Source organism: Triturus cristatus, chromosome 3_2, assembly GCF_964204655.1.
Source record: "Triturus cristatus chromosome 3_2, aTriCri1.1, whole genome shotgun sequence".
Taxonomy (NCBI): Eukaryota; Metazoa; Chordata; class Amphibia; order Caudata; family Salamandridae; genus Triturus; species Triturus cristatus.
In genome coordinates, this window is record NC_140584.1 from 791,334,053 (window position 1) to 792,487,485 (window position 1,153,433).

General features: G+C 44.2%; 1 protein-coding gene across 2 annotated transcripts; it reads left to right on the forward strand.

Annotated features, from left to right (window-relative positions):
- The first annotated feature begins 114,445 nt into the window (after positions 1-114,445).
- ADAM23 (ADAM metallopeptidase domain 23) lies at positions 114,446-846,339 on the forward strand. 2 transcript variants are annotated; one of them, XM_085648912.1, is made up of 26 exons: positions 114,446-114,966; positions 162,923-163,149; positions 238,329-238,405; positions 366,790-366,853; positions 421,789-421,871; positions 430,827-430,890; positions 448,846-448,924; positions 475,609-475,691; positions 486,857-486,922; positions 544,852-544,923; positions 611,804-611,970; positions 642,112-642,196; positions 650,545-650,635; positions 651,042-651,090; positions 673,224-673,323; positions 677,223-677,294; positions 699,666-699,752; positions 700,821-700,901; positions 721,690-721,740; positions 724,758-724,821; positions 753,119-753,224; positions 760,096-760,215; positions 768,852-769,020; positions 782,764-782,875; positions 813,879-813,969; positions 837,051-846,339. In XM_085648912.1, exons 1-26 carry the CDS (start codon positions 114,834-114,836, stop codon positions 837,094-837,096), a joined length of 2,439 nt encoding a protein of 812 aa, XP_085505038.1. In that variant the 5' UTR covers positions 114,446-114,833; the 3' UTR covers positions 837,097-846,339. The 2 variants fall into 2 exon arrangements, with proteins under 2 accessions (XP_085505038.1, XP_085505039.1); XM_085648913.1 differs by lacking the exon at positions 837,051-846,339 and having other exon boundaries at positions 813,879-813,973.
- The last annotated feature ends 307,094 nt before the right edge of the window (positions 846,340-1,153,433 follow it).

Below are 1,153,433 nucleotides of genomic sequence, written 5' to 3' on the forward strand. Positions count from 1 at the left end.
CGTCACATAGATGATGCAAACTTGGTGCACAGTTGTGTTTTGGGATTTACTTTCCAGTGTAAATCCTGAATTGCATTGGGAAGTACCCCTAAAGTAATGAGAACTATCACTATGTGCTTCTTTGCATCAAACAGGCGGACCATGAGTTGTACATAGATGTTCCTATGCCTCCACCCATGGATTTTGATGCTGATCTCTGTCTGCTAACTTTGGTAGAAAGGGATTTGCATAACAATCAAATTACTACTCCTCAAGGCAGACGTAACCTTGGAGATTTATTTTCACTAAACCTTTTCTATTTGCATGTATACTGCACCATACAACACACATGCAAAGTGGTAAAGGGTTTATCTTTGTCAAAGCATACAATTTTGTGCTGGAAGGGTCCTCTTCAAGAATAAGGTGCAGATGGACGACCGTTTTTTGCGGTCGCAAACGTGAATTTAGCCTGTATAGGACGGCATAATTGGTCTGCCCCATTCACAAACCATATTTTGCGAGTCGGTAACCTATTACCGAGTCGCAAAATATGGTTTGAGACTCGCTATTAGGACGGGGCATGCCAAGGGCGTCCCTTCCTGATAGAGAACCCAACAGCAATGTATGATTATTTTGTGACCGCATTTGTGGTCGCAAAACACTCGCAGTTTATCACTTACTTCAAAAGTAGGTGGTAAGCCACTCGCAAATGGGAAGGGGTCCCCAGGTGACCCCTTCCCCTCTGTGAATGGGTGCGAAAATATTTTTTAAGAGCAGGCAGTGGTCCCAGGGACCATTGCCTGCCTTAAAAAATGAAACTGAAATGTTTCATTTTTCTTTTTAAAATGCATCCTGTTGGACTTGACCCTTCTGGCAGGTTCACCCCTGAACTTTTTTGCTTTTTACTGGTGACTTGGTGTGGTGATTTTTTGGCTTCTGCGCACTTTCCCTGTGTCCCAGGGTAAAGTGCGTGCGTGCTCTGAGTGCATGTGGTGAGATAGGCCTGCCCTCCCATAGGAATGCATGGGGAATGTATGTGTCCCTAGTAGTTCCTGATGCGTGGGGTGTGCAGGCCCGAGTTTGGTATGTGCGGACTCATGGGAGTGAATGCTGCGCGATGATGTGTGCGGCGTGCATGTACCTAGTGTGGAAGTGCCACTTCTAGAAGTGGGCACTTCTGTGTGCAGTGTGTCTGTCGCGTGATTGGCTGGTCATGTCATGTGATGGGCTAGGGATTCCCCAGAGTCAGGATGAGTCACCCAGTGGTGAATGGGGAGATCAGCAGCTAGATGGGTGGGAGGAGTACACCTGGGTCCTGAATAGGACAGGTTTTCCACACACAATGCTGGCTCCGCCCCCTGTGGTGCGACTGACGACCCTAGCCCTGCCAGTGAATAGAGTGAGGGGCTGAGCACATCAAGGGTGCTCCCCAACCAGCTGCGACTGGTTTTCCCCCTCACCCTGAACCCAGAACAAAGGGTTTTGCTGTATAAAAATGGGGCTGTGTCCCCACAAAAACTGTTCTCTGCCAGGATCTTACCTGAGGGGGGCTGCTGCTGCTGCTGCTGGACCAGAGGACCGCCACTTGGATTACCTCCCTGCCTGGAGGCCCAGTGAGCTGGCTCTGGGTCCAGCCTTGCCCCCCTGCCTTTTGAAGAACTTTGCTGGACTTTTGTGTTTACTGGCACCCCTAAGCACCTGGAAGCGCTTTTCTTAGCCCCTAAGCGCCTGGAAGCGCTCTTATTTTACTTAGAGCGCTTGGAACGCTTTATTTGGTGCCCCAGCACTCCTAGAGCACGCCTGTGTCGCCCCTGCAGCACCGCTTCTCCTACACGAGGGAATCCCCGGCGTAGGGATTCCCCCTCTGGTGGCCGAGAGTTGAAGCGGGTGCCCACCCCGCATTGCCGTGGTCATTGGCGGGTGCCCACCCCGCTTATTTTATTATTTCGATAGCGGGAGCCCACTCCGCATACCGGTGCTGTCGCGGGTGCCCACCCCGCTTATTTGCGTGGTATCGAAATCACCGCCGCGGCCCGGGCTGGGACAGGAAGTCAGGCTGTCCTGGTTGGGACGTGGGCGGGGCCTCGTTCAAAACAGGAAGCGGGCGGGAGCCTACCCCGCGCTCCTGTGCCAGGAAATAGAGCCGGAAGGCGTCGGGAGGCCACCCCGCGCTCCGGTGCAGCCCGAAGAAGTAGCCAGAGGAAGCGGAACCCGTCCGGGGCAGGGCGATCACGGCGCGACCAAGGAGAGAGAGAGGAAGCGCCGTGACTGCCCTCAGCCTCACCGAGAGAGAAGTAACTCCGACGAGAGGAGGACCGGGAGCCCACCCCGCCTCCGTGTGTTGCCTGCCCGCAAGCCGGTAAGTGCGGCTCAGCTGCTGGGTGGCTGGGGGATGTGGTGAGGCGCGTTGTCCGGTGCCGCCCCTGTGATGAAGACGAGCACTGCGGGCGCAGTGCTCATCCCTCCCTCCCGCTGCCCCGTCTGACAGTGGGCAGCGGCAGCGCTTCGGGGACAGAGTTGGTGAAAGCACCTCCTTGGCTCCAGTGGGGGCCTGAGTCGACTCGAGTCCAGAGGGACTCCACTGTTGGGGGGCCTTTCTGTCCTTGCCTAGGGCCCCGTGAAGGCTCCAACCCCGGGGCCATTGGTGGATTCCGAGCGCTAGTGCGCTCCAACGAGGCCATTGTTTAAAGAGCCTGAGAGGGCTCCAACGACGGGGGCATTTCTTGTTTTAGAGCCTGCGAGGCTCAGGGGCATTCCTTGTTTTAGAGCCTGCCTGCGAGGCTCAGGGGGCAATAACTGTCTAAGGGCCCAGAGGTGCCCAGGCCTCAGTCCCTACAGCTGCCCAGCACTTAGTGGGCAGCTGCCACGTTTAGGTTGGGCATTGTGCGCCTGGCTTGCGCAGCCTGCGCAGTCGCGCCCTGACATTCTTGGATATTGGTCATTTCTGCCCCCCCCCCTGAGAGGCCAGTTGGCCTGGGGACAGTTATTTTGTGTTGTGCCCTCGCCCAGGGTACCTGGTGATCTGCATATATGTACTTTTGCGCCTGCGCAATGTCCTCATGATATTTTCCTTCCCTACACCTCTGAATGTTATGCATCATGTGTTTATGTGCTTAGACCCCTACAGGTATTGTGATACTTAGGTGGTTGTTTTCTCCCTAGTACAGGTGGTAATAGTGAGGTCCTAGTTCCCTGCGTGATATATTCCTAAAGGTGGTTAGGGTTGCGTAGGTGGTACTTCCTGTTACCAGTAGTTACTGGGTATGTGCTATGTTCTAAAGTTTTATTCCTATGTTCTAAGTGCTATTTCTAAAAAGTGCTAATTCCTGACAGTGGTCCATGTGGCCCTGTCCCCTGTATATATAATCCCTTGTAAATTCTGCCCGTGCCTGTTGGCACATTGTAAAGTGTGTGTTTTTATCTAATGTGTTGTGTATAATACAAAGGTTATTTTTATATGATACCTTGTGTGGAGTTTCCTTTGTGGTGGGCCTTGGGTGTTGTTGCTGGGTGCGCGCGCAAACGCTTTACACATCGCCTCAGGGATAAGCCTGTCTGCTCGTGCCAAGCTACCAAGGGGGTGAGCAGGGGTTATCTTTGGCGTGTAACTTCCTTGCCCTGACTAGAGTGGTGGTTTCTGCCTGACTTTGGCGCAAGCCTTAGCCAACCAGAAATCCCATTTCTAACACATCCCGTTTTGCTTTAAATCGGCTGCATTAAAAAAAACTGCTTTATTTAAAAAGCAGTCACAGACATGGGACCTCAGCAGGCTACCATCCTTGGGAGTGCTAGCCATTCCCAATGGGGTCGCAAATTGCGCTTGCCTCATGAATATTAATGATGCATGCAATTTGCGACCCCATTGGGAATTGCAAACAGTGTCTGAGACACTGTTGCACATTCCCTTTGGTGAGTCGCAAATTGTAAGTCGCAATTCGACGGAATTTGCGACCCGCAATAGCGAATGGTAGTACATCTGGCCCCAAAACTTGACATCACACACGCACCCTTACACTAAGGTGCAAGGGTGTATGCATTGGCGCAAGGCAGACTAACATGCGCCAGCACTAGTGGAGAGAGCAACCGCTCCAAACTTAGTACATATGATGCTGTTGTTCTCTTTGCTTTTCATGCAATGTAGCACAGTAACATTTTTACTGCGCTGCAGAAATCTTTGTAAATCTGCTGCCTTATTTTTCCAGATGATGCACTCTTAACATATAATACCTACTAGTATGGACGGCATGTGACTCTATCACCTTGTAGCCCCCAATGTCTTAAGCAACATTTCCTATACATGGATTTACACACTAGTATGAATAATTGTCTATGTATGATATGTTTGTGATGTAAAGCGCTCTGACACACTACATTGGAACGATCTGTGCTATACAATAAAAGGGAAAGAGGGGGTTGTGAGGTGTGGGGCAGTTTAAAGAGTGATACTGAGGGTATCAGTTAAGAAGGAGGTTATGGGGCACCAACAAAGATTGTCATACCGGGCACCACCAATGTGAAAGCCGGTCCTGTATGCGTTATTTATTGTACTGACCATATGTGTTATGTGATATGATTGAATGCTGGAACAAAATATAAAATACACACAGGTAATACCTAAATAAGCAATAGTTATTTTATGAACAAGAACTCAAAATCTGATCTTTCACTGGGATTGAGAAACGCGATCTTATCTTGTAATTCCGTTAGCCCTGCCTGGAGATCAATCTTGGGTGCACCTACGATTACTGTAGTAGCACCGGGGGCAGGAGCCTTAGTCTACAGCTGCATCCCAGATTCTGCTGTCTATTAATGTTAGGTTATGTTATTTACACTTATACTGCGCACAGATACTTCGAGGCGTAACAAGCTTGAGGCTGCAGGGTAATTTCTCTGCTTGCAGAAGAGCCCATGACACCCTTGCTATTCCACTGACAGCAATCTAAGCATTACTTCATGTGAAGTAACTGCTGCAACTGGCAGCCAAGATATTTGCAACCGTAGTGCTTCCACTGTTTGTGGACTTTAGTGACATAAACAAGTGCTCGCTATTATACTATGAGTGAACAATACTTAACAATTTTTTCAGTTTAATGAATTGTCTTTAGAGCAACAGTGATTCTGTCTGCTATTAAAAGGAACATTGATCCAAGTCGATTAGGTTTATTGAGGAGAGAAGTACAGGGGAGAGGAGTACAGAATGTAGGAGTATGACACTAAGGGCCTGATTACGAGTTTGGTGGTGCAGTGCTGGGTCCGCCCCGCTGCCGCATCACAAAACCTGTGTGTGAACCGCCCACCATATTATGACTTTTAAAGTCACTGGTGGGCGTTCCCACAGCAGTGCCTAAGAAATAGCCACCACAAAGGGAACTTCAGAGACAGTACCTGCGTGGCATGGACTGGTGCAGGTACTGGGATGCAGGCACACAGGCAGGCACATGTTGTGTCCCCCTGCATGCACCCCATGGCCCTGAGGCCCAAGGGGGCATTTCTCTCCGTCGTGGTTTTCATGGCAGAGGAACCGCCATGAAAACCATGGCGGAGAAGAAATTTGTATTATGCTTACCGCATATTGCGGCCTCATTACCCCCACACCACCGCCAGGGAAGGGTAGTTCCTTGGCGGCTGCACGGGGCAATGGTGGTCCAACTGCCTTAATTAAAATAGGGCAGTCGGAAGACCATCAGCACCACCCCCCCACGACTCTGGTGGTTCGTGGACCACCAGACTCGTAATCCAGTCCTAAGTAGGAGTAGAGGTAAGAGCAGACATACTAGTAGTTCAGTAGGCAAAACCAGTAAATAGGAAAACTAGATGGAAGTAGGTGCAAAGGAAAATTTATTTGGCAGAAGACAATATAGAAAGAGTTGGATTATGAGAGCAAAAATAAGTAGAAGTAAAAGTAGGAGTAAGAGTAGAAGTATGTAGCAGAAAGCAACAGAGATATGACTAGAAGTGAGAAGAGGAGGGGTAGAGAAGTAAGAGCAGGTGCAGGTGAAGGTTGGGAGTGCCATAGGCAATAAAGAGTCAGAGCTAACCTGTTAGGGTGTGCAATTCCATGGGGGTGAAACCAATCCACAGACGCTGGCTCCCTATGCAACCACCGGACTGGCTCAGCCCTAAAGCTGGATCGGCATTTGTAACTGAGCTACTTTCAGTGGGAAAAGGCAAAAATGGACATGAGATGAGATGTCGTGTTCAGTGTGCATTCATCCACCACTGCTAGTCTTGACCCTAATGTAATACAGACATCTTCTAGTGAAGGTGAGAACTATGTGTTACTAAAGGCAAGCAAACTAATAGGTGAAATGTGAGTACAACTCAACACTGTACTATACTCTGAATAGGATTCTAAACTACCTTAACATTAATTTTTTCCTACTTACATGAAATTGCAATGCTGAACTCGGGTCGTGTGGTCTCCTTTTTTCCTGAAACAAGTAAGCCATATAAGCAATTACAAAAAAATTAAACAAAATACCCACATAATAATTTCTGGTTATTTCCTGCAAATTTATTTTCTAATACCTGTATTTCTAATCACTTGATTATGAGTTTACTAACACTATTCATTGAACTCCTGGAATCTTTAAATCTTTATTAAATTAACTTATGCAGATCAAGGTCCTAATTCACAAAGGGTCTCCGCACAGTTATGGTGGAAACCCCTCACTCTGGGTGCAATCTCTGTAATGAGAATTCTGACTGTGGAGTTTCTGTCCTGAGTGCAGAGACCCCCACGACTGTAGGGCCTCTGCAACCAATGAGAATCAGGCCTTTAGTGTTTCTGCTGAATGCTAGTCTTGGAATGAGTAAACAGTAACAGGCATGAAACCCTGGATGTCCGAAGATTACATAGCCTGCTGTACCCAACATGGCTGCTGTTCTTTGAGCAAGTGAAATTCACGTGACCCCTTGAATTTGCATAAAAGAATCAAATGCAGACCAAGTTCTAGTTCTACGTTCGGTTAATCAATCAAAGTGGATGAATAGAGCACTGCATAACACCCACAAGGTTATCCAGGAGTCATGCTGCTCAGGTGGACTCAGTCGAACAACCAGGTCTTGAGTATCCTTCTGAATTCCCGAAGAAAAGGAGAGGTCCGGAGGTCGAGGGGGAGACCGTTCCATGACTTTGCGATGCGGTGGGAGCACAGATGTCTGGAGGGTCAATGGAAGCACAGGCAGTGGTTTATGTAGGCCGATCTCTGGTTGTGCAGGGCTTTGTAGGCAAGGGTCAGCATCTTGAATTGGCATCTCTTATAGACAGGGAGCCAGTGGAGTTTTTTAAAGTGTGTGGTGATGTAGGTCTGTTTGTGGAGGTTGAGAATGATTCTGGCCACTGAATTCTGTATGGTCTGCAGTCTCTTTAACAGGTGTGTTATAATTCCGGTGTACAGTGCGTTGCCATAGTCTAAGTGGCTAGTGATGAGGGCTTGAGTTACAGTGCTTCTGGTGGTGGTGACTGTGAGCCATTTGAAGATCTTTTGGAGAATGCAACGAGTGAGGAAGAGGGTGGAGGAGACTGCGTTGATCTGGTTTTTCATGGTGAAATTGCTGTCCAGGATGATGCAGAGGTTCTGGGCGTAGCCTGTTGAAATGGGTGAGGGTTTAAGTTGACCAGGCCACTAGGAGTTGTTCCACAGGTAGGTGGCATCCCCGAAGATCAGTACTTCTGCTTTGTCTGTGTTGAGTTTGAGGCAGTTGTTTTGTATCCATTCGGCAACGCTGGTCATGCACAGGCTGAAGTTGGCCCTTGTGATGGATGGGTCTTCAGATAGAAAGAGGATGAGCCAGGTGTCTTGTCTGTGTAGGAGATGATGTTCAGTCCATGGGTTCTGATGATGTTTGCCATGGGGGTCATGTAGGCGTCGAACTGGGTAGGGCTGAGGGGTTGAACCTTGAGGGATACAGCAGATGGTGTTCTTAGGTTCTGGGGTGAAGGCAGATTTTCGATGTTCTTCCCATGAGGAAGGATGCGATCCATTTGAGGGCTTCCTTTTGGATTCCAACCTGATAAAGCCTCTTGATCAGGGTGCGGTAGGACATGATGTTGAAGGCAGCTGGAAGGTCAAGGGAGGATCAGGGTGGCTGCTTTTCCCCAGTCTAGGAGGGTTTTGATGTCGTCATTGGCTGTGATTAGGATGGTTCTGCACTGTAGCTAAAGTGGAATGCAGATTGGGATGGGTCCAGAAGATCGTTCTCCAGGTATTCTACAAGTTGGTGGTTGATGGCCTCTCAGAGGACTTTGACTGGAAAGGGGAGCAGGGATATGGGCTGGTAGTTCTTGAGTTCATTGGGGCTGCTGAAATTTCTTGAGGGTGATTGCATTATTCTTCTTGGGCTCAATAGTATGACTGATAATATAGCCAAACCAACTGTCACTACCTGGAGCACCAAACCCAAATCACCTGGAGCATCAAATCTGAGCCTTCTGAAGGGAAAAAGAATTAATCAAAACAGGTTAATGGAAAAGCCACATAGGCTTTTCTAAAGATAGAGTCTAGGTGTAGCAGCAAAAATCAAGAACAGTATTTGAGAATCATCAGAAGAGAACATTGGAGAAGGATCAGGGAAGGAGAAAGGAATGCAACGAAAACAGGGATTTACCTACCTCTGACAGCTCAGCTCCTGTACCCTTGATCTTGTGATAATAGTCACCTCCCTCCTCGACATCAGGGCCAATAAATGAGCAGAGTAATAAATATAGTGACTGGGCCCACTTAATATTCGAGTTCTAGATCATAGGAAAAGTTAAGAGTTTTATTGTAAAATCTCAAAATAGACATTACAGAGAAATGCTAAATATATGCTATGAAAAAGAATACATAGTCACAAAAACGTAATTATTAAAAGTTCCCAAAAGCAGCAAATTCATAAGCAGAACAGACAGCCTTCCTGGAGGAAGAAGGAAAGGCTCTGGCTCACTTCCAAACCAAGGGGTTTTTATACACATTTTATGAAGAGGTAATAAGCAAAAACTGCTAATTTAACATAGCTTATCTAATGATAACACATATTTAGCACATCAGTGTGAAATTTGACATAAGTAAAAATGTAACATTAACCCATTTCTAAGAAAAAGGAAAACTCTATTAGCTTTCTTCAGAAACAGGGCAGTCTGTAGATGTATTATGCAATATGAAAAATATGAAACATTTTTCAAATGGAAACTCTTAAAATGTGTGTTTGTACTTATATAGCGCACAGCTACCCCATTTCGGGTTTTCCCGGCTCTGTACTCATACCGCTAGGGAACCCTTCCTGGTTTTTCCCTGTGAAATGTCCACTCCTGGGCATCCCCAGGGTGAAGCCAGGCATCCCAGTGCTGTTGGGGCCATTGTGGAGATTAAGCAAGCTATTGCCCAGAGTTACAGCGTGGGACCCATGATTAGAATAGGCACCAAGGCAAGAAATCAGGTCCGAGGAATTATGAGCCCAAGACCCGCCGAGGCAGGAATTGAACCCTGGTTCCGGACCAGACCTCTGCATCAGGGTTTGCCGCTCTAACCATTGAGCCACACTTCTCCACAAGTGTATTCTAACATCCTATGTAAGAACTTCCAGTGGAAGTTCCCTTCAGAATGATACATTCGGTAAACGAATACAGGCTCTGTAAGGAAAATAACCAATGGTGTCACGGTGACCTGTGCGCTGGGAAGACTATGGTGAGAGAAGGCAGGCAGGGGGACAATGATTGGGAGGGGAAAAGAGTGGGAGCAAGATGAACAGAACATCAAAACAGCATCTATATTATTAAAATGGTGTCTCTGCAAAAATGTGGCACAACTAAGCTATACTAATAAACACTCTTCCAAACATCTAATGAAAATCATTTCAAGTGTGACATTCATTAGTTATAACTAATTTCATCAGAAAAGTCAATAGTATTCAAATATAATTTCACACCCAAAATTGCACATATAGAAAAAGGGAAACAGCCTTTACCACAAAGCGGCAACCCTGAATGCCTTTCCCACGCAGGCTTTACCACACATCAACACGACCACACGATATTACCACGCATGTCTTTACAACCAATATGCCTTTACCACACATTCCATTACAATGAATTTCATTGTAAAGGCAATAATGGTAAAGGCACACTCGTTGTAAAAGTTTTAGAGGTAAGTAGAGGTACGTATTCAGTGTTTTATATATATAATATATATATTTCAACAAACATTCACCCGGGACATGGGAGCACTCTGCAGGTTCCAAATTTCTATATTATAACCAAGTGGACGTGTTTCTGCGGCATTGTCTTTCTCAATACTGGTTAATAAGATTGGTATCAGTTGCAAGCCTTTTTAATTGAATCTGTAAAGATTTAAAGCTATATGACTCTTGTTTTCCTGATATATATTTATTGAATTTACTGTGCAATATTAGTGAAATGTTTCTTTTATTTGTGCTTTTATCATTTTTATTGTACAAAAAATCGAATAAAGCTGAATTTGAATTAGAATTTGATTTGAATCTGTTCTCATTTCCATAGGTTGATGTCTCCTAGCAAGAGAAAGTGGACTGATGTTATTCAAGTTGGTAACATTAACATCCACCATCACAGTGTGTTGAATTTTATATTTGTTCATTTTATTGATGGCATAATGCGTGCCCCTTTGCAATATTTAGTGATGTTTAAACAATAATGGATCTCATATATGGCACCACTCTTTGACACACTGTCATATTCTGCGATTACAGTTCTACTTTAGCCACTTCAACATTTGCAGGCTCAAGCAATATCGATTTTCATCCCTCATGTGTCAAAAAGTTGTATCATACATGAGATCCATTATGGTTTAAACATCACTAAATATTGCAAAGGGGCATGCGTCAGGGGCAAGGGGAAACCACCGGAACAAAGGTCCACAGTAAAACAAGGCGATGGGGCTGGGGGTGCAACAGGTCGCCACCTGTGACAAGGAGCAAGAAGTTCACCAACAGGAGAAAATAGGGAAAGAAGATTCGATTATTGTGAACGTGACCCCTAAAATTCTATCCAAAACCGAGGAGTCAGTACTAAAACTTGGCCTGTTTAAATTTACACGCAAGCTTTAATTACATAAGTACTTTAAGTTGAAACCTTTGACCACCAAACCCAAAAAATCTGAATGCACTCAGAAGGTCACTGACATCTTGACAGGAAAGGACTTAGAGACCATGGAAACCTTGGAGAACCTACACTCTGAAAAAGAACCTGGAAGAGAAACATCAAGGAGTTTGACTCAACAATTCACCTTAGTTGGGGTGGAACAGAGCGGCCGGTTAAAACCTTTTAAACCTGCATTACAATTTTTACCACAAATGCCGGTGGATGCCATAGGCGGGTTCGCAGACTCGGTGAATAGGGATCTACCGCGCCTGAGACAAAGCAAACATAGAAAGGATCCAGTCAGGAGATATTTCTTAAAGGATGAACCGCTGGCATTGGACAATCTATGCCTCGATAAATCAATAGTCTGTAAACCGTCAGATAAAGGCAGAAACATTGTTCTACAGACACGAGAACAGTACAACCGGGAAGCCAAATGACAACTGCCAGATGAAAGCTGCTATATAAAAAGTGATGAAAAATTCTACAATCAAAGCATTACAGGTTACCACCAGATGACCCGCAAATGGTTTGAGAGAAACATGTTAGAAATTGAGGAGTATCTATATCTCATGTGCTTGCATCCAGTAACACCTAATTTCTATCATCTCCTGAAGATCCACAAGGACAATTTAAACCCCCCAGGCAGACCAATCGTCTCCTCACAAGGGAGCTTAACTGAACACTTATCTAATTATATAGACTATTTTCTTTCACAACTGGTGGTGAAATTAACATCTTACATCAGAGACACCAAAGACTGTTTAAGACACATCAATTAAGTAAAGTGGGAAGAAGGTTTCCAAATTATGGTGCTGGATATATCTAGTCTGTACACCTGCACAGCCCACAAAGATGGGTTAAGGGCAACACAGTTCTTCCTGGGAAATCGCCCTTTGAAATTCTTAGAACATAATGCCATGCTGATTGATTTCATTGAATTCTGTCTAAACAACAACGTTTTCTTTTTCAAGAACAGTACTTTAGACAAATATAGTAACTTGGCATCAGTACACCGATTATCTTTTCATAATTTGGATGGGGTCATCTGAATCAGCGAGGGCATATATAGATGTTTTGAACTCTAATACAGTTAATTTGAGGTTCAAGGGGAAAGTCAGTTCCCAGGCAGTGAACCTTTTAGACCTAAAAGTTTACATCTCTGAAGGAAGACTATATAACGTGCTACACAGAAAGCCGACAGCGGGCAACACTACGCTATATGCCATCAGTAGCCTTCCCCACAAGCTTGTCAGTAGTATTCCCTATGGTGAGCTATTGAGACTTAAAAGGAATAGTATGAAAGATCAGGATTTCCAACTAGCCGCCAAGGAAAGTATGGCGCGGTTCAGCTCCAGAGGGTACAGCATTCAGATTCTGACACATGCCCTCAAAAGGGCCAATTCCCTTTCAACGGCAGAGTTATCAAAAGATACACCAAAAGACACTAAGGATGGTAACAAGTTTAGAATGATCACCACCTATTCAGAAGATGTGAGCAAGTTAAGGAGAATCCTACGTAAGAACTGGCACACAATGCAAACTGATTCTGTTATAGGCCAGGATATACCATCAAGCCCTTTGGTTACTTTTAGAAAAGCTAGATCCCTGAAAAACAACTTGGTTCGTAGCCATCAGGTAAAAGAAGTTGCTGGGCTGCTGTTGACACCACTTAATGTTTTTTTTCCCTTGCGGCAAATACAATGCCTGCTGCAAGAGTAAAAAAGTCCTTTCCTTTAGTATTCCGGAATTAAACAAACCGAGAGGCATCAATACGTTTTTGACCTGTACAACACCCCTTACGGTCTACTGCCTAAACTGTCAGTGCAGACTAAAATATATTGGTAGCACGATACACCCCACAAAAGTCTGCATATTCGAACATATGAGGGCCATAACGAATGGGGATGCAACATACCCAGTGGCTAGGCACTTCAATAAAGAACACCATCAGAATAGAGGCCTCTAAACTTTTTTCTCTATTGATCATGTTCCCATTAACCAGAGTGGGGGAGACCGAATTTTGAGGTTGACACGTTTCGAATCTCACAATATAATCAATTTACAGACTAAGGCCCCCGAAGGTATGAACAGCAGTGAAAAACTAGCGGTCCATTTAGGAGAATAGGTTTAGAGTCAATATGAACAAAATAGGGAGCAAATAGGGATACGCGGAGTGTCGCAATCCTGCATTCATCTCAATGGACTCTGATCCCTTTCCTACTTTCCTCTTTTGCTCGTCTTTTCTTTTCCTTTCTCTTCTATTCCCTCATTTCCTAATTGTAGATATGGAGGAATCATTATCGTTATTCCCCTGTATCCACCCCAAGTTCCACATTTTGATTGCAACTATTGAATTGTGCTCTAGTATTGCCGCCTTGTACATAGCCAAATACATGGACACACAGGACACTAAGGCTGTATATGCATTAAAGTTGGGAATTTTGATTTATCAGGTAAAAGGCCAGAAGAGTTAGCCCATTCAGGGCATGACTGATTAACCATGTACTGCATTTCAAAAGTACATCTAGAGTAATGCAAAGCAGCGCAAGTTGCTGCCTTGTATTACTCTGCATGTGAAAGTCATTCCATGAGTGCAGTGTTGGTGTGACCACACATCTACCCATGGTTTTTGCCACATTCCTAGATTTAGTAAGACTAGTAAACCTAGGAATGCATCAAAATGCTACACCTTCCCAGGTGAGGTGTAAGGAGGAGAAATATCTGTATTTCTCCTTGCTATATCTTCATTCTACGTGTGTTGCATTCTACAGTACATATAGAAAAAGAAAAAGGCCTCTGGGGATTGTTTTTGCACAGGAAGCTGTCCCTTTCTCTACAAAAACAATCCTGGCTGTAATGCCGGCCCCCTAGCACCATGCTGCAAGGGTACCTGCATTTGTACTTGGGAGCTGCAAGTGTGTCAGTGCAGAGAGAAAGAGAGTGTCTCTCCATTTGACACAGCGCAGCAAGTTGTCTTGCTGCATTGCGCTAGGTCGAATTTGAGTAAATGTGGGCCTCCCAGAGAGCGAGCAGTTATTGGCTACTGCCGTTCATGTCCTGTAGCATTTATTGCTATTTTTCTTTGTTCGAAATGTGCGATTTCACCCATTATGAAAGTGAGGGTGCATTTTACACTAAGAAAATTGTGGTAAATGCTGGATTATGCTTCGCACACAATTACGCTCAATTCGAAGTACTTGTGAGGTAACTATAAGCAATTAGGCTACAGAGGATTACTCCATCCCTACTAATCATACACTCTGAAAAGGCTTGAAAAAGAAAAAGACTAATTGCACGGACCATTATGATTACTATATGGGTTAGTATATCCCGAAAAGCATTTCCACCTAAATTATCTAGCTAGTCATCAACCTTACCAAATCTCTTCTCTAACTCACTAAACCATGACCCTACAGTTTTCTATAAGCCAGGTTTCTCAAAAGACTTTATCTCATGTGCAATATTAGTTATATAAGGAACAAAAGGATTAATAATTCCACTCTTTTGCAAGAATAAACTAACAGGACCTCTTTGCTTTAATCTCCTTACAGACTATGGACCCGATTCCGATTTCCTTCGGAAAGCAAACCCAATGACTCCTGTCCGCAATGCTTTCAATATGACTTGTGTAGGGAAGTCCGACCGAACTGGTACGATGCATTTGAATGCATCTAGATACGATTCGGTCGGACTCCCATTGACTTCAATTGGAGCCTGTGTACTGAACGCATACACAGGCTCCCATTGACAAAAGGGGTGGTTGGGGATAATCGTGCACCCTGTTGTGGCCACCCATTGGTGCCTGCCACACTGTGCATGGTGTGACGGGGAGACCCATGGGCACGTTTCGGAGGGCCCAGGGTGAAAGGGGCCCTTCTATGGGCTCCCAAACAACAATTCCGGCAGCCTTTTCGATCCAGGTAAAATGAATCGTAAAGGTTGTCCGAATCGTTCATCGTACTTGCTTGCTTAGAAAACCTACTCCATAGAGGTGTACAATTCGGCTCTTGAGGGCTCTATCTACTCCGGAAGGCATCTCTCCGTAAGCCTTTCAGGACCGATTCGGTCAGCGCTAAGGGTTTCCAGGCATCGTACTTGGTCGTTTGTAATTGTGAACAAGTCGGTCGGAAACAAGGGCTCCAGATTGGTTTAGGTAAAACTAAATCCAATGAGGAGCCCTTCCAACCGAGATCGGAATCAGGCCCTATGTTTTTTTCACGAACCAAATCTCTAATGCAAGATTATGTTGCATCACCACAGCCCTAATAGCTACCATTTCTACATTGACTTGCTTAAATGACCCTGGTTTATCTACTGTAAGCCTATCAACAACTGTAAACAAATGACTAATTTTCACATCATTGATTGTCATAATTACAAAAGGAACTACAACACTTAATATATCTAAAATTACTTGTGCAAAACTATGTTGCACCCTTCTCAAACTATGTTCACTGCCTCATCTATTCATATGTTAAACTCTCCGAAACACTAAAGCTAAATACCATGTACCAACCCAATTTCTCTGCAAATTGAAATAAGCAGTTTTCCTCAAAACATAAAAAATTTACCTTAAAAGGGGTCTTCACCTAAAAAATAGCCTCCACTAACTTCATAGATTCTATTAAACACACTTTCTTCTATAAATTCTATCTAACCTCTATTTGAAGAACTATGCCTTACCATACATACTCACTGCTTCTCTTATGTTGCATTCTCAGTCTAAGATGTAAACCTGACAATTTAACTTGCTCTGTCTTTTTAATTTGTTTAAATGCACCCTTTCCAGTGTCTCACAATCCTTGCTCCTCTTTCATTATATCCTCAAATACAATTATGCTCCTTGAGGCTCAAAAGTCATAAATAAACTCAAATAGCGATACTATCAGTTTTGTGCAATCACTCTAAAAAATGTATTATATTTACTTGTCTATTATCTTCTCTAATAGGAAAATCCTCCAAAGACAAATTAAATTCAGTCAAATAAGGAGAAAGAAACTCATCATGTTTGAAAATCACAATATTACACAAGAGTGATTAAGAAATAGGAAGCAGTAAGTAAGTTGAACCCTCTCCAGCTGCCTTAGGTAGGTAGGGTCAGACATGGCACCCACTAATCTTCATTATATCTAAATATTCTCTAATCAGTTAAGTATACAGATTATCCTTAAATCCAATGTTAGAAATGGGGGTCTTTAGTTGGCAGAGGTAGGTACCTTGGACAAGTAGAGACCCTTGCTTCTAGTCAGGGTAAGGGGGATACACACTCTAGATAACCCCTGCTCACCCTATGGGTAGCTTAGCATGAGCCGACAGGCTTATCCTAAAGGCAATGTGTAAAGTATTTGTACTCAAAACACACAGTAATGCAGTGATAAAACCACAAATGGACACCACGCCAGTTTAGAAAAATAAAGTATCTTTACCTAAACTCAACAAGACCAAAACGACAAAAATCCAACATACAGGTAATAAAAATATGACTTTAGAACAGTTATTGCAAAAATAAAGTTTGTAGAAAACAAGTAGCTCCACCTGGGGCTATTGCAACATCGTGACAGCAATAAATCTAAAGTATGGTGCCAACTGCGAGGAGCGCGGTGTGGGGCACGGAGTCACACAGACACCAAAAGAAGAAGTACCTTGGAAAAGAGGAATGTGATGATGCACGGCATCGTAGAGGTGAGGCATCGGTGCTGAGGTCGAGGTCGGCTCCCTGGCTGCCACGGGGGAGGCGAGGCATTGTGTCCGCGAAGAGGTGATGTGTCGAGTCTAGACAAAGGCGGTTGCATCAGCAGTGTGGCGTCAGTTCTGGTGACGGAGCAAAGTCGGCGAGTTTGTGGAGTCACCCTCTGCGGTTATTGGCGCAGCAATAACAGCATGCAGGCGCTGGTGATAACAGAGTCGGTGTGAGCGATGGTGTCGGGAAATCCCGATAGCTGCAGGCATTGTTGGGCGTTAGAGCTGCGGTGCAGTCCGGGCGGTGCGTCGTTCACTTTACAAGCAGTGACCTGGGCCTTGGTGCAGGTTGCGGCATCACTTCAGCGTTGCTGACAGTGTCAGACACAGGTTTTCTTACTTTTCTTTGGTTTCTTTTACCTCGAAACAGCAGGAACAAACTCCAGAGGCCCAAAACTGGAATAGGCACCCCCTGGCAGGTCAGAACTCTCAGCAATAAAGTTCAGGGGAGCTGACGGTGAAGTCTTTTTGTCCCTGAGACTTCAAAACTGGAGGCCAGCACACTTAGGCCTTTGGAGATTCTTCTTCAAGCAGGTTCACAGAAAAGTTTCAGTCTTTGTCATTTCCTTAGCAGAAACAGCAAATGCAGGACAACCCTACACAGCACACAGCAAAGGGGCAGTACTCCTCCTCACAGCTCTTCAGCTCTCCTCCTTGACAAAGGTTTCTCTTGAGTCCAGAAATGAATTAAAGTTCAGGGGTTTAAGGTCTACTGCTTATACCCCATTTTGTCTTTGTTCTCTTTGTGTAAGGGTCTCTGAGCCCAGTCCAAACCAGTTCTGTCCTCACTGGTGCAGTATGACCACAGGGGGTGGAGACAGCATTGTGCAAGGGAGACAGGCCCTATTCAGGTGCAATGAAAACTCCTCCACTACTCCAAATGCAGCAAAGGTCTATTCAGCTCAGCTCTGAGTCATCCAGGAAGGGCTAGGAACACCTCAACACCCCTTAGTGGTTGTCTACAGTGAATGCACATCCCCAGCTCCTGTCACTCCTAAACCAGATAGTCAACCCACAAACAGGCAGAGGCACACGGAATGGTTAAATAAGAAAATGCATACTTTCTCAAAATTGCATTTTCAAACACATAATATAAAAAAAAACATCATTATTAAAACATGCATTATTAAATTCTGATTTCAGAGAGCCTAAAACGTATATCTATATCTTGTCCCACTGGGAAGTTATACTAGAAGTAGGAAAGCTAAATCTGGGTATTAACTCAATCAACAGCAATCTGGCAAATTTATCTGCTGTCCTTGTCGGAGATGCTTCCACCCATTTAGAAAACAAACAGATAACTACTAAGACATACTTCAAAGCAATATATTTTGATTCACCAATATGATACATAACAGTAACTGTTCTCCTGACTTGATTATTCAAAGGACACAACAGACATCAACTGCAAATATCTTCAGCAACATTTCAAACTCCTGTATTTTCCAAGTACTTCTTGAATATTCTAACTAGATTATCTCTACCTGCATGTGTCCTGTTGGGCAAATACTTTCACATGAAGTGTGAGCTTGTTTCCCGAGCGTGTTGCTTTTTATCTGTGCCCTTTCCGTTTACTCTTAGGTCTTCCTCTTAGTTGCCTCCTCATTGTGTTTCTTGTTTTTTTCCAGCCGCTTTCACCCCGCTTCCCGCCCCGCTCCCGCCTCCCAGCTGCTCATTCCTCCCCCCTCCCCTGCATATGCCGACCGCTGCGGGGGAGCGCGAGTGAGTCCTCAGACCTTGGTCCCAGGACGTCACTCTCCCCGGCAGCTTGGCGGCGATCAGCGCTGCCTTGCAGCCAGCCAGCCCTCCGTGGTAGGGTTCGAGCACACCCTCAGGCTGTTTCTTTTTTGCCTGTGTAAGCTTTGTGCATTTTGTGTAAGCTATGTGTATTTTGTGCCTTTGTTTCCTGAGCGTGTAGCTTTTTATCTGTGCCCTTTCTGTTTACTCTTAGGTCTTCCTCTTAGTTGCCTCCTCGTTGTGTTTCTTGGTTTTTTCCAGCCGCTTTCACCCCGCTTCCCATCCCGCTCCCGGCCTCCCAGCTGCTCGTCCCTCCCCCTCGCCTACATATGCCGACCGCTGCGCGGTCGTGCCGCTGGCACGCCGAAAGTGCGCCTAAGGCAAGCCCGTCTGTGCCCGTCTGCGCCTGGACTGTGCCCAGCGCCAGACCCCCTGGCCCCCGCGAGCCCCACAGAACCCAACGCCGCTACGACGCTAACACCCTCCACGCACTCAACGACGACCGAAACACCACCTGCTTCCAGGTCTCCCTAAAGATCACCCACGGACCCTTCACCTGCCATAGCTGCAACTTCTCCAGCCAGCGCACTCCAGCTCCCCTTGCCCATCCCAACACTGCAGGCCACAACCATCTCAGCTGCATACTGCTCAACACCTGCTCAATCAACAAGCACGCCGTCGAACTTTGGGACCTGCTAGACTCCTCCGCCCCGGATGTCGCCTTCCTGACGGAGACCTGGATGAACACCTCCTCGGCACCGGATATAGCCATAGCCATCCCCGACGGCTACAAGATCACACACAGAGACCGGAACAACGACAAACCTGGAGGAGGAATCGCCATCATCCACAGGGACACCATCAGAGTCTCAACCAGCACCGAAGACGCCCTCAACATGGCCGAACACCTACACTTCCAGATCCACGTCAACAACAACACCCCCCTCAGAGGAACCCTCGTCTACAGACACCCAGGCCCCCGACCACAGTTCAGTGAATCCATCGCCGACCTCATCAGCATGCACGCCATCGCCTCCACAGTCTACATACTCCTCGGAGACCTGAACTTCCACCTAGAGAATGATAACAACTCCATAACACTGATCGACAACATCGCCAACCTCGGACTCAAACAACTCGTCACGACACCCACCCACACCGCTGGACACACGCTCGGCCCCATCTTCTCCGCCAGCGACCACATCACCTTCAGCCACACCACCGAACTCCACTGGACCGACCACCACTGCATCCACTTCTCCTTCGAGAAACACACCACACACAACAAACCGCAATGCATCCTGCACCGCAGCTGGAAAAAAGTCAGCTCATCACCGCACTCGCCCGAGACCCTCCTCCCGAGCCATCCGAGACCGACGCAGCAGCCCACAACTTCAGACTATGGACTGCGCCAACACCTTCCCCCCAATCAGGAAACCCTCCAACAGACACACCGACACTAGAGCCATCTGGTTCAATGACGAACTCTAGAACTCCAAGCACACCTTCAGAAAACTCGAGAAGCAATGGCGCAAAGACTAGACACCAGACAACAATGCAGCCCTCATGAACGCCAGATGCAGACACCACCAGCTCATCAGACCTGCCAAAAGAACCTCCTTCAAGGATCGCATAGACAACAACGCACACAACAGCAAAGAGCTCTTTAACATCGTGAAAGAACTCGCCACCCCCAGCTCCAACGACATCCCACCATCACAAGAACTCTGCGACTCCCTGGCTACCTTCTTCCACCGCCAGATCGCAGACATCTATAACAGCTTCAATACCCAGACGCAAACGACAGACACTAACACCCCAGCATCAACACCCACCGAACGCACCAACCTCCTGCTCTCCTGGAACAATGTCAACGAGGAAGAAACCGCCAGAATCATGAACACCATCTACTCCGGCTCACCTTCCGATCCCTGCCCCTACCACATCTTCAACAAGGCGAGCACCATCATTGCACCCCGACTTCGAAAGATCATCAACAGCTACTTCGAGACCTCCACCTTCCCAGAGAGCTGGAAACACACCAAAATCAACGCCCTCCTCAAGAAACCCACAGCGGACCCAAAGGACCTCAAGAAATTCCGACCCATCTCCCTGCTCCCGTTCCCGGCAAAAGTCATCGAGAAGACTGCCAACAGACAGCTGACCCTCATCCTGGAGGAGAACAACGTCCTGGATTCCTCCCAATCCGGCTTCCGCAGCAACCACAGCACCGAGACCGCCCTCATCATTACCACTGACGACATCAGGACTATACTAGACAAGAGCGAGACCGCGGCCCTCATCCTCCTGGACCTCTCGGCCGCTTTCGACACCGTCTGCCACCACCCCCTTTGCACACGCCTCCACGATGCAGGGATCCGAGGCAAAACCCTGGACTGGATCACCTCCTTCCTCACCGGCAGAACCCAGAGAGTCCGCCTCCCCTGTACCAATCCAAAGCCACCACAATCACCTGCGGCGTACCCCAAGGATCATCCCTCAGCCCAACCCTCTTTAACATCTACATGGCACGGCTCGACAACATCGTCCGACAACACCACCTCAACATCGTCTCATACGCCCACGATACGCAGCTGATCCTCTCCCTCACCAAAGACCCGGCCATCGCCAAATCCAACCTCCACATGGGAATGAAGACCGTCACAGAATGGATGAAGACCAGCCGCCTGAAACTGAACTCGGACAAGACGGAGGTCCTCATTCTCGGCTCCACCCCCTCCGCATAGGACGACTCCTGGTGGCTGACCGCGCTGGGAGCTGTCCTGACACCCACTAACCACGCATGCAATCTGGGGTTCATCCTGGACTCAACGCTCGCCATGACCCAGAAAGTCAACGCCGTCTCCTCCTCCTGCTTCAACACCCTCTGAATGCTCCGAAAAATCTACGGATGGATCCCCACCGAAACCAGGAGAACGGTCACCCAGGTGCTCGTCAGCAGCAGGCTGGACTACGGCAACGCACTCTACGCAGGAACCTCGGCTACACTCCAGAAAAGACTCCAGCGCATACCGAACGCCTCCGTACACCTCATCCTCGGACTCCCCCGCCACAGCCAAATCACCACCCACCTACGAGACCTGCATTGGCTCCCAGTCAACAAGAGGATCACTTTCAAACTCCTAACCCAAGCACACAAAGCACTCAACAACGTCGGACCAGCATACCTCAACAAATGACTGTCCTTCTACACCCTGAACCGCCAACTGCGCTCCACCGACCTCGCCCTCGCTACCGTCCCACACATCCGCCGAACGACCACCGGGGCAGATCCTTCTCCCACCTCGCCGCAAAGACATGGAACACCCTCCCCGCCCATCTACGTAAGACCCAGGACCTGCTGACCTTCAGGAGATGTCTCATGACATGGCTGTTCGACCAGTAGCTGCCTAACCCCCCTTAGCGCCTTGAGACCCTCACGGGTGAGTAGCACGCTCTACAAATGTTTTGATTGATTGATTTATTGAAGTGTTGTGTAGTTCCTACAAATATATATATTACCTGCACGTTTAGACAACATAAACCAAGGGATTGGTGTTCAGACTGATTCCAGACACCCCCAAAGGATATGTTAGCCTGTAGACCAGCTAGTTCACAGTGCTATATGAGCCCGCCAACCTTACCAAGGAGTGAATAGTTTCTGGCAACTATCGAACATGACAACCCTGATCCCTCAGGGATCATGGAAACAGTATAGTACTTTTCGCTCAGTCCCTCATGCTCACTTTGTCTCAGAGAGATACCAAGAATAAAGGGTAGGGACATTTTCAATAAGTATTTATTGTGCCAATATCATTCTAGTATAAAATATGTGTGCTGCAACAACCATGAGACAGAAACAGATATATACGATTACAAGCACCAATAGAGTAAATAAAAGGTAGAATTCCACCATAGTGCTAAAACAGTTAATATAGGTGGGCATATAAACACATGACAATAATAATGCGTGCTCCTATGATGCAACCCCTAACTAAATGTACCTAAGTGTGCCAAGCATGTATGTAGGTGTATAGCCAAGAATCTCTTTGGAAAGAGCTAACCCCATTACCTGATGTGAGAGAGCGAAGGACCCCATCTTGGTCTTGAGTTGGACATCCAGCGAGGGATGTCAGACCACTGCTGCTGGAGTGTCTGCATGTAGGGACTTCAGCGTTTTGGTCAGCATGGAAGTTTCTTTTCCTCTGGTTTGCCAAGTGAAGATGTGGTGCTTATATACCCAAAAAGAAAGGTACTCTCAGGGTTTCTACCTAAATATGTCATGGTACTGTGGGCATGTCAGCCAAGGATGACGATGTTGGTGACCCTTGTACAGAGTTCGTGTGTGGAAGATGGTAATCCTGCTGTGATACTGAGCATCCTCATGCATAATAAATTAGGCTACTTTTTAGAGAAAACCACACGACTTTTGTTCAGCACCCAACTAGGTAAAAGGTCAGCCGTAGAACCGTTATGTAGAACAATGGTAGGACAAATGTAGGTAAAAGGTCATGCAACTACCTAGGCCTATATTGGGATACATTGGGGTTCATAAAAGAAGTCTAACAATAACTCATGTAAGAGATATTTATTCTCACATTCACATACAAATCCTGATCATTTTTCTTGTAGCCTAGTCTCTCCCATTTTATTTTCTCTTTTTCTGGGGCATCCTCCTGAAAATCTCTCAATTTGTTCAAAGAAGACTGCACTGAATCCATAAAGAAACAATTTACATTATCTGCAATTGGTAATGAATGTGTTCTTAATTCTAAGCCTGGGCAAAGCACTACGCTACGCTCACGTAGTTTGCGAAGTTTGCGCTACTTAGCACTACACGAATTGCACGTAGCACTGTGCAAACACGCGTAGCGTAGTGTTGCGTAGTGCAGTGGTCATTTTTTGCTTGCTCGCGGTCCTCAACGTCAAGGCGACCGCGAGCAAGCAAAATGACATCCCGGTGAGACTTTTTCCTCTTTCGTGATCAGCAACATCAAGTTGGCGATCGCGAGCGTGGAAAATAAACCTCCCGGCGAGATTCTCAACACGAGGAGGTCATGTTTCTCATTGCGAGTGGTCGCGTATGCTCGCGACCGCTCGCAATGAGAAACTACCAGTCCGCGTTGAGAAAGCTGCTGCTCGAGTAAAAATCTACTCGAGCAGCAGAAAACTACAGCTCGCACTGTGCAAGATGCCATTTTCAATGATTGCACAGTGCCGGTTGCTTGTCCGCACTGTGCAATCATTGAAAACGACATCTTGCACAGTGCGAACATGTTACTACGCAGTTCACGAAGTGCTACGCGTAGCTCGCGTAGTGCGAAGTGCACTTTGCGTAACTTCGCGTAGTGCTACTTCGAGAACTACCCAGGGTTACTTAATTCTAAGGGGCAGATTTATGAGGTTTTGCCGTAGGGAAGCGCAGCAGGCCTTCCTGCTGCGCTTCCCTATGGCAATAGAAAAGGGCAGGGATGCGCCGTATCTATAAAATGCGGCGCATTCCTGTCTTTTTCCCCTGCGCCGGCGCACAATGGGCTGCCTGCGCCAACGCAGGCACCTCTGCACCATGGTGCAAGGGTGCCTGCGTTGCGGAGATGAATATTTTTGTACAGGAAGGGAAACCTTTCTGTACAAAAATAATCACAAGAGGTTTTTCCTCTTTGTATGGGTGCTGCAGAATGCAGCACACATAGAAAAAGGAAAAACGAGGAGAAATAAAGATATTTCTCCCCGTTGCGCCTCCCTTACGCCTCCCCTGGGGAGGCGGAAGCTTTTGGCGCTGCCTCAGATTTACGATTTCTCGTAAATCTGGGGCAGTGTCAAAAGGCCATGGGTGTTGCTGGGAACGCCCCCAGCAACACCCATTGCACGCCCCTTTAACGCAGAACACTGCGTTAAAGGGACTGATATTTATGAGGCAGCATTAAGCCAAAAAAAGTGGCTCAGTGCTGCCTGATAAATATCACGCAGGCTTCTGCGCCTCGGAACGTCACAAAAAGTGACGTTCTGATGGCGCAACGGGCCTCATAAATCTGCCCCTCAATTTTTATCGTTTTGTCCAAATATCTCATCTTGTAAAGCATAATATTTTGCCACTTGGCCTTCATACATGTTTCCAAGCAGGGCATGTCTTTTCTACTTTTATGAGCAAATATTTGACAGCAGCAATTTCCTTTGGCTTTTGTTTGGCTTTCAACAAATCCAGTATGTAGACACCATTATTTAGGGGTTCCTGAGGATGTCTTAGAAACCAATTGGTGGACCTAATCGACCATTATCATGGACAACTCCAAAACCATATTGACTGTTTATATAAATCGTCACATGCAAATTTTCCAATAAGTTTCAAGCTTTCGTTAATGCAACTAATTCTGCTGCTGGTGCTGAAGTGATGTTTGAAAGAGAAGATGGCAGTAAAGTTTCAGAAATTGAACTTACTGCATATACAGCTCTTAGTGCTCCATAGTGGTCTCTCTAACAATAACCATCATCAAACAATGTCACATCAGCCATTTTCAAAGGTGTCTCTTTAATATCTGGTCTTGGTTTTTGTACAAAACTTGGTCACTTCTATGCAGTTATGAACTGGTTTATCAACAATCTCATCAATTCGTCCGTCTTCACAGCTCTCATTTAAATAGGAAGCAGTGTTGCTGAGTTTCAAACATTAAATCTCCTAGCGGAGATGTTCTCTGCTGCAAGTATGATCTGCTCATAATGAGCCAGTATGCTATTGGTTATATGTTGTTTTCTGATCCTGTTAAAAAAGAAATTCAGCAAATGCGGGAAATATACTAATAATTAAACTAGGACCAATAACAATCCCTTCACTTGGTTCAATGACAATGCAAACAGCTGCAACCCATTTCAGACAACCTGAAGACTTACGGTTACTTGACCTATTCCAACAGAAAGATAGGTCACTGGTTACATTACACCTCCATGTTTCTGCGTAAGAATTGAAAGAGCACATCCATTTCTCTCGTAATAGAACAGAAAAAACATCAAATTGTAATCAGTGTGGGCACATGACACAAACTCTCTTTTTATTTCTTAAATAAATCAAGGCATTCCTCATCAAATGGTACTGGATCTTGAACATCACTTTGACATAATGTTCTGCAGTCAAGAAAAAGTTTGGAATCCACTGACATTACCTAACAATGCCAAGAAACATTTGAACCTCCCTCTGAGTGGTCAGCTGGCTTATTTCCAGAAATGCAGAAACACATTCTCTTGAAACTTTCGTCACACGTTTTTCAATATGGTGTCCAAGATAGATGACTTCTTTCTTACAATGTTGCATTTTAGTCAGGGAAACCTGATGTCTGTTTTAAGCTAGATGATTTAACACAGCAATTGCATCAAGTTTACAGTCTTCATTCTTACATGTACAGTATGGCATCAATATACTGCACTAAGACTGAATTGCATGGCAACTTCACAATCTCCAGATCTTACTTTAGGATCTGGCTAAAAATCAAATGACTTTCTATATACCCTTGAGGGGTTCTACACCACAAAAGAACTTTATTCAAAAATTATAACACAAAAAGGAGTTTGTGATTCCTCATGTAAAGAAATTGAGAAGAACGTTTGGCATAAGTCAATGACTGTATGCTATGTTGCTTCTGATGGAATCTGAAACAAAATCAGTGCTGGATTTGGAACCACTAGACAACATGGAACGACAACCTAGTTAATCTTGCAGAGATCTTGTACGATGCCCTATTTGCCATTTGGCTTTTTAATTGCCATCACAAAAGAGTTCCAAAGACTACCAACTACCTTCAGGAGGATTCTCCGCTGAATCATCTTTTAAATCACTGGTTTCATTCCCTCTTCTACTTCTTTTGTAAGTCTGTATTGTTTAATTCTAGGATATACTGCACCAGGCTTAACTACTATTTTAATTGACTTTGTTCTTTTATCCTACAAAAAAGATCATCCTGAGACCAAGGCTTAATTAATTTGTAACAGCTCAGAAGAAAGAACCCTGGGGCATATGTACAAGCCCCTATCGCCACCACAACATCACCTACATTGAGTTTGTGGTGGCGATAGGGGCTGAGCCTTATGGACAAGGCAGTGTTAATCCACTTAACGTCACTTAACGCTGCCTTGTGCATAAGGCCCCCTTTCACGCTAGTGAAAGGGGTGGGCAGTAGATGTTGCTGTGGGTGTTCCACCGCAACACCCATTCATTTTGACGTTGCCCCCTATGTACAAGGGCTGCCTACATAGGAGGCAGTGCCAAAATTAAGACCAGGGAGAAACTGGTCTTCAGTTGTCAAAACGAGGAGAAATGTATTATTTCTCCTCGTTTTTGCTTTTTCCATGTGTACTGCCTTGTGCAGCACACATGGAAAAAGCAAAATGCCATGGGTTGTTTATGTACAGGAAGGTGTCACTTCCTGTACATAAACAAACTTTAAAACAAAAATGCCATATTGTCACATTCATGAAGCAGCACACCTGAAACTAACAGAATGGCAATTCTAGGATTGTTTATGTGCAGGAAGGGACACTTTCCTACACATAAACAATCTTCCCCTGCACGCAGACACCCTTGCACTCTGGTGCAAGTGTGCCTGCGTTGGCACTACATTGCTAAACTTAGTGCCATTGCAGGGGAAACACAAGGCTACACCATATTCTTGTAAATATGGTGCATCCTAGCGTTTGAGAAGTGGAGGAGAGAGGCGTTAAGTCAGGAAGGCTAACGCCTTTCTCCTCCACATACTTGTACATATCCCCCCTGTTTGTTAACAGTCAGCTAACAAGAGAATCAGAATTTTACTTAGACAATAAATAGGTATGGAGGTCATCCACCAAGCATTGCTTTCAATCTTGAGCCAACAGAATGCGTCTCTTGACTCTGTGAGTTGACTTCGATGAATTTGTCCCAAGCATGGCAGTAGTCGTCCATTGCAATAAAAACTGCAATTTGTGAGGGATTGTCCATTCAAAGTTTTGACCCTTGGGCAAGTCAGCAGGAAAAGTATTCTGTGAAGTGTATTAGACTCTTGCATGGGTGTTGGCTCTGGTTCATTTCTGAATACTTGTATGGTGAAGATAATTAATACTCAGAAACAACCACTCGATTGTTAATGAGAGATGGACTAATAAAGGCATCGGCAAGGAGCCTACAACACTTCGTATATAGAGTCAAGTATGCTCTAGGGTCCAAAATTTAGTTGTGGATTTCCTTATTAGATTAGTGATGTTGATGAGTGGAATGAGTACAGTGTAGCTAGAGTGATGGAAGTAGAACATGATGGTACAATGCGGTGTAAGGAAGAGTAACTAGATGCACATAGAAAATGCTGCTTTCACTAGGATCAAGTCATATGTGATGGTCAGCTGGCCAAAAAGAGAAGTGATTGAGATGAGTGTTAATACCATTGCGGGGAGCCAAAATGAATTATGAGGAAGAACATTTCTTGTTTTGGGAAGGGGAGGTTGCTACCCCGTCAAATTCGAGGAAAATATATTCCAAAGTCTCATGACTCATGAGAACAAAGAAAAAAACCTATGATGTACATTGCAGGACAAGTTCAGACAAGGAAGTGAAATGAGCTGTAAGGCAGCATACAGAATATGAAAAGGCAGTAAGTTATAAACAAAATTACAATCTACCTTTTTTCCCTACAGATTGTTCCAACATACCTTGGGAATTCATGGCATTGGGTATTAAGCGTGTGTTGGAGTGATAGAATTCCCAAGTATGTTGTAGTGCTGCTGAATTTGTTGTCCAATGGCCAGAATTGGAGACAGTAGGGAAAATTGATGATGATACAGCTCCATGACAAAGTTCTAATGCAGGGCAGATTCTCATCAAGTTTGATGCATGAGAATGTGACACCACTCAAGCCATAATATGTGTAGACAATTTTGAGGCACATTGGAATTCAATAGAATGAGATCACTGTAGATCCTTGGGGGAATGCTGCCATTGAAAGGTTCAATAGGGAATAAAAGAACATCATCTAGTTAACTGTCAAGAATGGTAAGAAAGTAGAATCTAATCTAGAAAAGCTGTAGGTATATCGTACAACTCCTTATGGAGCAACAGGAAAAACACAATTTTGCCATATGAGTGGTTGTGTTTCAAGCACCAGAGTATATCCAAGTTGAATGGTAAAGTTGAAAAAAACAGGTAGAATGCAGTGAAAGAGAAAAATAACACCCATAAATATCAGGATCATTAACACGATGTTATGATTTTGGACTGTGTTAGACAGGTTGATCTACATGTAGATCAGTGGGCATGCTTAAAACAGGGTAGAAAGTTTGTCTAAGGAGCTGAACTATTTTTGAACTAGAAAGAAGTGGTTCAGGTATAAAGTATGCAGTGAGGTTGAGTGACAGGAAAGTATGGCATATGAGTCGGGGTATGAATAGTAGTTTAACATGTTTCCAATATAATGGTACACAATTTTATTGTCTAAAGGAGATGAAGCTAGAATCTGAGTAGTGTAGGAATTAAATATTATCTGGTGGGCAAAAAAGAGGTATTTCTGAAGAGGGCAAAAGGTACTAAGTGTCACTGAGTTCTAAGGAAAGGATGATGAAAGTGGCGGTGATGAGGATGAAATGAACTGACAACTACTTTTGAGAGTGGATCCAATGTCAACGCCGTCGAGAAGCGATGTCAGGCCACCTCTGACATTGCATGGTTATATGTCAATGTATCTTTAGGTGTTGTTGTGTTTTATGCCCTTGCAAATAGTTTTTTATTTTCTTTATCGTAAGAGAGAGGATGTGTAGTTCAGTGTACCAACTTACATTCTAGTCTGCTTTACGGCCAGCCACATTACTGTAAAATCATGTCACTAGGTTCTTTGGAGGAATGTTGTTTTCGAAAGTGCAGCAGTTGGCTATATATGAGTGGTAAAAAGCTCTTTCTGTGCCAGCGTTGATTGACTAAACCTTCAGAAAACCAATATATTATACCCCCATAAACACTGTAGGCATGATTTCCAAAGCTATAAATATACACATGTATTTACTCATGTCTATATGTCCTACTACACCTAGAGGTAACCCTCCACTTTTTGCTATTCAGCATGTTGAGTGAAACTTTACACATAGGTGTAAACTCCCATGTCTTCAACCCTTCCGATGAGTAGGTGGAGCCTCTTACAATGGAATTTACAATCGTAAAATTATTGCAATTAACTGTACCAATTTATTTTATGTTCCACCTAGTTGGCAGATATTTCCACCACTGGAGCAGAACCCTCCCTTACAATGATTAAGCTCTCGATATGGAAAGTATTGGGAAATGTAATCAACTTTATTTTTATTTGTTTAAATAAATGCAAATATAAGATATACATGTTTATTCATTTACATTTTTGACAGCACAGTAACTTTTAAAATAAATGTGCATTAAATAATAAAATAAATATATTAATTAAACATATCCATCTGTCTTAATCTCTGTTGGTAAAAGCTATATAATTATATGAAGCATATTTCATGTTTTTATTTGATGTTTAAAGCATTTTTTAGTTATGTTATTATACTAAAATACTTGTAATAATTAAATATTTTTTAATCACTTAACTATACATATGTATACATTTGTATGTTGATTTGGTTGTTTATTTATTTATTATTAGGTCCTGTGGACTGTTATTTTAATATCCTACCTCTACTTCTTTCAATTATAAAGTAATGTAGTACCAGTTGTTGGCTCTGTGTCATGTTTGACTAACTCCAGGGCTAGGCTGGAGTACAGTTGCACCTGTTTTGACACCTTTAAGACTTTAGTAACTTTAGAGGTGTATTTTTTTAATTGTAATTTTATTACTCATTGGGTGTATGTTTTGTATTACCATGTTCCTCGTAAACACCTCATTATATTTCCCCGAACCCCTCCCATTTAGTAGTAAGTATTCCCCATTTTTCAGCCACTCACTTTTCTTCTTCCCATGTTTCCCACCAAAACATATACCTAGGTGTGCTTAGATCCCCCCTGGTGAACTGTATTTTGTAGCACGTGCAGTTTGTGAATCTCCTTCTTTGTATCCCAATACCTTCAAAAAAACAAAAGAAGCACCAATACATTATATTTTATTATTCTCATAATTCAAAGAGCAATGAGTGTATTAAAGGCTGTTTCAAAGCCAGATTCATATCCAGTGGGAGCTTTGGATTCAACATAAGAAAGCAACAAATACTTACTGTGGTATTTATACGATTATGTACTTAATGCGAGCTTGTGACATAACAGAATTAAGTCCCTGTGAGGTAATAGAACTGAGAACGGTAAAATTACACGTACTCTCCTCCTCAATGGATGTTAGTGTAATATTTATTAATGTATCCACCACTGATTTTGACAATATTAAATGATTTGACTTTGTAACTTTTCTAATCTGCTAATAAACGTTCATTGTTTGCAAATCTACTGCGCTCTGTCATCATTTCAGGGCCTAATGTGCATCACTGCATGGTATGAATTGTTAATTTGTTGAGTCACACTATAGTCCTGGACAAAAGGTCCATCTGTGCAAGTGCAACCTGTACTTCAGTTTGCATCAAAAAGCAAATCCCATAGCACTGTAACACTAGCAAGCTGGCTGTTCTGATAGCTACAGCGTGGAACCAGAACTCCTGGTCACCGTGCATTTCTGCAAGTGCATTGACTTCTAGACGTCTCTTGAAGTTGTGCTTGGGCTGACTTCTAGTCTTCACCTCAAGCACTGAATCCACTGAAGATTGTTGGCCTGGGCATTCCGAGTGACCCGTGGGCCGCCATTTTGTGTTTTGTTTCGAGGTTCCTTCGCGATCCCTGGTACGTTGACTGGTGGGTACCTGAGGAGGTAACTTTGCATTTCTTTGGGCTTTCCTGGTTGCTACAGACGTGTCCTGACTCCCAACCAAGTGGTGAGTCCCACAGGCCTTGCTGGTCTGCACCGAAGCATCTTTCTTGTTTCTGCGTGGGTTGCTGTTGCCAAGGCTTGTTGTGTCCAATCCGGGCACGGACACTGCAGCACTCGACATCCTTTGTGGGACAGCTCGAATCCAGCTCCTGGCCATCCTCGATGCCTCCTGGTCCTCGTGACTGAAGAGTCAAGCTTCACCTCCTTCACCTGAAATCACCTGACATCGGTGGGCATATGCTCATCGCCTTCCTGGTCACTGACAAGTGACCCAGACTCTGTCCCCTCTGCTTTCAGGTTCTTCTCATCTTCGATCCAGGCTTGGATCTCTTCGGACACTTCGCATCTTCACGGCAGCAGCACTTCTTCGCCAGCTCCCACTAATATCGACGACGCGACCCAACACCAAAAGACACCTATGCACTAGACTTCCCTGGGTGAGGTAACATGAGTACTCCGGTGCTCCCGTAGGTGCAAGTCCTAGAACTTCCTAAGTCCAAAAGGGTTTGGTCCTGACTCATTTCTAAGTGTACCTAATCTTTTTAAATCTAACCGCGACTTTCCCCATAGAACCTAACAGGAGCTCGCGGCTGTGTCACTACCTTGGGTGGTTCCTTGGGGTCCCAGCGATTCTACAGGCTCTAGGCCTTATGTCTAGTTAAGTCGTGGTTCTTATACCACTATTTTAGTATATGGATTGGCTAGCCCCTCAGGCCTGACGTGTATTTGTGCTATTTTACTGTGATTATTGAGGTGTAACTTATGTGTTTTGACCTCTAGTCTCATAAAGAGACTAGGAGGGTGTGTTTAGTAATAAATACATATATTTTATATATATATCTGGTGTGGATGTCTTTCATTTAGTGACTCAAGAGATTATAGACTGGTAAAACAAGCTGCTTTACATTCCTTCAAGACTTAGCCTGAAGGCTGCTTTCCATAGCTACCACTAGGATAGCTTTAAATAACGGTTGTTTTTAACCTATAACCAATAAGGGGTTGTTTGGACTGATACAAGGTTCCCACTATAACTAGTGGACAGCATATAGCAGGCCAACTTCTCACATTGGTGTGCAGCATGTGGGATTCCAGCTTGCTATTGTTTTACCAGATAATCTCAATTGAGAAACTAACTGAAAACCACTAAAGGTACCATAGGTACATATAATACAAGCTTTAGAATACAGTAAGTTCTACTGAACTTAGCGTTGTGTGTTTAGTGATAGCACACCCTTTCTTCAACTCAAGTGAGTTTAGAAGGCCACACTAGAGTAGGTAGTGCAATACACCACACCACACCACACTAGTAATGTCTTCAAGGCCAGGAACCAGTAGGTCCTTGCCATCAGCCAATGGGTTTCAAGATTCCCAGTATGATGACTCCCATTCATGGAACTGAGAGCATTATGTATAACTAGGAAACTGAAGACAGGCAAGAGTCCAACCACCCCGCATCTCATAGAGGTACTCAGGCTGGATGACCTTAGCAGATCTTTAGGATCTGAAGGACTAGGCAGAGTGGGTGGAAAAGCACCTGAGGAAAGGCCTAGGAGTGAAATTCCCCATGACCTGACCTCTGAGGCTGGCCAGGCAGATGACAATGATCTGGACCTGGAAAATCCAGCTCTCCTAGACAGTGATGAAGAGGACCATAATGGACCCCTCTTTGTCCCTCCTGGGAGAGTTGGTGGTGGGCCAAGAAGGTCAAGATCTCCCACAGTGGAGTTTAACCATTCTAACTCATCTATAGGGACCTCAATCTCCTCTCATAGGAGGGAAACCTCTCGGGAGAGAAGGGAGAGACTGTTAAAGTATGAGGAAGCTCAGCTTGAAATCAGAAGAAAGCAAGTAGGCCTAGATAAGGAGGCTCTAGAGCTCTGCAGAGCTAGAAAAAAGTTGGGACTAGAATCCCATGGTGGCAGCAACATCCCTAGAGATAGCGAAAGGTCTCATGGCCATAGAAACCTGAATAAGGTTATCCCTCCCTACCAGAGTGGGGATGACATCCACAAATGGATAACTGCACTGGAAAGGGCCTGTAAAGTACAAAGGGTCCCCCAGGAGCAGTGGGCAGCAATCTTATGGCTCTCCTTTGCAGACAAAGGTAGAGATAAGATCCTCACTGTTAGAGATAAGGAGGCAGATGATTATAACAGTCTGAAGAGTGCCTTAATTGATGGGTTTGGCCTAACCACTGAGCAATACAGGTTAAAGTTCAGGGATACCCAAAAGGCACAGACTCAGGACTGGGTAGACTTTGTAGATTGTGCTACTAAGGCTCTGGAAGGTTGGTTACTTGGCAGTAAAGTGCATGACTGTCAAGGATTGTACAATTTGATTATGAGGGAGCAGATCCTTAATAATTGTCAGAATCAGTTGTTGCACCAGTACCTGGTAGACTCAGATCAGACCTCTCCCCAAGAATTGGGAAAGAAGGCAGACAAGTGGGTCAGAACCAGGGTGAGGCAGAAGGCACAGAACCAAGGTGGTGAACCCAGGAAGCAAGATCCTAAAAACTCTGATAAGGGTGGGGAGAAGGGTAAAGACAAGAAGTCTTCACAAGGCCCCCAAAAATCCTCTTCAGGTGGGGATTAGCAGTCTAACAAGGGAAAAGGCCAAAAGAAACCATGGTGCAAAATTTGTAAACAGAAAACTCACTGGACCAGTGATTGCACCAAGTCTAAAGAATCTACTCCAGCCACCATTGCCCCTAAGGCAATGTTCCCCCTAGTACAGCTACAATTGGCGGTGGTAATGTTCAGAATAAGGGTGTTGTAGGGTTGACCCTAGGTTCTGAGATTGACTCTGGCCTAGTCAGAGTTCCAACTCAGGCTGTGTTAGTCTGTGATGGGGGCATGGATATGTCTCCCTTTGTGAGCCCCAGTAATCTGGACAAATACAGACAACAGCCTTTAATAAATGGAATAGAGGCTTTGGCATTCAGGGACACAGGAGCAAGTGTCACAATGGTGACAAAAGATCTTGTGGATCCTGGGCAGATTATACTTGGTGAAATGTACCAAGTGACCAATGCTAGCAATGTCAGAACAGACCATTCTCTGGCAGTTGTTAACTTCTCCTGGGGAGGAGTAACTGGCCTTAAGAAGGTTGTGGTAAGTGCAGACCTACCAGTCCAGTGCTTGCTTGGCAATGATCTAGACACTTCAGCTTGGGCTGAAGTGGAGCTCAGGACACATGCAGAAATGTTAGGGATCCCTTCTCATGTCTTTGCTGTGACTAGGTCACAGGCCAAAATGTCTAAAACTGGACAGGCCCTGGATTCTGGAATAATGGACCAGGTACCTCCCAAGAGGAGGAGCAGTAGGGTTAAGGCAGTGCCTTCCCATCTGACTCAGAATGCTGATCAGTCTCCTCATGGAGATGATCTTGAGCCTGAAGAAGGAACTGTCCCCGAGGAACTTGAACCTGACCAGGTTGAGTTCTTGAGGACACGGGGCCCTTCTAGGTCTGATCTGAGCCAGGAACAGAAAACCTGCCCCTCTCTTGCACCCCTCAGAAAGCAAGCTGCTGATGAGGCTGCTGGGAATGCTAGTGGCACCCATAAAGTTTATTGGGATGATGGACTCCTTTATTCAGAGTGTAGAGACCCCAAGCCTGGTGCATCCAGGAGGTTGGTTATACCTCTCAAGATTAGGGGCTTCCTATTGACACTAGCCCGTGATATTCCCCTAGCAGGACACCTGGGCCAGAACAAGACTTGGGACAGAATTATCCCTCACTTTCACTGACCCCACATGTCTGGAGACACTAAGGAGTTTTGTCGCTCCTGTGTGACCTGCCAAGCCAGTGGCAAGGCAGGCAGACCCACAAAGGCCCCCCTAATAACACTACCTGTGGTGGGGGTTCCCTTTGAGAGGGTTGGAATTGACATTGTTGGTCCCATGGATCCTCAAACAGCATCTGGGCACAGGTTTATACTGGTGGTGGTGGACCATGCCACCTGGTACCCAGAAGCAGTTCCCCTAAGGACCACTACAGCACCTGTGGTGTCAAGAGCTCTCTTGGGTGTATTCTCTAGGGTAGGCTTTCCTAAGGAGGTAGTATCTGACGGGGATGCAAACTTCATGTCTAGTTACTTGACTGCTATGTGGAAGGAGTGTGGAGTGAACTACAAGTTCACCACACCCTATCACCCACAATGTAATGGTTTAGTTGAAAGGTTCAGCAAAACCTTAAAGGGCATGATTAAAGGACTCCCAGAAAAGCAAGGCGAAGATGGGACATACTCTTGCCCTGCCTTTTATATTTGCATACAGGGAGGTACAGCCCTTTTGAACTTTTGTTTGGTCACCCTGTCAGGGTCCATTGTGTCTGGTTAAGGAAGGATGGAGTTACCTCTTGTTAGAATCCGGGTTCTCTGGTTGACACAGGTAGGTACTTGTGACAAGCAGGGAACCTTTCCTCTAGTCAAGGTAAGGGGTTACACTACTAAAACAACCCCTGCTCACCCACTAGGTAGGTTGGCGCGAGCAGACAAGGCTTATCTCAGAGCGTTATAGGTTAAGCATTTGTGAACACATACAGTAACCAAGTGAGAACACTACAAATGGACACCACACAGGTTTTTATATTAAATATAAGGATTCTTTATATAGAGTTACCACAAGACCATTAAATGACAAAAATACACAATACGGTTACTTTAGTTGGTAGAAGTTTGCTTAGTTCTCTTAAGTTCTTAAATGCGACACTTTAAGTCAATGTACCTTAGATGCGACACGCAGGGCAACGAAAGTGTTGCAACAATGCTGATGCCATGAAGTCTTTGGTGCAAAGAAATAAAGACGGGATCTTCCAGATGCGTTACGCTTCTTCGATGTTGCGAGAAGACTCGACTCGATGCGTCAGCTACAGCGGCGTCACCCTTGACGAGATGCGACGACAGTGGCCTTGGCAGCGGCACTCTTCTCCGACCTTTGCGAGACGCATTAGCTCGATGCGATGCTGCAGCGGCGACACCCTTTTGCGTGATGCGATGACAGCAGCTCCGACGGCGGCACGCTTCTCCGTGGATGCGAGGCGCTTTTCTTGATGCGGTGCAATGCGACAACTACGATGGCTGCGATGGCGACACTCTTCTTCCTCGATGCGAGTCTCTTCTCTTGATGCGGTGCAATGCATCAGCTACGATGGCTGCGATGGTGACACGCTTCTTCGGCGTTGCGGGACACTTCCGGATCGATGCGAGACGCTTCCGCTCGATGCGATGCTGCAGCGGCGACACTCTCTGCGAGATGCGACGGCAACAGCTCCGACGGCGACACGCTTCTCCTCCTTGCGTCGCGCTCCCAGCTCCTTGCGACACGCAGTCCCTCAAAAGGCCCAACAGCAGCAGCAGGCACTTCCAAAAGACTCTGGGGAGCTGGGGGTGAAGTCCACTGGTCCTGGGACTTCGTTCAGGGGGCAAGCTCAGCATAAGCCCTTGGAGATCTTTTAAGCACATGTTGAAATAAAGTCTTAGTAGTCTTTATCCTCTCCTTCCAGCAGCAAGGCAACCACTGCAGGCCAATCCCTCAGGTCAGGGACAGTACTCCTCCTTACAGCTTTCCCAGTTCCTTCTCCTCAGGCAGAGGTTCTTCTTGTCAAGCAGGATCTAATTTTTTGGGAGCAGGGTCTCAATACTTATACCCCTAATTCCTTTGTTCCTCTGGGGTAGGGGGGCCTTTGCCCAGTCCAAACCAGTTCTTGAGCACTCTGTTGACATGACTCTGCCTTTCTATTCAGGGTGCAGGGCAGAGACATCAGCCGCTCCACAGGAGGTGGAGCCAGCATTGTGGTGGCAGAGCACAGCCCTATTCAGAGTCCAGGTGTACTCCTCCCACCCATCTGGCTGTCAATCTCCCTATTCACCACCAGGCTACCTAGCCCTGCCCCTCTGGGTTTCCCCAGCCCTGTCACTCACACAAACCAGACAGGCAGATACACATCATAGAAGAGGCGGGCTGAAATGGTCAGGAAAGCAAATACCAACTTTCTAAAAGTGGTATTTGCAAACACAGAATTTTAAAATAAACTTCACTAAAAGATGTATTTTATTATTCTGAGTTCAGGCATACTAAACTCGAATTTCTACCATGTTCCCTGGGCCTGTTAGGATCACAGGATGTAACAATTCTAACAGGCCATTCTGGCCTATGGAGAACAGGTAGCCTTACAAAAGTGAAAAACGAAAATGGCTGTAATTCACTATTAGGACATGCCACACACATCAGGGCTTGTCCTACCTTATGCTTACAATGCACCCTGCCCTTGGGCCTACCATAGGGGTGACTAATATGAAGTTAAGGGAAGGTTTAGGGACTGGGAAGTGGGTGCACTTGCCCAGTCAGCATGACAGTACCAGACTGCACGCTGGTTCTGCAATGGCAGACCTTAGACACATTTTACTAGGCCGCTTCTGTGGGTGGCACAACCAGTGCTGCTAGCCCACCAGCAGCATTTGTATTTACAAGCCCTGGGCACTCCTGGTGCACTTTACTGGGGTCTGACAGTAAACCAAATAAGCCAATCATGGGATCCAACCAACATATACATTTTAAATAGGGAGCACTTACACTGTGGCACTGGTTGGCAGTGGCACAGTGCTCTGAGCACAGCGACAAAAAGTGGAAGGGAGACTCACGCCAAGGTGCCAGGTCTAACACGTGTCCCCTCCAGCTGATAAGTGGGGAGAACTACCCTACCCCAGGGAGTTCCTCATCACTAAGGCGGAAAAATCTGGACAGACCGTCAGCATTGGCGTGATCTGTACCAGGGCGATGTTCCACCGTGAAATCCATACCCTGTAGGGAAATGGACCACCTCAGCAGCTTTGGATTCTCACCCCTCATATGCATCAACCATCTGAGGGGCCTGTGGTCTGTCTGAACCCGGAAGTGAGACCCAAACAGGTAGGGTCTTAGCTTCTTCAGCGCCCAGACCACAGCAAATGCCTCACGCTCAATAGCACTCCATCTCTGTTTCCATGGTAGTAACCTCCTTCTAATAAAGGCTACAGGTTGATCTAGGCCCTCTTCATTAATCTGTGAAAAGAACAGCCCCCACACCACGCTCTAAAGCGTCTGTCTGAACGATAAACTCTTTGGAGAAGTTGTGAGCCAAGAGCACGGGTGCCGTGCACATAGCAGCTTTCAGGCCTCAAAAGATTTCTGACAGGTGTCAGTCCAAATCACCTTCCTGGGCTGCTTCCTTGAAGTCAGCGCTGTCAAGGGGGAAACAATGTTGCCATACCCCTTGACAAACCTCCTGTAGTACCCGGTGAGACCTAGGAAGGCTCTCACCTCTGTCTGGGTTTTGGGCAACTCCCAATTCAGGATGGTTTCTATCTTGGGTTGAAGGGGTACCACCTGGCCACTCCCAACTTGGTGCCCCAAGTACACCACTGAACCCTGCCCAATCTAGCACTTACTCGCCTTGATCGTGAGGCCTGCCCTCCGCAGCGCCATCAACACTTCCCAGAGGTGGCGCAGGTGTTCCTCCCACGTGGAGCTGAACACTGCGATGTCATCCAGGTAGGCTGCACTGAACGAATCCAGCCCAACCAACACCTGGTTGACCAACCTCTGGAAGGGGGCAGGGGCATTTTTCATCCCAAAGGGCATAACCCGGAACTGGTAATGCCCATCAGGGGTGGAAAATGCTGACCTCTCTTTGGCCCCATCGGTCAAGGCGATCTGCCAGTACCCAGACGTTAAATCAAACGTGCTGAGGTAGTTGGTAGCCCCTAGCCGATCTATGAGCTCATCAGCTATGGGGATGGGGTGTGCGTCAGTCCTGGTGACCGAATTGAGTCCTCTGTAGTCCACACAGAACCGGAGTTCTGGTGTGGCTCCCGGCGCTGCAGCCTTTGGGACCAAGACCACTGGGCTGGCCCAAGGACTGCTGGAAGACTCAATTACCCCGAGTGCAAACATCTTGGAGACCTCCTCCTTGATGCAGGCCCTCACCCTGTCAGTCACCCTGTAGGCCTTGTGCCTCACAGGTGTACTATCCCCAGTGTCCACATCATGGACGCATCAATCAGTGACACCGGGAACCAGGGAAAACAGATCAGAAAATTGTCCCAGCAGCTGGCGACAATCATTCTATTGCTCAGGGGTCAGGGCGGAAGAGAGGATGACACCATCCACTGACCCATCTTGCTCCTTGGCTGACAGGAGGTCAGGAAGAGCCTCGGTCTCCTCCTCCATCCCAGCATCTGTCGCTAAGAGCATGCCCACTTGGGACCTCTCCAAGTGGGGCTTGAGGCAGTTGACATGTAGGACCCTTAAGGGGTTCCTAGGAGACTTCAGGTCCACCATGTAGGTAACAGGACTCTTGCGCTCCACCGTTCAAAGGGACCGGTCCACTTATCCTGGAGCGCACACAGCTCCACGGGGGCAAAGACCCACACCTTCTGTCCAGGCTGAAGCTCTACCAGAGTGGCATTCTGGTCGTACCACCGCTTCATCTCCTCCTGGCTGGCTTCCAGATTTGCCTCAGCAAGTTGCCTGAATCGCCTAGTCTGATTCCTGAAGGCCAGCATGTAACTATATACATTCTGGGGAGGTTTCCTTGGAGATTGCTCCCAGCCTTCCTTGACCAGACTTAGAAGCCCTCTCACTGGGTGGCCGTACAGGAGCTCAAAGGGGCTGAACCCTAGAGACTTCTGTGGCACCTCACAGTAAGCAAAGAGAAGGCATGGTAAGAGGACGTCCCACTTACGCCTCATGGGTCCTTCTAGGCCCATTATCATGCCTTTGAGGGTTCGGTTGAATCTCTCAACCAACCCGTTTCCTTGGGGGTGGTAAGGTTTGGTAAACTTGTAGGTTACACCACACTCTTGCCAAAGGGATTTCATGTATTTGGACATGAAATTGGTACCCCGGTCAGACACCACCTCTAGAGGGAATCCCACTCTGGAGAAAATTCCCATCAGTGCACGTCCCACCACGGGGGCCGTCACTGTCCTCAGAGGGATTGCTTCCGGGTACCGAGTGGCATGGTCCACCAGGACCAGGATGAACCTATTGCCCATCGCTGTCCGGGGGTCCAGTGGCCCTACAATGTCAATCCCCACTCGCTGGAATGGGGTACCGACCACAGGGAATGGCTGGAGTGGAGCCTTCTGCTTCCTTCGACTCTTTCCACTTGCCTGGCAAGTCTGGCAGGTCCTGCAGTGAGTGTCTGAACTCCTGCGCATTTGAGGCCAATAAAAGTGGGTGACAAGCCTTTCAAAGGTCTTGTCCTGCCCCAAATGCCCTGCCAATGGCACATCGTGAGCCAGCCCCAGTAGGAAGGCTCTGAAGTCCTGGGGTACCACCAGCGCATGGGCTGACCCAGGCTCAGCAACTTTAGGCTCTGTATACAGGAGGTCGTTCTCCCAGTAAATGAAATGTGACCCAAACTGATCACCTGCGGCCTGGTCTGCAGCCTGCTGCTGCATACCCACGAGAGAAGGGCATTCTTTTTGCGCCTTACAAAAGTCCTCCCTGGTGGGACCCCCTTCCTGCTGCCAATGGGTCAGCTCAGGCAGGTCTCCCAGTTCAGCTATCTGCTCCCCTGTAGGCTCCAGGGCATCCCCCTCAAGGTCTGCTCCCTCCTGGACCGTGGGAACTTCAGGGGCCAGTTTCCCGCACCCCCTGCTCCTTCTCTCTAAGGCCGGTCCCTGGGCCTCCCTCTCAGGCTCCAGGACCTCTTGAGCATCTCTACTCGCTGCCATGGACCGTGTGGTGACACACGCCCAATCCGGCATACCCAACATCTCCAGGTGAGCACTCCACTCCACCTTAGCCCAAGGTGAGCTCTCCAAGTCGTTCCCTAACAGACAGTCTACAGGCATGGCGGGCCTCACAGCTACCTGAAGAGTACCAGAGACCCCCCCCCACTCAAGGGGAACCTGAGCCACCTTGCAGTGACTCTCCGTGTTGTGAGCGGCAACAACGGGATAGAATGCTCCTGGGACAACCTGCCCTTGAGACACCAGGTGACACTTGACAGCTGTCACACTGGCTCCTGTATCTCTCAGAGCTTCCACTCTATGGCCATTTAAGGTCACCCACTGCCTGTACTTCTTAGTGTTCTCAGGCAGTTGGGTTTGGAGGACCACTTCATAGTCTCCTAATGAGACAAGGGACATCTCTGTGGGACCCCACCCACCTTGGACACCCATCTCCTCCCCCAGGGCTACACTAGTCACCTGCAGGGATGGAGCACCAGTGGGTGCTGGTTAACCAAACAATGGACACTTCACATCAGAGGCAAAATGCCCCATGTTACCACACTTGTAACATTTGATGGGCCCCTTCTGAACAGGTGTACCTGTCGGGGCCCCGATCGGTTTCTATGGTGGGGGAGGCTGAGAACCCTTTCCTTGGTTCCCTTGGGGATTACTTTGGGGCCTTCTTGGGAACTCCCTCTGTTTACCCTTGTCCCCCCCCCACTCTTCTGCTGGGGACCCTGCCCACCTTTGGCGGAATCTCCTACGTGACCCTTGTGGACCCTGGTACTGACTCAGCGGTCTGCCTCTTCAGCAAGCTTCCTAGGGTTAGTCAGCCTACTATCAATCAGGTGCTGGCATAACTCAGGAAAACAATTACTGGACAAGTGCTCCCATGCCATTAAATCAAGAAGCCCTTGAAAATCATTAACCTTGCTACCCTTCACCCAACCATCCAGTGCTCTGCAAAAAAAAGTCACATACTCCACATATGTACTGTGTGGAATCTTGGTGCAACCCCTGAACCTTTGCCTATACAACTCAGGGGTCGACCCATATCTGGTCATCAAAGCTGCCTTCATATGGGGATAGGAATTATAATAATCTGAAGGCAAATCTAGCAGTGTGTCCCGCCCCTCACTAAGGAACCGTCCCCACAACCCCCGCTCCCCAATCCTTCTCAGGGATCCGGTGGGAAGACATGGCTACTTCATAGGCTTTAAACCACTGCCCTATGTCATCATTTAAAAAAAGTCCTTTACTACATCTTTGGGTATGTACACCCTTGACTCCACCTGCACTGACGTTGTGCTGCCACCAGAGGGAGCCTTTTCTAGACTCTGGGCTTTCAGTTCCATCACCCTCAAAACCTTTTCATGTTCATATTGTAGTTTCTTTTCTTCTAGGGCTAACTTCCTACTTTGCATTTCAAATTCTAACTGCCCACTTAACTTGAGCTTGGCCAGCTCCAATTCATGCATCCTACACTCTTTTCTATCTGCCAGCTCCTCTGGAGATAGACTTTTGTTAGAAACACTGCTACCGGCAGGGGAAGGGGTTCTCCTTCCTCCTGGACCCACTGGCCCATCCAGCTGCTCCTCTGCATTATCATCATCAGTGGCATTCCTTGCTTCTACCCAGGCCCTCAGCGCCTTGTAGAACTCTGCCTTGTTTTTACATCCAGTTGTGCAGACTTTAAATTTCCTGCAGAAGAACTTTAGCTGTTTCAACGGGTAGCTGTCCAGTTTCTCTTCTTCCCATTCCCATTCAGTATTAACAGAGACTATGGATGCTGCTTTCTCCACCATGGTTAAGCTTGGCAGTACTCAAAAAATAGAAAGTCCCAAAAAGAAATCTACCAACAAGCATTGGCTGCGTTAAGGTCTGCACTCACTAAGTAGTGTTCACCAATCACTGTACATGAGTCACAAATGCAAGTCCTGAATCCTCACCGCTGACCACCAATGTTAGAATCCGGGTTCTCTGGTTGGCACAGGTAGGTACTTGTGACAAGCAGGGAACCTTTCCTCTAGTCAGGGTAAGGGGTTTGTGGAAATATGGATTTTTCTGGTCAGTTATGTCCCCTATCTTGGACCCCAACGATTCTATGTGCATGTCACAAGTACATGTATGTTCCCTCCAGTTCCAGTTATGAAGACGCAAACACATGTGCGTCCACCGTCAACATGTCCTCTGTCAGATCCGCCATGAATAGGCCGGATATCCCATTCCTAAGTACAAAAGGCCACCGGCTTTATATGGCTCACTTATGCCATTTTACAGTCCAGGCAAGTAGGCCCTGATTCTGTCATCAAAACTCTTCTTGCCTTCTGCCTCTGAAAGCTCCAGTCTGAGCCTGCATCTGTGACCATGAACTCTGTCTCATTCTCTGCGCGGCTCACAGCCTGACATCAGCCTATTCTCTGCCAAGAACTGTATTTCACCTTCGAGTTATCTGCTTCCCCCTCAGCCGATGCATTCCTGCCTAGTAGTTTAAGTAAACATTCTTCCAGTTACCAAGCAAAGGGCCCGGCTTCTCTGTCTTAATACAAGTAATTCATAGTCCTGTTACTATGGAAGATTCCTGCCCTCGAATTTAGTGTAGACACCTAGACGCTTGTACACGCACGCACAGTCAGTATAGAATAGATTCTGTCCGAGAGTCCTTCTTTATGGATAACATAGTTCTTTAAACATAGGATGTTAGATATGATTTGGGATTAGGTTGACTTGACCCCTCAGACTTCTTGTCTCCACATGTAGAGCTAAATGTCAAGTCCCCTTCACCCCCTAGTTACACGTCATGCTGCTGCGCGCGCATCTATGCCAAGTATTATCTTATAGATCCACCTATAGGTGACATCACAACCAATTATGTTCCTTTTTACTCCTTGTTCCACCCATTTTCAGTTACGCAGACAACTCGTCATTTTCCTTATCAATTATTACGCCTATTGCATTCGCTTCATTGTAATGTATGTATTATAAAAGTCATTTCATATCAATAATGTGTGTACTTCACTTCCTGAACCTCCGGGGTGATGGAACTTGAAGCATCCGATTATAATCGATTATTGGAATAAAGCCCATTCCGAACCTCTAATACCACGGATTCTGCCTCTCATTTTATTGAGCTATTTTATTATGTTTCTGTATCAAATTCAGTCCCGGTAAAGGAAAACTATTTACCACATGAATGGCACCCGAACAGGGACACTTTCTCATCTCACGCGCCGGCGGTGCGTTGCAGGCCCGGTCTCCTGCCACAGCTGGACGGACAATAACGCGTACCAGCAGGATTTCCTGTATCTCCCTCCGGTCAAGCGGGGGCGACTGAGACTGCGATCAACACCCAGACGAGGCGGTGAGAAGTGCGAAGTATCCCGACCAGAGCCTAGCTGAGAGAGCAAGATCCGAGGTACACAGAGACCCACCAGTCCGAAGTCAAGTCCAGTGTCCGACGAGTCGAGTCGAGTCCAGTCCGGTTCAAGTTCAAGTTACTGAGGCCTTCCGTTTCCGAAGCTACCCGGTGAGTACCATTGCTGGGGAGGCATTTCTGACGTGCACATAGGTTGTGCCGGTCAAGACGGGTTTGGGTACACAAATCCGGTCTGCACTGTTTTAGCAGTGTATCTGTACTGTTTAGCAGTATATCAAGTATTCCGAAGTATTCCGAAGTGTCTAGTTATTGTCTAGTTATTGTCGAGAATCAAGCTTGGTGATTAGTTATGCAGACGATCATCATTGTTGTTTCAGTTAAAGTTTAATGTTTAATGTTTAATATGTTTAAATACGTTCTGTATATTGTGGTATGAATGACTGTTCATTATCGTGTTTATTGTATTAAGTCTGTTCAAAATCAAGTATCGGGTCAGTTGGTCAAAATCAAGTATAAGGTCAGTTCTCAATATGCCGCTCTTTTCGAAATTAAGACAGATCACTACTAGAAAAGGGGTTCTCGAAGAAGCCGTTCCTATTCCTCCTAGGGACACTCCAGGGCACTTTATGTATCATAAACATGGCCTAGATGCTATATTATTTCTTGATTTATGGGTAGACTACACCAAGGGATTACCAGAAAGTCAGAGGTGGCCCACAGCGGGAACCTGGGATGCAGAGTGCATCATGAAAGTAGAAGAAGAGTTATGGAAAAGGAAAGTCAGACAGTCACAGAAAGATGCCATTGAATTATGGCGTAAAGAATCGCATAGACGAACAGAAAAAGCACGTAGACAGGAAGAGAAGAGTAAAGAGAATTCCAATAAAGTTCGAGAAAATCTATTAATTGAGGAAGGTATCCGAGTGAAATCAGAGCAAGTAGACAGACAAAGAAATGCCCTTATGAATGGTATGTATCCCCTTCTGGCCGAAGGATTACCTAAGGCTACCCCAGAAATACCGAAAGACTTGCCACCCCCATTGTTCCCAATAAAGGTACATCCTAAGGGGCATCCTAGAACAGCAGAAGACGTTTTTCTTTCCTCATATTTAGATGACGCAGCTCCCGAATATGCTAATTCCGCCCCGCATAGACCGCATACCAGGGAGGTCCAACGCCCAGATCCAGCACCCGTATCCCTACAGCAACAAATCGAGTCACAAGTTCTGGCAAGCACATCTGTTTCTGCATCCGCTCCTACAGCTACTTCTATAGCTGTGTCCACACCTGTAGTTGCTGTGTCACGTTCAACGAATCCTTTCACACCTGACACCCCAGATGGGGCCACGGGAGGTGCTACCAATATCTTTTCTACGCCACCCAGAATAAATAAACTTACTTTTCAAGAGTCAGCACATTCGCGTACACCCAAACTCATAAGTGCCCGTGCGCTTAAGGAACTTCTTATAGATTGTAGATATGACCCTGTGCCTGGAAAAGAGGACGAAATGACCCTAGCATCATTACGTATCAGACGAGCCGCAGTGTATTTAGGGAAGTTACCAGGAATGACTGCGCATCTAGATAATATATACCATTTTGTCCAAACAGGGCGAGATCCAGAATGTATTAACAGAGCTATGGAATACCAGAAAGTAGAGATACAGGGGGAACTGTTACGTTTCCTCATAAACTGCGTGATCAGAAATCAAGACCGACCGGGGGTAGACCCGGAAGCAATGAAAATTCTTACAAGATGGAGCCAGAATATATCAGAAGGGAGACATGATAAACAAAATTGTATAATAGCCATGTGCCGAAAGATCCGTAAAGAAATAGAACGCCTACACGAAGAGAGATTAGAGGTAGACGAGTTCGAACAAAGCGAGGAAGAAGGGTCAGGACCGCCCACAGGACAGTCAGAAACTATAGCCTATGTAGGTAAAAGAAGATCTTATACTAGTACGAGATGTCTTATTGACCCGATACGCCCGATATGTCCAGACAATAACAGGGGTTTCCCAACACCCATAGTCCATATAAGGTCTAACGAGCATTCGTTCCGAACAGCCGACAAACTACTCCGAGAGCGAAGGGGTTATCATTTCCTCGATTCCATGGAGGAACAAGATTTAGCCAGGGCAGCTGTCCATTGGGTGGACAGTCCCGGAAAATATAGTGATGATACAGTAGTACGCACATTTTTGAATCTTACCCCAGATGAACAGAGGTTAGCTGGGATTTATATGATTCAACAACTCATTATACTATATCGGAGTCAGCATTCGGACCCTGGTCCCTTACCTGACATACTGACTGAATTACTTATGAATAAATGGAGAGGTTCAGGTACTAAATTAATTAAAGAAATTCTAGAATCAAGAAAGCAGTATATTCTTTTTGTATGTTCAGACCGTGTCTCATTGCCCGTCAAGGAAAGAACTACGTATCACATGGATAGACAGAATCCCTTACGAGAAGTGCACCCAATAAAAGGCGAGGACAACGAGTTCAAACGTGTATTTGTATATACGCCCATATCGAAAATAGAATTGTTACAAATGAAGAAAGTGGTACCCAGTCATGACAAAGACCCAGCGGGTTTTCACCGAGAAATTAAAGACATGTTACTCATGGGAGAGTACACCTATCCCGACATTATGACAATATTAAAGGTATTGATGCCTGCTGGCATTTATGAGAAACTCAAGGAAAAAGAGTGGGAGGTAGGAGACCAAAAGATAGAATGGACAGTATTAGAAGCAGAAGAAAAGGCCCGAACTGCAGGAGCAGGACTTGGGGATAAAACTAAAGCACTACCAGGATTACTAGTACAGGTACTGCCGCGTTTATTAACTACGAAAAAGGAAGATTGGGGTACAATTTCAGCCTGTAAACAGAAGCAAGATGAAGACACTAGTGATTACTATGCCCGATTTGAAAAATGTTTTGGTATAAATAGTGGCATAAAAGCAAGTAGCGAATCATACCCACATCTGTTTGTAACAAAATTAGTAGAAAATGCCCTGCCCCCAGTAAAGAATAGAGTATTAAAATTCGAGAGTACCTGGCAAGGTAACACTCCATCACAAATGTTACAAATGTTACAGTACCATCACAATAGAATTAGAGAAGAACAAGAACATGAACACAGACGCATGAAAGACACGAAAATGAAAATGTTAGTTTCCCAGACAGTTCCAGCTGAAGGGCATAAAAAGGGTATGACACATTCCGATTCAGCAGGACCTGTAAAAGGGACATGTAATTATTGTAAAAAGCCAGGTCATTACGTACACGATTGTCCAGTTTTAAAACATAATATCAGCATAGGTAAAACACAAGAAAGATCACGGCCATTTAGACAAGATCAGAATGAACAAGGAGCTCCGCAGCATGCCCAAGCCATGCCAGCCGCACAACAGCCAATACAGTTTGTGCCAGCTGCACCACCATTGCCTGTTGCTGCCACACAGACAACAACACGACAAATGTATCAGACCGCACAGTATGAATACCCTGAGTATCAGCGTTACGCATGAACTAGCCTAGAGAGGGAAGTTGACTTACCCCTTATCGAGATACCTGTAGATCAAGAAGGACCTTATGTACACAGTGAATTATTAGGTCAAGATAGAAAATTTTTACTCGATACAGGGGCAAGTCGAACAACTATAAAACGTAGTGAAGTTCCAGGGGCACCCCTCTCAGGCTCACAAAATATTTCCCTTGGTTTTTCAGGAAAACCTATTGTTAATGAAGTGTCACAACCTCTGCCACTTACGATAGGACCTCTGACCCGAACTACAGATTTATTGCTTACTAAATCATGTCCAGAAAACCTGTTAGGAATAAAAACATTAAAAGCTCTAGGAGCCATAATATGTTGTTCTCCGGAAGGAGTACGATTGTTTTTACGTGATTTTAAAGGTCATTATGTGTCTAGAGACATGGATCCCCGACTACAGACATTACCTACACATCTATGGGCACAAGGCCCTACTGATGTTGGACGCATGAATATCACACCATATCGAGTCACATTAAAGGCAGGAGTGGTACTACCACGAATGCGACAATACAAGTTACCACCAGATGCTGTAGTGGCTCTACTGCAAATCATTGACGAGCTCATTGCCCAAGGAGTGGTTGTAGAAACAGACTCCAATGTATGTAATTCACCAATAATACCGATTCTTAAACGAACAGATCCAAAGGCCCCGCCAGTCTATCGATTGGTTATTGATCTGCGCGAGTTAAACAAATGCATTGTGCCACAATTCCCTGTGGTCCCAGATATCTCGTCATTACTGACAGCTATTGATTCCGAAGCGACATTCTTTACTGTAATCGATCTCAAGAATGCCTTTTTCAGCGTCCCAATAGATCCGGAAAGCCAATATTTATTCGGATTTAGTTTAAATGGACGTAGCTTTAAATTCTCACGCGCACCTCAAAGATTTACAGAAAGCCCCAGCATCTATAGCCAAGCACTGAAACGAGAACTAGATAGTATCCACATGCCAGTTAACACTGCTCTGCTCCAATACGTCGATGATTTGCTGATCACCGCAAGAAGCGAACCAGAATGTGAAAAAGCATCACTGACAGTTTTAAAATTTCTAGCCGAAAAGGGACACAAGGTGTCCCCTTCTAAGCTGCAATTCTGTGTCCAGCGAGTTGTTTATCTTGGACACTCGCTGTCCAAGGAGGGAAGGCAGCTTACACCAGACCGCATTCAGTTAATAGCTAACATGCCAATACCCAAGACACAAAAGGAGGTGCGGGCTTTCATAGGCCTCACTTCATACTGTAGACAGTGGATCCCGCAATATGCATTTCTAGCAAAACCACTCATTCAGTTGACAACCCAGGAGGCAGCCACATCGACTGTTCTCCCTTGGACTCAGGAACATACACAAGCTTTTGAAAGCCTAAAGAAAGCTTTATGTCAAGCACCTGTTTTAGCAACGCCATGTTACAGAAAACAGTTTACACTCTTTGTTACAGAACGCGGAGGTACTGCTTTGTCAGTACTCACACAGGAACAGGCAGGAGCACACAAACCATGTGCTTATTTTTCTAGTACATTAGATCCCGTAGCTCAGGCTTTGCCTGCATGCCTGAAATCAGTAGCAGCGACAGCTTTAGCAATCAGACAGAGCGATGCCATAGTGTTAGGACATCCATTGACAGTTCAAGTACCACACACAGTAGAAGTCCTTGTGAATAGAACGCAAACACAACACTTGACTATAGCACGACTTACAGGGTATGAACTTACATTGTTTCAGCCACATATAGAAATCAGACGCTGTAACACATTGAATCCTGCCACACTTTTGCCAGTAACCGGAACAGACCCACTAGCTCATGACTGTATTGAAGTTATTACTATAACGACAAAACCCAGACAAGACTTGACAGATGTCCCATTGTCAGATCCAGACCTGACGTTGTATGTAGATGGTTCATGTATGAGAACAAATATAGGAGAGTTAGTGGCTGCTTATGCAGTCACAACAGATACAGAAGTCATTGAAACTAATCGTATTAATACTTTGTCAGCTCAAGCCGCAGAGCTCATCGCTCTGACACAAGCCTGTATTCAAGCCACAAGTAAAAAAGTCAACATATACACTGATTCACGTTATGCATTCGGAGTTGTACATGACTTCGGCGTGCTGTGGCGAGAGAGAGGTTATTTAACTTCCCACGGTGCCCACATTCAGCACGGACCCCTCATTCATGCCTTATTAGATGCAATACATCTACCTACTGCAATATCAATTATGAAATGTAAAGCTCATACGAAAGTTACTGATATCATTTCTCAAGGCAATGATTTAGCCGACAGAACAGCTAAACAGACTGCTCAAACTCAAACATCCGACATGACAAAGACAATAGTCCCGATGCCGACACATTGTATGACAGTTAAAGATCCTACTCTTGACGTAATTGACATACAGACACATGCTACACCAGACGAAATAAAGAAATGGACTGAATTAGGAGGGATCCAAACGGACCAAGGATGGATGATGAAAGAAAAGTCTGTATGGTTCCTTCCTGATTCAATGGTCCAAGTTATAGTTAACACTATACATAGTCCAGCACATCTAGGAGAAAAAGCTATGCTAGACAGCATTCAACACATTTGGTTCAATAAACATTTACGAGCAGCAGCCAAACAAAAAGTCCGTACCTGTATGATCTGTTGCCAGTTCAACCCAGGAAAAAGTGTTCCCGTAGAACAGGGTGGATTTCATCCTCCTGATCACCCTTTTGAAGTCCTCCAGATGGATTATATCCAGATGGAACGATGTCGAGGATTCAAATATGTTCTTGTAGTTGTCTGCGCTCTGTCCCGTTGGACGGAGGCATACCCGGTTTCAGATTACACTGCCCCGACTACTGCCAAACAGTTAGTTCGAGAATTCTTCCCACGATACGGTTTACCACGTGTTGTCTACTCAGATAACGGCCAGCCGTTCTCATCCGAATTAATGAAACATGTTTCACTTCTGCTAGGATATCAGTGGAAATTCCACTGTGTTCGACACCCCGAGGCAGCAGGTCTCGTAGAAAGACATAATCAGATACTGAAAATCAGACTGTCCAAAATATGCAGAGAGAAAGGGGTCGACTGGATAGTAGCATTACCAGTTGCACTTTTTTACATGAGAATGGTAGCACACTGTAGAACAGGGCTATCCCCGTATGAGGTGATCTTCGGCAGACCACCAAATATGTGGGGGACGCCTATACCACGCAAAATAACTGATATTGACTGTAATATGCTGACAGATTACTTGGCTTCCTTGATGTCTGCACTACAATCTTGTCGTTCACAGGTAGCTGCAGCATTTCCCGACAACACTGAGGTGAAACCCCATGACGTAGTTCCGGGTGATATTGTATTTGTGAAAAATTTCGACCGAAAGACTCAGCTGGAGCCCAGGTGGAAGACACCCAAGTTGGTTCTGCTGACCACAAGAACAGCCGTGAAGATCGAGGGCCGCAAGGGTTGGATTCATTCAAGTCATATCAAGAAATTTCATGGACAATCCTCGGATATAGACATTGTGCCCTGCACTCCCTCACAGACTGATTCAAAACTTCCTTTGGTTGAAAAGACTGAAACAGAACTTTACAAAGTTAAGTTGAGGCCTAGAACGTCAGACGGTTTGATTGTTTAAGTCCTCTCCTAGGTGAAGCGGTTGAACCTATCTCTGACATGTATCCTCTAGACCTGAATCATGGACAGTCGCGAAAAATGATGAAACGACAGGCGTATTGTAAATCATTGCGTAGCCACTGTATAGTGACATTATTAATATTGTTTTCCTTAAGTCTTTTAATAATTACTACCAGTATGTTGTTGCACATATATTACCCTATTGCCAGAAATGTTCACCATGTTATTGCAGAACATTCTTTTAGTGACTTACCCCCGCATGAATTGTCCTATAGACTTGCGCTGCGCAATAACACTTTCATTAGTATGTTACATCATTCCCATCAGACTAGTAATGCAACTAATTGTTGGGTGTGTGGCCGACTCCCTCCCTATCAGAATTATGAAGGAGTCTTGCCTTTCTTTCCACATCCATTTACACATAATGGCTCCTGTGGAGCATGGTTTAGTTTAATCAATTCCATAGACTCAGACATAGCAGTTTACCAAGATCAGTGGGTATGGGGAAACCTGAACCTAGTTTTACTCAAGGTCTGCTATCCTGACAAGGAGGGTCGCCCCAAAAGAACAGGAACTGATCTAGAAAATGAAGTATATGGATTAGGTAATTTTACACCTAATCTCATGATTCTAAATGTCGTATCCGAAGTTGAACTAGTCTTACCCACCATGTCAGTATTCCCAGCGAAGGGTGAATTGTGTGTAAGAAAGGTTGGTTCCATACATATGGGCCATAGTAAGTGTACTACTACAGTAGAATTCAGTGATCAAGGCAAATCCTCATTCAGAGCTTATCGCCACTCCTACTTTATATGTGGTCAGACTGCATATATGCGTCTACCTCTAGATTGGGATGGTACCTGCTACATTGCATTCCTTTTGCCACCTGTTTTCCTAGCTCCTCCTGATTATTATAGAAATATTCATTTAGTACACAATAGAGAGCGGAGAGATCTCCCAATTGTCGATTATACTGAGACGGCATGGGACAAGTATGTAGATTTCAATAAAGGCATCTTTCCCTATATAGGTACAGTTACCAATAGTAAGCTGATACGTAGATTAACTAGAACCCTTGAAGCAGTAGTGAATGAAACTATTTCCGCCTTAGGCAATTTAACAGAAGAGCAGTCTGCTATGCGGATTGTTGTGCTTCAAAATCGTCTTGTCCTTGACGTCATCTTGGCTGATAGAGACGGAGCTTGTAGGGTCATCGGATCCAGCTGCTGCGTATTCATACCAGAGAATTCGCCATCTGTATATAAAGCTATAACTCGCCTTCACAAGATTGTAAGCCAGATACACCAGAACCCAGGCACTTGGACTTGGTCCAGTTGGTTTTGGAGTGTGATATCAGCCTGGGGATGGAGAGTTCTATCCTTCCTAGGTATTGGCCTTCTCATACTATTCAGTTGCTGTCTATGTCTACAATGTGGACCAGCGATTTGTGGTCTGTGTGCCACATCGTGTATTCCACCACCAAGATTTCATTCAAGATCCCGGAAGAAGAAAGAAGAACAAATGATGCTATATGAACAGATCAATGGATTAATGAAGATTGATATCTCTTAACGGGCAAGTAGGGGACAAGGAGGGAATGTGGAAATATGGATTTTTCTGGTCAGTTATGTCCCCTATCTTGGACCCCAACGATTCTATGTGCATGTCACAAGTACATGTATGTTCCCTCCAGTTCCAGTTATGAAGACGCAAACACATGTGCGTCCACCGTCAACATGTCCTCTGTCAGATCCGCCATGAATAGGCCGGATATCCCATTCCTAAGTACAAAAGGCCACCGGCTTTATATGGCTCACTTATGCCATTTTACAGTCCAGGCAAGTAGGCCCTGATTCTGTCATCAAAACTCTTCTTGCCTTCTGCCTCTGAAAGCTCCAGTCTGAGCCTGCATCTGTGACCATGAACTCTGTCTCATTCTCTGCGCGGCTCACAGCCTGACATCAGCCTATTCTCTGCCAAGAACTGTATTTCACCTTCGAGTTATCTGCTTCCCCCTCAGCCGATGCATTCCTGCCTAGTAGTTTAAGTAAACATTCTTCCAGTTACCAAGCAAAGGGCCCGGCTTCTCTGTCTTAATACAAGTAATTCATAGTCCTGTTACTATGGAAGATTCCTGCCCTCGCATTTAGTGTAGACACCTAGACGCTTGTACACGCACGCACAGTCAGTATAGAATAGATTCTGTCCGAGAGTCCTTCTTTATGGATAACATAGTTCTTTAAACATAGGATGTTAGATATGATTTGGGATTAGGTTGACTTGACCCCTCAGACTTCTTGTCTCCACATGTAGAGCTAAATGTCAAGTCCCCTTCACCCCCTAGTTACACGTCATGCTGCTGCGCGCGCATCTATGCCAAGTATTATCTTATAGATCCACCTATAGGTGACATCACAACCAATTATGTTCCTTTTTACTCCTTGTTCCACCCATTTTCGGTTACGCAGACAACTCGTCATTTTCCTTATCAATTATTACGCCTATTGCATTCGCTTCATTGTAATGTATGTATTATAAAAGTCATTTCATATCAATAATGTGTGTACTTCACTTCCTGAACCTCCGGGGTGATGGAACTTGAAGCATCCGATTATAATCGATTATTGGAATAAAGCCCATTCCGAACCTCTAATACCACGGATTCTGCCTCTCATTTTATTGAGCTATTTTATTATGTTTCTGTATCAAATTCAGTACCGGTAAAGGAAAACTATTTACCACAGGTTACACTACTAAAACAACCCCTGCTCACCCTCTAGGTAGCTTGGCGCGAGCAGACAAGGCTTATCTCAGAGCGTTATGGGTTAAGCATTTGTGAACACATACAGTAACCAAGTGACAACACTACAAATGGACACCACACAGGTTTTTATATTAAAAATAAGGATTCTTTATATAGAGTTACCACAAGACCATTAAACGACAAAAATACATAATACGGTTACTTTAGTTGGTAGAAGTTTTCTTAGTTCTCTTAAGTTCTTAAATGCGCCACTTTAAGTCAATGTACCTTAGATGCGACACGCAGGGCAACGAAAGTGTTGCAACGATGCTGATGCGATGAAGTCTTGCCTAGGTCCTGCTCTGTCTCAAGTACTCTTCGATCCTTACACTGGCTACCGATTAAGTCAAGAATTCATTTTAAAGTCTTATGTCTGGCTTTTAAGATCATGAAAGGAGTAGCTCCCCAGATCCTTTTGAATCTCTTGTCTAGCTATGTTCCGACTCGCTCTTTAAGATCAATGGGCCAAGCACTCGCTGTGGTTCCGAGGTTTAAGCTCAGCCGAGTTGGTGGTCGGTCTTTTCGGGTAAAAGCAGCAGCACTTTGGAACTCGCTTCCATTTGAGATTCGCGCGATGGAAGATCTTCTCCTTTTTCGTAAAGCCATAAAAACGATTCTGTTTTAATTTTCCCTCCTAACTAGATGTCCCCCTCCTGTGTCTTCAATTTCAGTGTTAGTTGTGTTTTTACCGGTCATGCGCCAGGACGCCCCTTAGCTGGGGCAGCTGTGCGCAATATAAATGCTCCTAACATAACATAACAAAGAAATAAAGACGGGATCTTCCAGATGCGTTACGCTTCTCTGATGTTGCGAGAAGACTCGACTCGATGCGTCAGCTACTGCGGCGTCACCCTTGACGAGATGCGACGACATTGGCCTTGGCAGCGGTACTTTTCTCCGATGTTTGCGAGACGCTTCCGCTCGATGCGCTGCTGCAGCGGCGACACCCTTTAGCGTGATGCGACGACAGCAGCTCCGACGGCGGCACGCTTCTCTGTGGATGCGAGGCGCTTTTCTTGATGCGGTGCAATGCGACAACTACGATGGCTGCGATGGCGACACGCTTCTTCCTCGATGCGAGACTCTTCTCTTGATGCGGTGCAATGCGTCAGCTACGATGGCTGCGATGGTGACACACTTCTTCGGCGTTGCGGGACACTTCCGGATCGATGCGAGACGCTTACGCTCGATGCGATGCTGCAGCGGCGGCACTCTCTGCGAAATGCGACGGCAACAGCTCCGACGGCGGCACGCTTCTCCTCCTTGCGTCGCGCTCCCAGCTCCTTGCGACAAGCAGTCCCTCAGAAGGCCCAACAACAGCAGCAGGCACTTCCAAAAGACTCTGGGGAGCTGGGGAGCTGGGGGGGAAGTCCACTGATCCTGGGACTTCGTTTAGGGGGCAAGCTCAGCACAAGCCCTTGGAGATCTTTTAAGCACAAGTTGAAATAAAGTCTTAGTAGTCTTTCTCCTCTCCTTCCAGCAGCAAGGCAACCACTGCAGGCCAATCCCCCAGGTCAGGGACAGTACTCCTCCTTACAGCTTTCCCATTTCCTTCTCCTCAGGCAGAGGTTCTTCTTGTCAAGCAGGATCTGATTTCTTGGGAGCAATACTTATACCCCTAATTCCTTTGTTCCTCTGGGGTAGAGGGGCCTTTGCCCAGTCCAAACCAGTTCTTGAGCACTCTGTTGACATGACTCTGCCTTTCTATTCAGGGTGCAGGGCAGAGACATCAGCCGCTCCACAGGAGGTGGAGCCAGCATTGTGGTGGCAGAGCACAGCCCTATTCAGAGTCCAGGTGTACTCCTCCCACCCATCTGGCTGTCAATCTCCCTATTCACCACCAGGCTACCTAACCCTGCCCCTCTGGGTTTCCCCAGCCCTGTCACTCACACAAACCAGACAGGCAGATACACATCATAGAAGAGGTGGGCTGAAATGGTCAGGCAAGCAAATACCAACTTTCTAAAAGTGGTATTTGCAAACACAGAATATTAAAATAAACTTTACTAAAAGATGTATTTTATTATTCTGAGTTCAAGCATACTTAACTCGAATTTCTACCATGTTCCCTGGGCCTGTTAGGATCACAGGATGTAACAATTCTAACAGCCCATTCTGGCCTATGGAGAACAGGTAGCCTTACAATAGTGAAAAACGAAAATGGCTGTAATTCACTATTAGGACATGCCACACACATCAGGGCTTGTCCTACCTTATGCTTACAATGCACCCTGCCCTTGGGCCTACCATAGGGGTGTCTAATATGAAGTTAAGGGAAGGTTTAGGGACTGGGAAGTGGGTGCACTTGCCCAGTCAGCATGACAGTACCAGACTGCACGCAGGTTCTGCAATGGCAGATCTTAGACACATTTTACTAGGCCGCTTCTGTGGGTGGCACAACCAGTGCTGCTAGCCCACCAGCAACATTTGTATTTACAAGCCCTGGGCACTCCTGGTGCACTTTACTGGGGTCTGACAGTAAACCAAATAAGCCAATCATGGGATCCAACCTACATATACATTTTAAATAGGGAGCACTTGCACTGTGGCACTGGTTGGCAGTGGCACAGTGCTCTGAGCAGCTAACACCAGCAAAACACATGAGGCACAGCGACAAAAAGTGGAAGGGAGACTCACGCCAAGGTGCCAGGTCTAACACCTCTCAAGCCCCCCAAACAGGACATAGTGGACTATGTACTTGGTCTCCGCTCCAGGATGGCTGAGTAGATGAAAAAGGCAATCAAAAACCTTGAGGCTAGCCAGGAATTACAAAAAGCCTGGCATGACCAAAAGGCTGTACTGACTGTCTACCAGCAAGGACAGAAAGTGTGGGTGTTGGAGCCTGTGGCCCCAGCAGCCCTCCAGGACAAATGGAGTGGCCCCCATACAATTGTTGAGCAGAAAGGGGAGGTCACCTACTTGGTAGACCTTGGAACCCCTAGGAGTCCCCACAGGGTAGTTCACGTCAACAGACTAAATCCATATGTTGACAGGGCAGACATGGGCTTGCTCATGGCTACTGATGAAGGCCAGGAGGAAGAGAGTGACCCACTCCCTGACCTGCTTTCTCAGACCCTGATGATGGGTCAGTTGATGGTGTAGCCTTGGCAGGCAGCCTCACTGCCCAGCAGCAAATTGACTGCAGAAACCTTCTCAGCCAGTTCAGACATATGTTTTCTCTGACTCCAAGTCAGACTACCTGGTGCACTCATGAAGTGGACACTGGGGAGAGTCTGCCTGTGAAGAATAAGATCTACAGGCAACTTGACCATGTCAGGGACTGCATAAGGACAGAAGTCCAAAAGATGTTGGATTTGGGAGTTATTGAACCCTCAGTTAGCCTTTGGGCTAGTCCAGTAGTCCTGGTACCTAAACCTCACACCACAGATGGCAAGAGAGAAATGAGGTTTTGTGTAGACTACAGGGGTCTCAATGCAGTCACTAGGAATGATGCCCATCCCATCCCCGGGGCAGATGAGCTAATAGATACTTTGGCCTCAGCCAAGTTTCTAAGCACATTTTACCTGACAGGTGGCTACTGGCAGATCAGACTAGCTGATGATGCAAAGCCAAAGACAGCATATTCTATCCCTAGTGGGCACTATCAATTTGTGGTAATGGCCTTTGGTTTGAAGAATGCACATGCCACTTTCCAAAGGCTGGTGAATCAAGTCCTTACAGGCCTGGAAGACTATAGTGCAGCATATCTAGATGATATTGCTGTCATTAGCTCCACCTGGGAGGATCACCTGGTCCACCTGAGGAATGTTTTGGAGGCCCTGAAAAAAGCAGGCCTAACTATCAAGGCTACTAAGTGCCAGATAGGGCAGAGTCAGGTTGTGTACCTAGGCCACCTTGTAGGTGGAGGGCAGGTTCAACCATTGCAGAGCAAAATCCAGACCATAATGGACTGGATTGCTCCAACTACCCAGACTCAGGTGAGAGCCTTCTTAGGCCTGACTGGGTACTATAAAAGATTTGTCAAGGGGTATGGATCAATAGTGACACCGCTGAATGACTTAACCTCTAAGAAAATGCCCAACAAGGTTTAGTGGACAGCTAGCTGTCAAAAGGCATTTGATGACCTGAAGCAGGGCATGTGCACTGCTCCCATTCTGCAAAGTCCTGACTGCTCCAAAAAGTTAATTGTCCAAGCAGATGTATCTGAGTTGGGGGTAGGGGCTGTACTGTCACAGTTGAATTGTGAAGGTCAGGATCAACCAGTAGCTTTCATAAGCAGAAGGTTGACCCCCAGAGAGAAACGTTGGTCAGCCATTGAGAGGGCGGCCTTTGCTGTGGTTTGGGCTCTCAAGAAGTTGAGGCCATACTTATTTGGTACTCACGTCATTGTTCAGACAGACCATAAGGCCCCGTATGGCTAAAACAGATGAAGGGTGAAAATCCCAAATTGCTCAGGTGGTCCATTTCCCTACAGGGGATGGACTATACAGTGGAACATACACCTGGGATTAACCATGACAATGCAGATATTTCCATTTAGAACATGAGGACTCAACTGGTCAAGGTTAGTTTAATGTCCCTGCGTTTGGGGGGTGGGGGGGGTTGTGTAGTAGAGTAGGATCTGCTTCACATGTTTACCCCCACTTTTTGCTGGTGTTTCACTGTTTTTCAACTTTAGTCTGGCTGGGACCCTGCTAATCAGGGCCCCAGCCTAGCTGCTTCCTCTCTAAAATGATTCCATGTACTTTAGGTACATTACAGATTGGATCTGAGGTGCCCTTGTAAGCCCCTAGTAAATGGTATACTATGTACCCAGGGCATAGGTACCCCAGAGGCCTACCAGGGGCTGAAGCATGTATTATGCCACCCCTGGAAAGCCCCCCAAAATGACACCACAGGACTGCTACTGCAGCCTGGGTAAGGTGGTGCATGCACCCCTTACTGAGATATAGGTTCACTATATCTCACCATATATACACACATATAAACCTATAAGTCTCTCCAATGGCAGGCCTTATCAATCCTGAAGGCAGAGTGCTTGGTTCTTATGTGAGAGGGTGCCCCTGCATGAGCAGAGACCCTCTGCAGCATTCAGAGACCCTTTTCTGATGCTGTTTGTAGTGCAGCCTGACCATATACTCTTAAGTGCATTAAAACCAAACGGTAAATGCTAACTTTGGACTGGCTGCACGGAAACATGTCGTGTTTGGTGTCAAACACCTTGGAATCATACCCTGTGGGAGTAGGAACCCACCCTTCTAGAGGGAGAGACATGACAGCACTGGAATACCCGGTAGAAACTTAACACAGCCCTGGCATCACCAAATGGATGCTGCAGCCACAGACACAGGTCTGGCCTCCTGCTGCTGACCGAAACTCCGGCGGGGGAGGCCTGTAAAATAGGTTTCCTGTCACAGGGAGGTGTATCCACCTCCCAGACAGGCTTATGTATTTTGGGGCTGGGTGGGAGCACTCTCTGAGTGCTTTGAAGTCCTGCACTGGGGGCACATTTGGTGTCCCTGTGCATAATCCAGCTCAAACAGGTTCAGGGGGTTACAGCCCCTGCTCTGGCACGAAACTGGACAAAGGAAATGGGTGTAGCCACCCCTCTTTCCAAACCCTCCCATAGGTGGGTCTCCAGAGTATATCCAACTCACTACCTTAGTATAAGTATGGGACCCCTGTCCTTAGGACTTTAGATTACCCTGGACAAAACTCTGAAGCTGAATCCTGGACCTTCGACGCTCTGCTCAAGACCAGTGGACTGAAGAAATCTCCCTTGGGGTCAAGGAGTGACTCCCCTGCTTGGCAGGCACCAACGAAGCAATTTGCCGGTCTGCATCATCGAAGCTCCCGCTGGACTCCGAAGTATTTGCAGCCCAGGAAGAGGATTTCCAGACATCTCAGAGGCCAACCCGAGTCCCCAGGAAAGCTGAGACCCGCAGCCCTCGTGAGTAGCATGGAACCGGAACTCCTGGTCACCGTGCATTTCTGCAAGTGCATTGTCTTCTCGACATCTCTTCAAGTCATACTTGGGCTGACTTGTAGCCCCTACCTCAAGCACTGAATCCACTGAAGATTGTCACCCTGGTCATTCCGAGTGATCCGTGGGCCGCCATTTTGTGTTTCATCTTGAGGTCCCTTCACGATCCCTGGTCTGTTGACTGGTGGGTCCCTGAGGGGGTAACTTTGCATTTCCTTGGGCTTTCCAGGTTGCTTTAAACGTGCCCTGACTCCCAACCAAGTGGTGAGTCCCACAGACCTTGCTGGTTTGCACCAATGCATCTTTCTTGTTTCTGCGTGGGTTGCTGTTGCCAAGGCTTGTTGTGTCCGATCCGGGCACTGATGCTGCAGCACTCGACATCCTTTGTGGGACAGCTTGAATCCTGCTCCTGGTTGTCCTTGACACCTCCTGGTCCTCGTGGCTGAAGAGTCAAGCTTCACCTCCTTCACCTGAAATCACCCGACATCGGCATCTGCTCATCGCCTTCCTGGTCACTGGCAAGTGACCCAGACTCTGTCCCCTCTGCTTTCAGGTTCTTCTCATCTTTGATCAAGGTTTGGATTTCTTCGTACACTTCGCATCTTCATGGCAGCAGCACTTCTTCGCCAGCTCCCACTGAAATCGACGACGCGACCCGACACCAAAAGACACCTGTGCCCCCGGCTTCCCTGGGTGAGGTAACACGAGTACTCCAGTGCTCCCGTGGGTGCTAGCCATAGAACTTCCTAAGACCAAAAGGGTTTGGTCCTGACTCATTTCTAAGTGTTCCTAATCTTTAAAAATCTAACCGCGACTTTCCTCATAGAAGGTAACGGGAGCTTGCGGCTGTGTTCACACACTGCACACGGCCCCCATGGGTCCCCTGTGTCACTACCTTGGGTGGTTCCTTGGGGTCCCAGTGATTCTACAGGCTCTAGGCCTTGCGTCTAGCTAGTTAAGTCGTGGTTCTTATACCACTATTTTAGTATATGGTTTGGCTCGCCCCTAGGGCCTGACGTGTATTTGTGCTATTTTACTGTGATTTTTTAGGTGTAACTTATGTGTTTTGGCCTCTAGTCTCATAAAGAGACTAGTAGGGTCTGTTTAGTAATAAATACACATATTTTATATATATACCTGGTGTGGATATCTTTCATTTAGTGGCTCAAGAGATTTTAGACTGGTAAAACAAGCTGCTTTACATTTCTTCAAGACTTAGCCTGAAGGCTGCTCTCCATAGCTACCACTAGGATAGCTTTCAATAAAGGTTGTCTTTAACCTATAACCAATAAGGGGTTGTTTGGACTGATACAAGGTGCCCACTATAACTAGTGGACAGCATATATCAGGGCAACTTCTCACACTTGGGGGCAGTAACTGGGGGAACATAACCTCTTCTCTACTTCCTTCCAACAGGAGGGACCATCTGTTCACCTGATGGTGTGATATTGGAGATCGGTGACCAAGGATATCTAATGAGGCTGCCCACTGACTCAAAGAGGAAGTCAAACAGCTCTCTACTTTCTCTCTATTCATAACTTGCTTTCCCTTGGGGGCTGCCTCCTGTATACAGTGTATCGTGTGGTATGCATGGAGCCAGTCCTCAGGGAGATATGTAGTTACAGCTTCACTCCTGCAGACTTCTGACATAATCCAGGTTAGTGTATTCTTGGTTCTGGCACAAGGTTGGCTTAAAAAGGCATGCTTGAATGGAAGTGCTGATAGCCTGACTGAATTGTTGTTGCGTGTTCATAGCAGGCAGTACTTCTTTTACAATCTTTGTGCTGCTAAAGGCTTAATTAGGGCAACATCCCTTGAAGTCTCACCATTGTCCACCGTATTCACTGTGAGGAAGACAAACAGACACCAAGGAAGGCACCAAGAAAGCTATGCAAGATGGCAGTGGCAATGTAGAGGTACCTATGAAGGTAAGAAGCAAACAAGTTGGAGAAGGAACCCCTTAAAAAATAAAATGGCAAAAAGAGAAAAAATATCAAACAAATCTTAACACAATAATTTCAAAAATGTTAACCAGAACATGGATAGCAGAAACAAGGGCATGAGGTGCAGCAGATTAAGAAAGTGATGAAGATGGATCCTTGAATGTCGAGCCGCATGGAGGATCAGATGTCTAGCCCTTAAACAGGACCCAGTGTTGACACCGCTTCCAATGACCCACGAAACAGAAGACCACCCTCTTGTGTTTGAAAGACACATAGAGTAACATTATACTTCCTTTTAATGAGAACTGTGTTGTTTTGTCCTCCAGCCAGTAGATGTCTCAGACCTTACAAATACTTCGATTGAAAATCTCTTTCCCTTTTTCAATTGTTCAATGAAGCCTTACCTAAAGAAAAAGAGTGTCTCCCCCAGGTAAGTGTAATTTGTTTTCCCCAAAGAGAAGGGTGGACCTTGAGTGTATAGACAGAGGAGACTACTGCATCTCAGCTGCCTGTACACACCTCTGACAGCCTGATGGAATAAGGGCCATTGAAGGTTTGGCCATGTGTCCGCCCGCAGTATTTAGATTGGGCAGATACATGGACAGTTTTCACTGCCCGTCACCGCCATGAAAAACATGGCAGTAAGGGGCAGTGAAAACTTTTAAATGTCTCCCACACCAATAAAGAATACTCCCATGGCGAGTAGTCATTGTCATTTATATTTCCAAAAAGAAAATCCCGCTTTAGGATTTCATTTTTGGATAAACATACAAAGTTGAAAGTCTGATGTATGGCTCCGTCATGTTGACTGTCTGTCAAACTTACACAAACATAAGGAAGGTGCACTCAATACAAGAGTCATTCAGATTCACAAATATTATCCGTTGATATTTTCAAATTTATTCCAAATTTAATCGGCAAACAGCCAACGCGTTTCGTCCCTTTTGCCAGGGGACTTCTTCAGGGCTGCAGAAGTAACATAAAAACATATAAACACATAGAAAAGCACAAATATAATCCGACAACCAACAAAAATACATAACAAAGTACAAATATATAAATACAATTTGATCAGTAACAATTATACACATATATACAACATTATATGTATAAAAACGACACAAAACACACACATTACATGTAACGTGTTTTGCTGGGTATATAGTACAGATATAAAAATAAACCGTACTGTATCTGAATCTAAAACTAAATACATCTTTTAATTAATTAAAGGAGAGAACTAATTTGATAGGACATGCAAGAAAGGAAGAAGGAGAAAAAAGGAAAAAAAGTAATTGTAAAAGTAAAAGTAGAAATTGGAAATATATAAAACCAACATAGCCAAACGAAAGAGAATAAATAAACTCTAAAGCAGGACATATTACATGGCATTAAAAAGATATATGTATATCATCTCACCTAAAGATCAGATGAGAAACGGCTAATTTTGCCACATCAACTCAATAATAGCCAAAACGTCCGTAAACCGCGCAAAGTTCATCACATGTGTATCCCAATCTGAAAATCAGAGTAACAAGGGGCGAGTAGATACATAATCTGTCTAATCTAAGGCACATTGATAAAGTATTATTTACACAATCATAATGTCAAACTAGGTATGTTCCTAAGGGTGACTTACGTATTCATCAAAGGTATATAGCAGCAAGGTAAATATCGTCATAGGTAAATTCTAGATTGAAAGAGGCTTCATAATAATAGCACTCTCAATCTAAAAGCAAAAGATAAATAAAACGAAATGAGAACGGCGATTTGGAAGAAGACCGTCAACTCTCACAATTGTACAGACAGACAGGTACATAATCATCAAGACATGAGGAACACCAACATCAATCCCTAGTATATATAGCAGTGATGTGCAATATTCGTAGTTGAACATATCACTAATATCCATTGTACTAAGGTAAAAATAGCACCGTTTTGATAAAAGGCAACACCAAATGTGTGTGTAATGCTCAAATATCATGTAGCGTATCCCGGCAAGAAAGTAATCATCGTTAATAACCTAATTTAAAGTACACAGTATGAAGCGCATAACGTCAAATGTCAAAACAGGAACCCTAGCGCTACAATTAAATCGCACCTGGGTAATGTAATCACTTTCTCAATGTCGCAGTGAATACAGTCATACAATGTAATTAAAATAATCACCAGATACACACGTGCCTCACCACATAGAAAAGACAAACTGTTGTATACTACCTCCAAAAGCGCTTGCTATTAATCGCATGAAAGGCAAAATAATACCTGACATACAGCTCTGTTGCCCATAAGAAATGCATCACATTGCGCCACAACTTTAGAAAAAAAGAGACCAGGGCGCTGTGTATCAAGCGCGGTTATGAATGGACGACAGCTTAAAAACAAAACAACTGTGTGTACTCACTTGTGGTTAAATGAGAAGCAGCAGCGTGATAACTGGCCATCAAACCTATCCCGCAGGACGCGGCAGGTTTTAAAACCAAAATGGGTGTAACGTAAATGACGTAGCTTACGTGGTGACGCGTCATCTCGCAAAACCAACATAGGAACTAAAAACTAAAAAGGGCCTCCGTTCAAAGGTGTATAGGAGAGCGGTTGCCATCTTTGAATGGGCAACAAAGTATAGCCGATCTATGGGCAATAATACGAACTAAGCAAAAAATTAACTTATTAATCTGAATATCGATCATCTAAATGCATAGCTTATCCTGTAAGATGAGTTATAGTAACATGCGTGTTGGTATAATAGCTGGAGGCGATATTGAGTAAAGGGCCAAAATTAGATCTGTAAATCCATCAACATGGCAATCAAAACAGTATCCTGCGTAACATCACGGGAGCCACAGAGGCATAAGAGAAGAGAAAAAAGAAAGAAAAAAAGAGAAAAGAAAAGAAAAAGAGAAAGAGGGAGTCTATTTACAACATGGAAAAAGAAATAGAATAAATATTAATAAAAACATTCTTCAAAAAAGGGGCGTAAAGGATACTAACGCCCAAAAACGATTATAATATACATCTTTGCTATAATATCATACACATATTGGACAACTTTCTGGTAGATATCACTGGGGGAAACTTGTGAACAGGACTCTGAGAAATATAATTTAAAACAGAGCATGTTTTAAAAGGATACAGCTATTTGATTTGAAAGGAAACAATTCTCGGGTTTTATACAAATCCCAGAGCTTATCCCAGGAAGTAATGAAGCTCTTTATCTGTATTGTGGCCCATCTCTGTGGCCCTCAGACGGCATATCCATTTAGCCTCCTTGCGTCTAACCAGGAGCTCCCTATTGCCACCTCTGTGGCCGATTGGAACATGGTCAATACCATGAAACCAAAAGGTACTGTCATTAGGATGTATTTCCTTGTAATGCGCACTCAAAGGGTATCTATTATCGCCATTTAGTATCGCCCTGCGATGTTCTTGTATCCTAACTTTTAATTGGCGAATCGTGCTCCCCACATAGATAGTACCACAGGGACATCCTATTACATAAATAACATGTGTTGTATTGCAATTTATGAAATGTAGTACGTCAAATGTTCTCGAGGTATTGTAAATGAAATTACTAGTTTTATTTTTGCCATTGGGACAAACATTGCACATCCCACATGTAAAGAAACCACTAGGTTTCTGCGGTAACCATGTTGCATTGTTACCAGTCACATAACTAGGGCATAAGGAATTGCGCAATGACTTGCCTCTTCTATAAGCCACAGAGGGTGCATTATTGATATAATTCTTTAGTCCCGGGATCTCCTCTAAGATGCTCCAGTTTTTCTTAAGGATATTGTAAATTTTTCCACTATTGGTGTTATATTGTGTAATAAATCTTACAGCATTGTTACGCTCCAATTCAACAGATTTCTTTTGTTTCTCTCGCAGTGTATCCTCCCTCTTAAGACGTTTATTCTTCTCAATTGCTTTGTCAAGAAGTTCACTTTTGTAGCCTCTTTGTAAGAATCTTTTTTTGGACTCTGTGATGTTTTGAAGGTAGGTAGTTTCCTCGCTACAGTTTCTTCTTATCCTAGTTAATTCCCCGAAGGGAATATTATGAACAACAGATCTTGCATGAGCACTTTCTGCGTGCAAGACACTGTTGCAAGCTGTATCTTTCCTATACAGAGTGCTCTGTATGAAACCATCCTTGACATAAAAACTTATATCCAGAAAGTTGATTTTTTCTCTGTCATGATCCATGGTAAACTTTACATTGTAATCATTAGTGTTCAAATACGCAAAGTATTCCATAAGTGAGTCCAAGGATCCTGACCATAGACAGATGATATCGTCTATGTACCTCCCCCAAAAAACGATATTATTCGTCCAGGGGGAGGCACATCTGCCCCAGGCATGCTCCCTCTCAAACCACCCCATACAAAGGCAGGCGTAAGAGGGAGCAAACCTGGAGCCCATGGCAGTCCCAAGAATTTGTTGAAACCAACATTTGTCAAAGAGAAAAAAGTTATTGTCAAGAATGATATCAATCATTTCCATGATCATCTCATTGAACATGTACCGATCCGCACTGTCCTTATCCAGAAAAGACTGTATCGCTAATAGCCCTAGATCCCTACGTATACACGTATATAGGCTTACTACGTCAAAAGTGACAAACTTACAATGCATTTCCAGAAACCGACATTGAGGCGGTTCCCAGAGATGCTAGAGATGTCTGTAGGGGCAGCAGACATCTCTAAATACCCTTGCCGTGGCAGGAGTAAAGCACTCCGCCATGGCAACAGTAATTACTCTGTCCGCCATTAATTAAATCAACCTTAAGACACCTTTTAGCCCCTATTTGTAGGATTAAGGTTTTCACGCAATGGCATCCTAGAAGTGTCACACTGAAATCTTATAGATTTAAATGTGCACTTCTACGAGGCTTTGATGCGGGAGAATGCCCGCCCTGCATACATTTTACCTGGTGCAGGTATAATGTAGTGCAGGGATTTACAAAGTGACACATCTGCCTAGATGCGTCACTCTGTAAATAGGGCACAACGTAGTGCATTTTTTACGCCACCGGTGCGTCACAAAAAGTGACACACCAGCAGTGAAAAAGTGTTGCAAGGGCTTATAAATAAGCCCCTTAGCTCCACAGGTTATGGTCTAGAATGGAGTATGCCTCATAGTGATAAAGTACCCAGTCATCCTCTAGCAATAGCAACACTACAGTCTGCATCTACCAAACATCCTGTAATATTTTCAGGTTCGAAGTAAGACATGCTGTTGGGATGTCAAGCTATGCTCTTAATGTGTTTTTAAGCACCACCAAATTTGGGGTGTTGATAATCCAGGCAAAATTCATAAAATCTGAGGCACTTGGAGGGGTTTCTATTGTATTTATGAATTTGCACATTCTTTAAGTCTACAGATATTCTCATGTTTTTGAAAATGTGTTCGAGGCATTGTAAACTGGGTCTTATAGATGTAAAATGCATTTGTAGTGTACCAGTACACTACATCGTAGCCTCATCTGTTCAACTGTACACTTGTATTTGCCTCTGATTGCTGGCATACAATAGAGTATTATACATTACATTGAGAACTCCTGGAGACAGACCACCGACATTGATGGCACAATGCAAGAAGTCTACAGCTGATGTTACCCTTGAAACTCAGGGGCCTATTTATGAGACCCTTGCGCCGCTGGTGTATGTCTTTTTGTGATGCACCGGCAGAGTAAAATATGCACCACACTGCAACATATTTACAAAGTGACGCATCTAAGCAGATGCGTCACTTTGTAAACCCCTGCACTACATTATACCTGTGTGAGGTATAATGTAGTGCAGGGTGGGCATTCCCCATAAAAAAGGCTTGTAGCAGTGTCATAGTGAAATCTATGAGATTTCACTGCGACATTTCTAGGATGCCACAGCGTCATATCCTTACGCCTGCCTCACAGCAGGCGTAAGACTGATGCAGGCCTTTTTACATGGGGCTTCCACATATGAAATGGCACATTGCTGGAGTTGCGTCCGTTTCAGACACACCCCAGCAATGCACCACTTTTGCGCCTACAGATATGTTATGAATACTGACGTATCTGTAAATCCTTGCGACATGGAGCACTGTACAGTAAATACGGAGCATCGGGTGTCACAAGGAGGGCGAATTGAAAAGTGTTGCATCGCTGCTTTCACGCAGCAATGCAACACTTATCATAAATGAGGCTCATTGTGCTTTGGATACTGGTGCATATCCATGCCCTTGGCCAAGTGGGCTTTTCGGCCACTCTCAATGAGGACAGCGCTAGTCATTCATATGTCCTAGAGATTTTATTGCCCTCTCGGCACTTGAAAGAATATGCAGAGCAGCCATATGGCTCTTTGGCAGCTGCTTCTGGTGGACTAGCTCTTGATGTTATTTCCAAACCCTTTCATGTTGCCCCTTTCTATGGGCAAACTGTTATGATCCATACAGGTGCAAATTTGTGAAGATTTTTTCTCAGTAACGTAATTTTTTTACTTTGCAGAGTTCATACATTTTATACAGTTTGCAAATTAATAAAAACAAATAGGTGCAACTTCTACTAAACGTTGGCTTGTGTGGGAAAAAGTGATAAAAAAATATGAACCTTTAGAAGAATTCTCTTGTAAAAATCTTTTTTGTAAAAATCATCTCATGAACACTTTTTTATGATGCAGAAACGTTCTCTTGCTAACAAACTTGGGTAACGTTTGCACACTCAGCAAACAGATAGTACAAAGTTTGACAACTTCACCGAACATGTTGTCCACTATAAGGCACTTTCATGCTGTACATCTGAGAAGTCCACAATGAACTCCATATGTGCAGAGAGGTTTCATTGAATGCAGAAGGGAAGGGTGTTTAAACCAAAGGTTGGTTATAGATATGGTCATGGATATAGAGTTATCATTGTGTATGCAAGCAGTACCTGGTAGGCATCTTTGATACTCACACAGATTCAAAGATGCCATAAAAGTCAACAATTATGTTCTAAAAATGTGTAAAGCGAGTGGCTACCCCAGCACCAGCGCTTCCCAGCGCTAGCCCAGATGAGAAATAGACTGCAGCATGTGGCTTTAAATCAGCAAAAAGAAAAGGGACCCTAAATAGAAAAAAGCCAGGTCTGCAGAGTTTTCCTGAAGTGAATGTGATTCTGCATGTTCTTAATAGAAAGGGGGAGCGTATTCCAGAGAACTGTATTTAGACACTTATTTACCCATGTCTTCTTCCATTAATCTTTAGCTATACATATATTACAAATATTTATTTTTCATAAAGACACATATGTCATCAGTGATGTAATATCTGACGTCATGAGCAGAGGATTGCGGTCGCGTGAGTTATAGTTGCCTGCAGTAACTATAACGGGGGAATTTCATTGGTTTTTTACGAGTGAAATGTCCAGCTAACTATAACATGTGTGAAACCTATGGTTTTTAAGTGAATTTGCAAGGTTTTTTAAATGCTAATTCGTAACTATAACGTGTGTGAAACCTATGGTTTTTTCAGTGAATTTGTACGGTTTTTTAAATGCTAAGTTATTTATTTATTTATTTATTTTTCAGATTTTTCACCGTGCGCGCACCGTGATTTTTTTATTTTTATTTTTAAATCGCTCGGTGCGCTTCGCGCACTGTGCGCGCTCTGTGGGCGCTCGGTGCGCTTCGCGCACCGAGCACCCACCGGTCGTAGTCAGCGCCGTGCGAGCTCAGTGCGTACACCTCGCGATTTAAAAAAAAATAAAAAATTGTTTTTTTCTTCCTTGGGGGTCCATCTGTGACCCCCTGACCAAGGAAGGCTAGGGGGTCAGGAACAGTCCACTCTGCCCCCTTTTCAAGTTCTCCACCTTTTTTTTCCACCCCCTCAGACTGCGAGAGACAAAATGGCAGCCGACACTTCCTGGTTTCGACCGATTCGAATGTTTACCGACATCTAACAACCAATCAGAATTGCGCGCGTATAGATATTGATATGCTTTTAAATGCTATTTTCTCAGGAAATACTGAACAGATTTACACCAGACCTGCAAAAGGCACTTCCTTGACCTTATGGCTACCTCTCTGCCAAATTTCAAGTAACTCTGTTCAGCTGTTCGGGCTGTAGCTGTGTCTAAAGTTCCTATGGAAAAATGCATGGGGAAAACGCGTTTTGGGACCCCCCTTTTTCTCGGCCCCCACTTGACGAATCACCCCGAGACTTTCAGGGTAGGAGCTGAGCGGAGCGCCCCATTAGTTTTGAAAATTTCGCGAGAATTCGTCAACCGGCGCCAAAGTTATTCAAAATAGAATTTTGAGATTTCCTATGGAAACACGGTTGTAACTGTAACTATCTACTGGCGACCGCCAGTAGATAATATATACATATATATATATATATACATATATATATATATATATATATATATATACATATATACATATATATATATATTCACTGAAAAAACCATAGGTTTCACACATGTTATAGTTAGCGGAAATTTTACTGATAAAAAACCAGTGAAATTGCCCCGTTATAGTTAGTGCTGGCAACTATAACTCACGCGACCGCAATCCTCTGCTGATGCTAATACTGTATTTAGACACTTATTTGCCCATGTCTTCTTCCATACATTTTTAGCTATACATATATTACAAATATTTTTTTTTCATAAAGACACATATGTCATCAGCAGAAGATTGCGGTCGCGTGAGTTATAGTTGCCAGCACTAACTATAACGGGGCAATTTCACTGGTTTTTTATCAGTAAAATTTCCGCTAACTATAACATGTGTGAAACCTATGGTTTTTTCAGTGAATTTGCAAGGTTTTTTAAATGCTAATTCCTAACTATAACGTGTGTGAAACCTATGGTTTTTTCAGTGAATTTGTACGGTTTTTTAAATGCTAAGTTACTTTACGCCATTCGAGGCGTGCGCGCCCACTTAACGCAGTTCGTTCCGTGCACGGTTTTTATCAACTTTAATAAGCCCTGTACATTTGGTGGCCTTCGGCCACCAAAAGCACAGGGGGTGGGGTCAATGTGGATAGTGTTTTTTTTATTTCGATTTTATAATTTCATGTTGCCAAAATTTAGTTTTTTTTACCTATTAATAAGCCCTGTACATTTGGTGGCCTACGGCCACCAAAAGCACAGGGGGTGGGGTAAGTGTGGATAGTGTTTTTTTTTTTTTTTTTTTTTTACCGTACGCTTACGGTAAGCGTACGGTAAGCGTACTCGGCGAAATTGCCGAAAAAAAAATAAAACCGTTTTTGCTCTTGTGGGATGTTTGGGGACTCCCTCAACATGACTATGTGGGAGGGAGTTGTCAAAACAGCCCCGTAACATGTTTTTGGCCATCTTGTTTGATAAACAACACTCAGTGCGAGAGACAAAATGGCGGCCGCCGCTTCCTGGTTTCGGCCGATTCGAATGTTTACTAAGATCTAAGAGCCAATCAGAATCGCGCTCGCGCACGCCACCGTACGCTTACGGTAAGCGTACGGTAAGCGTACCGTAAGCGGGCTCAGATATATATATTGATTTAAAGGCTATTTTCTCAGAATCTACTGAACAGATTTACACCAAACCTACAAAAGGCACTTCCTTGACCTAGGGACTACCTCTCTGCCAAATTTCTAGTAATTCTGTTCAGCCGTTCGGGCTGTAGCTCGTTCTAAAGGTCCTATGGAAAAATGCATGGGAAAAACGCGTTTTGGGACCCCCCTTTTATCTCAGCCCCCGCTTGACGAATCCCCCCGAGACTTTCAGGGTAGGAGCGGAGCGTAGCGCCCCACCTATTTTGAGAAATTCGCGAGGATTCATCGACCGGCGCCAAAGTTATTCAAAATAGAATGTTGAGGTTTTCCTATGGAAAAGGGGTCCTAACTATAACTACCTACTGGCGACCGCCAGTAGGTAATATATATATATATATATATATATATATATATATATATATATATATGTATGTATATATGTATATTATCTACTGGCGGTCGCCAGTAGATAGTTATAGTTAGGACCGAGTTTCCATAGGAAATCTCAAAATTCTATTTTGAGGAGCCTAGCGCTTGACCAAGATGGCCTCGTGAGCTTAGAGCTCCCGAGACCCTCGCGCCCTCCGTCGACTATCCTGTCTCTAATCCTGATGGTATGCATGGCACCGTGTTGCTGAGTTGTCAGGGAGGCGATTGATGCTACCCACGGTCGGATCGCCCATCGGGAACCGGACTTACGACTGGCGGAAGATTGTGGCCTAACTCCCGGGGATGCCAGGGGCTCGAGTTGGCAGGATGCCCGACTCCTAGTTGATCAACAACGGCCTGGCGAGGTGTGAACTGTCGGACGGAGGTCCTCGCTCTTTCACTTTCGGTTTCGTTCCCTTTGTCTGCCCGGACACTGCAGAGCTCTGGGTGGCTTTATTACCCCAGGGCCGCTCGGCGGGCTACTCTGGCGTCACGAGGCGGACCTGCTCACTCCTTATTCCTCTCTCTGAGAGGGAACAGTCTTAACTGCCTGGAGTCCATTATGTCGGGCAAAGCAGAAGGGGATCGGCTGAAGACTAAGTCCACCAGGCGGGGAACGTATTCCCAAGTCAACAGTATGGACCGCTACGCCCTCCTGAAAGCATCGCCGAGTGGATCGAGCCAGGCGCCGGATGCCCAGAAGGAGGACTCGCCTGGGACACCGGAGCTCTCCCTCCAGGATGTCATGGGCGCGCTCGACGGGATGCAGTCCTCGATGGGGAGACAGTTCGAGGCCCTGGCGCATAAGGTGGATGCCATCCTGGTAGATGTCAATCTGATCCGCTCGGACCTAGGCAAGACGAACGAACGCGTTAAGAACCTGGACCACAAGACCACGGGCCTCACTGATGATGTAGCGGATCTGCAGACCGAGGTTCGGAAGTTGAGGGCCGAGAGTGACCTCGCCGCCCGCCGGTTGGAGGACTTCGAGAGCCGGGCCAGGCGCAACAACGTGCGCGTCATCGGGGTCCCGGAGTCCTCGGATGAGGCCTCGGCGGACCTGCTGGTGGAGGATTTGGTCCTCAATCATCTGAAGCCTAAGGGCCTTGGAAAGTTTTTTGCGGTGGAAAGGGCCCATAGGGTGCCGGGCGGGCGGCCCAAGACGGGTGCCCCGCCGTGGCCGATTGTCGCCCGGCTCTTTCATTTTCGCGATCGGGACGCTATCCTGCAAGCTTCGAGGGTGACGGGCCCAGTCCCCTTCCAGAATGCGTCGGTGAATTTTTATCCGGACTTCACCCAGCAGGTGCAGAGACAGAGACAGAGCTTCCTGGGGGTGAAGCGGAGACTTCGGGAACTGGATCTGAAGTATGCCATGCTTTTCCCTGCCAGACTACGGGTAGTGCATGAAGATCGGACATTCTTTTTTGACTCTCCTGTTATGGCCGACGAATGGCTGGACGCTTTGCCCCGGCGACGGACGGGGAACGACACAGCCGAGCATGGAGACAGTGGCCGGGATGGACAGGGCTGATATCTCAGAGCCGGCCTGACTTGATTTGACCATACTTGAAGATTTGAACGGAGTGCAGTAACTGTGGAGGGTTGCGGGAGGACGAGGGGTGCTCTTTTCCTCCCTTTGGGTACTTTTTGTAGATTTTTTTGTTTTTTGTAGGGCGACAGGCACACTGCAAGTTGGGGGGGCTTTGTAAGCTGCAGCAGGGGTGCAGGGTGGGGGGAGTTTTGGGGATTTTGAGTTTGTTGTTGGGGGGTTTATTTCTGCAAGGCATGATGATTATCCTCAGGGCTGTTCCATGGTGGCTCCTCGGGTGTGGGGTGGGCCTCTTTCCGTTTGAGGATGGGGGGTAGGGGCTTAAGTGTTATAAGCTGGAATGTTAATGGTTTGGGGGATCGCATCAAGAGGGGGATTGTTTTGCAATTTTTGAAACGCTCAATGCCAGATGTTGTCCTGCTGCAGGAGACGCATCTCATAGGTAATACGTGCTATGCCCTGAATAGGAAGGGGTATAAATTCATTGCACACTCGGGATTCTCTTCTGGGTCTAGGGGTGTGGGCATCCTCGTAAGAGCATCCTTGCCTTTTGAGGTGGACTCCACCATTGTTGATGATAGGGGGAGGTTTGTGGCGGTGGCGGGGCGGTGGGAAGGAAGGACTTTGGTTTTGGTTTCGGTTTATGTCCCGCCGGCCCTGCAGGCCTCCACATTTGCTGAACTGGGCAGGGCTTTGCTGACTCTCCCGGGGGGAATGTTGGTGGTGGGAGGGGATTTCAACGCTGTGGGCTCCGGACTGTTGGATAGATACCCGCCCAGGGACACAGGGGGGGCTCAGAAATGGCTTCCAGACTTCCTGGATACGTTTGGTCTGGTAGACTGCTGGAGGCTCCGGCACCCCACACAGAGTCAATACACGTTTCACTCCGGGGCGCATGGTAGCCTTTCCAGGATTGATTACCTGCTCACTCTGGCCGCACATGCCTCGTTGATATCCGAGGCGAGGCACATGGCACGCGGTATCTCTGACCATTCGCCAGTGTGGATCCGGCTGGATCTAGGTCGGGAGGGAGGAGGGAGGGTGGCCCCCATCAACCCATGGTATTTCCGAGACCCCAAGATGCGCAGCGCCCTGGTAAAGAAGGTAGATAATTACTTTAAGGACAATCTGGGAACCGTGGACTCGGCGGTGTCGCTGTGGGAAGCTTTTAAGACCGTCCTTCGGGGGGAAGCCCTCTCCCTGGTGGTGGCTGCCAAGAATCGGAGGGATGGCGAGGTGCGGCAAGTGGAGGAGGAGATCGCGGCCCTTGAGGGGGCTATGGAGGAGGAGGTTACAGAGTCCTCACTGCATGAGCTTTGCTTGAAGCAGGCGGAGTATAGGGACCTGGTGACGAACGCCGCTAAGACCCTCAGTAGGGAACAACAGGGCCGCCTGTATGATGTTGGTGATAAGGCAGGGAAACTCCTGGCGTGGTTGGACAGGAAAGAACGGGTCAATAGAGTGGTGCCAGAGTTGAAGGGGGAGCGGGGAGAGGCGATTGTGGAACCTGAGGGGATTGTGAAGTGTTTCGCGGAGTATTTTCGTAGGGTTTATTCCTCGGTGTCGGACAGGCCGCCCGAGGACTCGTCTGATCTCCTCCGTGATATCGAGTTGCCCTGCCTCTCTGACATAGATAGGGACGATTTGGATGGTGACATAACGGTTGACGAGGTGGCGGGGGCGATTCGCGCTTTAAACTCGGGTAAGGCCTCTGGACCGAATGGACTGCCGATCGACCTGTACAAACTGTTCCCGGATAGGGTCGCCCCTCACCTGCGCGCCATGTTTTTGGAGGCGCGGGGGGATGGGATCCTTCCGTTGGATCAGCGGCTGGCGTCGATCGTGGTCATACATAAAGAGGGTAAATCCCGAGATAGGTGCGCTTCCTATCGGCCCATTTCACTCCTCAACGCTGAGCCGAAAATTCTGGCCAAACTCCTGGCTACCCGTTTGATTAGGGTACTTGGCGATTTGGTACACCCGGATCAATCTGGCTTCATCCCGCACCGAAACACAGCATTAAACCTTAGGCGTCTTCATGGCGTCATCGCCAGGGCGGGCACGCTGCGTGAACCGGCTATTGTGGCATCTCTTGATGCCACGATGGCCTTTGACACGGTGGAGTGGGCATACTTATGGGCCGTGCTGGCCAAGTTTGGTTTCGGTATGGTTTTGTGAGTTGGGTTCGGTTGCTGTACGAGGGGCCACTAGCGAATGTTGTGGTGAATGGTCGGGCATCTACCCCGTTTCAGCTTGGTAGGGGTACTCGGCAGGGTTGTCCCCTGTCGCCTGTTGTTCGCCCTCGCCCTTGAACCGTTGGCTGCGTGGATACGTTGGCACCCCGATATACGGGGCCTTCGGTGGTCGCCTGATCACGAGGACCGTATTTCGCTGTATGCCGATGATATCCTGTTGTATCTTGCCTCACCTAAGAAGTCACTTATAGTGGTCTGTGACGTACTCGCATCGTTCGGTGGGAACTCGGGGCTTGTGATTAATTGGGGCAAATCGTACTTGTACGTTCTTAGTGGCGAGGTCCCACCGATCCCTAGAACATGTTCGATACAGGTTGCCCAGCAGGGTTTTGTGTATTTGGGGATTTTTATATCCATGGATCCTGCTGTGCGCTATGAGAGGAATCTGCTCCCCCCCCTGGCGCGTTTGAGGCGAGATGTTGAAGGTTGGCGGAGGCTACCGCTCTCCCTTGTTGGGCGTGCGGCCCTGTTCAAAATGATGTCTCTTCCCCGCTTCCTTTATGCCCTCCAGAACACCTTGGACTGGGTACCGGCCAAATACTTTCGGGAGGTCGAAGGCCTCCAACGGACGTTGCTGTGGGATGGGCGGCCGCGAATAGCTATTTCAAAGTTGACGCTCCCATGGTATGATGGGGGCATCGCGCTCCCAGACATCCGACGGTACTACTGGGCCACGCAGCTGAGCGCGATCAACCATGGGTTTTATGGCCCTGCCCTCAACCCTGGGTATGCCATGGATAGGTGGCTGCTGCGTGGCGGCAACTACTACAGGGCGTTGTATTCGCGGTCCTTAGACTCGTCCCTTACGGGGCCCACAGGTGTGGCGGTGCGTGTATGGAAGATGGCGACTGATTCGTTGGGCTGGAAGGATAGGCTCACCCTCGCTACCCCATTGTTTGAATCGGACAGATTGGGAAGACTCTGGCATACGAAGGGCTTTGATAAGTGGGACTTGATAGGTATATCCAAGGTGGGAGATGTGCTGCATAAGGGGAGGGTGAAGTCCTTCGAGGAGTTGCAGACTGAGTATGAGCTAGGGCCCTCAGAGTATTTCAGGTATATCCAGCTGCGTCACGCCCTCCGATCAGTCCTCGTGGAGGGTGAGAAGGTGCCGGAGTCCTCTCCCCTTGAGGACCGAGTCCTTGATGGTCATATGCCCGAGAGCACGATCTCGCTTATATATAAGAAGTTGATTAACGTACGGGCAGACATGCTTTTGGGGCTGAGAGAACAGTGGACTAGGGATGGCCTTGAGTTGGATAATGAGGACTGGCAGTCAGCGGTTTCTTCTCCTAAGGAGGTTGCGATCCCGTCGCGTCTGAGGCTGGTGCAGCTTAAAATACTGCACCGGGTGTATGTGACGGGGCCAAGGCTGGTCCACATGGGATTCTCGGAGGACGGCCTGTGCAGAAGGGGATGTGGTATGGTGGGTACTTTCCTGCACATCATTTGGGAATGTAGTGCCATTGTGGAGTTCTGGAGGAGAGTCCATGCAGTCATGGGGGAGGTGACGGGCACTGCGGTACAGCCGGAGGCGCGGTGTTGCCTCCTGAACGTCTGGGGGCCCACTGATCTCGATGAGGCGCAGACCCAATGGGTGACTCTGGGTAACATGGTAGCTAAAAGGGATATCGCGCGATTGTGGGGCTCCTCGGGATCCCCTACACTGACCGCGTGGAAGGAGAACATGGACTGGAGCATGTTTAGGGAGAAGACGGTCTACTGCTCTAGAGGTCGCCCCCGGAAGTGGCATGCCATCTGGGGGCGGTGGAACCAATACAGGGGGGGAATATGTCTTGCCCCGGATCTGGAACCTCCCGAGGAACAGCTTTCCCCCTGACCTACTTTCCAGCACAGTTGGGTTCTAGGAACCGTTTTGGACCTCTGCTGTCCCCCTTCTTCCTCCGTACACAGTTTTGTAACTAGTAGACGAGTGGGGTCCTGCCTCCCCTGGGGGCTTTCGCCATGGGCTTTCAATGTCCTTGCCTTGCTGGGGTGTGTTGTGAGTTTTTATGTATTTACTTAAAATTGGACCTTTACATTACTCTTTGAACTGTATTGGGGACACATCACTGTATCCAACTCTCAATGCTGCCGAACCTCCGGGCTGTCGGCTGAATAGCTGTGTCCTGAAATTTGAAATAAAGGTTTTCAAAAAAAAAAAAAAAAAAACAATTCTATTTTGAATAACTTTGGCGCCGATTGACGAATCTTCGCGAAATTTTCAAAACTAATGGGGCGCTCCGCTCCGCTCCTACCCTGAAAGTCTCGGGGTGATTCGTCAAGCGGGGGCCGAGAAAAAGGGGGGGTCCCAAAACACGTTTTCCCCATGGATTTTAAGCGTAACGTGGGCGTGCGGTGCGCGTAGCGCACTGCGTGCCCACCGTGCGTGCACGGTGCGCAAAGTGCACCATGTGTGCACGGCACTAACTGCGTAAAGTGAGCGTGAGGTGCGCAAAGCGCACCGCGTGCTCACCGTGCGCGCACGGAACGAACTGCGTGAAGTGGGCGCGCGGTGCGCAAAGCGCACCGCGTGCCCACCATGCGCGCACGGTGCGCGAAGCGCACCGTGCGCACACGGCACGAACGGCGTAAAGTAACTTAGCATTTAAAAAAACTTACACATTCACTGAAAAAACCATAGGTTTCACACACGTTATAGTTAGGAATTAGCATTTGAAAAACCTTGCATATTCACTTAAAAAACCATAGGTTTCACACATGTTATAGTTAGCTGGGCATTTTCCTCATGAAAAACCAATGAAATTCCCCCGTTATAGTTAGTGCAGGCAACTATAACTCACGCGACCGTAATCCGCTGCTGATGACGTCAGATATTACATCACTGATGACATATGTGTCTTTCTGAAAAAAAAATATATATATATGTATAGCTAAAAAAAAAAGGAAGAAGACATGGGTATATAAATGTGTAAATACAGTGATGTAATATCTGACGTCATCAGCAGCGGATTACGGTCGCGTGAGTTATAGTTGCCTGCACTAACTATAACGGGGGAATTTCATTGGTTTTTCATGAGGAAAATGCCCAGCTAACTATAACATGTGTGAAACCTATGGATTTTTAAGTGAATATATATATATATACATATATAGTTAGGACCTATTTTCCATAGGAAATCCGCAACATTCTATTGGGGATATCTTTGGCGCCGATTGACGAATTGTTGCGAAATTCTCCAAACTTTTGGCCAGCTCCGCTCCTACCCTGAAAGTTTCGTGGTGATTCGTCAAGCGGGGGCCGAGAAAAAAGGGGGGTCCCAAAACACATTTTCCCCATGCAATTTCCCATAGGATCTGTTGTCGCAGCTACAGCCCGAACCGCTGAATGGAATGACACCAAATTTGGCAAAGAGGTAGTCCTCAGTTCGGACTCGTGCCTTTTGCATATTTGGTGTGAATCTGTTCAGTAGTTCCTGAGAAAATTAGGGTAAAAAAGTTAGTGATATCTATGGCCGCGGAGGATCCGCGGACCGTACCCGCACCGTAGGCGAACCCTCCCCGAAAGGAGCGTGCACCCTCCCGATCGCGCGCTGAATGCTAATTGGCTGTCGAGCGTCTCTCTACATTCGAAACCAGGAACTGTTGGCGGCCATTTTCTGCCTCGGTAGAAGCGAGGCTGAAGAAGCAAGGGGAATAAGTGCGTAAAACATATAAAGGGGGCAGAGTGGAAATACTCTGACCCTCTAGAGGTGCTTAGGGGGTCCCAGAAGGACCCCCTTGGGCCCCCCTTTTTTTGGATGCGTTGGATGCAGAGATTCTCTCGCGGTGGGTGCACGGATCCAAGGAAAAAAAAAATGAAATTTTTGGGAGATAAAGATTAAGCTTAAGTGTTTTGTTCTTGAGTGGCTCTAAAAATAGCTGTTGTGTTCATAGAGAGTTTTTGGTACTTATAAGTAAGTACCTATACAGAGTCTAAAGTTGTTGAGGAAGACTCTGTTTCCTTCACCAGTAAAGTGTACTCCATCTCTCCTATACATCTCTTGCATATGAAAGCGCAGATTGTTATTTTGTTATTGTTGTTTTCAAACAACGTTTGCCTAGGGAATTACAAAATTCCTACCTAATATTTTTGAAGCCAAAATTTTAGGAAGCTAATTCACTCTCTGAGGAATTTATTATTATAATTGATTAGAACTACCATTGGACAGTTTACATAAAGAAGAAGTGCAAAAATACCATTTGGCCTCAAGGAAAGGTATATTTTTGAATTATGGACTTTTTGGTGGTCATTTATTCGCTGATTATTTTAATGTGGCAACATTTACAGTTTTTATAAGTTAAAGTTATAAAAATGTTTAATCTGTAAGCATTACATATATGTATGATTTGTATTTTCTGGTATTTTACTGAGAATAGTATGTTGTTTTTTTTTTAACAATCTTTTTGATTGTTTGTTTTTGCCCGCTGGTAAGTGATGAGTACAATTGAAATCACTATTTCTAGTGAAATTCAATATATTCTGAGAACAGCAAAAAAGGCAAACAATTTACTTTGTGGAAATTATGTTGTGTTGTAAAAAATGTATTATTATATGTTATAATTTTTATTTTAATTTCTTTCACAGATCCAAATTTTAAAATGAACAATTTTTAAGAATTTATATTTGAAAGAAAAATAGACAAAAATGAATAACATTTTTTATTCCTATTACTGTGAAGGTAAGTTTAACTAAGTGTCAATATGGAGAATGAAGAGGCGTGCAAGAATCTACAAAGTTGAAACACGTTTCTTAAAACACTTTGTTTATGTAGTTTTGAAATTTGACCATAATCAGATATCAAGTCACCTGCAAAAAAAGAGATTTGAGGGGTTCATAATATTTCATCTTTTTAGCTGTTGAAGGACCGCAATTATTTCAATCATTCTTCTTTGAACATCTTTGCAGTCAAAATTCTGTGCTTACCTTCTATCATTCGCAAGGAAATTTAAAAACGGAAATATGTCACTTTTTGTAACATAGTTATTGTGTAAGATATTCTTTCATATTTTCAAAGAGAGGAAAATGCACTCTGTGCACTTTTTATACTCCATGAAAATAAAACTTCATCATGCAGACCACTTTCGGATGAAAGGGTGTTCTATAAGTGTTGTTGTGCATGATTGCACTTAATACTCATAGAACAAGACACATGTCTAGATTTATTAGAAATCGTAAATCTCGATATGTGTGTGAATGGTGCACCATTCTACAATTGGTGTAGGAAAGCACAACAAAGAGAATTGTTTTAATTTCTCCACATTTTGATTGTTTGGATGAAGGCTCCTCATGTGCTTCATCATACTTGCCGTGCCGCAAGAGTATTTCTTGGTGGGATCCCCTCTCGATAAGACACTTTTGCAAATCTTACATGTGACCAAGGTGGCATTGGTCTTATTCTGTCCTTCGGAAAAAGTAAAAAATGTCCACACCACTGAAGCAAAACGTTTTTTCTGTGGTTCCTCCGGCAAAAAATCATCCTCAGAGGTTTGAGGTGATGCAGGTGATGCCTGCTGCCCTGAAGCCATTTTTGGTTGCAAAAAGTTAGAACTAAGTGTATACTTAGTCTAAAAAAATCTTCTTCTGTCCAAAGAGATGGTTCTCCAAAGAAGCTCAAAGAAGAATGATTGAAATGGGTGGGGTCTTTCAGTAGTTAGAACAGGAAGTGTAATGAACCAATCAAATCTCTTTTTTTTTGCAGGTCACATGGGATCCGCGCACCGTGCGCTTACGCAACACGCACCCAGCGCGCATCCGCAAAATTGAATTAAAAACAATTATAGCATTAGATGTCAAAATATATTAGTTTTAAGACTAGTTTAGAGTTTGTCTTCAATTAATATTCACATGCAATACATAAATATGTGTTTTTAAATGATAAATACTTTGCGGGATCCGCGCACCCATTGCGTCACGGACGTATTTGACGCATCGCAGAAGCGCGTAAACATCGCGTTACGTACATCGAACGTGTCGCGTATAGGCTGGGAGTCGCGTACCGGTTGCATAGCGATCGCGCACTAAACACGTACCCAATGCATACCATGCACGGATGCTATCGCGTACGGATCGTGAACGGTGCGCATAGGGTGCGCGGATCCAAAAACATTTGAAAAAATATATATCTAAAATAAAGTTTTGCACTTATAGTTGAAAAAATATTTTGAAAAATATATGTTTGAAATACACATTAAGTTCAAATAATATTTTTTAATTTTTAAAAGAATTAATTGAAGAAATATGTTTAAAAAGTGATGATAAAAAAGTATTTAAAAAAAAAAATAAAGAAAGAAAATGACACACTGAATTTGAAAAATATAGAAATGCAATCAAATTCATTAAACATGATATCTTTAGAGATAAGTTATAGATAGGAATTAGCATTTAAAAAAACTTTGAAATTCACTGAAAAAACCGTAGGTTTCATGCATGTTATAGTTAGGAATTGGCATTTAAAAAACCTTTGAAATTCACTGAAAAAACCAAAGGTTTCAGGGGCGTTATAGTTAGGAATTGGCATTTAAAAAACCTTTGAAATTCACTGAAAAAACCATAGGTTTCAAGGCGTTATAGTTAGGAATTAGCATTTAAAAAACCTTAGAAATTCACTGAAAAAACCTTAGGTTTCAGGGGCGTTATAGTTAGCTGCACATTTCTCTCGTACAAAACCCTAGAAATTCCCCTGTTATAGTTAGTTCAGCTAACTATAACTCGCGCCCCCGCAATGCACTGCTGATGACGTCACATATTACATCACTCATGACATGGTCAGTGACATCACTGATGACATCACTGATGACATCTCAAATTACATCACTGATGACATCACTGATGACATCATCCATGTGATAAATTAGTGCATCTTCTCACACCCTAATATGACTTTTGATACACAGACTCAAAATTTCAGACGGCCATTTTGACAACCATAGATACTCCAATACCAATAACTACTCACCCACTCATTGACTTTTAGGTCTACATACATCTCCACTCCACTCCACTCCACTCACTCACCTGTACAGTGACTCATACTCTGTGCATTTATACACCTATATAGACACTCACACACCGCCAATCATCCGTTGAGGTACTGATACATCTAGTCAGTCATGCAAATAATTAATCACAGTAAAATTTACTCATTTATACAGTTAAAAACACTCAAGTTCACTTACTCATAAAAATACTAACAAATTCTGTGTCTTCCTGCAGAAAAACAAACAGCACATGACACAGATATCCTTGCACTATGGCGCATACAGCCACTCCAAAAATCACACACTCTCATATATAGATAGTTATATACTCTTACACACATATACACTGCGTTTCACATATGTAGTTACTGACACATGTACAACTGAGATATACATTCAATCACTAACACACCTATACATACACTCACCCAACCATAAAGTCCATCACAGATGCACTCTTAAAAACATGCACCCACTAAATCACCCACTCACGCATCTAGTCACAGAGTCACACACACCCTACCCATACAAATACTCAGGCACCCATACAGATACTCAGACAACCAATCAATAACCCATATAGACACTCATATAGCTATTCACAAAACCATGCAGCCACTTATACACCAACACACAGACACATACAGACATTCACACAGTTTAGTCACTAGTCTGCAGTAAGATACATTTAATAACTCACTTATGGAATCAGTTACGCACCCAGAAAATCACCCATTCACACACTAATACACCCACTCATTCTTCCATAGGCCTTTCACTATAAATATATAAAACATATTTAAACTTTTAAGAAAAACACACATTCACTGGATGATGTCATCAGTGTTGTCATTTGAGATGTCATCAGTGATGTCATCAGTGATGTCACTGACCATGTCATGCATGACGTAATATGTGATGTCATCAGCAGTGCATTGCGGGGGCGCGAGTTATAGTTAGCTGAACTAACTATAACAGGGGAATTTCTAGGGTTTTATACGAGAGAAATGTGCAGCTAACTATAACGCCCCTGAAACCTATGGATTTTTCATTGAATATATATATATATATATATATACACACACACATATATAAGTCCTCTTCATCCTTTAGTCTGTTGTGTCATTCACATTTCTCATCTGCCTTCTACAGCCTACAGCATGGGGTAATGGGCCAACCCACTTGAGTCCTTTGTTAACTTGACAAGAATGTGACAAGAATCCGCTCCTGAACACCGAGCTCATCAGCACAGGAATTAGTTCACTTCAGTGCCAGGGACTACTGTGCCACTGTGTTCTTTTGAGATCAAAAATATAATGTTACCTTTAGGGAATGTTTTTGTTTTTTTTAATAGAAAATAGGCAGGGCCTAGCAGCTTTAAAAACCAACCCAAAAGAAAACAGTCATTCACAAACCAGACGTATTGGCTTTACCAATGCTTATTTTCTTCATTTGAGACTTGGAACTGCACGTTTCAGCGCTTCAGCTTTCCACGCGTGCAATGAAGGAGGATCGCTGGCCACACTCTGGTCATAGAGTTATTTTATTCAGAATTGTTTGTATCAGCGATATTGGATTTCTGTAGCTACAAAAAGGCCCTCGTTAATGCTTTCTCTCTGCTTTCTATCTGCGGTGGCGTTCTTGTAATTCGTGCTCCCTCTTTGCCGTGCTTTCCCTCGGTGTATTCTTATTAACCGGCTTTTCGACTGCAATGCGACTTATGCGAAGCCATTCCTTTCCCAGCTAGCTTACAGAGCTATTACCCACGAAGGAGCAGGGGATGGAGAAACAGCTCTATGAGAAACTCCTCATTTATCATGTGAATCACATCTCGGAAACCCAATGCCTTGCGACCCCTCAATGGGGGCGGGCATACGTTTGATTGATTGAGACAAAGTACTCATATTTGTGGTACATATATTTTATTTGATGAAAAAAGCAAGATTCGGCAGAGAGAATGCCAGAGCCAGAGCGCTCATATGGTAAGAGGTCCCTCTTTTGAGGGGTGGCGGGAGTGAGGGTTTAAACTATACACATTTTAAATGATTACACACAAAACGTGCAATTCGGTAATTTATTTTAATTTTGTTTCTCGAAATCACTGGGTAACACATCATTCTATAACGTGTAAAATAGTCAGGGTGCATGTCCTAGGGCCATATTACAAGCCAGGCGATAAAATTATCGCCGCTTTAGCGGCAGAAAACTGCAGCTAAAACGGCGATAATAGGCTTGATAATATGCTCTATGGAATTCCAATTGAAGCCCATGTTAGATGTGAAGGACGTCTAACATGGGCTTCTATTGGAATTCCATAGAGCATGTTATCAAGCCCATTATCGCCGTTTTAGCGGCAGTGTTGTGCCGCTAAAGCAGCGATAATTTTATCGCCTGGCTTGATAATATGCCCCCTAGTAAGACTGCTCTGGGAGGCAACCATTGTGGTTTGCAAAAAATAGGCAAGCATTGGCAGAACAAGTAGAACTGGCTTATGAATGAAAGTGCCTGGATGCTTCCATCCATGCAGGCAGGGCCGGACTGGGAGCAGAAACCAGCCCTGGCAAACTGCTCAGGCGCCTCCCTGGGGTGAGGGGGGTGCAGCCGAGCAGTTTGCAACGGCCGGTTTCGGACGATTTTGTTACAGGGGGCCGATATTGCTGTCCCCGGTAACAAAAACAGCCCCCCAGGGGCCCAAAACCGGCACCCACCATAGCAGCCCACCGTGGAAACGCCCGGTGCCTGCTATAGCCAGTCCGGCCCTGCATGCAGGCACCTGTTTGTCCTTCCACACACTTAGTCACTCTAAATTCAGACACTGAATGCCAGTTTTACCAATTTCTCACGCAGCGCAGTGCAGCAGCCGCAAATGCCGCGCTGCATGAGAAGGAGAGAGCAGAAGAGAACCACATTTACTGAAATATGGCACTCTCCTCCCCTCTTCCTACAGCAGGCGCGAAAATTAGCTGCTGTGCACCACAGAGACATCTTTGCGCCATAGTGCAAGGGTGTTCTCCGTTATTCGAACATAGGTTTTGTACTGGTAGGATACCCTTCCAGTACAAATTACTATGCTTAGACTAATTTTAAACATGTTTCTACTTTGTATGTGTTCTGTACAGTGCAGCATACATGCAAAGTCTGAAAATAAAGGAGAAAAAAAGCATTTCTCCTTCATAGCGCATGGTTGAAGGGTGCACTATTTTCTGACGCTAAACCCTGTCTACACTATTTATTAAATTGGGTTTAGTGTCAGAAACCTAGAATGGTTGCATGGGAAAACCCATATACCACCCATGGTATGCCTCCTTGTCGCTAATTAATGCAAAGCAGCGCATTGGTTCATGTTAATTTCACAATTATTTCCAGCATGTTAGGCCTGTAAAGAAAATCAGACAAAAAGATTTTGTGCTGACCTACGCCACTTTTGTGAAACAAACATGGCGTAAAATCTTAGTAAATCGCCCCCTTAGTCACTCATCCTTGCACTCATTCTTGTAGTTATCTAGTCATTGACTCCACAGTGTCACACACAAACAACTCACCAATCAATGAAAAACAGTTCCAGTTATCAACAATACCCATTCAATTTGTTGCTAATTTGAGTGGGTTATGAGAGCGCTTCCAACGACGGGTGACTACTAGTTGGTGAGTGCTATGATAGGGCAGTGACTACTAGTCTTTGAGGGGTATGACAGCAGTGTTGGTTGTGTAAAGCTCCTAGACTCTGAGGCCTGTGTGAGCACTGACATTAGTATGTGACTGCTACTCTATGAGGGGTGTGGGCGCTAAGTGTAGCTTGTGACTGCTGGTCTGTGAGGCATTTGAGTGCTGTCAGTAGTGTAAAGATGCAAGAGTATGAGGGGTGCAAATCCAATTGGTTTTGCAAGGCTGTTACTCAGTGAGGTATGTAAGAATGTTCTTGGTAGTATGTGACTGGCACTTTGTCTGGGGTGTGAGACTGCTAGTCTGTGATGGAAGTAAGAGTGCTGTTGTGAGTGAAGGTGTTTTCTACCATAACAGCTGTATTAGCTCTTTTTGTGTTTTGATTGAGTTCATGTCTAAAGACTCACTATGAACTTATCTAAAGATAGACGCATTTACTCTTGAAACAGCGGTGCAGTAGTTGTTCTTAGGAGCAGCCCTCTTTCTCCACTTGTCAGTCTTTAAGGTGTTATTTCCCTAATAAGGCTGGCCAAAGATTGGGGAGGATGAATTGCCCAGGCAGGCCATGTATTTACTTTTGAGAACCTTTGCCCAGTGGCTGTTGACAGGCTGGCCCCACCAAGCAAATCACTAACTCCCCACTCCCTGTGCATAACAGGTACGATTTACTGACATCCTCAACTACCAGTTAGTTGCAGAAACCTTTCCCTGGAACCGCTAGTCCATGCAGACACTCACACGCTGCTCAAAGACTCAACCTACGACCTTTCATGGACAATGTTGCAGCTATTTCTAGCAATTGTTCTCCCCGACTGATGGTGGTCCCAGTTCACAAATCCTGAAATGCTACTATGCTACCATGTGTACACACACATATAGTTCTGTTGAGCAGCAAAGTGCCCTTTACACGCAGAGTGCATACGTGTTTTAACCTGCTCAACAGGTGCAGCTGGTTCACACACAAGCATGTTCACATGATTAACCAACATGTAGCGGCATAGACCCAACCATTGCTGTCATCACCCACTGGGATGGAGAGCTGGTGGTTCTCTAAGGAAGCACAATGGTCAAACAATAGATGACATGACCACCACTGAGGAAGATGCTGGGGCAGCCGCCAAGGCACTTTGTTTGTTTACTGCAACATGCACAGACCACCAGACCACTCCATACCTTGCTGTGTCATTATGATTTAAAGCAAAGGCTATCTTAGGAGTACGGAATACATAGCGCATCATGGCATGTTGTACTAGCCCTGCTGCTGGCATACATGGTACAATGGTATACTGGGTTTTTCCTGCAGCAACCGGCCCTGCAGTGATTGCAGCTTGCGATGCCACAGAAGCAGGGGGGGAGGGGGAGCAGAGATGGACAATAATTGGGTTGGTTTCTTCTGGGGCTGTGGGCAATAGTAATTGATTTCCATTGTATTTCAAATGGAACTGGTTACCCAGATCTTGAAAGACCTATGCTTCTGCTCAAATCTCCTGATTCGGGCAACCAAATCTAGTTCACAATTCAGAATACAGTCATGGGGGAAGCAATCACTATCATCAATACATCATTATAGGTAAACAAATGTTAATAGCAAAAACTATTTTATTTCTAATCCAATATTAAAAACAGCTTAAAACATAAACTATTGTCATATCTTTCACAACAATTTTATTTTTACTCATTTAATTTCTACCACTGGTAGTAGTAACATTTGAATTGCTCCTCAATCGTTTTTCCTGTTATCACAATTCATCCCTTCCATTGTGTAGTTTTATATAGATCAGAAAGGATCAAAAGGTCCAATGTCTTTATTCCAAATTTTAGATCAAATAACATTTCCAACCTAAATTATGAATTTGTTATATGAACTTGAAAGATCCCAAAAGAATGATCATATGTAGATTTCAGAGATCCCACAGCAAATCCAATGAAAAGAACAATCCAGAGAAGGAAGAGCCACAAGAAAGCCACAAGAAACATGTGTTTCACAACGTTCTGCTACTTCCCGAGGGCTCTTTCAATTATCTAATTATTGAGAAAACATTTCCTATTAGATTATATTCCAGAAATATTAATGAATTCATTTATTCATCAAAACGAAATAATGCAATCAAATGTATTTCATGGTTTTCACTATGACATATTGAAAGTCGCACAGTATCAACAGACAGTCTACAAAGTAATCATTAAGTATCAATTTTAATTCTCACAATACCTCAATCATTACTGTATTCCAACAGTTCCTAAACCTATCAACCAACAATTAGTCTGGAGGATTAAGATCAATCTCAAATATTAAAAACAATTTATTTTTTGTACCTGCGTTTTTGACCTAATTAAAACTGTTTGAAAAAATATATACGCAATAATCTCCAAATATTGACCATTTGATTCCCAGAACTACACTCAAATATTGATTAACTCATCTGTCTGAGGCAATTCTTACTCTGTTCCTCCTATATGTTACATGTGTTATTAATACAAGGACAACCTTAACTATCCACGAGGACCAGGGTAATTGTATTAAAATACAATTGCCCAGTGGGCTCATTCATTAGCAAGTCTGACTAGTCATACAATCGTTCATATCTTTTTTAATAATATCAAATGAGTACATGGCGCTTTTCTCTTCGCAGATCCTCTAGGATCTTAGTGCAACATATGCAATGTGTGGATAGTGCAGACGACACTGTGCTCTAGAGACAGACATAGAACTCCCTGGTTGTTAAGTCAGTCTCAATACTTTGTATGAAGGTTTGTATCACTTGGATTGGAACTATCATTTGATCAGAAATTTGGATTAAGGCCTTTGGATATTTTGGTCCCTTTTGATCTGGATAAAACAACGCACTGGATCGGATGACCTTTGAGAGCCCTTTTAGCAGCTCCTGGAGGGAGTGCTGCGGGGCAGTGGGGTGGGGTGGGGGAGGGTAAGGGTGGGGGGTAGTAAACTCCATCTCACGGCCGACCGGAGTAATGTAAATAAATAAATAAATAAAACAAATTTCATTGAGCGCGCTGAAACGCCAAATGGCGATGCAGCGCGCGCAATGAAATTTGTTTTAGTTATTTATTTATTTACATTACTCCAGTCGGCCGTGAGCCGGAGTTTAATACCCCCCACCCTGCCACTCCCACGCCCCGCCCCACCACCCCGCAGCACTCCTTCCAGGAGCCGCTTCTGCTTTTTAGCCTTTTTTTACAAGCTTAACACTGCCTTTGACATTCACCAAAGGTGGTTTTACCCTTTATAGAAAAAACACTCACACAAATACTTTCATGCAAGTTAATCTGCTCCCAAGGGGGAGAGTGCTTGTTCCATGGTGTCAGTGCTTTCAAGCTCCATGCAAAGCTGGCTTAGAGCCAGCAAATGAAAAATAAAATGATGCTAAAGCATAGTTTTTTTTTGTTGGCTGGCTTTGCGCGAGGCAGTGGGGTGACGCTCCTCCACCACTGCTACGCTGATAGAATATAGCCTTATAGCCTGCTGTAGTGGGCTATACGGGCCATTATAGGCCCGTTCCAGTGTCAAATGCCCGAGCCAAGGGAGCCGGACTTTAATGCAGGTATAGCCCATCTATGGAGGGCTATAATGATATTTGAACATTCTGACGCTAGAGGGCAGAATGTTCTTACAAATAAAACAAAGGCCTCACAGAGTCCACTGGGATTGAAAATCTCTCGGACTCCGTGAGGCCTTTGTTCACAGCAACCGCATTGAACGAAACATTGGAATGTTGGAGCACCGGGTTTCTACTGGCCATTAGAAGCCTGGATGATGATGATGATGATGGTTATGTTAGAAGGGAGACAAGTTCTTCCAGGTGCGCTCCAATTGCATCTTGATCTTCTATAACAGCTCCAGGCTGAGATAAAGGTCTCTTGAATATGGGAAGACTTTACTCAGAAAGTCTTCCTGGACAGTCTCCTTCTGTGAGAGTGTGTCAGGAGAGCCAGTGAGGGATTCCTGGTGCTCCCTTTGGGTGTTCTAATACTTTCCAACCTCAGTTGTCTATTCTCACCAGAAGAGTCTTTGTTTGGACTGCACCCACAAAATTGTGTAGTTCCGTCCAAGTGTCTTTCAGCTCTCTCCAAATGGAAGATATTTAGAGCCTCTTGGGCATACCAACGACCCTAAGCTGATGATGAACTCAGAGTAGCACCCCAACCCCATACACTGGCATCTGTCACCAGCAGAAGCTGGAGTTCAACACCCACACAAGAAGTAGTATTCACCCGGACCACAGAGAAAATGCCAATAAAGGAATCACAGAAATAAGATGGCTGTAGCTATGAGATTCCAGGTCAGAATTACTTAAAATGTGTTGGGCTAGAGGTTGAGATGAGATGTGGCACATGGTACAAATATGAAAGCAATAATGGTCCCTGTAATCTTAAACACTGTCCGAAAGTGGCCCTCATCAGCCTCAAAAAAGCTCCTTGGCCAGCCTCTGGGCTTTGCTACCTTTATGGGGTGGTCAAAATACACTCTCTACAGAGGTATCATTGAGGGCACTGATGAGCTCTCTCTAATGGTAATGACTTCTTTTGTTTATTATCCAACCACAAGAGTGAAGCACTCTGCAAACCAACTCCATAGGTTCTAGAGACAGGAGAAGAGAGCTCACCTTGCTCAACCAGCTGTTCTGATAAGGGCACACTGTACTCCTATGAGGTGTACAGGGCCCTTCAGTGGAGTCAGGACTTTTGTATACACTTCAGGCTGATTTCAGACCAAACAGAGGGGCCTGGGACTCAAAATACCCCAAGAGGACGGCAAGCCTCAGGAACCTCTGATACTCAGCATGTATCAGTATATGAAAGTAACCGTCCTTCAAACCTCTTGACATGCATAAACTCAAGGTGTAACAATTGGTTTGATCTCCTCCATGGACAGCAACTGGAGCAATGCATGACAAATAATGAGATTCACACCCTTAAATAAGGACCTGAATTCCCCTCACCGTGGTTTGGCAGCCAGGACTTGATAAGTGTAAAGACCTTGACTCCATTTCTGCCATGGGACAGGAGTCACAACTTTCTTGCTAAGCAGGTCCAAACCTCCCTTTTCAGTGAATCTTTCCTCAAAGGATATTTTGGTCAGGGTTTTACTTTGCTCCCTGACTTTGGTGGAACTGAAAAGTCCATTATACAGTCTTCCTGAACCATATCAAACACCCAGATGTTAGATAAAAAATAATTCTAGACTGCTTTGAACTTCAAGAAGCAATTTCCCCAGAGGCAGGCAGACTTGTAAGGGACTCAGTTGAGGAGGAAGTTTTATGTTGTTACCAGCTTTGTTTTGAGGTGCCTGCAAAGAGTCTCTTGTTTTTGTGGTAAGATCAGGGGCGGCTCCTCCACTATGGCGGAGGAGTGTCAGCCCCCTGACAGCAGTGCAAAAAAACCCCATTAATAACCCTGCGTTTATTAACGTTTTATTTTGTTTATAGAAGTCTTGGGTCCAAACAGTCATGCACATTGATGCTCTCTCCAACCCAGCTGCATTGTTGTGTTGGGTCAGCAAAGTACAGGCTCCCAGCCTCCCTGGGAGCACAAATCATCGGTGCTCAGACCAATCCTGAAGCTGCTCTCATGCGGGAGAGCAGCTTCAGGATTTGCTGCAGGGGAGGCTGTGAGTCTCTGCCTGCAGTGGAGTCATGAGAGGAGCAGAAGATGGTGATGCAGCGGGCTGCAGGCAGCAGGTAAGTTCTTTTTTTTATATCCTTTTTTTCATTGTTCATTGTCTTCCCCTACCCCATCCCCCCCCCCCCCCTCTCCTCTGACACCGACCACTAATGGATAAGATCCATTGCCATGTCTTGTAATAGCCAAGGAGGGAGACATTCCTTTGAAGACAAAACCATGACTGGACTAGATCTTGGGAAGAAACACCTATAGAAAAAAGATGGAGATGGAGAGTTAAAGATGGAGGCTTTGGTCGAAATGGCATTGTCAACCTGGCATCTTCTGCTGTCCTTTTTCTAACCTAGAAAGGGCAGTTTGAGTAGCAAACCTATTTTTGGAGCCCCAGTACTGCTTCCGGCCTTCCACAGTTAACATAACCAGGGGAGGTGCTGCTTTTAAGGAGTTTTATGGTATGTCGGAAGAAAATTGAAGCTGTTTCTGCAAAAGTGGACGGTGGCGCTCATTCTTCTCAATAGCTGAAGCCAGAGCTTCGAAATCATAAAGGAAAGAGTGACCTGTTTAGGCAGCATACGTGCCACTCTTAACTTAACCATTACATGAGTGTGTATGTTACAAAGATGGATACACATAAGTTATAAAAGAAGTAGGTTTATTAGCTTAGTTGTAGGTTACAGATAAAGCCTCACCAGGAGCACCATCCTCCTGCTCAGCCCCTCTCACTACAACTGTCCACTCATCCAATCACAAACACTCTCAACATTCCAACCACACAATGAGCTCACTCACTGGCTGAGCAGCAGGGAACAATAAGACTGTGGAGAGAATGCAGAAGATAGCAAGAGGCCACAAAACATCTCCCCCGTACACTATTGTGGCCCCTCTTGCTGATAGCATCTGAAGGAGCTGCATCCTCTGTGGCTAAGTCCATACGTCCAGCCATACTAGTTAAGGTAAAATCAACCATCAAAGTTTCAAAAAATTATCCTACAAAACCTTGGAGATGATACAACGTTTGTCATAGTCAAGGCATCACAAACATGCCCAGTCCTTGAAAAATCATAGAAAGAAATGCTGAATTATAGAGGGACACCAGGGGCAGGAGCAGATTGGTACCTACTGCAAGCAATTACAACAAAAAAATCTGCTTCCTACACCCCTGTTATTCAACAATATTATGTACCCTCCAAAAATAAATCTTACATGAAAGAAAAAGCCATTTCATAGGCCGGTGCATAATGGGTGTATAAACTTGTTAAAAAACAATGTCTACTTGGTGCGATGCCATTGCAGGATACAAAACAGGAAACGCCTCATGTGAGCTGCCACCCTGATTCTATAGGAACTCCATTCCAAAAGACTACTGCTTCTATCATAGGCAAATCTCCTTTTTGCAGGGAACAGCACACCACAAAGACATTTTTCCAACCACAGAGGGAGGGCAGCGAACATGCATACACCCCTCAAGTATCACCCTACCAGCTATGGTGCCAGGCCCACACAAAAGGAGGGTTGAAACACACTCAAATGGTCATTTCTCCATCCAACTAAAAATGTGTCCATGGAGCTGTTGAAAAGATCCTGCAGCTACTGTTCGGAGCCTCTGCAGCAAACACTATTGATAATTCATCAAGCCACAGGTTGTTTTGAAAGTGCTTCATTAACTCAGCAAACATCTCTCCCCTCACGTATTTGCCAAAAAAGCCTAACTCCTCTTCCTCTCCACTGGTACGGCGAGCCTTTTTCTTCTCTCAGGGCCGAAGAAATGCCCCGCTTACTTACCGGTAATCTTCATTACTCCGAGTTAGTCTTCCTCGCCACATGACTAACGAAGTGAGCTTCAGCTCCACCACAGAACCCTCCAAAGCAAAAGTTAGCCTCCCATGCCTCCCATCCCTTCCCAATATGGCCGACCCCTACCCCCATGGACACTACAAGAGGCGGGCCGGCCCACCCCCAAAGCCTGAAACTACCAAGCCAAACATGAAGCCGATAGCCAGACAGGGAGGGAGGGACGGGAACTCATGTGGCGAGGAAGACTAACTCGGAGTAATGAAGATTACCGGTAAGTAATCGGGGCATTACCTCCTCGTTAGTCATCCTCGCCACATGACTAACAAAGTGAGCACATACCCAAGCCAAACGGCTTCATGGTATACAACAAAACACCACCAAGGCGAGAAAAGGTTAACAAAACAACTTCATTCCAACGTGTAATGAAAACCACAGAAGAAACACAGCCCAAGAAGGACATTCAAGGGGCGGCAGAACCAGCACTCAGGACAGCCCCCGCAAAATCCCCAGGAAGAGAGCCCCCCAGGACCACCCGGTAGTGTTCCATGAACATGTGGGGAGAGGACCACGTAGCCGCCCGGCAAATATCCTCAGTGGACACACCCTTAAACGAGGCCCAAGACACCGAGACACCCCGGCTGGAACGCCCCTGGACAGACCCCGGGAGGTCAGACCCCTGGGCGCTGTAAGCCAGCAGGATAGCCTGCTTCAGCCAGCGAGTGAGAGTGGAAACGGAAGGCTTGTGCCCCGACCGCACAGATCCAAAGGTCACAAACAAGCTATCACACTGACAAAAGGAGGCGGTGCGATCCAAGTAGATCTCCACCGCCCGACGGACTTCCAACAAGGACAGGGGAACACCCACCGAGGGGGAAAAGGAAGGCAAGGAAACCTCACAAGAGCGGTTAGCCAAGGAGGGAATCTTAGGCAGAAACCGGGGATCATGGCGCAGTACCAGCCGGTCCGGCAGGACCCTCAAGAAGGGGGGAGACCGAAGAAAAGACTCCAGTTCGCCCATGCGGCCGGCCGAGACAATGGCGACCAAGAAAACCACCTTGAAGGTGAGGAACTTCGGATCCACCGACCGAAGCGGCTCAAAGGGGGGACCCTGCAGAGCCCGCAGGACCAAGGGAAGGTCCCAAGGAGGAGAGAGGCAAACAGCCCTAGGCCGCCTCAGAGAAAAGCTGCGCAGCAAGCGGGCCACCAAGGAATCCAGGAGGTCCAGGTCCGGACTGCGGAAGACCCGCAGGGCAGCCCACTGAGCCCTAAGAGTGGAGGTAGCCAACCCCAGGGAAAAACCCTCCGCCAAGAAATCCAGAACCCTCATGGGATCCACCGATACCAGGTCAGAACCCAGCAGGCCGCACCAAAGGGAAAAAGAGGACCAGTGCCGAGAATAGGACAACAAGGTCGAAGACCGCCGGGACCCCTGCTATAAAGCAACCACCCCCGGGGAACACCCCTGGGCCAACAAGGTCACCCTCTCAACAGCCAAGCCTGCAGATGGAGCTGGCGCAACACCGCCCCGGGCAGAGGCGGGCCCCGCAAGGGGAACGGGTGATCCAGAATCGGCCAGCAAGACCGAATCGCCAGCTCGCCCAGGAGAGGATACCAGGAGCGGCGCACCCAACCGGGAACCACCAAGAGCACCAAACGAATCTTGCAAAGGACCCGAGGAATCAAGGGAAATGGAGGGAAGGCATAAAGGAGACCCCGAGGCCACGGAAAGGACAGAGCATCCTCCCTCCGGACCCCTGGACACGGATGGAGAGCGCAGAAGCAGGGCAGAAGGGCATTGTCCAACTCCGTGAACAAGTCCACCAGGGGAGGCCAAACAGGCCCACCAGAAGCCGAAAAACCGCAGGCGACAGGGAGAGGGAACTCGATGGAGTGAACACCCGACTGAGACGGTCCGCCACCACATTCTCCAACCCCGGAAGATAGACAGCTCTGAGAGACAAGACTGCACCCTCCGCCCAGAACAACAGCTCCTGGGACAGCAACCACAGGGAGCGCACCCGACAACCCCCCTGGTGGTTGATGTAACACCTCACCACCTGGTTGTCTGTCCGAACCAGAACATGATGACCCTGGAGAGAGGGAGCAAATTCCTGGCAAGCCAGCAGGACCGCCATCAATTCGCGGTAGTTGGAGGAGCAGCGGGACAGAAGAGGACCCCATTGACCCTGAACCGACCAGGACCCCAAGGTCGCCCCCAGCCCAAGCGACTGGCATCGGTCGTGACCACCCGCGAAGGGGAGACCAGAAAGGGAAGACCCTCCGAGAGATGGGATGCCACAAGCCACCAGCCCAGGTCGGACCTGATCTGGGGGGAAACCGGAACCGGGACCTCGTAGTCCTCCGAGCGGGGGTCCCAGAGAGACAGTAGATGATTGACCAAGGGGTACAGATGAAGGCGAGCCCAGGGGAGAACATTGATGGTGGCAGACATTAACCCCTGAACCCTCAACCACAGACTCACAGGAGCAGACTCCCGCCCCAGAAGAGCCCCCAGATCCCGCCACAAGACATTGCGGCGATCGAGGGGCAAGAACACCTTCCCCTGAATCATGTCCAAACGGCCCCCAATGAAGAGCAAGTCCTGGGAGGGAACGAGGTGGGACTTCCGCAGGTTGATCAGGAATCCGTGGGCAGAAAGGACCTCGCAGACCCTCCGAACGTGAAGCCTCCCCTTCGAAAAAGAAGAAGCAGAGATTAACCAGTCATCCAGGTAGGGAAAGACCCTGACACCCTCCCGGTGAAGAACGCCCACCAATGGCGCCAGGACCTTGGTGAATACCCTCGGGCAGAAGACAAACCAAAAGGGAGTACCTGGAATTGGAAGTGGCAGGAACCCACGCAGAACCGGAGGAAGGGCTGAGAAGACAGGTGAACCGGCACATGGAGGTAGGCATCCAACAGATCCAGGGAAGCCATCACCTCCCCCTGGACCAGCAGCGGCAGAATTTCCTGCAGAGAAAGCATTTTGAATTTAGCGCGAGGAATGAACGAATTCACCCGTTTCAAGCCCAAAACAGGCCGAATATCCCCAGACACCTTCCTTACCAGGAACAGAATGGAGTACATGCCGAGGCCCCGCTGAGATGGGGGAACAGGCTGGATGGCCCCCTTCACAAGCAGGTCCTGGATGCCAGCGAGCAAGGCCGCCCGTTTGTCCGGAGAGGAAGGCAGCGGGGTAGCGCGGAAGGCGCCCGGAGGAGGAGAACTGAAGGAGATGGTGAGACCCTCCCTCACGATCCGAAGAACCCAAAGGTCCGTGACAGAGGACTCCCAAGCCGGAAGGAAGTGGCGGAGATGGCCGCCCACCAGAAGCCCACCCGGCGGGGCCAGAAGATAGTCAGGACTTGGGGGCGGGGGTGGAAGCAGCAGGCTGAGACCGGGATTTTGAGAAGAAGGGAGCGTCCCGGCCACGACTCCTACCTCGAAAGGGTGCACTCCCCCTGGGTGCAGAAGAGGTGGAATACGCCCTCTTGGGACCCGGAAAGCGGGCCCTGGACGAACAAAGGGGGGCCAGCAGTTTCCGGTCCTCAGCCGACTTTTTGATCATGTCCTCCAGGGAAGACCCGAAAAGCTTCGGTCCGGAAAAGGGAATCCTCATCAGCAAGGCTTTCTGGGCAGCCTCAGCCTTCCAGTTGCGCAACCAAATCTGGCACCTGGCCTGAATAGCAGCGCCCCCAGCAGCAGCAGAAGCCCCCAAGGTGTCGAAAGAAATGTCAGACAGGAGACGAGTCTGCTGTTCCATAAGCACCAGGGTAGGCACCACATCCGCCCCCTGGTCCATCAGTACCGCCAAGGACTGGAAATCCTTCAACAAGGACTGCACCGTGTAAGACAGGTAGGCAAAGGCACGAATGGAAAAATTGGTGGCCGAATAAGCCCGCTTGGCCGCGTCCTCCACCCGCCTGTCAACAGGGTCCGAGGGCGAGGCATCCTCGGAAATGATGGAACCCTGCGAGGAAAGCCCCGCCATCAGAGAGTCCACCTTGACAGAGGAAGGGTACTCCTTGGCAAAGTCCTGGATGGCATAGCGCTTCGCCAGGTACCTCGGGAAGGCCTGCTTGTCAACCTCCAACCATTCCCCCTCCAACACCTTTCTCACGTAGGAATGAAGAGGCAGAGACTCCGACTCCTTACGCTGATACTGTAAGAAAAAATCCTCCGAAAGGTCCGAAGCCGCCGGAGCCGGTAAGGCCAAGTTCTGCTTAATGTGAAGAAGAACATCACAGAACTCCTGACCCTGCACATAGCGCCCCCAGAGATCCTCCTCCTCCCCCTCAGCGTCTGAAACAGAAGAGGGATCCAAGCGAGGACGTATTGGAGAGGAGGGACCATGCCCCGAGCGCTGCGCAAAAGCAGCTGCCACCGCAGCCTGAATCATCCCCTGAATAGATTGCAGGGTGATCGCCTCAGGAGGAACCTGGGGGGGAGGGTCCTCCCCAACCGGGACATCACCATGTTCCATGACAAAACACAAGCAAGGACGCCAGTACAGCCAGGACACCAGAACAGTGAAACGAAACTGAAAAACCCCCGCTCCTAAATAGCAGAGAAGAAGGCGGGAGAAAACACCTGAGAGAACCAGCGCGGGACCAGCCAAACCCTGCCCCCGGGACAGCGAGCCGGGCCCCGGGCAGGAAATTGACGATCGGAAGCCACGCCTAACAGACACGGCACGGGAAGACCCAAGCAGGAGATACCAGGGCAGAGACTTCGCCGAGACCAACTCCATCGTGCCCCTGAAACCGGAGAAAAAACACCCGGAAGGCAGGTAAGCCAGGCCCCCCAGCCGCCACCCGCCACGGCCCCCGGACGGGAAGGTGGGCGGCGGCAGCACATAGACCCGGGCCGCGTTCACGGGTCGAAACCCCGCAGACTCACCACCCGCCCCCGCGCTGAAGCGGGAGGCGCAATGTCCGAAATCAGTATGCAAAGCCCCCGCCCGAGTCAGAGTCCGGCGGGAGGAGAAAAAACATACGGACATCGCCGCACAGCCGCCGCCTGCACCGGCAAGGAAAGGCGGCGGCGGAGACAACGGGAACGGAACCCGCATGCAAGTCCGTGAAAACGCCTCCAGAAGGGGGGAGCACCCAGCGAGCCCCCACACTCGAGAAGAGACATATAAAAAGTCCGCCCCCCCCCTGACAAACCCACGGCCCGCTAAAGCAGAGCCTAACCGGCTCGAAGGCGAAATAAACAAAAACGCCCCAAACATACCGGGGGCCAAAAGCAGGGGGAACAAACAGAGTCCAAGCCCTAGGGTCCGCTAGAGCAGGACCTCCAACCCGAGACCCACGTACCTGCTACAGCAGGCACCACTTACCTGACGCGCTCTGGAGAGATGTGTGCAGAACAAAAAAAACAGGCTTTGGGGGTGGGCCGGCCCGCCTCTTGTAGTGTCCATGGGGGTAGGAGTCGGCCATATTGGGAAGGGATGGGAGGCATGGGAGGCTAACTTTTGCTTTGGGGGGTTCTGTGGTGGAGCTGAAGCTCACTTCGTTAGTCATGTGGCGAGGATGACTAACGAGGAGGTAATAGGTGTTTCAAGAGGAGGCGCGAACAGAGTGGGTAAACATTTATCTGGGATTGCCTGGCTGGTAGACTCAATCAAATCGTTAAGTTGTAGTATAAACATCTGAGGAATGGGCTTATCGAAGCGAGCAGCAGGAACCGCTGGTCTGAGGTCTTCCACTGAGAGAGCATAACAGGCCCTCCTTACAAGCCTGCATTGGAGACTGTGATGGGGAGCTGTGGACTCCATGCCTATTCCTGGAATGCTTCTGCCTAGACCCAGGTCTCTCAGACTTCTCAGGAGAAACTGAGTCATGTCTGTACCTAGAAAGCCTTCTAGCACCCTCAATGACAGATTGGGAGCAATCTGTCATTATGCAACCCAGGTACACTTAGTGAGTGTCTCCGTTAAAAGCAACAGACCTACAAATGGCCACGCCCACCTCCAAAAAGCAGTTACTTAGAACACCCAACAGCAGAAATGAAAGGCAAAAAGCATCCTATAATCAGGTCCCTCCAATCATATAACCTGCCCGACTAACGTTGCCCACAGCTGTCACAGAATCACCTTCATAGCTTCAAACCACGGACATGCCCTGCTCCTCCAAATTGCCTCTCATGTGATGCAGGTGGAGCTCTCTGTAATTGCAGCACTTCTTAAAGTGTCTTTTATTCCCTCATAGACAGCAATGTTGCCTAGTGGGTGAAGGTGGAGAGGAGCACTGTCTGTATCAGAAATGACAGCCCAAAGAGTACATCATTCACCTCAGCTCCATGGAGTGCCCCAAATCCCAGGCCTGCCACCGTGATCCAAAGTGAAAACAGTGCAGTGGCTTCCCAAACTTCTACCCGCTTGTATATGCCCCAAAGGCTGAACAATAAAGCAAGAAGTGGTGATGGGCATGTTGTCTCTTATAGACAGGCTCTGTCTAGGGAGACATTATATTTAATTTCCATTCTATATGCTCGGTAATAAATCTGTGCGCTTGATCAGGCAGTCTCTCATTTTATTAAGAATGGGACAAGGCAGAGTGGAGGAGGGATGGGGGTTATGTTTTTTAATCATGTTTATGGTGCTAAGGAAATAAAAGAAGAGCTATAATCTACAGTGCATAGGAAGCTCTTCTCTTATGCCCTAAGCAGCATACCCATAATGGAATGCCTATCTTCTCAAAACACAATTCGTTCAATGTATTATGCGGTTCACCTGTCTTTTCACAACTCCCAGTTGCAGAGCTAAGTGACTCCTCTCTATTCTTGCCTCTGGGGTTTGGGCCATATTCAATTTTCATTTTATTAGCATTTTACACAACAATCATTACAAATTTCTTCACTTTAAAGACTTTCGCACCCATTCACAAACTGCGTTTTGCAGTACATATAATAGTACTACAAAGTACTACTTGAGCTTTATAAAATACCATTCACTAACCTTCCTGTTGAGTTTCAGCCTCTGCTACTCCTATCTTTTCTATGTGGGGATCTCTGAAGAAGTACGCCTATGCTTTAGTAGTAAATGTGGGAGGGATGAGAGAATGGCAGGAAAATGGGAAATACAACTAAATTAGAGGGGCTGAGAGAGGGATAAGGACGGGTTTGTGGGGAGTTAGAGATTGGTTTAGGGAGGGACATGACCCCACCCACAGATAGAGTAGGCCGTTCCTATTCACAAACTGCAATTCTAAAGTTACCACAGCCAAAAGGTTCCCAAAACAGTTTTAAATGCATTCCAGCTCAGATCTGGACTAAGTCCAGCACATGGCCAATCACTGGTGCTGCAGCACCCTCCCACAGAATATAATGGAGGCAGAGAGTTAAAATAGAAATCCTTGAGAAATAATGTTAAAATAAATGTATTTATTTTGACTTTTCAAAAGTATGCATAATTGTTATGTTTAAAAAGTATATGTAAATTTAAAAATATGTAATAATGTTTTTAATTTAAAAGTAAATGTAACTTTAAAAAAGTAATTTAATTATTGTTCATGAATTCTATCTGTATACTTTTTAATATTTTATTGCATAGAGAATTCATTTTTTTGGTAAATTGTTTAGTAAATCTTTTTCAAATAATTTTAATTTAATGTAATATATTTACATAAATTAAATGTACAATTCAAAATGGATAGTGATGTATTTTGTTATTTTTCTCCAACTTTGAAATAAATAGATAAAATTGATTTACATTAATTTTCTTACTATTTCTGTAAGTTTAGTACGTGTTTTTTGCAATTTCCCTATACTTTACCATCTGGAGATCTTCGCACCGTACAGAAACCTCTGCCTACCTGTGAAAACTTAGTAGTAGTAAATATGTTCACTTACATATTAGGCTCAACCCCCTGATTTCAGGGGGTTGAGAGTGAGACCTGGAAGTTTACACTTTTTGTAGTAATATACACTCGAAAATGGTGAATAGCCAAAACAAGTACATTTATTCTAAAGAGTAAGAGTAAATTTACACGTGCATATTTACTCACGTGTAAAATTACCTTTGTGAATAGGTCCATTATTTTCAGGTCTTGATTGCTTGTGTACTCTTCCATCTCTGTCGTTCACTGCCCTGCTCAGTGGAGAACTCTTCATAGTAGGAACAGCTGCATCAACCCTAGCCTATTCATGAGAGTTCAAAGTTTCTCTCATCTCTGGAGTCAAAGTTTGTTTTTTCTCTTGGAAAAAGGAGCAGCTCTCATATATTAATTCAATGGAAAATATAGTTTACCTTTCTATTAACATACACAATTTTGCTGGGAAAGGAATTCTCCATAGATACTCTTAGATTACTTCCTCCTTGGGGAATCTCAGTACCTAATGTTACTGGCCTTTGAGAGGTTTTCATTTGTTCCATTCTCAGATTAGCTTGTCACAGTAGTTTTTATGCTGCTACAACAATCTCAACCAGACTTGTAACTTTCACTCGTAGTGGCTTAGGTCTTTGAGAGCACAGAGGCCTTTGGTCTCCAGTTGTTTCATTCTTTTCATTATAACCCTCACAGATTCCTGCGATGTGTCAAATGTTGTATTTTGCATAGTACTGTAGTCTATTCTCTGCTGGATCTGCATTATATCTGCTCTTGATGAAGAGTAGTACTAAAAAGGCACAGGAGATGGCTACTCCTAAGCCATACTCTCTTAATTTTATCTGGCATGAGATTTGTTTGAAACATGGAAATCATTTTTATATTTTTCTTTTTGGTTCCTCTTGTTAGGGCTGGGTATTGCCTTTGATGCTTCAGTAATATTTATCTCAGGGAGCAGAACTTCTTTGATTATATCATGCACCATCGCAAGATGGTCTTCATATTTGTTTCTCAAAGTCTTTCTTGGCAGTGACAGTGCGAGAATAGGTCCCTTCTTCTGGTCCTCAGTAGCGAGTGACCTCTTTAGTTGGCTTTGCTCAGGCTCTTTTCACCCACAATAACAGAATGTTACTCTTCTCTGCGTGAAGGCAGTCTATGTCTCAGAAATCACTCCGACTTTAAATCCATTATCTCCCTCCTTCAGGGCATCTCCTTGAACACAGCCATATCACTTAAAGCAGACCCCACTGTGCATTTAAAAACTACTTCACTTAGCACGTTTTTGAATTCTGCAGCCTTTGAAGATAAAGACTATTCATTTTGTCTTTGTAATTTTATGTTATATAAATGTTTTATACAGATTTGTCGAGCACAATATCATCCTGAAGGATATCCTGGTGATGAGCAGATGTGAGTCTAGCCAAACGTAGGCCCTAGGGGGACTACTCTTCTTAGCTTCTTGCAAACTTCAAGGAGTAAGGAGGAGGCTCTTATGTGTAGCTGCAAGTCAATCATTCTTTAAGGTACTGTAAGAGAAGGTTAAAATGCCGGATATGATTTACTGTATGTGTGGGATGTGTGCAAGTAGAAGTTCAAACGAGTGGAAGTATCTGGAAAGTTTGTGAAAGCAGATGCGATTGTTGAGGTATGCTGGACCAGTGTTATGAAGTGCCTTGAGGGTGTGTTAAGAGTTTGAATTGTGTTAATTTGTGTATGGGGAGCCAGTGTAGCTCCTTCAGGTGTGGTGTGAGTTCAGCTTAGGTGTGTGGGAGTAATTCTGCCCACTGAGTTCTGAAAGGTCTGCAGCCTTCTGGTGAGTTTTTATTTATGCTGGCATAGAAGGTGTTCCCGTAGTCCAGTTTGCTTGTGACAATAGCATGCATGATGATTTTCCAGGCGCTGATTCAGAACCATTTAAAAAATGTCCTCAGCATTAGGCAGTAGGACAGGACATTGATGTAATGAGAGTGGATGATTCTGGCTAGAGGGATCATCTATGTATTGAAGAGGGCTGGGTTCAGGGAGGATCCTTGTGGAACTCCCCAGATGACATTGGGGGCTTCTGAGGTATATGGTGCCAGGCTGACTGACTGGGTCCCTTCAGTCAGGAAGGAGTAAATCCATTGGAAAGCATGGCTTTCTATTCAAATGTTGTGTGGGCATGGATGAGGCTGAGGTGAGAGAACATGTCAAATACTGCAGATAGATCCAGGAGGATAAGGGCCACCATGCCTCCTCTGTGCAGAGTCATGCAAATGTCATAAGTGGCAGAGATGATGCCAGTTTCCATGCTGTGGTCTGAGAACAGACTGAGTGATGTAGAGGAGTTGGTGGCTGTTGGGGTATTCAGTCAGGTGTGTTTGATGATTTTCTATAAGAACCTGGCCGGAAATGGTAGCATGGAGATCAAGTTGTAGTTGGTGAGCATTGAAGGGTTAGTGGAGTGTTTTTAAAGCAATGGGAGGACAGTTGTGTTCTTTCAAGCATCTGGAATGGTCGTGTAAGAGAGATGGAGTTGCTCAAAATTGGTGTGAGCATGGCAATGATGTGTTGCAGTCCACTGAAGTAGTCATGGTGGGGGCAGGAGTTCAATGGGGCTCCTTAGTGGATGGACTTCATTGTGACGATGGTTTCTTCTGGGGTGATGATCGGCCATGTGGTCAGTATTGGATCTTACGATAAAATCAAGAGGCATTTGGTGAGGTCTGTCAGGTACAATTGTAGGTTAAAGTTGCCGTAAATTGCAGTGATTTTGTTGCTAAAGAATTAATAGAGAATGTTGTAGAGGTCCTGCAAAGGGGGAGGGATCGAGTTGGAGGCGGCTTCTGGTCAGTTGACATCCTTCACAATGGCCAAGATTTCTCTGCTTCGGGTGGTGCTGGCATTGATGCAGTCCACCAGAGCAGCGCATTTGGTGGCCTGGGTCATTTGGTGTTAGTGTCTCAGGACATATTTGAGCAGATTTGTACATGCTTATGTTTGTATTGTCATGGTTCATTCTACATTTGTGCTACAGTTGTTTGCAGTGGCATTTCGGCAGTCTGAGTTAATCTGTGTACCAACTGACCTGGGGTCTAGATCTTTTTGTATTGCTATGTTTGAGGGGGGCCGGGAAGTCAGCGCATGAGGTGGTCCAATTGTTTAAATTCTTGATGGCTTTGGGGAGGTTGTTGTTGTGTTTGGGTTGGTCGATTCTGAGAGAGGTGTTCCAGTACTTGTCAGTGATACTCTTCCATTTTCGACAGGCTTGCCGGTCGGGGGTGTGTGCATTAGACCAGAAAGGAGTTGCTGAACTTGATGAGGGCCTAGACTGTCCAGGTGAATAATATGATTTTGTCAACTAGGATGTTGTTGAAGGCTGTGAAAATAGAGTTCAGGCAGGTCCGGCTTTCAGGTGATGTAACTGGTGCTGCCGCACCTGGAGCTAACCTTGGGGGTGCTGTGTTTGAAAATAATTTTTAAAGCACCTGCTTCAGAGTTCCTTGGGTGTTCACTGGTTTTTAGACAACATTAAAAATATAATGATGATTCTCATGATTAATGTTCCTGTTGAAGAGAGATTGTTTTGTCTAGTGCCATTTTCGACTCATTGTAAGGTAGCGCTGAAGGCTAATATGCATGCTGAAAAGAACATATGCCATGCAGATCACAGAACTATATTTTGTGTGGATACCCCAGTGTGTTACTATTTTTATCACAGAGATCCTTTAGTTACTTGCAGTTCATAAGTTAACATCTTAATATAGCACATCGACCAATGAAATGTCATCAATGATCTGCATACAAACTGGATGTTATAAGTTGGAATGTTGTTTTTTTCCCGTCTTTCATTATCCTAAAATTGTTGACAAGGGTTTGTTTGGGTAGAAATACATTATCATTTGTAAAGCCAACCCCAAACACTGTGGTATATTTTAAATCCTGTGCTTGTGCTTGTCAGACCAAACACTCTGAAAATATACTGCCTGTTAGTATGGATGACATGTGTTTGCTACACCTAGTAATCCTCATTCTATTGTATAATAATTCCTATAGACTGATGTACACGTGTATGATTCATTGTCTGTGTATAATGTGTGTGATAAAAAGTGCTCTGACACCCTACACTGGCATGTGTAGCATTAAAAAACAAATAAAATGCATGTGAGATAGGGGCTGTGAGGAGATGAGGGACACTGTTGCAGGATGGTAGTGAGTGAATCCATCAAGGAGGAGGTAATCGAAGGGGCAGCAAAAAAGATTATTGCTACATGAGCCACCAGCGCTAAAGCATTGCCTAGGTCCACGAGGTGTCCGGTAAAGGGAGTAGGTCCCTCTACTCATTGGGTGGGGCCCAGGCTTCCAAGGTCTTCGATGAGTGCTTTTGAGCTGGGATTGGTGTGGCATTCCAGGTAGAGGTTCAGGTCACAGAGTAGGATATAATTGCTAGCATTGTGTGACCAAGTCCATGATGGCGTTGGTGAAGTTAATGCTGTAGTTAATGCTCAGTCCTAGAAGACTGTCGATGAGAGTGCCACTTAAGGTGAAGTTGGCTATGATGAAGAGCATGAACAACAGGTGTTCCATGTTAGAGGATGGCATGTCCACAGAAGTGGTGCAACTGATGCTGTTCTCGTGGATGATGGCTTTTCTACCTTTGGTACTGTGAAGTCTGCATTGCCTTACAATCTTGTAGCCAGAGGGAATGGCTGTGGTGATGTCAGGAGCTAAAGCGGGGTTCAGCTAGGTTGTTCTTGTGTGTCCTGTGGAAATGCTATTGATCTCCACAATGCTGAATTACCTCCCTAACTATATTCTATCAGCCTTTCAGTGGTCTCTATGTTTTACCACAGCTGACACCCATGATTAATTCAACTTTCAATCTTTTGGCTTCAAATAGCCCCTGCGCACATTGTGCACTAACGAAGGCATTCGTAATGTCAGCTGAATATCTTCAAGGAAGTTGGTGTTTAATATTTTTATATATTGGTATTTAATTTGTCTACATTTCTTCTCACCATCATGCTCTTCAGGCTATCAAGACACGGTGCCCTTCTTCAAGGTCATCTATGGGTCATGAACTTCAACATTTCTTACCTGCTGTTTTACCGTAAGCTTGAGTTAATTAGGGTGTTGGTCAGCAAGAAATATGTAAAAAGAACTGTTGATGGACATAATGCAGGACAATGTCAGACATTCACCCCAGTACATAGATCTGGGCCTAAATCCATCGTTTTTTGCTCACCATGCCATTCCAGTTTGGACCCAGCCATATGAAAATCAGTCTTTACCCTGTGCCCTATGGGAACAGTCCAGCCCGAACTGCCAGACCAGGTCCTCCCTGGACTGGAAACAAGCATCCTAGGACCGGTTTCGGGGTTTCACCCCTCTTCAGCCAGGATAGCTTGATTCCAGTGGCATGGAGAGCACGGGACTCACGTCTGAGCATACCCGTCCCACTCGGGGTGACAAATGCAAAAAGAACTGTTGATTTACAGAATGCAGAACAATGTCATACATTCACCCCAGTACAGAGACCTGGGCCTAAATCCATAGTTTTTTTACTCACCCTGCCATTCCAGTTTGGACCCAGCCATTTGCAAATCAGTCTTTACCCTGTGCCCTATGGGAACAGTCCAGCCCGAACTGCCAGGCTAGGTCCTCCCTGGACTGGAAACAAGCATCCTAGGACCGGTTTGGAGGTTTCAACCCTCTTCAGAACAGGATAGCTTGATTCCAGTGGCATGGAGAGCACGGGACTCACGTCTGAGCAAACCCATCCTACTCGGGGGGACAAACGCAAAAAGAACTGTTGATGGACAGAATGCAGAACAATGTCATACATTCACCCCAGTACAGAGATCTGGGCCTAAATCCATCGTTTTTTTGCTCAACATGCCAATCCAGTTTGGACCCAGCCATATGCAAATCAGTCTTGACCCTGTGCCCTATTGGACAGTCCAGCCCGAACTGCCAAGCCAGGTCCTCCCTGGACTGTAAACAAGCACCCTAGGACCGGTTTCGGGGTTTCACACCTCTTCAGAACAGGATAGCTTGATTCCAGTGGCATGGAGAGCACGGGACTCACGTCTGAGCATACCCATCCTACTCGGGTGACAAATGCAAAAAGAACTGTTGATGGACAGAATGCAGAACAATGTCATACATTCACCCCAATACAGAGATCTGGGCCTAAATCCATAGTTGTTTTGCTCACCATGCCATTCCAGTTTGGACCCAGCCATATGCAAATCAGTCTTGACCCTGTGTCCTATGGGAACAGTCCAGCCCGAACCGCCAGGCCAGGTTCTCCCTGGATTGGAAACAAGCATCCTAGGACCGGTTTCGGGGTATCACCCCTCTTCAGCCAGGATAGCTTGATTCCAGTGGCATGGAGAGCACGGGACTCATGTCCGAGTATATCCATCCCACTCGGGGTGACAAATGCAAAAAGAACTGTTGATGGACAGAATGCAGAACAATGTCATACATTCACCCCAGTACAGAGATCTGGGCCAAAATCCATCTTTCTTTTGCTCACCATGCCATTCCAGTTTGGACCCAGCCATATGCAAATCAGTCTTGACCCTGTGCCCCATGGGAACAGTCCAGCCCGAACTGCCAGGCCAGGTCCTACCTGGATTGGAAACAAGCATCCTAGGACCGGTTTCGGAATATCACCCCTTTTCAGCCAGGATAGCTTGATTCCAGTGGCATGGAGAGCACGGGACTCATGTCTGAGTATATCCGTCCCACTCGGGGTGAAAAATGCAAAAAGAACTGTAGATGGACAGAATGCAGAACAATGTCATACACTCACCCCAGTACAGAGATCTGGGCCAAAATCCATCGTTCTTTTGCTCACCATGCCCTTCCAGTTTGGACCCAGCCATATGCAAATCAGTCTTGACCCTGTGCCCTATGGGAACATTCCAGCCCGAACTGCCAGGCCAGGTCCTCCATGGACTGGAAACAAGCATCCTAGGACCGGTTTCGAGTTTCGGTTTCGGGTCAGCAAGGAATAGCCACACTTTTATTCTCACCACTCTCAGAAACAAACAAGATAATCTGTGTCAATTGATGACAGTCTTTTGTTATCCCGGCCCATTGCTACTTCAACGTCAAAACAGAAGGAAGAATTTTTGCTAGTGTCTATACAGGCCAGAATGCTCATCTTCATCCAAAGTCCGTTATTAACCAAGCCTTCGTCAACTAGTCTCTAGACTTTTAGAACTTTGAACATGAGATTCTGATGGAAACAGATAAGGGCTTCCTTGACATGATTTGGTGCCAATAAATAGAGTAAATGGTGATTTTTATTGAATCCACTGCAGAGTTTGCTTCTGAATCAGTGCAGCATAAGGGGCTTGAAGGTGCCTTTTGAATTGGTCCCTCTAAAATTATTGGTCCAATGCTGAATCATCTGAGTTCTCCAACTATACAGAACTGGCAGTAATTTCCATCACACCAAGGGGCTTCTATTTAACCCTGGTGATTCCGGTTAATATGGATAAACTAGTAGTAAAGAGCTAAATGAAATACCTGAAGAATTTCAAATGTTTTGTTGGATGCTGGTGAATATGGCTCATTCTCTGAGACACAAGGTGGAGCACCCATCCTTTCCAGGGCTTTCTATAAATGGAGAACTGTTACATCAGTTTTCTGAGTTTGAGTTGGAAACAATAGAAAGAGAATCCCACTGCTTGTATTTTTGCTGTTATGAAGTTCTATAGTTTTTAAAAGTACATTCTAATTCCTAGTTCCTTTTTTAAATTGATTCATAACTCTTTATTTTTGTAGTACTTGATACACTTTGAAGTAAATTGCCTCCATGGTGATCCTAATGGCCTGGCAGGCATTTTGAGTTGAACCTGTTTCTATCAATCCTTTCTTCCCTCTCCTCAGCTTTCTCCATGCACAATCAGCATTTCACCTATCTCAGTTCTAACACTCTGTCCTCTGATTGTGAGTTTGGGTCCCTGAGTTTGAATCCTTTTCCTTTTCTCATGGATGCTGTTCTCCTGGTTTGCTGCTTAGGATGTGTGGGCCCTTTTGCACGTGATTGATGTATTCTTGGTGAACAGGAATTTCACAAGATGAGGAAGTGAGAGTGGCTCTTGTGGTTCTGTATTAGAACAGGATGCTTTGGCTGACCCTCCACTATCAGATGGAAGAATAACATTAGTTCTTTCTTCCTCTGTCTCATTTCAGTGTGTATGGTTTCTAGTCCCACTCCATGCATTTATGTGTTTACATATGTAGGGACAGAGAATGAATAGCTTGATTTTCTGAAAGTGACCTATGATATACAGTCTGGCTCTTCATCACTGCTGCCCCTTTCTGCTTTGTGGTCTTCTAACAGGTATTACATATCTGTTGGATCCTCATTGTGTTATTCTGATCACAATCTAATGTTATGTGACAACTTTAATATTTTTGATTCATTAAAGCATCAGTTTCTCCTGGCTGCAACTATTTACTCTTTAAGAGCTTTGTTAATAGCCTTCGCTGTTTTTCTCTACGATGGTCCAGCAATACGGTAATTTAGACAAATACTTCTTTGCTTCTGCAAAAGTTCTTATCATTGTAACCTGTGGTCATTCCTTCCATGATGGTACTGGTTTGTGTGTTCATTCTGTGAGCTCTTCATAGTCATACATATGAGCCTTTTGATACCGACCCCACCCCTAAATATTTGACTTTGGGAGTCATGCCTTTGGTGTTGTTGATTCTGCTCTTTGGATGGGCAAACCTGGGGTGCTACTGTACTCACAACCATATCTGTGTTAGCTCCCTGAAGGATCAGTTCTGAGACTGTCTCCTAGTTTGGTGCTAAAGGTCTTGGTGGAATTCCATCTACATTCGGGAAAGGTGGTTTCATTCTCTTTTGACGTGAATGCCTCTTTTTATCTTTCCAGCTCTCTTTCCTACGTGGAAGAAACCTTCCTATGCGGCTTTGAGCAACTGAATATGATGGTCAATCCTCCTGGCTCAAGAGTCGCAGCGTGTTTCAGCTACAGTCATGATCCAGGTGCAGCCCAGCAGCTTTGTGGTAGCTTCCTTGGTTGAGTGCAAAGATGTTTCTATGGCTCGATTCTCCTACAACAATGTTGCTCATTGGCAGGTCCAGGTTGGAAGTCCTCTTCGTCCAGTTTTAGTGTTGCGACCTCAGTTCTGCATCTGGTTAGATTGTTCATTAAACATCTAGTATTAATCTTATGTATCGTCAAAGAATTTATAAAAAGTGACAGCTACTCCAAAGAGTGTCTCGGCACTAGTAGTGAAGTCTAGACCTATAGAAGAAGCAATTAGAAAGCAACCCCTAAGATCCAAGTCTTGGTGAGATTTTTGAAAAGCAAGATGTTCTCAATGACCTGTACATGATGGAGAAGAGTGTTTCACTCCTTGGCGGCCAAATAGGAAGAAGAGCTACCACCCCATTTTTTCCTTTTGAATCGAGGAGTGAGCACCAGCAAAGAATTGGAGGACAAATGAGATCTCGTTGTTGGATACAGAAACAATCTGTTCGACAGATACTGAGGGCCCGTACGATGGAAAGCTCTATGAGTGAGGACTAAGCCTTTAACTCTGACATGCTCTTTCACAGGTGGCCAATGTAGATGTTTTAAATCTGGCTGAATATGACCTCTCCTGGTGAAAGACAGCTAAAGTCGGAACTCAGCATTCTGCACTAGTTGCAATTTCCTAAGGAGATAGGCAGGCATCCCCCAGAAGAGTGAGTTGGGGTCGTCCAACCTAGAAGTGATCAGAGCCTGTACCACAATTTTTTGCTGCTTAAGAGGGAGCAAATGCAAGAATGTTATTTAAATTTTTAACAGGCCAAAACTAGTACCCACAACCCGAGCCACCTCAGGCGCAAAAGACACAGAGTTATTTAACTTCACCCCTAAATTGCGCACCACCACTGTCTGATTGGGCCGGGGAGGGACATCCCTTGGCCACATATTATTGTCACAACTGGTCTGAGCATCTTCTTAATATCAGGAACAAGAGCGCGGAAGAGCTGCAAAGTAGTAATGCTTATAGGATCCTCTCCCTATCTTTGTGAGTTGCAAGTGCTTTGCATTATCTTTGGGAATTCTGGCAGAGGGAAGCTCCTAAAGTGCTCCCTCATCAAGGCTGAAGTTTAGAAAAATGCTTTAAGATAATATATCTGAAAAGGATCAGCAATATACAGTGCTGCAATAAAACCAGCCTCGGTGGTGTCTGAGGCTAGCAGGACAACGATTGAACAGGGACCAAGCATCTGCACGTGCATGCCTTAAATCAGGCCCAAGTCCTAAAAAAAGAAAAGGGGTACTAACCAAATTTGGCAGTGTACAAGTGACATCATGGCGCTTGACATCACAATGCATGACATAACGGTGTGTGACATCGCACGTGACATCACGGGAAGTGGCATCACAACCCACTAATTCAAAAAAAGTGACATCAGATCTTAGGAACTCCTACATGTTTAGCTGCTCTATCATGAGTATATTCGAGTGCATTATGAATTTTAACAATTGAGATTTTGCTTCATGGTTGTGCCAAAAGGTAAGGCAAGCCGTCATGAAATTTGGGCCTCGACTGATACATTTGTTTTTCAAAACCCTGGCAAAAAAAAGTAGCAAACAAGGAGAAACATGGCAGCAAATCGGTTCTGCTTAATTGGGTATAAAGTCTGCATTTTAAAGTATCTTCTCCGGTTAAGGCACCTGCAGCAGAGACCATTGTGTGCCCAATAAATCTCAAGAAATAATAATGGTAAGATAACTCTGGAGGTTACTGTATTTGCTGGAGGAGTCTGTGTATTGTCTAGTCTCCGTTTTGAATCAAAGTAGCAAAGAGGATTAATATGTCTCCTGCAAAGCACATTGTGTAACACGAAGAGGGCAGATTATTATTTTATGTAAATGGGTGAGTGGTTTCTGTTTTTAACACACAGATCACTTTATTACTTTCAGTTCATAAATTGCAATCCTTCTAATATAGCCCACACACACCTTGCTGCTTGGAACAAAAGCAGACAACATTTCTGTGGGCCCAACTGCTTGGCATGTGGACGGCGTCCATACTATGAAAAGAGTGGGGAGACTTCGTCTACCCACGTGCACCATCGACATGTGCCCTGCCTTGAATTAGTGGGGAAGTCCACCATGAGGGTAACTGTACCTTTCATCGATAGGAAGTTCCCGCCCTCTGACTCCATATCGGGGATGCGCTGACAGTACGAAGCACGCATGCGCACGCTCTCCTACACGGCAACAGTAGCATCAGCACCGAAGCGCGTGCTGAATGAGCCGGGTGTGCAGCCTCAGCAGCAAGACACCGGTGCTGACAGCCGTGGTATAAATGTGTACAGTGTCAGAGAGGTGGACTATTAAAGAACAAGACCAGAGACAGCATCACGGAAGTGAGATGACTAGAGTTGTTGTTTGTAATTGTAATGCCAAATACTGCATGGGTGCTGAAAAGCAGCACTGGTGCAGCTGTACACAGCAGTGCTGCATTGACGCTGTTAGAATCGTGAGTTACATAACAGATAGTGCTGGTAGTGCAACACCAGAGACAGCAGGCAGAACAGTGGGGGAGGCCACTGTTAGTGCAGCATTACAGGCAGCAGCCCCTGAAAGGGCGGTGTTCATAAGAGCGTGCAGACATTACTCGAGTTAGGCGCAGCATATCACGGTTGGTGTAGAGGAGGGATTGACCAGCAACAGCAGCACTTTGGGGAGAAGAGGGGCTCCAAGGGATGTTTGCAGCACTAAATAGTATTACTTGGGGCCAATTCTATTGTAGTGTATTGTAACTGCATTTGAACAGCGCGTAATGCCCTAACGAGGCATTTAAGCGCTTTAGGCCAGGCTGCACGATGACCAGGATCCCAAGATTACTTATGTGGCTGTAGGGCTGGGTGTTAAATGTGGGGTGTGACAGTAGCAACAGCATGCGTGGGGGCAGCTGTTATCAGTGGGATTGCATTATTAGGCAGTCACCGGGTGGTATTTACCGGTGATAGGTGAGTAGCGGTTGGCAGACCGCAGCACTGGTAATGCAGAAGCCAGGAACGCAACATGAGCGCTTGAGACAGCCGCAGTGGGAAGAGGCTTGAGAGAGGCTGCATCGGAGACAGCGGTACTACTGGTAGGGCGGCACTAGACCTGCCTCGGCTGCTAGACTAAGAGAAAGCTGCACTAGGGAGGAGACTGCTCGAGCGTGTGGAACGGCATCAGCACCAGAGACAGCAGCAGTGGGAGGGGCCGCGAGAGCGGCACCAGTCAGTATTGGAGACAGCCAGAAGGGAGGGATTGCAGGTGATGGGATAGCAGCACCATAGACAGCGGCAGCGGGAGGGATGCCCAACGCCGGGTGCGCGGAGATAGGAGGGTTTCCCAGCACCAGGAGGGCAGTCTCGGCAACATAGACAGCAGCAGTGGGAGGGATACCTAAAGCTGGGAGGGCAGACTCAGCACCAGCAGAGGGCGAGGGACGGGCCAGATCCCACCAATTAGAGCCAGTGTAGCAGGAGCAGCATACCAGCATCACCTCCTGAGAAGGCGGAGGATGCAGCAGGCGGTGGCGGGACTGCAGAAGGCGGTGCGGTTTGCGAACGGGCCCCGGTGATGGCACCTAGATAGCCCCTGCGGCAGGCGGGCAGAGGAGCACCATGCCGCGGACGGCTCGAGAACTGTGACTACAGCAGCAGCCGCACCCACACCGGCCCACCTACCCCGCACCCTGCCGCATAGACAGCGCCCCCCGCCCGGGAGCGATGAGCCATGAGGCCGGCAGCCAGCAACCCCCGGCGGCCGCCTAGCCCACCTCCGGGCCCCCTTCCGTATCCTCTCTTGCTTTGCAGCCTGCTCCTGTCCTTCGTACCCCGGGCCTGGGGGGCCTCTGCAGCAAACACCGGTGGGTACCAATTTCTGTCCGCTGCGTCTATCAAGCATCGCGTGCATGGTGTGTATAGCGTGTGCATGCAGAATCATAGCATGAGCGTATGGGAGTTGCAGTGCCAACATCTAGGGGCCGAGGAAAGACCATGCAGCTAGTGCAGTAGGTGCATATAAAACAGACGACCATATGGAATCTGCAACTATCTGTCTGTCTGTCTGTCTAGCTAGCTATCTCAGAGAGATGTATATAAAATCGTATGATGTTTACACATGGAAGCTAATATTAGCATATATAAGGCGTAGCATGTGTAAATTGAATCACAGTATGAACATTACATGATGAGTTACATTTTTTATAGCGTACACTCTAAAGTATGGCATTGGTATATGATGTGCAAATATGATCTATATCATGACATAAGAGAGCTTCAGCACAATCACACGAAAGCCATATTGACCCTAAATAGAATCTTATCACACAAACGTAGCATACAAATATAGGTTCTTGGCAAGCTCACGCACAATGACATCAGTATCATATGGGGGATGTAACATGAACATCCAGGACATATACCATGTGTACATAGGAGCAATAGTTTGGCATTCTAGGACCTAAGGAATAACAACCTCAACAAATAACTGAGTAGCTGGGCAGACATCATTAGAAAATAAAATCTGTGGTGGAGTCTTATGGAAGCTACAGAATGCTGCTATAGGAGTATGTGGTCTTTGGAGATCTAATATGAGTATATGTGAGTTACATGCATAGATACAATACAAGAAATGACTATATATGAGATAACGTGTGATCACATCGTGGCCTTAAACAGGTACATGTATACTTTACATTAGGAATATGTTTGAAAAAACATGGCCACGAAGAATCCACAACATGTACGTTGAAGAGCCTCTGCTGGATCAAACAGTACCCACAGAAAGTGTATGTGGGAACTTCAACATGACCATATAGGGTTCACAGAATGTCAACATAACAGATATGGCTAAGCAATCACGTCTATAACAAACACATCATACTGCAACGATAGAATATTCAAATAGAAATAGGCCATGTGCGCATAGGTGATGCAGCATATGTATACATGAACGGAATGCTATTTATATGCAGAATGTCAAATATGGGAGCTGTGTATGTTGTATTATGTGGTCATGATATAGCGTACAGTCACCTGTTACTTGACCTCGAAGGGCTCTTCAATGCAGCACCTGTCTGGGATTGCAGGTTTTCTTTCAAGGGTCTTCCAAGGTTGGTTTCCTTAGACACAGCCTTGGCCCAGGTGAGAGTGGGTAGTGTGCAGTAGATGTGGGTGTTGAGTTTCGTAAGCAGGTGGGTCCTACGGCCTGCCCTCCAAGCCCGTGCAGAGTTGTCTTTGTGGATGAGTAGGTCAACTGTGTCAGCTGCGAGGAGCAGTCCATCGCTTGGGGTCTCAGACTCGTGAAGTCCGTCGCTTGGGGTCTCAGACTCGTGGAGAAGTCCATCGCTTGGGGTCTCAGACTCGTGGAGAAGTCCATCGCTTGGGGTCTCAGACTCGTGGAGAAGTCCATAGCTTGGGGTCTCAGACTCGTAGAGCAGTCCATCGCTTGGGGTCTCAGACTCGTGGAGTGGTCTCTCGATTGGCGCCTCAGCTACAAGGAGCAGTCTCTCGCTTGGGGGTCTCAGCTACAAGGAGAAGTCTCTCGTTTGGGGGTCTCAGCTACAAGGAGCAGTCTCTCGCTTGGGGCCTCAGCTACAAGGAGCAGTCTCTCTCTTGGGGCCTCAGCTACAAGGAGCAGTCTCTCACTTGGGGCCTCAGCTACAATGAACAGTCTCTCTTTTGGAGGTCTCAGCTACAAGGAGCAGTCTCTCACTTGGGGCCTTGTTGGGAGATGTAGCATGACCATGTAGGGGCCCTAGCCTAGGTATATAGTGGCTATAGTTTGAGCTTATTACATATAGAATATGAACTTGTAGACGATTTAGCATTAATGCACAGGCGATTCATGCAATATACCTGGAACATATAGAAGTCATGCACTGTTCAGGTAGGAGGTGTGTGTAGTACTTCGCTTACCTACATAAAGTCTTGTTTTACTCACCTAGCTTGTCTACCACTCATACCTATGTGTTTCCTGTTCCGCTTAGCGCGCAGGCATTGGCCCCAAAGTTCATGTTAGTCGGAGTGGGACTTCCTGGCAGAGAAGCACAATTGTAGGATTATTCTTGAATACATCTCTCACGTCTTCTGGTCTCCTGAGTCATTCACTATATTTTGGTGGTAAGAATACAGATACAGGAACTATAGCATATTTGGACCCTAGCATGTGCAAGTAGGATAGGTAGTAGCACAATATGGGCACAATGACATTAGCATATAGGAGTAATATCATGCGTATATGGGGGATATAGCTTGAACATACATGACCGCTGGTTTTTGGCTAAAGGAAGTGATATAGCAAGAGCATATAGAAAATATGACATTGACAAGTCTGACCTCTAGCACTAAAGCATAGGAGACATTGTATAGGCATGAAGAGGTATGGAATGTGCAATGCGAGGAACAGCATGAACGTGCATAGGATATAGCCTGTGTCTCCAACATGTACATTGTGCACATATATAACATACAGCATACAAGGTCAGTCAATGTTTCATGTGCATAATGGAGTACAATATATAGGAGGCAGTAATCACTGTAAAAAAGGTCCCTAATTGCAATATGACAGTTGAGATGTGACATCTCTAAGCACCTGTAACAACGGAATTACGTAGCTGCCCACCTGTAATAACTTATTACAGCTGAGTTGTGATGAGAGCTGGTTTTTCGCTGTCCTGCTTTTTTTTTTTTAAAAAGGGTAGTCATCATCAGAAAGGTTTTGCATGCTATGAGAAATTATAGGGAAAAGAGACTCTAGCTGCATGTTTCTACACTTTTTATAATACATAATTTTCTATAATTGACTTACATTAAGCTTATTGTAATATATTTTTGCAACAAATTATTAACTGTGGTTTTTTTCTGTTAGGTTTGCACAACAGATTTCACTTTTATTTTTCATGTCTGTAACCATACTATCCCTTTTATAAAAAAGTGCAAGACACCAATAATTTCAACATTTTGTGGGAAGGGTGAATGTATGACCGTGTATTATAACAGTTAAAATACCATGTACTGTACTTTAAAATGATATTACAATTCACCTACACATTAACTCTATATGGTCTCACAACTGCTCGGTGGCTTCCAATAGCCTCATAATGTACGGCGGGGTACTAAATTCCGTATATCATGTCTATATATAAATTGAAAGATGGACAAATACGGACTTTTGCCTATAAATCTGCATACATAAGTAAGGGGTTTCAGTGCATCCACATTTTAACAAGCATTGGCAAAGCCACTAGGTCTGGCGTTGGTCGCTAGCCTTCTGGCAATTAATGATATGTTTTGTCATGGTTTTTGAAAAACGTTATTGTTTGGGAATATGCCGAGCCATTACAATTTATTTTTTGCTACAGGCAAAAAAAATGTACTTTGGACTTAAAAAACACACATTAGCATCGTACTCCCTGGCAATGAAGGGAACTGGTTGGTTTATTTGTCAAAGAAAGATGTGTTTCGACCCTTCACAGGGTCTTGGTCACACACACACACACACACACACATATATACATTTACTAAATTCAAGTGTGAGGTTTTCAGTGAAGGTAACCACATAGAAACAATAAGAGTACATTATAACACATGTCCGCTTTATAAGGGAAAAGTAAAAATCAGATGATCACAACTGTCTAACAATACATAATATATTACCTACTGGCGGTCGCCAGTAGGTAGTTATAGTTAGAACCTAGTTTCCTTAGGAAAAGCATTTTTTGTTTTGCTGATAACTTTGGCGTCGTTTGACGAATCTTTGCGAAATTCTCCCCAAAAAAGGTCTATCCAGGTCAGCTCCTATCCCGAAAGTTTGGGAGTGATTCGTCAAGCGGGGGCTGAGAAAAAAGGGGGGTCCCAAAACGCATTTTCCCCATGTTAATTTCCATAGTTAATTTTGAGACAGGGTACAGCCCGAACTGCTGAACAGAATTACCCCAAATTTGGCAAAAAGGTAGAGATTGGTTCAGAAAGCGACCTTTTTTTAAATGGTGTAAATCTGTTCAGTAGTTGCTGAGAAATAAATAAAAAAAATATTGAAATCTAGAGGCGCAGTGGATCCACGCACCTTCCTTACCACAAGCTTTATTCTAATTGGCTGTCAACACTCCAAACCAGGAAGTATTGGCAGCCATCTTTTGACTCGGTAGAACTGTCACAAGAAAAGAGAAAAACAAACGTGAAAAACAAGAAAAGGGGGCAGGGTAGAAACATCCTGGCCACCTAGGCCTGCTCAGGGGGTCCCACAAGGACCCCCAGGGCACAAAAAGCATTTAAAAAAAGGAAGCGTGGGCACGCTGTATTAAAGCCCCCGGGTGGGCTAGGTCCTGGGGGCACTGAAAAAATGTGTGGGGGCACCAATCCCCCCCACACTGCCCGGGGACCGCCACCTCCCCGGGGTTTGATTTAAGTGTTGCGGGGGGCACGCAGTGCCCCCCGCAGCCCCAGGGACCACCACCCCGGGGCTTTTTAAATAAATAATTAAACCTGTGTGGGGGGCTCAAGCCCCCCCACATGCCCCGGGGACTGCCATCTCCCCATGGCACTATGATGCAAATGTGGGGGTCCGTTACAGACCCCCGAGCATCGGGGACCACCATTCCCTGGGACTTTGCAAACGTTGGGAGGGGGACCATGCGTCCCTCTACCTGGAGCCCTCCATGGCCCTGGGGACCGCCACTGTCCAGGGTCGGCTCCTGCAGTGTCCCGGGGTGTCCACCCCGGGACACTGCTGTTTGCTATGGCATGGCAGGAGCTGTGCGGCTCCCGCCCTGTCATAGCAAACTGTGGTTTGGATTTCATAAGCGTGAGCAGATTTCCTGCTCTTGCTTACAAAATTCAAACCACATTGCTTTTCCACAAGGGGAGTTGAATGTCAGCTGCTCCCCGTGTGGAAAAGCAATGCCGGCTCCCGCAGGAGGCGGGGAGCTGGCGGGACTGTGGGGGAATTGGGGCTACCCCCATGGTCCCCAACGAAGAGGCCAGGTCCCAGGGGATGAGGTCCCCGGGGCCAGAAGTGGCCCAGGAGGAGGGCCACACAGCCCCCCTCCCTGTGTATAATAATTTAAAAAAAACAGAGGCCATGCCCCGGGGGATGGGGTCCCCGGCACCTTATTTGGCCTGAGGAGGGGGCCACATGGCCCCCCTCCCCCCAAAAAATGGATGGCTAGGCCCCAGAGGATGGTGTCCCCAGGGTCCAAAAAAAGGCAAGAGAAGGGGGGCCACACAGCCCCCCCTTCTTAATTTTTATTTTTAAAAGCTGGCATCGCGGCTAGGCCCCGTCCCCTCCTTGCAGCACTCAGCAAACGCGCCCTCTGGTGCGTTGTAACTTGGGGAACTAATTTCGCTTGAATACTAAGGGTCCCTGGGGGCCAACTAGACCACCAGGAACCTCCAGTATGCGCCAGGGAGCTGAGTTGCAGAGAGATGTTCAGAGTCCATGCCCCTTTTTACACCTCTCTGCAATGCAGCTCTGTGGCGCTTACTGGAGGTACCTGGTGGGCTAGTTGGCCCTCAGGGACCCTCAGGGTTCAAGGGGAATTAATCCCACAATTTACAACTCACCAGGGGGCGCGTTTGCACAGTGGTGCAGGGAGGGGGCATGGCCAGACATAGCAAGTGTGCAAACGCACCCCCTGGCACATTGTAAATTTGGGGATTCCCCTTCAATCCTGATGGTCCCTGGGGGCAAACTAGCCCACCAGGCACCTATAGCATGCGCCAGGGAGCTGCGTTGCAGAGAGGTGTTCAGAGACCACGCCCCTTTTTACACCTCTCTTCAATGCAGCTCTGTGGCGCTTACTGGAGGTACCTAGTGGGTTAGTTTGACCCTAGGGACCCTTAGGATTCAAGGGGACTTAATCTCTCAACTTAGAACGGCCATAGGGCACGTTTACACAGTGGTGAAGGGAGGGGACGGGGCCTGAGGTGACGTGTGCAAACACGCCCTGTGGTGCCTTTTAAGTTGTGGAAATAATTCCCTTTCAATCCTGAGGGACCCTGGGGGCCAACTAGCCCACCAGGTGCTTCCAGTAAGCGCCACTGCTCTGCGTTGCAGAGAGGTGGTGCAGGCCGTGCCCCTTTTACACCTCTCTGCAATGGCGCTTACTGGATGTACCTAGTGGGCTATTTTGCCCCTAGGGACCCTCAGGATTCAAGGGGACTTAATCTCCCAACTGAAAAAACGGCCACAGGGCGTGTTTACACAGTGGGGAAGGGAGGGGACGGGGCCTGAGGTGACGTGTGCAAACACACTCTATGGCGCGTTTTAAGTTGGGGAAATAATTCCCCTTCAATCCTGAGGGCCCCTGGGGACCAACTAGCCCACCAGGTACGTCCAGTAAGCGCCACAGAGTTGCGTTGCAGAAAGGTGTAAAAAGGGGCGTGGCCTCTGACCACCTCTCTGCAACGCAGCTCTGTGGTGCTTACTGGAGGTACCTGGTGGGCTAGTTGGCCCCCAGGGACCCTCAGGATTCAATGGGAATTAATCCCCTAACTTAAAACCCGCCAAGGGGCGCATTTGCACAGTGGTGATGGGAGGGGGCGGGTGACATGTGTGTACTTATGCAATCTCTCCGCTAAAAACCCAAGCACTTATAAATTCACCATGCACTCTCCTTGCAGCACTCTAATCATCCAGTCACTACCCATGCACTCATGCAATGACCCATGCACTAGCTCATGCACTGCTACAATACCCTGAGCAGTACCCATACAGTCCAGCCATCGCTCTGTCACTACCCATGCACTCCTCCAATCACCCAGCGTGCACCATGTACTTATCCAATCACTCCGCCAAAACCCAGGCACTTCTAAATTCACCATGCACTGTCCTTGCAGTACTCTAATCATCCAGTCACTACTCATGTACTCATGCAATGACCCAGGCACTAACTCATGGCAAATATAGAGGAGGTCATGCTAATTACAGGGGTACCCCAACGCATATTGTTCCCTTAGTGTAGGTGTTTTCACTGTATTCTAAGAGTCTTTTAGCATAGCACTGGCTCCGGTCCTGGTTATTCAGAGTCAATTACCACCAGTACCCGTCAGTAAAAAGTTGGGGGCAAAGGAGGACTTTCTGCTCCTCTGTTGGTTCTTTCTGCACATCTCTTACTTCTTCCTGCACTTTTCTTCGTCTTTCAGGACTTCTGTTGCCTCTTTCTGCATTTGTCTTGCTTATTTCTGCGCTTTTCTTCCTCTTTCTTCACATGTCCTAACTTTGTAGGCATAGTTAGAAATTAGCATTTAAAAAAACTTTGAAATTCACTGAGAAAACCATAGGTTTCAGGCACGTTATAGTTAGAAATTCGCATTTAAAAAACATTGAAATTCACTGAAAAAACCATAGGTTTCAGGCACGTTAAAGTTAGAAATTAGCATTTAAAAAAACCTTAGAAATTCACGGAAAAAACCATAGGTTTCAGGGACGTTATAATTAGTTGGACATTTCACTCGTACAAAACCATAGAAATTCCCCTATTATAGGTAGTTCAGCTAACTATAACTCGCGCCCCCGCAATGCACTGCTGATGGCGTCACATATTACATCATTCATGACATGGTCAGTGACATCACTGATGACATCATCCATGTCAAAATCTGATGCACTTCCTCACACTCTAATATAACCTTTGATAAACCCACTGTAAAATACAGACTACCATTCTCGAAACCATCGACACACAAATACCAGTTACAACATACACACTCACTGATTCCTAGGTCTACACACACATCCACTCATTCACCCATACAATCACTCATACATACAGTCACCCATCAATACAACACTATCATATGCACTCAAACACCTATACAGACACTCACACACCGCCACTTATCCATGGAGTTACTCACACACCTAGTCAGTCATGCAAAGAATCAATCACACTCCCATTTCCTCACCTATACTGTTATATACACACACCACCTCACTTATTCAAACATATACTAACACATACTTACTCTCTTATACAATCACTGATACAAGTACACACTCATCCATACAGCCACTCTCACAATCATTGACTCTCATGTATAGTCATTTATATACTCCAACTCTGACATACATTACCTTTTACATATGTAGTTACTTGGACATGTACACTGAGACATCCAATCTCTCACCAGCACACCCATACACACACTCACCTGCCCATACAGAAGTTTACACATGCACTCGTGAACCCATACACCCAGTGAATCAACCACTCACATATCTATGCACAGAGTCACACACCTCCCACCCACCCACACACACACTCAGTCTCCCATACAAATACTCAGGCAACCAATCAATAACCCATATAGACACTCATGTAGCTACTGACCAACACATGCAGCAGCGTACACAACAGACATACTGATGCACACATTCAGACAGTTTAGTCACTAACCCATGCATTCAGTAAGACACATTTAATCACTCACTTATACAGTCAGTCACGCACCTACTAAATCCTTCATCCAGACACTTATACACCCACTCATTCTTCAATACACCATGGCATATATATAAAACATATTTAAACTTTACAGAAACACACAGTCACTGGATGATGTTATCAGTGATGTCATCAGTGATGTCATTTGAGATGTCATCAGTTGATTTCATCAGTGATGTCACTGACCATGTCATGAATGATGTAATATGTGACATCATCAGCAGTGCATTGCGGGGGCGCGAGTTATAGTAAGCTGAACTAACTATAACAGTGGAATTTCTGTGGTTTTGTTTGAGTGAAATGTCCAACTAACTATAACGTTCCTGAAACCTATGGTTTTTTCAGTGAATACACAATATAGATGTAACTATGGGATACTTAAGTTCAGACATAGAAGGTAAAATTCACCTAACAGACAAATGCACAAGTTGCATATTTTATTCTTCATCATCTACAGACTAATGCATTAAGTCTGGTGGAAACCCCTATATTATACATATAATTTTACTGAAACCAAAATGCCTTGGCTAATACAGACCTCAAAATCCTATCAGTCTGGTATTGGCTGCAAGCCCCTTGTCTTTGAGAAAGAAAGAAATGAATAAAGAAGGAAAGGGGGAAGGAAAGAAGTAAGGATGTAAAGAGAAAAAGAAAGAGAAAAGGAAATAAAAGAAAAGAAAAAGACAAAGAAGAGAAGAAAAGAAAAAAGGAAGCAAAGAAGAAAGAAAGCGAAGGAAAGAAAAAGAAAGAAGAAGGAGAGTAAGTGAGAAAAAAGATAGAGAGGCGAAAAGACAAGGAAAAAAGAGAAGGAAAGAAAAAAGAAGGCGAGAAGGTAATAAAGATAAGAGAAGACAGAAAGAAAAAAGAAAGAAAGTCAAAAGAAAGAAGGATGGAAAGAAAGAAAAGGAGAAAGAAAAAGAAAAAAGAAAGACAGAAAGAAAAAAGGAATGAAAAAAGTAATAATGAAAGAAGGCAAAAAATGAAAGTAGGTAAGAAAAATAAAGAAAGAAAAAGCAAGAGAGAAAGAAGGAAATATAAAGAATTAGAAAGACAAAAGAGAAGAAAAGAGAAATAGAAAAAGAATGAAGCAAGGCAAAATTGAAAGAAGGCAAGAAAGAGGAAAAGAGAAAAAGGAAAGAACTAAATAAAGAAGGAAAGAGAACAGAAACACCCAAAAAAGAATATAACTTAATACAGAACAGTTTCAAATGGACCAAATCAGCTATGTTCAGTAATAGCAGCAGCAAGAAAAGCACAAAAATTCAAAAGAAATTTCCAACAGCATTGGCAGGAGATGTGATCTGATAAAGTCGAAAAGTGCATCAGAAACGTCCTGCTATCACATCAGGCTCTAAACACAAACATCACACTAAAGTAATTATGAAGCAAAAAAAATGACTGGCCATGCAGGGGGCTAGCGTGTGTGCGGATGTGCTCCGTATGAGAGAGTAAAATGCAGTCACTCAAAGTGAAATTAACCAGTGGATTAAGTAGGCTGTTTCACTTCCCAATGCTGCATGCTGTAGTGAGTAGAAGCAAAATATGAATGACACAACAACAGTCCAATGGATGAAGAGAGGTGGGTGAAAGCCCCTATATGTAAGTTTGTTATACTAATTTTAGTAGATTCAAAAGGCCTTGGCGAATGCCAGACCTCAAATCAGCATGTGTTTTTATTATGTGGATGTAGACAGTATAGAAATAGCAAACCCATTTAGAAGGTATAGCGATTTACATATTGAAAATTTAACAGGCCCTTATAGGATACTATATAAAACTTTATAAAACCATGCATGTTTTTTATTTATTTTATGTATTGCTATTTAACACTGGCCACACTCTAACCACAGGGTGACAGCATGGCTTATACATACCATCTATAGTTGCCTATACGTTTATGATATCGATATGAGCTCTCTCGCCATTTACCATAAATGCTTTTGGGAGGCTGAAATGAGGGATCAGGCTTTTAACTAGGTTTATTCTTGGCCAAGCCCTTTCAAGTTGTTTCTTTTCCCCTTTTCAAGTCAGAGTGTAAAGCACTGACCGTGCAGTGTCACAGGGCTCAGCACTTAGATCCACATTGTTTAATGTACAGGTGACCCTTTTGGCTTAGCCTCTACATTCTTTTGGAGCCACATTTGCTGATGGCATCCAGGTTATAAGTCAGTTGAATGGTGACACTTCTATCAGACGGCCATCTTCTAAGGCCTCCCTTCTCCTGTGGCCAACTGGACAGATTCCCATGCTCTCACAATGAACTGTGGCAAGATGGAGATGAATGTTCTTGGACAATCTCTCCTGCCTGGATCGATTCTGGAGGATGCTACGTCTACTAGATTATTCGCTCATTGTTTTGGAGCAACCCATATATATCCAACATCCATTGCATGATCAGATACAAGTAAATCCACCCCATGCAGATAAACATCTATATTGCCCCTAGTATAGGTAACAGCTGTATCATATTAAACATATACATCACCTAGATCCTGCTATATGATAAGACATATTATATTTGAACTTGTGCAGAAAATATGAATGCTACACCATGCATAGATTACAGTTACACTAAACCATATATATGTGTAGCACTATAGGCGCTGCATAGGTGTCAGACATATAGGACATGGTAAATAAGACAGATTATCGCACTCCTAGGTGAGAGAGGATCCCACTGGTGAATAGGTCAGTGGTGCAATTGGGTGAATCCTCCTGTGCGTGAGGATGTAATGAAGTATTGACTGCAATCCTTACAAGTGAGGAGTGTCTCCCTTTTGCACTCATAGGAGGTGTAATAATGATTCGACAGGCTTTCTTGTTGGCTATTCCTTTTTTTCTTTAAATACACGTGTGTTGGGACACAACCTAGATTAGTTTTCACAGTTTCCTCAATTCCTTGGGTGTACGCTTTTACACGTTTTCCACCCGGTGGTTTCTTTTAGGCGTTATCTCATCCCACACCTATCCACCTCTACATACTAGCATGCCTTTTACCACGGAGATTACCCACCTTCATTCACCCTTAAAAACAATCGATAACTCTGTGATCATGAACATAACACAGACTTCCTGATTTCCTGTTTCCTCATTTTCAGCTTGAACAGCCCCTGATGAAGGGCTCATAAGCCCGAAAGGCATTGGGCAGTACAAAAATGCATCAAGTTATACGTTTTTTGGAAAATAATGAAAGTTTTCTTCAACGATTTAACCATGAATAATTAATGGATTGAAACGTACAATTAAACAAAGGATTAACCCAACAAGAAAGCCTGTCAAATCATGATTACACCTCTTATGAGTGCAAAAGGGAGACATATAGGACGGCCATATCTCCACCCAACTCCATAGAGTTCAGGTTTTTCAACCTGAACTGTCGGTCTCTGACGAAACATCATGCCGAGATTTTTGATCTATTAACCAAAGAGTCTCCGGACGTATTATTCCTAACAGAAACCTGACACAGGATTCTGTTACAGAATCTTGGCTAGCACTCCTCCAAGGCTATATTATGAAACAACTTAACAGAACCGGAAATAGAGGTGGAGGAATTGCATTAATCTACAAGGAGCTGTATTCTTGCAGCTTCATGAAGGAGAACATCCCGGACTGCGAAAGCGCACTCTTTAAAATCACCCTTAACTATAACCTTACAGTTTCGGGACTGCTTATTTACCAACCACCAGGACCATCTAAAGTCTTTAGGGAAGAATTAGTGAATAAAGTTATTCTGCTCGCTAGTAAGGCAGCAAATGTTACCATCTTAGGAGACCTTAACTTACATCTAGAAGATAGCGGCAAGACGGGCATTGACAATCTTTTAGCAGATCTAGAGGCATGTCAGTTAACACAATGGGTTTCTAATACTACACATACAGCTGGTCACTTGCTGGACCCCATATTCTCCAACCTAGGCTTTTTAAAAACGGAGCCTCCGATCCCTATGGCCTGGATGGACCACTTTCTTGTCCCTTTATCTCTTTACTGGCAAGGCAAGCCAGCGCCAAACCGTCCGCTATCGGTGTCTAAACGGCCTTGGCACAAATTAGAGGTTAATAAATTCTCTGATTTACTGTCAAACCATACTCCACAGCTGCCATTAAATATAGAGTTAGCTAATACACGCTTTCAGGATTGGCTGACTCAAGCTTTGGACAGCTATATTCCTGCCAAACTTAGCGTTAAACAAAAAACAGGCCAGTCGAACCCTTGGTTCAACGAATCCCTGATTAAAGCAAAGAAAAATGTAAACAACTTGAGCGGGCCTGGAGGCGTGCGTTTGGTACAGAAGCAAAAAATAAATACCGTAAATCTATTAAAGCATACCATAAGCTGGTCCAGAGAGCCAGAGCGGAGTATATCGCTGGTAAAATGTCGGAGAGTGACAACCCCCCCCAAAACGATTTTCTCCCTTCTTAAAGTTATGAAAGGTGTAAACTTGAAAGTTGACTCACCTGTCACTTCTAACAATCAGTGCCACGAATTGGCTGGATACTTTGTACACAAGGTGGATAAAATGTATAAAAGCTTTCCCCCGGTCACTACCAATATTGACCAAAGGGAAGGGCATAAGGACAGGGGACCCATCACGGATAAAACACTGTGTTCCTTCCCCCAACTATCCCTTATTGAGACTGAGTCTCTCTGTTCGAAAATCAAATCGGACTCTCCAGCTGATTCTTTGAGACCAGCTCAATTCTGTCAATTTCGCAACCCCATTTTACTAGTGGCCAGGGAACTGATTAATCTATCTCTGACCTCAGCGCTTTTACCATCAGCCTGAAAGCACGCTAAAGTGATACCTCTTTTGAAGAAAGTATTGTTAGATCCATCCGAACCGGGTAATTATCGCCCCATTTCTCATCTCCCTTTTCTAGCCAAGGCTACTGAATCCCATGTCAATACTATCCTGACAGAGTTTATAGAGAAAAATGCAACCCTGGACACTTCGCAAAATGGCTTCAGAGCCCGTCACAGTACCTAGTTGGCTCTGTTAGCAGTGATTGAGGAAATTCGTAGTAGCTTAGATGATGGAAATTCCGCGGCCTTAATTCTTTTGGATTTAAGTGCCGCTTTTGACACTGTCTCTCATGAAATATTACTGTGCAGGTTACAGGCAATAGGGATTGGGGGTTTGGCCTTGGCCTTGTTTTGCTTTTTCCTGGAGGGTAGAATTTTCTAGGTCACAGTGCCACCTTCCCACTCCCAGGAGTGGGCGATCAGACATGGGGTTGCGCAAGGATCAATACTGAGCCCTGTGCTCTTTAACATCTATGTACAACCCTTGGCAGTGGTGGCAAAAAGTAGAGGGCTCTCTTTGGTGTCCTACGCTGGCGACACCCAATTAGTCATCACCTTTTCCAAGAATTGTAAAAATAATCTTATCAAATTTAAGGAGGATATGTTGGCAATCGCTAATTGGATGACAACAAACTGCCTACAGCTAAATGCCAGTAAGTCGGAAATTCTGCTGTTCGGGAGAGACAGCAATATGTGGTCAGAGCAATGGTGGCCAGACCAATTAAAACCAGCACCCCTGCCCAAGGAGGCAGTCAAGAACCTGGGCTTTTGGATCGATAGAGATCTTTCTTTTGACGCTCAATCTAAATTAGTCGCAGGGACCTGCTTTGGGCTCCTGAGAGGGCTAAAACCTCTGCTTGGCTTCTTTGAGCCCAAAATCCTGCAGACTATTCTACAGGCTACGATTTTATCCAGAGTGGATTATGGCAACTCCCTATATCTGGGTGCTAACATATCCTGTCTTCAGCGCCGTCAGAGAATACAAAACGCAGCAGCCCGTACTCTGCTGGCGCTTCCAAAATCATGTTCAGTGTCTAAGTTTTTACCTAAGCTACACTGGCTACCAGTAGAAAAAAGAATCCAGTTCAAGACACTATGTGTTGCTCACAAAATCTTGACTCAACAAGCTACTCCGGTCCTAGCAGACTTGCTAACACCGTATGTTCCTAGCCGTCTCTTGCGGTCAGCTGACCAAGGGTTGGCATGTAACCCCAGAGTCCTAATAGCCAGAGCTGGTGGCCGTTCTTTTAAAGTTTTAGCGGAAAGCCATAAAGACCTGGCTCTTCCCGGCGCAACTTTCTCTCCTTGTCCTGTGTTGCCACTAATTACTGGTGTTTTGTGTAGCGCTGGGACGCCCCGTCGCTGTGGCAGCTATGCGCTGTACAAATCCGCTAATAATAATAATAATAATAATATCATAAGAAGTATTCATGCCTTGAATATACAGCAGCTGTCCCATTTGACTCAGAAATAATACTCCCTAATGTGTGTATGTCACAGGATACCACACGCAAAGCACAGATTAAATGTATGGTAGACAGTGCATAGACAACAGCTTTGCCATACCACATATAGATATACTCTGTACTTTAAAACTACATACAATATGTTTCTTGATGCGTGGGTGGCTCATCCAAAGCACATGATATTTTCAGTTTTGCACCTCAATTTATATATAGTTTAATTATCTTCATGTAATTGATCTTTTTGTATGAAGTCTAACAATACACAATTCAAATAGAAAACATAAACATACTGTTATTCTGAAGTTATGAAAAGTCAGTGCACGTGTCCTATTGCAAGTGCTCCCATCTTTCCAGCATTTCTTTGATTTATTATTTGGAACTTATTCTTTCTGCCACTAGACACTTCGCTTTCCTCTTTTCTTCATTGTACACCTTCTCCTGCACTTCATAACATCTGTACATATTTTTCGCTCTCCCTCCCTTCTCCTTTTGTTCAGTGCCTTCACATTGCCTCCAGCAGTTGTATTCTAAATTGCATCCGTACATTTTCGGCAGAACTTTTCAAGTTCACTTGAACAGCCCGATTTTTGTATATAGTATATATCAAATTATGTACCTAAGTCCATCCACCCTCAATCAAGTTGCCTTGGTTTGAGAATTCTCATGTCGCCCTTTTGTTTCTTCATTGATTGTCATTATTTCATTTACACAGCGCTTTGTACCCTTGACAAAACACGAGTGCACTTTGCAGAAGGGTAGCTCGCTACTCCGAGCGTAGTGCATGTTAGGCATAGTGCGAGTCTGACGTCTGGCCTCTGTGAGAAGGGTGTCAATGTAGTTCATAGTGAGCACAGTTGTGCTCTTACTGTGTTATATGTCGCGGCACCTGCCTGTGCAGTGGAGTGAAGAGGAGCAAGATACATAACGCCTAGGTTTAAGGGGTTTACTTGTGATTGGTTGGATGGTGTGGTGACTGCAAGTGGGAGAAGTGTTTTGGCGATGTGTGTGATACTCCTCGTAACTTGCTGGCGTCAATTTGTAGCTGTAATTATGCATGGAGTTGGACTAAGGAAGATGAGAGATAGCTCACTTGTCATCATGGCTGTCACCCTTGAGGGAGATTTGATACCTGGCCTAGGGTAGACATGGCCGTGAGCCCTGAGCCTCCCAGATTCTCCTTGTGATGTTGAATGGACAAGTCTTTTCAAATCATTTTCATTCATCTTGTTTTATCACTAATTGCTTTATTGCATTGTTTGAACTTCGTCACTGTGTATTAGATTTCTGACTTTATGAGAATTGCATGGATTCCAGGAGTAATCAAAATAATGTCACTTATTTGTTGCTTTCCTTGAGTCGCACAATGAATACAAGATCTCACTCAGATATGCAGTTGCATATTTAACTGCTATGTAGGTATTTTCATTAATATATTTCTCATCGGTGCAACACCCCTTACCCTGCACCCACTACAAATCTGAGGTTTTCACTCCCCATTGTCACCTTGAAATCACACTTCTGCCTACCTTAGACCGAATTACACGTTTGTCTTCCCAGGGTGTGAAACTAACTGCAGGAGGTAAGTGTGTAACTCTTTCTCAGACTTCTTTGAAGATAAGATTGCGGCCACCTATGCTAACTTCCCTGTTGCTCATAGCCAACTAGATATGGCTATAGACTTCAATGTGGCTTCTCTCAGCAGCACCGCCATGTTAGAAAATGTTGCGCCGTGCTCATTGGAGCAGGTTCAATCGATGCTTGCTGGTGTCAAATCTGGCTTCCCAGTGACGTTTATTCTCCTAAAGTAACCTCCTCTTTAGGCCTCTGTCTTGCGCCCGCAGTCACTGATCTTTTCAATCTCTCTGTAGATCCGGCCTCTCTTCCTGATGAGGGAAGTCAGTGCAAATAACTCTCATTTTACAAAAATCTAATGCCAACCCTGACATTCTTTCCAATTTTTGTCCCATCTCTCTACTTCCTCTGCTAGGTAAGGGTATTGAGTCCCACATAAACAAACAACTAGCTGCATATCTGGAGTTGCATAACATCTTAGACTCCTCACAATCAGGCTTTAGAGTAATGCACAGAATGGAAACCACACTAGTGGCAGTCACAGACACCATTAGACTCTCATTGGATGCAAGTATTCCGGCAATGTTGGTTCTGCTAGATCTGCTGGCAGCGTTCAACACAGTCTCGCTTTCTATTCTAATCTGGAGGCTGCATGATGCGGGTACAAGTGGCAGAGCACTACATTGGCTCAGGGACTTCCTTAGCAATCGTACCCAAACCATTGTTAGACTCAGCGGCGTCACTATGGGGGTGCGGTGGGTGCGGTCCGCACTGGGTGACACCCTCACATGGGGTGACACCCAGCAGGGCGCAGGGGGAGGGCGAAGGCAGTGCGGAGCGAGGTTGCCTGCCTCTGATCACCGAGTTGTGGGCCCATCTTTTGAGCTGTCGGGACGCCTGCGAAGACGACTTTCAGGCACATCAGCTCTGTGTACAAGCTGAGGCCTCTCGCCTGCTAGCCCGGCAGTTCTTCTCTTACTGAAAACAGTGGCTGCAAGACGGGGTTCTCACTCTCTTTCCTCTCCTTTCTTTTATTTGCTCCCCTGTGAAATGGATCCAAAAAAGAAAATCCCTTTTGCTGGAAAATCAATGTCGTATTTTTCTGACATTTAATTCCAAAGTGCAGCATCGGGAATAAAAGTTTAAAAATATGCAAAATAAATAACTAAATAAAGTAAGACAGAGCGGTAGCAAACTGGCCAGATTGATTTTATTCACACCCAAACACATTAGCGCCACTTTTACAGAGTTTGCCAGTGAAGCGCTATTTTTGTTTTCTTGTGTTTTTTTTACCAGGGCTTGGAACTAGTGCACCATGCCTGGAGGTACTGCAATGTGAGGATTGAAAAACAAAATTTGTACTGCTGCTCTGCATCTAGGGATGTTGTCTTTTTTTACCATACTGCTTAAGTTTTGTAAGGATATAAGCAATGGTCATTGAAATGGGTCCATTCAGGGCCCTGTTGTCATGTCCTTAACTTTTCAGGCAAAAGCACTCACTGATTTCTGAACAGTGAGTGTAAAAGCGTTAAGTTAAGCATGTTGTTCCTGCTTACATTTCACATGGTTTGCAAAATTTTGCATTCCCTATGATTGTTTTCTTTTTCCAGGATGCTGTCACTTTTTACTTGTAGGCCACATATTGCTCTTGCCCAGTGCGTAATTTAAATTGAGCCTTATCCAGGTGTTTATAGCTGGCAACAATTGGGTTGTAGTTGAAGGCAGTCTGTGTTTTTGTCAGTGGGGCAGTATGGTGTTCAGTGGGGGAGAGGATGTGGCACTATGGCCAGAGCTGCTGAATTTGGAACAGGGGAACCAGGTTCAGCCTTAATAACCAGTCCACCAGACCACTCTCCTGAGAGAGCACAATCCCATGCTAGACCTAAGAAGGCTTCGCAAGACCTTAGAAGCCCTGGTGTCTTAGCACCAGCAGGTGGACCCTAGCAAGACAAGTGTAGGTTAACCTTCAAGGCTTGTCCACCACAGTCCATACTGAAGTTCACCTCCAGTCTTGCGGGCAGGCCTATGAAGCAGCACACCCTGAAACAACAGTGATCCTGTCACTGAGGTCACAGGACCCTTGAGAAGGGCCAGCTCTAGGGCGGTGCAACCGGTGTGACCACACCAGGTGCTGACTTTAGGTGGAGGCATCATTTTTGCAAGTCTATTATGGTTTTAAAAGCGCTTGCTGCCTCTTTCCTGCCTCCAGCAATTTTCGGTAACAATAAAAATGTCATGATGACTCTGGTGATTAATGTTCTTCCTAGAGACAGATCAGAATTTTGTCTAATGGAAGATTTGACTCATGGAAAGGTAGCTCAGAGGGTTAATGTACCTGCTGCAAAGAAAATGTACCATGCAGATCACAAAGTGCACATAATGTAAATAGGCCAGTGGGCTGCTGCTTTTGTCAGAGAGATCCTTTGTTACTTGCAGTTTATAAGTTAAAATCCTAACATAGAACAGTGAGCTATTAACTGCCATCTACTCCGCAGCAACACAAGTCACATTTTTTATTAACTTTTGATACGTTTGAGCTACAAACAATTTATTAGTTTAAATGGTCAGATCATGCTGCAGATCTTGCATTATGAGGCAAATATGGCAGAGCCATTATTATTTAGAAAACATTTGCAAACTAAGATTTTTAGCCATTCATGTTTGAACTGCTGTTGTGGAAAAGGGAGAAGTGCTGATGACAGAAACTCCATGGCTCGGAGACAAATGGCTTGTGCTTTTTATCGTATTTGGGGACATTCTGTGATTAGAAGTATATCCCACTTTGTGAATACATTTTACTGTCAATAACTCATTATAACCTTAAATAATCATGTGTATCCATTGGTTGATAAAACTGGGCAGTGAAACCAAACAAATACAAAAAATGTTGCGCATTCTGGCCACACCTCTGGCTCCGCCCACTGATCCAATCCTTGGGTTATTCCCGCCCTCTGATTCTCCGCCCACAGTTCCCCTACTTTTTTCCCCCCACTTCGACCACTGATATATCATGTTGCTGGATAGTGGGAACACCACACCAGTACAAAGTACCATACCTACGATATTATAAATTCCAATAAACTGTTGACTAGCAGGTAGCCCACTGTACAACCTGATTAATGAGTCGTTATCACACTGTTGTTAACAGGCACATTTTGTAAATATACGACCTACATTTACAAACGTTACTAAGGATTCTGTATGGTCCCGTTATTTGCCAACTGTGTCCACTGGCGGACTCAGAGCGGAGGAGGTCCATGCGGTAAGTCGTGAGGGGGTGATGCCATGAGTTACCCGCACCGGGTGACACCAACCCTAGTGACGCCACTGGTTAGACTCCTTATGTTCTTGCTCTTTACAGGTTAACAAAGGAGTTGCATTGGGTTCTTTCCTGAGCCCAACATTATTTAATGTCTACATGGCCCCGCTTGCTCATGCAGTCAGGCCCTGTTGCTTTGACATCATGCCTTATGTAGATGATGCCCAACTAATCATCTCTCTTGGGTATGCACGTTTGCAGACTGCATGAGGAAAAATACCGATAGAATGACTAACAACTGTCTCCAACTAAATGGCAAAAAAACAGCTATAATGCTTTTTGGCAAGGCTCAGGAGTATTGGTCAGCAGATTGGTGGCCTGGCAAATTAGGCAATGCCAGTTACCCCAAAGTGGTAGGACAAAATCTTAGTGTCTAGCTAGGCCAGGCAGTTTCTATGAAGAACCAAATCAGCACCATATGTGGCACCTGCTTTTCCACTCTGCGACTGCTCAATAAAACCTTCCCATGTCTCCCTGTGTCATAAAAAAACCCGAGTCTAGGCACTGATCACCACTTGCCTTGACTATAGGAATGCTCTGCTAGTAGCAGCAAACGAGTCACTGCTGATCAAACTCCAGGTGGTGCAAAATACTGCAGCTCGATAAATCTGCAGCCCACCCTGTCCCACTTCCCATTTTGAGGACAAATGGTTGGCTCCCCATTAGAAAAGAGGCTATTTTCAAACTGTGCTATCTAACACACAAAACATTAACTACCCGGCTTCCCTCATACCTGTATATCAAACTCAGCTTATACCAGCCAATGGGTTTGCTCAGATCAGCGAACCAAGTTCTTTTAAAAACTCATCGCATTCACTCTGCTAAATTTGGTGGCAGATCTTTCTCTCACCTTGCCCCGTTCCACTGGAACTAGCTTTGTTTGCAAATTTGTATGATTCAAGATCATTCTACCTTCAATAAACTTCTGAAAACATGGTTATTTTAATGGGCATTATGCATTTGTCGCCTATGGTTGCTAGGGCCGAGATACACCTTATGGTGTGATTCGTTCAGCGCCATATCAGATGCCTTTAACATAACATAACATAATAGACACAAACGTACACGTTTGTCAGTATGTACCTACGTTTGCGCTTGGGCCCACACAAAAACGTTCACACACCCCTCCCTAACACTCTATGGGCCTTATGTAGGTGGGCTGGCATTTACCACTTCATAAATACCGAATCATACCGATTCGGTATTTATGAAGTGGTAAATGCTATGTAGGTAATTGGTCGGTAAATATTACCGAATCGGAAACATTCGGTAATTACCGAATCGGTATTTACCGATTCGGTAATGAGGCATACCTTCCCATTGATGGGAAGGTATGCCTCATTACCGAATTGGTAAATACCGATTCGGTAATGGGGGAGCACATGCAAGGGTGGCAGGGTGTCACATTGACACCCTGTTGCACCCCTGATTCGGCCATGTGTGCACATGTGGCACACATACATGCCCTGAGGGCATGTGTGTCTGCCACATTGCACACATCTACGGGCAAAATATTGCATTTACACACATATTCGTCATTTACCACCAACTATTAGTTGGTGGTAAATAACGAATCCCCACACACACCACACAGTCCCCCTACATCTCATTTCTGTATTCGGAATTTACCGAATCGGTAAAATTACCGATTCGGTAATTTTACCGAATCGGTAATTTTACCGATTCGGTAAATTCCGAATACAGAAATTCTCCCCCTACATCTCAAAAGCCAAAATACCGGTCGGTAACGGTATAATTACCGAAAATCGGCCGTTACCGACCGGTATTTGGCTACCTACATGAGGCCCTAAATGTCAATGCAGAAGTCCGCTGTACTGTTGGAATTCTAAGATTTTCAAATGCACTTTGCATATCTATTTGTGCCAGTCCCGATTCCTTGCATAAGGATTGGAAAGGTATGTTTACAAAGGGTCATTTTGTACACCTAAGTTTATTTTGGGTGCCCAAAATGGTTTGAGAATCGGGGCCGGGTGGGCCTGGGGGGTGGAGAATGTTTTAGATTCCATCTTCTGCCGCAGGGTGTAAACATCCAGGGAGGGCTGATCTGGGTCGTTCTTTAGTATCTCAGCTTCCGAATTCCCCCAGTTTGACAAGCTTCTACACTAATTCAAAGGGGCGCCCATGTGCACTCTTTTTTTCCACCCTACTGTACCTGTCACTTGATGACCATCAGGCAGGCTTTGAAGCTCACCGTGGAACAGATGTAGCTCTTCCAGCTGTGATGAATGAGCTTTGGATGCTCCAGGATAAATGGGGAATTGCAGAATGAATCCCACTAGATCTCCCCTCATCTTTTGACACTGTGTGCCATTCCACTGTCATCACAGGATTACATAAATGTGGCATAAAAGGCCAATCATTAAAATGGCTGAAGTATTTTCTATCTAACCATAGTCAGGCAGTCTCTTTACCTCCTTGTATGTTAAACGAGGTTGAACTAGAGTGTGGGGTTCCACATGGATCTTCCCTGAGCCTCGATTTATTTAACGTATACATTGCTCCCTTGGTCCATCTTGTCAGATTTTATAATCTATATATAATGAAGTATTTACATGATACCCCGATGATTATCAGATTTGAGGGTGATGCACAGCTATTATAATCCGAGTTTATCTCAGTTGCCGCTTAGATGAATGAGGACTGTTTAAAGCTAAATTCTGAGAGGATGATGGTCTTGATTGTAGGAGACTGTACCTCAGTCAGGGCTACCCAGTGGTGGCCAGTATCTTTAGGGAAGGGCCCACCACCTGTAAATTCTATCCATAACCACTGATTTATATTTGATAACAAACAGAATTCTTTAGAAGATGATAAAACTGACAACCTCTTGTTCTCTTCCTTTGAGCCAAATTAGAAAAGTCACTGCCTTACTACTGCCTGAGCATAGATTTTCAGTCATACAGGCCTCCATGTCATCGCAAGCGTACTAATACAGCTCTTTGTAGCTAGCTCTTGCAAAGTATGCAATATGTAAACTGCCCAGTGTGCAACAAATGACTGCAAGAGTTGTGCTGAACCTTCGCACGAGGACATCAAGGGTCATCTTAACCGATTACACTGGCTCCCAATTGAAAGGACAGAATTAAGTTGGAAGTTCCAACAATCTGCCACAAAGCCATTTGTGGTCTTTGTTCTAAATTTGTTAAAGACATGGTGCACATTCATACCCCACTTCAGAATGGGCACTCCCCTTGATTAAAAGGGTACGACAAGGAAGATGCCCTTTCTCTTATCCGCCGTCTTTGATATGGCATGATCTCTCTCAGCAATAATCATCTGGCTTTTGGGAATTTACTAAAAACACATCTGTATAAATAAGAACCCATATGAAGCAGGTAATAGCGCCAGGACACTTAGTTGGTGTTCACATTCTCATTAATCTTTTAAAATAACATAGCTAGCCTTCGGATCTTGACCACTCTTGCTGTCACTTACAGCAGGTGGTTTGCTGCCATTTATTACATGTTTATTCCCTGCTAAGTGCAGGTCTATATTTGCTAGGTCACGGGCTGCAGTGTGGAGCCCTGTAACACCATGACCTTAATATCAACATATCTGTTTACCACTTGGCTTTAGGAATGCTTCTAGTTTGTAGGTGGACATCCCAGGCCGTAGATATCATGTGTAAGGGTGTGCAATGAACTCTGCTCCACCGGCGGAGTTTTGTAACTCTGTGCTCAGCTTGGAGTGCGAAGTTTGGTAAAAAAAACTCACCCCACTGATATGGCTGCAGTGATCAGGATAACCCATTTTAAACAACTGAGAAACCCAAGCCCCAGCTGAAAAATGAAACTTACTACCCTTTAAAACATATGGGGCAATGAATTAAACTGCATATCCCAGGAAGCAGAGTGGGTAAAACCAAAACTTGGCGGCCGCAAAAGCCGTTATGCTACACCCTCTCCCCACACTGCTTCCCACCCCGTCCTCTTCAGGTGTTGTTCGGACTACGGCTGCAGGTTCAGCTCGGGCATATGCTGTGAACTTGGATGGCAAAGTGAGTGCTTTTAATTAAATTGACTGCAGTATGTAGAGGTTAATTATTTCGGTGTTCTTAAATCTTTAGAATGCAATAGAATGCACTGTGTTGTTGCTTGTAAGAGGCACTTTATATGCCACGCCAGATCTCTTAGCACTGCTGTTACAATATGTAAATAATGTCTGTCATTTGAGGGGGCAAGCGAAGGGGCTGCACAAGCCGCTGACTGCTGCCCAAAGCTAACCAGCAGGGGTAGAGCTGGGGATGCGGATTTCAGCGTGACAGTCACTGGAGAGTGCAGAGGGCTGTAGGGATGCAGGCACTCTGCCATCTCCCTTCCAATGTCACAATTCACTATCCCTTTCCTCTCTTCCTCTGACGGTGTCACTTGGGGGTAAATGCAGCAGCCTGTGCCTGTTGATGGTATGGATGCAGGTCTCAACTGACTGGAATAAACATTGCACTTGGACCTGAGTGGAAAGTTGCTGTCATGCCTTTCAGTGTCCTGAGTGCTGCATTCATTGTCGCTGTCCCTGCTTGCTCGTGCTAGGCAGGCTGGGTCTTGGTCCAGTATCATCCCCTTCCGTTCTGTTCTCACAGGAGTCTGGGCCCGGGTACTGAGGCAGGTTGCTGGCAAGGGATGAACAGGGGAGGTATTCTCTCCTCTCGCCCCTCCTGCTCGCACGCTTGCACACTCCGCCCTTCCATATTCTGCCACATGGTGTCTCCTGGGACCTAGGCATTTTTTTGTTCGTACTGAGAACTGGTGCTGGAGCCTTTTCAGTACGTGGGCTACTCCCCTTGCAGTCCCAAACTTTTCCCAACCCCTTACACCCCTCTAGGTTTCTCGCACCTTTCCCGCTGCTGCTCATCGTTCCTCACATATTCTATCTTTCTCCTTCCCTTCACTCCTGGACCGTCTCAATTCTTTCCCTTCACCTCCAGTCACACAAGTACCTCCCCTGCCACCGAAGAGCTCTCATCTCTCTTGCAACCGATGCTCACATACATCCCCAGCGCGCTACTGTGATTGAAAAGTGGATTTGTAAGGAACGCTTTATCGTAACCAGTACGGGTGAGTGGAGCAGAACTCCACAGAATTTCACAGAGTTTTTTACCTACTATGCGGTATTCCATGGAGCACAACTCTGTGTACACTGCCCACCCCTAATTATGTGCACTGATGGATAGTCAGTGAAGGGATCAACCTTCCTTTATTGGGTTGTAAGGTGGGATCCTGCAGGGGCAGTGAGATCCTTCTCGAACATTCAGGTGCATTCATTTGCATGAAAGGAACCATGCTTCGCTCCTATTGGACATGGCCCTTTCTGCAGGGTCATCCCCAGACCTTTTGCCTCCATTCCTCCTATTTCTGCTGAATTGGTTTTTGTTGGCCTTAGGACACTGTGCACTTTACCACTGCTGACCAGTGCTAAAGTGCTTGTGCTCTCTCTTCTGAACATGGTAACATTGGCTTATACCCAATTGGCACATTTAGTTTATTTGTAAGTCCCTAGAAAAGAGGCACTACATGTGCCCAGGGCCTGTAAATGAAATGCTACTAGTGGGCCTGCAGCACGGATTGTGTCACTCACTTAAGTGGCTCTTTAAATCTGTCTCAGGCCTGCCATTGAAGGGTCTTTGTGTACAGTTTTAAACTGCCATTTTGCAAAATAAACCATTTGCCAGGTCCAAACCATCCTTTTTATTACTCATAAGTCACCCCTAGGGGAGGCCCTAGATAGTCTAGAGGTCAGGATACAATATATTTAAAAATGAGGACATACATTTTTAAGTTTTACATGTTCTGGTAGTAAAAAAAACCTTACACTTGACTTTTTGCTACTGCAATGCCTACCTTTCCTTTAGGATAACATTGGAGTTACCTTTTTACAATTTATAATTGCAATTTCCAAATGGGACCAGGTAACCATTTCATGTTTAGAGTCTCTGGAATCATAATTTAAAATTCTAACTTATTGTGAGGTCGGATTTAAAATTGCAATTCTAAAATGCCACTTTTAGAAAGTTGGCATATTCTTGCTTTAGCCATTTGGTTCCTGCAGCCTGTCACTAGTCACATGACTGGGTGCAGTTGGCAGTTGGGCTTTGTGTATTCCACCTAGACAGCCACACATGATGGGAGCTTAGGTGTGACTAGATGGGCCAACACTGAAAGGATAGGAGGGAGGAGCTGGGCCCAGCCTCACTTACACCTTGTTAGACCTGGTACCATTGGCGTGAGTCTCCCTTCCATTTTTTGCTGTTGTCTCCTCTGTTTTTTATATGTTTTTGCTGGTTAGACACTTTGGGCACTGTGCCACTGCTATTCAGTGCCACAGTGCAAGTGCTCCCTATGTTAAATTGATGTAATGGATTAGTGACTCCATGATTGGCTTATTTGATTTACCTGTCAGACCCTAGTACAGTGCACCATGTGTGCCCAGGGCCTGTATATCAAATGCTGTTAGGGGGCTTGCAGCACTGATTGTGCCACCCACAGAAGCAGCTTGCAAAATGTGTCTCAGGCCTGCCATTGCAGAACCTGTGTGCAGTCTAGTACTGACATGTCAACTTGGTAAGTGCACCCACTTACCTGTCCCTAAACCTTCCCTTTTCTACATGTTAGCCACCCCTAAGGTAGGCCCTAGGGCAGGGTGCATTGTATGTGAAAGGTAGGGCATGCCCTGATGTGTGTGGCATGACCTGATAGTGAATTACAGCCTATTTCCTTTTTCACTATTGCAAGGCTACCTGTCCCTATTGGCCAGAATGGGCGGTTTGATTATAACATCTTATAATCCTAACTGACCCAGGGAGCATGGTAGAAATTTGAGTTTAGTATGCTTGAACTCAGAATGATAAAATACATATTTTAGTGAAGTTGGTTTTAACATTCTGTGTTTGAAAATACCACTTTTAGAAAGTAGGTATTTTCTTACCTAACCATCCAGCCTGCCTCTGCTAGGTTGTGTATTGCGTGTCTGGTTTGTGAGTGACAGGGGCTGGGGTGGCTCCAGGAGACAGGGTGAGTCAGCACAAGGCTGAATAGACCTATCTGCATGTAGAGTGGTGGGAAGAATAGCAACTGGGCCTGAATAAGGCTGTGCCAGCATTCCACAATGCTGGCTCCACCTCCTGTGGTGCGTCTGAGGACCCTGCCCCATGCTGACAAAGGAAGAAGGTGTACACTGGCAGAATGCACCCAGAACTGGTTTGGACTAGGTACAGGACCCTCTGCCTTCAGAGGACAAAGGATTTACTGGTATACATATTGGGGCCAAGACCCCAGCACTTTAGATCACTTGTGGGAAAACAAGACACACCTTTGCCAAAGAGAAGAAACAAGGAAGCTGCAGGAGTTTTGATTGCCCCTCTGCCAGTGTGCTGTTTTACAAGGAAATTAACGCATTGCTCTTCTGGCGACAGTGTTTCCGACGTCACACCGTGGTGCGAGAAGAATCTCCCTGCCGCGCCGCTGCTGAAACCGATGCAGCGCCAGTCGCCCCTTCAAGAATCAGCACATCGAGGGATCGTGGCTGAAACGGTCGGGACACAGCACCACTCGCCGCCTCTGCATCGTTCGCTGACACATCCCGGATTTCCACGCATCGTTCCTGTGTGGCAAGTTTTCCCCGACGCATCACCCGCAGATCGGAGTTGTCTCAGAATCGACGCATCGCTTCCCCCTACAGACTGGACCAGACACATCGCTCCCCTGTGTAAAGCAGAACTGTCGGATCGCATCCACGAAGGTCTCAGGAACTATGCATCTCTTTGTTTTTGACACTTCTTATCGCTGCGGCTGTTTGGCTTGGTGAATTTTGTCGCAACAACAGGTACTTTGTAAGAAATCACGCATCCATAGTTTTCAATGGACTCACTATCTAAAACCTTCTGAAAGTCATTTTTCTTAATACTTGTATGTTGGATTTTTGTTGTTTTGGTCTTGTTCAGTTTAGATAAAGATACTTTATTTTCTTAAACCACTTTTGGCTGACAGTTACAATAAAGGTGACACAGCATTTATGTAATATCCATCAGAGCTTTTCCTTGCATTCACTGAAAATTAAGTGTGGCTATACCTCCGAGAAAAGAACTTGGTTGTACATGCTTAGTGATGAATGTGTGTATTTATAATGGGGAATGTTTTTTTTCTAAGACACTGCAAAACAAAGACAAGCATCTATAGAGGTGCTGAATTCACAACACAAACTTAAGCAGAGCACTGCCAAAGTCAAAAGTGACTTAAGTTATGAGGGTGTAGGAAACTGGGTTTTTGGTTGAGGGGGTGGTATCACTCCTCAAGCAGCCACCAAGTTCCCTGTCAGGGTGAGCCCCAAAACATCACAAAATGAACCTGTTCTTAACCCTCTGGGAGCTTGGCACACAAGCTGTCAGGTTTAACTTAAAGGCACTGTGTAAAGTATATCTGCACCACACAAACAGCAATAATGTGAAAACACACCACAAGAAAAATCCCACACTAATTTAGAAATAATTTAGTAAAATTTATTGAGTTATTAGATATCAAAACAACAAAAATCCAATCAGTAGAACCAGAGATATGCAATTTCAAAGCGTCTCTCACAGTTATCTGGTCCTGCAAGACCGAGTAAAAGTTGAGGCTGATATAGTTGAAAGTGTGCCTTAACATACATCGATAACAATGGTACCATACCATGCATAGACATCATCTGCACCTTAAAATTATACATAGGAGCTGTATCATGCAGTGAGTCAAAACGATCCACAAGTAATCTGTAATGCCACGCATGCACTGATAACACCAGCACCATAAAACATACAAACATGAGCTACAGTAAACCGGATATAAATAGGAAAAATATAATATGCTGAAAACAGAAAATAGGTGTGCAATAACAGACCTAGGTAAGAGGAATAAAAAAAAACATGTTCAAATGTGAGCTAGGACCATACCATGATTTATATGTAGATTACCAATACTGTTTATATAGGTGAACTATTTAATGAATGCTTATAATTTCTACTATACCATAAGCACTATCGCATTCCACACATGTATAAGAATTATGCTGCATAATTCCTGGAGGATAGCTATTTTATACGATTAAAAATAAAGGTGGCCCAAAGAAACATGTTAATTGGGACATGTATAAATATAAATGCAGATTCACTGATTTTTTACCACTGTGTAAATCTCACATTGGATGTTATTAGTAGAGTACATGATAGATTGTTCAATTTCTACTGCATCTTGTGGTCTGGTTCTAAAAACAAATACTTTTGTTTAGACCTCTGACCTGAGCACCCTGACCAAACTCAAAAATTGTAATAATTAGCACACAACCTGATCTATCTATCTATCTGTCTGTCTACCTACCTAGCTATCTATCGACATATATATCCCTCTTCCCCATCTTTATGTGTGCCTGTCTCTAGCATCCTCCCTATGCATTGCCCTGTGCTTTTATCTCCTGTACACTACCCACAGAGTGCATTTAACCTCTAGTGCAGCGCCCACAGTTCCATTAAATGACATTGATGCATTTAAATGCCTTAATGCTCCCACCGCATGTGCATAATTGCCTGCATCAAAACCTCTGCTGCCAAGATGGAAAATAATGTTCTCTGTGGCAGGGTTGGAGTGGGGAATGTGTGTGTGGGAGGACGGGGGCACAGGGGGGAGGGGCGTGGGAAGGAGAGTAAGGGATTGGAGGTTCTTCCATGTGAATCTTGTGTATTTGGTGCTATCAATAAAAATACCCGTATAGGGGCGGTGAGGTAAGGGATTTTTCTGATGCATGATTTTTGTGGATGGGGGTTTGTGGTCCAGTATTAATGGGCTTTCAGAAATTGATAGAGACTTGCATCATGGTTGTGGATTGTCTGGAGACACTACTCTCGCCGTGGATTTTCACAAATCGACATTACTCATCGATAGGAAGGGAAAGAAACCGGATACAGAAGAAAACCTCCGCAAGGCTCCAGAGTGAGGGCCTGTCTAGGAGAGAAACTGCGCCACGGAGATACGTGTCCGAGATTCTCAAAGTGAAAGGCCTATAAAATGTGCCCATTATGCAGAGAAGCCCAATTAACATGCATGGCACACATGCAGACTCTTAAACTGTCCTAGTAGTACAAGGAAGGTCTCAGATTGTATGCATTGCATGTGGCTGTCCTGGGAAACAAAACTAGGTGGGTAATGGACCCTGAGCACGGTAGGGGTACATCACACAAACTATTTTACCGTGGATTGTAGCATTTATTTTACTATAGAGCCTCCACTACCACATAAAAATTCTATTTAAAAAACAAGCACTGGCAAAGTAATAGGCCTTACCCGTGAAACCCATTGACTTTCCCACAGCTTGCTATTTATTCTTAGATGCCCACTGAGGATGTGTACACTTCCATGGCAGCCATCTTTGAATACATTTTCTTATGCTTTAAGAAATTTCAATACAGCCACAGGTGGCACAAATGGGATGTGGGGCAAATGAATGCTGGGGAGAGGAGTGATTGTTTTGTTTTTTTAAACTCTTTTTATTAACTTTGCTCATAAGACCATACAATTAAAAAATCACATATGCATGTTCATCATTAGGTTGTTTCATCACATTAATCAGACACTCCAGGATATCGTGATTTACAAAACAATCGCGAAATTGGCAGTTTTGTAAAAATGCTGCGATTTTTACAAAACTGCCCGCAAATTCCGACCCCTTCTATTGGCCCCGTGGCTCTCGCCATGGAGCCAATAGAAAGAGGGTCCTCAGGGTCCTCACAGCAGGCAGGCGAGGTGGAGTGTTTATTTACACCCCTCACCTGCCTTGCATTCTGGATTTCCTGCGCTGAGGGGACTGGTCTCTTCTGCTTCTGAGCATCGTTGGGCTCTACCCTGGTAGGTCTCCTGTGCTGCTGCCTTGTTGTTGCTGTGGGCCCGCCGCACACAGGGCACGCGGCGGGCCTTGGGGGGCGTACTTTTTTAAAAAAAAGCAAATGTTGGGCCTGCTGCGTGCCCAGTGTGCGGCGGGCCCAGGGGCTGCATGATTTCTGGGCCCGCCGCAAAAGGGGCACGCGGCGGGCCCTGGGGGGCATAATTTTTTTTACATTTTTTAATTTAATGTCTCTTAGGAGGGGTTTGAATTGTACCACCTCCCGGGATCCAAAGGGAACAGAATCAACACAGGACAGCTCATCCGGAGCCACATTGAAAAATATATTAGCGACCCAACTTACTTTCCCTATTGAGTCAAGCTAATGCATAGGTCCGGCACCCCCCACAGTCATTCTGTATTTGCGCCATGGTGCCTATATCTTCTCCCGAAGTGCTGGTTGTGCCCTACCCTATTTGTGTAGGAGTGTGCGGGGATAGTAGGAGCAATTGAGTATCTTGAGCTGATCCAGCCTGAATCTTGTTCGGATTGCGATTTTTCTAGGGCTCTGTATTGCCTCCAGCCACTCCTCATCTCTGATATTCCCAAGGTCATCGACCCATGCAGCTCGTAGGGCCGTCAGGGGGTCTGGTATATTATTTATTAATGTGCTGAATATCATGGAGGTCGCCTTTTCAGGGATGGGATCAATTAACAGTCTATCTTCCAAAGGGGAGTGGTCGGGGATGGGTGTTCCCTGATGGATGTGTCCCTGTCCCTGTAAGGCATGCGTCAGCCTCAGATAATGATATCTTTGCTTCGAGATCAAGCTATATTCCTGTTGTAAGTCTTCAAAGTGGGGGGGCGCTTCTCCGCACATCTCCCAGGTTTTCAATGCCTATCGTCTGCAAAACCTCTGAAGCCTTTTAATGAGGCTACCTCTCTCAGTGGGTCCCCAACCCACAGAGGTGTCTGACTGGTTAGTTTCCACTGCCATCCCAGAAATCTATTTGCCTCACACCAGCACGCCACCACCGCCGCAATATGCGTAGGACACTCTGGGAATGCCTTTCTGGAGTACAGGAGCGGCTAATAGTCGCCTCTCGGCATGGAGGCTCTGTCCACCCTATTGGCTGGCTCATTGCTGCCCGCATAGACCCAATCATTTATGACTAGAAGCTGTGAGGCCCAATAATATAGTTTAATATCGGGAACCGCCAGGCCGCCATCGTACACTCCTTTTTGTAGTTTGTGGAGTGCTATTCTGGGGGAACCTCCCTGCCACAACAGCGTCGGGACATCTTGTGCCACGCGCTTAAAGACTGTTGGGGGGACTGGACATGGGGTATTCTGCAGGATGTACGATAGATGCTGCAAGGCTATCATTTTAAACAGGGTGGCCCTGCCCATGAGGGACAGTGGCAGGGTGCACCAATGGAGTGCATCCGCGCTGAGTCGGTCCAAGTGGGGTGTGAGATTTCCCTTCAGGAACATCTGGTGGTCATGGGTGACATTAATGCCTAAATACTTAAACCCCTCCATCGCAACTAGAGCTACACACCTCGCCGGCAGTCTCGGTGAGGGGCCAGATAGCCGGAAGATTACCGACTTAGACCAATTAATGGTATATCCAGAGCAGCTCCCAAACAGTTCCCTTGCCTTAGAGTAGTACGGTCTCGCAAGATATAAAAGTATGTCGTCCATGAGAAGCGAAATTGGCTCCTCCCATCACCCTGGTGCCTCTATGCCCCAGATCATCAGGTCTATCCTAATCCAGTGTGCCAATGGCTCCAGTGCCATGGCAAACAACAGTGGCGACAGGGGGCAGCCCTGTCTGGTGTCACTTCGCAGCTGGAAGGGCCTCAACAGCGCCCCATTGACTCTTACTCCGACCTGTGGGTCCTGGTAGAACAGTCTCACCCAGCTACAAAGGTTAGGGCTGAAGCCTAGCCGGTTGACTATCACAAACAAATAAGGCCACTCTATACTGTCAAAGGCCATCGATGCGTCCAGAGCCGTCAATGCCGTATGCTGGGTTGAGGGATCACTCGTCAGGTGAAGCATCCCATATAATCTCCTCAAGTTGTGGCGAGTGCTCGGGTTAGGCATAAAGCAAGACTAGTCCACGTGGACCACAGCAGTGATGACAGATGTCAATCTATTGTCTAAGGCCTTTGCCAACACATTTGCCTCCACATTGAGCAAGGAGATTGGCCGATATGAGCCATACTGGTCTGGAGGCCTACCCGCCTGTGTATAACCACGTTGGTGGCCGCCTGCTGATCATCCGGCAGTTGTCCCTTCTCTCGAGCCTTGTTTGACTTGACCCTTTTTGCAGGATCATCCCTGAACTTTTTGCCTTTCTCCTAGTCCTTTTTCTGACCTGGTGTTGGTGGTATTAAGACTCTAGACACTTTAGCACCGCTGTCCTATGTTTAAGTGTGTGTGCTCTCTGTGGTAAACATGGTAAGATTGGTCTACACATGTTTGGCGTATTTAATTTACCTGTCAGTCCCTTGTAAAGTGGTATCTCAGATACCCAGGGCAAGTAAATTAAATGCTGCTTGCAGCGCTGATTGCGCCACCCACCAAAGTAGCCTTTCAAACCTGTCTCAGGCCTCTGCCATTGCAGGGCCTGCGCGCACATTTTACTGCCACCGTGACTTGGCACATAAAGTGGGTGCCACGTCTGTGACCCGTCTTTTGCTACATGTCAGTCACCTCTAAGGTAGGCCCTAGCTAGCCCTATAGGCAGGGTGCATTGTAGGTAAAAGGTAGGGCATGTACCTTAATTGCATGACATGTCCTGGAAGTGACAAACAGCTATTTTGGTTTCTCACTGCTGTGAGGCTGCCCTCTCATAGAAATGCATTGGGGATTCCCTGATAAGTGGTTCAGTGGTAATTTCTAATATGTGAGGAGCAGCGTGGTCAAGTTTGGTATGTTTGGAATAGTAATAATAAATGTTGCGTAATGTCGCTTAGATTTATTTATCACTATTTCAGAAATGCCACTTTTAGAAGTTGGCATTTCTGTGTGCTATGTGTCTTTGTGCCTGTCTGATGTGTAAAGCAGAAACCAAAGGAAATGATGGACGGAGTGTTGAACATTGCAAGCACTCACCCCCAGTCAACTGATCTGGGTTTAATCCATCACCGTTCTTTAGCCCACTCTGCCACCCCAGTTTAGACATGGCCATATGCAAATCAGTCTGACCCTGTGCCTCATGGGAACAGTCCAGCCCGAACCGCCAAGCCATGTCTTCCCTGGACTGGAAACAAGCTTCCTAGGACCGGTTTCTGGCATTTCAGCCGTCTTCAGACAGGCTTGCTCGAATACAGTGGCAAAGTGAGCAAGGGACTCACGTCTGAGCATACCCTGCCAACTTATGGCGAACAAAGCAGAAACCAAAGGAAATGATGGACGGAGTGTTGAACATTGCAGGCACTCACCCCCAGTCAACTGATCTGGGTTTAATCCATCACCGTTCTTTAGCTCACTCTGCCACCCCAGTTCAGACATGGCCATATGCAAATCAGTCTGACCCTGTGCCTCATGGGAACAGTCTAGCCCGAACTGCCAAGCCATGTCTTCCCTGGACCCAAAACAAGCTTCCTAGGACCGGTTTCTGGCATTTCAGCCGTCTTCAGCCAGGCTTGCTTGAATCCAGTGGCAAAGTGAGCAAGGGACTCACGTCTGAGCATACCCTGCCAACTTATGGCGAAAAAAGCAGAAACCAAAGGAAATGTTGGACGGAGTGTTGAACATTGCAAGCACTCACCCCCAGTCAACTGATCTGGGTTTAATCCATCACCGTTCTTTAGCCCACTCTGCCACCCCAGTTCAGACATGGCCATATGCAAATCAGTCTGACCCTGTGCCTCATGGGAACAGTCCAGCCCAAACTGCCAAGCCATGTCTTCCCTGGACCGGAAACAAGCTTCCTAGGACCGGTTTCTGGCATTTCAGCCGTCTTTAGCCAGGCTTGCTTGAATCCAGTGGCAAAGTGAGCAAGGGACTCACGTCTGAGCATACCCTGCCAACTTATGGCGAACAAAGCAGAAACCAAAGGAAATGATGGACGGAGTGTTGAACATTGCAAGCACTCACCCCCAGTCAACTGATCTGATCTTATGCCTGTCTGATGTGTATGGCATGTCTGGCTCTGGAGTGACAGAGACTGCGGAGGGGCCATGGTTCCAGAGGGGCTGGGTGAGTCAGCGCTTGGCTGAATGGACCTGATATGCACTCAGAGTAGTGGGAGGAGTAGCCCCTTACCCTGAATAGGTCTGTGCCTGGCTGGTACAATGCTAGCTCCGCTCCCCCATTGGTGTGTCTGGGGCCATAGCCTAACCTGACAACGGAGGGTGTGTGCACTGTATAGAAAATGCTTCAGTACCCCCCTGAACCAGTCGGGACTGGATTTAAAAGCCTTGTGCCAGGGCAAAACAAAGATCACAAGGAATATAATTATTGGAGCTGTGACCCCATGTCTGTGTGCTTACTTGTACCTGTTTTGGAGCCGAAGGACTGCTGGGCGTGAGGAGGAACCGCCGTGGGACCCAGCTGCTTTCCCCTGGGGATCCCTACGTGCTGGCCTGCCTGTGCCTAGCTTTGCCCTAGGAAACTTGGGACTTAGCGCCTCATGAGCGCTACATCTTTATTACCTGAGCCCAAAGAGTGGGGCTCCAACTCTGCCTAGTGCCAAGGACGGTAGGAGCGCTTGTGCTGTGTGGGCCGCCCTTACCTCCCTAAAGTGACTGGAGCCCCAGAGGGGGGCCCACACTGCCCCTGGGCATGAGGAGTGCCCCAGGGGTCTAGGTGCGCGACAGCGCTGTGCCGCAAAGTGATCCGATGAATCCCAGAGTGGGGATTCCCTGGTGCTGCCTGGAGGTGGAGCGGGAGCCCACCCCGCATTTTTGTTGCACAGAGAGCTGCCGCACCACGAATGGCATCCAGGAAGCCAGGCTAGCTGCCTGGTTGTGGGTGGGGCTGCACCACGTACGGCTGACCAATCAGGGTGCACGTACCTGCCGGAAGCCAGGCACGATTAAGCCTGGAGGTGGGAGGGGCCCCGTGTGCTTGTGGGAGCCCCGCATGCCACCTGGAAAGAAGAAGGGGATCGACGGAGACTCCGCTCCATGCTGAGGGACCCCCATGTGCCTGCATTTAGAGGCGGAGCCCTGTGGGCTCACCGAACCCTGGGAAATGAGTACCGGAGTCTCGCGGGCTCCCAGCTGAAGTCCTGCGCATTGTCAGAGGAGAAGAAAGGCCCGGTGAGCGGGGCCTGTCCTAAGCACTGTGGGTGCAGGCCCACACTTACAGCTATGCCGCCAGACCACGGGTAGCTGCAACGAAAGGGACCTTCATTTTTGGCCCACAATAGAAGTCCCGGTGAGGGGGGCTTGAGAAGCACTGTTGGTGCCGAGTCATCCTTAAAGAGGAGCCCAGGGAAGGAGGTGCTCCCAAGGCACTGTTGGTGCCTAGAGTTTTGCACACAGCTGCACCGCCAGGTCCCGGTCAGATGCAACATTGGGGGTATTTTTGGTCACAAGAGAGACCAGGGTGAGTTACACCCTCGCACCCTTATTTTTGGTACCGGCCTGTTGGGCCGTGGCAGCTTAGAGCCCTGACTATTTGGACATATTTGGACACAGGGTATGGCGGGGAAGTCCCAGACAGGCCCCAGAGGAAGGCCAGTTGGCCTGTGATCACCTGATGTGCTGGTAGGGCACAAGGCCCTAATGTGATCGTGCATTATGTGTTTAGGCCTAATGCTTATGCCTAATGTGATTTAAGCAAAGTGTCTGTACCAGTAGTTACTGGTGGTTTTATTACTTACCTGTTCTAATGGTGATGACCGTGGCCCGATTAGTCCTGTCCTGTATATAATCCCCTGTAAAGTGTAACCCAGTGCCAGGTGGCACAGTGTACATTTGTGTTTTTGTTCTAATGTGTTTATGAGGAATACAAAGGCTATTTTATTTATATAATGTTGTGTGGAGTTTCTTTTGTGGTGTGCCTAGCGTGTTGCTGCTGTGAGTGAGTGTTGCGCAAACGCTTTACACATTGCCTCTGGGATAAGCCTGACTGCTCGAGCCAAGCTACCAAGGGAGTGAGCAGGGTTTATCTTCAGCGTGTAACTCCTTTGCTCTGACTAGAGTGGCGGTTTCTGCCTGACTTAGGCCTGACTTAGGGGCAAGCCCTAGCCAACCAGAAATCCCATTTATAACATTGGTTGGCAGTGGTAAGGATAGGACTTGCGTTTGCGCAGTACCACAGATTGAATTACATACTCTACAAACTCTACAATTTTAGACTAATCACATGTTTGGGGAATTGTTCTCCTGATTCTTTTTTCTCCTGAAAGTGTCATTTTTGAATTGTGTTTTTCTGCTCTTCTAAAAATGTTAGTGACCCCCCTAAAAGTGTTAGTCATGTCTCACCTATGTGATCCAGCAGTTATTGTGACAGAAAGTGCATCTAATGTAAGGATGTTGCGTAAATATACTGAGAAGGATTTAAAGAGGTTCTGTCAGGATCTTGGGTGTCAAATGCATAGGTCCACCAGAAAGAAGGAACTGCCGGAGGCCGTGTTGGCCTGTTTGAAATCCCAAAACTGGGTGAGGGAGGAGTCTGGGGGGAGGACCCCGAGATCAGTGAGGTCTCTGAGAGACAGGGTCCCCGACCAGCACCCCTAGAGGGCAGTGGCCCTGGAGAGTTTGAGCAGGAGGGAGAAAATGACGCCAGTAGGTAGTGAGGACCCCATAGATAGGGAGTCCCTTGCTGGGTCCAGTGCCGGGGGCAGTGCCCCATCCCTTTCCCTGTCCCCAGAGGAGTGGGTGGATAGGAGGGAAGAAAGGGAGCATCAGCTGGTAATGGAAAGGCCCAGGTTGGAGCTAGCGCAGCTGGGTGTGAAGGAGAAAAAGCTAGTGACTGAGAGGGTCTTAGTGCAGGAGAGGATGGCAGAGGCAGAGAGGGCCTTCGCGAGGGGGAAACTAGCTCTTGAGGAAAGGTTGTCCCCTGAGTGTAGTTTCAGTGGTCTAGATTCACCAGTGAGGGTGGGGTTCAGTGGCGGCAGCAATATGGAGTCCAGTGTGGGAGCGTCCACTCTCAGAGCCCAGAGAATGGTACCTAGTTTCCAGGAAGAGGGTGTCACACCTGAGGGGTACAGATTGAGGTAGGAAACTGTCTTACCAGTCTAGGGGGGAGTTTGTGGATATGTGTTGTGATGCACTAGAAGGATGGGTGATGGGTAGCACAGCAAACAATTTTGAAGGGCTGTTCAATCTGATTGTCTGAGAGCAAATGTTCAGTTATTGTTTTCTGGGGTTACGCCAACACCTGTTGGAGTGTGAGTTCTCTGATCTCAGGGAGCTTGCACGGGAGGCAGACCTCTGAGTGAGTGCCAGAGGGTCTGAGGAGGCACTGGGTAGTGACCCTAAGAGGAGTGGCTCAGGTATTTCCCAGCCCAGAGTGGTGAGAAAGGTTTGCAGTAGCCCAAATAGGTCCCGGTGTAGTAAGAGGGGTGTAGGGACTCACGTTCTGTCTCTGCAGAGACTGAGTGAGAATGGGATGCAAACCAAGGTGCCCAAAACTCAGTCTCAGGGCCTGGAGGGTTCCTTAAGGGAACACCAGGTGGGGAGCCTACACTGTACTTGTAGGACATCCGTTGAGGGGGATCTCTTAGTGTCAGGAGAACTTGGAGTGTCTGTAAGCAGACCTCCATCAGTTCTGGTGTCTGCTGTTGCCACACCTAAGTGGAGGGTGCAGAAGTCCAGATGGGGTGAGAGAAGGAGAGAGTCCCCTGTGAAGAACCAGTGGGTCAGGGGCAAGCCATAAGGGTTGAGCCTCCTAGGAGTGACCATGGTGACACCACTTCTGTTTTGGGGGGTCTTCGCACACTGTCGGATGGACAGGGGTCGGGGGATCACCTCCAGGCAGACTGTCATGCAACACATGAGGTATGTGTTATCCTTGGTGGGGCATGCGTGTTCCCCGGGAAGTCCTGGTGTGCCAGGCGGGTGCTCAGCCGCAGGGTTTAGTCCCTGGGTTGGGAGGCCAGGTTCACGTTCTGCCTGACCTGGAGGGAAGGACATCTGTAAGCAGTGTCCTGACCGGTTTGTCTTCTGGGGGTACCACTCCAGGTGGGAGGGTGCAGAACTCTGGAAGGGGGTACAGAAGGAGGGAATCCTCGCCTCTGACCGCGGTTCAACCGCAGGGTTTAGTCCCTGGGTTGGGAGGCCAGGTTCAGGTTCTGCCTGACCTTGAGGGAAGGACATCTATAACAAGTGTCCCTACCGTTTTGTCTTCTGGGGGTACCACTCCAGGTGGGAGGGTGTAGAACTCTGGAAGGGGGTGCAGAGGGAGGGAGTCATCGCCTCTGACCCTGGTAAACCTGAGGGGTTTACACCCTAGGTTGGGAGACCAGTTGCAGGGTCAAGGTCCTGAACTGCTGGGAGAATTGTTTGGGAGGCCTGATTCCAGTGTCCTGACAGTTTTTGGTTCTGAGGGTGCCTCTCCCAGGAGGAAAGTACAGGACCCCGGAAGGAAAGGTAGGGGAAGGAGAGCCTCGCCAGTGAGCTCTGGTCAGCCTGAGGGTGCGGACCCTAGTTTGGAGGATCAATGGCAGTTTGGAACTACACTGATGAGAGGAAGAGTGGAGAATGGTTACTATGTGCCAGGGGTTACTGCCCCCCACTCTGGGAGATGGCAAGGACCAGAGACATCTGGATGGCCTCGGTCCTGGTCCTGGCCACCAACAGCTAGGGAGTACCAGTGTGGTAGTGTAGTTGGTCCTGGGAGCTTAGACAGAGGGAACCACATGGGTTCAGATTGGCGTAGAACTGGAGTGTGCCCCTGCAGTTGCGGGCCTGCATCTGTGTTCTATCGCCCCAAGCAGGGAAGCCCATCAAGGTTATGATTGGTCTACCCTGGCTTTTGGCTAGAATGTGGTTGTGTTGGACTTGGCCCTTTTTGTAGGGTCATCCTTGAACTTTTTGCCTTCCTCCTAGTCTTTTTTCTGACCTGGAGTTGGTGGTTTTAGGACTCTGGGCACTTTAACACTGCTGTCCAGTGTAAAGTGCGTGTGTTCTCTGAGGTAAACATGATAAGAATGGTCTACACCTGTTTGGCGTATTTTAATTTACCTGTCAGTCCCTTGTAAAGTGGTTTCTCAGATACCCGAGGCCAGTAAATTAAATGCTACTGGTGGGCTTGCAGTGCTGATTGCGCAACCCACCAAAGTAGCCTTTCAAACCTGTCTCAGGCCTCTGCCATTGCAGTGCCCGCGCGCGCACTTTACTGCCGCTGTGCCGTGGCACATAAAGTGGGTGCCACGTCTGTGACCCCCCTTTTGCTACATGTCAATCACCCCTAAGGTAGGCCTTAGCTAGCCCTATGGACAGGGTGCATTGTAGGTAAAAGGTAGGGCATGTACCTTAATTGTGTGACATGTCCTGGTAGTGACAAACAGCCATTTTGGTTTCTCACTGCTGTGAGGCTGCCCTCTCATAGGTGCATTGGGGATTCCCTGATAAGTGTTTCAGTGGTAATTTCTAATATGAGAGGAGCAGCGTGGTCAAGTTTGGTATGTTTGGAATAGTATTAGTAATAATAAATGCTGCATAATGGTGTGCGCAGATTTTTTTTCCTATTTTAGAAATGCCACTTTTAGAAGTTAGTATTTCTGTGTGCTATTCGTCTTTGTTAGGCCTGGGCGGTAAATTCCGCTCCGCTCACGGAATTTGCAGAATTTGGGTAATTTCGCGTTCCGCGGAGAATGCGAAATTGCCCATAATTCTGCAATCCACGACTTTGTGTAATTTTTTGCTTGTTCGCGTTCTCAAAATGCGTGTTCGCAAGATATTTTTCCCCGAGCACGCAAACAGCATTCGCGAACAGGAAAAAAGCATCGCGAACAAGCATGGGCGTCCGCAGGGGGGGGCAAGGAGGGGCGCTTGCCCCCCCCTGGACTGCTCCTCCTTGCCCCCCCTGTGGCCACTTATGCTTTTACGGATGCCTTTTGTCCGGGATTACGGGCCCTGCAGGGAGCAGAGCTGTTCCCTGCCAGAGGCCTCAAGTCCCTGACGGGGCTCCTCGCACTCCTCCTCGCTGCCCCTCCCGCCCATTGTCATTCTGTCTGCGGCTGATTGCCACAAACAGAATGACAATGGCCGGTTTGAGCTGCGCGCCACAAGCACGAGTGGTTAGGTCTGGACACAAAGACCTCCTTTTAACACTCTCAGGGCCGGCTTTAGGGCGGTGCAACCAGTGCCACCGCACTGGGTGCTGACTCTTCGAGGGGGCGCCTATTTGGAAGTATTTTATGGTTTTAAAAGCACCTGCTGCATTGCCGGCCTCCGAAATTGTCATACAAAAATAAAAATGTCAAGATAACTTGGTGATTAATGTTCTTCCTGGAGAGAAAAGGAGTTTTGTCAAGCGGAAGTTTTAACTCATTTTATGTATCACAGAGGGTTGATGTGTGTGCTGCAAAGAATGTGTACCATGCAGATCACAAAATGCATATAGTTTAAATAGGTCAGTGCTTTTGTCAGAGAGATCCTTTCGGTAAAAAAAAAATCATCATTATGAAATGTAACCTCCAACCATCGGGTTCTGATTTACTTTCTGAGTCTGTGCTTCTCCAGACCAAGCACTCTTAAACTAAACTGCCTACCAGTATGGATGACATGCAACTCCTACACCTTGTAGTCCTCTGTATTATGTAACATTTCCTATACACTGATTTACACACCTATGATTGATTGCATCTGAGTAGTGTTTGCGATGTAAAGTGCTCTGACACCCTAAACTGGTACAGGTGGCACTATTAAATACATCTGAGAGAGAGTGGTTATGGAGACTTGAGGGGGTACTGTACTGTTAAAGGGTAGTAGTGTGGGAGTCTGTGGGGAGCGCCCGTGGGGGGCGCCAACAAACTTTGTCGCACTGGGCGCCACCAGCGCTAAAGCCAGCCCTGAACACTCTGTAGCCTGAGAGCAAGGGGTCTTCTGAATGAAGTTCAGGGTGGGGGGGGGTGGGGGGGGGGGGGTGTCGATGCATTATTCTCCCAAGTCAAAAACTGAGGTTGCAGCATAGCCCGGATTTCAGATCCCACTAAAACGTACACAGACTTGTGTCAATAACATATCCATCTGCCAGTATGCACCCTATCATGTCTGGCAGGACGTCCCGACCCTATGTTTCACTACCTCATATCCCCCTGCACCCCACTCCCCACGCTCACTGCCTCATATCCCCCTGTATCCCACTCCCCGTGCTCAGGGCCGGCTCTAGGGCGGTGCGACCGGTGCCACCGCACCGGCTGCTGACTTCGTGTAGGGGGCCCTAATATGATGATTTTAAAAGCACCTGCTTCTTTCCTGGACTCCTAGAAACTTTCAGCCACCTATAAAAATGTCTAAATGACTGCAGTGATTAATGCACTTCCTTAGAGAGAGGGAGAGATCAAAGTTTTGTGTAGTGGAAGTTTCTACTCATCCTAAGGGAGCGCAGAGGGTTACTATGCTTGCTGCAAAGAACGTGCAGCTCACAAAGTGCGTATAATGTAATGTAAATAGGTCAGTGGGTCACACTTTTGTCAGAGAGACCATATTGTTGATAACTCTTTATGAGTTAAAATCCTAATGTGGAACAGTGAGCAAGTAACTGTTAGCAAAGATGCATGCAAACTGGGCTAGAGCGTTATGATTTCCCCCCAGTTTTTCATTATCCTAATGTGGCAAAATGGGTTAATTTGGGTAGAAATCAATTCTTATTAATAAAGAGAACCCCCCCATCCATGGTGCTAGGTTTTAAATTCTAGGTTTCTGATTCTCCTGACCAAGCACTCTTAAACTATCCTGCCTACCTGTATGGATGACATGTGACTCCTACACCTTCTTGTCCTCTCTCTTATGTAACATTTCCTATGCACTGATTTACACACCTATGATTGATTGTCTCTATGTAATCTGTGTGATGTAAAGTGTTGTGACACCTTACACTGATAGGAGCGGCGCTATAAAATGAATTAAATGCACCTGAGACTGAATGGTTACGGAGGCTTGAGGGGCGCTGTTAAAGGATGGTTATGAAGAACCTGAAGTGGAGGTGGTCATTGGGGGTGCCAAAAAGCATTATCGCACTGGGCCCCACGAGCGCTAAAGTCGGCCCTGCCCACGCTCACTGCCTTATATCCCTCTGTACCCCACACCTCGCGCTAACTGCCACGACATATCCCTCTGTACCCCACACCTTGCGCTAACTGCCACAACATATCCCTCTGTACCCCGCACTTCGCGCTCACTGCCACATATGCCTCTGTATCCCACTCCTCACACTCACTGCCTGATCGCTCATTTTACCCTGCCATTCATCTGCTACGTGTTCTCTCCCCTTCCACTCGTTCTACCTCTGTTCACCCCTTACTTATTTTTGTGCCTTACTTCTTTCTCAATATCTCTACTTCTTTTCCTCTTCAGTAACATCTGTGACACATCTCTGCACTTCCTTTATATCAACGCACCCCTCTACCTCGCCTGTCTACCTCAGTCGTTATTATTCCCTGTTCCTCAGCTGTCTCTACCTGTCTCTGACACACCTCTCCCTCTCTCTACCTGGCCCTCTCTGGTTCTACGACTGCGTTATTCTTCCCTCTACAGCTTTGATTTACCTGTCTCTGCTCCTGAATCTTTTACTTCTACACCTCACTTCTTTGTCTACCCTTCACCCCTCGCTACCCTTCTGTTTGCCTCACTACGGTCTTTACCCGACCCACCTTCAGTGCCTCTTCCCATTTCGCCTCACTCCCTCACAGCGCTCTCCTAGCATGCATCTGTTTTTCCCCTCACCACCATGCCTGCCTCTACCCCTCCTTACCTTTCTAACCAGCCTAACTTTCTACTTTCCTGTTATTCCTGGTAGTGAACCTTTCATTTCACCCCTCCGGTTGTATTATCTACGCATTCAAATTGAGCAGGTCATTGCTGTGCTCCCAACCTGACATCGAGACCCAGTCCCCTAGCCTCTCAACATGCCCAGATATAACAACAAGCATTGGCATAGCCAATTGGTCTCGCGTTTGGGACCTGCTGCAGAACTAAATACTTATACTGCCGGCATCATACTTACCCAGCGCCAAGACGCCTTGGCAGAAGTGCGCTATATAAGTTCTTCAGTCTGTGAGTCAGTCATAAGGTCCCAAAGGCGAGACCTATTGGCTATGCCAATGCTTGTTTTTCTCAGGTTGGCCTGAACATTACCCGATCCGGATTGTCTGCCATTTTAGCCCCGCCCCCATTAACATTAGCCACGCCCCTTCATTTGCCAGGTTCGCCCCCCCCTGGAAAAATTTCTGCGGACGCCCATGCGAACAAGCAATTCCGCGTGTTCGCGGAATTTCTGCATGCTCGTGGAGATTTGTTACCGTTTCGCGGAGGTTTGCGTAGGGCGGCTATGCAAATTCCGCTAGTCTTTGTGCCTGCCTGATGTGTATTGCATGTCTGGCTCTGGAGTGACAGGGACTGGGGATGTGCCGTGGCTCCAGAGGGGCTGGGTGAGTCAGCGCTAGGCTGAATGGACCTGATCTGCATTCAGAGTAGTGGGATGAGTAAGCCCTGACCCTGAATAGGTCTGTGCCTGGCTGGTACAATGCTGGATCCGGCCCCCATTAGTGTGTCTGGGGCCAGAGCTAACCTGACAAAGGAGGGTGTGAGCACTGTATAGAGAATGCTTCAGTGCCCCCCTGAACCAGTCGGGACTGGATTCCCAAGCCCTGTGCCAGGGCAGAACAAAGGACACAGGGAATATAAATATTGGAGCTGTGACCCCATGTCTGTGTGCTTACTTGTACCTGTTTTTGGAGCCGAAGGACTGCTGGACGTAAGGAGGAACCGCTGTGGGACCCAGCTGCTATCCCCTGTGGGTCCCTATGTGCTGGTCTGCCTGTCCCTAGCTTTGCCCTAGGGACCTTGGGACTTAGCGCCTCGTGAGCGCTACATCTTTATTGCCTGAGCCCAAAGCGTGGGCCGCGCTTACCTCCCTAAAGTGACCGGAGCCCCAGAAAGGGGCACACACCACCCCGGGGCGAGAGGAGTGCCCCAGGGGTCTGGGTGCTTGACAGCGCTGTGCCGCAAAGTGTTCCAAGGAATCCTTGCATGGGGATTCCCCCGTGCTGCCAGGAAGTGGAGCAGGAGCCCACCCCGCATTTTTGTTGCACCGAGAGCCGCCGCACCACGAACGGCGTCCAGGAAGACAGGCAAGCTGCCTGGTTGTGGGCGGGGCCGAGCCATGTATGGCGGACCAAGCAGGGTGGACGTAGCCGCTGGAAGTCAGGCATGGTTAACCCTGGAGGTGGGAGGGGCCCCATGTGCTGGTGAGAGCCCCGAATGCCGCCCGGAAAGAAGAAGGAACCCCCGTGTGCCTGCATTTAGAGGCGGAGCCCCGCGGGCTCACCGGACCCCAGGAAAAGAGTACCATAGCATCGCGGGCTCCCGGCTGAAGTCCTGCGCCTTGCCGGAGGAGAAGAAAGACCCCAGTGAGTGGGGCCTGTCAGGAGCACTGTGGGTGCAGAGCCTTACTTACAGCTACACCGCCAGACCGTGGGTAGCTGTAACGAAAGGGGCTTTCCTTTTTGGCCCACAAAAGAAGTCCAGGTGAGGGGGGCTAGAGAGGAACTGTTGGTGCCGAGTCATCCTGGGAGAGGAGCCCCGGGAAGGAGGGGCTCCCAAGGCACTGTTGGTGCCTAGAGTTTTTCACAAAGCTGCACCGCCAGGTTGTGGGCAGCTGTAACGTTGGGGGCATTTTGGGTTTCAAGAGAGACCAGGGTGAGTTACCGACATGCACACATTTTGTGTGAGTTACTGCCTGGTTGATGTACAGCAGATAACCCCATTTTTGATATCACTAGTTGTCAATATAAGTGAGCCCATAATACAGTGCTCACACCCTCCTTTGTCAGGTTAGGCTCTGGCCCCAGACACACCAATGGGGGCCGGATCCAGCATTGTACCAGCCTATTTTTGGTACCGGCCTGTTGGGCCTGTATCCTGCTGCCATGGGAGCTTAGAGCCCTGACTATTTGGACATAAAGCATGGTGGGGAAGTCCCAGACAGGCCCCTGAGGAAGGCCAGTTTGCCTGTGAGCACCTGATGTTCTGGTAGGGCGCAAGGCCCTAATGTGATTGCGCATAATGTTTTTATGCCCAGTGCTCATGCCTAATGCTTATGCCTAATGTGATTTATGCAAAGTGTCTGTACCAGTAGATACTGGTGGTTTTATTACTTACCTGTTCTAATGGTGATGACAGTGGCCCGATTGGCCCTGTCCTGTATATAATCCCCTGTAAAGTATAACCCAGTGCCAGGTGTCACAGTGTACATTTGTAATTATGTTCTAATGTGTTTATGAGGAATACAAAGGCTATTTCATTTATATAACCTTATGTGGAGTTTCTTTTGTGGTGTGCCTAGCGTGTCGCTGCTGTGTGTGTGTGTTGCGCAAACGCTTTACACATTGCCTCTGGGGTAAGCCTGACTGCTCGTGCCAAGCTACCAAGGGGGTGAGCAGGGGTTATTTTCAGCATGTAACCCCCTTGACCTGACTAGAGTGGTGGTTTCTGCCTGACTTAGGCGCAAGCCCTAGCCAACCAGAAATCCCATTTCTAACAAGCCTCCATTAGCATATTAAGTAAATGGTGCTATTATTATGGATAAAGTGGTTGTTTTTTTAATAAACACAGCGAGTGAGAAGGAGGAGTTAGGGTCACGAAGAGAGAAAATATTTCCTCATATGTAATGCCATTCAACGCCTAACATCAGCAGTGGAAGGATATATGCCATGATCAAATCAAAACACGGAGAGACCAAAATGCTCCTCTGGAGGGACAGATACAAGAACTGGGAGGAAAGCCATCGAACCAGGAGCAGGGCAGTCAGATAGACAAGAATGCGATCATATAATGAGCAAAAGGCTGACATAAAACCCACATTATATACAATATACTTCACAATAGATCTTCGACAACAGACAGCTACACTTGTCTGTAGATGAGGCCTAAAAAGTAACTCCTAATTTCTTGAGTGTTTCCTCGCCGACATGCACACATTCTGTGTGAGTTACTGCCTGGTTGATGTACAATAGATAACCTCATTTTTGATATCACTAGTTGCCAATATAAGTAAGCCCATAATACAGTAACGAGAAAACACATGATAATAACCATGCCCAGTTATTTTCAAATATATTATGGAAACGTTCAATGGTAAGGAATCAGAGTTTATTAAATTAAAATTCTGCTGGCAAAGTTAAAATAATCACATCTTTGTAAAATTGAAAATCCTGACAGCTTCACATACCTTGAACTACAAGTGAAATTTCACATTTAAAAATCGTATTGCTGCAGATCTTTCTTTCACAAAAAGTTTGTTTTGAATCTGAGACATTTCACATGAAAATAATTTTGCCTGCCCTGAGTTTTTCTCGGCAAAAAATAAATGTTGCCAGATTTTCCACTAGCATTTAATTTAGCTTTAATTTTTTTTAAACTTCATGGCTGCCAAGAAGCTGGCAAAAGTTAAAACAAAACCTAGGGTAGGTGAAATCCATCAATGCAACTTCATACCTATCCAAAAGGACCCAGACTATGCCGTTTGCCCTGCGTGGCTTCTAGTCACTCTTGCAGCTTTCTGTTCAGGTTCTAGAGAAGCAAGAGGAGAGTGGAGTGAGACTGAGCTTGAATTACATAGGTGAAACACACCGTCAATCATGCTGTTCCTTGCCCTTCACTTTAACAGATGGAACCATAAGCCCCGCCCCACCAAGGTGTGTATAACATGGATCCTGATTGAAACGCATTACTAATACCACACCATAATTACCGATGCTACAGACTATGGTAATTACCGGATGTGGCATTTTATCAAAACGAGGCCCTTCCTGTGATTCTCTAACAAATATTCTCATGTCATTAAACTAAATTCTACACACATGGGTAAAGCACTCCCCCCCTGGAAGCCTTGTTCATATGTTGGTAATTTGTTCTTACTTTTACTCTGCACACAGGAAGGGAGCAGGCTGCCTTCTGCTCTTGCTAGAACTTCTACAGATGTGTGACACTATTTGCTGCTGCCTTGGAATCGTGAAACTGTTGTTTACCCTCCAGAATGTGACAGGCTTCAGGGCCGACCTATATTTCATGTAGACACTGTTCTAACGGGCCCTTAAATGTCTAAGACTTATGTGAAGGTTGCACGTTAGCAAATGTTTAAAGAGACCGAGAGTTTGGCCCAGGGTGGCATCAGAGGAGTTACAGACTTAGGTTTAATGCTGCGGCTCTGTTTTCCCTCTCTACAGCTCTTCCGTGGAATGACTCTGCCGAGGGAGTGCCCAGCGCGCCGACGGAAGAAGGACACACGTTACACTACAACAGCAGCACACGCAGCACAGACGGCGGCCCTCAGGATGCCGTACAAAAGGAGACCACTCTGCCGTCACGACTCGTCTACTTCATCAACATGGACGGCGAGAGCCCCTACCATGACTTGGACACGCGGGCGCGTGACCAGCAGAAGCATAACAAGGTAAGTGGCTCGTGACTGACAGAAATTACCGCGCCGCTTCCATGTAGCCCAAGCCCGCCTCTCTCTCTTCATTGGCAGAGCATTGCATAGAGATTCTGACTGCGCATTCTTGCATGGAGCAGCCTGCCCCGTCGCAGCCAGGTGAACATTCACGACTTTGAAATGGTATGCGCTTGATAATACAACAAAACACGGTTCAATGTAGCTGCCATTGTCACAGCCAATCGTATGTCTTTGTTAATTACTCCCTCGAAATACCACCCAGAGAGCACAGTCATGAATGCTTCTCAAACTAGTATGCGTTTCAGAGCGTGGACACACAAGTCAGGGATGCTTCTAAAACCAGTGTGTAGTGTGCTCTAAGGTAGGGCTTGTGTGCCCGACCTTAGAGCACCCTACATACTAGGTGTTAATTACTCCCTCGAAATTCCACCCAGAGAGCACAGTCATGTGTTTCAGAGGGTGGACACACGAGTCAGGGATGCTCCTAAAACCAGTGCACCGTGTGTTCCATGGCAGAGCACACAAGTCAAGGGTGCTTCTCAGACCAGTGCACCGTGTGTTCCATGGCAGAGCACACAAGTCAAGGGTGCTTCTCAGACCAGTGCACCGTGTGTTCCATGGCAGAGCAAACAAGTCAAGGGTGCTGCTCAGACCAGTGTGTAGTGTACTCCATTGTAAGGAACACAAGTCCAGGGTGCTTCTCACCCCAATGTTTAGTGTGTTCCTGACTAGGGCACTTACTAGACCCAAGGACTCTAGGAGGAAATAGAATGAGGTGCAAGTACAACTTCAAAATGCTGTACTAGTGGACCACGCCCTAATGGTAATGCGAGAAAAGACCTCTCTTCTAACCTGGGGCGTGGAGGGGTGGGTGGGGGGCAGAATTGGGATCTCTAAGAGTGCAGATGGATCAGGGACAGTTCTCGCTCACTGAAGCAGGAAAGTATCCCTGCAAGAAGACTGGTGAACCTAAAGACTCTTGATTTATCCACTTCCCTCTACATAAGTCAGGTGATTGGTAGCCTGGCATAAAGACATACTGCAGCCATTAGGTCTCCTGCCTGTGGTACCACTTCAAAAGATCACACTCTGGCCATTTTATATGTTCAAGAACTGCACTGCCCTCGTGCAGCCTTTTTAATCCCAGCAAGAGCAGATGGACCGTCACACTGCGCGCATTGCTCCCATCAATATATGTAGGGTGCAGGATAGGGTTGTTGCACACAGAAGTGGATGCTGAGGCTTGCCAACAAGGCGCACATCTTACGGGGTGCCAGGCCTTGCTGACACTCCTATAAGGCAATTAGGACCTCTGCCCTACATTGTCAGACTCAGAGCTCTGGGGCGCTGCCAGTTTCTATGTAAAGAATTGGGCGTGATACGGGGTCTACTGCTTAGTGTACAAGCTAGAAAACATCATCTACAATTGAGGGGATGACACATTTCATACTTGCAAGAGGCTTGGCAGTCACGAAGATTGCTTGTTTTAATTTAGGGATTATTTCTGAATAAATTGATCTGTCATGCCTGCAACGACCTTGGAAGTCCTTGGGAAGCTGTACTTTCAGAGACAACTGGTGAAGAATATGTTATGCCTTTCATGGAATTTAGTAGCTCAAAACTCTCTTAGCTTGATCAATGTTGCTATTCTAATTCCTTTTAGTAACTTTATAAAAATGACTAGAATCATTTTTCTAAGAGATTTTTGACATTGGCGCTCTGGGTAAGAATTTTGTTGTGCAACGAAGTGGTGGCTTCACCGGACTGAACAACCTGGAAGTGTCTAAACCGGTTTTAAGAGAGCGCTCTGAGCACATTAGCATTGTACAGATTTGCTTATGGACAGAAAATATTTGCTTGATGGCCATGAAAGTAAACGTTTCCTAGGGGGATCAGTTTATGTCAGGGATGTTCAAAGGAGGCCCTCGTGCACCTGTCTCATGTCACAATATCAGTATAAACTAAAGAGATAAATGAACATGCGATGCATGTACACGTGAATCATTTACTTTGCGATTATCACGACCATCTAGCGTGACTCCGGACCTCAGGGACCAATGGCAGATACCCCTGGTATAGAAAGGAGAATTCACAACTGGGGCCTCCCTTTTGGACCAGGTCTAGCCAATGAAGGGGCGGACAGTAGAGGATAGGAGGGCAGGTCAGGCACTGACTGTAATTCGCACACTTTCCTACAGGGAGCGCCCTATCAGGGTTTGGCGACCCCAGGATCCTGCTCTGATTAACTGCAGTGCTGCAGGTTCCTTTGAGCTCATCGAAGGAGTTTGGGAGTGATGGAGTCAGATGGTTTTGAGGGTGTGGGAAGGGGGATCAGATTTCTGCACTGCGGGTTATGTGGGAGAATTGATGTGTAGTGATTGTAACACTGGATTGCAGATGACAGCAAGTCCACTGGTTTCTGTGTGTACCTGATGTAGATGCCTTGCAAAACCATGTGAAAGAACAGAGAGAGAGAGAGAAAGAGAGAGAGAGACGGACAGAGACAGAGAGAGACAGAGAGACAGAGAGAGGGAGAGAACGAGAGAGTGCACATTCAGAGGTTCTCTAGAGAAGGAAGCAGTTGAGTTTTTGTTCTTATACATTTTTTATTGCACACACAACTAACTATACAATGGAGACGTTCGCATTCCTTTTGATGCATTGATTTTGGCCTTCATGAATCTTTCAATCAATTCAATGAATAAAGAATAAGCCGAGAGAGCCTGAGTGGCATGATTAATGCTCATATTCCTAAAACAGTTGGGTCATTGCTTCCCTCTGTCTACATACTAGTGTGGACCCTTGTCTACTCCCTAGTTCCGGTAGCATCACGTGACACCCTCCGCCCTGGGAGTGCTGTTCCTTCCGTTCCACACAATATACACATGCCCCATCACTCATACTGACACGGAAGCTACGTCCTGCCTCCCTTCTCTTAATGTGCTGCTTCCAGTTTCACTTCCGGCTGTTCGGCTGCTCTTCCCTTCTGGTACCGGCCGAGCTCCATCCTGCAGTCTAGTGCCATAAGTTCTCCCTCTCATTCACCATTTTTTTTTGTTGGTTTGTTTATTTATTTTTGCTTTTTTTTAAGTGTGCTAGACCTGTGTGGACTGCAGAGGTGAGTACAAAAGATTATAAAACACTTGTTTTCAATGCAAAGGATGAGGCAGCTTTCAGCGTTGTCATAAAGGGATACCAGTGGGATGTCTTTGATGAAGGACATGAGAAATCAGACCCACCGCACATTACCATAACATAACAATAGCACACTCTGATTGGCACCCTCACAAGAGAGGGAACATGAGTTAGAGGAATACAGCTCCATATGGAGAGGCATGGACATGTCAGTGCTTAGTATATCAAGGTTTCAACTTTTCAGCATAGAGGCAGGGGTCTACATATGGGTCCCTGTGGCCAATGAAAACAGATACGATTGTTCTGAAAAACAACAGGAATGCACATATGGTGCCGAGTGATGCAGACTGCTACTCCTGAGCGCCCGGGACATTCCAGAGATCTTGAATTGTTGCGCAAGCTATTTAGTGACGTTGCTGGTTAGCGCGGCAAGCTGTTTTGGAACGAGCAGCACGTTTCGATGGGAAGCCACCTAAGAGCAAAGCAATGGCGGAGTAGGGTCACCACGAGCCCGGTGCAAGCAAGGAACATGCGACCCCCGCCTATTGGAGGGATTGTAAAATGAAGTTACCACTGTGGGCGGCGTCGGTGTTCATAAACGGCCGCAGAAACCCCTCTGTGTCTTGCTCGTCATAAAACTAACTCCGGGGAGAGAAATCACAGCTCAAGACCCTAGACAGGTATTAGTAAAAAACATAAAGATGGAGGTGTTAGGTAAATAAAATGAAGCTGGAGCAGAGCACGCAGGCCCCCCTCCCACCTCTTGGCCCCAATTCCACTGCACCAGCGGGACCCTGGTTGCTATGCCCCTTGGCACACACGCGATTTTATTTTCTTCGCTCACCTTCAATGTTTCAGTAGCTGTGCATTCCTCTTTTACTTTTCTATAGAATACTGGTTGCAATTGCCACATACAGGTCCGTCACTTTGCGCACTCTGCAGAGAGGCCAAAGATAGGATGAGCTTGTTCTGAACACCTTACGACCGTCACTGTGATAAACTCTCACTGCTCTCAGGCTCAACGCCAGAGCTCCTAATTGTGCCCCATCATGGACACCCATTCACCAACTGAATCCACCCAGACTCTTAAGGGCACCTGGCTATCAGTGGGCACTCTACAAGGGCGAGTGATGGATGGAAAATGAAACAGCCGAAACCAACAACGGGAAATAATACCAAATCTTAAGGAATGTAAATTGAGTTTATGATACACGTGACATTAAACAGGGATTGTATCACGGGCACAGATTACCTCCTTCGTTGTTTTTACAGTCCTTTTCGGGAAAATCATTCGCCTGCGGAGGTAGGGACATGAAACTAGGGCCCGTTGAGGACCCAGATCAAAGTCCGGTTTTAATTTCTGCTTGTCGGTGCTGAACACTGGTAGGGCTACTTCCATTTAAAGTTCTGTTCATGCCACTCACTTGTGCCCCGAGGTGCCCACACTGACCGGCCACAAGCAATCTCTGTAGTCCAGCCTGCCAGCAGTCAATGCTCTACCTCACCCTCTTTGCACTGAGCTTTCACTCTTGCTAGAGATGCACTTCCTTTAAATGGACATCTGACGATGCAATCATCCTATTATAAAGCCGCTTAGCCCATGATAATCAGGAGGCCAACCATGTGTGGAGGACAGAGGGGAAATTTACTAAAATATGACGCAAAAAACACAGTAAGCAAAGTTGCTGCACTGCATTTCTCCAAAGGAAGAGTGAAAAACCGCAGCATCTATATTTAGATATGCTGCTGTTTTTCTCTTCCCCAGCGTTAGAGCCCTTTAGGCTGCTAAGTGACAAACTCACCACAGTGCAAGGGTGTGTGCATCTGTGAAACATATGTTTTGTACTGGAAAGGGGGCCTTCCGGTAATAACACTATGCTTTAATACTTTTCCCACATTGCAGCACACTTGCAAAGTTTGAAAAGTATGGAGAAATTGGGAAATGTCTCCTCCATTACGCCTGCCTCGAGGAGGTGTAAGGTTTTGTTGCAAATCCCTGTCTACAATTGCTAGTAGATGGGAATTTGTGTCAAAACCCCCTAGCTGATTCCATGGGCGCACCCATCTACTACACTTAGAACGCCATGTGATACAAAATAGTTCAAAGCACGCAGCACTACTATCCTTTACTTTGGCCAACTTTGTAACAGAAGCCCTGATCTGTCTTTGAAAGAAAACGCCACCGCAACATTTTGCACACAGTAACGCAAATCTGGTGCAAAATTTTAGCAAATCTAAGACAGAGTCTCTATGTCCAGTCTGCTGTCTGTCTGGGGCATGGCTCACTACTTTTCTTTCCTTACCTCCTCACCCCTCCCAAAAGTAAACAGAGCTGGGCCACAGTCAGGCATTGGCACATACAAAGAAAGTAGGAACATGCCCACTTTAAAAAAAAAAACGTCTGCAGCTGGTGTTGGGCATAGGATTGCCACCTTGTCTGTGTCTTACTGAAGTGTGATGAAACAACAAGGGTTCTGCTGCTTCTGCTAGTGACACCATCCCTCGACCAGCATTGGACTCTACTTTATTGAACACGCCCGTACTAAAATTAGCTTTTTTCTTAGCTATTTCCCACTTTTCCTTACTCAGAACTCACATGATTCCATATGTCTGAAAGTTTAAGTACTTGTAATAAAATATGCATATTTTTTTTATGTGGCCGCAAACCTCCCCTGTGACTCAGCGGTGCATACCTACTGATTCATTCGTCTTATAATAGTGGGAGCAGCTTGGTAGAGTCAGTTTTTAGAAATGTAAAGTGCTTCTGACATGCCAACAACGGAGCAGGAAAAGAGAATCAAGGGGCCTCATTTATGAAAAGTGACGCATCGTTGCGCGAAAACAGCGATGCGTCACTTTTCACTGAGCCCCCTTGCGACACAAATGATGGTTCATATTTACAGTATGACGCATCATGTCGCAAGGAGTTAAAGATACGTCAGTATTTCTGACTTATCTGTAGGTGCAAAAATGGTGCATTGCTGGAGTGTGTCACAAAAGTGACACAACTCCAGCAATGGATCATTACACATGGGCAAGTCCCATGTGAAATGTATCTGCGTCAGTCTTATGCCTGCCATGATGCAGGCGTAAGATATTGACGCATTTGCGTCCTAGAAGTGGCGCAGTGAAATCTTATAGATTTCACTGCGTCACTTCTACGACCCTTTCTTGCATCAGAACGCCCCCCCCCCTGCATACATTATACCTGGCGCAGGTATAATGTGGCACAGGGGTTTACAAAGTGACGCATCTATCTAGATGCGTCACTTTGTAAATATGGTGCAAGCCAAATTTTTTTACGCTGCTGGTGCATCACAAAAAGTGACGCACAGGCGGCTCAGAAGTGACGCAAGGGCTCATAAATAAGCCCCAACACATTTCTGCGGTCTCTCCCCATCGATGACAAGGACGTATTTCCCGGGAGTGCTTCTGCTTTAGGAAAAGTCGGCTCTTGGATAAGGCCAGTGATTCATATCACGTTTCCTTTAGAAGTGTATTAAAAGGTGTTCGGCTGCTAGTATTACAGGCTTATGTTGTAATAGTGGCTCCTCTCTCTGGTGGTAAAACGTGAAAAATAAACAACACCATAAATGCTTATAATAGTCGGTGCTTAATTTGGATTATACTACTGAATATCGACCCCCGGAATGTTGAGGACACAATATTGAAAGGTAAGTGCACATAGAGAAGTATAGATTTTATATTCCTAACTTCAGATGTTCATACCTTGAAGGTATCTGTAGGTACTTATGTCTGGAGTTGGATATAGAAAATCAAGAGCTAATTACCGGTGAATATTCGCACTGGTAAATAGCTCCTCAAACCAACAACAGCAGGTCAGGAAAAAATAGGAGGAAGAAGCAAAAGGTTTGGGGATAACCCTGCAAAAAGGAGCAAGTCCAAAAGGGAGGTAGTGAGTATGGCGATAATGAAAAAGGGGGCAGTTGCTGAGGGGGTGCAGCAAAGCAGAGGAAAGAGGGGCTATGGAAGGGAGCCAGTTCAGGGCAGTGATTTCGGCAAAAGGAGTAGCCCAGGTTCGAAATGAGAGAGGAGTACCACCTGAGAAAAGGGGCTGGTCGGAGGGATAAGGCTGAAGATCGAAGGGCAGAGAGAGAGGCAGCAAAGGAGAACAGAGAGTCAGGATGCTGCAGGGTCATGTTTTGGCGTCAATAGGTGTGAGGGCTGGGCAAATTCATGGGGAAATGGAGAGGAGGGGTAGCTAAAAAGGACTGTATAGGGAAGTGCCAAGAGTATGTGGTATGCAGAGGGGAGAGAGAATTTGAAAATATGCGGAAATTGTGGATTGAATCATAGGCTGGGTTCCTAGTACAAGGATGTAATGCCTAATTACCTAATTTTGATAGCACAGAAACAGAAAGCTTGAGGGCTGGTACCGGGGGGGACAGGGTCACGGAGGCTGAGATATTGATAGGAGACATGGAAGGGCGTGGTGGACTTCACAGGAACAAAAGCGGAAGGACTAGAACAGCCAGCAAAGCTACCAACCAGGGGGGTGGCAGACACGCTCGGCAGGCACCTGTTGAGAGCATTAAGAAAAGAATATTGGTAAATGAATATGTTGACATCCTCAAAGTATTACAACGTGGTGTAAGGGGGTGTTAGACCTCACATGCTTAGTGTGGTGCTCCCCAAACATTTTGCCTTCAACCCTCCTGTGTTACTGACTTCGGTTTTGCTGGCTTTAGGACTGTGCACTTTACAGCTGCCAATCAATCTTGTAAGTCCCAAGTGTAGTGGTACTACATGTACACAGGGCCTTTCACTTTAATGCTACTATTGGGCCCGCAGCATTGATTGTGCAATCCACTTGAGTAGCCCTTCAAATATGTCTCAGGCCTTCCATTTCAGTCTGTATGTGCAGTTTTAACACTGCCATTTTGACCTAGCAAAATAAACCTTTTGCCAGGTGTGGACCTTCCTTTGTAACACATATTAATCGCCCTTAAGGTAGTGTCTGAACAGCCAGAGGGCAGGGTGCAGTGTATTTTAAAAGTAGGACATGTAATTTTAGGAAGTTTTACATGTCCCAGTAGTGAAAATTTCTACATTTATTTTCACTACCACAAAGCCTTACCTCTTCTGTAGGAGAATATGAGATTTCTCTTTTTACATTTAATAAGCTCTAACTTCCAATTGGGAGCAGGTAGACAGGTTCCCGTTAATGGTAAAGTCGCATTTTTAATAACAACTTCAAAAATGACACTTTTAGAAAGTTGTCATTTTCTTGTCCTAACCATTTGATGCATGCAGTCTGGGTCACATGACAAGGTGAATCTGGCAGTAGGTCTTTGTATATTGCTCCTAGCCAATGAGACAAAGTGAAGATAAGTGTTGGCAGGACGGTCCTCTCTGATTTGTTGAGGGGAGGAGCTGTCATCTACCACGCTTGCACATCACAAGGCTCTGCCTGATCACTCTCACATAGGGTTTGTTACTAGTCTATTGCGACCCTAGACCGGAAGGAAGGGGAGGCCTGAAACCTCAGGGGGGACAGAATCCTCAAGCCTACTATGGGGGGAACAATTCAGCAGCATGTGCCATATTTGAGAAGTTCAGTACATTTGTAGAGTGGGTGGTGTTGCAGGTGGGGAGATTGTAGATGGTCTAGCACTACTTCTATGATTTTTCTGTTGGTTAGCATGGTGGGGTAACAAGCGAATGTCACAGACTGATGCTAGAAAGCTTTGCTGAGTTATTTCCCACTGTCTAGGGCACTTAAACTTTGCTTGTAACGTGGTGGCCCCGGACAGGGCATCTAGTAGGCAATTGGCATTTTCCATTATAGGGGCAAGAACACCACACCACAGAATATGGATGACAGAGAGAGCTAAACAGGACCTAAGGATGTAGATTAAGTTTCTGGAACATTATAATGGTGAGACCATTTACTGTGGCTCCAAGACGACCCTTTGATGTTGAGATCTTTTCTGATGCATCAGGCATTGGTGTATTGCTTTCTACGTGAATCTTCTTTGAGGTTGTAACCATTGTTGGGGCTAATTAGTAAGGAGGATTTTGGCAGGAAGGGCTAGATAAAAAAGTGAGACACTGTAGTTGATGAACCCAGTGTGGATAAAGGTGTTGAGTAGTCTGACTTGGTGAGATTCACACACACACACACCTGGGAAAGTGTGTTATTTGGGGCATTATTCACGATATTATTTTTTGGGCTATTTCAAGTATTGGAACTGCCAGGGACAAGAAGTGACTGGAACTGCTTAGAGATGGGAGAAATAACTTGGTTACGCACAGGGGTTGTGTCTCAATTTAAGGAAGAGTAAGATGTGTCAGAAAAGCAAAGGGAGTGTAATGTGGGAAAGGAGTTCAGGCAACATGTTGTTTGCCTGTTTTACTGACTTTGTTGGGTTTTGTGCATGCACAGCTAGGGGGATGGTCCAGTAGTCAGACATGAGAGTGGGGAAATAGTTTTGGGAGGATAAGTGTGGAAGGTGATGAGATGATACATTAAAAAAATATATAGTCTTTGTTGATTTTCCTAAACATACATTTCAAATGCTGCGTTGTACTTGCAACATATAAAAGTTCTTGACAACCAACAAACATTGACCTATGAAGGTTGAAACATCTACCCCCACTTCTTTTCCTTCCTCACTCTATCCTTTCAACAAGTTCAAATTCGCTGCTATCCTCTAGTTACCCTCGACCGTGTCCAGGTGCTCCGGCTGTCTTCCCATCTACAGGTCCCCTGCCAGCTATGTCAAGGATGGGCAACCAATCTCACATTTTTACAGCTATACTTTGCAACCGCCCCCCCCTCCACAGTCAAACCAGAGTCAAACCAAGTACCTCCCTTGTCAGTACACTCAAGGCGACCTAGCATCCGGTGGATCTGCCAATGCTATCAACATGGCTGCCCATGCACGCAGATCATCTGCGTCTAGTCAGTCTCATGTGGACCTCCTCAGCTATTGCCCACTCTGAGATGTCTCGTAATCACTCCTTATTTCCCAGAGGCTCTGGAGCCATCCATCGTATTGCAATGCAGTGTTTAGTCAGCACCAACTCTAGGGACATACATTTTCAACTAAGTTTCTTTACCTTTGGCATTGGCAGAAGCCCAAACTTCACTTTGCCAATATCTAGTTGTATTGCCCACCTGATGGCCTTGTTGAGCCCCTCCACTATCTCCTGCCAGAATGATTTTTTGACCCAACCATCCCATGCAACGTTTGCAATGTCAGCCTCAACTTACCTGCAATGCGAACACTGTGCCACTCTTGCAGGACAGAAAATGGTAAAGAGATGATACTTGAGGCAGACATGGTGTAAAGAGCTGGATTTTGGCATTCTTTCCGTATAGATGCGTCAACAAAAGGTTGCCTGCTGAGGACGAGTGTTAACAGGCTGAAAGGCCTGGGTAGATAGAAGAGCGACTGTAAGTGGAGATAAGTGAGGCAGGGATACATCAGGTTTTAAGGTTGGCCTAACGGTTTGTTTTTTTATTCCATAGGTGAGGAGGTGGAGAAAGGTAGAAAGGAGGAAGTATGTATATTTGAGCATTTGGCTGGGGGATAAGCCAGAAAATAATTCTTTGCTCCCCAGCTGAGTTTGGACAATGATGAAAGGAAGCTGCAGTGGTATGGCTTCGGTGGGATGATATGAGGGCAGCTGATGCCCTCACTATGGGAATTCAGAGGGAAATGGATGGGACCTGATGCAGTGGTGTTACACTGTGAAGAAAATTACCTGGATCAGTCTGCGGGGCTGGGATTGACTAAGATTAAGAAGAAACATATGCAAAACCTTAGGAAAAGGATATCTAGGACACATTTGTGTTATTCACATTACTGCCCATGAGGGTGTGGAGAGGAGCCCAGAAGCTGGCAGGAATTAACATGGTGTTGAAGGAGGTCAACTTGGAAATTTCATGATTTTGCAAGGTCAAGGGGACCGAGCTTAGAGCAAAGGCTGAGGAGTAGATTCATTGGATTGGATATATTTATGGGGGGAGCAGAAATAACACCTCACAGAAGGGTTTTTGTTGTGGCTAGATCAGGGGACAGGACAGAAAGATGGTTAAATGGGTGAAGGGGGAACAAAGGATCAGGGAAGGGTGGAAAGTGGAATCAATAAGGTAGACCTAGTCCCTAGACGAGTAGGCAACACAAACACAAACAAAAAAATGTATAGACAGAAAGGAGAATGCATGAATATCTTAAGACATAACTTTGGGGTTGTCATCATTGGAAAATATATAAATATATTAAGACATATCTTTGGCGTTCTCTTCATTGTTTAGGGGAATTGGAGGGGAAAACGTTAGCGAGGGTTTTGTTTAGGGGTAGGGAGATAGGTTCCTAACAAATTGTTAAAAAGTCTATTAGGTCATATCAGTATGTGTAGCTCAGCTGAAGGAAGTAGTTTTGCTCCACTTGCTTTCCAATAAAAGCAGCCTTTTGCACTGTGATAAACCCCGCTGCTTCCTAGAGAGATGGTTAGCTAATAGTCAAGTTAGTGCCTTTATTGCAGTTGTTACTGATGATGCCAGGCTAGTATACACATCAAGTGTCTAATAACCTATTTTAGGCTTCAAAACTTTTAACCTCGTTTGTTTGTGATGTAAGGCTGATGTTGCTAAATTCCATCATTTAATCTAGTCCTGCCTGGTATTAGAACATTTTTAGGTAAAGTAATTCAAAAGCTGACTTTCATAATTGGTATTGCTAATTATATGGTTGAATGTTGCTTACTGGTCTTCAAGCGGAGACCTAAGAAAGAACAAGTGGAATGTCAATTTGTTGATTTGGCATTTGTTCTTGCCACAAATTGAGGGGTGAAGACCTACAATTGTATGACTGCACCACGTTTTGGGAGCAGGACAAGTGATGTGACTTTGTGAGGCGAGGCTTAAAGCAGTGCACTTAAAATGCACCTCTCGACAACAGGCAGACCCCAAGTGTTGGACTTGGCCCTTTTTGCAGGGTCATCCCTAAACTTTTTGCCTTCCTCCTGTATTTTTTCTGACCTGTTGTTGGCTTTTTTATGACTCTGGGCACCTTACCACTGCTGACCAGTGCTAAGGTGCATATGCTCTCCCTATGGTAAAATGTTGACATTGATTGGTTTCCATGTTTGGCTTATTTGGTTTACTATCAGCCCCTAGTAAAGTGCACCAGGAGTGCCAGGGCTTGTAAATACAAATGCTGCTGGTGGGCTTGCAGCACTGGTTGTGCCACCCACAGAAGCGGCCTAGCAAAATGTGTCTAAGGTCTGCCACTGCAGAACCTGCGTGCAGTCTGGTACTGTCGCGCTGACTGCGCAAGTGCACCTACTTGCCAGTCCCCAAACCTTCCCTTAACTACATATTAGTCACACCTCTGGTAGGCCCAAGGGCAGGGTGCATTGTAGGTATAAGGTAGGACATGCCCTGATGTGTGTGGCATGTCCTAATAGTGAATTACAGCCATTTTCGTTTTTCACTATTGAAGGCTACCTGCTCTCCATAGGCCAGAATGGGCTGCTGGAATTACTACACGCTGTAATCCCAGTGGACTCAGAGAACATGGTAGAAAGTCAAGTTTAGTATGCCTGAACTCAGAATAATAAAATACTTCTTTTAGTAAAGTTTATTTTAATATCCTGTGTTTGTAAATACTACTTTTAGAAAGTTAGTATTTACTGACCTGGCCATTTCAGTCCGCCTCCGCTGTGTGTGTGTTCTGCCTAGTAACAGTAAAGGAGCAGGGCTGGGAAATTCCAGGAGACAGGCTGGCTGCCAGGTGGTGGATAGAGAGATTACACCAGGATGGGTGGGAGGAGTAAACCTTTGACTCTGAATAGACCTGTGCTCTGCCGCCACAATGCCGGCTCCGCCCCCTGTGAAGCGGCTGATGTCTCTGCCCTGCTGCTGAAAGGAAAGAGCAGAGTCACCAAAACAAAGTGCTCCAAAACTGGACTGAGCCAGGCCCAGGCCCCCTGGCGACAAAGAACAAAAGAATTGTGCTATAAAAGAAGGAGCCCTGCTCCTAAGAAATCAGATCCTGTTTGCGCCAAGAAGAAACTCTGCCTGAAGAGAAGGACCTGGGAAAGCTGCATGGAGGACTACTGTCTCTGACCTGTGAGACTGGCCTGTGGTGGGTGCCTTGCTGCAAGAAGGAGAGGAGGAAAAGACTTGAGAAGAAAAGACTTTTTAATCAACATGTGCTTTGAACAATCTCCAAGGGCTTGCTGGTGAACTTGCCCCCTGATTTGCGCCCCAGGAACAGTGGGCGCTACCTTCCCCCAAGAAGAGGAGAAGCTGCTGGAGGCGATCCTGTGACGCTGACCCCTGAGGACCTGTGTGCCCCTCATCTGAGCACCGCGACATCTGCCACCGGGGCTACTGCTCGCACCGCAAAGACCTGTCTACTTGGTCCAAGCACCGCAAGCATCTGCCCCCGAGCCGTAGCTCGCACCGCAAAGAAGAGACTGGTTAGGCTCTGAGCGCCGAGCCTCTGCGACCCCCCTGGCCGTGGAAGCCCCTGCAAGGACCTACAACGCACTGTGTGTCCTCCCCATGAAGCAGCCAGCGCGACACGCTGAAGAAATTGCCCCCGAGCTGCCCCTACTGCTTCTGACCTCTGGTGCGTGTCCGGAAGCCTAGACATGCCCCACGAAGCCCCGCCATCCTCTGATCTCCAGGGCCAGCAACGCGACGTGGGACACCCCTCACCGACTTCTGGAGCCGCCAGGACCTTTGCCCTTCAAGGAATTTCAGGTACTGTTTGCAGCGCGCTTCTGTACGACCCGTCTGTGGCTTTGTTCGGACTGTACTGGCGCTTTAGACCCGCTACGCTGTTCACACGTGAAGCGTGAGCTTCGGCAACCCCCGTAGCGGCCGTACGAAGCGATCCGGAAGAGTACGAGCCGTACCCCATTGAAAGTATAGTACGTTGCTCACGCGAGAAGCGTGAGGTTTGGGAAGAGGCGTACCGAACGTGTACGACACGTACCTACGAGGGTACGGTCCGTACGGTTCACGTCCCGAGTACGCGTGCTCACGCGAGAAGCGTGAGAAATGGCAAGAGACGTCCAAAACCTAGTACGAAGCGTACCGAAGACTGCCTAAAAGCATTTAAAGTAACTGGAACCTTATTTAAGTGAAAGAACTGTATTTTGACATCCTGCTTGAAGACATCTTTTATATAAAGAACAGCCTTGTGTCTTTGTGTGGTGGGGTGGTGATTATTGTGTGAGATATCTTGAACGCTTAACCTAATGCCCTCTGGAAATCTAGCCTGACTGCTCGCGCCACGTTACCTAGAGGGTGAGCAGGGGTTATTTTTAAAGAGGTAATCCTACGCCCTGACTTAGAGGAAAGGGTCCCTGCTTGTCGCAAGTGCATACCTGCGCCAACCAGAGACCCCGGATTCTAACACCAAGTAATCCTAGCTTAGAATGTCTATATACTGTATCTATCTCATAACAACAATAGGCTCAAGTGGGCTGCCACACCAGGTTTTATAATATTCAATACCTATGAAATCCTTGACAAAGTATATGGTGGCCCTCCTTACTTTTGAATGATATTGACGATATATGGACCACCACCTGGGTAAATATATTGAGGATTTATTTTCTGAAAGTCTTGAAACCAAAGGTCCTAATGATACAGCTGTTTGTAGAATTTTACAGGATGATTGGCACTACTACATGTTTGTTCCTCTAATTGATCCCGAACCAAAGTATGCTACAATACTTTGTTTTCATTTTATTGAAATGTGCTCTTCTAACACAAGTGCCTCCAATACAAAGATTGCTGTGTATTAGAGCTATGATTCAAATGTTCAAAATGTACTTTAACAATATTTTTTTAAAGTATTTTGGGGCAAACCGAGTGTTTTTAAGGGGAAGGGCTACCGGTCAAATGAGAGTAAGTAGTGATATATATTGATTAGAGGAAGGGTGGTGAGGTGTTGGGAAAGGGTGATTGTACGCTGATCAACCAGAGTCACACAGATTTGGGGAAGGATTAAGGGCGAAAGAATTGGGTGACTCCCTGACAACAAATGCGGTTTGCCTGAGGTGGGGGATGAATAAGGTCTCGATTACGAATTTTTCACTCTGTATTTTTTTAATTACATCTGATAAATAACAATAGCCTGGAATTCGATATTTATTGTTGCGATACATAACAGTAAATATGAGTCTTGCCCTCAGAATTAAGCACACTATGGAGGATGGTGCTTATTTCATCAAGATTGACAAATCGTGCTATCTAACAGGTCTTTTGCACACATTAAATTCTGGAAAATTTGACCCACCACAACTTTTTTTTCCAACATTCTCATAATTCCGACATTTGTGCAAACAGTGCTTTGTATGGGTGTGAACATTTTACAAACAAACCCCATAATAGAGTTGTAATTTTGCATGATGTATGTAGTGGGAATTAAAAACTGATAAATGGTAGGGTGAGCGAGGAAGTAGAAAGGCACGCCAGTCACATGATTAACAGGGAGGAGTCAGGGATCTGTGAGGTCTATAGGCAGATTGGGAAAATGACAGTGGACTGTTATGATGAGAACTCTACTCATGTGAGCAGGTAGTGTGGTGGGAAGAGTTTTAGTAAATGATGAGAATAGAAGAGAAAAGTTAAACCAATGAATTAGTAGAGAATGGCACACCTACCAGTCATAATACAGGTACGTTTGGCATGAAAGTTTCTGGAGTGTTTGTGTGGAAGCTGCAAAGCATTGGCTTCTGGGGATGGCCAAGAAAACATGGGCTTGCACTAAGGGTGGGCAGAATTTGCGAAATTGACTTTCGCAAATTATCGCGAAATTGCACAAAATCTCCGTGAGCATGCGAAACTTTCGCAAAGATGCAGAGATTGCTTTTCCCACCCGTTCGCGATGTGTTTTTGCGTGCTCGTGGGGAAATATATCTCCAACTTGCCCATGCGGTCGCTAATGGGCACGGCCATCTTGCTCGACGATGCTTAGTTCCTGTTCGCGATCGCAATGACGTGTTCGCGATCGCAAACTCTCGCGGGATAGCGCGACCGGCTACCAACAATCCAACATCTTGTGGCGCGCGCCAACGGATAGGAAAACTCGTTGGCGAACGCAGGGACCCGGTAAGTCGCGACCGGGCGCGCGAGAATGCATTTCTAAAGCGCGAGCAACAAAAATACTTCAGTTTCGTGGCAGGTTGTGAAAGTTTTGACATTTTCGTGCACTCCGCGGAATGCGAAAATGTCAAAATATCGCACTTTCCGCGAACGGAATGAAATTTACCGCCCAGACCTAGCTTGCACGTGACCAGAAGATTTCCAGCTCACTAAATTACTTCTTAAGTTTACAAGGTAGTATATGGGTCTTGTTAGAAATTGGCTCTCTAGTTGGCAGCGGATTAAACCCTGTCCAAGTAAAGACACACCCTTATTCAGGGTAAGTCAGATACACAACCTAAATTAACCTGTGCTCACCCTCTGATAGCTTGACATGGAGCAGTCAAGCTTAACTTAAGAGGCAATGTGTAGAGTATTTGTGCAACACTTAAATTCCAACATAGTGAAAACACCACAAAGAAACTCCACACCAGTATAGAAAATTAGAGAATATTGATCTGAATAGAACAAGAACAAAACAACAACAATCCAAAAAGTAGAACTCAAGATATGTTTTTCAAAAGATGAATCCCGAAGCACTGCTTAGAAGTCAGAAGAGCTAGACTGGGGTAAATCCAAACTTCAGCCTGACCGCGAGGGAGGGCAGGCCGCTACCGGACCCAAGCAGGGCCCACCGAACAAGTACCTAGGATGGAGCAAGCCTTGGCATCGAAGACTCAATGCATTGGTTCCAATTCATGCAGTTGGGTCGATGTGTTGAAGTCAAGTCTTGCAGTCATGACCCGCATTGTCATTGAACCCCTAACAATGCAGGCGTTGCGTCATCTAGCCTCATAGAGATGTCTTTGGATCGGTGCTGCGTCATTGTCGAGCCTCACTGTCGGGAACTCAGATAGGCACAGCATTGTTGTTGAAGCTCGCAGTCAGGCCCTGTGTCATCATCGAGCCACACAATGATGTCTTTGCATCAGTTGTGTGTCAGTGTTGAAGGACACTGCATCAGTTACGATTGGCTCAGAGATTACAATGAGTCGATTTTGGAGCACGACAGCTGCAGAACCCACTTCTGAGTCCTAGGACTGGAGGGGCACCTCAAGCAAGGGAGGACTCATAGACGGCATAGTCATGCAACTGAAGCAGAGTTGAAGGAAGTATGTTATGGCCCTGAGACTTTAAAAACAGGGGACAAACCAGCAAGCCCTTGGAGAAACCTGGGTTGAAGGATGTAGAGAACAGGTTCAGTCCTTCTCACTCCCAGACAAGAAGCAGCAGGCAGCAGGCCAAACGCAGCAAATCATGTAGCAAAGTGACAGTCCCTCCTACAGCATGTTAAATGGTAGCGGCAGTTTCAGTCGATAATCTTTCAAGTATTTGCCCGGCGGTAATCGCCTCTCATACCACTCGATAATTTACCAATAAAAGAGGCAGGCGCCGGAGACTGGAAGGCAGGAAACAAAGTTTTATTCCGTCGGAGCAGAACACATCAGATCAGACAGCAAGGTATCGTCACGAGGTGCTCTAACTGCATCTCTGAGACCTGGTCTCTTATACACTGGTTTATTGCTTTATTACACATAGTATATTCTTGAGATTCCCTTGATGCCTGAAAGAACATCCCCTGAAGCCCCGGCTCAGATCCGATCCCACACATAGATACAGTAGAAGTTCCCACCCTACCCGCAGTGGGAGATGGCTATCGCGCAGCAGGGAATTCCGCTAATTCCCGGGGGTGTGTGCAGCCGGCCGGGTCTCAGAGGGTAGGGGCTTTGATCTACTGTAATCCCTTTGATGTGGGGTGTTTCCCTTACAGTAGGGGCAATAAACTGCATCCGCAGGGCTAGGTGATGGCCTGGGACTAGTTCAGACAATGGGGCGCAGAGGAAGGGGGTTATCAAAGGAGAGGCATGACCATGTATGGGTTGTCGGTCGGAAGTGGTTCCGTAGCAGGGTCGCGCAGAAGGAGAGGGTTTATGGCCTGTATGAGAGAGCGGGGGTGGCCAGCGCGCGGGGGATGCTTTGCAGCGCCAGGGGAAAGCGCTGGCGGTCGAGAGTGAGCGGGGAGAGAGTGGGGTGCCTAAAATGGCGGCCGTGCATTCGCTGTGCGTGGCGCTGGGGAGAGGCAAGATGGCGCAGATAATGTTCAGTTTGCACGCTAAATTTCCACAAGCACAGCAATCAGAAAGCTGCAGGCCAACACAGCAAATCAGGTAGCAAAGTGGCAGTTCCTCCTGCAGCCCAGCAGCTCTTCTTCCAGGCAAAACTTTCTTAGTTCTATCAAAGTTCTGATTTGGTGTCAGGGGTTCCGTTCTTATACCCACTTATGCTTTTGAACTAGAGGAGACTTCAAAAAGGCCTTTGAAGATCACAAGGTCCCTGCCTTACTATGGAGTGGTATGCAGCTCTTTGTGTGGGACAGGCACAGCCCTATTCAAAGGTGTCAGCTCCTCCCTCCCAATCTACCTCAGGAAGGCCCATCAACCTGGTGATGGACCATCAGAATGCAAATGTCACACACCAGCTCTCTTTGTATGTGACTGTCTAGAGGGAATGCTCAAAGCCCACCTGTCACCCAACTCAGATATGTATACAGAGACAGACCAAGGCACAGAATGGGGAAACTAAGAAAATGGCAACTTTCTAAAAGGTATTAAAGAAAGAGCACTCCTCTTGTGCTCCCACTGCCGCACTGCAAAGAGCGGGAATTGATCCCACCTATGTGTTCCATTCATCCCAGTACTCCAATGTGAACTCATTATAAGCATAATTATTGTGTTGACCAATATTGAATCCATATTCTCTTATCCGTTTCATCAGTACGGAGACAGTGTGATCATATCTGTGGTCTTTATTAACATTTTCAAATACCAGTAGTACGCCAATCCAAGCTTTATACTAATGTACGTCCACATTAATCACATTTTGAACTATGTGATGAACGGATAAGAGAATATGGATTCAATATTGGTCAACAAAATAATTATGCTTATGAGTTCACATTGGAGTACCGGTGCGGCAGTGGGAGTGCAAGAGGAGTGCTCTTTCTTTAATACATCTGTATTGACTGTGGTTGGGCGACCCACGGACACTGGGCACACGCATTTACAAATAAGTTTTGAAGATTGGAGTAACTCAAAGGGAAGGAGTGCAAGCTCTCATATATACGTTTTAACTTTCTAAAAGGGGCATTTTCAGACTTGCAATTTAAAATTTGACTTCACCATTAGTTGTGATTTTATATTGTGAGCCCAAAAACACCAAACTCCACTTTTTTATCTTTTCCCAATTGAAAATTACACTTAAAAGATGTTTTAAGGCAAACACAATCTTAACCTATGGGAGAGATAGGCCTAGCATTAGTGAAAAACGAATATAGCAGTTTATTTCACTACAAGGACATGTAAAACTCAAAAGTACATGTCCTACCTTTTACATACACTGTGCCCTGCACATAGGGGGCCCAAAGTTCTGCTTAGAAGCCTGTGGCTTGTGCAATTAAATGTCAGAGCACCGAATACCAAGAGTGGGCAGCCTTACCGTCACCTGATACCTCTTTAACCCACTACCACTCCTTGACCCTTTATCTCACTCTTGGAGGATCTTGCTTTCTCCCTTTGTGACGTTTTTTCTGTGTTTCTCCTCATCCATGTTTTTCCTTTTTTGGATGCGGGATGGAGAAATATAAGTATGGGTCACCAAAAATGAGTGCTTGTGGCCCCTAGTGGCAGACATTGGCTCAAATTTAACACTGGTGCCAACGTATTTCCTTTACTGTGTATATTTGAATTGCATGAAAATGAAAATAAGTTTTTTTGACATGATCGAATTTCAGAACCAAGCTTCACTTGCACATGTTCAATGAGTTGTAGCCAGGAATCAGGGTAAGAGGGCAGAGGATCAAAAATACCACCAACTGGGCAGTGTGTTGGTTGGTCATTAGCGGCACACAATAATCACTTCTTTAGGAGCCACTAAGACCAATTCACATATAGCAGGTCGTTCACAACCAGCTAGATAGACTACCGGTAAAAACTGGAAGGTGGGAAATATAACCTGTGTGTGGGTAAAGTACACTACCATGTCCGATGCCACCCACTGCCCCATTTGGTGCCCTCGCTAAAACAATTTTTGGGCCTTGTACTTCTTTCAGTTTGTCTCATTCTTTGGCCACTTCCCTCTTTTTTTGGTAATCATAATACCGTCAATATTGATATCTGTGCAGTCATAACATTGCCATAAATGGATATTTTCATTAAGGGGTTGCCACCTAGTGAATTCAATATCTGAGTTTTCTTTATTCTGGTTTGTTGTACACATGGTTTCTGGTCTTTCAATGAGGCTCAGTTTACCTCAAGTTGATCTGTCTCTTCAGAGAGCACCTGCTCCTGAACTGCATGCAGCTGGGTGTGTTGTGTGTCTATTGGGGCACTGCCAAATGTAGACGCCCAACTCCATCAGTACTTAATTTGTAAAAGAATAGGTGCCAGGAATCTTGTCAGGAGACCACTGCAGCTTGCACCACACATTGCCAATGGTAGTAACCACCCAACTACTAGCCATCACAATCCTATGAGTGTAACAATTCAGACGATTTCAGACCCCCAAAGCTATAAGAATGGCGTGGGCGGCAAGTAATAGTCATTTCTAATGTATATTGAATTAGTAATTACCTGTTGTTGTCATCATCTCTAAAGATGCCAGGCAGCGCCACCATGTGACAGACCTGTGTTGACAATTATGTGTCGGTTCCGAGCACTGGAAACCATTGGCTCAAATTAAGCACTGATCTGCACCCTTCTCAAGCGAAAAGGGATTATCCTTAAAGGGAGCTTCTCACGCACTCCTGCATTGCACATCTGGTACTTCTTGTTCATCTTCCCCAAAATGAAAGGAGCAACTCTAATCGTGAGTTTTCTATTTTAAGCGTTGGTTGGGGAGAAAAAAACAGGCTTCTGAAAGCCGGACATGGAACTAACATTTAATGCTGATATGATGTTAACTGAACTGACATAAAGCTCATCTCAGTGAACTTTTATTACTTTTATCTGCTTTTCCTTTTTTTCCATCCTGTGAATATGGCAAAAGCTTTTTGAAAAAGCATAAATAAATGATGTCTTGCTCTCTTGTTAAGCTATTGTAGATGTAAATTATTTATGGTTGAGTCTGTGGCGAAAACTGGAGCAGAGCTGCAGTGCTGAAAATATAACATCACCATGAGCCCAGAGAAGTACAGCCTATCTGTCCTACTAACAGTGTGAGACAATGAGGGTACATCTAAATCAGAGTGTTAGTGAGCGGATGACGCTATATTTTCTGTGTTTCAGCTATGTTCAATGGTTCACAATCTATTTTTGGGTGTGGCTTGACAACAGACCCTGTATTGTTATAAACGCTTCAAATATACATAAATAGGGCTTTGGCTCCACCCAAAGCAGCATCACTCTGTCACCTCATGCTATTGGCTATTTGGTACACAATTCCACATTCCAGCAAATGCTACCCTTAAAATGCACGCTGGAATATTTTAATTATCAAAAGTACACTCAATCATAATGCTCTTTGTCATTTATTTTTTGGGCACTTATATGCATTCTATACAAAAAGCTATATAGTTTTGATACTTTTTCCTAGCATTAGTAAAGCCAATAGGACAGGCTTTAAAGTGGTATACATCATTTATAGATTCCGTACATGCATATAACATTTGTAAATGCTGGTGTTTGCATAGTTTGGCAGTTTACAGGCAGACTTAATGGTTCTGTCGATGCTTTTTTCCATAGCCATACAGAAACTACTTCTTAAATAATGTGATTTTTTGTTGTTGTTAATTTTCTATGACAGGCCCATTTTCCCCGGACAAGATTTTGTCTGCTAGAAAAGGAGAAAAATAATATGCCTTTTTTGTAAGGTCTTCTTGGGGTAAGGAACAAAAAGTAAAAATGCCAAAGGTTATTCTTGGGGATGAGGAGGGGATGGGGGAGAGAGGTCGAATGAAGGCTCGAGCCAGGGCCCTGGCTGTGGCTAAACTTCGAGGTTCTCTTGGACCCTCAAACCCAAAGTAAACTGAGCTTTCATGTGAGTCCTGCCTACCACCCACACTGTAAGCTAATGGTCATTAAAGACAAATATTAACCTTTGATGTAAAACAGGAGATAGAAAGAGGTACCCACCTAGTGTCTGAATTGCCCAACTTAAAACCATCAAAGTTTCGAAGTTCATGATGTTCATGTTCAAGCTTTAAATATAAATTTCTCTCAATGAAGTTGTCTATTTATATGCACTTAGGTGAAACACTTCTGCTTGTTAAAGAAATACACTTTTTTGGAATGTTATCATATTTTTACGTTATATTTGTTGCACGACTTACATACCAAACATTTTCATAGCTCGACTGGTGTACAGGCTCCCAGAGCCAATACTGAGCCCTGCCTAGCAGAGCTCTCCTTGGATAGTTGTTGGATAGCCCATCTCTAGCTTCAGTTCACTTTTTGTGCCTGAGCAATGTGGCTGAAGGTTCGGGGACTGGGAAGTGTGTGCACTTGCCAAGTCGACATGGCAGTCCCAGACTGCACACAGGCTCTGCAATGGTAGGCCTGAGTCACATTTTACAAGCTGCTTCTGTGGGTGGCACAATCAGTGCTGCAAGCCCACCAGCAGCATTTGATTTACAGGCCCTGGGCACACATGGTGCACTGTGCTAGGGTCTGACAAGTAAATCAAATCAGCCAATCATGGAATCACTAATCCATTACAACAATTTACAAAAGAGAGCATGTGCACATTAGCACTGATCAGCAGTGGTAAAGTGCCCAGACTCAGAAAACCAACAACAACAGGTCAGAAAAAATACAGGAGGAAAGCAAAATGTTCAGGGATGACCCTGTGAAAAGGGCCAAGTCCAACAGAGTCTTTATTTTTATATTTTATATTTTTGAAGTTTATATTTGAAGGCATCAGTACAAGCAAAAAAATGCCCTGTCTGTAGATAATATTGTTTTGTCTTGTAGCAGTTGTACAGTGCTCAATACGCCTATGTGGGGTGCAGAAGTCTTTACTCACATGAATAGCAAGCTACATATGTAGGGCGTTTGGTTTGGAGTGTGTTCTTTTTTTCCCGAACCTATATGAGAAGGGGTGTCATGTTGTATATGATGGCCACCAAGGTGCCATTAGAGTGTTATAGGATGCAGCTCCTGATGAGATAATGGGTGAGGGAATGTAACAGACAGATGCACAAATTACAAATATAAAAAGGACTAACCAGCCCAACCACACAAAGTAGTCTGATGCTCTGTGCCTCTACACCAAATAAGGGGGTTAGCAGAGGAGACCCAATAATCTAGGCCGTGACATACGCTAGGCAGGAATGCTGTGGCACGAGTAAAAGGATGCCAAAAGGACAATAAAGGAAATTAGTGACATAAGCAGTAGATAGGCACAATTATATTTTCTTGTATTTATTTAGTTATTTAATTAGTTATTTATTTATTTAGTTATTAAAGGCAGGGACATTGTCTATTGCTGAGCAAATACATCCCGTAAAGGAGATAGGATGTGCAATCAAGGCAGGCACCCTGACAAGAAACTACACAAACTTTAAAAAGGCCCAGATTCCACATACCATTTATAGGCCGAAGGAAGGCAAATGTTTGAGCAGGAGATGAGCAGGGGTTTATGCAGGGTTTCATTCCCCAATCTCCTCTCAGGCTCTTAAAGGCGGAGGAGCAATAGTAAGGCAAGCCCTATTCAGGGCGTAGCTCACATCACAGCTATACGAGCACCCTGCACAATTAAGGTGAGAGACGAAGCAATTGGTAGTTTGCTGCCCTGCTGTCCTCACCCCTCCATGCGCACCCATTTCTTTTCTTGGATTACAGAGACCCTTGTTCTTTCTAGTTTATATAGTGAGGCATCCTACTGGCCTTCTAGAATTTCCTCCCAGAGCTACTTCCACTTTCATTATTAGTAGTGAATGACATTTCAGGGTAAAAAAGGAGACAATGTGGTGAAAGTAGACTAGCTTTGCTTCCATTATTTTGGCTAGGACAGCAGCATTGCACCACTTTGTAATCCTCGAGTTTTTCAATCCTAGATGAGCTCTTCTTCAACTTCCATTTGTACCGACCATATTATGTCACCTCTCAAGTTTTTATAGGTTGTAGAATTTGTCTTTGGAGTTTAAAAATCAGAATATTGTAATTCAAACATTGACCAATGTCATAGATCACGCCACAAAATCAGAAGCATCGTGTCCACCAACAGTAGGCTGGATACTACTTGTTTTTCTTCGCTAATTTATTTTGGTACCATACTTCTTATTTAAAAGTGTCATTTAGCAACAGGGAGGTAAACACTCAGGTAGGTATTATTGCAAATTACTGCAACTGCATGTTTTTCGAAGTCTTGAAATATATGAAGGAAAAATGGTAAACCATTGTTAGGTGGACACAAGGAGCATGTGGATGCCAGGGATGCTAGCTAGACAATGGATAAAACGTCCTGATGGTAGAAGAAGGTAGTGAGGGGCAAGAAAATGAAATTCCAGCCAGGGACATCCTAGGGAAAACATGGATGGAGATTTCTTCCCCAGCTGTAGAGCAAATGTAGTAGAGAGGGCACATGTAATTAATGAGTGCATGGTCTTTGCATGTCTGATAACTTCCTAGTGAATCCTGCTAACATGACATCCATGTATGACACAATGATGTTTCAGGATTGGATTTATTGCTGCTTTTAAGTTTCTCAGGTCTAGCAAGTATCCAATGTGTAAAGATGAAAGAGCACGAATGAGCAGTAATTTTAGAGTGAACTTAAGGGAAGCAGCTACTATTGAAATGTAGCTGTTAGCAGTCTCTCTAACTGTGATTTAGACAGTTTCTCTGTAGTAAATCCAGAAAAAATGTGTGTTTAGCTTTTGTCAGTAGATGGTTGTCTGTGTCTGTCTTTGTTCCTTCAAAGCTGTAAATCCAACCTTCTTTGAAGTTTTTCAGCAGGAATCAAAAACACTCAGCAGATTTCTAAAAACGTAACACTATCCCCTAAGTTTCAAATGTTACATTATTTTTCACTTCTTTTATTGATTTCATATCTCCCGGTCCTACAATTCCTTCTTTCACCCTCTTTCTGTCTCCTCTGCTTGTCGCTCTGCCTATCCCTCTCAATCTTCCTCTTCCTCTCACTCCCCTGCCCTCTTTCAATCTGCCTTTACTCTCCTCTCATATCAGGTGTGTTCATAGGATTAGGTCAGTCCAATATACCAAGACTACAATAACCACAGTGTATTAGAATGTCACACAATAGCCCAGCAAATGGAATTCCAGCTCTTCCATGCTGCTGGAGTTATGCAAAATTGGGATTTTACTTCAGAAATTAAAATAAAAATAATTTTTTGAATTTCACCTATGGTGTATGCATGGAAAATTTCAGTCCATCCCTGTCACTTAATCAGTGCTTAATTTGGAAGGGAATAATTGCAGTTCCCAAAGTTTAGCTCAGGAGCACGCGGCCATCACTATTGATTGCTAGAGGCGCTGAATGCCAAGGCAGCTGTAGTCTTAATTCCAACTCATTTCTCTGTCATCCACAGCCAGATACTCCCTGTCCCTTTATGTCTCGCCTTCAGATTCTTTTTCAGTGTTACTCTCATTCGTATAACCGTTTTCCGTCGTTCTCTTCCTTTTTGTGTTTTTCTCTCTGTTGGTCTGGGTCAAAGCCTCATGAGAAAAATAAGTGCCGGTCCCAAATATAGTGCTGGTCGGCCCCGCCCGCAACCACCGGTACAAATTAAGCACTGCACTTAATAAGAAGCTTCATGTTAAAACCACATTTTTTGTTTGTTCCAGAATGACGAGTGAGTAACCATTTTGATTTGGCTCGAAACAGCGACTAAAGTTTTAATTAATCTTTTACTGTTTGAGTGTAGAACTCTCAACTTAATAAATAGGTCATCATTGCATCAATTAATGAAGCGTTGTATAAAGCCGATTGTGGTCATATTTTAAGTCATTACTGTTAACGAAAAGCTTTTTTTGTTCATTAAAAATTTAAACCGTAGGTTTCTTATTCTCCTCGGTTAGACGGAAAAAAGTTGACATTTTTTCAGTGGCAACTAAAGACATCAACTAATGGGATATGAGATCAGCTTCCGCAAGACACGCAAATGTAACACTTTTCTTTGAAACTGTGTTTTTGAGCACATCACGCCAATTTTGAAGCAATGGTGAACTTGGCATTTTTACTCGGCTGCTTGGCAACATTTGCTTTTCATATTATTATTATTTAATTGTGGGGTTTTATTGGATTTTATAAGCAACTAAGACGTCTTATTGGTTGCCATGCCTAGGTAATGTATGCTGGACTGACCCCACATGAATGGTATGTGGTGGAAGATATACTCAGCACATTCAAGAAACCTTATGTTAGTACCCAAGTTCCTGTAGTCCCAGAAGCATTGGCGTGGGTCTATGTCATGCAACTTTCTGACTATTTTACCTCTGCGTCAACAACCAGTCCTCTGGTCCCGCGTAAAGAATTTACTGTAGAACACTGAAAATAATCCTGGTTGGTTTCTCCTGATTGCATCAGCTGCTCTTACCCTAAGGCGAAGCGAGCGAGCGAGCAGTTTAAAAAGGAAAACTGAAATGATAACTAATGTTATTATCATTTTAGTTTTCTGCTCCTGCTTAGGTGCGGGGTGGGACTGGGTTGGGCAGAGCAGGGGGAGGAGTGGGGAGCACACTCTGAGTGCACATGACGGTTTGGCTGACCATCTTCAGCTGGCCAAACCGTCATGCACGCTTTGCACATTCTCCACCGGCTGTATTGCACAGCCTGGGTGGAGAATAACCCTGGGCGTAGTTCGCGAAGTAGCGCTATACGAAGCTACGCATAGTGCACTTCGCACTATGCGAGCTACGCGTAGCACTTCACGAACTGCGTAGTACCCTGTTCGCACTGTGCAAGATGCTGTTTTCAATGATTGCACAGTGCGGACAAGCATCCAGCACTGTGCAATCATAGAAAACGGCATCTTGCACAGTGTGAGCGGTAGTTTTCTGCCGCTTGAGTAGATTATTACTCGAGCGGTAGCTTTCTCAACGCGGACTGGTAGTTTCTCATCGCGAGCGGTCGCGAGCATACGCGACCACTCGCAATTTGAAACCTGACCTCCCCGCGTTGAGAATCTCACCGGGAGGTTTATTTTCCACGATCGCGATCAGCAACTTGATGTTGCTGATCGCGAACGAGGAAAAAGTCTCGCTGGGATGTCATTTTGCTTGCTCGCAGTCGCCAACTTCCACTTGAGGACCGTGAGCAAGCAAAAAATTACCGCTGCACTACGCTACGCGTGTTTGCACTGTGCTACGTGCAATTCGCGTAGTGCTAAGTAGCGCAAACTTTGCAAACTACGCGAGCGTAGCGTAGTGCTTTGCCCAGGCTTAGTGGAGAACATGCACAGCGTACCAGTCCCTCACTGAGCACCGAACCATGGTGCTCAGACCAATCACAATGCTGTTGTCATGAATGGCTAGGGGAGCCTGGGCGCCTGTGTGGTTCCTGATTCCTGCTGTCAACAGAGGAGCTGTAGAGGACAAAGAGGTGGCAACCGGCCTGCAGATTATTGCATTTTGATTGTTTTTTTATTCATTTACCCCACCACTCTCCTTCCCCCGTCCCGCCCCACCACCCCCGTTAAGTAGCAGCAGCCACTGCCTGATTGCTGTCATTCGAGATCTAGCATAACCGTTTTTACAAGCTAGAACTGGCGTTCTGACCCTTTCCAAAAATATTCAAGGCCATGATCAATAACGTTTTTGAGCATGGACATGAATAAATTAATGTTTTTAGACTATCACGCCAGCTAAAGAGGAATCTTGGTCATTCCCTCACTGATACTTGTGGTGACACTGATGGAATCCTGTTTTTTCCCTTTTGCTGGGCAACAGCAGGTAAAGAATAATTCGTTCTGACCGGAGGAGCAGGTTACGGAGCATACATAAGACACTTTGAGGGGTGGGATAGTGGGGTTAAGGCTTTATAGAAGTAGACAGTAAGCTTAGTACGAACCTAGGGGAACAAGGGGCCAACGATTAAAAGTGGGCAGCGGGTTTCCCCACAGGGAGTTCGTCCTTATCAGTGCTACCTCCATGTACCTTACGAATGAGTGTTGCCGCCCGGCCTCCGGGATGTGGGCAGTACGGTTGTGTACGAGGCACAAATAATGCTTATGGGGGGGACGGAGAACCCGCGCTGCTGATATGCGCCCTGGTTGCTGTACTTTATACTTGGTCCTGCAATAAAAACGGTTTGACAAAAAAAAAATAAGACACTTTGAGGGTCTTATCACAGCGCCCTTGTCATCTGGACCCTGTCTGACCACGTCACAAGGGATCAGTGAAGTTACTAATCCTTATCTTGGAGGACGAATTCCTTGACTGAAAATGGAATAGGAAAGGAAGGAATGAACGATTATGTTTTAAGTACACAAGTCTTTAGAACCCGTCCGGCAACAAAACATTTTTTTCATCTTTGGATTGAATAGGAAGGAAGAAACGAAATTTCGTCTTTTAAATATTGAATGCCTCTCCAAGAAGATTCCTGTTTGTGACTACCGAGCCACTGACATTTCCAGCATCTATCTGACTAACCAAGAAGCCTTGAGAAAGTCACGGTGGTGACAAAACGCGCGTTGGCTGTGATCAGTTTTCTACACTACAAGGACTGAACTGTTATGCATTTTACGCAAAAAAATGTTTTGTATGAATGTATTGTGCAATATAAATACGTCAGTTCCTTGTTTGTTGTTTGTTTTTTGCCTCTATGTTATCACAAATAAATTTATACATGAATGACATTAAATATCGTCCATGGTTTCCAGAATTAGGAAGAATCTCTCGTCATCCTACTGTTTGGTGGTAATGTACCATATTGGAGTTTATGTGAAACTTTAGGAGTGCCGGGGTTTTTCTTTTGTTATTTACGCTATACAAGTCACTCTTGTTTCTTGTATTTCTGATACCTTGGGTAGTGGGGTATTTGACCCTAAGGGGCACCAAATGTACACTGTGCTATAAAGATAAATGTGTACATACCAGCCCATTTTTCTGTGAGGCTTTGAGGTGCGACTGTGTATCCACCACTATCTTGCTCTCTCTTTTCAAAGAATAATTATTGCCCAAGACCCATGGGAATCCCCAGAATTCTCTGTGATGGGTATTCAGGTGACCCTAATGTTGTAACAGCCAGCAACAGATTCATTCAGGTAGCGTTGCAGTTGCCAGGTAGAGCAGGGACATGAGCAGGGGGATCTCTACAGCCTCTGCTGATTTCTGTCACCATCACTCCATTCTCCAATATGGCCTGATTGCCCTTATGAATGAGAAGAAAGCCACCAGTGGATGTCGTGGGATAGTGGCACTGTGCAGGCAGGGTTCAGAAATTGGTGAAGGAGTTGTCTTTGCTCAGCTCTGAATCTGGGCCCATAGGTATTATATGCTATGAATGCTATTCAGTTGATTGTGAAGACGGAAATTCAAATGTAATCATATAAATCCAGGAATACGTATCAGTTGTATTTCAATTCTTCATTACAGTTTATTTTCAGATGGGACTCGTTTAAATAGGCAACATGTTATAGGATTGTTGTCCACCCCTCTATTCTTAAAGCATGCTGAGTTTTCCACATGTTGAGTCTGACCACAACATCACTCCCATAATAGCTTTAATATTGCATTTCTTAAATTGTGTCTTGTTAATTATATATAAAGGCCATGTATAGCTTGTCTAACTTTCCTATAATTTGAGATTTCAGAATTTAATATACTACATCACTCTTTAGTAGGGGATACTTTTGTGATTTTTCAATCCGTGTGAGGTTCCTCAATTGAATCATAGTCAACCAGTGGTTTGAATACATAGGCTTGCAACCTAAATCGACCAATAAGCAATCCCATATGAATAATTGAGGTTTCAATAAATTGGTATCATCTGTCAACTCATTATCTGTCTGAAAGTATGCCTTGTATTTATAATACTTGCCTATGTAACCTTTTTATGCTTAGTTTTGTGGGTTGCTGGGTTACAGAGGCATTCCGCATATTAATAGAATACTGTTCTATATTTACCCGTCATGCTTGATGAAAGATTATAGCTTCGTGGAATCTTGATTAGCCAGAATTTCCATGCTCCACTTCACCAGTTTCAGATCTTGATCAATATACGGATACAATCAGGTATTTGATTCACAACCAAAATAAGGTTTTACAAGCGTTTCCATTTTGGGGGAACTTGATCTTTGCTGTATTTTCTAGCAAACAGAGTTCTACTTGGTTTATTGTGTCTCTTTATAGGTTTTTCCAGTGAACCCAACGATCCCAAAATATGCCTATTATGTCATTTTATTTTGTTGTTTAAGATGTCATTCGGGGGCCAAATTCCTGTCCCACAAAATGGATTGGGATGTGGATAAAAAGACCCCCATGAGACCATGTGCCCAGCTGATCTCCCCTACGCAGAGGCCATAAATACGATTTACTTCTTTTCATATAAAGGCCAGAGGTCTCCTCGAATATCTGCATGACCCGAGAAGGCGCAGGCTGGTCACATCTGGTCGGGTAAGAAAGAGCAAGACATCATTCACGTATAGCGCAATGCAGTTGGAAATTTTTTGCGACCACTCATCTGGGCATCGATCCTCACCCACGCCACCAATGGCTCCATGGCCAAGGTGAACAAGTAGGGAGAGAGGGGGCAGTCTTGGCAAGTGCCCCGCACGATAACAAAAAGCAGCCCCATGTGAAATCCGTGATCTTAACATACGCCGATATGTCTGTGTATAAAAGCCGTATGAGTGTCGGCAGGCGGGGGCCAATGTTTAGGCGACTGAGCAAGGCGAAGAGATAAACCCAACTTAGCGAGTCGAAGGCTTAGTCCATATCGGCAAGAAGTAGTGCTGCAGGCTCCCCCAATAGTCCACCGCCGCAATGGCATTATGTGCTCTACGAATATTATGGCGTGCAGCCTGGCCGGGCATAAATCCCGCTTGATCAGGATGTAAAAGATCTGAGATGTACGGGACAAGGCGTTTCATGATTACCTTAGCCAAGAGCTTAGCCTCCACGTTGAGGAGTGATATCAGATGATAGGAGGAATGGAGTTCCGGTGGGCGACCTGTTTGAGGAAGACTACTATTTCACTGTGTCTCCAGTCCTGCAGGAGGCAACCGTCTTCAGCTGCTGCATTAAGGGCCGCAAGGTACGATGTCATTAGTTGGGATTGGTTATATTTGAGAAATTCGCAGCGGAAGCCATTGGGACCGAGCGCCTTACCCGAGTTCATGCCAATTAAGGTTGTTTGTATCTCATTTATCGACGGTGGGGCATCTAAGATGTTCCACGCCGTGTCGGAAAGAGACCGTGGGGGAAGATCATCAATGAATTTATATATAATGTCAGCAGACAACGTCTCCCAGGAAGCATATTGGGTGGCGGAATAAGAGGCAAAGGTAGTTGCTATCTGCTGTGGATCTGTAAGAGTCACTCCCTCAGGGTCCTGTATTGTTGGTATGACCTGGGGCCACATCGACTGCTGACACAGGCGATGTAACATGGCACTTGACTAGTCACCCCGCTGGTAGATCCGGCTGCGCGTCGTGTACCAGTAAAGCCGAGCCTTGTCCAGGAGCTCACTAGCATATGTTTGTTGAGCACTAAGCAGCTGGCTACCCGCAGCGCTCCCCCAACTGCTACCTTCCAGATCCATCAGTCTGGCCTCGCCTGTATTAGTGTCTCCTGACATTGTCTATATCTCGTTGCACAGGAGGGGATATCCTATCCCTCTATGCGTAGGCTTCATAGCTTCCCATAGTGTCATAGGTGATTAAACTGTCCCGGCGTTAAATGAAAGGTAGTCGGTAAAAGATGTGTGGATTTGCAACCGGTTCTGCTTCTCTTGGAGGAGCCCAGGGGAGAGCCGCCAACAGAACAAAGAATGCCTCGGGCTCAAGGTCAGCTGTACAGACAGCGGTGAGTGATATGAGAGACCCCACAGCAATATCTCGGCGGATTTTAATCTATGGGCATGAGTTTCTGATTTGAATAGATAGCCAATGCGAGAGAATGAATCGTGTATGCCAGAGAAATATGTGTATTCATGTGCAGTTGGGTGTAGAGCCCGCCAGGAGTCCAGCCCATACCCTGAACAATGGGCAGCAATTTAGATTCCCGAACCGACGGTGGCCTCCCTCCACTACGCCATCTGTCTCATGCTGGACACAACACATCATTCCAATCACCTCCCACTACCGTGAATCATGACGAGATCTCGGTCCATGGTGCTGTCAATCTCTCTATCAAGTTCCATGCCAATGGGTGGGGGCATACACGCTACCAAGGACAAAAGGTCCCCCATACAGCGTTACGGAGGCCACTATGTATTGCCCCTGGGGATCAGACCATGACTTACTGTAAACAAAGGGAATGCTGTGATGAACAAGGATCGCTACAAATCGGGAGTCCCTGGTAAACCCAGAATGAAATGTCTGTACAAATCCAAAGCGCTCCAAGCACGGTGTCTTAGTGCCCAATAGGGGGGTCTCCTGCAGGAGCAGGACATCCGCTCTGTAATGTTTTGCTTGTCGCAGCACCGCCCCAATTAATTTTGTATAAGAGACCTGGAATATTCCAACGAATGATTCTGAGTTCCCGGCCCTCGGGCATCCCCTGAGTACGTGACGTACCTGGCATGGGAGTCCCATAGGGAGGTGTGGGCCATAAATGTGATTGACCTGTCTAAGACCGTGTACATGTGGATTAAAAAGGCACTAACCCAAAATGATCGCAACATAAACTCCCAAATAAACCACCCACCCCTCCTCCCGAACTCCATTATCTCATAAACATAGAAGTATCTATCAAGGAATGCAGTACTGCCGACCCCAAACGGGGGGTGGTAGCAACATGCAGCCAATGGATCCCCTAAAACAATCCCCTGCACATATTAGTGTCTTAGAGCAGAGTTGAACATGTACATAGTAGCCCCATTGGTAGTTTCATCGCAAGATGAGTTCAGTTCGTGAACATAGCAGACTAAGACAGCAGTCAGGATGCAGCTGATTTCGATTGGTCCTCTGCCAGGCGTCGGTGAGACTGGCTACGGGTCATGGAGCTCTTCTTGGAGTGTGAGCGGCGACGCTGCTTTTCATTTGCCCCCAAGGAATCTCGCCCACAACCCCTGGAGGAAGAGTCAGAATCAAGTCTAGGGGGCGTATGCGACCTCTTCAGGTTTTTCAAAAAAGTGTTTTCTTTACTGGTAGATCACTCTAAGGCAGGCAGGAAAGAGCAGTGAGTACTGGATCTTAAGGCCTCTGAGACGTGCCTTGGCCTCAGTGAACGACCGCCTGCGCTACTGTACCAGTCTGGTCTAATCCGGAAAGATCATGATGTGCTGAGAGGTGAATACTAGAGTCTCTTTTTAGGTGAGCCTGACGCAGTATGGTGTCTCGGTCTTTATAGTTCAGAATTCGTATGATTATCAGCTAGGGACATGCCCAAGGTGGTAGCTTCTGTATTAGCACCCGATGTGCATGCTCGATTATAAAGCAGGGAGAGGCCGTGTCTGGGGGAGCCAGTCAAGCAGCCATTTGGTCAGAAAGGCTTCAACACTGCTGCCCTCGCAGCCCTTGGGGAACCCAACAAAACGGAGATTATTGCGGCGAGCACGCCCCTCCGAGTCCTCCACTCTTGTCACCAGGCCTTTCGTTAGTGACTCGAGGGTGTGAACTTTCTTTTGAAGGCTGGTCACTTCTACGGTGGAGATTCGGGACTCCCTCTCTGTAATTCGTTGTACGGCGTTCCTAAGATCCTGTCGAAGGAGCATGACATCGGAGCTAATGGCCTCGATCTTGGCCTTGAGAGTCTCCCAGGACTGTGTAATTGCCGCTAGTTGTGCAGCATTATTGGGCATAGCTGTGTCATTGTCCCCTTGGCCTGGCCCCTGTGATACCGCCCCGGTGAACTTGTCTATTGTACTCTGTTTGGACACCATTCCAGTTGGTTTGTGCTTGGTCATGCTGTGGGGATATGTGGGTCATGGTACACCTGCGCCCAAGTCCGGTGAATTTCTCCAAGGTATAGTCCAGCGCGGGCCACAGGCACTTCGCTACTCCTCAACTTGAGGGAAGCAGCCAGGGGGGGCTACCACGTCCACAAGCCGCACTGAAACTAATCCAGCCGCTTCAGTGAGCCGGATGCCCCCCCCTTCCCTAGCGGGTGCCACCCCGCTCCCCCAGGCTCACCTTCATCCACCAGATAGTTGCCCAAGAGCTCGGGGGGACGGCTGAGTGTGACCAGTTCTCATGTGGCGCCCCTCCTGGGGCAGCAGTGGCCCAACAACCGTCCCCAAACAGCACCCCGACTCACGAGCACAAAAGAACAGCAGGTCTAATCCTCCAGTCTATGGCCTGCCCCTGCAAGAGTTATGATATGGCTTGCTGTCTCACCCCCACCAAGATCTCCTGCAGGAGGGGGGTTCAGCATTATGTCCAGGTGATCCAGAGAGGTATCCCCCCGTTTTATTGTCTCCCCAGCAGGCCACTGCGCAGGGTTGAGCTCAACGCCCTGTCTACAGCCTCCAAGAACATGGGTTGGGCCGCCTGCAGCCCACAGCGGCAGTGTCCTCTGCACAGTGCGGCTCAGGTCCAAATGCTTAATTAGCATCCGAGGGCTGCCCCAGTGTCGCACGTCGTCCTGCGAATCTTGGCCGGCAACACAGCAAGCAAGGCCACCAGGCTGTCCACTGTGGCCCGACCAGGTCGCAGAAACACAGAGTCAGCCGACGCGTGGCCGAGGCAGAACGTCGCATCCTGCCCAGAACTCCGCTACGGGTCTACCGTGTAGGTTAGTCCTGGGGGAGAAGGTGAGGGGGCCAGGACGGCGTAATCAGGTGCAAAGTCAAGGACCCAGGGGGCGCCTGGGGTCCGCGGTCTCAGGTCCGCCGCGGCCCGAACTAGCTGCCGAGGCTTTCAGAGTAGCGGAAATCAGGGTCACCAATCCCAGGGCTCACAGTTGCTGCCTCCCGCTGTCCTACCTTTTGGATTGCTGTTCCGGTCTCAGCACTGGCCATCTCATGTGGATATCGCTTGAACCACTGCTCACCAGCCATCTGACTCGGGGAGCCGCCAACCCCGCTCATGTAGGCCGCACGTCTCTTGCACGGCCCGCCACGGACCTCGATCGCCACGCTGGAGCCAGCGACGAGTGTCGATCATGCTCTGCAGAGTCTCATCTAGCACGGGGCTTGGTCAATGGGTAGGGATTTGTCAGGATAAATGCAGGCACGTCCTCCATGTTAAACCGCCAAGCCACACCCCAGCACCTTGTTCTTTTGATGCATTTGCTGATTAGCACTCCAAGTGTTGCCGCTGATGTTAGTCATTTAAATAGCACTACGATGACGCCTCGTAGTGTCATGTGAGTCTGACAAAAGCTGTTAAAGTGAGGGCACTCTCCACAGGCGGTATCAGTGACATGCCAAGTTTCAACAGACCAGGGAACATCATAAGCTCACTTCTAAATGGCAGCAGAATATTGTCCCAAGCTACAGACATGATAAATGGAGGAACTAATATTGGAAAGAATTATTAAGAGATCATCAACAGAGACTATTGGTTCATAATCTATATAGAACATTGTAATTGCTAATTTGTTCTTGCTATTACTCATTGGACAGATTCATCGTTTCAGGGCTAGATTTAAGATCAAGGGAGAGCACAGACAATCACATTAAGAGCTTTGCAAAATATCTACATGATTGAACAATAAACCTATCTAGCAAGTTTGGGACTTTACCTTTCCATCTAATTATTATGACTTTAATGATTCCAGAAAATTAATCTACAGTTTCAATTCTTTCAGAGACTGGCTCGTCAGCCCAAAAACATTAAACACTGACAGCAAACCCCTCCAAATCTGAGTCAAATATTGCCACAAGAGCTCTGATAAGTGTGCTCTCTACTACAATAAGAACATTACGCTGTGGGAAGTCATCAGTGGTGCTGGAACAGTGGGGGTGCTAGCCATCAATGTTACATCACTGAAGTCATAGGGATTGTGAAAATTTCAAGCGTCACACCCAAAGAACTAGTGTAGAAAGAATGTTTAACAGGACAGTCATAAGGGTGTAGTATGCATGTGGTGGTGCTTTTTGGAGAACACTTTCGCTAATATATTACTAAAGCATGGTCTGGTAGCGCACTGTCATTTACAGACAGCATATTTTCAAATGAAATGGCCAGTAAGTTTGCTCACACATAGCGTTTTACTGAAAAAAAGCACACAAGCAAAAGTTGGCTCAGGAGGGTCAGTCTAGATGAGAATGCAGAAAGGGAGCTAGAGATCTGGAGTGGACTGATAGACATGCTGGGACAGAACAATAAGGCAATGGAGGGTGCTTCTGCCTGCTCCTTAGTCCGTGGATACCGCGGCAAATAATTGATAAGTCGTTCGAACAAGGCTGCAGTCAGTTCCCCGCTCTGTAAGTGTGGGTGGAAGGTTTTGCGATAACTCGGTGAGTGCAGTGTGTGCTTGGGGGAAAAAGCAGGAATATTTTGGTCAAACAGTGAATGTAGGGTACAACCATCCAGCATTACTGGGTGCCCCTCCCCATCTCTTCCACCAACAATTCTTCATCAATGCTCCGCTGACTGATCAGACATGGACTAGCTAAGAGTTCGCAAAGTATGCCTGGATGTCTCTTCCCTATTCCTCCACACCCCCCACTACCCCACTCTCCTCCGCCCCACCCATTCTCCTCCTATACCTCCTCTCCTTTTCCGTAGGAACTTGTGCACCCCTGCTAGACAACTATCTGCCTCCTAAGGAGGCGGGATATCACTATTGTGCTGCAAACATTACTTGGTTTGTTAATGTTCTGACCCAGGATTCACCCTAAATTTTCCAATTTGCATAGATGTATATTTTATCTTATTGCAAAAAAGGGGAATACATTTTTTTTTAAAGTGCACCATTTGTAAAAATCTGATCGATTTATTTTGATCCTATTAAAATCTTTGTTTCCATCACACTTTAGAATTACAAATAAAATGTGCTTCATTTGTGCTTACCGAACTGCTGATACATTAATACATTTAAATCACATGTATTTAAATTTTATTATGTTAGAAAAATACCTTCAAATGTACACCTGTGAGATTGCCACATAGCTCACTTTACAAAACCATCTCGCTTTGGGGTTAGACAAAGACAACGCTAATTTCCAAGTTTAAAGAGTAAGAGCCATTTGCCAGAAGTGATTGTCTGACATTCGACCTCTGTATTAGAGGCACAGCAAATGTTACCAGATAGAAACAACATTTAAATTCATCTTTATTGCTCATACACCTGCTGAATTCCAGCATAGTTATTTTGGGGGAGCTGCAGTCCCTTGGCTTGACAAGTTCCAAAAAGTCTAGCTCTTTTCTGCTTCCTGATAAAATTACATTTAAAACTACCTTTCGAGTGTGAAAAATACTGCCAACTGCACAGTCTTTGAATAATGCTATTTATTTGAAAAGTTATATAGAGCGTGAACAATACCCAAAAGGGCCTCAGAGTGCTATATAAAGTGACGTAGGTATGAGTACAACAACAAAATGGATTAAAAGAGATAACTTAACAAGCAAAAGGTCATGGGGGGCAAACAAGTTCAAAGAGGGCCAGGGGGAGTCAGCCAATCCAGTGGGACCTGTAAGGTTTCAGTGGAGAAGAAACAAAACAAAAACATGTTAAAAAAAAAGTATCCAGAATGGAGACAGAAGTAGATAGTAATAATATCTGGGTTAATTATGTTGAAGGTAATTCAGGAGTAGCCATTTGTGTTTTTTTAAAGAGGCAGTAGATGGGTGGGTTCTGATATCAGGGGAAAGAGCGTTCCATATTCTTGGAGCAATACCAGAGAAAGCATGATTGTAAGTTCTTTTCTTATTGAATTTGGAAGGTTTCAATAATATGGAGTTAGAGCTTTTTAAGTTTCACTTGAGCCCAATACCTCATATAGTGCATAAGTGTGCCTTATTGTCAGTAAATCCCTCCCCTCTAGCTGGAATCTTCTGCTCTGACAGTGAGATCCCACATTATCACCTCTATCCTCTATCCACTGACCACCAGAGTGGAGACAAAAAAATAGAAAAGTAAGGGCTCCTGTAGTTTGTGTTGTACTTCAGAAGGAGAAGTAATATGTGTTGTAAGAAATAAATTGAGTAGGCTGCTCGGTTTTTCCTTACTTACATCTGGCACTGAATCATCTGGGTCTTTGGAACATGGTAAGGACAGTAAGACTGCGCCAACACAGACTTTTAGAAATAGTTCATAAGGCAAGGAGAATGAAGAAAGAAAATGGGTAATAAAAAGTGAGTGAGGAGTAGCATAAATTATGTTTTTCATGATGTTGCATTTCTTTGCATTTCACCCCCTATATGTGTCTTCAAACTTGCAAATAAAGAGCATTACCAATTTGTTGCAATAATTGTAATGTAGAGTCATATGACCAATTGACTGCAATTTTTCAAAAATGCAATCAACAGTATTCTTTAATGCACTTAATTTTCTGAGTCCACAATGAGGGTGTCAGTATCAGTTATAAACATGTTTATAGCATGGACGTCATTTGGTGGTTGTCAGGGGTCGCAGCTGTGACCTTTAGCCTGTTCCCTGCTACTCGTGACACTTCCTTTGCAGTTCCTGGCCTCAAAGGAGGCACATGTTTTGCTCCTTCCGAGGTCAGGGGTCGCAAAGGAAGTGCCCAGAGTAGGTCGAATCAAGCTGGAGGTCAGAGCTGCGACCCCTGATTACCTCCAAATAACATCCATGGTTTATAGCTATCTCCTTGATATTACTGGTCAGCTGTGACATGTCAGGTCACACAGTGTGCCGAGTAAGTGAGGTCTTGCAACTCTGTGTTATTTATAAAGTTAGAGTTGAAATGGTGTTTTATCAAAAGTTGGGTAAATTTGAGCTTTCGGGTAATTGTGGTCTTCACCCATGGTGTTCCGCTTGGTGTTATACTTGGTAAATATGGACACAAGTACAATGAGTATGAGTCTTTAAAGGGTTGAGTGGATGAGAGCAGTTTCCAAGGGCCTGTATCATGAGCATGTTCTAAGTATGTGCTTAATCAAGCATCGGCTAACTATGAGAATATGGAGCTCTTCAGCTTTCTCCCTGCGCTGACACACTTGAGGCTGTCTAGTGCCAACATTGTGCAAGGGTGACTGCATTACAGGCAGGATACCTTCCTGCAGAAAAAGAATTCCAAGAGGCGTATTCCTCTTTCTATGTGGTGGTTCAGAATGCCTTACTTGGGCAGGTATAGCATTTTGATGTATCCCCAGGTTTGCTAGCTTTAGTAAAACCTGTGTTCCAAAATTTGTGTGGATGTGTGCATGCGTGGGAACGCCCATGCTTCACCCCTGGAACTATTTCCCAGCATCAAAATAAAGCAAGTGACTTTGCATGGCTTAGTAAATCCCCAAAATTATTTTAGTTGGGGCTGCTCCACAAAACTGACATAACCCAGACTCAAAATCATACTAAATCTGCTCTTGCATTTGGTGTAGCTCAATCATTTATTTAAGGTGAGGTCTAAATTTCCATTAATTTTTAGTCTTTCTGTCTGTCATGTCCATTTGAAGTAAGCGTCCATATTATTAAACACTCTCCAATCAGTTAGCCTTGCACCTCAAATCATGATTTTGCAATTTATGTGCAAAAGTATTTTGCTGAATGTGTTGTTGCATACTTCCTTGCTGCTGTCTGTATGTCTACGGCCACTGACAGCCTAGTGTGTGAAAAATAAATAAAATGCAAACGAGAAGAAAGATGTGCTTTGGTGAAAAATCTTAATCATTTCAGATTGTACATCTAGTACTGTACACTAGCTACATCCATGAAGGACTGTGTTCAATCAGAGTTCATCAAATATTCAAAGCTCCACTCATAGATGTGGTTCATCTCTAGCCATCGTTGTGGTTCATCTCTAGCCGTCCCATGCCATCAAAAACAGTAAGTCAAATATTTAAACAAGTCTCAGTGGCATCAAATGGCCTAAGCTTTCCTCACGTTATACACAGCGACGGCCGTCACAGGTAAGCGTGGTGAGGCGGGACGTGGCGCAGCAGGGTGTAAGCTGACAGACGACGGAATAGGTATTATTGAAATATTTAATTATAAATTATTATATTTAATTCAGTCGTCTGTCGACTTCCTCACCGCTTTTACGTGTGCTGGCCGCCCCTGGTTACACATGCGAGATTTCATGCAAAAGCCCCTTTCGATCTGAAACAATATGCTAGGGTGAAAATAGGGACTATTGATTAGGAGCGGGTCCTCCATTAGAGCAGAGGAGCATCGCCCCCCTCACAAAAATGCCTCACAGAAAATCCTCAGAGATTAAAAATAAAATGGTAATAAAGTTTATTTATTACCATTACATTTTTCATCATCTTGTCCTGAACTGAGTGTGAGGACGGGGCAGGAACATTGCTGCACCAGAGAGAAACTGGTAGGCTGGCTGTGAACTTAGGGTTAAAGTGCGCATGTCTCTTTGGCTGGTTGTCTTATGATGGCCAGCCAGACATGCACATTTTAAACCTCTCAAACCTAGCTGTCTGAGACAGCTGGGTTAGGAAAAGTGCAGTCCTCCAGTGCTTTTGAGAGCGCTGAGAGGCCGCTCCCTCCAATCCTGCGCTACTAGCACGAGAGCAGCAACAGGATTGGTTGGGGGAATTGGCTGGAGGCCTCGAAGCCTGAAAAAGACAGAAGCAGAGGACGGACCGGAATGAGGAGGACATAGGACGTTGTGCAGCAAACAAGGTAAGTGGCTATTTCTTTTTATTTATAGACACCCCTCGCCTTGCATGCATGCCCCCACCCATGACCCATTTGCCAGCCTCTCCACCCTACCAAGTTCCCAGCCGCCACTGCTATTGGTCTAATCTCATTGAAAAGTATTTTCAAAACAGACCGTTTGAAATAAGTATTGACTTCATGTTTTCAGACAGATAATCCCAAAATTGCAGTGTTTCACACGTGACACCTCTATAAAAAGGAATTTTTTAATTCTTCTGAAGATATTTGCTTAAAAAAGCAATCATTTATTTTTCCTATCCACCCTCTTCACCGGGGCATTGTTCTACAGGTGACAGCTGTTATAATTAAATATTGGGTACTCTAAATGGATCCTTAACTTGTCATAATTATGTGACTGAGCCTCTAGCACCTGATTTGAAATCACTTTTCTGAGAGATCTGCACATATTTTCTAAACAACCAGGGGACTGAAAGGAGAAGTAGAAAATACCACGTTTTAGAGGGCTATGCTTTAAGATTTCCTGCTTTGAAGTACTCCCATTCAATGGTACGTGCCCTGCTTACTAGTGGGCCTGTGAAATCCTTCCTCCAGCCACTGTTTTTCAATGAATTAAAATTATGAGATGTGTGGTAATCACCCCATCCTCCGCAATTTTCTCCTGATAAATTATGGCAAGTCAAACCTGTCAAAAAGTACTGGGGAAAAATGCCTAGCAAATATTAAAACATCTGGAATTCAATGTAAAAGCACTAATTCTATATGTAATACCGCATGGTCCTTAGGAAAATTCTAAATCAGCGGTATTTACTGCACCAGTAAATACCATGACCAGGTGTATTGGTATTTTGTATTTGTATTTATATTTATTAAGCGCGACATTCACCCTGAGGGACATCACGGCTCTAGGAATGAGAAAACCTGAAACGGCAATTGCAAACAGTGTGAAAAAAAGTGGCTTAAGACAGCTAGTAATAAACCGTTGCAATTCTAGGGAGCACCAATGTTTTTAGTTTCTTTCTAAATGGCAGATATTCGTCCATTTGAGGAAGATCCAGGGGGAGTTCATTCCAGTGAACGGCCACCAGTTTGGAAAAAGAAGTCTCCTGCCCTGGCCCTCTTGGGGGCATATTATCAAGCCAGGTGATAAAATTATTGCTGCTTTAGCGGCAGAAAACTGCCGCTAAAACGGCGATAATGGGCTTGATAATATGCTCTATGGAATTCCAATTGAAGCTCGTGTTAAATGTGAAGGGCGTCTAACATGGGCTTCAATTGGAATTCCATAGAGCATATTATCAAGCCCATTATCGCCGTTTTAGCGGAAGTTTTCTGCCGCTAAAGCGGCGATAATTTTATCGCCTGGTCCGTTTAATTTTCGCCAAGGCCTGATGACATGATCTCAGGTTACGCCGCGGAGTATAGAATTCTACTTTATTTTGCAAGATGCGAGGACCACTTTCATGTAGTGCTCTGTGTGCGTGGCATAGAAGCTTAAACTTAGCTCTTTGGCGTACGGGCAACCGATGCAATTCCCTCAGACTTTCAGATGCCGAGCTGTTTTTTTTTTTTTTTTGCGAACAGCCCCCTGGAAAATGCTTCACCCCATTCTGATCCACGTGTAATCAGGGCCATACTGTTTTCTAAAAGCTCTACTTGGTATACTAGTTGGTAATGAGAGCTAAGTATAAATGATTAGAGCCATAGAAACTACCAATACATCCATATTAATTGTATTTAAATATAAAATGCTCTTCCTACCATGTGAGACATCTAGCAAAAACCCCTAAATTCACTGATTTTATTTCCCAAATAGGACGCACCTTGATTCATGAAGAGACTCCTTGGCAGGGTCTAAACATAGCATCCATTTGCTGCAGACTGAGTCTGTCTCCATGTTGCAAAGCATGCGGTATGGAGTAAGTGGCCACGCAAGCAGACAGGCACGAGGCAGTTCAACAATGGCCAGCCTTGCTTGCTGCTGCCATTGATAAATGACTGCTCGCCTGCTGACTGCTGATGCAGCATTTTTATCACAAAAGATAATTATTAGGACATGCTACACTGTAGAGAATAATCACATTTGCAGCAGTCTGGAGCACTCGGCGTGAAATGGCTTGGGGCATTACAAGTGAGATTTGAGGAACAATGCATGTGTGCAATGCACCAAGCTCGGACTGACTGTACTTATTCGGACTGATCATTGCCCTTCATGTCCATCGCCAACTGATTAGTCACTGCTGGGAAAATACGAGACATTGACGCTGCTGTATGGACCAGTAGCTGGGCTGGAGCCTGGATCCAACAAGATAAAGGAACACACAAGGTATTAGCTAAAATACTTTCTGGAACATGCATCAACAAAGACTTTTGCGATTCCTTAATTACGATTTTTAAGGAATTGCAATTAAGGAATTGCAAAAGCCTATGCATGTAGGAATCACTATAAAAATAGCGATTCCTACAAATTCCTTAATTGCGACTCGCAAATTGCGAGTCGCAATTAAGGAATGCCGTCCCATTCATTCCTATGGGCCTCCAGGCCCATAAGAATGAATTGGAGATTGCATGAGCAAATTGCGAGTACCAGTATGTAATCGCAAATTGCTCATGCAATTTCAAGGGTGCAAGGGTGTCAAAATGACACCCTATTGCACCCCTGAAATTGATCTGTGCACATATGTGTGTGCGCAACATGAAACTTTGAAAAATGCACAAAAGTGCATTTTTCAAAGTTTTTGCAAATTACCATTAAGTTCAACTTCATGGTAATTTGCTCCCCCTATTAGCGAAATCGCTAATTTTTTAACTTTAATGCATTGCATTTAAGGAATCTCAATTTGGGATTCCTTAAATGCAATCACAATTTAAGGAATCGCAATTTAGAGATTCCTTAAATTGCGATTTTTGCATTTGGGATGATGCATCCCAAATGCAAAAATACCGGTCGCAAAGGGGCAGATTCTGCTAATCTGCCCGTTTGCGACCAGTTTTCTCGTTGATGCATGTGGCCCTTTGTTGTTTATGGGCTGTTGAGTCTGTCCTTATGTAGGACAAGTCCTAATAAACTCTTTTTTCATTTCACTGGTCTCAGTAGAACAGTGGCTCAGGACTTACACAGATTGGCAGTTGAGGCTAGTGGGAAGAGAAAAGGGCATAACAACGGAATCTAGGGCCACATTTACTAAGAAATGATTTATTTGCAAAACATGGTTGCAAATTGCACAGCAACTTTCTGTGAATTGATTCAGATTTTCGGAATGGTCCTGTGGCTTTTAGGTTCTCAAAATCACCATTTGGAGTGGGATGCAATTCAACCTACATCATCAGTGTTCATGAGGTAGGGCACCAATTGCAACTCCCTCCGATTGGATGCCATCAAATGGATGGTGACATACTGGAGTTAGCAGATCACCATGCCTGTGATTGCATTTAAATAAAGTAATTTTTTAAAATGTTGGCCATTTTCCTTAATGGAAACGGGTCTGCATTTAAGAAAAAACTGTTTAAATTTTTTATGTTTGTTTGAGCGCTTATCTCTGGCCATTGTGATAATGACTGTGGTCTCTAATGCCATCTTTGCCATCATGTCCATTATTAATAAGTTACTAAATGAAGGGGTCATACCTACCTCATTTAAAAGTGATTTTTTTACTCTTGCTTAAAGTCGATCACTTCCCTAAAGGAATGTGCAAAATACTTTTTCTCCAATATCTCTAAAGTAGAAAACATTTCAAAAAATGACATACAGGAGTAGATCAACTTAGGGCACATATGCTACAAGACATGGTGTGAATGTTGATCCAGGTACAAAATAACGCAATCTTTAATGTACCACAGTACTGAAGTTTTTAAAATCGACCTACACTTCTATCAACTCTACAATATTGACAGACATTATTGTCACACCTGCTTGCATATCCAGTTAGAGACCAATGTGTCTGACACCTACCAAGACCATGCTGACCAACCTTTTAGCAGGGATATTTGCCTAGTCTCATGAATCTTACCTGCCTGGGTTAGCCAAAGGCTGTTTTCAGTTTGTTTTTATCAACTGCTTGGGCCTGGTAGTGTTTTCTTGCTCCATCATCACAGTCTGTTATTTTATGTGTTTCACAGTCCTCGGCCAAGGAGGAGCGGCATAGGAATGCGCCTCTGTATTTGTAGAGATATGGGGATAACCAGCAGATCAAATTATGAGTGTGAGAAGGTGGCCTGGTATGTGCTGTCCACTAATTAAAGTGGGCACCTTGTACCCGTCCACACGACCCTTATGATCTATAAGGTCAAAGATAACCTTTACAAAGCCATCCTAGTGTTAGCTGTGTAGGGCAGTCTTCAGGCTTAAACTTGAAGTAATGTAAAGCAACTTGTTATGCCAGAATATCACCTCCTGAATGACTAAATGAAGGAGAACCACACAGTAGTTATATAAAAATATGTATTTATTAATATAACACTCTCTACTACCCTCTATGCGAGGTTAGACACAAAGCACACATTATGTAATCAATAGAACAGTTGTATGTAGCACAATACACAGTGGGCTCCAGGGGGGAGACCAAACCATATACTAAAGTAGTGGTATAACAATCACGACTTGGATCAAGACACAGTCTAGAACACGTAGAATCGCTGGGACTCCAAGAAACCATCCAAGGTGAGTAAATAGGGACCCCACGGAGGACGGGTGCAGTGTGGGAACAAGAACACGGGCTCTGTACAATTCTATGGGAAAGTCGGGGTTGCAGTTATAAAGTTTAAGGACCCTTCTAGGAGGACTTTGAGCAAACCCTTTAGAATTTAAGAGTTTGAAGGGCCACCTCACCCGTGGATGCCGTAGTACCAGAGTTACCTATCCCAGGGAAGACGGGTACATAGGTCTGAAGAGACGTCGGAAACTCTCATCGTTCTCAATTGAAGGCTGTGAAGAAGTATTGCTACCGAGAAGGTGAAAAGGGTCCGATGAAATCCAAGCCTGGATTCTGGAAGGAAGGAGCCTGAAAGCAGAGGGGACAGAGTCTGGGTCACTTCAGAGTGACCAGGAGCTCGGGAGATGAATGTCCACCGATGTCGGGTGCTTCAGGTGTGAAGCAGGGATGCTTGATTCAGCAGCCACAAGCACCATGAGATGTCGAGGATGACCAGAATCTGGAGTTGAGCTGTTCCACAAAGGATGTCGAGGGCTGAGGGGTTGGTGTCCGGCGGGAGTACCAACAAGCCTTGGCAAAAGCAACCCACACACGAAAGTCAAGCGGGTTACGGAGTCGACCAGCAAGGTCCAGGAGACTCACCAAGCAGTGGGGAGTCAGGGCACATCTGGAGCAACCAGGGAAGCCCAAAGAAATCAAGATGACCCTCAGGGGGACCCACAGGCCAAAGGACTGGGAGTCGCGAAGGGACCTCAAGCAAGATTGCAAAGTACCAGCCAACGGAGCACGCGGTGCGAGGAGGCCAGAGTTCTTTGGTGCAAATACTGCTCAGAGTCAGGACTACACAAAGTCCAATGCACAAGCTCAGGAATTGCCAACAAACATATGCACTTGCAAATGAATGTGGTGCACAGGGGTTCGGGTTATGTAGTCCCCACAAGGGATACTGGCCTCAAACTCAGTGAGAGGGCAGATCAACCTCAGGGATCATCAGAAACCCAACTCCTCTGTTGCTGAAATCTTCAGAGTCCGCAGGAGCTCAGGAGCAGCAGACCGGTCAGTTGCGCTACGGTGCCTGCAGTTGCAAGGGAATGACTCCTTCACTCCAAGGGAGATTCTTCAGTTGTCTTAGGTGCACCGCAGGTCCTGCACGGAGCCTGTATGGAGCAAAGGCACAAACTAAGCTTCGGAAGGAAAGGGGGAAGAAGTCAAGCCCAGTCGAGGTCCAGCAAAGTCCAGAGTGGCCAGACGGTCGAAGGTCAGTGGTTTCTTCTTGTAGAATCTTGTCCACGTAACATCTAAAGTCTTACAGCCAGGTAAGTCCTTTTGTACCCACGGGTGAGGGTTGGACAGATTCAGAGGACCCTCTTAGGGGAGGGGCAGGACAGAGGGGTGGCTACACCCATGTCCTTTGTCCAGTTTCGTGCCAGAGCAGGAGCCAATGGCTCCCAGAACTGGTTTGAGCTGGCTATGCACAGGGACACCAAATGTGGCCCAAGTGCAGAATTTCAGGCACTCTCAGAGTGCACCCACCCAGCCCCAATACACTAAATCCTGTCTGGTATATGGTCACACCTTTTTGTGACAGGATGCCTATTGTGCTGTATTCCTCTGCTTGAGCTTGGCTCAGCAGCAAGGGGGCAGAAATGTGTCTCTGGTCGGCAACATCCATTTTGTGCTGTCCGGGTTGAGAAGGCTGGCATCAGTTAGACCAGTAAGTGACCCCAGGAAGCTCGCTTCAGAAGGATGGAATCATACCTCCCACACTAGTTACTGGTGTGGGAAGTATCCTCCCACACCAGTGACTGGTGTGGGAGGTATGATTCCAAGGTGTTTGATACCAAACACAATATGTTTCTATGCAGCCGTTTCCGAGATAGCATTTACCGCGAGGTTATAATGCACCTCTACCTATATGTCCGGCAGAGTCACAGACAACCCGGGCGAAAGGTCTCCAAAGGCTGCAGAGGGGATCTGCTCATGAAGGGGCACCCTCTCACATAAAACCCAGCACCCTGCCTTCAGGATTGTTAAGGCCTGCTATAGGGGTGACTTATAAGTTGTGAGTGTAGTGACTAATAGATATAGTGAATCTATATCTAAAGTAAGTGGTGCAAGCACCATCTTACACAGGCAGCAGTAGCAGACCTAGAGTTCCATTTTGCATGGCCTCTCATGTGGGTGGCATAATACATGCTTCATCCCAGGTGAGGCCTCTGGGGTACCTATGCCCTGGAGACATGTGTACCATAAACTAGGGACTTATAAAGGTACCCCAGTATCAAATCTGGAGTGTACAAAGGTACATGCATGACAATTTAAAGGAGAAAGCAGATAGACGGGGTCCAGAATAGCAGGATCCCAGTCAGACTAGTTAAAAACAGTGAGACATCAAGCAAAACGTGGGGGTAATTATAAGAAGCAGATCCTACGTTCCTACTATGAGGTTGTGTAGGATCTTGTTAGAGGCAATAAAAAAATCTATGATCCATGCCTCATTATTTTTACAGACTACCAGGTTCTGTGCCAGAACTTCCGCTTTACAATTGATCTAAACCCTAAATGGCCACCAATACATAATTACAAAGGATAAAATCTGTATTCAAAATGACTTCTGTAATCATGTGAAATGCTGATACTTCCTGTTTCTTCATAAAAAAACAGACTCTGTCCATCTATTACTGCATCATAATGCATCTGCAGAATTTACACTGTCCATCTATTGCTGTATCATAATGCATCTGCAGTTTTTCATCAGTTCACTGCCCATCACGTCTAAATGTTTGTCCTTATTTAGCATTCATTCGTTCTATGGTTATCATGTAGCGCTGTTATGCATTTAGTGTACTTATTTTGTCTTGAGCTCTTACTTCAGCCTTGGAAATTGCTCCATCTCCTGCCCAGAGGATATTCTTCTAAGCTAATGTAGGTGTTTTATGCCTGTGGCTTTTTCTTCCAGTACTGTGTTCCTTCTTTGCAGTCATTTGCGCTATATAACATATTTGTTTAGCAGCAACATGGCCTCAGGAAGGGTTTGCCCTGATCTTAGGTAACCCAAATACAGTATCAACAAAGTACCATTCTGTACAGCTATTAACAGGTTGATAACTCGGGATACCGTGGTTGAAAGTAAAGATAGTAATTCTTCTGATATTTATACTGAGGAGTTTGTGAAAGAATTGAAATTAACTTTCATTAAAGTGTTTAGTAATAAGCTTGGTGAGTATAAGGGATTTAAACATTGGATAATCTTGAAAGAAAATGCTGTCCCAGTTAAGCATCATGTGAGGAATGTTCCACTCACATATAGAAACAAACTTAAAGAACTGTTGAGTGATTTGTGCAAGGAGAAGATAATAGAACCAGTGGAATCTTCTTCTTGAGTATTACCTATAGTTATATCCATTAAACCTTCAGGTGAATTCAGACTATGTACTGATCTGCTAAGTGTGAATGAGGAGATTTGGGTTGGATTGCCAACCATTACCCAGTCTTCATGAGATGATATCAACGTTGGTGGGTGCAATGGCCTTCTCCACTTTAGACTTAACAAATACATATCATCAGGTTGTGTTAGATGATTTACAAACCTGGCATCATTATTATTATTAAGGGAGAGGAGCTGGCCTAATGGCTAGGGCGGTCGACCTCGAATCTGGGGAACTGGGTTCGAGTCTCGGCAATGACGCGAACATCCTGTGTTTCTGGGCAAATCACTTAATCTCCCCGTGCCTAACAAAAATTAATGTGTCCTCATGTAATGCAACTGGTGCTATGTAAAGTGCTCTGATACCCGATTCGGGTCAAGTTTGCACTATATAAAACTCTGTAAAATAAAAATTTGTATTATTATCATATCATTCCTGTTAGGCTTTGGGGTTTCTAGTTGGCACCGGTATGCACTTGTGACAAATAGGGACCCTCGCCTCTAATCAAGGTAAGGAGCGTACACTCCTAAAATAAGCCCTGCTCACCCTCTTGGTAGCTTGGCACGAGCAGTCAGTCTTATCTCAAAGGCAGTGTGTAAAACATTTGTGAACACATACAGTAACCAAGTGACAACACTACAGATGGACACCACACAGGCTTTATATAAAAAATAAGTATTCTTTATATAGATTTACCACAAGACCATTAAACGACAAAAATACACAATACTGTTACTTTAGATGGTAGAATTTGGCTAAGTTATCTTTAGTTCTTAAATGCAACACTTTAAGTCAATGTACCTTTTAGATGCGACACGCAGGGCAACGAAAGTGTTGCAACGATGTTGATGCGTTGAAGATTTTGGTGCAAAGAAATAAAGACATGAAGATCTTCCAGATGCGGTACGCTTCTCCGATGTTGCGAGAAGACTCGAGTCGATGCTTCAGCTGCAGCGGCTACACGCTTTACACGATGCAACGACAGCGGCCTTGGCAGCGGCACTCTTCTCCGACGTTGCGAGACGCTTCCGCTCGATGCGATGCTGCAGCGGCGACACCCCTTTACGCGATGCATTGACCACAGCTCCGACGGTGGCACGCTTCTCCGTGGATGCGAGGCGCTTTTCTTGATGCGGTGCAATGCGACAACTACGATGGCGACACGCTTCCTCCTCGATGCAAGACTCTTCTCTTGATGCGGTGCAATGCGTCAGCTACGATGGCTGCAATGGCGACACGCTTCTTCGGCGTTGTAAGACACTTCCTGGATGATCCGAGACACTTCCGCTTGATGCGACAGCTGCAGCGGCGACACCCTTAACGCGATGCGACAACAGCTCCGACGGCGGCACGCTTCTCCTTCTTCAGTCGCGCTTCCAGCTCCTTGCGACACACAGTCGCTCAGAAGGCCCAACACAGCAGCAGGTACTTCCAAAGAACTCTGGGGAGCTGGGGGGTGAAGTCTGTTGTTCCTGAGACTTCCAGGCCCTTGGAGATCCTTCACAAGTTGATCAAAAGTACACACAAAGTTCCTTTCTCCTCTCTTTGGCACTAGGCAACCCCTGCAGGCCAATCCCCCAGTTTCAGGGATAGTCTCTCCTCAGTTTCTTCTTGGTTCCTCTCCTCAGCAGAGTTTCTTCTTGTTTCCCAAAGTGATTTAAATTCTTGGGATCAGGGTCCCAATACTTATACCCCAAAATCCTTTGTCCTCTGAGGGCATAGGGCCATTTGCCTTGTTCAAACCAGTTCTGGTCAATTCTGGAGCACTTTGTTTACCTGACTCCTTCTTTCCTTTCAGAGTGCAGGGCAGAGACATCAGACGCACCACAAGAGGTGGAGCCAGCATTGTGGAGGGAAGGCACAGCCCAATTCAGGTTCCAGGTGCATCTCCTCCCACCCATCTAGATGCAGATCTCTCTATTCACCACTGGGCCACCTAGCCCTGTCTCCTGGAATTCCCCAGCCCTGTCACTCAAAACTCCAGACAGGGAATACACAGCCTAGCAGAGGCAGGTTTGAATGGTCAGACAAGAAACTGCCTACTTTCTAAAAGTGGCATTTTCAAACACAGAATGTTAAAACCAACTTCACTAAAAGATGTATTTTATCATTCTGAGTTCAGGCATACTAAATTCGAATTTCTACCATGTTCCCTGAGTCAGTTAGGATTATAAAATGTAATAACCAAACTGCCCATTCTGGCCTATGGAGAACAGGTAGCCTTTCAATAGTGAAAAACGAAAATGGCTGTAATTCACTATTAGAACATGCCACACACACCAGGGTATGTCCTACCTTAACCTTACAATGCACCCTGCCCTTAGGCCTACCATAGGGGTGTCGGATATGAAGAAAAGGGAAGGTTTAGGGACTGGCAAGTGGGTGCACTTGCCCAGTCAGCATGACAGTACCAGACTGCCTGCAGGCTCTACAATGGCAGACCTTAGGCACATTTTTACAGGCTGCTTCTGTGGGTGGCACAACCAGTGCTGCAAGCCCACCAGCAGCATTTGGACAAGCCCTGGGCACTCCTGGCACACTGTACCAGTGTCTGACAAGTAAACTAAACCAACCAATCATGGAATCACAAATCATACAGTAATTTACAATAGGGAGCACTTGCACTGTGGCACTGGACAGCAGTGGCACAGTGCCCTGAGCAACTAACGCCAGCAAAATGTGCCAGGTCTAACAATTCCAAATACCTGACAACTTTCTTTATGCTAGAGGGAACGTTTTGCTACTGCAAAATGCCTTTTAGTTTGGCCAGTGCGGCTTCAGTATTTCAAAGACTAATGAGAGATATGTTGGAAGGCATTCTGGGAGCTGTTGCAGTTCAAGACAACATATTAGTCTTTGGGAAAAATGTGGTAGAACATGATAATAATTTGAGGAATGTGTTACAAGCTCTTTAAGAGAAAGGTTTGACTCTGAAGCTGTCAAAATGTAAGATTCGGAAGCAAGAAGTTGAATACCCAGGTCATACTATCGCAGATTGTGGAATATAACCAAAAAAGTGTCAGCCATTATGAATGCTCTGAAACCTCTTTCTAAATAACAGTTGTTGGCTTTCCTAGGACCGACTAAATTCTATGCTAAATTCATACAGAATTATACAATTATGGTGGAATCCCTGAGAGTAGTACTAAAGAAAACCCCGCACAATTCTTTGGGGGAAATTTACAGGATGAAGCATTTGAATCATTGACAAAAGAAATTGTGCTTCATGTTTGCAACCTTTTGAAGTTGGAAAACAATGCATAGGAGTATGTATATGTATAGGAGTACATGCCAGCAATTGTGGATTAGGAGTGGTGTTGATGCGATGTGATGGAAAAAGAGAATGGATTGTGTCATATGGTTCAGGAACATTGAGGGAGTCAGAGAGGCATTATTCTGTTATCGCAAAAGAGCTATTGGCTTGTGTGTGGGAAGCTGAACATTAGGGAATGTTGTTTCTGTGAGGAACCAAGTTTGTTATAAGGGTGGATCATAAGTCATCATTAATATGTTTTTACCAGGTGAGGGCAAATCGATGACAGCGACTGCAATCTTTTCAATATAAGATGGAGTATGTTCCAGGATGTAACAATGTACATGCTGATTGCATGTCTAGATTATGCGTAGTAGAGAAGTTTGCGGATTTTGAGAAAGAAACTGAGTGTGAAGTGGCATATACTTTTGCTAATGTTAGGGATTTGTGCAAAAATTATGTTGGTCTGTGTGTTATATCAGAGGAGGAATGGACTAATGAAACCAAAAATTATGAAGTAATATTGAAAGTTCGATAATATATACTTGATGGGTAGCCAGGAGAGAAAGATGTTAAAGGAGAAATCAAAGGTTTTCATAAAGTACACAAAGAAGTAGGTGAACAGGATGGCCTAATTTTGAGAGGGGATAAAATTATAAATCCTTCTAGCATAAGAGCGAAATTGAAACGATTTGCTCCTTGAAGGACATTGTGGAATATCCAATACCAGACAGAGATTGTGAGAACACTATTGGTGCCCAAGAATTGATCTAATGGTAGACAAATGGAAAAGATCTTGTGTTCCCTGTACCAATTGTGATGTCAGCCAAAGCTATGGTGACAGATTCAATACCTGTGGAATTGCCAGAAGGGCCATGGCAGAAATTGGGTGTGGATATTTTTGGTCCTATTTCTACTATTTCTAAACAAGAGTGCCTGATAATAAGGGGCATGTGGATGGTTTGGGTATTTACAATAAGGAAGGAAGTAGAACCATTTGAGGCATGTCCCTGGATGCCTACTACATGAAGTTTTCAGATTAGACTGGGATGAGAGATGGTGTTGAAGGCTGCTGATAGGTCTATGACGATGAGGGTTGTGGTTTCCACGCCTGTCAAGGGTTATTCATATGCCATCCATTGCAGCTATGTGGGAGGTTTCCATATTGTGGTTAGGGTTAAATTCTAATTGTGTGGAGTCCACATGCTTGTGATTAGGCTCTTGATGGCTTTTTCCAATACCTTGTCTGGGTAGGGAAGGAGGGATATCAGTCGGTAATTAGTGAGTATAGTGGGGTTGTTTTAAGGGTTTTTTTAGGCCGGCATTGATGACTGTGTATTTCTATGGTTTCGGAAAGTGGCTGTACACAGATGAAGGTGTTGAGGCTGGGGGTAAGGGACTCACTGATAGGGATTGCTCTTGTGTCCTTTCACAGGGCAGGGATCCGCCAGGACCCTGAAGTGTGTAGTCTTCATGATTGCTGTTGTTTCCTCGGTGCTGCTGGTGTCCCATGTGGTGATTGTGTTGTCTTTGTTCGCCACTGGGAAAATTCTGGAGAGAATAAAGGGGTATTTTTGCTGTATATGATTGTGATCTTGCTGCAAAAGATGTTTGAGAGGGTGAGCTAGAATTTTGAGGTAATGGTGACTAGCCCTCTGCAGAAACTCGTGCGGAAAGCAGAACAGTCTTTGAAGTATTTGGGCAGTTTTAATATTGTTTCTTTTACACAGAGCCCTTCTGTGCACTGATGTGATGCTAGAGGCAGGGCAGCACATTTTCGGTCGCTCTCCAACTATGATTACGAAAGAGTATCCAGCAAAATGTAGAAACATAACAATTGTATTTTTATGCAGAGCATACACTCACCAGGTTATGCAAAGACTGAAAATATAGGCTTTGTTTCCTGAAGAAAAATGTATTTTCTTGCATTTTCAAGATGACAGGCTATGTGTCCATGCCAGAGGTCAAACCTGAGACTTTGACTAACAATCATAACTGTATGCTATTTAGGGAGAAGTGCACCCCGACAAGGATTAAATGGAAGAAGAGCATCCAATGATGTTATCCTCTTTTGGGGCGCTTCGGCACTCTTAGGCGTTTATACATTTATTTTGTGCAGCACCACAAATGTGTAAGTACTGAGGATCTGCAACACGTTTGCGTTTGGTATGTTGGAAACTGATTTGTTAAGCTATGAGAGATAGAGGTTGCAGCCTGGATGTGAGCTTTAACTGGATTCCCACAAAACCAATATAATTTGATGCCTGGAGGATGGACTAGTCACTGTGAAGAATACCTGGCTCATCCTTGGCAGCTTGGCTCACTGTTAGTAGAAGCAAGGCTTTCCACAGAGATGTGAATGTTGGACATGTACAATTACACCCAAAAATACACAGAAGAAATAACTTACAGTTTCCAAACCAAGGCACAAGTTATGCTTTAGAAAACATTGGGATGTCAAAACTCATTATTAGTCTATGAAGTGTAGAAGCCCAAAATCGAGGCACCCTCTGTTGCTAACAGGGGCTGGCGTAGTGTATGACAACAAGGGTGGCTTGCCCCTATCAACAACATTACTTTCAGACCTAGAAGTATTTTTGAGTTGGAATTACTGTTTTCCAGTGGGCAAGGCTGGTATTCAGCTAAGAAGGCATCCACTAGGCTGATTACATTGTTTCTGTGTTACTTTAATAGCACAAACCTCACCATCACAAGCTCAAAGTGAAACAAATGCCGTAGACTGTACTTCATTTAGTGATGTTTGGCACCTTGACCCTAAGCGACTCAGTGTAAAATGACTATAACTGCAGTTTTTGCTTTTTGGTCCCATAGACGCTCAGATGGACTGGTAAAGCACATCATCCGTATTTCCTACTCTTCAGTGCATCAGTGAAACAATTTTCCACTTATCTGGGAGATACTTGTGACTACTTGCAGAAATTAAACCGGGTTTCACCTAAGAGAGAAGCAGTAATCATTTTGGCAGTGGATGTGGTAAAACGATATATTCCACTTTAAAAAGAGGAATTGAGAAGTTGAATGGTAACTTCTGCAACAGGAAGAGGTACGAGCTAAGAAATTATCCCTATCACAATTCTCCTTTTAGTGCTCTATTACATCAGAGTTGATGCATATTTTATCTACTAGTGACTCTAAGAACTGTGGGTTGGAAGCAACCCCTACCTTCATGAACACCATTTGCACTAGCTTGAAAAAGTCACTCTTAAGAATTGATGCTGACAAGGAAAGATCAGCTACTGATGTCGACGCTACATCAATGGTATGGTCAGAACCTGGAAAGGGACTGAAGAAGGATTAAAACAGTTTCAATAAGATATTAAATGAGAAATCCATCCATAAAATTGACATTTAATAGTCGCGCACCAGAGGCTACATTCTGGGACGTAGAGATGAAAATAATAAGGAGACAACAATGGAAATAATGTATTTTGAAGGCCATCAAATGTCGACTCACCTAGCCTAATGCATGGAGTAGAGAATAATGAAATACCCCCAGGTACTTGCACCAGAGGACGAACAACTTCTAGGGACATTCAAAACAAGAGGTTGTTGCGAGACAATCCTCAGCGAAGCACAAAATTAAAGCCAAACAAGTTACTAGAAAAATATGTTTGAAGAAGAAAAAGCTAAACCTAATGAGAAAGGAGTAGCTGTGTTCTTGACACATTTGGCAGAAACTATAGAGATTACATTAAATCATTGGGAATTAATAAATTTTCATAGGACACCCATCATCATGTTTCTTGCAAAACCCATATTGTTATATACTCCGTAAAAGTGGGGAGATACATTAATTAAGACTGATAAAATAAAATAAAAGTTAAATGCAGCACTCAATTGGTAAGAAACAGACAGTCACCTACCCCGGTCTACCATGATTGTAACAATTTAATAAAAGGAGGCATCATAAACCATTCTCATACTGATGAGGCAATTAATATAAAAGGATTTTACACATGCAATAGCACGAGCGGAATCTACATCATGACGTTCCTATGTGGTTTTCTTTATGATGGACACCCTTGATCATAAATCAAATATATAACTCAAACATATAAAAATCCCTTTTGGAAAGACATTTTGACGACAAGTAAGAAATTGTATCCAAATCATGTTTCAAATAATATACCAAGTTGCATTGTTACCTTACCACGAGGAGGCGACATAAAACAAACATTGAACCAGCATAAGAAATGCAAGATAAGTCAACAGGAAAGCCTATCACCAAGGGGTATAAATTAAACCGAGTATTTGATTTGAATCAAAGAAATAACTCTGGGGAATCAGAAAACACAATAACGCATAGCACGAATAAAGTTCATTTCGAGTTGCTACAGAACTGAATCTGAGTTTAAATGGTGGCTAAAGTATGACATCCTTTCGAGACAGGTTAACACTCTAGTCATGAAGTGGATTAAGGGCAGTCGACAAGAAAGGAGTGACAAATCGGACAGGTATCCTCTTTCGTAGCAGCCAGACTGACCAGGGGGCCAGATGGTCTTTGAAAGGAAAAAAACAATATGGAGGTTGGTAATGGCAGTGCAAATAGGCCTGTATGTTTTCAGACAGGATATTGACAGGCGGTAAGAGGGTCTGAATGCATGCACCGGATGCGTGATTTGCAGACATTGATTGCACAATGGAAAGGTAGAAATGGATGCTGTATTGTGTAACAAATCACGAACAGTGATATTAGAGTTTGTATGAATCCATGTCCTCTGGCTGAAGAGCCCATACGTTATCAACTGCATAATAGTTGTATGCTCAATAAATACCGCTGACTAAATGTGTGTTTGCCTTGTAGGCAAATATTAGAGGTTGATAAATGAGTATGGAATAGTCCTTGTGCTGGAGGGTACGTTAGGCTCGAAATGCACTGTTTGACAATCGGAAACTGTCTGATGTAAACACGAAAACAGAGACCAAGGGCGCCATTGGTGAGCATTTCTTTGTCTACTGTGTAGTGTGTATTGTAATCCCAAACTGGCCTTCGAAGGGAACTGCTCGGTCAAGATTACACAAATCATGCAAGTATAAAAAAAAGGATATGGGTAAAGATAATGAGTATAGGACATTATTATGGTTCAAGCAAGAACCTTTAAACAGAGTTTTTCAAACTGTGGGGGTGTGCCGCCCGGGAGGCCCATGGCTGCATTCCCAAAGGGGGGCACAAATGCCTCAACAAGTACTTGTAAATAAAGATGGCCTGGAAGCACGCCTTTGTTTATTTGTCCCTTTTCAAGGCTCTCTCCATTTGCATACAATGGATGAAGTGCTTGTTTCTGAGTGTTGTGGTGGCAGGGGCAAATACATGGCTAAATAAAGAACTAAGGGGCATATTATCAAGAACGGCGTTAAAATTATCGCTGCTTTAGCGGTTGGAAACTGCCGCTAAAGTGCTGATAATGGGCTTGATAATATGCCTTTGAGAATTCCAATTGAAGCCCAGGTTCACACCAAAACCTGGGCTTCTATTGGAATTCTCAAAGGCATATTATCAAGCCCATTATCGCCGCTTTAGCGGCTGTTTCCAGCTGCTAAAGCGGCGATAATTTTAACGCCGTTCTTGATAATATGCCCCAAAATACCTTGTTTTTTCACCTTCAGGTAACTGAATAAAAAAAACGTCCAAATCTTAAATGAAAATAAGTGCAAATGAATCTAATCAGTGGCAAATGCACTCTTTTACGTTTTGAAACCTCAAATGGTTAATGCAATCTCGTCAGATGTCTGTATGTGTGTGATCATTGAGTCAGAGTATGGAATTTTGATGGGTGCAGTCGGGAATCAAACTGTACCTGTTGAAAACATTTGTATAAGTGCCCATTGAAAGTATGTTTTCAAGAAACCCCTACTTAACCTCACAAAAATAATAAATATTGTCACCATAAAGCTTAAGTGACTCCATCCATTAACACCTTCAGGGACTCCCAAGCAGTCTTTGCATTTCATGATTAACCAACTGGACACATTTACATTTATTTCAGAAAGTAGGCAAACGGGTGAGAAGGCATGTTTCATCTTTTGCTCTCTGTCCATCAATCAATCAATGATTTGTAGAGCAGTATTTATCACACGTTAGGGTATCTAGGTGCTGGGGGTGGGCTTCTGCTGGGAGTTGCCAGTTGAACATCCAGGTTTGTAGGCCATCTTTGAACTTCTGTAGGGTAGGTGTAGTCTGTAGTTGGAGTGAGAGGCCATTCCAGTTCTTGGTGGCCAGGAAGGAGAAGGTGCGGCCTCCTCTTCTGCTTTTGTGGAAGTGGGTGTGTGTGGGCGAGGGAGAGGGAGGTGGAACTTAGTTGTCTGCCAGGTTGGTGGAAGTTCAGTCTGTGGTTGCGATAGGTTGGTCCTATGTTGTGCAGGGCCTTTTAGGCGTGTTTCATTAGTTTGAACTGGCACCTTTTTTTGGACAGGGAGCCAAAATGCTCTGAGGTGGGGAAGATGTGGCTCTTCTCTGGAGGTCGATGATGAGCCTGGCTGTAGTATTTTGAATGGTTTGCAGTCTGCTCAGTAGTTGTGAGGTGATGCCCAGGTAGAGGGAGATTCCCTAGTCAAGGTGATTGGTGATGAGGGCTTTGGTGACTGCATCTGATGTGGATGGGAAGCCATTTGAATATGTTCCGGAGCATGTGGAGTGTGAGGAAGCAGGCTGAGAAAACAGCATTTATCTGCTTCTTCATGTTGAGCTTGTTGTCAAGTATGATGCTGAGGTTTCTGGCGTGGTCTGTGGGAGTGGGAGAGTGGCCCAGTTCTGCTGGCCACCAGAAATCGTCCCATGTGGAGGTGTTGCTCCCGAAGAGGTGTACCTCTGTTTTGTCGGTGTTGAGTTTGAGGCATTTGTTTTGTATCCAGCTGGCTATGCTGGTCAGTCATGCACCGCTGAAAATTGGTTTTGGTGTTAGTGGGATTTGAGGATATGGAGAGGATGAGCTGAGTGTCATCTGCGAATTATATGATGTTAATACCATAGGATTTGACCAGCTTGACCAGTAGGGGCAAGTACGTGTTGAACAGGGTTGGACTCAGAGAGGACTCTTAGGGAATGCGGCAGATGATGTTCTTTGGGCCTGAGGTGTAAGGCAGGAAGCAGACGCTCTAGGTTCTTGCAGTTAGGAAGGAAGCAATCCATTTATGGGCATTTCCTTGGATCCACATTGATGGAGTCTGTAAAGGAGGGTGTAGTGTGACATGGTGTCGAAGGCTGCGGAGAGGTCAAGGAGGATAAGGGCTGCAGTCTCTCCCTGGTCTTGGAGAGATCGGATGTCATATGTGGCTGTGATTAGGGTAGTTTCTGTGCTGTGAATTGCGTGGAATCCCAATTGGGATGGATCCAGGAGGTTGTTGATCTCTAGGTGGCTGAAGAATTGGCTGTTTATTGCTTGCTCCAGGACTTCAGCTGGAAACAGGAGCAGAGAGATGCACCGGTAGTTCTTGAGTTCTTCCGGGTCAGCAGTAAGTTCTTTTTAGCAGAGGTTTTACTTCTGCGTGTTTCCATCCTTCTCGGAAGGAGTAAGAGGTGATGGATAAGTTGAGGATGGTGGTCAGTTCCTTACTGATGGTGATGCTCCCTAGGTTGAACATGTGGTGGGGGCAGGGTTCTCTGTGTACTCCTGAGTTGATGGTGCTTATGATGGTAGTGGTAGTTTGCGTGCTTAGTTGATCCCACATAGTGATCATGGTGTTTGAGGTGGAGTTGCTGCTGTTCATCGAAGTTGTTGCTGGTTGGTTGTGGGTTGAAGTTTTCATAGATGGTGCTGATTTTGTTGTAGAAGAAGTCTGCGGGGGTGTAGCAGTGCTCCTGCGAGGGGGTTACAGTGTTAGCTGTTGCTGAGGGGTTGTTGAACTCTTTGATGATGCTGAAGAGTTCCTTGCTATGGTTGGAGCTGGCTTCAAGGCAGGTGGCTAGGGATCCCTTTTTGTCATTTTTCAGGCTTATGTTATATTTATTGAGAGCCACTTTGAAGTTGGCTCAGTTGCTAGGTGTTTTGTTGGTGCGTCAGATTATTTCTAGTTGTTTGCAATTGCGTTTGGAAGCTTTTAGTTCGGGAGTAAACCAGCTGGATTGTTTGGAGGGTATGCCTTGTTTTGAGGGGTGTGAATATGTCTGCGCATTTGGTGAGCCAGGTGTTGACATTTTGGACGGCCACCTTGAGGTCAGCAGTGTTGTGCGGGGATAGGTGTTGGTCAATAGATTATCTGTTACCTTGCTCCAGCTCCTATGGGCGGTGTGGGATTGGTCGAAGGCGGTGTTCGGAGTGGTGGAGATGGAGAAGTAGACAATGGAGTGGCTGGACCAGGTGATCTCCGAGGTGTGGCTGTATGTTATTACGTTTTTGGCTGTGAAGATCGGGTCCAGAGTGTGTCCAACTATGTGCGTGGGGTCAGTGATAATTTGGGTGAGGCCTAGGTTGCCATGTCACAATACATTGTTCCTCTTTTTACACCAGTATCTTACTTATCACTGATGTTGTAACTTAACCACTTGCCTAACCCTTTTTGTCCTTGATCATCTGTAAAGCACTTTGATACCCACCTGGGTCATGTCTCTGCTATATAATACTATATATAAATAAATAAGTAAACACCCATATGGTTTGGATGAGAATGTCATGTGTTAAATGGGCTCAGCTGTTGCCGATGGTTTGCATAGCCCTACAGGTGTGAGGCATGCCGGATGCAGTGCTGACACACTTGGGAAGGAATGACCTAGCAGGGCTAGGACATCTGAGCTTGTTGGAGGCCATGAAGACAAAATCTATTGCAGTTGCCAGGATGGTACGCCCCACCGATGTAGTCATAGCTCGCTTCAAATGGAGGGGGCTTGTGACCATGCAGTAGTAGGGAGCTCTTGGCGAAAACTAAACATCAATGAGCAATATCTGCAATGGCATGGGCTGGGAATATGTAAAGCACATCCTTGTTAACCATAAGCTACCTGGCAGCGACACAGAGGATAGGGCCCATTTATCTGGAGTAGGGATGGATATGTTCCTGTTGAATATAGTTGCTGCTCTGGAGAGGTGAGGGTTTTCCTAGGGCAAAGGTAGACAGAAGATAAGAGGGGCACTCCCTGCGGACGTGAAACCACCGCCAGCATAGCAGAAACATTATCAGTGAATGCCAATAATACCATAGCAGCCCAGAAAGAAAAGCTGCTCAAACAGGATCCTTGGAATGCCTAATGGCAGGGACTCTCAGCAGCAGGAGCTAAGGGCCAGTCAAAGGTCAGCACTAGGTGGACACATCACTTTCAGAACAGGCACGGCCAAAGGGCCGAGAATGCCTGACATAGGTAGAAAGAGGAGTCTAGAAGCCGAAGCACTTGACAGTAATGGCCCCTCAAATAAAATGCTGTCAGCTGGAGGATGGCTAACTTGTTGATGATAAAGCAAGGAGCGAATCATAAACAAAAGACTTATGACCATAATGATTTAATGATGAGATGTGTATGCGATGTATAATACATGGTTCATACCAATGGCAATATAAAATGATAATGTATGACCCAGCATGTTTTAAGATGTAATAAACTGTGACCATTTACATGCCAAAAGGTCTGTGAGCATCTTTGCAGAAAGAGGAAGACTAGAATAAACAGTTGGGGTACTGGAAGAGAACCACACCCGGCTGGGGTGGGTTATGAAAACATTCAGATGCAGACAAAGAAGTCTTGCAACAGAATGCAGCAAGCAAAGTTACTTCGCTGTGTTGCATCACCTGAAAAAAGGAAATGGTGCAATTCTGCTCGCTCTCTTTGAGCTGCTAGGCATCAACACAGGTACCCTTGCACCATGGTGTAAGCATGTCTGCGTTTTGGTCAGGATAGTGTTTGTGCAGGAAGGTGTTCCGTCTTGCACAAAGACTTTACTTTAGGGATATTTCTTTTTGTATGTGTGCTGCACAATGCTGCACACTTGCAAAGCGGAAAAAGTAAGCAGAAATCAAAACATTTCTTCTCTTTATGCCAACCTCGGGCAGGTGCACCCTTTTGGTGCAAGCCCATGTCTACATCTTCTTGTAAGCATGTCACAATCCATGGGTGGATGCACAGGAACACTCATGAGCCACTTATGGAATTCCTAGTATTGCAAGGTATCACAATGCACTTTCTTGCATTAGTTTTTCTTACAAAGCCAGGCAAACCAACATGTGCATGGTTTATAAATACCAAAGACATTTTTGCTGGGGGCTGTGTCAAAAAAGCGACACAGACCAGATGCAAAAACTTTGTAAATATGAGTTTCAATTCACTGGCTTGATGAACAAAGGAAAAGTAGTGAAGTGTACAACATACACCACTAAGGTTAAAATGCAGGTACAAGGGCAAGCCGTTATCTGTTGATTAAGTGTCTGTCCAGTAGCAACCTAAGAAGATATGTGTCTCAAGTTCCTATTGGAATGCCAGATCTTTGCATCCTATAGAAGTCTATTTGGGTTTGTAAGAAAAATCTAGGATTTTTGCTAGATTTAATAAAAAAATGGTTGACACTCAAGAGTGGATGGTTTTCCCTGAAATCAGAGGCTTTAAATGGACATCAGATCATGAAGACCGTATCTCCTTATATGCGGACGATATTTTGTTATATCTAGCTTCCCCGGCGCGCTCGGTCCGTCGTGTACTTCATGTTTTTCATATCTTTGGGGCCCATTCCGGTTACCAGATTAACTGGTCCAAATCCCAGATGTACCCACTCTGGGGTGACCCACCACATAGTCCCAAAGGCTACACCATACCGGTGGCGCCACAGGGTTTCCAATACCTCGGTATCTTTGTAACATTAGATTCCACCCTATTTTATGATCGAAATCTATTGGGCCCATTGCAGAGGTTCAAAGCAGACGTGGTTCATTGGAAGACATTGCCCCTCACACTATTGGGTCGTGCATCCCTATTTAAGATGCTTGCCCTCCCAGGCTTTCTCTATGCTCTGCAAAATACGCCCTATCCGATTCCCGAATCTTACTTTTTGCAGATCGAGGCTGCAATTAGAGACTTGTTATGGGATAACGGACCGCCCCGAATCGCTATGCAGAAACTTACCATGGGGTGGAATGATGGTGGAATTGGATTGCCGGATTTACGCCTTTACTACCAGGCATCGCAATTGATAGCAATTAACCGATGGGTGTTCAGGTCCCATGATGATCCCAATTTCCCTACTGATCGCTGGCTCCTGGGAAGGGGAGGTTATAATAGAGCACTATACTCAAACTATAAAAACCTCAGTCTCACTGGCCCGACTGCCCGGACGGTGGAGATCTAGCACAGGCTCCAGCGGTGCATGGGTTGATATGGGCGGCTGACTAAGGCCACCCCACTCTGGGAGCCTGCTTGCCTGGGGAGGCTGAGTACCTGTGCAGGGTTCGACAAATGGGACCTGATCGGTATCTCTACGGTGGGGGATATATGGATCAAAGGTAAAAAGGCGACATTCATGGAGCTCCAGCTTAAATACCAGCTCGCACCGTCAGAGTATTTTCGATATCTTCAAATTAGTCATGCTATTGATGGCGCCCTTCCTGCTGGTGCCCCCCTCCCAGACTACTCTCCTTTGGAGGATAGGCTGCTGCTGGACCCAATGGACCGCAAGGCTATTTCCTTGACGTATAAGAAGCTAATTAACAACCGAACCGACCCAATGCGGAAAATAAGGGCTCGCTGGGAGACGGACTTGGGGGAAATGGCTGACGAGGACTGGACGGAAGCGTTAGCTTCCCCTCAAGAGGTAGCAATGCCGATGCGACTTCGCCTTGTTCAGCTCAAAATTCTGCATCCTGTATATTTTGATGCGAAACTGTTGTATAAATTGGGAAGGCGACTGGATACGCTCTGCCTGCGACACTGTCACCAGATAGGTACATTTCTACATATTCTATGGGCATGCCCCCACATTCAGCAGTACTGGATAGACGTCACCCTACAGATGGCGAGGTCCATAGATAAGCCCTTATCCCCCTCTCCCCAGCTCTGCCTCCTTAACATTTGGGAAGCTACAGACCTTACCCAGGCGGAGCAGGCATGGTCAGCCATGGGGTGGGCCATTGCAAAGAGGAATATTGCCCAGAAGTGGGGGGTAGATGCCATACCACAGCTGCGTGTTTGGGCCACTGATATGGATCAGGCCATGGTGGCGGAGAAAACTGTATACAAAAGTCGAGGATGCCCGGGGAAATGGGATCACAAGTGGGGACGTTGGAACAAGTATCGGGGGGACCTCTGTATTTCTCCTACTGTGGGACTAAGGAGGGAGAGACTGGCTGCACTGGATAAGGCTGGGGCAAGCGCAGTGACCTGAAACCTTCGGGCCACCGGACATACGCTGTGGGTGGGGGGTTCCCCGACCCTTGTGTGAGCATGGAACCACCTTTATGCTGCTTCACTAATTGGTTTGATTTACTGCCTACTGCCCTGAATATATTGTCTGTAGTCTCCAATGCCAGAAGGTATACTCCGCCAGTGGTGGGGCTAATTAAGTGTCATAATTGCTGAACTGTTGTGATTTTTGTTTTCAATAAAAATTGTTATAAAAAAAAAAGAGTGGATGGTTTATATATTTTTTAAAGTTATTATCAGGTAATGCATTGCCATGTAGTGGAGGATTGGAGACCCATGTGGAGCATTGGCATAGATAAAAAGCTATATTTTAATTGTATGTAGAAGAGGGACCACTGTTCAAGATAATGATTGCATAAAAGCAATAAAGAAATCAGAATTCGGTATGTAATGCACTTTCTTCATCATTGGCTCGAAGGTCAGAAGAGTAGACAATGGAGAAGAGAAAAATTGTATCTGATTCAGAAGTGGGCCAGTCACTCCATATTCTTAAAGAAGTGGAATGTGATGCAATAGTTGGTGCTGTCAGTTGCAGCTGATGAGCTTGTACCTCCTGAGTAAAAGTATGTCTAGCAAGAATAGAACATTACTGTAGACTCATCAAAAGCCTGACGTGTTTCCTCCAGCTAAGTGCCTGGAAATGGTAGAGGAGAAATTAGCCTGTAATTGGCAGAATCAGTAGGTTTACTAGTGTTTTAAAGAGCAATGCAGTGCGACAACCGCAAATCTGTAGGAACTGTGCCAGTTGCCAGAGAATCATATCAGTTTGTAGAGGTCAGATCATGCTGCTGTAGAAAATAGAATGGGATCCTTTAAGTGCTTGGGTTAAAAGGGGTCTTTTGGAGTACCGAATCAATGCCTCTTTACAAGCTTTTCACTGAGGTCGTAATCACAGGAAGCTGGAACTCTTATTTAATCGGCTCAGTAAAAGCAGATGTCAGTGTAATACATGGCATGGAAGAAGAAAGAATCATATTTGCTGTGATGAGATTCTCCTTATGTTACTGCAGAGGAACTTGGCTATTTTTTCTAAAAGCATTTTGCAGGCTTAATGAGGGATGTATAGGGCATTTCTCAAATTATATTCAACGATGACCTTAACCAGTCAAAGGTTTATTGTATAATTGGCCATGCAGGCACAACTTATTGTGAAGGTGATTGGGAGGTGGTCAGTTGAAGGTAGTGGTATAGGCATCAAGTGAGCAAAATGGATTGAAAAAACTGTTCCAATAACTTCCCTGCAGAGTTGGTGGGTAATAAGAATGATTTAGCAAGATCAGTGGCCACCATGTTTCCCAGGAGATTCTGAATTGTATCATATGTTTATTCAATCAATCAATCAGGATTTGTAGAGTGCGGCTAATCACCCTTGAGGGTTTCCAGGTGCTAGAATCCTGCTGAGCTAAGTCGAAGAGCCAGGTCTTGTGCCCTTTTCTGAATTCCAGGAGAGAGGATGCTGTTCGGAGGTGGAGGGGAAGATCGTTCTAGGATTTTGCAACAAGGTAGTAGAAGGAACATCCTCCGCTGTGACTTCAATAGATGCGGGGAGTGTGAGCGAGTATGAGGAAGGGGAGCACAGGTGTCTGGAGGGTTGGTGGTAATTCAGGCAGTGTTTGATGCATGCTGGTCCTTGGTCTTCGAGGGCCTTGTAGGCATGTGCCAGTATCTTGAATTGGCATATTTTCTGGACAGGGAGCCAGTGGAGATTCCTGAGGTGGGTGAGGTGGGTCAATTTGTGGAGGTTGAGAATGAGTCTGGCAGCCGAGTTCTGCATCGTCTGGTGTCTCTTCAGTAGTTGGGTGGCGATTCCTGCATTGAGGGCGCTGCCTTAGTGAGTCAGCTAGTCACTTGGGCTTGGGTGACAGTTTTCCTGGTGTCACGGGGAGCCATCTGCAGATCTTTCGGAGAAAGTGAAGGATTTGGAAGCAAGCAGAGCTAACTATGTTGATCTGGTGTTTCATGTTGAGTTTGCTGTCCAGGATGATGGCAAGATTGTGGATGTCTGTCAGTGTGGGTGTGGGCCTGAGCTCGGAGGGCCACCAGGTGTCGTTCCACAGAGAGTTGTTGTTTCCAAAGATCAGCACTTCCGTCTTGTCCATGTTGAGTTTCAGGCTGCAGGAAGTTTTTACCTTCTGACTTACAAACTTTCCTAGAGCTTTTTCTGCTGGAGTCCCTCAATGCTCTCCACCAGTGCGAGTTAGATGGAAGCTTTTCAGGAGGACGAACCAGAGACCCAGGCCGGCTCATGGTTGAAAGTGGGCGGCTTAACTCTTGTGGGAAACTTTTCTCTAGCTTTTTCCACCGGGGTCCCTAAATGGTCTTCACCAGGCTGGGTTTGTTGAGGGTTTGCTGGCTTGCTTTCCACGGAACTCCCAGTCAAACTCTGGATGTTTGACCTCTGGAGCTTTTCAGCAGGACAAACCAGCAGGGCAGGAGGGCTCACGGTTGAGGTTCGCCGGCTTGGCTTGCCAGGTTGAGTCGGTCCACTAATGGAGATTTTTTTCAAAGTTGCTCCAAAGTTCTCCAAACTTCTGGAACTTCCTTCAGAAGTTCCTCTGGGGGTCCCAAAGTGTCCAAAATACAACCCAAGAGTCTGGAATCTCCAAGATGGTCCTTGAAAGTTTGGTACTTCAGTTCCCACAATCTACTTGGACAAAACTCCTACAAATCTTCTGGACGCACTCCAGGCTGGGTATTCTTGATGGTGATGATCCAGGTGAGCTCTGTTAACCTGTAGCTTGCAGGGAGTCCACTCTTTAGTCTTCTTGAAACAAGTTAGGTCCACGGGCTGTAGTTCCAGATTGTGCAGCAGGCGCAGTCAGTCAGAGTGCAGGGCCTGGTTGGTGCAAATCAAACTTCCAGCATGGACCCCTCTTCTTTTCTTAGTTTCAAGCAGCAAATCTGAGAGGCTCTGCCCCTCTCAGATACGTATTCGATGTTCTCTGTGGTCAAGCTGGAGGGTCAATGAGGTTCAGGGCAACACCCCAGAGCATGATCAATTCCTCCAAAGTGTGGCATAATGGTCTCCTAGAAAGCACTGTTTCCCCAAAGTTCACTATGCCTGAAGTCTCAACAGAGGAGCAAGAGCTAGATAAACCAACTGACATCTGAAAAATTCCTTCCTTAAGTCTGCCATCTGGCTGGGTCAAAGAAGGTGGGGTTAGATGGGCCTGGCTATTCCTGCTTGTCCTTTCTTTTCTTTGAAGCCCTATAGTTTCATACCCCTCCCCCCTGCTCTGGTATTCTTCTTCAGCAGGGGTCTTTTCATTAGATTCCCCTCTCTGGGGTGAGCCACTTATCATTTTATCAAAGCAGCCTGGCTAATCCTGTTAACTCTGCCCAATCACGGCATACCACTGAAAAGCTGCATTTTGGCTTACAGACAAGAAAGTCTTACAACTTCTTTTCTATATTCTTTATGATGAATTCAGCAATAGCATATTATTTTTTTTGTGTTTTTTTTTTGTCTTCATTCGCTTCAAACCCCATTGAACAAACAGTCTTTCTCTACTATTACTTGGTGGCCTAAGGAGGATAGGCAATAAATTGGAATCTCACGGAGCCTTCATCCTATGGGTACATTGTCAGACAAGAATGTTACTACTCCCAAAAACTGGGGGAGAGGGTTACTCTTCAACTAGGCCCACAAGAGCCTGATGGACACCTTCGTTGGCAGACGAGCGGGGGTGCCCAACGTGGTGCGAAGAGTACCAAGGAGGCATAATCATAGGACCAGATGTTAAATACTCAGTTAGTACAAAAATATACCTCCCTGTCTTTCATATCCTGACCCACTTTAGCAACAAGTCCCAAAATGCTTTCTTTTTAGAACTGCAGGCTCTGGACAGGACCATCTTAGATGTCTCATACATCGACGCCAGCCAGTCAAATTGCATAGGAGGGGAGGGTTTGTTCCATTGCTTGCATATTTGCATCCTAGCTAGCAAAATGGCATAAAATAATAAAGATTTAGTTTTTCCAGTGACTTCATTTGTGATGCCAAAAATTATCAGGACCAAGTCTATTTGAATTGGGGATCCCAAAATACCCTCAAGAGATTTCTGAACTTCGTCCCAAAAAAGTGCAATGGCAGGACAGACTTTCAACATATGTATGTCTGAGGCTTCAACCAGACCGCACTTCCTTCAGCTAACTTGGGTCCCATTTGAACATTTAGACAGCTTTAGAGAGGAAAGATAGGCCCTATGTACTGTGCATAGGTGGTTTCTCTTCAGCCAAGCTGGTTTTACTATGCTGAAGAGAGTCTTAAATGAATTCTGCCACAGTTACTCGCAGTGTTCATTTGGAAGATGTTCGCTCCATACTTCATCTGCGAGTTTAAATTCACCATCCATGGCCTCCTCCATGAAGTATGGAGTGAACATCTTCCAAATGAACACTGCGATTTTTTCTGGCTTTGCTGTGATTGGACCCAGCTGGATGTACTTGAACTGTGAAAGGCCCACTCCCACTTTTTCTCTTAATTGTTCCCATGGAATGAGAGTACCCTCATAGACCAGATCTCCCCATACGTTCATACCTGCTTCTCTAAGTGGTAAAGTAAGCCTATCCTGAAGACATTCCGGCACGCCAGGTGAATCCCAGAGTGGCGCTAGGCTATAAAAATAATTAAGGCCAACAAGACGCTTTAGTCTAGCCCATGCTCTAACCATTGCCAGGAGAACTTTAAGTTTAACCTTTTTAAAGAACTTTGGTACCCCAAATTTAAACAAAAAGGCCTCATCAGGTAGATTGGGCCCTCTTAACATAGTCAAGAACATGCCTCCTGCCCCGGTGTTTACAGGCATTTTTAACAGCATCCGAGAGTGTGAAAACTGAAAGGCCCAGGCATAATATTGTAGGTCAGGTAGCAAAAGACCACCGTTCTCTCTCCTACGCCTGAGCTTCTTCCAGGCTATTCTAGTGGTTCTGTATGCCCAAATAAAGGAATTTACAGCCTGCTGGAGCTTGTCAATTGTTGGTTTATCAAAATGTAGGGGAATTGAATTAAATAGAAGGGTTATCTTGGGTAGCACCACCATCTTGACTAGGTTCACCCTCCCAAGAATGGTTAAAGGGAGATGGGCCCAAGATCTCATCTGTTTTTGACACTCCTTTGACACCTGGGCTAGATTGTCACCTGCAATGTTGTCTATGTCCTGGAAAATTCTAACCCCCAGGTATCTCATTCTGGGGCTAGCCTGATGCTGACTACTCTCAAGGTTCCACGTCATGATCTCAGTCTTCCCGGCATTCACCTAATACCCTGAGACCTGACTGAATTCCTGTGCCAGTCTGATCACTGCCGGTAAGGTTGTTTCCAAGTCTGCCGAAAGGACCAAGATGTCATCTGCATACAGGGCCACCTTCCTCTCCCACTCTCCATATCTAAAAGGCACAATGCTAAGATCTTCTCTGAGCCTCTGCGCGAAAGGCTCGATATACATATCGAACAGGAGAGGGGAAAGGGGGCAGCCCTGCCTGGTACCCCTGGTGATCCAAAATGGTTGCGTCAGGTTACCGTTGACGAGCATCCTAGCTGACGGGGCTTGATATATCATCTGGATAGTGTGGCAGAATGTTTTACCCAAGTTGAATTTCCCCATGACTTCTGACAGGTAGATCCAAATGACCCTGTCGAAAGCCTTGCTGACATCGAGAGTCAAGGCTGCAAGAGGGAGAGAGTAGGTAGAGGCAATATCTATTGCTCCAATGAGGTCATATGTGAGATCTGCTAGATGTCTACCTTTTACAAACCCCTTCTGTTCCGAGTGAAGGATATCTCCGGCAATAGACCCCAACCTGGCTGCCAAGATCAAAGCAAAGATTTTATAATCCGCATTTAAGAGCAAAATGGGCCTATATGACACACAGCTCGCTGGATTTTTGCCAGGTTTCAAGATCAAGATGATTGTAGCGTCATTCCACGACCAGGGGGGCTTAAGACCCTCTGCTAGTATCTTTTAAAAAAGTTGTGTCAGAGTCAGGATTATCACCTCACCCAAAGACCTGTATAACTCTGCTGGCAGCCCATCAGGCCCCGCAGCTTTACCTCTCTTACAGGCAGCTATAGCCTTCCTCACTTTCTCTTGGGAGATGTCCTGTTCTAAATCTTCCTGTTGTTTAGGACTCATCTGTGTCAATGTGGTCCTATCCAGCCAATCTTTGACTTTAGGCCTATCCTCTTCCAATTCTTCTTGATATACGTCTTGGAAGTACTTAAAAAAGGCCTCACCAATTTCATCATCTGAAGATAAAGCAGCTGCCCCGTCACCGGCAGTGATCTCCTTAATCTGGTTGCGTAGCCTATTTGCTTTTGCTTTCCACGTCAGGAGTTTTCTTGCCCCTTCCCCATACTCAAAATGGGTGATCTTACTTGCCTACCATCTGCGCATAAGTCTTATTTGAAGGATACTCTCCAACTGCTCCCTTAATTTACTACGTTTGCTCAGATCTTCTTGCTGCCTACCCAAGACATCCTGACTGTTCAATTTTGCCTCCACACCCTTCATTTCTGCCTCTAATGATGCGATCTCCCTTCTATACTTGTAGTTCCTAAAGCTCAACCTGCTGGTAATGATGCCCCTTAAAAAAGCTTTCAGGGAGTCCCAGACCATGGTGATAGTTGTGTGTCCATGTTAGTCTTCAAAAAGAATTCAGTTTCCCGAGATAGGAAGGACATCTCTTCCTCTTCCAGGAATAATGTTCGATCAAAAGACCAAACTCTGAACTGCTGGTCTTGTAGCCCCTCAAGATTTAATAAAATTCTCGAATGACCTAACAGATGGGGCGGCAGGTAGGTTATATCTTTCACCTTGCCCCTTAAGCTGTAACTGACAAGGATGTATTCTATTCTAGATTTGTGTCTGTACTTAGAATTTTGATATGAGACTCCCAGCTGCTGTCCCGCTCTTTCTCTCTATACGTCACATAAGCCAGTTTGCACCATCATGGTCTGAAGATACACTCTAGATCTTGAGGGGGCAGCCGCTCTACTTCCAGCCGATTAATCAAGCCTATGGTTGAGAACAATATTGTAATCTCCAGCCATAATAACCGGTTCTGGGAAATCTAGGAGGTGCAAAAAAATTGTTTTAAGAAATGAAGGGTCGTCTTGATTTGGACCGTCATAGCTAATCAGGGTAAGGAGGATGCCCTTTAAGGTCACCTTCAGTATCACTCATCTGCCACATGGGTCTACCATATGCTGTAAAATCTGAACATTGGCTTGTTTTTTAAAAAGAATCAGAACCCCACTCATATTAGCCGTCTGGTTAGTACATATGACGAAATCTACCCATTTTTGGTTTTCAAAGATTTCCTTGGTCTCCTCCTCAAGAAGATGTGTCTCCTGGATGACAATGACCTGCGCTGGAGACTCTCCAGAGCAATAGCATATTGTTGGATTTATCCATATCATTCTCCTAAACCCTTAAATTGTATTTGTCATGAAATCCTAGCGATAGTTATGAGTTCATAAACTATTGCTATGTTAACCTATGTGGCTGGGAATCTACAATGGGAAAATGAAATGTCCAATTTCACCAATACCAGGGCCTATAAAACATCTTTTATGAGGACACTGGTTATAGCTACATGACCTGCCACCCCTGGGACACCTAGGGGAGACTTTAGGAGTCCTTAATATACAAAGAAATGTAGATACTCCCTCCACAGTGGTCCGAGCACAAAAGCGGATTTTGAGAAGCACTTTACTACAATGGAGGGCATATAAAACCTCCTTTATTAGTACCTGGCTCTTCACCCCTTAGGCACCTGGGGAGAACTTGGGGGTACATAATATGTCAAAATATTGTAGTTTATCAATTTGTAAGTGCCCCTCAAACCCAAGTCGAGTTTGGGATCAATTTACATTTAAAAGCAGTCTTGCAACACAGGGCTGCTTTTAAAATGACCTCAGGCTCTCAGCATTGCACACATGCAAGTTCAGAAAGGGCTGCTGGTCTCTAAACAGCCATGCCCTATTATATACTAGGGACTAAAAGGTAGTTTTAATCCCCCTGCCTTATTATGTACTAGGGACTTATAGGGTAGGTCATGCCAATCATAGGGGTACCCTAACCCGTAGTGAACCCTAATGTAAGTGTTTTTACTGTGTTTTTATTCAGTGTTTTCACCATAGCACTGGCCCTGGGCCTGGTTAGGCAGAGCTCAGGGTCAGTCAGAGTCAGTTACCACAGGTACCAGTCAGAAGAAAATGGGAGTGCTCCAGGGCACAGGACGACTTTGCAACATCTTGCAAGAACAAGGGGGACCCTTAATCCTTGGCAAATAGGGCATATCATATTCTTAAAAATCAGTGGTTCTCATTGGCATCATAATATCTTGGAATTAAATTAATACAATATCAAAAGGAGCAATAGCTGCATGTTCACTGAATTAATCCAAGGAACAACAATAGCTCTAAAAAATTTCAGAACAAGTAGTGGTAATAATACGGCCATCACTCAAAGTCATTAGTTTTGCAGAGGGATGAAACTCAACACAGGTCCTCACCGCAATCTCTCTAGAAGTACCACTTTGACAAGCAGCTGCAGTCATGGAAATCCTACAAACGCTGTTCCTGCGATAGTTCTCAGAACATGCCTTCTGACCCCCTGTTTTCCTTGCTGCTTTAAAAGTGCTTTCTACATTACATTCTAGAGCATCAATTGAACCCGCTTCCCGTTGATCTCAAAGTAACTGATGCTGAGTCCTAAAAGACAGGTAATTTTATATATCTTGGAAATTGTTCAAGAAATATCCCTAGACTTTCACAAAAAGTAGAAGAAAGACAACTTCTGTCTATTTCTCATAAGCCACCCTCTCTTGTTGCAGGCAGAGCTAAATACCTTCTTCTCTTGGGAGACAGGAAAAGATCAGCTTGTGAGAAGGTATCCTTAAAATTATATTTAGATAGCTTAGACTGTGCATAGAGTGTTGTAGAGGAAAGTGTTTGCTTTCAGGCTGTCTTTTCAAATTTTAAGAGGGCAACAAGACTAATAATCACCAGCGGTGATTACATTTTGGGTCATTGTACTACACAATAACATCCCTAATGTTCACGCCTCAGGAGACAACTTAATAAAGGGTTATCACTGTCCTAAAATGATCTCTTCCAGGTTGAAGTTTCAACAAGCTTTGCCATGTCTATCATACCATTCACTGTTAACCTTGACTCCCATACCTATGTTGCTCTTCACTATGAGATTGGTTTGTGCATGCAGGACCGATCATAAGACTAGACTCAGTGCCATCAGAAACACGGTCTAGTATCAGACGTTTTGTAGCTGCAGCGGTTAGAATGAATTCAAGCTAGGTTGGAGTAGGGTTGCTGGGTCAAGGAAAGATTTTGTGAAAGTGGACACATTTCTTCGGCCAGTACTTGAAACTAAACAACCTAATTTCAACTTTAGAAAAGAGAAACCCACAGGTCTTCGCCCATCCTGGAGCAATAGCAAGAAAGTCCAACAAGTTTGCCATTTGGTTTTCTGCAGAAAAGTTGTCTGTGAGAGAGCACATCACCACTTTTACTGATGAATGCCTGTCATTATTCTAAAATAAATAGATTAAAACAATAGTCTTCGCCCTGCAGGGCCGATAGTGCACATCATGCAAGAGGTCAATGACGTAAGATTGTAGTTTGTCTGTGCTTTACGCGCGCACTTCAGGTTTGGGATGTCCTCATCTGAGCACATCAATATCAAAGCGAAATCTTGATCCAAATGGGCAAATGCTGTGTTTAAGTCTGAAGTCATCTTTGTTCTGGTCAAAGGGCTGGCAACTGGAAATAATCTATTAATGCACACACCTACTTACCTTCTCTTTGCATGGTTAATCAAGTCATTTAAACATTTAATGTGAACTTACATGCACAAATACCCTTGTGACTTTGGTCTTGAGACAATGAACTGGCCCAGTTTGTTTGGGAAATAACACATTGGAATCGGTGTTTCCACATCGATTCCTGTATTTTTGATCTTTATTTCATCTAGTGCTTAAACAGCTGAAGTGTCCGAGTAAAAAACACCAGACCACGATGCTCCCACAGAACTTGTAATTCAGATAGGGACAGTAACTTGAGTCCTATATCTTGTTTCCTGTTAATATTCTGTGGACACCCAAGGGCAAAAGCAGACTTATCTGCAGGCAAGCTGGAAGACTAGCTGGCATACCAGCACCTCTCAAAGACCAGAACAGAGGCACAGCCAATGAGATGCCAGAGGAGCCATGACGTGTCCCTTCCTCTGCGTCTGCCCAAATTACCTTTTCAGTCTAGGCAGGGAATCATCTGATGTTCTCGTAGCAATGTCCAGCAACAAAGGATGGGTAGGATCCGTGTGCTATACGTGTTTCTGCTTCTCACTGCAGGCGCTCACTCACTTACCTTTTCTCATTGACAGGCGGTGCATCTTGCCCAGGCAAGTTTCCAGGTTGAAGCATTCGGCTCCAGATTCGTCCTTGATCTCACGTTAAATAAGTAAGTACGTGGCATTGGGTTTTGTTTTTTAATCCACACAGTTTTATCCCCGCATTGCTAATGCTATGTTATAAATATGAAGGGTAGACCAGATGAACAGAGGAAGGTAAGTGCGGGTCATCCGTGCAAAAAAAGGAGCCAGGGCATTTGTCCTTGAGCAACTTTTTACTTAATTTAGTTTTCCTGATTTCTGTGTTTATGGTCATTTTCCAGTATTTTGCCTAAATTCTGAAAATCCGTATTTTACACCCTGTATATACAATTTGGTGCAGCAAAAATATGACAGAGGCTCGGTTTTCACAGTGTCTGGAAAATACATTTTCCAGACACATCATTCCAGACACAACATTTTTATTGTAGCGGGGCCATCGCTGATGTGAGGTGATGTGTATAGTCGCGTCTTTCATTATGCCACAGGAGTTAAACTTATGCAGTTTGTCCTTCACTGGTTCATGATTGTCAGAATCCCCCAATACCCCCTTGATGCAGCAAGGAAGAGCCAAAGCAGCTGTGGAAATATTTGCATTGATCTCGCAATGAGCGGCTGGTGTTAAACTCGTTAATATATATATAGATGATCGTGAACTCTTTGCAGCCACACACGTTGAATGAATGAAATTCTATTCTGATCAATCACAAAACACTTTTGAATAACCCGTAACAGAATGGAAAAGCGTGAGGTTTGCTGTTTGCCCTTCACCTACTTTAAATGTTGGTTTTTCACCTTTAGTGAAGGTATTAAGGAAGAATGGTTAGACTTGCCCCAAGGCAGTCATAAACCAGTGGCTGTGGGGATGACGAGTTGTTTTTCCAAAGGTCTAGATGCAGACAATGACCCCAACCCTCATGGCCCTGTGTGGCATCTGAGTGGCCCTTGCTCAATCAGGTTAAGTATGTCATAAAAAGGGATGCAAACCCAGGCAAAAGACAGCAGAGTGTTGTGCAGTGTCAAGGGTAAAGACACTGTACAGCGCTAAAAGAGCGACTAGAGAGGTTCTTTGGCTGTAGGGACAGAAGTGGACTGTTTCTGCATCATGCTGTGGTGTTCTTTAAAGAGGTGCGTGTTCAACACTTTCCCAAATTGGAACTAGGGCAGTCCTGGTGGATACAGGTGTGTTGCTCCAGATCATGAGTGCACAGAGAAGGTCTGTTTCCTTGCTCTTTCTTTTTGCAGTTCTTTACCTCCAGTCTGATGGTGTCCTGGCTGTGGTTGCGCTCAGAGCCACTGGGGAGGATGAGCTTCTCAGCCTGGTAGGCAGGATGACTTTGTAGATGATGCAGCTGGTTTTGAAGAAGGTGCGGGCCCATAGGAGGAGCCAGTTTAGTTGCAATAGGTTATGGGGAGAGTAATATTTTAAACACATATCTGTACATGGGAATGTTGTATCTTTGCATTCAAACTTCATATATGCCTTCCTACCCTGTGTCAGTGCATTCTCAGTGTGTATCTGTCACATAGCTTATATACAGACGCCAAGACTGGGAAAGTCAATATGCTCTCAGCCTTCAGTTCATCTTTTCTCATGTTTTTCAGTGACATGTTGAATGCATCTTAGTTTATCCTGATCCGGTACTGCGGTATAGGGGTACATCATTGTGGCCCAACTACCCTCTGAGAGACAAAACCAAACAAGAGTTTCACTTATTGTCCATGAGGTGAGTTGAATGCTTTTACCAGAGACTGCCTGAAGCACCACTGAGGTCAACAGCTGACCTCTGCCCCCCAAAGATGTCTAACAGCGAGAATCTGCCTACACCATCCACACATGTCGATCTACATCTCCCGATTCTAGGATTCTTTAAAGAAATGGGAGCACTGTGCCAGGTGTTTGCAAAAAGAATAGCTGAAATAGACCACAAAGTACAGGCAATTGAAACCAGGGTGGACCAACTGGAGACAATGACGGCGAAAGAGACCGATGAGAGAAAATGGAAATCAGAGTAGAAGAATTCAAAAAGAGGCACACATATCTTTCAAATAAGTTGTGGGATGAGGTAAACAGATCGAATAGTAACAACCTACTCGTTAGTGACATAACCACTGATGTTCAAACTTCAGAATTGAAGAGTTATATCCTGGGCCTCTTCCTCACTCTGCTACAGTGCTCAAATGATTCAACCACAGAAGTGTAATGTACTCATAGGGCTTTCACATCCTATCAAATATTGAACAATCCGACCTCGAATGTACTGATGTGTCCACCTTTTTAAGGTCCAAGAGGAGATTCTGAAGAAGGCACAGAGAGTTCAACGCATTATGTACAGAGAGGCTCCAATGCTACTGCTTCTATTTGTCTCAGCTGCAACTCTCATCAAATGTCATTCCTTCAAAATTGCTATGGACTACCATAAGTCTTAATAAAAGCAGCGTAGGCGGGAACACCTATTCTGCATTCTCTTCTCCCTGAATGGCAAACAACAATCAGTGTCCTCCTGAGAAGAATCAGTCAACCTGCTGGATCTAGAGTCAGATCAGCGGGGAGAAAACAAATCAGCTGAGGAGTCGTGGCCGCAGTGGCAGTCGCAATGCTCAAAAAAGAGAAAAGAGGAGGAAAGGTAAACTACAGCAACATTTTAGATATTGAACCCAGTCCAGATAATAGCTGAAAGCCACATAAGAAGGATACACTAATCAGCACCCACATGTGTATGTTTTTCTGCAAAATGTGGAGCGATTGATCCCAGAGCAAGATCTGGCGAGTTTGCGTCGGAATGAGCTGTCAAATGTGGGTCCTGCGTAGCATCAGACTTTGGGAGCCCCCTGTGTGCCCCTCTACTATCTTACTGTTTCCTGAAGCCTCCAACATGGATCTCCCCCGTGTCTTCCATGGCAGCAATGTTCACAGCTCATATGATTGTCCTGTCTGCACTTGTAACAAACGTTTAATCAGAGCGTGCAACTAAGGTGACCCTCCGTTCAGGGGGACCCTAGATGGATATAATCTTCCTTATTCGCTTCTTTCCTAAAGATATACAAAATAATTTCACTGATTGTCCATGAGGTGAGTTGGATTTTTTGGGTGGTAGACCAGCGAAGAAAACAAGCCGCCCTTAGCTGTAAAATTTTCATTTTTATACATTTGCTCCCTCATATGTGCTTTTGATTTAACTTCCTCCTCTAAAAGTCAAGTAATAATATCTGAGACTCTCATAAGGCTAAATCATTTAAAACATAGGAAGTCTCCTTGTGTTCCTGCACTCAAAGACCCTACTCATGATGTTCCAGTAATTATTTGCAGTTTGCTTAGTTTTAGCATGCTCATCAAGTTCAGATATCAAACTCTAAAGGTCAGTTGGATAAGCTAACAAAAGAGCATGTTGTTAGCACAAAAAAGATATGCCAGGAAAAGCAGACCCATATCCCAGAGGTCAGCAAGATATAATCTGAAACTAAAGCAATGGCCATGTAACCTCAGAGTAGATTATTGCCAGGCGCAAAACGCCCATTGGGCTAAAAGGGCTTCACTCCACTCCCCCGCCTTGATCACGGTCTGCTGCAGCATGGAATGACCAGGGGAGGCTCCTCCGGTAGACCAGAGGAGCACCACCCCACTTAAATTACCCTCAAAGCCCCAGAGATGAAAAATACAATTGTAACTCATTCCCATTTTATTTTTCCTCCTCCATCCTGAACAGAGCATCAGAGCAGGATGGGGCCTGCTGAGTGACAGCAGCAGGGAGGAGGGGGTCTATCAATGCAATGTTTAAAGTACGTGTGTCTTTTTGGGCAACCATTCTGCGACCGCCAGCCACACATGAGAACTTTAAACATCTCTAACTGAGCTGTCCTAAGACAGTTGGGTTAGAGCAAGTGCAAGCATACAGAGAGCCGTGGAGTGTTGAGTGAGGACGCTCCCTCAATCAGGGCGGTGCTCTCATGATGCATGAGAGCAGCGCCAAGATTGGTCAAGGGAGTTTCCTGGTGGCTGGGTTGCAGTGGAAGAAAGAATACATCCGGTGCCGAGGACGTCGTGTTCGTCTTCAGGTAAGTGTTTTTCTTTAAATATTATTTGTGCGTGCTACCGCCCCCTCTCCCTGTAGATGCCAGCCGCCACTGGGAATAGCACCGTATTCTCCTGCTGCCGTGGGCTGCTCCAGGTCAACCTCATTCAAAGTGCTTTGCCAGACATTTACTGGCCTATGCTGCTTTGTCTTGTTTTTCTTTTGCCGAACGGGCTCCCTGCAGTCTCTTTTCTCAGTGCCTATTCAGTTTCCTTGCAGGGTAAGTATCACGGCTACTTGAAGTGTCTGGGGAAAGAACAGCAGGGGTTATAGCCCCTGTTAGCTCTTCCCACTCAATCCACAGATACCTACTAGGGGTCCCATGCCACATTCTACAGTAAGAGGCAGACAATGCAAAATATCAGAATGTAATCACAATAGGGACAAAATAAACATGAGAAAGATGTGCCTTCAAATGTGTGTATGAATTTAGAACCTAATAGTGATTAAAAGTGGTTTTACATTGAGTGGTTTGAAGCCTATCGCGATGAGAGGCACTATTTAAACAAAACTTGTAGTCTTACAATAGGGGCCAGATTTATCAATACCTTGCGCCAGACGCGAAGTGTTAATAAATGAAATTCTTTCCGGTCCAAACTATTTTTGCGCTGGAAAGCTATTTAAAAAGTACCACAAATAGAGCTATGCACTAATTTGCATCAAGGAAGTGTTCCATCAGTGGTCTGCAGGCATTTCTCATGCTACCACAAATGACTTTTACAAAAAGCCCTATGCAGCAGGCAGCCTGAATGAGTGCCAGCGCTTTGGAAGAGAACAGCAGGGCCATAGCCTAATTTGATTGCCTCGCTGAAAGATTCCTAAAGGTAGAGCAAAGTAGTGCTTTGTGCTGCTGTGCATCAATTTACATCAAGCGGTCATCTCCCACTCTAACCAATGCTTGTTGATCCAAAGCCCTCTCTACTACCAACACTAGATAGGGCCTTGCTCCAAAAATAATTACAGCTCCTCAAGGCTAGCACAAAGTAGGAGAATTGTTTTTATTTCTTCAAACTTTGCATTTGTTCTGCACTGTACAGCACACACAGAAAGTGATAAAAGTTTTAAAGTTAGTGTAAACCTAGGCCCAGATTTACTAACATTTTGTATCGTGGTGCACCACTTTTTTGTCCCAAAGCCCAAACTGTGTGGCTGTGTGAAAAAAATATAAAATACAAGGCAGGGCATATATTTTGTGTTGGAAAGATGTTACATGAGTGGAGCATGGGTTTTCCAGTTTGACACAATTGCTGATTTTCTAAAGTCTGTAAGCCTATGTTTGCACGAAAATGGTATGCCTAGATTAGGCTTTGAAACGAGGTAAAATATCTGTATTGCTCCTTGTTAGTTTCTCTTTGCATGTGTGGTGCATTCTGCTGCAAACATACAAAAGAATTAAGCACCTAAGAATAGATTTTGTGCAATAGGGTATCTCTTCCTGCACAAACAGCATTTTGACCAAAACGCTCGCACCCTTGCATCGTAGAGCAAAGGTGCCTGCATTGGCACTAGGCTGCCAAAAGTGCACCAGCGCAAGGACAGAGCAGAAGTGCACCATATGTTGGTAACTTCGGTGCATTTCTGCTCTCTCTCTTTCACACAACATAGCACAAAATGTTTCCTTGCTGCATTGCGTGAACGTTTAGTAAATCTGGGCTGTAGTGTTTTGCACCAGAAGGGTATCCTTTCAGTGCAAAACCTATGCTGGACTTACACATACACATTTGCACTATGGTGCAAAGGTGCAAAGGTGTATATGTGCACAAACATCCTGATTGTGCACCAACGCTTGAAAAGAGAGCAGCAGCACCATCTCTTTGTAGCTGTCACAACCCAGCATAGCATTTTTGATAGTAAATGTGCCCTTAGGTTCCATTGATGATTCCAATAAATGCAGCTGTCTCCTCTACCTGATTGCTCCCTTCATCCTATGTAATTGCTGGCTTAAGGAATATGTATTTTGGATGATGTTGTTCCTGTTGCACTCTGCCATACATACTGTTTTTACTTTTACAGAACCTGGGTTCTGTAACCCAGATTGGGTGAACTCTCTGGCCTAGTAGCTGTATTGCTAGGTTTTAATGCATCTGCCCACCCCATCTTTTCTGTACCACATCGTCTCTTCCTGTGGTGTGCCATCTATAGATCAGCCTCACAAGGATACACAGCTTGTTACGTGCGCAGAACTTGCACTACCATCTCGACTTCTCCATTGAACCCCAGTAAATGGACCTGCCCATGTAGTATGTATTATGTGACCTGTAGGCCTGTCTACAGCACATGTTTTTTTCCGCACACTAGTCCTTTAATGAATTTCAGCACACTGGCCATTCCTAACCTGCCCTCTCACCTATAACTTATCTGATGAACAGCAAAGGAAGGATTTTAGTGAGCAAGGTAAGGTGGATATAGTTCAGGGCCATTAAACAGAGGTCAGCAGGAGAAAACCAGTGGTCGTATTCAGAATCCGACATTTTGCAGTGAGGAATTCCCAAACTTCTATGTACACACACATCAGATTTTGAAAGCACTATGAGACCATACAAATGGTGCAACTATACTATTCAAATGCTGGGAACAGACATGTACATCTCGCAGTGATAAGAAGTTGCCACCCATTACACTATGGCAGCCAAATAATTATGCACATCTCTGACTTGAAGACGATTTAACATTGATAAGAAATAGGAAGACCACAGAATGACAGGCTGCATAACATCCCAATCTCCAGAACTCTAACAGAAATGTTGAATCTGACTGATCTGAGCTGCACTGGTATGACAGAATCACTGATGATCTGATTACCTCCCAGTATTCTTCATTCCTCCTAATCTTACTAGTCCTCGTCAAAGTCATCAATTGAGAAATAAACCTTTCTCCAGACAGGAAGAACTTAGGAGCACGTTGAAAAGACACCAGCTCAACTGGGTGCTAGAAAGGGGATGGCTTTCCACCATGCGCCCTGGCTTATCCTAACCAACTCGAAAGAAGAAGTCAAGGAATGATGGCCTTTTTGTAATGTCTGTAATAAGGATGATGTAGGATTAGGATTAGTAGTAATGAAGAGTACTGGTAAGTAATCAAAACATTAACTCTACTTTCCCTCATACTCGTCATTACAGAAGGTTAACCAGTGCTAAAAACCACCAGAAAATATGCACACAATATGTCACTTACTAATGCAACACCCAGTGAATAATTTATTGGTGACACAAAAAATGTAATTCATGATAGAACTAAGTACACCCAGTCCGAAACAGCAACCCTCAGATAATAGATTTTGTAGTCTGTACTACTGTACAAAAGTGTGGGAAGGGACCAAAGTAGCAGCCCTTCAAATCTCAAATTAAGGAAACCCCTGGAGTTCCACCCAGGAGTTAGCCACATGCCTTGTGTATCTATCCTGGAGATGCTCATGGAAAGGGAGTAAAAGCCTAGGAGGAAGCGAAAGCTATTGTGGAAAATGCTATTGTGGAAAAAATCCAAGGACTAATGGCTAATAAATAATCCTATTATCCTTTTCAAGTTTCTATAAAAGTTACAAAAAGATGATCAGACAAACACTTTTGGAACATTCCAAATACATCAAAAATGCTCTTTTTACATCCATTGAATATAGTGGGTACCCATTCACAGAAGATGGGGAAGGGAAAATGATGGACATTGCTAAATGCCGAAAGAACTTCAAGATCTGGACAAAATAAAAACCATCCTCAAGGATTTTCAGGAAGGGAGGTCTGCACAATAGAAACAAATCAGTTCACCAACTGACGAGCTGAAGAGAGTGAAATTCATTAAAAACAAACTACATTGTTAGAAACTGAAGATCAAAATAGGATAAAGGTTCGAAAGGGGAGACCCAAAGTGATTCGAAGACCAGAGGCAGGACTGAAGGAGGAGAGAATGTATAAAAATAGAAGGAGACAAGAAAGAAACTTTCAGGAAGTGGGAAACCAAAATCTCCTCTTCACCCAAGCTGAACCCAGAATATCAAATACTCTAATTGCTGCCCAGTGTGTTCTTAAGGTGAGGATAGCAAGATTCTCTAGAAAACCTTCCAAGTGAAACAGTGATATAAAAAGCATTTTAAAGGAGACAGAGAGTGTGAGTAGTACACCATATTGGAAAGGTTTCCAGTGCCTACAATAGGATTTTAAGGTGAAGGGGCATTCAGATTTCTGATTGCAATGGGACTGTCATGATGTTTTGTGAGTCTGTTGTTCTGCAAACCAACCCTTTCAACCTCTGAGAGAGCGAAAGACAAACACCCTACTGGAAAACACACCTGAGAGCAGACAAAAAAGGGAAACAGAGATGTCCAAATTGAAATAAATGGACATGGACAAAAAAGGCAACTGGCACCCGTGTAACCAGAATTGAACTAATAGGCAACATCTGCCGTTTTATCTCGATTCCAAAGAAATATCTGAGGGAACAGCAGTAAAGGAGTGAATGCATACAGTAGATGATGAGGCCAAGGGAAAACTAAAAGCATCCACCTACCAAGCCACTGGAGTGGGATAGTGGGAGCAGATCCTGAATAGTTTGGCATTTTCTGGGGAGGCAAGCAGGTCTACAAAATGCCCCCTGAACTTTTGGCATAAACTCCTGATGATGAATGGACATATGAATAGGTCTTGGGAAGATGTAAAGCTTCTGCTCAATCTGTTCATCTGTCTGACCCCCGATGTGCGAAGCCCCTAAGGAGAGAAGATGTGATTCTGCCCAAGCCTCTAACTGTAGGGCTACTAGATGGAGAGAACTTGTTTAAAGTTCTCCTTATCAGTTATGTTATGTTATGTTATACTCAATTTATAGAGCGCACGTACACCAGGTTGGTTTCTTGGCACTACTCTGACGGTGTTGGACTGAGATGTTACTCGTATGCCTGTCTAAATAACCATGTTTTTAGGTGTTTATGAAAAGTCATGAGGTCTGTGCAGGATCTGATCTCCAGAGGTAGGGAGTTCCAATATCTGGGACCTAGTGTGGAGAACCTTGTTCCACAGAAGCGTTTCAGTTTAAAGGGAGGTAGTCAGGAGGTGCATATGGGCAGATCGCAGGTTGTGGGTCGGAGTGTACCTGTCGATCAAGCCGTTGATGAATTTAGGGTTTCTGTCATTCAGAGATTTAAAGATAATGCATCCTACCTTGAAGGCGCATCTCTGGGTTATAGGGAGCCAGTGTAGTTTCTTTAGAAGAGGAAAGACATGTTGGCGCCTGTTATCCTGAAGAATCAATCTGGCCGCCTGGTTTTGTACCAGTTGGAGACGATGGATGAGATAAGCCGGCATGCCGAAGTATAGTGAGTTGGCTTAATCGATGTGGGATATCACCATAGCAAGTACTGCCTGTATTTTTGCTTCCTGTGTAAGGAACCTGCTGATTTTTTTGAATTTTTCTTAGTTGAAAAAAGCATGTTGAAATTACGGATCCTATGTGAGTTTTCATGGTAAGATCATTATTAATTATGACTCCCAGGGTTTTGGCAGATGTGGAAGAAGTGGGAGGCTGTCCCAGCTCTTTAGGCCAGAAACGGGAGCTCCAGGGGTTCCGTGAGCCTCCCGTAAGAATCACTTCAGTTTTGTCTGGGTTTAACTTCAGATGGTTGCTGTTCATCCAGTCACGGATGAACAGCATCGTCATATGGAATTGGTGGATGGTGGTAGGGAAGTTATTGATAGGGAACACTAGTTGGAAATCGTCTGCGTAGTTGAAAGTTTGAACTTTCATTTCTTTCAGGGCGTGGATCAGAGGGAGAAGCTATAGATTGAATAGATCAGGGGAAAGTGAGGATCCCTGGGAGACACGACATGTAGCTTTAATCTTGGGGGTCGTGAAATGGCCAAGACGGACCACCTGAGATCGGTTTGTTAAGAAGTAGCTGATCCATTCGAGGACTGTTCCTTGGATTCCCGCATCCTTGGCACGGTCGACCAGGATGTTATGGTTGACCGTGTCAAATGCAGCGGAGAGATCCAGCAGCACCAGGGCTTGCGGGAGCCTCTATCTGCCTTCTCTTGCAGTGTATCTAATACTGAGAGTATCACTGACTCTGTAGAGTGAGCTGGGCGGAAACCTGCTTGCTCAGATAATCGGACTGCTCCAGAAAGGCAAATAGGCTATTGGTTACATGGGCTTCGAGTAGTTTGGCCAAGTAAGGAAGCAATGAGATCAGTAGGTAGTTGCTTAGTTTTTTCGGGTCTGCTCCTGGCTTCTTTAGGAGGGGGATAACAGAAGCCTCCTTAAAGGTATCAGGTACATAACCCTGGGACAATGACTCATTTAAAAGGGTCATGGCTGGGCTCAGGCAGGCGGTAAAGGCTTCCCTTTGGATCCAAGGTGGACAGCAATCCCTAGGAGAGACAGATTTTACTTTTGTCAGTAGGTCTGTAAATATTTATTGGTTTATCACTGGAATCTGTTCTAACCTGTATGAGTTCTTGGGTATTGTTGGACATGCAGAACTCGAGCATATGGGGATACTTGCTTTAATGGTTTTGATTTTGTCAATGAAGAAGTTGTTTAAGGAGTCGCATAGGGATTGTGAAGGTGTGGATTTTAATATCACTAAGGGTTGGATAGTCTGTTAATTATTGAGAAGATGTCTTTTGATCGATTTGTGGAAGTGATGATTTTAGATGAAAAATATTCGGCCTTTGTAGCCAGTATAGTTTTTTTGTAAGTTCTAAGTGCTGCTAGATAGGTGCTTTTGTCATCAAGCAAGTATTTACTTCTCCACTTCCTTTCAGCTTGACGCAGAGCAAGTTTTAATTTCTTTAAGTCAGAGGAAAACCATCTCTGGGCTTCATGGCGACGTGCTCGATGTACTTTCTAAATGGGGCATGTTTATTGCTGGCTATCAGAAGCCAGTCCAATAGGTTTTTCTCACACTGAAGACTATTTAGAAAAGCGGTAGGAGTTTGTTGGGCATGTGCATCAGTTTAAATTACCGCAGTGCCTTGTTAGCATTTCACTTACTGTTTGCTAGCCACAGTCGCACCTGCAGAACAAGCTGCAATCTATCTGTGGGCACCTGCGCAACATATCGGAGAATTATTAATAGCCTGCGGGTATTAACAAGCAATGCAATCTGCAGGGATACAGTTTATGCCCTCGCATGCGCAGGTACCGCGCTGTGCCTTCAGATGAGAACGCAAATTCTCGGAGATTGAGATGTATTTTACTGAGATTATAAGCGCTCTGATTAATGGCGTCCGATATCTATCTGCAGTACAGGTCGAGACCACCCTCCTCCCCCCCTCCCTATCAGAGCGCTTGACTAATGTGGCAACAGAAGGCTCAGTGAAAGCCCACCCAGTGTTACATGGGTGGGTATAAATATTGTTAAACGAGGCCCGTTATGTTACAGGCTGTCGGAGCTTAATGCTGATACCATCAGAAGTGCCCCTGAGAAGCACGACCAAACAACAGGTCTATAATACACAAAAGCCAAAAAAGTACTTCTGCATTTAATGCGGAGAAGGTAGTGCAATGTTTCACAGGTGGGTACGCGTGCGAATGTCGCACGGCCACACAGGAAAGGCAAGCCCTCATTCCAAGGTTTAGTGCTGCTTTCCTGCATAGCATCTGGCAAGTAACCTGTAGCTGATTGGTTGATCTAGTAGGGTTTCAGTGTAACGCTTTTTGGGTTCGTTTCAGCATTCGGTTCACATTGCTGGTGAAGTCGGTTCAGTAAGTACGCTAAGCTGTGCTCACCTCGGAGTCACGCATTTCTAATATTAGCAATAAGGCGTGAATGGGGGAATTATTTGCATGTCACTTCACTTGGGTATCATTGTCATGTCATCTGGGTTAGCATTTTTTCTTTAATTTTTTGTCATTGTGTTGAACGAGTTCCCACCGAGCTGGTTTGAATGGTCACCCATCAGTACTGGTATGATGTGTTATGGCGCTATAAGTGGCAATGGTTTCAGCACGTTTCTGGGGATTTTGGGGGGGCTCAGTACATGCCTTAGCACAACACTTTTCGCCTCACCACTTTCAAAATCCACCAGCTGCCCCTGGAATCAACGGGTCAAAGTCCTGAGGCTTCAAATTCTAATGATGTAGAATATTAAGCAGAGGAGAGTGAAAATGCAGATGTACCCATGGTACTGTAAATATGCATGAGGCTATATGTCCATGAACTTTCAAGAACAGTCTGGCAGGAGCTTGACTGGGAGATTTTAGTGTAGTCTCCAGGCTTTCTCATCTGACAGAAGGCAGATAAATCATATCTGGGCAGAAATGGGGTCCAATGAAAGCTCTGTTTCAAAATGGCTCTGGCTGACATTTTGGTAGATTCAAGAGCAAATACCTTCTATTCCTTTCAGAGTCTCTTCTGGTGAAGGAGCATTTAGAAGCCAGTCACCCAGATAAAAGAACACATTCCAACTCTGATTATGCACGAACAACAGTGCGTAACATCTTCTTGGTAAAGACTCTTAAAACAGAGCAAAGCCCAAATGGCAAGACCCAGTACTTTTGGTGAAATACAGCTGTGGAATATAAAGATAAGCAGCCAATAGATTGATCATTAACATAATTACTCCCTTCAGAACTAGTCGAATTGTTCTCTGCATGGTCTTCACTTTGAAACAGATCTTCTGTACCCATAGATTGACTCTCTTGAACCCATGATCATCTGGAATCCCTCTGTTGACTATGGAGCCAGAAAGATTATACAGTATACTGTGGTCCCTGGTTCTTTTCTGGGTACATGAACTATTGGATGCTTTAGTAAAATGAAAAGTACAGCTTGAAGTGTGGCAAGTATCTTAGAATGAGAACATGGTCATAGAGCACATAAGGGCCATAAATCACTAGGAATACAGGAGAACTTGATTTGATATATGTTGCACATTACCTTTCGAACTTAAGCATCTGAAGTAAAGCTGATGATGAAATGCTGTAGTTGAACTGCAATTGGCCTGGGGGAGCCATTTCTAGCTTAGTCAGGAAAGTCATTATTTTTCCAGAGAGGGAGGTTTTTCTTCCAGTTCGGAACAACTAGGAAAACCTTGATGTTGCTTATTTAAAGGTGGAGACAGATGTTTTTAGAATCAGTATCTCAGGTATGTGAGATTTGCTTATCGTGAAGCGCTAAATGACAACTATTATGTTTTTATTTAGTATAGCACAGATCTGTGACAGAGTAATTAACAAGCAGTAATATAGACAACTAATTGACACTCACTCAAGCTCAGGGGGAAGGAAAGGAAAGGCGTGTTAAAAATCAAATAGGTGATTTGCTAGACACACGCCCCTCCCCTACATCAGGTGTGGTAACTCAGTAGGATCGCTATTTGGAGACATGCACCAATGTGTGCAGTGCCAAACATAAGAATGCTGAAAGTCCTTAAGGATAGACTGAAAGCATGCCTTCAACAATCAGACAGGAGTGCTTCCTGGACCAGCAATGACAAATATTTCACAAGAACTTTGTCCTGCCCCAGAAGGAATTGTGGGAGAATTGTCAAAAAGTGTTATTTTGAAATATCTTTGCAAAACACGTTTTAATATGCTTCATATTGAAATTAGTGAAAGGTGCGTTTTAGTCTTCAATGCACTCTGTCCCATTTAAGCGATCACTAGCAGTACCCTGTGAAGTGTCGGTTCCACTGTTGTAATCTTATCTGGTTTGTCCACTATGTTTACTCTGTCTTGACACATTGTGTCAGAGGTGGCTCTGCCCCATTGCTTGAAGCTTTAGCTGTACCCTTTGCTAGAAGTTTAGGCCCTCCCACATGCTTGAAGTGTCAGCCCTTCTTCAGGTTCAGGTCTAATTGTGCCCCAGGTTATTGCCAATACACATTTTTCCCAATAGAGTGCCATCCCTGTTATTTTTTATTGGCACAATAGTCAAAGTGTAATTACATGGTTATTCCTAATAGTATGACGACCACAACTTTAGGGCTTGTGCCACAATCATCTATCATCCTTGACAAGGACAGCCTTGAAGGCCATGAAGCAGCAATGCAGACAGCTTCGTGGCCTAAAAGGCTAATTGCACCAGTGCAACGCACTACAAAAAGCCACATGTTCAATATCTGGCACGAACGCCTGCCTGCTCTCCTAGAAGCAGTTTACTGTGCCAGAACAGAGAGCAATATTGTGGCAAATATTTCAGGTGACTGTTGGGTAAAGAGGTTTCCATACAAGGACAGGCCATTATGAACCAATTCCTGCAATTAAGCTACACTATCCTGCCAAAATTGTGGAATAAGGCCCTGTGTTAAGGCTGCCATGGTCATAAAGCAGATTAAGGAAACCCACCTATCAGGCAACAACAGTTATCAACATCCAATTCAGGTGTTCTGGATGTTTTTAATGAGCACCAATATTCACATAATGTGCCACATGACAAAAGTATGCAATTAAACCATATTTACTTAATCAACTGAAAGGACTACTATTCCTGCAGTCAAAGTGCCATCCAAGACCGCTACTTCAAATTTCATCTACTATTATTTCATTCATCCTTTAGGATTTTTCATTCCAGGACCCCCGAGTATCACGGTGGTATGCTGTGGCTTACGAGCCACCATCCCTATGTCTGTAACCAATCACAACCGTTCAGTAGCAACCTACCTAATTAATATTCATTAGTCAGGTCTTTCTGTGTCCGCCTGCCACTGGAAATGATGTGATGTGACCTATTAGTAGATGGGTTGCACACAAAATGAAAGATTGGTCACAAAACGTCTGTGTTCAATTTGTGGCCACTTTTCGCCCCCAGCCTTTTATTGCTTCTTTTCCTAATATTCGCATCCGTGCCGGATTGTAACCCATATTTGGGCCGTTATGAAGAGCTCTTATGACATGCCTAAACCATAGCTTTGAGGTATCGCAATCGGAGAGTGACCCAGGCTTCATTCCATAGTCATGATTTTAGTTTAAATATGGCGCTTTACTCTTCTAAAGTTAGTTTATTTAATAACTCAGGCACAACAGCAGACTATGAGCCACCGACCCTTCTTACTGAACTAGAACTCCCGATCCATCCAGACAATATTCAGAAGAAGAACTTCTTCTTCCGCTGGTATTGCTATCAAGTCACTCGGACACTAAACCCAGCAATGTCCTTAACGAATACGTCCATTTGATTTATTTTTTACCTGCTTTAATTTTGCAGGACACTGGAATGTCCCTTTTCCCTGCACTCTCCATGAAAGTGCAAGACAAGGTCAAAATTGTCACTTTGAAATCGAATCCATGTATAGAAGTAGTGCACAAATACACTGTGTCTGAGCTCAAAGCCAAATAGCCAGCAATTGATAAAAATAACATTCTGTTGCAATGCAGGCTTTCTAAGATATTTTATAGTCGATCCTTAGAACGTCGTATAAATCGTGCTAATTTTTAATATGGTCAGGACAGATTTGGAATAAAGTATAAATATTACTAAAAGGTTACATTATACTTCATTGACAGACTCCAGTCCCCTTTCAGATTTGATAGATAAGGCACGTATATAAAAAAAACCTCTGTATTATTTTGTAGCTAATTCAAATCAATAATATTTTGAAGTTAAACAATTTCGGATTATGAAAACATGATCAACTATTTGGAGAGGACGTTTTAGATACATTCGAGGAAATGTGGTTGCCCCTTAGAATGTTTTGCGCCGGTGTGGCTAAGGTAATGCACTAACAGGCATTCTTGGCAAGCCTCATGAGTAGGGTGGGTTACCCTGGATAAATGAACATTGGTGGAAGGCAGTGGTAATGCCATAAAGGAAACATGAGGACCGTCTGAAGATAGACTCCGATTGACTTTAGCAACACTGATAGACTAAAGAACTTTAGTGACACTGATCAACCTTGTTTTCAGCTAAAGGCAAAGGTCTCAATATCAAGGACATACTTTTTGCTTTCAAATTCTACCTGAAACGGACTAAAGCATTATTGACATCAACAGCCGTAATCCCCCTAGAGGTGTCTAGTAGCGAGAATCTGCACACACCATCAGTACATGCAGATATCCAGCTCCTAGAGTTCTGGAAAGAAATGGAAGCACTACATCAGAGCAGGGCCGACTTTCGCACTAGTGGCGCCCAGTGTGACAATGTTTGTTGGCACCCCCATAACCACTTCCGCCACGGATTCCCTCACTACCACCCTTTAACAGTGCCGCTCAAGTCTTCGTAACCACTCTCATTCAGAGGTGTTTAATTTGTTTTATGGTGCCACTCATACCAGTGTAGGGTGTCAGAGCACTTTACATCACACACACATTACACAGAGACAACCAATCATACATGTGTAAATCACCGTAAAGGAAATGTTATATAAGACAGAGGACTACAAGGTCACATGTCTTCCATACTGGTAGGCAGTACAGTTTAGGAGTGCCTGGTCTGGAGAAGCACAAACTCAGACTTTAAAACATGACACAGTTGTTGGAGGTTCTCTTCAATAATAATTGATTTCTACCCAAATAAACCCTTTTTGCAAAATTAGGATAATGAAAGACGATGAAAAAATCATAACGCTCTTAATCTATACCTGGCAGTTTGCATGCAGCTCTTTGTTGTCAATTAATATTTCACTGCTCTATGTTGGGATTTGAATGTATAAACTGCAAGTAACAAAATGATCTCTCAGACAGACAAAAGCAGTAACTGACTGACCTATTTATATTGCATGCTCTTTGTTATTTGAATGGTACGTGTTCTTTGCAGGAGGCATTTTAGCCCACTGTGCTTCCTTAAGATGAGTCAAAACGTCCACTAGACAAAAGTCTGATCTCTCTCTAGGAAGAACATTTATCTCCAGAGTTATCTTGCCATTTTTATTGTTGCCTGTAAATTGCTGGAGGCAAGGAACTTGGGAGCAGGTGCTTTTAGAACCATAATATATTTGTGCACAGGGCGTCCCCACCCGAAGTCAGCACCCTGTGCGGTGGCACTGGTCGCACCGGGTCCTGCGTCAGGGATTTACAGAAACCACCCCTGAGCTAGACCACAAAATAAAGGTAACTGAAGCCAGGGTGGATCAATTGAAGACTTTGACAGAGGGTAAAAGGGATGAATAATTGACCATGGAAATCAGAATAGAAGAAATCAAAAAGAGGCATCAATATCGTCTAAATGAATTGGCCAATGTGGGAATTGGATCGAGCAGTAACAATCTATTCAGTATTGGCATACATGCTGATGTCCAAACTTCTGAATTGAAGAGCTATATCTTTGATGAAGCTACAGTGCCTCGATGATTCAACTATAGAAGTGTACTGTACTCATAGGCCTTTCACACCCTATCAAGTAAAGAACAATTTGACCTTGAACATACTCACGTGCCCACCTGTTTAAGGTCAAAGCAGAGATTCTGAAGGAGCCACAGAAAGTTGAACGCATTATATATAGAGAGGCTCCAATTCTACTGTTTCAAAATGTTTCAGCTGCAACTCTCATCATATTCAATTCCTTCAAAATTGCTATGGACTCCCATATATCGTAATAAAACCAGTGAAAGTGGGAACACCTATTCTGCCTTCTCTTCTCCCTCAGTGGTAAACAACAATCAGTGTCCTCCAGAGAAGAATCAGTCAACCTGCTGGATCTAGAACCATATCAGTACAGAGAAAGCAATTCAGTTGAGGAGACGTGGCAGTAGCAATGCTCAAAAAGGCCCAAGAAGACGGCGAGCAATAAGGGATGATACAGCAAAGTTTTAGATATTGAACCCAATAAAGAGAATAACTGAAACCACATGAGCAGGGGACAATTGGCATCATAAGTATGTGTATGTTTCCTTACAAGATGTGGAGAGATGGGTCAAAGAGCAAGAACTGATGAGTTAGCATCAGAAGGAACTATTCCAATGTGGGTCCTGGGTCGCATCAGACTTTGAGAGCCCATGGTGTGCCCCTGTATTCTCTGATTGTCTCCTGAAGCCTCCAACATGGGGTCTCCATCGTGTCCTCCATGGCAGACATATTCGCTGCAGATATGATGGTCCTTACTTCATTTGTAACAAACGTTTCACCATAGCGTACAACTATGGCGAACTACCATTCGGGGGATCCTAGATGAATATTTGTCTCCTTTATTCGCTTCATTCCTAATAGAATAATGTTTAGCCATGCTTGGAAAAATATATCTTTTTATTTTACTTAATTTTTTGGTGAAGTAGATCATTGATTTTCTATGGGTGTTTTTCACTGATATTTTATCCAAACCAGGAGAATCAGAGATGGAATGCCATACGGTCATGGGTGCAGGGTGATAGTAAGGTTACTGAGTCTGAATAGGATAAAGCATAAGCAAGGGGAAGGGTTTCCACATTTATGATGGGTATGGTGTATAAGGTCAGGAAGGAGAATATATGACATGGTAACTTCATCAAAGCCCAGACCAATGATTATGTTGCCAAGGCTAACATCTTGACACTAAACGTTCCTGGTTTACATTCTGCCATCAAGAGGGAAGGCTTCTTGAAATGGTTGTACCTCAATAGGGATGAAGTAGGGCTATTTCAAGCGATACATTGGCTACCTCCTGATGCCCTGTGGCTGACAGCTTATCTGTATTGTCTATAATGCCATTCCATATGACCATACAAAATGAAAGAGTTCCAATATTGATCAGAGCTGGCAGTAGTTTCATACAGTGTTCAACATTCAATGACATGAAAGGGAGAATAGTAGAGGTTATATTTCTCCAGTGCAAAGAGTCATTTTATTTTTCATATGGTTGTGAGATTCGAAGAAGATGATGTAACAAGAATGGGAAAGTCAATGCTGTGTTGTACCTATTCTTGGGTAGATCCTCCTCTAATGTTTATGCCAAAAGACCCTGCTGTCACCTGATTAGCTGGCCTGCAGATTTCAGAAATATAGTGCTTAAGCCATTCTGAGCGAACAAGGATTAGACTTCCTTTTCTAATGTTCACAGAGCCCACTCATGCATTGACTAGATTCTGATTTCAGTGTCCATGATGGAGTCGATTGTAATAGTGGCTCAAGTGACACAAATTCTTTCTGATCACGTCCTAGTAATGATGATACTGACATAGAACAGACCAAACCTGACACCCCATGTTTTTGAAAACTGAACTAAATAGGTTTATCTTAACCTGCTACTGTGAGGAAGGATACACATTTGTTATGTTATGGTGTGTTTTGTTATCTATACTTGTAGAGCACACTTATCACTCCCAGAGGAGTATCCCGGTGCTGATACAGCAGACTCAGAGAAAGACAGCAGATGTTACTTAAAGTAGGCAGGTTCTCAGTAGTTTTTTAAACCTTTCAAAATTCAGGCAGCTGCAAATTTGAAGAGGTAGCCTGTACCAATGAAAGGGGACTAAATATGAAAATGAACATCCACTATTTTGGGTTGTACCTATGCTTCCTTACGAGTAGCCAATGTTGAGCTCTTAAAATTGGTTCAAAACAAGAGCCAGGATGGAGTTTACAGGTCAAGTGGGCTACTGTATTTTGTACCACCTGTAGTTTGGACAGGAGGGTCATGTTTGCCGCTACAAGAAGTGAATTGTCGTAGTCCATGCACCTTTCTATGAGTGCCTGGACCACAATTTTCATGAAACTAATTGAGAGTCAGGGGAAAGCTCGCCTGAGGAGTCATAAGATGCTAAGGCAGGTATTGCAGGTGGAAGTTACCTATTCTGTCATCATGAGCTTATTTTCAACCAAAAAACCCAATTTATTTACCACTCTCTTTGGACAAGGGACAGTACCAAGATCTTTTGGCCACCAGTCCTCTGCACACAATTTCTGCACCTTACCAAACAGGAGGATTTCAGTCTTCCCTCCATTAAGTTGTAAGCAGCTGAAATTCATCCAATCAGCCACCTTCCTGATACAGTCAATACATCTGGCTTTGGAGGTTCCTGGGTATTAAAATCCCCAGTTGGGTGTCATCCACGTAAGATATTATTTCAAATATGAAGGATTTCACAATCTTCGGAAGTAGGCCACATACATATTGAAAAGGGTGGGGCTAAGGGAAGACCCTTGATGTGCCCCCCAGCTATTTGTGACTGTCCGATATTTAAAAAGATGAATCACAACCACATAGGTTATCTCTTCCAGGAAATCCCTGTACAGCACTAGGGCTTCTGCATGCACACCTATATCATACAGTTTCTGAATGAGGGTGGGATAGGAGACTGTTTTCAAAGGCAGCCAACAGATCTGATAATACCAGAATCATCAGGCAGCTTTGGTCCAATATGATCCCAACAGAGTCAGTTACTGCCGTAAGTGCCATCTCTGAGCTGTGTGCCTGTTCCAAAGCCTCACTGCTACATGTCCAATATTTGTTTGTTTCCAAATATTTAGAGATCTATAAGGCTTACCAAAGCCATGCATAGTGGCTTTGTGTGGCCTCATAGATATGATTTTATAATCTGTGCCACCAGAGCATCACAAAAAGTGATGCACCGGAGGAGCAGAGGCCTTGTAAATAATCCCCTTAGTGTTTTTTCAGGTTGGATTCGGGCTCGACAGCAGCAGCTTGGCTCAGCATGATGCTTCGGTCAACTCTTAAAAGTCTCGTCAATGACAAAAAGCTCCGGAGCTTCAGCGGGGCAAACCTGAAACTCACGCCGAGTCGTGGTTCGATGGTTTCTCTCGTTTATGGCTCAGTCACCTTACAACCTTTTTAATGCAAATTCTCCAAACTTCTGTATCTTTGTCCAGAAGATCCTTTTGGGGATCCAAATTGTCCACAACACCAATCCAAGGTTCCAGAACCTCAGATTTGCTCATTGGGATGTTGGGACTACAGTTTCCGCAATGCACCTAGCCAAATCTTTAAAAGCCCAGTTGTAGGTGGTAAACTGGGTTCTTCGTGGTGGAGAGGATGTAGGTGGAGCTCTTTTAGCCTGTTGCTTTCAGGGAGTCAACTCCTTCAACTTTCAGAGCACGGCAACGTTCTTTTTGAGCTGAGGACTAAAGTGGGCTGTGACAGCAGTCCTTATGAGTGCAGTCCTCTCCTGTGCAGTCAAAGGGTCCAGCATTGCAGTCCTTCTCCTTCTTGTAGTTTCAAGGAGGCAATCTGAGTTGCTGGACAGATCTCCCATAATCCAGTGTTCTCGGGTGAGAAGAAGCGCAATGTGCCACCCTCAGGAATGACAGCGTCCTCCAAAGTATGCCTAGTCTTGTCCCAGGATGCACTATTCCTTTAAAATCCAAAATGGAGAAAATCTCTCCTAGAGGTCAAAATCTGGCTAAGCCAACGCACTGGTGTGGCTAAGTTTCCCTAACATTCCTCTTCCAGTCCCTCAGCTAATTCAATTACTAGGACTCCTTTCTGGCTGAGGATGCAGTATATGAGGGTGAGCTTGTGTCCTGTACTAACTATCAGTCCCTCTTTGAAGGCTAGTTTGGCTACTCCATCCCCATCCTGCCTTTTTCTCTGTAGCTGCAGATCTCCCACCACCAGATATCCTTTGTTTCAATGCAGGCCACTTCACACCTCATCAGAGTAGTTTGGCTCAACCTGTCAAAGGTTGGCCAATCAGGAGAGGCTGCTGGACGGCTGGATTTTGGTTCCTCAGAAATGCAGCTTTTATAACTTATTTTCTGTAATAGTTACAATAAATCTAACAATGGCAAGTTGTTAATAGTTATACTTATTTAAAGTATTCCCATGTTAACCTAAGGAACCAATGTGCTACAATGGAGAAAACTGTAATTGGCAGTTTTACCCTCACCAGGGCATATAAAACATCTTTTTAAATGATCCTGCTTATAGTTACAAGGCACCCTACCCCCTGTAGCACTTAGGGGAGACCATATGGGTGACGTATATGTAAAAATAAGGTAGTTTAAGACTTGAGAAGTAGCTCTAATTCCAAAGTTGAATTTGCATATAATTTAATTTTAAAAGCAGAGTGCAAAGCAGGGATGCCTTTAAAAGGACAGCAGACAACACAGCAGTGAAGGCTTAAGTGCATTAAATTTACTGGGCCTCTAAACCTACATGTCTACTAAATACTAGGGACTTACAGGTAGATTATATATACCAATTGTAATACACCTAATTACCATGTATTTTTAATCATAGCACAGGCCTTGGGTCTGGTGGGCAGAGCTCAGTGCACAGGCAGAATCAGAAAACCAGCATCTATTAGTAAAAATGGGACAAAAAGTGGGGGGACATCGCAAAAAGCCCTGGTTTCTCACATCTCAGACGACTCGAGTGTTCAAATCTTTCTATGACACATGAATGGTTACACTCAGCATGCTGCTGAAGGTGAAGCAAGTCCAAAAATGTGCAGTTCCTTTTGACCAACAGCATTGCTAAATTGTGATTTCAAAACTGTTTTATGTAGCTATGACTTCACCTGGACCTGTTCAGACATAGAATATGATGGAGTGGTTTTCCACTGTCACATCCCAGACATTTGATAGCAATATCCCCCCTATGCTTGAAGTTTTTTTGAGGAATAGTACATGTGGGGTAGATCAGAGATCTTTTGGATAGAAAGAGTTAATCGTGTAAATATGAATGCCATGCCTTGTGTGCACTGCACAGTAAGGCTCCTACCACTCATGTTCCCGACAAAAACAGTAAAAACCATACAAAAAATTCTAGGGAGATTCATGTGTAATACTAAATCTCCAAGGGTGGCCAAATCAATACTTTGTAACACACCTGTGAAGGAAGATTGGGAGTCCCTGAAATTGATAGGTACATCTCCACTGCCCAGCTTGCACATGCTCTGTCCTGGTCATGCCCTGCCTATGATAGACCTGGTATAAACTAGAGCAGAAAGTGCACAAAGTGGTGCTAAAACATGTCTTATTAACACCCCAAAAACTAACAATCTCCAAGGACTCCTTCTATTGTCTCCTAAATTCACCCTAAAATGTTGGAATAGAGTCATGGCAGTCCACCTGATAACTCCCCTCAAACACTGATTGTGACTGATGCAGTTTTTATATCAGCCATGATTAACCCATCTAAGGATATGAAAGGTTCTCTTGCCTTTGTGCACATCTCAACCTGCTTAGGTTACAATGCGATGAGTTTGAGGCATATCATGCCATATCTGTTCATTTCCTGGGTATTTTTAGAAATGTTCTTGAACCTACATATGGATGGCAGAAGTGGAATCTGAGTATGCAGGAAGTATTGCACATAGCTGTCATAACTCATGGGCTATCCTTAAAAATGTGTGGGCACAGCAGTACAGAGACCTATAGCCACAATTGGTCTTCCTTTCAGAAGTGGTGTAGAGAAGATTGTAGTTCCTTGGGCTTGTGATCCTGTTTTGATTCTTCAACTTTTATGGGATGATTTTGCTTTATGGTTGTTCTCAGCCACTCTGAAAGTTCAGTGGATGGCCACTGGGGCATTCTGGGAACATTGGGGAGGGTTACAGTCTAGTATAGCTTTTGTTTATCAGCTTTGCAAGGGGTTTACATTTGCCAGTCCAGTAGTTAGAAGTGTTGCTCCTCCTTGGGATTTATCTTTGATGTTTTCTTTTCTTCTGGCTTTTATCTATAAAGATCTTTGTTTTGGAGTCTATTTCTCTGCTAAGAGTCCGGGTCTCTGGAAATTAAATCCACTTATTTCAATCTGTTTCCAGACAGGATGGTTCTGAAATTAGATGCAGGTTTTGTACTTAAGGTGGAGTCAAAATTTCATTTTGAGGGTGAAATAGTTTTTCGTATTTTGCACCATATTTCTTCCTTTGAGGAAGACTGTGCATTATATTCCTTGGATGGATGTAAAGCAGGTTTTAGTTGCCTTTGGATCATCTCATCTAGGTTTTCAGGTGCCTTTGGGAGTTTGACAAAGTCCACAGTTTTCTTTGTATATGAGGTGGCTGGTGGGTCAGGGTCAATCTACAAGGTGCATGGCTACTTCCTGGGTGGTGGCTCAGGTATTCCCTTTGTAATATATTTGTCATGTAACTACATGGTCTGCTCCTTCAACATTTGCGCTTCACTACCGATTGGATGCAGGTGGTCTGGACTACTTGTCTTTTAGATTTGATGGATTGTTGTCTATATCGAACTCTGCGACAATCTGATTAACTTGATTAAAAATGTGCATCCCTCATTAATTGTTGCTGCCTTATTTGTGAGGCCAAGTTCCTAAGTTGCCTGTGCCTGCTGGGATGTGGGGATGAGGAATGAAACTGAGAAGTTAATGCCTAGACTACTTACCTATAAAAACCTCTCACACTGATTTGCTTTTCCTTGTCCCAGGCCTCACAGGTTAAGACATCTTCAAAATTAATCTCAAATGTGTTTACCTGGAAGGTGATAGGGTGGGGATCCCATTTATGGTGCCTCCAGGTTGGAGATTTATTTGTATAAAAATGTTTGTTGAAGCGCTGCCGAATGTCTGTCCAGGAGGCAGGTACTCCTCATAATTAAGGACAATAACGAAGAAGGAAAGATCAGATTGAACGGATTTCTGATAAGTAATCTACTCATTGTTTTACAATGCACGGTACTCTATTATTGAAGGCAGTTTAGTTAGGAAGTTTAGCACGTACAGAGACTGATATCCCATCCCCAGAACTTTCATCAGAAATCTGTTCCTCCAATTAATAATGGTCACCATTATTAAAAAGGCAAACATTTCATATTTTCTTTATTTCATTGCAAGAATCAAGATTGCTCGAATTCTATTGAAAGGGATAATAAGAATGCTTTAACTCCTGATGCTGATGACGGCAAAGGCAACGCTTATGCAAATGGTGCTAATAATGATAATTTTAATAATACAGAAGAGGGTCTACTAAAGGAACAATATGATTGTTCAGCAATGAAATCTCCAACAGAACCGTAAAACGATGCTTGCACGTATGTGAATACAGCCGTTTGAATAACATACTTCGCTGACTCTTTTTAAGTAAGTCACATTTTTCACATTTCCATTTTTTCCATCTCTGTTGTGTAATGCCCTATTGAATGGCACTGTTTTATTTTAGGATGAAGCATGTGGATCGGTTTTTATTGGCTTGCCTTAACCCGAGGCAGGGAATTAAAGAAAATAGAATCTTGTAGCTCCACTTATAAAACTGCAACTGATTGCTTTGGGCATGGTTTTCTGCGTTTATCATTGGATTGTACCTGCACTTCTGAAAATTCCTCCTACAGTAAACTGCCTTGACAATTGTTAGGCTGCAGTCATGCAAGGTGTAATCAATACAAGTGCCTGTGGCTTTGTGTTTTCATTCAAGATGCTTTAACCACTTAATCTAAAACAGGACCCACTGTATGTGTGTATGTAAAATACACACACACACACACAAACTGCAGTAAATGCAGTGGCATAATAACCCATATTTCAGAAGGAATAGATATATATGGACATTTGAAACAATTTTCACCGTGCCCTGTGAAATATTGATTTCATCATCATGACAGCACTCAAACCACTCTGCAGAGCTTTTGATTTGTCAGATCTACTAGGATTAACAAGCATTGGCATAGCCAATAGGTCTCGCCTTTGGGACCTTATAAGTATTTCGTTATGCAGCAGAATATCCTTGGTGCAACAACATTAACTGTTGCATGGCTAAATACTTACAAGGTCCCAAAGGCGAGACCTATTGGCTATGCCAATGCTTGTTTTTTATGTTGCCGTAAAAATCAAAAGCATGTGAGAAGAAAAATATGAGTTGGATGAGCCTTCTGCAGTTTTCTCCCAGCTTCACTGCGTGCTGTATAATTTTGTAGGCAGTCCCCATACTCTCGTTTCTCTGCCGAGGCCCTTCAGCTCGGCTGGTTTGCAGGGGTGATGAGAGCCTCAGTACTATGCGGTGTTTGTCAGCATGTGGAGAGAATAGTAAAACAGATGAAGAGCAGAGTTTTTCTGAAGGCCTGCTTTGGCAGCAATGCTAAAATCTCAACTCGTATTCTATATGAGGGTGCAATTACACGATCTACATCATGAAAAACGCACTAAAGTTTTTTTGTTTTTTTTAAATGGAGAGTGAGTGATCTAATTTATCTCACCGACAATGGACCAATACCTCTTTATGTGCTGTTTTCTAACCCTTACTATGGCATATTTTGATGTCTAGGGCTCTGTAAACATCATGCTTTGTTATTGCTTAACACAGTTCACTATGGAAAGCCCAGAAGGATGAAGGGCTGGATTTATCACGTTGAGATTATAACTGTGAGTGCAGGATGCACCCAGACCGGCGCGCAATGCCCACTGCGCTGAAAGCGCATAAGCTGTGTGATGCCTGACCTATGCGTAGACTGAGAAATAGCAGGGCTGAATGTATAATTTATGTCTACCCAGAGGCTTACCTCTGTGAACAGTAACTAACAGTGCATTGTAAGAAATGTAGAATCGAATGAAAGCTTTGTGTGCTTTTTCTTCTGGATGGTATCTATGAAAAGGCAATAAATACACCAGCACTCCCTTGTGTAGCTATTGCATTGCCGTCTCCTGACTCTTCCAACTACTGTAGTTTGGTAACAAAATGCTTTTGAAATCTTATTCCACAGTCCAACTAAGCCTGTGTCCATCAAAAGCAGTATAACTTTTGATATTGGTAGAACAGGTTTCCAATGGAAAAGCAGTGCGCTATGAAAACACTTCTGTATGTGATACTTGTACCAATGTTACAGGGACAAACAGGAAACCTGACAAACTGGAAACTAAGGGGCAGATCTATGTTGCAGTTGCGCCACTTTTACGCCGCCGTTGCGTCACTTTTGTGACGCAGCGGCGGCGTAAACCCTGCGCCATGTTGCGCCCTATTTACATCATGACGCATCTATGGAGATGCGTCACGGTGTAAAGCCCTGCGCCACATGAAACCTGCGTCAGGTTTCATGTGGGCGTTTCGACACAGGGGGGGGCGTTCCGTCGCAGGAACGCCCCTGAAAAGTGACTATAAATCTATAAGATTTCACTGAGTCACTTTCCCAACGCTGATGCGTCAAAACCCTGCGCCTGCTTGAAGCAGGCGTAAGGCTTGACGCACCATGTTAGGGATAGGGTAGGTTGGAACAGTGCTGGAGTTGCGTCGCGCTTGCGACACAACTTCAGCACTGCGCCAACGTTACGCCGGCAGATACGTCACGCCTCTGCTTGTCCTTGTGCCACGATGCACCGCATCGTAAATGCGGCGCATCTGCGGTGGCGCAAGGGCAAACTTGCGTGACGCATCTTCCCTGGCGCATCCATGCTGATTTGCAGGGATGCGCCAGGGAACATAAATCTGCCCCTATGTTCTTCGCCTGTCTCTTGTGCCCCATTCAACATTGTCCTTTCGCTACCTAAGGCGGTCTAATTACTTTTATTAGCATTGACACTTATAAACAACCTTTATAGAGAATAAGGTCATTCTTAAAGGAATTTTGGATAAATTTGTAACATATGTCCTATTTTATAAACGGCGATACATTGGCACGTTTTAGAAAACAACATTGATATTTTAGTGGATCTGATTCTTAGTGTGCAGGGGGCTTCAGAACAGAATTGAAAGCATGGTTGTTGTTCTGATAGAATATGCTATTAAGAGGCACTGTTTATGTCAGAGTGACCATTTGTACTGCAGTAGTACATATCAGCAATTTATTGTAGTGCCGCTGTAGCTCACACAGAATAGACTGCTTCCACTCACTCATACCATAGGGGAGCATATTGCTCAGAATTACGGCACCAAGGAAGTGGAGGCGCAAGTGTGGGTAAAATGGGAGCCCGTATTCGAGCAACATTTTTCAATGCGTAAAAATGGAGCAGATAGATTCCTACAAGAAAGCACTGCAGCGTGCAGAAGTTTCAGATGCTTCGAAATACCCACCCCCCTCCGTTTGTGTCTGGAGAAGAAAATGGTTAAACAGTATTGAATCTTACCCTGGTCAATAGGGAATTGGATACCACAGATCACCGGAAGATGGTTCAGTGGTTAATACTCATTGTGGCCTGAGGCACACACATGCGTTGTCCCTGCCAGGGACTCGTGAGAATGCATAAAACATGAATCCATCCCTGTGCCAGAGGTGCACAGACGTTTCTCTGTAGACAGTGGTACGAGTCTTTTAGGAGCCTCAGCCACGTTGCTGTGGATGGCAGTATGTTACACTGGAACTCTGTGAGCTGTAGAAGAGTGTGTTTATATTTGTAGGTATCTTGCATTTGACTGCTGCTTGGGAAGCAAAATGGAAACCCTTACCAGAACACAAATGCAAATGATACAAAAAAGCAGGTGGTTTCAAGCCGAGTCAGATACCTGGAACGCTTGATGAAGGCTTGATTGGGGAGAGAATGTGGTCAATCGGTTTAGACTGCCGACTTTGGTGCAGGAAACCAGGGTTCGAGCCTCGAGGTCGCGTCCACATCCTATGATTCTGTGCAAATCACTTAATCTCCCCGTGCCTGAATGTGTAATGTAAACACGGTGGTATATAAAGCGCTCCAATACCTTCGGGCCGAGTTCGCGATATATAGAAGATGCAAAAATAAAAGGCGTCCTTGCTCCGCTTCCAGAATTCAAATGGTTGGCCTCGATCACGTCTTTTTAAAGTGACGAGGTAACAACAGGAAAGACAGCATGCAGCGCAGGAAGGCGGGTGGACTGCGTGCGAAACCCGGATTCCAAAGCTGGACCTGCGCTGCTCCCTGCGGCCGTGTCTGAGCCTGTCTTTGTAAATAAGCAGGTCCCCGGTGGCGCGGCCCCATAATGAGGAATAGGAAAAATAACAACTAAACATGTGTACAACAAGGAAGTTAACCGGGGAAAAATGGTACCGCCGGCCACAGCTTGCAATGCATGTGCGCGAGTGGTGCGCGCGGAGCAGTAATCACGCCATATGGCGCCTCTGCTCAAGCGCGCGCCCGCGCACATGCACTGTAGCTCTAGGCCGGGGGTAGCATTTTTTGAAGCCCTCACATAAAGTCTTGGCAGACCCACAAGGAAGTTAACCGGGGAAAAATGGTACCGCCGGCCACAGCTTGCAATGCATGTGCGCGAGTGGTGCGCGCGGAGCAGTAATCACGCCATATGGCGCCTCTGCTCAAGCGCGCGCCCGCGCACATGCACTGTAGCTCTAGGCCGGGGGTAGCATTTTTTGAAGCCCTCACATAAAGTCTTGGCAGACCAGCGCAAGCGCTGGGTCAGCCGAGACCTAAAAAGGGTGATGGGGCATTTTGCACCTTGCAAATTTTGGAACATATTCAGGTTCAGACTGTGCTCTCTCTGATGGATCTTTAGTTCTGATTGAGACTGATCTCACAATAAGTACAGTTCAATAACTTGAATCACATTAGGTTTCACAAGGAAGACATCCAGTATTAGATTTTTAAACCATGAAGGTTTATTTATGAGATCAGCTAGGTTACATATTGTGTTGTGTGTATGTGTGTGTATATATATACACACACACACACACACACGCATGCACACACACACACATTTATATTTATTTATATTCAAAGTGATTCAAAGTCCTAAATGCAAAGACAAACTGTTATAAAGTCTTCCCAAATGTAATCAAAGCAGACTCAATTTCCCATTAAGGGAGCACCCTACTCAACTTAACTAGGAAAGGTTGGGGAGAAGTCAGTAAGAAGGTGTCAGCATAGAAAGCCTCTGAAAGGTAATAGCTATAAATCAAGTAAAGCTTCTTCTAGCAAATGAGGAAGGCATCTGAATCTACGTCTACATTGCACAAGATTAAAACACACATTTTTTCGCTTTGCTACACCTACATATGGCTCACATGAAGGGGACCAATCAGGTCAAAGCCCATGCTGATAAGGCAGATTTATTATTTTCACAAACTAAACCCCAATAGAACCTCTCTCAGCCTCCTTCAAACTTCAGTTATCTCCAAATACATTCATACCAAGATGTTCTTTCGCAGGTGCTCATTGCTGCATGCTTCGAGGATTGCATGAAGTTTAACATTCGTTCAAGTTGCTGATATAGCTTTTCTCCTAGAATGGAAAAACTGAAAATACACGACAAGAAGGAAGCATACCAGACTAACATTTTACTATTCAATATATGGCCTATCTTTACTAAAGTCAATAAAATGTGAAAAATGCACAGTAGATACATGTGCGTGTTGCATGTTAATATCATTATGCAGGCAAAACATTTAATAATGAAAATTTTCTTTCAAGGGGATGGAGGACCAATCTCTGCATGCTGGTTCCAGGCTGCAGAAATTGGTCCTCCATCCCCTCATGAGTTATACGCCAAAAATGCAAACTGTACCACACTTTCTCTAGCAGTATTATTTTCATCCATTTGAGCTAGATAACGTTTTTGTCACATATGAAAATTGTGTGTCAAATGCATCAAATCCATAACTTTGTGGTAAAAACATCAGTCATGGAATCGCATAATATGGTCCTGTGCTACCATCTCTAGGTTGTGGTGACACTTACAAACCACTCGCCCTTTTGCCTACTGTTTTATGATGTCACAAAAACCCCCTCAGTGTTAATATTAGACCATATCACACAATTACTCGTTACATATTCTCTGTATATATGTGTGTGTTCATGTTTCAGTGCATGTGTGTATTTGTGTATGTATGTATACATTTACTGGAGAGAAAAACATTTCTTAATGGATGTTTAAAACCTAATGTAGCCAAATATAAGTGTCTTTTCATTCAATGTTTCTGCGTACATAGCTGCCTACATGTGCTTTATGATTCTGGTGGTGCTGATCAGATCAGCAGTTTTCTGTAATTTAAGTTTATAAACATATTGCTACCTCTGTGAAAAAAGCCCCAAAATCGCAGATAGACAAATGCTCTTACAGTTACAAATTGTGATCTAATTGGCTGATATTTTTTGTCTGTCTGCTATTTTGTCCAGACCTTCCTGTCACCCAGGTAATCCTACTAATGAAAGATTTTTCTGAAAACTAGACACCCTAAGACGTCCTGAGAAGTGTGTCGTACTTAGAACACACCATCCTTTCTTTATCCAAAATGCCATGCAAAAGCCAAGCTTTTGATAAAAATGGTAGATCCCTCATACGAGCAAACCACAGTTGCTTTCATGGTGAGTGTTCAAACATACCCCATTCCTACACATCTCCCATTTGAAATGGTACTTAACATTTGCCAATATGCATATCATACTGGAGAGGAGTGAACTACAACTGCATCCGTTACACAAATATTTTGGAAGGACCTTTATTGCAGAAATATTCATATAGGATACCTGCTTTTTTGTGGAATGATTGTACGCATTAGGTATTAATAGGCCAAAGGCAGGTGGTAAGAGCTTAACTCTTTTAGTGTACCCAGTGGAGGTATTAATCCATACCCAATTTAGTTACACATATTGATTTTATATCTTTCATGTGAGTCTTTTGGATTAGTTCCATCAGAGTTTCTCTCTGTCTACAGAGGGTATTTTTAGTAGTCATGCAAGCTCTCTTGTTGAAAAGCATCCTGGAAAGTACAGAAGAACTTCATCAATGAAGGACATCTAGAGGAAACAGCATTACCCATTCTGATTAGTCCTAGGAATGGCATTACGTATCCCTCACATCCCATTTGCATATCACTAGCACTTGCCTGACTGGTAGACAAGGTAGCCACCAATATAGGATCATCTTTGGGGGCCAAAACAGTGCAAGGACTTCCGTCTCTTTCCCCCCTTTATTATTCTTTAGTGTACTATGCCATCTCCCAGGGTTTTGCCTCTGTGGTGGTAGGTTGTTTTCTTGTAATTCCAAACCTTACTACATTTCTGATTGGATGGTCATAGGTCTAGTTGTGTCCAAACTCCTACTCCTTTAAATTCAGGCTATCTTCCCAAGGAGAAGATCATCACAGAAACAGGCCAAACACCTGAGAAGACATTTATCTCCTGCGCCTTCTTGCTATAAGGTCAGCCTAATTTTGCAACCACATCTGCCTTAGGACCCTCAGAGGAAAAAAGAGTCCTTCTGAGATTCCATTACAGGTGCAGTACTGGTCCCAAAAGCTTTGTGCGAGCTGGAGTATTTCGCTCCAATAAAGCCATACAGGGTAAGTGTTATCCAACGGATGAAAAAGGGGTGGTAAACCTAGTGTTTATGTTGTTATCTATGTATTCATTGAAGGCTTGTGACATTGATCTTTCTCCTTAAATATAGTCAGGTTACAAGTTGAATAGTTGTCTGTTACCTTAACAGCAATCATATGCATCTAGTGAAAGCTGCCATCCCCACAATGTTTTGGAAATTAGAAGAACACGGCAATTCAGGGAAGTGTGACTTTAATGAGTCTAACTACATTTTCTCATCCATAATATCGACCATTACCTAAAAACTAATTTCCCTTACAATTACATGACATAAAACATCAACATTTGCTACTAAAATAAAGTGTTCTTATACTGTGCATTAGAACACTCCCAATTAAAAAACTATCCCTGGTGCGTGACTCGGATATCATATGAGAGAGAAACAGGCCAAAAAAACACAACCACATGCCACTTGGCAAATTCTTTTAAAGAGGTTCACTCCAATGCATTTGACATGACCAAGTTTTGGTCCATCAAAATTATTTTCAAATGATGCTTCGTGTGAGAAATTGGGTTAGTGGTTGAGGGGGTGAACCCCTACTCAAGCAGCAGCCAGAATCTGTGTCAGGGTGAGGCACAAGCAAACCTCAAATTAACCTGTGCCCAACCTTCTGGTATTATTAATCCACATTTGTAATATTATTATTAATCCACATTTGTAAAGCGCAAACAATCACCCGTAAGGGTCTCTAGGCGCTGGGGGCCCTTCGGGAAGCTTAAGCAAGCTATTGCCCAGAGTCACATGGTGCTGGGCTAATCTGCCACTGGCGCCGGGAATCGAACCGTGATCCTCAGATTCCGGAGTCAGTTTCCCTGGCCACGGCGCCACACCTCTTCCCGCTTGGTGCAAAGCTGTAAGGCTTAACTTAGAGGCACTTCAAACAGTAATATAGTTAAAACCCAATACAAGAAAAACCCACACCAATTTAGAAGAATAAAGCAAAATGTAATAATTATATCAAAACCATAAAAACAAAATTCCAATCAGTAACCAGAGAAAATACATTTTAAAGATTTAGGTGACATTAGCACCAAAATACCCAAAGCGTCACTCCTAGCTATCTGGTTGTGCAAGCCCGGGAGACAGTCACAAGCTCGATGAAGCACTGTTGAATACAGGGACCAGTTCAGTCCTCCTGAAAAGTTATCTTCTTAGTCCAGCACAAAGAGTTCTGTTTGTGGTGGAGGTGGCCGCGAGGAGCAGGAAAGTGTCGATGTAACAAGAAGAGCAGGCCTGGTATCGCGGAGACGGTCATCACTGTAGCGTGAAGACCCTGTTGTTGTTGCGAATGATCAGCTGGAGTGGAGGCTGTAGCGCGAAGGGACAGGTTGACGGAACTTCACATTGACGGGCAGTGCGAGCAAAAAGGTTTTGCCACCAATGGGCCTGTTTGCGGTCGTGACATGCCCAAAAAACTTACCTTCAGCTCCACTGAGACCACAACAAGAGTCCAGGATCGGAAGGGCACCACTTGGGCATCAGAGGTTTACTCCAGCTGGGTCTGGGTACGTCTTCAGGTGTTTAGGAGCCTGTTATGTCCCTTTGGCTCCAAACAAGAGGTCTGTAGATTAACCTTTGGAATCGCTCTAGGAGTCCTGGGTTCAGGTACAGGTACCGGTCCAATGCCTCTGACTCAGGTAAAAGGGCTGCAGGGCAGCAGTGCAGCAATCAAGCAAGGCAGCAGTCCCACAGCAAAGTGGCAGTCCTTTCAGCAGCACAGCAGTCCTTCTTCCTGGAAGAGTCTCCACAGGTCCAGAAGTGTACTGTAGAGTTGGGGTCTGAGTTTCAATATTTATACCAGGTGCCTCTCCTGCTTTTAGTGGGAGAAGCGTCTAGATGTTTTTCTCTGAAGTACAAAGGTTTCCTGCCTCTCTGGCCATAGCTCCAGACTAACTACAGGAGGTACTCAGCCCTTTGTGTAGAGGAAGGACCCAGCCTATTCAAGTATACGTAGGGCTGAACCCAGCTCTGCCTTCCCATCCTGCCAGTGATGGCCCATCCAGGCACACCTAAGCTCTATATTGTGTGTGGCTGTTTACAAGGAATACACAAAGCACAACTGTCAGTTCAACTCAGTGATGTGACCCAGAGATAGGCAGAAGACCCTAAATGGCTAAGGCAGATAAATGGCAACTTTCTAAAAGTAACTTTTTGAAAATTGTAATTTAAAATCTGACTTTAACATAAGAGAGGATTTTGCATTACAGTTCCAAAGACACCAAACATGTACTGGTTTCCAGTTGCCATTTGGAAGGTACAGCTTACTAAAGGTAATAAGGTAACTCCAATGTTATCCTCTGGGAAAGGTAGGCCTTGCAGTAGTGAAAAACAAATGTAAGAGTTTTTTCACTACCAAGACATGTGAAACTTGAAAGATCATGTCCAACTTTTTGAAATCACAGCCCTCTGTCCTCTGGGCTGTCCAGGGCCTAATCAATGGGGGTGACTTATATGTATAAAAAAGGAAGGGTTGGGCCTGGCAAAAGGTTTATTTTGCCATGTCAAAATGGCAGTTTAAAACTGCACACACAGACTGCAATGGCAGTCCTGAAACCACTTAAGTAGGTGGCACAATCAGTGCTGCAGGCCACTAGTAGAATTTAATTTATAGGCCTTGGGCACAGATAGTGCCACTCAACTAGGGACTTACAAATAAATTAAATATGCCAATTGGGTATAATCCACATTACCCCAGGTTAGCAGTGGTAAAGTGTGCAGAGTCCTAATTCCATTTAGGTGAAGAGGATCAAAAAGCATTTCTTACAGAAAACAGTGATTCAAAGTGCATATGAGAGTGGGCTGTAATAGGTTAGACCAAGTGGGGATTGGATAGGAACCCCAAAACAAGATGAACTGAAAACACACAGACATCAACGTAGAGAAAACACAGCAGACACGTATATACCATACTGCTACCATTGGCACAAGTGTTCACAGAATGATCTTAGAAGATTCTGTGGTCTGCTAGGAAACTATTACCACAACCATGTATAGAAGTAGCAAGAAGGTCATTGATTCTTGAAAGAGGAATTGGTAAAATATTAATCAGCAGAGAACATGAGACCAACTAAAGGGGTTGCAATAAATGATGCCTACCAGGAAAACAATAGCTAAACTCACAATAAAAGGACTTAGATACATCACAAGTGATACTGCAATATAATAAAATCCCAAGACTAGACCAGAAAAAATTACAGTGACTGCAAGTTAAAGATATACCAAAGCACAAAAGAAAAAGAACAGCAAGAAAAGAAAGGACAAAAAATAAAACACAAGTCTCCTTTTGTCTCAAAGCTTTTTGGAAAACACTTGTAAACTGTGATGCTAGATCATTTTATAGACGTATAATGCTCTTGAAATCAAATATCCATAAGGACCAATATATCTAAATGTCAGTCACAAATTAAGAACAGGAAGGAGATGCTTTATGTTTCTGGGAGACCAAACCTGGAACCATCTTCCAGATGCTCTCAGAGCCACGACTGATCTGGCTGCTTTCAGGAAACAACAAAAAAACTGTAAAGTGGAGAGCTGCCTATTAGCGCCAGGATACTCTGCTGAGTAGCCATGTACTTTATAAATGCCTGTTCATTCATTCCATTTCAGATTTATGTGCTCCTGAATACCTATGGCCTGTTTCAAAAAGGTAGTTTACACTTTGGAGTAATTTACATTTTTGAACTTGTTTACATTTTTTGTTTATTCATAAACTTTGAGTGCAAATTGCTGCAAATAAAGAGAAATAGAAGAGTAGTATATCCAGCACTACATATGGGCAACCATATGGTATCATATGGTCAAGTATAGTGATCATTTAAAAAAATCATCACCTCAATATTAAATAATCATTTGTTATATTAAATATTATTGTAAAGTAATTGGATATATCAATTTTAAGTGCAGAACAAAATTACAAATGTAACAGCACTATTAATATATTTTCCAAATAAATCTTTATTTAATATAAATATATAAATATATTAAACTGGATTAAAAATATTTTTCAAAAGTTTAAATTAGAATAAATCCAACTTAAACAATTATTATTTTAACATGCATTGATAATTAATGAAAATGATGTATAGAATACATATTCAAATTATTTTAGTTATGTTTTAATAAAACATATTGCTACTTTTTTAATAGTCAAAATAGGGTGTTGTATTTTTATAATAAATATGTAATGTAGATATATATATGTATTTTACATTTAACATTAAGGTATATTTATTTATATGTTTAACTATTTTACATAATTTAATTTATTCCAACATTATTACTTACATTTTTATTCTCTACTGCCAATATTTTCTATTGGAGTGTGTTGCAGTACCTGTCATTGACCATGTGTTGTGCTGGGCTTAGTATGTTTGTTTTGGTATTAACAAGCACTCAGACTTTGTGAATAAGCAAACAATAGTAAACTTACTCAAAAGTGTAAAATATTCAAATGTGTACGTCATCTTTATGAGTCAGGTCTTTTGTCACTAGCCAAAAGTAGTAAAGTTACTCAAAAGTGTAGGGTACCTTTGTGTATCAAGCCCCTAGTATTCAGTAGCCAGCTGCAGAGTGAACCCTTAGCATGAAATGTGAATTTAAACAAGATGGAGTCACAAACAGAGTAACAGAGACACCTGATTGCCGGTAGCTATTCTTTCTTTCTTCCTTTAAGCTTTATTTCGGCTTATATAGCCATAAAAGCAAGAATACATAAAACATTTCCAACATGCAGATACAGATACACAGATCAAATCTTCAAGATAATACATACGGAGGACAAACCACAATTAATCACATCTCGGTTATGCTATTTACAGCTTTAAAAACAAAGACATACATTATAATTTAATTTAAAAAGCCAGATTTTGTTTTAAAACTTTTTCTAGAACATGTTAAAAAGGAGGAATCAGTGCAATTCATAGTAACTAACCAGGCCGGGGAAGGGTACAACCCGCATCTGTGCATTACAACTTGCAACCTGTCTGTTTCCTTATAAGGTACACATTAAATAGGAACCTACTTATACAAAACACTACTAGCTGCGAGGTATTTGACTTGAGTATACGTTCCGCCTCTTTATAGGACCTAATCCCCATGTTTTTGCATAAGGGTTTGATCCAACGGTCCCTTGGTTTTTTATAGGCTGGGCAGAAAAGCAATAAATGGGCATCATCTTCTTTTGCTTTTTGAGAACAAAGGGTACACAGCCCACTAGCATCCTTACCCCCCCACCTGCACGTATTTGCAGAAGTCTGTAAGACCCCATACCTAAATTGCAAATATAATGTTTTTGCTAAAGGTGGTCTTATCTCGTCCATGAATTGTTCAAATTCAGGAATATCCTTTATGGTCAAAAATTTCTGGGTCAATGTGCCTAATGTTGAACTAGAAAGTGGTTCGCCATTGATATATGTCCAGAAAGTAGACTTCACAAGTTTTTTAAAGGGCGGTGTCATGTTCTGAGGTTCTTCCCAAAAGTGGGAGAACCCTAGCCTGGTAAACCACTGGGAAATGTGCTTCAACCACGCAATCTTCTTAAACCCATCAATCCGGATTATTTCTATCAGTCCACTCTTATAGTCACTCAACTCCGGAGTTGTCCATAACCTAACCCAGTACAGTAATGGCCCTAGTATGGCTTGGTAGTCTGTCCTTTTGAGATTAATATCCATAAACACTGGAACTATGGAGGTTCTAATTGGTATTTTAAGCAACCTACGTATAAAATAATTTTCTTCCTTCTCGAAGTTGCTTTTACAAGAATGCCCCCATACTTCAGCGCCATAAAGTGCCGCTGATTGAGCCTTCGCTTTAAATAATTTGAGTGCCGGCGTAATAGCTTTAGAGAGACTACTGCCGTGCACCTTTAGAATAGGCATTGAATTTTGTTTTAGAATTGGTTTACTTTTTTCCAACTGCCCCTTTCAAGAAGGCGTACTATCCAGCGTGATTCCTAGATAATTAAAACTCTCCACATACTCCAATTTTTGGTTGTTTAAGGCCAGGGTCTTCCTGAAGGACTTCTGGGGATTCATGGACATATATTTTGTTTTAGATAAATTTATTTCTAACCCCTTCCCCACACAGTAATTATTAAAGGAATTCACTAGGTTTGGCAGACCCTTTGGAGTCTGTGAGATGAGAATTGTATCATCAGCAAAAAGTAATGCCGTGATCGCCTCATCTCCTAATTTCGGGGAGTCATGTTTACAGTCTCTTAGGTGAGTAGGTATATCATTAACGTATAATGAAAAGAGTGTAGGCGCCAGCACACAGCCTTGGCGTACACCCCGTCCTACTGGAATAGCTTTTGAGGTTTCTCCTCCCTTCCCCCATCTAACTTTAGCATAATTCCCTATGTGTAGTCTAATGAGTTCTTTAAGTAACTCACTAGGGACCGCCATATTCTCAAGGGTAGACCATAACAATTTGCGTGGTACGAGGTCAAAGGCGGCCCTCAAGTCAATAAATGCCACGTACAAATACTGTTAATGTATTTCCAGCAGATGCACGTGAACCTGAATACCGTGCTGGTTTTTACCCTAAACCCTGCCTGGTATTTAGTTAATATCTGAGTCCCCTCTATCCATATTTAAAGTCTATTTAAATTATGTCTGGCAAAAACCTTGTGTAAAAGATCTATTAAACTTATAGGACGGTAGTTGGCCGGATCATAACGATCGCCTTTCTTAAAAATCGTTACAATTTCAGCCCCTTTCCTGGTTTCGGGAATTGGCGTTCCGGCCACTGTAGACTTACATAGGAAATTAATATAGGGCCCCCAAACTTCCACATCATGCTTTAGTAGATCACCAGGGATTTTGTCAGGACCAGGGGCTTTACCCATTTTAACGGCATGTAATGCCTCAATGGTCTCTTCTAGACCAAAACACAGGGGAGAATTATCCGATGTTAGATTAGTCACATGGTCCCCCTCATTAACATTAAAATATAATTTAGAAAAATGGTCACACCATGTTTTTTCGTCTAGATAGATATCCCTAGGTGATCTACCCTTTTTATTTCCTTTTGAGATTAAGTTCCAAAATGCGCCCTGATCTCTCAGTTTAGCCGCATTTAGAAGGTCATCCCATAGGGCATCATCCCACGCTTTTTTTGCTTGGGTCAGTGTTTTATTATATACCAATCTGCTATCTTTTATACCCTGAGGGTTCTTTAATCTAACAGCCTGGATCAGATTGGACTTGGCTACACGACAATCCTTATTATACCATTGATTAACTACCTCTGAATGATTGTCTTTCTGATTCTTATCCTTTTTATAAATTTTACTTAAATGAGGAGTTAGCGCATCTACTAATTTATAATGCAGGTCTAAAACACCCTGAGTGCCCAATAAGGGCATCTGGCATGCTTTAATGGTATCAGCAAAGGTATTGTAAATATTTAGCATTGTCTCTTCCTTAGCCAGGATGTAGGGCCATTTTATAGCACGTCTATTGTTTGTTACCTGGAGTTCCCCAATGGGGCTGCTTAACATAACTTCTACAGCTATGTTAGATATAAAAGGCTCTGAGTGTAACCATAATTAAAGAGGAAAATGATCACTCTCTATCCTATGATCTATTTTAAAATCAATGATTAAATACCATAGGCTCATGGAAACTAATATAAAATCTATATGTGACCTACAGTTGCCTTTGCAAAATGTTGGAGCCGATGGTCTATCGGACTGAAAACGGCCATTACATGCCCTTAATTCGTGGGTCACTGACATTTGTAAAATCTGCATAGCAGCTATGGAGTTTTTAACTGAACCAGTGGAATCCAAAGGCAGGACATTGTTTGCAATATCCTGTTCGTCAAATAGAATGTCCAAGCCCAACACTGGTTCATATTTACAATGAAAATCTCCTCCAACAATTACCTGTTCATTTGGTCTTAGTGTATCTAAAAAAGAATCCAAGAGTTCTACCACCTTCGATTCCTTATTAAGAGGGTGTGGTCTATCATAAATATTTACCAAATATATAGTTTCTTTTCCCCGGGTCACCATTTTTAATCCCATTAGATCGGGGGAAGAAATCATCAATTGGGTGATATCTAATTCCAGAGTAACCCTTACCCAAATCACCAGACCCCCAGACGCTCTTCCTCTTAATGACGGAATTGCCCCACAACAGAATGTTTTATACCCTAGTCTATGCGGCATTTCTATAGCCCAAGTCTCCTGAAGGAGAATGATATCATACTCCTCAATATAGGAACACCAGGCTGCATCCCGTAGGTTCCTGGCTAACCCTGCTATATTCCATGATGTTAATCTAACAGGTGAGTGTCTTGGTACACCATCCACAGGGCTGCTTGAGGTGTTAGTTCCATCATCTGGGAGTTTTGCAGTATTAATCCCCTCTATCTCAATACTCCTAATGCAACACTGTCCAGCCTCACCCAAACTAGCATCAATAGCTCCTATATTGTTTGGAAGCTCATCAATTACCACAGCTTTAAGAGTCGAGGCATCATAAGACAATATGGGAGCCTCCATCTTTATTTGTTGAGGCTCTACAGTAGGCTCTACAATACTCAAATTCATGTCTCTAGCCTGAGGGACTACAGCAGCCTCTACATCAAAATCACCGACCGGCAAAAGTCAATCATTCTGATCCAGGGTACTTAATGCCAGGTATCTGTTATTTGTAGTGATCTGGAGGGTTGGACATTTATTGGAATTTTGAGACCTACTTAGAGTGTTATCCTGGGGAGCCCTGGCTAGATGACTATAGAAGTATCCCAAGGGATGCACACCCACACTATTCTCTCCCAGTACCAACGATGCTGCTCTGAGTAACACAGTCGCAACATGTTGGGGATATTTAAAATTTTTAATTATACAATCGCCTCTGCAGGTTTTCTTGGCATTACCAATCCAGGAAACCCGTCTAGTCGATAGTATCTGGTCCGAATAGTTTACGGGGAACCCACAGTTTTTGTTCAACCAGGACACTGTTTTCCGTTTAAGAGAGTCATGTGATTCATTTCGTGCACTAGGCTGTGAGGAGTCTAGGGGTGGAACGTTTGAAAGAACAACAACATATGGCTCACACTCTGGAGGTAGATTAATGGAGCGTATTCTTCTTACTGGGGCTGAAGTCCATGCTGGGCTAGTTGAAGCCTTTTTAGACGGAGTGGTTTTATTGGCCATTCGGCTTCTTTGCCCTGGGGTTAGGTGAGGAAGCGCTCTCAGTCAACGGTAGCTGTACAGTTATTCCATGTTGTTCCACTATCCCACTCTGTAAATTACTCTGGACATCAATTATTTTAGGTAGAAGACCACCCAATCTAGTCACTTCTGCTGATAGTAAATCTATTTTTTCAACAAGTGGTTTAACAACAGCTTCCAATTTGTCTTCTAATACCTTATCTATATGGGCCAAAATTTCTGAGCTCATATCTATATTAATGCCACAATTGTTGGTCATGGTTTCCTTATGGCCAATAGAACTTCTCTGAGCTTGATCGGGTAGTAACTTGTGCTGTGCACCCCCCCCGCTTGAATTGTGTTTTCCTAAACTTCCTTACCGCTCTCTTTACAGGAGAGCGAACTATTGGAGTGACCCTGGGCTCATCCACTAGATTCGGGTCTAATACATCCTGGTCCACAACCATTAGTGCAGGAGACTCCACTATTAAGCAGTCAATAACAATAGGTGCAATAACATTTGGGGTGGTGCTAGCATCAATGGTCGGAGATGTTAACTCCGTACTACTATCACGGCCCAATGATTTTCTTCTGTCATTATTAATTTTACTCACTACCTTTACTAGGTAGTTATCCATAGTTGATTTGTTTTTAGCCATTGGTGTACTTATATTACACGTTTTAACTCTAGGCTAAAACACTTCTAATAAATACAACCAGCAGAAATCAAGCTTTGCAAATAATCACCCAAACGTTATACTCAAAACACAAAGAAATCTTATTGCTGCGACCAAGCGCAATTAAGAGACGCAACAGTTCGGGCGTAGCCGTATCAAAAAAACAGGCGACAAACAGCCCCGCCCCTGTCCTTTTACCTGGCATGGAATAATCAGCTCGACTCAACCCACAAGGTACCACCTAAAGCTTTCAAAACAAAAAGAGGAAAAAGTAAGCAAGCCCACAATATTTTAGGGCGGCTAATCACTCTATGGCACGATAGTGAATAGGAGCCACAAATAAATAAACCGTCATCAATACCCCTCAGGAGCTGGCCACCTAAGCGACACAAGTCGCAGCACAAACAAGGGGTCTCAGTCAATAGTAATTGGTTTGGTCCTTGCAACGAATGTTCAACACGGACAGTGGGCAGCAAGGGTGCTATTGATACTCAAGGAGAATCCCCCACCTTACCTAGCGGAAAGGGGGGTGGCTCAGCCCTGCCTCTCCCTGCCCCGGACGGCCACAGACGGCCCGCCCTCTGCCCGGGCTCAGCCCGGCGCTGCCCGCGCGCGTCCCGCGACGCGGAGGGAGACGTTCGAATTTAGCGCCTCCAGGCGCGGAAGTCGTCGTGGGTGGGGGCGGTGACGCTGCCGGGAATGCTGGGAGTGGTAGTTCTGTCCCCCGCTGCACCGAGCAGCAAGCGCGACCAGCAACAGCAACGCAAGAAGGAGCGTCAACCTTCCACGAGCGTGCAGCAGCCCCTGTTCAGCTCACACCGGTCCCCAGGTAAGAGGCGTAGAAGGGCTCTCCTTTAATCTCAGCCTGCAGCAATGACACCCGCTCCACCGAGGGAGCCGTTCGAAATTAGCGCCTCCAGGCGCGGAAGTCGTCGTGGGTGGGGGCGGTGACGCTGCCGTGAATGCTGGGAGTGGTAGTTCTGTCCCCCGCTGCACCGAGCAGCAAGCGCGACCAGCAACAGCAACGCAAGAAGGAGCATCCACCTTCCGCGAGCGTGCAGCAGCCCCTGTTCAGCTCACACCGGTCCCCAGGTAAGAGGCGTAGAAGGGCTCTCCTTTAATCTCAGCCTGCAGCAATGACACCCGCTCCACCGAGGGAGCCGTTCGAATTTAGCGCCTCCAGGCGTGGAAGTCGTCGTGGGTGGGGGCGGTGATGCTGCCGGGAATGCTGGGAGTGGTAGTTCCGTCCCCCGCTGCACCGAGCAGCAAGCGCGACCAGCAACAGCAACGCAAGAAGGTGCGTCCACCTTCCGCGAGCGTGCTGCAGCCCCTGTTCAGCTCACACCATTCCCCAGGTAAGAGGCGTATAAGGGCTCTCCTTTAATCTCAGCCAGCAGCAATGACACCCGCTCCACCGAGGGAGCCGTTCGAATTTAGCGCCTCCAGGCGCGGAAGTCGTCGTGGGTGGGGGCGGTGACGCTGCTGGGAATGCTGGGAGTGGTAGTTCTGTCCCCCGCTGCACCGAGCAGCAAGCGCGACCAACAACAGCAACGCAAGAAGGAGCGTCCACTTTCCGCGAGCGTGCAGCAGCCCCTGTTCAGCTCACACCGGTCCCCAGGTAAGAGGCGTAGAAGGGCTCTCCTTTAATCTCAGCCTGCAGCAATGACACCCCAGCTATTCAATACTTAAGATGTGTTGCAGGTTGAGTAGCGCTCACATTGTTGTTCAGTGTTACTCAAGGGTTCTGCTGTTTCTAGGAGTAGTTCCTGAGTAGGACACCTGGCTAATCAAATTGCCAGAGAGTCAAACCATTGTTCCTTTTCTGACCCACACATTTTCAGACGGTTTTACCTATGTTTTGCCCTTGATTTGCACACTATGCATGACTGGTGACGTAATGGCGTGTTTGCCTTTTGGGCAATCATGTGACCATGTGAATCTATTCAAAACAAGCTGGGAGGAAGATGGATGGGTTTGTCAGATGGACTTCTTTTAATCATTTCTCAGACACAGACACTGTAGTAAATATACAATATTTGTATTCAAATGAAGGAGGCTGGCTATTCTATACCCCATGAAAAGATCCATATCACTCTAATAGGTCACTAGTAATGATGGAGTAAATAAAGGATGCATCCTAGAAATTGCAATGTAAAATAAACATGTTCGTAAGAAAATTAGGTAAAATAAAGCAGAAAGTCAACAACCACAAAAAAAGCAGCATCGTCTGTCTGGAACGTTTAATGCATATGTGAGCCAGGAGAAAACAGGAAATAATTCTGGTTAAAAAAGTCACATTTTGGCAAAATGTAAGGAAATTGAACTTATGATGAAAATATCTTTGAGATGGCATACTGGAGTCTACAATCACCCGCTGAATGATTAGGACACAAACAATGGTGTATATTGATCGAATGCAGTCGAACTATGAAAAAAGCTTCTTCGTGTGTTGCAAAGGGAAACAAGTGGGTTGGCAGAGGCATGGAATAGATGGGCACACTCTGCACACTGCATAGTCATAAAAACTCTAGTGCTTCTTTATTTGAAGAAGACTCATTATCTTCTGTCTGGCAGCCCATTCTTGGCTGTTGCAGCAGCACAGTCAGGAAAGCGATGATCGTTCACACTTTCTAGGTCCTCCACCCCAGTGAGGGTTGATGTTTCCCATAGTTGTTTGGTGATAGACATCATATACACTGTGTGCCATATGTATCATTATTTTACGCAACGCAGCAAGACACCTTGCTGCGCAAAGCTGAGTGAAAGAGAGAGGGCAAAAATGCTCCATATCTATCAAGCTTTGGTGCATACCTACTCTCTGCCTGTGCTGGCACGCAAACTGCTGCCCAGCAGCAACGCAGGCACCCTTGCCCTCTGGTGCAAGGGTGTCTGCATTACAGGCAGGATTGTTTCTGTGCAGGAAGGGACACTATCCTTCACACAAGCAATCCTCTGAGGCGTTTTCCTCTTTCTACACGTGATGCAAAATGCAACACACGTAGAAAGAGGTAAAAAAAAAAAAAAAAGAGAAATAAAGATATTTCTCCCCGTTTTGCCTCCCCTGGGAGGGTGTAGCATTTTGTCACATTCCCACGTCTACCAGTACCGGTAAATCTGGGAATGCTTCAGAATATATGGGTGTATGCATGGGAACACTCATGCTTCACCCATGGAGCGCCTCCCTTGGGCAGAGTAACGCAAGATAGCAACTCGTGCTGTCTTGCATTGCTCCAGATTTACCAAGCCACGCAGGGCCAAGCCAAGGTGGCCTTGCGTGGCTTGGAAACTCACCTTCTAGGTTTTGCCTCTCACCTTGCACCCCTTGCACGGCGCAAGGGTGTCGCAAAACCCCTCATAAATAAGCCCCTCAATGTTTCCAAACACGCGAGAATAGTCTGCTTACCAATAGTGAGTTTGGTGTACATCTCTGTGCAGGTCAACTGTCTAGTCGGTTTTGTCAATTCATCCCACGTTTCTGTTATAATGTAAATGTTTATCAAACTGTAACTGTGAAAATATTCTCACCATGGCTTGTAGCACGAACATGTCTGCCACAGAATTTAATAGTGAGTAGTTCTCTAGGGCTTGGATGTATTACTAAAGAGGACTATAATTGAGCTGCCACATATCAATATACTATGGTACTAGAAAATAAAAAATAAGTTGAACTCTAAAATATTGTTTCCACCCACTCATATTTTTAATTTACCTCAGTGCCGAGGAGGGGAATTTCAACTCTGCGGTGTGATGAAACGTGATCTGAGATGCATGGATAAAAGCTAATCACTATTGGAAACAAAAGTAAGCATTGCCAGTCAATAGTATGCATCTCTTACACGCAATACGAAACACAAGAACGAAGCAAAGGTCTGTCTGTGCAAGCTCTAGACTGGAATTGCATGAATGTGATTACAAAGATTGCTGGTTCATAATAGCAAGCTAGCAGGAAAATGACTCATGCAAAATCTACATTCCTCACACCACTGGTAAAGGCTCTGTTTACATCCCTCAATTATATGTATAATATTAAAATGATGTAATAACACTTATTGGTAAAATATTTCTAAACATCCAACCGACAAGGGTCCTCACCCATCAATCTTGAAATTAGTAAAATATTCTAGGCAAGCTAATATCTCAGGGGAACAAGCTCTTCAGGAAATGTCCATGACAGTTATAAACAAAACACAACAAGCAGTTCCTCCTAAAACTACACCTTTGTAATTATTATAGGAAAAAATCATGGATTCACTTGTTACCACACATTCAGGAATTTAGAGTTTTGCGGCAAACACAGTAGTCCAATATTTACCAGGAGAAAATGTCTGGTAAATACTGGATTTTGGATATCCAGAAAGTACCAAAATCTGCATATTATGTCCTTTTTTTAGGTCAAAAGTCATGATGGGTGATAATTATCATACTTGAAATTCCAAACACCAGATTGTCGGATTTAAACTGGTTGATATTTGTTGCAAGTGAAATTGGAAAAACAATGACATGCAATTTTTATATCTTTGTATTGATCAATACACAGTAATGGAAGGGGAGTCTATTACTGCCAGTCTTTAAAAGGGATACAATAAAAACAAGCATTTGCAATGCAATCGGTCTCGCCTTTGGGACCTTGTAAGTATTTAGCGATGCAGAACATTATTGCATATTATTGCAATATAGGGTGAGTTTTTTGATTTTGTACTAAGTAAACATAAACACAGGTTATCAATTTCAGCAGAGTGACCAAAGATCGGAAGCGCATAAGTTCTCGTCTCATCTATAAGTGGTGTTACGGGCACAATCGCTTTCAGACTAAGAAGCTGGCACGTATGTGGAGGAACTTTAGGGTGCAGAATACTTGTAGCTCCAGAGGCCTCCTGGGAGGAGCATACACTCCCCGTGCAGACAAAACTACCCACTCAAGGTACCCTGCCCAGCAGTGCGCAAGCCCAGAGCTCTGCTGCCTGGATGCGAGGCTGGTCCTTGGTACTCTCTACCCTGCCCGCCCTGCCACCATAAATACACAACACCCACATGTGTATTCCTGCAAACTGAGGTTCTCTCAGTTCTATTTCCTTCTGCAATGAAGTGAGAATACCTGCCAAATATTTGCAAAAGGACATTTGCCAGCACCTCTGACCGGGGATTGCAAGAGCCTGAAAACATCCTACCCCCTCCATGCTTACAACACGCTGCGCTCGAGACCAGCCTCCACGCGCCCCCAAACTAGTCCGCAGCAACAGTCGCCTTGCGAACACATACTTGTTATGCTTCTTCAGAGCCGTGTTGACATTTTATTGATGACTCTGAGGGAATATCTAGTGAATGTATTTGTTTTTTCAAGCACGAATCACATTTACTTTAACAACAGCGCAAATTAAGCGTGGAGGTGTTGTTGCACCCCTTACATTCCACCCAGGGACTATGTTCAAGATTTATGTTTCGATTGATAGTGATTTATAATTAGAGGGAGAAGCTGAGGTTAAATAAGTACTCTGTGAGGTCTGAAGCTTGAGCGGTAGCTCTGCTGTCCATTTCTGCTCATACCTCTGTTTGGGACTAATTATTCCCACTGCAGAGGCTGTGGCGTACCTTTTATGTCTCTCGAGTGTTTATTTTTAATGTGCCAGTTCAGCGTGTAAGGCTGGAGGCAGCCGGATCAATTTAGGATGTATACGGCTTGAGAGCCCGAACACTACGCTACACAAAACAAGATGTCCCCAGGCCAGAGCCTCCCCTAAATTCCCAAGCTTTAATTCGGATAATCCTCTATTCATGGAGGGCATTGATATGAGCCAGGGAGATGGACTAGGTGCATGATGGGAAGCCATGTGGCTGTCAGACTCGGAAACGGAGCGCCTGCTAGGGTGTGTGCGAAGAGGGATGTGTTGGGGATCAACATGATATCTTTGACCTCCATCTCCGAGGGGGATGGAGCACAGATCCCATGGGGCAGCCTTCATCAAAGATGAGGTCAACATACCACCAGAGGCCATGGGGGGGGGTCTGCTCCGCTACATGGAGTGGTGTCATATACCTGCTCACACCCTATAATTCTAAGGTACATGCGGGGACCCTGAAAGAGCACCCTGTATTAGCCTAGCCAGCAAGTTAGACTTCTGAACACCACAGCCGGCTGAACGGGTGTGTATGAACAGGCATCCGATCTGTTGAGAGGGGCTGCCCAAAGAACCCCAGAAGCATCCTCGGGGCACCATGTGCCAGGTGCACCCCAGCCCCCGGGGCTGGAAGGAAGCCCACTCCTTGGAAGCGCTAGGAGCCCTCTGACATATACCACCCCTCTAATCGGAACTTCTACCCATACCCCCCTGTACTACCCCACCTGCCGCTGCGATTCTCATTGTGGCAAACACTACCCCAAGAAGCAGAACACGTTGGGGGCCAGAGGCACAACTAGAGCCAAATTTAGGGAGGTGGGGGTGCTACTAAATATTTTCGGGGCGGGCTGATTCTTCTAACAATATGCAGAGTGGAGATGCAGGGGCTCTAAGAAGGGGTGAAAACACAACTGAGCCTCGTTAGCAAGTAAATGGTCTTTTAAAGACCTGTGAAGTACTCGGGTGCGGCTGTGTGTGTGCCCGGGAAGCTGTCTCAGCTGACACACGACGGGGGGGGCTGAAGCCCTTTGAGCCCAATGGGCGTTGGGCACCTGGTGGGGGCATGATTAGAAGTTCAGATTAGGGGCAGTATTTCAGAGATTACTTTAGGGGATATTATTCCAATTAAGTTATGAAAACACAGAAGATGTGGAGGAAAACTCCATGGGTGTATGTGTGGGGAAAGCTGAGGGCTGCTCCCGCCACAGACATCCGAACACGGGCTGCACAAGCCCGGAAGAAGGACTTCGCCAAATAAGAAATGCTAATTCAATATTAGAGTCTGACACGCTGCGTTGCCCTGGTTACGGTTCCTCGCGGAATGCATTGGCTGGCAAGGAAAAGGCAGGCACAGACTCACGAGATACAATCATACGAGAGTGAGTGAGTGTGAGAGCGTCGCGAGTTATGAATCACGCACTGGTGATGAAAATTAAAGATCTCAGACTCGAAAAGAACCAGGGCACATGGGGAGGTCGAAGGGGGAGGGCGAGAGCAAACAAATACAGGGGGGAGGGCGGGCAAGCTGTGTTCCATGGCCCCCTGCGCCACGGCTGGCTCTGCCAGCGATTCCTCCTGCTCTCCGGCTTAGCGCACAAGACAAACAAAGTGAGCGGTGCATGCGCTGCAACGCTAGGCGAGACGTAAAAAGGAGTGCGAATCCAGCCAGCAAATCACAGGACAAACAATCATTTAAAATGCAATCGGACTCGTATGTACGCGAGACCTATTGCATTCGAAACGGAAGTGCGGGCGTCCAAAAAAGTACAAATGGAAGTGGAGGGGAGAGGGTGGTGGTGCGCCGAAAAGTCACGGACTGCGGGAAGCAAAAGGGGGAGGCAGGGGAACAAAATGCTTTTTGAAGTAAAGAGGCCAATAGCATGGAAGGACACAAATGACGACATGGCCATCAGGAGGAGGGACTAACAAGCCAAAAACCAATCAGAATGCAGCATTTAGGATGTAAGCCAATCAAAAAGATGGGCGGAGAGTGGGCGGATCTTAAACAAAGCTTCCCCACTATAGTGTATACTGCAAGCCTCGCAAAGCGCGCACTGCATGCGCGCTGCAACGCTAGGAGAGACCTAAAATCAGGCATTTATGGAATGATTGGTCTGTCGGATATGTCAGGTAAACTATACGCCAACCATCTTTTGAAGCAGAGAACGAAATGGGCTTAGACAGATAAATTAATATGAGTAGAACATTCTCGCTTTAGACCTACTTGTTCTATGAAAAACCCTACATGATCACACAGTTGCAGACAGAGAGGTATGGCAGTTTGTTGGCTCGGAATTAGCACTTGGTAATTTTCAAAGGAAGTTAGTGAAGGTAGAACACAATCCGTCATCCGGCATCTAATAAATTGTTGATTAACACTGCTAAATGGAACAGAATTGTGTTTTCTAAAACCACTGGATTAAAAATAGAAAAGTTTGTATGAATAGTCACATACTTGAGTCAATGGAAGAATGTTGTTATTAAGCCTGTTGAATAAGCATTTGTTAAGCTGGAGGGAGCATGGCCTAAACAAACTGTTAGTCAAATATCCATTGGAAAAGAACTGCATAGTCTTTTTTACCCTAAGTAAAAAATAATTGCTCTTCTTTGACAAGTATATGAATCCAAACATCCATGTAGTGCTTTGTGGACTAGAATGTCTCCAATTTATGAAGTTTAAATAGTTCACTCAAACCGAGCCAAGGACTTAGAAACTGATTTTGACCATGCCACAAAGCTTTTTCGATTCTAAATAATTTGCTTAGTGCTTGACATGACCAGTGTTCTTGTTAAGGGCTATGTAGATATACTAATAAAGCAAAAAACTCCCACGCAACCTATAGTAATTTCATTGTGGCTCTACAAGCTCTCAAAGGGCTTCCTGTATTATACAAATCAAAACCTGCTACATAATTTCTTGTTATTGATTTTATTCAAAACATGTTCTTTTTTCATTTAAGTATTTAGTTCAAACCATATAATTCTTTTTTTTAAATCACATTGATATTGTTGTTATTGTTGTGCATTTTTTAAATGTAAAACATGATACTACATCATTTTATATATAAAGTGAAACAACAGTGTTTTTACATATATACAATTAAAACATAACAGACATGTAAACAGCGCTTCGGATGGTGTACTTTCAATATTATGATAATTTTATCTTTTCCCCATCATAAGACAAAGACATTATGAAAAAAAACAAGTCATAACGCACCTCTCACTCCATTCTACCATCACTCAAACCCATCAAGTATACACACTATCAACCTGTCTTTCGACACCCTGCTTGGAAAAGCGTGCTACTACACTGCATGGTAGAGGTATTATTTATCCATCCATGGTGTGGCCGTCAGCCAGGCGTGCTTATAGTCAACGTACGTTTCGTGGATTCTGTTTAATTAATGTCCAACTTCCTCAGGGCCATCCACTTTGTGTTCGTAATCTCACTAGTAGAGGTGCGATGAGAAAAAAATCTGCAAGTCAAAGGGGTGTCAAGACAACTTTTGTTTAGTATTGGGAAGCCCAGATCAAAAAATTCTGATTTGTAAATCTTAGTTTTATAACCTACGGAAAAAATCTCGTGTGTTGCCATTTCTCTATTTATACTGTGTTAGTCATACTTAGATGAAGACAAACAGAAATTGTGTGAGTTATTACTCAGTAAGAAGAAGAGTAAGCGTTGTTATTTATTCAATAGTTTGGTATTGTGACGGTGAGTATGAATAACCTTCACCACTCCAGAAATGTGCAATGAACAAGTGAAGGGAAAAAACAATAAATAAAATTAAAATGATTGATATGTGTGTTATGCAGGCTAGAGTCGCTGTCTGAGACCAATAGTAGTCTAAATTATTTTGTTAGTCATTATTACTTGTTAGCATGGAATCATAAACTGACCCTGATTAAGTGATCAGGAAATTATCCTTTGCTGTAATTCGCTGTTTTCTTGACAATTATAAATTGTGTCCTAGTTTAGGAGCTTCTTACTGCATAAGCGATTACATCTTGAGGATGGCATAGTTGTTCCTTGTGTCTCCTCACTGCAATACAGGAGAATAATTCTTGTTATTTATTATCATGCTTTTTTTCCTTTTTTTAGGACCATTATTTAAAAAAATGGCGAAATAAGAGATATGTGTTAAAAATAATTCTAATGTGATAGATTAGAGCCCCCTATGGTGGTGTACCTGTGTCTTTCGAAATTCCAGATCTTTATTTAGAAAGTGAAATCTTTAAGGAGGGTGTTTTCCAGTACGTTGTAAGTTGAATCTTTGACGCTAGCTCTTGATTCAATCATTCAGGCTGCATTCATCTGAAATACCATAAGATGTGTTTTACTGATACAGAGAGCCTCTAAAAATTGCAGTTCTTTGTATGTTTCTGAGCTTTGCATCACTAACATGGATTAAGGTTATCAGGCCCGATTGCTTAGTTGGTAGATTCTACATAGTTGTCTGGTAGAACAGCATCCTATCATGGTCAGTATTACTCTACTGTCTTCCCCTTTTATAGCTTACATTTGCTGTGAGAGATATACATTATTCCTACATGGAAACAAACAAACGAAGTTTGTTGATCGCTATTGCTGTAATACTAATTTAAGCCTTTGCCAACCTCTTGATATTGTATTTTGGGTTTGACCCCTCATAGTTTTTCCTATATTACTATATGCTGATATATTCCACTATTGTATGTGCTTCAGTACCACCCCAACGGTGCATAATCTAGTTACTAAATCACACCCCATCTGCTGATATAGGCACCATAGAATTTCCTACTTCTATCGTGCGGGTATCTATGGGTTTGTTCTATGAGTTTACACACAGGAGATTTTCAAGCGGTAAAACGTATCCCGTATTCACGAATCTAATGCCGTCATATTGTGATTTATTTACAGTATTACGTTAAATGTGGAGCCAGGCTTATTCTTATATATTTATAAATAGAAGCCGGGAGGAGCTACAACAGTGCAAACTAATTCAGTCCGGTGAAAAGAAAGTTAACATAATCTGGACTAATCTACCTAGTCTGAACCTACTAACAGACCACGTCTTGCTATGTGTGAATGTTTTGTGACCGCAATTGCGGTAGCAAAACACTCGCAAATTACCACCCTCTCCATGAGGGTGGTAATGCAGTCGCAATTGGGAAGGAGTCCCAAGAGGACCCCGTCCACTTTGTGACTGCATCTAAAAATATTTTTTAAGGGCAGGCAGTGGTCCCAGGGACCACTATCTACCCTTTGAAAATGAAACGAAAACGTTTCATTTTTTTTTTAAGTATATCCCGTTTTCCTTTAAGGAAAACTGGAAGAATTTTTTTTTTTTAAAAGCTGCTTTATTAAAAAGCAGTCCCAGACATGGTGGTCTGCTGAGCTCAGCAGACTACCATTCCTGGGAGTGCTGGCATTCCCAATGGGCGCACAAATTGCGAGGCTCATTAATCTTAATGAGCCTCGCAATTTACGACAACATTGGGAATCGCAAAACAGTGTAATAACACTGTTGTACATTTCATTTAGCGCCTCGCAAATTGAGACTCGCAATGAGTCGCAAATTGCGTGGCACTAAATGGAAGGGTGGTACATCTGGCCCTAAGTACTGTAAAATTCATAGCTTTCCTTAGAAAGAAAGAGATACTACATCAAAGAGCCCCTTACCAATAGAGCCTCCCACACCCTTCTCCACGCTAGGGGTGCCTAAGATCCAGTCCCTTATCTGAAGTGCCATAAGGGAGTAAAATAATCCATGGTGCCCAGTGGGGTTTTCTCTCCCCTGAGGGGAGATCAGGGGTGGGGGGGAGAAAGTCATTGGTTGCTGAGAGGTCGGAGGTCGTTAGGCACTGACCAGAAGATCTTCTTTATTGCAATTACTGATAGTCAACAGGGAAAAATCCTCATGGGATCCCAGACTTTGCAATGAAAATTAAAAACCCATAAAACAACTGAAATTCTCCGTTTGTGGGTAGCTATGAACATCCCATATTTCACAGACGCTGATCTCAGAGATGGCGTTACAGAAGACATCCCAAATTACATCATGTACTCGCATATACAGTTTTATATTGTCGTACAAGAAGGCCACTTGCATGTTTTCTTGTGCAATATTAAATTTCAGATATTTCTGAACTTTTTTTGTTAAAGCAATTTTCCTGAATTGTCTATTTACTTGATTTGAAGAGATAATGCCCTTGTTTGTCTCTCCGACGATGAATGAAATGACACATTTACATTTTTATTTTTTGTGCTTGATCTAAAATTAAAACTTCTCTTTGTGCATATCCAAAAAGGAATATAGCTAATCTGAGCTTTGCGATGAAAGCATCTCTAACAAAGATGCTATTGGACATGCGTCATTGATTGTTGCCTTGAACGTTAGAAATGTACGTATTGGACACCCACAAATGGTCCCTTTTCAGACACATTTACCCTTCATGGCAATGGAAATGTGTACTTAAAGCCCTATCCAGCACAGTACAGCTCCCAGTCTGCCTGTCAGGAAAATACGAATCCCCACTGAGTCCAATGACATTCTAGGTGTAAGGCAACTGCTTTCCGTATTTATTCTACTCAGATCGCTTTAGGATCATTTGTGGAGGGCAGTAGGATTGTAACAAGAAGCTAGTTTTAGAATTCAGCAGTGCTATTATTGGGAGCATGTAACAGAACACTGGCGTTACAAGATAATAACAGGATTGAGAATGGTAAATTTCACTATCCTATTATTGCTAAGCAAAAGCAAGATAATCTATTATTATTCCTTTAATCAGCAGTGGCAAACAATGTCTGCATAATGTGCAGCTTCTAATTCTTTCAATTTCAAGAGCGTGCCTTCATTACTGTATTATGTTGTCCACATAATTAATGTCACTGCTCTCAGATGTTCAAAGGGAACTCTGTACCGAGTGAATAATGTTTTCAGAGAGTTGCTTTGCAGATCTGGCCTCGGACTACTGCATCCCTCTTTCATATGAGATCTACATTGCTGGCACACGCAATCCCTCCCAAACTGGTGAATGCTTCTGTTTCATTCTGTGATAAGTGGGCGATTGCCAGTCATAGACTCAACATGTAACAGCGGTGGCTGGTAAAATATGAAAGTGGTGTGCAATAAGCCTACACAATTAACATACTTTTCCTGCCGCTTGACAATTGTAATTCGAGGGGGAGTTTGAAAACGCCGATCTCCCTTTCCTCTGCGTACTCGAGTACAGTTTGTGCCTCCTGTAGTATCCGGCTGGATACATTCTAGCGTTCCACTCACACTGAACACCCACCCATCACAGGCGTCACCAGTCAGGTGACCCTGTCAATAAAAGGGACCGGAGTACACGTGCTTCACGCCAGTTCCACCCTCTTACCACTGTGTGCATGTGGTCATTTCCATCAGGATGTGGGCATAGGGCCCGAGATACCACAATGGCGACGAGCGGGTCCACTCCCGCGCGTGCACTGTCCGCCTTTGGTGCTTTCTCGCGGGGGAGGGACACTCCCAGAACATAAGGCTACCCACACCTGCTGTGCGCATGTTGGCTCGTCAGAAATAGGGGGCACCATTTCCTTGCCGTGTTGGAGAGGGGGAAGAGCATGTTCATCGTTCATACCCCGATGCCCCTGCTGCCGTCCGCCTGCTGAGGGATCGAGAGGCACGGAGGAAAAGAAGACGCCGGTTCCGCACAAAGGGAAGCGTCCCACAACCCTCTTAAGGTCAGGCACAGTTCAGCATCCAGCCGGCACAAAGCTGCCCTGCCACCCCTCAGCGAGGCGTGGGACCAACTAGAGTGGACTGCCCCCGCCAGTTAGTGGAGCACAGCGAGAAATAGGTGTCACCCAAACGCTACATTGCATGACACAGATGGGCCTACTCGCCACCCACTACCAGCCATGAGCCGCTCTTACCTGCCTGCGGCGAACCACGACCGCCAGAGTCAGTGACTCGCGTCCCCATGCCCCACGCGACCTGTACGGAGTAAGAGATTGCCGCCGGGGGAAGAGGAGACCGCCTTCAGCAGCCCAGCATGCGGTAAGCTCGGGATCTGGATGTAAGATTAGGAGAGGCCACCCCAACCATGAATGCATGCCTCGGCTGCCATCCTTGTAAACAATGACACTTACCCTGTAGCGGGCAGTGAGCGGAAAGCCCCGTCTGCCGAGCCTTCTTTTTCCCCCTGCATCTGTTCCCGTGAGGCCGATGGGGGCGGGACAACCCACGGCGTCTGGGCAGCCGCCGGAACTTATAAGGAGAGGGTCCAGCAAATTCAGTGCCCACAGCACGAGGCCCGGGGCATCAGGAATGCTGCTGTGACCTGAGTGTAACGCGACAGTGCCACCTAGTGGTTAACGGATGGCAACACGTCCCCACAAGCAAACGGCAAGGCAGCCCCGACAGGCCCCACTGTAGCATCAAAGCCAAGCAGCTCCCGACTGATGGTGCGCACTTCCTGGTCAGAGAAGCACCGGCAGCCCATTGAACTGCACCAGTTAAATGTATAACATTAAGCAGCCCCTGCACGCGAAAGTTTCAAAGAGACATGCAGACTGACATATCTACATAGCCCGCAGTCCCACCACTTACCCCGGGACACCAGCAGCAGTGAATCCAGCCCCCCTCTCTGAGAGAGTGCTGCATGGCCCACAGTCTCAGGAAAGACTGCCTGGTGACCGGTGAACAGAAGTCTGGCAGCTCTACCTAGTGGTCAATGAGAGGCACGATGCTTAGGAAAGCAGACAGACACAAAATGAACATGGGTGACAGGGACCATCAAGCAGAATGCCAAGGCTGCAGTGGCCTAAAGTGAACGCAAGGACAGCACCATGTACTGACAGCGCCACACCGAATGGAACACACAGTTTGAAATTACACAGCCCTGATATAGCAGGGCACCAGTTGTCCTGGAAGAGAGAGAGGCGAGTCCTGGCCCAACAAAGTAGGATGCCACCAGGCCGAGACGGACATCAACAGACTTTCTTGCAACTGTCTTCCAGGGTGTAGCATTACAAGCCAGGCATGCCAGCGTGCACCAAGGCATTGTCAGCCAACCACGGTGCTGAGAGTGCGGTGTGCCCCGAAGAGAGAAAATCCGGAGAGAACACCCTCCCAGGGACAATGTTACAAAGCAAGCCTGATTGCCTGCCAGGTGTCCGGAAAAAAAACGACACGGCGAAATGCCAAGCGCCTCCAGCGCACCCTGGTTGTCGAGCAACCACCACCGCAAGCCACAGAATGGACACACCGGCTGCTTGGTATCGATAACATCACACCTCGCAGTGCACCTGCTTTCAGACAACGGAGCAGCGCCACGAAGTCCCTCAAGTCCTTCTCACTCCCTCAGGTCACCCCAGCAGAAGATCGCCGCCTGCCTGCCCACTGAAGAAAACTACCATCTTGTTACCACCGTCCAGGTGCATCACCACTAAGGAGCATCACACCACCCGGGTGAATCCACACGCCCAGAACAATCGGAGCTCAAAGAGGCGAACCACCCAGGAACAGTCTGTACACTCCAGTCCACCTACAGCCTGCCGAAATCGAGTACACCCGGCCATTGGAAGATCCACCCTTGGGGACTACACAAGACTTGGCCGTGGCCCTGTTGGGAGTTCCGCAGTGACCCCAAGCGTGGCCTACGCAACGTCCCACACAGCCCACGCAGTCACGTGGCAGTCCAGGGGACAAGGGCCTCAACGGAGTCCCGTGCATATGGGGTCCGAGTAGGAGAGATGCGTCGGCTGCCGCTCCACGTCAGGCGCAGGAAGCACGAAGGTGAAGGCTGAAGACAGGTCACCCACAAGATCGGCAGAGGAAGACGCAACACCCAAGTCCATACGGTGAGGACGCCCAGACTATGACACCACCCTCGGAGGCTACATGAGTGACTTGGCTGTGAGTTCGTTGGCAGTTCCCCAGTGGAGCCCCGCTCGGTCCACACGGTCCCATGGCAGCCAACAGAAAAGCCCTCCAAGAGACTCCTGTGGCAGAGGAGTCCAGGCGAGAGATGCAGTCGAACGTCGCTCAGCCGTCAGGGACAGGAGAGTCACCAAGCACGACACCCCGCAGGAAGGCCTCCCTCACAGAGACCGTCTCCGACACCAAAGTGGATTTTCACAACAGCTCCAGATGCATCGACACATAATTTGTACATATGAACTTCACCACTGCGAGACCAGGCCGGTCTACCGAACGTCGCCTAGGCGAAGAAGGCATCCTGACCATGCGGTCCCGAACTCGAACACTGCCCAGCAGACCGCCTGAAGAGACTCATTTGGTGGTGATTTTTGCTTAGTTGTTTTCTTGCAAGTTCGGCTTTTGTTTGTTTTGTTTCATTAAAAAGTGGGAGGGATGTAGTATCCGGCTGGATACATTCTAGTGTTCCACTCACACTGAACACCCACCCATTACAGGTGTCACCAGTCAGGTGACCCTGTCAATAAAAGGGGCCAGAGTGCGCGTGCTCCACGCCAGTTCCACCCTCTTACTACTGTGTGCATGTGGTTTTTTCCATCAGGATGTGGGCCTAGGGCCCGAGATACCACACTTCCTTCTGTGTGTTGCCAACTAATGACAAAGAGCTGCATGGCAAAACATAGTCAATCACAACGCTGCTTTCATGCTCTGTATTTTAACACAAAGCTTGACAGCAGTATTGGGATTGGCTGGGCGGGTCAACCTAGCTCTCTCTAGAGGTGAACTGGGTCTGTGTTCCCATAGCGCTCTCATACAGCGTAGATTCAGAGTGCAAACATGCAGACTGGCCACAATGAAGCTAACATCCAATCGGAAATTCACACTTCACGGCAACCATCAGGAGGATGGATGATGTCATATGGTGCACTGTGACACGGCACGCCTCCTCACCTGACAATACTGCGCGTACAGTACTGCTGCCTGTCCTGAAAGTACAGATCATTGAAACTAATGCTGCAGTGTGAGACAGCTCACATTGTGGGAGGGTCAATGCTCCTTAAAGGGAACCGCCCCTGAGCATGTACCAACAGCGGATAACAATGCAATATTTTAATGGTGAGTTCTTGCTTTGGTCCATCTCACAAACACAACGCGGAAATGGCAGTCTGGCCCCAACACATAAATTCAAAGCAAATAGTATGATGAAATTAATGCTAATATTCCAAGCCCCTGCAGGACGTACAGCTCCTAGGATTATTTAATGTACAGAGACCAATGAAAGGACACAATCCTTACTAATAGATGTTACAGAAACATGGGCTACAACCTGCTCCGCCACGTCACGGAAATCACAAACACTGCTTGTGTGTGGTGATGTGGTACTGGGATAGGTTTCACAGAGAAGCTCTGGGCCAGGCTTAACGTGGTGCGATCTAGTGATTAATTTGTTAAAATGTAAGTGCCAAAGCCCTCATCAGAAGGCAACTGCAGCTTGCACCACCCATTGCCTGTGCCAGCACTGCCATTGACAGTACCAGCACTGCCATTGACAGTACCAGCATAACTACTAACCATCACACTCTTACAAGTGCGACAATCTGAATTCCATGCTCCAAAAGCTATAAGAATAGCTTTGGGGGCACATATTAGTCATTTTTAACATATATTGAAATAATAACCAAGTTAAAAATGCTGGTGCGGACAATTAAGTGCCAGTGCCGAGCAGCGGAAACCACCGGCTCAAATTAAGCACTGGTGTGACCATTGCAGCTGCACTTGGAGCTACCTCGGGGGAGGCCGGAGGGGAGGTGCTGTGTGTGGGAATAATGTATGCATTTAAAAACATTTTCTCCAAAGTTTCTTGTGAGTCCAGCGGTTTTCAGGCAAAAAGTTCAAGATAACGCTGGTGATTATTGTTTCTGCTAGAGATTGGAGAATTGTGTGGTGGCAGTTTTGAATCATCATAAGGTAGCACAGTCGGTTATTAAGGCTGCTGCACAGAGCGTGTATCATGCAGATCACAGAACTGTATTTTATGTGCATAGCAAGGCAGGTTACTGCTTTTGTTACAGCCATTCTATTATTACTTGCAGTTCATAAATTGCAATCCCAATATAGCACAGTGACCTATGAAATTATATGAAAGAGCTGCATGCAAACTGCATGGTGTAGGTTAGAATGTTATGTTTTTCCCACAATCTTTCATTATCTTAAAGTTGCTAAAAAGGGTTAGTTGGGGTAAAAATAATGTTGTATTTGTAAAGCCAACCACAACCTCTGTGGCACATTATTATTCATGAGTTTATGCTCTTCCAGACCAAACACTCTTAAAGTATACTGCATATTAGTATGAATGATGTGATTCCTACGCCTTGCAACCCTCATTGTCTTCTGAAACATTTTCTATAGACTGATTTATACTTGTATAATTCTTTGTCTCCATATTGTGTGTGTGTGATGTAAGGTGGTTCGGCATCCTACACTGGTATTATTAGCATTATAAAAACAAATGAAATGCATGTGAAAGCTAGGGAGAGATAAGGGGCACTATTGGAGGAAGAAGGAGGTTATTCGGGTATGCCAAGGACGATTCTCTTAAGCTGACCCTGGCTACGGTGCACCCACGTGTCGGTCTTCTGGCCCTTCTGGTCCTCATGTGCGCCACTTGGAAAGCATCACCTTTCCATCAGTCTGCAAAGATTTGCTTGAGTTAGGCAGATTCTTCCTATCCTAGGCATCTTCTTGGTGGCTTTACCCTTCGATACCCACTGACTGAACCTCTGTTACTCACTCCATTTAGAATATGTTGCAGTGTTCTAATCCATACAGGTTCCTAATGCATTCATCAAAACTTATATTTTATTAAATGCAACATCATCTGTTGATCTGTGTTACTTTTCCAAGATTTCACATTAAGCACAATATAACACAGTCAGGCATATCCCAGAATCCCCAAAGCTCTTGGTCAAGCGTGGAATCAACACCCTAATGCCGCTTCTGAAAACAATCCTACGCTACTATGTACTGGCAGACTTCTAAAGTTCTATCTCTAACCTACAATGAATTACAAAATGTACACATCTTTTCTCACACACTCAAGGGTTCGATCTCAGTTCCCCTTACTATTTCAAATATAATTGACAAACCTTCTCGAATACACCACCCACTTGCATACAACCCAGACACTGTATTGTATTGATATAGAGCATGCTGCGCTAACTTTATACTAATGATGTCAGTAGAAGTCTCTTTTAGCTTATGATATCACAAGTGCAAACATCTGGCCATGTCTCTCCTTTTCTTGCCATCACTGTGAGATTGACTTTATGGGGTGCTTGCTGACATCACCAAGCCCATTGCTAGCATTGTCCCCATACAATTGGAGCCAGCATTGCCTGGGAGTGATGATAAGGGTGATGTACAATGACTCTTCTTGAAAGGCTGTGGTGTAAATATATGTTTTGACCCCTGGTTGAATGTTGATGATTATTATACATTGACATGTCCAGATGGTAATGTGGCCTCAGTGATCCCTATGGGTGGATCCCTAGCTTGCGTGGACCACTTGGCCCAATGGCATTGCCCCTACCAGGAGGTGGGCTGATGTGTCCTCATGACAGCCTGCCAAATGGAGTCTACAGTGTATGCTGGTCTGTGTGGGTGGTATGTGTATGGGCTGCAGTCCAACTACATTTCTAATTCATATTCACACATTGACTAAGTCTTGGCGCCAGAAGAGTAGAACTCTGACCCCTGTGTCCCTTTGAGGACAGGGGGAAGTTCCCCTAGAGAACCGATGTAAATGTATGTGTCTTGTAAAGCGCACTGCTGCCCTGAGGCGTCATGGCGCTGTAGACCGCTGGGGAACCCGTCCTGGCTATCCCTGTGAGATGGTCCCTCCAGGGTATCTCCAAGGTGAAACCAGGCATCCCCAGCAAATGTGGGGGGCCGTTGTGGAGATGAGGCAAGCTAATGCCCAGAGTTGCCGAGTGTGATCCCTGGTTAGAGTAGGCACCGAAGCGAGAATTATCGAGTCCGCTGGCCCTGGTCCACGACCCTGCCGCGTCGGGAATTGAACCCTGGCCCCGGGCCGTCCTCTGCTTCCGGGTCTGCTGCCTCTAACCAGTGAGCCACACCACTCCGATAAAGTGTAAGGACTGGTGCCTTGGGGGGTCGAGGTGGGTTCTTTGACATAAGTACTGTATTTTCTTGAAAGATAATGGTGCTGATGGAACCTACTGCACTAAGCCACTGGCGATAAGTCAATCACAAAGAGAGACCGTAGGTGCTGTTTACAACTTTTTGTGTGAATAAAATAAATCATACGATGTAAGTAAGCACATGTTACTAACTGGCTAAGATTTATAAGTAGAGCTCGAGGTGACTGGAATAGATTGATTTTAACAATTCACAATCGGACTATCCTTTGCTTTTAATTTGCATCCCTTGTGTGAGTTCAAAGGGCAGTTATTTGAAGAGCAATAACTCAAGTGAATGAGGGGATAAGCATGCATCATTGTATTTATATTCTAGACGACACCTTTGCTCTGAGATTATTCTCTCTTTTTTGGAAGTGTGTATGAAAGCTTATTTCCGTAACTAAGTCTGCAAACATAGATGTACATTTCTGTACACTGAGTATATCTGGAGTCAAACTGATGACCAGCTTGCTTCGCAAAAATAAGCCCTAACGTATGTGAGAAGAAAGGTAGGGGCATCAAACCACAGAATTATGTCCCGTTCAACACGCAGCGTATGCAAAATTCTGCAGCTAAAAAGTGCCCGCTCGGCGTTTCCTCTCTCGACATGGCGTTTCAGCACATTTGAAACACAGTGAATCAGCCAAAATGAATTTTCTTGTGGAATTGTTGAAGTTCTGATAGCTCATTTGCACTCTCAGGTGTTTTAGTTTGTAAATATTTCATTGTTTTTTCTGCATATTAATACATATAGCTAAGGGGATTTAAATATCTTGCTTAATTATTACAGCAAATAAAGCCGTTCAGTTGCTATGTCAGAACAGGAAATAAAACAGCCGGTACCTTATTTCTGATTACATTTATTACAATTCCCCTTTCGATAAGGTGTGGGCGATGCTTAGATTGGTGAGTGGAGCAGGAGTAGTAAAAAGCCTGACGCATCTGTGGTGGTTGAGGATGAGATACAGCAGCAGAGAGTCCCAATTAAGTGTTCCTGTCTCTTCACCTTTCTTGTGTCTGAGATATTGCCATGCTCACACTTCCCATGTCCTTTCGTATAGTACTATTTTCCATACTGCAATATATAAAACTTTTAGGGACCTGTACCTAAGCACTATTGATTGCACTTTTGACCAAGAGCATGACTAGATCTATACATTTGCAAATCGATTTATCTGCCTTATATCTAGACTTGCCGCAACAGGCGCGTTTAGGGATTGCCAACATTCCATTTCTTCGTCCTATTAGTTATCATGTCAGAGATTTTTATGCAGTATCTTTGTATTACTGGGCACTTCCATATCAGGAAGGTCTCATCTCCCTTACATCCATGACATGTGCTTCTGGTGTGATTGAACCATGCCACAGCCTAATGAAACTGCGCTGCCAAATAATAGGTCTCAAGATCAGCCACCCCTACGCTCCCATCCTCGATAGGTTTGTAAAGCTTCCCCAGTGCCACCCTACATCTGCCAGGGATCTGTAGCAGTTCTGTTACTATGATCTTTAAGTTGCAAAAGAAGGGTATAGGGAGTAGAATTGGTATACTTGAAATCAAGAATAGCATGTCCTGTAACATGATAATTTTTTAGAGCCCCACACTGACAAGCGCTGATCGGCTAATCGGCTACTTTAACACTTAAATTAGTGATGATCTAGTGTAGGCCATATCCCCATTTAGGTTGGCAGTCAGCACATCACATCTGTTTGCTGTTGGATATTCTAATGCCCAGGGAGGTGAATGCGAGAAGTTGGAGGGTGAGATCTTGTCTATCCATCTGGCTTTTGGTCTGTAAACCTTAATCCGTTAGCGGATATAAGCATTATTAGGTTCTATTAACGGTCACGCCAGACACATTTTAAATTTCGTCTAGTTTTCCCAGTGTGTGAGGAAGCCTCATTCTTGTATCGTGTGGGGATATCAGAATATCATTCATATATAGTGATATGAGATTTGTCTGTTCTGCGATGTCCAGTCCCTGTCTGTCTCCTTCCTTTCTTATGTGGTTAGCCAGTGACCTCAAATAACAGCCGGTAGAAAGGGCAGTCCTGACGCGTACCGCTCTGTACTTGCCAAGGCTCAAACACCACACTGCTGGTCTTCATCTAAGCCATGGGATTAGTGTATAATAGCTTAATCCAGGCTCTAATGTCTGCTCCAAAACAAATGACTTCAAGCAGCTTCGAAAGGTACCCCCAGTTTACTCTGAATGCTTTCCTATGGCTATGGGGCCACAACAGCATTTCTGTTCTCTTCTGTCCTGATGTCTATTATTTGAAACCTTGAGGATGTAGGGCGAGGTGTTCCTTTCTCAGCTAAATTTACTCTGATCATGGTAAAGTAGCTGTAGACCTTTTGTATCCAATTTGCTATCACCTTGCATAAACATTGCAATCTAAATTGTGCATTGACAATGGTTGAAATGACGACTAACTCATAGGGTCTTGGTCGTGCTTATATGTGTAATAAGCATCCCTTTGCATGTCGCATGTTCATTATGGAGTTAAATGGCTTTTTTTTTGTTTCAGTTTTATATAGCGTGAACTTGACCCGAAGGTATTTGAGTGCTTTGCATGACCATCAATTAAGTTACACAAGGGCACATTTATTTTTTGGTAGGCACGGGGAGATTAAGTGATTTGCCCAGAATTACAGGATGTTGAGCCGACGCCAAGACTCAAACTTGGTTCCCCAGTTCCAAAGTCGGCAGCTCTGTCCATTAACCCACGTCCATTTGGGTTAGTCTTGTCAGAAAATGTCATTCTTTAATGCCCTTTGAGTGTCTCAAAGCTAAGTATTTCATGTAATCACACATTTCTAATTTTTAGCACAGTTCGGCATGCAGTCGCCTTTGGTGCGTTAATTCCGGCCTCTTATTTGTGGAGCACATTGACTTCCTGTCTAGCACATGTAGCGTTTCTTCATTCTCTACAGTTGATCTTGTATTATAGACCACTCTCCTGTGGTGTTTTTGATGCAAATCTCTGATATACACTTTAAAGGCTTCCCACTCCAATAAAGTGTCCCCGGTGGAGACCTCATTATTCTATAGCACTGAGGTATCTCCTCAGCTATCATGTTCTGTATATCATTTCCTCTAAGGAGGATGGTTTCAGTGGCTAGCCAGGGATTCTGTTATAGGAAGCACCCCTTTGCAAAGTCATCAGTAGGGGATTACGGTGGGGTAATGCAAGATATTGCACTCTGTAGGCAATGCCGGCATGTATGCGTTAATAACGAATATATCTGTCTGGGTGTGCAGAGCATGTATTGTGGAGTAATAGGAGCATTTTTGGTGCATGGTTTATGCAATTCTCCACACCTCCATTAGATTGCAGCTGTTCCTTAGTTTTGTAACTTCTCAGTAAGTTCGGGATTGAGTGAGCATTTTGGAGGAGTGATTGTGACCTGTTCACATTTATGCCCATGACCCGTTAATATCGCTGCTTTTTTAAAGCGCCTGTGCTAAAGTAATCAGTAGCATGATTACTTGTAGTATACCTATCTGGCCTGTTTTGAGATGTGTATCTCCATGCCATCCAAGCGTCTGGTTACTTGTACCAATGCCCCTCTGTTGTTCCTCTTCAAAGGGGATGCAGGGTGTACCCATATGAGGTGGCCCCTGGTGGATACAGACCATGAGGTGTGGATTAATTGGACTTACCACCTAAGTCTTTTTTGCCCACTGGCTTGATTAACTTAGTTTGTTTGGGGAACTTTAAAGCGAACCCTTTGCGTTTCCAGATAAGTAGGTATGTGATACTGTTTAGTGGTGTTTCTTAGTAATCTGACATTCCATGTTGGAAAGTTTTATGTCTCAGGTTTGGCCATCTATAAGTGTTGACGCTCTTGAGCCTAATACTGACTCTGTCTATTGTGGCCTGCCTATAAATGTTCAGTGCTAAATTGGTTTGTTGCCCCGCTTCAGGTGTATCATGTTTGTGTCTTGTCTCCTGTGTAGGAACCCTTGATGCTCCTACTACTTGGTCAATAAATGAACTGAAACGCTCCCTCCTGCGTTAAGCTTTGACCAGCCTCCTGCCCATTTTGAAAGAAAAGTTCATAACAAAGTAAAAGGGGTGTCATGCATCTTGTGTCCTCCACCCAGCTACCCCCAGGTGTTGTCTGCAATGGGGCAAACGACCTGTGTGTTCACTGCTGCCTGGCCTGGCCCCGGCATGCGAGTGAAGTCTATGATTTGAAGTATATTTTTTGCATATCTCATCTTTTTGCACCCCTTAGGGAACGTGATTTGTGCTTCCGTTTGTTTGGAATGGGTTGTGGTTTGTGTGTGTAGTATTGGCTGGTACTCACTGGAAGAGAGGTGAGGCTGGGGCATTCAGGGATGGCTGAGTGGGGCCACTGGGTGCAGAGACACCTGAATGAAGCAGGGTCAGGTCCTGGGCTGCAGGGATGACTTAGAGACCGCTCAATATGGGAATAATTTAAAAACATTTTAGAACTCTCTCTCTCTACTAAGCGCACTGGAGGCAGATGTTCAATGTGTGCCCATGCGATCAGAGCCTCTGCTTCTGTTGCTACGACAAAAGGACATGCAGTGAATGCATATCACGCAGAATTTCAACATTTATGATGGACTTGGCTTGCATGCAGCAGCTCATTGTGTTAACACTTAGGGGTCGATTCCGATCTCGCTCGGAAGGGCTCCGAACGTGATACGGCGGGAAAAAGGTATGAGTCGGACACGTGTTTCATGACCAACTCGGACACCTGTACAAGCGAGCAAGAACGATGCAAGTGTATGCGTGTGTTCCGACCGAACCGTTTCCGGATCCGAGCCGCTCCAACTGACTCGTACGGAAACGATTCGCACCGCGAAATGGAGAGGTTTCACGACCGAGCGAGTACGATGAAGGCGTCGGACAGCTGGATCAAGCCAAAGTTTCCGGCTTGCAAAACATCCGGGAAGCTGCCTTTCGGGGTCCGCGTCGGACCCCCATCACACGCAGCCTTACGACTCGGACACAGGGGGAGACCCAAGGGTCTCCCCAGCACAGGCATGTACGGTGTGGATGGCACCGACGCATACCCACTGTAGGGGGGGCCCTTGTGCGAGACGTACCCATTCAGTCAATGGGAGCCCATGTACGTGTCGTACGACCGGCTCCCATTGACTTCTATGGGAACCCGACCGAACCGAGTTGGCAACATGCGGCTGCATCGTACTCGCTCGGTCGGACTGCAGGGGTCTGGCTCGGTCGGAAACCACTCCAGATCCGGCTCAGTTGGAGAGCTTTCCGACCCAGATCAGAATCGACCCCTTAATGCAGCTCTTGTCCCATGGGTGGGAATATAATATTTCAACACTGCTGAGGTATGGGGCCTCAGCATTTAAACACTAATGCAGAATACCTGCACGCGTATACCCTACTCATATAAATATTGGTGCAGTCCCCTGACAGTATTTTCGTTTTGCTTCTTGAATGATGTTCAATGACCTTGCCATGGCCCTACCTGTAATCTGTTAACTCAGCTCCAGAACCTACCTGCAGTGCACCAAGTAAGAGATGTAATGAGGGCTGGGTGCAAACACTGCAGAAAGGACAAACGTCACCTCATTGTCGTCACCTCACAGGCTGGCACTGGCAGTGCTTAATTTGCAAAATATTAACTGCCAGGGCTCTGACCAGGAGGCCACTGAAGCTTGCACCACCCATCGCCGCTGTCATTGCTGCCAAAACAACTACTAACCATCTCTCTCGCATGTAAATGCGACAGTTCAGATTATTCCAGGTCCCAAAAGTATAGGAATGGCTGGGGAGGTAGGTATTAGCAATTTTTTAATGTATATATTTTTCCTAAACAACTGCTATACTGCTCATCTCTAAATTACATGAGCAGCGCCACCTTGTGACAGACTGCCCTAAGTTTGGTGTTGACAATTAGGGGCCGGTGCCGAGCACTGGAAACCGATTAAGTGCCGGTGCTCAGCACCGGAAAGCACCGGTTCAAATTAAGCACTGGGCACTGGTAGTGTCTTCTATTATTTCTGCTTGAGGGTTAGCCCAGGAGGATGAGGTCCGTCTCTGGCAGCCAACACATGAGTGTGCACTGGCCAGAGCTTCCTATTAAGCCTGGCGTGTCCCGCCCAGTACTCCACCCCCATGCTTACCGTACATGAGGCTCCTGCTAGAACACATGTACTGCATAGTGTAGCCCTCCCAGAGGCAAGCACAATGTTGTTTTGAGGTGAAATACATTAGTTTTTTTATTTAGCCTGCATCTGCTGTGTTGTGTCCTCTCAAATGGGGCTGGGACCCACAAGCCAGGCCAAAAGAGTTTCTTTCTTCTCACTGTGTTTATGTGTCCAGGAAACTGCTCTTTGATGACATGGATTTCAAATACTTTGCAAGTCTCCTCCTGCAAGTCCTAACAGCATGGGCAAAACAGTGCTTAATTTGTAAAAAACATAAGTGCCAGGGCCCTCGTCAGGAGTCCACTGCAGCTTGCTCCACCCATTGTCACTTCCAACGCTGTCAGTGACAATTCAGACTATTCAAGGCCCCCAAAGCTATAAGAATGGCTTTGGAGGCAGCTGTCCTTTCTAGTAAATATTATATTAAACTGTTGTTCTGCTCATCTCTAAATTAGACAGACAGAGCCCTCACGTGGCAACTGTCATAGTCCCTGTGTTGACAATTAAGTGCCAGTGCCGAGCACCAGAAACCACTGGCTCAAATTAAGCACTGGGCAAAATTGTTTGGATCTCATCACATGGACTCAATCAGGCTTCCGTCCAGGGAAGGGCACGTTATCAAACCTAGCTGCCTTCTCTGCAAGGGAAACGCCTTTGTTTCTAAATCAGGCTTTATGCCTGTTTTGTTGACTTCAAGGCGGCATTTGACAGGGTCCCGCAAGACCTACTTTGGCATAAACTAATAAATGCCAGGATACCAAGTACTATACTGAGAGCAATTGAACACCTGTATGCCGATACATGGCTCCGTGTAAAGTTAGGAGATGGTTCAAAGCTCTCCCACAAGATACACACGTCAAGGGGACTGAAGCAGGGATGTGTCCTCGCTCTGCTGATGTTTCACATCTATATTACAGGCCTATCAAGTGATTTAAATTCTTTAAATACACACCCTCCAAAGCTCATGGTGTCCAGCTGATCCCCATCCCCTATGCTAACAACCTGCTCTTACTGAGTTAGACTCCCGTAGGGATACAGAGCCTTATAAATGGACTATTTACTTACACACAGCAGAAAACATTTGAAATTACCCTCACCAAAACCAAAGCGACAAATTCAGTAAGAGATTAAGAACACCTGGTGCTTGGACCAGTGATAGTCTTCAGCTTGCAGGTGATTCACAGTGTAAAATCCCCTGGAGTGGGTTTTGACCCTAGAGGCTCCTTTATTCCTCATATGGAGGTCCTGAAATCGAAAGCTGCCACCCTAACATCAGGGGCCCCTACAAACATTCATGGAGGCAAAAGTGTTACCAACAGTTGCATATGGCTGCGAATTATAGCAGGCAAGTGGCCAGACTTCTAGATCTATTGTCAGCCAAGACCTACTGGACTGGATTCGGGCTGCCCAATTACTCTTCACTGGCCCAGATGCGCCTAGAGTTAGGCCTTGGAAAACTCGCCTGGGCCATATAAAAGGCCTTCCTTAAGATACGCCACGGTTTCTGACCAGCTGGAAAAAATGCCGTATCAGCACAGGTCTTGCAGGAAATAAGTAATCAGAATTCGAAGGCCACACTGAGTTATTTATTTAAAGATGCAATACCATCTCTTCATGCCACAAACCTATGGAATATACAGGTCTCATCCAAAGAATTAGAAAAACATGTTTACTGGATGACTAAATCGTCTCTCCACGAGATGATAAAGCATCCATGCTGAAGAGAGCTTATGGCAGGCAAGGTTTTAACTCTCATAAGTTTGTAAAACCCAAGCCCTACTTTGATCATGGATACACACTCAACATAAAACCATCATTCATGTGACTGCGCCTTGGGGTTCAACCAAGTTTGGACCAGGGCCCCCTAGTCCCAGACAGCAGAAACAGATGGGTGCAGGCTCTGTGGCATGACATAGGTGACGATGGTGCCTGCTCTCTGTGCTTCTCTGGCACTACTCCCTGAAAGAAAAAAACTAACGAGGAGGCCTTTTTATCAAAACCAGGATAGGAACTTGCAAACAAGCCCTTGTCCAAGGCCTCAACCCAGTTCACACCAGACTGAACATATGGGTAGTTAAATTTACAATTGTTTGAGGCAAAAATAGAGGTTTTTAAGGTCGAAAGTAAGCTTAAAAACAATGCATACAGCGGTACCCTCTCTAACACCCACACAGGGATCACCATATTACTCGTGACAAACGCCCACCAGGGTACACTCTCTTAGACTTTGGTAGAGAGCAATGGGGGACATTGATTCGGTAGCAACACTGCTTGTACCGTCTTTGCACCTTTAAGCCTGATTGAACTTTCTCATGTAGGTCCACCGGCAGGTCAATGTCCAAAGAAGCATCTCATGACTTCTATCTGCATATAACTTGTGTACTGCAGACTTGATTTACCAGAAGGTCAAGTAAAGCAAGTGAGGGCGAAGAATCAAAGTTTTTAATTCACTGATTTAGTTTCTTTAATGCAATTGATCATTTTCTTCAGGCATTTGCTAACTGCAGCATTTAATACTTTTAATCACATCTTCTATCGCGCGGACCTGTGGTACTAGAATACGTTATTGATTTAACAATGTAAACCTTTTAACTCAACTGTTTCTTTAATGTGTTTCTTTTATGTGCAATGGATTGAATTAACTATGCACTTTATTAATAAACTTGAAACTTGAACAGTGGTGTAACTTTACCAGAATGATAGGGCATGTGGATGTGAAATTGCATATCCCCCTGTATCTCCCCACTTTAGGCTATCTTCATAGATTTTCAGATTGCTTTCCATAGTATCAACAAAAATCTTCTATGGAGCAAGCTGCATAGATGGGGCATCTCCAATGCTTTTACTTAGGGCCATGAAGTGATTGTGTCATGACACCTGGGTTTGTGTCAAACTGGTAAAGGGTGATTACATAACTGATCCAATAAAAACAAACGGGGGCCTTAAGCAATGTTATATATTAACAACAATACTCTTTAATTTGTATGTTCCAGACCTCGGCTCAACTGTTAGCAATGACAGATCCTGTCTTCCAAAGCGGTGAAGGATGCGCGTCAGTCGTACAGTGTGCTGATGATACTGTCTTCCTAGGCAAGACAGGTCTTGGTCGCCAATGCCAGATGACTGGCCTCGAGATATATTGTGATAATAACACTTTCTCAGTAAACATTTAAAAAAATAAACACTGTTAAATCTGGTAAAAGACTCAAAAAGCTTGGCACTTGACATTTACGGCATCGCCAATTTTTAGGGCCACAGAATATAAATATCTTAAAATATGGTTGCCTGAGAGAAGTGGCCATCACTCACTCTTAACCACTTTAAAACCAAAATCAGTGTTACGCTCATCCTCACTGTCCTGTTTATTTAGTAAGATGTCTTGTCCCTTCCTCTCTCCAGTTCAGGAAATTGTGAAACCTAAATTCTTACTAGCTCTGCGCAATGCCAATGAGGCTTTCCAAGGCAACTTATCATCTAACCAAATGTAATTTATTTAGGTGCCCATTTTTCTTGCATCTTCAAGCAAAGATTAGATTAGAATTCTGCCTGCTAAACGTCCACTAGGTCAGTGAAGCAGCTATGTTTCGGTGTTGGTAAGGTATAGTAATAAATTTGCCCTGCAAGGCTCTTTCAGATCATTTCTATGGGAAGATCTGAAGGGACCAAACGTGATTCAATCTAGTTGGTGCTGATCATTGAAGAATGCCCAAGTTAATTTAGGCATGGGGCCCAATTGAAGTCAGTGTCTGTCATATAGCCATTTTAAGATAATTTGTAAAAGGGAAGTAAAGCTCCAATCCTTCAATCATGATCTATTAATATTTAATGGTTCCAAGCTGTTCTGCTCGGATGGAAGTTCATATGCGAAACCAGGGCTCCATCCAAATCTATCTTTTATGTCAAGAAAGACTATACAAACGGATTACCGAGACTGAGGTTCGATCTATTCTAGTGAGGCTGGTCATGACTGGAAAAATGCGACAGCTAATAATGTATGTATTTTGTGTAACACCAAATCAGACAGTAAGGTCACTGAAAACTGCATCACAGAGAGTAATAGGTTATCATTATTATTTTCCAAAATGTGTATTTGAAATACCACCAATCAAACTATTTTTGTGAAAATGTGATAAGTCTTACAAACGGTCTAGTGTTCATGCACAGACAATACTGGCACCTTCCCTGCCCTACAATCGCACCCTATCACTGACAGGCTTACTGAACTGAGCAGTTGTACAGGGCCATATTCATGCACCGAATGATAGAAGTTGTGCATACATATTAGTGGTCGATATGTCTTTATGAGCGTGCATTTAACCTGTAGGACTGTTGAACATTAGATAGGATTTAAGGGCCATGTTATAAAGAAATTTGGGTTATCCCTTCAGGACCATTTTAGAAAACTGGGAACGGAATAGTTTATTGTCTTTCACATAGGGACATGAACATTTGTTTACAACTGTTATGATATAAAGATCAACTTGTTGGGAGATTCCTGGGTCTTCTCAAAGGAATGTATAGGAAGATTAGTGCCAGTGGTACATTTTAAGTGTTACAGAAAACAAATGATGAACGGAATGTTGACAATGCAAACATTCTCCCCCAGTCAAAAGATCTGGGTTAAATCAATCGTTCTTTTGCCCACTATGCCACCCCAGTTTGGACCCAGCCAAATGCAAATCAGTCTTGACCCTGTGCCCCATGGGAAAAGTCCAGACCGAACTGCCAGGCCAGGTCCTCCCTGGACCGGAAACAAGCATTTCAAATTGGAATGGCATGGTGAGCATAAAAACAATGGATTTAGGCCCAGATCTCTGTACTGGGGTGAATGTATGACATTGTTCTGCATTTTGTCCATCAACTGTTGTTTTTGCATTTGTCACCCTGAGTGGGACGGGTATGCCCAGACGTGGGTCCCGTGCTCTCCATGCCTCTGGAATCATGCTATCCTGGCTGAAGAGGGGTGAAACCCCGATACTGGAGCTAGGATGCTTGTTTCCTGTCCAGGGAGGACCTGGCTTGGCAGTTCAGGCTGGACTGTTCCAATGAGGCGCAGGGTCAAGACTGATTTGCATATGGCTGGGTTCAAATTCGAATGGCATGGTAAGCAAAAAAACGATGGATTTAGGACCAGATCTCTGTACTTGGGTGAATGTATGACATTGTTCTGCATTCTGTCCATCAACTGTTGTTGGTACATTTTAAAGCATATTTTATTAGTAACATTTCTCAAAACATGACAGTAAGTAGCAACCACTCTCAGAAAGGGTTGTATCACAACTAAAGGAAATTGGAGACGATTTGTAGAAAACGTGCCTTTTCAAGTATATTGCACCAGTAAAATTGGCCAAATCATGAAGGTATGTAAAGATCACTTTTTTGAGTGGGGTAGGATCTCTTGCATGAATTTCTTTTGGACAAATAAGGCTAAATAGAATATTTTAAAATATTAAACGGCAGATGGTCAGAAACTGACTATTCACTGTCGTGGAGATAGATGCCGGTTGCACGCGTTTCCTCGAAGGGGAGGACTTTCCCTGCTGTTCAAACGGTGAATGACGCATTCGAGGGCGGGGCTTGTCACTGAAGAGTCACATGTGAGGTGTTCAGCCAATCCGGTGGCCGGTGAAGCATGTAGCCATATCAGCAGAGGGTGAGGAGGCACAGAAGACTGGAGGACGAGGCACAGGGTGGTTGGAGACCTAGTCAGTCGTGGCACAGGATAAGACGAAAAGAGGCTAGCACAGGGCTGGATCCTAATCACCTCAGGGGCTGTTGCTGCGAGCCAGAGGGTGCCTCGGTGTGCTCTTACCTGCGGTGCCTTTGATTTTTGGAGCTGCCTTTTGTGGATTGCGAGTCTCCCTCCCGCCGTCGCCGGACAAACGCGACCGCCGTGTGGGGGGAGAGTAGTGGAACTACATTTCCCGAGATCCTTGCCACCCCGGAAGTGCCGCTTTTTCGCGCCAGAAGGCGCTACAAAACTGACTCTGCCCTCGGCTGAGCGGGGGCTGTTGCTGCGAGCCAGAGGGTGCCTCGGTGTGCTCTTACCTGCGGTGCCTTTGATTTTTGGAGCTGCCTTTTGTGGATTGCGAGTCTCCCTCCCGCCGTCGCCGGACAAACGCGACCGCCGTGTGGGGGGAGAGTAGTGGAACTACATTTCCCGAGATCCTTGCCACCCCGGAAGTGCCGCTTTTTCGCGCCAGAAGGCGCTACAAAACTGACTCTGCCCTCGGCTGAGCGGGGGCTGTTGCTGCGAGCCAGAGGGTGCCTCGGTGTGCTCTTACCTGCGGTGCCTTTGATTTTTGGAGCTGCCTTTTGTGGATTGCGAGTCTCCCTCCCGCCGTCGCCGGACAAACGCGACCGCCGTGTGGGGGGAGAGTAGTGGAACTACATTTCCCGAGATCCTTGCCACCCCGGAAGTGCCGCTTTTTCGCGCCAGAAGGCGCTACAAAACTGACTCTGCCCTCGGCTGAGCGGGGGCTGTTGCTGCGAGCCAGAGGGTGCCTCGGTGTGCTCTTACCTGCGGTGCCTTTGATTTTTGGAGCTGCCTTTTGTGGATTGCGAGTCTCCCTCCCGCCGTCGCCGGACAAACGCGACCGCCGTGTGGGGGGAGAGTAGTGGAACTACATTTCCCGAGATTCTTGCCACCCCGGAAGTGCCGCTTTTTCGCGCCAGAAGGCGCTACAAAACTGACTCTGCCCTCCGCATCGCGGGACGCACGCGGGCGGCGCCGGGCTAAGCCCGGGCAAAGGGCGGGCCCTCTGAGGCCCTCAGAGGACAGAAGAGACAGGACTGGGCCACAGACTTTGTACGTATGTAATGCAGAACTCGTGCAGTTATTATACGGTGTTGTGTAACGTGGTTATCTGTAGGTGCTACTTGAAGTTAGCTGTTTAGGTATAGCCCCCGGTAAACGTGCCCGGACCTAAGGCTCACTGTTAGGGCTGTTAATATGTCTAAGGTTAAGAAGAACAAACCCACAATGGGGGTAGGTTCTATGGATAACTATCTTGTGCAAAAGGTGACCCAAATTAATAATACCCGTAGAGCTTCCCTAGGGCGAGGCAATGATCCTGACATATGTGCAGAACTATCGTCTCCTTTGGTATTCACAGTTCCTACAGATGGAGAGGATGGGGGAAGTGGGGCTGCTGTAACTACTGCAGCACTAATACACGCTGATCAGATTGTAGATGACCTAGAATTAGCATCTGAACTAACAGAGGAAGAGCCATCACTCTTATCGCCCCAGCACAGACCAGTGAGACTGTGCAGGAAGGTACAAGCTAAGCGCGGGGGCAAGCATTGCAAGAGTAAAACAGGGAGGGGTAATAGAGTCTCTAATAGTGGGGCATTGCAAAAGAATCTAGAAGAGGGTAGTGGTACGGGCGGAACCAGTTCTAACATCGCCCCAGAACCATTAACACTTCTATTTCACTCATTGGAGGGAAAAATAGAGGCAAAGATTGCTGAGTTGATGCAACCTTTGCTAGCCAAACTAGATACTATGGCCTTAGAAGTAGAAAGATTAGGTGGCCTGATAAAATCGCACCTGGCTGGAGCATCAGGTAAATCAGATGCAGCAAATAATAAATTAACTGTGGATGATCCGGGAACATATAAAGGAAATGTACCTAATATTCTATCAAACAGGCAGATTATTAGGCAGAATACAGTGGTTGTTGCTGACCCTGTCCTATCGGACCCCACGACATTAACAATGCAGAATACCACTGATACTGGAACTTTTGAGGGAAATTTGCCCTATAGCCATGTAAAGAAAAGTCGTCATGTAAATCTTCCTCCTGAATGTGCACCTTATGTGGCTGTACTTACAAATGTCCCACCTATTCAGCCTCAAGCATATCAGGTGTCTGAAGAAAATCATGATTCTTTAAAGAATAGGACGGTCTTTTGGCTTAATAAGAATTGTGGGTTTCCTGTTAAATTTGCTGATCAAATATTAACAACAAGAAGGGTGAGCTGGATCGGATCATCTAGTAAGGCTACAAATGGTGACTGCATTATCATCAATTTTAGGCATCCTCAACATGCTGCCACAATTTTACTTAGAGCTGCTGCATTGGCCAATATACCTAATAGTATTTGCATACGTCCACTGGGGTTTTTTTACTCCCATTTGATTAGAAATCCACCAACCCCTGGCCCCTTTAGATCACATATTCTCTCACAGTCACTGCCTCCCAATGGGGAATATGTACACAATGTGGGAGTACAGAGAGGTAATGGTTTTAACATTGTAACTCACAACAGATTTGATGCCCTCTCGGGATTAGAGTTTTGTGACTGACATGAGGTATCCGTTGGGCAGGCAATTCGGGGCTCAGTGGATCTGGAATGCACGGAATGTATCTCGGCTGTCAAAAACTCTAATAATATAATTTCTTGGAATATTGCGGGTCTAGGTACCAAAATGGAGGATTGCAACTGGATTGAGTACATTAAAAAGTACCAAGTCATCTGTCTACAGGAAACTTGGTCAATCGATTGTAATTACTTCCTGGAAGGGTATAAGGCCTATTATGTCCCGGCAGTAGCAACTACTAGGGGCAGACCTAAAGGGGGCTTGGTTGTGTTTATCTCTATAGTATTATGTTGTAAGGTACGGAGAATTATAACAAACCACACTGGCATTATTGGGTTAGTTTTAATTGGAGATAACTGTATGGCCGGTCTGGTAAATTTTTACAATGCCACTAATTGTAGTACTAACTCTAGTCAGATAGTTACACTGAATTCTTTTATTAGTAACTCCATGAAGGATTGTATTCATAACCTCATGGTGGTCGGGGATTTTAATGTTCATCTCCGTGGAGACCCTCTTTTTAAAATGATTACGGAACTTAATTGCCCGTACTGTGAGAATTTCCATTTTGAGCACTCAACTGAGGGGGAACACCTCAATGATATGCTTAATGAGTTAGAATTAACTCCTATGATGGCATTAATGGCCCCGAATAAGTGCTTTGATACCCCAACATTTAAGGGGAACGGTAGGGCAACTTTCATAGATTTTATTTTGTTAACTCCCGTAATGCAGTCCTTTGTGGGATCCTTCTCTATTGAAGTCAGTGAATTTAGTGACCACAATCCCCTCACTGCTCTTATGAGGGGTCCACTGATAGCTAAAGAAAGAGTGGAACCCCTTATTGGTAGGGTGAATACCACAGATGGCAGACGTCGACTGAGATGGTCCATGGTAACCCCTGATCACCTGTACAACGAAATTAAAACCACTTGTGCTGACGAAATTACGTTATGCACACAAGAGGGTGCACTCCCAAACACTGTCCTAAATGCCTTCAACTGCTTAGCGGTGAAGGTATCTCAGTTACTATCAGTACCTATAAAAAAATCGGATTCCATAAAAGGTCCTAGGTGGTTTAATCAGGATTGTTCAAAAGCAGCCAGAAATTTAAGAGTAGCATTGACATCTAAGCCTAGGATAAAAGCTGATGTTCAGCAGTGTAGAAAGATCTACAAAAAAACTATTACAAGACATAAGGAATCTCTCAGGGAAGAGGCGTGGTTAGAGATCTTAGATCCTGCCACCCTTGGAAGTAGCACAGCTTTCTGGGCCTTGATGAGGAAACCATTTCTGACTCAGGACCCGGGAAATGGTACTGAAAGCTATATATCTAAGGAGGAGTGGGAAGTGCACTTTAAGAAGTTGTACTGCTGCACAGGGGACATGGATACAATTTCTGTCTGTAGCAATACTGGTGTACAGATTGTTTTTAATAGAGGTGAAGTTTTGGAGGGCATACAGGGTATCACAGGCGGAAAAGCTCCCGGCCCGGATGGGATTCCCCCTGATTTATTTAAATCTGATCCTAGTTTTTGGGCACCCATTCTAGAGTCTGTTTTTAATGCAGCTGCAAAAGAAGGATGCCCACGATCATGGGGTGTTTCTACAATTGTCCCGGTTTTTAAAAAGGGTGACAAGGGTAGCCCACACTGCTATCGACCGATTTCTTTAATAGATTCTATGGTTAAGATTGTAGGAAGAATTGTACTGCAAAGATTGTTAGAATGGGTGGAGGAAAAGAATATTATGTCTCCCTCGCAGTACGGATTTTGTAAAGGCCGATCGACAATTACTCAATGCCTTAACCTCTTCCTGATCTTAAGCAAATATACTATAATACAGAAAGGTACCATTCATCTTGCCTTTATGGACTTGTCTTCCGCGTTTGACTGCGTCAACCGGGGTAAGCTGTGGCAGTCCATGAGGTTGAAAGGGGTTGATAGCGGTTTGGTTGATTTTTTGGTTGCCCTACACTGTTATACCAGTGCCAATGTGAGATATTCCCTGGATTTGAGTGTATCAAATAATTTTAGTATTGGAAAGGGTGTCCGGCAGGGTTGTATCCTGGCCCCCTTTCTTTTTAACTTTTATATTAATGACCTAGATGGGGTGTTACAGGATGTTCGTGCTGACTGCCCAAGAGTTGGCAGGCGTGGAATTCCAATACTTCTTTATGCAGATGATGCAGTACTTATATCTAGAACAGAGAGGGGACTTCAATCATTGTTAACAGCGTTTAATACATTTATGAGAGATAGAGACCTCTTGGTAAATAACACTAAATCTTTTGTATTACAAATTGGTCAGCAACCAAAAAAACCCTTCCCTTTTAGGATTGGTGAAGAAATAATCCCTCTAACTAAAACATTTTCTTACTTAGGAGTCCTTTTCGATACAAAATTAAATTGGGAACCTCATCTGGCAAAGAAAAAAGGTGAAATGGTGAGGGTTAACGCATCAATATTTAATTTTGCCACTAAACTGGGGAAAAAGCCAATTTGTGCTATGTTGAAATTGTACAATGCTAAGTCCGTGGCTACTGTATCCTATGGCAGTGAAATTTGGGGGTATGTCAATGGAGAGCAATTACAGATTGCTGAAAATCGATTTATGAAGCGTCTTTTGTGTGTCCCTCCTGGTACGGCTAACCTCGCTGTACACGAGGAGTTGGGGTCTCAATATTTATGTGATCTGCTTTCCTTACGCCCTTTGATGCTTTGGCTTAAAATTTGGCTAAATGAGAACATACCCCTAACACATTTAATCATAAAGGATTTCTTGTCGCTGGACAAAGCACTGAGCTCTCCTTGGCTAAGCTACCTAAAATCAAATTCCGATAATCTTGGTCGCCCTGAACTCTTTGCCAACCCACAATTAATTACAAGGGGAGATCTGGAGCTCATCAAACAAAAATTTCTGATGGACAAGAGGATTATGAGAGAAGAAGTGGAGCTTCAGAAACCAAGTGTGAGAAAGTTTGTTATGCTTAAGACTACTGCGGCCATCGAACCATATTTTGAAGGGTCTTTGTCCTCACATGAGAAATTTTTACTGACCAGATTTAGGTTCAACCAGTTCCATCACCTGCTTATTCGACCTAAGTGTGATATTTTTAATAAATTGGCAGCGCCCTGCGGCTGCGACGGAAAGTCTCCGCAGGATATGCTGCATTTTATCTTTTTATGTAAATTTTATGAATTTCCACGCAAACTATATTTAGTGACTCTTTTAAAAAAACTTGGTTTTAAACAAATCAGACCGGCACTTTTGTACTTGCAGCTTTTGCACAGTGACAGTATTCTCCAAATTAAGGAGTTTTTAAAATTATGTATTAGACTGAGAAACTGCCTGGACCAGTGAAACCATGTCCCACGTTTGTGTCCATACTTTCTAAGCACTCTCTTCATGCACTTTCTTATGATGAAATGGTTGGTGTTTTTGTGATAATGTATTGTATATTTTATGTGTGTCTTTTATGGTTAGCAAATAACCGAAATAAAGCTTTTTGATGATGATGATGATGACTGTATCCTGTATTACCCCAGTAAACATACATTGTTATCTTTACACAGATTCTCAATCATATATTCTCTTCCTCCTTAACATCTCCCTTTCTCAACTGCTAACTGTCCTCTTTCCTTCTTCCAATTTTGCCTTCCCTTGTTTAGCTTCTTCTGCTCCACTTTCTTCTTGCCATCTCATTAATTATTCCCAGTTCCCTTCTTCTAATTCCCTTTTTTTCCAGAATCTCCCTTGCCCCTTCCTCTAAATCTTTCTTCTTTAATCTTAGTTGTTAGAAATTGGGGCAGTCAGACTTCACATTAGAGGCAATGTGTAAAGTATTTGTGCACACTTTGAAAGTACAGTAATACAGTGAAAAACCCCCAAAAGACTCCACACTGAATTAGAAAAAATAGAATACATTTTACTGTTCAAAACAAGACCAAAACAACAAACATCCAATATGTATTTCTCAATTTACGAGTATTTAAAGTAGGAAGGTAAATACAGTGCTAAAAGAACACTTGCTTCTGGTAGGCTAGCTGCGGTCAAACTAGACCAGGGTAAACTGACAAATATCCCAGCATGGGATCTGTAGATTTGTGTTCTCAAAGTTTCCAACTAAAACAGTGTTCACCTGTCAAAAAAACAAAAGATTTCAACATGTGCCTCGAGACCATCAAATGTATGTAGTTTCCGCTGCTTGCAAGTGCACGCAGGTTTGCTACAGAGACCTCACAGGTTTCATTACTCACAGCACCTTTTTCGAGGAATACGGTGTGAAGATGACGGCCTCACAGCCGGGGCTCACGATGCTGCGGTTTCCTCCCTTGGTCAGAGCCCCGCATTGGTGTGGTTTCCCCTTGGGGTTGAAGCAGTGAAGGGTGTTGGTCAGGCAACTCTGAGGACAAGGAATGCGGTGATTGTGTGCGTTGTGCTACTCCTGATCAGAGCTGAGCTCCAGCTCAGAAATGCAGAAACGGTGATTCTTGGTCGGCGCACCGCACTGACATGGGCGTATGTGGGAAAACAGCTGTAAACAGGGCAAGCTCCATCGGCACCCAGCACAGACTTGTGCGTATGTAGAAGAGCAGCTGCCGACATGGCAAGCTCAGTCGGCACCCTGCACAGACGTGCCTTTGTAGAAAGACAGCTGCAGACACGGCGACCTCAATTAGCCCACAGCCACAAAGCACTGATCAGTGTAGGCTTTAACTGCATGGCCCTGTTTAGAGTTTCAAGACTGGATATGGCACCTCAGACAAGAGGAGAACTCCCGGGTTGCAGAGTCCAACAGTTGTTGTAGAAACAAAGTCTTTGATGGTCCTGAGACATCCTGACCAGGAGGCAATTCAGCAAGCCCTTGGAGTTACTTAAGAGTTATTTAGAGGTTGAAAAGAGCAGGTCCAGTCCTTTTCACTTTCAGGCAGGCAGCAGGCCAACACAACAGAGCAAGTAGAAAAGTGGCAGTTCCTCCTACAGCACAGCAATCAGCAGGCCAACACAGCAGAGCATCTAGCAAAGTAGTAGACCCTCCTGCAATGCAGCTCCTCTTCCTGACAGAGTCTCCTCAGGTCCCAAAACATGATCTCAGACGCCCAGTACTTTTATCCATTTTAGTCTTCAAAGTATGTGTTAGACTTGACATATTTAGCGTGGTTTCCCCTGACTTTTTGCCTCTACCACCTGTGCTTTTGATGCTGTGCTGGATTTCTTTTTTGCTGGTTAGATGATTTGGGCACTTTGCCACTCCTGATCAGTGTCAAAGTGCAATTGCTCCCTGTGTAAATTGTTAGAATGATTGGTTCTCCCTGATTGGCCTATTTTGATTTACTGGTCAGTCCCTAGTGAAGTGCACTCTGTTTTTTGGAGTGACAGGGGCTGGGGAGGTGTATTCTCTCAGACAGCCACCGGGGGGTTGATGTGTGTCCTGCCTTTCCTGAATGAGTCAGGACTGGGCTGCATAGACCTAGGCTGCATTCAGAGTAGGGGGAGGCGGTCTCACTAGCACCTGAATAGGTCCGGTCTGCATTTACGGTGGTGGGAGGAGATTTCCCTTGCACCTGAATAGGGCCTGTCTGCCTTGACCCTGTGCCTCATGGAAACAGTCCAGCCCGAACTGCCAAGCCAGGTCCTCCCTGGACCAGAAACAAGCATCCTAAGACCAGTTTCGGGGTTTCACCCCTCATCAGCCAGGAGAGCTGAATCCAGTGGCACAGTGACTCTGGGACACACGTCTTGGCAGACCCGCAGCAGTTAGGGCTAGAGACCCAAAGACACACAGTCGATGGACGGAATGCAGAACAAATCAAAACATTCACCCCCAATCAAGAGTTCTGGGTTAAATCTATCATTCTTTTGCTCACTATGCCACCACAGTTTAGACCCGCCCATATGCAATTCAGCCCTGATCCTGTGCCTCATGGAAACAGTCCAGCCCGAACTGCCAAGCCAGGTCCTCCCAGAAGTGCTTGAATCCAGTGGCACAGTGAGCCTAGAACCTATGTCTGTGCATAACCAGCATACTTAGGGCGAGAGAGCAAAAGAGACACAGTTGATGACAGAATTCAAAACTGGAGTCAAGCTATCCTGGCTGATGAGGGGTGAAACCCCGAAACTGGTCCTAGGATGCTTGTTTCCAGGCCAGGGAGAATGGAAGAACCTGACCTGGCAGTTCGGGCTGGACTGTTCCCATTGGGCACAGAGTCAAGACTGATTTGAAAATGGCTGGGTTCAAACTGGACTGGCATGGGGAGCAAAAAAACGATGGGTCTAGGCCCAGATCTCTGTACTGGGGTGAATGTAAGACATTGTTCTTCATTCTGTCTATCAATTGTTCTTTTTTGCGTTTGTCACCCCGATTGGGACGGGTATGCCCAGATGTGGGTCCCGTGCTCTCCATATGACTGGAGTCAAGCTATCCTGGCTGATGTGGGGTGGAACCCCGGAACTGGTCCTAGGATACTTGTTTCCAGTCCAGGGAGGACCTGGCCTGGCAGTTCGGGCTGGACTGTTGCCATTGGGCGCATGGTCAAGCCTGATTTGCAAATGGCTGGGTTCAAACTGGAATGGCACAGGGAGCACAACAACTATGGATTTAGGCCCAGATCTCTGTACTGTGGTGAATGTATGACATTGTTCTTCATTTTGTCTATCAATTGTTCTTTTTGCATGTGTCACCCTGAGTCGGACGGGTATGCCCAAACGTGGGTCCTGTGCTCTCCATGCCACTGGAGTCTGGCTATCCTGGCTGATGAGGGAAAAACCCTAAAACTAGTCCTAGGATGCTTGTTTCCAGTTCAGGGAGGACCTGGCCTGGCAGTTCGGGCTGGACTGTTCCCATTGGGCGCAGGCTCAAGACTGATTTGCAAATGGCTGGATTCAAACTGGAATGGAATGGGGAGCAAAAATAGGCCCAGATCTCTGCACTGCGGTGAATGTATGACATTGTTCAGCATTCTTGTTATCAATTGTTCTTTTTGCAACTTTCTAAAAGTGGCATTTTAAGACTTACAATTTAAAATGCAACTTGACCATAAATTGGGATTATAAATTGTGAGTGCAGAGACACCGAACTCCAAATTTCTATCTGTTCCCAATAGTAAATTACACTTTAAGCTGTTTAAGGTAGTCCCAATGTTAACCTATAGGAGTGATAGACCTTGAAGTAGTGAAAAACAAATGTAGGAGTATTTCACTACCAGGACATGTAAAACGTAAAAGTACATATCTCATATTTTAAATCGACCGCACCCTGCCTATTGGGCTGCCTACGGCCTGTGGCTTACATGCAATAAAAAGGAAGGTTTAGGCCTGGCAAGTAGGTTACTTTGCCAGGCTGAAATGGCAGTTTAAAAATGCACACTCAGGCTCTGCAATGGCAGGCCTGAGCCATGTTTAAAGGGCTACTGAGTGGGTGGCACAATCAGTACTGCAGGCTCAATAGTAGTGTTTAATTTAGACCCTGGTCATGTAGCATGCTTTACTAGGGACTTATATGTAAGTTAAGTATGCCAATTGAGGATAAGTCAATGTTGCCATGTTTATAATACAGAGTATATGCACTTTAGTACTGGTTAGCAGTGGTAAAATGGCCAGAGTCCTAAAGCCAATAAAAATGAAGTCAGAAAAAAGGGCGGGGGAAGGCAAAAAGGTTGGGGGTGAACCTGCAGAAAGGGAAAGGTCCAATGCTAGTCTTTTTCTTACTCTTTCCCACTCCCCAGCAGATCTTCTGTCTACTATGTATTGCTCTCACTTCTTGCTTTGGGAGACACAGACTCTGAAAGATACACACTTGGAGGCAAGGGCACGGTGACACTGCAACAGGGTGGCATCATACTTCTGAATAGATTTATCTGGTCTCCCGGCAACAAACAACTACCCACAAATGTGTTATCCGGAAAGCCCATGGCTCTTCGGGACATACCAATTTCAAAGGTGCATTTTAACAATCTGAAGTACTTCGATGTATATCATCCCTCAGCTGTTTCTGTTTCGTCACTCACTCACGTCCATCGTTTCCAACTCTCTCCATTTCATTCATGGTAGTACCGTTCAGGCTGGGCAGAGTGACCACAGCAGTCTATGCCGTATGAGCGTGAATGAGAAGGGCCATCCTTTGTGGTGGAAGAAGAGACAAAGCCATTGGGGGCACTCAGTAGGAAACTGGGCCGAGTAACATAGAGGGTCGTGCTCGGGAGGAGGCAGGGACCAGGGCGTCATACAGAGGAGATAGACACAGGTTGACATCCAAGAGCATTTATTCACATTTCTGTGCGAAAGGACAGACATTCACACTCTAAAACTGAATTACCAAGCACAATGGGATCGCCACATGCAGTCTGGACCCGGGAAAATAGTGAATCGCTTGCAGCCCTCTGTTCACGCTGTGCGCAGCCTATCTGGGCACAAGAAGCAGCCTATTTTTGAAACAGGACACAGAGTACTGTTTGTTAATATTTTTTATTGGCTTAAACCTGAGATAAAGCAAGTAGAATAGCGACAAAAGATGAACAGAGAGACAGGGTGAAGTCACCCACTGACTTTTCCAAACAGGGTGGGAGTTTGTCACGGATTCCAGAAGTTGGCTCCCTTAATAGCTATATCAGTGCAAATAATATTGTGGAAAAGAGCTAGGAAGATTTGGCTTTGAACCCAGGGGTCAGTATGGTGAGTAGAGCCGGGAAAGGCATCTTATTGCCTGATTCTGGACGCTATAGGGCCCATTCACTAAGGTAAAGTTTGACCCCTTCGCCACGGGGGTAATTCCCCCGCAGCGTGGGGGGAAAGGGGGCGGCGGCGCTGTGCTCGTGACGAGCCCAGCTCGTCATGAGGCACAGTGGAGCTGTGCTCATGACGAGCTGAGCTCATCACGACTCCGCCCACTAATTGATTCTCCCACACAGGCGGGGAATCAATCACGCATGGGCGGTGCGTGACCGTTATGACGAGCCTAGCTCGTCATGAGCACAGCTCCACTGTGCCTCATGAAGAGCTGAGCTCGTCATAAGCACACAAGGGGTTAAACCAAAAGTATAACTTAGACCAAAATTCTAACTTTATTACTTTTCGGTATTCACTAAGGTAAGTTACTACTAGTAACTTTACTACTAGTAATTTTTCTTGTAGTAGCTTTACTACTGATAACTTTACTACTAATATTTTTACTAGTAATTAAGTTACTAGTAGTAACTGACCTTTGTGACTACCGAAAACGAGTCAATTTAGACTTCTGGTCTAAGTCAGACTTTTGGTCTAACTTAACCTTTGTGAATCGGGCCCTTAGTTTGTTTGAGTGTGAGCGTGTTTGCAGCCCTAGTCCTAATAAAACAAGTGTATGGCAAGCAGAAATTTTCGACTAAGGAAAAAGGAAGCTTCTTTTAATGTATTTTTAATGTATTTATATATTTTTATCGGCAGTGACATCTACCGTACTTCCCTACGCGCCCATTGCTCGTAGCCGTTTCCAACCTATTTAATTCTCGTGATATGGCATTGGCCTTCAATTGTTTACCATCAGGAAGTACAGCCCGATACAGAGCAACTGTACACAAGCAGTATATTGATTTTACAAGGGTTATTTGCGCCTCTGATTTTTGTAACTTTTTTTAACTTTTTTATTTCTAACCATTATATTATCAGTAGCAGCTGTTGTTACAGCTTTTCTGAGCATATACTCGTAAGTTTGTTCCACAACAAAAGCACTTTCTGCTGAATATGTGCCTGGCCTAGCCTGCAGGTTGCAGTTTCAAATCCTTACATGGCCACACCAGGTTTCAATTTTCAGTACCCTGCGGCGGTCCCTGGCAGAGGAGCACTGCCCCACTGCTCTTTGAGCAGTGCAAAAGGAAAAATAAAATGATAATAACACAATGTAATTTTCATTTTATTGTTCCATACTGAGGTATTTTTATGGGGCAGGGTGGGCTGGGCTGTCATCACAGCCAGGAAGGGGAGGAGTGGTTGGTGCACTTAAGTGTGCATGACGGGTCAGCTGTCCTGGGCCACCCAAACAGTCATGCGCACTTAGCATGTTCGCCACCTGGCTGTATTGCACAGCCTTGGTGGAAAACATGCACAGGCTCCCACTCCTGTCTGAGCACTGAACAAGCCTCTGTGACCAATCACAACGCAGCTGGCATCCTGGTGACAGCAGCATTGTGATTGGCTATGGAACTCTAGGAGCCTGTGTGCCGCAGGTAGCCAGGAACCGATGGAGGACAGAGGAGAGGCTTCGGCCGGAGATCGGCAGGAAGTCATCTTTTCTTTATTTTCTAACATCCCTACCACCGTTCTCTAGCAGCCACCACTGCCTAGCAGAATGAAAATCATTACACTATGTAATTTAGTGTTTGTAATTTATGCAACTTATCCGCAAACTCTGTCTACTAGGAATCAGCAAATGAAATCAATTCTTTTTATTGCTGTGCTAATTGTTACGTTGTGTTACTTACATTTGTTTGGTTTATTTAATTTATTTATGTGCCTTTGAAATGCTTTTGGAATCTAGACCCTTTTCCTACAAAGTTCATTGTGTTGAGGTGTAATTGACTTTTACCAGTGAAGTATAGCTGAGACTGCTCGATGTATTTTTATTTATTGTGTACAAGGTGCATGAGGAAGTGTGCCTTAAGACTTTATTTTTTAATTCATTCAAAAAGACTAAACAGTTGCCTGCTGCCCCTGTAGAAGTATGAGTCTTATAGGCATACCAGTAAAGTTACCAGATCATTCCTTGTTCCTAGCGACAACATGTTCTAGGCCTTGGCGTTTCTTTTAGAAATCCTTGTTTTCATCTCTGTTAGTCCAATTGTGAAATATTAAATGAACCAAGACTACAACTCCTAGAATGTGCTAAGGTTGTTGACAAAAAGCCTGGCACTAGCATATGGTGTCCCTGGTAACATGCATACATCTGTAACCTTACATATCAGTAAGCTTCAATTCATCAACCCTGCAATAGAATTAAGGTATTTAAAAAAGAGAAATCTTGATTGTCAGTGGAAATGGAAAAACAGAAAATGCCTATAAAAAAGGCCCTTCCAGGTAGCTGTTGCCTGCTAAGCCTGTGTGAAATCTGAATAATTTTCTTTGTGGAAATTAATCAAAAATTCCTGCAAATTATGCGAAATTATGCAAAACATCAAACCAGCATTTTTTGTTTTTTTATGCAAAATGCATCCTCATGTTAATTTTTGGATGCAAGGATACATTCTACATTAAATATTAACCTACAAGCGCACATGTCACAAGCAACAGTCGCTTGTGTTAAGTATATTTGTGTTGTTCCTGTGCTGCTGCAATAAAAATGTTACCCAAACGAAAGTTAAATTACACGACGTTGTGTAATGGTGGAATTTCAGCATTACACATAACAAGCCTAATGCACTTCTCCACTGCCTAAGTTAACCATGACCAGATTAAGCATAAGAGCAACAGAGCAAAACATCTAAGACAACGGGTGATAGTGTGCTCTACAAATCTGCATACATAACATAACAAATGGCTCAAAATTTGACAATATTTCACTTCAAATGTAGTCCATATACGCCAAAACATAAGCAGAAAGCACCTTTGCTTGCATGTTATATGAAAGTCCAAAGTATGCTTCAATGGGGTAAGCACTAACACGCACGGTTCCCAGGTTCCTCTGAATATTATGGCAACAATCTTGGCATATATCTCACTTTCTAATGAATTTCCTTTGCAGGGGTGGACAGAGATACTACAGAAATCAGCACAACTATGTTCAACAATGCTTTGATTTCCTGTATAACTAATTTTTATGAAGACATTAACAAGAGTCAACTGGGCGTCCAGATAGTTACTCACTTATGAAAGTGCAAGAAAACCTAATAGGGTGGTGTTAGAAATGGGGTTTCTGATTGGCTAGGGTATGCAGCTAAGCCAGACAGAACCCGCCACTCTAGTCAGGGTAAGGGAGTTACACAATCAAGATAATCCCTGCTCACCCCCTTGGTTGCTTGGCAGAGCAGTCAGGCTTATCCCAGAGGCAAGGTGTAAAGCTTTTGCGCAACACACACACACCAGTGACACACTAGGTACACCACAAAAAGAGACTCCACACAAGGTTATATAAAATATATCCTTTGTATTGCACACCAAACACATTACACCGTCATCACATAAATCACTTCACCAACCAGGCGATCGTCATGACATGATATAGATCATAAAATCATTTGCCACTAGGCAATGGTCATAACAGCATAGGCAGTGCAAATAAGGTAAATATCTATATGTTGCGCAAGTCATAGGAATATCATTACTGTGCATTTTATACAATCCCCTGAAATTGATACATTATCTTGTCCTTGTCGAGCAAAACAACATAAATTAATAATTCAGCACATATCCTGTGACAGGTAATTGATCAAAAAACATGAATCACCACATATTAGATTTAAAGCATAGGGCACAGCACCCCTGTGCTCCTATTATGCTTTATACAGTAATTTAGGCACCACAGAGTGCAATAACACCTGCCTTCTTTTCAGGGACAATATGGTAATGTCTGGGAGGTTTCCCTTTAATGCAGCCCTGTTCCGTTTTGGGCCCGCTCTGGGCTCTCCTCCGTTAAAAAAAAATGCCCTTCAAGGTAAGCAACCACCAGGTGTGAGGGCGCTCACACCTGCACTGCCCAAGGCCCTTACCTGATTCACAAACAAATGGGAGGGCGTTCGGGCTTTCCACGCAGTAGACTCGACTGGCCTCCATCATCAACTAAGCCCCTTGAAGCTGACCGCCGGCCTGCGGCGCAGCTGGCAACAATCTTGGGCCACCCAGGGTGCAGGGGGGGCATTCTTTTGCCCTGAGTCCTTCTAGGACTCCCCATCTCACAGACCTGCCAGTGGACCTCCAGCCCAACCCACAGCGAGACGTGGAGCTCCTCTGCCTCCTCCTTGGCGCATTAACGTTTCGCTTTGCAGGTATGCCCCCACTTCTTGCTGACATGGGCAGAGGTCCCTCGGTCGTTCTCATGTGGTTGTATAGCCCAGCATGGCCTCACGAGTTCCCTCTACTTCGCTGAGGATGACAGAGGTATGGCGGGCTGGTGCGGCGGGAGCTGCGGGTTCTCTGCGGCTTCTGTGAGTGTTGCCAGGCACTGCTGGACAGTGGACACCTCCCACCAGGGCGGGTTGCTAGGCGATGCTCAGCATTCTCTCAGCTGGCAAGTGGTCATACTCCCTTCTCTGAGGTCTTCCTTCCTTCAGGGACCTCACAATATGGCATGGCTGGTGGTACCAGCAGTGCAAAAAGGGTAAAACAAGGACATTCCTGGCAGAGTCCAGCAATACGTGAATTTACAGCTAAGTGAAACACCAGGAAATTCCGGCAACGTACCAGGGATTCCCAATAAATTGAAAAGCCCAGGAAAGTTCCATTAATCACCAGGAACTTCCAGTAATTTGATAGCACAAGGGAAGAAAACGTTGATATCCCTGAGTCTTCCCAAAACAGGAGGCCAGCACACACAAGCCCTAGGAGGTTCTCCACAAGTAGGATACCACAGTAGGGCAAAAAGAGTTAGTCTTTTTCCTCCACCACAGACATAAGCAGCAACTGCAGGCCAACCCACCCCCCACTCAGAAAAGGCAGCACTCCTCACACAGTCCTTACGCTATTCTTCTTAGCAGGGTACTCTTATTCCTTGAAGTAATCTAAAGTCCTGGGGTTTTAGGTCCAATACTTATACCCCATGTTCTCATTGTTCTCTTTGTGCAATGTCTCTGGACCCAGTCCAAATCAGTCCTGTCCACCAGGGGCGAAGACAGTATTGTGAAAAAGGAGGCACGCCTATACAAGGGCAAGCAAAACTCCTACCACCACTCTAAATGCAGACCAGGTCTATTCAGCCTAGCGGGGAGTCACCCAGACAAGGGAGGGCACACCTCAACCCCCCTAGTGACTGTCTAGGGTGAATGCACAACCCAGCTGCTGTCACGCAAACACCAGACACAAAATACACAAACAGCCAGAGGCACACAGAATGGTAAAGTAAGAAAATTCCCACTTAGAAAATTCTAAAAGTGCCATTTTCAATTACAGAATGTAAAAACCACCTTCACCAAAAGGTGCATTAACACATTCTGACTTCAGAGAGCTTAAACTCCAATTTTCTTTAGTGTCCCTATGGAAAGTTATATTTTTAAAATGTTACAAAGCAACTCCAATGTTAGCCTATGGGACAAATAGCCTTTCAATAGTGAAAAACTAAATACACACTATTTTCCTATCAGGACATGTCTCACACACCAGAACATGTCCTACCTTTCACATTCACTGCACCTGCCAATGGGGGTACATTGAGCCTACCTTAGTGGTGCCTCACATGTAAGGAAAGGGAAGGTTTGGGCTGGCAAGTGAGTTCACTTGCCAGGGCAATAAGGCAGCTTACAACTGTGTGTGCGGACACTACAGTGGTAAGTCTGAGTCACATTTACAGGGCTACACATGTGGGTGGCACAACCAGTGCTGCAAGCCCACTAGTATAATTTGATTTACTGGCACTGGTACACACCGTACTCTTTACTAGAGACTTTCCAGTAAATCACATATGCCAATCATGGATAACCATTAATATTACAATTTATAGAGAGAGCATATGCACTTTAGCACTGATCAGCGGTGGTAAAGTGCCCAGAATCCTATAGCCAACAAAAACAGGGTCAGAAAAATGGGAAGCAAAAGGCAAAACGTTTTGGGTAGATATGTCAAAAGGCCAGGTCTAACAGGTGGCATCTTGCAAATGAGTTCGTACATGTGTAAATACAAGTGCAGAAAAAAAGGCTTAAACTCAATTGAAAGTGGATCTGTCCCTGGTGCTGTGATAAGACATTCATCCCACGAGGTCAGACTTTTGTATTTGAATCAAGGCGCTGGGTATCTATGTCCCCAAGTATTTTATATTTTAGATGTGGTATTTAACAGTAGATACGCCTGATTTCCGGTGGGCCCATATTGACATTAGTGACACAATCTCTGTTTTATTATGCACATCAACCCTGTTGCACGTGTTTGCTGTGTTCGGAACCCTGCATGTCTGTATCTTTTCCTGATCTAATGACGTTGGTGTTGGAAAGTGGTTTATTAGTAGTGAAATGTAGGGACCAGCCACTAATAATAAAGCTTCAAACACAATAAAAGGTTCAGTCAAGGTCTCAATAAATTATTCCCTTGCTCAACCCTTGGTAGCTGGCAATGAGCAGGCAGGCATAACTTAGGAGACAGGTGCGTAAAGCATTTAAAAACAACAATACCTTAAATAAGTAAGACGCAATTCATAATCAAAATCCAATACCAATTTATAAAAATGGCTCATATTTTTATGAACAGATAGACACCAAAACAACAAAAATCCAATGTAGGAAGCCGGAGCTATGAAATTTTAAAAATAAACACTTTTTTTTGCGGATTTATATAGCATGAACTCGACCCGAAGGTATTGGAGCGCTTTACATGAGCACCAGTTACCTTACACAAGTACACATTAATTTTTTTGGTAGGCACGGGGAGATTAAGTGATTTACCCAGGATCACAGGATGTGGAGTCAACCCCAAGGCTCGAACCTAAGTTTCCCAGCTCCAAGGTCGGCAGTCTAGCCATGAGATCACATCCTCTTTCTAGTGCTTAAAAGCCCAAAGCTCCTCTTTGGGACATCTGGTCATGCTTGGTCGGGACAAAGTCAAGGTTTGGATGGAGCTCTGGTCTGATACACTAAGTGGGAGACCTCTGTGAAAATGTTACCTTCGCAATTAGTCGGTTTTCTGGAGGTTTTACTCTCGACGTCGATCGGCGTCGGATTCGCGTCGATGGCGGCATGGCAGTTTGGTTCAGCATGAGCCCTTGGTGAAATTCTGGAAGTTTTGAGCTCCGGAGCTTTTAGCAGAACAAACCTGATATTCCGGCTGAATCGCGGTTCAACAGCAGCTGCTTGACTCTCGTCGACAGGTCGGTTCCCTTCTGGAGATTTTTTACAAAAATTCTCCAACCTTCATTGGGAGTGAGCCTGTGCTGCCCTATACTGTCATTCCCTCTTTGAAGATTAGTTCGGCCACGCCACCCCCATCCGGCCTTTTGCTCTGCAGCGTGCAGTTCTTCTTTGTTTCTAGCCCTGTTTACAGTTGGCATATAACACTTGCAGAAGGCTTGATTACCAGTGCTTGCAGGAGTGGAGGCAATGGTCAGCTCTGACTGTTGCCTGAGAACAAACAAAAATGAATAGTAATAAACCCATTCATCACTCACCCATTAGGGGTTGGAGAATGTCTTGATGTTTATTTTATATTTCATATGGGTCGTCGCTTTACAGCTGGATACTAGTGTGACGGGTCTGGGATACACCTTGACTTGCACACTGTATGAGTAAGTACCATTGATAGTTGTGTGTTTGTCTTGCGAATAGTTAGTCAAGATAATTGCTTCATTTCCAAGAAGGATAAAATCTTGGTGCACCGAGGGGGCCACCGAATAATTCTGAATGTATTTATTGAATAAATACAGGTGCAGGCAGCACAGACATGTTCATAAATTTTGTATGCTGCATCGAGTGTCCAGCTGAGCAAGGAAAATCAATACCTGTGTTTCTGATATTGCTTCATCCAATGGATTTTCTCCCTCTGTGCAAGCCTTGGTTTTAAGTTTCCCAGAGATCGTTCCTGTGCAACTGCTCTGGGTCTGCAAGAGCCAATGCGAGCTCTGCGTTTGGAATCAATGCTGAGCCGTCCCATAATGCACAGGGAGAACTTCCCACTACTGCTGAAGAGCAAAGTGGGGAATACATTTTATCGCCTCCATCTGTGTGCACTTTCTATTGATTTTACAGCCCACCTCTCCACCCCTCCTCCTTCATGAGTTTGACATTAGCTGCCTCATCATTAGCTTGTAAAAAAGCAGTGTGCTTGTCAATCAATCAATCAATCAATCAAAGACCTTTATTCGAATTGCTTAAATTCATAAAAGTACAGACATAAAAACAATTCATTGATACAATATACAAGATACAATAATTTTTAAAAATTTTAAAAGGGAACTAAGACAGCAATCTTTCAAGGGTTTTCCATCATATTGCGTACACGGATTATTAGTCTTAAAAAGGTACTAGCAGTGTGCTTGTCCAATATCAACTCCTTGGAGATTCCTGTTTTGATGCATTTACTTCCTTTGCTGCATTGCTTTCCAGTATTTCTGCTCACGCCTTTTGTTCCACAGATTTCTACTCTATGTGGGCTACTGATCCTTTACTTTCTAAAAAATCCCAAGAGAATAAATGTGACAAATCAACTAAAATTGATCTTGAAAGCTCAGTCGCGTGAATACATTCGTGACATTTGTGTTTCCATTAAACATAATCAACGTTAAAGGTTGGTTTATCACCATAGGCAGCCTTAGAAGAAAGAATGCAAGCTACAGAAGTAGGGCCTGGGTCACAATGCAATTTGATGGAGTAAATTGAACTCACATGTGTAAATGGCTTGCCTTGTGATTTCAAATTCACATTTTGTGTTCACAAAATGTGATTTCCCCTCTTCAGTCGACTTACACCCATGTTATATTACACCACTATGATGTAAAATTAAGTGGGACTCATTCTCACCCAATGAGCGTGTAAAACGTGTGCACACCCATAATCTTTGGAGGCTACGGATAATCGCAAACATTTTCACGTCTCACTCCCACTCTGAAACCAGTTGGAGGTTTACTTCCGTCAATGAAAGGATTACATGCTTTTTTAGGGACACCAAAATTCACTGTCCCTCCAAAATTGGTTTCAGTTTGCAATTGCATGCACACACAGACAAAATTGATAAAATGTCAGGTTTCAACAATTTTGAATAGCTCCTGAAATGCGCATCCGTCAGAATCGGAGAAGAGTCGTCTATACGTGAATTCAAACCAGTGATCTTCGGGTTATACGTGCAGATCCCTGCTGTACGCCTTTTACCTTTTATTGAATCTTTCGCTCTGTGCATTGTTTCCGTGTGGCATGTTGCCGGCTTTAATCAATTAACAGGAAATACACGCTCCATGACAGAAAATCACAACAGCAGGCCACGGAGCTCCGAGCTGCAGCACTGCCCTCATTTCAAATGATGGACTACACAGTAGCCGGTGAACATACTGTCCTGCCCTTGAGGGCGGGAACATATTTTTTTTGAGGCAGCTGGTGCTAATTTATGACAATTTCTGGCGTCTATTTGCAAAGGAGGAGGCCTTCTGGGCGCCTTCGTCTTCTGAACTGCCTCGTGGAGGAGTCTGGTGTTAACATTTTTAATGACGCATCCGTCACGTTACCCTTCACGTCCAGTGTTCAGAGCATATGACGCGCTTTAAAATAATAGTGAATGGCTCTCTGGAGAAATCCAATTCCTACAACATGTCGTCGCTCTGAAGACGGCGCGCTTGCTTATTTTCAGATGCGGCGAAGCGGAGGCCGGAAAATTAGCTGTCCGTGTCATGGCTGTGCGGTGAAATATGTTGTTATATGGCTTAGCTGGTTGTGTTGTGTAGCCCTTTTTCACACTCAAAGCAAGATTTCACAAGCCCAGGGGTAGCAGAGCGAGCAGGAATGTGAGTTTCGTGCTCAAATAACCGGCAGGGGCGTCTAAAGTAAAATTACTACTTCTTTCAAGATTTAGTAACGGTTCTGTGAGAATAGAACTTGTGACCCAACAAAGCTCAGAGGGTAAAATAATTAAGCCATTCAGTGCTCAGGCATTTGTTCGGTATGTTAACAGAATATCCTAGACTAGATATTGTCTGACATAAATATTGTGTTTTAGTTAGCAATGGGATTTCTGGTTGGCTAAGGCTTGCGCCAAAGCCAGGCAGAAACCACCACTCTAGTCAGGGCAAGGGGGTTACACGCTGAAGATAACCTCTGCTCACCCCCTTGGTAGCTTGGCACAAGCAGACAGGCTTATCCCAGAGGCAATGTGTAAAGCGTTTGCGCAACACACTCACACAGCAGGAACACACTGGGCACACCACAAAAAGGAACTCCACACAAGGTTATATAAAAAAATAGCCTTTGTATTATCATAAACACATTAGAAATGTAATCACACAATTTACACTGTGCCAACTGGCCCTAGGCAATAGTCACAGGGGATTATATACAGGACAGGGCCAATCGTGCCACCGTCAGAACCATTACATCAGGTAAGTAAATCTAAAACAAAACCAGTAACTACTGGTACCATAATGACATAAGCATTATCACATTAGCAGGAGACACCATCCTAACATACCATAGCATGACATTAGGCATAAAACATATTATACATCACATTAGGGTTTTGCGCCCCCAGGCCAACTGGCCTTCTCTAGGGCTCAAATGCCCTATGTCCAAACTGTCAGGGCTTGGGCTGCGAATGCAGCAATATCCAAAGTGCGCACTTGCGCTGGGGCAGGGCATGAGTGTACCTTACTCCGTCATCTCAAAAATGCCCCCAAAGGAAAAGAATGGTGCTGGCACTACTGTGCCTCCTGGGTCCCCCACTCGGACTCTTCACTACAAATGCACCCAACGTGGCAGCTGCCCACGCTGGTGCGGTGCAGCTGTAATTATGATGCCTGGCACCAACTCGGCCTGTGAGCTCCCACTCTGGGACTCCTGCAACAAAAACTGCCCCCACGTTGCAGCTGCCCGCAACGGCGACGCAGCTGTGACGCCAAACAAGACAGGCCAAACGAGCACTGGCACTCTTTGTGCCTGGGGAGCCCCGTTTCACGGGGCTCCTCCTTGTGCTTCCTTAGCAAATGAGGATACCGGCACCCACCGTGCCCGAGGGGCACCAACAAGGCTCCATACTTCGGCCCCAACGTTGCGCAAGTAAAGCCCCACTCACCGGGCTCCTTCACTGCCTGCTGCGGTTTCCTTGAGGCAGGGAGAAAGGCACCGATACTGCGCCTCGAGCGGCTGCGCTCCCCAGGACTCTCCCGAATTCACCCGGGCCCTCTCCTGGGACCCAGGGCTTGGATGTGGAGCCCGCGAGGCTCCGGACTTCCCGCTTCCTCTGGACGGCTCCTTCCTGCTTCCGGCCACCACAAGACCCCGCCCACAATCAGGCAAGGCTGCCTGGCTTCCGGGTCGGGCCGCGGTGGGGATCTTTGGGCAGATCTTGGCAGCTCCTCTCTCGGCACCCGCAACAGACCTCAAACACGGGGTGGGCACCAGCTCATCAAGATAACTCAGCAGTGCGGGGTGGGCACCCACGAAAGGCACCACGATGCGGGGTGGGCAACCGCCTGAAATAAAAGGCATAAAGCGGCTTGGGCTCGCGCTCACCTAAAACAGCGCAAATGCGGGGTGGGCAACCGCTCCTCGTGGCAAACTGTGGGGTAGACTCCCGCCATTCCGATGCACAAAATGCGGGGTGGGAACCCGCTCCTTCCCACAGCAATGCAGAGGAATCCCTATGTCAGGATTCCCTCACCAGACGTTGCAGCCCAGCGCTGCAGGGCCCCAGCACTCCCCCCGTCCTGGAAGAGAAAATAAAGTGCTCACGATGTGCTAAAGTCCTGTAAAAGTCCATGGGGCATAGCTGGGCCCAGGGAGGCCAGCACACAGGGCCCTCCAGCAGGGAGGCAAGCACTCGTGGTGGTTCGTCCTGGACCCCAGCAGCAGCAAGCCCACAGCAAGTCAAGAAACAGCACAACATCATGGGGTCACAGCCCCTATATTTATATTAGACATTCCTTTGTCTGCAGTGGCACAGGGCTTGGGGGAACCAGCAAAAACTGGTTCAGGGGGGAATTGGAGCACTCTGTTTACCAGACTCCTCTTCCCCTTTGTCAGGTGGGGGCTCGGTGATCAGACACACCACAGGGGGCGGAGCCAGCATTGTACAGGGCAGGCACAATCCTATTCAGGGTCAGGTGACTACTCCTCCCCCTACTCCAAATGTAGATGTCCCATTCAGCCTAGCGCTGACTCACCCTGCCCCTCCTGGATCCACACACACCTCACTAGCCCCTGTCACTCAACAGCCAGACATGCAATTCACATCAGGCAGGCAGACACATAGCACACAGAAATGCCAACTTCTAAAAGTGGCATTTCTAAAATAGTTATAATAAATCTGCGTACACCATTGAGCAGCATTTATTATCAATATTCCAAATATACCAAACTTGACCACACTGCACCTCTCATATCAGGAATTACCACTGAAACACTTATCAGGGAATCCCTAATGCATTCCTATGGGAGGGCAGCCCCACAGTAGTGAGAAGCCAAAATAGCTGTTTGTCACTACCAGGACATGTCACACACTTAAGATACATGTCCTATCTTTTACCTACAATGCACCCTGCCCATAGGGCTAGCTAGGGCCTACCTTAGAGGTGACTGACATGTAGTAAAAGGGGGGTCACAGACATGGCACCCACTTTAGGTGCCACGTCACAGCAGCAGTAACACTGCATGTACAGGCCCTGCAATGACAGAGGCCTGAGATAGGTTTGCAGGGCTACTTTGGTGGGTGTCTCAATCAGCGCTGCAAGCCCACCAGTAGCATTTCATTTACCAGCCCTGGGTATATGAGATACCTCTTTACAATGGACTGACAGGTAAATTAAATTGGCCAAACAGGTGTAGACCAATCTTGCCATATGTAACACAGAGAGCACACACACTTTACACTGGACAGCAGTGCTAAAGTGCCCAGAGTCCTAAAACCACCAACAACAGGTTGGAAAAAATACAGAAGAAAGGCAAAAATTTCTGGGATGACCCTGCAAAAAGTGCAAAGTCCAACAGGCTAACATAGGAGTTTGAGCCCCAAGGGTACTGTATGTATGTATGCATGTGTGTATATGTATGCATGTATGTATATGTTATGTATATAGTGCGAACCTAGCGGAAAGGCAGCGGACCTCTGTAGAGTGTCAAAGGCAAAGATAGTCAATGAATGATAGAAGAAGTAGCTGGTTATTGGGATAATAATGCACTGTGAAGTAGTATGCTTTAAAGAAAAAAGGCAAATCTTCAACTCTTTCCTAAATTAGAGCAGCATCGGGGTGGTCATGATGGATACTGAGGTGCTGCTACAGATCCTTGGTGCATGAATGAGTGCACAAATTGCCTTATTTGGTGCTTGGAAAAACACTGGGACTGTAAGAAGCAAAATATTGCAACCATACATTACACATTATGTGTACTTTGAGGTGAGTTGCTGGCAGATCCCTGTACTCCAGCTTAACTGACAGTGAGGCCCAACTGAAAGTAGATCTGTGATTTGTTATATTTTGTTTAAGCATTGCAGATTCTATTCTGCCTCCCTCAGACATCAATCAGGATTTATAAAGCACGGCTAATCACCCGATAGGGTATCCAGGCGCTTGCAGGCCCCGGAAGCTTATTTGAATGGCCAGGTCTTGAGGGCCATTCAGAATTCCAGATGTGAGGTGATGGTCTGGAGGGGTGTGGGAAGGCTGTTCAGGTCTTTGCTGCAAAGTGGTAAAAGAAGCGTCCTCCACTTCTGCTTGGGTAAATGTAGGGAGTATGGGCAAGTGAAAGGAAGGTGGCGCGTAGTCTTCTCGATGGTTGGTGGCAGTTCAGGTGGTGGTTAATGTAGGCAGATCCTTGGCTGTGTGGATCCTTGTGTGTTTGGGTCAGCAGCTTGAATTGGCATCTCTTCTGTATGAGGAGCCAGTGGAGTTTCCTTTTTGTGGTGTGATGTGGGTTCGTCAGGGAAGGCCGAGGATGAGTCTGGCTGTGGCGTTCTGTATGGTCTGAAGTCTCCTTAGAAGGTGTGCGGTGATTCCTATGTAGACGGCATTGACATAGTCCAGTCGACTGGTGATGAGGGCTTGTGTCACAGTGCGTCTCGTGTACAGGGGTAGCTACTTCAGATCTTTCGTAGGATGTGAAGAGTGAGGAAACTAGCAGAGGAGCTGGTGTTGATCTGTGATTTCATGATGAGCTTGTTGTCAATGATGATTCCGAGGTTTCTGGCATGGTTGAAGGGAGTGGGTGTGGCTCCTAGGTCTGATGGCCACCAGGAGTCATTCCATGTGTTGCTGCTGTTGCCAAAGATCCGTACTTTCATCTTGTCTGTCTTCAGCTGCAGGCAGTTGTTCTTCAGCCAGTCGGCGAAGTTTGTCATGCATCTGTGGAAGTTGGTTCTGTTGGTGGGGGGGATCTTCGGAGAGGATGATTTGGGTGCCATCTGCATAGGAAATTATGTTGAGACAGTGGGATCTGACGATGTCAGCCAGCGAGGTCCTATAAGCATTGAGGAGTGTGGGGCTGAGGGATGAGCCCTGGGGGACACCACAAGTAACCTCCTTGGGTTCAGAGGTGAAAGGTAGGAGGTGGTTCCTATCCTCTGGATTCTTCTAGTGAGAAAGTAGGTGATCAATCTGGGCATGTTCCCTTGGGTGCTGATGTGGTGGAGTCTTTTGATCATTGTGTGGTAGGATATAGTGTCGAAGTCTGCAGAGAAGTCAACGAGGATCAAAGCTCCTATTCCTTCTTGGTGGAGGAGGGTTCGGATGTCATCGGTAGTTGAAAGTTGTCAGGTGGATCCATGGCCTTACTTCATTGTGTGTATATATATGTGTGTGTGTGTGTAAGCGTATGCATGTATATGATACTTCAGCAGCTCAAACCTAGCCAAGAGGCAGAAAAACATTATATATGGTTAAAGACAAGCATAGAGTCAATAAGTAAGAGGAGAGTAAGCTGGATTGTGCACGGATAATGCATTGTGATGTAGGTTCTTCAAAGAGGTGAGTCTTCAACTTTTTCCTAAATTGGTGCAGTGCTGGGGTAGTCCTGATGGATATGGGGATGCTGTTCCAGATCCTGGGTGCATGCTGTTTTGTTTTTTCTATATTGCACTTCTCAGTCTTCAGACAGATGATGTCCTGGGTACAGATATGTTGCGATCCACCAGAAATGGTGAGCTTGACCGCAAGGTAACTGGGGTAACTCGTTGTGATAGCTTTGCAGCTGGTTTGAAGATGATGTGGGCTCGGCAAAGGGAGCCAACAAAGTTCCATCAGGATGGGGATTGTTAGAAATGGGATTTATGGTTGGCTAGGGCTTGCGCCTAAGTCAGGCAGAAACCACCACTCTAGTCAGGGCAAGGGAGTTACACGCTGAAGATAACCCCAGCTCACTCCGTTAGTAGCTTGGCACGAGCCGGCAGGCTTATCCCAGAGGCAATGTGTAAAGTGTTTTCTCAACACACACACACAGCAGCGACTCACTTGGCACACCAGAAAAAACTCCACACAAGATTTTATAAAAATAGCTTTTGTATTTTCCATAAAACACATCAGAGCATAATCACATATATACACTTTGCCACATGGCACTGGGTATGATTTTATATGGGGATTATATGCATTGCAATGCCAATCAGGCCTCTGTCTTTACCATTAGAACGCACAAGTAGTAAAAATCACATCCAGTAACTACTGGTAATATTGCATGTAGCATAAACACATTATGCATACCATTTTAGGCATACATCCTAAATTTATACGCAACAGGGCCTAAAACAAGGATGCGTCCTCGCCCCAAGTTTATTCAATCTTTATATGGCGGACATTTCACAGCATATGAAGATAGCAGAAGGCCACCCGCCGAAGTTGGCAAACATCCCAATCCCCCTTCTGCAATACGCGGACGACATTGTTGTTCTGAGCCAAACCCCAATAGGACTCCAAAGACTGATTAATGACTTGGTAATCTATCTGGAGCACGAAAGTCTGGAATTAAATAAAGAAAAGACTAAAGTGGTCCGTTTAGTTGATACAAAAAAACAGATATTTAAATGGTTCGCAAACAAAATACAAATAAAGGAAGAACCATCATATAAATATCTAGGTCTAAAAATAGAAAGAGGTTCATCGAACAAAGAACTCAAAATTGACCTAAAGGCAAAAACACACTCTTTGATTTATGCACACCGGATACTACAAAAAAAGTTGAGTTGCCCAAATTATACCCACCAGTTAAACGTGATGAAATCACAGATTTTGCCAACCTTGTCATATGCTTTGGTAACCTGGTGCGGTAAAGAGGCGGGGCTGTTAAATAACCTTCAAATGAGGGCATATAAAGCAGTTTTAAATCTCCCAAAATCAGCCTCACCGGCCCAGGTTCGTTTAGAATTTGGTCTTCTGAACCAGAAGTTCTGTAGCAGGGGCACTTTTGTAAAATTTTGTCACAAAATACGCCTATCCGAAGAAGGAACATTGGATAGTCTATGCTGGAAGGAAATAAGAAACCAGCTGAGTAAAGATACGCAAGGCAGTTGGGGAAATTATTTGGCTCAATCTTTGAAGGTCCTTGAAATTCAACCATTATGGGACTCTAATCCAGATAGACCGACTTTTAATAAAATAATAAACAATGCTGTCAAACGGATGTCGTTTTTGGAAGATCAATCATTAATCGCGAAGCGACGACATGGGTGGACAGTAATAAACTCATATTCTGGGATAAAGCCTCAGTCTTATCTAAGAAGTCATTTTAATGTGACATTAAAACAGAGATACATTGAATATCGGTTGGGCTTACATTTTTCAAAAGATTTGTTATTAACTTATAAAGGCAGCTATATGGATTCCTGTTGTCGCTTATGCGGCTATAAAAATGAAACACTACCCCACTTGCTATGCGCTTGCCCAGCATTATTGGACATAAGGAGACAATTTTTAAAAAACCTCTTTAACAAACTGAATATTCGCACATGCAGGCAAGCTGTTATTCAATGGTTAGATGGAACATCTCCCATGTTGGCCTGTAGGGGGGTTAAATATATGAGACATGTACAATCCCTCCTACAACAAGTGGAACAGAGGGGGATAAAAGAGCCCGAAAAATTCAAAACTAACATTATATAGATAAATGTTCAAATAACTTATGGACAAGTTGATTTTAAACCAACACTACATAGATAAATGTATAAATACATTTATGGACAATTTGATTTTATAGCGGTATAAATAAGAGTATTTTAATGAATGTATCTTATTGTATTTTGTAATAGTTTTTAATAACTGGAAACAATAAAATTGACTATGACTATGACATCCTAAATTACCATGGCACCACAATAACACCACAATAACACTGAGGTGCACACATCACCTTAGGGCCTTACGCCCCACCAGAACACAAGGTGATGTCCAAGCCAACTGGCCTTCCTCAGGGGCCCGTCTTGGGCTTTCGAGTAATGCCCTCTGTCCTAAAGTCAGGGCTCTATCAGCACGTGGCCTTGTATTAGCAACCAGGCTGCCGATGCAGCAGAGTAATGGCCCCAATGGGCTGGTACGCAAATGGGGGGAAGGGTGCAACTCACCCGTGTCTCGTTGTGGACATCAAAATGCCTCCCCATGTTGCAGGTGTCCGCAATCTGGCCGTGCAGTTGGGAACAAGCAGGCACCAACAGTGTGTCTTGGGAACCCAACTCACCGGGGCTCCTCCTCATAGGACGCTCAGATCAAGCGGGCACCAACAGTGTGTCTTGTTAGCCCCCTTCACAGGGCTCCTCTTCGCTGAACAATCGGCAAATGGACACACGGGTAGTCGGGCATGGAGCGGGCGTCTGTCGCCTGGCTTCCTCTTCTCCTCTCCCGGCGGCTCCAGGCAACACGTGGGGCTCTCCCTTTCCTCCTGGGAGCCCCGCCCACAGACAGGCGCCAACTTGCCTGACTCTGGCCACAGGAATGGGGAGGTCCCCTTTGGTCCCGCCTTCCTCCTCAGATCACCACGGGACACAGCATTGTGGGTAGAGCTCCCACCTGAAGGTTTGTGCGACGGCGTCCCTTCTCCTCGGTTTCCACCAGGCTCAATCCTCACCTTGATTCCGCTCTCCACCCACAATCAGGCTCAGCCTGACTGCTGGTTTTGCAGGCCGAGTACCGCAGGGCACAGCGCTTGTGAGTGCAAAATGAAAATGATCGAAGGGCTCCACATGCCCCCTCACATGCTCACAGTAGTAATAGATCTGGCCACAGCGCTCCTCACACCACCGGTCACCCCAGCAGCATCCAGCCGGTCTCACCTCTGCAGACACCAGTAGGGAGCACACAGCACTTCTCTCCCAGAAGTGCACAGGCAGGCCAGCACACCAGGTTTCCCTGGACAGAATAGCAGATCCTTCGGCTGCCAGGGCAGGGCAGCAGGTCAGTCCCCCGGTGGCGGTTCCTCCTGACAGTCCGTCAGCCTGCGGGCCTCAAGTAAGCACCAAGCAGTACACTTTACATGGGGTCACAGCTCCAATGCTTATACCTCTTGTTTTCTTTGTTCTTCCCTGGTGCTGACTCACCCAGCCCCTCTGTAGCCACTGCACCTCCCCAGTCTCTGTCACTCCAGAGCCAGACATGCAATACACAACAGGCAGGTACAAAGGCACATAGCACACATATATGCCCACTTCTAAAAGTGGCATTTCTAAAATAGTGATAATAATTCTGCAAACACCATTACGCAGCATTTATTACCACTATTCCAAACATACCAAACTTGACCACTCTACTCCTCTCATGTCAGGAGTTACCACTGAAAAACATATCAGGAATCCCCAATGCATTCTTATGAAAGGGCAGCCTCACAGTAGTGAGAAACTAAAATGGCTGTTTGTCACTACTAGGACATGTCACACAGTTAAGGCACATGTCCTACCTTTTACCTACAGTGCACCCTGCCCATAGGTCTAGGTATGGCCTACCTTAGAGGTGACTGATATGTAGTAAAAGGGGAGTCACAGACGTGGCAACCACTTTATGTGCCACGTCACAGAGGCAGTGAACTGCGCACGCAGGCCGTGCAATGGAAGAGGCCTGAGACAGGTTTGAAAGGCTACTTTGGTGGGTGGCGCAAGCAGCGCTGCATGCCCACCAGTAGCATTTAATTTACTGGCCCTGGGTATATCAAATACCACTATACTAGAGACTGACAGGTAAATTAAATACGCCAAACATATGTAGACCAATCTTACCATGTTTACCATAGAGCACATGCACTTTACACAGGACAGCAGTGATAAAGTGCCCAGAGTCCTAAAACCACCCACACCATGTCAGATACAAATACCAGGAGAAAGGCAAAAAGTTCAGGGACGAGATCCTGCAAAAAGGGCCAAGTCTAACAGGGATGTAATGATCATATTTCTTCAGATCCTCAGTGAGATGTACTAGGGCTGCCAGTGTGGAGTGTATGGGGCCATAGAGTAGAACATTACCACCAAGCTCAAATCTATCAAAACTGTGCATCCATTCTGACAGTTTTAAGAAGCAGTCCACTGTACCATTGTCTTAAATTTAGTTCTAAGTGCCTTTGATGTCTTAGAAGATAGTAAAACCGAACCCTTTTAACCATTCTGGTTCATCTAATTGGTAAGTGCTGAAGCTGGCAGATAACAGCATTGAACCATTCTGAACTCTGCAGGACGGTGGGTTGAGGTCAGATACAGTAGCTTCCAATCTGATTTTTTACCAGTGGCTGGTGAGAAGGATATTCAGAGAGATACCACAGACCTCTAATATTCGATCCAGTGGGGTGTGGTACAAACACATCACATATACCCAGGAGGATAAGCAAATATTGGGGTATGTTCACAGTGTTACATATATCATCCCAGAAGGATTGTTCATAAGTGTATGTGCATGTGTATGTGTGTATGAGTTTCCAAACTAGCCTGCATAGCACATCTTTCTTTTAGGATACAATATCACTTCATTGTTGTAGGCAAACATAGCAACAATTATATGGTTTGGAATTCTGGATATCATAAAGAATATATGGTTGAGTCACCCCCTCCTCGTTTGATAGTAGGAAGACTTGTTTATGCTTAATATGTAATCAGTAGCGGGAGCGCCCGTGCAGGTAAGAGCGATGGGACGGTAGGGCCGAGTGGGGTATTCGACAGACGACGCAGAGGGAAAATTAAATAAATAATTAATTTTCCCTTGCCGTTGTCTATCGAATCCCCTCCCACCTCACCCCACCGCTCTGGACCTGCACGGGCCACACCTGAATAGTACAGATGTCAAACAATAAAGGTGTGTAGAATTTTGGTGTTAATTGGTAGTGAAACAGTATCAGTCCCTAGATCCTTTATATGGTCGAAAGATGATTAGAGAACCCTTTTTTATCTAAGGGAAACATTATCAAAATTATATGTAATGCGCAAAAATAAATATATTACGTTTTGGCCAGCACTTGTCACATATATATGCAGTTGGGTGTTTGGGAAATATAATCTAGATATTTGTGCTTACATTTTAGAATGTGTGGTTGGATGGCATGCACCACTCATGAAAACTGTTTTTAGACGAGGATCCTTATAACAACCATGCATCACTGGTCTTGTGCGATAATGGCAACACACAAATGTCTAATCAAAGACATTCAAATGCAATTTACTTAGGTGATCGTTCACAATCTGTGATGCTGTGTGGCAGTGCAGGATATATGTTTTCTCTGTTTCTAACGCTGCAAGTCTATGTCGTGGTCTCTATTGAGTCTTACTTGGAGGAGGTGGGGTAACTTACTCTCTGTTGTAAGAGACTGCACCTACACCTGACTGAAAAATCTCTTCAAGGTAGTGTCCAAGAATGTTGTATCCCATGGGCTGGGTTTGTGGGGCTTAGCAGTTGGGGTGGATCAGTGGTTAGATTGGAACGCTAAACATGCTCAGTCTGGGTTTGCGGAGACAAGCACCCACAGCAGACTTTGAGAAAAAGTTGTAAGAGTACCAAAATAATTTACTTGAAATAAAGTCTCCTAAAGGTCATGGTAGACACAGGTAAAATACCTTCCTGCAGTATTCAGTATGATACATTAGCTAATTAAATTAGTTAACCATCTGGCACATGCATCAAGCCAGGATTTTGCAAATCCTTAATTGCGAATCTTAAGGATTCGTAATTAAGGACTCACAAAATCCTATGCATGTAGGAATCGCTATAATAATAGCGATTCCTACACATTCCTTATTTGCGACTCGCAAATTGCGAGTCGCAAATAAGGACTAGCTTCCCATTCATTCTCATGGGCCTACAGGCCCATAGGAATAAATGGGAAATTGCAAGCACAATTTGCGAGTACCAATAGGTACTCGCAAAGTGCGCATGCAATTTCAGGGTGCAAGGGTGTCAATAGGACACCCTGTTGCACCCTTGAAATTGACCTGTGAACATATGTTGCGCACACACATGCCCTAAGGGCATGTGTGTGTGCAACATGAAACTTTGAAAAATGCACAAAAGTGCATTTTTCAAAGGTTTTACAAATTACAATGAAGTTCAACTTCATGGTAATTTGCGTCCCCTATTAGCGAAATCGCTAATTTTATTACTTTAATGCATTGCATTTAAGGAGTCTCAATTTGCAATTCCTTGAATGCAATCGCAATTTAAGTAATCGCAAGTTAGAGATTACTAAAATTGCGATTTTTGCATTTGGGATGATGCATCCCAAATGCAAAAATACCGGTCGCAAAGGGGCAGATTCTGAGAATCTGCCCGTTTGCGACCGTTTTTTCTTTTGATGCATGTGCCTGCATATGTATAGGACAAGCCATGTAAGTGTATGTTTTGTGGAAATAATCCTCCCTTCCCCTCCAGTGAATTTGCTGGTGAAAGCTTCTTCTCATTTAAAGCAGTACCTGTGATGTTGAGAATTCATATGCAGCTGGCCTAGAAGGTTTTGCCTGTTAGTGCCAAGACTAAATTATTGTTGATATGAACTGGTTTGGTTGCTCATTGAGAACATTTCAGGACCATGCATATCCCCTTTTCATACAAATGTGTATCTTTCTGCCCGTCTTCAACAAGGTGAAAGGCCGACTCGTTACTATTGTCACATATTTACACTTTTAATCTTAAGTGGGCCACTTTTATTAAATGTTTCTTATGTAGAGTTGGAGGTCTGATTAGCAGCCAGCAAGTTGGTTCCAAGGGGTATCAAGTACTCTTAATTCCATGCCTTGTCTCAGCTACTGCATATGTATACAGTGGGAACTTATCTGCATTGTTGTTAAACAGACTATAGTTCAGTTTCATCAATCCATTTTGTTCGTCGATCTAAGACAAGTATTGTAGCTATTTGTTATGATTAGTTGTGGCTTCAAAAATTACTTAAGTGCAACCCTATTTGATTATGGATCTGGCCAAGCTCAAGCGACTGTCAGTACTTTTTCTCCATCTACTAGAATGCACGGTGCTGCATCATCGCTTCCCATAATTCGGACATATATCAGGGAAGAGGTGTGGTGCTGCGGCCAGGGCGACTGACTCTGGAATCTGGCCATCACGGTTCGATCCCCGGCGCTGGAGGCAGATTAGCCCAGCATCCTGTGACTCTGGGCAATAGCTTGCTTAATCTTCCCGACGGCCCCCAGCGCCTAGAGACCTTTACGGGTGATTGTTCGCGCTTTACAAATGTGGATTATTATTACATACATATTAAATGATTATGTAACAAGTTTCTGAACTAACTCCTTACGGGAACAAACTGCTGAATGAGGTAGGAAGTTGTTAGTGAGACACGTGGGTCTGGGCCCAGCTATGCCATCCATAGTGCATCTTTTGAATCGAACTAGCCATTGGTCATTGAAGGTAAAGTTATGGTGGCATCGCAAAAGCCGTCCTACATATTGTGCAGGCCCCTGGTGACTCCCTTCGGGTTTAGATTTGAATGATTTGTCAACCATGTCAGAGTGGCACTGAATAGTTCTTTATAGGTGCCTTAAGCATGTACTAGAGATAGGTGTTTGTGTAGAAATATGTGGAATCCTGTTAAAGAAAAAGAATGAGGCATGTGAAATTGAGGGGGCCTTGCCCATGTTTCCGGCTGTAATATCTGATGATATTGGTTAAAGGCCCCAGAATTCAAAACTACTCTAGAATTCCAGCCTATCCTTATGTTAGTCCTAATTTCATGCTATTCAGGTTCAGCTGAACTCATATTTTTGTGCATAATATTGTTTTTATTAAAATTGTGGTAAAGGGCACTAACTGGTAATTGTTAAAATACATTTTGTCACTTAGAATACCAATCTAGAAGTAATTATTGTATATTATGTCCTTATATGGTTGAATGTCCAAGTGTACTCTCGGATTTTCGAACAATATGTTGTATCGCATTATGTTGTGTTTCAACCTGCCTTATCAATACCTCATGTTATGAACGTAAAAAAGGAAATATGTCCCCATGGTTGTCAATCCTTCCTCCGTCGGAGGTGCAGACAAGTTGCTTTCACGGTATTGCTTCCATAAAGCATAATCTGTAAATAGTGCACAAAATCGAGCAATGAAAATGTCAATAAAGAAGAAGAAATCAAAAGCATAAATCAAGTCAGAGAATTGAATGAGCGCCCTGTGAGGGAGTCAGATTATCACTGCTCACAAACCCTACTGTATATGAGGCTGGAGTAAGATCAGACAATCATTTTTCAAAATCCTGTTATGCAGTTTGTCTGCCTCCCCAGAGTCCTCGCAGTGATAACAGAAAGGTAAATGATGCTTGTGTAATTTGTGTAATTTATGCCATTTTGTTTTTTGCTTTTCACTCATAATTTCTCAAAATTAAACCATTATACAGCTTGGCTTACTTGAGGGTCACTCGGAAATAAATCTTATTGTGGGAACATTGGAACCATGAGACAGAATTGAGTGGCTCTTTTTATCAGCACTTGTTTCTTTTTTTTGTGTGCGCTATTTGTCTGGTGTGGAGTGCGTCCTCGTGTCCAGAATGGATGCGAGGACTAAAATATAGTATAAAGCGCTAGCTTTCACATAATTTTGCATAATGTTTTGAAATATTGCATAATTACGGCAAAGGAAACTGCACACATTTTGCACACACATATAGAGCACCATTGTGTTGCAAATTCCAAAGTAAAGTAAGCCGAACGTACCCTTTCATCCTTTGTACATCCTGGAATACTTCCAGAACATCATGTATTGGCACTGCCCTTGGTGGCCTTGTCTTGGATTGAGCACTATGTGAGAACTTGCTACTAAAGGGTGTGCTTATGAAGGAATCTTGATCCCTTAATATTTATGTGGGTTTGTGTACAACGGTTGCACTCTCTTGCACACTTTTGGGTAACTGGGATTTTGCTAAGGAGTTACAAACTGTTGTATTGATTTGGGCTGGTTACAATCTAATTTCGTCATCTAGTTGGTTCATATTTGGTAAAATGGATGATTGTGGGCTCCTGCTAGGTCTATGCATAATTCATATCACACGAGTGCATTTTGCATATATCCTAATTTTTGTAGTACCCGCAGCTTGCTTACTTAGCCTGTTTTCCTTACGCTGAAAATAACTGTTTACCTTTCTCATACGAGAGGACTATATGGTCTGGTACTTACCCATGTCCCCTACTCTAACTACCAACCCTGTGGTTATGGATGACATTTCCCTCCCCTTCAGTATAACACTTGTGAGACCACACAGATAGTTTTACTTTTTTGGATTAGTGGGGAGTAATCCCCCCCCGGCCGTATTTATTAACATTTAACAAAACAAATTAAAACATTATATACAGAAACTTTACGCAGAAAGTACAGATACATTTTGATAGTCAGATATTCCACGGCTAACCTTAACACAGTCTAATACACAAGACACTCCTAACGTATATCTACCAATGCATGTATTTACTTTCTGCGTGTCCCATCTAGAGCCTACGGCAAAGTCAATGACTGGCAGCTCCCCCGGTCCCCGTGTCCTGATAAGGTTGCGCAGGGGGTTACAGCTTATCGGATGGATACTTTCCCCCGGGCCCCCCCTACGCCCTGTGCCTTACACTCCATTACGTGGGGGCTGCAGACTTCTGCATAGTGGCGCCTTAATGCACATGCGTGTGCGGGGGTGGCCCCAGGCCCACTGGGAAGGATGACTCCCCCGGCCCCCACACCCCGACAACCTACCTACCAGCTGTCACTACCCCCTGGAGTTATATGGTGCTGACCGTTGAGGACCGAAGACTATGCTTACCAATCATGACCTTACCGCCTGACCAGAGACACTCTAAATACGACAATATCTAGTTGAAAGAGAAATTCGAAGTTGTGCTTTTATTTATTACCACAGAATCGCTGTGCATACCATTGCTTTGTTCCCTGCCAATACTTTGGAAAAAAGGGGACAAAATAATCAGTCACAATACACAAACCGGAAAACAAAACCTTCAAACAATACCTGCCTTAGGGGATGGTGGGTGGGCAAAAGAAAGAAACGTTACGGGACCGCAGCCGGCCCGGTGACCCTATCTGTGGGGAGCAAGAACAAGAGACTGTTCTGCTCCACACCACCTCGTTTTAAAAGAAGGCACCCAGGCCGACCGGCTGAAACCGGTCAGCCTGGACGCAAGCTGGGCGTTTCTGCGCCGGAAGCACTGGAGTGCTTCCGGCGCACAAACATCCACTTTACATATTGGTTGTTGCGGGGGTGGGGGGGAGTGCCACGTCACTCGCTGACGCGGTCTCCCTCCCCCTTCTGGGTGGCCGGTGACTGGTGCGACCGCCATAATGGCGGCGCGTCCTAGTCAGCCCGCGCCTTTTCCAGACAGAGGAGAAATGTCCCTCTCTTGAACTGTGAAACCGGATGTGTGCGATGACCGCATGCACTGTTCAAGCAGTATTGACCTCTGAACTTACAGAAACATCATGGACAGCATCCCTTCGAGCTGGTATCTCCTGAGATTTTTTCTGCGTGTGGGGGTTTACCTCACATATGATTTTCACACAGAAACCCGTCTATGTGTAGCACACATGAAACCCATAGTACTTGCAAAGAATACACGAGCTATGTGTGGTGGAAACATTTATGCAACTGGCCCAACCCTTATTTCCTGCATTCAGCTGCATGGTGGTCGGGAGAAGGGGTCCAATCTGGGACCTAATAAAGTCATAGTACAACTTCTCCCTGATAGCTAGTTGCATCTGTCCTGTGTACCTCAACGGCCCCTTTATTTTCAGCACATAATAAAGAGGTGCTGTGTTTGTTAAAGAGAAAAACAAGCACCGCGCTGTTGTGCTGCGGTGTACCTCCGTGATGTCTGAGGCGCAGGTGACACCTTATTTCCTCTGAGGCTTCATTAGGTTGTGTAAACATCCCTGCGAGAAGTCCAATTCGTAGACCAGTTGTCTATGTTTTGCAATCGATTATGAGAAGCAAAAAAAATACTTCTAGTCATTATGTGTGAAACCCACAGTGATCAACACTTGCGTTGTTATGTATTAGTAATGCTAAGGCGTCTTTGGAACTGGGTAACATGCCTACGGTTGTATTAAGCAGAGCAATGGAAAGTCATCAGCCTGGATCACTTGGTAGCAGATAAAGCGTTTGAAACAAACACTGGAGTAAATACAGGGGCATATTATCAAGGACGGCGTTAAAAATTATCGCCGGTCGACAGAAAACTGCTGCTAAAGCGGCGATAATGGGCTTGATAATATGCCCTGGAGAATTCCAATAGAGTCCATGTTCTCCATGGCATATTATCAAGCCCATTATCGCTGATTTAGCGGCAGTTTTCTGCTGCTAAACCGGCAATAATTTTAACGCCGTCCTTGATAATATGCCCCACAATAACTAAACCCACCAACTCCTAGTTCTGCCTCTTTCTTTTCTGTGTTGTGCTGCAGCCAAGGGATCAATTGCATTTTAGGTAGCTTAAAGGACACACAGTTGTAGTAGGTATAGTCATTTCCGAGCCAACACTAGGGCAAGGTAGCTCAGTGGGTGAGACTCTGCTGAAGATTTCTGTTTGTGTAACTGAGTCCCTTGATTTTAGTGAGGTCATGTCGAACCCAGCCTTTCATGCTTGTGATGTCGATAACCTTACAGTTGAGGTGGGATACCATAATACACGTTAAAGAGCTGTCAGATTAGTTTATATTGTGATCTACTTAAATTGTCATTACCTTCATCACTGATTATCACTGCAGATGTGATAACAAATTAAGCAATGAAATACTTTAATCTGAACAATCAATTAGGTCACGTAATAAAAAAACATAAATTCACGGCGTCATGAGGCCTAAAACAAGGCTAAAAAAATTTACCGAATCATTGGACTTGTCACATGACAGAAGGTGCAATGAAATTATATCACCCTTAGTCCTCAACTTTTTATCAACTACAGGTTTTATTTTGACAGTAAAATAATTGCTGTAAGTAAGGAAACAGTAAATCGCAGAGATTAATACTACCTGCATATAATCTTTGCTTATACAACTTGATGTTAAATATGAAGCCCTCACAAAAGGCATTTAAAGCTTCCCAGCCCATCACCTACTGGCAAGGAAAGATAGTCCTCACAATAAGTAACTCGAGCTTCTCTAGGGTATTTAATTTGAGGGCATTGATGGATATCCTACAGAAACATCCCAAATACTGTGTGACCAAATACTGTGGAAAACTAACCACACAGTATGTAGAGAATATCTCAACAAGTGCAAATAATTAGCTAGATGCCATTTTTACACATTTTAATAAACCGACATTTTCAAGACTATTTTTTTAATAAACCTGGGTTTCAAGACCCATGATCCCAAAACAATATTGAATAATAGGTGAAAAGCTGAGATGGAGAAATAGATAGATAGGTGATGACGAGAAAGCTCACTTTCCCAGGGGCTTCTAGGAAGGTGGGGTCACTGGGCAATTGCCCCCTTTTCCCATGCCTTAAAATGTCTCTGCTCAAAAACCTTGAGTGTGCCAGGTGTGTTTTATATATATATTGGCATATTTGGCAGGAAGGTAGCTGTTGGTCCAGAAAGCGCCTTTTTTGTTAAATGGTGTAAATCTGTTCAGTAGTCTTGGAGATATTTAAAGAAACTTCCAGTTGTATATCTGGGGATGTGGAGGATCCGCAATCCCTCCCGATCTCGTGGTGAGATCTGATTAGCTGCGAACACTTCAAACCTAGAAGTGTTGGCAGACATCTTGTGACGCAGTAAAACAGAGTCACATGAAAAAAAACATTAAAAAAAGAAAAGGGGGCAGGGTAGAAACACCCTGACCACTTAGGCCTCTTTGGTGGAAGGGGTCCCACAGGGACCCTTAGGAAGCCCCAGGGCCCCAAAATCCTTTTTTTTGTATTTTCAGCGGGAGTCGCCCTGGAGTCGCATGGTCAGTGAGGTCATAAGCAGTACATTGCGGACATGTAAGTTATAGTTAGCTGAGGTCACTATAACTGCCGAATTTCACTGTCACTGGTTTTGTACGAGTGAAATCTGAGCCTAACTATAATGTCCTTGTAACCATAGTTTCTTTCAGTGAATTATATATATATATAAATGTATATACATATATATATATATATATATATATATATATATATATATATATATATATATATATATATATATATATATATATAATTCACTGAAAAAACCATAGGTTTCACACATGTTATAGTTAGCGGAAATTTTACTGATAAAAAACCAATGAAATTGCCCCGTTATAGTTAGTGCTGGCAACTATAACTCACGCGACCGCAATCCTCTGCTGATGCTAATACTGTATTTAGACACTTATTTGCCCATGTCTTCTTCCATACATTTTTAGCTATACATATATTACAAATATTTTTTTTTATAAAGACACATATGTCATCAGCAGAAGATTGCGGTCGCGTGAGTTATAGTTGCCAGCACTAACTATAACGGGGCAATTTCATTGGTTTTTTATCAGTAAAATTTCCGCTAACTATAACATGTGTGAAACCTATGGTTTTTTCAGTGAATTTGCAAGGTTTTTTAAATGCTAATTCCTAACTATAACGTGTGTGAAACCTATGGTTTTTTCAGTGAATTTGTACGGTTTTTTAAATGCTAAGTTACTTTACGCCATTCGAGGCGTGCGCGCCCACTTAACGCAGTGCGTTCCGTGCACGGTTTTTATCAACTTTAATAAGCCCTGTACATTTGGTGGCCTTCGGCCACCAAAAGCACAGGGGGTGGGGTCAATGTGGATAGTGTTTTTTTTATTTCGATTTTATAATTTCATGTTGCCAAAATATAGTTTTTTTACTGATGTACTAAGCCCTGTACATTTGGTGGCGTACGGCCACCAAAAGCACAGGGGGTGGGGTAAGTGTGGATAGTGTTTTTTTTATTTCTATTTTTTACCGTACGCTTACGGTAAGCGTACGGTAAGCGTACTCGGCGAAATTGCCGAAAAAAAAATAAAACCGTTTTTGCTCTTGGGGGATGTTTGGGGACTCCCTCAACATGACTATGTGGGAGGGAGTTGTCAAAACAGCCCCGTAACATGTTTTTGGGCATCATGTTTGATAAATAACACTCAGTGCGAGAGACAAAATGGCGGACGCCGCTTCCTGGTTTCGGCCGATTCGAATGTTTACTAAGATCTAAGAGCCAATCAGAATCGCGCTCGCGCACGCCACCGTACGCGTACGGTAAGCGTACGGTAAGCGTACCGTAAGCGGGCTCAGATATATATATTGATTTAAAGGCTATTTTCTCAGAATCTACTGAACAGATTTACACCAAACCTACAAAAGGCACTTCCTTGACATAGGGACTACCTCTCTGCCAAATTTCTAGTAATTCTGTTCAGCCGTTCGGGCTGTAGCTCTGTCTAAAGGTCCTATGGAAAAATGCATGGGAAAACGCGTTTTGGGACCCCCCTTTTATCTCAGCCCCCGCTTGACGAATCCCCCCGAGACTTTCAGGGTAGGAGCGGAGCGTAGCGCCCCACCTATTTTGAGAAATTCGCGAGGATTCATCGACCGGTGCCAAAGTTATTCAAAATAGAATGTTGCGGATTTCCTATGGAAAAGGGGTCCTAACTATAACTACCTACTGGCGACCGCCAGTAGGTAATATATATATATATATATATTCACAACGAAATCCAAGAGCTTAAACTATCCACAGGAACGGCGCAACACTGGATACAGACTCCATAGGCAATGTTCAATAGAGAGTGTTGTTTAATCACACATCAGAGGTCCAAATGATGCATTTCGGCCGCCAGACATGCAACCTTGCTCACATATATATATATATATATATATATCCTACTGGCGATAGCCAGTAGGTAGTTATAGTTAAGACCAACTTTTCCCACAGATGAAGCATTGTTTTGTTTGCCAATAACTTTTAATGCCATTTGACGAATCTTCATGAAATTTTCAAAAGTAGTCCACTAGTTACTTTAGCTGCTGTCTGGAAAGTTGCGGGGTGATTCGTTAAGTGGGGGCCGAGAAAAACGAGGAGTCCAAAGGTGATTTTTCACCATGCAATGTTTATGGGGATTTTGCCATTTTTAGACACGGCTACAGTGCGTACCACTCAACGGAATTACACCAAATTTGGTAGGAAGTTTGATGTTGGTCTAGAAAAAGCCCTTTTTGTAATTTGCTGTAAATCTGTTCAATATTTTTGGAGATATGACAGGAAAAAATATAGATATCTACGGGACACGGATGCTTCTTGAATCTACCCACGAGGGATCAGCGGATCCGGGGGAAAAGCAAGGCTCTGATTTGCTGGCCACAACCTGAAAGAAAAGTTGCAGCCACCATTTTCTTTCTAGGTCCGACTGGTTGGGGGGGGAAGAAAAGTAAAAACTAACATAAGATGTCAGGATATAGGTATCCTGATCCCATAGGAGACATGAAGGGGTCTAGGACAAAAACAGTGCCCAATTTTTATTTTTGGGCCCAAACATGGATCCATAGATCTGCCTCCGGGCTCAGTGCCACCACCCAATGTCAATCCGCGAGGTATCAGTGGATCCAAAATACTAAGAAAAAAACAAATTCCAGTCACACATCAAACCCCTGCTGTGCACGGCTGAATGCCGTTTGCGGCTTGGGGCGGAATGCATGTGAGGGAGGGAAGTTGGCTGCATCATTGGTTGTACTAACTTACGGTAATTATATATTACTTTATAAAAAAAGCACATATAAATTCACTGAAAAAACACGTTACAGGGCCGTTATAGTTAGGTTGATTTTTTATCTACACAAAGCTATAGAAATTCAGCGTTATAGTTATACTTATCTCAAGAAACTATAACTCATACCGTTAAGCAACATTATGCCACAAGTTTTAGATCCTTAACATCTTAACATAAGTATAACTAGTATTATAACTGCTGAATTTCTATAGTTTTGTGTGGGTAAAACGGCAACTTAACTATAACGACCCTGTAAACTTTGTTTTTTTAGTGGATACATATATATATACACATATATATGTGTGTGTGTATATATATGTATATATGTTTTTTTTTTAAAAAGACAGCTCACACACAATGGCGCACAATGGCTTTGAAAAAGACCGAGCAGGTTGAAAAACGTTAGCCAATAAAATATAATTGGTTTACCTATCTGGAGTGCGGGCTTCTACTTGCGCTGCCAGGAGGTGGGTGCTCTCTTTCATATATACGGGGGTCCTGTGCCCCCTTGCCTCACACTAGGCTCGTATGGTGGGTGGATGATTGACAGGAGACAAGGTATGCAGATATATATATATATATATATATATATATATATATATATATATATATATATATATATATATATATATATATATATATATATATATATATTTGCTTAAGAAGTCCTTGCTAATGCAGCCGCGCGCCGCATCAGAAGAACACAGCCTGCACTCCAGGTAGGTCCAAAATAATTTATTTGAACAGCTGACGCGTTTCGACCGAGAGGTCTTTTTCAAAGCTGGGAACTACACATTGTGGCACAGTATTTAACGCATACAGTAAGTCACAGTGGAGGGAAAAGAAAAAACAACATAGGAGAAAGAAAGGGCACAAAAGATATTTCTGTCAACTCATCAGTCATAGTGAAAAAAGATTATGTTAGTCAAGACATTTTTAAAACAAACAGAATTAAAAAGAATGTCATTTTTGTCATGAAATAGAATAGCAGCTGCATCACCCTGCAAACCAAAAAAAAAGAAAAAACTGTATGTAATTATACATACACAAATGTTAGGTGAAGCAGGTAAAAAACGTCACAGGTGAGAAATTGCTAGTGCAGGTGAATTCCAACCAGGCATGATCCCTGAATGCGCTTGAAAGGGGAGAACTTCCCCACCATATTCCTGACATACAATATTGTCAAAAATGAGTTCACAGGTCAAGTGACCATTGTAAAATTAGATGGCATTGGGCAAGAAAGAAAAAAGGGACCCACCATATTTGTAACAAAAAAATATTGCAAAAAGTGGGTAGGTTCACAGGTCAAGTGACCATTGTGAAAACAAGCATTGGCAATGCCAATCGGTCTCGCCATTAGGATCTTATATGTATTTAACTATGCAGCATAGTGACAGGGCTGGGTTTTAATACTCACTCACTAATTTGATCCAATTTTTGTGCTCGAAATGTCTGGCTTAGCTTCCCTTCCACCATTCTTACCTTGATTGAGCTAAGAATCTGGGGTGCATCTATGAACAGTGCAGCAGGTGCAGTGACACCGGAGACCAGGAATGTTGGCTATCAACCCCAACTAGGGCTGTGTTACTACAATCTGTGCAGAGCGGTTGGTTGGAGGGAGTATTTTCACTGTTTGCAGGAGGGCCCATTGACCCCTTGCTATGCCACTGCTGAAAATTCAACATTAGGTTATTACACTGACGTCCACAGTGCTGACATAACCTCACACGTAGCTATGTGCTTAAGACCATTGAAAGCCTTAAACAAACAAAATGGTGCTATGAAAGAACACAGTCCGTCATCAGTCACGTTAGAAGACTAAAGCTGTGATGTCTTACTACCATATAGCAAACGGGTTTGCATTCCTAATTGCAAAGCTGTCCGTTCACAGGTGAGTAGGTGCAGTGTAATCACCTGTCTCTCCCATGCCTTTCTTGTTCTGCTCGGTCAAGCTTCTTAGGTCATGCGCCTAGATTTACTAGGATTGCGCAAGCACTTGTGCGCTGATACACACCGAACGCTGCATTTTTAGGCCTTTTTAATGGTCAGTAAATCGACTAAATGCTTTTTGTCGCTTTGCGCCATGAGAACACCCATGCAAAGCCACTGTAAATAACTCAGTTGGGATGTTGGTGTGCCACTGTGTAGCTGGGTTGGCATGTAGTGTTAATGAGCTGCATAGGGCGAATGCTGCTCCAGGCGGGACATCCTACTTTTGCCTTCATTAGGAGCAACAAAGCATGCATCAGGGTTGACTAAATTATGCGGCAAGAAAAGCCAAAAACAAGTAGGTTACAACCAGCGCCACTGGAATTATGTAATTTTGTAAATGCAGCATTTTCCGCATAATTAGGGATAATGGATTTACCACATTGACACATAACCCTCCATTTACTAACTTGAAAATGTCAACAAAAACTAATTTTAGTTCGCACAGATAAAAAGTTTCCAAATAAACGAGAACACTTAGACCCAGAGAGACTCGTTACAGTTCTTTCACAGTCTCACCATTTCAAAACTGAAGCGTTTTTAATATGCTATACAATGAAGCCATAGTTGTTGCTTATTTATCTTACGCAACTAACAACCATTGGCAAAGCCAAAGCCCTGGCTTGTTGGAGGTGTAATGTCACTTGTTGTATCATATATCTGGATAGAATGACAGAAGCAGAAAAATACCAGTCAGGCGCCACACTAAGCTAAATATTGATTTTCAGCATACCGGTTTTTAAGCCACGTCCTTAATTACATCGACCACGCCCCTTTGAGAGACCCCCCCCCCCCAGTTTTTTTTATCCTACTTAAAGCCCTGCATAACACCCTACCTCGGCCCCGACAGGTGGGCAAAGTATCCAACCCAGGTTTCTCTTTTACGTGTTTCTATGGTCTGTGCAAATCAACTCTCTACAAACCTGTAACTAGGTGCAACCATAAAACCTGCAGTTGCTACGGCACACCACGATATGAATGCCCCCCTAAACATTTAATTACAGAGCAACAAACTGAGTGGAACACTTTCCATCTGCCACAAAGGGGTGAGAGGTTGAGATGGCTCAGTGGATTTAAACCAACGGCTTCCAACCTCTCTCTCGCTCTCACTGGAAATTATTTTTTAAAACAGAGCTATGGTCTGGCTCAAACCACTGAAATTTGCCAGAAAAACACTTTACTGCCTCAGAAACTGCATGTAACAATTGCTTTATATAAGGAAACTACTGAGTTCTCTTCGCTATGATTGTACCAAGCTGCACATGTAAGGGCTTGCATCCTGGTTTTAGTTAATTATTAGCATATTACACTGTGCGAACCTAAGTGTATTTAAAATACATGCACTTTTAACTGGAACTCCCAAAAGGGTACCAGGGAAATTCTCAGGAGTGCAGAATCTCACGCAGGCCCTTTTGAGACGCTATCGAGTAATTTTCGGATTCTTCCTTCAGAGGTTTTTACAATGGGTTCAGAATTTCGCCAATCTGGTCTCACACCGGCGTCATGTTTAAGTGTATAGCAAGACATAATAAAACCACAAACAGCAATGACACCGGTGTCAGAGGGCTGCAGCAAATGACACACACCAGCCCAAGTGTGTATTCCTCTGGGAAAGTGTCTGCCTTTTTCCCCTACGTGACGCATTCTTTGCATACATATAACATGTGATAACAACCGAACAGGAGCCCCTGTGAAGTTTTAACTCGGTTTAATCCCCTTCCTTTTCGTAGGTGCCTCATACCACTGCCATGCAGCACCACCCACCCCGGTAAGCCCACGCTCCCAAAAATAGCCCCTAGCTGTCCAGCTCAGTATCCCAGCATGGCCATTTGTAGCAATGCCATCTCTGAAGTACTTAGGTCCGTTCGACTCCTTGGCACCGGCCCCATGAGTGCGAATCTTCTCAAACGCCAGAAAAAGGCACACCTTGTTGTCGCACAAAAAGACAGAAAATGGAAATGATAAAAGCCACACTGCGACATCAGACGCAGGCATGGATTGGCAGAGCAAATTACGAGCAATATAACTTTTAAAGTGTAGATCTGGGGAGTGCCTGACCTGCTCTGTTTCTAAACAACAGTCCCATATTTTTTAATGAATACATTAAAACGTGACTGAAAAATAACACCGTTAGGCACACTGAATCCACATCTGTTGTAGCCTACAGAAGCTGTGGGAAAAAAACATTACTTACAGTCTCCGGGTTTGCAATAAGCTGCTTGCATTATGTTCGGACAGTCTGTTCAAAGTACACCAGCGGCACTTTCTTGTTTTGAAGATAATGTTAGATGTTGTCCAATAGTAACGCTCCAAATGGCCCTACAATTGCGCATAACCGAAAAGACCCGCAGTGCATGCTCTTGTAGCTAGCTGGCAGACACGTTACAAGGGAGGAGAAGTGCGTTCCAAGCCTCGTTCTGGGAAAAGAAATTTAATTGGTAAAAAATAAAGGAAGGGCTAGGCTATGTAGCGCAAACTCGACCTGGAGGTTTGGAAATTTATATGAGCACTACTTGCTTGCATCACACAAGAACAAATTCATTTGTGTGTATTTTTAGGCATCGTGATATTAAATAAATGGCCCAGGATTTCAAGATGCTGAGCCGATGCGAGACTCGAACTGGGTTCCCTACTTAATGCCCCCTCCCTGCCTATCTCCCTCATTCCTGGCTGACTTCAGGGCTCCCCGCACTGGTGTCTGACCCCCGGACAGCAGAAAAGTAAAACATCCTGGGTTGCCTTGCGAGGATGTATGATAGTACATCGCAAACCATTACAACGCGTGCTTTTAGCACGCAGTTTCCACATCGCAAAGACTTTTACTTCGCACGATTTTCCACCGCATGGCGTTTCAACGCTAATGTTGTTTAACCTATAGCACAATCCATTAGGACGTATACAGAAATATCGCACGCCATTACAACGCGTAATGTTTTATCTTTTTGGCTCGTAAACTATGCTGTCTCGCCTTTGGGGCCTTATAAGTATTTAGCCTCCAGCATATTTTCTACAGCTGAGGGCCAGTAGTGCTTCCACCAGCAAGCACTAACAAGTATCAAGCACTGTGGCTAGTTGTTGGCTAGGAGCAGACAGTGGTGCTTTGAGCTTTGACTTTACCTATATTTGTGGACTGGTTCACCATTCTAGCTTAATGGGTTACTGGGGGTCATCCGGAGTGAATTGTTTTTAATGATCCCCTGATTCATGTAACTAGATACCACGTAGCCCCACCTTATGCCCATTCAGTCTGCCATGCTCCTGGGCCACAGTCTTTATCTAGGTGAGTCAGCAGCACCGCTGAGTTAATGGGTTGGTGCTCCCCTTAGCATGACTGGTGGGTCCTGATTGGCATTATGGTATCATGACTGGTTCCTGGCTGGGGTGAGATATGCCTGCACTAGATTTAGTGCTCGCCCTCTCAGTCTGGATCCCACAGGCCATACAAGCATCTGCAAGGAGCGCTGCTGTTTAGAGTTCTTTGGGCGTATCTGATTTCTGTGCCAGTGTAATGTGGAGCCTCACCAGCAGCTCCTTGTCCCAACCCATACCTGAGGCCACAGCTCATACCTCAGCCAGTATGAGTCTCTTGTGGCGCAGCCCGTTCTGGCAGCACTTGTCTGCTATGTCATCAAAGTCCTGTGTCACCACCCACCAGGAGCTGTGGTCTGTAAAGTGAGAGCCCTGGTGTATTGGGTCCGGCTCCTCCATTCTTGAGCTGTTTCCGTTTGGTTACTGTATGCCTCAGCTCACTGTCAGATGCCCTTGGAGGAAAAGACAGCCTTCAACACATGGGTCCTAGACTGACTTTCCCATTGCTTGGGACGCTGCCTCAAGCCGCCATTTTGGGTTGATCGCCTTGCACTGGGCAGGTTCTCCTCCAATTTGTGCCAGAATGCAGCATTGCAGCACCCACTATTTGTCGCCGGATGTGGGTTGCTCCAGTGGGACCTTGTTGATGTTGTTTGGATCCTTGGGCAGCAGCATGATCGTAAATTGCTAAATCAGCCTGACAGAGATTGGAAATGTGTGTCGTATTGCCCCACCATCTTGGCCACGCCCCCAGGAGGTACTTCCTCTCATATATAATATTCTTGCATTTATTTTAATTGAAATATATGTGAATACATATGAATTGTAATAAGTCATCTTCATTCTAGGTCAGATTGTCAATACAAAATGAGATGATCTTACTTAGATCACTGATTTAGTTCTGTTACTGTCAGTGGTATTACTATAAATGTATTCACCTGCTGCTGTTAGAAATGAAGATTCCCGGGAAGCGATCAGGGTATTGTTTGTTGTGGTCAAACAGGCACATGCTTAATACAACTTCTCCCCTTTCTAATGGCACTAATAACCCCTGCCTCCCACAATCTCAGCCAGTTACACAGGTACTCCACTCAATGAGTAAACTGGTAGCATCATTCCTAGAAGGACTGGCATTATTTCTATGAATAAATGACCAGGGCTACAGCTCTAGTTTGGATTTGATTTTGAATGCGTCATAAATTAGTGAACAACTGCTAAGAAAATGTTATTAACAGCCAAGAAAGGAAAACATAACGTGACATCTGTTTGTCTCTAAAGTAGTACAAACGTTAATTGTAATATTACACCCCTCCAGTACATTTCTGTAAACATCCTAGGCAACTTTCACTGCCCGAGGAATTTTGTGTTAATAACTCATGGAAACAAATTTGATGCCAGTAATTTAAAAAAAAACGCTGACAAGTTCTATATATTGTGCACATTTCTGAGGGCGATATTTGATTTGTACCAATACCAAGACCCTTCTGCAACATTTACGAGACAAGTTAAAACCAAACCGTCGCATGGATCACATTCATCCAACAACACAAAGGGTTAATCTTTACGTTTGTCTTTAAAAAGCACATTCCTCCTTCTTCTTCTGCGCAAATCGCTGCCTATCAAGAGCTTTATTTTCTTGTCATGTTTTAGCAGCTGAAGGCTGAATTAGAACTATGACCTTCTGCTAATCTATAAAAACACAGGCGCCTACTAATAGTTTCTCAACATTAGGTTCACAGAGAGGGCAGGCCAGTATAATGTAAAAGATTAAGGGAAGTATGAATAAATGCCAAATTACATATATGTTAACGCATACTTAACACTCCATGTTTCCTCACATCCGAAAATGCTTTCTGGGCAAAATCTCTGTGCAAATCTGCAGCCTGCCCCGCAGAGACGATACCAGTTAACTATTTCCCGGAGTGAAAACACACCGATTTGCATACTTGACACTCCGTGTCTCCTCACTTCCGAAAATGCTTTCTGGGCAAAATATCTGTGAAAATGTACAGCCTGCCCCGCAGAGACGATACCAGTTAACTGTTTCCAGGAGTGAAAACACGCCAATTTGCATACCTGACAATCCGTGTCTCCTCACGTCTGAAAATGCTTTCCGGGCGAAATCTCAGTGAAAATGTGAAGCCTGCTCCGCAGAGACGAATACAAGTCAACTGTTTTCTTGGAGTGAAAACACGCCGATTTGCATACCTGACAATCCGTGTCTCCTCACGTCTGAAAATGCTTTCCGGGCGAAATCTCTGTGAAAATGTGAAGCCTGCTCCACAGAGACGAATACAAGTCAACTGTTTCCCAGAGTGAAAACACGCCAGTTTATAATGTTAATCGGTAAACAGAATGTTTAATCCGAGCCAATTGACACAGTATTGTAGAGAAAGTGCAGAATGCTGTTTGATGGGCATGCGCACGCGTGAAAACACGCCGATTTATAATGTTCATCGGTGAGCAAAATGTTTAATCCGACACAATTGCTTGCGTTGTAAATGTTACCGAAGTAAATGTTCACGCGATCTAAAAACCTGCGGTGTTAAGCCTCCCGCGATGTAAAAGCCGAGTTGCAAAGGCAGCGCGTGAATACAGTCGTTGTAATGAGTGTTTCCCCCTTGCGATCGTGAAATTCGACATCCGTCTACTCCTGCAGCCTCGCGTGCGCACTCACACACACACACACGCTTCCACTCATCACACGCTTGCTTAGACCTGAAGTGGATGCCTGCTTGTGCCCGGGGGGGGACCGCGCAAAGTGCATTCTGATAGAGAAGCACTGTAGTAGGTCCGTGCTTGTGCCCCAGGGGCACTGTAAAGTGCACGCAATGGAAACATAGATAAACCCCTTTAAGGGGCTTGTCTTGAAGCCAGGGAGGTGGCGTATCACATAAGGCTGCCGACGTTGGAGCTGAAGAGCAGAGTTCGATCCTCGGCTTGGGCTGTATTAATTATAAATAAAAAGGTCCCGTGGAGTGGGCTGTATTAATCAAAAATAATTAAACAAATCTCAGATGAGAGTTGCGAGAGACAAATAAAACGAGCATGAGCATTGTGGGGAGAAACAAATAAAACAAGAATTGGCATTGGCAAATCAGATGAGAGTGGGGACGGGAGAAAAAAATAAAACAAGCATTGGCAATGCAATACAAGCATTGGCAAAGCAGATGAGAGTGGGGACGGGAGAAACAAATAAAACAAGCATTGGCAATGTAATCGTAGAGGGGGAGAAGGCATTGAAGTAGTCTGTGCAGTAAAGGGGCCAATAGCCGTGGAAGGACACAAAGGAGGGACTAACAAGCCTACAGCCAATTGGAAGTCACCATTTAAGACACCAACCAATGAAAATGATTGGTGGAGAGTGGGTGGAGCTTGTATACACTATATACCTTATAAGTGTTTAGCCATGCAACACTTAATGTTGTTGCACCAAGGATATTGTGCTGGATAACTAAACACTTATAAGGTCCCAAAGGTGAGACCTATTGGCTATGTCAATTCTTGTTAGTCTTCTTATGGCCATAGCCCATTTAGAGACTCCCGCTTTGCTTTTTGGAGCCCTTAAATTAATGCTTAACCTGCCCGGCTATCTTAAAATGTAGACTGTTTGTGATCAATGAAGTAAACCAGAACAGCTTTACTGTCACATTTTTCCTCGTTGCTAATGTTTATGGGACTTTAGTAAGTGTTCATTTTTGATGGCAGAGAGGATAGAACTGTCTATACAGAACATTAGTCAGCATTAGTCATCCATAGGTTTTCATTAGCTACACCCTCCTGACTCTGTCCCATTTCTGATGTACCCAATTTACAGAATCCCAGAAGAAACCTTTTCTTTTTTCCGTACTGATCACACAGTTCAGAAAATCATTCACTATACCCATGAAATTGAGTATCTTATAATCCTTTCATACATGGAAATCAAATTATTTTAATACAGTGCAATGGAAGATAGATTGTTCTAATCATTATGGCAGAACACAGAACAATTCCATCTCTATCAGTAAATTAAATTGTTGCTGCTGACACTGTGTCTTGTAATAAGCCGTAAATTTGAATCTTGTTGAAGCCAAGTTATCACTTCCTCTTTCCAAGTTTGATTAATTCAGTATCATTACAGGGGATAACAGTAACATCTGGATTTACAGTTCTACTAAACTAAAGTTGGTGGCAAGTGTTACCCAGCAGCTCCTCTCCCTAACTACCTATTAGCAGCAGCACCAACGAGTCATGGGCCTTCTGCTATGTTAGGACTTAATTATACCTTTGGCAATACTGCATAGTTTCAGAATGAATACACCATCATTAAGACACTCTGTCACCATCTTAAAATGGTCTCTGTTGCATTTGTAAGAGCGTCAGTGTCATTATTCCCAAAGAAGGCTTGTCATTCTTTTGCTCCTAGTGAGATTTGGTACACAGAGACTCGTATACATCTTTTGATTAGAATTCCAATCATTCCACATCAAATGTCTCGAATTCCATAATATGAGAAAATCAAATTGAGAGAAAATGGATTTGGTCCAAGAAAAAAGTGAGACGACTGAAAGAAAAAGAAAAGACTCCCAGGTCCCACTGGGCGGGTTGTCAGGACGGGGAGGGGGAGGGGTGAGGTGAGGGGTAGAGTGGAACTGTTGGCACTGTTCTATCTGTGTGTCCCATGGAACCTGACGCTACAGTAGGTGAAGGTCAGACTACGTAGGATACGGCTAGCAATTGCATAGCAGCAGGGAAGGAAGGAAGGTGTACCTGTCTATGCACCAGACGGGTACAAGTTATGGCAGACAGAGGCAACAGGAGCATATAAAAGTGGAGTAGCAGTAAAATGGAAAACACTAGGAGCCTTTGAATCGAAGAGTTTTCTTGACAAGAAACCACTGAGGTATAAATTAGGCTGCAAAGCACTATACTCTGGGTGGATATAAATATATTGATTGAGAAAAGAATAGGATAGCACTATAAAAGTGATAAACATCATTGACATGACATAAAATATTGTAAAAACACAGAAGAGAGCAGCAAGCCCTTCAGAAATAGCGCACCTCCTCCTTGTCACAATTATTAGCTTTCCACAATTGTGATCGTTGGTGCATGCACCCCCCTCGGCACCTGTTGCTAAAGGTGCAGCCCTTTGGTCAAATTATATATAAATGGTGGTGCGCCGATAAACCAAAGTTCATTTAAAGAAATCCTATTCCAAATTGTATGTGTTCTACACCTTCCTTATGTTTGTTCGTGGATACAAAAAACAAGACTCCAAATGTTACAGCAAACAGCCAAAACATCTTGTTCGCCGCGTGTGAACTTCGTCAGGGCAAAAAGGGTTCAATATCCATAACTCATTCGCATCATTCCTTGATTTCACCCAAAGCCGTGTAAGAGCGGGTCCTTCATGCACACAAAGGTTTTTTATTGACAATTGAACGCTCCCCTTTGCCGATGTGATTGGCACCTTGACAAGTGCCCAAAACCTCACAACCGCGAGCCCTGGAAAAGGCGAGAGTAACCAAGAGACATAAAATATTGTGACCCTATTTAATGAAAAACTGAACTATCGTAGATTGAAGTCTTTGAATTTATGAACATAACAAACATACTCCACATGCGCCCTATTGAGAAAAAGGCTGTAAATTTTGAGCACCCCCAAAATTAATATGTGCTGAGGAAGGCTTCAGTTTTGATGTGGAATAGCTGAAATTCATATCTGAATTGAGATTTATATGTAGATAATATGGGAATATACTTTGAGATACAATGGAGGGGTGTTGATTAAAACTTACTATTGTGCATGCGAGGTACAGCGAACATTGCCACATGTAACACAACTGGTGCTATGTAAAGCGCTCTGATACCCGATTCGGGTCAAGTTCGCACTATATAAAACTCTGTAAAAAACAAGCATTGGCCGTGCCAGTGACACGGCTGCGCGGCCGCGAAAGTGATCGCGATCAAGCGCGGCGAGCGATGCAAGCATTGGCCGTGCGCTCGAGCGGCCGCGAGAAGCGATCTGTGGTGGGGGAGGGGGAGAAGCGGGAGTTGTGTGACAGAGGAAAGACAGATGTCAGCTGCGCGTGTGCACGCTCGTGTGCACGCAAGCTTGAGGCCACCAAAAGCCTGTGGTGGCACCTTCAAAAGCCGCATACTAAATGTCTCGCAGAGCAGCGCATGCGCTGGCTCAGGCAAGACCTTAAAGGCAAGAGCTTCAGAATGACTGAATCCCTCCCGTTCTCTTCACGCCACTCTCTACTGGAGTCTCTTTGTTAGATGTTCACACTATTTTTCTCTTCATAGCTTTCTGAAAGACTCAATCTCCACATCTCACAACTCATCTCTTTCATCTACAGCACCCTATGTTCAATCTTTCCTGAAAGTATTTCCTTCCATGTCCTCCACTTCACCAGTTCACCCATGTGCAATGCACTCACTCACCTATATGCATTGCATTTTATTTAACTTTCGCCCTGTAAGTTTTTTAAAAGCTGTGCACCTCCTTCACACAGATTCACATTTAATTACAATTACAATCAGCACACCTGACAGATGCTTTGTGAGGTCTGCAGAGAGGCCAAGGATTGGATGAGCATGCATTGCGAAACCCTTTATGACCCACTGAAGCTGCACAGCTCTGAATCATTGCCCACCCACAACCTGAACTCACACAGCTGCATAGGAGTCACTCTTTTAACACTGCACACTACTCATGAGTAATATGTTGGACTGAAAAAACACAACATTCAGGAAAGTGCAAATACTCGTAGGGAATGCAAAAGTAAGTAAAACCTATTCCTAGGCTGAGACAACAGGGTCTGGTTTTGCTGGATGCAGCTGTTGCCATTGGTGGGTTACGCATTGGTGGTGTTGGGCGCGAACAGGGCATTTATGGACACTCCAAATGTGTCCTTGAACAAATTCATATAAATACAAAATAAATATATGTAAATGTGCCAGGAGTGAATGCTTGTCGCTGAACTAACTTTGGTAGGAATTGCCCTTTGTGAGAAGACATTGTACCAGGCTGTGCCATAGAAATGACAGAGACCGCTTAAAACTTGTAATAATGTTACAAACATTTGATGGTCTATCCCTGTCTTCTCTCTCTTTCCGACAGTGACCTGCTGGCCTCGGATTACGTTGAGATTCATTATGAAGATGGGAAACAGCACCTAATCAAGGTACGTGCACACTCAAGGCATGCGGCCATGCATGAGATGATCCATCAGCAAGCCAACAGTGGGCTCATTGGAATCCTCATATATTTTACAATAAGCAAAATATGTCTCTGTGCTTGTGGTGTTAATGTGCAGTGGAAGCTGGTAGGGGAAGTTGGCGGGGAGTAGAAAAAGAAAGACTTACCTGTGAACAACTCCGCTGCTGCCACTCCTCCGTCCTCCTCTCTCAGAACGGAAGCACCCAGGCTCCCAATTACAGCAGCCTTGTGATTAGTCTGAGCGCCATGGTTCGGCACTCAGAGAGAAACTGGGAGTCTATGCATGTTCGTCACCCAGGCTGTACAATACAGCTGGTGGAGAACATACGTAGTGCGCATGACGGTTTGGCCAGCTCAAGACAGCCGGCCAAACCGTCATGTGCACTTATGGTGCAGCCACCACTTCTCCCTCTGCTGGCATGACGCAAGCCCATTCCTGCCCTGACATGGAGCTTGCAGGCAGACTCAAAATAAAATGATAATAACAATCTGTTATTATTTTATTTTTACTTTGCTCTGCTCTTAGAGCAGTGGGGCAACGCTCCTCCATCTTAGCGGTGGAGCCGCCCCTATGGAGTATCTGTGTGTGTGACACGCCCTATGTATGTATATGGGAGGGTGTTTGTCATTTGGTCTTTGTTTCTGAGCCAGTTGTTGAGAATATTTCAGCTTGACTCTTAAAAACATACACTAGCGGAAACTTATCATTCAAATCAAATAAATAGCAATTCTACCCATTAACGTTGTGGTTTCAGTGGCCAAAAATCTATTACCTCGAGTTTGCACCCATAGCACTCATGTCAGACTCCTCTGACCTCAGAAATCCACAGGGGTAACTCCCGGGGTTCGCAGAGACTCAGGTAAAAGCAGTAGGGAGGCTTATGCTACCTCTGAGCTGGTGGGTCAACAACCAGTCCTCAGCCTCACTCCCTCCATGTCTACTTTGTACTACATACTGATGCACTAAATTGCTAGTGCCTGCATGACCTCAGTCATCAGCTGACTCAGGCGAAAGGGGAAATTCTTCCATCAGGTTGGTGCGATCCGTGCCTGCTTCTGTCTCTGGCTCACTGTGACATAGATTACAGCTGCATTACACTGATGAGGCCCAAGAAGACTGAAGCTGCTGTGGAGTTACTTCTGTTCCTGTATAGAGGTGACCTTCCCTGGCAGGGTGGGCCTGAGGGCTGCTATAGGAGGAGGGCCAACACCGCTGTGCATATTGGGTTCTCTCTGTCTAGAGTGGCACAGTAGGTCTAAAATGATGAACAGGAATGAGGCTGAAGCGATCGCCAGTGACTGGGATCAATTAAAAAAATATTTCCATCTCTTTGTTCTTGGTGGTTTCTACCTCCTTGTGAGGTGGCTCATGAACAGGGGAACCTAGAGTTCGGAACCTTGGAGAAAGTCAAGGCTGCTGCCTCTATCTATCTATCTATCTATCTATCTATCTATCTATCTATCTATCTATCTATCTATCTATCTATCTATCTATCTATCTATCTATCTATCTATCTATCTATCTATCTATCTATCTATCTATCTATCTATCTATCTATCTATCTATCTATCTATCTATCTATCTATCTATCTACCCATCTATCTATCTATCTATCTATCTATCTATCTATCTATCTATCTATCTATCTATCTATCTATCTATCTATCTATCTATCTATCTATCTATCTATCTATCTATCTATCTATCTATCTATCTATCTATCTATCTATCTATCTATCTATCTATCTATCTATCTACCCATCTACCCATCTATCTATCTATCTATCTATCTATCTATCTATCTATCTATCTATCTATCTATCTATCTATCTATCTATCTATCTATCTATCTATCTATCTATCTATCTATCTATCTATCTATCTATCTATCTATCTATCTATCTATCTATCTATCTATCTATCTATCTATCTATCTATCTATCTATCTATCTATCTGTCTATCTATCTATCTATCCAAAGAACTAAGTGTTAGGAAGATGCTTGAAAGCCTGGATATTCTCTGTGGCACAGAGCTGCTGCGGGAGAGCGTTCCAATCCCTAGCAGTCAGGTAAGATTAGGAACTGTTACCCCAATTTTTCCTTCTAAATTGTAGAATCACCACCAACAAAGAAATTGAGGAACGGAGTGATCTGGTAGGTTGGTAAGGAGGGGTTCTATTAGACAGATACTGAGGGCCCAAGTGATCCAAAGCTCCAAATGTCAGGACTAATCCTTTAAACCTCACACGTTCCTTGATAGGACTCCAGTGTAGTTCTTTCAGGTATGGTTGGATGGGGACTTTCCTAGAGAGTTTCAACATAAGCCATGCTGCAGCATTCTGAACAAGCTTTAGTCTCTTCTGGAGATAAGCCAGTAAACCCCAATATAGCGAACTGGCGTAGTCTAGCCATGAGGTGATCAGGGTCTGAAACACTGTTTTCTGCTGCGGTAGAGGGAGAAGGTAAAGCAGCTTAGTTAGAAGCTTTGGGAGTCCAAAACAGGATCTCACTACACTGGCCATCTGGGGAGCGAAGGTGGCAAAGTTATCAAATTTCACCCCTAAATTGCGATCCACAGTGCCAGGGGCTGGTGGAGGAGGGACACCATTTAGCCAGATGTCATTTTCCCAGCTGGGAGGTGGTATCCCGAAGAGCAACATTTCAGTTTTGGTGGCATTGCATTGTAGGTTGCTGATGCGCATCTATTGAAATACTGTTTAAATGCATTTCTTAAAAGTGCTCAGCGCATTGGGGCCATTTTTATCTAGAGTGAGGAGCAATTGTGTGTCATCAGTCTATGAAACTATTTGTACACCGCAAGATTTTACCCCAAAGTCCAGAGGTTTAGGTTTCGAGGTAAATGGAGCCATACATACTGATTGATATCTACCTATCAAGATGGAGCGGAACCAGGCCAACGTAGGGCCACAGATGCCTATGTCAGCGAGGCGCTGTAGAAGTATAGGGTGCGAAACAGTTTCAAAAGCTGCAAATAGATTGAGGAGAATCAGGGCCACCTGCTTCCCCTGATCCACCGCTAGCTTAATGGTGTGTGCAACCTCCAGCAGAGTAATTTTGGTCCTGAAGCCAGGTCGAAAGGCCGACTGCGAAAAGAGTAACAGTTTGTTCTGCTTTAAAAAATCAGAAAGTTGCCTGTAAATGAACTTCTCTAATATCTTGGCAAAGGATGGCAGCAAAGAGATTGGCCTGAAATGAGAAAGATTGGATTTGTCAGCTGATGGCATTTTAGGAGAGGAAGTAATTTAGCCTGTTTCCAACTGTTGGGGGCTGTGGCCATCTCAATGGACAGGTTTAAAAGCCAATTTATGGAGGGGTTGATTGCAGCGCTGTTGGAGACAAGAATGTGAGGGGGTGCTGGTCATCAGGTGACCCAGATTTACATGCTCTAAGGGTGTGAGCGACTCCTCCAAAGGAATAGGAGCGAACTCTTGCAGGGAGTGACAGCGGGGATAAGCAGAACCTCCTGAAGGGCCATGGTCCAGTTAGCATTTGTACTAAAAAATGAGCAATATTTTGAAGCGTAACATAAGCGATCTACCACATGATTATTTCTGCTTACCACATACTTTACTCCTACAGTTGGGAAGTCCTTTCATAGAATGCTAACAAAGCAGATGGCTCAGCATTTAAGACATTTACCAGAGACCTCATTACTCTAATTATTCTATCTTGTCCCAGTCTTTACATGATGAGTTGTATTCACATGAGGGAGACAGACTCTCCCATACCTCCAAATAAGAAACATGTTTAAAGTCCTCGCAATTTACACCTGTCTGTAAAGTATCACTTTCACCAAGAATCCTCCTGAGGCAACTACAAAAAAACAACCCAGGAGACCGCGACCAAAGAAAGGTTCTCAGTAGGGAGGGTGCGGGAGTCATAAGGAAAGGACCGAAAAAGAGCATCACAGCAATATGACTATGAGTGAATGCTCGAGGCATTACTTACTCATCTCTTCCTTGTCCCAGTCCTTACATCATGAAGATCTACCTAACAAATGTAACCAGCATCAATCACCCAGTAGGGCACCCATCCAGAAAAGGGAAAGTCCTGGCTCAAAAGTGGTGGACTAAACCCAGAAGTTGAATATCACCCCATGTTCCAGTGCCAAAAAAGCCAATAAGCACTGGAATCGTAAAGGCACAACCAGATCACCAGCTGGCTACCCAACTCAAAATAACATATTTTTGCTTTTATAGTGATCTTTCGTATTCATTTTTTGGATGATAATGGGGTTCAGAGCGTAGTATTATTCTGTATTGTATTGTATTGCAACCCTGAGACAGGTCTTGCTACCCCTATGTTGGGCTCGTGAAGCACAGGATTTGAAGAACACAAATCTTATTGTTGGTGTTATTACTCAAGCAGTCCTACTTTGTTTTCATTACTGTCATTCTATAGAAGTTCTAATCAAATCCCACGTATGTTATGTTATGTTATGTTAATTAATTTATAAAGCGCAACGGTTACCCTGAGGTGTCCTGGCGCTGTTACCAATTCCTACTAGCTAATTACCAAGGAGTCAGACTATAGGTTGAGCAGTTTTAATGAATAAACAACCAGGTGTTTAATGCCCTTCTAAAGGACAGCAGATCTGGCAGATTTCTGAGCTGAGCAGGGAGATCGTTCCACACCTTAGCTGCCCCAAATACAAATCTTCGGCCTCCCCAGGAGACCTTTTTTATCTTGGGGACAATTACCATTTTAGCACCTAATGAACGCAGATTTCTAGTACGTGTATACCACTTTAAGTGCTTCTGCAGATAGTCAGGCCCGGTCCCATGAAGAACTTTAAAAACAGTACTCAATGTTTTAAAAAGTATCCTCTTCCTGACTGGAAGCCAGTGTAGCTTCTGAATTTCCTTGGAAATTGTTGCAAATTTCGGGGTCCCGGTCAACAATCTGGCTGCTGCGTTTTGTAGCCTTTGAAGTTTGTTCAGTAAACGTTCCTGAATGTTTAAATAAAGGCTGTTGCAGTAGTCGAGCCTAGACATCACCAAGGCAGAGACCACTGTTTTCTGACTTCGTGCCGGCAGGAAAGGCAGAATTTTTTTCACAGTCCGCAAAACAAACGTCGTAGAGGAAGAAACTGAGTTTAATTTGGGCCCCCAAAATCAGCTTGTCATCCACAATTACTCCCAAATTTTTTACTTTTTGAACCGGGACTGGGAGGTTCCCCATAGTAACCGGCCACCAATTTGCATTCCAAAAATTTGGAGCATTTCCAAAAATTATGACCTCTGTTTTATCAGAGTTCAGCTTCAGGCAGTTTTCCGCCATCCAGTGACTCACTGCCATCATGCAATCGTGAAAGCCGTTTTCCACGCCGCCCTCCTGTCCTGGCTGCAAGGATACCACAATTTGGGTATCATCTGCATAGGATGTTAGATCGAAGCCCAAGGTCTTAACCCCTTCGGTGCTCATGACGGAACGGTTCCGTCATGAGCGTCGGTTGAGCTGTGCTCATGACGGAACCGTTCCGTCATGACCACGCCCGCGCAAGCAGCGCTCAGCACAGCGGGGGAATCCGCCCCGCATGGAAGGGGTTAATAATGGGGGCCAGTGAGGACACATAAACATTAAACAGGGTCGGGCTCAAGGAAGAACCCTGAGGGACCCCGCAAGGCAAGATGAACGGCCTTGAACAGAAATCACCCATGGAGACCACCTGGGATCTATCAGCAAGGAAGGATTTTATGAGATTCCAGGCCTTGCCCTGAAGTCCGCATGCCTTTAGCCGATCCATCAAACGCTGATGGTGGACCGTGTCAAAAGCAGCGGATAGATCTAATAATATCAAGGCGGCCCTTCCTCCCGCATCCACAGCCCTTCTGATCTCATCCGTGGTTTTCAGAAGTGCCGTATTGATCATATATTTGGAATGGGGATTAACCAATTCAGTTTAAACTATTAAACCAAATAGAGATGCTTTCTCTTACAGTGCCCTGTACATAAAATGTTCTAGGAGGATAATAAATATATTTTGAAGAGGGGGCATGAGGTAAACTGAACACACACTTGGCTAGTCTTTATGTGAGTGGCAGAAGAGAAAAATAGTATGTCCAATAGGGATCCAAATAGGGTCTACATGTCTCTGTGGTTTGCTATAGAGACAGTAAATATAGCATGATAGTAATATTTTAGCACTGCAATCAGAGTATGCATGCCTAGGCCACTTTATATGCCATACCGGGAGCTGAGACAACAGAACTCCAGCGACATCAATAGAGGACCTCAAGCAGCGCATGCCATTGAACATGACTGATCCTCAAGGGAAGCCACCTACCTCTTTTAAACCAAGCAGTGACTTCAGACTGGGAAAGAACATTACAAAAGACACCGGGAGCCTAACTCCTTCTACACTGCAAAAGCAGTGAAGGGTAGCTCATAGGACACAATGACAATTCGTTTTTCTACTACAACTATGTGAAAGTCTCCTTCTGCTGACACTTTCTCAAAAACTTGTCTTTGCTCTTGTGGTTGTCTCCTTGTGTTTGAATTATTGCAACACCATCTACAATAGACAACCAAAAAGGGACATTACAAAAATTCAAAGGTTCATTGTAAGAAACTGAACTATCAGTTGAGGTGGTGAGAAGTACAACCGGCCTCAAATAATAATCACAATCCTTGTCAGGGTGAAACACTAGTGTCACCAAATAAACCTGTGCTTCAGGGGTGGTTCTTTCGTAATGGCGGAGGAGCGTAGCCCCACTTCACAGAGTGAGTCACAGAAAAATAAATTGATAATGAAACAATATAAAAAAATGATTTTGTGACTGGTTGTGGCATGCATGTAGGGTGGGGCGGGGCCGGTCAATGACAGGTAGGTGGTGGGTACTTAGAAGTGAGCATGCAAGTTTGGCTGGCCGTCCTAGCAGACATACACACTTTTATTTCTCCAACCCAGCTGTGTTTCCAGCCAGGTTGGAGAAAAGCCGCAGGCTACAAGGCAGTGTCTGAGCGGCAGAGCAGGCTGCTCAGACCAATCCTGGTGCTGCTCTCATGGAAAGCAGCCTCTGGATTGGCTGGGCATCCTCTGCCTTCCCAAAGACTGCTGGGAGAGCACCAAGGTGGTCGTCGGTGTCGAGGCAGCAGCGAAAGGTACATTTTATTAAAATTATTACTTTCCTGTCTCTCCCTCTACACTTGCCCATCCGTCCATCCCCGGCCTTCCCCCACATTCATGTTGTGGTGGCCGCCACTTCTGGGCTTAATCCTCACGTAGCTTAGCCCAAAGCAGTCAGCCTTAAGTTAGAGGCAATGTGTAAAGCATGTATGCAGCATTGAAGTAGTAATAAAGTGAAAACACAACACAAGACAAATCTCAAACCAATTTAAAAAAAAAGTGTAAAATATAATGATAACCGAATGAGAAAAATTCAATAAGCAGATCCGGAGATATGAATTTTTTTAAAGTTTGAATTAAAAATAGTGCTGGTTGCACTTGACCGGTTCAAAGTCAAAAGTTAAGGATGACCGTGAAGAAGCGTGGGTTAGATATAGGGACCAGGTCTGTTGTATTGAAAAGTCTACCTCCGACTAAAAAAGTTTTGTGGAGAAACAGTGGTAGTCAACGAGTTGTCAGCGAGGCAAGCTGCATTTTACGTGGGGCTCCGCAACAGGGGGCTGCTGAAGAGTAGATTCCCGGTGAGGTTGTCGATAAAGGTGGGAAAGCTCTGAGCAGGCAGAGTTGATGGGATGCTGCTCATAGTTAGTCCAGATGAAGCCCTAGGCGTTCAAACTTAATAATTTTTCTAAAAGTAAGGCAGACCTTTAGTGGGGAAACCCAGGAAACTGAAGCTGATTGGTGATTCAATGTCAATGGCTGCGGATTCGATAGCGATCCTAATTTCTGTCTTTTCTCGAGGCAGAAAGTTGGCAAAACGTTTCTAAGTCCTATTACTTTCAGTTTGGGGGCAGGAGAAGTGCGCTCTAATACCAGCCACGGGGCTGGGACCTGGGAGCACCACTCGTGGGTTAGGATTCACTTCAACAGAGGCCAGCAGCAGGGTTGAGGGCAGGTCCAGTTGGTACTGGCCAGTTGGGAAATTGCAGGGAAAGACTTCTAGATGCTTGTTGTGTTCCTGTAGGTCAAACTTGAACGCCAGCCAACTGACAATTGGAGTCACTTCTGGGGTCCTGGGTTCAAGGCAAGTAGGTCCAGGCTTGCTTCAGGTTTCAACCAACAGGGCAGTCCTTCTGGTCTTCACAGGTCCAGGAGTGTTCTGATGAGAGGTCTTTGGGGTTCACTTTGATGCTCAGTGCTAGCCTGTGGATGGAGGTCAAGGTTTTGTCCACCCCAATAAACCAGTTATGCTCAGTATTTCACTACAGGGGAGCCACCAGGAGTCGAGTGGCAGCTGGACATTGGCAGAACGCCTTTTGGTTTTAGGTGGGAAAAAGACAACTTTCTAAAAGTGTATTTTTGCTAAAAAGTAGTATTACCATTAAGTTAGAGTTTAAATTACTATTAAAATGAATCATTGAACCATTTTCTAGCTATTCCCAAAGTGAATTTAGCAAATGAGCAGTGCAAACCAGTGTTTGATTATGGGAGAGCCAGCCTTGCCACAGTGAAAAACGGCTTTGGAGGGTTTTCACTGCCAGGACATGTAGAACATTAGACCCATGTGTCCAACATTTCAAATACCAGGGACCTTGCCCTATGGGTATTTGGGGCCCACCTTAGGGGTAGCTTACAAGCATTAAAAAGTAAGTGTATGCCTTGCAAAATGTGGGGCCAGCCAGGCCAGTTGAAGTCTCAAACTGCAAACCCAGGCTGCAAAGGCAGGCCTGGACACGTGGTTTACAGTGCTACTTTAGAGGATGTCAGTGAGTGCAGCAGTCCACTAGCAGCATATAATGTACATGCCCTGGATACAGGTGGTCACATATAGTAGGGACACTCCAGCCTCAAGAAGAGCAGGGAGTATGTGATGAAGTTCAGCAGACCACCCCGGGAAGCAAAATATAATGGGTAGAGACATACATTTCACATCCATTGATGGTTACAACATGCGCTGCACACTAGAAGAACCTCAGCACAAGCCGAATGTTCAGCAGGAAGACAGGGTATACCTGGCAAGCCCAAATTACGGTTGTGGCTGGGGAACACTCACCTGACATCTAGTGGCGGGGGCTCCACTGCTGAACAAATACATGGCATCCAAGCTCAGCAGAGCGCAGACAGAGGAACGTTGACACCCAAGTCTTACAGCCTTGTAGTGGTTGTCAACATTAATTGGAAGCCAAAAGGGCTGCCAAAAGCAGGAATTAGCATGCAGCGGAAACAAACAAAGCAACTGCAGAAAGAACAAAGGAGAAAAGGACAAACAAGCCCCAAAAAGGTAAGCAGGAGATCCATGACCTGAGACAGGAAGCACAGGGGCATTGTGTCTCAGAGACAGTGACCTCAATGCTGAAAGCTGAAGGATTCTCAGTAATCCATTATCAGCAGTCAGAGAGTTTCAGCTTTTTTTCCTTTTAGGAAGACACTAGATTATCTGCCTCCACAGTATGGACCTACCTCATGGTGTAAGATCAGTGACAAGAAACAGATGAGTTAACTAAGCTGCAAGAATCATGGCATAAGGTTGCACTGCCCCTTTCCAAGCTCCTCTCTTTCCTGTTGTAGCTAGTTCTTGTCACTTCAAATCACATTTCTCGGCCATAGCCACCCTTCTTTCTCTGGCGATTTTTAAATGGCTATATCTAACACAGAGTCCTTTTTAGACAATCCTTATATTTCTCAATCTATCCCTAGATACATCTATTTTCTCATTAGCTGTGTGTGTGTTTTACAACATTGTTTATCCTGTGCAACTTTAAAGAAAGCTTTTTGTGTTCCATACCCACCCTCTCTTTGTTTGATTGGTTTAGAGGATTCCAATAAAACAGATCATTGCTTCTAATTGTACTTTATTAGACAAAGAACATTCCAGTTGTTTCTTAAGATGGACAAAAGAGAAGTTTCTGATTTAGAGATTAGTGAACATGTGCTCCATAACAAGTGTGGAAGATTTCCCATCCACCTTATTATAGGTGCCAAAGCATATAATGCAATTGTAAAAAGGTGGAAGGGATACAGTTCATTTTTGTGTCAAGTATCTGCCTGTCAAATTATAAATCAGGCCCTTTGTGAGAGCCCTTTAAAATTTCCCAGTTTCTGTGATAACACAATCTTGGACATTCTCTGAGATGTGTTGTCAGATTTTCAGAGGCATTAGTCTCATAATTTTCCTAGTTCCAATGTATCTAACAAAAACATCTCACATGTCATCACTTTTAGTTTACTTCACATTAAACCACAGAAACTGCAGTCCCCCCTCCCACCCCAACCATCTACTAAACAGCAGTGCTCAGAAAGCATTCATTTTCTTAAAAAAGGTAATGGAATTGCTAAAGTACCCCTACATCTTCCTCACTTCATTGTTTGGGTCTCCATCCTGCAGACACTGGAATGCAGGCACTTCCACTGTCTGGGAAGTTTTCCTCACCTCCACTTTCTGCCATGCCACAACCAGGGGTATCCAAAATGAATCCCAATTCACTTTTGTAATTAATTCTCTGAGCCAAATTTTAAGGGTGACCGTCAGAAGGTATTCATGAACTTAAAACAAAATATTTTTGAATGGTCAACCAAGGTTAGGAAATTGGGTTATTGGTTCAGGATGGAGAAACCCTACTTAAGCAACAACCACAATTCTTGTCAGGGTGAAACACAAGCATTCCCCAAATGAACCTGTGCTCAACCCTTCATAGCTTGGCACAAAAGCAGTCCGGCTTAATTAGAGGCAATGTGTAAAGTATTTATGCAGCACTTCAAACAGTAATAAAGTAAAAACACAACACATGAAAAATCCCACACCAATTAAACAAATAGAGTAAAATGTAATAAATTATTTGAGACCAAAAGAACAAAAATTCAACCAGTAGAACTGGAGATATGCAGTTCCAAAGATTTAAGGTAAATATAGTTCCTAAAAGCACAAAGCGCCACTCACGGTTATCTGATCATGTGAGACCAGTTGAAAGTCACAGGTTTAGGCTGACAGTGATGGTTAGTCTGGCTGAAAGAGTTACCTTCTAAAGTCCTGGGTAAAGAGTTCCGTTAGTGATGGAGACGGCCATGGGGAGCAAGGACAGCGTCGCAGATGGTCGTCACTGTGCCATGGAGATTCTGTCAGGCATCGCAGTTGGAGATTCACTTTGGCAATCACTGTGGGCTGTCAATGCTGTAGTGCAAAGTACAGATCTCACTTTGCCAGCTGTCTCTGGTGGTCTCCATAGCGCAAAGTCGGGTTTACCAGAGCTTCAAATTGGCAGTTGGCATCCGAAGCAAGATCTTGGTGCCAATGGGCCCGTACCCAGTCGCAAAGAGCCTAAACCTTAAGGAGTTCTTATTTTCTTGAAGGCCAAGCTCTCCTGATGCTACAGCAAGGGTCCAGGACCTGAGGCTCACCTCTTGTGGATCAGGAACACCGTCCAACAGGGGCTAGCATGGCTCAGGCAGGTGCAGTTACAGGTCTAGGTAGCAGGTCCAGGTGGCAGGTCAGCTGGGCAGACGCAGGAAGGTCTTTGGAGTTCGTTATGTCCCCATAGCTCAGAACAGGAAGTCAGTCAGCTGAACCTTAGAGTCACTTCAACTTGGTATGAAGGGCGCAGGTCCAGTATTCCTTCTCAGAAAGCAGGGAAGGCCTCAAGCAGCAGTGATGCAGGGTGTCCTTCTTCTGTAGTATCCACAGGTTGAGGAGTGTACTGAAGAATTGAGCTTGAGGGTTCAATATTTATACCTGGTGCCAGCTTTGAAGTAAGAGAAGAGATGGCTAAGCCTGCCAACACCTATTCCCCCTTTTTCTCACTATCTGGAAGTAATACACAACAACCAACTGCCAGCTACACCTAGTCATGTGACCCAGGATACAGGCTTCAGACATCAAATGGTTGGAACAAAAAAATGCCAACTTTCTAAAAGTTGCATTTTCAGAATTGTGGCTTAATAGCGGGTTTTAAGTTACAATTATTTAGACACCAAACTCAATATTCCTAGCTGGTCCCAATTAAAAGTCATCACTTATTAAATGTAATAAGGTAACCCAATGTTATCCTATGGGAGAGGTTGGCCTTGCAGTAGTGAAAAAAGAATTTAAGAGTTGTCCACTACCAGGACATGTGAAACATTTTAAACACTTCCAGTCAAAAAGGTGTAACGTTCTGTAACGTAAACAGGATTGGTGCCTCACACAATGGATTTGGACCCCGCTGGGGCTACAATGCCCAATGCCCACCTCAAGGGTGCACTTTGCCGGAGGTCTTTTTATATCGTTTCTAGGCCAGAAATACTAGGCTTGGTAAAAAGAGAATTTATAGAAAATTCATTCTACATGTAGAGGTTCACAGAACTGTTAAAATTAACTAAAAATCCCTTCTGTATGCATTTTATTCTCGGGGTCTCTGTTAAAGACTAAAAACAATGAACAGATCTCAGGAACAACTAAGATTCCTAGATCACTTCGCCCTTGTGGGGCCCATTGGGCATTGCAGCACCAGCCCAATGATGAAGCTTGACACCATTGGTGGGTGAGGGCTTATGCTCCTAACTGGTGGTGCCCCTGATGACCAGACAGGTCCATATCATTGGTATAGGGCTGGAAACCCATTTTTGTTACGGAACAGCACACCTGTATGCCTTGAAATAGTTTACTAAGAAAGGATGTGCTGGACTAGAATTTCTCTCTGCCCCTCTTAGGTTCATAGACAAATTTCTAAATACACTGCACCCTGCCCTCTAGGTGCTTTAGGGACTATCATAGGGATGATGTATATGTATTAAAAAAACAAAGGTTTCGTACTGGCGAAAGGTTTATTTTGTCAGGTCAAAATGGCAGTTTAGAACTGCATACACAGACTGCAGAGGCAGACCTGAGACATGTTTAAAAGGGATACGTAATTGGGTGGCACAATCGGTGCTGCGGGCCCACTAGTAATATTTAATTAACATGCCCTGGGTACTTGTAGTACCACTTTACTGGAAACTTACAAGCAAAATAATGGTGCCAGTTTTGTGAAAGCCAATTTTACCATGTTTAAAGGAGAGAGCACATGCACTTTAACACTGATTAGAGGTGGTGAAGTGTAGAGAGTCCCAAAAGCCAATATAAACAATATCATCAAAAATGGAGGAGTAAGGCACCCTAAGGCTGACAGGTCTAACACTAGTGAAGTAACCTAATATGATCATAGAAAATATCATAAAGGGACCTGCAGAGCTGCTCAAAGCTGCCACCTTACTAAAAAACATAAACTGGACACCTCCGTCTCACACTTCTTCATCCTTCACACTGCTAAGCATTGCTTCCTATAACACAATTACAACATCTTGGTGGTCAAAGCATGCAACACGGAAACACTTCCAACGTAGGCTCAAAACAAAGACAAAAAACTTCCAACTACACACCCTATATGGTGTTGGGGCACAAACCAACACAAAATTATTTTTACCTCGGGCACGCTGATCTTCCAGAACTGGGTGCGGTGTATTCCCTATACAGACTTTAGTGCTCCCACTGGACTTGTCTCTCTTGCAGTGGAAATTCAGTAGTGCCTTGCCAGGAAGTGTTAAGTTTAAAGTTTAACTTTGAAAATATTCAAAGAACAAAGGCACAAATTGCAATTAGTAATTCAGTCAATGTGCTAAGCCCAAAATGCGGAGAATCATGAAATCAGGAAAGTTCAGAGATAAAACTGACAGAGATTCACACTTTTATAAGATTGTATACAAAAGGTTCATACATTCATGTCATTAGTACATTTTTCTAGGCTTATAACCAATAGAAATCAAGCAAGGAGAAACATTTGCAACAGAATACATTAGAGTATTTCCTCACTATTAGACTACATGAGATTATGTGCTCACAACTTCAGGTACATGGGGACACATTTGTTACAAAGTATGTTATTCGACCTTAGGCAGCTAAACTCAGCCTTGAGAAAAATACACTTTGTTTGGACCATTCAGTAAAGTTTACATCTCACTGCGTGGAGCGTAGAATTATTTTATACTGAGAGAGAATGAAACAGCAAAGTTAATCATGTGATGCAGTACAACATCATTTTAAAGATGGACAATAGGGGCTATGTTATCCTGGTTCACATAAGGCATGAATTCTGAGGTTATCTGCAGTAGGTTTCTACAAATAGCATTCTCAGGCCTCTCATGATGATTCCCACATTCATTCATCATACTTCTCGTCTAGGTTATTACCGTACAGTCAACATTAGCTTCGGACTCTTTTGCTAGGATCTTTCCAATTCCTCCATTTGGTCATAAAAGTCACTCTGCATCTCCTCTAGTTTAATATCTGCTCTCTCTCTCTTCCATCTGCTTATTGCTGACATCTTCTTTATCCCAAAATTCAACTTTCTAGTTAATTAAATGTGTCTGTGACATTTTAGGAAAAGAAGCACGCATGCAGCACCAATTAATATGACCAACAGAGAGGTCAAAAGCAATTTTAATGTTCCTTCACCTACACTTCCTAACAATTTACCTATCTTGGCAACTCCCCTCTCTATTGAACTAAATACAGACTTCATTCCTTCCCAGGAGCCTGTTTCTTCTAATTCAGTATGTTCTGGCATGAAATTACTGATGTTGGCAATATGGCTGCTAATCTCGGTATCTAGTTTGGGGATGTAAGCACAGCATTCTCTAGCAAGTATTACCGTGCAAACTCTGCCTTCCTTTGTGAGGACCATATCTAAAGCAAGCCTGTTTTGGATTATCATGGAACTCACTGAAAGCAGATCCTTGTTAATAAATGTTAGTACACCTATAGAATGTGTTCCTAATCTATCTACCAAAGTTGATAACTTTCTAATTTTAACATCATTTAGTGCCGCTCCCGCTGAAGAAATGATTTCACTGAAAATATCACTTAGTATCTGTCCAAAGCTCTGCTTGCTCCTTTTCAAGTGCAGGTCAATCTTCCCGTGTACATCATTGGTGTGGTATACTTTCATAAAAACTAAAGCTGCGTAGCAAGTTCCTGCCCAATTGTGCAGCAACTGAAATTAAGCTGATTTGTCACATACATAGTATATGCCTTTAATATTAACCTCAAGTTCAACAATTACTCTTGCTAAATAACTATGATCACATTCACTCCAACCTACATTTTCAATAGCCTCATTCTCTTTTTGCCTTTGCACTATGCATACAATTCACTTCTTGGCCTGGTCTAAACTCAACTTCAGATGTAGATTCTTTCCTTGACTGTCCACCTTTTCTTCCCTTATTTCGGGTTGAACTTTCTTACTCACTTCTTCTTTCTCCCTAATCATCTTGGTTAGCTCATCTACAAAGACGCTCTCATTTTGACTAAGCCCATAGGTTAATTCATGCTGATCAACTTTAGTGAGAGTTGTATTAGTAAGCGTGGTGGAAAAAGTCCATCATATACTCACATCTGGCTATTCGCTTATAAGGTTTTGAAAATTGATAAGCATGTTTAGTTGCCCATAAATACAGGTTCGAATTAGTTGACACATGTACTTGCTCTAGGGGACATACATATTCTGAGTAAAAAAGCTTAATTGTGCATTGATGATGAAATAGATTCAGAAACACACTGCAGGAAAAGGCATATAAAAAGGGGAAGACAAAACTAAGAAGAACTTCTGCGGCTGAGGTTGGAAGATATGAACAGATAAAAGAGTTCTCAACCTTCATTAACTTTACAAATTCAGCAAGCATTTGGAAATAGATAATATAATCATAAACACTCCCAGACTGAGAAACCTGAGAAATTGTACCTACATAGGTTTCTTTGTTAACAATTATTATTCTGTTTGCATTATTCAGGGTTAGTGAGGCACTTCCCACCAGGAGATAGAAATCTAACATCCACTATACAAACTGCTATGGCAAACACCAAATCTACTAGGACAAATTTGCATCTTTTAAGCTCCATAATAATCTTGCGTTAGGTAGAAGGAACCTATTTTCTTCTAGGCAATCAGCTACGTTAGCTGGATGCTTAAGGGCTCTAAGGTCCTCTGATAACTGGTCTAAACCTGCTAATTCGCTCTTTAACTTTTGTCAGAATGTCTAATGAGTTTGGAATACCTCCTTTACCCTTTTACTCAATGGATGGTGGTTCATCGTTGTCTGTCAAGCAGTTAGCAGACTTGTTATTGTTTTTCACAGAATAAGTCCAATCAGGACCTTTGTATTTCTGGTTTAGCAAACTCTTCCTCTTTGGTCTTTTGTTCCCTGTCTGATCTAAGTTGTTGTCACTGATTTCGCTTTAGTCTCTGGTCCCATTGTTTTCAGGCTATTTATTTATGGTCCCTGGTCTAGCTGATTTGGACAGTACCGTTTTTCTTTTGCTTTCAGTTTTTGACCATTTTTTTCTGTTATTCACCCTTCCTTCGGTGGTACTGGTTATCCCTGGCTCATGAGACACTAGTTCATCATCAAATGATGGGGCTTCTCTTGAGGTCTCTCCTTTTGCATTCTCCACTTCCGAAGAGCTCTCTTTAGCTTGTTCTGGTTCAACTCTCCAGATGTTTCTGGACTCTTGACTTATCTGGAGTCTCAACCTGTGGACTTGGTTGTCATACGCTGCTTGATCTAACAGTGACTCTGATGTATGAGCTGTGGATTCTCAAGTTGGACCTCTTCTTCTTGTTCTTACGCTTCAGAGATTTTAAATGGAGGTGGACTTGAGGAATCAGTGGATGTTGGCTCACATTCTTCCTTTTTCACCTCCAGAGTTCAGGTTGTGGCAGGGAGCAGTCCTCACAGCTGGTGTTGCAATGTCAACCTGGTGAGAGATAGAACGCACCACATCAGCCAAACCATTACAATACTCAAGAGCTAGGTAATCTAGTATATTCACAAGCGTAGATGCCGGACCAGAGGGAATTCTCATTGCTCTTCCCATCAATACTTTGTGTGGGTAGAGTCCTGTTCTCCGGCATGTAGTGCTTTAAATGCTTATGAGTACCAATGGGAGGGCATCTGACCATTTGACAGATGTAGAAGCATATGCCTTGGCAAGGATCAGCGTGATCATCCTATTAATCTTTAATATAATGCCAAAGGCTTATGGCCTGTAACTGCAATAGAGATTCTGGTCAATCCCTAAGGTGGGACACGTTAGCTGTATCACCTCATTTTTTAAGTGAGTCCCTTAATCTGACTCAAGATGAACTGGCATCACAAAATGTGAAATCAATTCCCACTAGAGTTGTTTGGAAACAGTCAGACTATCACATCTGCTTGTGAGATAGGCCTCAACCCAGTGGGAAAACAAGCACACGATAACTAATGTAAACCTCAGTTGATTACATAGGGGCATTTCCAGAAAATCAATTTGGAAGTAGTTAAAAGTTCCATCGCACTTTCCTATGTGACTCATTGTTACAACAACTCTTTTATTGACATATTGCCTTCGGCAAATCATGCACCGTTGTCACAGATTTTCCGCCAAGACTTGAAAATGAGGATTGTACCAATACCACTTAAAAGTCTTGCTTATCCCTTCTTGACGAACATGGGTCGGGCCATGCATATGTATCACCCAAGCAGGCAATATGAAATCAGCCAGAACCAGTTTTTCTTCCCTTGATACCAAAATGTCGCTGGCATCCTTCCCACAACCCGCCATTTCCCATTATGCTTTTTCAATTTCAGGGGCTTTATGTTGCAGTTCTCTCAGCTCATTAAAGGTCTGCACGGTGGTCAATAGCATATTTGAGACTGTTTCTCCCTCCACACTACATTGTTCATTCAAGTGAAATCTGCTGGACTGAAGGGCACAATATTGAGCGTCTTCATCCGCATATCGGTTGCCTCTTGTGACAAAGTCATTGGCACTCTTGTGTGCAGCACACTTAACCATGGCTATCTCCCTTGGCAATTGGGTGCATTTAACAAGTTTGAGATTTACAACCTGTTACAGATAGGGGATCCAGAGAAAGTCAGAAACCCTCTCTATCACAGTTGTCCCAAATAGTGCACCTTGCCTAACCCTTACTGGCTGCCAGTGTAAATGGTGACTCTCAATCCACCAGAGGTGCAACAGGCTATGGTAATGACGATCAACTCAGCTACATGGCACAGGTGTGAAGCTTCCATAACTCCACTCAGAGTTCCGACGGCATAAGCTGCTCTTAAAATGCCATGTCTGTCTCTCAAACAAGAGCCATCAAAAAAACCTGTGGCTGCCCGTTACGGAGGAGAGATTGGTGCAGCGGACTCTTGGGGCCTTCAGAGAAGTTTGGGGACCTTTTCGCTGGGAGTCACGTGTTTCAGACCATGGAAGATGTGCGCTTCTACAGTGCCACTTTTATGGAGAAATGTGTCATGTGTAGGGGGCATAGAACGCTTAGAGAGAGAGTTGCTAGCTTTCAGCTGGAACCGGAGTCCTTCACTCTGTTAACGTTGGTGATCTCCACCAAAGATGGGGACCACTTGATTTCTAAACTATACAGAGCATCACTGGCTCTGGTTCCTGCTAGAGATACCAGAGTTTGAGAGGCTTGGGAGAGAGATCTGGGGCACCCCTATACAAGACTCAAAGTGGAATATTGCTGTTCTCAGACAAAAGAGATTTCCCTCAACAGTAGACACAAGTTGATACATTTCAAATACCTGTGGAGAACTTACATGTCACTGGCAAAAATTACCTCCATTGATTTGGATAGGCCTCACAACTACCCGAAATGTGGGGGCCCACATGCTGATTTCGCGCACATGACATGGAACTGTGTAAAAAGAGGAGAGTACTAGAGGGCCATATATACAATTTTGTCACAAATGATCTGACAGGTCATTGTGCCCCTTCCTGAGGTTGCTCTGTTGGGCTATGTGCAAGGGTTCCCCAAGAAATTGAGGAGGTTTGCAGCACTGGCTCTGCTCCTTGCAAAGAGGGAAATTGCTATTCATTGGGGCAGTAGGTTTACCCCCACGACTGCTGCCTGGTTGTCGAGTCTCACGTATTGTAACACCAATAGTGAATTGTATGCGTCCCTGCAGCCCCCTACATCTAGGCCAAAAGACATTTGGCAACCTCTGAAGGACTACCTGCTGCAAACTAACTCACTCCCTATGACTACGCAACCTGATGGTATTGTCCCCACTGGCATAGCCTAAATGTTCTACAGTTGCTGCTCCTCCATGTTCCCCTGCACTGTACTATGTCTGAAATGTGTTTGCCGGGCCACCCTGTTAGAATTTTGACCAAAATGTAACTGATGTTTGAAGGCCTCAGAAGGCGGATGAATACATGTAAGTTGAAGTACTGTTTTTTATGTACTCCTATGTGTGGACTTTGTATGGACTCCCTCGTTGCAAACAAATGTTGTAATCATTGTGATGGTGTATGAAAATGCAAATTTCCTTTATTGTGCGCACCTAATAAAAAAGATAAATAACGTTTCTTTTAAAAAAGAACCATCAACAATGTATGGTCAGATTCAACAAGAGGCACATCCAATATGTCTAGTCATGGTTTTGTACACAATTCAGTTGCTTCAATGCAATTATGAAATTCATTTTCACTATCTTCATTCGGTGTGGGTAAAAGGGTCATCCGGCGTGAAAAAATGGTAGCAGGATTGAGGGCATTGCATATCCTCCAGGACATATTTTCTGCAACCAAAATGCAAAAGGCAACTATTGGTCAGGTGCTGTGTACATGCATGAGCCATCAGGTATGGATTAGATCACAAACTTGAGTTTGTAAAGCAAGTCTTTCCCAACAGATTTACGGGACTCGAATCGCAAATCACAAGCTGGTGATGGTCTTGAAAGATGCCTATCTTCAATGGACCTGGGGCTGAAACATGGTTGGTGTGCTGCTGATATGTGATGCCTACCACCTGAAATTATTTCCCAAGAAGGGCTAGTCAGGATGTCACTTGTCCTGATGGGTGAATGCCCGCTGACAATCAGAAGTGACAAAGGATGTCCATTGACTTCACCTTTCACATACGGACCACTCTGATTAACTTTCAGAACTGTGCGAAGCATGCAATCCTCCTCTCACCTCAGTCACCATCATTGGTTCTGGTTGAATCCAACGGGACTCTCAAACATGATGGGAACTTGAAGAACATGCATCACAAATGAGCTCTGGTGAGCCTTTACACTGGGCTGGAAAAATATTTTTCACTCTGAAGCTGGGTAGGTACCGTTAGGGCTTGCGTTTAACCTGTCCTTGGACCCTTTGGATTCATCCCAGAAGGCTTCGGCATCTGAGGGATCCCTTTCTGATGCCTGTCGCTTGGTACATGAGCCTCAAACTGCATTCTATCAGGATTTAAACGCCATTCCCTCTTTCAGTGGTTGACCTTGTGGCAAATGTGACTTTTTCAAAGCATTATTGCTTCTGACATTCACATTTCACTTTCCTCTACCTTGCATTGGTGCACTTGCGCCGTGGAGCATGGCAATTCCAAGCATTTCCGCTCCTACACTAACAGGGTCTAACCCTGGATTCATGATACCCAAGTATCTTGCACCACCACTCTGTGTTAACTTTGTTTGTACAATCATTAACATTTCCTTCAGTCCCTTTCAATTTGCTTCCAGCATGTCACTACAATATTTTACATACTGCAAAATCTCATCAAAGGGCTTTGTTTTCCAACAGATTTCTCCCTGTTGTATCTGGGAGCTAATCTCAGGTTGCAGTCCATACACAAAGGATGTGAGGAAACCTCCCATGTTTTCACCAAGTGGGTCATTCATACATCTATGTTCCCTGTACACTTGCATTAGTCTCTCAAAGTATCCATGCACCGATTCTTTTGGTTCTTGTGCAGTTCCACAAATCTTGGACCAATTTATCTTTCTCAGTGGAACCTATGTTTTTAGATGGGCAATGACTACACCATACTTGGCTTTCACTATTGGTGATGGGGTTGCTCCTATTTGTGATGCACTCAATCCGCTCCTTCACATGGGTTTTAACCCTTTCAATGATAGTGAGTTCAAGTCCTTATCACCAAGGGCCATATGTATCAAAATCCGATTTTGCAATTCTCAAATTGCGATTATTTGTGAATCGCAATTTGAGAATCGCAAAACCCGATGTAAATAAAACTTCGCTAATATTTAGCGATTCTAAAAAATTCTAAAAAATTAAATGCGAATACCTAAATAGAGATTCCTTAATTGCAAAATCACAAATAAGGAATCGCAAATCTGCTAATTGGCAATTCAGGTGCAGCTTGATGACATCACAACCAGGAAGTGTGACTGCCCATGCTGCACCTAATGAGTGAGAGGCTGGGAGGAGAGCTGAGCCACTTGTGCACTGCTTCTGAGTGAAGGAGACATGGACTCACAGGAGAAGCAGCAGCAGGAGGAGAATGCCAGAAAAAGAAAACAACAATTTAGTGAAAGGAAGCAGGAGGTGCAGGAGGAGCCAGGAACTGCTGTTTGGAAAACAATCACTGCGTGTGCCTGAGGCACGCAAAAGGAAAATCTGGGCAGACATCCAGGAGAAGGCAAATTCTATTGGCGTGACCCACCGCACCGTTGAAGACCTCAGGAAGCGGTGGTATGACATGCGCAAGAGATCTAAAGAAAAGGTGGCTACCAGGCTGGCTGAGGCAAGGAAGACCGGTGATGGGACGTCCACTGCTACAGATTACACACCTTTGGAGGAGTTGGTTGAGGGCACCCTGCTGCCGGAGAGTGTGAGTGGCGTGGCTGACCTGGACAGCTCCGACCCCAAGACACCAGACAAGGTAAGAAGCATGCTAACACTCACCTGATACTTCACCACACCACCCACACACCCAGGAAAGACAGAGGCACCAAACATGAATGCAACTCCAATGCATGCATTCTAGCACACCCAGCAATGGATTATGGGAGATGGAGTCACATGCACCAAGCAATGGAGCAGTGACACCCAGCAAGGTACAATCAGAATGTGTGTATCAAGAAAAGCAAACAACAGACAGATAGGACCCATGTAACTCCAAACTGAAATATTTATTGCAAAACAAATGCGAGGCAGGACAGCAAATTAATGTATGCATTTGCATCCACAGCACCACCAGAAACACAGGAACCCATGGCAGGTGGGAAGGAGGCATGTCAGGGCAGGAGGGAGGCTCACCAGTAATCCCGGTGACACGCAGTCGGTCCCTCATTGTACCACCACTGCCACCACTGGAAGTAGATACACTGGACACAACTGGTGAGGATCAGCAAGTCCATGGCCAGCATGCCTCAACTCACACAGCACAGTCCCCTGCTCATCCTACCACAGGAATGTCGTACAGGCGCAGGGCACAGCCATCCACCAGCACTGCTGACGCAGGCGAAGGCACAGTATTTTCAGGGCTCGAGGGAAACATGCTCAAGGTACAGTGCCTGCAAGCCAAGGCAATAAAATCAATATAGCGCCAATTGTCAGCGCACAATAACAACATGACCCAAATGAGGGAGGGTGTCATGGCCATGACTGGTGCTATGGAAGCAATGTGCGCAGAGATGCGGCGAGACCGTGCAGCCAGGCACAAAGAGAGACAGCGCTACCACAGACACCAGGACATGTACACAAAGGCTGTTAACCGGATGTCCACTGCCACATCAGTGCTGGCACGTCGCTGTGTCAGCATGCAGCATGAAATGGCACACTGCTGCCAGGATGTAGCTAGGAGCCTTGTGCAAGTCACGCATGCTGTGGACCAGCTGCGGGCAGCAGCCATAGGCGGGACAGGACCCCTCAGCTCACTGGAGGAAGATGGGCAATCCAGCAGGAGCAGCATCACTCTCCCATCTCACAGGACAGACATCGTAGTGCGCGTCAGGGGAGATCATACGATGCCTCAGGGGAGGGTGGTGGGAACCCTGAGAGAAGAGCAACAAGCCGTGCACGCCGACGGTGAAGAGCCATGCGTGGCACATGACACTGGGTGAGGCAACCCATTGCATGTTTACTCATCTTTGTTATTAAGACTTGAAATGTGTTGTGAAAATGTGCAATCTATTTGGACTAACATAGTGTGCACGTCAGGCTGTGTGAAGGTAACTTTCCTGCTCTGAAGGAAATAAAACACAGTTTTGCACCAATACTGGGGTGTAACACTGGCCCCCGCAGCCCCCGCGGTGCGGGGTCCCCCAGTGCTCCAGAGGCTCCCTCCGCGGCCGCGCAGCCAGCAACCACTCAGCACTCCGAACATCCAATCCTTCTCGGATGCTGGGAGTTATGTAACTTACGTTACGTTCGCTGTAGTGCAAGCTCGCCGCCTCATCATAAATTACATGGTGTGCGTCCGCGTCTGCGCAGTCTTCACCCTTGGGGGGAGCATACTATGGACAAAATAAACTTAACATGCAAAGAGCATCGTTTCTCGGTGTGTAGATGACATCTGTATCCGCTTCGCGTAGAGGACACATTGAAGAATTTAAAAAAACCATATTGACTCTTGGACCCCGTCAGAGCCCCAAAACGCATGACCCTGAAAAAAGGTAGGAAAATATGAACGTTTGGACCTTTCTAAAAGGCAGGCTGAGCGGCACCCTTTAACTAAAGCTGTTCTGTGCTGTGTTTGCGATCCCTTAAGGGGGACGCGGTCACGCCACCCCTTTCAGCTCGTGAACAATAAACTCTTTCAAGTGCAGTACTGGAGTAAAGGCCGTCTTACCTGCTGGCACCTGCGCCCCCTTCTCTGGGCCCAGAGAGGCCCCGGGCGGGACCTGTACATGGGCCCGCTCCTCGGCCCAGTTGTTCGGCCCTGGGAAGGCCGTGCAGTGCAGGCACGCGGGCATCGTGAGGGAGGGGGTGTGCCAAGGAGAGGTCAATACAGGGGAGCCTGGGGGCTGGAGGCTGCAGACCATGATATAAATGTTCTCAGCTGGGACCACCCTTATAGCGTCAATCCAGGTGTGGGGGTGGGCCCTCCCTTCTAGAAGCTTTGTATGACAAAGATGGGTTCACTCTTGGGGGTCGTGGGGGTGGGGGGAGGGGGCGTGTGGTAGGTCAGGTGACAAAAATTGTTTTAGAGCCGATGGGGCTGCATATTATTGTAACTGCCCTCAGCAACAACTTAATAGATTATTTTCAGGCAACACCTTGTCCTTTCTTGTTTCTCTTATTTCTACTGAGATCTGAAAGTGCAGAAACATTAACTTTTAACTTGGAGTTAAACAATTCGTTCACGAGGATGTTAAATGCACAGACTTCACGGATGGATCTTACTGACTCTAACACCTTTCCACAGCTGCCGCATTTCTCCACTGTCCTATGTTTCCACGGTCTCTGCTCCATCCTTCTTTCCACAGCCTTTGCTTTTGTTTATAGTCCTGTCTAATCCCTGCCGCCCAGGCAGCTCTTCACAGCCTTACAGCTCTTCATCGCCTACTTATGTGTATTTGCCTATACAGTAGCAGCATCTCTCCACAGCGGAAGGACCACTCCCTACCTCCTCTCCACGGATCTCTTCCAAACCCTACCTTCTCTCCACAGCCCCAGCATCACCCCAAAACCACATGACCCCTGCCTAGCCTCACCTTCTCCCACAGCTGTGGTACCACACCACACCACAGCCACAGGACCTCTTCCTCGATACTCCACATCCCAAGCATCTCCTTCTGACCTTACTATCACTACACCTCCACAACATCTCTTCCTGGCCCTACCTCCTCTCCACAGCCCCACCATCACTCCACAACTTCAGCATCACTCCACATCCAAGGTATTGCTTCATACCCTGACCTTCTTTCTAGGGCCAAATCATCTCTTCTTAACGATCCCATCTCTTCGCATCCCCAGCATCTCTTCCTGATCCTACATTTTCTCCACAGCCCAGCATCTCTCCACAGCCTCCCCATCCCCCTACATCCCCAGCATATCTTCATGATTCTAACTTCTCTCCACAACCTGGAATCTCTCCACAGTTCCATCATCCACCCACATCGCCAGCATCTCTTCCTGGTCCTACAGTCTCTGCACAGCAAGCGGTGTAACCATAACCCCTGCCCCAGCACTGTTCACGGGTGCCGGGCCACTGGCCTTAGAGCTCCTGACTGAGTCTGGGGCATGGGGACCATGTACTTTGCAGCCCCCACCCACAAGTCTTATTAAGCCACTGCCCCATAATCACTGGACATCCCAAGCATCTCTTCATGGCCCTACCTTCTCTCCACAGTCGAGCAACTCTCCACAGCCCCAACATCTCTCCACAGCCCCATCATCACCCCACATCCCCAGCATGTCTTTTTGACCCTACATTCTCTCCACAGTCCAGCATCTCCCCACAGTCCAGCATCTCCCCACTCCCAAGCATCACCTCCTGGCCCTCCCTTCTCTCCACAGCCCTATCATCTCTCCACAGCCCCATCATCACCCCACATCCCCAGCATGTCTTCTTGACCCTACATTCTCTCAACAGTCCAGCATCTCTCCACAGCCCCAGCATGTCTTCTTGGCCCTACATTCTCTCCTCAGCCCCACATCTGTCCACCGCCCCACCGTCACTCCACATCCAAGCATTTCCTCCTGGCCCTCCCTTCTCTCCATAGCCCTGCATCTCACCACAACCCCATAATCACTGGACAGCCCCAGCATCTCTTCCTGACCCTACCTTTTCTCCACAGCCCAGAATTTCTACACAGCCCATAATCTCTCCACAGCAGAGTCATCACCCCATATCCCCAGCATTTCTTCTTGGTGCTACATCTCTGCCGAGCTGGTCCATGCACCTACACACATTGCCATCTCAGCTGTGACTGCAATAGCGGTAACATTCTTGGAGAAAGTCCACAAGGATGCAAACGCAAAGGCAAGCAATGTAGCACGTGGACAAGGACAATAAGGAGGGTTGTAAATCTCGATGGGGAGGGGGGTCGGCGGGATGGCTAGGGTATGAGGAAGGAGAAATAATTGGTGAGAAAAGAAGAAACCGTCACTTGAGGCGAAGGTAAAAGGAGAGAGTGAAATGTAAAGGTGGTCGCCATTGGGACTGAAGGTGGGAAGAGATACGGAAAGAAGGGGGGATGGATGAGAAGGGTGGAGGGGAGGAGAGCTGGGGTAAAGTGACGATTAGGAAGGGGGAACCCGGTCGTGAAGGAAGCGACGGCGAAAGATGGGCCCCAAATAGTAAGACAGGCAAGGGTGGAGAAGCACGGATGTGATAGAAAGGACAGTAGAGGGAGGGTAGTAATGAGGGAAGGAAGGAAGGCGGAAGAATTGAAAGGAGGGACGAGGGGAGGTAAAGATGAGGAAATAGATGGTATAGAGGGTAAATGTTTGAGAAGAAAGAAGGCAGCAAGTTGCAGAAGGAGCGGTTATAGGCAGGGAGGGATGGAAGGGAGAGAGAAAGATTGAAAGAGTGTGACAGGGAGAAAAGGAAGTGTTAATGTCGTGAGAGGGAAGTGAAGGAGCGTTCGTTGCAGGGCGCCTCTTTTGTGCTGTGAGCTAAGTGATTTACGGCGTGCATGCCCAGCACATTTCATCTCCTTTGTGCTCCTTCTCCCCTCCACCCACTGAACTCTGCATAGCTCTCGACATGTCAGACATGTAACGCGGTTCCTCTGCTCCTCCGCCGGCCAGGTGCCATTGCAATACATTAAGATGGATGAATGACGCCGAGTGATGGACTCTCTGCGCGTTCCACTTGTCTCAGGATCTGGGGATGGACCTGTGTTAATTAAGTGTGGGAAGGGATCCAATCAAATCATTCATGGCGAGTGAGGGCGTTGCCTTGTATACTCTTTGCATCCCACAGCACCCCAGGGCACTCCATAAAAATCCACTGCCCTCACAGAGAGCATCATTCACTCCAAGGCCCCCACCCCCATAGATTCTCAGACTCCATGCGTCCCACACTGACCTGCTCTTCTGTCATCCCACCCGTGGCATCCCACACTCTCCACCCGCACTCTCTACCCACCCATGGAAATCATTTCCATCCCCCCTGGATCCGCCCTGCGGAGATCATACATTCACTTTGTAATCTACTCACCAGTTGCTCCCCCCGACTCCAGTGGCCTCCACTCCACTGACCGCTCCTCTACCCCAGGGATCCCAAATGCCACTGCTCATCCTCCAGGTTCTGTTATGTGACCCAATGTCACGAGAATACCTCTTTTCCAGTGTGAGCTTTCCCTTAAAAACTCACTGTCTTCATGACTGCAATTCCCAGAAACCACTAATGTAGTCAATAAATGCTTAGGACTGTAGACAAGTTATCGCGTCCTATTGAATCCTATATGCTTCGCAGCCCTATGCATGGAGATTTAGCATTCTATGCACCACTGGCCGCAAGGATTTCGCCCCAACCGCACCCAGTGCTCAACTGTACAATCTATCCCACCAGGCTCTTTAAATGTACTGCCCCCTTCACTGAGACCAGACTCCACAGCACCCCCATGCTTCTATGATTTTACACTATTCTGCCCCATCATGCAGCTATCGCAACATTCATGGTCTCCCTCCCCACTGGGACCCCACACTTCCATATTCTTGAGGGCCACGCATTTCACTGCCCCATTATGCCCCAGGTCCTGCATTTTTGCAGGGCCACACTCTCCTGATTCTAAATCGATTTATAGATTTATAAAGCAAGCCTGACATTTCTTTTAATATTAATGATGAGGCAGCTTACATCGAATTGGCAATAGATGGCATCAGATCATGTATAATAACCAGCAATACCTGTTCTATTTCCGTCAACCACCTTTTTTTCAATACTTTGAATCTGATTCCTGTGCCAATTGGCATGAATGAAGGAAAGAGGGCCCTATATTTTGCTTTTTTTAACCCGGGTCCCACAATATCTTTTGACAAGCCTGGGATCCCACGGCTTTACAGCATCCAAGTGATTCCACACTTCACTCCCTCTGCACCCAGGGGTTCCCTTCACCACTCTCGGTTCCTTTGCCTCTAACTCCTCTCTTTCATGCTATGGCTTCTATCAATTGTGTATTTTCTGTTCCAGACTGCTAGTCCACTTGGGAAGTCTCGAATGTCATACATAGGACCAAAGTGAATATTTGTGGACTAAAACATTTGTGGAAAAAAAACAACACTAAAACCAGTTTTTTACTGGTATGAGGACCTGTCCTTGAAGCCCACTGATATATTGTCAACTCACACACACAATCCAGCACTGTGAGGGTCAAAGTCAAAACGTTGTGCATGTGCCTGGGCCGTGACACTTGCACTCTGGGGATGACCCCTGTGCTCAGTGTCTAGTTGGCCACTCTCCCGGCATGTTTCTGGCCTGTAGGACAGCCCCCTTCTGCAATGCCAGTACAGAGATCCACTCAGAGTTGCATATGTGCCCAATCATTTCTGATCTGCAGCTGACACTTCTAGCCCAGTACTGGGGCACATCACTCACTAATGCACCTCTACCCGAAAGAGCAGTGGCATAGAGTAGAGTGGCGTAGAGTTCGGGCCATCAGCACAGTAGTTGTAGCGTGTAGCTGCAGCATGGGTGCACCAGTTGCCTCATTTCAGTACTGTGGCCAGGCGGCCTGCCTCATAAATTAAATGATGCCCTTCTGAGCCTCTCAGTAGCGAAGATGGGTTGGCCCTTTCTCCGGTTTACCAGCCCAGCATCATCGTATTTGTTGTAGCACATTCTAATGACCAAGTTATAGATAGAGCTACACAACTATAGGGGCAGCAATTACATGTTATGGTGCATTATTTATGTTTATATAATGCATTCTATGGAAAATATGGCCCATGGCCAAAATGCCATGTCTGTGCTTAGTTGGATGTAAGGAAAATGTTCTATTTAATGTGTTGTGTTGGAAGTTTGTCTGTGTTCCATGGTATTGAAAAGTGCTCTTCGGGGCCACATTGCAGCCAGCTGTGTAGTATATCTGCGTTGTGTGGGGTGTATGCAAGGTCTGTCCAGAGCGTTTTGTTTGATGCTTGCGTGTGTTTTAAACTACTTACAATGCTCTTGGGAGCTGCGTGCCATTCATCTATATTGTATTTCTGAGCTATGTGCTATATAAGCTCTATCCAGTGAGCGCTATTACATGTCGGCGTGTGATGTACATTATTGAAAAATGTTGTTGGGTGCTACAGTGCACCACAACAGTCAGCTGTATGCTCTACCTGAGGTGCACAGTCAACGTACCTTTGTAAACTGGTTACCGAGGCTTCGTTTTTTTTGGTTCCAGTACCCCCTGGACCCCCACGCTATCTATTCCTTGCAATTGAAATTTACATTTACTGCTGTAGTGTGAGAATGCATTTCATGAAAAAGAATATAAAGTAGGATTGTCAAAAGAAAAATGCCAGCCATGTGTTTAAAGAGCCTGGAAAGAACTTGTCTTGGCACTAAATAGGGTTATAAATAAAAAAGTATGTATTCATTTGTAATTTGACTTTTCTGTCTTTGCTCCCTTTAATTATCAGTCATGGATCTCATCATTCAGGCAGCCCTAGTGCGCAATTAAAGTGTATTCTATTTATATTTGCTGGTCGAAGTATGCACAGATAAGTGCTAAAAATACAGCTTTAGGTGACTGCTTATATTTGTCGGTGGGGCAAAGTGGTAGGTGGTGGGCCGGGCCGCTGGGGGGGCCCTCCTCAGTGTGCTTTGCAGGGGGGCCCCCTCAAGTTTTGTTACGCCACTGCACCAATCTGTAGCATTGTGTCATCATTACTCACCTAGAAATAGTTCTGTATGATCTCATCTCGCCTCTGGCGGCCGGCAGCCACACCAACTCCACCGGCTGGCCTGTATCATGGAGCTGGCTCCTCCTCATCTGATGAGTCTGTATCTGTAACCTCCACTGAGGTGCCTTTCCTGGTGGCGATGTTGTGTAGCATGGCACACGCAACCACGATTTTGCAACATGTCTCGAGCTGTACTGTAGTGCTCCTCCACTCTTATGTAGGCAGTGGAAACGGCTCTTAAGAATTCCAAATGTCCTCTCAATGGAACAGCGGGTGGCTCTGTGGGCACTGTTGTACCTCTGCTCCCCAGCGGTGGCTGGATTCAGGTACGGAGTCAGGATGAAGTCACAGACAGCATACGCACTGTCACCTGCAGGGTGAGAAGAATCAGATTAGACACAGTCCTGCTACTGCTGTGCTTTACTGGTGTGTCCTTGTGACCAATGCAAATAGGTACTAGGTAAATGAGTGGGTAGCCCTCACCAAACTCCCCATTTGTGAGTCGTCGGTGAATACCACTGTGGCAAAAGATGAATGAGTTGTGGGGGCTGCCTGGGTATTTCGCAACTATGTCAGTAAAGATATGTTTGGCATTGCACACTACCTGTATGTTCAGGGAATGGTAGGACTTGTGATTCCTGAACACATACTCATTCTGTGAGGGGGAAATAGCGACATGGGTCCCATCTATGCAGCCAATTACGTGGGGGAAATGTGCTATCTGGTAGAACTCCTGCTTGGTCTGGTCTAGTGCCTGTTGTGTGCTGGGGAATTGGATGTGGTGATACAGCCTCTGTACCATTGCATCAAGGAAAGCGTGGAAGAAGCACGACAGTGCACTCTGAGAGACCCCTCCTGCTGTGGTTATCACCCCCTGGAAACTCCCTGATGCCAGTAAGTGCTGTGAGCACAAGACCTGTACATGGGTGGGGATGGTGTGTGTCCTGTGTGTGGGGTGCACTAGTATAGGTTTGAGCTCCTCTATTAAGTCCAGGATCCTGTCCTCGTCCAGCCTGTAGTTCACATGGATCTCCTCCACAGTCCGCTGCAACAAAGTAATGCGCGGTCTGAAGATCCTTTCCTGGTGCCTCCTTCTCTGTGCAGCAGCTCTGATTCACAGCCTCCTGGCTATCACATACTGCCCAGCCATTGTGGAAAACCCCAGTGGCAATGTGGGCCTCTTTAAATAGATTGCACCTGGTTACCACCTGCTCATACTTGGTGGTATTTGCGATTAGCAAAATTGCAAATTTCGTATAATCGCTAATTGCGATTTTTCATGCATCTCACTTGGCGAGTTCGCAATTTGAGATCTCCTTAATTGCAATTTTTGCAATTGGCGTACCGCAGGTTGCGATTTTGCATTATATTCGCAGAATCTATGCCTCGCAAGATTGCTAATCGCTAAATTTGCGATTAGAACTTTTGTGCTCAGGATGCCTCTTATACATCGGGATTCTCTGTTTTGCGATTGCAAACACCATTTTGTTGCGATTTGCAGTGTTTGAGATCGCAAAACAGCTTCATACATATGGCCCCTATAGTCTTCCTGAAATTCTTTTGCAGCTTCTTTCTCTGAGTCAAATCAAAGCCACATTCATCCACCAGTCTCTCCATACACTTCACACGCCACTCTTGCAGCTTCCTTGCTTATTTAGGCTAATTCATGCCCACTGTAATAACATAAAAAGTCTATGCCTACATTGCCCTTCACAATCTCTTTTTAATTGTGCAATGTTTATCCTTTGTGAGGGTGCACCATTGCACTGCAGGGTTGTTCCGGGTGCTATGGATGAAGCAGATCCTCCTGCAACAGGGATGTCTGTGAGTCCCCTTTCATGACTTCTAGGGGCCCCAATACCTTGTGATTTTACAGCCATTTGGGGAATGCTTAGGGAAGGTTGGATTTCAGGCATGTTCATGACTTTAGGGGCAGACAGAGCAAAGACTCATGCTAGTTAGGGTCTGAGACGTGGTCTGGGCACTTGGAGCCATTGTGGTCTGTGTAATTCCAGTTTCACTGTAATTCGGGGGCAAACTGGCATCAGTAGAGGTCAGTGCTGTGATTTCGTCCTCAGTGGAGTTCTGAGGTGTTGTTACTATTGCCGAGGTTATGGGCGCTTGGTGTGGGACCCTTTTTGTGTGGTGTTTTCACTTTATTACTGTTTGAAGGGTTGCAAAAATACTTTACACATTGCCTCCAAGTAAAGCCTGACGGCTCTGTGCCAAGCTACCAAAGGGTTGAGTACAGGTTAATTTGAGTTAGCTTGTGCCTCACCCTGACAAGAATTGTGGGTACTGCTTAACCAGGGCTCGCAACTCATTCAACCAACACCCCAATTTCTCACAGTATTAATCCCATTTTAAGAGTCAGTAAGATTGTATTGACTCCTAAAATGGGATTGTGACTGGATATCAATTTGGTGTTTTGAAGGGTTGTATTGTGGCCATGCCTTTCAAATACTGAAGTGGTTTCCAATGTATAATAATAATAATAATCCACATTTGTAAAGCTCGAACAATCACCCGTAAGGGTCTCTAGGCGCTGGAGGCCGTCGGGAAGATTAAGCAAGCTATTGCCCAGAATCACATGGTGTTGGGCTAATCTGCCGCTGGCACCGGGGATCGAATCATGATCCCCAGATACCGGAGTCAGTCGCCCTGGCTGTGGCGCCACACCTCTTCCACCAATGTATGAATGGTTTTCAACCATAATTCCAATTGCAAACCGCTGAACAGTCACAGACTTTCAATTGGGGTGGCAACTGATTTAGAAAGGAGTCCTTTGACCACACACCACTAGCTTTGTACTGTCCCCAGTATAGAGACAAGCAGTGGTCTGGCTGTTCCAGGGTCCTCTCTGTCTTCTGGGCAGAGTCCTCTCTAGAAATGAGCTCAATGGACAACACCTGTGAAATGAATAAGAGGCCAGGACTCTACCTCTAGCACAACCTATTCTATTCAACCAATAGGCACTGAGATGCAGGCACATAAATAGTGTTATAAATAGCAAGAAAGACGTTTTCCTGCTTTTTCGTTAAGTGTGTGTATAAATATTGTGTAGCACAACCATTGCTGGAGAGCAATGGAGCGCTGAACATGGAGACACATCCATGAACGTTTTACAAGGAGAGAGGATCACTGAGGGGACCCAGTGCTCTTCGCAAAGATGGGATTTCTCTTCCTTTGCTAATTGTAGGACAAAGAATGCATTGGATCAGCAAGTGACAACTTGACAAACACTTTTTGTTGAAACCTGATTTGTTGGAAGTGTTATTTACTCGCTGTCCCATGTCAGCTTCTGCAAAAACCATTACATGATAATATCAGTGAGTGTGGAGTCGCAATACTGCGGACTCAAGGGGTAAGCTGGAATGCTAAATTCAGCCAGAAATTGAATACAATTCCTTCTAGCACACGTCCTATATTCAGCTGCCGTCAGCTGCAGCACAGCGGACAATGCAGCTGCTGAATCATGAATCTCATTTGGAGGTTACATTGAAACCTTTGCACTCAGCAAAATATGTGCGTTTTGCGGACTGTTGCAATGTGAGCCCATTTGCCCAGCTTTGTGTCACAGGAGTCAAAGAGCGCTCATGGCCGACCAGAGTGACATGTCCCAAGCCACCAATATGAATCTGCAATGTGTGCGTCGCTTTACACTTGACCATACTTGTGCACTAACCACATGGAACGCTGTCAGAGGAAAATATGGAGGAGTTTGACACGGAAGCACTTAGACCCACATTATAATGAGGCAACTAATCCCATTTCGGGCGCTAATGATAGTACATATGGGATTGCAAACAAGGCACAATTTTAAACTCACACAGATTTTCGTGATGTAATCACACACAACACTCCAGTAAAGTGCGGAAGGCGATTTATTAGGACAGGATTGCAAATTCTACTTACTTTGAAACATCTTAAATATAGTCCCATTATATCCTCATCCACATTCTCTCTTTGCCCCAAACTTTCTGCCCAGCCCATCTTCCTTCTCTCTTCTTTTCACCTTTTACTCCATGCGCTCATTGCATACCGAGCCTCAGGCTCACTTCTTTTATCCAAGCATCCTTCAATGAAGCCTCTTCACCCTGTCCCGGGCATCCCGCACACCGCCATCCTTCGTATACCCTTACTTCCCTCAGGGGTGATACACCCGCATATGACTCACCCCTGCCAACTAGTGCCTCTGTCCTTGCAACCTGTCCTATTCTGCCAACACATTCACACTCACTCACACTCACCAGCGCCTCAATCCAGTCTTTTAACTCTTGCAAGGTGGGTGGGTGACCAAATCTTTCTAACCCCGGTAGCACGAGGTGTGAGCCAGAGAGAGGACGACCCCCCTCTCTTGGCTCCTACTAATACCCTTCCCTAAACCCCACCCTGCCCACCTCCCACCTATCCTATCCTGCCTCATCATCCCCCTTACGAAGAATCCTGTGGGAAGGCTAGGCTGCACCTCGCCTTCCCAAGGGAGTCTCCATTGTGAGGTAATCACACACTAAACTCCAGTAAAGTACAAAAGGCCATTTATTAGGACCTTGAAATATCTTCACCCACATTTTCTCTTTACCCAACCATTTTCCACATGGCACAAACTCTGTCCATATCTAGCAGGTGTCTTCCAACTTTTGCTGAATTAGTACTAAGACCCGTTGCATGTTTTGCAGTAGGATGAGTCCCGAGAACCAAAACAAATAATTTGTCCCCAGGTGAAGAACAAGCATATCCATACAAGCCCATTTCGGGACCATGATTGCAAACATTTGCCCCAAGTTCCCCCATCTCATCTAACTCTTTCCCCACCGGAGCACCTGATGCCGACTGCTGGGCAATCCTAGGTTGCTTCCAAAATCTGGCATACTGCGTATTTTGCTGCACAGTGGATAAATGCATGTCCAATCATCCATTTTGCCATTCATGACTCTCGGGCTGCTCAAGCACCCTGCGTGAAAACAAAACAAAGTTAGCATGCAGCCTACATCTCCCAACACTTCCCCAACCCGGCTTCCCCCTGTCATTTGTGGCCATAGTTCTCACAATACCTGAACCGTCAGCTGCCAATTTTCGTATCTGAGACCAATTCCACTCCACCTATGCAGCCACAGTTGTGGTCCTATTCCAAAAAGAATGAGACTCAACTAGCAGGGTTTCAACCCAACTCCTGCAAGGGCATGTTTTGCACAGACAACCTCTGAAAAGCTGTTACTTTGGCCCCCCTCTCGTGACAAAAGAGCACCCCCTATCAATGCTTAGGCCAGTATGAAAGCTGTGCCATTTAGTCATGAGGTGTGCCCCGACACTTCCTCCCTAATGCAACCATAACCATTTTCCTATCCCCAACTGATCCGTCTTGGATTTCCACAATCAAATTACCAGACTATCCCTGTTCAAACGTACCTCCCCAATGCAACATCCCTGCTTCCCACCCGGACCCCAAAAGCTCAGACACCCAAAAGGCTCCAATAAACATCCATATCATGCATAACCGAAAAGGAGCAACCTCTAACGTATCATCAGAACACTCAGGCAAAAACTCTCAGAACGGCTAACAGTCAGTCCAAAAAGATAGCTTCCCTCAACTTCCCCCCCCCGCCCCATTTTGTCTCTACCCCACCCTGTCAAATGTGCTATAATATATCACCCTGAGGCAGGGTCAGCCGCCAATGTAATTTTTTATAATGGATAAACCTTCCAGCTCACCAACTATTGTTGCAGGCAACTACCTCTATCAAGTAGACACATAACAAAACATATGACCATTCCCTCCTGCTCAGCTTAACCCTCATGAAAATCATCCCTGTGTGCCCTCAAAAGTCTCAAAGTCACCCTATGCCTGCCAATAGCTCCTTTTTGTGTACACTGATAAAGCCTATCAACCAGCCTAAATACTTTCTGGTTCCCCCCCGCCCCAAATCTCTACAGGAACAGGTGTCTGCTTCCCTCGGCTCCTGGCTCCAATCTGCTAAATCAGTGCTACTGTGAACGAGACAATGGATCAGCTATAGAAATGGTGATACCCGGCAATTATTAAGCCAAGGCTATCTGCACCTGCCCTCCGTGCGTTCGTCCTGAAAGTTAACTGAACACGCCAATAAAAGCCCTTTAGAAAGAATTACCAAACTGGGTGGTCCGCACTCACATCCACTGCATCCTTTAGTGTGGCAACACCACCTTGGACATAGCCCAGTCTACTAGACAAAGTCTGATTACCCCTGACAACTCTACATGCAAAATCAGGAAACCCAAAAATGGCTGCACAACCCTGAGCTCCAATCTCCTTGCCCCCAACTACATCCCAGAGAAAAATGTGAATCTCCTTTACCTTACTCAGGGTACTCACACTATTATATGTGCTCTGTCCAATTCGATGTCCAAAATACTAAAAAAAACTGAGCTGGTACCTTCCATTTATCCCGGGTCCTACTAAAAACCCAAATCCGCCACCAGGTCCTCAAATGCCTCAGAGCTCTATGGCCTTCCCCTGAACCAGCCTTCCCAACAAAGAGAAAGCATCCAACTAGTGCAACCACTCACAGTGCCCATTTATCCTCGCACAAAAAACACCGCAAAAGGGTACTACATTTCTCAAACAGGGCACAGAAAATGGCGCAACACATAGGTAGTGCCCTAACAACTTAACTCTCTCCCATCAAGTTGCATCCCCAATAAAGGAAATTCATCAGGGTGTATAGTTAATAGCTGAAATACCAACTGTTGTTTGTAGATTTAGATTCCGTATATAGGTTTCCTGATTTATGCCCTTATATAGGTACAATTCATATTGAGCTTATTTAGGCATAGAAAATCCAGCCCTTATTTAGGCATTGTCCATGCTAACCAAATACAGGCATGGTCTCCTACATCCGTCCATCCACGTCACAACGAGTTCTTGGCTCTTAAGCTTTTAGGAAGTTCCCTTGCTTGGATATTGATTTCTCCAGGAACTCATTTAGTATGCATGAACATCTATTCCTTAGGGTTTCATTCATGACGTTTCGATGCTCAATACAGGCATTCCTAAACACCTTCAAGATATAAATATACCTGCACTTGCCCTGGCAAACCACGGTTCAAGTACGATCCAGCTCGACTGCCTACTTGCGGTTCTCTACGGCAAGTTCGGAAGGAAATCGAGTTCCAGCCTGACGCACTGACCAGACGCTGTCATCCTCCTCGCAGAGAATCCAACTCCAGTGTTTCTGACTCCCCTTGCGGGGTGTTAGATATCGAGTCCCGGAAAGAGATTCCAACCTCGCACTTTCTAAGGTATGGAGCAGACTAGAACTTAGAGAAACTTTTGACAACTCTTGGCAAAACTAAAACTAGAGCTAGCTATACTTTAGAAAACAGCACCTATTTCTTACCTCATACTACACTTAGGTTAGGTACACTGGGGTAGAACTATTTAGAAGCATCAGATGAGTATTGACATTTTAGCCTGTTTTATTTATGTATGTATTTTAATTAATATATGTCATAGCTACAAACCATGCTATTGCAGTATTATTTTATCTTACTGCTAACTCTGTACATATTGTACTTCGCAGCCTGTCTTATGATTGTAGCAGTTCAAATCTCTTGCATGAGAAATAAGACTGTTCAATAAACCCTTTTTATTGAAACGTCCGTCTCTCTATTTCTGTGCAACTCTGTAGAAACGAAGCATGCACGATTGACTGAGTGAAACTGTTATCTATTGCTTCCACGGTTCTGAGATTGTTCTGACTCTAAGGGAAACAAAGATGTCACGTTTATGCGGTTTTCAGAAACGAATCCTTTCTTGTATATTCGAGAAGTTTCTATTGACCTCTGAATTAGCTGGCACAATCAAGTAATTAAGTTTAATGTACTCGATACAGACATACTGACCTCAGTCCTATGTCAAATCTATAGTATATATTATTCCAATGCACAGAGCTTATCAGGGATATAGGAACTACACTACACAACTGTAAATCACACTTTACCAGTTCTCACCCCTCTCCACACAATCCAACCACAGGATAACCTTGTCCACAAAATCATACATAACTCTCGTATCTGTCGTGTCCCCACGATCCCACAAAGACGCAGGACACAGATAGGGGTTATCTCTTTCCTTTATTGTACTTCTGCTCAGAGCTGCTTGTTATCACCTCTGTCCACGCTCCCTCATCCTCTCTAGTGTCCCCTCCCCACACCATTGACCGGATGTGGTGTCCAGTTACCCTGGGGTCCCCATGGTCCACTGCAGGGTCATAGTGCCCTGCCCCAGGTCACTACATCTCCCCCTTGTGTCACAAAGAATGACGAGAAAAGTGACAATACACAGATGTGTGAGTAGGTGATAGATGCAGGTCTATCATGGCATAGTTCAGTATGCTCCCCATCACTACATTTCTTCTATTAGTCTCTTTGGGCGTCTGCATGGTCTTCACGGGCCGGCCTCCGTCTGTTGCTCTTCCTCTAGTCCCTCTCTCTTTCTTGTTTCTTCCTTGTTGTGCTCCTGCTTTTCTTGTTCTGATGTTTCCGTGTCATCTTCTCCTTTCCCTTCTCCTGTAATCCTTTGAAGTGTGAGCTGTTTCTTGTTATCCTCTGATGCTCTGACTCTGCCGTGATCATTGGGCCCTTCACTCTTGTTAGTGTTAGCGGGTCTTTGGAGAACATGCTGTCAGATTTTCTTTTTTGTCGTTGATGCACAACTACCGTGTCTCCTTCCTTTATGTTTGACGGGATGGCGTGTCGCTTGCCGTCTGCATATCTTTTCATTTTTTCTTTCGCCTCCCTGTCCCTATCTGCAATGCTGCTGTGGTCTATTTGCGGTAGCCTCGTCCGACTCGTTCTTCCCAGTACTAGCTCTGCTGGGCACCTTCCTGTGGAGTTGTGGGGTGTGTTTCTGTAATCACGTAGTACTTGGCAGAAGCGCTTGACTAAGTGATATCTGTGCTATCTTTACCCTTTGAACTGCCTTTTTGATGTTCCCCATGAACCTCTCCACCATTCCATTCGCTTGAAGCCATAGCGGTGTTATCTTCCTGTGGTTTATCCCTAGATAGACCATGAATCTGCGGAACTCTTCTCCTGAGAATGGAGGGCCATTGTCTATTTTTAGTGTTTCTTGTGAGCCCCATGCTGCAAAGATGTCATCCAATATCGGTAGTGTTGCTGTGGCTGATGTTGATGAGACCTGTCATACTATCGGGAACCGTGAGTATTCGCCGATGACAACAAGCAGGTAGTTGCCTGTGTCTAGGGGCACAAAGAAATCAGCTGCTAATGTTGTCCATACCTCTCTTGGAAGATCCGACATTTGTAGTGGCTCATGCTTAGCCAGTGGTCCTATCACTTGACAGAGGTGGCATGTCGCTATAGTTTCTTCTACCATGCAATCCAGGCCAGGGAACCATACTTTCTCTCTTAGTAGTTTCTTGGTGGCTACCATGCCTCGTGTGACTCATGAGCCATATTGACCAGTTGCCTCCGAAGTGAGCTTGGTATCACGATTCTCGTCCCTCTCATCATTATCCCTGTGTCTGTTTCGGACAGGTCCTCATGGATCTTCTTGAGAGCTAGCACTTCTTCTTTGCATACTCCTGTTCCCCAGATGCAATTGTTGTTGACGTGCTTCCATCTCTGCTTTCTCGTTATGTCCACTGCTGTTTGCAGCGTGGTATCACCCTTGCTCTCCTTTGCTAGCTCTAGTAGTGTTATTGGCGCTGGGGTGTTTTGTTTCAGTATGAAGTTGAGGTATTCTTCTGCCACTGATGTCGTCTCATGGACCTGCGGTAATGGGTGTCTCGACATGTAGTCTGCCGCATTGTGTTCTTTCCCTGGCTTGTGCACAATCGTGAAATCATAGTCCATCAGTCTTATGCCCCAGCGTTCAATCCGGGGTGGCATTTTAGCTGATGAGTTGCCGTAGATCGTCACTAGCGCCTGATGATCAGTTATTATTGTGAATGATTTTCCGTAAATAAACATGTGGTAGTGTTCACATGCGAATACCACTGCTAAGCTCTCCTTCTCTGGTTGCGAGTATGCTTTTTCAATGTCTGTTAAGCTTTTGCTTGCATACGCAACAATTTTCCTCTGTGAGTCTCTCCCTGGCAAATGCTGCGCTAGAATTGCTCCTAGTCCTAATGGGCTGGCATCGACAGTCAGTTCAGTGCATAGTAGCGGGTTGAAGTAGGCCAGATGTTCCACCTTCATCACTGCTTGTCTTATTTCTTCGAATGCCTTGTGACATTCCTGTGACCAGACGAACTTCTGCCCTTGTTTAGTCAGTTCTCTTAGTGGTGTGCTCACTGTGGCGAAGTCCTGTATGTACCGCGCACAGTAGCTAGCGAGGCCCAGGAATTATCTTACTTCCGCAACGTCCGTCGGAGGATTTGCGTTCTTCAGTGTTTCAACCTTGCTGGGATCTGGCCTCATCCCTTGTTTGGAGAAAATGTGCCCGAAGAACACTAGTTCCCCTCTCCCCAGCTCACATTTCTCTCCATTTAATGTTAGGCCTGCTTGCTCCAGTTGTGTGCACACTTGACGCAACGCTGCGTCATGCTCTTTGTCTGTTTTTCCAAATACCAAAATGTCATCACTGTAATTGAAGCTGTTCTGCACTGGCCTTATCACTTGCCGTATTGTTTCCTGGAATATCTCTGCTGCCAACGAGATTCCGAAGCTTAGTCGCTTATATCTGAACAGGCCCAGATGTGTGGAGAATGTTTTGATGTACCTGGACTGGTGATCTAGTTCTAGCTGATGGTATCCTTTGCACAAATCCCGCTTCGAGAACCGGCATGCTCCAGTGAGGCAAAGACGCAGGACACAGGTAGGGGTTATCTCTTTCCTTTTTTGTACTTCTGCTCAGAGCTGCTTGTGATCACCCCTGCCCACGCTCCCTCGTCCCGTCTAGTGTCCCCTCCCCACACCCTTGACCGGATGTGAGGTCCAGTTACCCTGGGGTCCCCATGGTCCACTGCAGGGTCCTAGTGCCCTGCCCCAGGTCACTACAGGATCCTCTGACACAATGAAGTCATTCACTGAACTCCCTTCCAACCAGGATAAATGGTGGGTCAAATGCAATTCCCCTAATTACTTCTTGGGAACCACACCGAAAGGCGATATGATGACGTCAGTCAACAGCTAGTCATGGGAAGGACCCACACTCCCCACCATCTGCAATCTCTTCACGCAGTTTGGCAGACACTACCCCAGGTGCTACTAAGGCTGACCACAAATTGTCAGCCCACCTCTTATACTTGGTCCCTTGATAACCAACTTGGATGCCTTCCTGCAATTCCCACTTCAGTCACAAAGCCGTCTCACCTGTCAGGCTAATAGCACTTGCCATGACAATTGGTTTTCCAGCCTACTTGACATAGGAGCCATTGTGTCCAGTATGACCTGGGGGTCCTTACCCCAGGCCACACTCAATCTCGCAGAGGGGCTTGCCAGCGTGAAACACTGTAACGTGTATCTACCTCCGCATTTAGAACCCTCATGTGTGAAGCTGCATGGGTGTCATGAACAAACTGTGTTGTAGTCCCAGCTTGCGCACTCATTAGTGTTCGGGACCTTTTCTGTACCACTCATCCCGTGTGAGGCAGGGCGGGCTGAAAGGTCAAATAAGTAATAGGAAGGCCACTCCCGTGAGAGCCGAGACGGTAGACTGTGTCACAGACATCCATTGGCTCCATAATTCATAAAACCTATACCTCTAAGAGTTACACTGGCCCTACATTCCTTATCGGAACCAAGACAGGCATAGCACCCACAGTACATCTGCGCGTCCTGTATTATATCCATGTATTTACATAAGGCAATTGCCCTATCACCTACTGCTGACAGTAAATGCCACCGTTATTACGAAAGCTGACTTCCAGTGCTCCATAATAATGAGCACCCAGGGCTGTTGCGCTAATCCCCATTCTTCCTCCTTAGACCCTAATTGGGCCTTAATGCCCCGATGCAAAAAGTTGTACCTTAACATCCTCCTGCATTCAGTTCTAGTTATCTGAAAACATGCTACCCCAGAGGCATCGCCAGGCCCATATTGGTAGTTGGTGCCTATGGCCTCCCCTGTCTTCGTCACCAGAGCTCCCTCTTTTGCCACATTCATGGTATCCTGGTAGGCCCCTCATTCCCTTGTGATCTTTGACAATCCAGCATCCGTCCATCCATTGTGTCTGTTGCCTTCTTTTGTACCCCTGCACCCTCACTTACCCCATCGCCCACCCCGACTGACTTACACCATGGTGCTCTCCCACTAGCCAGCTTATTATTATTTCATGCTGACTACCAATCCCTCTTACCTGAGGGCAACCGTCCTGGTTTCCCAGCTCACCTTGCAACTTCCATTGCATGCCTCCTGCTGCCACCCAGCATTGTCACCAGAGTCCGCCCTTGATGTCTTTAAAACACCAACAAAAAGGCCATTGCTTCACCTCACTTCACACCATGCACCACCATAGACCTCACCTCCATGTCATCACGCAATGCACCTTTCTCACTACGGTTCTCATAATCCCATTCCCATGCATCCCCTCTGCACATAAACCTCATTCATCCTGCGCCTTGATGCAGTTGCACACATCATGCCGGGCAGCGGCTCGTCTGTCCGATCCTGCGATGTAGCGAAGGCTGCAGCAGACCCCTGTAGTACTTCAGACTAACGTTTAGAGACCGTTGTGTGCCCCGTTGGTGTCTCCAACTGGCTGCCAGCCTCACCCACTTGCATTGTCGCTCCACATCCCACCCTTGCTGCTCCAGCGCTGCAGGTCCCTCAAGTACCAGGTCCACAAGCCGCACTGACCCCTGAAAACCTTGCTCCCCCTTGACCTTCTCCTGGCACCCATACCCATCACCCACCCTACTGGTATGTATCATGACTGCACTGCCTTTCTGTGTGCCAAACTATCCCATCGCCCTCGTAACCTACCCTACTAGTTCAGCGCCCCCATCTCTCCCCTTACAGAGCCTCTCACTTTGATCCTCTGCGTCCTCAACCATTCAGCGCTGCTCATGTGGCCGTGCTGCAAGGTTCCATCCCTGCCAATTGCCGCCTGACCTCTCCCCATCCCAGCTTGCCCATCTGTGGCCCCCAAAACATAACATAACGTGTATTTATAAAGTGCACATTCACCCATAGGCCTCTCGCGCTAAATAACATTTTATTTACATCATTCTTTAGGATGGAAGGCTGAGTGGACCCGCTGGGATTTGAACCTGTGGCCATGAGGTAAAACACAGGCCCCTATAGTGGACACATTAGTACACCACTCCACCAGACCTGGCTTTTTCAAAACAATAAGCCCTGCCCCTGCGCTGCCTCTCCCGAAGTTGCTGCTACACTTGCCTTAATGGTTCCCGAACTGTACCCCCTCCACCTACACCCCACCTCAAACCAACTGTGCTTCATCTGCTTTGGGTTTTCGGTCAATGACAGGTTTTCACTAGCCCTTGTCCCCAGCCACCAGCAGTGGCCTTCGTGTAGACCTGCCCCAGTCATCTCTGGTGCGCTTCTGCACTCTGATATAGGCCCTGTCCCCCCAACCACGCGTTAAAAACCAGCGAGCCGCTTCTCAGCGCGGCCCGCAAAGCAGAAGCAGCACAGCACTGCTGCCTTCCAGCAGGCTTCCTCCTGTATGGTGCTGCGGGCAACGTGCTGCATCCCCGCTCTGACATTGGCCTTACCTTGCGGGAAAGCAACGTGCAACTCCACCCAGCATGCCCCCCCCCCCGTTCACCCGGCCCGGTCCAACACCAGGCATGAGGAGTTCGGCTCCCCCGGCCATCCCGTGGGTACGCAACGCAGGCCTATAGTAAACCCTTGCCTGATAAAGTGAAATAACTAATCCCCCAAATCTTCCCAATCCTGGTGGCACGAGGTGTGAGCCAGGTAAAGGATGACCTCTTCCTTTCCCCAAACCCCACCCCTGTCAACCTCCCACCCATCCCACCTATCCTGTCCTACCTCGCCATCCCCCTCTCGAAGAATCTTGCGGGACCGCACATTTTCACTGATTAATTTGCCAGGTTGAGCATGGCACCAATCGATGGGCCATTTGCACAAAATATTTTCGGAGCAGGTACTGACTGCTCTTATGTTACTCGGTTAATATGTCCCTTTCAATACATTTCCACCTATGAAACAAATTAGGGGGAGCAGGTATTTCAAACAATTTACCAAAACAAATGTTTTACTTATACAATTTCAAATGTCATTCATAAATCATTGTACAACATTCTACCAACAGGTGCTACATAATTATCTGCAGAAATTCGGGACAAGGAAATGAAGATTTACAAATCATTAAAAAAAAATGGTCCTGCTTCGTCTACAGGGGCATTTAAACTATCAGAGGTGCTGCCCGACCTGGAGGAGCTGTGGGGAGTGAATTGGTGCTGCTGCTGGTGGGGAAAGGCCGGTGCACGGGACTCCAGAGACCAGGAGTCCGTGCGTGGCATCAGCTGCGCTGTGGCCCGCCCACCCGCCCACTAATAAGCGTGCGGAACCCGCTGGCGCGGGTCCCGCTTCGTCTACAGGGGCATTTGAACTATCAGGGGTGCTGCCCGACCTGGAGGAGCTGTGGGGAGTGAATTGGTGCTGCTGCTGGTGGGGAAAGGCCGGTGCACGGGACTCCAGAGACCAGGAGTCCGTGCGTGGCATCAGCTGCGCTGCGGCCCGCCCAGCCGCCCACTACCTCGTTAAATAAGCTCGCGGAACCCGCTGGCGCGGGTCCCACTTCGTTTACAGGGGCATTTGAACTATCAGAGATGCTGCCCGATCTGGAGGAGCTGTGGGGAGTGAATTGGTGCTGCTGCTGGTGGGGAAAGGCCGGTGCACGGGACTCCAGAGACCAGGAGTCCGTGCGTGGCATCAGCTGCGCTGTGGCCCGGCCACCCGCCCACTACCTCGTTAAATAAGCTCGCGGAACCGGCTGGCGCGGGTCCCGCTTCGTCTACAGGGGCATTTGAACTATCAGAGGTGCTGCCCGACCTGGAGGAGCTGTGGGGAGTGAATTGGTGCTGCTGCGGGTGGGGAAAGGCCGGTGCACGGGACTCCAGAGACCAGGAGTCCGTGCGTGGCATCAGCTGCGCTGCAGCCCGCCCACCCGCCCACTACCTCGTTAAATAAGCTCGCGGAACCCGCTGGCACAGGTCCCGCTTCGTCTACAGGGGCCTTTGAACTATCAGAGGTGCTGCCCGACCTGGAGGAGCTGTGGGGAGTGAATTGGTGCTGCTGCTGGTGGGGAAAGGCCGGTGCACGGGACTCCAGAGACCAGGAGTCCGTGCGTGGCATCAGCTGCGCTGCGGCCCGCCTACCCGCCTATTGTTTCACACCCCTATATTACCCTTTGTCTGCCGCTGCACGGGACGCGAGCGGGACGCCCGGACGAAGCCCGGACAAAGGGCGGACAGTCTGTGACAGTCCGGGACAGGAGGGGGCTGGAGGGGGCTGTGGACAATACGTGTCGCTTCAAGGTGCTCTCATACTTAGGTTGTCATATTAGGTGTTATTCACTGTTCCCTCCCAGCGTGTTGTTTATGTAGCGATATCCAGTGGGAATTCAATTGCAAAGGAGGGTAGTGGGTCCGTGTTGTACGTCAGGGGCTACCTATTGCCTTTGTGTTGATAAACCTGACCAAGAGCCATTAAGGTTATTACACCATGTCCAAAGCCAAAACCACCCCTGTGATAGCGACCATGGACAATTACCTAGTTAAGATGGTAGATAAGATTAACCAAGAACGAAGAAAGTCCTTGGGGCGGCCGGGGCCCATTGATCTGATCTCCTTAACACCAAATTCTTCTACCCCCTTGCCCATTCCCTATCAGGACGTTAGTAATCAGTCTAACAACATGGACAGTTCTATCTTGGTGGTACCTTTAGACCAAGCTAGTTCCGTTAATTTAACATCTGGGGCCCCCACTGATGTAGTATCTAGCCAGGCTGACTCCCCAGATCCACTGATTCCATGCCCGACGGCCCCGAGATCACAGAGACTACTTTGTTCCTGCCGGAATAATAGTAAGAATGTTCAACTAAAGCGGGGGGGGAGTCGACCTAACAAGAGAGCAGACCCCTTATTAACTAGCATTGTTCGTGACCCCAATGTTGTATCGGTCAGTACCCCGGTCACTCTAGACAGTAAGCAACTCGACCTTTTAATCAGCACTATAAATGCTAAGTTTGATCTGCGTGTTAAACCTTTACTGATCAAACTTGATATGATTACTGATGAAGTGGCTAGACTGGCAGGTCTGTTGGAATCACATATTAATGCTAGTATAAGACCCCAAGAAAAGGATAAGGATTTAGGAAGTAGCAAAGTCCCCCCGCAGACTTCCAATGAGGTTATACCAACGTCCACGACTAATCTATCTAAGTCATCCTCCGGGGGACCTTGCGAGGAGATAACTATTGCACCAATACCCCGCTGATCTTGGGGCAAAACAAGTCCTCTTGTAACCCAGCCCCAGGAACTCAGGCAGGACATAGTGCCAAAAGCCACATTATCCCTCGGCTCGATTTACCTCCAGCCTGTGCTCCTTTCGTGGCAGTCCTAACCAACGTCCCCCCTGTAAGTGAGACAGGACGTAATAATAGCCATAGAGAATCTCATGCCTCATTGAAGAATAAGACTGTGGATTGGTTGCACTGGGAGTGCGGTTTCCCAGTAGCTTTAGCAGATGATATATTAAGCACTAGAAGGACCAATTGGATAGGTAGCTCGCGTAAGAACTGTGGTGGCGATTGCATAGTTGTCAATTTCAGAAATCCACATCTCGCCTCCACCGTTCTGATAAGAGCATCTTCACTCTCTTCCCGGGTCCCGGGACCAAGGGATATCTCTTCGTGCCCTAGGGTACTTTTATAGGCATTTAAACAACCGGCCTAATGCTGAACTTGTTGGGATAAGGGATAGAGATATGAACCTGTACCCTGGCTTTAACGTCACCACGTCTAATCGATTCCAGTCTTTGAGTGGGCTTGATTGCAATGATTGACTGCAATCAGCTCTGACAAAACCAGTGGATGCAGTTGTTTCCATGGGAGGAGGGGGGGGGGGGGTGATGCAATTTCGAGGGTACCAGACATTGTAGACCCTAGAGGTAACGGCAGCCCCTTAGCTAACCCCAACGATGTGTCCAGATGCCGCAACAATGTAAGGCAGGTCTATGTTGATGGCCAGGGTGGGGAATCGTCCTCTAATTATGTATCTCACGGCCATATTAGTCCAATACCTTTATCCAATACTCCCAGCAAAAGTACCTGTTCGATTGCCAGCTGGAATGTCGCGGGACTCTTATCAAAGGATGCCTGTTTGGGATGGCTAGAGTTCATCAATGCTTTTAACATAATTTGTTTTCAGGAAACATGGTGTACGGACCCAATTAATTACAACGGTTTTGTTTCTTATCATCTACCAGCTGTGGCCTCACCATCGGGCAGGGAAAAAGGGTGGGCTCCTGGTTTTCATTTCAGTGGAAGTACCTATCACTGTCAAGAAACATGTATTGGTTGGGGCCCATTCCCAGATTTTATGGCTTTATCAGGAGCAGGGTAGAAATATCCTTTTAATTAACTTTTATAATAATATTTTTGATAGTTCTAGACATCAGGTAGCGTTCGCTTTGGAGACCGCTTTGGATGACATTATAACAAAGTTTGATATCAACTTTGATCTCATTTGGGTGGGGAATGTTAACACAGCTGCGTGTCCCCTTGCAGCTCAAAGGGTCTGTGGCTTTACTAATTGTTTTGGGGATGGCGTCCCTCACTTCCCCCACAATTCCTATGGCGATTCATTGAACAAAATTTTGACAACTTACGATATGGAAATATTGGTTAATTTGGAAAATACCTCTGGAGTAATTATCCCCACTTTCACAGGAAGGAATGCTAATACAGTGATCGATTTTATTTGCATGTCTTCTAGCATCAGTCCATTGTTTATGGCCCCTGTGGTTGTGGATAATTTACTCAGTGATCACAACTGTATTACTATCGAGGCTATACTCTGGAAGGAGCAACAGGGTTCCAAAATTTGTACCATTGCCAATATTGAGCCACATCGACCGAATGGAATCAGAATTAGATGGAAAGGGGATAAAGCGGATATTATGTCAAACTCCATCGTTAAAAATTGTCTAACTGAAATCACTACTATTTTAGAGAGTGAGGAAGTAACGGATGAAATCGTGTGTAATTTTATCAATATTAATCTTATTATAGACAGCAATTTCACCAAATTTTCAAAGGGTAGGAAACTCCAACTAAGGGGGTGGTTTGACCATGCATGCACCACTGCGCTCAAGGGGCTTAAAGCAGCATTAGCAGCCAAGAATAGGGATAAAATTGTGATCAGGGAACTTAGAGCAACCTACCAGGCAGCAGTTAAATGTAGGAAAACAGAATTAAGGCAAGAGGCTTGGGATAAATTAGATCAGGCAGCCTTAACTTCGGATTCCTCTTTATTTTGGGCGACAGTTAATTGTCCGTTTTTAAAGGATGATAAAATGCCTGAACTGACGGCCAACGTTAGTGTGGAGAACTGTGTTACCCATTTCTCTTTGATCTTTGATTCGGGTAGATCTAGGGGAGTACACGAAGATGGTTGGCCTGTCGTCCCTCTGGACATCTCCATCGCCGAAGTGCAGGGTAGTATCTCCTCTAGTAGGGGTGGGAAGGCCCAGGGGCCCGAAGGGGTGCCCATCGATGTGTATAAAGCTGAACCAGAGATATGGGGCCCGTTGTTAACTAACGTTTTTAATGCTGCTGTATGTAATGGTGTTCCACCCACCTGGGAGGAATCCATTATTATCCCCATTTACAAGAAGGGAGACAGGGGGGATGTGAAGAACTATCGCCCAATTTCCCTCCTGGACTCCTCAGTGAAAATTATGAGCAGGGTGCTTTTGGTTAGGCTGGAAGAATGGGCTGAATCTAACAACATTTTGGCTAATTGCCAATATGGCTTTAGGAAGGGTAGAGGGACAATCGAACAATGTCTCAATCTCGAATTATTAATTGGGAAATATACGAAGGCCAAGAAAGGATCCCTCTATCTCTGCTTTGCAGATTTGAGTAGCGCCTTCGATATGGTGGACCACAATATTTTATGGGCTAAACTATTAGAAATGGGGGCACCCGAGGGCATTGTCTATTTCTTGGCACGACTTTATGCCAGTTTAAGCACTAGTGTCCGCTATTGTCCGGGTGGGGAGCGCACTCCAAAGTTTAAGATCAGGCGTGGTATTAGACAAGGGTGTGTGCTTGCCCCCCTACTTTTTACTCTTTTTATCAACGATGTTGATTTAGCTTTAAAGACGGTTGCGGCAGAAATTCGGGACAAGGAAATGAAGATTTACAAATCATTAAAAAAAATGGTGTATGTAACCTTCAATGTGTCTAATGTCATATTAGAACATTTAACTTTGATTTTTCACATGAATGTGCTGTTCCCAGGGCTGCGCAAGTTCGCGGATGCCCTGGGGCCACCTCATTCATCCTAATACAGCACATTGTCTTTGTTTGTGCCAGGTGCACCTTTGAAAAGGTATATAGGGCGCAAACAAGGAAAATGCGTTGTGTCTGTGATACAGCCCAGATTGTTTCCATTTGAAACTGCTTGGTATAAAGATATACACAAGCAAGTGCTTTTACAACCACTATCTTTTATGTTATGCTGGTACCTATTTTAATTGGGAACTTCAGTTATACTTTTAAACCAGTTCAGTCTGCATGTACTGCTCAAATGGCTTTCTAGTTTGCTTTCAGTGCTCTTGTATGCTGTGCTTAGTTAGTCATTTACCTACTACATTACTAATTGAAGCTTTGCCATTTATTCCAGTTTTATAATCTATCTATCTTTCTATCTATCTATCTATCTATCTATCTATCTATCTATCTATCTATCTATCTATCTATCTATCTATCTATCTATCTATCTATCTATCTATCTATCTATCTATCTATCTATCTTACATCTAGTTATGCAGCACTGTCTATCTATACAAGTCTTTGTATCTGTCTTTGCAAGTCTCTATATTTATGTCTTTTCACTCACTTTATTTGTAATAAAGATTTACAAAAACATCTAAAAAAGAATTAGCAAAGGCAAGCGACTGGCAGCCAACGCCAGATCAATTTGCTTTTTTATGTCTGGTTTTAGCTAACACCTTTGATTTTATGAAAAATTGTATGTATAAAATAGTAGCTATTGAGGTTTTCAGACAAACTTCATCCCGTAGTTTGTTGTTGTATCATTTACATTTTTCTTCCACTAGCTCCAGAATGCATCATGGGACAATGGGTCATCCCACTGCATCCATTGGCTTACATAACATGTATTTGTAAGGCACACGTTCACCCTAGGGTATCTTGGAGCTGAATAACAGATCTTTTATTGTTACCCAACTCAATTTATCAACATCAGAAAGATGAAAGGCAGAGTGGACCCGCCAGGATTGAAACTGTGACCATGAGGTAAAACACAGGCCCTTACAGTGGCCACGTTAGTCCACTACGGAATCCAGACCCGGCTACCAAACCACCGTCAGTTGCTGCATGCTGTGCAGTTCCCCTCAATGCCACTATGGTAATTTGTGCTTTTTTGAGAACCAAAAATATTTTTGGCTTTAGGCAAATGTTTGTTTTTTGTTTGGTGAGACCTAGACAGCTTCACCAGCAATATTGTTTTGCAAAAACTATGACAGAACAAAACAAGAATTGCCAAAGTCAAAAGGTTAGTGGCCGAGGCCAGACAAATTGACTTAGCCATTGCTTGTTTTTAGGTTTGCCTTTAGTCAAGGATTTTTCGATTTTACTCAAATTATATTTATAATATATTTACTAAAGGGCTTTTCAGCCCGCCCTCTCCGTTCATTGGTTTGTTATTATATCATTCACATTTTTCTTCTGCTAATTACTGAATACAGCTTTGGGCAGTGGGTGAGCCCACTTCAGCCATTGGCTAACTTCAGTTTGAGTGAAGGCATTTGTTCTTTAAGTGGTCCCCTAAGTGCCAGTGACTACTAGGGCCCAAAAATATTTTTTGTTTGTAGCCAATTATTTTTCAGATTGATCAGGGCCCAGAAGCCTCTCTAATGATAAAGTATTGCAAAAACCATAACATAACAAAATAAACTCTGACAAAGCTAAAAGGCTAGTGGCCAATGGCAGAATGATTGGCTTTGCCAGTACGTGTTGTTTTGTGCAGCCCCTAGTAGCTGGCAACGAGCATGAACAAATTGTTGAACCCCTCATAGGTACTTACCTGGTTACCATTAATGAAGGCGTGAACCCCAATATTTACAGGGGACCCTTCTCATGTCAAGGCCCTTTCAAATGAAGGCAGCCACTTATCACTGTTGTCCCCCTCAACATATATGGGAACTATTCCCTTGGGAAGCCTGGGAGCCAACCCACCATCCCCGCACATCTCATTATCTTCCTCTTCATTGCTGCCACCATTTCTTCTCTCTTCCTTCGATGCCCATCTCTCCATAGCTAGGTCTAATGTCTTCCCCACTATTGCCAAGAAAGTGAGTTAAACCTCGAGCTCTCTTTCTCCAAGGGACACCCTTGCGGAGGAGTCTACCCTTCTCCCATTAGCTGAGTGCCTGTACCCACTGCTAGAAGCAAAAGACAAGTTGTCATCATCCTCCTCCTGGAGTTTGTTGGAGGGGCCATTTTCCCCCTCCCCTTCATTTCCCAGATCTATCTCTGCCCAGGCCTTAAGTGACATAACCATCTCTGCCTTTCTAATCCTATTAGCAGCAGGTAGCCCCCTAGACCTACACTGAACCCTAAGCTCAGCCACTGTGATTTTGTTCAGACTAGCGAGATCTAGCTCCATGTATCCCTAGTTTTGGGTCACAAAAACTTTACAAACAGAAATAGAACAAATTTAGTAAAATCAAAAAGATGGATTAAAAATCAGTTCAGTCCAAATTAAAAAAATTAAAAAATCAAAAGTTTTGTTCTAAGCCACTTTAGAGGATTTTTAAAGATCTTAAATTAATTTACTCTATGGAGTAAATTAAACACAAGTACGTATCCTCACCACTGAATACCAAATGTTGGAAACTGGTTTATTGGTAGTGAGAAGTAGGGAATTACCACTAGTAATAGGCTACAAACACAATAAAAGGTTCAGTCAAGGTCGCAATGAATTATTCTTTTGCTCAACCTTTGGTAGCTGGCAACGGGCAGGCAGGCGTAACTTAGGAGACAGGTGTGTAAAGAATTTAAAAACAATAATACATTCATTAAGTTAGACACAACACATAATATAAATCCAACACCAATCTATAAAAATAGGTCATATTCGACAAACGACAAAAATCCATGTAGGGACCCAAATATATGAATTTTTAAAGGACAAACACTTTCTAGTGTTTTAAAACCTGTAGCGCCAACTTGGGACATGTGGTCATGCTTGACGGGGACAAAGTCAAAGTTTGAGGCCAGCCACGATGGAGCCCTGGACCGATTCACTAAGCAGGAGGCCTAGGTCAACATTTTACCTTTGCATTTAGTCATTTTGCTGGAGCTTTTTGTCTGAACGTTGAGCGAGGCTCCTCTTCAGGCCGGATTTGCGCCAACATTGTCAGCTTGGTTTCTGTGTGGCCTCAGTGAAATTCTAGAAGTCTGGAGCTCCAGAGCTTTCAGCGGGATGAACCTGAAATCCAGGCTGGGTCACGGTACGAGGTCGATGGATTAACTCACAACGTCGAGCATGTCACCTATGGAGCTTTTTGCTACAAAGTTCCCAAAATTCACCAAACTTCTGGATTATCTTCCAGAAGGTCTCCTTGAGGTTTCAAAGTGTCCAAACCACAAATACAGGGGTCTAGAATCTCTGAGATGGTCCTTAGGATGTTGGGTCTACAATTCATACAATGCACCTGGCCAAATCCTTCAAAGTCCACTGGACGCAATCCAGGATGGGGACTTCTTGGGGGAGATGATGGAGGTGTGCTCTGTTAACCTACAGCTTGCTGGGAGTCCACTCCTTAATCCTCTTTAAGCAAGGCAAAGTCCTTAGGGCTGTAGTCCTAGAATGTGCAGCAGGCACAGTTCTTCAGAGTGCAGGTCAGGTTTCCAACAGGGCAGTCCTCTTTCTCCTTGTAGTTTCAGGCAGCAGATCTGAGTTGCTTGGCAACTCTGCCATATTTATTCAGTCATCCTGGGCATCAAGCAAAGGGGAACCTGTGACCAATTGCTCCTAAGGGCGACATAGTCTTGCCCCAGAAAGCACTATTCTTCCAAAGTCCAAGATAGAGAAAATGTACCTTGAAGGGTTAGATCAAGTTAAACCATCCCACTGGTGTGGCTAAATTTCCCTAACACTCCCCTCCCAGCCCTTCCCCTAATCTAATTACAAGGGCTCCTCTGTGGCTCAGGGTATAGCCTGTGCTGTTCCAAAGTGGCATTCTCCCTTTGAAAACCAGATTGGCCACCCTACCCTCATCCTGCCTACTGCTTCTACAGTTTCAGTTCTCCTCCCATTGAAAATCCTTTTTCTCTCTAGCAGGCTAAGACAGCTTGACTCAGCCTGGCAGAGGCTAGGAAATCAGGAGAGGGCAGATGGAAGGCTTGATTTTGGCGTACAGAAAATAAAGTTCTATAACTTATTTTCTGTAATAGATATTATAAATCCAACAGTGGAAAGTTGTTGGATATATCATAATTATCAATTTGAGTCACTGAATTATATTTTTAGGTCCTTTCTATCAATAGTTATTCTTAAATAAAATATTCCTATGTTAGCGTATGGAGCCAATGCATTACAATGGGGAATAACAAAATTGACAGTTTTTCCCTCTCACCAGGGCATATAAAACATCTTTTATAATGTTCCTGCTTATAATTACAAGGCACCCTACCCCTGGGGCAGTTAGGGGAGACCTTAGGATTGGCGCATATGTAAAAATAAGGTTGTTTGAGTCTTTGGACGTAACTTTAAATCCAAAGTCGAATTGCATATAATTTGACTTTAAAAGAAGCCTGCAAGGCAGGGCTGGCTTTTAAAATGACAGCAGGCACCACAGTAGGGCACACTTAAGTACAATAAGTCTACTGGGCCTCTAAACATACATGCCTCTAGAGACTAACAGGTACGTTGTCAGTACGACGTGTAATTATTATACCTAATTAACATGTACTGTTAATCAGAGCACAGGCCCTAGGTCAGGTTAGCAGAGCCCATGACACCATCAGAGTCAGAAAACCAGCATCTAGAGTTCAAAATGAGGGAAGCACAAAATAGGAGGGCACTGCAAACAGGTCCTGGTTTCTCACATCATATGGATATGATCAGCTGCTAGCTCTTGACATCATGGACAACTAGTTTGTATTCTAGATTGCCTTTTGTAAATTATGGCAGGGGTAATGTAGGAATCAAACACATTATGGCTGTGTTGTAAAATTTGATTAACAATAGATGTGACTGCTTGCCCTGTCTACAGTGATTTATTAAAGTTGGCACGTGTGATATTTGTGCATGACCATTTGAGCTACTTTCTTCCCATTGCTCTATTCAATCTTCTTGTTGTGTCATAAATTCTTGATAGCACATTGTGAGAGGAGCAGTAATGGGTTGCATTAACATTAGGGGTGGGCGGAATTGGCCGAATCTATAATAAACTTATCTGACTAGTAAGTCCCATGTGACAGAAATGAGATGCCCTGGGATACTAATGAAGTTTAGAATTAGTATTCTTATGTCTGCTGTTTATGTTTTCATGTGCATGAACTGTCGGTCCGTTCTGGTGCTAACTTATGTCTCCTGCAGTATTGAAAGAGAAGCAACATGGAGAATGTTCTCAACCCAGCTTTTCAGCTGCTTTTCAAAGCATTTGAATTTTCAAAATGACTGGATCCTGCTTCATGCTGAGATTTTGTGATATGTAGCCCTACACAAAGCCTTTCTATTTATATCAATAGGTATGCTCTCTCCAAACCACTGTGCGATGAGGGGAAAAAATTGTTGTTTTATGTGATGGGTACATGCTAAAGGAAATGACTGGCAGCACAAATCACATTGCTATGAAATGTTAGCAGAGCACTTTTGGTACATTCTGAAAAAATATCTAACTTAATGGCCACAGCCAGAACATCCACAATATGATGCCTTACTGGTCCATCACCAGAATGGAAGGACAATCTTGAATTAACCACATGCCTTCTTTGCTTACTGTTTTAGGGTGGTGAGCACTGTTACTATCACGGGACAGTAAGGGGAATGAAACGCTCAAAAGTGGCCCTGTCAACTTGCAATGGACTCCAGTAAGTATTCAAATAAATGTCAAGCATACACTTGGTTGCTACTCATAAATTGTGAATATGTGAGGTTCACACAGTGCTGGATAAAGGTGGCTATCAATCCATTGGTGAATGTGTACGGCCTGATCTCTTTTGTGAGAGCTTGTAATCCCTTAAAGATGAGTATTACTTGTCCCGCAGTCAGAAATATTCCATTTATTCTAAAACATCGGGACTCATACACTCTTTGCTCTTACAATGATTTTATTTTCCAGAGAAAACTACTTACGGCCAACATTTCTTACCCATTGTCCTTCCAGCCTACTCCCTAAATTCTGCCCCTTTACTCCGACTTTGACCCTGTTTGTCTGACGCTTCGACTCTTAGCTGTCTTTATCAACACCATCCTTTCCCCATTGCTGCACTTTGACTCCCAGCCAGCTAACCCCCTATTTAGGTCTGACCTAAAGACAACTTGATCTGTCTTGCCAGCCTCATGTTTTCCACAAAATATACAACAATGCATACACATATAGGAGCACCCCATCAACATTCTTTCGCCATTGGTTCGTTGACAATTCACTCAAATTACACTCCCTCCCACCCCAGCAGAAGGTGCAGATCAACTGGTCAGGCCACATAGAATTTTTTAGCTACTTGCATTTCCAATGACTAATAGTCCCTATGTATAGTAGAGTAACATTGATTATTTTCACAACTCTCAAGACATTTATTGTAAATTGTCAATTACAATGTTCATACCTCACTATAGCCAGCTTTAGTACATTTATTTATCCTGAAAATGAGCATTAGTCATTAGAATATCTAGAGTGTATATGCAGATTTTTAGATTGAAGCTACCCCCCCAACAAGTTTGTGATTGACATTCCAACCTCTGAAGAGAGCCCTCCAGTTAAGACATCACCCCTTTTGAAGTGTTATACCAGGACTATCAGTATGCAGAAAACACTCCTCAGTCAAAGCCTACACCCACCAAAACAAAAGCAGCAGAAAATAGGCTATCTAAATGTACTTGTACTTATCAGTGAATAAAGGTTTCTATAACTAATAAAGTGTGATGACAAACTTAAAAAAAATAATCAAGAAATGTTTTGAAATTTGTAATTTTGACTCATTAATATGAACCAGCTTTGGAAAATAATGAATCCTATGTAAAAAAAAAGCACCAATGATTAAAATAGCAAATCTGTGTATGCAAAGTTATATACTAAAGCCTTGCCCATCAGCTTGGTGCAGCTTGGTAATTCAAAGCAGTTGCTTCTGACTTGAGCTGGACCTCTACCAACAAGTAGAACTGCAGCTTCCTGAAAATATTTAAATGTTTTTGCAGTTGAATTGTGATTGACACCTAGTAACAACTAGTGGATCTGCCGCATCATGTCAGAATTTCAAAGCTCTTTCACTTGACTAGAATGTGACACCTACTAACCACTTGTGGAACTGCAGCTTCATTAAAGAATTTCAATGCTTTTGCATTTGACATGTGAGGGACACCTAGCAACGACTTGTGGAACTGCAACTACACACAAATAATCAATGCATTTGCATTTGGTTTGAAGAACACCTAGCAATGACTATTGGAACTGCAGCTTCATGTAAGAATTTCAATGTATTTGCATCTTACTCAAAAGGGACATCTAGTAACGACTTGCGGAACTGCAGCTTCATGAAGGAATTTCAAATATTTTGTATTAGACTTTTGAGGAACACTTAGTGACATCTAGCAAGCTCAATGTAAAAACTTCAGTGCTTTGCATTTGACTTGAGAGGGACACGTAGTAACGACTTGTGGAACTACACCTTGATGAGAGAACTTCAATGAATTTGCATTTGACTTGACGGACACATAGTAACCAACAGTAGAATGGCAGCTTCAAGTAGCAATTTTAATGCTTTTGCATTTGGTTTGTGAGGTACACCTAGTAGCAACTAGTGGAACTGCAGTCTGTGTAAGAATTTCACTGCTTTTGCATTCAACTTGTGAGGGACACCTAGTAACAACTAGTGGAACTGCAGATTTGTTCAAGAAATTCAATGTTTTGCATTTGATTTATGAGGGACACTTAGTAACCACTAGTGGACTGCAGCTTCATGTAAGAATTGCAATGATTTTGTATCTGAATCAATAAGGACAGCTAGTAAAACTAGTGGAACTGCAGCTTCATGTAAGGGTTTCAATACTTTTGCATGTGACTTAGTAGCGATTTGTGGAACTGCAAGTTCATTACAGAATATAAATGCTTTTGCATTTCACTCAATAGGGCCTTTAGGAACTGCAGCACTGCTCAGGAATTTTGAAGATTTAGCATTTGACTCCAGAGGGACAGGTGCAACCTGTGCAGGTAGGAGCGGTAGGGCGGGTTGAGAGGGAGTCGACAGACAACGTGGGAACCTTACATTTAAAAAAATGAAAATCACTTACCTTGCACTTACCACACCTCCAAGTCAGTGATGCAGTTAGCGCAAGGTAAGTGTTTTTTTTTAATTTAAGCTTTCCTTGTCGTCATATGTCGACCCCTCCACCACTCTTACCTGCATGGGCCATGCCTGAAAAGGCATCTCTAGTACCGATTTAAGGACCTATACATTTATACATGTATCAGGCTCAATCCAGCTATTAAGCCTTGACACTTGGATTCATGAATGTTTTGAGCTCACTCCCTCAGCAGTAGTTGATGTAACAAAATGTCTTTCAGAGATCCTCGTTACTTTTTTAAGCTCAATCCGGGCTCTGAGTCCTAGGCCATAGATTATAAGACAGACCACTACCATGTATTTGTAGAAAAGATGCTAGAGAAGTATTGAATACTGTATGCATCATGACACAATACAGACTCCAAATAGAGAACAAATGTCCTCTTCCTGGAGTGTGAGGGCCCCATCAGACCTTCAGCCGGATACTTACGTTCTAATGATTTATATATTACTTGATGAATGAGAAACAATAGGGAATTAGTCTCCTTATGTTGCAAATGTAGGAGTAGTTTGTCATCAGGATCAGCTCTTTTTCCATTTGTTAGACCTGTCCCCATTGGCCTGGGTTTGCCCTGCATTTTTTGCCTTAGCCTCCTGTGTTTTTGCTGTGTGTTGGACTCCGTTTTGCTGGTCTAGATGCTTAGGGCACTTTGCCACTGCTGTTCAGTGCCAAAGTGCAAGTGCTCTCTTTGTAAATATTGTTATAGATTGGTGTTTACATGATTGGCTGATTTGATTTACTAGTCAGTCCCTAGTACAGTGCCCTGTGTCCAGGGCCTGTAAATCAAATGCTGCTGGTGGGCTGCATCACTGATATATGCCACCAACACAAGCAACCTGTAAATGGAACTCTGGCCTGCAATTGCAGAGCCTGTGTGCAGTCCTGTACTGCCATGTCGACCTGGCATGTGCACCCACTTGCCAGGCCCTAACCTTCCGTTTTCTTACATGTTAATCACCCTTAAGGTAGGCTCAAGGTACCCCTCTGGGCAGGGTGTAGTATATGGGAAAGTTAGGACATGCCTTGGTGTGTGTGGCATGTCCTGATAGTGAATTACTGCCAATTTTGTTTTTCACTATTGCAAGACTACCTGTTTCCACAGGATAGAATGGGGAGTTTGCTTATAACAGCTTATAAACATAACTACCCCTGGGAACAAGTTAGGAAAATAAAGGTTAGTATGCCTGAACTCAGAATGTTAAATTGCATCTTTTAGTGAGGGTGATTTTTACATTCTGTGTTTGAAAATACCACTTTTATAAAGTAGGTATTTTCTTGCTTAGCCATCCAGTGTGCCTCTGCTAGGTTTGTGTATTGCATGTCTGGCTTTTCAATGACAGGGGCTGGGGAGGAGCAGGGGCTCCAGAGAGCCTGATGAGTCAGGGCTGGGCTGAATAGACCTGGATTGCATTTAGAGTAGGGGAATGAGGTTTCCTTTCATTTGAATAGGCCTGGTCTGCAAGGACAATGTTGTTTCCACCTCCTGCCAGGAAGCTGCACCAGAGAGGACAGAACCGGTTTGGACTGAGCACTGGTCTTCACTGCCACCAGAGAACAAACAAAGGATTTTGTGATATAAATTTCGAGGCCCAGACCCCAGAACTTTAGATCATTTTTGGGAATCAAGAGGAACCTTTGCCAAGGAGAAGCTGAGGAGAAATACTGCCCTTGTGCTGTTTGCTGTCTGGGGTTGGCCTGCAGTGGTTACTTGCTGCCAAGAAAAGGAGAAAAGGACTTAGCTGCTTGCTGTGTCCTCTGATTGAAATAAGATCTCCAAGGGCTTGAAACTGAGCTTGCCTCCTGTTCTGAAGTCTCAGGCACACAAAGACTTCACCACCAGCTCCCCTGAACTGCCTTGCTGGGAGTTCTGACCTGCAAAGAGGTGCCTGCTGTTGTTTTGGACCTCTAGAGACTGTTTTCCGCTGGGAGCCGGGAAAGCAATACAGCTTTGAAGAATCGAGACGCATCTGCACCTGTTTCCAACGCATCGCCAAAGGAATCATCGCAGCGCTTGCCGCGGCTCGAGAAATCGCTGCACACCGCATCGAGTGTACCGATCTCTGAAGTCCGAGATCAGCTCACCGATTTCGATGCAAGGCCTGCTGTGCAGCTGCAAGAGTTCATGCATCATCCCTGATCGTCGCATTGCATCGAGGCGCCAAGTTTGTCGCATCATTGGGGAACACAGTAAAAAAACGACGCATCACCTCCATACGTAGTAAGAAACCGACGTAGCACCTCCTCTTCGGTAAGGAACCGATGCATCACCTCGCCTGCGCTGCACCTCATTTATAGCAGTATTTTAATACCGTCTGGGGCGGGGCATACTTTCCTTGCTTCCACTAGGGCTCCCCAACCCCAGGCTACGCCTCTGGTGTAGTGACTGCCCCTGATGTTCCCTGGCCGAGTCTGCCATGCAGACTGTGTGGAAAAACCACAGGAGTTTTACCCATAAACCAAACTGAGATCTGGGTGAGTACAGTATAAATGCAACAATATCTCAGCAGGATATAATGTAATTACTTAAATCTGTATGTACACGACATTACAGTTTAGCGAACAAAAGAGAGGAGACTTCAAATAGTTCAATCCATGCGCCCGTAGGCGTCATATATTATACGAAGATCAGTAAATATACAGAACAGTTGTAACAGCACTGTAGGGTATAAATAGCCAGGCAACCCTAGTGATATGTGTACAAAGTGCTCGTGACAGTGATGTAACGGCGCAAGTGACAACGTGAAAGGTACCACAGCAGAAGGCGCAAAAGAATATACAATATGTACAGATTAAAAGGTTCAAACATCAACTTATTCAATGGTACAGTTCGTGATTTCCGTTATGTTAATGAACCAGGGGTCAGAGTACGCCTAAGGAGTTCGAGCTGGTGGGCAGTGGTCGACGGCATTTCGATCCTCTCAGATTAGGATCATCTTCAGGACCTGGGTTGCCTATTTATGGAGTGCTCTGAAGCGCATTGAATAAAGCGCTGGCGTAGGAGATGAAGCAACGCCGATGAAGAGGCAGGCGGTGGAATGGAGAGCAATTATTGGAAGGAATCCATCGCGCAGTCGCTGTTGAAAGGAATTCGGGGAGAAAACGAGGTCGTGCGGTTTGTTCGTCACTCGAGGTTTGCTGTGAATTCGGGGAGAAAACGAGGACGTGCGGTTTGTTCGTCACTCGAGGTTTGCTGGAACCGGCCCAGTAGATGAGCCAAGGGCATCAAGTAAATTCAGGAGTCAGGAATAAATCCAAAGTATCGGACAAGCCACAGTCGTGTACTAGTCGCAGTCAGTGCCGGACACTGACCGCGACTAGTACACGACTGTACTAGTCACGGTCAGTGTCCGGCTCATCTACTGGGCCGGTTCCAGCAAACCTCGAGTGATGAACAAACCGCACGTCCTCGTTTTCTCCTAATCTGAGAGGATCGAAACGCCGTCGACCACTGCCCACCAGCTCGAACTCCTTAGGCGTACTCTGACCCCTGGTTCATTAACATAACGGAAATCACGAACTGTACCATTGAATAAGTTGATGTTTGAACCTTTTAATCTGTACATATTGTATATTCTTTTGCGCCTTCTGCTGTGGTACCTTTCACGTTGTCACTTGCGCCGTTACTTCACTGTCACGAGCACTTTGTACACATATCACTAGGGTTGCCTGGCTATTTATACCCTACAGTGCTGTTACAACTGTTCTGTATATTTACTGATCTTCGTATAATATATGACGCCTACGGGCGCATGGATTGAACTATTTGAAGTCTCCTCTCTTTTGTTCGCTAAACTGTAATGTCGTGTACATACAGATTTAAGTAATTACATTATATCCTGCTGAGATATTGTTGCATTTATAATGCAGACCGTGTGGACACGAGCAAAGTAAACAAAGAAAGGCCATGACCGAGTGGGTTAAAGCTACCTGTCAGTCAGGGATATTGTTCGTTTTTTATTAAACACACTCCGACTTTAGGATTGCTGAACAGGCCAAACTAACATGGCACCGTCCTGCCTTTATCTGTGTCTTCTTTGCATCTGTTGCTCTGGCGGATGCGCTGATGACACAAATGTCCCTGGCTTCTAAGGTTTCTAAATATGCTGGGGTTTGGAGCTCAGAGCCTTCACCATCATTTATGTTCCCTCACTGATTCCTTAAAAAGTTTTGGTTTTTAAAATCCTTTTTAATGCTGGATTGATAAACTGCGTTGTCTACTTTTTAATCTCAAAGAATGTTTACTATATATTTTTCAGATTTGAGTAACTGGTTCATCTGAATTATGTTGAAATTTTGTTAGTGGCATGTTTTTGTAATATGGTTTTAAAGTTATTTTACATTTGAGTGGATTAGGAGTGAATGAATGAATGACAGAATCAAAGAAGGGCGCCATCTATAGGGAACTCACCACCTCAGGGCAGGTGGTTTACAGTCACTCCTTCCAGAGTATTGCTCACTTGCACCAAGATGTGCAAAGCTTCTGATAGGTACAGTACGTAGTGACAAAAATGTTTATTTGTACAGAGCAACACAAACTATGGTGCTCTGTTCAGCCTGTGGCTCCCTACACAGCAGTAGCTTTTTTTGCTAGCAGCAACTACTATTACAATTCCTTAGAGAAAGTTTGCACTGCTTTACAGATCACAGAGCGCACTTGCCCAGTGAACCTTCGCGTGTATCATGTCAGTAAAAGACAAAGATCTCAGCCCCAACTCTTCGTCTGATTTTTTGCACGGACCTCCTTCTTCCGTCTTGTATACCTTCCTTCTTCCGTCTTGTATACCTTCCTTCTTCCGTCCTGTAGACCTTCCTTCTTCCGTCCTGAAGACCTTCATTTTTCCGTCCTGTAGAATTTCCTTCTTCCGTCCTGCAGACCTTCTTTCTTCCGTCCTGCAGACCTTCCTTTTTCCGTCCTGCAGACCTTCCTTTTTCCGTCCTGCAGACCTTCCTTCTTACGTCCTGCAGACCTTCTTTCTTCCGTCGTGCAGACCTTCCTTCTTCCGACCTGTAGACCTTCCTTCTTCCGTCCTGCAGACCTTCCTTCTTCCGTCCTTTAGACTTTCCTTCTTCCGTCCTGTAGACTTTCCTTCTTCCGTCCTGCAGACCTTCCTTTTTCCATCCTGAAGACCTTCCTTCTTTCGTCCTGAAGACCTTCCTTCTTCCGTCCTGTAGACCTTTCTTCTTCCGTCCTGCAGACCTTCCTTTTTCCCTCCTGCAGACCTTCCTTCCTCCGTCCTATAGACCTTCCTTCCTCCGTCCTGCAGACCTTCCTTCTTCTGTACTGCAGACCTTCCTTCTTCCGTCCTGCAGACCTTCCTTCCTCCGTCCTATAGACCTTCCTTCCTCCGTCCTGCAGACCTTCCTTCTTCTGTCCTGTAGACCTTCCTTCTTCCGTCCTGCAGACGTTCCTTCTTCCGTCCTGCAGACCTTCCTTGCTCCGTCCTATAGACCTTCCTTCCTCCGTCCTGAAGACCTTCCTTCTTCCGTCCTGCAGACCTTCCTTCTTCCGTCCTGAAGACCTTCCTTATTCCGTCCTGAAGACCCTCCTTCCTTCGTCCTGCAGACCTTCCTTCTTCCGTCCTGTAGACCTTCCTTCTTCCGTCCTGCCGACTTTCCTTCTTCCGTCCTGCAGACCTTCCTTATTCCGTCCTATAGACCTTCCTTCCTCCGTCCTATAGACCTTCCTTCCTCCGTCCTGCAGACCTTCCTTCTTCTGTCCTGCAGACCTTCCTTCCTCCGTCCTATAGACCTTCCTTCCTCCGTCCTGCAGACCTTCCTTCTTCTGTCCTGTAGACCTTCCTTCTTCCGTCCTGCAGACGTTCCTTCTTCCGTCCTGCAGACCCTCCTTCTTCTTCTGTACTGCAGACCTTCCTTCTTCCGTCCTGCAGACCTTCCTTCTTCCGTCCAGCAGACCTTCCTTCTTCCGGCCTGAAGACCTTCCGTCCTGAAGACCTTCCTTCTTCCGTCCTGCAGACCTTCCTTCCTGTAGCTCTGCTGAGTTCTTGGAAGGTCCCACTTCCTACTCTACCAAAGCCTTTTCTGTAGCCTCACAAGAAGACAACCAGTAGGACAATAAAACTTCAAACAATAGTGGGAAATACATTTTATTATTGAACCCTGAAATTGTCTTACCTAGGAAAAACACAATAAGGCAAATATTTTGAAGTATTCAGTTCACTGCATAGTTTCTTTCAGATCCTCCTATTTCACAAGCCAGACACCTACCACGACGCTCGCCACGTGCTCCTGTAGGAGGGCTCTGTGTAAACGCAGCTGCACGAAGTTGGTAGCACTGACTACAGACTGGGGATGAAAAATGGAAACATCACATGATCCAGGGCAGACAGATGTTTTTCTGCGAGTGATATTGTTTTGTAAATAGTTGATTGTTTTTCTGTATGTGACCTAAAAATGTGAAATGAAATTCTTTGGTGAAATCTAGAACCGCTTTTAACTCGCATTTACTTTTCTTCTCTGATCAGTGGCATGTTTGACGACAACACTTACACCTACTTCATTGAGCCGCAGGAGATGACTCACAGTCAGGTAAGATTAGCAGCTGCTCTTTGTCATATGTGAGCAATCGCTTGTCATTTTCTCCATTTACAAATAAAACAGATACAACCAAACAGCTTAAGCCAAGGCATATATTAACCTCGTTTTCAGTGATCTCATATTTTCCCTCTGTATAGTGTCGGTCCAGAAGAGGAAGAAAGGGAGCCACTTAGACTTGGAATCTTGACCCGGAGAGGCCCCAAGATGGCCGCCAATCCCAAGAGTTGTATCTGCAATACCCATGCCAAGCAACACAGATAGATTTCTCCCAGTGCTTGAAGTGGGACAGGGCACATTGAAAACTGGGGTGAATCACCTCGGGTCAGATGTTGAGTAGCATCATTTATTTGCAGTGGACCTTCTTATCAATAAGACAAAAGTAACTTGGAGGTCCAAAGAATACAAGTGGAGGTCGTGGTTTGAGATGTGGGTCTTAGGGTTACATCTCATTCTCCGGAGCAGCACACAAAGAAGCTGCATTTTCACTGAGATGCAGATTTGGACTCTTTGCCTCTACTGATTGATTTCCTGGCTGTTATCATCAGGCCCATAAGCCTGGAGAAGCTCCGCGACACGCCTAGCACTGTTTGCTTTTATCCTGTGTGCCATATTATAATACAACAAATTCTTGAATATTCATCCTCTTTTTCATTTTATCTGTATTAATGAGATGCATTTTCCACTAATTAAAAAAAGCAATATAAAAAGACATGCAGGTCAAGGCTCACTTGCCTTGCACTCATCTGCATGTCCATTCATCATATAACATAACAAAGACATAAGATGGGGGATTTCAAATGGGGTTTGCTGATGGACTACATTTCTACCCAACATTTCTGTGTTGGTGCATTGTCTATGAAATACAACGCCCACTATGCAGCAAATGTTATGCACACAGCAGACAGCATTTTAGGAGGAGTGAGCGAGAAAAATGGCAATAATACTTTGAATATCAGTTTACCAGTTCAAATACTTTATTGCGGTCTATAGACCATAAAAGTGCAAATGCATAAAACAGTTAAAAATAATACAGACAAGCATCCACCAGGGCCCAGGCTCAAGCCCCAGAAACCTGGATTCCTAATGCAGACTGACAACCCAAGCCCCACTAAATACACAAAGTGCAACCATGTACATGGGGTCACAGTAGGAAAATATACAATTGGGACAATACGTTTGAGGCTGGAACATCTCGGAATAATAGAATAGCAATAAAACTCTTTAAAATCACATTTGAAATTTCATTAAAAAAGATAGATGGTAGGGGCCTCATTAAAAAAGTAAATAAAGGATCTTAGCAGCTTAATCCTGTACACTGGCTTTCAATAGCGTCTTGCGCACACACCACATAGAGAATAGAAACCGTGACACCGCAAATATAATTGGAGGGAGAGTATTACATTTCAACAGCCTGAAGGCCACTGCACAGAGTTTGGTCCCCAGATTTCTGCATATCTGTATTAACCAGCGCCGTCTGGGATGACTATAGCCAGGACAAAGAAAAAAAACATGCAGCTCTGACTCCTCTACATTATTACAGGCTGGACAGCCTTGAGCAAGTGCACTTGCCCATTTGTTGGAAAAAGCACGCAGCGGCAAGACCCCATGTCTGAACTGAATATACAATTTCCTCGCTAACGCAGGTTGTATTTCTTCCAGGGCAGGTTCTAGGATGTACTCATATTTTATGTTCAGAAACGCAACTGTCAGTGAACCTGTTGCTGGGTTCCCCTGTAAACGGGCAAGGTTACCTTCCCTAAAGCCCCAAATCAGTTCTTTTCTAGAAGTAGAAGTACAAGCTACCTCGGGGTTATGCTATAGACTAGCTCAGCCCATCTCCACAAATCAGTTCCTGACATACGCCAGAAATGGTCATTTCCCCTCTCCCAATCCTTTTTTTCCGTTAAGATGACCCCAAGTACTCAAATACAGAGACCCTCTCCAATGGGATGCCTTGTAAACTTGGGCTGGGGCGGGTTGAACTTTTTGGATTAAAGACCATATACTTGGCCTTTTGGCAGTTAATCTTTAGACCCCTGCTATCACAGAAGGTCTTGAAATTATCAAGGACTCTCTGTATACCCATTGGTGACTTTGAAAGCAGGAGAGTGTCATCGGCAAACATCATGGCAGGTACTTTGTGGTTTGCTATCTTGGGTGCATCGATATCCTTCCCCGCATTCAAAGTAATGTAATGTAAATAAGATTTATAAAGCTCAACTATTGCCCGAGGGCGTCTTGGTGCTGCAGACCTCTGGACAGGTGTAGCAGAAGAAGCTGCTGGGGTAGACGGAGAGCTAAGAAGATTTATCCATCTTGTGTAAAAAGCCAGGTTTTTAAGCCTTTTCTGAAACTAAGTAATGAAGGAGCTGTTTTTAGAGTATATGGCAATTTATTCAAGAGCGTTGCCGTTGTCCGGTAAAAACTCCTACCTCCCCATGTTGCCTTTTTAAATGGGGAAACCATCATGTTCTTGGCAGAACCCTAACGTAGTGCTCTTGCTGGCATGTAGCATTTGAGTTTGCTCTTAAACTGGTCAGGCCCCAGTCCGTGCAAAGATTTAAAAGCCAGGAAGATGGCTTTGAACTTACATCATTGTCTGACTGGCAACCAATGTAGTTTTCTGATGGCTTCTCTTGCTGATTCATTTTTTGGAATTTAAAAAATTAGATGAGCTGCCGCATGTTGCAAGATCTGAAGCCTGTTCAGAAGACCTCATGCAAGAGTGAGATAGAGACTGTTGCAGTAGTCAATCCGTGTTAGCACCATTGCCAAGGTCACTGTTTTTAGAAGTTCAGGAGGCAGTTATTTTTTATTTATCATCCTTATGAAACAGAAGGATGCAGATGTAATTTTATTGACTTGCTCTTTGAATTTCAGTTCACTGTCTATCATGATCCCCAGGCTCTTTACCTTGGTTGAAGGTGTGGGCAGTGCGTCCAGTTCTGGCGGCCACCAGTCCGGCGTCCAGAGGGAGGGTTTGTTGCCAAATGAATCTACCAATGCATTTACAAATAGACAAAAAAGGGTGGGTGCTAGCACAGATCCCTGCCTTACCCCTCTATCTATAGCTATGGGAGTGGTCAGTTCATCATGTTTGCCGAACCTGATTTGGGTATAATTGCCTCCATGCAAGCACCTAAGCATATCACAAAGATAGGACGGCACCCCCAGGTCACTTAAAACAGCCTACAGTTTGCCTTTGGGAACCAGATCAAATGCAGATTTTAAATCCACGAAGATCAGATAGAGGCTGCCACCCTCTATGAGCACCGTTTTCCAGTACAGGAGTTGAAGCCTGAATATTTGGTCTATGGGGGACGTATGTTTCCTAAAATCAGCTTGGAATGGGCTCAATAATTTATGTTCAACCATCCAGGTCTGGAGATGATCCAACAGTACCCGGGCAAAGATTTTCTGGCTGACATCTATTAAACTTATGGGCCTAAAGTTGGAGGGGTGGAGTGGTGAACCCTTCTTGTCAACCCGCAGGAAGTTTGCGCCAGCCCACATATTGCTAGGATTGCCATTCCCTGCAATAAAGCATTAAACAAAGTCCACAGATATGGGCCCCAAATAACAGGCTCTGTACGAAAGCGATTGCCTGGGATCTTATTGAGTCCTGGGGCTTTAGAGGGGGCAATTTTGCTAATAGCATTGGTTACCTCTACGAGGGTAAACTGAGGGGCTTCAGAGCAGATAACCTGTGGTACAGATAGGTCTTAGGCTTTGCTAATGCCCTCATCCTCCGACATGTAATACATGGCCTTGAAATGCTGCTTCCAAACATCAGCTGTGATGTTTGGTTCTATGGCCGGCGTCCCTTCACTACTACCTGTGTTGACTATAGATCTGAAAGCCTTCGTATCAAGAGTGGATAGTGCCTGTTTCAAGGTATCCCACTTGTCCAGCTCTCATAGCTTTTTTGATTCAATGGTTTTAGCTTTGTATATCGCTCTCTTTTCCCTAATCAGGAGTCTGTCTTTGGTTTTAATTGCCTCAAGCAGTGCCAGCTTGGCCATTCGACAGCTGTGCTCAAACCAGGGATGCTTGGGCTTTTTACATCCTCTTGGACTTGTTACTGGTGAAAAAATATCAGCCAGGGTGGAGAACTAGCATCTCATGGTTCTCAGCAACTCGTGTAAGTGAAGTGAACAAACCATTGCTAGAAATTGAATCTTCCGCTGCTACTAGGCACGGGATCACTGCGTTATATAGAGAAGCCATCTTATCACGGGTTTGCTGTATAGTTGTCCACCGGACTCTTCGTCTATTATTTGTTAGGATTATTCTATCTTCTGAATGAATATTTAAACCAGAGGCTTCCTCATCAGATGGTAGTTCCAACTCCAAAACTAGAGCATTGTGATCGCTATTGTGTCAAAACCTCGAAATCCACCACCCGGTGCCATATCCTGACATCTATCAGGATATAATCTATAATAGAAGAGTGCCCCATTCTGTTAAAGGTGTATTTCCCCGGAGTATCTGATTTATTTCGACCATTACAGTCCCTCAGCAAATGATTTAAGGTGAGGGATTTGATCTGGAGCACCAACAGTGTCCAAGCCCTAGTTGGTGCAATGTTGGCCTCTGGGATTGACCAATATAGGTCTTCTTCACTAGGGGTTCCTCCAATGTGACCGTTCAGGGGCTCAAACTGGCAGCTAAAGTTGCCTCCAATAATTAGCCAATAACCATTAGGGATATTGGAAATGGAAGCAGCCAGTTGATCATTGGTTGGTGATTCACGGCTATTGCTTGTAGGCCTAGAGTAAACATTGACCAGAGCAATTCTGACCACAGAACTAAATGTCAGCAGAATACACTGGACATCAATTGTAAAGAGCTCCAGTGGTTTAGCTGAACAGCCCAGATGGGACCCAACCCATATACAGAGACCACCCGGTGGCCTGTCCTTATCCCTGGTGGTAGCGGCTATCCTAAAAGCCACAAATCCCAACTGAAATGGATGCTCCCTATCCCAGGTTTCCTGGAACATGCAGATATCATGTTGGTCCACAAAGGTCCCCCAGTCAGGATTTTCTAGTTTCTTCCTGAGGCCCGCAACATTCCAAGATAAAACCTTCAGCTTTTTAAGATCAGTACAGCTACCTGACGTGTGTGGCTGAATAATTGTGTTAAATAACATAGGTTCTCCCTGTGGTCCTCTTGGCCTAGCCACCAGGGAGTAATTAGTTACCTTGCTGCTTGCAACTACAGGCATATGTAGCCTAAGAGTAGCGTTAGTTGGCCAAAACTCGCTCTGTAGCTCCCTTGGCTCAATTGTTGTGGTATTGTTGGGTGCCTTACTGCTGTCAGCTACGACCACTAAAGGGTTGGGGTCTAATGAAGATACTAGGACGTTAGCCTGGACCTTATGAAGTGACAAGTCACTAGGGCGCTATCCGTGATGCCCATGCAAGGGGTAGGTTCATCCAAAAGCTCTCCATTGTCAGACGTCCCATCATGAAGCTTCTTTCTCTTCGCCCCTGGTCTATGCACTTGTCTGGATTTCCCAATTTTAGCAGGACCAATGTCAGTGAGCTCTTTGTGCACGTTGGCTTTTGGCACCACTCTCGCCTTGGCATTGTCAATGGGCTGTGGTGTATGAGAATTGGATCCTAGGGCAAGGGTTGATTGAGGGGAGATCATACTTGACATAGAAAGGCAGAGGTGAGGGGTTAAAGACAGCTGCATTTCTGTGAGTTCAGTTTTAGTTGACACCACATCAATAGCCCTCTGGAGCATCCTATCGATTGAGGTCGGGGGCACTGAGGAGGCTAGTTGCTGTGGCACGGATACTTGCTTGGAATAGCAGGCCTGTTTACCCATTGTGTCCGGGTACTGGTTTAAGGAATAATCACTTTATTAATTAGGGCAGAGCAGTGGTAAAACCATACAGTCCTCAGTATCACTAACCCCAGTACTGAGGCCAAAATCAGAACTCGTTGACTAGGTGACCCCTATGCTTATCAGAACAGATAGAAGCACAGAATATGCACAGTACCTTGTAAGGCCTGTTCCAATCCAAAGTCTCTTGAAAGTAGAATCTTGTGGGGCAAATGTCAGAGGGGTGGCCCAGTCCAGCCTCTTCCGGGCAATGACGGCCAAGGATGGGTCCGCCCTTGGCCTGAGCTTTGCCCGAGCGCAAGACCCGCACGTCCTGTGCAGCGGGGGCCCGCAGCCAGTTAAGTATGCACCTCCTGGCGCTGGTGGGTGATGCGGTACAGCGCTGCCGCTAATGGCCCTGGCCCGTGTATACACACAGACCCTTTTCCCACTATCAAGGTATTTCACCCCAAAATCGAAGCATAAGCAGAAACTTTATCGTAATATGTTTTTTTTCTTCAGAGGCTGCAGATGAGATTTCATCATATGCGGATTGAATATTTTATACTTTGCTGTTTATGTTTTATTTTATTTTTTAAACTTTTTGTGAGGAAAAAATTGCCTATTAAAAGTGATGAGTATATGCACAAATACTCCAAGTTCTCCTAGGAGAAACATCAATACCTATGAATGTGCCATCTTCACCTAAGAACGCCATACTCACCTAAGAGAACACCAACCTCACCTAAGAGGACGCCAAACTCACCTAAGAATGCCAACCTCACCTGAGAAAACACCAGCCTCCCCTAAGAGTGAGCAAAACTCCCCAAAGAGAACGCCATACTCACCTAAGAGAATGCCAACCTCACCTAAGAGAATGCCAACCTCACCTAAGAGAACACCAACCTCACCTAAGAGGACGCCAAACTCACCTAAGAATGCCAACCTCACCTGAGAAAACACCAGCCTCCCCTAAGAGTGCGCCAAACTCCCCAAAGAGAATGCCAACTTCACTTACGAGGTAACTAAGAGAACTCCAATTATAAGAGCGCAGTTGCCCTTTTTTGCTGACAAAAGTGTGTGTCTTGCTTGGAGGCAAACATGCCAATAAGCTCCAAAATAAGCAGAATGTTTCTTTCTCGTAACAAAACTGTCCACAGTGACTTGAGGTTTGGGCTCCTGGGGGTGTGGCGTTCAGGCAGTGGTGATTAATCACGCTGACAGACTCCCTGCTCAGTGCTGCGCGTCGAGAAACATGTAGCGCCACCCCCCACAGATCCGTAAATGCTGTGTCATGAGTTTCACAACGGCCTGCAGGATCAGCAGGTCGAGTAAGAGAACTCCTGAAGGCGGGAAGGAGAGCGATCAAAATCTTGTTCAATACTTTTTAAAGGATAATGTTCAATGAGTACTGAAATCGACACCCATTCGACTCCAAACATTCAATGTACAAACTGTTCCCTGTAACACATGCATTTCCGTGTGGTTTTCTTTTATATGAGGCAACAACAACCTCTTGCAATGGTGCCGTCGGGGTTGCAGTGCTTTTAGCCTGACAAAAAGAGATTCACAAGCATTCCTGACTTGTTGGCACTCTCTTTGGTTCATCTGAAAATTAATCAAAATCGGCCATTTGGCCTACTTTGATATATATTTCTTAGTTGAAATTTCGAAATATGGGACTGTGTCTTGTACAATTATAATTTTCGGTGGTTGATTTTTGTTTTGGCAGGTGCTGGAAAATGAGAACAAACACTAACGACAGGTTTAGATGTCATATTTTATTTTTTGTAATTAATGTTGTCATGCTTTGTGTATCTTCGGACGCTATGTATTTAGAACATCTGTTTTGCTTTTCAGATAGTAGCAGTGCTTAATGTGAGACCGTGGTTTCCGGTGCTCTGTACAGCACTTAATTGTCAACACCAGCTCTTGTGTTAGTCTGCCACAAGGTGGCGGTGACCGGGTCATTTAGAGATGACCACAACAAAAGTTAATTATTAATTCAATATACATTTAAAAGGACTATTACCTGCCGCCCAAGCCATTCTTACATCTTTGGAGGCCTGAAATAGTCCGAATTGGCACACTTCTAGGAGTGTGATGGTTAATAGTTGTGTTGTTACTATAATTGGCAGCATAGCAGGGACAATTTGTGGTGCAGGCTGCATTGGCCTCCTGATGAGAGACCTGGCACTTATTTTTTTAAATTTATTTGCAAATTAAGTACTGGATAGGAGAAACCCCTCCCTTGCTGTAAGCTAGTAATGCCTTTAAACTTCTATGCCCAGACAATGACTCTCCCAGCTTGACACATTTGTTAAACTTTCTGGGCAGCCGTAGTCCGTGCAGGTAACAGCGGTGGGGCCGTGGGGCCGGTTAAGGGGGGATTTTGAGTGATGATGCAGAGGGAAAATTAATTATTTATTACATTTTCCCTCTACATCGTCCCTCGAAATCCCCCTTACCCGGCTCCACCGCTCCACCGCTGTAACCTGCACGGACTGCGGCAGTCTCTGGGCCTCATTTATGTGTTTTTGCCGTAGGGCAGCGCAGCAGAACTAACTGCTGCGCTGCCCTACGGCAAAAGAAAAGAGCAGGAATGCACCGTATCTATGAGATACAGCGCATTCCTGTCCTTTTCCCACGCGCCGACACATATTAGGCTGCCGTGTGCCAATGCAGGCACCTTTTCACCATGGTGCAAAGGTGCCTGCATTGAGGGAATGATTGTTTTTGTGCAGTAAGGGAAATCTTCCTGCACAAAAAACAATCACAAGAGGATTTTTTCCTTTTTAGGTCTCGCCTGACCAGCGCTTTAGCGCTGGCTCTGGCGAGACTTATAGTAAGCGCGTTTTGGAAGTGCAAACAGTGGCTTTGCAGGCCTCCAACTACAGTGCATGTGACCCGTCCGGGCGCGCGCACCATTTGGAGTCCTGCAACCACTTGTTTGCTTTCACTTTAGCCGTGATTCATCGCACCATTTGGCAGCCTGCGTGCCCGCCCCCACTCCCCCTCCCACTCCGTCAGCTTCAGTGCGCGCTTGTTAGACCACACAAGTGCGGAGTTGTCACTTTGGTCACAGCTTGTCAACCTCGTATTGTGAATTACATTTCCGTGTGTTTTGAAAATAACAATAGCTTTTACTTCGCAGGGTTAATCGGCGAACGTATCACCCATGGGAATGTCTGTATTTTTCTTAAATTGCTGCCTTTTCTCTGACTATTTGTTTTAATTACTTTGTTTAAAAGCCAGCTTTAAGGCAATTGACTCCCCAGAGTGCAAGGGGACTAGACCGAAGCCGTCATCTGCATTTAAAAACACGGACAGGGGAGGCTTGGCTCGCACGTGATTAGGATGGATGGCACGGGATGTTTTGGTACTTCAGTATTCTGCATACCCAGCAGGCAGGCGGGGGCTGAAAAGTCAGTTCAAGACAGTACCACACGTTTCTCCTAGCAGTGCCACCAGTCCTCTCCTCTGCCACCCACGGACATGCTGGGGAACTCTTATAATAAGGGTATAAACTCAACAATCTTCAACATAAATGGAATAAACGGCCAAACATCTCGGACAACAAAGCAAGCGACAAAGAGATGCTACAGAACCGTCCTCAACAGTGAAACCGCATATATGGATGTTTTAAAACAGAAGCGACACAGGAGGTAGTCTTGAAACAATACCGACTGATGTAAGGCATGAAAAAGTAGAAAAGCTTCACACACTTCAGCTTTATTTCACCGCCATGAAAGAAAATAAACAAACACGCGTGAGGGCAAATACATCATGTTAAATTTATGTTAACATAGTTTCATTGTTGTATTTTTCAACGTGTGCCACCGGTACAAATAAAACAAACACGCGCGCAAAGAAGTGAAAAAGCTTAAGGCACTTTGGCTTTATTTCACCGCCATGAAAGAAAAGAAAACACGCGTACGCGGGCAAAAACATTTATTAAAGCTATTCATGTAAAAATTGCGTACTGGTAGTCTTCATTATGGTCAGTTTAAACAAATGGACAGAACGAAAAACTGCAATAGTTGGAAAAGGAAACCCTAGTAAAAAAAAAAAAAACACTTCAAACATGCATGCTGCGCGCGATTCGCGCTAAAGAAGGAGGCAGCAGGGGGAGGGGAGACAGGAGGGGGCCTGCGCATGTTTCCCTTGTGGGAACGAGCAGGGGCACCATATGTTTGCAAGTTAATTACAAACATATGGTGTCCTTGCTCGCTCCTGCCAGGGGATAGCCACACGTGCACAGATTTCGCGAATCCTATGATGAAAAAGCTTTTTTTTTAATTATCCATTTTAATGCAGGGAGGTCCTTTTGAAATCTCCCTCACACAGGCCTGGGGATTAGGATAGGCATATCCTACCCACTTATGCTCTTTTTGTTTTAACTGCTCCCAACACGGTGTTCAGTGGGTAATGCATGTGCAGCAGAAATATTTCTGTGCTGGACAGCCAATCAGAGTGTAGCAACTCACAAATCGGCACCTGGATTTGAAAATTTCCAATGGAAGGACAGGAGAAAAAGCTACCTTGTTCATTGCTGTGCTTTTATTTAATGAACTAGATTTGCACACATCCGTGGATTCGCAAATCTGCAGAGGATCCGTGGATTAAAGGTCCAGATAACCCTAAATTTGAACCTCTTCATGCCCTGAATGAAACACTTTCTAAACAATCATTCTCAAAAGCTCTGAATGGATTTATACCAGAATCATGTAAAGGCACTTCCAGTGAGGTTTTTATCCCCCTTCCCCTGCCAAAAATTCAAAGAATATCTAACAAAACAAGCGCGCACTGAAGTTGACGAGGAGGGAGTGGGAGGGGGAAGTGGGGGCGGGCACAGTGCAAATGGTGTGGTTGAAAGCCCACAGCATGTGTTGTGCACATGAAAGTGACAATCCGGAAACAAAGCAGGCTGGCCGGCTCTGTGGTCTGCAGAGATCTTATCGGCGCTATAATGTCTCCACCATCAATGGGCCCTAAACACCGTCGATCACCCAAAGTGGCCATATGTTAAAGTGATGCTTCACTTTAATGGGTATTTTCCAGTTTGAATTCTCCCAGCTCTGCCCGGAAGAGAAACATTTTCGTTTCAAACTGCTGTGCCCAGGGCTGTTCTATTCACTTTATTTCTGAATGTGAAATCGTGCTTGCATTCAATTTGTGCACACAGACGAAATGGATGTGTTCCTAAAAGTAGGGCATAAATAAATTGAATAAATGCAACTTTGAGTCTTTCATTAAGGATGAAAGGTTGTAAGAGCGCCTGTGTCAACCAGGGAGGCCTTGATATGAATGTATTATTTTTTATGAGTGACTAAGTTTATATTTTGTGACTTGGAAATAGCACACACACACATCTAGTCAGGCGCAAAGGCAGCTTCCAAGAGTTAGCACATGAAAGTCCGATGGTTTGCCCTCAGCGATGCACGTTATGAGAGTCACTGGCCACGGGACAGTTTGTGGTTCATGAATGCAGCAAACAGCTGTGGTAAGAGATATAGTATTTGCATTAAGAGATATATTATGTGCAACGACTGATTACAGAATATGGGCCCTCCATATGTGCGGTCTGTGCGGAGACACAAATGTATAGCATATCTAGCTTTAAAAGCCACCTTATTTTTCGTATTTTACAGTGGCAGTGAGCTGCACTTTAAGCAGGACTTTGCGTGCCACTGACACGACCCCAGCCCTTCCAGTGTATCCAACGTGGTAACATGGATTTTTTTACTTTAACTAACAGGCGCCATTGTTTTCACCTTTTACAGTGGCAGTGAGTTGCACGTGAAAGCAGAGTTTGCCATTTCACTAATACTGCCCCAGCCCTTCCAGTCTTTCCAATGCACAATCCCACTACAAATAATTCCAGTACACTCAAAACCACATAATTACTATCCACATAATTCCACTGCACACAATGGCACGTAATTCCAGTACACACATCTGCGCTACACCACACATTTACGCATCACACAATTCCACAATTAGCAATTTCAATCTAACGCACATAATTCCACTCCACATTCATGCACTCCGCTCCATAACACATGGGTAAAGCACATTGTCATTTACAGCGCCAATAGCTCTAACTCTCGCAAAAGTGAGACCTATGGCCATTGCACACAATAAATTCAACTTTGTAGCATGCCACATAATTCCAGACAATATAATGCTACTCCACACCATGCCACATAATCCCACACAACACCACACTATTTAATGCCACACAATTCTACATCACACAACATAATTACACTCCACACAATGCCACTCAGCGCTGCATAATTACACTCCACATAATAACACTCTACTCAATACAACACACCCCACATAAATGTACTTTATCCCACATACCAGCAATCCACATAAATGCTCTCCACACCATGACACATAATTCCAATAAGCATAATTTCACTCAACGCCACACAGTTCCAAGCCACACAATTCAACTCCACACATTTCCAATACATACCGCACAATTCCATACGAAACAACATATATCGAATACACAACACAATTCCACAACAAACTACATATCCCCAATCCACACCGCATATTTCCACATCGTGCCACAAAATTTAACAGCTCACCACTCATGTGTGCCAGGCGCGCGCACCATTTGGCAGCCTGAAAGCACTCGTTGTCTTTCACTTTCGCCTGTCACACAGCCGCGCTTTGAAGTGTGATCGCGATTGCGATCACTTACATTTCGCGGGCGCTTTGATGTTTTCAGTGAGCCGCGCGGCCACTGAGGACATCAAAGCGCCCGTGAACACCATTTGCCACCCCCACCTCTTCAGCCAACTTACTCGCCATGTCTGCTCTGGATTCTTGTGCCTCTTTTTGAAACTCAGGAGCAGTAACATTGTCGTGGTGTCACTAGTTTTTGTTTGTAAAACATAAATAAAACGCATTGTCAATTACAATGCCAATAGCTCAAACTCCCGTAAATGCGAGACCTATTGCATTGCAAATGCTTGTTCTATGTGTGCTCCAGACTGCAGTGAAAAACGAGGAGAAATAAAGATATTTCTCCTCGTTGTGCCTCCCTTACGCCTTTCCCGGAGAGGCAAAGGTTTTTGGTGCTGCCTCAGATTTATGATTTCTCGTAAATCTGGGGCAGTGTTAAAATACCATGGGGCAGATTTACAAGGAACTGACGCATCTGCATAAATGCATCAGTTTCCTTGCGTCAGCGCTGAATGTCCTTGTGCCACTATGGATGTGCTGTATTTACAATACAGTGCTCCATAACGCAAGGATTAACAGATGCATCAGAAATTCTGACGCATCTGTTGGCGCAAAAGTAACGCATTGCTGGAGTTGCACATGAAAGTGATGCAACTCCAGCAATGTGCCACAATGGATCGGTGAATCCCATTAAAAAAGCCTTGCACTATTCCTTACACCTGGTCTGAGCAGGCGTAGGGATTTTGACGCAGTGAAGGCGTAGAGTGATGCAGTGAAATCTTGTAGATTTCACTGCGTCAGTTCTACATGGCTTTTTGCATGGGTACGCCCACCCTGCATACATTATACCTGACGCAGGTATAATGTGACGCAGGGCTTTACAACGTGACGCATCTCCCTAGATGTGTCACGTTGTAAATGGGCCACAACATTTACGCCGCAGCTGCGTAACAAAAGTGATGCAACGACGGCGCAAAAGTCACGCAAGGGGCTTGTAAATCTGCCCCCATGGATGTTGCTGAGAACACCTCCAGCAACACCCATTGCATGCCCCTTTAACACAGAAAACTGCGTTAAAGGGGGCAATATTTACGAGGCAGCATTAAGCCAGATAAAGTGGCTTAATTCTGCCTTATAAATATGTAGCAGGCTACTGTGCTACGGAACGTCACAAAAAGTGACGTTCTGACGGCGCGAGGCCCCCTCTTTTTCAAAAACATATTGCTGTGTTACTTCTACTCATGGCCCAAAGTCTTTCATCCTCTGAATGTGAATGCAACGTTTGATCATCATATCAAGCCCAGAGTCCTATCTATGTGGGTGAATTGTTTTATGATATCACTTCGCTAATGCATTTGATTATGGTGCGCTCTAGGCTTGAAAGATGCACAGGACTCAGAGTACACGTACTTTTTCCATTAACCAGTGCTTGAAATGAAAAAATAGAAATGCAGGTACCCTGTATCAGAGTACCTGCTTGTTTCTTAGAAGTGCTGGTCCTCGCCAATGAAAAACATTAGGTCGCTCTTGAGAAGTGCAGGTACTCTCTCTCTCAAAATAAACAAGCATTGGCATAGCCAATAGGTCTCGCTTTTGGGACCTTCTAAGTATTTAGTTATGCAGCACAATATCTTTGGTGCAACCACATCAACTGTTGCATGGCAAAACACTTATAAGGTCCCAAAGGCGAGACCCATTTGCTATGCCAATGCTTGGTGTGGTTGTGTGTGGTTGTGTGTGTGTATGGTTTTGTGTGTGTGGTTGTGTGTGTGTATGTGGTTGTGTGTGTGTGGTTGTGTGTGTGTGTGGTTGTGTATGTGTGTGGTTGTGTATGTGTGTTGTTGTGTGTGTGTGTGTGGTTGTGTGTGTGTGGTTGTGTGTGTGGTTGTGTGTGTGGGTGTGGTTGTGGGTGTGGGTGCAGTTGTGGGTGCGGGTGCAGTTGTGGGTGTGTGTGGCTGGGTGTGGTTGTGTGTGTGGTTGTGTGTGTGTGTGGTTGTGGTTGTGTGTGTGTGTGTGGTTGTGGGTGTGTGTGTCTGTGTGTGGTTGTGTGTGTGTGGTTGTGTGTGTGGTTGTGTGTGTGTGTGGTTGTGTGTGTGTGGTGTGTGTGGTGTGTGTGGTTGTGTGGTTGTGTGTGTGGTTTTGTGGTTGTGTGGGTGGTTGTGTGTGTGTGTGGTTGTGTGTGTGGTTGTCTGTGTGTGTGTGGTTGTGTGTGTGGTTGTGTGTGTGGTTGTATGTGTGGTTGTGTGTGGTTGTGGTTGTGTGTGTGGTTGTGTGTATGGTTGTGTGTGGTTGTGTGTGTGTGGTTGTGTGTGGTTATGTGTGTGTGGTTGTGTGTGTGTGTGTGGTGTGTGTGGTTGTATGTGTGGTTGTGTGTGTGGTTTTGTGGTTGTGTGGGTGGTTGTGTGTGTGGTTGTGTGTGTGTGTGGTTGTCTGTGTGTGTGTGGTTGTGTGTGTGGTTGTGTGTGGTTTGTGTGTGGTTGTGTGTGGTTGTATGTATGGTTGTATGTGTGGTTGTGTGTGTGGTTGTGTGTGTGGTTGTGTGTGTGGTTGTGGTTGTGTGTGTGGTTGTGGTTGTGTGTGTGGTTGTGTGTGTGGTTGTGTGTGTGGTTGTGTGTGGCTGTGTGTGGCTGTGTGTGGTTGTGTGTGTGTGGTTGTGTGCGTGGTTGTGTGTGTGTGTGTGGTTGTGTGTGTGGTTGTGGTTGTGTGTGTGTGGTTGTGTGTGTGTGGTTGTGGTTGTGTGGGTGTGTGGTTGTGGGTGTGGTTGTGTGTGGTTGTGGTTGTGTGTGTGTGGTTGTGTGTGTGTGGTTGTGGTTGTGTGTGTGTGTGGTTGTGGGTGTGTGTGTGTGTGTGTGGTTGTGTGTGTGTGTGGTTGTGTGTGTGGTTGTGTGTGTGTGTGGTTGTGTGTGGTGTGTGTGGTTGTGTGTGGTGTGTGTGGTTGTGTGTGTGGTTGTGTGGTTGTGTGTGTGGTTTTGTGGTTGTGTGGGTGGTTGTGTGGGTGGTTGTGTGTGGTTGTGTGTGTGTGGTTGTCTGTGTGTGTGTGGTTGTGTGTGTGGTTGTTGTTGTATGTGTGGTTGTGTGTGTGGTTGTGTGTATGGTTGTGTGTGGTTGTGTGTGTGTGGTTGTGTGTGGTTATGTGTGTGTGGTTGTGTGTGTGGTGTGTGTGGTTGTATGTGTGGTTGTGTGTGTGGTTTTGTGGTTGTGTGGGCGGTTGTGTGTGTGGTTGTGTGTGTGTGGTTGTCTGTGTGTGTGTGGTTGTGTGTGTGGTTGTGTGTGGTTTGTGTGTGGTTGTGTGTGGTTGTATGTATGGTTGTATGTGTGGTTGTGTGTGTGGTTGTGTGTGTGGTTGTGTTTGTGTGTGTGGTTGTGGTTGTGTGTGTGGTTGTGTGTGTGGTTGTGTGTGTGGTTGTGTGTGTGGTTGTGTGTGGCTGTGTGTGGCTGTGTGTGGTTGTGTGTGTGTGGTTGTGTGTGTGTGGTTGTGTGTGTCATTGTGGTTGTGTGTGTGTGGTTGTGTGTGTGTGGTTGTGGTTGTGTGGTTGTGTGGTTGTGGGTGTGGTTGTGTGTGGTTGTGGTTGTGTGTGTGTGGTTGTGTGTGTGTGGTTGTGTGTGTGGTTGTGTGTGTGGCTGTGTATGTGTGTGGTTGTGTGCATGTGTGTGTGGTTGTGTGTGGTTGTGTGTGGCTGTGTGTGTGGTTGTGTGTGTGGTTGTGTGTGGTTGTGGTTGTGTGTGTGGTTGTGTGGTTGGGTGTGGTTGTGTGTGTGCAGTTGTGTGTGTGTGGTTGTGTGTGTGGTTGTGTGGCTGTGTGTGTGGTTGTGATTGTGTGTGTGGTTGTGTGTATGGTTGTGGTTGTGTGTGTGTTTGTGTGTGTGGTTGTGTGTGGGGTTGTGTGTGGTTGTGTGTGTGTGGTTGTGTGTATGGTTTTGTGGTTGTTGTGTGTGTGTGGTTGTGGGTGTGGTTGTGTGTGTGTGTGTGTGGTTGTGTGTATGTGTGTGGTTGTGTGTGTGTGTGGTTGTATCTGTGGTTGTGTGTGTGGTTGTGGTTGTGTGTGTGTGGTTGTGTGCCTGTGTGTGTGTGTGGTTGTGTGGTTGTGTGTGTGGTTGTGCGTGTGGTTGTGGTTGTGTGTGTGGTTGTGGTTGTGTGTGTGTGGTTGTGTGTGTGGTTATGGTTGTGTGTGTGACAGTAATACTAAAAGCATCTCAAAATAAAGGAACACAAACATCGAGTTTGTGGAAAGAGAGAGCAAGTTGTAAGTCAAACCGGCGCAGCAAAGCATTAACACAACAACAAAACAAACAAGATCACTTAGCGAAGAGTGAGTGCTGATAATGGGTACACACAACCCATCATCTTAAGAGTTTGTTTGCAGCCAATGTGCACTCAAACCTGCCCCCTCCTTGTGAGTTGCACCCCATATTTCATGAGTTGTAACTGCTGCACCCACCATAGCGCTTTGAGATCTAAAGCGCTACATAGGTCTAATCGATTAACCAGTCGCCAACATGCTGTGCTTTTAAAGAGAATGTGCCAAAAGTTTCCAGCTTCCTCATCATGTCCTCATGAAAGCGCCAACGAAAGGACTCCCTGAATGGTGCAATGGACATGAAGCAGCCGCTGCGATCAGAAATAAACACTGTGAACGTTGTCCAGTTTCCCAGTAGCATTTCCTTAATGTTCTTTAAGTCACAAAACAGTAATACTAAAAGCATCTCAAAATAAAGGAACACAAACATAGAGTTTGTGGAAAGAGAAAGCACATTGTAAGTCAAACGGGCACAGCAAAGCATTAACATAACATGTTCTTTGATGTTTGATGTTCTTTGAACGAGAACATCAAAGGGGCACCGCGAAAGTGATCACCGGCGAAAGTGAAAGTGATCGCTTAATGAGCCTGACGAGGTTTGCCAGCCTCTGCTCCTAAGCGCGCGCCTGCGCACATGCACATGCACTGTAGCTCTAGGCTGGCCAGGTTAGCATTTTTTGAGCCCTCACAAAAAGTCTTGCATGACCAGCGCATGCGCTGGGTCAGGCGAGACCTAAAAAGTGCCGGTACTCTGTACCGGACAGTACCAACCTATTTAAAGCACTGCCATTAACCCTTCCCTGCGTGTTTGCCAACTTCGCAGTTACCCTCATGCATGTCAGAATACTTAAAATGGTGGTCGATGCTGGATTCACTGATATCACAATTCATCATCCTTGCAGGGAACAGTGTCCTCAAACCGTTGTGTAGAGAAACCTTCTCCTAAGTGATGCTTTGTTCGGCCAGTTCCTCTTATATTGCGCCCTCTAGTGGATATGAAACCATATCAATGCCATAAAATTCTATCTGAATACAATAACCATAGACACCTCGCGGTATCTTAGCTTGCTGATGAGTAATTTGTTTTTTGTGTTTGTTGTTTTTTTTCGCAGAAAAGCACAAGTCGACCACATATCATACAAAGAACAACAGGAACACAATCCTCCGGCTCCAATCAGCTCACTGATCTCGGTAAGTCAAGGAGTGACCAGGAGCTACATTGGACTTCATGTATTCTATTTATCATAGCTTCGTTTGAATCTCTACTTCCATGAACAAATCAAGTGTTTCAGCTTCAGTTGTTAGATGAAAGGGGACAGTCCCGCCCACATTTAGTTAGCTACCAAAATAAGATATTCATTAGGTGTGGTCTAAAAACAGATTTGTCTCGCTAGGCTCATGTAGTAACTCATAAATAAAAATGTTTCTCACTTTCTCTATATGCAAATATATATATAGAGACAATTGTATTTATTTATGGTATTTATTTACATTTATATAAATATATACGCATAGACATATATATTGCACAGTGGTGCATTATAGTTAGGTCAGATTTTCCATAGGAAGAGTGTAGTTTGTTTTACTAGTAACTTAGTTGCCGTTTGACAAATCTCCATAAAATGTTTCCAATAAATATGTCATCCACTTCAGTTCCGTACTGGGAAGTTTTTGGGTGATTCATCAAGCAGAGGCAATGAAAAAGAGGGGAAACCGTAAACTCAATTTCCACATGCTATTTACATAGAGAAGTTTAGACAGCACCACAGCTAAACCGATTGAACGTAATTACACTAGATTTGGCAGAAAGCAAGATCTTTACCCAGAAACTAAACTTTTTTTGTGTGATTAGGTCTAAATATGTTCAGTAGTTTTTGAGACATAAAGATTCAAAATGTATGAGTATATTAAATACTGGGCTTAAATTAAGAGTCCTGATTGGCTGAGGGGGCTTTTTGCAGTGAGTGCTCTGGTTGACTGGCTTCAACGTGAACAGAAATGTTGTAGCTGCTATTACAGGACTCAGGGACTTGGTCCCTGTATTCTGTATACTGAAAGTGTTTTAAAAAACTTGGCATACAGGGGCAGGCTAACGGGGGGCATGGCATGGAGCTGATGTGAGTGGACGTGGACTGCGGAGCTCCGTCAGCTGTATCCCCAAATACAAATATCCGGAGCCCCGGACGCAGATAATTGTGCAAGCCTGCCAACTGCAGAGTCCCAGAACCATGGTGAGCTGAGCGGCGAGCTCCTGCCGCCCGTGCAAAGGGATTTAAGCCCAAAAGTGACTGCTGCGCGGCAAAGTTGCAGCGAAGCCAAGATGGCGCCCATGGAGTAATGGGGTGTGCGATGCCACAACAAGACGCCAAAGGCTGCAAGAAAGCTACTTCCGGGACATACCTGAGGCATTGGGTGAGTCTGGAATAGCCCCGCTGTGAAAATCTCTGGAGGCAAACCCCTTGTGAGGAACAGGGTGCAGCTGCGTGCTGGAGGGCGGCCGGGGGGCGGCTGAAAAGGAGTCGGTGAGACGAGCGTGCCCCTGGAAAGAGCCGACAGTCTCGATCAGCAGGGGACGTCTCTTCTGAACAGACGACGGGGCACAGGTGATCAAGGCCTGAATCCTGGCAATTGCTGACGTGCCTGGCGGTCACCCAGCAGCTCCGTGACACAGAGACAAGCCAGGAAAGGGGAGGAAGCTGGGTGCTCTCCTTGCTGCGGGCTCTGAACGGCGGTCATGGAGGAAGGAGCCTGCTGAGTTCTGACCAGGAAGATAACGGCTTCTCAACAAACTTTTGGTGCTTGATGAGTCATCCTTACCCTAGGGTGGTGGTGGTGAATAGGATACAAGGGGCAGAGTACTGAGGAGTATCCTGTCACAGGAAGAGAGGAGGACATAAGTAGTGCTGCGCTGACAAAGAACCCTGGGATCAATGACTAGGACCACCCCCAGAACCAAAGCACAACGGGGGAGACCTGCACAGGAATAGTAATAAATACCGGATAACCAGTAGAGCACGTCCCACAAACTCTATGTGAACGGAGGCGACGAGCTAGACTTTCTAAGTAGCCAGAGGAGAAGCACTGCTGCTAGCTGAGCTGGGATTGCCGATACATTACTGCAGTGAGCAGTGATACCCCACACAGTTATTACTGCAGGCAAAGCACAGAAAGCACACACAACACCGCAGAACTGCCCCCGTCCGAAGTGGGCTGCCTGGGCTCCGGTGAGTGAGGAAACGGACAAGAAGATGGAGAAAGTCCCGAGGAAAAAGGTATATGCTGTCCTCAAGGTAGGGGGTGCTGGAAAGCAGACTGATGAAGATGAAGAGCTGACGGAGAAGGGAAAGGACTCAGCACCCTTGAAGCCTACGGTGGTAGATATTATGCAGGCTATCACAGCCTCCAGAGAAGTGCTAGAAGGGAAAATTGATGCCATAGGCACAGACCTAGGGCTGTTGAAAGTCGACCATCAAAAGCTTAAGGAGCGGGTCGTAGCCACTGAGAAAGTGCTGTATGACCTTCCAAACACAGTGACCACTCTACAGAAATCACTCACGGAGTTGGAGGCTAAGGTCAAGATACTGGAAGTCTGGGCCGAAGATAGTGAGAGGGGATCCCGCAGAAGTAATATACGAGTCATTGGAGTACCAGAAAGGACGGAGGAAGTGAATATGGTGAGCTTTATGGAGGATTGTCACCCTTCTATGCACTGGAAAGAACCCATAGAGTGCCGGCTCGTCCACCCAGACCTGGAGCGCCTCCTCGGCCGATAGTGACATGCCTATCGCACTTTAAAGACAGAGACCACATCCTACAACAAGCCTGCAAAAAACAAACTCCACAGATTGACAATAGTAAATTAATGATTTTTTGGACTTAACTAGGGAAATTCAACGTAATAGAGCATTGTTTCTGGTTGTTAAAAAGAAACTTCGACAAATGTAACCTCCATACGCAATGCTGTTCCCAGCGCGGTTGCTAGTGGCCGATCCGGCGGGGGCAAGATTTTTTACCACACCGCAAGAGGACTGGGAATTGTTGGACATTAGATGATCCCGGGAACGTCGTAACTCCTCGCTGGAGTTATGCCAGCAGAGTACCAGCAACAACAAGACTGTGTCCAGGGCCCATCCCCCAGGGAGCTCAGTTTGGAACGACACACAGAGTACTACAAGCTGTTGCAGAACATTAGCAAAATGTACCCAGTCCCTTTCGAGTAAAAGTGGAATTGAAGTGGAATGATCTGAAGGTTCATTCGTGCTCAGTGAAAATGATTGCTCGGAAACGGAACTACTGGTAATCACGCCTCAGACGGCAGACGACATTGTCAGACGAGTGCACTTTTGAGCATTCTCCTGAAGGTTGACGTGACAAAATGAGGCCTCATTCTGAAATAGGGAACTCTGGGAACTGTTGATTGCACCGTTGTGTATGTCTGTAGGAGATTGCTTCGGGCTGGTTATCTAACTCAGCTATCTAGGGTGCGGATAGATGGGGCTTAAGGTCCTGAAGGGCAAGCTACTTACCCCGCAACTGCTAGAAGACTCTGAGAGTTCAGATTAAGTTTGGATGGGAACTAGTTTTAGAGTGCCTGTCCTGGGGAGGGGGAGTTGGGGGATTATCTTGGTTAAAGGGCTGTTATTTGGGGTCAGGGGTTCCACAATAGGGGGCATCCGAGGAAGCAAAAATCAATCAATTCAATGGCTCCCCCCTAGATTTAAAATGCATATCTTGGAATATACGAGGGATGCATTCATTGTTGCGGCACCATAAAATTAATGCACCTGAGAGAGCAGAGAAACAGGGGGAACTGTTGGAGGCCAGTGAGGCAGTGTCAGAGCACGTAGAGCACCTTTGTTGTTTTGATTACAAAAAGTATAAAACTCGAGCTCACTCTGAAAGAGACAAGTCTGGAGCCCTATTGGCTTGGCTGGCTAATCCGGCCAGGAGAGGGACAGTGATTCTGGAGCTCAGAGCACAGCATGGAGAAGTTTGCTATGATCAGCAGGATATTGATAAAGCTGGGTTCCCCTACAGAAAATTCAACAAGGAACCCCATGCCGATGTCTCTTTTTTACCTGCTGAGAAGTGTAAAGGGGAGAAACAATTCATTCTAAACTGTCGGAATTTCTAGAAATAACCAGGGTTCAAAGATGACAGACTCCGACTTCAGTTTAGGGGATTTATTACAAAGCCAAAAATAGCTGTATATACAAGCACCTCAAGACGAGGTTGTAGAAATACATAGGAACTAATACAAAGCCAAACCTATCGACTCCGTGGATCATGAAAAGAATAAACAACTCCAAGAAAAAGACATAAGCAAGAACTGCTCCAACGTTTAAGTCAGACTTCATTTGCTACCAGAAAGTAAAAAGCATTAAACTATCCCTACACTATCTCTAAAGTGACATCCCTATTTAGCATTTTCCAGGCAAAATCAATCAAAAGGTGTCAGCTTGTGAAGACTTCCTAAGAAGTACATTCGCAATGTAAATCAGATGACCAAAGCTACAGAGTTCATTCTAAGATACTCTTCCCAGATCAATCCTCTAATCCCTTCTCCTCACTCATCCTGTTACCTTCTGCCTCTCTAACACTCCTTCTGTTTCTCCTCCCTCAGGGCACTTTCCCTAATACAAAACACAGGAATGCAAAACACGCCCACAGATCCCCTCATGCTAACGGGCACCTCTCCTAGGTAGTTATCCACCATCTTTTCCATGTGCATTCCGTTGACCTTGGTTCCCAGACCTCCTCAGTGAGAAAGAACACTGACTCCCAATTATCGATTGCATGTTTACATTGTTTCACTTCTCCTCCACGCCTAACTCCTAAAACAAAATGCATTAGTTCTAACTAACAAAGGCAGCTTCTTACACCTGCAACTAAAACGTGAGAATCAAACGTTTCTGCATGCACATGAAATTAGCTGACTACTTCTAAAATGAGATCTTACCAGGGAAATTGCATTTCCCGGCCTACACAATTCAGCTAACATAGGAACAAACAAATAGGCCTTTCATAGCAGAACTTAAACATTTTAATTTAGGCCTTTACACATTAAATTACGCACGTTAATACTTCTTGGCTTGCAAACATCTAACATCATTACATGTTAAACATATCTCGTTATTGCGTCGTGCAATCTTCATCATGCTGCACATTTAAATCAAAATGCATTTCACTACACACAAGCTTTTTCGTTAAGCAATTGCGTTATACTAAAGGTTAAAATTTCAACATAAACGCCATGTCGTTTCTCTTGGCATAACACGAAATACATCTCTATCCTTTCACCTGTACAGTTGTAATTACGTCACAATCCTAATAACCGAAGTTAATACAACGCAAGAATATATGCGGGTGTGTGCTAACTGTGATTATGACGCACCCCTAAAATTTTAGAGCACCATCACGCTCTATCAGTATCAATGATTTGTTTTTTGATTATTACACAGTCCTGTATAGGAGTAGATTAGACCCAGAAGAAGCAGCTCTAGATATGTCTCTAAGAGGTGTGGAATTGCCAGATTTGCATGAGGAGATAGCGGACATCCTAGGCCGGGAAGTAGCAATAGGCGAGGTGAGAGGGGCTATTAAAAGCATGGCCAGAAACAAAACACTGGGAACGGATGGGTTACCATCAGAATTTTATTTAACATATATTGAACTGTTAGCACATAGGCTCATGAAGCTATATAATGAAGCGAAGCAAGTGAGGTACCTGCTTGAGTTGACACGGGAAGCGGTTATCATCCCACTGCTTAAAGCAGGGAAACCGGCCTTACTGGCTGCTTTCCATGCTTAATTTAGACTTCAAGATTCTGAGCTGTATTCTAGCCACCCGTCTCCTCCCCTATTTGACAACATTAATACACAAAGACCAGGCTGGGTTTATTCCCACCAGAAACATGGCTCTAAATGTTCAGCAACTTCTGCAGGTCCCGGAGGCAGATTCCTACCAGAAAGAAGAGGCGTCTGTCTTTACAGTGGACATTGAAAAGGCATTCGACAGCCTTGAATGCCCCTTACTTGTTCCGTATGATGCGCAAATGTGGGCTAGGGTTTAAGTTCATGAAATGGACAGCTCTTCAATACACAGATTCCACTGCCAGGGTTAAAACAGGGGGGTTTATTTCTGATGCCTGCAAGGTCGGCTGAGGGATGAGACATGGGTGCCCTCTCTCCCACCTCTTGTTCGCCTTGGCCATGGAGCCACACTCCGAGGCTTCTATATTATTTCGGGACGTTACCGGTCTGGATTCCAGTGAAATTCTTTTGCCCAGCTGAAATGAATGATTTCGGGCTTTCTGTGGGGAACTGGTAGACGGAGAGTAGCTCTTGGAGTCCTCATGAGGCCAATATCGGAAGGAGGGCTGGCTGTGCCTGATTTTGAGACCTACTACTTGGCGGTACAATTGTAATGACTTACGAGGTGGGTGGCGGGCCGGCTTAGGGTGACAGAGGAGTTGCGAGACGATTCCCCAACCCTGAGACTGCTATTCCAAATTGTACTGAGGCTCCCCATGCAAACCCATACTATCCCTTTGGAACTAAGAATGGCATGTACGTGCTGGAATAGGAGCCTGAAAAGAGCACAGATTAAACGCCCTTACGCCCCTGAAATCCCATTACTTATCTGTGAGGCCTTACTTCATGGTGGAAACAGGCGGGGGCTGGAGGCCTGGGGAAAGCGAGGGTTAACTACAATGGGAGACCTATATGAGGAAAGTGCCATGATCTCATACAATGATCTTCAGTAGAGATACAACTTGCCCGGAGGAGATTTCTTATTGCACTTTGCACTCACTGCAGCCATATGAAAGCACTGGGGAAAGGCGCTTACTGAGCCACAGACGTCAATGCGATGCCAATATGTGGTGACAGCAGTGGGCACCTTTAAAGCAGTCACATACCTGTATAGGCGAATGACACAGGAAATAATGGTACCTTTGACTGAGCTACGGCAAAAATGGGAGACGGACCTTGAAGCGGTCCTTCCTGACAAAATTTGGGGGGAGTTAGTGGAAATGGCATCGCAGAGCACCAGTAACGCTAGATTTCAACTCGTACATTATTATGTCCTGCACAGAGCATATCTCACCCCGGCTAAGATCAACAAATATTTTGAGATCCAAACAGCAGTCTGCCAGCGCTGCAATGGGGAGAGTGTAGACTTTCGCCAAATGTTCTGGGAATGCCCACAGCTGGGGAAGTTTGAGGGAGAGGTAGCTGCATTATTGGCCGATGTAACTGATAGGGAAGTAGAGGCAGCCCTGCGATCCTGTCTTTTGCATTGGTCCCCCCACACAGCCAAGAACAAAGTAACAAGCACATTTTTAGATCTGGGTTTACTATTGGCTCGTCGACCCCACATCAGCCCGTCTACACGCATCGGCACCGACCCGTTGGGCGTTTGTAATGTCGGTGGCCCCTCCAATCAGGTACTGTTGCCAGCGGGAGCTGTGGGGTGCCTGTACCCGGCCTGCGCTCCCTCACGGGCAGCTGGAACTATGTGACTATACTAGTCTAAGCGACCTGTCATAACATTTGAGTTGATAGTGACTTTTGGAGGCATTTTCTTATCAATATAATGTGAGAAAGCCTCTTTGGAGATCCCCTAAGGGATTTTGTAATTTTACTCCGGTCTAGCGTGACCGCCAATAACCTTTAAATCACTAGTGACATTTAAGAGCTGTTTTACCCATGTACTTTAAAAAGGCATATCTTGAGATCCACTGATTAGATTTCTATCATTTTAGTCTCATTTTGTTAAGTAAAATATACTCTATGGGGCAGATGTACAAGAAACTGACGCATCTGTACAAATGCGTCAGTTTCCCTGTGCCTCCATTCGAAACCCTTGTGCCACCATGGTTGCCCTGTATTTATGGCATGGTGCAAGAATTGACAGATGCGTCAGAAATTCTGAAGCATCTGTTGACCCAAAAGTGATGCATTGCTGGAGTTGTTCATGAAAGTGACGCAACTCCAGCAATGCGCCACAACAGATAGGTGAGTCCCATTTAAAAAGCCTTGCATCATTCCTTACGCCTGGTTGGAGAAGGCAGAGGGATTTTGACGCAGTGATGGTGTAGATTGACACAGTGAAATGTTGTAAATGTACATGTTACATGAACACCTACCCTGCATACATTATACCTGACGCAGATATACTTTGACACAGAGCTTTACGTGACGCATCTCCCTAGTTGTGTCACGTTGTAAATTGTCCGCATTGTTTGCGCCTTCGGTGCATCCAAAAAAGTGACACAATGGAGGCGCAAGAAGGCTCAAGGGGCATGTAAATCTGCCCCGATTTGCCTAACTTAGTATTGAGTTTTTTGGTGTTTTTTTCACTGTGTTACTGTAATTAAAGTGTGTACAAACACTTTACACATTTGCTCTTAAGTTAAGCCTGACTGCTATGTGCCAATCTACCAGAGGGAGAGCCCAGGTTAATTTAGGTTTTGTACCTGGCTTACTCTGACTAGGATTGTGGCTCCTGCTTGGACAAGGTGTATACTCTGCTAACCAGAAACCTCAATTTCTAACAATATATAACTTGTCTTTTCAAATGCCGTTCACATATTCCTTCTGGCCCTTTTAGCATGCAGCATGAAGCAATGTGGCAGCCCTCTTCAGCCATTTCCTCTCCTGCACTATGAGTGACTGCATATTTTCCGATCACATGTACACATCCGTCTTGAAAGCAGTGCACCTCAGTGCCATAGCTGGTGGCCCAATCTCTTCTTTCCTTTTTTTAGGTTACTGTTTTGTTGCTTCATTGTTTACATTTCTTCCAAATGCATGCCCACAACCTCTAGGAATGTTAATTTTTTAACTTTTACATTTTTAATTTTGATTTCATTTGCGTGCAAACAAAACACACAAAAAAACATTATGTGCAGAGCTATGGGCTTTGCCAGTGCTTGTTAAACTAATGTATTTAGGTTTAAATGGGTTCTCAGTATCCATGAATTTATTATCATTATTGCTACCATATTGAATTTTGCAAGCTGTACACAGCAAATCAAGCTATATACCTTCAAGTTTACATCAAAAAAGGCATGCACCCAGGTACATAGTCCTTTTAAAGGAAAATAAATCCTCTAGATGGGAATCAGTGGACTTGCCTTCCACTGCATAAAATAATTTACTTTAAAGCAAGTAATGCTTTGAAATTCTGCTTAAAAATAAAAACTGCTAACTGATGTATATAAGTGCTAATTAACAACAGTGGCAGAATTCTTTTGGGAAATCAAACTCAGATAAGCATCTGGTCTGATCATGGCTCCGCCAGTGGAAATATCCTGAGCACAAATGGTATTCAGGCATCAGCAAAATGGACAGAGATTATTCACTCCTGAATTACATCTGGCCAGACAGCAATTGCGGACAAATACTCCTACTCACCTGTTTTGCCATTTGCCCACCTAGTATAAATATGAACATTTCTGTAGATCGGAATTTTTTAATTCAGGAAAATGAATATGTTCTGTTATGTTGCTCCCAAAATGAATTTTTGGGGAATTCACAAAACCTGTACGGCAAACCCTAGGGTATCTAAGCGCTTCGCCAGAGAACAGAGCTCATTAAGCACCGAAAGTCGGAGAGCCCAAGATTACAAATGCCAGGTTTGAAAGATTTCTTAAAGGCAAAGGAGTCACGTCTAGCAATGGGCAGGCAGAGAATTCCATAATTTAGCAGAAGCCCCAGAAATAGACCGCTCGCCTCATCTAACATTCCAAAATCTGGGAATGGTGACTTTCCTAGTTGAGGAGGAACTGAGTGACCTGGCTGGAATGTACTATTTGAAGAGAGTGGAGAGATGTTTAGACCCTTTGTGATGGAGTGCCAGGAAGAGGAAGTAAATAGCCTTAAAGACGAAGCGCTTCTTAACAGGTAGCTAATGCAGCACTCCAATACCATCTCTAACAGACACTCGTTTGGGGGTGTTAAGAATAAGGTTCTTTTGGGGGTGTTAAGAATAAGTCGGGCAGCCACATTTTTCACCACTTGCAACTTATTCAATGAATAGGCATTTAATAGTCAAATAAATCGCATTGCAATAATTGAGTCTGGAGGAGACTAAAGCAATGACCACCGAATGATACCGGTAAATAGGTATAAATGGAAAGATTTTCTTGAGTGTCTTAATTATGTAGAAGCATGTATCCGTGGAATGAATGACCTGTAACTCAAAATTCAAGGAGGTATCAAAGATCACCTCAAGATTTTTAGCCACTTCAACAGAAATGTGTAGAGAGAGCCAAATTCTTACAGCCACCAACTGCAATACCAAATGGATTCTTGTGCACCAAACACAAACACCTGGCTTTTTTCCATATGTGGTTTAAGAAAAACCTAAATCATCCAGATGATCATAATCTTGGTCATGCAAGAATTAAGCTTGTTAGCTACTGATGGCAAGTTGTCAGTGATGGATATGATAATCTGAGCATCGTCAGCATATGAAAGTGCTTGAAAGCCACAGGAGTGTATCAGTGCTGCAAGATGGGCGACACAGAGATTAAAAAGAGTGGGACTCAATGAGGACACCTGAGGGACCCTGCAGGGAAGACTATAAGCCTTATCTTTAAAGCCACCACAGTTGAAAACCTGCAGTCTGTTGGTGATGAAGAAATGGCAGAGATTAAAGACTTTCCCACTAACACCTGCCTGATGAAGATGTTGCACCAGGCACACGGGTAAGAGAGTGTCAAATGCTGCAGAAAGATTCAGCAGCACCAGGACAGCCAGTGACCCTCTTCCACCTGTGCCTGATACTATCCATGGAAGCCACAAGTGCTGTTTCCGTAATATTGCCACTTCTGAAGCCGCTCTGTAAGGGGTCAAGAATGTCACATGTATCGATTAGCTCCACTAATTCCTGATGGTTTGAAATGGGGGCCTCTAGTTGGCAATGATTTGCACCTTTGTTCAAGTAAGGACACTTCTTCCTAGTCAGGGTAAGAGGGGATACACTTCCAAAATAACCCCTACTCACTCCCTTGGTAGCTTGGCACGAGCAGACAGACTTATCTCAGAGGCAGTGTGTAACTCATTTGGGCATGCATGCAGTAACACAGTTGAAACACTAAAAATGGACACCACTCCAGTTTAAAAAAATAGCAAATCTTTATCTACACCAACAAGACCAAATACAAAAAGAAATCCAACATACAATACTGTATAAAATAGGTACTTTGTAAGATAACGTTTAAATTGCAGAAATATCTCAAAAACACAGTTCTTCCTCCGTCTGGGGCTACCAGGATGCTGAAAACGACAGTCTTACAGTTCCAGCTGACCGCGTCGGTACAGGCCAACTAAAGCGTCAACAGACTCATATACAGTACCTTTCGCGTTGCGGCCGATCCCGTTGATACGAATCAGTTGGGGCAACCGTTGCAGTTGTGTTGTGAAGTGAAGGGTGTAGCGTGCAGTGCCCTCATGGCACGGTGCAGGCAGCTGCTCGGTGACAGTCGTCCAACTACGTTGGTGAGACCAAGGGTACGATGCGGAGTGAGGCGGTGCTCGATGCAGTGCTGGAAGGTCACGGTGCAGGCGACAGAGCCGGTTGATGTTTGGGTCGGGCAGCAACGGAGTCAGTGACCTCCTGGCAGAGTGAAGCTAAGTGGTGGGGAGTGCGGTGACGGTCACCCAGCAACGTCAGAGAGGCCAAAGGTACGGTGCGAAGTGCGGCGGTGCCTTGTGCGGTGCCTTCAGGACACGGAACCAGGGACAGACTCGGTGTCAGAGTCAGCTTTTCTTTTCTTCTGCGGTGACTGAAACCAGCAGTTTCAGAGACGTTGCCCAGAAGGATGGTGAAGTCTTTGCTGTTCCTGGGACTTCTTGAACAGGGGCAAGCTCTACCTCAAGCCCTTGGAGATACTTTGTCAAGCAGGATACAAACACAGTTCCTCTCTTTGGCAGAAAAAGCTACTGGAAGCCAACCCCAGACAGCACACAGCAAAGGGGCAGTACTCCTCCTCCAGCTTCTTCCAGCTCTTCTCCTTGTCAGAGGTTCCTCTTGAAGTTCAAAAGTGATCTAAAGTTCAGGGATCTGGGCCCCACTTTTTATAGTACATTATCCTTTGTTCTCTGCTAGCAGGAAGCTCTTTGCCCAACCAAGAACAGTTCTGTCCTCTTTTGTGCAGCAGCCCTGCAGGAGGCGGAGACAGTATTGTCCAAGGCAGACCAGGCCCATTCAGGTGTGAAAGAAATCCCCCCTACTCTGAATGCAGCCCGGTCTATTCAGTCCAGCCCTGATACACCCTGGAAAGGCAGGACACACCTCACTCCTCCCAAGTGCCTGTCTGAACAGAATGCACATCCCCTCCCCTGTCACTCCAAAGCCAGACAGTCAATACACAAACCTAGCAGAGGCACATTGGATAGCTAAACAAGAAAATACCTACTTTCTAAAAGTGTTATTTTCAAACCCAGAATGTAAAAATCATGCTTACGAAAAGATGCATCTTTAGATTCTGAGTTCAGGCACACTAAACTCCATTTTCCTATCTTGTCCCCATGGGCAGTTATACTTTTATAAGATGTTAAAAACTCCCTATTCTCCCCTCTGGCTCAGATAGCCTTTCGATAGTGAAAAACCAAATTGGCAGTATTTCATCATCAGGACATGCCACACACATCAGGGCATGTCCTACCTTTCACATACACTGCACCCTGCCCACAGGGGTGCATTGGCCTACCTTAGGGACGACTCACATGTAAGAAAAGGGAAGTTAGGGCCTAACAAGTAGGTGCACTTGCCAGGTCAACATGGCAGCATCAAACTGCGCACAGACACTGCAGGGGCATGTCTGAGTTTCATTTACAGGCTTACCGTGTGAGTGGCACAATTAGTGCTGCAGGCCTACTAGAAGCATTTGATTTACAGGCCCTGGGCACACACAGTTTACTGTACTAGGGACTTACCAGTAAATCAAATATGCCAATCATGGAATCACCAATCCATAAACACAATTTACAGGGAGAGCATATGCACTTTAGCACTGATCCGCAGTGGTAAAGTGCCCAGAGTCATAAAGCCAACAAAAACAGAGTCCAAAACAGGAGGCAAAAAAGCAAAATGTCTGGGGATAAACCCGCTGGAAAAGCTAGGTCTAACACAACCCCCTTCCAGCCTAATGCCAGGGTAGGCTAATAAATCTCTTGATGGATAGAACCTAGACCTAGTCCACAACAGTGGGGGCACGTTCAAGTTCTGGGCTGTACTGAACCCGGTGGATCCCTCTGTCCTTATTCTCAGGGCCCACTAAGCTAACCCATGGGGAGCCCTCCTTCTCACCTGTGGACCCCATCTGAGCAGCACCTAACCTTAGTTTGCTCACAGGTGTGTCCCAGCAGGTAGACAGTAGCCATATGGCCAACACAGTGGTGTGGCCCAGTCCACCCCCAGGGTGTGACTCCTGTCCCCCACCCAGGGGCCACTTTGTCCCCTAGGACAGCAAGCCACAGTGGCCACTGACAGTTGTCAGTGATGAGACCCAGGCCTTATGCCACTTAGGGTTCTCGAACCTCTGTGGCATCAGAGAGTGGGCGGCAGTAGCCCCAGGTGCCTGGCACCCTTTGTCCACTCTCCCTCCTGTCAGGTCAGGGATGACATCCTGACACTGACCCACCAGCTCAGGGTCTGAACCCTGAGACTGGACAGGGGACAGGGGTGAGCACTCCCACACCCAGTCTTCCTCCTTGGGACTCTGCACATTCCCACCTAGAGCCGTATCCCCTTCCAGAAACGTCAAGGCACCTGTGGCAGGTGTCCCACACAATTCGCCTAACAGTTCACGGGTTCTATCCTGCAATTATGATCCCAGCCTAGGGTCTGTACCCTTAGACCGGGCAGGGGTCAAGGGCTGCCCTCTCCCCCCTCTACTGGGGCCCTGCCCCCTCCCGCCTGGAGTGGTGCCCTCAGAAGACAAACTGGTAGGGGTACTGTTAGCTGTTTCCCCTTCTTCCGGGTCAGAGGGGACACCCTGAACCTGGCCCTCCAACCCATGGTCTGCACATTTAGGCTGGACCTGTGCCTGGCACCCCAGGACTTCTGGGGGAGCACACCAACCCCCCACCACCCAAGGGAAACACAATCATCTGGAGTTGTGCAAGAGTCTGCCTGGTGCAGTTCTCCACACTCCTGACCACCTCACAGTACATGAGGACCTACTAGGCCAGAAGTGGCTTCACCAGGATCAGGCCTGGGGTGCTCTTTTCTCAGAGCTGGCAACCCCTGACCCACTGGTCCTTCCACTGGGAACTCTGTCCCCCCCCTCATCCATCTCTCTGGACTCATGCCCTCTCCCAACTGAGGGGTGCTGCCTGACACCAGAGCTGGTGGAATGTTGATTTCAGCAGTCTTCCCTAGCTCAACTGACACCTTGGGATCCCCCTCAGTGGATGGCCTCCCGATACGGACCATGCCCCCTTCCTGGTGTTCCTTCATCGAACCAATCAGGCCTTGAGATCGGGTTTCGGGTACCTCGGGACATAGCCCACTCCCACTCCTTCTCCTCTTAGACAAGATGTGGGATCCTACCCCCTCCCACTACTCTGAGACCTGTCTGGGCCACCACAACCTTCCCCTACCTCACTTGGTTGGGGACAACCTGAGCCACATCCTTCAGGACCCCTCCAGATGCCGTTCAGACCCTCTGGAACCCTCCAAAAGGTTAGCCTCCGGTGCAAGCTCCTTGGGTGTCATTGAACTCACACTCCACCAGGTGTTGACATAGCTCTGGAAATCAGGGACTTCAAAAATGCTCTTCAACAATTGAATCACACAGCCCCACACAGGTGTTAACCAAGCCACCCTTTGCCTCACCATCCAGTGCCTCGCACAAGTACCCCACGTCACTCTCCTGAGATTGCCAAGACAGTGTCTGACTGTCTCTGTCACTCAACCCACACGCTACTGGGTGGTCTCCACACTCACCTCTTAGGACCTTTACCATGGGGGAACCCCTCTCCTTGCACCTCTCATCTAGAGTCAGTTGAGTGTCCCTCCCACCACTAGGAGCATGATCCCCTGTGCCAGTTCCCAAATCCACTTCAGGGACACTGTGCACCACTTGAGCTACCACTTAAACCTTAACCCCCGGTGTGTGTCAACCCCTTCCATCAAATCAGGTGCCACATCTATGGGTGTGTGTACTGTTCCCTCAGCACTAGATAACACATTTTTGCTGCCACCATCGGAGCTGGACTCCACCTCCAGCTCAGCCAAGCTCAGTTCTTGAGCAACACACATTTACTTTTCTTGGGCTAAGGCCCTCTTGATCTCCTCATCGAGCTCTCTCAGCCTTTACTCACAAGCCAGAAGCAATTCATCTTTCTCTGTTTCTCCCTCACTTTCAGAGAAGTCCTCCTCCTCAGGTAGTGTTAGCTTCCAGCGGGGTAGCTCATAACAAAATAGGGCTGTCTCTGGATCCTCCTTGGACCTTCTCTTCACAGGCAGTCCCCTTTCCTTTCAGAACACACGTAGGTCCCTCATTGTATAGATAAACATGTGCCAGAAGTCAAGTTCCATTTTGTCAAGACTTCACAGGTGCAACAACTAACCAGAGTCTCAGTATCAAAAATACTTCCAGGAGGACACCAGGAAACAGAAAAAGACAGTATGTGGTTGCGTAATGGTGTGCATTATACTAGTAGTGTACACCAATTACTATATGTAAGGCACAAATGCAAGCCCGAATCTCCATCACTGACCAACAATGTTCGAAATGGGGGTCTCTAGTTGGCAATGGTTTGCACCTTTGTCCAAGTAGGGACCCTTCTTCCTAGTCAGGGTAAGGGGGATACACTTCCAAAATCACCCCTGCTCACCCCCTTGGTAACTTGGCAAGAGCAGATAACCTTATCTCAGAGGCAGTGTGTAAAGCATTTCGGCATACATACAGTAACACAGTGAAAACACCATGAATGAACACCATACCAGTTTAGAAAAATAGCAAATCTTTATCTAAACCAACAAGACCAAATACGACTCAAATCCAACATACAATACTGTAAATAATAGGTACTTTGCAAAAATAGCTCAAAAACACAGTTCTTCAGAGTCTTTAACTCCATCCGAGGCTACCGTGATGCTAAAAATGACAGGGTCTAACAGTTCCAGCTGACCGCGTCAGTATGGGCCAGCTAAAGCACCGACAGACTCGTAGACAGTAACTTTCTCGTTGCGGCCGATCCTGTTGGTACGAGTCGGTCGGGGCAATCTTTGTGGTTGCATTGTGAAGTGAAGCGGTGCAGCGTGCGGTGCCCTCAAGGTGCGGTGCAGGAAGTGGCTCGGTGACGGTTGTTCATAGGCATCGGTGACTATGATGGGGAGTGAGGCAGTGCTCGATGCAGTGATGTCAAGTCACAGTGAATGCGAAGGAGGCTGTCGATGCTCGGGTCAAGCAGTGACGGATTCAGTGACGTCTGGAAATAGTGAAGCGAGGCAGTGTGGAGTACGGTGCCCACAGGATGCGGTGCAAGCAATGACTCGGTGACGGTGGCCCAGCGGTGTCGATGAGACCAAAGATGCGGTGCAAAGTGTGGCAGTGCCTTCTGCGGTGCCTTCAGAACACAGATTGAGCAACTGACTCTTTGACAGAGTCGACTGCTCTTGTCTTCTGCAGCGACTGAAACCAGCGGTTCAAGAGATGGTGCCCAGAAGGATTTTGAAGTCTTTGCTGTTCCTGAGACTTCTTGAACAGGGGGCAAGCTCTACCTCAAGCCTTTGGAGATACTTTGTCAAGCAGGATATAGACAGAATTCCTCTCCTTGGCAGGAACAGCTACTGCAGCCAAGCCCAGACAGCATAGAGCAAAGGGGAAGTACTCTTCCTCCAGCTTCTTCCAGTTCTTTGCCTTGGCAGAGGTTCCTCTTGAAGTCCAAGAGTGATCTGAAGTTCAGGGCTCTGGGCCCACTTTTTATTGTACAAAACCCTTCGTTCTCGGGTGGCAGTGAAGCTCTTTGCCCGGCCAAGACCAGTTCTGTCCTCTTTGGTGCAGCTGCCCAGTAGGAGGTGGAGACAGCATTGTCCAAGTCAAACCAGGCCCATTCAGGTGTGAAAGAAATCTCCCTCTACTCTGAATGCAGCCCAGGTCTATTCAGCCCAGCCATGACTCACCCTGGAAAGGCAGGACACACCTCACCCTCCCAAGTGGCTGTCTGAACAGAATGCACATCCCCATCCCCTGTCACTCCAAAGCCAGACAGTCAATACACAAACCTAGCAGAGGCACACTGGATGGCTAAGCAAGAAAATACCTACTTTCTAAAAGTGTTATTTTCAAACCCAGAATGTAATAATCATCCTTACGAAAAGATGCATCTTTAGATTCTGAGTTCAGGCATTCTAATCTCCATTTTTCTATCTTGTTCCCATGGGCAGTTATGCTTATAGGATGTTATAAGTAAACTCCCCATTCTACCCTTTGGGACAGATAGCCTTTCAATAGTGAAAAACGAAATTGGCAGTATTTCACTATCAGGACATGCCACACACATTAGGGCGTGTCCTACCTTTCCCATACAAAGCACCCTGCCCACAGGGATAACTTGGGCCTACCTTAGGGATGACTCACATGTAAGAATAGAGATGGTTAGGGCCTAGCAAGTGAGTGCACTTGCCAGATCGACATGGCAGCATCAAACTGCGCACAGACACTGCAGTGGCAGGTTTGAGTTACATTTACAGACTGCCGGACGTGTGAGTGGCACAATCAGTGCTGTAGGCCCACTAGAAGCATTGATTTACAGGCCCTGGGCACACACTGTACACTGTACCAAGGACTTACCAGTAAATCAAATATGCCAATCATGGATTCACCAATCCATAAACAAAATTTACAGGGAGAGCATATGCACTTTAGCACTGATCTGCAGTGGTAAAGGGCCTAGAGTCCTAAAACCAACAAAAACGTGTCCAAAATAGGAGGCCAAAAAGCTAAATGTCTGAGGATAAACCCGCTGGAAAAGCCAGGTCTAACACTGATTAAAGTATTTCTCCAAGATTTTGGCAGATTTTGGCAGGAGTGCACAGAAGTGAGATAGGATGAAAGTTTGTTCATATCATAATGGTCAATCTTGGTCTTTTTTTTTAAAGAGGAAGTACAGTAGCTTCATTCCAAGGTTGAGGTAAAATCCCTGAAACAATAGCATGATTTAGTACATCCTATAGAGCTTTAGCAATGCAATCAGGTCTCAGCTGCAAAGATTTAGTTGAAAAAGGGTCCACAGGGGATGCAGCTTTGAAGCAGCCACACCGTATTTAAGTTAATTTGCTGCCCCAAGAAAAGCAGAAGTTTGCTGCTGCCTTGAGGAAAGCACATTCATCATAATAGCATGCACATTCCTTGTTTGCGCCCAGCTCACCTGTTTAAAGGTGCACCGTGAGCAAACTGTGAAAGGGCACCCTATTGATAATACAGGCCCTGGTGTGCATTCCTGACAACTGGACCTAAGTGGATTATTACTTCTTAGGTCACCAACATGGTAGTTCATTTTTTAAATCATAGGTTAGGAATGGTAAATCTCTTTCCATAATTCAATAGTTTTACGTATTGTTTCCCTTTTATTCCCTCTGCTATAAAGGCAAATATCTAGTTCCCCCCTCTACATTATACACATTTACTTTAGTTAACAACTGCTTTAAGGCAGAGCTTCGAGACCTAAAATCTTTCCTTTCACATCTTAATCGTGTTCGTGGGGTTTCATTAAATAGTTTACCACTACAAGGCATAGAGGAAAGCTGTCTGAAAATCTTGTCTGTTATTGTTCTTTTTCTGAGCACATAATTTCAGTATTTACATCATTGTTTATTTCTTTCCCTATATCTCTTGCGCAGTGTAGCTATGTGAATGAATAACCAAATATATAATCTCTTATTTTAATTCACACCTACAAAAAAATAACTCCAGCTTTTTGTATAGCTATTTTAAAATGTAAATATTATATGTAAGAGTTATGAAATTACAAAATATTAATCTTCTTTTCAGCACACATTTATAGAGTTTTATTTACAATATTATTTTCAGATAAATCCAAACTATTGCCCATTACCTATAGCAGACAATGCTATATTTGATACATTTAGTAGGTCCTTTAAGTTGACATTGTCAACTAATAAAATGATATTGAGAAACAACCATGATCTTCAAAAACACTTATATGCTTCTTAACACATGTGAGAAAAAGCTGGTCCTGGTGAATGTACGTCAGTGACAGCCTGTCATTAAGGACAGAGAGGTCCCACCCCAGTGCCTTTTTCAAAGCATAATAAGTGTCTGTCAGGATGAGCAAAGATCAGCCTGACAGACAATCACCATAGCAGGGTCAGGTAGCTAGCTGCCTTACATGCGCAAAATATGCAGGCACCTGGCAGCTTGAGCCAAGTTTTGCTTGGCTGAAGATTTTGCAGCCCTGAGGAAGTCACCTCATCAGTCTGGCAAAGTCTTTTGAGAGCCTCCCTCTCATCACAAGCGTAAGCATCACTGATCGATTTAGACCTGGCTGTTTCAGGTTTAAGCTCTGCAGTGTCCAGGACTGACTCTCTATCATGATGCTTTATCACAGAGTGGGGAAGGGCCAGCCTTCTCACTGACCCCATCCCACTCTACCAGGAGGTTGGGTAGATCCTCCCCTCTCTATCTGACCTTTGACAAGGTGAGCCAATGAGAGGAGGTGACAGGATCTTTTGGTAGTCCCTTCCTTTCTCGGAGCCTCCATAAACCACAGAGTCCATTCTGTTTCTTCCTCCTGCCACCCGATGTTGCCATGGTGGCCGGTAAGTCCTTGTTGAATGTTGGATGCATGTGTGTATATATAAATGCATGCATATGTGTGTGTTCCTGCTATTTGTGAATGAATGTGTGGATGTGTAAACTATGTATGTGCTTTTGAATGATGGGTGTATGTGTGCGTGCTTGTGAATGGATGGGTGCGAAGTTGCATGTGGATAAGTGTGAGTATGTGTGTTAATTTTTATTTTGGAAGAGTATGTACATGTTTGCACCTGCCTCAGCACTAATGCGCCTTATGGGCTGCCACTGATGTATGTATGCATGTATATATTATTTCTATAGTGCGAACCTAGCCAAAAGGCAGGAGAGTGTCTTACATGGTGAAAGTCAAAGTTAAAGTCAGTGAGTAGTTGGAGAGGAAGCTGACTTGTGCATGGTTAATGTATTGTTCCTTAAAGAGGTGAGCCGTCAACTGTTTTCTGAATTGGAGCTGTGTTGGGTCTGTCTTCGTGGACATGGGGATGCTGTCCCAGATCCTGAGTACATAAATGAAAAAGTCTGCTGTCTTGTTTTATCTGTTTTACACTTCTTAGTCTGTAGTCTGATGGTGTCCCGGCTGCAGGTGTTCTGTTAACCACCAGCAATGGTGTGCTTGTCCGCAAGATAAGCAGGGGTGTTGTTTGTGATTGCTTTGTAAATGATGCAGAGGGTTTTGAAGATGGTGCTGGAAAGTGAAACCAATGGAGTTCTATCAAGGTGTGGGGGATGTTTTCAGATTTTGTCAGGCCCTGGATGAGATGTGCTGCAGTGTCTAGGGTGCCTGCTAGGGGTCCCAGTGTGGAGTCTGGGAGCCAATGGATTAGGCCATTACCATCATCCAGATTCAAGAGTACACAGGCTTGAACAGCAATTCTGAATTTGCTTTGTGGAAGAAACGGTTTAATTTTCTTTAGAAAGAGAGAGCTGCTACCAGGACGGCTTTATTTTTGGCAATGTGTTCTTTGAGGAAGAGGTTGGGTTCCAGGCTGAATCCAAGACATTTTGCATTTAGTGAGAGTTGGAATTCGAAGCATTCAAGGTTCATGTCATTGAGCCAGGTTTGTACTGTATCTTTGTTGTTCTTGGCAAATAGTTGGAATTCTGTCTTGATTGGGTTGAGCTTTAGGTAGGCACTAGACATCCAGGTCTAAATAAAGCGTTTAAGGCATTGAATGATTGTGTATCATCAGTTTATTGGTGAATCATGATGCTGTTACCTGTGAGAAGAGCACCAAGTGGCTCCATGTAAAAGTTGAAGATGACAGGAGACAGTATGGAACTCTGGTGTCTCTCCGTGTGATAGGGATCTTTTATGAAATGAAGGTGCCTTGGTTTTATATTATACATCAGTGGAAAGAGTAGACACTGTATATCAGAAAGGTTGTTTTAAAGAGAGAAAGGTGGAAATTAAAGATGTGATATCTAAATGGAGAAAATACTTCTTTTCTTTTCGGACGAAGCTGATGTCTCTTCCCTTCACCTGCACTGTTCTATGTCAACATTTTCCATGTGTAGAGTTCCTTAGTGGTCAACTCTGCCCCTTGTCATTTTTCAGTATCTGTCTCTTCCAATTTTGGTGTTCTATTATAGCCATACAGAATAAACACACCTTTATTTAATGAACATCTTTGAAATAAAGCCTCTGGTCACAGTTGAATCCAGCATAATTTTTAACACTGATTATTGGCCATAAACAGTGAAATACAAAAACACTCTTAAAGTAGACCCTTCCAAAAATCAGAAAGGTATTGTACGTTCTCCTCTGGCCAACAAAGAGTCCACATTCTATGGGCCTGCTTAGTCCTAGTCCCAGTGGTTATAAACCTGCAAGTACTATTTATTGTATCATTGTCTTTAGCACCACAGATGGCCAGGTACTGAAGGCTGTTGTTCTTAATTCCTGCAACTTCCTTCGAACACCCACTTCACACCAGCATACATTGATCAAATTGTGTGTCGTTAAGCCAGGATGTGAACAGTCTCAGAAATTGTGTTCCATGGTTTGAGAACTGAACTCTTGAAGAAAGGCCAATCTCTGTAACATCTGTGCATTCCAGTTTCCAAATGGTGATATCTAATGAACATTGAGATTATGCTTTTGAAATATTTACCATCCTTGCCTACCAGTCTCTTAGCCTTATAGCTACATTCTGCTTTCAATGTGAGCAAAGAGGTGAAACGATGCTGACTGTGGCTCTCTAAGAATGAATATCAATAAAGACTACAATCCCATGCCAACTGCCGGTCTGCATGGAACATTGACTCAATGGAGCAGAGGTTGGTGGCAGGAGATGCCATTTGCTTTCCGCTACCTCGCTCAGGTCTGTGGAGACCTGAGAGAGGTGGGAGAAAATGGGCAACTTAACAAATTGACAACCACTATTCCACCACCCCCATAAGGTCTTAAATATTAGGAATGTTTTTCACTGAGGGGTTCTATGTGACGTAAAGTAGGCAGGGAGAGTGAAGATCGATTTGTTTTTGTTGCCAATCAGAACCGTCTTTATTATTATGTTATGTATGGCACCCAGATCCTCTTCTCTGATTTCAACATCTATGCCTCCCCTTCCAAAAATAAATCAAAAGTACCTGGCCTCCTGCCACCCACCACCCTCAAAATATAAATAATTAAATTGAACAACTTGGGGTCCTACCACTTACCCACATCACCATCTCTTTAGCCCTCCACCTGACCCTCTCACTCACCCAAATATATTAAAAACACACCTCACCCACTACCACTCACCACTTTTTCATAGACATTGATCTCTCCCCTGTACAAACTGAAAACATACCTGGCCCCCTGCCTTCCACCCACCCACCTACCATCATCATACACCATCCCTGCCCAACAATGAAAAAAAGGATCAGGCCCTCTGACACACTCTCCTACCACCCCTTGTGCTCTCACACCAACTCCTTTCCCTACCCAAAGCCTTGCTTTCTCCTCACACATTGAGAACAGAGAACTGATGTTACACACACAGGAGCTCCGTGAGAGCTTCTGGTAAACTCTCCTTTTTGTCTCATGTCAATGAGGATCTATAGACAAACATACTGGCAGGGATTGTGGTGGTTGGCTAAGGCTCTGTGCTTTTGGGTTCTCCCACCTCTCTCAGGTCTATGGAGTCCAGAGGGAAGTGGAGAAAGGTAGCCGAGAATGCCAAAAGCCATTCCATCACCTTGCTTTGGTTTCCACAGACGTGGGTGAGGTGGGGAAAACACAGAGGAAGCAATCAATTTCCCTGGTGACTTCATAGCAGGTGGAAAGTACATTTATGTACCACTGTTGCTACATCAGAGCAATGGCTATCCAGAGTTTGATTAGTCATTCATCCTGATGGTTTCCAATAGACACCATACATGACTCGTTCTTTCTTTCTCTCTATCTTTCTTTCATTCTCACATTCCTTCTTTCTTTCCTAACCTCTTTCAATTATTTCCTCATTCCTTCCTTCCTTCCTTCCTTCCTTCCTTCCTTCCTTCCTTCCTTCCTTCCTTCCTTCCTTCCTTCCTTCCTTCCTTCCTTCCTTCCTTTCTTTCTTTCTTTCTTCCTTTCTTTCTTTCTTTCTTTCTTTCTTTCTTTCTTTCTTTCTTTCTTTCTTTCTTTCTTTCTCTTTGTGAAACACTGTCTGGTGACATGTTGCCACTTTATAGTGCTAGAACTGACTTTGGGGCACATGCATCAAGCATTCTATCAGTCGCAAATAGGCCTATTTGCAGAATCGGCCCGTTTGCGACTGGAAAAATGCTTTTTCCGATGCATGTACCTTTTTGCATTCGCAATATAGGTAATCGCAAATTTTTGCAATTACCTAAATTGCGAATACGTTCCCTACTTGAGATGCATGTAGCATTTACTAAATGCGACTGTGATTTTAGGAAAGGCTAATTAACATCAACTTCGAGTTAATGGTAATTTGTGCTTGCATTGAAAAATGCACCAAAAATGCATTTTTCAATGCGCTATGTAGCGCACACATACTCTTAGGCCATGTGTGTGCTACACATGTGCATACTTACCTTTTTTTGGGGGGGGGGCTTAGGCCCCCAGGCACCCTTGGATTTGCACTCGCAAATTGTGATTACCAATTTGGTAATCGTAAATTGCTAATGTATTCCCACTCATTCCTATGGGCCATGGCAATAAATACATTCCCTAATAGCGATTCGCAATTTGCCCTGCCAGAAACAAAGGATGGGGCAACCTGCTTGGTATACTGTCTCATTTATAAGATTAAGTTCCAAGTTGATTTTGGCTTGGTACGAGGATACGGTTAAAGTAAAATGTGCCTGAATACAATGCAGTGCGATGCCGCTAATAGCCTATTCAATAAAGCTGAAAAGTCTTCGCACCAATAGCTTAACAATGGCATGAATTTGGTGTTGATCACACCCAATAATGGCTTTAATGGGTGCCCTGTTAAGTTGTTTGCTAGTTTCAGGTGCTGGCAAATGACAGATTGAATCCTTTTGTTTCAATTTCCTCATTTTGCTTGGCAAAGGATCCATTGTTCTGGACCCAGAAGACCCAGGTGTTGTAGGAGTTGGCCTGCTTGATTATTTTGTTATTTATATACGATCTGCTCTTTTGATTCTCTAGTTTGCGAAGTTCAGGATGGAAGTTTTCTCACAGATTACCTTTAGCTGGCTTTTAGTGCTATATGATGCAAAGCGTGTTGAAGACCAGTGGCCGATTGATAAAAAAATCTAGCTATCACCAGTACACATAAGCAACTGGGTGGCCCTCCTTCAAATATTTGGGGGGCAGGGTCTGCTGTTCTGTCGATCATTTTGCTGTGTAGATATAAAGATTAATGGGGCTAATTCATAGCCCTGTTTGAGGCCTCTGGTTGTAGAGATCGTTTTTGGTCAATAATTTACCATTACCCATGTGTCCGTGTAAGGGCCTGAATAGCTCTTACCAACGTTCTATTCATTCCCAAGCCTTTTAATTTGAGCCAAAGTACCGTATCAAATGCAGTCCGGAGGTTAATAATGCCGAGTAGAGATCCGCAGTGGATGATGCTAAATGCTTTCAGGTTAATATAGAAAGAATTATATAATATTGTCTACTGTTCTTTAGGTGTCTCTGAAATGGGTTTGAGTCCATGGGATACATTCTGTTAACTCCACCCTGGTTATAAGATCATTTATAAGTAGGCTAGTATACTGTTTTGCCTTCACATGCATTAGGGTGACCGTTCTGGCATTGGCTGGATTTGTACAAGCGTCATTTTAGTATCGGGGAAATAAAAGTGAACACTGCCAGTCCTACCAAAATGATGGAATGAATCCTGTGGAGTAGCAGGCATTAAATAGTGTACTGAGGCAATGTGTCCAATAGTCATTATCCCATTTAACCAATTTGGCTGGTAAATTTGGATCGAGAGCCATAGTTTCTCATGTGCTCTTTTCAGATTTTTCCGGCTGCAGGCTGTCTCGTTTTCCTTCATGTCATGTACAGCTTGTGACTTTCACTTATTAGGCTAGACAGATTAGTTTTAAACCACTTTTTAGAGGATTTGTTGGCCTGTTTGGGTTTTTTGAGTTGAAGAGGGGTCGCGATGTTAAAAGTCTTTGTGACCCTCCTATGGAGGGACACATTGAATGCCTCTAGGAATTTGGATGGTTGTGCCTTTATCTGGAATGTACAGGGGGCAGATTGTGTATCCTTTGATTGTTGGGTTTTGGTGTGTGCAACCCATTTCTAATGTGAACCTAACCAAGGAATGGTCTAACCACGACACTTGTGCTACTACTGGCTCATGGAGTCACTCTGTGTGAAAGGTCAAGAGTGTGGACCGCTCTATGAGTGGAACCCGTGACCATGTGTAGATGTAAAGGAATGGGTTGTTTCCCTCTGACAGGTTCCAAGTAGCATGAAATACACAGTGAGAGTAAAGCTTGACTTGTATCCCACTTGAACTTCCAGGTGTAAATCTCTCCATGATTGACAGCTGCTCAACTATTATTGTAGGCTGTGCTTAAAATTACGAATCGTTTTCCTCTGCTCAGCTCATCCTGAGGATAAGCAGCGGAGAGGCTGATTAGTCTTGAGGATCCATGCACAAAATGGAGTCCCACCCCTTCACCCCCACCACTAACTGTGCCTTAATACTAATGTATATCTGGTGCCCTGCCCCTGACTCCAACCACCCACTGCCCATAATCCTTCCAATCAAATGTTTGAAAAAAGATATATGTTATCCTACCACACCTCCCCCACCACACTCAACAGTAGCCTCACCTCCTCCAAATACACAAAGAAATACCTTGCCTCCTACTACCCTCCTTAGACGCCCTTTGTAACTCCCTCCCTACGGCATTTCAATATTTAAAAACAATATCTGGCATCTTCCTCTAACACCATTGGTAACTCCCACCTACAACGCTTTGCAATAGTTAGAAAATTGAATACGTGACACCCTACCACCTTTCCCCACCACTATCTTAGCTTTTTCTCCTTCCAAAGTCATGTAGATAATCACAAGGTGAGAGCTGTTAGCAGCATGGAACAACCACAATTCGCTGAATTTGTGGTGACCTGAGACAGAACTGCCATTCCACCACTTCCTTCGGGTCTCTAGAGATGTAGGGGGGCAACGGATTGTCTTCTGACAGAGCACCGACCTCAGAGCTTGATCTTTTACTGATCTGACATCAGACCAATTAATAAAAGGGTTTTCAATCCTGTGTTACCTATACTGGGTTCCACTGCAAGACATATGCAGCCATGTTTTGCCGTCATTGAAGGTCTTCATTAACTTTTTCCAACAAACCCTCTCCACTCATGGTTTTTTAGTGGGTTTAATTGGACATTTTGTCTAGAACCAATACAGCCGCTAGTCTTTGGATGTGACCCTATAGCTTGTTACGGAGGGTGAGAGTTGAATAAAATATCTGATGGTGATAGATGAGCGGGGAATGGGAAAGCTATTGCAGGTGTAGTAAAGATGAATTGTGTAGGAAGTGCATCCATTTCTAGGATACATCTCATCATCATCGCTTATGCACTGTAAGATTCTTAAGCAAATATTAACTGGGCGGTTGTGTTCTTTGCATTTTCTTAAACAGAGGAAGAAGCAAACCTCAGTGGTGCATGGCCTTTTCGCTCCGAGGAACAGTGGTTGAGAAAGAGAAGGAGGAGAGCTGTGAAAGTAAGTATGACCATAACAATGTAGCGTATGTTTTGCTTTGTGTGATGTGGGCAAACATTCTTCCAATGATTACATAAGTAGTGATGGTCTTTAACATTCCCACTGCTAGGCGGGAAGTTTTCTTTTGTTTGGTTTTTAGACAATATTGTCCCCTTTGAGATTCTAGAATTGTGTTCAATATTATTCTGAATAGGTACCTTTCTCATTAAGTTACCCATTGATGGTTACCCATAATGTCCAATAAACTAGATACAGACATTGGCTTCTACTGATGGGATAAACATATGAAAACTGGAAGACTAACTTCCTGAAAAACGAAATTAATGGACACAAACTGCATAACTATTCGTTCAGCTAGTCCCTGTGAATTTGGGCAGGTACAAGGACTCCACCCTATAGGTGCCCAACTAGGCAAACCAACCAATATAAAGTATGTAACTGTGAAGCATCCATCACAGACTATGAAAGTGTTGTGGTATAACTCCAAGATGAATTATTCTAGTGACTGGAATCGAACAACTTCTATGTGCCACCATTTTAGAATGATGTTGATTAAATACCCTTGTCAAGACCATCCTTCAAGACATAGTGTGCAGACAATGAATGGGAAAACTATGTTATCTCGTAAATGTGACCAAAGGCCCACACATGCTCTAAAGGTTTTCTCGGTATTAGCCAAAATAGATGCCACTTTCATCATTGTCTCTTTGCCAGGTGCCATCAGGTTCTGCCTGTGAGCTTTAGTCATCATGGTGTATATATCTCCTGACTGCACTGTTCTACAATTTGTTCAACTTTGATTTGACTTTGTATGTTAATTATGTGGGATATGTAGCCTAAAAGCCTTGGATCCATGACACCGGAGTTGCATTCCAGCACCCACACTTGGATACATCATGTGATCGCAAGCCAATCCACCCCTTTTTATTCTTGTGTGTCCTTATCTGTCTAAATTGGGACAACTCAAAAACAGGTGAAATCCAGCTATTAAAATCTGCATTAAAAATATGTCACTATATATCACCTAAACAAAGGTTTCTGAGATGTCCCATGAATGCCCTGCCGCATCAATGGTCAGCCAACCTAATTTAAAGGTGGGGGACCTGCTTGATTGCGATGGTGCCGCCTCAGCTGGTTCTGGTGTTGGAAACATGTTGGCCACATAGCTGCAGTGTGAGAAGTTGGCCTGGTATATCCTGTTCACTAGTTAAAGTGGACACCTTGCACCAGTACAATTCGACTCTTATGGTAGATAGGTTTCAAACAACCTTTCAAGAAAGCTATCCTAGTGGTAGCTGTGGAGAGCAGCCTTCAGGCTAAGTCTTTAGAGGAATGTAAAGCAGCTTGTTTTACCTTATAATCTCTTTAATAACTAAATGAAAGGACACCACACCGGTATATATATCAAATATATATGTATTTATTACTAACAACTCTCTGCTAATCTCTTTATGAGATTAGAAGTCAGGAACATATACATAAATCAACATTTCACAATAAGTTAAGCACAAATATGGCTGGGGCCCTAGGGCCGTACCAGACCATATACTAAAAAAGAGACTTAAGAATAACGACTTGCAAGGGGACAAGGCCTAGGGCCTTCAGAAGCGCTGGGGCCTCACGAAACCACCCAAGGCAGGTAAGTAAAGGACCCATGGGAGACGCATGCAGTGTGAGAACACAGCCGCGAATCCCTTTTGACTTCAATGGAGCAAGTCGTGATTGAAAATTAAGAGTTTTAGGATACCTCGGGAGAGTCTACAAGCAAGTTACTTACAGGATAAGTAGTTCTAGAGCCACCACCCACAGGAGGACCATAGTGCTGGAGTTACCTCACCCAGGGAAGCCGGGTGCATAGGTGTCTTTTGGTGTCGGGTCGCGGCGTCGTTTTCAATGGGAGCCAAAGAAGACTTGCTGCTTGTGAAGACAGGAGAAGTGTCCGGTGGGATTCAAGCCTGGATTCAGAAGAAGGAAGACCTGAAAGCAGAGGGGACAGTGTTCAAAGTCACTTGGCAGTGACCTGGGGCAAGGATGATGGATGCCCACAGTCGTCTGGTGACTTCAGGTGATCCACGGGTGTCTTGACTCTTCAGGCACGTGGTCCAGGTGGCGTCAACGTCCACGACGACCAGGAGCTGGATTCAGCGTGTCCCATGAAGTCTGCAGCTTACTGTGGTGTCGGTGACCAGATTGGAGCCAACAAGCCTTGGTAACAGCAAGTCTTGTGGAAAGGATAAAAAGCCAGCGGTGCAGACCATCAAGGACTCACCCAGCAAGGGTAAGTCAGGGCAGGCCTGGAGCAACCAGGCTGCAGGGACTTCAGACTCTGGCGGGAGCGGGAAAGTTGGCTACCGTTGATTGCAAGATTTGGCGCCTGCCAAGCAGGGGAGTCACTCCTTGACTCCAAGGGAGATTCTTCCGTCTTCCAGAGGTAATGGAACGTCGAAGGTCCAGGATTCTTCTTCAGTGCGTCGTCCAGGGATATCTAGTTTGCAATGGCAAGGGTTCCCTAACTTATACTGGAAGGAAGGGAGGGACTAGCTCTATGAACCCACGTATGGGAGGGTCAGGGGAGTGGGTGGCTACACCCATTTCCCTTTGTCCAGTTTTTCCCCAGAGCAGAGGCAGGTAGCCCCTGAGACGGTTTGAACTGGTGTATGCACAGAGGAGGCTACTGCTCCCCCAGTGCAGGACTTCAAAGCACTCTAGGAGTGCACCCACCCAGCCCCAATACACTAAACCCTGTCTGGTAGGTGGTCACCTCCCTGTGATAGGATACCTATTGTTCGGCCTCCTCCACTGCGAGTTTCGGTCATCAGCAGGAGGGCAGCCCAGTGTCTGTGACTGGTGGCATCCATTTTGTGATGCCAGGGCTCTCCAGGATTCTACCGTGTTTCCACAGTAGGTGCATGTCTATCCCTCTAGAAGGGTGGGATCATAATCCCACACCGGTTACTGGTGTGGGGGTATGATTCCAAAGCGTTTGACACCAAACACAACATGTTTTGATGCAGCCATCCCAAAGTTAGCATTTACTGCGAGGTTATAATGCACTTAATAGTATATGGTTTGACCGCATTCACAAACAGCCCCAGAGAATGGACTCTGAGAGCTGCAGAGGGGCCCTGCTCAGGCAGAGGCACCCCCTCACATGGAAACCAAGCACCCTGCTCTCAGGATTGATTGGCCTGCCTTAGGGGTGACTGATAGGTTTAAATGTGTGTAAGTGAGATATAGTGAACCTATATCTCTGTGAGGAGTGCTAGCACCACCTCACCCAGGCTGCAGTAGCAGGCCTGTGGTGTCAGATTTAGTCTGCTTCCCAGGGGTGGCATAATACATGCTTCAGCCCCTGGTAGGCCTGTGAAGTACCTATGCCCTTGGTACCTAAGGTAGCATATACTAGGGACTCATAAGGCCACAGTATCCAATCACTAGTGCACCTAATATGCACTCCATGTCGTTTAAGGGAGTAAGCAGACAGGCTGGGGTCCTGAATAGCAGGATCCAGCCAGACTAGTTAAAAACCATCAAAACACCAGGAAAAAAGTGGGGGAAACCATGTAGCCAGATTCCACCTTCCTACATAACTCCCCCCTCCCCCCCCAAAAGAAAGGAGATAAGGCTAACCTTGTGCAGATAAGCCTTTATTTCCTGAGTGGCCATATAAGTAAGAACCTGCACTAGCATGGTTGCTCCCTGTCTCATGGTCCACTTGGGAAATCCTACCCCAAGGGGTTCTGGAGTTTCTCCAAAGTCTTGGGGAATTACCTTTATTGTGGTTTTGTACAGAAGCAGGCTGGTGGGGTGTTTGAGTCTGGAAGTGAGGCCCTATTTGGGGTGGTCTCAACTTCCTCAGGACACTGGTCACCATGGAAGCCTTTCTGTCCATGACTGTGTCATATCTGACCCTAAGGGTCAACCACTGGCTGCCTACAGCTGGGGTTGGGTCCCTCTGGTTGGAATAGTGGAGGGCATTGGAATATTTGGGGCAACTATGTCCCAGGTCTCCCTGTGCCCAACAGAGTCCATCTGTGGGATACCTGTACCTAGGGGTAAGGGGGATCCCCCAGTATGTAGAGGAATGTTCACCTGGCTAGAACTACTCTGCTGGGTGTCCCTAATCTGTTGATAGGGGGTCCCTCTGGACAGGGGCCCACTAAGGGTCCACTGATCTCCCTGACCTCTGCAGCCCTGGGCTGACTGAGGCAGGGTAGAGAGGGGCAGGATACCTGCTCCAGACTGGGTACCACCTTGGAATAATCCTCTGCCATCAGAGATGTGGCCAGGGCAGACCTGACCACCTCTGGGACAGTTACTTCACAAGGGGCAGGATCAGTTCCCTTAGAAAGCTGACCCTTACCTTCGTCTGGTAGGGGGAGGACTGTTCCTCACCCCCAATGCTCTCTGTTTGCGTGGAGTGATCCATTGTTTCAGGCTTCACTCCCCTTAATTTCTCCTGGGGTGGAGGGGAGGCCCTCAGGGTCTCATCCACTCTCTCAGGGATACCTAACATTCTTAAATGGGCATTGTGATTCACCTCAGCCCAGGCTGAGATTTCCAGATCATTCCCCAGTAGACAATCTACAGGTAAGGTTGGTGACACTGCCACTCACTTTGGGCCAGTGACCCCTCCCCAGCTGAGATTTACCACTGCCATGGGATGATCTGTCCTAATTCCATCAATATTGGTCACCTGGTATCTAAACTCAGGTAAAAGCTGTTCTAGGGGCACTAGTCTCTTTGTCACCATGGTGACACTAGCCCCTGTGTCCCTGTAGGCCACAGCCTTCTGACCATTGATCATGGGCTCTTGCCTGTACCTGCCCTAAGTATTGGGACTCATGGCAAAGTTGACAAACCCCATGCAACAATCACAGACTAGAGTTGCTTGTATAGGGGACCTGGTTAGGCCAGAGTCCAACTGAGTTCCCCAAGAAAACCCCCAAAAAGGTTTTGGGTGCACTCCCACCACCTGGGGGATTACTACTGGTAGTAACAGGAGGCGTTGAAGCTGCAGTGGGAGGAACATTTTCTTTATTGCCATTCTTTGGACAGCTGGAGTCAGTTTTCCAGTGGCCAGGTTGTTTGCACACATGGCAATATGGTTTCTTATTGGAAGAGGAAGGAGTTTGGGACCCACCCCAGAACTGGACTTTTGGGGCCCTTCAGAGGACTTTTCTGTATTTTTATTATCCCCACCTTTCTCTTTGGGCTTAGTCTAATCTTTCTTTTGGTCACCACCTTGGTTCTTGGGCCTCACCCTGGTTCTGACCCTTGTGTCTACCTTCTTTCCCAATTCTTGGGGAGAGGTCAGATCAGAGTCCACCAGGTACTGGTGTAAGAGTTGGTTTTGACAATTGTTAAGTATCTGCTCACGCATAATCAAATTAAACAATCCTTTAAAGTCAGTTGCTCTACTGCCAATTATCCAACCCTCCAGAGCCTCGATAGCGCAATCTACAAAGTCCACCCAGTCCTGTGTCTGTGCCTTCTGGGTATCTCTGAACTTCAAACTGTACTGCTCAGTGGTTAAGCCAAACCCATCTATCAGTGCACTCTTCAGGACTTCATAGTCATTAGCATCCTTTTCTCTAACAGTGAGGAGCTTGTCTCTACCTTTATCTGAAAAGGAGAGCCACAAGATTGCTGCCCACTGCTTTTGGGTGACCTGTTGTACTCTACAGGTCCTTTCCATAGCAGTTATCCACTTGTGGATATCATCCCCACTCTGGTAGGGAGGAACAACCTTGCTCAGGTTCCTGTGGTCTGGAATATATTCTCTGCCTCTAGGGACACTGTTGCTGCCACCAGAGGGTTCTAACCCCTCTCTTCTATAAGCTCTCTGGAGCTCAAAGACTTCCCTATCTAATGCCAACTGCTTGGTTTTGAGGGCAAATCTTGCTTCCTCATACTGCTGCACTTTGTACATTCTTTCAGAGGAGGTCTCCCTTCTAGGAAAGTAGGAGCTCCTCTGGTGCACAGATTCTCTGCCAGAGTGATAGGAGTGGTCAGACTCCCTAGAAAGGGACCTAGGCCTTTCCTCCACTCTGTCAGTTCTCTTAGGGAAAATTCCTCTGTCCTTTTCAGACCCTTGTGGATCTGGCCCTTCAACCACAGAGTCCTGGTCATCCTGATTTTCATCATTTGACCCAGACACTGTAATTGACCCACCCCCTGATTCAGACCCATTAGCTCCTAGAGCTAATCTAAGATCATCTGCTGTCAGCAGATCTATCAGGTGTAGTGTGGAGGGACTCTTTCCTAGCTTCAGGTGCCTTGCAGCACACATGGCTTTCAAGTCAAAGAAAGTCATGTCCTTATACTGAGGCTGGGTGGACCCACTGGTTCCAACCCTTAAGGACATTCTAGTGTTGTGCAGTGTTGTACTACCTACACTAGTTTGTGGCCTACTGATTCTAGCTTGAGCTGTAGAAAGGGTGTGCTATCCCTTTGCACACAGCTCTAAGTTAAGTAGAACTTATTGATACTAAGCTTGACTTTATATGTACCTTGAGTACCTATAGTGGTTTTCAGTTTGTAATTCAAATAGGGATTTTCTGGTAAAACAATGGCAAGCTGGACTTCCACATGCTGCCCACCAATGTGAGAAGTTGGCCTGGTATATGCTGTTCACTAGTTAAAGTCGACACCTTGCACCAGTACAATTCGACTCTTATGGTAGATAGGTTTCAGGCAACCTTTCAAGAAAGCTATCCTAGTGGTAGCTGTGGAGAGCAGCCTTCAGGCTAAGTCTTTAGAGGAATGTAAAGCAGCTTGTTTTACCTTATAATCTCTTGAATCACTAAATGAAAGGACACCACACAGGTATATATATCAAATATATATGTATTTATTACTAACAACTCTCTGCTAATCTCTTTATGAGATTAGAAGTCAGGAACATATGCATAAATCAACATTTCACAATAAGTTAAGCACAAATATGGCTGGGGCCCTAGGGGCGTACCAGACCATATACTAAAAAAGAGACTTAAGAATAACGACTTGCAAGGGGACAAGGCCTAGTGCCTTCAGAAGCGTGGGGGCCTCACGAAACCACCCAAGGCAGGTAAGTAAAAGACCCACGGGAGACGCATGCAGTGTGAGAACACAGCCGCGAATCCCTATTGACTTCAATGGAGCAAGTCGCGATTGGAAATTAAGAGTTTTAGGATACTTTGGGAGGGTCTACAAGCGAGTCACTTACAGGGTAAGTAGTTCTAGAGCCAACACCCACAGGAGCACTGTAGTGCTGGAGTTACCTCACCCAGGGAAGCCGGGTGCATAGGTGTCTTTTGGTGTCGGGTCGCGGCGTCGTTTTCAATGGGAGCCAAAGAAGACTTGCTGCTTGTGAAGACAGGAGAAGTGTCCGGTGGAATCCAAGCCTGGATTCAGAAGAAGGAAGACCTGAAAGCAGAGGGGACAGTGTTCAAAGTCACTTGGCAGTGACCCGGGGCAAGGAAGATGGATGCCCACAGTCGTCTGGTGACTTCAGGTGATCCATGGGTGTCTTGACTCTTCAGCCACGAGATCCAGGAGGCATCGATGACAACCAGGAGCTGGATTCAGTGTGTCCCACAAAGTCTGCAGCTTACTGCGGTGTCGGTGACCAGATTGAAGCCAACAAGCCGTGGTAACAGCAAGTCTCATGGAAAGGATAAAAAGTCAGCGGTGCTGACCAGCAAGGTCTGAGGGACTCAGCCAGCAAGGGTAAGTCAGGGCAGGCCTGGAGCAACCAGAGGAGCCCTTTGGAACTGTAGAAAAGTCTTCTGGGGACCCACAAGCCAACTGGACAGGGATCATGAAGACGCCTCGGGAGGATTCACTCAACAGGGGCCCATGGTCACTCGGGATGGGATAGGCCTCTGATCTTCAAAGGGATTCCTGCTGGAGGCTTGGACCGCACGTTGTCCAATGCACAAGTTCGTAGATGGTCGTGAATGGGTTGCACTCGAAAATAGGGCCCGGTACCCAGGGATTGCGGTTCCTCATCACTCGTGGGGTCCTCTTGCCTCAGCGTCGCTGGGGACTCACGATGGCCTTGGAGGAGTCCAAAAATCTTTTTCCTGGGCTGCAGGGACTTCGGACTCCGGCGGGAACGGGAAAGTTTGCGACCGTTGATTGCAAGATTTGGTGCCTGCCAAGCAGGGGAGTCACTCCTTGACTCCAAGGGAGATTCTTCCATCTTCCATAGGTAATGGAACCTCGAAGGTCCAGGATTCTTCTTCAGAACGTCGTCCAGGGATATCTAGTTTGCAATGGCAAGGGTGCCCTATCTTATACTGGAAGGGAGGGACTAGCTCTATGACCCCACCTATGGGAGGGTCAGGGGAGTGGGTGGCTACACCCACTTCCCTTTGTCCATTTTCACGCCAGAGCAGGGGCAGGTAGCCCCTGAGCCGGTTGAAATTGGTATATGCACAGAGGAGCCTACTGCTCCCCCAGTGCAGGACTTCAAACTCTCTAGGAGCGCACCCACCTAGCCCCAATACACTAAACCCTGTCTGGGAGGTGGTCACACTTCCTGTTACAGGATACCTACTGTTGGGCCTCCTCCACTGCGAGTTTCGGTCATCAGCAGGAGGGCAGCCCAGTGTCTGTGACTGGTGGCATCCATTTTGTGATGTCAGGGCTCTTCAGGATTCTACCATGTTTTCACAGTAGGTACATGTCTATTTCTCTAGAAGGGTGGGATCATACTCCCACACCAGTTACTGGTGTGGGGGTATGATTCCAAAGCGTTTGACACCAAACACGACATGTTTTGATGCAGCCATCCCAAAGTTAGCATTTACTGCAAGGTTATAATGCACTTAAGAGTATATGGTTTGACCGCATTCACAAACAGCCCCAGAGAATGGACTCTGAGAGCTGCAGAGGGGACCTGCTCAGGCAGAGGCACCCCCTCACATGGAAACCAAGCACCCTGCCCTCAGGATTGATAGGGCTTGCCTTAGGGGTGACTGATAGGTCTGAATGTGTGTGTAGGTGAGATATAGTGAACCTTTATCTCTGTGGGGAGTGCTAGCACCACCTCACCCAGGCTGCAGTAGCAGGCCTGTGGTGTCAGATTTAGTCTGCTTCCCAGGGGTGGCATAATACATGCTTCAGCCCCTGGTAGGCCTGTGAAGTACCTATGCCCTTGGTACCTAAGGTACCATATACTAGGGACTCATAAGGCACCACAGTATCCATTCACTAGTGCACCTAATATGCACTCCATGTCGTTTAAGGGAGTAAGCAGATAGGCTGGGGTCCTGAATAGCAGGATCCCAGCCAGACTAGTCAAACACCATCAAAACACCAGGAAAAAAGTGGGGGCAACCATGTAGTCAGATTCCACCTTCCTACATGCAAGATGTATTGTCATGATACGGGCCCCGTTTAGTGTGTGCCTCCCTACCTATGTTTGTCCTGTTCAAGACTGATGTGAAACATTTGTCAGTCTTATGTCTGAAAACACGCAGGGAGAAGAGTTCCCTATGCATAAGAAACACAGTTGTTTGTTTTTCCATAAAAAAGAAAAGAATGCCAATCAGCCCGTCATGTTCTGATTTACTATTCTCTCTGAAACAGCTTCTGCTGTAGCACAGGGAACCGTTTCAGTAAAAACTCCCCACCACAAAGGTATCTCTAGAGATCACAAGCCGAGTGCCACAGGATTGGCATCGAGCTGGGGACTAACAACCATCTTAACCATTTCTATATGTCACTGGCTGCAGGTACAGAGAGTGAAATGTAGACTTGCACACTGCCATATGCCCGGTGCAGCTATCCAGCGGCAGGTCTGCCCTGTTCAGGTATCTGTGGGGAGCAGGCTGGCCCACAGAGAAATGTAGGATGGAGAGTAGGCGGCAGGTATATCCACTGGGATGTGTATGGACAGTTCCAGATTACCAAATAGGCAAAGCAGGCACCAGCCTATGGGCTATACTCCTTTTAGGGACCCTGTTACAACAGATCAAAATACAACTTAATGTACATAATCCAGAGACATCAGTTTCACATCCAAAACCACAAAAGAGAGACTAGGGAATGAGCCTTCTCTAACTCCCCTTCAAATATCTCAACTAACAAAAAAAGAGAACGACCAGAAAAAGAACTAAGGTAAAACAAGATAACAAAAAAAATCAAAAGATCTTTTAATACTGCCCTCACCCACTATGCTGTGGCATGATTCTTCATAAAGCCACTGCAGACGCCCAGGGCAGACCAACACACTAGACAGAGCGCTATTTAAAAAAAAGCTTTTTTTAGGGTGAAGTAAGAAAGGAAAAAAGGATTGTGAGAGGGAAGAGTGTTCCCCAGAGAAGGGATCATCAGTTTCACATAACAGTTTGTCTCTGAAAAGCTCATCTTCTGGCATCTGTCTGTTTGTAAATAAATCTGGGGTATTGGGTAATACGAGATAATTTGCGAGGGGGGCTCCATAAATTTTGACTGCCCAGGGGCCTCCACAGGGCTTAATCCAGCGCTGTGTGCAGGGCTGGGAGGTCCAGTGGTGTATCTATGATTAAGGGCCAGATAGATCCAGTGGGTTCTCTGGGAGAGGCTGAAACATTTATGTTGGAAGGTAAGGAAGGTGGGAGGTTAAGGAGAGTGGATCTAGTTTGCCAACAAAAAGTGCACAGTATCTCCAACTAGGAATGAGTGCACATCGAAAATTGAGTAGATGCTTTAAACTTAGAATTTTAAATCAACGAGCAGGTCATTGAAAATTCAATTGCTATAGGTCACTTTGCACTTCTGTGATTTGCACTGAATCTGGTGATTGATTATTTAAATTCATTGGGTCTTCCTAGAGGCCTCCATGGGGTTGTGGCGTAAAAGAACAGCTCGCTCTTCTGCAGGGGAAAGTTGGAAAGGGAATAATCTCTTGAGGCCTGTGATTGTAATGCACTGCTCCCAAACATTAAACACAGGTTGGGAATCTGATGCCGCAAGCTAAATGCATTTGCTAGATCAGGGACAGGATAATCGGGCCTCCTGCTTAAATTCTAAACGGTTCCAAGACGTTTCTTGTGTTGCAGAGATGAAAGGGTTTCCGAATATTTTTGCTAAGAAGCAGTGCAGGGTGCAAATATTCTCCTAGCCCGGAGAGCACAGAATCTGAACCGGTGCTTTCTCTATAGTAATGTTATATTTTGTTTTGAATTAAACAGGCTAACAAAAGTGTTTTTGAAGAGATGAAATATTTGGAGCTCATGATTGTCAACGACCATAAAATGGTGAGTATGGATGCTACATGAAAGTAATTCCTCATTTGTTCATTTTAAAACCAAATCATTGATTATAATGTCAAGCAATACATAGATTATAGAAAAATGAACTTTCTGAATCGAACCTCATTATGCTTTTTTCAACCTGGGCTGTTTAGAATCATAGGGCCTGATTTAGAGAAGGTGATAATGATGGTAATTCCTCTAGTGCGACTCTTGAGGAAAAATCATGCTCGTGGTGGAAATCACGTTATCATTGCTTTAGTCAGATAGTATCCATTATAGATTTTTTTTACCAAACTTCTTCAGAAGTAACCTGTCTCCCTTGTAAGGTTGCTTCCTCATTAGACATGCAGATTGCAATAATGTTCATAGTTCAGCAGGCCATGCCTCATGGAAGCACATTACACTTTCAATAAGGATTTGAAAAAGCCAACACATGACCATGTGCATGAAAATTGGCAGCCAGCACTGTCTCAATATTGGCTGCCTACATGGGTCATTACTAGAGGTCCCGCCAGTCAGACACCAGAATCTTTGCTGTAGCAAACTGCAGTACCATAAACTGCTACTAGAGGGCCCTTGTAGCTTGCTGCAGTATTCCTTGGGCTGGTATTAGAGTTCTGAGTCAAACACAAATGCCTGCTATAGCACCATGCAGTACTTTAAGTTATTACTCCAAACTTCCAAAACCGTCCCCCCACAATCGCAGGATACCAGCGAATTATTATGAACAGATCAGAAGCCCTTACATATTTGTTTTATTTTGAAAGTTGAATGGAACAATGGCAACAAATCTTAACAGTATTTTTATTTCCAGCCTAGCATATCATATAAAGGGTGTGGCTTCAAAATATTTGCATATTCAATTTTGCAACTCTAATGATTATTTTATTATGGCCTAAGTAACTCTCCCATGCTCGTGCTCGTGTTCCTCGTGGTGTTAGAAGTCACCCTAATACGTCATTGGTGTTGCTGCACACTTGTATGTAGAAATTTACAACCTACAGCTGAAATCCTGTGTTTGCTGTTTTTACAGTGGTTGTACCTGCTAGTTTTAGGAGAATTCAAATGGGGGATTGGCCATGATAATGATGGTGGAAATGAACAGGAAAGGTAGCATCATAATATGGGGATGATGAGAGGAGAGAGGGTGGCGAGGAGGCAGAGCAAGGTGATGTTGCTGAATATAAACAGGGAAAGTCACATCAATTGTGCTTTTATTTTCACAACAGCAAATCATGTCCAGGGTTTTGCTTTAATATATAAGTTAATTGTTTGTACAAATTTTCCAGCGGAACGGGTTTTGCATTGAGCAGTTCGTTGGTCAAATTCAAGTTCAAGCTGCACTCGAGTGGATGGACCTTTAGTCATGGACCGAGGTGTAAGATGTACTAATCACCAATACATCAATGTCCAGACCCCCTGGGATATTGCAGCAAAGATTTGCAAATTTTGCGGAATAAAAATGGAAATTATGTGGCACAAAAATTGTAACGTTGCACACTTTATTTTACTCGTAATCATTCCCTTTAAGCCTTAAATGGATAGAAACTGTTTTAGAAGAGTATTCCACTTTGAAATAAGCATGTTTAAAGTGTCTGAGAGTGTTTGTTTGCTATATTCTCCTTCGTGGTAACATTTTGGAGCATAGGTTGAGCCAAGCATAATGGCACAAGGTGGCCAGTCATCCTGTTTTTTGTGTGCATCGTGCTGATGTGGTGCTAGCGGTTCAGAGTCCCAGGGCCAGCTGCTGTAAGACACCATGCCTCTTCCTCAGGCTCACTAGGGCGCAGGGTCGTAGTGGGTGGAGGTGCATTGCCACAGCTCATGTTAGCATGCTAAATATTGCTCTAGGCAGATCAGTGACATGGGAGTGAATGTAAGCCCTTTCACAATGCAGCCCCCACCACCATGTGACTAACAGGAGGTGTGTGCAGTCATCCGATTGGAGTTAATAATAGAGAATGTATGCTCATTGGAATAATATTTTTGTAAACAATATGTAGGACACTGTATTCTAACACAACCATCCTTAGCATGTTGGTTGCATACCTTATGTTATCAGTGGAAATTCGTTGTATACAATTGGCATTCCTTCATGCATCCATCCCTCATTCCCTGCCTTCCCTTATTCCCTAACCTTTCACCCCACATCTGGTTCCTTCATGCTCACTTTTCCCTGCTGCATCTCCGTTTACCCATTCTGCTTCTATATTCCCTTTTCTTTTTTCCACTCGTTCCTCTCTTTCTTTCCTGTCTCTGTTCCTCTCTAACCTTTCTTTTCTTTTCACTAATCCCCCTCACAACTACCTCCTCCCTCACTCTTTTCCCTCTTTTCCGTCTGACTCCTAAGTCCTCCCCAACTTCCATTCCGTAGCTCCTTCCCGTTCCTTTGTTTACTTCTGTGCCTTTCCTCATTCCTATGACTTCCTGTTAGAAATGGGGGTCTCAAGTTGGCAGAGGCAGGTACCTTAGTCCAATTGGGGACACTTGCTTCTAGTCAGGGTGAGGTGGATACACACTTTGGATAACCTCTGCTCACCCCCTGGGTAGCTTGGCACGAGCAGACAGAGTTATCCCAAAGGCAATGTGTAATGTGTATGCACTCAAAACACTCAGTAATACAGTGATAACACCACAAATGGACACCACATCAGTTTAGAAAAATAAAATATCTTTATCTAAACTCAACAAGACCAAAACGACAAAAATCCAACGTACATGTAATAGGAATATGATTTTAAAAAGGTTTCAACAACTTGGGCCATAAAAAACAATGGATGTGTGATTTCTCTCAAAGTACCTGTAGCTGCGACAAAATCAAGAAGGCCAAACTGCCGCAGAGATGGGAAGGGTCGGAAAACAAAGAGATGCATCCGATCCTGAGACCATGGGGAGGCGACAGTTCTGCTGTACGCAGGAGAAGTAATGCGTAAATCCTGTCTTTAGGGGGAAGTGATTGCGTCAATTCCTAGATGGTTCTGGTCTGCGGGTGATGCGACAGGAAAACTTGCCGCACAGGTATGTTGCGTGGAAATCCGGGATGCGCCGGTTCTTACAGCGGCGACAGGCACTGCTTTGCTTTCGGCAGCGGTTAGGCGATATGTGGAGATTCTTTTCGCACAGTGGTGCTTCCTCGGAAAAACAGCCGCAAGAAGAGCGATGCGTCGATTTTGTTGTAGCTGCGGTGCTTTTCCAGCTCTCAACAGCAGGAACAACCTCCAGAGGCCCAATACAGTAACAGGCACCTCTTGGGAGGTCAGAACTCCCAGCAAGGAAGTTCAGGGGAGCTGGGGGTGAAGTATTTGTGTTCCGAGACTTCAGAACAGGAGGCAAGTTCTACTCAAGCCCTTGGCAATCTTCCTCAAGGAGGGGACCCAGCACACAGCAAAGTCCTTTCCTTGGCAAAAGCAGCTACTACAGGCCAACCCCAGACAGCACACAGCAAAGTGGCAGTAATCCTCCTCCAGTTTCTCCAGCTCTTCTCCTTGGCAAAGGTTCCTCTTAATTCCAGAAGTAGTCTAAAGTTCAGAGGTTTTAGGTCTAATACTTATACCCCATAATGTCTATGTTCTCTTTGTGCAAGGGTCTCTGAGCCCAGTCGAAACCAGTTTTGTCCTCACTGGTGCAGTATTACCACAGAGGTGGAGACTGCATTGTGCAAGGGAGACAGGCCCTATTCAGTTGAAAGGAAAATCTCTTCCCACCACTCTAAATGCAGACCAGCCTATTCAGGTGCTAGTGAAAACTCCTCCTTCTACTCTGAATGCAGCCCCGGTCTATTCAGCCCAGCCCTGACTCATTCAGGAAAGGCAGGACACACATTAAACTCCCTCCCCGGAGGCTGTCTGAGAGAATGCACATACCAGCCCCTGTCAATCCAAAACCAGACAGTCAATACACAAACAGGCAGATGCACACTGAATGGTTAAACAAGAAAGCGCCTACTTTCTGTAAGTGTCATTTTCAAACACATAATTTAAAAACCATCTTTACTAAAAGATGTGTTACTAAATTCTGAGTTCAGAGAGCCTAAACTTTATTTCTCTATCTTGTCCGAATGGGAAGTTATATTTCTAAGATATTGTAAATAAACTCCAGTTCTATCCAATGGGGCAAGATAGCCTTTCAAAAGTGAAAAACGAAATTGGCTGTACTTCACTATCATAACATGTCACACACACCAGTACATGTCCTACCTTTCACATACACAGCACCCTGCCCAAGGGGGTACCATGGGCCTACCATAGGGGTGCCTTACATGTAAGAAAAGGGAAGGTTAGGGCCTGACAAGTAGGTGCACTTGCCAAGTCGACATGGCAGTTAACAACTGCACACAGACACGCAAGTGGCAGGTCTGAGCTACATTTTCAGAGCTTATCATGTGGGTGGCACAATCGGTGCTGCAGGCCCACTGGTTGCATTTGATTTACAGGCCCTGGCACACTTCAGTGCACTTTACCTAGTACCAGTAAATCAAATATGCCAATCAGGGAGAACCAATTGTAACAACAATGTACACAGAGAGCATATGCACTTTACCACTGTTTAGAAGTGGTAAAGTGCCCAGAGTCCTATAGCCAATAACAACAGGTCAAGAAAAAATAGGAGGAAGAATCAAAAAGTTTGGGGATAACCCTGCAAAAAGGGCCAAGTCCAATACTTCCCTCCAACATTATTTCATCCTTCGATCCCACCACCATCTCCTCACTGTCCTCCACCCTAACAACGGCTCCCCTGCTTTTCTTGGCTCTGTATAAACATATATTTTTTTTAAAAAGCTGGACATGTGTCTGTAATTCAGGACCAATATATAAAATGGAAAGACATATAGAACAACACAGACAGCTTAGAGCATCCTTGCACAACAGAGACTCCAAGCAAGCCGTGCTCTTTTCTTATACTATGAAGTGTCATAAAGTGTTCTTTCTATGAACATGAAAAACGACATAAATTGGAAGATAGCAATCTTACCAACAACTGTTTCTTAGTTGCTGAACGTTTGTGCAAATAATCACACTACCATAAAGGTGCTGATATGTGTCCTACTTTTCTGCATGTTTTATTTTTGGGAGCAGCACCGTGTCCATTTTGCGGAGGAATGGGACTTTTAAAGACAACCTTAAAATTGTTTCTTGTAAAACAAATGGTGCTGTCTGTCCTCACTGACTCGATTTTCAAATAAGACAAATAACATGACTCAAGATGTTCACAGGCAAAACTTGCTATTGAATCAATTGGGAAGGGTAGAAACCCGGAGGAGTAAAAGCATCAGTTGGAACCCCAGGATCTTATTACTCTGCCTTCATCTCCGCATAGCGAATGCACGAGCAGGTCAACCCTAGCATCATTTTCCAACGCATTGAAGGCAAGCTACAGGCACACACCTTGTGAGAAAAAACATGCCTGAGGTGTTTTTTTTTTTTTTTTTTTTTGCGATTTATAAAGCGCCTGGTGACCCGTAGGCATCCCCGCGCTGTAACTTTGTGAGAACCAAGAGAGGAAGACAGAGGGACCTATTTGGGAAAGAGGAAGGTTTTTAATTTTTTTCGGAAAAGGACGTGACAGGGTTCCAGACGCAAGTTGCGAGGAAGAGAGTTCCATCCTATAGAGGCTTTGACAGAGAAACGTCGGCCACCGGTGCGTGCCTTCTTAAACCTAGGGACTGTGGCCAGATGTTCGCAGTCAGAGCGAAGGAGTCTGGGAGCCTTGTAGGGGGTGACCATGTCTTTCAGGACTGCTGGACCGACACCATTGATGAGTTTATGGGTGGTGCACAGGGCTTTAAACTCTACACGCTGGCGGACAGGAAGCCAGTGAAGAGCTTTAAGAGCAGGCTTGGCAGAGGCTCTGGGAGGAAGGTTCATGATGAGCCGCGCCGCCGCGTTTTGAGTCCGTTGGAGTTTGGCCAGGGTAAATTCGGGGGCGCCGAGGTAAACGGCGTTACTGTAGTCCAGCCGGGCTAAGATGAGCCCTTGAACCAAAAGTTTCCTGGATAGGGGAGGAAGGAGGGGGAGAATCTTGCGAATTGACCGCAGGAGGCCAAAGCATGTTCCAGCAGTTTTGGTTGCCTGTGTCTTCATGGTGAGGTCAGGTTCAAGCCATACCCCTAGTGTCTTAATTTCTTTTTTAGGTGTGGGGATTTCGCCAAAGGCATCCGGCCATACTGATGGTGGGATGGAGGTCCATTTGTTACCCAAGAGCATGATTTCGGTTTTTGCACCGTTCAGCTTCAAGGAAGAATCGCACATCCAGGTGTGAATATCCTGGAGACAGTTCAGCAGGCTGTCTGGGTGTTTATCCAGGTGGGACAAAGAGACGACAAGTTGTGTGTCGTCGGCATAGTTAACTATTTTTATCCCATAAGGGGTCACGATGTCTTCAAGGGGGGCCATGTAGACATTAAACAGGGTGGGACTAAGCGAGGACCCCTGAGGGACACCACACGTGAGTGGGAGTGGGTCTGATCGTGAATTGCCGTCCCACACCTGCGTGTGCAGTTCCCGTGATTCCAGCCCTATGCAGGCGGTGGAGAAGGACACGGTGATCCACCGTATCAAAGGCGGCACTGAAATCCAGGAGGATCACTGCCACTGATCCTCCTGAGTCCAGGATACACCTTGCCTCCTCGATGACGGAGAGGAGGGCAGTGTCCGTGCCATGGCCGGGCTGGAATCCTGTTTGAGATTGCCGAAGGAGTTTGTTAGTCTCAAGGAAATGGGATAACTGCACATTCACTAGTTTCTCAGCCATCTTGCTGATACAAGGGAGGAGTGATATGGGTCTATAATTGGCCATGTCGTCCGGGTTCAATTGGGGCTTTTTCAGGAACGCCTTGACAACGGCGTTCTTCCAATTGGGAGGCACTGTGCCTTGGGAAAAAGAGGTGTTGATTAGATCCCTAATAGAGGGGGCTATACTGGGTGACACGGTTTTCAAGAATCTAACCGGGGCTGGGTCAAGGGGGGAGCCACTCTTCATTTTGGCCAACGTGGAGGTGACCTCCGTAAGCGAAACTGCTCTGAAAGACTGCAGCTGCGGGCTGTTGGGGCAAGTCTCCATAGCCGTGTGGTTATGGGGGCTGATGGTGGGGAGGGATTCCAGTATACGCGATATTTTGGCATCAAAAAAGGAGGCTAGGTCCTTGCTTCTATCTGGGGGAGGGGGGCAGGCAGCGGGTGCCACAGGGATGTTAAGAAGTTCTTTGACTATAAGGTAAGATTCTTTGGAAGAGTTGGTGGCGTTTTTTATTCTATTGTCGTAGAATGCGGCCTTGGCTAGCTTTAGGGCAGATTTGTAACGTCTTACCGAGCAGTTGTACTTGTCCTTATTGTTATGGAGCCAATCCTTTCTCCACAGTCTCTCTGCCTTTTTGCACTCTTTACGAAGAGCTCTGAGTTCAGAGTTGTACCATGGGGCATGGCCCTTTGTCTTGTTTTTGTACTCACGATTTTTTATGGGGATGATACTGTCGAGGGAGGAGGAGATCCACTCTCTAAATTGGGTATCAGCGGTGGAGGGGTCCTCCGAGAGACTAGGGATCGAGGAGTCCAGGGCTTTGGACCAGTCCTCCACCGAGAGTTTGGCCCATGATCTGTCTCTGGTGAGGGTGGTGGGTGTGTGGGGTTTCTTAAAAGCCCCTGGTAAGTGGGTTGTGACCAGAAAATGGTCCGTCCACGGGAGTGGTTGGGAATTAATGAATTGGAGAGAAGGGATGTTAGAAAACACCGGATCAAGTAGGTGTCCTTTCGTATGTGTTGCCCCGGTGTTGGCCAGGAGAAGGCCATAGGCTGCTAGGTCGCGAATTAGCTCCGATGCGCCTGTGTCTAAAGGGTCCTCGAAGTGCATGTTCAGGTCTCCTGTTATTAGGAAGTTAGATGTTAGGTGGGCCGAGGAAGAGACGGTTTCCAAAAGGGTGGCCGGGAAGGGGCCGGGGTGGCCGGGAGGCCGATACACCAGGAGGCCTGACAGGGAGCTAGTCGAGGATAACTGGATCGTGAAGAGGCAGCTCTCTGACTCCTGGGTCTGAATTTCGTTGGATCGACAGGCGAAGTGGTCCCTGTGGATGATAGCTAGTCCACCTCCTCTGCCTAGAGGTGTCAGCAAGTAAAGTCTCTAACAGGCAGAATCAAATGAAAATTTTGTCAGGTAGGTGAGAATGGATTTTCTCAGGGGTCTAACTCTTTGAGCATGAGTAAAGAAGTGCCTCCTGTAATGAGAGTGGATAAGGGGTGATAGGGGCGGATTCCTGCCTACCTGGTTGTCTCCAAGAATCCTCACAGGTCGCCAGGATCTTTTTATCTGCCAAATAGCGTAGAGGGGATGAACACAATTATCAAAATATATCTACCACAATTAGACTTCTTTTGGAAAGGATCACTGACTCTGAATCTAAAATTTGTAAGATTTTATTACCACCAAAAACATCTGAACATATAAACACCTCAATACAAGGTGCAAAAGGTAAATAGGCACTAACACAAAAGCAAGTCTACGCAAGATTCTCATTCGACTTAAAACAAAATAAATTACAGATTCTAAAAGCATCAGGAATATAATCATCAGGCTAATGTCTATTTTAGGAATCATTGGTCAAAGGAAAAACAATTCTATCCCTACTCTAACTCTAAGGTGACATCCCTACTTAACAATCCCATCCTAAGCAAGAGGATCAAAGAAAAAGGTGTCAGAAGTGAAGACTTCCTAAGAAGTACATTCACTTAGCCAGAGCTCGATCTAAGATGCTCCTTCTAGCTTCCCACCTAATCCTCATCTGCCCCACCCACGGGGCACTGTCCCTAATACAAAACCCCAAAATCATGGAACACGCCCTTCGGCACACCTCTTCGGCCAGGTCTTCTCTCGGTAGTTTTCCATCAGAAATTGTCTGTCGTCCAAAGTCCGTTAGCTTGACCTTGGGTCCCAGGCAACTTTTCTCGCCAGAAGTAACTTCTTCACATTCCAATGCACTCCCCTGTTGGCTTCCCACAGCATCCTAATTCCTAAAACAAAGACCTATTCTCACTAACGTGCTAAATGTCCTTGCACCTGCAACAGAAACATGGGAACGAGAAGAAACATTTCACATCTTTAAGATTTTACATTTCTCTGCAGCCCAAAGCCTTTACCAAGGGAATCATATTCGGCCTACAACATTAGCTAACATAAGAAATGTTATGTTATGTTATTTGTACACTTCTATAGCGCACGGCCACTCCACTGGAGTATCCCGGCGCTTTAACGAAGACTCCCAACCGAAGATGGGGAAAAACATAACACCAAAAGGGCATACAAACACAGAAACAGCATCAAGATTATGGGAAGAGCAAAGTCTTAAGAGCCTTGCGGAAAGACAGAAGACTAGAAGTCTGTCTTAGAGAGATTGGAAGATCATTCCAGGCATGAGGGGCTAAGTGACGAAAAGATCGTCCTCCTGCTCTTGCTCGTTTGATAGTGGGAACACTCATCTTTGATAAGGACGAGGATCTAAGAGATCTGGGAGGGGTATACCAAGACAGTCGTTTGGAGATATATTTGGGGCCTATGCCATGCAAGGCCTTGAAAGTCGTGGTCAGAGTTTTAAATAGAATCCTTTTTGCAACTGGGAGCCAATGCAATGTGGCAAGAAGATCCGTGGCTCTGACTTTCCTTGGAAGACCAAAAATGGCTCGGGCTGCAGAATTCTGGGCGATTTGCAGACGCCTGACCAAATATTTGGGAAGTCCCAGAAACAGAATGTTTGCATAATCCAGCCTGGAGCAGATCAGTGCCTGGACAATAATTTTTCTGTGCTGGATAGAGACTAGAGGGAGAAATTTGCGAAGCATCCGCAGGATGCCGAAACATTTCCCAGTAAGAGATGAAATATGTGGTCCGAAAGATAGCTTGTTGTCAATCACCACTCCCAAATTTTTGGCTTTCACAGACGAGCTAGTGGGAGGAGACATATCTTTCGGCCACCAGGTTTTCCAATCGGGTTCAGATGTACAGCCAAAGAAGAGCAGCTCCGACTTGTCTGCGTTGCACTTCAGCCCATGGCGTCCAAACCACTCAAAGACAGCACTCAAACATCCGTTGACCTGGACACTATCAAACTGACCATCCCTGTTACTTACAAAGAGGAGCTGGGTGTCGTCAGCATAGCTGACAATCCGGGCGCCAAAAGCCTCCGCTGTCACCGCCAGGGGGGCCATAAAGATGTTGAACAGGAGGGGGCTCAAGATGGAACCTTGAGGGACCCCCACTTCAAGTGGTGACATTTCAGCAGAGAAGGGTGGCGCCCAGATTGTCTGCCGGCGGTCGGCTAAGAAGGATTTAAGCCAATTCCACACCGTTCCCCGCAGACCAAAGTCCCAGAGTCTGGAGAGAAGAAGTGCGTGGGGAACGGTGTCAAACGCCGCCGACAGGTCCAGCATAATCAGTACCACTTTTTTACCAACATCCAACTCCTCCCTGATGGCATCTGTGACTTCAAGGAGCGCGGTCTCCGTGCTGAAATTTGCACGGAAACCAGATTGAGTATTATGCAACAGACCCCTTTCCTCAATAAAATTGGAAATAGATCTGTGAGCAAACCTTTCAGTCACTTTCGCCAGAGCAGGGAGTAAGGAGATGGGTCTGTAATTTGCATAGACTGCAGGGTCGAGCGCAGGTTTTTTTATAAGTGGCAAGATCATGGCACTCTTCCAAGCTTTGGGAACTACCCCGGAAGAGAGTGACAGAAATGAACAGGCCTTCTCTCCTAACGTATATGCGATCAGGCCTTTACAAAATTAAACACACTACTAAATCACACTCTAAGCATTAGTTCGCTATTCTCATGTAAGTAAATAAGCGCCCTACACGTATGACTTTAACATGACACACGTGTAACCTAATACATTGCATCGTACGAAACTAATGATTGTTCATCTTATTGAATACATTCACGATAACTAGCAACGTTAATCTTCACGAAGTATTATTACATTTTTAATCACCTCTATGTTAAATGATTACAGCAATACATTTCTATGGCACGTCTAAACATACATTGATTAATATGCGGGTGCTGACTAACGGTGAATATGATGCACCCCTACAAAATTCAGAATCTTATGACGCTCAATCAGGGGCATCTGAATCTAACGAGCTCAGCAATGCACAATTAAACCACATTTCACAATAGTATGCAACCCTCTCTACGCTTACCATAGAGGGAATAATTATTCAGGATTGAACAATTCACGAAATCCTAGCCATCACACAATGGAAGTCTTTTTTGCTAGCCCTTCAAGTGATATCTTGTAGCAGGATGATAATTAAGTCAGCATGTCCTCGGTGCGGTTGTAGAGAATATGAAAAGTGCACAGATGAACATTCACACAGAAAGATTAATCAAGAGAATAGAGTAAATTAAAGTTAAATTAAGGTGGCACAACAGCTAAAGGAACATCTTTGTGTTAGCCTGAATCATTTATACTGAGGCCAGCATTAACTATGGTCAACAGTATCATAAAAATTACAAGTGATATATATATAAATTCATGTAAAGTGTATATTAGTGTAACGTTATATAAAGCATAAAATAGTGAGAGAGCATTACCACAAAGTCTGCATGCTATGTAAAAAACAGCTTTTTAGCTTTCTTTTATACTGTACAACGCTAAAGTCATCAGTTTGTAGGAAGTATAAGGGCATAAACTGACTGGGAGAGCAATACTGGGGACAGAAAATGATAGGAGAGAGGGGCTGCAGCAAGATACGAAGAGAGAATAGAAGGGGAAGTGGCAGTGTAAAGTGATGGTAATGAATGAACAGGTGGTGCAGGGCAAGGATAATGATGATGACAAGAAGGCATGGCACAATGATGATGGAGTGGGAAGCAATGGGAAGGATGAACAGGAGAGAACTGATAATGTCAAGGAGGTTGGGAAAGATGATGAAGAGGGGTGGGTAATATGAAGGTGGAGCAGGAAGTGATGGCAGGTAATAATAAGCAGAAGGAGGCTGTGACTGAGTGGATGGGGCCAGATGACAGTGAGGGGTGGGGCAAAATGACCATTGAATGGGAAATGATGACTGGGAATGAATGGGGGTGGAAGTGATGATGGAGAAGGAGCATATCAGGTGACGTTGAGGAGGCATGGAATGTCCAGAGATCACTCAAGGTACTTGTAGTGAAGTGGATTTTCGGGTGACCCAGTGTCCACCTAAAAGGATCAGGTCAGCAACTGCTAGATCTCACATAAATTAAATTAAATGAACCTGTGGTAGATGTCCCTGGAAATGTGACACAGAGCAGTCAGACTTAACTCAAAGGCAGTGTGTAAATTATACAAGCAGTGCATTAACAGTAGAAAAAGTCACATAAAACAAAATAAAACCAGGCTTGCTTGAATCCAGTATGGTATGCTCAGACGTGAGTCCCTTGCTCACTTTGCCACTGGATTCAAGCAAGCCTGGCTGAAGACGGCTGAAATGCTCCGTCCATCACCACCCCCTTTTGTACCGCTTTGTTTGCCACAAGTTGGCAGGGTATGCTCAGACGTGAGTCCCTTGCTCACTTTGCCACTGGATTCAAGCAAGCCTGGCTGAAGACGGCTGAAATGCCCGAAACCGGTCCTAGGAAGCTTGTTTCCGGTCCAGGGAAGGCATGGCTTGGTAGTTCGGGCTGGACTGTTCCCATGAAGCACAGGGTCAGACTGATTTGCATATGGCCATGTCTGAACTGGGGTGGCAGAGTGGGCTAAAGAACAGTGATGGATCAAACCCAGATCTGTTGACTGGGTGTGAGTGTTTGATTGGTTCTGATGCTCCGTCCATCACCACCCCCTTTTGTACCGCTTTGTTTGCCACAAGTTGGCAGGGTATGCTCAGACGTGAGTCCCTTGCTCACTTTGCCACTGGATTCAAGCAATCCTGGCTGAAGATGGCTGAAATGCCAGAAACCGGTCCTAGGAAGCTTGTTTCCGGTCCAGGGAAGGCATGGCTTGGCAGTTCGGGCTGGACTGTTCCCATGAAGCACAGGGTCAGACTGATTTGCATATGGCCATGTCTGAACTGAGGTGGCAGAGTGGGCTAAAGAACGGTGATGGATCAAACCCAGATCTGTTGACTGGGTGTGAGTGTTTGATTGGTTCTGATGCTCCGTCCATCACCACCCCCTTTTGTACTGCTTTGTTTGCCACAAGTTGGCAGGGTATTCTCAGACGTGAGTCCCTTGCTCACTTTGCCACTGGATTCAAGCAAGCCTGGCTGAAGACGGCTGAAATGCCAGAAACCGGTTCTAGGAAGCTTGTTTCCGGTCCAGGAAAGGCATGGCTTGGCAGTTCGGGCTAAACTGTTCCCATGAAGCACAGGGTCAGACTGATTTGCATATGGCCATGTCTGAACTTTGGTGGCAGAGTGGGCTAAAGAACGGTGATGGATCAAACCCAGATCTGTTGACTGGGTGTGAGTGTTTGATTGGTTCTGATGCTCCGTCCATCACCACCCCGTTTTGTATCGCTTTGTTTGCCACAAGTTGGCAGGGTATGCTCAGACGTGAGTCCCTTGCTCACTTTGCCACTGGATTCAAGCATGCCTGGCTGAAGACGGCTGAAATGCCAGAAACCGGTCCTAGGAAGCTTGTTTCCGGTCCAGGGAAGGCATGGCTTGGCAGTTCGGGCTGGACTGTTCCCATGAAGCACAGGGTCAGACTGATTTGCATATGGCCATGTCTGAACTAGGGTGGCAGAGTGGGCTAAAGAACGGTGATGGATCAAACCCAGATCTGTTGACTGGGTGTGAGTGTTTGATTGGTTCTGATGCTCCGTCCATCACCACCCCCTTTTGTACCGCTTTGTTTGCCACAAGTTGGCAGGGTATGCTCAGACGTGAGTCCCTTGCACACTTTGCCACTGGATTCAAGCAAGCCTGGCTGAAGACAGCTGAAATGCCAGAAACCGGTCCTAGGAAGCTTGTTTCCGGTCCAGGGAAGGCATGGCTTGGCAGTTCGGGCTGGACTGTTCCCATGAAGCACAGGGTCAGACTGATTTGCATATGGCCATGTCTGAACTGGGATGGCAGAGTGGGCTAAAGAACGGTGATGGATCAAACCCAGATCTGTTGACTGGGTGTGAGTGTTTGATTGGTTCTGATGCTCCGTCCATCACCACCCCCTTTTGTACCGCTATGGTAGTGTGCAAGCATTGAACCCATCTTTGTTTTCTAAGTATGGGTGACTGAGTAAGGTTGATCAGTTCTCCTTAAACATCTGCTATGTCAATAACCACTTATGGCAATACATTTTCGGTATGATTCATGCTTAAATAATGGTTGATCAACTTGGTGGTACTGCATCTGCATCGTGTGTCACTTCTATGTTTGCCAGTGTGCACACACACCTTCATGGTGGTCCTACCTATGTAACACAGTGCACATGGGTAAGTAATAAGGTATATAACTTTATTCAGTCTGAAATCAACAGATGTGGTTGTCATAGTGAGGCGGCAGATTACACATGATCCACATGGATGATGTCCACTCAATGTGGGGAGGCTGTAAAGTTCATTTTGTCCAACTGATTTAGTCTGCTTAGAGGGTTGACATGGTTAGAAAATGACAACCTCTTCCTGTGGGTAGAATTATCCTCCATTTCTTTTATTCTGCCACTAGGGATACAATACATTTATCAGTTGACCTAGTAGGTAGTTTAATTCTTTTCCATCCTTTCATTCCCCTCTGCAGACCCTTACACCCACATAGACCATAAAAGTGGCATAGCTAAATACCTATCTACTATTCCCCCTAAGCTCCTCGATATATTGATGGATAGTAACTTACATCTACTCCTTAGGAGAGTTGTCAGGAAAGGCCCGATGATGAAGCATGCCACCCATTGGGTGGCTGAGGGCCATCGTCCTTAAACAAGAAGGATTTCCTATTTTGATCAACCCTAATGATGTGATATCCCCCATATCTTTTGGCAGCTAGTTCTTTCTGTGATATTTTGTAACATTACTTTTCTACATGTCCCAATTTTTTGGGCTGCAAGCCTTAAATAGGAGTGACTTACTAATATTGAAATGGAAGGTCTTTTGTTTCTCAAAAAGAGTTGTCAGGGCCAGACTGGGAACAGAAACCAGCATCGGCAAACTGCTCGGCTGGCTCCCCTGGGGGTCAGGAAGATATGGCTGAGCTGTTTGCTACAGCTGGTTTCGGCTGATTTTGTTACCGGGGGCCGATATTGCCGGCCCCTGGTAACAAAAACGGCCCTCAGGGGCACAAAACCGGCCCCCACCCTGGCAGGCCACCGGGAAAAATGCCCAGTGTCCTCTACAGCCAGTCCGGCCCTGGTTATTGTGACAGGTTGCACAAAAGGCTTTACCCTACAGCAGTCAAGCTACACAGGGTAGGGCTGGATCCATGATTGAGTGCCACTGTAGTGAATAGCGCAATAGCGGCTGTAGTGCACAGGTGGCATTTAACTTTCCATGCCATGGCCGTATTTCTACACCATACATTGTGGATTTGTAGGATATGCAAATATGCCAATCAGGGGCTGCATTACACATGGGGCACATTCTTCTTTGTTGTGCCGGGCGCACCTTTAAAAGGTGCACTAGCCCCAATGAAGGAAAATTCACCACATTGTGGGGATTGCGCTGCCCCAGGGCAGCTGCGAACTCGTGCTGCCCTGGGGCTGCGCATTCACGTGAAATACGAAGCAGCTGCTTTACAGCCGCTCTGAGTTTCACTTTGCATGCGGTAACCTGCCTGCTCTTTTAAAGGGGATTAGAGAGCCCCTTGCAGGTGACTGCACCCGCCTGCCACGGGATGTCTGGGTGGTCCATAGCACCCCTTCTACCTCCTGCAGAGGGTTGCTCTCAGGAGGCACACTGACAGTGCGCCAACTTTTAGATGGTGCATTGTCAGTGCACCTCCTGAGGGCTTCTTTGCCTCTGCGCTCGTGTCGGTAATACGGCGTAGGCGCAGAGACAAATGGATTCCCTCATTTGCATGTGGGCATGCCCCCATTCAAATGAGGAAACGCCGCCTTGAAGATAGCACTGATGCTTTATGTGTGCCAGCACTATTGGTATTACAGAAGGGGCCGCACAAGCGTCTGAGGCTCCTTCTGTAATATCAAAGTGGCCCGGGGAGTACAAAGCGGACGTAAATGCCTATTGCGCCCCAGGGCACTTTCTGTAATACGGCCCCAGGTTTTAAGCACTTTTCAACATGTTCTACTGGTCAGAGCACAAATACCGAGCACTGGATAGCAGTGTCCCAGTTTTAGAGTTCAAGATTACCACCAGGTGTATCCCCCACAAAAAATCCAAAACTGGATTTGACCACTCATAAATGGGTCACTTTGTAACAATGCTCTACTTGTTTAGTTTACTCTAGGAGTGTCAGCTAGACTGGTGGCACCCCCTCACACCAAACTGTAATGGTGAAGGTGGTGATCAACCGAAACAACACACTACTCTACTTGCAATATCTGGGGTCATGCTTAGGTTCCAGAAAATGCAAGAACATTTTAGTTTTCAGTTGGTTTTTCATGCTTACTCTCCTACATCACCTACACATGAACAAAGAGACATTTTTTACAAGAATAATAGCTCTGGCTGCACATTATTATTATTGTGTGTACATTAGAAGTCACTATATTGGGGGTATGATTAATTATCAAAGTCACTGATCACACGTTCTATGGCATCACTGATAACATGATTGTAACATCTGAAGTTACATCATTGATGGCAACACTGTGCATAGCGGGGGAGCGAGTTAGTTATTTTACCTTCTAGTGTGAGTCATAGGTACTTCACATAACTATAACTGGTTTTAGTGGATTTGTTCATTTAAAACTATGTTTTAACTGACATTTTCACCTAACTATAATGTCCCTTTAAACCTTTTGTTGTTTCAGTGAATATATACATATAATCACATACATACACACACATGCACACAGACACACGCACATATACAGAATGTAAAACTGGCACCAATCAATGAATCCCCACAATACTTTCAAATAAAAGAGTGAATTCATTTTGGGTAGGCCTGGGCGTTAAATTCCGTTCCGCTCGCGGAATTTGCGGAATTTCGGTAATTTCGCGTTCCGCGGAGAACGCGAAATTGCCCAAAATTCTGCTTTCCGCGGCTTCGCAAAATTTTTTCCTGTTCGCGTTCTCAAAATGCGTGTTCGCAAGATATTTCTCCCCGAGCACGCAACAGCAACTGTGTACAGGAAAAGTTTCGCGGAGATTTGCGTAACGCGATTACGCAAATTCCGCCCACCCCTAATTTTGGGTTTGGAATGGCCTTTGGCCAGTCCCTGTGTTCAACCCCTGCTTAAGGTGGCCAACATACCACTGTGCACAGCCTTCAACCCTGCGCAGTTGGGGGTTGGCCACCCTGTTCCCAGCCACACCCGTGAACACCCATTACCCTGCAGATCACAAACCCACATTTTGTTCATAATTTTTTTAACCTATTTTGTGGCACTGCGGCATTCCTGTTGTACCTGCTGTTCAGTCTTCTACCCCAGGCTGCCGCGGTGCTGTGCAAGCGTCCTCTGGGAAGTTTGCATGATACCGGGGTACCATGGGGGTGAAGATTGAGAACTGAGTACCATGGGCTTACCACCGTACCTTTACGGAAGGGCTGGGTCCCGCAGTAGTACTGCGGGAACCAGTGGCACCAACATTCTTTTTACATTTTGGCCCTGTGGGAGTGACCCTGAATTCCTCCCACGAGTTCCTGGGGGCCAGGCTGTCCCTACTAAGCCTGGGCGGAGATCGAAGTGCAAAAAAAACTCAGCCACACTTCACGGAGCTCTGCCAGCGGCGGAGTTTCTTTAGATAAATGCAGTTTGTAGTGATTTTCAGTGCCAGGTGCAATCATACACCAAATAATGAAAAACATGCTTTCTGAAGGATGGTTTAACTTTCTGCTAAATTTGGTGAAATTCCATTCAGTCGATTTTCCTGTATCAGAGAGCAAAGTTTCCTTTGGTAATTAATATGGGTATTCAACATTTTGGGATGGATGTTCACCGTTTGGGACATCCCTTATGGGTATTTAACATTTTGGATACCCCATTCTTGGCCCCTGCCCGACCGATCGGCACAAAACCGGTTCGCTGAAAAGGAGCAGATGGTTAAACTTTTTTTCACAAAGATTTGCACAGATTCATCAAACGGTACCAAGGTTATTTGCAAAATGAAAAACTCACTTATGGACACGCTTACCAAACTATAACTACACAGTAGCAATTGTATTTTTTCTTTCTTTTTTTCTAAAATGCTTTCTAAAGTTCCTATGGGAGTTTGTCACCCCCCTGCTTTTTTTCAGCTTCTGCTTGACAGACCACCCCAAAACTTGCCAAAAAGGATCTGAGATGGAGGAACTTTTTGGGGGGATATTGTTTTGAAGATTCGTAAAACTTCGCCAAAGTTATTAACAAAACAAAAAACACTCTCCCTATGGAAACCCTGAACTAACTATAACTACACAGGTTAAGTGTAGTTACATTTTCAGTGACTATATACTCAAATATATATCTATTTAGAGAGAGAGAGAGAAAAAGAGAGAGAGAGAGAGAGAGAGGGAAGGTAGGAATACGGTGAAGAACATAAATATTTTTACATAATATACATCTGAAAATCAAGGGCCTCTACGACAACTTCAACGACCTGACATCTGACTCCAAAACCACTCCCTCCTCCTGCAATGCCAGCCAGCAAACTATCTCCTCCTGGACCTCAGTCACCAACGAAGACACCGCATCAGCCATGAAAGGCATCCACTCAGTGGTCCCCATGGATCCCTGCTCCCCGCACATCTTCCACAGAGCCTCCTCTGCCATCGCACCGGAACTACGATGCACCATCAACGCCACCTTCAACACCGGCACTTTCCCCAATGGCTGGAAACGGGCAGAAGTCAGACCCCTACTCGAGAAGCCCTCAGCAGATCCTATGGACCTCAAAAACTACCGACCCATCTCCCTCTTCCCCTTCACGGCCAAAGTCACAGAGAAGACCGTCAATGCCCAACTAATGAAATTCATCGAAGAGAACTCCATCCTCTACCCCTCCCAATCCGGATTCCGCAGCAACCACAGCACTGAGACCACTCTACTTGCCGCTACATATGACATCCGCACCCTCCTCGACCAAGGACACCCTGCGGCCCTGATCCTACTAGACCTCTCTGCAGCCTTCAACACCGTCTTCCACCGCACACTCACCGCCAGACTCCACGAAGCTGGCATACAGGGAACTGCACTCGACTGGCTCCGGTCCTTTCTCACCAGCAGAACCCAAATAATCAGACTTTCACCCTTCCTCTCTGAGCCCACAGAGATCAACTGCGGAGTACCCCAAGGATAATCACTCAGTCCCATGGTCTTCAACATCTACATGGCCGTCTCGCCGCCATCGACAGACATCACGAACTCAGCATAGTTTCCTACACTGACGACACCCAGCTCATCTTCTCCCTCACCAAGGACCCCATCACCACCAGACTCAACTTCCAGGAAGGAATGAAGGACGTTGCATCCTGGATGAGCAGCAACTGCTTGAAGCTCAACTTGGAGAAGACAGAGGTCCTCGTCCTCGGACGTCCCCTCTGCATGGGACAACACCTGGTTGCCCACCATCCTCGGCAGCCCACCACCCCGACGGGCCATGCCCAAAACCTCAGCATCTTACTCAACTCCTCCCTCTCCATGATCCGACAGGTCAACACAGTTGCCTCTACCTGCTTCAACACCCTCCGCATACTCCGGAAGACCTTCAAATGGATCCCCACTGAATCAAAGAACACCGTCACCCACGCACTCATTACCAGCAGACTGGACTACAGAAACACCCTCTACACCGGGATCAACAAGTCTCTGCTCTGCAAACTCCAGACCATACAGAACACTTCAGCCAGACTCGTGCTCGGCATCCTTTCACACAAACACATCACCCCACACCTGCAATAGCTCCACTGGCTAGATACTCACCAACGCCTACAAATGCCTCCACAACACAGGACCCCAATATCTCAACAATAGAATCTCCTTCCTCGTACCCAAGAGAAACCTCTGATCCGCTGACCTTGCCCTTGCCAAACCCCCACGCATAGGCAGAGCTAGAACGGGTGGAATAACCTTCTCTTACATCGCGGCCAAGACCTGGAACGTGCTCCCGATCGACATCAGATGTGCCCCCACCCTGCATATCTTCAGGAAGACCCTCAAGACCTGGCTCTTCGAATGACCGGAGCTGCTCCCCCCCCTCCCCCCCGCGTCTTGAGACCCTCACGGGTGAGTAGCGCGCTTAAAATACCTAGATTGATTGATTGATTGATCACTTTGCCTGATGTAATTGTATGAAACCTCACCTGCAAAGGTAATGACTCTCACTGGTCAATGTCATGCGGGTACACCATTCTGATCGGCTATTAGGCATTTATGTTAAAACACAACATAAGACACACAATCAGCTGGATTTCACATGCCATTGTTACAGTGATGACATTTAATAATGCTAAAGGTCAGAAGTGACTTCACTAAAGTTATTGCTGCTTGTACAGCATTTTAGCTCTCATGCAAAACATGGTAGTTAAAGGCTGGTGGTTGTTATCTTTACCACCACAATACAAAAATAAACTGTGCTGATATTTCAGAATACATCAGAATGAGAACATTAGAAGTTAAGCACTTTTTTTTGTAATTCTGAAATGTTGTGGAAACAAATATTTGAATGCGATCAAAACAAATCAATGCACTTGGTGATGGCATTTCCACACATTATCAGTTCTGTGCAGTAAAACTGTGTATGTGTAAATGTAATGGCCATTTTCAGTTGGAAATGTGTTGTCTGTAATGGCAGTGCACTGCAACACCATGCATACTCCCATTACACCACTCCACTTTACACTACTTGACTCTATAACACTCTACACCCCTTCACTCTACATCCCTCTGATCTGCTCTATGCCCTTCCACTCTGTGCCATGCCATTCAACACCATGCCAATCCACCATACTCCAATGTAAGACAATCTATGACACAGCTCGCCACTCCACTCCATACCCCTCAACTCTGTGGCCCTGCACTTCGTTCTAAACCACTCCATTCTATCCCACTCCACTCCAATCTACCCCAAGCCAAACTACCCCACTCCACTCCAATATAACCCACTCCACTTCACTACAATCTATGCCTACAACTAAATACCAACAAAACAGAAGTACTCATCATGGGCCCGAACACCGATGCATGGAACGAGAACTGGTGGCCCCGCGCCCTCGGAAGCCCCTACTGACCACGCACGCAACCTGGGAATCATCCTAGACTCCGAGCTCAAAATGGACCACCAGATCAACTCCGTCTCGTCCTCCTGCTTCCACAACTTCCGCCTCCTGAGCAAGACCTTCAAATGGATCCCCCTCAAACACAGCAAGACCGTCACTCACACCCTGGTCACCAGCAGACTCAACTATGGCAATGCACTCTACGCCGGAATAAACAAAAACCTCACCCGCATGCTACAGAACATCCAGAACGCCACCGCAAGACTGGTCCTCAACCTGCCAAGACACTGCCACATCTCCCAGCACCTGCGCACAGTCCCTGGCTCCCCATCGAGGCTAGAGTCACCTTCAAGATGCTCACCCACGCACACAAGGCCCTCCAAGACACCGGACCAGCATACCTAAACAGCCGACTCAAATTCCATGCACCCCAAAGGACCCTACAATCAGCCCAGCTCTCCTACGCCGTGGTACCCCGCACCAGAAAGACCAGATCGGGAGGCCGCTCCTTCCCCTTCATCGAGGCCAGAGCCTTGAACGCCCTTCCACTCCACCTCAGACAGACTACATCGCTCCCCATCTTCACAAGAAACCTCAAAACCTGGCTCTTCGAGAGACCGCCTCCTGGATGGACTGGAACCTGCACCCCCAGCGCCTTGAGACCCTTACGGGTGAGTAGGCACGCTTAACAAATGCCTGATTGATTGATTGACTCCACTCCAATCTACCATTCCAATCTACAATACTCTAATCCAGGGCTTTAAGTGGGCCGGGTCTCACTGGTGCTGAGCACCTGCAGTTTCTTAAAGGGTGCCTCGAAATGGGTCTCTATTGCGCTCTGTTTTGGGCCCTGGCACAGGCGGTCCATTTTTTCCTGGACTGCAGTGACAGCAGGCACATGGATGTGCGCGTGCTCACACTGCTCACTTGTGGAGAAGTTACGTATAGTCTTGACTGTTTGTAGGTATGATGTTACTTGTTGTAACATATATATGGGCGCAATGACAGAAACAGCAAAATACAAGTCGGGCGGCACACTATGCTAAGCACAGAATTTTAGCTTACTTGTTTTTAAGACACGCCCTTAACTACATTGGCCACGCCCCTTTGAGAGACCCCCTCAGTTTTTTCATCCCACTTAAAGCCCTGCTCTAATCCACCAAATTAACTCCAATCCAATGTACCCCACTCCACCCTAATCTAGCCCCACTTTTCTCCAATACCATCTACCCTGCTCTACTCCACTACAATCTACCCCACTCTACTCCACTACAATCTACCCTACTCCACTCTACCCAAATCCCCCACTCCTCTCTACCCGCCTCCAATCCACCCAATCTACCCAAGTCTACTCCACCCTACCCTACACCAATCCACCCAATCTACCCCACTCTACTCCACTGCAATCTACCCCAATCTACCATGCTCCACTGTACCCCAATCTACTTCACTCCTCTCAATCTATCCCACTTCAAACTACTCCAATCTACTCCACTTCTCCCCAATTTACCCTCTACAGTCTAACCCAATCTACTCCACTACAATCTACTTCACTTCAATGTACCGCGCTCCACAGTACTCCACCCTACTCCACTCCAACCTACCCTACTCCAATCCAATCTACCTCACTTTAATCTATCTCACTCCAATCTACCCCTCTCCACTCTATCTCAATCTGTCCCACTCCATTCCAATGTACCCTACTCTAATTCACCCAATTTACCCCTACTTTAAGTACCCCACTCCAATCCAATTTACCCCACTCCATTCCAATCTATCCTACTCTAATTCACCCAATCTACCCTGCTCCAAGTGCCCCACTCCACTCCATTGTGCCCCACTCAATCCCACCCCACTCCACTCCAATCTACCTCAATCGACTACACTCTATTCTTCCCCAATCTAACCCATATCAATCTACTCCAATATACCTCACTCCACTCTACACAGATCTACCAAACTCCTATCTATTGCATCCCACTCAAATCTACTCCTATTGATCCCAATCCACCCAATTCTTCCCCACTCCCCTCCAATCCATCCCACTCCATTCCAATCCAATCTACCCCACTCCAATCTACCACTTTCCACTCCAATCCACCCCTCTCCACTCGATCTGACTCACTCTACACCACTACAATCTACCCCAATCTGTCCCTACTCCAGTCTACATCACTCTAAACCAATATACCCCACTTCACACTACCCCAATCTATCCCTCTCTGTTGTAAACCAATGTACTCCACTCCATTCTACCCCATTCTACCCCACTTCATGCAATTCTAAACCAACCCATCCCACTCCACACTACCCCAGTCTACCCCTCCCCACGCTAATCCAATCTACCCCATTCCACTTTACCCCAATCTACCCTACTCCAATCTACCCCACCCCACACCAAGCCTCTAACGTTTAGCAATGCTGAACAGCAGCCACACTGATGTACAACACGGCTAAAAAAAGATTGTCAAACCCAATAGCTCTTGCACAGTCGAGATCTATTGGCTTTGCCAATGCTTATTATTCTCAAGTATTAATGGAGAAGCAATTCAGTAACCTTGGCAAAATCTGACCATTAACAGCACATTGTTCCCCCAATGACCCCACTAACACCTGATCACCATTTTTCAAAAGGAGTAAAAAACAAATACTCTCAACTTTCTCTTGGTCATTCCACTCAATAATTTAACTAAATGTTAGCAGTGCTTAATTTGAGCCAGTGGTTTCCGGTGCTCCACACCCCCACTGAATTGGTTTCTGGTGCTCGGCATCGCAATTAATTGTCAACACTGCACTTATGACATCCTTCCACATCGTGGCGCTGCTCAACTAATTTAGAGATGAGCATAACAACAGGTGTTTATGAATACAATACACATAAAAAAATTACTAATACCAGCCTCCCCAGCCATTCCTTTAGCTCTGACCTGGAATAATCTGAACTGTCACACTTGCAGGCGAGAGAGATCGTAGTTGTTTTGGCAGCGATGACAGGGGCAATGGGTGGTGCAAGCTGCAGTGGCCTCCTGGTCAGAGCCCTGGCACTTTTATTTGACAAATTAAGCACTGGGCATTAGTTTTGTTTTGTTTTATTTGTTAAAACACACTGTTACCTGAAGGTCTCCTGGCGACGGTAGTTAGAAAAGCTCAGGAAACAAGAGCTGCAATGTATTAAATGAGAAAAGCTTTGAAAGCTCTTCTGAACCAAGATAATTTGAAGTAAGTTAAACATATTTAGGAATCTTGTTCAGATACTAGAAATGCAGTGTGAATGTGCTGCATGGAATGTTGGTGTGATGATGATGAATGGAATGTTTGGGTGCCTATGAGGTGAAATGTGACAGTTAGAATATGGGCTGAGCAGCAGACAGGCTGCTCCTGGTGTGGCTCCGCTATATGAACTTTCCATACCTGCATCTAAGACTAAATACAGGAGACATCCTTTACTACGCAACCTTTACAACGTGATACTTTTACATTGCGGTTTTCACAATGCAAGTCGTTACAACGCCTTGCGCTGGATGGCGCTGTACACTAAGGAATAGTATGATATATCATTCCAACACCTTCCCTACTATCCGCACAGACTGGAGTTGGAATAGTAAATCATACTATTCCAAACTCCAGCGCCCCCAGCACAAGTCGTTGTAATGACTTGCGAAGTAAAAACTGCAATGTAACATGCCCAGTTGTAATGGAACGCGTTGTATCGTCATATATTCCTAAATCCACCTACTTAAATTACATCTCGGCTACTGGACTTCATCATTACAAAATACTTTCCGCATTGCCTCTGAGATAATCCTGACTACTCATGCCAAGCTACAAAGGGAGGTATGCAGGGGTTATCTGGGTGTGTAACTCCTATACGCTGACTAGAAGGAAGGGTCCCTACTTGGACAGGGTGCATACCACTGCCTACTAGAGACACCTAATAGCGTTCAGCTTCTACATTGAAGTTTACTGTTTGTAAAGTTTTTTAAAGGTGCTGCAAGAGCAGCAATTTAAAGTTGCATGCATAATGGTAGCCTTTGGTCTTGAAATTAAATTTGTTCCAGCAAAGAAAGATAGGTATACAACAGATAACAGATCTTCCGTATCATTTGTGACAAACTGTAAACATGAAAAATACCACACACTTCTTTTGAAAGCAAGCTGCTGTTGGGAGCAGAGCTCAGCACTGTGACATCAATGGCAGTGTAGGCAACCCAAACAAGTCCTGGAATGTCAGGAGCAAGATCAATTTTAGCAGATCTGTCAGTCCCTGTCAATGAAAAGTGTGATGAGGTGATGGAAATGATATTGTTGTGCATACATCGTATTCCCTGTGCAGAACTGCTTATACCACAAGTACAGTAGTGGTTAATTGAGCAGTGAGCTCAGACAAGGGAAAACTGAGGGGACCTAGTGACTGCGGCAAGCAAACTGCAAAGAGAGTTAAATAACAAAGAATCTTTCAAGCAACCATTCCCTACAGTCAAAATAACAAATTATGTCTTTGTCACTGACCCCATCAGACTTTTGTTAGATGCAGGCACACCAGTCATGCTGGTACTACTCGATATGTCTGCAACCTTCGATACGGTCTCTCAATAAATCCTAATCCGCAGACTGTATGACACAGGATTATACGGCAAGGCAGTACTTTGGCTCAGGGACTTTCTTAACAATCAAACCTAAACTGTCTCTTTAGACTCCTTTGGGTCACACACTCTGTCAGTTGATAAGGGAGTCCCACAGAGTTGCTCTCTGAGTCTGACATTATTTAGTGTCTATGTAGCCCCCTGACGCAAATTATAACATAACGCAGGTTTGAGTCCATATCATATGCCGACGACACTGAACTTCTCATCTCCTGCGGGCAAGATCTGGAAGTCGTTAAATCTCGGTTTGGGAGCTGCATGAGGGAAGTCGCTGACTGGAAGACTAAAAACTGCCTACAATTGAACACCGAGAAATCCAAGATTGTACTATTTGGTCAAGCAGAAGAGCTTAGAGTGGCAGACTGGTGGCCCATGGAGTTTGGCCTGGCCCCAATACCTAATCAGGTTTTAAAGAATCTGGGTATGAAGCTCGGCCAAACCCTCACCATGTTGATTTTATCTATGGTACTTGCTTCGCCACCATGTGTCTTCTCAGGAGGGTCTTCCCATGGCTCCCTTCAACTTCCAGCAGGACCCTGTTACCGGAACTGATTACTAGCCACCTTGACTATGGTAATGCACTACTTGTAGCAGCCAAGGACACTTTGAAGTCCAAACTGCAGCAGGTGGTACAAAATACAGCAGCATAACTGATATGTAACTTCCCCTCACGGTCCTCCTCTCCTCCTATCTTAAAAGCATTACACTGACTGCCTATAGGAAAACGTGTAATTGTTAAGTGCTGCGGTCTGACTCACAAAGCCCTCACTACCCACCTGTCTCCATTCCAGACTCCATTACTACCTTCCCCCAGAGTACTACGATCTGCTAACTAAGCCTCCCTAAAGATCCCAGGCTTTGCACTACCAGATTCAGGGGTCACTCCTTCTCTCATCTTGCCCCATTTCACTGGAACATACTCCCTCTGCACTTTCGATCCTGTTCACTTTTCCACAAGTTTAAGAAACTACTGAAAACCTGGTTGTTCTAATCCCTCTTTGCCCCCGTGGAGTAGCAAGCGCCGAGATACTCCTTCTGGAGTGAGTTGTCATGCTATGGAAGAACAGATACCATAACATAACATGGTGGTGAGGACATCTGGGACAACTGCAAATCAGGCGTCATTGAACAACAGATGACAATTTCTCCAGCTCTTTAAGGATTGCCTTCTTAGCTGTAAAATGCTTTCAAAGTCAAATATAGGTCTGAATGATAGAAATGCACATAAACAGCAGCACAGCAATGTTTTTACATGAATAAGCAAAGAGGACTAGCATCATATCAAGGCTGTCACAGGGCATTTGACCCTGTGCCATAGAACAGATGTGGCGATAGGGGCACCACTTACTGGGTAAGGTGTACAAAGTATACAGGCAGATGCTTTAAGCAGCCATGCAGGGACATCTCACAAATGGTATATGAATCACAGAACTGTAAAAAAAAAAAAAAAAAAATTTTTTATAGCAAGCGGAACTGCAGACATGGATCTGTTTGTGTCTGAAGGATAGCAAAAGGACTATTTTTCGTCTCTAGTTTTCTACTCACACAGTTTCAAGGACAGGCTCTGTCACTTCACTGTTATTGGACATTGGCATGCACTTTTCCCACTCCACTAATTCTTCTAGTGACAAGCACATGCACGGTGTGGCACATGACAATGATACTCGTTGCTCCACAGTGGGCACAACAGCTTTAACGGTCACACCTCATGACCATTTCCAAAAAGAAAATACTCAACTTGTGAGAGTTTCCTCAAGTAGTCATAGTGGAACAGGGCAAGGTTCATCGCCTGGATCCATGGAGTTTACACCTGGAAGCCTGACTCCCGACGTCACATAGTCCCAGCATCCTCATATCCCACTGCATGTCTGCGTGTTATAAAGGAGGCGTGCAATCCAGCAAGACCAATGTGTGATGCTAAGTGAACTCGTGCCTAAAGTGGTGTCAAGATAATAATTTACAGGAAGACAACATAGTGGAATGTCAGTATATCAAATATAATGCTTTCTGTAGCTGTCCTAAAGTGATTTTGAGAAGGAGCGAAGAGGGTGTGTGCTCTACATATAATACCCAGAGCAACATGGAGCTTAAAGGAAGTAAAGGTAAAGAAATTCCCCCTGAACAAGTCCATAAATCAAATCTAAAACAGTTCCCTGCATTTCTAAAGCACAATTACAACACTACATAGAGATGGTGAAATGCAGCTATAAACAGTGCAAGAGCTTTGGAATGGATAAGGACAAAGTGGTCATGAGAACAGATCCAAGAATGATTCCGTAGGTAGTATCAAACTTACATGTCCATTAAAATATACATCAACCCTCTTTCTTCTGGCATACAATTATTACTGAAAGGGCGTTTCATATATTGGATGTCATAAGAGCCAAGAGTCATATAGACACAAAACCAATACATACAGCTGAACTGCACATAACAATCCATGAAACCGAACCGTTTTTTATTGCCCCTGCACCACAAGTAGCAGCCTCACAAGTAATAAAGCAAGATGGAATATAAAAACAGTACAGTTCAGCCACACAATGGGATAATCATTAGAAGTAAGGCCAAAAGATCATGTACCAAGAAAAAAGAGCAATAGTAGCATACTTTAGTGACGTTTCAATCAATGACATTTATGCAGTGGCTAAACGGTTGTGAATGCACATCTCTACTAAACATTATTTATTTATAAAGTTTTGTATAGCGCGAGGGTATCAGAGACCTTTACGTTATAGAATAGGTAGGATACATTTGTATGAATAAACACTAGTTACATATAGGGTAGCATGGTAAAGCTGGAGTCTATGGTTGGACATCAATGTAGTGGTCATTCAGTGCATCAGAATAATAGGCAGGCAAATTAACAATAAAACATAATGGGGCATATTCACAAGGCAATATCGCTGTGTTAGTGGCACTTTTCTGCCAATAAAGTGGCAATATTTTTATTGCACTATTCCTAAGCTGTCGCTAACAGCCGTTAGCGACAGCTTTTAGGCACAAACTACCATTTTAAAGATCACGATTTCTGTTAGCGATAATTATCGCTAATTACATGCAAGGGAGGCGTTCCCGTGCAAATTCTGGCGTTAACCCAACATCTCCATATTCACAAGGGGATTTCTTAACTCCAGAGGACCAAAAAAAGTGGCTCTAACTGAAACTAAAGGCAGTTTTTTAAGACCAGAAAATATTTGGTCTTAAAATGGAGATAACCATTGGGGCCTTATTTCCGCATGTTTTCTTGCTGAACCGCGCTGCAAGCGATGTTGTTGCGCTGCCCTGCTACAAAATTACAGGGCAGGACTGCGCACCATCGATAGATAGTGCGCATTCCTGGGCCTCACTCATGAAAAGTGTTGCAGCGCTGCAACAAGACTGCGTTGCAACACTTTTCCCTATCCCCTTCTTGAAACACCATGGATGCACTGTATTCACCGGACAGCGCTCCATGATGCAAGTAATGACAGATACGTCTGGAATCCTGACATATCTGTGTGCGCTAAAGTCATGCATTGCTGCAGTTGTGTCACAACCATGACGCAACTCCAACAATGCTTGGGGCCAGCCTATCCCTGCGGCACTGCGTCACCCTCACACCTGCCATCAGGCAGGCGGAAGGTACTGACCCAGTGCCATTCATGAGGGGTGCTCGATTTTTGACGCTGTTGGAAAACCATCGGTGGCAGTTGCACGCAGCTGTGTCATCGGTTGGATGCACTGGCAGAGTGTTGGCGCAGAGAGCATTGATAAAGACGTTCTTCGTGGCCTTGATCCAGCTGCGAGGGGTTGCAATGATGGCGGTGGTGTCCGGTGGGCAAGGTGACAACGTGATGTATCCAATGATGGTCGGTCCAAGAGAGTCCGGTGCTGTGGCTGAAGTCTAAGCTCCCGCTGGCGGAGGTGATGTGCTTGACCGTGTGTCCTGCTATGTGGCCTGTTGAGGTGAGTTGCTGCTTGCGTCTGATGTTGGGGACCTTCCCCAGAAGGCGATGGTGTTCTGCTCTCTGGGGTTTTCCAGGTGGAACTTGAGACAACCAAGTAGGATGTCGCTAGTGGATAGGAGACCCTGGGGTGCAATGAGGTCAACAATGGTATCGTTGAATGAGGGGCCAAGGGCCGGGGGGCCTGCACATGAGGGTGCAGCAGAGGATGTTCTTGGGCTTGGTCGGATCTGGGAGTTGACGTGGTCCATGGTCACCCTTGGCACATTAGAGTGCGTGGTCAGTCGGAGTGTGCCTCTGTTGGTGATGGCAATGCCTCCACCTTGATGGTCGGCGTGCTCCTTGCGGGTGATACTGCAGCCGTCAGTGATGGTGAAGGCAATGTGTTGTGTAGTGTCCTTTTTATTAGTAGGATGTTTGTATGGAATGTCCTGATGTCAGTAACATGATGTAGGTGTGTTCTAGGTTGCTTAGTGACTGGGAAGAATGCTGGGGGTCACTTCGTGTTCTGTACTGACCGGTGCTGGAGGGTCTCTGTTATCCGCACTGGTGGGTTCATTTATATGCAACTTATGAATAAACAACTTGATCCAACAACGGTCTGAGACCCATCTTTACATTGGCGATGACTGGGATTTCACCCACTGTGAAGGAAGAAACTGAGATCTCCTCTGCACGATTTTTTTTTTTTATTTAAAAAAAAAAAGGGAACACTGAAGGCATTGGAAGCTGATTTGAACCGCTCAGAGGTAGCTGAATCTTTTGAGTGAAAAGCGCTTCATCTTTGAAACATTTTAAACAGGTAAAGGTTACCTTGAAGCTGAGTGGCGGTTGATGAGTGGAGCCGTTTGTGCTCGAGCCTCCATTCTCCCTGTGTGATGTCCGTCACATCTTCCCTGCTTACGTCGGCTGTTCACGCGGTGGAAACAAGACCCATCGCCTGATGAAAGCACAGACGTAGGGTGACGTTCGTGGCGGCCATTTTGAGTTGGGGAGTTTTATCGAGTGCTTCATTCAAGCAGCGATTTCGTGGCAGCTTGTAAAGACTTGAGGCTACTTTAAATGCCAGTTTATCGTATCGGCATTAATTCTCCGGATTTCCTCAAGTTTGAAACCTGTTCAGGTACATTTTTCAACTGAATATTTTTTTTTTTTTTTTTTCTTTTGTCAAGATTTTTCTGAAAGGTACTGGTACAGTTCCATTTTATTATTATACATTTTATGTATAATTTACTGCTAGCGTGCATGCTCAACATTGATGTGAACTTTTGAATTTTCGTCTTCATTTATTGGAGTTTGTTTTTTTTTGTTTTTTTTTTGTTCTTTTCACTGGAATACACTCTTTGGAACTTTAATCTTCCCACTATGGCATCTTCTCAAATGTGTAATCAACCATCAATATTTTTGAGTGCTCCAGGAAATCCCACTTTAACTTGGAAGAAATGGTATAAAACTTTTGAAAATTATATTGTTGCCATTGATGGAAAAAAGTTTCCGGCTGACAGAAAACATGCGCTTCTGTTTACTTATTTGGGTTCAGCTGCCATTGAGATTTTTGAAAATCTAACTCCTATCGCAGCACCTGCAGGAGCAGGTGATTCTTGGGACATTTTCAAAGAAGCTGTTGCTAGGTTGGAAAAACAGTTTATTGAAGAACCTAGCATTTTAATTGAACGTCATGCTTTTAATAAGAGGAAGCAATTTGCTGATGAGACAGTGGAACAGTATGTAGCGGCCTTAAGAGTCCTGGCTGCAAATTGTGATTTTGGTGCAAGTGTTGATATTTGCATAAGAGATCAGTTTGTTTTTAACTGTGAATCGAAAAAGATACAAGAGAGATTATTGGCTTGTCGTAATCCCACACTATGTGAGGTTATTGATATTGCCAAAGGTATCGAAAGATCTATCTTCTGAAGAGAGTCCAGTCAATACTCCTGTGTGTGCCATTCAAGTTGGTAAAAAAGTGTTTAAGCCTAACATGGTGTCAAAGTCTAGTAAACCGTGTTGTTATAGGTGTGGATCCAAGTTTCATCTTGCTAATAGTTTGGAATGTCCAGCCATTAAAAGAAGATGCACTAAATGCAATAAGGTTGGTCACTTCCAAACTGTTTGCAATAATGTAAGGAGTGGTTCCTCTACCAGTAACAACAGTTTAACAGTAAATTCTGTAAATGAGGTGACAAATGATATTGAAAATATGATTATCACTTTGTATGATCCTCTTTTTGATGTTAATATGATTAATGTTGGTTTCAAAGCACCTCTAGGAGAAGTTCTTATCGGGGATGTCATTCTCGAGGTAATGGCTGATTCTGGCTCTCCCATTACTGTGCTATCTGATTCTACTTTTGAAGAAAAATGGACAGGTATACGACTTTGTGCCACGGATGTCAACCCAAAAGCATTTGGTAATTTTGATATTGAAATGTTGGGTTATTTTGAGGAAAAACTTAATTTTCAGGGACGCTGCATTTTTACGAAAATTTATGTTGCGGTCAATGGTAAGAATATTGTTGGATGGTTTGATCTGGGCAAATTAGGGATAATGCTATGTCCAGGTACTGATACTCCTATTAGATTACGTGACATTGCTGTGAATCAGATTACTACACATGATTGTAACACTGATAGCATTTTATCTAAACATAATGCTGTCTTTGCTGATAAAGTTGGCCAGGTGAAAGGTTTCATGCATCACATTAAATTGAAAAAGAGTGCTATTCCTGTACAGCACAAAGTACGCATGGTACCTTTAGGGGTTCGTCAAAAACTCAAAGAGCATTTGGATAATCTTTGTTCTGAAGGCATTATTGAAACCACTAATAGTTCAGAGTGGATTTCGGCTATTGTGATCGCACTTAAAAAAAATGGTGATTTAAGGCTATGTATTGATTTGAGGTCACTCAATAAGAACATAATTATTGACAGTCATCCGCTTCCAAGGATTCAAGAATTACTCATGGCTGTCAATAATGCTAAATATTTTTCCATCATTGATCACAAATCTGCGTATCATCAAGTAATGCTGGATGAGGATTCAAAAGACTTAACTGCCTTTGTAACCCCTTTTGGAGTCTATAGATTTTTGCGTATGCCATTCGGACTAGCGTCCGCTGCTAGTGTTTTTCAAAAACTAGTGGATGTATTGTTTCAAGATCTGGTAGGGGTACAAGCCTTTCAGGATGACATACTTATCTTTGCTAAGTCTCACGAAGAACACAATTCTATATTAGGCAATGTTCTGACCAAATTAGAAGAAAGAGGGATGACTGTTAGCAAAGAAAAGTGCACATTTTTTGTGAAAGAAAATGATTATTTACGACACAAAATTTCAGGGGAGGGTATTTCTCCTAAAGTTGATTTGATCAGTGCTCTCAACAACGCCATTAAGCCATATGATAAAGATTCTCTGAGGTCTTTTTTAGGACTTGGGGAGTATTATGCAAGATTTGTACAGGGATATGCTTTAGTTGTTGAGCCTTTGAGACAATTGCTTAGGAAAGGAGTGTCTTTTGTTTGGTCTGAAGAGCATGACAAGGCTTTTGTAAAGGTTAAAGAGCTCATTTCTAGAGCTCCTGCTTTAAAAACGTTTGATCCCTGTGGAGAATCAGTGGTAACTGTTGATGCCAGTTCTATTGGTTTAGGGGCTGTGTTCACCCAATTTGTAGATGGCAAGGAAAGAACCATTTCATTTATTTCTAGAGCGTTGAAAGGTGCTGAACTTCATTACAGTACGATTGAAAGAGAGGCGCTTGCTTGTGTGTGGGCTGTAGAAAAGTTCAAGAATTTTTTGAGGTGAAAATCCTTCAAGTTAATTACGGATCATAAACCTTTAGTGTTTATGATGGATGGTGTACGTTCTGGCAATGCTTCTTCTAGACTCATTAGGCTTATTGCTAGGTTACAAGAATTTAATTTTAAAATTGAGCATATTTCTGGAGGGAAGAACATCACTGCAGACTGTTTGTCTAGATTGCCCGTTGAAGATGTCACTGAAGATTCCTTTGTGGATAATCATGAGTGTGTAGTTGCTTTGGTGGATGTGCTAAACAGTTGTGAAGGAAACATTTCTGAAGCTGATTGGGTCAAATTTTACAGTGAAGACATTTTGATTAACAAAGTCAAAGAGTTTTTGATCCGAGGTTGGCCTTCCTTCAGGAATCTTGAAGCAGGACTACACAGTTTTGCACAAATTTCAGGTGAACTTAGTATTGAGAATGGATTTTTGGTCAGACATAGTGTGTTAGTTCCTCCTGTGGGTCTCAGGACTAAGCTTATAGAATTAGCTCATCTTGGTCATAATGGTGTATCCGGAACTAAAAGATCTCTTAGACAACATTACTGGTGGCCTGGTATGGATATTTCAGTGGAGAGATTTGTGGATGCTTGTGCTATTTGTGTTCGTTCTGATAAACATTACAAGGTTTCCACTGAGCCTATTGGTTTACAAGAAATTCCCAAGGGACCTTGGCAGAAGGTATCCATTGACTTTTCAGGTCCTTATGACATCTTAGGTAGGCAACACAGATTTCTTATTGTGTTAATTGACAATTTTTCCAAATGGATTTACCACACTTTTGTGGAACATCCCAACACTGATGAAGTGATCATGTTTTTAGAAAAAGTTTTTATTGTTGAAGGGTTTCCTAGGATTCTTATGTCAGACAATGGTGTCCAGTTTGTTTCATCTAAAATGGTTTCCTTCTTGAAAAAGTGTGGCATTAGAGCTGAGCGAGCTCCTTTATATTGTCCAAAAGCCAATGGTCAAGTGGAGAGGGCTAATAGATTTGTTAAGGATGGTATTCAATGTGCTTTGGAGAGTAAGAAGAATGTTTTTAACTTTCTTAATGAGAAGCTTTGGGCATATCATACCATGCCGCATTCAGTGACGGGAGTCTCTCCCTTTTATTTGATGAGAGGAAGAGGGTGTTGTACACTAGTGTCACCATCATTTGAGTTAGAAGTTCATAAGGATTTTGAGAAAACTCTTGATAAGGTGAAAGACAGTTTAGACGAAGCTGCATCTAAAAATAAGGTCTATCATGATGACATACACAGGACCAAGTACAAAGACATTTGTGTTGGTGATTGGGTACGCATCATTAATCCGGGCTGCCACGCAAAGGTTTGTCCAGATTTTCTGCTCCTGTGCAAGTTATTAAAGTCTCTGATACTGCTGTTTTTTTACACGAAAGAGGATGGTGGAATAAGAGTTCTATAATTCTTCTTAAGCCTGGGCAAGAAAAGTTGTTTAATGCAATTGAAGCAGATGAGTCTTTTTTGGATGTAGGATCTTCTAACGATAAAAGTGCATGTGATTCCAATCTTAGACACTCTATTGAAAGTACACATGTAGCTAGTTCTTCTTCTGATAATAGTTCCAAATTGTGTTCTGATGTGTCTGTTTCTAATACTGATGCTCACAATATCTCTTCCTCTGAGGAGTTGATTTCTGAGGGGGCTGCTTATGAGGTTCCTGTGAAAAGAATTGTGAAATTACCTAAAAAAATCGATGATTTTGTTTTAAAATGATTTGTTTTTGTTTTTTGTTTTGTTTTTTGTTTTCATAGGGATATGTTTAAAAAAAAAAAAAAAGGGGGACATGTTGTGTAGTGTCCTTTTTATTAGTAGGATGTTTGTATGGAATGTCCTGACGTCAGTAACATGATGTAGGTGTGTTCTAGGTTGCTTAGTGACTGGGAAGAATGCTGGGGGTCACTTCGTGTTCTGTACTGACCGGTGCTGGAGGGTCTCTGTTATCCGCACTGGTTCGTTCATTTATATGCAACTTATGAATAAACAACTTGATCCAACAACGGTCTGAGACCCATCTTTACACAATGTCTGTTACGGAGCAGAGGTTGGTCCTGGCAGGCAAGGTGACGTTCAGGGTTGATGGCGAGGAGGGTGCTGGCGTCGTAGCGGTGGAGTGTCCATGAGGAATGCTCCTTGGTGCTGAGCGTGGTCCAGGGGCAGATGGACCCAAACAGCGTAGTCTATGGGTTGCCTTTGGCACGGGAGACGACCATTACAGCACAGGCAGTACATCATTAACAACGCAACTTCGACAATGTTGGTGCCTTAACATTGCATTTGATTACAACGCATTGTGAGGTCAGTAATGGTGTAATTTAAACTTTTTCAGGTGTGAATGGGTTTTGGATGTAAAAATTAGGATTGGTGTGTTTTGGGCTAAAATATGAAAATTGGGGTGTGTTTTGGGGTTAAATATGAAATTTGGGGATGTGTTTTGGGCTAAAATTTGGGGGGTGTTGTGGGGTCAAATATGACATTTGAGGGGTGTTTTGGGGTCAAATATGAAATTTGGGGTGTGCATTTGTCTCAAATGTGATTTTTGTGTGAGTTTTGGGGGTTCAAAAAGGAATTCTAGGGCACACATTTGGGTTTGTTATGCAAAGGTTAGTTTTGGGTTGCACTCACTGAAGTGGGAACAGTGATCTTCAAGTCTCCACTATGCAACACCTACTCTACTGTTGAAATGTGCCTAGTATTAGTATGTATTGGAATGGATTGCGATTTTATGGCATGTGTCGCAACTACGTATGTGCCTTTGGCACACGAGTGGTACGCCAGCTGTGCATTGGCGCACAGCAGCCAACATTGAGAAGTGTGGGGGGTCTGCACAGCTGTGAGGTGGTAAACGCCATAAAGAACAATGGATGGTGTATGGACGCGGGGATGTGTGTGTGAGCGGGTGTTGTTAAAAAATTATGAGGGATGTCTTACCTCTAAGCCTGGTCCAGTGTCTTCGTAGCTCCTGCTCTCCTGCGTCTGCTTCCAGGAAAAGGAAGTAGCCAGCCAGGCTCCCTCCCCTGAGTCAATCACAACGCTGCGATGCGGCGGCTGATTGGTAATTGGCAACGGGACAAGTCATGCAGCCAGGGGCCGGAGGGGTGGGCATGTTCTCCATAAAGGCTGTAATGCAACCTCCATTGCGAACAGGGAAGTGCGCATGACTGCTGTGGACGATCGGAGTGGGCCGACCAAACAGTAATTGCGCACTTGAGTATGCATGCCAATCTGCCCATACCCTGCTCCATGTTTGGAGCAGTCCTACCCACCCTCACACCACCTGAGGATACATAGCATGATTACATCAGTTAGTTACCCCTTGTTTTCCCCTTTTTAAACAGTTTTTTGGCTGCTCTGAGCCTGCACTTCCCGCCGCTGCTGCCCCTGGAGCCCCTGCAGTCCCCCCCCCCCCCTCAGTGCCTTGAGACCCTCACGGGTGAGTAGCGCGGTTACAATTCCCCGATTGATTGAGTTGTCATCAAGGGATAATTGTTCCTCTTCTGCAGTGCTTGACGCGGTGAGGCAACGCTCTTCCACCATAGAGGCAGCGCCGCTACTGGGGGTGCGTCATCTATGTGTGATAGGCATGAGTGACTCACCCCCCGGCCCTCTTGCGCTAAGCGTCCCACCTTCTCATTACCTGGACATTGACACCATGATGCAATCCACTGCACTCTCTCCAAATGTGTGACTCGACCAGCAGGAGTCTCAGCAAGGTGTGATTTCACTGGGCTGTGTACAGCAGTCGCCGCCTAGTCCGCTGGTGGACCTCCTGATGCAGTTGATGCAGCAGGGCTCCCTTAGGCGTGTAGTTGCAGTGCTCAGACCACACAAGTTTGGCGTAGCACAGGAGCCTCACCCTCCACAGCGTACGGCCAGCCAAATATCATCCGGCCTGTGATGCAGGGAGTCTGCACCCACAGTTGGTAATCCCCTCTGTGCACCCCGGTGTAGTGGGGGATTGTATACTACGTTGGTGCACATGAGCGTCTCTACCATTAACTGCTCCAAGGTGCGCAAGGCAGACTTCTCACACAGGTCAACCACGTGTCTCCATGCGACCTGCCAGACTTCACCACCAGGTACGGGCAATCATCGCACATCAATGTCTACCACCACGGCTCATCGACTCCACGGCTCCTCCACATCCCACTCCAGGCTCCAGACGCAGGTCCAGCGAGGCATCCAGGTTCCAGACGCAGGTCCAGCGTGGCATCCAGGCACCAGAAGCAGGTCAAGCGAGGCATCCAGGCTCCAGACGCAGGTCCAGCGAGGCATGCAGGCACCAGAAGCAGGTCCAGTGAGGCATCCAGGCTCCAGACGCCGGTCCAGAGAGGCATCCAGGCTCTCATCCTGGTCATCCTGGATGTTGGGTGGCTTTAGGGGGTTGTTGTTTGCTGCTCTTGGCCCTGGCTGCTCCTATCTGCATTCAACTTTTTTGGGGGGCGTCTTTTCTATGGGAGGTGGACTGAGAGGCTATTTTTTCTAAGTCCACACTTGGTGCCTAGCGTGCGTGTTTTTTTATCGTTAATGGCTTGTCGCTACATTCCGCCCTCTATCGCCTGTTTTCCTATTGCCATCGCGCTGAAGTTAGCGGCAGTCTTCGCTGCTGATCCCTGAAGCTATCGCCTGCTAGCGATGTGTTGGTAATACGTCGCTAGCAAGGCGATAACTTTCAGGGATAGATGGCGATAAAAAAAACTGCTGCTAACTTGCGTTAGCGATAGTTATCGCCAGTCCTTGATAATATCCCCCAATGTATCTTAGGGCAGAAACTTGTGCATTAGAATTGTTTTCACTTCTTTTTTTAATTAAGAGGTAGATGAGATTCGGCGGACATCTGGTGGCAGAGAGTTCCATATCTTTGGGGCGATACCCAAGAAGGCTCTGTAGCTCGTACTTTTTTTGTGGAAAATCTGTGGTTTCAGTAGCAGTGAACTTGCACTTGCACATTATTGTTTGATCGTTCATCTCAAAGAGAAGTATAAGTGGGTCACACAGTTTAAAAACATTTATAAGGCACCACCCACTCTCCACTCATCCCCTAGGAGGGGAAAACTCTGCTGTGTAATCGCTGCACAATGTGAATCTACAATATGTTCATGTTGCAAAAGAAACTAGTTTCTTAACTGAAACAACATTTTTGCAACATGAATTTCTTCGCGAGTCACATTTGACCCTCCCATCGACATGGTGAAGGATAAAAGTTACTGCACAAGAAAAATATTTTGAAAACAATGGAAAAGACACACACAGTCACCTAGAGTCATTTGTCGTGTGGGATTTTACCCCAAATCAGGACACAGACACCGAGGGTAAGGTATGTGAATCGTCACTGACGAAATCACTTTAATTTGCGTTCAATTTTCCATGCAAAAGGTGGAAAATTGATACACGTTTGAGCGTAGGGAAAGTAATTAAGCGTCTGCTAATGAGAGTCAACTAAATTGAAAGAAATCGTCCCATATAACAACTTGTTCGATTTATATCCCTTACGGAAAAGTAGGCATCGCAAAGATTTAACCAATAGGACGTAAACACCCAAACAATATTCCCAGGGACCTACACCTACCTAAAGATGTGTTTTTTCAAAAGCGGGCTAGTGGTATTTTAATACACCCTATGAGAATCAAGGCCCTGCACATTACAGCCAAGCAGGCGTCTCTCTGTACAACAGGCCGCCTCGTGCTTGTATATGGATGCTGCTCTGTCCTTAACTTCCAGAAATAGTTTTTGAGGTGTATCTTTGCATTAAGCGCTTCGACGCCTCGTCAGGGCCAGTATGCGCTATATAATGCAATTAAAATACAATACAAATGTAATTCAAAACAAGATATTAAGAGGTAGTGAGACCTCTGATACCTCATTGAAGGGACCAGTTACCCCTCTGCTCTTGCATAATCGCGCGCCCATGTTTTTGTTACGTGGGAGTGTTTTTAGATTTTTTTGCTTACGTAGGTTCCATGTACATATATACTACCATAACGCTCTAACTTTACCCTTAATGCTACAGTATCCTTTTCCACTGCTTTTGTTCAAGACTTTTTTTTTAATGAAATCCATTGTTTAGTCTTCTTTAATACTACTGTTTTTGCATTGATTAATCACCACTAGTCGTATTTCTTACCCGTCTGTCAATATATACAATATATGCAAAAGCCGCTAGATGGCAGCATTCCCTTTGGCGTACAATTCTCTGAAACGCTGGGTTTTCCACAGACTGAGAAGCAGAATATCGGAATATTATGCTGGCTAGCCATCTATTTTTAATTGCTTCTTTTTTAATGCTAGAATTATTGATATCAGAGATTCCAAAGCAAGCCTTGAAACAAAAAACAATCTGTTTATTGTGTAGATTCACAAAAGTGTGAGACATCAGTATATTTCTTAATGGACTTAAATATTCCAGCGGTAAGAAGTCGAAAAGAGGGGAACATCTTTCTGCTTTAAAAATAGCTTGTTTATTTTACACAATGCCTGCAGCTGTCGATGTCTGCTGTTGCACTGAACCTTAAACAATATGGTTTACTAAACGCACCTTCTGTCATACTTGGGGGCATATCAACAACAACCGGCGATAATTATCTCTAAGCGCACTTAGCGCTAGGATAATTATCGCCGGCTAGCGTGAATTTTTATCGCTGAGATAGCGTGCTATTAGCAACGCTTATCTCAATAGCGATAAAAATCCTCACGCTAACAGGCTAACGTGAGATTATCGCTGGAAACCCAGCGATAATCTCACGTTACCTTGTTGATAGGGACAGGCAAACTTAGCCATGATATCCTCCTTCCATAGGATATCATGGCTAAGTCAGAAAAATACCAGACGTAAAAAAGCAGCGTTAACCGCGGTTAGCGCTGCTTTTTTTGTCTCTAACAGGGTTAGCGACATTCTTGATAATAGGAGAAATGTCGCTTAGCGACATTTCTCCTATTATTTTACTCTGGAACGCCCCCTTTGCATCTCATTAGAGATGCAAGGTGAAGCGTAGAGTAAAAGGGTGCTAACATGCAAATTTGCATGTTAGCACCCTGTTGTTGATAGGGCGCTAGTTTTATCTCTCCTTTTTTGGCTTTTAAAGCCAAAAAAGCAGAGATAAAGCCCTTGTTGATATGCCCCTTGGTACCTCCCGGACCCTCCACGCTATCTGATGGTCGACCCTTCTCCCGCCTCCACCCCACGAGGTCCCATGTCTCACACGCACGCCCTTGTTTCTGCTTGTGTAAACTATTATTCCATATGTTTAATGGACGTGTCGCACAATGACTGACTATGTACAACGTAATCAGAATTCTGTGCTGAGCGCCTTTTTCATGGCTTCACTCTTCTCTTCCTCTCTCTACGCGCCTATTATTTATTAATAAACAGTCCTGGGATAATTTTAATACTGTTATTGAAATGCATAACCAAATGCAATAATAGTGTCCGTATAGTTTGATTTTTCGAGGTTTCCCAACATATCTATTCCATTTTCTTAAATCCAATAAACTATTCGGAAATAAAAAAAAATATTATTAATTGCATTCACAGATCATACCAATGGTCTCCATAGTGGGCACGTAGCTATAGACTGTAGCATCGCTGGATGAAAGAAACAAGGAAACCCATTACCGTGATCTAGGTCCACTTTCTGTATTTTTTTAAACACGTGTCCAGCATTAATCCCCTTTTTTCACCTGCAAAGAATTTACACACATTTCATTAAGATATACTGCTGCAGTCTCTCTACAGACAGTTTACGATGTACCATACATATAATGGGCTTTGGATGAACCCTTTGCTAATAATGGTAGTGCTTAATTTGTACCGGTGTTTTCCAGTGCTCTGCACCTGCACTTATTTCTAAATATAGAAACCCTCATGGGTTTATACAACATGGTGCCACTGTGTGTCTTTTCTTCTGCTAAATTTATCAGTGCAGATTTTATTTAAAACGAATAAATCTTGCACATAGGTTATGCTGGTTCTGGCATTGGGCAGCAGTGGCAGGGCTTTTAGTGGTACCAGCTAGCGTGCATGCCTGTGAAGTGCCTCAACCCCTGGCACTTACCTTTTTGAAAATTAAGAACTGCTTTCGAGTCTATTCCAGTTCTCTGCTGCTGATTCAGTTTCTTTCCTCTCTATTCCTGAGTTTATCTAGCCCTGTAGCATTGCTTGTTTGCTATTGTTTTCGATTGGATGAGTTAGATCCATCCACTACTGACATCTTGGTACTTTTTAGGTATGGCTTCATCGCACAGGGTTCACCTGACCTGCTGCGAACATAAGAAACAGAGGGCGTCATTTATGAAAAGTGACAGATCGCTGCGTGAAAACAGCGATGCGTCACTTTTCTTTGCACCCTCTTTGCGACATGCTGGATGCGTCATATTTACAGTATGACGCATCATGTCGCAAGGAGTTACAGATACGTCAGTATTTCTGACGTATCTGTAGATGCAAAAATGATGCATTGCTGGAGTGTGTCCCAAAAGTGACGCAACTCCAGCAATGGGTCATTTCACGTGGGCAAGTCCCATTTCAAATGTGCCTGTGTCAGTCTTACGCCTGCTGTGAGGTGGACGTAAGATTTTGACGCATTTGCGACCTAGAAGTGGCGCTGTGAAATCTCATAGATTTCATTGCATCACTTTTACGAGGCTTACTTTCGTCAGAACGCCCACCTTGCATAAATTATACCTGACGCAGATATAATGTGGCGCAGAGGTTTACAAAGTGACGCATCTACCTAGATGCGGCACTTTGTAAATATGACACAACATGGCGCATTTTTACGCTGCTGGTGCGTCACAAAAAGTGAAGCACCTGCGGCGCAAAAGGGACGCAACGGCTCATAAATAAGCCCCAGAGTTTTAAGAAGCACCACAGAGAGAGGGGAGTTTGTCCCATCTACACGTTAATGTTCCTTTTTAATGCTATTTTCTTTTTTATCTGATTGGATTGAATTTGTGTGCTTTTGCTGAAAAAGAGTGCTCATATAACACATGGGATTCTGCAATACCTGTATAGACAGCAGTTTCTAATTTCTTTATAATCAGCTACTTGCGATGCACCTGGTCGCCCAGTCAGAACTCGACTATTATAGGTTATTATAGTCATGTTCTGACGTCACAATGCCTGCTGCCAGAGCCAGCGGCCGAGTAGAAAGGCAGGTCAGGTCATGGAGCATAATTGAAGCAGCTGTTTAAAGCAATTAAAATGGAATATTGCTTTTCTTCTTCCTGCTCTGTTTTAATAGCTCACAATGACAAACAGAGAGAATATGTTTATTTTTTGCACTCCTTAGATAGAGAAAATCTGGACTCTTTCTGCTTGTTTCTACACATACCGAGCTACTGAAGCTTTTTTTAAACTAACTTTTATTGAACTGTTTATGATATCTGTTTGCAACAAATATCTAACAGTTTTTTTGGTGTATTCAAGTTTGCACTAGAGGTTTTATTTTCATTGTTCAAGTTTGAAACAGGATTTCTTTTTCATATGAAAGAGCTACGCCCCTAGGTTTTATGTGTTTTTTGGTAAAGGGGTTGGCGTGACTATTTTTGTTTTTAGAGTTTTACATAGCGCGAACTAGACCCAAAGACATCAAGTATCAGAGAGCTTTACATGGGCACCAGTTTCCTTACAGATGGACACATTCATTTTTGTTAGACACGGGGAAATTAAGTGATTTGCCCATTATCACCGGATGTTGAGCTTCGTTGCCAAGATTCAAACCTGGTTCTCCAGCTTCGTAGTCGACCGTTGTAGCTGTAAGGCTACATCCTCTCCCCAATTGAATGGGTTATTGTACCTCCTGGTGTTCATGATAAAGATATTACAAGTCACCTCAGAGTTCTATAATCTTATAAAGGAACTCGGCCGTCTGCCTTGTTCCTCTATATGGTTATGGAACTCCTCAGTGACTTGGAATATCCTTATAATGTACGACAGGGGGTACTTTATCCCTTGAATTACACTGTATAACTTGTTGGAAAGCTCATGCTCAAAACTTTAGCCCTGAGTTTGTTATGGTGGCAAGTCAATAATGTGATATGCCAGCTGTTATAGGTCAAAAGTTTTAGTATGAAACGTTATGACAAAGGCAGTAGGCTTAATTTATTTATTGCGAAAAGGATATGCCAAAGACAATTGGCCTTTCCAGTTGGATTGTGTTTATATTGAATTAAAGTATGTTGATAAACATGTTGTTACATGGAATCCCACAGATTACCATAGTAGGCAAATCCTGGAAAGAGAATGTTTGCTTTGTGATAAACCTGGTAGGGCCATCTTAGGAGGAGCTGTGTATTGTTCAGCGAACTGTAATGTTGAACATATTTGTAATTTTATAACTGCATGCCTGCATGTTTTTTGTAAGGAAACCGGCCATGAACTCTGTAACCCTCACAAGTAATATGTCCCCATTTGCCCTCCACTGGGAACCAAACATCCAATTGTAGTGCATGACTCTCTAAGGGTAGCTGAGCAGTCCAAGAGCTATTTAAGGAATGTTGTTGGAAAGTGGTTTATTTGTAGTTCCAGGTAGGTACTTACAGCTAGTAATAACACCACAATCACAAATAAGGTCCAGTCAAATATCAATAAATTAATCCTTGCTCAACCCTTGGTAGCTTAGCTCATGAGCAGTCAGGCTTAACTTAGGAGACAGGTGTGTAAAGTATTTTAAAACACCAATACAGTAAAGAAGTAAGACACAACACACATTAAAAATCCGTCACCAATTTATTAAAATAGGAAATATTTTTATGATTAAAGTGACACCAAAATGACAAAAATCCAATGTAGGTAACAAGAGATATGAATTTTAAAAGATTGAATGCTTTCTAGTGCCCAAAAGCCAAAATTGCCAACTTGGGACATCTGGCCCTGCTTGACCGAGACAAAGTCAAAGTTTAAGCTCGACCACGATGAGGTACGGGTTAGATACAATAAGAGCGAGGGCCTGGTCAAGTTTTTACATTCAGACTTAGTCTCTTTTTATGGAGCTTTTTCTTTCAACATTGAGCGAGGCTCTCCAGCAGGCCAAGTTGAGAGTTGACGATGGCAGCTTGCTTCAGGAAAAAGCCTTGGTTTACTCCTGGAGGGCTCGGAAATATCAAAAAGCCCCAGAACTTCAGTGATGCAAACCTGAATCTCAGGCTGAGTCACAGTTTGACGTCTCTGGCTTGACCCTCAACGACAGGTCGGTCAACTTATGGAGCTTTTTGATGAAAATTCTCCAAATGGTCTCAATGGTCTTCTTCCGGAGGTCCTTTTTTGGAGCTTAAAGTGTCCTCAACACTAACCCAAGGTTCCAGAAGCTCTGAGTTGCTCCTTGAAAGTTAGTACTACAAGACCCACAATGCACCTGGCCTAATACTTCAAAGTCCAGGTGAATGCATCTGGCCGAATACTTCAATGTCCAGGTGAAGTTGCTCAGCTGGGTCTCCTTGATGGAGATGATGCAGGTGGAGCTCCCTTAACCTGTTGCTTTCAGAGAGTCCACTCTTAAACTTTTGAAGCAAGGCAAAGTCCTTGTTTTGGTGAAGCCCAAAGTGTACAACAAATACTGTCCTTAAGAGTGCAGTCCTCAGGGGTTCAGCAGGGCAGTCCTTCTACTTGTTTCTTCCAGGCAGGAATCTGAGTTGCGGGGCTTTTCTCCCATATTTGTACAGGTTTCTGCGCTGGCAAGAAGGGGGTACAACTGACCAATGGGGTGCAGGGTGCCACTCTCTATGATAACCACTTCCCCTGAATTGTGGTATTTTCTTGTCCCAAAATGCACTGTTCAGAAAAATCCAAAATGAAGAAAATCTTTCCTGGAGGTTCAGGCTGGGCTAACCCAACCTACGGGTGTGGCTAACTCTCCCTAACACTCCACTTCCAGTTCTTCTGCTAATTCAATTACAGGGGCTCCCGTCGGGGCTTGGGATGCAGTAAGTGGGGGTGGGACTGGCTCCTTTCTTTACTGTCTTTCTCCATTTTAAGACTAGCTTGGATACCCAGTCCTCTTCCTGCATTTTGCTCTGGAGATGCAAGTTCCTCCATACAGATGTTTTTTTATTTCTTAGCAGGCCATTTCACACCTCATCAGAGCAGCTTGACTCAGCCTGTCAAAGGCTGGCCAATTAGGAGATGCTGCTTTAGAGCTGGATTCAGGCACATCAGAAAAGCAAGTTCTATAACTTATTTTCTGTCATAGGTATAATAAATCCAGCCCTGACACGTTTTTGGATTTATTCTAACTATTATTTTGACATTTTTAATTAATATTTTAGCTCACTCCTGTCAATAGATGGACTTTATTCATGTTAAATAAAGCACTCCCATGTTAGCTTGTAGAGCTAATGTGCTCCAATGGGTAAAACGAAATTGGAAGTTTATTCCATCACTATGTCATATAAAACAACTTTTATCATGTCCTACCTCTTCTAACATGGCACCCTATCTTTGGGGCATCTAGGGTAGACCTTAGTGGGGACTAATATGTAAAAATTAGGTAGTTTACGACTTTGGAAGTACTTTTAAATTCCAAAGTCGAATTTGGACATAGTTTTATTTTAAAAGCAGCCTGACTTTTAAATGTGGGCTGACACCACAGCAGTGCACTCTTAAGTGCATTAAATATATTGTGCCTCTAAACCTACATTCCCTTACAGGTACGTTGTCATATAACTAGACCTGGCATCCTTGGTCTGAGTTTCCCTTGTATTTTTGCCTTTGCCTCCTTTTTTTGCTGTGTGTTGGGCTTTGTTTTTGCTGGTCTAGATGCTTTGGACATTTTTCCACTGTTGTGGATTAGTGTTTCCATAATTGGCTTATTTGGTTTACTGTAAAGACCCTAGTACAGTGCACTGTGTGTGCCCAGGGCCTGTAAACCAAATGCTGCTAGTGGACTTGCAACACTGATTGTGCCACCCACACAAGTAGCCTTGCAAAAGGGTCTCAGGCCTGCCACTGCAGTGTCTGTGCGCAGGTTGGTACTGCCATGTTGACCTGGCAAGTGTACCCGCTTGCCAGGCCCATACCTTCCCTTTTCTTACATGTGAATCACCACTAAAGTAGCCCCAATGTACCGATGTGGGCAAGGTGCAGTGTATGTGAAAGGTAGGAAATGCCCTGATGTGTGTGGCATCTCCTGATAGTGAAATACTGCCACTTTAGATTTTCACTATTGAAAGGCTATCTATCCTGTAGGATAGAATGGGAGTTTATTAATGACATTTTATTTATATAACTTTTCATGGGGACAAGATGGGAAGGTAAAGTTTAGTGTGCCTGAACTGAAGAATATGAAGATGCATCTTTTAGTAAGGATGATCCAGATCCAGTTGACACTAAGTTATGTTTCCAAAACTGCATGATCCACATTGACAGATGAATGAATCTAAACCATCTACAATTAAACGGAGGGAAATCTGAAATAGTCCTTTTTGGCATAGCTCATGACCACTGGTCAAATGACTGGTGGCCTCAAACTCTGGGACTCTCTCCAGTGCCAAAACAATAAGTCCGGAACCTGCTAATGAAAGATCAAGTCAATCACTTAATTGGCTCCTGTTTTGGCATTATGCGAAATTTACGCAAAGTTTTTAATTGCTCCTGATGGAAGCCAGGAAGCCACTAGTCCAAGGCCTGATCATTAACCGTATGGATTACGGTAATGCTTTGTTGTCTTCAATAAATGAAGGTCTTCTTACCCGACTTCAGGTCCTGCAGAAGACTACTGCTAGACTGGTGCTGAATCTCCTTCCAAAAACCCCTTCACCTCCAAGTTTGATGCTCCTTCATTGGCTTCCCGTCAGGAAGCGGACCCATTTTAAAATCCTTTGCTTAGACCATAGAATTTACATGGCAAAGGCCCCAGATACTGGAGAAAGAAAATCACCTGGTACCTCCCATGCAGGAGTTTAAGATCCAGCAGTAAATTCCTTTTAACACCCATTAAAATTTGTGCCATGAGAATGGGGGGGAGATCTTTCTCCTTTCTCGCACCTGCCCTCTGGAACAAATTACCCTTACACCTATGCATCATCTCAGATCACAATTGTTTCCATATGGAGCTAAAAACCTGGTTGTTCGATTCATAACTAGCCTCTGCCTAAACCAAGCTTTTGAGCCTCCGCAAAGCGCCATGAGACTTTAGGGTGATATGTTGCGCTAAATAAATACCCATGATTTGATTTTGATTTGATTTGATTTGATTTGATGACTTTTACATTCTGTGTTTGAAAATTCCACTTTTAGAAAGTGGGTATTTTCTTGCTTAGCTATCCTGTGTGCCTCTGCTGGTTTGTGGATTGACTGTCTGGCTTTGGAATGACAGAGGCTGGGGGTGTGTATTCTCTAAGAGAGCCCCCGGAGGGGGGGGGTGATGTGTGTCCTGCCTTTCCTGAATGTGTCAGGGCTGGGCTGAATAGATCTGGGCTGCATTTAGAGTAGGAGTAGGAGATTTCTTTCACACCTGAATGGGCCTGGTCTGCTTGGGACAATGCTATCTCCATCTCCTGCCAGGCAGCTGCACCAGAGAGGACAGAACTGGTTTTGGCTGGGTAAAGAGCTTCTCTGCCACCAGCGAACAAAGGAAATTGTGCTATAAAAAGTGGGTCCCAGACCTCTGAACATTAATTCACTTCTGGAATTCAAGAGGAACCTCCACTAAGGAGAAGAGCTGGGAAAAGCTGGAGGACAAGTACTTCCCCTTTGCTGTGTGCTGTCTGGGGTTGGCCTGTTGCGGCTGTTCCTACCAATGAGAGGGACTGTGTGTGTATCCTGCCCCAGAGTTTGTTGCTGGTTCTGTTTCCTGAAGGCACTACAGAAGGCACCGCCACACTTCGCACCACATCCCTGGTCTCACCGGCACTGCTGGGCGACTGACACCGCTGCTTGCGCTGAGTTCTGTGGCACTGCCTCGCTTCCCTCAGCCCAGACCTCACCGACACCGTTGCTGACCGCCCGGACATCGTCCGGCTCCGTCGCCTGCACCGTGACCTGATAGCACCACATCGAGCATCGCCTTACTCCGCACCGTAGCCTTGATCTCACCGATGCCGCTGGACGACCGTCACAGAGCCGCTGCCTGCACCGCACCATGAGGGCACCGCACGCTGCACCACTTCACTTCACAATGCAACTGCAATGGTTGCCCGACCAACTCGTACCAGGGGTTACATCCCCCTTACCTTGATTAGGAAGAAGGGTCCCTACTTGGACAAAGATGCAAACCATTGCCAACTAGGGACCTCCATTTCTAACACATACCAATTGTAATTACACCTGATCACTATATACCTCCTAAATTTAGCACTGGCCAGTTATCAGAGTCAGTAATCCCAGAGGAAGGCCCCAGAATAAGAGGGCCGGCCAAACTGTCATGTGCACTTAGAAGAGTGCAGACAACTCATCACTCTACTCTGGTGTCACAGTGCTGAGCTCAACTCGCTCAGGGTCCCGAATGGAAAAATAAAATTATAATAACGTCCTGTCATTATCATTTTATTTTTATTTTTAGCACTGCTGAAATAGCAGTGGGGCGATGGTCCTTAGCGGAGGAGCCGCCACTGGTAAAATAATTTTTTTGAAAAAACTCTTCTACTATTCTTTTTTTTTAAACCAGATAAGTGTCTTTCACCCGTTTGTTCTGTCATATAGTCTTGATTGTGTTGTCCCTTGCTAGAATTTGACTCAAAGTGAGAATACTGGCCCACCCTGAGAGTACAGTTCTCTTTCCTGTAAACTCTGTCTTTGGGTTCCTGGCTCCTTAAGTGTTAGGGTGCAGAATACAGGTCTAGTGTAGAAAAATCTCCCCTGCCTCCATATGATTGTGTGAGTACAGGGTATGAGGTGTGCTATGTGGGTGCACAAGGAGAGGTGTGCCTGTGTGTGTTTAAGGGCAGGTGTGTTTTAAAAAAAACATAATTAGTGCTTTACCTGAAGCCTGTATGACAGTAGGTTGACAGGTGTGCCTATATTAGTACAAAGGCACAGCCAATTAAAGACAGGGCTATTGACATCACCATTGATTGTTCTATTAATTTCATACCTTTTTACTTTTCCTCTTTTACATTGCTTGTCAAAGAAACAAGGGTCGAATGCCAAATTAACATTTTGAAGAATCTACAAAGACAATTTCAAAGTTCAATTTGAAAATTCTGAAATATTTAAACAAATGTTTCCCAGATTTTCATGTGATTCGCAAAAATGAACTCACATATTTTCACAAATTCCTATATACGAGTAGGATGAAGGCAAGATTGACCTACTCTGTGATATACAGTGCAGGGTGTTCACCAATCTATCCTGCAAAATTAGTTAACTACAAACTAAGGCTTGCATAAAGTACTTTAAATGGACCAATTATCTTTAGATAGTTTGGGCCAGAAATAGGATGTTGATGTTCTTACAATCAAACTTCGAATTAAACCCCTGTGCATTTTTTATTTTATGCCAGTGATTAATTTCGACCTGAATCTGACCTGTGTGGAATAAGCAACTCTACATACCAAGCTATCCTGGCTGATGAGGAGTGAAACCCTGAAACCGGTCCTCGGATGCTTGTTATCAGTCCAGGGAGGACTTGGCCTAGCAGTTTGGACTGGATTGTTCCCTTTGGGCACAGGGCCAAGACTGATTTGCATATGACATGGTTCAAACTGCAATGGCATGGCGAGCAAAAAAGTATGGATTTAGGGTCAGATCTCTGTACTGGGGTGAATGTATGACATTGTTCTGCATTCTGTCCATCAATTGTTGTTTTTGCATTTGTCACCCCGAGAGCAATGGGTATGCCCAGATGTGGGTCCCGTGCTCTCCATGCCACTGGAGTCAAGCTATCCTGGCTGATGAGGGGTGAAACCCCGAAACGGGTCCTACAATGCTTATTTTCAGTCCAGGGAGGACTTGGCCTGGCAGTTCGTGCTGGACTGTTCCGTCCATCAACTGTTGTTTTTGCTGCAATGAGAGTGGCAAAGCTGTTGCGGTTACTCTCATTGCTGTTGTTGTCTCTAGTGCCATAGAAGCCATTTTTGCTGCTACGTTTGCTGCTCTTGTGGCAACTTTCGGTCCTTCGTTTGGTTACCAAAAAATCATTAGAGCTCTGATTCCTGGTATGGTGGTGACGACTGTGGTTCCAATTGTTATTACAGGCTTCATCCCTGTTGTGCTTGTAGCTGTTGGTGGTTTGTCAGCTGTTGTTGCTGCTGTGATGTTGGCTGTTGTGAGAGACGTAGTGGCTGCTGTGATGGCAGTTGCTTCTGCTGTGATACTGGGTGCTGCTGCTGGGCTTCCTGCTGTTGTTGTAGCTATTTTCCACCTTGTGGCTACAGCTGCAGGTCAGTGCTGTTGCCCTTGCTTTGTTTGCATATTTTGTTGGTGTTGTTGTCGCTGACATGATGGCAGCTGTTTTTACAGTTGTGATCCCTGTTGCGGTTGCAACAATGGCTGCTGCTGTAGTTCTTGTTTTTCTCTGCTGGCAGCTGTTGTTTTCCATATCACAGTGGTAGCTGTCATCACTGTAGTGGTCCCTGCTCTGGTTGCTACTTAGGGTCTTTGCTGTAGCCCCTGTTGTGGTTACATTTGTGGGTCATGCTGAGGTCCCAATCGTTGTGGCTGTTGTAGCCCCAGCTGTGGTGACAGCTGTGGTTTCATTTATAGTTGCTGCTGTTTTCTCTTTCATGGTAGTAGATGTTGTTCCCACTATGGTTCCTGCCTTATTGTTGAAGCTGTTATGGCTACAGTGGTAGTGAGTGTGGTCACTTCTTTTAAGGCTTGTGTTGTAGTTACTCTGTTGCTGCTCCTGTGGCCGCTGTTGTTGCTTATGCTAATATAGCTATTGTCGTTGCCTTCATGACTACAGTTGTGCAAGCTTTTGCTGCTGGTGTGACTGCTGTTGTCACAGCTGTAGTTGTTATTCGTGTGCAAACTGTTGTTGCTGCTGTTGTCCTTTCCATAGTGTCAGCTGTTGTAGCTGCTGTTTTCACTTGTTGTTGCAGCAGCTATGATCACTGGTGTGCCAGCTGCTGTTGCAGCTGTAGGCCCTGCTTTTATGTTAAACGTGATTGCTGCTGTTTTCCCTGGGGAGGAGACACACCGTCACCGTGAGCTTGGAGTACCAAATCCGTGCCAGGCAAGCTTGGCAGGAAGAGTGCAGAGCATCTTTGCTCCTAGCACTGTCACCAATGCAGGAATAAAATGAAAAATGCGTAACTGCTCAAATACGTCCTTAAAGCCCTTCACTATTTCCTCTGAATTCTCTTTTTTTGCTATGAGATGAGTTATGTCAAGCTGTCTCTACCCAGACCTAAAGTGTAGTCTGAGTCTGGAAAAAGAGAAATACAAAGAGGATCGCCCCCACAAGTTAACAAATAAAAGTATGAAGATCACATTTAAAAGACGGTGATAACATATAAACATGAGGTCATTCTGTGACCCGCCAGATATTGACTCCGTGGTTTGCAGTCTTGTGATGTTTGGAAGTAAAAATAGCTTCGAAAATTGTAGGAGGGTTGAGAACTTCAACTAGTTGTGCTTTTTTATTTAGAGAACAATATCTCCAATTTCGCAGGAATGTCGTTAATTGCTCTGTAATTTGTGTTGTAATATTTGATGTTTGTTGTCTCTGAGATTTTTTAATGCTCAGAAAGGCTTTTGAATTAGAATAATTCCTTGCCTCTCCCCACTGGTTCGCCGCATCGTTGTTCAGCCCACTGTTCTCAGCCAACTCGACTACTTTTTAGGAGCTTCCCATAATGTTTTGAAGAAGTAAAGCATATTCAAAACTTGGTGGCCAAAATTGTTTTTGCCTGGGAAAGTTCTTCTTTTGCCTCTGCTGCCCTTGTCACTTTACATTGGTTGCAGAGGCTTAAACAGTTTATTTTAAATCTCTGGGTACAACACACAAGGCCCTTCATCGGTCTGGCTCATTCTGTTTGAAAAACAAATGTAAGTTCTATGTTCCCGCTCATCCTCTTCGTTCTCATGATTCTTCCCTCCGCTCCATCCCCAAAGTTGAAAGAGCTCACTCAGGTGGCAGGGCTTGTTCTCTGTCTGGTGCTTTATTGTGGAATTCCATGCCTCTCCCACTGCTAGGACTTGAGTTCAGAAAAGCCTTAAAGACCTGGCTGTACACTCTCTGACCGGGTTTCTTCCAGTTCTTCACTGATTCCTTTCCTGCTTGGTACTTGGACTGCTTTTCTCAGTTTCTCTAACGCCTGGCCACCATTTTGGGATGTGTGTGCTTTACAAAAACGAATAACATAACAGTTTTTGTGTATGTATTTGTTTATTACTCTTAAGCCTATTAAAGCACTTGGGGGCAAATGCACAAAATAATTTTCTGTTGCAAACCCTGCCATTCGCCAAATCACAGGAGTTGAAGCTTCAGTACTGCTTTTTAGTATGTATGAAACTCATTTTGGAGTCCGAAAAGCCTTTCTTAGCCACAAAATGGGTTTTGCAACCCATCCTAAATCACAGTTAGGATGGGGTGTGAAAGGTGTGTCCCATCTGTAGGAAAGTAGGATCCCCAATTTTTGCTGGTGTCATACTGTTTTTCTGACTAGTTTGACTGGGATCCTGCTAATCAGGACCCCAGTCATTGTGATTCCTACCTAAATTGGCTATGGTTAGTACCTTGGTACAGTCCTAATTGGCTGCTGGTGTACCCTAGTAAAGTCCCTGTTACATGGTACTCAGTTACCTAGGGCCTAGGTACACCAGGCATGTATTATGCCAGGAAACATCGGTTACATCGCGGTGTTTACACCACAATACCTTTACAACGCGGGAATTACAACACAAGTCATAACAATGACTTGCGCTGGATGGCGCTCTAAGCTAAGGAATAGTATGATTTACTATTCCAACACCTTCCCTACTATAAAGTAGGCTGGAGTTGGAATAGTAAATCATATTATTCCTAAGTCCAGTGCCCTCCAACGCAAGTCGTTGTAACAACTTGCGTTTTAATGCCTGCGTTGTAAAGGTATCGCGGTGTAAACACCGCGATGTAACGTCATTTATTCATTATGCCTCCCATAGGGGACCCTCCAAACTCTGCCATTGCAGCCTGTGTGAGTGGGTGCTTGCACCTCTCACGAAACATGTTTCCTTTTATCTAGCATCACTGCACTTAAAAAATCTAAGTTACCACCTCTAGTAGGCCTTTCAGTGCCAAAGGCAGGGTGCTCAGTTATAAGTGTGAGGGTGCCCCTGAATGTGCAGTACACCCCTACAACCTTCGGAGTCCATTCTCCTGGGTTGTCAGTGCATCAGCCATTATGATATATAGAGTGGCCATTGGTCATTATGCGATGACCATCTCAAAACTGGCTGTAATGAACCCTGTCATGTTTAGTATCAAACATGTTGGAATCATACCCCCACACTGTAACCGGTGTGGGCGGTATGATTCCATGCACTGTAGATCACCTCTGGGAGGCCGTCAGTTCTCCCGGTAGCAGGCTTCCAGAACCAGACAGCAAGCTAGGGCTGCTGCCGACCTGAGACACAATTCTGCCCTCCTGCTGCTGCAAGCTCGAGCAGGTGAGGGCAGAACAATATGTATCCTGTCGCAGGGAGGTGTGACCACCTCCCAGACATGGTTTAGTGTATTGGGACAGGGTGGGGACACTTTCCAGTCCCCTCAGACTGCTTTAGGGGCCCTTTGGTGCCCTCCTTGCATACTCTAGCTCAAACCAGTTTGGGGAGCCGTGGGCTCCCGCTCTGGCGTGAAACTGGACAAAGGACATGGGAGTATCCTCCCCACTCTCATGCCCCTCCTCTGAGAGGGACCCCTGAATCATACCAACCCTTTCCTTAGGGTACTTAAGGGTTACCTGAGGGTGGGTCCCTAGATTCGATGTGAGATTCAATTCAGATCTAACTCTGTGTCCTCTTCATCCGTCTGGACATTCTGACCGAGTCGTACGGACCGCGTCGGATTGATCACATCGGACTTCGCTTTGGGAACCAAGACTGCAACTGGGAAGACTCTGCCTGCTCCTGATCTCTTTATTCTGCAAGCCTGCTGCATCGCCAGTGTTTGTGTTCCCTACAGGTCCTGTCGAGGGCCTATGGACATCCAAAGACACCCGAAGGAATCTCCCTTGGAGCGAAGGAGTCACTCCCCTGTATCCGCAGGCACCTACAGACTCCAACAGGTTTGGTTACACAGGAGTGGTTCTGCAACTTCTTCGAGGCCTGCGCTTTCTTCAGACTGAGTCTGAGGCCAGGATCCCTCGTCAACACCGCCAGAACCAAGTCCCTGTGCACTGCGTCGGCTGACTGTTGCTAAGGCTGGACGACTCTTGTCTCCAGAGATCTTCAGGCCCTGTCAAGGTAGGACCCTCCATGCTTGCACAGGGTCTTACCAGACTTAGTTAAACGTGGTGAGTCTCTTGGACATTGCTGGTGCTGACACTGTATCTTTTCATCTTCTTCCACGTGTTGCCATTGCCAAGTCCTGTTGGTGCGCCTGCTGGACACCAACCCCCTGGATATCGATATCCGATGTGGGACAGCTCATACACTGTTCCTGGTGGTCCCTGCATCACCTGGTCCACTTACCTGCAGAGACAAGGGCACCATCAACTCCCCTGCAACAGCCGACAATGGGGGACACCCAACTCCTGTGCCTCCTGTTCACTCCTGAGTGGCATAGACTCTGTCCTCTCTGATTGCAGGTACTCTTCTCCTTGAATTCACCCATGGATTCCACTAGTCTCTTCCAGCTTCTTCATCAGCAGCATCTTGCTTGAAGTTACCCATTGGGGTCTATGGCGGTTCTTGGCGTCACTTTGTACCTATGCACCTGGCTCCCCTGGGGCAAGTAACCTGGTCTCCTGGGTATACACGGGTGGGGTGACTCTCAAAACGTCCATCTTCCACAGGTGTCTTCCAAGCCCTCTGGGAAGGGTCCTTTTTCCTAAGAATTGCCACCGCAACTTCCCCATTGACTTACCTTGAGCATGCGGTTGTGTATTCACTTAGCACACAGCCTTCGTGGGGTTCCTGGGTCCTTACCTCAGGTGGTTCCTTGGTCCCCCAGCACTTCTAAGTCTTCTGGGTCCACTTTTGACTTTGATCGTTAGTCGTATTCCACTATTTTTGTATATGGTTTGGTCTCCCCCATGTAGCCTGCTGTATTTTCGTGCTACTTACCTGTCATATTATCAAAGTATTTTGTGGATTGTAACTATATTTCCGGGTAGGAGATATGGCATTGGGCTAGTGAGTGTCTGTAATATATAACTATTTTTATATCTTCACTGTGTGGTTCTTTTTCACTTAATCTGCACTATAAGACTAGATACTGCTGAAACAAGCTGCTAGTTTACACCCCTCCTAGACTAAGCCTGAAGGCTGCTCTCCACAGCTACCACTTAGAGAACTTTCTAAGACTATCCAAACCACTAAAAACACCATAAGTGTTGTCTGGTTTGGTGCAGGATGCTACACTTTAACAAGTGTGCACCATATACCAAGTCAGCCTCCTACACCATCCTGTGAGTCGCAATGGTATATACAGTGGTTTGGAACCGTAATCCAACTCCTCAAAGGAGGTGGAAACTAAATCTCAAAGGAGATGTGTCCCCTTCGTACAGCTTCCCTTTTGTAAATTTTTTAGGCAGCCACAGCGGGAAGTTGTCCTTGGGACCACAGACTACACCCACAATGTTTTCCTAACAGGAAACTTGTTTTTTGAAAAATCAGCAAAGGGTCCTTTAAGAAACACTGGTTGCTTTTGTAGCAAAAATGTTTTAAGTTTCAGAAAGTAAATGAAGGTATGGAGCTCAGCCTCTGCATTGGAAGCAAATCACAGAGAGTCCAATCATGATCTGTCTATTTAATATTCATTAGGCAAGTTGTTTTCTGACCTTCTACAAATAGACAATTTGCAATGCAATTCGACCTATTTGTACATAGGTCGCGCAGCAAAATGCATTCCTATTCACCAACCAGTCGGAGAGAAAAGTGCAGTTCCTTGATTTGAAAGATGCATCTGGCTACCCTGGGCGTAGTTTGCGAAGTAGCACTACGCGAAGCTATGCAAAGTGCACTTCGCACTACGCGAGCTACGCGTAGCACTTCGCGTACTGCGTTGTACCCTGTTCGCACTGTGCAAGATGCAGTTTTCAATAATTGCACAGTGCGGACAAGCAACCGGCACTGTGCAATCATTGAAAACGGCATCTTGCACAGTGCGAGCTGTAGTTTTCTGCCACTCGAGTAGATTTTTACTTGAGCGGCAGCTTTCTCAACGCAGACTGGTAGTTTCTCATCGCGAGCGGTCGCGAACATACACGACCACTCGCAATGAGAAACCAGACCTCCTCGCGTTGAGAATCTCGTCGGGATGTTTATTTTCCACGCTCGCGATCGGCAACTTGATGTTGCTGATCGCGAACAAGGAAAAAGTCTCGCCGGGATGTCATTTTGCTTGCTCGTGGTCGCCAACTTGATGTTGAGGACCGCGAGCAAGCAAAAAATGACCGCTGCACTACGCAACGCTACGCGAGCGTAGCGTAGTGCTTTGCCCAGGCTTAATATTAGTATGTCATAACTTAGTAAGATTTTAAAGTGTTATTGTACTATTTTCAAAGAAAAGTACAATGTGTTATTTGTTTAAATGAAAACATACTAAGTCAAGATCAGTCAAATATTGTGGTGCCAAATTATGGGATGGAATCAACGCACCCCTATTCAAAAGTGAGTAAGATGTGCCAATGACCTATTATTCTGAGGAAAAGGGTGGAAGGGAGAAAGGGGAGAGAAGTGAATCACTTTCTAAATGCTCGAATTAGCATCAGCTTTGTCCACAAAAAGCTAGAAAATACATAAAATATTTAAATATTAATGACAGCAGCAACCATTGATCCCACTTTTGTTCTTATTCTGATCTACAAATTCACAAATGGATTAGAAATGACTAAGCCTGCATTCATTGTGTACAATAGAGTCCGAAAATAAAGAATTCAGATTCAGTTCACATGAAAACACAGATGACTCTAAAGGGCAGAAAAGCGAAACAAAGACCGATGAAAACATATTCTTTAAAATATTGTTTGTTTGTGTGCGTCCATTTCCCAGCTGCCCCAGTCGCTCGCTTATAGTGTTCCACTATGTATCATTTGGTCAGTATTTCGTTGATAGTGTACAGAAGTACACAGAATTGAGCACGACCCAAAAACTCTACTACATTGAAGCATTGCAGAGAATACTGGCATGTCTTGAGTTCCTCTGACAAACGTTTCTCTTTCCTTTCAGTTTAAGAAGTACCGCTCCTCTCACGCCCACACCAACAGCTTTGCGAAGTCAGTGGTCAACCTGGTGGATGCTGTGAGTATCTGCACTGTTACTTGAATGCTGTGCCTTGCTGAAGATCTGCTGCTCTCAGGTCTGAGGTGGAAGACCCCAGTGCAAGCCCTACTGGGGAGGAACAGGGCTGGTGATCTGTGGAGCCCCAGCCCGCCAGTTTAAACCTAGCCTAACAGTATTGGTCATCTAAATTTAAGGTCAGCTGGTGACTTTCTTCATGGCCTGTAGTCATCTAAATTTAAGGTCAGCTGGTGACTTTCTTCATGGCCTGTAGTCATCTAAATTTAAGGTCAGCTGGTGACTTTCTTCATGGACTGTAGTCATCTAAATTTAAGGTCAGCTGGTGACTTTCTTCATGGCCTGTGCAGAGGGAGTTGCCACCTTGTAATCTGAGTAGAAGTCAGTCATCTTACTTAACTGTATCTTTACGGTTGCCTCAAAATGATGCCGGGAATGGCGGTCTCACTGGAGGTGACAAGGAGTGAATGTGTGAATGTGCATTGAACAGCTCACTGTACATATAAGTGTGGAGGTGCACCGGCTGGGCAATGTCCCGAACTTTGCAAAGGCAGATCCAGTCGAACTGTTCAAGCATTTACTTGATGCACTTCATTCCATTACTGTTACTGAGCTTGCGCAGAGGAGCCAAGCACTGATCTGTGTCTGGACGCCTTTGCAGATGGGCTGCGGCTCCACTTGAACCTCAAAGGTTCAAGGGCATCATCCTGGTGCCTAATGGTGGAGCTCAGTTAAGGTCCAGACAAATATTCGGTCCATAAACTATGAAATAAAATGGCTCATCCCAGCTCCAGGCATGCCTTCAATTATCAGCATGTACTATGGTGATGCATTATGGGTATTTATGAATAACATACAAAGGAAATATTTCTGCTCAACAGCGCATGATAAATTAGAAATTACACAGCCGGCCATACTTTAATAGAGTCTCTTTAATTTTGAACTGTGACCTTCCACGGTTTATTCAATTCTTAGAACATGTGTATTCAATATTCTCCTGCCTATGTTGACATTTGGCTGTGTGCAATTAGTTTCAGCTGCATAGTATGCATCTTGATTTCATCAATACTTGAGACATCTAATTGGGTTTTCCTTGAAATGATTAAGGAATATGTTAAATGCAGTTATTTTTTCATAAGCTGAAACTTGGTCAATAAACACATTACTTTTTGATTGTTGAAGTGCAGCATAAAAGGAGTGCAAAGGTGATTTGTGGGCGCTGGTAATGAGCTCCACATGTGTGCAGCTGGCGAGAAGAAACATTATTATTATCATCAGAATTCTATAGTATCCCGCTCATTGCAATGCAAGTGTTTGATGCACTCATTCGCATCAAAATCTAAATAAAAATAAAATGTAAAGAACATGTTTGAAAAAGGAACATGCTCCAAGCAAACTAAGGGCCTATTTATGAGTCTGGCAGTCTTCAAACCGCCAGACTCGTGGTGGGGTGGCAGTCTTTCCACTGCCACATTACGACCTTGGCGATCGTGCCACCCTGGGACCACAGACTCTGCCCGGGAACCGCCGTTCCCTGGCGGTGGCACGGTGGGCTCAAGGCAGTAATATGATTGGCAGGACTGCTATGGTCCCGCCAAGCATATTATGACTTTCCTTACCACCACTGATTTCATGGAGGTCTTTCCTCCATAAAAACAGTGGCGGTGAGGGAAAAAACGCGGCCCCACAGGGCCCCTTTGTGCCTCACTCTATGTGGTTGCACACAGGGAGGTACATGTTGTACATGCACCCCCAGTTCCAGCACAGCATGGACTTCACATTCCATGCAGTGCTGGAACTTCCTTTGATGTTCCCATTGCCGTGCCAATTTTATATGCACCACCGTGGGAACGACAAAGAAACCGGCCACCAGTAACTAAAAAAGTCATAGTTCGGCGGGCTGTTCTTATGCTGGTTTGGCGGTGCGGTGGCAGGGCGGTCCAGCTATCCCACCGCCAAACTTGCAATTGGGCCCTAAAGATGTACCTGGCAGATTCAAGGTGCTTATGACCATCCAAAGTTGCTTAAGAGACAGCACTCGGTACCACTACATCCACTTAAGCTCTTCATCCATCTCTTGTTACTACAAATTCAAACTTGATCATTTGTTTGCTAATTTGTATCATTGTATCATGGGACCAGCTAATCTGCCTGCCCCCAAAGAGGGTAGCGGAGTCCAAACTGTTGGACCATGTCTCTTGTGTGTGAACGTAATCTTGTATCTTTTATGCCTCGCTGGGCATTGCCAGCGTGATATAGTTTGATTTTTAGGCACAGACTGCAAGGTGTCCATATCTATTTATGCCCTCCTCCCACGTATAAAGATTCCATAGACATTACTAAAATTCCCAAAATCTAATTTAAGTGCTTGATCAAGAAACATCTAAACTTCCGGATTAGTACCTTTGTACACTCGGAGCTGCTCTCTAATTGTATCAGGTTTGTGGTTGTGTTGTTACAGATGGGGATCCTTCCAGGACTGGACTGGGGCTATAAGGAAAGAAAGCTTTGTTTCCAGGGAGCTCTAACAGTGTTTTGCTCCAGCAATAGAAAAATGCAAGCTTTGGCCTCATACTTTTAAATTATGCTAATCGGAGAACGCTAAGTGGAGTGCTCCAGTTGCATCATCTGGGCCCTGCCAGAGTGCATGCAAGGGACATTGCAACTAAAAAGTAGCCACGACCTATTTGATGGAGCATTAGGACCATCCCTCCCTGACATTTTTGCCTACCCATTTCTATTCGTTTTTCGATTTGAGGTCAGTTGTTTCTACCATTTCAACATGGCAAAACAAACCTTTTGTCAGGCCTAAACTTACCTTTTTGAAACATATTAGTCACCCCTAAGCTAGGCCCTAAATGCCCATAGGACAGGGTGCATGGTATTTAAAAGTAGCACATGTATAATTTATGTTTTACATGTCCTTGCAGTGAAACACCCATAAAAGCAGTTTTTACTGTGGCAGCGCTGGCTCTGTCATAGGTTAATACTGAAAATTATTTTACAGAATATACATTAGCATTCACCACCTATAGATTCCTGATCCTAAACATCAAGGCACTCCACCACTTGGTCGACGGACCAATTAGTTGGATTGGTTGATGGTGATTTAGAACCAGCAAAAACACATTTAAGACTCAGAATCCTTTACTCTTTTCATTGAAATACCACAAACTCGTAATTTCTGCTAATCATATTTGTTTATCTAAATATTATTTCCCATTAATATCAGCATTAATAATCGATCAAGTTTAGAATTTTGTTCACAAATCGCATGACATTTATATTTACCTATTCTTGCTATCTGGATTTTCTCTAATTCATTTAGCTCTGCATAACCAAATTTAGCTTTTAAATTGTCCAAAACAAGCAGGCCAAAGCTCAAATTCCGAAAGTTCTTTGCACAGCACGTTACAGTCCCAAATATCTCCAAAGGGCCAGAAATCGTGCAAGCATCTGTCATAGTCTGTGGGGTCGACAGGGGTGTGCAGTCATCGAAACCGCAGAATGCCCAGAACGCCCCTCCCTAATCTACTACTCTTTTTGATAATACATTTCAGAATAACATGAAACATTTTTAGGCTAAGAAAGAAGGTGATTGGCTGGTTTGGGGAACATTCATTTAGACCAGATTTTACTCAGTGAAGTTTGGCAGTCTTCCATGTTCCTATCCTTGACCAGGAACACTGTGCCTTGGGGTCGTCGGTAAGTTCACGGAGCCATCCGAGTCTGTGCATTAGATATTGCGCTCACGAGACGGTGGCCATTTCTGAACTCCATTTCGGACGCCATATTTTGGTAGGCCGAAATGTCAACTTAAGCGAAACAAACACAAAAGAATAATTATTACAAAGAAATGAAGATTCTAATGTAAAACCCTCACTAATCCCTTTATGTATTAGTATTTTCCTAGCTCATGGCGACATTTAAAGCAATAATACTCACCTTTACGGTTCAAAACAGGAACGCAAACGTCATATAAGCAACATAAATCATGCGATATCCTACTACCACATATACTACTATTAATTTGCGTACATATTTTAGTTTTTAGAGTTATTATGCCAAGCAAATAGCAATATCCCACATGTAATTGGTTTATGCAAATGGTTGGTTTAGTTTAACACAGCAAACCATTAGTAAAATTATAATAAGTAGGTTATATAGTTAGTATTTTCATGCAAAATAGAGGAGGTATACAAATTTTTGTTTTACCTGCTCCATCAATCTCCCCTTTGGTGATTTTTAACATCACCACACTACCTTAAATTTTTATTAAATTTGTAAATAGAAATGAATTCAGTTCTCTTTTTAAATTTTGTTATATCACATGACGGTTTCCCCTGTCTCTTCTTCTCTTGTCTTTTTATACATATTCTCTTTCCATTCTTCTAATTCTACCTCTTCAAATTCTCTTTCTTTTCTTTCTTTCTCTCTCTTCTTTACAGTTTCTCTTTTTATGTTATTTTGTATTTTCTTTCTATTGCTACATGAACATCCTAATCTCAGAATTAATACTAGAATAACCACACATGTTACTGGAAATAAAATGTTACCGATAAAGGTACTTCCTAGTTTTAGTAAAAAGTCTTTAATAGTAGAAAACCTTTTTCCAATCTTTTTCCAAATACCTTCAACCTCCAGTGGAACAATCTCCTCATGCAAATCAGTTATATTTTTTATGTACGTCTTTAAATCTTGACTTTCGTCAGGAATATAAGTACAACAATGTTGAACTTTCAGCATTCCACAGACTCCACCCTCTTTTGCCAAAATTATATCAAGGGCAAGTCGATTTTGCATCACCATGGCTCACATGGCAACTATTTAGGTGTTTACCAATAAAAATCCTCCAGCAGTGCTTGTTGACAAGCGATCTACTACTGTTGATAAATTTCTAATTTTATGTGCATTCAGAGATATTTCAACTGCTGGTATCAACACTGCAAAAATGTCTCCTACAATTTCTGACCAAGATTCTCTTCTCCTACTTGTTAGTTGTCTACCTATCTCATGTGCACCATCTTTTTCTCTTCCCACATGAAATATCTTTGGGAAAACCAGGCCTAGATAACATGTGCCATACCAATGGTCAGGTAATCGATAATAAGCTTTGTTCCTGCAGATAAAATAAAATCTAGGAAAAACCGGATCATTTACTCCTTTAAATCCCCATCCACCCATGATTCTATAAGTATCATGGCAATCACTTGTGCCTACAAAATAGTTATCATGTGCAGTTTGATTTCTTCTAATACACAACTTCCCTTTCTGAGGCCAATCTAGAGCCATTGTTGGACTAGCTTCTCCTTTCAAATGTTTTTCTCTTTCAACATCCCAAACTGTCTTTTCTTCTTTTCCCTCAGGTACCTTCCTTTGCATTTTTAATCTACTTTCTTCTACCATATCTAAGAAAGTCTTCTCCTCTCTTTTCAGACTACAAGTTAGATTATTTCTGAATATTGACTCTAATTTTAATTCTTTAGTTTCTAAGAAAAATTCACTTAACACTTTAGCAGGTTTTACTTTATTCAGTTTATTGACTACAGGTACTTGTGAAACTATGTTATCTACATCTGAAAAATAGTATTCCAGCTTCCCTATTTTGTAAAACAGATTTGCTAATACGCTACATGTTATTCCATATGTCACTGGGAGATGATGATACATCACTCCCTCAGACACTGATGCAGGCAACTGCATGCAGACATAACAGTCCCTCACATACATTGTTTTCACATATTCATATAATAATTTTGAGAAAACATTGTTAGAAAAATCAGTTATGGACCTATCTTTATGTAAATAATTTCTATCTATTTTAGTCGGATTAATCTTTTGAATCTTTTCTATATCAGTCTTATTCTTACTATGACCTTCTATTGTTTAAATGTAACCTTAAATGAGATCATTAAAGCTAACGCACTCCACAGAGGCATTAGTAATCTTGTACAACAACAACACATTTTGCACCATCTTCTAAGGAACATAAATGTAGATTTTCCACTTTCGGTGTTTGCCATTTCGAAAAATGATCAGTGTCTTTTGACTTAGCCTCTTCTACTTCACAACTAGTTTTTTCTAACCCAAGGCTCTAAGACCTACTTGGTTCTTTTCGGTTTATGTCTTTTTCGGTAAATTTCAAGTTTCTCCTTCTAGAGCACTTTTGTCTCTTCAGTTTGGCATTTGATCGTCTTTCACTTTTCTTTCACAATCTTGATTCAGAATTTCCTGAACATCCGTCTCTTCCCCGATGTCGGACAAGATAACTCTCAGGATTTCCGATTCTTCGTCTTCCTCAACCACTTCTGGTACAGTCACCTCTAGATCTCCTTGGCTTTCTGCCTCTTCTCGTACTTCAGGAAGTGCCACATACGACCATTCTGGTGACTTATACTTCTGGTTGGGTTTTCTAGTCCTTTTGCTTTCCTCTGAGAGTGTCTGTTCAACGTCTTTTGATTTCTCTTGTTCAGCTCTGGATGAATTCACTCGTGTCAATCTGTATCTCAATCTCTTTATCTTGTTTGGCCAAATTTCATCCTTTGCTGGCCTTTTTAGCTTACTTCCTTTTTCATTTCTCTCAGTTCTCCAAGCTCTTTTCCTCAGGACTCGATCTTCTGGTACTTCTTCGTCACTGTCCTCCGATTCAGTTCCATCTTAACTCTTACTTTCAGTAGTCTTTCTTTCCACCACTTCCTTTTTCTTAACTACTTCTGTCCCTCCTCATGGTTCTTCCACACAATCTTCCTGCTGACTAACTGTCCCTCCTTCTACCTGGATGTATGGTCTCCCTACATCTCCTCGGGGGTCTTCCGTGACAATCTTTCCCTCTCTCTCTGTATTTGGTACCTTACCATCTACTTCTGTTATTTCAGGTGGAATTTCTCTTGACTTTTCATACGGAACTTCATTATCAAGAATTTCTTTGACAGTCTCTTCACTGTTTATATTTTCACTCTTATGTGCCTGTACTGGTTCTGTGTCTGATTCAGAGCTGGTGTCAGAAATTTGCAATTTTCATCTTAATGGAAGATTCTCTGGTGCTACAGCTGGACTTGGTTCTGACTCCCCACTTTCAGGAGTTTGTCTTGCTCTTATTTCTTCAGTATCTGATTCGGAACTTGTATCAGATTCTTCAAAGTATTCTCCTTCTTTGTTATCCACTGGATTTGGAATTCGCAAGGTGTGACTAGCATGAATCCAGTTCTTCACGCCTGCACGTTTTACAGCTGTCGTTGTGGTCAGTATCACCTGACGTGGTTTACCCCACCTTGGGACCAAACAATTTCTTCTTCTATGCACTTTTATTCTCACCCAGTCACCTGGGCTCAGATCATTAACTGGCTTCTTTTCAAGAGTGGTTGCATCCGATCCAACTTGATGAAACGCAGAATGAATGTAATCAGCCAAGCCCTTGCAATAATCCAACACCAAGTCATCATATATAGGTAATAGCTTGTTGACGGGTATGAAAACATGTTGCATTGCTCTCCCCATCACTATCTCATGAGGACTCAAGCCTGTATTATCCGGAATAGATCTAATAGTCATGAGTACCAGAGGCAAGACATCAGGCCATTTCAAACCTGTGGCTAAACACATTTTTCCCAGTCTGTTTTTAATGGTGCCATTTACTTGTTCCACCACACCAGAAGCCTCTGGGCGATAGGCACAATGTAGTTTCTGTTGTACATTCAATGCTTCACAAATTAATTTCATGATTTCATTATGGAAATGTTTTCCTCGATCGTGACTGGAAAACCAAATCTAGGAATGAACTCTCTCAATAGTAGCTTGGCTACTGTGATTCCATCACTCCTTCTAGTTGGATATGCTTCCACCCATCGAGGGAACAGACAAACCATCACTAAAACATACCTCAACCTGTTGCAGGGGGGCATTTCAATGAAGTCAATCTGCATTCTTGTGAAAGGCCCTCCTTCTCGTCCTATCGTTCCCAGACTTACCACTGTTTTTCTTCCAGGATTGAATTGTTGACATATAAGGCATCTTTGACAAAGGCTTTCAGCTACAAGTCTAAATTTTGCATTATACCATGTCCGTTTGAAAAGTCTAATAATAGCATCTCTTCCGATATGTGCTTGTCCATGATACATCCGTGCCATGGTAGAAACCATGCTGTCAGGCATGACTGGTCTTCCATCCCAATAAACCCACACGTGATCTGTTTCCTGTGGTGCACATCCTGCTATTACCCACTGTCTCATTTCCTCATCTCCTGCTTCTTCCTGCAACTGCCTCACTTCTTCCCATGTATTCACAGTGTTAGTAAACAACAAGGGACATGAATTCATTTCTTTTTCTCTCCCACGATTCACTGAGTTCTGATTGCGTGCACAATACTGAGCCATATAGTTGGCAAACCGATTGCCCGCTGAAATATAATCAGCGGACTTGGAATGCGCAGCACATTTCGCCACTGCTAACTGTTTAGGCAGCTGTATCGCCTCAAGCAACTTTCCAACCACTTCAGCATTCCTTATAGGAGTTCCACTTGTTGTCAAAAACCCTCTTCGGGACCAGATTTGCCCAAAGTCATGCACTACACCGAAGCCGTATTGACTATCGGTTATCACAGTCACTCTCACATTCTTCCACAACTTGCATGCTCTTGTTAATGCAAAAAGTTCAGCGACTTGGGCTGATTTTACTCCTTTTAGACAAGATGCTTCCAAAACAGCTGCTACCGTACATACTGCATACGCTGAACTCAGTATTCCCTCATCTGTTCTCAAGCATGATCCCTCCACGAACATCACATAGTCACTTTCTGTCAAAGGTACATCTTTTATATCAGGACATGGTTTGGTACAGAAATCAAGCACTTCCAAACAGTCATGATCCACATCATCTCTGACTTCCACATTCTCAGCATCAGGCAACAATGTTGAAGGATTCACATTCAGACATCTCACAAGGCTCACATTCGTTGCACCTAAGATGACTTTCTCATATTTGGTCAGGCGACTATGCGTCATAAACTGAGTGCGGCTCCTTCTTAAAAGGATTGCCACATCATGAGGTACAAACACTCTCACGGGATATCCCATCACAATTTCTTCACTCTGTTCCAGACTCTTACAGGTAGCTGCTAGAGCTTTCAGACAACCAGGCAATGCCACAGCTACAGGGTCTAGCATAGCTGAAAAATATGCAATTGGCCTCCTCAATTTTCTGTGTTTCTGTATTAACAAAGAAATTGCACATCCATTTCTTTTGCTGCAATAGAGCTCAATTTTTTTTTCATAGTCATGCATGCCAAGAGCTGGTGGTTCACACAAACCGTCTCTCAACTGTTTAAAAGCCTTCAACTCTTCTTTATTTAATTCAATGGGATCTTTTACATCACTCCTTGTCAAGCGTACCAAAGGTTTTGCAATCAAAGAGAAATTACTAATCCACTGACGACAATATCCAACCATTCCAAGAAACATTCTCGCTTCTCTTTGAGTCATTGGGGCTCTCATTCCTTTTATTATCCTGATTCTATCTGCAGTTTCTTATCTTAATCCTTTTTCAATTTTGAGGCCTAAAGATTGTAATTTCTTTTGACAAAATTGCAATTTCGATGGGGATACTTTAAGTCCTCCATCTGCCAAATGATTCAACAATGCAATGGTATCCACTACACAAGCTTCTCGAGTTCTCGATGCCACAAGTAGGTCATCGATATATTGGACCAATACCGAACTTTCAGGCATTTTTAAATCTTCTAAAGACTTTTTAAGAATCTGATTAAATATCGAGGGACTCTCTGTATACCGTTGTGGGATTCGGCACCATGCCAAAATACGTTCACCAAACCGGAAAACAAAAATCTGTTGGCTGTCAGGGTGCAACGGAATGGAAAAGAAAGCATGACATAAATCAATCACTGTATACCATTCTGCATCGTGAGGAATCTGATACAAAATCACAGATGGATTTGGTACAATGGTACAACATGATACAACGATTTTATTTATTTTTCTCAGGTCTTGCACTATTCTAAAAGTTCAGTTCAGTTGGTGAATTACATGGACTGCTCATTATTTCCCTCAAAATACCTTGTTCAATCATTTTGTCTATTATAGGAGTGACTCCTGCAATTATTTCGGATGTCAATTTGTACTGTGGTATATTTGGGTAACTTACTCCTCCTTTACAGAAATTTTTACAGGATCTACATTTTTCATTAATCCCACATCTTCTCCTGTGAAATCCCACACCTCCGTTTTTACTGTTTTCTTCAATTCTTGAGGCAATTCTTCAGGGTAAAATACAGCAAATGCCTCAGTAACTTCAGGTTCCATATTAGCTATAGTCATTTTGTACAGTACATCCTCATCAGGAGTCTCAAAAACTATGCCATCAGGAGTACAGAATATTGTGCAGTTCATTCTGCACAGCAAATCTCTCCCTAACAAATTTACAGGGCTTGAATCGCATACGACAAAACGGTGCATTTCAGAAAATTTCCCTATTTTATCTTTAACTGGTTCAGTGAGATATGTTTTTATCTGTCTGTTGGATACTTGAACTACTTGGATTGTTTCATCTGAGAGAGGAAGACTTTTGACATCAGCGGACCTAACAGTTGAACGCGTAGCACCAGTATCTACTAGGAAAGCAATTTTTTCGTCATTTACCTTTCCATCCACTAAAGGGCCTGTCTGGTCTACTTCTAGAGTTGCGCCAAGTACACACTCTTCTTCCTCCCCTCGGCACCATCAATAGCTTTCTTCTGACTCCCTCTCATCGCGTTGTAGCCAATACTGCGAAACAGCACTAGCGCGCGGCAGATTAGTTATCTGTTCTTCGTTCTAGAATCCTGTTTCATTACTGTATTTCTGAGGATTTACGCTCTGTGGAAAAGGCGGTTTTGGCACCTGACACTGTTGGGCAACAACCTGCTGCTGTTGCTGCGGTTGACAACTCACCTCATTCTGTACCTGTGGATTCAATGATGCATTATCACCATTAGCGCTTGGGGGAAATTTAAACTCGGTTCTCCAATGCCCTATTCTTCCGCAATTATGACATGGCCATTTCTTTTTGGCACACTCAATTGAGCCATAGATAATGGATCATGAGAAACTAGCCTAAGTCAACAGACAGTGGGTTCACCAAATTGGTTAGCCTCAACAATTTAGAAAAGAAAAATGCTTTCACTCACCCAGGGTTGCCCCTAGGTGACATGCTTCATCATTGGGGCCATCCCAAACATTTACTGCTTGGGGCGTGCTACGACTTGCGAGATTTACGTAGGAGCACTTTTTTTTGTGAAACTATGTGTTGTGCAGTGTTGGGGGAGTGGTGTTTGTATTAGTTAAAAATACCTAACTAGTGAGTTGCTCTCCATGTTATACTTTTGCATAGAAACATTAATTCTTCATCTTGATAAGCTTTTAACTTTTCTGTGGGAATAGTTCCTACTATTAGTTCTTCTAAAACTAATTTTAATTTGGACACACCTAAAGGTTGAGGTTCAGCATCTTTTTGCTGTAAACTCCTTAGCCATTCACTTAATTCATCAGAAGTAGGACCTACAGGAATTATTTCATTTCGTGTTTGTTCTAAACCTTTTGGTGACCCTGGTACTGATTCTGTCTTCATTATTGCTCTATTCACTAGACTCTGATTTACTGTCAAATTTTTAGGCGTACTTTGTTCAGAAATTCCTACCGCTTGTCTCCATGGATTCTCTCTTGAACCTCTTCTTTGCATTTCGGTTTGTTTATTACTGTTATAAGGAATCATCAGGAAATGCTCACTATCCTTTTGTTTATCAAAAATAGGCATTACAGGTCCTATTGTTACAGGAACAGTTACAGCTTCCAAGTTTTTAGTTAGTTCCCTAATCTCTTCAGTTAACTCTAAAGTTGTTTTTGCTAATTCAGCTAAATTTTCATTTGCCATTTTACCAGGTTGTGTATTTTCTGTTTCTCTAAAGGGATTATTTCTTCCTACCTCATGTGGTATTGATTCAAACTTTATATTTTGTGGTGATTCTTTTACTGGGGCACTTGGTGTCAACAATGTGGAATTTGATTGATACGGGTGGATATTTATAAAACATGTCCTCAAGAACATCATCCTCCGACTCATGCACACCATACTTATAACCTTCTGATTCTGTATTATTTCTTTTTTCTGTACATTTTCTACTACTAGTCTCTTCAGCACTTCTCATAGGGAGCATACCATCTGTCATATTTGCACTTCGCCATCTCCTCATTCTATCATCATGATTCTCTTGTCCACACGGTCTACCAAACATATATTTGTACCTTCCGCCACTCCGCTGTCGTTTTCTGTCATACATCTCATCTTCCCATTCTGTCAATGCTTCAAACTGAGTAGGTCTAGGTCTCGGTTCTAGTTTCATCATTCTTTCTCTTAAATTCCTCAATACCGTTAAATTGAAAGAACCATGTTCCGGAAATGCTAAAACTCCATCATCTTTGGTATACTTTGCCCAATTATCTAACCAAATACATGTATGATAGCCATTTTCGCAACCATAAAGGATGCAGGTGATTTTGGTGGAGGAAGCAATTGTCCCTCTCTAGTCACAATCGGTTTGTCCTTTTTAAATAAACTCTTGATCTTTCCGAACCAGGACTTTTTCTCTTTTTCTGGTGGATCGTAATACATCATTTTCTCTTTTCAGTATCGCTAGATTTCTCCTACGACTATTCTGTTGTTTTATCCAATCGTAGCGCGACTCATATTAACGCACCAATCCGGAGCGTCTACGTCACCCTGTAATTCTCCATTCCTAGCGCGGCGCACACTAACGCACCAATCAGGAGCGTCTACGTTTCTTACTGACTTTCCAATCCCAGCGCGGTCTTCTCTGACGTCAGTTTTTCTCGCTACTCCTGCTTCTGCTGACCCCTCCTTAACAAAATTTATCGGCAAACTTCCTTACATTCACTTTTTACTCAAATTCTGTTAGTAACGACATAAAAACGCCACCATTATCTGTTTCGCAAACAAAGAGATAGTCTTGACTTTTCTCACAAGAATTCCGTCTTTCCCGAGAGCAGCGATTACCTCTGCCCTACTACGGAATAATTGCACTCGGCGATAAAGTAGTACTTCCCTCTACCTTACCCTTCTAACAAGCATTAACTAACCATTTCTCTGGAAATAAGACACCTGTTGGAGACGCTCTGCTCCTGAGAAATAAAACCAGAGTTTCACAATTGAGTCGAATGCTATTTCATTTACACACTTTCATACGGAAAATGTAGTTCATCCACACAGAATCCTGTCTTTCCCGAGAGCAGCGCTTACCTCTGCCCTACTACAGAATTATTACATTCGTTAATAAAGTAGCATCCACCTTATCCTTCTTTCAAGCTCAGGGAACACCTATTACCTTTTCAGTGATAAGCGTAATCAGAGTTCACGTGGACTCCTGTTACTTAAGACCAAAATTTCACAGGTGGCCTTCGCTACCCATACACCTCTTTCACACAGAAATGTCCCTAACGATAACACACAACGATGTTACCAAATCGAACCCAGACAATGCTTCATGCAACTTCAATCGTCACACATTTTCCCCGTGTACCTACAGGGCAACAAACAATTCACCATGTGACTTCACTTGCCACAAGGCATCCGACTTCCTACATCCCAGAAGTCTTCAAAAACAACATGGAACGCAACGTGACTCAGCATAGAATGTTAGTACATAAATCAATACTCATCCAAATATCCACAATCAATAATCAATAATAAAAAATTGTTAATCAATAAGCAATAATCAAATCCATAAGCAATAATCACCAAACCAGTGCAATAAAACCATCATTCTGCTACCAGAAAAACTGATGCAGCGCGAGACCGGGGGGGGGGAAAGAAAAAGAGAGAGACTTCCTCCCTTTTGTCTCTCTAGACAGACTGGCACTAACTCAGTCGGGGGTATAGGAACTGACCAGAACTGGTTTGCCCTCCAACCACACACTGGTATTAGGATTAAAGGTGTACAACACAAGACCTCTTCTAAGAACACTCCTGGAGCTGTGGAGTATTGGAAGGGCTCCAGTGCTGTCTAAAGAACCTAAAGAAAGACTGGACCTGCATGCCTTGAACCCAGGATCCAGAAGTGACTTCAAGGGTCAGGTGGCTGCCCCCCTATTTGAGCTACAGGGACAGAATATGCTTCCAGAGGCCTCTCTCCCTGCAACTGCCCAGCTAATGAGTTCCAGCTAGATCTGCTTTGGACCCTGATGCTGCTCTCATTCATAGTGAGTCCTAAGCCCCAAGTGATGGTCCCCAGGTTCACTTGTTCTGCACAAACTGCAAAAGCTCGGACTTAGATACTGTTTGCCAACTTTCTGAATGAATAACTGACAGATACCGGGATTGCCATCAAGGCCACCATCGAGTTGTCGGTTGGCCTGAGCTTACTAGTTGGCCCCACTGAAGGAGATCTGATTTCCAGAAATGTTTCTAAGTCCTAGAGTTGAGGGCTTCACTAGGACCTATGCCAAGCAGCATTCCTTTGACGTTGAGGCCTTCATGGTAACAGTCTTCTGACCTCACCCGCTCTGAGCTTTCCCGGTTCATCAACAACCGCACTTGGACCTCGTCTCAGTTAAACATATATGCGCTCTTCACTTACAGAACCAACAACACGAGTTTTAATACGAACAGGAAAATTTATTTAGAACAGTGGTTTTTGAATACCTTAAGGTGAGACAGCGTTCGTGCCCATTAGTTAATTCTTCTTAACACCGTGGGGCTTTATCTATTGGCCATACTATCTCTTAGCACAACTTGTTACAAATCCCCAGCACACGTGAATATAAAATTTCTAACGTTTTTTTCGTGTTTGTGAGTAACAAATACAATAGATAAAACAATTCGAAGAGTCATGTATCAGGTCTTCTTCTTTTTCTTTTTATTTCAAGAAGCTTTCAAGAGGAACATCACAGTCACAGCCAACACGTGTTTCGTCGTAAAGGGAAAGTAGTCCCACGACTTCCTCAAGGCTGTGCAAGTAAAAGACAATAATAATAAAAGAAAAAAAAATGAAAAAATATATAAAAACCCAAGATATTGCATCAAGAACTGATGACATCATCCAGTGAATGTGGGTTTTTCTGAAAATTAAATATGTTTTATATATGTATATCTCAAGGTCAATGGAAGAATAAATGGGTATATAAGTGTCTAAATGGATGATTTGTTTTTGAAAAATTGATTGTTTAACTGACTGATTAAGTGTATCATAGTGAATACATGTTTTAGTGAGTAATGTTTAAATATGTATATATCTGTATCAGTCTCTCACTTTGTGTATAAGTGGCTGCATGGGTTGGTGAGTAGATACATGGGTGTCTATATAGGTTATTAGTTGGTTTTTTGAGTATCAGTCTGAGTGTCTGCATGGTTCGGTGGGGGGTATTACGTAGTGCATAGGTGTATGAATGAGTGACTCACTGTTTGTATGTGTTGAACACAGCATGTGTGCAGGACTGTATGGGTGGATGAGTGTGTGCATGGATGTGTTAGTGAGTGAATGACTGTCTCAATAGTGTCTTTATGAGTAACTACATATGTTTTAAACTAGTATATGTGACTATTTGTGTATATATGTGAGTATATGTGAGAGTGAGAGATTGAAAGAGTTCTTGTATGAATAAGTATGTGTTTCTATAAGTGATTGTTTAAAAGACTAAGTATGTGTAAGTTTCCGTAGAAGTAAGTGTGGTGGTGTGTGTATAACTGTATATGCAAGTAAATGTATGTTTGATTCTTTGTTAGCATGAGTGACTATGTGTGTGAGTAACTCTATGGATGAGTGGCATTGTGTAACAGGATGTATAGGTGTATGAGTACATATGATGAGTGAGTACATGTATGAGTGACTGAATTGGACTGTTGGTGAATGAGTGGATGTGTATGTGGGTCTTAGAATTACTGAAAAGGTTGTTTTATCTGGTATTGGTATGTCCATTGTTTTGATCATTGTAGTTTCTATTTTTGAATGTGTGTGTCAAAGGTTATATTAGGGGAAGAGGAGGTCTGCCACTCTATCACAAGGATGATGTCATCAGTGATGTCATCAGTGATGTCATTTGAGATGTCATCAGTGATGTCATGAGTGATGTCACTGACCATGTCATGAGTGATGTAATATGTGACGTCATCAGCAGTGCATTGCGGGCGCGCGAGTTATAGTTAGCTGAACTAACTATAACGGGGCAATTTCATTGGTTTTTTACGAGTAAAATGTCCAGCTAACTATAACATGTGTGAAACCTATGGTTTTTTCACTGAATTTCTAAGGTTTTTTAAATGCTAATTCCTAACTATAACGTGTGTGAAACCTATGGTTTTTTCACTGAATTTCAAAGGTTTTTAAAATGCTAATTCCTAACTATAACGTGTGTGAAACCCATGGTTTTTTCAGTGAATTTGCAAGGTTTTTTAAATGCTAATTTTTTTTTTATTCTTCAATTTTTTCAAACATATTTTTAATTTAATTTACTTACCTTTTATAAAGACTATGCTTTAATTTTTAAAATCCTTAAATATTTTTTTTTAATATATTTTTTAAAATAAACATGTAAAATTTATTTCCAGTTCTTTTTTTTTTTTTTTTTTTTTTTGGTACGCGTACCGTAAGCTCACGGTAAGCGTACGGTTTACGCAACGTCCGTAATCTATCTACGCTGCTTGCGTATAGTTACGCACTTTGCGTAGCCGCGCGTACTGCGCGTGGGACGCGTGCGCGCTTACGCCACACGCGCACGTTACGCGGAAGTGCCGGGAAATGACTGTTATGCGCATGCGCGCAAGCGCGTGTCTTTTTTACGCGCATGCGCACTTTTGCCGTAAGCGTACCGTAAGCGTACCGTAAGCGTACGGTAGGTCATGTGATCATGAAACACAACTTTTGATTGGTTGAAACTACTTTCAGTTCTAGAACTCTCCTACACCACACCCATTCCCCTCATTTCTGCTTGTGATCCCTTGGGAGAAGGAGCTGGTTTGTCTTTGGGATACGATGGCAGAACAGCAGAGCCCTTCTGAGAGTGAGGCTAGCACCAGCAGCACTGTCTTGAGGCAGAGAGCGAGGAAACAAAAGCCCTCTTATGTATGGGATTATTTTACTTTTCCTGAAGGCCAGCAAAAGGTGAATGCACCCTTAGTTACTTGCAGGCTGTGTCAGCGTGCACTTTCTAGAGGTAATCCTGACAGGAAGTATTCCTTTGGGAATCACACCATGAAGAGACACCTCCAGGATGTACACAGAAGGACACATGGTCATCTTTTTGGAGGTAACTCTTCAGAAAGACGAGCCAGTACATCCACAGCAGCTCAGCCTGGACCATCATCTGCAGGGCTGACTCCTTCTTCTGCAGGTCAGGTGAGCCCTTCATCTGTGGGGGGAGAATCTCCTTTTGCTGGCCCTCTGGAAATTAACCCTCGGTTTGCGAGGGTTGAAGTACGGTGCGCCACTTGTCACGATCTAATTACTTATAGGGAGACCAGTGTTTCCCTGGTGAACAGTAAAATAGATCAGCACACTTGTCGTACCGTCTAATATTCCCAATCTTTCTTTCCTCTGTCCCTGCATGAACACAACGGTTCTTTTAAGAGCCAACCTTATCTTTCATCTTTTTTTTACATATGTTTTTAAAAACTTTTTTTTATTTTTTTTTACCGTACGCGTACGGTGCGCGTACTTTTTTTTTATTTTTTAAAAAAAACACTAAAAATCATTTATCACATTACATTGTCCTTGAGAGACTACAATTATTATTATTGACTTACCATACACACTGAAAAAATATTTATTCATTTCTTTTTATAAAAAATAGTTTTAAAAATGTTTGTAGTTTTCGAAAATTTTCTATATCTATCTGGAAAAAAAGAAAAAAGTATTAATATTTTTTAAACATTTTATAATACAGTACACATATTTACATTTTTTACCCAAAAATCTTTTTGCCTTATTTTTGCTGTTTTCAGAATATATTGCATTTCACTATAAATTGTGAAAGCAATTGCATTCATCATTTTACAGCGGGCAAAAAAAAATACCAATCACAAAGATTGTATTAAAAAAGCCCTGATTCTTTTTTTAATTAAACTTAACATTATAGAAATGCATAATATTGTAAAAAAATATCATCTAATACCAATACTTATTTGTTTTAAATACCGTCTGATATGTTTGTTTCAGAACTATAATCACAATATTATATCTCAAATAACTCCAAAATACATCTGATTTCATTTCCTTTAGGCCAAATAGTAATTTTAATTTTTTTTTTGGAATAAATTTCCAACGGAAATCCAATAAAATTCTAATGTTTAATTTGTCCAGATCTCACCGATTCTCTGTAACATTTTGGTTCACGAAAATTTTTTGAATAATTTATTTAGTCCACAATAGAATTGGTTACTTTTCCACATGGCCAAATAGTAATTTTTTAAATCATTTTTGAAAAAATTTCCAATGGCAGTCCAATAACATTCCAAAATTTAAAATGTGCAGAAGTTACCGATAATCTCTAAATTATTGGTTTTTCAAAATTGCATTAAAAATTAAAAAAGTCCACATTACAATTGGTTATCTTTCCATTAGGCCAAATGATAATTTTAAAAATCTTTTTTTTACAAAATTGCAATGGTAATCCAGTAAAATGGTAAAATTATTTTGTCCAGATCTTGCCAAGTCTCTCTAAAATTTAGGTTTCAGGAAGATTAGATAGGAATTTGCTAAATCAAAAGGCAAACGTTGTTTGAAAATCAATTGGGAATCATTACACAGTGTCCAGCCTTTTTCACATTTTAGATAAACTGTGTAATGTCCAGAAGTAACAGTAGGTCCATCATGGAAAATTATTGCAACAGTTACAAAAGTTTTTCCTGAAATTGATAATTGCTGTCCTATAAACTTCTTTATTAAAGTATCCAATTTTGAACCATCAGCTCTACATCGTTGCATCATTAAAATTACATACTGTCCGTATTCCTTTAAAATTAATGATGAAAACATGTCAGAATTACACTCACCACATTTCATGCTATGATTAGCATCTTTAACTAATTTTGCAAAAGTGACTGTTTTACTCTCTGGCAATGTCAAATAAATAAACCTTTCATTATCAACAATAGAGCCACATATATTATAACAATTATCACAACTATGTTCCCATTTATAAGAGAGACCAAAAAAAATGTCAATGGGAACTCCTTCTTCTTCCACTACCTGAAGAAAATACATCAAAAATTCATGTGCATCTTGCTGTTCATTTTGAGAAAACTGTGTTCGTCCTGAACATACATCTAAAAGTTTTCTAATGTCAGTAGCACTTTCTATTTGAGTTTTATCTTTACTCAGCTTTTTAAAAAGGAGACTCAGCTCTGAACAGAATCTTTTTCCCTGATTTACTATTATCTGCTCTTGCAAACTTTCCAGATAAAATGCAACATTCAGCACTACATTTGCGTAGCAGTTGACACCAGAGCTATTTTCAAAATGACATCCTACAACCTGTTCTTCATTTTCCTTTTTCTTTTTGCTTGCAATTACATCACTCCTCTTTTTTTTCCTCTTCTCTACATCTTCACTACAGATATTCTCATTTTTTCTTTTACGAGAAACTACACGTTTCTCCAACACAGGATACTGACCCAAATGAGGAGCATAGCTTCTTCTTAATCTATTATACTCCTTTACACAATTTGTATCAGCACTAACTTTTGATTCTTCAAAGTCTATCATGAATAAACCTGATAATGTTTTGACTCGTGACAAAGCAACATATGCCATACCTTCTTTGAACACAGTTGAACCAATGTTCACAAATGCACAATCTACAGTCAATCCTTGAGACTTGTGAATAGTTACAGCATATGCTAGAGAAAACGGAAACTGCTTCCTACGTACATATAAGTCTTTCACAAGCATAAAACGAACTGTACAACGACAAATATCTTTTACTTCATCTATCTGATCAAATTTTATTTTTAAACATTCAATTCCTTCTTTTTTCTTATAATTAATAAAACCCACAACTCTTCCCATCGCTCCATTAACTAAACCTTTCTCAACATCCAAATTTCTCCTTAAAAACACTCTACAGTTCATGCAAACATATAGATTTTTTTCTAATCCAGTTGTTTTGGAGATGTTCTTCTCTAGTGAGTCCAATTTATTTTTCAGTTTGCCTGTTACTGTGACAGTAATTCTTCCATCCTCAATTTTGTCCACTGCTTCCAATTTCCTGATCTCTTCCTTTTCCAATTTCAAAAGCTCCTCATTGAATATTGAGCATTCACGTAGAGTAGGCATTAAGCAGATGACACTTTTGTTTTCTGCAATGTTCTTGTATATCTTCTCTGCAACTATTTCTTCCTTTGGAAATAAATTATGTAGCAGCCGAGTCTGTAATGCTTTTTTGCCAGCTTCTGTGAGTAGTCCAATCCTGATATCTTTCAGAATACTTCCATATTCTTCATCGTTTGCTTGCCTCATATTAGTTGTAAGTTCCTTGTACTCAAAGAAGGACCAAATATTTGTATTACCGATACTTCCCAATGACTTCTTCGTGTCTTCATGTGTCACAGTATTAAACACTGGTTGTCCTTTAACTGGAGTAAGTTGCAAAAGATCTCCAAAAACTATGACGTGTTTTCCACCAAATAACACGTCATAGTCTGTCTTCAAAATTTGCTGCATTCTTAAATGCACAAAGGCAAGCATTAAGTTTGATACCATGCTCACCTCATCAATAATGAGAACTTGCATCTTCTTCAATACTCGTGAAACTTCCAAGGATGCTTCTCCAGTTAGCTTGTTGAATTGTATTTTGTTCTCATGCTCCACTGGTAACATTAGCAAACGATGTAAGGTGATTCCTTTTATGTTATATGCTGCTAACCCAGTTGGAGCAGTAACCACACAAGACAAAGTAGAATCCGTTTTTTGCTTTAGGTAGCTTCTGATGACTTTAATTAGGAAACTTTTTCCAGTGCCAGCTTCTCCGCTTACATACATCCTGATTGGATGAAATGATGTGCATGAGCACTCTTTTTTTACATGTAGAAATCCGTGATCAATTTTGTTTTTGATCTCTTCATAAATTTGTTGCTGCTCTTGATTCAGTTGTCTTTCCAAATTTTCTAAGTCTATAAATTCTTCTTGAGCTTGATTCATAGCTGTTTCCACTTCATTCATGGCTATTGATGCTTCATTTTCAACGATTGGTTGTCCTAGGGGATCTTGACTGTGTGTTCCTGAACTTTGGCTGTCCTGAGAACTGTCTCTAGCTATTTCTGCTGCAATTGTAGTTTCCTGTTCTATTTCTTCATTTAACATTTGCAGATAAGTTGTGAATGTATTGCATTGTATGCTGTCTTTGCAAGCATTAAATGAATCCTCATAGCTTTGAAATTCTCCCAGTAGTTCATCCTCTGTACGCCATGGTTTAAACAACTGTAAAAGAGCCAAGTAGTAAAATTCTTTCTTGTCGGTAGTGTCGCAACTCAGCTTCCGGTGATTTATCAAACTTCCTTTGGTTTGCTTCACCAAACATCCTTCTTCACCAACAACTTTATATTTTCCATTATTAATGTCTTCTGCAGCTTTCCGTGAATAAATGTAGTTCTGCAACACTTCATAGAGACACATGTTCTCCAGATGATGACTTCTCTTGGGATAATATGTGTCCAACATGTTTGTTTTCAATATATCTGTACTTTCTGGGTCATTCTCGGCCAAATATTCAATTTCTCCAACAGATTTCAGTACCCGATTTCTCATTGCTGCAAGGCCTAAACTTGCCCAAATTATTCTTCTTGACTTCGAGTAGAGACTTGCAGAAGATAACCTATCTGAACATTCGTAGGATCCAATTTCTCGATGCGATAACATCTTCAAACTGAAACTGTACAGCTTCTTACTGACAGTCTTCTCGTGAGAAATCTCTTCCCACATTTCCTTCAATTCTGTTTTTTCTGATTTCGTAATGTAAGACGTTACATATCGTGCAACAGCAATGGAATTGTCAGCTACATACTGTATATCCATGTTAGCGTTCCACATGGATAAAATGACTGGGTTGTAGTCATTTATATTTTTTGATTCTTCTTTTCTTTTAAGGTTGTAGGTATTCTTAGGTGATTTTCTTGTGATAGTATGTCTCACAGCTGACATAAAACTGTTTACTCTTCCATTTGAAAGAACAGGTCTAGGAAATCCAAATCGACATTTAGTGTAGTATTTTTCTTTGCTCTTGTATTTCCGTCGACAGTATTTTCCACACCGATGACTTTGGAAACGTAAAACTTGCTCCTTTAACTTGTTCTCTTCTGTGCTTTTTGGTATACCACATGTTGCATATTCTTCAATGTAAGATAACACTGCTTCATCAGTATCTGTTCCAAACTTTGGGGCATCCTTGATCCACAACAGCATATGAATATGAGGAGCACCTCTTGCCTGGTACTCTTTTCTCCAAAAGAAATCCACTACTTCTCCAAGGGGTGGATTTTTTTTATTGCAGATGAAGGACATCATAGCCTCAAATCTATGATTGAAATATCTGCAAACATTAACCGGATCCAATGAGCACAGTTCTCCTGCTGTCTTGTATTCGATGTTTTTAATGTTTGAATTGGCCTCTCGTAGAAAATCCAGTAAATCATCCCAAGCGTACTCGGCACAGCTTAGGGTAAGGAACCATGTTGGTGTTCCTAAATTGCGTAACATGCATTTTAGTTCACCATGGCGTCGGTACCAATATTCATTTGTCCCACGCTGACAAGCCATCAGATTGATCAGTTGTGTTTCCAAATGATCATCTCGGTGCTGCACTTTCTCCATAAAATCCTTAGCAGACACATTTTGTAAATGTACTCCACTTTTTAAAATGTGATTTACTGCATAAGACAGTGCAGACAAGTCGCTTTCAAATAAAAGATGAAACAAATAAGGAATACTTTGTCGAAATCTGGGATCTTCAGCATATAGTCTTGTAGTCCGATACTCTGAAGCTGGAATCTGTTCTGGACGTTCATCGTATCGTCCTCCTTTTCCCGTAGGAAACAGCTGGGGAAAACATCGAGCTTCCAAGCTCTCCTCCCATACACTCATGGGAGTTCCTTTTGCTTTCTTCATCTGAAAGAGATCAATATTGTCTCCCATAACTTCTTTCGAATGAAGAGGATGTATGCTAAAATGTTCATAAATTTCTTCTTCCTTTGTCTTGTCCACTTTTTCAATTTGTCCAGTTGGTGTTTCTGTGTCTTCTTGAAAATCTTCGTCTTCTTCTTCTTCTTCTTCTATATAAATTGATTCATACCATTTGTTATTTTTTTTCAAATACAAATTTGCTCTTTGTACTTTCCGCACATCTACCAGCTCCTGCCAAATCTTCTTATTCTTTGTAGGTACACCATTAACCAGAATAATTAATGGTTCAGTTTCCAAAGTATCCGCATCAATAGTTTCCATATTTTTTTTCAAATCCAAGGGCAAATACACCACTCTACCTTTTAAACCTCTCAGTAAATCTGAAGGAGGTAATTTACCAGTTTTGGGCTCCATACGTACTATGGTCTGGAACGGATGAACACATTGAATGAGTATAGACTCATATGTATTTAATTCAGAAAGTTCAGCAGGAATAGCATCCAATTCTAAATTATTATGTACAGCTCTGGTCGGCATTCTATTTTCCTCTAACTTGTTGTAACAGTATTTACAAATACGCTGATCTTCACCCAATTCAAAACAATTTTCAAGAAATATATATGTGGCAAAATCCATCCACTTATAATTATCTTCATTTTCACTCTTTCTGTAGAGATCAACATTCCTAGATTGTTTTCTATAATGAGTTCTGCGGCAACAAATACAAGTAACATTTGGTCTTTCATTAGAGACTATTGCAAATTTTGTTATGTGATCATTAAATGTCTTACTTACAGAAGGTTCTACATTCTCTTCCACTTCTTCCTCATTTACTGTGTCCTTCTCTGCACTGTTTTGTTCAGGACCAAAGTAACAAAACTGAATTTCATCAACAACCTTCTCTACATCTGATACCGTTCCTCGGAACAGAGCCCTATTCAATTCATTTAACTTTATTGCTGGACTTTTGGCAAAATACAACCGTCTCACAAACTTTCTCATTTCAGTATGATGAACAGCCAGCATCCTAAAATGATGGAAAACACTATTGCACACTTTTCTAGATAGACAAGCCAGAGAATGACCCTGCAAACCAGTATTCTCTCTCACTCTGCATGGATCCAGACTTTGAAGCACCTTAATCTTCTGTTTTACACTTTTTTTACTATATTCTCTTAGAAACTCTCGAAATCTGTCAATAGATTCCTGACGCACAGTGCAAATACTACTACAATTCCAAGTGTACACTGGGGCTTTAGGACGTCTCCCCATTGCCTCATCTGCCATCACTTGTACCTCATCTCTTGGAACCATTATCTCCTTCTCCATTATGCAACCATTTTTTACTTCGTATGAACGACCTCTGGTGTCAACTGCATGCAGCAAACTATTACTTTGAAAATAGCTCTCTTCATTAAAAAAAGGTTCACTACTTGAACTATGCATCCACTTTCCTAAAAACACTTTACAAAAGTTTGTTCTGTTCACTACTCTTTTGCTTTTGCTTTGTGATTTCAGTACATTAACCATTTTATCTAATGTACGCATCCTATTCAAAATTAATATGAATAGTTTCCTTTTTAATTCTAATGCTTTTGCTGCAATGGCTTCAATTTCTTTTTTTCTCTTGTAATATTTTGCCTTTTGCTTATATTTCTTCACATCCTTTATCAAATTGGACATAACTCTTCTCTGAAACATTTTTCTACGTATCTCTTTAAACGCTGTTTTTCTGTTTATGTAAAACTTTTCAGTTGCAGAAGGTATATTTGCATTAACTAAATTCTCAATTTTTTGCTGTTCTCTTCGTATTGTTACATTCTTCCCTGGACAGACATTTTGTACATTTTTCTTTGTTTTGAATATTTTTTTAAGAAATTCTTTTTTCTGCTTACCAGAAGATTTTTTCTTTTTCCCAACATGAGCATCTTCTACTAACTTTGGTCCTCCAGTTGTCTTCAAATATAGTTTTTTTTTTAGCGTTTTTTGAACTCGAGATTTTGTAGGCATCTTAAATTTTGTTCACTGTTCTTCAGCAATACCTGAAAAAAACTAAAAAAAAATCCTTTATTGTATTTAAATATATTACTACATTTCTTTTCACAATAGTCACAAAACAAAATTTCTTTGCCAATTTGAATGCACACAAACTGCTCTTTTTTTTGGGCAAGTGAAAATCTCTTTTACAAACTGTCACATTATGAAACCACTTTTCAGATTTTTTAAAAAGCCCATGTCCAGAGTGCTACACTCCAGCAAGGGCAACCAGCCTTAGTGAAGCTCAATGTATTTGCATTACAGACTGAAACCTGAAAACCCCACTCGCTTCTAAATACTGTGCATGACTATACACGGCAAGCACATGGGTGTGTGCTAAGACTCTGCTTCTTCCCCCAAAAATTCACTCCCCCTTTCCATCTAATGCAACTGTGAAATCACCAGAGCAAGACGCAATAAATCTCTGCCTATAATTCCTCTATGCACACAGAGTCATGTTTTCACATTAGTCCCAAAACGAAATTTCTTTGCCATTTTTAAAGCACACTTACTGCTCTTTTTTTTTTCGGGGCAAGTGAAAATCACTTTTACAGACTGACACATTATGAAACCTTTTTTTTTTATTTATTTAATTGCACTTGTCCAAGCTGTTTTTTTCAGACCACCACCATGTGTATTCGCGGTGACTGCCTACACTCCAGCAAGGGCAACCAGCCTTAGTGATGCTGAATGTATTTGCATTACAGACTTAAACCTAAAAACCCCACTCGCTTGTAAATACTGTGCATGACTATACATGGCAAGCACATGGGTGTGTGCTAAGACTCTGCTTCTTCCCCCAAAAATTCGCTCCACCTTTCCATCTAATGCAACTGTGAAATCACCAGAGCAAGACGCAATAAATCTCTGCCTATAATTCCTCTATACACACAGAGTCATTTTTTCACATTAGTCCCAAAACGAAATTTCTTTGCCATTTTGAAAGCACACTTACTGCTCTTTTTTTTTCGGGCCAAGTGAAAATCACTTTTTACAATTGGAAATCACTTTTACAGACTGACACATTATAAAACCACTTTTTTTTGATTTATTTAAATGCACATGTCCAAGCTGTTTTTTCAGACCACCACCATGTGTATTCTCTGTGACTGCCTACACTCCAGCAAGGGCAACCAGCCTTAGTGATGCTGAATGTATTTGCATTACAGACTTAAACCTGAAAACCCCACTCGCTTCTAAATACTGTGCATGACTATACATGGCAAGCACATGGGTGTGTGCTAAGACTCTGCTTCTTCCCCCAAAAATTCGCTCCCCCTTTCCATCTAATGCAACTGTGAAATCACCAGAGCAAGACGCAATAAATCTCTGCCTATAATTCCTCTATACACACAGAGTCATGTTTTCACATTAGTCCCAAAACGAAATATCTTTGCCATTTTTAAAGCACACTTACTGCTCTTTTTTTTTCGGGCCAAGTGAAAATCACTTTTTACAATTGGAAATCACTTTTACAGACTGACACATTATAAAACCACTTTTTTTGATTTATTTAAATGCACATGTCCAAGCTGTTTTTTCAGACCACCACCATGTGTATTCTCTGTGACTGCCTACACTCCAGCAAGGGCAACCAGCCTTAGTGATGCTGAATGTATTTGCATTACAGACTTAAACCTGAAAACCCCACTCGCATCTAAATACTGTGCATGACTATACATGGCAAGCACATGGGTGTGTGCTAAGACTCTGCTTCTTCCCCCAAAAATTCGCTCCCCCTTTCCATCTAATGCAACTGTGAAATCACCAGAGCAAGACGCAATAAATCTCTGCCTATAATTCCTCTATGCACACAGAGTCATGTTTTCACATTAGTCCCAAAACGAAATATCTTTGCCATTTTTAAAGCACACTTACTGCTCTTTTTTTTTCGGGCCAAGTGAAAATCACTTTTTACAATTGGAAATCACTTTTACAGACTGACACATTATGAAACCACTTTTTTTGATTTATTTAAATGCACATGTCCAAGCTGTTTTTTCAGACCACCACCATGTGTATTCTCTGTGACTGCCTACACTCCAGCAAGGGCAACCAGCCTTAGTGATGCTGAATGTATTTGCATTACAGACTTAAACCTTAAAACCCCACTCGCTTCTAAATACTGTGCATGACTATACATGGCAAGCACATGGGTGTGTGCTAAGACTCTGCTTCTTCCCCCAAAAATTCGCTCCCCCTTTCCATCTAATGCAACTGTGAAATCACCAGAGCAAGACGCAATAAATCTCTGCCTATAATTCCTCTATGCACACAGAGTCATGTTTTCACATTAGTCCCAAAACGAAATTTCTTTGCCATTTTTAAAGCACACTTACTGCTCTTTTTTTTTTCGGGGCAAGTTAAAATCACTTTTACACACTGACACATTATGAAACCTTTTTTTTTAATTTATTTAATTGCACATGTCCAAGCTGTTTTTTCAGACCACCACCATGTGTATTCTCTGTGACTGCCTACACTCCAGCAAGGGCAACCAGCCTTAGTGATGCTGAATGTATTTGCATTACAGACTTAAACCTGAAAACCCCACTCGCTTCTAAATACTGTGCATGACTATACATGGCAAGCACATGGGTGTGTGCTAAGACTCTGCTTCTTCCCCCAAAAATTCGCCCCCCTTTCCATCTAATGCAACTGTGAAATCACCAGAGCAAGACGCAATAAATCTCTGCCTATAATTCCTCTATGCACACAGAGTCATTTTTTCACATTACTCCCAAAACGAAATTTCTTTGCCATTTTGAAAGCACACTTACTGCTCTTTTTTTTTCGGGCCAAGTGAAAATCACTTTTTACAATTGGAAATCACTTTTACAGACTGACACATTATGAAACCACTTTTTTTGATTTATTTAAATGCACATGTCCAAGCTGTTTTTTCAGACCACCACCATGTGTATTCTCTGTGACTGCCTACACTCCAGCAAGGGCAACCAGCCTTAGTGATGCTGAATGTATTTGCATTACAGACTTAAACCTGAAAACCCCACTCGCTTCTAAATACTGTGCGTGACTATACATGGCAAGCACATGAGTGTGTGCTAAGACTCTGCTTCTTCCCCCAAAAATTCGCTCCCCCTTTCCATCTAATGCAACTGTGAAATCACCAGAGCAAGACGCAATAAATCTCTGCCTATAATTCCTCTATGCACACAGAGTCATGTTTTCACATTAGTCCCAAAACGAAATTTCTTTGCCATTTTGAAAGCACACTTACTGCTCTTTTTTTTTCGGGCCAAGTGAAAATCACTTTTTACAATTGGAAATCACTTTTACAGACTGACACATTATAAAACCACTTTTTTTGATTTATTTAAATGCACATGTCCAAGCTGTTTTTTCAGACCACCACCATGTGTATTCTCTGTGACTGCCTACACTCCAGCAAGGGCAACCAGCCTTAGTGATGCTGAATGTATTTGCATTACAGACTTAAACCTGAAAACCCCACTCGCTTCTAAATACTGTGCATGACTATACATGGCAAGCACATGGGTGTGTGCTAAGACTCTGCTTCTTCCCCCAAAAATTCGCTCCCCCTTTCCATCTAATGCAACTGTGAAATCACCAGAGCAAGACGCAATAAATCTCTGCCTATAATTCTTCTATGCACACAGAGTCATGTTTTCACATTAGTCCCAAAACGAAATTTCTTTGCCATTTTGAAAGCACACTTACTGCTCTTTTTTTTTTCGGGGCAAGTGTAAATCACTTTTACAGACTGACACATTATGAAACCACCATGTGTAACTACAACAAAAACAATTCCCATTTCTATTATTCATTTCTTAAGTTACCACATACATCCCCTCTCAAACTGTAAACTCACCTTTAAAATTAGTTAGTTGTGAAAGAAATGTGACACTCAAACAGCAGATTATCAGAGCCAGGATCTCTGTTGTGTTCACCTCTCTCCTCTCAGCAGAACCAGATAATGGCAAACTTTCCCTCTATTTTTCCACACATATACATGTAAGTTTCAAATCTCAGTCCTTCCCCCTTTTTTTCAAATGTAATCACACATTTCTATTGGTTGAAAACCAACCCTTTTCCAAAAGTACCCTTCCCCCAACTTGACTTCTGCCTAGTACCCTTCCCCCAACTTGACTTCTGCCTGCTACCATAGCAACAGCTCATGGAACACTGCTGTGTAGAGTTAGGTCAGAAGTTCGACACACAATGTTTCAATTCCACAGAGCAAGAGTGCTTGACTTTTCAAACCTTACAGCAAATCCATAGTACTGTTCTTTGGTTACACATTTTTCTGTACCAATACAAAACATGCTTCTATTAATTTACACATACAGCCTAGTTTTTATTCTAGAATGGTATGAAACAGCCAATCAGTTCTTTTTGTTTTGAAAAAAATATGTATGCCTCCATTTCCAAACTGTCTTTCTTTTCATATTGCCATTCTACTGAAAGACACCTCCTGAGTGCATCCAGTTCTCCTTTGAAGATGTTCACAGTGTGGATTGTAGGGCACAGCTATGTCTTCTGGAGTGAAAAGTTTGCAGAGAAAACAGGTATGGTGAGAGACCTTGCTTTGCCAAATGTAGACATTAAATGGATTGGTCAGAGAGGGTTAAAGTGGCACCAATTGATGCCATTGGTGAAATCCTTCATTCAAATCCAACACCCTGACCTCATAATAGTGCACTGTGGTGGCAATGACCTAGGCACTTTGACTGGGGTAGGTCTGGAAATGCTTATGAAGGACACCTTTGCACAACTGTTTACACTTTTCCCTAAAACTGCCTTTGTGTTTTCCAACATATGCCAAAGGCAAAAATGGAACTGGTCCAATCATTTCTGTCCGCAGATTGACAAAGCAAGAAAGCACGTCAACAAATCTGTTTCTGCTTTCCTCCGTGACTATGGTATGGGTGCCATTTACCACAACAACTTGCGTTATGACATGCAAGACATTTATAGAGGAGATGGTGTGCACTTCAATGATGAAGGGAACAGAGTCTTCCTCTTGAACCTTAGACTCTGCATCGGTACTTACTTGTAGGTACCACTAAAAAAATGACTTCATAAACACAACAGCTCTTTTTAGAGCTCCCTAATTTCTAAACTCTTAAATCTGCTTTTCATTTATTTATTTTTATTTTTTTTACCGTACGCTTACCGTAAGCTTACGGTACGCGTACCCCGTGATTTTTTTTAAAATCAATAAATGTTTTTTTTGTACTTTTCTGTCCTTCTTTGACCCCCTTACAAATGTTAGGGGGTCTGTAACTCTCCTCATTGCCCCCTTTCCTTGTTTTCTCTGTTTTTTTCTGAGTGAAACACACAAAATGGCGGCCGCCGCTTCCTGGTTTCGGCCGATTCGAATGTTTACTAAGATCTATGGGCCAATCAGAATCTCCTTCGCGCACGCCATGTTTCTTCCGTACGCTTACCGTAAGCTTACCGTACGCGTACCCCGTGATTTTTTTAAAAAATCAATAAATGTTTGTTTTGTACTTTACAGTCCTTCTTTGACCCCCTCACAAATGTAAGGGGGTCTGTAACTCTCCTCATTGCCCCCTTTTCTTGTTTTCACTCTTTTTTTTTCAGAGTGAAACACAGAAAATGGCGGCCGCCGCTTCCTGGTTTCGGCCGATTCGAATGTTTACTAAGATCTAAGAGCCAATCAGAATCGCGCTCGCGCACGCCACCGTACGCTTACCGTAAGCGTACGGTAAGCGTACCGTAAGCGGGCTCAGATATATATATTGATTTAAAGGCTATTTTCTCAGAATCTACTGAACAGATTTACACCAAACCTACAAAAGGCACTTCCTTGACCTAGGGACTACCTCTCTGCCAAATTTCTAGTAATTCTGTTCAGCCGTTCGGGCTGTAGGTCGTTCTAAAGGTCCTATGGAAAAATGCATGGGAAAAACGCGTTTTGGGACCCCCCTTTTATCTCAGCCCCTGCTTGACGGATCCCCCCGAGACTTTCAGGGTAGGAGCGGAGCGTAGCGCCCCACCTATTTTGAGAAATTCGCGAGGATTCGTCGACCGGCGCCAAAGTTATTCAAAATAGAATGTTGAGGTTTTCCTATGGAAACGTGGTCCTAACTATAACTACCTACTGGCGACCGCCAGTAGGTAATATATATATATATATATATATATATATATATATATATATATATATATATATATATAAAACTTGCAATGCAGTCTTAGCCTAGTCTAGACCTGAATGTAGCTGCTATCCTCCTCATCTATGGCACCTATGTGGTCTACGCTTCTGGCATGTATGACCACTGTTCGAGCTTATCTTAAATATGTATCGTCACCTCCCATTTTGCTCATCAAATCTCCCAAGGGACCAGACGCAGACAACCATGAATCTCCAGTTGCAGGTTTCTTCATTTGCTTTTTACTAATCCGCCATAATGCGTTTTGGTCACCGCTGTGACCTTGTTCATATAAAGCGAATGTGTTCTCGACCTTTAAATACCGTCACATGGTTAGGTTATGTCAATGAGGAAAGACTATGTTTTTGACAACTTGATCTTGATAAGCATTCCTTGACATAGCATATGGTACTTTATGCACAAACTATTATTCCACAATTTTTTTACTATCACCCTTTGTGATATTCCCTGAATTATAAAGCAATCCTGTGCATCTGAGAATAATACAAATGATGTGCCAGTGCACAGATTTGTTGTGCCCAACTAGTCAAAACCAGTAGTATCAACCTAAATGCAAAAATTAACCCAAAAAACCCTATTGGATAAAAACGGGGGAATAGATGAGAATAAAAAAATAGCTATTTCTGAGAGAGAAATATAAGATAAGGAAAACATTAATGCATCCATGTTTAGACTATTATTTCCTTCAAAGTCACAAGGAATATAATTTCCAAAAAATTTGAATAAAATTTCACTTTCAGAATTCATGTTACTTCCTAACTGTGAAAGATAATCCTTTGTTTAGATATACTTTTTCTCTCATTCCTTGATTTTTGTGCCTCTCGTCTAATCAATACAAGATTTTTCTATATCTGAATTTGAGATTTTCCAAATGAAGTCCGATTACTGAAATTTAAATCACAAGAATGGGTACAACTTCTCCTCCATGTTCAAACCATTTGGGAATTTTGGTTTGAGGTTGAGAATGTACCTGCCCTCAAATGTCTCAACTTTTTTTCATGATTTCCTCCACTTACAGATTTTGGCACTGCACCCATCACATAATATGATAGATATCCTATGTCATTCTTATGTGCATCATGTACATTTCTGGCTACTGGATATGACCAATACTTATTCCTGACCACTCTCAAATGTTGGAGTAACCTGAAATGCATCTGTAGGACTCTGCTTCCAACATAAAATCTTGCCACACTTGCAAGTCAACACATAAACTGAAAATTCCGTCAATTATAGACTCCCCTTATCTTTATAGGTCTAGCACTAAATTGTGTTATATATTCCTTGGTGTTCACTCCCTGAATGCATGTTTTGCAGTGATGGCACCTGTAGAACCCATTTTCCTATTCTAACGAGGATCTTGGACTCTCAGGGATAGGACATACCAATGCATTCCACATTGAGGAGTCTCTTCTGAAGGTTATTTGGGGTGGCTTGGACATTGCAGGTCCCACCATTGTATACTCTTTGATTAGATACCTGTATCATTGAAGAATTCTCCTGATCCGCCCCTTCTTGTAAGTTGTAATCATCCTGATACAGTGTGTTGTCTCTTTCCTGCTTTCACCAAATGTCATTCCCTACTCCTCCCTTGGACCTTAGCGAGGGTAGTTTCTAATGTAGTGCTGGAATATCCCAGCTGTTTGAAGCGTTCCACCATTTCTGACTTTCCAACATTCCAGGTCTTCTACCAGACTGCTATTTCTTTTTAGTGTGTGCAGTTCCCAATAGGGGATACTTGCTTTCAAATGAAACGGGTGTAAACTATCAGCATGTAATGTAGAATTACCTGCTGCCTCCTTCTTAAATAGTCTTGTTTGCAGTTTGCCCTCCCTCACAAAGTAGATCCAACAATTCTACCTTAGTAGTACTGATGTTTCCTGTAATGTGCAAGTTCAAATCATTCTCATTGATTTGCTGAATAAAATCTGTGACTGTCTTTTGCAACCCCCTCCAAATCACAAAGAGGTCATTGATAAAGCGGAGTCATGTGATGACATATTCTTCCCACATTTTACCATGATCCGTGAGGAGTACCTGCTCCTCCCACCAGCCCGTATGCAAACAAGCATAACTGGGGGCAAAGCAGGTACCCATCCTGTTCCACGGACTTGCCTTTACACTAGATTTTTGCACAGGATAAATTTGTTATTGAGGCACCACTTGATAATAGCGATCAACATTTCCGTATGCTTGTACAGCCTCAATGCTCTAGTTTGCGGAAAATGTTCAACTACCCGGATCTCATCTGTGTGGTTGATACTGATGTAAAGGGTGCCATAGGTGAGGAGGATAGCAGCTACATTCACTTCTATCTCTGAAAGGAACTTGGCTCAAATTGCATTGCAAGTTCTGTGAAACGACGTTTATAAGGACGTATATATGAATATATATATTTAAACTTTTGCCTTGAATACAGACTTCTCTTCCTATGGAGGAAAAGTGGCAAAGTGTTTGGAGCATTAGCGGTAACATCATTATCTGCACCCCCACCGATATGGAGCTCCTCTGCAAAACCGCAAATGTGTTTGATCATGACAAATAAAGCCGGAGTGCCCCCCAAACCACAACTGATGAATGGCATGGAAAAGGAACGGAACCAACTTGGGAGATAAAGGACTCTCGTTGTATGGATGTTTAACTGCTCGTACCCTTTACAGATGATAGGATGTATTTCAGAGCTGCGTGCTCCAAAGAGTATTTGCCTAGTGGTGTGGCGAAAGCATAATGGTGACATCGATTTGCAGAGACTGTTGTTTATTTTAAGAACTGCATACATTTGAAAGACTGCTGGTTCATTTTAATTTTCAGTAGTTTGCACAGTGAGTTTTGAATTTCTCGTACCAGGAGGAGATAAGATTTAGGACACTGGTCAAAAGAAATGTAGACATTTTTAACCGATACTGAGGTTGTGAAGTATTTTTGCAATTGTGTTTGATGGAACTCATGTGCAGCCTATATGTCAAATGACTTCCAGCACACTTTTCAGTTGAAAAAGGCTGTAAAGCCAAAACGCGTTCTGAACAATGAGTGCCAGTGCTGCCAAGGAATTGTTTTGAATTTTTCCTTGAGTGCAGACTCACCTCCCCGGGGCTTAATAATTTGAATGCGGGGGGAGGTACACGGTCCCAACCATCCCCACACTGCTGCAGGGACCGCCACCTCCCCGGGGCATTCACATTTAAAACGTGAGGGGGCCTCGCTGGCCTCCCAAACCTGCCCGGAACTTAAATTAAAAATAAAAGTGTGTGTGTGGGGGGGCTCCTGCCCCGGGGACCACCACCTCTATGCAAATGGATGGAGGGGGGCCACGTGGCCCCCCTCCTGGAGCCCTTGATGGCTCTGGGGACCGCCACCCCCAGGGCCAGCTCCTGCAATGTCCCAGGGTGCCTTCATTGAAGCAAAGCAAGATTGCTTTTGAGCAAGGGGAGCTGCACGTCAGCAGCTCCCCTTGCTCAAAAGCAATGCCAGCTCCTGCAAGAGGCGGGGAGCCGGTGGGGCCGTGGGGGCATTGGGGCTCCCCCTCGGTGAGGCCAGGCCCTAGGGGATGGGGTCCCCGAGACCAGAAGTGGACTGGGAGGGGGTCCATGCGGCCCCCGTCCCCAAGAATCTTAAAATAAATAATTTAAAAAAAGGAAAGGCCTGCCCAGGGGGTTGGGGTCCCCGGGGCCATAATTGTCCATAGGAGGGGAGCCACGCGGCCCCCCTCCAAATATAAATAAACAAAAAAAAAGGTCATGCCCCGGGGATGGGGTTCCCGGGGCCTAAATAGGCCTCGGGAGGGGGGCCATGCGGGCCCCTTCCCGATTTCTTTTTAAAAATGGTAATACAAAGTGGTCAGGCCCTGGGGATGGGATCCCCGGGGCCCCAAATATTGTAAAAGAAGAGGGGGCCACTCAGCCCCCCTTTTAAAAAAAAAAAAGGAAAAAAAGCCGGCATCTCACCAGAGGCCCCGCCCCCTCCGTACAGCACTCTGCAAACCTGCCACCTGGCTCGTTCTAAGTTGGGTATTAAGTCCCCTTCATTCCTGAGGGTCCCTGGGAGCCAAGTAGCTCACCAGGTACCTCCAGTATGGTCCACAGAGTTGTGTTGCAAAGAGGTGGTCTGAGGCCACGCCCCTTTTTTACACCACCCTGTAAAGGCGCCTCTGACGCACTGGTGGTGGGGCGATGCGGTTGTTTTGTGTTGCGAGGACCTCAGGACACAAGTGGACTTCATCCCCCGAGCAGCAGAGCGCCAGGAGCTGCGTTTGCAGAGTGGTGTAGAAAGAGGGCGTGGCCTCAGACCACCTCTCTGCAATGCAACTCTGTGGTGCATACTGGAGGTAACTAGTGGGTTAGTTGGCCCCCAGGGACCCTCAGGAATAAAGGGGACTTAATCTTAATACCAGAACTTAGAACGAGCCAGGTGGCACGTTTTCAGAGTGGTGGGGAAAGGGGATGTGGCCTTTGTCCACCTCTCAGCAATCCCACTGTGTGGGGCTTACTGGAGGTAAGACATAGGCTAGTTGGCCCCTAAAGGAACCCCAGCAGTGAAGGGGACTTCAATCCCCATCCAAGAGCGCATCAGGGAGCGCGTTTGCAGAGTGGTGGGCAAAGGGGGCGTGGCCTGCTATGAGAACTTAGCAATCCTGCTGTGTGGGACTTACTGGAGGTAATAGGAGAGGTTACCTGCAGTAAGTCCCACACAGTGGGATTGCTAAGAGGTCTAAGGAGGACATGCCCCCCTTTTTCCAACACTCTGCAAAGGCGCCTCCTGGCACACTACGGGATGGGGGATGAAGTCCAATTTACTCCGGAGGGATTTTGGGGCACAAGAAGCCCTCTTGGTACCTTGTCTAAGTCCTATGCAGTGGAATTCCTGAGTGCTGGTCGGAGGCCAGCACCCTTTCTCCCCCACTCTGCAAATGTGACTACTACTTTAAGAAGCGTCTTTCTGCACCTCTGACTTAGAGGTAGTTTTAATCTCTCTGCCGTATTATGTACTAGGGCCTTACCGAGGAGGACATGCCAATCACAGGGGTACCCGAACGCATAGTGTTCCCTAGTGTATGTTGGTGTTTTCACTGTATTCTAAGTGTCTTTTAGCATAGCACTGCCTCTAGGCCTGGTTAGTCAGAGTCAGTTACCACCAGTACCCGTCAGCAAAAAGTTGGGGCCACAAGATGACTTTGCAACCATGCCTCTTAATGCTCCTCTGTCGGTTCTTTGTGCATACCTCTTGCTTATTTCTGCACCTTTCTTCATCTTTCTTCGTCTTTCTGGACTTCTGTTGCCTTTTTCTGCATTTCTGTTGCATCTTTCTGTGCTTTTCTTCCTCTTTCTGCACATGTCCTACCTCTGTAGGCATAGTTAGAAATTAGCATTTAAAAAACCTTTGAAATTTACTGAAAAAAACAAAACACAGGTTTCAGGGACATTACAGTTAGAAATAAGCATTTAAAAAACCTTTGAAATTCACTGAAGAAACCATAGGTTTTAGGGACGTCATAGTTAGAAATTAGCATTTAAAAACCTTAGAAATTCACTGAACAAACCACAGGTTTCAGGGACATTATAGTTAGTTGGACATTTCACTCGTACAAAACCAGTGAAATTCAGCCGTTATAGTTAGTTCAGCTAACTATAACTCGCACCCCCGCAATGCACTGCTGATGACGTCACATAGTACATCACTCATGACATGGTCAGTGACATCACTGATGACATCACTTATGACATCCCAAATGACATCACTGATGACATCACTGCCGACATCATCCATGTGATAATTTGATGCATCTTCTCACACCCTAATATAACGATTGATACACCCACTCTAAATTCAAAACCATAAACACTCCAACACAAATAACTACATACCCACTCACTGATTCTTAGTTCTACACACCCATCCACTCACTCACCCATACAGTAACTCATATTTTCTGTCACTCATCAGTATAGGACTATCATACGCACTCATACACCTATATAGACACTCACACACTGCCACTCATCCATAGAGTTACTCACACACCTATTCAGTCATGCAAAGAATTATTCACACTATACAGTTATACACACACACCCTCACTTACTCATAAAGATACTAACACATACTTACATTATTATACAATCACTGATACAAGCACACAATCATCCATACAGCCACTCTCACAATCACTCACTCTCACTTATAGTCATTTATATACTCCAACACTCACATATACTGCCTTTCACATATGTAGTTACTCACACATGTACCACTGAGACATCCATTCACTCACCAACACACCCATACACACACTCACCCACCCATACAGTCCATCACAGATGCACTGTTGAATCCATATACCCAGTGAATCACCCACTCACACATCTATGCACAAAGTCACACACCTTCCACCCACACAAACACTCAGGCACCCATACTCAGACAACCAATCAATAACCCATATAGACACTCATGTAGCTATTCACCAACCCATGCAGCCGCTTACACACCAACAGACAGACTGATACAGACATTCACACAGTTTAGTCACTAACCCATGCATTCAGTAAGATATGTTTAATCACTCGCTTAAAGAGTCAGTCATGCACCCACTAAATCATACATTCAGACACTCATACACCCACTCATTCTTCAATACACCTAGGCCTATATATATAAAACATATTTAAACTTTACAGAAACACGCAGTCACTGGATGATGTCATCAGTGATGTCATTTGAGATGTCATCAGTGATTTCACTGGCCATGTCATGAGTGATGTAATATGTGACGTCATCAGCAGTGCATTGAGGGGGCACGAGTTATGGTTAGCTGAACTAACTATAACGGCCGAATTTCACTGGTTTGTGCAAGTGAAATGTTCAACTAACTATAACGTCCCTGAAACCTGTGGTTTTTATATATGCAAAATTGAAGCAGAGAACTCTAGGCAGTTCTTAAGTTTAAGTGGAAAGCAGCTCCTGTATAGAGCACTCTCAACACCAGTGACACTCAGCTCACCTAAAATGTCTGCTTTTCCATAAAAGTCTTTAAGCATAGGATTAGCACAGTGCCATCCATGCCGAGATAGGAAGGGACAACGTCTTTTGCCATCACTACAGCAAAGTCTTTAAACATAGGACTAGCACAGTGCTGTCCTTGCCGAGCTGTAAAATGACAAAAGCCATTTGTCTGTGAATCAGAAGGATACTAGTGATAACATGTATAGCATCCTGCCACAGTCCACCATTTAGTTCATTTTAATGAAATATGTTTCAGTATATCAGTGTATAGGAATTCACCTCGGCTGACCACACCTAGCTGTTGAATATTTGCCCATCCAGGGCGAGATAAATTGGAATAATGAATCAAAGTAATGAATTGTTAAGCGGTCCACTTAGGGCATATATGCCTATGAAATAAGGACTGTTAGTGCAATAGGAATGAACCCATTCAGGGTGAGATTGCATGTCAGTCACTCACTGAGGTAATAGACGTCCGTTTCACATGTAATTTCAAGTGCAACAATAATTGACCCATACAGGGTGAGATTGTATCTGATGTGATTTCATATACAGATTTGGTGCGCTATGACAACAATTTTGCTTATTATTTTGTTTATAACAATTTTGTTTACAAGGTGTATACGGGACGTTATCTATAATTTGTGTGAATGGTATTAGACCATAAGAGAGTGTAAATATGGCGGAATTATTCGTTTCCTCACAGTGACTGTTACTTTTAACAAATGTGGTCCCTTTTTCATGTTGTCAACACGGAAGTACATAATGTACGTGTATAATATAAAAAAATGGTGGTTTCTGCGTTTCCGATCAACATCAAAAAAGGCAGTTGCCGAAACGCGAGTCCATTTTGTCAATAAGATTACAGAACTCGCCCCTGTGAGTGCTGTCTTCCTTGGTGGGTACGATTGCCTGGTGGAGAATGGTAGTGGTTATAATTATGCGGGAGCACCCGTTCGTGAGTGCACCAAGCTGGTGTATTTGGAGCTGAAATATAAAAATATATATATATATATATATATATATATATCTCACACACAGTTCTCCGAGTACAGGTGCCCCCAACCCTACAGGGCGGCCTTGTTAAATGGGCACGGAGCAGCCCGTCGAAATCACATAAGAAAGAACACAGTGAGGCCCAATACCGGAGACTTGGCTTTTAATCATGGGCACAGCAACGCATATGTTTCCAAAAGTCCTTACGCATTTCGGCGTCTCTATCACCCTTGTTCACAGGTGGAAACCAATTCATTTAGCCCAGTGCATCTCGTGCGTGCCTTTAAACTTCCGATCACATGACTGGTAGTTCGAAATTATATGTCCCATAATGCATCTTAAATTCCAATATAAAATCTGGACTTGGATGAATCCTACATTACCAGTTCAGTTCTTAATAATATCTTTTGAACATGCATCATGGTAAGTTTAATATTGTTCGTACAGTCAAGTGGCTTCATTTCAAGCGTAGTGCTCTCATACTACGATTGCCCTTCAAAAAAGCCTGTCTTCCGGCACAACCAAAAAGAAGATAGTGATACCTCTTCGAATCCCTTCCTTCGCGTTCACCGCTTCGCTAGTTAGCATCTCCTTGATAGGCAAGTGAAAGTGAGTGGGTCATGCTCCAAATTAACATCACACACAGTTCTCCGAGTGCAGGAGCCCCCAACCCTACAGGGCGGCCTCATGAAACGGGCATGGAGCAGCCCGTCAAAATCACATAAGAAAGCTCACAGTGAGGCCCAATACTGGAAACTTGGCTTTTAAGCACAGACACAGCAACGCATCAGTTTCCAAAAGTCCTTACGCGTTTCGGCGTCTCTATCAGCCTTGTTCACAGGTGGATACCAATTCATGTAGCCCAGTGCATCTCTTGCATGCCTTTAAACATCCGATCACATGACTGGTAGTTCGAAAATGTATGTCCCATAATGCATCTTAAATTCCAATATACAATCTGGACTTGGATGAATCCTACATTACCAGTTCAGTTCTTAATAATATCTTTTGAACATGCATCATGGTAAGTATAATATTGTATAGTGGCTTCATTTCACTCGTAGTGCTCTCATAGTATGATTGCCCTTCAAAAAAGCTTGTGAAATGAAGCCACTTGACTGTACGAACAATATTATACTTGGTGGTAATAGCACCAGTGTACTGATAGTTAGGCCAGAGGCATCTTTTTTCTGGGACTGTTCAACAAATCTGCACAAAACTTCATAAAAACAAAATACATATCTATTGAATTCTTTGTAGCAAGTTTCATGCAGATCAGTCGGGTAGGGACCAAGAAGAAAAAATGGAGTGCCCCTAGAGGTATTTTCCCAGTTTCATACCCATAGTATTCTTTGCTCTTTGATACAGGGAAAATAGCTGAATAAAAGTACACCAAATCTGACACAAAGATAGAACTTTGCTCAAGAACTGTAAGAAATGTGATTATTAGTTAAGGAAGTTGGGTATACCCACCTCAAATAAGAGCCACAATCCTCATCAAGGTGAGCCATTAAGTCACTTAAATTACCATTAGCTCAACCCCTGTTAGTTATGGCGCGGAGCAGTCATGCGTAACATAGAGGCAATGTGTAAAGTATTTACGTAGTACTCAAACAGTAATAAAGTAAAAATACAACACATGAAAAATCTGAAACCAAATTAGAGAAATGGAGTAAATTGTAGTACATGAAATGACACCACAATTACAAAAATACAATAAGGGGAACCGGAGATATGAATTTTCAAATATTTATTTCAAAATCACCAAGACAAAGTTAAATGCCAATAATAAACTAAATCAAAGAAGAAAGAGAAGTGAAAAGCAGCCCGGAGAGAAAATCAGCTAGTAAATTGTATCATGTCTGTAATATCACACCAACGTTCCGTTGTGCCAGCTCTCCGATCACATTTTGTCTATCAGAGTACATTCTAAGCAAAAGTACAAACAATTTACAGAGTAGATGGTGAACACAACATTAAACACAACCCCTACTAACCAAACTCTGGTACTCTGTCTATCTAACAATAAAACAATAAAAAGAATATATAGTAAAATTCACAGAAATGAAACCTCATGCAATTCAATATTATATGCGACTAGCTCTCACCCTAAACCACAAATTAATGCCATCCCATATGGTGAAATATTAAGGGCACATAGGAATTTTAATGAAAACATGGACTTTGATAAAGCCCTGTTAGATATTGTCTGATAATTCCTGGACAGGGGCTATGATAGGACTGTGGCGGAAAAGGTGAAGAATAGGGCCTGTCACCTATCACAAGTGTCAACCCTTAAACGGAAACAGAAGGGCTCAGTCGGCACCTTAGAGAAAATACTTCTCATTACCAACTATTACCCTGCCTCAGGCAAACTCTAAAGTATATTAATGAAACATTTCTTGATGGTCAATAAGGCTTTACATCCATACTTATCAACAATACCGAGCATAATGTTGAAAAGAGGCACAACACTGGGCAACTTGATTAGCCCTAGCTATCCACACCCACCCTTATGTCAGGATTGGCTTACGGATCACAATAAGGGTGTTCATAAATGTGGCCACTGCAGTGTTTGCAGATGGGCACTAGATAAGACTATGATTTTGTAACTATAATGATACTGGCCGACATCAGATGAAGATGCACATTGATTGTGGGACAAAATATGTAGAATATGTGATCTTGTGTCAATGTCTCAAAAGGTATGTGGGAAGTACGATTGGGCCATTACATGAACGCATGTCTGGACACTTTTACGCAATAACACAAAATTACGTGAAAACCCCCATTTGTTTTGCATACCCTTGATTGTGAGACTCGTGGACATCCATATAACTTCAGATTTCATGGGAGTGACCATATCAGAAAGGAACCTGGGGGTTAACCGTGTATTAAAACTCATACTATGTGAGGCTACTTGGATCATGAAATTAAAATCTGTGGAACAAGGGCTGAATATAGACAATGAATTACAGCACTTTCTGGGTGACTAGATAGACTTCTGGCATCTGCGTTTTTGGAGAATTAAGATGAAATGGATGAGTTTTAGGGCACTGAAATACTAGTTTGTATTAGTAGGTGTTGTACTTAATGGTGTGTTCACAATCCACTCTGTAATTGTCTAAACCTTTGCTTATACCGTAATCTGATAGACAGAGTATCAGAGTTTGAATTAATAGGGTTTGTATTTAATGTTGTGTTCACCATCTACTCTGTAAATTGTTTGTACATTTGCTTAGAATGTACTCTGATAGACAATATGTGAGTGGAGAGCTAGTGCACTGGTACATTAGTGTGATATTACACACATGATACAGTTTACTAGATGATTTTCTCACCCTGTGTGGCTTTCACTTCTCTTCTTGAATTTTGTTAATCTTTCTCTTGAATGTATGATTTGTTTTTCTCTCTGTGTATATTCTGTTTGTATTTTGTTTCCAATGATATAATGGTAGTGCTTATATCAGTTATAGTATGCGCATACACAGCTCTTCCTTTAATTAAGTAATAGAATATATAATATTTTTTGAAAGCGCTACTCTACTGATGGCTATTAATCATAAAATCTGGGCCACTTCAAAATGGCCGCTGGAGTCGAGTGAACAGTATTGAATCAGGGCCACTTCAAGATGGCCACCAAATTTGGGCATGTAGTATAGAATGGAGTCTGACAGTGACTCATAGTCTCACATGTGTTGAGTTATCAAGTAGATGTTATCTTTGTCGATGTGACTGTTGATCATGCTTTACTTACAATTTTAAATTATTAAGTAATACTCTTGTTACACTATTAGGTAATATGTTGTGTTTCTGGGGTTACTGTACTAGGGAGACTGGAATTACTGGTGTTATTGGGGAGCCTGGAATAGAATGTTGTTACAAGATGGCCGGTATGATTCTGGATCAGGTCACCTGATCTGGCCCAACCGATACTTATAGTATGGCCATGATGGCGCTTGCGGTGCACGACGTTATTTGTTTGCATGGAGTACTCTCTGAATGCTAGTGGATAGGTAAGCGTAATGAGATTATTATTTTGAAGTAAATATGATTGTTTGGATACCGTGGACTTCAGTATCTTGCTTTTTGGTACTTGTTCTTGATATTGTTTATCATGTGGAGTCCTGTGTGGGAACATTCATTTCTTATGAAGCTTAATGTCTGCTGGATTTGCTATGATACACTATTGAGCTATCAGACCACATACTTACACAATTATGGTCTTACAGCAGAGTGCATGAATTTATTGCACTACCTGGGTGCTGTTTATAAAGTGACCTTTCTTGGCACTACTAGTAGCTATGGTTTATACTTATGTCTTTTTTAGAAGGATTCAATTGGAGACAACCTTTAGATTGCGTGCTTCCTTTGGTGGTTATCTCAGCTATTAGGTTAACTCCTTCAAACTTTCTGTATTCACTGACACCTTTTGGTGCGTGATGGTGTGTCCTCCATACAATACAGCAGTAGTTCCCACACAGATAACTTTTATTTCACATTTCAGCCCTGAGGTAATAGAGGGCATTCTCGCCATAGGATGAAACACATGTTGGCTGGCTGTTCTTGTATCAATGTTTCATGAACCACAAGATGGATATGGAGAAAAGAATATTTTAATCTTCATAACTTTAGACCTAGGATGATTACTATTTGGATGCTTTGAACTTGAGCCACTGGACGAGGTTTCGATAAAGCCATTGACTTCTGTCAGGTACTCTCCAAGAGGGGGATATTTTAATTTCTCAACCATAAAAGATACCTTGCCCACCAGATACTATTCATGACTTCACTTGGGAAGACTTAGTCACTTTTTGGAGCTCAAATTCTTCTAGCTGGGAAAGGCTGCAGGCTGTAACCTAAGAGGTCTCCACGAGGCTGTATATATTGTTTGCAAGGTCTCACTGAATCAGATTTGTGGCTGCAGGAATGTTCCAAATAGGAAAAACCAGAAACTTATCTTTATCGAACTGTCTTGGCAGGTTGGTCCCAGTCCTTTGGAGGTCTTTGGAGACAGAAAGTTTTTAAGTCCCAGTTTTCGGAAAACTTTATTATGAATGCACTTTGTTTGACACCAGGTTCCAGGACACTGGTAAAAACAGTTTCTTTTTTAGGCCTGTCATGCTTGGTTTCGTTTTCACCTAAACTTTTTGCCATCACCCCTCCAGTTTTCAGAATTTCGTTATTCTTGGCATTAGGGCTCTATGCACTTCACCACTGCTAAAGAGTGTTAAAGTACTTGTGCAGACTCCCTTAAACATGGTTAAACTATCCTACACCTGATTGGCTCATTTAATTTACTTTTGAGTCCCTCGTAAAGGCATGTAAATTAAATGCTACTAGTGTGTCTGCTGCACTTAATATGCCCCCTACTAAAGTAGCAAATTAAAACATGCCTCAGGCCTGCCATTGCAGCCTGTAGTGAAGTTTTAAACTGACATTTGACCTGGCAAAAGAAACCATTTCCTTGGCCTAAACCTTCCTTTTTTAATATAAAAGTCACCCCTAAGTTAGACCCGAAACACCCATAGAGCAAGGCTCAGTAGAACATGTGTTTTTACGTTTTTCATGTACTGGTAGTGACAAACTCCTAAATTAATTTTTCACTACTGTAAGCCCTATCTCTCCCATTGGATAGCATTGGGTTACCTTATTTCATTTAACCAGGACTAGCCTTCGATTGGAGACAGATAGGAATGTAAAGTTTGAACTCAAATGAATTGTAATGTTAAACCCTCTTTAATGGTGAAGTCAGATTTTAAGTCACAATTCTGAAAATGCCACTTTTAGAAAGTTGCCATTTCCTTTTCCCAAACATTTTGTGTCAACACCCTGTGTCACATGATGGTGAATAGCTTGGCAGTTGGTTTTTTGTGTTCCTTACAGACAGGAAGACAAAGTGGGGCTAAGTGTTGGCAGGATGGACCATCCACCTAGCATGGATTGTGTGGAGCTGCTCCCTACACCACTTACATTTCAAAGGGCTGCCTCCAGCACACTCTCAGAGAAACATGACACCAGTCTATTGTCATACCCAGACATTGGAGCCTTGGAAGGGAAAAAGAAGAACCAGATTTGGGGGAGCCAAGATGTCACCCCCACTTCAAAGGTGGCACTGAGTATAAATATTGGTCCTTCTGAACCACCTCTTCAGTAGGCTACTGGACCTGTGGGATATTCGGAAAGATTGCCTGCTGCCCTGTTGCCAGGATGACTGCCCTGCAGCTGGAAGGATTGACTTGCTGGCCTGCAGACTGAAGAAGGGCTGGACCTGCTCCTTGAACCCAGGACAACCAAAGTGACTCCAACGTCTAGTTGGCTGTCCTCGTGTGTGAGCTACAGTGACACGACTAGCTCCAACGTCCTTGAATCCTACACCTGACCTCTGCCTGTAGTGAGTCCTAACCCCTCAAGTGGTGCACCCCAGGTCCTGGATCCTTGGAAGTGGTATAAAACTTGGGACTTAGAAAACAATCCAGCAAAAAGTGCCAGAAGAACCATGGGACAATCATCCCAAGGTGCATCGCTGGTCAGCCTGACTTTGCTGTAGCTACTGCTATGTTTTTTCTGCAGAGCAGCAAATCAGCAAATCCTGTTCAGAGGGACCTCTTACCGAAGGTATCCAGCCTCGTGGAGCCTTTGCCGGCTACTGCCTTCAGCTCTGTCCTGCTGGAGGTTTTCGACTTCCAAAAAAGTGACAAAGTCTGAAATCTTCATGGTGCCTCTTTCCAGTGGCTCCCCGATGATGACGCCTCCTTCTTGGACACTGCCGGCTAACTTGCCCTGCTGAACTTTATCTTCTCAAGAAATTCTCTTCAACAATTCTTCTAAGTCCGAATGTAAGCTCAGACTGGGTCCAATTAACCTCATGTAGCTTAACTGTGCTCCATCACGGTCAGCCTTAACTTTTAACTTCATCCCACTCTTGCCTAACCAGATACCCGTGGTTGGCTCTTTGGTTTTTTAGTTGCTATTTTACACTTAAAATGTAAAAAATCGATAACTCTTGTTCTAATGATGGAATTTTGTTCATTTTGATGTCATTTTATTTATGAACATCTCTATTTTTCTAAATTAATTTGCGATTTTGCATTTGTTTTCAATTTATTACTGTGTGTCTGCTCCATAAATACTTTCCACCATGCCTCTAAGTTTAGCCGGACTGTTTTTGAGCCAAGGTTCCACAGGGTTAAGCACAGGTTAATTTAGTGAATGTTGTGGTTCACCCTGACAAGGATTGCAGTTGTTGCTTGAGAAAGAATCACACCCCTCTCAACCAATAGCCCAATTATATACAGGGGTTAAGACTCACTCAAGTAAAGGCCAGCAGCAAGGTCTAGGACAGGTTCAGCTACAACTATTCAGCTGTACACTTCAAAAATTGGTTTTCTCAGATTCAATTGCATGTCCAAAACAGCTTCAAAAGTTATTTGCTTCCATCTTGGAATTGCATCCAATGGCAACGGCTGTAAATCCAATACATCTCTGAATCTTCAGGGAAGCTGCGGCCTCTGGTTTTATGACGAAGAAGTCTTGGGTGCTCCATATGATTGCCATGATGAAGACCCCCATTTGATTTTTTTGAGACACATTCCTACATGGCGGGTCAGAGCACTGACGGATTTCTAGAATGTGCTTAAATCTAATCACCAAGTTGGACACAGAAACTAAGTGGATCAACGTACAGTTCCAACTTAAGATACTTTTGAACTATAATGTGACCACGCCTATTATAAAAATATTGTGTATATTTTTTCCATTGCTGTTTACTCACTTCTCGCACCCTACACAAGCACCTTTTGAACTTTACATGGAACACTATTTCCGATTACTTGGTACTATATCATATATTTGATATACAGTGTTATTTTAATTTGAATTATTCTGTGTTCATTTACATTTGCCTCAGGAAAATTTGGATTTCTCCCCTTGGTGTACAATTTACAATGTGTTTGCAACTGAACGTGACAGAACCATTTCATTGGAATGTAAGGTATGAATATCTAGTTCTGAGGAACACAGGGTAGCCCCCTAGTTAGTAACAGGACTATTCAGCTGGCAGTCCACCTCTTTTTCCTGGGTAAAAGAGGGAGACCAGGTCTTGTCCTTGGGTCTCTTCTCAGGTCACAGTCAACAAGCCCAGTCCTTGTCTTTTCTTTCCACATGTCCAGAAAGTGTACTGAGGAAGGTACTGTGGGTACCACATTTATGCCTGGTACCAGCATGAGGGTGGGAAAAACCTCTGGGCACTCCCTAACCATTGGCGTTAAAATCCCCAGGGGTTACCTTGCCTGCTTTTTCAGCATTTCCTGTGTATCCTACTGCAAATATTCCACCAGTGCCATATTGTTCCTAACCCAAGATAGCAAAGCTTTTCTTCCCTTGTCTAGAGCTCCTGTGCCCACCCTAAAGGGGTGGCCAGGGAAATGATCAACATCTCCTCTGTGGGAACTCAAAACCGCTTCTGGGGCAGCTCCTCTCCCACTAGGATTGGTGTCTGGCTATTGAGAGGGACAAAGGAGGGGCAAGGCCCAGGTGTTAGCAACATCTGCTTGTGAAAGGGAATGCCTCTTTAAGTTGACTAAGTTGTTGGCCACAACCCAGATGATCCTCCTGCTATGGGAAAAAAACACCTCTCCAGACCCAAGGTCTTTGTTTCAGCTCTGGAAACAAGTTCACACACATCAAAGGAGCTATTCAGCTCTTGGGTGAAAGTTGTAGCGGATGCAATTTGGACTCTAGGGTCTTTAGGCAGGGCAGAGGTCGCTTTTTAAAAGTATCCCTTACAAAATATTTATTACAAATCTGACTTCCCCAACGAATTAATTGGCTTGTAATAAATATTTCAAAAGTCCAAAAATTAACTTTTCAGCTAATTCCAAACTGCAAATAGCAATATTAAATGTAATATTGTATGCCAGTGCTCTCTTTTAGAGCAATCAAACCTGCTACAGTGAGAATTGCTTTTAGGGTTTTTGCACTGTAAGGACATGTTTAACATTAAACTTTTACATGTCCGACCTTTAAATACCATGCACCCTGCCTTATGGGCAGTAAAGCCTAATTATGAGTCACTTATTATTATTTAAGAGGAAGGCTTAGGCCTGTCAAAAGGGGTCATTTCTAACCCTGGGTGGAGTTTGCGGAGTTGCACAACATGGAACACCGCAAAGTGCAAAAATCTCCGTGCACTACGCAGAGCTCCGCGAGCGGCAGAGTATAATAGAAAAATGCCGTTCGCGTGATTGCACAGTGCCGGGTGCTTGTCTGCACTCTGCAATCATTGAGAGCGGCATCATGCACAGCGCAAGCTTTCCTTTTCTGCCGCTCTAGTAGATTTTTACTTGAGCATTAGCTTTCTCAACGTGAACGGGCAGTTTCTCAACGTGAGCAGTCGCCAGCATACGCGACCACTTGCAATGAGAAACCTGACCCCCCTCCCGCATTGAGAAATCTCGCTGGGATGCTGATTTTTTTCCACGCTCGCTCCCGCCAACTTGATGTTGACAATCGCGAACGAGTAAAAATCTCGTGGCCTCCAACTCGACGTTGAAGAAAAACCTACGCTTCACAATGCGAAGCAGAGTTTTTTTGAACTCCGCGATCTCCACGTAACGTGGAGTGCAGAAAACTCTGCAAACTCCGTGAGCAGAGGGGAGTTCACCGCCCAGGCCTAGTCATTTCGACAGGTCAAATTTGCAGTTTAAACCTGCACTGCTCGGCTGCTGGATACACCTAGTACCATATACTAGGAACTTAAAGGCACTCTAGATATGCAATTCAGGGATATGGCAATTTAATGATAATGAATGGAGGAGCACAGACACTTTACCAATAGCTAGCAAGGGTAAAGTGCACAGACAGCCAGCAAAAGCTGTCATGACATGCAAATATGCCCATTACCATAAAGGACTGTGTTTTTGTTGGTGTGGTGTAAATCCATTCAGTAGTTTTTGAGAAACGTATGTATAAAAAAGTGATCAGGCCGAGCATGAAGATAATACATTTTAGAGAAATACCTGGACCATTAATTTGCACATCCTCTGCGGTTTCTCGAACCCAAGGAGAGTTTTTGACACCAAATAAAAAAACATAAAGGCACCCATTGGAATTTGGAGATTTTTCTCCCTTCATCCTTTGTTGATTTGTGAATCCGCCACATTCTGATTGGCTTGCCATCACTGAAACATTTCTGTTGTGGCTGCCAATATGCATCAGAGTGCATTGAGCACCATGTTCTGAAACCCAAGGCCATGTGGGGGACCCAAAGGGAGCAGGTATTAAAGTAAAAATCCATTTTTTTTATTTGGAAATTGTGTATTCCAACCTTTCCCTGTTTCCGGAGACTCTCCTGGGCCACTGGATTCTTAAATCCAGCAGGATTTTGGAATCCAGTAAATGATGTAGAGTTCCTTGTGCATCCAGCTTTCAGGCAGCAATACAAATGTCACCATAACTTCTGTGATTAATGTTTCTGCTAGAGAGAGCGATCATAGTTTTTTATCAAGGCAGTTTTGACTCGCCATAAAGTAGCACAGAAGGTTAATATGGCTACTGCAAAGAACAGATCTGTATTTTATGTGGATAGATGAGTGGATTAGTAAAGTTAGCCTTTACCAGCACTTTAAAACAAATAAAATATATTTGAGAGAGGCACTTTGGAGAGATGATTGGCCTCTTTGCTGGGTGGTAGTGAGGGAATCTGCGGAGATCATGTGAGGGGATGGGGGGACACAACAGTGTTGCACCGGGAGCCACCAGCGCTAAAGCCTGCTATGCCTGGGGAGGGTTAAGGAGCTGGTACAAGCAAACATGGTGTCAGAGTGAACTGGCCTACCTGGAAAGTGGCAGCCTAGCAAATGATTGACTCTTCTCCAGCTCTCCCTGCCTTTTAATGTTATCACCTTGCTCCTAAATCTCCCTATTTGTAGGCAAAACCTCCTGAACCTAGTATCAAACTTTAGCCAACACGTTCTTCAAGCAGCTCAGCTTTGCATACAACATGAAGCATAGCCACTCGATGGCCAGGTGTAAAAACAATCTTTTGATGTGTTGAATTTGTTTTACGATTCCTCTCTGCGTACATCATTGCCCCGCGGTGCCCCCTGTGTGCGCAGAACAGCTCTCTGTTCTGTTCAGGCAGATGAAAAAAAGCCAGATACGAGGGCTTATTAACACTAATTCGCGTTATTAAAGGCTTCTCGAGGATGCGATGATCAAAGCAGACGTCCCTTGCCACGCATGCCGATGTTCTTTGGGACTCATGTTATATGTTCTTGCTAATGAAGGTGACGCGCGGGCACGATGTCATGCACACGTACTTACCACACTCATTGCTCTTGTCAGAAAGTTTTTTAGATATGACAATGTAACCATCTTTTCAAAGTTTCCTTTGAGTAAATGTGAGGTCTGCACCGTGTCCTATGTAAATATTGAAAATATATTGCACTTTACGAAAAAAGTAGCATTCTTAAGGGCCTGATAGCGTAGCAACTAGCACTTATTTTTCATCCGCAGAATATTTAAGTGTTAGTTAGCACTGATTTAAATCGATGTAACTGATTGATTCAGCAGGCTACTGAAAGGACTAAAGTCGCTGCCAACCTTGCAGCGGTGTCGTTCCCGCCATATTTTGCTGTGTTCTTGAAAGCCCCCCTGTGTTCTTGAAAGCCCCCCTGGGTTCTTGAAAGCCCCCCTGTGTTCTTGAAAGCCCCCCTGTGTTCATGGTTCTGCCTCTAAGTCATCATTCTGGAGGTCTATGAGCACCTTTTTGTGTGCACTGAGATGTGAGGTTCTTCATTGGTCCCCCCCAACCTGTAGTCTCGAGGAGATTTCCCCACATAACTGTCCTCTGCTGGCTGTTGATAGCAATTAATGTTTTTCCAGGTGCTCCCTGCACCCAGTGGTGATTCCGGCAGCCCGTCCAGTGCAAATAAAATCAAGTGGCCTTGCTATGGTATTTCCAGAATATGGAACTGATTCCTTCAATTCCTTTTGGTTGGTGGGAGCAGACAGCTTTGTGCTAGCCTTGCCTGCTGCTATTGCTCCTGACCCTAACTTTGTGGAGCCACAACTCAGCACATGAAGACCAGAGAGGTGAACATAGCACGCCCTCTTTTCCCCTCATCAGAGAAGGTTACTTCAAGAATCTTCTTCTGCAAGTGCAGGAGACCGCAGTGGTGACTCTGCCTGATGAGCTCCCCCAATTCATGCACTGACTTTCATTGTTTTGATACTATTCAAAATCTGCTTTGATACCCGGAATGGTCCAATAGGTTCACTTTGTGGTTGTGGACTAGAACGCCATTGTCTTTATGAACCAAACTGTGATCTGTCCCCTTCAACATCAATGTTGATCCCCCTTCAATGAGGAGCCACCGCCCTGGAGCCTTTACACGCCCCACGTGATAAGATGTTCATAGTTTAAGGCTCCGACACAACCTGACGATGACTGTATTTCTGGACCATGTTACTTTCTGATCTCACAGACACTTCCCATTACATTTAGAAGTTAGTGGTGCACAGAATGCCATTGATACTGTGTTTCTCCTTGTTTCAACTTGTTTTCAGTGTTCGTGATCAATAGACAGTCAGACATTTAAAGTCAATTGCGAGTTAATCACCTGTGTCTAGGTGAGCAAAGTTTTCAAAACACATGGTTATTTAACTCTCCAGTAGGCATAGATTGAGGTATTGGATGGCAGCACCCTTTAAACGAGGAATGCTGTATCTAAATTGACCTACTCAAAAGTGTGTGTTATTGGACGCCAGCTGCAAATTTCTATTATCTGATGTATTCATGAGGCAATGCATAACCAGACGACTTGTGTACATACACTAGTAGATGCACATTTGATAACGACAAATACCATGATATATGTGTGTGTGTGTGCACGCGCTGCATGTGTGTGTGTGGGTGTGTGTGTGTGAAGTAGAACAGGTATGGGATGAATCATGCTTAGGAGAATGTGTGAAATTGATGAATGTGATAAGCAATGTGGTGCATGCATGTGTGTGCTGACTGTCACTTTTCTGCCTGCTCCACTTCTAATTAGACCTCTCACCTGGACCAGTAGGATCAGCTGCAGAAGTGCCAATGGTACTTAACTCAACTGTTGCTGTACAATAGAAAGGTGGATGTGATCTTCTCCTCAATGGTGGTGGGTGGAGATTCATTTATTGGTCCATCACCTAGTGCTGATACCTCCAGCTTTATGGTGTCTACTCACTCCTTGATGATTGAATTTAGATGGTACGGTTGCTTGAGTTTTTCATTAATGCTTTTATTAGTGACACCTACTGCATTGAACTTTCATGTTGCTCCTGAGTGTGCACTGTTCTGGACTCCTATCCCATCCTCTTCTTTTCAACTCTCCAGCTCATTAGACTGCTTCACTTTTTATACTTACTAGTTTTGTGATATTAACACCGTCTGCGACTGTGACAGACATAATTCATGGTAGGTGTGGGCACCCCAGTACCACTGGACTGGCCCGTAGATTTCAGACTGTTCAATTACCCCCAACTCCAGCATCTTAGCTACCTAAACCTTAATGCTAGTTCTGACATGGTCAGACAACCTGTATAGTTTATTTTTGACAGGTAGGCTGTCATCAGTGTCAATGCGGTGCACACACTGCTCAGTGATGCCTGGGGTCAAAGAGAACAGGCCAGCAAACTGCTCCAGCACCTGCTTGCAGTCTCTGTGCTGCAGGTCTGTCAATTTGGGATAGAGTACAATCCCCTCCACTGACCAATCTTGCACACTATTGGAGAGGAGGTCAGGCACTGGCTCAGTTTCTTCCTCCAATTACTCATCAGTGACCATTAACATGGTCATATCTACCCTGTCGTGGTGGGGTTTTAATCTATTCACATGCAGGACACGGTGCCAAGGTCGACCAGATAGTTAACCTTGCCCTTCTTTTCTAAGATGGGATATGGCCTAATCCACTCGTCATGGAGGGTCCTGGGAGCTACAGGCTCCAACACCCACACCAACTGTCCTAGAGTATACTGTCCTTCTGATCATACCAGTGCTTCATGAGCTCCTGACCAGCCTCCAGTTTTCTCCTCGCCTTGCACATGTACTCTGCCATTCTAGATCTCAGGCCTAGCACATAGTCAAGCACATTGTCCTTTGCTTCTTTGAGAGACTTCTCCAAAGACTCTCTCAGCAGGCACAATGCCCTCCCCCACAGGGTGTCCAAATAACAACTCAATGGGACTGAAACCAACCCCTTTCTGTGGAATATCCCTGTATGCGAACAGCAGGCATGGGAGGAGAACATCCCATCTCTTTCTGAGTTTATCAGATAACCCATTGATCATGCCCTCCAGCGTCTTGTTGAAACTCTCCACCAGACCATTTGTCTGGGGATGATACAGGGTGGTGAACTTGTAGTTGACACCACACTCATTCCACATCACAGTCAGATAGCTGGACCGAATGTTTGTGACCCTATCTAACACAACTCTTTTTGGAAAACCAACTCTTGTGAATATACCAAGTAATGCCCTAGCCACTGCAGGAGCATCTATAGTTTTAAGAGGGATTGCCTCAGCATACCTAGTGGCATGACCACACTACTACCAAGATGTAACTATTCCCTGATGCAGTAGGTGGGTCCAGGGGACAACAATGTCCATCCCTACCCTTTCATAAGGGACCCCAACCACTGACAGTGGTATTAGGGGAGCTTTTGTTTTACCCCTTGCCTTGTCACTGGCCATGGCAGGTGTCAAAGGAACTGCAAAACTCTGTTACCTTTCTAGACATATGAAGCCAATAAAAATGGTTCAACAACCAGTTCCATGTATTTGTTTGTCCCAATTGTCCTGCCAAGGGGATATTATGACCCAAGGTCAGGATGAACTCTCCATGTAATTGGGGCACCACTAACCTCTTCGTGGCCCCCTCCTTGAGGTTTGTGGCCTCAGTATAAAGCAGACCATCTTCCCAGTAGATTCTGTGAAATCCACTGTCATCCCCTCCTCTTGCTTAGAGGCAATCCTCCTCACGCTCTCAAGGGTGGGACAGTATCTATGTCCCTTACTAAACTCTTCTCTGAAGGGTCCACCTGCTCTTGTCAGTTCTGCCAATTCTGACAGCTCTGACAGGGATGGAGTCCCTCCCTTAGAGGCCAGATCCTCCCCATCAGGGTTAGATTCCTACTGCACCTCTGGAGTTCCCTGGGCTGGCTCACCAGGCCCGTTACCCCTGTTTCTAAATGCTTGGGCCTTTGTTTCAAGGTCTAAGTGTCCATCCTTTCCCTCCTGGATAGTCTGTGACCTATTCAACACACACCCACTCAGGGAGCTCCAATATTTTCATATGGAGACCTCTCTCCACCTCTTACCACTCAGATGCTTTGAGACCTTTTTCCAGTAAACACTGGACTGAGAGCACAGGAGACACAGCTACCTTCATAGAACCTGTCACACCTCCCCATTCCAAATCCACCACAGGCATATGATGGAGTTTGGTAGTGATGTCTGCATAGGGCACCTGGTGAAACTCATCTGAGGCACCAGCTTATCCAGAACTATAATTACACTAGCCCCTGTGTCTCTGATAGCCTCCACCTCAGTCCCATTATCTTAAGGCCACTGCCTGTACTTCTCCATGTTTGGCAGTAAGGAAAGGGCTGCAATATTCACCCCACCCAGGAACACTAAGGTTGCTTCCACCACCTGCTTACCACTCTCTGGGGCATCACTCTCCACCCCCACACTTACAATGGCAATCCCTGAAGATGGCCCTTTAGTGGGCGGCTTCTTGGTGCAGACATTTCCTTTTTTGTGCCCTGGCTTGTTACAGTCAAAGCCCTTACCCACCTTTGAGGGATCAAAGAACCTACCATTCTTTCCCTGATACTGCCTCCCTATGCATTTGGGTTGGCTCGGGCCCCCACTTCTTGTTCAGGTTTTTTTGGGTCTTTGGAGGACTCCTTAGGTTTTTGACCTTATTTTCCCAGGGCTTTCCCCTGGGGAGGGACATGTCCTTTTTTCTTCTGGTCACCCCCATGTTGCTGACTGGAAACCCAGGTTCTCACCCACTCATCAGCTGCTTCCTCCAGCTCTCTGGGGTATGTTAGCTTAGCGTCCACTAGATACTAGCATAACCCCTCTTCAGCACGATTAGTCAAGTATGTTCTTCAGCAACAAATTATAGAATCCCTCATATGTGTGAACTTTCTTACAAACAATCCAGCCTTCCAGTGCCTTCTCTGAGATGTCCACAAAGTCTTCCTAGGACTTTGAACTCACTTTCTGGGTGTCGCTAAACTTCACCCTGTACAGCTCTTGAGACAGGCTAAATCTCTTGACCAAGCATGCCTTCATCTGCTGGTATGATTCTGCATCCTACCCTCTCAGGGTCAGGAGCTTATCCTTCCCAGGTACTGGTATCAACTTCCACAGGAGTGCACCCCAATACTTAGAGTGGACCCTACTCATCCTAAGGGCCCTCTCAAAGGCTGCTAGCCACTTATCAATGTCACCCCCTCTGTGTACTTGGGTAGTATACCCTTAAGAAGTTTGTGGTGAAATGCCCCACCCCTGGACATCTCAATCTCTTCTTCAATTATGCTGCCACAGTTACCTCTCCTCTAAGGCTAACTCCCTTTCTCTTAGGGACAGTATGTGTCCCGGCAGATGGGACCCAGCCCTTCTCCCATCAAGTGTAATAGGGAATCTGGTGCTAGATGCAATGGAGGAGTTATCATTGTCACCCTCCTCCTGGGTGACGTTGAGGAGGTCATCCCTTCCCTCCTTTCCTATCTCTTCTGGAGTCTCCTTAGCTTCAGAGGTGACCTCACCTAACTGACTCACTGCCCAGATTGTCAGGGAATTCACTAACTCTGGCTTCCTAATTCTATTAGTAGCAGGTAGACCCCTCTCCGTACACTGCACCCTCAGGTCAGCCACTGGGAGTTTTCTCAGTTTATCCAAGCCCAGCTCCATGGTTCCCTAGTTTGGGGTCAAAACAACTAGCTTAACATACTTAGAACAATTTTGAAAAAATCAAAACAATGGATTAAAAACAGTTTAGTCCAAATTCCAAAAATCAAACTCAAATGTTTTGTTCTAAGACAATTTAGAGGATTTTTAAAATCTTAATTCACTTTACTGAAAGATGTTCTTTTTTGTTGTTAAATCTATTTATTCAGAGATAAAACATATAAAATAAAACCAACAAAACCAAAAAACAATACATTACATTAATCTAGACTTCACAAATGCACAATATACGATACAGATACATATACAGGCGTTGGGGAACGTTACAAAAGACACTCATCATCGATCCATATTTAAAGCATTTAAATGTCTGCATCTTCCACCACTAGGGAGGAGGGAGAACAACAGGAGTGCATAACAGACCTCTACTATTGTTCCAAGGGCCCCATATTTTGGTCCATTTTTGTGGCCAACCCCTACTTTCATAAATGACCCTCTCAGCCTGCATGCACCAATCCATGTCTGACTCCCAATGCTTATACCTCAACTGCACTTCGCCCCTCCATGTTCTGGCTATATTGCGTTTCGCCACCATACAGCCCAAGGTAACCCACATCTTCTCAGGTACGCGACAGATCTGTGGCGTCCCAAATATTAAGGAGACACAACCGGGGGGAGCCGGCTATAGATGAGGTGCAGACACGGGACATACCAGCAACAACTTTTTCCCAATACCTCCGAAGGACAGGGCAATGCCACCATTGATGTATATAGGTACCCTCTAGACCACATACATGGGGGCAGTCATGGGAATCCTTCACACCCATCTTGACCAGTACAGTGCTGGTATAATACATCCGGTGCAGCAATTTAAGCTGTATAAGTCTAAAGCGTGATCGGATCGCTAGTTTACCGGGGGACGCCAATGCCTCTCTCCAATTGTCCCCGTCTGAATCCCCAACATCATCAGCCTACTTAGCATGAAATTTCTCCTGAGCATCTGAAGTATGATTGAGGATTTTCCGATAGGTCAAGGGGACGGCTTTCCCCGGGAGATAATCATCCAACAATCTATCCTCCAGAGGCAAGGAAACCGGCACCTCCGAATCCTTGGGAACGGCTTCATACAATGCGTTCCTGGTCTCGAGGTAACGGAAGGTTTCTTGTTCATGTAATTGGTAGTCTCTTTGTAGATCAGTAAAAGGAATCACCCTACCATTTGCCCACATATCCCGACAGTCAAGAGATCGATCAGGTCCCATTTAACAAATCCTGGCTGCCTGGAAAGCATAACCAAGCGGCCTGTTTCCAATAAAGGCGTAACTTGTGTTATTGTATCTTTCCACCCTAGGGCCTGCGTTGCTTTGTTCCATAAATCTACCGTGGATGACGTAGGTATGAACCACGGTGTGCATCGTGCACCCCCATAGAGCACCCTGAGATAGATGCCAGGGAGCATATTGTGCCGATCCATTCTGTAAGCGGGGTCCGAAATGGGTCGATGGACCCACCGGTTTAAGACCACTAGCTGCGAGGCCCAATAGTAAGACCTGATATTGGGTAGGGTAATACTGCCGTCATACCAGCTCTTTGACAATTTTGTGTGGGCTATACAAGTGGCACCTTGATCCCAGAATAGTGCCCTACCTTCCGAGTCAATTAGTTGGAAATATCGTGGTGAGACTGAGTACAGCCATCATCTTGTAGAGGGAAGCTCTACCTAACAATGTAAGATGTAGTGTTTTCAAATGACGTATGTCTGCTTTAAGGCAAAGCAAGGGGGGCAATAAGTTATGCTGATAAAAGACAGAGGAGTCCGGCGTAATAAACATTCCTAAATATTGAAAGCCGTCTATCACTATGCGGGCCTCACAATCCGCCGGTAAAATCGGAGGTACACCACTCAACACATATATCACGGATTTCTCTCAATTAATAGTGTCCCGGAGTATTTTTGGAATAATGCAAAGATATGAAGGACACATCAAAGTGAAAAGGGAGATCAGAATGCACTCCATTTACTGAAATCCTAGCCAAGGGGTCAGACTAAAGAAGACGCACCCAAGACAAGAATCGACTGCTGAAACCATATCTCTCATGTGCAGCGAACAAAAATGACCACTCGATCATGTCAAAGGCCATTCTTGCATCAAGGGACATTATGATGGAATCTTCTAATATAGTGAGGGCTGTGTCCAATACACCATATAACCGTCTGAGATTTAATGCTGTATTCCTAGTGGGCATGAAGCCAGATTGATCCGGATGTATTAATTTGAGAAGGAACGGTGAGAGACGTTGTTCTACGTATTTTGGCCAGGATTTTAACTTCAGGGTCTAATAAAGAAATCGGCCAATAGGAGCTACATTCCTTGGGGGTTCTTCCCTTTTTGTGGATTACTACAATTTTGGCTAGCCATTGCGTTTAGGGGAAAAGTACCTAGGATCCGTCTCTCTTCATACATTCTTACTAAGAATGGGCCAATAGTTGTAGCTTTAGATTTATAAAGTTCGATTGGAAGACCGCTCCGGCCCATCACCTTACCAGACTGCAGAGAGCCAATAGCCCTTGCGACCTCTTCGGCTGTGAACTCCGCCTCTCGGTCCTCAACGTCTTGGGCATTTAAAACAGGTAGTGGCAGGGTAGCCAACAGCTCAGCTGATTTGGCCTGGGTAGCTGACTGCTTGGATGTGTACACTTGTTTAAAATATCTGGCGAAGGCCCTTGCAATCTCGACTCTGTCCCGTATTACATCACCCTCCTTCCTCACGATCTGGGCCACCCACCTGTTAGCCAACTCTCTTTTGTCCAACCACGCAAGTAACTTACTGGCCTTATCTCCTATGTCATAAATACGGTGCTGGGTGGCTCGATACTGAGTCCTAGCGGCCTCTGTAGCAACATCCCTGTATTCTTTTTGCTTTATGGATAATTTATGTGCCGTAGCAGAAGAATGGGAGTTTACCAAATCGGCCTATAACGTGGTCACCTCTGTTTCCAAATCCTCCAGTTATTTACGCTTCTCTCTCCTGTGACCCGCGACTGCTGCCACTCCACTACCCCGGATTACCACCTTACAAGCTTCCCAGAGCGTGACGTCTGATGTCACCGACCCATTGTTTTCTGCGAAATAATTTTGGGTAGCTTCCACCAATTCTCTAATCATTGGCACCTTGAGATACCAAGGATTGCGTATTATTTCGTGCCTGGTAGGGGGGCAAACACTGCCATAATATGTCACTATCGGGGAATGGTCAGAAATGCCCCTAGGAAGTAAGGATATCCCATCGAACATGAGATGCTGGGGGGCTTTACAGAAGAGATTATCTATGCAGGACAGACTCCCATATACCCCCGAATGAAAGGTGTATTGTATGGAGGTGGGACGACAGGTCCTCCACACATCTAGAAGGCCCAGTGCCTCCAAAACTTCCCCCAGTAATGTCCCGGCCGACTCCCTTACTCTGGATGGCAGGCTGTCCACATCCCCATTGAGTGCAGCATTGCAATTGCCCCCCACCAGTACATCACCATCCGGTAGGCCCAACATGTGGGGTCCCAGGTCAGCCAGCATGATGGAATGGAGCCGGGGTGGCACATAGAGAGAAGTTACATTAAGGGGCCTCCCCCCACATACCTTAAACTGTAACAAACCTGCCCAATGGATCCTGAGCAACTGATTGAATTTGAAATGGGATGGAATTTTGTACCAGAATACCCACGCCTCAGGACCCTCCAGCAAAGCCAGCAAAGCCACCAATTTATATCCCCTTCTATTAGGGGCACAGTAGAAGGTACCCTGGATATGAGTTTCCTGTAGCAAAACCAGATAAGGAGCCTTTCGTTTCAAATATTGTAACACAATTCCTTGCTTGATTCGGTCACCCAGCCCATTCACGTTCCAGGAGAGCAATTTAAAGCACCCCGGTTGCGGGGATTAAGCTTTGAGCAGTACTCATTTAACCTGCGGTAAAGGACACCGATACTGGAAGGAGCACAGAGAGGCAGTACTGACAAACAATCCCACCTCCCCCCTCCCCACCAGGCAGCACAGAATATGGAAAGACAAGCATTGTAATATGGAAATCAACATTAAGAATGTCCCTATACTCCATGAAAGAAGTCTCATCTGCAAAATGATACTGGACACACACACACAAAAACTACAAAATCACCCATGAACAAACCCTGGATCCCCCCCACCCTGCCTCCCTGCAACGTGGACTATGAACTGCCCACCCCCCAATTTTGCAGAGCACCTGTAAACCCCAATGAAATACTCTATAGGAGGAATGCCACACAGCCAAACAACCCAAGTAGGTACTCCACTGGACCCCCAAGGAACAATGGAAAAGCCCTGAGAACAATGCTACCCAAGCCTGGAGCCCAACACTACAGTACCTGCACATATATTCCAACCCCAGCCCTATCATAAATCCATAGATCTATATGGTGTGCTGACAGCAGCACCGACTAATTTAAAGTCCATCGTACCATTCCGAACCATGGGAATTAGCAATCCTTCCCCCATCTGACTCTAAGAGATGGACCTCCTCCTCGGGGTACCAATCAATACTCATCGTAACTAGAACATGGCATTGGTCCTACACAGTTCCATCGGCCAAATAAGATCCCTACTGCAGGAGCGTGGAGTCCAGAATCACTCACTCCCATTACTTTCCGTTTGTTCCTGCAGACTGTCCAAGCTCTGCCCATATCTCAGAGATGATCTCGGAGCGCCACCACACAAGCCAGTCCCAGGTCTCATCAGGGGACTGGAAAAACAACAATTTACCATCTGCAAGAACCCTCAACTTTGCCGGGAAAAGCATGGCATACTTAAGGCCATGATCACGGAGGACCCTTTTGACTTCAAGGAAGGATCTGCGCCTCTGCTGCACTTTGTAGGTAAAGTGCGGAAAAAAGGTGATAGTAGCATTTTCGAATTTAAGTGGCGGGCAGTCCTAGCCATCTGGAGAATCATGTCTCTATCTCGAAAGTTGACTATCCTCGCCAACAGGGGTCGCTGAGGGGCACCAGGTTTTGGGGGGCCCCCAGGCACACGGTGCGCTTGCTACACCGAAAAATACTTTGAAAGGGACCGGGGTTGTGGATGCTTCAGTGTCAAGTCCTCATCAAGCAGATACGCAGTCTGCCCCAGTGACCTTTCCGGGATCCCAAAATGCGTACATTGTTTCTCCTCGCGCGCCCCTCATAGTCCTCCAACTTCGCCTCACGGTCCGATGTTTGGGCCTGCAGCCATTTGACTGATAATTCAAGGGACTTTGCTGAAGTCTGGAGAGTTTTCACTGACTCTTCAGTTTCTTTGACCCTGTACCCCATTTTATGAAGGTCTGCGCGAAGGAGGGTGATTTCCGTCGTCACGGTGTCGATCTTTTGCTCCAACGCAGTGTGTACTCCTTGGATAGCCTCCTTCACGTCGACAAGGGACGGGCCGTCGGCGGCAGCAGGCTGCTTCGTTTCGGTCTCGGCCTGTTTGTCCTGAAAGATGTACTTTTAAACACAGGCCCTCATCCACACCACTGTCACCAAATGTTGGAAAGTGGATTATTAGTAGTGTAAATATGCATCTACTACTGGCAAAAAGGCCACTAGCACAGCCTAGGGCTCAGAATAGGCCTCAGAAAATAATAAATAACCCTTGATAGTTTGGCTGCGGGCAGGCTGTCCTAAATGCACATACAGGTGTAAAGTATTTTAAAACACAAATTGAGTAAATAATTAAGACACAACACACAATAAAAATCTAACACCACTTGATAATAATAGGAAATATTTTTATCTTTAAAATGACACCAAAATGAAAACAAAATCCAATGTAGGGAACCGGAGATATGAATTTTTAAAGATTTCGCACTATATAGCACATAGAAACATATAGTGCCTATTGAGACATCTGGTAGCGCTAGACTGGGACAAAGTCAAAATTTCAGGCCAATCGCAATGGAGCTCTGCGTGGCTATCCCTCGTAGTAGGCCTCAGTCAAAGTTTTTACCTTGTGACTTAGAAACCTTGCAGGATCTTTTTTTCCCCGAGTTCCCCTGACGCTCACAGCCAGTCCAGATTCTGTGAGGGTTCACCAGCTTGCCATGCGATGAGTTCCAAATCAAACCTATGGAAGTGAGACCTCTGGAGCTTTCTAGTGGGATGAACCAGAGATCCTGATTGAGGGTTGCCGGTTTGGCTAGCCAGGTCAAGTCGGTCCACTTATAGAGCTTCTTTTCAAAGTTGCTCCAAAGTTCTAAAAACTTCTGGAACTTTCCCTGAAGTTCCTTTGAGGGTCCCAAAGTGTCCAAAAAGTACTCCAAGGGTCTGGAAGCTCCAAGCTTGTCCTTGGAAGTTTGGGACTTTAATTCCCAAAATGCACTTGGACAAAACCCTTATAAATCCACCGGAGTCATCCCAGGCTGGGACTTCTTTGTGGTGATGATCCAGGTGAGCTGTGTTAACATGCAGCTTGCAGGGAGTACACTCTTGATTTTCTTGAAGCAGATTAGATCCACAGGGCTGTAGTTCCAGATTGTGCAGTAGGTGCCATTTCCCAGAGTGCTGGGCCTGGTTGGGGCAAATCAAACTTCCAGCATGAACCCTTCCTCTTTCCTTTGTTTTAAGCAACAGATCTGAGAGGCACTGACCATCTCAGATACTTATTCAGTGTTCTCTGGGATCACACAGGAAGGCACTCCTACCCAATGAGGTGCAGGGCAACACCCCAGAGCATGAACATATCCTCCAAAGTGTGGCACAATGGTCTCCCAGAAAGCACTATTTCGCCAAAATTCAATCTGGCTGAAGTCTCAGCCGAGAGGCAGGAGCTGGCTAAACCAACTGAGGTTGGCTCATCTCCATAGACTCCCTCCTTCATCACCTGCACATTCCTTTCTTACGCTTGCCATCTTGCTGGGTTTAGAGGGTAGAGTTGTAAATGAAACTGGCGGCTTCTTCTGCGTGTCCCCTCCTTCCTTTGAAGATCATTGTTAACGACCCCGCACCACTGCTCTGGCATTCCTATGCAGCAGAACCCTCTCTTCCCAGAATAGCTCTTCACCCAAAGTGCCACTTATCACTTCATCAAAGCACCCTGGCTATTCCACTTAACTCTGACAAATCTGGGCAGATCATGGAAGGCTGAATTGATGAGAAAGTCTTATAACGTCTTGTCTGTTAAGTTTAGGATAAATTCAACACTAGCACATTGTTGGATTTATCAATACCATCTAGTAAGTCCTTGAATGATATTTTTTCTGATTCTCCTGCCGTGAATTAGTAATTAATAACTTGCCATGTTAACCTATGTGGCTGGGGATCTGCAATGGGGAAAATTAGCTGGGCAATTTCTCCACTATCATAGCTTATAAAACATCTCTTATAAGGACCTTGCCTATATATACAAGACCCCCCACCCTTGGAACAACTAGGGGAGACCTTAGTGGTTCTGAATATGTAAACATATTGCAGATCCTCACTCCACAGTACTCCTCGCACAAAAGCCGATTTTGGGAAGCACTTTACTACAAAGAGGGAAGTGAAATGTGCAATTTCACTATCCCCAGGGCATTTAAAACCTATTTTATAAGGGTCCTCCCTATAAGTACTTGAACCCCCACCACTGGGACACCTAGGGAAGACCCTGCACTACCTAATATGCCACAGTATTGTAGTTTATGAATTTTTGAGTGTCCCGAAGACCAAAGTCGAGGACATTCACATCTTTATTGCAATTGCAGCTCTGACTGTTGTGTTTTACTGTGCCACTCTTCTCCACCTTGTATGTTTTTTTCATGCCCTAGTGTTTGCCACATGCTGCCTTGCTATATGTACAATGCATGCACTCCTGTGTGTGTGTGTGTTTTAATTTTAATTTACCATTATGACGTCACCATTGGCCATATTGAAACATAAAGTAAAATGACCTCCAGTGGTTTGTGAGGCATGCATGTGAATGCATCACAAAGCATAAGCTGTAACACATGTGCATGCTTGTGTTCACAAAAAAAACATTTTGTAATGATCAACAATGATCAGATGTGTCCATATGTGTAGGCCTGGACTAAAATTCCGTTCCGCTCGCGGAAATTGCGATAATTTGACATTTTCGCGTTCCGCGGAGAGCGCGAAAATGTTAAAATTTCTGCAATCCGCATTTTACCGGAAATTTTTTGCTTGCTCGCGCTGTAAAATAATACATTCTCGCGTGTGCGCGATCGCCTTACCTGAATCCCCGCGTTCGCCGACAAGTTTTCCCGATCCGGTCGCGTTCTCCACGAGATGTTGGATTGTTGGTAGCCATTTGCGCTGTCTCGCGACAGTTCGCACCCGCAGCAACGTCATTCGTCGCGCGATCATGTCTTTCTTCTCGCGATCATGCACCGCAAGACAAGTGAAAACAAGATGGCCGCGCCCGCGAGCAACCGCATGGGTAAGTTGGTGAGCCGCGACCACGCAGAAAATACCGCGAACGGGCGGGAAAAAAACATCCGCGTGTTTGCGGAGATTTTTAACATTTCCTCAATAATTTGCGAAAGTGAATTTTGCAAATTCCGCCCACCCCTACATATGTGTTACGATGGACACATATGTTATCATAAGCTACAGTCAAAGAACAACTGACAAAGCCAGTACGTTGACATACGCCTTTAAAGGTGAGACCTATTGGCTTTGTCAATGCTTGTTCATCTTTCCTGCAATCCTTTTGCAGACTCATCTTGAAGTGCTTCTTGTTGGCTGTCAAATGAATGTCCTCTTTCTCCATTCACTTCAAAACAAATATAAATACATTCTCTCTTACCTGTTTCCCACCACCATGTTTGTGCGCCTTCTTCCTTGCTATGGTTTCCTTCACTCTTTTTCTTAGTCCTTATAGACACAAGATTGTCATTATCTTCAGCGCATCTTAATCTGCCTCTACTGATATTGCCTTTATCTCACATCTTGGGAAACTTGGCCTTATTATCCTTCCATATTCTGGCATTTAGCATATGTGTCCAGTTCTCCTCCCTGCTCTTAGCCTATTTTGGGTGGCTTGCCTTTCACCTCAATCTTTACATTCAGTTCCTATTTTTTCAAATAACATTTATGTCCGGTGTCACTGTATTTGGCCTCCACTACTCACCTTAGGTTCTTTCTTTTTCCATGTGCCTCCTCGTACTTCTGCTGCAGTTCCCTTAATGTGCCCAATTGTGCTTTTCCATCTCTCTCTGTTCCCAGGTTACCCCTCGGCCCATGAATGTTTTCTTGTTTACACCGACCATTTTCATTTTTATCTCTCACAAGATATATGTATGTCCTTTATGACGTAGTTTTAAAACATAGGAGTGCATTTATCACGATTCTGTGCTGTGTTTGCATCAAATAAGTGACGCAAACCGATGCAAAATCTTTTTTTTTTTTACAATCTAGCTAACGTTTTCCGCTGGAAACTCATTTGAAAGTAACACAAAGCAGCGCTGCTATGCATTACTTAGCACCAAGGGGAAGTTCCATGGGTAGTGCGTGGGTGGTCTGGTTCCACTACCCATGGTTTTTGACACAAAACCGTATCTATTAATAAACTAGACAGGGTTTTGCATTTTAAAAAAATGCCCATTTCAAATAGGCGGGAAATGCTGTTTCTGTTTTCCCCCCGAGTTTGCATGTGTGCTGCACTGTACTGCGCCTGTACAAAGTGGCAAATGTTTTACAATTAGTCTATGCATGGTACTTTGTACTGCAAGGCTCATCTTCCAGTACGAAGCCTATGCAAGATTCACGCCGCCGCCCTTGCACCATGGAGCCGAGGGGTGTGTGTGGCTCTCGCTGGGGGCGGGAGGAGGGTGGATATGGGGCTCTCCCGCTCTTTCCTTTGCTCTCAGTGCTGCGTTGCGTTTTCGGTTGCTGTGTTGCGCTGTGTGACAATTTGGTAAATACACCCCTTAATCTTCCAACACATGCTATTTTTTTTATCACAACAGGAGACTATTTTTTTTATAGCATAATAATGTCAACACTGAGGAGGTTATGCGGCAAGGGAAGGGAAATCATGCAGCATAATGCAGCACAATCTGCTGCAGTATTATCTGTTTTGTAATAATAACTCACATGAGTATAGTCTCAGCAAAAGTTTGACATCGTTAAGGCCTGTAAAACACATGGACACTGCAAACCAAAAACTGAATGGCGACCATTTCACTTTTACAAAAGGCCAATGAATGCGTGACACTACAGGTGACACATTTTATCTTTTGAACCGTTTGATCTAAAAACAGAGCGTTTTTGTTGCAATCTGCAGGCAGCAGATGGTGAATTATGCCAAATGCAGTAAATCCATAATTATGCAGTAAACGCGTGCCTGTAAATTCTCATAACTCCAGTGGCCCTGGCTATAATGTTAAGTGTCATTCTGATTCCTAAAGTGGCCAACTGTATTTTAGTTAATCCTTTCCTTTGTGTTTCTCTCCTGTTCGAATGTTCTCTTCCTTCCCGTCATCTGACCCGGTGTTCTTTGCTTTTGCCGTCCTGTCTCCTCTTCTGCCCCAGATTTACAAGGAGCAGCTGAACACTCGGGTGGTGCTGATTGCCGTGGAGACATGGACCGACAGGGACCGCATTCCCATCAGCTCCGACCCCATGCAGATGCTGCACGACTTCTCCAAATACCGCCAGAACAGCATCAAGCAGCGCGCGGACGCCGTCCACCTGCTCTCGTAAGTGCCTGCTAGTCTCTGCTTCTGCTCATCACTGGTACTCGGGTCTGCTTGCCTGTGATGTTGCAATTCATGTCTGCTGCTGCTTTCCTTTGTTGATCAATTTAATATTGACTGCAAGCTGTCAAATTCCCACTTTCTGGGAGAGAGTTTTCCAGATGTTGGTTGCCCTTTGACCGGCTGGGAGGCAGATCATTCTTGGCATATAAGAAAGTAGAGAATTGCCTGACACTTCTGAAAGGTACTTATGGCTGAGGCAAGCTCCATCGCCCCTCGATGGTATAAATTACTGGACAATTTTAAATTATGGCATACATAGAGTGGTTTAGTAATGCATCATTGCAAAATGTTATAACCCGGCATAGAGCAAAACACACTAGGACTCATAAAGCTAGGGGGTCACTCGGAAAATTGTGGACAACCTTTGAGCAACATTAGTAACGACACTTCGTCTCCTTTTATGGACAAAGACCCTCAGTCTAGGTTTAATCCCACACTCTCAGACTATGGTAATAGTATTACTGCTTCTGAAAGATGTACTGCAGCGTTCTAAGTGAGGAATTCAAAAAGTAGAGGGGTTGGTAAAAAACTGACTGAAATGTTGCTCTGAATAATTACCAGTCGCTAAGATTAATAGAAGATTTCCATCCATGCCCTTTTTATTTTCCTCAGTGTGACACTCTAATTAGGACAGGTTTTCCTATGTGAGGATCCCATGCTCGCTGTGGGTGGCACAGGAATAGACCCTGGCAGAAAATGTAATTCTGCACGCAACCTTGGCAGATTTTGGCGACTCCGCATTACTCTTGTAAAGCGGAGTTCCAGCCAAATTCCGTCAATCACAGCGTGGTGGAATTATTTCACTTGTGAGGCTCCAGAAATGTGGTGTGATACGCATGAGTGACATTTGGTGTCCTCTAGTGTGATTTCCAGTGGCTAGAAGGACTTCCAGCAAGATGTTCTCATGCGGGCGGACTGATACAGTCTCGAGTGTGGTCAGAGGGCTCTTATCAAGTGGAATTTCTACTTGAGCTGCAGCAAAATCTGCTCAAAAGGCACTGTGTGGTGCCGTTTGAGCTGTTTTTTTAGCATGGCACACACTGGCAGTGCTAAAATGAACTGTGATCAGCGGAACGTGCATACTTCCCCACATGTTGGAGGAACTCCATGGAATCACACTGAGTTTTTATGTAACTCTGCGGAATAACATGGAGTAAAATTCTGTGAGTCCTGCTCTACGCAGGAAACAAGCTATACATTACTGACAAGGCCTAACTGGACCAAAACAGGTTTGAGGATCGTTGCGGTAATGTTTAGAGGAGATCTGATTTGGTGTTCGGGCTGAATTGTTCCTATTGGAACAAGACCTAGGCTGGTTTGTAAATGGCTGGACTCTAGTAATTACCAGTGGCTGAGATTAATCCAAGTTCTGTTTTTCTCTGCTGTAGATGAGGGCGTTGTTATGGAACTCATTCTACCCTTAGCCCAACTCACCCTTCACAGGTTGGTCCTGCTATAGAACAGACCTACTAGCATTGGAGAAGCATCAAACTGTGGGGAATTCTTCCAGTTCTCTAACAGTCTAGCCTTTTTCCACAGTTTCACTAAATAACTTGCGCAGGGTGGTGCATTAAAACATTTAGTCTGGATGGTAGTACAGGTGGATTACCTTTCTATGGGGGTGACAGCTCCAATCAACGATTCTCCACCTGGGCCACAATGGACAAGTGGATGAGCTCAGCTCTGATGCATTTCAATGGCAGAACTACTTTTTTAAACTCATTTGTATTTTTCTAATATACAATACTTTAAAGTACACTCGCAAGCACTTATTTTAAATATCCTGTGCTGTGATATAAAGGGGCTAGTATCTACTACGCATAGCATGCCCTTTGCCACCTCTGACACTACTCGTGTGATCCCTGGCACATTGGTCACAGGTGTATCCTCAGGAACAAAACCTGCCACTAATTTGTAAGATTCTCGTTTGCATTCTGCCTTCGATAAAATAGATTATGGGTACACAGAAGTGAGAGAAGCTACGAGAGCTTTAGTCATTCCTAATAAAGGTGAGCTCACTGGATGGGAGTTAGAGGGGAAAGAAAATGTGATTTAGTTAAATGGCTGCAGAAAAACTATCCCGCACTGTCATCGGAGTATCAATGGTTATATCGATAGTTATACCGTGACATTTTACACAGTGATGACAAGATGTCAGTGTGAGGTGGTTGAATTAACCATTTTCTTGTTTTTGCACTACCGATTAGCCTTTGTGAAGTTTGGCTCCATAAATAAACCTTGTAAATTATGTATAGAATTCATTCCAGTTAAGTCATTGGAATTATTACCTGTTTCCCAGATAATGCAGCATGTAATCACAGACCGAATCCCAGCATTTCCCAGGACGTGCTAGTTGCACAAATATCCAATTACTTCTCTTCCTGTAATTCCAGCAGGGTAATAAGTCATCACAAGGGAGAAGTGATGTAACTTACACCGTTCCTGGCATTTTGGTGAATCCACGTCCATGCAAATTTCCCAGCTAGAGAAAGTAAATTGTCTAATGATAACGATTGCGAGGCCAGAGGGTAGTAGTAGAAGTGAAATCTTTATTTTGCTTGTAAAAACCATAATTATAACACAATCAAAATCATAAAATATGTAAATAACAATATTTGATATTCCGGACAGAGGGTTTGACATAAAGCAACACGTCTATTGGGGTATGATTTCCCCACCATATTCCTCAATCTATCTACAGCCAGTAAAAATGTATGTACCATCGTGCAAATATATTCAGAGTGCGAAAGTTGCATGTAATAGAGAGCTGGTCTACACTTTCTAATATTCAAAGACCTGAGCAATGAGATGAGATATTGTTTCCTGCGCATAGCATACAATTGATAAAAAAGAAAAAATGTAGCATAGATTGGTTAAATCTCGAATTACATGAACATAACTCAAGGTCCGAGTCACTATTTGCATTTCTGGAGTAAGAAACTAAAAGGTGTGCTATGTTAAATCTACATCTGAGCAGATAAAAAATAACCCTGGGCAGGGCAGGCGTAGTGCCTCTACGCAAAGTTTCATGGAGTTGAAAAGCAACTCCGTGGAACTTTGTTAAGCACCACTCCAAGCCCTCCCCCTCCCAAAATAATTAAAATTAACTAAAAGGCACTTACCTGCCCCGTGGCTGCCTCTTCCTGGACATCGCCGCTCTCCTGCCTCCTACTCACCATCCTGCTTCATTAATAACCCCTACGTTGTATGTCTTGCGTGGAATCTGCCTTCAATCCAAGTAATCTCCAAGGGCTTTTTGGCTTGTCTCCTGTTGCTTGAGACTCAGAGATAGCAAGGTCTCTACCCCTGCTCTGTGCCTGGCACAACGGAAGTGGCCCAGATACCTGCAACATGGGTTTTGATGCATCTCCTGCTTGTGTGTAGCAGAACCGGCGCATCGACCCGGTTGTGGGAGTAAAATCGGCACATCGTCTCAGTACCAACACTTTACCTCCAGAGATCGACGCATCGGACAGCGTATCACTGCTGCTACAGCTTGGTAAGATCGACACATCCCCTCAACTGTGTGGTAGAATCTGGCGCATCGATAGATGCCTCTTGATTCCCACGCCCATCTTTGGAACTGATGTATCATCTTCACTGCGTAGAGAAGATTGACACATCCTGAAACTGCGGGGCTTGACATTGAAGCATCTCGCTGTTTGAGACCAGGAAAGGTATTTTGTTCACTGGGGCCTGTGTGGGTCATCCAGCGTTCTATCGCGGTCGGCCAGAACTTTGACTCTTCCCCGGTACGGCATGACCTAAAGTAACCTTTTAAGCCCTACCTGCTTCTAACTGCTTTACTGCATTTATTCATGTATTCATTTAAAATTCAGTATCCCAACATCTATATATTGGATTTTTGTTGTTCTGTTCTTGTTTTGTTCAGGATATAATTGTCTATTTTTCTAAACCTGTGTGGATTATTTATGTGGTGTATTCATTGTATTACTGTGTTGCACAAAATACTTTGTACATTGCCTCTTTAGATAATCCTGACTGCTATGTGTCAAGATATCAGAGAGCGAGCACAGGTTATCATTACACTTTCCTGTTTTCAGTTTCTATTTTTGGTAAATTCTATGGGGGTTTTACAGGGTTTTCAAGTGATTTCAATACCTTAACAAAAAAGTGGTTATCAGTGGATACACATTTTGCCCGCCGTTAAAAACAACAGAATCAGTGTCTTTCCGGTGTTTACGGAACATTTTGCTTTTTTTATTGCTTGTTTTCCGCACTGATAGCGCATGGTATATAGACAGTGTACGTATAGTGTATATGAGGTCCAAATAGATTTTTGCAAATTAAACTTATTGTAGTACACCATACAATACTTATTCAGTGAGTCTTTGTTATTGTGCGCTCGCTCTTTTCTTCCCATGTAAACTTCTGTGAAAAGGCTCTCTCAACATTGGCACTTGAGACCGGCAACACCAAAACAGACAGTACACAATTAGTTAACTCTGGCCACCGACATAGCTTTCCATGCCAATACTGGTGCACTTGAAGATTACGATTCTCAAGGAAGGTTCTGCAACAATTGCATTGAGCTGGGCACTTATGCCCTCAGAGTTATTGAAGCGGTCAAAAATGAAGCAGCACTTTTGAAACTACGGAGGAATCTCCCCTTTACGGAAGGAATCTAGAACTTGTACAGAGTACCACAGTGAGGTTTCATTGACTTCAAATGCCATTGGTGGTGAAGGGACATTTCTATGCATCATTGCAAGCCATTTCTCATACATTGCAAAATAAAAGTTCCTGAATTGCTCCTCAACATTGCTTTGCTTCCCAAGTGGCAAGCACTCTAACATGGAACATGTTGCAATGCCAAAGTCATTAAAGGTGTCGCCCAGCCTACTCTCCAGGAGATGTTTCACATCAACACCAATTATGCTGAACACTTGGCAGACAAGGGTGTTTTCAGACTCTAGTGTTTTTATTATGTCCCCTACAGCAGTTATGTTTTCCTGTAAAAATCTAAGAATGCAGTAGAGTCTACTTTTTTCGACATCACTATCAATATGCGACCAAAGATCCTCACATTTCTTGCCTTTTTGCATCATCACTCAGCAAAAAGTCTGTAAATAGTTGCCACATGGATAATCTAGCATTTGTAGCCCCTTGGACTGAGAACCATCAGCTAAGGGACACAGTTGGGATGACTCTTTCTTTGATGCCACACAAAGCACTAAATGATAAATATTTGCGTTTTAGTTCCTGTGCATATGAAAACAGTGCACCAGACTGGACTAAAAAGTCTATAGCATTCCTCATTAACTCTGAAGATTGTAAAGATGCTTTCAGTATACCAACTAACAAGGGCAAGGATCTCTTCCAGGGAAGTACTTCAGCTCAGGTATCAGTTTTGACAGGTCATCACACAACTATTCATACACATAACTGAATCACTGCAAATACAAACAATATCACTCCAGTCTCTGTGGAACTTGCAAAAAACCTTTTTTGCAGAGCATTCCTAGTGACACTGAGTTCCATGTTATCCGAAAGTCTGGTGCAATGTGTTCACCACTATTCAAGATGCTTGGTGATAGTGCTCTTTTCACATATACTTGTCACTATATCTTGCATTGAATGTTTAAAGCCTGAGGTGTTGGCAATTCACCTACTAGCAGTACCTACAAGCAGTACTGACTCACTTGAAACTGGGGGCTGATGTATTAAGGGGTTTTACCCATTCTCTGGGGGTAAATGTGATGACACATATTAGGAAAGATACTTATGAAAGCAGCCATTTTACCTATCAGTGAAAGAATCAAACGCAGCAAAAATATCAAATATGATTTTGATATTTCCTGATTCTCTACAGTTTATAAAATAATTAAACAAGACCTAAAACGTGCTTCAAAACCCTATATCTTTAGACCAAAGACCACAAAACTGAAAAACGCAAAGGGAAGAAGAAAAAATATGTTAGTGGCTTCCCTAAACAAAAAAACTCAAGCAGAATAATGTTAGCCCAGTCTTTCTTACTGCTAGCTTGAACAACAAAGTTACATTGTATTGGCTCATTCAGGAAGAAAACAATGACTCTTTCACTCTTTGAATGGCATTTAGTTTGTGGTTGTGCAGGTGTTTTTTCAGTGTTTATATGTTTTCACTGGTGAGGGCTATTTCTCTTTCAATGGGGTTTTATCAGTTATCATAGGTTTAAACCTAAAACCGGACAGCCTAGTTATCATTTAGTGTGTATCTAGCTTACCCTGACAAGAGTGGTGGTTCCTGCCTGGCAGTGGTGAAATCTAATGCAAATAAGAGAAAGTGCTTACTGATCATTGCATTAAGAATGTCACCACAAGGGCTATATTCAAAAAGAGAATTATCCTCATTATCACATCTCAATGCACCACAGACAGAGGTTCTAGAGATAGAACAAAGCCTACAATTACAACCCCACCTCCAGATTACCATATAGTCTCTGTTTAGTTTGTTCAGGTCATTGCTGAGAGCTTGATCAATGGACTTTATTATTCCCATATTAGAAGGATTAAAATTATTATGATAAAAATTAATGATAACAAACATTCCCTTAAACTCTAGCGAGAAACAAATGATCTGACAATGTGGCGAATCAAGGTTGGTTTTAAAAGTCCTAATGTTTAATGTGGTAAAAATCAAGATTTATAATCAACCCCTATGATGGCCTATTCTAGAGTAGGCAGCCGGGCTTGATATTGAGACAAACCCATCAATGTGTATCCAATTGAATGCCCACCTCTCTTGTAGACAGATAATGTGGTGGTTCTAACGACATCTTTCTACTCAGTAGTCTTCAACTTGTTCTTTAAGCCAGACACATTCCCAAATTTGGCAATCAAAATCTGCCACAAATACGGCATTTTGTGAGATGATAGGTGTAGCAGATTCAGTTTGTGTTGGTCGATCTACAGGCACAGTAACAGAGTCACTCTTTTCTGTAGTGCTGGAAGCTTCTACATCACACTGAGAGAGTGCTGGTATGGCTGTCAACCCGACTGTCTGTCTCACTGTATCAGGCAAGCTAGAGACCTGGTTAGGCCCAATTGTTCCTTGGATCCTGGATTTGGCTATTTGCCTGCAGCTTGATAAGTATTAGATTGTATAACCATCTGGAGTGACATGCTATGGAGTCAGTCTACCTGCTCAAGCAAAGTGAAACTGTTGTGGGTCGGGATAGTAAATGGATTACCCAAGGGAGCTGAGTGCCAGATAGGTCTTGGAGACGCCATGTTAGGGGGTTTGCATTAGTAACCCAGGGGGACTTCTTTGAAGCTGGTGTAAAAGGATCCTTTGTAGGATAACTTATTTAATATGTAGTCTATCATCTGTGCATCCCTGAAGTTGATAGCCAAACAATCCCAAGCTTTCCTTTTGGGGCTACTTCCCACCCAACTTACTCTTTGCATGTTGATAATGTTGGTATACAAGATATCACAGCTATAGGATGCCTAGGTTCTGCCCAACCAGTTTACTACTTTATTCTTTATTTGGGTGTCATCCTCAGCTTGATCGTTATGTAGCATTGGGATATTCTTGAGCACTATCACAAGAGGTGCTGCTTCTGGTGGTAACTGCAGAACCTTATTGTGTGACCTGGGGACATAATCCTTGTTGATATGATCATCTGCCCTTATCTCTCTTGTGCCTGATACACGTGAGCAGGGGACTATCCCCAGATGCCTGGGATGTAGGGTGGGGCTCTGCCTAGGAGGAAGTTCATTATACCAGAGCAAAACCCCTATTGGTTTAGTGGGTGTCTTTGGTAATGAACAATCGTTCTATTTCCTTGCAATACTCCCAGCCAAGTTGAGCCCTACGCTAAGCTCATTGATATTAGGTGCGGGGCTTAGGACCCCCAGACTTCTGTGGTCATCCTTACTGTTACCTCGATTGAGTAGTATCTTTAATGATGTACTTAGTACATCAAAAATTGGTTCAAGAGCTGTGGGCAGGGCTACCTCCTCCTCGTTGGTGTCTAGGTGCTGACTTCCAGATGGTGGACCAAGGTAAAGAAAAGCACCAGACATCAGTGAGGCACAGAGAAGTAGAACACAGTACCGAGCTAGTTGTTAAACAGCCAGGTTTTAAGAGCCTTGAGGGGAAAAAAACTGATTTGTGTGGTTTTTAGTGTCAGTGGCATCAAATTCCAGAGTTTGGCAGCGGCCACTGCAAAGCTCTTGCCTCCTAAAGTAGTTCTTTTGAATTTAGGTACAACCAAATTGGCCTGGGAGGAGGATCTTAAAGTCCTAGAAGGGATGTATTGTTGAAAGAGTTGTTTAATGGATTCTGGACCCACAAGATGTAGGGCCTTAAAGGCTATGCATAGAGATTTGAACATAACCCGCTTTATAACCGCAAGCCAATGAAGTAAGTAGGGAGACTTGGAAACCGATTGATGTATTGGTATTCCTAGAAGCAATCTGGCAGCCACATTTTGGACAATTTGGAGCTTGCCCAAAGCTTTTTATGGGCAGTCAAGGAAAGCCCATTGCAGTAGTCTATTTTAGAAAAGACCAGTGCAGTGATCACTGCTTTGCGTAGGTCCAGAGGGATGAAAGGGAAAACCTCCCTAAGTGATTTAAAAATAAAGAAACACAATGAAGTGATGGCATTGGCATGTCCCACAAAGAAAAGTTTGTCATCAAATTGAACTCCCAGATTTTTCACCTTTGTGACAGGAGTTGGGAGCGCACCCATTTCTTGAGGCCACCAGTTAGGGACCAAAATGATGGCTGATTGCCAAAAAGTAGCACCTCAGTTTTATCTGAATGTAATTGTTAGACATTCAACTACTGATCTGTACTATGCAGTTGTGGAAACGTTCTGCATTGCTGTCTGGATTTTCTGTGGCTGACACTACAATTTGGGTGTCATCAGCATAAGAGACAACTGAGAAGCCAAGGCCTTTGATCAGTGAGGCCAAAGGGGTAACGCACAGATTAAAATGAGTGGGAATAAATGCCGACTCTTATGGTATCCCACAGGGGAGAGTAAAAGATGTAGATCTGTAACCGTTACATTCCACAAACTGTCAGTGAGAAAGGATTGCTGGAGCCTAAGAGCAGTGCCTCTAAATCTTCTCTCGAATTGATAAGGAGTTCATGGCTAACAGTATTGAACGCTGCCGAAAGATCTAACAAAATTGGGGCAGCGTTTCCACCTTTATCTAAAGTTGTTCTGACATATTCAGTAGCTGTGATCAAAGCTGTCTCAGTGCTGTGTTGGCTTCTAAAGCCAAACTGGAAGGAATCCAGTAAATTAAGATCCTGGTTGAATAGAGAAAGCTCGGTGTTTATCTCTTTCTCTATCAACGTGGCTGGAAAAGGAAGTCGAGAAATTGGTGTATAATTGTTGGGATTATCGGCATTCAGATTTGGTTTCTTTTAGGGAGAAGGAATTGATGCTATTTTCCAACTTTTGGGAAAGTATCCAAGATGGGGCATTTGATTCAAAATCACTAAGAGGTGTCCAGGAACTACAGCAGAGGATAGTTGTAAAACTCTAGGGGGGCAAAGGTAAAAAGGCGACCATGATTTGATTTGAATAAACAAGTTGGTTACTTGACCAATTGTAAGGTGGGAGAATGCCGAAAGAGTGGTATTCCCAGATTGAGATGGTACTAAGAAATCGGTCTCCAAAGGGTTGGCTTCACTGATAACAATTCCTAATTTGGACCCATTGGAAACCACTGACTGTAGGTTATCATTCAAGCAAGTCCCTACTGGGCATGGGCTAGAAGTTAAAGTGTTAAAAATAACCTCTACCTTATCTTTAAAGAATGTGGTGAGCTTGTTACAGAAAGATGCATCCGCATTAAGATTTCAAGATCAGGAGATACTGGTTTATTAGAATGAGTTAGGGCCCTTTTGAGCTGACTTCCTGAAATTAAGTGCCAAGGTGTAGCGATACTCCGCTGCGACAAGCATGCCCCGGTATGCCACCACCCCTATAAAACCTTTTGTGCCCATGGACTAAGACAAGAGCGGTGCACAAGCCTGATGCACTACAACTCCCATAACACCACGGGGCCCTGCCGAGACAAGCGCGGGAACAGGAAGCAACCCGCCTCTATATAAGCCCCGCCTCTGCAGACGGTGAGTGCTTGACAATCCTACCCAAACCCGGAACCTAGCGGAAGCTTCGTTGTCGCTTCCCCTGCCACAGTTTCTTTGACCTCCAGTTCCGCGGACGCTTTCTTTCCCGCTCAAGACCGGATTACTTGCCGCTTTGAGACCGACGCCTCCGCTGTGTGCGGACGCTTTCCTTCCCGCTGGAGCGGCGGGAGGCGTTGCTACGGAATTCCGAGGGTGGACGCTTTCCTTCCCGCCTCGGAATTCGGAACCTACACGTTCTCTACCCACGAATCAGACCCTAACTTGAGACGAAGGTAAGGAGCGCTGAGTACGTGAATCCTAACGTACTTCAGAACGCTCACGGGATTATCACTCCACAGTGATTCTTAGCGCTAGGTCGCACTAGTTTCTCCTTTCAATAGCGCCCCCCCCTTTTTGTAAATGATAAGGATTCCTTACCCTCGAGGTAGTGGTTAGTTACACGGCGCTGACAATAACAATCAACGCGCAGGCTGTGGTGTTAACAGCCCGGTGTATAAACTGCCGACAACGCATGTACCTCTTTGGTTCCCTGACACTTGCTTTTCCCTGGCATTTGGCGCATGCAACCCATGAAGGGAGTGGACTCCAAGTCACCCTTGACAACCATATTCCGGTTCCTTGTGAGTAGTCCTTTGAATATCCCTACCAGCACATTCTTGCCTTGGTGTAGTTGTATGCCTTGTATGGTATTGATGCTTATCCTTTGTCCTTCTGCAGTCTAATCAAAGCCGTAAGGTGCCAAGACCATCTCCCCACGACACGCAACAGTTCCCGATTGGCTACTCTCTTCCCTGTTCCCTGGGGTGCTGCATTCCGTACGAGTGTCCACTATTCGGTGGGAGGTAGTATCTTGGCGAATAGGGAGGCCTCTCTACTGGCTGTCGTCCCTGCAGGCTGTTACGAAAGGTTAGTGACCTGCCCGTTTACCTCGAGCTGCTGACAGCCTGACAGATTGTCAAGCCCAAGTTAAAAGACCGGCCTGGACGATGGACACCAATGCGGTCTTATCCTCTCTGCTGGAGAGTCTTACGGCGCTGCAGCAGGAAGTACAGACCTCCCGGCTAGAAATCCAGGACCTTAGAAAGGAAGTGAGCACGTTGCGTAGAGAGGTGGCAGGACTGTCACGTAGGGGCCCTGGGACAGGTTCCTATATCAGAGAAGCCACCCTTCCTCCGCCAGGGCCTGTGGTTCCCCCCCTGCACCGGTCACCACAGGTGAGGGTGGGTTTTTTGTGGTACCTCCTGTTTCATCGGCATCCTCAGGCCCAAACCCTACGGTACACGTGATACAAAACACCGGGATTCCGCTGGCACCTCTCGAACGATTCCATGGAGACCCCAAGAAATTCGAAACCTACCTCAACCAATGCAGACTCCACTTTCTATGCAAACCCACAGTCTTTCAAAGCGATGTAGCGAAGACAGCATTTATAATGTCATACATGGGAGGCAATGCGGCCAGTTGGACCATACCGTTAATGGAACGAAACAATCCTGTGTTGCATTCCTTCCCTGACTTTTGTGTGGCAATGAGGAAATTGTTTGATCGTAAATCTCACATGTTATCCCTTGACCGTGAATTGCTGACCCTTCGACAAGGATCCCAGGATTTACTGTCGTACATAACCTCGTTCAACCGGCTGGTGGTGGAAACCGATTGGCCACAAGATAAAAGGACAACTCTGTTCTATCAGGGGTTGAGGGGTGACCTAAAGGACGTACTCGCACAAGTGGTGCAGCTACCTCCAACCTGTGAGGAGATGATTGACCTTACCGTCCAGTTAGATCACCGTTTGCAGGAGAGAAAAGGAGACAATGTAGAAGTGACACCCGGGGTTGGTACCCTAAACCTAAACAATTCACGGAAGAGCATCCTAAGGCTGTAGAAGGGGCAGAACCGATGAAAATCGGAGGCATTCGAGGGCCCCTCACCACCGAAGAAAAGGAAAAGAGACGCAAGATGAAATTGTGTCTATATTGGGGTAAAGGAGGGCACTTCATCCGAGAATGTAGGGCCAGAGCACAGCTGCCCGAACGTACGGCTTCTCCGAGACGACAAGCCGTGATGGGGACACAAGAATCAGCGGAAAACTGAAGAGCCCGAGCCAGAGGGAGATCACTGGGTCGGGTGAACGACGAATTTCGATCTCTTCAGTTCTAGCTAACACCTTGCAACCAGCGGTTGCTCATCTCTGTGTCAATGTTACGCTGTGGGTATCTACGGACAACTCACGCGAGGTGGATGCACTGTTGGATTCGGGTGCAACGGGAAATTACATGGACCGAGGGTTTGCCATGACCATCGGAGTTCCTTGGGAGATGAAGAAAAAACCTGAATACGTGAAGGCGGTAGACGGATCAGCACTGACTTCAGGGCCAGTAACTTCGCATACTATTCCCTTGTTAATGCATTTCAACGCATGGCACCAGGAATACATCCAGTTCGATCTTATCAATGCGCCGCAATTCCGCCTTATCCTCGGCATGCCATGGCTGACGCTCCATGATCCCACAGTGAGATGGGCTGCGAGAACGGTTTCCCTCGACTCGACGTACTGCGCCAAGAACTGCCATAAAGGGCCAACCCCTTTGAACAGGTCTACAAATACCCAAGCCGGCCTTCTTGCTTTAGCTAACGCACAAGACCCGGGCACTGACAACCGAACTCTACCACAGGAGTATGAAGAATTCCAACCTCTCTTCGATAAACAGAAGGCTACGCGGCTTCCTCCTCACCGTGTATACGATTACCGCATTGAATTAATACCAGGAGCGTACATTCCTTGTAGTAGAGTGTATGCGCTTACAGAACCCGAGACACTTTATCTAAAAAACTACCTGGAGGAGAACCTGGCTTCTGGCTTTATTGTCCCGTCCTCTTCACCGGCCTCTTCCCCACTTTTCTTCATACCGAAGAAAGACTGTGATGAGCTTCGACCCTGCATAGACTATCGAGCTATCAATAGCATAACCGTGAAGAACAGATACCCGCTACCTCTGATTCCGGTACTGCTGGATCAGCTCAAAGGAGCCCGTTATTTTACAAAGTTAGACCTCAGAGGCGCATATCACCTAGTCAGAGTAAAAAGTGGGGATGAATGGAAAACAGCTTTCCGGACGAAGTTTGGACTCTTTGAGTATAGGGTAATGCCCTTTGGGCTCTGTAACGCCCCGGCAGCCTTCCAATATTTCATGGACGAAGTGCTGAGAGGATTACTCAATACTATCTGCGTGGTATAAATAGATGACATTCTCATTTATTCCTCTTGTCTCCAAGACCATGTGAACCACGTGAAAGAAGTCCTCAACAGACTACGTCATTACAAGCTCTACGCAAAGCTGAAGAAATGCTTTTTCCATGTGCGAGAGGTAGCCTTTTTGGGGTATATTATCAACGCCCAGGGCTTCCAAATGGAAACAGGCAAGATCAAGGCCATCACCCAGTGGCAAACCCCCCAACATGTGAAATCAGTACAAAGCTTTTTGGGGTTTGCCAATTATTACCGGCGTTTCATTAAAGATTTCTCCAAAATAATACACCCGATTTCCTGTCTCTTGAGAAAAAACACGCCGTTCATTTGGAGCGAGGAGGCAGAAAGTTCCTTCCAACTGCTAAAAGCTCGATTTACACAAGCCCCCATCCTTAGACACCCAGATATGCAACTCCCTTTTATTGTCGAAACAGACGCCTCCCATCACACACTTGGAGGGGTGTTGTCCCAAAGACATCCTACAACTGGACAATTACATCCTGTGGCGTATTTCTCGAAGAAACTCACCCCCAGTGAAGTGAATTACTCTATCTCCGACAAGGAGTTACTGGCGATAAAAAGGGCGTGCGAGGAATGGAGGCACTACCTTTTGGGGGCCCAGCATACCGTCGAAATTTACATGGATCACCGTAATCTCCTGTTCTTGAAAACAGCCAAGGCCCTCACCCCTCGCCAGTTGCGTTGGACTCTTTTCTTCTCGGACTACGACTTTGTAATAAAGTACCGCCCGGGGCCTCAAAACGGCAAAGCCGATGCCCTTTCACGTAGGATGAATACGGAGAACGAAACACCCTTGGACGTCCCCGAAACTCCGTTGATCCTGGCGGAAGGAGTGTTCAGGAACCAGTCCATCGCTCTCCTAACAGCGACGGACTTTGTGGAAGACGTTAGATCCTCATTAAAAGGAATGGGTGCACAAACTTGGCTTAAAGAAAACCCCGACCATAGGACCATGAACCTTGGTTTACTGTATCACTACCATGCCTTGTATGTGCCCATCCCTGATCTACAGCTCCAGGTACTGAAGTGGGCACACGATTCTAGGCTAGGAGGACATCTGGGGATCCGCAAGACGATCGCCTGTGTTGAACGAGCCTTCTGGTGGAAATCACTGAAGGAAGACACCAAGGAATACGTACAGAACTGTTCTGTGTGTGTACAAGGGAAGGCTAGACATGAAAAACCAATAGGAATGCTTCTCCCAATTCCTATTCCTCCTAGACCATGGCATACAGTGTCTATGGATTTTATTGTAGAAATGCCCCCATGCCAAGGGTACACAACGATACTAGTTATAGTGGACCATTTGACAAAAATGGGACATTTCATACCCTTGATAGGTCTACCCACATCCTCCGCACTAGCCCTTCTTATCCTACAGCACGTAGTTCGACCTCATGGAATTCCCAGCGTCCTCATCACAGACCGAGGGACTCAATTTACCTCCCGCTTCTGGAAAGCCTTGTGTAGGACTATGGGAATTGCACCTTTCTTCCAGCTACCATCCCCAAACGGATGGGAAAACAGAACGCCTCAACCAGACTAACATTGGTGTGGATGGCGGAGTTCGCCTACAACAATGCGGACCATGCCACGTTGGGATGCTCCCCTTTCTTTTGTCTCAACGGATACCACCCAAACATGCTTCCCTTTGAGTGGCCGATTTCCACCAACCTTCCGAGCATAAGGGAGCATCACGAACACCTTAGAGCAGTCCTACTCGATGCCAAACAACATCTCATTGCAGCGCAGGCAGCACAGAAACGCTTTGCCGACAAGAAAAGAACAAAAGAACCTGAGTATCAAGTGGGGGACAGGGTATGGTTAGCCACAAAAAACCTACACTTAAAGGGAGTGGGCAAGTTGAAACCCAAATATATCGGTCCTTACAGCATCGAGAAAGTAATTAATCCTGTTGCCATGAGATTAGCTTTACCCGCGGCATGGCACTTACACCGTGTTCCACGTGTCCTTGCTTCAACCCTGCCCCCCTACCGTGAGACTGCCCGACAAGCCTCCACCCCTAGATATTGATGGCCAAGAGGAGTATGAGGTCCAACAACTCTTGGATTCCCGAATGGTGCGAGGGAGAGTACAGTATCTGGTAGAATGGAAAGGGTATGGGGTGGAAGACAGGACATGGGAACCCTTACAGAATCTCCACTGTCCTGACTTGATAGAACAGTTTCATAGGAACAATCCAGGTAAGCCAGGTCGCCCGCTGGGTCGGCGGTCCTTGAGAGGGGGTTCTGTAGCGATACTCCGCTGCGACAAGCATGCCCCGGTACGCCACCACCCCTATAAAACCTTTTGTGCCCATGGACTAAGACAAGAGCGGTGCACAAGCCTGATGCACTACAACTCCCATAACACCATGGGGCCCTGCCGAGACAAGCGCGGGAACAGGAAGCAGCCCGCCTCTATATAAGCCCCGCCTCTGCAGACGGTGATTGCTTGACAATCCTACCCGAACCCGGAACCTAGCGAAAGCTTCGTTGTCGCTGCCCCAGCCACAGTTTCTTTGACCTCCAGTTCCGCGGACGCTTTCAATCCCGCTCAAGACTGGATTACTTGCCGCTTTGAGACCGACGCCTCCGCTGTGCGCGGACACTTTCCTTCCCGCTGGAGCGGCGGGAGGCGTTGCTACGGAATTCCGAGGGTGGACGCTTTCCTTCCCGCCTCGGAATTCGGAACCTACACGTTCTCTACCCACGAATCGGACCCTAACTTGAGACGAAGGTAAGGAGCGCTGAGTACGTGAATCCTAACGTACTTCAGAACGCTCACGGGATTATCACTCCACAGTGATTCTTACGGCTAGGTCGCACTAGTTTCTCCTTTCAATAGCGCCCCCCCCTTTTTGTAAATGATAAGGATTCCTTACCCTCGAGGTAGTGGTTAGTTACACGGCGCTGACAATAACAATCAACGCGCAGGCTGTGGTGTTAACAGCCCGGTGTATAAACTGCCGACAACGCATGTACCTCTTTGGTTCCCTGACACTTGCTTTTCCCCGGCATTTGGCGCATGCAACCCAGGAAGGGAGTGGACTCCAAGTCACCCTTGACAACCATATTCCGGTTCCTTGTGAGTAGTCCTTTGAATATCCCTACCAGCATATTCCCTCCTTGGTGTAGTTGTATGCCTTGTATGGTATTGATGCTTATCCTTTGTCCTTCTGCAGTCTAATCAAAGCAGTAAGGTGCCAAGACCATCTCCCCACGACACGCAACAGTTCCCGATTGGCTACTCTCTTCCCTGTTCCCCGGGGTGCTGCATTCCATACGAGTGTCCACTATTCGGTGGGAGGTAGTATCTTGGCGAATAGGGAGGCCTCTCTACTGGCTGTCGTCCCTGCTGGCTGTTACGAAAGGTTAGTGGCCTGCCCGTTTACCTTGAGCTGCTGACAGCCTGACACAAGGTCGATAGCTGGAAGTAGGTGAGATCATAGGCTCTTTCAGACTGTGGCCCACTAAGTTCAGTTGGAACATCACTGACTTATGGTCTGACCATGTTAACGGTAAAGAGGGAGAAACCTGAATAAAAGGATAATCTGAAAAAATTCCATCGAGTATGGCCACCAGAATGCGTGAGATCTCAAACTAATCGAGACAAACCGAAAAGGGGCAAAGAGGCTATAAGATCCTGAGTATCTGGGCCCTCCTTATTCTCTAGATGGAAGTTAAAGTCACCAAGGATAGTAAAATCAGAGGAGTTGGCCTTAATGTCCCTCGGTGACTTATCCATGTTTAAAAAGAGATTTTGAGGGCCGGGGGGTGGTAGGGATCTGGAAATCAAGGCACCGTTATAGAAATAAATCAAAATATTGTGTAATACAAAACAAAATGCAGGGTATTTTCAACATGGGTGAATTTGGGGACAATTGTTGCCACATCTTCATCTCTGTTACTCCTGTGTAGAGAGGCTGCATTAGTATCAGTATTAATTAAAGAGGTTGCTTTAGAATTGTTTTGTGGCTTTCTAGTGCGTGTACTGGCCAACCGCCCACTTGCTTTTTCCTTTTTTGGTGGAGGGGATTACATGTTTTCAGTACTGTTAATACGAATATTACTAGTATTAATTGCTAGGTGCCCATTGTAGACACATGGATTAGAAGTTACTTTTGAAGATTCTTTGCTTGGAGTATGGCATGGGGAAATACCAGCCATGTTGGGACCAGAGTCTTGGCCTGATAAAAGTGCTTTATTAGTAGCCCCTAACCTTAGTAGCACCTACCCTTTCTTCCACACTTTCAATCTCTGTGTTAAGGACAGCCATAGCATTTGTAAGAAAGCTGGTTATTCTGGTGGTTAGAGCCCAAAGGTAGATCCTTAGCAGGAAGTGAGTGTGAGACAGATTTCCCCTTATCCATTTATACAAGCTCCACAGGAACAGAGAAGCAGAAAATGAGGTCAATCGTGGTGGTCAAGGCTCGTTCGGCTGCAGACGGGCCCGCTTTTGTCCTGGTCATTCGCCACGGTACATCTCGCAGGCATCCTGCGTGTAGGAGAGTAATGCTCAGTAAATAGTACTCCCCCCGGCCCTTGACCCTCTCTGGGGCAAAGGATTATGATTATGATTGATGTAGTCCCAGCAGGATGGATGTCACCCAGAAGAGTTTCAAATGCGTCCTGCATGCAGGAGGGTAATGTGCGCTAAATAGCACTTTCCCCAGCAGCTCTTCCCCCTCTCTGGGCCAAAGGATTATGATTGGTGTAAGCCTAGCGGGATGGATGTCAGCCAGAATAGTTCCAAATGCATCAACACTGGGTATTTTTAAATATCCATGCTTCACTCTAATGGAATTGTGAGGTCCACACTCTACCTCTTAACAAATTCAAGACAGTTTCTTTGCAAAGTAGTCTCTGAGACAAACGTTAACTGCTAACGCCTTTTGTGTCAGAATTAGAGTGGATTCCAACAGTACAGTGAACACGTTCTCTTTTACATTGATCAATGAGGAACCCATTTGTTGGAAATTCACTCTTTCTGCAGCATAACTCCAGATTTTTGACTTCACTATCCTATTTAGCTTTAGAATTCTACACACTTTTCTCCTGCTAACCAGTGGTAAAGTGTGTGTGCTCTCCCCTTTAAACATGGTTAAATTGGTATACACCTGATTGATATATTTAATATAGTTATACATCCCGAATATATAACACTACATGTAACCAGGGAATGTACATGAAATGCTGCAAGCGATCTACAGCAGTCATTGTGCCACCTACTAAACTAGTATTGAAAACATGTCTCAGTCCTGCCATTGCAGCCTATAGTGCATTTTTAAACTACCATTTCGACCTGGCAAAGTAAACCTTTTGCCAGGCCTAAACCTTCCTTTTTAATACATATAAGTCACCCAGAGGGTGGAACCTAAACTAAATGATAACAGGGCAGCGTGAATAGTAGTTTAAAAATATGATATGTAAATTAAATGTGTTCTGGAAGTAAAAAAACCCCAACTTACTTTTTTCATTGTGGCAGGCTGGCCTTCCATAGCTAACACTAGTTTATCTTATTACATTTGATTAGCGCTACCCACATTAAGTTTGGGAACAGCTGGGAAAGTACTTCTTCTACTCATTTAAAAGTCTCCTTAATAGTAAAGTAGATTTTAAATTACTATTTACAAAAAGCCACTTTTAGCAAGGGGAAAGCTTGGAAGGGAACAGGGATCACAATAGGTGTTCCAGTGGGTCTGTACCTTTAAAGAATGTTTGACTATAAGGCCGACCCCTCCATGTTTCCCTGTAGGGCCTGACTTAATGAACTAGACTGAGGAAGTATCTCATGAAGTCCCATAAATTGGGGCATGAATGAAAGCATGATTTTGTGAAGTGTGTGACACCGATTGGGATGCCCTGAAACCAAGAAATTATAAAATAATTCCAAAGTGGATTTTTAATAGGGATCTAGAGACTTGGTCCTGATGAAAGCCAATTTCTATTTGTGTCAAATCCATGGCTGAAACAAGTAGACCCTAGATGCAGGAGTTGATAACTTTCCCTAACAGCATCACATCTTATTTTTAACCTTACTGGGGGCAGCATGATTAAATATATTTGTTGATAAATCTAGGCTACTCCTAGACAATTTTGACCCTATAGCAACAACAAGAGCTCCCTTCACCTTCAAGGTTGAGCCCGGCCAGATACCATATGTCTCTGGGCGAGGACGTAATGATGAAGCATGACACTAAACAAACTGAGATTTATTTTAAAAGCTAAAAGGGATGTTTGTTTGAGGTGGATGTGAATTAGCCTACATCTCCCATTGAGGTGTGTTTACTCCCTTTGATAAGACATACTTAGAAGGCTTTGTCAAGGCATCTGCAGGATGGACAGTTACAAAGATACTTTGACCAAGGCACAGCGAGGCCTATATAGGGAAACCTCAATCCTATCCAGCTGTTGCAGTTTCGTGTAAAAGCCTGTGTTAGCTTCATTAAAAAATGCACTCATTGATACCTGGACTGGAAACAAAGCAGCTTTAAAAGATAGGTTGGCAGATTCAAATCTTTGCTCTGTCTTTTGCTGCCATGGGGAGCAACCTTATTTTGAAAAGAAGGCACGCGCCCCAGAAAGTGAGCACAGTGTGCAATTTTACTCACCTGGAGTATTTAGGGATTTTCTCAGGAACCCTATTGTTCCTTCCCATTAGTCAGGTTTGAACACACACTGATATGATGTTATGCACAGTTACTCCAAAAACCTGTTTGCCCAGAGTGCAGGTCAGCAATATGCAAGAATGCAGGGACACAGGCATTTCCTCTTCTGTATTAGGATATTCTCCAATGCAATTGAGGAAATGCATTCTTGCACATCTGCACATTGGTATTATGGAAAGGGTATAGAAGTAAGTACAGTCTCTTCTGTAATATCTGCCCTGGGAGAAAAAAAAACAAGCCCATTAAACATAATTATCTTTTACGTTAACCAAATAAATGAAAGCCTTTCTGTATTTGGCACGTCCGAAAAAAGAAACCCTAGGATGAGAAGTGGATTGGCACTGAGTTTATGTTGCCTCTGTAGACATGGTGACCATTGGCAGACTAGGATCCAGTTCATTCTGAAGAACAGCTTGAGACATAATTACAAGCACCTTCCCAAAGTGTTAATAAATCTGGCCCCTAATTGCAGAAAATCCCATGAGAGAACAAGACTGGGGAGTGGGAAGCACGGGGATTACACAAATCCCTACTAATTTGACCTCACATAGGCTCTCTATTTCCTTTCTTCCTTTCAACAATGCACATGTCTAGTAGTCATGTAGATCGTCCTTACCTCTCCTACATAAACACGCTTCTGACAGAAATCTAACGATTGACCTCCCTTCTGACACAAAATTGTTTCTGTATCTATAACATATTACATAATTTAAAATTCAGCAGTCTTTGTACATATGAGCCTTACAATCAGTCCTGGGATCCACTGCATGGACAAATAGAAAGATTATTTTAGCAATTGTTGGGGACTTGAATGTATTTTGGCCCTAGAGAGACTTGGCTTTGACTTGGAAGATGGCAGATGACTGTGCCTGTTGCACCAAGCCAGGCAGACCTTAATCCTGTTACATCTGAATGGTGATCCCAGGGCCGACATTAAAGTACTGACCACCTGCCCATCGATTATTGGATTTGGGCTGAGTGTGACCACTGATGGCCCAGCACAAAAAGGCTTGAGCAAGGTGATGCCTAGATGAGAGCTGAGTGATATCTTGCTGCGGACCTTAGGGCTAGGTCCGACACCGGTAGTGGCTGGAGAGTGTGCCCCCCTGAGAGCCGATCCTGCTGCTGTGGTGCCTTTGGGTCCATGAAGGGCTTTCAGAGACAGTGCCTTGGTGTATTAGCCAGCGGTGCGTGGGTTCAGGGCCTGGGTTAAAGCCCAGTGTCCTATTTTTGCAGGGACGGGGAAAACCTCCGGAGGTGTTCACTGCCATGAGCGGGTGACTGCGTGAGCAGAAGGAGCTCACTGATACCGAGCTTGAAGCTTGAGCCACTCAGTGCGAGAGGTGAGCAGCACGGGACTGTTGAGTGTGACTCCCCCTTGTAGGAGCGGTATCTACCTGGAATTTGTGAAGGGCCTCGGCAGCTCGTTGGCTGCACTGTCGTACAACCCACAGGTCAACAGTCACGGTGGGGGCTGTGTCGTCCGGCCGCTGCTGTGTGCCCGCCAACCTTGAGACTCGCCGACATGGAGGGAGCAGTAGTGGCTGACTGTGGCTGCAGGGCCTGCCCGCACCGCAAGTGGCCCAGGCCGGACAATGGAAGCAGATGAGGGGAGAGCCTCATCCATGTTGGCCACAATGAGGCTGCCACTGTTGACAAGGAACCCCAAGAACTAAATATGCTGAAGTGCAGAACTGAAGGGCTGCACAGAACGCGACTAGCCCAACAGAGAGGGTCAGGCCTGAGTTGGGGCCTGGTGGGTCTGGTGCATGCGACGGTATGCGGCTTGGCCTGAGGCCAAGACATGACACAGTACAACCAATTCCCATGAGGATACTCTTGTGACTGGTGGCCCTCATGGGAGTGGGAGCATCCTGGCCCTGTTGTGACGCAGCAAGACATGAGGACATTCCCTGGACATCATGTTGAGGCTGAGGCGGACAGTCCTTTCATGATGGGGTAAAAGCTGACGACTGTCTCCCATGGCACTGTACCCCTAATAAATGTAGGGAGTGTTGAGGCTTAACGGCTTGTGCCATCTTCAAACACAGTTGAGAGTGGGACGCGGGTGCCGTGGCATATAAGGTCGGAACTTTGGCCGGGGCCCAGTGAGTTTACTGTGAGAAACAAAGAGAAATTGGGCCCTGAGTTGAGAAGCTCGGCCCTGAGTTGAGAAGCAGTGAGCAACTTCTAATCTATTGAGGGCAATCCATCATCTCGTGAATCCACTGGGTCTGGAACCCCCCTTGGGCCTTGTGCAGAGACAGTAGTCACCATGGGTAAACCTAAGACCAAACAAGGGGCTACACAGCCAGAGATGGTAGAGTTCTCACATCCGCACAGAATAGATGACGGAGCCGCAGACTCTTCAATACATCTACATTAGAGCAAGGTGCTAGCTGCCATCACGGACACAAAGGCCACACTTCAGCATGATATCAGTACAGTGTCTGTGGGCCTGGGCCTTCTGCAGGCAGAACACAATAAGCTGACAGACTGTGTTAAAAGTATGGAATGCTCAGTGGATGAATTCTTACCTAATAAACAGGCACTAGACCGTAAAATGGAGAATCTTACAGCCAAGGTGAAGATACTTGAGTGGCAGGCCAAGGATGCTGAGGGCTGGAACTGCTGCAATGATATTAGGGTGTTCGAACTCCCTGAAGGGGTAAAGAGAGAGGACATGGTGACCTTCCTGAAAAACTGGCTTTATACTAAGGTTGCAACTTATCATCTCACCCAATTTATCACTCTGGAGAAAGCACAAAGGGTCCCGGCTCATCCTTTGGTGTCAGGGAGGTTCCCTTGGCCAGTGGTGGTGCGACTGCTTCACTGCAGAGACTGAGACATTATTCTCCAGAGGGCTAACACCAACAGTCGTTTTGCGATAACTAATGGTAAAGAGCTTATATTCCCTGATTTTACTGCTAATGCGTAGGCACACCGTGCATCGTTTATGGAGGCCATGATAGCTCTTTGGGAAGAGGGGATACAGTACTCCCTGATGTTTCCTGCCAAGCTTCAGATTATGCTAGACAGTAACACCCACGTCTGTGATACCCCAGATGCTGAGTGGTCCTGGCTGGAGTCTTACAAAGCGGGAGCTCAACCTCCCGGTTCCCAACTAGACCGGGGACCTCTGGTTATTGAGCCAGGAAACGGTTGAAACAACTGTCTAAGAGAGCTTCCCTAAGGAGACCCTCCTCTTCACAGACAGAGCAAGAACGCAAGATGGTATTGCTTGCTGTAGCCGAAACAGTATTGTCACAGATAACAGAGACAGGCACAGACATTTCTTCGGACAATAAATCATTGACTTCGGACTCGGTGAGCTTGGTCCTAGGTGGATCAGGCATCCCAGTTGCGACCCCAAACTTTGTTGAGGACCTAGTTTGATGGCTTTAACCAGATGTCCATGTTGCTCGAGACCTGCAGCTGCGGATCCTGGCCTGATCTGTGTGTATTGGGTCATTGACTGGTTTGCCTATGGACATTGAGGATGGGGTCAAGACTCACAGACAAGACATGTGCTGTGGCCCAGGCCCTGGGGTTTGCTTGCAACCCATGGTCCCCAGCGGGTACTACCTGGCTCCTAAACTGGTTCCTAGGGGGTGCATACTTGGCTTCCAACTTTACCTTGCCTAACCCCAACTAGATTTCCCCCGTTGGGAATCTGAAGGTGGCTTTTTCTTAATTACATTGGTTTTTTACAGGTTTGGGCGGATACCTGTTGCTAGACTGACCTTGGGAGAGGGAATTTGTAGGTGGGAATTTGTTACTATGTCCTAGGGGTCGCAAATTGATTTATTGTGGCTGGGGGCGATGGGTGCCTGCTGAGTGTGATGACTGCTTTACCTTGGTCCATGGGAGATCCTTATTATAACATAATATTGTTGTCTTGGAACATCAGGGGGATGGGTTCAGCCTCCAAGCACCCTATCATTCCCTGATGTCTGCACCAGAACAGAGCCCAGATTGTAATGTTACAAGAGATTCATCTCACTGTGGAGATGGCGACCAGTTTGCCGCGCCGGTGGTGGGGCCGCTGTATGCGACCTCTGATTCTGCCTATTCTCGAGGGCATTGCTACAGATACGGGCAGGGTCCCCTTTTGAACACATGCACTCTATTATCAATCCAGAGGGCCGATATGTTCTGGTCAAGGGTCGACTGTTGGGCAGGGAGGTCACATTGGGAAGTGTATATGCCCCTAACCTAGACTAGGTTCCCTTTCTTCAGCTTCTGTCTGGTCCCACATAGAGTGTAAAGTTGGTACCAGGTTTGTAGATCTGGCCCTAATGTTGGCTGGGAGGCGACTAGTGATACGGGGGCACGACGGGAGAGATCCGACATTTAAAGTGTGGGAGAAGGATGTTGATGTATGGGCCAGGGCCGAGGAGCGAGCACTAATTAGAGAAGAAACATGGGGAATACGGAGACACCCATTGGTGGGCCTTTGGATGGAGGTGCTTGAGGCGTAGGATGGCAGGGAAGTAGACTGTGGGGGTAGCCTTGGGATGACCCCCTTGGAGTGGGGTACAGTAGGGTCCCCTCACACCTGCATAAGTGACCAGGAGACATGCTTGGACTATAAAGATATAAACACAGACTCTCATGGAGACAATACCTAAGGCCGCCCTGAGCTATGAGACGTGAATCACGGCCCTGTGGTGAGAGTGGGTGACTGTTCCCCTCCTGCTGATGTGTCAGCTCAGTTGATAGCTCTGAATGGCAGCCGGATCATTTCGGCAGATGGGTTGCCTTGGAGCTCCCCCCCTTTCTCCGGCATGCTGACATGCTTAACCTAGGACTGCAGGAGCCATAAGAGCTGTTATGGGTTCCTGAGTGCTTTCCTGATGTCCCAATCCTTAGGACAGCTTTCTCTTTTTACTTTTTATCTTTATTTTTTCTTTCGTTTTTCCTTTTGTTTTAGTTTAAGTTCCTTGCGCTTGTCATTCTTGATTTTTATTAAGCAATGTGGCAGTGATGAGCTTAGCTCTGCAACTCCTGTTAGCTAACAGATATACAGAACAATGCATTTTTGCAGACACGAGTATAAAAAACAAATAGCAGATAACTGACCACCTGTCCAGTACCATGTGTTACACAGGTTCACACTGAGCTTTAGAAGTCCCAGGATGCTTGTTTCTGGTCCAGGAAGGACCTGGCCTGGCGGTTCGAGCTGGACTGTTCTCATGAGGAACAGGGTCAAGACGTATGTGCATAAGGCTGGGTAGGAACTGGGATGGCAAAGTGAGCTAAAGAACGATGGATTAAACCCAGATCTGTGACTGGATGTAAGTCGTTGAAATGTTTCAGCACTCCATCCATCATCTTGTTGGGTTTGCTATGTTTGCCCTAAGTGGCCAAGGGTATGGCAAGATGTGGGTCCCTTGCTTGATGCGCAACTGGATTTAAGCTAGCCTGGCTGATGAGGGGTTATACCTCGAAACTGGTACCAGGATGCTTGTTTCCGGTCCAGTGAGAACCTGGCCTGGCAGTTCGGGCTGGACTGTTCCCATGAGGAACAGGGTCAAGACTGATTTGCATATGGCTGGGTCCAAGCTGGGGTGGCATAGTGAGCATAAGAATGATGGATTAAACACAGATCTGTGACTTGGGGTAAGTAGTTGAAACGTTTCAGCACTCTGCCCATCATCTTGTATTTGCTGAGAAGTACAGAAAGCACAGAGGAAGAACAACAACAAAAACATTACTTGATAAATGTTCTCATCATAATATGATTAACGTATACTCAAGCGCAATGCTATGATGCCCTGTATTTTCTGTCACTCGTAGGGCTCGCATGATGGCTAACCTTAATTCTAATTGACTGCATCAGTATAGAATGTATACTATCTCGCTCTTCTGTGAATTATTGCACCATTCTAATCAAATACCAATAAAACATACTTTTTAATAAAAATGTATGTTGGCCCTAAATATAGATACCGGAAACAGAAGGCGGATTACCAACTGCTGTGTGCCAAGCTTCTGGCATCTTTTTAGACATGGCTGCCATGTTTTTTAGGATTACTGTCTGACTTTAGAGTGCAGAGTTCTCTGACACCATGGGTTGTCTTCTTGGATCAGGTACCTCCGCTTTTGCCGAGCTTTATGCACTGACATAGGAATGTAGCAGGCACTCCTAATCTGTGCAACAGGACACCAAGCACCAACTTTGACCCATGTGAAGATCCTCTGTCTGAGGCTATTTTCTTATCTTCAGAAAGGTTACAATTTTCGGCATCCATTTTACGACTAAGGGCCTGATTTAGATCCTGACAAATGGATTACTCCATCACAGCAGTGACGGATATCACATCTGCCCTAAATGTTAATCCCATTGGATATAATGGGATTTATATTTCGGTGGACGGGACATCTGTCACTATTGTGACGGAGTAACCTGTAATCCGAGATCTAAATCAGGCCTTAAATCACTTCCTCAAGGGTTAATATTCCCTTTGCACAGTTCATCACTTTATGTATAATTTAGATTTTTTCAGATACACATCATAGGGACCTTACCACGTTTGATATGATAAACCGTTTAGCAGACCTGTTGAAACCTGTTTACATTTCAGGTACTTTGCAGCTGAAATACATTTTCCAACTTTTGAGCTGGAGATTGTGGGAACCAGCCCATAATACAGTTCTTGTCTTTGAGGCTCTAAAGAATAAAGACTTGTTGAAAGTACAAGATTACTGACATGATTTTCAACAAATTGTAGGAGGTCGACAAAGGAGTGTCGTCGACCAGCCTACAAACCCTTTGGGCCCAATTCACAGAACAAACTTAAGACAAAATCCTAAACTTAGTACCATTTTGGTATTCACAGAATGCACTTACTACTTCTGGTATTCACAGACTGAACTTACTACTTTTGCGATTCACAGAATAAACTTACTACTTTTGCTATTCACAGAATGGATTTACGACTACTAACTTTACGTCCGCACTCGGGCCGGAAATTCCGGCCCAGAGGTGGAGCTTCCGGGCCGGAGGCGGAGCTTCCGGCCCAGAGGTGGAGATTTTGGCCATGGCTAAATCTCCGCCACTGGTCGGAATCCCCACCTCCGGGCTGGAAGCTCCGCCTCCGGGCCGGAAGCCCCGCCTCTGGGCCGGAAGCTCCACCTCCGGGCCGGAATTTCCGGCCCAAGTGCGGACCTAAAGTTAGTAGTCGTAAATCCATTCTGTGAATAGCAAAAGTAGTAAGTTTATTCTGTGAATCGTAAAAGTAGTAAGTTCATTCTGTGAATACCAGAAGTAGTAAGTGCATTCTGTGAATACCAAAATGGTACTAAGTTTAGGATTTTGTCTTAAGTTTGTTCTGTGAATCGGGCCCTCTGCCTCTATATTTTGATGCAAACAGACTGATGGAACTTGAATGAACCATGTGGATTCCTTTGATTTGAGTGCTATTCTAGATCGCATTGTTTATAGATCTCTAATCAGAGCATCATTTAGAAGACGCCTCTTGAATCGCATTAAAAAAAATAGAGAGGTGCTTCTTCCTTTTGTCTATAACTAGCACATTAATCAGTAACACAGGTAGGAAACCTGTGTGGGTATTGGCACCATTACTACTGACCCAGACCACGTTCCTATGTTTCCCCTTTTTATGTGACAATCTTTTTTATCAATTGCCCTAAGTGAAATGTATATGAATGCCTTGACCTTTATTCACACAACACAATCGGTTTCCTCAACACAATAAAACAAGGCAATTAGAGCAAGGTTCTCTTCAGATCAGTCAGTCAGTGGATCAGACCACCCCAATCCCACTCAGTACAAGTACATGGTGACAACAATCAACACATTGTTAGTATAATCACCACTATAAGTGCAACATAGATATGAAATATAACCCCTTTATCATCCTACACAGAGACATTCCCATTTTATATTAATTAAAGTTAGCAGTTCCTAATAACCTTGTCAGCATTTTGAAAATACTTGCAATCCCCACCATGAGGAGAGCACCAACCCTGTCTTACTCATCAACACTGTATCTTAAAGCACTGAATCCTGCCTCTAAATATACATCTTTCACTCCTCACCAAAAATCAGTCCGCTCCCCCGCCTCTTTCTCTCGCACTGATTGGCTGATGTAGTTAGGTGGGGAGAGTCACGTGTCCATCCTCCTTCTCATCTGCAGGTTCAGGAGACGCCTAGATATGCTGAAACCACCTTTCATTTGCTCCACTTGTTCAGCAGTGTGGTCTGCTGGCAATAGAGGCTGTGTCCACTCATGAATTACTCAAATAGAACAAAATAGGGATCCTTGTTACATACTGCAAAAGTTGTCTTGCTTTTCTTTATGTCAATGAGACCTGTCTCGTTGCCCTCATAAACGTCTCCAGCAGCAACATTTCTAAAAAATATTCAGATTCCTTTCAGACAATTCTGCTTTTAGGTTGATAACTGTCAGTATTGCCCTCCGGCTTTGCATACGAATGGAATGGTGCAGAATGAAGTTTGCTCCTGATTCGTCTGCCTCGTTATCATTGAGGTTGACATATGCCTTGAGTGGCGTTTCCAAATTTCTTCAGCCCTTCCTCTAGGTATACTGTCTTCGCTTCTCATTTTGTATATAACACATTATGTTCTTTTTCTCTTGCTGGCTTATGCTACAAACTCAATTTTATCAGAGCAGCTGTTGGGGCCACATGCAATTGTGTCTCCCTCATCTTGCTTGAGGGCAATGACTTGCTTCGATCCTCAGCCATTTCCTGTCAGTTACCTTTATTGAACTACGATTTTGCCTACAGCCTTCTATGGAACTGCCTGGGTTAATTTAAATTCCCGGGACCTTATTTATGAATGCCTTGCGACACTTTTGCGCTGCCGTTGCTTCACTTTTCGTGACGCAGTGGCGGCATAAACAATTTACAACGTTGCGCCATACTTACAAAGTGATGCATCTAGGCAGATGTGTCACCTTGTAAAGCCCTACGCCACATTATTCCTGCATCAGGTATAATGTATGCAGGGTGGGCGTTCCCCAGTAAGAAAGCCTCGTAGAAGTGTTGCAGGGAAATCTCATAGATTTCACTGCAGCACTTCTTGGACCCACGATAAGCCACTATTTGAAAACAAAGGCCATCCTTGGACCCACTGGCACAAAGTAGCAACCTGTTCTAGGTATTTTTCTGCAAAACTGGGTTCATTATGCAGACAGCATAACATTGAAATAGACAAAGCCATTAATTACACAAAAGAAATAAACACTGCGTTTCTGAAGAACTGAGCCTTTCTGCTTCCTCTCATTTTCACAAATTCAGGCACTGTGAGCTACAACCAGGTTTGGCTCCACTGCCATGTTTTGTTTTGTCATATAGCTTTATGAAACATAAGTAGAAATAAAAAAATACAGAACAACATCATTTCAAAAATGTGTCAATAGTCGAATCAAAAGTAAGCCAGCGGAAGAATAATGCAGCACTATGCATTTGTGGTTGGCAAGTTCCACAAGAGAGAGCATTTCCTCTGGAAGCAAAGGCCCATCATTGAAAGAAAGCTGTGATGTGTATAGAGCAGCGCTGCAGCCTCCCTCGCAGCAGATTGCCAAGAAGGTCAATATGGGGGTTAAATCATCAGGATTGGAGGTGGTTGGGAAGGGTTGCGGTTTCTGCTGTGGACACCAGCATATCTACTTCAGGGCATATTATCAAGAAACGTCTTTAAAATTATCTCCGCTTTAGCGGCAGAAAACAGCCGCTAAAGCGGCGATAATGGGCTTGATAATATGCCCCTGAGAATTCCCATAGAAGCCCATGTTCTGGTGTCAACATGGGCTTCTATGTGAATTTCTGCCGCTAAAGCGGAGATAATTTTAACGCCGTGCTTGATAATATGCCCCTTAGACCGGGATTTTAATGGCACTGACGTCTAACTCATTATGTTTTCATAATACTATATGCGTTTATTCGAATCTTCAAAGGGATATTTTCAGACCTCATGGTTTCAGGTCCTGGCTCAGACCTATTCATTTTTTCTCTCTTGCTTTGCTTTGAAGGAACGTGACCTTCCACCATAAAAGAAGCAGCATGGGATACTTTGGAGGCATCTGCTCCCTGGCCAGAGGTGTTGGAGTGAATGAGGTAACTGCTCTGTTTGTATAGAGTTAAGCTTGACTCTTTTTCTTCCCCGTTACTGTGTCACATGAAACGGTCAGTGTCAATGCAACCTCTGTGTTTCTGAGAAATGCCCTGAATACAATATTCTGTGTAGTAAATGACAGTTTACTGACCAAGTATTGTGTCATTTTGTAATTTGGACCACATGTTAATAATGAAACATGATCAGAGATCTATTTATAAGTGCAATCTGAGCCCCTTGCAGAGACTAACAAGTTGTCAGAGATGTAGAGGTGATGTTTGTCATTGTACCTATAAATGTATACTTTTCTAAAGTGCTGTCAAATACTTAATGTCTCTCTTGGGTCTTTTGAGAAAAGAGCGAATATTGGACTTGAAACCGAGTGAAGATTATGTGAAGGATAATGTATCTGAATTTTATTTGAAAGTAAAACAAGGCCAAACAGAAAAATGTGGAGCATTGCACACAACGTTTTGAATGCAAACATATTTTTGCAGCCAGTGAATGTGGTGGATAAGATCAGAAACTGAATCAAATTTTTCACCAAAAAAAGACCTATCCCACTGCATTTGGTGTGTTTTGCAGTCTGTGTACAAATTTATTTTGGACCCTGAATAAATCCTGTCTCACATGCACAAAACATTAGGTAACTTAATTTTATAGGGAAATCTAAGGAAGGGAAGCATTCTCCTAACGACTCTCAGGTAGTGAAAATAGTTCTTAAAGACTGCAGAAAAGTAACCAGGTAATGCCAGCATTACAATCAATTTTTACTCTCGGGCTCCATATCACTTTAGCATGGAACGGAAAGTTACCCTTAGAGATAGATCATAGACTACAGTCCCTGACATTTGCAAAATCTTTGAATGAGCAGTAACTAAATTTTCTTATCAGATTAAGCTTTAAACTTTTTGTGTTCATTCACCATTGAATAGTATCAAGAACTTGAGAAACTATATTTTTGTCAATTTCCTCTGTGCTTCAAATGTCCAGCAAGAATTAGGTATCCTCTGCATTAATAAGGGAGAAGACCACTTTACACAGTCGATATGACAAAGACGTCACATAAAAGATGAAAAAAAGGGATGAGGATGATGAGTCTTGTGAAACAGGCCAATTAACAAATTTAATAGAGGGTGCCAATGTGCTTAATTGAACAGGCTGGCATCTATTTGTAAGAATGTATGATCCACTGGAAGGCAAAGACCTTTATAGGCAGCACTGCTAAAAATAGGGCTAGGTTCAATAGTCGCTGGTGTAGAAACATGTTGCAAGGCCTGTGGCACCATGACCATCCACAGCAATCCATGGTTCTGAATAATGACATAAGTGACTAATAACCGCCTTCTAGGGCCTGGACGAAACCTGGCTTGAAAGGTGGGGGTCCTTATGTAATTGGCATTCTGCATATCCCTGAGGCTCCTGTGTATCTGGTCTTTTGAGGATTTTAAAGGGGAATGGCAGAAGAGAAATTGAACAGAAATTAACAGGATCCATAGTATCTAAAGTTGCCTACGTCAACACTGTGCTTGTCGGATTCAGCTCTTTAGGAGTGGCTATGGGATTTATGAACTATTTATGAGGGCAAATAGCCTATCGAACTGAAAATTATTTTTCAGGAATCCAAAGGGAAGTCAGTCGTCTTGCATCATTGTACACGTTTTGCACAAACTGAATAGTTCAGAGGCTTAAATTTGTTGTGCTTGAACTCCTGAGTCTTAACTTTATTTCCCTTCAAGGAATGATTAACAGGTCACTGGATTTTCTCATGCATGATGTCAAATCTGATTAATTGCACTTCATTGTGGGAAAAATCAGAAACGTATTCAACTAGATTGTGTGATGCAATAACATATTTACTGAAGGCAGTAGGATCATGCAAACCAAGATTTCAATTGGAGCATGCAATGCATCCTCTGCCTTGAAATGTTCAGTAAATACAATTTCTTTTTTGGCAACTCTGATCGGCTAATTATATTTGCAGTGTTGCATTCATTATAAAGAATGTAATTCTGACTTTTAGTTTAAGAATCTGGGACTTCTGCTGCTTTAACTCAGGTGTGAGTTAGTGGCATTGTTTAAATTAATGTGTAAAACGTTTGGATTCTCTTTGTGCTAGCTCACCCAGTGGAGAAGTAATGGCTGATGTGAAATTATTGAACCATTGAATAAGATCATCGATATTTGACAAATTACTTATTATTCCCACTTGTTTTACAAAACTTTTAGCAAGTTGAGGACCTGATCTTTTTTCCTCTGGTTTGGTCGCCTCTGACCTAGAGTGGGTTCCTTTATACTGGTTCGCTCCCTGAAAATTCATGATTTTAAAGGGGCTCAAATAGTGGCATCCATAGCCTACTGAAAGGAGATGTATTGGTTCTATGTGATGTATTGAGCATAAGGTTTAGTGTATGAGAGACTTTATGGGAAGGATCTGTTAGGAATTAGTTCCCTAGTTTGCAGAGGTATGCACCCTGTCCAAGTAGGGACCACAATCCTAATTAGGGTTAGTCACAACACAACCTAATTTATCCTGGGCTCATCCTCTGCTAGCTTGGCACAGAGGAGACAGGCTTATCTTAGAAGGCAATGTGCAAAGTACTTGTGCAATAACTCATACAGTAACACAGTGAAAATACCACAAAAAGACTCCCCAACAGCTCAGGAAAATAAAGTATGGTTTTATAAATAAAACAAGACCAAAATAATAAGAATCCTTTGAGTAGACGTTGAAATACAAAGTTGTACGGAATCAAAACGATCTCAATGATGATGTTGCTAACTTGCAATGAGGCTGTGTAGATCACTCTGTGGACGGCATGTTTAGAGTAGAGGTCTTCCGCATAATGGCAGCAATGTGCAGAGTCCACTAAATGTAATGGCGAGAGTGGTCTGGCTCCGGCCAACATTGTGGCAGAGAGGCACCAACTCTGATGTGGATGTGCGAGTGCAGGTTGTTGAGCACCTTAAGGTCTCACTTCCAAGGGTCCAGGACTGGGATGTGACCGCTTGGCAGGACCGACTCACGGCTTGTAAAGTCCAGGTGCAGATGCAGATGCAGGTGGTTCAAATCTTTTGATATCCCTGAAACTTGGAAACAGGAGGCAAGCCAGCAAGCCCTTGGAGTCACTCTGGGTTCAAGTGATGCAGGTCCAGTCCGTCTCACCCAGTTGGTCGAACAGCAGGCTGCAAGGGGGCTCAGAACAGCAAGAGCACAGCAAGGCAGAGTTCAGCAAAGCAGTGCTTCGGCAGAGTAGAAGTTCTGTTAGCAGCACCACAGCTCTTCTTCCTGGTAGAATGATCACAGGCTCAATACAATAAGGAGCTGTAGAGGGTAAGTGCCAAACCGCCCTCCACTCACTAATCAATAAATCAAATAGGGTTAGGCACTAAGGAGGGAAATGATTTCTGCCAGTGTTAAGGCCCCACAGAACTTCGAGACAATACTTATGTGTCTTCTACTACTGGTATTATATCCAGAAAATTGTGGTCCTATTCCCCTCAAACGTTAGAAGCAACAGCAACCCTCCAGCAACCAACACCGTCACAAAGAAAAATCATAAGTACTTACAGAAAAGTGAAGGTGAAAAGAGTGAGTGGGCGCCTCACGTACGCACCACCAGGGAGGCTGCTAGCCGGTTCTCGCTAGTATGCCCACGTTTCTCATCATCGGATGCCCACTCACAGGAAACAAGAATTTTGAAACCAGTGAGGAGAAAAGAGAGGGAACAGACCCTTAAAGAATGCTGTTTTACTGTTCCCATCAAAAGAAAGAGAAGAAAAAGCAGAAACCCGTGTATTGCAAGGAACAAATGTTCGAAGCAATATTTAAAATTGAGTTAAAGACTCCCGTTATAGTTGCCCTCTTTATTCAAATCGGTGAGCCTACTCAAACTAAAAACACTCAATGTTGTAAACCTTTGTGAAGAAGGCCAACATGTTTCATTGCCACTTAGCTTCGTTCTGGCAAATTCGTCAGGGCAAGGGTTTCAATCACCTCACTGGAAGTATATTTGTATGTTGCGGGAGGGCATAGGGAGGCGGAGGGCATTCGTACCTGCCTCCACTAAGCCACTGGGGGTTCAATTAAAAACTTTACCCCCGCTTTTTACGGCAGCACTCTTGTCAGCTCATAAAGCACCGCAAACATCAACTAGACGAGCCGTGTCTCATCCCTGCTTTAGAAGCAGGGATGAGGGCAACTATAACGGGAGTCTTTAACTCAATTTTAAATATTGCTTCGAACATTTGTTCCTTGCAATACACGGGTTTCTGCTTTTTCTTCTCTTTCTTTTGATGGGAACAGTAAAACAGCATTCTTTAAGGGTCTGTTCCCTCTCTTTTCTCCTCACTGGTTTCAAAATTCTTGTTTCCTGTGAGTGGGCATCCGATGATGAGAAACGTGGGCATACTAGCGAGAACCGGCTAGCAGCCTCCCTGGTGGTGCGTACGTGAGGCGCCCACTCACTCTTTTCACCTTCACTTTTCTGTAAGTACTTATGATTTTTCTTTGTGACGGTGTTGGTTGCTGGAGGGTTGCTGTTGCTTCTAACGTTTGAGGGGAATAGGACCACAATTTTCTGGATATAATACCAGTAGTAGAAGACACATAAGTATTGTCTCGAAGTTCTGTGGGGCCTTAACACTGGCAGAAATCATTTCCCTCCTTAGTGCCTAACCCTATTTGATTTATAGAATGATCACAGGTCCAGATGTGTGCTGGTTTGGTAGGGTCAGAGACCCAGTGCTTATACCCAAATGTTTCTTTGAAGTGAGGAAGACTACAAAGAGTGGTTTTGAAGTGCACAAGTATCTCTTTCAACCCAGTCCTCTCTGCCAGGCTATCTGTGGGGAGGAGGGGTAGACAGCCCTTTATGTGGGGTCAGACCACTACCTATTGAAGTGCAATTGTTAGCCCATTCCTGCCCAGGTAGGGCCATAAGAATTCAGTTTATGTAGATAGGTACTCTGCCATTCCAAACCTTCCTGTGTTTGTGGCTGTCTGGAAGGAATGCACAAAGTGTAGCTGTCACCCATTCATGTATTGGATACAGGCTGTAAGGCACCCAAAGCAGTAAGAGCAGAGAAATGCCCACTTTTTAAAAGTCAAGAAATGTGCGGATGCACTCCTTCCCTTAAGTGTGTAATTGCTTTTAAAGTATGAAACCAAATGATTGGGTGCGAACAGATGCTGCGAACCGTCCCAGAATCACAGCTCAATCAGAAAGTGAACTTTTTAAAAGTGGCATTTCTAAAACCGTAATGTTAAATCCAGCCTTACCAGTAGAAAGGATTTATCATTACCATTTCAGAGATATGAAACATGAGGCAGCTACTTCTTTCTAATTGGGAATTACAGCTTTAAAGTATTTTATGGGATTCCCAATGTTAGGCCATGAGAGGAGGAGGCCTCGCATTAATGAAACACAAATGTGGTTGTTTTTCACTACCAGGACATGCAAAACATAAAGGTGCATGTCCTACCTTTATCTACACAGCACCCTGCCATATGGATTTCCTAGGGCCTACTTTAGGGGTAACGTATGTGTAATGAAAGGTGAGTTGAAGCCTTGGCAAAGAGTTTTCAATGCCAAATCGAAGTGGCAGAACATTGCACACACAGGTCCTGCAGTGGCAGGCCTGAGACATGGTGAGGGGATACTTAAGTGGGTGGCACAAGTGGTGCTGCAGGCCCACTAGTAGTATTTAATTTACAGGCCCTTTGCACATGTTGTGCATGTTACAAGGGACTTACAAGTAAATTAAATGTGCCAATTGGGTATGAGCCCAGGGAGAGAGCACATGCACTTTAGCACTGGTTAGCTGTCGTAAATTGTGCAGAGATCTAAAGCCAGTAAAAAAAAGTACAGAAGAAGAGAAGGAGGAAGACAAAAAGGTTTGAGGTGACCCTTCAGAGAGGGCCGTTTTCCAACGGGGCCAATAAAATATTCTGTATATTCAGTCACATCTACAACTGAGGCAACAATTCCGATTTAATCTTCCCAGTGTTCATCAAAATTCAATAGTAAGGTGAACGAACACCTTGTCATCCACACACAAAGGGCCGTTTTCCAACGGGACCAATAAAATATTCTGTATATTCAGTCACATCTACAACTGAGGCAACAATTCCAATTTCATCTTCCAAGTGTTCATCAAAATTCAATAGTATGGTGAACAAACACCTTGTCATCCACACAATGAACTCTTGGGATAAAGATGGGGGAATTCAAAAGAACAATACCAATTTTAGAGAAGACATTCAATTTTACATTAGCAACTAACTTTAGATCATTTGAACTGTTCAGAAGGGCTCAAATGAAGATGGAAGTTAATATTAAAAATTATGGCTACACTCCTTCACCTCATACCATTGGTTGTTTAATGTATTATTCTTCCTCCTAGAGAATTCTTACATCTCAATGTATAAAGGACTATTTTACAGATGAAAAATACGCTCTATCAGCATATATTCAATTCTTTTTTATCATCTGATTTGTATACAGAATCCAATTGATTATATTTTTTACTGCCATACTTAAAAAAAAAAGAAAAATGTTAAAGTGAGGAATCGAGCGCAAGCCATAATGACCACCACTTTCAATTCCATTACTATTACCACATCCACCATTATTACCCTCACCATTATCACAAATAACACTACATTTCCACTATTACAATTAACACTACCGCCAGCATTACCACCTCCATTACCACTGCCAGCACCAACACCACCAAGCGCCCAAAAACACCCTCACCATTAACACAAAACCATTACCACCACCGTCATTATAAATACCACTACCACTTGCCCACCCTCAGCTACCACCACCACTATTACGAACATCGCAATTTCCTTTACCACCAGTACTAATAATGCCACCGAATGTGTGCATATCTATGTCTGCATGCTTCATCACAAGATAGTCAGATCTATGCCACTTGTTCTTCTCAATAGAGTGCTGTCTCAAGTATTTAGAAGTTGGAAAACCAAGATACTTGGTTAGCAGGGAGCAATCCGTGGCACAACAAGTATGTGAGATCTATAGAATGTCAACATTTTCATCCAAAACGTTTTCTCCAGTAGATGGTTTTACCCTACAGCTGAGCAGGCATTAAGTAGCCCAGCAGGCAAGCTTGATACCCCAGGAAAACGGTTGTTAGTCTTAGAAGAAAAAACAGTCCATTCTCTAACGGAACAGAAGTATACACATCCAATTTATCAATGTTGTGATTCCTACATCTGTAAGAAGATATTCAAGGGAGCATAATTCTTATGTGGTCACCCAAACAGCCCCAGTTGAAAACTGGAACAAGCCCCCTTCCATAGACATCAGCAAATTAGTATGAATGGACTTTCCTTTTTGCGTGACAGCAGCATACCTGCCAGACATGTCTGCAGCGCCATTGTTAAGGAGGGGGACACTGTAACACCAATCATGGTAAATAGCACATCCTGTTCCACGTAGAGACATATGGATACAAGAGGCAAAAGAAGAAAAACAGACAACACAAACTAACACAACAAAGAAGATAATCAAAATCAAGAGCCCGTCACCAGCTCACTAAGAGACACAAGTAGCAAAGCAGAATATACATAAAAAGCGGTTTAAATTAAACAGGAAGCCATGTCCATGCACCACCCATCCAGTTGTATAAGGGAAAAAAAATCCGGCAGTGACAGAGTTAATTGCCCCTATCGTGCTGTGATGATAAAGCATCAATTTACAGTACATGAAAACGTGCGTGTCCCCAGTGACCTACAAAACTATCTTTACCATGAAGAGCCCATCCCCCCCCCCCCCCCCCAGAATACTATGGCCCTCTTTCTTGTTGGCCGGAAACATGAACGTGACCCCTCTCTGCCCACCCCCTCCCCTACGTCTCTCCTTTTCCTTTCTCATTATTATGTCTCGTGCCATTGGTACTATACAAGCTCCCTCCAATAAAATGAACTATATTTTGCGAAAAGTGTTGAAGAAGCCTGGAGATAAAAAGATGTTCATTAATAACAATACAGTCTTTGTGTAAATATATAATTAAATCTTCAATTCATCATGTATTGTAGGTTGGGTCAGTGATTGATGTCGATCATGAGGTGTTGTGTTCTGGTGTGTGTGGTTTATTGCAATACGATTTTAAACTATTCAAAAAAGTTCATGAAGTCCATCACAAGCACTTGATAGAAGAGAGCGGGCAGACTAGATTTCTCACTTACCTCTTGTCTCACTGCTAAAGTTGAACGCTCAATAAACAACAGGATGTGCGCTGGATATTGCAGACCTCTTTCTAATAAGTCATTTGTGTCTTTGTGTTGGTTTTTGCCTGTCTTCGGTCACTCTGATAACAGTACGGGCTTCAGTGGGCCAAGGCGCAGGAATTATCTCAGAGTTTGGCTCAGAACCTTGGGATCCAGTGGGAGCCCGCCTCCAGGAAGCCAAGTACGTACCCCAACTTTCTACTGTTCACATATGTTTCACTGTTAAACAGCATGGGCTGTTTTTGATCCATGCACGCTGATAATCTGCTTTTCTGTGTTTGTGTAAAAGTATTTACTATATTACATTAGGTCATCAATGTCACTGCCTTAATACAATTTAAAAGCCAAATGCGATGCCACGTCTGACCATCTGAAAATAGTTTAAAGGTTCTCATAGGTTTAGTATGCGACCATAACAAACCTTTGCAGGTGAATTCTAGCTGTTATATCATTGCAGTATATAAAATAAAATGCACATAAAAGTCTGAGAATAAATGTATTGCTAATTAACCGTTTTCCCTTTCTCCTTCTCTCTCTTTTTTTATGCTACACCTTTGTCTTTCGATATTTTGGGGTTGTGCTTGAAGAATGCGACTGCACAGAATCTCTGGCTGGCTGCATCATGGAGGAGACCGGGTATGTCCTTATTTATGCTATACTAGTCGTGGACAACCAAACTTACCTTGTACAGAGGGGGAAATAGAAATACAACTTGGCTGTATCCATATGAGTACTACCCAAACTGGGCACGTCCCACAAAACAGTACAGCTCAGTGTGTTAAAAGATTCTGTACTCTCAGGGGCATTGTCAGAACTGGGGGTCTCTAGTTGGCAGAGGTAGGTACCTTTGACCAAATAGGGACTCTTGCTTCTAGTCAGGGTAAGGGGGATACACGCTTTAGATAACCCCTGCTCACCCCCTTGGTAGTTTGGCACAAGCAGACAGGCTTATCCCAAAGGCAATGTGTAAAGTATTTGTACCAACACTCACAGTAACACAGTGAAAACACCACAAATGGACACCACACCAGTTTAGAAAAATAAAATATCTTTATCTAAACTACACAAGACCAAAGAGACAAAAATCCAAAATACACAGTTTAAAAATATGACTTTAAAAAGGGTTTAAGAACTTGTACCATAGAAATCTATGAATGCGTGACTTTGCACCAAAGTACCTGTAGATGCGACAAAAGTTCCGAAGCCAAACAGCTGCAGCGTCGGAAAACAAAGAGATGTGACACTCTTGAGACCCTGGGGAGGCGATGCAACAGCCCGGCTGCACGCAGCAGATGGGTTGCGTCGAGTCCGGTCTGTAGGGGGAGTGATGCGTCGAGTCTTCGTGCCAGTTCAGGTTCGCTATTGATGTATTGGGAAAGCGTCTCACACGGTAGGATGCGGGGATCTTCGGGATGTGACTCCGACTGATGCGGCGGCGTTGCGCGCCGTCGGTCCTCTTCAGCTGTAACCCCTTGATGCGTCGGTTCTTACAGTGGCGACAGGTGCTGCGACGATCTTCGCAGCAGCATGGCAATGTGACGGAAATCTTCTTGCGTTGTCGAGATGTGCCGGTGAAACGTGCCGCAAGAAGAGCGATGCATTGGGTTTTGCAGTTCTTTTCACGCTTCTTCTTCTTCCAGCTCCCAAAGCAGCAGAAAACAAACTCCAGAGGCCCCACAACTGAATCAAGCACTCTAGGCACGTCAGAACTCACACAGCAGAGTTCAGGGGGAGCTGAGGGTGAAGTCCTTTTGTTCCTGGGACTTCAAAGCAGGAGGCCAGCTCTCCTCAGGCCCTTGGAGATCTTCTTCAAGTAGGGGACACAGCACCCAGCAAAGTCCTTCTCCTTTCCTTGGCAGAATAGCAACTGCAGGTTAGCCCCAGAACACACAGCAAGGGCAGTCATTCTCTTCAGTTTCTCCAGCTTTTCTCCTCGGCAAAGGTTCCTCTTTGAATTCCAGGATGATCCAAAGTTCAGGGGTTTGAGCTCTCATATTTATACTCCAAAAGTCTTTGTTCTCTTGGTGTAAGGGGTCCTAGACCCAGTACAAACCAGTTCTCTGCCAGTGCACAACTTCTTCCTTTGTTAGTGTGGGCCAGGGCCATCAGACACACCGCAGGGGGTGGAGCCAGCATTGTGCAAGGCAGGCACAGCCCTATTCAGGCCCAGGTGCTACTCCTCAAACCACTCCAAATGCAGATCACCTATTCAGCCTAGTGCTGACTCCTGGAGCCACCCCAGCCACTGTCACTCTCAAGCCAGCCAGTCAATCCACAAACAGGCAGAGGCACACAGAAAGGTTGAACAAGAAAACAGCCACTTTCTAAAAGTGTTATTTTCAAACAGAGAATTTAAAACCCATCCTTCATAAAAGATGTGTTATTAGATTCTGAGTTCAGGGATACCCGACTCTAATTTCTCATCTTACTCCTATAGGAAGATATGCTTGTAAACTCTTTACACAAAATTCCCCATTCTGTCCTATGGGCAAGATATCCTTTCAATAGTGAAAAACGAAATTGGCTGTATTTCACAATCAGGACATGTTACAGTCACCAGTACCTGTCCTACCTTTCACATACACTGCACCCTGCTCAGGGGGGTACCTTGGGCCTACCATAGGGGTGTCCTATGTGTAAGAATAGGGAAGGGTAAGGCCTGGCAAGTGGGTACACTGGCCAGGTCAAAATGGCAGTTGACAAACTGCGCACATGCACTGCGGTGGCAGGCCTGAGACCTCTTTTCAGGGCTACTTAAGTGGGTGGCACAATCAGTGCTGCAAGCCCACTAGTAGCATTTGAGTTACCAGCCCTGGCACACTCAGTGCACTTTACTAGGGACCTACTGGTAAGACAAATATGCCAATCATGGATAACCAATCACAATAACAATTTTCACAGAGAGCATATGCACTTTAGCACTGATCAGCAGTGGCAAAGTGCCCAGAGTCCTAAAGCCAACAACCACAGGTCAAGAAAAAATAGGAGGAAGAAGCAATAAAGTTTGGGGGTAACCCTGCAAAAAGGGCCATTTCCGACAGGCATATTTACAAGAAAGTGGCGAAGCGTGTTGTTAAGCCTAGAAGGCTAACGACGCCCTCTGTCACTTTAGAAACGCAGGGCTGCACCATATTTACAAAAATAAGGTGCAGCCCTGCGTTTCCCCCTGCCCTGCTGCTAAACTTAGCATCCTTTTTTGATAAACAAGTTTTATTGTTTTAAACAGCACAATAACAAAAACAGTCTGGTATTCCGAATCAGTACTACACAGCACTACATTAGGAAGCACCCCCCGCTCCCCCCCGCCCCCAGAGTCCTCCCCCCAGCCCCTGAACCGCCCCATTAAGGTATGTTGCCTAGCCATTTCCCCCAAACCTTTCGGTATTTCTTGGGGCATCCTCGTGCCCGATAGAGAGTCCGTTCCTGCGCCGCGCACCAGTCCACCCCAGCGCCCCACTTGTCCACACTTGGCGGCAGCGGCTGCTTCCACGCCGCAGCAATGTCGCGCTTGGCCACCATCAAGGCCGTCATGAGAAACAGCTGCTCTGAGCGCGTGCCATCTAAGCCATCTGTGATGCCCAGCAGCGAGTGTCTCGGATCATGTGGCACCTCCCACCCCAGGACCTCCGTAAGTTCGGTCTCAATACCTCTCCAGAACCCCTCCAGGGCCGGGCAGGACCACACCATATGCAGGAAGTCTGCCGGGTCGGAACCACAGCGGGAGCAGGCCGCATCCCCGGAGAGGCCCGCACGGTGAAGGCGAGCCGGTGTGAGGTATGCCGCGTGGAGATAGTAAATTTGGATGAGTCGTAGCTTAGCGGAGGCCGTCACCAAGCGGGGGGCCATAAGGGCGTCCCGCCAGTCGGCCTCGTCCAGGGGACCCACCCATCCCTCCCAGCGCTCCTTAAGACCCGCGAGGGATGTAGGGGTGCAGTTAATGAGGGAGCGGTAGATCCTGGAAATGCCCCCCCTCCCCAGGTTGCCCAGCAGGACCTGAGCCTCCGGAGGGCTGTGATCCGGCAGCCGGACGTCCAATGGTGTGTAGGTGCGTATGGCGTGGCGCAGCTGGAGGTACCGGTAAAATTGGGAGGAGTGAAGGGAAAAACGCGCTTGCAGCTCCGAAAAGGAACACATCCGCCCTCCCCGCCAGACGTCCCCCAGCTGGGAAATGCCGATAAGATCCCATGATTTGAAGCCTTCCAGCTTTGTGACCTCCCGCAGCCACGTCCCGTGCCACAGGGGAGTGACCCGTGTCAACCGTCCCGTCCATCGGGTGAGGCGGAGCGCCGCTCTCCAGGACAGGAACACAGCCCTGGTGATGTCCGGGCAAGAAGCAGGGATGGGGGCGCCGTACAGGCGGTCTTGGATGTCGGAGAAGCCCAAGCCGTTAAGTTCCACCCTGTAGGCCGGATCGGACCAACCCCCTCCAAACCAGTCGTGAATGACCAGGAGGCGGGTGGCCATGTAGTAGAGGTAGAGATCAGACATGCCCAGGCCCCCGTCAAAGGTGGGAATGCGGCACGTCGACAGAGCCAGCCGTCGCCTCCCCTCGCCCCAGAGAAATCTCGTCACCATCCCGTCGAGCTCGCGGAACCACGGGCGCGGAAAGGAGAGGGGGGTGTTTTGCAAAACATACAGAAACCGGGGAAGGATCATCATTTTGTAGAGAGCGACCCTTCCCAGCGGGTTGAGGGGCAGCTGCTGCCACCGCGCCAGATCGACCTTGGCTCTCTTGACCAGGGGGGAGACGTTGAGCGCCCAACTTAGCTCCGGGAGGAGGGAGACCCAGATGCCCAGGTACTGAAATGATAAGCGACGCAGAGGGATGGTCTCCTGCCAGTCAAAGCATTCCCTGGAGGGGTGCAACGGCACCAGAACCGACTTCCGCGGGTTGAGGGAGAGACCCGACGCCTGGCCGAAGCGGCGCAGAATGGATAGTGCGCGTGGTCCGGAGCGCGCCGGGTCCCCCAGGTAGAGTAGGACATCGTCCGCATAGAGGGCGATTTTGTCGGCTGCCAGGCCGGGCCATTCCCACCCCCGAAGGAGGGGATCAGATCTAATCAAGGCAGCCAGAGGTTCCATCGCCAGAGCGAAGAGAAGGGGCGACAATGGGCAACCCTGCCTCGTCCCCCGGCCAATCCGGAAGGGCCTTGACAACGCACCATTGACCAGCACCCTGGCACGGGGCCGGGCATAGAGGACTCGCACCATCCCCATGAACCGGGGGCCAAAGCCCATGTGGGACAGGACGTCGAAGAGATAGGTCCACCCCACCGAATCGAAAGCCTTTTCGAAGTCAACGAGGAGTAGAGCGAGGTACGGGGTCAGTCGATGGTGATGGGCCAGAGCCACATGGAGACGGCGCAGACAGTGGCGCGTGCCCCGAGCGGGCATGAAGCCACATTGATCCAGGTGGACCAAGGTGGACAACATGGGCTTAAGTCGTTGGGCCAGGACCGCCGCGTAGAGTTTCACATCAGTGTTGATGAGTGAAATTGGGCGGTAGGCCGCTCTATCAGTGGGCGGCGGCGTGGATTTGGGCAAAACCACAATCGTGGCCAGGTCGGATTCCAAGGGGAAAGAACCCTTCTCCAGCGCCTCCGCATAGTGAGCTCTCAGCCGCGGGACCAGGGTGTCCCTGTAGGCCGCAAAGAATTCCTGGGGAAAACCGTCCGGTCCCGGCGTCTTCCCCGTTGACGTACGCCCGATAGCCTCCCCGATCTCCTCGACGGAGATGGGCGCCTCCAGGCCCTCCATTTCGTCCGGCCGAAGCCTGGCCAGGCAGGTGCTCCCGGCCGCGAGCAGGGCGTCCAGAGAAAGGTCCGGCGCACGCGCTCGGTAGAGCTGGGAATAGAATTGGGCAAATGCCTCTGACATCGCCACGGCGGAGGACTGGAGCACCCCCGAAGAGTCGGCAATCGCCGGAATGATGCGCGATGCCCTGGGGTAAGTGGCCAGGCGGTGCAACAGTGCGCCGTTCTTGTCACCCCAGCCGTACACCCTCGCCACCGAGGACTGCCAAAGAAGCTTGGCCGCCTCAAGGGACCGCTGACAAATCTCCTGACGAAGGAGCCGCAACTGTCGGTCCACCGCCGGGTCGTCATGCTCGGAGAGCGACCGCTCCAGCCGCAACGCCCGGGCCTCGCAAGCAGTGAGCTGCTGCAGCTGTGTCTGGCGGTGCCGCACCACCTGTGCCTTGGCCGCCCCCCTGATGGTTGCCTTGCAGGCCTCCCAAAGGGTGCCTGCCGACGAGACAGAACCCTCATTGGCACCATAGTAATGAGCGAGTTCAGTGCCAACCGCCTCGCGCACTGTCTTGTCCTGGAGGAACCAGGCGTTGAACCTCCACACCGGCCTGGCCATGTGAGGCGGGGGGCCCAGACCCAGGAGGACTGGTGAGTGGTCCGAGATGCCCCTGGGAAGGATGCGGACATCCTGGACGCTTCCGCACTCGGTGGGGGGGACAAAAATCATATCAATACGAGCGTGAGAGTGGTGAGCGGCTGAAGTGTGGGTGTATTGACGGTCGTGAGGATGCCAAAGCCTCCAGGCGTCGCAAAGGCCCTGGGCCTCCGCCCAACCCGCCAGCTGTCTCGCTCGCGCAGTGCGGGAGTCCGAAATCGGTCCCGACGAATCCAGCTGTGGGGCCAAGACCGCATTGAAGTCGCCCCCAAGCACGACAGCGCCCACGGGGAGAGATTCTAACAACGAGGCGGCGTGGGATAAAGCCTGCGACAGTCCCGAGGGAGGCACATAGAGTGAGAGGAAGCTGACCGGGCGACCCTCCAGCGTACCACAAATGGCAATCCCGATACCCAGGGGCGCGCGGGCCACCCTCTGAAGGACAAAGGGGAAGGAACGGCGCAGCAGGACCGCCACCCCGCGGGAACCACGGGAGAACCCCGAGTGCCACACCCGGTCGTAGCCATAGCGCGCCAAGAAAGGACATTTTTCCCCGAGGAGATGGGTCTCTTGAAGGAGGAGGACGTCGGCCCCAACGCGCTGAGCATACTTAAGGACCGCCGTGCGCTTAAGCCTATCCAGCAGGCCGTTCACATTCCAGGACAGGACGTGCAGCTGTGCCCTAGGGGTTACGTCAGCCATGGATACAACGGGTGCATCGGGACACTGCAGGGACGGAGCCACCCCAGGGGCCTCGGGAGGACATCATGTCGCATTGACGCGCAGGGAGGAAAGGAGGATCGCCCAGGACCCGCGGGGAAGGCTGGGGGCAGGCAACAGGGAACCAGGGGTGCCCGGCCGGGAGCGAGCGGCAGTAGACCGTGGGCAGGAGCCAGCGCGGAGCGCTGCAATGACGCCCGTGGGAGGAAGCCAAGGGGCGCCAGGACGGGAGCGGGCAGCAACAGGCCGTGTGTGTGGGCAAGCGCGGGGCTTTGCAGTAACGCTTGCGGGAAGCTGCGATGCGGCGCACCCAGGGAAGACCAGACATGAACGAAAAGGACCACCCCCCCTCGGAGGAATATCCAACAAAACAGCCAACAAAACCCACCCCATAACCCCCAACCCCCCACCCTACACTTCGAGAACTGAAGCATCTGTCGCCCTAACTTCAACAACTATTACAAAAGCCCCAAGCGAACGCTCGGGTGTCAAGAGCGTGGTGGACCCCTCCAGAAGTACGGATGCAAGTGTTCCGGCCCAGACTACTATTCATGAGCGGAAGTCCGCTGAGTCCAGGACCATGGCGGCGGCCCCAGCCGCGGGACCGGGCCACCAGAGCTGCTGCCAAGATAGAAGACCACCCCAAGTCAAATGACCGGGCTGCGGGAGAGATCAGAAAGGTCCACAGGCGCGATGAGGGGGGTCGGGGACTGGTCCGGTGGGCGCGGCGACCGGCTCCGGAGGCCCCCAGCCGCCTGAGAAGATGTCCCGGATGAGGCAGACGAGTCCCTCGGCATCCTGCCCGACCCGCTCATGGACCGATGCCCCGCCGACAACCCCCCCCTGGGCCGCCGGGACTGTGTGCGTCTTCCACGGCGTGGGCGAGGAGGCCTGGTTGTGTCCAGGTCCGTAGGCCTCCGGGCCGGGGACGCTCGCCCGGATTGGCGCAGGGGTCGCTCCTCAGTGAGCCAAGTCCAGGCCGCTCGAGGAGTATCGAAAAACAAGGTTTTATCCTGGAAGACCACACGGAGGCGGGCCGGGAATTGAAGTTGGTATCGAAGACCCAAGGAGCGCATCTTACGTTTCACCTCCAGGTATGATCGGCGTTGCTCTTGAACCTCCCGGGTGTAGTCGGGGAAAACCATGATGGTATGGTTATTAAAGGACAAAGGAGACTGTGCCCGCGCCTCCTTCAGGATAGCATCCCTGTCCCTGAAGTTGAGGATCCGCAGGATGAAGGGGCGCGGTGGGGCCCCCACCGGAGGCTTGGCGGCCAGCGACCGGTGCGCTCTTTCCACCACGAACCAGGTGGACAGGCTGGCCGCTGGCATCCAGGACTTAAACCATTTCTCAAGAAAGTCATCGGTGCGGCCAGATTCCACTCCCTCCGGAAAGCCCACCAGGCGGAGGTTGTTGCGGCGGGCCCGGTTTTCGGCATCCTCTGCCCGCCGATGCAGTTCCTTGGAGTGGGTCGTGAGCTCCCGGACCTGATCCTGGAGCTGCCGGATGTCGTCCTCCGCGGTCGAAATGCGGGACTCCGTCTCGGTGATGCGGGCCGTGGCATTGCGAAGATCCTGTCGGAGGAGCGCCACGTCCACCTTCACCTCCCCGACCATCCCCTCCAAGGACGTGCGGGAGGCGGTGATGGCCTGCAAAATGGCGGCAAGGTCCGTGCCGGGAGTCGGCGCCGCCTCCCCTCCAGCCCCCGGGGGCTCAGAGGTCGTGAAGCGATCAATCCTGGTCTGGTGGGGCGCGGCTGCCGACTTGGCACCCCTGTCCTTGCCCATGACTGCCCTCGGGGCGCGCGAGTCGGCACCCAGGCGCTGCGTGGTTCACCGTCTCAATGTCCCAACAGCCGGCCGGTGCGGATTCGAGGGGCAGGGGTGGTGTCTCAGATGCAGGGCCCGTGTCCAATCAAGCCCCCACAGCGGGCCCCCAGGCTCACTCCGGCGGCGCTCCCCCTCACGAGATTCAGCCAAACCCCCCCAAGGAGGGGGAAGGAAATAGGGGCCCTCTCCGCCCCGCAGAGGCCGACTCCCACAGGTGGCGACGGGGGAAGGGAGCGCAGGGATCCTCGTGTGGCGATGGGCCCCGCCGCCAACCACCTATGCCGGTACCTGTCGTGGGCCCTCCTCAAGGTCTCCGCCTGGGCGCAGTCTGTGCCAGTTCACGGCCGCCACAAGGAAGGAATCCAGGCCTGGCCCCACGAGGCCGCTCGCGCCAGTGCGCGCCTTTCTTCGCAGATCAGCAGTGTCTCTGGGTCCCCGCAGGTCTCAGGTGTCCCGCGGGCACCGCATGCACCCCTCCAGTCCGGGATCAGGATTCGGCAGCTCCAGGTGGGACCGGGACCTTCCTCCGCGGGTCCCGCACTGTAGGATCGGTCGCCGCCAGCCACACGGCCCGTGCCTCCCTTGGGCGCCGCGGCCTCGCGTAGTCCCCAGCGCCGGCCGCAGACACAGCCAGCTGCGTCCCCTGCGGCCGCTCAGCGACCGTCGGCAGAACTCGGGCCAGGGAGCAAAGAAATGGCCCAAAATGACACCGAGTGTAGTGCCCCAGTCCCGCAGCAGATAGGGACCTCTGGGGCGCTGCTAGGCCAGCGGAGCACGGATCAGTCCGGATGCGAGGGGTCGAGCATCGGGAGCCTCACGTAAGTGCGGCCATCTTGCGGTGCGCCACCTAGCGCTCTCTAAACTTAGCATCCTAGCGTCAACGCAGGCACCCTTCCACTATAGTGTAAGGGTGTCTGCGTTGAGGGGAAGATTGTTTATGTGCAGTAAGGTCTCCCTTCCTGCACATAAACATTCTTTAAATGGCGTTTTGTAACTTTTATGTGTGCTTAATGCAGCACCCATAGAAGTTACAAATGTCAATCGCCATGAAGTGATTCCTGAACTACCAGCAGGAGATATTTTTTGTAAAACTGCATGCCCCCCGGCAACCAGCTGTACAGTAATTTAGAAGTCAGGCACCAAAGTCAAGCAAAGCACTGGCAAAGCCAATTGTCCTGACTTGAATTTTGAGTTCTGATTATACATTTTTAAAATCCTGCAGCAGTGAAAAAGCAAAACGTAGCCTTACAGCTAGAGCGGTTGACCTCGAAGCTGGGGTACCGGGTTCGAGTCTCAGCAACAACGCTAAACATGCTGTGATTCTGGGCAAATCACTTAATCTCCCCGTGCCTAACAAAAAGGAATGTGTCCTTCTGTAACGAAACTGGTGCTCATGTAAAGCACTCTGATACCCGATTTCTCGGGTCTAGTTTGCGCTATATAAAACATTAAAAAAAAAACAACACAATGTCTTTTTGTATGCAAGTCATCTATGAAATAAATAATTTAATATGTCATGGGCATTGTACTTTTGAGATATATAGCTACAAGCACTCGTTAGGCGGTGGAATGAGACCAAACATCCACTAGCATGAGCAGAGAAAGATGTACTTTTCTAGGTGGAGCTGAAAGCCCACTCTCTGTATATTTTAAAGGAATGGTAACAATAGGTCTACTGCTGTATTGTCAAGCAAGACTTAATGAGGTCCTAAGAATGTATGATGTTACTACGCATACATTTACAACGTGGTATTTTACATCGCTTTCGTTACAACAACTTGCGCTGGATTTAGGAATAGTATGATTTACTATTCCAACTCCAGTCTACGTACAGTAGGGAAGGTGTTGGAATAGTAAATCATACTATTCCATAGGTTAGAAAGCCATCCAGCGCAAGTCGTTGTAACGACTTGCATTGTAATGACTGGTTGTAATGGATGTTTCCCTTGTGGATTATGTGGGATTGAGTTTGAGTGCGTTGAAACTTGCGAAGCTGGATGAGCTCCAAACCCAAATGTTAAAAATCATTTGAAAAGATTAATACCTGTGCACTGAGGATGCTTTTATTTTTATGGATGTGTATAAAAGCCTCAAACATGCATTAAAAGCAAAGTTGCAATACAAAACGTAAAAACTGCTGAAAAACCATAACTCATGCTCCACACTGCCATGCTCGCTCTTGGCATCACCGATGTTATTGCAAATGATACAATTTGCGTCATTACAGTTGTCATCAGCTTTCACCAAGGTTTAGGATGAATGGGGCCAGGTGCCGTGTGATAACACCCTAAATACACACAGTCCCCAATGGACACACCCATGAAACATGCACTCATAGGTTGGGGGTTTATGGGGGTTAACGAGAAATTAATGTGCGGTTTGTCCACTTGGGAGGTGGGTTTGCATTATATCCCTACATTACATAACTGTACCTTTCAAGAGCAATTGTTGGGGTTGTTGTGAACAAACTTTCATTCAATAAGAACAGAGGTAAGCATAACCTACCTCTAGCAACGTTTTTCAGTGATATTTTGAGTTTTAGGGTACACTGCAAAAAACCTCATTCTATTCAAAGCAGCTGTGTGCAGCTTTTGTCCACACAGTGACTCATGAGTGCAGAACCCTGCCTGTAGCAAGGCCCTGTGTCTGCACCTTTAGCACCCAAACAATCTGTCCATTGCCTTAAGCCATGCGCAGCAGGCTCGATTCGCGGAGTCTGACAGACTGCCAGACCCTGTCCCCAGTCTCCATTGCACAATCCAGTTGTGCTTGATCTTTGGCCTTGGGCAGCATCCTCTGTTTGCATAGTGTGGCTATGTCCATCTCAGGCATTAGACGAAGCTCTAGACGAGGCACACACCGGCCTAACTATATCAGGTACGCATCAATCTGGCATTTGAAGCCGTAAGTACCAGTATCAGCCGCGTCCCGTGAAGGTAAGAGTGGTGACGCCAAGTGGGGGAGGGGGGATTTCGACCGACAACGAGGAGGGGAAATTAATTATTTCTTAAATTTTTCCTTGACATCGCCCATCGAAATCCCCCCTCACTCTGCCCCACCGCTGTTACCTGCATGGACCGCGGCTGGCCATTATGTTTGTCATACTCAAAGACTTGTTTCCAAAAGTCCCACTTTTGGTTTGCGTGTGTTTTTATGTGTTTAACACCGCACACGCACTGTGCTAGGCAAGAATCAAGCTGCAAGGCACTGCAACAATAAGCAATGAACTCTGCAAGTACAGCAGTCAGCAAATACACACATGCGCAGAATTAAGGTTCACCTGGAAGAAGGTAGTATGTGCTTTTTCAGCACAGTTTTGAAGTTGTGGAATCGTGTGACATGAGATGAATCCTGCCATTCCGAGAAAAATGGCAATAGATTTTAACACAAAACCATTTGGAATCAATAGTTTAGTTTCGGCAGATGGTTGCAGGACTCTTTAAAACTATTGGTTCTGAAAATGCCTCCTGAGATGCTGTGGCGATAAACCATTGAGTGCTGTCCAAGAACTTCATAAATCAGTTTATTAAAGATACGTTTGTAAGGTTTGTAACCATAAATCACAAAGTAGAGTGTGCAACTTTCATTCGCTTTACTACCCCACAGTGATGAATGTTCACAGTTTCATTTCTTTAATCCCATCTCAGATATCCATGAATGGCTATTCAGTATCTATATTTGTCTCTGTATGTTTTATCTGATTCTGTGCATGTGTTTATTTTTGAGATGCGATTATTGCTTCTAAGGGACTGTATGATTGCGGGCCATAGTCGAAAGTCTGTTGCCAAGGGGCTTCTTGAGTAAAGGTGTCTGTGCCACACCCTTTCTGCCTTTGAACAACGAGCAGACTCCCTGCCAGCCCTGGGGTCAGGAAGGTCCTCATTTACTTAATTGCCATAACTATGGGGAAGCATGCTGGACAAATGACCGTCTCCCGAGGGGTTCATTTACCAAAGACATGTCTCTGACGTCAAATCTACATCTCATCTCCCCTTTCCAGGATCATTAGTCCCAGATCACAATTCATTGATCCTTCGGGAACGTGTTTCTGCGAAGTAATCATTCCTGACCTTTGCAGCCCATTTTGAGGTTATTCTGCACAGAATCTCCTTCCTTCGTGGTTGGGTTATCCCCAGGGATGCTATGTCTTCGCCATCTTTATTACAGGGTATACACTATTTGTTGGATGATCAGCGGGCTTCTTGTTAATTAAATAAGGAATAATATAACAGACACACATCAATGTTTCTGATTACATTCTCCTGTAAACAGTTACTCATCCATACCTCTTAACTTTGTATGCCGGATTACCAGAAATCCTGGGCTCTTTAGATATTTAACAATTAAATGTGCATTTATTTGGAGGTGACACGGATGGATACGGTCATTAAACAGTACACTGTCTTCCTGTCAATTTCACATGATTCTTCCCTTAGCTTTGATGTACCTTGTTTGAAGGTTGCTGAATTTGGGGTTTAAATGGTTATTCCTGGTACACCAATGGGCGACTATGACTCATGTTTCGACCCTTTATTTGAAACGAGCTACCACATGAATTACATATGCAAAAAAAGAAAGATATATGTAGTTAGTATTCTACATACTTTGCATTGCGCTAAAGTACATTTGTGGCTCAGTTATATTTGGATGTATTTAAGAAAAATATTATAGCTCTATTTAGCATTTTGAAATGGAAACCACGACTCCATTTATTCATTTGCACCTTTTTATTTATCTACCCCTATTTTAAGAGATTATCCGAATTATCAAATAATGGCTAAACCTCATTGGGTAAGAGAATAATTTACTCTACTATTTTATATGACTAATGAGGTGTCTTCCTTTAACATTTTACTAATTACTCTTGTTATGAATTATTCATCAATATACAGGTTTTTGTATTAAATTGTAACACTGAAGGTGAAGTGGTGAACGAGAAAGTACATTGGTTTAACAATTTCTATAACAATTCGAATACATTTAAACTGGCTATCATGGTGAGAATCCCTTCTCATTTCATTGAGTCTCTCTGAATTTTGTGCAGGTGTGATCACTTTAGTGGCCACCAGTGTGAAGATCAGGGACGATCATTTGCCAATTGAATGCTTAAAATTACCACACAGAGCTGACAGGGTCATTAGAGAAGAATGTTGAATTTGAATTTTTCCAGCATGCAGTATGTGAGGTGGATTTAAGCATTATGTCATATACAAGTATGTTGATATTACTTCATGGACATAGACGTGCTTTAAAGTAAAGAACTTTCAGGTAGATGTGAGCACACAAGAGAATTGTTGAGTACGTGCCTACCTACCTATATATGAGTTGCTTTGATTTTATTGATCCGTGCTGTGCCGTAGGACTAAAAGGGCTTTAGCCCAAATCCACCCCCCCTTGTGTGTCTCAGCCCGGGGTGCTGCCGCTCCCAGGACACACACACAGTTCTTGAGGTGTTGTTGGTTCGGCTGAGCAGTGTCTGGCGTCTTATCTCAGCCTCACCAGAGTATTTCACAGGTCTTTAAATGGCCATTTACATGCATTTGTAAACTGGTTAATGAGGCTTTGCTATTTTTTCCATTTGTTCCAGTACCCTGGCTCTGATCACAAGACTGAAAGTTTGTTGCTGGATCAGCAAATTATTTATGTCCTCCACTCTCCATCCCTGATTGATGCCACACTTGTTTAACATATATTTGAAACACTACTCACCCACCGTCAATAACATGCTGAGTTGCTCCAAGTGTCTGGGAATACATCCTGCTTTCAGTCAACAGACTCCTTATTCTCACCAATCACCCTTTACTTTCACACTCACCCTGTACTCACAGCGATCACACTGTACTCACACTGTATACCATGCACTCCCGCTGTTACTCTGCTTTCACACCATTCATCCTACTCTTAACCTGCGCTCACCTGCACACACTGCTCAACCTGCACTCACAGTGACCACACTGCGCTCACACCACTCACCATGAACTCCCGCCATTCTCTCTCCACTTACCCTGTGGTCACATGAGCACACTGCTCACCCTGCATTCATATTGTCACACTCCACTCACACCACTCACCATGCACTCATGCTGTTCACCCTGTAGTCCCACGAGCACACTACTCACCCTGCACTCATGTGACACTTCTGTCACCTGTCACTCTAACTGCTCACCCTGAAATCTCAAGCACATCACTAACCATGCTTTCATTCCTCCCTGTCTGCACTTTCACCTGCACCCAAACTCATATGATCACATCACTAACCCTACAGTCAATCCTCTCATCCTACTCTCACATTGGTACATCACACTCATAGGCACTTCCTCTCATCACTCACACCGCTCACCATTCAGTCACATGGGCACACCACTCACGTTGCACTCACACCATGGAAGCAGGCATGCCACTCACCCTGACCTAACTCCTCTCACCCTGCACTCCCACTGGTACACCTCTCAGCCTGCACTCTTACAGGCACTCTGTTTACCCTGCCTGGGGACACACCAGTAACTACTCCCACCATGCACTCACAGGTCACTCTCACAGCTCACCCTTCACTATCGCTGTTGACCCTGCACTCATACACAGGCACACCACTAACCCTGCATTTACACAGCTCACACCATGCTGCACTCTCTCCTCTCACTCTGCACGCACTCCTCTCACCCGACACTCACATAGGCCCTCCTCTCACATTGCATTCATGCAGCTCACCCTACAACCACATTGGCATATTTTTCACCCTACTCTCGCACAACTCACACTGCACTCACTGACACATTCACCATCACCCAGCACTTAGATGAGAAAACCTCTTACGCTGCATTTATACAAATTACATATATTTTGTGTATAAACACATATTTCTACAAAGGGACCCACATAATACCTGCTCTTTCTGTAGTACTAGATGCCTACTTAATAATTCCATCTGTAATAACAGGGCCGATGCAAGAGGAGAGAGTGGACTGAGAATGTGGGATGGTGCTCGGTGGGAGAATAGGGTTTAGGCTTTGGGGTATGGTGCTGGATTGAGGATCGTGTGACACCTTCAGCCAGTCCTGGCTTTCCATTCAACATAATGCTTCATTCTGGGAGTTTTATCGGTTTTTTTTTCACAGCGTAAGTTGGGTCTGAAAATCCCAAAATAGATGAATAGACCTGGGCCGCATTTAGAGTAGGGTGAAGAGATTTCCTTTCACCTGAATGGGTCTGGTCTGCCATCCACAATGCTGTCTCCACCTCCTGCCAGGAAGCTGCAGCAGAGAGGACAGAACTGGGATTGAAGAGCTTGAGAAGCTGAGAAGGAATACTGTCCCTGTGCTGTTTTGCTGTTTGGGGTTGGCCTGCAGTGGCTACTTGCTGCCAAGGAAAGGAGAAAGGACTTTGCTGTTTGCTGTGTCCCCTGCTTGAGGAACATCTCCAAGGGCTTGAATTGAGCTTGCCTCCTGTTCTGAAGTCTCAGGGACACAAAGACTTCACCACCAGCATCCCTGAACTTCCTGGCTGGGAGTTCTGACTTGCTAAGAGGTGCCTGCTGTTGTTTTGGACCTCTGTGGCTGTTTTCTGCTGGGAGCTGGGAAAAGTAAAGCAACTGCGAGACGTACCCGCACTTGTTTCCAACGCATCATCAAAAAATCGCCGCAGCGCCTGCCCGAGGCTCGAGAAATTGCTGCACGCCGCATCTTATGCATTGATCTCCAAAGTCTAAGATCACTGCCCCGATTTCGACGCAAGGACTGCTCTGTGGCTGCAAGAATCCATGCATCATTCCTGATCGTCACATCGCATCGAGATGCCAAGTTTGTCGCATCATTGGCGGACGCAGTAAGAAACCGACACATCCCCTCTCCATGCAGTAAGAAACCGATACATCACCTCCTCTCCAGTAAGGAACCGACGCATCACCTCCCCTGTGCACCAGTAAGGAACCAACGCATCACCTATTTGTATTACTGTATTGTGGATTTTTGTCATTTGGTCTTGATTTGATTTCGATCAAGATTACATATTTCTCTAAACCGGTGTGGTGGGGGAACAACCTTTACAACGCAACTTTTACAACGCACTACCATTACAACAAAACTGTTACAACGCAAGTGGATTTACAACACATGCCATTACAACACAAGTCTTTACATCGACTTGCGCTAGATGGCGTGCTAACATTACAAATAGTGTAGTTTACTATCCCAACACCTTCCCTACTGTTAAATGGACTGGAGTTGGAATAGTAAATTACACTTTTCTAATGTTAGCACGCCATCTAGCGCAAGTCGATGTAAAGACTTGCGATGTAATGGCATGCGCTGTAAATCCACTTGCGTTGTAACAGTTTCGTTGTAACAGCATGCGTTGTAACAGCACGCGTTGTAACGTCATACATTCGGTGTGGTGTCCATTTGTAGTGTTTCCACTGTATTACTGTATGTTCACAAATGCTTCACACACTGCCTCTGAGATAAGCCTGTCTGCTCGTGCCAAGCTACCATGGGGGTGGGCAGGAGCTATTTTTGAAGTGTATCCCCCTTTCCCTGATTAGAAGCAAGGGTCCCTACTTGGCCAACTAGAGACCCCCATTTCTAACAAAAGGGCAGAACCAATTGCTTATTCTTCACAGCGCAAACATAAATTGTGTAGAAAAAAACCTGCACAGACACCCTTGCAGCATTTATGTGGATGACACAGCCATTTTGAATGTGGCAGCATCCTTATTGAAAACCTTTATTGAGCAATCAGATTTGCCTATAAATAAAACATGGTCCACAGCGTAGTTAATGCACACAGGGAGAATGTAATGACGCTTTAGGAATATTATTACCCAATACTGTTGCCACATGGTAAAGAAGTTTAACATTGCAAACTGTCACATCATTGAATTTATTTAGATGACTGATATCCCCTAAGGAGCCAACAGGAGTACAAAAAGCACTGTTTCTCAATTAGCATCACACGCCTTCTGCCCAATCAAATATTGTACTCACGGTAACCAACATGTGGGCAGAGACAAAGGCCCTTTCTTAGAAGTGCTTCTTAAAGCTTTTTTTCTGTTCATCACATATGGTCAGGTGACTGCTGCGATGTGCAGCCAGACCTAAAAAGTAAAACTTTGAATCTCAGAAGTTCTGAATCACATTTGTTAACTACGATTCTTTCAAAAAGAGCATCACAACACTATACACTTACCTTAACTTTTCCAGACTGATGCATAGAGTTATGTCAATGGTTGCAAAGTATTAGTCATTATCATGAAGAAGTGGAGTGGTTTTATAACACTCTGCTTTCTTCAAAATCACATTCTTTTCATTCATTACCAATGGTCTTGTACAGTTTCTATCTGCACCAATTTGTGCCTTTGACTCATTGAAATCTTAGCAAGCAGAATATGTATCCTTTCTAGTAGAGCATTTTCATGCAACATTATATTTTTCCCAAATTATTATGGGCACTTTTATGGTTTGTTCACTCTGTACATGTTTAGTTGACTTCGTTAAATTTGTCAGTGCATGGATACTAAACTGATGCAAATGTATGTCTCAGAGTGTAAACATTGAACTAAATATATATTGTTTCCAATAATTGCCCATGTCTGCACAGCACACACCTACAGAAATAGCAACTTCTCAACCTTTAGATGGTGAGCAATATGGATGTTTAATGTTTAATGTTCTTTACTTCTGAAGAACAACGAGGAGTAGCTAGCAGGAAAACCTGACTGGATCCAGGAACGCCAGGACACCTGATGCCTACGTTGCTTCAGAGTAACCTGTCCCATGTCCTGGAAAGCTGACCTGTGGCCTGAAGAGCAGACAGTGGTGAAAAGACCTTAACATGATACAGGAAACCTGAATAGGGAGAGCTGATGTCTCAAAACCTAACAGACCTAGTAGAAGATGTCACATGAAAAAGAGTCCTCCAACCACAGTACCTGAAGGGGCAGTACTTTAGGACATCCAGATGGCTTGGCAGCACAGTCAAAGCGCTCACCACCTACCCCTGCTGTGTTTCTGGCACACCTGCATTCATTCCAACCCTCCATTGCTCAGTCATTGCTCAATCACAATTCCAGTAGCAGTGGCGGCTGGTGAACTTTGAAAGTGGTGTGCCATAAACACCTTCTTCAAATTTGAATAAACAAGCACACAAACCTAGAGAGCACAACCTACTTCAAGGACTCTTCGCTGCAAACATTTAGTAAAATATCAGAACAAAATGTTCACTTTGGATCCCAATGGCGCATGAAATAGCTTGAAAATAGAGGTTTTGAAAGGACACTGATGACATATGCGCGTATTCTTGTGATGTGCTAGTATGCCTTGGCTTCTCTAGGTATAGAAGGACTTACCTGCTTCATTTGATTGTACTAAGTGCATCATGCTACCACTAGGTCAATTATAGCAGGACCAACTCGGCCCTTCAGCTGTCTGATGATGTAACAATAGGTGTTGTGCATGAGTCAGAAGACATCCCTCTCAGCTCTGCGTTGTTACATAGTACAGGTGGACAAGAACAAAAATGAACAGGTAAACTTGGATCGGATCTCAGAGCCCGTGGATGAGCCAAGCTGTGAAAATATATGTTGTGTAAATCACACAACAAACGACGTAAAATATAATAAAATCTCTTATAAGTTAAAAAAAAGTGTAATTCTATGACATGTTGATGCTTTGATATTAATAGGGCACCTTGTAGCACTGCACTGTTAAAAGTGGTAATTTTGTACAACTGGTAGCCTGAACACACATATTCAAAAGTGATTTCTTTCATGCACAATCATGAAGTAAAATGAGTTTGGGTGAAATAAAATATTTGCCTAAGCAGACACAATTTAAGGCGGGAAGCCACGATTTATCCAGGTTTTGTGGTTTCACTCTGTACAAATCAGCCAGTAAATGGGTATGTATTTGTCTTTCCTTATGTTAAGATTTTTTTTTTCTCAGTGAATTCTTCTGCGGTTTGTAAAATAGGTATTATATGCATGGTAAGATTAAGTGATTTACCCAGAATCACATTATGTTGAGCTGACACCGAGATGACACTGAGACTTGAACCTTGTTTCGAGTTCCATAGTCAGCAGCTCTTCCTATAAAAACCACAGCTTGTGTACAGGGAGGGAACAAGAGGCCACATCAAACCTAACAGGGCCTCTATCTGAGCCAGAGCCAGGCTTGAGCCAGACTCGACTTTCAGTGGCTCGCTGACCTCTAGTAAACAGTCAAAACAAAATCTCTTTTTAAAAAGAAAGTTAGATATGATTAGCTCTCTATGGAGGTTAGGTAGGGTCACTGCAAACACTCAATGCTAACATTTCAACATATTACGAAAAAGAAAAGCAACTTTAAAAATGACTTCTTACACTTTTCATGTGCTCTGCCATTCACGAAGAAATCTCTTAAAATTAACTATAATGAAACTAACCTGAATTCCACCTTACCAGTCAATTTACTGCAGGCCAGATTCTTCATGGATTCGCTCCTCTGCTTCTTCTACGGGCCTTCCAAAGCCATTCAGCTGATTTCAGACTGCCGAATCACAAGGCTGGATGAATTGGGGCCGACCATTCTATACTCGGCTGTACCCTGCCATTTGACAGGGCATGGGGCGACTGTGTCAAAAACATGTCACCGACCGAGCAGGATGCTATCTTTACACATACTGCCCTACACTGGGCATGCGCAGCATATGTCATGGTTTGTCGATGTGAGTCAGGAGCGGAAATCAAAAGCGCCCCTCACATGCGCAGACCATTTGCACTCCTGCTCTTTCCTACCCTGGGTGCGTTGACATGCGCACTTTTGAGCTGTGTCAAATGCAGGAGTGGAAAAGTAAACAGAAGAATTGTGAAAGCTGGTATGGCTGTGGCACAAAAGCAGCACTGACTTCCACATGGGATGATTTAAACACTGCAACCTGAACGCGACACTTTACCTCTCTCTTGGGTTTGGTATTTTTCATTTCGATAGAGAATTGGGCATTTTTTCCTAAACAAATAGCTTTGCATCTGTGTTCTAGATACAGAACACTCTCTACGTGGCAGCTTTTTTGTCAGCTCGTTAATGGCAGCCTGGTGCATTCCTGCATAGATCACTATGCTACATATAAGGGAACTGCTCAATGTGGCAATGTAAAAATTCCTATTGGATTTTTATTTAGTGTAGCACAGGTGTGTGACAGTGTATTTACAGGCTGCAATATTACTAACTCATTGCACACAATCAACTCAGGGAGAAGGAATGGTATTTTGGGAATTGAATCTGTGACTTACCAGTCTACACACCCCAAAATAACACGTGGTAACCCTCTAAGCAGTCCAAACGTTATTTGCAAAATAATAAATGCTGGAGCCCAGTCTTGGTCAGGAGCCTGTATCTGGCAATTTCAAATGTTGTGAGAGGTGAATACCAAAATTGCTTAGACGTGATTCTACTGTGTTCTACTTTCATTCACCACCAGGTTCTCCCTGCCCTTTTATCTCACTCTTTAGTTATTTTTCATCTTTACTTTCTTCCTTTTTCACAATTTGTTCATCTTTCTGTTCCTCCTGTCCCCCTTTTGTGTTTTTCTCTCTCTTGTCCTGTAACAAAATCCGATGAGGAAAAATGTGTGGGACCCTCAAAATGAGCCTGCAACTACAGGCTCATATTAAGCACTGCTACTAAGCCTCATATTTTGCGACATGTGCCGAGGAGCAGCCTTACCCATGCATATTTTACAACACCTCATTGAGTGAACTAAAACTGTACCTTCATATACAATGGACCAGGAGCATTTTCCTGAACTTGCAATGAACTAAAGCCTAGGAACAGTGTCAAATCGACAAATAATATGGATTGTATATCAGGTTTGTCCAGTATGTTTAAATTGCACAATTTGCAACTTCTTTTTTTCTCATATAAAGGCTATGACGTTAACTCCAACTCCCATTTCTGGAAATGCTTGCCTGCCCCATTGCTACGAGTGTCAGCCACCCACCTCCCCCCTGAAGTTTGGATCCAGTTGCGCCCCTGGCCAGAAGGCGTATGATACATTCATTGCAGTTGAACCCAGCCCAGAACAAAATATAGAGCAAATGGCAACCAAACCCTCCGTGCCGTATTTGCGCGTCTTTCGGCCTTCTCCGAAAGGCGGAACTTGTTTTACTGGTGAAAGCAGGCAGGAGTACTTGGTGAAGAGGCTAACCCTTGCCCTACTCTCAATCACTTACTCCAACAGGATTTGTCCACGAGGCGGGAAATTAGAAATGTAACTTAAGACTCCATTGGAAACTAAAAAAGGGCTTTTGGGCAGGTTTTATATTGTCAAACCTCTTTAGATTGAGTCTCACTCAGGACACATGGCTGTGCACCCATTTTAACGGATCCTTAGTGATTTTTGGGAGGTTACAATAGGGTACATTGCTGTAGACGAGTGTGCCAGCCCCATAGCTGCCATTGCTTCCACTCGATGGCGTGTTTAAAGGAATGTAAGGATGCACCGAAGTATGGAGGAGAGAGAAAGGACGGCACGTGAACGAGTGCATACTATGCATTCTGCCAGCTGAAGCATATTGTCTAACGCGTCCATGCCAGCACTGAAATGATGTAAAAGGAAAAAAATACTATCATATCTACTTGTCGGAATGTAAACATAAAGAGCTACCCTGCAGCTTGGAAACATTATCAGCTAAGGTTTTGGCATCACAAATAGATATTGCAAACACATTTCCAAAGTGTCTATTGCTAAATGAACAATTGTGTTGCCGGAGCCGTGATTCCTTTTAATACATTTTCCTTTGAAGCGTTCATTCTATTTTATGATTCTTTTATTTGTTCTTTCCAATTGCAGGATTTACCATCCACGTAAATTCTCCAAGTGCAGCATTGCGGAGTATAAAGAGTTCCTGAACCGAGGAGGTGGTTCCTGTCTTTTCAACAGGCCTACCAAGGTGAGATAGCGCTGAGGCTATTGTGGTGTCAGGCGGTGGCCATGGTGTGAATGAAGCTGGGGCATTATTCACGAGGCCAGCATTGGAAGAATGGGGCAGTCGTGGAACAGAATCTGACAGGAAATAATGTGTGGGGATTCTATGCTCCCTTTGTATCTAATGCATGCATTGCTACCTTGAATGGACGCCAAGTCACAGATAATGTGCTTAATTGATTCTGTTTCCATTCACTTAGGAAATGGGGCTTTTCCATCACACACAAACACACACACACGCTCATATATGCGTCCACACACACACTCAAATGCGTACACACACACACACTCCCCATTAATGTAACCTGTCTAATGTGTTTGTGAATACCCAGAGTTACCACATCAGCCCCCGTTGCATCAAACGCCTCCATTCATCACACAGTGCACGTCAAGACAGAAGTCCTCATCCTCGGATCCAACCCCTACGCCTGGGACCACTCTTGGTGACCTGCTGCCCTGGGAGCCGCACCCACACCCACCGACCACGCACGCAACCCGGGGTTCATCCTGGACTCATTGCTCTCAATGACCCAGCAAGTCAGCGCCATCTCCTCCTCCTGCTTCAACACCCTCCGCATGCTCCGCAAGATCTACAGATGGATCCCCACCGGAACCAGAAGGACGGTAACACAGGCCCTCGTCAGCAGCAGACTGGACTACGGCAACGCCTTTTATGCAGGAACCACGGCCAAACTTCAAAAGAGACTTCAACCCATACAGAACTCCTCCGCATGCCTCATCCTCGACATACCCCGACACACCCACATCTCTACCCACCTGAAAGACCTGCACTGGCTCCCAGTCAACAAGAGGATCACCTTCAAGTTCCTCACACACGCCCACAAAGCACTCCACAACGCTGGACCAGCATACCTCAACAAACGTCCCACCTTCTACACCCCTAACTGCCAGCTTCGCTCCGCCGACCACGCATCCACAGGACCTCCACCGGCGGCAGATCCTTCTCCTACCTCGCCGCCAAGACATGGAACACCCTCCCCACACAGCTGCGTCTGACCCAGGACCTGCTGACCTTCAGGAGACTTCTCAAGAACTGGCTGTTCGAGCAGTAGCTGCACCCCCACCCCCCTCAGCTCCTTCTGACCCTCATGGGTGAGTAGCGCGCTCTACAAATGATTGATTGATTGACTGAAGTATTTCAGGTTAACATACTAGCAGAGAGAGCTTAGCTAACAAATGATGTCCTGGCAGGGACTAGTTGTTTCTTTTACTTAGGTTATATATTTATTTATTTAAGGGATTTGTGGTGAACACTCTGCAAACACAATGTCACTAAAGGATTTCAATGCAAAAGGCAAGACATTGAATGTAAGAGTGAGATTAGGGCTTCGGTCGCCTCTATGACTCAGTAGATCTTCCTTACTCCTGACTGCAACATTCCGGAGATGCAGATCATTGAAGGGCAACATTGTTCATCTGCTTCGGAACGCTCGACCTACTGGTCCTCTGTAACGACTATAATCAGATGAATAATACCCCTCACCGGGGGTTGAAAGCACTAACAGCTTTCCTTCATTACTCTTCCCAATGCCCAGCTCTAATGTATCAGAAGGCTAGCCACAGCATTGGCCTCTGCCAAGATTTGCATTCTGAGACTTTGGCGGTTACCCACATGTCCAGCGCTCAACAAGTGGCTATATGAACTGTATAAGGCGACCACCTGTGAACGGATTATTGCCATGCTCACAGATCACTATAACAAATCTATGGACACATGGAGAGACTTTCTCCAAGACTCATGACACCTACCATCCTCATTATCTGCCCCCCTTGCCTTGTCCCCCCTGTATTCACTGGTTTGTTTATTTCATAATGGACTGATCAGAAGACAAGATAGTAACCAAGACGCCTATTGGGAATTAGGCCGCTGCTTCAGCTCTCCCAGAAGTTGTAATAAATGACACTAAAGAGCTTCTTCCTTGAGAGATACTACTCCACCTGTTTCTGAGCCTAGACCAATATCGTCGGTTAATAGTAAGCTTGAAATAAATAGGAAATAGAAATGGTCAGTCAACTGCTGCCTCTGAATACAGAAGTCATATGAAGAGCTAACTGTTACTCAAGAGCTTGCACAATGCTTGTGATGGCAATAATTAGCTGGGGGGGTTGCAGGTTTGGTAGTGGCTTTTTGCTCTAAAGACATCAAAGAGTAGTTTCCAGAGCTAGTGAGGGTCAGCATGAGACTGCTGCAGGGCCACATAACATCTGGGGGAGGTTGGGGCACTGAACCAAACACAAAAAGCCACAAACCCTACATTAAACATAGAGGTGCGATTGGAATCCCACTGAGAAAGAGCAAGGACCTATGAGAGCTGTACCTGATACTGCCAGAACCCCTCCGCAAAGAATTTTCCCACCAAAAGAATATTTAATCCCTCCACAACATCGGACCCAAATACCTCAATGAGAGAGTCTCCTTCCACAAACCCAAGAGGAACCTCCGCTACGCCGACCTCGCACTCGCAGAGCCCCCCTGCATCCGCAGAACCAGAGCAGGCGGAAGAGCTTTCTCCTACGTCGCAGCCAAAGCCTGGAACAAGCTCCCAGTCAACATCAAATGCTCCCCCATCCTCCACACCTTCAGGAAGGAACTCAAGACCTGGCTCTTCGACTGAGCCAGAGTTGCACCCCTCCCCTCCCCCAGGGCCTTCAGACCCTCGCGGGTAAGTAGCGCACCTTATAAATCCCTTATTGATTGATTGATTGAGAGATTAGTGCAGCAGATGACATGGGTGATTCTACTACAAACCTAGCACACATAGTCCTTCCAGACCCTTTGGCCTAGGGCTGCTGTTTCCTTTGGGTACCTTATTGTTTTCTTACAATACATAGCATTACAATATTAAATTAGTTCATCTAGCCAAGGGAGACAATATAGGTAATACTGACTTGAATCTTGAATGTTCGGTTCTCACTGCATTTTTGTTGGTTTTGATATTTAGCTCCTTCATCCGATTCTAATGTACCTGATTTACCATGCTACGCTATCTTTTAGTTCTTTTTACAATGTATATAGTGCCACTCACTCAGCAATCTTTCATCGTGGCCAGCCTCGTGATAGGGTTTTTTTTTCATTTACGAGTAGGCAGGTATTCCTTAGAAAAACACAAGACCTCATTACAGTTCCTAACACTGAGACTTTGTATAAATTGAAGCTGTGCTGTGATACTGTATAGTATACCAATGGGACAACATCGCATTTAAATATTTTCTTTTGAAACTGAGGTGTTTGAAATTGCCCAGTTTTGCTTCTCCATATTTCATGAAATTTGACTAACATTTCACTAATATTCTTAGATATTTTAGAATTTATGACTGGAAAAGTAAGTTTTGTGGGCAATAGAAATCTGCAAAATATAACTATAAAAAAGCAAGTGTTTTATACAAGTCATCAAGTGCTATTTGCACAAAATTAGCTCTCTCGTCGTTAGAACTGCCAATTGTATTTTTGTTTGCAGGGTATTTATAAAATGTAGTGATGATGGTACAGTTTGATGTGAAATATATCTGAGAATTAACATTCAGCTGAATTTTCTCCTTAATAGAAACATTGACTCAACCAAATTGACTATATAAAATAATATTTTAGTCTAAAAGAGAATTGCAAGAGACGTTTTGCAAAATTTCTTTTGGGGCCATTTCCATAAAATAGTAAATGGACAAAATAAATCGTATTTTCACAACTTCATGAAGTGTCCTAGGAAGAGTGTCACCCTATTGCTCTACCAAATTGTAATTGTTGAGCATTTATAATGTAAAAGTTTTATTGGCTATATCTTCCTCTTCCTATTTACAAATTGTTTAAACACAGAATCGCCTTTTCTCTTTTGTTTTACCTTTCAGTTATTTGAGATGACGGAATGTGGAAATGGCTACGTAGAGGCTGGAGAGGAGTGTGACTGTGGTGTTCGTACGGTAAGCCTAGAAATCTTACCTATTTCATTTGCTTGGTGCTCATCTAGAAGGCAGAAAACTTAAAACACCGGGGCATATTCTCAAGCCCCTATCGCCACGGGAACGTCACTTTTTACTGACGTTCCTGTAGCAATAGGATCAGCGCCTTATTCTCAAGGCAGCGTTAACCCACTTAACGTGGCTGTAGGCCAAATTAAGTGGCTTTACGCTGCCTTGAGAATAAGGCCCATTTCACTCTAAATTTAGAGTGAAAGGGGCGTGCAGTGGGTGTTGCGGTGGGCGTTCCACCGCAACACCCATTGTGATCGACGCTGCCGCCCATTATCAAGTGCGCCGATAATAGGTAGCAGCGCCGAACTCAAGACCAGAAAAACCCTGTCTTAGGTTGGGGAAACGAGGAGAAATGCTTCATTTCTCCTCGTATTTGGTTTTTCCATGTGTGCTGCCTTGTGCAGCACACATGGAAAAAGCAAAATGGTATTTAAGGAATGTTCATGTGCAGGAAGGGGCACCTTCCTGTACATGAACAACCCTCCCCTGCACACAGACACCCTTGCAATCTGGTGCCAGGGTGCCTGCGTTGGCGCTAAGTCGTGAAACTTAGCGCCATCGCAGGGGGAAACGCCAGACTGCACCACATTCTTGAGAATAGGGTGCAGCCTCCCGTTTACGAAGTGGCGGTGAGAGCCGTTAAGCCAAGTAGGCTAACGCCTCTCACCGCCGCTTCATTGGGAATATTCCCCCTGGTTCCCAGGTTTGACAGAACACAACAGGCTGCACTGTGTGTGGACTTTCAGCAATAAAACCCATCTTTATGAATTCTGTTCTTTAGATGACTAAGGAGCTTATTAAAGTTTGGTGGGATGTGCTCAGTTTGCCAGGGCAACAAAGCGGTATAGTCGGCTTCTCTGCTGGATTAAAACCTACCATATTTATAAAAATCTGGCTGCCTGCTAGAGATTTATGTGCTGTAGGGAGACCTGCCGGACGGACCACGCCATGGCCACTCCTCTGAAGGCACTGAAGCTTTGCCGTGAAGCCACCATGTTCAGCACACATCAAAAATGTTGTTTTCGAAAAATTCCCCTACATGCTGGGAGTTTTCGCTGTGGCGGTGGCGGTCGCGGTCATTTATGTGTTTTCCTGTTCAGAACTGCCATGTGTCTATCTGCAGTCCCAAAAAGGAAAAAACGTGTGGCCTTCATAGGAAGGATGCTTTGCAGTACTTTGTCTAATGGCCTAGTGTCCCAAACCATTGATAGGTTACTGATTCCTCAAAGGAGGTAGTAATCCATTTGCATAAAGGAAGAGGTCCTCTTGAGATTCCATCCCCATTGTGAATATAAAAAAAAGATTTTGAGTGGTGAGCTCTGCCAACTCTTAACCATGCTTTTTGAAAAAAGTATTTCTTGTTGAAATGCATCTCTGCAATCATTGGTCAGTCTTTGTCAAATTTTTTTGCCAAACACCTATACTCCTCTGTCTCCCCACAGAGTATTGCGTGCCCAGTATTTTCCTAGCCAGTGTTTGACTTGTTTCCCATGATTCATATTCGTTTGTATGCTGTATTGTAACATAGTTAGGTCTGACTTGACAGCTCAATGTTGCCAGACCTTATGTGATCACCAGAAAAAGAGGGTTAACATGCACTATTGAGTGAGGGGTTTTTACTTTTTATTTCCCCTCATGTTGGTTACCTTGAGTACAGACTTTGACTGGGCAGTATTTGTGTTAGAATGCTTAAGGTAGTTCCACTACCTCTACTGAGCCATTGGTTGATGTATCACATACAGCCCTCGCACCAGTGAGTGAGCGCACATCTCTATTGGTTATTAAAGCAATGACTGCCCTGTGAAGGGAGCCTCTTGAGGGAGGGTGGGATCTCACATGCAATTCTGTGTGTTTAGGGACTGTTTAAATATTCCTAGCTCTTAGAGGACAACTGCTAATAAGGGATGTTGCTCCCTGTGAGAAATTGGGCTGTTGGTTGAAGGGGTTGGGTGCCCTACTCAAGCAATCCTTCTCAGGATGAACCACAAAATGACACTGAATTAACCTGTGCATAACCCTCTGATGGATTGGCACAAAAGAAGTCAGGCTTAGCTTCGAGACAATGTGTAAAGTATGTAAGCATTACACAAGCAGCAATAAAGTGAAAACACAACACAATAAAAATACCACTCAATTTAGAGAAATTGAGTATAATTTAATAAAGTATTTGATACCAAAATAATAATAATCCAATCAGTAGAACTGGAGATATTAAATTTCAAAGTCGTAAGGTAGGTATAGTGCCTAAAACCACAAAGTGCTAACTGGGATTACGTGGTTGCGGCCCACCATGACAAAGTCACAAGTTCAGGCCGACTGCCATGGAGTGCAGTTCGGATACAGGGACCAGGTTAGTATCACTGAGAATCGTGCCTCATGTCATTGATGTGGAGTATTGCAGAACACTACATCTATTCCTATGAGGAGCTGAGAAGGCTGCGATGCAAGATCCTGCGTCAGGTTGCATCACACTGCATCAGTTCTGATGAGGAGCTGCAAGGGCTATGATGAGAGGTTGTGTTGAGGTGTGTTCTGCTGCATCAATTCCAATAAGGCCATCAATCAGGGGTCCTGTGTCCCACAGCATTGTGTTGTGTCTGCTTAATCAGTTCTGAAGAAACCTGCAATTGGGCCAGGAGGAGTGCTCTTAGATACTAGCCAAGGGTCTAGGACCAAGGGGTGTAACACTTGGGAATCAGGCTTCACTACAGCAGAGGCCAGCAGGAAAGCACAGGTAGGTCCAGTTGAGTCTGGGCAGCTGAGCAGATGTAGGTCTCTAGAGCTTGTCATGTCCCTTTAGCCCAAAACAGGAGGCCAATCAGCTAGCCCTTGGAGTCACTCTGGTAGTTCTGGGTTAAAGGGGCAGGTCCAGTCCTCCTTCCTCAGGTAGCATGGCAGTCCTTCTTCTACAGGTAAGTGATCTGAAGAGTTGGTCAGAGGGTCCAATATTTATACCTGGTGCTAGCTTTAAAGTAGGAGAAGATTGTAGACTCGCCCCCCTCTACCGCCTTGTCTAGTTCTGTAATTTTCTCCCTCCTTGCCCTGGTTCCAGTTTGTCAGGGGTCACAAAAAGCTAGTTTGAAGTTCTTTGTGTGTGGGCTGATGCAGTGTCTTTGAACTGCAAGTGTGACAGGTGACAGCTGCGCCACTCCCACCAAGTCAGGATGGCCCATCCTATCAACACTCAGTTCTTCTATTGTGTGACTGTCTGGAAGGAATGGACAAAGGCAAACTGCTAACTACAATGTAATCATTGAGTAAATGTCATAAGGTAACCCAATATTATCACACGGGAGAGGTAGGCCTCACAGTAGTGAAAAATGAATTTGGGAGATTTTCACTATCAGTGCATGTAAAGCTTAAAAGTACATGCCCAACTGCACCCTGCCCAGTGGGTTGTTTAGGGCTTACTCTATGTGTGACTTATATGTACTGAGAAGCAGGGGTGGGCGTAACTGAGTCAAAATGGGCTTGAGGATGCATTATCCACTAAGAAAATAGTTCTAATTGCTACAGAACATGGATGGCAGTAGCCAACAGTCTCTTAGTTTTTTGTTCTTGTACTCCTGCGGTAGGATATTTGCCCCAAATTACTCTTAAATACTCCAGCTGGTGTAATTGCATAATTTTGAAACATTTGCTGCACAAGAGTAATGCGTAATTACTGAAATTACTCAGATGACTCTAACATATTTAAAATGATTTCCAGGATTATTAAAAAGGGAGTTTCAGGACCTGCAAGGAATCTATTTTTCCAGGTCAATTGGCATCTTAAAACTGCACACTTAGGCTGCAATGTATAGTTTTTATACAGGTCATGCAGCTTTTTCATCATTTCACAGGCAAACACCCAAACTGCCTGAAGTCATGGCTGGTGGTACAGGCTAGATTCGGAAACTCCAACCCCGGTATCTCCCTCACTTACTTATGGGCATGAAAAGGGTGTGTTATTTTAATAAAAGGAGGAGGTCGATACTACTGAAGCTCAGTCTGAGACTATTGTATTTGTCACTGATTAGTTTACTGGAATGGCCAGTGGGCCTGGTATTTGTGATATTTGTGGATACGTTTGAATAGGTTAGGGAAAGAGGATCTCCGAGTTATTTTAGCATGCATACTGGAGTCTGATGTGATAGTAAGTTGTATTTTTTGAGGACTGCAGTCCATAATAAGATCACATAAAAACAATTGGGTATTGATCATAAGAAGCACATTTGGTATGAGATAGCCCTAAAATGCAGTGAGGATGTATCACTCTGTAAGGAGAGAAAATACAGTAGTAGATATAAAAGTTATGCTTTAGTATGAGCTCCTGTTACGTTGACAGCACCTTATGGTGCAAAATCACCATAGTGCAACATCAGTGTTGTTAACAATGGGCCTCTCTGCAGGGTCATCCCCAAACCTTTTGTCTTCCTCCTCCCCTTTTTGCTGAATTTGTTTTTATTGGCTTCAGGACTCGCTGCACTTTACCACTGCTAACCAGTGCTATGGTGCTAAAGTGCAGATGCTCTCTGCCTAAAACATTGTGAAATTGGCTTATACCAAATTGGCATAAGTAATTTACTTATAAGTCCCTAGTAAAGTGCACTGCATATGCCCAGGGCCTGTAAATAAAATGCTACTAGGAGGCCTGAAGAACTGATTATGCCACCCAATTAAGAAGCCTTTAAACAAGTCTCAGGGTTGCCATTTCAGAGCTTGTGTTTGCAGTTTACACTCACATTTAGACCTGGCAAAATAAACCTTTTTACCACGCCCAAACCTTCCTGTTTAATACATATAAGTCGCCCCTAGGGTAGGCCCTAGTCAGCCCAAGGGAAGGGAAGGGTGCAATGTATTTAAAACGTTGGAGTTTAACTTTTTAAGTTTCACATGGACAGGTAGAGAAAATATTCATTTTTAACTACTGTAAGGCCTATCTCTCCCATTGAATATCATTGGAGTTGTCTTGTTACAGTTTATAAGTGTAATTTCCATAAGGGAAGAGATGATTGTTTCATGTCTGGTGTCTCTGAAATCCTAATTTAAAATCTTAACTTATGGCGAATATAATTTTAAATTACCATTCCCACATTTCCACTTTTAGAAAGTGGCATTTTCTTGCCTCAGCCATTTGGTGCCTGCAACCTGCCTGTGATACATGACTGGGTGTAGATGTAGGCTGGACGTTGTGTATTCCTCCAAGCCAGCCATATACATTGGGAGTGTTAGTGTGACTGGTAGGGCCTTCACTGGCAGGATAAGAGGGAGGTGCTGGACCACGCCTCCCTTACACTTTAACTGCATTGTCACTTCGGCCAGATTGGAGTCAGGGCAGGGGAGGTAGGGAATCCCGTGCATTTCAAATCCACTGTCTAGAAGCTTCTCGCGACATCCAGAACCAGGCCACCAGTGTATATAAGAAGGACTTCAGAGACTAACCCTTCAGTACACTTCTGGACTGGAGATACTCTGCCAGGAAGAAGGACTGCTGTGCTGCTGAATGGACTGTCACTCTGCTGGACTGCCACTTGGAAGGTGCTTGTGCTGACCTGCGCATGCCCCACGGCATGGAGGCACAGTCATCATTCAATCTGGGGTACTCCAGGAAGACCAAAGAAAAAGTCTTAAAATACAGGCTTGGAATTCTCCCAGCCATCCGCACCTTTCACCTTGGCAGAGGAAGAAATGTGGATAAACATGCAGATAATGTTGGAACGGCACTGACAACATGGAACATGTAATCTTCTCCTGTACCGAAATAAAGGAGGAAAGGACAGGATTACTTAAATCCCACTTTAATGAATGAGGGATTCAAACCCGGAGACAGGCTGTGATTGCATACTCCAAAGACCCGCGGCTAAGCGAAAAGCTAGTGAAATTCCTGTCACTAGTAGAATCAAAGCAAGGGAGAGCGGTGCCACGCGTAAATGCAAGAACCACCTAAAAAAGCTTTAATCTACATAATCGGAGACTTAGAGCACAGACTTTTGAACATCTACATAAGAAGTTGAACAATAGCGCCTTTTCATCAGAGTCTTTTAATTTTTTTAGAATTACACTTCTCTTGTCTTTTTAACGTGTATTTTTGTACTGGTTTTAATTAATCGAAAACACATTTTTTTTACTTGCTGTTATGCTGGCCTGCTGCCCCCTTGCCTGGGGAGGAGGAACTGGAGTGGCTACCCATCTTGAACCCAGGACCACAGAGTGACTCAAAGGTTTAGTTTGTTGGCCTCCTGATCTGAGACCCAGGGATATAAAAGGCTCCCTACTAGTTCTTGGACCCATCTTCAGCAAATTCCTGACCCCCAAAGGGTGCTTCTAAAGTCCTGGTACCTTTATGTGGCTCAGTGGGCTTTCCGCGAACGCAAACAAGTCTATTCCCACTGGAACCATACCCCTCACACCGAAAATCAGTGCGAGCCGCCACTAGTCCATCTCTTCGCACAATAAGCAAGGATCATTGCGGAAGACCACCAACACAAAGCTTCCACCAGGCTGCCCGCAACACCAAGCCTCCTCCTTGCGCCACACCAGCCAATGTCAATAATACTCTCCATGTCTCCTGCGCCCCTCTCCAATGCAAACGAGACTCTTGGCACACAACTTGAAAAGGTAAACCTTCAGCGGGACTAATCTGAGACTCTATCCGATCACGCTCCATCGCGGTTGGCCTGAACTTTTGACTTTGACCCAGTCCAGCAAGACCAGATAGGTGCTATAAGGCAATTTATTCATAACTCCGATACTAGTGGTTGGATGTTTGCCGTTTGGGTCTTGCTTTATTTAGTCTGGGTTCTTTTGATGTGGTGTTTTCAGGGTTTCATTGAGTGATGGGTTAAAACATCCTTGTTTATAATAAAAACGTTCACTGTGCATAATGACGTCACCATCTGTCAATAAATATTTAGTTCAAATTCATATATTTACATCATGATGCAAAAACATGGCCTAGAACAAAACATATACTGACAGATGATGTAGTCATTATGCACAGTGAACTTTTAAATACAATATTTTGTTCTAATTCATTTGTTTACATCATGATGTAAATACATGATTGAACAAAATATTCATTGACAGATGATGAAGTCATTATGTGCAGTGAAGCTCTTTTATTATAAATAGGGATTTTTTAACCTGTGACTTAATGAAATAGTCATAAATATGGCGATATAAAGGTATATGAAGTACAGTATATTCATATGTGATGTAAAGGTGTTTTAAAATTCTCTATTTTCTTCAAGTCTAATTACTGTACACCATTAAAATGTGATTTTTTTTATACAGGATTTAAAAAAGATATCAAAATAAAATTGCCTTTTATGTATGTTGTTCTAACCCTGAGGAAGTCTTTTTGATGAAACGCATTGACTACATTTGAATTGCCCTAAGACTACATTTTAAATTTTACTAAAGAAGATAAAAATTCCTCTGTCAAAACTAGGAAGGTGGACATATATGAATAAATATTTTTTTTCAAAAATAAATCTGCGGAGTCTGTGCATCATGTTAGATAAGAACTAAAAAAGTGGGAAACCATATAACTTTGTATACTGAAATGTTGAGCTGGATCACAGGAGTTTTATAAAGTGTACAACTATGTTATGTGGGATATAAGTCACTACTTGGGGACTATTCTATGATGTCCCATATTAGAAAATATAATATAACATATTCAACACCATTTTGTCTTTCAATTCTGAAACCAATGAAGCAATCAAAAATGTATTCAGCCACCCATGTCTTCTGTGATTTCCTTCACCAGCTGTTACTGTTTTTTAAATGACTGCCTTGTTCATTGAAATTGATTGACTCTGCATTGACTGTCATAGTAGCAAATACTCAAACCCCTTTCGAATGTTGCCATGTAGACTTCTAAGAGCTGAAAAACATAAGCCAAATCATAATATATTCTACAATGAAGTTTCAAAAAGGATTCCAATTTTCTCAGTGCTCCTGCTGTAGGCAACTTATCCAACCGTTTACTGTGAAAGATTCCTTGAAAAGGACAATGGCAGAAGATCAAAAAGAAGTTGGTGAAAACAATTTTACAATACAATTGAGAGGGTAGGATGATGAACAAATTAGTTGATAAAAACGGTAATATAATGAAGAATGACTTAGAATTGAAAGTGATTTATCAACATAACTATTGTAAATAAAATGAGGATAGCTCTTCAACTTGAAGTGGAAGTTTTATTCTCAAGAGGCAGCTCAGACACCCAACCAGCATGGCCAGGCAAGGAAACAACTGCCAACTGCCATTCAATAGAATATTGAGCACGAGAGTGTGGAATACAAGACATGTCATGGCAACATGAGCCTGGCAGCACAAAGCGAGCTTTCAAGGAGTTACACAAGTCATAACACTCCTCCTTTGCTTCCACAGAAACATTTAAACTTAACATAACATTCCATAATATATTAAATTACCAAAATAACCCCATATAAAATAAAATGGGGTATAAGAAAATAAGAGGTTTTAAGGCGAAGAAAACAAGAGGCCTATATATAAAAGAGGTTAAAGAGAGAAGAAAACAACAACCCAGAGAAATAAAAGATGACCCAAGAACGTGAGGGCAACCATGAGGACCCAAGTTATGTAAAACACAGATCATATTATACCCACTCCTTCCCTTGATGACCTAATCACAGACATAATGCTTCAAATATTCTGGCATCCTACGTTCCCTGGACACCCTTCCCTTCTGACAGCCCTCCCTTGGTTCAGATAAAGATCTCTCGGCAGTAGCGGAACAGTCAATTTCTTTGTTCCTCTCACCGGTCTCCTGCCTTAGAGGTGTCCAATTTGCCAACCCTGCACCAGCCACCCGAGGATTCTGCAGACACTTCCCCTGTTTTTGGTACAAAGCCACCCTCCTAAGATTCCTGGGGGCAGATTTATGTTTCCTGGCGTATCCCTGCAAATCAGCAGGGATGCGCCAGGAAAGATGCATCACGTAAGTTTACCCTTGCGCCACCACAGATGCGCCGCATTTACAATGCAGCGCATCGTGGCGCAAGGATAAACAGATGCGTGACGCATCTGATGGCGTAAGGGCGGCGCATTGCTGGAGTCGTGTCGCAAGCACGACGCAACTCCAGCAATGTTTAGGGGCTGCCCATACCTAACATGCTGCATCATGCCTTACGCCTGCTTCAAGCAGGCGCAAGGTTTTGACGCAGCAGCGTCGGAAAAGTGACTGAGTGAAATCTTGTAGATTTCACTGCGTCACTTTTCCGAGGCTTTTTCCGATGGAACGCCCACCCTGCATACATTAAACCTGACGCAGGTTTAATGTGGCACAGGGCTTTACACCGTGACGCATCTCCATAGATGCGTCACGATGTAAATAGGGCGCAACGTGGCTCAGGGTTTACGCCCCCGCTGTGTCACAAAAGTGACGCAACGGCGGCGTAAAAGTGGCGCAAGTCTAACATAAATCTGCCCCTTGGTTTCTCCATTTTGTAATTTGACCCAACTTCCAACTACAGACCTCACCTGAAAAGGACCCCAGAATTTGTTGAAGCCCTTAATACAACCCCCAGGTGTGACTTTTACCATGTCACCAGGCTGAATGTTCCTATTCCCACCAACAACAGTTTTGTTGGGTTGCAAAGACAAAAGATTTGTGAAATTTTTATGCAACCAGGTGGCCACCATTTTGGTGCCAGCCTGCCTTCTCCTCATCAATTGAAATGTCGATGTGTCCATCCCTTGATGTTCTGTAGTGTGATACACCCATAACATCTCCCTGATTGCACGCTGCACAGGCATTTTGGAATTTAATGCTAACTGCATAGTGCCTTTCACCAACCTATTTACTCTCTCACACAAACCATTACCCTGCAGGTTGTAAAGAGATGTACACATATACCTCAAGCCGATTTTGTCAAAATAGTCTTTCATTTCTTTTGATCTAAGTTGTGTGCCATTGTTCACAAGAAGAATAGCTGGGATACCTTCCCGCCTGAAAACCTCACTTAAAACATTGATGGTGGATTCTGTGGTAATGTTTCTCATGGACACCACCTCCACCCACCTCCACCCAGCATCTACCAAAACAGTGTCTGCTAGCCTAGACAGGCAATCCTCTGCGCTGTTACCCCATCCAGGTACATGTTCCACCTTACACATGAAATCTTGTATCCTAACAGCAAAGTGTGCTAGCCTACCAGAACAGTTTTTTGTGCCATCAGGACCTAAAACTTTGATAAAGGGTTTATGGTTGGTTCGCAAAGTGAAGCAATACCCCACAAAATCACTCTAAAGTGTTTAGTGGCCCAAGCAGATGCCAGTGCTTCACATTCAATAACTGAGTAATTCCTCTCAGCCTCAGTCAACAAACGTGAAGCAAATGCTACCGTTTTCTCATGCCCAGCATGTTTCTGTGCTAAAACTGCACCAATGCCCACAGCACTGGCGTCCACCGTCAATATGGTGGGTAACCCAGGAGTGAAAGGTGCTAAAATGTCAGCCTGTGCTCTCTTTTATAAGATTAAAAGCCTTGTAAAGCCATGTAAATTACTTGCCTTTCCTTAGTAATTTTTATAAAGGTTCCACCTCGTGTGCGAAATCTTGAACAAATTTGGCATAGTATTCAACCATCCCCATAAATGATCTCAATTTGTCCCTATCATCAGCCACTTTGACTTTGATAATGGCACTGACCATATCGTACTAGGGTTGGATCAGGATGTCATTCTGAAAAAACACCACTCGATCAATACCCTTTAAAATTTCACTTATAATACGTTGAAATGCACTGGCTGCCGAGCATATACCAAACGGAAGTTTGTTAAATTGGTAAGTGCCTTTAGTTGTAATGAAAGACATAAATTTTCTTGAATACTGGATGAAGTTTAATTTGATGGTACGAAATGCGTAAATCCAATATAGAAGACACTCTACCACCAGCCCAACATCAGGATGATCTCATTAATGGTGGGGAGAGGAAAACGGTCCATAATGATACTCTTGTTTAAGCTCCTTAAGTCCACAAAAAAAACGTAAAGAGCCATCTTGTTTTTGGGTGATAATAACTGGAGACAACCATTCAGCTGCCTCCACAGTTTCAATGATCTTATCATCCAGCATCTGCCTGATTATATCTTTGACCTGGTCTCTGGCTGCCATCGGAATTCTTCCAGCAACATGTTTGATAGGTGCAGAGTCCTTCCTCAGTCCAATTTTATGTAGAAATCCAATGGCTTTCACCAATACAGTGTCAAAAACGTTTGCATGAAGTTGTAAAATACTTTGCAATCCAGTGTCATCTACACTCATAACCTTTTGCTCTGCTCTTGGGTCCACCCTAATGTTGAGATCATACTAGTGAACCCATCCTAAAATAGCAGGACCTTCTGCAGTAATGTAAACCTTTCCTTTGGTCTGTCTTTCAGCAAATTTAATTTCTGCTTCCATGTACCCCAGAACTCTAATACCTGCTCCCTGATATCCCTTCAGAATCACATCAGAGGGAATTAACTTTGCATCCTTCCACGCCGAATCACACAAGAATTTTTTAACAATGGTATATGGTGATCCTGTGTCCAGCATTAAGGATCTTATCTTCCCATTGATATTAAAATCAGCTTTGGGGTGAATCCTGTTCCTACATAAGTCAGAGGAACATTCCTCCCCTTTGACCATCATCACCCTGACGTCATTATCCTCCTCCTCCTCCACTACCGCTATCTATTTTCCAGAAGCCTTGCACATACAAGCATAGTGTCCCTTCCTTCCGTACTTATGGCACTCCTTGCCCTGCGCAAAACAATTTTTTGAGTCTGCCAAGTAAAACGTTCTACCACCTCTATGACAAAAGTATGTGGACCGTTTTTGCGAGGGAGACACCGTGCCCTTACTTGTGTTTGGTTTGCCACTGCTAATGCTCCCCTATTAGGTTAGTTGTGCATCACATTCACCCCCTCCAAATCACTTTGTAAAGTGGCTACCTCCAACCCTTTTTCTTGTTGAATGGACATTTCCCTCATGTATTTTTCTGACTCCTCTACAACTTTTGCAATAGTAATAGCTTCTTTTAAAGTGGGATTACTGGCCACCCACAACCTGTCTTGAGCCTTCTTGCTGTAGCACTGTACAATTAATTAATCCCTAACCATTTCATCTTGCATTGTACTACATTGGCAATTCGTTGATAACTCCCTTAACCGTGACACAAATTCGTCAATAGATTCATTGACCTTTTGTGGTTGAATGTAGAATTTGTTCCTGAACATAACAATATTCTCTTGCTTTGCAAATCTAGTGTGCAACCTAATAATGAAATCTTTGTAGACATCATGCACCTCATCCCCCGTACCTGGAAGATATTTGAAAATATGTTGCCCCTCCTTTCCTAATGCACCTAGCCACAAAGCTTTTTTACGTACTGCTGGAACTCTTGTACCATCTAACGCCACCAAATAGTTTTCAAAACAGTTACACCAATCCTCTCATTGCATGGATGGTTCCCTAGCCAACATGAGATAAGGTGGTGAAGCAGTGATAGTATTGGCAATATCCTTGAAGACACATAAGATATACTCCACTATCTCAGTCGTACCACAGCAGAATAACTCAAATAACCAGGAAGTTGCTAATACACGCACAGCTTAACAAACATCAGCTCTGTAAAATAATAGGAAATGTAAATGAACAGACATAATAGACCCTTTGCAATTAAGAAATTGAAAGGTGCGTGTATCACCGGTATTGTACGCAGACCAGCTCTTGAAGAGGTGCGTGATACCACGATTTCAGGCTGACAAGTTCTTTGATAACAGCCGGTGTGCGTTTCACTGTTAATGCATGCAACTAAGCTCTTTGGTAATATCCGGTATGCGTGTCACCGCAAATGAAAGCAAGCACACCCACCGAAGAGGTATGCGTGTCACCGTAAACTCAGGCTGACCATCTCTACAATAACAGCAGGTGTGCGTGTCACCTCAAAACAAAATGCCTGCACACACATTGAAGAGATGATTTGACTGACGCAGTGAAGTTGAAACCTAATGCAAGCAAGTATTGGTGATACGCCTTTGCCCCTTTAAGGAAGACTTGGAAGTGTGGAGGCTCGGTGTGCGTGTCACCGCTGAAGTAACCCAGGGTTAGACCGCCCCTTTAAGAACTTCCAAATGGGTGTGTGCGTCAAACTGCCTAAATGACGATCACCCACTCACTCCTCTACGGACAGTTAGATCAGGTGAAGAAAGTGTGCAAACAGGCAGCCTGTCCCGGATGCAGGTGAGCTGGGTACTCTTATATATGCTGCTGAATGGCTGCGCACCAAGAACATGGCCTTTTAGAAACGTAGTACAGCCCACAAAGAGTATTGTTGTCAATGTACCTCAGCCAGCAGGATATCTTACGTGGTATTATCCTCAAGTCCAAAGAACACTTCCAGAGTGTTCGCGATGTGGCGCAGCCCCAGGGAAATGTCACAATACATATTGTAGTGGCGCGTGGATTCACCAGGGTAGTCTGCTTCTCTGCCTCCTGTCAATGCCTGGCTCAGTTTCCTCAAATTGTCACCAAAATCTTGTAAAAAAAGCGAGGACAGCTTCAAGTAGGAGCTTTATTCTCAAGAGGCAGCACAGACACCCAAGCAGCCCGGCGAGGCAAGGAAACAACCGCCAACTGCCACTCAATGGAATATTGAGCACAAGAGCGTGGAATACAAGACATTTTATGGCAACACAAGCCTGGCAGCACGAGGCGAGCTGTCAAGGAGTTACACAAATCATAACAATAACCTGATGGTTGTCTTTATTCGCACACTCAATTGCAGAGATTTTTGGGTGGAATTTCAAACATACACAAAGTGAACATTGAACGAACAACTGACAGACACTTTTACCCTTTCTCTACTATAAGTCAATTAGTGGTGATTTGACTACACATCCTAAAAGAGTCAAAAACTGTCCTATTGAACATTTTGTAACATGTACTATGGAGGGGGCTACAAATAGTTTGGAATACCCTTTTGGTCAGACTGTGTTGGCTAGATATCAGAGAAGTTTAAGGCATGAATAACAATGTCTCACATCTGCGTTTTCAAATTTGTGAGGTTATGCAATTGAAGGGAGGAGAAGATTTTCGTAGAAAGATAGTGTTGGTGGGTAGATTTTTTACAAACATTATCCAGAAGGTCTGAATAATTAGCAGATTTTTAATTTTTATCTAAAATTAACTATTTATATGGACTACAGATATTATGGTAGACAGGCTAGTTGGAGGATGTGGAGAAGCAATTTAAATATATAAAACGGCAATAGGCATTAGTAAAATTGAGACTGTTTCATTTCCACATGATTCATGGTTATGGGAATTTTGCATATGATGGATTGCTTATACAGTGGCAGTTGGGGTGGTGTTTAAAAAGAACAGCAAGAGAGACAAACAATATGTAAATCTGTTTTGCAATTGTGCAGTCCGTGGTTATTTGAACCTTATGGGTTATACCTTTGCATGTTGATTACATTTTCAAAGACATCTGCAGGGTATTGCATCTTTTGAGAGATTGTAGTAATCTAATCGTGTTTATTTTATTTTAGAGAACACCGAATTTTAATCTTGCTGCAAAAGGAGAGAGAGTCCCAAAATGTCCAGAGGATTTACATTAATAATGTATACTTAACTTTCAATGGATAATAGTGATTTATGCATTAGAAGAAGCATTATGGAAATCATTTATAATCAACATCTACAAACAGTGAAATACATTTGTGATCCCTATAAGCAGTGCCTCTCCTATTTAATAATGACTCCCTGTCAAATATAGTATGGACTGCAACATTTTACAAATGTCTTTCTGGAATGCATCTGGCACTTAAGCCTTACTTTGAATCCCCCACTGTCTCTTTACTCACTGGAGAAATATTATTGATGCTCCTTTCAGGTACAAGATGGGTGAAATACAGAGTCTCGATACATACTTACAATACACACAGACATAACATTGAGAGAATGCACAGAATATAGCCTCGAGTTAGAGAAAGTCACATTTAAAAGATGGCTAGAGAATACTCTCGGTCCGATCATAGAATCTGCCATATTGGACAAAATAGTTTTTGAGGTAATATTAACAAAAATGGTGTATCACTTGGTAGGTGAATCGTATGTATCAATCAAAAAAGGAGACACTGTTCCAAAGAAGTAGAGAAAAAAGGAAACTAAAAAAGCATAAGAAAAGAGGGTCCTAGGCTATATAAGACCCAAGGGTTGGAAGGGGAAGCAGAGCTTATTTTCTCTTGTTGCCCTCACACACCCCGGAAGGTGTCATGCTTCATCATCGGGCATTTTGCTCCTCGTCGGGCCGGCGCTGCAATGCCCTACGGGTCCCCCGAAGGGTCACTTTAGCAGAGATCTTTTTAGAGAAAACGCCATTTGGTGCATGCGGGTGTGTGGTTTGGGTCCTAAAATTAGTAGTGGTGCAGTCATGTGTGTGACGTGATGGATTAAAATTGTCTAAGGGTTGCTCAAAAGGTATTGTTTAATAAAGACAAGGGAATGGCACCCTTGGAAGCTAAAAAAAACCCCGTAGGTTAGGTGTTACCCTAGTGGGGTTAATGTCCCATCCGGTAACTACAATGTGGTCAATGTGGTCGACATGATTCGTGCCCCTGCGGTCCAAACGGACCCGTGGCGCTTCCTCAGGACCAACTAAGAAGTGTAGTGTGCATAAAAGTGATCTGGAGATAGTACCCGCAGTGTATATCCGGGCATACAAGGACAAAATGGCCCTGCTATCTGTTCTGTCAGATTGAAAGTTGCTCCTGGATATAAGCCTAGGTAAACATGAAAAACAATAGAAAAGAAAGAAAAAGCGATATGTCAAGGTTTAGGGTAATTTTGCCCCAAAACTGTCCTTAAACTGTACACAAATAGATAAAGACTGAATACAGGATTGCGGTGTACATGAAACACAAATTCCACTCACGAGTGACTGGGAAAGTGGGGTCTCAACGATAAGCAAAACGGATGACCATCCACAGGATAGGCATCCTGGTATGGGTGGCCTCCCGCCGCCGATCGGAGTCACCCACTCATCCCATAAATCTCCCGTGGAAGGTCTGATAAAATCCAGAGCACGCAACATTGTTGTACAGGTGAGTATTCAACGGCGAAAGAGTGGGGGTGATGACAGCTCATCTCCCATTTGTATCTGAGCCACACTACAGAAACCCCACAAGTACATATCACACCACTCACCTAAGTATAAAGAGTAAGTTGCTCCATAGTGAGTAATGGCATATTGATAGATTTAGATCCTGTGGTCTAAATATAGGTAAAGTCAGCGACTGGTACCCTAGATAAGCCTTGAGTTTAGTGTTACTTACAGTTTTGCTCTGATGTGGCCTCTGACAAACCTACCCCAACCGTCCTCCTGTCTGGAATGGAACCGCGTCTGGATGTAGGCTCCATTTGTAGTCCCGGCAAGTATCGTTAAGGCGGTACCTGTATCCGGTCAAAATCTGTAACAGGTGTGTGTTCGGGTGTATTTTAGATGATGCGCATGCGCGAAGACCAGACAAACGGTCTTCGCACATGCGTGGCCAGTGTGGGACTACGTTTTCTCTCGTCTGCCTGTTAAAGAACGTATAGATTACACAGTAAATTCAAAGTACAATACAGTGATGGGATTTCCATGGGGGAGTGGTTCTTTAACAGATGTAGGGTGTCATGTCAATCTAATTGGGGACATATTGTCTGCATGTATAGAAACCTCCCGATTGTGTGCATGTGTAGTGCCACGGTAGCTGATTATAAGCACATGCGCGGTAGACGCACGTGTGTATGTGCCCTCGTTTGCTAAAATAAAAGTTGCATATTCCAATCCGCAGGCCATGTTGGCAATGGGTGTGCGGAGACCGATGCGAGGAGGGGGAGAGGAGGATATTAGAGGGGGGCAAATGTGTGTTGCGGTTCAAAACACAATACCTGATTGTGTACAATGCTACCGGTCATCTAATGATAGTAGATATAGACGACCTTGCTCGACAAGCGGGGTCAGGTTGTATTGATAGTCTATAAAGGTACATGATAATCAGATTAATTGTCACGATGAGGCGGTCACCCTGTCTCATGAGGTACTCCGTATAGTGATGAGCTTGTATGTGAACTCCTCGGGGAAATAGCGTGGTATGACGTTATCTTCCCTGATAACCACTGTGCACAAAACAAAGATCATAAACGGTTAGCCCCTGAACAAAAATGTATGCACCCAGACTCTCATTATTGAGTATGTCATTATAAAAACTTACATCCAGGACTGTATCAAAGAAGGGGTAAAAGGAGACCTAGTGTGTTACTCAAGAGGGGGGAATGTGGCTTGTATGTGTGTGGCTAGAGATGTATATAGCTGGCATATCGACTGAGTGATGTCTAAAGATTGTAATAGATTTACAGTTCAGTCCATGGTATCTTATCATTGAGACCTTGTTCATTTGTTCGTAGGCGGTGTACCCATCGTTGTTCTCGGCGTAGTAAAGAAATACTACTCCACAGCTGGATACTCTCCAGTATTGTCCATCTGATGTAATCACATGAGTGGCCTTTCTCGATAAAATGATTAGTTAGTCTCGTGGCCGTTCTGCCCCACCTGATTGTGCTTCTGTGTTCACTGATCCTCATTTTAACCTGTCGTGTAGTCATCCCAACATAGCGGAGTGCGCACGGGCAGGTAATGAGGTAAACACAATTCTTGGTGTTACAGTTCGTGTGTTTCCGTTGATCCCATGTGAATTTGTCAAGATCGAGGGATGTGGTGTGTTTGGTGAAAGGGCACACACTACACATCCCGCAGGGGTACTGGCCTTTCACAGCAGGGAGATCCCATAAGGTAGGTTCCTGTCGGTTAGTCTTGGATCGTGGCCTGGTGTTGATCAATTGGTCACGTAAGTTTGTGGTTCTCCTGAACGCAAATCTCGGGCGTTCTATCGTAAGACCACCCGTATTGAGAATCCTCCAGTTGCGATTCACAATGTTCTTGATTTTGTTCGATAGTGGTGTGAAAGTTGTCACGCATGAGATGATGTTATCAGCTTCCTTGGTCCTGTCCTCCAACATTGCTTGGCGATTATTATTCCTGGCTCGTTTACGTGCTTGCTTCACAATCGTCTCCGGGTAGTTCCTCTGTTCGAGGTTCTTCGTCAGGGTATTGGCCTGGGTGTCATATTCGTGGATGTTACTACAGTTCCGGCGGATTCTAAGAAATTTTCCATAGGGTAAGTTTTCCTCAGTGCTTTTGGATGATGGCTATGGAAACTCAACAGGCTATTGCGGTCAGTTGCCTTTCTGTAGGTGGTGGTGTGGAGTTTTCCTTTCTCCAAAGAGATGAGGAGATCCAGGAAAGGAATTTCTTTCTCACTCTCTGTTTTGCTGAAGCGTAAGTGGGGGTTCAGATTGTTTATCCACTCATAAAATTCTTGGCAGGTGTCAGCATCCCCTTTCCACAGGATGAGCACATCATCGATGTACCGTTTCCAGGTAACCATTTTTTCTTTGTAGGGATTGTTGTCCGTGAAGATGTTACTGGCCTCAAAGTGTGCCATGTACAATCCCGCCAGGCTCGGCGCGAATGTGCTCCCCATGCTAGTCCCTTGTATCGTATGTATACACAACTGGCAATAAATCATATGGGGGAAAAATGTATCCCGTGCATGGACCTCGAATGTGAGGACAATGCTCTCTACGGCAGCACAATCAGAAATGTGTCATCTGTTAAAGTGGTCACTTCAAGATGCTTGAAATTCTTTCTGAATTTGCTTCTGTTTATGACACTGGAAGGGTTGCACACGTTTAAAACATCAATTTACAAAAAATGCCCAATATGCTTTAATGAATGTTTATTGAGATTGCTGCTTATGATCTGGTCTTGCCCACACAAAGAAGACTACTGGGCATCAATTTATTACCATATTTTGGAGTAATAGGGCATAAGATAGAGCAAAATGAGTAATTTACCAAAACAAGTTAGTAAAATAATCCTCTTAGAGATGCTTGTCCCACGATCACTAATCACTCAGAAATGGAAAGAAAAAGACCCACGGTTTCTCCCAGTGGACCCAAATAATGTTAAGACCAGCGGTGCTAGTATTTAGCTCTGCAGTACACATAGGAACAATGGATAAATATGAAAGAATATGAGGTAAATTGGGGAAATATCTGAAAGCTCTTCTGTAGAACAAAATGGTTCATGCGTTATTTAAATCTATAATAAGAAGGAACTAAAATGCATTGTCACTTTAGAAGGGAAAACTTAAATAGCGATGCAGTAAATATTTTATATAAGTATATGTGTATGTGTTTATGTGTATGGTATTTCTTCATGGTAAAATTATATGGGTGTTCCTTATTTATTCCAACCCTGAATATTAATTAAATCTTGCACTTGACATGAGTAAATCACATTATCCATGTTGTGCAAAGGTTCCTTCAAAAGGTTTGGGATCAGCCACAAACTTGCATTATTGTGAATATTCAACTATTTAGGCAGTCATCCTTGACCAGAAGCATCTTTCATGTGTGAGCATGTTGACTCACACATGAAATATACCATATAAGTGTAATTTTGTGTCTGAATATATCCATTCACAAGTGCAGAGTGTTGTTGTGAATGAAAAATGTGACAAGCGTGAGTCTGCGCTCATCAGTGGAGGTAGTTACACACCTTAGATCAGTTTAAGTGGAAGAGTAAGTTGGACTCTGACTGTGCCAACCCTAGCCTTTCCTGATTGTACATCATAGTTATCACAGGAAGCGTTTCAGTTAGTGTTTTATTTGGTCAATTGTGGATGACAGGCTGAGCAGTGATTGTAGCGGGTTTGTTTTGGGGAAAATGAAATGCATATACTAATTTCTACATGTATCTAGAAATTCTGACTTCAATGAGTAAGTAATGCATAAGGTAATGCCTAAAGAATGATAAACCATTAAAGATAATGTGGTAACCCTGTGTCCCTCAGAACCTGGGTATTGGTACTATAATCAACAATTGGTTCTGCTGGGTGATACAATTGCTGTGTTTTGTGTAATCAAATACAAAAGCAACCATATATCCTAAATCAACTTTTCAATAAATGAAATTTTAAGACAACATATGTATGATAAGAACACACCAAAAAAGGACATGAGTTGTGAGAACACAGTACTTTTACTCTTTTCTTATTCACAAGAGAATTAAATATGGCTGTCACAGGCACAATTAAATCACGGCGAAACAAAGAAAGTGACTGTTGTGAAATTAGTTGACATAAAGTCACAAGTGAAGTCAGTGATGGACTATATACATGATATACATATGTGACATAGATAAATGAATTCTTTTAAATGTTTCTGGCCTAGATCCAATTTTGTAACATGAATTCACAAGACCCAATGATGATTTTTTAAGCCGGATCAAGGAGACTGTATGGACATGAATGACAATAGTGTTGACCCAGAAATTGCGCAGCTTGTCAAGCGTCAAGGCGGGTTTTCCTCAGGACTGTGGAAAACGATGCGGACAGCCTTTAAAGTTTAAATCAAAGAGGAGTCAGGTGTGTTCTATGTGTCAAAAATCAAGTATGCATCACAAATGGTAAGGACTTACCACATTAACAAGGAATCCGATAAATGGATTCTAGAGATGCGTAATGACTGACGGAGATCCAGTGCGGATGTCCTCCAGAAGATAGGGATCTATAGTGAAAAAGCCCAATGTTAATTAGGCTCACATATGGCTGGCTTATGTCATCACAAGGCTGATAGGAGAACTTACCAGGTAGTCCTACTTTAATGAAATGACATGGTTGGGATCCTAAAAAGGTATCCGGTATAAGCGTGAGTCAAGGGATTAAAGACATCCACCATCCGGTTAGAGTCTAAAGTTAAATAAAATGGAGGTATGTTTTAGAAAGCAGATTATTGCTGGTATACAAGGTGCGCATTACGAGGTATAGGAGCCTACCTTGTGTTGAGCAATAGCGGCCATAAAAATTGAAGAACTGAAGACATCCACCGTCCGGTTGGAGTCTAAACAAAAGTGAGCACGGCAGTTGTTTCCGTCAGTCATTATGCATCTCTAGAAGAGTACAGTACTTCAGAGTGGTAAACACAGTAAAACTATATGTGGTAAGACACATATAGTTTTACTGTGTTTACAACTCTGAAGTACTGTACTCTGGTTTTTAAACAACTTCCGTGCTGACTTTTGTTTAGACTCCAACCGGATGTTGGAAGTCTTCAGTTCTTCAATTATTCTAGCCGCTATTGCTCAACACAAAGTAGGCTCCTATACCTTTTAATGCACACCTTGTATGCTTAAAAAATCATCATTGGGTCTTGTGAATTCATGTTACAAAATTGGGTATAGGACAGTAACATTTAAAATAATTAATTTATCTATGTCACATATTTATGTCACATATATAGCCCATCACTGACTTCACTTGTCACTTTGTCACCTAAATTCACAACTGTCACCTTCTTTGTTTCGCCGCCATATAATTGTGCCTGTCACAGCCTTATATAAATAAATCTCTTGTAAATAAGAAAATAGTAAAAATACTCTCAACATATTAGGGACGCAAGCAATTAGTTAATCCACTCTTGGCTCATCATGCGGTCCATTTACCAATGATGACATTACAAAAGACTCATCTCGCCCTGAAGAAGGCTGTGTCTTGATCATCTAAATCACGTCTTTAAAAAAAACCAAATGAAATAAAGAAGAAACTTTTGGAAGAATACGCTTTGGACGTGGATTTTATAAAATATCTTGTTCCAATCTTTATTGTGGTGCACCTGTGCTGTTGTTTTTAATTTTTCATATTCCTGTATTGGAATCACACCGTGACAGTGGGTGTTTGTCAGTGTGCATATGCTTTTATGGGTAGTTCCAGATTACATTTATAGAAGTAAGGGATAGCAAGTTAGGTGCTTAGGTATATAGGGATCCAGTGTCTAGCCTCAATTGTTGATTATTGTAAAGAATGATAAAGGCATATAGAAACAAGATCAGAGGTTCTCGAAACAAGTATCTTGACCCTTTTGCAAAAAGGAAGAAGAATGCAGACTAGGGCATTGATGGAAAACCTAAGCAAGAGAAACATGTTAGGATGAGTCTCCATTAAGCAGACACATGGCGAGAACAGCATGCGTGTGTGGAGGTAGTCAGGTTTGACCATTTGCTCAAATGACTGTGTCAATGGTTGTGACTTCACAAAGCAATGCAGTTGTGTCATTGGCTGTTGCTTACGAATTGATGAGACTATCTTCAGGGTGCACATTAGAAAACAGTAGAAATGTTCAGTTTGCTTGATCAATATTGTATCTTCTCCTTCCAGGAATGTTCTGGAGATTGCTGTAAAAAGTGTTCCCTCGCCAACGGAGCCCACTGCAGTGATGGGCCATGCTGCAACACATCCTGTCTGGTGAGGCAGTGAGCCTTTATATTGAATATACCAGTTATAAATAAAGAGTAAAATAAGATTGTTTCTACGTCATGGGTACATATACAGATTATGCAACTTCTTGAGTAGTTCTTTCCCTGATGTAGAATTAATTGAATACAACTAAAATATTTAGACTAAATCCAAGTTTACATTATCTCAACATCCAGAGCTATAAAGGAAAACTAATGGTTCTTGGACACCAAGCTATATTGCACATTTTATTGCAGTGCTGATTTTCTCTTGCAATGCTACAATGACTCATTTGAAGCCTTTCTCCAATCCCCTTAAGTGTGACAGTGGGTTGTTCCTATTAACCCCAAGATACTCCTTTTTACCATGTCCCACGCGTGATGCATTGAGGCAAACTGGGTGCTGGGACACTAATTTTGTTTGTCAAGTATTTTGTTAATTGCATTGACATGTACATTATCTTCGAAGGTATATAGAATATGTTGCAAATTCCCTCTGAAAGGGATACCATCTCTAGTATGCAATACTGTTCTGAAAAGAGTTAATGATAAGTTCCATGTGTTCTTTATTTTAAGCATGCATGTATCGTATGTGTATAGCAAACTGTTTGTGACAAGACTGCACAGCTTGCTCCCCTTTGAACATACAGAACTTTTGAGTTGTTTCGGGGTAAGGGAAAGTTATGAATAGAGATTGTATTCTAAGATTTTCTTCAATCAAATATGACGATCCAACAATCATGACAGAGATGGTCTAGATCACTCTGTTTGCTTTCAATAAAATATTTTACAGAGCTTCTGTGATAATGAATCAGTCATCTTTGAGATGCAAATCTCAACTTGACGATATTTAGTGTGCAATTGTTCATGTCAATGGTGCCACAGGCTATTTCATATTTGCTTCATGGAAAATGTTCATCAATACAGTATGAAGAGTTTGCCTATGCCTTTGATGTTCTGCATTTCCAAAAATTATCTCGAAGCAGTCTTACTGAATCACCAGAGAACATTTTTAATGTACTTCCATTAGCTTGCCTGGCATTAATATATATGTGGTGCATTTTTTTTAAATTTCCAGTTTCTGCCCCGGGAATATGACTGCCGTGATGCTGTGAACGAGTGTGATATCCCAGAGCATTGCACTGGAGATTCTGCTCAGGTATGGTTTCTATCACTGCACCCTTCTGTTTTAGAAACATGTGGTATTTGGGGCAGCAAACAAAAAAGACCAAAGTTCTATTGTAACAGGTAACAACAATGTGGTATGCTTTGACAGGAAATGTGGTAGATCATTGATAAATTGTGCTTTGGAGAATCATCAAACTCACTCGATGAAGTGGAGGTGTGAAGCCAAATAAGCTCTCCTAAGGTAATTGTGGTACAGAATGCTTTTTTTAATGTTCTCTTCTCAAACCTCAGAAAACACATCAGCGTGTTTAAAGCTCTAAAGGCAAAGTGCTTATTAACCATCAAGGAAGCACTACAAAGACTAGCTGTAGATGTCTCATCTCCCCCATCATGCCCTAGAAGCATTACTGGATGTTTTGAAGATATGGAGTAGTAAAATCTTTGGTTACTAATTTAGAAATTAGTGCATTGTGGTAATACCTAGCCCAGATAGAGAAATGGTGCTCAGAGATGCTGTAACACAGATTTAAAAACAATTGTGATGAGGAGTTGTTAGTGCAGTTGGTTCTATAAGCGGAAAAATGGAAATAGTCATACTGTCTGCACAAAGTCAGTCCACGTATACTACACCAGAGAGAACCTCACACATTATTTATGTCGAGTTTAGAAGTCAGTATTTGGTTATTGATTGTATTGTAATACTGTGGGTTTTATGGCCCTCAGTGGATCACTTTGAATCTTGGATCCTGTGGCACTGAAAAGACTATTCTCACACTGACATTTATCACTGTGGTTCTCATAAACATCCACAGTCCATTACAATGGGAGCGTTTAGACTTCGATCTAGTTATCATAAACTCTACTAGGAAATCCTCCCAGTATTGGTGCTGATTTTTTTATCCAAATTTATTGCTCCTCAGAGATTGTGCGATTCGACAATCAGATAATGCGAATTGACAAACAGCACGACATAATCAGTGGATGCGAAAAGTGCAGGGGTAACTAGCAGTGCAACAAAGACTGTAGAGGCTGAAAGGTGGCTCCTCAATTTAAGTTTGTCTGTCAGATCACACATCTAGAACAACCACCACCTCTGCCACACTTCCAAGTCAGTGCTTTCCTAGCACATTGACAGCTTCGATTTTTCACCTATAACCTATCATAGCAGGAGCCGTGGTGAGAGAAAAAGAGGCTGAGCATAACTTACCTCTTGTGCATATCCCTATCCTGTGGCAGGTCCCTCAGGAAGTATGTACTCTGAACCTTGGCCCTTCATCCTCTGTAATTCTAACTACTTGCTGCCGACTCCCCACTGCACTGATGTGGATCCTGGAAATATATCCTCAAAATATGGCTACATTTCTTTCACCATATTGAACATGTCCGAGAAGCATTGGGAGTTTTCCCTCTTTTGAGGAACATTTTCTGTGTCTCTAGTCTACTACGTGTGTCTCCTGTTCTGGAGGATAAAATCCAGATGGATATCTTGGAAGCCTACAAACTACAAAATCCGTCAGGGGGTATTTCCTGTCGGGAGAAGGATATACCTACTGAGCAAACCGTTATTCATGGGGGCCGGAACTTCACAATTGACTATATTTTGTACAATCTTGGCATTTTGAGCTGTGTAATAGCTTTATGATGATAAATGCTCGAGGAAGTGCTCACTGGGTGCTAAGGGCCCCGTTACATATTGAAAGATATAACCCCCAGTATCAGAGAGTGGGTTGGAGCAGAAGAGCACTTATTGTCTTATCTGACACCAAATTGGTTAAAATAAAAGATCTTCTCCTCTCTGAACTTAACAAGGGCTGCAGGTCTAGACAATCTACCAGCAGTTATTATAAAAACAATTCCAAATTGGTGGGATAGGTTTTACTCAATGGTGTTCGTTCCATTCAGTCACTGAAACCGGTACCTACTGGAGAAGTGTGGCTCAATGATTAGAGCGGCAGACCCTGATGCAGAGATCTAGCCCGGGACCAGGGTTCAATTCCCCGCCTTGGTGGGTCTTATGCTCAAAAATTCCACGAACCTGATAATTCTCACCTCGGTGCCATTCCAATCATGGAGTCCCACTCTGCAACTCTGGGCAATAGCTTGCTTAATCTCCACAACGGCCCCCACAACGCTAAAGATGCCTGGCCTCCACCTTGGGGGTGCCCAGGAGTGGACGCCTCACAGGGAAAGCCAGGATGGGTTCCACAGCGGTATTCGTACAAGCGCCTTGAGACCCTTGCGGGTGAGTAGTGCGCTATACAAGTATCAATTTTTACCTTCCGGACAGCTGAAAAGGCGCAATAATTAAACTGATTTTTACAACCAATCTATTTGACAAAATGCTGTTTGTACATTTGAAGCAATGGCTAAGAAGCAGAAAATGATAGCCCTTTAGGTAGTTCGACTTTAAAGTATTAGTACGTTCCATCATTATGAGTTGGTCAGTAACTGTTGTGATGTATACTGCATGGGATAAAAATCTGCCTCCCCTGAGTCAGAATCTTTCGGGTGCGATAGTTACCATCCACTTACGAATTTCCCCCTAAAATTGGGAAATCACATGCAGTTGTTGGTGCTCATTTGCATGTCCCCGTATTTACCAAACAGTTATGCACAACAAATATCAACAATATGATCTTCCAAAATGTATACGGAGGATGCATCCTTTTTTGTAGTACTTATAGTTCTGACAAATGCAGTAACAGAAGTTACTTCAAGTATCAGAATGCAACTGCCTGCTCGTAATGAGTAAAGTGTAATGTATGATTCTACTGATTGATTTCCAAGTTGTGACTTTTTTCCAGCTGTCCCTTTTTATGTTCCACTGGCTACACTACAAAAGTGTTACTTCGCATATTTGTATCAGGGTGTTTTGAGGTCATTGCATGCCCCCTAACTTCATTTCTCTTCACTGATAGCATCTTGAAGCTTCCTTTGAGTTATATAAGTTTTGTACAGGCAAAGAGCATGAGTATATTAAAATCATACCCATTACGAGGACACTGAGATGCAGGCGCTGGCACTGGGATGGAAACATTGACACTAGGGCATGGAGCATGATGGTGGGTCTTTTACATCAACACAAGGGCACTGAAGCACATGCATTAACAATAATAGTGGAGAACTATCACTAACATGGGGATGCTAGATCAGTGTTAGTGACATAGTGACACTGACATGGAGACCCCAAGACACTCACATGAGGATGTAGACTGAGCCACTGATACAGGAACACTGTCATTGAGATCCTCACTGGCATACTGATAACTGGCAAGGGATTACTTAGATAGGAACATTGGGACAAGCACAGTGTGAAATCTAGGACAGAGGGAGAAAAGAACCCTGACACAGAGCCTCTGACAGTGGAATACTGACGTTGACTCTGACACAGGAGTAATGACATGATGGCACTGACACTGGAACACTCACAGTTATAAAATAAATCTCAGAACCAACACAAGACACTGACATGGGGAAACTGACAAAGTGAGACGGACAAGAGGGCATGGCACAGGTGCTTATATGGCGACATTTACAGGTGGGACTCTGACACTGTCATTGGGACACAGACACTGGAGCCTGGAATTGCCACTGAGACACAGATGTGGAAATACTGAGCTGGTTTCATGGACACAGAGCAAAGATAAAGAGTCATGTCCACAGCCACAGAGACATTGATACGGGAATACTCACATTGTAACACTGACGTGGTGACAGGCAAGGCAACACAGACACTGTCACATGGACGATGACACTGCGACTGTGGTATCTGGGCAACGATACTGAGTCAGTAGGACTTTTGGATACTTGGAAGACTGACACCGGAGTATTTACATGTGACATTGACACTGGACACAAACACTTATAAAGGGAACTTGAGAACTGATAAGGGTAGACTGAGATAAGGAGACTAACATGGGAAGACTGGGAAGACTGACAAGGTGACATGGCACAGGTACACTTATATGGCAACATTTAAATGGGCGACGCTGATGCTGGAGTAGGAACACTGGCATTGAGAACGAGGCACTGATCTGGGTACACTGGCTTTTCAACATGAACACAGGGCACTGATTCAGGGTCACAATCACTACCACAGATACATTGACAAAGGGACACTGACACTGAAACACTGACATATCAATACGACATGGCCTCACAGACCCAACCACAAGGGCCTAGGCCAAGCACACCATCACAGGGACAATGACATTGGGACACTCGCATCGGGATACTGATATTGAGGCATGGGGACAATGAAACATGGGGACAGTAACAAAGGTGATCCAAAACTGACACAAAGTAACAATGGATGCTGGCAAAGGGTAATGAACAAGATATGTATTCCAGGCTATGAGGACTGAGTCAAGGACGTCAAAGAGCATTCATAAGAGGGCATGGACATCTGAAAAAGTAAAGCTATGGTCATAGCTATATAACACAACCCTACAACAGTCCTCAGTGGCACCATCAATGCCAAAACTTGCACTGTACAAAACAACCTCTTTTTTCTTGTGGGAATAAAAACTGTACTGAATACTTGTTCAAAGGTCTATGACTATACATATCATCCATGCTCCAGTCCTGTATGTAAAGCCTGACTTTCACTCAACCATCCTGAGTATGGTGTTACTCCACTGGAAATCAGCACCCTCTTAATAAGACAGAGAAGGTGGCATTGCCAAATCACGAGTAAAGGTCTCAGCCCTCACTGATAGGAGCTTTGTATTTTTGGTGGCAGCTCAGGCAGTGCACATCTTTTGGTGTACCAGGACAGTAATGGATGGCTTTGCAGCAATGGATCCTGTTGGTCTGTAGTGAATAAGGATGTATCCTTATTTCATAAACATTCACCCACCTCTTCCAATTGGCCTTATGCGGAGGAGGCCAACTTCAGCCATTCCAGAAAGCTGGCACTTCCCCACCTCTGCTCAGGAGGGCAAAACTGAAGTCCCAGAATTCCCCCCAAAAAATACAACAGACTGTGGGTGACTCTCGTGACTTGTATCTAGTTGGTAGCTCTGTCCACTCTCTCACACGACCTTTGACAGAAAGCTACCACAAATACCCAGGTCTGCTGAGACACCATGACCTTTGTAAAGAATGGATCTTTTGGCAATATTGGCAGATTTTTATTGTTGCCGAACTGAATGTACTCATTTTATTGCACTCGAGAATGCAAGGCTTTATGCACCTGCCAGGATTCAGACCTGTTTCCACTTGGTCAGATGAGATCCCTGCATTGGACACAGCGTACACAGATAAAATAGCATTATATCATCCCTACTGATAAGTGCCATATAGTGTCTAAAAAAGTATAGCATCCCCTGTCTGGAAGTGTTGAGAGTTGTATAATAAAGTTATGGACACTGTGTGGGAAAGTATTAGTAATTTTTCAAAAATGGAGGGACTGGGAGCTAAGTTTAGGTGAGGTGCTGCACACAGGCTCCCGAAGTGGATTAAGAATCAGAGGGGTGTGCAGTTCCTAGCTGGACGTGTGGGGAAAGGGAGGTCTTTCTTCGTGATGCCCTCACACACCCCAAACGATGTCATGCTTCATCATTGGGCCTTGCTCCTCGTCGGGCCGGCGCTGCAATGCCTGACGAGCTCCCGTAAACAGGGCTCTTTGTTGGAGATCTTTTGAAGAAACCGTTGGGTGCGTGTGGGTGTGAGGGCTGGGTAGTGCACAGGTAGGTGAGATAAAATAGGTCAGGAGCAGTCCTACTCTGGTCTGGTTTATTTGTTTAGGTAGCTCGAGCCTGTTTAAAAGACAGTGTGTGGACCCTTACGTGGATTTAATGTTCCTCAAGGGCTGCCAAAGTGGAGTGGGTCAACATGTTTCATGCCTCTTTAGCCCCTAACGGGTCTAGCAACACTTCGTCAGGACCGTAAAGAGCTAAAATGTGAGTGGTGCACTACCGTCTGGTTCTGAAGGTATTATGGCTAGTGTCCATAAACGGCAGGCTGTACCCTAGTAGGCTTGTACTTGGGTAATTAGTACACCTGGTTAGAAGGGGAGAAAGGGAGAAAAAAGGGAAAACAGGACAACCAAGCAATAATTAAAAACAAAGAGAGCATCAATGAATACTAGCAATTGGTAAAGCAGTTGAAATTAACCTATGGTCGAACATGCTAATGCATGTGCAATTGGGTTGATTTATTGCACTTGTAGTGAATCATAGAGCCTGCAAGGTGAAGTGAAGAAGCTCATAAATTATCAAGTGCGGGGATGAGCAGAGTTTTCAGGGGTTTAAATTGTACTAGGCAATGGTGCTAACAATCAATAGCAAGCAGGTGCCAGTACAAAAGTTGAAAACGCCATTAAGGAACAGGATTAGCTTGTGGTGAAAGCATGCAACCATTATATGAGACTGTGCATAGAGTTATCAAATGCCGTTGTTGTCTAAAGCACCAATAACGCCGTGATGAAAGCCTGTAATTGCACAAGAAAGTGCACGTGTACTCGATGGTAGTGCCAGATAATACGCCGGTGGTGCCCACACTATTTGTGATCAAATGCCGCTGTTGCCGGGAACGCCAACAACACCGTGGTGTGTGCTCATTATTACAGAAGAAAAATGTTCCTTAACATTAGCACGTGGGCTTGGTGGTAGTGCCAGATAAACCCATAATACCATGATCAAATGCCGTCGTAGCCACAAATGCAAGTAACGCCGTGGTGTGTGCACATGTTACAAAATGCGTTCGGCAAAATGTCCACGTGGGCTAGATGGTAGTGCAGGATTTTGAGCAAGAGGAGCGGTGTGCGCAGTTGTGACAATTAAAAATAAAATAGATATAAAGAGGACATCAATCAATTGCAAGGAACAATGCCTTAAAGGTACTCACCACTAGAACCAAAGCCTAGGCTTCACGGGGGAGGCAGAGCACGTTGTTGCTCTATGGCTGCGGGAAACAATAAATGTAAGTGGCCTGTATGCCAACGGTGTTTCGCTGACTGGGAAAGCAGAAAACTCCGAATCACAGAATACTCACACTGGGAGGCTGGCGACTTGCTGTCATCCTACCCTATGCTCCGGGCCCCGTAACGCTCGCTTCTGGGTACCGGCTATTTATAGGAACGTCTGGAGCGTGAATAGGCTAGAGAGTTGAGTGCAGCGGCCATCTTGGGTGTGAGATTCGAGTCAACTTTGAGACAGTCATAACGGGCAATGGACTTGTGTATGGCGTTACATTGTGAGCATGCATAACAAATGTAGGAGTGTATATAAAGCCAATTGGGATTGTTAGACAATTCAATTCTAGGACAGTGTTACTCATAATGAAGATTGGTCATTTCTGCCATTTCTGGACACTAGCCATAATAATTGCAGAACCAGACAGTAGTGTACCACTCACATTTTAGCTCTTTCAGGTCCTGACGAAGTGCCACTAGACCCGTTAGGGGTTAAAGAAGTACGAACCATGTTGACCCACTCCACTTTGGCAGCCCTTGATGAACAATAAATCCACGTAAGGGGCTACACACTGTCTTTTAATCAGGCTCGAGCTACCTAAGCCAATAAACCAGACCAGAGTAGGACTGCTCCTGACCTATTTTATCTCACCTACCTGTGCACTACCCAGCCCTCACACCCGCACGCACCCAACGGCTTCTTCAAAAGATCTCAGACAAAGAGCCCCGTTTACGGGACCCTGTCAGGCATTGGAGCACCGGCCCGACGAGGAGCAAGGCCCAATGATAAAGCATGACATCCTCTGGGGTGTGTGAGGGCATCACGAAGAAAGACCTCCCTTTCCCCTCATGTCCAGCTATGAACTGCACACCCCTCTGATTCTCAGTCCCCTTCGAGAGCCTGTGTGCAGGACCTCGCCTAAACTTAGCTCCCAGTCCCTCCATTTTTGAAACATTAAGCACGGCGGCTCAGCCATGGGACCTACCCTTGCCCATAACCCTACAGCAGCAACCTCTCTCTTTCCACTATGCAGCACAACCAAGGATTGTCTTTCTGTGACAGCTGTGTCTCCGAAATACTGAAAGCACCATCAATACTCGACCATGATGGAGAATCAGCTACCAGCAGCTCCAGCGAAGATTGGACCTCAATCACAAACATGAAACGGCAGTTAATGAAGATCATCATGCATGGGGCGATAGTGACGGAATATCTACGAGTAAACATAGCCCCGAAAGGACTAATAGTTAATAACACACTGAGGATATTTCTTGAAGATAAATAGTTCAAGGAAGAATGGTCGTTGGTGGCCTGGAAATGTACCATGGATCTCCTGGTCCTTATCATCAAGACCGCCAAATGGCTGGCCAATGAACTAATAATGAAGATCACCATGGCAGAAGGGGCTTTAAAAGCGAGCATTGCCAGCACAGCCTTTAAAGCTAAATTGGCCGAGATCACAAGAGAAATCAATGACAAAAAGGACTACCTGATGCGGCAAAAAGTTGCCAAACTCCAAAAGGACATCACACGATTTAGTAAGGAAAAGATCTACCCTTACCTCAAAAAGGACTACAAACCCCCGGGAGACGACAACTCCTTTGATGACAGCACAAACTCCCTTCGAGAGCCTGTGTGCAGGACCTCACCTAGTAATGCCCATGGAAAGTATGAGGCTTTCTTGAGAGGTGTTGATACTCCACCCAACTAAAAAAAAGTGCTGACACTTTCTCATGAGGAGCATGCAGTGGCGGCTCCTCCGGTAAGGCGAAGGAGCGTCGCCCTACTGCCAGGAGCAGCAAAAAAAAAAAAAAAAAAATGATAATAATGGAATGGTATTATCATTTTTTTTTTCCCTCCTGCTGCGGCAGTGTGTGAGTGGGCAGGGTGGAGCTGCAGGGGAGGAGTGGTAGAATACTCCTGTGCGAAATGACTGTTTGGTCGGCCCTCTCGGGCTACCTAAACAGTCATGCGCTCTCCCCTGTTCTCCATGCAGGCAGCATTACAGCCTGCATGGAGAACATGCCCAACCCTACAGCCCCTGGCTGAGTGCTGTGTCACTGTGCTCAGACCAATCACAACGCTGCATTGCAACATTGTGATTGGCTTAGGGGTGGGAGCCTGGCTGCCTGCTTGCTGTTCCGACCTGGAGTCGGACACAGGCGAGGAGGAGAGAAGACGTGGCACCTGGCGGCGGCAAGGTACATTATTTATTTATTTATTTTATTTTGAAAAGCAGCCCGTTCATCCCTCCTCACGTCTGCACCCCCACCCGCGAGCCAAGCCGGCCACCACTGGGAGCATGCCCGCCCAGCTGGGTATTCTGTACATACAGTGACCAGTATCCACACTAAATTGTGTTGGTTTTGCCTAATAAATGTCTGGCAGCCTTTCTTTAGAATAACAATACTGTCCCAATAAATTCAGCACAGCCCTCCTGAGAAGTGCTGGTACTAGCATTTTAAAGCATAACCAACTTGTGAGATAGTTTTGCACTACCAATAAAGGTATGGGAGTGCTTCTGAGAAGTGGTGTTATTGTTCATGTCAGTTTAGAAATATGGATAAAATGTGTTGGTCTTATGCCAGTAAACATTTACTAGCACTGTTAAAAGTGCTCTAATTAATATTGTTGTGACTTCGTGGGTGTCAGAACTAGATTTCACCAATGCAGTCTAGCAGCTGCTTAATACCAGAAAGACTAAGCCCAACTCGCCCCACAATGGTGAGTTCTCATAGTACATTTTTTAAATTTCTAACTTTAAACGGATATGTAATGTGAATAAAATGAACCATTTAGTGTGCATCTTCAAAGCTTCCTTGTGGAGGGAAATCCCAAGTCCACTTCAAAGTTGTATTTAAATTCTGCTCAGTTTTGAACAATGTGCCTGCCTCACAATGTTTTTTCAAAAATCCCTTATGGGAGATCACCAATGCACCCCTAGAAACCTGTATTTAACTTCTTTCCAGCAGTCACCAATTTTGCTGGCCTGAAGTGCTTTTAAACCTGAGGATTGCTTTGAATTTCCCAGTAATATTCAATGATCTTTAGTCTAATGTTCCTAGCAAGATGAAAAGAGATAATAATATTCCACACTGGCTCCACCATGAGGGTATCCCTCATGCCTCTGCATGCATCATTAAGGTCCCGAAGAAATATGACCACATCAGCCTCCCCCACCAAGGAACTTCAATTGCCAGGCAATATCATCTTCAAAACCAGGTGCATCATTTACTAAGACAATACACCTGCCACTGCTGCTTATCAGGCTCACAAATTTACAATCTCTAGGACCACCTGCAGCCAGGACACCATGGGCCGTATTTTGCATACAATGTACTTTCCCTGTTTGCACCACAGCGCACCTTTCAAAAGGTGCACCAGTTGCAACCTGCAGTGAACTTGTACTGCCCCCTCGGTAGCTGCAAACTGGTACTTCCCCCAGGGCAGCCCATTCAAGCGTAATACCGAATGGCTGCCTCATTCTCGCTCCGTGTTTCACTGTGCAGGCGGCATGCCACCTACACTTTTGAGAGGGGTTAGAGATCCCCTTGCAGGGGGGGTACAGTGAGCGACTGCAGTCTCATGTCGGAGGATGTCTGGGGATCTACGGGACATCCTTTCTCCCCTCCAGTGGGCTGCATTTAGAAGGCACACAGAAAGCATGCAACCTTTTTGTGGCGCAATTTCAGTGTGCCTCCTAAAGGCATGTTTGCCTCTGTGCCTCTTCCCCAAATATGGCACAGGCACAGAGGCAAAGTGATTCCCTCATGCCGCCATGCAAATGAGGGAACACCATCTCATGATAGCTCTGGTACTTCTTGTGCGCCAGTGCTATCAATATTACAGAAAGGGCTTCACAAGGGTCTGGGGCCACTTCTAGAATACCATTGTGCCCCAGGAGTGCACAAAGTGGGCACACAAGCCCGTTGAGCATAATGTATAATATGCCCCATAAGATTGGAGAAGAAGAAGTGCAAAAATAAAAAAACAATGCAACTGGCCTTCTCCATTTATGCACCCAGGATCTTGAAAGACATTGTTGTATACCTCAGGAGTGGCCAGTTCCTGTTCCGGATTAGGAAACAGCTGAAAACACACCTCTTTAAGCAACACTGCATCACATTAAAGTAGCAGTGAACCTCCATTCTCAGAGTCCCAGCTTTGTCTCCAATCACTCATTGACATGATCCTTACCTTTGACGATGTACAACAGTCATCTGCTGCCTTTTGACTGGGTTATGCTAATCAAATTTCACATATGTACAAAATACAATGCAACCTTTAAAATGTGTCTATTGTGTTCTATTTTTTAACAAGATTCCCAGAGAAACTACAATCCACCACCCGCAAAATCATTTTGCATTTTTGTGATTAGCATGAGTCACATCCCCTAAAACCTACACTTCTGGCTACAGAACTGAACAGTGTCAGTGAATTCTGGGCTAAGGGATATGTGAGCTTAGTGTTCATGAAATAAGTATGCTTGTTTGGGCTAGATCTTTGAAATCGAGGAACACTATGTGTTAAAAAAAACAGTTACATTTGCTCACAGTGACTCAATGGAATGTTGATGAAGGTAGCCATGGAACTGTAATTAAAGCTCTTGCAAACTTTAAATAATTTGTCTTACAGCAGCGATCTGATGATGAAAGTGCATTTGTTTTGAAGCTCTAATCATGGACTTTTAGTATCCTTATTTGGAAAGGTAGAAGAGTGTATCTTCTCACAAACTGATTTCAGTCAGGCCTTTTGTAACTTGTGCTGCAGAGTGTTACCTGTTGCTTTTGGGCACCATTGATGGTGCAATGATAGCATTGGTTTTGTATGTGGAAGAGTTTCCTTGCCTCATTTCTGTAGTGAAATTGTCAGTGGCTATCGCTCCAGATTAGCTTATGAGTATTTGCTTGGTCGGATAGTCCCAAAGACATTTATTTAATTATTAAATAAATGTGCTGGAGCCCCTCTTGCCACAGACACTCAATCAGATTGTACTCATTTATTCTACTACTCCCATTTGCCACACGCTGTACTAGCTACCTGTGGCTTCCACGGTGACGTTTAGGAATTTAATTACTGTGCACAAAGCATTTATGGGATACCCTCTCCGTTTCTAAAAAATTACTATAAACTAGCAGAATATGCTGTTGGTTGTTGGCTCTACCCAGAACAAAGTCCTTAAATGTACTTTCTCCCAAAGCCTAAAATAAATCCCCTCTTTATCTTCATAAGAACTCTGCTTACCTCAAATGCTAACTTTGTATTCTCTTACCAGCACCATGAAGCCATCTGGTTGTATACTTGCTTAACAAATATCATATATTTTGATTTGTCTCACTTGAGTTTCAATTTTTGGAAATTAAATGGAATTTGTTTTTTTTGTATACCTCTGCATATAGAGATACTTAATATATCATGGGATGAGACAGGGATTGGAATGGGAAATTGGTGCTTTGGAAGTTGAGTCAGCAAAAAAAGATTTATCTTCTGCTTCTAAAATACAACATACAATGGCTAAAGGGGCGGGACGGGGAATATGTGCACAGCCTCTGAAAATAATCCCATGTTTTTACTATAAGGTATATATGAGAAGAGAAACAAAACCAGAAGACTCCTATCATGATTGACTATACCTGAAATTAGAGTCCCCCCGCTCAGAAGCATTCCCACTGAACAAGGAAAAATAGTGTATTCACAAGAAGAGATAACTCAGGTGTTTACTGTTTTTTTTCTGAAGTATGTAAGAATGGAAAGAGTGAATTGAGTGAACCCAAGAAACACGACTGCCTAGGATTGACTGCTTAGGAAACTGTGTCTCATTTGTGAAGACACAAGAGAGGCCCCACTAATGGCTTCAGAAATCAGAAAGTTACCTGAGATTGGATAAAGGGAAGTCACTTAGTGCCAACAGATAGCCATTCAGTTTTTACCTAACTTACCTAGATTCCAGAGCCCAATTTTACTGAAATGAATTTGGCTGTAAATTTAAAGGCCTCATTACCTTAAATAGATAGTGGAGCTCTAACAGTATATCGCTCAATGCCCAGGTGTAATATGAAGATAGTATCTCATTCCAGACATTAAGTAGTTGAACATTCATTATAAGATTATGGTAATAGCAGGTTGATTCCTCTGATTGCTCAACCACATATGCATGATGGAGGAGATGCCTGGAGTAGCACCACAGTCAGTAATGATGGCAGTGGACAACACATTTAGTTGAAGTTACGCTTTTGCAGTTCTTTGGAAGATGGAGAATGGACCACACATATTGAATTGTATCTTTTTGCTGTATGTATACGACCAAAGCTAAGACTTCATTTGGGCTTAGTGATATCACATACAACATTATAAGAAGGAGATGTCAGTGATACACTTTATCACTAGTGTTTTTCCATTAGCATTGGATCTATTTTCTTTTATGATATATGAATGGAGCCAGTGCAGAGACATAAAAAAAGACTGATTTATTACATGCAATATCTTTTTATACAGATGACATGCTATTTCTAGAAGACATTAATTCAGGGTTGGAGCTGATAACAAAAGCACTGGAGAAGTTTGCAACATTTCTGGGAAGAGGGTAAAATAGGTTCAGTGTTGTATATTCCCGGTTAAGTATGATGCAGAAGACATGGGTGAAGTGTTATGGTTACCCCAAGTTCTCTATTTGGTACCCCATACATTCCACTATTTGGTGGTTCAAGTGTACCATGCAAAATTGAATGTTAAAGATGGCAATGGTAGGGTGGCATTATTGGCACTCCGTTCGTTAGTGTAGTTTCGTTCTGCAGGACAATCTCATTATCGGTAATGGGGAGGTTAGTTCTAGTGAAGATAGTAGTGCTCTAATTTCTAACCTGCCTGGCAAACTTTTCAATGAATGGGATCTCATTCTCCTTCATGTGGAGCTCATGCAGGCACAGGGGGATCCTCAATAGGATCCAACTTCCAGTGCCTAAGGAGGACTTCACTACTTCACATCACAGCTCCAGTGGGTAGCTAGGGTGTTATCTGGAACCCATCTGCAAAGGCCATGGCAATCTCAATACAGTTTCAATGGGAACATTTAGCTGGTTGTTCCTTAGGCCAAAGGGTCCATTGTGGAAGCCACCCAGGTTATTCACAATTGCTCAGTAATGCTGGGTTAGATGGTTAGAAACACAGGCCCAGAAGTACCTTATGCCCTAGATCTTGATCCTTCCATGGTACAAAGTTCACAAGATATCAGTGATCTGGCGATCTGGTCTGGAGTGAATGGCTCAACAGTGGTGACTTTTATGAATCTGGAGTTCTCAGGACTCATCTATAGTTTGGGCAGAGCTATTACGTACCTGCAGACACTTCCTAGTGTGTGAGGCAATCACAAGTGGAAGCAGCTAGTCTCAGGAATGTACCCTTCTAAACATGATGCCCTATATTTAATGATCATAGTGGGTAAAGAGAAAACAATGTTAACACTTCTATACTGGTTACGTTTCGACATTGATAGGATGGTTTTGCGTGATGTTCTCCCCATTTTTTCCCTTCTGTAGCTGAACACGTTTGTGTAGGCATTACAACTCTGTGCACTTTACCCCTAGTAACAAGAGGTAAAGTGTGTGCTCTTCCCTTCCCTTTCAACATGTTAAAATTGGCAAATACCTGATTGGCTTTTTAAAATATACTTATGCTGCAGCACTCATTGTGCCACCCACTGATGTAGCTCCCTAAAACAGTTATAAACTGCCACTTTGACTTGGCAAAATAACCCCTTTGCCAACTCTAAACCCTTCATTTTAATACTTAAAAACCACTACGAAGGAAGGCCATACGTGCTCGTAGGGCAGGGTGTTTAGTTTTTAAAATTAGGGCATGTATGTTAAATGTTTTACATGTCCTGGCCATGAAAAGAACCCAAAGTTGTTTTTCATTGTGGCAAAGCTGGCCTCCCATAGACTAACACTGATTTGCCTGCATACACTTAATAAGTACTACATTCAGTTATACCTAGAAAAATACTTTTTCACTTATTTTAATTGCAACATAAACCAATCTTTAATAGTTGAGAAGGATTTGTAATTATTCTTTTGGGTTAAAACACTTTTTGAAGGCTGGTATCTCCCTGCCAAACATTTCTGGGGCCTTTCTGTGAGTGACCAGCTGGCTTGAACTATTGATGGCTCCATGTTAGACCTGCCAGTGTCGGGGCTGGTCTTTCCCCAAACATTTTGCCCTCCTCCTACATTTTTTCTGATCTTGTTTTTGCTGGCCCTTTACCTCTGCTAACCAGTACTAAATTGCCTGTACTCACTCCTTAAAACATAATGAAATTCGCTTATTCCCAGTTGGCATATTCAAGTTACTTATAAGTCCCTAGTAAAGTGGCACCACATGTGCCCAGTCCCTGTAAACTGACAGCTACTAGTGGCCCTTTAGCATTGCTTGTGCCATCCACTTAACTAGCACTTTAAACCTGTCTCAGGTCTTTTGTCAGGTCCTAACCTTTGTTTTTAATACATACAAGTCACACTTAGTGTAGGTCCTGGACATCCCAGAGGACAGGGTGCAGTGTATTTAAAAAGTTGGACATGTACTTTTAAGTTTTCCATGTCCCGGCAGTGATAAACTCTTACATTTGGTTCTCACTACTGCAAAGCCTGTGTCTCCCATAGGATAACATTGGTATTACCTTATTGCACTTTATAATTGTAGTTTCCAATTGGGAAGAGATGACCAGTCATATTTGGTGCCTCTGGAATACAAATTTGAAATTCCAACTGATGGTGAAGTCAGATTTTAAATTACACCTCAGAAAATGCCACTTTTAGAAAGTTTGTATTTTCATGTCTTAGCTATTTGGTGCCTGCAGGCTATATCTGGGCCACATGACTGGGTGTGGGTGACAGTTGGGCTTTGTGTATTCCTCCTAAACAACCACACACAATATGGAGCTTAGGTGCGCCAAGATGGGCCATCACTGGAGGATGGGAGGGACAAGCTTGGCACAGCCCCACTTACACTTGAATAGGCTGTGTCCTGTCTTCACACAAGCTAAATGACCCTGCATCGTCTCTTCAGCCAACTTGGGGCCAGGGCAGGAAAGTCAGGAAACTCCATGCACTTCAAAGCCACTGTCTAGAAGCTTCTCCCACCTTCCAGAATATGGTCACCAGAGTATAAAAGAGGGACCCCAGACACAAACTCTTCAGTACACTTCTGGTCCTGTGGATACTCTGCCAAGGAAAAGAACTGCTGTGCTGCAGCAAGGACTGCCACTCTGCTGGACTTCTGCTCCGAAGAACCTTCTGCCTTGCTGTGGTGCCTTGCTACCATCTGCATGGTTGAGAAGTACTCTCTTGAACCCAGAACCCAGAGAGACTCCAATGGCAAGTTAGCTGTCCTCCTGATCCGAAGCCTCAGAAACATAATAGGCTTCCAACCACCTTGATGAACCCAGATGAACCAACGCATTGTTGCCACATTGTTGCCACTGCATGGGCCGAACCATCGCAAAAACCCACATTACCACCACAGTGCTTGGAACCAGTGCACTACCCCAACTGTGCGATGCCTTTTTATTTCTCTTCAACAGCAGCCTCGAGGATGATGATGGACTTCACATCGCAGCCTTGCAGCTCCTTGGAACCAGCACATCACCTCAACACATCATGCTCAACACTGGACTTTGCATCACAAGCATTTGGTGACGGAATCTTCCATGACAGCGTACGACCTCGCATCTCTGCCTCGCCACACCTCAGAACTGACGCATCACTCCGGCTGAGTGGTGCCGCTCCACAACACGGATTTAGGGTACTCCGTTCAGTGGGCCTAACTGGGTCCCTTTAGCTGGCCAGTGTTCCATCACGGACAGCTAAAGGTGGGCTGAACTTATGACTTTGTCTCAGTCCTGCGCAACCTTATATCCACAGTTGGAACTTTAAAATTCAGTATCTCCAATTTCACAAATTGAATTTTTGTCGTTTTGGTCTTTTAAAAAAAACAATATAAAAAATTACTATTTTTCTAAATCTGTTTTGAGAGCCTTTTGTGTATGTTTTGACTGTGTTACTGGCTGAAGTTCTGCACAAAAACCTTATCCATATCCTCTAGGTTAAGCCTGACTGCTCTGTGCCAAGCTGCCAGGGGGTTGAGCACAGGTTAATTTAGGGTATGCTTGTGTCTTTACCCTGACAAGGATTTTGGTTGCTGTTTGACCAGGGCTTACTCCCTGGTTAACCAGGAACCCAATTTCTTACACTCCACTACTGTGAAATGTGTATTCCAACCAGATAACTGACAAATGGTCTGGGTGTCCAGGGACAAGGGTCTTCCTGACAGGATGTCTGTGGAAGCGCTGTGTTCTGCCCTGATTACACTTCAACGGGTCCTGCCCCAGGATGCACAGAGAACTGACACCAGACCTGCCCCTTACTTGTTTTGTACTAGCCAAGCTGCAGTCACACTGAGGCAAGAGGGTAGAACTGACCAGAATTAATTTTGAAAATAGACAAAGGATGTCCCCCGACTCCTGAAAAATTAGAAGAAGGACTGGCCTGCTGTCTGAAGCCTGAAGGAAGACTGGACTACAGAAATTATTTTAAGGGTTAGCTTACTGCCCCCCTTTTTGAGCTACACGGACCAAGTAAGCTTCCACATGCTAGATTTCCTGCTTTTTCTGCTTTTTCCAATTGGAACGGCCCTGAACTCAGCTACTGGCCTCTGGCAGAGTGAGTCCTAAACCCCAAGATGAGCCACCCAGGTCTAGGACCCTTGTTTGAAGTTAAAGTGTACTCCTACTGTCCAAAAAGTTGCCAACTGGACACTTAAAAACTTTTTCTGAACTTCTCTCAAAAAGAGCCACAGGCTAACTGTGGACCACTGGTGATCCTCAGCTGTTGACGTTGAATCGCTTGTCGGATTCAACTTTCCGGTTTGCCCCACTGAAGGGATCTTGACTTCCAGAAAAGTTTCGATGCCCAAACGTAGAGCTTTCCCACCTTGACGTCAAGAGCCTCAAACTTCCCGCCAGAGCGATGGCTCCTACCAAGGTCCTGATCTTTAACTGATCTCCGTCAATGAGCTCCTCTTCGTATCCAGCCTACACCGAACCCGCTGGCGACTTCAGCAATGAGGACGTTTCTCTCAAAAAAGTTTCTAAGTATAAAGATAAACCTTTCACCGGGTCAAACCTGGTCACTGTATCTGACCCACTGTCCATCTTGTTCAGCCTTAATGTTCGACATTGACTTGTCTTAGTGCAACCAGATAACCACGGTTGGTGCTGTTTGCTTTTTGGCACTAATTTTCATTCAAATTTTAAATATTCAGATTTCCATTTCTGCTTTATGGATTTTTGTCACTTTGAATCATTTTATATATTAAAATGTGCTTTTTTTTCCAAATTACTTTGGGACTTTTCTTGTGTTGTGTTTTCACATTATAACTATTTGAGTGTTGCAAAAATACTTTACACATTGCCTCTAAGTTAAGACTGACTGCTTTGTGATAAGCTGCCAGAGGGTTAAACACAGGTTTAGATATTGACATTTGTGGTTCACCCTGACAAGGATTGTGATTATTTTTTGAAATGGGTTCTCAGCCCTTCAACAAATAACCCAATTACTTACAGACATGTTGTGCACTTTGGTAGATCTCAGGGGAAAATGATCTAGCAACACCGATACGAATACAGGAGCGGGGGATTGGAACCTGTATTAATTTACTCCCTTATAGTATCAAGGAACCTACTATACAGCTAAAAGAGTGAGCGAAGTTCACCAAACTGCTAATTTAACTGCCCTATATGCAGGGTTGTAGAATGTGTGTTCCACCGTATGCTTTGAATCTTCCGGTCGTGAAGCAATACTGGGAGGTAACTAGGCAATTAACGGAGGATTGACCTCCTCCTATGCCAGAAACTTGTTAATTGTGCTTATTGTGGTGTTCCAAGACAAAAGAAACCAAGCAGTAAATGAGTGCTAGTGCTCGTAAAAGACAGATTGCAGTAGCCTGGAAATCTGCTAGGGCTCTGAATGAATGAAGTGCTGCAATGCTGAGAGATAGAAAACCAGGGGGCAGATTTACAACAAACTAACGCAGCACGGTGCAGCGAGTAATTTTGCTGCGCCATGCAGCGTTAGTTTGGAAAGCACAGAGATGCGACATATTTACAAGAATATGTTGCATCTCTGTACTTCCCCTGCGCTGGCGCACAAACTGCAGCCATGCGCCGGTGCAGGCACCCTTGCACCATGGTGCAAGGATGCCTGCGTCATGGGGAGATTGTTTTTGTGCAGGAAGGGACACTTTCCTGCAAAAAACAATCACAAGAGGCTTTTTCCTCTTTCAATGCCTGCTGTAGAATGCAGCACGCATTGAAAGAGGAAAAAACGAGGAGAAATTAAAACATTTCTCCTCGTTGCGCCTCGCTACCCACGGCGTAGCATTCACACGCATCTCCAGATTTACGATTTCTCTGTAAATCTGGAGATGTGTCTAGTTCCATGGGTGTTGCGTGGGAACACCCCAGCAACACCCATGGAGCGCTCCTTCAACACACAGTGCTGCGTGTGAAGGGGCTATATTTACGACGAGAGGAAAGGTCACGCAGGGTGGCTTTTCCTCTCCTTGTAAATATGGAGGTGCCCCCTGCGCCACCAGTACGTCACGAAAAGTGACGTAGTGGTGGCGCAGGGGGCTTGTAAATCTGTCCCCAGGAGCGTAGCTTGGTCATCAAGATTGGGGGTGTAAGCCTCAATTTTTCCCAACAATCAAGCTACTATATAGCTTGTTAAAATACATTATTAAAAGCAAGGGGGCTCAAGAGCAGGGCCAGCTTTAGCGTGGTGCCACCGGTGTGACCGCACTGGATGCTGAGCTGGAGGGGGGGCACTGACCTCAGGTGGGGTGCTGTGTTTAGCAATAACTCCTATTTAAAAGCCCCTGCTGCAGAGTTTCTTGTGCTCAGGGAGGTGGCAGTGGCTAATGTGCTCTTCTACAGCCATGATGGGAAATCAGAATGTCAATCAGCCTACAGGTAAAACCACTGGTAAAACAGGGTCATTGTGCCAGTGCTTGAAAACAATAAACTCTTATTTTGTTTCCGGTGCTCTGTAGTTCTAGAAAACCACATTAACACTTGTTTGAGAAGAAATAATAAATCTCCTGGGAATCAAACAGTGTCTGCTTGTTATGCCCCATGCATTATTCCATTTGTCACTTTTTAGCAATTCCTCGATACGATTAAACATGAAAGTTTGTAAATGTTGTAATACGAAATGTAAGGGTGCTTTTTTCCTTCTTTGTTCTGTAACATAGCGGGCGGGGTGATGCCTGAACCTTCTCCCAAGAATATTGTGAATTATTTTCTTACCAACACGTTTACGGTACTGGTACTGACTGTGTTCCTGTGTGTCTTTTCCTTTCTTACTGAATTTAACAATCTTCTTTGATGTCTAGTGTTCTTGTGTAATTGCGGCTGTCTGCTCAAATGTCCCTTACGCATCTACAGTTCCTGATAAATCTGAAACAATGTAAAATGAAATATCCAGGACCACATGAATTTCTAATTCTAGCAGCGAATACAGACCCTAATCCTAATCATTGACAAGCACGAGGACCTTTAGTTTAGGTCATAAATAGGCGCCTTACCCTGCTTGGTTGTTCCCATTGGCATTGGTTTTTATGCATCTGTGGGTGGGCTGCCGATGCCCTCTAATGCGTATTTTTGATTCTTCCTTGAGCCATGAAAACCGCATGCCATCAGGTCGCAAAATGGGTAAAAGCGCAGTGTACTGGATACAGCACGGTTTTAGAAAGTTCACAGAGAGAGAAAGGTGGAGTTATGCAGTTTATGCGCCTGTTCGTGTTGCACAAAAATCTCACTGCTTGCTAATGTTTCTTATTTTCCTCTTGCAGTGTCCTCCAAATCTTCGTAAACAAGATGGCTATGCCTGTGACTCCAATCAGGTACTGTGTGTATCTTGCAGGGTTTCCCAGTCCAACACAACTGCATTGGTTCAATCAACTTGTGTCAACGTCAACCTATCACACCGTGCCTTCACTTCTTTGTCCCATTGTGACATTGTACTGCTGTACCATTGTGCCACTTTTCTATTGCCTCATTTTGACGTTATCCCAGTCTGGTATTGTTTGGTGCCCTGTTAGACCAATACACTATTCTTCAACAGAGCCCATGCCCTTTTGTCCCAGTACCCATTCTGTCATTACCCCATCATGTGACTGTCCTGTTGTTCTATTTGCCCATGGTGCCATTGCGGCATTTGATTTGTCCGCCATTATCCCATAACTACTGCATTGATTGGCAATGTCATGGTCACACTGGCCTCATTACACGGCCCTCATTTCATTCTATGGTAACTCCATTCCCTCCCCCTGCTGAGTTGGTGATACCAGGGGCTTTGATAAGTAAGGGGGAGGAGTAACCGGTTATTAACACTAGGACCTTGAGGGACATCTTGCAGATGAGGAATTGCCAAAGAAATCAGTAATTCTGATCCTGATTCCTCCAGTAATTCCTCATATGTTCCTAGTATTTCACTTGGAAACCCAACCTGCTTTGAGATGATGGGGGTTTCCCGATTGAGCACCACAGAGGCGCACAGTTACTATGCATCCTCTAATCCTAATGTGGCCAGTAACTTCTATGATCAGTCAAATCAGGATTAGTGGGTCCCTCATAATGAGACCCATTGGGTCACTGACCCATTGTTCTATTTGCCGCGTGTTTCATTTCTCCATTGCACAGTTGTACCACACTGCTTTGCAATGCCTACATTTCTCTGCGAATTGAGAATATTTATCTCTTTCTTCATTTTCTATCTGTGATGCGTTACAAGACTAATATGGCTTCTCTTGTCAACCATAATATAGGCCAGTTTGCCATACTCACCAGATTTACTTGGGTTACGCTCCAATGATTTAAAAAAAAAAAGAAAAGAAATCCTACAAGCATGAAGTTACCATAACCAATGCAATGGTTAAAAGGTGGGGCCACATTCTATGGTATAGAAAAGGGTATCATAGTTACTTAGCTCTGCATATGCCTGAAATGGAATAGAGTGTAATTATTTATTTATGTATTCCACATTTTATACACCACTGCTTATTTCCTTTAGTTGCTTCAGAGCACTGTTTTTATTTAATGTAAGTTTTAGGACACTGAGAGCTAGAATATAATTGTGAAAAGGAGGATGCTCCCAGTCAATATTCTTCATTCACTACCCATGATAACTTGAAATTCACTTGTAAACGAGCCAGAGCAGTATACTTTTATGGCTTTTCTTGAGATGAATGGAGTTTGCCCTTAGTTTAAGGTTTAGTGCATTCTATAACCTGGTGCTCTGGAGTGCCTTCCAGGGGTGTGCTACAGTCCTTCAGATCTACATACCTATTTCAGATTGAATTTGACCACTAGATATCTAGATTCATTAACATTTTAAATTTAACTTAAGAATTTATCTGGTCATATATTTTCAGGCAGTATACTTGATTATGCTTTATATATAGTTTTTCCTAGTCACAATGTGTCATCTTGTGAACATCCAAGAGGTGCGCATTACTTCTCAAGCAGAACAGATTCTCAGAATAGAAAGGTCTCAGTTTGAATATTGAAAACATACAGGGCTATATGTACGAAGCCTTTTTGAGGTCGCAAAATGCTTTTTGGGAAATACAAAGCCAAAATTGCGATTCAGTAACTTGTTACCATATCGCAATTTGTGTTTTGCGATTCTTTATTAGGAAGAGGCGTGTTGAGAGTGTCCCTCCCTAATGCAGAATTGAAATGGTATGTACAAATATTTTGCAACCAAAATGCGGTTTAAAGACCAATTTGTACATTATTAATAGCCATTAACAAATAGCGATTCATAAAAAAAAACTCTCTGTGGTAATTGCTATTGCTTATGTTTCAACACCTTGCCCTTAATTATTTGGTTTGCATTTGGATTCCAAGTAAGCTATTCAGCTGATTGAGCTACTGCTCATTCTACTAAGAATAAGCCCAGCTGAATTCCTCAGTGAACACTCACATTGTTCTGAAGTACAGTTGGGAGCATTAGGACTAGAGGACCCCATCACACTTTTCTATTATGGGAAGAAGTAATACTTCATGCACTGGCACTGCTTGACCCACATGTGAGTTTAAAAGGGACATTAGGATTAATATCTGCAAATGGATATGCCCAGCACAAATGAGTGAATCTTCTTTGGTCTGTGACATGTCACACTCAGCAAAGATATTCTCAATAAATTTAGTTTAAGGAGTTGGTGAACATCACTGTGTTGTGTCCCATAAGTGGACTTTGGGACTGAGGGTACCATGCATCATTTCAGTAGCCCCATTCCACAGTCAGGTCACAGAAGTCTGTAGCAGAGGGAAACAACATAGTCTGATTGTCAGGGAATAGATCATTTTCATGAAAGATATCGATTGAGAAGGGCTTAAGGTCAACCATAAGAATGGAGGCTTCCCCATCACAGACAGGTCAAGGGATCCCAGGTACATAATTTCCTGGGCCTCATGGCCTAGATCTACAGGAGGTATTGCTCCCAAGTATTGTAATCATCCATTGAGAACATGAGATTCCCCCTTGGCAATTTGTTGCACAAAAGGACTACATCAACCATTATGGTGACCATCAAGCATTCCTAGAAGGCCAGAAATCCCCACTTTGAACTCTCAGAGAGTGGCTGATGAGACTGGCAGTTAGTGTTGCGTTCATTTGCAGGGTTCTGTGCTGCACAAGTGCATACTACTACAGCATGTATAACTTTGTGGTGCCATGCCTTTAATTTTGTACCTTGTGCTGATATTTTTATGGCAAGGGGATATTCCATGATATCAACAGATTAGATGGACTCATAGGCATCATTAAGCCTAATATTACAAAAAATGAGGTCACATTAGCAGTTTTCGTCAACTATTAAATGCTTACATTGTTATCATGTACTGTTCTTCCTAGGGACGATGCTACAATGGAGAATGCAAAACAAGAGACAACCAGTGCCGGTATATCTGGGGATCAAGTAAGTTATCTCATTGCATTTAGTTTTTTTTATTTATGCTGATTGAGGTGCTCACTTTTAACTGAGATAGTGATGTATACAGTTTTCAAAAGAAACCCTCAATTGCTCATAGATTGAAGAAAAAATCTAAATTATAGTCAAATCTCTATATTTCTTCACAGAACAGTTATTCTCTGATAAGTTAGTAGGGCAGAGTAATTGCCAGACAGTTGGCCAACTACAGGGGGTTTGGACGCAGAGCCCCTGTGATCATCTCTGCACTGTGCAGTGCTTAAGGAAATGTGCAGCAGGGGGATGGCAGCCTGCGGGGCATTAGGCACAGGGAATGGTCTCTGGCCAGGCCCTGCCGGCTACCCTCCAGTGGGCATGGTTTAGCAGTGGTTTGCCACATTATGGGGGTAGGGGAGAAAGCCCTGCAAGCAATCTTCTGCTGCACATGTCAGAACGATATGAACAGTGGGGGATTGGCTGCCTGTGGCAGAACTGAGCACAGGGCGAGGCCCGCAACTCCCACTACGCACAATCAAAAGCTGTGCTCCGAAGAGAAGTTGGCTGAATATGATCAAACTATCAAAGGGGTGTGCAGTTCCTAGTGGGAGGGTTGAAAAGGGAGGTCTTTCTTGGTGATGCCCTCGCACACCCCGATGGATGTCATGCTTCATCATTGGGCCAAGCTCCTTGTCGGGCCGGCGCTGCAATGCCCGACGGGCTCCTGTAAATGGGGCTCTTTGGCGGAGATCCTTTGAAGAAGCCGTGGGGTGCGTGCGGGTGTGAGGGCTGGTTAGTGCATAGGCAAGTGGGTTAAAATAAGTCTAGAGCTGTCCTACAGTCATATGTTTTATTCCTGTGGTAGATCAGGCTTTACTATAATGTGGGTGCCCTAAGCTGATGTAATATTCCTAAAGGGCTATGGTGGTGTGGTGGGTCAACATGTTTGGTGCCTACTTAGCCCCTAACGGGTCTGGTGGCACTTCATCAGGACCAAATAAAAGGTGTCTGGTGCACTACCGCTAGTCTGGTTCTCGTAATTTTATCTGATGACCAGGCGTAGTTGAATGTACCCCAGTAGACTTATGCCAGGGTAGAAGACCCGTAGTATAAAGTTCTATGGCTGACGGGGGAGGCAGAGCACGTCATTGGTCTATAGAAAATGTGGCAAACCGACTCTCGTCTGTCCTACCCTTGCTCCGGGCCCCTTCGGGGTGTGTGAGGGCATCACAAAGAAAGACCTCCCTTTTACCGCCCCTCCCACTAGGAACCTCACAACCATTTGATAGACGGTTCACTTCAGAGCTTGTGTGCAGGACCTGCTTAAATACAGCTCCTAGTTCCCCTTTTGTTGAATACGATCAAACCCACGGAAATGTACCAAAAAGAAACAACGGTTGAAGTGACATTATTGTTAGGCATAGTAATAAGATCTTACCTTACGGTAACAAAAATCTTACACATTTACTGAAAAAAACAGTGGTTAATGTGACATTATGGTTAAATGGTTAAATAACAAACATTTAAAAACAAAAAAGACACTGAAATTCTCCAGTTATAGCTTACTGAGCTAACTAATACTTTCTCCCTCACCATGTACTATTAATGACCTCACATATTACATCACTCAGGGACATTTTACAATACATCACTTATGATACCTCACATGACATCATTGAATACATCACTGGTGACATCACTGATAACACCATCCAACCTACTGTTCCGCAAATTACTCTAAAATTGTCTAGATCGGTTTTAGAAATAAAGGGGCATATCAACAACAACCGGCGATAATTATCGCTCAGCGCTCTTAGCGTGAGGATAATTATCGCCGGCTAGCGTGAATTTTTATCGCTGAGATAGCGTGCTATTAGCAACACTTATCTCAATAGCGATAAAAATCTACACGCTAACAGGCTAACGTGAGATTATCGCTGGAAACCCAGCGATAATCACACGTTAACTTGTTGATAGGGACAGGCAAACTTAGCCATGATATCCTCCTTCCATAGGGTATCATGGCTAAGTCTGAAAATTAGCAGACGTAAAAAAGCAGCGTTAACCGCGGTTAGCGCTGCTTTTTTTGTCTCTAACAGGGTTAGCGACATTCTTGATAATAGGGGAAATGTCGCTTAGCGACATTTCTCCTAATATTTTACTCTGGAACGCCCCCTTTGCATCTCATTAGAGATGCAAGGGGAAGCGTAGAGTAAAAGGGTGCTAACATGCAAATTTGCGTGTTAGCACCCTGTTGTTGATAGGGCGCTAGTTTTATCTCTCCTTTTTTGGCTTTTAAAGCCAAAAAAGCAGAGATAAAGCCCTTGTTGATATGCCCCAAAGTCATTAGTAAAGGGCCCACAAACATATACAGCATAGATTGACTATATGTTACTATGTGTATTTTTGTATAAAACAGTACTGGAGACAAGTCTGATTGAGTATGGTAAAAGTTATATGGTGTACACATTAGCTACTAAAGAAGTTTTAAGTGCAATCAATGCTTCATTTAAACAAGGTAAAGACTGAGGACAACTAATGTGATCTGTTTCAAATAGGTCATGACTTTAATCCAAGGCCTGTTTCGAAAAGGTATGCAAAAACCGAAGCTTCTCCTTACAACAAAATATTCACCTGCATATTTCTGTGCACATACTGACATTACAGAGTTTGTACGTAGTGCAATCAACAATTTCTATATAAATTGGTGTTTTCTAAAGTGTATTTTTTTTTGCATGAGTTAATGTTGTAGAATATAATGTATGTGTGACTCACTTATAGATAGTTCAAGATGCACTATGATTATACGAGTTGTTCTATAGGTATACACCAATCATTTCTGTAACATGTGTAAAGGTAAACTACTCAGGGTTATCGATATGGCCTGATTTGTCCATGCCTTATTATTGGTTGGTGTATAGATGTGAAGAGGCTGATTTAAAATTCTATATCAGATGAGCTATTTAACTGGTACATTTCATTAAGATACATAATAGCCAAACACTTCTTTGAATGGTATTCAAGGTTTAATAAGTTGTTGTTCACATTCAGCTTTATAGAGCTATTGCATTTCTTACACACCTGAATACCACTAACAACAGATTATAATATCTTCAAAATATGGGTGATTTTACAGATATGCTTAATGTTCTGCATGTTGCGAAGGTTTAAGCCCATTATCAAAATCATATCTCAAGTACTTGTACTTGTTCCAATGTGCACTATTGCAAACACAAATGTTAACACTCTTAGTTCTTTGTATTCAAAATGATTATTGTTAATTCAAAATATTTCCATTTCAAATCCTCATGAAACATATACACATGCACATATTATGCCTTTCGGTTGTTTATGTACATATATTCTGTTCTTCCATGCCCAATGCATTTCAGGACATGTGTCCCTTCATCAGGGGAAAAATCTGTAAACAACAAAAATGAGTATCAAATGACAATGTGCAGAGTGTACCATTCATCTTCCTTATACACAAATTGCTACTGTTTGGTGTTATGAAAACAACCTGCACATTGTCATTTGATATTCATTTTTGTTGTTTACAGATTTGTTATGTGGTATTTATTCCTCCTACTTACTGGGTGTGAGAAAATCTGCAACCTATTACATTTTTAAAGGTTGTCAGCTTAAGTTAGCAGAATTTAACAGGGGAAAAGCCTATTTATTTCTGTGACGTGTGGATTTTCAATGTGTTATTCTTGTAATGTTTTTTATTTTACAAAGGATACATTCCATACTCCAGAGTGTCAGATTTGAAATGCCTTTTACTGGCACCCATACTCAGGGCCTAGGAGAGAAAGAGCACAACTAGAACTAGAAACTACATAGGGTAAAATAGATAAAGAAGAAAGAGAAGACCTAGGCAGTCGACCATGCTATACGATTACTCCAATCCTAAAAGTCTAGTTGAAAATATATGTCTCCAGAAAGTTAAACCAAATAACCTCAGACTTCTCATATTATTTTGAACTCTGTTGGAGTCTTGCCAAAGCCCCATCCCCTCAAGCTATTTTTTTCAATAGTAGATTTCTTAATTTCTTAATGGATGTGCAAGACCAAAGACGTTCCGTCTTTACACATGTCACAGTTCCCAGCAGCTACATTATCTCATCTTGTGTCATGTTCAGAAGTCTTCTCGATCATCCTAAAATAGCTAAATGCACCTAAGTTAACTTTATCACCCATAATTGTTTAATTATTTCATTCAATTTAATGACAGAAAGTATAGACTTTAGATCCGGACCAAAACAAGCATGTAAAGTACCTTCATTCCCCTTCCATTTCCAACAAGCAACTGAGCCTAGCAGACTTAACCTACGCATTCTGTCAGACTTTCAATGTTAGGGATATCCCTAGTGCCCTGTTGAAGATTTTGGTTAGAAGTTGCCCTACTGTAGCTTTCCAAGACTACATTATTGTTACTTAGGGCTGTTAAGATGTACTCTAAGATTCTAATTAAGATGGCTTTGATTCTTTTCCTTAGATTATGAGATAATTCTACCAATGATTGTCAACACAATTCACTCAAGCTGTGGTCACAAGAATATGACAAACAAAGTTGCCTAACCTAACTTGACCATAAGGCAATGAAGTAGAGATTCGTACTTTGGAAAACCGACATTAACTAATGCAAATATCAATTGTTGAGGGAGACTTTGAAAAACGTTGTAGCACAACAGCAGGTTCCTTCGTATTGGTTTAGCATATTACCAGTGGATAGAGCATAAGAAAACACTGTAGAACACTTCATTAAACTTCTGCAAAGACTGTCATCTTCAAAGTAATGAAATAGCTTAACAAACGATTTACCTGTGTATCACAACCTTTTCCAAGAAACATGCCAGGTTCGCCTTCTAGTGATAATGTTCCACTAAGCGAGTTACTCATGTAAATGTGCAAGCAGTGAGAAATAACTGGTCGTATATTGACAACATTACCTCTTTGTAACATAGGTTGTCAATAATAATTACAAACATGTATTAATCTTTTTCCCACCTGGAATCCTAAATTGATCATTCAAATCTAAAAGGACCGTGAAAGAATGAACTAATCAAGGCAACAATATTCAGTATCAACCCTCAAACATGCCTTGTTACTTAAGGCATACATGTTTGTCTCATTGCGCCTAGAGAATCTTTCTTCAGAGGGCACTTGCGTTCAAGATTTAGCAAACAAAACAGCAAATTGGAACATTTTATACAGAAAACACTCCTAGCTGAATTTGTGCAAATCTATAAAAGAGGCTTAGACAAATGTTTTCAAACTTGACCTTTCCTGTCTTCTTCCACACCACCCAGAAACTGACAATATTTCCTTTGATTTTGGTTATGAAGTACTACGGATGAGCTTTATATACTATTAACAATCATTATGTTTTCACATGTACTTTAAACAAGAAAAGCATGATGTTAAGGCCCCCCCTGGCATCCACTTAGTACATAGGATTTTTGACTATGGACAGCATGCTTTATAAGAGGTTTTTAATAAGGGCTCAATAATTTAATGTAATTATTTTAGTCAGCTGTTGTTTGCTTTCGTTCTATTCAGATACTCTTTCTTTCATCTTTGGTGTGATATTTCTCCTTTGCAGAGGAGTATGTTTTTTGCTCTTAAGAGCTCATCATAAAACAAGAATGTTGTCCAAAAATGTAATTGAAATGTTTTTTTATTGACGCAATGTGCACTTATTGGGACTGTGAATGGTTCATATGCAAATGAAACTAGGACTTAATCTTGTCATGTGTAGAACACTGCTTCTGAAAAAAACATATTTACATGCTCACCTTCTGAAGAGAACAGTCTGCAAGCTATGGGTAATGTCATCCGTTTAAGGCCATATTTGTCCATATTTATCTAACCAGTTTATGTTGACATGTCAGTAAGATCAAATTGATTTTAATATTATAAATTACAGCCTTCAAATGTGAATTTGCTCTATTTTCTCGAGAATACAGCAAAATGGAAGATTGCACAGGAGGAGCTGTGAGCGAAAGCGAACATTCAACTTAGCTCAGCCTTACAATTTGTGTCTTTGTTGTTTAGCACTGCTGGAATGTATAAATTGTTTTGTGATAAAATGATAGATGTAATTACTTTACACAGAAATGGAATTCTCCAAAAAATTAATCAAGAAAGCACACGTTCAACAAAGATTAATCACCTTATTTAGAGATTAATGGAGTGGATTCTCTGATAAATCAAGGTGAATATCCCATCTGCCTTTTTACAAATGCCATAGGATGTAATAAAGAGGCGAGTATATTTGCCACATTTGTGACAGAGTATCCCACCCGCCAAACTATAAATAAAGCTATACTTTTCTTCTAATTCACAAAGTGTGTTCAATAAATTAGTAGTCTGTCCATTGGGATGACTTCCCTTACAACTCCTACACCCAACCTTCACCCTATTTTCACAGTGTCTCTATCAAAGCAATTTGTTCTTTAGGGGTGTTTCCTATAAGTAATGGCACTGTCAAACTTGATACAAGTTGCTTCAATGTCATAGGTGTTCTGCCATTGAAGCGCTGCTGAAGCAGCAAGAGCGGCTAATCACACAAACTAGCTGCTGCAAAGGCCATTATGAAGGAATACTGTAACCTGTGCTGTGCAGTGTGCCACCAGTGGGCAGGGGTGTGGAAATGTCCAGGGCACATTTCTAGAACAGTGATGTCATTACTGCTTATTTTATGAGCCCCATTATCCTGAATGGGTGACTTATATGAGTAAAATCTGGTGTTCTTGTTTATTTGTGGCTGGGTTCTCACCGCGGGCTATGGTAACTCCGTAAGCAGAGGGTGGAGTGTGTATTGTTGTGTGGTGAAGGTGGTCGCTGAAATGTGCAGTGCTCGTACCTGCTCTTAATTGCATTGATGGCGCATCAGTCACACAGTCTTGTGCAATGACATTGGGTGGTCTGCCTGCCTCAACAAACATGTGTGTGGCTGAGCCAAGGATCAAGACTGCAGAGCTGAGCCCACCTCCCTTCCCCATCCACTGAGGAAGATATGCTGCATGGAGCCCTGGTTTGCCTCGTTCATGGAGACATCTAACCAGAATCACTGGAGTTGTCAATGGACATTTCAAATAAGTACAAAGCAAGAACAGATGTTTTCTATAGAGTTTGAGGGAGCATGGTGAGTTAAAATTTAAGGAACTGAAGCAAATTACATTACTGGCTAAAAATCCTAGCATAACCTATCAACCATTGTTGACGATGAAGCGAAGGGTCTTTTAAAGTTGTGCTCCGCATGGCTACGTGCTTAACTGATTTGTAATCCTTCAATGGAGTTACACCCTGTCAATGGAATAGAGGTTTGCATCAGCAAGGCGTCTTATGGTCGGCAAAATATCAAATCGGTTTATGGATTTTTGAAGAAAAGTCACTGTTTCCCCAATTAACATAATGAAATTGATTTGTGACTGACACTAACATCCACCAGCGTCTGACTCTATTTTATGTTAATTTGCATTACAATTCCCTAGGAAAGGCACAAAATGTATGTTCTTACTTTTTTTTATTAATGTACATGCAAAGACAGGTAGGTAGGAGGATCTGTGTTGGTAATTTTAAATATATTTGATTAATGTTTTAACAAAATGCGTTCAGAGACAGTGGCCACACCAATCTACAGCGGTTAACTTTGAACGCATTTGGTATTTATTTGTTAAAGCATGAATAAGTTGCAATGAACTATACCCATGTAGCATATGTGGTGTCATTTTTAATAACCTGCTATCATCAATAAGGATAACTAAATTTCAATATGGCCACATTCTGATTCAATACAAATGATTGTGTTTAAATACATTTCATCCACGTAACGATTATTAAACATTTGTTAATTCTATCCTAATGTGAGTACATAACGTCCAAATGATTTATTAACATATCAATCATCGATGTGTTGGGACTCTATGTTCTTCTAAATCCCCTTCAGCAGGTTATTCAGGTGCAGATTTCAAGCCCCTGGCGCTGCCAGTGCGTCACTTTTTGTGATGCACCAGCAACGCATTTTTCTGCCCCATATTTACAAGCGGTACAAAAGGGGGTGGTGATGGACGGAGCATCAGAACCAATCAAACACTCACACCCAGTCAACAGATCTGGGTTTGATCCATCACCGTTCTTTAGCCCACTCTGCCACCCCAGTTGAGACATGGCCATATGCAAATCAGTCTGACCCTGTGCCTCATGGGAACAGTAAAGCCCGAACTGCCAAGCCATGTCTTCCCTGGACCAGAAACAAGCTTCCTAGGACCGGTTTCTGGCATTTCAGCCGTCTTCAGCCAGGCTTGCTTGAATCCAGTGGCAAAGTGAGCAAGGGACTCAACGTCTGAGCATACCCTGCCAACTTATGGCGAACAAAGCGGTACAAAAGGGGGTGGTGATGGACGGAGCATCAGAACCAATCAAACACTCACACCCAGTCAACAGATCTGGGTTTGATCCATCACCGTTCTTTAGCCCACTCTGCCACCCCAGTTCAGACATGGCCATATGCAAATCAGTCTGACCCTGTGCCTCATGGGAACAGTCCAGCCCGAACTGCCAAGCCATGTCTTCCCTGGACCGGAAAGAAGCTTCCTAGGACCGGTTTCTGGTATTTCAGCCATCTTCAGCCAGGCTTGCTTGAATCCAGTGGCAAAGTGAGCAAGGGACTCAACGTCTGAGCATACCCTGCCATCTTATGGCGAACAAAGCGGTACAAAAGGGGGTGGTGATAGACAGAGCATCAGAACCAATCAAACACTCACACCCAGTCAACAGACATGGGTTTGATCCATCACCGTTCTTTAGCCCACTCTGCCACCCCAGTTCAGACATGGCCATATGCAAATCAGTCTGACCCTGTGCCTCATGGGAACAGTCCAGCCCGAACTGCCAAACCATGTCTTCCCTGGACCAGAAACAAGCTTCCTAGGACCGGTTTCTGGCATTTCAGCCGTCTTCAGCCAGGCTTGCTTGAATCCAGTGGCAAAGTGAGCAAGGGACTCAACGTCTGAGCATACCCTGCCAACTTATGGCGAACAAAGCGGTACAAAAGGGGGTGGTGATGGACGGAGCATCAGAACCAATCAAACACTCACACCCAGTCAACAGATCTGGGTTTGATCCCTCACCGTTCTTTAGCCCACTCTGCCACCCCAGTTCAGACATGGCCATATGCAAATCAGTCTGACCCTGTGCCTCATGGGAACAGTCCAGCCCGAACTGCCAAGCCATGTCTTCCCTGGACCGGAAAGAAGCTTCCTAGGACCGGTTTCTGGTATTTCAGCCATCTTCAGCCAGGCTTGCTTGAATCCAGTGGCAAAGTGAGCAAGGGACTCAACGTCTGAGCATACCCTGCCAACTTATGGCGAACAAAGCGGTACAAAAGGGGGTGGTGATAGACAGAGCATCAGAACCAATCAAACACTCACACCCAGTCAACAGACATGGGTTTGATCCATCACCGTTCTTTAGCCCACTCTGCCACCCCAGTTCAGACATGGCCATATGCAAATCAGTCTGACCCTGTGCCTCATGGGAACAGTCCAGCCCGAACTGCCAAACCATGTCTTTCCTGGACCGGAAACAAGCTTTCTAGGACCGGTTTCTGGCATTTCAGCCCATCTTCAGTCAGGCTTGCTTGAATCCAGTGGCAAAGTGAGCAGGGGACTTAACGTCTGAGCATACCCTGCCAACTTATGGCGAACAAAGCGGTACAAAAGGGGGTGGTGATGGACGGAGCATCAGAACCAATCAAACACTCACACCCAGTCAACAGATCTGGGTTTGATCCATCACCGTTCTTTAGCCCACTCTGACACCCCAGTTGAGACATGGCCATATGCAAATCAGTCTGACCCTGTGCCTCATGGGAACAGTCCAGCCCGAACTGCCAAGCCATGTCTTCCCTGGACCAGAAACAAGCTTCCTAGGACCGGTTTCTGGCATTTCAGCCGTCTTCAGCCAGGCTTGCTTGAATCCAGTGGCAAAGTGAGCAAGGGACTCAACGTCTGAGCATACCCTGCCAACTTATGGCGAACAAAGCGGTACAAAAGGGGGTGATGATGGACGGAGCATCAGAACCAATCAAACACTCACACCCAGTCAACAGATCTGGGTTTGATCCATCACCGTTCTTTAGCCCACTCTCCCACCCCAGTTCAGACATGGCAATATGCAAATCAGTCTGACTCTGTGCCTCATGGGAACAGTCCAGCCCGAACTGCCAAGCCATGTCTTCCCTGGACCGGAAAGAAGCTTCCTAGGACCGGTTTCTGGTATTTCAGCCGTCTTCAGCCAGGCTTGCTTGAATCCAGTGGCAAAGTGAGCAAGGGACTCAACGTCTGAGCATACCCTGCCAACTTATGGTGAACAAAGCGGTACAAAAGGGGGTGGTGATAGACGGAGCATCAGAACCAATCAAACACTCACACCCAGTCAACAGATCTGGGTTTGATCCATCACCGTTCTTTAGCCCACTCTTCCACCCCAGGTCAGACATGGCCATATGCAAATCAGTCTGACCCTGTGCCTCATGGGAACAGTCCAGCCCGAACTGCCAAGCCATGTCTTCCCTGGACCGGAAAGAAGCTTCCTAGGACCTGTTTCTGGCATTTCAGCCGTCTTCAGCCAAGCTTGCTTGAATCCAGTGGCAAAGTGAGCAAGGGACTCAACGTCTGAGCATACCCTGCCAACTTATGGTGAACAAAGCGGTACAAAAGGGGGTGGTGATGGACGGAGCATCAGAGCCAATCAAACACTCACACCCAGTCAACAGATCTGGGTTTGATACATCACCGTTCTTTAGCCCACTCTGCCACCCCAGTTCAGACATGGCCATATGCAAATCAGTCTGACCCTGTGCCTCATGGGAACAGTCGAGCCCGAACTGCCAAGCCATGTCTTCCCTGGACCGGAAACAAGCTTCCTAGGACCGGTTTCTGGCATTTCAGTCGTCTTCAGCCAGGCTTGCTTGAATCCAGTGGCAAAGTGAGCAAGGGTCTCAACGTCTGAGCATACCCTGCCAACTTATGGCGAACAAAGCGGTACAAAAGGGGGTGGTGATGGACGGAGCATCAGAACCAATCAAACACTCACACCCAGTCAACAGATCTGGGTTTGATCCATCACCGCACCATATTTACAAGGACAGGAAAAGCCACCCTGTGTGTCTTTTCCTGTCCTTATTAATACGGCCCCTTTACACACAGCACTTTGCGTGAAAGGGGCATTCCATGGGTGTTGCTGTTGGTGTACCCACCCAACACCCGTGGAACCTGAAATATTTCCAGAAATCAAATCTGGAAATGCATCTGAATGCTATGCCTCTCCATGGGAGGCATAGGGCGACGCAATGAAGAGAAATGTATTACTTTCTTCGCGTTGTTTTCCTCTTTCTATGTGTGCTGCATGCACCTCCCACAGGTACCCCTAGCCCAGGTTATCAAATGCTTTCTGTATATCCAGTGCCATCAGAGCCGCTTCAATGTTGAATCCCTGAACCGAGTGCAACACGTGGAACAGTCGCCGGAGATTCACATGGATTTCCCGCCAATCATATCACAACAGATGAAGCACGTCGCAAGCAGCATAGAGAGACTCTTTGTTTCCACATTCAGCATGGATAGTGGCTTGTAGGACCCTGGATTGCCTGGATCTTTATTCGGTTTAGGAATCACTACAATGAGGGCCTCACGCATTGGCAACATTAGTGTAACACAATGCCTAGCCTCAAGGAACATCTCCAGGAGCTTGGGGACCAGCAAATCAGCGTAAGTGTGATAATACTCCACCGGAATGCCATCAGGCCTTGGGCATTTTCCAAGGGCTATGCTGCAGTTGGATATGCATATTTTGTTCTCCAGTATTTTATCATCCAGTTCCTCCTACTGGGCCTCTGTAAACAGTGGCAGAACCACCCTATTGAAAAAAGTCTAACACCCCCTGCTGCGCATCCATGGTAGGTGTCTTGTATACTCCAGTCTGTTGGTCTCTCAATAGGGCATTTATACCAGTCTGTCCAGCCACCACAGTACTGTCTGCCCGAGTCAGGGGAAAAAATTAACAGGGAGGGTTTTTTCCATCTTAAGTAGCCAAGGCATCAAGCATCGTCACCTTTAAATAAACATATAATAGGTTAAAAAATATCTATGAACACAATATTGAATACAATATCACCAAAATAATGTAATTATCATTTAAAAATATAAAATAATCCCTTTTAACATATAATATTATTTGAAATAAACTTAAAAATGTTTAGTTACACGTTTAAATTAAATATATAACTATTACATCACCCAAATATTTACCATGAACCCCAATAAATTATAGAACAAAAATCATAACAATACAACCCCCCAAAAAATTTAAAACATTTAGATAAAAACCTAAATATCTCTCTCTCTCTCTCTCTCTCTCTCTCTATATATATATATATATATATATATATGCATATATATATTCACTGAAAAAACCATAGGTTTCACACACGTTATAGTTAGGAATTAGCATTTAAAAAACCTTGCAAATTCACTTAAAAAACCATAGGTTTCACACATGTTATAGTTAGGTGGATATTTCACTCGTAAAAAACCAATGAAATTCCCCTGTTATAGTTAGTTCAGATAACTATAACTCGCGCGCCCGCAATCCACTGCTCATGACGTCACATCACTCATGACATGGTCAGTGGCATCACTCATGACATCACTGATGACATCATCCTTGTGATAGAGTGGCGGTCGCGCAAGTTATAGTTATCTGAACTAACTATAACGGGGGAATTTCATTGGTTTTTAACGAGTGAAATATCCACCTAACTATAATGTGTGTGAAACCTATGGTTTTTTCAGTGAATTTGCAAGGTTTTTTAAATGCTAATTCCTAACTATAACGTGTGTGAAACCTATGGTTTTTTCAGTGAATTTGTACGGTTTTTTAATGCTAATTTATTTATGTATTATTATTTTTTTATATATTTATTTTACAATAAACTACGTATTAAAAATTATTTATTTTTTTGGGGGTTTTCACGGTGCGCGCACCCCCGCGATTTAAAAAAAAAAATATATATATATATTTTTTTTTGGTTCTCACGGTGCGCGCACGGTACGCGCACCCCCGCGATTTTAAGAAAAAAAAAAAATTCTGCCTTCGGGGTCCTGTCAGGGACCCCCTGGCAAAGGCTAGGGGGTCAGGAACTCTCTACCCTGCCCCCTTTTCACGTTCGCCACCTTCCTTTTTCACTCTCGCACTGAAAACAAACAAAATGGCGGCTGACACTTCCTGATTTCGACCGATTCGAACGTTGACTAACATGTAACCACCAATCAGAATTACGCTTGTGCACGTTAGGGTGCTCGCATGGTGCTCGCACGGTGCGCGCACCCTGCGCGCGTATAGATTTTGATATGCTTTTAAATGCTATTTTCTCAGGAAATACTGAACAGATTTACACCAGACCTGCAAAAGGCACTTCCTTGACCTTATGGCTACCTCTCTGCCAAATTTCAAGCAATTCTGTTCAGCCGTTCGGGCTGTAGCTGCGTCTAAAGGTCCTATGGAAAAATGCATGGGGAAAACGCGTTTTGGGACCCCCCTTTTTTCTCGGCCCCCGCTTGACGAATCACCCCGAGACTTTCAGGGTAGGAGCTGAACGGAGAGCCCCATTAGTTTTGAAAATTTCGCGAGGATTCGTCAACCGGCGCCAAAGTTATTCAAAATATAGATATATATATATATATGTTTGCCATGTTGTTTTGAAAAGAGGCAAAGCGGTAACAAACCCACTGGAGGGTATTAATGATTAAAGCAGCACTACAGATCCCATAGTGCACGGCGTGTAAATGAACTCACCTGTGTGGTCCCATCTGGGGGATATACTTCCGTGAACTGCTTCTTGTTCCGTGATGCCATCTTAAGCCTGTGATCAAGAGTCAGGAGACTCGAAACGCGTTAGGCACTATTGTCTGACAACCTCAAGCGGCTATGCTCCTGCAAACGAATAAAGCTTTGAAATAAGTGGCCTGCAGTGGAGTGCTCTTTCGTTTTTGGACACAACATGGCAAACATATTTACGGCTGTCCCGCCGTGAAATAAGCACCGCCGTTAAAATGTGGAACGGAGCCGCTGGGGCACAGAACTTTTCGCTGCCTCAATCCGGTCACAGCGGACCAAGAATTGAACTGCTTGGTGTTGTCAGTAGCCCACTGGAGGGTTGTGTTGAATTTTGAAAAGAGGCAAAGCGGTAACAAACCCACTGGAGGGTATTAATGATTAAATCAGCACTACAGATCCCATAGTGCACGGCGTGTAAATGAACTCACCTGTGTGGTCCCATCTGGGGAATATACTTCCGTGAACTGCTTCTTGTTCCGTGATGCCGTCTTAAGCCTGTGATCAAGAGTCAGGAGACTCAAAACGCGTTAGGCACTATTGTCTGACAACCTCCAGCGGCTATGCTCCTGCAAACGAATAAAGCTTTGAAATAAGTGGCCTGCAGTGGAGTGCTCTTTCGTTTTTGGACACAACATGGCAAACATTTACGGCTGTCCCGCCGTGAAAGAAGCACCGCCGTTAAAAGGTGGAACGGAGCCGCTGGGGCACAGAACTTTTCGCCGCCTCAATCCGGTCGCAGCGGACCAAAAATTGAACTGCTTGGTGTTGTCAGTAGCCCACTGGAGGGTTGTGTTGAATTTTGAAAAGAGGCAAAGCGGTAACAAACCCACTGGAGGGTATTAATGATTAAAGCAGCACTACAGATCCCATAGTGCACGGCGTGTAAATGAACTCACCTGTGTGGTCCCATCTGGGGGATATACTTCCGTGAACTGCTTCTTGTTCCGTGATGCCGTCTTAAGCCTGTGATCAAGAGTCAGGAGACTCGAAACGCGTTAGGCACTATTGTCTGACAACCTCAAGCGGCTATGCTCCTGCAAACGAATAAAGCTTTGAAATAAGTGGCCTGCAGTGGAGTGCTCTTTCGTTTTTGGACACAACATGGCAAACATATTTACGGCTGTCCCGCCGTGAAAGAAGCACCGCCGTTAAAATGTGGAACGGAGCCGCTGGGGCACAGAACTTTTCGCCGCCTCAATCCGGTCACAGCGGACCAAGAATTGAACTGCTTGGTGTTGTCAGTAGCCCACTGGAGGGTTGTGTTGAATTTTGAAAAGAGGCAAAGCGGTAACAAACCCACTGGAGGGTATTAATGATTAAAGCAGCACTACAGATCCCATAGTGCACGGCGTGTAAATGAACTCACCTGTGTGGTCCCATCTGGGGGATATACTTCCGTGAACTGCTTCTTGTTCCGTGATGCCGTCTTAAGCCTGTGATCAAGAGTCAGGAGACTCGAAACGCGTTAGGCACTATTGTCTGACAACCTCAAGCGGCTATGCTCCTGCAAACGAATAAAGCTTTGAAATAAGTGGCCTGCAGTGGAGTGCTCTTCCGTTTTTGGACACAACATGGCAAACATATTTACGGCTGTCCCGCCGTGAAAGAAGCACCGCCGTTAAAATGTGGAACGGAGCCGCTGGGGCACAGAACTTTTCGCCGCCTCAATCCGGTCACAACGGACCAAGAATTGAACTGCTTGGTGTTGTCAGTAGCCCACTGGAGGGTTGTGTTGAATTTTGAAAAGAGGCAAAGCGGTAACAAACCCACTGGAGGGTATTAATGATTAAAGCAGCACTACAGATCCCATAGTGCACGGCGTGTAAATGAACTCACCTGTGTGGTCCCATCTGGAGATATACTTCCGTGAACTGCTTCTTGTTCCGTGATGCCGTCTTAAGCCTGTGATCAAGAGTCAGGAGACTCGAAACGCGTTTATATAAGCATTACAAATAGAGCAAAACTACCAACAACGATGAATCGAGCAAACCAAGAGAATGTATGACATGCTACAATGTAAAGTTAAAGTCTTCATAAATAACAAAGGAGTAGATTACTTAGAATTGATAACCAAAAGCATATTATAAAAAAAATAGTAACCTACCAAAGTCCCAAAAATCTATCACAAAACCTAAACCAACATGACAAATCATTTTTCATAAATAAAAAGTAAAATATGTTATTTCATCAGTCTGAAAATTAAGTAAAAGTTCAATGTTAATGAAAGCTGAGATTATAAAACAATATATAAATAAGAAATGTAACCATCACAGTGACTGGCTCCAGCCTTTGCCTTATGGCGACTTTGTAATATGCTATGTTATCCTGCATATGTATTTGTCAAACCCTTGCTGGGAACTTTTGCCAATTTATCTTGGTCCAGCTTGACCACGATTACCCAACTGAGCGCCAGTGTTCTGCTAGCACTAGAATCACCTACATAATTCGATTTTGCACAACTGAAGATATATTTTTGGGATTTTTGTTGTTTTGGTTTTGCATAGTATAAAGAGTACCTTTTTTCTAAACGGCTGTGGAGTTTCTTTGTTGTGTTTTCACTGTGTTACTGCTCAGCGGCGTAACAAAACTCGAGGGGGGCCCCACCTGCAAAGTGCATTTAGGGGCCCTCTTCCGGACTTTCTACAGAGCTCTCAGGTCATGGGACTGTGCTGAGGGGGCCCCCTGGAGCTCTGGGGCCCACCCGCACTGCAGGGGCCTTTGTTACGCCCCTGTTATTGCTGCAAGCGTTGCTCAAATACTTTACACATTGCCTTTTAAGTTGAGCCTGACTGCTCTGTGCCAACCTATCAGAGGGTGAGCACAGGTTAATTTAAGTTGTATATCTGACTTACCCTGAGTAGGATTGTGGTCCCTACTTGGACAGGGTACATACCCCTGCCAAGTAGAGAACCAATTTCTAACAGTCATTAACTGAAAAACAATAAACAATAAAATATAACATATCCCACCCAAAAGAAACAAAATAAATAAGACTTACTGTTGTGTAGCTGCAGATCTTCCTATATATCTACATAGTCAAAAATAGTAATCAACCATAGACTGGCAAAATATTATCCAAAAAAAACCCCAAAAATGCAAAAATAAAACTAATCTAATAAAGATCCCTCAAAGCAAACCAAAATATCTAGAAACCTTAAAAAAACGAAATAAAAGTGTTAAAAAAAGAAATTCTCCATGAAACATGAAGAGAAGGAGATCAAAGTAAAAGATTATTGGTTTATTTTAAACTAAAATTGATTTCCTACAGCAACACAAAAAGGGGAACTCCCAATGCCCATAGGACACGTATGTAGACAAAAAGCTTTAACGTAAATAAGAAGACTCACCCGTAAAACACAGTAGATTCTCACAAATACATATACATCACACTTAGGCCCTTATTATGAGTTTGGCAGCCCCATGGATTGACAAACACGTGGCGAGTTCCCCGTCACATTAGGAATGTGGTAGCTGGAATACCACGGGATTGCAGCTGATGCCAGGGATCCACGATTCCTGGTGGTGGTGGAGTGGTCTGAGGACCCTAATATGCTGGTGGTTCCGCTGATGCACTGCTAGGCATATTAGGAGTTTCCACACTGCCACACTTTTATGGGAGTGCGACTGCAAAGAGAAGTGTGGTGTGAGGAAACAAAGGTATCCTACAGGGACCCCTGTTGCCTCTGCGCTGTGGGGTGCATGCAGAGGGGCATCTTTTGTGTCCCCTGTGTGCATGCACCCTCAGTTCCTGCAGGACATGGACTTGCCAGTCCATGTCCTGCAGGAATTACCTTTGACGCTTCCTTAAAGGCAGTGCAGTGGGGCAGCCACAGAACCACCTGCCAGAGTAAAAATAAGTTGCACTCTGGCAGGAGGTCTTTAATGGCTTTGGCGGTCTCAGAGCAAGGCAGCAGCATGGCGGCCCCACTCCGAGACCGCCAAAGTCATAATAAGGCCCTTAATCATCAAAATAAAAGTAACATAACACAATTTAACATAACTTAACGTAACATTACTAAGGGGCTTATTATGAATCTAGCGGTCCACACACCACCAAACTCATGATGGTGGACAGTCAGGCCACCCTGGGAACACCGCATCTGACACTACCGCCAGGGATCTGCTGTTCCCTGGTGGTTGCGTGGTGGTCCTGAGGCCACAATATGATTGGTGGGGCCAAGCATATTATGAGTTTCCTCATCACCACACTTTTCATGAAAGAGCGACCGCCATGAAAAGTGTGGCGGTGAGTTTACAAAGGGGACCCTAGAGGGAGCTCTTGTGCCTCACGCCATGCAGATGCACACGGGGGGGCACAACATGTGCCCCCTATGGGCATGCACACCAGTACCTGCATTGCATGGACTGGAGCAGTCCATGCTTTGCAGGTACTGTCTTTGAAGTTCCCATTGCGGTGCCTTTTTCAAAGGGGTCTCCCTGGGAATGCCAAAGAACCGCCCGCCAGACAGAAGAAAACTCCTGATCTAGCGGGCGGTTTCTACATGGGTTTGACGGTATGTAAGCTGGGCTGTTCCAATCCCGCACCGCCAAACTCTTAATAAGGTGCTTTAACAGTATGAAAGAACTAAATACTATAAACTAGTGAAACCCCTCCTATTAATTCATCTAAATATACAGCAAACTCACAAACAACCCTATAACTAACTCTAGACCTAACCCCTAAACCCCTACTATCTTCAAAACACAAAAAAAATCACAAACATATACCAAAACAGAAGGTAGCAGTAAAACAAAATAGCCACTAAATGAAACTAAACAAAAGACCATTTCCCCATAGAAATGAATAGAAATATGTAAACAAAATTGAGAAAATGTAAAAAATGATTACACATAATAAAACATGTCAATAAATGTTGCAAGAAATATTTAAACTAGGTCCATAAAACTATTTAAGAAATGTTAAAAAAGTGTTAAACAATGGAATAAAAAATGGAAGTTGTACAACATAGATAGTATTTAAACATCATTTACACTTTGTATTTAATAATATAAATAATTAAAAAGATTTTAATTTATTTAACTTCATGAATGTTTATTTTTAAGTTGAAATATATATTTTTAAAAACTGTAAAATAGTACATGAAACAAACTTTTAAAACATAAATAAAATGAGAAAAATGTGTTAGACGTCTTTATCCTATAAAAAGAATGTAATCAATGATATTATTGCTTACAAACATACATCTAACATGTTTTCTTATATTTCTAAATACAAACCCTTCTAAAAAATACCACAAACTGTTTCTACTACATAAATATAACATTAAAACACAGGATTTCAGACTAAAATTATCAAATTAAATAATCACACTCCAACATAAACCATTTTTAAGAAAGTGTTGGATACCAAAGGGGTAATATTTACTATTCCCATTCCAATCTAAACTAATTTGAGGACAGTGTTGTACACTGAAGGGGTGACATTTACTATTTCCACCCCAATCTAACCTAATTTGAGAATTGCTATTCACACTCCAACCTACACCAATCTGGGGAAGGAATTTGGCACTAAAAGGGTGATATTTATTATTCCTGCTCCAATCTACAAGAAGATGCTGGACACTAAAGGGGTATAAAATACTATTCCCACTCTGATCTAAGCCAATATGGGGACAATGTTGGGCACTAAAGAGGTGATATGTACTATTCTCACTCCAATTTAAACCAATTTGGGGAAAATGCTGGGCACTAAAAACATGTCATTTACTATTCGCACTCCAAACTGTACCAATTTGGGGAAAGTGTTGGACTCCAAAGGAGTGACATTTACTATTTTCAATCCAATTGAGCCATATTGGGAAAGGTGCTGGACACTAAAAGGGTAACATTTACTATTACCACTCTAACCTATGCCAATTTGAAGAAGGTGTTGGACACTAAAGGGGTAGAAAATACTGTTTTCACTACATCTAAAAAGATTTGGGGACAGTGTTGGATACTAAAGGGGTGACATTTAGTAGTCCCACTACAATCAAAACCAATTTGGGGAAAGTATTGGATTAGAAGGGTGTCATTAACTATTTCCACTCCAATCTAAACCAATTTGGGGAAAGTGTTGGGTAGTAAAATGGTGTAATTTACTATTCCCATTCCAACCTATCCCAATGTGGAGAAGGTGTTGGACACTAAAGGGCTGACATTTACTATTTCCACTCCAATCTGAGTATATTGAGGGAAGATGTTGGGCACTAAAAGGGTGAAATTTACTACTTCAACTGCAATCTAACCATATTGAGGGAAGGTGTTTGACACAAAAGGGGTGTCATTTACTATTCCTACTCCAATCTTACCATATTGACGGTGAAGGTGACAATTTTAGGAAGTTGTTGGACGCTGAAGAGTTGAAATGTACTAATTCCATTGCAATCTAAAACATTTTATACACAGTAATAGAAATTAAACATTATGGGCCTGATTTCGATGTCAGGTGGAATTCCTTTTGCCCGACACCGACTCGTTCCTGGGACCGAGCGAATGAACACTGTTCGGTCACATTCCTACATTTCACTATGGGAGCATGTATTCCAGACGTAAACCTGCCATAATGCATGATCCCACAGTGAAATGGGAGGTGCATTTCATCCCAGCACCCCGTGGCGGGTGCCACAAGGTGCAAGGTGCCTGTCACGAAGTGCAGGGATCAGTACGGGGCACCATAGTTTCCCTCTTGGCCTCCTTCAGGAGGCCATGTACCAAAGGAGGCCCTGGTGGGGGCCCCCAACACGCTTTCCAACATGGTTTCCATGTCAGAGAGGCCGGCATGGAAACCATGTTGGAAACCGTGCATTGTAATCTAAAGGGCGGAAAGGCCCGCACTTAAGATTACTGGCTAGATTCTGACTGGCTGACAGGCTCTCTGAGCCCATCAGAAGCCAGCTGTAATGACCGGCCGATTTACTTTCTGACCGCCTATATCTTAATTAGACGACCGGAAAGTAAACTGAGGTGCCCATTACGATGCATTTTGTAGGGCTCCGACCATCGGTCGGAGCCTTCTGAGCCGTATCGTAATTGGCCCCTATATATAAACACAATCAATGCTCCATACTCACACACAATCTTTTACCTAAAATGTAATCTAAAAACCACACTAACCATAACAACAAACCTATATATTCATATTAAACATTAACATATAAAAAAGGTATTACTTAACATAAATGATACATTTTTTAAATATTTACTATAATTCCTAAACTTTAAACAATAAAAAAAATCCAAAATTAACAAACATAAAATGTAAAATATAAAACCAATTAGAAATTTAAAAAAATTGAAATCTATTTTTAATATTTAACTATAAATATGAAACCAAAACATTAATACTTTTATATTATGTACATTTATTTTCCAAACACATTATACAATTTTAAATGTGTGCATAAAAAAATCTAATTATTTTATTTTTATAAAATAAATGTATATTATGAAAGGTTCAAATTATTTTCATAGTTTAAATCGTGTTTTTTTATATTTAAATTCCTAAAAACATCCAATACAGTTAATATAGATTTTAATTAATTATACATTGAAATGTACCAAAATAAAATTGTAATATATTAATTTGCATATTATTAAAACAATCAAGATACAATTTACTTTAATATGTACACTTTTTAAAATATTAATACAACAAAAAATGCAAATGTCAACAATTTAATAAATAATAAATTATCTTACTAAAACACAAATAAACATATAGAATCAAACACACTACAATACATTTCATACTAATTAAATTAACACTTACAAACAATATTACTTAAAACAATATTTTGTGTGTGTAAATTGTGATTGTGATTGGTTATCCATGATTGGCCTATTTGATTTACTGGTAAGTCCCTGGTAAAAAGCACTCTGTGTGCCCAGGGCCTGCAACTCAAATGCTAATAGTGGGCCTGCAGCAGTAGCACTGATTGTGCTGCCCACACCAGTAGCCTTTTAAATGTGACTCAGACCTGTCACTGTAGTGTCTGCACATGCAGCCTTTAACTGCCATGTTGACCTGGCAAATGCACCCACTTACCAGGCCCTAACCTTCTTTTTGCCTACATGTACGTCACCCCTAAAGTAGGCTCAAGATACTCCCCTGGACAAGGTGCACTGTATGTTAAAAGTAGGACATGTACTGGTGTGTTTTACAAGTCATCATAGTAAAATACTGTACATTTCGTTTTTCACTATAAAAAAGGCTGTCTGTCCCCTAAGTTAACAAGTGTAACTTTCCATTGGAACAAGATAGATAAATAGAGTTTAGGCTCTCTGAACTCAGAATAAAATAACATCTTATAGTTAAGGTTTTTTTTTTATTCTGTGTTTGAAAATGCCTCTTTTAGAAAATGGGCATTTTCCTGTTTAACCATTTAGTGTGCCTCTGTCTGATTGTATATTCACCATCTGGTTTAGGGGTGACAGGGGCTGGGGATGTGCATTCACTGTAGATAGTCACAAGGGGAGTTGAGGTGTGTTCTGCCTTTCCTGGGTAACTCATGCCCAGGCTAAATAGACATTGTCTGCATTTAGAGGGGTGGGAGGAGTTTCACTAGCACCAGAATAGGCTATGTCTCCTTTGCACAATGCTGTCTCCACCTCCTGTGGTCCAGCTGGACAATGGAGGACAGAACTTGTTTAGACTGAGCTCAGAGACCGTTGCCACAGAGAGAACAAAGAGAAAATGGGGTATAGTAATTGGACCTAAAATTCCAGTACTTAAGATCACTTCCGGAAACAAGAGGACCCTGTCAAGAAGAAGAGCTGAAGTCCTGTGTGAGGAGTGCTACCTTTTCGGTGGTGTGAGGGGTAAGTTGGCCTATAGTTGTTTCCTATATCTGTGGGTAGAGGAAAAGGACTGACTCTTTTTCCCCTGCTATGGTGTCCTGCTTGAGAAGATCTTCACCGGCTAGTGTGTGCTTGCCTACTTTTGTGGAAGACTCACGGACAACAAAGTATTCTCCGTGCTCATCTTGAAGATTTACCGAGCACTGTGTGAAGTCTGCTCTCCCACTGCCAGCACTTGAGGCACTGTGATTGGGTGTGCTGTGTCAGGGGCTGAGGCACTGTGCGAAGCGTGTGCCTTGATGGGGTGGAGCACTGTGCCAGTGTGTGCCATGTTGAGAGCTGAGGCACTGTACTAGCGTATGCCATGCTGGGGGGGAGGCACTGTACCAGCGGGTACTGTGTTGGGAACAGAGGCACTGTGCTAGCATGTGCCATGTCGGGAGTGGAGTTGCAACAAACAACTGATGGACGGAATGCTGACAATGCAGACATTCTCCCCCAGTCCAGAGATCTGGATTAAATCCATCGTTCTTTTGCCCACTACGCCACCCCAGTTCAGACATGGCCATATGCAAATCAGTCTTGACCCTGTGCCTCATGGGAACAGTCCAGCCCGAACTGCCAAGCCATGTCTTCCCTGGACCGGAATCAAGCATCCTAGGACCGGTTTCTGGCTATCAGCCGTCATCAGCCAGGATAGCTGGACTCCAGTGGCGTAGTGAGCACGGGACCCACGTCTGGGCATACCCATCCCACTTAGGGCGAAAAGCGTTACAACAAACAATTGATGGACGGCACTATACCAGCATGTGCTGTAATTGAGGGTGAGTGCCCAGGAGATTCCAGAGTCTCCCCCATTGCCTGGTGACCCCAGACGTGGGCTCTAATTGAGGACGAGGGAAGAATTCTGCTTGTCAGCACCACCAGTGCAAAGGGGATTCCTGAGCCTCCCGCCACATTGCCTTGTGACTGCAGAAGCAGACATGAGCGTACTCCAACTGTAGCTGAGTGAAAGCACTGCCTCACCACTGGAAGTTGCAGAAAAATTGCACAGCCCATCGAAAGGATGACCAAGACTGCCATGAGGGACAACAGCGGTGTGACCAGCCCAGTGGCTCTGAGGGGAGATCCCTAGTGCAGAGAGCAAGTTGGACCGGCCTCAAGGAGATCGAGACCAGAGTCCTGCCTCTGGCCATGTAAACCACCCTGCGGGTACAGAACCAGCGAAAACTCGGAGAAGATGGGAGGAGAGAATTCCCATAGCTTTCCTGAAGGGAGGCAGTCCCAGGAGGTGTGGGGCTGCTGTAGATGGTCAGAAGACCGCATGGGCCACAACAAAGGAACCAGCCCTGTCAGCCGCACTGGTCCATTTGTGAGTACCGCCTTCCCCCAGAACTGATTGTTGTCAATACCGGACCCCTTTTGGCTACTGGCATTCCTTTCTTTTTTGTTTATTTTGTGTATGTTGGAGAACTGCTGTTTTGGCCTTGTGAAAGATTAGGTAAATATTATTTATTTTTCTAAACTGGTGTGGTGCCTCTTCTGTGATGTTTTCACTGCGTTACTGTATGTTTGGGTGCAAAGGCTTTACATATTGCCTTTGGTATACGCCTGTCTGCTCGTGACAACCTACCAAGGGGGTGAGCAGGGGTTGGGTTATCTAAAGTGTGTTATCTCTCTACCTGGCTAAAGTAAGGGTCCCTACTTGGGGGAGGTGCATACCCTGGCCAACTAGAGACCCCTATTTCTAACAGATATCCACTAACTTCCAATGTATGTCAACATCAAAATCAAAACAGAAACTTTATGGCTATGTTCCAGGCCTCTTAGACCTCCCTCGTGGCTGGCAATGAGACCGTCCTGCCTAGGGAATCCCCACAGATAATTCAGATAGGGTGGTCTGAATTCATGTTCAAAGCCAGCCTGTGATTGGAGATTACATTTGTGTGATGTTTTCTGAGACTAAGCAAGAAATAAGGAAGATCTTGTGATTTAAGAGCGACATACAGGCATGTTCTATATATAATATTGGCAAGCATGTCCACGTGGTGGTGATTAGGCTGGAAAGGCTAGGGATGACACCAGCAGAACTGTCTCATTATTAGAATGAGATGTAATTCATGGAAATGTAGCAGAGATGACTCACAGACAAGCTTAATAGATGAGTAGAAGTGCTTGAGAAGGGACAAGTTACTAATCAGGAGCATCCTGACATCTCTGAACTTGAGTAATATATAATTTCCCCTGTTAGTGAACTTTTATAGAACCATGAAATGGCCCCTATGCATGCTGATGGGGCCCTTCGTGTTTACTCCCCACTCCAAGCACTTCTAATTAAGCATGGCATTTACAAAGTCAAGAAGATTATCTTGGACTGAGCAAATAAGTGTCCAAACAGCAAGTTTAGAGGGGACCACACTTCTTTTTTCCTGGATACTGATCAAGCAACAGTGGCTAGGTGATGTGAGATGAGGAGGTATAATCTCATTATATTTCAAATAACAATACTGTATACACTACATAAACCTATCAACTACATCACACAGTAATTACTTACCCTGCAATTTAGAAGTTAGATTAATGTAGTAGATGCAATATTATTATAAGTCAACATTATCAACCTCGAAAGAGAGTCATGCAAACAATATAAATGTATCACAATGGCAATCGCCACTGTGTAGTTATAGGTATATCAAAGTTTTCATAGGGGAAGTATCTTTTGTTTTGCCAATAACTTTGCCTCTTTCATAGAAAGTTTTGTGCTGATCCGTCATATAGAGGCCAAGACAAATGGAGGGAGAGAGGTCCGAAAACACTGATTTCCCATGTTAATTTGCATCAAAAACTTTGATCTCTAATACAGACAATAAGGCTGAACAGAATTACAACAAATTTGGCTTTAAATTAAAACTTTCCCTCAAAAGCAAGCATTTTGTAATTTTCTTTATATCAGTTCAGACGTTTTTGAGAAACTAGTGTTTAAAGCTGGACTCGGGTTAGGCATGAAGGAGTTAAAAAGTTAGGTATATCTGGCTATTTGGTCCCGTGGGAGTCCTGCATAATGAAAAAATTGCTGCATTATCAAAAATTTAAAAATGGAGCCTCATGATTTTCCGAGGGATCCTTTTCTCCCATTGGCCATTTCTGTACTTTGGTACCAGTGCTGGTGCCAAGTGATCTGATTTGCTGGTTGCAACTTAGAAAAAGGTTTTTTAAAAAGGGAAACCAGGGGCAGTTTAGGGACACCCTGATCCCCGAGGCATTTGTGGGGGACCCAGAGGGACAGTCCCAAAGTTAAAATAAAAAACATTTGGGCTGCGGGTACTACCTCTGCCCTAGTCTACAAACCCCCTGTCATCCCCTTAACATACACTACCCCGTCTCCCTCACACCCCTTCTCTGTCCCTTACCCTTACATATACTACCCCTACCCAACCTGCCGCTATCCCTAACACCACCCCAACCCCATCCATTTCCCTTAGGCCTAAAACGCGAACTCCTAATTAAAAAAAACTACCAGACCCCCCACTGAGCCCTAAACACTGCACCACCCTCCCCTAAGCCCTAAAAAATACCCCAACTACTAATTCACCTCCCCAAGCCCTAAAATACTGTCCCTTGACATACACTACCCAACCCCACCCCCTCACTGTACCGTCCACTGCCCTTAGGCATAATGCCTTAACCCCTAATTTAAAAAACTACCCCAACCCCGAGGCTTAAAAACTACTTTGCCCTCCCCTAAGCCCTTAAAACAACCCTAATCCCCCAGCCCTGAAAACTACCGGGAGACCACCCCAGCACTGAAAACTACCCTGACAACCCCCCCAGCCCTGAAAACTACCCCGACCCCCCAGCCCTTAAAACTTCACTGACTCTTTCCCAGCACTGAAAACTACAGCAGACCTGAAAACTACCCCCAGCCCACATCCCTGAAAACGACCCCAGCACAGCCCCACTTACCTCACCGCATCCTCCCCTCTCTTCCTTGTGAGGTCCCCCAGCCCTAAAAAGTACCCTGTGCCCACAGCACAGCCCCCAAAACTACCCCTCTGCCCCCAGCACAGCCCATAAAACTGCCACACAAGCACAGCCCAGAAAACTACCCCTTCACCCCAGTACAGCCCCAAAATCCACCACACCACTCCCAGCACAGCCCCATTTACCTCACTGCGTCTTCTGACTCTCTTTCTGGTCAGGTCTTTGACCGCGCACTGCTTTGACCACACATATGCATGGTTAAAGCATGTGCTTGGTTAAAGCAAGCGTGGTTACGCTTGCGATGTTGGAAAACACGTGGCTGAGACCGCGGTGTCCCGACTCTTTCCCTAAATTAAGCACCGCATTTAACCATCTAAGTAGCAAGCACAACATTCTGACAATATTGCTCATTGTACTATCCATTTCTTCTGTTAATTGCCAGCAAAAAATAATGAGGCAAACTGCCTTTGTGTGCCTTCAATCTGGTATGTCCAATCCCAAAATGACAAGCCTAGACGTCTGGCATAGGCTGTCTGCCTTTTGATGTTGTCAATGCTTGTTTTATTTTGTCATGGTTTTGGAACCTGCAAAAACAAAAAATTGGCTAAGAGTAGAAATGCATTATTAGTCTCAAAGAGTCATATTGCGTTAGTATTCCTAGCTTTGAAGGGAACTACATTGAGTGTAGATGTGCTTCTTGTGAGAGAGCAGAACACCACCGCTCACAGTGAAGTTAGACAGTGAAGTAGGATAGCCCATTGCCCCATGTTATATGTTGTAGTGGGTTGAGTTAAAATGTGAATGACACAAAATCAGACCAATGGACAAAGATGACTACCTGAAACCGTATATAAGTAAGTACATTATACATATCATTTTTATAAATAAGTCTTGAATAACGCCTGACCTAAAAAATGTTGTATGTTACAGATAAAATGCATTCTAAACAATGATCCAAAGCTCTTTCCCAATAGAATCCTACATAAAACCTTGAGCATGAAAAGATAATTACCAGTGTGGCACACTTATGCAATATTACATTGGTCTATTGTTGCTGAGGCAATGCATGCTTATTGGGGCACCATTATATGCGTCACTCTTTTGTGATGCATATGTTACTTATTTTCTTCATAGAAGAGCAAAAGAAGGAAGTCAAGCACAGATTGTCCTAACCACAGTCGCAGCTGAGGTCAAGCTGTGTGCTTTCACTGTTGTGGCCTCACACTTTCTGTTGTATTTTAAGATGCCATAGCTGAAAGAGAAAATAGACTACAAGGCTCTAAACGTAGTAGCCATTTTGAAAGATAGCATTTACTGACAAGCACATATGGTAACAAAAGTATCACAGCCTGTAATTAAATTAAGAGGGTTAGTTTAGAGGTATTGTTTACTATTTTATTTTTTCCCCCTCCTCTATGACCCAAAAGTACACAGGGGGTACCTTTTTCTTTTCTTATAGTGTACACAATATTTAGGACACAATATTTAGGTCTGACAATATTCTGAAAATGTGCCAGTGCCACATATGGTTCGGAAACTATGTTACGGAATTTACATACCTATTACATTGTATTTTAATATGTTTTAAGAAGAAAAATAAGTTATATTTTTCTTTTTCTTTTAGAAGCTGCTGGTTCTGAGAAATTCTGCTATGAGAAGCTTAATACAGAAGGAACAGAAAAGGGAAACTGTGGAAAGGAAGGGGATCGATGGGTCCAATGCAACAAACAGTAAGTTGATGTTTAAATGCTTCCCATCACAAAACAAATTATCATAAATTTGCATTCATCCATCAATTATATATCATTGAAAGCCTCAGACTTACAGAGTGAATTAATACAAATACCAGGAACACTCAGCAACATCCCAAGTTACTTATTCCTCAAGGGAGGGTAGAAACACACAGTCCTTCAGATATTTGAGTTAACAAATAGGTTTTAATTAAGATAATGGCTTAAAGATTGCCCAATCCATGGGACATATCATTATGCTAACTTCTTCACTAGCCCAGTAGGCATCTGTGCATGCTGTTGGCACCTTTAGTCCATATATTAACTCAACATATCTCTGAGTTTCTAACACCCGATCTTTGAAATAAAAAGAGGCAATTACTGCCCCGTATTTCTAAGCTTTATTTGCCGCAACAATGCAAATTGTTATGAAATGTTTTAAAGTCTAACAAGGAAATACAATTAAAATGTCAAATGAATTGCAATTTACAAATAAAATATAAAATTATTGGAAGAGTGTTTATATTTTATTTCAATAATGCATTAGATAGCCAAGAATGATCTTGCAGCAATTAACCATTTTAAAATACTGCTATTAAATAATAAAAGAAAGTAGCAACACATTTGCAAAATTATGGAGGATTAAAATGTTGTCAAAAATTCCATTCCACCACATAGAAAATTATAGTTTTTAATTATCTTTCCAATTCAAGGTAATTGTTGAATTGCAATATTAAGAAAGAAATTTCCCATTAGCGGGAAGGGAATGTTAATCACTAATAAGCCCTCTCAATAAAATGGATAAAAATCAAAATTAACTTTAATATTTAGAATATTTTAATCATTATTCTAAATTGAGATCCACAATAAATTCACAAGTTTACAATTGAAGAATAAATAAAAAGTATTTGTATAAAATGTATCTTGCCAATAAGTATCAGATGAGATAGCACGAAAAGTGTGCATCAAAAAAGTAACTTCTAATCAGGAAAAAATAAAGAGTGTTTGTGATGCCAGTAGATCTGTACAAAGTGAGGCCCTTCTTCCAAATATTATTCCACATGTCTATTGACCAAGAAATAGTTACTTCTAATTCCCAGTTCATTTCTGTTTTTAATTTATTTTAAGTATAAGTATAGGATCAAGACTAATATACATTTTAGAGGCACATGTCACAGCAATATTTTGAGATAGACTTGTTACAATCCTAATAGTGAATCAATAAGGACAAAAATAGCTATGGAACTGTCTTGTAAACCAAGTTAAAAGTTAAACTATTTCAAAGAAAATGATTCATTTAGGTTGCAACTTTCACCTGTCGACATTCTCCAAAAGAAATCTGTTATTAGTTTTAGCATCCTCATTATACTAAATCAGCAAGTCAAAAATGAATCTCTTTTTGAACAATCAGTAGAGATTATGGTATTTAAAATGATGCACATGTTTTATAGAATTGGTAAGGAATTTGTAATCAATTTCAAAAACATAGATTAAAACTCATAAAAGAGAATGACAAATCAACGCTCTTTCCAAATGTACCCAAGTAGGCAAGGTATCAAACTCTGAATCTAATAATCAGAAAGCAACTTATTTTAAAGAAAAAAAATGTATGGTATAACAAAATATCAGGAAATCTAATTCACCCAGTTTGATTTAGCAATTTCAATCTATAGATAGAAATCTTAGACTACTTTCAATTCCACACAAATGTAGATAATAATACATGCGTATTGGTAAAAAAACATTTTTGGAATATTCATAGGTAACACAGAGAAGGACTATAAGATTATTAAAACATGCATTGTTTAAGTGTCTAACCTGCCTCTCCATGATAAAAACAAAGGGTTCCATCTTACTTTTAAACTAGGAACTTGAACATGGATGAATATGACATTATATTTTATTGAAACCTTTTTAAGTGGGTCACGTATCGAAAGATTATTTCCCTCATGCTTCAGTAACCTTAGCTTCATCTTGAGAAATAAAAATTATGTTCCCGGTAAATTGTTTTTTTTTTCCTTCAATTACTCCAGTTATCTTCTTGAGGTTTGTAGATTCCAAAAACAAGACAATTAACATAAAGCAACATCTGCATTAAGAGATCTCTTGCCAAGTCTACAAGCTCTTTGAATATTAAGGTTCACTAACTCTGGGTTTTCTAAAAACTTGGTCAAAAATATTTAAGAGGTGAAATCATGTCACATCCTTCCCATTGATCTACAACTTCATAAAACCCTAAATTATTACACAGGTTCTATTTTCAAAATGTTCTGCATGAAGTTTAAGTTCTTTAATTTCTGTCTCTAGTTTAGTGTTTCTTGATCTCAAATTATTCTTCATTCAACTTCTTCCTATTTTTCATATTATAGACCATTTGTCCTCATTATTGTTTACACTAATATTTGATTCGTTCGTGAAATAATTAAGAGTTGTAATTTTATCTACAAGCACTTTTAAGGTAGGTGATGTCGAAGATTTAGGGCCTGAGTTTGGTGGTGTTGCAGTGGGCTGCCATACCAGAGCCCTGCTGCCACACCGCCAAACCTGTAGTCAGACCACCTACCAGATTCTGAATGGAATCCAAGTCGGACAGTCCTGCTTTGGCAGTCCCACGGCACTACCTACTAAGGCTCATATGTGAAACCTTAGAAAGGCAGCGATGTGGGAGCACCAAAGCACATTCCTACATGGCATGGACTGTGCAGTTCATGCCGTGTTGGAACAGGGGATGCATACAGACAGGAGGGCACACTATGTGCCCCCCTGCTTGCACCCTCGGCCCACTTAGTTTCCTAATAGCCACCCTTTTCAAGGCACGCTCACCACCATGAAAAGGGTTGCATTGAGGATACTCGTAATATGCTTGGCGGTGCCACAGCGGCACTGCCAGCATATTGTGGCCTTTGACCACTGCCGCAGAATCACGGATCCCTAGCAGTTGCAGCGGTCCTGTGATGGTCCCACCGCCACACTTGTAATACGGCAGTCGGACTGCCAGTGCAGAGGTACGCGAACCGCCACCATGACTACGTAGTAGTAATTGGGCCCTTAATCAGAGATAAGGGACTCTTTTAACAGAAGAAAGTGACAGTTGTCTGGAAATAGTGAATTTAAACAACACTCTTTTGTGAACTTATGTATATATACTCTATAAACAGAAACTAAGAGTCACTTGCAGATTGACCGTTGCTGTTTGACAAAGTTATATTCTATCTTGGTAGGTAACCATCACATTCAATGAACAAGATACAAAGATTGCATCTATCTCTGTGGCTTACCATTTAGCATTTAGTGTGAGGTGTTATTTTATGATAAGTACTTAACTACAAATTGACTGCCTGTGTGATCACTGTGTGGACACATCTCTACTGGTTATTATAAAGGCCAGGGAAACTTCCCACACTGCCACCAATGCCTGCATCAGACTTTGAGAGTGTGATACATTTACTGACTCAGAGCTAGCCTTTTAGAAAATAATGCTGACAATACCGTATATCCTCTTAAAACTGAATGCAAGAAATTATCATTTTTGGAAGCATTATGGATTTTGTAACAAAACTCCCAATTACAATTAGCATATATCAACTGGAAATATCAAAGAGTCTAAAAAGACCCATGTGCTAGTGACAATTATCCATAAATGCTATTTGGATCTGTAATCTTTTACAATATTGTCTTTTAAGCGCGATGCACAATTTGCTGTGACTTCTATGTTTACATGGTCAGCTAATACAAAAGATACCTGGTGGTAATTTGACTTTGCCATGCAAATCATAGCATTAGTGATAATCTTGAAAGCAAATCGGGGCATTATGTTAGCACATGCTTTGTAGCCTTGATCTGTACATCAGGGGCAAAAACAATAGGAACACACTGCTGTTATTCTGGCTTTTATTTAGTTGTTTGGTCTGAATATCCCATAAAAGGTTTCATATTTTCTCCAGTCACAAGCTAAATATACAAAATCTGAGGCCAGTGTCTTTAGTAGAAGCCTAATTATAAATACAGATACACCCTAGTGAAGGTCTTCTGACTTCCTGCTCCCCAACAGAGAGGATGATTAAGGTTAGAGGATCTTAGATCATTGGGCTTCCATTGCATGAGATATGAACTACTACTGAGCTGCTTCCTTGAATTCTTGGAACTCTCTGGTGTCACTAAATGTTGGTGGTTCCTGACAGTTTCCCTGAGAGATGGCTAAAAGTCTTTATGGCACCTAAGGAACAAAAGGGACTAAGGGGCAGATGTATCATTGTAGCAGTTTGCGAGTCCTTAATAGTGATTTTTAGCGAATCGCTATTAGAGACTCGCAAAATGGTATGTAGATAGAAATAGCAGTAATTATTGCAATTCCTACATATTCCTTAATTGCGAATCGCAGATTGCGTTTCGTAATTAAGAAATCCCTTCCCATTCATTCCTATGTGCCAGGAGACCCAGAGGAATGATTGGGAATTGCATGCGCGTACCCAATAGTTACTTGACAAGGGTCAAGGGTTCCAAAAGGACACCCTGTTGCACCCCTGAAAATGTGCATGTGTGCACATGTGGCGCACATACATGCCCTAGGTGCATGTATGTGTGCCACATGGCACTTTGAAAAAAGCAAAAAAGTGCTTTTTTCGAGGAAATCGCAAACTACCACCGACTTGAAGTTGGTGGTAATTTGCGATTCCTTACAGCAATATCGCAATTTGCAATGGCTACTAGAATATCATTTAGGGAATCACAAATTGCAATTCACAAAATGCATGCGCAAAATAGGGAATCGCATATTTTGCGATTCCTTATTTTGCGAGTCGGTTTTTCTTTCCTGCATTGCACAGCTAAATTGCGATCGCAAACGCTGAAATTCTGTGAATTTCAGCATTTGCGATCGCAATTTAGCTTGATACAAGAGAGAAGAAGCTATCAGAATGAAAACTCTGACATCATGGGTGGAGAGCAAATACGGTGTGAGAGCATATTGAATTCAAATCTCAGAGGCTTTTGATGAGATTGTACAACAGTGATGAACGGGTGGGTGATATAAAAGACCAATGCTATGCACCCCAAGTCTTGAACTGACTGCCTTATAACTTTCTAGTCCTGGAAACCGGAATATGCAATCTACACATAATAGCCCCTGAATGTCTACTCTTGTGGAGGCTGGAAAAAAACATTTAGAGCACTTGCACAGTCAAGGTCACTGATATATTGCACCAATTCCTGAAGAATTCCTGAATAATAAATATGTAGTACAACTCTACCATCTAAGTTCTACTGAGTAGTAACTTAACCACTGCAGCAAAGCATTACTTTTGCAGAGATCCAAGGGAAGGCTGGTAGGAACTATTGGTACCTATCTGGAAAACCCCCAAACTGCCCAGGCTGAAATGCCTAGCCCTATTCTAAGAACATGGAGCAGGACAATTGAAAGTGGCAAAATGGAGACAAAATATGAACACAACCAAAGAAGTCTCCAATGGTATCCTTTGACTTTGTACTATGTATCTGGTGTTCTTGGATATAAACTTTAGTTTTCAAGTTTCTTATCTTCATCCAGAGGTCCTGCTCAGCACATATGATGTCATGGAAGGTACTATAGGCACATGCCTTCACTTAAAGATTAGAGGATGACATATCAGCTTTCTGGTTTATAAGGTCATCTCCTCTTCCACTCACCATTCTTGATTCAATGTCTTGGAAATGACTCTAGGCACAGGACTTCGCTTCAAGATTAGAGGGTGACCTATCAGCTGGCTAGGTTACCAGAGGACCTCCCTTTACACTTACTAGAGGACTACCCACCCAGTCTATAGATTTCTGCCAACTCAGTGGGGATGCTTCTGGCAAATTGTTTCTAAAATGGTTGGTGCTCATTACATAAAGCAGTAAAATGGCCTGCCCCACACAATGGAAGTGGTATTCTTATTATGTATTCTAGAAACACCCCCGCCCCGAAAATGAATTGTCCCTGAGAAAACTTCTTATGGAATGGGGACATATGCGACTTTTTCTACCATGGACGTTCTTGCATGGTGGTCCAAGGCATAACAATCCCACCACGTCCCTTGTAGACTCTGGTATCAGAAAACCAGGCTCATCTCACTAAACTGATATTTGCTCCATCATTAAGAAAAAGTGTAAAGGTAAAATCTTTAACTGACCTCTGTCTTTACATCCATACCTACACATGAATTCATGTTTTTGCTGGAGGTCTGCAGGTCCTACTTATAACCAAACAAACTTTGGAAATGTCACTTTCCTGGATTTAGTTTCATATAAATGTTTTTTTTGCCTTATGGCAACACTTGAACAATATATCTTTTAAGTTGTACTTTTCTAGATAGTGGTGTATATTGCATTTTTACTCGTTTAATACGTACTGAACCTCAACATTCTCTATTTCTTTATTATTGTTGTTTGTGGTACTATTACCTCTCACACACATCTCTAAAGAGCAGTCTGTGTGCTCATTCAAGCTACCAAAAAATCAATGAGAGGATACCCAAATCGCAATGAGTGCACCCTGATGACTGGCTCTTTGTTAGCCGCGGTGCGTGCAGCAGTGGGGCCTTGTGGGGGTATTTCGAGGGACGTTCTTACCTGCACGCACCGCCAGCTGCTCTCTGTTCACGCTTACCATTGAATAGAGGTGACCGGAGTAGCTTTTTAGGGTGTGCAGTGTAGCAGAACAAGTACAGAGTGCAGGAAGAGAGAATATTAAAAAAGAAAGAAAGAAAAGAGAATAGAATCTAAAAACATAGTTGACGCTGTAAGCACAATTTCATTTCAAAATTCCATTTCAATATGTAATAACTGTTTTATTTGTAGAACTGTTATTTATGTTTAAGAGCCTATGTTTTAATTCAATTTTTCTATCCCACAGTGATGTATTCTGTGGATTTTTGCTCTGTACAAATGTCACCAGAATTCCACGGATTGGACAGATTCAGGGGGACATAATACCCACATCTTTTAAGCATCAAGGACGGGTGGTAGACTGCAGGTATGGCAATATTTTAAAATACACAATGCAATCTCTGTTTCATTGATGTAAATCATATATTACACCTCTCCAATCTGCTGCTCAGGGGACAGCAGACTGTTGGGGCCTTTAGGGGTGGGAGTATGGCTGATGCCTGGCCGAGCAGCCCTCTACCCCAACTTGGTGTCTGGTGGCCTCTCTGGCCCACTGGTGAGGGCAGATTGGGGGTATGATACCAGTATGCCTCACAGAAGGACATAAAACGTCTCAGTGCCTTAATGGGTAGGTGTACAGCCCGATCCCAGGACAAGCAGCTGACACCCCATTCTTTTTCTTTTAAAAATGATCCGTGCGCTTTAGGCTTTCTGTCCCCTCTAGGGGTGGCAGATTGGGGATAATCCCCCAATCATCCTCCAGATCAGAAGTCTGGAGATGAAAGACTGAATATGTGCTAATTGGGGTTGGGGGGGTTAACTAAAAATGCCTGTGACACCATTCTCCCCAAGAGTCATCCCTGATGTCTAGTGGGTAGGACCTTGCTTAAGGTCACTCTCCCGTGGTGATCCCCAAGCAGGGATGCACTGGTGACAGGTATCATTACAGTAGGGATATTCTCCCCTTTTCAATGGTACCTCTCCTGACCATTGCTCGGTAGCTCAGATATGTCCCCCATTCCACCAATCATAGTGAAAGCAGCTTGAACATAAATACTCCAGCTCTTTCCACTTTCAATCAGTGTGACATCAGAGCTCATGGCATGCTGATTGTCACACTGATTGAAAAAAAAAAGTTGTGTTAGGCTCCGAAAGAAACTCCACCCACACTGCTGGAGGTTTCTCTAGGAATAGAAAATCCTTCTGGTGTGAGCACCAAAAGGACTTTCCACATTTGGTACATTCACATCCTCCATGCCCATTAGGTAGTTATGGGGATGTGAATGTCTTGTCACCCATAGCAAAGGGGTTCAACAGGGAGCAGTTTATTGGAAAACATAAATAAAATACTGAGATGTTTGATGGTCTACATGAAAAAGAAGAGAACAATGTTTATGTAAAAGTGATATGTTTTTGAAGAAGCAGCTACCACAGTTCAGATAAACATGAGCCCTAACTCGGAATAAGAATATTCAGTTTTGTTTACCTTCCATGAAGAGAATGCTGATTAAAAATAAGGCAATGGTAAAGCTTAATTTAGAGGTACTAGACTGTCATTATCAAATCAGGTCGAGAGTAGGCTTCTTTTTGGATAAAATCCATAGATCACAGTAATGATATCATATCCATGAACTAGCATCCTCCTATCCTGATGAAAAAGGAATTTTAAAATTTACTGCTTTTTGAACAGTGAAAGCAGCCAAAAATGGTATGAACGTACCTATATACATATATATACATGCATCCAAAGGTTAAATTAGTGGGGGCTGCTTTATTAGGGTGTTGTGACCCTGTCACTCCAATTTCCACAATGCTAAAGAGAACTGGCTCATCCATGTAATGCTGAAAGAGAGCACCTGGCTGCCTGTACCTCGTACTGAGCATGATCATGAAGCCATATTCTGAAAGGTAGCCCAGTGTGAATGTCTGGGCTTACGTTTTGAAAGCCCATTGATGGTACAGGAGGAATTTAGTCTCACAGGTTGATGGACATGGAAGCTCTGTGTGATGCCATCAGCCCTTTACATTTTGTAGATTTAAAGCTCCCTTTTCAGCAGTCCATTTCCAATGTTTACTTGAAGACTGTATCTGACTTCTAATAACTGTCTATTGACAGAGCTGATGTGTGAGAGTCATAAAAACCTTAATTGTCATCTTACCACAGGAGGTACTGTTACTGTTGCTGTACTTATAAATTCCAGGACCCTACCTAATCCACCATTAGACAAATATACTGGCTCAAATGTATTCCTCGCTCAGTGCAAGTCATGATGGAACTTTTTTCCCCACCATTTAAAAATGTCACCAGCCTCTAATGGGTTAAAGTGAAGTGATGGTTAGTTTTGCTCAGAAAACCATAACATATGTTTAAAAACCTCTGAAATTCACGGAATAAAACAAAGTTAAAATATTGCTATGGTTAAAAAACTAAATCTAAAAAACACAAACATTTGCCACTTATGTCTCAGTAAACTAATCATAATATGTCCCCATGCCTGCTTATGATCTCATATATTACATCATTCATGACATGTTAAATGACATCACTGATGACTTCTCAAATGACGAAATCAACAAGGAGAGCGACAGGGAAACCATGTTATAAAATGGGGTTTTGCCTTGGAACTGCTGAAGAGCTACAGATCCTTTAAAATACAAACAATAACTCATACACACATTGTGGTGCTTATGACCTCACAATAAATACCAAAAAGTGAAATGTAATTAACCAACAAATTCAAATTAAGCAAATACAATCAGTGCAAAGTGATACTACATTCTTAGTCATCGCTGTTAAAATTGTAACGTCCCATTTGAGCGGTTATTGTCTCCTGAAGTTTATTTTCAGCCATTCTCTTTCCTGAAACCCCTTCCTATGGTGTGGATATTCCACATTTTGCCTCCTCTCTCATCTACAGAGTCCAACAGGATGTGCGCTAAGAGTTTGCTTGTACCTGGAAAGGGGAGTTCAGCTACTTTGTTTGTACATGACGTACCCCTGGGAGTCACTCTTCTGCGAACTTTATAGGAAGTAGGTACAGTTGAAAGACATTGCAAGTTGTCCATGTAGCACATTTTGCCACAGAAGTAACTGTTGCTGCTTCTGTACTGATAAATTCTAGGACCCTCCCTAATGCACCATTGTACAAATATACTGGCTCAAATTGATTCCTCGCTCAGTGCAATTCATGATGGAACTTTTTGTCCCACCGTTTAAATATTTCTATAGCCTCTAATGGGTTACAGGAAAGTGATAGTTAGTATTGCTCAGAAACCTATAACCTAAGTTATAAAATCCTCTGAAATGTACTGAATAAAGCACAGTAAAAATCCTGTTATTGTTACAAAACAAAATCTAAAAAAACACAAACATTTGCCAGTTATGGCTCAGTAAACTACTAATGACTTTTTAAATGATGAAATCAACAAGGGGAGTGACAGGGAAGGGTTTTGACTTGGTATTGCTGAGGAGCAATGGATCCTTTAAAATGCAAACAATGACTCACACACCTAATACAGTGCTTATGACCTCACAATAAATAGAAACAGTGAAATGCAATTAACAAACAGTATGCAGGGTAAGCAAATATAATCAGTCCAAAGTGATACTACGTTCTTAGTCATCTCTGTTAACGTTGTTAGGGTAGTGAGATAGGTAATCTCTTTTGTGAGATAATTTGTAATATTTGGAAATGTATCTGTTTCATTGATAGGCGGGTCATGAGCATTTCATTTGGTGGGCAACCTTTCGAGATAACCTATGATTTATGAGGTTGTTTAGTTTTTGATCTGTATACGGACTGCCTGAATAAATGCAAGGGAAACAAGATTACTGCCCTCTAAGCTTTTTTCTGAATGATTCCATCAATATCAATTGTATTTGCTAAAATTATGAAAAATCCGCCAATCAGAATGCTAATTTTCCAGACTATCCCGATGTTCATGTACATGTAAGATGGTCTTAATGTGACCAGAACCCCGAGATTGCAGTATTGGACCATATTAGATATATTGGCCATTTTGCATTTTTTAAATTGCATGTTTACTGTGGGGTAGGTATCTTGAAAAGGTGTTTTCTTCATATTGCAACTAGCAATGGTTAACGATTACAATTAGAATATTTAGGTTTACCTTTCATTAATAAATTGTTAATACAATGGACAATGGTGATGGCCAAATTATATATATATGGCTCTGTGGCTGCAGCTTTAACCACATTATTTTGGATTTTCTAAGCTTGCTACATAATTTGCCAATAATTCAGAAAGACACCTCCAAAGAAGAAAAAGATGTCACCCACTTCATGATGTAAAACAGTGTTTATGAGCATCGAGTTTGAGACCACTAACTCTTTTCAACCCTAACATGGGTTTTTCTCAAAATAATAGTGTAACTACAAACATAAACAATGGTAGGTTTAAAGACAAAAAAAACCATGAAAAATGCTACAGAATAAAATCTTAATAAAATTAAATTAACAATCATTTCATCTAATTGTTATGTATGTACTATGCCTTTTCTCCCACCTGTGTCAGTATCATGATTTGGAGATTGTTCCATCTCCAAGTTGTGTCTATATATGAAGGGAAGGCAAGTCACCATTCAGGATATAACACATCTAAAAAAACAGGACATTGCCTATTCAATTGAGTGCTGATGACAAAATAGATCACTATGCATTAGCAAAGAATCATTTCCTGATATTGCGTTTGGGATAACAGCATGTCATACCTACAGGGGTTTGATTGTTATGATAAATTTTGAATTATGCTTTTACTCAGAAATATTTACTAAAGAGGAACCTTGAGTAACTAGCTCATTACCCATGTAGTAGTAGGCCTAGGCAGAATGTCAATTACACTTGAGTAATTTAAATAATTTCGGTAATTCTGTGTTACTCTTTGGTGCAGAATCACTGAGAATTATGTGGTTACTCTTCTCTGCATAATTAAGAGTAATTTTGTGGAAAAAATCCCTACAATGGCCACTTGCTCTCACTAATTGGGTTCTCTTGCATTTAGTGCTATTTCTTATCATAAAATGCATCCTCGCATCCATTTTGGAAGCAATGGGACATTTTTGTGCTAAAAAATTGCACGGAATGCAGAGTTACTTTTCTCGCATAATTCAAGCGTAATCTTGTGGAATTTGTAGGTAATTCTGGGTGATTATGCAACACCGAATTACCCGAGTTGCGTCCACCCCATTAGGCAGTTAATATTAGTTAATATATGTTGTAGTAGGAGCACAAACTTGAAATATCTTAATGATGGTACACATCTTTGTAGGTTCAATTCTCATATAGATAGGTATGGGGAATACAAATAGCAAATGCATGAGAACTTCAATGTATAATCTAAAATTGGCTTTGATTTATTTTATATTTATTTTGTTGTTGTTCTGTAATACATTGTCCATGTTTGTTGGGACTTTAAACTCATTATTTTGTATGTGTATAATTACACTAACACTTCAAAAAAGAGGTGTTAGTGGTCTCAACCTTGGTGCTAATAAACAGTTTTTTCACAGCACGGTGTGGAGTTCTATCTCTTTTCTCTTTCAAGTTTTCTTTGTGAAAATATATATAGTCCTGAAATAACTTGTGCCACCCAATGCTCACAATGTTGTCATTAATGATGTAATTTTAGATGTCAGCAGTGATGTTATCAAGCATGTCCCTATAATATATCATGAGTGACGTAATATATGATGGAATAAGCAGTGTAGGGCGAGGGTGTAAGTTATAGTTACTTCAGGGCTCAGTTATAGATACTTCAATTAACTATAGCTAATGAATTTCATTTTTTCTTGTTTCAAATGTAATTTTGTACCTGGCATTGTCACCTAACTATAATTGTCACTTTAACGTTTTTTTTCAGTGCTTTTCTAAGGTTTTTTTAGTGTAAGTTACCGTTAGTCTATAAATGGCAGTTCTTTTGGTTTTAGCAAGGAGTCCTTGCAATATCTTTCAACAAAAATTTTAAATAAAGCATTTGTAGTCAAAACAATATTTAACAAGTGCCTTTTATATTCCTCAAGAAACATAATGCAGACATAGAACCAACCACAAGGGATCCCTACATTCCCAAGCTGAAGAGAAAAAGATCCAGTTCTGGGAATGTTTAAAAACATTTTCTGTAGTTATGTTATATAGACCCCTAGAAACATAGGGTTCACTTTTTAAAGCATTTTTGGGGAGACTTCTGTACTCTCTGTAGTCCCCACAACACTTTACACAGGGTGGTGCTGCCCGTACCCAACATGTAGCACTGTCATGCATGAAACTATATTTAAATTAGTCCACAAAGGGTATTATGGGAGTCTGAATAATAAATGAGTGGCTCTGGCCACTCATTTATTATTCTTTGTCCTACCTATATTTTTTAAATCATATATTTGTGGGTGTCCCGGTCCCACACAGGACATCCACAAATTTTCCATATTGTCGGGGCCGCGGGAGGAGTCCCAAGTCAATGCAGCCCCAGGAGTAAGCCACTTTGATTTTTGATCGGTAGACTTGTGTCTACCTTGGGCTCACACTTTTGCCAAACAAGTTGGGGCCACAGGGGAGCCCTATAGCCCCTGCAGCCCCTGCTTGTTCTTTTGGTGTGAGCTGGCCACTTTGTTTCTAGATGGATATAGGGGCACCCATTCCTATCATATCCATTTGGGGCCATGGAGAGTGCCCAGGGTCCTACTGCCCCTGTCGGCTCCCCCTCACCGGCACTCATTTTGGGTTCTGGTGGCTGCAGGAAACAAGCATGCTCCCACTTAGTGGGAGCATATTTTCTCTCTACTCCCCAGAGGGACCAAGTATTCTTCTCTGCCCATGGCTCTGGGAAAAGAAAAAAACCAAATGTTTGCTCCCACGCAGTGGAAGCATTACTGCTCATGCCAGAGATGGGAGCCATACTTAGGGGGGGCCCCATGTCTTCTCCTAAAACATATGAAAGTGTCCCTGGATAGGGGTCTCTAATGATGAAATCAGCTTAGAGAGGGGGCGGAATGCCTCTCCCCAAAAAATATGAGAACAGCCCCAGGTTATGAGGTCACCAGGGTCATTTGAAGGCTCAGGAAGAGGGGGCCACATGCCCCCCTTCCCAAGAAATAAATTAACAGACGTGACCACACCCATTATTTTTTTATGGGACTGTGGATCCAGAGATCATCTGCAACTGATTGCGTAAACAAAAATAATGTTTTTGACCCAAGGGTGTCCCTATGAGACCTCAACCTACAGGCTTACGGAGGCAAGGTATCCCTACCCTGCCCCTCATATGTTTTTATGCATATTTGAAGGATAGGGGACTTAGGGCCATATGTATCAATATTAGACATATCGATTACTTAAGAATGATTCTCTGCAAATCGCAATTAGGTTATTGCTATATGAATGTATGTAACTCCATGAGCTTCATTTAACGTTTCCTAATGGATCGCAAATCGACCTATCTCATTAATTTTCATAAGATAGGTTGCAATTTGTGAGCAATTAGGAAACACAAATATCACAGGGATGGTGGTCTGCTGAGGTCAACAGACCACCATGTCTGTAATTGCTTTTAAATAAAACACTCTTTGTTTTAATGCAGCCCGTTTGCCTTAAAGGAAAACAGAATGTGTTTAAAATAAAATAAAAATGAAAAGTATTCTTTTAATTTTTTACGAGTAGGGGGTGCTCTGTGGGATCACTGCCTGCTCGGAAAAAACGTTTTCAATACCATTCACAAAAGGGTCCCTTGGGGATCCCTTCCCATTTGTGAATGTGTCACCACCTACTTGAAGTAGTTGGTAAAATGCAAATGTTTTGTGACTGCATTTCGGTCACAAAGCAATCCTACATACCACAGCGATTCGGTATTAGGAAGGGACTCCCTGAACACGCTCCTTCCTAATACCGAATCGATATGTATTCACAATTCCAATTTGCAATTACGGTAGCATGTTACCAATTCGCAAACTAGAATTCATACATGCCAAAATGCATTTTTGTGGTTGCAAACAGCCCATTGGGCCATTTGCGGCAGTATACATATGGACCTAAGTACCCAAGTCCTGAAATGGCTGCCATCACATCTTTGTTAATGTGGTGCCAGCCAATCAGATGTTATCTCTAGATCTATTGACTCTGTGGATCCTCTGTGGTGTGATATATACATAAAGTTTTAACCTTAGTGTCTCAAAATGTACTGAATGGATTCATACACTGAATTACAAAAAGCATACTTTCTGGTCCAAGATCTAGCTTTATGTCAAATTTGGTGTAATTCCATTCAGCTGGCCCAAAAATAAAATTCCTGTGGAAGAGTGGTCGTAACTATACCCCACTGGGTTATCTATCTATCTATCTATCTATCTATCTATCTATCTATCTATCTATCTATCTATCTATCTATCTATCTATCTATCTATCTATCTATCTATCTATCTATCTATCTATCTATCTATCTATCTATCTATCTATCTATCTATCTATCTATCTATCTATCTATCTATCTATCTATCTATCTATCTATCTATCTCTCTATCTATCTATCTCTCTATCCATCCATCCATCCATCCATCCATCCATCCATCCAGCTGTGAATATATATATATATACATATGTATATCATGGATGGGGCAGATTTATTAAACATACCATATTTTGTGTTGTGTTAACTTTAACTACAGAGATGCAAATACCTCCTCTGTAAAATATGTGTATACACATATATGTCAAGAGCAAAAATACATGGAAAGCTGAAGAAGTGTGTTTTGAATATAACAATTTAATATAAGTACATTCCAGAGCTTATGTTAGTTTTGTGATATGCAGTCAGTTTGTGGTATATTTTGTTCTTTCATTAGAAGGATGTTTGGGAGAACATTTTTGCAATAAATATGCTAAACAATTAATACATTGAGCAACTGGAACATACATAATATGTGCTAAAGGATTTAAATATGTTTTGCTTCAAATATTCTTATATTTGTAACTTTTATTTTTATGTTTTCTCATAGCGGTGCCCATATCCTTTTAGATGATGAGACAGATTTAGGATATGTTGAGGATGGGACACCCTGTGGCCCATCTATGATGTGCCTGGACAGGAAGTGCCTACCTATTCAGTCCTTAAACATCAGCAGCTGTCCTGTGGGCTCGAATGGCAAAGTTTGCTCAGGCCATGGGGTAAGTTTCTTATCAAGCCTTTTCGTTTTGAATGGGGTAAATATCACGAAAATGAAATTCAGACCTCTTTTTTGCCAATCATATATACCCATCTCAACCCACTTATTGGCACTAGGCATTGCAGACTGCAGGCACAGATGGATCTAGATCTACAAAGGATGCCAGCAATCATGGTCTGCTTCAATAGAAAAGAAGCCACAAAGGCGACAGTGGACCTCCTTCCCATTGAATGAGGAGAAGAGGCTGAGGGTGGATCAAATGTCCTTTTGTTAGCAACTTTCTTTTGCCTCCTTTAATTGCAGGGCAAGTCAGCAACCTCACTAAGTTACATACTATAATAACAAGGGTTGGACTGGGAATGATATCAGTCCTGGAAAATTTCTAACAAGCCCCAAATGTTACCGTATAAATGAGCATAGTCAGTGAGTCTATCCCTCCCTGTGGAGTTGCCACGTTACAATTCCAAAGTTTAAAAAAGAGAAAATTACAGTTTTTCAGGTTTATTTGCCAAAATGCCATAAGATGTCTGGCCAGTTCAGTGGAGGAATGATTGAAATATTGTAGTACTCAGCAGCAGTATTTTTCCAAAGCATTAAGTCATGTGCATGCCCTTAAAAAGTGTGAGCGTGATACACACAAACAACGGGTGAAAAACAAGCAGCCATTTGTGCCACAGAAAATGCAAGGCCTTTCTGATGTAGGGTCCCCCACTCAATAACTGACCATATAGAACCTCTTGACATGTTATGGCCCATCAATGTTAGTGAGTCACGTGAGTTCGGTAACAATATTTTGCTGCAAATAATGTGATGTGAAATAGGCCAGCCTATTAGAGGCCCTGCTTAAGTACCCTAGAGCCTTGCTCCTCATGTCTATTCAATGCTGCTTGCTGTGACAAAAGATGACTCGTAGTACCAACGAGATGCACAGCATTCCAAGATGATATACAACGACTGAACCTCCTATTTTAGTGGTTTCCTCAATATTACAGGCACAACAATAATGCCAGTGTTTCCCCTCCCCTGAAAAGCAAACAGTGCCGCTACACTTTCTCCAAAGTCCATATGTGTTGCAATCTAATTGGGAAAATTTGTAAAGTAAAACTGTCATGTTAGTACCCCTATTGCCCTATTTATATTGTCATAGTGATGGATAAAGCCATGTCGTCCCGGTGTGTAAAACACTCCGGCCATGCCAGAATCCACATTGGCCTGGTATGTAAGCACCACTATTATTATTATTATTGTTATTAATTAACATTTATAGAGCGCCTGGCTACCCTTAGGCATCCCCACTCTATCTGAGATAGGTAAAGCACAAACACAAGAGGTGGCCTCATTGAGGCAGTCTCTGGAAGAGCCACGTCTTCAGCTGTTTCCGGAAGGATAGATGGTTAACAGTTGCACGCAGCAGAGCTGGAAGAGTATTCCATAATTTAGCCACGTTATAAGAGAACATGCGACCCCCTGATCGTGCTCTCTTGATTTTAGGTATCGCTGCCAGAAACTGGTTGTCTGACCGGAGACATCTTGTTGGACAGTGGAACATTATAATAGAGTGATTTATCTTGGGACCTGTCCCCGAAAGGATTTTATGTGCTATGCACAAGGCTTTGAAATTAATCCGTTCTGCAATTGGCAGCCAGTGAAGTTATCTCAAGACTGGCTTGACGGAGTAGCGGTAGGGGGTGTGATAAAGAAGCCTGGCTGCACAATTCTGCACCACCTGCAGTTTCCCTATTGTGGCCTTTGTGGTACCTAAGTATAGGAAGTTCCCATAATCTAATTGTGAGAGCACCAGTGCCTGTACAATGACTCTGCGTGCTGGTACCGGTAGTAAAGGGAAGATTTTCTGCATCATTCTAATGATGCCAAAGCAGGATGCCGCTAACTTGACTGCCTGGCTCATGAAGTTGAGGGATTTGTCTAGCCAGACGCCTAAACTTTTTGGGGCATATGCATCAACATTAGCATTTGCGATTCCTTATTAGCGAAAAATAAGGAATCGCTAATAAGGAATAGCAAAAGGCTATGCATGTAGGAATCGCTATTCAAATAGCGATTCCTTAACATTCCTTATTACCGAATCGGTAATACCGAATCGGTAATAAGGAATACCTACCCATTCATTCCTATGGGCTTGGAGGCCCATAGGAATGAATGTAAAGCCATTCTGTATTAGCGATTCGGTATTACCGAATCGCTAATAGCTGGAGCACTTTCAAGGGTGCCAGGGTGTCAAAAGGACACCCTGTTGCACCCCTGAAAATGATATGTGCACATATGTTGCACACACACATGCTCTAAGGGCATGTGTGTGCGCAACATGACACTTTGAAAAATGCACAAAAGTGCATTTTTCAAAGTTTTTGCAAATTACCATGCAGTTCATCTTCATGGTAATTTGCTCCCCTTATTAGCGAAATCGCTAATTTTTTAACTTTGATGCATTGCATTTAAGGAATCTCACTTTGGGATTCCTTAAATGCAATCGCTATTTAAGGAATCGGTATTTAAGGAATCCCTATTTAAAGAATCGCTATTTAAGGATTCCTTAAATACCGATTTCTGCTTTTGGGTTGATGCATTGGGATTGGGTATTTTTTACTTAATACCGGGAGCTAATAAGGAATCGGTATTTTACCGACTGGATTTTGGCTTGATGCATAAGGGTGTTTATCTGACCTTTGGGGGTTGGAGCTGGCCCAAGACATTTCAGCCAGTTTAATCCCATTGTTTCCTTTGGAGCGCCTGGATGGTTATCGAAGATCATTAACTCTGTCTTGTCTCTGTTAAGTTTGAGACAAGACTGATCCATCCAGGTAGCTACCGCTTCCATACAAGCTTCAAGATTAATTGGTGTATTCTTTGGATGTTTTAGTGCTACAATCAATTGTGTATCATCTGCTTAAGTGATGATTTGGATCCCGTAAGGATGAACTAATTCAGCCAGGGGTTTAAGATAAATATTGAATAGGGTAGGGCTCAATGATGAGCCATTGGGGACTCCGCACGTAAGTGGCAAACTTTTGGAAGTGCAGTTCCCCTCGAACACCTGGAATACTCTATCTTTCAGGAAAGATTCAATCCAAGTTAGAACTTTGCCTGAGACTCCCACCCTTCTGAGCCTGTCGAACAAGATATTACAATTGACAGTATCAAATGCTGAGCTCAGGTCGAGTAATATAACCGCTACTGTCCCTCCCTGATAAAGAATTTTCCTGGATTCTTCCACAGCTGCTAACAAGGCTGTCTCTGTCCCATGGTTAGGTCTAAATCCTGTCTGAGTAGTATGCAAGAGGGAGTGGTTCTCTAGATGCTCTGAGAGACGTTTGTTTACATATTTCTTGAGAATTTTGCTGTTCCCAGGGATCAAGGAGACAGGACGATAGTTACTCCATATCTCAGGGTCGAGATTGGGCTTTTTCAAAAGGGCCCTTATCATGGCATGTTTCCATGCCCGGGGTACCTGCCTGCTAGATAGCGAAGAGTTTAATATCTCTAGCAGAGCTGGAAGAATGATTTCTTCTACTTTGTGAAGCGTTAGAAGCGGAGCCGGGTCTAAAGGGGAACCCGATTTGACCTGCACAAAGAGTTGTGATAGTGTGGCCAGATCCAGGGTAGGAAAGTCCTCTAGACGTGGGGTTGTATCATATGGGGTATCTATTTCCTGCCCCCCCTTGTTTGTACTTGTGCTTTGGGAAAATCAGTTGCAGATAACTAGAATTTTTTTGTTAAAAAATTCCGCTAGTTCATCACATCTAGTCTGTGCTGAAACTGACGGTAAATCCGGCCCATGCACCTAGTGAGTGCATTTGTAATTTGGAATATTTCCCTAGGTGTATTCGCTGCTGTTGTTATTGTCTCCTCAAAAGAACGGGCTTGAGTTTTTTTTATTTCTGATTGAGATATTTTAATAGCTTCTCTATATTTTTATTTTTTTCCATTATTATAATCCTTCCTCCATGCTCTCTCTAATTTCTTGCATTTTTGTTTAAGTTCTCCTAAATTAGGCGAGTACCATGGAGTTTGTTTTTCCTGCTGCTTATCCTGAATACATTTGTATGGGACCGTAGCATCCAACGAGGCACTAATCCATTGAATGTAGTTCTCTGATGCTATCATGGTATTTACCTCATTCCCTGTTTGGGTGTTTGATTTGATTTGATTTGATTTATGGTTTTGTATAGCGCTGAATCACCCCAAGGGGTATCTCTGCGCTTGGAACGGCCCTGCTGAACTGGCAGACCGATTAAAAAAGGTAGGTTTTAAGGAGCTTTCTGAAATGAGAGATGGTCAGACAATCACAAAGATGTAGTGGTAATTCATTCCAGAGGACAGGGGCCAGATATGAGAAAGCTTTGCCACCGCTACGTGATTTTTTAATTCTGGGGATGCAAAGTAGGCATTTAGATCCTGACCTAAGAGAGCGCAGAGGAGTGTAGTTAGTTATTTTACTAGAGAGATAGGACGGGCCTAGATCGTTTAAGGCCTTGAAGACAATGCAACCTATCTTAAATTTCACTCGTTTCCTTACCGGGAGCCAGTGACGTTTTTTCAAGAGGGGCATAGAGGGAGTTCTAAGCGGGGCTTCCAACGCTTCTGCCCAGACCTATGGCAAGAGTTTTGCCCAGGGGCGGGCCCATTTCTTGCAGGTTTGTTTCCCTACCGTCTGATATGGGGTGTTCCAGGTTATGGGTTTTAGAAAGTGATCATACCATGGGATCGGAACGGGGCTTCCTGTGCAGAGTTGTATGTCATTTGAAAAGACTAGGTCAAGAATATGGCCCTTTTCATGTGTGGGGCTAGACACTTTTTGTAATAGTTGAATGGCCAATAAATTGTGTGTGAGGTCTGCTGCCTCTGCTTTGAGAGGCTTTTCTAGGTGTAGATTCAGATCTCCTAGTACTGTCAGATTTGGAGGTGTACTTGCCAATCTGGCAGCGGTGTCTGTTAATGATTTAAAAAACTGTCCATAGGGACCCGGGGGACGATAGACCAAGATCCCAGTGAGTGTAAGGGTGGCGGCAAATAAAATCGCAAATCGCAAATGCCATACTTTCACAGTCTGCTATGATCCCCGGCTCTATGCGTCCCCTCTGATAGTCTTTTAAAATAATGGCGATACCTCCTCCTTTTTTAAATTTCCTATCTTGTCTTAAGATGTTATACCCTGGGATTAGTGCTTGAATCACATCAGGCTTTGAGTCCTTATGGAGCCATGTTTCTGTTAGAAACAGCACTTCCGGCCGTTTATTCCTCAATAAGATATTCATTTCCCCCACATGTTTCGTAAGGGATATACAGTTGAGGAGGAGCGTCTTTCGTTCACTCTGCCATTCTGGTGTGGAGTGTGATAGTCTAATTTTAGCAGCTCCTGCATTCACATTGACCATGTTTGCACAACCCCATGATCTTGCAAGTCAAAAGTTCTGAATTTTCTTTGCATAAGCAATGTTATGCCTTGAATGTTAAGTCCTGTTGTTAGACCCTCTGCTGGGGCAAGCCTCATATGGGAGCCAACCAACATTAATTACTTGGGGGGTGTATCTATAGGACCTCAGACCAACGGCTGGAAGGTCAATCGTGGTGTTTTGGTGGGCCCTCAGACTTTCTGTTACGGGAAACAAAGCTCTGTCTAAAAATGTTCTCCTGCCTCTGCTGTTGTATTTTTTTTTTTACAACCCTGCCAATATGGATACCCAGAGCGTGTCCCACGACATAGATATCTTTCTCCTAAACTAGATATGGGGGACCAATAGTTGTAGTGTGCTCCGACGAAGCTTCGACTTCCAGCTGACGATTGAGGCCTGGCCAGCTTAAATTTTGATCTGCACTGTTTACCTCCACAACTGTAGTGGGCAGCCAGATGGCGGAATTCTCAATGGGTGCCCCAGGAGGATGTGCCCGGCCTCAACCTCTTATGACACTGCCTCTGATCCCACCCAGAACAACCTGCTTCCAGAGTTAGGTAATCTTGGCAGGGACACTTAGACATGCGTGAAACAGAGCCTCGTACAGGGCGAGTACATGACTACCATACACACCAGACATCCCCTTTAGATCACTACAGGCATAGCCTTATCCGGGCAGCTGGAATGGGTTACATAACTGGACAACGAAGGGACTGACCACACTGAGTAGTTTATACAAAGATGGCAATCTTCTGGGGTTTCACGAACTGACTGACGAGTATGGGATTTTTTCACATTATTAAGTGTTGCACAGAGTAATAGCGGCTACGCTCGCAAATGGTGAAAGGGAGGCCCACTGGAACTACTGATGTATTGGTGTCTTTGCTCAATCTGTAGGCACGCTTGATGAGAGACGATCACTCTCCTGTACAGAGCACTGTTAGCGCAATCCAAAATCAACCTAAGCTGCATGATTAATGGTCCTTGGATATGGGAACTCCTGTAATTGATGGGGATTGTTCTTCAATATTAAAAAATACCTCTAAAACCTCCAGGAATCCAAGATTTATTGCTTCAGTATTCCATGTCCATTGGGTTTACTATACCTCAATGTACCCAAATTTGCTGGCAGAGTGCCCAGAATGTAAGTTGAATGGAACTGACTTACATCGTATTGAGCAATTTTGTCACAGGTAGAAACATGCTCCAAATCTCCAACATCCTGATTACTTGGCTTTTTCCTGAGAAATATGAGAAACTTTACTAGTGCAGATTTGTAGTTTTTGCATTGATAATAGCCAGGCCTCGGCTGTCGATGAGCTGTAAAAAACCATGTCCGTCTTAGCCTATGGAAGGGGGTGGAGAACTAAACAAGTGGGCACAGTGTGAAGGAATGGTGCGAAGAAAGAGGTGAGGAGGAGACTGGATATTTTACAGTCTTGGGAGGCAATATGGCAGGGATGCCTGTCTCTAGATCATGCTGGAAGAATTATTCTCAAGATCATGTGTGAGGGCAATTGAACCTACAGAGTAATGCTCCCTGCAGACTCTGTGGAACTTAACTGACCTAAGCAGACAAATCCCTACTTACTAGACACTGCATACTCCTTTGATCTTGACTAGTTAATCGGAGCATGTATGCTGGACCCTTATGCACTCCAAGTCCCTCCCTTTTGATATATATGGAAGAGTTATATTCCCTTCTGATGATAATGATGGTGAGTAAGAGTCCACACCCCACAAGAAACATCTAGGTCTAGTTTATTTTTATGTGTGAAGTTTCACTGTGGAAATATAGATGCAACCGGCCTTACAAGTAACATTAAGACTCTAACGTGCTCTCTTTCGCTTCAGCAATGTTGTTGGTACCGAATGTTGTCACTGCATTGGTACATCTAGGAGAGTTGCGCATCTGACATAAATGTTGATTTACCTATAGCAAACATGTGGTACTAGACAGCCCTGTTTTAATTGTATTCACACATGATATCAACGGGCTAAATGAATGCCCCTTTCATTAATCATTTTGTAAACACAAATGTGTCCCAGACCTAGTGCTAAAGAACTTACCTTGCAGTCCCCAAAGGAACCTATAGACCCTTACCCGCTTGTAATCTTGTGCAGGATTCCAGTGATAGGGACAGCCTTCCAAGCACCCAGCAAGATATTGATCACCCCCTTTTGAAGATCTTTCTGTCCAATGTAGCTGGATTGAGTCCCAAATTGGAATATTCCGACTGGAGTACTTTTATTGACAGAAATGATATCTGTCTTTTTCAAGAGGCTTGGCAATTGTCCCTGTATTTCGGTCAGGATACTCCTCTTGCTCTAAACCAGCAGCACAATCTGGAAAGGAGAAACCATCTGGGGGCTTGGCATTATGGGCTAAGACCACTCTGTGTTCTAAGATTATAGAAATGAGAATCGATTCCAGTGATAGTATGGGTGTTATTTTAGAGCTATCTAAGGGTTACAGGTTTCAGGTCTTTAATGTTATAATAGAGTACTAGACTGCAATAGAGAGGCAGTTACATTTCAACAACTTTCAGGCTTTTCAGCATAAGATCTGCAAAAGCTCTTGTAATGATCGGTGGCGATCTTAACTCTATATTTGGCACTGAGGTCGTCTAAAGATACACGTAATTTAGAGTATTTCATCCAACCACAGGCTTGGGTAGACCACGTTATCTCCCTTTACAGTTATGTAAATGAGAATGCCGCTTATTCTGTAGATGAGGCTTAAGGTGTGTCCACCATTGGTCATAGCCTTTAGGAAAACCATATGTGCAATTAACAGTATGAACACAGGCAAAGCGATGGGACCTGATAAAATCCAGGGTCACTTATGCCTAGCACATCCAGAAATCCGGACCCGTTATATCAATTGTATTTCACATTCTATTCTTGTGGGGGCAGGCATGCCTAGCTCATGGGATGCTGAAGAGATTATCCCATTATATTAAAAGGGTCCAAGGGCCTGTCCCAATAGCTATCGGTTGTTTAGTCTCTTGGACAACCTGCAAAACATTTTTGGTAGACAGATACTGAAGCTGCTGCAGGACTGGATTTATGGCAATAACGTCTTGTCAGACTATCAGCCGGGGTTCAGGTTGGGCATGAATACAATCAATCAGGTCCTCCAGTTTTGTACCATCTACTGGAAGACCATTATGATCTTATGGACAACAGGAGCATGCTCTGCCTTTGATCTGATCTCCAGGTTAAAGCTATGGGCTGTCCTGGATGAAATAGGTCTAGCAGGCAATTTGTTATCTACATGAATTCACCTACACTCACAAAACTGTGCCCAAGCCAGGTAGGGCAAGGATGGCCAACTAACTGAGTGCATTAAGATCCCGAGGGGTGTTAGGTAAGGGTGCTTTTTAGCCCAGACACTATTCTTGTTGTATATCAATGGAGTAGTCAAATTATAAAGATGGTTGTAATGAGAGAGTGTCTGCCCTCCTGTTCTCCGATGACATCCTCAGGTTATCGAAATCTCCCTAAGGACCTGTTTTTCCAGGAGAGGGCATTGGATCTTAACAGCTCAAAAAATAAGTTTATGAGTGTGGGTAAAGCAGAGATGATTGAACAGGTGGAGCACTTTGAGTATCTGGGTATAAAGCTTTCCCATAGTCTATTTTGAATTCCTCGGATGCAAAAAGTCAAGTAAGTTTAATCCCTCACTCGTCTATATGGTGCAGAAATATGGGGTTATGCCAATTACAATCTGTTGACAATTGCTGAGAATAGATTTTTGAGACCCCTCCTTTCATTGCCACAGAGTACCCCTCTGGTCTCTGTTTGCTTAGATTTTGTTCATAGGCAGATAAGACTTTGGTATCTGACCTCTATTATATTGTCATCAATTATGAACAAGTGAATAACTCTACCTCTTTACAGCAGGGATTAAATATTTGTTGAAGCTGCCAGGCAGTTAGAAATCCCTTGGCTGCACTTTGTGAAGATATATCTACTAAAATAAGGCCTTGAAAGAGTCTGGCAACAGCTTGAGGATCTGATTTCAATCTCCACAAATGCTAAATGCTTTTGGGAAATATGAGATGGAGGAGATTTGCCGATCATGCAAGCAGAGGGGGTTTAGTTGAAAACATTATTGGAATAAACCTTTTCCATGGGAAACATTGGTTACATCGCTGTGTTTACACCACAATACCTTTACAACTCGGGTATTACAACACAAGTCATTACAATGACTTGCGCTGGATGGCCCTCCAACCTAAGGAGTAGTATGATTTACTACTCCAACACCTTCCCTACTGTACGTAGACTGGAGTTGGAATAGTAAATCATACTATTCCTAAGTCCAGCGCCCTCCAGCGCAAGTCGTTGTAACAACTTGTGTTGTAATGCCTGCGTTGTAAAGGTATTGCGGTGTAAGATACGGCATTGGAACATTAAAGTATTTTGCAAAAAAGGGAGATGCCACCATACTCTGTCCTGTATGTAAAATTGAAGAAGAGAGTGTAGCCCTTACTATATTCTTTTGCAGGGCATAAAGAGTACAGATGAAGAAGTGAATAGCCCATTCTGTTGAAGAATTGACACCACAAGAATTAAAATCAAATCAAATACCTGAATTGGATCTAGATGAAACTAGGCCATGAAAATACAATATAATACATTACAATACAATGATATCAAGAAATGTTAAAACAATACAAATAGTAAAATATATTAGATTAAAAAACTTCATAATGCTTTAACAGCTCCAGATTTCAGCAATTGTCATAATTAAAAAAAGTTTGGTAATATTCAAAATTGTACATTTAAGGCCCTCCTACACATGAAAATATGTTAATCAAACAAGTGCAAGGAGAGGAGAACATAAACATCAAATAAATGGGACCACTACGTGCTCCTACTAGTGCAAATAGTAAAAAAATAAATACCTCAGCGTAGCACTGCGAACCAAAATAAACCCAGACATATCATTTAAAGTCATGCTCTTAAGTCTTCTGGATCTTGATCACAAGCCTAAGCTGAGTATAAACTGTCGCAGTTGTTTCATCTGGGCAAGACGTTGAAGGTAATAAAGTGCCTGTGAGCAACGTTGTATGGAGTGTTTATTCAAGAGAGCTTTATCTGGGTTTGGAATAAAAACTACAAAAGACCATTATATGTAAAGTGCTTTCTGGGGAAACCTGATCACAAGGGCACAATTATGCTCTCAATTGTTACAGTGGGGAAAGGAAACTAATTTAAGGAATAGATGTAATCTGAACGAACCTCAGGAGAATAAAGTGATGTTAGTGCTGTGCATTAAATAGCAGAATGGGCTGGGACCATAGATGGGGGCCAGTGATAGGTAGAAAATAACATATAGCAATGTTCTGGCTTTTTCCCACCTAGTAGCCCCATGCAGTGTGTAACACATATCTGCCATTGCCTGTTTGCCCAAGGTAGATACATTTGTGAGGTCTTAAAAAAAAGCGGTATGGTTAGGGCCCTCGCCCTGACTTCGCTCAGCCATGGGATCTCAAGACTGCAGTCCATAGACAAGCAGTACTTAATTATTGATCTGTTTAATCTTGGTACCTCAATGGTCCAGACTCTGTGCCACAACCTAAATGGACAAGTCCGTATTTTATCCTCCAAGGAAAACAGCCGTAGCTCCTTATGGCAGTTGAAGGTGGCAGTACCTTGGGGTAGTGAAAGCAAACAACAGGCGACCCTATCTTCAGTAGCCTGCAAAGCAGTTGCATTATGAATTTCCCAGACCCCTGCCACATAAATCGGCATGCTTGCACATTTTGCCTGATAGATTGACAGCATGCAGTGATTAGATCTTTTGCCAAGTTTTGCAGCAAAGCAAAAAAGAGAATTGATACTCCTGACAAACTGGCTGTTTCTGATCTCCTGCTGCGGGTACCAGCACTCTTTAATATTGTAGGACACACTGAGATAGCTAAAATCACTTGTGTCTTCAATAGGCTTGGAGTTCAAGTAAAATTTTGGTTTGACAATAAGTTTTGAGCTACAGCACATGACAAATGTTTTACATATATTTACTTTCAGGACCATTCCTTCCATAAAGGCTCAGAACTGGTCTAAGATGTGCTGTAGCGCCACTGGGTTGCAGCCCATAAGGACAGCATCATCTGCATACAAAAAAGCTGGTATGGGACACTCTCCAATTTGGCATGTCCCTGCACGTTGAAACCAACTCCTTCTTGTTGGAGAGGGAGTTGGTTGATGGAGAGAGAGAAAAGGAAGTGTGCAAGGATACAGCCTTGCCTGACACCCCTTCGGATGCCAATTAATTCCGAACATCCCCTAATCCTTCCACCAGGCGGAACCTGACAGAAACACTAGAGTTGCAATATATTTGCCCGATTGGCACCACAATATATTTGAAGGTTTTTAGAATTCTTAGCAGTGATACAAGTGTAATCATTGTGCACTGTGTCTCAAGATCCCTGATGTCAATTTGGCTGATGAGAAGGTGCAGCGAGGAAAGTACTTGCTAGTGTTTAGGGAGTCGAATTTTCCACATTATGTAAATGTACTGGAATATTTTTTTTTGCTCATTGCCTATCCTGTTTCATTGGCTACTCAGCGTTGTATCTTGTATATGTGATCATGGGAAGCCTTATTAATTTATTCTGTATATTGTTAACTGGAATTGCCTTGTATAATTTACTTTGTGTGTAATGTGGTGTTAAGGAAAAAAACTGAAATTAACTATTTGATGATGATGAACTACAAATGTTCTTCTAGAATACGGTGGCATGCTTTCATGGCTCTGTAAGGTCATCACTGATTGTCTATGAAGAGTTACCCATTAAAATGTGTTTAAAAATAATATTTGTCAGTAAGTTTCCAAGCTCAAATTCCATATTCGGCAACAGCAGCAACACATGGAATCACTCCTGGTTGCCATCAGACCTAGCACCCTTACCCTCTCCCTCCAACCAGGCCAGAAACCTCTGAGTCTTCATTGGCAACAAGCTCACCATGAAATCACAGACCAACACCATCTCATCCGCCTGCTTACTCACTCTGTTCATGCAGCGTAAGATCCTCAAGTGACTACCCCTACACATTAGATGGACCCTGACAGGCCCTCTTCACTAGCCGATTGGACTATGGCAACGCCATCTACATAGGAATCGCGAGCACCTAGTGCAGTGACTTCAGGCCATACAGAACACCGCAGCCAGACTCATCGTTGGCCTTCAACAAGTGAACCCACATCACACCCAACCTCAGGCAACTCTACTGGCTCCCTGTAGAGAAGAGATGCCAATTCAAGCTGCTGACCCATGCACACAAGGCTCTACACAATCAGGGACCCGCCTACATTAACAACAACCATTGAGAAGACTATGCTCCACCTCCCTCTCACTTGCCCATATTCCCTGCACCCACAGAAGCAGAAGTGGAGGACATTCATTCGCCTAAATGACAGCAAAGACCTGAAACAACCGCCCCACGCAGCCCCAGAGCATCGCTTTACTTCCGGAATTCCGAATGACCCTAAAGACCTGGCTGCTCAAATAAGCCTCCAGGACTTGCAAGCGCCTGGATACTCTATTGGGTGATTAGCCATGCTTTATAAATCCTGATTAATTGATTGATTGATATTTCCTTTCTTCCCTTCCCACCATCCTATTCCTTCTACTCACGAGGACCTTGGGTACAATAGGTTTTGGGACTGCTGTTGAATGCATTTTGGATCTGCAAGGCTTGTTGACCAACAATTGTTCCAAGTGTCAGTAGCTTAGTTTGCTGCTGCAGATATAGACATCAACCTTTGCATCATTCGTCCTTTCTGACAGGCTCTGGCCTCCTTCATAGATCAACCACATTATTTATGCAGATAAGTGTTGCACCATTTTACAGGTTGACTATAGTTCTGGCCAAGAGAACAAGCTCTGTGTAATTAAGCTGTATTGGGTGTGTACAGCATGCATGCTAAATAGTTGGTTGCAGACACAGAGTTGTGAGTTCAAGAGGGCTGCAGGAACCTTCTGGTGTAGATCATGATGGTCCATCTATCCTTATATCTAACAGCTTGGATTGTAGCCCAGCAGAAATATGAGACAGACTGAATGGGCAGTCTTCCTCTGACCTTCAGAGAGAACAGGCATGTCAATCCTGTGCTGGTTTCTCTTATCTCTTTACCAGGGCTGTATAAGCTGCTGCAGTATGTAGTCTTCAGCACATGTGATCTCAATTTAAATATACTTTACATAATGTTGCTGATGACCAGCAGAAGTTAATGCCAGAATGCTCAGACTTGGTTTGTAAATATGTTTCTTTTTTAAAAACAAAATTTAAAACAAGTGACTTTCTTCTTTCTGCAGGTTTGTAGCAATGAAGCCACATGCATTTGCAGCTCAACCTGGGCAGGAACTGACTGCAGTATCTATGACCCTAAGAAGGAGATTAAAAACAAGAAAGATGAGGGACCCAAGGGTTTGTGTGATTTCATTTATGATCCACTGCATGTTTAGGTTGTCTTAAGCTAGTGCCAGAAGTTCTATGCTGGGTAGAGAGACAAAATAATGAAAGGGAACACTCCTGTTTAAAGCCTTGCAATGCATTGCACAGTGCATTGGCTCTAAATGTGTCCTTTATGGCCAAATCCTTGTTGGAGTGATGGTACCAGGTCTCTCACATCAGCAGCATATTGGGTTGTGGGCACATAATGAACTGCTGTGAAGAAATTCCAAGTTGCTTTCCCAGTTGTTCTTGGATTTCTAATTGTGTTTGTTGATTTCAGTTGTACTTCCTATTTTGTTGCTGAATACATATATTTCATTGTCCAAACACACACATACCTAAACTTCATCCAGTAGCCATGGTCACTAGATTTTCCTCTTGCTAGATTAGTGTCATACTCAGAGCCTGTTAGCATAGTATTTTTCATTAGATTCACTGGTTTGGGTAATCGTTTAGTAAGTTGTTTCAATTGTTATTCATTTATATTAGTGGGGACTGTTTCTTCAGTAACAGACAGCAAGTTGACAATGTCCATATGGCCAAAGATACGTCAATAGCTTGTTTGTATATAATTCCAATAGACCAGACTGTGGCTACCAAATGTTCATTCAACAACACAGACGGGGTGTTGATATGCTCACCGTTGTACTCAAACAATGATTCATATCGAAATGTACTCCACAGTTTCAACTTTGTCGGCGTGCTCGCTCACTTCGCGCTCTGCCCATTTGCGCTGCAACTTTGTAGAGAACACAAGGGCACCACTTTACGATACCCATTGAGCTGCACAACCTATTAGAATGAATCCAAAGGATCGAACTCATAATCAACTCTGTTTTTCTTCACCTATTTTATCCAATATTTATTCCATTTTTTCTTTTGTACTTGCTTCAATCCGTTTTACCCATTCATTTTTCCTTGCTGGTTAGAGAAACGCAGGAGAATGACTGTTTCCACATGTCACGTTTTAATTAAAATCACCCAATGCATTTCGGGAATAAATCCCTTCCTCAGGGGTTTCTGCGATACAAAAAGAATTAATTACAATCGCTTACATGAATAGTGTTTAAAATACAATGTATCACAACCATATAATACAACAACATTATTTCTGTGGCTTTAATTCCGACAACGTTATTGCTGTAGCTTGGATTCCGACAATGTTAGCACTAGTAAAAGACTTCATATCACAAAAAAACCTGTTGTCAAAGATGTTAATTTGTCCCTCGATTTTAGTGCCTCCCTTTAACTAAATTCTACTCTCGGCTTTAGTAATCCTCCAATGTGCAATCACCATCACACATGCTACTAAACTAGTCACTCGTTTACTCTGCCCGCTAAAGGAATATTAAACTCTTAGTTCAAAACCTTCGCTGCGCGCTTACCATCGCACGTGCTGGTGGAAACTTGGGCTCTTCAGACACAGGCATCTTAAAAACATGAATCAGGAGATTCAGCTAAAAGCTCCGAGATTTACAGTTTCCACCAGCACGTGCGATGGTAAGCGCGCAGCGAAGGTTTTGAACTAAGAGTTTAATATTCCTTTAGCGGGCAGAGTAAACGAGTGACTAGTTTAGTAGCATGTGTGATGGTGATTGCACATTGGAGGATTACTAAACCCGAGAGTAGAATTTAGTTAAAGGGAGGCACTAAAATCGAGGGACAAATTAACATCTTTGAAAACAGGTTTTTTTGTGATGTGAAGTCTTTTACTAGTGCTAACATTGTCGGAATCCAAGCTACAGCAATAACGTTGTCGGAATTAAAGCCACAGAAATAATGTTGTTGTATTATATGGTTGTGATACATTGTATTTTAAACACTATTCATGTAAATGATTGTAATTAATTCTTTTTGTATCGCAGAAACCCCTGAGGAAGGGATTTATTCCCGAAATGCATTGGGTGATTTTAATTAAAACGTGACATGTGGAAACAGTCATTCTCCTGCGTTTCTCTAACCAGCAAGGAAAAATGAATGGGTAAAACGGATTGAAGCAAGTACAAAAGAAAAAATGGAATAAATATTGGATAAAATAGGTGAAGAAAAACAGAGTTGATTATGAGTTCGATCCTTTGGATTCATTCTAATAGGTTGTGCAGCTCAATGGGTATCGTAAAGTGGTGCCCTTGTGTTCGCTACCAAATGTTTTCCACAAATGCCAGATTCATTTTCAAAGTGATCTGCTAATTGTTTTTTTTTGTTTTTTTGTCTCGTATACCAAAGAAGCAGAGAATTTAATTGGTAGAGAGTCATAGCCCAGCTTCTGCTAGACGAATGATTTAATCTTTGGAAAAAAAGTTAGGTGGTCAAGCCAGCCACATAATTGTTAATTTAACTGGTCACTATTACAGAACAGATCATATATATCATTTCATACAAAAATAAAAACTGTCCCGAATAACTCTAAAATTAATTACTACACAATTCAACCTACGGACTCCAATGAGGCTAGAAAACGACAAATCTCTCCCTGTGCATCCACAACCATATCAAATAATCCGTCACCACTAAATAAACAGAGCAACAGTGGCAGAGAGAGGATAGCATAAGGTAGTGGAACTCTTTTGTATCAAAGCATTTCCTTATATCTACTATGGGCCTGATTCACAAAGGTTTGGGCAGGCCTATCTTTTTATGTGCAGAGTTCTCTGCCCCGAATGCAGACTCTCTGCACTCATACACTTAGGGCCTAATTATGATGTTGGGCGGAGCCGTTGCATAATCGGAACAGACCGACCTCCGGTCAGCGGTCCCGACCACAGCATTACAATGCAACTGCACTCCCTTGTCTCTATGGGAGCATGTGCTGCAGCCGTAAACCGGCTGTAGCACAATGTCCCATAGAGAAATGGGAGAATATGTTCATCCCTGCACCGCGTGGCAGACACCTCAGGGTGCCTGCCACACGGTGCAGGGATGAACATGGGGGCACCATAGGTGCCCCCTCAACCCCCAACCAGATGCCTCAAGGTGAAGGGGGCCTTGCTTGGAGCCCCCAATGTCGCTTTCCAACAGGCTGTCCATGTCGGAAAAGCCGGAAAATGACAGTCTGTTGGAAACCAACATCATAATCCATATAGCGAAAACACCGTCCATAACGATTACGAATAGGCCTTTAGCCCATCAGAATCCAGCCGGAATGACTGGCCAGTTTCACTTTCAACCGCCTGCATCATAATGCAGAGGTAGAAAGTGAAACCCACGATGAACTCGGAAAGCTCATTCCGAGTCTAATCGTAATTAGGGCCTAAGTATTAAAATGCAGTTTTGTGAATGCTGTAAAAGATTAAACTTACACAAACATGTATGTTTACCTTTGTGGATCAGACCCTGAATGAGTAAACCTCTTTGGTAGATCAGGCCCTAAAATATTGCCTTGTGAACACATTGATGAGGCCAATAAATATTGAATTTCCACCAAACGAGGGGAATATCTCCTACAGTCAGGCTGCAACAGTGCACCCATGGAAATTGGGCAATATAGTTTCCTTCAAGCGGTACAAATACAGAGATTTGGGGTATTTTAGGACTTTTTTGTATTTGTTCACGTCCTGTAAAACATGTGCCATCTATCCAAGGTGGTCATGCCTGTAAGGATCTCATGACAATTCTCAACAGCCCAGTGCATGTTAAAATCTGGTGGTGCTAGTCCAGAGTAGAGTGAAGGATGTGACTAACTTTAACCACGATCCTACCGGGCATTTGAAGTCCAAGTCCGAAGGCAAAAATAAGTAGGAATGTGGGCCTTGCCCCATTCCACCACTCCACCAAGGAAAAGGGGCAAGGGTATCATAGTGTCAGCTCAACTCATTCGAGGTCACCAGCCATGTTGGTCCTAACGTGCCCTAAATTTCTCAGACCATTGTTGACCCAACAGTAGCTCAAAGCCTTCAAAGTGGCCTTATTGCTAATTTTTGGCTACATCTGGTGTGTCTTCAGTCCCCACAAAACCACCAAGACTTACAGCCAGGTTTCCACCAGAGAATCTCTCCCTTGTTCCATCTATCCCATGGGTACCTGTTACTAGGCCCAAACTGATGGCCTTAGAAACTTCTACTCCATCCTCGATATCCAAGCCAGTTCCTGCCACCCAAATGCCAATGCCAATGCCAAAGCTGGCAGCGGAAATCTGGTGCCTATACCAATGTAAGACCTGACATTGGCCCCAGTCCAACCAATGTTGTATCATGTAACAACTACCAGCAGAAGCTCCATTATCTTTATGATTCCTTCTTTAATCCCATGCCAGAGCATGATGCATTTCTGGATGTTGAAGAGATGATGAAGATGGGGCTGGGTTAATCTCCCTCATATTTATGATGCCTCATACCTTAATATACAGAATGCCAAAAGTCACCCATCTTTTTGCTATTTTTCAAAACATTTTTTATTTAAAAACAATTTATGATCAGGGAATGTATATAACAACTAAATTTTCATGTCAATTTTACAAGATTACCCCATGTATAAACTGTCATTGTTCTGTATCTTTATGAGCCTTGATCCTGACAATGTTGTCCCATTCTTATCTTGATTCAAGTGAGTATAGCTACCCTGCAATTCTATTTTATCCTATATGGCCAATGTTTCTATTGGTTATGAAAATACCAATTCTTCTTATCATATACATTTCTTGATTATTAATTGTTTTTATGTAAAAAATGTTTTGAAAAATAACACCAAATTTAATAATATAACATTTTAAAAATATAACATTGTAAAATGGTTTTTAATCAACATAATATATTGACCCATATATATGTATAAAATCCTTTTAGGCCCTGATGAAGCCCCTATAAGGGATGAAACCTTTGGGCTGGGTCAGCCAGAAAAAGGGATGCTTTATTAAATTGTTAAATTGAATAAAGGATCTTTAAAGAATACTCAATGGTTGATGGCTTACTTTAAGTAAAGAAAAATAAACTTGGTACAAATGATTGAAAAGGAGTGTTTACTGCTACAAAATCAACTGGCCAATAAAAAGCAATACTATTATAACCGTTGTCCTCCTACATATGAAAATAGTGTCTGTTCAAGATTGAATTCTAGGAGCAGTAGGAACTCCAGGAGCTGGCACATTATCTATAGATAAAGGGGAATTTTGACCTGTGCACACCAAGGAACACTTCTGCCACCTTTGTGAAAACCACACTCCAGAGAGCCTTATTGTGCAGGTCTCAACCAGTAGAAAGAATCAAAACTAATTTACAACCACTCCTCTGGATAGGGGATCCAAGAGGAATGATACTTTTACTAAGTGCACAATTTCTTCTTGCACTGTTGTCTGTGAATGCAGTTTGCCTGCTGGACTGCTCGCACATGCCATTTGGGACAGTGAGATCTTGCTGGTGGTCCTCTTGGCCCAGACAATACATGATGGTTAAGATGCAGACAAATAGACACAGGTCTGGACATCACAAATTTCCTCAGCAGGGTGTTGGGACCAATGTTGTCCTTTTAAAATATGCATGGATGGAATCTGCAGCATTCTCCAGCAATGGATATGACTAATACGGGTGCTGCATCCTTGTAGGGAATATAGACTCTTTGTTGGAATGTTTTACAGACAGCATAGCTACACCACATTTCTTAGGGCTACTGACAACTGACAACCAGTTTCTGCATCAGTTTTGAAAGTTTAGAGTCTATTCGAGGGGGCTGGAATATAGACAGTGATAGCATCCTAGCCAGCGATGCATTAGACACTCCAGTACTTTCAAAGTCGTGGACACGGGTGTGGCAGTCAGGATGATTGACATGAGGGGCATCAGTGTTCCAACTCTTCCTCCCCTGCTACAACAGCCAATACACCACTTTAGTTTGCCCTTAGTGGCTCATACCCAAGCAGCTGGGGTAAGGATTCAACATTTTTTACAAGGTTGGCGACCCATCAGATCTAATAGATGGGTCTTACATTTTTGTTCGAAAAGGCAAGGCCCTGTCATTTCTCTCCTCCCTGCCACTATCCCTTTCACACCAGGACAACGTTTGGAGGTGCATCCACCCATCCTGCTGAAGGAGGCACACCTATTGTTGTTAATTAGAGGCTCACACTGATTCATGATTAATCCAACTTTTTCTTTTATTGCAGGAACATGTTAGTAAAAATAGGCAACCCTCACCAACAGCCTACCAGGAGCACCTCCTACAGTTAACTGCCACAGCTTAGAATGCACTGCTTAAACACTCTACATTGCATCTATCTGACATTCTAAACACACAATTGCATTTACCACACTGCACTTCTTTCCTCATTTTATAAATAATATTTTTTTTCTACAAAATTAATGTGGAAATTACAGTAATGATGGAATAATGAGCATGGTACAAATAAACATGGTAACCAGTAACCAACACTACGACACACACGCATTCTGTTGCTGTCAACCTGCTTGGTTCAACAGGAGAATGCTCCTGTACACAATGTTCAGTGCTACCACTCATACCACCACATATTTAATCAGCTGAGATATATCCACTCAAACCCTCACAGCCTTCCTTACTTAGGTGTGTCCCAACACAAGTACCAGGACATAATGAAACTCTACATACATTCCATATCCTGCCACCTTCCAATCTGATTGCACATCATAAAACTGCAATTACCTTCTGTTGTTTTGACCAATGAGGCATGCCTTTTTCCACTACTCTTGGCTTCCTGACCCTCACATATTGTCCCACCTTCACAACAGGGGTGTTTGACTTCAAATTGTGTCTTTCCCTTCTTACTGCACACAAAATGATGATGGCTGGAATGCTAAACATTACTAAACATTCACCCCCAGTCACAGATGTGGGTTAAATCCAATGTTCCTTTGTACCATGCCACCCCAGTTTGGACCAAGCCTATGCAAATCAATCTTCACCCTGATTCCCATGGTAACAGTTCAGCCTGAACTGCCAGGCCAGGTCCTCTCTGTACCAGAAAACAAGCATCCTGGGACTGGTTTCTGGGTATCACCCCTCATCAGCCAAGCAAGCTTAAATCCAGTGGCATTGTGAGCACTGGACCCACGTCTTGGCATACCCTTCTCACTATGGCTACACAAAAAGTTGACTGTGGTGTTTAAATGTTTTCAGCACTCACTCCATCATCTTGTTGTGTTTGCTTTCCCTGTTACTGACTGATAGGATTCCGCTCTTTCCTCATTTTCAGCATCCATTCCGACACTAAATTTCTCTTGGTGTCTTTTCACCAACCACTACGGAACCAACTTAGTGGTGCGTTTCCTTCCTCTTAATAACTTGAAAGCCATTTTTCCAGTCACTGAATTAGAAGTTATTCTGTGTGGTAGTGGACCTGCTGTTAACGACTTTTCCGAGGTAAATCTGAGTTGCGTGCCAACAGATTGTTTTCATTACCCTGCTACAACGCTTGACTTGATCATTAGCCTAAGGATGGTATTATACTACCTTCATGTGTCTCATTTCACAATTTTTCAGAAGCATTTGCATTTTGCCAGATGGAAACCAGCAATTCAGGAATTCCTTCACAACAAAAAAGATTCAATGTCAACATTGGTAGTAATGTTATTTACCATACACACCTCAGGACACTTAGAATAATAACCAATCAAGGCAATAGAAGAAATTCTCTGAAAGGTAGCATAGAAAATTACCACATAAAATCAACAGCAATCTTATACCAAAGTCTATCGGTTAACTCATTTGACTTCAGCGGTACTCTACAAGGTTTAGCTGTTTTATCACTATGGCAACAAATGCTATGCAATGTTGACCATCGATCAATCATACCATCAATGCCTGCTCATCAAAAATATTCTTTAGCTTTCTTCTTCATGTTTGAAATACTGCCATGTCCTGCATGACATACTCCAACGATCATTCCGAACTACATTGGAAGAAACAATTTTATCCCCTCTTAAAATAATGTAATTTTGCTTAGACAACTCATCCTTCACTTTCCAATACATAGAATAAACCCCTTTCATCATTTTATCATTGGGCCAACTAGTGGTTATATTTCCCTTAATGATTTTTAACTCAATGTCCTTTTCAGTTTCTTGCATGCATTCTTCCTCAGTTAATTCCCTTTAACTTGTCTACACCGAGCTCTACATCACAGTATGCAAAAGCCACCATTCCAAATTATCCTAATCCTGTCCTACATTATCCTTCACAGGCTGTCGGGACAAGCCATCAGCTTTTATATTGTTTCTCCCTGGAACGTATACAATTTCATAATGGTACATGTGTAATTTGGAGGCTAAGCATGCTAACCTGGGTAATAATTCACTTCATCCTTCAGGGTTTAATATATTAACTAATGGTTTGTGATCAGTTTGAATTTCTTTCTCCATACATACATTCTGAAATGCTTGCTCTCCACTTGGCAATAACTGAGTAATTCCTTTCTACCGGTTTGATCATGCGGGAAAGTAAGCTGCAATCCATTCATCCTCACGCTTATTTTGTGATAAGGTGGCACCAACACCATACCCACTAGCATCTACAGCAACCACACAGTCAGCGTCCATTACAAATAATTTCAAGCAAGTAGCGCTCATCGTTTCATCTTTAACTAAAATGAAATATGTAGACTGTGAGACCATACAAACTTTACATTTTTCTTCAGCAGTCTTCTTAGTGGTTCCACCTTGGTCACATAATGATCAACAAACCTTGAGTAAAATCCTGTAAATCCTAAAAATTAGTTTAGTTGTTCTTTGCATGTTGGCTTTGGTGCACGTACAATGGCATCAACCTGACTTATTTTTTTACGAAAACCTAAATATTCCACATGAGATTCACCAAATGTACACTTGCTTCTTTTTTCTTGTCAGATCTTTTTCTCTGAAAGTAGAAAAAATAAATTTCACATTATTATCATGTTTCATCTTGCATTTACCAAAAGCCAAGATGTACTTCTCGAATACCCTATCCCTGTGTATACCATCCAACTATTCTCTGGAACACAGCTGAGGCACTTGCCAACCCAAACAGCATTCTCTTACAATAAAAAGGTTCTTCAGGGGTTATGAATGCCACAAAGTGCCTAGAATTATCTTCTAATTTGATTTTGGATGTACAATGAGTGGACTCCCTGCAAGCTACAAATTAAGAGAGCTCACCTGGAACATTACCACCAATAATCCACTGCCTGGAGTGCGTCCTGTGGATTTGTAAGGGTTTTGTCCATGTGCATTGTGGGAATTGTGATCCCAACCTTTCAAGGATCATCTTGGAGATTCCAGACCCTTGGAATGTGTTTTGGACCCTCAAGAGGAACTTCAGGAAAAAGTTCCAGAAAATTGGAGCAACTTTGGAAAAAAGCTCCATAAGGGGGCCAACTCAATCGCGAGAGCCAAGCTGCCCACCTTCACCTGTGAGCAGGCCTGGCCTGCTGGTTTGCCTCGCTGAAAAGCTTTGGAGGTCCGGCTTGCAGAGTTTGACTGGGTACTTCCTGGAAAGCAAGCCGGTGAACCCTCACCGAAGCCGGACTGGTGATGACTATCGAGGGACCCCAGCTGAAAAAGCCCAAGAAGAGTTTTTAAGTCAGAAGGTAAAATCTCGACGAGGCCTACCACGTGGGGTATCCGGGCAGTGCTCCATTTTGGTCAGCCTGAAATGTTGGCTTTGTCTGGGTCAAGCGCGACCAGAAGCCCCGAGGTGGCGCTATAGGATTCTTTGTGGTATATAGTGCTAAATCTGTAAAGATTCATATCTCCTCTTCCCTACATTGGATTCTTGTCGTTTTGGTGTCATTTTAAAGATAAAAATATTTCCTATGTTATTAAATTGGTGTGGGATTTTTATTGTATGTTGTGTCTTAATTGTTTAACGAATTGGGAATAATTTCCTGAGACCAATTCTGAGCCCTAAACTGTGTAAGTGGCCTTATTGCAAGTGGTAGATGCATATTTACCATTACTAATAACCCACTTTCCAATAGCTTGGCTATGGCATGACTTCTCAATCACCGCCATAGCCAAACCATTCTTATGGAGTAAAGGCCGTCCGAGAAATGGCTACATGTCCGCATGCCCAAATTAGGTGGGTGGACATGTAGCCATTCTTTTATTATCCATCCCCGCCAGACAAACCCTGGTGTTGAGGGACAGTTAAGTGTAAATAATGCTCCCCCCACCACTGGAGATGACTTCCATGCTGTGGGAAGCATTATTTTTTTTATTTTGGAAAAGAAAATCCCATGAACCAAACAGCGATGTGCATTACAGGAAAGACCATGATGGCAATGGTCATTTATAAATACGGGGGTCGGTCTCTTCACCAGGGTACCAATGGAATAACGGGCAGTCTGCTAAAACAAAAACAAAAATCTGTTTCTCATTCTTGGAAATTCAGCCTCAGAAAGGTGTCTACCCTATTGGCATCATGCAAGCACCTTAGGTACACACACAACCTAATGCCACCATTAGCTTTCAGGGAAGTGACAACTGGGGACAACCAATCCAAGCTCTTAAATGGTTTAATAATATCCTTGTTACAGAAATCCACAAGAATTTCCTTTAATATGTCCTTATAATTCATACGAACATATCACATTTTCTGCCTTACGAGAATGGCATCTTCTTAAGTACAATCCTGTGTCTGAAGTCTTTACGTTTACCTAAGGATGAACTGAACACCTCTCCAAACTCTTTTTCTAAATCTTTATGCTCATTGCAATTGTTGATCATTTCTTTAACATCATAGACTGGTGGATTGGCTCTTGGATTTAACTGTTTACCAAACTCAGCTTGATGTGGCCAACACAAAATAATTTCTCCTTTTTCTGATACATGCTTCTTATTATGGAAACGCCTAGAATTACAGATTGACCCATTCTAACCATACTATAGGAACCCTATGTCCAGTGTAGCTACCAGGGCTTACATCAACTTGCAACAATCTCTTGTTTAGCCATGATTTTTTTAACTATGTCTTACCAACTATGCTGTACCACACACATGAATCTATCATAGCAATCACTTTCCTGCTATTGATTAACACTTCACAAGGCAATTTAGTGTGCAACCCTTTTGAGTTGTCATCGCCTTCGTTCACACTCAAAACAGCCCCTTGCACATCAAGAGACTCATCCTCATCATACTAAAATATATACTTAACATTCCTACCCATATTTTTACATATGCTACTGAGATGTCACTTTTTTGCAAGCTCTGCAAATTTACCCACATCTGGACAATTTTTAGCATTAGCCAAATGGTCCTTGGGCTTGCAACTGTAACAAATAAGCTCTTTCTTGTAGACTCTACATTTCTTTTGCTCAGTTTTTAAAATTCATCCTTAATATCTTTCATTCATATAGTTACAACATTCAGCTTCACAGATGATCCACTATCCATTCTCACAGCTTGAATACATTTTTCCAATCATTCAATGCCTCTTGCTGCATCTAGAGCAGCTTTCAAAGTCATCTCCCCTACACCACAATTTGTCTTGAATCTTCTTTGATTTAGTTTCCATCAAGATTTATGAGCCAATTCAGAGTTAGACAGAAGGGGGTTTACTCTGTCAGGGTGACAGTACATGTTACTCATGTTTGGTAATGGTCTTTCTGGTGATTACTCTCTGTGTTCTGAAAGAGAGCCCTGCTGGAGTGGTGAACAATCGACCTGGTCACTGAATGTAACGCATGCCAAAAAGCTGTGCAAGGAAGTCCCAAACACAGGCATGCCTCTCTCTGAGAGAAGCTGCACACACCGGATTTGGCTGTACACTGGCACAGCTTCCATCCTGGCAGAAACTACCTTCGAGACTTACAGCCCACATGCAAGCTTTGTCCCTGAAAAAAAAAACTGCCCACAAACTGGCTCTGATCACAAAAGTACGTCAACTCTGGCATGACGAGTGTGCATGAGAATTTCTTAGTTCTTTTACCGTGCTGTAAACTTCACCTGTAGGAGCGTTTGTGAGTCACACTGTGCCCTCTTAGTGCCAAAAGGAGATCATGTGCTTTAAAAAAACTGATATCAGCATAGTTCCAAACTTTGCCCTTCCTGTCTTACAAGGGGTCTCAGTTATTCTTAATATGCCGTCTCATGTGTTAAAGAGTTCAGAGGGTTGAAAAGGAATGGGGTCTCCCCACCTGCTGTGATGCCCTGTGCGAGTTGAGTCCACAATCTGAATTGATGGTTTGTTCAGGACACTCTATGAAGGGAGCGAACACTCCCCCACGGCAGCGTGGGGGCTTGGTGGGGCTTGGTGACAAGAGAGGATATTAAACTGACAATCAACACTGCAAAGCTGTTTACTTCGTGATTCTCCATTGGAGTTTATGTATTAATTATTTTGCAGGATCCAGCAAATACTTACTAGAGTAGCAGAGGTACTGTCCTGTGAAATCACCCACACACCATAGTGTTTCATTGTACAATTAGTGTGTTTCACTTTGAGCGTGTATTTATTCTATGCATGTTTTTATTTAAACTCCCAGTAAACATTCTCTGCTTACCCCTGATCAGCACGTGTTCAACTTCACAACGTATACGGTCATGACTCCATGATCTCTCCACACCAGTGGGATGATGGTGGCCCAGCTTCCATGGTCGTGACACCTCCCTGATCTCTCCTCACAACAAGCATGCTCTGATCATTGCCCTTGCGGCTTCTCATTTCCTGGTGACTGTGGACTCTTTGTATTTCGGCACACTGTGTCACAACATTGAGTAACATGATCAAATTCAATATTCAAGCCCAACAATGTGGATGATTACAAGACAGAATTGGATGCTGTGAAGATTTACCACTGAGTAATTAATTCCATCAGTGGAGTGGCAGAATTTATTTCTAATTCTGCATTACAAGAGTAACACAGAATTACTAAATTCCTTCACTTCTGTCGGCAGAATTAAAAATCCCGCCTACCCTTAGTCTCAAATTAGCATTCAGCACACTGTAACCATTAATTGTTCCCACTCCATCACTTTCCATCACTTTCAAGGTAGTGTGGAGCCAACAAAGGGTTTTACTACACCACCAAGCATAGTGTTGGAGGAGTGGGTATGCACCAGAAAGAGTGTTACAGAACACAAGTAATTTGTAGTTCTCTTTTGAGTAAAGCACTGTAATTCTTCTTCCAATTAATATTTTAATTAATTTTTTAGTTTTCCCACAAAGCAGAAAAATGCTAAGCAAGGACCTCAGCTTATTGTGGAACAAATCTGAGCATGGCCTGCACTTGTGTCACAGAACTCTTTTCACATAACCTTTGGCCTTGCACATGAGGTCTTAGGCTATGGTTATGGCATTTGGTCTTGGTCTTAGGCTCTTCATTATATCTGCACACTAAACTTGCAGCATGGCCACAAACCTTGTGCAGTGGCTCCGGTACTGGACTTGTAAAGTCAGCCCATGCCCTTAGAACTTATTTCACAGGTCATTTGGGCTTGTGTTGCAGTGTGAGGCAATACTCGGTGCCCGGATGCCTGGCCCTCAATCTGCTTTTCATGTACAGGCATTGTCGGTTGTGGTCATAAGTGTGGTCTCCTGCCGTACTTTTAGCTCATCCATGATGCCCTGGGCTCATGTTCTGCATCCAGTCTCTCTGTTGTAAGTATCTGTTACAAGCTGCTAAATATGTGTTTTTATTTTGATGGTTAGTTATGCTTAAGTGAATTCCCCTACATAGCACCTGGGATAATGGATGTCCCTGAATATCCCCCTCAATTTTCCTTTCTGATGCACTGGACAAAAGATATATGAATATTTTTTGGCCCATTAAATTGTAAAATGGTAGAGGCAACAATTGAGTTCCAGCGTTTGGATATATGGATGTTACATTTTTTTAAAAATCATCTGAAAGGGCTCGATTGCTCAACTTCCACATCCCCAATGGTCCCAAAATAGTGACTGTGGAGGCTTTCAAAAATAAGAAGGGCATATCCCCTGGTAATACCCACGTATTACCCCTTATATGCCAAGGAATGTGGACCATGCTAATAGCGCTTGCAGCCTTGACCAAGGTTTGGTCTAAGAATCTTCTCAGGGCATGGGACCTCTGGGGTCCAGCCTCTGTGGAGCGCATATACTGAAGGGTGAAACCCCCACATGCCATGTGACTTCAAGGTCCCCTGAAGAGATCAGGCCAATGTTTCTGCTGACAATCTCCCAATTTCTACCTCAACTACCGTGTCTGTAGTTTGGGGCCCTGCAACGTATTAGCAGCCTTACAACCATGGTCATATGGCAATGCCTCATGAGTAGAGGACATCTCATCAAGAGGCTTGGTGCATGCCATGTTTTGCATGTAGCTGACAGTGGAGCTTCCCACTGATACTGGGAGACTAAAAGGAGAGCATCAAAGCCTTTGAATGTTACCAGAATGCTCCAACCTTTCCTAAGTCATTGTTGAGCTTCTGGAATCCCAATAAAATAGCAGAGGAGGCTCTCATTCACACCAAGGTGTTAGTCGCTTGCAGCGATGATAAGGGAAGAGTAAGCAACTGATAGTTCTCATCATCTTCTTGAGGCTTTGTAGGCGCGTTCCTCTTCAGCTTAAAATAAAAGTGGAAAGAAGGAAAAAGAAAAGGTGCGCTGAAAGGCCACTGAGCAAAGAGAAATGATACTACAATGTCATTTTATGCCTTTCCTCCTCAAAGGCCAGTACAAATTTTGACTAATGGTGCTACACTGAAACGTATGCTGTCAAACATACATAGGCAAAAAATCAATTGTACTATCAAGTAATTAAACTTGAATGCAGTGTGGACTGTACACTATGATGTGTTACAACATTCAACAAATTACTTGAATATCATCCTATTCATTGCCATTATTTATTCTCATAATTTCCTTGATTCTCCTTATTGTAATGCATTGGCATTCATGAATATACCTAATATTATTGACACATTAGAAATACAATCTTCATTGTGTGCAGAAAACGTATACATGATCACAGTGAAACAATCTTAATTTTCATGCCCAATGCATTTCGGGTCTTGGTCCCTTCTTCAGGGGCTATTCTGGCAAAAAAAATATAACAGAAAAACGATGTACAAGGGTTGATCTTCAATTAAAGACATTGACATAAACTGGTAATTTTTAAGTATTTAGCCCTGGTGGTGTGTTTTACCATTATTCTTGCATGCTCGTTTGGTTGACTTGTAAATCATACACCATGCATTTCTTCCAGTGTGAAAAAAAGAAGAAAGGTCCAGAACCCTTTACTTTAACTCACTTTATATTAGTTCTAGTTCTCGTGCCACTATTTGTCATGCTGTTGTGCTCGTAGAAATTAATACATTAAAGGGGAAGGACTCTTACCTCGCAGCACAGCGGACATTGCGGGCAGTTCCTGGCAGCACAGCGGACATTGCGGGCAGTTCCTGGGTGCGGAGTAGTGCCTCAGAGACGGGGTGCTAACGCTGTTGATCTCCCTGCCGCCTCACTCCAACACCGGCCGCAGCAGGGGGAGACTACAGCTCCCGTGAGGCATTGCACAATCTGACCACTTCCGCCTTCCGCCTATCAGCGCGCCCGGAGGCGCTTCAAAAGGACAGGCTCCCTCGGTGGAGTGGGGGAAGGACTCTTACCTGGCAGCACAGCGGACATTGCGGGCAGTTCCTGGCAGCACAGCGGACATTGCGGGCAGTTCCTGGGTGCGGAGTAGTGCCTCAGAGACGGGGTGCTAACGCTGTTGATCTCCCTGCCGCCTCACTCCAACACCGGCCGCAGCAGGGGGAGACTACAGCTCCCGTGAGGCATTGCACACTCTGACCACTTCCGCCTTCCGCCTATCAGCGCGCCCGGAGGCGCTTCAAAAGGACAGGCTCCCTCCGCGTCGCGGGAGGCGCGCGGGCGGTGCCGGGCTGAGCCCGGGCAGAGGGCGGGCCGTCTGTGGCCGTCAGGGGCTGGAAGAGGCCGGGCTGGGCCACATCTCTTATTACTCGCCTAATACACATCTGGTTACATCCGTCGAGGCAAGTATTCAACCATAGACACGGGACTTGGGACTCTGAGACTGTCGTATCCAATGTTGTCGCTTTGGTTGTATTAACTGCCTCCTGCTCACTGACTTCCTCAGTTGCCACAGTATTGCATTTATTTGGCTCATATATTGGGCTTGAGGTGCTCTTAAAAGGTAGTGGTGGGGGAACGTGGTTTGGGGACCGTACCCCCTCTCCTGCTCCTATTAAATCAAGAGCTGGGCAGCTTATCATATCAAGATCATGGTAATGACCAAGAACTCCCAGCCCAGGGTGGAGGGAGGGGTAAAGGGTACCCTTGATGCCTTCATTGTAAGAGCAGAGTCCCTGCTAGCACATCAAATTTTACTGACGGAGCAGCGGCTCTCCTTGGACTCTTTAATAGCCAAGAAACAGTCCTCTTTGGGCAATATAGCCCTTAGCGCCACGCCGGGGGGGAGGGTTTTGTTACTCGAAACTTGTCAAGCCCCCCTAACCCCCCCCGACCCTGCCGCAGCTTTATTGACGGCAGACTCTAGACCACGAGGGGCCTTAGAATTAGTAAGCCCGTCTGTTAGAGTTACTTCCCCTACACACATGGTGCCGCAAGTGGTCGGCTTGACACACACTAATACTGTGTTAGGAGAAGCTGAAAGGGGGGGTTCCAGTGCACTCCCAATAGCACCAGACACCGAATCTACGCAGTCGCCCATCAGGGAAGTGGTAACCCGATCTAAAAGATCCCAATTGCAGACAGGGCCTTCAGCTAAAGGTGGGACATACATTCCCACCACCACAAGTAGGCCTAGTCGTAGAGGACCAACAAAGCCCACTAAAGGAACCTTTAAGAACCCCGAGTGCTCAGAATGCCCAACTTGTAAAATAGCAAATGGGTCGGCAGGGCTGCATGAAATCATTACAGCACTGGAGGGCAAAATGGAACAGCTCCTAGCCCAACATCTAGGCCCAGTACTAACAGCAATTTCTAATTTGGAAGGCAAATTAAGGAGGTTGGCAGACCCGGTTTCTGGAAAGCCAGCCGGGATTAATCTACAGAGGAGGCAAGAGGGAGGTGGGAGAGAAGAGGAGTCACATATGGTTGACATATGGTTGACATCAATATTGACCCCGAGCCCAGAAACCGTAGGGAAGCTGTTTCCGAACGAACAAACACTGGTAACGGGAATTCTGGACAAAAAACCCAGGGCAATATGCGGACTCCCCTCGACCCCAAGGCCGCTCCCCGGGGACCAAAGGAGAACGCAGATTGGCTTAATATTAGCAACAATACTGTCTGCGCTCAGAACACTCCAGGTCTCCCGACATTAGACTTACCCCCCGCATCTAGCCCTTACACGTTAGTGTTAGTAGGCGTTCCAGGTCTTAATAAAGACATTGAGGAAACGACTTGTACTTTGATTAATAAGACCTTACATTGGGTGCGTAACAACTCACACGGGACGAGGCTCTAGCATAGGCATATTTTAATGGGCAGGAGGGTGGCCTGGATTGGGAACAGCGAGAAAAGATTTGCAGGCGACTGTATCATAGTTAACCTCAAACACCCTGAGATGGTAAGAGAACTGCTTGACAACCGACACACGGATGGGGGCTTCGGGTCATGTATAAGGATGCTACCCCTGCACTTCTTTTATAGGAATAGTGCACTTGAGACTGGGCAGAGATGGCTGGGGCCCTGGGATGCCAAAAAACGGAGGGAGGTGGTACCTGCACACGACACAAATAGATTCGCTCAGCTCTCTTGTTTCTCCGCACTGGATGAACAGGACTTACTGATGGAAATAGGGAGTATGGAGCCCGAGATGGTAAACGACACTCCGTGTAACATTGCAGACACTAATATCCCAGGGGTCCCGGACTCAGCTTCAGTAGTCGTCCCCATGGTAGGGCAAGGGACGGAAACGGAAGTCAGGCCGAAACTGCCACCTGGCCCTGACACTAGCCCTTTCCCAAGAAAGATGACCAGAATGATTAGGGGTTTAGATCCAAACCCTAAGGATCTGAGGATTATTTCCTGGAATATTGCAGGACTCGCAGGCAAGATCCAAAATACTGAATGGTTAGCCTTCATCACAAAATTCCAAATCAGTTGCTTACAGGAAACATGGGAAACTAACAAAACTGTCCCATTCCTGGAAGGTTACAAATTGTTTTTTGTGCCGGCCTGGAAATCCAGTATGGGCCGTGCCAAGGGTGGACTAATAATGTATGTAGCACTGTCACTGCAGGGGAATTGGCAAGATTTGGGGTGGGACTCCGGCTGCCTTCAGGGCGTAAAATATTCACTGACGGGCTTAAAGCTCATTTTTATAAATTTTTATAACGCCGGACAATCCTTAACAAACTTGGCAGAGCTAGAGGAAAGACTGGTCAACCTCCAGGACTCAGGGGATGAAGGCTCTCAGTTAATCCTTATGGGCGATTTTAATTGCCACCAGTGCCCATATTTGAAATGGGAAGGTGGCATTTGGGATGATTGTCCCTCCACCAAGGGTTGGCACCCGGAGCATACCAGAGAGGGTCTGGCACTGAGCACAGTCCTGAGTGAGTTTGCCCTAACTCAGACGATGCACATGATCGATCGGGGGAAGTCTGACAATATCGCCCCCTCCTTTAAGGGAAGGGGCTGTAATTCAATAATTGATTATATTTTCGTTTCCACCGTCTTAACAACTAGGGTAGGCCACTTTACAATAGTGCCCAGTGCGTTCAGCGACCATAATCCCCTGGTTATGTCACTGGTGGACATTATTCCCTGTACTAAAACGGATAGAAGGACCACTACGGGTGAATTCAAGGCAAAGGATCAGGGAAGAAGAATCAAATGGGACAATATTGATGGGGAAGAACTCCATAGAGTACTCCTTGCCAATGCCGAGAATCACTTGTGGAGGTGTTTAGATCTTACTGTCGAGGGGACGGACTTGATTGCAGCGTTTGTGGGCACTGCCCAGCATATAGATTCCCTCTTAAGGAGTAAACCAAGGCCCCAGGTAGATCTCTGCCCTAGATGGTTCGATAAGAGCTGCTCTAGAGCCCACAGGGACCTAAAGCTTGCATTATCAACTGCCCCTAGGGATAAAGGAAAGATTGCTGACTGTAGGGCCCGGTATAAAAGGCAATTAAGTTACGAAAAACATCCCTACAAATAGAGGCCTGGGAATCCCTGAGAGAGGCCGCGGAGCTCCACGATATGACCAGTTTTTGAGCAGCGAGACAAGAGAAGGTATCCATTACGAAAAGAGGTGGATTCTGAAGGTTTATTTGTTAACAATGATTAGGTTCAGCATATAGTTGGTGTCATGTTCACAGGTGATGCCGATACTTAGGAAGAAAATTCACAGAAATGATTTACTGTGATTGTAACAGCAGGAAGATTAAAGCAAGAGTAGTGGATTACTAAGAATATTTGCATCGTAGGAATAACATTTAGTAATTAGTATTTCAGTATTTTTAAATGTGCTTTTAGTTGTCTCGTTGCAGTTGTCCTTAAGAGAGTCACACATGTTAATCTTGGGCTCACACAGCAACCAGAGAGTAAGTAGATTGGCAGGGAGCAACACAGAGTAGTGCCACTATGAGACATTATCTTGCACATGGGTTGGCGGCGTCTCAAAGTGGTGTTTTTCCATTTCATAATAATATAATAGCATGGAGATCGAACACTACATTCATCAGTGTTTGATGTATTGATTTCCAAGAGCACAACAGCATGACAAATAGTGGCACAAGAACTAGAACTAATATAAAGAAAGTTAAAGTAAAGGGTTTTGGACCTTTATTCTTTTTTTCACACTGGAAGAAATGCATGGTGTATGATTTACATGTAAACCAAATGAGCATGCAAGAATAATGGTAAAACACACCACCAGGGCTGAATACTTAGAAATTACCAGTTTATGTCAATGTCCTGAATTGAAGATCAACACTTGTGTTTGTTTTTGTGTTATATTTTCTTTGTCAGAGTACCCCTGAAGAAGGGACCAAGACCCGAAATGCATTGGGCATGAACATTAAGATTGTTTCACAGTGATTATGTATAAATATTCTGCACACAAAGAACATTGTGTTTGTAATGTGGCAATAATATTATGTATATTGAAGAATGTAATTGAATTACAAAAAGGAGAATCGTGGAAAATATGAGAATAAATAATGGCAATGAATAGGATGATATTCAAGTAATTTGTTTAATGATGTAACACATCATAGTGTACATTCCACACTGCATTCAAGTTTAATTACTTGATAGTACAATTACTTTGAAAGTCCTGCCATCCCTGTAGAATGCAGCATGCTTTTTATAAATTCTGTCTGGTCCTAGATCTCTTTGCAGAGTGAACAGAAAGTGATTAATTAGCACTGTCCATGACTAAAGGTCCCTGTGGAACTCAACAGGGGTGTCTCGTAATAGGCTGTGTTATTGCATCTGTTATTTTTTAAACCCTAGCCATAGAAATGTTTGAGGAGGTATATCCTGATGGCATTGCCATGAAGTGGACTAGACACTGTTGTTTATTAATAACTAAGTGACAAAATTGTTAGTTATAGAGCAACAATAATATCTATCAGATGGTAAACTGTTATCTATCTGGCAAACTTTGAACTGAATCACTTCAAGATTGTCTCAAGTTGCTTGCAATTCCCAAATCACATTAGTGGATCATGAGGACAAATGCCCTTTTTGGTATCCGCATCCAGCACAGAACAATAGCAGGAAGACAGCCGATGGAATCCTGCCATGACAATGGACATCTGTGAGTTATTGGGTAATATTTTGACACACCAAATCTGTGTGCCCTTTTGGAGCACCTATGGTGCACAAAGAAGTAAGTTACACCAAGCCAATCAGATTGGCTCCCCAAAAGAATAGCAGGTGGCACAATTATCCAGGTCTATGTTATGTCTGTTCCCTCCTCTGGACAAGCAAATATTAATAACAATAATAACATCAATAGTACTAAGATGAAGAATGAAAAATACTCTCTACCTTCCATTTTAATGTTGCTACTGCTCCCTGAGGGACTCTGTGACCACATAGAGAAATTTGAATACCTTAATTTAACCTTCTAATTTAGGGGAGCTCTAATTTAAGAGAACTCTGAGTGTAGATATGTGGAATGGATGTGGAATTGAAGATGGGCAGAGCAATATGCAGCATGTGTTTGCTTCCTATATTACCTTAAGTAACTGGCATTGCTAACTTGCAAACAGGTAGTGTAGAATGCACACTAATGTGTTACTGCTGGCAATTTCTCCCAAAGGAGTTAGATAATTGGAGTCACGTAAAGAACAAAAACTATGAATGAAAAGTGGGTCATCTCTGAAATATCTGGGGGAAACAATGGAAATAGGAATACAGCAACATACTTGAATGTCAGGGCAGTAGACTACTGCCTCATTGAATGAGCTGTCATGTACTGTAAGGCATATAAATCAAACTGTATGCTAAAAAACTATGTATACATGTTTATAAAATTTTATATTAAGAGATAAAATATAGATGGAAATTTACAAATGTAGGTGCTAACAACCTAACATCTAAAAATATTTTTACAGCAGATAGTTCAAAATGTCCCAAAAAAGTTGGGAGGTAATCCAACATAACATCCTTCCGTGAGTAGCCCATAGGCATTCATGAATTTTAGTGTAGATTACTAGAGCTCATGATTGACTCAATGTTGTGTTCAAAGACAGCAGTCTGAAGCTCTCCTTACTCTGAAAAATACTCCCATTACTGCATACTGACCTTCGGATATTTAATTAATTCTGTCATCATGTGCCGCAAGGACTACTATAAGATGATGAATACTCACCTCACCAGAGCCACAACTACAAAAACTAAGCCAGCAGAATGTGTTTCAACCTCCGAAATAAGACCTCATCAAGCGTGCATTGATAGCTAAGAGTCAAGGCCTAAGTCAAATTCAATGTGCTCTATATCTTGGAAGTACAGGACTCAAAACTGTGTACTGCCATCAACATATGTTCTTAGCTATATGCTCTTCATGAAAATCTAAAAAATTGAACTACTCAGAGATGTCTTCTACGTCTAACACATCTTCAGAAAAATCAGGGGACTGCATCACAGAACATTAGAAATGGCACCAACCCTACCTGATTCAATACGATCTTCCTTCAAACGTTTTTGTCTGCTGATTACGCAATGTTGTCATCCTTAAGTAGCTTACTGAAGTATCTCAAGGTTAAGAAAAGAAAAGTGATTTATAAGACTCCAAAATAAATAAACTACAATGAACAGTCTCCAAAGCAGGAGGGTTGAAAGGCATCTGTAGGGGTGGAGAGACAGCTAAAAGAATAAAAGGGTTTATAATTATTTGTGAATGGAGCTGTGAAAATAAAAATGAAATCTCTCAGTAACAATCATTAAACTCTTCTGAACATTACATTTGTGGAAGTTGTTGGATCTTGTGGATTCAATTGAGTATCAGCTGCAAGATGAAATATTTTGTTACAATGTATTTAAACTTAAATCATAATCACAGACATTCTATGGTTTGGCTTCATTTTCAATGCAATGATTAAAATAAAAGGTACAGAAAATGGCCCATGCAATTTAAGTCAGCAATCTTTGAGTTCAAATGGAAAGTCCTCATCAATGAGAGTAGTGTATTGAAGGATAGACTAAGAGTGTTTTTCAGCTGTGACAGTTTTTACATTCACATGTGTCTGATGTAGAAAGTCAAACTTTGCTATTTTCTGTGAATTAGGATGAGTTTAGTGAAGAAAGCAACCCCACACTCTTTGCATAGGGGACAAAGAAAGCCTCTGTAGTGGTAGGGATTGTCAATCGTTTGTCTTGAAGTGCAGGGTCAGGTACTGGAAACATTGACTCCGAAGTATGGGAGATCTCTTCCTGAAGCTATATTGCCAACAGAGATCTCTCCTATCAGTGGACGCTAAAGTAAAGGAACTACTTCTGGTGGAAGAAAAGCAAAATGGCATCACTAAATGTCCAAGAATGGAAGGACTAAGCAGAGAGAAACAAAAGCAAACATGGACAAATAGCAGGATAAAAAGACTAGTTAGACCAACAGAAACTGAGTAGGAGTGTGCCTGCATACAGGAAACAATTGTGACATGCTATTCTTCTAATCACTCACCCTGAAATACCATTACAAGACATGGAAGGCAAGGGAGTTACCCAGGAAGTTGTTGTCGCGATGATTGTTTGGAAATACAGGGTGAAAGAAAATCAGTGGCCCACCATCTTGTATTGGGAAACATTAGAAGTTTCCAAGATCGCTGACTCAACAACTGCAGCCCCCAGCCCACAAGCACCTTGAGTGAGCATCCTGTCCCAACCCGGGAAAGTGCCTCGCCGTGCTCTGTCGCTATGCAGACACAGAAATCGGGAAACGGCGTACATAGGACATGGAACTTCTGACAGAAGTATTCACAAAAGTAAATTTACACATGAGAAAATCTACATGTGTAAATTTACTCTCACCTGCTTCCAAGGTGTGATGGGTACCGACATTTGAAGTGGATATTACGGTCAGAGGTGATTGAGGACAAAAAAAAACAAAATAAAATTACTCTCACACTTTTTGGTAAATTTACTATTGGTGGGTAATCACCATTTTCAAGTTTAAATTTACCACAAAGTGCAAACTTACATGTCCCCACACTGAAACTAGGGGGTGAGGCTAAATTTAAGTGTGTAAAGTTACTGTTAGTACCTTTTCATACGTAGACAGAGGTCTCTGTCACCCAGGCGGAGGTCTCACTATTGAAAAGTATGTGGACTTTTTTTTAAAATTTAACTTTAACAAAATGTGTAAAATTATTTTTATGTTAAATATTAATGAATACAAAATATTTATATACACACACACAGACATATATATATATATATACAATGTAGAATAAAATTAAAAAAGCACTATTATGTTAATGTTATATTTACTAAAAAGTGCTAACAATTAAGTATACAGTTGCCCTTTATATTGACATGTTAATAATTTGTGACTATATTTACAACCTAGCCCAATCTTCTGGCACTTTAAAATTACATATTTTTCAGCCATATATTTCTAACTAGCTAATAAAAAGGTAACTGTACATACCTATCATTGTATAGCCTTGTTTATAAAGTACTTTTTCCCCCTGTTGATCTTTGAAAATAAAACATTTAACCACCCCGATCCAATATCATTTTAGAAATTATATGCCTTTTTTAGCTAACCCTATCCCTAAATAAAACACTGATTCCTTGAGTTATGTATTAATTTATGTAGAAGGTTATGTTTTAATGTTTTGTGACTGAAATCTGGTCGTAAAACATCAACATTTTAACATCAAGTCAAAGATGTGACTGTGAATAAAGGCAAAAACATTTTTAGAAGTAGGCATTTGTTCCTGTGACCACTTCCAACCCCTAAAAAATGGTTGTAAACTTTTTCTTCTATGGTTAGGAAAACAGGATCTATTAAAAAAAAAGATTGCTTTATTTAGAAGCAATCACAGACGTGGTGGTCTATTTGCCACCATGCCTGTGACTTTAGCTAATCATGAGGGTCGTAATTTGCAACCTACCTCATGCATAGTAATGAGGTAGGTTAAATTCAGGCATGGGCTGTGCAGGTAGGAGTGGTGGGGCGGGGCTGGGGGGGAGTTGACAGATGACATTGAGGGTAAACTTAATTTAAAAAAACCACTTACTTTGCACTCACTGCATCGCTGGTTTGGCGATGCGGCAAGTGCAAAGTAAGTGGTTTTTGTTTTTTAATATGTAAGTTTACCTCGTCAGCATCTGTCAACTCCCCGTCACCCCACCCCACCGTTCTTACTCTCATGGGTCGTGTCTGGTCAAATTGCAACCCACTACGATTTGGTATTTTGTAAATCAACCTATAAATGCATATGTTGGTTCGCAAAATACCAATTCAGTATGTAAAAAGTGGGTGTAACCCCTCCATCCAAATACATTTTAGCATATTATCATTTTTATTTGCAATTTACGTTTTCCTATTTGGAACCTTAATAAGTGAGGCCAATGTTTACAAATACTCAGCTTGTAATATATAGGAAGAAAATGATGCCAACACTCTCATATGTAATAAAAGCAGCTCACTGTCACAATCCCATGTGGAGCCATGTATATTGGATGGAATTCTGATGCTAGCCCACCAGTCACCACCAACTAACAACAGTAAGTTGAGGAAATAGTAATCTCAAATCTGCCTGTTTGTAACCGGAAAATGGGGACCGGGCGGGGACAAAAAACACACTAGAGTAGATAACACGTCACAAAGGCGTTTCAGTTGTTTTAAGACTCATGCTTGCAGTCTCCCAACTCTTCCCTCAGACCTGACACTCCTTATGGAAATGCTGATAACAAACCGAGGAAGTACCTAGCAACATTCCCTGGGCTATGGAGCACCAGGGGATGATAAGTGGAGGTTGTACCAAATATCACACAGTAGGTGTAAGTCAATTGAATGTGGGTCTTCAGAGACATACGCAGTAGCAACAAAGGGGCAAACATGAAGGACAAGTGTAGGAAAAAACAAAGGTGAAAGGAAACATCAAAATGGTGCTTGAACTAAATTATCAGATTCATATGACTAAGTTGTGAGGCAACTTGCTACTGCCATCCAGCTGCTTAAATTACCTGGGGTCTTGTCTCCTATGAAAAATCTGATTGGCTGTTCTATTCTGGAAGACCTGGCATACTCTGCTCTTGTTTCACAGCCCCAGCTTCTCATGAACCTGTCTCCACAGTTTTCACGATCTTAGCATTCTGATTCTGTAATTCTCCTGAGTTGCCTTAACTCACCTGGTCTTTGAGTCATGACTACATGCTCAAAAAAGAGACACTAAACATCAGCCTATGCACAGAAATATGAAACTCAAGTTTACGATCAAGGCATACACTTCGGATTGCAAAAAAAAATTAAAATACATATTATAATCTCTGGGAAAATATGAATCACTAGACCCTGCTCAAAGGAGACCTTAAGCACTGTATCTGGGCAGCCCTTGAGGGTCTTCAGTGATTCCAATCAGTTTTGTGGGCATGATCTTTGCTGAAGCATTCTTTTGTAATCGCTCTCTGTGCCCTATTCATGCACATTCAGCCGTGGCATGAATCAGCAGCAACAAAAGCACTCTTTAGACAGATTCTTGTAACATGGAAGACTAAATACTGCATGTTCACTGATACTGAATTTGTATTGGTGTTTCACTTTACTCTCTCATACTATAGACAGGATTAAATACATCAATAAAGCATATGCAACAGGAATAGCTCATTACTACATATGCAAATGAAAGACATTAATCCTAAGTGTATGCTCTAAATATGCAACCCAAACAACTCAGACAAAAATAGCAACGGACCACAAGATAGAGCATTCATATCTAAAGTAAGTTGTTAATACACGCTGAGAGGAGAAACATGACTTCCCTGTACATGCTAAGAGAAGTCCTTAAACATTGGACATAAGCAGTCACTTAGTATTTCTGGATATGTTTCCTCTGTCTATGGGATATGATCTTTCATAAACCATCTTTTTGTGATTATTTGTCTACACTTCATGCTGAGTTACTCCTGGAATGAATCAAATTCTTGAAAACTGAAACAGTAATCACTGCAGGCCAGATTCACAAAGGTAAACTTAGACCTGAAGTCTAAGGTGAGCGCTGACGTCTAGATTTAGACCAGAAGTCTAACTGTAGGCCTGAAGTACAAGTCCCAATTCAAAAAGGTAAACTTAGACCTGAAGTATAATGTTACCTTTGAGAATATGGGACTTAGGCGTAGGTCTAAACTTAGACTTCAGGTCTAAGTTTACCTTTATGAATCGGGCCCTGCATGTTCACAGTGCCTCTCTCATTTTGATGCCCATTCACTCTTTGCATGAATGTGTGACAATAAAACACACACACACACACACATATATATATGTATGTTTGTATATATATACTCCATATGAGACAAAATGATAAAACAAATAGCCAGTAGTATGAGGTATAAGAGATGTTCTCCTCTCTAGCAGAGCCAGTATCCAGTCTATTGGCTGATACTCCCAAAGATGCTTTTATTCAAAACTATAAATCACCATGTATTCGAAATTTTAAACCAGAAACATTTTCAATATCACCCTGAGCTCAAACTTTTCCAATACACCTTTACGTTGGTCATATTCAGGTGTCTCTAAGGTACTTGATACACATTCCATTTTGTTTCATGTTTCACACTTCTTTTCAAGAAAGCACTGTTTAAATCACCCATATTTAGAAAAATAAATGTCAGGAGTGTTGTTTATTTATAAATATCTATAACATGTCTACTTTTGTACTTGTGTTTTACTGACACGTTTGTTAACTGTTAATATTTTCATGTTTCTGCTAACAAATGGCCTTTTTCAGTGGGTTACTGTTATAGTAGCATCTGTTGACAATGTAGAGGAATGCCACATGGATCAAAGACATTCCATCTGTGCTAAGCATCTGTATGTGTTGGTTTGCAGAGCATACTGTTTTCCCTATTTATTAAAAAAAAGGTCTAAAACCGGAGCACACATCATCCTGTTTTTTTCAGGATATGAAGCAGGTGCAATACATGGATATAAAGAGTCAGTGCACATCTAGTGGTTTGTTCAACTTTATTCTCATTTCCTGATAAGAGTAGAAACAATTGTGTTTTTCTTTGTATTCTTTACCACTGGATTAATTACCTTCAAGTGTTATTTTATAAATTCTAACATGCCTTTATAGATTAACAGTGGACAACACAACACAAAATGGTCATATTTTAAAAAACTGTGCCATCCATTAAATTTAGTTGAACATTTTTCATACATCATTAGGGATATGAGAATTGAGTTTGTGGAAAACAGAGGACCATTGGAGTACTGCTCAGAATGTTGTAGACTGTGAATAATATCCTTTTATGTAAACTAGAAAAAACACTTCCTTTGTACTTTTATAAAATGGTGATAATGTTGAACAGCCACATAACATAGTAAATGTTAAATTTTTGCCTGGATACAGAACACTATAAAACTTGGGGGCTTTCAAACTTTTAAAGTGAATCAAATTAGTTTTTCACATGCAATTTGTTCTTACGTATATAAAACTGTTTCCCAAAAAGATTTATGGTATGCAAATTTCCCTTGGAAGAGTTACTGTATTCTTCTTTATGTGATCATTATCTTTAAAAAATAATTTCCCCTTTCCCTCCACACAGTGAGCATGGCCACCAACCGGCTCATAGGTGCAGTGGCAGGGACCATTCTGGCTCTGGGGGTGATTTTTGGAGGCACAGGGTGGGGAATAGAGTAAGCACTTTTTCTAAGTTCCAGAGCTTCATTATCTGGTGATATAGTGTGTGAGGTATCTGTATGCACCTGAGCCTCCTCCTCTTTCTCTCTCTTTCTGTACTGTCCCATTGGCTTTGTGTCATGTGGTGACTGTATTTTGTTATGTGGTTTGAACGTGTCCATGTTATGTGGTTTTTGGTCATGCCGTGTTGAACCCTCTCCAGTCTGGGACAATGTGGGGCATACATCAAAATACCCTATTGAAATATTTACTTTAGCTCTTTGTTCACACTTAATGAAATAAACTTTTCAATGTTTTCAGTGCCCTCAAACCATTCATATCTAAAGTGACAACCAAATAAATTGTGCCCACTGAGTTGTAAAATGCATTTTTATGAATGACTGTCAAACAATATTTCACATGGAGAGCGCCATCCAAGTCACTGAATTGCATTATATTAATTGGTCAAGGAATACTAGCATGTCTCCAATTGTGCTTTCATTAATAGATCTAACACAATTGTACTAACATTTCCTAATGGCCTAAAACAGTTTTTTTTTTTTTACTTAGAATGTATCCCTTTGACCAGTCTTCACATCTTGATGTTTATTGGCTAGTTTTCTTTACTTTTTATCTTTACTTAAAAATGATGTCCATGAATAGATAGATGTATCAGAAGAGTGTACTGTGGCATCCCTTTTGTGATGCATGTCACAACCTTGGCACTGTGGACAGAGAGTCTCCACTGTAGCAGCCCTGTGGCCAACATTTGGTACTTTTATGGAAAAGTCACACAAATCTCTCTATAAAGGTCTGTTGGGAATACAAAAGAATGGATTTATTAAGCAAAAAGTGCAAGGACTTACAATCCATGAGAAAGGCAAGAGTGTGACACAATACACAAACTAGACAGCAAACGTAAGTTCTGCACTGAATGTGTCCGGTTCTCTCCTGCAGTATTAATGGGATGCACATATTCTGCTTCTCTACAAACTCTTAAGTCAATAGTTTTGCCATCAGGGTGGTGCCAAATCAAAGATCTTAGCCAGAAGGGAATCATTTGCACATTTAATTGAAATCTTCAACATTTAATAATGATTATACATCTAAATGTCGTTTGAGGATACTCTGCCCAGCCTACACAATGGATGTTTTAAAAATTCTGCCTTATCTCAGAATGCATGGAACACATAAGGATCTATCCTCAGACACACAGTGGTCACAGTTCAGTTGAGACAGCAGCAGTTAGTTGTAAGGAAATATTCTACTGTATGTCAAAATGCTTATACTCTTGGTTTGCAACACATGTGCTTTACTGAGAATGGGAGTACATTTTGTTAAGATTATGTGTCTGAATTTGAACTCAGTGCTATTAATGACATTGCCGGTTAGTTTTCAGGATGGGTTCTTCAACAGAAATACTGTATCCCCAACCCATGCCTCATAGACCTAGCTGTCTTCTTCAGTTTACACTATCTAGTTAAAATAAGCAATGCAGTTTGTCCGTATTGTACCTTTATAAATGGGATCCTTCTGTAGATTAAGGTGTAAGGCCTACATCTTTTTACATGTTATTTTCCCCGGTGCCACACAGGTTCTAGATTTACCTCCATTTCAGTTACTCAGAAATTAAAATGCTTTGTTTTTTTAATGATAAATAACACATAAGTTAAGTTTAGAGAATATGGTAATTAAAAGGAAAGCAGTCTAGAATACTATTCAGATTTTTTAAACTGTAAAAAGTAATTTTTACAAGTACATACACTAACACCCCCTTGTCTATTTGCATCAAATTAGCTAAGAATATGGGGTTTCCAAAACACATGGTGGAGAACATTTGGTGTGGCGGGTCTTGGAAAGTCAAAGATATAGGCCAGCCAAAAAGCTTTATTAATTTGGAAATATAAGTATTTCGAAAATAAACTACAGTTTCAGATATCCAAAATGGCACAAGGTTACCAAAATATCACTCCTTGTGCATTACTGTTGGTTATCCTTTTAAAATGTCCAGTAGTTGGTAGACAGTTCTTGATTCCCTCTTCTGATTCACATAGTGCATACCAAAGAAATTTGCACATAGAAGAGAAACTCTGTAATGACCAATATTTTCTTTAGTCCCATCTCACTGTTTGGATTCATTTGCTGAATGAAGAAAACAAGGAGATGCTAAGACACGTATAATTAATTCATCAATGGCAAATCCACAGTTTCTTTACTGCTCCAGAGCTGTAATGGTTTTTCTGTTGTTCATGCCTCCCTCACTAACCCTGGTATTGTCCTCAGCACACATGGGCTTTATGTGACATAATGAACCGAAACAAACATTAGAACTGATTTGGGACAAGAAACACATTAAGGGAAAGTGACAACAAATAGTTTCAGCAACATTATGTGAGATGTGCCTTGATAAATGTTTAAATTGTGTCATTCATTCTAAAGCACTTGAATGTTGGAAATTATTTTGATATCTAGCCCAATGTTTTCTGCACAGTGTGTTCTACAGTGGTTAGTGAATTTAGGTTTTCAAGTTAATGCTTCTTCTGCCATTTATTTTCTATCATGGGTAGAGAAAATGTTCCTAAGGGAAATAGTATATAATGCAGTGGGAAGCGTATAAAAATGATCCTCTATAAATGTTTGATATATAATCGGAGGGAGGGATGGTGGGTGGAGGGATTTTCAGTTGTTCTGCAATGGCTTTTATACCTTTCCCTTGTTAATGTAGTGGTTGGTTCTGATGTCTTTCTTCCCATAATCCTTTGTCGCAGGTCCTAGTGCCACCAACCTTATAATAGGCTCCATCGCTGGAGCCATCCTCGTAGCTGCTATTGTGCTTGGGGGTACAGGATGGGGCTTTAAGTAAGAAATGACGCATGTCTTATCTTCAGTGGCTATGGCATTTCTCTTTACTGCTTACATCACAAAGTTTTGAGTTCCTGCTACAAGACCCTATGTCAAATTTAAAAGAAATATGCAGCTGCTAAATGTTTATGCATGCATTGAATAATCGAGGAACTGGACATGTGGGTGGAGAAAACAACAGATGTCACCTGGGTGCAAAGTTGCTTGTTCTGAAGGCAGATGTATGGGGTCTACTAATTGAAAATGCACTAATACGACTGTTGAATTCAGTGTCTAGATCCCACCTCTATACATTTTGACAGTGCTCAGTAGAGTAACTAGACACCAACAGTTTGAGAGATGGAAAAAGCCCTTATAAAATAAATACTATGGGTAGAAATCCTTGCATCAATTAGTACGCTGTTTATATTCTATTTAGATGAATTCAACAGCATGTGTATTATTATCAGGAAATTATATAATGATGTCATTTAAAAAAGGGTGGGTGAGCTTTTATGAGTTCATATACAGTCTTATTGTTAAAAAGTCAAGCAGCAGAATATGAGCTCTGTGTATCTTTTTGTTAACTGGGGACCTGATTTGCAAGGCGCAGGATGAACAATTCAAACATTACAGGTATGTTTAGAGCACATTATGACTTTGAATTCTCAAAGAAGACCAAAGGTCCTACTTGAAAACTATGACAATCATAGTATTCTGTTAGAGCTCTCATACCTAGCATTTATACCAAATGTAATGAGAAAATGAAGTAACACATTTTTTTATTCACAGGGGACTTTAATTATATAGTGGATGAACCACTTTTTTCCTGCCCTCCCACTCATTTTTTGGGAGTTGCTTCCTATGTCCCATTGTGTCTTACTGTTAGTCCTGCCCTTAATCAGAGTAAACTATCAAGCTTTTTCATGGCTGAGAGTATTAGAGTATTCACACATTTATGTGTGTGTGCATTTTCACCACATTTTTCGGGTTAAGTTAAGTGGACTCAAACCTGCCACTACCACTATTTCTGTGAACATAGAAATCCTACTATATTGGCAGAATTTCCTTATTCACAGTCCCCTCTATGAAGGGGAAATTCCCCTAGTCCTGATCCTGTGCAAAAATATTGGGATTCTGAACTCTCAAATAGATTTAATTGTGTACCAAGTTTGAAGTTAAATGCACAAATATCGTTGTGAATTCGTACCCCAGTTACCTAGGAAAGTCATGTCTTTGACTGGAAGACAGACAGTGATATTGGACAACAAACTTCAGTATTTTTCATTTCAAAGCACTCACTTCCGACCTGCCCAAAGACTGCCATAGCTAAATATGTACATGCCTATGTGAAATGTATTGGTGATGCCAGACTGTTTCTCAGCAGGTTGCCTCCTTCTTCTATGAAACCACTATCTAAATGAAATTCATGTTCTAGATGGAAAATTCAGTAAATTGGACTGGAATCTCAATGGCACTGTAGACAAATATCCCTCTTGTCCATGCTGGTCCATGTTTTACCTGGTTAGTGCCCTTTGGTAAAGCAGTGTACTGGCAGCTTCCTATTTCTCATTTACCACTTTTCGTCTCTTTTGCTCCACCTTGTAGATGAATTCAGGGTGTTATTTCCCAGCAAAAATAATTCTACAACCACTGTATAAGCACTAGCGTCACACCATGCTCTGACACAAAATATACCAAATTCTAAAACAACTACATAAATGGAATTGCTATACCTGTACTGATTGTAACACCTTGACATTGTTTTTTAGCAAAGACATATTTCAATCATTAAATTAATATGATAATTTATCCTTGTGATCTATTGTTACAGAACTAATAATAACATATTGCAGTATTCTTTTTGCTCAGGAGATATTTTGCTAGCTCAGTGAGCCCAATAAGAATGAGAGACACTTCAACTATTTATGTGAGTGTTAGTAATAAAAGAATTAGAGATAATGTTGAGTGTTGTCAGAGATATTTTTCCTATGGGGGATATTTATTCCCATTTTAACACAGGGAGCAATAGAAGTTTGTATTGCCAATTGTTGCAGTAAGAATGAAAAAGCCTCTCAGTATAGCACAATTAACAAGCAACAGTGAAAGGCATGAAATCATCAGTTTTTCAATTTCTTTTCTCTGTTATGCCATCTTTCCATCTCAGCTTTAATTCTTCCTAATGTTTGGTTTTATGACAGTATTATTGTTATTTTTAAAAGGACTACATTTGATGGGACTAGAAGCTTTGAACCTTTTAATCTTCTTACCCTTGCAGTATTTAAAGACCTTATCATTTTAGGATCAAATGTGGGCACTTTTAGTTTGTCAACACATTACCTGTCCTAGGCTGGTGAGAAGTATACTTTCCATAGAGGCTTGAGCAGGCCCTTGTAACATTGCCATCTGGAAATATATGAGATGGCACTATAATTACAAGTACTATCGCAGGAGTGCAACAACTTCTATTAAAGTAATATTTAGTATTTATGAACCATAATACGTCTCTCTAAAATGCAATGAAACCACACTTTATATAAACCTCAGGACAGAACGGCAGTGGCTTAAAAGCATGGTTAACACACATGAAACTCCCCAAAGAAAATGCCATTATATCAGAACCACCATAACATAAAGAACTGGTCATACATATGCCACTGTTGGTGGTTTTTTGATGTAAGGTATGGACAGCACAGTTCCACTGGAACCATTAGTATGAACATTATTTAGTCACTACCTTGCTACATATTTTAACAACTTAGTGGAGTACAGATCTAGCAAATGTTTCAGTGTTTGGCTTAGCAGTTTTATACCTGGATTTGCATTCTTGCCACTCACTCTACTTTAAACAACCCAGGTAATACAGGAGAGCACGGAAATAAAATGATCACAAAAATGTAAAAGAATAAATCAAAGTACACCAGAGCTTAATTTTTTTTTAAAATAACAGTGTCAGGGCCCAAGCTAGTCCACTGTAGCCGGCCCCACTAACTGCTCCTACCATTTCTGCAGAATGGCAGTGCTACCATTACCCAAAAAATAACCATCACACTTAATTTGGGCTATTGTATCAAGCTCTAGGGATGGCCTGGAAGTTTGGGTGTTATTATTTTTAACCAAACAAAAAAAGAGTGAGGCCCAAGCCAAAAAAAATGAAAGAATATAAAAAAGTGAGGGTTCTTTTTAATCACAAAAGTGATCCTTCACTTTTTTATATTCTTTCAATTTTTTTGGCTTGGGCCTCACTCTTTTGTTGTTTGAGTAAGACTATTAATAGGGGGGATAAGAGTGACTCAGTATCCCTCTCTCTCTTGTTGATTATATATATGTTATTATTTTTAATACATTTCATTGTAAAACGCTCAGCTGCACCATGTGGTGTCCTCTCAAAGACCAGTGCTGGTGTTTAAAAACGTGTGCTGGTAATGAATACCGGCAATCTCTGGTTCAAATTAGGCACTTGATTATTCAGATACATAAAAAATATATTTATGCAGGTAAACTTCACAATTAAGAACCCTATGCAACAAGAAAAGCTCCCCCAAATGGTTCATACCAGGCCTCCCCTTCACCTATTCTACAAGAGTTAAGAAATTATTTTTCCAGAACGTATAACCTATGGCCTCTATTCTGCCAAATTGGACTGTATGTGAAATGAGGGTTGCACAGGCGATCTGCAATTACTTTCTAGTGTATATTAATTAATTTAAAGTTTTATTATATTTACTTTCTATTGTCTATTAATTAATTTATAGTTTTGACTTGCATTTGGGAAGTATACATTGTTACTGACAAATGTTCTAAATTTTCTAAAACATCTGTAGCTGTTTGTTTCTTGTCTGCTAGTGATCCCAGGGGTCTTCTGCACTAAGTCATCTTATACACTGTTCACACAATCAATATTCCACTTGCTGAAGCAGCAAGTGGAATGTTGATTGTGTGGGTTTGTCTCTTTCTGCCGCAGAGACCTCTGCTTCCTATATGTCCAGGTGTTCCTGAATGTTATGTAGTTGTCTCCTTTCAGGTGTTTTGAGGATGCTGCTTCTCTAGGCTGACTGAAACAGCCTATCTTATGTGGTACAAAACAAAACCATGAGGGATATATTAGCATTTGAGTTGTATTCCATATGGCCTCCATGCTTATTCCCATATGGTGATGGCTGATGACGTGCTCTCAAAGGATAATATTTAAATTCACCTTTTTGGGAGAACTGAGTTGGTCTCTATCTTGATCCATGTTCCTGCAAGTAAATCAGGTCCAAAAATATCTTAGCTTGTCTTTGTGATCCACTCCTGATATCAGGTCAGCCTGCTAAGGTATGGTAGTTTGGTTGTACAACTATGACAGAATTATATCTATTTTCAATATGTTTAAGTAAGGGTAAAATAAGCATGTGCATTTTTTTAAATGTGTTATTTTTATTATTGGGAACAGGTACTGTGTCGTGATAGTGCTGTATGCTTGAATGTAACACAAAGGGTGGAAAGGAGCTGCAGAGGTTAGAAAGCAGAGGGTAGAAATAGGTTGAGGAGTTGCCTTCAGGAATCGGTGTAATCCATAATTGGGGAAAAAAAAAAGACAAGGATTTATCAAGCATGCCTAGCAAACTTCTTCAGTGTATTCTATGAATGCGCTCATGACTCTAGGCTAAAAGCACGAGAAAATGTGGGAAAACCTAAAGTGAGAATCTCGCCGCGAGAAAGCCTACTCTTCAATGGTGAGAAACAAGTAATTGAGGCAATTAAACATCCCCACTATTTGTCTTCATTAAATCATAAAACATATACTTTTGTCTTAACTGTTGCTACATTACTTTCTATTTACTTCGAACTACAATCTGTAAGTGAATCATCCTAAACTTAACTATATACCTTTCGCCTGAGCAGGGCTTTATACTATCTCTTTTAACAATTCAGGTTTTAGGGCTTCTCCCTATTTTATCCCAAATTCTAAGAGTATCCTTAATTTTCAATTTAACATTTCTCTTCGCTAGATTCCTATGCTCATACTTTGCCCTACCTCTACACCTACACCTAACCACATACATAACTCTAACCTCAGCCTACCCACTGTTTAGCCCTTTCCCAGCCCCGTACGTATTAGTAAGCTTATCTCTAATTCCTACAAACTAATTCTAACCCTTATCAGGTTTAAAAACCTTACCTAACCCTATGTTTAATTATAATTCTATGCCTAGCCCTTTCCTTCCTTTCATCTACCCTAACCACAATAATTTTTTTTTCAAAGTTTCTTTCTTTCTTTTTACTCCCTTTATGAAAAAAATGATCATATGAGTGGAAGTGAGTAGTCTTATCTTGACAGGTGGTGTAAAAGCAAGTGGGATAAACAGAATATGGCTTTGTTGCACAAGATATCAACAACACATCAGTGCTTGTACAAAATTGAGCAGTAGCATCACCATACAGATGTTTAAATATACGAACAAAAGAGCAAAGAGAAAGCAAATCAAAATCCTTGCGACAGGCAATCATGTAGTATGTTTGGTCATTTTATGGAAGAGGTACATTCTAATGGCCTAACTCAGAGCCTTGTCTAATAACTGTCTGCAAATGCGCCAGTCGGCAAATGAAATTCGAGCTGGGTGTTGCGTGTGTGTGTGTTTATACAATGGCGCAAAAATCGTCACTAACATACACACATATAAACATAAAGATTGCCTGCTTTGCTTCCACGTTTTTGCCATACTGTCCTTACTTTTATCGTCATCTAAAAGTGGGTGGGAAATGTGAATGCACATCTTGATTGAGCTCTCTTAATTGGCGGTAGTGGAAAATCAAGTCTAAAGGTTTCCTGTGCCTGATTTTGCAGATTCAAAATAAAGAAATGCGACAAGGCGACTAAATACCAATAATTGAGTAAGACCGGAAATGCCGACATTGTCTTTTTCTATGAAAACCCAAGAAAACAAAGATTTGTCTGCATGTAGAAAGGCAGAGTACTAATCATGAGCAGGATTTGGGAAGACCAAATAAATTAGAACACAATGTTTCTGTAACATTATGAGCAGAACCTCGATATGAGCTTACAAATAGTTGGTATGTATTGAGAAACATTTGATACCCGCACAAGAGCTTTGACGCCTGGTAGAACATTCTGACCATTGTTGGGTATTTTACACTGCCAGGGTGACGTTGAAATTATTAAAATCTGAATTCAGAATTTTAAATTCCATTATTTATGCACTTTTTAAAATATATCATTTATATGTATAATGCGCCACTACCAATGCATGTATTTGACATAGTTGAAGAAGAATCCTATTTAAAGTCTTACTTGCTGGTGTTTATGTCATTTCATGCAGAAAATCATGCTTGTGGTATCATTTACTTCTGCTCATGCTAAGCTGTAAGATTTGTTTAATATTTATATAACTAAGTCATTGTATTCATGCTGAGTTGGATGTTTCCACACTACCTCAAAATGCACACTACTATGTAAACATAATTTATGTCAGGGTGATATTTTGAAATTCTCTGCTAATGAACGTTTAAAAAAGCAGGAACGTAATGTAGAAATTAAAGAGACAGCAGATGCTACTCTTACTGATCTCCATCTGTTAGTAGGTTGGTGAACTTGAAGAAGAATGTCACTTTGCACCCTGTGTGTCATCCTGTCCAATGCAGTCTTGTTCCATAGACATGTAGATTTCAGTAAATTGGAAGTGGGCATTTGTGGCAAACTGATTATGAAAGACTTAGTAGAATAAGGGAATGCACTTACTGTAGCAGAACCTCAAACACAGCGATCTGGCCTAGTTCACTGCTTTAACGTGCATGTTCTTGTGGTGAGGGAATCGAAGTGGTACATTCACTTGTATGCTGAAAGGGCCTATCACTGGCAGGTTCTAATACTTCTTGTCAGAGCATGCATGTTAGTCCTGCAAGACTAACAAACAGGTTTCACAAAAACACATGAAAACGAGAAGGCAATGGGGGAAGTAGCATGGTCCAAAGCCTCTCTTAATTTTTCTTTTAAATCTATTAGTTACAAAAACCCTAGGACACCGCTAAAGCTGCCTCTCACCAGATCCAATCAGGACCTAATGTGTACACGTTTTGGGACGGCAGATAATAGAGAGGAAGGCCATGGAAAATGGAAGAGACCTGTGTCATGGGGACCATAATGTGACACAACATCTATGACTTCTCCATCTGCGTGTTGCAGTACTTTTACTTAAATATAAATATGCTTAAAATTGGTTGATGTCATTCAGTGTGTGGCCTGACTAAATTTTGGGCCAAGGTGCACTTCCATAAAATGCCGAGGAGAAGAGCACAACTCTCAGACAAATTTATAGTACACAGTGCCTCGGTTACTTTTTCTTTCTTGGACAATGATGTGCTCACATATTTTAATATCCACTGAAAAGTTATCCTTTGTATCAAAACATCTGCTTTAGTTATTGAGCTCAGGTGTAAGCAATACGTTTATAATTAATTCGCAAAAACAATTGAAAGCAAGAAAGAAACTTTCTGAAACATCTGTAAATTTATTGAAGTTCTTCGAAAAAAGACCGCTTTGGCTGTATTAAAAAGATAGACTGGAAGATATGATGGAAACAGTATTTGTATTTGTTAGGCGCAACATTCATCTGAGAGGATATCATGGCACTAGGAAAGCTATGTCCTGAAAGGAGGGTGATGAGATGCTGGGGACATCTGTGAGGAAGGGAGTCTAAGCGATAGGCTGTGAAATGTCAACAATTATGACCTGGGGAACAGTGTTTAATTTGAAAATAAATAAGTGCCACCACAGCTTGCACCACACATTGCTACTGCCAGTGATGCCATTGACAGTACCTACTCAACTACTTACCGTCACACTGCTGACGTTTTAGACTGTTCGAGGCCCCCAAAGCTGTAAGAATAGCTTGGGCGTCTGGTATTAGTGTCTGGTATTAGTTGTTTGTATATTGATTTTATAAACAACTGTTGTTCTGCTCATCCTTGAATTGCACAAACAGCATCACCATGTGGCACATGTAATAAATGGCGGTGTTGATAATTAACCACAGAAATCACTGGCTCAAATTAATCACTGGGTGGAAATCTAGTGAATTCAACAGGACCCTATTGACACTGCCATCTTGACGTGTAAAACCAACTCACACATGCAATTGATGTGATTTATGAGTCCAATAAATTCACAAACTGTAAAGTTGAATTCGCAAATTTGCAATATTACCCCAGTGTAGTGTAATATAATGCATACAAAAAAAATCACTATTCCTTGGTGTGGGTGTTAATGATAGGGGATTCCCTGAAGCAAGGGAACAAACAAACCTACGAATTTATAGAAATTCATCACCATATCCATTACCCACTTCCACCCTGAAAACAGTAGGTAAGCTACACCTATCTAGGGTAAGAATAATTAGCATTTTACCAGGTGTACTCTTGGAAAGGTATGTGACGTTCTCACATTTATAATTCTCCACTCATGCAAAGATGTAAATATGCAGGTATAGCTATACAAATATTTTAGAGAATTTCTCTGAAGTCAGTTCGCTTGTGAAGTGGTTCCCTAAAATAGCTGGAGGTCTTCATCTGATTGTTTGTTCATTTGGACCCAACAGCTACCGCTAAAAAGTATAGTTTTCCTGTGCATTTGCATTGAACCTCAGCCCTTATTATATAAATGCGTACTGTCCCTGTTTTGGACATTGCTTACCTTTAAACAATTATAATTAATGTGCTGCCCTCCCACATGGTAGCCATGAACAGGCAGGGAGCAGCGCATTTCTCTGAGCAGGCGGCAGCCTACCTGCCTGCACTTCAGAGAGGCAATAGAGATCCCCCTCCAGGCCGGTGTAGTGAGTGACTGCACCTGCCTACAACAGCATGTCCGAAGGGGGTTCATGAAACCCCTTTTGGCCATCCAGAGGACAAGGATCGGGTGGCACACTTGACTCTTTTAGTGGCATACCGCCAGTTTGCCTCCTAATGGTCTGTTTGCCTCTGCATAATAGGACGCAGGTGCACAGGCAAAGTGATTTCCTCATTTGTATGGGGCCATGCCTCACAGCAAGTAAGAGTTCACCCTCTCAAGATATCACTGGTGCTAAACAGGGCCGGACTGGCCATAGCGGGCACCGGGCAATCCCCCAGTGGGCCGCACGGGTGGGGGCCGGTTTTGGACCCCTGGGGGCCGTTTTTGTTACAGGACCGTTTTAGCAGCATAGCTGCAAAATTGGCCTTGTAACAAAATCGGCCGAAAACCGACCCTGGCAAAGAGCTTGGCCGCACCCCCAACCCCCCCCCCGGGGGGGGGGGGCGGCCGAGCACTTTGCCAGGGCCAGTTTTGGTTCCAGGTCCGGTCCTGGTGCTAAAACAACGCCAGCTCTGCTAGTACTACAGACAGAGGCCTTCTGTAATATTACCGTGCACTGAAGGCACACAAAAATGGGTGCACATGCCCCTTGCGCTCCCAGGACACTGCATGCTATACAGCCCCTGTTGTCCGCACAGCAAATCTATAGTGCTTGTAGGGCTGCTGTTGTGACTGAGGCTCTACTGAAGGCACAGAGATCTCCATCAGGCAGGCAGAGATCTATAAATAATACACACTGTACACTGTGAGGGCAGCAGAGTTCCTCTTTCTAGTGCCCTGACAAAATAGACTTTAACCCTCCGGGGTCTAAATAAGCCCTTAGTGTCAATATATCAATTATAACTTGATTATTACTTAATCACAAGTGATTTTCTATGCTGTTTTTATGAATAGAGCTATAGCAACCATTACCTCCAGTGAACCCATCTGACCAATCAGACATAGAGGGCCTGATTTAAATCTTGGCAGATGGGTTACTCCATCACAATGGTGACTAATATCCCATCCGTCGAAATGTAAATCCCATAGAATATAATGGGATTTTTATTTCGGCGGATGGGATATGCATCACCGTTGTGATGGAGTAACCCGTTTGCCAAGATCTAATTCAGACACAAAGCATTTTAACTTGTTAACATAGCATGCTTTTAAAACAATGGTCGAGGTGTATGTAATTTTAGATAGAATCATTGACTGAATAGTCATTGATGATTTTTTAAATTATTGTAAGTTTGCGAAAAGTGCAAGCATGTATGGATTGTTCTTTCAGAGACTGCAGGACTATCCCTTAGTCAAGTCACCTGTGTGCTAAGTAAAGCATGCCTGCTTTTAGCCAGCTACCAAGGGTTGAGCAAGGGAATAATTTTCTGAGACCTTGACTGGTCCTTATATTGTGACTGTGGCCTTATTACTGGTGGGAGGTCCCTACCTGCGCCTACTAATAAACCACATTCCAACAGCATATATGATGTATGTATTGCAAACATACTTTGAAGGCAGGGAATGCTATACAGGGTCAAAGGACAAGCATAAATTACACAGAATATAGAGTTATTGAATTGAGATGTAGTGTTCTTCAACAGGTGCCTCTTCAGCTCTTTCCTAAATAGGAGCGCCTTGAGGTGCTCTGGATGGATACAGGGATGTTGGTTAAGACAGAAAAGGCATGCAACCTAGTTTTTTCTTTTATTATATTTCATAGTATGCAGTCTGATGGTGTCCTGGCTGCTGGTGTACCGAGAACCACCAGAGATAATGAACTTGTCTGCAAATAAGAAGTGGGTGGGAGGCCTTTGTTGTAATGGCTTTGTAAATGATGGACTGGGTTTTGAAGATGGTGCAAGCCAGGTAAGGGGAGCCAATAGAGTTCCAAGAGGATGGGAATGCTTTCATAATATTTCATCTTGTGTAGCTACCATACAGACACAAGAGTACAAGGGCGTGAACAGAAGTTCTGGAGTCATTGTCTGGAAGAAACTATTTGAGTTTCTTTAGATGAGCTAGCTGGTATCAGGCAGTTTTTTTTGCCAATATGTTCCTTGAGGGTGAGACTTGGTATCCAGGGTGAATGAAAGTGGCTTGGCGTTCAGTGAAAGTTGGGGTTTGAAGCTGTCAAGGTTTGTGTAATTGAGCCAGGTGTGGACTGTTTCTTGTGTTGTTCTTGGCAAATCAAAGGATTTCTGTCTTGGTTGGGTTGAGCAGGCATACAAGTGGTGTTTACTGTGCCAGAATGGACCTTAAACTAGGTCCCGTCTCCAAAATAAAAGCGTCTCCCATTAGTTGTTTCAGATAGCTAAAAAAGTGGCCCAAATTCTTCTAAATGTTTCTGTTTCGGACATGTAAAGACACAGAGCCTCCCTTGTGCCACCATAACGTCTCTTTTTGTGACATTCCGTGGCTCAGGAGCCTTCTCCATATTAATGAGGCAGCACTAACCCACTTTTTTTGGCTTAATGCTGGCTCATAAATATTGTTCCCTTTAACACAGTTTTCTGCATTTAAGGGGTGTGCAATGGGTGTTGTCGGGGACATTCCCCGCAACGTCAATATTTTTTTACACTGCCCCAGATTTATCAGAAATCATAATTATGTGGCAGCGCCAAAAACGTACACCTCCCCAGGGGAGGTGTAAGGGAGGTACAACGAGGAGAAATATCTTTATTTCTCTTCATTTTTTTTATTTCTATTAGTGCTGCACATAGAATGAGGAAAAAGCCTCTTGTGACTCTTTTTGTCCAGGAGCAAGCAATGTTTATGTTAATATCAGGGAAATCAACAGTAAAAACTGGCCCACCATTCCATAAAACAGGCCCACAAACAGCCAAAATAACAGCCCACACACCAACCTGTCAGACCTGCCCTTCTGGCACTGAAAGAATGCCATATAGGTAAATCCAACACCAAGGGCTGATTCACAAAGGTAAACATATACTTTTACGTAAGTTTACGATTGTTTGGTATTCACAAAGGGATTTACGAGCAATATCTTTACGAGTGCTGTGTCTCCGCACAAAAAAGGATAGGACTGTCCTATCTTGTTATATGTGGAGACTCTGCACTCATAAAGGTTCTACTCGTAAATTCCTTTGTGTATACCAAACAATCATACATTTACACAAAAATGTAAGTTTACCTTTATGAATCAATCCATGAGTGCTTGAGACATTGGCTATTTGGAGCAGAGGAGACTTGCAAGTAGAGTTGTTGTATCATTGTCAAATTGCTGACTCTTGATGCTGTTATCTGTGAATAGAACACTAAGTGGCTCCATGTAGTGGTTGAAGATGGTAGGGGAAAGTATGAAGCTCTGCCTGTTAGATTTCAAAAGTGATAGGGATCTTTTAGGATCTAGAGCTGCACATGTGAACACGTCATGGAAAGCAAATTCAGTGATGTATTATGAGGTACATTGGGCTGAGTATTTGTAATTTATTTATGAGGTTTTAATTTCTAGTGCTGCAAAATTCAAGCTATTATTATAACCCTAGTTGTGCACAGAAACATAAAGCATCCTTCAATAGCTGAAAGTGGCCAAAGTTTCTGTTTTCTCCCTATTCAAAACTGACATTTTAAATGAAAAGTTTGCAAAGTTGATGAAGTGTTAAAGAAAGTAAGTGATAAGTTCTTCGAAAATTATTTTTTTGATTAAGAGAATTGTAGCAAAACCTACTCTTTGTGAGGTGTGCCTCTTTGTGAGTTGCAAATGGGTAAAACAACGCAAATGTGTCCCTTTTATAAAGCTTTTCTCCCAAATGATAAACATGTATAGTATTGGATTCAAAATATTATCACTCTACTTAAATTGATCCTCATTTTTCTACCAGCAAATCTGGTTACAAATGTTTCTCCCTCTTGTCACAGAATATAGTTTCCAATTGACCACAGTCCTCTCTTGGACCTCAAAGATATTTCCCCTTCAACCACAGTTCTTCTCCGTCCATCAACCATCTCCCCCATCACTTACAAAATTCCCTGGGCATTTGTTGTCACACAGTAAGAAATACTCCCTCATCAAGTGACTTCCTGTGGGGTCTGTAAATATTTCCACCATCACCCACAGTCCACCAAATTCTCTACAAGCGCCTTGTTCTCTATGGGCATTTCTGCCACACAAGCAGTTCTCCTCTGACCAATGAATGGATTGCCCCATTATCCACGTGCCTACTCTGAAAGCCTTAGGTAATTCACCATGATTAGTGGCCTTCCTCAGAACACTTTGTGTATTCTCTCATCACCCACTTTCCCACTCACTCTAACCGCCGTATGTATTCAGTCATATTTGGCAGGTCCCCTTTTGGGCACTCTCAGTATTCTACTTTTTCGACATTCCCCTCTGGCCACCCTATGCATTCTTTATTACCACAGTCCTCACTTGGTCCCATGAGCATTCACTCATCTCCCACATTCCTCTGTAGATATAGGGGAATTCCACAACCCCAAAATTACTACTTCAGCCATCCCATCAGAGTTATTCCTTCATTACTTACAGTGCTGTGATAACCACCATACCTACTTTCCTATCACCCTCAGCATTCTCTAGGCTACCCCTGCAAGTATCCAGATTGCAAAGTCACTCAAACTATGGTTAGGCTCCCTGGGTTGCATGCTACAGCACAAAGCTTCCACCAGAACATTAAAACTATCCTTTCTTTTAAGATAAATATTTAAATGTGAAATTATAGTCCTTTAACAAAAGGATCTGCAGATTAACATGGATATAGCCTTAAATCATAGGCATGTAATTAAAAAAAATCCATCTTTGTGAGATTGATTTGGCCAAGATAAAGTAACCAGAGTGGTCCTTTCTTTTTTATTTGAAACAAAGTTCTCCTTAGAAGTCTTTTGTGTGTCAGTATTAGAATTTTGTGTATAATTGACATCTAAGCACGTTATGCTTTTTAATTATGTCCCTTTTCATTGGGATGCAATTAAATGTCTACATTTCTGATATAGTGACATTAACTCTAAAGGTTGTAAGGCACTGGGATACAACCACTAGTGCAGTAACGACAACCACAGAATGAATTATTTTAGACCAGTACATCACTACATCATCTATGTGAAGTGCAGCCATTAATGAAGATTTCCTAGAGGCTATTGACTAAATGTCTCAGCCTCACCTGTGTGCATAGTTCATGAATGGCAACTTCTGAGTTAGGTGTAAGAACATACACAGTCATATTCTGTGGAGTATCATATAAACATTACATTGATGTGCATTTTAATTTCAGCAACACATATTACCAATTTGCGCACAATATTTCATTGCTTTCATTATTTGTTCCCTGAGAATGTCTCATCGCCACCACATTGCAACAGTTGGCTAGTTGGGCACGAAGCATTGGCTTTACTTAGATACCACTCTTGTAATAATCATGTTGCTACAGTTGTTGAATAATTATTTGTATAGCTCAATGGACAATAATAAGTTTATGTCTCAATATCTATGGGACAGATTATTGTTTCAACAATATTGAAGGACGAAATATTGTATGTCAAGTTTCTATACAATTTATATAGCCAACTCCACACATGCACACCTAGGTTAAAATATTTTATTAAGCGCACATTCACCAGACGTTTTCTTGGCGCTGAGTGGGGACGGTTGCTCGGACAGAAACAGTGGAATTAATTGTAAGCCTGGGCAAATAGCCATGTTTTGAGGGATTTCCTGAGCTTGGGGTAGGAGGTGGCCAGACACAATTCAGGAGGAAGGGAGTTCCAGAATTGGGGTGCAAGAGTCGAGAATCTTAGACCGCCGTGTTTTTTTCGTTTGAATGGGCAGGGGGTCAGTAAGTTCATGTTTGATGAGCGAAGATCACGGGAGGGGACATAGCGCTGTATTTTGGTGGCGATAAAGGCCGGGTCGCGATCCAAAAGGGCTTTGTAGATCGTGCAGCCTAGTTTGAAAAGACAGCATTGGGTCACGGGGAGTCAATGGAGTCTCTTCAACAATGGTTTCTCGTGGTGGGATTTTGGCTGGCCATAGACAAGCCTTGCGGCTTGGTTCTGCACCAGTTGTAGCCGGCATAGTTGGTTGGCTGGAATGCCGGTATACAAAGAGTTAGCGTAATCAATACGTGACATTACCAGGGCAAGAATGACTTGAATCAGAGGCTCAGTGGTTAGAAATTTGCTTATTTTCCAAATTCTTCGGAAGTGGAAGAAACAAGTAGAGACCACTGAATTGATCTGGGCCTTCATGGTGAGATCATTGCTGATCAAGATTCCCAGGCTTTTAACCGAGCTGACTGGGGAGGGGGGCCACCCAATGATTGAGGCCATAGGTGATATATATTTCTTTAAGGTACGTAGATGTAAAGATAAAAAACGTAAATCCTTACCTCCCTGCATGCACTTATCTTTCAATAGTTTGTTCCTCAATATTGTAATGATATTTTGTCATGTCAACATTCTTGATTTGATATTCCCTTCCACAATCACCATAGTGCATAACATTTCAGAAAAAAAACAAGTGCAGGCACTAGGATTCTCTTTTGTTGGTATGTGGCTGTAAATGGATGCAGCTGTTCCTTAGTGTTACCTCTGACATGATTTGCCAAATTGTCCAAAACAGTATAATTGCTGCTCAAAGGTCCCCAGCTTAAACTGTTTTACATGCCAGCACATGCCTCAAGTAGCACTATCAGATGTTGCTCGGTAGAAACATACACTTAACATAGGAGTTCTTACACGGATCTTGTAATCATGTTCAGATTAGCATAATTTTATGTAATCAATTTGCCCACAGAAAACCATGATTCATAAAGCTAAAATGTTACTCTACATCCTTACTCTGGATATTTGATCTCATAGTGTAAACATTCTGGTTAGGCATTTCAATGCTGAAATCAATCCTTCCCGCAAAGTCTTGTATTTTAATCTAGAGGGGTAATTAGATTATTGTCAGGAGGCTGACATTATTTCTCTAACTGTTGCATGTCTTTAGAAAAGGTTTGATAAATGTTTAGAGGGTTCTAATTTCTGCTCCTATACAAAAACACAGTATAGGACGAGCTACCCTCTGCATTAATAAAAGGCTATGTAAGTATTTCAGCATTCATATAATATAGTGTGGATAATTTAGTACACATAGGTAGAGGACTGCGTAGTTCTGTACTGCTTGCACTTTGTTCAATAACTTTTTGGGCAGCTCCAAATAGAAATGTGTCAATACTTCATGTGAAGGAAACAAGAGCAAAGACACTAAGAAGATGTGTTACGTAAACAGTAGTAAAGGTGCAATTGTTTAGGGAAAATTTGAGAAGCTTTTCCAGCAATAGCTTTACATTTTTGTATTGATTTCATTTAGAATGTTGATCAGAAACAATGTACACAGAATGGCTATGTTTTGGTTACAACCGATAAAAGAAGTAGGAAGTAAGGTTAATTAATAGGGAGGATGCAGGTAAGTACGGATAATATACATGATTGAAATATAGAGAACATTAAGCCATTTTTTATATTTACGTAGGAATTTGTGGTTGGACTCCTGGTCCATTGCCTCTTTTAGGAACATTGGTTCAGGGATCCACTTGAACATGAGGAGGTTCTAGTTTAGGCTTTGTGGAGGTCTGCTGTTAGACGATTGCTTTTCTGTATAGGGCATCAGATGGATGGCTATACTGATGAAGGAGGCAAGGAGAAAGATGTACCTGAATTGGGAGAAGGCATTGGAAACTTCGTGAAGAATAAATGGGGTGTTTGTGATTTAGTCGTGGGGTAGGGTCACTCAAAGTCGATGGCTAAGAGAGGAAAACGTATCCAATAATTGCATGCGCTCAGCACCATACAACGTTTGTTATCTTCTTCCCCGGAGTAAGAGTTGCAACAAAAGTCTGACGCCATAATTGTGCCCAAAGTCTGAAGTCATACAAAATGGAAGGGAGTAAGATTCACCAGGCCAAACAATGAGATCTGTTTTTAACTGTCTCTAGCCACATCAACCTGACTGCTATGTATGAATGACTTTGTTGCAGCTAAACAATGGCAAAGATTCCTCCTCCATATGGAAGTAAATCTGGAGTCACCTGCAAAGTCATGAATGTGGCACTAATCATTCAAAAAACTTAAAAAAAACACTCATCACAGCTTATGTGTACTTCCTAGACCCCCTCCTGCCATCAACCAGGTGTTGGTTTTATGGTATATACTATCACAAAGACGCATCAATATGACTCCAATCCCTAAAGTAACACACTTCAATCGGTGCACCCGCCTTGAAGTAAGTGAACACCCAAAAGGGTAGGAGAATATTCCCAATGGTTGGTGGTGACATATCAGGGGTGCTTAGAATTAGTAAATTCCAACTTACGACACATTTTGATGAAAGTCTTGCCCTTTGGTGGTAGTCGTAGTTAGAATAAATTATCTCTTACTTTATTGAGATGGATGGTACTGTTCTCAGCCATTTAGCAGCATATTCACTGCTCATTGGTATCGGTGGGTAAAGTGTGTTTATATGTGAAAGGCACAGCCTGAAATTGATTTGTTTGAAATGGTTATTTGGTGGGGTATAAAGGATTGAAAAACAAGGTAGAAAATATAGAACTATGTATGGGAACTCAGACGCATAAATTAGGGATGACCAATTTAAAGCCTCTGAAACAATGAAGCAGATTTCAAGATTTGGTGCACTTGTGGTTTCAGAGATTAGACAGAATTTGTATGTTTGTTAAGAAAGACATATAAGCTGTCACCTACCACACTTGCACATCACAAAGAATGCCTGGGCAAACTCACATAGGGTTTGACGCTAGTTTATTCTGACCCCAGACTATCTGAGCCAGGCCAGGGAGGCAGGAAATTCCAAGAACGTCTGGGGATGGAACCCCCCAGAAACAACTTCTACTTCAAATGGGGACCAGGTATGAATATTGAACCCTCAAACCCAACTCTTCAGTACAATGCTGGACCTATGGAGGACTCAAAAATACTGGGTGCTGCTCTGCAACCTGACTGGACCTGCATCTTGATCCCAGGTCCACCACAGTGACTGCAAGGGCCAGGTGGCTGGCCTTCTGATCAGAAGCCTCACGGACAGAACAGGCTCCAACTACCTTGAACTCAACACCTGGACTCAGTCTGTTGTGACTCGTGTCCCCCAAGTGGTGCCACTCCAATCCTGTACTTTTGGAAGTGGACCTGTAGGTGCCCTGCCAGCCCATATGTGGTCCTGTGGACAGAACTGACAAGATGCGATGAATCTTCTTGCAGCTCCAATTTAAAACTGCCATTGCATGATGCATCCCCGATGCAGGACTTCACACTGCAGCCCACCATCTCCTCGCAACAGCCGCTGAATGACACATACTCAGCACAGACCATTGAACCATGAGCCCCTCATCAACGGCATCCGCGATGCCGATGCAGGACTCTGCATGGCAAGCCCCGCAACTTCTTTGGAACCATCTGGTCCATGAAGCATCTATTATGCAGGACTTCGCATCTCACAAGCTCCTCTTCGATGGCATCCTCGATGATAGCACAGGACCTCGCATCACAGTCTCTCAGCTCCTTGGAAGCATCACCTCATGACGCATCCTCAATGCAGGATCTTGCAACTCTCCACAACTAGGTATTTAAGGTACTCTTTTTCAACAGGTCTACATTGGTCCCTGTATCCTGCCCGTGATCTCTTGCGGTCAGCCTGAACTTGTGACATTGTCCCGATCCAGCACGACCAGCTAACCACCGTTGACAGTTGGTGCTTCAAGGCACTTTTTTCACTTAAAGCTTTCAAATTTCATATATCCGGTTCTACTGATTGGATTTTTGTCATTTTGGAGTCTAATAATTTATTCAATATTAATCTATTCTTTCTAAATTGCTGTGGGTTTTTTCATGTGTTGTGTTTTTACTTGATTACTGTTTGAGATGCTGCATAAATACTTTACACATTGCCTCTAAATTAGGTCTCGCTGCTTGTGTACTAATCTGCTAGAGTGTTAAGCACAGGTTAATTTGGGGCTTGCTTGACAGAGATTGCAGTTGCTGCTTAAGTATGATTCCATTCCCCCTCAACCAGTAACCCAATGTCCAAGAACTGTTGTCCAATGGATTACTTATACTGTGACACATTTCAGCATTTGAGGAAGCTCCTCTGCACAGCCACTCAAAAGTGGACGATGCGGTGCAATCACTGGTCAGTTGTTGGATGTATCATTGTTTGCTCCCTCTCTTAATACAACAATCTTTAAGTCAAATTCATGTGGCAGCCTTACAGCAAGAGAAAAGCATTTGCAGTGGTGAGGAAACAGTGGGACAGTTGTTGAGCAGAAGATGGCCTTAAACTGCCCTCTTTATATTTTGAAGGAAAAGCCCTGTGTTGGGTGGTCTTTTGCTCCTGCTGTCCAGAGGCCGTATTACCGGTGTTTCCACATCTCTGGGGCACTTTGGTATTACAGAAGGGGCCACAGATGCTTGTGCATCCCCTTCAGCAATACCGATAGCGCTGGTGCACATAAAGCGCCAGCGCTATCATCAGAGGGCATTCCCTCATTTGCATGGGGACATGGCTCCATGCAAATAGAGGAACGCCTTTGCCTCTCTGCCTGCACCTTGTTACAGATGCAGGTGCAGAGGCAAAGAAGCTGTCTTGAGGCGCACTGGTAGTGTGCCCCCTGATAGCAGCCCTCTAGAGGGACACTCCCAGACACCCCTTTGCAGGCAGGTGCAGTCTCTCACTGCACCCGCCTGCAAGGAGATCTCTAATCCCCCTTTAAAGTGCAAGTGAGTTGCTTCCTAGACTGTGAAACATGGAGCGGCTTCAAAGCAGCCTCTCCGTTTTTCACCTGAATGCGCTGCCCTGGGCTTGCGAGAGTTTGCGGCTGCCCTGGAGGCAGCGCGTTTCCTATTATGTGGCGCCTTTCGTTGATTAGTGTGGGCACACCTTTTGATACGTACTACGGCCCCAGGAATAAATAGGCACTTAAGTTATAAAACTAAACATTAAAGCCGTTCAGAAACATCGGATTCTTAAATTTAAAAAAAGTAAAAACACGAACCTGAAAAAAAAACAAAAGACGTAGATAACTAGCGGTGCAAGACCATGTATTTTGTTTCACTTTAACCGACGATCTTAGAAAATGTTTTATATATTGATGGTTTTCATTGATGTCTATGCCAGTTTTAAAGAAATATTTCCATTTTCTGTGATTATGGCATTAACATTCAATACCCACTATTCCCATGCAGCTTGTAGTGGTTTTGTCTGTGAATTGATGCCTGCATCATGTTAGTTTTTAAAAAATATGTGATTTTTTTTATCATATCAGCTGAAGTCTCGCAGAAAGAGAAGTCAGTATAGGTCTGTTGATTCTTGTTTTATTAACAGAAGTGCCACACAGTTGCAACTCTGCTTATACATATTTCCTGATTCCCTGTTGGGTGAATTACACAACATGGCTCAATGAGTTAAGCACTCACTACCAATATTTACTGCGATCTACATGCAACTACTTTGAGTCTGGTCTAGACCAGCTTAGCCTTTGAATTTCGTTAAGTAGGGTGCTATTAAGTTGATACAGCCTTACTGGATCTAGAAATGGCAGTGTCTTATGAGCTGATATATACAAATTATCTTATAAAGAGTTATTTTCAGTACTTTCTACAGGGCATACAAATGTTTCTATGGAATGACACCTGTCAATGTAAAAAAAACTATCCTAATGCTCCAGTTAGGATTACTGTAGTCCATTAACATCCTACACAATAAGTGATATTTAGTTTCATATTCATCCTATTGGAATGCTTTCGAAATGTACTTTCGAGGAGGCCTTGCTGTGTGCCTTTGTGGAAAAGGTTCCATTACATCAATTCTAAGCACTTTGAAGCAACTTTTGTAGTGTCTGCTCTCAAAGTCCTCAACACCACGAGCCCTCATTCTGAGTTGCGGCATAGTACCAGTTAAGAGGCAAACAGGGTTTTCAACCCTAATCAGCATTACTAGTGGGGCACAAATTTAAAACGATTCCAGTTTTATTGCTAGGACAAATTTCACCAGGTATTAAATGGGAATATTTGAATAGGGAAAAAATGTGAAATTCCATATTTTGCAGCTCTTAATGTGGACATTGTAGTACTATTGCGTTGTCGCTCATTACGAGCTGTGAAACCATAGAGTGGAGGTAATAATACTATCGGATAAATTCAAACTTTACGGTACCATTGTTTTCCCTAAGCCGTTTTCGCCTATAAATCTGAATGAGGCCCACACGTGATACATATGTATTGCAAGAGTGTGTAACTTGACTAACTCCATCTCTCATGGGTTGATACTTCTGTGGGGTTGGTAATCAGGTACATACAGAAAGCTGGCATAGCACACAGCCTTCTTGCTGCGCAGAGTATGGACATTTGCAACTAATAATGACTGTGCAATGGGGCAGAGGAACCAAACAAGCTCATGTAAAGAGCATTAGTTATTTGTGCGCTATATTAAATGTCTATATCATATCATCATATCATATCATACAGTTCATCAGTGGTGGTGAAAGCACATCGGTAGAATTTATGATACAGAAGCATTTGTCATAGAGCTTACTATATCACTGAGTTGAACATTCTTTTAAAGATGTGGTATGGCTGCTAAGGACTGATTTGCATAACATGCTTGGATCTCAAACCACACTGCCTATTAAAAAACAATGATATGCCATTTTATAAGTGCTGTAACGCATGACTGAGCTGCAGCAGCACTAGCACTGTCTCAGGAACAGAGATGTTCCCAGGTGAATGTACAGTTGTTTTGCACTTGACTTCACTGTCAACTTGTGTCCCTCCAGCCAACTTCCAAGTTCCAATGAACAATTGCTAAGGCCTTGCTAAGACCTTATTGGTCAGAAGTGGGGAGGGGAGCACTTATAAGCTTTTTTCAATAAACAATGCTGTGAATGCATATTTCAGGGAACTTTCAAATTCTTGTTATGTGTTTTTTTTGCATGCCAACTTGGTGGCAGTAGTGGTGCACATGACCAGTGTTAAAATTAACTGCATGAGTCTCTTGCTTGATGCCCCACATGAGGCCAGATTTCGGGGAGGTTGCACCTAACTTTTGCCTTGTTTTGTCTTATTGGATATTGATATTAGAGTCACGCATTCAAGAGGACTGGGCTTTGTTGCCTAAAGTGCTGTGATTTTGAGTTTAAGCCACCAAATTTCTTCGGAACAAAATAGGAGATTTGTTGAGGTTGTTATACCTTTATATTGTTATTAAAAAGTCTTAAAAAAAGCTAAATATTGCCAATTGCAGCAAGCAGATCTTTGTCCAGTTCTCTTGGAGGGACCGTGTAAGTGTCAGATATATATATATCTATATGTCACTGCTTGTAAGGGAATGAAACACACAGCTGTTCCATAGTATGGTAAGGGTTCACAAATGAGGCAAACAGGCTGTTCAAGTGGTTCATTTTAAGGGGCTATCCGGTGAATTATAACACGTTAGAGCCCAAAGAGTCCCAGCTGACATCATCTAACAAATGATCAATGTAGAAACCGTCTTTTTGCTAATTGTTAGATGTGCAGGACTTGTTGGAGACAACTGCTTTTTTCTCTCTTCTGCGTGGCCTCTTTAAGTAACAATTGTCGTCATGGCTGCAAAGAGAAATGCATCTTATGGACCTGGTGCTCAAATATATTAATATTCTGGCTCATGATTACTACCTATATCCAAATGGCCTGAAAAGATCATCTAAATTGGCATTTTTGCCCATTGCACATTGGTCCATGTGTTGCCAGGATTGAAACCTGTGACTTTTATGTCTACACGGATTCTGCAGCTATGGTTTCACCCAGAAGATCCGTTTTGCATGAACTGCCAATAAACATAAAGAACTTCCGATGGACACTTAAATGTCTTCAAAGATATTGGCAAATATATTTTTATTGGTATCACTGCAGTGAGGAGCCTTCATGCTCATTTGGCAGTGCAGTCAGACCTTGCTCCCCAATGAAGTTGTATTAGTAGGTCTCTGCACACACTGTAATATATTTCACATTTACTTTTCAAATCTTAATTCAAATGTATGTAAATGGTGGCCAGGTTGGCATGATAATCCACATCATGCCGAAATTATCAGAGCCTTAAATTGTTAGTTTTTTGAGCTAGCCAAATTGGGTTGTTAAGTGTTTGCCTCAGGGTGAGCTGATTACTTAACTATGGTCTCTTTGGATGTCAACTGTGCCACAATTCCATAACTAATCAATTGTGTTTGTTTCTTTATCATCTTTCTCTGGTGCGCACTGGAAGAAATGTCAAAAAGAGAAGGTATGACCCAAGTCAGTCCGGAATTTGATGCTGCTGGTGAGGAAGAACGTGGCCTTCCTTCTATGGACTCCAGGTTGGAGGCCGTGGCCACTGAATTCTGCACAGGGTGCATTGGCTCCGCTACAAAATGACAACGCATGTCCTGGTGATCCCATATCTTTACTTACTTTGAGCAGAGGGTGAGAGGACACTGTCCTTTTTGGAGATAGGTTCATAAATACTCGCCCTCGGCCTTCATGAAAATAGCAACACAAAACGGAAATAATTCAAGTGTTCAGCCTAAAAACCGTTTTTAAAAATAATAAAACTAGGGAGGAAAGCTATCACTCGCAATAAAACAATTAACTAACAAGAAAACATTTCTACAATAGAAGCTGTTTTTCCATACCTACTGGGGCTCAACATCTTCCTACTTAAGTTCGCATGAAAAGCTTTTTTTTTCAGCGAGAACATATTGGCATGACACAACTTCTGCATAGAAAACTATGGGTTAAAACAGCATGGCAGAAATTCGAATGAAGATGCTTGCAAGCCAGACGCCGAAAACAGACCGCAACGTCACGCGTCAAAGCGTGGATGGGAATGAAATATGGTCCTTAACATTGGTGTGGGACCCATTTTTTATCATGAGGGATATACAAACTGGTGCCCCAGCTATCATAGTCCATCCACTTCCAACCAGTGGTGCTCAGAAGGTCCCTACTTCCACCTCCTTTGTGCATGGCCAGAAGTTCTGTTAGTCCTCCACAAAGTCAGCACTCCAGAGCAGCGCTCACTCCGACCTGCGGGATCTCATGGACCAGAAGCTTCTCACTTCATTGCATCTGTTGTTGGTCTCTGAGGAGGGTCCTGTTGTCAACATGCAGGTTACAAGTGGACGGACGCAGCAGACACTGACAGAAAGATCTCATGATGAAATGCTCCATGTGCACTGTATGTTACGCACGAGGCCCTCCGATTGGGTCGCTGGGGCCTGACTGCCCCTGATTTTTCCAGCATGTTGTATAGCTGGTGCTCTGGGCTTGCACACCGAGACTGTATAGCATGCATCTACAGGGAGTTCTGGCACAACGCAAGTGAGAGCTGCAAAGTGTATGCTTGAAACCAAAAAATAAAACACACCCATTTTATAAATATTATATATAAAAATATATATAATGTAAATGCATATGTATGTAATAATTATAGATATGTTTTGAATTATTTCTCTGCTCATGCTGAATCTGTATATAATGTACGAAATGTGATACACTTGCAAATTAATCACTGAAGTGCCAAGCTCTAGTATGTTGCTTGTTCATTTTCAAAAAATGTTTTACTTACATGTTTGGTGTCTTCTTGCACTCACTATCCGGCTTTTACAGATTTATTTTATCTTCCTCAATTCTTTTGTTACTTTGTTCATTTTCTTCCCATATTTTCACTTGTTTTTCATTCTAAACGCTTCTACTCATTCTACGTCTCACTTTTGAATCTCATTCCTTGATTTGTTTTTCTTGCACTTGTAATTCATTTTCTCTTAAAACTGTTCCCTTTCCCTGCCTCTCTCAGTCTCTCACATGTATGGAAAACAAGCTTAAGTAAGCCTTAAACTTTCTACAAAGAAATGCTAAAAGCTTGAAATGGGGAACAACTTTTTATCCCAACTGTTTCCCTGTGACTCCAGTTAAAGTCCATACATATTTTCAAGTTTGTTCCAAACAGGTTACTTGGTATATTTTCTAGCATACTATCCATACCAGCTTTCTGATGCAAACATGTCGCCATGAGTTTCCATTCCTTTTGCTGAATTGAGACTGTTACTGCTGAATTTTGTCTTTGTACCTTCCTTTGTACGTGACATATTATTGGGTTACTATTTTCTGCCTGGGCCACACTTTTAGCTTTGCAACCAGTCATACTGTCTTTTTAGACTCCATTTGGTCTCAGTAATGTTGACAGAAATATGGTTTCATGGACCTATGGCAAACAAGGAAAATGGGCCCACCTGACTCTTGATTAGTGTCAAAAGACAGCTATAATTGGAGTGCAGTTGTTGCTAATCACCCTGGAGTATGGTGTCCCTAAGCCTGCTGCGCTAATGATAGATACGCCCTCCAATTCAATAAGCATGGCCTATGCTTTTCAGTTGGCAGCCCAGAATGCATCTACTTGCTGGAAATGTACCCAATGAGGGGCTTGTAGTTTTTCTGCCAGGATCACTCAATAAGCCCTCAGCCGGTAGAGAGTAAGCTGACGTTATTGGAGTCCCACTGTCATTGTAGGACTCTTTATTGGCATGCTGATAATCATGGATTGATTGAATGAAATTCTCCAATAAATCTAAGAGCTATGACTCAATCTATGCAAGTTGATGCCACATTGAAAGGCTTTAGGCATCAAATGATTTGTTGACCTGCCAAACAGTTCTTACTTTGTAACAGAATGAGTGCCGTGAAACTCGATTTGTCATACTACATGAGTAGACGCGCTAGTACTACGAGTTTCAGCAGTAGCAGGCTCACTCTCAACAGTACCTAAATCAGGCTCTCTATGGTCCACACTTCCAGGCACTTTAAGACTATTAATGGCACGATCATCATCATCCCACAACCAGCTATTAGATTGTGTCTCACTTCTATAAATCTCTTTGTAATGTTTCCAATTCAGAACGTTGGAACATAATACATATCAGCATCCTAATAAAATGTCAAATCTTTTTATCACTGAACAATGCTGATCTTGAGTGAACCTCCTTCACCTGAAGAGGCTCTGAAAATTTGATGAAGCCTTTATTAGTTTTGGAGCCAAACTATACTCTCACCCAATGACCTGTCACTAAATACACATCCATCACTCCATGTTTTGTGCTTTAATACTCTTTATAAACCACTTGCACTCTTACAAAAATACCACAGAGGGAGACCATTTACTACACAATTTCAGGTTCACCCAGGCTTCATAGACCTTAGTAAAGTGTTCCCTACCTTTCAGAATCCTGAAGGGACTGTAACCTGTTAAGGTTGGTGGATTCTGTAAGCCCAAACTGTGTTTCCACTCTTTCTCCCAATCTTGGCATGCATTTATGGCAGCTTGCACACTATCCATTATCTCTCTATTAAACTGTTCCGCTGGATGATAAATTGGGGTTACCTTCCCATTGATACTATTCTTAGATAAGAATTTCACAAACATTTCAACTGTAAATTGCAGTCCATTGTCACTTAATACAGATGTAGGGATTCTTTCCCTCAAAAATATATTTTCTAGTAAATAAACTACAGCATTTGCATCCACTGTATAACACAATTCAAACTCTAGCCATTTAGCGCAAAGATCAATGAGAACAATCACTTGTCTAGGCATCACCCATACATCGAAAATAGGTCTAGGGATATCTACACTCGAATCTTCCCACAAATTCTCAGGGCATCTCCTGTCCTCAAAGGTTGGTCGAAAAATTGACTGTGCCTTATCTGAGCAGGCACACAACTGACAATCTCTTACAAACCTCTCTGTATCAATGTCAATGTCAGGCGAACAATATGAAGACTTCACTCTTCTCTTTAGCTTTACTATCCCTAGATGTCCCTTGTTATTTATTTCTAAAAAATGGTACATAAGCCCTTAGGAGGTACACCTCTGTCCCCTCTAAGAATGAACCCTGCATCACTAATAGATAACTGATCCACAACCACTTGTATTCTTCATGTAATCTATTCTTGTCTGCACAACCTTTTGTGATGAATTGTTTCTCCATTCTCAAAACGTAATTTCCCTCATAAACAGCAGCCCAATCCTCATCTATAATTGGCAGATTACTATAATTGATCATTGCAACACTGTATTCCTCCCAGTCACTTCCGACATGCTCAATCAAGGGTAATGGGGAACAACTTAAATAATCAGTCACATTGTTCTTATTCCCACAAGCATTGTTAAGTGATAAAAAGATTGAAGGATGTGTACTTAGTGCCAGTTGCTTGGGTGAAAATAAAGTTGGTCTCCAAACACCAGGAGTAATGTAAAGGTGTGTGTGTCACCGCAGATGTGCAAAACACGCACCGAGCACTTACTTAAGCACCTCATACGATGAGTGCACCAAACTTGCTTGAGCGCCTCTACTCCCTGGCGTGAAATTACATTAAATGAGGTGTGCATTACCTACACGCACAAGAAGGAACAGTTTACCATGTTCCTTAACCAAGATGGTGCCTGATGTCGGCGTGATGTTGTCACAATGTTCATGGTTGAATGCGCAGACACATGAGGATGCCTACCTATCAGCCTGAAACTTGAGACTTGTCACGGGATCTCTGTGATGCTGCTTTACACTCGCCAAGTGCGAGCATCAGCACAGGAAAATTGTGAGCCTGACTGTGAGTGGACCGTGCACCCTGTAGGTAAGAATGCTCTCACATGCTTAGCACTCCCCAAAATATCTTGATGTCTGACACACTGAATCCAGTGGAGCACTCAGGGATGCTGCCAGATGCCTCCAGGCATTTCCTACCTTTCTTCTCTGACTACAGTTGCACCCACTCAACGCCACCTACTCTGTGCTAATTACAACTCATGTTGATGTCTGGAACCACTGCAGCAGCTCAGGTTATGACCATCCCATCCTCGTTGCCAAATTTATAGAGATGGAACACACTGCAGCTTGGTGAGTAAATGGTTTATTAGAGAGCAAGATTGAGGCATCCGATCACCCCCGGTGCAAACTCCAACTGCCTCTTCCAACTCCACATTCCAGAACTTATATGACACAGGTAACAGATACAACACCTTCTTTCCCATTTGTGTTTTATTCCTTCTCTTGTTCGTGGTCAATATCTGATGAGGAAAAATAAGTGATAGTGCCCAAAAAGGAACCATCAGCTTAAATTAATTAAGCACTGAAAAGCTAACTGAAGGTCGGATAATTTGTATTTCATCACAACAAGATGCCATAACTGGCTATATTATCCAATGAGGAAAATCCTATTTGGAATACAAAGAAGCAGGAAGGCCTGGCTTTACGCAATCGCTCACTCTTTCAACATCATAACAATGATATAATTCTCGCTACTGGCATATTCACAATTCGTACAAGAAATAAGTGACTTTCCAAAAAATTTAAATGCCCATCAAATGTTTTAATTTTTTTTTTCATCTAATAGCCTTCAAAGTGTTCTTTCATGTTGCCCGCTCATCTAAACATGTATTTAACACTTTCAATAGGAGGTAATCCGTGAAATTGATTAAGCCAGGCCCTTTCAAAGTTAGTTACCATTAACTGGTATAGTGCTGATTTTTTAGACATTACAAGTCACCTGCATATACATTTAAGGCATTATATGCACATACCATAACCTATTCAGGGGATTAAATTAGTTAACAAAATGAAGATATGCATATTCATGAACTTGTGTTGAGAAACACGTCTTTTCTATGAACAATAACAAAACAGGCTCAGAGAAATCTCTGTCACTTTGAACACCCTTTGCATATTGGCCACATAGACTACTTAGCAAACATTATTGTACGCTGTCAATAACCTTTGTGCAATATGAACAAAGCTTTTTTGACATTAAATATTAGAGTATGGTACAAGTCTAGATAAGCCATTTTGATCACAGAAAGTGTGAACAAGAACTATTCATTTGCAAGACCAGAAAATAAAGCAATTTCCTTATAACTACACGCAGAAATTGTGACACCAGTTAGCAAGTTGTGGGATTGAAAAATGTCTTGCATTATATTCCTCAACTATTTCATGTTTGGTTTATCAGCATCATTCAAGCCTTATGAAAATCTTATTTTTGTAGTATTGATGGCATTTTTGTTTAGTTCACTGATGAGTCCTCACAACACATTAGACGCATTCCTACTAGGCCAGGGAGTGAAAACACTGCTCTACGTGAAGCTCCGCAAGCGGCAGAGTGCATTAGATAAATGCTGTTCGCTGTGATTTTCAGCACCAGGTGTTTATCCGCACAGTGCAATCATCGCGAATGGCACCATGCACAGCGCAAATGGGCACAAACTGGCTCAAGCGGGTGCTGCTTCCCTTCTGCCACTCGAGTAAACTTTTTACTCGAGTGGCAGCTTTCTCAATGCGAACAGATGGTTTCTCAATGCAAGCGGTCGTGAGCATAAGCGACCACTCGCAATGAGAAACCGACCACCCGCGTTGAGAAATCTCGTCAGGAGGATGATTTTCCACGCTCGCCAACTTGATTTTGATGATCATAAATGAGGAAAAATCTCACCAGGAGGTGAATTTTCCTCGCTTGCGCTCGGCCAACTTGACATTGATGAGGAAAAAAACTCAGCGTAACATTGAGTGCAGAAAACTATGCGAATAGAGCAGAGTTCACTGCCCAGATTTAATTCCTTCTTTCCAACAGCAATACCTCCTGAAAAGAGAGGTGACATGTCTCAACAACTTTAACTAAAAGAATTGCCATCAAATGAAACTGAACTTTACTAGCTGCGATCTTTTGGGCCTTTAATTTTATTGTAGCTGCCCCCTGAAATTAGCGTACATTCTGCAGTTTAACTGAGCATTTACCAGTCAGTTTTATGAGGTCACTAGATTGTACCTGGTGTAATTACCCATGTAACTAAATTACCCCATAAAAGTGTGCTAGCGAATTGTGTTATGGGTAATAAAGCAGATGTTTGCACTGGAACGCTAGTATTGTGGTATGACAAAATGGGTATTCCACAATTAATTGAGCCTGTGTTGTTACTACCTGTGTAAAATACACCTTGCTGCATTTCACATGACGCCATTGTACACGCAAGATACAATGTTAGCAATCAGACCACAGTGGTCCCTTTTTGTTATGTACATAGAATTGCAGTTGTTGGTGTAAACCTTTTTGACAACCAGACACCAGTTGGAATTCACAGCTTTACTAGAACTAGATCTCTGTAACAGATCGAACATCTCATGCTGTAGCTGAATCAGTTTTCCTGAGACTGTGACATATGCATACTCATTACATTCCCTTCTGGATATAAACAAGTATTACCTTCATCATTTCTCAGCAGCAGGCAACTGCAGTGCCCCATTCCAGCCGCTATATTTTTGCTGTATTGTATGATACACCTTGACAGGAAATTGTAAAGTCAGTATATGGGCCATACTGGTATGCTGCATGAGTCCCACAAAAAATGTAGTTTTTCTTCTGTATGAGCACTCTATTAGAAAATTATGAACACTTAAACACATAAATAAATATGTTTGTGTAGTGTGTATATAGATATGTGTATATCTATATATATATATATATATAAATACACCACACAAAACATATCTATGTATATGCTTATACATACATGTGTATGTATACGCCATAACTACAAACATGTAGGTGCATGTTAAGAAACAAAAAAAAGTCATAGACCTGGAGTTTGAAAAGTTTTCTTTACTATGCAAAGATGGGTATTGCACAACGTTAAAATTCAAAGACAAATGTCTGAAGAACTTTAAATAATGATACTTGAATTTATTTTTAATTAAAGGCTACCATGTTTTATAATTATTGTTGCTTCCACTGTTAATCTTCCTTTTAAAAATACTTTGTAATTATTTTTTTAAGTGCATAATTGAATGCTTCTGATCTGTTGTGTTTTTGTTCAGTTTGAGGTTGACACTTGATTGGGAATCCCAGTGCCTGGGAATGAATGGGCATGTCTACAATGTTCGCTCTGCATCTATGTAGATGAATGGTTCGGGGAGGGGAAATGAAGAACCTTCATGGCTACGTGAATGATGTTTTCAGTCTCATGTTCTTGCATCATGTATTATAATTTCATGTTAGAAATGCCTGCACCCACATCGTCACTCATGCTGCAGGTGGAGTCTTTAGACTGGAGGCTGGCATTTCTTGTTCCTTTCTTGTCCATTGGTGATATATCTCTATCGCTACTGATAATGCAGGCTGCATAGAATCTAATCCACCTGTCATTGTTCCATTCCTTGTGTGACATCATAAAAATGAGCCATAACAGTTCTGGGTCACCCACTGATGATCACATAAGAAAAGTGTCACAATGTTTCTTGATCGAGTGGGCTTCTAAAGCACCTCTTTTAATCTACTTTAGTCTACTACAGTGTAAATGGGCCTATTTTTGTATCAGGATGTTATTTCATAGTTGTAAGTGAAAGCTATGTAAAAAGATACATATTTTTTCCTCTAGTGATATTAATTAAAACAGTTTAATATGATAAGATCTAGATCTTTCAAAAGATGAGATTTATCGAAGGGAACTTACCGTATAGTCGTGTGAAAATAATTGTGGTAATATATTTTCCTCCATTAGAGTAATGGAGTTCTTAAAGATGTTCAACTTCTGTTTTTTTTAAACAATCTTATTGAGAATCCGGATGTTCAGTAAGAATTATTAATTACCAGTGAATTTTATTCTCCGATATTCTATGGCATTTCTCTGGTTACATTTTGTTTTGGTATATAGGGCCTCATGCACAAACAATCGATTTGATAAAAGTGGCTGCAAACTGCGCACTGACATTTACCGAATTGTTTTTGATTTTGCGAACTGACCTATTCACTAGTAGGTTGCTTCACAAAATACAGAATGGTAGTGGGTCACAATTCAATCTACTTTTTCAATATTCATGAGGTAGGTCGCAAATTGTGACCAACTACGATTGCTCACAATCACAGGTATGGTGGTCTGCTGGGGTCAGCAGACCACCATTTCTGTGATTGTTTTTTAATTAAGTCATCTTTTTTTTAAATGCAGCCTATTTTTCTTAGAGGAAAATTTAATGCATTTAAAAAATAAAAGTTACACAAATCGTCTGTAGGAGAAGCCGGCGGTCCCATGGACCACTGCCCACTTCTTAAAAAAAGGTTTTGTCAACATTCACAAAGGGAAAGGGAGTCCTTTGGGACCTCTTCCCATTTGCAAACGGGTTACCACTTCCTTTGAGTTGGTGGTAAAATATTAATGCTTTGGGTCTGGTTTCCGGTCACAAAATATTACTAAATACCATGGGGCAGATTTATGTTCCCTGGCGCATCCCTGCAAATCAGCATGGATGCGCCAAGGAAGATGCGTCACGCAAGTTTGCCCTTGCGCCACCGCAGATGCGCCGCATTTACAATGTGGTGCATCGTGGCGCAAGGACAAGCAGATGCGTGACGTATCTGCCGGCGTAATGTTGGCGCAGTGCTGAAGTTGTGCACTGTTCCAACCTACCCCATACCTAACATGGTGCGTCAAGCCTTACGCCTGCTTCAAGCAGGCGCAGGGTTTTGACGCATCAGCATTGGGAAAGTGACTCAGTGAAATCTTATAGATTTGACTGAGTCACTTTTCCAGGGCGTTCCTGCGACGGAACGCCCCCCCTGCGTGGAAACGCCCACATGAAACCTGATGCAGGTTTCATGTGGCGCAGGGCTTTACACCATGACGCATCTCCATAGATGTGTCACGATGTAAATAGGGCGCAACGTGGCGCAGGGTTTACGCCGCCGCTGCATCACAAAAGTGACGCAACGGCGGCGTAAAAGTGGCGCAACTCCAACATAGATCTGCCCCCATATGTAATCACTGTTTAGAAGGCATACCATAAACACCTCCTTTCCAAATACCAATTCTTTATTGCTTCCTATACCCATTGAACAATTCGGAAAACCGTTATTGAATCTTGATTCTTGAGTTGTGTTTAGTACATTTCAGAAAGTGTTTTAGCGGTCACAAACCCTCAGATTTAGCAAATCTGAGGGGTTACAGCAATAAAAACACTTTGTATATGAGGCCAAAGAGAGACCATTAATGCAGAAAGAATAAAAAGCACAGTCTTTCTACTTCTGAGTAAAAGAGCAAAAAAGGAATTCTTCAAGTATGCTTGATCATGTAAGCTTGATGTTGACAGGTTCTTATTTAGTGACTGCCTACCTAAAAACAACTGTTAAACTAAGAAATGCTTCCAGTGGGACTAGAAGGACTATGTCAGCCTCTCGTCTACAGACTCGTTTACAGAGAAGGAAGGGGGTTGAACAGTGCTTAGATGGATGCAAAGCCACAGATGGTGTTTCCAAAGACCGATGGAACAATTAAGGCTTCAGTATCTTAAAGAAACCTTCTGCCATCCTTAGCGTGACTGCCGCCATTGTATAAGTAAGTGTCTGGGTGCAGATAAATAAATTAATGTTCAGAACTAGAATATGAGAGTCACACTGTATCTAGCCTCAAAGGGTGAATCTGAAAACCATTTGTAAGTATCATAAAAGCCATTATGTTATGTCACTGAGTCGGTCCTTTATTTATATTGTCTTTTGATTTCCCTTAGTCAAATTGTTCAAAGTCTGGATTTAATTTTGTAGAGTCCATATGTGTTCATATCTAGAAACCTAAACTCGCAGTGTTATTCCTCTTTTAATTCAAAATCCATGTTGTTGACATGGTTTTAAATAATCTACTTATGTAAATCTCTTTAGCATGTTCTTCTTGCACTATGGGTATGCTAAGCCTCCACAGGTGTACCCCTATCCAGGTGGCTGCTTCTACAGTGCTTTCAAGACTCGACTTTGCAAAAACACCTCTATGAGAATGGTCTGCCTTGAAACTCCTTAAAAAGTCATGAAAGCTGACAAATTTGAAAGAGCGACAGATGTTTCATTTGAAATGTGGGCCTCATATCAGGCTTGCATTCAAAGGACCTTTAAAAGAATGCACCTCTAAGAGGTACTCACCACTAATGTCCTCCACATTTTAGAAAAATTGTGCTTTTTGATTTCAGAGCAACTTACCTGGAGTGTCATCAGTGTCCAATCGTAGGGCCTGAGCCACAGTGTATTGGTCACACTGCCATCCAGGCATTAGAAAGTTGTTCGTGGGCACATTTGTTCATGCTTATATCACTCAGGCTGTAGTATCAAAGACCTGCCAACCAAATCTGCCAGGCCCCCACATCACCTGAAAAGACTTGTGAACTATTTTTTTCTTTTTATAAGCTAGACTTACATTATTAGATAACATGCTTTAACTAACAACCTTTTAACATAGCAAATCTTAACCAGCAACTTAGTTACTAGCAAAATCTTTTTCTTGAATAAATTTGAAAGCGGGCATTGATAAGAGCCTTTCAATTATTAACAGAGCCAATGCCAAAAGAATCCCTAGGTGGCACATCTGCTGCAAGAGTCAACCCAGCCATACACGCAACCTCCCAGATCTCGGCACATGCCAAAAATCAAAGAATCTACTCCCCTTTGTGCCCCCACCATCCCTCACTCCAAAGGGAAAAAACGATGGAGAGGAAGAAAAATCCTTAAAGACCTCAAATGCAAAGGAGCTTGCTTCTTATGATGAGACAAGTGGATTTCATTACTGATTTGGATAAGGTACCAAGGCAGAGAAGACAGCAAAGAAGCAGAGATTCTACTAGAAACAATGGCAGCTTCATTGCCCCAATAACGTGATTAATATCTTTGACAGACCATCTACTGACTCCTAAGAAGGATCATTGATCACGAAAATGGGTGTGCTAAACCCATCTTCCCTCGGCCAAATTTCACCAGCATCCTCATCAGAACATTAATTGATATTTCATGAGAGGCACATAATCACAATCCACCTGACACCTTAGCGTAAAGTTAAAGGAATCCTCTGAGGTAATCTCTGGATTTATGGGAAACATTTCGCGAAGGATTTAATACAATGGCAGAAGGAGCTCATGCTCTTGGAATGTTAAAGAATGTGTATCTCCTAACTATATGCTGATTGTTTATTTAAATATATGCTTCGAAAGCAAAGTCATATATACTCCATAAAAAAAGATGCCTCACACACATACTACTGTTTCGTTGATGCATGTTCAAAATAACAATACCAGCATTTCCTCTCTTAACTCATGCAACATGGAGCTCCTGTTCCCCTGTAGTCATATTTAAAGATCATGAATGCTGACTACTGTGTGCCACTCAGGTGAGCCCTCAATGAAGGCGTGGTGGAACAATGAATGTGTAGGATTGAAATATAGAAATGTGGCCACTCTCTGACCACTCTCCTCAGTGCTGGAAATCAAAGCTGTCAAGCGTGGGCTCTAATTAGTGTCCTAGTGAGGGACATATCCAAGCTCTTTAAACCTGATGTAGCAGGGATACTCTACCTCTTGCCTCCAGTCCACGTGATGACCCACGTCTGTATTTCTTTTGTATCTGAAATGGTTCAGTGTGCAATTTGTGTTCAAACCAGTGAATGAGGCCTCAAAAGGTTCCTTGATGAAAAGCTCAAGTGACAAAATGCTTGCGCATACTCTCCCCCATGTTGGCCTTTTATGAGGTTTCAACATCTTATTAGGTGTATCTACACGTCACCAAAATAATGCTAAAGCTTCACCCAGAGAGACACTTAGAGTGGATAATTTGCATATGTTTCACCCTTGAATGGCTGTGTTAAATTATGGTTGAAATTCTAGGATTTTTTTGCGACAACTGTTTTTATTTTGCAGTTTACACATCTCATCCCCCACACCCATCCAGCTGCCCAGACCTCAAGATACAAATTTCAAGGTTAAACAAATCAGCCCCCTCCTTACCCCTTCTGCTCATCGAAGAGCTTGGTGTGGTGGTAAGCCCAAGTCAGATCCCCTTCCCATGAGTTTTGTGTAGTCTATGATGATAGCTCGAGTGTTGGTCATGATCATTGAGTCGACACATGTTTAGGGAGCTCCTACGTAATCAGGCGGATGACCCGGAGGTATCTGAGGTATGACAATTTTCTTCACTAGTGGGTTAGCAGTTGAATGAAAGGTTGCCAGCTGATTTCATAAGCTTTACTTGTGTTAGTGAGTGCCAGAGAATTTTTCCATGGCATGTATAGCCCAAGGCTTTTTATGCTACTTGGTAATTGCTGGCACTTTGGCTGCCCCCTCTGGGCCAGGGGTACCTGGGCCATGGAAACTAAGGTCATGGCAAGTTGTCTGGATCTTGTAGGCCCCAGTGGATTCTGACACAGAAATGGCTTCCCCAGGATCTTCGCTGAGAACTCTTTCGGGATCTGTGTAGCAAAGGCTCTATTTAGATCATTGAGAACCTCATCCCAGAGCGACCCCAGTTTGGGACAGTGCCTCAAAAGGTGCAACAAGGTACCGGGTGCTCTGCACCCTCTCTAGCAGCGGTTGCTCTTAGTTTGGTTCCATTTGCTAATCTGTTGTGTTTTATACCAATAAGTCAGGATTTAGTATTGCGTTTCTCAGAGATGGGCATCAGTTGAGAATCTACACCCCCTGTTGTATGAGCGTTCTCAGTCTTTAGTATGCCAAACATGTATAATTCCCCCTCCCAACTGCACTGCCTTGGGTTCTTTTTGTAGAGGATGGACTTAATTAGAAATCTATAGAGTATGGAGATAAGTGCTCAATCCTGGGACCCATCTTTGAATCAGACCTGCAAGAGTTCTAGAGGACCCAGTCTTCATTGTGGGGTGAAGGACCCAATGCCAAATCTGTGCGCATACAAATGACTGATTCTAGTAGCCCTAAAGGTGTCTGCAAGCCTTTCAAAAGAAAATCTGCTGGTGTTTTGAGAGGGAGGCCATCATGAGGCGCCTGCTCTCTCGTCATGGTTTACATGATGTGGATGCTCTGGAGGTGCAAAGTTAGAGTACTGAAAGGTAGGTGTAAATGGGGAAGGAAAATACGTGAGCCCGAACCTGGAGGTGACTATGTCCGAAATAACCAGAGTGACCCTCGTATCGGGGGAAGAGAATATCCTGCAGCTTCTCTGTGACTTGCAAAGCCACAAAACCTGCCAGAGAGTTGTGGCTCTGATGCAGTCATCAAAGTACTATTGCTCTGCTGTTTCCTTCTTACCCCTCTAAATTAAATAGCGGCGCTGAGCAGCCTGAAAAATCTGACAGAAAATGTGGGTGTGCCAGTCCCCCTTGCATAAGGTATAAAGTCTTGCTAGCAATACCAGGTGGTTTGTTCCGTCACACATAGGTATTTATCTGGGTCTGCAACTGTTTGATCAGTGCAGAAAGGAGAGGGAGAGCGATGGTCTGGAACACGCAGTGGATCTGAGGGAGAATCATCATCTTGGAGTCCTAGCGAGGAGAAATGTTTACTGTGCTATTTCTGGAAGGCCCTTCTGAAAGCATTAAAGTGTCTAGTGTAATTCAAGGCTACTATTTGCACACTTATTCACGCTAAGGTGATTGAAAGGTAAGTTAAAGAAACACCGGAACACAGGATAGAAATAAGCTTGCTCAAGGTCTGCATCTGGTGATACTTGGTAAGTAGTAAGAGCACCTCTGATTTATCAAGGTTAATCTTAAAACTGGAAACCAACTACAAACTGCAAAGTTTTTCCACAACATGTGGTACGGAGGCCGTGGCTTCGTTGGGGATAGCATGATATCTGCAGTGTTCCAGCTAATGGCATCGGTAAGCAGCTACAGTGTGAGGGCAAATATCAGGGGCGAGAGCGGGCATCCCTGCCTGGTTCTGTGTTGATGGGGGCGTACATGATACAATTGACTCATATATGAGCCGTGGAGGTGGGGCCCCCGAAAGTGGGGGCCCCTGGTGTTGTAGGATTCCTTTCATGATTGTCCATTTGACTGTATTAAAGGCATTGTCTGTGTTGAGAGCTAGGTGTAGAACATTTGTGTGTTTGCATTGGGAATTCTAGATTATGTGCAGCAATTTTTCCATGTTATTAAAGTTTATATGAGAGATGGGGTGATACGATGAGCACTGAGTCAGGTCTTTTACGGGTTTGTGGATGACCACCACCGCCGCTTTAAGAGTGGATTGGGGTATATAGTGACCAATACAAAGAAAAGGAAAACTATTGGCCATATTTGCACAGACAAATTATGGGTATATGCTTTTTATACAAAAGAAAAAAGAGTTCATTTGATGGTATAGCGGTTTAAATTGGCCCAATTGCAATGCCCAAAATCAAAACATAGTGCTAAGGCGTTTTCAATGAAAAACCTGTAACTGCCTGTATTCATCTGGCGAATTGCAATGACAAGCATGGGGCATTCATGAGCTACACAGATCCTCCAGATTAAAGTGGGCAAAATTGCATTACCTAAGGCATTGTATCAATGTCATCTCCCAAGTGGGATAATCTCACTCTCTTCTATATACAATTTAACAAACAATACTGTAAGAGAAATGTAATAAAAGAAACAAGTCCTTGCAGTATGCACCTACTGGCAGTTGGATTTCTGTCCTGCGCTTATTAAATCACCATGTTTGTGGATGACCACCACCGCCGCTTCAAATAAAGATTGGGGTATAGGGTGAGCAAATTTTGAAAACTAAAACAGGCCAGAAATAAAATGAGGACAAAAGCCTTTAGCCTTACTTCTATATCTAGCCTGTCCCGATTTTTACATAGCTTTGTTAACACACATACACAAACACACACACATACAAACAAGCACACACACACACATATATATATATATAAATATATATATATATATATATATACACACATATATATATATATATATATATATATATATATATATATATATATATATATATATATATTCAATGAAAAAACCAAAGGTTTCACACATGTTATAGTTAGCTGGACATTTCACTCGTAAAAAACCAATGAAATTCCCCCGTTATAGTTAGTTCAGCTAACTATAACTTGCACGCCCGCAATGCACTACTGATGACGTCACATATTACATCACTCATGACATGGTCAGTGACATCACTCATGACATCACTCATGACATCTCAAATGACATCACTGATGACATCATCCAGTGAATGTGTGTTTTTCTGAAAATTAAATATGTTTTATATATGTACATCTCAAGGTCGATGGAAGAATAAATGAGTATATAAGTGTCTAAATTGATGATTTGTTTCTGAAAAATTGATTGTATAACTGACTGATTAAGTGTATCGTTTTGAATACATGGCTTAGTGAGTAATGTTTAAATGTGTAAATACCTGTATCAGTCTCTCACTTTGTATATAAGTGGCTGCATGGGTTGGTGAGTAGCTACATGAGTGTCTATATAGGTTAATAGTTGGTTTTTTGAGTATCAGTATAAGTGTCTGAGTGTCTTCATGGTGCGGTGGGGGGGTATTACGTAGTGCATAGATGCATGAATGAGTGACTCACTGTTTGTATGTGTTGAAGACAGCATGTGTGCAGGACTGTATGGGTGGATGAGTGTGTGCATGGGTGTGTTAGTGAGTGAATGACTGTCTCAATAGTGTCTTCATAAGTAACTACATATGTTTTAAACTAGTATATGTGACTATTGTTGTTTATAAGTGAGTATATGTGAGAGTGAGAGATTGGAAGAGTTCCTGTATGAATAAGTATGTGTTTCTATAAGTGATTGTTAAAAAGACTAAGTATGTGTAAGTTTCTGTAAAAGTAAGTGTGCTGGTGTGTGTATAACTGTATATGCAAGTAAATGGATGTTGATTCTTTATTAGCATGAGTGACTATGTGTGTGAGTAACTCTATGGATGAGTGGGATTGTGTTACAGGATGTTTAGGTGTATGAGTACATATGATGAGTGAGTACATGTATGAGTGACTGTATAGGACTGTTGGTGAATGAGTGGATGTGTATGTGGATCTTAGAATTACTGAATAGGTTGTTGTAACTGTTCTTGGTATGTCCATTGTTTTGAAAATTTTAGTGTCTATTTTTGAATGTTTGTACCAAAGGTTATATTAGGGTGAGAGGAGGTCTACCACTTTGTCACAAGGATAATGTCATCAGTGATGTCATTTGCGATGTCATCAGTGATGTCATGAGTGATGTCACTGACCATGTCATGAGTGATGTAATATGTGACGTCATCAGTAGTGCATTGCGGGCGCGCGAGTTATAGTTAGCTGAACTAACTATAACGGGGGAATTTCATTGGTTTTTTACGAGTGAAATGTCCAGCTAACTATAACATGTGTGAAACCTTTGGTTTTTTCATTGAATTTCTAAGGTTTTTTAAATGCTAATTCCTAACTATAACGTGTGTGAAACCCATGGTTTTTTCAGTGAATTTCAAAGGTTTTTTAAATGCTAATTCCTAACTATAACGTGTGTGAAACCCATGGTTTTTTCAGTGAATTTGCAAGGTTTTTTAAATGCTAATTTTTTTTTTTTCTTCTATTTTTTTTTACATATTTTTATTTTAATTTTCTATCCTTTTTTAAAGACTATGGTTACATTTTTAAAATTCTATAATATGTTTTTTTTAATATATTTTATAAAATAAACAGGTAAAATTTATTAGCAATACATTTTTTCCTTTTTTTTTTATTGTTTTTTTTAGTACGCGTACCGTAAGCTTACGGTAAGCGTACGGTTTACGCAATGTCCGTAATTTATCTACGCTGTTTGCGTATAGTTACGCAATTTGCGTAGCCGCGCGTACTCCGCGTGGGGCGCGTACGCGTGTACGCTACACGCGCACGTTACGCGGAAGTGTCGGGGAGTGACTGTTATGCGCATGCGCGCAAGCGCGTGTCTTTTTTACACGCATGCGTACTTTTGCCGTAAGCGTACCGTAAGCGTACGGTAGGTCATGTGATCATGAAACACAACTTTTGATTGGTTGAAACTACTTTCAGTTCTAGAACTCTCCTACACCACACCCATTCCCCTCATTTCTGCTTGTGATCCCTTAGGAGAAGGAGCTGGGTTGTCTTTGTGATACGATGGCAGAACAGCAGAGCTCTTCTGAGAGTGAGGCTAGCAGCACTACCTTGAGGCAGAGAGCGAGGAAACAAAAGACCTCTTACGTATGGGAGTATTTTACTTTTCCAGAAGGCCAGCAAAAGGTAAATGCACCCTTAGTGACTTGCAAGCTGTGTAAGCGTGTACTTTCAAGAGGTAATCCTGACAGGAAGTATTCCTTTGGGAATCACACCATGATGAGACACCTTAAGGATGTACACAGAAGGACACATGCTCGACTTACTGAAGGTAACCCTTCAGTAAATCAACCAAGCACATCCACAGCAGCTCAGCCTGGACCATCATCTGCAGAGCCGAGTCCTTCTTCTGCAGGTCAGGTGAGCCCTTCATCTGTGGGGGGAGCATCTCCTTTTTCTGGTCCTCTGGAAATTAACCCTCGGTTTGCGAGGGTTGAAGTACGGTGCGCCCATTATCACGATCTAATTACTTATAGGGAGACCAGTGTTTCCCTAGTGAACAGTAAAATAGATCAGCACACTTGTTGTACCGTCTAATATTCCCAATCTTTCTTTCCTCTGTCCCTGCATGAACACAACGGCTCTTTTAAGAGCCAACCTTACCTTTCATCTATTTTTTATATATTTTTTTTAAAACTTTTTTTATTTTTTTTTTACCGTACGCGTACGGTACGCGTAATTTTTTTCTTTTTTTTAAAAAAACACTAAAAATCAATTATCACATTACAAGGTCCTTGAGAGACTACAATTAAAAACTGCAAATGTGATTGTAGAGAAGTGGAAAAAAGGGACCATGACATTATTGACTTACCATACCCACTCAAAAAAAGATTTATTCATTTAATTTATTTTTAATTGCTTTTAAAATGATTATAGTTTTCGAAAATTTTCTATCTCAATCTGAAAAAAAAGAAAAAAGTATTAATATTTAATAAAACATTTAATAATACAGTACACATATTTACATATTTTTCAAAAAATATTTTTGCCTTTTTTTTGCCGTTTTCAGAAAATATTGCATTTCACTATAAATTGTGAAAGCAATTGCATTCATCATTTAACAGCAGGCAAAAAAAAATTAACAATCTCAAAGATTGTTTTTAAAAAAGCCCAGAATCTCTTTTTTCATAAACATAACTTTAAAGAAATGCATAATATTCTAAAAAAATATCATCTAATATCTATACTTATTTCTTTAAAATACCGTCTGATATTTTTGTTTCAGAAGTATAATCACAATAATATATGTCAAATAACTCCACAATACATCTGGTTCCATTTCCTTTAGGCCAAATAGTAATTTTAAAATTCTTTTTTTGTTTAATTTCCAATGGTAATCCAATAAAAAACAAAAGTTTAAATTGTACAGATGTCACCGTTTCTCTGTAACATTTTGGTTTCCGAAAGATTAATTAATAATTAAATAAGTCCACAATAGAATTGTTTACTTTTCCGCATGGCCAAATAGTAATTTTAAAAATCTTTTTTGAAAAAATTTCCAATGGCAATCCAATAACATTCCAAAATTTAAATTGTGCACATGTTACCGATTTTTTCTAAATTTTTGGTTTTCCAAAGTTTCCTTAAAAAATGGAAAAATTCCACATTACAATTGGTTACCTTTCCATTAGGCCAAATGATAATTTGTTAAATATTTTTATTTGTAAATTCCAAATGGTAATCCATTAAAATGGTAAAATTGTTTTCTCCAGATGTTGTCAAATCTCTCTAAAATTTAGGTTTCAGGAAGATTAGATAGGAATTTGCTAAATCAAAAGGCAAACGTTGCTTAAAAATCTATTGGGAATCATTACACAGTGTCCAGCCTTTTTCACATTTAAGATAAACTGTGTAATGACCAGAAGTTACAGTGGGTCCATCATGGAAAATTATTGCAACTGTTACAAAAGTTTTTCCTGAAATTGATAATTGCTGTCCTGTAAACTTCTTTATTAAAGTATCCAATTTTGAACCATCAGCTCTACATCGTTGCATCATTAAAATTACATACTGTCTGTATTCCTTTAAAATTAATGTTGAAAACATGTCAGATTTACACTCACTGCATTGCATGCTATGATTAGCATCTTTAACTAATTTAGCAAAAGTGACTGTTTTACTCTCTGGCAATGTTAAATAAATAAACCTTTCAGAATCAACATTAGAGCCACATATATTATAACAGTTTTCACAACTATGTTCCCATTTATAAGAGAGACCAAATAAATTTTCAATGTTAACCCCTTCTTCTTCCAGTACCTGAAGAAAATAAATCAAGAATTCCTGTGCGTCTTGCTGTACATTTTGAGAAAACTGTGTTCGTCCTGAACATACATCTAAAACTTTTCTAATTTCAGTAGCACTTTCTATTTGAGTTTTATCATTACTCAGCTTTTCAAAAAGGAGACTCAGCACAGTACAGAATCTTTTTCCCTGATTTACTATTATCTGCTCTTGCAAACTTTCCAGATAAAATGCAACATTCAGCACTACATTAGCGTAGCAGTTGACACCAGAGCTATTTTCAAAATAACATCCTACAACCTGTTCTTCATTTTCCTTATTCTTTTTGCTTGCAATTACATCACTCCTCTTTTTTTTCCTCCTCTCTACATCTTCATTACAGATATTCTCATTTCTCCTTTTACGAGAAACTACACGTTTCTCCAACACAGGATACTGACCTAAATGAGGAGCATAGCTTCTTCTTAATCTATTATACTCCTTTACACAGTTTGTATCAGCACTAACTTTTGAATCATCAAAGTCTATCATGAATAAACCTGATAATGTTTTCACTCGTGACAAAGCAACATATGCCATACCTTCTTTGAATACAGTTGAACCAATGTTCACAAATGCACAATCTACAGTCAATCCTTGAGACTTGTGAATAGTTACAGCATATGCTAGAGAAAACGGAAACTGCTTCCTACGTACATATAAGTCTTTCACAAGCATGAAACGAACTGTACAACGACAAATATCTTTAACTTGTTCTATCTGATCAAATTTTATTTTTAAACATTCAATTCCAACTTTTTTCTGATAATTAATAAAACCCACAACTCTTCCCATAGCTCCATTAACTAAACCTTTTTCAACATCCAAATTTCTCCTTAAAAATACTCTACAGTTCATGCAAACATATAGATTTTTTTCTAATCCAGCTGTTTTGGAAATCTTCTTCTCTAGTGAATCCAATTTATTTTTCAGTGTGCCTGTTAATGTGACAGTAATTCTTCCATCCTCAATTTTGTCCACTGCTTCCAATTTCCTGATATCTTCCTTTTCCAATTTCAAAAGCTCCTCATTGAATATTGAGCATTCACGTAGAGTTGGCATTAAGCAGATGACACTTTTGTTTTCTGCAATGTTCTTGTATATCTTCTCTGCAACTATTTCTTCCTTTGGAAATAAATTATGTAGCAGCCGAGTCTGTAATGCTTTTTTGCCAGCTTCTGTGAGTAGTCCAATCCTGATATCTTTCAGAATACTTCCATATTCTTCATCGTTTGCTTGCCTCATATTAGTTGTAAGTTCCTTGTACTCAAAGAAGGACCAAATATTTGTATTACCGATGCTTCCCAATGACTTCTTCGTGTCTTCATGTGTCACAGTATTAAACACTGGTTGTCCTTTAACTGGAGTAAGTTGCAAAAGATCTCCAAAAACTATGACGTGTTTTCCTTCAAATAACACGTCATAGTCTGACTTCAGAATTTGCTGCATTCTTAAATGCACAAAGGCAAGCATTAAGTTCGATACCATGCTCACCTCATCAATAATGAGAACTTGCATCTTCTTCAATACTCTTGAAACTTCCAAGCATGCTTCTCCAGTTAGCTTGTTGTATTGTATTTTGTTCTCATGCTCCACTGGTAACATTAGCAAACGATGTAAAGTGATTCCTTTTATGTTATATGCTGCTAACCCAGTTGGAGCAGTAACCACACAAGACAAAGTAGAATCCGTTTTTTGCTGTAGGTAGCTTCTGATGACTTTTATTAGGAAACTTTTTCCAGTTCCAGCTTGTCCGCTTACATACATCCTGATTGGATGAAATGATGTGCATGAGCACTCTTTTTTTTCATGTAGAAATCCGTGATCAATTTTGTTTCTGATCTCTTCATAAATTTGTTGCTGCTCTTGATTCAGTTGTCTTTCCAAATTTTGTAAGTCTATAAATTCTTCTTGAGCTTGATTCATAGCTGTTTCCACTTCATTCATGGCTATTGATGCTTCATTTTCAACGATTGGTTGTCCTAGGGGATCTTGACTGAGTGTTCCTGAACTTTGGCTGTCCTGAGAACTGTCTCTAGCTATTTCTGCTGCAATTGTAGTTTCCTGTTCAATTTCTTCATTTAACATTTGCAGATAAGTTGTGAATGTTCTGCATTGTATGCTGTCTTTGCAAGCATTAAATGAATCTTCATAGCTTTGAAATTCTCCCAGTAGTTCATCCTTTGTACGCCATGGTTTAAACAGCTGTAAAAGAGCCAAGTAGTAAAATTCCTTTTTGTCAGTAGTGTCGCAACTCAGCTTCCGGTGATTTATCAAACTTCCTTTTGTTTGCTTCACCAAACATCCTTCCTCACCAATGACTTTATATTTTCCATTGTTGATGTCTTCTGCGGCTTTCCGTGAATAAATGTAGTTCTGCAGCACTTCATAGAGACACATGTTCTCCAGATGATGACTTCTCTTTGGGTAATATGTATCCAACATGTTTGATTTCAAAATATCTGTACTTTCTGGGTCATTCTCGGCCAAATATTCAATTTCTCCAACAGATTTCAGTACCCGATTTCTCATTGCTGCAAGTCCTAAACTTGCCCAAATTATTCTTCTTGATTTCGAGTAGAGACTTGCAGAAGATAACCTATCTGAACATTCGTAGGATCCAATTTCTCAATGCGATAACATCTTCAAACTGAAACTGTACAGCTTCTTACTGACAGTTTTCTCGTGAGAAATCCCTTCCCACATTTCCTTCAATTCTGTTTTTTCTGATTTCGTAATGTAAGACGTTACATATCGAGCAACAGCAATGGAATTGTCAGCTACATACTGTATATCCATGTTAGCGTTCCACATGGATAAAATCACTGGGTTGTAGTCATTTATATTTTTTGATTCTTCTTTTCTTTTAAGGTTGTAGGTATTCTTAGGTGATTTTCTTGTGATAGTATGTCTCACAGCTGACATAAAACTGTTAACTCTTCCATTTGAAAGAACAGGTCTAGGAAATCCAAATCGACATTTAGTGTAGTATTTATCTTTGCTCTTGTATTTCCGTCGACAGTATTTTCCACACCGATGACTTTGGAAACGTAAAACTTGCTCCTTTAACTTTTTCTCTTCTGTGCTTTTTGGTATAGCACATGTTGCATATTCTTCAATGTAAGATAACACTGCTTCATCAGTATCTGTTCCAAACTTTGGGGCATCCTTGATCCACAACAGCATATGAATATGAGGAGCACCTCTTGCCTGGTACTCTTTTCTCCAAAAGAAATCCACTACTTCTCCTAGAGGTGGATTTTTTTTATTGCAGATGAAGGACATCATAGCCTCAAATCTATGATTGAAATATCTGCAAACATTAACCGGATCCAATGAGCACAGTTCTCCTGCTATCTTGTATTCGATGTTTTTAATGTTTGAATTTGCCTCTCGTAGAAAATCCAGTAAATCATCCCAAGCGTACTCGGCACAGTTTAGGGTAAGGAACCATGTTGGAGTTCCTAAATTCCGTAACATGCATTTTAATTCACCATGGCGTCGGTACCAATATTCATTGCCGGGTCTGGTGGCTCAGTGGACTAATGCGTCTGCTGCAGGGGCCTGTGTTCGACCTCATGGTCACAGGTTCAAATCCCGGCGGGTCTACTCAGCCTTTCATCCATCTGAGGTCGATAAAATGAGTACCATTGAGTTGGGTAACAATAAACATCTGTTATTCAGCGCCAAGATACCCGTAGTGGTGAACGTGCGTTTTACAAATACACGTGTTATGTTATTTGTCCCACGCTGACAAGCCATCAGATTGATCAGTTGTGTTTCCAAATGATCATCTCGGTGCTGCACTTTCTCCATAAAATCCTTAGCAGACACATTTTGTAAATGTACTCCACTTTTTAAAATGTGATTTACTGCATAAGACAGTGCAGACAAGTCGCTTTCAAATAAAAGATGGAACAAATAAGGAATACTTTGTCGAAATCTGGGATCTTCAGCATATAGTCTTGTAGTCCGATACTCAGAAGCTGGAATCTGTTCCGGACGTTCATCGTATCGTCCTCCTTTTCCTTTAGGAAACAGCTGGGGAAAACATTGAGCTTCCAAGCTCTCCTCCCATACACTCACGGGAGTTCCTTTTGCTTTCTTCATCTGAAATAGATCAATATTGTCTCCCATAACTTCTTTTGAATGAAGAGGATGTATGGTAAAATGTTCATAAATTTCTTCTTCCTTTGACTTGTCCACTTTTTCAATTTGTCCAGTTGGTGTTTCTGTGTCTTCTTGTAAATCTTCTTCTTCTTCTTCTTCTATATAAATTGATTCATACCATTTGTTATTCCTTTTCAAATACAAATTTGCTCTTTGTACTTTCCGTACATCTACCAGCTCCTGCCAAATCTTCTTATTCTTTGTAGGTACACCATTAACCAGAATAATTAATGGTTCAGTTTCCAAAGTATCCGCATCAATAGTTTCCATATTTTTTTTCAAATCCAAGGGCAAATACACCACTCTACCTTTTAAACCTCTCAGTAAATCTGAAGGAGGTAATTTACCAGTTTTGGGCTCCATACGTACTATGGTCTGGAACGGATGAACACATTGAATGAGTAGAGTATAGACTCATATGTATTTAATTCAGAAAGTTCAGCAGGAATAGCATCCAATTCTAAATTATTATGTACAGCTCTGGTTGGCATTCTATTTTCCTCTAACCTGTTGTAACAGTATTTACAAATACGCTGAACTTCACCCAATTCAAAACAATTTTCAAGAAATATATAGGTGGCAAAATCCTTCCACTTATAATTATCTTCATTTTCACTCTTTCTGTAGAGATCAACATACCTGGTTTGTTTTCTATAATGAGTTCTGCGGCAACAAATACAAGTAATATTTGGTCTTTCATTAGAGATTATTGCAAATTTTGTTATGTGATCATTAAATGTCTTACTTACAGAGGGTTCTACATTTTCTTCACTTCTTCCTCATTTACTGTGTCCTTCTCTGCACTGTTTTGTTCAGGACCAAAGTAACAAAACTGAATTTCATCAACAACCTTCTCTACATCTGATACCGTTCCACGGAACAGAGCCCTATTCAATTCATCTAACTTTATTGCTGGACTTTTAGCAAAATACAACCGTCTCACAAACTTTCTCATTTCAGTATGATGAACAGCCAGCATCCTAAAATGATGGAAAACACTATTACACACTTTTCTAGATAGACAAGCCAGAGAATGACCCTGCAAACCAGTATTCTCTCTCACTCTGCATGGATCTAGACTTTGAAGCACCTTAATCTTCTGTTTCACACTTTTTTTGCTATATTCTCTTAGAAACTCACGAAATTTATCAATAGATTCCTGACGCACAGTGCAAATACTACTACAATTCCAAGTGTACACTGGGGCTTTAGGACGTCTCCCCATAGCCTCATCTGCCATCACTTGTACCTCATCTCTTGGAACCATTATCTCCTTCTCCATTATGCAACCATTTTTCACTTCATAAGCACGACCTCTGGTGTCAACTGCATGCAGCAAACTATTACTTTGAAAATAACTCTCTTCATTAAAAAAAGGTTCACTACTTGAACTATGCATCCATTTTCCTAAAAACACTTTACAAAAGTTTGTTCTGTTCACTACTCTTTTCCTTTTGCTATGTGATTTCAGTACATTAACCATTTTGTCTAATGTACGCATCCTATTCAAAATTAAAATGAATAGTTTCCTTTTTAATTCTAATGCCTTTGCTGCAATGGCTTCAATTTCTTTTTTTCTCTTATAAAACTTTGCCTTTTGCTTATATTTCTTCACATCCTTTATCAAATTGGACATAACTCTCCTCTGAAACATTTTTCTACGTATCTCTTTAAACGCTGTTTTTCTGTTTAAGTTTATATTTTTAGTTGCAGAAGGTATATTTGCATTAACTAAATTCTCAATTTTTTCCTGTCCTTTTCGATTGAAATCATTCTTTCCAGTACAGACATTTTGTACATTTTTCCTTTTTTTGAATATGTTCCTTAGAAAATCTTTTGTTTGCTTACCAGAAGATTTTTTCTTTTTCCCAACATGAGCATCTCCAACTAACTTAGGTCCTCCAGTTGTCTTCAAATATAGGTTTTTTCTGCTCTTTTTTTACTCTGGATTTTGTAGGCATCTTAAATTTTGTTCACTGCTCTTCAGCAATACCTGAAAAAAACTAAAAAAAAAATCCTTTATTTTATTTAAATATATTACTACATTTGTTTTCACATTAGTCACAAAACGAAATTTCTTTGCCAATTTGAAAGCACACTTACTGCTCTTTTTTTTGGCAACTGATAAACACTTTTACAGACTGACACATTATGAATCCACTTTTCAGATTTTTTACAAAGCACATGTCCAAACTGCTTTTTCAGACCATCACCATTTGTAACCTGGGTGACTGCCTACACTCCAGCAAGGGCAACCAGCCTTAGTGATGCTGAATGTATTTGCATTACTGACTGAAACCTCAAACCCCACTCGCTTGTGAATACTGTGCATGATTCCACATGGTAAGTAGCTGGCTGTGTGCTAAGAGTCTGCTTCTGCACCAAAAAATGGCTCCCCCTTTCCATCTAATGCAACTGTGAAATCACCAGAGCAATACGCAATAAATCTCTGCCTGTAATTCCTATTTGCACACAGAGTCATGTTTTCACATTAGTCACAAAACGAAATTTCTTTGCCAATTTGAAAGCACACTTACTGCTCTTTTTTTTGGCAAGTAATAAACACTTTTACAGACTGACACATTATGAATCCACTTTTCAGATTTTTTACAAAGCACATGTCCAAACTGCTTTTTCAGACCAGCATCATTTGTAACCTGGGTGTCTGCCTACACTCCAGCAAGGGCAACCAGCCTTAGTGATGCTGAATGTATTTGCATTACTGACTGAAACCTCAAACCCCACTCGCTTGTGAATACTGTGCATGATTCCACATGGTAAGTAGCTGGCTGTGTGCTAAGAGTCTGCTTCTGCACCAAAAAATGGCTCCCCCTTTCCATCTAATGCAACTGTGAAATCACCAGAGCAATACGCAATACATCTCTGCCTGTAATTCCTATTTGGACACAGAGTCATGTTTTCACATTAGTCACAAAACGAAATTTCTTTGCCAATTTGAAAGCACACTTACTGCTCATTTTGTTGGCAAGTAATAAACACTTTTACAGACTGACACATTATGAATCCACTTTTCAGATTTTTTACAAAGCACATGTCCAAACTGCTTTTTCAGACCAGCATCATTTGTAACCTGGGTGTCTGCCTACACTCCAGCAAGGGCAACCAGCCTTAGTGATGCTGAATGTATTTGCATTACTGACTGAAACCTCAAACCCCACTCGCTTGTGAATACTGTGCATGATTCCACATGGTAAGCAGCTACCTGTGTGCTAAGAGTCAGCTTCTGCACCAAAAAAAGGCTCCCCCTTTCCTTCTAATGCAACTGTGAAATCACCAGAGCAATACGCAATAAATCTCTGCCTGTAATTCCTATTTGCACACAGAGTCATGTTTTCACATTAGTCACAAAACGAAATTTCTTTGCCAATTTGAAAGCACACTTACTGCTCTTTTTTTTGGCAAGTAATAAACACTTTTACAGACTGACACATTATGAATCCACTTTTCAGATTTTTTACAAAGCACATGTCCAAACTGCTTTTTCAGACCAGCATCATTTGTAACCTGGGTGTCTGCCTACACTCCAGCAAGGGCAACCAGCCTTAGTGATGCTGAATGTATTTGCATTACTGACTGAAACCTCAAACCCCACTCGCTTGTGAATACTGTGCATGATTCCACATGGTAAGCAGCTACCTGTGTGCTAAGAGTCAGCTTCTGCACCAAAAAAAGGCTCCCCCTTTCCATCTAATGCAACTGTGAAATCACCAGAGCAATACGCAATAAATCTCTGCCTGTAATTCCTATTTGCACACAGAGTCATGTTTTCACATTAGTCACAAAACGAAATTTCTTTGCCAATTTGAAAGCACACTTACTGCTCTTTTTTTGGCAAGTGATAAACACTTTTACAGACTGACACATTATGAATCCACTTTTCAGATTTTTTAAAAAGCACATGTCCAAACTGCTTTTTCAGACCAGCACCATTTGTAACCTGGGTGTCTGCCTACACTCCAGCAAGGGCAACCAGCCTTAGTGATGCTGAATGTATTTGCATTACTGACTGAAACCTCAAACCCCACTCGCTTGTGAATACTGTGCATGATTCCACATGGTAAGTAGCTGGCTGTGTGCTAAGAGTCTGCTTCTGCACCAAAAAATGGCTCCCCCTTTCCATCTAATGCAACTGTGAAATCACCAGAGCAATACGCAATAAATCTCTGCCTGTAATTCCTATTTGGACACAGAGTCATGTTTTCACATTAGTCACAAAACGAAATTTCTTTGCCAATTTGAAAGCACACTTACTGCTCTTTTTTTTGGCAAGTAATAAACACTTTTACAGACTGACACATTATGAATCCACTTTTCAGATTTTTTACAAAGCACATGTCCAAACTGCTTTTTCAGACCAGCATCATTTGTAACCTGGGTGTCTGCCTCCACTCCAGCAAGGGCAACCAGCCTTAGTGATGCTGAATGTATTTGCATTACTGACTGAAACCTCAAACCCCACTCGCTTGTGAATACTGTGCATGATTCCACATGGTAAGCAGCTACCTGTGTGCTAAGAGTCAGCTTCTGCACCAAAAAAAGGCTCCCCCTTTCCTTCTAATGCAACTGTGAAATCACCAGAGCAATACGCAATAAATCTCTGCCTGTAATTCCTATTTGCACACAGAGTCATGTTTTCACATTAGTCACAAAACGAAATTTCTTTGCCAATTTGAAAGCACACTTACTGCTCTTTTTTTTGGCAAGTAATAAACACTTTTACAGACTGACACATTATGAATCCACTTTTCAGATTTTTTACAAAGCACATGTCCAAACTGCTTTTTCAGACCAGCATCATTTGTAACCTGGGTGTCTGCCTACACTCCAGCAAGGGCAACCAGCCTTAGTGATGCTGAATGTATTTGCATTACTGACTGAAACCTCAAACCCCACTCGCTTGTGAATACTGTGCATGATTCCACATGGTAAGTAGCTGGCTGTGTGCTAAGATTCTGCTTCTGCACCAAAAAATGGCTCCCCCTTTCCATCTAATGCAACTGTGAAATCACCAGAGCAATACGCAATAAATCTCTGCCTGTAATTCCTATTTGGACACAGAGTCATGTTTTCACATTAGTCACAAAACGAAATTTCTTTGCCAATTTGAAAGCACACTTACTGCTCTTTTTTTTGGCAAGTAATAAACACTTTTACAGACTGACACATTATGAATCCACTTTTCAGATTTTTTACAAAGCACATGTCCAAACTGCTTTTTCAGACCAGCATCATTTGTAACCTGGGTGTCTGCCTACACTCCAGCAAGGGCAACCAGCCTTAGTGATGCTGAATGTATTTGCATTACTGACTGAAACCTCAAACCCCACTCGCTTGTGAATACTGTGCATGATTCCACATGGTAAGCAGCTACCTGTGTGCTAAGAGTCAGCTTCTGCACCAAAAAAAGGCTCCCCCTTTCCTTCTAATGCAACTGTGAAATCACCAGAGCAATACGCAATAAATCTCTGCCTGTAATTCCTATTTGCACACAGAGTCATGTTTTCACATTAGTCACAAAACGAAATTTCTTTGCCAATTTGAAAGCACACTTACTGCTCTTTTTTTTGGCAAGTAATAAACACTTTTACAGACTGACACATTATGAATCCACTTTTCAGATTTTTTACAAAGCACATGTCCAAACTGCTTTTTCAGACCAGCATCATTTGTAACCTGGGTGTCTGCCTACACTCCAGCAAGGGCAACCAGCCTTAGTGATGCTGAATGTATTTGCATTACTGACTGAAACCTCAAACCCCACTCGCTTGTGAATACTGTGCATGATTCCACATGGTAAGCAGCTACCTGTGTGCTAAGAGTCAGCTTCTGCACCAAAAAAAGGCTCCCCCTTTCCATCTAATGCAACTGTGAAATCACCAGAGCAATACGCAATAAATCTCTGCCTGTAATTCCTATTTGGACACAGAGTCATGTTTTCACATTAGTCACAAAACGAAATTTCTTTGCCAATTTGAAAGCACACTTACTGCTCTTTTTTTTGGCAAGTAATAAACACTTTTACAGACTGACACATTATGAATCCACTTTTCAGATTTTTTACAAAGCACATGTCCAAACTGCTTTTTCAGACCAGCATCATTTGTAACCTGGTTGTCTGCCTACACTCCAGCAAGGGCAACCAGCCTTAGTGATGCTGAATGTATTTGCATTACTGACTGAAACCTCAAACCCCACTCGCTTGTGAATACTGTGCATGATTCCACATGGTAAGCAGCTACCTGTGTGCTAAGAGTCAGCTTCTGCACCAAAAAAAGGCTCCCCCTTTCCTTCTAATGCAACTGTGAAATCACCAGAGCAATACGCAATAAATCTCTGCCTGTAATTCCTATTTGCACACAGAGTCATGTTTTCACATTAGTCACAAAACAAAATTTCTTTGCCAATTTGAAAGCACACTTACTGCTCTTTTTTTTGGCAAGTGATAAACACTTTTACAGACTGACACATTATGAATCCACTTTTCAGATTTTTAAAAAAAGCACATGTCCAAACTGCTTTTTCAGACCAGCACCATTTGTAACCTGGGTGTCTGCCTACACTCCAGCAAGGGCAACCAGCCTTAGTGATGCTGAATGTATTTGCATTACTGACTGAAACCTCAAACCCCACTCGCTTGTGAATACTGTGCATGATTCCACATGGTAAGCAGCTACCTGTGTGCTAAGAGTCAGCTTCTGCACCAAAAAAAAGGCTCCCCCTTTCCTTCTAATGCAACTGTGAAATCACCAGAGCAATACGCAATAAATCTCTGCCTGTAATTCCTATTTGCACACAGAGTCATGTTTTCACATTAGTCACAAAACGAAATTTCTTTGCCAATTCGAAAGCACACTTACTGCTCTTTTTTTTGGCAAGTAATAAACACTTTTACAGACTGACACATTATGAATCCACTTTTCAGATTTTTTACAAAGCACATGTCCAAACTGCTTTTTCAGACCAGCATCATTTGTAACCTGGGTGTCTGCCTACACTCCAGCAAGGGCAACCAGCCTTAGTGATGCTGAATGTATTTGCATTACTGACTGAAACCTCAAACCCCACTCGCTTGTGAATACTGTGCATGATTCCACATGGTAAGCAGCTACCTGTGTGCTAAGAGTCTGCTTCTGCACCAAAAAATGTCTCCCCCTTTCCATCTAATGCAACTGTGAAATCACCAGAGCAATACGCAATAAATCTCTGCCTGTAATTCCTATTTGCACACAGAGTCATGTTTTCACATTAGTCACAAAACGAAATTTCTTTGCCAATTTGAAAGCACACTTACTGCTCTTTTTTTTGGCAAGTGATAAACACTTTTACAGACTGACACATTATGAATCCACTTTTCAGATTTTTTACAAAGCACATGTCCAAACTGCTTTTTCAGACCAGCATCATTTGTAACCTGGGTGTCTGCCTACACTCCAGCAAGGGCAACCAGCCTTAGTGATGCTGAATGTATTTGCATTACTGAGTCCAACCTCAAACCCTTAAACTATTCTTTTATTATACCAGTACACCTTAATTTATTGTGAAAACATAGTCCATATTATTTTACATGTTCCTCACATTTAAATTTCTCCCAAAACAGAAAATAATAAACACAACTTCAACAAAAAGAATTGCATTTCTATTATTCATTTCTTAATTTACCATATACATCCCCTCTCAGACTCTAAACTCACCTTTAAAATTAGTTAGTTGTGAAAGAAATGTGGCACTCAAACAGCAGTTTATCAGAGCCAGGATCTCTGTTCTCTACACCTCTCTCCTCTCAGCAGAACCAGATAATGGCAAACTTTCCCTCTCTTTTTCCACACATATACATGTTAGTTTCAAATCTCAGTGCTTGCCCCTTTTTTTCAAATGTAATCACACATTTCTATTGGTTGAAAACCAACCCTTTTCCAAAAGTACCCTTCCCCCAACTTGACTTCTGCCTAGTACCCTTCCCCCAACTTGACTTCTGCCTGCTACCATAGCAACAGCTCATGGAACACTGCTGTGTGGAGTCAGGTCAGAAGTTCGCCAAACAATGTTTCAATTCCACAGAGCAAGAGTGCTTGACTTTTCAAACCTAACAGCAAATCCATAGTACTGTTCTTTGGTAACACATTTTTCTGTACCAATACAAAACATGCTTCTATTAATTTACACATACAGCCTAGTTTTTATTCTAGAATGGTATGAAACAGCCAATCAGTTCTTTTTTTTTTGAAAAAAATATGTATGCCTCCATTTCCAAACTGTCTTTCTTTTCATATTGCCATTCTACTGAAAGACACCTCCTGAGTGCATCCAGTTCTCCTTTGAAGATGTTCACAGTGTGGATTGTAGGGCACAGCTATGTCTTCTGGAGTGAAAAGTATGCAGAGAAAACAGATATGGTGAGAGACCTTGCTTTGCCAAATGTAGACATTAAATGGATTGGTCAGAGAGGGTTAAAGTGGCACCAATTAATGCCATTGGTGAAATCCTTCATGCACATCCAACACCCTGACCTCATAATAGTGCACTGTGGTGGCAATGACCTAGGCACTTTGACTGGGGTAGGTCTGGAAATGCTTATGAAGGAGACCTTTGCACAACTGTTTTCACTTTTCCCTAAAACTGCCTTTGTGTTTTCTAACATATGCCAAAGGCAAAAATGGAACTGGTCCAATCATTTCTGTCCGCAGATTGACAAAGCAAGAAAGCACGTCAACAAATCTGTTTCTGCTTTCCTCCGTGACTATGGTATGGGTTCCATTTACCACAACAACTTGCGTTATGACATGCAAGACATTTATAGAGGAGATGGTGTGCACTTCAATGATGAAGGGAACAGAGTCTTCCTCTTGAACCTTAGACTCTGCATCGGTACTTACTTGTAGGTACCACAAAAAAATCACTTCATAAACACAACGGCTCTTTTTAGAGCCCCCTAATATCTAAACACTTAAATCTGATTTTCATTTCTTTTTTTTTTTTTTTTTTTACCGTACGCTTACCGTAAGCGTACCCCGTGATTTTTTTTAAAATCAATAAATGTTTTCTTTGTACTTTTCTGTCCTTCTTTGACCCCCTTACAAATGTTAGGGGGTCTGTAACTCTCCTCCTTGCCCCCTTTTCTTGTTATCACTCTTTTTTTTCTGAGTGAAACACACGAAATGGCGGCCGCCGCTTCCTGGTTTCAACCGATTCGAATGTTTACTAAGATCTAAGAGCCAATCAGAATCGCGCTCGCGCACGCCACCGTACGCATACGGTAAGCGTACCGTAAGCGCACCGTAAGCTGGCTCAGATATATATATTGATTTAAAGGCTATTTTCTCAGAATCTACTGAACAGATTTACACCAAACCTACAAAAGGCACTTCCTTGACCTGAGGACTACCTCTCTGCCAAATTTCTAGTAATTCTGTTCAGCCGTTCGGGCTGTAGCCCTGTCTAAAGGTCCTATGGAAAAATGCATGGGAAAAACGCGTTTTGGGACCCCCCTTTTATCTCAGCCCCCGCTTGATGAATCCCCCCGAGACTTTCAGGGAAGGAGCGGAGCATAGCGCCCCACCTATTTTGAAAAATTCGCGAGGATTCGTCGACCGGCGCCAAAGTTATTCAAAATAGAATGTTGCGGATTTCCTATGGAAACGTGGTCCTAACTATAACTACCTACTGGCGACCGCCTGTAGGTAATATATATATATATATATTCAGCATACGGTTCAAGTCGATTTAAGCAAAAACCACACTGCACTCCCAGGGGGATTGTTTCATTCGGCTTTTTTTATTGATGAGTTCACATCAACGCGTTTCGATGGCCTCTCGCCACCTTGTTCACGATAATGAAAAAACAATCGTTCCTCTTTTTAAAACAGACATGTGACATACAAAACATAAATGAGGGACTATCAAATTATTTCATCAACCTGGTAAACGGTAGGTCAAAAGCTCCCGCCATTTTGGAATGTGTTTCCATTTCAATGCCTTGTACTTATTCACTACAGTGACATTATGAATAGTTATTCCAACATAATATTTTCATTGGCGTAAATTACTTGCAATTATTTACACATGCAATTTCTTAATCCTCTATGAATTTATATATACAAAAATCAAAACCTTGAAATGTTCCGATTTCTCAACCTTTTTAAAAGACAAACCGCAAGTGCTGACGATTATCTTCATTTGTTTATAAAGTGCTAGTGCTTGTTGATGTAAACATTTACACTTGATTTCAAATAAAGTGCCAGTGCATATATATTCTCTGTTTAAAAAGTGCTAGTGCTTTCCATGTAAACAAATTGTCTTTATTAGTCTATTTTAATAAAGTGCTAGTGCTTCAAGTAAATCAGTGTAAACTTTTAAAAGGTTAAAAAGGTTTTTGATGTATATATAATCTCCTACCTGACTACCATAAAATTTGTATAGCATCCTCTAAAAAACGAATAATTCATTGAATAAACGGCATCTCTTATTTTAATATTGATTCAGGTGGGAGTTTCATTGAACTTTTTCAGTTACTTTGACTATACATTTTTATTAGCAACTATTTCATTTCTTAGTATAGACAAGTGTGTAGATCTTCATCCACATTCAAACCCTGTGGTTCCCTGCAATCGAACTCCAAGATATAATAAGTTTCTAATTTACGGAGTTCCTTCTCTCGATCCCCTCCTCGTTTTTTCTTTGGGATTTCTGCAATACAGCTGTATTGTAGACCTGTTGGATCACTCTGATGGCACCTTTCAAAATGTCTTGCGATTGGATACGTTCTATCCTTATTTACAATCGCTCTTCTGTGTTGCAGTACTCGTTGGAACACTGGTAAGGTGGTACTCCCTATGTACATCTTTTGGCAGGGGCATTGTAAGGCATAAACCACAAAACTGGATCTACACGTTAAAAAGCCTCTAATTTTAATAGTTTTATTAAAAGATGTTTTAAAATGCGTCCGATTCACTCCATGCTGGCACGCCTTACATTTAAAACATTTCCTAAAACCCATTTTCCGTGTCAGCCATGTAGGCGGTCCCAATTTCTTACTTTCAATGTATTCACTGTTTACAATTCGATCCTTTAATGATTTGGATTTGCGAAAGGTAATCTCAGGATGCTTTTTCATCTTAGGACCTAGTATTGGATCGTTTTTCACAAGATGCCAGTGTTTATTTAAAATCATTCTGACTTCTTTGTGATTTTTATTAAATGTAGTAATAAATCTACAATCACTTTGTCCTTGTCCCAGATTCCTCTTTTTCTTTTTCTGTTCAGTTTTCGAGGGTTCAAATAAAACTTTTTTCCTATCTAGTTTTCTTGCTTTTGAGGCTGCCCCTTCTATTATATCCTGTGGGTAGCCTCTCTGTAGGAATCTTTCGCTCATTTCCTCTTCAATTCTTAGGTATTCTTCAAGGCTGCTACATGTTCTCCTGGCTCTATAAAACTCACCAAAGGGAATACTTCTAATTAACGGGGCTGGATGAGCGCTCCCCGCATGTAAAATTGTATTCCCTGAGGTGGGCTTCCTAAAAACAGTGGTTTCTAGTTTTCCCTCAGCAGCCTTTACTCTTACGTCCCAAAAATCTATACAGGATTTACTATGTTGTCCAGTGAATCTCAAGTTGAGGGTGTTACAATTTATCTCATTAATAAACACCTCAATTGATGCTTCCGTGCCCTCCCACAGCACAAAAACATCATCGATAAATCGCACCCACAAAAGTATGTTGTCACTCCAATGTTCTAAGTGTGGGCCTCTGAGCATCTGCTCCTCCCACCAGCCCAGATGTAGACTGGCATAGCTGGGGGCGAAGCAGGTGCCCATCGCCGTTCCTTGTTCCTGTTGGAACATTTCTTCCCCGAACAAGAACATATTTTTGGTTAAACACCATTGCATCATTTCCAAAATCATTTCATTTTGTTTAAAAAACCTCAAAGGCCTCCTGTTTAGATAAAATTCAGTTGCTTTCAAACCCTCAGTATGCCGTATACTCGTATAAAGAGTAGCAATGTCAAGCGTTAATAACACCATACTGTTCTCATCCCATCTTATATCGAAAATACATTTTAAAAAACCAGTAGAATCCTTAATATAAGAGGTCAAGGTCTTCACTATAGGGTTTAAAAAGTAATCTATATATTTTGAGGTATTTTCAAAGAGGCTTCCACAAGAGGAAATGATAGGTCTTCCCGGTGGTGAAGCCACATTCTTGTGGACTTTGGGGAGCATATAAAAAACTGGGAGAATTGGATTATTTTGTTTTATAAATTTGTACTCATCCCAGTTCAATAAATCCTCTTCCTTCCAAACCTCTAATCTAGCATGGTATTTTTCTTTCACCAAAGTAAACTCTCGCATGTCAATCCTTTTATAGCATTCAGTATTATTTAATTAAGTAAGGGCTTCTTTCTTATATAATTCTCGTCCCCATAATACAACGTTCCCTCCTTTGTCGGAGGGTTTCACCAACACACCATCATCTTTAATCAATTTCTCCACCGTTTGCTGTATGATTTCTTTTTGAGGATCTCTTTTCTTTTTCTGATCCGCTAAGTTACTATACAGTAATTTCAGATCCCTCGTCACGTTTTGCAGAAAAAATGTCCAAATTATCTCGCGCTGTTTGTGGCAAGAATTTAGATCGTGGTCGAAACGGTGTGTGGTCACTACTCAATAATCCAAATGTGTCTCCTTCATTCAAAGTTTCTGTCTGCGAAGAGTCTATGGAAGGACAGTCATTTTCATTACACAGTTCCATTAAATCACCAAGAATTGCAGCATCCAAGGTATTTAAGCCACTCGAATTCGTAGTTTGAATAGTTTGTGACTGATCTGTAGGGGTTCTGTCAAGTCGTTTATTCGCAAACATTTTGGCAAGTTTTAATTTTCGCACGTACTGATACAAGTCCATTCTACTATGGGGATAATTAAATTCATTATCATCACAGTATGATAACCCCAGTTCTAACACAGATTGCTCTTCTGTTGTTCGATTAATGGTGCTCAGATTTATAATGGTCTTGTTTGTGGTTACTTTGTTGATTTTTTCATGTTTGAGCGCATTGAGCGTTTTACTTGCCAATCTGGTGCTCCTCCTGTATCCTTCTCCTCCCCTTCTCTGTTTCCTCTTCCTGCACCTCTTCCCCTTCCGCGGCCCCTCGAAGGTCGGTGGTCTGTCTGCAGTTCCATTTGTAAAAAACGGAATTCATCTGTCACCGCCAGACGAATATCACTTTGCCCCTTCCTTCTATCAGGTTCCTGCTCCTGTTCCGAGCCTGTATCGGAGCTTAACTCACTGCATGAGGCCTCTTGTATTGTTGCAGTCCCACTTTGGATTTGTTTCCGTCTAACGGAATCAAATTTTTTGGCAAAAGTGTATATTCTTCCTGCCTCATAATCGAGTCGGTCACGCGTGAATTTTGTGGCTTTTCTATCCTTGATGCGCTTCTCATATTTTTCTAGCAGTATTTTAAGATCTGTTTTGAATTTCTCTATTTTTGCTTTCTCAACATGTTTCCCAAAGATATCATTTAATTCCTTGATCTTCTCCACCACTTTCCCATGCTCTTTATCAGCATACTTCAACAATATGCGCATCATGTTGGTCGAGCTGTTCGCACTGTTCTCTGCCCATTCGCTCAACATGTCAACATGGGGATTCTCATACGTTGGCGTAATCATAATTCGTAGTCCTCTTCGGACTCTTCCTACTTGTAAATACTGCCTTAGGGAGGCCACCTCCCACCAACGAGATATTTCTCTTTTTTTTAATTTCTCAAAGTCATGTAACTGTTTAGTCAAATCAGTAACTCCTCCCACATTTGAGACAGTACTGTTTTTCTCTTGCGTTCTTGGCATGTTTTCAAAGAGCTTTTTTGCTTCTATATATATATGTGTGTGTGTGTCCCAAGAACTCCGTTTGTATCTCCTTGCAGAAAACAGATACATACCACAGTTAAGTGCAAATTCATTTATTAATCGTGCAAAAATCCCACCATGACGTGTTTCAGCCCGTCCATGGGCCAGGTATCTCCTATTGGCTTATATTGTGCAATTTAACAAGCGTAACGATTGGCACATGTAATTCAAGCTTGAATAACATAGAAAACAAACTCAAGGCTGAAACATCACTAGTCCTGTTTAGATGGAAATGCAAATAAAGCTATATGTTCATCAAATCCTAAAGATTGATTTAAAAAGACAATTATGTCAAAAAATTAAATCAGTTGAAAGGACAAAAATCATGCTTGCATATATTTAGTTGCGCCAAACCCTAATATATTAAAATGAAATTTTCAAAGTGCAAGTGCAAAGTATGTGCAAAATAAGCTGTTATAAAATACAAATAAGTAACATTGGACCAATTTCTAATTTTATGTTCATATATGGTGCCAAAATTCCCAAAAGGTTATATAAACGAACCATATCATCGGCATCTAATGCCTGTTTATAGATCAGGTACTGGAGCCCAGTAACCTTTTTTCTTTATTTACATAAATGGTAGTAATGATAGCTTTGGCGGTTTTCACTCAATACCTATTCCAATTGTATGCAACACAACATAATTACAGTTTAAATACCAGAATCTATGATGTTTTCTTGTCCTTTCTTTGTCCTTATCTTTGTGGATCATTTACAGTATATAGTATATTTATATTTTATGAACATATTTTGATGAAATAGAATATGAGATGTAAACATAGACCACAACGACATTCCCTAGTCCCTGTCCACATAAATAAATAAATACACATGTAATAAATATCTTATAAGCAACATAAATGCAATCCAAAATAGATAAAAATCTGCCTAAATATTCATATAAGTAATAAATAATTATGTATAAAAGAACCACTAAAATGTCAATAAATAATCCATAAATACACCTAAAACTCACAATTAATAAGATCTCATAAAATATTAAATTCAAGGTGTTATAAAATCTGCAAAATTTAAATCGACAATTTCTAGGAAATCTATAGACATGTAAATAGATCTTCTGTCACATTTAGACCTGATGGATATTTTGTATTGAGATCCAAGATATATCTCGTTTCTAACTGGTGTAACCTGTGTTCTCTATTGCCACCTCTACTACTTGCTGGAATTGAATCTATGACAAAATACCTGAGCTCTCTACTCCTTGACTCATGCTTAGCTTTAAAATGACTAGCCACCGGATATGTATTATCCTGATTATTTATTGCCCTTAAATGCTGTAAGACCCATTTATGTACTTGAAGCTTGGTGCTTCCTACATAAAGTAGGTTGCATGGGCATGGTAATACATAAATTGCAAACTCTGTTTTACATGTAAGTAATTTAGATATTTTGGTGCCGATTACGATCCGGTAAAAACCGGGTACGAACCGTCGGTCGGAGCGTATTCTCCGTCCGACTCGTACCCGGTTGTAAAACATTACAAACATGGAATTACGATTCGCACGGAAACACCATTTCCGTACGAATCGTAAAAAACACCGACCGACGGAAATATGCATACGAATGTGATCCGGGAATGCTGCCACGTGACGTCGGGACGCTTCTAGGCAGCGTTTCACGACCCAGGAATTACGATTCAAACCGACAGCAGTCCGGACGGCAATATTTTCACGGCACCCAAAAAGTGCCGCAAATGCGAAGTGCGGCGCAAAACGACCGGAGTAGGTGGTCCAGTAAGCGCCGTACCTTCCCCCAGCCCCCGCATGTACGCGCCGTACCCCCCCCAGCCCCCGCATGTACGCGCCGTACCCCCCCCTGCCCCCGCATGTATGCGCCGTACCCCCCCAGCCCCCGCATGTACGCGCCGTACCCCCCCAGCCCCCGCATGTACGTGTCGAACCCCCCCGTGTATGTACACCCGAGTACGTGTCGAACCCCCCCGTGTATGTACACCCGAGTACGTTCGAGTCGTACCCCCACCCGTGTATGTACACCCGAGTACGTGTCGAACCCCCCTGTGTATGTACACCCGAGTACATTCGAGTCGTACCCCCACCCGTGTATGTACACCCAAGTACGTGTCGAACCCCCCGTGTATGTACACCCAAGTACGTTTGAGTCGTACCCCCACCCGTGTATGTACACCCAAGTACGTGTCGAACCCCCCGTGTATGTACACCCGAGTACGTTCGAGTCGTACCCCCACCCGTGTATGTACACCCAAGTACGTGTCGAACCCCCCGTGTATGTACACCCGAGTACGTTCGAGTCGTACCCCCACCCGTGTATGTACACCCAAGTACGTGTCGAACCCCCCGTGTATGTACACCCGAGTACGTTCGAGTCGTACCCCCACCCGTGTATGTACACCCAAGTACGTGTCGAACCCCCCGTGTATGTACACCCGAGTACGTGTCGACCCCCCCGTGTATGTACACCCGAGTACGTTCGAGTCGTACCCCCACCCATGTATGTACACCCGAGTACGTGTCGAACCCCCCGTGTATGTACACCCGAGTACGTTCGAGTCGTACCCCCACCCGTGTATGTACACCCGAGTACGTGTCGAACCCCCCGTGTATGTACACCCGAGTACGTTTGAGTCGTACCCCCACCCGTGTATGTACACCCAAGTACGTGTCGAACCCCCCGTGTATGTACACCCGAGTACGTTCGAGTCGTACCCCCACCCGTGTATGTACACCCGAGTACGTGTCGAACCCCCCGTGTATGTACACCCGAGTACGTTCGAGTCGTACCCCCACCCGTGTATGTACACCCAAGTATGTGTCGAACCCCCCCGTGTATGTACACCCGAGTACGTGTCGAACCCCCCGTGTATGTACACCCGAGTACGTTCGAGTCGTACCCCCACCCGTGTATGTACACCCAAGTACGTGTCGAACCCCCCCGTGTATGTACACCCGAGTACGTGTCGAACCCCCCCGTGTATGTACACCCGAGTACGTTCGAGTCGTACCCCCACCCGTGTATGTACGGTGCGTACCCCCAGCGCTACGCTTGGGTGTTGTATTATGATTCTAAATTCCTTCTTTGTTTCATCAGTTTGTATTAATGCTCTGTCATGATTGATTTCAGTTCTACACTTTTTCTCCAAGAGCAACTCATGTCTGCTTCTGCGCATAGATTTATTGATTGCATTATCAATGGTTTGTTCTGAGTAACCCCTTTCTCTAAACCTCAATTTACTTACACTCTGTGCTTGTATAAGGTCACTTTCCATACTGTGAATACGCCTCAGCCGAAGCATTTCAACATAGGGGATACTAGTTATTTGGTGAGATGAGAATTTACCTTCTCGCGGTGTTCCATCATGAGGACCAGCTCCTTCCACCAGCCCATGTGCAAACATGCATAGCTGGGAGAGAAGCTGGCCCCCATCACAACTCCCCTTATTTGTCTATAGAATAAATTGTTAAACATGAATACGTTGTGTTTAAGACAAAATTCAATCATTCTAGAAGCATTTTCTTGTGTTCACTTGTAGTACCCAATGTTTTGTCCAAGAAAAAATCAAGTGCTCTTAAACCATCAGTGTGTTGTATGCTTGTATATAGTGAAACGACGTCAAGTGCGATAAAGTGATAACCATTTTTCCATTCAAAATCTTTGATTTTTCTCAAGAAGTCACTAGTATCACTTACATACAATGGTAGATCTTTGACCAGATTCTGTAAAAAGAAATCTATATAATGTGATTTATGTTCAAGACATCCATTCCTTGCAGATATTATAGGTCTGCCAGGTGGGTTTTCAGAGTCCTTTTGAAGCTTGGGTAAAAAATAAATCGTGGGTACCACTGGATGATTGTTCTATAGGAATTTATACATACATATATATATATATATTCACTGAAAAAACCATAGGTTTCAGGGGTGTTATAGTTAGCTGGACTTTTCACTTGTACAAAACCATTGAAATTCCCCCGTTATAGTTAGTTCAGCTAACTATAACTCGCGCGCCCGCAATGCACTGCTGATGACGTCACATATTACATCACTCATGACATGGTCAGTGACATCACTCATGACATCATCCAGTGAATGTGTGTTTTCCTGAAAATTAAATATGTTTTATATATGTATATCTCAAGGTCGATGGAAGAATAAATGGGTATATAAGTGTCTAAATGGATGATTTGTTTTTGAAAAATTGATTGTGTAACTGACTGATTAAGTGTATCATAGTGAATACATGGCTTAGTGAGTAATGTTTAAATATGTAAATATCTGTATCAGTCTCTCACTTTGTGTATAAGTGGCTGCATGGGTTGGTGAGTAGCTACATGGGTGTCTATATAGGTTATTAGTTGGTTTTTTGAGTATCAGTCTGAGTGTCTGCATGGTTCGGTGGGGGGTATTATGTAGTGCATAGGTGCATGAATGAGTGACTCACTGTTTGTATGTGTTGAAGACAGCATGTGTGCAGGACTGTATGGGTGGATGAGTGTGTGTATGGGTGTGTTAGTGAGTGAATGACTGTCTCAATAGTGTCTTTATGAGTAACTACATATGTTTTAAACTAGTATATGTGACTATTGGTGTATATAAGTGAGTATATTTGAGAGTGAGAGATTGAAAGAGTTCCTGTATGAATAAGTATGTGTTTCTATAAGTGATTGTTTAAAAGACTAAGTATGTGTAAGTTTCCGTAGAAGTAAGTGTGGTGGTGTGTGTATAACTGTATATGCAAGTAAATGTATGTTTGATTCTTTATTAGCATGAGTGACTATGTGTGTGAGTAACTCTATGGATGAGTGGCATTGTGTAACAGGATGTATAGGTGTATGAGTACATATGATGAGTGAGTACATGTATGAGTGACTGTATAGGGCTGTTGGTGAATGAGTGGATGTGTATGTGGATCTTAGAATTACTGAAGAGGTTGTTGTAACTGGTATTGGTATGTCCATTGTTTTGAAAATTTTAGTCTCTATTTTTGAATGTGTGTATCAAAGGTTATATTAGGGTGAGAGGAGGTCTGCAACTCTATCACAAGGATGATGTCATCAGTGATGTCATCAGTGATGTCATTTGAGATGTCATCAGTGATGTCATGAGTGATGTCACTGACCATGTCATGAGTGATGTAATATGTGACGTCATCAGCAGTGCATTGCGGGCGCGCGAGTTATAGTTAGCTGAACTAACTATAACGGGGGAATTTCAATGGTTTTGTACAAGTGAAAAGTCCAGCTAACTATAACACCCCTGAAACCTATGGTTTTTTCAGTGAATTTCTGAGGTTTTTTAAATGCTAATTCCTAACTATAACGTGCCTGAAACCTATGGTTTTTTCTGTGAATTTCAAAGGTTTTTTAAATGCTAATTTCTAACTATGCTTACAGAGATAGGACATGTGAAGAAAGAAGACAAAAAGGAACAGAAAGAAAAAAAAGAAGTGCAGAAAGAAGCAACAGAAGTCCTCAAAGACGAAGAAAAGTGCAGGAAGAAGGATAACGTGCAGAAAGAACAAAAAGAAGAGCAGAAAGAAGCCTTGTTGCAAAATCATCCTGTACCCTCAACTTTTTCAGACGGATACTGGTGGTAACTGAGTCTGACTAACCAGTCCTAGAGCCAGTGCTATGTTAAAAGACACTTAGAATACAGTGAAAACTAGGGGTGGGCGGAATTTGCGAAATTAACTTTCGCAAATTATCGCAAAAATGTTTAAAATTATCGCAAACAAGCTGAATTATCGCGAAGATGCGGAAGTTTTTTTCCCGCATGTTCGCGAGATTTTCTGCATGGTTGCGGGTCGCCAACTTACCCATGTGGTTGCATGCGAGCGCGGCCATCTTGTTTTGAGTTGTCTCGCGGTGCATGATCGCGAGAAGAAAGACGTGATCGCGCGATGCATGACGTCACTGCGGGCGCGAACTGTCGCGAGACAGCGCAAATGGCTAAAAACAATACAACATCTCATGGAGAACGCGACCGGATCAAGAAAACGTGTCGGCGAACGCAGGGATTCAGGTAAGGCAATCGCGCGCGCGCGAGAATGTAGTATTTTACAGCGCAAGCAAGAAACAAATTATCGCCAAGCTGCAGAAACCGGAGATTTTGACATTTTCGCGCTCTCCGCGGAACGCGAAAATGTCAAATTATCGCAATTTCCGCGAACGGAATGAAATTTTCGCCCAGGCTTAGTGAAAACACCTACATACACCAGGGAACATTATGCGTTGGGGTCCCCCTGTGATTAGCATGACCTCCTCTGTAAGCCCCTAGAATATAATAGGGCAGGGGGATTAAAACTACCTCTTAAAACAGGCCACAGGGTGTTTTTGCACACGTTAACTCAGGCCTCGTCCCCTCCCTTCACCACTGTGTAAACACGCCCTGTGTCCGTTTTTAGTTGGGAGATTAAGTTCATTTGAATCCTGAGGGTCCCTAGGGTCCAACTAGCCCACTAGGTACCTCCAGTAAGTGCCAAAGAGCTGCGTTGCAGAGAGGTGTAAAAAGTGGCACGGCCTGGACCACCTCTCTGCAATGCAGCTCAGTGGCGCTTACTGGAAGCACTTGGTGGGCTAGTTAGCCCCCAGGGGCCCTCAGTATTGAAGGGAAATTATATCCTCAATTTAAAACGTGCCATAGTGCGTGTTTGCACACGTCACCTCAGGCCCCGTCCCCTCCCTTCACCACTGTGTAAACGCGCCCTGTGGCTGTTCTAAGTTGAGAGATTAAGTCCCCTTGAATCCTAAGGATCCCTAGGGTCAAACTAGACCACTAGGTACCTCCAGTAAGCGCCACAGAGCTGCGTTGCAGAGAGGTGTAAAAAGGGGCTTGGCCTCAGAACACCTGTCTGCAGCGCAGCTCCCTGGCGCATGCTGGAGATGCCTGTTGGGCTAGTTGGCCCTCAGGGACCCTCAGTATTGAAGAGGAATTAATTCCCCAACTTACAATTCACCAGGGGGCGCGTTTGCAGAGTGCTGCAAGGAGGGGGCGTGGCCTCCGGCACGATGCCAGTCTTTTATTTATTTTAATTTTTTAAGAAGGGGGGCTGTGTGGTTCCCCTTCTTATTCTAATTTATTGGCCCTGATGACCCCATCCCCCAGGGCCTGTCTCCTAATTATATTTTTTTGACCCCAATCCCCAGGGCCGGCCACTGTTTTTTATTATTTTTAAAAAATATATATTTATAGACTCACCTAGGACATGCTGGACAAACCGTACATACCTATCACCATGACGATTTGCGTGATATTCATTAAAAGGCGACTATGTATATAATGAATCCACTTGGAATGTATTTACACCACTAGTGAAGCTCTGACATGTCTGATGCCCTACCGTGCCTAATCCCGGTAGACACCCTTGTCGTTTATTTATACAAACATGGGTAGCTATTGACGGGCACATTTAATACACATGCACACCAAGCCATTCAAAGGGGATTTGACAAAAATTCGACCAAAACTATGCAAGAAACCCCCCTCACGGTTAATAAAACACACATCCACTGCCGGATGTGTAATACTTTTTATTTTACTCTCTGGAAAGGGGACGAACATCACTTGAGAGTCACAGCACGCTCCTGGCAGAGCCCAATGCTGTGTTACACCCACCATTGCCTGCTGAGTGCCACACACCTCTGTGTTGTATTCCACTAGCTAGTGCATATGCTATGACACTCTCTAGCCCATGTGCACTGTAACACCACCCCGTGAATATGTCATGCCACACTTGTCTTCGCACGGGTTATATCGCCCCATCTAACGTGCCTTCCTCGATGCCTATGTTATAACTTACAGTGCTATGCCTTACATATTACAATCTGGGATCCATATCTTTGTCACAGTGCATATGCAACGTTACACTCCCCAGCACATATTTTATATTACAACTTTAGAGACTAGTTAGGTTACACAACACTGCCCTGTGCATATTACACTCCAAGGGGCATATCGCATAGCACGCGCTAGTGCCTGTGCTATCTCGCGCTCTCCAATGAATCTGTAATTGCGCACAATGTATTGCATATTATATTTCACGCCAGTTCATCTTATATCACACTTTTTGGTGCATAGTTTATACCATACACTATATCTAGTTTTCATTTTCAATCTTGCTCTCAGGACTATGTTCTATATAACACTGTGTTCACCTACCCTTTTCACGGGCATTACCATTTGCGATAGGGGGTGGAGGGTCAGGGGGTGTTTCTGCCAAGTGAGCCCGGAGTCACAGTCACAAACGTCCTCTTCTTCCTGAATAAAAGTGAGATTATGCTGCATACTTGTTCATATTTTAAGTAGTTCGCACAGACACACGTTTTAAAAACAATAAAGTTCCTAATACCCGCCTTCTCTGAACAGTTAGCTTGCTGCCCCGTCCCCCTCCTCCCTATCCTCTGTTGTGTGAATCCATGGACTAGCCTCCTCCCTCCTGCCATGCATGGTCTGATGTGCTGCCACTGCCCTCAATTTAGTATGATGTACCAGTCCACTCCTCCTGCCCTCGATTGCCCAATTCTATGCCCCATCATTGACCTCCTGCTTAAACTCTGTGCTTAGCTTGCTGCCCCTATTCTCCTTCCCCCTGCCCTCCGATGTCTTTGTGCATGCCCCTGCTCCATCCTTTGTGCCCACCATGTTCCATGGACCTGTCACTCCTATCTACTCTGAGTGTTCTGTTGAGCTGCCACTCCCCTCCCACCTGCCTAGCATTGTCAGATGACTGTAACCTCTCCCTGCCACCTCCACCCTGCCTGTCCACATGCCATGCCCCTATCCTCTTCCTCCTGTCCTACATGGTCCATTGTACTGCCACACCCTTCTGGCCTGCCTGGTCTGTTGTGCTGCAACTGCTCCTCCTGCCTGCCCCGTGCGGTCTGTTGTGAGGCCCCTTCCCCTGAACTTTCTTGTCTGTGCACAGGTCCTGACCCTCCCTTCTATCCTCCATCGTCCTTTGTGCATGCCCCTGCACCCTCCTTCTTGGCCATCATAGCCATTGTGCTGCCACTAACCCTCCCACTTGCCATGCATGGTCTTCTGTGCTGCCATGGCCCCTCCCACCTTCCCTGTGTGGTCAGTTAGCTGCCCCTGACCCCCCCACCTTCCCTCCATGGTCTGTGTGTATGCCATCACAGTCTCAGTGTTGCTCTTCATGGTGTGTCTTGCTTCTAGTGCCCATCCTGCCTGACCTTCATGGCTATCTTGCTGCTCCTGCCCTGCCCCCTTGCCCCCAGCCCTCTGTTTACATGTGCAGACCCCTACTCCCTCCCTCCTGGCTTGTCTGTTCCATTGTAATGCCCCTGATCCGTCCCTCCTGCCCTTTATGGTCTGTTATGCTGCAGCTTTCTCTCCTGTCTGTCCATTATGGTCAGCTAGCTACCATTGCCTCTTGCCCCTCTGTTCTCTGTTGTCCATGTGCATGGTCCTGTCCCCTCCCTCTTGCTTTCTATGGATTGTTGTGCTGCACTCCCGTTCCACATGCCCTGTGTGGTGTATTGTGCTGCTGCAAACCCTGATGCCTGCCCTGCAGGGTCAGTTTGGTGTACCCCTCCATGTCCCTCCTGTCCTCTGTTATCCAAGTCCATGTCCCTACCCCATTTCCTTCCATGATCCAATGTACCATACTTGCGAACATTTTGAACTTGGTAAGAGGGAGATTTTGGAAAAAAACTGGGGTATTGATTTTCCCCTTTGAGTTACATTGAAAAAGAGGAGATTGTAGACAGGAGACAGATCAAATAAAGCCCATTTGAGCTTAAACACATTGGACGTTTCCTGGCTGAATCGGGTCTGTTGGCATGTATGGTTGTACTACCATTGCCTCTTCCTTCTGCCCACTATGGTCTATTACATTGACACAGCCTCTCTTGCAAGTCCTGTATTGTTGGTTTGTTGCCCCTACCCCCCTTTCCACTGCCCTCCATAGTCTGTTGTGCTGCCACGGCCCTTCCTGCCTGCTCAGTGTGGTTAAATTGTTGCCTTTGCACCCTCCTACCTGCCTTCAATTTTCAGAGTCCGTGCCCCTGGCCTCTGCCTCTCAACAGTATCCTAATGAACAACTAGATTGCTAACATTCTATATTTATTACAAAAGTGTGGAACGCCTGACGTCATCTTGATGTAATCAAAACTGTAATACCTAGAGCATTTCCTTTAGAAATTACATATATGAGAGGGTCTTATTGCCATCAAAATTATGGTTAGTGCTCTAAAAGACTAAAATAAGGAAATATTTTCTGAGTTTTCAAATAGCGACAAAGCACTTTTAAATTATTTGTTATCTTTATGTTTTTTTATCCAGTTGACCACTTGATTAAATGTTGCACTTACGGGAGAGGATGTGGTGTTACTTCCAGAACTGCAGACTTTGCAACTGGGGAACCAGGTTGGAGTTTCTGCTTCAGCTCGACATTCTGTGATTCTGGTCAAATCACTTAGTCTCCCCATGTCTACAACCAAAATGAATTTGTTCTTGTGTGATGTAACCAATGCTCATGTAAAGCACTCCAATACCTGACAAGTCTGCACTATATAACACTGCAAAAACACAAAATAATAAGTGTTTTGCACACTTCTGTCATTGGGCTATATTTGGGCTACATCTGGGTGATTTTGGGCTACATTTGGGCTCTTTTGTCTCTGGTGGCCATCTTGGGAGATTTCTTTGTTTTGAACTTTCCTAATTTCCTCATGTACTGCAGTCTCCTCAGTAGGAAATGCTTTCAGTTTTTTACTGTGATTCCATCATGAAGGTATTCAGATATGTCACACATTTGCCATAAATTCTGAATGTTAGCACTCTAGTTGCTCATTAGATCACTGTAGTAAAACTACTGTTCACCATGGAAGTCTGCTCCTGGTATTAAAAGTGCATGTTTCAGTCTGCATGTCAGAATTTTTTTAATGAAATAGAAGGGGATTTGAGAAGTCACTCAAAATGTGCCCTCATTTTCTATCTTCAGCATTAATCATAATTTCTATGGCAAAATGAACCCCCTCATTGTGTTCCTTTTTAAATTAAATGTTTTAAGTGTTACCAGTTTATTCCAATCAAGATGGCTTCAGGTGTGCCATACTTTTGTCATAATGAAGACAGTAAGCGCTCTAGTTGTTTTTAAGAACACTCTGGGACGTTGTCATTGGGCTATACTTGGGCTACATCTGGGTGATATTTGAGCTACATTTGGGCTCTTTTGTCTCTGGTGGCCATCTTGGGAGACTTATTTGTTATGAAGTTTCCTAATTTCCTCATTTACTGCAGTCTCCTCAGTAGGAAATACTTTCAGTTTTTTACTTTGATTCCATCAAGAAGGCATTCAGATGTGTCACACGTGTGCCATAAATTCAGAATGTTAGCACTATTTTTGCTCATAAGATCACTGTAGTAAAGCTACTGCTCACCAGGGAAAACTGCTGCTGGTATTGAAAGTGCATGTTTCAGTCTGCATGTCAGAATTTTTTAATGAAATAGAAGAGGATTTGAGAAGTCACTCAAAATGTGCCCTAAGTTTTCTTTCTGCAGCACTAATCATACTTTTTATGGAAAAATGAACCCCCTCATTTTGTTCCTTTTTAAATTAAATGTTTTAAGAGTTACCACTTTAATCCAAGCAAGATGGCTTCAGGTGTGCCATATGTTTATCATAAGTAGGACTGTTAGCGCTCTAGTTGTTCTTTGGAACACTCTGGGAAGCTGCAGTAGAACACAAAGGAATCAACTGACAGTCTCTGCCCTTGTTGGATGTACATGTTTTACTGAGAATGTCAGACTTCATTCTCACATGACTGAGAAAGATAATGTGAATTTACAGAAAATAAGCTCTCAGTTTAGCTTATAGATCACCTTCCAAACCTCTGTGGGAAAAGCATGAGAAAATATTTTTCTCTCAATCATGACATCCCAGCAGAAGGCTTTTTCACATGGTGAAATCACCTTAGAACATACCACAATTCCTAAAAGGAGTATGGTACCATCAACAAATGATTTCTAATGTAACTAAAGTCTTAAAACCTTCTATTAACTGCAATGCTTTTTAATGAGGTGCTATCATGTATATTGGTCCCAAGATGGCTGCCAACACTTCTTGGATGAAGTGCTGACAGCCAGTCAGATCTCAGGATGAGATGTGTGGTTAGGCTCCGCCCACATATATATATGATTTTACTTTTGATTTTCTCAGGAACTACTGAACAGATTGACACCAGACCTGCAAAAGGCACTTCCCTGACCTGAGGACTACCTCTCTGCCAAATTTCAAGTAATTCTGTTCAGCCGTTCGGGCTGTACCTTGGACTAAAGGTCCCTATGGAAAATTGCATGGGGAAAATGCGTTTTGGGACCCCCTTTTTTCTCAGCCCCCGCTTGACAAATCCCCCCGGGACCTTCAGGGTAGGAGCGGAGCGGAGTGCCCCACCTATTTTGAAAATTTCACGAGGATTCGTCAACCGGTGCCAAAGTTATTCCAAATAGAATGTTGCGGATTTCCTATGGAAACACGGTCCTAACTATAACTGTCTACTGGAGACTGCCAGTAGATAATATATATATATATATATATATATATATATATATATATATATATATATATATATATATATATATATATATATATATTACCTACTGGCGGTCGCCAGTAGGTAGTTATAGTTAGGACCACGTTTCCATAGGAAATCCGCAACATTCTATTTTGAATAACTTTGGCGCCGGTCGACGAATCCTCGTGAATGTTTCAAAATAGGTGGGGCGCTACGCTCCGCTCCTACCCTGAAAGTCTCGGGGGGATTCGTCAAGCGGGGGCTGAGATAAAAGGGGGGTCCCAAAACGCGTTTTTCCCATGCATTTTTCCATAGGACAGAACAGAATTACTAGAAATTTGGCAGAGAGGTAGTCCTCAGGTCAAGGAAGTGCCTTTTGTAGGTTTGGTGTAAATCTGTTCAGTAGATTCTGAGAAAATAGCCTTTAAATCAATATATATATCTGAGCCAGCTTACGGTGCGCTTACGGTACGCTTACCGTACGCGTACGGTGGCGTGCGCGAGCGCAATTCTGATTGGCTCTTAGATCTTAGTAAACATTCGAATCGGCCGAAACCAGGAAGCGGCGGCCGCCATTTTCTCTCTCGCACTGAGAGTGATGTTTAAAATATAAAGCACAAAAACATGTAAAGGGGCTGTTTAGACAGCTCCCACACACATAGCAATGTTGAGGGAGTCCCCAAAGATCCCCCAAGGCCAAAAACGGAATTTTTATTTTTTTGCTAATTTCGCCGATTACGCTTACCGTACGCGTACGGTAAAAAATTATATAAAAAAAAAATTATCCACACTCTCCCCACCCCGTGTGCAATTGGTGCCGGAAGGGCACCAAATGTGCATGGCTTATTAAAGATGAGTTAAACTAAAATATTTAAAAAAAAAAAAATAAAAAAAAAAATTATCCACACTCTCTCCACCCCGTGTGCAAATGGTGCCCGAAGGGCACCATTTGTGCATGGCTTATAACATATACGAAAAATTAAAATATTACCTTTCAAAACGAAGTGCATCATATGTCCTCCATGTGCGCACGGTGCGCGAAGCGCATCGTGCGTACATGGCCCATCTAGCGTAACGTGGGCACGCGGTGCGCATGCGGAACGAACTGCGTTAAGTGGGCGCGCACGCCACGAATGGCGTAAAGTAACTTAGCATTTAAAAAACCGTACAAATTCACTGAAAAAACCATAGGTTTCACACACGTTATAGTTAGGAATTAGCATTTAAAAAACCTTGCAAATTCACTGAAAAAAACATAGTTTTCACACATGTTATAGTTAGCGGAAATTTTACTGATAAAAAACCAATGAAATTCCCCCGTTATAGTTAGTGCAGGCAACTATAACTCACGCGACCGCAATCTTCTGCTGATGACATATGTGTCTTTATGAAAAAAAAATATTTGTAATATATGTATAGCTAAAAATGTATGGAAGAAGACATGGGCAAATAAGTGTCTGAATACAGTATTAGCATCAGCAGAGGATTGCGGTCGCGTGAGTTATAGTTGCCTGCACTAACTATAACGGGGGAATTTCATTGGTTTTTTATCAGTAAAATTTCCGCTAACTATAACATGTGTGAAACCTATGGTTTTTTCAGTGAATATATATATATATATATATATATATATATATATATATATATATATATACATATATATATATATATATATATTTACTGGAAGAAACAAAGGTTACAGGGACATTATAGTTAGGTTCACTAAGCAATTCAGCAGATATAGTTATACTTATAGTTATACTAAGGTTAAGAAACTAAAACTTGTAGGTAATATATATATACGTGTTTTCTTCATGTTATTTCCCATAGGAAACTTTAGACACAACTACAGTCCGAAGTGCTGAATAGAATTATAGCACATTTGGCAAAAAGGTAGTCCTTGGTTCAGAAAGAGCCCTTGTTTTTTAAATGGTGTAAATCCGTTCAGTAGTTCCAGAGAATTTCACAAAATAGAGGTGAAAAAATCTATTTCCCATAGGAAACTTTAGACATGGTTACAGCTGAAACTGCTGAACGGAATTACACCAAATTTGGAAAAAGGTAGGTATTGCTTCAGAAAGAGTCCTTTTTTTAAAATGGTGTAAATCCGTTGAGTAGTTGCTGAGAAATTCCAAAAATAAAAGTTTCGATATCCATGGCCGCGGTGGATCCGTGCACCCTCCCGACCACGAGCTTTATGCTAATTGGCTGTCAACACTCCAAATTAGTAAGTGTTTGCAGCCATCTTGTGCCTCGGTAACCGAGGCACAAGAAAACAGAAAACGCGCAAAACAAGAAAAGGGGGCAGGGTAGTAACACCCTGACTCCCTAGGCCTGCTTACACAACCCCCAGGGCCAAAAAAAGCATTTTTTTCTTTAAAACGGCAAGATGTGCGGAGGATCCGTGGATCCGGCCGCAAAAATAAAAAAACGAAGTGTGGGCTCGCGTGCTTCGTTATTAATTAGCCCCCGGGTGGGCCAAGTCCCGGGGGCATGACAAAAAATAATTGCGGGGGCCCAGGGGGGGCCCCGCAGCCGCACCACCCCCGGGGCTTTCTATAAATATTTGCGGGGGCACACAGACCCCCCCCCCCGCAGCCCCGGGACCGCCACCCCCTGGGGCTTCTTTTTTTAATGTATGGGGGTCTCAAAGGCCCCTCAAGCCCTGGGGACCGCCACCCCGAGGCTTTCATTAATTATTTGTGGGGGGTATCCCACCCCCCCGCAGCCCCGGGGACCGCCATCCCTGGGGCTGTGCATTGGTTGGGAGGGGCACCGCACGGCCCCCCTCCTGGAGCCTGTGATGGCCATGGGAACCGCCACCCCCCAGGGCCGGCTCCTGCAGTGTCCCGGGGTGCCCACCAGGGCACAGGGCGGGGAGCCACGTCATAGCAAATACTGGTTTGGATTTTGGAAGAGAGCAGGAAACCTGCTCTCTCTTCCAAAATCCAAACCAGATTGCTTTTCCACACGGGGAGCTGCATGTCAGCAGCTCCCCATGTGGAAAAGCAATGCCGCCTCCCGCAGGATGCGGGGAGCCAGCAGGAACCGTGGGGGCATTGGGGCACAACGAGAGGCCCAGCCCCGGGGGATGGGGTCTCTGGGGCCATAAATGGCCTGAGGAGGGGGGACACGCAGCCCCCTCCAAAGAAATAAAACCAGGTACCTCCAGTAAGCTCCACAGGCCTGCGTTGCAGAGGTGGTCCAGGCCATGCCCCTTTTTACACCTCTCTGCAACGCAGCTCTGTGGCGCTTACTGGAGGCACCTAGTGGGCTAGTTGGACCCCAGGGACCCTCAGGATTCAAGGGGACTTAATCTCCCAACTCAAAATGTGCCACAGGGCGCGCTTGCACAGTGGTGAAGGGAGGGGGCGGAGCAAGAGGTGACATGTGTGCAAACACTCCCTGTGGTGCATTTAAAGTTCGGGAAATAATTCCCTTTCAATCCTGAGGGCCCCTGGGGCCAACTAGCCCACCAGGTGCTTCCAGTAAGCGCCACTGTGCTGCGTTTGCAGAGAGGTGGTCCAGGCCATGCCCCTTTTTGCACCTCTCTGCAACGCAGCTCTGTGGCGCTTACTGGAGGTACCTGGTGGGCTAACTGGACCCAAAGGGACCCTCAGGATTCAAGGGGACTTAATCCCCCAACTTAAAATGTGCCATGGGGCGTGTTTACACTGTGGTGAAGGGAGGGGGCGGGGCCTGAGGTAACGTGTGCAAACACGCCCGTTGGCATGATTTAAGTTGGGGAATTAATTCCCCTTCCATCCTGAGGGCCCCTGGGGGCCAACTAGCCCACCAGGTGCTTTCAGTAAGCGCCACTGCGCTGCGCTGCAGAGAGGTGGCCCAGGCCATGCCCCTTTTTACACCTCTCTGCAACGCAGCTCTTTGGCGCTTACTAGCGCTTAATGACGATCAGTTGTCATTGCACGTAGAAAGACGGGAGAGGTATCATTGGAAAGGGGAGAATCTCCCCAGTGGATCCCTGCTTGGGAATCGCCCCAGGAGGGCGATTCCCAAGCAGGGATCCACCCACTAGACATCAGGGAGGGGGGAGCGGTCCCTTGAGCAAGGGCTTTTGCTCCCCCCAAATGGTTTGGGTGTGATTTAGTCTTTTTGCCCCCCCCGGGGGGCAGATGGGGGCAGTAGCCCCCAATCTGCCCCCCCGGGGTGCAAAAAGCCCACTAGACACCAGGGATATTACCTTTTGGCCGCATAATTTATTAGGGTGGGGGCTGCCCATAAAGGGGGCAGATGGGGGCAGTAGCCCCAAATCTGCCCCCCGGGGGGGGCAAAAAGCCCAGTAGACGCTAGGGATTTTTTAGGCAAATTTTAATTAGGGTGGGGGCATTGGCATGCCCGTTTTGGGCAGCCCCCACCCTAATTAAAATTTGCCCAAAAAACTCCCTGGCATCTTGTTGAGTTTCTGCCCCCCCCTGGTGGGCAGATGGGGGCATTAGCCCCCAATCTGCCCTGCCAGGGGGGGGCAAAAATCCCACAAGACACCAGGGATTTTTGGGGGCAAATTTGAATTAGGGTGGGGGCTTCCAAAACGGGCATGCCCATGCCCCCACCCGCAAAAATAACAGCCTTCCTGCCCCCCTGGGGGGCAGATGGGGTAGTAGCCCCCAATCTGCCCCCCTGGAGGGGCAAAAAGCCCACTAGACGCCAGGGAATTTTTTGGCAAATTTTAATTAGGGTGGGAGCATTGGCATGCCCGTTTTGGGCAGCCCCCACCCTAATAAGAATTTTCCCAAAAAACTCCCTGGTGTCTAGTGGACTTTCTGCCCCCCTGTGGGGCAGATGGGGGCATTAGCCGCCAAACTGCCCCCCGGGGGGGCAAAAAGCCCACCAGACGCCAGGGATTTTTTTGGGGCAAATTTGAATTAGGGTGGGGGCTCCCAAAACGGGCATGTCCATGACCCCACCCCCTTCTCCACAAAAATAACAGCCTTCCTGCGCCCTGGGGGGCAGATGGGGCAGTAGCCCCCAATCTGACCCCCGGGGGGGGCAAAAAGCCCACTAGAGGCCAGGAATTATTTGGGAAAATTTTAATTAGGGTAAGGGCATTCGCATGCCCGTTTTGGCCAGCCCCCACCCTAATTAAAATTTGCCCAAAAACTCCTTGGCACCTAGTGGACTTTCTGCCCCACCTCGCGGGCATATGGGGGCATTAGCTCCCAATCTGTCCCGCCGGGGGGGGCAAAAAGCCCAATAGACGCCAGGGAGTGTTTTTTGGGCAAATTTGAATTAAGGTGGGGGCTCCCAAAACGGGCATGCCCTCACCCACTCCCCCGCAAAAATTACAGCCTTATTGCCCCCCCTGGGGGGCAGGTGGGGCAGTAGCCGCCAATATGCCCCCCCCGGAGGGGCAAAAAGCCCACTAGACGCTAGGGATTTTTTGGGGGCTAATTTGTATTAGGGTGGGGGGGTACCAAAACAGGCATGCCCATGCCCCTATCCCCACAAAAATAACAGCCTTCCTCCCCTCTGGGGGCAGATGGGGCAGTAGCCCCCAATCTGCCCCCCGGGGGGCAAAACGCCCACTAGACGCCAGGGATTTTTTGGGGCAAATTTTAATTAGGGTGGGGGCATTGGCATGCCCGTTTTGGGCAGCCCCAACCCTAATTAAAATTTGCCCAAAAAACTCCCTGGCGTAGTGGACTTTCTGCCTCCCCTGGGGGGCAGATGGGGGCATTAGCCCCCAATCTGCCTTACCGGGGGGGGTAAAGAGCCCACTAGATGCCAGGGAATATTTTGGGTCTTAATTTGAATTCGGGTGGGGGTTGCCCAAAACGGACATGCCCATGCCCCCACCCCCTCCCTGCAAAAATTACAGCCTTCCTGCCCCCCGTGGGGGACAGATGGGGTAGTAGCCCCCAATCTGACCCCCAGGGGGGCAAAAAGCCACTAGACGCCATGGATTTTTTGGGGCAAATTTTAATTAGGGTGGGGGTATTGGCATGCTCGTTTTGGGCAGCCCCCACCCTAATTAAAATTTGCCCAAAAAACTCCCTGGCGTCTAGTGGACTTTCTGCCTCCCCTGGGGGGCAGATGGGGACATTAGCCCCCAATCTGCCCTGCCGAGGGGGGCAAAAAGCCCACTAGATGCCAGGGAGTTTTTTGTGGCAAATTCAAATTAGTGTGAGGGTTGCCCAAAACGGGCATGCCCATGCCCCCACCCCTTCCCTGCAATACTTACAGCCTTCCTGCCCCCCCTGGGGGACAGATGGGGCAGTAGCCCCCGATCTGCCCCTCCGGGGGGCAAAAAGCCCACTAGACGCCAGGGATTTTTTGGGGCAAATTAGGGTGGGGGCATTGGCATGCCCGTTTTGGGCAGCCCCCACCCTAAATAAAATTTTCCCAAAAATCTCCCTGGCGTCTAGTGGACTTTATGCATTCCCTGGGGGGGACATAGGGGCAGTAGCCCCAATCTGTCCCCCGGGGGGGGGGGCAAAAAGCCCACTAGATGCCAACAATTACGCTGGCTTTTTTTATGCGTGGGGGTGGGTCTGCCCAGAATGGGCATACCAATGCCCCCAGCCTCCAAAAACATAGCCACAGTGTTTTTGCCCCCCTTGGGGGCATATCGGGGCAACCCCCTTTCCCCCGATACCTCCCCCGGGTGGCAGAAAGGCGATTAGGCACGGAGTTGTTTTTATCAATATGCCTACCTGTGGATTGTGGGCCCTACCGCAGCCGGCACATAGGGAAGCCTATCAAACCCACACATTTCTGAAAACTAGACACCCGGGGGAGTCCAGCGAGGTATGGCATGCGTGGGTCCCCTAACGTTTTCCTACCCACGATCCCCTGTAAACCTCAAATTTAGCTGAAAAATTAACTTTTTTCTCAAAGTTCTGTGTGGGAAAGTTCTGGAATCTATGTGGATCCACAAATTTCCTCACACCCAGCGTTTCCCCAGGTCTCCCAATAAAAATGATACTTCACTCACGTGGGTAGGTCAAGTACCCGAGACAGGCAAGGGCCCAAAACCTATTGAGGCAATATCAAAATGACCTATCACAAAACAACCTGGTTTTGCAACGGGGGTCACCTGGGTTTTTGTCCCCGGGCTCGGCAGCCATCTTGGAAAACTACCAAACCCAAACATTTATGGAAACTAGACATCCGGGGGAGTCCAACGAGGTACGGCTTGCGTGGGTCCCCATCATTCTCCTACCCAGAATCCCCTGCAAACCTCAAATTTTGCCGAAAAATTCACTTTTTTTGCAAATTTATGTGTGGGAAAGTTCTGGAATCTGGGTGGATCCACAAATTTCCTCCCACGCAGCATTCCCCCAGGTCTCCCGACGGAAATGAGACCTCACTTGCATGGGTGGGTCAAGGACCCGCGGCAGGCAAGGGTTGTTTTGTGTCCTTGCCTGTCGTGGGTACTTGGGCCTCCCGCACAAGTGAGGCACCATTTTTATCGGGACACCTGGGGGAACGCTGGGTGGTGGGAAATTTGTGTGAGCCCGGTGATGCCACAACTTTCCCACACAAAAATGTGTGAAAAAACTGTTTTTTTCAGCTAAAATTGAGGTTTGCAGGGGATTCTGGGTAAACAAACGTTGGCGGATCCACGCAAGCCATACCGCCCTGGAAGCCCCCGGGTGTCTAGTTCTCAGAAATGTGTGGGTTTGGTAGGTTTCCTACATGGCCGCCGAGCATGGGCCAAAAACCCAGGTGACCCCCCCTTGCAAAACCAGGAGGTTTTGAGATAGGCAATTTTGATGTCGCCTCACTATGTTTTGGGCCCTTGCCTGTTGCAGATACTTGGGCCTCCCACACAAGTGAGGCACCATTTTTATCGGGAGACCTGGGGGAACGCTGAGTGGTGGGATATTTGTGTGAGCCCGGTGATGCCACAACTTTCCCACACAAAAATGTGTGAAAAAAGGGATTTTTTTCAACTAAAATTGAGGTTTGCAGGGGATTCTGGCTAAGGAAATGTTGGGGGATCCACACAAGCCATACCTCCCTGGAAGCCCCCGGTTGTCTAGTTTTCAGAAATGTATGGGTTTGGTAGGTTTCCCTAGATGGCCGCTGAGCACGGGGCCAAAAACCCAGATGACCCGCCTTGCAAAACCAGGTGATTTTAAGATAGGCAATTTTGATGTTGCCTCACTACGTTTTGGGCCCTTGTCTGTCGCTGATACTTGGGCCTCCCACACAAGTGAGGCACCATTTTCATCGGGAGACCTGGGGGAACGCTGGGGAAGCCCCCGGGTGTCTAGTTTTTAGGGGTGGGTGGAATGTGCGAAATTCTCTTTCGCTAACTATCGCGAAAATGTTGAAAATCTCCGCAAACACGCCGGAAATATCGCGAAGACGCAGAAGTTTTTTTCCCGCCCGTTCGCGGTATTTTCGACGTGATCGTGGCTCGCCAACTTACCCATGCGGTTGCTCACGGGTGCGGCTATCTTGTTTTCACTTGTCCTGCCCGCCCGCGATGCTTACTTTCTGTTCCGGGTCGCGCAATGCATGCTCGCGCCCGTTCGCGGTACATTTTTCCTGTTCGGGAACACTTTTACTTGTTTGCATTGCTTTTTGCGTGCTCGGGGAGAAAATATCACGCGAACTTCCGCACGTGGTCGCAATGGGCGCGGCCATCTTGTTTTTCACTCTATTGCATGGTTCTGGGGCCTGATTTTCAATCCTCCCTGTATCTTTCCAATCCTTTGTTTGAAGCCACTTTTTTAAAATCTTTTTTATTTATTATTTCTCTAACTATTTTCCTGCTTCTATATTTTTGGTTTTTGTCTACTTTTTTAGTTTTTTTAGCTACTTTTTCACACTTTCTATTGCTTGCTATTTATTTCCTTTACTTACTTTTTAAATTTTATTACCTTTTCTTTCCCGCCCCGTCTCTCATCCCCAGAACTATGTCAAAGGGTAGGGCTCACCGCAGCCAGAGCCGCGACCGCCTTCCTTGTGGAAGGCGGCGCCCACAAGGGGTGCAGGCACGGGCCTTATTTGGGGAGGTGGAGTTGGCTGCACTCATCTTCTTTGTGCAGTGCCACCTCCCCTCAACCCTGGCAGCAGGTGGCAGGCCTGGGTCCGGGTACGGGCTCCGGGAGCGTCGACAGTGGTGGGGGAAGGTGCGCCAGGCAGTGTTGCGCTGCTCTGGGGTCCGACGCACCCAGGCACAGTTGACGCACTGGTGGTCCGACATCCTGGACCGTGAGCAGGACCTGCTGGACCTGCTAGGAGTGGAGGTCCCGGGTCTTGGTGAGTAACTATTTAATTATTACTACTTTGTGTCTGTTCTTCTGCTCTGTGTTATATATTGCGAATATCTTTTTTTCTTCCAAGCAGCTAGAATGTTGCTGCTTACATTCCAGGTTAATTACATTTAAAAGTCTTCTGTGATTGTTATGACACAGGTGCTCCTCTGCACTATTACTAATCTTACTTGTTTGCAACTTTGCGTTTGCGCTTGCTTAGCGTGTTTATGTAAGAGTTTATTTTAGAGAAATTAAGTTATGTAATGCTATAGTGACTCTAGTCCTTACTTTGTCCTGTCACTAAGAGATAGGGGCGGATTGATACTTAGGTTTAGTTACTTTGTATGAGTTTGTAATTTTTTAGTGGTATGTGTGATGCCCCCTCAGTTACGTCACGTGCTGCTACTACGCCAGTATTTATTAGAACCTTTTCTAGTTTGTTCAATGAGTGGTGGTAAATGGCTTAGCACTAGCAGAACATCAGCATCAATCAATCAACCCAAAATTTGGTGTATACAAAAAATGTAATCATGTGTCCTCCATTTGACCATATGCATTGTTGAGGACTAAAAGAAGTGGAAATGCATACTTAATGTACAATTGGCACGCCTGGAATAGGTGGGCTAGGTCAGGTGGTACGTCGTACTTAGGCTTCGTTAGTATTCTGGAATCAGAATGGAAGACTGGATTACTGTTGATAAATAGTAAGTAGTCGATCTGCAAATCCCCCGATACTACTTGTTGACCAGATGAGATCGGTAAATTTAGTTATTGCAATTGTTGTTTACATAAGTGGTTTTTGACCGTTCTGTAACCCCTTCAGCGCGGCGCGGATTGCCGCGCCGTGCTGAAGGTTCGTTGCGCGGGCGGGGCCGTGACGGAGCGGTTCTGTCATCCGCACAGCGTGACCGATGCGCATGACGGAACCGCTCCGTCATGCGCATCGAAAGGGTTAAAAAAAATGTATTTGTTTGACACCATCCATCAATATTTGTCTCTTTCTTATATCTTTCCTGTTCAGCACCCAGGGGCAGGCAGACAGGGAGTGGGCAGTCGGCGGGAGAACAACACCACCAGGAGGACACAAACGAGGGCTCCTCTGCTGGCCCTAGTAAGTCTTCTTGTTTTTAATAATAATTCTTATTCCATAACTTTTACTGCACCATATTTTTGCCGAACTATTGTTTCAGTTTCCCAATGCTATTTTTTACCAACAATTATCCTTCGATCTGTAGGGTTTCAAAAATATTGTTATCCCTGCCTCTGCTATGATGACTCTCTGTACTACTACTACTATCAGTCTGTCTGTTGTGTAGTAGCTAAGCTTGCCCAGTTGGCCACTCTTTATTTGAAAGGTTGTAAATAAAACTCAGATTCACCAGTAGCTCTAGCCATTGAGTCCAGTCCTTTGGGTCGTCCTCTTGTACTACTTCTAGTCTTATTGATCTTGAGTCTTTGTTAATCTTGAGGCTTTGACAATTCACACCAACAAATGCCCAACCAGATTTATTACTATTTTGATATGATAGGACATACTACTACTGTTGTAGGGATTTTGCACATACAGACCTTTGCACAAGAAAATAGGATGTTGGTGATGGTAGGTTGGACAATCCTCACACACCTCAATCAGAAATTCAGAACCCACCACAATCCCCTGCCCGACTAGTTATAGTAGTGTCTTGTCATAACTATTAGGTCTCCGAACCCTCCCCCCAAGATACCCAACAAGTAGACAACCCAGAACATAACACACCCAACCTCTGAGTCGTGGAAGCAATGCACATGCACACCCTTCCTTTAATTTGCTCACTCGTATAAGTCCACACCAAATACCACCAAGTCTATGTAAGTTCAAAATGTTTATTTTGAATTGAGAAGCTCTGTACGTTGTTCTATTATAATGCAGCACCAACAGGAAAATCAATTACATTAAAACAATAAACATTGTTACACTTACTTACAGTTGGGAATTAAATCATGATAACTGAACAGTGGTGGAAGCACCACCATCCCCTAGGAATTTAGTTTATATAAATTTATAAATGAAGATCTCTGAGTGAAGGGACCCCTCACCTTAGAAGAACCTAGTACTGGTAGTTGTTGTATCATAAGCTCTGCAAAGCTCTGGTTCGTAGAAGGGAATCTTCCGTCTGTAATGCGAAAAATGAAATGGTGCGCGTTAGTATATTGCAACTTGCAAGCATTTCTCAGCCGTGCCAAAAAGTGTAGCATTTATGGATAAGCAATATGGACTAACAGTACACCAGTACTTCATAAAAAAGTGGCTTGTTAATGTTTTGGTTGACCGCTTCTACGCAGCGCGTAGACAGTAGCAGGGTGAGGTCATGTGGGCTCAAAGGTGTCTTATACAACAAGCTGCAAGGTAACGTCACATGTGCAAAAATAAAAGACACAAAGGTAAAAGGGTTGCATGGCTCGGGCTAACTAAGCAAAGGCTAGAATGACCCTAGGGGGGACCATATATAACTACTAGTGTCTACTCTACTACTACCTGATTTGTACTAGTGATGTATGTTATATACTATTAACTCATTTTTCAATCTTGCTACTGACCAATAGAGGGAGGTGTATATGACGCCTAAAAAATGTGTAATGTTTTCCAGGCGCACTACCGACCACGACCACCATTGCCGGGGCCAGCGAAGGCGACGCGGAGGGAGAGGATGCGGCAGTTGCCAATCCCGATGATGGAGCGGCAGGGGGAGGGCCAGCACCAGTGGCGGGCGGTGGTAAGTTAGATTCATAATCCTTAACTATTGTTGACACTACACTCACTGCAAGGGTGTACTGTATGTATACTGTACTGTTGAGACTTAGGGCCCCATTAGGATGGCGGGTGGATTGACCCCGCCGGGCCGGCGGTAGTCACCGCCGACCTGGCAGGGGCAAAACTCCCGCCATCCCTGTAGAAAAGACCCCCCGCCATAGATATTACAATAGCTGGGGAGTCCGCGCCGATTTTCCGCACAGTCGACATGTCGACCGGGCGGAAAAGGGTTCAATATGGCTGGCGGTGTCTGAACACACCGCCAGCCATATAATCTGCATTTTTGAATGCCTTTCGGAAAGGCATGCGGAGTATGCTTGGGGGCCCCCATGGAGGTTACCTATGCTATGGTACCCCCCTGCCTTTCAAAGCACAATGTGGCAGGCTCCGCGCGGGGCCTTTCACGTTGTGCTTGGAAAAGCACAACATGTATTTTTAGCATTGCTTTCTGCACCGCCCACCACAATCTAAAAAAAACGGGATGCGCCCGCCACTGTGGTGGGCGCATCCTAATTGTCCCCACGGGACCCCCGCCCTTTTTAGCGTGAGGATGGTGGGTGGACAAAGTCTGCCCGCCATCCGATGTCCTAAGTAAGTAAGAGTTGTTGCGAACGTTTGAAGAGTGAAGACACCCTTCAATTTGCATAGGGGCGGGAGTATTGAGTAACCAATGGCCTCATCTATCTGATTTCAACTCCGCTTTGAAAGTTTTATGGAGAAGACTAAAAGTCAGATCAGATCACCTGGTATTCAACTAAAAAGTGAAAGACGGGTGGAAGGAAGAAGGACGGGCGAGATTTAATAAATGTTATGTACTGTGCTTTATAGTGCTACCATGCCACTATGTGTATAATTAACTTGTCTTACTGGTTTTTTAAGAGTATATTTTACAATTGTCTTGTTTTTTTCTTTTTGATACACAGCTACTCCTTCCAAAGTTAATCGGAAGGAGTTGGCCGCCAAGGCACGGTGCCGGAAGCTGAAGGCAATGCAGCAGGAATATCAGCGGCTGGTGGTCTTGGCAGAGGAGGAGGAGGAGACTGCAGCACTTCAAGCCTCCTCCAGTGTCCCGGGCCCCAGCCACTGCCCTCCATCGGTACGGCGCCACCGTCTGGCGGCTGCCCGCCACCACCACCACAATACCATCTCTGGTGCCCCCCCACTGTGGCTGCACCTGCCACGCTCTCAGGCGCCGCGTCACCCGACTAGAGGAGTAGATGCGTGTCGTCCTTTAATCCCACCCCACACCTTAGTCCCTGTCTTATGCCCCTTTTTTAATTGTTGTTTGGGTGGGTGGGAATTGGGCGTGGGGGTTTTGGACTATTTTCTGGACTTTCTTACGGACATTGGTTGAGGTTAGGGAGGGGGTGGTTCAGCTTTTGTGGGTTTTTAGTTTATTTTTGTTAGGGTACATTAAATCTATATTTCTACGTTACATGCAATGTTGTTAATGTTTTGTAGGTGGGGTTACTGTTTTACATCACACTGTTTTCTTGCTGGTGCAGGTCCGCCCATAGCCAGTGTTTGATTTAAATAATTGGCTGACTGTATAAGACACAAACAGATAGATGCGACACCCCTCACTGATTGAGTTGTCCTGCTAGTACTTTCAGTCTCTCTTCTAGTCTATGCATTCTTTATCTGGACTCAAAGGGGTGTGTGAAATTGAATTCATTGAAAACATGTCCATTATTAATTATGCCTCCCCCAAACTTCTCTTACCTTTGCTTGATGTTTAACTTAGGCACAGCAATGGCTGCATGGTGAAGATGGTGGTTTCCTTTTTCTAACATGCCATGATGGGGTGGTGGTGGTAGTATATTAGTAGCAGTTGACACTGGCAGGGCAGCAGCATTTGCAAAAAAAAAAAATGAGACAGTCAGTCGCCTTTGAGAGACTGTTCGAGGAGTAGTAGAATGAAGTACAGTACAGAACTTTCCGAGCAACAATAATATGCAAAAATATTTTACAACAAAACATAATGGTGGTGGGGATAGCCTACTAGACAGAGTTACAAACTATAGTTGTGTCGAGTCACTTGACTAGGTCTACAGCGTAACAGTTAGTGCTGTGTATGAGGAATGACAACAAATCCAATCAATGCCGGCAATTAATGCTGAGGTATATGTTACTTTGTTAAATAAAAATCACCTCTAAAATATACTGCTCATGGGTGGGCACGCAGAAGAAGATCATCGCTCTGCCTTGAAACTGAAGTACTGTTGCTTTCGCCACATCCGCCCCAGCAAGTGTGTGATTAAGTATTGGTGTACATTCAATTTAGTCACACCTCAACAATAAGTCACACAGCCCGGGGGAAGAGGGTTAGGGTTTGTTGAATGGATGGGAAGGGGGTTTGGGGAAAGGTTTGACAGTGACAATCAGTACGCATGGACAAACAAACGACAATCTTTGAAGACTACCATATCCATATCAATATGTTAAGGGAGAAAAAGGAAATGCATGCATGATGATGATTGATAAGGAGACCCGGATTACATACACTTCTTGTTCTGTTGTTCCGGCCTTAATACTTTTACAGATAGCAAATAGAAATTTTAAATATTGGTAGGGATGAATCATAAACAGAGAGCAAACCTAATGATGATAATAACAACAACAAGAAGAACACACTGTTGTAAAGATTGTAGACAAAAAAATGAATCAAATTATTTAAAAGAAGATGAAAGTTGATACTGTTACTGTTTATCCTGGTCAAAAATGTGGACGGTGTTTGCATCTCGGCATTCCTCTTGGTCCTCTCGTCCATCAATCTTGGGTGTCGCCACTCGCCACTGCCCGGCTGGAAAAAATGTAGATTTATTGGTAAGGTAAGTGTGCATTGTAATGTTTTCCCAAGTATAGGGCAAGGCCCGGCCTGTAATTGTAGATGAAAAAACAAAGGGGATATTGAGAAACAAAGTTGAAACAAATGCACAAGTTATGGTGCAGTGCAACAAGAACACTTTCTGAGGCGGCATGTATGCATCATCTCTACTCTAGTCTGTTTCCAGCATTGACCTTCAACAACAACAGGAGAGAGCAGGCCCACAGTGACAGGCCTGACGGCACGTTGCTTAGCACATCCTCCGTTTAGAGTACTTTTTTTTTTTAAAGAGTTGGACAAAGGCAAAGCACATATCCATTCCAAACATAGCATTTTACAATTTAAGTTAGTAAATCAATGCACCGCAGTCATCCCACCGCTACACTCCTCATTTTAAGTTAACGGGCCGTCTTTTTCGCCATCATCATCATGGACGGTGCTGTTGTCAATCATACTGAGTGCGCAGATTGAGTCCCCTTCCTGTATTCAATCAAAATCAATGTATCAAGCTGCAGGAGAAGTACAAATTTCTTATTTGCAAGAAGGGAAAAATTCACCTTGAGTTACGGTTAGTTTATACTGTAGAAAGATAATTAGTGCACAATGACATAACTTCATGCACAACAAACAACAACAAAATCACTCAGTCTGCGACTCTGCATCCAATGCATGGCATCACTCATTACCTGTTAATGGGCAGTCTCTCTCGGCTCTGAAAGGAGGATAGCTCTAGTAGTCATCTGATTAATGCTCCACTTCTTTTGGCGGGACTAGGAAAGTTTTGATTTTTTCTTCTGTTTTCCATCATCCAATCATCATTCATGAGGGCAATGGATTTAGGCGGGAGATTCAGTATGATGGAGCGGAGGAGCTGGTTTCGGAGGACTGTACTGTCAAATTGCAGACACCTGAAACTTGTATATTAAATAAGAAGGGGAGAAGACGGTGGTAATGGATTTGTTGTGATTCACAAGTTTGTAACCGGAACGACAGACACACAAATAAAGGGGAAAAAAAGGGAGGAAGACAGTAAGTGCAAGCCTAATTGTCAGGGAAGTATAGCTCGTCCTCAAACTCTGGGGGTTCAGCCAGTAGTAGGTAATCACGTGACACACTACTTCCGTCACCTGAGCAGCTGTCCTCATCTTCCTCCCTTGCTTCATGTATTGCGTAATTCGGTGGTATGAAGCGCTGATTCATTTTGTTCATTGTTAACCTCTCCACGTTTTGGGGCGAGAGACTGGTCCTTCTCATTGTTACAATGGAACCAGCAGCACTGAAAACACATTCGGAAGAGACACTTGCAGCAGGGCAAGCCAGATAGCTTATCGCCAGCCTGCTGAGCAGTGGCCATTCAGACCTTTTCCTATACCAATACTGCAATGGGTTTTGATCAATGTACACCTCTGTTGGGTCGTCCAGATAGGCCTGGACCATCCTCTCAATGTTCAGGGGTGCTGCTGCTAAGCTTTCGGGCTCTTAATGCTTATTATTGCCTAACTGTACATACCAATCGTCTAACGATTCTACTGGGCCTAATAATCCAGTTATTGTTGCTGTTGTCGATAGTGATGGTGAGTGTTGTGATCCAAACGCACTGCCCTTAGCCTCCGAAGTTGCACTTGATGCTGCATGCCCTGCTGCAGTACTTCTTGTGGGTTGATCTTGCGGGCTTTTAATTAGCAGCCGTTCATTTTCCAACTTACTTGCTGCCTCAGCTATTCAAGTTTTGTAGCGGGCAACATCAATCTCTGAAAAAGGAAAGAATGTCTTCAGTCCAAATTTTACCCGTGGATCCAGAATTGTGGCACAAATGCAATGTTCATGTGACAAAATTGTATTTTCTATCCTTCTATTTTCAGCTAAGCGACGGGCTAAGCTCTCCACCAAGTCATAGGCTCCCTTTTTGTCTTCTACACCTTTGTATGATTCAGACACCTTCTTCAGCTGATGCTCTAGCATTTGCAATAATGGGATAGCTTGACCCATTGTACAGTCCCCCTTGCTGACTTCACGTGTGAAGACCTCAAAAGGACGAAGCATCTCATTTAGGCATTTAACTAGGCTCCATTGCTCCATCTGAAGGGTCATGCCTTTAACAGTAGCATCCCTCTTTGCCAGACATATTCATTGAGTGGCCTGTACTGCTAAAACAGACGATCAAGCATGTAATACGTTGAGTTCCAACGTGTTGCCACCTCCTGGATGAGTGCTTTGACTGGCATCCTATATTCACGTTGAATCATCCTCAGCTGCTTCCAAGCTTTAAAAGAATGGCTGAAATGAGTGCATATTCTTCGGCAGATGGCCAGTAAGTTGCTGGCTATGGGTTATTTTTTCAGAAAGTCTTGAACTATAATGTTTATGCAGTGCGCCAAACACGGAACCCTGAAATAGGAACCAAGATCCACGGCCTTAAGTACATTACTGCCATTGTCTATGGCAACAAAAACCAATACTAAGCCCTCTTGGGCGCAGCCATTCAAAAACCTTGCTGCGAAACTCTTGCAAAATGTTTACATCAGTATGAGATTTCTCCATGGCGAACTAGGCTACAGTTGCATGTTTCCGAGTACGTTTAAAAATCGCAGCTGTGTCAACAGCACCTCGTTCAGATAGCTTATATCTAACCCCCACAAAAGAGACCCAGTGTGCAGTGATGCACATGTAATCTGTGGCTTGGCAACTGGTCCACATGTCTGTTGTCAGGTGGGAATTGTGAATAGCACTCTGCTGCAAAGCTTGTCCAACCAATTCCAGCACATCATGATGTAGTGCCAGAACAGCAATTCTTACGAAATAGGACCGGCTGGGATCCTTCCATTTAGGGCAGATGGCTGACACAAATTCAAGGAAACCCACCCCTTCCACAAATGAAAAAGGGAGAAGGTCCAGCGCTAACATTTTAGGCAGCTTCACATTGTACAACCGTGCCGTTGGGTGGTTGCATTGGAACTGGCCCTCCAACCTAAGCATGCTCTCAATGGTAGGCTTGATTACTTTCCTTTGTGGTGCTGTTGCTTTCATTAACCCACTTAGGCTCAACGGCGCAGTTTGTCTCATTGTGGTACTCGGTCACCTAGGTGTCTCAGCCTGACTCTGAGTATGGCTCTTACTGGGGACAGGGCTAGAAATGCCTCCCTCTTCTTCACCTTCCACCGCAATAATATCGCCCCCTGTTCTTCCTGACCAACTTCAATGGGTTGAGTTTTTCTACTTTCTTTTAACTGAAGTAGGTGATTCTCCCACACGAAAGTGTGGTGTATTCTGAGATGACTTGCTTGTCCTCCGGTACCATAGTTTGTACCAAGCTTACCCGCCGAACACCTTGTCAACAAATTGAGCATATAGCAACGTTCTCCTCCTTGATGCTAACAGAAAAGAAGTCCCAAACTGGGGAGGAGAACTTTCTGGCACTGCTGGATGTGCCACTTTCAATACCAGATGAACTGGAGGGTGTGCTTGGAATGTGACCCTGTGCAGCTACACTGTGACTTTTACTACCACTTCCTACTGAGATGGTTGAGCTGGATGTAGATCCCTGCCGTGCCTTTGAAAATATGGCAGCTGGAGGTAGTGGTGGTGTAACCTGTGTTGGTGATATCCGTGCTACATCCCGCTCAGTAGCAGCCTTTCTGGATAGGGTGAGAATGTTGGTCTCCAATCCCTTTGGGGCGGGAGTGATGTGCATGATGACTGGCTTGTCTTCATCAACATCACCCCCGTCTTCTACATCTACCTCCATAACTCTAAGTTTTTTTGGGACCTTCCTTTTCAGAAGCATTGTCTTGTGGCATGCATCACTCTCAGATTGAGCTGGTGGCTGCCAAGTAGCATCTCGATCATCAGAAGCGGGGCTTGAAGAAGAAGATGATGGACTAAGCCTCCTTTTCCTTGCTGGTGGTCTAGAAGACAATAGATCTTCTGAAACAGTGGTTTGCTCCACTTTGTCTGCAGGAAACTCGATTTCCTGAAATGCCCCTACATCAGGAGCAACAACTACTATGGTGGGCTGTTGTTGCGGCTGCTGCTGTTCTTGTTGCGGCTGCTGCTGTTCTTGTCGCGGCTGCTGCTGTTCTTGTTGCGGCTGCTGCTGTTCTTGTTGCGGCTGCTGCTGTTCTTGTTGCGGCTGCACACTTATCTGCTGAGTTTCCGCCTGCGTTGATTGTGTACTACTTTGCGATAATGACATTTTAACATCGCTGCTCGTTAGTAGACTGGCTACCTCTGCGACACTCAAGGCCTTGGGCCTAGGTTGGTGGGGTTGGACCGCTGGTGCTGAGGTGCTGCTCCCTGCTTGGTTCCCGAACAACGCTGCTGCAGGCGTAACTTTTTTGGTGCCAAAAAAAGCATTGGGAGGCACACCAGTCGTGGTTAATGGCACTTCCTTTTTCTGTTCCTTTTTCTCACCGGCAACTTTCTTGGTACTGAACCTTTCTTTGGAGCCATCTTCTTTAGATGTCAGGCAGGACGCAGATGCACAACAAGTTCTGGTCACACGTGGACTTGATGCGCAGCAGGAATTCTGTCTGGCTGGCAGTACAATGGGTTATGATGATGACACCTCCTCCTCTGGTTTTTTGTGCACCTAAAAGCAAATAAGCCAGGAGAAGAACATCAGTGAAATGTTGCATTTGTTGTTGTGGTTCAGTTACTTACTACTGTACTAGTGCAAACAAAAGATATAGTCTCGCCATTTCTGACTTTTTTTCAACAAGGGCTATGTTATACTACTGTGGTCACACACTACACTCTCAGGAAGGATAGGAAAGATAATAAGAACCACCAAAATAAAAATGTAATGGAAGTGGGGGGGACCCTATTTGTTATTATATTATTTGAGCATCTCATCATCCATGGAGCTGCTGCTGGCAAAGGGGGTGGATGGATGGATGGAAGCAGTAAGCCAATAGGAAAACCATGCAGGCCTATAAATGCCAGGCACAGGATGCATGCTAAAGCACACTGCTCTGCCTTTTTAATTCAACAAAATGCAAATACGAAAATTCACAGGCCCCAAAAAGGTCTGCAGGGTGCATGCATTGCACACCAACACACACCAGAGACACACAACAAAAGCATGTCTTTAAGACAACCAACATCAGAAAGCCCACCCCAAAAAACACACTTCCCAACTCAATCCAATGCCATACATGCCCTAACTGATGTCTAAATTCAACAGACCACACAGAAACACTTGATTAATACAGCTGTGACTACCTGCTCTGAGCCTACTGGATGAAAGCATGCATGTTGGCAGACAAGGCCAGACAAGCTTGCAGGCCTAGTCTTCAAAATGGCAACCAGCCACATGGCCAGGCCCAACAACATCAGAAAGCCCACCCCAAAAAAACACACTTCCCAACTCAATCCAATGCCATCCATGCCCTAAATAATGTCTACATTCAACAGACCACACAGAAACACTTGATTAATACAGCTGTGGCTACCTGCTCTGAGCCTACTGGATGAAAGCAGGCCTATTGGTGGCAGACAAGGCCAGACAAGCTTGCAGGCCTAGACTTCAAAATGGCCACCAGTCACATGGCCAGGCCCAACAACATCAGAAAGCCCACTCCAAAAAAACACACTTCCCCAACTCAATCCAATGCCATCCATGCCCTAAATGATGTCTAAATTCAACAGACCACACAGAAACACTTGATTAATACAGCTGTGGCTACCTGCTCTGAGCCTACTGGATGAAAGCAGGCCTGTTGGCAGACAGCAAGGCCAGAAAACAAGCTTGCAGGCCTAGGCTTCAAAATGACCACCAGCCACATGGGCAGGCCCAACAACATCAGAAAGCCCACCCCACAAAAACACACTTTCCAACTCAATCCAATGCCATCCATGCCCTAAATGATGTCGAAATTCAACAGACCACACAGAAACACTTGATTAATACAGCTGTGGCTACCTGCTCTGATCCTACTGGATGAAAGCAGGCCTGTTGGCAGACAAGGCCAGACAAGCTTGCAGGCCTAGGCTTCAAAATGGCCACCAGCCACATGGGCAGGCCCAACAACATCAGAAAGCCCACCCCAAACAAACACACTTGCCAATTCAATCCAATGCCATCCATGCCCTAAATGATGTCTAAATTCAACAGACCACACAGAAACACTTGATTAATAAAGCTGTGGCTACCTGCTCTGAGCCTACTGGATGAAAGCAGGCCTGTTGGCAGACAAGGCCAGACAAGCTTCCAGGCCTAGGCTTCAAAATAGCCACCAGCCACATGGCCAGGCCCAACAACATCAGAAAGCCCACTTCAAAAAAACACACTTCCCAACTCAATCCAATGCCATCCATGCCCTAAATGATGTCTAAATTCAACAGACCACACAGAAACACTTGATTAATAAAGCTGTGGCTACCTGCTCTGATCCTACTGGATGAAAGCAGGCCTGTTGGCAGACAAGGCCAGACAAGCTTGCAGGCCTAGGCTTCCAAATGGCTACCAGCCACAAGGCCAGGCCCAACAACAGAAAGCCCACCCCAAAAAAACACATTTCCCAACTCAATCCAATGCCATCCAGGCCCTAAATGATGCTTGAAAATGAAATTCATTAAAAAAACACCAAAGGAACAGTTGCTTCATCATGCACACACCCATGAGGCCATGACTAGCTCGGGCCTACTACTGACTACTTCTACCCACAACATTTTTTAAAAGAAGAATGATAGTTACCAAAAATAAATTGTAGTTACAACAACTGCAATGCCCCCAATCAAACAGACACAACAACCACTTACTTGTAAAATATCCAATAAATAATCCTCAAATCCAATTGCAATGATGCAGCAGACAAAAAGAGTGATATTTCCAGCTCAAAATCCAAAGGCAGAATGAGCAGGAGATGGACAAAGCAGGGGGAGGAGCCTGCTGGACAGGAACAGGAAGTTGGAAATTCTGTGGCACTTCCTCCCTCTCCCCACCTTTTTAAAAAGGACTCCTTGCACAAAAAAGGACAACCAAATGTCAATCTGAGGAGTTGTTTTCATCCAAATCATCATTTGCAGAAGGTTTCATGCTGCTAGAGCTGACATCCTTCTCCAAATTGAAAATTTTACATGTTTGAGTTCTCAAGCTTCACATTACTTCCACCAGATGTCGATGGCATGTTCAAAATGACTTGATGGCGTTCTCTCGCTCCCTGCCGCGTTGGATATGACGTGTTCGGGGTCTCTTGCTCCTTTTCGTGTTCGATATGACGTGCCCGCGTCCTCACGCTCTCGCTCGCGGTGTAGAATGACGTGTTCGAGATCTCAATCTTCACATACCCTCACGGTGCATGATTGCGAGAAGAAAGACGTGATCGCGCGACGAATGACGTGATCGCGTGACAAATGACGTTAATGTGGGCGCGAACTGTCACGAGACAGCGCAAATAGCTACCAACAATCCAACATCTCGTGGAGAACGCAACCGGATCGGGAAAACTTGTCGGCGAACGCGGGGATTCAGGTAAGGCGATTGCGCGCACACAAGAATATATTTTCTTACAGCGCGAGCAAAAAAAATATTACCGGTAAGATGCAGATTGCGGAAATTTTTACATTTTCGCGCTTCCCGCGGAACGCGAAAATGTAAAATTATCGCAATTTCCGCGAGCGGAACGGAATTTTGGCCCAGGCCTAATAGTTTTCAGAAATGTGTGGATTTGGTAGGTTTCCCTAGATGGCAACCGAGCATGGGGCCAAAAACCCAGGTGACCCCCCTTTCAAAACCAGGCGGTTTTGAGATAAGCAATTTTGATGTCGCCTCACTACGTATTAGGCCCTTGTCTGTCGCGGGTACTTGGGCCTCCCACACAAGTGAGGCACCATTTTTATCGGGAGACCTGGGGCAACGCTGGGTGGTGGGAAATTTGTGTGAGCCCAGTGATGCCATACTTTCCCACACAAAAATGTGTGAAAAAAGTGATTTTTTTCAGCTACAATTGAGGTTTGCAGGGAATTCCGGGTAAGGAAACGTTGGGGGTTTGGTAGGTTTCCCTAGGTGCCGGCAGAGCTAGGGTTCACAAACTAGAGCTAGGCACTTTGCCAAAAAAGGGTCGTGTTTCACTGCGAAATTGAGGTGTGACCACGTTGCGTTTTGTGCCGTTTCCTGTCGCGGGCACTAGGCCAACCTACATAAGTGAGGTACCATTTCTCTCGTGAGACTTTGGGGAATGCGGGGTGGGTGGAAATTTGTGGATCCACGTAGATTTCAGAACTTTCCACCCCACAAAGGTGGGGAAAATGTGTTTTTTGGGACAATTTTTAGGGTTGCCAGGGATTCTGGGTAACAGAACCTGGTGGGAGGCAGTCAAGTCACCCCATCCTGGATTCTCCTGGGTGTCTAGTTTTCAAAAATGTATAGGTTTGCTAGGTTTCCATAGGTGCCGGCAGAGCTAGGGTTAAAAAACTACAGCTAGGCACTTTGCCAAAAAAGGATCATTTTTCACTGCGAAATTGAGGTGTGACCATGTTGCGTTTTGCGCCGTTTCCTGTCACAGGCACTAGGCCTACCCACAGAAGTGTGGTGCCATTTTTCTTGGGAGACTTTGAGGAACGCGGGGTGGGTGGAAATTTGTGGATCCACACAGATTCTAGAACTTTCCACCACAGAAATGTGGGGAAAATGTGTTTTTTTGACATTTTTTTGAGGTTTGCAAGGGATTCTGGGTAACAGAACCTGGTGGGAGGCAGTCAAGTCACCCCATCCTGGATTCCCCTGGGTGTCTAGTTTTCACAAATGTATAGGTTTGCTAGTTTTCCCTAGGTGCCGGCAGAGCTAGGGTTAAAAAACTACAGCTAGGCACTTTGCCAAAAAAGGGTAATTTTTCACTGCGAAAGTAAGGTGTGACCACGTTGCGTTTTGCACCATTTTCTGTCGCAGGCACTAGGCCGACCCACACAAGTGAGGTACCATTTTTCTCGTAAGACTTTGGGGAACGCGGGGTGGGTGGGAATTTGTGGATCCAGGCAGATTCCAGAACTTTCCACCACAGAAATGTGGGGAAAATGTGATTTTTTGGACAATTGTTTAGGTTTGCAAGGGATTCTGGGTCACAGACCTTGGTGGGAGGCAGTCAAGTCACCCCAGTCTGGATTCCCCTGGGTGTCTAGTTTTCAAAAATGTATAGGTTTGCTAGTTTTCCCTAGGTGCCGGCAGAGCTAGCGTTAAAAAACTGTAGCTAGGCACTTTGCCAAAAAAGGGTAAATTTTCATTGTGAAAATGTGGTGTGTACACAAGTGAGGTACCATTTTTATCGGGCAACTTAGGGTAATTCAGATTTGTAAAGCAACTGTTATTAGCTATTGATTTTTGATGCATTTCTGCCTTCCAAATGAAAGACATTGTGTAAAAAAGAAGTCATTTTGAAAAATGACTGATAATTCTCATACCAGTATGAGTATTCTCAATTTGTTTCCATTTCAGAAATACATAGGTGTCTTTCATACCGATTTTTCCATGTATACATTTTCCCACAATAATTGCTATATACCCGGAACATAATAGGAAACCATTGCAAATTGCTGCTCAGTTTTTGACTCTGCGTTCGTCGGGTTCTTGGTGAACCTACAAGTCCTATATAACCCCACAACCAAGAAGGTCCAGCGGATGTAACAGTATATTCCTTTCAAAGAGCTGTCATAATTAGAAGAAGTTACAGGTGAAAACGTTGACACAAAAGGCTGTTTTTTTCAACTAATTTTAAATTTTTCCTATATTTAACTGTTAGTTTCTATAAAGAAACCTTGAAGGATCAACACAAATGACCCCTTGCTGAATTCAGAATGTTGTCTACTGTTCTGAAATATATAGCTGTCCAGGATCCATTATTGCTTTCATACCCATTTCTACCATTAACTGGAAGGAGGTTGAAAGCACACAAAATAGCAGAAATAGGCTATGTCACAGAAAAATGCCAAAACTGTGTAAAAAATGTTGGTTTTCTGCCAAAAGTCTGTAATTCAGTAAAAGCAGGGAAAATGGTGATTTCAGCCCCACAAGCCCTTTTTTGATACCATTTGCAGGGAAAAACCCAGACGCTTTCATTTGCTGCCCTTTTTTCCAATAAAAACAAAATGTTGCTGTTTTTTGGCTAATTTCTGGGACCCCCTCCAGGGGAATCCACAAACCCTGGGTACCTTTAGAATCCCCATGATGTTGGAAGAAAAGGAAGCACATTTGGCATGAATAACTTATGTGGTCAAAAAGTTTCAGGGGACTAAGTGCGCACTACATCAAATAGCCAAAAAAAGGTCTAGCACAGGGGGGGGAAAGGCCTAGCAGCGAAGGGGTTAAAAAACCATAGATTTCAGACACGTTATAGTTAGAAATGAGCATTTAAAAAACCTTTGAAATTCACTGAAAAAACCATAGGTTTCAGGCACGTTATAGTTAGAAATTAGCATTTTAAAAACCTTAGAAATTCACTGAAAAAACCATAGGTTTTAGGGAAAGTTATAGTTAGTTGGACATTTTACTCATACAAAACCATAGAAATTCCCCCGTTATAGTTAGTTCAGCTAACTATAACTCGCGCCCCCGCAATGCACTGCTGATGACATCACATATTACATCACTCATGAAATGGTCAGTGACATCACTGATGACATCACTGATGACATCTCAAATGACATCACTGATGAGATCATTCAGTGACTGTGTGTTTCTGTAAGGTTTAAATATGTTTAATATATATAGGGAAAGGCGTATTGAAGAATGAGCGGGTGTATAAGAGTCTGAATGGATGATTTAGTAGGTGCGTGACTGACTCTATAAGTGAGTGATTAAACTTATCTTACTGAATGCATGGGTTAGTGAGTAAACTGTGTGAATGTCTGTATCTGTCTGTCTGTTGGTGTGTAAGCCGCTGCATGGGTTTGCGAATAGCTACATGAGTGTCTATATGGGTTATTGATTGGTTGTCTGAGTATCTCTATGGGTACCTGAGGGTTTGTGTGGGTGGATTGTTTGTGACTCTGTACATAGATGTGTGAGTGGGTGATTCACTGGGTGCATGGTTTCAAGAGTGCATCTGTGATGGACTGTATGGGTGGGTGAGTGTGTGTATAGGTGTGTTAATGAGTGAATGTATATCTCAGTTGTATATGTGTGAGTAACTACATATGTGAAAGGCAGTATGTATGTGTGTTGGAGTATATAAATGGCTTTAACTGAGAGTGTGTGATTGTGAGAGTGGCTGTATGGATGAGTCTGTGCTTGTATCAGTCATTGTATAAGAGTGTAAGTATGTGCTAGCATTTGTATGAGTAAGTGAGCTGGTGTGTGCATAACTGTATAGGTGATTAAATGGCAGTGTGATTAAATATTTGCATGACTGACTAGGTGTGTGAGTACCTCTATGGATGAGTGGTGGTGTGTGAGTTTCTACATAGGTGTATGAGTGCATATGATAGTCCTGTACTGAGTGACCATAAGTATGAGTGACTGTACGGGTGAGTGAGTGGATGTGTGTGTAAACCTAATAATCAGTGAGTGGGTATGTAGTTATTGGTGTTGTAGTGACTATGGTTTTGAGAATGGCAGTCTGTAATTTAGAGTGGGTGTATCAAAGGTTATATTAGGGTGTGAGAAGATGTATCAATTTATCACATGGATGATGTCATCAGTGATGTTATCAGTGATGTCATTTGAGATGTCATCAGTGATGTCATCAGTGATGTCACTGACCATGTCATGAGTGATGTAATATGTGACGTCATCAACAGTGCATTGCGGGGGCGTGAGTTATGGTTAGCTGAACTAACTATAACGGGGGAAGTTCTATGGTTTTGTATGAGTGAAATGTCCAACTAACTATAACTTTCCCTAAAACCTATGATTATTTCAGTGAATATATATATGGTCCAGTTGAAGGCATTCGCTGAAACGCGTCGACCGTCCCTGCTGTTTTGCACCTGATGTTTGAAGAAAATAAAATAAACACAAATTGAACTACCTTGCCGCGCTGTGGAATCCCTCTGTGCTGTGGATACTCTGGTGGGGGACACTGCCGAGTTGCTTTGAAGATATATATATATGTATGTATATATATATATATATAGATATATACATAAATTCAATAGTCCTGGATCACTCAAGCAAAGCTTCCCAAGTTACACAGGTACAGACCACAAAGTGCGCCGTAGAGAGTTTTGTGTGCTTGATTTATTCCTCCATTGTCAGCATGACGCGTTTCGGCTGTGAACACAAGCCTTGATCACATGACCCCCCGGTGTAACACATGATTTTTATACGGTGATAGATTGGATAATCAGTGCTACGTGACGGTTAGAGCAAGGAGCTAAACAAAATACTTGCAAATTTACAAGTATAAGTTTAAAATTCATAAATATATAAATAACTAAATAAATACATTATTATCACAGTTAAATATATAAAATGCGAAAAAATACAGAATGTATAAAACATATTAAGTATTTAAAAGACTAATCTTTTCATTAAGCAGTTTTTTAAAAAAACAAGCCTAAATTTTGGAGTTTTAATTGCAGTCAAGTGACTCAAATAGTAGCTCCTACATACGAATTTGTCCAAATGCTCAATCCCAGTCACGTATAAAATTAAAGTGCTAGTGCTAAAATACAAAACTGTATAAGAAAAATTATTTTAAATTGCGAATCAATGATGATATTAAAATTCATATCATATCCAATATATCCATTAAACAAGTGGGAAATGATGGCGAATAAAATTCACATATTGCATGACTGTAAACATTATAAACATTAATGCTTATAATCTCCACATCCTCGATTACAACATATGTACTACTCAATCCATCAAAAAGTACGATCACAATAATCTAAGTATTCAACATCATCACGTAAAAATTCATAAAATGAATAATTTTTTTATAAATATATGCCACAAATGAGTCCCAAAAAATCCAAATACTGTAATAAATTAGCAATGCAGTGTAGAATTTTTCTGGATGCAGATAATGCAATTAAAACAACTAATTCATGATTAACCCAGCGAAGAATACTAACTTTATAAAAAGTTATAAAAAGTTATGGAGATCCTCTCCTGTGTTTAGTCCCTTCGGGATTCTTGTGTCTAGTAAAAGAATGTATTTAGACTCCAATTGTCTTAACTGCTTTTCTCTGTTTCCGCCTCTTAAGTTCTTTTGTACAGAGTCAATGACAAAGTAGCATAAATCATTAAGGTTTTTGTTATGTACCAATTTGAAATGCCGTGCTACTGGGTAACTATCGTCCGCATTGACTATTGCTCTGAGGTGTTGAAGGATGCGATTAAAGACTTGTAATTTTGTACTTCCCACGTACTTCAATTTACAGGTGCATTCCAATACATACACTGCATAGTCTGTGCGGCATGTCAGAGATTTGTGAATTTTAGTAGGGCTGTTCTCAAATACACTGCAATATTCAATAGTATTTCTGCCAAATTTACAGGCCCTGCAAGAACTGCATTTGCGGAAACCTGTTTTAGTGGATAACCAATTACTAGGGTTAATTACCTCCGGATTAGTTCTAACCAGAGCATCTCTCATTGAGGGAGCTCTTCTAAAAGTGATCAGTGGTTTGTCAGGTAAAAGAGGGGCTAAAGTAATGTCTGTTTTTAATAGAGGCCAGTGTTTAGTTAAAATACCTCTTATTTTTCTCTCTTCTACATTGAACGTGGTTAGAAGCCTAATTCCATCTTGATCATCTTTAAGAACATCATCTGGGTTTCTTCTTTTAGATTGTGCAAAGGTATTAAAACAATCCTCTCTGGTATGGTTATTGGCCTTAGTCTTGGCCAATTCCAACTCCTTCAAGTCATAACCACGGGCAAGAAATCTATTCAGGGACTCAAGTTGGCATTTTTCTAAATCAGAGTTAGAACTACAGATTCTGCGGATACGTAAAAATTCACCATATGGTATGCTTTTAATGAGATGGCCAGGATGGGCACTACTAGCGTGTAAAATAGCATTGCCAGCTGTTTTCTTTCTATGTAATTTAGTTTGAATAACATTCTTGTCAATATAAATTTCAACATCTAAAAATTGGACAGAAGATTTACTAATGTCGGCAGTGAATTGTAAGTTGAGACTATTGATGTTGATAGTGTTGAGGAAAGTCATAGCCGATTCAGGGGTACCTTTCCAAATTAAACATATGTCATCTATGAATCTCCAAAATTTGACGATATTGGATTCAAAGATAAGTTTGTGGGTGTCTCTGAGGACATGCTCCTCCCACCACCCCACATGAAGACATGCAGAGGATGGGGAAAAGCATGCCCCCATCGCAACTCCTCTCTGCTGCCGGTAAATCTCTTTGTTGAAAAGAAAATAGTTATTCTCTAGGCAGATTTGTATCATTCCTAATATCATACCATTGTGTTGACTAAATTCGATGTTACGCTTGTCTAGAAAATATTTAACAGCTGTTAAACCATCAGCATGATGAATGCTAGTATACAAAGTACAAATATCCATGACCACCAGTACATAGTCCTCTTCCCATTGTACTTCACTCAATTTGGACAAAAAGTGTCCAGTGTCCTTAATAAAGGAGGGAAGGTTTTCTACTGATTCATGCAGAAAATGGTCCACATATTTGGACATAGGTTCCAGGAGGCTGTTTTGAGCTGAAATAGTGGGCCGTCCTGGTACTGGTATAATTTGCTTATGGATCTTTGGGATGAAGTAAAGCGTGGGTAAAACTGGAAAGTCATTTTTAAGAAAGCTGAATTCTTGCTTGCTTAGTAGACCTTCCCTCTTCCATTGGTTTAGTTCTTTGAAAACTGACTCTTTAAGGTTTTTAATGTCATTAAATGATCCTGTGCTGTAGCACAAAGTGTCCTCCAAATGGCTATTCGCCTCTTCCATATAAAGCGTGCGAGGCCAAATGACGATATTGCCACCTTTATCAGCTTTGTTAATGATAATATTAGAGTTGCTCCTTAATTTTTTCATCAACTTAGCATATTGCTTTTCCATGTACTTGTATCTTTTATGTTTTCTGGATGATACAGTCTGCAAAGTTTTCAGATCTTCAACTACTATATCATTAAAGCTGTCGATAACATCTTTTGCCATAAGAGGTATAAATGTGGAGGATGGTTTAAAGTGACTATAGCATGGAAGGCTGTTGGTTATGCCCATTGATGCCAATTCATCTTGAGTTGAGCCACTACCACTTTCTTCATTTGTGGATAAGGCATGTACTGTTTTAAGCATGTTGATGTCTGCTACTTGAAATTTACTCCTGGGGCGCTCTTTCATAGATATGGTTGATGCCTGATCTTGTACTTTATTTAATTTGAAATACTTTTTCAGTTTCAGCTTCCGTATAAATTTAAAAACATCTATTCGGGTTTGAACATAATTGAAACTGTTATGTGGGCAGAACGACAGGCCCAGGGACAAGAGTTGAGATTCAGCTTTAGTGAGTATCGTATCAGATAAGTTGACCACAGTATTATCAGGGGATGTGGTTATTGACTTTTCGTTTACCATTTCTTTCCCCTGCCTCTCTTGGCGAAGCCTCGCCCTCTTGCATTTCCGCCTCTGTTTGCGGCGCTCGTTGTTCCTCCTGCGTCTTTGTTCTGCTGTTGTTGCTGTGTCCGTGGCCGCAGAGTTTGACGCCTGTCCTCTATTAAAAAACCCAACTCTTCTGAAGGTGAGTATTTTGTTAATAGATGAGTTTGTGCAGAGTTGATCGATTCCCCATCCTCCGAATCAATGCTGCTGGTTGCTGGGCTGGACTCCACATCTGACATTTTGTCATTAGAGGTATTCTGTGTAAGGAGGCGCTAGGTGGCGCACAGCGGAATGGCTGCCTTCGGGTGAAGCTCCCGCAGCCCAGCGAAGAAATCCTTAATAATCCTTCCTGAAAGTCGCATTTGATAGCCCACGCGGGCCTGTGTGGGTGGACCAACATCCCCACCGCAGTTGGAGCGCTGTCTCATCCCTGGCGACCCGGAGATATCGGACTGCGAAGCCGCCACAAGTTGTGCCGGCTGTGGAGGACGTCTTGCTGGAGCTGTGTCCGGGAGGCTGCTGCGACGCGAGTCCGGTGCGTCTCACGTGGGTGACAGGCCCCACCTCCGGATCCACGGCTGCGGGCGGCGGCCCTGCGACGTGTCAGCTGGGGGCTCGATGGGACCCGCGTTAGACCCCCCCGGCCGGGGGCAAGAGGACGGACTGGACTACGGCGTGATGCACAACAGGCGCGGGCGTTGGTGAGTGGCGCGCCCGGCTGAATCCCCGGCTGGGGTCGCCGCCTTCCCTGCCCGCGCCGGATCCTTACTGCGGCGCGGTGCCGTCCCGCTCGTACCGGCCTGCGCGGACCCCCCCCCCGGCTGCTACCCTACTGCTAGCCCACTGGGGGCGATTACACGTCCGCCGGAGGGACAGATCGGAAGAGGTGCGAGGCCCGGAGAGACTGTTACCTGCTGCGCTGACCGCTGACCCTCCTGCGCTGGGGCCTTCGAGGTGGTGCCTACGCTGGGGAGAGACGACACAGAGGAGGTAGCCATCGAACAGAGGGGGCTAGACGGCGGAGTGTGCCTCACGATCGCGAGGCCGGCGTGTGGGGCCCCGACTTGGATCCTCTTTGCCCCCATATACTGGACTCTCTTCTGCTGACGCTCCGCGTGGAGCTCATCCCGTTCACTCACGGAGAGTCGCTACTGGCCGTGGAGGTGAGCAGTGTGCTTGTGGGGTCGCGGTTGGCCCCGGGGGGGGCGGCTGGCCCCCAGCGAGATCCTGCGTGGCAGGTGGAGGGGGTTGCACGAGGTGCTGGTGGTTGAGCCAGTGACCTGCTACACGATCTGGCCGATCTCCCTCTTCCCTAGGCTGCCACTCCCCCCCTCCTTGGCCGCTTGCCCCCGGGGCCCACCCGGGCGTCCCCCCTGATCCCGCCGCGGGTGGCCTGGTGGCGCCGCCATGGGGAAGCCGGACAGCCGACAGCCTCGCCTTACTTTTGAGTCCAAAAAGCAGACCAGGCCGCAGACGGAGGCTACTGCGGCGGGGTCGGAGCCGGTGGAGGCCCCGCCGGGGGATGACGTCAAGTCCATCTTGCTGGACATGCGGCAAAGTCTTGCGACCATAGTCGACAAAATGGATTCCATGCAATCCCGCATGGACTCGATCGTACATAAGGTTGACAGCCATGGCGAACGCATCACGGAAACGGAGAGACGTATCTCAGACACCGAGGATCGCACAACGGAACTGTCCGCCGCTATGGCGCGCATGGACAAAATCCTCCATGTAATAGCAGCCAAAAACGAAGACTTGGAAGCGCGTAGTCAGAGGAACAATATCCGTATAATTGGCATACCAGAATCGACCCACACGGGCAAGATGGAGGACTATGTGGAGGGTCTCCTGCGCGAGGTGGTGGGCACGGACTCCCTATCCCCCCAGTTCATAGTGGAAAGGGCGCACAGATCTCTGGCCCTGAGGCCACCGCCGGGGGCTCCCCCTCGCCCTATTATAGCACGCCTGTTGAACTTCCGTGACCGAGATGTCGCGCTTCGGACGGCGAGGGAGAAGAAGAGCCTATCCTATGGCGGCAACGCCTTCACCATTTTTCCGGACTTCACCCCGGTGGTTCAGGAGGAGCGAAAGAAATTTGTCCAGGTCAAGCATAAACTACGCGCTGCACAAGTTGACTATGCGCTTCTTTACCCTGCCCGCCTGCGCATCACGCATCAAGGGAAACAAATCTTTTGCACTAAACCCCAACAGGCGGAGGAATTTTTGAAACGACTCAAGAAACGTGACCAGGACTGCTCCTCACCGCTGGCATCAGACTGATGGGCCTGGAGTGTTGACCTGTCGATTTTGAGACTGAGGCCTGTCGGCTGGTAAGGCGGTGCGAATATCTGCTATCAAGGGAATTGATATAGTGACCCATGGGCCCGGCTTTATTCACTGTGAGGGGCTGATAGCGGGGTGTAGAAACTCTTTTTCTTGCACTAGACTCTCAGGAAATTATCGCCTCGCTGGGCACCCTCTTTGATCATGGGGCGAGCCCGGCCCAAGGGCGGGAAACTCTCTCCTGGATCGAGGGGTTTATTGTGTATTCACCTAGACTGTCCTTCCAAGGGTATTACCCAATTGACTATAAGTTTTCATGTTGCTCCACTGTGGCCTTTGCTATGGACGGAGTTCGTTAGGGGGGGGGGGAGGGGGGCCGTCCAGATAGCATGTTTGGGATGCTGCTGTGGGAGGGGGGAGGGGGGGGGGTGTTGGGGATTTGTACTGTTTGTTAAGTTTGTATGGGATGTGGCGCTGTTGGCATGGTCTTCTACATACGGGTCGGGGGGTGGCGTTTGTACTATATTGCTGGGTGTGAGTCTTTTGGTCTTCCATGAGTGATCCGCAAACACATAGGGTATCTACTGGGCAGCTTAACTTTTTATCCTGGAATGTTAAGGGCTTGGGGGACCACAGGAAACGCAGGCACGTCCTAGCATACCTGGACAGGCATCACGTGGATGTGGCCTTTCTTCAGGAGACGCACTTAGATCCCTCCAGGCCGGTGCTATTTGCCTCGCGCTGGGCGGTGCACCGTACCTTCTCCTCCTACTCCACCTACTCACGTGGGGTGGTCATCCTCATTAGGAAACATACCCCGTTTGTGCACATGGGCGAGCGTATAGACCGGGAGGGCAGGTATTGTATTGTTTGGGGGCGCATGGGCACGGATACGCTCACTTTAGCGTGCTATTATGGTCCTAACACTGATGATCCGTCTTGTCTTCAGGCGCTGTGGGGAGAGATTCTGCGTATCGGTTCCACCCACCTAGTGTGGGGGGGTGATTTTAACATAGCTGTTGACCCCGGGAGTGATAGGTCGAAACCGAACCCACACCACTACTCCCGCTCGCAAGCATATGTGCATGACCTTCTTACTGAGCGTCATCTATTAGACACGTGGCGCTCTAGGCACCCGGTGACAAGGGAGGGCACGCACTGGACTGCCGCGCACTCCACATGGGCGAGACTGGACTATATCCTGGTTTCACCGGGGCTTGCCCCCGCGATAGGCTGGGCAAAACACCTCGCTCGCACGTACTCCGATCACGCCCCGGTCCTGCTGAACTTTGTCATGACTGACCTCGCCGGGTCTCCAATGGCGTGGAGATTGCAGCCCACTGCCCTGCTGGATGACGTCTTCAGATCAGAAATAGCGCAGGAAATTGAGAGCTTCTTCCAACGCAACGGTGGCACGGTGGATAGTGTTGCCGTGGTGTGGGAGGCCTTTAAAGTCACGATTAGAGGACTATGCATCTCTAAGGGGGTGGGGGTCCTCAAGGTTTTACGTAGCACCCTTTGTAAACTTGAAACTGACTTGAAAGACTTGGAGAGTGCCCCCATGTTTCATACTGATGCTGGGGCTCAAGCCCGCTTTCGGGAACTGCTGACAGAATATAAAGACACAGCGGACAGAGAGGTCCGATTCAGGGGGAAACACTTTCAAGCTCGTAGATACGGGGAGGGGGAGCGCCCGGGTAAATACCTCGCTTGGGCAATCCGACCGCCCCGCTTTAACAACCAAATCCTCGAGATTCAGGATGGGTCGGGGGAGCTCCACAGAGACACCCGGTCTATTATGCAAACATTCGTCACTCATTATACTGACCTGTACTCCTCCGCTCACACGGCACCGCCGGAGCTGGCTCCCTATTTAGGGGAGACCACATTGGGATGGCTATCTGATAAGCAGAGGAAGTTCCTCATGGCACCGCTCGGGATTGACGAAATTCGTGAGGCCATCATGCAAATGGCCTCGGGGAAAGCCCCTGGCCTCGACGGGCTCCCGATCGAGTTTTATAAGTCATACATAGATATCCTTGCCCCGATCTTGAAAGAGGTGTTTGAGGAGGCCCACACGCTGGGAAAGCTCCCCCCTACCATGAGAGAGGCATTGATTACTTCCCTTTTGAAGCCGGGTAAACCGGCGGCCTCCCCTGACTCCTACCGGCCTCTGTCCCTCCTTAACTGTGACGTAAAGATCCTCTCTAAAACTCTGGCTAACCGGCTGTCGCTCCTTATGCAGGGGCTAGTACTCCCGGATCAGTCGGGTTTCATACCGGGCAGGGCGACGTCGCACAACCTGCGCACGCTATTCGCCACTCTGCAGAACGTTGACCCCAGCCTCCAGATGGTGGCCGTCTTTTTGGACGCGACGAAAGCGTTCGACTCCCTGGAGTGGGATTACCTTGTGGCGGTGCTGACTAGTATGGGTTTCCCCCTAGTTTTCCTGGGCTGGATAGCTATCCTTTACGGTGGCCCCCGTGCCAGGGTATTGATCAACGGTAGGACGTCGGAGCCCTTTGGAATCGCCCGGGGGACCAGGCAGGGGTGCCCCTTATCCCCTCTCTTGTTCGCACTGGCGGTGGAGCCCCTTGCTTCGCGGTTGCGACAGCGTCATCAACATAGGGCGCTGATCTGCGAGCAGAGGCAGCTTCTGCTGTCGCTCTATGCAGATGACATAACTTTGTATGTGCGAGACCCCCAAAACAACCTGAACCCGCTACTCAGGGAATTCATCACGTATGGGGAAATGTCAGGCGTGCGAATCAATTGGGCCAAGTCTCAGATCCTCCATTTGACGGATGGATGTCGGAGGTTCTCACTTGACTATCCCATAGAATGGTGTGAGTCTGACGTGAAATATCTAGGCGTCAGGATATCTCGCGACAGGGACGAACTGATGCGCTCTAACTATGGTACGGCACTGACACATGTCTCCTCCTGCGTAGACCGCTGGATAGCGCTCCCCCTCTCGATGGCAGGACGTGCTGCCTTGATTAAGATGGTGGTGCTCCCCCGACTTTTGTATCTGTTCATGAACATTCCCTTCCCACCGGGTCGGCACTTTTTCAATCGACTGCGCTCGGAACTGATTCGGCTAGTTTGGGGCGGGTAGAGACCTCGGCTGAAGTGGGAGGTGATGACCTCCCCCTACTCCCGGGGGGGTTTGGACATACCGGACCTGGAGTTGTACTACTATTGCGCTCAAGCACACTATGCATATTACTGGTTCCACCCCATTGCATTTATGCCCCAACTCGCTGCGGAGGACTGGCTGGCGGCTCCCCTGCCTCTGCACGGTCTGCTGCATAGTACTCTCCCTTATAATACCTCGGACTATAATGCGTTGCAGGGAACGGTACGGGCATGGCTGGAGATATCTAAGCGAGTTGCGAGCTCGTTCTTGTACTCGCCCCTTCTCCCCATTGCCTACCACCCGCAGCTGCCTCTTCTACAGGAAAGACTGTTTCAAGACTTGATCCACAAACTGGGGATTCAAAGGTGGGGTGATCTATTCTCGGCTGGGCGCTTTCGAGATCGGGAACACTTCTTTGATGGGTACGCGCCTACCCCCTTGGAGCTATTCACCTACATGAGACTGAGGCACGGCATGCGGTCCATATTACAGACATTCCCGGAGGAACCCGAAATCACTGACCCATTGCACAGAGTCTTACAGGCGTCCTCGCCCTCCCACCTGGTCTCCATACTATACCACACAATCCGATCTGACACTGCACTTGACGCCTCGCGGGCTCGTGGGGAGTGGGAGCGGGAGTTGGGGCTAGAGCTGGGAGATGACAGGTGGTCATACTGTTGCATACAGACAGAGCAAATCTCTGTAAGCAGCAGACATCGTATCATACACTTTAAGTTCCTAAATCGTCTGTACTGCACACCGGTCACCAAACACAAATTCAAACTGCAAAACTCGGATAATTGCGAGAGACGTCATGCCCCACATGCGGACTTCTGCACTTGTCCTGGGGTTGCCCCGCAATTCAGACCTACTGGACCCAAGTGTTCTCCGCTGTCTCACAGATGGTGGACTTACTCCTTGAGCCCGACCCGGTGCAGGCCCTATTGGGGTATACCAAACACATTCCGCGGGCAAGCCGCAGGTTTGTCACGGCGGCGCTGTTGTTGGCGAAGCGGAGGATAGCGTGCCGTTGGGGGCGGGGGAGGGCTCCGAAATTTAAGGAATGGCTTAAAGACCTTGTCTACTGCCAAGAACAGATCCTGGCATACTCCGACCTGCTCCCGGCTCGATCCCGCCCCGCCGATATATGGGGCCCACTACAATGTTACCTACTGCAATACCCAGAGGCCCTGACCGGGGATGCCCCTCCCCCGGCCCTTGATGGCGTTGCTTCTGCTGCTCTTGATTCACAAACTACGCAAGGGATCGGTTGAGCTGTTGCGGTGCTGTGGGGGCGGGAGTTCTTCCACGATTGCCAGGCTGGGATGATCGGGTTGCATATCTGTTACACGTGTCTTAAGGATTGCGGTCATGCCCTGGGAGAGGTATACTGTATGGGGAAGGTCCGCTGAAGCACCCCTTAGGACTACACTGTTCGCTTTTCTTGTGTGTGGCTCTGTTGCCGGTTTTTCCTGCCCAGGGTCCCTGTGCTAAGACTCATGATAATGTCTATTTTGCTGTTCCCGCCCCCCCCGGACATGCATTGGATATACTGATGTAATGATTCAGACCTTGAAATGCCACCGAAGTTTGATTATGATAACTGTGTGATTGTATTGTTTTGATGCAAAATCCAATAAATAAAGTTTAAAAAAAAAAAAAAAGAGGAGAGGTATTCTGTGTAGGCAGTGCAGGGGTTTTTGTAACCATTGCTTGTCTTTTTGCTGTGTCATATTTGCGGGCAAACGTGAAGATTCTCCCCGTTTCATAATCACGTTTGTCACGCGCAAATTTAAACTGCTTACGTGTTCTTGTTTCCTCATGCTTGGCCAGCCGCACAGCGATTTCATCTCTAGATTTCTTTATAAGATCCTTATTATCATGTTGGTCAAGTAACAGATTAAGTTGCTCAATTTCTTTTATTATCTCCTTACGGTCTATTTCTGCATATTTAATTAGAATGCATACCATGTTCATAGACGCTTCCAAATTATTCGTTGCCCATTCTTTCAACATTAGGGGTTGAGGTTCTCAAATGATGGTGCTATGAGAACTCGTAACCCCCGTGGCACACGCCCCAATTCCTTATATTGCTCCAATGAGCGTTTTTCCCAACATTTGGTGATCTCGGTGCGCTGTAGCTTTTCTAATTTCTTAAATGATGATTTCAAATCATTGTGAGCGCTAGTTTCCACATTGATGGCTTGAGTAGTATCAGTTATGTTAGGTAAGTCGAGGAACAAAGTGTTCGCTATTGCCTCACGGCTCCGGAGCGTCTCCGCTGACGTTGACATATTTATGGTGAATAAATCACTTGAAGCACTCGCGTATCCGCTATACTGTTAAGCGTGTAACGCGTGAATTCTGGCACAATCCTCACACTCGCTAATACATAGAATGCACCAAGCAATGTCCTCTTACCCCAGAGCTCCACGGTTTATCCTGTAAGCGTCCTCCGACACCCGCTAGGTTCACCAAAAGATACTCCGAGATCGCCGACAAAGCTGCTTTTGCACTTCAAGATGCGAGGGGCTGGCTGCTTGTCTACTCCTTCCGGGTTAATTCGATGCTCGCAACCGCGAGGTCAGCCGCATACCAAACCAGCCCAAAACGCGAGGAGGGTCCGTAAAGGCGGAAACAGCCGTATTCCACCAAAATTGTAGAAATTCAATAGTCCTATATATACATATATATATTCACTTAAAAAAACATAGGTTTCACACATGTTATAGTTAGGTGGATATTTCACTCGTAAAAAAACAATGAAATTCCCCCGTTATAGTTAGTTGAGATAACTATAACTCGCGCGCCCGCAATCCTCTGCTCATGACGTCACATATACATCACTCATGACATGGTCAGTGGCATCACTCATGACATCACTGATGACATCATCCTTATGATAGAGTGGCGGTCGCGCGAGTTATAGTTATCTCAACTAACTATAACGGGGGAATTTCATTGGTTTTTTACGATTGAAATATCCACCTAACTATAACATGTGTGAAACCTATGGTTTTTTAAGTGAATTTGCAAGGTTTTTTAAATGCTAATTCCTAACTATAACGTGTGTGAAACCTATGGTTTTTTCAGTGAATTTGTACGGTTTTTTAAATGCTAAGTTATGTATGTATTATATATATATATTTTTAATGGTTTTTCACCGTGCGCGCACGGTGCGCGCACCCCCGCGATTTAAAAAAAAAATGTAAATGTTTTTTTCTGCCTTCGGGGTCCTTCAGGGACCCACTGACCAAGGCTAGGGGGTCAGGAACTCTCTACCCTGCCCCCTTTTCATGTTCGCCACCTTCCTATTACACTCTCGCACTGAAAACAAACAAAATGGCGGCCGACACTTCCTGATTTCGACCGATTCGAACATTGACTGACATGTAACAACCAATCAGAATTACGCTCGCGCACGTTAGGGTGCGCGCACGGTGAGCGCACGGTGCGCGGCTATAGATATGTATGTGCTTTTAACTGCAATTTTCTCAGGAACTACTGAACAGATTGACTCCCTATATGCAAAAGGCACATCCCTGACCTGAGGACTACCTCTCTGCCAAATTTCAAGTAATTCTGTTCAGCCGTTCGGGCTGTACCTTCGACTAAAGGTCCTATGGGGAAAACGCATTTTGGGATCTCCCTTTTTTCTCGGCCCCCGCTTGATGAATCCCCCCGAGACTTTCAGGGTAGAAGCTGAGCGGAGCGCCCCATTAGTTTTGAAAATTTCGCGAAGATTCGTCAACCGGCGCCAAAGTTATTCAAAATAGAATTTTGAGATTTCCTATGGAAACACGGTCCTAACTATAACTATCTACTATATATATATATATACACAACAGCATTGTCCCACTTCAAAAAAACAACAGCGTCACAGCCCAAACTTTTTTTAGCATGCAATTTTATTCAGCAAAAACCACTCTACGCATTTCGGAGCATCCGCTCCTTGCTCGCAACTAAAGTGCGTGCTCAAAGACATTGTTTTTAAGTTCATCATGTGACACATAACCATGTGAAAACAGAACACAGACTTCTCTTTCTGACTTTGAAACAGAAAAAATTATCATACTATAAACAGAACACTATTCTCGTGTTCAATAAAATTAACATTTGTTTCAATATCTATCATGATACAAAATAATTGTTGCAAGTGTGTAAGACAAATTCACTAAATCATAGCGTTTGAAAACAACCCGTGGGATTATCGCATGTTTCTGTGTTATCGAGTCAATAAAGCGTGTTGTATTCAAACAATACAAAACTTTACTCAAGGCTACCAGCGGACACACGTAACCCCTTAACTCATACATTGCAGCATATGTAATGTGCACAGACATAACTGTGTATTTTCTTTCCCCCGTTGGCTGACAAATAAACTTTGACAGTGCAAATCCATTGTTGTCAGTCATTCAAAATAAAATAAAATAAAATCACCGTTCTTGCCCCAGTGGGCGGTCAATCGGAGCCCTAGCGCATTGTTATGCCAAATCCTGTCTCTCTAGGATACGTGCTAAGTAAGACAATACTGCCCATGTGGGCTTTTACCGCCTCTTGCCTTTATGATATAAATTCAAGATACAACACATTATTAGTGCCAAACTAAAATTAAAACTCCCAATTATTGTCTCCCCTTGGGGTTTCAGAGTCCGCTTTAATCGATATATAACTAATTTTACCTTCCACTTGCATTTACACAGTTTTCTTTGAAAGCTGTAAGAATACAAAAATATATACAGTTAGATGTGTAAATAAATACAAGCTTTTTGCAAATAATGTGCACAAACAAACCCTAAATCTTAAACCAAAAGACAGTGCAGATTAAAAACCCCATACATTAAATTCATGAATTTTACAGCATAGGAGATTCACATATTGATTGTTAGAACTACTGACAATTCTTAACCTAGGTGCACTGATAATGCTTCATCACTATTATGTCCTTGGGGGTACAGTGTATGATACTGAATAATCATTTTGGACTCAAGCCGCCTTCGTTTTTGTACCCTGTCTCCCCTTCTCTCTCTTAAAGGAATTCTGTCAAGCACACAAAATTAAAACAAATCACTATTCTGGTTATGTGAGTCCTTAAAATGCGTTGCAATAGGGTACTGCTTATAGTTGTGTTTTATTGCCCTCAGATGCTCCAATACACGTTTTTTGGCTTTGTGGATAGTACTACCAATGTAGTACTTGTCATACAGGCATCTGAGGGAATATACCACATATTCTGTGTTACACGAAATGTGTTTGGTTATCTTGAAAGGTTTACACTCACTAGAGAGTTTGACCTCTTTACAATTTGTGCTGTGTTTACAGGTCTTACATCTGCGACATATAAAGAACCCCTGTATATTGCTACATTTCGTCTCATTTGTGGTGAGGGGTCGACAAATCCTGTACCCCCATGGACATAATAGTGATGAAGCATTATCAGTGCACCTAGGTTAAGAACTGTCAGTAGTTCTAACAACCAATATGTGAAGCTGCTATGCTGTAAAATTCATGATTTTAATGTATCGGATTTTTTATTTTTGGTTTAAGATTTAGGGTTTGTTTGTGCACATTATTTGTAAAAAGTTTGTATTCATGTACACATCTAACTGTATATATTTTTGTATTCTTACAGATTTAAAAAAAAATTGTCTAAATGCAAGTTGAAGACAAAATGAGCTACATATCTATTAAAGCGGAATCTGAAACCCCAAGGGGAGACAATAATTGGGAGTTTTAATTTTAGTTTGGCACTAATAATGTGTTGTATCTTGAATTTATATCATAAAAGCAAGAGGCAGTAAAAGCCCATATGGGCAGAATTGTCTTATTTAACACGTATCCTAGAGAGGCAGGATTTGGCATAACAATGCGCTAGGGCTCAGATTGGCCGCCCACTGGGGCAAGAATGGTGATTTTATTTTATTTCATGTTCAATGACTGACAGCAATGGATTTGCACTATTAAAGTTTATTTGTTAGCCCACGGAGGCAAGAAAATACACAGTTATGTCTGTGCACATGACACATGCTGCAATGTATGAGTTAAGGGGTTACGAGTGTCCGCCGGTGGCCTTGAGTAAAGTTTTGTATTGTTTGAATACAACGCGCTTTATTGACTCGATAACACAGAAACATTCAATGAGCTCACCGGTTGTTTTCAAACACTATGATTTAGTGAATGGGGCTCACACACTTACAACAATTATTTTGTATCATGATAGACATTGAAACAAATGTTCATTTTGTTGAACACTAGAATGGTGTTCTGTTTATAACATGATATTTTTTTCTGTTTCAAAGTCGAAAAGTGAAGTCTGTTTTCTGATTTCACATGGTGATGTGTCACATGATGGATTTAAAAACAATGTCTTAGTGCATGCCCTTTACTCGTGAGCAAGGAGCGGACGCTCCGAAACGCATAGAATGTTTTTTGCTGAATAACATTGCAGGCTAAAAGAAGTTTGGGCTGTGACGCTGTTGTTCTTTTGAAGTGGGACGACGCTGTTGTGGATTTATAGGGGCCCGCAACCCCATCACAGCCTGCCATCATCTAAGAGGCTTGGGTTCTTCGCAACTGTTTTTTGCTGGAAATATATATATATTCACTGAAAAAACCATAGGTTTCACATATGTTATAGTTAGCTGGACATTTCACTCGTAAAAAACCATTGAAAGTCCCCCGTTATAGTTAGTTCAGCTAACTATAACTCGCGCGACCGCAATCTACTGCTGATGACGTCGCATATTACATCACTGTATTCACTAAGATACTGTTAATAAGTCAGTTATACAATTAATTTTACAAAAAAACATCCATTTAGACACTTATTTACCCATTTATTCTTCCATTAACCTTTAGATATACATATATAAAAAATATTTTTTTCAGAAAGACACATATTCGCTGGATGATGTCATCAGTGATGTCATTTGAGATGTCATCAGTGATGTCATGAGTGATGTCACTGACCATGTCATGAGTGATGTAATATGCGACGTCATCAGCAGTGGATTGCGGTTGTGCGAGTTATAGTTAGCTGAACTAACTATAACGGGGGAATTTCAATGGTTTTTTATGAGTGAAATGTCCAGCTAACTATAACATGTGTGAAACCTATGGTTATTTCAGTGAATTTGCAAGATTTTTTAAATGCTAATTCCTAACTATAGTGTGTGTGAAACCTATGTTTTTTTTAGTGAATTTGTAAGGTTTTTTAAATGCTAATTTATGTATGTATTATTATATTTTTTATATATTTATTTTACAATAAACTACCTATGTATATAGTTATAGATTGACTGTGTCCTTTAATATGCAATGACTCAGCTCTTTTATTTTGAATTTGGATAAAGTTGAACAGCATAGTTAATATCTTCTATAAACTTATAAACAGTTTAAAATGTTTTTTTTAAGGGTTTTTCACCGTGCGCGCACCCCATGTTTTTTTGAAAAAATATTTTTAAAAAATTTCACCCTTCGGGGTCCTTCAGGGACCCCCTGACAAAGGCTAGGGGGTCAGGAAATCTCTACCCTGCCCCCTTTTCACGTTCTCCACCTTTCTTTTTCACTGCCACACACAAAATGGCATCCGACACTTTCTGATTTCGACCGATTCGAATGTTGACTGACATCTAACCACCAATCAGACACATTTGGTGCGCGCACGGTGCACGCACGGTGCGCGCATATAGATATTTAAAAAAAAATTGTACTTTTAACTGCAATTTTCTCAGGAACTACTGAACAGATTGACACCATATATGCAAAAGGCACATGCCTGACCAGAGGACTACCTCTTTGCCAAATTTCAAGAAATTCTGTTCAGCCGTTCGGGCTGTACCTTCGACTAAAGGTCCTATGGGAAAATGCATGGGGAAAACGCGTTTTAGGACCCCCCTTTTTTCTCAGCCCCTGCTTGACAAATCACCCCGAGACTTTCAGGGTAGGAGCGGAGCGGAGCGCCCCATTAGTTCTGAAAATTTCGCGAGGATTCGTCAACCGGCGCCAAAGTTATTCAAGATAGAATTTTCAGATTTCCTATGGGAACTCGGTCCTAACTATAACTATCTACTGGCGACCGCCAGTAGATAATATATATATATATATATATTTGAAGGTTATAGTTGAAGGCATTCGCCGAAACGCGTCGACCGTCCCTGTTGTTGTGCACCTGGTGAAGATGAAATAAACGTTATTGCCTGACCTTGCTGTGCTGTGGACTTCCTTGGTGCCGTGGATATCTTGGTGGGGGATGCTACCGAGTTTCTTTTCTAAATAATATAATATATATATATATATATATATATATATATATATATATATATATATATATATAAAATCGCTGAAAAAACAAAAGTTACCGGGAGGTTATAGTTAGGCTAAGATTTCACTCATACAAAACCATTGAAATTTAGCAGTTATAGTTACCTGATTTAACTATAACTTACGCCCCCACACTGCACTACTTCTGACCTCAGCACTGCCGAACACATGCACTTCCAGATCCACACAGACCCCAACTCCACCCTCAGAGGCACCCTCGTCTACCGACCCCCCAGACCCGTCCCCCAGTTCAGCGACTCCATCGCCGACTTCATCAGCACGCACGCCCTGACCTCCACTGACTACATCCTCCTCGGAGACCTGAACTTCCACCTTGAGATCAACAACGCAAACAACTCCACAACCCTAATCGATAACCTCGTCAACCTCGGACTGAAGCAACTAGTAACAACGCTCACCCACTCCGCCGGCACACGCTCGACCCCGTCTTCTCCTCAAGCCCGCATGTCTCCGTCAGCCACACCACCGAACTCCTCTGGACTGACCACTGCTGCATCCATTTCACCTTCCAGAAACCCACCAAACACCACCGTATCCAACAGATCCTCCGCCGCTGCTGGAGCAAAATCACTGAAGACCAACTACATGCAAACCTCGCTCTCAGTAGGGGTGGGCGGAATTTGCGTAATCGCGTTACGCAAATCTCCGCGAAACGGTAAAAAATCTCCGCGACCATGCAGAAATTCCGCGAACACGCGGAATTGCTTGTTCGCGATACTTTTTTCCTGTTCGCGATCGCTGTTTGCGTGCTCGGGGTGAAATATCTCGCGAACACGCATATTGAGAGCGCGAACAAGCAAAAAATTTCGCGAAGTTGCGGAACGTAGATTTTTTTGCAATTTCGCGTTCTCCGCGGAACGCGAAATTACCCAAATTTCGCAAATTCCGCGAACGGAACGGAATTTACCGCCCAGGCCTAGCTCTCAGCCCACCCACCGAACCCTCCAACACGGACAACGCTTCCCACAGCCTCAAACACTGGATCGAGGACTGCGCCAACACCCTCGCCCTGCTGAAGAAACCCCTCCACAGAGACACCAGCAAGAGGGCCAGCTGGTTCACCCCAGAACTCCTAGCCTCCAAGCAAGCCTGCCAGAAACTAGAGAAGAAATGGCACAGCGAACAAACTCCGGACAACCGCGCAGCACACAAGGATGCCATCCGCACCCACCACCACCTCATCAGGGCTGCCAAGAGAACCTCGTTCAAAGACCGCCTTGACAACAATGCACACAATAGCAAGGAGCTCTTCAACATTGTGAAGGAACTCTCCAACCCCAGCTCCCTACTGAAAAAACCCAAGGCAGACCCAAGAGACCTCTAGAACTTACGGACCATCTCTCTGCTCCCCTTCCCGGCCAAGGTCATCGAGAAAATCGTCAACAGACAGCTAATCCGATACCTCGATGAAAAGAGAATCCTGGACCCTTCCCAGTCAGGGTTCCGCAGCAACCACAGCACGAGACTGCCCTCATTGCCGCCACTGACGACATCAGGACCCTGCTTGACAACGGCGAGACCGCAGCACTCCACGCCGCAGGGATCCGAGATAAGGCTCTGGAATGGACAACCTCCTTCCTCTCCGGCAGAACCTAGAGCGTCCGCCTCCCCCATTCGGGTCCAAAGCCTCCGAGATCATCTGCGGCAGACCCCAAGGATCCTCCCTCAGCCCGATACTGTTCAACATTTACAAGGCCCCGCTCGCACACGTCGCCTGACAGCACGACCTCAACAGAATCTCCTACGCCGACGACACTCAACTGATCCTCTCCATCACCAAGGACCCCATCACCGCCAAAGCCAACCTCCATGAAGGAATGAAGGCCGTCGCTGACTGGATGAAGACCAGCCATCTGAAGCTGAACTCGGACAAGACGGAGGTCCTCATCCTCGGCACCAACCCTTCAGCCTGGAATGACTCCTGGTGGCCGATGGCACTGGGAGCAGCCCCGACACCCACCGACCACGCACGCAACCTGGGAATCATCCTCGACTCAACGCTCTCAATGACCAAGCAGGTCAACGCCTTCTCCTCCTCCTGTTTCAACACCCTCCACATGCTCCGCAAGATTTACAGATGGATCCCGACAGACACAAGAAATACAGTCACCCAGGCCCTCGTCAGCAGCAGACTCGACTACGGAAACGCTCTCTACGCGGGAGCCCCGACCAAGCTCATCAAATGACTACAATGCATCCAAAACACCTCGGCACGACTGAGCCTCGATGTACCACGCCACGGCCACATCACCCCCCACCTGAGGGACCTGCACTGGCTCCCCGTCAGCAAGAGGTTATCCTTCAAGCTCCTCATCCACGCACACAAGGCACTCCACAAGACCGGCCCAGCCTACCTCAACTGACAGCTCTCCTTCTACATCCCCAACCGCCAGCTACACTCCACCGACCTCTCACTAGCCACCGTCCCGTGCATCCGAAGAACAACCATCGGCAGGAAATCCTTCTCCCACCTCGCCACCAAGACATGGAACACCCTCCCACTGAGCCTACGAAAGACCCAAGACCTGCTGACCTTCAGATGGTGAATGCTCAAGACCTGGCTGTTCGATCAGTAGCGGCCCCCTCCCAGCGCCTTGAGACCCTCCCAGGTATGTAGTGCGCTTTACAAATGACTGATTGATTGATTGATTGAATGACCTCACATAGTACATCATTCATCAAATGGCGAGTGACATCACTGATGACATCTCAAATGACATCACTGATGACATTATCCAGTGATTGATGAGTGTCAAACAAATACTAAGGTACTACAAAAGTAAAATTACTATACTTTGTGTACTACTAAGTGATACTATTCCTAACATTATGTGAGTAGCTTTGTAACTGTGTGTATGTTAGAAATGGGTGTCTCTAGTTGGCAGAGGTAGGTGCCATTGTCCAATTAGGGGCCCTAGCTTCTGTTCAGGGTAAGGGGGATACACACTTTAAATAACCCCTGCTCACCTCCTGGGTAGCTTGACACGAGCAGATAGACTTATCCCAAAGGCAATGTCAAAGTATTTGTACTCAAAACACACAGTAATACTGTGATAACACCACAAATGGATACCACACTAGTTTAGGAAATATAAAGTATTTTTATCTAAACTCAACAAGACCAAAATGACAAACATCCAACATACATGTAATAAGAATATGACTTTAAAAAGGTTTCAAACAACTGGGTTCATAGAAAACTATGGATGAGTGATTTCTCACAGAGTACCTGTAGATGCATCAAAATTCACAAGGTCAAACAGGCGCAGAGATGGGAAGCGTTGAAAATCAAAGAGATGCGTTAGTTCCTGAGACCATGGGGAGGTGATGAGACAGTTCTGCTGCACGCAGGGAAAGTGATTCATTGAATCCCATCTGTAGGGGGATGTGCTGTATCAATTTTGATACAGTGCTGGTCCAGGGGGATGTGTTGGGTAAACTTGCTGCATAGGCACGATGCGTGGATATCCGGAATGCATTGGCGATCAATGCGGCGGTGTCGAGCGGAGCTGTGTTGGTTTCTTCAGCCACGATCCCTTGATGCATCAGTTCTTGCAGCAGCACAGGCGCTGCATTGGTTTTGGCAGCTGCGCGGCGATGCATGGAGATTTGTTTGCACAGAGGTGCTGCAACCTCGTTCAAAGACCGCCTTGACAACAATGTACACAATAGAAAGGAGCTCTTCAACATTGTGAAGGAACTCTCCAACCCCAGCTCCAACACCAACGACATCCCGCCGTCGCAAGCCCTGTGCGACTCCCTCGCCACCTTCTTCTACCACCAGATAGCAGACATCCACGACATCTTCAACACCCAGACAGCCCTAACAGACAGCAACACAACAGACCCTCCGCACACCATCGACCACGACCCCCTGCTAGCCTGGGCCAGCATGAGCATTGATAACACCATCAAGACCATGAGCACAATCCACTCCGGCTCCCCGTCAGATCCCTTGCCGCACCACGTCTTCAACAAAGCAAGCAGCTCCATCGCACCCCACCTGCGCAACATCATCAATCTCTCCCTCGAGACCGCGACCTTCCCAGAGAGCTGGAAACCGCCGAGATCAACGCCCTACTGAAAAAACCCAAGGCAGACCCAAGAGACCTCCAGAACTTCCGGACCATCTCTCTGCTCCCCTTCCCGGCCAAGGTCATCGAGAAAATCTTCAACAGACAGCAAACCCGATACCTCGAAGAAAAGAGAATCCTGGACCCTTCCCAGTCAGGGTTCCGCAGCAACCACAGCACGAGACTGCCCTCATTGCCGCCACTGACGACATCAGGACCCTGCTTGACAACGGCGAGACCGCAGCACTCATCCTCCTAGACCTCTCCACCGCCTTCGACACCGTCTGCCACCGCACACTACGCGCACACCTCCACGTCGCAGGGATTCGAGATAAGGCTCTGGAATGGACAACCTCCTTCCTCTCTGGCAGAACCTAGAGTGTCCGCCTCCCCCATTCCGGTCCAAAGCCTCCGAGATCATCTGTGGCAGACCCCAAGGATCCTCCCTCAGCCCGATACTGTTCAACATTTACAAGGCCCCGCTCGCACACGTCGCCTGACAGCACGACCTCAACATAATCTCCTACGCCGACGACACTCAACTGATCCTCTCCATCACCAAGGACCCCATCACCGCCAAAGCCAACCTCCACGAAGGAATGAAGGCCGTCGCTGACTGGATGAAGGCTAGCCGTCTGAAGCTGAACTCAAACAAGACGGAGGTCCTCATCCTCGGCACCAACCCTTCAGCCTGGAACAACTCCTGGTGGCCGATGGCACTGGGAGCAGCCCCGACACCCACCGACCACGCACGCAACCTGGGAATCATCCTCGACTCAACGCTCTCAATGACCAAGCAGGTCAACGCCGTCTCCTCCTCCTGTTTCAACACCCTCCGCATGCTCCGCAAGATCTACAGATGGATCCCGACAGACACAAGAAATACAGTCACCCAGGCCCTCGTCAGCAGCAGACTCGACTACGGAAACGCTCTCTATGCGGGAGCCCCGACCAAGCTCATCAAATGACTACAACACATCCAAAACACCTCGGCACAACTGAGCCTCGATGTACCATGCCACGGCCACATCACCCCCCACCTGAGGGACCTGCACTGGCTCCCCGTCAGCAAGAGGATATCCTTCAAGCTCCTCATCCATGCACACAAGGCACTCCACAAGACCGGCCCAGCCTACCTCAACTGACGGCTCTCCTTCTACATCCCCAACCACCAGCTACACTCCGCCGGCCTCTCACTATTCACCGTCCCGTGCATCCAAAGAACAACCATCAGCAGGAAATCCTTCTCCCGCCTCGCCGCCAAGACATGGAACACCCTCCCACTGAGCCTACGACAGACCCAAGACCTACTGACCTTCAGATGGTGGATGCTCAAGACCTGGCTGTTCGATCAGTAGCGGCCCCCTCCCAGCGCCTTCAGACCCCCCCCAGGTATGTAGTGCGCTTTACAAATGACTGATTGATTGATTGATTGAATGACCTCACATAGTACATCATTCATCAAATGGCGAGTGACATCACTGATGACATCTCAAATGACATCACTGATGACATTATCCAGTGATTGTGAGTGTTTTCTAAATGTTGATGAGTGTCAAACAAATACTAAGGTACTACAAAAGTAAAATTACTATACTTTGTGTACTACTGAGTGATACTATTTCTAACATTATGTGAGTAGCTGTGTAACTGTGTGTATGTTAGAAATGGGTGTCTCTAGTTGGCAGAGGTAGGTACCATTGTCCAATTAGGGGCCCTAGCTTCTGTTCAGGGTAAGGGGGATACACACTTTAAATAACCCCTGCTCACCTCCTGGGTAGCGTGACACGAGCAGACAGACTTATCCCAAAGGCAATGTGCAAAGTATTTGTACTCAAAACACACAGTAATACAGTGATAACACCACAAATGGATACCACACTAGTTTAGGAAATATAAAGTATTTTTATCTAAACTCAACAAGACCAAAATGACAAACATCCAACATACATGTAATAAGAATATGACTTTAAAAAGGTTCAAACAACAGGGTTCATAGAAAACTATGGATGAGTGATTTCTCACAGAGTACCTGTAGATGCATCAAAATTCACAAGGTCAAACAGGCGCAGAGATGGGAAGCGTTGAAAATCAAAGAGATGCGTCAAAATTTATATACCAAAAGGAACCTGAAAGGTACCCAGTAAAACCTACCCTAATAGAGAGAATTTCAAACCAATAGGTAATTCTCTATGTTAGTTATCTCTGGAAAAACATTTGTTTTTCTTGAGTCCCCTCACTCACCTAGGGTTGCCCCAGGGTGACATGCTTCATCATAGGGGTCCTCCCAGGCATCTACTGCCTGAGGCGTGCTGCAACTTGCGAAGTTACGTAGGAGCACTTTTTGTTTAGACTATGTGTCGTGCTTAGTGTGTGGAGTGACTTATGTGAATATAAAAACCGCCTAGATAGTGAGCTCTATTATTTAATTCTGCTCCTATCCGATCGGTAAAATTAAAATGGGGTGAGAAACAGGGAATACAGTGACTATAATGTGTAACTGGCCCTAATTACTCGGTCGACATGTTTCGTGGTTACCCCAACCACTTCTTCAGGACCACACAGGGACCAGTCCTATGCGTGCCACTCCGTGAATAAATATATACAGTGCTAGTACTTAATAGGTACTTGAAACATACGTACTAAGTATGTTTTTGTATTATACATACGATTTCATGTGGAAAAGTAATCAGATGGTTACATGAAGATGTATTTAGTTGGAAGTCTTAAGAGGCGGTGTAGCTGGGGCTAAGCAGGTCATTCGGCAGGAGGTTCGGCCGAGTCAAGTTTCTACAGGCCCCTCCACCTCGGCAACATCATGGAGTATATTCATACTTCCATATAAATACATCTTCATGTGACCATCTAATTACTTTTCCACATGAAATCGTATGTATAATACAAAAACATACTTAGTACGTATGTTTCAAGTACCTATTAAGTACTAGCACTGTATATATCTATTCACGGAGTGGCACGCATAGGGCTGGTCAAATGCATCAGTTCTTGCAGCAGCACAGGCGCTGCATTGGTTTTGGTAGCGGCGCGGCGATGCGTGGAGATTTGTTTGCACAGAGGTGCTGCAACGGAAAAACAGCCGCACGAAGAGCGATGCGTTTATTTCTTCAGTTCTTTGGGTTACTTCCAGCTACCAGCCGCAAGCTCAACCTCCAGAAGCCCAGAACTGGAACAAGCACCTCCTGCCAGTTCATAACTCTTAGCAGCAGAGTTCAGGGGAGCTGTGGGTGAAGTCTTTGTGTCCCTGAGACACAGGCCCTTGGAGATCTTCTTCAAGCAGGTTCAAAGCAAAGTTCCAATCTTTGTCCTTTCTTGGCAGAAACAACAATTGCAGGCCAACCCCACACAGCACATAGCAAAGGGGCAGTAATCCTCCTCACAGCTCTTCAGCTCTTCTCCTTGGCAAAGGTTCCTCTTGAGTTCAGAAGTAATCTAAGGTTCTGGGGTTTTAGGTCTAATACCCCAAAATGTCTTTGTTCTCTTTGTGCAAGGGTCTCTTAGCCTAGTCCAAACCAGTACTGGTCTCACTGGTGCAGTATGACCACAGGGGGTGGAGACAGCATTGTGCAAGGGAGACAGGCCCTATTGAGCTGCAAGGAAATCTCCTACCACTACTCTAAATTTAGCCAAGGTCTATTCAGCTCAGCTCTGAGTCATCCAGGAAGGGCCAGGCACACCTCAACCCCCAGTGGCTGTCTACAGTGAATTTAAATCCCCAGCCCCTGTTACTCCAAAACCAGAAAGTCAATACACAAACAGGCAGAGGCACACAGAATGGTTAAATAAGAAAATGCCCACATTCTAAAAGTTGCATTTTCAAGCAAATAATTCAAAAACCATCTTTACTAAAAGATGTATTATTAAATTCTGAGTTAAGGGAGCCTAAACTTAATTTCTCTATCTTGTCCCAATGGGAAGTTATACTTGTAAGATGTTACAAAGCATTTCTCATTCTATCCTATGGGGCAAGATAGCCTTTCAATGGTAAAAAACGAAATTGGCAGCATTTCACTATCAGGACATGTCGCACACACCAGTACATGTACTTCCTTTTACATGCATTGCACCCTTCCCAAGGGCATACCTTGGGCCTACCATAGGGGTGCCTTACATGTAAGAAAAGGGAAGGTTAGGGCCTGGCAAGTGGGTGCACTTACCAAGTTGACATAGCAGTGACCAAACTGCGCACAGACTTTGCAGTGGCAGGTCTGAGATACCTTTTCAGGGCTACTCGTGTGGGTGGCACTAGCAGTGCTGTAGGCTCACTAGTAGCATTTGATTTACAGGCCCTGGCACACTTAGTGCACTTTACTAGGTGCTTACCAGTAAATCAAATATGCCAATGAGGGAGAACCAATTGTAACCACAATTCACACAGGGAGCGCTTGCACTTTGATCAGCAGTGGCAAAGTGCCCAAAGCATCTAAGCCTGTAAAAAAAAATCCAGCACAACATCAAAAATACAGGTGGTAGAGGAAAAAAGTCAGGGAAAACCATGCCAAAGATGCCAAGACTAACAGTGTATCCATGTGTGAATTAGGGTCTGAGTGGCTGTATAGGTGTGTGACTCCCTGTATGGGTGAATACGTGGCTGTATGAGCAACTGTGTGGGTGTGAGAGTGGCTGTATGATGGGCTGTATTGGTAAGTAAGTGGATGTATGAGTACCTATATGGGAGAGTGAGTATGTATGTGTGTGTGTGTATGTCACTCCATGGATGAGTGAGTGGGTGTGTGAGTGGCTCCATGGATGAGTGAGCGGATGTGTGAGTGTCTTTATTTGTGAGTGAATGAGTATATGAGTGGCAGAATGGGTGAGTGAGTGTTAGTGTGAGTGGCTGTAGGGGTCTATGAGTGGATATGTGTGTGGCTGTATCAGCGAATAAGAGTCTGTGTGAGTGGCTGCATGGGTGAGTGACTGTTCGTGTATGAAGCAGTATGGATAGCTGAGTAGCTGTTTAAGTAGGTATTTAGGAACTGACTGGTTAACTGACTGGTTGTCTGAGTAGCTATATTGGAGAGTGAGGTTCTATGTGAGTAGCTGTATGGGTGAGTGAGTGCCTCTGTCTAGAGTCTGTATGGATGAGTGACTGGGTCTATGAGTGGTTGTATGGGTAAATAGGTGGGTGTGTGAGAAGCTGTATGTGTATGTCAGTGGCTATTTGAGAGACTGTATGAGTGAGTGAGTGGCTGTGTGAGTAAGTTCATAGGAAGTGAGTGTATGTGTGAGTGGCTGTATGGGTGATTGAGTGGGTGTGTGAGTGGCTCTATGGACCAGTGAGGAGGTGTGTGAGTGGTTGTATGGGTCTGTGAGTGAGGGTCTGAATTGTTGTGTGAGTAGATGTCTGAGTAGTTCTGTGGATGATATCACCAGTGATATATTTTAAAATGTCATCCGTGATGTCATCAATGATGTCACTGACCTTCCCATGAGTGATGTGACATGTGTGGTCATAGGCAGTGCATTGCAGGGGTGTAAGTTATAGTTAGCTCAGGTAACTATAACTGCTGAGTTTCAATGTGTTTCTACAAGTTAAATCTCAGCCTAACTATAACATGTCTGTAACCTTAGTTGTTTCAATGGATCTTTAAGGTTTTTTAAATTCTATTTCCTAAGTATGCTAAGTGGGTGTGTGAGAAGCTGTATGGGTGTGTCAGTGGCTGAGTGAGTGACTGTATGGGCGAGTGAGTGACTGTGTGAGTAGGTGCATGGGAAGTGTGTCTGTGTAAGTGACTGTGTGGGTGAGTGAGTGGGTGTGTGAGTGGCTCTATGGATCAGAGAGTGGTTGTGTGAGTGGTTGTATGGGTCTGTGAGTGGGCGTTTGAATTGTTGTCTGGGTGTGTGAGTGGTTTTGTGGATGATCTCATCAGTGATTTCACCAATGTTGTCACTGACCTAGTCATGAGTGATGTGATATGTAAGGTCATAAGCAGTGCATTGCGGGCGTGTAAGGTATAGTTAACTCATGTAACTATAAGTGCTGAATTTCAATGGTTTTGTACAAGTAAAATCTCAGCCTAACTATAACATCCCTGCAACCTTTGTTTTTTCAAAGGATTTTTAAGGGTTTTTAAATTCTATTTCCTAACTATATCGTCCCTGTAACCTTTGGTTTTTTAGTCAATCTCAAAGCTTTTTTAAATTTTATTTCTTAACTGTAACCTCTAACCTTTCAGAGTAAGTATGTGAGTGGCTGTATGGGTTGGTGAGTGACTGGATGTATGGGTCTGTAACTCGGTGTGTGAGTGGTTATGTGGGCATCTGAGTTGGTGTGTGAGTAGCTGTGTGGGTGTGTGAGTCAGTTTGTGAGTGGGTATATGAGTTTGTGAGTGTGTGTGTGATCAGCTGTCTGGTTCTTTGAGTGGGAATGTAAGGAGCTCTGTGGGTGTGTGCGTGGGTTTGTGATTGGCTTTATGGGTCTGTGAGTGGCTGTTTGGGTCTTTACAGTGGGTAGATAAAGGGGGCATGGCCTCCAATGAGATCTCAACAATCCCACTGTGTGTGACATACTAGTGGTAACAGGAGGGGTTCTTGCCCTCAACGATCCTTAGCATCCAAGGAGACTTCATCTCCCAATTAGTAGTGTACCAGGGGGCATGTATGCAAAGTGCTGAACAAAGAAGATAGCGTTACAACAAACAAATGATGGACGGAATGCTGACAATGCAGACATTCTCCCCCAGTCAAGAGATCTGGGTTAAATCCATCGTTCTTTTGCCCACTACGCCACCCCAGTTTAGACATGGCCATATGCAAATCAGTCTTGACCCTGTGCCTCATGGGAACAGTCCAGCCCAAACTGCCAAGCCATGTCTTCCCTGGACCGGAATCAAGCATCCTAGGACTGGTTTCTGGCTATCAGCCGTCATCAGCCAGGATAGCTTGACTCCAGTGGCGTAGTGAGCACGGGTCCCACGTCTGGGAATACCCATCCCACTTAGGGCGAAAAGCGTTACAACAAACAAATGATGGACGGAATGCTGACAATGCAGACATTCTCCCCCAGTCAAGAGATCTGGGTTAAATCCATCGTTCTTTTGCCCACTACGCCACCCCAGTTTAGACATGGCCATATGCAAATCAGTCTTGACCCTGTGCCTCATGGGAACAGTCCAGCCCGAACTGCCAAGCCATGTCTTCCCTGGACCGGAATCAAGCATCCTAGGACCGGTTTCTGGCTATCAGCCGTCATCAGCCAGGATAGCTTGACTCCAGTGGCGTAGTGAGTACGGGTCCCACGTCTGGGAATACCCATCCCACTTAGGGCGAAAAGCGTTACAACAAACAAATGATGGACGGAATGCTGACAATGCAGACATTCTCCCCCAGTCAAGAGATCTGGGTTAAATCCATTGTTCTTTTGCCCACTACGCCACCCCAGTTTAGACATGGCCATATGCAAATCAGTCTTGACCCTGTGCCTCATTGGAACAGTCCAGCCCGAACTGCCAAACCATGTCTTCCCTGGACCGGAATCAAGCATCCTAGGACCGGTTTCTGGCTATCAGCCGTCATCAGCCAGGATAGCTTGACTCCGGTGGCGTAGTGAGCACGGGTCCCACGTCTGGGAATACCCATCCCACTTAGGGCAAAAAGCGTTACAACAAACAAATGATGGACGGAAAGCTGACAATGCAGACATTCTCCCCCAGTCAAGAGATCTGGGTTAAATCCATCGTTCTTTTGCCCATTACGCCACCCCAGTTTAGACATGGCCATATGCAAATCAGTCTTGACCCTGTGCCTCATGGGAACAGTCCAGCCCGAACAGCCAAGCCATGTCTTCCCTGGACTGGAATCAAGCATCCTAGGACCGGTTTCTGGCTATCAGCCGTCATCAGCCAGGATAGCTTGACTCCAGTGGCGTAGTGAGCACGGGTCCCACGTCTGGGAATACCCATCCCACTTAGGGCGAAAAGCGTTACAACAAACAAATGATGGACGGAATGCTGACAATGCAGACATTCTCCCCCAGTCAAGAGATCTGGGTTAAATCCATTGTTCTTTTGCCCACTACGCCACCCCAGTTTAGACATGGCCATATGCAAATCAGTCTTGACCCTGTGCCTCATGGGAACAGTCCAGCCCAAACTGCCAAGCCATGTCTTCCCTGGACCGGAATCAAGCATCCTAGGACTGGTTTCTGGCTATCAGCCGTCATCAGCCAGGATAGCTTGACTCCAGTGGCGTAGTGAGCACGGGTCCCACATCTGGGAATACCCATCCCACTTAGGGCGAAAAGCGTTACAACAAACTAATGATGGACGGAATGCTGACAATGCAGACATTCTCCCCCAGTCAAGAGATCTGGGTTAAATCCATTGTTCTTTTGCCCACTACGCCACCCCAGTTTAGACATGGCCATATGCAAATCAGTCTTGACCCTGTGCCTCATGGGAACAGTCCAGCCCGAACTGCCAAGCCATGTCTTCCCTGGACCGGAATCAAGCATCCTAGGACCGGTTTCGGGCTATCAGCCGTCATCAGCCAGGATAGCTTGACTCCGGTGGCGTAATGAGCACGGGTCCCACGTCTGGGAATACCCATCCCACTTAGGGCGAAAAGCGTTACAACAAACAAATGATGGACGGAAAGCTGACAATGCAGACATTCTCCCCCAGTCAAGAGATCTGGGTTAAATCCATCGTTCTTTTGCCCACTACGCCACCCCAGTTTAGACATGGCCATATGCAAATCAGTCTTGACCCTGTGCCTCATGGGAACAGTCCAGCCCGAACAGCCAAGCCATGTCTTCCCTGGACTGGAATCAAGCATCCTAGGACCGGTTTCTGGCTATCAGCCGTCATCAGCCAGGATAGCTTGACTCCAGTGGCGTAGTGAGCACGGGTCCCACGTCTGGAATACCCATCCCACTTAGGGCGAAAAGCGTTACAACAAACAAATGATGGACGGAATGCTGACAATGCAGACATTCTCCCCCAGTCAAGAGATCTGGGTTAAATCCATCGTTCTTTTGCCCACTACGCCACCCCAGTTTAGACATGGCCATATGCAAATCAGTCTTGACCCTGTGCCTCATGGGAACAGTCCAGCCCAAACTGCCAAGCCATGTCTTCCCTGGACCGGAATCAAGCATCCTAGGACTGGTTTCTGGCTATCAGCCGTCATCAGCCAGGATAGCTTGACTCCAGTGGCGTAGTGAGCACGGGTCCCACGTCTGGGAATACCCATCCCACTTAGGGCGAAAAGCGTTACAACAAACAAATGATGGACGGAATGCTGACAATGCAGACATTCTCCCCCAGTCAAGAGATCTGGGTTAAATCCATCGTTCTTTTGCCCACTACGCCACCCCAGTTTAGACATGGCCATATGCAAATCAGTCTTGACCCTGTGCCTCATGGGAACAGTCCAGCCCGAACTGCCAAGCCATGTCTTCCCTGGACCGGAATCAAGCATCCTAGGACCGGTTTCTGGCTATCAGCCGTCATCAGCCAGGATAGCTTGACTCCAGTGGCGTAGTGAGTACGGGTCCCACGTCTGGGAATACCCATCCCACTTAGGGCGAAAAGCGTTACAACAAACAAATGATGGACGGAATGCGGACAATGCAGACATTCTCCCCCAGTCAAGAGATCTGGGTTAAATCCATTGTTCTTTTGCCCACTACGCCACCCCAGTTTAGACATGGCCATATGCAAATCAGTCTTGACCCTGTGCCTCATGGGAACAGTCCAGCCCGAACTGCCAAACCATGTCTTCCCTGGACCGGAATCAAGCATCCTAGGACCGGTTTCTGGCTATCAGCCGTCATCAGCCAGGATAGCTTGACTCCGGTGGCGTAGTGAGCACGGGTCCCACGTCTGGGAATACCCATCCCACTTAGGGAAAAAAGCGTTACAACAAACAAATGATAGACGGAAAGCTGACAATGCAGACATTCTCCCCCAGTCAAGAGATCTGGGTTAAATCCATCGTTCTTTTGCCCATTACGCCACCCCAGTTTAGACATGGCCATATGCAAATCAGTCTTGACCCTGTGCCTCATGGGAACAGTCCAGCCCGAACAGCCAAGCCATGTCTTCCCTGGACCGGAATCAAGCATCCTAGGACCGGTTTCTGGCTATCAGCCGTCATCAGCCAGGATAGCTTGACTCCAGTGGCGTAGTGAGCACGGGTCCCACGTCTGGGAATACCCATCCCACTTAGGGCGAAAAGCGTTACAACAAACAAATGATGGACGGAATGCTGACAATGCAGACATTCTCCCCCAGTCAAGAGATCTGGGTTAAATCCATTGTTCTTTTGCCCACTACGCCACCCCAGTTTAGACATGGCCATATGCAAATCAGTCTTGACCCTGTGCCTCATGGGAACAGTCCAGCCCAAACTGCCAAGCCATGTCTTCCCTGGACCGGAATCAAGCATCCTAGGACTGGTTTCTGGCTATCAGCCGTCATCAGCCAGGATAGCTTGACTCCAGTGGCGTAGTGAGCACGGGTCCCACATCTGGGAATACCCATCCCACTTAGGGCGAAAAGCGTTACAACAAACTAATGATGGATGGAATGCTGACAATGCAGACATTCTCCCCCAGTCAAGAGATCTGGGTTAAATCCATTGTTCTTTTGCCCACTACGCCACCCCAGTTTAGACATGGCCATATGCAAATCAGTCTTGACCCTGTGCCTCATGGGAACAGTCCAGCCCGAACTGCCAAGCCATGTCTTCCCTGGACCGGAATCAAGCATCCTAGGACCGGTTTCGGGCTATCAGCCGTCATCAGCCAGGATAGCTTGACTCCGGTGGCGTAATGAGCACGGGTCCCACGTCTGGGAATACCCATCCCACTTAGGGCGAAAAGCGTTACAACAAACAAATGATGGACGGAAAGCTGACAATGCAGACATTCTCCCCCAGTCAAGAGATCTGGGTTAAATCCATCGTTCTTTTGCCCACTACGCCACCCCAGTTTAGACATGGCCATATGCAAATCAGTCTTGACCCTGTGCCTTATGGGAACAGTCCAGCCCGAACAGCCAAGCCATGTCTTCCCTGGACCGGAATCAAGCATCCTAGGACCGGTTTCTGGCTATCAGCCGTCATCAGCCAGGATAGCTTGACTCCAGTGGCGTAGTGAGCACGGGTCCCACGTCTGGAATACCCATCCCACTTAGGGCGAAAAGCGTTACAACAAACAAATGATGGACGGAATGCTGACAATGCAGACATTCTCCCCCAGTCAAGAGATCTGGGTTAAATCCATCGTTCTTTTGCCCACTACGCCACCCCAGTTTAGACATGGCCATATGCAAATCAGTCTTGACCCTGTGCCTCATGGGAACAGTCCAGCCCGAACTGCCAAGCCATGTCTTCCCTGGACCGGAATCAAGCATCCTAGGACCGGTTTCTGGCTATCAGCCGTCATCAGCCAGGATAGCTTGACTCCAGTGGCGTAGTGAGCACGGGTCCCACGTCTGGGAATACCCATCCCACTTAGGGCGAAAAGCGTTACAACAAACAAATGATGGACGGAATGCTGACAATGCATACATTCTCCCCCAGTCAAGAGATCTGGGTTAAATCCATTGTTCTTTTGCCCACTACGCCACCCCAGTTTAGACATGGCCATATGCAAATCAGTCTTGACCCTGTGCCTCATGGGAACAGTCCAGCCCGAACTGCCAAGCCATGTCTTCCCTGGACCGGAATCAAGCATCCTAGGACCGGTTTCTGGCTATCAGCCGTCATCAGCCAGGATAGCTTGACTCCAGTGGCGTAGTGAGCACGGGTCCCACGTCTGGGAATACCCATCCCACTTAGGGCGAAAAGCGTTACAACAAACAAATGATGGACGGAATGCTGACAATGCAGACATTCTCCCCCAGTCAAGAGATCTGGGTTAAATCCATCGTTCTTTTGCCCACTACGCCACCCCAGTTTAGACATGGCCATATGCAAATCAGTCTTGACCCTGTGCCTCATGGGAACAGTCCAGCCCGAACTGCCAAGCCATGTCTTCCCTGGACCGGAATCAAGCATCCTAGGACCGATTTCTGGCTATCAGCCATCATCAGCCAGGATAGCTTGACTCCAGTGGCGTAGTGAGCACGGGTCCCACGTCTGGGAATACCCATCCCACTTAGGGCGAAAAGCGGTCCAGGGAAGACATGGCTTGGCAGTTCGGGCTGGACTGTTCCCATGAGGCACAGGGTCAAGACTGATTTGCATATGGCCATGTCTAAACTGGGGTGGCGTAGTGGGCAAAAGAACGATGGATTTAACCCAGATCTCTTGACTGGGGGAGAATTTCTGCATTGTCAGCATTCCGTCTATCATTTGTTTGTTGTAACGCTTTTCGCCCTAAGTGGGAGTGGTATTCCCAGACGTGGGACCCGTACTCACTACGCCACCGGAGTCAAGCTATCTTGGCTGATGACGGCTGATAGCCAGAAACCGGTCCTAGGATGCTTGATTCCGGTCCAGGGAAGACATGGCTTGGCAGTTCGGGCTGGACTGTTCCCATGAGGCACAGGGTCAAGACTGATTTGCATATGGCCATGTCTAAACTGGGGTGGCGTAGTGGGCAAAAGAACGATGGATTTAACCCAGATCTCTTGACTGGGGGAGAATGTCTGCATTGTCAGCATTCCGTCCATCATTTGTTTGTTGTAACGCTTTTCGCCCTAAGTGGGATGGGTATTCCCAGACGTGGGACCCGTGCTCACTACGCCACTGGAGTCAAGCTATCCTGGCTGATGACGGCTGATAGCCAGAAACCGGTCCTAGGATGCTTGATTCCGGTCCAGGGAAGACATGGCTTGGCAGTTCGGGCTGGACTGTTCCCATGAGGCACAGGGTCAAGACTGATTTGCATATGGCCATGTCTAAACTGGGGTGGCGTAGTGGGCAAAAGAACGATGGATTTAACCCAGATCTCTTGACTGGGGGAGAATGTCTGCATTGTCAGCATTCCGTCCATCATTTGTTTGTTGTAACGCGAACAAAGAAGATAGGGCCTCCCATGACCTCTCATCAACCTCGCTGTGTGGGACATAATGGGGGTACTAACCCCTAAGCTGTGCGCCAGAAGGCATGTTTGCAGAGAGGTGGGCAAAGGGTCAGTATTCCAACTAGCCCTCAGAAATCTCCTTGCATGGGACCTACTGGTAATATTAGGTGGCAATAAGAGAGGTTCTAGGCTCCCAAGGACCCCCAGAATCCAAGGGGAGCTCATCCCCCAAACAGAAGTGCACCACTGCAGGAGAGAATGCAGCCTAACAACTAGGGCTGTCGACATCAAAGCTGGGGAACTTTCTGTGATTCTGGGCAAATTATTCTCTCTGTGCCTAACAAAAATGTAAGTGTCCATCTGTAACGTAACTGGTGGTCATGTAAAGCACTATGATACCTTTGGGTCTAGTTTTCACTGTATAAAACTCCACAAAAAAGAAAAAAACAGGAGATGCATATTTGCATAGCGGTGGAGAAAGGGGACGGGCTCTCAGACCTAGGCCTAAGCCTTTTTGGAATGGAGGAGAGACCCCCCCCCCCCTCCGAGGCCAATTTTGGCCCTGGGACTCCATGCTCCGAGGCTTGGCCCCAATTCTGACTGCCCTGGCCCCACTGCAGTCCCTGCCAGCTCCCAGCCTCCTACGGGAGCCGGCATTGCTTTCACAAACAAGGAGCTGCTGGAAAGGCAGTTCCCTGTGTGCGAAAGCAATTCTGATCCACTTCCAGTAAGCGAGAGCATTTTTTTTAATGCTCCCGCTTACTGGAAGCGGAGCACTTGTTGTGGCTTGGATGGAGCAGTGAAGTTCCCACAAAGTCACAGCAAACGGCTATATCCCAGGGGTGGGCACCCTTGGGACTTAGTAGGAGCCTGCTCTGGGGGCTGGTGGTCCCCAGGGCCATCTATAACTTCAGGAGGGGTGTCACGAGGGCCCCCTCCTTTATTCTTGTAGGGCCTGATCTGAGGAGGTGGTGGCCCCAGGGGCTAGGAGGGGTCCCAGAGGCACCCCCACTGCAAATGTATTATGGTCCAAGGGAAGTGGTGGTCCCCAGGGCCCGGGGGTCAGAGAGGCCACCCCATAACATTCCTTTAACCCTAGTGAGGTGATGGTTCATGAGGGGTCCAAGAGGCCCACCTGATTTGTTTTTGGAATGTGGCCATGGGGGTGCTTTAACCCCAGTGAGGTGATGGTCCATAGGGCCCAGGAGATTCAAGAGGCCCCCTCATTTGAAAATAATTAAGAGATTGTGGTACCCTGGGTATTAATGATCCCCAGGAGGGGGGCATGTGCGTTACTTTGAAAATGCCCTCGAGACCTAGCCCACGCGGGGTCAATTACAAACAATTAAACATTTTCTGTGGGAGCAGTGGATCCAACGCATCTCCCACCAAATATTAAACAAAGAAAATCCTTTTTGGGCCATGTGGGTTCTCTGTGGCACCCCCCAAGGGGCCTAGGGGGTCAGGGTATTTCTACCCTGTTATGTAATGTTATGCTATGTTATGGTATGTTATTTGAGTCTTAATATAGCGCACGTCCCCTTGGGGACATCTCGGCGCCTGATTAACAGGTAGATGGAGTAGAGGCAGCATTAAAACAAATAGGTTTTAAGTCTTTTTTTATTCAGATAGACTTGAGCATGCATGGATGAACAGAGCAAGTTTGTTCCAGAGGAGCGGGCCAAGATAAGAAAAGGCTCTGCCCCCATCTTAAGCAGTGAAGATATGCCGGGGATATAACAGAGATTGATTGCTCGATCATAACTTTCTGTTTGGACAGTAAGGAGTAAGTCTGTTCTAAAGGAATATTGGGCCAGAGCCTGACAAAGATTTATGGGTTAGGCAGAGCAGTTTAAACAGTGCTCTCTTGCGGATGGGGAGCTAATGCAGGGCTCTGAGTGTGGGGGCTGACGGTATCCTTAAAGGGAGGTTGTATACCATAAGGGCCGCCATGTTTTGGACAACTTTCAGGTTTGATAAAAGAGATTCATTAGAGGCGAGGATCAGGGCACTGCCGTAATCTAAGCGGTTGAAAATTAGAACTTAGGTCAGTGTTTTACAGGAGCTCAACGGAAGCCACTGAAATATTTTCTTGAGTAGACGCATAGTTCCAAAATAGATTCCACATATGAAGGTGATCTGGTCCCGCATTGATAGTTGGTCATCTATGAGTCTGCCCATGTTTCTAGCGGTTCTACTGGGCAACATTTTCTTTTTCTTTTTTTTTACTGGCCAAATCTCAAGAGGGCTGACTTCTTGGTTTGAAGTGTTGGCAGCCAATCAGATCTCAGCACAAGATTGGGAGCGGTTGTGGATTCTTTGTGTCTCTATATATACAATTGGAAACTTCTTATAACTCTGCAGCTGCTGAACAGATTTACACCAAATCACAAAAGCATTGGAGATGTCATCAGTGATGTCATCGACCATGTCATGAGTGATGTAATATGTGACGTCATCAGCAGTGCATTGCGGGGGCGCGAGTTACAGTTAGCTGAACTAACTATAACGGGGGAATTTCGAGGGTTTTGTACGAGGGAAATGTCCAGCTAACTATAACGTCCCTGAAACCTATGTTTTTTTCAGTAAATTTCTAAGGTTTTTTAAATACTAATTCCTAACTATAACTTGCATGAAACCTATGGTTTTTTCAGTGAATTTCAAAGGTTTTTTAAATGCTAATTCCTATCTATAACTTATCTCTAAAGCTATGATGTTTAATGATTTTCATAGGATTTCTAAATCTTTATATTTCAGTGTGTCAATTCCTTTAATTATGTTTTTTTATATTGTTTTTCACCATTTTTGTAAGTTTTTTTTCCAATTAATTATTTAAAAAATTAAAAAATATTATTTGTTTTTAATGATTTTTTTTAAAAAATTGCAATTTTTTTAAAACTATTGTTTAAAAATATTTTTTAAACTATATTTGTAATACTTTGTTGTTTTTTATTTTGACAATTTTTGGGGGATTCGCGCACCCTATGCGCAGCTTTCTCGATCCCTGCATGGAACATAGTCGCCATTTTAAAATTGTAGGGTAGGATCCGCGTACGGTATGCGATGGGTACGTATTTTAGTGCGCGATTGCTATGCGACCGGTACGCAACTCCAAGCCCATACGCGACACGTACGAAGTACGTTACGTGACGCTCGCGCGCTTCCGTATAATGTCATGTGCGTGTTTGACACGGTGGGTGGGCGAATACCACGAAATACTTTAAATGTCAAAAATCATATATATATATGTATTGCATGTAAATATTAATTGAAGACATAATCTAAACTGCTCATAAAATTAATATATTTTTACTTCTAGTCCTATATTGCTTTTAAATGCAATTTCGCAAATTCGCGCTCGGTCCATGCTGCCTATGCGCACGGTGCGCGGATCCCATGTGACCTGAAAAAAGAGAGTTGATTGGTTCATTACACTTCCTATTCTAACTATTGAAAGACCCCATCCATTTCAATCATTCTTCTTTAACCTTCTTTGGAAGTGCATCTCTCTGCAGAGAAGAACTTTTTGGGGGAGATTTCCACAGCTGCCATTCATTTCATTCTAAAGAAAATGGCTTCTGGACAGCAAGCACCATCTGATTCTGAACATTCTTCAGAAGATGGGTTTCTTCCTGAACCTACACGCCCTGAAGGATACACTTCAGTGGTATGGAACATTTTTTCCTTTCCTGATGGACCGACAAAAACAAATGCAACTAAGGTGACGTGCAAAATTTGCCAGAGAGTCCTATAGAGAGGAGATCCAACTAAAAAATACTCTTGCGTGACCGCAAGTATGATGAAGCACCTCGGGACTCTCCACCCCGTCAACCTGGCAAGGGAAGAATGTAGAAGAATGCGTCACAACCCTCCGCCAGCAGTGGCAAGGATATCTACAGCAGCGCCATCTTTTGTTCACCCGGACATACGTCCCGAATTTGGATAACTTAAAATTAGTTGCATTAAATGCAACAAACTGCTCTGTTATGGTGAGCAATCCATTGAGCTTATCTGCAGGGCGCAGAGAAACCATCAGTGTTCATTTTTTTTTCCCTAAAGTTTAATATTTTGTTCATCCTGTTCCCTTTTTTTGTTTAAAAAAAAGAATCACAAAATCGTTGAAAAAAGCGCAAAAAAAATATAAAAGAAAAAAAAGAAAAAAAAAAGTTCTTGTCAGAACTAACTTCTCTGTTTAAAGAAGAGCTATATTTCTATGTTAGTGTGTGAAAGTTTAGATGAATGTATGTATAGTGCGTTATTGACTGAACTAATGCACCAATATAAAAACTCTCCTGTCAGTCCCACTCTCTACTGACCATAAAGAGCCACGGTGGTTTGATACATCTTGCTCCGTGGCCAATAGAGAGTTAAGAAAGGCCCTCTCTGCCAATCCCAGGTGTAAGGACGCTGTTCGAGCCGCCAGGAAAAACTATAAAGATAAAACATCGAAAAGGAAGGCAAATTTGCTCTCCGATCACTGGGATAAGCTGGTTATCAGCGCCAATCTGGGTGGCAGCGGCCCATTTTGGACGGCAGTTAGGAGAACGAGGGAAATGGGCAAAGAGCTTACTAAAATTAGTTGCAACATAACCAGTACAGCTTGGGAGACTCATTTTTCTAATATTTATGCTGCCCCCTCTGATGAGCAACCCTTCCCTAACTCGTATCAAACAGCAGGCTTAGAGATTTCGGACTCAGAAGTCAGGAAAGCTATCAAAGAGAGCCTAGGCAACAAGGCGCCCGGGCCAGACGGCCTCCCTATAGATATCCTTAAATTTAATGTTGATCTTTGGACTCCAATACTTTTAAATATTTTTAATAGTCTACCATATGTAGCCATGCCTGCCACCTGGGCTACTAGTATTATTGTCCCCATTTACAAAAAGGGAGACAGATCTGACCCAGTAAACTACCGTCCCATCTCCCTCCTGGACAATACTTTAAAAATACTAGGACGAATAATTTATAACAGGGTACTGGTATGGGCGTCTGATTCTGACTTTTTAGACCCCTGCCAGATGGGGTTTAGGAGTGGGGTAGGAACAGTCGAGCAATGCCTAAACTTAAAATTGATAATAGATAAATACTGCATTGCTCGCTCATCCCCCGTTTACCTGGCTTTTATGGATCTTTCATCCGCATTCGATCTCGTGAATAGATCCAAGCTATGGTTAACTCTCCTGTCAAATGGTCTCGATGCCACTCTTGTTAGATTCTTAGCCTATCTCCATACTGACTTGAAAGCTCGGGTACGCATTGGTATGGGCGGAGAGGTATCGGGAGCCATTAAGATAGGGAGGGGGGTGAGACAGGGGTGCGTTTTAGCACCCCTGTTGTTTATCATTTATATTAATGGCCTGTCCAACTGTTTAAAGAAAGCTACCCCCGATGTCCCAATCATTTTAGGAAATCCCTTGCCCGTACTTTTATATGCAGACGACGCTGTCCTTTTGGCACGTACACCAAATGCCTTACGTCTGCTTGTACATAGTTTTGTAAATTTTATGGAGGGACTGGATCTAAAAGTTAATTTTAAAAAGTCTTTTATTATGCCTTGTGGGCCGGGCAAAAGGAAACTCGGCACTATTCAAATTGGAACAGATAAACTCGAATCTGTCCATAAGTTCCCTTATCTGGGGTTGGTTTTCGCTGCGAACGGCTCCTGGAGTGGGCATGTGGCCCACGCCACGAGCAAGTTCTCGAAAGCCAACAACTCCGTCCTGAGTCTCCCACGCCCTAAGAAAATTGGCGCCACTAAAGCTATTGTTCAAATTTTTAAATTACAGTGTTCCCCTGTTGCTACGTATGGAGCCGAAGTCTGGGGATCGGCCAGCAGCATTGGTATTCAAAGAGAGGAAAACCGTTTTTGCAGGAAACTGCTGGGAGCACCAATTTCCTCTTCCAATTTCATCTGTCATAACGAACTTAACCTCCCATTCATAAACGACTTTATTAAAGCAAGACCAGCACTCTTCTGGATCAGAATCTGGAGGAATGAGGCTGCTGCCCTTACGCAAAACATCATTAGGGACTGCCTCAATAGTGATAATGGCATACAGATCCCCTGGTTTAAAGAAGTTTTTAAAATATTTAATGAAATTGGAAGAGGTATCTTGTTTACTGAGCCAACAGCTATTGAACCAAAGGACAAACATGAGGTTCAAAAGGCACTCTATGCACTTTATCGTAATGAACGGCTTGGAATTGAACTACAGAAATCAGGGGTCAAAAAATACATTGGTAATGGTCTCTGTATGCAAATCATGCCACCCTACCTATCACTGCCTATGTCAAATTGGGAACGATCTCTACTGTTTCGTCTAAGGGCAGGAACTGTTAAATTTCTGCTTTCTTTTCCTCTGGGGTATCAACATCATACTGCCCTTACTCCCTGCCCCTGTGACGGTACAAGCACTCAAGATGATTTGCACTTTTTGTTTTTCTGTAAATATTATGTGAGATATACCAAATGGCTTTTATCCCCATATTTTAGAAAGCTCAGACCTCTTACACTTCAAGAATCCTATATGCTGTTGCTCACCCTGGACAATGATGAATTGACATTTCGCACTAGCACTTTTCTAAGACTAGCCATACGTGCACGTAAGACTATGGAAAGTCCTTGTAATCAGATTCAGTCAAAAAAATACTACTGCTAAAACCTTATAAGTTAATGGAACTTACTGTCTATTTTCTGTACGAATCGCTTTGTTACTATGAAATGTAAATTATTTAACTGTTTTGTATTATGTGTATGTATATGTTCTTTGATGTGTCGGTACTTTTATGAATTTTAACAAATTCGAATAAAGGTCTTTTGAAACTTTGAAACTTGACTGAACTAATGCATTAGTAGCGTATGATGAATGTATAAGTGCAGAACTATAAGGAAGTGCTGCAGCATCACACAGTAACCTCTTTCACTGCAGTGTGCTGTAGTACTTCCGAAGCACAGAGATGCAACATATGTACATAAATATGTTGCAAGTCTATGCTTCTCTCTGCACGGCTGCTTAAACTGCAGCCATGTGGTGACACAGGCACCCTTGCACCATGATGCAAGGATATCTGTGTCATGTGGAGTTTGTTTTTGTGCAGGAAGACACACCTTCCTGCACAAAAACAATCAGTAAACGCATTTTTCTCCTTCAATGTATGCTGAGCATTGTAGCATGCATTGAAAGATAAAACATGAGGAAAAATGAAAACAATTATCCTTGTTGTGATTTGCTACACCAATTGGAGAATGTTGCAGCATTCACACACACATAGAGATTTATGATTTCTGATAAATCTGGAGATGTGTCTTGTTCTATGAGTATTCTGTGCAATCACGCACACCAACACTTATAGAACGCCCTTTCAACGCAAAGTAGTGTGTATGATAAGGTCGTATTTACATGGAGAAGAAAAGGTACACAGAGTGCCTTTTCCTCTCTTTTTAAATATGAAAGAGTGTCTTGCTCTATAACTATGTCACAAAAAGTGACATATTTCTGTTTAGAAAATTGTTTACGAATGATAGGAAGTAAGCACAGAGTTTTGTCTGCAAAGATGCTCAAAGAAGAATGATTGAAATTATTGCAGTCCTTCAATAGGTACAATTGGAAATATTATGAACCGCTCAAATCTGTTTTTTTGCAGGTCACATGATATCCTATGACAGGGAGATTCCAAAACTACATTGGTATTAACAGGGTGTTTTGAAAAACATATTCAAACTTTGTAGCTTCTTGTAGATCTGCCCATTCTGCATATTAATACTTAGTTAAACTTACCTTCACAGTAATAGAAATAAAAAATGGTACACATTTTTTTCAGATGTTTTTTGTAATGTAAATTGGGGTAAAGTGCTTTTTTTAGAATTAGGATCTGTGAAAGAAAAGAAAAGATAGTTATAACATTTTAACAACACAGCATAATTCTGTTCTCAGAATATATTGAATTTCACTGGAAATAGTGATTTCAATCGTACTCATCACATAACAGCGGGCAAAAAAAACAATCAAAAAGATTGTTTAAAAAGACCCAACATGCTATTCTCAGTAAAATACCAGAAAATACAAATCACACATATCTGAAATGCTTATGGCTAACAAAATTTTATAACTTCAATTTATAAAAACTGTAAATGTTGTCGCTTTAAAATATTCACCGAGTCAATGAGCGTGAAAAAGTCCATAATTCAAACATATACCTTTCCTTGAGGCCAAATGGTGTTTTTGCACTCCTTTTTATGTAAATTGTCCTATGGTAATCCTATTAAGTTATAATAATACATTCCTCAGAGCGTGAATTATCTTCCTAAAACTTTGGCTTTAAAAATATTAGGCAGGAATTTGGTAATTCACTAGGTAAACGTTGTTTGAAAACCAACTGGGCATCATTACAAAGTGTCCAGCCTTTGTCACATTTTAGATAGGCAGTGTAATGTCCAGATGCTGTGGAAGGACCATCATGGAAAATAATTGCAATTGCTACAAAAGTCCTTCCTGATATTGATAGTTGTGTTGCTACAAATTCCTTTATTAAAGTCTCCAATTTTCTTAAATCAGCTGTACAACGTTGCATCATTAAAATTATATATTGTCCATATTTTTTTTTAAATAATGTGATAACATTTCTGATTTACATTGGCTACACTCCATGTTTTGATTTGCACCTTTAACTAATTTATTGAAAGACACTGATTTACAGTCTAGTAATGTTAAATACAGAAATCTTTCATTGTCTACATTAGTGCTAGATGTATACATGCAATTTTCATAATGATGTTCCCATTTGTAAGAAAGGCCAAAAATATTTTCTATTTCTACACCTTAATTTTCAAAAATGGTAAGCATATACATCAAAAACTCCTGAGCATCTTGTTGGATATTTTGCGTAAATTATGTAGAACCAGAACACACATCCAAAAGATTACGAACATCTGATACAGTTTTGTATTTTACTTGTATCTGTTGTTAATTTTTCATAAACAGAATGTAACAGAGAACAAAATCATTTTTTCCGATTCTGCATAATTTGTTCTTGCAAACCTTCAAGATAAAAAACAACATTGACCACTATATTAGCTTAGCAGTTGACACCAGAACTATTTTCAAACTGATAACCAACAATCTCTTCAATCGTGTCTTTTTTCGGTTTACTTGCTATCACAACATCATCTTGTTCTTTTCCCTTCTCTACACCTTCACTACAGATATTCTCAAGCCTTCTTTTTCGACCAACCACACGCTTTTCAAATACAGGATATTGACCTAAATTGGGAGCATACGCCCTTCTTAACCTATTGTACTCTTTTACACTGTTTGCATCTGCAGTAACCTTTGTCTCATCAAAATCAATCAAAAACAAACCAGATAATGTTCTGACTGGCGACAAAGCAACATATGCCATACCCTCTTTAAATACGGTAGATCCAATGTTCACCAATTCACTGCCTACACTTAATCCTTGAGATTTTTGAATAGTCACTGCATATGCCAGAGAAAATGGAAATTGTTTCCTACGGACATATAAATCTGTAACAAGCAAAAAACGAACTGAACAACGACCAATTTCTTTACCTTCTTCAATCTGATCAAATTAAATTTTTAAAAATTAAATTCCTTCTTTTTTCTGCTAATTAACAAAATCCACCACTTTACCCATTGCTCCATTAACTAAACCTTTTTCTACATCCAAATTACGCCTTAAAATTACCCGACAGTTTACACATGCATATAGAGTCTTTTCTAAACCAGCCGTTTTAGATAAAAAAAATTCTAAACAATCCAGTTTTGTTTTCAACTTTTCCGTCAAAATAATAGTGATTCCTTCATGCTCTATTTTATCGATGGCTTCCATTTTGATAATTTCTTCATTTTCCAGTTTCAATAGTTCTTCGTTGAATATAGAACACTCGCGCAGTGTTGGCATTAAGCAGATCACTGATTTAATTTCTGCAATTTTCATGTACACTTTCTCAGGGACTACATTTTCATTTGGAAACAAATTGGAAAGTAATCGACTCTCCAAAGCTTGTTTGCCATGTTCTGTCAGAAGTACAATTCTTATATCTTGAAGAATACTTCCATATTCAGCATCATTTGCCTGTCGCATATTTGTTGTCAGTTCTTTGTATTCAAAATATGTCCAAATGTTCACGTTACCAACACTAACGAGAGACTTTCTGGTATCTTCATGTGCAAGTGTTTTAAATACCGGTTGTCCTTTTACCGGAGTCAGTTGCAGTAGATATCCAAAAACGATGACGTGTTTTCCTCCAAATAAAACCTCATACTCTGTTTTAAGAATTTGCTGCATTCTTAAATGCACAAAGGCAAGCATCAAGTTTGAGACCATGCTTACCTCATCAATAATGAGAAGTTTCATTTTCTTCAGGACTCTTGAAACTTCACAACAAGCTTCTCCAGATAGCTTGTGGTATTCCAATTTGTTCTCATGCTCTACTGGTAGCATTAGTAAGCGATGTAAAGTAATTCCTTTAATGTTATGTGCTGCCAACCCAGTTGGAGCAGTGACAACACAAGACAAATGCGACTCAGTTGTTGTCTGCAGATAACTTGTAATTACTTTAATTAAGAAACTTTTTCCTGTTCCTGCTTGACCACTCACATACATTCGGATAGGTTGAAATGATGTACATGTGCACCCTTTCTTTTCATGAAGTAATCCATGGTCAATCTGCTCTTTCACTTGTTGATATATTTGTTTCTGTTCAACATTTAGTTGTTCTTACAAGTTTCCTAACTGTATTACATCTTCTTGAGCTTGATACATTGCTGTTTCCACCTCATTCATGACAATTGCTGCTTCATTTTCAACAATTGGTTGTCCTAGTGGATCTTGACTCAGTGCAGCAGAACGTTGACTGTCTTGAGAACTGTCTCTAGCAATCTCAGCTGCAATTGTAGCTTCTTGATCAATTTCATCATTCAACATTTTAACATAATTTGCAAAAGCACTGCATTGTATACTATCTTTACAAGCATTAAATGAATCTTCATAGCTCTGAAAATCTCCAAGTAATTCTAGTTCTGAACGCCATGGTTTGAACATTTGCAAAAGGGCTAAATAGTAAAATTCCCTTTTATCAGCAGTGTCGCAACTCAATTTCCTGTGATTGATTAAATTTCCTTTCCTTTGTTTCACCAAACATCCTTCGGAACCAATCACTGCATATTTTCCATCATTGATGTTCTCTGTAGTATTCCGTTTAAAAGTATAGTTTTGCAGCACTTCATAGAGACACATGTTCTCAAGATGATGACTTCTTTTTGGGTAATATGTGTCCAACATATTCGTTTTCAAAATATCTGTACTTTCTGGTTCTTTTTCTGCTAAATATTCAATTTCTTGAACAGATTTCAGTACCCGATTTTGCATTGCTGCAAGACCTAGACTCACCCAAATGATTCTTCTACTTTTGGAGTATAGACTTGCAGATGATAACCGATCTGAGCATTCATATGCTCCAATTTCACGATGCGATAACATATTCAAACTGAAACTGCATGATTTCTTACTTAGAGTCTTCTCGTGAGAAATCTCTTACCACATTTCTTTCAATTCTGTCTTTTCTGATTTAGTAATGTAGGACGTTACATATCGAGCAACAGCAATGGAATTGTCCGCAACATACTGAATATCGATGTTAGCGTTCCACATGGACAAAATAACTGGATTGTAGTCATTTATGTATTTTGACTCTTCGCTTCCTCTTAAGTTGTAAGTATTTTTTGGAGACTTTCTTGTGATGGTATGTCGCATAGCTGACTTAAAACTGTTCACTCTTCCTTTGGATAACACAGGATGTGGAAATCCAAAACGACATTTGATATAGAACTTATCCTTTGACTTGTACTTTTGTCGACAGTGTTTTCCACACCTATGGCTTTGGAATCGTAAGACTTGTTGTTTTAAGTTTTTATCTTCTCTGCTATTGGGTATGGCACATGTGGCATAATCTTCAATGAAAGACAAAACAGTATCATCTGAATCTGTTCCAAATTTGGGGGCGTCCTTGATCCATAACAACATATGTATATGAGGAGCACCTCTTGCTTGAAACTCCTTTCTCCAAAAGAAATCCACAACTTCTCCAAGATGAGGATTTTTTTTATTGCAGATGAAAGACATCATAGCTTCAAATCTATGATTGAAATATCTGCATACATTAACAGGATCTAAAGAGCACAATTCTCCAGGTGCCTTGTATTCAATATTTTTTAAATTGGAATTTGCCTCTCGAAGAAATTCAAGTAGATCATCCCAAGCATACTCAGCACAGCTTAGTGTAAGGAACCATGTAGGAGTTCCTAAGTTCCGTAGCATACACTTCAGTTCTCCATGACGACGGAACCAATATTCATTAGTCACACGCTGACATGCCATCAGATTAATCAACTGAGATTCTAAATGATCATCTCTCTGATGCACTTTATCCATAAAATCCTTTGCAGTTACATTTTGCAGATGCATTCCAGTTTTTAAAAAGTGATTTACTGCATATGAAAGTCCAGACAAGTCACTTTCAAACAGAAGATGAAACATATAAGGGATACATTGTCAAAATCTTGGATCTTCTGCATATAATCTTGTTGTCCCATATTCAGATGCAGGAATCTGCACAGGACGTTCATCATATTGTCCACCTTTTCCTGTTGGAAACAACTGCGGGAAACAATGAGCTGCCAAGCTCTCTTCCCATACACTCATGGGACTTCCTCTTGCTTTTTTCATTTGTAACAACTCAATCGTATTCCCCATCACCTCTTTGGAATGAAGTTGATGTAACCTGTAATATTCATAGAGTTTTTTCACATCTGGACATGTTCACTTTTTCAATTTGTCCACTTAATGTTTCAGTATCTTCTGCTAAATCTATTTCTTCTTCTCCTACAAACACATTTCTATAGTACTCATTATTTTTTAGCAGATACAATGATGCCTTTTGCACTTTTTTAAGATCCACTACTTCTTGCCAGATTCTCTTATTCTTAGTAGGAACACCATTAACTAGAATGACTAGTGGTTCATTTTCTGCATGGTCTACACCAATAGTTTCAATGTTTTTCTTTAAATCTAATGGTAAATACTAAGGGTGGGCGTAGTTCGCGAAGTAGCACTTCGCGAAGCTACGCAAAGTGAAGTTCGCACTACGCGAGCTACGCGTAGCACTTCGCGAACTGCGAAGTAACATGTTCGCACTGTGCAAGATGTTGTTTTCAATGATTGCACAGTGCGGACAAGCAACCGGCACTGTGCAATCATTGAAAATGGCATCTTGCACAGTGCGAGGTGTAGTTTTCTGCTGCTCGAGTAGATTTTTACTCGAGCTGCAGCTTTCTCAACGCGAACTGGTAGTTTCTCATCGCGAGCGGTCGCGAGCATACGCGACCCCTCGCAATGAGAAACCTGACCTTCTCGCGTTGGGAATCTCGCCGGGAGGTTTATTTTCCATGCTCGCGAACAAGGAAAAAGTCTCGCCAGGATGTCATTTTGCTTGCTCGCGGTCGCCAACTTGACGTTGAGGACCGCGAGCAAGCAAAAAATGACCGCAGCACTACGCAACACTACGCTACGCGTGTTCGCACTGTGCTACGTGCAGTTCGCGTAGTGCGAAGTAGCGCGAACTTCGCAAACTACGCGAGCATAGCGTAGTGCTTCGCCCAGGCTTAGTAAATACACAACTCTTCCTTTCAATCCTCTTTGTAACTCTGATGGAGGTAATTTGCTTGTTTTAGGCTCCATACTAGGGGTGGGTGGAATTTGCGAAATTCACTTTCGCAAATTATCGCAAAAATGTTAAAAATGTCCGCAAACACGGGGAAATATCGCGAAGATGCGGAAGTTTTTTTCCCGCCCGTTCGCGGTATGTTCTGCGTGGTCGCGGCTCACCAACTTACCCATGCGGTTGCTCGTGGGCGCGGCCATCTTGTTTTCACTTGTCTCGCGGTGCATGATCGCGAGAAGAAAGACGTGATCGCGCGACGAATGATGTTACTGCGGGCGCGAACTGTCGCGAGACAGCGCAAATGGCTACCAACAATCCAACATCTCGTGGAGAACGAGACTGGATCGGGAAAACTTGTCAGCGAACGCGGGGATTCAAGTAAGGCGATCGCGCGCACTCAAGAATGTATTATTTTACAGCGCGAGCAAGCAAAACATTTCCGGTAAAATGCGGATTGCGGAAATGTTGACATTTTCTCGCTCTCCGCGGAACGCGAAAATGTCAAATTATCGCAATTTCCACGAGTGGAACGGATTTTTAGCCCAGGCCTACTCCATACAAACAATAGCCTGAAACGGGTGCACACATTGAATGAGAATAGACTCATACGTATTTAAATCTATCAGCTCTGGAGGAATAGCAACCAACTCTAGATTATTATGAACAGCGCTAGCAGGCATTTTATTCTCATCTAATTTGTTATAACAATATTTGCAAATACGCTGCTCAGATCCCGAATCAAAACACTCCTCTACCAAACAAATACGTTGTAAATTCCTTCCACTTATCATTATTTTCTATTTCACTTTTTAAATACAGATTGACACTCCTAGTCTGATTTTTATAGTGACTTCGCCGACAACAAATACAAGAAACATTTGGTCTTTCACCTGAAATTACCTTAAACTTTGTGATTTGATCTTCAAAAATTTTTGTAATCACAGGTTCTACATTGTCTTCAACATTTTGTTCTACTAATGTGTCAGTTTCTGCACTCTCTTGCTGAGGAACAAAGTAACAAAACTCAATATCCTCGCAAACCTTCTTCACATCTGATAGTGACCCACGCAAAAGAGCACTGTTCAACTCATTTAACTTTAGTGCTGGACTTTTTGTATAATACAATCTTCTCACTAACTTCTGCATTTGAGTATGATGTACTGCCAACATCCTGAAATGGTGAAAAACACTTTGACAAACTTTCCTAGAAAGACAAGTCAGAGAATGACCTTGCAAACTAGTATTTTTTCTTACTCTGCAAGGGTCTAGTCCTTCCAACATCTTAATCTTTTCTTTAACACTTTTTTTACTATATGCTCGTAAAAAACTACATAATTTATCAATAGATTCTTGTCGTACACTACAAATACTACTGCAATCCCAAGTGTACACAGGGGTGTCGATTACCATCCGGTAAAAACCGGGTACGAACCGTCGGTCGGAGCGTTTTCTCCGTCCGACTCGTACCCGGTTGTAAAACTTTACAAACATGGAATTACGATTCGCACGGAAACACCATTTCCGTACGAATCGTAAAAAACACCGACCGACGAAAATATACATACGAATGTGATCCGGGAATGCTGCGACGTGACGTCGGGACGCTTTCAGGCAGCGTTTCACGACCCAGGAAGTACGATTCGAATCGACAGCAGTCCGGACGGCAATATTTTCACGGCACCCAAAAAGTGCCGGAAAAGCGAAGTACGGCGCGAAACGACCAGAGTAGGTGGCCCGGTACGCACCGTACCCCCCCAGCCCCCGTATGTACGTGCCGACCCCCCCAGCCCCTGTATGTACGCGCCGACCCCCCCCCATCCCCCGTATGTACACGCCGACCCCCCCAGCCCCCGTATGTACGCGCCGACCCCCCCAGCCCCCGTATGTACACGCCGACCCCCCCAGCCCCCATACGTTCGAGTCGTACCCCCCCGTGTATGTACACCCGTGTACGTGTCGAACCCCCCGCGTAGCGCTGGGGGTACGCACCGTACATACACGGGTGGGGGTACGACTCGAACGTACACGGGTGTACATACACGGGGGGGTTCAACACGTACACGGGTGTACATACACGGGGGGTCCGACACGTACACGGGTGTACATACACAGGGGGGGTACGACACGTACACGGGTGTACATACACGGGGGTACGACTCGAATGTACAGGGGGGTCGGCGCATACATACGGGGGCTGGGGGGGTCAGCGCGTACATACGGGGGCCGGGAGGGGGGATTCGACTCGTACATAGGAGGGCTGGGGGGAGTGTTGGGCGCGTATGCAGGCACATGTCTCCATGGTTGCTATGGGAGTTCGGTGCGGATGGTGTTTTTTCCATACGGTTGTAACATTGGACGCACGGGATGGATCGTAATTCCGCGGTCGGACTTCACTTTTCACATTCGTACGGTAAATCGTCCGTGGACGTGTCGGACACATTTTCCGACCCGAGGACGTGTGGGGAATAATTCCCAATGCGATTCGTATGGACTTTTTCCCATGCGAATCGTAATTGGCAGTTTGTACGGCACTTGTACGATTCGTACGGTAAAAAGACCGGATGCGAGTCGTACGGGGAATTTTTTTACCGGATCGTAATCGGCACCAGGGTGTTTAGGACGTCTCCCTAAAACTTCATCAGCTATCACTTCTTCTGCATTTCTTTCAACCATTTTCTCTTTGTCAATTGCACAACCATCTCTAACCTCATAACCTTGACCACTGGTGTCAACTGCATGCAATAAAATATTGCTCTGTAACTAACTCTCTTCATTAAAGAAAGGCTCAGAACTGGGACTGTGTTTCCATTCTCCTAAAAAAACATCATAAAAATGTGTTCTATTAATTACTCTTTTCCTCTTACTTTTGGCCTTCATTAAATGGATTGGTTTATCTAGTGATCGAATTGTGTTTAATACTAAAATAAATAGTTTCCTTTTTACTTCAAAAGCCTTTTCAACAATGGTTTCAATATGCTTCTTCTTTTTATAAAATAGAGCTCTCTTTTTATATTTCTTCACATCTTTCAGCAAATTATGTACTACTCTCTTGTAAAAAAAATGTTTGCGTATTTCCTTATACTGGTTTTGCCTTCTTTTACCATACTTCGTCTCCTTTGACTGTCCATTTGCTTTTTGGCTTTTCCTATTATTTTGAATATTTTTTCTAGTTGAAGCATTCTCAGAGGTTTCAGCATTCTGTACATTCTGTCTGGTCCTACAAACATTTTTAATAAATTGCTTTGTGATCTTACCAGAAGATTTTTTCTTTTTAGCCACATTATTTTGTTCATTCAATACTTGTGGTTGATTTTTCTTCAAGTAACTCTCCTTTCTCTGTTCTTTTCTTTTTCTTTTTTTTTCTGGCATGATTTCTCTATTTTAATTGTGAAAAACAGTATCTGTAAAAAATAATCACAAATAAATGTATATTAATAACTTTAAAATGTATACTTTTCTAGTACTATACAAACACATTTTATATAAATACTGACTAAGAAATTATAGCCCTGAAGCACAAGTGTGACGATGGTTAAAACACTACATGCATAGTGCATACTACTTTCAAACCAGTTCATGCCCTAAAGCCTGCCTCACTGAAAGACTACATGCTTACTGACTGAATGATTACAGTACTATACGGAGAGACACTGGGTGAGTGACAGGGTGTTTGCTAGAAGTGTATGGATACTGACTGGGATATTGATGGTGTGAAAGACAAGTGTGTACGTGATTAGAAACCTACATGCATAGTGGATAGGCGTTTGAATCAATCCATGTGCTAAGGCCTGCCTCACTCCAATAGTACTTGGATACTGACTGAATGTTTTGAGTATTGAAAGGAGAGTGCCTGGATGAATTTATAAGTATTTGTTTTTTGGTGCAGTAAATACATTAGTACATGGTGCTGAATGAGTCACTGGAGAAGTATAAGGGGAGTGACAGAGTGTTTGCGGGAACTGTATGAATACTGACTAGGGTATTGAAGGTGTGAAAGACAAGTGGGTAAGTGGCTATAGACCTGCATGCATAGTGGATAGATGTTTGAAACAGTCCATGGAGTAACACCTGGATCACTGCAAAACTACCTGGGTACTGACTGAATCATTAGAGTACTGCAAGGAGAGTGCCTGGGTGAATCTTTTGAAGTTTTGGGGTTTTGGCGCAGTACATAGATTAGTACATAGTGCCAAATGAGTCAGTGGAAGTGTGCAATTGAAGTGACAGGGTGTTTATTGGAGTTTATAGATACTGACTGGGAAATTGAAGGTCTGAAAGACAATTGTGTTGGTAGTTAGAGGCCTCCATGCATAGTGGAAACACGTTTGAATCAATCCATGTGCTAAGGCCTGCCTCACTCCATTAGTACTTGGATACTAACTGAATGATTAGACTATTGCAAAAAGAGTGCCTGGGTGAATTTATAAGTGTTTCAGTTTTGACGTAGTGAATGCATTACTACATGGTGCTGAATAAGTCACTGGAAGAGTGCAAGGGGAGTGACAGGGTGTTTGCTGGAAGTACATGGATACTGATTGGGGAATTCAAGCTGTTAAATACAAGTGTATAGTAGGTTAAAAACCTGCATGCATACTGGATAGACCTTTGAAGCAGTCCATGTGGTAATACATGGTTCACTGCATGAGTACCTGCGTACTGACTGAATATTTAAACTACTGCTAGGAGACTGCCAGGGCGAAACTTTTACGTTTTTCGGTTTTGGCGCAGTGAATAGATTACTACATAGTGCCGGATGAGTCACTAGAGGTGTGCAAGTGGACTAAAAGAGTGTTTACTGCAGTTTATATATACTGACTAGTTAAAGAAGTGAGAGACAAGTGTGTAGGTGACTAGAGGCCTGCATGCATACAGGACAGACGTCTGAAGCAGTCCATGGGCTAAGGCATCGCTCACTGCATGAGTACCTGTGTACTGACTGAATCATTAGAGTACTGCAAGGAGAATGCCTGGATGAATCTTTTAAGTTTTTGGGTTTTGGCGCAGTGAATAGGTTAGTACATGATGCTGGATGAGTCACTAGAGGTGTGTAAGGGGAGTAACAGAGTGTTTATTGGACTATACAGATACTGACTGGGCAATTGAAGGTGTTCAAGACAATTGTGTAGTTGGTTAGAGGCCTGCATACATAGTGGGTAGACATTTGAAGTAGTCCATGTGCTAAGGCCGGGATCACTACATAAGTACCTGGGTACTGACTGAATCATTAGAGTACTACAAGGAGAGTGCCTCAGTGAATTTATAAGTGGTTGGGTTTTGGTGCAGTCAATGGATTAGTACATGGTGCTGAATGGGTCACTGGAGAAGTGTAAGGGGAGTGACAGGGTGTTTGCGGGAATTGTATGAATACTGACTGGGTTATTGAAGGGGTGAAAAACAAGTGTGTAGGTGGTTAGAGGCCTGCATGCATACTGGACAGACGTTTGAAGCAGTCCATGAGCAAAGGCCTGTGTCACTGCATGAGTACCTGGGTACTGACTGAATCATTAGAGTACTGCAAGGAGAGTGCCTGGATGAATCTTTTAAGTTTTTGGGTTTTGGCGTAGTGAATGGATTAGTACATGGTGCTGGATGTGTCACTGGAGGTGTGCAAGGGGAATGACAGAGTGTTTATTGGAGTATATAGATACTGACTGGACAATTGAAGGTGTTCAGGACAATTGTGTAGTTGGTTAGAGGCCTGCATGCATAGTGGATAGACATTTGAAGTAGTCCATGTGCTAAGGCCGGGTTCACTACATAAGTTCCTGGGTACTGACTGAATCATTAGAGTACTACAAGGAGAGTGCCTCGGTGAATTTATAAGTGGTTGGGTTTTGGTGCAGTCAATGGATTATATCATGGTGCTGAACCGGTCACTAGAGGAGTGTAAGGGGAGTGACAGGATGTTTGCTGGAACTGTATGGATACTGACTAGGGAATTGCAGGTATGAAAGACAAGTGTGTAAATGGTTAGAGGACTGCCTGCATAGTGGATAGGGGTTTGAAGCAGTCCATGTGCTAAGGCCTGGTCACTGAATGAGTACTTGGGTACTGACTGAATAATGAGAGTACTGCAACGACAGTGCCTGGATGAATGTATAAGTGGTTGGGCTTTCGCACAGTGAATGGATTAGTACATGGTGCTGAATGGATCAGTAGAGGAGTGCAAGAGCAGTGACAGGGTGCTTCCTGGAAGTGTATGGACATTGACTGTGGAATTGAAGGTGTCGAAAGACAAGTGTGTAGATGGTTAGAGGACTGCATGTATAGTGGATAGGCGTTTGAATCAATCCATGTGCTAAGGCCTGCCTCACTCCATTACTACTTGGATATTAACTGAATGTTTACAGTATTGCAAGGAAAGTTCCTGGGTGAATACACAAGCAATGACTGGCTTCTAATTGTACCAAAACTTGAGAACAGGAAAGGTTTTTAAGCAGTTATGTGTATGCAAAGATATGAAGTACCCAAATGCTTCTCTCACAGTGGTTCCCAAATGCACACAGACTCACAATCTGATTCTAGACAAGCAACACTATTCCTTGGACTTTAACAAAACTCATTCACTACTGTGGAAGGGGTAAGGGGACTGCTCACAATCTACATATTCCAGTACTGCACTTTATTGTCAAAGCCTGACTCATTTTATGAATGCATAAGCAAACACTGGCATCTAATGCTACTAAAACTTGACAACATGACAGGTTTTAAAACAGTTATCTCTCAGCAAATACACAATGTTACCAAATGCTTCTCTCACAATGCTGCTAGACAAGCAACACTATCTCTAGGAGTTTACCAAAAGTCATTCACTACTCTGGAAGGGGTAAAGTGACTGCACACATTCTACATATTTCAATACCGCACACTACTATGAAAGCCTGACTCATTTTGCAATTGCATAAGCAATGACTGGCCTCTAATGCTACTCAAACTTGACAACAAACCAAATTTTAAAGCAGTAATCTGCAAGCAAATACATGATGTTCCCAAATGCTTTTCTCACAGTAATTGCCCAAATGCACACAGACTCACAGTGTGATTTTAGACAGCCAACTATCCCTTGTACAAAATACATTCACTAGTCTACAAGATGTAAAGTGACTGCACACATTGTAGAAAACTTTCTACTACACATTAGTACCAAAATGCTTCTCTCATAATGATTCCTACATGCACAGAGACTCACTGTGTGATTCTAGACAAACAACACTATCCCTTGCACTGTACCAAAACACATTTCTTAATCTAGAAGAAGTACTAAATTTTAGTGTAGAAACATGACTCATATTGCAATTACATAAACAATGACTGGTTTCTAATTCTACCAAAACATAAAAACAGCACAGTTATCTGTACTCCCTACACTTTAGCGGAGAAATACATTAGTCTGATTAAAATCAAAATAAACCACATACATCCCCTCACAATTAAATAACTCACCTTTCAAGTTGTTTTGTAGATTAACAAGTCACACACCAGATTTTCTTATACAGAATCTCTGCACCGTGCAACTGTCAGCAAAACCAAAGAATGGCAAAGTTTCCCTCTCATTTTGCACACATATACATGTAAACATCAAATCACATTCCTTCCCACATTAATTCAAAAGCTAACACACATTTCTATTGGATTAACATTTAAACCCTTTCCAAATGACATAAATTTGAACCCTACCCCCAATCTGCCTTCTGCCTGTTACCATAGAAACAGGTCATGCAACACTTAACTGAGCACACAGGTCACAAGTTCAGCACACAATGTTGGTAATCAAAACAGCAAGTGTGCTTGACTTTTCAACATATCAGCTTATCATATGTAATGTTCCTTTCAATCATTTTTTGTTAACCAATAGGAATCATGCGTTTAAAAAATAGAAACATGCACCCTAGTTTTCAGTGCAGAAGGTTGTCAAACAACCAATGATTTCTTGTCTTTTTTCAATACTGCATCTTAGCCACCATTTTAGAAAAAATTTACTTTTCAAACTGCCATTTAATTTACAGAGACCATCTGAGTGCATCCAGACCTCCCTTCAAGATGCTTAGAGTGTGGATTGTGGGACACAGCTATACTTTCTGGAGCTAAAGGTATGCAGAAAACAAAGGAATTCACAAAGACCTAGGTTTGCCAAATGTAAACATTAAATGGATTGGACAGAGAGGGTTAAAGTGGCACTAATTGATGCCATTGGTAAAATCCTTTATGCATCTCCAACACCCTGACCTCATAATAGTGCACTGTGGTGGCAATGACCTAGGCACTTTGACTGGGGTAGGTCTGGAAATGCTTATGAAGGACACCTTCACAGAATTGATTTCACTTTTTCCCAAAACTGCCTTTGTCTATTCTAACATATGCCAAAGGCAGAAATGGAACTGGTCCAATCATTTTTGTCCACAGATTGAGAAAGCTAGGAAACATGTGAATAAATCTGTTTCTGCCTTTGTCCGAGACTATAGAATGGGGTCCATTTACAATAACAATCTGCGCTTTCATATGCAAGAGATGTATAGGAGAAATGGAGTACACTTTACTGATGAAGGAAACAGAGTCTTCCTAAACAACTTTAGACTCTGTATAGGTACTTACTTATAAGTACCAAAAACTCTCAATGAACACAACAGCTCTTTTTAGAGCCACTCAAAACAAAACACTTAAGCTTGATGTTTATCTCTCAAAAATGTCAGTTTTTTTTCCTTGGATTCGCGCACAACGTGTTAGGAACCGCGCACCCTACGCAAGAGAAATCGTGCACCCAACGCGTTAGGATGCGCAACTCCTAATTTTACCATAAAAAAAATAGCCCCTATCACTCATTTTTATTATCCCCGGGGACCCCATCCCCCGGGGCTTATCAAAAGACGTTGGGGACCGTGGGGGGAGCCCCAACACCCCCACGGTCCCAGCCGGCTCCCCGCGTCCTTCGGGAGACGGCATTGCTTTTCCACATGGGGAGCTGCTGACATGCAGCTCCCCGTGTGGAAAAGCAATATGTTTGGATTTTGAAAGAGAGAGCAGGTTTCCCTGCTCTCTCTTTCAAAATCCAAACAATGTTTGCTATGGGAGGGCGGGAGACTCCAGTCCTCTCATAGCAAACAACAGTGTCCTGGAGATGGGCACCCCAGGACACTGTAGGAGCCAGCCCTGGGTGGTGGTGGTCCCCAGGGCCCTCGAAGGCTCCAGGAGGGGGGCCACGCAGCCCCCCTCCCTCAACAAATAAAGCCCGGGGGGGTGGTGCTCCCCGGGGCTTGGGGGGCCGTTCAGTCCCCCCCACCCTATTTATTTTCTAGCCCCGGGGGTAGCGGTCTTTGGGGCTGGGGGCCCCCCCTGGGTCCCCCTTTAAATTGTTTATGCATTTTGCCCCCGGGGGCTAATTATTAAGGAAGCGCGAAAACCCGCGCTTCGGTATTTTATTTTTACTGTCGGATCCGCGCACCCTGCACACATTTTGCTTTTTTTTTTTTAAAAGGGGACTCCATGGGGTCCTTCTGGGACCCCCTAAGCAACACTAGAGGGTCAGAGTATTTCTACCCTGCCCCCTTTTCATCTTTCACACACTTATTTCCCTTACTTCCTTAGCGTCACTTCTACCGAGGCACAAAATGGCTGCCAACAGTTCCTGGTTTCGAATGTTGACAGACACTTGACAGCCAATTAGCATTCAGCGCATGATCGGGAGGGTGCGCGCACGGATCGCACAGGGTGCGCTCAGGGTGCGCATAGGGTGTGCAGATCCTCCGAGGCCATACATATATATGTACTTTTAAGTCTAATTTTCTCAGGAACTACTGAACGGATTTACACCATTTAAGCAAAGGGCATGAGTCTGAACTGAGGACTACCTCTTTGCCAAATTTGGTGTAATTCCGTCATTCAGTTCGAGCTGTAGCTGCATCAAAAGGTCCTATGGGAATTTGCATGGGGAAAACGCGTTTTGTGACCCCCTTTTTTCTCGGCCCCCATTTGACAAATCACCCCGAAACTTTCAGGATAGGAGCGGACCGGAGCTGGCCAAAAGTTTGGAAAATTTCGCGAAGATTCGCCAACCGGTGCCAGACTTATTGGGAATAGAATGTTGCGGATTTCCTATGGAAAATAGGTCCTAACTATAGCTACCTACTGGCGACCGACAGGAGGTAATATATATATATAGATTCACTGAAAAAACCATAGGTTTCAGGGGTGTTATAGTTAGCTGGACATTTCCCTCGTACAAAACCGTAGAAATTCCCCTGTTATAGTTAGTTCAGCTAACTATAACTCGCGCCCCCGCAATGCACTCCTGATGACGTCACATATTACATCACTCATGACATGGTCAGTGACATCACTGATGACATCTCAAATGACATCACTGATGACACCACTGATGACATCATCCAGTGACTGTGTGTTTCTGTAAAGTTTAAATATGTTTTATATATTTATAGTGAAAGGCCTGTGGAAGAATGAGTGGCTGTCCAAGTGTCTGAATGGATGATTTTCTAGGTGCGTAACTGACTCTATAAGTGAGTCATTAAATGTATCTTCCTGCAGACTAGTGACTAAACTATGTGAATGTCTGTATGTTTCTGTCTGTTGGTGTATAAGTGGCTTCATGGTTTTGTGAATAGCTAAATGAGTGCCTATATGGGTTATCAATTGGTTGTCTGAGTATCTGTATGGGTGCCTGAGTGTTTGTGTGGGTAGGCTGTGTGTGACTCTGTGCATAGATGTGTGAGTGGGTGATTCTATGGGTGCATGGTTTTAAGAGTGCATCTGTGATGAACTGTATGGTTGAGTGAGTGTATATATGAGTGTGTTAGGGATTGAATGTATATCTCAGTGGTACATTTGTGACTAACTACATATGTGATAGGCAGTATATATGCGTGTAAGAGTACATAAGTGGGTATATGTGAGAGTGTGTGATTGTGAGAGTGGCTGTATGGATGAGTGTGTGCTGGTATCAATGATTGTATAAGAGCGTAAGAATGTGGTACTATTTTTATGAGTAAGTGAACTTGAGTGTGTATAACTGCACAGGTGAATAAATGGGAGTGTGATTAATTATTTGCATGACTGACTAGGTGTGACAGCACCTCTATGGATGATTGGTGGTGTGTGAGTGTCTATGTAGGTGTATAAATGCATATGATAGTCTTGTACGGAGTGACTGTAAGTATGAGTGACTGTACATGTGAATGAGTGGAGGTGTATGTAGACCTAAGAGTTAATAAGTGGGTATTTAGTTATTGGTATTGGAGTATCTATGGTTTTGAGAATGGACGTCTGAAATTGTGAGTTTGTGTATCAACGGTTAAATTAGGGTGTGAGAAGATGCAGTCATTTATCACATAGATGATGTCATCAGTGATGTCATCAGTGATGTAATTTGAGATGTCATCAGTGATGTCATCAGTGATGTCACTGACCATGTCATGAGTGATGTAATATGTGATGTCATCAGCAGTGCATTGCGGGGGCGCGAGTTATAGTTAGCTGAACTAACTATAACAGGGGAATTTCTAGGGTTTTGTACGAGGGAAATGTCCAGCTAACTATAACACCCCTGAAACCTATGGTTTTTTCAGTGAATTTCTAAGGTGTTTTGAATGCCAATTCCTAACTATAACACCCCTGAAACCTTTGTTTTTTTCAGTGAATTTCAAAGGTTTTTTAAATGCCAATTCCTAACTATAACGCCCCTGAAACCTATGGTTTTTCAGTGAATTTCAAAGGTTTTTTAAATGCTAATTCCTATCTATAACTTATCTCTAAAGATCTCATGAAAAGCATTCTTTTTTAAAAGTAGGGTGCACATTAGTTTTGTGGAAAAGCATCTTTGTGATTGGTTAAGAAAAGGCAGTTTCAACGTGGAGTATATATCATAGGATAAAATTTGCTCAGCTCCACCACACCTGCTACTTGCATTTGGAAGGCACTGTTCGAACTTGAAACAATCGTCAAATTTTAACCTGCACGTGTCATTAAATATTCAAGAAAATGTTACAAAAAAATATCGTAAAGTTTTAAAAAATTGATGAACTTTTAACCTGCACGTCTTGTAGAATGTTCTAGAAAGTGTGTTGATAGGATACGTTGCACTTCTGACTTCTATGTGTTGTTGAATATTAAAAAAACGGTTCATATGGAAAATTAAAAAGAAACCAATAGAGAAGTTTTGAAACCTAAAAGAATCAAGGAACTATTCTAATTTATTCTTTACATGTATTTATGTGTGCAGCAACAAAATTATAGACACAACAGCACTAGGAAGAGGAAGAAGCAGAGAGTGGGGGAGGGGAGAGATGGGCAGAATGGCACACATCCACAATTAAGTCCAACACACATATAGACTAACAATGGCCAAAATGAAACACACCAACAAGGAGCACAAGTCACACACCCGCCAACATCACACCACTGAACGAGCATAGAAGTGAAAACCACGCTGCATTCATACAGGATGTGTACAAAAGCCAGTCGTTGGTGTTGTGGGATGTCTGCGGCCATGGTCATCATGGATGAGATGCCCAGCACGTGGCACATGGGCGAGTTCACTGTCTGTTACGTTACCAAACAGCTGCTCCTCCCTCTCACGAGCCCCACACTTATGTACAGTGCGCTGTTGTATCTCGTGCACTCGTACGGCACACCATTGTAATGCCTATTCGCGCATGTCCTGCTGCATTCCAACTACACCATCACAGTGCCGTTTGGAGGTGGTGCATGCCACTTTACAACATCGTCTGCTGCGGCCCTTGTGGCAGGCCACACCAGAACACAGAGACACACTTACTGTACTTTCTGTACACGGACATGTCCAAGACACCCCTTGCCGAATAGGCACACCCCTGCGCTGACCTGTGTACCCCGGACCAACACACGCCGGTTGTACATGCAAGAGGATGCATGCGTAGCTACATGTCCAGGCTCCCTGCTAAAGCTGAGGTGACAGCACACTGTGATATTGCAGGGCTCGTGCCTATCATGCTAACACAATGACCACAGGGACACACTTGCTCAGATGCGGGTTTGGGGGGCATTGGCGGTCCTGAAGTTGTTGCGATGAGTCTTTTGGCTCTCATGGGTATTCCAGTATCATGCTGATTGACTCTATGGCACCTGTGGGTGTTCTGGTGTGGCTCTTGGCTGTGTTCCCTTTCATGTTGCAGGTAGTTGTCCTGCTTAACACCAGCAGAAAGCAGGTGTAAAATCCCTGGTGCTAACGTGTCTTATCGCCGGAATTTGTTTCGCATTGCTATTGGTGTGAAAGTTGTGATGTGATTTTTTTTTGTGTGCAGAACAATATACGAACTGAGCAGTGTATCTCGTCAAGATCCAGCACCTGACGCACTATTCCCAATCAATATATATACAATGAGATTTCTTAATAGATTTTGTGTGTACACTGTAAGTGCAGCCAATACCTCAGTGCAATTCAATACAGGATTTTAGTATTTAGAATAAATCGGAAAGGTGCACCGCGTGTCTCTTTGCACAGGAACGGCTACTCTCCATTTCATTATCAGCACTTTAACATAAGTAAAGTTGAGATAAATCTAACACACTATTCAGAAGTTGGTGCAAACTGCAGATATCACCAGTATTCCAGCGATAAGTGCCTCAAAGTTTAACACCATGGTGGACCCCATCAAATAACAGTAATAAGAACAAGAAAGAGTCACACAGCAGTTAAGAGAACAACCAAAAACGTTATTAATTTTTTTTTGTACTTTATTTTTTATAATAATAAATATATAAACAATAAACTATTTTCAAACTTTATTTTTTTATTAACATATATATGAACATTAAACTAATAAACAAAATGTAACAACAATAATACAAAACAACAAGGTGGAACACTCCTGTGGGAATCATGGATGTCGACAACAGACCTGGAAAATCAGAAAGATTGTTAAAAAAAAACCAACATGGTATGCTCAACAAAATACCACAAGAAACAAGTCACAGATATATAAAATGCATACAGCTAACAAAAATTTATAAGTTTAACTTACAAAAACTGTAAATATTGCTGCTTTAAAATATTTACCGAATCTGAGGAATTTTTTTTGCAGAAGGCACAACGCCCACAACATTTTTCTTCAGTGGTGAGGAATTTTTTTACTTTTCCCAAGGGGCAAACAAAGACCAATGCCACCTTCATCACTCGCAAGATTTGCCAAAGAGTTCTGTTACGAGGGGATCCTAACAAAAAATACTCGTGCGGCACAGCAAGTATGATGAAACACCTAAGGACCCTTCATCCAAACAATCTTGCACGAGAAGAGTGCAAACAGATGAGTAACACTCCTGTTCTGTTTCTGTAAAAAAGAATCACAAATAAAGGTATATTAATAACTTTAAAATTTATACTATTCCATTACTGTACAAACACATTTTATATAAAAACTGACTAAGAAACTATAGCCCTGAACCACAAGTGTGACGATCGTTAAAACACTACATGCATAGTGCATACTACTTTGAAACAGTTCATGCCCTAAAGCCTACCTCACTAAACGACTACATGCTAACTGACTAAATGATTACAGTACTATAAGGAGACACACTGGGTGAGTGACAGGGTGTTTGCTAGAAGAGTATGAATACTAACTAGGGAATTGAAGATGTGAAACACAACTGAGTAGGTAATTAGAGGACTGCATCCATATGGCATAGGCATTTAAAGGAGTCCATGTGCTAAGGCCTGGCTCACTGCATCACTACTTGGGTACTGACTGAATGATTAGAGTACAGCAAGGAGAGTGCCTAGCTAAATTTATAAGTGCTAGGCTTTTCGCACAGGGAATGGATTAGTACTTGGTACTGAATGGGTCACTAGAGGAGTGCAAAGGCAGTGACAAGTGCTGGACTGTATGGATACTGACTAGGAAATTGAAAGTGTGAAAGACAAGTGTCTAGGTGGTTAGAAGACTGCATGCATAGTGCATAGGGGTTTGAAGCAGTCCAGGTGCTAAGGCCTGGCTCAGTGTATGAATACATAGGCACTGACTGAATGATTAGAGTACTGCAAAGATAGTATCTTGGTGAATTTATAAGTGTTTGGGTTTTAGCACAGTGAATGGATTAGTACATGGTGCTGAATGGGTCACTAGAGGACTGCAAAGGGAGTGACAGGGTATTTCCTCGAAGTGTATGGATACTGACTAGGGAATTGAAGGTGTGAAAGACAATTGTGTACGTGGTTAGAGGACTGCATGCATAGTGGATAAGGGTTCGAAGCAGTCCATATACTAAGGCCTGGGTCACTGGATGAGTACTTGGGTACTGACTGAATGATTAGAGTACAGAAAGGAGAGTGCCTGGGTGAATTTATTAGGGTTTGGCGAAGTGAATGGATTAGTACATGATGCTGAATGGGTCACTAGAGGAGTGCAACAGCAGTGACAGAGTGTTTGCTGGGAGTGAACGGATACTGACTGGGGAATTGAAGGTGTGAAAGACAAGTGTGTAGATGGTTAGTGGACTGCATGCATAGTGGATAGGGGTTTGAAGAAGTCCATGTGCTAAGACCTGGTCAGTGCATGAATACTTAAGCAGTGACTGAATCATTAGAGTACTGGAAAGAGAGTGTCTTGGTGAATTTATAAGTGTTTGGGTTTTAGCAAAGTGAATGGATTAGTACATGCTGTTGAATGGGTCTCTAGAGGACTGCAAAGGAAGTGACAGGATGTTTCCTGGAAGTGTATGGATACTGACTAGGGAATTGAAGGTGTAAAAGACAAGTGTATAGTATGTTAGAACACTACATGCATACTGCGTAGACATTTGAAGCAATCTATTTGGTACTTAGAAACTGACTAAATAATCAGACAACTTCTGGGACAGTGCTTAGGTAAAACTTTTAAATTTTCAGTTCTGCCACAGTGAACAGAATAGTACATGGTACTGCACCTTAGTGTCCAACCCTGATTCATTTTATCAATGCATAAGGAAAGACTAGCTTCTAATGCTACTAAAACTTGACAACATGAGAGGTTTTAAATTAGTTATCTGTCAGCAAATACACGATGTTACCAAATGCTTCTCTCACAGTGGTTCCCAAATGCACACAGACTCACAGTGTGATTGTAGACAACAACCACTATACCTAGGAGTTTACCAAAAATCATTTACTACTGTGGAAGTGGTAAGGGAACTGCACACAATCTTCATATTTCAGGACTGCACTTTTATGTCAAAGCCTAACTCATATAATCAAAGCATAAGCAAAGACTGGCTTCTAATGCTACTAAAACTTCACAACATGACCGGTTTTAAAAGAGGTATCTGTCAGCAAATACACGATGTTACCAAATGCTTCTCTCACAATCTTTACCCAAATGCACACAGACTCACAGTGTGATTTTAGACAAGCAACACTATCCTAGGAGTTTACCAAAACTCATTCACTAGTCTGGAAGAGTTAATGGTAATGCACACAATCTACATATTTAAGTACACCACATGAGTGTCAAAGCATGACTCATTTAATCAATTTAATAAGACTGCATTCTAATGCTACTAAAACTTCACAACATGACAGGTTTTAAAACAGTTATCTGTCAGCAAATACATGTTGTTACCAAATGCTTCTCTCACAGTGATCCCAAATACACACAAACTCACACTGTGATTCTAGACAAACAACACTATCCCTAGCAGATTACCAAAACTCATTCACTACAGTGCAAGTGGTAAGGGAACTGCACACAATCTACATATTTCATGACTGCACTTTAGTGTCAATGCCTGACTAATTTAATCAAAGCATAAGCAAAGACTGGCTTCTAATGCTACTAAAACTTGACAACATGACCGGTTTTAAAACAGTTATCTGTCAGTAAATACACGATGTTACCAAATGCTTCTCTCACAGTGGTTCCCAAATGCACACAGACTCACAGTGTGATTCTAGACAATCAACACTATCCTAGGAGTTTACCAAAACTCATTCACTAGTCTAGAAGAGTTAATGGTACTGAACACAATCTACATATTTAAGTACAGCACATCAGTGTTAAAGCATGACTCATTTAATTAACGCATAAGCAAAGAATGGATTCTAATGCTACGAAAACTTCACAACATGACAGGTTTTAAAGCAGTTATCTGTCAGAAAATACATGATGTTACCAAATGCTTGTCTCACACTGATCCCAAATACACAATAACTCACAGTGTGATTCTAGACAAGCACCACTATCCCTAGGAGTTTACCAAAACTCATTCACTACAGTGCAAGTGGTAATGGAACTCCACACAATCTACATATTTCACGACTGCACTTTAGTGTCAATGCCTGACTCATTTAATCAAAGCATAAGCAAAGACTGGCTTCTAATGCTACTAAAACTTGACAACATGACCGGTTTTAAAGCAGTTATCTGTCAGTAAATACACGATGTTACCAAATGCTTCTCTCAGAATCCTTACCCAAATGCACACAGACTCACAGTGTGATTTTAGTCAAGCAACACTATCCTAGGAGTTTACCAAAACTCATTCACTAGTCTGGAAGAGTTAATGGTACTGCACACAATCTACATATTTAAGTACAGCACATCAGAGTCAAAGCATGACTCATTTAATCAACGCATAAGCAAAGACTGGATTCTAATGCTACTAAAACTTCACAACATGACAGGTTTTAAAACAGTTATCTGTCAGCAAATACATGATGTCACCAAATTCTTCTCTCACACTGATCCCAAATACACACCAACTCACAGTGTGATTCTAGACAAGCACCACTATCCCTAGCAATTTACCAAAACTCATTCACTACAGTGCAAGTGGTAAGGGAACTGCACACAATCTACATATTTCAGGACTGCACTTTTCTGTCAAAGCCTGACTCATTTAATCAAATCATAAGCCATAACTGTCCTCTAATGCTACTAAAACTTCACAACATGACAAGTTAAACAGTTATCTGTCAGCAAATACACGATGTTACCAAAAGCTTCTCTTACAGTGGTTCCCAAATGCACACAGACTCACTGTGTGATGATTCTAGACAAACAACACTATTCCTTGCACTATACCAAAACACATTTCTTCATCTAGAAGTAGCACTACATTTTACTATGGAAATATAACATAACTCATTTCATAAATTCATAAACAATGACTGGTTTCTAATTCTACCAAAATATAAATACAGCACAGTTATCTGTCTACAAATACATAAAAAACACAAATGCTTATCACAGAATGGTTTCTACATGCACACACATTGTAGAGAAAAAAAGTACTCCCTACACTTTAGCAGGGGAAATACATTATTCTGATTAAAATCAAAATAGTCTACATACATCCCCTCACAATTTAATAACTCATCTTTCAAGTTCTTTTGTAGATTAAGAAGTATATCAATCCCTCACCATATTTTCTTTTACAGAATCTCTGCACTGTGCACCTCTCAGCAAAAACAAAGAATGGAAACGTTTCCCTTTCATTTTCCACACATATACATGTAAACATCAAATCACAATCCTTCACACATAAACTCAAAAGCAAATAAACATTTCTATTGGTTAAACATTTCAACCCTTTCCAACTGAAATACATTTCAACCCTTCCCCCAATCTGCCTTCTGCCTGTTACCATACAAACAGGTCATGGAACACTGCACTGAGCTCACAGGTCACAAGTTCAGCACACAATGTTCCTACACAAGACAGGAAGTGTGCTTGACTTTTCAACATATCAGCTTATCATATATAATGTTCCTTACAATCTGTTTTTGTTAACCAATAAGAATCATACCTCTAAAAAACAGAAATATACACCCTACCTTTCAGTGTAGAAAGTAGTCATACAACCAATGATTTCTTGTCATTTTAAAAAAAACATTGCCGTGGATCCGCGCACCCAACGCGTGAGAATCCGTGCACCCAACGCGTTAGGATGCGCGCACCTTTTAAAAAGGGGGTCCCAGGGGGTCCTTCTGGGACCCCCTAAGCACCTCTAGAGAGTCAGAGTATTTCCACTCTGCCCCCTTTATATGTTTTACACACTTATTCCCCTTGCTTCTTCAGCCTCGCTTCTACCGAGGCAGAAAATGGTCGCCAACAGTTCCTGGTTTCGAATGTAGAGAGACACTCGACAGCCAATTAGCATTCAGCGCGTGATCGGCAGGGTGCGCGCTCGGTACGGGGAGGGTGCGCTTACGGTGCGTGTACGGTCCGCGGATCCTCCGCGGCCATAGATATCACTAACTTTTTTACCCTCATTTTCTCAGGAACTACTGAACAGATTCACACCATATATGCAAAAGGCACGAGTCCGAACTGAGGACTACCTCTTTGCCAAATTTGGTGTCATTCCGTTCAGCGGTTCGGGCTGTAGCTGCGCCAACAGTTCCTATGGGAAATTGCATGGGGAAAACGCGTTTTGGGACCCCCCTTTTTTCTCGGCCCCCGCTTGACGGATCACCGCAAAACATTCAGGGTAGGAGCGGAGCGGAGCTGGCCAAAAGTTTGGAAAATTTCACGAGGATTCATCAACCGGCGCCAACGTTATTTCAAATAGAATGTTGCGGATTTCCTATGGAAAATAGGTCCTAACTATAACTATCTACTGGCGACCGCCAGTAGATAATATATATATATATATATATATATATATTCACTGAAAAAACCATAGGTTTCACGCATGTTATAGTTAGCTGGACATTTCACTCGTAAAAAACCAATGAAATTCCACCGTTATAGTTAGTGCAGGCAACTATAACTCATGCGACCGCAATCCTCTGCTGATGATGTCAAATATTACATCACTGATGACATATGTGTCTTTATGAAAAATAAATATTTGTAATATATGTATAGCTAAAGATACAGTATTAGCATCAACAGAGGATTGCGGTCGCGTGAGTTATAGTTGCCTGCACTAACTAGAACGGGGGAATTTCATTGGTTTTTTACGAGTGAAATGTCCAGCTAACTATAACATGTGTGAAACCTATGGTTTTTTCAGTGAATTTGCAAGGTTTTTTAAATGCTAATTCCTAACTATAACGTGTGTGAAACCTATGGTTTTTTCAGTGAATTTGTACGGTTTTTTAAATGCAAATTTTTTTTTGAGATTTTTGGTAAAAAATAATTTCCAACCTATGTATAAAATAATATATGTACTATATCCTGCATTATGGAATGGTTAATTTTTTAAAAATTAATGTTTACATACAGTTGTACATCACAGTTATTATCTTCTACAACTCTTGAAATTTTTTTTTATGCATTTTTTGCCGTGCGCGTACGGTAAGCTGACGCTACGCGCTCCGTACGTCATAAGTACGGTGCGCTTACGTGATACGATGCGCGTACGGTAAGCTGACTCTACGCGCTCCGTACGTCATAAGTACAGTGCGCTTACGTGATACGTACGTGACGTACGCGTACACGCATGCGCGTTGCGCGGAAGCAACGTTGTGGTTACGCAGGGGCGTGTAATGCGCATGCGCGAGTGCGTCTTACATACGCGCTCCGTAAGTGCTCCGTAAGCGTCACGTTTGCGCATGCGTACTTGTTTACGAGCACGTACCGTAAGCTTATGGAGCGCGCACGGTAGGTCATGTGATCCACAAAGAACACTTTTCATTGGTTGAAACTACTTTCAGTTCCAGAAACTTCCCAAACCACACCCATTCCCCTCATTACTGCTTGAGATACCCTAGGAGAAGGAGCTGAATTGACATTGAGATACAATGGCAGAGCAGCAGACCTCTTCTGAGAGTGAGCCTAGCAGCACCATCATCAGACAGAGAAGGAGGAAACAAAAGGATTCTTTTGTGTGGGAGTATTTTACTTTTCTAGAGAGGCAGAAAAAGGTCAATGCTCCATTGGTCACTTGCACACTTTGTGACCGTGTTTTATCTAGAGGAGATCCAAGGAAGAAGTATTCCTTTGGAAATCACTCTATGATGAGACACATTAGGGATAAACATCCCAGGACCTTTGCTCGACATACTGAAGAAAACTCTTCAGTAAGTCACCGGAGCCCAACCTCAGAAGCTCAGCCGAGTACATCATCGGCAGCTCAGCTGAGCCCTTCCTCTGAGGTGGGAGCATCACCTTCTTCTGCTCCTCTGGACATTAACCCTCGATTTCGGAGGGTTTCAATGAAGTGTACAACGTGTTGTGGTATTATTGTTTTTGGGAAGGCCAGTGTTTCCCTTATTAACAATAAGATAGACCAGCACGTTTGTAGACGCTCATAATATTCCCATTCTTTCTTTCCTCCATCCCTGTATTAACCCAACGGCTCTTTTAAGAGCCAACCTTACCTCACAATTTTTTTAATTTTTTTTTAAGCTTTCCTTTTTGAAAAAAATGTTTTGCCGTGCGCGCACGGTACGCGTAATCGCTACGCGAAGTTCGCAGAATTTTTTCTCGCGGAATTTCTCCATTTACGCCGTGTGCGTACGCTACGCGTATTTGGCGATTTTTCGAAAAAAAAAAATAATAATTTTTGCCCTTGGGGGTCCTTCTGGGACCCCCTGACAAAGGCTAGGGGGTCAGGAACTGTCCACCCTGCCCCCTTTTCACGTTCTCCACCTTTGTTTTTCACCCCCTCAGACTGCGAGAGACAAAATGGCGGCCGACACTTCCTGGTTTCGACCGATTCGAATGTTTACTGAGATCTAACAACCAATCAGAATCGCGCTCGTGCACGGTGGCGTGCGCGTACGGTAAGCTTACGGTACGCGCTCGGAGCGCGCCTATAGATATATATATTGATTTAAATGCTATTTTCTCAGGAAATACTGAACAGATTTACACGAGACCTTCAAAAGGCACATCCCTGACCTGACGGCTACCTCTCTGCCAAATTTCAAGTAATTCTGTTCAGCCGTTCGGGCTGTAGCTCGGACTAAAGGTCCTATGGAAAAATGCATGGGGAAAACGCGTTTTGGGACACCCCTTTTTCTCAGCCCCCGCTTGACGAATCCCCCCGAGACTTTCAGGGTAGGAGCGGAGCGGAGCGCCCCACCTATTTTGAGAAAGTTATTCCAAATAGAATGTTGCGGATTTCCTATGGAAACACGGTCCTAACTAACCGCCAGAAGATAATATGTATATACATATATATATATTATCTACTGGCAGTTGATTAGCAGCATTGTGTGCTGAACTTGTGACCTGTGTGCTCAGTACAGTGTTCCATGATCTGTTTCTATGGTAACGGGCAGAAGGCAGATTGGGGGAAAGGGTTAAAATGTATGTCATTTGGACAGGGTTGAAATGTTTAACCAATAGAAATGTGTGTTTGCTTTTGAATTTATGTGGGAAGGAATGTGATTTGATGTTTACATGTATATGTGTGGGAAATGAGAGGGAAACTTTGCTAGAGAGGTGCACAGTGCAGAGATTCTGTATAAGAAAATCTGGTGTGTGACTGACATACTTCTTAATCTACAAAACAACTTGAAAGGTGAGTTTTTTAATTGTGAGGGGATGTATGTGGTCTATTTTGATTTTAATCAGACTAATGTGTTTCTCCTGCTAAAGTGCAGGGAGTACTTTTTTGGTCTAGAATCTTATTGTCAGTGTGTGTGCATTTAGAAACCATTCTGTGATAAGCATTTGTGTTTTTCATGTGTTTGCAGACAGATATCGGTGCTGTTTGCATGTTTTGGTAGAATTAGAAACCAGTCATTGTTTATGTATTTGCAAAATGAGTCACGTTTCCACACTAAAATGCAGTACTCTTTCTAGATTATGAAATGTGTTTTGGTACAGTGCATGGGATAGTGTTGTTTGTCTAGAATCACACAGTGAGTCTGTGTGCATTTAGGAATCATTTTGAGAGAAACATTTTGGTACTAATGTGTATTCGAAAATTTTCTGCAATGTGTGCAATCACCTTACATCTTGTAGACTAGTAAATGTATTTTGTACAAGGGATATTTGTTTGTCTGCAATCACACTGTGAGTCTGTGTGCATTTGGGCAACTATTGTGAGAAAAGCATTTGGTAATATCATGTATTTGTTGTCAAGTTTTAGTAGCATTAGAGGCCAATCATTGCTTATGCAATTGCAAAATGAGTCAGACTTTCACAGTAGTGTGCAGTACTGAAATATGTAGAATGTGTGCAGTAACCTTACCCTTCTAGACTAGTGATTGTGTCTTGGTAAAGTACAAGGAAGAGTGTTGCTTGTCTAGAATCACACTGTGAGCCTGTGTGCATTTGGGAACCACTGTGAGAGAAGCATTTGGGTACTTTATATCTTTGCATACACATAACTGCTTAAAAACCTTTCCTGTTCTCATGTTTTGGCAGAATTAGAAGCCAGTTATTGCTTGTGTATTCGGAAAATGAGTCAAGCTTTGACACTAAAGTGCAGTAGTGAAATATGTCGAATGTGTGCAGTTACTTTACTTCTTCCAGAGTAGTGAATGTGTTTTGGTAAAGTACAGGGGATAGTGGTTGTTGTCTAGAATCACACTGTGAGTCTGTCTGCATCTGGGTAAGCATTGTGAGAGAAGCATTTGGTAACATTGTGTATTTGATCACAGATAACTGTTTTAAAACCCGTCATGTTGTCAAGTTTTAGTAGCATTAGAAGCCAGTCATTGCTTTTGCATTCATAAAATGAGTCAGGCTTTGACACTAAAGTGTAGTACTGAAATATGTAGATTGTGTGCAGTCCCCTCACCCCTTCCAGAGTAGTGAAGGAGTTTTGGTAAAGTCCAAGGGATAGTGTTGCTTGTCTAGAATCACACCGTGAGTCTGTGTGCATTTGGGCACCACTGTGAGAGAAGCATTTAGTAACTTCGTGTATTTGCTGACAGATAACTGTTTTAAAACCTGTCATGTTGTCAAGTTTTAGTAGCATTAGAAGCCAGTCATTGCTTATGCATTCATACAATGAGTCAGGCTTTGACACTAAAGTGTAGTACTGAAATATGTAGATTGTCTGCAGTTCCCTTACCACTTCCACAGTAGTGAATGAGCATTGGTAAACTCCTAGGGATAGTGGTTGTTGTCTAGAATCAAACTGTGGGCCCGATTCACAGAACAAACTTAAGACAAAATCCTAAACTTAGTACCATTTTGGTATTCACAGAATGAACTTACTACTTTTGCGATTCACAGAATAAACTTACTACTTTTGCTATTCACAGAATGGATTTACGACTACTAACTCTACGTCCGCACTCGGGCCGGAATTTCCGCCTCTGGAGCTGAAATCCCGCTTCCGGTTACGGGCCGGAAAGTCCGCTCTCCGGCCGGAAGTTCAGATTTGGGGCCAGACTACACTAACTGTGGCCATTGATCATTTGAGCCAAGGGTAAACACCTGCCCAAGTCACTATCATCCCCCACCATGCATCAGCTGACACACTCCAGCCAATCCCAGCCAACAGCTCCAGTTTGCCATGATGTTGCTAGTGCCTACCATCCCCCACCATGATCCAGCTGAAGCCAATTACCACTAATTGACCAGCAGCAAAAAACTGTTAAAAGCAGCACACAGTGAATGAACAGGTTTGGCTACAGCGAGTTTGTGTTTGCATGCTGACACTGGCTGAGAACAATGGAGACACTGAAAAGGAAGAGGAATTTCACAGCAGAGGAGACCACCCTGCTTGTGGAGTTCATAGTGAGGCACCACAAACGCCTCTATGGACTCCCACCCTACTGCACCAGTGGGGCACAGAAGGCAGCCCTGTGGCAGCAATTATCCACTGCTGTCACAGCATTGGGGGAGGAGAGGCGCACAGTCCAGGACATAAAAAAAAAGTGGCAGGATGAGCGGCTGAGGGTGAAGGAGAAATTCTCCCGAATTGAATTACATCGGATCCTCCCTGCTGCTTACTCTGGACCCCGCATCCGCCTCACCCCACTGGAGAAGGATATACTGACCACGATACACCCCCACTTGGTCCATGGGCTGCCTGTTAGTGACGTCCGCTACGTGGTACCAGGTAAGTGGGATGAAAAGGAAAAGTGCATGAAAAGATTGTCTGTGTTGCACTGTCATTGTGAATAAGGAAGTAGTCCAAAGTGTATATAAAAATCATAGCCAGTCAGAGACTCATGTGTCACCCTCTGTATGTAGCACCACAAGTCCCACAATCCTTAGCGATGGAAATGGCAAATCCCTCCACCACTTTAGAAAACATGGGCACTGTACTGTTGCAGTAATACACCAGCCTGCTAAGTAGCAATTGACAAATCTCAGCAGAGATGCGCCAGTAACAATGCGACACGCAATCCAACTCGGTGCACTGTGGCGCAGGGATAGACAGATGTGTGTCGCAACTGATGGCATTCGGGGGGTGCTTTGCTGGAGTAGTGTCGCAAGTGTGATGCAAATCCTACTATGTCCATGGACCGCCTACACCTAACGTTCTGTGCCACTCATTACATGTGCCTCAAGCAGGCGTACGTTTGCATAGCACCACCCGATGTATGTACGAGGCATAACCAAAGAAACGCACACCCTGCCTACATCACAGCGGATGCATGTTTAATGTTGCGCAGGGCTGCAAAACGTGACCCATCCCCATAGGTGCATTACGTTGTGAATAAGTCTAAATGTGTCACCTGTATTACCCCACTGCTGTGTCACAGAAGTGACGCAACTGCAGTGTAAATGTATTACAAGGGGCGTGTAAACCTGCCACTAAATATCAAATAAGTAAATCACCCTGTGCCAGCTTAAAGCACAAAGCAGAAGGTGAGAGAATCATCAGATCCAAAAGTCAGACACCTATTCTGTTGTACATTTCCCACCCTGCCACGCCGTTACGTCCCCAATGCACCACTGCTCCTACCTGCCCAGTCTGCGGCAGTACTGCACAACACTGTTAGCATGCAGAAGAAATGGGGAAATCACAGAAAAGTCCCACTATCACATTTCCCATTTGTTTACTTTTCTCTCTTCTCACCCATTGACACATTCAGCCAGAGCACAGACAACTGCCGTAGCAGAGGTCCCTGCATCTACTGGGAGGAATCGCCACCGCACAGAGATAGGCATACCACCCGCACCGACTGGTAAGTCAAAGTGGCCAGGAGATGGTCAAAAAGCATACATTGTCAGGAGTGACAGAGGGACATATAGTGGCCACATATGAAAGTCAACCAGAGATGAAAAAATAGCTGCATTACTACTGGAGTTGTCAATGGACATCCACCTTCAGCAAATTATATTTGCTAACAGCAAAAGACAACATATTAAATGTCTCGGCTCGTCAAACCTTCGTAATTGCGGAACATGACATGTTTTCCAGCAACAGCCCCAGACCGGGGAATCCAATCCTGTTATCGAGTGCCACAACTAGTCAAAAGGGTGTCCCCACTATGTCGTTAATGTGTCTGTAGACGTAATCAATAAATCTAATTAGCAGAAATATGGCAATGATGAACAAGAAGTGAGATACCAGGGTCAGTAGCATTGACAATGCATACACTGTCCAACTTTGAATGTTTCCAATATAGATCAAATGCCCAGTCCACACAGCTGGTCATGTACAACTTACATTGGCTGGCTTTTGTGTTGTCCATCAACAAAACACGATAGTGGACCTCACATCATGATCCGTAGATATGTCATTGTCATATAGGTTGCATCCAGGTAGTGGGCACATTCGAAGTTATGTGGGAGCAATCATGATATTAAGTATAACACACTTCAGCAACGCTGGTGCCCACAACTGCGTGTGATCATCCTTTGTGGCAGAAATCTAGTGCATCACATGTGGCTGCAGGAATGTAAAGTAGCAAAACACACATATCATTGTAGGAACAACAAGGTCCTCCCATAATCTAAGACATCCACTGACTTCGGCTACAAGGTTGGCTGTGACAACTGTTCAGGGCCCACACACTGTTCTGGTGCTGGGCCAAGGGAAGTAAACCCAAGAATAAATCAGGCTGAATGCTCATTAATGTGCCTTTCACCTCCACTGTATGTTGTATGTGTTGTACAACACTGTAGTCCTGCATCACAAAATGCTCACATATGGCATTTGAACCCATGCAACATCAGACCCTGCTGGCTAATGAAAGGATGACACAAAATGTATGCCAAGTGAGTGCAGAATGGACATACAATAGTACAATGTGTCATATGAAGTGACCATAACACAACCGGCTTGCAATGCAATGATCGGAAACACCATGATGAAAATAGCATGGCTGAGGCCAACACTGATGCCAGTTGTGTAGCTTTGAGATGGGTGGTGGGGGTGCTAAGGTGAATCTTCATGCAGTTACACCTGCAAAATGACTTGGCTGAAGAGCAACTTTCCAATCCACTGCAGGCGGAAGGCATCAAAGCTTCTCAGCCTATCCGCAATGTGTGAGCAGAACCAAACGTTACATTCTGCTTGCCTCCTCTCCTACCGTATTCACATGTATAGGTGAGTGTTTGACATATGAGGTTTGGATGTCTGCTGTACAAGACACCAATCGTAGTCAGCTAAGTAGTACCATGATCTTGGAAATAGAGTACGCAAAGAGAGGACACTCAAAGGATGGACCTAAGACATCTGTGTTCTCTCATTCAAAAATGAGCTGTGTGACTACATGCGTGGGGAAGCACAAATGAGCAACATCATGTCCCTGACTATTGCACATCTCACACATGAACCCCTTTCTGACTTGTCAACAGACAACATTAGACTCTGGAAATATGTAAGTCTGAAAGGCAAAGGTGAAAGCAGTGTAATGCGGAGGATTCCGGGATCATTCATCCCTTCCTATCAGTAACCTTCTCATGCAAGTATGTCTGTTGATGTGTCATCTTATTGATGTCAGTGCTGTGTGGAGGTAATGGCTGGCAACTGCTGCATGTGGCAGGTGCCCACATGTAAAGTTCAGGAGCTAAACATGCTGCACATAGTTCATGATTACCCACAAATGGTCATTGAGAATGACATGTTGGCTCAGAGCTACCATCTGTTGTTGGAAATATAGACCTGTATGTCTCATCACAGCTGCTGACAGGATGACACCACAGCAGCGGACACCATCCCGGGGACTGCATGACATCCTGGCTGCAGCAGTGAAACCCTTGCACACCCGTCCTTCAGGTAATTCTAGCACGAGGTGTGTCTGTTGATGTGTCATCCTATTGATGTCAGTGCTGTGTGGAGGAAACGGCTGGCAACTGCTGCATGTGAGCAGGTGCCCACATGTAAAGTTCAGGAGCTAAACAGGGTGCACATTGTTCGTGATTACCCACAAATGGTCATTGAGAATGACATGTTGGCTCAGAGCTACCATCTGTGGTTTAAAAATATAGACCTGTATGTCTTATCACAGCTGCTGACAGGATGACACCACAACAGCGTGCACCATCCCGGGGACTGCATGACAGCCTGGATTCAGCGTTGAAACCATCGCGCACCCGTCCTTCTGGTAATTCTAGCATGAGGTGTGTCTGTTGATGTGTCATCTTATTGATGTCACTGCTGTGTGGAGGAAACAGCTGGCAACTGATGCATGTGAGCAGGTGCCCACATGTAATGTCCAGGAGCTAAACATGCTGCACATTGCTCGTGATTACCCACAAATGGTCATTGAGAATGACATGTTGGCTCCGAGCAACCATCTGTGGTTTAAAAATATAGACCTGTATGTCTTATCACAGCTGCTGACAGGATGACACCACAGCAGCGTGCACCATCCCGGGGACTGCTTGACAGCCTGGCTGCAGCGTTAAAACCATCGCGCACCTGTCCTTCTGGTAATACTAGCATGAGGTGTGTCTGTTGATGTGTCATCTTATTGATGTCAGTGCTGTGTGGAGGAAACGGCTGGCAACTGCTGCATGTGAGCAGGTGCCCACATGTAAAGTTCAGGAGCTAAACATGCTGCACATTGTTCGTGATTACCCACAAATGGTCATTGAGAATGACATGTTGGGTCAGAGCTACCATCTGTGGTTTAAAAATATAGACCTGTATGTCTTATCACAGCTGCTGACAGGATGACACCACAGCAGCGTGCACCATCCCGGGGACTGCATGACAGCCTGGCTGCAGCGTTGAAACCATTGCGCACCTGTACTTCAGGTAATTCTGGCATGAGGTGTGTCACTAGCTTAGACTCCGAAGCCATGACAGAGATCCTGATTCCCCTCTGCATGTAATCAGCAGTTGTTGTTTACAAAGTTAAATACAAATCAGGAGTGTCATGTGCCTGTCTGTCAATTAGTGATGCAGATCATTGAGAATGTTTTCACTTCCCTCTACAGCTGCTGGATCAGGGACAGCTATGCCTTCAAATGCTGTGAGGAGACAGGTCCAGCAGGGGACATTAGGAGGGAACCTGGAGCTGGTGAGTTTGCTTGTATTATGTACATCTCTGTGTAACACCTCAGTGCTATGGTGTGAGCTGTCATTTGTGATGGTACCCTACACAGGTCACATGATCCTCATCTGTTGATGCAAAGTACAGTTAATACAAACCAATGTGTTGCACCACATGTTATACCAGGTCAATCCCTAATACGTTTGCAACCTCTGTTCCAGGGGATGCTGAGGACGAGGATGACAGGCCTATGACCAGTGCGGGCCGACGGGGAATCAGAGGGGATAATCCCCTGATCCTCCAAGCAGTCATGTCGGCAGCAAGTACTGCTCAAGAGGAGGAGGAGGATGAATTTCCTGACGACGTCTACTTGGTGGATGATGAGGACAACATATCTGATGACGATACAGATGCCAATGCAAGCTTTCGTGCCAGATTGGCAACATCGATCAGGCCATCACATCCTCTGCCAAGCAACGTTCGTCAGCCTCCTCCCAAGCATAGCATGGCCTGTCCCCAGCATCGAGCAAACCAGACACAGCTCCCACGCATCACAACACAGACATCACTCCCTCACAGCCCTCACGTCCAGGACCAACATGGTGGTTCCCCTACCCGCTCTTCCCTAGAAAGTGTATCCCTGCCATCCTCTCCACCATCTGGGGGAAGTACCAGCCCTGTTTAGGTGCCGATATCCCCTGGGCACAATTCTCCTGCCCACAGGCTCCCACCTGCCACCCCCTCCCCTGCTGTTGGACCTGCTCGTCACATCCATGGCAGACAGCTGCAGAGAGGTCCTGCACCTGGCTGTGATAGCCAGTGGGAGCAGGACTTCTACCAACAGCAGACAGATGTGAGGCAGGACATTAGTGCCATAGGGGCTACCCTGTCCGACATGTCGGAGTCCCTGCAGGACATGGTCCACTTCCCTCAGGTGGTGGACAGGCTGAGCCAAGTTTTGGATAGGATGGATAGGACTTGGCAGGACATGTCCAGAAATATGCGAGACATGCTATCCATCCAAAGGGAAGAGGGTGCAAGACACCATGCCTTGGCCATGAAGATGATGGAGGGCATATTGAAAGTGATCCAAACTCTCCCTTCACGGTCAATGCAGGAAAGGGAGCCATCATATCTGCCCACAGGACAGCACATCCCCACACCTGTACCAACTGCACAGCAACAGAGCAAAGGGAGACATCCACACTAGCGGGCTGAACTGGCACTCCCACCACCAACCCCTGTACAGGCACTCCCGCCACCTGCACAACCATCACCAACCCCTGTACAGGCACTCCCGCCACCTGCACAACCACCACCAACACCTGTACAGGCACTGCCACCACCTGCACAACCAACACCAACCCCTGTACAGGCACTGCCACCACCTGCACAATCACCGCCAACCCCTGTACAGGCACTGCCACCACCTGCACAACCACCACCAACCCCTGTAAAGGCACTGCCACCACCTGCACAACCACCACCAACCCCTGTACAGGCACTGCCACCACCTGCACAACCACCACCAACCCCTGTACGGGCACTGCCACCACCTGCACAACCACCACTAACCCCTGTACAGGCACTCCCACCACGTGCACAACCTGCCCTTGTCCAGGCACAACCATCAAGTGTGCATACACCATCGGCCCCAGCACATGTAGATGACCCTGGACAGTCCCTTGGACAATACCCACCACCACGTAGGCGGCGAGCCAGACCTGACCACTCTGAACGGTCTTCCCCCCCCCCAAATTGCGATGTCGCTAGCATGATCGCCGGTGACAGCAACCCAGGACAATGTAACCACGTGAATGTGTGTTGACCAATTAAAGACCTACAAAAAAAAGAATCTGTTGTGTATCATGTCCTGTGTAACGGTGTAGGTGGCCTCTAGATGTGAGAAGGTATGTTTGTGTGTGACACAGTTACCAGTGTAACCCATCATTTCCACAACCCATTATGTGCTTAGCAGATGACTCACCAAATATGTGTCCATATTCTGAACCAGACATTCCAAATGAAGTCAAACAAGTGGAAGTAAGTAGAATTCCTCAAAGATATTTATGTATGAACAGGAGAACAACCGTCCGTTTGGAAGGGAGAAAGGAAAACAAATGATTGTCTTGATGCAGAGGGAGAATGGAACCTGGATTGGGGTGGGGCAAAAAAAATATAACACGTCAGGGAGCGTCAGGGAAAACAGTCTATTTACAAGGGGAAAATGAAATAATAGTTCACGTCAACGTCTCCATCAAAAGTCAAGTGTCCTTCTGGTCATCCTCTAGGACCACAATGTCCAGATCCTCTGGGCCCGATGCAGGCACACGTCTGGTGGGTGCAGGAACAGGCACCACTTGTCTTCATGACACACGAGGAGTATGGGGGGAAACAGTGTGGGGCAATGTACAGGGGGAGACATTGACGGTGGTATGGGAAGGGATTTGGGAAACACCAGATGAAATGGCTCTGGTCAGTGAATTGATGCTGGTGGTGAGGGTGTCCAGAGATCGGAGAATGTCCGCTCGCATCATGCGTACCTCCATACACACTTGTAGCATGATGCGAGCGGACATGTCTGGCTGACCCTCACACATCCACATCAAGTCCACTGGCACAGCCACAGGAGGAACAACACCGGGAGGGGCCTGGCGGCTACGATGAGGGGAACTGGTTGCATGGGATGCAGCTGGAACCCACGTTGGAATGGGGGACTCTAGAGGTAGGGAGGGGATGATGGCAGGCCCAGATTGTGTGTTGGCCTGCCCCGAGGAAACCTCTTCAGGGCCCACAGGTGAACAGTCTTGGGGAGAGTAGCTCTCCACCACATCATGGGCCGAGGTGTCGTGTTCACCCCCCCCTTCAATGTCCGCAGCCTCCACCCGGGATGTAGCACCAGCATCAGGGTGTCCCTTGTCAGTCCAGGTGGGCGCAATCCCCTTGCCTCTTGATGTTGAGGGTCCCTCCTCATCCTCCTCTTCCTCGCTGCTGGAAAGAGGGTGTAGCCGCCGCCGCACTGGTGGCCTTGCACTCTGGCCCTGGTCCTGCTGCCCTTCCGTTTCTCCTGCTGTGCCTGCTGATATGTAAGCAAAATCCGAATGTTATGGTTGTGTCATGCAGGACGAGACACATACATAGAGGAGCCAAGGTCAGACTTCTATTTCTCTGATCACACTTTATAGTTGTCAGTGTCTATGAGCTGACATTACGTGTATGTTTACTGTCATTTCCTGGATTGAGTCTGACATGGCCATCTCACGTGGATGTTTGTGGCTTACACTACTGTATTGGCCAACCCTCAACCTGGCATTCTGGTGATCTGTGTGTCCTGCCACTGCTACATGTGCAGGTTCCAGAAGAAGGCCACCAATGGATAACATGAAGAGTCCTGATTTTTCGGATTTTGGCCATTTATAGGGAGTCGCAGATATGGAAGGTCTGGACAAGTGTCATCTGCTTTGTAGCATTGTATGGGACAGGACAAGTGGCGAATGTGGGTCACACATCCACAGGGGCTCTGGGCTATTTCTGTAGCTACATTGTGAGTCTAGCCTTTTGCTGTCCCCACACATGATCCGACAATCCAGTGGCACATATTGGCTTTGGTGACTGATATGGTACGGCAGTACACCACTGAACAGTGGGGGATTGTTGTGACAGCTACCTGTACATGTGAAATGTCAAACAGGCCACTGAGGGTGAGACGTCTGTCAGTGGACACCCCTTCCAAATTTAGAAGCACTTAAGAGTGATGCAAGGACGTCAAAGTCTGTCTTGACTCCATGGCACATGATGATTTGTCACAATTGGAACCCAAACTCTACAAATGCAATGCAAATCATAGCATCCAATACCCTTTGGCCTGCCATGCGCACACTGGACAGTGTCTGTACCATTGCTCATCCAATGCACACATGATTTCTTAGTGCCAATTGTAGTGGTGCGGGAAGAGCAGATTTCAGTATAAATGCACAATTGTGGCTCATTCAGCCAGTTGTCATGACGAAACTACAACTCCCAAAATGCACTCTGCCCTGTACAGTCAATATGCCACAGTGTGCCTTTTTAAGCTTGGTGACTGCTGCATGGACACGGAATCTGCAAATGGAGGCATCGCACACACAATGGTACAGCACTGTTTCACTCACATCATACTCCCAGACACATTCAGCATATGATGCACTTACCATGTCCCTGCTGCTCACGCTCCTCCAGCTGAGCATGGAGGGTCGGCCAAGTGCTCGCAGGACCCTCCTTTATAGTGGGGATAGGAGAGGATGATGCACATGGTGCTGGGAAGACTGGCCCACCAGCTCCTCAGCCTTGTGCCGGGACCACCGTTTTAGGTGGCATGCCCTCGCACTCCTGGTGTGGACTCCCACTGCACTGCAGCGCTCCCCGATGTTGGCCCACAGCCTGGCCCGGGCTGCATTGCTCAGCTGGTGTTCAGGGTCCCCATATAGCTGAGGATATTTGGCCAGCACCCCCTCAGCCAAGATGTCTAACTCACTTTCAGTGAAAGGGGGTGCCTTCTCTTCATAACCCTCAGCCATTATGGGGAAAATAAGGATGATAAGAGCAGCAGGATGTCAGAGGATCTAATCTGTGATAGAGGATGACTCAGAATGAACACAAAATGGCTGCCAACTATTTCCTGTGATGTATTTCCTGCCTCCCACTTCCTGTAAAACATTTCCTGTATGAAATAATGTGTTCCGGCCCGTTTTCGGAGTTTACGGCCCGTAAGCGCAGTTTCCGGTTCCGGAGCGGATGGTCCGCACATGCGCCTTACGCTCCGTAATCGGGACTTCCGCTTTCGGGCCGTAAACTCCGAAAATGACCCGGAACACATTATTTCATACAGGAATTGTTTTACAGGAAGTGGGAGGCAGGAAATACATCACAGGAACTAGTTGGCAGCCATTTTGTATTCATCCAGATCCATCCACAATCAGGAATCAAATCTACTGCCATCCTGCTGTTCTGTTGTGGATAAAAAAGAAATGACAGTGCATGTGAGAATTATGAAAATGTATCAAAAGGGGGAAGAGACCACTTAAGGACATTTCTGCACTTATGGGGGGTGCTGACACAACATCAAACCACTCTTTCAGTTTCTCCTACTTTGCATTATGGTACATGTAGTCCATATTGGGTGCTCATTAGCAGCGTTGGGTGATGTGTTACGTAACATTGGGGTGGAGCAGTGTGGAGATATCACAGATACATGGTGTCTGATTCACCCATGACATCATTCACGTTGTGGGTTCATCATTTGTGGGGGTCACATCTGTTGAGGCCAAAGGCCCGACAATGCTATGGTTATGGCCTTTTCTGATTAAGTGACCCATCCTTATGAGGTCCGGCTAGGTCTCTCAGTACATGTATCATTTTCCATCTGCGTCAATTGATTCTTTAGGGACATCCACTACACTGGTCGCTGACATGGGCACATGAGCTTAAGCACGCTCAACCTTCTGACTACTGTCAACAGCTGTGATTTCCATGCAGTTAGTGTGGCTTGCAAAGTTGTCTCAGGAAGGAATTTATTGACACAGTCGTGTATATCCAAGTTTCATCATTGGCAACAGACAGCAATCCACATTTAGTCCATTCCACTACAGGTTGCTCATGTGAAAAATGTGGCAACGAGCTGCTCACGGACTTGCATGCCCTGACCTCGGTTATGTGCCATGGCCCGGTTTCCCAGATTCAGAGCTAGCCGAGGTTCCAGCGGTATGTGTAAGCCATGCGTTAAGGCAATGTTGTGCAAGACACAACAGGCAAATATGATCTTGCACACGACTTCTGGGGAGTACTGCAGCACCCCCCCTGTATGGTCGAGACATCTGAATCGCGACTTCAACAGACCAAAAGTGCGCTCTATAATGGCTCGAGTCCGTATGTGTGCCCTATTGTACCTACGCTGTGGTACAGTGTTTGTACGCCTGTAAGGGGTGAGGAGATGTAGGGTGAGTGCATACCCAGCGTCACCTGAGGAGAGGAGAAAGGGCAGGTGGTTACATTTCCCTCTTTGAATTGCACAGGACATGATCTATACTGTATTACATGCAGTATCTGTTGGGCCATGTATGTAGCTGTATGATTCTTATAGTACAATGGTTAATGTTTGGGGGCATTCAGACATTTCTAATACACATTTTCCTCTTTTCTAACGCTTGGTATTACTTACCCAGTAGCCACATGTTGCCAAATTCTCCCACAGCTATCCACCGGGCAAGAGGTGACATGCGGAATATGAAGGTGTCATGGGTACTGCCTGGGAACACCGCATGCACATTAATGAACCTCCCCCTGGCATCACAGACAGCTTGCACGTTGATGGAATGCCATCGGTGTCTGTTACAGAAGATGTGTGCAATGTGGCGGGGTGGCTGAAGGGCCACATGAATACAATCAATGGCACCCAGCTCACGTGGGAATTGTGCAATGAGATAGAAATCTCGTGCTGCCTTTTGTCTCAGGGCCAGTGTACGTGGCATTTGTATGTGGTTGTGGGATCTTGCAGTGATGCATCTCAGTACCTGATGCAGGCACCGCGACTGGCTCGCCTGGGATATGCCCACATGGTCTCTGCAGACTCTTTGGAAAGACCCAGTGGCAAAGAAATGGAGCGCAGAAAGGATCTTGAAATATGCTGGGATTGCATTTGAGCAGCAGGTCACAGAGTCAAGTTCCTGTTCCCACTCACATACCATACCCAAGATGACTTCTTGAGGGAAACGGTACCTGGCCCTTACATCTTGGCTGGAAATTCCAAAGAGGTTGATCCTCTGTCTGAAGATCCTCTCTGCTCTCCTCCTCCTCAAGTAGTTTTGCCGCATGGCAAGGGGCAGTGCAACAAACACATTCAGTGACATGTTGTAAGGGTTTGTGTGTGTGTCTGCTCTGCAGTTATACATGCTGCAGAGCTAGGATTGGGTGGAGTGTGTCAGCTGATGCATGGTGGGGATGGTAGGGACTTGGACAGGTGTTTACCCTTGGCTCAAATGATCAATGGCCTCACTTAATGTAGTCTGGCCCTAAATCAGAAGTTCCGGCCCACGAGCGGAATTTCCGGCTCATAAGCGGACTTTCCGGCCCGTAAGCGGACTTTCCAGCCCGTAAGCGGACTTTCCGGCCAGTGTGCGGACTTCCCGCTCCGGGTGCGGGATTTCCGCTCCATAGGCGGAAATTCCGGCCCGAGATCGGACGTAAAGTTAGTAGTCGTAAATCCATTCTGTGAATAGCAAAAGTAGTAAGTTTATTCTGTGAATCGCAAAAGTAGTAAGTTCATTCTGTGAATACCAGAAGTAGTAAGTGCATTCTGTGAATACCAAAATGGTACTAAAATTAGGATTTTGTCTTAAGTTTGTTCTGGGAATCGGGCCCTGTGAGTCTGTGTGCATTTGGGAACCACCGTGAGAGAAGCATTTGGTAACATCGTGTATTTGCTGACAGATAATTGTTTTAAAACCTGTCATGTTGTCAAGTTTTCATAGCATTAGAAGCCAGTCTTTGCTTATGCATTGATAAAATGAGTCATGCTTTGACACTAATGTGCTGTACTTTAATATGTAGATTGTGTGTAGTCTCGTTACCCCTTGCACAGTAGTGAATGAGTTTTGGTAAGCTGCTAGGGATAGTGTTGCTTGTCTAGAATCACACTGTGAGTCTGTGTGCATTTGGGAACCACTGTGAGAGAAGCATTTGATACCATTGTGTATTTGCTGAGAGATAACTGTTTTAAGACATGTCTTGTTGTCAAGTTTTAGTAGCATTAGAAGGCAGTTTTTGCTTATGGTTTGATTAAATGAGTCAGGCTTTGACACAAAAGTGCAGTCCTAAAATATGTAGATTGTGTGCAGTTCCCTTACCACTTCCACAGTAGTGAATGAGTTTTGGTAAACTCCTAGGGATAGTGGTTGTTGTCTAGTATCACACTGTGAGTCTGTTTGCATTTGGGAACCACTGTGAGAGAAGTGTTTGGTAACATCGTGTATTTGCTGACAGATAACTGTTTTAAAACCTGTCATGTTGTCAAGTTTTAGTGGCATTAGAAGCCAGTCTTTGCTTATGCATTGATAAAATGAGTCAGGCTTTGACACTAAAGGGCAGTACTTAAATATGTAGATTGTGTGCAGTACCCTTACCTCTTCTAGACTAGTGAATGAGTTTTTGGTAAACTCCTAGGATAGTGTTGCTTGTCTAAAATAACACTTTGAGTCTGTGTGCATTTGGGTAAGGATTGTGAGAAAAGCATTTGGTAACATTGTGTATTTGCTGACAGATAACTGTTTTAAAACCGGTCATGTTGTCAAGTTTTATTAGCATTAGAAGCTAGTCTTTGCTTATCCATTGATAAAATGAGTCAGGGTTTGACACTAATGTGCAGTACCATGTACTATTCTCTTCACTGCGCCAGAACTGAAAGTGTAAAAGTTTTACCCAGGCACTGTCCTAGCAGTAGTCTGATGATTTAGTCAGTTTCCAAGTACTCATGTTGTGAACCCTATATTACCACATAGACTGCTTCAAATGTCTATGCAACATGCATGCAGTCTTCTTACATACTATACACTTGTCATTCACACCTTCAATTCCCTAGTCAGTATCCATACAGTCCAGCAAACATCCTGTCACTCCCTTTGCACTCCTCTAGTGACCCATTCAGTACCAAGTACTAATCCATTCACTGTGCCAAAAGCCAACCAGTTATAAATTCACCCAGGCACTCTCCTTGCTGTACTCTAATCATTCAGTCAGTACCCAAGTACTCATGCAGTGAGCTAGGCCTTAGCACATGGACTGCTTCAAACGCTTATCCACGATGTGTGCAGTCCTCTTAACCATCTACACAGTTGTCTTTCACACCTTCAATTCCCCAGTCAGTATTCATACACTTCTAGCAAACACTCTGTTACACACCCAGTCTCATTATAGTACTGTAAGCATTCAGTCAGTTAGCATGTAGTCTTTTAGTGAGGTAGGCTTCCGGGCATGAACTGCTTCAAAGTAGAATGCACTATGCATGTAGTGTTTTAACCATCGTCACACTTGTGGTTCAGAGCTAGAGATTCTTAGTCAGTTTTATATAAAATGTGTTTGTACAGTAATGGAATAGTAAAAATGTGAAAGTTATTAATATACATTTATTTGTGATTCTTTTTTACAGGTACTGTTTTTCAACATTAAAATAGAGAAATCATGGCAGAAAAAAAAGAAAAAGAAAAGAAACTCAGAAAGGCGCAGGAGCAGGAGTGTCTCTCATCCATCGGCATTCTTCTTGTGCAAGATTGTTCGGATGAAGGGTACTTAGGTGCTTCATCATACTTGCCGTGCCGCACGAGTATTTCTTGTTAGGATCCCCTCGCGACAGCACTCTTTTGCAAATCTTGCACGTGACCAAGGTGGCATTGGTCTTTGTTTGCCCCTCGGGAAAAGTAAAAAATTTCCACACCACTGAAGGAAAACGTTGTGGGCGTGGTGCCTCCTCCAAAAATTCATCCTTAGATTTGGTGAATATTTTTAAGCGACAACATTTACAGTTTTTGTAAGTTAAACTTATAAAATTTTGTTAGCCATAAGCATTTTATATATGTGTGATTTGTATCTTGTGGTATTTTACTGAGAATAGCATGTTGTTGTTTTTTTAACAATCTTTCTGATTGTTTTTTTTTTGGCCCTCTGTTAAGTGATGAGTATGATTGAAATCACTATTTCTAGTGAAATTCAATATATTCTGAGAACAGCAAAAAAGGCAAACAAATTACTTTGTGGAAATTATGCTGTGTTGTGTTGTAAAAAATGTATTATTACTCGTTATAATTTTTTTTTCTTTTCTTTCACAGATCCAAATTTTAAAATAAGCAATTTATATGAATTTAGATTGCAATGAAAATCTGAAATAAATGTATACCATTTTTTATTCCTATTATTGTGAAGGTAAGTTTAACTAAGTCTCAATATGCAGACTGAGGAGGTCTGCAAGAAGCTACAAAGTTGAAAGACGTTTCTAAAAACACTCTGTTTATACCTATGTAGTTTTGATATCTGACCATAATCAGATATCATGTGACCTGCAAAAATAGAGATTTGAGGGGTTCATAATATTTCCCATTGTACCTATTAAAGGACCGCAATCATGTCAATCATTCTTCTTTGAACATCTTTGCAGACAAAACTCTGTGCTTACCTTCTATCATTCTCAAGGAATTTTAAAACCGGAAATATGTCACTTTTTGTAACATAGTTATTGCTCAAGACACTCTTTTATATTTACAAAGAGAGGAAAAGGCACTCTGTGCACTTTTTATACTCCATGTAAATACAACCTCATTATGCACACCACTTTGCGTTGAAAGGGTGTTCTATAAGTGTTGTTGTGCATGATTGCACTGAATACTCATAGAACAAGACACATGTCTAGATTTATCAGAAATCATAAATCTCGATATGTGTGTGAATGCTGCACCATTCTAAAATTGGTGTAGGAAAGCACAATAAGGAGAATTGTTTTCATTTCTCCACATTTTTATATCTTCAATGCATGCTGAAATGTTCAGCATACATTGAAGGAAAAAAATGCATTTTCTCATTGTTTTTGTGCAGGAAGGTGTGTCTTCCTGCAGAAAAACAAACAGCACATGACACAGATATCCTTGAACTATGGTGCAAGGGTGCCTGTGTCACCACATGGCTGCAGTTTAAGCAGCCGTGCAGAGAGAAGCATAGATTTGCAACATATTTATGTACATATGTTGCAGCCCTGTGCTTCGGAAGTACTACAGCACACTGCAGTTAAAGAGGTTACTGTGTGATGCTGCAGCACTTCCTCATAGTTCTGCACTTATACATTCACCATATGCTACTAATGCATTCATTCAGTCAATTACGTACTACACATACATTCATCTAAACTTTCACACACTAACAAAGAAATGTAGCTCTTTTTTTAAACCAGGAAAGGTAGTTCTTAGAAGAACTTTTTTTGTTCTTCTTTCTTCTTTTATATTTTTGTTTTGGTTTTTCTAACAATTTTGTGATTTTTTGGACTTTTCTGGAAAAACAAAAAACAAGACAGGAGGAACCAAACAATGAACTTCAGGGAACAAAAAAAAAAACTAGCAATTGTGACTTTCTTGCCGGCGGCAGATCAGATCGATCGACTGCTCACCACAGCACAAAGTCGCATTGCACTTAGTGCAGAGCACTTTTAAAAATTGAAATTGAGGATGGATGTCCAAATTTTGGGCTGATGGATGCACTCTTGAAGTGCTCGGCTGCGATGAGGTGGAAGGCGCAGGAGCAGGAGTGTTTCTCATCCGTCGGCATTCTTCTCGTGCAAGATTGTTCGGATGGAGGGTCCTCAGGTGCTTCATCATACTTGCCGTGCCGCACGAGTATTTCTTGTTAGGATCCCCTCGCGACAGCACTCTTGCAAATCTTGCACATGACCAAGGTGGCATTGGTCTTCGTTTGCCCCTCTGGAAAAGTAAAAAATTTCCACACCACAGATGAAAAACATGGTGTGCGTGGTGTCTCCTCCAAAAATTCATCCTCAGATGTATGAGGAGATGCAGGTGATGCCTGCTGCCCTGAAGCCATTTTTGGTTGAAAGTGAAATCTTAGTCCCAAAAATCTTCTTCTCTGCAGAGATGCTCCTCCAAAGAAGGTGAAAGAAGAATGATTGAATTGGGTGGGGTCTTTCAATAGTTAGAACAGGAAGTGTATTGAACCAATCAAATCTCTTTTTTTGCAGGTCTCATGGGATCCGCGCACCCTGCGCTTACGCATCACGCACCCAGCGCGCATCCGCGAAATTGAATAAAAAAAAATATAGGATTAGATGTAAAAAATATATTATTTTTAAGACTAGTTTAGAGTTTGTCTTCAATTACTATTCACATGAAATACATATATATGTCTTTTTAAATGTTAAATATTTCGTGGGACCCGCACACCTACTGCGTCATAGACGCAGATGACGCATCGCGGAAGCGCGTAATCGTTGTGTTACGTACATAGAACGTGTCGCATATAGGCTGGGAGTCACGTCCCGGTCGCATTGCGATTGCGCACTAAACACATACCCAACACATACCATGCGCGGATGCTATCGCGTAGGGATCGAGAACGGTGCGCATAGGGTGCGCGGATCCAAAAAACATGGAAAAAATATATAAAATAAATTTTTAAACATATAGTTAAAAAATATTTTGAAAAATATAAAAATATATGTTTGAAAAACCCAATAAAAACAAATAATATTTTTTAATTTTTAAAAGAATTAATTGAAAAAATAAGTTTAAAAAATGGTGATAAAAACATAATTTAATGAAATTGACACACTGAATTTGAAAAATGTAGAAATCCAATGAAAATCATTAAACATGATATCTTTAGAGATAAGTTATAGATAGGAATTAGCATTTAAAAACTTTTGAAATTCACTGAAAAAATCATAGGTTTCATGCACGTTATAGTTAGGAATTGGCATTTAAAAAACCTTTGAAATTCACTGAAAAAACCAAAGGTTTCAGGGGCGTTATAGTTAGGAATTAGCATTTAAAAAACCTTAGAAATTCACTGAAATATATTATAGTTAGCTGGACATTTCCCACGTACATTTGAGATGTCATGAGTGATGTCATCAGTGATGTCACTGACCATGTCATGAGTGATGTAATATGTGACGTCATCAGCAGTGCATTGTGGGGGCGTGAGTTATAGTTAGCTGAACTAACTATAACAGGGGAATTTCTAGGGTTTTGTATGAGGGAAATGTCCAGCTAACTATAACGCCCCAGAAACATATGGTCTTTTCAGTGAATATATATATATATATATATATATATATATATATATGAACACAAACAACCAACTTCCACAGAATGATCCATGGAGGAAGACACGGACTCGAGGCAGGTAAGATACGGCATCTGTTTTATTTGATCAGATCAGCCTCAATCCCAAAATTAAAAAATAAGACACGTTTCGGCTTGCTAGAAGCCTTTGTCAATCTGGTTGGCGCCATGTTAGCAGCAATCTTTATAGCCCATCCCAATTAAGGCATCAATAGACATAGAGAGCATACTGAGAGTCCCGAAATCACAATACACACATTGCAGTGAATATACTCAATTTCTATATGTTATTTTCAGCAATCTAACAAGTAAAAAAATCATTCAGTGATATCTCAATTGCATCGTGCAAATATATAACCAGTTTGATTTACATACATAGGAAAATATTATAATAAACAAGCCCTCTGCCCTGGTTGGAAACAGGGTTACATATGCGTTGCGCAGCAAAACCCCCATTATGTATCGCCTGGGAAATAAAAAGCAAAATGTATTGCGTTTTTTAAAAAGATTCATGCTGTTGAGTTTTCCCCACAAAATAATCAATTAACAGTACCATTTAACCCAACAAAATTGTCGACTCTGTGAAGGGATCCGCCAGCTGATGGCCTCTGAACTCTGTTACAAGAACAAAGTTCACTTTAGCCCAGTCTTTGCAGTCTCCGATACAAAATAAAATAAATCACGGAAGGCATTGGGACAGGAAAATAGCAGCTGCTTCCCTGGGAGCTCAACTAAACACTTAGTGTGAATACCTGACTAAAGTGTCAGCTTCCCAGCGCGTGCTTCGCCCTCAATGGGACTACCATTCCCAAGATGCAACATGCCGACACTGAAATTGGCGGAGTTTCACCGGCAAAGGACCAAAATTAGCGTTCGTGTTTTTGAAGAGCTTACAAACTCGACAGGTTACTGAAGTTGCATAGCAATGCCATGTAAATACTCCAAAAAAAGGGGGGAACCAAGTCTCAATGTCCTGATTAATCAGTAGCATGTAAAACTGGAATCAAACCAGGCACAAGTTCGAGGTTGAGGGAGACTGATGAACAAAAATTGAATTCGCCAAACAAACCCCACCGCATCGGCATAGGCCATCCGCAGTGCCCAGTCACCAGGTGGCACCGGTCTTCTGGGCAAGGCATTTCTTGCTTGGGAAACGTCGATCCCGCGCTGGCAGTCACAAGATCCGCCCGCTACGGTCCCTGGTCACCTTCTGCAGTCATCCTCGTTCCTCTGTCCGGCTACCACACTGGGAGCTCCCCTCTAGTACTCCCGTACTCCTCCAGAAACATGTGGTCAAAGGGGAGAGCCACAAACGACTGGTGTTCCGTGTGAAGCGTGCTGACCGATCACGCTGAAATGGATGAACACAAACAACCAACTTCCACAGAATGATCCATGGAGGAAGACACGGACTCGAGGCAGGTCAGATACGGCATCTGTTTTATTTGATCAGATCAGCCTCAATCCCAAAATGAAAAAATAAGACGCGTTTCGGCTTGCTAGAAGCCTTTGTCAATCTGGTTGGCGCCATGTTAGCAGCAATCTTTATAGCCCATCCCAATTAAGGCATCAATAGACATAGAGAGCATACTGAGAGTCCCGAAATCACAATACACACATTGCAGTGAATATACTCGATTTCTATATGTTATTTTCAGCAATCTAACAAGTAAAAAAATCATTCAGTGATATCTCAATTGCATCGTGCAAATATATAACCAGTTTGATTTACATACATACGAAAATAATATAATAAACAAGCCCTCTGCCCTGGTTGGAAACAGGGTTACATATGCGTTGCGCAGCCAAACCCCCATTACGTATCGCCTGGGAAATAAAAAGCAAAATGTATTGCGTTTTTTAAAAAGATTCATGCTGTTGAGTTTTCCCCACAAAATAATCAATTAACAGTACCATTTAACCCAACAAAATTGTCGACTCTGTGAAGGGATCCGCCAGCTGATGGCCTCTGAACTCTGTTACAAGAACAAAGTTCACTTTAGCCCAGTCTTTGCAGTCTCCGATACAAAATAAAATAAATCACGGAAGGCATTGGGACAGGAAAATAGCAGCTGCTTCCCTGGGAGCTCAACTAAACACTTAGTGTGAATACCTGACTAAAGTGTCAGCTTCCCAGCACGTGCTTCGCCCTCAATGGGACTACCATTCCCAAGATGCAACATGCCGACACTGAAATTGGCGGAGTTTCACTGGCAAAGGACCAAAATTAGCGTTCGTGTTTTTGAAGAGCTTACAAACTCGACAGGTTACTGAAGTTGCATAGCAATGCCATGTAAATACTCCAAAAAAAGGGGGGAACCAAGTCTCAATGTCCTGATTAATCAGTAGCATGTAAAACTGGAATCAAACCAGGCACAAGTTCGAGGTTGAGGGAGACTGATGAACAAAAATTGAATTCGCCAAACATACCCCACCGCATCGGCATAGGCCATCCGCAGTGCCCAGTCACCAGGTGGCACCGGTCTTCTGGGCAAGGCATTTCTTGCTTGGGAAACGTCGATCCCGCGCTGGCAGTCACAAGATCCGCCCCGCTACGGTTCCTGGTCTCCTTCTGCAGTCATCCTCGTTCCTCTGTCCGGCTACCACACTGGGAGCTCCCCTCTAGTACTCCCGTACTCCTCCAGAAACATGTGGTCAAAGGGGTGAGCCACAAACGACTGGTGTTCCGTGTGAAGCGTGCTGACCGATCACACTGAAATGGATGAACACAAACAACCAACTTCCACAGAATGATCCATGGAGGAAGACACGGACTCGAGGCAGGTAAGATACGGCATCTGTTTTATTTGATCAGATCAGCCTCAATCCCAAAATTAAAAAATAAGACGCGTTATATATATATATATATATCCACAAAAAAGTTTGCCCTGAAGCAAGGACGCAACTTCCCAGCCTGGCCGAGAAGGATGCCTCACCATGGAGTCAAAATGGGGCCGCAGAGGTTTGAACATTCATGACCTTTAGGCGCAGCTGAGTTATGGAAAAAGAAAACTGGGGATTTCATTCCGAAACCCACTGTGGTATTTTATTCGTTTAAAAGAAAGGATACTGTTACCTAAACTGAACCCACATGGGGAATATTTTGCTTGGACTCAAAACTACAGGTACCAGCATGCTGCAATTGTGACTCACATGAGAAGCCCACGTGGGCTTTATATATATATGCATGCAGTTAATGGCGCCTACCTTGCATTTCAGTTTGCCAGTGTCATCCTCTGAAGAAAGAGCCTGGGGGCTCTGAAACGCGTCAGGAACTTGCAAATGTTTGGAGCTGAAATGCCGGTTTTCAACAATAAAGGCTTTCGAAAAGCAACTCAGCTGGGAAGTTGCGTCCTTGCTTCAGGACAAACTTTTATACATATATATATATATCCAAAACACAGTATTCCACCTGGGGCCAGCCGAACTCGCAGCGGGTGCAACCGGGAAGTGGTGGTGGAAACCACTTATTACACAGCAAAAACAAGGAGTTCATGGGACTCCCAAGGTCCGGTGCACTCACGGGGTATGTGTCGGCTATAAAACATCCGTAGACGCGTTTCTGGCTCTTGCCGTCATCAGTGCGGAAAAGCCATCAATAAAAACATCCCTCGCCTGCCGCTGTTAGAACGAAAACTCTGTGAGTGTCCAACATATGATGAAGCACTCTAGCTTTGTATAAGCCACAACCTGAATAGGTCAACAGAGTCCGTAAGCGGCGGTTCAGCAGCCCAAATTGAATCCAAAACACAGTATTCCACCTGGGGCCAGCCGAACTCGCGGCGGGTGCAACCGGGAAGTGGTGGTGGAAACTACTTATTACACAGCAAAAACAAGGAGTTCATGGTACTCCCAAGGTCCGGTGCACTCACGGGGTATGTGTCGGCTATAAAACATCCGCAGACGTGTTTCTGGCTCTTGCCATCATCAGTGCGGAAAAGCCATCAATAAAAACATCCCTCGCCTGCCGCTGTTAGAACGAAAACTCTGTGAGTGTCTCACATATGGTGAAGCACTCTAGCTTTGTATAAGCCACAACCTGAATAGGTCAACAGAGTCTGTAAGCGGCGGTTCAGCAGCCCAAATTGAATCCAAAACACAGTATTCCACCTGGGGCCAGCCGAACTAGCGGCGGGTGCAACCGGGAAGTGGTGGTGGAAACCACTTATTACACAGCAAAAACAAGGAGTTCATGGTACTCCCAAGGTCCGGTGCACTCACAGGGTATGTGTCGGCTATAAAACATCCGCAGACGCCTTTCTGGCTCTTGCCGTCATCAGTGCAGAAAAGCCGTCAATAAAAACATCCCCTCGCCTGCCGCTGTTAGAACGAAAACTCTGTGAGTGTCCCACATATGGTGAAGCACTCTAGCTTTGTATAAGCCACAACCTGAATAGGTCAACAGAGTCCGTAAGCGACGGTTCAGCAGCCCAAATTGCATCCAAAACACAGTATTCCACCTGGGGCCAGCCGAACTCACGGCGGGTGCAACCCGGAAGTGGTGGTGGAAACCACTTATAACACAGCAAAAACAAGGAGTTCATGGTACTCCCAAGGTCCGGTGCACTCACGGGGTATGTGTCGGCTATAAAACATTTGCAGACGCGTTTCTGGCTCTTGCCGTCATCAGTGCGGAAAAGCCGTCAATAAAAACATCCCCTCGCCTGCCGCTGTTAGAACGAAAACTCTGTGATTGTCCCACATATGGTGAAGCACTCTAGCTTTGTATAAGCCACAACCTGAATAGGTCAACAGAGTCCGTAAGCGGCAGTTCAGCAGCCCATATATATTCAGCAGCCTATATATATATTACCTACGGGCGGTCGCCAGTAGGTAGATATAGTTAGGACCTATTTTCCATTGGAAATCTGCAACATTCTATTTGGAATAACTTTGGCGCCGATTGACGAATCTTCGCTAAATTTTTAAAACTTTTGGCCTGCTGCGGTCTGCTCCTATCCTGAAAGTTTCACGGTGATTCGTCGAGCAGGGGCCGAGAAAAAAGGGGGTTCCCAAAACGCATTTTTTCCATGCTATTTCCCATAGGACCTTTAGCCGCAGCTACAGCCCGACTGCTGAACGGAATTACCCCAAATTTGGCAAAGAGGTAGTCCTTAGTTCAGACTCATGCCTTTTTTCTTAAACGGTGTAAATCCACTCAGTAGTTCCAGAGAAAATTACAGTTAAAAGTACATATATATCTATGGCCTCGGAGGATCCGCGCACCCTCCTGATCACGAGCTGAATTTTAATTGGCTGCCAACACTCTGAATCAGGAAGTGTTGGCAGCCATCTTGTGCCTCGGTAGAACCGAGGCATAAGAAACCCCCCCAAAAAACATCGCAAAACGCGAAAAGGGGGCAGGGTAGAAACACCCTCATCCCCTAGGTCTGCTCAGGGGGTCCCACAAGGACCCCCTAGGCCCAAAAAATAATTAATATTTTTTTTTAAATGGGAGGATGCGCGCATCCTGCCGATAGAAAAAAAAAATCAGCACGGGCTCCCGCGTTAAATATGCTAATTTGCCCCCTGGGGGGCCAAATCCCAGGGGCATAATGAAGCAAGCATCCGCATACAAATGGAACATGGTGACCAGTACAGGGTTGTTTGCTCTCCCCCATGCCCCAGTGACACAGTCAGGAGTGAGACCCTCATTAATGACGCACCCAGTAATGACACACCCGGTAGTGATACATCTAGGAGTGATAACCTCAGGAGAGACACAGAGGACTGACAAACTTAAGAATGACACGCCCAGGAGTGACACGCTTTGGAGTGTAAGTACAGGGGACCCTGTCCCTGCAGGCTAGACTCAATAAGATGTGGCCTAACGGCTAGAGCGTACAACCTCGAAGCTTGGTAACCAGGTTCGAGTCTCTGCGGCTCAACCTCTTGTGATTCTGGGCAAATCACTTAATCTCCCCACACCTAACAAAACATGGATGTGCCCGTCTGGAACAGCTGGTGCTCGTGTAAAGCGCCCTGATACCTCCGGGTTGAGTTCGAGCTATATAAACCTACAAGACGGTTCTGCGGATTTCACACGCCCTCACACGTGCACTCACTGTCACGGGCCTCAGAGATGCTCTCGTGCTCGTGGGGGATGCACTCTCCCCCTCCATATGTAGCCCTCGCTCCGAGAAGATTCACACACTTCCTGCTGGTTGGTGAAGAGTGAGACACAAGCTCTCACGTGACAAAGTCGGGGTATAGCACCCAACAAGCGCATCTTGGGTTTAAACAAGCATCGTCATACAAATAGAACACGGTGACCAGTACGGGGTTGTTTGCTCTACCCCACGCTTCAGTGACACACTCAGGAGTAACACCCTCAGTAATGACACACCCAGTAATGACACACCCGGTAGTGATACATCCATGAGTGATAACCTCAGGAGAGACATACAGGACTGACAAACTTAAGAGTGACACACTCTGGAGTGTAAGTACATGGGCCCCTGTCCCTGCAGGCTGGACTCATTAAGATGTGGCCTAACGGTTAGAGCGTACAACCTCGAAGCTGGGTATCCAGGTTCGAGTCCCTGCGGCTCAACCTAGTGTGATTCTGGGCAAATCACTTCATCTCCCCACGCCTAAAAAACATGGATGTGCCCATCTGGAACAGCTGGTGCCCATGTAAAGCGCCATGATACCTCCGGGTCGAGTTCGAGCTGTATAAAACTGCAAGACAAAAAACACGGCTCTGCGGATCTACACGCCCTCACACATGCACTCACTGTCACGTGCCTCAGAGGTACTCTCGTGCTCGTGGGGGATACACTCTCTCCATAAGTGCCTCTCTCTCCCAGGAAAATTCACGCACTTCCTGCTGGTTGGCGAAGAGTGAGACACAAGCTCTCACGTGACAAGGTCGGGGTATAGCGCCCACCAATCGCCTCTCTGGTTTAAACAAGCATCGGCATACAAATAGAACATGGTGACCAGTACGGGGTTGTTTGCTCTCCCCCACACCCCAGTGATACACTCAGGAGTGACACCCTCAGTAATGACACACCCAGTAGTGATACATCCAGGAGTGATAACCTCAGGAGAGACACACAGGACTGACACACTTAAGAGTGACACGCCCAGGAGTGCAATGCAAAAAAAAAATGAAACTGCCTCAGGGGATGGGGTCCCCGGGGCCATAAGTGGCAAGGCAGCCCCCCTCCAAAATATTTTTTTTTTTTAAAAAGGGCCATGCCCCGGGGAATGGGGTCCCCGGGACAAATTATGGCCTTGGGAGGGGGGCCTTGCGGCCCCCTTCCCAATTTTTTTTTAAAACTAATTGGGGGAAGGCCCTGGGGGATGGGGTCCCCAGGGCCAATAAATTAGAAAAAGAAGGGGGGCACACAGCCCCCCTTCTAAAAAAAAAAAAAGAAACGGGATTGGGCAGAGGCCACGACCCCTCCTTGCACCACTCTGCAAACGCGCCCCCTGGTGCGTTTTCAGAGGGGGAACAAATTCTCCTTGAATACTAGGGGCCCTGGGGGCCAACTAGCCCACCGGGAACCTCCAGTATGCGCCAGGGGGCTGCGTTGCAGAGAGGTGTAATGAGACCATGCCCCTTTTTACACCTCTCTGCAACGCAGCTACGTGGTGCTTACTGGAGGTACCTCGTGGGCTAGTTGGCCACCAGGGGAGCTCAGGATTCAAGGGGACTTAATCCCCCAACTTAAAACACGCCACGGGGCTCGTTTGCACAGTGGTGAAGGTAGGGGGCGGGGCCTGAGGTGATATGTGTGCAAACACGCCCTGTGGCACATTTTAAGTTGGGTGAAAATGGTGTAAATCCGTTCACTAGTTCCTGAGAAAATTAGGATTAAAAGTACATATATATCTATGACCTCGGAGGATCTGCGCACCCTTTGTGCACCCTAAGCGCACCCTCTGCGCACCATGCACGCATGCTCCCGATCACGTGCTGAATGCTATTTGGCTGTCAAGTGTCTGTGAACATTCGAAACCAGGAACTGTTGGCAGCCATTTTGTGCCTCGGGAGAATCGAGGCTGAAGAAGTAAGGGAAATAAGTGTTTGAAAGATATAAAGGGGGTAGGGAAGAAATACTATGACCCTCTAGAGTTGCTTAGGGGTCCAAGAAGAACTCCCAGGGCCCTTTTTTTTTGCGTGGATCCGGACGTAAAAAAAAAAAAACGAAGCACGGCCTTCCGCGCTTCCTTAATAATTAGCCCCCGGGGGGGGGGCAAATCCCGGGGGCAAAATGCGTAAAAAATTATTGGGGGTCCCCAAGCCCCAGGGACCACCACCCCTGGGGCTTTATTGATTGAGGGAGGGGGGCTGTGTGGCCCCTCTCCAGGAGCCCTAGAGGGCCCTGCGGACCGCCACCCCCCAGGGCCGGCTCCTACAGTGTCCTGGGGTGCCCACCCAAGGACACTGTTGTTTGCAATGAGAGGGCAGGAGTCTCCCGCCCTCCCATAGCAAACTTTGTTTGGATTTTGAAAGAGAGAGCAGGGAAACCTGCTCTCTCTTTTCAAAATCCAAACCATATTGCTTTTCCACACGGAGAGCTGCAGGTCAGCAGCTCCCCATGCGGAAAAGCAATGCCGGCTCTCGAAGGACACAAGAAGCCGGCTGGGACTGTGGGGGTGTTAGGGCTCCCCCCACGGTCCCCAGCAGTTTTTTATAAACTCGGGGGATGGGGTCCCCGGAGATAATAAAAATTAGTGATAGGGGCTATTTTTTTTTTATGGTAAAATTAGGAGTCGCGCATCTTAACGCGTTGGGTGCATGATTTCTCTTGCGTAGGGTGCGTGGTTCCTAGCGCGTTGGGTGCGTGGGATTCGCGCACCCACCGCATCAAACACGCACATGATGTTTTGCGGAAGCGTGCGAGCGTTGCGTAACATACTTCGTACGTGTCACGTATAGGTTTGGAGTCGCGTACCGGTCGCATAGCATTCGTGCACGAAAATATGTACCCAACGCATACCGTACGCGGATCCTACACTACAATCGTAAAATGGCGACTATGTTCCACGCAGGGATCGAGAAAGGTGCACTGTGCATAGGGTGCGCGAATCCCCAAAAAACTTGTTAAAAAAATAATAACAAAGTATTAAAAATGTGGTTTACAAAATATAAAAAATAGTTTAAAAAAAATTACAAATATTTTTTAAAAAATTAATTAACAAATAATATTTTTTAATTTTTAAAAGAAATAAGTGAAAAAAAACTTTAAAAAATTGTGAAAAACTATACAAAAAAGATTTCAAGTAATTGTCACATTGAAAAATAAAGATTTAGGGCCCGAGTCACAGAACAAACTTAAGACAAAATCCTAAACTTAGTACCATTTTGGTATTCACAGAATGCACTTACTACTTCTGGTATTCACAGAATGAACTTACTACTTTTGCGATTCACAGAATAAACTTACTACTTTTGCTATTCACAGAATGGATTTACGACTCCTAACTTTACGTCCGCACTCGGGCCAGAAATTCCGGCCCGGGGGCGGAGCTTCCGGCCCGGAGGCGGGGCTTCCGGGCCGGAGGCGGAGCTTCTGGCCCAGAGGTGGGGATTCCGGCCAGTGGCGGATCTCGCGGACGTAAAGTTAGGAGTCGTAAATCCATTTTGTCTTAAGTTTGTTCTGTGAATAAGGGCCCAAAGAAATTCTATAAAAATCATTAAAAATCATAGGTTTTAAGATACGTTATAGATAGGAATTAGCATTTAAAAAACCTTTGAAATTCACTTAAAAAACAATAGGTTTCAGGTATGTTATAGTTAGGAATTAGTAGTTAAAAAACCTTTGAAATTCACTGAAAAAACCATAGGTTTCAGGCACGTTATAGTTAGGAATTAGCATTTAAAAAACCTTAGAAATTCACTGAAAAAACTATAGGTTTCAGGGACGTTATAGTTAGCTGGACATTTCCCTCATACAAAACCATTGAAAATCATGTACTTGCCATATTTGCTGCCAGGTAAACTGCTGACTCTAGGACACCAGAGGTTCATATACCTGGGGAAAGGGATGCATCACTTTGCCCAAGTTTCAAAGCTCTGTTTTTAATATAAAAGCAGGGCCTTCGGTGGTCATATCACTAAAAATAGAAGATTTGAAAAAAATATTATTGTCTACGGGTGCTTGTGGAAGATAATTTCTATGGACTGGAATCTAGAGAATGCTAAAGTGATTCTGGTATTTTACTGACCTCTGCTGGTCGTTTTCTATCAAGAAAGTTAAATAAAGGCAGTTGCCAGAAAATTTAAAAAAGAAAATCCCTCAGCAGAAAGCAATTCTGGTATTTTACTGACATCTGCTGGTCGTTTTCTATCAAGACAGGTAAATAGAGGCAGTTGAACAGAAAAATAGTCCCTAAGCGGAAGCAGACTAGTCCTAGGGCGGATCTCCAGAGCCCACAAAGTGCATACACATATAAGTATATACTAAAGTATATACTAAAATATATATACTAAGTGTATATACAAGAGGTCTCGAATGCTTGACTTAAAAAGAGGATATGGACAGTTTCAGTCAAAGGATGCTCTCAAGGCAGGATTGTGCCCAATGAAGATGGTTGCGTAATAGCAGAGCTCCGGTTCCAGGCAGAACTAAAGTGCGGTTTTTGGCCTGTATGAGAATTCATCCAACTTGGAAAAGTCTGCCAATGCGTTCATGATGCTTTTGTGAAGTTCAGGTGAATCTGACAAGGGGTTTGTTAATGGAGACATGCAGCTTGTCAAGCCGGTGCATCTGTCCCTCGCTGCGTTACTAAAACACACATCAAAATAGCGCCCACATTTCCTCATAGCTTTGTGAATCTGCATACCGAATCGTACTCCCTAGCCAAATTTAATACTCTGCTCCCTAACAGGAAAATTCTAAACTTCGCTGCCTTTAAACCTTTACATTTCAGACAGTATTGATACTGGGTGCCTTTGGAAAATGCCGACATTTCAAGTTCTCCTCAAAATGGCAGGTGCAAGCGGTTTTGAAGTTTTTTTATAAGCCTCACTAAAGTGTTTTCGATTTTCTGAGTCGCTATTACTATGAGAGCTGTGAATTTGCATTTTATAAAAGTTGGCAGGAAGACAGAGTCTGATAGAGTACTGATGGCAGTGCGTGGAGATGTAAAATGACTGATAAGCCACAGTAACAAGGCTCTACAAGATGTGACAAAAGTGAAGGATAACAGTGGCTTTCTGGGCCTAAGTGTATTACTTGAGTGTATTTATGAGTTTCTGTCATCGCTCAGATCACTTCTAGCTACGTCACTCTGAGGTGCTTCTCGCTTCATGCTTTGTGCTTCTAACACTCCAGGGTCACTGTTGAGGATAATGGTGAGAATACACGAAACGTAAGAGCCACAGGGTAGTAAATTCTACACAGTAATAATGTTCTCAGCTGTTGTCTGTGTTAGAGGCCTGCATGTACATACATAGTCTTACAAATATCTACAGATGTCTGTAAAGGAACCATTCAACTAGCCTAACCGTGAGCCAATGTCTTGCATGTTTTAAAGGCTAAAGTGTCCAATATAATCTCCTGTCTTTCAATCTAAGGGGCATATGTACAAGCCCCTATTCCCATCACAACATCACTATTACCGACGTGGTGGCGAGAGGGGCTGAGCCTTATTTACAAGGCAAACACAAGAAAATGATGGATGGATCACTGAAACTTTTCAGACACTCACCCCCAGTCACAGATCTGGGTGAATCCATCATCATTCTGTAGCTCAGTTCAGACACAGCTAGATGCAAATCAGTCTTGACCCTGTTCCTCTTGGGAACAGTCCAGACCGAACTGCCAAGCCAGGCCTTCCATGGACCGGAAACAAGCGTTTTGGGACCCCTTTCGGGGTAACACCCCTTATCAGCCAGACTAGCCTGAATCCAGAAGCAAAGTGAGCATGGGACCCATGTCTGGGCATACCCTGCCAACTTAGGGGGAACAAAGAAAACACAAGGAAATGATGGATGGTGCGCTGAAACTTTTCAGACACTCACCCCCAGTCCCAGATCTAGGTTGAACCCATCATCATTCTTTAGCTCACTTAGCCACCCCAGTTCAAACACTGCTATATGCAAATCAGTCTTAACCCTGTGCCTCAAGGGAACAGTCCAGACCGAACTGCCAAGCCATGTCTTCCCTTGACCGGAAACAAGCGTCCTGGGACCCTTTTCGGGGTAGTACCCCTCATCAGCCAGGCTAGCTTGAATCCAGAAGCAAAGTGAGCATGGGACCCATGTCTGGGCATACCCTGCCAACTTAGGGGGAACAAAGAAAACACAAGGAAATGATGGATGGAGCGCTGAAACTTTTCAGACACTCACCCCCAGTCACAGATCTAGGTTGAATCCATTGTCATTCTTTAGCTCACTTTGCCACCCCAGTTCAGACACAGCTATATGTAAATCAGTTTTGACCCTGTGCCTCTTGGGAACAGTCCAGACCGAACTGCCAAGCCATGCCTTCCCTGGACCGGAAACAAGCGTTTTGGGACCCCTTTCGGGGTAACACCCCTTATCAGCCAGACTAGCCTGAATCCAGTAGAAAAGTGAGCATGGGACCCACGTCTGGGCATACCCTACCAACTTAAGGCGAACAAAGCAAACAAAAGGAAATGATGGAGGGAGCACTGAAACTTTTCAGACACTCACCCCCAGTCACAGATCTAGGTTGAATCCATCATTATTCTTTAGCTCACTTCGCCACCCCAGTTCAGACACAGCTATATGTAAATCAGTCTTGACCCTGTGCCTCATGGAAACAGTCCAAACCGAACTGCCAAGCCATGTCTTCCCTGGACCAGAAACAAGAGTCCTAGGACCGGTTTTGGGACAACATCCCTCATCAACCAGGCTAGCTTGAATCCATTGGCAAAATGAGCAAGGGACCCACGTCTGGGCATACCCTGCCAACTTAGGGCGAACAAAGAAAACACAAGGAAATGATGGATGGAGCGCTGAAACTTTTCAGAAACTCGCCCCCAGTCACAGATCTAGGTTGAATCCTTTGTCATTCTTTAGCTCACTACGCCACCCCAGTTCAGACACAGCTATATGCAAATCAGATTTGACCCTGTGCCTCATGGGAACAGTCCACACTGAAATTCCAAGCCATGTCTTCTCTGGACCAGAAACAAGAGTCCTGTGACCGCTTTCGGGGTAACATCCCTCATCAGCCAGGCTAGTTTGAATCCAGTGGAAAAGTGAGCAAGGGACCCACGTCTGGGCATAGCCTGCTAACTTAGGGCGAACAAAGCAAACACAAGGAAATGATGGATGGAGCGCTGAAACTTTTCAGACACTGACCCCCAGTCACAGATCTAGGTTGAATCCATCATCATTCTTTAGCTCACTTCGCCACCCCAGTAAAGACACAGCTATATGCAAATCAGTCTTGACCCTGTGCCTCAGGGGAACAGTCCAGACCAAACTGCCAAGCCATGTCTTCCCTGGACCGTAAACAAGCATCCTGGGACCGCTTTCGTGGGAACACCCCTCATCAGCCAGGCTAGCTTGAATCCAGTAGCATAGTGAGCATGGGACCCACGTCTGGGCATACCCTGCCAACTTAGGGCGAACAAAGCAAACACAAGGAAATGATGGACGGAGCACTGAAACTTTTCAGACACTCACTCCCAGTCACAGATCTAGATTGAATCCATCATCATTCTTTAGCTCACTTCGCCACCCCAGTTCAGACACAGCTATGTGTAAATCAGTCTTGACCCTGTGCCTCATGGGAACAGTCCAGACCGAACTTCCAAGCCATGTCTTCCCTGGACCAGAAACAAGAGTCCTGGGACCGCTTTCGGGGTAACATCCCTCTTCAGGCAGGCTAGCTTGATTCCAGTGGCAAAGTGAGCAAGGAACCCACGTCTGGACATACCCTGCCAACTTAGGGTGAACAAAGCAAACACAAGGAAATGATGGACGGAGCGCTGAAACTTTTCAGACTCTCACCCCCAGTCACAGATCTAGGCTGAATCCATCGTCATTCTTTAGCTCACTTCGCCACCCCAGTTCATACACAGCTATATGCAAATCAGTCTTGACCCTGTGCCTCATGGGAACAGTCCAGACTGAACTGCCAAGTCATGTCTTCCCTGGACCGGAAACAAGCATCCTGGGACCGGTTGTGGGATAACATCCCTCATCAGCCAGGCTAGCTTGAATCCGTTGGCAAAGTGAGCAAGGGTCCCACGTCTGGGCATACCCTGCCAACTTAGGGCGAACAAAGCAAACACAATGAAATGAGAATCGGAGAGCTGAAACCTTTCAGACACTCACCCCCAGTCACAGATCTGGGTTGAATCCATCATCATTCTTTAGCTCACTTCCCCACCCCAGTTCATACACAGCTATATGCAAATCAGTCTTAACCCTGTTGCTCAACGCTGCCTTGTAAATAAGGCCCCCTTTCGCGCAATGCTTAGCGTGAAAGGGGTGGGCAGTGGGTGTTGTGGTGGGTGTCCAACCACAACAACCATTAATTTTGACGATGCCCCCTACGTACAAGGGCAACGTACATAGGAGGCAGCACCAAAATTAGGACCAGGTGAATCCTGGTCTTAAGTTGGCGAATCGAGGAGAAATGCATTATTTCTCCTCTGTTTTACTTTTCCCATGTGTGCTGTCTTGTGCAGCACACATTGCAAAGGCAAAATGCCATGGTTTGTTTATGTACTTATGTACAGGAAGGTGTCCCTTCCTGTACATAATTAATCTTTAAAAAAAAAAATGGGGTCCCATCATTTGCCTCCTCTATCCCACAAATAAACCAAAGGCCCTCATCTTCAGACCTTTAAGGTACCAGCATACTGAAATGATCCTGGATCGTAGAAAAAAAATCCAATTTCTCAGCTGGAAAGACCAAAGAATTGGTATCATACATGACTATATAAAGCCTACAGTGGAGCAAAGGAAAAGGTTCCAAGCTTTTCGCCAAGATCTTTTCTCCCTCAGCATACCTTCCTCTTTAATTGGTTCGGTGAAGCTGAGAATCATATTTGATGGTAGCACACATATTCTTGATAAACCAAGAGACTAGAAACTTTCGTTCACCAAATAATTAATAATCAAATGTCACTATGACTGTTGTCTCAATGGATACATTATCTTTTTCTTCTGTGTAATGCCTCTTTACTGGTTAAAATTCCTTTATGCTCTATTCTATACTGACACCCATGGTATTGCTAATTTGTTGGATTGGTCACCAGATCTTATAACATACAACCCTATTTACCATTCCATCTTATTTCTGCTACTCAGACAACCCTCTGTATCCTTATTACCATGGTCGCACAAACATTAGATGTACTTCCAAGTCACTTCCACAGTTTTTGGAACATTTTGTGGGCTTTGCCATTGTTTATTTCAAGTACACAGTTATCATCAGTGGTTAATCATATGTGCTTAAGTTAAAAAAGTTACCACACCATATTAGTGGTGAGTGCAACAATCTTTTAAAGCTTGACTCACTGCATTTATTCATGTGCGATTAATTGAAGTTTGTTTCTTCTCAATATGCTTTGCTTTGTATGCTGATATATGCTCCATCTTTGTTTGATAGATTATGTGACTAACATTCTAGACATCATCACACATGGTTTAATTTTTTGTAATGTTACCATATTCTGTAATGTTCTCTCTTCAACATATGGTTGTTCATATCTCCTTCATAGTTCTGCTCAGGCCCGGTCTCAATGTCCGGCTGCTGTACTTTCCTCCGAGGGCGTCATGGCCCCTGACCGTGCTTTGGGGAAGGGTCCTTTGGGAGGGTCGGGGCTGGTTGGGATTTTTTGTGTGCAATACTGAGGTATTGTTTTCCTACAATAAAAGTCAGAAGCAATTTCTTGCTTTTCGCATGTAATGTTGTAATGCAATGTTTATGCTGGATTAAGCATTTCCTTCTTCCTTCCCTTCTGCATCTTTTATTCTCCCCTCTCTCTTCGGAGTCTCCCTCCTTTCACAACATCAATACTTAATCTAGTATTATCTTTAGATATGTTTCAGGTCCCTCTTAAGATTGTCTCCGTTAATACCAAGGGGCTAAATCATCATATCAAAAGGAAAATGTTTCTAGACTATTGCCGTAAATTGAAAAGTGATGTTCTCCTACTGCAGGAAACAAGAGCTGGCCTAACTGAAGCTCATAGCATGCAACACAATTGGCTATCTGAGTATTTTTGTTCACCATCTTGCAAGAAGATAATTGGGGTTTCCATTTTAATTTCTTAGCATGCTGGGTGCCAACTTGATACTATTGTCCACGATGACCAAAGGTAGTTGGCTCATTTTCAAAATCACCAAAAACAACTCCTCCTTTTACATTGCAAACATCTATGACCCAACACTGACGATCCAACATTTTGGACCTCTCTAAACCAGAGTCTTCTCAAAGTTCCATCAAACAAAAAGCTCATCCCAGCAGGAAACCTCAATTTACCTTATGACACCACCCTGGACAGAATATGACAATATAAATATATATACCCACCCATTTACATTCATTGATTCAAAAAATGGCACCTCCATAACCCAACGAGCAGCGATTTAAAATGTTACTCACAACTCCTTTTCCAGAATAGATTACTCGTTTATCAGCAACTCCATGGTTCCAACTGTATCTAACACAACCATTGAGCTTGTTATTATTTCGTACCAGCCGTGCATCTCAATTACTCTAAATTTCATTAGTTCTCCTCCCAAATCTAGATCTTGGAGAATGAATGATGAGATTATTGAGGATCTGGTCTCCATGCTTACAGTGGCATAAGCGTTAACCAATTTTTTCAAGGATAACATTGCTACTGATGTTGAGGAATGCACCCACTGGGATGCTATGAAAGCTACCATTAGGGGAGTGATGTTATGCCTGATGGCAAATAAAAACGAGCAGCAGAATTCTAAACTAAATTTCTTAAGGAAAGAAATGCAAGTTTTAGTACAGGTAAGAATTTAATATCTTAAGTCTTACAATTCTTCGAAAATCAAGCAACTTAATTACGAGTACAACAACATACTCAGTGAAAGAGTTCATGTATGGTCTAGCAAAGTCAAATCTTGAAATGTATTAGAACGTCTTAAGGCTGGTAGGCTAATGGCTCTTACCCTTAAGAATACCATAAAATCCATCAACATCTCTACCATTAAAGATCATTTAGGTTGCCTACAAACTGACCCTACAAAAATTGAAAAAACGTTTCGCAACTTTTAGTCTCAATTGTATAATATGGAAAAATCAGGTAATAATGACTGTGCAGCAGCATGCAAATCTATTTTAGACCCTCACCAACTGCCCACAGTCCCAAAAGAAGTCCTTGCTCAATTAATAACACTCTTACAAAGGAAGAATTTTGCCTAAGTATTAAATCACTAAAACCAAACAAAGCTCCTGGCCCGGATGGGTTTCCGGCCTCCTTTTACCATACATATCAACAAATATTACCGCCTCCTATCCTTTCCCTCTTTCATAAATTTGACTCAACAGGTAAACTTGGAGGTTCTTTCTCAGAAGCACACATTGTAGTAATTCCCAAAGAGGGAAAGGACCCATTAGACACAAAGAATTTTAGACCAATCTCTTTATAAAATTCAGGCTATAAAATATATACTAAGATTTTGGCATTCCAACATGAGAAAGCACTTCCGTTACTTATTCACTCATCCCAAACAGGCTGTGAAACAGGCAGCCTCGCGACTGTTAACATTAGAACCTTCTCTCATGTTTTAAAGAAACCAAAACATCTTCCCTCTTCGGCCATGGCAATGGTGCTGGAAGCAGAAAAAGCATTTAACAAGGTTTCCTGGCCCTTTCTGCAAGCCACCTTGGAGAAATGTAATTTAGGTACCAGATTTATCAGCCTGGCCATGGCTATCTACTGTAACCCAGTAGCTCATACTAAATTGAATAGGCACATTTTGGAAACCTTTGACTCAGCTCAAGGTAGATGGCTTATTTTCAAAATCGCCAAAAACAACTCCTCCTTTTACATTACAAACATCGATGCCCCAACACTGACGATCCAACATTTTGGACCTCTCTAAACCAGAATCTTCTCAAAATTCCATCAAACAAATAGCTCATCCTAGCAGGAAACATCAATTTACCTTATGACGCAACCCTGGACACTTTATCACAATATACATATAGACCCACCCATTCACATACTTTGGTTCACAAACCTACTGAAGAGAATCAACTTACTGACAAATGGCACCTCCATAACCCAACGGGTAGCAATTTTAAATTTTACTCACAACTCCTTTTCCAGAATAGATTATTCTTTTATCAGCAACTCCATGGTTCAAACTGTATCCAACCCAACCATGCTGCCCTTTATCCCCTGTACTTTTTCTCTTATCAATTGAACCCCTACTACATTCCAGTCGTATTAATGTAAAACATCAAAGGTATCCCTTTCAAAAACAGTTAGAAACTAGCTGAAAATGCAGGTGACGTCCTAATCTATTCCACTAAGGCAAAGAGTGCCATTCCTGAAATTTTAAAGTAATCACTGAATACGCTAAGGTCGCAGGTTACTCCCTAATTAAGGAGAAAACTGAAGTAGTTCCCCTTAAAAATATATGTCTTCCATTTATAGCATCATCCGCGAATCTTAAATGGCACAGAAAAAAAACATAAATACTTGGGTTTCGAATTTACAAAGTCTACTTTGGAAAATAAGAATCATATGTAAACCTCCATCCTTGCTACAATTGCAAAAGCTTACTGAGGAATGGTCTAGAAATTTCATTACATGGTGGGGGAGGGTTGGAACAGTTAAGATGCTAATTGCACCTCAAGTCAACTCCTTCTTCGCATTTCTCAATGCTCAAATCACAACATTTATTTGGAAAGGGAAAATAGGAAGAATTTCCTTACGTAAACTACAAGCAAGCAAACATCAAGGCGGTATTAACCTCCTCAATTTTTTCCATTAACAAACTGCCTTCCTAATTTGACCAACCATGTGGTGGCTACACACATTCGCTCCTCTTTGTCCTACTTGGGTGGACATAGAGCTGGATTTGACTGCCCCTCTCTCACCCATAAGTATCCTAACAACAAAGCACATTGAGGTTCCACATTCTTACCAGATCATTAAAGATTCAGTTGAGGCTCTCAAAGGGTTAGATAAATGCTTTTCACATAGAATCAGAGACTCTGAACTTGCCTCGCTATAGTTGGGTCACTAATGTTTGGTGCATTAACAACTAAATTCACTTTCCAAACAATTGATTTTTATAATTTTCTGTCCCTCAAAGTTGCCACACAAAGCATATAAAGCAGACTGTCTCAACTTCCTCCATACCTTAGCATCTAAAAACCACAAAGTCCCTGTAATCTATAAGATACTCAGGAAAACCACTCCTACTTTCACTGGCGAAAACCAAAAAGCATGGGACAACTCATGCATTAAACATAATATATAGGCCTCATGCCACCATCACAATGTTGAAATATATGGAAATCCATGCTAATGCATAAAGTTTCTCTGTTCATCTCACAGTGCAAATCATGGACAACATATAGGGCAGCTCCTTGTTGGCATTGCCAGCACCCCTCATGCGATTTAGAAAATCTGCTATTCTATTGTAAACATATTACTCCCTTCTTTCAATTTATTCAAGCTACACTTACAAATATATTTAACATACAAATTTGAATTTCCCACACCATCATTTCCTTGGGTATACATGCAACTTCAGACCCAAATACACTAAAGTCGCTGTCACCTTGAGACTGTTTCATCATTGAAATTTCTTGCAATGGCTATCAAAACGATCCTTGCAAACTGGGAACATTGTAAAACATATCATATCACAAGTAGTGGCGTGGTTATGTGCTAATAACCTTATACACAACCTACTATTTAACAAAAAAAGTCTTCTTGTTTTTTCAGGTCTAAACTCGACCTATATTTACAGAAGATTAACCCACCCTAAGGTTTCGTGAGACTGCTTGTACAAGCTTTCTACAATCCTGTCATCACCCAGATCCCCAGACTCCTTATTTTCTTCTTCCTTTATTCTACCCTCCCGCTCGTTTTCGGCTCCTCTTCTACATGTGCCATGTCATTTGAGAAACTCTTGACATACATTCCTTCATATTCACACAATCATGTTCCTGTTATAATTCTGACTGTTTGCTATTCCATTGAATGGTTAACTGTCAATATATAAAATCACGTGCTGTATTTTGTTTTTTGGGTAACAAAACGCAATTAAAAAAAGGATACTCTGAAGGCTTCTTACTGAAGAGCTGCAAAGAATCAACCTTGATCAAGCTTAATGGGCCGAGCTACAGGAGGAATACAGGTTATCACTCTCAGAAGATTACACTCCAGAAGTTCCTATTGATAATTCATAAATCTTTGCTCAGTTTAATATCATAAACCATAAAGGAGAATCAATAAAATACATATATGAAGTGATAGAATAACAATAAAATATTTAAAAGCAATCAAATATTACTGTTCATTGATATAATTCCAACTGTCACCATTAGAATATTTTAGTGTTTTCTCACTCGAATTACCGATATCCGGTAACAAACCACTGCACTGCATGGTTGAATGTCGTCAAGTTTACACAGAAAAGAAAAGGCAGCTTTGTAATTGCTAAATTTCATATTAAGAAGAAGCAGGTTAAACAAAAATATTTCCTTTGGTTGATATAAAATTTACAAAAAAGTGCAAAGTTTTATTAATTGACTCCCCATCACATGGATAGTGCAGCTTTACCTTAAACCATTGCCCCATTTTTGGATCTGAAGCAGTGTGGTGGACAATCCCTAGGCGAAAACGCAGCAAAGTTTATCTGTGAACGGCATTAGTAACTGTATATAGACATGGTTGAGTTTCATAAACAGATGAATAGCGTTTGCCCATAATTTGCTTCCGCGCCCTCCCTGCTCTCTCGTCTGCTGTGGGGACGTTAGATATTTTACATCAGTGTCATTAATCAGCTTCAAATTATCCCTGTTATTAGAAAGACAGATAATCCTGAAGACATGGCCCAGGGCTAGACAATCCTTGATTATAGCTTTAGTAAATGAAGTTTCAGCTTTTGACCAAAGTGCCATCCAGAGCAGGAGAGGTTTGACATATAAAGTGTCCTCTATAAAAGGGAGTGCTACTGCCTTATGTATAATTGTATCTAGTATTGAGTGAGCTACCACAAGTAAAAACCTTCAAAAAGTATTGCCCTGTTTTATATTTGTAATATTTACAAATCCCCAAAGCCCAATCCCGGATGTAGCAGTCTAGTTGTTCCCCGTAGGACTGCCCCATAGCCCGGAAACACACAGACACTTTGTAGCACTCTCTGGTCAGGCGTGGCCAGAGAGCTTAAATAAACGGGCGGAGGTTGCACGGGACTTCCGGCCCATACCGTATACTAAGAGTGCACATCGTTATTTATGGGTCCCGTATGCCTGCGCAAACACAGCAAAAAAGGCAAGCTCTACACTGGCGACGAAGGTGGGTTCCCCTGCCCAGCGAATGCTGTCTCCCTACCGCTGTGCGCAGCTGACCAGCACCGCCATCCAGGTGCCTGCTCCCTGCGCCGAGGATCGTCGCACTCCCGCCGACTCCTCCAGTGCACCGGAGGCCACACTTGGGCGGCAAGTGTCTGCAGCCGCGTCCTTCCTGGATCGTCACCGTCCAGGTACCTGGCATAGGTCCTCGCATCACCCGCTGGCTCCACCGAGCAGGTCTACGCTCGCACACAACACTGCCTGCAGCGCGCGCTCGTGCACATCGTCCTGCCGAGGCCCTCTGGCTGTCCCGTTCTGCCTCACCAAGATACGTCATTCCACCTGCTGGCCCAAGGTGGTAACTGCATGCTAAAATCACCCTGCGCATCGAGGCTGCTTTAGCTTCTGGGAGGTGCTGAGAGGTACCCTTGCTCAAATCCTGCTGCCTGCAAACTGTGCCACCCTGCCTGTTCCCTTCCTTATATCTGAGAGGAGGAGAGAGCTGGCCTGCTGTAGGTGCAACCCATCAACCTGACACTGTCTCCAAGCCCGCCTGGGATAGGGGCCTCTGAAGCAGCCTGACAAGCCCAGCACGCAACTCTTCTCAGCGGAGGCGGACATCATCAGTTTTGCAGAGAACATCACTAGGCTGACAACGTCGAGGTGCCACAATGTCGCTCCCTGTTGCGGCCCAACAGAACGCGCCACCTGCACAGCAAGTGGCACAACCCGTGTCACAACACGCGCAGATCACAGCACTGCCCCTGTCCAGCAAACTCATTGATCCTGCGACAGCGTCACCTAGGTGGACAATCTGGATTGGCAGGCTCAACGCCTACTCCACCGGTACTCTTGAGACGGACGGCGCAGTGAAAAGTTCGCTACTGCTCCATTTTGGGGGGGAAGAAATGTACAAGCTGTTTGCACATCTCCCGGACACCGGTGCCCCTAATGATTATGACGCAGCAGTCAGAGCATTAAACACCTATTTCGACCCGCAATTTAACCCAGATTATGAGCGTTTCAAGCTCCGTCAGGCACATCAGAGAGAAAGGGAGACTATGGACACTTTCCACGCTCATTCGCGAGAATTGGCCAGTACCTGCAAGGACGATGACCAAAATAAGGGCCCAAGCAATCCAAGGGTGCCGCAACAAACATCTTCGGACCCTCATACTGCGACAACCAGGAATCACCCTGGAGGACATTCTTATCCTAGCACGGTCGCATGAACTTTCAGATGCCAGAGCCACAGTCATGGACGCCGCGCTTACCCAACAAGCAGAAAAGCCAGTAACAATAAAGACTGAACGAGCGTATGCAATACACACCCCAGCCAGAGGCACCCCGACCAGAAACCCACGTGGATCGCGCTGTTGCTACTGCGGGAATGAAGAACACCCACCTGAGGAATGCCCTGCACAAGGCCGGACATGCTCCAAATGCGGCATCCCCAATCACTATGCAAGCGTCTGCAGAGGAGGGGCCCGAAGTAGAGGAGCCCGTTGAAGAAGACCACCATCCAAGGCAGTGCAATAGTTATCACTCGATGAAGCGGACAATTCCAAAGCAGCTAAGTCGTCAGTCAATCGGAGGCAGTACCTAGAAGACTCATCCATGGAGGACGAGGCTGAAGCTTACATGATATCATTCACAAGTGATCTAAAAGAAAGACGGAGACCCCAACCGGCGTGCGCCATCGAAATCGCAGGATCACCAGTGACGGCTCTAATCAACACAGCAGCGTCTGTAAATGTAATGGGCTGTCAGCACTACAAGCAACTGAAGCGGAAACCTGTATTAACCCCGTCAAGCGTGAAAATCCTGACGTATGAAAGCCAAAAAACGTTACTTCTAAAAGGGAAGATGATGGTGCACGTCAAGTCAGACACGCACGAGGTCACCACGACATTCCACGTCATAGACCGAGAAGCAGACATCCTAGTAAGCAGCCAGACAGCAGAAGACCTGGGTCTGGTAACATTCGCCAACGCAGTCAAGATCCTGCAGGCCGACGACATACTAGAGCTGTTCTCACAACTCTTCAAAGGTCTTGGGTGTATGAAGAGAAACCCCGTAAAGCTGCTGATAAGGCGGTAAAACCAGTCGCCCTACGACACCGTTGCATACCCTTCCATCTCAGGCCACTCGTCGAGCAAGAGCTGCAGAATCTAAAACAGCAAGGAGTGATCGAAAAGGTGACGGGACCAATGCCATGGGTGTCGCCCATGGTCATTTCTGAGAAACCGAAGCATCCAGGGAAAATACGTCTCTGCATTGACATGCGCATGCCGAATCAAGCAATAAAGCGGGAGCGACACCTCACCCCAACGGTTGACGACATACTGGCTGATCTAAACGGATCCCGATGGTTTTCCAAACTCAATCTCAATGCGGAATACCACCAGTTGAAGCTGGCGGAGGAAAGCAGATATATTACGACCTTCTCAACTCACCTGGGGCTACGCCGCAACAAAAGATTAAACTTTGCCATATCTTCGGCAGCAGAAATTTTCCAAAATGCAGTCTGGGAAATGCTGTCAGGGCTTCAGGGAGTTCTCAACGTCAAGGACGATATACTCATTCACTCAGCCACACTCGAAGAACACCATCGCCGTCTCAGGGCCACTTTGCAACGCCCAGTTGACCATGGTGTGACCCACACCGGGACAAATGCCAGTTCTTCCAAAAGTACATTGAATTCTTTGGCTACCTATTCAGCCAAGATGGAGTGCAGGTAGACCCCAGGAAGTCGCAAGCTATCCAACAGGCACCAGCACCCGGCACGGCATCAGAAGTTCGGAGATTCTTGGGCATGGCCACATACTGCGGATGGTTCTGTGGCTGAACCCTTAAGAGCTCTCACCAAAAAGGAGGCCATGTGGAAATGGGGAAAAGAAGAAGAAGAAGCATTCCAAAAAGTAAAGTCAACCCTGTTGAGCAAAACCACCATGGCCTATTCCGACACTGCCCGGCGGACAGAAGTAGTGGTGGATGCAAGCCCCGTGGGATTAGGAGCACTCCTCACCAAAGAAATAGAGCCCGGAAAGTGGATTCCCCTTGCCTTCACAAGCAAAGCGCTTACACCAACCGAAGCTCGTTACTCCCAAATTGGGCGTGAAGCGCTAGCCATCAAATGGGCTTGTAATCACTTTCATCTGTATATTAGCGGACACCCTTTCAAGATTGTAACTGACCACCAGCCACTGCTTCCTCTGTTCAGAGGCACCACTCCACACCCACCTCCCAGAATCAAAAGATGGGCAATACAATTACAGCATTACCAAATGAAAATAGAATACAGACTCGGAGCCAAAAATCCTGCTGACTTTCTGTCCAGGCACCCATTAGATGTCCTTCCAGGCAGCAACAGACAAGAACAACGCACCGAGGAGTATGTATGCATGCTGTCTCAATGGGCCTGTCCACGAGCACTTACCGTAGAAGAGATAAAAGCAGAAACGGACAATGATGCAGTCCTTCAAAAAGTACTAGCAGCCATACGCAGTGGGTCATGGGAAGGTTTCCTCGAAGGCATCGCAGGATGGAACGAACCAGACCGAATCCGGCTAGGAAAGATGTAGCGGGTCCACGATGAATTGAGCACTGGCGACACTGGCGTTGTACTACGAGGGTCATGGATCATCATCCCGGCAGGCCTACAGGAATGAGCGACCGTTCTAGCACATGAAGGCCATAAAGGTACAGTGAGAATGAAGTCACGGATGCGAGAGAAGGTGTGGTTCCCTGGTTTAGAAGCAGCCGTAGATGCCGTTGTGAGAAATAGCCGGGCCTGCCAGCTCACCAGCAACCCAAAGCACCAGCACCAGTGATAACAGAAGATCCAGCACCATCCCCGTGGTTGTGGGTGAGCCTAGATTACGGGAGCTTCCCAGACGGAAGGGTCACCATTGTCCTAGTCGACAGTTACACAAAGTACCCTATTGTAGAGGTTATACCGTCCACATCATCAACCATCTAAAACCAGTGTTAGAGAATGCATTTTCTCTTTTTGGACTGCCTCAAGTTATGAAAACCGACAATGGACCACCGTTCCAAGGGGGAGAGTTCAAAGAGCTGCTAACACAACTAGGAATCAAACACCACCTCATCACTCCACAATGGCCTCAAGCCAATGGTGAAGCAGAATGCTTCATGCGAACACTAAATAAAATCCTTCGGATATCAGCAGCCGAACAATCTGACCAAGAATTGACGCTTCACCGGTTCTTGAGAGACTATCGTAGTACCCCACACTGCACTACACAATGGTCACAGTGGGCCCTCATGCTGGCCAGGCCCCGGCGAGACACCATTCCAGTGGCTGAGAACTGGACACCCAAACCATACAATCCTGTCGATGCACAAACTCGACGAAGAACCACTAACAATAAAGCTAGAAGCCGGAGAAGAGCATGGCTGAGGGTCATAGCACCTGGATGCACCGTCCTAGTGCGCCACCGTCGCGGTGGAGGGAAATTACACACAGTATATGAGCCCGGACTGTGGACAGTATTGAACATTAACGAAACAGCCATCACTGCCAAGAAGGGAGGAGAGATCATCACCCGGAACATCTCCTGGTTTAAACAAGTACCACCAGATGATATCGAGCCGTTGCACCCCAGCAGACTCGGTGATGAGGACCCCCCAAGTGGCAGTCTGACTGCGCTCAAAGCCAGGTTCCCGAAACTGTCACTCCAACCCCGGATGGTGGACAACCTAATGTCATGGAAGCACCGACAGCCGCCATCCCGATGAGAGGTCAGCAAGATGCACAATGCCAGTACAGCTTAAAACCAAACCCAAGGCCGAGTAAGAAACTGGCAGACTTTGTATGTTGACCCATCGTTGATATCCCCGTTGAACACTGTTTTGGGATGGGATGTAGCAGTCTAGTTGTTCCCTTAGGACTTCCCCATAGCCCGGAAACACACAGACACTTTGTAGCACTCTTTGGCCAGCTGTGGCCAGAGAGCTTAAATAAACGGGCGGAGGTCACAAGGGACTTCCGGCCCATACTGTATACTAAGAGTGCACATCGTTATTTATGGGTCCTGTATGCCTGCACAAACACAGCAAAAAGGCAAGCTCTACACCGTACATAGACACTGAGAGTCATTTTGTTCTATAGATAATCATGATTTCTGTTATTGGCTTTAAACCCATTTTAGAGGCATATTTAAACACAGATGCTGTAGTTCGCATCAGGTTACATTGACTTTTTGAGTTTTGATTGGCCCAATAAGTCACAACATGAGGAAATGTTATTCCCAAATAAGAGAAGGTTTTTACATTGGAGATACGGATTCCCTTAATAAAACATGAACAACTCTTCAATCTCCTCTTCCTACATGGCATTGTAGATTTTTTTAAGGTTTATCTTCAAATATCTATCTTCCATGTAAGAGGTGAACAAAGGTATATGTCTTTGCAAACCATTTGGTATTTGTGACGATAAAATGGGCTTGTCTCAGTACAACAAAATGGGGGTCTGGTGTGTATCAATTCACAGAGCATCAGAAGTTAATGACTGTAATTACGTCTCTACCTCATTTATATGAAGAGAAAAAAGAAACGGTGCAAGAACGCAACCCTGTCTAACCCCTCCTCTTTATTCCAAGGCCATGGTACATTCTCCATTGGGTCCGATTTGTACCCTTGCCATTGGATTACTGTAGTTGTGGGTCAGCAAGATGATAATTTCCCTAGGATCCCTGAGTGATGCAATAGTATGCCTTAATTTGTTATGGTTCACTAGGTTGAAGGCACTGCTAGGCTCCATAAAACACAGGCATAAGTTCTTTTCCTTGGCCATAGTATATTTTTCTATTAGGAGGTTGAGATTTAAACATTGTCCGACTGTTCCTGTGTCCCTCCTAAACCCATATTGACAGTCACTCAATATAGTATTATCTCCTGGCCACTGTTCCAGTTGTTCCAGGAAAACTCTACCCAATAACTTTGCAGAGGATTCCAGAAGTGATATTTGTCTGTAAATTTATGGTCACTCTTAAAACCCTTCTTAAAAATTGGGATAATGATTGATTCAGGCCAAAAAGAAGAAAGGTATCCAGCTCCAGCCGTATTGACTACCTTTGTTTAAAGAGGAACCCAAAGCTCTAGTATGTGTCTATAGCTATCCAACGGGACACCATTGGGTCCTGAAGCCCTGCCCTCATTGCTCCTATCTAGTACTATGGAAAGTCTTCCAGATTAAAAGTGATGGAAATAGATGGGGTCCCTTATGTCAGTAAAGAGGAGAGTATAAGTGTCAGAGGGATTGAAAATGAAACTAAAATGCTTCACCCAGTCATGTGCAGAAACTGTGCTAACTAAGTTTAGTACAGTATACTCATTAAGGAAAGGCCTATTCCTAGTTCTACAAAAGAGTGTAATATCGTTAGTCTCTGACGTCTGAATCAGACTTTCCCATGCTTCTACTTGTAGCGCACTCAGGGCAAGGGTTTTTGGGAACCAAGCCTGCATCGCTGGATAACAGCTTTATCCCTGGGCCATGAATGAAGGGAATAACTGTTTACAGGCCCTAGGGCACGCTGTATCAAACTATCCCATTGATTTCCTTATAATGCCCTTCTTTTTCCCTTCTAACAAACAATCCATTGATTTTTAACAAATGTCATGAGCCCTAATGATCTGTTCAGGGTCAACATTCAGGTCCAAGCAATTCATCAAATCACAGCTATTTCCATGATTCAATGATGTAGTAAACAAAGTAGGATCCACAAAGGATCATTTCAGTCTCACCCCTTTCTGTTTTCCCACAGCCATGTTGTATTCTCTTAGAAGATCATTTTTCTTCCGCATATGCATTGAAATATTTAGAGACAGAGGATTATGGGCTCTCAGACAGTTCTACTGAATACTAAACTTAAAGGGTATTATATTTAAATGATATGTGATCAGAACAAGAACAATAGTGCTCATGCCACCCATCATAATGAAAGCTGAAAGCAATATATTATTACATATAACAAGTGTATTAGCCATTAGTAAATTATATCTGATCCTCATGTTGTTCGGTGCCTCACCATCTGAGTTGTGCTTAAGGTGATCAAGACCCTCCTCTTGAAAATCCACTAGTCTACAAACTTCTTTGCAGAGGTGGGGACATTTTGTGGAATCAAAATCCCCACACATATTATAAAAATTTCACTAGAATTAGTCTTGGGGAAGGCATCTGGATGATTCCCCACATCATAAATTACCTCTGTACAACTTGTATCATATTTATTATTGTAATAGTTCATAACTAACATGTCAGGGTGACCTCCATAGATATTAATACAAGCTGATAATACAGTGAGCCCATAAACACCTTTTTTCTTTAAATGGGACTAAAACTGAAATTAGGATACAAAGGCCAGCCTTGAGTCTGCCTGCCATGGAAGGAATAGCTGGAGTCATATAGGATAAAAAGCCTGCCACATCTATTTAGCCAATCATACAGGTTTCCGATATGCATATAATCTGTGTTTTTACAATACAATTATTCCATTTAATGGAGTGCAACTTATTTGCTAAACCCACAATATTCCATGATAAAAATGAAACCACAACATGATCCATGACAGGGGATGTAGTACAAGAGACTGTGTCGCTGGTGGCACTGTCAGACTATTCTCTGTAGCAAGGTGAGATTGTGGAATTGTCTTCCCCACACCTTGGAGTCATTCTATGTCCTTCAGAGTTCCCAAAGGGTAAAACCTGTTGCTTGTAGATAATGGATCTCATAGATTGCTAGAGAATCCTCTACATTATAAATGAAAAGTTGATTTGCTGGCAACAAATAGCTCAGGTTTATAAAAATAGCCTAGGGGAAGGGCATCAATGTTCCCTCGTCTGGAGGAGTACCTAGGCTAGGTGATATTTATTGCTGACAGAATGACCCTCAAAATGAAATTTACGAGAATACAATCTCCCTTGATGGTCTTCCTTGATATCCCAATACCAAACAACATCATAATCGATCCGTTAATTTCTTCTAGGACAGACTTAACAAGGATCGCCAGGTAATCCATCTTAAAAACCTAAAGAATTTAACTGGGAATCAAAAGCTTTGAGTTTATGCTTATTTGTCCACAAGACATCTCGACTAGCTTTGCCTGTGGGGTGCATAAACGGGGGTTGTGTCTCCTTTTGATGAGATATTCTGAGCTGTGATTTCTTCATTTTAGCTGGTGGGGAGTTTGCGGTGGGTGGAAGTCATTTGGATGTAGTAGCCAGGAAGGCATTTAAAACTCACAGACTTCTGTTGGGCTTAAAGTTGAACATCTGCTAATGACTTAGAAATGAGCATCTTGTAAAAACTCTGGGCCAATTCACAAATGTGAAGTTAGACAAAAGTCTAACTTTAAGGCTTTCGGTATTCACAAAGGGCATTTACTACTCGTAAATGCCCTTTGTGAATACTGAAAGTTGGAAAGTTAGACTTTCGGTATTCACAAAGGGCATTTATGACTCGTAAATGCCCTTTGTGAATACTGCAAGGTGTAAAGTTAGACTTTTGTCTCCCTTTACTTGTGTGAATCAGGGCCTCCGTGGGTAAGCCATCTGAGCCACTCGTGATTGTACGTGAGTTTTTGCTAACCTCATTAACTGTGCGATTGGACGACCACCAGCCTTTCTTCCACTTTAACAATTTTTCTACTAATTAAGCCCATAGCTCCAGTAAGATGATTTATGATTGTACTCGAAGAAGTACTTTCCTTACCGCTAACCTTCTGCATGGTTTTTCTCTTTCCAATGGTGAGCAAATTATTTTGAGCCTGAGAGATAGTTCTTATCCTGGGAAAAAAGAATTGCTGTAATGAACACCATGGAGCAGAGTAGATGTAAAGTGGGTGACCCAGCCCGGCCTTGGTTGGCCTCGGACAGGCTCAGCTGGGCCCATTTAGCCCGGTCTTTTTCCAAGTGCAGACTGGACACACTTGTGTTTTTAATGCGCCTCCCTCTCTCCAGGCCCCTACAACACATTGGTCCCTATAGTCCTGGCAGCAGAAGTGACTGTGGTCAGAAAGTATGATGACAGTGGTAGTAGACGTGGCACCCAAACTACACAAAGGAGTTACCCTGGGAGTATTGAAATGTAGGAGCCCATATCATGATGACCATTGATTGTCAGAGGTGTTTGCCAATAACGAAAGCACTTGAGGGACCTGAGATACCTATTGGACCCATTGCTTCCCACTAGCAGTTGGAAAACAGCTGAATGTGGGATTCAGGTCCTTTAGATCATAGACAAAAGGTTCAAGCAATTCTAGAATAAAGGTTCCCAGCCTCAGCCTCTGGAACTTTGTTTCATCAGATCCTAGGATTGATCCAAACTTTTGAGGGTCAGGAGATAAACTTTATAAAGGGTGTTTCACACACAAAGCAAATGTAAAGTGGAATCTCCCTGTAGTGTGTTCATTCACTCTGCCTTTGTGTTGGACACCATCTGCACAACACCCATACACCTAGACATGCAACACAACAGTTATCATTCATCACCTGTAAATATCCCTTGTATCCATGCTAGAGTCGGTAAAGGAGCTCAGCTATGGTGGTGAACTAAAGACCCTCGTCCAAGGATGCAATTTCAAAGTCCATGGACCTTGACCATGAAATGGGCAAAAAACAAGTGGGATTCTCCCCGTAGTCTAAAAAGTACAGTAGCAAACTTCTGCTATGGATTAGAGTACAATTTCGATGTACCCACTTACACACCACGACCTTTAGGTATCACCACTATTGCTTGTAGACACAGAATGAGTAAAATTCTTTGAAACATCTGGTCCTAAGCTCAGTGCTCTTGTGGCTGTGCAACAAAAACAAAGTGTTGAGTCCATTGAGAAAAATGTACAAATGCAGTGCATAAAATGCAAAAATGAGCAGGAGAGAACAAGCTTTTGTTAGTGCATGAGTTTTCAGTTTTACATCACACACTTCCCAGATCAGTAATATAGGGAGTGTTCTCTGACAAACGTTCTGTCACCTGATCAAGACATTTTTTTATAAGTCCATAAGCAGTAAAGTGGTATATTCATTATCGGGTATTCCTGAGGAATTGGTGCTCCATGGGGTATATTTACAAGGGGATAGTGCCACCAGAGTGCTACTTTTAGCAATGTTCTGGTGGCGCTTTGCTTTTCTCCATATTTACAGAGCGGCGTTAAGCCACTTTTTGTGGCGTAACACTGCCTTGTAAATCCGGCACCTGTACACGCACACTTTGTGTGAAAGGGACAAGTAATGGATGTTGCTGTGGGTGTTCCTCCGCATCAGCCATTGCTTTTTGACGCTGCCCCAGACATACAAGGATGTGCGAATCTGAGGCAGCACCAACAACTAATGCAATGCTATAGTAGGTGTTAGAATGGCAAAACAAGGAAAAATACTTTATTTCTCCATGTTTTTGCTTTTGCACCACACATCGAAAGAGCAAAACACCATTTATGATTGTTTACGCACAGTAAGGTGTCCCTTCCTGCACATAAACAATCATTAAATAATGACGATTTGCTCCTTCTATATGTTCACCATTATAGATTGTTTATATGTGGGAAGGGACATAAACAACACAGGCACCCTTGCACTTCAGTGCAAGGGTGCCTGCATCGGGGCTAGCCAGCTAATTTTTGTGCCAGCACTAGGGAAAAAACAGGGGTGCGCTGTATTGTTGTAAATACGGCACATGTCTGCGTTTTGGAAATGTCAGAGCGTGGCACTGCCAAATTTGACGCAGCTCTGCGCTCCGACATTTCTTTGTAAATATGCCCCCATATTTCTAGTTGTCTTTGGCAGCAGTTTTGAACTTTAATTATTCAGGGCGTTCAAGTAGGACAACGATTTTCCACGATATAGTTTTGCCCAAGGCAAGGACAGTTTTCTGCCTAGCTCCTACAGTTCTCCCCTTGAGGCTACATCCATACTTAAGGACATAGCAAAAAGAGAAGGGTCTAGCACCTTCAGGGGCTTGGTTACAACAACATATTTGAAGTGTTTATATGCTCGGCCTTACATTTTCAAATAATATGAAGCCCCATGGCCAAGGTTATGCTTTGTCGCAGTTTTGGTGTTTTCCGACAACATTACGATTTGTCTGGTTTACCATAGTATTTGTGAATATATACAAATGAGCTTTCTGCTTTTGCTTCTGCTTAGGTGCCATGCTCTATGCATCATGCTATACAACTCAGTATGTTTGAGACCCTGATACTGAGTTTAAAGGAAAGAATTGAAATATGCCCTTGGATCAAAGCCACCGAACCTCGTGAAGAACAGGGGTAATCCACAAGTTAATGGGTGTAAGACCACTTCTTGTAAAGTGTTGATGTCCAATTAAAAGGAAATACCATGGATTTTGTCCACATGGATATAATTCAGGATAAGATCAATTAAAGGACCAAATACTCCTTTCACAAACTTCAAACATTTTTAAAACAGTAAAATCTGAGCCTAACTATAACATGCCTGCAACCTTAGTTTTTCTCAGTGACAATAAAACACCATACACACACACACACATATATATATATATATATTTATTGTTATAGTTCTAAGGATATATATATATATGTATGTATGTATGTATGTGTATATATATATATATTTATGCAATTCGCCAGTAAATTCACACTCAGAGTCACAGATGTATCAGGCAGGTAGTAGTTTATTGTTCGTTACGCGTTTCGACCGTAGTCTTGTTCACCCGAACACATAAACACTTTGCATGAGATACTCATGCAAAGTGTTTATGTGTTTATATGTTCATGTGAACAAGACTACGGTCGAAACGCGTAACGAACAATAAACTACTACCTGCCTGATACATCAGGGACTCTGAGTGTGCATTTACTGGCGAATTGGATAAAAAAAAAATGCCGGTTTCGGGAATAACTGGCGACATGCACCACCTGACAACGGTCTCGGTCTCGAAATGACCCGTTCTTTTGGAATTTAAATATATATGTGTATATATATATATATATATATATATATATATATTCAGTGAAAAAACCATAGGTTTCACACATGTTATAGTTAGCTGGACATTTTACTGATAAAAAACCAATGAAATTCCCCCGTTATAGTTAGTGCAGGCAACTATAACTCACGCGACCGCAATCCTCTGCTGATGACATATGTGTCTTTATGAAAAAAAAATATTTGTAATATATGTATAGCTAAAATTTAATGGAAGAAGACATGGGCAAATAAGTGTCTAAATACAGTATTAGCATCAGCAGAGGATTGCGGTCGTGTGAGTTATAGTTGCCTGCACTAACTATAACGGGGGAATTTCATTGGTTTTTTATCAGTAAATTTCCAGCTAACTATAACATGTGTGAAACCTATGGTTTTTTCACTGAATTTGCAAGGTTTTTTAAATGCTAATTCCTAACTATAACGTGTGTGAAACCTATGTTTTTTTCAGTGAATTTGCAAGGATTTTTAAATGCTAATTCCTAACTATAACGTGTGTGGAACCTATGGTTTTTTACTGAATTTCAAATGCTTTTTAAATGCTAATTCCTAACTATAACATGTGTGAAACCTATAGTTTTTTAAGTGAATTTGCAAGGTTTTTTAAATGCTAATTTAGTTTACGCCATTCGTGGCGTGCGCGCCCACTTAACGCAGTTCGTTCCGTGCGCGCGTGGTGCGCTTTGCGCACCGTGCGCGCACAGTGAGCACGCGGTGCGCTTCGCGCACCGCGCGCCCACTTTACGCAGTTAGTGCCGTGCACGCACGGTGGGAACGCGGTGCGCTACGCGCACCGCGTGCCCACGTTACGCTAGATGGGCCATGTACGCACGATGCGCTTAGCGCACCGTGCGCACATGGAGGACATATGATGCGCTTCGTTGTGAAAGGTAATATTTTAATTTTTCACGTATGTTAGAAGCCATGCACAATTGTTGACCTTCGGGCACCATTTGCACATGGGGTGGGGAGAATATGGATATTTTTTTTTTTTAAATTATTTTTACCGTACGCGTACGGTAAGCGTAATCGCCGAAATTATCGAAAAAATTAAAATTCCGTTTTTGGCCTTAGGGGATCTTTGGGGACTCCTTCAACATGGCTAGGTGCTTAGGAGCTGTCTAAACAGCCCCTTTACATGTTTTTGCCCTTTGTTTTTTAACCCCCTATCAGAGTGCGAGAGAGAAAATGGCGGCCGCCACTTCCTGGTTTCGACCGATTCGAATGTTTACTAAGATCTAACAGCCAATCAGATTCGCGCTCGCGCACGTCACCGTACGCGTACGGTAAGCTTACCGTAAGCGCACCGTAAGCTGGCTCAGATATATATATTGATTTAAAGGCTATTTTCTCAGGAACTACTGAACAGATTTACACCAGACCTACAAAAGGCACTTCCTTGACCTGAGGACTACCTCTCTGCCAAATTTCAAGTAACTCTGTTCAGCCGTTCGGGCTGTAGCTGTGTCTAAAGGTCCTATGGAAAAATGCATGGGAAAAACGCGTTTTGGGACCCACCTTTTATCTCAGCCCCCGCTTGACAAATCCCCCCGAGACTTTCAGGGTAGGAGCGGAGCGTAGCGCCCCACCTATTGTGAAAATTTCGCGAGGATTTGTCGACCGGCGCCAAAGTTATTCCAAATAGAATGTTGTGGTTTTCCTATGGAAACTGGGTCCTAACTAAAACTACATTACCTACTGGCGGTCGCCAGTAGGTAGTTATAGTTAGGACCACGTTTCCATAGGAAAACCTCAACATTCTATTTTGAATAACTTTGGCGCCGTTCGACGAATCCTCGCGAATTTCTCAAAATAGGTGGGGCGCTACGCTCCGCTCCTACCCTGAAAGTCTCGGGGGGATCCGTCAAGCGGGGGCTGAGATAAAAGGGGGGTCCCAAAACGCGTTTTTCCCATGCATTTTTCCATAGGACCTTTAGAACGAGCTACAGCCCGAACGGCTGAACAGAATTACTCAAAATTTGGCAGAGAGGTAGTCCCTAGGTCAAGGAAGTGCCTTTTGTAGGTTTGGTGTAAATCTGTTCAGTAGATTCTGAGAAAATAGCCTTTAAATCAATATATATATCTGAGCCCGCTTACGGTACGCTTACCGTACGCTTACGGTAAGCGTACGGTGGCGTGCGCGAGCGCGATTCTGATTGGCTCTTAGATCTTAGTAAACATTCGAATCGGCCGAAACCAGGAAGCGGCGGCCGCCATTTTGTGTATTTCACTCTGAAAAAAAAGAGTGAAAACAAGGAAAGGGGGCAATGAGGAGAGTTACAGACCCCCTAACATTTGTAAGGGGGTCAAAAAAGGACAGAAAAGTACAAAAAAAACATTTATTGATTTTAAAAAAAATCACGGGGTACGCGTACGGTAAGCTTACGGTAAGCGTACGGTAGAAAAAAAAAAAAAAAAAATGAAAATCAGATTTAAGTGTTTAGATATTAGGGGGCTCTAAAAAGAGCCGTTGTGTTTATGAAATGATTTTTTAGTGGTACCTACAAGTAAGTACCGATGCAGAGTCTAAGGTTCAAGAGGAAGACTCTGTTCCCTTCATCATTGAAGTGCACACCATCTCCTCTATAAATGTCTTGCATGTCATAACGCAAGTTGTTGTGGTAAATGGCACCCATACCATAGTCACGGAGGAAAGCAGAAACAGATTTGTTGACGTGCTTTCTTGCTTTGTCATCGCACCGCGTGCCCACCGTGCGTGCACGGCACTAACTGCGTAAAGTGGGCGCGCGGTGCGCGAAGCGCACCGCATGCTCACTGTGCGCGCACGGTGCGCGAAGCGCACCGTGCGCGCACGGAACGAACTGCGTTAAGTGGGCGCGCACGCCACGAATGGCGTAAAGTAACTTAGCATTTAAAAAACCGTACAAATTCACTGAAAAAACCATAGGTTTCACACACGTTATAGTTAGGAATTAGCATTTAAAAAACCTTGCAAATTCACTGAAAAAACCATAGGTTTCACACATGTTATAGTTAGCGGAAATTTTACTGATAAAAAACCAATGAAATTCCCCCGTTATAGTTAGTGCAGGCAACTATAACTCACGCGACCGCAATCTTCTGCTGATGACATATGTGTCTTTATGAAAAAAAAATATTTGTAATATATGTATAGCTAAAAATGTATGGAAGAAGACATGGGCAAATAAGTGTCTAAATACAGTATTAGCATCAGCAGAGGATTGCGGTCGCGTGAGTTATAGTTTCCTGCACTAACTATAACGGGGGAATTTCATTGGTTTTTTATCAGTAAAATTTCCGCTAACTATAACATGTGTGAAACCTATGGTTTTTTCAGTGAATATATATATATATATATATATATATATATATATATATATATATATATATATATATATATATATATATATATCCAAACCAAGAAAACTCCTGTTGGAGATCGTAGCCCGTTGAGGGGTGGCACAACGCCGGTGGAGTCCCATCAGCCAAGGCTTACATACATTTCCGGTTTACACATTTCCATAGACAGAGGACTGGGAAGTCCAATTGAAGCGCCGTTTTGGAGTGGTACATTTGTATGTAGAATACAGATAACAGTTTGTAAATTTTCACATTTTGTAAATTACAATGCAATTGTACATTTTTCAGTTTTTTTATCCAGCGAGGGTGGAGACCTTATTTTGTACAAATTTGGTACAAACCCCTGCGCGCTAACTCGTGTCGATGCGGCAACTCGATTGGAGCTAATCGTGTGAGGTAACATGTGACTGTAGCGTCTCGCGCTGCGCATGCAATATACTATGGGATATGCAGTGCTACAGGACTCCGTGACCCTGATTGATGATTGGGGTCAATTCCGTTTAATGCACATACAATCATTTCTTAAGGGGACATGCTTATTGTTGCTCCAATCTACCATAAGGCATGAAATGAAATACAATTGTGTGTCTTAATGGAAACGTGCCTGTATGTTCCTTGAAATTGCGCTGCACACTGCTGTCATGTCAGCGTTAGTACATGTATATCAATGTCAACATGACTTAGGTTTCGCGCTCTTAATTAATCTGTCCACAGGACTGTTTCTGTCAATCAGCATGTCCCCTTAAAAAATGATTGTATGTGCATTAAACGGAATTGGCCCCATTCATCAATAAGGGTCACGGAGTCCTGTAGCACTGCATATCCCATAGTACATTGCATGCGCAGCGCGAGACGCTACAGTCACGTGTTACCTCACACGATTTGCTCCAATCGAGTTGCAGCATCGACACAAGTTAGCGCGCAGGGGTTTGTACTAAATAAGGTCTCCGCCCTCGCTGGATAAAAACACTGATAAATGTACAATTGCATTGTAATTTACAAAATGTGAAAATGTACGAATTATTATCTGTATTCTACATACAAATGTACCATTCCAAAATGGCGCTTCAATCGGACTTCCCAGTCCTCTGTCTATGGAAATGTGTAAACCGGAAATGTATGTAAACCTTGGCCGATGGGCATAATGGTGTGTGAACAAGCCCCCAGAGGGCTAAACGTGCCCCGTCAGGGTTTATGACAGTAATAAACCCCTTTTGAATGACCCTTGGATTTTGGTGAATTCTTATAAGATCTGAATGCACGATTGGAACTCCGTTCTTTGGAAAATCATAAAAAAAATTGAATTAAAAATCAAATTTAAGTGTTTAGATGTTAGGTGGCTCTAAAAAGAGCCGTTGTGTTAATTGAGGGACGGAGGAACAAAAAAATGGCAAAAATTATAGGGTGCCGCACGTGTGCTGCTGTATCTTGCTCTCTATTAGGGGAATGCTGGTGTCCCCATAAGAGAGAAGAGCATTGCACGCATTGCACCGTATATGCACCCTCTTAAACAGAGGGTGTATATCCAGAGGAACAGAAGCAGGTGAAGCTACCGCCGCAGATGAACTGCTCGGCTGAGCTGCCGATGATGTGCTTGGCTGAGCTGCTGCGGATATGCTCGGCTGAGCTGCTGGAGGGTTTTCTCTAGCAGCTCGAGCATAAGCCACAGGATGTACATCTCTAACGTGCCTGATCATAGTGAAGATACTAAAAGAGTATTTCTTTTTAGGATCTCCTCTTGATAAGACACGATCACAAAGAGTGCAGGTGACTTTTGGAGCATTCACCTTCTTCTGCCCCTCTGGAAAAGTGAAAAATTGCCATATAAAAGAGTTTTTCTGTTTCCTCTGTCTCTGTGGCACAAGGGTCTCCTGCTCACACCCAGAAGATGACTGCTGCTCTGCCATTCTCAAGTACTGGAGTACTGGAAAAGCTGCTCTGCTCCTTCTCCCAGGGAATCAGAAGTAATAATGAGGGGAGTGGGTGTGGTGTTGGAAGTTTCTGGAACTGAAACTACTATAAACCAATGAAAAGTGTTGTTTCTTAATCACATGACCTGAAACTACCATAAACCAATGAAAACTGTTGTTTCTAAATCACATGACTTGCCGTGCGCGCACGGTGCACGCACGGTGCGCGCACGGAGCACGCACGCATGTGCGTATGGAGCACGCGCGCATGCGCGTACGGAGCACGCACGACGTACACATGCGCACGTGGAGCACGTACGCATGCGCACACGGAGCACGTACGCATGCGTGCACCGTGCGCGCACCATGCACGTACTGTGCGCGCACGGACAAACACCCTTAAAAAAAAAGTCTTTTTTAAAGTGTTTATAAGGTTATAGAAGATATTAACTATGCTGTTCAACTCTATCCAAATTAATTTTTTAAAAAAAAACTGAGCCATTCCATATTACAGGATAAAGTTAATATATAACTATATATATAGGTAGCTTATTGTAAAATAAATATTTAAAAAATATAATAATACATTCATAAATTAGCATTTAAAAAACCTTGCAAATTCACTTAAAAAACTATAGGTTTCACACATGTTATAGTTAGGAATTAGCATTTAAAAAGCATTTGAAATTCAGTAAAAAACCATAGGTTCCACACACGTTATAGTTAGGAATTAGCATTTAAAAATCCTTGCAAATTCACTGAAAAAAACATAGGTTTCACACACTTTATAGTTAGGAATTAGCATTTAAAAAACCTTGCAAATTCACTGAAAAAAACATAGGTTTCACACATGTTATAGTTAGCTGGACATTTCACTTGTAAAAAACCAATGAAATTCCCCCATTATAGTTAGTTCAGCTAACTATAACTCGCGCGCCCGCAATCCACTGCTGATGACGTCACATATTACATCACTCATGACATGGTCAGTGACATCACTCATGACATCACTGATGACATCTCAAATGACATCACTGATGACATCACTGATGACGTCATCCATGTGATAAATTATCACATCTTCTCACACCCTAATATACCCTTTGATACACCGACTCAAAATTTAAGAGTTCCATTCTCAAAACCATACATACTGCAATACCAATAACTACATACCCACTTATTAACTCTTAGGTCTACATACACCTCCACTCATTCACCTGTACAGTCACTCATACTTACAGTCACTCCATACAAAACTATCATATGCATTTATACACCTATATAGACACTCACACACTACCAATCATCCATAGAGGTACTCTCACACCTACTCAGTCATGCAAATAATCACACTCCCATTTACTCACCTATGCGGTTATACACACTCAAGTTCACTTACTCATAAAAATAGTATCACATTCTTACGCTCTTATAGAATCATTGATACAAGCACACACTCATCCATACAGTCACTCTCACAATCACACACTCTCACATCTACCCACTTATATACTCATACACGCATATATACTGCCTTTCACATATGTAGTTAGTCACAAATGTACCACTGAGATATACATTCAATCCCTAACACACCCATACATACACTCACTCAACCATACAGTCCATCACAGATGCACTCTTAAAACCATGCACCCATAGAATCACCCACTCACACATCTATGCATAGAGTCACACACACGCTACCCACACAAACACTCAGGAACCCATACAGATACTGAGACAAGCAATCAATAACTCATATAGACACTTATATAGGTATTCACAAAACCATGCCGCCACTTATACACTAACATACAGACACATACAAACATTTACACAGTTTAGTCACTAGTCTGCAGTAAGATACATTTAATGACTCACTTATAGAGTCAGTTACGCACCAAAGAAAATCATACATTTACACACTTGTACACCCACTCATTCTTCAACAGTCCTTTCCCTATATATATTAAACATATTAAAATTGTTCAGAAACACATAATCAATGGATGATATCATCAGTGATGTCATCAGTGATTTCATTTGAGATGTCATCAGTGATGTCATGAGTGATGTCACTGACCATGTCATGAGTGATGTAATATGTGACGTCATCAGCAGTGGATTGCGGGCGCGCGAGTTATAGTTAGCTGAACTAACTATAACGGGGGAATTTCATTGGTTTTTTACGAGTGAAATGTCCAGCTAACTATAACATGTGTGAAACCTATGGTTTTTTCAGTGAATATATATATAACCTACTGGCAGTCTCCAGTAGGTAGTTATAGTTAAGACCTATTATCCATAGGAAAATCATAACATTCTTTTCCCAATAACTTTGGTGTCGGTTGACGAATCTTCGCGAAATTTAAAAAACTCGTGGGACGCCCCGGTCAGCTCCTATCTTAAATGTTTCAGGGTGATTCGGCAAGCAGGGGCTGAGAAAAAAGGGGGGTCGCAAAACGTGTTTTCTCCATGTTTATTCCCATAGGAAACTTTAGACTCGGCTACAGCCCGAACTGCTGAACGGAATTACACCAAATTTGGCGAAAAGGTAGCCCTTAGTTCAGAAAGATCCCTTTTTGTTAAATGGTGTAAATCCGTTCAGTAGTTCATGAGAAATTAGAAAAAGAATAAGTTTCAATATCTGGGCGGAGCCTAACGACACATCTCATCGTGAGATCTGATTGGCTGTCACCACTTCATCCTGGAATTGCTGGCAGCCATCTTGGGACCAATATACATGATAGTACCCCATTGAAATGCATTCTAGTGAATCGAAGATTTTGAGGGTTACCAAAAGGAGAACTATAAAGGGTGATAACAGACTTTAGTTACATTAGAATTTATTTGTTGATGGTACCATACTAATTTCAGGAATTGTGGTGTGTTCTAAGGTGATTTTACCCTGTGAAAAACCTTCTGCTGGGATATCATGAATCATATTTGAGAGAAAACTGAAGCTAAAATGAGAGCATATTTTCTGTAAATTCACATTATCTTTCTCAGTCATGTGAGAATGAAGTCTGTCATTCTCAGTAAATCATGTACATCCAACAAGGGCAGAGACAGTCAGTTGATTCCTTCATGTTCTACTGCAGCTTCCCAGAGTGTTCTTAAGAACAACTAGAGCGCTAATAGCCTTACTTATGACAAAATTATGGCACACCTGAAGCCATCTGGATTGGAATAAACTGATAACTCTTAAAACATTTAATTTAAAAAGGAACAAAATGATGGTGTTCATTTTGTCATAGAAACTATGGTTAGTGCTGTAGAAAGAAAAATAGGAGATATTTTAAGTGAGATCTCAAATATCTTCCTGTTATGGTTCAACAGGAGCAGCCTATCAGTTGATGCCTTTGTGTTCGACTGCAGCTTTCCAGAGTGTTCAAAAGAACAACTAGAGAGCTAACAGTCTTATTTATGACAATCTTATGTCACACCTGAAGCCATCTTGATTGGAATAGACTGGTAACACTTAAAACATTTATTTTAAAAAGGAACAAAATGAGGGGGTTCATGTTACCATAGAAATTATGGTTAGTGCTGCAGAAAGAAAATGTAGGGCATGTTTTAAGTGAGATCTCAAATCCTCTTCTATTTCATCAGAAAATTCTGACATGCAGACTGAAACAATCACTTTTAATACCAGCAGTAGACTTCCAGTAAACTCCCTGGTGAGCAGTAGCTTTACTACAGTGATTTAATGAACAACTAGTGTGCTAACATTCTGAATTTATGGCAAATGTGTGACACATCTGAATGCCTTCTTGATGGAATCAAAGTAAAAAACTCAAAGCATTTTCTACTGAGGAGACTGCAGCAAATGAGGAAATTAGGAAACTTCATAACAAATAAGTCTCCCAAGATGGCCACCAGAGAAAAAAGAGCCCAAATGTAGCACGATTATCACCCAGATGTAGCCCACATATAGCCCAATGACAGAAGTGTGAAAAACTCTTTTTATTTTTAGTTTTTCTGCAGTTTTATATAGTACAGACTGGTCAGGTATTGGAGCTTTACATCTTACTTGGACCCCTTATTGCGTATTTTGCACGAAGTACATGAGATTGATCTTGCGAAACATTGAACTTTACGAATCTGTTAACCTGAAGTTGCTCTGAACCGGGCTTTGTAACACCTGTTTTTACCTACTAGTTTTAATTAATTCTCACTGTATTGTATTAGGAAAGCGGATTTACTGTTTTTATGTACACTTTTATGATCTATGTTTCTAAATCAGATCGAAAAAAGTTTAATGAATTCTATGGCAGGACGGAGGCGAGGATTATGCATATCTTTCCTCACTTAATTTGCATAGCAGTTCAAAGAAAACGTAACACAACAATAATTAAACAAAAGACTACACAACCCATGAACCATTAGGGGGGTAGTCTCCAAGGCAACTATAGTCCAATCATATCACAGTCCATCGTATATAATATTGTGACGTCCCTTCCGCTTCCTCTTTCTTCACTGCTCGTCAATTAAGTGCATTCCTTACATTCTGGGCTTAATCTGACGTTGTTACTGTTTGTATAGCGGTTTCTTGTGCACGTTATTAGCATTATTGCCTTGGTATTGTTTCATATTCCCTGTGCAGCAGGCTCTTGCCCGAGTGTACTCTGCGTGCGGTGAGATCCTGTCAGGCGCATCTGGTCCGAGCGAGGCAGCTCCGTCAAGCGCCCCCGCTGGTCTTTACGCGCGTTTGGGAATCTGGTCACTCCTTTAGTGTCCGCTTGATTCCCGACCAACCCTCGCCTAATTTTGACACCGCTATGCGGTGATTTCCCCACACGGCCACGTTAGTGACCAGCACCACCTGGTGGTGGTAATTGGTATTGCGCCTCAGTCTATTCTTATAACAGCTTCGGGGAAAGCCCAGCTGTTGGAGCACCGGCGAGGGGGCTGCCTTAAGGATTTTAAGGGCATTTGTTCTGTGCTCACACCCTCTGCTATCATGTCTTCTCAATCAATCAATCAATCAAAGACATTTCTAGAGCGCGCTACATACCCGTAGGGTCTCAAGGCGCTGGGGGGGGGGGGGTGCCGCTACTGCTCGAACAGCCAGGTCTTCAGCTTCTTCCTGAAGGAGAGGTGGTCTTGGGTCAGGCGCAGGTCGGTCGGGAGGGAGTTCCAGGTCTTGGCGGCCAGGTAGGAGAAGGACCTTCCTCCTGTAGTCGCTCTTCGGATGCGGGGGACGGCGGCGAGGGCGTGGCTGGCAGATCGGAGGTGGCGTTTGGGAGCGTAGAAGTTGACTCGGCTGTTGAGGTAGCTCGGGCCTTGGTCGTGTAGGGCTTTGTGTGCGTGGGTGAGGAGGCGGAAGGTGACTCTCTTGCTGACGGGGAGCCAGTGGAGGTCTCTCAGATGTCCGGAGATGTGGCTGGTTCGTGGGATGTCGAGGATGAGTCTGGCTGAGGCGTTTTGGATCCGCTGGAGTCTCTTCTGGAGCTTGGCGGTGGTGCCGGCGTAGAGGGCGTTGCCGTAGTCCAGTCGGCTGGTGACGAGGGCCTGGGTGACGGTCTTCCTGGTCTCTGTGGGGATCCACCAGAAGATCTTCCGTAGCATGCGTAGGATGTTGAAGCATGACGAGGAGACGGCGTTGACTTGCCTGGTCATGGAGAGGGAGGAGTCCAGGATGAAGCCCAGGTTGCGTGCATGGTCTGTCGGTTTGGGTGCGGTGCCCAGGGCGGGAGGCCACCAGGAGTCGTCCCAGGCGGAGGGTGAGGAGCCCAGGATGAGGGCCTCCGTCTTGTCTGAGTTCAGCTTCAGGCGGCTGGTCGTCATCCACTCGGCTACCTCTTTCATCCCTTCTTGTAGGTTGGCTTTGGCGGCGGCGGGGTCGTTGGTCAGGGAGAGGATCAGCTGGGTGTCGTCGGCGTAGGAGATTATGCTGAGGTTGTGTTTGCGTACGATGGCCGCGAGGGGGCTCATGTAGACGTTGAAGAGGGTGGGGCTCAGAGAAGATCCTTGGGGGACGCCGCAGATGACTTCGGAGGCCTCTGACTTGTATGGTGGTAGGCGGACTCTCTGTGTTCTACCGCCGAGGAAGGAGATGATCCATTCTAGCGCCTTGTCCTGGATTCCGACGTTGCTGAGGCGCCGTACTAGGGTGCGGTGGCAGACCGTGTCGAAAGCCGCGGAGAGGTCTAGGAGGATGAGGGCCGCTGTTTCTCCATTGTCCATCAGGGCTCGGATGTCATCGGTGGCGGCGATGAGGGCGGTCTCGGTGCTGTGATTGGCTCGGAAGCCGGACTGTGAGGGGTCGAGGGATCCGTTTGTCTCGAGGAAGGCGGCCATCTGCTTGTTGACGGTCTTCTCGATGACTTTGGCTGGAAACGGGAGAAGCGAGATGGGGCGGTAATTCTTGAGGTCGGTGGGGTCCGCTGTTGGTTTCTTGAGTAGGGCGCTGAGTTCGGCGTGCTTCCAGCTCTCCGGGAAGGTGGCGGTGTTGAAGGATATGTTGATGATGTCTCGCAGGTGGGGTGCGATGACAGCGTCGGCCTTGTTGAAGACGTGGTGAGGGCAGGGGTCAGTCGGTGATCCGGAGTGGATGGAGTTCATCGTGCGGATGGTGTCTTCGGTACTGATCGGGGTCCAGGCGTGGAGGGTGGTGGTGGGGGGTGGTTGTTCGGTCATGCTGTGCGTTGGTTGGTTGTCGAAGCTGCTGTGTATGTCTGTGATCTTGTTGTGGAAGTATGAGGCGAGGGAGTTGCAGAGGTCTTGCGATGGGGTGATGTCGTTGTTTCCTGCGCTGGGGTTGGAAAGCTCTTTCACGATGTTGAAGAGTTCCTTGCAGTTGTGTGCGTTGTTGTCCAACCGGTCCTTGAATGCTGTTTTCTTGGCGGCGCGGATCAGCTGGTGGTGCTTCCGGGTAGCAAGCTTGAAGGAGGTCCTGTTGTCCGGTGTCGGTTCCCTTTTCCAGACTCTCTCGAGGGCTCGGCAGTTCTTCTTGGAGCTCTTGAGTTCTTCGGTGAACCATGGGGCCTTCTTGCTGCCGGGTCTGCTGGGCGCGGTCCTCAGTGGGGCGAGTTCGTCCGCGCAGTTGCTGATCCACTTCGTGAGGTTGTCGGCGGCCTGGCTGGGGTTCGCTGAGCTGGCAGGAGGGTGCTGGCTCAGGGAGGTGGCGAGCTGGTCTGCTGTGATCTTGTTCCAGCTTCTGCGGGCGGCCTGTTGTTGGTGATGGTGGGTCGGCGTTCTCTTGAAGGTGAAGTGGACGCAGCTGTGGTCCGTCCAGTGAAGCTCTGTGGCGTGGCTGAAGTCGATGTCTGTGCTGGATGAGAAGACGGCGTCGAGAGTGTGTCCGGCAAGGTGGGTGGGGGTGGACACCAGTTGCTTGAGTCCCAGGTTGGCGAGGTTGTCGAGCAGGGTGCTGGTGTTGTGGTCGTTGTTGTTCTCCAGGTGGAAGTTGAGGTCTCCCAGGAGGATGTAGTCAGCGGAGGGGAGGGCAAGCGGGCTGACGAAGTCGGCGATGTCCTCGCTGAATTGGGTGCGTGGACCAGGGGGTCGGTAGATCAGGGTGCCTCTGAGGGTGGTGGTCGGGTTGGTGTGGATCTGGAAGTGCAGGTGTTCGGCGCTGGTCAGGGTGTTGTCGGTGCTGGTCGTGAGACGGATGGTGTTCTTGTGGATGATGGCGATGCCTCCTCCCATCTGGTTGGCGTTTCGGTCCCTCCGGACGATCTTGAAGCCCTCTGGGATGGCGATGGCGATGTCGGGAGCTGAAGAGGCGTTCATCCAGGTCTCCGTGAGGAAGGCAACGTCAGGGGCTGTGGCGTCGAGGAGGTTCCAGAGTTCGATGGCGTGTCTGTGGACGGAGCGGGTGTTGAGCAGGATGCACTTGAGGTGGGTACTGCTGGTGTTCGGCTTGGTGGGTGCGGGGCAGGATCGGATGCATGAGAACTTGCAGGCGTGGCAGCTGAAAGGTCCGTTGGTACGTCCAGGAGTGGCTTGATGGCATTCTGGGTGTCGGCCGGTGTTGAGAGCGCTGAGGGTGGCGGCTGAGTACGTCAGGCGTGTAGGTCGGGGTCTTCGAGGTCCAGGGGTCCTGGCACTGGGCGCGGTCCAGGCACGGACCGGCGTTCGCACGGTCGCCATATAAGGCGAAGTGCGCGGGTGGGCGGGGCAGCTGGGAGGCGGGAGCGGGGAGGGAACAGAAAGAAAAAAGGGGCGTGGTCAGCGGTGGTGGCGGGAAGCGGGGAGCGGGGAGGGAGGACGGCGCGGTGGGCGGGCAGGCAGGCAGGAGGGCGCGAAGGGCTGAAAAAGACACGAACAAAATGCAGGCACAAATGTCAGGAGAAAAGAAAAACAGTTGACACGGGGAGAAGAGCAGTTTAAGCAAGCACAAATTTTGACAAAACAAGCGAGAACAGACGCTATGAAAAAAAAAATAGTTAACACGGGGAGAAGAGCGGTTAAGCAAGCACAAATTTTCGACAAAGCAGGCGAAAACAGACGCCAGCGGCGACAGCCGGCAGCGAGGCAGAGGGCAGGCAAGGGGGCACACACAGCAGTTGGTGGCCGTGCGGCGCGGGGGTGTCCCACAAGTGGGTCACACTCACCTGCGTCGCACGGTCGCCATATAAGGCCAAGTGCGCGGGTGGGCGGGGCAGCTGGGAGGCGGGAGCGGGGAGGGAACAGAAAGAAAAAAGGGGCGTGGTCAGCGGTGGACTTCTCCAGAAGTCTATTTTTACTCCTCCTACCCGAAAGTGGAGGAGGAATGGCCCCCCAACTTCTCCCTCCAGCAGTGGACCAAGCCCTCTCTCTGGCTATTTCTTAGGGATCAGGTTGATAAGCTGGCGAACAGAATCCCTGGGGTGTTCATTGACCCAGATCTGGTGGTGGCGGGTCCCAGTAGCTCCCAGATGGGGAATAAAAGGGCCGTTAAGTATAACGCGGTGCACTTGGAAGGATTTGATAAACTTACGGAGACCTTCCTCAAGACGCTGTCACCACTATTATAGACCCCGACGGCGGGTTTCCCTTAGAGGGAGAGGGTGTATCGGAGGACGATTTCTCCTCCGATGAGGATAAGAACTCAGGGCATCCCTGGCATCCAGAGTCCCACTCCTCTCAGTCCCGGGTTGGGGACGGGGTCCACTCGGACATGTTCGAGCCTACCCAAATTTACCATCCTAGGTCAGCGGAGTGAACCCCTGACACCAAAGTGGCAGAGTATGTGGTGGGGAAAATCCATCAACCCCTTGAAAGGGAGGTCAGGAATAGGATGAGGGGAGAATGCACCAGGCCCTCACTGAAGTGGAAGGTAGCACACACGCCTGAAATTGATGAGAAACTATGTACCTTTTTCTCCAAGTATATGAGGGATCCCAAGAAAGGAATTGATAGGTCTTGGACGTGGTAGGGCCCTTGACCCAAATTATTCAATTGGCGGAGCATTCAAAAGAGTCAGGATCCCCTTTCTCCATGGATATTGTGGCTGGTTGGGCGCACTACCCTAAAACATTACCCCCTCCACTACCCAAACACCACTGCACTACCCTAAACCCTAAAACACTACCCCCAGCACGACACCCTACAATACCCAAACATAACTACACTACCCTAAACCCTAAAACACTACCCCAGTACTACCACCTACACTACCCGAACACAACTGCACTTCCATAAACCCTAAATAACTATCCCCAGCACAACCCCCTAAACTACACAAACACCACTGCACTACCCTAAACCCTAAAACACTACACCCAGCACGACTCCCTACACTACCCAAACACCACTGCACTACCCTAAACCCTAAATCTACCCCCAGCACGACCCCTACACTACCCAAACACCACTGCACTAACCTAAGCCATAAAACATTACCCCCAGCACAACCCCCTACACTACACAAACACCACTGCACTACCCTAAACCCTAAAACACTACTACCAGCATGACCCCCTACACTACTCAAACACCACTGCACTACCCTAAACCGTAAAACACTACCCCAGCATAAACCCCTACACTACCCATACACCACACCACTACCCTAAACCCTAAAACACTACCCCCAGCACGACCCCCTACACTACTGCACTACCCTAAACCCTAAAACACTACCCCAGCACGACCCCCTACACTACCAAAACACCACTGCACTACGCTAAACCCTAGAAAAACACCCCATGCCCAATACCCCTTACCTCTCACTCCTCATGGTTCCTCTCTCCTCATGGTTCCTTCTTCACGTCGTCTCTGAGGGGCGGTGCACGTCATTGTGAGGAAACGGAACAGCCTCTGTTTCCTTACAACAACATGGATCATCTACATGTTTTTTAGAATGCACAGTCATTTACCATACATACCTTTACAACAAAATTTGTTGTAAAGGCATGCGTGGCAAATGACCATGTGTTCTAAAAAAATGTGTAGTAATGACTTCGCAATGTACAACGCATGCGTGGTAATGTATGCGTGGTAATGGTATCGCAAAGTAAAAAAGTTGTTGTAACGGCTGTTTACCGATCGAAGCTGACCCCTGTTCTTCAGTGAGACATTATTTGATTAATTAGGAGGAAGGAATGTGTTTTTTTTACCAAAAAGTGCATTCCCAGCTGTTGTATTGTGAAAGTGTCCGCGTGGCCTGGTTTCACTTCCGGTGAGAAAGTGGAAGAGTCTGTTTGGATCTAAAGGAGTTCTGTTGTTGGACGGGGCCGGTGCGACACCTCATCAGAAAACATAGCTAATGGAAAGCGTCCTCCCTGAAGTGTGGAGCAGCGCCATGAGAGGTCAACGAGTGTGCGTTCCACCACAGTATGACTGTACCACGTGACCCAGGGTACCTTTTTTGTGGGTTGTGGTGCTTGTCACTTCGCTGCCCCGCCGGTGCACACGACTGGGCACCCCACCTCGTGTGCCATCTGCAGGGCCTCTGCCCTTGGATCACTGGTTTCGGTTTCTGGAGTGGCAACATAAACATTTGCTCCTAAAGGACTAGCCTGAACACTTAGGTGAATATCCCCTGCACCAGCATTCCACAGAAATTCTTTCCTAGCTCTCCCACGTCGACGAGGACGTCATAATAGCACGGCTCCGCTAGCGACACCGTATGAAGTCATCGGAGCCATAAGAGGACCTCGTCGGCATGCTCCTTTTCTGTGCCACGGAGGCAAATAGGCGGACAGAGACATTTTCACATGCATACATAGTATAATAAATATATATATATTCACTGAAAAAAACATAGGTTTCAGGCACGTTATAGTTAGAAATTAGCATTTCAAAAACCTTAGAAATTCACTGAAAAAAACCATAGGTTTCAGGGGCGTCATAGTTAGTTGGACATTTCACTCGTACAAAACCACAGAAATTCCCCCGTTATAGTTAGTTCAGCTAACTATAACTTGCGCGCCCGCAATGCACTGCTGATGACGTCACATATTACATCACTCATGACATGGTCAGTGACATCACTCATGACATCACTAAAGACATCTCAAATGACATCACTGATGACATCATCCAGTGAATGTGTGTTTTTCTGAAAATTAAATATGTTTTATATATGTATATCTCAAGGTCGATGGAAGAATAAATGGGTATATAAGTGTCTAAAAGGATGAGTTTTTTTGTGTAAAATTGATTGTATAACTGACTGATTAAGTGTATCTTAGTGAATACACGGGTTAGTGAGTAATGTTTAAATATGTAAACATCTGTCTCAGTCTCTCACAAAATGTATAGGAGTCCTTGACCCGTTTCGCTTGCTGCCTTTGGGAGCCCCGCTGGGCATTGGTTTCTCTGATCCTGTATGCTGGGAGCCCCGTTGGGCATTGCTAATTGAGTGGAGAGCTGCTGTGCAGGAGGACGGGACTGCGAGGCCCAGCAGGCTGTGCGTGTTCCATCGAGCACACCTGCCGCCTCTTCCCGTGTCTCCGCCCCCTGCTGACCGCTGATAACTCCTCGCGGCCCCCGCTTCGCGGGAGCCGCTCGCATAGGAGTCCTTGACCCGTTTCGCTTGCTGCCTTTGGGAGCCCCGCTGGGCATTGGTTTCTCTGATCCTGTATGCTGGGAGCCCCGTTGGGCATTGCTAATTGAGTGGAGAGCTGCTGTGCAGGAGGACGGGACTGCGAGGCCCAGCAGGCTGTGCGTGTTCCATCGAGCACACCTGCCGCCTCTTCCCGTGTCTCCGCCCCCTGCTGACCGCTGATAACTCCTCGCGGCCCCCGCTTCGCGGGAGCCGCTCGCATAGGAGTCCTTGACCCGTTTCGCTTGCTGCCTTTGGGAGCCCCGCTGGGCATTGGTTTCTCTGATCCTGTATGCTGGGAGCCCCGTTGGGCATTGCTAATTGAGTGGAGAGCTGCTGTGCAGGAGGACGGGACTGCGAGGCCCAGCAGGCTGTGCGTGTTCCATCGAGCACACCTGCCGCCTCTTCCCGTGTCTCCGCCCCCTGCTGACCGCTGATAACTCCTCGCGGCCCCCGCTTCGCGGGAGCCGCTCGCATAGGAGTCCTTGACCCGTTTCGCTTGCTGCCTTTGGGAGCCCCGCTGGGCATTGGTTTCTCTGATCCTGTATGCTGGGAGCCCCGTTGGGCATTGCTAATTGAGTGGAGAGCTGCTGTGCAGGAGGACGGGACTGCGAGGCCCAGCAGGCTGTGCGTGTTCCATCGAGCACACCTGCCGCCTCTTCCCGTGACTCCGCCCCCTCTATCCACGGACAGCATAAGACCAGAAGATATTACGCGTCAGCGGGACGCGTGTGCGGGACATCACCCGGGACAAAGCCCGGACTAAGGGCGGACCCTCTAAGACCCTCATAGACCCACAGAGACTGGACTGGGCCAGAATCCCTGCCCGATTACTGACCAGCCTAGGACTATTGTGTAAGTGTTTGGGGGGTACATTATATTATCAATCATAATGTCTATTGAAATACTAACCCCGGAGTTACCTGGCCCTGAGAAGCCGATGAGTTTGATAAATGGGAAATTAGATAAGTACTTTAAGAAAACCCTCTTGGATTTTCCAATCCCCCCCACCCTTGAGGAACTTCGGGCTGAACGACGGCGGTCGATTGAAAGCCTAAAGAATAGATCATTCCCGGTGTCACCAGTATTAATTAGCTCTACGGGGGATGGAACTCTTACCGAAAGAATCTGCACCCCCTCGCAGGATAGCATCCCTCTAATATTTAGAGAGGGAACACTTACGAGTGAATTAGAACCCTTAGGCACTACTAGTAATTTGTCAACCATTGTTACCACTCCCAGTACAACTAGATCTATTGTTATAACCAAAGCACAAATTACCCCTATCCCTAAACAAACAAAAGTAGTTAATAGTAGGGTAAAAAAAGTCACGCCAGTTAAAACCTATGGCCCTCCTCCGACAAAAAGGCGTAAAAATAAATCTGACCTTCCAAAGAGGAAAATTAATCATGCAGACTTTGGCATTAAAAAGGACGACAGTACTAGGGGAGGACGGGTTAAATTAACAGATAAAGGAAGGATAGTAATATCACCTACGCATCCATGTGTATCTCCCCTTATTGATCCTGTCATCTCCACCGTCGACAGCCCCCCCACGGTGGTGACGCTACTGGAACCTGCAAACAGGGCCTTGATCGATAGCATAGAGTCTATAATGAGGATCTATTCTCTGGCTATCGTAGATAGACTTAGTAAATTAGAAGACAGACTTGGGAAGATAGAACATGAACTGGGAACCAAGATAGTGACTAATAAAGTGTTGCCTAACCTTCCTATACAAGCCCCAATTGTACCCTCTTCACCAGGTATTTCTACTATAATTACTATTCCCACTGCTGATCAGACTTCCATTCAGCGTCAATTATCAAATAATATGAGTGGAAGTATTTCAAGTATTTCAGGGAGTAAGCCTGTTGGACCTAACAGTAAACCCACATTATCCCTGGCTGTAACGACTAATGGACAGCGGAATAATCTTGGTCAAGCCCCAGGGAATATAAATAGAAAAGGAGGAATCGAGCGGCCGGCTCGAGGTAATTATAATAAGGGCCCCCTTCCAGAACTTCCACCAGAAGCTGTGCCCTTTGTAGTAGTCCTTACTGGGGTACCAGAGCTGGAGAAGAACACACGGGAGGGCTATGCCCAGTTGAAAAATAAAATATCGCATTGGTTAAGTCTACACAGACCTATTGCAAATAATATCAATGGAGAAATTATCCATGTCCGCCGCCTTCCTTGGCTGGGAGGAAGATCGAAAGACATTGAGGGAGACATAGTGGTCATTAATTTTAGAGATCCGAATGCCGTCCATTTTATACTTAACTGGCCGTCTGACCATAGTAGTAAATCTATTACCCCCCGTCCCCTAACATATTTTTATCCTCGCTCAGTGGTGTTCCCACCTAATCATCAATCACAGCGAGCCCCCCCACCCCCGTTATTGAGGCAAATGCTCTCAAACCCATATCGTCCACCCGTCTACAATAACGGCCCTATATTTAACGATAAGCAACCACCTATAGCTGTAGATCTGTATGGGTGGAATACTATAGGCCCAAGGTATAACTCCCTAACACACAGGAGAATGGATCATCTCATACCTTTTACACCCCTAGATACCACCAACAGGTTTGACGTCCTTAGTGGCCTGGAAGACTGTGACTGACGCCATCGAGCCACAGGGGAGGGGGTGAAGGTATTCTGTGGAGACACAGGGGGAGACACGGGTGTAGGTACGGGGGAAAAAGGCTCAACTGATATTAACCCACTCAATGGGTACAATGCTACTTGCAGCTCTGGGGGTAATACACGCAATTCGGGGCAGCTTTACTGTAACTTAGATACTCCTACCCCGGCCAATGGAAGTACAAGTCCGACCCTACTACATGAAGACCCCATGCCAGGGGAGGCAACCCATGTCCACACCTTATACCCACCCTCTATTGAGGCTGTTAGTCTAACAGAACGGGGATATAAGATGGCGAGTTGGAATATTGCTGGATGGAATAACAAGATAGATTGTCTAGGATGGTTAGAATTTATAACCCAATTTGATATCTTGTGTCTCCAGGAGACTTGGGCGGCCGAAGATGTCTATCTTGATGGGTATGTTGCCTATAATTGCCATGCTCAGCCATCCAACATGGGGAGAGCCAGTGGTGGAATGGTGATATTGCTTTCTGTGAGGCTACCGGTTCGAGTAAAAATCCACCGGACCGTCGGTCTGCACTCTCAGTTGCTGTCGTTACAAAACAGGAATGGGCGAAATGTTTTAGTTATTAATCACTACAACAATACCTTTAACCACTCCAAAACAGATATGGTTGATGAACTTGAAGTGGAGGTGGAAAGGTTATATGGGCGCAGTGATGTGTCTTTTGATATTTTGTGGGGCGGAGATTTCAACATTCACATGTGCCCATTTGTTGGCAAAAGGGTGTGTGGGTATGGGGATGAGGTGGGGGAAGATCAGATCCACTTTATACATTCGGTTTATGGGGAATCCCTAAACACTTTTATGCTTAAAATGGATTTATGCATTATGTTACCTGGCGTGGACAGTGAGGGTAATTCGGTGCCAACCTTTATTGGTAGGAATTGTGCCACGGTTATCGACTACCTCATTGTCTCTTCCAGTATTACAGCTTTGTGTTCTTTACCCGTAATAGTAGACCCAGCCCTAAGCGATCATAACTGTCTAACAATGTATCTCTCCTTGTGGGGGGATAAAGTAAAGTCGGTACATGGTACAGTGACAGATATAGTTCCACATAGACCCAATGGCCCTAGAATTAAATGGGGTAGGCAAAATGAGGAACATTTACTATGTACCATTGTGTCTGCCTGTATAGATGAGGTGGAATGCTGTCTCGAACCCGAAAAGGATAATGCTGATATTCTAGCTAGTTTCGATATCATTAATGAAAACATTGCAGAAATCTTAACTGGAAGAAAACCAAAGGGCCCTAGGATTAACGGGGGATGGTTCAACAGGGAATGTACTAAATCCCTACAAAGACTCAAAGTGGCTCTTAAGGGTAAACCCAGAGATAAGGAAGCAGTTAAAACCCTCAGAAGGGAATACTCAATTCATCTGAGGGATAGGAAACAGGAACTAAGGGAAGAGGCCTGGAACAACCTGACTAAGGCAGTGGATCTTAAGGATACCAAGCTGTTCTGGTCCACTGTCAATAGTCCCTTCCTCCGAAATGAAGAAGTCCCGGTAATGTCTGCCCAGGTATCTGAGGAACAATGGGTGACTCATTTTACTAGTATTTTTAACCCTGAAGGACTAGCTGTAGGGGGGGGATAGTGAAACCCTGGCTTTTACCCCCATACCTCTTAATATCACAGTCTCTGAGGTGGATGCTGCCATCCGGGTCAGTAAGGGGGGAAAGGCGCCGGGCCCTGATGGGGTACCCGTTGACCTTTATAAAGCCGAGATTTCCATATGGAGCCCATTGTTAACAAAGGTTTTTAATGCCGCTGCAATGATTGCGGCCCCACAGACTTGGGGGGAATCAATCATTATTCCGGTGTATAAAAAAGGGGAGAGGGGTGAGGCAAAAAACTACCGCCCGATTTCTCTCCTCACTGCTTCTCTAAAAATTATGAGCAGGGTATTACTGAGTCGCCTAGAGGAATGGGTAGAAGATAAAGGGATCCTTGCGGATTCCCAGTACGGATTCCGCAAGGGGTTAGGCACTATAGAACAGTGCATTAATTTAGACCTTATTATATGCAAATATACACGGGCCAAACAAGGCTCGTTGTTTCTTTGCTTTGCCGACCTGTCCAGTGCCTTTGACTTGGTTGACCATGGTCTTCTGTGGTCAACCTTGTTGGACATGGGAGCTCCACAGGATATCATCTATTTCTTGGCCCAACTTTATAGGAATCTGACAGCTAAGATACGATACGGGCAATCGGGGGAGTGTACACCCAGTGTTAAAATAGGTTCCGGAATTAGGCAGGGATGCGTCCTTGCACCTCTTCTTTTCTCCCTTTTTATTAATGCAATCGAGTCGGAACTACGGTCCACCAGTGCAGATGCACCGACTGCTGGCGGCCTGTCCATCCCAATACTGCTTTATGCGGATGACGCGGTTCTGCTCTCACAAACCCCTCTAGGGTTGCAAAAACTTATGAATAAATTTGCAGATTTTATTAATGGGAGAAAATTAAAAATTAATAATTCAAAAACTTTTATAATGCCCTGTGGGAAGAAAATTAAAAACCTAAGGTCCTTCACAGTTATGGACCAAACTATAAAAGTGGTGGACAAATTCTGTTATCTGGGTATCACTTTTAATAGTAGGGGGATGTGGACACCTGAAATGATTAATGTAAGAGCCAAAATGGCCAAGTGTTCTTTTGGCATATTCAGGTTTGCATCCAAGCTAGGCTCAAGACGGATACCAGACATGTTGTACTTATATCGCCATAAATGTGTTGCTCTGGCCCTATATGGTTCAGGAGTGTGGGGCCATTGTAATAACAACATGCTCCAGGTTGAGGAAAACAAATTTGTCAAAAAACTCCTGTGTTTACCATCTTCTGCCTCAACAAAGCTGATCCATCAGGAGGTTGGTCTAGAATTTCTATCTGACTTGATCAGATTAAGACCCCTCTTAGTATGGAGATCTATATGGGCCAAGGAACAGACTGGTTTTACAAGAAAGATTATTTTAGATTGTCTTTACATGGACAAATGTTCCCGCATCCCCTGGCTTAACTATATTACCCGAACATTTAATGATGTTTTTAATCTCACGGTGCGTGATTACCCTTCTTGTGTTTTAGATATCCCGAAGAGTGAGATTAAATATGAATTTCTGAGGGATAGCATGGTGAAGCGTAACGCAGCTTCTGCTCTGTTCTCCTCACATGTTTTTTACGACAGACACACTAAGGAAGAAATGGGGCTCTCAGGATACCTTAAAATGGTTACTATTCGATCCCACCAATATGTATTGACAAGACTACGGATGGGGATTGTTCATTTGCTTGTTGCGTACCCTGTAATGAAGACTTATACTACTGCCCCCTGTCCGTGTGATGGGACAACAAAGCAAAGTACGGAGCATTTTTTATTGTTATGCCCTCTTTATCTCCACCTTCGAAAAGTATATCTGAAACCGCTTTTTAAAAAATATAATGTATTTAATATTGTTTCGGCCATGGGGCTTTTATTTGGACTTAATTCACAGGACATCTGTTTTTTTACTGCTGTATATATTTTAAAATCGATACGTCTGAGGAAAAGCACTCTTTTTTTCGATATGTGATTAACTTAAAACCTGCTATATCCTCATGTTTTAATGTTTATGTATGTATGTACTTTTATGATTATTAATCAATGATCGAATAAAGTTTTTGAATTGAATTGTATAAGTGGCTGCATGGGTTGGTGAGTAGCTACAGGAGTGTCTATATGGGTTATTAGTTGGTTTTTTGAGTATCAGTATGAGTGTCTGAGTGTCTCTATGGTTCGGTGGGAGTATTGCTTAGTGCATAGATGCATGAATGAGTGACTCACTGTTTGTATGTGTTGAAGACAGCATGTGTGCAGGACTGTATATGTGGATGAGTGTGTGCATGGGTGTGATAGTGAGTGAATGACTGTCTCAATAGTGTATTTCTGAGTAACTACATATGTTTTAAACTAGTATATGTGAGTATTGGTGTATATAAGTGAGTGTATGAGAGAGTGAGAGAGTGGAAGAGTTCCTGTACAAATAAGTGGGTGTTTCTATAAGTGATTGTTTAAGAGAGTAAGTATGTGTAAGTTTCTGTAGAAGTAAGTGTGGTAGTGTGTGAATAACTGTATATGCAAGTAAATGGATGTTTGATACTTTGCATGTGTGACTATGTGTGTGAGTAACTCTATGGATGAGTGGCGGTGTGTAACTGGATGTATAGGTGCATGAGTACATATGATGAGTGAGTACATGTATGAGTGACTGTATAGGGACTGTTGGTGAATGGGTGGATTTGTGTGTAGAGCTTGGAATTACTGAATAGGTGTGTTGTAACTGGTATTGGTATGTCCATTGTTTTGAAAATGTTAGTTTGTATTTTTGAGTGTGTGTATCAAAGGTTATATTAGGGTGAGAGGAGGTCTGCCACTCTATCACAAGGATGATGTCATCAGTGATGTCATTTGAGATGTCATGAGTGATGTCATGAGTGATGTCACTGACCATGTCATGAGTGATGTAATATGTGACGTCATCAGCAGTGCATTGCGGGCGCGCGAGTTATTGTTAGCTGAACTAACTATAACGGGGGAATTTCTATGGTATTGTACGAGTGAAATGTCCAACTAACTTTCATGCCCCTGAAACTTATAGTTTTTTCAGTAAATATATATATACAAGAGTTGCACCATTTTGGATTGAAATGCTGGGGAAGGTAACACTCCTTTCTGTGGCACGATGTTCTCTTGCAAAGGATAGCGCGCAGCCCACAAAGTCCTTACCTACTAAAGGATTCCACGAAAAAGTTTTACTGCACACAGAGGCATGGAGCCGACTAAGGATTAATACTAGAACTTACCTGTATAAATTGCAAGTACCATCATGCAAAGTGGCGCTTACTGTAAGCCATGCCCACGATGGGCGGACGCTTTCAATAAATTAAGAGCAAATCAACAGCTGAGCTTTCTGTGCCTCTGTGAACTCATGATTAAGAGGCGCTTGCCTCGAAACGCATCGAGTTGAGTGCATATCTTGAGCGGAAGGACTTTGGGGAATATATACATATATATATATATATACTCCAAATCTCTAAAAAAACACCATGTATATATATATATATATATATATATATATATATATATATATATATATATATATATATATATATATATATTCATCCAAAAAATCGTTAATGTACGCTCTAAGAAATACGGACCACACATGAACTCCATAATTCAAGGGTGTTTATTCACTACGCGTTTCAGCTCGAAAGCCTTGTTCATGTGAATAGCTGTGCCAGTAAACACGACTGATAAAGTTTTGTTAGGCGACATAAACAAAGGACATACGATAATAGAAGAAACATCATTGCTTGTAAGACAGCAGACATCTTGCAATTTTATATCAACCCTTGCGTGGCATTACGTTTCAAAATAATTTTTGTGTAATGCTGACCATGATTGTGATCCATTTAAATTAAATAATCATGAATATGCATATAAAAAAATCGTCATAGTAAATGAACATTTCTATAGGTATAGTACCTATTTGCAAGCATAGCCACAATTAGGTCATTGCCTAAGCTATTGTTAACATCATAGCAAGAATGAATTCAATCAGGCATCACAGCATTCAATTGCAAGCAAGCGGCTATCATTTAAGTATGTCAAGCTGTCACAAAGTAATGTAAATAACCTGCTGTGTGTAGCATGAAGTGATATCAGTAGTCGCATAAATAATAATAAGCGGCCAAAAGTTATTGATGAACAAATCTTGAGCGAACGTCCGTTCATGCATAATGCAAGTTAACTCAAACCTGATCAAAATAAAATAAAATTAAAGAAGTCATAGCAAGAATACATGGTCACGTGACCGCTGTATAAACCGACTCCGTAAAACAACTCATTGCCTGCTAAGACAAAACATAAAGGAAGCATATAACTCATCATGCTACATGGTATAGAAAAATATGATCTGTAATCATATGAAAACAATGCAATGATCATGTTTATACTTCAAATGTAAAGGAAATATCGTGGCAAGTGCCCTGAATAAAAATCTAGTGATCAAATCATAACGCAGTCCCATTGTATCAAGCCACACATACACAAAATGCCCATCAGTCAAGGTGATCAGAAGGTGATGAAGGGAAGAAAGGGTAGGTGACCCGTGTGAGGTGAGTGCCAGTGTCCGGGCACCTTCCTTTCTTCCTGTAAAAAAAAGAAAATTACTTTTTTAAAACACTATAAATACTTCACATATGCACAAATCAACATAATGGAAAGAAGAAGAGTAAGACAATCTTTAAAAATCTTAAGAAATCAAGGGATTAAAAACTGCACAGTGACATACACATAGATTTTACTAGGAATTAACATGTATTGCTAGTTCCTCATCCTGATTGAGACCCCCGGGTCCTTGGTCTAGAAGTCAACTATATATTTTGACTCACGTTGTCTCAATTTTAGCACCCTATTGCCTCCTCTGGTGTTCTTGGTAATTTGTTCAAGAGTAAAAAATCTCAAAATAGCTGGGTTAGAATAATGTTTATTTTTGAAGTGGCGAGCCACCGTATATTTGTCGTCATTGTGTGCAATGGCTTGGTAGTGCTCAAGTACGCGTTTTTTTGCGAGAAGAGTAGTACTACCTATATACCACAGTTTGCAAGGGCATTCAATCACATAAATAACAAAGGTGGTGCTGCATGTCAAAAACTGGCTAATCTCCTTGCTGACCCCATTGTAACTAGTTCTGTTAAGAAAAACACTGTTCTTACAAGCTTTGTAGTGGCCACAAGGAAAAAATCCCTTCAACCCATGTTCTTGTCTGGTGGGGTATATAGTGACGTCACTCTGTACTAACATGTCTCTAATACTCCTACTTTTACGATATGTAATGTCTGTTCGGGATAATATCACCAATAAAGTTATCACATTTAAGGATATCCCAGCTTTTAGCAAATATTTTGCAAATGTTGTTCGAATCTGTGTTGAATGTCATTCTGGTGTTATCCTCGCTCTCATTCAGAGCCTCAACTGGTTTGTTAGTTAAGGTAGAAGATCTCGGTATCACAAGTCATCAATGTAGCGCATCCAAGTAGTGACATGTTCAAGGTGTCCTGCATAGTCAAGGCTGGAAAACACCTCTTCCTCCCAGCGTCCCATAAAGAGATTCGCAAAGCTGGGAGCGAAGCAAGAACCCATCGCAGTACCGACCACTTGTCTATACAGGACACCATTGAACAAAAATATATTGTTCGTAAGACAGTAGTCTATCATGTCAAGAATCATCCTGCTGTTGTCCCTGAATCGTACCTGCCTGGTTTTAAGGAAATGCTCACATGCCTCGATCCGCTGACGGTGATCCATGGTGGTATATAGTGATTGTACATCCAAAGTGATGAGGAAAGAATCTTCGTCCCACTTAATATCCTCAATTTTTTAAAGAAAATCTTTAGTGTCCCTGATGTAACTGGGCCAGCTAATGACACAGTCCCTAAGGAAGTGGTCGATATATTTAGATACGTGTTCCGACACACTGCCCCTAGAGGAAACTATGGGACGTCTCGGTGGATCTATGGGGTCTTTATGAAGTTTGGGTAACAGGTAGAGGGCCGGGAGGATGGAATGGTCATGTTTTAAATATATGTACTCTTCCCATTCGAGAATGCCCTTGTCCTTCCAAATGGTTAATTTCTCCCACAGATTGGTAATGCTGTTATCATACTTCTCCATAGAAGTGGAGAAGTTTGGCTCAATGATTAGAGCGCCAGACCCTGATGCAGAGGTCTAGCCCGGGACCAGGGTTCAATTCCCTCCCTCGGCGGGTCTTGGGCTCAAAAATTCCACGGACCTGATAATTCTCGCCTTGGTGCCTATTCCAATCATGGAGTCCCACTCTGCAACTCTGGGCAATACCTTGCTTAATCTCCACAATGGCCCCCACAATGCCAAGGATGCCTGGCCTCCACCTTGGGGGTGCCCAGGAGTGGACGCCTCACAGGGAAAGCCAGGAGGGGTTCCACAGCGGTATTCGTACAAGCGCCTTGAGACCCTTGCGGGTGAGTAGTGCGCTATACAAGTATCAATTTACATTTACATTTTACATTTACATATTGATAAGCTCATAATATCTAAAATCAGAGAGTTGTCTGACTGCTTCTGCAATAGACTTATCCCTGTCCATGATAACAACATTGCCACCCTTGTCCTCCGGACGGATGACAATGTTAATATCCTCTGTCAATGATTTCAGTGCCTGTCTCTGAGTGTACGTAAGATTGTTATTAACGGCATTATAGCTCTTTTTCTTGTGCCTGAATATACACAATGCCTAACTTACGCATTCATGAAAAGTATCAATTGTGCCATGAGGGAGTATAGGAAAGAATGTGGATCTTGGTTTGAAACCTGAAGAGGCATGGTTGTCAGTAATTAAACCTAGGCTGCCAACAACTTGAGTGATACTGAGCTGGTCACTATTGTTCACAATAGATGTCCCGGTATCATTGTGACTAGGACTGTTATTCCTCCCATCGTCCTGCTTCAATTGTATCATATCAGTGAGAATATCAATGTCACCTATGTTGATATTGTCCTGGTAGGTGGGCGTGCCAGTTATCATTTTTCTGGATTCTCCTAACCTTTTCAGCTTATGCCATTTTTTCAATTTAAGTTTTCTAATAAATTTGAATAGGTCTATTCTGGTATCATTATAATTAAATGAGGCAGATGGACAAAAGTAAAGTCCTAAACATAGAGTCATTTTCTCAGTCTCATAAATCTTTTCGATAGGTTAATCACAGTCTTATTTACCATGTCAGAATCCATTAGAATGCTTTTCTTGGGCGAGTTCTGTTTCCCATATTGCCCCTAGCTCTGCCTCTTCTGCCATCGTTGCTGTAATCTCTTGTTTCGTTCTCTTCATTTCCTCGACCTCTGCTGCATCCTCGACCTCTTTGTCCCTGTGTTCTTGGTGCCGGAGTATCCTGCTTCGTCCGTCGGCTCCGGCACAGATGACGATACTCTTCTAAAAAATTCACAGGTCTACTGGTTTGGTCGGCATTGGGGACTGCTTCAACTGAAATGTCAGACTCTGTTTCGCTTGCTGTGGAAACTGAGGCTGTTTGAATAGCCTCCTTGTCGCATAAAGTTAATCCGCCTGTTTCTTTGACACTATACAGGTGGTCATATTTACGGCTAAACGTAAGAATTCTAACGCTCTCATAATCGTTATAATCACGATTCAATTTTCTCTCTTTACGTGCCTTAATGTCTTCCTCGTATTTCTTAAGACGATCTTTCATAGCACTAATATATATGGTGTATTTTTGTCGCTGAGAAAAACTAAGGTTGCAGGCACGTTATAGTTAGGCTCAGATTTTACTGTTTTAAAAATGTTTGAAGTTTGTGAAAGGAGTAGTTGGTCTTTTAATTGATCTCATCCTGAATTATATCCTTATGGACAAAATCCCTGGTATTTCCTGTTAATTGGACATCAGCACTTTACAAGAAGTGGTCTAACACCCATTAACTTGTGGATTACCCCTGTTCTTCATGGGGTTCGGTGGCTTTGCTCCAAGGGCATATTTCAATTCTTTCCTTTAAACTCAGTACCAGGGTCTCAAACATACTGAGTTGTATACCATGATGCATAGAGCACCAAAACTGCGACAAAAGCATAACCTTGACCATGGGGCTTCATATTATTTGAAAATATTTTTTTTTAATATTAACAATAAAATTAAGTGAAAATTGGGAATCATATATACAACAAAATATAAATGTGACCTAATCTAAATATTCAAATATACATATATAAATAGTTTTATTTAATACTCCACACTAAATATAGAAATTATATGCACATATATGTTTTTTTAAAACATAACAAGGTTTTAACAATTTGAAACATTTACAAAAATAATATTAACAGAAACAAAAAACAAAATAAAATTGTATATATATAAATATATTAATCTAAAATCTAAAAATACTAGAAACATTTTTAAAAAACTAAATATTAAACAAAAAAATCTAAATCACCAACAATAATAAAAAAATTATTAATCTACTGTAAACAACATTAGGAAAACTGCTGGATTTTATAGGGGATTTATTTACTATTCACAATCCAATTTGTGCAACGATACAGAAGGCGTTGAAATTCATAGGAGCTTGATATACTATTACTACTGCAGTTTAAGCAACAGTACGGAAAGTGGACTTGGGGGGGGGGGTTACATTTTCTATTCCCACTACAAAGTATATTAGAATAGGGAACGTTGTTGACTTTGGAGGGGTAACATTTACTATTCCCACTCCTTCTAAAGAAAAGAACATTAAGGAAAGTGCCGGGCTTGGGAAGGGTTAGATTTACTATTCCCACTCCACTTTAGGAAACATTAGGGAAAGTTTTGGACTTTAAAGGGGTTAGGTTTACCATTCACAATCCAATGTATGCAATAGCAATAGTTGTAAATGTGGTGGATTTTGAAGGATTGAATTTACTATTCGCACTCCAGTCTAAGCAGAAATAGTGAAGGTGTTGGACTCAGAAGGATCAGTTTACCCTTCTCACTCCACAACAGTAGGAAAAATGTTGGACTTTCAGAGGGGTTAGATTTACTATTCCCATTCCGATTTCAGCAACAGCAGGGAAAGTATTGGACTTCGAAGGGGTTACATTTACTATTCCCACTCCAAAGTATGCAGCAGTAGGGAAAGTGTTGAAGTTAATAAGTATTACATATGCCATTCCAGCTCATAAATATTTTCTAGAAAACATTGAAATACCTAACAATACATTTATTAATCATAATATAAAAATGTATAATTATATATTTTAAAAGATAAACAAATTGTTAATCATAATTTTTTTTAGTTTTTTCCCTATAACCCAATGCGAAAATAAATTAAGAATAGCAGTTAATTTGAAAAATATAATTTCAATAACTTCCCACCTTATTCTCCCACAAGCCAACAACCAGCTGTTAGAACATAAATTACTAACAACAGTACAACATTTAATTCAAAGATTATAGTTTACAAATGAAAACAAAATTACAAAATATCAATTAAATAAATAAACAATAAAAAAGTGTCAGTCAATTAAATATTTTATTTTCAATACAAATGAATACTCATATAAAACAATTTACTAGCATAAATTTTAAAAAGGAAAGAAAAATTAAATGTAATTAATTAAACTTAAATAAATTAACAAATCTTGAAATAACTAATTATCAACTAAATAATTAACAATAACTGTGACTAACATTCAAATTAAATTAATTACAATGTAATTAGCTTCCCACTCTATAGCCATACAGACCTCTAAAAAACGATTACAGTGTAAATTACTAATTAAATTGAAACTTAAATAAATTACACATTTATAATTAAACTGTATTTTAAAAAAATATTAATATATATACTAACAATACTAGTAGTTAAAATTAATATACAAATATATATATAAAATTGGCAATGGTTTGCACCATTGTCCAAGTAGGGACGCGTGACTTGGATGTAAATCTAATCCAAGCCTGTTAGAAATGGTGGTCTCTAGTTGGCAATGGTTTGCACCGTTGTCCAAGTAGGGACCCTTCTTCCTAGTCAGGGTAAGGGGGATACACTTCTGAAATAACCCCTGCTCACCCTCTTGGTAGCTTGGCACACGCAGACAGGTTTATCTCAGAGGCAGTGTGTAAAGCATGTGTGCACACAACCAGTAATACAGTGGAAACACTACAAATGGGCACCACACCAGTTTAGAAAAAATAAGTCATCTTTATCTACACCAAATAAGACCAAAATGACAAAAATCCACAATACAGAAATCAAAATAAGCTTCTTAGAATTTAAAAACAGTTCTGTCCATAGCACACTATGGATGCAACATTTTTAACACAAAGTACCTTGGATGCCACAAAATCAAACTCAAGAACAGCTGCAGGGAGTGTGATGCGTCGGTTCCTTATGTGCAGGGAAGGTGATGCATTGGTTCCTTACTCCAGGGGAGGTCATGCATCGGTTCCTTACTGCCACGCAGGGGAGGTGATGCGTCGCTTCCCTACTGAAGGGTAGGTGATGTGTCGGTTTCTTACTGGTTGGGGAGGTGATGTGTTCGTTTCTTACTGCAGCTCTGTGTTCTTGTAGACTTGGTGCCCCAAATCAGGGATACGTCTGATCTCGATGCGGCGGTGGCAACGGAGCTGCGTTGGTTTCGTCAGCCACGGTCCCACAATGTGTTGGTTCTTGTATCTGCACAGCAGGGCCTGCGTATGAAATCGGTGCGGTGATCTCGGACTTCATATATCACTGCACTCGAGGCGGCTTGTGGCGATTTCTCCAGCTGCAGACAGGCACTGCGTTGGTTTCTTCAGTGGCATGATGACAATGTGGGGAAATTCTTCCCGCACTGTGGTAATGCGTCGGAAACACTTCTCTTAGTTGCGTTGCTTTTCCAGCTACCAACAGCAGGAATAACCTCCAGAGGCCCAGAACAGCAGCAGGCACCTCTTGGCAGGTCAGAACTCCCAGCAAGGAAGCTCAGGGGAGCTGGGGGTGACATCTTTGTGTTACTGAGACTTCAGAACAGGAGGCAAGCTCTACTTCAAGCCAGGGGACACAGCACTCAGCAAAGTCATTGTCCTTTCCTTGGCAGAAACAGCCACTGCAGGCAAACTTCACACAGCAAAATGGCAGTACTTCTCCTTAAGATTCTCCAGCTCTTCTCCTTGGCAAAGGTTTATCTTGAATTCTAAAGTTCAGGGGTCTGGGCCCCAAAATTTATAGTCAATTTCCTTTATTCTCTAGTGTCAGAGAGGCTCTGTGCTCAGTCCAAATCAGTTTTGTCCTCTCTGGTGCAGCTTCCCGGCAGGAAGTGGAGACATTATTGTGTTAGGCAGACCAGGCCCATTCAGGGAAAAGGAAATCTCCTCCCCATACCCTAAATGCAGCCCAGGTCTATTCAGCCCAGTCCTGACTCATCCAGGAAAGGCAGGACACACCCACTGGCTGTCTACAGTGAATGCACATCCCCAACCCCTGTCACTCAAAAGCCAGTCAGTCAATTCACAAACCAGCAAAGGCACACAAGATGGCGGAGCAAGAAAATACCCGAGCAAGAAAATACCTACTTCTTAAAAGTGGAATTTTCAAACACAGAATATAAAAATCATCCTTACTAAAAGATGCAGTTCAGGCATACTAAACTTTACCTTCCTATCTTGTCCCAATGAAAAGTTATCTTTATAAGATGTTATGAACAAACTCCTATTCTATCCTAAGAGACAGATAGCCTTTCAATAGTTAAAAACGAAATTCACTGTAGTTCACGATCAGGACATGTTACACACAACACAAAATGTCCTACCTTTCACAGACACTGCACCCTGCCCACAGGGGTACCTTGGGCCTACCTTAGGGCTGACTCACATGTAGGAAAAGGAAAGGTTAGGGCCTGGCAAGTGGGTGCACTTGCCAGTTCGACATGGCAGTAGAGTCTGCGTGCAGACACTGCAGTGGCAGGCCTGAGACCCCTTTGAAAGGCTGCTTGTTTGGGTGGCACAATCAGTGCTGCAGGCCCACTAACAGCATTTGACTTACAGGCACGAGCCCACACAGTGCACTGTACTAGGGACTTAGTAGCAAGTCAAATAAGCCAATCATAGAAACATCAACCCCTATTCACAATTTACAGAGGGAGCACTTGCACTTTGGCACTGATCCGCAGTGGCACGGTGCCCAAAGCATCTAGACCAGCAAAAACGAAATTCAGCGCGCAGTAAAAATACAGGAGACAAAGGCAAAAATGCTGGTGGAAACCACGCCAAGGATGCCAGGTCTCACAAAGCCACATAAATCAATATATTGCGTATACAAAGGGAGGAGGAGTGAAGGTAAAATCTCAGGTTCACCACTTTAGCTCCATCTGAAAGCACCACCGACTGAGCCCCACACAACTAGATGACAGTCCCTAGGTGGAGTGACGCATCCCAGCCTACCTGATGGCTGGCACAGGAGCACCAGCTTCAGAGTCAGGTCAGGGCACAAAGCCTTAGTTACACGCATTAGCAAGGGTAAAAGAGTATAGACGCCAGCGGCCCCCATCTTGGAAGGGGGTACTGGTTCTACTCTCGAGGCATACCCTGACCTCCCTTGCTTCTTGCACCATCATTGCCTTGTGACCTTGAGTCTTTGTTCTCTGCCCCAGCTTGCGAGCCCACATTAGGAGGTGACACACTTTGCAGCAGCCGCCCTTTCATGCTCTGTCTGTGTGGGATGTGAGGTTGGTGCACAGCTGATGACACAGGTGTTTAACGCTGCGAGCCACCGGTGCCTCTCGGGCCACAGTGACTGGACGTGTTTAGGTCTGCAGAAGAAGGGAAACACTCGTCTTCCCCAAGTGACTTCTCTCCCCTTTTACCAGGGTATGAAATTGAATTCACCTCCGGTATTTGCACTGTCCTTTGCTTTTCTCAGGTATTTGATTTGGGTGGGCCGGGGCCGGTAAAGTACTCTGCTATGCTATGTGGGAGGCTGAGTTTTTTTCCCGAACTCCGCATTCCAAGTAAGAAAATCTTTGCATGCTCCACCAGTGAAGCAGAGTTTACCGCCCACTGTTAACAATATATTAACAGACATAGGGGCATATGTACAAGGAGTTAACACCGCCGTAGCATCCATTTTTGATGTTACGTCAGCTTTTTTTTTATCGCCGTATTTACAAGTTGCCACTAACCATGGTTAGCGGCAGTTTTCCGGCATAAACGTGAGTTTTTAGGATCACCACTTCTGTTAGTGGGACTTAACGAAAATGAGTTGCAAGGTAGGCGTTCCCGTGCAAAAACTGATGCTAACCCCACTTTGCAATATGTACAAGGAATTCCTTGAATGGTGCAAAATCAAAAAAACTGCCTCTATCTCCAGTTAGAGGCAGTTTTTTAAGACCAGAAAATAGCTGGTCTTAAAAATGGTGTAAACACTTGTGGTCTCATTTCAGAAGGTTTTGGTGCTGTACAGAAGCAAGGAATCTTGCTGCGCTGCCCAGCAACAAAACAGTTGGGTAGGAATGTGCATCATGAATAAGATAGGGCGCATTCCTAGACCTAATTCATGAAAACTGTTGCATCACAGCTTTGCTACACTTTTCACTATGCCCTTCTTGCGACACCATGGATGCGCTGTATTCACTGTATGGAGCGCCTTGTTGCAATTAATGACAGATACGTCTGGAATCGTATTGTTTCTGTCAGCGCTAAAGTCACCCATTACTGCACTTGTGTCTCAAGCATGACGCAACTATAGCAATACATGGGGCCAGCCTATCCCTGTAGCCTTGCGTCACCCATACGCCTGCCATAAAGCAGGCGTAAGGTACTGACGCAGGGGTGTTTCACAATTGTTGCAGTGAAATCTGATGGATTTCACTGTGCCACTCCTAAGAGGCTTTGTTGCGTCGGAACGCCCACCCTGCACACATCATACCTTATGCAGGTATAATGTGGCAGAGGGCTTCACAAGGTCATGCATATGCCTAGATGCATCACTTTGCAAATACGGAGCGACGCGGTGCAAGAATCACACTGTAAGTACCTCAAGAAAAGGACGCACCGGCGAGGTGAAACTGTCAGAAGGGGCTCATGAATAAGCCCCCCTGTCTTTTTCCCCTACATTGGCGCACAATGGCTGCCATGCACCAATGCAGCCACCCTTGCACCATGGTGCAAGGGTGACTGTGTTGCAGAGCTGATTGATGTTGTGGCTCCATCTCTTCTCAAGACGTCTGCAGGTGGGGCTGGATTAGTAGAGGGCAGGAGTGAACCAATTGGCCTTCTTGGAGTGTTGTTTGCCTAGTCTTTTCTTGAGGGGGTCCAGGGTGTTGTTGCAGGTGGAGATCCATCGGTGGAGGTTGGTGGAGTGGTGGTGCTTGATCCAGCTTGACCCAGCTGCGACGGCGGTTAATGATGTCGATAGTGTACGGTGGGTGTGGTGAAGGCGTCATGTAAACAATGATGGTCGGTACAGGAGAGTCCTATGGTGTGGCTAAAGTTTAAGTTACTGCTGGTGAAGAAGACGGGCTCGAGCGTGTGTCAGGCTATGTGTGTTGGTGTGGTGACTAGCTGCTTGAGTCCAATGTTGATGAGGTTCCATAGGAGGGAGGTAGTATTTTGGTCACTGGGGTTGTCCAGGTGGAACTTGTTGGCTCTGAGTAGGATGTAGTCGGTGGATGGGAGAGCCTGGGGTGTGATGAGGTTTACAATGTCATCGGTAAATGAGGGTTCATGGCCCGGGGGGCCTGTAGATGAAGGTGCCGAAGGGGATGGTGTTGGGTTTGGTCAGGATCTGGAAGTGGATGTGTTCCATGGTCACCATCGGGTCATTAGAGTGAGTGGTCAATCGGAGTGTGCTTGTTCAGACAATGCAATTCCTCCTCCTGGCTGCTCGGGGTGGTCCGTGCGGGTGAATTTGTAGCCATCGTGGATGGTGATGGCGATGCTCCGGAGCAGAGGTTGGCCTAGGTTTCCATGAAGAAGGCGATGTCTGAAGAGGTGGAATCGAAGAGGTCCCAGATTTCTGTTGTGTGTTTTTAGAGGGGCCGCACGTTGAGGAGGATGCAGTTTAGCTGGTCGGCTGTGCTGTTGGTCGGCTGGGCTGCAGGATGTGCTGGTGTGCTGATGTGACAGAAGGTGCATTTGCCGTTTCTATAGACGCAGGATGCAAGAGAATTCTACAGTGTTGCAAGATGGCAGGTGGTGTGGCATCCAGGGTTGATGATGAGGAGAGTGCTGGCACCGTAGTGGTGGAGTGTCTGAAAGGAAGGGGTCTTGGTGCTGGGTGCTGTCCAGGGGCAGATAGACGGGCTTGCCTTTGGTGCACCAGTGGTACACCCGCTGTGCATGGCTGCACAGAAGCCACAATTATGTAGTGCTGCGGGGGGAACTGAACAGCTGGGAGGTGGGAAACGTGGGAAAGGACACTGGAGGGGGCGGGGACAGGGGCCGCAGGGGTTTGTAAATATATATATTTTTTCATTCTTACCTCAAGGCCGGGTCCCGCTTCTTCTGTGGTCCTGCTCTCCTGAGTCCACTTCCAGGAACAGGAAGCAGGCAGCCAGGCTCCCTCCCCTAAACCAATCATAATGCTGCAATGCGGCGTTGTGATTGTTCTTGAGCGCCGTGACAAGGTGTTTAGCCAGGGGCAAGAGGAGTGGGCATGTTCTCCATGCAGGCTGTAATGCAGCCTGCATTGCGTAGAGGGATGTGCGCACGACTGCTTTGGGCTGCCTGAGAGGGCTGACCAAACAGTCATTGTGCACTTGAGTTGGCATATTACTCCGCCCCTGCCCTGACCGTGAGTAGAGCAGCCCCACCCACCCTCCCGCCTGCAAAGAAAACATAGAATGAGTACATCAGAACGTTATCATCATGTTATGTTTCCTCTTCTTGTACTGCTAGAAAGCATTTGGCTGGCTCTCTTCCACCATAGTGGATGAGCCGCCACTTGGGTGCGCCACCCACAGAAGCTAGGCCTGGGTCCGACTCGACCCCCAGGCCCCATACGCCACGCATACCACCGTTTCCCCACCAGGGCATTGAAAACATGGCTCAATCCGCTACACTCCCTCCAAATCTGTGACGCAGTCAGCAGGAGCCTCAGCCAGGCAGGATTTCACAAGCCTGGGTACAGCAGTCACCACCAAGTCCACTGGGCAACCTACTGATGCAGGTGATGCAACAGGGCCCCCTTGGGCATCAAGTTGCAGCGCTCCCCCCACCCAATTTCGGCACATCTCAGGGGCCTCACCCTCTACAGTGTCCAGCCAGCGCAACATCCTCTGGCCTGTGCTGCAGAGAGGCACGGCCCACCATTGGCAATCTCCTCTGCACACCCCGGTGTAGTGGTGCCGCATGGCATGCGATGCAGGCCTCCCTATGTTGGTGCGCAGGAGCACCTCTACCGTTCACGGCTCCAAGGGGCACCAGGCAGTTTTCTCACACAGGGCAGCAACGTGTCTCCATGCAACCTGGCAGACTTCACCACCAGGAAAGGGCGATAGCCGACACCTCAATTTGTAGATCCATGGCCCAGCAACTCCACAACACCTCCGCATCCCACTCCGGGTCCCAGACACAGGCCCAGCGAGGCCTCAAGGCTCCAGGGGCTGTCCGCGCTTTCAAGATTTTGGATGCCATGGTGTTGCAAGGAGTGGGCAATGGTAACTGATGCATCAGTGGTTTTGCCAGCGATACACCTCTTTTCATGATTGTAGCCCTGAATTTCCTCTTCCCCTGGGACTCTGGCTGGTCATCCTGGCTGTTGGGGGGCTCGGGCGGGGTTGTTGATCTGTGCTGCACTCTGCCCTGGCTGCTTCATTCTGCATTCCATTGGTTTTGTTTCCTATTTTTTGTTGGAGTTGGACTTGTAGGCTGATTTTGCCTCTAGAGACAAAAAAAGTCACATTGAGCTGACTAACATGAGTTTTTTTGCCGCTAATGGTCCTTTCGTCATTTATCGCCCGCTAACGCCAGAATTAGTATCACCTTCACGCTAGTTTTAGCAGCAGTTTTCACCTCGACTACCTGAAACTATTACCGTGTAGCGACGTATTGCTAACCGGGCTATAGTTTGTGGTGATTGGCCGCGTTAAGTAAACTGCCACTAACTAGCATTAGCTTTAGTAAGCGGCAATTCTTGTACATATACCCCAGAATCTCCGCTTACGTTTGTTTGATATAAAATCATATCCAACCTTGCCATCTGTTCAGTGCCTTGTTCTATGTTGTTGTATACATATTAGTTTACTGTCCGAGCACTGTCATCTGCACTAATTTTGATGCATAGCAAAATGTATACTGTTCATATACTAAAAAGTTGAAAATCAACATCATACAAGATATTGCATCCTTTACCCTTTTTCAATAACATTGATAATAATACAAATTACTAATTGAGTTTTCACACTGTTTTTGTGTCCCACAGGATGCAGTGGTGGGATTGGTAATCAGCAACGGGACAAGTCATGCTGCTAGGGGCAGGAGGGGTGGCAATGTTCTCCATGCAGGCTGTCATGCAGCCTGCATTGCGAACAGGGAAGTGCGCATGACTGCTTTGGGCGGCCTGAGTGGGCTGACCAAACAGTCACTGCGCACTTGAGTGGGCATGCCAATCTGCCTGTGCCCTGCTCTGTGTTTGGAGCAGTCCTACCCACCCTCTCACCCCCTGAGGATACTTAGCATGATTACATTAGTTAGTTATCCCTTGTTTTTACCTTTGGTCTTTTTTTTGCTTTTTGTAGCCCGCGCTTCCCGCCACTGCTGGCCCTGTGGCCCGCACCCCTGTCCTTGCCCTTTGCGCCTCCCAGCTGATCATTTCTCCCCCTCCCCTACTAAATGGTGGTCGCTGCGCAGAAGGCGTACCTAAGCCAAGCCTGTCTGGGTCCGTCTGTGACCCGACCGCGACCAACGCCAGGAACCCTGGATCTCGCGCCAGCCACTGCTACAGCTCAACCACACACTCAACCACAGAAAACTCAGATACTGACAACAGGACTCGCCAAGCATGACCCATGGCCATTTCTCCTGCCTCCACTGCCACCAGACCTTAACCACCACCCTGGCCTCTAACACATCCGACACCAGTGTCGCAGCCAGATAACTCCACACTTGGATCTCCCACTGCGCATACACGCTCGCCCCTCTATGCAAGTCCGACAAACAACCCCAGGAAAGCTGCCTGGTTCTCCACCGATCTCCAAGACGCAAGACGCACCTGCAGATGCCTGGAGAAGCACCAAGACACCAGAAATCTACACCACTTACGAGGACGCCATGACAGACTACCACTGCCAAATCCTCAACAACTCCACCAACTACAAGCAACTCTTCAAGGTCATTCATGAATTTGCCAACCCACACAGCAACGCCACAGACATCACCCCGTCCCAAGACCTCTGTGATAATCGTTGAACCTACTTCAACATCTACATGGCCCCCCTCGTCGCCATCATCCAACAACATGGCCTCAACATCGTATCCTACGCTGATGACACCCAGCTCATCCTCTCCCTCACCAAAGACCCCACCACCGCCAGACTCAACTTCCAGAAAGGAATGCATGACGTCGAAGTCTGGATGACCAACAGCTGCCTGTAGCTCAATGTCGAGAAGACAGCTGTCCTCGTCCTTGGAACCACCCATTCAGCATGGGACAACAATTGGTGTCCGCCATCCTCAGAAGCCCACCTACCCCCTTGAACCACGCCAAAAACCTTGGCATCGTGCTCGACTCATCCCTCACCATGAACCGACAGGTCTACGCCATCACTTCCAGCTGCTTCAACACCCTCCGCATCGTCCGCAAGACCTTCACATGGAGCCTGCCGGAATCAAGGAAAACAGTCACCTATGCACTCATCACCAGCAGACTCTATGCCGGCATTTACAAGTCCCTACTTCGCAAACTCCGGAGATTACAGAACACCGCTGCCAGACTCATCCTCTGCATCCCCCAGCACGGACACATCAGCCAACACCTACGTAGACTCCACTGGCTCCCTGTGGAGAAAAGAGTCACCTTCTAAATCCTCACTCACGCCTACAAAGGCCTACACAACAATGGACCCAAATACCTCAAAGACAGAATCAACTACCACGTACCCAAAAGAGACATCCGATCTTCCAAACTCGCACTGGCCGAATCCCCGCACATCCACAGAGCCAGAGCAGGCAGAAGATCCTTCTCCCACATTACATCCAAGACCTGGAACGAGCTGCCGGCAGATATCAGACGTGCACCCTCCCTGAACACCTTCAGGAAGACCCTCAAGACCTGGCTCTTCAGCTAACAGTTCTGCGCCACCCCCCCCTCAGCGCCTTGATATCCTCATGGGTGAGTAGCGCTCTTACAATTCCCCTTATTGATTAATTGATTGAGGTATCATCATGTGATGGTTGTTCCTCTTCTGCACTGCTTGAGGCGGTGGGGCAACGCTCTACCGCCAAAGCGGAAGAGCCGCCACTGGGGGTTTGTCATCTACGTGTATTAAGCATAAGCGACTCACCCCTGGCTACGCGTCCCACCTTCTCCTTACCTGGTCTTTGACACCGTGGCGCAAACAACTGCACTCTCTCCAAATCTGTGACTCAGCCAGCAGGAGCCTCAGCCAGGTGTGATTTCACTCGGCTGTGTACTGAAGTTGCCGTCTAGTACGCTGGTGGACCTCCTGATGAAGTCAATGCAGCAGGCCCCCCTTAGCCATGAAGGCGCAGGGCTCACGCCACACAAGTTTACTGTAGCATAGGGGCCTCAGCCTCCACAGCGTACAGCCAGCCCAACATCATCCAGCCTGTGATGCAGGGAGACGGCACACACCGTTGGTATTCTCCTCTGTGCACACCGGTCTAGTGGTGCATCGTAGTATGCGAAGCAGACCTCACAAGGTTAGTGCTCAGGAACGCCTCTACCATTAACAGCTCCAAGGGTTGCAGGATGGTCTTCTCACACAGGTCAGCAACGTGTCTTCATGCGACCTGCCAGACTTCACCACCAGGTACGGGCGATCGTCGCGCATTAATGTCTCCCCCCACGGCTCATCAACTCCACAGCTCCACCACATCCCACTCCAGACACAGGTCCAGCGGGGCATCCAGGTGCCAGACGCAGGTCCAGCCAGGCATCCAGGCTCCAGACGCAGCTCCAGTGGGGCAAGATTGTCATTAAGTCCAGAAAGGCTATATCTCACCTTAGGTCTTTGCATCCACTCCGATCTAGGTTGTGTGCAACAGGAGCTCCTCCCGAGGTCAGTGTGTCCTGAGCAAAGATAACAATGACTTCTTATTTCAAGGTCCCAAGTACCTCTCTCAACCAGAACCTCCCCGATCTTCCTAGCCACGAGCCCCAGATTTACCTTGCAATATGCACAATCTCTGGACTAAACGTTTGGCATTTCAAGTGCTTGTTTACTGGTTACAGTCCCTCTTTATCTGGATGTATTTAACATTTGTTTTTTAAACCAAAGTGATTCTTTGTAACCAGAGAACTCTGCTGCACTGTAGTCAGTCTTGTTGAGATTGCAAGTTTTACATGAGTCTCATACCTTGGTGTCCCTCTGCTCCATCTGCTTCAATGGAACTTCACATATGGATAATTTACTGTAACCCTCTGTGTTAACCCAAAGAAGCTCTGTAGGTCACATTTAAATGACCAGACCAGAAGAGCACCTATGAATATATTTCTATGTATTGTAAGTATTTAGCTGTGGTTTGCTTGCTCTGTGTCTTCATTTTGGGACTTTGTCACTTTAATATTTCAGAATCCTGTTATCATGGCCACGTAAACCAATGGGGTCAGTGTCGTAGCAAGAATGTCTCCAACAATTCATAGAAGGAAAATAGACCCCTCTGCTCCCCAAGTCAGTAGTAAAATCAGTCACCAATTGGGCGCAATGGCCCCTTCAAACACTGCAGCCCCCCCCCCTGTTTCACTGCCTTTACTGTAATGTCAACGAGACTCGTTATAGTTCTTTCAGTCTCATCATTTAAGGACGGAAGCATTTTCAATATTATATACAACGAATATATAGCTATAGCCTATTTATCTTACGCAACTAACAACCATTGACAAAGCCAATAGTCTTGGCTTGTTGTAGGTGTGTTGTTACTTGTATTACACAACTATATGCAATGACAGAAGCAGCAAAATACCAGTGGGGCGGCACACTATGCTATGCTAAGAACATATTTTTAGCTATTGTGTTTTGAAACCGCACCCTTAATTACAACTGTCACGTCCCTTTGAGAGACCCTCCCCCACCCCCATACGTTTTTTTATCCCCCTAAAGCCCTGCTTAGCGCACAGCCCTGCCGCTCGCCGCTCTGAGAGGCAGTGCATCTGAAGCATGCATGATAACAGTGACAGCAGGCAGGCCTGTGCAGGGCCGCCCTCGTCTGCCAGTCTCCTGACTCATCCACCCAGCTATCCAGCCTGTTGGTCTGCATCGCAGCCATCCATCCATCTATCCAGTCGGTCCTCCTGTCTCCTTGTTCACCACCCAGCTATCCATCCTGTTGGTCTGCATTTCAGCCGCCCGTCCATCCATCCATCTATTCAGTTCATCTCTGTCCCCTGGACCTGCCTTCCAACTATCCACCCAGTTGGTCTACCTGCCTTTCTCTCTACTTTTCTATCAATGCACCCACGCACCCTGTCGCGTTCCGTGTGTCTAGGACCCTCCCTTTCATCCACCTGTCCACCCATCATTCACCCTGTCGATCTCTTAGTTTCTTTCAGTCCGTCCATCATTTTCTCTCTCTACCGTATTGATCCATTCATCCATCTGTGCTCCCGTCCACTCCCTATCCACCCAGCCATCATCCATCTGAGCGTCCCTCCATCCACCATTCAACCATGCATTCATACACAGAACTAGCCAGCTAACAAATCCAACATGCTTATGTCCGTACATCCAGCCATCCAGTCAGTTCGCTGCCAGTCGACCACGTTGCTAATCATTTCATGTTCCTATGTGTTGTCCTGTCTTCTACCTGCTTGCTCTCTCTCACTCTTTCTTTGGATCGCGTCGCCCTATATCTATTCTGTCAATTTACGGTCTACCTGACTGTCTCTCCCTTTGCCTGTCCTTGTGTCCTTTCAATCCTTGACCCTCCAGCTCTCTCTCTCTCTCTCTGGTGCATTGCTCTATATTTATTTATCTCTTCATTTTTCCATGCACAAGTTGTTGAAGATGAATCCTGCTGACCAGGGTTCTAATCCCAGCTTCAACACTTGATGTAAAATCTTGTGATTCTAGACAAACTACTTTAAACCCGCATGCCTCCAATGATACATTACATTTCCGTGAAAAGCTGCAGAGTTTGTCCGAATTGTGTCTGGTTTCCACTTGGCCACACCCAGTCTCTGTGCAGAGACCCTCATTCTCTCTGTAAAGCGCCCTGATGCCCCTCGGAGCTTGGCTCACACTATATTGAATACCTACAAATATATATGAATACATGCATCACCTGCCTTTCAGCCCATCTGTCTGCATCACCTGCCTGTCAGCACCTCTGTCTGCACTCTCACTCTCTGGGGCATATTATGTTAATGTTAATGTGTTAATGTTAACGGGATTTATAAAAGTGCATGAATACCCGGAGGTGTCTTGGCACTAAGGACACAGTAAGCCCACGAAACGTCTAGTCCTGGAACACGGACTTATCGCCGGGAGGGTAGAAGGGACTTTTCTGCCGCTAATGGCCTTATCCCTGACACGATCGCCTGTTACCATCGTGTTGATAATACGTTGATAACAAGGCGATAAATATCAGTGAAAAAGGCAATAAAAAAACTCCTGCTAAATGGGGCTGGTGATAGTTATCGCCAGGACTTGATAATATGCCCCTAAGTGCGCTGAAGCCACATGAAAGGAACGTTTTCTTGAGCTTCAAGTAGCTAGCAATGCAAGGAGTTAGTTAGTGTTCACTTGGCAAGTATATTCGATTATTCAGGACTTTGAAGGGGACAGAGACATGAACGGGTAGGAAAAGCTTAGACTGGGTGTGCTTTCACAGGAATATTGATTGGTAGAAAGCAAATGTATGATGTTACAACGCATACATTTACAATGAATGCCTTTACAACGCAGTTTTTACATCTCAACATCCTTTAAAACGCATTCTTTTACATCACATGCCATTACATCGCATTTTCAGAAACTACCTTTACAAAGCATTCCATTACATCGCATTATACCTTTACAACGCATACCATTACAATGCATACCATTACATCGCATTTAAGGTAACTGTTGGATAGTATAGGGGTAATAATTACTATTCTCACACCAGTGAGTGCAACAGAAGGGCAAGTGTTGGATAGTGTAGGGGTAAAAATTACTATTTTAACTCCAGTGAGTGCAACAGTAGGGTAAGTTTTGGATGGTGTAAGGTTACTATGCGTTGTAATGGTATGCATTGTAATGACTTGAGTTGTAATGACATGCGTTGTAGTGACATGCAATCTAATGGCTGAGTTGTAATGACATTCGATGTAAAGGATGTTGCGATGTAATGACTGCCATGTAAAGGTAGTGCGATGTAATGACTGTGTTGTAAAGGTTGTTTCCCATAGAAGGCAGATCGTCCAAGTAGTACAGTACACACACACATGTCATCACTTCATCTTCACCGCTGGACTCAAACTCATTGGCGCCGCACTCACCCCAATATTGAATTACTCTTTCACTCAACTAAACTGATGACTCCAAACCATACAGAATGCAGCAGGCAGCCTCCTCCATCAACATCACACACACACCCTGCACTTCAAACAGCCTTTCTGGCTCCCCATCCAACAGCTCTTTGCAAACTCCTGATGCATACATTCAAAGCCTTATACAGCACTGGCCCAGCATACCACAATACTTCCTCAGATATCAGTCAACTTCACGAAACCTTTGCTCAGCCTGAATCATGCTCGCACACATTCCATGTATACACAGCACCAGAACAAGGAGAAGTGATTTCTCCTAATTGGCTCCAAAAGGGCAGAATGACCTGTCTCAACAAATCTGTACCATCTCTAAAATTATTGCATTCTGCACGAAGCTGAACACTTAGCTCTTCAACTTGGTAAATCTATGGATCAGTCCTGACTGCTCCTGCGTTGACTATAGGATGCCTTCCCGGGCGATAGTGCGCTTTACAAAAAATCATAACAGTAGAGAGAACACTTCACCCACCTCTATACGTATGGGTAAAATCTTAGTCCTGCTTGCCATGTTTATTCTCCATCAGAACTTAGTTGATGTTCAGTTTGCCGTATGACAAATGCATTACAGGCACAGCACTGCACATAACAGTGGACATGACATATACTAAATCTTCACCGACTAACTTTGTTGCCCAAAACAATTTTTTAAAATTAGTATATGAAGTACTTTCTCACTCACTCAGTTCAACGAATGTAGGCCTTGAAAAGTATTCTTGGACACCCACCACTTTCATCCACAAACTGAAAGCAGTTGAATTTAGCACAGTGAGTGTACTAAAGGCGCATGTAAGACACGTCTTCGTGAACCTCATGTGGCTGTCATGGGAGCCGTTATTAAAGGTTCACAAGGCACGAGGACGGTAATGTTCAGAATGTAGACAGAGGCGGGTACTTGGCAAACTGTTGATTAATTTGTCAAGTTTGTGGATGCAACAACCGACAACATGTCTGTACATATGTATTTTTGGAGGGTTGTTTGTGGTGTGTTTGTATGCAATTTGGATGAAGACTGGTTGGAGAGGTTGTCTTGAATGAGGATTCCGTCCTGTGGTGTATGAATGTGAAAGCGGTGGTATGTTGATGTGAATGCAGTGATAAGTTGGATTGGGCCCATGGCAGACGATCTGAAAGTCTTGTGTGTGGTACATGAATGGCATGTGAATGGGCCAGAAAGCAGTTGGTGCTTATGTCTTACCGTTAGTAGTCTTTCTTTAGGGGTGGCCAGCCAGTGTAAGATGGGTTCTAAGATCTCTCCGTCTGGAGACCCCCGGACCTGTGATGGCCTGCCACCATCACTCTTGGGGGTCCCTAGTTTGGTCGCCACTGAGTTGCAGCACCCTGTATGGATACAGGCTGCCTGAGTGAGCCGGCCAGAGGATGGTACCTTCCCAGACCTGGCAGGAATGTGACGGGGACTGAGATTTAGAAGAGGCCTTCCTGCATGCCAACGGGGATGTGCGGTGTTGCGACTGCTGAAAAGTTGGCATTGACCAACGTGACACAGTGGGGCACTGAGGCACAGACTACTGACCCTAAATCCATGTTGGGTTGGATCAATGTGCCTGACATGCGGATATGGAGCATGCAGCCCTTTGTGAGAGAGGAGATGCCGAACCTCCAACAGTGAGTACTATCGAGAAAGTGGGGTGAGGTGCACTGCCTCCACCTCTCCACCCACTGCTTTGCCATGTGCTTCATAGTGCGACTCACCGCCTTGCCAGGGACCCTGCTCCTTGTCTTGGGACATCAAGCGCATACTATGCAGCAGTGCAGACACTGGTGTGTGTGTGCTGTGTCACATACTGAGGAAGGCTCTTGAGTCCTACATATGTTGACAGACTTGCAGCCGGGAGGCCATCAAGATAGGTAGGTAAGTCCTTTATCTATCTATCTCCCCTCTCCACTGGAACCACGTTATAATAGCCTGCATGAGAAGGCAGCGGCTGGAAGCCTGACCATAATGGTCATAAGTGGAACTATATCTGAAGGCAGAAGCCAGTGACTGAGATCTTGGTGAAGGCTGCCACTTACTGTGAGAAGCATGGAGGTTAAGTAGGCGTATGTGCTAGGTCCAGGGCTGAGATGTAAGAGGAACCTAAACTAAACAGAGGGGAGAAGGGAACAGGAGGAGTTTTTCTTCCCCTCCTCGCCAAGGTCCCCCAGGAAGGGCTTGTGCATATCTGTGTATGCGTCACTTGGAATGCTTGTGCCCCCCTGTATGACGGAGATAGGGGAGTGGGGGGGTGCTGCATCAAACTGCCTGTACTTGCTGTACCTGGGGTCAGGACCCATCATACTATGAGTCAAGAAGACTAACCAGGAGGCCTTATTGCAGGAGAGTTAAACAGTAAGAAGCAGGAGGCTCTGGAAATGACGTGGAAGGGACATCCCAACAGGACTCTACGTCGTCCTGCCCTATGGGACTGCTCGTGTTGCCCCATCAACTGGACTTCATCTGAGTGGGGGTTTGGTGGGTCCCAGACTCTCGACCACCTGACCTGTTACCACTCCTAAAAGATCGAGACTCCACATGAGCTCTTCCTCGCTGGAACGGGCCGTGAACCGTGCGTGACCATGGGTAGCAGAGGAGGCGCCGGCCCCCAGCAGCCACAGCCTCAGAATAGCGATGTGTCAGAGCTCCCTAGCCAGTCCCTGCCCCCAGATGTGTCATCAACAACGGAACACATGGATCTCAAGCTCAATAAAATACTGGATGCTATTGCTGACACCAGGCACGATCTACTGCCAGGGTAGACACTGAAGCGATTGAGCTTGGCCTGCAGCATGAAGACCAGTGAAACTTGACAGACAGGGTCATGCACACAGAACATGAGATTACAGAGATTCGCCCAACTGTGAAGGATCTGGTGGATCAGGTCCGCACCTTGACGACCAAGGTTCAGGAACTTGAAGCCCACGCTGAGGATTCAGAGGGGCGTTCGCGCTGCAATAGCCTCCGTATAGTAGGCATGTCAGAATGGGCGGAGGGTACTGGCCCCTTTCAGGCATGGTTATCACAGTTGGTGGCCCTGGATCAACTATTCACAGATTTCATCATTGAGCGCGCCCACCGGGTGCTGACGCGTCAACCTCTTGCTGGGGCCCCTCCCAGGCCTGTGGTGGCCCGTATCATGAATTATAGGGACAAGGACACCATATTACAAGCGGTCAAGGACATTGCTCCCTTTAAATAAGAAAATGCACAAGCATTTATTTTTAATGATTGCACCATGTCAGTCCAGCACTGTAAGTCTTGGAAGTCAAGCAAAAAAAAAGTCTGATTGTTATCCGCTACTCACTTCTTTTCGTGGCTACGCTCAAAGTTATGGTGCGCAACAACATTTACTTTTTCACAGAACCATGAGATGGCTGGGACTGGCTGAAGCAGCAACAACACGAGAACTCTGCCTCAGTCTTCCCGGGGCGCCATTGATGAGAAGCTAGATTCGGGATGCTGCCAGTGAGAAGATTCGTGGGGGCCCTACCACAGAGCAAGCCAGAGAGGAGCAGGCCCTTGCTCTGTGGCAGCAGCCGCGTTCTGGCTGACCATTTCCTATCCTCTGTCAACATGGCAGAGGAAGGAGGATCTGACGCAGACTCAAGCCATTCTACTGGTAGCAGGGCCTCGGTGGTGATGCCAGACAGGACCCCCACAAACAGCTGAAGAGATCCTGTGATTACTTTCAGATGGAAAGTGCGAGATGTGCTCTGTAGCCTTATATCAGGAAGCTTCCCATTGTTTAAGTGCACTGAGGCTGATACAGGGGGTCTCCCCAAAGTCCTTGGTACAGGTGACACTCATAGTCTGCCCGGATGCGGTGAAGAATGTGGTTAGGTTGGCTGCCCTCCTTGCCTAGCTCCTGGGCGATGCTTGTGCATGCTACTGCACAATTCAGAGCACCCCATTTGTGGGAATGTTACTGAACTGTTTGAGCGACTAAGGCGTACTGAGGTTGCCTTGGGGAGGGAGTTGTGGGCTTTGTTATTATTGTTTGAGAAGTCATGCGGTGAGATATCATTTCCCTTCCCACAATGCATAACTTTTATAGCTGGCTGTGGGAGTTCAGCTGAGTAGTTAGAGTCTACAGCTGGAGCCCACCCTAAGGTTGCACTTGAAAGGTGTCTAGAGTTACTCTAATTATGTGGAATATCTGTGGCATGGGCACTGGAAGGAAAAGGCACCTGGTTCAGAAATATGTCAGACCAAGGGGCGCACAGACCGCACTGCTGCAGGAGACTTATGTGGTTGGGGGGGATGATACCTGGGTACAAAAGTGCTGGCGAGGGCACTGTTTGCACCATGTATTCAGGTTTTTCCAGGGGTTCCCTAAAATGGGCCCAGCCGAAGGTTCCTTTCTGCCAAATCGGATCTAAGGTTGATGTTATATGTTAGTGGAGGGACAACTGGATGACAAGCAGGTCTTACTGGGCAGTATGTATGCGTCTAATGTCCAGTAGCCGACCTACCTCTCACATTTATCCAGAATACTCACTAAATGAGCTCACATTCCATGGATACCCAGAGTGGACTTTAGTTGTGTGCACAACCCACACCTGGACAGCTCACATCCACCTCTCCCCAACTCCCCAGTGGTAACATCAGCTGCCCACCTTAACTAGTGGCTCCGGCACTGGTCCTTGTTAGACTGCTTGAGGTCGCACTACCCAGGCACTATGTTATGTTATGTTATGTTAAACTTTTATTTCTATAGCGCACGGCTACTCCGTAGAGTGTCCCGGCGCTTTATCGAGGCAGCTCAGTAAAAACCAGAAACATAACAACAAACACAAGAGAAAAAGAGACAGAAAAACATAACAAACAAAGACATCCTAAAGATTAAAAAGCCACGTCTTGAGGCTCTTCCTAAACAGAAGAAGAGAAGAAGAAGACCGTAGGTCCAGAGGCAAAGAGTTCCACAACTGAGGGGCCCTCAGACTGAAAGAGCGACCCCCAGTGCCGGGGCTTCCTCACCCGAGGAACCACCGCGAGAAACAAAGATTCCGACCGCAGAGATCTAGCTGGACAATAGAAAGACAGTCTCTGCTGTAGATACCTTGCTCCGGTGCCAAAAAGCGCTTTATGCGCCAGGGTCAATGCTTTAAACATAATCCGCTTCCGGATAGGTAGCCAATGAAGTGATCGTACCAGACCCGAAGCTCTCGCTCGCCTATGAAGGCCAAAGATGGCCCGGGCAGCGGAGTTCTGCACAACCTGCAGCCGCTGAACTAGATACTCCGGAAGACCAACATAGAGGACGTTGGCAGAGTCCAATCTAGAGCCTATCAAGGCTTGCACCGTGATCTTTCTGTGCTCTTCTGTGAGTAAAGGCAGGAACTTCCGGAGCATCTTAAGCATACCAAAGCAGGTACCCACCAGGCCAGAAATATGAGAGCTCAGTGACAAATTATTGTCAACCTTCACTCCCAGATTCTTAGCCACGAGCGATGCCTGCACGGGGCAATCCATACCTAATGGCCACCAGGCCTGCCACTCAGGGTCCCGAGAACAGCCGAAGAATAACACCTCCGATTTACTGGAGTTTGCCTTAAGGCCATTTCGCTGGAACCAGCCAAAGACCGACTCCAAACAGCCCCGGATGTTCTCTCCATCGAAAGCCTGTCCTTGCCTACACGTGAAAAGCAGTTGGGTATCATCAGCGTAGGATACGATCCGGGCCCCAGAGGACTCCGCCAGTGCCGCCAGAGGTGTCATAACGATGTTAAAGAGAGTCGGGCTCAACACAGAACCCTGTGGGACCCCAACTCCCAATGGCGACATCTCGGCGGAGCACGGAGAGGCCCAGACCGTTTGTCGGCGGCCTTCAAGGAAAGATGTAAACCAATTGAACACCGTCCCCCTCAGACCGATGTCATAAAGTCTGGAGAGGAGCACCTCATGGGGGACGGTGTCAAAGGCCGCCGACAAATCCAGCATGACGAGCATGACCCTTCCTCCAGAATCCAGTGTCTCCCTGATGATTTCCGACACTTCCAGCAGTGCCGTCTCCGTACTTAACTTAGGACGGAAACCGGACTGCGAAGGATGGAACAAATCGTTGGATTCGAGAAAGCTGGAGAGAACACCATGTACATGCTTTTCTGTGATCTTAGCCAAGGCCGGTAAAAGAGAAATCGGCCTATAATTGGCCAAGACCTCAGAGTCCAACCCTGGCTTTTTGAGGAGGGGGATCACCATAGCTCTTTTCCATAGAGCTATGGTCAGAGATAGATTCACCAAAGGGTTGACTAGTGGGTTGATTACGGCCGCCATCTTAGCCAAAAATTTGGCAGGACAGGAATCCAATGGTGAGCCCGATTTCAGGCTGGTCAGAAGAGCAAGAGAAGCATCGGCCGAGACAAGAGGAAACTCAGCAAGAACCACACCCTGCATCGGCAGGCTGGACAGTCCGGCCATCGGACTGGAACACTCCTCCACAGACCTCACTGGGAAAGAGTCCTGGATAGATTTTATTTTATCCGTGAAGAATTTAGCCAGATCGCAGACCCAGTGCTCCAATGGAACACTATGGGCCACGCAGGATCTAGACGCCGTAAACTCCCTTACCACAGTAAAGATCTCTTTACAGGAATTGGCGGCAGTCTCAATCCTCCTGGCCAGATACTCCTTTTTCTCCCGGAGAATATCCTGGTGATAGGATTTAATCATTTTCCTATAAGCCGATCTAGCTTCCGGGTCATACCGAAGACGCCATGCCCTCTCTGCCACCTTACACTGCGCACGAGTGGCACACAATGCCTTCGTAAACCATGGGGCTGAGACCCTCTTAGCACTATCCCGAGGGGCCATTGCGGGGGCCAGATTGTTCAGCCTCTCCAACAGCCATCCCTGCAAGGACTCTACATCCTGCTCTAAATCCCCTGTAAGAGGGCAAGGATGGTCTATAGCAGCCTGAGCCAGCAACTCGGGTGTGACTCTATGTAGAGCCCTTTGAGCAGTGCCATGCTGTCTGGGGGCGCAACTGAACAATTTTTCGCCACCCAATACACAAAATCTGGCCAATCTATGGTCGGACCAGAGCACCGGAAGGAGCTCCACATCAACAAGAGGGAACGAGGAGAAAACCTGATCTAAAGTATGTCCCTTGTCGTGTGTAGAACCAACCAAAAACGGGGCAAGACCAAGAGGAGCCGTAATATCGAGCAGTTTTTTTACATTCGGGTCATTGTCATCGTCCATATGAAAATTAAAATCTCCTGCCAGAAGACAATGCTCCGTACTTAGTGCCATACCAGATATGGCCCCCTGAAGATCATCGAAAAAAGAGCCCACTGGTCCAGGAGATCTATATACCAGCAGCCCTTTGAAAGCGTGATGAGGGGTTAATCTGATAGTGAAGGCAAGAGATTCCGCTCCAGCAATGGTGTTCAAAGAAGTGATGGTGCAGGTAGCTGACTTTCTCACTGCTACCGCCACCCCTCCTCCCCTGCCTTTCACTCTATCCTGACGAAAGATTGTATAATCAGGAGGAAAAGCCGCCCTGATGTCCGGATTGGACGTCTCCCCCAACCAAGTTTCTGTCAGCAGGAGACAGAGTGGATTCTCCCTGACAAGGAGATCGAAGATCTCCAAGGCGTGCTTCCCTACCGATCTTGTATTCAGCATTAAGCAGAGATGTTTAACGCAGACCTCATCTCTCCGTGAGGAAGCAGCCGGGACAAAACCTGGCGACCAGCCACAGGCAGGGCACAACCGTTTACCTCGGTAACGGCCTGGGAACACGGAACGGCAAGCACAGGAGAAGCTATGCAACGCACGTAGTTCCCTGGCAGAATAACGAATCATATTACCCGAACACGGAACCAGGCACTCTCACCGCTCCGCCGCCTCCGAGACGCTGACGGGCGCAGACGGGCAGGACTCTGGCAAGACTCAGGCAAATGCGAAGGCAACCCCGCTGCGCGATACCGCTGCGCTAGAAGGAACGGTTTAAATAGGTCCTCCAGGTAAGGTCCTCCCTGTCCCAGAAGGACGCTACAAGATGGCGCTACCAGATCGCCACTGCCCAACCCAAAATGGCGCCCAAAATCGGAACGCTGCAAAATCAAGCTACCAGGGAGCCCGGACCCGCTAAAAGAGCGGTGAATCACCAGTATTATGTGCAGGTAAGGGGGGAGTCCTAACACCCGGCAAGGAAGAAGAGCGCAATCGATAAAAACACTGAAAGAGGCTAAAAAGCGCTAGCAATCCGCGCGAGCGTGCTTTACAGAGCCACCCCTCCGGGCAAATGCATCCAAAGAGGACAGGCACATCCAAGGACTGCCTTAAATAGGTCCTCCAGGTAAGGTCCTCCCTGTCCCAGAAGGACGCTACAAGATGGCGCTACCAGATCGCCACTGCCCAACCCAAAATGGCGCCCAAAATCGGAACGCTGCAGAATCAAGCTACCAGAGAGCCCGGACCCGCTAAAAGAGCGGTGAATCACCAGTATTATGTGCAGGTAAGGGGGGAGTCCTAACACCCAGCAAGGAAGGAGAGCGCAATCGATAAAAACACTGAAAGAGGCTAAAAAGCGCTAGCAATCCGCGCGAGCGTGCTTTACAGAGCCACCCCTCCGGGCAAATGCATCCAAAGAGGATAGGCACATCCAAGGACCGCCTTAAATAGGTCCTCCAGGTAAGGTCTTCCCTGTCCCAGAAGGACGCTACAAGATGGCGCTACCAGATCGCCACTGCCCAACCCAAAATGGCGCCCAAAATCGGAACGCTGCAGAATCAAGCTACCAGAGAGCCCGGACCCGCTAAAAGAGCGGTGAATCACCAGTATTATGTGCAGGTAAGGGGGGAGTCCTAACACCCAGCAAGGAAGGAGAGCGCAATCGATAAAAACACTGAAAGAGGCTAAAAAGCGCTAGCAATCCGCGCGAGCGTGCTTTACAGAGCCACCCCTCCGGGCAAATGCATCCAAAGAGGACAGGCACATCCAAGGACCGCCTTAAATAGGTCCTCCAGGTAAGGTCCTCCCTGTCCCAGAAGGACGCTACAAGATGGCGCTACCAGATCGCCACTGCCCAACCCAAAATGGCGCCCAAAATCGGAACGCTGCAGAATCAAGCTACCAGGGAGCCCGGACCCGCTAAAAGAGCGGTGAATCACCAGTATTATGTGCAGGTAAGGGGGGAGTCCTAACACCCAGCAAGGAAGGAGAGCGCAATCGATAAAAACACTGAAAGAGGCTAAAAAGCGCTAGCAATCCGCGCGAGCGTGCTTTACAGAGCCACCCCTCCGGGCAAATGCATCCAAAGAGGACAGGCACATCCAAGGACCGCCTTAAATAGGTCCTCCAGGTAAGGACTAGAGAATTCTCTTATTGCTCCCCCTGCACAATGTACATGTCCGCCTAGAAATGATACTGTGTGATGTGGCTACCAGACTCTGAGCAACAGGGGCGGAGTATTTGGGGAAGACCTTCTTTGAAAATAACCCTCTACAGATTCACCTGGAATGGAGAGTGTCACAGCCGCCAGTCCCTACCTAGCAGCTACCATGCTGGAAGACCATGTCTTACAAAATGTGATAGATCAAACCCTGCCCCAATGTCTGTGCAATAACTGGGGAGCATCTAGTTCTAAATTAGTGGACTGGGAGGCAATAAAAACAGTCTTTGGAGGTCATTGCTTCCAATTTATTGTGGGGGGTGAAAGCAGAACTACAAAAGTAACTGATCAACATTGAGTCCTCCTTGGGTGGACTAGAGACTGAGGCCCGAACAGATCATGAAAAAAGTGGGGGCCTTAACATAGGCACTGCACTACCATGCCCAACTTGTCAAACAACTACGCTGCATCGACTTTCGGGCATACCAAACGAAAATACGTGTGGAGTGAGACAAGTCAGCTCATCTGTTGGCCTGGCTTTTACATACCACTACCCCAATACTACCGATCACAATGATTAGACTTCTCTAGACTTCTCTTATATGGCACCATGCTTCCTGTGGATAGCATGGTGCCATATAAGATTTCCTAGCATCAGTCACCCTGACAAAAGTGACCCCACTAGACAGAGAGGAATTTAATGCACCCCTCACTTTGCAGGAGAGACAGGCAGCTATACGAGGAGCACTGAGCAAAAAGACCGTGGGTATGGATGGCTTCCCGGTTGAGTTTTATACTCGAGCATCCTCTAGCTCCCAACTTGCTTGAATTATACAATGAGGCCCAGGCAGAGGGTCAACTGCTGCCACGGTGTGGGAAACTGCTTTAGTCTGTCTGCCAAAGGACCCCCTGGAGCTTGGCTCCTACAGGCCACTATCTATGCTAGGGTCCGATTACAAAATCCTAAGCAAGGTTATAGCAAGCCGACTATTTGAGTACATTTCTGCATCTGGTGCATCCAGACCAGAACGGAATTGTGTCTGGTCGATCCACCGCCTTAAACATCTGCCATATGCAGAGAGTGATGGAGTTTTCTTCGGTCTGGAGCCGTACGTAGCGTGTATGTTACTGGACTTGGAGAAGGCTTTCAATACAGAGGATTGGAGGTACCTGTTCTCGACCTTGACTGCATTTGGTATCACGGGTCGCTTGCACAGCTAATTTCTTCTCCTGTACGTAGAGCCCATGACGCGAGTGAAGATAGGCCAGTGAAGATTGGTCCCACTCAGTTTGCAGAGAGATGAGGCAGGGCTGCCCACTGTCCCCATTGCTATTTGCTTTGGCAATGGAGCCCTTGGCACAGAAACTCCAGCTGCATGGACAGGCTTGGGACATCCTGTTGAATGAGGAGACCCATGTTGCCTTGTTGTATGCAGATGACATGCTTGTCTATATCCAATAAATTAGAGAGGGTGTAACGGCTTCACAACTACACTGCAGGAATTCCATGCTGCTTCAGGCCTAAGGGATAACTGGGCCAAGTCCTGTTTGTTTCTACTGAACCCACACTGTTCATAGCAACATTTCCTTGTGGGTTCCCACCCCTCTGATGGGAGTCTTGTACCTTCCGATACTTGGGGATAAACTTCTGCCACAAGACTAATGACCTAATAGATGGGAAGCTTATGAGTGCAATAGGATTGTTGCGTCCCCAATTGGCATTTTGAAGCACCTTACCTCTCACGGTTCAGGGTAGGGTGTTGCTGACTAACATGATTTGATGTCGATATTCAGTAAGGTCAGCGGACGGTAGGATGAGCACTGGCTTACCCGGCTTCAGGATGGTGATTAGTAGGGCCTCACTCATTGTGCAGCGCATGCAGCTCTCTGCCGTCATCTCCTCTTATAGGGAGATCATCTGCGGAATAAGTAGCTCCTGGTAGGCGTTATAAAAATGCCACTGTAAGCCCATCAGCACCAGGGCCCTTGTCAGTAGGCATATCCTTAAGTGTAGCACATATCTCTCCCGGGTTCAGTGGGGCCATAAGGTGTTCTCTGTGTTCGACAGTGAGTCTCTGCATAGTGATATGTGCAAGATAATCTGTAGCACCGCTGTCATCATATGATAACCACAATTGACAGAGCTCAGTGTTATTTCTGTAGAAACTATCTGATATCTGCTCAGCTGCACAGAGTCTCTGTTCCTGCTCATCCTGTACCTTGAGAGCCACGTTGTCATCCCAGCGGGGGCCCATCACCTCTTCTAGTGTTGCACCAGGATGCTTCCCCTTACTTAATGAAGGAGCTACTGTGTATTTACCCAAATGATTCACCTCACTTTGTGCAACTTCGTGGCATTCCTCCGTCTTAGTTCTGATCTCGCCCAGGAGGCTTCGTTTAGCTGTCTCCCTGTGTCGCCTCTCTAACTCAGCGATCCGAGCCATTTCGATTCTGGCTAAATGACCCCGTATCGGTCTGCATGTTTAGACAGCATGTTGGCACGTACATATATATATACCTTGAATGCTTCTCACACCATTGCAAATGTATCTACTGAGTCAATGTTGAGGAGGGGAAAAGCTCAGTGATCGCCTGTGCCAGTGTAGTAAAGGGGAACGCCAGTAAATTCAGGAGACTCTCCGCATGTAATCCAGTCCACTACTTTATTTATATTCAAAGAAATAGTAGCGAAGTAAATGGAGCCCACGGCAACAGGAGTTGTAAGGGCAGGAAACCTAAGGCAACTGAACTCAAGTACAGAATATAATGACATAATAGAACCCTAAGTAAAGATTCTAAATACTTAAAGAAACAGTGAAATAATAATACAGTATACCTCATACCCTCCCCCCATATAATAAAACAAACAACCAAAACATTAATATAATACATAATCATGAATTCTGACGGGTAATTTACAGTCTCGTTGATCATGTGATGGTAACATAGGTGAATTACAAGCACAAGCAGGTGAAACACTATTTGAGCAATTAGGAGAAGAAATTATTGAAGAATCAGAATTAGAATTAACATTTTCAGCAATTGGGCTTTAGTAATATAAAAATCAGGTCCAAAGGTAAAGTGAGAATCATCACAATAAGACCTACCGGCATAGACTTTGTTAAATATGCTAACTTGGTTGTCAGTAAGTTTCACCACATTGTTCTTATTCCACCAACCTTTGTTTTCTAAAAGGACAGAAGATTTTGTAACTCTGATAACTCGAACTGGAAAAGTGAATTTAGATTGGCCTTTGCAAACCTTGTAAGGTTTCTTGATCAGTACCCAATCATTGATCTTGAGGTCAGGGCCAAGTGAGGTGGAAAGACCATCATAGGACCTTTTTTGTAGTAACTGTTTGGCAGCTACTCTATTTTGTACAATTTGAGGATCTGCTAAAGTATTCCTCTAATTCTGTAAAGCCGAACCTGCAGCTAAGTTAGTGAACCAATGTGGCATCAATTTTGATCTAGCTTCCCTGCCTCTTAGAGCTTTAAAAAGTGTTACACCGGTAGTAGAATGAGGTGTTGTCAGGTAACCCCAAACCTTTTCCTGCAGAAAATCACCTACGTCAAGATTGGCTGCAATGGCAGTTTGAACACCTTCCTTTAAGAATGGATTGGCTCTCTCAACAAGTCCATTAGAGGAAGGACTATATAGTGCAACTTGACAAAATTGAATTTCAGAGTTTTCCATAAATTCAGTAACTTGATGAGAAAGGAAAGGTTGGCCATTGTCAGTAACAACGCATTTGGGAATACCTTCAGCTCTAAAGAACCTTTGAAGAAAAGAAATAACAGTGGAAGAATTTGCTGCATGTACAAATGAATAATATATCCACTTGAAATAATCAATAGCAACCAAACAGTACCTTTTATCAGCCGGTAATATATTAAAAGGTCCTGAGAAGTCTAAAGCAATTTTCCCCCATGGAGAATCAGGGAATGGAACTGGCAGCAAAGGCTTCTTATTGGTTTTCCAATGTTTATCGGAAACAATACAACTTGGGCAACTGTCTATGAACAGAGCTACTTGCTTATCTAGACCTGGCCACCAATAAATGTCTTTTCATTTTTTGCAAGTGGCAGAAACTCCTAAGTGACCCTCATGGCCAATCTTGATGAATCTGTCTCTGAGAGAAGTTGGAGGGACAAAAATAACCTGTTCCTTACGCAAACACCATTTTCAAGAGGTAACTCCTCACTGATTTGTGCAAAGTGTTTTAGGTCATTGCTTAAACTCTTATTACCAGGTAATTTACTCTTATTGAAAACCTCAACCTTTTTTACAGTTTCATCAAGTGCCATTGCAGATGCCCATTCATCTTGTGAGATGCTGCCATTGCATAAAGAAACAGCATCTACAAGCCCAACAACACAATCTTTGTGAGTATCATTTTCGCCGTCACTGCAGTCAGAAAGGGGAATACGAGAAAGGCAATCAGCCCGGATGTTTTTACCTCCTTGAATATACTTTATTATCAGATTGTATTCTTGTAATTTGGAAAGTAGTCTAACTAATCTTGCGGAGGATTTGCCTAAACCAGAGAGTAACGAAACCAAAGGTTTGTGATCAGTTAAGATTTCAGACTGATTTCCCCAAATGTAGGTTTTAAATTTTTGTACTGCCCAGAAAATGGCAAGGGCCTATCGCTCGAGTGTACTGTAGTTGCACTCAGTAGTAGTTAGAGCACGTGAGGCAAAGGCAATAGTGTTTTCTTTGCATCTACAGACACAAATGATCTGGCATTGGAAACAAAAGGATGTAATGCAGGAGCATTGATGACCAACAATTTAATTTTCTCAAATATGTCACTTAGAGTGTCAGTCCATTCTTAAGAAGGCACCTTAGTGGTTGAACTAATTGTGCATAGCCAGGTACAAATCTTGCATAGTATTTGCATAGACCCAAAAATGAACGTAAGGAATCCTTATCATAAGTAAGGGTGGGCGTAGTGGGCGTAGTGGGGCTACGTGAAGCAGCACGTAGTGTGCCCAAATCTACGCACACTACGCGCTTCGCGTAGCCCCACTACGTGCCACCCACCTCCCGCCCGCCCTTCTTTTAAATAATATAAGCATTGAAAAATAAATTAAAATAAGTCGACTTACCCGTAAGCGCGGCGTCTCCGGGGCTCCCTCTTTCTGTTTCTAATTTCTTCTGGCAAATGCGCATGCGCGGACGCCCGCGCATGCGCATTTCTCGCGAGAAATGCGCATGCGCGGGTGTCCGCGCATGCGCATTTGCCAGAAGAAATTAGAAACAGAAAGAAGGAGCCCCGGAGACGCCGCGCTTACGGGTAAGTCGACTTATTTTAATTTATTTTTCAATGCTTATATTATTTAAAAGAAGGGCGGGCGGGAGGTGGGTGGCGGGTGGCAAGCAGCTACGCTTCGCCCTCGGCGTGTGCGTAGCGCTGCCCTGCTTCGCCTACTTCGGAAAGTGCGAAGCAGGCAGCGCTACGTACACTACGTGGGCGAAGCGTAGTGCTACGCCCGGGGTTAATCATAAGGAGGAGGAGCATTGCGTATAGCTTCTACGTTACAAAACTTGGGTTTAATGCCTTTACTTGAAATAGTGTGACCTAGGTATTCAACTTCATTGACTAGTAGTTTGTATTTACTAGCTTTTACCTTCATACCTCTGTCATGTAAAATGCTAAACACCTTATTAAGTATTTTTAAATGTTCTTCCTTGGTTTCGGTGTGAACCAAGATATCATCTTGGAATGCTTGTACTTGGGGAATATTGCCAAATAAATTGTCCATAAGTTTTTGTAAACTGCTTGCGCTGAGGCAAGGCCAAAAGGCAATCTTAAATATTTGAAGGCCCCAAAAGGTGTTACAAAAGCAGTGAGGGCTTGGCAATTAGGGGAGAGTTGAATTTGGTGGTAGGCTGAGTGTAAATCAATAGTTAAAAAGAACTTAGATTTCCCGATATTGGCTAGCATCTCATGTATGAGAGGTAGAGGGTGGCAATCAACTAATATGTTTTGGTTTAGGGACCTCAAGTCCACACATAGCCTCAAGTCCCCGGTCTTTTTTTTTCGTAAAATGACCAGAGAAATCCATTCAGATGAATCTATAGGCGAGATGATACCTTCAGTTTGTAGGTTATTAAGCAGTAATTTAAGATCACCTCTGATGCTCAGAGGTACAGGTCTAACTTTATATGTAATAGGAATAGCATCTTTTTTTAATACGATAGTGTGTTTGTAACCTTTGACTGTGCCTACAGAATTTTTTAATACTTCGGGAAAATTTTTCAACACGTCTTCAACAGTTGGGTTTGTATTGTTGATTAATAGAATGTTTGAAGGTAGATCACCTAAAACAATTGGAGGATCTTGGCCGGGACCTCAGATAATGCCCAATAGAGCAAGGTCCTTCCAGCCAATGATATCTCTACCTTTGATAGATACGTAAATCTTAGATCTGACAGATCTACCAAGACCTTCTAACTTGTACCAGAAAAAACCCATCAGATCAATGTCTTGTTCACCAAAGGCTTGGGGTTGATATCAGGGTTAATAAGTGTTCTGTTGTTGGGCCAATATTTATAAAATATAGTGTCAGCTAAAATAGTAACAGGGGCTCCTGAATTAGCCATGGCTAAAATGGTTTTACTATCAATGCAAATGTCAACTAAAGGTCCTTTTATGGGTTTATCAGAAGATTCAGGAACTTCAATAGTGACAACAATATTTGTAAACTGAGGAGTACATTCTTGTGTGTCAGAAGTGTCTAGAGAAACGCTTGAAATCTTGACTCTGCTAGATGGTGTACTGTACATATTACTTCTGCATACATTTTGAAAATGTCCAATATTTTGACATTTAGTAAATTTTTTTCCTATAGCAGGACATCTGGGATTGTTTCCAATGTGGTTCCTAGAATCACAGCGGAAGCAAACCAATTGGGTTCTAGACGGTTGGTTTATAAAATGTTTCTTGTGAAATATTTGTTTAGTACTTATGGCACACACAGTATCATCATTAGAAATTAGGCTTACATTTGAAGGATCTGCAGATTGAGTAGGAGGAAAAACATTTTGATTAGTATGACTGGATAATACTTTAGATGTGACGATTGATCTTTCAATGCTTTTGGCAAACGCCAATAGTTTCAGCTAAAGTAGGATTCGGAAAGGTGAGAAGGCGCTCCTGAATTTTCTTGGAGTGGCACCAAAAGACAAACTGGTCTCTCATATATTTGGGCCCAAAGTCACATTTTTCCGCCAAAACTCTTAAGGTTGCGATAGAATCCTCTACAGATTCTTCGGAAGATTGTTTGCTCATAGCAAAATTAAACCTCTCTAAAAGAACACTTGTAGCATCAGAATACTGTTTGCCCATGCGCAACTTAGCCTCGATGAAAACATTCCACAGGGTGTCTTCGGTTGCAGGAGAAGGATAACGTGGGAGGTTATTAAAAGCTCTGCGACCAGCTGTGCCAAGGTGATTTACTAAAAGAGCCAGTTTCCTTGAAGGGGTATACCCATCGGCATCAATAGCAGTGAGATAGTTTTCGAAGTCTCTCAGCCATTCAGACCACTTCAAATCAGGTTTACCAGGTTTTGATAGAAAAGGTGCTGGCTGAATGACTCCCTGGCTGGATGCCATTGTAAGGAAAACTGAATATTCTGCACTGCTAGGGCACACTGAAGTGTGAATAGTTTTGATAATAATAAATAAATAAGTAAAATAAATAATTTTGTGAAGTAGTGAAAGTAAATAATGTAAGGTCGCTGTAAAGTAAAAGTACTTGTATAAGTCACTGACAATGAAAAGTAAAACTCACTGTAATGCCATTCAGGAGAACCACAACACAAAATCAGACAATGTTATAATGCTGTGCGAATCACCGGTATGAGTGTCGCACGGAGTGAAAGTAGAAGAAGTGTGAAAATATAGTTCAGATGAAACGCTCTTCTAGCTGAGGAAACTGACGATGTGAAATGAAGATCGCTGAGCGTTTGTAGACCGATTAAAGATGGCCGCCAGAGAGCATATGATGTAAGCGCGCTCTCCCAGGGTGCAATGCGGCAATTGGAATTCGATGACGGCAGATGAGGAAGAATGGAATGGCAAAAGCAGTGGAAGTTCCAGGAGCAGAACGAGGCAAGAGCGATGAGAGCGAGCAGGTAAGCGACTTTTGAAAGTGGCTCTCTCGCGCCTCGCGTCTCAACGTACTTGTGAAAGTCAAAGAATTTGAATAAATGTATCCGACCAACCTGAAATGAAATGACGAGGAGGCGGACAGGTCCGTTTGAAAGTCCAAAGATATAATGGTATCAGTCCGGTGGGCTCCAACGTAGAAATTGCCAGGCAATTTAGAATAGCAGCGAATTACCCCACTCCTGGTACCAATTTGTAGTAAAGGGGAACGCCAGTAAATTCAGGAGACTCTCCGCATGTAATCCAGTCCACTACTTTATTTATATTCAAATAAATAGTAGCGAAGTAAATGGAGCCCACGGCAACAGCAGTTGTAAGGGCAGGAAACCTAAGGCAACTGAACTCAAGTACAGACTATAATGACATAATAGAACCCTAAGTAAAGATTCTAAATACTTAAAGAAACAGTGAAATAATAATACAGTATACCACAGCCAGCTCCTCCGAAACACAGAATCTAATAGCGAGTATGGGGAAAAGCGCTGCGAAAATGCCGGAGGTTGCGTGCACATAATTCTAGTCCAAGAGATCTGGCGAGTATGTGCATGGGAGTGGTTTGCATCTTTGTACTCGCGTAGCCAATTATCGCGACAATAACCAATATTGAAGTGGGCATGCACATTATGCACAGAAGAATAATGTGTGTACCCCTCCCTAGTGGGTGTTTTATAGTGCCAGATATTCTAAAGACCCTACCATGTTGCTATTTCCCCAAGGGCACGAGCCGCCACAGAAGGCCTCCGCGGAGCCCCCTTACACCGATCCAGTTTTGGATTCAGGATAAAATTAAAATCTCCTAATGCATGCATGGCATTGTTGATTAATAGAATGTTTGAAGGTAGATCACCTAAAACAATTGGAGGACCTTGGCCGGGACCTCAGATAATGCCCAATAGAGCAAGGTCCTTCCAGCCAATGATATCTCCACCTTTGATAGATACGGAAATCTTAGATCTGACAGATCTACCAAGACCTTCTAACTTGTACCAGAAAAAACCCATCAGATCAATGTCTTGTTCACCAAAGGCTTGGGGTTGATATCAGGGTTAATAAGTGTTCTGTTGTTGGGCCAATATTTATAAAATATAGTGTCAGCTAAAATAGTAACAGGGGCTCCTGAATTAGCCATGGCTAAAATGGTTTTACTATCAATGCAAATGTCAACTAAAGGTCCTTTTATGGGTTTATCAGAAGATTCAGGAACTTCAATAGTGACAACAATATTTGTAAACTGAGGAGTACATTCTTGTGTGTCAGAAGTGTCTAGAGAAACGCTTGAAATCTTGACTCTGCTAGATGGTGTACTGTACATATTACTTCTGCATACATTTTGAAAATGTCCAATATTTTGACATTTAGTAAATTTTTTTCCTATAGCAGGACATCTGGGATTGTTTCCAATGTGGTTCCTAGAACCACAGCGGAAGCAAACCAATTGGGTTCTAGACGGTTGGTTTATAAAATGTTTCTTGTGAAATATTTGTTTAGTACTTATGGCACACACAGTATCATCATTAATAATTAGGCTTACATTTGAAGGATCTGCAGATTGAGTAGGAGGAAAAACATTTTGATTAGTATGACTGGATAATACTTTAGATGTGACGATTGATCTTTCAATGCTTTTGGCAACGCCAATAGTTTCAGCTAAAGTAGGATTCGGAAAGGTGAGAAGGCGCTCCTGAATTTTCTTGGAGTGGCACCAAAAGACAAACTGGTCTCTTATATATTTGGGCCCAAAGTCACATTTTTCCGCCAAAACTCTTAAGGTTGCGATAGAATCCTCTACAGATTCTTCGGAAGATTGTTTGCTCATAGCAAAATTAAACCTCTCTAAAAGAACACTTGTAGCATCAGAATACTGTTTGCCCATGCGCAACTTAGCCTCGATGAAAACATTCCACAGGGTGTCTTCGGTTGCAGGAGAAGGATAACGTGGGAGGTTATCAAAAGCTCTGCGACCAGCTGTGCCAAGGTGATTTACTAAAAGAGCCAGTTTCCTTGAAGGGGTATACCCATCGGCATCAATAGCAGTGAGATAGTTTTCGAAGTCTCTCAGCCATTCAGACCACTTCAAATCAGGTTTACCAGGTTTTGATAGAAAAGGTGCTGGCTGAATGACTCCCTGGCTGGATGCCATTGTAAGGAAAACTGAATATTCTGCACTGCTAGGGCACACTGAAGTGTGAATAGTTTTGATAATAATAAATAAATAAGTAAAATAAATAATTTTGTGAAGTAGTGAAAGTAAATAATGTAAGGTCGCTGTAAAGTAAAAGTACTTGTATAAGTCACTGACAATGAAAAGTAAAACTCACTGTAATGCCATTCAGGAGAACCACAACACAAAATCAGACGATGTTATAATGCTGTGCGAATCACCGGTATGAGTGTCGCACGGAGTGAAAGTAGAAGAAGTGTGAAAATATAGTTCAGATGAAACGCTCTTCTAGCTGAGGAAACTGACGATGTGAAATGAAGATCGCTGAGCGTTTGTAGACCGATTAAAGATGGCCGCCAGAGAGCATATGACGTAAGCGCGCTCTCCCAGGGTGCAATGCGGCAATTGGAATTCGATGACGGCAGATGAGGAAGAATGGAATGGCAAAAGCAGTGGAAGTTCCAGGAGCAGAACGAGGCAAGAGCGATGAGAGCGAGCAGGTAAGCGACTTTTGAAAGTGGCTCTCTCGCGCCTCGCGTCTCAACGTACTTGTGAAAGTCAAAGAATTTGAATAAATGTATCCGACCAACCTGAAATGAAATGACGAGGAGGCGGACAGGTCCGTTTGAAAGTCCAAAGATATAATGGTATCAGTCCGGTGGGCTCCAACGTAGAAATTGCCAGGCAATTTAGAATAGCAGCGAATTACCCTACTCCTGGTACCAATTTGTAGTAAAGGGGAACGCCAGTAAATTCAGGAGACTCTCCGCATGTAATCCAGTCCATTACTTTATTTATATTCAAATAAATAGTAGCGAAGTAAATGGAGCCCACGGCAACAGCAGTTGTAAGGGCAGGAAACCTAAGGCAACTGAACTCAAGTACAGACTATAATGACATAATAGAACCCTAAGTAAAGATTCTAAATACTTAAAGAAACAGTGAAATAATAATACAGTATACCACAGCCAGCTCCTCCGAAACACAGAATCTAATAGCGAGTATGGGGGAAAGCGCTGCGAAAATGCCGGAGGTTGCGTGCACATAATTCTAGTCCAAGAGATCTGGCGAGTATGTGCATGGGAGTGGTTTGCATCTTTGTACTCGCGTAGCCAATTATCACGACAATAACCAATATTGAAGTGGGCATGCACATTATGCACAGAAGAATAATGTGTGTACCCCTCCCTAGTGGGTGTTTTATAGTGCCAGATATTCTAAAGACCCTACCATGTTGCTATTTCCCCAAGGGCACGAGCCGCCACAGAAGGCCTCCGCGGAGCCCCCTTACACCGATCCAGTTTTGGATTCAGGATAAAATTAAAATCTCCCAATGCATGCAAGGCAGGTTCCCCCACAGTGCCCGCTGATCATTCAGGGCATGATAAACTGTGGATCATCATCGTTTTGAACATAGAAGCCGACCAAGAGGACCACTAAGTCGTCCTTATGACAATGTGCCACCACATATCTGCCTGCCAGATCTACACATATCTCCTGCAATCTGACGCATAATCCTCTCACTGCCCAAATCAAGACACCTCTGGCATGTGTGGTGAAACCCGCCACCACACATTGACCATGCATCCTACGTTGCATTCGGACTCCACTCTCTGGCACCAATTGTGTTTCTTGGAGTATTGCTACATCTACCCTGTGCCTCTGAAGGTAGGCTACTACCTTACAAACTTTTCTACAATAGTTTAATCCCCTGCCATTCCATGCAAGGAATTGTATCAGTGAGAGCCCCGAGGACCCCATCTCCGCACACTGTGATTCATCCACAATTCATATCTCATCCCAGCTCAAGGACAACTTACACAACATCTGATGCAGATGAAAGAGACTGGCTGGAAAACAGGCCAAATGGGTAGATCACTGTAATAATATGACAGAAGTAGAACAGCTTATCCCCCAGTCCCACTTGCCTCAGGAACGCCCTGAAGGCCTCACAGGCAAATAAAAGTAAAAATAACAATACCAACGAGCAGTGCCAGAGCTCTAATTGTCAATGCCACAACCCTGCGAAAGTGTATTCTGTCAGAATAAGTGCTTTTTGGAAATAGAAGTCACCCACAAGTAGGGTTTGATCTGTACATGACTGTGCAGAGAAACATATGAGTTGAATTGTCTTTGAAAGGGTTGACAACAGATACCTTATTACCCAATACAAAAAAGTTGTTTATATAAGGTAAAAACAATTCTCTAGGACAGCTCCTCTGCTAGAACTTTAACCAGACCACCACAAGAAACCTAAATGAAAGAGGTCTAACCACAACTGCGATCTAAACCACTCACGAGATGTTAGCAATTAATTATTCAAAATGCATCCCCATTGTAATTCATGTGGTCGATATCTGGGTATATGGTTCACTGAATGGAATTCAATCAGCTGAAAATGCTTTTTGATGTAGATTACTGGCAGTCCCGAAGGTGATCTATTTATACTGCAACTGTTGATGCTCTGGCTTCGTGACTTTGGCCAAAGCTGGGATCTCTTTTAACAGCTTAATGATAGGATGTTGTCTCTCACTCACAAATTGGAGCTGTATTGCCTGGTTCAAGTATGTACAGAAAGGGTTTGACTGGTTAGTATTGTCCGACCACTTTACTGTACTATCTTCTGCTAAGTTGAGCATGAAAAAGTTTTGAAAGCCTTTTTTTAGACAAATGTCAGGACCGTAGAATTATGTTAGACCTGTCAGCCTTAGGGTGGTCCCCCCCAAACCTATGCATGTGCTCATTCTTTGAAAAATGGTGACTTTGGCTTATCCCTAATTGGCACATTTGATTTTCTTCTAAGTCCCTAGTAAAGTGGTACTACATGTACCCAGGGCCTCTAAATTAAATGCTACAAGTGAGGTGTCATACTATGTAGAATCGGCCAGGCGTTGTAGTTTGACATTGTCCACTGAGATGTATCTGTTATCCTTGCGACCACGAAGTGGTGGTAAATTGACTGTATGAGTGCCTTTACCACCTGTGTGTGTTGTGCAGTTTTTAAATTCCCATTTAATTCTGGCAAAACAAACCCTAAGGGCAGGATGCAATGTATTGAAAATGCGACTTTCATAATGTTGGCATTTTCCTGCCTTAGCCATTTAGTACCTGTAGCCTGTCTCTGTTATATGACTGGATGGCTTTGTGTATTCCTCCTAGACAGCAAAACACATAAGAGAGCTTAGGTGTCACTGGATGGGCCATCGCTAGCACGATAGGAGGGCGGAACTGGGCATAGTCCTATTTATGCTTGAATAGGCCATGCTCTGCCTCCACATAAGGGGCTTCATACCCCCTATATTTAATCTGGAGCCAGGACAGGACAGTGAAGGCAGGATGCCTAGGGATACCTCGGGGCTTCAAATGGAATCCGCTAGAAGTTTTTCACCCACTTTAAAGGCACAAATGGTTATAAATACTGGACCTTAGACACCAACTCTTCCGTACACCTCTGGACCTGAGGATGCTCTGCCAGGAAAAGGACTGCTGTGCTGCTGAAAGGACTGCCACTCTGCTGGACTGCTGCTCTGAAGGACTGCTGCCTTTCTGTGCTTACCTGCTGCCCTCTTGCCAGGGTGAGAAGGACTGGAACTACAACCATTTGACCCAGGACTCCAAAGTGACTCCAAGGTCTAGTTGGCTGGCCTTATGATTTGAACCTCAGGGACAGAAGGCTCCAACAACCTTGAACCCAGCAACTGGACTCTGCCACCTGTGAGTCAACCCTGCCAAGTGGTACCACCCCAGTTCTGGACTCTTGGAAGCAGGGCTAAGGTGCTCAGCCAGCCTCTGTGGATCCAGCGGTACAGACGCATACGCTTTCCTGTGCTGCGCAAACCCGACCAGAACCAACATGCTTTCCATGCTCCTGTGTGGATCAGAAACAATTGTAAAGACTTGCATCACATAACTGCCCCTCGCTGCTTTGGAACTGCTACTGTGCAACATATCCTCGGTGCAGTCCCTCGCATCCACTGTTGACTGCAGCCTCGAAGACGATGACAGACTCTGCATCGCAGCCTCTCAGCTCCTTGGAACCGATGCATCGCCCCAACTGCACAACGCATCTTCGACCCTGGACTTTGCATCTCAAGCTCTCGTTGATGGGATCCTCGATGTTCACACAGGACCTCACACCTCAGCCTCACCTTACCTCAGAACCCATGCATCACTTCGGCTGAGCAACGCATCTTTGACACAGATCATCACAATGCCCTGCAAACCAGGGATTTAAGTGACTTTGTTAAGCGCACCTAACTGGGTCTCTGTTGCCGGCCCGCGCTGCATCACAGTTGGGCTGAACTTGAGACTTTGTCCTGGCTGGGTGCGACCAGATATCCACAGTTGGTTCTTTCTGCTTTTTGGCACTTTTTTTTACCAACATTTTTTTAAATTTAATATCTCTGGTGCTACTGATTGGATTCTTGCCAATTTGGTATTGTTTTATGTATTAAAAATTACTCTATTGTTCTAAACTGGTGTCAGATTTTTTTGTGGTGTGTTTTCACTGTGTTATTGTTTGAAGTATTGCATAATTACTTTACACATTGCCTCTGAATTAAACCTGACTGCTATGTGTCGAGCTGCCGGAGGGTTGAGCACAGGCTAATTTAGGGTTTGCTTGTAACTTCACTCTGAGAAGAATTATGGTTGCTCCTTGAGAAAGGTTTTAATCAACTGCCATTGCTTATATGCAATATCAACATCTAACACTATAGACTTTTTATCCTTTATCCACCCCTCCTACTTATCATAGGTTTTTATTAACTCTTTTTAAGATTTAATGTTTTATATGTTTTAGTATGAGAAAAGCCTATGAAACAATTTGATTTGCCATGTTGTCCTGGTGGTGGTTGCTCAACAATGTACTTTATTCTGGTTTGTCAATGTTACATCGAAAAACATTTTTACTACCCTTATTTCGCTCTTTTAACATTCATTGTTGTAAATTAGCGTTGACCTTATTACAACAATTTTCAACTGAAGGTTTTTTTTACAGTAGTCACATTTATTAAGTATTTATTTAAAATACAGTTCAGTTTATTATGAACTTTTGTAAAATGTGATTATAGGTAAGTGCACGCACTAGATGATGATATGTATGATGATGCGTATTGTCAGAAATGGGGTTTCTAGTTGGCAAAAGTATGCACTCCGTCCAAGTAGGGTCCACCACTCTATATACACACCCTAAATTAACCTGTGCTCACTATCTGTTAGCTTGGCACAAAGCAGGCAGTCTTCACTTAAGATACAATGTATAAAGTATTTGTGCTACACTTAAAACAGTAAAGCAGTGACAAACACCGCACAAAAATACTCCACTCCAAGTTAGAAAATGGAGCTTAATTTAATGAACAACACAAGACCAAATTACAAAAATCCAATAAGTAGAACCGAAGTTATGAATTTTTAAAGATTACATTGAAATACAGTGCTTAAAAGTCAATTGCGCTTAGTGGTTCCTTGAGGTCGCGCTGGATCAAGTCAAGTCAAAGTGAAACTGACCACGGCGGAGCACAAGTTGGATACAGAAGCCATGCAGACCCTGCTGAAACAGTACCTTACCGGAGGATGCATCGATGGAGAGAACACTATGTGTCGGCTCTGGGTCACACAATCAGGTCTTGCGTCATAGAAGAAACCCCGTACGATGAGGGTACTGCATCTTATTTGACCCTCACAGTTGGGTCCTACATCATCGTCGAACCCCTTACATTGAAGGCAATGTGTCGTTGTTGGGCCTTGCAGTTGGGTCCCATGTCATCTCCCATGTCATCTTAGAGCTGCACAGGGATGTTCTCAAAGCGGCGCTGTGTCAACATCAAAGGAGAATGCGTTGGTTCCAGCCAGCTCAAAGCAGGTGATGCATGGATTTTTTAACAAAACAGCAGCAGAAAACTCTTTCGAGGCCCAGGACTAGATTGGAACTGAAGCAGAGTTGAAAGACGTCTTTGTTGTCCCTGAGACTTCAGAACAGGAGGAAAGGCAGTAAGCCCTTGGAGTCACTTGGTTCTGGGGATGTACAGATTCTGTCCATCCCTTCTCACCACCAGGCAAGTCGCAGCAGGCAGCAGGGTAGGCACAGCAGAGCAGGAGCCCAGCAAATCCAGCAGTATCCAACAGAGTGACAGTCCTTTCAGCGGTACAGCAGTCCTTCTCACTGGCATAGTGTCCTCAGGTCCAGAGTGTACTGAGTTGGTGGTGTAAGGTGTCCAGTGCTTATACCTAGTGTGCCTTTCAAGTGAGGGAGACTTCAAAGAGACCTTTGAAGTACACAAGGACTCTGCCCTTCCTAACCTTGCTCCAGACTCACCACAGGGCGGTATGCAGCTGTGTGGGGACAGGCACAACCCTTTTCAGGTGCAAGTGCCAGCTCCTACCTCCCTACTAGCCCAGGAAGACCCATTAACCTGGTGATGGGCCATCAGGATGTGAATGTCAACCCTCAGCTCCCTTTGTGTGTGACTGTCTAGAGTGGATGCACAAAGCCCAGCTGTCACCCCAGATGTGTATTCAGAGCAGGCAGAGACACAGAATGGTGAAAGTACGAAAATGCCAACTTTGCAAAAGTGTCATTTTCAGAGATACACAATTTAAAATCTGACTTCACCGTTAATTGTTATTTTAAATTGTGAGTCCAGAGACACCAAAGTTGAAATTTCTTTATGGTTCCACTTGGAAATTGCACTTATAAGATGGAACAAGATGTTCCCAATTTTACCCTAAGGGCAAGATTGGCCTTGCAGTAGTGAAAAACAAATTTAAGAATTTTTCTCTACCTGGACATGCCGACCTTAGGGGTGACTGATATGTATTAAAAAGGAAGGTTTTGACCTGGCAAGTGGGTATCTTACCAGGTCGAAATGGTAGTGTAAAACTGCACACACAGGTTCTGCAATGGCAGGCCTGAGACATGTTTGAAGGGCTACTGGAGTGGGTGGCACAATCAGTGCTGCCGGGCTACTAGTAGCATTTAATGTACATTCCCTGGTCACATTTTGTGCACTTTACTAAGAATTTATAAGTAAATGTAATATGCCAATTGTGGACAAGCCAGTGTTACTATTTTTTAAGTGGAGAGCACATGCACCTTAGCACTGGTTAGCAGTGGTAAAGTGACCAGAGTCCTAAAGCCAGCAAGAATGAATTCAGCAAAAAGGGGAGGCGGAAGGAAAAATGTTTGGAGGTGACCCTGCAGAAAGGGGGAGTTCCAACACATATTTTGTTGTTGTTAGAGTGTAAGCACTATCACTTTTTTAAATTTTGAATGTTTTGTTGCCTAAGCCTGAATAAAGAATATTTTACTCACTGACCATAACAGCACTGCATCTGTGCATGGCCTTTATCCTAGGCTACTAACATACAAATCACGTGATTCCATTTGCACAGAAAACAAACAGGGAGCCTTGAAGATAAAATAATAAAAAAATGCATTTCATATTGCTGTCCGCACGTTCAGCCAGATTCCAGAGGTGATACAGACCTTTAGAAAAGAGAAGAAACCTTTGTTTTTCTTCTGCTTCTGCGGGCTTACTGGTCTAGAAATAATACATACTTCAATTATGGTCTTTTAATTGATTGTTGATATTTGTGATCATTTGATAAGCTATTTGATCAAAAGCAGTACATTAGTAATGCACCTTTTGCATGCTGTTTATACATCTGTGGTGCTCCAATACGCAGTCTGTCTGACTGCAGTGCTTAATTTGTGCCGGTGCTTGCCGGGTCTACACGTGTTTAGTGCACGTAATTGATTTTATAGTAATTAGTGGCTCAGTGCCACTGCTGCACACTGCTGTTCTGCTCTACCGCATAAGTGCAGCTGTTAGAGTGTTACGTTACATACTGGGTTAGCTGTTATAACTTGTGATGTTGAAGAGGTAGTTGTTGACTCCGTTTCTTCACGACTCAGTCACACCACACGAGTCACACACTAGTTCTTCTCATTTCGTTAAGATCTGTGAATGCAGCGGCTCAGTGTTGCCAGCCCAGTGGTCGGGACACTGAGTTGGGCAGGGCTTTGGTCTTCTGCGGGGGTTGGGGCTGTGCACGGCAGCAAGCAGCGCGCGCAGATATTTTTTAGATTGCAATCAATCAATGCACGTGCATTCGCTGCTTTTGCCACCACGCCCCAGCATACCCGCATGGCCGCACCTCACCGACTGGGATCAACCGGCCGCTGCCGCCGTTCAAAGTCCCTGACTGGCTAGTGAGAGGCGAGCACGATCTGGAAGACGTTGGTTGGCCAACTTGGCCGCGTTGAGGAGTAGAAAGCACAACTTACAACAGCACAGCAGCACCAGGTGAGGGAGGCACGGTCTGGTAGCCTAGGCCTTTCATCATCATTCATCAGCTAAATAAAGGTGTGCAGCGCAGACTAAGGTGAGGGCGAGGCAGGTCCTGATCAGTTAATGAAGCTGCGCAGCAGTTTAGTGTCAGTCGAGTCCCGAGTGAGTTCCCCCAGACTCCCACAGCCCCACTCTCACTGAATTTACTAGTCCGGGGTCACTGCCCACTCCCACAGTCAAGAAGACAGTGTGTTGCGGCCCATGCCTGTGAGCCAAGAGAGTCCGACTGTTTAATTTATTTGATTTGAGTGATTATTATATGTTGATTATTGATGATGGCGTGGCCGCGTTGCGATTATGATTATTCGATTCGACTGACTGATCACTGATTATATGTTGATTGATGATGATGGCGTGGCCTGGTGGCCGTGGGTCCTTAGTTTGATCGATGTTGCGGCTTGATTCAGTTTTGCTTTTACAAATTTGTGGGGGGGGGTTGGGGCTGTGCGTGCCAAGCAGCGTGCGCAGTTTTTTTTTAGAATGATTGCAATGCGCACGCATTCGCTGCTTTGACACACCGCAAAGTGCACACCGCACACCCCAGCATACCTAGCCGCATGGCCTCTCACCACCGAGTCATGAACATGGCCATTCGGTTCAAGATTCAAAGAACAGTTCAGCAGCATCGCTAAGTGAAAGTAAGTCTAAGTGTGAAACTGATAGTAATCCAGCAGCAAGAAGTGCAAACGGCCAGGCAGGACGACGTTGTTGCGGTGCGAGTCGCGACGTGCTGCATTGGCGACTTGTTGTTGACGTTGAGCCTGAGGAGTAGCCCGGTGTAGACTAGTGTAGCCACCAGCAGTGAGTGAGTACTACTACTAGTACTGGCCAGTCTGACTCTGGCCAGTGCCACCCAGCAGTAGCCGCACCAGCCGCCAGGTGAGGCAGGGCCTGTGTAAAGTGTGGAAGCAGCAGGCCTAATCAGTTAGCCTAAGTAAGGCTGCAGAGGCAGCCTGCAGGCTGTGCAGTGCACTACTACAATCAGTGTGTGTGTGCGTGTCCCTGTCCCGGCCGGGCCGTCCAGCCCGAACCGACCGGTAACTTAAGTTTTAATTGACACATGACACACACACACTGTGACTGCACTGTTACTGTACAGTAAGGAAGCAGGCGTAGCCGCCATGTGATGCCAGTGCCACCATGATCATGCCGCCCGTGGGTGGCGGTGGCGTGGTGGTGGTGGCGTGGCCCTGGCCTTGCCAATTGCTTGCTGCCTATTGCTTTCCAAACCAACCAATGCACACAGCTTTTTGTTTGGGTGAGCACAGTCATGCATGCCTCCCCTCCACCCTCGGAATCCTCATCAGACAAAACACACAGACTGAGAGGACAGTGAAGGTGTCAGCAGGCTGAGCAGAGTCCAGTGAGTCACCATTATACTGCGTGCATTCTAACTCTGCAACCTTGGTGGGGCTTGGACTTGTGACTGGGCTGGGTGGGCCAAGTCCCAAAGGTAAGCAGAGGGTTATCCCCCAGCACAGCCAGTATATGCTTGTTTTAAAAGCACCTGCTGCCAAGTTACTTCCTGGCCTCCAGTAATATTCAGGCATAAATTAAAATGTCAAGATAACTCTGGTGATTAATCGTCTTCCTGGAGAGAGACAGTCACAGGAGTTTTGTCTAGGGGAAGTTGTGACTGCTTGTTGTAAGGTAGTACAGATGGTTAATATACCTGCTGCAAAGAACGTTTACCATGCCGATCAAAAAGTGCATGTAATCATTTAAAATAGGTCAGTGTGTTACTGCTTCTGTCAGAGAGATCTTTTTGCTACTTGCAGTTTGTCAGTTAAAATCCTAACATAGAACAGCAAGCTATTAACTAGTCTGTCATCAAAGAGCTGCATGCAAACTGCAAGTTATATATTAGAGTTATATGTTTTTTTTGCCCAATCTTTCATTAACCTAATCTTGCAAAAAGGGTTCATTTGGGTAGAAATCAATTCTTATTGGAGAGAACCCCTAACAATGCTGTTATGTTTTAAATTCTGAATTTGCGCTTTTCCAGACTTAGAACTCTTAAACTATATTGCCTACAATGCAATCATGGATGACATGTGACTCCTATGCCTTGTAGTCCTGTCTGATGTAACATTCCCTATATACTGATTTACACACATAGGATTGTATCTATGCAATGTGTGTATGAGCAAACTAGTGCCCTGACACACCTTATATTACATCTGAAGTTTAGCAGTGCCAGTTGACGATGTGGGTGAAGCTAATATAGTAAGTGGGCGGAGCCAGTGGATGAAGTGGGGGAGCCAGAGAAAAGTAGGTGTGGCCTCCGACACACATTTGAGCACCTGCACTTCATATTTTACAAATTAAGCACTGTCTGACTGGCATTTAAATTAAATGCAAAATTAACTTTAATACACATGGAAATTTGGCAGCCTTATTTGTAGTCTGGCTGCACTTTACAAACTGAACATTTAGATTTTTTTGTGGTCATTGACAGTCTGGTCAGAGCTGAGCAATCGAATAATAAGGAGCAGAGGAGGTCAGTCGGGCAAAGTCCTGTTCGGAGACTGCTGCATGATAAATTGGTACTTGTAATATCTGCATGGGGTAGAAAGCGAGAAGCAAGACAGTTGAATATTTGATCTAATTTTATATGGATACTTTTATAATCACTCAACAACGAGTCGTCCCAGCAGGGGCAGCAGAACTATGATAAATCTATATATGAGCACTGAAAGCTAATGTTCGTTTCTCATTTCTCTATTGCTAATTAAAAAACTTACTCCAGCAGCGTATCCGAGTCTGTAATACATATGTACCTCACAGACATAACATTTTACAATAAAGAAGGACTAACAAGGCCCACTTAGCCTAACCAACTACTACTTCCAGTGGTGCTGTAACTATTTTCCGAGTGGAGTTGCTGCCATCAATGTAACATCACTGAAGTCATAGGGAACAATCCATGGAGTCACACGCAAAGAGCAAGTGTAGTAAATATATTCACAAGACAGAAGTGGTAAAGGTGTAGTATGAAGCTAGTGGTGCTTATCCAAGAACTCTGTCGCAAACTTATTTCTAAAGCATGGTGCTGCAGCACACTCTCATCTCTTCATCCTACTTCATTAAATCATAGTGTCTCATTCTGTGTAACCTCTCCTTGTAGCTCACACTATTTAATCACCTTCACCCTATTTCCTTTTCCACATCTGGAGGAGATTCTTCAGTTTCAATAGAGCACAAGACTAGCTCAACAACCAACAAATCTACAACAATAATCGATAACCACTGAATTAACCACTAACGTTGGGCTAAGGAGTAGATTGCTACCTGCCATAAAATGCTTGGTCACCTTGTTTGGGGAAGTAAGGGCTATATAAAGACAATTGCAATACAATGCAATACAATACAGTACATCAGAAATGACGCAGGGGGACATGTTAAAGCTGTGTTTGAACGTCTGTTAAAAATTCACACCTGTTGATCCCTCTAATGAACTGCAAGGAAAGGGTGTGCTAGCTCAAAGTGCCTCACCCTCACCCCTCACCCTTCTAGAATCGCAGGTGATTTTGGCAACCTCAAACATGACCAAGGGAACAGCGGAAACAAATCTTACCCCTTTCGTTGTTATCTTATGCATGCTCTTGGTAAAACACAGGAAAGATACAAAGAAAGTTTTCAATACATTTATTGAAACAGTTGTAGTCTTACATGGAAAGAATGTACAAAGGGCACGATTCACAGAACTAACTTAAGACAAAATCCTAAACTTACTACCATATACTCATTTTGGTATTCACAGAAAGCACTTACTCATTTTGGTATTCACAGAAGGCACTTACTCATTGATGAGTAAGTGCCTTCTGTGAATACCAAAATGAGTAAGTGCACTTACAGAGTAAGTCAATGAGTAAGTGCCTTCTGTGAATACCAAAATGGTATTAAGTTTAGGATTTTGTCTTAAGTTAGTTCTGTGAATCCGGCCCTATGATTATTAGGCAGATGAAACAAAGAGTAATCAGCATTGTGAACATTATGAATAATCAGTCCAACCATGGCAGTCCGATTTATAAATATATGTATGTATAATAGGGACGCCACCCCTATTTTGAGAGCACACCGTTTGTACCCTCAGCCCGATATCTTTGGGTAGCCTTGGACCCCATACCTGGATGACTTGGTCTGGAGTTGGGTTGGCAAAACTGCATGGCAAAAACCGTCGTCCCAGGACCGTTGTGGCTCGAGTGCCCCCTCTGACCACAAATGGATAGTGCGTTTATGTAATAAAACCACTGTTAGAGATACAGCCTTGATGCAATGATGTGCCTAGATGTTAGAAGCGGTCTCCAAGTGAGCAAAGCTAGCACATGGCTATCTCGTTCTATGTTCATAGCCTTTACCTCAGAGTACAGATTATGTAGCAGAAAAGGCTTACCAAAAACAATCAGCATGTTCAGCGTTACTTACAATCAAGTCGTGAAAATGAAATATGTAAAAGGTAACAGAGCTAAAACGAAGTCTGCTAAAATGTGTAAAATGTGAAACTAAAAGAAGAATCAAAGTGGGTCCACAAGGGCCTCAATACAAGGTAAGCTGTGACGAACATCGGTGGGTGGGGTGAATAATTACTCCTAAATGTAAAAGGAAGTGGCTGGTTTATTGGCTGATTTATACGTGGGCACATCAGATTTCCAAGAGAGAGAACAGCTAAATAACAAGCATTAGCAATGTCAATAGGATTGGATTTTCATTGAAAGTGCTTCTTGTGTTAATGATGAGTTTGGGCACTTAGTAGGCCATCATATGTGTACCCTGTCTCTCATGTTTTTACTCATCCATCCACTGCCTCATTCTTCCATTCACCCTCTGACATAATCGCAAAAAACACACACAAATTCAACAATATATGCACAATATAGTAGAAGAATACAAGTTGAAAAAAGAAAACCTGTAGCTGTCTAAACAAAGTAGCATATGCTTGTAATAGTGAAACTGACCATAACAGAGTGTGTCCGTCTTGCAAAGGTATTGTAAATAGTCTATCGTTGTTTTAAAGTTGTAGCATGGCTGTCACATTTTGAACCACTGTACTGGCCATGTTGGAATGGTAAAACAATAATACACGATGGACAACAGCATTCCATTATGGTCTCCTGGTTTAGAGGAAGTGGCCTTGTGGTATGCAGTGCACTGCAAATGAAAGAAACAGCAAGAAAGTAATCCCTTAGGGCTGCCTGGAGAGCTTTAATATTGTCATAAGGAATCTTAAAATAAAATACAAGGGAAGCAAAGAAATGAAATGGAAAAATAAAAGGAGAAAATTGAAAACTAAGGTACTAGCCAACCAGTCCTGACACTGAAGCACACTGCATCATTCACAGTGCAAGAGAGCTTGTGACTGAACCATTGCCCATGCAATACGCGGTCATGGATGGAAGTAGAGTGTAAGTGACAGACCAATGGCAGAACAGAGCTGACCTAAAGGCCTTCTATGTATCTACATGAATATATGTTTATAGATATCAATGTATTTACTATTTAATGATTTTCTTTGGTACAAGATCCTGGCAAACAGTTAGGAAGAGGTTCAAGCACAACATTTTACAGTGCAAATCTTCTCTCCATAGGGATTGTCAGAGGTCGATTTCAACACCACAGTTCTACCCTACGAAGGTAATTCACGGCATTTCATTCAACAAAATACCTATCAAAGCTTTAATACATAGAAATAACAATCCACCCTTTAAGACCTATTGATCTTAACATATGTGTTTCACAATCGATGTCAGGCCTGCTGTGTTTATCATACCTTTTCACAATAAACAGATCAGATCTATGGCATTGAAAGTATTTTTTCTAAGTGAACCAATCAGGCCTCCAGCTGTTATCATTGGCTTGCCATCAAAGACAGCTGGGAACTACTATCTTGGTTTTAAGCCTTTCCACTTGTACACCATGATAAAATTACAAATAAGTACAAGCCGCTGTTGTCAAAACAATAAAAATCCTTAATGGAGGAGCGTGGGCAGGTGAGAAGCCATGATGGCAGCTTAGCATTGAGCTCCACCGACCACACTTCACTAGCAGCAGTCATCTGGCCCCCACCATGCCTACAACCCACTAAATTTGCTGTGGACAGAGTCCAGATGGGCCACAGCACCAGGCTGGACTGGGCTTAGCAACTGTGGAGGAGTGCAGCAGCCACTACACTTTGGATGGGCAGCGTCGAATGACAGACTGTGACAGGGGCTGGCGGTGAGCCTGAGGTCCCCCTCCTTCCCGTCTGCTGTGTCAGGTGGGGCTAACAACTCCGTTCCTGAGTGGTGCAGCCCCAGAGGAGGTAGTCGGGTTGCTGGCTGCACCAGGGCTAAATCGACGATACCGCTGCTCAGACGGGAAGTTGTGCGGCCTGGCCAGGTCCAGCTGCACCTGCTACTGCTGCCTCTCTCTTCTTCTGCCCAGGACACCAGTGCACTGACATGAAATGGCACCACATTCTCCCCACTCCAGGCTGATTGGAGAGCTCCATAGGAGGCATTTCACCCCCATCCACGTGATTGCTGGCAGTGTGGGGGGAGCAGGCCTTAAAACCATAGACATTGTGCTGCGCGGATTCTCTTTCACTGTGTACTTGACTGCCTACCCCCCTCTGCCACATGTGTGTAGGCCTGCATACCGGGACCTGATGCAGACAGACAGATCCATGTCAGTGTCTGGGGCTTTGTTGTGTCCTCCCCAGATACTGGTCTACCAGTGGAGTGGAGTGACATTTTGATCCTGCAGGCTCACCCCTTGATTGCCACCATTGTGAAGGGTGATGCCAAGCAGGGCAAGCTCTCCGTCAATCCGAGAAAATCACCATGTCATATAAACTCCATCCTGGGTGATGATCGGGACCACCGGCTGGACCAAGCAAATGCAGTTAAGTCCACAACTGCCCTTCTCTTCGACCTCAAAACCAGCATTCAACCTATAGGTGTGAAAATCAACACCATGGCAGCAATGTTGGACCACCTAATGGACTGGATGGACCAGCACTCAGTATGGTTCGATGGTGCGGAGAGGAGGATTTAGAACCTCAAGGATGACCTCCCCAAAATGAAGACTAAACTGGTGCAGCTGAAAAAACAGACCTTGGCAGTGGCACCTAAAAAGGAGGATTTAGAGGAAAGATCACGACAAAGCAACATCTGGATAGCTGGAATAGCTGAATCAGTGAATACAGGTAGGGTTACCATGTTCATTGAGACTCTTATGGTGGACCTGTTTGGTCGAGACCACTTGTCCAATATTTTCAAAGTGGAACGAGAACACAAATCTCTATACCCCAGAACCCTGCAGGAGCCCCACCACAATCTATAATTGCATGAGTCTAGAACTATTGGGACACAATCTTTTGGTTGGCAAGAGAGCGGGGTCTATTACACTACCAAAGCTCAGTGATCTCTAGCTTCTCAGACCTTCACAATGGTGGTGAAGGAGATGAGAAAGCAATTTTTTTCACATCCACAGAGGAGGCCGTCATGTTCAGCAAGTTGCTGAGATCCCATCGGAACTCTTCAGACTTAGCGTCCTGTTCTCCAACCCCTTCTACACACACAGTGAACCTGGAAGACTTGAGGTTGGGGTGGAGGATTCCAAGGATGCTGGTGGTCTTGGTTGCGGGAATCCCACCGCATATTACCAAGGTGATTGCGAATAAGCTGTCCCTGCTGCTCGAAAAGTTAGTCTCCCCGGTGCAGGCTGGTTTTATACTCCACAGATCTACCTCTATTAATCTTCAAATGGTATTTCCCTTTCTCCATCAATGAAAGTCAGAACTCAAAGCGGCAGTGGTGTTATTAGATCCTAAAAAGGCATTTGATTCTGTGGTGTGACTTTTTCTCATGGAAACACTTAGAAGGTTTGGCACTCCAAAAGGATTTCTGGCGTTCATCCAACTGCTCTACAACCACCCTAATGCCAGAATCACAATAAGTGGTCCAATATTCAAGCCATTCCTGAAAATATGGGGTACCTGGTAAGGATGAGCCTTATCTACTCTACTCATAATCCTGGCAATGGACCATCTAGTCCAGCACCTTTAAGAACAAAGGTTCACACAGGCGGCTCGTACCAGCAAAATATTACTATCAATATACGCAAACAACATTTTGCTTTTCATGCTTTTCGTGAAACACACAGGTGATTACATTCTCCCCCACCCCCAATTAGACAAATCATTAGATTTGGCCATTTCTGGCATTCCTTTTACTGGAATATATTCCCACTTACTGCCAGCTCAAAATCCTGTCATTTAGAATACCTGGTTAAATGGGTCTTTGCTAGAAAGTCACCCTTTTGGCCTGTTCACCCCCACTTTTCATGTGCTGACTGGTACTAATGGTAGCTGAATCTGACTTTGCCCTGAGCCCTGTCAGTCAAGATCCTGGCCAGTGCTATGTTAAACACACACATGCATTGAGGTACACTTATAATCAGCATGAACTACCGTATAAGTCCCCAGTAGATAATAGGAAAAGGGGATGGAAAACTACATATAGGTCCCTAGAATATAATAATGCCTGGCAGTTTAGAGGCCAACGGCCTTTTTTTGTACTTGTATACATGCACTGCTGAGCACCTTAGGTCAATTTAAAAGCAGCCCTGACTTGCAGCACCACTTTTAAAAATAAAATTTCTGCTGTTGGCACTGTAAAGTATTAATCTACATTATTTTTACATATTAGGCAACCCAAGGTTCTCCTCTAGGTGTCCCAGGGGAGGGGAGGTCCTGTAATTATGAGCAGGGTCCTTATATTATGTGTTTCATAAACCCTGGGGAGGGAGGAATTGCACATTTCATTTTCATTTTCCCCATTGTAGATACTTGGCCTTATAGGCAACCATGACAATGTTTTATGGACGCATAACTATTGCTAGGAAAGTATAGGAATTATCATTCAAAGACTTAACAGGATGGTATTGATTGATAAATCCAACAGTTTGCTCTTGTTTATCAGAACTTACACAGAAAAGAAGTTATAACACTTTCCTGTCTGTAAGCTAAAATCCAGCCTTCCCTGATTGGTCAGTGTTAACAGGCTTAGCAAGGCTGCCTTGATTAGGTAATAAGTTGCTATCCATGGGAGAGGCTATCTGCTAGAGAAAGCTCCGAAGCTACACAGGAATGCCAGGGCAGGGGAGAGCGGTTGTATAGCATAAGGCTTCGAAGGAGGATAGAACAGGCATGGAAAGCCAGGCCTACCTACCCCCAGTCCCCTACGCCCCAGGCAGCTAGCATGGTTAATTAAGGAATTATCAGATGTTAAGGGAAGGAAAGCTATGGCAATGAACCACACTGAGAGTTGGTTTAGTTAGCTCTTAATGCTCTGCTGAGAATTTCAGCCTGGATGGATTTTGGAGGAATAGTGCTTTCTGGGATAAGAAGAGGTGCCACACTTAGGAGGAAGTGGTCATGCACCCAGGTGGCACTCTGCATCCATTGGTCAGGGGTGCCCCCCTCTTGATGTCCAGAAGCTGAGATTAAATATGTGAGAGGTTCATAACCTCTCAGTACTGCTGCCTAAAACTAGAAGAAAAAGAAGGATTGTCCTGCTGGAATCCTGATCTGCTCCCAAGGGCCTGCCTGGTGAAGACTGCGCCTGTTGGGAGTACAGCTCTGAGGACTTTGCCTAGCTTCAAGAAGAAGTAGCAAGGAGTGAACTCCCTGCAGCCACAGGTTAACAGAGCTTCACTGACCCATCCCCAGCCACAGCCCCCCTACTGGAGTGCGTCCAGTTGAGTTTTAAGGGGTTGACTCAGAACATTTTAGTAAGTAAAATTCAGGCCTGCGAAGGACCTTCTAAGAGATTCCAGAACCTTGGATTTGTGTTTTGGATACTTGGAACCCACCAAGAGACCTTCTGGAAGGTCCTTCAGAAGTTTGGGAAAGTTTGAGAAACGTTTGGGAAAAAGTTCCATAAGGTGACTGACGTCACTGTGAGAGCCAAGGCACCCACCTTGAACTGTGACCTGGCCCAAATTCCAGGTTCATCCCGCTGAAGAGCTCCAGAGGTACACCTTCCAGAGTTTTACTGGGAGCTATCTGAAAGACAAGCTAGTGAACCCTCACAGAATCTGGAATGGTGGGGAGCAGTGAGGGCCCTCAGCGGACACATCTCCAGAAAAGTTTCTAAGTGCGAAGGTGACATTTTCACAGTTGGCTCCCTTGTGGGGTATCCAAGCTGGGTTCCATCGTGGTTGGCCTCAAATGTTGACTCTGTCCAGGGCAAGCACGACCAAATGTCCAGAAGTGGCGTTTGGTTTCTAAGCACTAGAAAGTGTTTATTCTTTAAAATATAAAATCTCCTGTTCCCTACATTACAGCTTGGTAGTTTTGGTGTCATTTTGAAGATAAAAATATTTCCTATTTTTATAAATTGTTGTGGGAATTTTATTGTGTGTTGTGTCTTACCTACTTAATGTATTGGTGTTTTTAATGCTTTACATGCTTGTACCCGAAGTTAAGCCTTATGCTCGGTGTCGGCTACCAAGGGTTGAGCAAGGGACTAATTTATATAGACCCAATTTAGGACCCAGTACTGTGTAGGTGCCCTGGTTTCTGGTGTTAGGTGCTTATGTACCGCTACCAATAAACCACCTTTCAACCGTCTTGTGCTCAGTTAAGTACCTGGACATTGTTCTCCACGGACATGTTGCAGCGCCAAATAGACTTCTGGGTGAGTGTCCTGCTATCTCTAGCAGACGGAGTGGAATTGCTAGAAATGGTGGTCCTGTCTAAATTCTTTCCCCTGTTCCAAAACATCTGCATCCCCTCAATAATATTTTTTTCCAAACGCTTAAATCTCTATCAACCATACTTCCCTGGGCAAATGCCAATTCTCAGATAAAATAGGACGCAATGACCCTCCCCTATGAGCATGGGGGTTTCAAGGTTTCTGACTTTGAACTCTATTATTACGTGGCGTAATGTCAGTGGTACCACCCTACAGCACACCTACCTCACCTAGTGTCATGGCGACCCAGTTCACAGAGACAGTTGTTTCACAGAACATCCCACTGGGTTGGTCTTTTTGGGTACTTTCATGAAGATGCATAAATATGATTCCCAAATCTTTAAAGGAAGGGGGGTCAAAAGTGTTAAAATGTAATAGAAGAACAAACATAATTTAAGACTGTTGTAAAAGGAAACAAGGTTTTCAACTGATCACTTAGCAAGAGACTTTAAAAGCACATTGCAATCTATGTGGAACAATCCAGAAGGTTCTGGAACAAGCCGGAATGTTCTGGAACAAATCAGAAGGTTCAGGAACAAACCAGAAGGTTCTGGAACAAGCCAGTAAATATACATTGACAGACAACACATGGCAATCCATCTGGAATAAGTCTCAATGTTCTGGAAAAAGACTAGAAGGTTCTGAAAACAGCAATGTGATGATGGAATCCATCATTGATTTTAGGAGGGTATAAATGCCACTACCTTGAACCATACCCTTTGCTAGGCAATCAGGAAATCTATTTCCTCTGTGAAGAGAGTTCTCGATGATCTGCAAGGGATAAAAGAGACAAGAGAAAGCTATGTGCATTTGATGTTTACCCCCTTTGTGCATGCATTAAAGTTAGGAATTTGAGGCAAAGGAATCAGCCTTGAGCATCAGTAAAAGAATGTGGTGGACAAAAATGCTATTTGCTTGATTATTTACAAAGTACTTAAGTATTATCCAGCAAATCACACAATCTGCACTAACCAGAGAGAGACATTACAGAAACTACGCAGCGTGTGCCAAATCTAGTTTAATTCAAGTGAAGAAACAACTAGAAGAGAAAGAGTTAATGTTTTAAAGGAGTCTCACATGAATTTACAGGTTTATTGAGTCAAGATTGAGAGAGACAATGTAAAAGATTTGAAATGTAAATCAAAAGCTGTAAAAGCTGTAAGTTTCTTTTGTAGAAAAAAACTAAATATTTGTTCTTGTTGTTTTTCAGGACCTTGCACACTGATAGGCAGATAGCAGACAAACCTGAAGGGTGTTACAAGGATCCTGCCATACAGTCAGCGGTTGGCTATTTTCTTATCTTGACCCATTGCCCCATTACCCTTGGTGTTCCTCCAGAATGAGTGCTGTGTACAACCTAGTGCGTGAGCAAGAACAGGCAGGTGACACCCCTTTGGTGTCCAGGCTCCCCCTGGGGCTGCTGAAGCTCCTGAAAGGGGTGCCGACATTTGCCACCATGTGTTTTGTGTGGTGCACACTATGCAACAGTTTGGACAGTTCCTTTCTATACTCACTTGCTATTCCTTTTTTTAGTAATCCCTTGCTATCCCCCACCCGAGAATAAGCTATATATATAGAAGACTATGCAAAGGCATGGAATTCTCAGAACTTGGCCACTTGCATAGACAAACAGTTCCTTTCAGTACAACAATTTCAGGAGCATGGGAATCCTACAGCCTTGGACATTTTTACATTTGCCAGACTCCACTGCACTGCTCAGAAGATCTTGGGCTACCCAGAGGAACCCATCGATTTTGCACCACTGGCTCTTCTGATAACATCATCCGATACAAAGTGGTTGGTGTCTCAGCTATATGCCAGTGTGTCACAAAATCTAGTGCTTGGGATAATACAGTCCTGGCACGCATGGGATGACAACCTAGGGATACCCTTATCGGACACACAGTGGAGATATTGCTGTACTCAGACAGGACGCATTTCCCTGAATTACTGACACAAACTCATACATTTTAAAAGCTTAAATAGAGCTTGCAGTATACCAGACTGCCAACACCATATAGATGAAACCTTTCCTCATAATTATGCACGTGCGGAAATTAACAAACAGATTTTCGCCACTTGGCATGGAACTGCCCCCTGATCTGGGCCTATTGGGTAGCGGTACTGGCCGAGTTGGCTCACATGACAGACCATCACTTATTAGCTCGCCCACTCATGACATTGTTGGGCTATGTCATGGACATCCCCGGGGATAAGTTGCTTCATGGCAATGGCGTTGCTGCTGGTGAAACACAGGGTGGTGATACACTGGTTAAGCCATAGTACTCATAAGACCACGGATTGGTTTTGTGATTTGACCAACTGCATTGACCAACATGAAACACATATGCTGATGCACTTAATCCCCTTCCCGATCCATAAATGTGTACCTAGCAGAATGGGACACCGGAACCTGTGTAAATGGTTGTGGTGACAGGGATTACCCAGGCCCTGACGCCGCTGAATAGCCCCCTATCCAATATCACCATGCTTGACACAACAAATTGCTCTGGACAGGGCCTGGGGTTGGGATTTGAGATAATGAAGAATCAAAGAATGAGTGGGGTTGGCGTTTGGGTGTTAAATGTTACACCAACGGAGGGAACAAAAATCACTTGACTGCCTGTGTATACCTGGTGTTCCCATTATATAAGTTATACTACAATATTGACGTAAGTCACATGAAAACTCATAGATCACACAACACAGATGATAACTTGTACTTGTTGCACTTTATATGATTAACTTTAAATGACAAAAAGAAAACTTCATTATAGCACAAGGATTAACATAGTACAAATCGTCTAACCTTGTGGTTTGTTCAAGTGAGTCACCAACACCAAAACCCTTGCCTACTAAGGTAATCTATGGGGTTCCATTTAACAAAATACATGCCTTCAGGCTTTAGCCAAGTATAATGACATTTCACCCTTATAAGCCTAATGCCTTTAACACATGTTCTACACAATAAGTAAGCAAAGCCTACTTGCTTGGTCATAACAGTTCTTTATGAACAGGTCATACCTAAGGAATCTGACATAATGTTTCCCAATAAATTGGTAAGGTATCTAGCCTTTGCCAATGGCTTGACACTATATACAACACAGGTACTGAACTGAGAATAAGCTGGTAACCATCAGTTGTAGAATTACAAATATGTACAAAATTACAATTGGCAAAACAATATACAACCCCTCTCAATAGGCCCTAACAAAAATCTGCACAGTAAAATTATGCTCCCAGGGTTTGTCAGTGTGGGTAACCAACACTAAAGCCCTTGCCTATTGTGGTAATATGTGAGATTACATGTAACCAAATGTCTTTCTATGGGCTGTAATTTAATTTTACAACAATCTACTGTTAGAGGCAGATTGGATTTATCATACGTTTTTCACAATAAATAAATTTAATAACTTTCCATAACACACAGACCAGAAAGACCTATGTCATCTGGCATAACATTTCCCTGCACACCAAATGAGCCTATCGCTGTTATCATTAGCTTGTCACCATACACCAACTCAGGCCAACTGTACTGAGCATAAGCTTTTAATCAAGGCAACTATACGGCATACATTCATAAAATTTCAAATGTACTCAAAATTACAGTTTGCAAAGCAAAATACTATCACTCCTAACAAGTCGAACAAAGATTCTCATTGTGCAAAATTTCTATACCCATGATTTGTCAGGGGAGCAATCAACACCACAAACACTTGCATACTAAGATAATCTGTGAGATTCCATGTAATAACAAACCTATCTATTAGTTATAATTTAGAGTCCAACCTTAAATGCCTATTAACTTTAGCATATGTTTTTCACAATCAATCTGCAAGGCAAACACCTTTATCATACCTTTTCATAATAAACAATCAGGACTATAACCTTTATCACTGGCATGTCACCACAACCAACTCAAGCCTACATTAAAAGTGAATTTCTACAAGATAACTATCCAGCATACAGTCAAAAAATACAAATGTATATAAAATTGTATTTGGCAAAGCAAAATACTCTCTCTCCAAATAGAACCTAAAGCATTACTGTAGTGACTATCTTCTATCTCCACGGTTCGTTCGGGTGAATCACCAACACAAAAACCCTTGCTAAATATGGTATTCTGTGAAACTTCATGCAACAAAATACCTGCCTATAGGCTTCAGTATATTAAAAGCCTGTTGTCTTTAACAAGTAGTTTTCACAATAAGTAGATCATGCAAACTGGCTATGTTATAAAATTTCTTAAAAAACTGATCAAACCTATTTCAAATGGCATGACTTTTTTCCGATAAACCGATGAAGGCTTTACCCTTCACCATTGGCTTTACACCTTATCCAATACTGGCCTATTCAAGTACACATAGCAATCATCATGCATACAAATATAAAATTGCAAATATCTGAAGAAAAACAGCTTGCAGATCCTTCGTTATGGAAGAGGAGAGGCCCAACACTGCTGAAACCAGCAGATGCATGCAAAATAAAGTTATACTAAAGCAAATAATAAAACTGCTTTATTATCATTTTATTTTACACCTCAGCCACAGCCGAGTCTTGAGAGTAGGGCCATCCTCTGAGGGACAGCAGCAGGAGGAGTGGTGGACAATGCAAGTGCACATGTTGGTTTGGCCTGCCATCACAGGATGGCCAAATCGACATGCACAGTTGGTAATCTAATCTCCAGACTGTTGCTTGGAGATATCGGCAGGGCTCAGGAGCACAGTCCCTGCTGGAGTGTGGAGTGTAAAGCCAGTCCACTACGCCCAATCCCAGCACTTCTCCCATGCTGTGTAATAGCAGTATGAGAGCAGCATCTCGATTGGCGCAGGGGAGTCTGGGAGCATGTTTGTGCATCATTGGGAGCTGAAGAGGTGGCAGGCGGCAGGGTGCAGGTACGTTTTTTTTTTTTTTAATTGTCCCCCGCGCTTCTCACCACTTATCCCTGCTAGCAACCGCCACTGACAGCTTGCTAAACAATATACATCCTATCTACTGCCTTACTAACAATTCATGAACAGATCAGGCATATAGCCATGATCATTGGCTTGTCACCATAACAAACCCAGTCTTGTATCAAGTATAAACTTTAACACCAGCCAAAACGTGTAATACAAGTAGTCTTTTTACTGAAAACACACAAATTCCACTCAGTCAAATCCTGTATTCATGGAACCAACATGCAGATGAAGCTGAAATCCCTCTCAGTGGTACTCTGAAAGTTATTTTGTGTTGATCACATAAATTCAGGTGATAGTTTCAAAGTCAATCCAGACTTAAAACTCCCTGTAGGTTAGTGTAGCCCTGGGTATCCCGTACCACTCAAAAACACATATTTTCCCTCTGAAGTCTTCAATTAATAATGGAAGAGGAGGGTACTGGACTGGCAATGCATTCCTCGTGGCTGCCCTACTCAACCTCTATAGCTGCCAGAGAAAGACAAAAGCAATAAAGTATCTAGTTATCTAGGACTCTTTTACAGCATTAGAATGTTGCGTGTGTATTTGTGTGTATGTGTGTGCGTGTGTGCATGTGTGCGTGTGTGTGTGGGCACCCCTGAAAGTTCATGCATAGCCAGTTGGATAGAAAAACAAACTGATCACAGCTGCATGGGGGCAAGCACTTTGTGTGGAAGCACACAAATTCAGACCAATTAAACCATGTACTCCTGGCTCTCAACATGTGGGCACAGCCAATTCCCCTCTCTAGTGATGCTCATATATTTGTCTTGATATGGCAGGTGCTTATTAGGGTATGAAAGGGTCCTCAAGTATGTGTCCTGGGTCCTGGCTACCTTCTTTTTTTTAAATGAGGCCAGGTAGGGAAAAATTACCTGAGAAATATTTAAAATATGCAAAGAGGAGTTCAGTAGGGGCAGCTGGAACAAGCAATACAGCATGAGTACCAATGGGATAAGGCAACATTTAAGGGCTATGCACTCTTAACACCTTGATCAGGATGAGTTATTCCATGCTGCAGAGCTTGTTAACTCATCAGGGGCATCCATATCTTCTAAATGTAGTGACACAGTGCCTACCCAGGTACTCACCACTCAACCAGATAACAACTCTGCTTATCTGAACAAAGCCCTTTTTGCTGCTTATGCAAGCAGATTACTTTTTGATCTGAGACAAGCAAGCTGCACGGGACAGGCTTGTCCAGCATCGTAAATGCCCACCTAGGCAGTGGAGTTTTTTATATAAGTTCTTTTTCTCCTCTGTATTTAGAATGAGATGTTTATTTGTTTACTCCCAATTTCTTCTTTTTCTTGTACCCTTTTTAATAAAAATATTAAAAAAGCAAAAATGTTAAAAAACACAAAAATACAGTTTGTAAAAATGTTAATTAAAATATTTTTTTCAGAGGTATGCTATACTTTCAAGTATGTTGTTTGTATTTTTTCCCTTTTTGATGACTCTCATGAGACACTCATGCAGTTGGGCTAGTTAGAGACCCCTCACGCCTGCCCCGAGAGTGGGAAATCAAAATTCGAGTCCTGTGATTGGATAAAGGGGTCCATTTTTCCTGTGAGCCTTCACGCTCTCTGGGGAGCGAGTGACTCCCTTGAGTCCCGCGAGATCAAGCACTCTGATTGGCTGGCAGATGGAATGTTGAAAAAATGTCCGCCATTACTGTTTACTGTGAAAAATTGAAGGTGTTGTGGGACTGAAATAAAAAACTCTATATAAGTGGACAGAAGAAAGGCATGCTTCCCCCTAAGTTTAGAAAGAAGTTGTATAAGGGATAGCTCCTGTGAAGAATAAAAGTATATTGTTTTAACTAATCCTTATGTTTTCGCAGGACTCCCAATGGGGTCATGAATAGTAAAAAGGAATAGATGAGTTCGCAATACACTCTATTAGTCGGAATGCATATTGTGGTGCTTGATTTTAGAGAAAGTGTGTCAGAGATAAGTACTGTGATTAGTAGATGGTTATTTTTTAAGGGGTTCTTTCGATCATGCAAACATCTCATGAGACTCACATGCAAAATTACTGGGCCTGCCACAAGGTGTTTTATGATCTCACAAGAGTTTCACTGGATCGTATGGGTAGAAGTAAAAGAAAAAGTGCTAAAGTTCAATCAATAGTTACCATTCTTGTTACATGGTAGGAGAAATGCTATGATGTGATTGGTTGTAGAACCAGAGATAGCTCAGTTTGTCCTTGGTGCTTTGGATGAGAAGGAAGTTTGTTTGAGTTATGCTCAGCAGAAGTTATTTTATCTGGTACTGAAAGAGACCGGTGTGGTCATTGCATTTAAGAAAGAACTCCAAGTTCATGTATTTAGCACTATATTTCAAAAACGTTGATGTGAAGTGGAAGTAAGTGTGTTGGTATACTTATTATATAGTATGTTTACAGAGTGAAATGTTGTTTGGTGGTTGTTAGCAAAAGTGTCACAAGAGAAATGTGTTACTTTATAAACCTTTATGTAATAAGGTTTGATGTCATTTTATAGTTTATTTATGGAAAAAAGTGCCCTGAGTGAGGGTGTCGAATTATTTAGGAGAAAAGAAGAACAAGTTACTGGTACATTAGATATAAATATGTGATTGTTGTTGAAAAACATAGAAATGTTCACAAAATATACTGATTTATCACTGTTATCAATTATTAACCTGTATGTAACTTTTATCATTTTGGTTATTTTGTCTAAGAAGAGACTGTAAACTTGTCTCTGAGCAAATAATCATCTGCTTGCATAAGCAGCAAAGAAGAGCCTTGTTAGGAGAAGCAAGCTTATTGGGTTGTTCAGCAATAACTATGTCTTTAGGTACAGTGTATTCAGGTTGGAAGGATGTGGAGTCACCTGAACAGTTGAATACTTCAGCAGCACAAGCTAACTCTGGACAAGCTGGGCTTTGTGCACTGTATATACAGATATGTTGCTTGGCTGAGATTATATTGGCACCGAACGATCCATAACATATCATGAATCTAAAGACTTTGGCAAGCTAAGGTGGCTAAAATTTTGAAAAAGAAGAGCTACTACACCAAAATCCAGTAGGCAAATGAAATGAAAAGGTGTGTGGGGTGGGGTGTTTAGGAGGTACTTATGAGCATCAGAAAAATTTGATGTATTTTAAAATTGTCTGTTTTTTTCATTTTATACTAGTCATATTGTTTGCTAATGTACTTGTTGTAGTTTTGTAATATTAAATTGTTTGTTTAAATGAAATACGTTTACAGTTACTTTGAATTAGTTACCTTAATGCTTATACATTTCAAGTTTATTATAGTATTGCAAAATTCTCTAAAACTGGCAGACCATGTTGAGGGACAGTGAATATGCTATTACATATATATGTATGTGAATGGAACTATGCACATGTTTTTTATCCTATAGAGAGTTGGTAGTAGAGGAGCCAATTATTTTGCAATGCAGGTATAGGTAGTTACCACACGACAGTGAGGTGTTGCATGCTGTAGTATAGGTAATTGTAATGCAAGAGAAGGATCTTTGCACAGAGGTAAATGCATGTTTAAACTCTAATACACACTTCTATCAGCTTCTGTGCACACCCTATTATGTAACGGTGATGCCATTGGAAGGTTTTTGAAACACAGGTCAGACTATCTCCATAATGAAATATGGACAAAAGTTATCCAAGGCACAGTTCCCATTAGAGAGGATACTCCATTTTATACTCTACTATGGACATTTATCAGCATTAAGAGAGGTATGTGCAGAGATAACCGTTTCTACCCACAGCCTACTTTGCACATGCTATTCTGGAGAGATGTCTCACCTGAGAGCAGTGCGTTTTTATAACATAGTCTCTTTGGATGTTATGTAAGGGTGGGCAGAGTTCGCATAGCAGCACTACGCGGAACTCCATGAAGCCGCAAAAAAACTCCATCACACTACGCGGAGTTCCTGCAAGTGGGCAGAGTTCCTTGTCTCACCTGTTTACGTGATTTTTAGGCCATACGGCAATGCAGAATGCATGTTCGGGCGGAAATATCGTGCAAACTGCACCACGCGGTCGTGCATGGGTTTCGGCCATCTTGTGTCTTACTCTGTTTATGGTGCAGGGCCCTACTTTTTTTTTAATCCTTTTTCAGTCTTTTCAATCCTTGCTTTCTAAAACCTTTTTCAGATTTTTTTTATTTTTTATCTTACCCTTTGTCTTTCAAAATGTGTATTTTGTGTTTTTCTACTTTTTTGTGTTTCTGGTGAGTTATGTACTTTCTTTTTTCTCTTTACTTCCTTACTAATATTTTTTAATTCCTTTTCTCGTATTCCAGTTTTTAAAAATAATTTCTAGATTTTCTCTCTCCTCCCCTCCCCCAGTATCATGGCAGAGAAGGGTGCTTCAAAAATGGCAGCAACAAGGAGCAGCCTTCTTTGCGGAAGGTTGAACCTGGAAGGGGCGCAGCCCCAGGCCTTGTTTTCTGAGGTGGAGGTTACAGCACTGGTTTTTTTGTCCAGCACCACTTCCCCTCTACCCTGGCTGCAGGCGGCAGGCCTGGGTCCGGGTACAGACTCCGGTAGCACCAGCAGTGCTGGGCAAGAGTGCGCCAGACAGTGTATCACTGCTCTGGGGTCTGGCGCACCCATAATCAGCTGACGCACCGGTGGTCTGACATCCTGGAACGAGAGCAGGACCTGCTGGGGATTGAGGTCGTGGGGCTTGGTGAGTGGCTAATTATTAAAATTATTATTACTTGTGTGTTCTATGTTAGTGCTAATATTTTTTTCCCAAATAGCAAGCATGCTGCTCACATGCAGGTAAGTTACGTTTACAAATCTTATATTGTATGATCGTTATTCTAGACAGGTGCTCGGCGCTACCTAATGGTACTTGTTTATGCTCACTTGGGCTGATTATGTAAGAACTTAAGTGATGCCGATTAGAGACTCCTTTGTACTGTCACAAAGATAGTGGTAGTTAGTATTAGTAATATAGAGGTGTGCGTCCTCTCACTTCAGTTCTTAGAACTTTTTTCGTAGCTCATACAGTGACAAGCAACCAACCAATTTTGTGTATGCATGCTTCCATACATGCATTTAAAGACCAAATGCAGAATTAGTAAATTGGCCCGTCAAAGAGGTTTGGAGAAGATTGTGAATGAGATTGGAACTTAGAAGCAAACATCATTTGTTGCAATTTATTAGTAATTCCAAAGTCTTTGGAATAGATGGGCTAGGTAGGTTTAGGAAATGTGGAATAAATAGATAGGACGGTCCGCAATACTAGCCTACTACTAGTCGATCTGATTTCGGAAAGTTTCCTTTCAAAACATATTTTTAAAGAGATTATTTATTTACCACCATTCCATTTTTTGTCTCTTTATGTCTTACATCAGCAGGCAGGGGCAAGTGGTCGTCCAAGGCTGGTGCGGGAGCTGGAGGTGCTTCCCAGTGCGAAGAACATTCCTCGGGCGATGGCTCTGCTGGCTCGAGTAAGTCCTCCTGTTGTTAATGTTAATATATATTTCCCTAACATTTACTAAGCCTTATTTTGAAATTATATATTTATTATTACCCATTTCCTAATTTTATTTTTTTCCCAAATCCTCTTCAATCTATCCGATTCTAAATTCTTGTTATCTCTGCCTTATCCTATTTACTTATTTTCTATATTCCTCGTGTCTGTATTTTATCTCAAATTGTCTCTGTCTGTACCAGTCTGTCTGTAGCTTCCTTTCTTCTGCATTGTCAGTCAGCTTTCCCTCTCCCCTTAATATTGTGTGGACTGCCTAGTGGTGGTATTGTAAGACTCAGAGAAACCATTGGTCATGATCACATACTACTACTAGTACTACTACTCTGCCATGCAGATTGCATGCCCAAGTATGGTATTCTATGAATGTTTTTGGAGATGAGAAGGCTTTCTTTTACTTTCTCATGCTAAATCAGTAAAACAAAGAGTGGCCATCGTCAAGTTTGACACCCCAATGTTGTGTCTTCTTCTTCTTAGCTAGGCCTAGTATTATTAGCAGCAGTTGGTGGTGAACTGATTATCGTGCACCATGGCTGGAAGGAAGTATGAGGAGGACGGCCGGAGGCATATCCACGCAGGCAATGGAGTCGGACGTGCTTTGTTAGAGCTCCATCGGAGACTCTCCCTCGCCCGCTTCAATTATCCGGTACAACACAATCCGGGGACCTCAAATTGGGCCGGCTACCCTCTACTATGATCTGCGACCCGCTGGACTGCTTGGGGTCGCAGATCTCTACAGACATCGGTCCCGCGACGAAGTGGCAGCGACGGAGTCCGATTGCAGATGCGACGTGCCCGGCGGCTCCCTGCAGGAAATGTCGGTGTCAGACTCCACCCACCAGGCCGCGACCAGAAACACAAGCAGAGGAATTACAGCTCCCGATTCCCCCACGACTCCTGGGACCAGGCTCAATACCTAGTGTAGGCCTGCAACTCACTGGGGGCCCCCGAGCACTCGGCCATAGCAAACGCCGATACACTGGGACGATTGGCTTACATCGAGCTTGCATACGTGGGAGGCCTGAAAATGGCAGGCACACAAGATGGTGCCTGGTGATGAGCCCGCATTGCCCAGTGCAGAGCCCGTGTAACTCGGGACCAGCAAGGGCTGCCAGGACTGTGACTCTGATAAAACGACAGCAGAGAAGTTCGCATACCACAGTGGAAGACACGGGATTGTGCACAGAGGGACCTCCTGTAGCAGATGAGTACCCATAAAAAAAGTGAATGCCTCACAGACTCCTGGAGAATGAACAGAGTCCCGAAGGCCTTACAGGAGGTGTATTTGTGCGCGATCAGTGGGGGTTCACCTGGGGCACTGAACCACCGTTCCAGTGAGTACATGATCGTCACTGACTACTATGCGTTGTAGGCTACAGAGACCTTGGCCTTAGTACCCCTTCGTCACTGTAAGAGGTGCCGCTGGAAGGGACACTAGACATTCATTTGATTGGATCATTGTGGCGGCACTGTAATTGGATAGCCTTCGCAGGACACTGGCTGCATGCGGAACTGAGCTGAGGAACGGGCCTCCTCCTGCCTGCCTTAACATGCAGTGGTCGACAGCACCTCCTTGGCGACACTCCTATGTCACACAGTGGCCGACCCCAAACTGCCACTGGGGTCCACCAACTCAGCCCCCCCTGACACAAGCGCAGTCTGATAAGATGTCTGGGGAGGCGACAACTGACCCAATGTCCAGCAAATTAGATGCTGTTCTAGCAGCGGTGGAGAAACAGCAGAAGACTATGTTTCCCTTGAAAACAAAATTGACAAAGTGGCCATTGACCTGAACCTCCTGCATGCGGACCACCGCAAGCTGCCGGACAGAACCTCTGTGGTAGAAGACACCTTGAAGATAATCTCCCCTCAGGTGACAACAGCAAAGAAAACACCTTAACGACCTTACGGACCGAGTTGGATACCTAGAACAGCGTGCCGAGGATGGCGAAGGTCTGTTAAGGTGCAACAACGTGCGCGTGGCGGATCTTCCGGAAGGTGTGGAGGGGAATGATGCAGTGGCCTACACCGAAGCTTGGCTATGTGACCTGCTGCCGGAGGGAATGCTTTCTGTTCATTTTCTCATTGAACGCGTGCACAGGCTCCCGGCCAAACGTCCCACTCAAGGTGCTAACCCCAGGCCGCTCCTGATACGAGTGATGAACTATAGAGACAGGGACGTCATCCTTCAAGATACTAGGAAAATGCCCAGCATGCAGGTGGAAAATCACTCCATTGTGTTTTTCCCTGACTATACAGCAGTTATGCAGAGGCAGCGGTTCTCCTACACGGCAGTGAAGCGCCGCTTATGGCAACAGGACCTTAAGTATTCCCTGCTATTCCCAGCACGCCTGAGGGTGATCACAAATGGCAAAACATACTTCTTTGATGATCCTGGGGAAGCTGGAGACTGGCCGGACACGCGTAACTCCCCAGGAGATGCCCTCATGGTGAACGAACCAGCGGGCACAGGACAAGATGGCCTCCCTGGCCGACGCGGAAAGGACAGAAGACGCAGGAAAACATGCTCATCTCAGGGCATCGGCCATGACCCTATACAGATGATCCAGGATCTACGCGATGCTCTCCAGGCTGAACTTGAAATCATTAGGACTTTGGGGGATGAGTCTTCCACTTCGGGCCAGCAGGGGTGCGAAAGCGATAGAGATATATCAGACAACACTCTGAACTCGCATGGCTTGGACGGTGGACCGGTGGTCACCCCTCAGACGTCAGAAGACATAATGTAGAATCCACGAGTGAACCATGTGTATGCAGCTTCTAGTACATATTGTGGGACATGCAAGTGCAGCTGGGCCTCGTCACCATTGGTGGAATGGGACGCTTTTAAGATAGTGACCTGGGGTCATTGCCTAGGCATGCAGGCTGGCATGCGTAAACAACTGGAGAAGGACCTCACTTCCCTGGAGAGAAATCTGCCATCACATGAGAGAGGGGTGACTGCGGGCTCACATGGGCGACAGACGCATGGCAGGGAGCAACTTGCTAAGTTGTTGGGAAAGCTCAAGTGCCTGAACTATGCGGCACAGTCGGCACGCACACATCATTCGGGCAACAAGGCAGGCAGGCTTTTAGCCTGGTTGATCCGACAAGAAGATAACATCTCGCCCGTCACTTTACTCCGCTCAGTACAGAGGGTTGTGCTGCATTCCCCATGGCACATACATCGGAAGTTTGCGGCCCATTACACTACCTTATATAAAACACACATCTTAGCTGCCGCAGAGGACATACGTGGCTGTCTGGCAGACGTTACTTTACCATAGATCACACGAGCAGAGGGCTGAATTAAACGACCCAATCCTGTCTGAGGAAATCCGTGCAGGTATACGCTCGTTAGCATCAGATAAAACTCCTGGCCCAGACGTACTGCCGGCAGAATTTTATAAAGCCTATGCAGACACTTTAGCACCCCAATTACTAAAGATGTATGATGATGCGATTGCAGCCTCTTCCCTTTCTGACTTACAAAATGAGGCGTTGCTGATCTCTATCCCTAAACCCGGCAGGAGCCCGGTAATACTGGGCTCGTATAGGCCGCTGGCCTTACTTAATACGGACTATAAGATTCTAGAGTCCATTATAGCTTCCAGACTCGCCCCGCTGGTTCAGACTTTAGTACATGTCGACCAAAATGGGTTCGTTCCCACTAGAAGCAAGGCCCTCAACATCCAGCATCTTCAGGGTACAACATTATGCAGCGGAGATATGGCCTTGACCTGGATACCTGGTCTTGGACTTAGAAAAGATCTTTGATTCCCTCGAGTGGCCATACCTTTTTGAGGTGCTGCAGAACTATGGATTGGGCGACTTATTCTTTCATATGGTCCAGCTGTTATACATACAGCCATCTGTCAGAGTCCGGGCTGGCCCCCTGATATTGGAGAGCATCCAGATACATAGATGCACTAGGCAGGGCTCCCCTTTATCGCCGCTTCTTTTTTCACTCGCCATGGAGCCCCTGGCGGAACGATTGAGCAGGGAAGGGACAGGATTGGGCATTCAGCTAGGGGAAAATCTACACAGGGTTTCTCTGTATGCTGATGATCTATTACTATATATGAGGGACTTACATGATATCCCAGCTACTATCGTGGACATTCTCCGAAACTTTGCAGAGATTTCGGGCCTCGGGTAAACTTGGCAAAACCGGGTCCATACCCCTTTCGGGACAGTATCCCTGATCCTAACATTCGTATTGAATGGTTCCCTCCTCCGCTGGTATCCTTCAACATTTCGTTACTTGTGCATTTTTATATATAGAGACCCTAACGACATCCTGGAAGGTAATCTGACTGTAGCAATATCGGCCATCAGGGCACAGACCCAATTTTGGAAGGCACTCCCATTGAACGTAATGGGCAGAATTGCACTTTCTAAGATGCCGGTTTTACTAAAGCTACTATACTACTTTACTAACCTGTCCTTCTACGTCCCGGCCACCATCTTTCGAGAATTAGACTGCCTGATCCGTGCTCTCATCTGGAACACAGGTTGACCTCGGATGGCAGTCCGGAAGCTCCGTGCTCCCACCAGTGGAGGAGGCCTAGCGTTCACAAATTTGGAACTATATTTCCTGGCAGCACAGCTGCAATGGGTTACAAAGTGGTTAGCGGGTTTCGGGTTAGATGACACAGCCTCTATGCAACCACCATGGTCCCAACACCAGATATACCAATTGTTTCATCCCCTCGGCCCCCACGCCTGTCACGGTCCTATCTTGCACTGGCACACCGTTGTTATAGGAGAAGCCTATACCTCACCAGGAAGCACGATCCCTTATGCCCTGTCGCTGCCACTTTTGGGAATGCCCAGGGGCAAAGCGAGCATCACCAGTGGAGCACTGGCGGACTGTCATGAGGCGGGCCTACGTATGCTGGGTGATCTTTACTCCGAGGGTGCCCTGATACCCTTCGAGAATCTAGCAGAAGACTGTTTTTTGCCCATGGTTCAATTCTTACTATATAGCTCCATATCATGCTAGCTCACTGCAGCATGGGGTGACATTAACGCAGAACCGGAGACGCATCTTCTATTGCAATATCTGCACGTTATGGGTCATGGGTCTCATATCACCCACAGGCACTCCTTACGCACACCATGCAGCCTCTGACGTCTTTCCGCACCAAATAGGAGGCAGACCGAGGTAGCACATGGGAAGATCATGAATGGGCCAAGATATTAGCCACCCCTACATATACCACAGGATTCCAGATTTAAGCTCATACAAACATATATAGTGCATAGAGCATATCGCTCTCCAGATAAAATAAACAAATATTTTCATCTGAACACAGGGGTGTGCCCCCGTTGCTTACAGGTGTATGCAGACTTTCTTCACATGCTGTGGTCCTGCTCCTCCTTAAGCACCTATTGGAGAGAGGTCAGTGAGGCGCTTGCAAGCTGCACTGACAGAACGTTGCCACAGACATGGGAGGTATGCATGCTGGGTTCCTACCCCAGACCAAAAAAACATAGGGTCACAACTAGGTTTATTGATTTGGGCTCCCCAGACCAAAAGAACATAGGGTCACAACTAGGTTTATTGATTTGGGCGTCATTGTAGCTAAAAGGTCAATCATAAAAAGATGGAAGAATGCCGACCCCCCCTGTGGCAGCTAGCTGGAGAAACTCACTTTTGGTAGGGGAACGAGCGGAAAGCACTTCACTACATAGAGAGGAAATAGCCGGGTTACGCAAATACCCTACCGCCCAGCTATGGAACACCATTCTTGCTGACTTGACACGTTCAGATGGGGTAGAGGCGACCAGCTCTTCACAGGAGGTTAGTGGGCAGGACCCAGCTGCGAGACCCCAGGCGCATGGCTCCCCTGGTGTGAATGGCAATGAGATCTGGGACGGGGAGAGTGGTCATGTCTACGACATACATGTGTTAGGGAAGGGGAGACATAAACATTTACTTTTCTAAATATCAGCGGGACGGGACGATGTATGCACAGTGGGACGACTGGGTTGGTCACGCATTTCCTTTATATAGTTTGGCCGAGGTGCGACGCTATGATGACAGTTTCTTTGTTTGTTTATGTTTGATTGCAATAGAAATAATTGTATCTGATATTGCCTCAATGTATCACTGAACTGGATGGTCAGGTGTAATAATAGACGTGTACAGCTATTTGTATCTGCTGGAACACCAAAGGATGGAATTATGTACAGCTGAGGAACATGTAGGGTATTAAGAAGGACATTCATGGACAGTGGCCTGCTGAATAATCTTGTGGTTTACTATAGGGGCAAATGTTCCGATGTTTAATAGCTGTAACTTTTTTTTTATTGTAATTGTAATGGCTATCCATTCCATATCCTATTCAAGCCCTCCACCTTGTCTTCTCCCTATCTCTTTCCCTAAATGTAATCTATATGTTTGACAAAATGCAAATAAAGACATTTAAATAAAAAATGAGGAGGACAGCCCTATTGCCCGTGCCAACCAAGGCCTTATGTCCAGTTGTCCACTCTTTTTTAAAAAATATATTTCTTTTTGTTGATAAAAACAATGTAAATGCAGCAGTAATATTGTAATGAAGCCGCTAGATAATATAGCTTAAAATGCGGGAGCCCCCATCCCCCTCTTTTCTTCGGTAGGGATAGGAATACATTAGCTCTCCTGGTCCTTTGATAGCACCAGATAAACCTTTCTACCTCCATCTCTATTTTAAACCAAACATTATGAATTTCCAAAGGAATCGCATGAAAAATATATAAAAGTTTTGGCAGGATCATCATTTTAATGAGATTACATCTCCCTACTATTGACAACTTCAGATTATCCCATCATTGGAGATCGTTCTTAATTTTCCCCAATATAGGGGTGATATTTAGATCCACTAAATCCTCCACTTTTGCTCTGTTGTCAGATTAAAAATTCATTGAATATATGAAGGGCTGGATTAGGGAATTTTTTGATAATAATAGCGGTAGTGCCCCCCTGGAATGGTTTGGCACGCTTTTAAAGCATCTGTGAGAGTTGAGATTTTGCAATTTAGCCTGAGCAAACGAAAAAAAGAGGCAGAACAGATTAAAGAGTTTTACCAAAAGCTTGCCCGATTGGAAACTGAATTGATTAGTGCCATGACTCGTGGAGGCGAGGTGGTTAGAATCATGAGTTCTATCAATATAACTAAAGCATGTCTGAATGATTTTAACGCTGAGTGGCTCACGGGGAAGTATTTAGCTAAAAGGCAGGATTGCTACAAATGGTCAAGGGGATTCATTCGTGAAAGCAATACAGGTCTTGTATGTCAACCCTATAGCGAGACTACAAATTATGGGGGAAGAGACGGTGCCATTTTCTATCGGTAGGGGAACAAGACAGGGTTGCCCTGCCTCTTCCCTACTGTTCACCCTATATTTAGACCCCCTTCTTAGGCATATGGAGGCCTCCGCAGAAATCCTCCCGGTCAGTTTACAGGGCGGGGACACCGAGCTATTGGCCTATGCCGATGACGTGGCTATTATTTCATCTGACCCTGATCGTGCAATGGCTGCGGAGGAAAGCATTGCTGAAAACTTTAGAACTCAATCAGGTTTTTTATGAAATAAAGCTAAGACGCAGATTGTGATAAATAGATTTGTTACAGGTATGGATAAAAGGATTGTAGGACAAGCTGTTTACCTAGGTATTATTATCACAAGTTGTCCACTCTTATTTATTTTCAAAAACTCAGATTCATCAATAGCTCTAGCCACTCCAGTCCTTTACAGGTTGTCTTTTTGAGTGGTTTTTCAAATATTGCCACCAACAAAATTCCCAACCCTATTTTTGATAGAAGATACTGTCTGTATCTGAATTGTACTGATGTGTGTGGTTTATTTTAGATTTTGCTATAAAGAAAAATAGGGGGAGGCGTATCTGGCATCTAAAAATGTGTAATCTAGCTGCACCAACCTTGAGTGTCTGGGCCAGTGGTGATGGCGGAGCCAGCCAGGTAGCAGATGCAGAAGCAAAAGGGGATGAGCCAGCGACAGTGGAGGGCGGTGGTAAGTAATATTGCTTGCTTATTGACAATAATTATATACTCACTACAAGGGTGTACTGTTGAGACTTGTGAACAGCTGAGCAAACCCCTCTTTACTTAGCATATACAGCAGGAGTTGAGTAACGTAAGGCCTCTTCTATCTTCAACTCAGCAGAGAAAGTTTCATGAAGAGTCATACCTTGATGGGTTGATAAAAAAGGGAAAAAACTATGGAAGGAGGAAGAACAGGTGAAATGTAATATGACTGAAAGAGAAGGATGCGTGCGTGAAAGGATGTATATACTATGGGTGGCTGATAGGATGCATGGGAGGGTGAAGGAAGGATAAAGGGTGAAATGATGCCTGCATGTGTGGGTGAAAGTGTATGGGTGAAAGAAATCCTCTGTTGGGTTTCATGGGTCAAAGGACGCATGGATAGTTAAATTACAAATGTATGTTGGTAAAAGGTTCATTGAGAATGAGAGCCACGTTTGGATGGATATTTGGATGGATGGATGTTATTCATAGGTGAAGACTGGATGGAGAGAATGTAAAACTTAAATGGTGACTTAGTAGCAAAGCCAAGGGTGAACAATAAAAATACTAGCAAAACAATGCAATGATGAATGTAAAAATCCCTGGGAAGAAGAGTAAACAAGGGACCAGGGTGCTCCACTGTAGTGGCGTTCTTCTCACCTTCTTTACTTGCTTGGAATTGTTTTTTTATCAAGGTTTTTGATTCAAAGGGTTGAGGTGGTATTTCGGACTACTCCCTTGACTCACAGTAGTTTTCAAGTACAACATATATTATGTATCCTTCCTAGTACCCACCCATCATCATTAATCGACTCCCTCTAAGTCCCTACCCATGGCATTTCGTCAGTTACAGCCATGGGTGCTCTATCGGTTGCATGGTTACATCAGCGACACTGCATTGTTGGCTGTGTAATGTGGTCTGCCTCAGTTAATTTGCAGGCCCCTTTACAAATGTCATGGCAATGTGAAAAACAAATAGTTGTGTTTCCTTTCACTCCCAGTGCCCACTCATTCACTTCCTAGTACATAAGTAACGCCTTTCCTTACTTCCTTGTTCTGTCCCAGCTTACCATAACATTTGAAAAAAAACATTCTTTGCATGTGCCACTTTCCTCTGGCCAAGTGATATATTTTATAATTGCTTCCATAATGGATTACATCAGCTAAAATGTTTCCCTTTCAACAATTGCCAAGCAAAGTGATTTAGTTCTAGCAAAAGCTTAGGCACTTGATGATGATCAGTGAAACTTCTACCGATCTGGCCTATTCCCTCTAACTTACCTGCAGTAGACTAAGTTAATAAATATTTTCCTTACTGCCAAGCAAATCTGTTTTGTTGGAAACAAGTAATGTCAAATGTCGTGATGGAGGGTGAGGCCAGGGATTAAAGTGGGACTAAAGAGTAGGTGACTTTGCATTTTGTGGATGGGATAAGCTGTGATAAATGTGCCAAATACATTTTCATGTTCCTTGATCCATTCCCTGCTTTGCTTTTCCCATGAGCAGACAGGAGGATGTCTGCATAATTGTCTTCTTTATAATTAGTTAGTATTACCTCATGTGACGTATATCATTCATAGTAAATATTCATCTGCCTTGTAGTCAGCGTGAAATTGAGGCATTTAACAAAACATGCCCATGATAGGAAAATAGATAATTGTCTTGTACAGCTGCCCCACCTGCAGATAGTAGTAAAGTAACACCACACAAGGATGTCTGTCTAGGGCGCAGGCTGAGCTGGCATGCCTACATTCATTTAGCTCACTAAGAGAGAGAAGAATACTTGTATACTCCATAGTGGATAATGCCTGAAACACTAATCACATCAAAATCAAACAATGTTTTGCTAAGAGCATTGTTTACAATTTGTCTTTTTTCTTTCTTGAAATAGCCACTCCTGCCAATCTAACACAACCCAACAGGCAGGAGGTAGCAGAAAGGACCCGGCAGAGGAAACTAGAGGCCATCAGGGCTCAATACTAGTGGCTGGTGGCCGAGGAGGAGGAGGAAGTGGCAGCAGCTGCAGCTGCAAATGCTCTGGGCCCCAGCCAGGCCCAAGTGCCTCCGGTAGTCCATCGCCGTGGTCACAAGGCATTTGCGCCTGCCAGTTCTCCATTGCTGCTCCCCCCTATTTTAGAGCATTTCAGCGCCGCATTCTGCAGAGGCTGTTGAGTCTGGATTCCAGGCAGGAGGAGCGTCTGGACACTTTGGAGAGGAACAATAGGAAGCTTCTAGCCTACCGCTGGGCCTCTTTTACCCCTTTTTAAATCATGTTTTTGGTGGGTTGGACTTGTTGGGGAGAGGGCGGGAATGTGGTAGTTGGAGCATTTGCGGGATTTTCTTATTTCTTTAAGGACAGTTTCATTTTTGAACTTTTGCTTTAGACATTGGTTGGGGTTAGGGTTTGGGAGAGGGGTGGGCCAGTTCTGGGTTTAATTGTTTATTTATATTTATTTGGGAATAATTTTATAGCTGTACATATGATTTAAATCTTTTTGGGGGCGTTACTGTTTTTACCTCGCAGTGCTGCCTTTGTCGCAGGCCAGAAGCCAGTTTTTAAAATCTGCTGATAGTGTAAAAACAACAAAATAGGTATGCAGTACCCTCAGTTGTCCTACTACTCTCTCCTCCTAGTCTCTGCAGTCTGCAACTATATTAACCCCTAATGACTTGGAGGTGGTTGGTGTATGAATTTCCATTGTATATAGATTATTGCAGTTCAACAATAAATCACCCACGTTCTTTTCTTACCTGATTAGATTAAACAATGACTGCATGGTTTCCCAAGGCGCCATGTTGGTGGTAGTAACAGCAGCATGCTAGCGCACTAGTCGAACAGTGAAAGTACCAGATCCAGAAGCGAGGTCCGACTCCCTCCTAGCCAAACTCAAACTGTAGGATAAGAAATATTCAGCACAGGGAACTAATTCAATACAAATAAAAACTGAGTTAATGCCGTTATTATATGCAAGCTTTACAAAAAATATGAGACAGTCACCAGAGACTAGACTACCAGTACACAAGAAGAGAGACAATAAAGTATGATAAGCAATGCTAAATTAAAATACTCAGTATGGTGAGCTCAGCTACTAAAAGTTACAAAATTAAGTTAACTCGAGCTACGAAGTGGACAAGCTTAACCTTTGACTCAATACAATGCCTGAAGAATGATGCTGGCAATTATGTTCCTCTGAAAAAATATTGAATACTGTGCGTGGGTGGCTAATATACATATAATAGTGCCAGTATGGGCTATACTTAAAGGCGAAGAAGATCATCACGCTACACTGAGTTGGCGTTGCTTTCGCCAAATCTGCCCCACCAAGTGTGTGATCAATTAATGGTATTAATTTAATTTAGTCACACCTCAATAAATCACACATCCTGAGGGAAGAGGTTTAGGAGTTCAATGAATGAATGGAAAGAGGGATTTTAGGGAAATGTTTTACCAGGACAAACACTACACAAGTACACACATTCATCTTGGCAGCTGACCATCATAAATCTTTTATGGGTGCAAATGAAAATGGAGGAATGATGAGTAGAGCAAGTAAACCAAATGAAATTGTCCGTCTGCCCCAGGAGAGACCCAAGTTACATTACGTTCTGTGATACCAAGCTTTGAAAGATAGCAAATATATAAAATAAAAATATCTGTAGGAGTCAAATAAACATATATACACACATAGTTCTAATGATTAAAGAGAAAAACTGATACTGTATGGCCAAATTAAGAGTTGCATCTGCATTTCTCTTGGACTGTCCGTCAATATTGGGTGCCTCCCAGATGCGTTTTGGTAAGGTAAGTGTGAGCATGTTATATTTTTTTTCCTGTATGGCGCAGGATAAGAGGGCCTGTAGATTGAAAAACAAAAAATATACTGAAGAATCAAGGAGAATTTTTTTTTTTAACTGCATAAGGAGTGCACCGAGAAGACTAAGAGGCAGCATGGTTAAATGTCTGTTTCCAATTACCTTCTACATCAGGCCCCCAACCCAATCATTACTAAGCTTTGAAATTGTTCCAGACAGCACTGAGCACACACATTTTCCCAATAAAGTAAATTCAATACACTGCTGTAACTCACCACTTACCACAACTACACAGAGTTGTTTAGGTCTGTTGTTTACCTTTAGGACACCTCAAAGTCATCATCAAATCAGTTAGTTTCAGTGAATTTGAAAACGTTCACCTTCTTCTGGTGGCAGCTCTCGAAATAGTCACGGCCACGCCTTGAGTCATTCCATCATCTCTGATCCTTCTGAGTCTAACAGCTGAGTATGGTATCCGACTCCGTACCAACTGTGTCCTGAGTCCCAAATCAAATGCAATAGATCAGCCTGTAGTGCAATTTTGTTGTTGCACAACAAGGAGAGAAACATTGAGTCGTTTTTTGTGTAGACTACATTTGTGTTTGCGTTATCTAATGGACTGGGCAGGTCTGACTCTTTGGAAGTATAACGCAGAAAACAATAAATCAAAGCAGTGTGAACTGTGGAGTGGACCCGGTGAAGGAATCTTGCTATATCTCAAAGATGAAGGAAAACAAAAATATCCTTCAGTGGAAAATTGATCAGCTGGCAGTAGGCCACCAACATTGTAAATGATCACAAACACATTTTAAGTGTAATAGTTACAGATAAACAAACACCCAGTGTCACACTGCCTGCCACCACATGAATCATCTCTCAACACACATGACAAGTTCACAACAAACAACTATCGCACAGCGTGCAGTGCATGCCATTTACCTGTTCTTCAGGTATGCTCACCGTGATTGATTCGTGGTACATTACACAATGCAGATCCATTTGTTCAAAAAGCAGAGAATGGCATTGTAAATCGAATTATAATGTCGCATGTGGGGATGTCCCTATAGGGTAGGAAAGGATAGATAGTCACCGCCCAGGGTTGGAGGTAGGCACACATTTGTTTATGTTCCCCATCTAATGCCCTTGATCGAACTAAGTGTTGGGGGTGAAGGTATGGGGAGTTGGGACTTCTTCAATGCACAGAGTTGCAACTCTAATTCAGCAATAAAATGTGTCTAAGAGTAAGGAGGTGGTGTTAACCAGATACAAACAAATTCAAGTAAATAATAATGTTCTCCTGGCTAGTCTTTTTGAATCAAAGAAAGAAAGAATGCAGACCAGCGATAGACTAGAGACTGAGAGAAATATCTCTATGGGTGTTGGCCCAGGCCTAGTACTAGTCAGGGAAGTAAAGCTTATCCTCAAACTCTGGTGGTTTGCCCAGAAGTAGGTCATCTAACACAATACTGACCTAAGTCTCCCTCATCTTTCACCTGTGGTACATCAGGTAGGGTATAATACAGGGGTATAAAGGGCTGATTCATTTTGATCATGGTTAATCTCTCCACGTTTTGGGGAAAGAGACTGGTCCTTCAAACTGTGACTACAGCGGCACCAGCAGCACTGAAAACACACTCAGCCGAGACACTGGGTACCGGGCACCCCAGATAGTTTATTGCCAGACTGCTGAGCACTGGCCATTGGCGCCTCTTCCCATACCCATACACCAATGGGGTTTGATCAAGGTAGACCTCTGTTGCGTCATCCAGATAGGCCTGCACCATTCTCTCATTGGTTGTTGCTGGTGCTCCGCCTTGCTCGACCTCTTTTGGCTTTCCCTCTGCACTGGACTTAAGCCCTGCCAGTAAAAACCACTCAGTTGAAGATTTCGGGGCTAATGCTCCTGATCTTGTTGTTGATGGTGTTCTTGTGGTTGGTTTTGGCTGCTGTGAGCCAACATCACTTCCCTCAGGCTCTGAGCTTGAAGGCTGCCCGCAGGACTTGTGCCCTGAAGGAGTCGGCCTCTTGTTCCCTGCTGTTCTTTTTCTAACTCACTGCCTTGCTCAGCTATCTATATTTTGTATTTTCTAACATCTTCATCTAAAAAAGGAATGAAAGTTGACAGTCATGATTTCTACAGTGAATCAGGAGATGTGGCAGAGATGTAATGTTTGGAGGACACAATGTCCCTTTCACCCTTGTATTAGCAAACAAGCAAAGGATTAGGCTCTCCACCAAATCATACACATCTTTTACCTCCACACCTGTGTACATTGCAGACAACTGCCTTTCACAGTTGCATATCCTCTTTGCATGCCATATTCGTTGATAGGTCTATACTGCTCAAACAGGCGTTCAAGCATGTAATAAATTGAGTTCCAACGTGTTGGCATCTCCTGTATGAGTGCTTTAACTGGCATTCTATTATCATGCTGAATGATCCTCGGCTGTTTCCGGGCTTTAAATGAATGGCTGAAATGATTGCAGATTCTTCTGCAGGTAAACTGTAAGTTGCTTACTTGGTTTTCTTTTTTTTTTTAGAAAGTTCTGTACAATGATATTGATGCAGTGCGCCAAATACAGGACCCTGAAATAGCCCTTATCAGCAATGGCCTTAACTATATTACTGCCATTGTCCATGGCAACAAATCCAATCCTAAGCCCTCTTGGTCACAGCCATTTAAAGACCTTGTTGTTAAAGTCTTCCAAACTGTTTGCAGCTGTTTTTGATTTCTCCATGGTGAACATGGCCACTGTTGCATGCTTCCAAAAAGCATTACGAATCTCAGCAGTGTCAACACCTGTAGGTATTTTGTATCTATCCCCCACAAAAGAGATCCAGTGTGCAGTGATGCACATGTAATCAGTGACTTGGCAACTGTTCCACATGTCTGTTATCAGGTGGGTACTGTGAACAGCATTCTGCTGCAAAGCTTGTCCAAGCAATTCCAGCACACGTGATGTAGCGCTGGAACAGCAACTCTGGCAAAATAGGATCAGCGGGGAACCTTTCATTTATGGCAGATGGCTGCCACAAATTCAAGAAAACCCACCTCTTCAACAAAGGAAAAAGGGAGGAGTTCCAGCGCTAACATTTTAGCCAGCTTCGTATTGTACGAACATGCAGTTGGGTTTTTGCGTTTAGTGGAGCAGGTAAAGCAAAAATGTGTATACCTTCTCTATTTTGCATGAAAATACTAATTATGTAATCATTCTAAATATTTACATATATTAATCATTTGGAGTGTTATGACTAATCAAATTGCACCTTAATAAACACAAGATACACGTAGGACTAACATGCTAATTGCATGGCTAATAAATTTATTGAGTAACTATGGTACGCAAACTAATTGTAGAATGTGTTGACATAGAAGATTGCATGATATATGTTGCTTTTGTGAAGGGTTATGCTCCTAGTGTTGCGGAATGGTGAGTATTATTGCTTTAAATGTTGCTATAAGCTAGGCCAATACTAATATATATTGGGATTAGTGTGGGTTTAAACATTCGAATCTTAATTTCCGTATATTAATTACTTTTATGTTTATTTTTGGTTAAGTTGGCATTTGGGCCTACTAGGCCGCCGTATTCAAAATGGAGTTCGGAAGTGGCCACCGTCATTTGAGCACGATGCCTACTGCGCAGACTCGGGTGGCTCTGAAGATCTCCAGGCGACCTCTAACCACAAGACTACATGTTCCTTGTCAAGGATAGGAACGTGGAGGATTGCCAGGGCACAGCTAGTATGAATGACTGAAAGACAATAGAGACCTGTACCCGGAGATCTACATGCTGTTACTTCGGAACTTTCGCCTGTGAACCCTTGACAAGAATACAATTCTGAGAGATGTCATACTCTGTCCCATGGGAAGCAAGCGAACCTGGGATTATCACCACTTCTTGCAAATTCAGAGGGATTTAGACAATCAGAACGCTTCTGCTTTTAAAATTGTTGCATATTGTTCTAGAAGTAAGGGGAAAAAGAATATATAAGGGGAATATTTAGTAGAAGAAAAAAAAGCCCGTACCAATTTTCCATTGGTGACTGTTGGTGTGGAGGTTCAATTCATCAGCGAGATCACCCGGTCCCTTGGCTACATTTGCGGGACTGTTGTCGTGCTGAGAGGGACTTTCCTGGACTTAATTGAGTTCCTATTTAAGGCTAACAGGCTGATTCCATCTGAAGGGATTTTGAACTATGCTGTGGGTTGACGGGTTCTTCTGGAAAATGGTCGCCAATATTGAAATTTAGGTAAATATCATTGTCATGTTAATTTGTGTTCATGATCAAAGTGTAAGAAATCGCTCATTAGAAATCTGATTTGACTGTAATTTTGATTATGCTAACGGAGTGAATTAATTAGATAAACTAAACATTGATTATTAAGAACTGAATCCGTAATTCTTTTATAAGGTATTAATTAACTGAAAGGTTCCGAAGCTTTAAATGTGTTTTAGCTGGTTCTAAATCACCATCAACTAGTCCAACTAATTGGTCTATCGACCAAGTGGTGGAGTGCCTTGATGTTAAAGTTAGGATTCTATAGGTACTGATGTATATAATTTATATAATGTAAAGAATTTTCCTCCGATAGGTAACAAGGTACCCCACATGTCCAGTGCTTCTTTTCCTCCTATGTGCAGATTCGAGTGAGACGTATGAGTGTTGGAGTTATGGGCCCAACCAATGAATGCGTGTATGAATGAGTAAGTATGGTGACGGGTCTGTGATGCAGGGAGGATATGTAAATTTGCCCTTTTCTGCTGGAGCACGTTCATACTCCCCCTCCAGCCTAAGCATGGCAGAAATAGTAGCCTGAAATGATTTCTTTCCTGATGCCACTGATGCAGGTGACTTCTTGAGAGCAGGCAGTGGTAGGCTCAATGTGCTTTTCAGCTGGGCAGTCACTGTCCTCTTGCCTTGGTGTCTCAACCTGAGTCTTGTGCCATTGTGATGTTGCTGATTTGGGCAATACTACTGCACTGCTGGGGAGAGGGCTGCTTTGCGTAACAAAGATATCTTCCTCTTCTTCACCTTCCACCATGATTCGATTGGATTTGGATTCCCTGCTCAGCTGGCTTTCACCCCCTACACCAACAACACTTGCAGTTTTTTGTCCTCTAAGGTGCGTCTCCCAACAGATCGTATGGTGCTTTCTCAAAAGTGTTGTTTGGCCCCCGGTACCATAGTTTGTACCAAGATTACCTTGACCAACACTTGCTCCGCAAAGAGAGCATATGGCAATGTTCACCTCCTTCTGGCTAACCAAAAAGAGGACCCAAACGGGGAGCTCTACTTTTGAAGCTGGTGCCACTGCCAATGTCAGATGAACTGGTGGTAGGTGGGCATTTTGAAGTTTGACACTCTGCAGCACCTACTCCTACTAATGATGTTTTGGATGTAGGTCGCTGCCAGGACTTTGCAAATAAGGCAGCTGGCAGTGGTTGGATCTATGGTGCCACTGCCACATCCCCTCCAGGAAGTTGGGATGGGGTAACGTTGGTCTCCACTGGGGCTGGGCTAACATCCATGATGACTGGATCGTCTTCATCCTCCTCTTCTACATCTGCCTCCATAACTCAAAGGCTTTCTGGAACCTTCCTTCTCACCAGCCTCATCTCGCGGCGTGTCTCACTCTCAAACTGATGCAGTATCCAAGTGGCGTCTAGATCATCAGAAGGGGGGCATGAAGAAGAAGATAGTGCACCACTAACCCTTTTCTTTCTAACTAGAGATCTGGAAGACAATGGATCTTCTGAAAGAGCAGATTGCTCTACTTCCTCAGCATGAAGCTCAATCACTTGAACTGCTCCTACTTCGGGTGGACCTACTATTGGTGGTTGTGGCTGTTGTTGTTGCCCACTTCTCTGAGTTTTCTGCAACGATTGGGTACTACTTTGAGATAAGTCAATTTCAACATCACTGTTCATCGGCGTTGCCATGATTAGACTGGTTGGCTCTGTGACAAACCTTGGTTTAGGCCTAGTTTGGGGGGGGTCCACTGATATGGGGGTGCTGCTCTCACCGTGCTCCCCAGAGGCCAGTGCAGCAGGCAGCTTGTTTTTTTTAAAAAAGATCTGGGGTGACATACCAGTGAGGGTGGTAAGGTCCTTCTTCTCACTGGACACTTTCTTGGTAGCACCTTTGTTTGGAGCTATTGTGAAGTTGTCAGTTAGCAGTGGCACTTAGCTTCACAAGTTTAAGAGATGTCTGTTATGTGTGGGTCACTCACGCGTCCTGCCGTACACAGGCCTTCTTTCTGGAAGTACTGTGGGCTATGTTGTCTGTTGTGCACCTAAAATGAAAGAAGCAAGAAGGACATCAGTGAAACGCGGCATTGTTGCAGATCAATTTGTAGTACAAATAAACACAATATCATTTAGTGTGGACACTGGTTGCTCTTATGATAAATAATTAACAATATAGTGTATATATTCATAAAACGAAAAACCACACCAACATAAACTTCCATGGTGACTGACTGTACACTCAGGAAGGATAAGAGAGAGCACAAACAACAACAACATACAGATGAAATTGTTTGCTTTATGTGCATCATATGACGTCACTCACGTGTGATGTGGCACTCAGGGAGGTGCAGCTCACAAATGACAATGGAAGGAATAATCCCTAGACAATGAATGCTGTTATGCACCTGTAGCAGACCTGGGGCTGATTGATGCCAAATGTAGTGGAAAATGGTATGAACAAAAACAATGAAAAAATGTAAAAACAATTAAAACAAATTCAAAAAGTAAAAAATATTATTTACCAATTAATTTTAAAAAATGAAAAAAATGCATGTCAACCAAATGAAACATAAGTGAAGTTATCCTCAAAGATATAGTAATACGTTATTAAACTGCTATCCCATTGCTCAACCATCCATGCAGCCTATGGCCACACTAGCTGGACACATAAAATGGCTGCAAGCCAGTGCCACATTGTCATCAACAACAACAAAACTGAGCAGGAAGAGATTGGGAACAAAGAGAAGGCACGCAGGCCTATTGGGAAAGCACACTGGCTGCCTACACAGAATGGCCACTGACCCCATGGTAACAAGAGAATACATTCAGGCCAATGGGGAAAGCACACTGGCTGGCTAGTGGTAAAAAAAAATGGCCACCAGTCACATGGTCACCACAACTAGAGGCACGTGAAACATGAAATACCACCGAAAAAACACATTTTGCATTTCAATCCAAATCCAACAGTGGCCTAAAAAAGCTGTTTAATTCAACAGACAACACGGAAACAGTTGTTTCATGCTCTGATGACTAGCACTGGGCCTACTGGCTAAAATATTGCAAATGTATTAGAAAACATGGAGCAAATATACTAAACTGTGCAACATTTTAACTGACTGCCTATGCAAAATGGTCACCAGCCACATGGTCACAAAAATAAGCAAGAGGCCTAAAAATACAATGAACGCATGCAGACCTATGGCAAAAATCACACTCACTGCCTACACAAAATGGCCGCCAGTCACAAGGTCAGAACAAAAACAACCAACAAGAAGGCATGGCCACAACAAAGAAGACTGCAGGCCTACAGCAAAGCCACAATGGTTGGATACACAAAATGGCTGTCAGACACATGGTCACAACAAGAAGCAGGAGGCCTGCAAAATAAAGAGCACATGAAGGCCCATGGACAGTCTACTGACTATGCAAAATGACCCCAGTGGATGCATGGCATGTAGAATCAAGACAAATAATGGCCTTTGACGAATACACACGCACACACATTGGCCAGACAAAGGAGCCATGGTAAAACTGAAAACACAGTATTAATTCAGCAATGCCAAAAATGAAAATGAATAGGGCTTGAATTTTTTTTTTACAACAACACACATCCTTCAGAGGTATTAACCCACCTAGTCCTAGACATTGTTTGCAAGGGGAAAAACCATGAAATAACACCAAAATAATACATTTTGTATTTCAATCCAAATACATCCATGGCCTAAATGATGTTTCAAATTCAACAGACACCACAGAAACAGTTGTTTCATGCACCCATAACTAGCACTGGGCCTATTGGCTGGAAGGTCAATTAGAAGACTAGGCCACATAGTGAATTAAGTTGCGGTGAACTAGAGAACCATTCGGTGGCGGTCTGATGCAGGATGAAGCAGGTACACTCACAAGTTCCCTACCTTGATGAAGTAAGTTTTGAGCGAGGTCACGGGCCTCAGATGCCTTCTACTGCTGCTTCATGGCACCCTTCCCACCCCCGGCATTAATTTCATTTACAAGGCATTTCAGCTTAATCCACTAACTGCTACCAAATACGAGTCACAGCGCCCCGGCTCCTCGCACCATTTCTCCACTTTTCTGGTGTGCTAACTCGGCTCCACAAGCTGTCTGCATCTATCCGGAATTATTAGTACTTTCCCCGGAGCCAGAACACTCTTTCCCCATGAAGCAGCACGCAGGTGAGCTGAGGTGGCCTGTGGAGCAGCTGGGAGCCCGAGCAGCCTTCTTGCTGGCGCCGTAGGATCATCGGCGCTGCTCCGGCGGGACGCTGCTGGAGCCCACACTTTGAGCGCTGCCTTGCCCCGTTCAGGGATATTGGCCAAACGGGGTGTCTCTGCCCTTTATTCTGGGCACTACACATGCAGCTCAGGTGCAGGCCTACATAATGAACCTAGCAGCGCAGAGCCTGCTGAGGCTTAGGATAGCGGCTGGAATTGGGCAGCAACCGGATTACCGCGCACGCTAATGGGAACTTGGCAGAGTTTCTGTTGTGACTATTGCCAGTGGTGAATGCAACTTTCTACTCCCCCCACTCCCCTCCCATTGATTATTGGTGCTCTCCTGCCCCTCCCTGCTCCTCCGTGGCTGCCTGTGTGATACCCTGCCCTTTGCTATGTGTGTCGGAGGCTCCACGTGCTTTCCAGTTGCAGGAACACCGGTGCTGGGGGCATGTTCTGAGGTCTGTGGAAGGTCCAGGGGTCGGTCACTTGACTCGGAGACATTCAACAGTGGGTGATCCCCTGATAACAGCTTTACCTTCCCTCACCTGTTGAGT

Bases quoted from the DNA above. Each gene is read 5' to 3' on its own strand.
- ADAM23 (XM_085648912.1), top strand. From the start codon at position 114,834: ATGAGGCCGGCAGCCAGCAACCCCCGGCGGCCGCCTAGCCCACCTCCG. The intron at 642,197-650,544 runs GTAACTGCTCTG...CTCTGATAACAG, and splicing joins GAGGTGTTGGAGTGAATGAG to TACGGGCTTCAGTGGGCCAA. The intron at 721,741-724,757 runs GTACTGTGTGTA...TGTTCTTCCTAG, and splicing joins ATGCCTGTGACTCCAATCAG to GGACGATGCTACAATGGAGA.